Source organism: Vulpes lagopus, chromosome 12 (assembly GCF_018345385.1).
Source record: "Vulpes lagopus strain Blue_001 chromosome 12, ASM1834538v1, whole genome shotgun sequence".
NCBI classification, from domain to species: Eukaryota; Metazoa; Chordata; class Mammalia; order Carnivora; family Canidae; genus Vulpes; species Vulpes lagopus.
The window spans coordinates 25,562,313-26,488,169 of record NC_054835.1 but is presented as its reverse complement, the minus strand read 5'-3'; the positions used below and the strand labels follow the sequence as shown (position 1 = coordinate 26,488,169).

Genomic DNA, 925,857 nt, shown 5'->3' with positions numbered 1-925,857 from the left:
TTTGTGATTTGTCAATTTTGGATATGTTTTATTTTTTCAACTCAAAATTCCCAGCAATCCAGTATTTTATATAGTCATTTAGATAAATGAATTATATTGTATATATTTGCTTTTATTTTGAAAGTGTTTAGATTGACTACAGCTTTTTTCTATAGCATTGGATATTAGAACTGTGACAATAGTTCAAAGAAATTTAAATTGATAACTTACCAGTTAGAGTTATCTATAGATTAGGATATATTAGATCCCTAGTATTATATATTTTTCTTAGTTGATCAGTGAGTAATAAGTTACAAACACTAGAATAGAAGATAAATTAAGCACAGTATTTTTTAGTCATTCCTTGGTGTATCACCCAACTTAATCTCAAGTTTATTCTCTCTAAAATCTAATTCTCTCTGAAGCTAAAAATTTCCATTAACTAAGAATGCATGTAGAAATGCAACACTAGCATTTAGTGATTCCAAAAGGTATTTCAGAAATTTTGTGCAATGATCTCACTATTGAAACAGGTATAGGGTCCCCTCAGATAACAACTTTGACCACGATAATATTGCAAGAATTAAAATACCAGCCTTTATGGGGCACCTGGATGGCTCAGTCAGTTAAACATCCAACTCTTGATTTCAGGGTCATGGTATCAAGCCCCATGTTGGGCTCAGCATGAAGTCTGCTTGCCTCTCTGCTTCTCTCTCTGCCCGTGTACTCTCTCTCTCCCTAAAATAAATAAAATCTTTAAAACTAAAGAAAATATTAAAGTACCAACCTTGGGGCACCTGGATGAGTCAGTCAGATAAGTTTCTGACTGATTTTGGCTCAGGTCATGATCTCAGCATGGAGAGATCCAGCCCGATGTGGGCCTCTGTGCTCAGCAGGAAGTCTTCTTGGGATTCTCTCCCTTTACCCTCCCACCTCTAAAATAAATATTAAAAAAAAAAAAAAAAAAGCACCAGCTTTTAAAACGGAGTAGGAGGTAGAACATTTTAATTAGTAATAATGTACTTTTAAAAGATGTCTAGGAGACTAAGTTAAAACATGTGGAAACATTTAAAGATTTTTATTTATTTGAGAGAAAGTGTGAGCGGGGGGCAGGGCATAGGGCGAGAGCAAGAGATCCTCAAGCAGACTCTGCACTGTGCATGGAGCCCAATCCAGAGCTCCTTTCCATGACCCAAGCTGAAATCAAGAGTTGGCCACCCAATCAACTCAGGCACCCCTAAAACACGTGAAATTGAGTATTTGGCACATGGCAGACCCTCAAATATTAGCTAGTAAATCAGTCATATCTGAAGTAAACCCTTGTTTTATGTGAAGAGTTCTCTGATGATGGAAATGATAGATGATAGATAGATAGATAGATAGATAGATAGATAGATAATAGATAGATAGATAGATAGATAAACTGACAAGAATTCTTATATAATAGGAAGGAAAAATTATTTGGCTAGTTTATTTGTTAAGGCTTTGGAGATATATAAGCTAGAAATTGTTTATCAGGTTATTTGCCTTACCAATTCAATGGATATGAAATAATTATACTGAATTTATTTAGGAGCTGAAAGTATATAAAACATACTAACCAGAAACCAGGAAAACTTCAGTTGGAGAAGGGGCTTTATTAATGGAAGAAAAGTACAACGTAAAGAGTAGATGTTTCATGTTTTGACTTTTGAAATTTAGATAAATCATTTAAAACTTTTTATAATTGTATTGGAAACTAATGACAGTTCTTACTATGCTGCTACTATGCACTTAATTATTACATGGCTTTTTTTTTTTATTACATGGCTTTTAATTTGCTACTGTAAGTTCACATAAGGCTTTGTTTTGATTCTTATGATCTTTGTATTCATTAATTTTTAAAGTCTTTTCCATATTTTTTGCAGTGACTGTCATATTTTTCCAAAGTAAAATATATTCAAAATATTTAATTCTTTAGGATTGCTTATAAGATTTCATGAAATCAAAGTGCCAGTTGTAAAATCATTTGAAAGACTAGTTACTGTGTTATTTAATGGCATTTTTTTGTGTTTGATTACTGCACAATTATTCTTGCTCATACATCAGATTTATCAATGAGCTACACATTTTATTTTATTTTATTTTATTTATTTATGACAGTCAGAGAGAGAGAGAGGGGCAGAGACACAGGCAGAGGGAGAAGCAGGCTCCATGCACCGGGAGCCCGACGTGGGATTCGATCCCGGGTCTCCAGGATCGCGACCTGGGCCAAAGGCAGGCGCCAAACCGCTGCGCCACCCAGGGATCCCTACACATTTTATTTTAAACTTTATGAATTCTTGGTAGTTTCCTATCTATTCCAGAGACAATTGCAGTCAATCTTTTATAAATAGAAAAGCAGTATTAATACTGGACTTTTTCATAATAAAAAATAAATTTAAGACTGCATCAGACAATGAATATCTTAAGCTAAAACCATAACATGAAGTATATGTGCAGCTATTAAATGTACAATAAAGAACATCACTTCAGGAAATGGAAATTTATACAGATGACCTAGGCTTATGATTCTCTAGGCTTAAACGATTTTCATGTCTACCCCCAAAAAAGAATTTTGTTTCTTAAGGTTTCATTTGATAGAACATTAGCTGCCCAGCTTCCTGTACTCTACAATGGAGCCTTGTTATAATATCCATGGGATCTGAGCCAGTGGATCACCTTATTGGTGAAACCACCTTATAATGAAGTGCTTTCAGTAACTAAACTCTTGGACAAGGTCCAAAACAACCCATCTTATACCAAATTCCACTCTGTAATAAACAAGCTTCAATGTATTGAAAGAAAAATAAAAGCTGTGTGAAATTTAACTATTCCTAGAAATTAACCTTTGAAAACCTAATGGTAAATACTGATTTAAAAGAACATTTTTTAACAAGGCATACTCAGATAGTTACTCTAGTGCTTTTTTAATAATAAATTTGTATTTTTTTATCTTGGTTTTCCTTTTTCAAGCAATTTATATGATTTTGGTGCTCTTACGGTTTTCTTCCAAATTTTGTCATTTTACATAAAATTATTTTACATCAATATTTATTAAATTCAATATTAAAATGTTTCATTTGAGGGCACTGGGATGACTCGGTTAAGTGTCTGCCTTCACCTCAAGTCATGATCCAAGGGTCCTGCGATCGAATCCCTCATTGGGCTCTCCACTCAATGGGGAGCCTGTTTCTTCCTCTACTCTTCCACCCTGCTTGTGATCTCTCTCTGTCTCTCTCTCTAAGGAAAACCTTAAATAAATACATAAATAAGTAAAATATTTCATTTGGTTCTTCGCTGTTACAAAGTACTAAATTGTACAATTGGCATGTCATTTATCTAAATCTGTTAGATGCTGTCATCTTTTAAATACAGTTCATATATAGTTAAAAGATTTAAAGATTAAACACTGATTGTTATTTTGAATCAAATACAGCCTTGATATATTTTCTTTTTTACAAACTAGTCTTATGAAATTTATATTTAAATACTAACATTCTTCCAAACATTGATATCTTTTATCTCTTGTAAAAGGACCCAAGTAACCTGCCTTGCCAGTTAGGCCTTTACTGTATTGTGTGTGGAGCTGAATTATACCAAAAGCAAGAGGTAGAAAATATAAAAAATTCTTTGTGCCATCCTTACTATAGGCCTACCTAAAATTATAAAGTAGATTGATGTAGTAATATTTCCATACTTCAGCATTTAAAGTTGATTGCAAAATACATAAAGTTTTTTACCATTAGACTTGGAAACATGTTCCAGTTCTACCTGCTGACTTACTTTGGGCAAGTTAAGTACTCTGAATTTCTGTATTTTTCATCTTAAAATTGAGATAAATAATAATTTCATAAGAAACATAACATGAATAGCAAGTGCAGTAGAGTGCATAAAAGTTTTTTGTTTTTTTTTTTAAATCAGACAAGGAGAAAGAACAATTTGGAAGTCAAAGGAATAAGTTTGAGTTTTGGCCCTGTTATTTACAGAGTGGCCTTTGTTGAGCTTAAACTATATCTTCTGAGGGAAAACAGTGAGCAATATCTACCCAAGAAAATTATGAGGATTATGTAATATGTGAAAGTGCTTTATAAATTCTGAAGCAAATATCAGTTGGTAGGAAATTCAAATAATACAGTTTAATAGTCATCTCAGTATTAGTCAAAGGACTAATAAACTTGTTAGAATTTGGTCCATATACTCAAAAGCACTTTGAGCTAATTTCAGAAAAAAAAAAAATCAATGTAGTTATTCTTTTACTAGCAAGACATCATGAAATTTTCCCATTTTTTACATTTCATTTTTATATCTTAAAATGTGTGTACATTGCACATTGCAAACAAAAATGTTATCAAAGGAACACCAAAATCTGTAAATCCCACTGAGAACATTCTACATAAGATCCCATAGAGAAGGGAATTTTTTTCTTTTTTAAGCCTGTTACTCACTGCTGTACTCCCAGCATTAAATTTCTAATTAAATGTATAGAGCATTCTATTAATAATGTATTTATTTCTCTCAGGATTTTGTCATATGCTACTTAACTCATAAATGCCTGTTTCTTTTGACCAATTTCTAGACTGTAGTGACCTTTCTCTTTCTAAATATTTTATTCGGAGATCCCTGGGTGGCTCAGCAGTTTAGCACCACCTTGGGCCCAGGGTGTAATCCTGGAGACGTGGGATCGAGTCCCATATCAGGCTCCCTGCATGGAGCCTGCTTCTTCCTCTGCCTGTATCTCTGCCTCTCTCTCTGTGTGTGTCTCTCATGAATAAATAAGTAAAATCTTTTTTAAAAAAATAAATAAATATTTTATTATTTTTTAAGACTATTTATTCATGAAAAACAGAGAGAGGGAGAGATATAAGCAGAGGGAAAAGCTGGCTCCCCACAGGGAGCCTTATGCGGGACTTGATCCCAGGACCCTGGGATGATGCCCAGAGCCACCCAGGTACCCCTATTCTTACTTCTTTTTTTTTTTTTTAAGGTTTTTATTTATTTATTTATTCATGAGAGACACACAGAGAGAGGCAGACACAGGCAGAGGGAGAAGCAGGCTCCGTGCAGGGAGCCTGACATGGGACTTGATCCTCTGTCTCCAGGATCACGCCCCCGGGGCGGAAAGCAGCGCTAAACCGCTGGGCCACGGGGGCTGCCCGTGAAATACATTCTTGAGAGTATTTAGGATACACTATTTTTCTTGACAATCCCATCTTTAGATATCTTAGCCTCTCTACTCAGGATTATTGAGTGTGGACTTACCTAAAGGAAACAAAGCAAGAACATAGCAAGTAAATCTTCTGTAGTACTTTTGGTGTATAACATGTAGTCTATCATGGAGCTTTCACAACAATTAGCTCATCTGGTTCTCAACATAGCATGCCGAAGTCAGCAACACATTTAAAAAATGAGGAAAATGAAACAGTGAGTCCACAAAGTCATGATATTCTTTTTACTGCTTTGTTGCAATTCTGTACTTTCATGTTGATTTTGGTACTCCTTTATTTCCAAAAAACTATGAAAAGCAGAACCTTAGAATTCTGAAAGCGGTCTTCATTATCTTTTTTTCCCAAAGGAGTACTTTCCAGAATCTTCTCAACATTTCTATAATATTAAACAAAGATACATTAATATTCATTAAAGAGTATAAGCTCTTTGAGGGCAGAAACAGTCCTAGACCATAGTATACTACTTGACACATAGTAGATGATTAGTAAATATTTTTTGATGAGAAGAAGGAATCTTTTCAAAACCACCCCAAAATCTTAACATCGCCTTAAGTAACATAGCTAACTAGTGACACTAGAGTCAGAACTTGTATACAGGTGTCATAAATTCTAATTCTAGATTCATAACATCTTACCAACTTACCTTATACCAAAGCCTCGGTTTCTTGACTTCTATTCTTATGATTTCACTTCCATTTCATCCACCCATTTTCATTGACTATACACTAAAATTTACTTGTGTAACCTTGAATAAATATCCTTCTCTCTGATTACCTCTCTGATCTTCTGTCCTCCAGCTTTTACTCCACTTCTCCTTGTATACCTACTCCCTTAGTTCTCTCCCAGTTTATCAACCTCCTCCAGGCCTAGCTTCCTTCCTTCCAAGTGTGGACTTGATAGTCAATCACTGGAACTAGTCTCTTGCTGGTGTCCTGAACTCCCATCCACCTTTGTCATTCTACTATCTCAGTCTTGCAAAATCACAATCCTAGTTTAATGTCACAGTCTGTTTTTGCTATGCATACATCTGGGAAGTTGAGTACTACTGAAAAATTTTGTAAAATAACGTGGATTGGTGCCACTACAGTATTATGACTTCAGTCTTTTTTTTTTTTTTTAAGATTTTATTTATTTATTCTCGAGAGACACAGAGAGAGGCAGAAACATAGGCAGAGGGAGAAGCAGGCTCCCCACAGGGAGCTGGATGTGGGACTCGATCCTGGGATTCCAGGATCACACCCTGGGCGGAAGGCAGGTGTTCAACCACTGGCGCCCCTGGCTTCAGTCTTAATTGTATTCTCAATACTGCTTTCCAGCTTATATATTTTTCCCTGACTTGTTTTCCATCTCTCCATTCACCCAGCAGCAACTGGACTAAACTTACATGTTACTTCTCAGCCCAACACCCTTCCCAGTTGATATGCTTCCTCTGGATAATCTTATCTTCTCTTGAACCATATGCTAATGATTCCTGCTCAATATCTTGGGTGCCCCATAGTATCTCAAATTCAATTTGTACAATTCTCTCCTGAAACCTGAAACCTGCTCTTCCTGTTTCAGCTGATGGCACCATCATTCATCTAGTTCTCCAAATCTTAAAGTATCAAGTCCTCTAAGTTTTAGAGTTGAGCAATATTGTTCAACTTTCTATCTTTACTGTGATTGCATTAAGACCTTTTTTCTAACCTACTGTAATAGTTCTTAAAAAAAAAAAAGATTTTATTTATTTATTCACGACAGACAGAGAGAGAGATAGAGGCAGAGACACAGGCAGAGGGAGAAGCAGGCTCCACACCGGGAGCCCGACATGGGACTCAATCCCGGGACTCCAGGACCAGCGCCCCAGGCCAAAGGCAGGCGCCAAACCGCTGAGCCACCCAGGGATCCCCCTACTGTAATAGTTCTTAACTAGTCACTTTGCCACCAGTCTTACTCTAATTCCACTTTCCATTTTGTTGCCATTTAACCAATCAAAAAATGAATCTGACCATTTACTCACTTATTTAAAACCCTTCTATGTACAAGACCAAGTCAAAACTCCACATGAAAACATAACCTGGCCTTTGTAATCTGATCTTTGCCAATGTTTCCAGCCTCAACTCTTGTCACCCTTTGCTGACATTATATATTTAAGAATAGTCTTAAAAATTATTTAAAAACTGCTGTTCAGATCCATTGCCTTTGCTAATGCTCTTTCACTTGGGCAGAGTTCTCTCCCTCTTCTTTACCTGGCAAACTCCTACTCATCCTGAGAAATTCAACTAAAGCATATTCCTCTGAAAACATTGAGTCCTCCCAACTGCATTAAGTAAACTTCATCCCACTGCCCCTGCTCAGTGTCTTACTTCAACATAGTATTTTCAACACTGCGTTGTTTATTTTTGCTTCTGTCTCCGTATCAGACTATATATGCTTATACAACGTAAGATCTTGTCTTCATAATTCTTGCATCTGGCACGTGCTTTAAAACCACCCTATTGGGGCACTGTTCAGTTCCACAAGCTGAATTGAATCATGCTATTTTAAGACAGGCTACTTTTATTTAGGTGCTGCTTTGATTTGTTTATTATATTGTTTATTACTGTTTTAATATTTTAGAGTGGACCAGAACTTTAGAAATCATTTACTTCCCTTCCATTAAATGTGAGGTAACTGAAGCCAGAGAGATTTAGTACCTAGACCAAGGTTGTTGATAACAACATACCACACTGTTTGTTTTTAATATAGTGTAGTACAAATTAACTAAATGATTTGGCCTCTTAAGGCATTCTTAGAGAAAGTTACATTAGATAAACAAAAAACTAACAAATTAAGATACTAATTAAGAAGCCACTCAATCACATTTTTTGTGACTGCCTATAAATATGGAGTTTATTATGAGAAATATGTTGATAATAGATTTTAATTGTTAGTGTGATAAGCCTTTTCTAAATTTTTTTCACCTTATTTTATTCCTAGGAATGTTTAAAAAAGCTTTTTCCAAGAATACTGTGCTGATAAAAATCCAAAGGATCTTCCTGAATATTAAATTGCACATACAGTGCCTGGGTGTCTTAATCTGTTGAGTGTCTGACACTTGGTTTCAACTCTGGTGGTGATCTCCGGGTCATGGAATCAATCCCACATCAGGCTCTGCACTTGGTGAGGAGTCTACTTGGGAGGTTCTCTCCCTCTGCCCCCCCCCCCACTCTCTCTCTCTTTCTCTCCCTAAAATAAAATAAATCTTTAGAAAAATTGCACAAAATCCCTTTGCCATTGCTTAACTGATAATATAGATCAGAAGAAAATCTGTCTCTGGTGATAGTGCTGCCCTTAATTATTTAAAAGCCACAGTAATGATTTATTAGACTTCAAGGAAGAATGAAGGTAAACTTACTTATTTGCTACATTGCTTCCTTGCCACTTTCTAAAGCCTTCAAATGTAAATAAGATGCCTTTTTCATTTTCATGTAAATTCTGAAATGAAAAGCAATTTTTAAACTGCTTTTTAAAATATAGTCCACTGTCTTAAGAATTGCAAAAAAGAAAAAATAAAACAATCTTAAACTCTGTTCAAAACATAGGAAGTAAGAAATGTCACATTGGGGCAGTTAGGTATTTCTCTATTTGTGTCGGATAATGAATTTTAAAAACCACACAAATATTCCCAATGTATACATAATCCAGATCTCATGCTTTGGCAGGTTTAACCTGGGGAAAGGATGGGCAGTAATTTATGGAAGCAACCTACAAGGATAAAAGGGACTGGTTTTCACCAGTTGTTTCTAAAAAACAACGGGATGGGTGCTCATATACAAACAAGTGACCCATAAGCTTTATTGCATAAGTATGTCTCAGGTTGCCTGCTAGCCTTTTTCAATTTCCTAACCATTTTCAATGCTGCTCATCATGTTCATTTTTATTCTAATATGCGTTTCTAATGTTGTATAGAAGGGACTAGGTCAAACTTTATGATTTACTTCAGGCCCTGCACTCACCCAGAAATAATCCTAACCTCCACTTTTCCTAGAAACAGGCCAAGGAGAAGCAGATAAATTGTATTCCAAAATCCTTAGTTAAATAATCAAGCATCCATTATTTACCCATTTTTAACATTTAAACTCTTTTCTACCCATTTAAAATCTGAAGATAACAAGTTCTATGATAATATTCATTCATTCAATCCTTAAGTATAAAAGACACAACTATACTTTGGGATTTTCCCTGCTGCTACCCCCTCAAAGGTGGACCATTTATGACAAGTCTGAATGTTTACTTTGGTTACAAATGTCTGCAGAAACATATGGTCAGATCATATGGTTCTAATAATGTTCCCTTTAGTACTTTGCAGCTTTGACCAATTTCAATATTTTTTCTGGAATTGGAAATTCTTTCTTGTGGGAATGTACTCATTTATCAAAAAATGAATATGTGGTTGTTAAGAACTTTTTGGCTTAGTGAAATATAAAAGACTGTAAGAAGTTTTTTTGAGAACTACAACTTTGCATAGATTCATAGTCTTATTACATAAATTCTTCCAATTTCAACTGTGTACCCTTGAGCTTGAAGTAAAATGCTATGTTGTTTTTTGTTTGTTTGTTTTGTATTTTGAACTACATCATCCAATGTTTTCTCATTCTGAGTTTCCACTACTCTTTGCAGTGACTTCCAGGCACAAATGTAATTCAATCTCAAAAGAGACTGGGGGAATAGAGTAAAGGAGATTCTCTCTTGGTCTATTTTCTCCTCTCTAATGTAACTGAAAACTATTATTGCATAGTATCATTAATTCCTACAGAAGGTTGTGAGTGTTCATTCAACACCCGGAGGAGCTCTTCCTTCCTCTATGAAAACTTGGAGTTTTACCCACTTTATACAAAAGGCAGCCTAACATAAAAAAGATTGCTGATTTGAGATTTGCTTGGTGGATTGTTCAACTAAAGAATATGGAGAAACTTTTTGTTCTGAAACCAGATGTGTAGCAGTCACCTATTACTATTATTATGAATATACCGTAAAGGAATATTACTCCCATAGATGTATTACAATGTGAAGGAAGCTTGAGCAAAATTATTTTGCTATTTCTAATTACTGAAGAAATATTTGCATTTTTAAAATTTTTCTCTTAAAATAGCCTTCTCTTAGACTATAAATCTTACATGTAATTTCTCGTATAGTCTCTGTTATGGGAAAAATTAAATTCTTATATATTGATATGGTAATCAAATTTCTGTTTTAAAACTAACTGGTTTGAAAATTTTGAAAGGTACTGTCTCACATTTAATGTAGACAGATTTTTTTATTGTAGGATATGGAAATTTGTTAATATTCTCAATTATACATGATGAGAAAACAAAGAAATATATTTTTCTCTTGAGAACAGTTTTGGTTCTTAGAAAGGCACTAAGCCTAATGGACTGGAGCATGAGTTTGGGGTTAGGATATTTTATTTATTTATGTTTTAGAGAAAAAGTGGGGGTGGGCTGAGAGAGAATCTCAAGCAGGATCCATGCCCAGCATGGAGCCCAATGCAGGGCTCCATCTCACAACCCTGAGATCATGACCCAAGCTGAAATCAAGAGTCAGCCCAACCCACTAAGCCATCCAGGCATGCCAGGGTTACCACATTTTAAATTAATCCCAGCCTATTGCTTTCTAACTTTTACTCATATTCTCTGAAACTCAATTTTCTCATCCATATGTGAGAACAATATTACTGCATAGAGATGCTACGATGCTATGAGAGTAAACTGAATGAATTTACATAATAGGCAATAGTAAATGTAAGCTAATACTCTTTTTAAACTTATTTTTGTAATCTGTGTTAAACTAAAGATTGTGAAAGTTAAGATTTTTCTTTTTCCTTTAAATACGTTAAACTAATAGTTTTCAAAATCTTTATCCAGTCTTAACATCCACTCTACCTTCTATTAGACCTTTATAAGTGAGTGAAATTGAGATGTTGAATCTGGTCATACAGGGTTTTTGAAAGGCCTTTTTAAATTTTTTGTGGGCATGGAGACAGGTTTATCTTTAAATGCCATCTGGAATATGAAAGAATGTTCTTTAGCCAACTACTTACAGTTTAGGAATTGTGTAACCAGTCTCTATTCCTATGTCCTTTAATTGGTGCTAAAAAAAGTGATCCTGAAAACATTGCTGAATCAAGGCTAAGTTTTTATAGATTTGTTCTTGAAATTTAATACGGAGCTGCTTGCTCATAACGATATTTCATATATCTTCATCATAAGTATTGCTATGTGCAGATAAATATAATTAATAAGGCCCATTCACCGTTTTAATAAAAAACAAATATAAAATATGATATACTACCAAAGATGAACTATTCCTAGATTATGCTTTAGTAAATTTGTCATTGAACCTTAAATATCAAAGCCAAAACTAAAAAGCCATTTAGTATGGCAGCATAGAAAAATTAGACACATTATGCTTCCACGTTGCAGTGAAATTACACTTTAAAAACTTGCATTGTTAAAGTAATTCTATCTTATCTCTTTGTGTGTTTTTTAATCTGCTCACTTAAGCCTAATCAGGATTAAATATACATTAGAGACAAAGACATGACCCAAAGATTAGCCTTGTAAAATAAGGATTGGATTTCTGACTCAATGTAAACTGCTAGTGTACATCCCTAAATCAAGCAGATTCAAAGTCATAATAGTAATGTAAACAATTTGGTTATAAATACAGTTTTATCAAAGGATAGAAGTACTTTCAGCAGATATGTTCTATGAATAAGACTAGGTATGTTCTCAAAGAACTATGAATTATATTACTTTAAAAAACATCAAATCCCAGGTAACTAAATGTAGTAAGATTTTTTTTATTGTTTTCTTAGCGTCTGCAATGAGACCAGTTAGATATCAAATTCTTCTCTCCCTCTTTATTAGCTCCATGACCTAGAGCAAATTATTTAACTTTTCTTTTACTTTTGTGCAAAACTGGGGAAATAATAATAATACTTAAGCAATAGAGTTGTTATAAGGATTAAATGAGTTAATTCCTATAAACCACTTAGAATAGTGCCTAGCATGATGCAAGAGCTCATACAACAATAATGATATTGATGCTATATTATTATTATTTATATTACTTTAAAAGTCTTTAGTCATCAAAAAGTACAAAATCACTTAATATCCCAACATTGAATAACATAATTAGAGGTTAGAATATTTATCCATTTTTGTGTTTAAATTGTCTGATGATGGTTACGCATATGAACAATTTAAACTATAATATTCTGTTTTAGCATTATGAAATAGTATCATAGTCCCTTAGCAACAAGAAATGCTCTACTGCTGTGGATTTTATAAGGTGAGTTTCAATACACATTCAGAGGAAATGCCATTTATAAGCATACAGTTAATTGAATGCTCACAGGAAGAGCATAGTTAAGTACTATTCCTTTGTGGGCTGGTGAATTATGCCTTACAATTAATACTTCTCTGTGGGAAAAAAAATAGAGCTTGTCTTTCTTCCAAGGAAGGTAAAATTGGCAGTATGGGAACATTGAAAAGTTCTGGCAGGGTTATGTATTTTATTTTTGAAAATTTACTCTTCCCAATTGGAAATGTAATAAAGATTTTGCAACAAGATTCTGTTCCATTGTCTTGCTTGATAAGAAATTTAGACAGGACAGTAAGCATAACCTTCTTTTGGTTAGGGCCACTGAGAATTAACTTGCAATATGACTTTCTCTTTTTTGGTTATGTCCATATCATATCCATTCACATTACACTCTTGTTAGGAGTTAGGAAATTTTATCACTTGTTATATATGTTAACTGAACATCACCATTACCTGTGTTACTGAGAGAAAATTTGCTTTTTATTCTCTTGTTTGATTTTACCTAATAAGAGCACCCTAGATATTTTTTTACTTGTTTAATATACTATTTTTTAAAATAATTCTTTTAAAATAAATATTGAAGGTATTTGGGGATCTAAAATCTGAAATGACTGTACATGCAAATGTGCTATGTGCAGATGAAGGATTAGTTCTCCTGTTTCTGGCTTTACTGAAGGTGATTGTTGTAACTGTTGACGATCTTATTGATGGAAATGAGATTTGCTCTAGAGATGTTAGTATTTTTAACCCAGATACATCATATGTAACTTGATAGCTCGTAGAAGATATATTTTTTATATTTTTATTTACCACTCAGAGTAAACAAACTTCATGTTCTTTGATTTATTGTACTTAACATCTCCCTTTTCCCTTTTATCTTCAAAACATTCACTGAATAATGCTAGTTTTTACATTTTTCTATACATTTTTATTTTCTCTCATTTATGTCTATTTGTAACCCTTCTTTCTTTTCGTTTTTGCTACTATTTATACTAAGAGTTTGCATACTAGTGTTCCTTAAATGATGGTATCAGTAAAAATCACATTACCCCATAAAAATATTTGTTTTAGATGATATAACACTCTTATTTCAGGAGACAAAGTAGTAGAAATGTTTTCACATTTTATGAATGTGGCTTGATGATGAACCTACATGTATATGGCTTGGAACCTTTATTATTATTTTTTAAGATTTTATTTATTTATTTGAAAGAGAGAGAGCGCACAGTGGGGAGGAGCAGAGAGAGAAGCAGGCTCACCTCTGAGCAGGGAAGCTGATGCGGGACTCTATCCAAGGACCCTGAGATTATGGACCTGACCCAAAGGCAGACGCTTAACTGATTGAGCCATCCAGGGACCTTGGCATGAATCCTCTATTTTAGTGGGAAACAGTAATACAAGAGCAAAAGTATATCAATGACAAGGAAGAGAATATGGGAAAATAAAAAAGAGGAATGGGGAAAGGAAATAAGAATATTATAGCAAGCACATGCATCCTATTTGGCAACTATTAAAAGAGAACATTGTCAATCCAAAACATTCAATTTCTCCTTAGTTAAGACAATACTTCTTCCTAAGAACTAGATATACTGTGAGATTATGTCATTGCCATAGAAATATCTCTAAAATAGGATGAAGGATGAAAAATGAACTAAAAACACTCAAGTTGCATCCAAAGATCAATAAGAGTAATATAGTTTAATAGGGAATTGGTAAAACAAGCAAACAAAAAACTGCTTTCTCTCGCATCTCCCGAATTCGTTAGAATGTGTATATAAATTAAAGAAAAAAGTTCTAAATAAATTATTTTAAGGTGTTCTTTTTATTAATTCATTCTCTATTCATAGTTCATTAAAGCTTCAGAAATTTTGATCTTGTTAACCTTATAATTTATTTTTGTAAACTTCTAGATTCTTTAGAAGATACCTTAATACAGCCAAGAAACTATTCACATGCTCATAGTGATCATTAGTGAAAGGCCTAAGCAGCTATACTTTATTATAATTGATCATCTAAGTTTTCAGTAATTTTTTGAAATAATTGCCTAATTCAAATTTATTGGGCATTTTCATCAATGCCCAATAATTGGGTTAATTTATGAGTTAATTTTCTACCTGTTTGTTATTATGCAAATCTTTTAGTACATTTTTATTTTCATCTTAAACTTGCATAGTAACCCTGTAATTTCAAAATACTCATTTTAATTTTTTTTTTTTTTTTTTGAGAGAATGAGTGCATGCGGGGTGAGGAGGTAGGCAGGGGTGGGGGGGGATTCTTAAGCAGGCTACACACCCAGTGCAGAGCTCGTTGGCAGAGCTTGATCTCACAATTTTGAGATTATGACCTGAGCTGAAATCAACAGTTGAACACTTAACCAACTGAGCACCTAGATGCTCTGATCATTTTCAATCTTAGTGAATGTATAACTCTTTGTTTAAGAATGTAACTCCTTGGGATCCCTGGGTGGCGCAGCGGTTTGGCGCCTGCCTTTGGCCCAGGGCGCGATCCTGGAGACTCGGGATCGAATCCCACGTCAGGCTCCCGGTGCATGGAGCCTGCTTCTCCCTCTGCCTGTGTCTCTGCCTCTCTCTCTCTCTGTCTCTGTCTGACTATCATGAATAAATAAATAAAATCTTTAAAAAAAAAAAAAGAATGTAACTCCTTAAAAACAAACAAACAAAAAGAATGTAACTCCTGATATTTTGTAAAACAATATATGCTTTTGATAAGAGCCGTAATTAAAATAACTTCTATCCAGGGTGAAAAAACTGAAATAACTAATATTCAAGATAATTTTTACTTCTACCTTTAGGTATTTAAGAATGTTTTAGATATTTAGAGGATACTGGGAATATCAATTTCTCTTACAAGATGAAAAAAATCCACTGAAATCTAGGAAATGTTTACAACTTATAGGACAAAAGATGTAAAACTTATCTGGAAGATGTTGAGCAGAGATTTTCAAATGGAGGGGAGTGTATCAACTTCTACTCCAAAGAATTCCTACATGATTAGAGTTACTATTGTTGGTAGTGTGTATGCATGTAAATGACATGAAGGCTAAAAGTTTGAGAGTAAAAGCTTTTAAGTAGATATGTCATAGAATTAGTAAAATAAATATTGTATAGATACCAGCTCTTTACAAAATAAGGTATAGAATTAATGGATTTGAATATAATGATTAATGAAGGGATCTCACCTTAGCAGATGTTAAAAAAAATACAGGAAACATAAATAATTAAAATAATATAGGAGATCAACTTCTGAAATGGTGGTGAACTCATGAAGATCTTGGTGAACTCATTTTCCCACAGAAACTATGAAAACTGGGGATCCCTGGATGGCACAGCGGTTTGGCACCTGCTTTTGGCCCAGGGCGCGATCTGGAGACCCGGAATCGAATCCACGTCGGGATCCCAGTGCATGGAGCCTGCTTCTCCCTCTGCCTGTGTCTCTGCCTCTCTCTCTCTCTCTCTGTGACTATCATAAATTTAAAAAAAAAAAAAAAAGAAAGAAACTATGAAAACTGGCAAAACAACAGCTATTTTAGAACTCTGTCAATGAACCAAAGCCACAGAACGAATTGAAAAAAAATCATCTATCCAAGAGAAACTCAGTAAGACAACGATTTCAGTGACATTTTACCTGGGGCTATTCCCATCCATCTCCCCACAACCACCACCCAATTCCTAGCTCTGTGGTACCATAGTCATTCAAAGCTATCAATTTCTCAGCCAGTGGAAAGATGCTCAGTTAAAAGGTAACACCACTACTCAAAAAGTTTAAAATACTATTGCTATATGATATAGCAATTCCAGTTCTGGGTATTGAATTGAAAGCAGGGTGTCAAAGAGATAGTTGTATACGCATTAATCATAGGAGCATTATTTACAATATGCAAGAGGTGGTATCAGCCTAAATGTCCATCAGTGGATGAATGGATAAAGAAAATGTGGCAGACACATACAAAGGGATTTTATTTAGCCTTGAAAAAGGAAGGAAATTCTGACACACAATCTTGACCTTGAGGACATTATGCTAAGCGAACAAAGCCAGTCACAAAAAGAAAAATTCCTTATAATTCTATTTATAACCTAGAACAGTGAAGCCCATGAAACAGAAAGGAGAATGGTAGTTTCCAGGGGCTAGGGAGAGGGGGAAATGGTTATTATGTATTACTCACAGAGTTTCAGTTTTGGAAGATAAAAAATTCTGGAGATTGGTTGCACAACAGTGTAAATATATTTATTACTATTAAACTGTACACTTAAAAATGATTAAGATGATAAATGTTATGTGTATTTTTCACAATTAAAAAAACTAAAGCAACATCACCACAACACAATGGATATTTTGTATGAACTTCAGCTCCCTAAAAAATATCTCAATTCCCAGAGTGTTATAGCTATTTGATTTAAATGAGAGTAGGGCAAATTGAATTTAAATTAAAAAATTAAAATTTAAATAAATAAATAAATCAGAATAGTGGGTAGGAGAGGAAGTTCTACCTGCAGGACATTACTGAAACAATAGCAATCTCAGAATTACCTAAGGCTTGGATTTCAGTTGCTACAAGCCAGAGTCTGGCCAGGAATTTAATGGGAAATCCTAGAGAAATAGAAAACCATTGGGAACTTTGAATATTTCTGATATATTCCTGGGGATTAAAAAGCTGTACGCATGAACAAGACTATGTGCCTGTTCATGAAAGACATGGGAAAGAAGGCCCACTCAATCACCTCTAGCTGACTTTCAGGTCCTGTGCAAGAAGTAAGTGAAGGGTTAGGTCTGTCTTATAAACTGCCTGAAGTTTGAAGGCATGCCTTCTCACACAGATTCTCTCAGCAAAGGATGGAAAAGAAAGTCCAGGCATTTCAGGAAATCTTTTGACTGGTTATTAGCTGACTACTAAATTATAGTGACCCAGAAGTGACTCCTAGAAACCCAGCTTCAAAAAATGTTTTGAAGAAAAAAAAAAAAGCTAGAAGAGAACTCAGCAATGAGGAGTACAGAAGCTACACAATTAGTCCAGGAAAATTGCTAAACAAATGAACAACAACAAAACAACAAACCAAATGCCAGAGGAAGAAAAGACCAAATGCCAGAGTTGTTATAATTTATTATTTAAAATATCCAGTTTTCAACAAAAAATAACTAGACATGAGACAGAGAAGTCAAAAGCAAGCTGCTCCAAGTTTTGGATTCAGTAGCCAAAGACTTTAAATCAGATAATACATGTATTCATATTCAGAGAACTAAAGGAAATCGTATCTAAAGAATCAAGTGAAAATACAACAACATTATTGAGAAAATATCAATAAAAAAATAGAAATAGTTTTTAAAGAAAGAGCCAAGTTGGGACACCTGGGTGGATCAGCGTTTAAGTGTTTGCCTTCGGCTCAGGGCGAGATCCTGGAGTTCCAGGATGGAGTCCCACATCGGGCTCCCTGTATGAAGCCTGCTTCTCCCTCTGCGTATGTCTCTGCCCCCCCCCCACCCGCCCCGTGTCTCTCATGAACAAATAAAATCTTTTTAAAAAATTAAAAAAAAAAGAAAGAAAGAGCCAAGTCAAATCCTGGAGTTAAAAAGAAAAATAAATGTAAAAGATTCACCAGAGGCACTTATAACATACTTAAGCTGGCAGAAGAAAACATCAACAAATTTGAAGTTGGGTCAATATAAAAGGACAGAAAAAATATTTAAAATAATAATGGCTGCAAATTCTGCAAATTCCAAAATTTGAGAAAAGATTACAGATCCAAGAAGTTCAACCAACTCCAAATAGGATAAACTTGAAGAGATTCACATTTGGACACATCATAAACTGACAAAAGTTGAAAACAAAGAAAATATTGAAGGCAGCGAGAAAAATATGACATTATATGTAAAGTATGCTCAATAAATTAGCAGTTGATTTTTCATCAGAAACCATGAAAACTAGAAGCCAGTATCTTAAAGTCTTCAAAATGTTGAAAGAAAAATCCTATCAACCAAAAATTCTACATGCAACTAAACTTTCTGTCAGAAATGGAGTATTTAAAAATCAAACTATTTTGAATGTAAAAGTTCTAAAGAGTTTACCAAAAAAAGTACTAAAACTAACAAGTGAGTTCAGCAAGGGTCTAAGATACAATGAAAACATATAACATTTTTTAAAAAATTTCCTATATCCTACAAATAAGCACGTGGACACCAAAGTTAAAAATACAGTGCTGTTGAGATCCCTGGGTATCTCAGCGATTTAGCACCTGCCTTCGGTCCAGGGCGTGATCCTGGGCCTCCAGGATCAAGTCCCACATCAGGTTCCCTGCATGGAGCCTGCTTCTCCCTCTGCCTGTGTCTCTGCCTCTCTCTCTCTTTCTGTGTCTCCCATGAATAAATAAATAAAATCTTAAAAAAAAATACAGTGCTATTTATAATAGCTCAAAATTGAAATATTTAAGTGTAGCTCTAACAAAATATGTATTAGGTTTGTATGCTGGAACTATGCAGCACTGATGAAAGAAATCAAAGATCTAAAATAAACATAGGATACCTAGGTGACTCAGTCAGTTAACTGTCCAACTCTTGGTTTTGGCTCAGATCATGATCTCAAGGTCTTGGGATCAATCCCTGCTTCAGTCTCTGCAGAGTCTGCTGCAGATTGTCTCTCTCTCTCTCTCTCTCTCTCTCTCTCTCTGCCCCTCCCCCCACTAACGCTCTCTATTTCTCTCTAAAATAAATAAGATCTTAAAAAATAAAATAAGCAGAGAGGGGGATCTGGGTGGCTCAATTGGTTGAGTGTCTGATTCTTGATTTCAGCTCAAGTCATGATCTCAGGATTGTGATCCAGCCGTGTCAGTCTCTACACTCAGGGAGGAGTCTGCTTAAGATTCTCTCCCTCTTCCCCTCTCCCTGGTCTCTCTCTAAAATAAATAGATCTTTTTAAAAAATAAAATAAAAAAAAAAATAAAAATAAAAAAATAAATAAATAAAATAAAAAAAATAAAATAAAATAAAATAAAATAAACAGAAAGATATAATGTGTTCATTCAAAGACTTAAGATGTCAATTGTCTTCCCCAAATTGATATACAGGTTTATTGCAGTAACTGTCGAAATCCCAACAAAGATTTTGTAGATATAGACATTATTCGAAAATTTACATGGAAATGCCAAGGTACTAAGATAGCTAAAACAATTTTGAAAAAGAATAAACTGGAAGAAATCAGTCCCCTTGATTGAAAGACTTTTAATGTAATTACTGTAATCAAGACTGTGTGTGTGTGTGTGTGTGTGTTTTTAATGAGGGATGGAAATATAGGTTAATGGAACAGAATAGTGAACTCATAAATAGATCCTCACAAATATCCCCAGCTAAATTTTGACAAAGATGCAAAAGAAATTCAATGTAGGACAGATTGACTTTTCAATAAGCAATTGGACATCCACAAGCCAAAAAAAAAAAAAAAAAAAGAAAAAAAGAAAAAAAACCTCAATGTAAACTTCACAGCTTACACAAAATTTTTTTAAAGATTTTATTTATTTATTCATGAGAGAGACACACACACACAGAGCAAGAGAGAGAGAGAAGCAGAGACACAGGCAGAGGGCAGAGGGAGAAGCAGGCTCCATGCAGGGAACCTGATGTGGGACTCAATCCCGGGACTCCAGGATCACACCCTGGGCCGAAGGCAGATGCTAAACCACTGAGCCCCTCAGGGATCCCCCATCTTACACAAAATTTAACTCAGAATTGATCATCCATTTAAATATAAAACTATTAAAAAATAAATAAATAAATAAATAAATAAATAAATAAATAATAAATATAAAACTATTAAACTTTTAGAAAAAAATAATAGGAAAAAAATCTTTAGAATCAGGTCTGGAAAAAAAGTTTTTAGATTTGACCTCAAAAGCATGACTTATAAAAAGGAAACAGTGATAAATTAGACTTCAACCAAATTAAAAACTTTTGCTCTGTAAAAGACCCCTATTAGGGATCTCTGGGTGGCTCAGCGGTTTAGCACCTGCCTTCATTCAGCCTGGGGCGTGATCCTGGAGACCTGGGGTCAAGTCCCACATCTGGCTTCCTGCATGGAGCCTGCTTCTCCCTCTGTCTGTGTCTCTGCCTCTCTCTCTTTCTCTGTGTCTATCATGAATAAATAAATAAAATCTTTTAAAAAAAGACCCCTATTACAGGATGAAAATTCAAACTATAGAGTGTGAGAAAATATCTGAAACCACATTTCTTTCTGACAAAGGACTTCTTTATTTTTTTTTTAAAGATTTTATTTATTTATTCATGAGAGACACAGAGAAAGAGAGAGACAGAGAGAGAGGTAGAGACACAGGCAGAGGGAGAAGTAGGTTCCATGCAGGTAGCCTGTTGTGGAACTCGATCCCAGGACTCCATGATCATGCCCTGAGCAGAAGGCAGACGTTTAACTGCTGCCAGGGATCCCTGACAAAGGACTTTATCTCAAAAGTATAAAGAACTCTCAAAATTAAACAGTAAAAAACAAGCAATTCAATTAGAATATGGGCAGAAGATATGAAGAGACCTTTTGCCAAGGAAGATATGTAGATGACAAAAAAGTATATGGAAAAATGTTTGACATTATTAACCATTAAGGAAATGCAACTTGGCCATACTGAAATCACTATATACATATCAGAATGACTAAAATTTAAAAATTGTGTCAACACCAAATGATGATGAGAATGCAGAAAGCCTACATCACTTATACTCTGCTGGGTGTCTAGTAAAATAATATAGCCACAGTCGCAAACAATTTGAAAGTATCTTTAAAAACTAAGAATGCATATTCACCAAGAGAACCACCAAAATACACTTAAACCAATTTAAAAGAATAGAAATCATACAATATCTGCTCTCAGAACACAGTGGTAACAGATTAGTAACAGAAAGATAACTGGAAAATCCTAAAGTACATGATTAAACAACACACTTCTTTAAAAAAAAAAAAAAAAGATTTTATATTATTTGAGAGAGAGAGAACAAGAGAGAGCATGAGTGGGATGAGGAGCACAGGGAGGAGCAGACTCTTTGCTGAGCAAGGAGCCCAACTCGGGATCATGACCTGAGCCAAAGGCAGATGCTTGACTGAGCCACCCAAGTGCCCCTAAACAACACACTTCTGAATAACACGTGGGTTTAAGGAAAAAATATCAGTGGAAATTTGAAAATATTTTGAACTATTTTGAAACTAAATGAATATGAAAGCACAACTTATCAAAATGTGTGGGATGCAGCAACATCAATGCTTAGAAGAAATTTATAGCATTGAATGCATAGATAAAAAAGAATAAAGGTATAAAATTAAAAATCTAAGTTTCCATCTTAGGAAACTAGGAAAGAACAGCAAATTAAATCCAAAGCAAGCAGAAGAAAAATAATAATTGAGAGCAGAAATCAATGAAATTGAAAACAAGATGTAATAGAAGAAAATCAGTGAAATTAAAAGCTGCTTCTTTGAGACATAGACATGGCCAACAAGCACATGAGAAAATGAGCTGCATCACTTGCCATCAGAGAAGATCAAAAGTCAATAAGCCTCTAGCCATTGTAACTAAGTGAAGAAAAGGACAAAAATTACCAATATCAGAAATAAAAGAGAGGATATTACTACAGATCCTGTGGATAATAAAGAAATACTAAAAACAACAAGTATTGATGATCTAGATGAAATAGACCAATTTCTTGAAAAATATAATTTGGCAAAACTCACACAAAGAGATAATCTGTAAAGGCCTATATCTATTAAAGAAATTTAATCCATAATTAATAACCTTCCAAACAGAAAGAACCCAGCCCAAGTGTGTTTACTGATGATTTATACCAAACATTTAAGGAAGAAATTATACTAATTATAAATTATACTAATTTTCTTTTTTAAAAAAGATGTTATTTATTTATTCATGAGAGACACAAAGAGAGAGGCAGAGACATAGGCATAGGAGAAGCAGGCTCCCCAGGGAGAGTCTGATGGGGGACTTGATCCCAGGACCCCAGGATCATGACCTGAGCTGAAAGCAGACGCTCAACCACTGAGCCACCCAGGTGCCTCTAAACTAATTTTCTACAATCTCTTTTAGAGGATAAAAGCAGAAAGAATACTGCCTAACTCAATGTATGAGGCCAGAATTACCCGAACACCAAAACCACACAAAGATATTACAAGAAAAGAAAACTACAGAATATCTCTCATGAACATGGATATAAAAATTCTCAATAAATATTAAGAAATCAAATCCAGGGTATCCCTGGGTGGCTCAGCAGTTTAGTGCCTGCCTTTGGCCCAGGGCATCGTCCTGGAGCCCCTGGATCAAGTCCTACATCAGGCTCCCGGCATGGAGCCTGCTTCTCCCTCCTTCTGTGTCTCTGCCTCTCTCTCTCTCTCTCTCTCTCCATCATGAATAAATAAATAAATATATCTTAAAAAAAAGAAATCAAATCCAACAATGTATAAAAGAAGTAAAAAAAAAAAAAAAAAAAAAGAAGTATACACCACAACCAAGTGAGGTTTATCCCAACCAGGCAAAAGTTGACTCAACATTCAAAAATCAATTAATGTAATCCATCACATCAATAAACTAAAAGAAAAAAATCACATGATCATATCAATAGATGCAGAAAAGCATTTCACAAATTCAACACCCATCATGATAAAAATTTTCAGTAAAGTACAAATAGAGGGAGACTTTCTCAACTTTATTAAAGAATATCTACAAAAAAACCCTGCAGCTAACATTATATTTAATGGTAAGAAACTCAGAGATTTTCTGCTAAGATCAGGTACAAACCAAGAATGTCCCTTCTCATCACTTCTCTTCAACACTGTACAGGAAGTTCTAGCTAATGCAATAAGACAAGAAAAGGAAATAAAAGACAAAATGGGAAGGAATAAATAAATCTATCTTTGTTCAGCAGTGACATTATAATGTATGTAGAAAAAAAAATCAACCAAACACCCCCCTGGAATGAAGTGATTATAGCAAGATTGCAGGGTATGAGTTAATACACAAAAGTCAGTTGCTTTCCTATATACCAGCAACGAACAAGTGGAATTTGAAATTAAAAACACAAAACCATTTACATTAGTACTCCTTTCTTCCCCTCCCCCCACCAAAAGAAATACTTAGGTATAAAGCTAACAAAATAGGTACAAGATCTAGATGAGGAAAACTACAAAACTCTGATGAATGAAATCAGAGAACTATAAATAAAAGGAGAGAGATTCCATGTTTATGGTTAGGAAGACTCAATATTATCAAGATATCAGTACTTCCTAACTTGATTGATAAATTCAGTACAGCCCCAATCAAAATCCCAGCAAGTTATTTTGTGGATAGATACTATACTTTAGGAAACTGAGTGAAAGGTTATGGGATCTCTATATTATATCTTACAAGTGATCAGTCTACAACTATCTCAAAATATGTTTGATTTTAAAAATGAAGGAGACGGGGTGCCTGGATGGCCCAATTGGTTAAGCATCCAACCCTTGATTTCATCTTAAGGTCATGATATCAGGGTTGTGGGATCAAGCCCTTTGTCAGTCTCCACCTGATGTAGCCTGCTGGAGATTCTCCTCTCCCTCTGCTCCTCCCTCTGCTCTTGCTCTCACTCTCTCTCAAATTATTAAATAATTTTTAAAAAATTTTTCTCTTTGTGTGTGTCTCTCATGAATAGATAAAAATTTAAAAAAAAAAAAAAGAAGGAGAAATTCTGACACTCTAGATAAACAAAAACAGAGCATTAGCAAACTTGCCATATAAGAAATGCTAACTGGAGTCCTTCAGGCTAAATGAAAAAAATACCAGATGGTAACTTGAATTCTCATGAAAAAAAAAAAAAAAGAGCACTGGTAAAAATACTACAGAAATATATATATACACACACACACACATATATATACATGTATATATATGTGTGTGTGTGTATATATATATATTTATATGACACCACAAATGGGGCACCTGGGTAGCCCAGTGGTTGAGTGTCCACCTTTGGCTCAGGGTGTGATCCTGAGGTCCTGGGATCAAGTTGCACATCAGGTTCCCCGGGGAGCTTGGTTCTCCTTCTGCCTATGTCTCTGTTGCTCTCTGTGTGTCTCTCATGAATAAATAAATAAAATCTTTTAAAAAAGATTGTTTATAATCCCTTTACCTCTTTTTAGTGACAACTACATAAAACAATAATAAAAACTGTTGAGTTCATATTATTATTATTTTTATTTATTTATTTTTAATTTTTATTTATTTATGATAGTCACAGAGAGAGAGAGAGAGGCAGAGACACAGGCGGAGGAAGAAGCAGGCTCCATGCACCGGGAGCCCGATGTGGGACTCGATCCCGGGTCTCCAGGATCGCACCCTGGGCCAAAGGCAGGCGCCAAACTGCTGCACCACCCAGGGATCCCCTTATTATTATTTTTAAAGATTTTATTTATTTATTCATTCATGAGAGAGAGAGAGAGAGAGAGAGAGAGGCAGAGACACAGGCAGAGGGAGAAGTGGGCTCCATGCAGGGAGCCCGATGTGGGACTCGATCCAGGAACTCTGGGATCATGCCCTGAGCCAGAGCCAGATGCTTAACTGCTGAGCCACCCAGGAGTCCCTGATGAGTTCATATTAAAGATGTAAATTGTGTGGCAATAATCATACAAAGGAGAGGATGGAGATGTAAGAGAAAAATTGGTGTGTAACATTGAAATTAAGATGATATTAATCCGAGCTAGATTGTTTTAAGATGCTAATTATAATCCCCAGAGCACTCATTAAGGAAATAATTTTTTAAATGTGAGAAGAGACACAAAGTAGTTAAAATATTAGTACACTAGAAGATATTTAGCACAAAAGAAGTCAATCTCCTCTTATAAGGACACCAGCTATATTTGAGTAGGGCCTACATTATTGATCTCATTTTACTTTTTTTTTTTTTTGGTGACTCTATCTTCAAATGTAGTTATAATCTGAGTTAGTGGGGGTTTGGGCTCCAATATATGAATTTTTGGGGAAGACAATTCAGTCCATTAACAAAGACATATAATTTTCATTTTTTTCTGAGGCATTTTTTCTAACATTTCTTGCAAAACATGAAAATTGCCTACTTGCAACAAATTCCTTCAAATTCTCTCATTTTTGCTTGCCTGAGAATGTATTTCTCCTTCATTTTTGAAATTTAATTTAGTTGGAGATGGAATTTTAGGTTGGTTATTTTTTTTTCTTTCAACACTTTAAGTACTTCACTCTTTTTTTTTTTTTTTTTTTGGCTTGGCTGTTTCCTGAAGAGAAGTCACTGTAATTATTATTTTTGCTTCTCTGTAGGTAATGTGGTTTTTTTCCCTCTGCTTCTTTCAAAATTTTCCCTTTACATTTGATTTTCTGAGGTTTGAATATGATATGCGGTGTATATCTTGTGGTATTTATTCTTAGTGGTTTATGAGCTTCATGGATTTGTTTTGATGTTTCTCAATTGTTTTGGGAAATATTATTGTTTCAGGTATTCCTTTTTTTTTCCTTTCTCTTTTCTACTGCTGGTATAATCATTATACATGTTACATTCTTTAAAATTGTAATTTGTATTGTATATTTTTTAGATATTCTGCTCTACCTCTTTCATTGTATTTTCTCTTTGCATTTCAATTTGGAAGTTTTTGCTGACATTTCTTCAAGCCCACTGACCTTTCATGAGAGTATGTCAATCTACTGAAGAGCCCAGCAAGGTGTTCATTATTTCTGTTACAGTGTTCTTGATTTCTAGCATTTCCTTTTGATTCTTTCTTAGAATTTCCATTTCTCTACTTACATTATCTATACATTCTTGTATGCTGTCCACTTTTCCATTAGAGCCCTTAGCCTATTTATCATATGTTTTAAGTTTCTAGTATGATAATTTTAACATCTCTGACATATCTGAGTCTGCTTCTGATGCTCTGTCTCTTCAAATTGTTTCTTTGTTTTAGTCTTTTAGTATAACTAGTAATTTTTTAAAATCTACTTCATAGGTGTTATTGTATTCTTCCATTAAGAAGGATATGTGTAGGGCAGCCCCGGTGGCGCAGCGGTTTAGCGCCGCCTGCAGCCCAGGGCATGATCCTGGAGACCCTGGATCGAGTCCCATGTCAGGCTCCCTGCATGGAGTTTGCTTCTCCCTCTGCCTGTGTCTCTGCCTCTCTCTCTGTCTCTATGGGTAAATAAATAAAATCTTTAAAAAAAAAAAAAAAAAAAGAAGGATATGTGTAATTGTCTATTGATGATGTTATTAGAAATTGATGTTCAACATCTAGGGCCATTAATTCATTAAGTGTTACAAAATAGTGATGTTCCAATTCTCTCATTCTTTATTCACTTATTATATAGAGTACTTTTAGGAGGAGGAACTTCTCCTTATCTGCTATATGATTACTCAGAGGTAGAGTTTATTTATTTTTTATTTTTTTTAAAGATTTATTTATTTACTCATGAGAGATACAGACTGAGAGAGAGGCAGAGACACAGGCAGAGGTAGAAGCAGGCTCCACGCGGGAAGCCCGACATGGGACTCCATCCTTAGTCTCCAGGATCACACCCTGGGCTGAAGGCGGCACTAAACCGCTGAGCTACCCAGGCTGCCCCAGAGGTAGAGTTTAAATACGAAAGTCAGGATAAGTACTTGATATCTTTTTTTTTTTTTTTTTACTATAATTATTATGATGAGTTAGTTCATTAGCATCCAATAGCAATGTTTTTGGTTGTTTTCTTTTTTGTTTTATTATAAGCTCAGAAGCCAAAAAATACTGATATATTTCAATTCCTTTCATATTTTAAAAATAGAATAATAAAAAAATTTAAAAAATAGAATAATAGCTCAAATTTCACTAACATACTGGTTAATATAACCACTTATAAGAGATACTACAGTTTGGCTTGGAAGATAAAACATAGACCAAAGACTTGAATAGGCACTTCACGAAGAGGGTATTCAAATGACTAATAAATATATAAACAGATATTCAACCTTATTAATTATCAGAGGAATGCAAATTTAAACCATAATGCCTTACCACTATTTACCTAACAGAATGGCTAAGATAAAGATAGAAAATGCTAAGATTGGTGAGAATGGAGAACACTGTTTATGAGAATGTGAATTGGTATAACCATCTGGAAAACTGATTTATGTATCTAATAAAATTGAATATATTTACTTTCTAACCTCCAGCAATACTCCTGGATATATGCTCAACAGAAATGCATATGTATGTTCACCAAAAGACAGGTATAAGACTGTTTGTAGCAGCATAATTCACTATAGCTATAAAGTGGACAATAGTAGAATGAATAAATAATCTAAAATCTACAATATATAGTGTGTGTGTATATATATATAGCTATAAAGTGGACAATAGTAGAATGAATAAATAATCTAAAATCTACAATATATAGTGTGTGTGTATATATATATATATATAATATATATATATATATATATATATAAAATGGTTTACTTGCACAGAAAGAAGGAGCTATGATTGCTCAAAAACATTGAAGAATCTCACAAACATTATATTGAGAGAAAAAGCCAGATACAGGTTCAAAAACTGGCCAAACTAATGCATGGTGTTTAAAAGTGGGTTAGTGTGCTGGCAGAGAGGGATCTTGTGATCTTGGCTTCTAGGATGCCAGTTCTTGATGTTTAGTTTTAAAAATCTGGTTGTTGGTTAATGTGTATGCTCACTTTGTGAAAATCCAGTGACCTCTTTATTATTTGTGTACTTTTCTGCAGGTACACTATTATTCAGTAAAACATTTTAAAAATACAATTTGTGATATCCTCATCTAACCTCTTCCATACTTTATTAATTAGTGCTTATTTAGACAAGAAACAATTATTAAACCCCATTGAATCGAAGGCATTTTAGGAATATAAGTATGATTAAAACAGAATCCCTTGAAGTTGCTCATAGAATGTCATTAGTAGAAAAACTTAAGCTAAACTTAAGAAACTTAAGCTAAATCTCCTATAGCATGATTTTATCATGTTTTTAGTGTTTGGAGATCAAACCAAATTGATTTAAAGCTTCTCTAAAAAATTAAATATGTATAATTCATAACAGTGTTTGGTCTATTATTTTTCTAACTGATAGAGAAGTCAACTGTTAAAAAGGTGATCTTTGTGTAGCAAGGATTTTGTGTGGATTTTTTAGGGGGCAAGGGGTCCATGTTAACACATTTGGTAAACTTTTATTTTAAAGCACCTTTCTGGAATACCAGTCTGACCTCAATCTGAACAAAGCCTTAGTTGATGTTTGCTGGAGGTGGCTTGGTCATTTTCTCAGCCTGTATGTTTAGTATTGAATGTTAATCAGATTCATTATTAAAGATTTCATCTGCCACACAATAAGTAATTGGCTATGTCTGAGTGGCCACCTTTTGTCTTGAGCAGATTGCTTAAAACTGCATTAAGCATAATCAAACCCAAATGACCGTTTGTCTTTTACTTGTTTTCTAACAGATTGGGTCTTATTATTATGCAAACATATTACAAAGAACAGTCTTAGAAAAAGCGCATATGAATTCCTCTTAGTTCATAACAGGCTTTTATAGTGAAGGATGCATGAAATAATTGCTAATTATGTTAAACTGTTTCCTTTTGTATATATTATAGAGCACCATTTAGAATCCATGGGTTAAAAGTAGTACAAAAGTGAGAAGTTTGTAAGCATTGCTCTCTACCTTGATATATTGTGTCATCCTCATTTATTAATGACATGATACAGAGGAGAAAGGATTAAATATATTATTTAAATTTACTGTTAGTTTTCTTTTAAAATGAATCAGTGAGGTAGAATAAGCAAAAAAATCATGAAAGTATAATTATTAAACAATATAATTATAAATCCACATTTTCTCTACAATGTATTCCATAAAATCATATTTGCTGACTAATAGAGTTTTATGTGTAAATCATTCATCTATGGTTTTGATCCCTCAAAAGAATTATATGTAATGCCATCTTTCTTTTTTTTTTAATGCCATCTTTCTTATTCAATTTCATTATTGTTCTGATTAAATAAATTCAGTGGCTATGAAAGGCATGAAATTGGCTGCCATCTGAGATCTGACAATGTCATCATAATTGGTTTAAGCAGAATGTACTTCATACTTATCTTAGGACATCCTTCGTAATCTGTCTGCTCTTGAAGCTGACTTGGCCACAAATGAAATTATTGCAGCCTTAGAAATGAAATCCTCACCCATTAAGGGTTCAGGTGGACTTAGCTTCATAATCTGGTTTACAAGTTTTGAGTAGATGGAATTATATGGTTGTCCTTCATATTTCCTGACCAGTGAGTTTTAGGGAAGAGTATTATTTTCTGTTCTATTACGGAACTGAGTCTTCTCAAATTTGTATATTGCAAATTATATTAGGAATGGTCAAGCATTTTGTAAATAAAGCAATTACTATTAATAAAAATATTTTCATATATATGAGTGAAAATATTCACTTTTTAAAAAATTCTCTAGTGCTTTTACTGTTTTCTATCCTCATTTAGATTTACAATGCATCTGAATTTTCCCCCAGTTTTATTGAGATAAATTGTATAGATTTATTTATTTATTTTTAAAGATTTTATTTATTTATTCAGGAGAGACACAGAGAGAGAGGCAGAGATACAGGCAGAGGAAGAAGCAGGCTCTATGCAGGGAGCCTGATGTGGGACTAGATCCAGGGACTCCAGGATCACACTCTGAGCAGAAGGCAGATCTGGAACCGCTGAGCCACCCAAGCATCCCTAAAATATATAGATTTAAATTGTACATGGTGTTTTTATATTTGATACATTATGAAATGATTACCATAATAACCTAATTAATATATCTATCATCACATAATGACCTTTTTTTTTTAATGTGGTGAGACAACAAAATCTAACTCTCTTAGAAAAGTTTATGCAATACATTATTATTAACTCTAGTCATTATTGCACACTAAGTCTCTAGAACATGTTCATTTTATAATTGAAAGCTTGTACCCTTTGACCACCATGTCTCCATTTCTCCTACCCCTTGTGAGTACCATTCTATCCTCTGGTTCAATGAGTTAGATTTTTTTAGATTCCACACACAGGTGAGATCATGTCTTTTGTGTCTGGCTTATTTCATTTAGTTTAATATCCTCCAGATTCACCCATGTTGTTGCAAATGGCAAGATTTCTTTCTTTTTTAAGGCTGAATATTATTCCATTATGTATTTTTCTCTATTTATCATCTATTCATCCATTGACAACACTTAAATTGTTTTCATATCTTGGCTATTACAAATAATGCTGCAATGAACATGAGGGTACATTTATCTTTTCGAGTTAGTGTTCATTTTCTTCAGAGAAATACCCAGAAATAGAATTGCTAGATCATATTGTAGTTCTATTTTTTATCTTTTGAGGAAACTCTATATTGTTTTCCATAATAGCCATACCTATTTACATTCATACTATAGGGTATAAAGATTTCATTTTCCCCACATTCTCACCAACACTAGTTATTTCTTGTTTTTATGTTTGTTTTTATAATAGCCATACACGAGACACGAGATGATATTTCAATGTTGTTTTGCATTTTCTTGATGATTAGTTATGTTGAGCATTTTTTCATATGCCCACTGGCCATTTGTACATCTTTTGAAAAATGGCTATTCAGGTTCTCTGCTCATTTTTGAATCAGGTTATTTGGCGTTTTGGTTATTAGTTGTATGAGTTCCTTATATGTTTTGGATATTAACCCCTTTCAGATAAATGGTTTCCAAATATTGTCTCCCAATCCTTTTGAGGATTTCTGCAACTATGTTCTTCAGATATATTAGAGTATAATTTTTTTATAGTGTTCTTTTCTGGTTTTGTTATCAGGATAATACTGGCCTCCTAAAATGAGTTGGAAGCATTTTCTCCTCTTCAACTTTTTGAAAGAGTTTGAGAAGAATTGGTATTAATTCTTTTTTAAAATTGTATGTAGATTCCACTCATGAAATTATCTAGACCTAGGCACTTCTTTTTTGTTTGGAGGTTTTTAATTATTACTTTCCTTTCCTTACTTATTATTGACCTGTTCATATTTTCTCTTTCTTTATGATTCAATCTTGGTAGGTTGTATGTTTCTAGAATTTAACCATTTTTTTCTAAGTTACCCATTTTGGGGGGTATATATTTGTTTATGGTACTCTTTTATTGCCCTTCATATTTCTTTGGTATCAGTAGTAATGTCCCCACTTTCATTCCTGATTTTACTTACTTGCATCTGTTCTTTTTTTTTTCTTAGTCTAGCTAAAGATTTGTTGATTTCATTTATCTTTTCAAAAAATTAACTGTCAATGTTTCATTGGTATTTTATTTTTCTAGTCTCTATCTCATTTATTTCTGCTCTGATTTTTGTTATTTTCTTCCTTCTGCTAACTTTGAGTTTAGTTTGTTCTTTTTTTCTAATTTCTTGAGCTGTGAAATTAGATTGTTTAGTTAAGATTATTTTTGGGTTTTAATATAGGTGTTTATTACTATACATTTTCCTCTAATAAATGCTTTGACTGTATCCCCAGTGTTTTGTTGTATTGTATTTCCATTTTTATTAGTCTCAAGATAGTTTTTTATTTCCATTTTGATCTCTTCTTTGTTCATTAATTGTTCAGCAGTGTGGTCAATTTTCACATATTGTGAATTTTCCAGTTTTTCTCCTATTATTTATTTCTGGTTTCCTATTGTTGTGTCAGAAAAGATACTTGATATGATTTCAATCTTCCTAAATTTCTTAAGACTTGTTTTGTGACCTTACATATGATTTATCCTGAAGAATATCCTATGCACTTACGAAAAATGTGTATATTGTTGCTGTTGAATAGATTATTCTTTTTTTAAACAATCATATACTTTAAAAAAAATTTTTTTAAGATTTTATTTATTTATTCATAGAGATGCAGAGAGAGAGAGAGAGAGGCAGAGACACAGGCAGAGGGAGAAGCAGGCTCCACGCAGAGAGCCCAACGTGGGACTCGATCCTGGGACTCTAGGATTACACCCTGGGCTGCAGGCGGCGCTAAACTGCTGCACCACCGGGGCTGTCCTGAATAGATTATTCTGTTAGGTCCATTTGAAGTATAGTTTAAATCCAATGTTTCTTTATCAATTTTCTGTTTGGATAATCTATACCTTATTGAAAGTAGGGTACTACTTTTTGTGTATGTTCCATGAGGTTTTGTGTTGTTGTATTCACATTTGAAGAAGAGGTGACCTCCTTTAGTCTTTACTAGCTGGCTCTGGGAGAGAAATACCTTCACTAGTCAGCTTGGTTAGGGATTTTTGAGGCTCTCTTCAACATTAACTATGGGTGTGCCCATTTGACACCTCTTGGGATGATTGGGAATTCTTAAGATAATATGCTTTTTCTTGATTTCTTCAAAGCCAGCCAAATGCTGAGATTCTCCCATTTGTTTTTCCTAGGGTGGTACCCTGAAATGTTTAAGTTTGCATGCCTTCTCCCAAACTCATAAAGTCAAGTTGGATGTTTGTGTGTGCTTGCAAGTTGTCTGCAGAGGCTTGCATATGTCCACAGGAGCATCCATGATGATACAGCCATGAAAGGGGAGATGCATAGTGTTGAGGGAATCCATGGGGCAGTTTTGGGGGTTCTTGAGGTGATGTGCCAAGTGGCTCATTGCTGGCTTTCTGATGGAGGGTATAAGCATTTCGATAGGATCCACTGCCCTTTGTTGAATTCCACATACTGGTTAGTGTGAGTCCTGTCTCTCTTCCCTGCCCTCAATGACTCTTCTAGGCACTCAGCTGTGCCTATCACCTCAGTATTCTGAGTGGGATAAGAAAGAAGCAACCACTGAGCAGCATTCTGTATGGTTAGGGAAGCCAGGCAATCACTCATCATGCTCTCACTTTCTCCCATGGAAGAAATTGCAGGCAGAGGGGGGATCTCTCTTGGCCCATGTCACCTTGAGGGAAGTGTGATATGGTTAAAGTGAAGCTATTCTTACCCTCTTCGATGCATCTATCTTCAGATTTTTTTTCTCCGGTGGTGTGCTTTAACTTCTTCATTGGACTTCTAGCCTCCCACAAAGGTACTCTCATCCATGAATGTTTGTTAAAATTCATGCTTCTGTGGGGAGATGATAGTATCTTACTGAAGTCATTCCTCCAAAATTCACTTTTTAATGAAATATTTGGATAGTATCTGAACTCAAACTTTTTTACAACACTGTGGAACAGAGCTGGCTTAGAGAATAGTGTTAATCTAAATGGGTTTCTTTACTGAGGTGCCAAAAGAACTCATTATAAGATGACAAATGGTATAATACTAAATTCAATGACATGCCATCTGTTTATAAAAGATAACAAATATTAGTTGATATAGTCTAAATAAGACACTGCTCCAACAAAGATAATCAATTGACAAATTGGCTTTCAATGTTAGAATTTTTTTTTTAAGATTTTATTTATTTATTCATGAGACACAGAGAGAGAGGCAGTGACATAAGGCAGAGGGAAAAGCAGGCTCCTTTCAGGGAGCCCGACCTGGGACTCGATTCCTAGAATGGGATCATGCCTTGAGCTGAAGGCAGACGCTCAACCACTGAGCCACCCAGGCATCCCTCAATGCTAGAATTTTTACGTAAGTTATTCCTTGACTCTAAAATATTCTTTTTCATCCATTTTGACTATCTTGCTTTTCCAATTTTGGATTCATCTGCTCTGTGGAGCCTTCCCTTACCCTTGTAGCCACATTTATCCCTCACTTTTCTGACAATGCTTCCTATCTTACACATTTAACCACTTAATTGTTTTGTGACCTTTGATTTTCTGTTCAATTTGTGTAGATTTTCTATCCCCCTTGAGACATATTCTTCAGAGATAGCAACTCTAGTGTATGTGGATGGATGGTTGGCCATGCCTCTGTTCCCTCCTATTGTTCCCAGTGCTACTATTTTTTTCTCCCTTTTAAGATAATTTTTAAGTATAAATATCCTATTAAGTATAGATGGAAATGTATATGTATTGTGTAGACAATGATTATTTGAATTGCTCTTAATACTCAATATTGTAATTTTGTCAAAAGGTAAGACTCATATTATAACACTTAGCAGATAACCAGTTATTGTTGACAAAAGACTGGTTTTTTACTGTGGTCTTTTTTTTTAAGATTTTATTTATTTATTTATTTATTTGAGAAAGAGAGAGTGCACATGGAGCAGGGAAGAGGAGCAGAGGGAAAGGGACAAGCAAACTCCACGCTGAGCATGAAGCCCAACAGGAGGCTTAATCCCACAACCTTGAGATCATGACCTGAGCTGAAATCAAGAGTTGGATGCTTAAATAACTGAGCCACCCAGATGCCCACAAGGACTGATTTTTTTAAATCTAATTTTCAGGGATCCCTGGGTGGTGCAGTGGTTTGGTGCCTGCCTTTGGCCCGGGGCGTGATCCTGGAGACCCCGGATCGAATCCCATGTCGGGCTCCCGGGGCATGGAGCCTGCTTCTCCCTCTGCCTGTGTCTCTGCCTCTCTCTCTCTCTCTCTCTCTGTGTGTGACTATTATAAATTTAAAAAAATTTTTTTAATCTAATTTTCAGTGGGCTGGGCCCTTTATTTCTCTTATTTCAAAATGGAGTTAATTCTGCTTTAACTTACCTTATAGAGATGTATGTATTTGTATATGTATTTATTTCATATATATGTATAATCTATGTATGTATTTCATAATGAAGTAATATTAGTGTGCTTTGAATCCTGAGCTTTATGTTTTCAGGCAAGTATAGTAATGTGTTCACGTAATAGATAACTCAGAAGTAGTTCATTTACCTATAGGAGAGAATTTCTTTTTTAAAAATCTTTTTAAATTGATGTATAATTAATATTTATTAATTATATTAGTTTATAATGGAGTTATATTAGTTTCAGGTGTACAATAGAATGATTAAGCAATTCTATACATTACTCAATATTCAACATAATAATCTCCTTTATTTATTTCACCCATTTCTCTACCTACCTCCCCTCTGGCAACAACCAGTTTGTTCTCTGTACTCAAGAGTCTGCTTTTTCCCTTGTCTCTTTTCTTTGTTCATTTGTTTTATTTCTTAAATTCCACATAGGAGTGAAATCATATGGTATTTTTCTTTTTCTGTCTGACTTATTTCACTTAGAAGTGTACTTTCTAGTTCCATTCATGTTTTTGCAAATGGCAAGATCTCTCTTTTTTTTTTTTTTTGGCTGAATATTATTCCATTGTATGTATACTACATCTTCTTTATCTATTTATCTATGGATGAGCACTTGGTTGCTTTTGTATCTTGGCTATTGTAAATAATTCTCCAAGGCAAACTGTTAAGTGGAGGAAGATATTTGAAAATGATATATTCAATATGAGGTTAGTATCCAAAATATATAAAGAACTTCTAGAATCAACACCAAAAAGACCAAAACAAAACAAATAAATAATTTAACTTAAAAATAGGCAGAGAGGGGGATCCCTGGGTGGCGCAGCGGTTTGGCGCCTGCCTTTGGCCCAGGGGCGATCCTGGAGACCCGGGATCGAATCCCACGTCGGGCTCCCGGTGCATGGAGCCTGCTTCTCCCTCTGCCTGTGTCTCTGCCTCTCTCTCTCTGACTATCATAAATAAATTAAAAAAAAAAAATAGGCAGAGAATCTAAACGGACATTTTTCCAAAGTAGACATACAAATGGCCTACGAACACATGAAAAGATGCTCAACATCACTAATCATCAGGGAAATGCAAATCAAAATCTAAATCTAAAAGACAAGAGGGACGTCTGAGTGGCTCAGTGGTTGAGCGTCCACCTTTGGCTCAGGGTGTGATCCTGGGGCGGGAGATTGAATCCCATGTCGAGCTCCTTGTGTGGAGTTTGCTTCTCCCTCTGCCTATGTCTCTGCCTCTCTCTCACCCTGTCTGTCATGAATAAATAAATAACTAAACCGTTTTTTAAAAAAATCTAAAAGACAAGAAATAACAAGCACTGGCAAGGATGTGGAGGAAAAGGAATCCTAGTGCACTGTTCATAGACACGCAAATTGGTATAGCCACTGTGGAAAACAGTATGGAGGTTCCTCAAAATATTTAAAATAGGGTTATCATATGATCCAGTAATTCCATAACTTGGAATTTACCCAAAGAAAACAAAAACACAACTCAAAAACACTAACACTAACCCCTATGTTCATTGTAGCATTATTTACAACAGCCAAGATATGGAAGAAGGAGAGAATTTCTTTGTGAAGCACTGTTTTCTGTAATTTGCTAAAGACACTCTGATGGGAGCCATATTAATATCTCTTCCAGGCACTAAAATTCATGAGAAGCAAAGATCTAGTTAGGGTATAAGAAAAAGGAAAAAAAAAAAAAAAAAAAAGGAAAGAACTTAATTATAAGTGACATCTAACAATCTAAGAAAACATCATCCATTTGAATATGAATTATACTAGGCATAAACAAATTAATCAGAAATTTAGCAGAATGTAGAAAGAAGGCAGTAAGCTAAATGATGTGGTTTTTGCTCAGTATTAAATTTAACTAAATATGATTGCCAATATTTGGCCTTTTTTATCTACAAAAACATCTATTTCATACAGTTCAGCCTAATAATGTTAAGGTATTGAATTATATGGCAAGATTCATATCAAAACTTGTTTTATTGATAATATACTGAAGCAGGGGGGCAGGTTAAATGACTTGCCTAAAAAAAACAGTCAAGACTATATATACTATATAAAAAAATTAATTTTTGTTTTTTTCTAGCTTTAATTCTACATATCAACCCATTACATTATTTTCATCATATTAAGTCATCAGAATTCAGTAGGCTTAACTCTTGCTTTATATTTGCATCATTTAGCTAATACTTTTGGGGATGAGGCTTTAGAGAGAAGAGTGGATAAGGAATAAAAAAAAATCTGAGTACTAGTCTTAGCTTTTCCACTGTAATTCCCTTAAAATCTTTTTTTTTTTTTAATTTTTTATTTATTTATGATAGTCACAGAGAGAGAGAGAGAGGCAGAGACACAGGCGGAGGGAGAAGCAGGCTCCATGCACCGGGAGCCTGATGTGGGATTCGATCCCGGGTCTCCAGGATCGCGCCCTGGGCCAAAGGCAGGCGCCAAACCGCTGCGCCACCCAGGGATCCCCCCCTTAAAATCTTTAAAAAAAATTTTTTTTCCCTTAAAATCTTGATAAGAACAGCATGTGAAAGATTAATTCCTTTACCTAAGATTTCTATTAATCTGAGGAGGAGGAATTGGTATTGTTTTCTTCTTTATCATATGTCTAAGCTTATGCTTTGGTTGAATTTATTCATTTATAGACTATTTGCTCTTTCTCCACATGCTGTCCTTATCTCACATCATACTGACTTAGATATAGAATTGGACTCTGTTCATAAATATTGTTTTTTAAAAAGGAAAGAAGAGAAAGAAGGAGAAAAAAAAGAAGGAAGAAGAATAAAAAAGAACAAAGAAAAAGAATCCCCTTATTTAAGGAATTTATGTATATAATAGGCTTAATGAAGGCTTGGAGAGAGGGGGAGATTGATTAATTGATTGATGATTGATTTTTTAAAAAGATTTTATTTATTTATTCATGAGAGACACACACAGAGAGAGAGAGAGAGAGAAGCAGAGACACAGGCAGAAGGAGAAGTAGGCTCCATGCAGGGAACCCAATGTGGGACTCGATCCTGGGACTCCAGGATCACGCCCTGAGCCAAAGGCAGATGCTCAACTGCTGAGCCACCCAGGTGTCCCCAAAGTTTTTTTCTAATAAAAAAGAGTTGGAAAAAAAAAGAGTTGACTCCTCAATAGAAAAGAAATTTTTGTGTTTACAATAAAGATGTTTTTTGTCACCCTATTACAATGGGATGAATTTGGTTAAAAAGCTTATACTCTCTAAAATCTATATTTTTCACTAGTAAGTTCGAGGTGTTCTATTTGATTTGCCTGTGTCTCAAAGTAATAAGCATCAAATGGGTTATACTTATGTGAAAGTGTCATACAAACTTTTATATACATTTAAGAACTTTCATGTGGAGAGAGCCTGGTAAAAATAACGCTAGATATCAGTTGGAATGGATATGTTCTTACTTTGTGCATTATTTAATTTATTCCTCATAATACTATTGATAGTCATTATTGTCAATTTTAATATGAAGAAACTGATACTCAGAAATGCTAAATTATTTGCAATGTCAGACAGTTTTAAGGTAGGAGAATCAGGATTTAAATCCAAGTTTAACTGCCTACAAAACTCATGGATCTGTTTATTTATTTGCTGTTTTTCATTATATCTCACTTCTAGATCTGAGTTACTAGTGTGTGTACATATAATTTCTTAGAATTTCAGTGCTTTTTATGTCAGAAATACCTGTGCCACCTACCTCATAAGGATTTTCAAGAATCAGCTGAAGCATTTTGAAATTTTGAAGAACCATGTAAATTTAATTAGTATTACTTGAGAAGTGGATGCAAATAAAAGTAGACATACATTCTTAAGTAAAGAATATTTAAATTCAAATGAAGATAATTTAAATAAGTTTTTGACCTTTTAAGAACATTTGACCTTTTCCAAATTTTGGGATATATCTCTCTCATTAGATATGTACTGACAACTGCAATTAAAGGATTAAAATCATATATCAAAATGATATAACAAATATTTGCATATCTTAATATTTAAAAATACACATTGCATACTCCAAACAAAAATAGTATAATTTCAGCCAAAATTTAAAGGTCAAAAAGGCCAAAAATTTAAATGATTTCAAAAAGAAATTAAGTGTAGCAAAATCTTACTTAATTGATGTATTCCCTCAAAAATAGAATTTTTGAGTAGTTAAATGCTGGTATGTAAGGCCTTCTAAAATTTATGCTTTAAACATTTAAAATATATATTTGTTTAAATATATTTTATATTTAAATATATTTAAATTTGTTTAAATATATTTTATATTTAAATATATTTAAAATATATGTTTAAATATGTTTAAACATAAAAAAATATATTTGTAATATGTTATACTTCCCTTAATCCTGATTAAGACTTAATCCTGATTAAGACTCAGGATTATTAACATAGATTATCTAGGACACTGAGTTGAATCTGTGCTAACTATAGAACATTGGCTAAAACTGACATTCTTGACTAAATCTTATGATAATTTTTAATTATGATTTCTTTTGTTTCTAATAAAAAAGCTTGCAGAATGTCCATGTAGTGGCATAATCCCAGGGTCAGAGAAATCTGACTGTCATTCTGCAAAGTCATTCTATTGAATCAAAGGTTGAAGTACTTAGCTCATATCTCAACAAAATGATCTCAATTATCTTCATTTAAATTTTAAAATATTTATGATTATATATCATTTGCTTGAGATGTCTAAATAAATATTAAACAAATGTTGTAAACACGATGTATATGTAATTTGTCTTTGCTCATTATATTATTACTGAAAAGCTTTATAAGAGTGTGCATATATTTTTTATTAGCTAATGTATACAGTGTTGTATTTTGGGTTACAATTTAGTTTTGGCCATTATAAATTTATTCATAAATAGATTTTCTGGGAAGTTGATGAATTTTGCCATATAACATTACCTTTTCAGTTATGGTATAATACAATCATTAAGTTAGTAATCTCATTTAGTTTTAGAAATTTGTCATTGGGATGCCTGGGTGACTCAGCGGTTGAGCGTCTGCCTTTGGCTCAGGGCATGATCCCGGGGTCCTGTGATTGAGTCCTGCATTGGGTTCCCTGCGCATGGAGCCTGCTTCTGCCTCTGCCTGTGTCTCTGCCTCTCTCTCTGTCTCTCTCATGAATAAATAAATAAAATCTTAAAAAAAAGAAATTTGTCATGTGGGACTTAAAAGATCACATGCAGCTTGCAAGAGTGCTTTAAACAATTGGTTGAATGTTAGACTTGATTTTGGCTCAGGCCATGATCTGCTAGTTGTGGGACTGAGCCCCATGTGAGGCTCTGTGCTCAGCATGGAGTTTGCTTGTCCTTCTCTGCCTCCTCCCCCTGCTCAAGTACCTTTCTCTCTCTCTCAAACAAACAAACAAACAAACAAATAAATATCTTTCTAAAAAAAAAAAAGAACTGCTTCATACAAATTTTTTTGTGGGATGCCTGGGTGGTTCAGCAGTTGAGGCCCTGCCTTCAGCTTAGGGTGTGATCCTGGAGTCCAGGGATCTAGTCCCACATCAGGCTCCCCAAGGGAAGCCTGCTTCTCCCTCTGCCTATGTCCCTGCCTCTCTCTCTCTCTCTGTCTCTCATGAATAAATAAATAAAATCTTAAAAGAAAAAACCAAATATTTTTTTTCATACTCTTGTTTGCAAGTTAATATGTTTCTCCAAGACTATGAAGTCCTACGCAAGGAATCGGGATATATTTAAAGCTTATAAGAGTAGCTGCTAAAATTAGGAATTAAAGATTAGATTGTTGCATATTCTAATAAAGTTTCATTAAAGTGGGATTGTTTTATGCTGATTATTCTGCTGTTGCCACTTCTCAGGAGTATCAAAATATAAATCACTTCTTTGTTATTGGTATATTATTTGGCTGAAGAACATGAATACAAAACATCAACCAACAGAAAAGAAAAAATCGAAGCATTGTTTTCAACATTGTACATTGATATAAATTATATAATTGTGTGATTTCTCTGTAGTGAGTTGTTTATTTTTCAGAGAGGGTAGTGACGGGCAGAAGGAGGAGAGAGAGAATCTTAAGCAGGCTTCATGCCCAGCAGGGAGCCTGACTTGGGCTCAATCTCAGTACCTTGAGATCCTGATCTGAGCTGAAATCAAGAGTCTAATGCTTAATTGAGCCAGACAGGCACCCCTGTAGTCAGTGTTCTAAATATTAAGGGCATTAAATAAGGTTTTAGAATTTTTAAAGTTGCAAATAGATTTATCCCAAGAATGTTAATTACATAGTTTATCACAAAAATGAATAGTTTTTAACAATAGTTTCGATGATTTACTATGTAAAGCTTAATTTGTTAACATATACTAATATATAAAAAAAACTTACAGCATTGTAAAGGAAACCATCATTGAAATAAAAAGGCAACCTACCAGTGGAAGAAAATATTTCCTAGTCATATATCTGATAATGGGTTAATATCCAAAATATGTAAAGAACTCATACAGCTCAATAGTAAAAAAACAACCAATTAAAAAAATGGGCAGAGGATCTGAATAAACATTTGTCCAAAGATGACATAGTCCAACAGGTACATGAAAGGTACTCAACATCAGTAATAATCAGAGAAATGCAAATTAAAACCACAATGAGATATCACCTCACACCTGTCAGAAAGCTATTGCCAAAAACAAGAAATAACAAGTGTTGGTAAGAATGTAGAGAAAGGGGAATCTTTGTGAACTATTGGCAGGAATGTAATTTGGTGTAGCCACTATGGAAAAGAGTATAAAAGTTACTTAAAATATTAAAAATATGACCTAGCAATACTCTGGATATTTATTTAAACAAAATGAAAACACTAACTTGAAGAGATTTATGAACCCCCATGTTCATTGCAGCATTATTCACAATAATAAGACATGGATCAACCTAAATGTCCAGTAGTGGATGAATGGATAAAGAAAATGCAAAGGAGATGTTTATATGGATGTATATACACATACACACACACATATATTTCAGCCATAAAAAAAGGAAGTCTTGCTATTTGTGCTGGACCTTGAGAGCATTATGCTAAGTGAAATAAGAAAAAGACAGGTACTGTATGATCTCATTTATACGTGGAATCTGAAAAAAAAATTAAAAAACACGAACTTATAGACACAGGGAACATATTGTTAGTTGCCAGAGGTGGGGCATGGGGTGTGTGTGTGTGTGTGTGTGAAATGGGTGAAGGTGGTCAAAGGTACAAACCTCCATTTATAAAATAAGTACAAAAGTACTCTTATAAAATAAGGGATGTAATGTACAGCATGGTAACTATAGTTAACAATACAGTATTGTATATTAGTAAGTGGCTAAGACAGGAGATCTTAAAAGGTCTTACCATAGGAAAATAAGTGTGACTGTGTGGTGATGGTTGTTAACTAGACTTATTGTGGTGATCCTTTCACAATGTATACAAATGTTGAATCATTATGCTGTACACCTGGAATACCTAATATGAATGTTATATGTCAGTCATGTTTCAATAAAAAGAGAAAAGTCTCAAATCAATAATCTAAGCTCCCACCTCAAGAAAACCTAGAAAATGGGGGGGGGGGGGTAAAATAAACCCAAAGCAAGCATAAGGAAATGAATAATAAACATAAGAGCAAAAATTCATGAAATTAGAAACAGAAAAGCAATAGAAAAAAATCATGAAGCAAAAGGTTCTTTGAAAAGATCAATAAAATTGGCAAACCTCTAAAAAGACTGGCAAAGAAAAAGAGAGAAAACATAATTTATCAATGCCAGTAAAGAAACAGGGATATCACTACAGAGCCTGCAAAGGAAAATAAAAGAATACTACAAACAACTCTACACATAATTTTGATAAATTAAATGACAAATTCTTTGAAAAGCAAAAGTTCTTGTAACTCATCCAATAAGGAATAAAAATTTGAATAGCACTGTAACTATTAAGGAAATTATAGCTTTAAAACTCAAAAAAAGAAATCTACAGATACAGATGATTTTGGAGAATTTTACCAAAAATTTAAAGAATTAATATCAAATTTATAGTCTTTTCAAGAAAATGGAAGAGAAGGGAACACTTTTTATTTCATTTTATGGAGTTAATATTATCCTGATAGCCAAACCAGACAAAGTCAATACAAAAAAAAAAAAAAAAGAAGAAGAAGAAGAAAAGTACACACCAGTATCTCTCATGCACATAAATGCAAAAATCCTTAGCAAAATATTAACAAGACAATCCAAAAAATGTATAAAAGAACTACACACTATGCCCAAGTATCAAAGTTGGGTCAACATCTGAAAATCAGTGTAATCCACCACATTAACTGTCTAAAGAGAAAAACAATCATATGATCATATCAGTTGTTGCATAAAGAGCATTTGACAAAATTCAATATCCATTCATGATAAAAAGTTCTCAGTAAACTTCCTCACCTTGACAAAGAACATCTGCAAAAACCCTACAGTTAGTATTATTTGTAATACTGAGAAACTGAATGTTTTCCCTGCTAAGATCAGGAGAAAGATAAAGATGTCCTCTCTTGCCACCCCCATTCAAGTTCATACTGGACATCTGGCTATAACAACAAGATAAGAAAAGGGAATGTATGCAGATTGGAAAGGAAGAAATAAAATTGTCTTTATTATCTAACTAGATGGTAGTCTATGTAGAAAATCCCAAGAATTGAAAAACATTCCCTGGAGTGAACTGAGTATGGCAAAGTTGAAGGATTCCAAGTTAATATACAATGATCAATTACTTTCCTATATCAGCAATGTATAATTGGAATTTGCAATTTAAAAATACCATTTTTAGTATTACCAAAAAATGATTTAGTAAGATTTAAATCTATCAAAATATGTACAGAATCTATATGCAGAAAGCTATAAAATTCTGATGAAAGAAATAAAAAAATATGTAAATTAATGGAAAGATATTTCATGTTCATGGTTGGAAGGACTCAATACTGTGAAGGTGTCAATTCCAAACATAATCTGTAGATTCAATGCAATTCCAATCAATATCCCAACAAGCTTTGTAGATATTAACAAATTGATTCTATAGTTTATATGGAAAATACAATATTTAAAATCACTTTATAAATGAAATACCTAGAGACTAGCCTAACAAAATATCAATAGGTCTTGTATGTCGAAAAGCAAAAAATAAAAATAAAAAAAGTACAAAATAAAGATGAAAGAAATCAAAGAAGTTCTAAATAAATGGTTAGACATAACATTAGAAGACTCATCATAGTAAATATATCAATTCTTCCAAATTGATACATAGATTTAATGTGATTTTTATCAAAATTCCAGCAAAAAGTGTTTGTAGATATAGATAAGATTATTCTACATTCTCAAAACTCAACAGTAAAGGAGTGCCTGGGTGGCTCAGTTGGTTAAAGTATCTGACTCTTGATTTCGGCTCAGGTCATAATCTCAGTTGTTAGATTGAGCTCTGTGTTAAGCTCTGTGCTGAGCATGGAGTCTGCTTAAGATTCCCTTTCTATCTGTCCTTCTGCCCCTTCTTCTCATCTTTCTCTCTCTCTCTCCCTCTCTAAAACAAACAAAAACCCTCAACAGAAAAAAAAATCTAATCGAAAATAAGAAAAAGACATTGAAGAGACATATCACCAAAGAGGATAAACAGATAAGAAATAACCACATGAAAAAATGTTTATCATTAGCCACTAAGGAAATGAATTTAAGACCAGGATGATAAATCACATGTCTATCAAAATGACTAAAATAAAAAATAGTGACAATACCAAATACTGGAAAGAATGCAGAGAAATGAATCCTATCACACATTGCTGGGGAGAATATAAAATGTTACAGCTACTCTGGCAAATATTTTGGCAAGGACTTAATAAACAAAAATATACAGAAGCATTCGTGGGTATTTATCTCAAAGAAATAATAAAGTATGTCCACATAAAAACTTATACATGATAGGTTCATTATACCTTTATTTGTAATTGCTAAATGCTGGAAACCAAAATATTCTGCAATATGTGAATGGTTAAACCATAGTACTACTCAGCAATAAAAAGGAAGGCACTATTGATACATGCACAATTAGAATACACAATTCAATGACATATGCTGAGTGAGAAAAATCAAATTTCAAAGATCACATACCATGTGATTCTATTTATATAACATTCTTGAAATGACAAAATTGTAGAAATGGAAAACAATTAGTGATCTCCAGAAGTAGGAGGAGATGGCAGAGGGAATTGGATGTGTCTTTAAAGAGGTATCATTAGAGAGATCTTGGCAGTGGTGGAATAGTTCTTTTAATTGTGGTGGTAGTTTTATGACTCTGCACATGCAATAAAATGACATAGAACTATATATACATTTTATACCAATGTCATTTTTCTGGTTTTGATATTGTACTATAAATACGTATAATGTAACTGATAGGGGAAATTGGGATACATAGGATCACTTTGTATTACCTTTACAACTTCCTGGGAATCCATAATAATTTCTAAAGGAAAAAATATTTTAAAAACTCAATATATGTAATCATCCTATTAATAGACTAAAAAATTCTTGATATTTCTATAGGTGCAGAAAAAGTATTTGGAAAAATCCACCGTCCATTTGTTCTCAACAAAAGGGCATCTATAGAAGCCTACAAAATGAACTAATTCCTTAAAAGATTTAATCTGCCAAAACTCACACAAGAGGAAATCTGAATTGGTCTATATCTATTAAAGAAATGAAATCAATAATTAATAACATTCTAAAGCAAAAAACACCAGGCACAGATGGGATCACTGATGAATTCAACCAAACATTCAATAAAGAAATTTACTATTTCTCTACAATCTCTTTCAGAAATTAGAAGCAGAGGGAATACTGCTTAACTCATTCTATTCTTAACTCATTAATCTAATATCAAAACCAGATAAAGACATTACAGAAAAGGAAACTACAGACCACTTTCTTTCTCAAACATGGATGCAAAACTCCTGAACAAAATACTACCAGATTGGGGTGTCTGGCTGTCTCAGTCAGTAAGGCATATGACTTGATTTCAGGATCATGATTTCAAGCCCTATGTTAAGTGTAGAGATTGTTTTTTTTTAAATTACCAGATCAAATCCAACATTCTATACAAGTAATTATACACCATATCCAAGTGAGATGTATTCCAGCTGTACAAGCCTTGTTCAACATTTGAAAATCAATTATACCATATTTCAGAGATATTACAGGGCTGCTGCAGATCACTGCAATAAACCAAATAGCACAATGAAGTGAATCAAATATTTTTTTTACTTCCTAATGCATATAAAATTATGTTTACACTACACTATAGTCTATTAAGTTTGCAGTAGCATTATTTCTAAAAAGGCAATGTACATACCTTAATTTAAGAATACTTTATTGCTAAGTGTGGCTCAACAATTGAGTGTCTGCCTTTGGCTCAGGTCATGATTCTAGGGTCCTGGGGTTGGGTCCTGCAGGGAGTCTGCTTTTCACTCTGTCTATGTCTCTGCCTCTCTATATGTCTCTCATGAATAAAGAAATAAAATCTTAAAAGAAAAAAAATAAAATATTGCTAAAAAATGTTAACCATCATCTGAGCTTTCAGCAAGTCATAATCATTGATCACAGGTCACCATAACAAATATAATAGTAATGAAAAGGTTGGAAATATTGCAAGAATTACCAAAATGTGGCACAGAGACATGAATTGAGCAAGTGCTATTGGGAAAATAGTGCTGATAGACTTACTCAATGCAGGATTCCCACAAACCTTCACTTTGTAAAAAAACATAGCATATCTGAAAAGCAATAAAACAAAGCACAATAAAGTGAGATATGCATGTAATGCAGCCAAATGATCATATCAATAGATGCAGAAAAAGCATTTCACAAAAGCCAATACCCATTTATAATAAAAACTCTCTAGACTAGGAAGAAAGGAAAACTTCTTCAACCTGATTAAGAATATTTTTTAAAACCTTCAGTTTATTTTCTACTTTATGGTGAGAAACTCAGAGATTTCCCACTAAGATCAGGTACAAACCAAGGATGTGCCTTCTCATCACTTCTCTTCAACACTGTACAGGAAGTTCTAGCTAATGCAATAAAACAAGAAAAGGAAATAAAAGAATGGGAAGGAATAAATAAATCTGTCTTTGTTCAGCAGTGACATTATCATGTATGTAGAAAAAAAAATCAACCAAACACACCTCTGGAATGAAGTGATTATAGCAAGATTGCAGGGTATGACTTAATACACAAAAGTCAGTTGTTTTCCTATATACCAGCAATGAACAAATGGAATTTGAAATTAAAAACACAAAACCATTTACATTAGTACTCCTCTCTTCCCCTCCCACCCCCCCCCCAAAATATTTAGGTATAAAGCTAACAAAATGGATACAAGATCTAGATGAGGAAAACTACAAAACTCTGATGAATGAAATCAGAGAACCATAAATAAAAGGAGAGAGATTCCATATTTATGGTTAGGAAGACTCAATATTATCAAGATATCAGTTCTTCCCAACTTGATCAATAAATTCAGTGCAGTCCCAATCAAAATCCCAGCAGGTTATTTTGTGGATGTCAACAAACTGGTTTGAAAGTTTATACAAAGAGGCAAAAGACCCAGAATAGCCAACAGAATATTGAAAGAGAGGAACAATATTGGAGGACTGATACTACCCAACGTGAAGACTCATTATAAAACTGCAGTAATCCAGACAGTGCAGTATTGGCAAAGTCATAACTAAATAGATTGATGGAACAGAACAAAGAGCCCAGAAAGAGATCCCTCTAAATATAGTCAACTGATATTTGGCAAAGGAGCAAAAACAGTACGATGAAGCAAAGCCATTCTCTTCAACAAAGGGTGCTGGAACATCTGGACATCCACATACAAAAAGATGAATCTAGACACAGATCTTACACCCTTCACAAAAATTAACTCAAAAGGGCCAAAGACCTAATGTAACACACAATATTATAAAACTCATGTAAGATGACATATGAGAAACCTAGATGATCTTGGCTAAGGTGATAACTTTTTAGATACAACACCAAAGGCATAATCCATGAAGAAAATAATTGATAAGCTAGACTTCATAAAAGTGAAAAACTACTCTGTGTGGGGCACCTGGATGGCTCAGTTGGTTAAGTGTTCAACCCTTGATTTCAGCTCAGGTCATGATCTCAGGGTCTTGAGATCAAGCCCCACATTGGGCTCCATGCTCGGGGCGGGGGGAGTCAGCTTGAGATTCTCTCTGTCTCTCTCAAATAATAAATAAATCTGTAAAAAAAAAAAACTGCTCTGAGGAAGACAATGTCAAGAGAATGAGAAAACAGGGATACCTGGGTGGCTCAGTTGTTGAGTGTCTGCCTTTGGCTCAGGGCTTGACCCCAGAGTCTGAGGATTGAGTCCTACATTAGGCTCCCTGCAGGGAGCCTGCTTCTCTCTCTGTCTGTATCTCTGCCTCTTTCTGTGTGTCTCTCATGAATAATTAAATAAAATCTTTAAAAGAGAGAGAGAGAATAAGAAAACAGACCACAGCCTGGGAGAAAATATTTTTGCAGAATACGTATTTGATAAAGAACTGTTACCCAAAATATTCAAAGAACTCTTAAAACTCAACAAGAAAAAAAATTAAAACCCCAATTAAAAAATGGACCACAGCCCTTAACAGAATCATCACCACAGAAAAGATATACAGCAAATAAGCATATAAAAAGATGTTCCGCTTTCTATGTCATTAGGGAAATGCATATTAAAATAATAATGAAGGATGCCTGAGTGGTTCAGCTGGTTAAGTGTCTGCCTTTGGTTCAGGTTGTGATCTCAGGGTCCTGGGATTGAGCCCTGCATCAGGCTCCCTGCTCAGCAGCAAGTCTGTCTCTCCTTCTGTAATCTTCTGGTTCTCACTCTCTTTCAAATAAATAAATAAATACAATCTCAAAACAACAACAACAACAAAGAGATACCACCATACACCTATAAGAATGAACAAAATAAAAATAAAATAAAATTAAAAAAGAATGAACAAAATCTGTAACACTGACTACAGTTAATTCTGGCAAAGATGCAGAGCAAAAAAACCTCAATTTTTGCTGGTAGAAAGCAAATGATACTGCCACTTTGGAAGAGAGTTTGGCAGTTTTTTATAAAGCTAAATACACTCTTAATAACATACTTATACAATCATACTTAGTAGCATACTCATACAATCCAGGAATTTCAGTGCTTGGTATCTACTCAAAGGAGTGAACACTTTTATTCACACAAAAACTTACACATAGATGTTTATAGCAGCTTTATTTATAATGGCCAAAACTTGGTGGCAACATAGATGTCCTTCAGGAGGTGAATTAATAAACAAACTTTGGTACATCCAGTCATGGAATATTCAACACTAAAAAGAAATGAGCTATCAGGCTGTGAAAAAATATTGAGAAGTTTTTTTTTAGTAAGATTTTATTTATTTATTCTTGAGAGACACTCAGAGAGAGGCAGAGGCATAGACAGAGGGAGAAGCAGGCTCCCCATGGGGAGCCTGATGCAGGATTCAATCCCAGGACTCTGCGATCATGACCTGAGCCAAAGGCAGATGTTCAACTGCTGAGCTACCCAGGTGCCTCAAGATATTGAGAAATCTTAAGTACATATTACTAAGTGAAAATAGCCAGTCTGAAAAAACTACATACTGTATGATTCCAGCTATATGACATTCTATTAAAACTATGGTGACAATAACAAGATTGGTAGTTGCCAAAAGCTGGGGACAAGGGAGAAGATGAATGGGCAGCACACAGGATTTTTAGGGCAATGAATATACTCGGTATGACATATAATGATGTATACGTTACTACACATTTGTGCAATACCAAGAGTGAACCATAATGTCAACTATGGACTTTGGGTGATCTTGATGTGACATTGTAGGTTCATCAAATATAACAAATATACGCTCTATTGGGGAATGTTGATAATGAGGGAGGTCATGTGTGACATGTGTGAGGTCAAGGGATATATAGGAAATCTCTGTACCTTCCTTGAAGTTTTGCCATGAATCTAAAACTGCTCTTAAAAAAAACTCTTTAACAACAACAACTACAGCAAGCAATATACTTAATTTTTGTGAAAGATTAAATATTTTTTCCTAAGATCAAGAACAAAAGGATATATGCTTTCATCACTTCTATTCAACATTGTGCTAAAGGCCTTAGCCAGTGCAATGAAGGGAGGAGGGAAAAAGTAGAGCATATAGATTGCAAAGAAAAACTAAAACTGGGGATCCCTGGGTGGCTCAGCAGTTTAGTGCCTGCCTTCAGCCCAGGGCATGATCCTGGAGTTCTGGGATCGAGTCCCACATCAGCCTCCCTGAATGGAGCCTGCTTCTCCCTCTGCCTATGTCTCTGCCTGTGTGTGTGTGTGTGAGTGTGTGTGTGTGTGTGTGTGTGTGTGTGTGTTGTGAATAAATAAATAAAATCTTAAAAAAAAAGTAAAACTATTTTTAGTCACAGACAACATGCAACCTATGCAGAAAATCATAGAGAATCCATAAAAAGCTACTAGAACTAAGAAGTATATTTAAGAAATTCTCATGATTCAAGATGAAAGTACAGAAATAAATTACATTTTTATGTAGCAATGTTTCTTTTCGTGTTCGTCTGCTGGTCATGAAGTCTTTTAATATTTAGTTGCTGTAAATGCTCTCCTTTCACATTCATTTTTGAAGGATATTTTCACTGGGTATAGAATTCTAGGTTGGAGTTATTTTCTTTAACCTAGAAAATGATCTATTGGGTCTGACTTCCATTATTTTTATTGAAATGTTAGATGTCCTTTTTTTCTCTACTTCTAAGATTTTCTTTTTGTCTTTGGTTTTAGCACTTGTATTATGATGCTCCTATCACACTTTACCTTTTATTTATTGCTCCTGGGATATTAGTACTTCTTGAATGTGTGGCTGATATATTTTGTGAGTTTTAGAAAATTCTCAGGTATTATCTCTTCAAATAATTTCTTCTGTCTCACTCTCTTTCATTCCTCTTGGGCTCCAGAAAAAGTCTCAGAACTTTTGTACCCAACTTATTATATGTTCACTGAAAGAAGTTGGCTTAGAGTGCCATCATCTCTCTGTGTTAATACTTTAGACCATCATGCTATAATTTTACTCCATGCCAATAAAAATAATTTTTTTACTTAAGATAAGACTAAAGTTTCTGCATAGCTTTCAGAAAAATAAGCATAATCTTTCTTTCTTTGATTTATGCCTTCTTGTGAATTAAATGGATGTTTTGGCTTTCAAAAAGGAGCATCAGTCTCAAATACTGTTTTGATACTTACACTGTATTTTATAGCATTAACTTCTATTCACCCACACTTATGGAAAAAGTCTGTATCCTTCATTTATTACTACCAGCCAGGGATATATGATTGTGGATGCATATTTCTGTTTCAGCTTTTGTTTGAGCAGCTTCCAAAACATCATCCTATAGGTTTTTAGAATCTGTGCCAAGTTCAGCTCAGATTAAGTTTCTTTGTTAGAATTGCTTTTTAAAGCATCTGGATCAGAAATCATATACTTCTGCTGCATAGCAAAAGAACATTTGGAAATCATCAGGGGCATCATAATAGAGGATGATAGTATTGTATGTTTTTTTCTCAGATTAGGTAAAGACTACAACAAAAAATAATTTTATTAAGAGTTTAGAAAATGCTGTTTTGATATTGTTCAAACATCTTGAGCAGCTGATGGCTGGCTTCAGAAAGAATATCATTCTACATTTATTGTTCCTAAAGCCATCATAGAATATTTCTGAGGAAAAGTAGAGATTTCTGCTTTTTACCTATTTTCAATGGTATACACACAGACACACACACACACACAGACACAGGTGTTAAGAAGGCATGCACTCTTAAAAAATTTTAGTTTAATATAACTTTATTTTTGTTTCTTCCCTAATTTGAAAGAGACCTAAGTTATTCTTCATATCATTTTAACAAACAGCAACCATTGTGTTGTTTGATTTAGATTTCATTAGAAGACAATTATCAATTTGTTCTCCTTAACAGAGAGATCCATCTTTTTATTAAAAAAAGAAAAGTAGCACAAAACTCCAAGGGAAGCCTTCAGTTTCTAATATAATACAATCTGTCATTTTCATAAATGGGCAAGAATTTTAAAAATCATCTCAGAACTTTTGTACCTATGAAATAAACTTAAATCTATGGTTTTTAGGCTCTCTTATAGTTTCCAAAATGATTGATGGATTTTGGAGAGATCATTTGGTTATTCCATATATAGCCATGAGAGGGTACATTTAGGTTGTGGTTTGGAAATCCAAATGATTTAGTGGATAAGCTCCAGACTGTAGAACCAGAAGAAAAGAGTTCTTTTTCTCATTGGAGTGTGACCTTTGTCATGCTTCCCTCTGCTATTCTTAAATTTAGAAATAACTTTCTCTTTTATATTCATTTCCAAAGGTAGTATGAAATCATCAAGGTATATCACAATCTAATTGTACTTTCTCATAACTATATATGGAATTATCAAATGATTTCTCCAAATCTCATTAATCATGAAATTATGATTAGTGTGACCATTTTGGTACTAATTAAAATATTGTAGTTCTTACTTTTGTGAATCATATAGTCATCATATTGATAGCATCATTTTTCAATCTAGTCTAATATATGTTTTTTTTTTCTTCCTCTCATTAGCTAAGGAAGATAGTAGAGGAAAGGAGGACACACCCTTTAGAGAATAAGGAAACACACTTTAGCTTCTTTGTAGCCTACCTTATCTGCACCTTAAAGACATAGCTAAAATGTGATGTCTGAAATATATGTAGCAATGAAGTTTTTATTGATTGATATAAATATGGATGGCTTTGTTCAGCTGAATACTGCTGGTAGGAGTTACTGGCGTATGTAATACATTATCTTATTACACTCATTTTATGGAAGCTGATCCTGATGGGACAGTGGAAGGAGAGCTTTCTTCAGCTTTCTGGAAAAGCAATTAATCCCTCTGCTTATGTAGCAACCATGTCTTGGATCGCATTGGCGTACTGGCACCCTTTCTCCTTTTATTAAAACAAAAATGCAGCTGCTGACCAGAAGTGCAGCTCTACAAGTGGGGCTTTCATCGTATTGGTAAGAGATTCATATCCAGGGTTGACATCATTTCAGTTATGGGTTTTTCATTATTAAATTTTGGAATTTCAAGTTTGTTTATTAAAGATTTAAAGCTATAGGTTAAATCACCAAATTGAAATCCACTTATTTTTCTATACTATGATAAGTGGATAAGGTGTGCTGGAAAATGTATTTTTCAGATTTTACCAGAAGATGAATTATTTTAATTGTGAAATGCATGGTGTCATAAGGAAATTGACAATTTTTTTCCTGAATCTTTAGCATGTCTATTTTATATGTAACTGTCCACATTCCTCAGTTTCTAGTAAGTAAATTTAACAAATGGTTTGGAACTATATTGACTATTAACTGTTGGTAAAAATAGTGACTAAGACTTTTACTTAGCACTTGTGGCAATTTTATTGTGTACTTCATCTGTTTCTCATCAGTATTCAAAATTGATAATTCTTTAAAACACATTGCATTCACTAATACTAACAAAGATTTTTAACTCTTGGTATAGTCTTATATATAAGGGCTCTCTTAATTTGTAACCCAGTCTTTTTCAAGGCTGTTCATCTTTTACTGCAAAATCAGAAATTAGCAGAGTACTTTTATCTAGGGTTTAACGTAAATTTTATTTTAAATGGCAGAAGTAGCATTGTGTAATAGATACTTTTACAAAGACATTTATGAAACAGAAAGTTCCAACTGCAGTATATTTTATATTTGTAAATTTCTAATGCTTTGGGCTTCTGATATTTTAAGTCTTGCTTTCCCATTAAATCACAGTCTATTGGGTTTCAATTTTGACCTCTATGAAATCCATTTTATTTTTATTTTTTTTAATTTTATTTATTTATGATAGTCACAGAGAGAGAGAGAGAGAGAGAGAGAGAGAGGCAGAGACATAGGCAGAGGGAGAAGCAGGCTCCATGCACCGGGAGCCTGATGTGGGATTCGATCCTGGGTCTCCAGGATCGCACCCTGGGCCAAAGGCAGGCACCAAACCGCTGCGCCACCCAGGGATCCCTATGAAATCCATTTTAATAAAGACTATTAAATATATGTATGATGGCTCTCACACTCATATTATGTGCATTTTGCATTTATATTAGTAGGTCATTGTTTTTTTAATTGTTATTTATTTGTTTTGTTATTTAAAATGAAAATAACATTTAGAACAAGATACTGGAAAATGGCTGACACATCACTCTGACATATTTTTTAAAAAGACTATTTAAATTGCTTACATATTGCAGGGGACAGGGTGGGAAATCCAAACGTTTACAATTCTTTTTTTTTTTTTTTAAGATTTTATTTATTTATTCATGAGAGACAGAGAGAGAGAGAGGCAGAGACACAGGCAGAGGGAGAAGCAGGCTTCATGCAGGGAGCCTGACGTGGGACTCGATCCCCGGTCTCCAGGATCATGCCCTGGGCCGAAGGCTGCGCTCAACCACTGAGCCACCCAGAGATCCCCCATAAGTTTTGGGTGTCACCAAAACACCTCCAATTCTGTCTGGCCTACTACAGATTCAGTCAGGGCTTCCCACAACCTCTTCAGGTTTAATAATTCTCGAATGGCTCACAGAATCCAGAAAGGTGCTAGTACTTATGATTGCCACTTTATTATGAAGGATACAAATGAACACATGAACATATAAACAGAACAAGATCTGAAAGAGCCCAGAGTACAGGAGCTTCTGTCTCTGTGCAGTCATGGAGTACCACCAGCATATCAATATGATCATCAACCAGGAAGCTCCCCTGGACTTGTGTGTCAGATGGTTTCATTACATAGGCATGATAAATCAAATCACAGGACACTGTGATTGATCTCTCTTGTTTACTTCCTTTCCCTGAAGGATGGGCTGGCTGAAAGTTCCAACATTCTAATCATGTGGTTGGTTTTCTGGTTACTAGCCCTCATTCTGAAGCTATCTGGGGCCCTGTCTTGAGCCACCTCATTAGCATAATAATGACACTCTTATCACTCAGATAATTTGAAAGGTTTTTGAAGAGCTATGCTATGAATAAGGTCAGATTAGATTTAATTATATCATGGTTGCCTATTGTAATTGTTATAATTACAAATACTTGTATGTGATAAAACATAAAGAGATGTTTAGAAAGATAGTTCTGATGTAGAGGTCATCAGTAAATTAATGGCAAGCACATTGGATAAGTCTATTGTGGGAGTTGCAGATTTTTAAATTTCTACATCTACACTGAAGATAGGTTTAAAGATTGGACCATTTTCTTACACCATACACAAAAATAAACTCAAAATGAATTATTAAAGAGCTAAATATAAGGTATGAAACCATAAAACTTCTAGAAAAAAACATGGGGAATAATTTATTTGACATTGGCTATAGCAACATTTTTCTATTTCTTCAGGTGGGGGAAACAAAAATAAACGTATCCACAGCAAAGGAAAATATTGACAAAATGAAAAGGCAAGCTACTGAATGGGAGAAGATATTCACAAATGATATATCTGATAAGGGGTTAATGTCCAAAATACATGAAGAACTCACACAACTCAACAGCAAAAAAACCAAATAAATAATCTGATTAAAATGGGCAGAGAATCTGAACAGACATTTCTCCAAAGAAGACATACAGATGGCCAACAGACACATAAAAGATACTCAACATCACTCATCATCAGGGAAATGCAAATCAAAACCACAATGAGATTCTACCTTATACCTGTCAGAGTAGCTATCAAAATGACAAGAAATAACAAGTGTTGGTGAGGATGTGGAGAAAAAGGAACACATTGTTGATGGTAATGTAAATTGGTAGAGCCACTGTGGAAAACAGTATGGATGTTCCTTTAAAAAATTAAAAATAGAAATATCATGTGATCCAGTAATTCAATTTCTGGGTATTTATCCAAAGAATACAAAAACATTAATTCAAAAAGATACATGTACCTCTATGTTTATTTCAGCATTATTTACAATACCCAAGATATGGAGGCAACCCAAGTGTCCATCCACACAGATGAATGGATAAAGATGTGGTATATATACAATGGAATATTACTCATACATAAAAAAAGAATGAGATCTTGCCCTTGTGACAAGATGGATGAACCCGGAGGGTATTATGTTAAGTGAAATAAGTCAGACAGAGAAAGACAAATACCATATGATTTCACTTGTATGTGAAATCTAAAAAAACAAAACAAATGAATCAACAAACAAAAAGCTGAAACAGACCCATAAATACAGACAATAAACTAATGGTTGCCAGGGGGTGGTGGGTAGATGAGCTAAAAAGATGAAGGGGAGTAGGAGAAACAGGCTTCCAGTTGTGGAATGAATAAGTCACGGGAATAAAAGACATAGCATAGGGGATATGGTATATCAATAATATTGTAACAGCATTGTCTGGTGAGAGATGGTAGCTACACTTGTGGTGAGCATACCATAACATATAGATTTGTCCAATCACTATGTTGTACACCTAAAACTAATGTAACATTGTATGTCAACTATACTTCAGTTAAAAAGAAAATAAATAAAAATATGATTTAAAAATATGTTTAAAGATCCATAATAACTGGTTACTTATTTGATACAGAATCATGAAAATAATGTTCTGATTCCAGTTTTACATTTTAAAAAGTCTTAAACTTCACAAAGTCAATGCCAAACACAGGGTACTTGAAATGTGCACTTTCTACCCATTGAAAACTGGTTTTATTTATCATTAGCCAAGTTGTATTTATGATATCCATGTCCTGGCAATTTGCTAACACAAAGATCACAAAGTTATTTTTTTCAGCCACACATAGTGCCAGAAACTGAAATCCTAATACTGACTTTCCATAGCCTGTGCTCAATGTGCTTATCCATAATATAATTCAAATTACTAAAACACAATTTTCTGTGAAATATTTGATAATATAATAATGCCTGTGTTGTATATATCACATTACCACATCTTATTTTTCCTTTTGTTACTATCACTTCCAATTGACACAATAGATTTCCTTTGAAAAATGAATGAATGACAGTGTTTAAATTTTATAGAAACTGAGGTCTGGGTTATGCTCTTTTCATTTTTAGAAGGGTAGGAATTGGGCAGTCTCGGTGGCCCAGCAGTTTGGCACCAAATTCGGCCCAGGGTGTGATCCTGGAGATCCAGAATCGAGTCCCATGTTGGGCTCTCTGCATGGAGCCTGCTTCTCCCTCTGCCTATGTCTCTGCCTCTCTCTCTGTGTCTCTCATGAATAAATAAATAAAATCTTAAAAAAAAAAAAAGAAGGGTAGCAATTGAATTTAGATTTTCTACTAAGTTTTACTAAGTTCTACTAAGTTCTAGGTCTCTGTATTGATTACTAAATATACCCCTTTCTTGTAAAATAATCATAAGTCACAAAAAAGATATGAAGATTTATAATCTAGAAATAGCTAGATTATAGAGTATTGAAGTTAAGATTGTTAATACAACCATGAGAAGAAATCAAGTAAGATTTTTAAAATATATTATTTTATCAGTAACAACCATCACTTTCTTCCAATGGAACTGACAAATGCAAAAACCCACACAATTTCAAGAAATTAATAAAATTAAATATTTTGAGGAATAAATGTGACATTTGAGAGAAATTATTGTTGTCTTATGGGATAATGTAGACCAACCATTAAAAGAGAGAACCATTGATTTTAGTGGGAAAAATCAATTGAAGATAACCTAAAAAAATCATCTTTAGTTTTCTAGATTTCTTTTAAGGCAATACGTAAGAACAAAATATACTCATTATTTATGTATAAAACCCTAACCCTAATCATCAATTATGTAAAATAATAATATATTTTATAGTATATAATTTTTATAAGAATATTTTATGGTTGATATTGTGTTTGTGTGTATGTGTGTGTACTTGGATGTATATATATATATATATATATATATATTCTAGTAGTGGGAGGTAAAAGAAAAATGAAAGTATTCAGGAGTAATAAATAAAATAGAAATAGAAGGAAAAATGAGACTCAGAATAAGTCATAATTAAAAAAAGGCATCCAGACTTACCTAATAGTATTGGACTTCGGGAGCAAAAAATACATCTAGATTTTTTTTAAACAGATAAACAGTGCTAGAATTTCACAATCCAGTATTTATTGAGTACATATTATATGCTTAAACTGCCAGTAAAGGGAATGATGGGGAAATTTCAGACATGGTCCTGCTTTCAAAGAATGTAAAATCCAACGGAAGTGATTAAATTAACATATAAATGACAACTAGAGAAATAAATTCTAGGTATTGATGTGGAATGAGTTGGCTTCTCAAAGGAGGTAGAATTTACAAGTTTTAAACAAAAAACATGTATATTCCCTTTCTTTTTTTCCCTTTCTAAAGTTTTATACTATCATTCCTGAAATCAGATCTTCTCTGTTTTCATTAAGAAATTATAACTTCTTTTCTAAAAAGTATGATTACAATTCCTTTTACATAACAGATTTATTTTAATGTTATAACATAACTGTTTTATGTTTTTCTAGAATGTAGCTGCTAAAGATTTAAAGCTCTGTTTTTGCAACTCTTCCTGTTCCTGCTCCAAGAGCCAGCCACATAAAGTTAAGCTGATATTTTTATTCAAACCCTGATATTGGGCTGGAAGTTTTCCTTCCTCTTCTGCCCCTTCCCTTTGTACATTAGATAAATAAAAAATATTAACAGAAAGTACCATGGAAACACAAATTATCAATGAAGATAAAATTACAAGAAACAACTTTTTCATGTTACTCCAATATTGTTAAAATTATTTCAGAAAACATTACTATTTAATATGATGACTTTAAACTAAAATTAATATCCACGTGGAAAATGTCATTATTAGAATTGTATAGATCAAGATTGTTTTACAATAAGAGAAGTCATTTGCGGTCAGTGGAGTATAATACGTGGCTTTAGATGCCAAAGTGTAATGAAATTAAATTTATGTCACTCTATTTTTGCTTTCTTTTCTATGGGCGAATCATGAATCTAACTATGTCACTTGAGTTTGCTTAACAGCTTGTGTTGATGAAAAGATACTGGTCTTAATATATAGTAAGGGTGGTTATAATACACCTAGTACAATATGCTGAAAATTTTTATGAGTCAGTTCATAATGTACATGTGAACTTGTCAAAAAAAAATCAATACCTTAAGTGAAGGATAAAGTTGGGGGGAAGTGGCAAAGATCAGAATTTTTAAGTTATTCTACCATTTGTTTTAAAATTTTTTGAAAGTAGTTATTTTAGAATTATATGTGGATGACATTTGCATATTTTTACCTAGCTATTTTGCCTCATTAAAGTAGTAAACAAATCAATGATACTTTACTAGGAAACTTTTCCCAATCTGGATGTTAAGAAAAATTGAGTATGATGATATTAATTTGCTGTTAACTAATGTTATACAACATTGTTAAATGACAGTCCATCTATCAAATTAACATCATGACATCCTACTTGTTATTTTAATATGTTATAACGATGAAATGTGTTTTTTAGATATGTTTTACATTTGCACTAAGTAATGGAAAGTACAATATATTATGTGCCTGTGCCCTGAGGAGAGATTTTAACAAAAATAATTGAAGGTAATAAATCTTAGCTCTATTCCCTCTGTGCTGCCCCATGCCCGTATACCTTTTATATTATTGTATCTCCTATACATAGTAAGCTTTCTAGATAGTGACAAAGGTTGAACACTATTGTGTGTATTACAGAATAAAACCCACAATACCTGCCAAAAACTTACTTTGCCCTGAAATGTTGCTTTAATAAACACTGTCTATGATCACTTTTATGATGATTTGATCCCCTTACCTAAGATTGAAATGCACCTTGAATGATGTTGCTATTTAACATAAGACAAGTTTTTCAAATAATTAGGAACATCTACAAGCTAATAAATCTCTTCTACAGTTTTAATTTGATTGTATACCTGGTAGGTGTTTTTGCTTAAGAGAGTGTGTGTGAGGGTGCATGATTTATAATGTGTTTGGATTTTTTGGTTCAAATTGTCATGGGCAGCAATGATAAAATTTTGTGCAGAGAAGTGAGGCAATTCATATTTGATATATAATATTATTATGTTTAATCATGCCTTGATCTTGCCAATATTCCCTAAGGTGATTTTTTTAAAAATTTGAGATGGTTAATATTGAGACACATTATTCTAATAAGTGGTGTTCCTCATAGTGCTTTGTTTTCATGTGTAAATACATAACACAGATGATTATACACTATCTTTTCAAAAATGATTGCAGGGTTTTGTAGCTTTTGTATAACATTATCCAGAGTGTTCTCAGTGTATATTTAAATGTGACAATATATTGTGAAAAGCAAATTTTAAAATCATTTAAATGGAATACTTTTCAACAAGAAATAATGATGTGAATGAAAACTAATCCAATATATATGAATGTAGCCCAGGCTTGCAATATTGGTTTATCCATTAATTTTCTTAGCCCAGGTGTTTGTTTAGTGGGAAGTCATCTCACAAAGTGATGATAGATGTATTTTACTCAGAACTAGTTACACAAGTCCAGCATCTCATACTTTTCATGCTCAAAACTGGTTAGGAACCTTTGCTTATATATATTTAAAAATCACAATTTGAGAAAATTGTTCATGATCTTTCAATAGAAGAAACTCTTTCTGAAAAGCTTTCAATGAACAAAATAGAACATTTTAAAACCTAGGTAGGAATGAATTTTATTCATAAAGTTTTTATAAAATTCTTATTGAAAAACATTAGAACAGGTTTTTTTCTAAAATGGAAAACTTAAAAAAATAAAACAGAAATCTTTTTTTATTTAAAAAAATTTTTTTATAATTTATTTATGATAGTCACACAGAGAGAGAGAGAGGCAGAGACATAGGCAGAGGGAGAAGCAGGCTCCATGCACTAGGAGCCTGATGTGGGACTCGATCCTGGGTCTCCAGGATAGCGCCCTGGGCCAAAGGCAGGCGCTAAACCGCTGCGCCACCCAGAGATCCCAAAACAGAAATCTTTTACTGATTTTTCACACTTAAAAAGCAATAAAAAACCAATATATTTTTATTGTAAAAATCAATACAAAAATCTCAAAACTGTAAATTCTACTCATTCTTACCTCTCAGAGAAAGCCATTGTTAATACCTTACTGTATATCTTTTCAGGATTAAAAAAAAGTTTTAAAATTAATTTATGCATACTATTTTGCAAACTCCATTTTTTTACTTTCTATGTTATGGAAAACTTTCCAGGTCAGTACATATAGATCTTGATAATTTTTAATGACAACATAGTATTCTGGTCATAGTTAACTCCCTATAGGTAAAAGACAGCTTAATGAATCTAGTGATGGTTATTTAGGTTGTTTCCAGTTCAAGGCTTTTATAAACGACATTACATTTGTTTTATAAACAACGTTAATTTTTAGAATTTATTCCAAGGAATTAATTGGATTTAGATATTTTTAAGTTTTATATATCTTGTCTAGTTGCTGAGTTATGTTGATCAATATGCAAATTTACAGTGCCACTAACAGTATATGACAGCATCTATACCTCACCTACTCTATATAATCCATATTTCTAATATTTATTATTAGATTTGTTGGAGTAATACATCTTATTTACTCACAATTCTAGATTTTTTCATTTGTGAAGTACTAAAAAATACATATTTTCCCTCTATTTTCCTATCTTTTCTTACTGATTGGTAAGAGAGTTTTAGTAAAGACATTAACCTTTTGTGATGGGACACCTGGGTAGCTCAGTGGGTTAAATATCTGCCTTTGGCTCAGGTCATGATCTCAGGGTCCCGAATCGAGCCCCACCTGAGGCTCTCTGCTTCCTCTCCCCTTGACCCTTCCTCCTCGGTCATGTTTTCTCTTTCTCTGATAAATAAGTAAAATCTTAAAAAATTTATATTAATCCTTTGCATATTATATGTTAAAATGTATTTTTAAATTTTGTTTTATGTGTCAATGTGTGGTCAATTATGCAGTCAATTTTATTAGTTTTTTATTGATAGTTTCTAGCTTTAGTGTATGCTAAAGATCTTCCTTACCAAGATTATGATAATATTTTTTATTTTCTTCTAGTGCTTCAATAATTTTGTTCCATTTACTTCTTTTTTATTCATTATTTGATACACAGTTAATATACAATAAATCGTAACTACTTAAAGTATACAATTGACAAGTTTTTATATATCTATAACCCATGAAACCAGCAACACAAGATGATGTGCATACCAGGCACCTCAAAAAGGTGTTTGGTGCCTCTTTGTAGTTCCTTCATCCCATTTCTTTTTCCACTACCCACCCACCAACAGTGACTGATTAGTTTTTTGTCACTGTAGATGCATTTTCTAGAATTTTCTAAGATTGGAATAGTAAGTATGCATTCTTTTTTGTCTGGCTTCTTTAACTTAGCATAATTATTTTGAAATTCACCAGTTGTTGTATGAACAATAGTTAATTTCTGGAAGAGGGAAAAAAAACCCAGTAGTTATTCCTTTTTATTGCTGAGTAGTATCTCATTATATAACCATGCCAAAATTGGTTTTTTTTTTTTTTTTTTTTTTTTTTTTTTTAGTGCACATGTTAATGGACATTTGGGTTATTTCAAGTTTGGGGCTATTACAAATAAACCTACTTAGGAGCATTCATGTACAAGTCTTTGTAGGGACATATGCTTTCATTTCTCTTGGGTAAATACCTAGGATTGGAATGGCTGAAGAATATAATCAGTGCATGTTTAAACTTTTTGAGAAACTGCCAAACTGTTTTCCAAAGTGATCATACCATTTTACTTTCCTACCAACAGTTCTACATTTTTGCCAACACTTGGTGTGGTCAGTCTTTTTATTTTAGCCATTTTAGCAGGTATGTGGCATTTTATTAAATATTAATTTGCATCTCCTTAATGCTTAGTGTCTGTTCATGTGTTTTCATGCCATTCACATACATTATTTGATGAAGTATCTGTTCAAATCGTGTGCCCATTAAAAAAATTGTATTATTTGTTTTGTTATTGAGTGTTGACAGTTCTCTATGTATTCTAGATTCAAGTGCTTTATCAGTTATAAGCTTTGCAAATATTTTCTTTCAGTCTGTGGTTTGTCTTTTTATTTTCTTAACAGTGATTTTCAAAGAACAGAAGGTTTAAATATTGATAAAGTCAGATTTATCTATTTTTCTTTTTTGGATCATGCTTTTGGTATCATATCTGAAAAATCTTTGCCTAACCTCGGGTTACAGAGATTTTTCTCAATATTTTCTAGATGTTTGTGGTCCATGATGCATTTTAAGGTAATGTTTGTATATGGTGCAAGATATGGGTCCAAGTTTATTAATTTACAACCAATTGTTCCAGCCACATTTGTTGAAATGAATGTCTCCTCCCCACTGGATCACCATCTTTGTCAAAAATAAGTTATCCGTATATGTGTGGATCTATTTCTGGATTCTCTATTCTCTTCCATCGATTTATTTGTCCATTTTTACAATACCACACTGTCTTGCAATCAGTTAATGTTAATACTCCAGCTTTGTTCTTTATCAAAGTTGAATTGACCCATTCTAGGTCCTTTACATTTTTGTATGAATTTTAGAATCAGCCTGTCAATTTAAACAAAAAAGCTCACATGAATTTTTTTTAAATTTTTATTTATTTACGATAGTCACACACACACACACACACACACACACACACACACACACAGAGGCAGAGACACAGGCAGAGGGAGAAGCAGGCTCCATGCACCAGGAGCCCAACGTGGGATTCGATCCCCGGTCTCCAGGATCGCGCCCTGGGCCAAAGGCAGGCGAGAAACCGCTAGGGCCACCCAGGGATCCCCTCACATGAATTTTTATTAAGATTGCAATTGGTGGGCAGCCCAGGTCGCTCAGCAGTTTAGCACTGCCTTGAAGGTATGATCTTGGAGACCCGGGATTGAGTCCCACATTGGGCTCCATGCATAGAGCCTGCTTCTCCCTCTTCCTGTGTCTCTGCCTCTGTGTGTGTGTGTGTGTGTGTGTCTCATGAATAAATAAATAAAATCTTAAAAAAAAAAGATTTCAATTGGTGGGAAGCACCTGGCTTGCTCAGTTGGTGGAGTATGTGACACTTGATCCTGGGATTGTGATTTCAAGCCCCATGTTGGGTGTAGAGATTACTGAAAAAAAAAAAGAAAATTGCAGTTGGAAGAATTAACATCTTAAAAATATATTTTTTAAGATTTTATTTATTTATTCATGAAGGACAGAGAGAGAGAGAGAGAGAGAGAGAGAGAGGCAGAGACACAGGCAGAGGGAGAAGCAGGCTCCATGCAGGGAGCCCGCCATGGGACTCCATCCTAGGTCTCCAGGATCAGGCCCTGGACTGAAGTGGCGCTAAACCACTGAGCCACCCGGGCTGCCCAACATCTTAAAAATATTATCATCCACATATAAATAAGGCATACTTCTCCATTATTTGGTTCTTCCTTCATCCTTCATTCTCTCAAGTGTTTTGTAGTTTCCATGTATAGGTCTTGCTCATCTTTGGTCACACTTATTTCTGAATATTTTACAGTTTTATGCTACTGTTGTTTTTTTAAAAAAAGATATTATTTATTTATTCATGAGAGATACAGAGCGAGAGGCAGAGACATAGGTAGAGGGAGAAACAGGCTCCATGCAGGGAGCCCCTTGTGGGACTCTATCCCAGGACTCTGGAATCATGACCCAAGCCAAAGACAGATGCTCAACCACTGAGCCACCCAGGCATTCTGCTACTGTCGGTTTGTATTTCAATTTCTGAATATTTGCTGTTAGTGTATAAGAATATAATTGATTTTTGTATACTTATTTTGTGTCCTTCAATCTGTCTAAATTCATTTATTAATTCTAGTAGAGTTTTGTATATTGCACAAAATATTCTACACAAATGAACATGTCATCTATGAATAAAGACTTCCTTTTCAACTGGAGGCTTTTAAATTCTTCTTGTTTATTGCACTGGATAAAACCTCCAGCCAAAGAGCACCTGTGTGGCTCAGTCACTTAAGTGTCTTACTCTTGAGTTTGGCTCAGGTCATGATCTCAGGGTCATGAAATCAAGCCCAACATTGGGCTACAAGCTCAATGTAGGGTCTGCTTGAGATTCTCTCTCTCCCTCTCCTTCTGCCCCTCTCCCCTGCACTCTCTCTTTCTCCAAAATAAATAAATAAATCTTTTAAAAATACCTCCAGTACAATATTGAATCAGCATGGTGAGAGGAAACAAACTTGTCTTGTTATTGATTCTAGGGAGAAAGCATTCAGTCATTCACCATTAAGTTTGATGTTGGATGTGGATTTTTTGTAAATGCCTTTTAATAAGTTGAAGAAATTTTCTTTTTTAAAAAGAGATTTTATTTATTTGAGAGAGAGTGGGGGAGAGTATGAGCAGAGGGAGAAGCAGACTCCCCACTGAGTCCCATGCCAGGTATCATGTGGGGTTCCATGTGGGGCTCAGTATCCTGGGATCATGATCTGAGCTGAGGCAGATGTTTAACCGACTGAGCCACAGAGGTGTCCTGAAGAAATTTTCTTGTATTCCCATTTGCTGAGAGTTTTTTTTTTTTTAATATTTTTATTTATTTATGATAGTCACAGAGAGAGAGAGAGAGAGAGAGGCAGAGACACAGGCAGAGGGAGAAGCAGGCTCCATGCACCAGGAGCCCGATGTGGGACTCGATCCCGGGTCTCCAGGATCGTGCCCTGGGCCAAAGGCAGGCGCCAAACCGCTGCGCCACCCAGGGATCCCTGCTGAGAGTTTTTATTAGGAATGTTTGCTGGGATTTTGCCCAATGCATTTTCTGTATCTGTCAGATGAATCATATGGTTCTTCTTTTTTAGTTTGTTAAACTGATTTATTTTTTAATGATAACTTACCTTGAATTCCTGGGATATACCCTCCTTTACTGTCATGTATTATTCTTTTCACATATTGATGAATTTGATTGGCTAAAATTTTATTTATAATTTTTACATATATGTCTGTGAGGAATATTAATCTATAGTTTTCCTTTCTCATAATATCTTTGATGGCTTTGGTGTCAAGGTAATGCCAAACTCAGAATGGTTGAGAGATATTCTGCACTCTTCACTTTTCTGGAAGTTTGCATAGAATTGATATTATTTATTCCTTAAGTGTTAGGTAAGATTTACAATGGAGTTTTCTTAGTAGGATTGTTTTTAACAGTTTCAATTTCAATAGATACAGAGGTACACAGATTATCTATTTCTTCTTGACTGAGTTTTAGTAGGTTGATTCAAGGGACTTTTTTTCCCAATTAATTTAAGCTTCTAAATTTATGGACATAAAATTAAAATATTTCCCTTCAGGAATATAAAGGAAGGGAAAAGAAATGTTGGGAAATATCAGGAAGGGAGACAGAACATAAAGACTCCTAACTCGGGGAAACGAACTAGGGGTGGTGGAAGGGGAGGAGGGCGGGTGTTGGAGGGGAATGGGTGACAGGCATTGAGGTGGACACTTGACGGGATGAGCACTGGGTGTTTTTCTGTATGTTGGTAAATTGAACACCAATAAAAATTAATTTAAAAAAATATTTCCTTTCAGTATATACAGAATCTATAGTAATGTGCTCTCTTTTATTCCTGATATTAGCAATTCGTGTCTTCTCTCTGTTTTTTCCTGATTAGTGTAGTTAGAAGTTTTATCAATTATATTGACATTCATATAATACCAGCTTTTGATATTATTGATTTTCTCTATTGCTTTCTTTTTTTTCCACATTGGAATAATTTTTAATATTTAAATACAAAAAGTGAGCGCTTTTTTTAGACAGGTCTCTCATAGCCAAAATGGGCAGAGGAAATGAGCTGCTGCTCTGTCCTCCACAGTCCCCATCCTGTGGTTGAAACTGCTGCCCGGCCCTCCCTCCTTTCCAGCATAGAAATTCAGTGGCTGCTTTACACTACGGCTGTAATGCATTATGTGTTTCATATTGTGTGCATGTCCCTCCCCAACATCTCCATGCTTAAAAACAAAAATGGTGAGGAGTACCTCCTTCCCAGTGGCATCAATTCCTATGCCACAATGGGATAGTGAGATCCTCCCGTCATAAGTGATTTAGTGAGAAAGGGGGTGGAAGGCCAGAGCTGGAGTAACTGTCTGCATTGGTGCACTCTTGCTATGAGTGCAAGAGTGAGAACAGAAGAAATGGGACGGCGTGGAGGGCACAGTTGCAAGTTAGGAGTCTCCGTGAGACACTGGGGAGAATTCTCCCCACCAGGTTTAGATAAATCAATGTGACAAAGTTTTAAAAAAATAAAAAGGAATCCAAATAATCAGCAGTTCAAACACTATTGAATTTTCAAACTTGTCCCAAGACAAGTCAAGTAGCAGTAGCAATCTAGATTTTTCCAGGAAGTGAAGGTAGAGCCCCTGGCATTCCTCCTGAGAGCCCTGTGTTAGGCCCTAAAAGTATCCGCCTCTGCTGCAGTTGCTGCTGCTCCATTTGCAACTTCTCAGTCTCAAAGACAACAGGAAGAACCAGGATCATGAAGGAAGTGGTCCCAATCCACAAGGCTGCCCTGGAAAACCTGTACATTTTTTGAGCCACAAAGAGGGAGAGATCAAAAGTGGCTCCAGCCGCGGACCGGACCCTCTCTGAGAACATCTCCGTCAGACCCCACAGTCTCTCCGACAGGGTCTCATCGAGCTCCTCGTCGTCTCCCTCCTCCAGCTCCTCTTTGGTCTTCTGGGCATCGCCTTTCAGAAGCAATTCATCCGGGGACAGGGGCGCCCCAGGGCAGCCAGCGGCGGAGGTGGCCATGGCTGCGGGGCTCTCTATTGCTTTCTTTGGTTTTGTTGATTTTTATTCTATTATGTATTATTTCTTGTTTTCTACTTACTTTGGGTTTAATCTACTCTTTTTTTTCTAGTATCTTAAGGTGTATGTTGAGATCAATTACTTAAGATCTTTCTTCTTTTCTAATACAAGCTATTGGTACTAAAAATTCTCTCTAGTCAAAATACTTTTCAATTTTTCTGATTTCTTCTTTCCAAATGCATTATTTAGAAGTGTATTATTTAGTTACCAAATATCTGGGGATTTAAGTATTTCTGTTATTGATTTCTAATTATTTTTTTAAATTTTATTTATTTATTCATGAGACACACACACACACAGAGGCAGAGGGAGAAGCGGGCTCCATGCAGGGAGCCGGACGTGGGACTCGATCCTGGGTCTCCAGGATCACGCCCTGGGCTGAAGGCGTTACTAAACCGCTGAGCCACCTGGGCTGCCCTTGATTTCTAATTAAATTGAATTGGGGTCATAAAACATACTTAACAGGACATACATCATTTTAACTGTATTAAGATTTGTTCTATGGTCTAGAATATGGTTTATCTTGGTAAATGTCCCATGAGTTCTTGATAAGTGTTCATCCTGCTGTTGGTCAGAATGTACAAGGTCATTGATGATTCAAGTTGTATGCCTGTACTCATTTTCTCTCCAGTTGTTCTGGTTATGATTGAGAGGGGGGTTTTGAAATCTCCTTTTTAAAAATTTATTTATTTATTTATCTCAGTTGGTTCTATGCAGGCCTAATGCAGAACCTGAACTCACAACCCCAATATCAAAACCTGAGCTGAGATCAATGTCAGACACTTAATCGATTGAGCTACCCAGGTACCTCTGGAATCTCTCACTCTCTCTTTTAAATATTTATTCATCTATTTTAGAGAGAGAGAAAGAGAGATTGCATGTGTGTGAGTGGGGGAGGGGGGGAGAGAGAATCTTCAAACAGACTCCCGCTGAGTGCAGATCCCAATGTGTGACTCAGTCCCATGACCTATGAAATCACAACCTGACCCAAAACCAAGAGTCAGAGTTACAGTGGACTGAACCACCCAGGTGCCCCCTGAAACCTTCTTTTAAATGTTGCATTTGTTTATTTCTTCTTTCAATTTTATCAAATTTTGTGTTATGTACTTTGGAGCTCTGTTAGTAGATGTGTAAACATTTAAGATTGTTATGTCTTCTTCATGTCATCCTTCATGCAAATAGATTTATTCAAATACACTTGTTTTGCCTTCTACTTCATTCAAAAAAGAATTTGAGGCAGATACATTCATTTAGCATCCACTATGTTCAAGATACTAAAGTAGTGTTTCTCGAAAACTAAATTCTTATCACAGTTTTACAGAAATAAATACATTGTACACAGGGACCCAATATAAACATTTATTTATACTTATATATGTACATCTAAAAATATTTCACACAAAAAATTAACTCTTACTACGTGATGCAATCTGATATTTTCTCTTCTATGTCATTAAAAAAATCCATACTAGTTTTAAAAAACTAAATTGATGAATGACCAAAATAATGGATTACAACTTGCAGATTGAAAAAGACTATATAAGGATGGTAGAAATATGAAAAACACAGTTTCATGCCCTGAAGAAGCTTTCATTGTATTGGCAGAGGCAGACATATACACTGGCAGTCAACATGATAAATAAACTGTGATAGAACACAGGGCACTGTGGGATATTAGAGTTGATGAAGTGAACAAAATGGTTAGTTTTTCAGGTCAAGGGAATAGCAAGAGGAAAGAATTAGAGCTTAAAGTTAGAAGTGAAGAGTAATTGGGATATGAAGCTAGAAACAGATAAGAACCCAAGTCATTTAGAGCTTTGTATGAGGAATTTGGTCTTTATCCTGCAGGTGATAGGAAGCTTCAAAGGATTGTTAAGTAGAGACTTGACATGATAAGATTGGTGTTTTAGAAAGATCACTCTGGTTGCATTGTGGAAGATAGTTAGAGAGGGGCAAAACTAGGGACAAGAGGGCTATTTAGAAAGTTATTGCAAAGGCCCAGGTTGGAAATGATGATGACCTGAACTAAATCAGTGGAAGTGATAATAGAGGCATATTTTAGAGATTGATTGAAGGATTAATGATTTAGTAACTGACTTAATGTAGAAATAATGCTGAGGGTAAGAGATGAGAACGTGATGTATTATCTCCCATCCATTCATTTAATCATTGGATCTAAAGTAACTCTTAAAGATATTCTGTACATTAGGCACTCTACTGGGTGTTGGACATCCAGTAGTTAACAAAACAAGTGTGGTTTCTACTCTCATGAAGCTTACAGGTATTTGGGGGAGCAGACATTATGCTAATAAATGCATAGATTCATAAAAATTGTGATAACTACCGTGAAAGGAAGGAACACAACATGCAGAAGACTGAAACTGGACCACTCTCTCACACCATACACAAAAATAAATTCAAAATGAATGAAAGACCTAAATGTGAGACAGAAAACCAACCATCAAAATCTTAGAGGAGGGCAGCTGGGTGGCCCAGTGGTTGAGTGTATGCCTTTGACTTAGGGTGTGATCCCGGGGACTGGGATTGAGTCCGTGCATCAGGCTCCTTAAAGGGAGCCTGCATCTCCCTCTGTCTATGTCTCTGCCTCTCTCTGTGTGTCTCTCATGAATAAATAAATAAAATCTTTTTTAAAAATCCTAGAGAAGAGCACAGGCAGCAACCTCTTTGACCTTGGCTGTAGCAATTTCTTGCTAGACACATCTCCAGAGGCAAGCGAAACAAAAGCAAAAATGAACCACTGGGACTTCATCAAGACAAAAAGCTTCTGCACAGCAGAGGAAATAATCAACAAAACTAAAAGGCAACCGACAGAATGGGAGAAGATATTTGCAAATGGCATATCGGATAAAGGGCTAGTATCCAAAATACATAAAGAACTTATCAAGATCAACACCCCAATAATAAAAAAAATCCAGTTAAGAAATGGGCAGAAGGGGCAGCCCCAGTGGCGCAGCAGTTTAGCGCCGTCTGCAACCCGGGTTGTGATCCTGGAGACCTGGGATCGAGTCCCAAGTCAGGCTCCCTGCCTGGAGCCTGCTTCTCCCTCTGCCTGTGTCTCTGCCTCTCTCTCTCTCTCTCTCTCTCTCTCTCTCTCTGAATAAATAAATAAATAAATAAATAAATAAATAAATAAATAAATCTTTAAAGAAAAAAGAAATGGGCAGAAGTATGACAGACATTTCTCCAAAGAAAACATACAGGTGACCAACAGACACACAAAAAGATGCTCAGCATCACTCATCAGCAGGGAAATACAAATCAAAATGACAGTGAGATATCACCTCACACCTGTCAGAATGGTTAAACCTAACAGCATGGGAAACAAAGGATGTTGATGAGGAGGTGGAGAAATGCTCTTACACTGTTGGTGGGAATGCAAACTGGTGCGGCCACTGGAAAACAGTATGGAGGGTTCCTCAAAAAGTTAAAAACAGAATTACCGTATGACCCAGCAATTGCACTACTAGATATTTACCCCAAAGACAAAGAAATAGTGATTTGAAGGGGCACATGCACCCCAATGTTCATAGCAGCACTGTCTGTAATAGCCAAAATGAAAATTGCCCAAATGTCCATCAACTGATGAATGAATAAAGAAGATGTGGTACACACACACACACACACACACACACACACACACACGGAATATTACTCAGCCACCAAAAAGAATGAAATCTTGCCATTTGCAATGACATGGTTGGAGTTAGAGTGTATTATGCTAAGTGAAATAAGTCAGAGAAAGATAAATACCATATGATTTCACTCCTATGGTAGAATTTAAGAAACAAAACAGGGGAAAAGAAGGAAAAATAAAAGGAAATAAAAACAGGGAGGCAAACTGTAAGAGACTCTTAACTATAGGGGACAAACTAAGGGTTGCTGGAAGGGAGGTGGATGGGGGCAAGGAGTGAACAGTTTATGGGCATGAAGGAGGCCACTTGATGTAATGAGCACTGGGTATTATATGCAAGTGATGAATGACTAAATTCTGCCCATGAAATTAATTCTACACTGTATGTTAACTAATTTGAAATTAAATAAAGCCTTGAAGAAATAAAAAAAATATGATAAATGTTATGTTGTATATATTCTACCACAATAAAAAAAAGTAGAAAAAAGTGCTTGTGAAGCAATCTGAGCGCAGAATGCTAGATACCTAGGATTTTCCCCAATCTTTTCTTTTTTGCCCTAGTCTAGTGGAATTTTCTTTTTTTAAGAGAAAGAGCGAGGGGCAGCCCAGGTGGCTCAGTGATTTAGCACCTCCTCCGGCCCAGGGCCTGATCCTGGAGACCCAGGATCGGGTCCCACCTCAGGCTCCCTGCGTGGAGTCTGCTTCTCCCTCTGCCTGTGTCTCTGCCTCTCTCTCTCTCTCTCTCTCTCTCTCTCTCTCTTTAATAAATAAATAAAATCTTAAAAAAAAAAAGAGAGCAAGCGAGCATGGAGACGAGTGGTGGGGGAGGGGAAGATAGAAAGAGAGAATCTTAAGCAGGCTTCTTGCCCAGTACAGAGCCCAACACAGGGCTTGACCCCATGATCATGACCTGAGCCAAATCAAGAGTCAGATGCTTAACTGACTGAGCCACCCAGGCATCCCCCAATGGAAAAATTTAAAGCCGTTTTCTTTTTCTGAATTTTTCCAAAGGATTCGATTTCGGTTTTGTAGAAACAACTGTTTTTTCATTTATATTTCAAATGACAATTATGTGATGGTTTATATAATAATCATTTAAATTATGTAATTACAATAGCAAGTATATCTAGCATACACAAGCTGAATAAACACAACTGATTCTTGGTATGTCTACCACTCTCTAATGAGAACAAAAATCTATGTGTATAGCAGGCAGTGGCATATTACCTAAATGCTATCAGTGTGCTATGAGCATGAGCCAGTATGTTTTATTTATAGAAGCAATGGAGAGTATTAATTTGTATTATGTTGGTTAAATAGAGGCTAGTTATAAGAGTTTCTATTTTAATTCCAGGGGATGACCAGGAAGCAGTGGGGATAGGAGTTGAAAAGAATATAGAAAATAGGAAAGATTGAATCTAAATCCCCAAGCATTTTTAGTAAGCTGTAGCCAGACAGATCTAGTGAATTTTCTATTTCTTGAATTCTAGTTGCTGAAAACTGACTGGCATCATCATCTTTTGAGGAGTTAAATTTTAGTCATGGAATTTCTATTTGAACTAAAATTACATGACTTATATTTTGATTTAAACCTAATGACAGCAAATTGGTTCATAGTGGAATATAGTAATTCTGGATAAACATAAATTTTGTGTTTCAAAATGAAACAAAGTTTTCTAATTACAATGAACAAGAGAATGTAATTAGTCCCAATTGCCAAATGAGACACTGCGCCAAGAATTTCAAGAACAGGAAAAAAATAGAATTGTATTCAATATGAATGCCAGGGAAAGAATGCTTCCAAAAGGCTCTAAGACTCTCCACAGAAAAACAGTTCCATTAGTTCCTTAAATCTCCATATCCATACCTTTCATCAACACTGAGAATTTTCTCAATTTTCAAATTCCTGGTTTGGTATTCTGTTTTCCTTTATTAAAACTCCTGTCATTGCTCTGAACTCTCCTCCTCAGTTTATAAAGTTCAAATTTATGAAGGTCTTGAGGATTTTGTTTTCCAACAGTATCAAATTTTTCCTTTTAATGTAACTAGTAAGGAAGAATATAAACAAGGGCTGGACAGGGGCCCTCTGGCATCCAAAGAAATTGTATTTTTTCCCTATCCCTTGCTTGTTGTCTTCTGGGTCTCCATCTAAGAAAATGACAAAGTTTCTGTCTTGGTAACTTGCTTGGTCTGTCAAATGACTGCAGATATGAAGCTTCTCCTTATCACAGGAATGATTACACTGAAAATAGACTCTCATCAGAAGACAATTTTTCTCAATTCATCACCCTTCCAAGGACATTATGAATGCATCATTTTCCCAGAGTGAGCAACAGTAAAGCAACATGGAAAGATGCCACATTAGGCTTCTATCTATTCCAATTTATACTACGGGTTTTCTGAATTGGCTCTTTAGCTATCCTAAGTATGCATTAATACTGTTTCTCCTTACCAAACTGCTTAAGCCTGAAGATTTAAAAGCAAGCATAAAGGGAAGTATATATACTTGTATCATTATATACTTATGTATAAGTATATATGTGTTTATGTATACTTATATTATTATATACTTATATATACTTGTATTATACTATTATTTACTTATATATACTTCACCAAAGCATCAAAGATAAATACACTTTCTTTTCATGCACTAAAAAATAGGGACAGGGGGCACCTGGGTGGCTCAGTCGATTGAGTGGCTGCCTTTGGCCCAAGTCCTGATCTGGGGGTCCTCAGATCAAGCCTGGTGTCAGAGTCCCTGCTCAAGCAGGGAATCTACTTCTCCCTCTCCGTCTCCCCTCCCCCCTACTCATACTCTTTCTCTCTCAAACAAATGGGAAAAAGTTGGGGATAAGTGTCAAAGCATCATATGATTATAGTATCTTATTAAAATTGGTGTTTTTACCTGCAAAACTTTTCTCTCATTATCCTCACTTGGCTTGAGAGTTGCTGCTTTCTACTCAACCAAAAATATGAAAGATTTAAGTACTAAGCATATAAGTACTGAGTATACTGCAGTATGTTGTGTTGGCTTCACCCACCTATTGGCTCTCATCTACCAGAATTCAAAATGGAAAATGTACCTAATGATGGTTTATACATAACTTCTGGGAAGGCTTCTTGGATTTAATTTTTTAAAATTTAACCCTATAATTTATTCATGTAGGGTCTCACACAGTTCAAACTCATGTTGTTCAAGGGTCAACTATATATGCAAAGCACTTAGAACAGTACCTAGTTCATGATACTATATAAATGCTTGCTCTTATTAATATATTTGTATTCCAACTCCTTTGTGAAATCTTCCCTAGCCTCATCTGGCCACTCCTGTACAACCATGTGTTTCTTGGGCTTGTCTTCCTATTTAAGCTTATGTTGAACTTAATTGTTTATCTTTCTCTCTCCTTCACCAGACAGTAAGCTATTTGAAGGCAAGAACCATGACATTTCTATTATCCTTCCCATTGCCTAGCATGGGGATAGAGTCCAGTGCCATGAAGGCTGAGGCTGCCAGGCCTGTCTGTGTCCCCACGAGTCCTGCTGTATCTTGAGTTCCTTATTGCTCTGTCGTGAAGAAATACACATGTCTGCAAACTTCAGTCTCTCTGCCGTTTCTTGATTCCTTTCCAAACGTCTGGGGGGGCCCCGGCCTCTGCCCCTTGATCCAGAGCCCCAAGGGCTTAAGGCTACTTCCTGTGTTTAAGGCTTGGGAAAGTAACCCAAAAGTATTAGAGATATTAGTCCCACCTTTCTTTTTTACTTATGAGTAAGGCTTTTGTGTTTTGACTTATGCTCTTCCCTCTATAGTTATATATTAAAATTCTACTTATATCTTTGAAAGTGAATTCATACACTTGACCCTTGAACAACATGGAGGTTAGGGGTGCTGACCCTCTGCACAGTTGAAAAATCTGCATATAATTTTTGACTCTCTAAAAACTTAACTACTAGTAGCTTACTGTTGACTGGAAGACTTACAATAACAGAGTCAATTAACACACATTTTATGTGATATATATATTATACTGTATCCTTTTTTATTTTTAAAGATTTTATTTATTTATTCATGAGAGACACAGAGAGGCAGAAACATAGGAAGAGGGAGGAGAAGCAGGCTCCATGCAAGGAGCCCAACATGGGACTCGATCCCAGGGCCCCAGGATCACGACCTGAGCCAAAGGCAGATGCTCAACCGCTGAGCCACCCAGTGTCTCTATTATACTGTATCCTTAAAGTAAGCTAGAGAAATGAAAATGTAATTAAGAAAATCACAAGAAAGAGAAATGCATTTACAACATTGTAATATGTTCATAGAAAAAAATCCATGTATTGGTGGTCTCACACAGTTCAAACTCATGTTGTTCAAGGGTCAACTATATATGCAAAGCACTTAGAACAGTACCTAGTTCATGATACTATATAAATGCTTGCTCTTATTAATATATTTGTATTCCAACTCCTTTGTGAAATCTTCCCTAGCCTCATCTGGCCACTCCTGTACAACCATGTGTTTCTTGGGCTTGTCTTCCTATTTAAGCTTATGTTGAACTTAATTGTTTATCTTTCTCTCTCCTTCACCAGACAGTAAGCTATTTGAAGGCAAGAACCATGACATTTCTATTATCCTTCCCATTGCCTAGCATGGGGATAGAGTCCAGTGCCATGAAGGCTGAGGCTGCCAGGCCTGTCTGTGTCCCCACGAGTCCTGCTGTATCTTGAGTTCCTTATTGCTCTGTCGTGAAGAAATACACATGTCTGCAAACTTCAGTCTCTCTGCCGTTTCTTGATTCCTTTCCAAACGTCTGGGGGGGCCCCGGCCTCTGCCCCTTGATCCAGAGGATCCTCCTCCTCGGGGCAGCTGCTGCTCTCTCCTCTGTCCTCGGCATCAGGTCCCCGCTCCTTGGACTCATCCTCACTGTCGCTGTCACTTTTCAGACATTATTCCTTTAAAAACTGTTAATTGATTTAATTGTAATGATGATTTTAAAAAACCATTTGGAAGTTATCAATTACCAGTATAATATTCTCTCTTAGATCTGCCTACTAATAGACTTATATCTTTAGAAGTGAATTAATACACTTGTCCCTTGAGCAACATGGAGGTTAAGGGTGCTGTCCTTCTGCACAGTTGAAAATCTGCATATAACTTTTGACTTTCCAAAAGCTTAACTACTAATAGCAGTTTTATGCAGACACATTGGAGTTTCAGTAAGATTAGGCAAGTGGCATAGTCAAATGGCAAGGATCAGAAAAAGGTATTTTCAAAACAATAATAAAATGCACAAACAATGGGATTCACAATGAGATTAACTTAGACTGGAACTCACTAAAGCAAAGACAAAATTTTTAAAAAGATTTATTTATTTATGATAGACAGAGAGAGACAGAGAGAGAGAGAGAGAGAGGCAGAGACACAGGAGGAGGGAGAAGCAGACTCTATGCCGGGAGCCCAAAGCGGGACTTGATACTGGGACTCCAGGATCATGCCCTGGGCCAAAGGCAGGCGCTAAACTGTTGAGCCACCCAGGGATCCCCAGAAAAGACAAATTAAGATAAGATTAGGGACAAGGATAGATTTAGGTAAATGAACAGAGCAGCTGAAGCATGGTTCAGACCCCATTTATAGATAGGAAAGAGAAGTTGTAATCTTAAGAAAGCATCTGAAATCGTTTTCAAGTGTTTCATTAACAGGTGACTGTGGGGTAGGAGATTAAAAAGAACTATAGTCTCTTAAATAAAAAGGATACATCTTTTTACATTAGTTCTGTCCACAAGATGTTTGTTAAAGGATTCCTGTTTACTAGAATGGCTTCCATTTAACCAGGATCATCTTCATGTGTAGTGCTATTTCTTCAAAGAGGACCAGTGATATCATCACCACAAAGACCTATTCCAGTTTTCTAAAGTCTAGGAATTTCCATATGGAATTTGTTCTCTAGAACTCCTAATAGCTGGACTTTTGACTAGAATACTAGGCTGTTTCCCCCTCATGCTCGTTAAATGGAATATCAGGTACATAAATCTCTAGATGTTGTTTGGTTGCAGATAGCAGGTCTCAAGTCTATGTCAATGGAGTGCCCCTAAGAAATGCTAAGTGGTTCAGACCACAAATTCCACAGCATCACTTACTTGAATCAGTGAAGGAAGGATAGGAGGGGAGTAGGGAGAACATTTTGTAGGAAGGAAAGTTTAATGTTGTGTTTGTGGTGACATAGAAGAGATCAGGAAAACACTGTCTAGATTTAAAGGTCACCAGGAATCTGAAGTCAAAGTTTTTTTTTTTTTGTTTTTGTTTTTTAAGTAGGCTCCATGCCCAGCATGGAGTGCAACATGGGGCTTGAACTCACAACCCTGAGATCAAGACCCGAGCTGAGATGAAGAGTCAGACGCTTAACCAACTGAGTCACTCAGTGCCCCTCAATAGGAGAACTAAAGAAATGTTTTTCTGTCTTCAAGAGGGCTAACGAGGACTGTGTTGTGTAGATGGTTGGAAGTACTTGGCCTCTAGCGCATTTATATGCCCTGGGAACTGCAGTTCATTTTAAAATTTGCTTTTTTTAATTTGTAGAAAGGTACTGGGTGATGGGCACAGAGGAGGGCAGTTGATGGGATGAGCACTGGGTGTTATACTATATGTTGGCAAACCAAACTTCAATTAAAAAAATTTGTAGAAAAGCACTCTCTGACAATCTAATTTTTTTTAAAGCAAGTGTCTACAAAGAGCTCAGGTTCTTGGGTAAAGAAACCTTTTGTTTCTATCCTTTAGACCCTTTTAACACTTGAGGATAGTTAACCAGAGGCTTTTAAACTCTGAGAATTCTATTGTCTGAGAAAGGAGATCATCTTTGACACCCCCTTCTCTGTAGGGGGCATGTGATGAAAAGATGAAAAAATCAGTTGGGCTTCTTTCATTCCTATGATGGTAGTCTGATGAAACTGTCAATTAGTTTCTGCTGAATTTGCTCCATCATTTCTAATCCTAATTCTTTCACCTTTTAATCAATTTGGTGAGTTGTTTGATGTCCTTATTTTTTTAATTTCCCTTTTCATTTAAGTCAACCAAAGTTGGTTCTTATATCTTCAATCTCTCTTTTCTCACACATTTTATTCAGTCCTGTTAATTACTTTCAAAATGGATAATGAATTTATTCACTTTTATGCAGCTACTCTGATATCACCCCTAACCTAGGCTACCATCTTTTCTTACCCAGACCATTACAAGACCTTTCATGGTTCTGCTTTTATCATCTTCAAATCTAAACTATTCTCCATATTGCAACCACAGTTATCTTTTAAAACTCAAATCTGAGTTTTAGATTCCTCAGTCCAATATTCTTCAATTTCTTCCCGTTGCTCTTAGAAGAAAAGAAGAAAATTTTAAATCCTCAATAGAGCCTATAAAACCTTTTATAATCTGGTTCCTGATATCTTCTCCAATCTTGTTTTACAGCATGCTCCCTAGTTGCTCACTGAGTTCCAGCAATTCTGACTTTCTTTTAGCTTCTTGAACATAATAAGCTCCTTATTAACTCAGGAACTTAAAACACGGTGCTTACTCCACCTAGAATACTTCTATCAACTATGTGCCTTGCTGGCCTTTATTTATTTCCTAATCTAAACTAATTCATACTTTTCTCTCTCAGAGCATTTTGTTCCTTTCACTTTTTATTTCAAGTTTTTATTTAAATTCTAGTTGGTTAACATATACGGTAAAATTGGTTTCAGGTGTAGAATTTAGTGATTCCATTATTTACATAAAACACCCAGTGCTCATCACAACAAGTGCCCTCATTAATACCCATCACCCATTTTGCCCATCCCTCACCTCCCTCCCTCCATCAATCTTCAGTTCTCTATAGTTAAAAGTCTCTTATGGTTTGTTACCCTCACTTTTTTTTCCCTTCCCCTATGTTCATCTGTTTTGTTTCTTAAATTCCACATATAAGTGAAATCATATGGTATTTGTCTCTCTCTGACTGACTTATTTAAACTTAGCATAATACACTCTAGCTCCATCCATGTTATTGCAAATGGCAAGATTTCATTCTTTTTGACGGTTGAGTGCTACTCCATTGTATATATATTTACACCATATGTTATTTATTCATTCATCAGTTGATGGACATCTGGGCAATTTCCATTGCTCAGATGTTGATTATAGTGCTGCTGTAAGCATTGGGGTGCATATGCTCCTTCAAATCACAATTTTGGATCTTTGGGGTAAATATCTAGTAGTGCAATTGCTGGGTCATACAGTAATTCTGTTTTTAACTTTTTGAGGAACCCTCCATACTGTTTCCCAGTGTGGCTGCACCAGTTTGCATTCCCACCAACAGTGTAAGAGTGTTTCTCCACATCCTCATCAACATCCTTTGTTTCCCATGCTGTTAGGTTTAACCATTCTGACAGGTGTGAGGTGATATCTCACTGTCATTTTGATTTGTATTTCCCTGCTGATGAGTGATGCTGAGCATCTTTTTGTGTGTCTGTTGGTCACCTGTATGTTTTCTTTGGAGAAATGTCTGTCATATCTTCTGCCCATTTCTTAACTGGATTTTTTTTATTATTTGGGTGTTGATCTTGATAAGTTCTTTATGTATTCTGGATACTAGCCCTTTATCTGATATGCCATTTGCAAATATCTTCTCCCATTCTGTCGGTTGCCTTTTAGTTTTGTTGATTATTTCCTCTGCTGTGCAGAAGCTTTTTGTCTTGATGAAGTCTCAGTGGTTCATTTTTGCTTTTGTTTCCCTTGCCTCTGGAGATGTGTCTAGCAAGAAGTTGCTACAGCCAAGGTCAAAGAGGTTGCTGTCTGTGTTCTCCTCTATGATTTTGATGGTTGGTTTCCTGTCTCATATTTAGATCTTTCATCCATTTTGAATTTATTTTTGTGGATGGTGTGAGAAAGTGGTCCAATTTTGTCTTCTGCATAACATTTACCATCTTAAACACTTTTAAGTGTATAGTTCAGCGATATTAAGTACACTGTTGTGCTATCATCACTACCATCTATCTTGAGAACTCTTTTCATATTATAAAACTGAAATTCTATACCCATTAAACAATAACTCTATTTTATCTGCCCCAATCCCTGGCAACCACCATTCTACTTTCTGCCTTTATGATTTTCACTAAGATTAATCTAAGTGGAATTATACCAAAATTGGGTTTTTTTTGTAATTTTTAATTTTTCTTGTGAATGGCTTACTTCACTTATGTTCTCAAAATATATCCATGTTGTAATGTATATTCCTTTTGAAGTGTGAATGTTATTCTATTGTATGTATATACAACTTTTCCTTATCTATCCATCTACTAATTGACATTTGGGTTAATTCCATGTTTTAGCTGTTGTGAATAATGCTGCTATGAATTTGAATATACATATATCTTTTTGATAAGCTCTTTATATATTTTTGATACTACCCTTTATCAGAATGTCATTTGCAAATATCTTCTCCCATTCTGTAGGTTCCCTGTTGCTATTTCCTTTGCTATGCAGAAGCTTTTTATTTTGATGTAGTCCCAATACTTTATTTTTGCTTTTGTTTCCCTTGCCTCAGGAACATATCTAGAAAAATTTGCTATGGCCAATGTCAGAAAAGTTACTGCCTGTGTTCTCTTCTAGAATTTTTATGGTTTTAGGTCTTATGTTAAGGTCTTTAATCCATTTTGAATTTGTGTATAAGAAAGTGGGTCTAGTTTCATGCTCTTGCATGTTGCTATCCAGTTTTCTCAACACCATTTGTTGAAGAGACTATCATTTTCTCATTGGATATTCTTTCCTGCTGAAGACTAATTGACCATATAATTGTGGGTTTATTTCTGGGTTTTCTATTTTGTTCCATTGTTCTATGTGTCTGTTTTTGTACTAGTACCATATTGTTTTGATTACTACAGCTTTGTAATATAACTCGATATCTGGAAATGTGATGCCTCCAGCTTTGTTCTTTTTCCAAATTGCTTTGGCTATTCAGGGTCTTTTGCAGTTCCATACACATTTTAGGATCATTTCTTCTATTTCTGTAAAAAATGCTGTTGGTATTTTGTTAGGGAGTGCATTAAATGTGTAGATTGCTTTGGATAGTATAGCCATTTTAACAGTATTTGTTCTTTCAATCCATGAGAATGGAATATCTTTCCATTTCTTTGTGTCATCTTCAATTTCTTTCATCAATATTTTAAAGTTTTCAAGTACAGGTTTTTCACTTTTGTTAGGTTCATTCCTAGGTATCTTATCATTTTTTTGGTGCAGTTGTAAATGGGGTTGTTTTCTTAATTTCTTTTTCTGCTGCTTCATTATTGATATATAGAAATGCAACAGGTTTCTGTACATTGATTTTGTATCCCACAGCTTACTGGATTCATTTATCAATTTTAGCAGGGTTTTTTTTTTTTTTTGGTTGAGTCTTTGGGTTTTCTGTATATAGTATCATGTCATCTGCAAATAGTGAAAGTTTTACTTCTTTCTTACCAATTTGAATATCTTTTATTTCTTTTGGTGCCTGATAGCTGTGGCTAGGATTTCCAGGACTATGTTGAATAAAAGTGATGAGAGTGAATATCCTTGTCTTGTTCCTGACTTCAGGGGAAAAGCTTTCAGTTTTTCTCCACTGAAGATGATGTTAGCTGTGGGTTTTCATATATAGTCTTTATTATGTTGAGCTATATTTCCTCTAGACCTATTTTTCAGAGAGTTTTTTTTATCATGAATGGATGTTGTAATTTGTCAAATATTTTTTCTCTGTCTATTGAACTGTTCATATGGTTCTTATCCTTTCTATTATTTTTGTGATGTGTCATGTTGATTGATTTGTGAATATTGAACTACCCTTGCAACCTAGGAATAAATCCCACTTTATCTTGGTGAATGATTTTTTAATGTTTGTCAGATTTTGTTTGCTAGTATTTTGTTGAGGATTTTTACATCTATATTCATCAGAGATATTGGCCCCTAGTTCCCTTTTTTTGTGGTGTCTTTATCTGATTTTGATGTCAGGATTATGCTGGCCTCATAGAATGAATTTGGAAGTTTCCCTTCTTTTTTATTTTTTGGAATAGTTTGAGAAGAATACACATTGAGTCTTCTTTAAACATTTAGTAGAATTTGCCTGTGAAGCTATCTGGTCCTGGACTTTTGTTTTTTGGGAGTTTTTGATTACTGATTCAATTTCTTTGCTGATTATCAGTGTGTTCAATTTTTCTTTTCTTTCTATATTTTATATCTTTCTAGGAATTTATCTATTTCTTCTAGGTTTCCCAATTTGTTGGCATATAGTTTTTCATGATATTCTCTCATAATTGTATTTCTGAGGTGGTGGTTGTTATGTATTCTCTCTCCTTTGTGAGTTTGAGTCCTTCCTTTTTTTTTTTCTTGATAGCCTGGCTAGAGGTTTATCAATTTTATTGATTTTTCTCAAGGAATAAGCTCCTGGTTTCACTGATCTGTTCTATTGTTTTTTTAGTTTCTACATCATTTATTTCTGTTCTAATCTTTATTATTTCTTTTCTTCTGCTGGTTTTAGGTTTTGTTTATTCTTTTTCTAGCTCCTTTTGGTTATAGGTATAAGGTATAAGGGTAGGTTGTTTGAGATTTTTCTTGGTTCTTGAGGTAGGCCTGTATAAACTCCCCTCTTAGAACTGCTTTTGCTGCATCACAAAGGTTTTGGACTGTTGTGTTTTCACTCTTATTTGTTTCCATGAACTTTTTTATTTCTTCTTTTATTGTTTAATTAACACTATGTTTAATTAACCTCTATGTATCTGTGGTCTTTCCAGATATTTTTCTTGTGGTTGACTTCCAGTTTCATAGTATTGTGGTCAGAAAAGATACATGGTATGACTTTGATCTTCTTGCATTTACTGAGGCTTGTTTTGTGGCCTAATATGTGATCTATTCTGGAAAATGTCCTGTGTGCACTTGAAAAGAATGTGTATTCTGATCTTTTAGGTTGGGATGTATCTTCTGATGCACAAAATTTTAAAATTTTTGTCTCATCCAATTTGTTTATTTTTTCTTTTGTTGCCTGTACTTTTGGTGTCCTATCCAAAAAAAATCAATGCCAAAAGCCAGAGTAATAAAGATTTTTGCCCTATGTTTCTTTTAAAGAATTTTATAGTTTTAACTCTTATGTTTAGGTCTTTAATTCATGGAGTTATTTTTTTATATATAGTATTACTTCATAGTCTAACTTCATTCTTTTGCATGTGGATATGCAGTTTTCCCAGCAACATTTGTTAAAAAGACCCCCTTTCCCCTATTGAATTATTGTGGCACTCTTGTCAAAAATCATTTGCCTACATTTGTGAGGATTTATTTCTGGGCTTTCTAGTCTATTCCATTACTCTATATGTCTTATGTTGTTTTGATTATTGTAGCTTTGTAGAAAGTTTTGGAATCAGAAATATGAATCCTTTAGTTTTGTTCTTTTTGAAGATTGTTTTGGCTATTTAGAGTCTCTTGAGATTTTGTATGAATTTTAGGATTTTTTTATACTTCTGCAAAAAATATTGGTGGGATTCTGTAGGGATTGCATTGAATCTGTAAGATTGTTTTGGGTAGTATTAACATGGTAACAGTATTAAGTCTTCTAGTCTGTGAGTATGGAATACGTTTCCATTTATTTATGTCTTTTAAAATTTCTTTGAGTGGGATGCCTGGTATCTCAGCATTTGAGCATCTGCCTTTGGCTCAGGGTGTGATTTTAGAGTCCTAGGATCAAGTCCCACATCCGGCTTCCTGTAAGGAACCTGCTTCTCCCTCTATGTCTCTGCCTCCCTCTCTGTGTCTCTCATGGATAAATAAAATCTTTTTAAAAAATAAAATTTCTTTGAGCAATGGCTTGTAGTTTTCATCATACAAGTCTTTTACCTCCTTGGTTAATTCCTAGGGTTTTATTTTTTGATACTACTGTAAATAGAACTGTTTTCCTAATTTCCTTTTTAGTTGTTCATTGTTAGCATACAGAAATGCAATTGATTTTTGTGTGTTGGCTTTATTTTATGCTAAATTAAATTGTTCTAATTTTTTTAATGAAATCTTTAGGGTTTTCTACTTACAAGATCATATCATTTGTAAACAGAGATCTTTTTACTTTTTCCTATCCAATTTGAATGTCTTTTATTTCTTGTTCTTGCCTAATTTCTCTGGCTAGAACTGCCAGTAGTATGTTGAATAGAAGTGGCAAAGTGGGTATTCTTGCCTTATTTCTGATCTTAGAGAAAAAGATTTCCATCTTTCAACATTGAGTATGATGTTTGCTGTGGATTTTTAATATTTGGCTTTTATTATATATTGAGGTAGTTTCCTTCCACTTCTAGTTTGTTGAGTGTTTTTTAAATCATGAAAGTGTGTTGATTTTTGTTAAATGCTACCTTCTGCATCAATTGAGATGATCTTGTATATCTTTTTCTGTTAGTATGATGTATTACATTGGTAAGTTTTCATATATTGGAACATTCTTGCACTCTGGGAATAAATCCCACTGAATTTATTCAGTGTATAATCCTTTGAATATGGTGTTAAATCCAGTTTGCTGGTGTTTTGTTGAGGACTTTTGCAAAAAGTATTCATAAAGGATTTCAGTCCATAGTTCTTTCTTATTTTGTAGTGCCTTTGTCTGGCTTTGTTTAGGGGAAAGCTGGCCTCAAAGCATAAGTTAGGGAATGTTTCTTCTTCAATTGTTTTGGAAAGTATGAGAAGTATTGGTGTTAGTTCTTTTTTTAAGATTTTATTTATTTATTTGAGAGAAAGACTAAGTGACAGAGAGAGCATGAATGGTGGAGGGGCAGAGGAGAGGGAGAGAAGCAGACTCTACTGTTGAGCAGAGAGCCTGATGTGGGTCTCCACCCCAGGACCTTAGCTGAAGGCAGATGCTTAACCAGTTGAGCCACCCAGGCATCCCAGGGGTTTATTCTTATTTAAATATTTTGTAGAATTCACCAGTGAAGCCATCAGGTCCATTGCTTTTCTTTGTTGGGATATTTTTTATTACTGACTCAATCTTCTAAGTAGGTATAGGCCTATTTAGATTTTCTATTTTTCATGATTTAGTCTTAGTAGGTTTTGTGTTTCTAGGAATTTGTCCATTTTATATAGATTCTCCAACTAGTTGGTATGCATAGTACTCCCTTATAATCCTTTTTACTTCTGTAGAATCAGTAGTAACGTCTCCACTTTCATTTCTGATTTTAGGAATTTGAATCTTCTGTTTTTCTTAGTCCATTTTAAATGTTTATCCAATTTGTTGATCTTTTCAAAGAACCAACTTTTTATTTCATTGATTTTCTCTATTTTTAAAATTTATATTTTGTTTACCTCTGCTGTTATCTTTATTATTTCCTTCCTTCTGCTAGTTTCATTTGTTTGGATTTCATTTGTTCTTCCTTTTTCTAATTCCTTGAGTTGTAGAGTTTGTTGTTGATTTGAGATTTGTTTTTTCTTTTAGCACTGTGAATTTATTAGCCCATGGTCTTCTGGCTTTCAGTTTCTGATGAAAAATATGCTGATAATCCCATGAAGATCCCTTATATATAATGAGTCACTTCACTCTTTCTGCTTTCAAGTTTCTCTCTTAATCTCTTTCAATAGTTTAATTATAATGTGCCTTTTAATGCGTCTCTTTGAGTTCACCTTACTTTGAATTCCTTGAGTTTCTTGGATGTTTATTTTTATGTCTTTCATCAAATTTGGAAACTTTTTAGCCATTAGCCAAATACTTTACCACTTTATTCCTCTCTTCTCTTTCTGGGATTCTCATGATGCATATGTTGGTCCACTCGATTATATCACACAGGCCATTTAGATTCTGTTCACTTTTCTTCTTTTTAGTTTCTGTTCCTCAGATTCAATTAATTTCCATTGTCCTATCTTCAAGTTTACTGTTTCTTTCTTTTGTTGGCTCAAATCTACCTTTACAATCCTTCTAGTGAGTTTTTCACTTCAGTTATTGTACTTTTCAGCTCCAGAATTTCTTTTTAGTTTCTAAGTTTTCTATCTCTCTATTAATATTTTCACAGAGTGCTTTCTTTTCCACATTTTCATTTAGTTCTTTGAGCATTTTTAAGGCATCTGTTTTGAAATCTTTGTCTAGTAGATCCACCATCAGGTCTTCTTTTCAGAGATAGTTTCTGTTAACTTATTTTTTTAGTAAGTTGAATTGATCATTATTTCATGTTTCTTTGTATCCTTGTGTTTGTTGTTGTTGAAAACTGGACACTCGACCCTAAAAATGTGGTAACTCTGGAGATCAGATTCTTCTTCTTCCCTAGGATTTTCTGAGTTTTGTTTTTGATTTTGGTTGTTATTTTATTGTTATAGGTGTCTCTGTGCCAAGGATCTGCCTGAGGCATAAACATAAGGTCTTTTCAGGTCTTTTCTTAGCCTGCCCCTTTTCCTAGGCATATGATGACTTTCTAATTTCCCTTGTATATGCAGTTGCTTTTGAATGTCCTAGTTTTTAATGTTTGGCTTCCAAAAGGGGAAAAATAAAAATGAAGGGAGAATAATAATAATCATCATCATCATCATTATCATCATCTTTTCAAATATCCTAGAAAGTATTTAAGCTGAAGGGGTGGAGCTTGTAATAATTGGGGAGCTGCAACAACAATGGTCACCCACTCTTTGTACCTCTGAGATTAGGACTGGTAATTAACAACCAGAACACAGATCCCTGATATTTTGTGGACAGAATTCTTTTTGCTACTTTGTCTCCTGCAAGCTGTAAATGGAAGACATGGATAGCTACCTTTCTGGAATGCATGAACTGCTACCTACCACTAGGCTGAGGAGTAGGATAGAAGCTACTACTGTGCTTCTTACTCTACCTTCTTAGAATCCTCTCCATGAGGACCTTTAAGTTCTTGACTTAGTTTAAATAAACCAAACAAGGAATCATAGGCAATGCAGTTATGGATATGGTCTATGCAAGAAAACTGAAGCTGATTCCAATAAACATATTCTCATAACAGAACATACTCAAAGAAATCCAATAAACAGATTATGCTCAAAGAAAGTTTTAGGCCCTATATCAAAAGATTGGAAAATAAATGCATGCAAATAAATACATGTTTTAGGTTAAAATAATGTTAAAGAAAGTAAACTTTGCTTATGATTCCCTAAGTTAATCTTTTTCAATGAAGTACCCATTGGCTAATTCCCAGGTTCCTCTCATAACTTATTTTTTTAAAAAGATTCCATTTATTTATTTGAGAGTGAGTGAGTGAGAGATGAAGCAGTGGGAGGGGCAGAAACAGACTCCCTGCTCAGCAGGGATCCTGACATGGGGTTCAATTCTGGGACTCTGGGATCATACCCAAGCCAAAGGTAGATGCTTAACTGACTGAGCCACCCAGGTGCCCCCATCTCACAACTTATTAAATAAGCAATTTTCCACTGTACCATGTATCATCTATAACTTATATCCTCTGAATCTAGCCTTACTTCAATTCTAAACTTGACTTCTTCACATTTGACACAGTTAACATCTATTTTTAAAAATGCTCTTTTTTTTTGGTCTCCACGCCACCACACTCTCCTGATCTTTTCCTTTCCACTCTAGTGTGCTTCTCAGTTTCTTCTGTGGGCATCTCTTCTCCTGCACTGTTCTTAAATATTGGCATATCTCAGGGTCTTTCCCAGCCTTGGGCTCTTTTCACTCTATATACTCACCTTAAATGACCTAATTAATTTCTGTTATTGATGATTCAAAAATCTCTAATTCCAAGCTCAATCTTTGTTCTGAGACACACACTTTTTTTTGGTATTTTTTTTATTGGAGTTTGATTTGCCACCATACAGTATAACACCCAGTGCTCATCCCGTCAAGTGCCCCCATCCGTGCCTGTCACCCAGTCACCCCATCCCCCCACCCACCTCCCCTTCCACTACCCCCTGTTTGTTTCCCAGAGTTAGGAGTCTCTCATGTTCTGTCACCTTCTCTGATATTTCCCACTCATTTTCTGAGACACACACTCATATGTCCAAATGTCTACTCAACATTTTTACTTGACTACCTCTCTAGGACCTCAAACATAGCATAACCAAAAGTGAACTAATCACCTTTCCTCTACCAATTGATTAGAGATCCTTCACCAGTGTCCCCTGCTCAATGAGTGGCACCATAATATATATAATTTCTAAACCAACAACCTGATAATAATTCTTAATTCTCCCCTTTCCTTACCTGTGACATCCAATAAAACTTCAGTTCCTGTTACTTTTTACCTCCTGAGAATTTCTCAAATCCATGTACTTTTCTCCATTTCTACTACTATTATTCTCTCCTAATTTTTATAATAACCAATTAAATGCTCTCCTTACCTCAAGTGTCTCTACTCACCAATCCATTCTGCCACCAGATTTGCATATTAATTTTTCAATATATGTACAATTCTGAACTCTGCCATATGATTTATTAGTCTTACATGTTCTGGACTCTGCCAGTCTTCTCTTGCTAGTTTCCCAAACACTTTTAACCACACTGAATTTTAGTTCCTGTAACATCATGCACCCTTGCCCCATCCAGGCTTTTACATGCTATTGTCTCTACCTGGAACACTCCTACTCATCTTTCAAATCTCAACTTTAAAGACATTTTCTCAAGAGAGTTAATCCTAGTCCCTAGATTAACTTAGATCTCCCTGAAATATGTTCCAATTACACCACTCTTTATGCAATTGCTTCTTTAATCTTTGTCTTCCTGACTAGTTGAAGAGTAATGGCCATGTCTGTCCTATTCACTGCTGGATCCACAGCCCAATGCCTATCACATAGTAGGTACTCAGTAAATACTTGTTGAGTGAATGAATGAAAAAACACATTGGCAATAGTTAGAACTCAATAACTAGTGAATGAAATGGTCTTAAAAAGAAAAAAAACTCACCACATCTTTCTATTCAGAGAAGGAGAGTTACTCTCAGCAAGCTCATTGTCATGGACAATGTTATTCTGACATTTGGAATTCTGGAACTCTCTTTGGGATTGCCTTCAGAACATGCAATATATTCCCCCCTAATGCCCTAGATAGTGGCAGATATTCATCATTTGAGGTTGGATTTTATTTTGGAAGCAGCAAAATCACTCAGAGCCAAGATGGGCAATCAAGCAAGGTAATATTATCAGAGGTGAAAAAATTATGCGTGACTATAAATTAATGAGTCTGACTTTTTCATAGGGCTCATAAACTGGGTCATAAGGCAGTTGTAGAAGAGCAGTTTCAAAAATGTTTTGAGCAATGGCAGGATTGTTAGAATGTTTGTATAGCTTCCCAAGGGAACTTTTTTGCAGGGAGCACTGCTCATTTAGATGTATACAGTCAGGAATGTTTTGTTTTGTTTTGTTTAATAGTTCTTGTTTCCTTTAGACACAATTTCTACATATATGTAAGCTTTACTCAAAGCTTCAGGGAGAGAATGATATAGTAGATAGAGTCCAGTCCAGAAATGTGAATTAAATGTTACTTATCATCATCATTATTGTGAACATTTAATAATGTGCAAGGCACTTACAAATTAATCATTACCATAATTTGGCCACATATCACGACAAAGTAATTTTAGCCCACCTACTTTAAATACCTCCCCTAGCAAAAATGTTATGAAATATAGAATAATCCTTTGCCAACTATGATAGCTCTCAAGAGTACCAACCACAGTGAGATTGGGTTGACTCAGTTTATTGAAGTTAATGAGTGATTCCAACTGCTACAGATGGTGCCTTCAGACTCTGCTCAGACTACTCAAAAATATGTTCTATTGATCACAAGGGAAATCATGGGCAAGAACAGATCTACAGAAATAAATATATCTTCCCTAATAATAGCAACAAATAGATCTTATTTAAATCTCCCATTATGTACCATTAAGTGCTAAGCACTTAATATGCAAGTATTATTTTTTCATTTCAGAACTCAAAGCTAAGAGAGGTTAATCAACTTGCCCATCATTAAACATATAGCAAGTGGAATATCTGGACTGAGAAATAATGGTCTACATAATTCCAAAGCCCAAGTTCTGTCCACTTTATTCAAGGTACATAATGAACTAAAACAAGGCCATCACCATATGTAAAGATTTTACATTTGAAATACCACCTCTGTTGATCTGATTTTTTGTATGTGGCTCATCTTCTCACCAGTATCTTAGTCTTCTGGCAGCTTCATTTTCTTCAAAATGAGCATCAAACATTTTCTGTTGATCTTTTTCTCAACTTTTTTTACTGTAATATTGAGTATATTCTGGCTGTGTTCTCAATTGTCCTTATGCCTCACTTCTAACTCCATTGTCCAAAAAGTTGTTACTGAAGCTCAGATCCTGCCTATGATGACCTGCCCCATGGAAACTAACGTTTCATGACCTTTGCCTCCTATAAAGAGGTAATGGGTAAATCTTTCTCTATGGGGAGTTTTTCTTGCCACTTGATGTTAAGTCTTGTATGGAGAAGGTAATTAGGGGGGTGGTTGATGGAATTTTTCCAGTTACAAAATCTGATATCCATATCTTGTCTAAGCAGAAGCTCCAGTTTAGATGTGGAGCTTGCTACTAGAGTCAGTCTTTCTCCTGGGGAATGTATGGGCTGTCATAACATTTTTGTCATATCTCCATGTTGATTGTGCCATTATGTTGATGGAACCAAATTCAGGAGCCACTTTTAACTTGAACACTCTTGATGCGGGTCTTAGAGGAAAGCATGATTTGTCTTGGGTAAGTAGGCTGATACATTATCTTTCTAGCTTAATATTAGCAAAAATGTATTTTTTGCTAATATTTTGATGCAAGAGTCTTTAGTGCCTAACGATGAAACATCCAACTAAGGGAAATTAGAAAGGAATCAGTAAAACTTTGTGTCATAAAAATCAGCATTACTTTCATATACATATCAAACTATAAATCAACATTTTTCTACCTATTTACAACCTAGCATACTTTAACTCCACCTCATTATGTTTCTTCTCTTATTTATATTCCTGATTGAGTTCATGGTGTTTATTTTAAGGTCAGTAGAATCTGTTTCCAGCTCCTCATAATATTTTAACTCTTCATCTGTCCCTCATCCTTCACTGTGATTTAATTATTTATTACAAGCATCTCTTAAGTCACATCTGTTCAGAGAGCTCTTTTCTGGGCCTTAAAATTATACCAAACTCTCTAAGTCTTGCTCTATATTCTACAAAAAGCCTTTCAGATTGTAATGGGAGGATTAAACACATGAAGTAAAACCTTTTACCTAAGAGAAATATTTTTAATGATATAAACAACAATCAGAAAGAAAATATGCAATGAAGAGGGTTAAAAAGGGTCTTAAAATTACTATTCTATCAAGTCTCTCCATCCATGTATTTATCCTACATTTTGCTCAGAGTAGCCTACAGTATTATTAGTCTGCTAATACTAATTTTCTAAGGGTTCTGGAAAGTAATTTAGCAGCAAGAATTATTCTCAAAAAATACACTAGGAAATTAAACCACAGTAGGACATTGTACAAGGTCTCCTGACAATTATAGAAATAATATTTAGATGTCCTGACTCTAATTGATTATTTACTACAAATAAGCTGATTGCTAGGGAGGTTTGGCTACATGTCCCTTAGTTATCTATTAGCACATAATATTAGTATATGTTAGAATACTAATGCATGTGTTCATATATTTTTATCTGTTAGTATACATAATCCTTCCTTCTGCAAAGCTTTCAGGGTAGAAAATAAATTCCAAGATATGATAACTAGTGATAAAACAGTCAAGGGTTATCAAGGAGGAAATCAAAGAAGAGAGACATGCACAAAACGTTGAAGAAAACTAGCAAGAATTTTCGCAATTGTTTTACTCTAAATCAGTGCCTTTCAAATTTTTAAAACCATGACTCACATGGTTTTTAAATAAATGCATTTTATCATAAAACTTAAAAGTAGTTATCCTCACTATGTGCAATACATCTTTGATGCAATTTCTATTTCATTTCTTAAAAATCTGGTTAGAATCTAATAAGTGGGTCAAAGTCTATAATTTGAAAATCACTGCTTTAACTTGTCCACAGCTATGAAGAAATAGAAAGAGGAGAAAGAGTTAGTGATGACATAAGCTAGTCCAAGCCAAATTTAGTAAGAGATATTTAACACGATCCTTTTCTTCCCTTACTTACAAATATGTACATCTTAAAGACTTCAAAAGAAGGAAGTTATATGTGCCCAACAGTGCACATTTTTAGGATGCCAAAGAGTTTTTACCTAAATTGCTTGTGCTTGTTTCAAAGTAATGGTCCAAAAGCGAAGATGTGTATGTGTTTCTTTAAATGAACTAGTGTGAATTTTAAATAGCAGATTTCTGCTTTCATAAATCATTTGTATCAAATTCATCTGTTGTTCTTCATATGGTATAGCACAAGTGTGTTGCAGCTGGCTGCTTTACAAACTGGAATTTGGATTCTATTAACAGCTCCAGTGAAAGATTCCTCTCCAGTATCTGGGCTTCTTCACTGCTACACACACTGAACATGGCTTTTGCACAATTACTTAAAGCTCTTTCAATTAGAAATTGCAAGATAGCTGTCATCAAACTCATGTAATGTGCATCAGCCAAGCATCTGGCAGAATTTGTATGTGCAACAGATTAAATATCCACAATGTTTTCTCATCTTGAAGCAAATACATTGCTTTTATAGCTAATGGAAAAATCAGAAGTGTTTCCATTATCCTGGTTTTAAAAATACACATACAACAAAGCAAATGTCAAAGTAAAATGCATGGGTTTTTTTTTAATTGCTACTAGGAAGTATATAAAATAGTTTTATTTGCACCAATGTGAAACTTTACCATTACTTTTAAGACATGAAATATAAAAATAACAAGAAATTGATAGCATTTGAATAAGTAGCATAGTTGCTGAGCATAATGAATTTTGCTGTCTGGAAAGCCCATTTAAAATTCATTCTAGGGATCCCTGGGTGGCGCAGCGGTTTGGCGCCTGCCTTTGTCCCAGGGCGCGATCCTGGAGACCCGGGATCGAATCCCATATCAGGCTCCCGGTGCATGGAGCTTGCTTCTCCCTCCGCCTGTGTCTCTGCCTCTCTCTCTCTCTGTGACTATCATAAATAAATAAAAATTTAAAAAATAAAATAAAAAAATAAAAAAATAAAATTCATTCTACTTCTAAGCAGTATTATGTCATATAGTAGAAAATGCGCTAGAGGGGCACCTGGGTGGCTCAGTCGGTTAAGTGTCTGTCTTTGGCTCAGGTCATGGTCCCATGGTCTTGGGATTGAGCCCCATGTTGGGCTCTCTGCTCAGAGGGTAGCCTGCTTCTTCCTCTCCCTCGCCTCCCTCCCCTCCACCCCCCCTTGTGCTCTCTCATGCTCTTTCTCTCAAATAAATAAATAAAATCTTAAAAAAGAAGAGAATGCACTAGCTAGTGTAAAAGGCCTGGGATTTAGGTCTTAGTGCCGTCATTAACTGATAGTGTAACTTTGGGTGATCTACTTAACCTTTCTAAAATTCATTTTCTTAATTTTAAAAATGAAGATATTAAACCACACAGCTTATAAATTCCAAAGTGTTTTGGGAATAGTGAGGCTTGAGGTAGTTATTTATTATATAAAGGTTAACAAACAGGAATTATCCACTTATTCCTTTCCACATTAATTTGTGGGTACCTCTCATCATGTACGTAGGAAGTAAATATCTTTGCTTAAATGCAAACAAGTTTAATAAAGCTTTAGAAATAATCTCTGATCCCACTTAGAAACTAACAGAATAGAGGTTGCTAGAAGTCTATTCTAGTTATCTAGGCAAGGCTTTCAATCACTATACTAAACAAACAAATCATATAGGAAAACATATTAGCAAAAATTGGATAGAGTAATAAGATAAACCAGTATGCGCATCCACCCGTATTATTGAGAAAAGGCAATGTGTTTTTATACAATTGAATTGAACAAAAATTATACTAACTTATGAATACTAGAGCTACCAGAGAGAGAAAGTGGTAAGCATCTGGAGTTAAGTTTTTTCTTCATGTAATCACAGTGATGACATCATTCACAAATGGCAGAACATAATAAAGCATTTATCTTTCATTCCACAAGGTGGTGTGTTTTATGTATAAACTACTTGGGGTAGTGTTTTTATTCTGAATCTAATGATGTGCTTTTTAAACGGTTTTCTTATTTTTGCCTTGTTAGTACATCACTTAGAATCCTGCCTCTGGGTCTAACAAATTGCCTGATGCCAATGTAGATACATGTACTTGTTCCCAAATTGATAACATATGCCAAGCTTTTCTGTACCGCCCTCAATAAACACACTTTTAGGGGCAGTCTTGACCCTGATCTCAAAGAGAACTCTCAATGTGTTCCCTCTCAGCAAGAAGATCAGCTTCCCTGTGCTTTTTACCCTGTAGTTATGGCTTTAAAAATCAAATATACTTTAGAGACATAATATGATCCTTTATTTATAAATATTTGTATGTAGTATAGAGCTGAATGAAATTTGTGAAATACTATTAGAAGATATTTTAAAACAAAAGTGGAGGAGTTGCTGGCAATAAAGTTTGCTAACTTCAACCTAAGAACCTATTCAGAGCTTTCCAAATACTTGAGATTTCACCTTTTCCTCCCTTCCATAATGATGTCTTCAACCAAACCCTCTCAAATGAATCCAAGATTAGTTTCAAGGAGTCCAGGTTAAAGGTGTTTGCTGATTCTTTATATTTGCCTCCTACAGCTTTATTTGAGATACACCTGTAAAATGAACATCAGTGGTAAGGTATAGGCTAATGCATAAACTGCACTGTATGTTTAGAGTACATTGGCCATTCATTCATTCATTCATTCATTCTCTCACTTACTTTTCAAATATCTATTAAGTGCTTTCATTGTTCCAGGCACGTGTTAAGCATTGAGGATACAAAATAAAATGAATTCTTTTAAGAGTGATATTATAGTAATGATAGCATTAAATCTAATATTCACCAAGGTAAATGAGACTTAATAACTTTTTATGTTAAATATCTTTATTTCTAAAAATTTTCTCTATTTTTTCTATTATTGATTTGAAATTATTGTTTCATTTGTCTTCTGCTTTTCTGTCTTTGATACAGTTTAAGTTAAGACTTATTTATGGTTTGAACACTACATCATATCAGAAAAAAATGATCAGTAAATTCATTTAAACATTTTAGGAGAGTTTTGAGGCGCTTGGGTGGCTCAGTTGGTTAAGCATCTGTCTTTGGCTCAGGTCAGGATCTCAGGGTGCTGGGATTGAGCCCCACATTGGGCTCTCTGCTCAGGGGAGGCCTGCTTCTCCTCTGCCCCTCCCTCCAGCTCATTCACTTGTGCTCCCTCTCTCTCTGTCTGAAGTTAGTAAATAAAAAATATATTTAAAAAAAAAACCAAACATTTTAGGAGAGTTTCATGGCTCCTAATTGTTATTCCACTCTAATTTTTACTCTAAATAATTTTAGATTCTCAGTGTATGCTTAGGTCTTAGAGTCCTAGAAAAATGGAGGGAAATGGTCTCCACCAAGCATGTCTATGGGGATCAGAACTTTAATGTTATTTATTTAGAGAGGATTATAATAAGTATGAGCTCAGAGATCAGGAGACAGTACACACTACAAAAGTAAATACAATTATTAAGAGGACACATAATAGAAGGTTTAACTGTGTATACATCACAACTGCATAGTCACTTTCCACCCTGGGAGGGACTGGTTGTATTCTTAAAGGGTGTCCTGATTCAAACGTATAGCAAAGTCAGTGATCAAATGCTCTCCTAACTAGAGATTACATCAGGTGTTTACTTTTAACAGTCTTTCTACTCAGGGCATAAAAAAATGGCATGTGAAGATGAAAAAAAAAACATTCTATGTACTGAAAGAAAATGTTGCTGGCTAAATGGTAAGGTAAATTCTTATTCAAACTAAAAATGTCTTTTTTCTTTCACTCCAGTTGAGTCATCTGAACATTCAGTAGTACGCTTAAGCCAATAAAAGAAAGAAAGAATAAAATATTCAGAAGTAAAACATGTCCATACTTACACAGTTTCAAGTTAGAAATGGTTGATTAATTATCTTATTAAGTTGCTATCCACTGCAATATTTAATGCTTTATATTACTGAAGGGCCGCACAAATATTAGCAAATTGATTCCATAACACTCTTTAAAGTTTGCTAGTGTTGTTACTGTGATTTCTAAGGCAAAGGCAGAAGAGACTATTTCAGAGTATACTTTGAGCTGAAGGAATGTGCAAATACCTGTAAATTAGTTCTGTTTTGGAAGTGAGGTATGCACTTCGGAACAAGTAGGAAATACTGAGCTTTGGTGATTATGTGCCCAAAGAGCACTGGGTATTATTCTATATGTTCGCAAATTGAATTTAAATTAAAAAAACCCAAAAGACAATAAGTGCTATAGATCTGAATAGAGAGGTAAAAAACCAGATCTATGATGAATCTTAGAGCAGGGGCTATTTTAATCCTCAGGAACAGGAATTATTCATATACCATGATTTTGTCTTTACACCCTAACTACTTCAGTAGCAACTGTGGGACCGGAGAAGGTAATTGGCCTTTCTTAGGTAATTCTGAACACATATGGAGCATACTATCATTGTACTCAAAGGCAGGTACTTCTGCATCTCAAATGGGTGCCACCTTGCTGGTCAAGTTCTCCCCAGACAAGAGGCAAGAAAAACTAGCTATTCCCCAGGAGCAGATCTTCAAAATTAGAAATGTGACTGGAAATTTGAAGGAAAAAAAAAAGAGTTGGGGCGATTTTCTACTTAAGCTCTCCCACCATCCCCTACTGCCTTTTAAAAAATAAATTAACTCATCATGAGACTTCCAAATGCATTCTTTTAACATATGGTAAGAGTGTAAACATACTGGATTTATTTCAGGGGAAGAAGTAACCTGATTGATTCAAACAGTACCTCAGAATTTATTCAGTAATGTCAAAAGTCACAACTTCTTTTTATCACTTTGGATTCACAAAATTGCATCAGAGGAAGATATATGCTTGAGTGTGATTGCTCCCAGACATGCATTTTTCCTCCATCAAGGATCTGAAATAATACCAGAAAGCCAGCTTGTATTCGTGTGGGTTTTAGTGGCACTCATCCAAAATGATTTCCCATTGAATGTTATGTCAAACTTGTGAAACAATAAGGTTATATCCTGACACCAGTAATTTTCTCTCTGGCATCTAAAATTCAGATCCTTCTGTTGGTAAAACTGTTCTCCAAATTTATCTAGCTATCTTGCATCACTTTTGCAAGGTAAGGGTAAGAGTGCTGAGCAGGCAAGTATGGGAGTGAATGTGTGAAAAATTAGAAGAATTTGAGAAACTGATTAATAATAGGAGAGTTCTAATATCAGAAGTAATGGTATTCTTACACTTTGAAATGAACAATGGAAAGTCAAAACATTGTTGAATTGAATGTAGAGGAAGTATACACTGGAATGAAGTCAGTACTGCCAGGATTAAGTCTTCATTCCTTTTCATTAGGAAGAATCTCTCCCATGCACACATGTCACCATACTAATAGGCAGCAGGAGACACTGTTGTACTGTTTTCTTCCCACCATGAGAGGCCTGAGGATGAAATCAGAGATCATCTGCTTGTGAATATGGGAGGAAAGAACCCATTTTCACTGCAAGGATTTAATGTGATGTTGATGGCAAGTGACATGATCACTGAAAACAGATGCCATATGGAGTCTCATTGATTGATGTGCAAATCTTTGACAGCAGAAACCCAGGTTGTCAGTTTGCCTTCATGGTTGTCTTATTGAGATCCAGTCAGGAAAGGTTCTTCTGTTGGGACATGAATCACTCTGACAGAGAACTAAAAGTTTCTTCTATCTGGCCTTATTATTTTCAAGTGTAAGCAACAGGGAGAATTTTTCTAAAGGTGAAACTCAGGAACTTCAAAATCCCCTTTAAAACAAATTATCTTCTTTAAATGAAGAACATTTTCACTAAAAAGTTCATTAGACCTTGTTTTCTTGTTTCAAGCAACATTTTTATTATCCTTCTAGATGGTGGCTATCGCCCTCAAGGCATTTGCTAGTCTTCTACATCTATGTGCGACAACTTTGGTTAAATGGGGATTTTGCAAAATGAAGAATCATGTCCCTCATGCTTTGGTGTGAGTTTGTATGCTGCCGTAGTACAAAGAAAACACATAACTTTACCATGTGCAGTAAAAAAGGGACTGCCTTGAATTAAGAAACCTCTCCGGAAGCAGCTGGAGGAGCCTCTCCACCTGAACTCAGTTTGGGAGGCTTGTGCACTTTGGTTTTAATTGGTGCAGTCTGATCAAGCAAATCAAAACAAGGAAGTATTCATAAGCTCTAGAGGGAATGGTGTTCTTTAGAATCTCAAAGAACTATATATTTTGTTAGATATTAATCATATGTGATGCTGTAAAGAAATGCACTTGGCAACAACATGAGAGATGATGGCATTAGTATAATGTGTGTAGTGGAAAGGTCTCTGAATCCAAAGCCTGTAAATACTTTATTCCAATGGTAGATCCTAATTATATTTTCTGAATTAGTTTTTGATTGGCTGGCTTATTTTATGTTTGTTTTAATAACATCTATTAAAGATTTTTCTACTATAAAAGCAGTACATATTTTTTGTTAAAACACTGGATAATTTAAGAAAAAACACCCAGATTTTTATTGCTTTAAGACAACCAATATATTTTCCTATGTATACGTTTTTTTTTTTTTAAGATTTTATTTGAGAGAAAAAGCAACAGAGAAAGAGAGCACAAGGAGGGGAGGGGCAGAGGGAGAGAGAAAAGCAGACTCCCCACTGAGCAGGGAGCCCAAAGCAGGGCCCAATCCTAGGACCCTGGGATCATAACCTGAGCCCAAGGCAGACGTTTAACTGATTGAGCCACCCAGGCGCCCCCTACAGGTTTTTTTAAAAAAATATACCATATGTAAGATTTTGTATTCTACTTTTTAAACTTAATATTCTATCACATAATATTTGTGTAAAAATCGCCTAAATTTTCTTTTATTAGCTACAGTGATAATCAATGGATATATTGTTGTGTTCTTAACCATTTCCTCATTGATATTTACCATTTCTTATCATGTTAACTAAGATTGCAATGAATATTTCTCTTCAAAGTTGCATCTCTGGATCTTAGTTTATATTTATATAATTGGTTCCCAGATATATAATTATTAGGTTAAAATATAAAAACTTTTTAAAGGCTTTTGATAGAAATTGTGAAACCATTTTCCACAATGGTTATTTCAATTTGCACTCTCTCAAGCAGAATGGGATAGTATTCATTTCATGGCTCATTTAGATGGCTGATTATGAGGCCCAATGGAGTTTGAAAAGATGTAATTGCTGTTTGACTCTTTCCTTAACCACCCTTAATCTCTGCATGTTCAATTTTCTTCATTAATGAGATTAATTATAAAATATCTCACAAAACCGTTGTGTGAAAAAGCAGTAAAAATAAATAGAAAGTAACTCATAATTTAAAAACATTTACTAAGTTCCTGCTGTGCATGGGATTACTCTACTTATGAATATATTTTTTCAATTGAGAACACCTAACAAATTTTTATTTTCTCTAAACAATAGTAGTCTAAGGAAGGAAAGGATGAAAAAACCTTCGGTTAGAGAATCAAGAGACCCGTTCTCTATTTTACTCTTTTACTAACTTGCTGTGTGACCTTGTATAAATTACTAGTCTTTTGGTCTCTAGTTCTTCATCAAGGAGTGCAGCGGATTTAATCAGATTATCTCTAAACTGCTTCAGGATCTAAGATTCTTTGATGCTATCCAAAGTCATTTTTCCAGAAAAGAATGACCCTTCTAACTACTCCTTTCAAAATCCAAATGGAGAGTGCCTGCAATATTTATTTCTAAAAACTCTCAGTGAGTTCAAATGTGTATGGCTGTACTGGGGTAACTTTCATGTTTCTATTCAGATTTACTTTAAAGAAATATCATGATGAGAGCATAACCTTTGCTTGATCCTTTTGTGAGTTAAACAAAAACAGATGAAAGTTATAACAAAGAATCCTTTAAAAATATAACTATACTGCAATGTGCCAAATTATGCTCTAAGCTTTGTAGTGTAATGGTCACTGTTTTCAGTGAGAATTGCATAAAAGTCTTTGAGATTACAATTTGATGCTCATAACTACAACACAGAAGATATCTTACTCTATAGGGAGCATCATCTTATCTGGGCTATAGTGAAAACTTACTTTGTTTATTTCATTTTGTATACTCTTAAATATATTGCTAACAAGGAAAAAAATCACATTTTATTTACTAGCAGGATTTTGTTATGGAAAATTTACAAAATTTACATTTTTAATAACAGCTTTATTATGATATAATTCACAATTTTAAAGTGTATAGTTCAATGGTGTTTAGTGTGTTCACAAAGTTGTAAAACCATCACCACAGGTGTGTTTTAAAGACAAAATGAAAATGTGCAGACAATACACTAATTGCTTGCTTCTATTAAATTTTGTATTATGTATGTCTATATATTTTTTTCACTCAAGACCTTGTTTAGTTGTAAGAATTTAAACTATTCAGAGTCAGTAAATAATTGGCTGTGTTATGAGCACATTTTCAGTTTTATTTGAAATCCACCATCTCTCCAATCCTACTTGGAAATCTTTTGTTTACAGAATAAAGAAAAACTAAAATAGTTGTATATATGTTGTGTCCCTCAGAAAAGACATCAACAAACTAATATTTTTATTTATTTTTATTTTTTAAAAGATTTTATTTATTTATTCATGAGAGACACAGAGAGAAGGCAGAGACATAGGCAGAGGGAGAAGCAGGCTCCATGCAGAGAGCCCGATGTGGAACTCAAGCCCGGAACCCGGGATCATGCCCTGAGCCAAAGGCAGACGCTCAATCACTGAGCCACCCAGGTGTCCCAACAAACTAATATTTTTATTTAACCTATAAATTTTCTGTGATATCCTTATCCACATTTGGAAAGCCAGTTGAACTCTAAATCTGAAATACACAAATGGGGCACCTGGATGGCTCAGTCAGTTAGGCATCTGAATCTTGATTAGGGCTTAAGTCATGATCTTAAGGTCATGAGATGGAGCCCTGTGTCAGGCTCTGTGCTCAGCAGGAAGTCTACTTGAGATCTCCCTCTCTCTCTCTCTCTACTTCTGCCCTTTCCCCCTGCTGTGCATGCAGATAAGCAAGTGCTCTCTCTCTCTCTCATGAATAAATAAACCTTTAAAAAAAATTAAAATACACAGAAACACTGTAAGGGTAGTAACTCATATATCATAATAACTCATTATGATATTTTAGAGAGATTAGGAACATTGATATTTGTCATCTTGTCTTTAAATGAGCATTGAAATATGTGAAAAACAAACTTAGCTTGAGGAAAATAATTTGACTCATAATGAGACTTAAAAATTCAGAGAAAAATGTGGGACAGTTAGCAGAGATCAAATAATTAGTTGAGAAATAATAAACTTGGAAATAGTGGGCATGATTTTCATTTTTGTAAAATTGGTTATTTCTGGGAACATTCTGTGTTCTATAAATGAGATTTATATATTAGTTGGAAGCTACTTAATAATGCAGCATTGTTTTTTAGGAAAAAAAGACTGACGCCCTCTGCTGTCATTTTAACTTCTTTCTATTTGCTGTCAAAAAAAGGAAGGAAAGGGGAAAACCCAAGCGAAGTCCTCAGGGAGCAATACTGGTAAATTCTGGCATCCACACTTCCATGGACTGAATCACCTGCCTCTATCTGACTATTTTATAACTTCACTCTGAAGTGAATTCCCATCATCATTAGAGACAAACATAATTCTTTAAAAAAATTTATTTATTTATTTATTCATGAGAGACACACAGAGAGAGGCAGAGACATAGGCAGAGGGAGAAGCAGGCTCCATGCAGGGAGCCAGATGGGGGACTCGATCCCGGGTCTCCGGGATTACGCCCTGAGTGGAAGGCAGATGCTCAACCACTGAGCCACCCAGGCGTCCCAAACATAATTCTTTTTTTTTTTAATTTTTTAAAATTTTTATTTATTTATGATAGTCACACACAGAGAGAGAGAGAGGCAGAGAGAGAAGCAGGCTCCATGCACCGGGAGCCCGACGTGGGATTCGATCCCGGGTCTCCAGGATCACGCCCTGGGCCAAAGGCAGGCGCCAAACCGCTGCGCCACCCAGGGATCCCCCAAGCATAATTCTTTTTAAAAGATTTTGTAGTGATAGAAATGTGTGCCTATGAAATTCAGAAAAAATCATATGAAATGAAAGTATCATCCATTTGAGATTTCTCCTGAAATTAAACCAAAATGGGTTTGTTTGGTAATCAGAGGAAATCTCAGCCAAAAATTCTTTTGGAACTGAGTACCTCCTTATTCAGTGAAGCAACTTAGAATATATGTTGACTGGACAGACTTAAAATTGTTATTTTTCACTATTTTATTGAAGCATTTGGAGAATTCCGGCTGTAGATGGCAGCATCACACTAATGCATCCTTTCTAAAGCCTCTGAATTTCTAAGAAAGATGCTAAAAGCTCTCTGATGTCTAAAGGACTACAGTTCATTCACTAAAAACCAGACACTTTTTTTTTTTTTGAAGGTGAAAACTTGCCTTGAGTCTGCAAGCATCCACATCTAAATTTACTACATTCAGACTTATCCCCAAAGTTTTCAGCATATTCTTTTAGTTGTGAGGTTTGGAAGACAAAATGAATGAGTATTTTATTAGAGCTTCTGAAAATACCAATTGCAGGGCCTTTGAAAACACAGATTTGTCAGCATTTCACATTAATGGGTCTTTTATTTGTTTGTTTTTCTTCCTGATTTATAGATAGCACCCCATTATAGAGGCAATATATCTTAATTTAAATAACTTTCAAGTTATTTATGACTGGCAATGACTTTGAGGCTGAGGTGTTTTACTTTGTTTTATTTTTGTTAACAGGTTCATTCTGGTGCTAGTGATAACAGTAGAGCCTAAAATAAAAGCAGTTTTACAGAGTTCTCTGGATGATTGGAGTAATCTAGTTAATTGCATGAAAGACTCCAATTTTTCTTAAAAAGTCTTTTTTCATTTCCAGCTATATTCTAACTTAAAATTTTAAAAGAAAATTATAAGTAATAAATGATGAAGACTCAGTATGTCACAGATATTATGTAAGGTTCTTTTATATCTTATTTCACTTAACTCTTATTACAAACTCACATTATTCTTAATCTGCACATGAAAAAGCAAGGGCAAAGGGATTCAATGACTTGCCCAACATTTCACAGCTAAAAGTGATGGAACCAGACTATAATGCAGAGTTTTTTTAATTCTAAGATCAGTTCATTCAAAGTGATGATAGCTGCTTCTCCAAAGAGAAACATAGTCTGGTAAGTAGGACGTGAAAGATTTAAGACAGGAAAATGGATATAATTTGTAAGCACTTGGAATGGGTGATTTTTAAAATTTTGGGGTTTTTTTCTTCCTTCAATAAATATTCATTAAATGTCTAGTACGTACTAAGCCCTGGAAAGGAACCAAGGAAACACCAACATAGTCTATAATACACAGTTCTTACCCTTTTATATAGTGTATGGGGGGAAACCAATACACGGATAGATAATTACAACACAGTAATTCTATCCTTGCATTTAGTACGTTGTAATATATGGTAATATGGGAATACAGAGAGGGCAAACCTTACCTGAGGTAGAGGGGAAGAGAGCCTTCCTGAAGTAACTGATATTTCAGTTGAGTCTTAATAGGGTAGACTAGCAAATTGGAAGAGATAGAGGAAAGACACTGCAAACAGAAAAGCAGTATAAACCAAAGACAGTAATGGTGTGCACATTAAATTATGTAGTTCTAATACTGAAGTGAAACATTTGAATTTTTTAGAGGGGGGACAGAGGCAGAGGCAGAGGCAGAGGGAGAGAGAGAATCTTAATCTTAGGCTTGATCTCACAAGCCTGAGATCATGACCTGAGCTGACATCAAGAGTCGGATGCTTAACCAATTGAACCATCCTGACACCCCTAAAGTGAATAATTTGGGAAATAGTTTTGTTGAGTGCATTAACACTCCCTTAACAATAACCTAAAAATATTATAATAATACTAAATCTTAAGGACACTTAGATGACAACCTCAACCATCAAAAATATAGTTAAGAACCTAGAAGAGGAAGGAAAATAAGAAAACTGACATTTATTGAATAGCACTCATGTCATCTCAATACTGCACATTAATTTTGTGATATAAATAGTAATGTGTCTGCTTTATGACAAGGCTTAAAAATATTAAGGAAGTTTCCCATAGCAAGCTAGGGAATGGCAAAGCCAGAGTTGGGGCTCTGATGACTCTAAAGCCTGTGCTCTTTTTTTATGCTTTTGTAGGAGAGGGAAAATTGTTTTTCCTCCTACCCTTCCAAGATCTTGACTGGAGCTCTATAACAAAAGATGGATTAACAAGAGAAAAGCATACAAATTTATTTAATATAAGTTTTATGTGACATAGGAGCCTTCATAAGGAAATGAAGACCCAAAGAAGTGATTAAACCTGAGTGATTTTATGGTAGGTGTGACAAAGAGTAGAAAGTCATGGGAAAATGTGATAGGACAAAAAGAGTGTGAGATCAGAGTAGTAAACTGGGAGAAACTTAGTAAACTGCTTGTTGACCTCTTGGTGTCCATCTGTCTTCAGAGATAAGGATGCTCTTTTTCTCCAGGTAGAGAGAGGGCACCTCTCACATGAAGGTTTTATGACCTGATTCAGGGGAAGGTCAGAAAGTTCTTCCTGCACATGCTGTTTCTCAAATTCCTTCAGCTTAAAATATAAAATATGCCAAGATTAGATGCATATTTTGGGGTAGCATGTCTTGAACCCTGTCTTTTTTCAGAGTAGCCAAAAGTTAAGCATCACAAAGTCTATACAGTATGACTTCCTTATGCACTTTACTCATAGTAAAGTTCCTCAAACTCTGACTCAGGGGATTTACTTTTATAAATCAAATCCATTCCCATTGTCCACTCCTCATCATCTCATACATCAACTAAAATTAAATTCCGGGGGTGCCTGGGTAGCTCAATGGGTTAAGCATGCAACTCATGATTTTGGCTTAGGCATGATTTTGAGATTGAGTCCTGACTCTGGCCCGGTGCTCAATAGGGAGCCTGCTGGAGATTCTCTCCCTCTGCTCCTCCCCCAACTCATATGTGTGCATGCTCTCTCTCTCTCTCTCTCTCTCTCTAAAATAAATAAATAAATCTTTTTTAAAAACTGAACTTCCTAACCCTGTCTGGTCAGAGTTACCACCAGCACCACACTCCATACCACTGAAGTTATTTTTCTGAAACAGAACTAGTCCTATTACTTATGCAAACAAAAACTTTACTGTCTTCCAATTGCCTTTAAAACGTTCAAACTCCTTAGCATAATATTCAAGGCTATTTACTTAGCCCTGTGTTTTTCCATACATATGTCTGTTTCTTTCCTTCTTTCTGCCCTTCTCCCATTCCCTTTCTCTCTCTCTTTCTCTTTCTTCCCTTTCTCTGTCTTCCCCCATGTCTTTCTTGTTCCCGCCCTCTGTCTCTTGCTTTCTCCCTCATCTTCTCCTTTTTACCATGACTATAGTAACACTGGAATATTTATTGTTCCCTGAACATAGCATGTTCTCTTTCCCTAAAATGTACTTCCTATCCTTTTCTAGCTGATAAGATCTGACAAAATCCAATTAATCTTTCAAGGTATGGTTTAAGTGTCACCAACCCTGTGAAATCTTTCCCTGTCTCCCAGGATTAAATTAATACTTCCTACTTTATACTCCCACAACACTATTCTTACCTTTATCAGTGCCCTTAGCAGTTTATTTTACAATTAGTTATATACATATATGCTTGTTGAATTATGAGCATGCTCATACCATCTTAGAATAAGAGAGTCATATTTCTTCCTCAAAAAACTAAAATAGTGAATACTCAGAATGTTTATTGAATGCATAAAGCTCAGTTATCTGAATTCACAGGGGCATTAAAAATAATGGATTAGGAAAAGAAAGACGAGATTATAAGTTATGATAGGCATCCTGATTATAGCAAAAAAAATGATAGCTCTGAGCATGGGGAAGATAGGAAATCACATAAAACACAAGTAACTAAAAATACCGATCTGAGCTTATATGTTATGGAATTGAACAGCAAGTTTATTTCAGTGTATCCTGAGGTGGCACTGTTACCACCTAGTACATTTTAATTGACGGTAAGATTAGTGATCCTGTATTATTATGAAAGCATTTACAATTTGTTCTGTATGGTGTGTTTAAGAAAGCATGATGGCATAAGGATAGACATATAGATCAATTAAACAGAATTAAGAGTTCAGAAATCAACCCATGTGTCCATGATTAACTGATTTTTGACAAGAGTGCTAAGATTATTCAATGAGGGAAAAATAATCTTTTCAACAAATAGTGCTAGGACAGCTGGATAGCCACATGCAAAATAATGAAATTGGGTTCCAATTTCATACCATATACAGAAATTAACTCAATATGGATCAAAGACCTACATCTAAGCACTAAAACTATACAGCTTTTAGAAGAAAACTCAGGTGTCAATTTTTATAACCTTGAATTTGGAATGGATTCTTAGATATGACACCAAAAGCACAGGCAACAAAAGAAAGAATAGATAAATTGGATTTCTCCAAGATTTGAAACTTTGTACATTAAAAGACACTATCAAGAAAATGAAAAGACAACCTAAAGAATGGGAGAAAATATTTGCAAATTATTTATCTGATAAGGGTCTGGTACTCAGAATATATAAAGAACTCCTATAACTCAACAAAATGACAAACAACCCAATTTCAAAATGAGCAAAGGTCTGGAATAGACAATGGCCAAAAAGCTCATGAAAAGATTTTCAAAATCATTTGCCATTATAGAAATGCAAAACAAGACCACAATGAGATAGCACTTCACACACACTAGGATGGCTATTTTTTTTTTAAAGGAAAATAACAAGTGTTGGTGAGGATATGGAGTAATTGGTAGCATGAATATAAAATGATGCAGCTCCTACGAAGAGCAGTTTGGTGGTTCTTCAGAAAGTTGTAGAATTATCATATAACGCAGCAATTCCACTTCTAGCTATATACCCAAGAATTGAAAGCATGTATTTGTAGAAAATGTTGTATACAAAATATCAGGGGGTGAACTTTGGTGTTTGATGGTTTTATAGATTCTTCAGGTATCCCTACACCTCACCCCAGTCTCATAACTTAGGTACATGACAAATGCAACCTTTCCTTTCACCCAGGAAAGATATGTGTTCTGGCATGGAGTGTGATCATAAGTCCCTGATCCTCTCCTCCCTTCTCTCACTCTGTCCCCTTTTTTGTGCTCATATTCTCAACTACAAGAACTAAAGATGGACCAGAGGTTTGGCTCCAATTAGTATCCTCTGGCCCCTGAGCCATTAGGTTGACAATTCATTTATACGTCTTTCTGCTAACTCATGATCTCACTCAATAGCAGTATTTTTCTGGGTGGTATTTTTTGTTGTCGATCTTTATGCTTAAATATGGGTTCTTATTTTTCTCTGTGAATCATTGTGTCAACAAAGGTGTAGTTGGTTAGGTAAATACAGAGGAGATAAATGAACTAAATCCGAACCTGTAGAAACATTCTATTTTCAATGCTTACAGTAATGACTTGCACATTTGTAATATTTCTTTCTGGCTCCTTTTCATGGTAGGTATTGAGTCTGGAAGTAAAAAAAAAAAAAAAAAAAGAGAAAGAGAGAGACACAGAGAAAGAGATAAACAGGGAATGCTTCCCACTAAGAGTCCAAAACATCTAAAATGAAAGTTGGCCTTTGAGTAACAAAAAATGTATATGAAACACTTAAAAGAAAACAAGTACCTAATAGTTCTCAGGTAGAATTAGTCACTCTAATTTTGTAATATCTTCCAAAGTGTGCTTCTTTGAACTTTCAGTTGAAATGAGACCTGTGTTAATTAGCATGCAGCTTCTTGTCTTGGAGATCAACACATTAAAAACCAGGTGGATAATTCCATTTCAGTGTTAATCTAGGGTGTCTGAAGCTTCTCTTAGCTTTAAAAATGCTTTAAAATATCCAACCGTCTAGCTCTATAGAAAGATAAGTAGTTTGTAAAGGAACGTTTCAGCTTGTTTTTGCTTCATTTTCATTGTTAGTTTTTATAGAGATAATAGTTCCCAGCAATGATTGTTTCCAGTAAAAAGAAGTTCAAGGCAGATTGAAAATATTTTTGAATGAGCTCAAACAATTTGCAATTTATGTAGAGTGCAGTACTCTCTTACTCATAGGTAATATTGTTTAATCATTGTTAACATGTTAGGTATAAGATCAATGATTTCTGCCTGATAATACCTTGCACTTTAAAGTATATTTAGTGTTTACTTACCATCTGGTTTTAATGTGGTGGAGTCATAATACATAAAAGAGAATATTCACCAGGCCCATCTTTTGGGTTACACCCATTAACACAAAAGTTGTAATGTTTTCCAAAATGCCTTCATTTAATTACCAGTTATGCTGAACTTTTCACAAGTTGCATCAATGGTGAGTCACATAAATTAAAATCCACCGATGTATACAATAGAACAAAAGACAGGGGCAAAAGAAGTTTCAGCCTCTAGACAAAAGTAGAATTTTCAAAAGGTATAAAGAAAAAAACCTTTTGTCAACTTCCCATCCTATAGAAGAGCTGTAAGAAAAATACTAAAGAGTCTAGTACCATGTAAACATTAATAGAAACTAATATTTCAGCAGGTGTGCATGTTCCTTTATAAATTGAACAGAGTAATCCTTTGATCATGTCTCTGAAAAGTTTTTCTTTCCCAGATATGTTGCAGCAACTTTTCTTAAAGGTATAGTTACCCTTTCTGGAAATTTCTTGATGTCATTATTATTTTATGTTTAAAAACAATACAAATCCTTAAAAAAAAGCGGGGGGGGGGGGGGATCCCTGGGTGGCTCAGCGGTTTAGTGCCTGCCTTCCTTCGGCCCAGGGCATGATCCTGGAGTCCCGGGATCAAGTCCCACGTCGGGCTTCCTGCATGGAGCCTGCTTCTCCCTCTGCCTGTGTCTCTGCCTCTGTCTCTCTCTCTCTGCACCTCTCATGAATAAATAAGATCTTTAAAAAAAAAAAAAAAAAGAATTTCTACTTACATAAATTTACAAAATTCTTTTTCTTTTTAAAGATTTATTTATTTATTTATTCATGAGAAACGACAGAGAGAGAGAGAGGCAGAGACATAGGCAGAGGCAGAAGCAGGCTCCCTACAGGAAGCCTGATGCAGCATTCTGACCCAGGATCCCAGAATCACCACCTGAGTTGAAGGCAGACGCTCAACCACTGAGCCACTCAGGGGCCCCAAATTTACTAAATTCTGTTGTTAACCATGTTATTAACTGATATTAAGTTTTATTGTAATCAGAATTTACTTTTCCTTGCAGTCTAGTTTAAGGAGTGACATTAACATATTTATATAGTGTGTATAGGATGAAAGATATACATGATACCATAATGATAGACAAGTAAACTATCAAGTTAGAAGAGTCACTTAAAAAAACTATAAAATTGGTGATATAATGGTGTGTTTTAAAGGTATCACCATTGCAAATGTTTTTAAAAGTTTCTCTTTTTCCCAAGTTCTGTCAATAACCCTTACAGATATAGCCTAAGGACAAACTTCTACTAATACTCTAATTCAAATCTGCGTCATATCCTGCCTCCTAGCTAGGCTTCCTGCCTCTCTCTAATCTTATCTTCTCCTAAATCTGTCATCTATATTGCCCCCAGAAAAATTCACCTACAACTTCCTGCTTAAAATTTCAGTATTTCTTTAATATGCATGCAAGACCTCTGGTCCCTTATTGCCCAATCTTATCTTCTGCATCTCTCTATTTAGAATTTTATGCTCTAGTAATACTGGATTTTTTTTATTATTACATACACACATATGTTATTTTATATTTTTGGTGCCTTTTTTCTCATTATGTTCCCTCTACTTGGATTGCACCTCCCATGGATCTTTGCTTGGCTAACTCTTACTCATCTTTTAAGAACCCTATTCAGGCATCATTTGATCCTGAGGTCCAAGGTTGAATTTAAAATCCTTTTCTTTGTGATCCCATAATGATCTCTGCAAATCTCTATTTAGTATATTACACTGAGATCATTTGTGTCTGTATAGAAGATCTACTTACTTTCTTTTTATGTCATTAGTGCCTAACACTAAACTTAATGCAAACACTTGCATGTTTTTTGAAGTCAACATATAACAGTGTGTAACAGTAGGTAGAGTATTTTTTTTCTTGTTTATAGCTTTACTACTTTTTAGTTAATTGCCTTTGAGTAAATCACTTGCCTCTTTAAAAGAGTTTTTTCATCTTTAAAATGAAGGTAACAATTGCTAATGTTTACCAAACACCTGCTGTTATTTTTCTAAGTACTTTGCATGTGCACACAACAGTGCTATGAGGTAGATACTATTAGAAATGTAATGAAAACTGAAGCATTAAAAAAGACATTTAACCATTTTGCATTGTTAGTAAATGGGGAAGCTAGGTTTCCATCCTAAGCAGTCTGATTCCAGAATCTATTATTTTAACAATTACACTAGGCTGCATGATAAGAATGAGATTATTAGACTGAGTGAGATGCCAGTGAGAACACTTCGTAAAGCAAATGGTATTATGCAAATAATAGTAACTACCATTTTGGAGCTCTACTATATGTCGCATACAGTACAAAGGAATTTTCATATCATATTAATTAACATCATAATTGTATTGATGATATATTAATTATAATTAATAACACTACTTGATTTATCATAGGTACTATTGTAATCTCCCCTAAAGATAAAACAATTGGGGCAAAGAAAGATTGTATAGCAATAGGTGGTAGGGCCTGAATTCAAGCACAGCCGTCTCAGTCTGTAGCCAGTGTGCTTAACTATAATGTTGTGCTGCCTCTCACGTATTATAAACATGGTCGTTGTGTTCTCCCTACACATGAATTTTGTCACATCAGTCTTCCCATTTACACTGTATGTATCTGAAACCATATGCTCTAATCAAAGAGAGTTTATTCTATTTGGAGACTAAAGGAGGTGTTACAAAGCAATGTATATTGTCATGCCAATGAGGACTTTCAGGATTGGCACCTATAAATAACCAGGTTGCTTCCTTAATATAGGTATGTGTTTAAAGATAGAATCACACATATACTAAATGTACTTACACATATGTTGTAATTGGTAAAGGAAATCATGAAAAATTCAATTGTGAGTTAAAAATCAAAGTATCAAGTTCATTATTACCTAATTCATTACTTCTTAAATAAGAAATACCAACATTATATCCTCTTCTGAAGAATTACACCTTATGAAATAGTCAGAGACATTTTTTTAAAATCCTAAATTGGAATCCACAGCTTAGTGGAAATAGGGGAGATATGAACTCCAAACACCCTGCCTTTGTGGGGTTAGGTGAGAAAATAGAGTGATTTCATTTTAGTGCTGGTTTTTAACATTTAATTTCCTTTTATAAAAGTAGTTTGACCTTTGTGGAACATAGGAAATATAAAAAGACTGAAAAAAAGCCCAGAGTTTCGTTCCCATCCTCCAGAACCATCTTCTCCAAAGGACCCCTAGACAAGACCACCTGCTTAAGCATTACTCAGCTGTAGTCAGATGGAGAAAATTCAGATGGAGAGACTTATATCTTCTAACAGCAAAAATACAAAGTGAATCTCCTGCATGAGAGACCTAGCAGCTATATACTTGGCATAATATGGCATATTTACCTAACAGCTTGCTATGTGCATAATATATGAAGTTCCTTTTCATGGCTGTTTGTTTCTGTTGGACTGTATGTGTTAAAAAATAATATAAGGTCAAATTCCATAGAAAAGCATGGTTCTGATTGAATTTCCAGTCTCAAACTCTGGATCTAAGCCAGTAGAATCTGGGAATGTGGCAAGGATAGTACGTCTTACATTGCAACACTCAAAAGTGACTACTTACGTTGATTAACTAGTAGTAAGGATAGGTTTGGAAAGATATTTCAACCAGACTAATTAGCAAGCAGTTAGATGTGACAGAAAAGTGAGTAAAATATATGCCACCTCTCTGGTAGGGAGCTATAAGAATGCACTGGGAAAAGATGAAACTAAGCAAAATATATGCTGGAGCGATACAGTGAGAAAAGTTAGCTCCATTGTATGACTCATGCTGTTTAAAAATAAAACTGATAGCTCTCAAACACGATTTGAGTTAGAATAAGAGTTTGACTCCTACATATATGTATTTAGCTATATAATTTTTGATGCAATTTATTATAGGCAATAATGCCTTTAAGCCCATTTTAGGATTCAAATTGAGATATGAATTTTTTTTAAAAAAAGCACCATATGATGGCCCCAAAACTGTATTAGTCTAAATTTAAACTCTGAAAGGATCAGTTTCTTATCTTTTTCATTTCCTTTGCAAAATGCCCAGCAAAACACATGTATTTATGTTGACACTTTTTGGAATTAACAGTGGAATGAAATGTAATGAACAATCTGCCCAAGAATATTACGTTTAAAAAATGGATAGTGATTGTAGATGATGACTTCTCTTCTATGGCTCAAACAGTTAAAACTTTAACCATTACTTGGTCACCCTCATATTCAATTTTTGTCTCTTGGATTTTGGTTCTCACTTATATTTCTACTTTGGAGCACTTTCTTTCAGTCGTTTGCCTGGAATGCCTTTCTCGCCTTTTTAACTTAATGAAATCCTATTAATCTTTCAAAGAATATTATCTCCTAAAGAAATTCTTCTCCATTTCTTACCCTTTCCTCTTTGCAAATAAAATTATTCCCCGTGCTCTATAATTCTGATACTGCTTCTATTGCCATACTTGAAACATTATATTATAGTTAGTATGTATTTGCCATTTTCTCAAATGTATTTGTAAGCTGCTGGAGGGCAGGAACTATTTTATTTATACTAGAATATCTACTCTTCATGAGCAAGAAATTAACATAAAAAAAGAAATTAACATAAAGTGTTGTACGTTGTTGACACTTAATGTTTTTGAAACCGAATGATATTCAAAGCAGGAATTTTACTGCCCAAGGTTGGGCAGATAGAGGGGGCAGTGGGAAGCCTCCTTCTAAACATTCTCCTTCTTCATTACCAAATTAGGCTTCCTATTTGCCCACACCATCCACAAGGTAGATATGAATTTCCCTTTTAAATCTTCAAATCTGCTTATCAGTTGTTCTCATTATGAAATTGAACACGTTACTTTGGATCTTTTTATTTATTCAGAAAGTATGTGTTGACCACCCAGTATGGCATTGCTGAAATTTTCATCCACATTAACTCCTCGTTTTTCTCAAATGTCGATAAATAATAACGCCCACCACACCACTGTTTGTACAGCATTTCACAGCTTACAAAAACACTTTCACTGTTGCCATCTCTTTAAGGTTTCCAAAACGTACAAGGTGGATTGTATGATCTCAACTTTTGAGGATTTTCTTAGGTTTCCAGCTGACTTCATGAAAGCTATGCTTTTGTTTAACCACGTTGAATTATAACATTCTTTGCCTCTTACAGTTGAGTAAAAAGATTACTGGACAGGTGAAGTGACTGCTCTGTTACATGTTCTTAGTAAGTGGCAGAATCTAAACTGCAACAGGATCGTCTTCTGAGTCCTAGTTCAATGTCCTAGCAACAGCCTACATTGCCTCTAGGAGAAAAAAGTTTGAGTCCTTCACCCTCACTTCTTTTTTTTAAAGATTTTATTATTTATTCATGAGAGACACAGAGAGAGAGAGAGAGAGAGAGAGAGGCAGAGACACAGGCAGAGGGAGAAGCAGGCTCCATGCAGGGAGCCCGTCGTGGGACTCCATCCTGGGTCTCCAGGATCAGGCCCTGGGCTGAAGGAGGCGCTAAACCGCTGAGCCACCCAGGCTGCCCTCACCCTCACTTTTGAGAAATTATTTTTGTTCACTTTTGCAAAGTGTCGTTTCTGACATGGTTTTGTAAATCTCGCTCTCATCACAGTCTTCTTCCTGGATTTAAACTCTCCCTCCTGCTACTATTGAAAGTGGAATTTATGCAAACCTACACCAGGTACAACAACTTTTTCTAAGCAATTTTCTCTTGAGTAGATTTTATCTGCAGATTTTAAAATCTCCCAGCTCTGTGGCCTTTAGTTATTGTTTTCAATGCTCAGATAGTTGGGTAGTTTTATAGCATTTACTCAAAGGTCCACTGAAAGACTTGGGTAATGTGATCTCTGGGCACCATTGGCTGGTATTCCTCTTTTGCTGAGAACTCAGTCTTAAACTGGAATAATTCTTAGAGATACTTGATTAATTCCATTGTTTTCCAGATGAGGAAAGTGATTCTGGTGAAAAGAAACTTGTCTAAAGGTTTATAGCCTGGATTCAAATCCAGGATTCTAACCATGGGCTTTCTACTTCTTGTAGTGCGTGTTGAATGGAAATAAGATCTCTGAATAAGGACAAGGGCATTTGATCATGCTAAACTGAGTAAAAATGGTTAAAATTGTAAACAATTCGAGGATTCTGTTACCATTCTGTAAAAATTGACCTTAATTTGCAGCTAAACCTGAAGAAGTCTTCTGAAGGGCATAGCAAACCTAATCTTCCTACTCCCATTAATCAAATTATTAGAAGTGTAATCATTTTTTTTCTTAAGAAAATAATCTTCATGGGGCAGCTGGGTGGCTCAGTCGGTTAAGTGTCTGCCTTCAGTTCAGGTCATGGTCCTGGGATGGAGCCTGAAGAAGCAGGGAGCCTGCTTCTTCCTCTCCTCCCTCTCCCTCTCCCTCTCTCTCGTCCTCTCCCTCTCCCTCTCAGTCTCTCTCTCCCTCCCCTCCTCATGCTCTCTCTCTCTCTTAAATAAATACATAAAATATTTTTTTCATAAAATCTTAAAAAGAAAAGAAAATGATCTTCATGTGACAATTTCCTAACTTTATACCATTTAACCTTTAAATCTAAGCTCCATTGTCCTTTTCATGGCACATTATAGGGGAATACTGATAATGTCACAGCTGAAACTAGCTGAGCTTAAACATAGTATATGAACCCTTTATAATTTATTAACAAGACTTGAGCATAGAGGCTGATTTTTGTAAGATTTGGTTCTGTGAGACAGAGTCTTTTGCGTTGATTTAGGATACCTAAATTCAGACTGAAATTTTCCAGACTTGAGAGTGTTCACATTTTTGTAGCTTAATTGTAAATCATCTTTCATTTAGAAGATTTAAAGACAGGCTAAAGACCTAAATCTTTTCAGTCACCTTCCTAACTAGGAAAAAGCCTCTAGATGAGCCTTATTATGTTTTTTTTTCTAATGGATTAGAACAAACAGTTTGATAATGTTCAAATAGAACAAATACCATCACAAGGAAAACAACTTTTTCCTCCAAGAGTTAAAAGTAAAATTAGGTGTCATTATAGGGCATTTGTAAGACGTTTGAAAGCAGTCTAGCCCAAGCAGGCCAAACCGCTCAACTGTAATGGGCAGCAAATCAAAACCAGAGTGGTAGGCTTGTTGTTCCCCTATTTGTTTTGCTTCATTCTGCTTGATTATTTTGGCAAAGCTAAGCTGAAACGGCAATGCTCTGAAGTTCTGTAAATTTAAGCTTTTAATTAGGTAAAAGACTCTTTTGCAGCTCTTGTTGAGTGCTCATTTTGTGCTTGGAATGCTTTATTCCATACTTTGGTATGTTTTGAAAAGAGCTGTGGTACTCTGCTGACTCCTTTCAGTAGCCATGAAAACTCTCCATGGATCTTTTCTGCATTTTATCTGCTTATGTGTTATTCTGTAAGTGCCTGGTGCATTTGAACATCTCCAGTATTTTCTGTATGTTTGTGCTGTTAAAAAAAAAAAAAAAAAAGCCAAATTCCTCTTAAAGATGTCCTACTTAAAATTATTTTTAAATTTAAAAAATGTTTAATTAGCAGTGCCTATCAAGGATAGATTTTTCTCAGCAGAGAGTATTTCCTACTTTGCTATTTCACAATATTTTCTCGAATGTTTAACTGATTTGCACATGTTTTTATATCTGTAGTTGTAACTAAAAAATGGAACACAGGAGAAGAAGCGTTGTCAAATGACGGTACAAGACCATGGCTATGTGGTTTTCTTTTAAGAAAGAAATATTATGGTGTTTAAATGATATTTTTCATTTGGATAAAAAATCTTTAGGTAATAACTCTCACATGCTTGGGTATTAGAATCTGTCTTATAAAGAACTCATTTAAACAATGTAAGGATCATAAGGGAAATCTTGATCAAAATCAAATAGGTTAAATATGTGTGTAGAAATATTAGTCACTCTTAGTGTTTTTTGGTACAGGGAAAATCTCTAAATTGGCTTCCTTCTGAAATAGGAAATATATTGAATATGAATTAGTAGCCATTGTTAGAGAATGGTCTATTTACATTTAATTAAAATCCAGTCTGCTTTTTATCTAAAATATAACATGTATCTACATTATAGAAAAAGCAGCTACCCTGATGAAAATGAATCCTAAAGTACATGTGTCAATATTCAAATGTTAAAATGGCTACAGAAAAAAATTGCTACCCACAGACAATCTTATCACACTTACTCTCGTGAAACAGGTGTCTGAACTAATTTGGGAGCTTTGGTTTTATTTTTGTCAGTGTTTAATTTCCTGCCATGCAGATGCACTTCGTGTTAAGAGATTTATGTGATTAAGTGGCAAAATGACAAACAAGGTTGTCTGGTGCTCATCTTCCCTCTTTAGTCGACTAATCACCTTTGGATTCTGGGCTCTGTCAATGAGTGTGTTCCTTACTGAAGTAAGCTGCATTTATCAATCTAAACATTTGATCTTCACATGACCACATTAGCTGGAGGTGAAGTCCAAGATAAAAGTTACAGTTTGGGTTTAGGAAGATATTTTATAATCCCGGGTTGGAAATGATTTTCTTGGTTAGCATAAGCATCTTTCCTCCTGGTTATGTTGACAGCACCATCCTGCACAAGCACTTCAGCTTAAGTGGGAATCACAACACTGTTGCCAAGATTTAAAACATCAAGGGAGGTAAACTAGTCAAGATTGCTATCTTCTCATAGCAATGAGGTTACTTAGAATTCAGAATTATTTTCTTAAAAGCAAAATGTTCACAGTGAAGGCTTGAGGCTAATGCAAAATAATTCTGACACCAGTACTATAGTGTGTGTATCTCTCACTTGCCCTTGACTTGACACACAACTTGAGGGATTTGAGGTGATTAATAGCTTACTCTTTCTCTCCAAGGTGATGATTACCTCTCCACAGGTACTATCATCCTAGTGTATTAGTGGTAATAATGACTGGGATTTATGTAACACTGTCTTAAGGAAGATTGCAAAGTATTTATGCTTATTATCTCCTCCCATTGTGTTACTAGCCAGAATTGTTATTTAAAGCATTCTGGTGGGGAAGCTGGAGCACTGTGTTCAGAGGATTTGTCCCTGGGGCTCACTGATAGTGGCATAAAAAAGGTTTAGATCCTTGATCTCCTGATTGTTACCCCACTATTCCCTCAACCAGATTGCTACTCCCTCTCCATTTTTCAAAGGTGTGGGAGCCATTAACTTTCCCATTTTACTCCAAGCATAGAAAACAACAAAAATCTCCTGCCAAGGGGCATCTGGTTGGCTGTTGGTTAAGCATCTGCCTTTGGCTCAGGTCAGGATCCCAGAGTCCTGGGATCAAGTCCGGCATCGTACTCCCTGCTCAGCGGGAAGTCTGCTTCTCCTTCTCCCTCTATGCTAGTGCTCTCTCTCAAATAAATAAATTAAATAGTTAAAAAAATCTCCTGGCATTGTGAAAATACATTTATGCACTAGCTTAAATTGTGTGACAGCACATGGTGCTCTGCATATGGTTTTTCATATCTTTTAACAAAAAAAATTTGTGACAGGATGACCTGACCCTGAGTCATCAAAGATGAGGCATGGGAGCTGTTGAATTTTCTTTGCACAGACTGCCCAAATGTACATGTTGTATGTTGTGAGTGTAATTAGATGGCGGTGGAGGTGGTATGAGCCTCCTTTATGTTAGGGGCTTCATTTCTCTTGTCTTGCACTTTCACAGGATTCTTTCCCTCATCAGCCATTACACCAAACCACATATTCACATGTGACTTAGGACTTAACTAAACTCTTTTGTAATTCTATTGAACTCCTTGTACAAAATGGATTATGTCTTTGGTATTTTATGTGTACAACCAAACCCTCCAAAACCTAATTCCCTTGGTCAGTATCAACCCAAATTTGCCTGCCTTTCTTGTGGTGAAAGCACAATCTGATGAAGGGAAAAATTTGGTTTGACTCACATTTGGCTTGAAAATACATTATTGTTAAAGGACCCCACCTGGTCACATTTTAAAACACACTTAGATAACTCTTACTTTGAAGTAATCATTTAAAGTGTTCTTTAAAAAAGGAAGGGGAAGGAAGAGAAGAGAAATAGATATAATGAGCCTTAATTTTGTGTCAATCTCTGTTATATGTGTTTTCAGAAATGCTATCTTACTGAAACCTTGTAAAACCTGCAAGATAATTATTTTCTCCCATTTTAATAGAAGAGAAAATTGAGAGTCAGAGAGGTTAAGTGACTTGAACAAGTTACTTGGTAATAAACTAATAAATGACAGAACCCAAATTTAAGCTCTAGTATGTCTGACAGTTATTTTCCAAAATATATCTGGAGAGGCCCTTGGGTTACTTTAAATGTTATCAATGAATATCATGGAAATAATGGAGCTAAGTCTTTCTGAAAGGGAAAGCTTACTACAGAGAGAGTCATATCCATGCAGATGTTAAATCTAAAAAGAAAAGAAATCTTTTCCAGCACTATAGCTTGTGGCATTTGAGAAAAGCTTCTTACAAGAACCCCAGTTTTAAAAATAATTGCACTGTTCTAAAATCTTCTGAGGGATCCCTGGGTGGCGCAGTGGTTTGGCGCTTGCCTTTGGCCCAGGGCGCGATCCTGGAGACCCGGGATCGAATCCCACATCGGGCTCCCGGTGCATGGAGCCTGCTTCTCCCTCTGCCTGTGTTTCTGCCTGCCTATCTCTCTCTCTCTCTCTCTCTCTCTCTCTCTCTCTCTCTGTGACTATAATAAAATAAAAATTAAAAAAAAATTAAAAAAAATTTTTTTAAATCTTCTGAGATAATTGTGAGGAAATCTGAGGGAAAATGTGTTTCGTAGGCTCAATGGCTTAGCAGAATCAATTATCTTTTGAATTCGGACTTTGTAGGGAAGTAAACTGTAGGAGAATCTTTAGTGCTTTTAGTCAACCTTTCAGCATCTGGGTAGATTAAAAGAAAAATTATCTGAAAAGAGCAACATTTCTATTGACCAAAAGCATTTCTAAGCACTAATCATTTTAGATGGAGCTCTTCTCTTTCAAAGCAGGGGATGGATGTAAGAAACACTCTCTCCCCTTTCTAAATTAGATAATAAATTTAATTAGATAATAGATTACTTCCAACTTTTAGCATCAATGTATTTAAATTGTGTAAACATTAAATTTGTAATTGTGCCTCAGAAAAAACTGCAGTAATCAAACCCAATACAGATTCATAGGCCAGAAGACAGTACTAGGATAGGGGTTTCCTGGAGGAGAAGTAGCTCTAGGGAGGAAAGGGAGACCTAGATTCAATGTTACATGCATTTCTGCATAAAATTCAGTGATTATCTGTGTGCCTCTGAAAATATTTCTGAACTTTGGGCAGGCTATAGATTGCACATGCCTGGTTGATGTTTTTCTGAATGTTTAATCCTAACACTGAAGCCATTCATTTTCTCAACAGTAGAGGTCCTCAGTACCATAGTTCTTCAACTAAGATGCTGAAAATTTTTCCCACTGTTGAATTATTTGGCTTTATGATTGTGGAACTTAAATCATTTTATGTGGATAATTTTATATTTTTGTATCATTAATAAACAAGAACAATTTAGTTCTAATTGTCTTATCTTGGCTTAAATTTTCACAATCTTTTGTAACAGCTGAAATAATGTGTCAAACATGAGTTACCCCGGTTGTGGGGGGGGGGAATGGCTGAAACAGGTAATGGGGATTAAAGAGCGCACTTATCATGATGAGCACTGATTAATGTAGAGAATTGTTGAATCACTATATTTTGCACGTGAAACTATTATAACCCTGTTTGCTAACTGTCCTGGGATTAAAATTTAAAAAAAAAATTTTTTTTTTTAATGAGTCAACAGTGGTGTATTTGAAAAAAATGTCAGCCATTTTCTTGAAATTTTGAAATAAAAAGATGGAGAAGCTGTTTAGAGAAGATTTTAAAGCTTTTTGAGATGAAGGGAAATAATGGTTTGTCAGGAAGACTAGACAGTCAGTTCTGGTTTTCTAAAAGCTGCCAATTTACTTATTGTCTGTTGCATTTAGAACTATGGATCTACAATCTACAAGATTTTGGCTCTGTCCCAGGGATTTGTATTTTTATTTATTCTTATTAGGATCTTCTGCTATAAACACAAATTCACTAAGAACATTCTTATTTAACCCCTCTTTTTCCCCCACATCTGACCTTGTACTTAATTCCTCCCCCATTCATTACTCTTCATAGCTAAGTAATTACTAAAACCTTATCAATTCCACCTCCTATATATGGCTAGTGCATTTCCCATCTCTGTAGCCCCCACAGCCCTCAGTTAGGCCCTAACTCAGTTATTGCAACCATCTTCTAATTCATTTATTTCCAGTCTCACCTCTTTCTAAACCATTCTCTGCATAGTTACAAAACCACCTTTCTGAAATGCCATTTTTCTTCTGAATACTTTCAGTGGTTTGCCATCACTACTCAATAAAGCCCAAATTTTCTTAGTGTAGCCTGCAAGTTCTTTTATAACTGTCTCTCACTACCTCCTCAGCTTTATTGCTTCATTCTGTTTTCACCACATCCCTCAAACCTATGTTCCAGTCATCCACGGAACTATTTAGAGTTCTTCAAATGCATCCCACTGTTTCAAACTTTCTGCCTTTACATGCTGTCATTTGCTCTAGTATGACCATTCTTCTTTCTTTCACTCCCTGTTTGCCTGACAAATACCTAACTCTTCCCTTAAGATCCAGGCCAAGTATATTCTACTTTGTAAAACCTTTCCTGAACCTCAGATAGGGTTAGCCATTACCTTCTTGCACCAATACTCTACGGCATACATTCTTCCACCAACATACTCCCCATGTTGCATTAGTTACATCTTCTGCTAGATAAGTGGTTCTGATGGGGAGCAGCAGGAAGGTGCTATGTAGCAATGTTTGGGGCCTTTTCTTAATGGCATACAGGAGAGGGGGGATGCTATCGGCATCTAGTGAGTAGAAGCCAGAGATGCTGCTAAACGCTATAGAATGCCCAAGACAGTCTCCCACAACAAAGAGTTATCCAGCCAAAAAGTCGATAACACCAAGGTTGAGAAACTCTGCCAGACTGTAAACTTGTGTCTTTTCTCAACTTTGGATCCTTAGAATGTAGAACAATGCCAGGCAAAAACAAAGCACTAAATAAATACCAGTTCAATGAGTGAAAAATTTCGTAGGATTCTCTGAAAGGATTTCATCCAAAGATAGGGAAATAAGATTCTTTGAGAAAATAGCCAGAGCCCAAATTCAATCCCATTCAATGGTAAAATTTGAAATTTACTTTAAAAGTCTCTTAGTTTTGCATAGTGAGGTTGGATTTAAACATAATCTGTTTATGTGCCCACTTCCTCTCTCCAAAAGTCACAAAATGTAAGGAAATACACATTAAAAAGAAGAAACAGTTCATCAGTTTAGATATTTTGAAGAATCTCTGAAAGAACACAAAAGATAAAAGGAAGTAAATAATCAAAGAAATAAGAGGAGAAAGTTTCCTAGTTTTCTAAAGGAGAAAGAGAAGCCTTCAGATTGAAAGGGCCTACATCAAAATACTAAGGATAGAGAGATGAAGAATAATCTACAAAGGACCAGATACCAGGTCAGCATTATGTGTTTCATTACTGAGGCTTAATGCTAAAAGACAATGAAACAGTATCTCAATATAATAAGGGAAAATTATTTTAAAGCTAAAATCTTATTCCCAGTCAAGTTAACATTTAAATGAGGAAAGGGGCAAAATTAAAACATTTTCAGGCACATTAAGACTTGGAAGTTATCATCCTCAAACCTTCTCTTTAGAGAATTGCTAAATGATGTCACTCAACCCCTCCCCCCAAAGGAATTTATAGAAATACAAATGATCAAGAAAGCAATAAAACCTACAGTGATTCTAATAGTGTCCATAAATAATGAAAAATTATTAACAACAACCTGGAATTGAAATATCAGGTAATTTCAGCATAAGCAATAGGAGGGACAAGGTGAGAGGACAGGGAAGTGAATGAAAGCTTATGAAGACTCTTGTGGCATTGGAGGCAAGAGTTGTGTTGATAAGTAGACTAATTGATAGGAAAATATGATGGAAAAAATTTAAAAATCCATAAAAAAATGTAAGAGTAACCATCAGAAAAATATATAGTTTCCAAGACAGTAAAGGGAAAAAGGAGAACTAAATCAATCCAACAAAAGGCAATACAGAAAAAAACAAAAAAGAAACAAAAAGAAATCACAATAAATAGAAAATATAAGATAAGGTAACAGGGTTGTCTAAATATACCAGTAATCACAATTAATGCCAATAGGTTAAATTCTCCAGTTAAAAGAAAATCCAATTGAGCTTTGCAAAAATCCTGCCATATGCTGTTTACAAGTAACTATATATAATATAAAATGATAAAAGTTTAAAATTAAAAAATGGGAAAATATATCCCATATAAATGCTAATAGAAAGTAGATATAGTAATATTAATTTTAGACAAAATATTAGTTTCAGTCTAAAAACTGAAAAATGGGGCATCTGGGTGGCTTAGTCAGTTAAGCATCTGACTCTTGGTTCAAGATCAGGTCATGATCTCAGGGTGGCAATACTGAGCTTCACATTGGGGTCCATGCATGGCTCAGTCTGCTTGGGATTCTTTCCCCTCTCTCTCCCTCCTTGCTGGTCCCTCCCCTCTCCCCCCACTCCTACTCCCGCTCATTCTCTCTCTCCTCTCCCTCTCTCTCTCTCTCTCACTTGCTCTCAAATAAATAAAATCTTTTTAAAAATAAAAAACACCAAATAAAAGTGAAAAACAACAAAAGGGACAGAGAAGGATTTTTTTATATTAATAATAAGTACAATCCACCAAGAAGACATAAGAATTTTGAACTTCTATGGACTAAACACATGATTTTGAAATATATAATATTAAATAAAAATAGAAATACAAGGAGAAATTGACAAATCCATAATTTAGAGTAGAAGATTCTAATAGCTCTCTCAAGTATACACACACACAAAGTAAAGAAATAGATTTTTTAAAAAGATTAAAAAAATTTTTTTATTCATGAGAGACACAGAGAGAGGCAGAGACATAGGCAGAGGGAGAAGCAGGCTCCCTGTAAGGAGCCGGATGTGGACTCAATCCAGGATCCTGGGATCACACCCTCAGCTGAAGGCAGATGCTTAACTGCCGAGCCACCCAGGCATCCCAAGAAATAGAAAATTTTAATTACACAATTAAGCAAGCCTGTTCTAAAAGATACATATAGAATATTATACCCAGCAAAGACATAGTATACTTATTTTGAAATAGTATGGGAGACTCTTAGAATTTAGCCACTACAAGGGAAATTTACAAAAACTTTACAAAAAGTTTACAAAAAGGGAATAACAAAAACTGTAAGAGCCAAGCTCTTATATTCTACAAATTTCTGGCCACAATGCAATAAAAATGTTGATTAAGAATTAATAGTTAAAGGATACCTCCCACCCAAATTTCTCTGTGTGGAGAAAATAAAACATCCTTAATACTATTGTATCAAATCACAGAGTATTTAGAAATAGAAACCAATAAACACAAAATATTACCCAAATCTAGAGGATTCTAACAAAGTGATATTTTTAGAAATTTTAGAAGGAAATTTTAGAACCTTTATTGCATTGTTTAGAAAATAATAAACATTGGGGCACTTGGGTGACTTGGTTAAGTGTCTAGGCCCTTGATTTTGGCTCAGGTCATGGTCTAGGGTCTTGAGATCAAGGCCTGCATTGGGCTCTGAACTGAACAAGGAGCCTGCTTGAGCTTCCCTCTCTCCCTCTTCCACTGCCTCCCCCCTTTTCTGCCACTCACATGTTCTCTTTCTTAAAAAAGGAAAGAATAAAGATTAAAGTTGAATTAAGTAAGCATTCAACTATGAGAACTGTGTGTGGGGGGAACCAATAAAATAAGCCCTAAATAGAAGAAATAATGAATCAAGATGAAAGCAGAAATTAATGGGAAGATAAAACTAGTAGGTCCAATTAATACAACCAAAAATTAGAAGTTTTTAAAAGACTAATAAAATATACAAAACCTCAACAAATCTGATCCCCCCAAAAAAGAAAGCAAAATGAAGATCTTGGAAAAGGTTTAAAGTTGTATTTATATACCAAAAAATTGAAAATCTAAATTCAGTGGAAGACTTTCTAGGAAAGTGTAACTTAGTAAAATCTATTTCACAAGATAAACAGTTTAATATACCAAAAATAAGAGAATTTTAAAAGTGGGAAGAAGTTGGGGCACCTGGGTGGCCCAGTTAGTTAAGTGTCTGACTTTGGCTCAGATCATTATCTCAAGGTCCTGGGATCAAGCCCCACACTGGGCTGCTCACAGGGAAGAGTCTATTTGTACCTCTGCCCTTCCCCCTCCTTGTTCATGCTTTCTCTCTCTTTCTCTCAAATAAATAAATCAAATCTTTTTTTAAAGAAAAAGTGGGAAGAAGTCTTCCTCTGAGAAAGCATCAAGACTAGTTTTTTGGTTTTTTTTACAGGTGAATTCTATCAAGCCTTAAGGAATTACTGTTTCTTTTGTTAGATAAAATGCTCCAGAACATAGAGAATGAGCTAAATAAAGCTTCCTCACTTAACCTCCAAGGCTGAAACCAAATTTAGACAAGGGTTGCATGCTTTCGATTTAGGCCAATGTCATTCATGGAAGATTCAAAAATTTAAATAATAGAGTCATAAATCAAGTTCACTGATGTATTAAAAAATAAATGCATTATGTCTAATTAGGATTTATCTCAGGAATGCAAAGATGATTAATTGTCTACAAGTTATCAGATTAACAGAGGAAAAAAATCAGTAACCTCAACAGTCCTCACCTCAAAAAAGAACATTTAGGGATGTCTGGGTGGCTCAGTGGTTGAGCGTCTGCCTTTGGTTCAGGTCATGGTCCTGGGATCCTAGAATTGTGTCCCGCATCGGGCTCCCCACAGGGAGCCTGCTTCTCCCTCTGTCTATATCTCTGCCTCTCTCTGTGTCTCTCATGAATAAATAAATAAAATCTTAAAAAAATAATATTTAATATAACTCAGCTCCATTCCTCATTAAACACACAAAACCCAACAATTTTTAGTAAATTAAGAATAGAAGTAAACTTCCTTAACTTGACAACATTTATCTGCCCCAAATCTACAGCAAACATAATAAACATTCCCTTCAAAACTGGAACAAGATAGGATGCCCACTATAACTATTTTTAACGTTATACTGAAAGCCAATGCAATATGAAAAGGAAAAGCAATGAGAATTATAAATACTGGAAACAGACAAGTGTCATTGTTTGCAGACCACATGATAGTCATCTGCTTAGAAAAAAACAATGGTTCTAAAAACCATTAAGAAAAGTTAGCAAAGTAACTAAAGATGAATATAGAAAAATCGATGGCTTTCTTATATCACAGCAATTACATGAAATAGATAAACTCCTACAAATAAATGTAACAAGAAATCTGAAGGACCTATATAAACTACTAAACTTCAATGAAAGTCATAAAAGAAGAATCAGTGGAGGTAAATACCATGTTCTTGGGTTGGCAGACCCAACATTGTAAAGATGTCAGTTCTCCTCAACTTGCCCATAAGTTTAATGCAATCCTAATCAAAATCCTAGTAAGTTTTTTTCATGGAACTTGACAAGCTGGTTCTCAATTATTTATTGAAGAGAAACTGAATGAGACTGTAAGCAAACTATTTGATACAGAACAATGAAGGGGGAATTGCCTTCCCAGATATGAAAATATGCTATACACGTATGATAATTAAAACATTGTGACACTGGTGCAAGAATAAGCAATTAGGTTACTGGAACAAATGTAGAGCTCAGAAAGATACATTCATATGAATAAACTTAGTTTTTTAAAAACAATGGTATTTCAAAAGAGTGAGAAAATACTGCGAGGGTAATTAACTGTCAATTTGAAAAAGTAAAACAAAATCATATCACAATCTCCCATCAAATACAAAGCTCAATTCTAAATAGATTAGAAAGCTAAACATAAAAAATAAATTTCAGAAAAATATAAAAGAATATTTTAAATTTGGTCTGCGAAATCCTTCCTAAGCATAATAAAAAATTTAGAATTCATAAAATAGAGTGGCAGTACATAGAAACTTTTGACAACTGAAAACAAAGTTTTTAAAAATGACATAAGTGTAAACTTTTATAAAAACTTTGGATTGGGGGCAATCCGGGTGGCTCAGCGGTTTAGCGCTGCCTTCAGCTTGGAGCCTGATCCTGGAGACCCGGAATCGAGTCCCACATCGGGCTTCCTGCATGGAGCCTGCTTCTCCCTCTGCCTGAGTCTCTGCCTCTCTCTCTCTCTCTCTCTCTCTGTGTGTGTGTCTCTCATGAATAAATAAATAAAATCTTTGAAAAGAAAAAACAAACAACTTTTGATTGTAGAAGCTCCTGGATGGCTCAGTTGGTTAAGCATCTGACTTCAGCTCAGGTCCTGGTATCAAACCCCATGTTGGGTTCTTCCACTAGGCTCTGTGCCCACTAGGGAGTCTGCTTGAGATTCTGTGCCTCCACCCTTGCCCCTCCTCCTGCTCATGCATGCTGTTTCTCTCTCTGAAATGAATAAATGAAATCTTTTTTTAAAATGTGTAAAAAAAAAACCCTTCTTAACTGTATACTTACCATACATCAATTATACCTCAATTTTTTTAATTTTTAAAAATTTTAAATTACTTTTTAGAAGATTTTGTTTACTTGTTTGACAGAGAGAGAGCACAAGCAGGGGTGAGCAGCAGAGGGAGAGAGAGAAGCAGGCTCCTCACTGATCAGGAAGCTAGATGCAGGGCTCAATGCCAGGACCCCTAGATCATGACCTGAACCAAAGGCAGACGCTTAACCGACTAGCCACCCAGACACCCTTACCTCAGTTTTTTTAAAAAGAAAAGGAAAAAATGTCGGGGAGAAAATAATCCTAACATCTATAATAAATAAAGGTAACATTCAAAATCTGAAGAGTACTACAAAGCAATTAGAGAAATTATAGACCAAGAGTAAAAAGGGCAATTGACAGAAGAAATAAAAATGACCAAGTAACATCTGACAAGATGTTCAAATGTACTAGTGATCAGGAAAAGGCCAAATGAGATGCCACTTTTCATCTGACTGATCAAAACAAAAAGATAGGTAATATCTGCGGATGATGAGTGAAAGTGATAGCCACTCACATGAATCACTGAAATTCTGGAGCTTGAGAGGTGACTCTAAGTTCTCATCAAATATTCTCATCAATGTATCACTAGTTTCTTGGTTTTTATCCTAGATAAATACTTGCACCATATATATATACAAGTTGAAATATGTATGAGGATGTTTGTTGAAGCATTGTTTATAATAGCAAAAAAGAGAAAAATTGCATAAATACTAATGGAGCTAAGTAGACTATCATTCTATAGGTTCATGGAATACAATCCTATTTAAAAACAAAATAAAAATAGAACATATGTAAGATATAAATACGTAGGAAAAAGGTCAAGAAGGATATACGAAACTAGCAGTAGTAGTTACAACCTAGAAAGGAAATAGAAGTGGGAATAGGGATGAGAATAGGGAATATTTTTCAATATTTTGAAAAATTATTTACATATTTTTTAAAGCTTCATAAGAATATATTTCATGTAGAAACAATTTAAAATTTACATAAATGTTTGAAATGACATCCTTATAATAAAAGCAATACATGTTTATTATAGAAAACAGAAATTTCAGAGAAAAGAAAATAGGAAAATAAAATTAGTCTGTAACCAAGGAATAATCACTATTAACATTTTGATTCATAACCTGTCAAATTTTTTAAATTCACATATATGCATATTTCCTCAGACTAGATTCCTATGTTGCAGGAAGTGTTCATGCTGGATCAGATGTAATATGCATTTTCTAGTCCTTTGAAACGTATTTCTACAAGCCTCTCAGAAAGCTACTGCTTAATCCGCCCCCGCCCCCCCAGCAGTGGTTGAGAGTACCAGGCTTCCAGGGCCCTAACCAACACTCGATATTGTAAGTTTTTTAAATATAAATTTGATAAGTAAAGTCTGGCATTTTGTGTTTATTCCTTGATTGTGAATGAAGTTTAGTTTATTAAGGATATTAACTTTTTGATTGTATGTTGCAAATATACATAAACGTTTTAGCCCCCAAGCCATAAACAGAGATTACATTTGATTGCCATTAGAGCTGTTAGTAATATTTGTTGTTTAAACATGCTATTATGCATGTATTATGTTGTGTGTGTATGTGTGTGCATGTGTGTGTGAAATATATTACTCTACATAGAAAAATAACATTACCATCTTGGCTTGCGATTAACTCACATATTCCCTCACAGAAAAATTAATTTATTTCAACCAATTAATCACTTTTTAAAAAAATTAAAATGTTTCCTGGAAAATTACATTCTTTGGGAAAGCTTTCTTTGTGAGAGATTAAAATCTGCCTTGGACTTTTACATGGATTAAGTTTTAAATTAGCATAGAAGAATAACAATATGAATCAATTTGATCAAAGAAAAAGTGTCACTAATTATTTAAACAAGACACTTACAACAGGGATTTAAAGGCAAAGAAGCGGATTTCCCTTGCATGTGGATCAAATCAGAAGTATCCCATAATTGACTCTTTACAAGACCCTGCTTCAGTATAATGGACTAGATATTAAAGCTCTAAGTATTTAAAGCTAGTTTCCGTCTTTCTCTAAATGGAGGCCCGCCACTAAGAGCTATTTTACAAGTCTGACACATTAGCTGCATCACGGGGAAATACATGGGCTCTGCTTCTAGGGTCCGGAATTTCAAGTGCTTTCAATAGGTAAATGGTGTGAAATGGGTAACATTGAACCTGTGAGAAGCAATGAGTGCCTAAAAAATAAAATCCAGATGGGAAAGTTGATGAAAAGGGATATAGATACTGTAATGGTTCTTTCAATGAATTAATTCCAAAAAGAGCCATACATTTTGTGTGTATGTGTGTCTGTGTGTGTGTAAGCTAACTTATTTGTGCACATTTGGGGGCAGGGGAGCCCTGTGATTTTCTCCCTTCTATTATTTGACATTGTTTGGAAACAAAGGAGCTTTTGAAAACTATTGCAGTCAGATCAAACACAGGAGTAGAATAAGAGGAGTCATATAAGGAGTATTTTATAACTTTCTTAGAGTAGTAAAGTCAAAAGGGTCAAATCAAGACCACAGCTCTTCCTTACAGTATAATTTTAGACTAACTAACTTCTTCATATGTCAGTATTCCCACTACAGAATAGAGATTTGGGTACCTACCACTACAGTACATTCAGGGAAACACAATGTGCTTTAAATTATCAAAGCTGTTTTGGTCTCACAGCATCTTTAACAGTTCACACAAAAATAACTCTGAAGAAGCATTACAGGGTAATGAAAAGAGTTTTAATATTTGACTAGATGTGGATTCAAATCCCATTTTTGCCACTTAGTAAAATGCATGACCTGGATCAGATTACTTAATCTCTCTGAACCTCAGTGCCTTTATTTATAAAACAGGGATAGTAGTCATATCATTAGGGATGTTAAGGGAATTACACATTTCAGGGTCTGAAAAGCACTAAGCAGAGTGGCTAAATGGGGAGCCCTCAAATTCATAGCTATTATTATTCATAGCAAACCTTGTGTTTGAATTAACTTTCTTGTAATTTTCTTCTCAATAATCAAAGACTAATTGGTACAAAAAAGAGGTCCTATTTTGATACTCAAATACTGGCCATTCTTTCTCTTGTACAGAATTCAGAATATTGAAAATATATATATTTGTTCTACCATCCAATGTAATAATGAATGGAACAGAGCCAAAGCAATCCCCTCAGAGTGGGTTATGAAGTTCTAGCTTCATATCTTACCAACACAACTGTAAGAAACCAACAGCTCCAAGGTACTGCAGTGTTCCATGAGAGTGAGAGTCATTCTGTCCAGTGAAGGGGAACCCTGCAGCACCCCCAGCTCCATTTGGCAGTCACTAACTTAACTACTCGTAAGTGAAAGGTGCTGGAGGAGTAAGTATAGAGATCTGGCTCTGACTCTAGTTAAAGTTCTCCATATTTTCATTACCAACTCCATTTTTATGGTTTAGATCTTGGCTATAGTAAACTCCAAATTGAATAGATGCCTCAAACACACATCTGAGCCCAGCATTTAGCCTTAAATAGCAGTCAAGTTGCCTGCAGATGCATTTTTCGAAATGGGGCATAGAAAGGATTTAAAAAAATGTCAGGCATCAAGCAGCCTCACAAATCATTTTTACGTTGCTTCCTGGACCTTTGTTTTTAGCAAATCCTTTAACGGGGGATTGACTCATTTGTGTATTTCTTCAAAGGAGGGATTTTGCAGGTAGCTCTTCATGAGGCCTGCCGCCTTCTGGGATTTGGGAGAAAGAGAGTTTTAAAAGAGTAGAGATGTTTACTCTTGAGAAGTCATTGTTTGGTACCTGCTGCCATTAGCTCACTAACTAAACTGCTGGCAATCTCTGGAGTAAAGTATGTGTCTGTGGAGTCCTATAGTCCTCAGACTACAGATTTGAGATCCTAGGACTGAGCTGGAGACAGAGCGACAATGTTGCAGAATCTCATTAGCATTATTAATAAATGGACATGGTGCCATGTTCATCTAAGAGCTTATTTTATAAATATGAATGTTATTGTAAAACATCTGTTTTGAAAACAAACCCATTTAAACATGGTGAAATTATTTTTTGTCCCTTCATGTTGGGTTTTTGAAATAAAAACATATATGTGATTTAGATGGCGTGTGCCTCTAACTAAGTTAAAACATAAGCAAATCTACTTAGCCAAAAAGCCAAATTTATTCTCATTTTATTAGGCAGGTGGTGTACATATTAGATGATTTCCCTCTCGGGTTTTACATTTATTTCATGTGTTTTTCTCCAAAGAACAGGAGTTATTCTGTCAAAAGTGGGGAGGTGAAACCTCGGTTAAGGGGATACTGCAAATTCTACCCTTTCAGCAGAAGTAATTTATAGTTTCATAATATTCCAGAGTTTCTCTTTGTCTTTTACATGACAATTTATGACCGAGGTATTTTCGTGTTTCCCTTACTCTTTGCTACAAGCCTGAACAAATAAACTGTGTGCATATAGGGTCTGTTTCCCCATGCTAGTTTCCAGGTATCATTATTTTTTCTTTCCCTGACCTCATGTGACATAAACTGGATTCTGCATTGCATTATTTTTATCCAGAAGGCACATAATGTGAAACTTAACTAGTGAGAATGAGCTTTTGTGTTACTTGTCTAAAACTCTCCTTTAAAACAATCCAATGGTTAAAATCCAATCCTGTGAATATAGAAAGAAATGTTTTGACTGCCTAGAGAATATATATATATATATATATATATATATATATATATATATATAGTCTTTGGGATACAGTTATAGATCTATATAATCCTTGGTATACCTAAAGAATGACTTTTTCAGACATTTGCCCTTGAGTTTTTAAAAAGTTTATTATGACATATATAAAACCCTGTAAAAAAATAATACAGCAAACACCTCTCTACTCGCTGCCTACCTTAAGAAATGAAATATTAGCAGTAAAACTGAAGCCCTTTGTGTGTCTCCCTCTCCAGTTGCATCCTCCTTCTAATTCCCTAGATGATGAAATCTGGTATTTATCACTTGCAGGCATTTCTGTATATTTTTACTATATAGGTATGTCTTCCTAAACAATATACAGTAGTAATGCCCACTTTTAAAAACTTTATATAAATGTCATAGTGTTTATTCTTACAAAACTTGCTTTTTTCCCTCAACATTTTGTGTGTGAGCTTTACCCCCATAGCTCTGACTCATTAATTTTCACTGATGTATGATATTATATTGCACGATCATGCTACAGTCCATTTATATGTTTCCTGTCAATAGACATTTAGCTTGTGTATTATCGTTTGCTATTATCAACATTGCTACTATGAACATTCTTGTGCATACCTTTTTGTACATATATGCAAGAGAATAACATTAAGTACCTACCATCTTTTAGGCATCATGTAGGATACTTAACATTTCATGCTTACAAAATGCACAAAATGACACAGAGAGAGGCAGAGACATAGGCAGAAGGAGAAGCAGGCTCCCTGCAGGGAACCTAATTTGGGACTCGATCCCTGGACTCAGGATCACACCCACAGCAGAAGGCAGACGTTCAACCACTGAGCCACTCAGGCATCACCTGGCAGATATTTTCTTAATGAAAAAAGGGAGCTAGTGACTTCAACAACTAATATAGTATTTGTTGCCAATGATAAGAGTTCAGCTTCTAAGCAAAAATAGAATCTTGGAAAACTTTAAGACTTTTTTTTAAGATTTTATTTATTTATTCATGAGGTACACACAGAGAGAGGCAGAGACATAGGCAGAGGGAGAAGCAGGCTTCATGCAGGGAGCCCAATGTGAGACTCGATCCCAGCATCCCGGGATCATACCCTGAGCCAAAGGCAGATGCTTAACCACTGAGCCACCCACGCATCCCATTTAAGACATTTTTTATCACATCTATAGTGATATTAACACACATGATTTTTTATTATATATTAATTTTTTAAAAGATTTTATTCACTTATTCATGAGAGACAGGGAAGGAGACAGAGACATAGACAGAGGAAGAAGCAGACTCTCCATGGGGAGTCTGATGCAGGACTCCATCCCAGGGCCCTAGGATCACAACCTGAGCCATAGGCAGACATTCAACCACTGAGCCACCCAGGTGCCCCACACATGATTTTTTATAGTGTACTATCAAATATGTCAACATATGGAAGATCCATATAATTCAGTAAACCAATATTTTCCAAATTACTAATAAATGATATTACAAAATCATCATGAATAAATGACTATTCTAAGTGCATGGGAAACCAATGATTTTAATGAAACAAAGTACAAAAAGTTCATTGATAGGGTTTCAGATTCTACCTTGCAATTAACATTTAAGAAACTACCATTTGTCAGTTTTTGGTGTAGCATCAAAGAAAAATAGCCACAATTATCTCCAAACGCTACTTAGAACACTTCTCCCTTTTTCACCTACATGTCTGTTATGAGGCTGCTTTTTCTTTATGTACTTCAGACAAAACATTTCACAACAGATCAAATGCAGAAGCTGATAATCAGAATCCACTGTCTTCTATTAAATCAGAAATTAAAGAGATTTGCAAAAATATAAAGCATTACCACTCCTCCTGCTTTTCTTTTATTTTGGAAAATGTATGTTTGTGTATGTGTGTGTGTATTTTTTTTTAGTATAAATGACACACAATGTTACATTAGTTTCAGATGTACAGCATAGTGATTCAACACCCCTATATATAATGCTATGCTTACCACAAGTGTAGCTACCACCTGTCACCACACAACACTATTATAACATTGACTGTATTTCCTGTGTTGTATCTTCTATTCCCATGACTGGAGCCTGCGTCTGCCATTCTTCTTCATGCATTTTGCCCATCTCCTCATTTCCCTTCTGTCCGGCAACCATCAATTTGTTCTCTGTATTTATAGATCTGATTCTGCTTTATGTTTGTTTGTTCATTTATTTCATTCTTTAGATCTCACATATGAGTGAAATTATATGGTATTTGTCTTTCTCAGTCTGACTTATTTCCCATGGAAAACATATATTTAAATGACTATGTTAGTTATATTAACATATAATGGACTTATTATTAAATGAATTAATAAATATGTATAATTTTCTCAGTTTTAATTCCTAGCACAGTAAATACTGATAGGCATAACTCACTTATGTAATAATCCTTTTGAGGTCCTCAATAATTTTTAAAAGTAAAGGATCCTGAAACCAAAATGTTTGGCTTACTACTAATATAAAAGGAAGAGAAACTTCCAGCTCCAAAGAAAAAAGTAGCAGAATTCAGGATAATAGAATTAGAATTAAAGGTGGGGTTGAAGATGGTAGAATTAGTATGGTTATTGGATTGCATTGAATTAGGGCAAGACTATGATATATTAAAAGGTAGCACAATATATAGATATACTTTTAATCACTGGAGTCAGAACTGATTTCTCCTAACTGTACTATTAAGCAACAATTCAAGTAACTAAAAGTCACTTCCCTTTAGGGTTGTCAGATTCAGCAAATAAAAATACAGGATGCCCTGTTAAATTTGAATTTCAGATAAGTAACAAAGAGTTAGTATAGGTATGTCCTGAATATTGCATGGGATTTAAATTTAATTAAGTGTCCTGTATTTTATCTGGCAGCCCTACTTCCTTTTCTAGGTCTTAATTTTCTCATAAGTAAAATGAAGATTCAGGCTAAATTCTTATATGCCCAATCTTGTAATGACGCTGAGCTGTGATGCAAAATGAAAAAAATCAGCAATTTATAGTGTGTTTGTGTTCATGTGTTGATACAAAGTTGCCAACCGTTCTGTGTTGAGACGGCCTACCATTTATTTTGAAGTTATTCTTCTACCACATGAATTCATAGCTTGGATGTCTACCATCTTCAACCCTACTTCTGATTCCATTATCCCAAATTCTATTACTTTCTCATTTAGAACTCAAAGTTTCTTCTCCTAATACTAGCGGTTATCAAACTTTTTGGTCTCAAGGTGTTATAATATCTCTTCTTTTCATAAAATGACAGGTGTTTTTCTAGTGTCTTTTTTGGGAAAAATTTATGATTAATCCTTAAAATTGCTTCAAAATTTTACTTGTAAAATAAATTTACTTGTATATAACATTTCTTTTTAAGATTTTATTTATCTATTCATGAGAGACACAGAGAGAGAAAGGCAGAGACAGAAGCAGATTCCATGCAAGGAGCCCAACGTGGGACCTAATCCCAGGTCTCCAGGATCACACCCCAGGCTGAAGGTGGTGCCAAACCGCTGCACCACCCGGGCTGCCCATATATAACATCTTAAATATCAGAATCACTACACTGGATGATGTCTAAGTGTCCTCCCAGCTTTAACACTCTATGGACTTTGCTATAGACACAAGAGGCACACAGACTCTTCCACCTGCCACCCTAGTGACTCTAACACAATTTCTTTTCTAAGCCACATTTTCCTTAATATGTAATAAAGAAAGAAAACTCTCACTCTCCTCTCCAGCACTGTTAGTTACTGGATAGTGAATGAAGTCATGTCTGGAAGTTCTTAAGAGAAGTACCTAGAAAGGAAGGGAGGTGCCATAACTCTGATTTGGGAGCAATAGTTGAGTTTTTAGGATGAACTGAAAAGCTGAGAATATGTTTAAAGTATTGTTTTTGATTTTCACATCTTCAGTTTGATCCTTAATGACATGTTTGCAATGATTCCAGGAACTTTGTGATCTTAGTTCAGTACTGACATTTTACATCCTTCGCAGGACTTTAAGTACTCTTTAAGGAATGCATGGTTAATGTAGTAGAGAGAATACTCTAAAATCACACTGTATCTCAGAGCCAAAAAGCCCAGCCTTTTTGGTGGCTTCCAATACTGACCTTAAACAAACGTGACTTGTTTTTCTAGAAACACCTGTTAACTTAAAACAAGCAAAAAGGAATTCTTAAGGTTCACTGAATAGCTAAGTCAGACATCATTTCTATTCTTCCAAAGGTTGTGATTATTTATTTTTCCATACAATTACTTAGACTAGCCTTTCACCAAAAATAAAAGTTAAATATGATGTATCATGGGCAGAGAATTCTTGATCCAAAGCCCCAGAGATTACCTGACTTGATCATTCCACATACCATGTATTCTCAACCAAAATAGACTTCTTTTTAAAGAGAATCCAATTTCCAATGGGTTTAACCTAGAAAAACAGCAAAAAGCTAATAAAAGCTAGGAGGCTGGTCCAAGGAAAGCATTGTGGCTGCTACACATTTGGAGCCCTGGTTCAGTGGAGAGGTTTGGAGTAACTGCCAATTCCTCTAGTGAATTTGCTGTTCTCTGAGATGTGGGATGGGGCACCTGGTAGACTGCTGGCAAATTCTTCAGGAATAAATTTTACTTGACTGTTTTCCCATATTGCCAAAACTTGGGATAATTGAGATACTGGAATTGTTAATGGAATCTTTGGAAAGAAAGATATGAGGATAAATTCTTCTCCAGGTTCTTCCTACTCAGTCCTTATCACCCAAATTAGGATCATGGCAAATTTATATTTTGTGGTGCATCAGAGAAGCAGAATTCTTTTGGAAAGCATATTTTAAGTGTCTGGAATAATGTGTACCACTCCTCTATCCATTCTTTACCATAGTATCCTGCATTAGGGATTTTTACTTATTTTACCAAAGAGATATAACCTACAATCACTATCCAAGTTGAATTGATTTTCTGTTACCAGTAGCTGGATAATCTCAGCATCAGATGGGTAAATGACCTTTCTTTCTCTCCCCATGCTTGTAAGATCTTTGAATGCAGTGCTCTAAGTTCTATTGTCATGGAGACCCATGTATCTACATTTATTATCTGTATTATATTGCAGATTTATATCTACATTTAGTGTAGTGTTTAGCTAGGAATTTCTCTCCTCCTGGGTTTTAATATCAACTTTGTGTTCCTCATTCTTAACTAGATTGCCTAGGAAAAGGAGCTCATACTAATTTGGCTGTTAAGGCTATTAAAATAAGGGTTTGGCTTTTTGTTTTTTGGGGGTTTTTTGGTTTTGTTTTTGGACTAAGGACCTTGTATGATCCAGTATTTCTCTGAGTTCCAGGCTTTTTGGCTGCTTCTCCATGTCTTAGAAAAACTGATTGCACCCTCTCTAGATGTTCCACCTCATCAGTAAGTGTAAAGCAAACAATTAAGAGCATCATGATCTCCAAGGAAGAAAGCAGACATCAAATACGAAATTGTAAATATCACTATGTAAAGACATCTATTGAGGCTTATGAGATATCTCATTTCTAGTGTATTAGACGTGTGAGATCCTAACATCAGTTAGTGGCCTAGGAGGGCAAGACCAGAGAAGTTTTTGTGTTAGATGAACTGAGCTTGTTGGGTTACAGTGAGCCTGAATGACTGAGAAAGACAAATGATTCCAAACCAGCTCCTAAGACAGTTTCATAAAACTTGCCTCTCTGGTGCCAAGATGAACCTACTAGATCTCTCCCCTGGACCATAATAAAAATAGACAACTATCATAATTAAAAACATAACAAAATTCCTTTTGGCCTACCATATACCAGTAATTATGCACATTATTCTATTCTTATGACAACTCTGCAAATTAAGATTTATTGTCCCCATTTTAGAAATATGGTAAATTGCTTCAGACAGATTAAAGGATTTATTCAAGCTAGTAAGAGAATTGGAGTTTAAAATCAATCCTCTGGTCTTAGAAGTGCGCTGGTCTAAGTTGTTCTCTCTATGCAAATAGGGACACTAAATCCAGGAGGCATAAATGGACTTCCAAGTCCATATTATTAGTAAGTAGAAAAAGCTGGAGTTGAAATCCAGTTGGATGGTGCTTTTTCTTTCTTTTTTTTTTTTTTTTTAAGATTTATTTATTCATTCATTCAGAAAGAGCAAAGAGAGAGGCAGAGACACAGGCAGAGGGAGAAGCAGACCCTATGCAGGAAGCCCGATGTGGGACTTGATCCCGGGTCTCCAGGATCACACCCCAGGCTGCAGGCGGCGCTAAACCACTGCGCCACCGGAGCTGCCCGGATGGTGCTTTTTCTATCATATTTGGATTATCCATGATCTGATGACTTCAGCTACAGCTTAAGAGGATCAGGATAGACTATATGGTAGAACATAAAACAAATACTTCAATAGATTTTAAAAAGAAAGAAACAATACAAAGTATGCTGTCCTACCATGATGAAATGAAATTAGAAATCAATCATACAAGGAAGTTTGGGCAACTCACAAATATGGGGAAATTGACACACTCCTTAATAATCAAAGGATCCAAGATGAACTCAAAAAGGAAATTAGAAAATACTTTGAGATGAATGAAAATGAAGATACTACATACCAAAGTATGTATGCATTGTATGTATGCATTATGGGATGCAGCTAAAGCAATATATACAGGGAACTTTATAGTCTTTTTTTTTAATATTTTTATTTATTTTATGATAGTCACAGAGAGAGAGAGAGGCAGAGACACAGGCAGAGGGAGAAGCAGGCTCCATGCACCAGGAGCCCGATGTGGGATTCGATTCCGGGTCTCCAGGATCGCGCCCTGGGCCAAAGGCAGGCGCCAAACCGCTGCGCCACCCAGGGATCCCTTTATAGTCTTAAATGTCTATATTTTTTTTAGAAGAAAGATCTCAAATAGATAACCTAACCTTACACCTTACAGGAAAAGTAGGAACAGACTAAACCCAAAGCAAGCAGAAGGAGGAAAATAATAAGGATTAGATAGAGCAAAATTGATGAAATAACGATAAGGAAAACAATAGAGAATATCAGTGAATCCAACACCTGGTTCTTTGAAAAGTTCAATAAAACTAACAAAACTTTAGTTAGATTGACCAAAGGAAAAGAGAAAATACTCAAATTACTAGAATCTGAAATGAAAGAGAAGACATTGTATCAACCTTACAGAAATAAAAAAGAATTATAAAGGAATACTATAAACCACGAATTAAAAAAAACCATGAATTATATGCCCCTAAATTAGATCATCTAAATGAAATGGACAAATTCCCAGAAACACACATATTATCAAAACTGACTCAGGAAAAAATATACAAACTAAACAGGTCTATAACAAGTAAAGAGATTGAATTAGTAATCCAAAAAACTACCCTCAAAGAAAAACCTAGGACCAAATGTCTTCTTAGATGAATTCTACCAGAGATATAAATTAAAACTAATACCAATTCTTCACCAACTCTTCCAAAAAAATAGAAGAGGAGGAAACACTTTCAAATCATTATATAAGGCCAATATTAGCCTGATACTACAACCAGATAAGGATATCACAAGAAAAGAAAACCAGGGAAGCCTGGGTGGCTCACCGGTTTAGCGCCGCTTTCAGCCTAGGGTGTGATCCTGGGGTCATGGGATCCAGTCCCACATTGGGCTCCCTGCAGGGAGCCTGCTTCTCCCTCTGCCTGTGTCTCTGCCTCTCTCTCTCTCTCTCTCTGTCTCTCATAAATAAATAAATAAAATCTTAAAAAAATTTAAAAAAAAAGAAAACCAAAGACCAATACATGCTATGAAAATGAACACAAAAATTCTCAGCAAAATACTAGCAAACTGAATCCAGCAACTTATAAAAAGAATTATATACCAAGACCAATGGGATTTATTCCAGGAACATAAAACTGGGTTAACATTTGAAAATCAATTAATGTAATACACCATATTAAGGGAGTAAAAAACAAAAAACTCATGACCACCTCAATAGACAAAGACAAACATTTGACAAAATTCAACACACATTCATGATAAAAAAAAAAAAGGAACACTATAGGCATCTATAAAGGCATCTATAAAAATCCAAAGCTAACATCCATACTTAATGGTGAATGACAGAAAGCTTTCCCTCTCAGATCAAGAACAAGGCAGAAATGTCTACTCTTGCCACTTCTATTGAACATTGTACTGGTAGTTCCGGCCAGAACAATTAGACAAGAAAAATAAATCAAAGATATCCAGATTAGAAAGGAAGAAGTAAATCTATTTGCTAATGGCATGATCTCTGTAGAAAATTCTGAGGACTCCACAAAAAGTATTAGAACTAATAAATTCAGAAAGTTTTCAAGATACATGTCAATATACAAAAATCGATTGTTATCTATAATTGTATATGTAATTTGCATATGATGTAAAAATCAATTGTGTTTCTACATATTTGCACTGAATAATTCAAAACTAAAATTTTTTAAAATTACATTTACAATAGCATCAAAAATAATAAAATACTTAGGAATTAATTTAACAAAAGGAGAACAAAACTTATACTCTGGAAATGGTAAAAAAAAAAAATTGCTGAAAGAAACTAAAGGAGACCTAAATAAGTGGAAAAATATCTCATGTTAATGGGCCAGAAGACATACAATTAAGATGGCAATATGCCCCAAGTTGATCTACAGATTCAATTCAATCTCTATCAGAATCTTAGCTGGCTTCTTGGTAGAAATAGACAAACTAGTTCTAAAATTCACATAAAAATTTGATGGACTCTACTTTTTCAAGGACAAAGTTGAAGGACTCACACTTCCCAGTTCTAAAACTTACCACAAAGCAACAATTATCAAGATAGTGTGATACTGGCACAAGGAGACCCATGGAATAGAACTCAGAATCCAAAAATAAACTCATATGTCTATGGACAAGCAAGTCAAGACCATTCAATAGAAAGAATTAGACAATTCAATGATTGGTTCTGGGATAACTGGATGACAGCCACATGCCAAAGAATGAGTTTGGACCCTTACCTCATATCATATACAAAAATTAGCTAAAAATGGATCAAAGACCCAAATATAGCAAAAAGCATAAAACTCTTAAGAGAAAGTATAAGAGTGAATCTTCATGACCTTGAATTTGGCAATGGGTTCTCAGATATGGCACTAAAAGCATAAGCTACCAAAGAAAAAATAGTTAAATTGGATTTTATCAAAATTAAAAAAATCTTTGTGCTTCAAAGAACACTCAAAAAAATGAAAAGCTAACCTACAGAATGGGAGAATAAACTTGCAATCATATTTCTTATAAGAGAGTTGTATTTACAATATACAAAGAACTCTTACAATTCAATAATAAAAAAATTAATAACCAATTTTTAAAATGGATCAAGGATTTGAATAGACATTTCTACAAAGAAGATAGACAAATGTCCAATAAGCACATTAAAAGATGCTTAACATCTTTAGTTATCAACAAAATGCAAATTAAAACCACAATGAATTGACAGGTCACATCAACTAGGTTGGATATAATAAAAAAATTCAGATAATCAATAACTAGTGTTGGTTTGGCTAGGTATAGAGAAATCAGAGCCCTCACAGGCTGCTGGTGGGATGTACGATGAGGCAGCAGTTTTGGCAAACTGTCTGGGAGTTCCACAAACTATAGGTTACCAGATGACCCAGCAAGGGGGGTTACCAGATGACCTAGATATATACCCAAGAGAAATGAAAACATATGTTTTAAAAGAAGCCAGTCACAAAAGACTATATATTGTATGATTGTTTTTATATGAAATGTCCAGAAGGGGCAAATCTATAGAGATAAAAACAATTAGTGGTTGCTTAGGGCTAGGACATGTGAGAAATAGGGGCCCATAGCTAAAGGATACAAAGTCTACTTTTGAGGTGATGAAAATGTCTTAAATCAATTATATTATGGTTGACAACTCTGTGAATATACTAAAAATCATTGAGTTATACACTTTATTTTTTTATTTATTTTTTTTTAGTTATACACTTTAAATAGGCGAATTATATGGTATATGAATTATATCTTAATAAAGCTTTTAAAAATGTATCGGTGGCCGAGAGTATTATAATTAAAGTATTTACTCAAATAGGGCAGCCTGGGTGGCTCAGCGGTTTAGCGCAGCCTTCAGCCCAGCGAGTGATCCTGGGAACCCAGGATCAAGTCCCACCTCGGGCTCCCTGCATGAAGCCTGCTTCTCCCTCTGCCTGTGCTTCTGCCTCTTTCTGCCTCTCTCTGTGTCTCTCATGAATAAATAAATCTTTAAAAAAAATTAAAGTATTTACTCAAATAAAAATTCTCCAAAAGTTTAAAAAAGAATAATGAAAAAATGAAAAGAGAAGCTTAAATTAAAAAAAAAAAAAAAGGTTAAATGAGGTACAAATGTGAAAGCTCACAAAATCAAGGCTGGCTAGAATCAAATCACCTAACAGGTTTTCATCTCATGTATTGAAATCTTTATATATATCACAAGGATTTCCACTTCCAGTTTCAAGTCTTGTGTATCCTCACATTTCTTTTAAATTTTTTGACCAAGAAGTAAAGGATTTAGTTGGCAATAACAATGAGAAAAGAGGGAGCTTGCCTTCTCAATTTATTGGGGGGGGGACATGAATATGGTGATTAAAATCCACAAAGATTTGAGAGCCTATTTTGTGTTTTGCTTTGTAGAGGGAACAAAGATGAATATATTCACATGGAGGTTATAGACTCTAGGAGAAATTGAAGTGACCAAGCTATTTGGGCTGGAGAGACAAGAGGGAGGAGAGAATATCTGTCCTGAAGTTTTCTGGCAGGTTTGCATGCTTCACAAGTTTAAAAAATTGAAAAATACTAACCTGAACTGGATATGGTTCACTGCAAGGTGATAGATGACCCTTTTTCATTTCTCTGGTAGTTCTAAACTTTTAGAGTTTAGCCCCTCTAGCAAATGCAAAAATCTGTGGGCATTCTGTGGTTTCTCCTTTCCTCCCCTCCTTTTAAATTCATCATCTTGTGTTGATCTCTCCACATCTAAATGGAGGGCTCAGAGCAGAGTTCTCCCTGGTCTTAATGATATCCAGCCCTATCTCCTAGGACCATCATAGTTTACCTGTTGGAGCTCCAAATTGGCCACTTGTTACACACAAGGTTTCTTTTTCTCTTATTTCTTTCTTTCTTTCTTTCTTTCTTTCTTTCTTTCTTTCTTTCTTTTTTTTTTTTTTTTTTTAATAGAGCCAGTAATGTTCTGGATGACTCTGCGGTTAACTCTGGTCTGACCCTGCACCTTAGTGGTTTTATTAGCTGTGTGTTTGGCTCTGGGATCCGCTCTCTAGCTATTGTCGTTACTGAGACTATTTGTGTCTCCAGTGAATCTCTCCTAAATCCCCGGCTGTTATCTGGCTTGGGTATGTGTGTCTAAGAAGTGAGTGCATTCTTGTCTGAAGTACGTCCTGACTGTCTCTGATAGCAGCCATTTCTGACCTAACTTTACTGGGTACTCAGATTGATATGATTAAGATTAATGAGGCTTACTTTCAGTCATGAACCTATTCAGGGATAAACTTGTAAATCCAATGAATTTTGAAGATGACTAGTAACTACTTACTTTTCAACCTTTAGGGGATTTGAAGGATGATTTATAACTACTCCTTTTCCATCCAACAATATCATTAGAAAGATGTCATGAGAGATACTGCTTTGCTGCCCGCAGATTATCACTCACAAAAAATGTGCTTTTACTAATAATAATTCATAAATTATATTTATGTGTTTGTACAAACTCTACCAATGAATGGTGGTTCGATAAAGTCATTGACACAAAGGCAGAACAACATACACCCCAACTGAGAAGTGTATAGTTCTCCTAATTACTGTGACAAAATCCTTCTTGAATTAGATTTTCTTCAAAATGTCCGCATTTTGAAATGACTGTATAAGATCATCTATAAGAAATGCAGACATTAAAATTACAATATTGCACTAAGGTAAGGTAAAGTGGGGGAAAATGTAAGGATCCAGATTATATAGTAGTTCTTCTGTTATTGTATACCTGGTCATTCTGGAGGGTTAAGTCTTCCAGGGAGTGGGGTGTTTATACACTTTTCCGTTAGTTTAACCAATATAATTCACCTGAATTTTTCAACCGTTATAAATTAATCTTCTTTTGGGGTGTCTGGGTGTTTCAGTCAGTTAAGCTTCCAACTCTTGATTTCCTCTCAAGTCATGATCTCAGGGTCATGAGATCAAACCCTGAACGGTTGGTCTTAGAGCTCAGCGTGGAGTCTCCTTGTCTCTCCCCCTCCCCCTCTGCTTTTCCCTCCATTTCCGTTTGCACTCTCTCTTTTTCTAAAATAAATAAATAAATCTTTTAAAAAATTAATCTTATTTTAATGACTCACAGGCATGCCTATGAATGTGGAGGCAACATGACAGTTGCACAGGCTCTGAAATCAGCAGATCTTCATTTGAATACTGGTCTACATGACCTTGGGCAAATTTCTTCAAGTTTTTGAGCTCCAATTTCTCATCCATAAAATGGGAATGGTAGAATCAAACAGTGATGGGGTGCTTTGGTGGCTCAATTAGTTAAACATCTGACTCTCAATCTCAACTCAGGTCTGATCTGAAGGTTGCAAGTTCAAGCCCTTTGTTGGGCTCCACAATGGTCCTAGGGCCTACTTAAACAAAACAGCAAAAACTGAAGAGTGATGATTTGGTAATTAAGTGCTACAATGCAATGGTTTTTCAGTATTTTTCACCCCAAAATTCTTTTTACAAATGAAATCTTAGGCAGAGCTGTGTCATGAACAAGTGGAAATGCTCTGAGTTTTTAAAATCATTATATCTCAGCACAGAGCCTGACACTTAGTAGATACTGTTTATTTTTATATTTTTTAAAAGATTTTATTTATTTATTCATGAGAGACAGAGAGAGAGAGACTGAGAGAGGGAGGCAGAGACACAGGCAGAGGGAGAAACAGGCTCCATGCAGGAAGACGTGGGACTTGATCCCAGGTCTCCAGGATCACGCCCTGGGCTGAAGGCAGCGCCAAACCGCTGATCTACTATCTACTGGGATGCCCAGTAGATAGTTTAAATGGTAGCAGCGTAGTATTAGCATCACTTAACATGAAGCTTTTATTCATATTTATGCTTTTACTCTCTATCTGCTTTTAATGTGGCTTTCTGTCTTGCTGTCAAGCTGTCATTTGTCTCTTCCCATTGTAATCCTTGTACTTGCTCACAAAACCCTTCTCCCATCTTTTAATTTGCTACATCTTCCTAATCAGCTCTGGACTTAGAAACCAGACAACCATAACTTAGAATTATGTGTAAAATAAGAGCAACCAAGTTCTGCATGAGGGTTTTAGACTACTTACATGAGTAAGATGCATTATCACATACTTTGGGCTTCTACTTTGTAATGCAAACCTTGGTTATTCAGAGACCTTTTCAGAAAATAGTGTGGTACAGTTGGAAGAGTATGAGTTTGGAAGTTAGACAGACCTATGTCTGAATCTCAACTCCTCTACTTGACCATGGACAAGTTACTTGATCTCTCTGAACCTCATTTATTATCTTGAAAATGCAAAAAAAAAAAAACACAAAAAAAACCCACCCCAGTGTATCATAGAATTATAATAATTAAATGATGAAAATGTATAATGGAGACCTAGATATTTAGTAGATGGTTTATAAAGTTACATTCTTTCTTTGTTTTGCCCTTCATTTTCCTTTCTTCCTGACTTTTTGCTGTGTTTGGAAATAGATGAAATTGCTGACTGGTTCAGCCATGTCAAATGGCGTATGGTCTACTGGTATAAATTTTGGAAGAGGTTAGGAAAGGCAGTGGTGGTGAGACTATAGGAGGCTGAGACCATGAGAAGCTGCCACATGGAGTATGGCTATAATTTCCCATCCATAAAAGAAAAAGGGAAGAAAAATGCCAAGATTATGAAGCAATTTTGTGAAGGCCATAGCATGAGAAATCAATAATGCAGACATTAGCACACTATACACAGTTGCAAGTGTTGTGCATCCTTATTCAGGCACCAGTCTGAGCTATCTATCTTGCCTGCTAATTTTTCACATAAAATCTTGATTGTAGTTGTGAACTAGCATCCAGTTCGTTCAAGTGTCATCAATAGTTCAAGGGTTTTGTCTGTTTGAACCCGAGACTTCCTAAAGTCTTTTAAAAGTTTCTTTTGAGAATGACTAAACACATATTAAAAAATGAACCATATTTTATCAAATAGTTAACTTAAACATAAATCTATAAATACAACCATAGCAATAAATAATTCAGTTCTGACATGAAACATTGCGGGGATGGCTCTCTCCTGGTCCTGTTAAGACCCTCTTCTCTCTTGTCTGCCTTGTCTATAGTGTACTGTTTGCCCATCTTCTGTGTCCCACGCTGTCTTACAGTCACCCCATTTCTACCTTGTCCAAATGGCTTTTAAGTAATCACAGAGAATTTTCAGCTTTTCTGTCTGCAATTGCTCAAAGTTTAGTCTTTAATTATAGTCCTTTTGAACTATATTTCCACAGCACTAGCAAAACTGTTCCACATCTGCTCCTGAACAGAACCATTTAAAGCTATAACATATGAAGGTTCATTTTCTTTTACTGTGCACCCTGCAAAATGCATACCACAACCATCCACTCTCTATCTTGTACAGCTTTGATATCTCTTGCTCTCACTTACTTGTTTGTGTTCTCTCCCTTTCTCTTTCCCTGCTTCTTTTTTAAAGAAAGAGAACAGTTTCTGGGCTGGTACAATCTGAAAAGTCTTCTCTGTTGTGCAGAAGAAATGATAGTTCTTTTATCACACCATTTCCTTTCTGGTTGTAGCAAACTAGAGTTTTGTTGTTTTAATTATTTTAGGCTCATATCTATAAGGGCATCAGAGATATAAGCACATTTTACTAAAGTATGAAAAATTTCCTTGCAGTTTCCTTTGATTTTATATTGTTTTACTCTACTGTTTCCTAACTAAATTCTGATCATGGAGTGAAAGATTTTATAGAACAATATCTGAGGAAAAGAAAGTGACTAAAACTAAAATTGGAAAATGCATGAAAGAAAGAGGATTAAGTTAGACAGTTCAATTTTTTTTTTTTTTTTTTTGTTTTGTTTTGTTTTGTTTTAGACAGTTCAATTTAATTCCATTTAAAAACATATGCTCATCTGAGCCTTAATTGTACGAATCCCAAGGTACTTTCTGGGGTTCTCAGTGATAAAGAAATGAAATGTGCTTTCTTTAGATAGTTTCTTTAGGAGTGTACTATCAACCTTTTAGATTAAGAACCTGTAAAGTGGGGTGCATGGGTGACTCAGTCTGTTAAGCAATCAACTTTTGTTTTCAGCTCAGGTCATGATCTCAGGGTCATGATCTTAGGGTCATGAGATCGAGCCCCACATCAGGTTCTGTGCTCAGCATGAAGTCTGCTTGCCCCTCTCCCTCTGCTCCTCTCCCTGGCTTATGTTCTCTCTCTCTTTCTCAAATAATGAAGAAATAAATAAAAATCTTTTTAAAAAATCCATAAAATGATGATAACTCTACCATCACTATCAGCCATTCCTTCTAGTTCCATGAAATCCATGAAATAGTGAAAAGAGCACCAAACTTAGTATCAAGACATGGTGCACGCCCTGGCTTTTCACTTACTAGCTATATGGGCTTGGCTAAGCCACTTAACCTCTCTGAGCCTCAGTCTGTAAAATGGAGATAATCTACTGTACATGAATGCTCTGATTAAATTATTGAGACCATACTGCAAAGTACCATGCAAATCAATTTTTATTTTGAAGTCATCAATTTCTATCTTCTCTCCCTTGGGTTCACTCCTGTGTCACCCTCTCAGAGAAGTCCTTTTAGTTCCTGACTCTGCTTCTTGGTTGAGAGTGAAAGAGCATAACTCTCAACCAGTCCCCTCCCTAGTGAGTATCAAGCACTTGGAGTATATTACCTCATCGCATCTTCAAAAACAATCCTGTCTGGATTTGAACCCAGGCAGTCTGACAAAGTACATACTTGAAATCATGCTGATTTGAGGTAAGTTTTAGGCAGCAATCAATACCTGTCACTCTTGGTGCCGTGAAGGAAAAAAATCTCTGATAGACATTTTCATTCAGGATGATGCAAACTCAGCAGTAGTTAAAATCCACTGGTAAATCCAGGGGGAGTCCTGGATGCCTCAGAAATGGTGGCCTTCTGCATCCTGGGAAGGATTCCCAGGAAGGTGGTGGCCTGCCCTAGGATGGTAGCTCAATGTAGTACCTCTCAGGGCCACCTGGGAGATTTTAAGCTAGGAGGCCTTGGAGACAACTCCAGGGCAACACCACAGAGCTCTGAACCCAGGAAGGCTTCCACACACTGGGCTCCACAGTGAGTCCAGGCATCACACTGAGCATCTCCAGATGGGCCTGTATCTAAGCTGCCTTTCCTAGCTGGGCTGGGGAAGGCTTGGGGAGATCTGAAAGGAGAAAAAGAGGCTCCAAAGTAAAGAAAGCTGGACAGGAAGTTCCTTAGCAGAGCAGAGGCCAGCAGCAGCAAGACGACAGCACTACCCCCACCAGCACTCAACAGTCTACGAAGTGCAAAGATTGTGTCAGCATTTCCATTTTAAATCCCTAATTTCATAGGCTTACGGCTCAAGTCATAAAAATTCACTCTGGGCTGAAGTTTGGCATCCACTCTCTTAGCTGTTCTTAAGCTGTGTGCCCAAAAATAGAGACATTTCTAGTTTCAGACATTTTGGGGGCTTCTATAAGCAAATCCCACCCCAAAACTTCATTTGGTAAAAATAGGCTTCTAAGCTGTCAGTCTATGATGCCTCAAAAGCTTCCCTCTGTAAACATGCAGGAAACATGTTTTGAAAAAGCAATATTGTTCCACCAGAAATATGGATTCCCTACACGCTGAAGTGGAGCTGTGGAAGTAATGGAATCTACAGTTATAATTGCACTCTCAGGGTAACAGGTCAAGTGACCCCGCTGCTGCTCACCACCTTGGGCTGCAGCTGTTCTTGTCCTAAAAGACATTTGAATTTCCAACTGGAGGCAGCTTTGTAGAGGTTTGGAGTTAGCAATTGCTTCCAATTTTTACAGGTTATTCGACCTTGACAAACGTGTACTTAAACCTCAATTATACTTTCCTTATAAGTTTGGTAAGAACAGAAAAGATAATATATGTCAATACAGCCTGACATGTAATAACCTCTATTGGTAGCACGCATTCTACTCTTCCCTGACTACCCCTCACCAGCCACTGAAGCTATATAGACATTCAAAATAGTAGGCAAATTGAAACACAAATTCTCAAGAGAAGACTCCCATTAGAAATCCGATAGGTGGGCAGCCCAGGTGGCTCGGAGGTTTAACGCTGCCTTCAGCCCTGGGCGTGATCCTGGGGACCTGGGATCAAGTCCCACGTCGGCCTCCCTGCATGGAGCCTGCTTCTCCTTCTGCCTGTGTCTCTGCCTCACTCTCTCTCTCTCTCTCTGTGTCTCTCATGAATAAATAAATAAAATCTTAAAAAAAAAAAAAAAAGAAAAGAAATCCGATAGGTGATAAGGAACTAATAATTCTACCAGTATGGCAGGGACTAGTATTACTGGCAGGGACCAGTATGGCAGGGATGTCTGAGAGCTGCGAGGACTTGAACTGCAAAACTTAGCTCAGGTAAGTAATACTTAGGCAACTCGGTGCATTCTACCAGCCTGATCTGAGGGAAGTTTGAAAAGTCCCATCTTGTGCAGCTAACAAAGAGTAGTAACAGTAATAATTCTGGCATTCACCCTGGCTGAAAGAAAGGCAGAGCAGGAGCAGGGCCACCACGTGGGACCTCCTCATCCATGGGGAGATTACCCGTGATTCCCAGTCTGTGAGGCCTGGGGACTCCAGGCTTATGTCAGGGGAGAGAGGGAATGTCTGGCTCTGGCACCTCGTTTGGGAGGAAAGGAGAGGAATCCGTGGCTCTGAGCCCCAATCCCAAGCTCCCAAATAACATCTATTTCTGCAAAGTTCCTATCAACAGAGGGATTTTCAGAAACTTCTTCACTGATGGAGGCACTACTGAAATGTCCATGGAGCGTTTAGGAGTTGGTCCAACCTGAAGTTTAACTTTTACTTTTTATTTTATTTTTTAATTTATTTTTAAGATTTTATTTATTTATTCATGAGAGACCTAGAGAGAGAGAGAGAGGTGGAGACACAGGCAGAGGGAGAAGCAGGCTCCAGGCAGGGAGCCCTATGTGAGACTCGATCCCAGGACTCCAGGATCATGCCCTGGGCCAAAGGCAGGCTCTAAACCGCTGAGCCACCCAGGTGTCCCCCAAACTTTTACTTTTTAAGTGTCAAAAGTAAACTGCAGATCTACCAACAGTTAGCAGTTTTACCTACAGCTGTCTAATCCTTTTATCCACTGCAAATTCCATTCCAAAGGGAGTCATTAAGGCAAGTAAAACTGATCAGGGAGGGGAAATTAGTGAGGTCCTATTAAAACTAATGCATTTCGAAGCTGTTGATGCTCTTTCTTCATATTGTTAAGTTATGAACTCAGAGGAATGAATATAATATATATAACAGGCAGAGGAAGAATAAGATAAACACAAAACACAGGCTTAGAAAAAGGACACCATTCATACCATCAAAGATTTCTCCCCCATTTCAAATTCTGCTGCCTCTTCACTGGAGGTTACCCTATCCTGAATGTCATGTTTATTACTCCTTGACTTTTGTTTAGTATGTGACTCACTTATGGGAATAACTATTCCTAAACTATTCTCAGTCTTTTGTTTTGAGCTTCATAAAAATGGTATCATATTGTATGTAGTCTCATACAACTCACTCTTTCATTCAACATGTTCACAGTATTCACTCATGTTGATATGCACAGCAAAATTCATTTTCACTGCTGTATAGTATTCCATTGTTTGACTATACTGAAATTTATTTAACCATTGTCCTCTTGAGAGATATTTGGATTGATTCTAGTGCTTTGCTACTGCAAACAATTCTGCATCAAACATTATTGTACTCGCCCCCTGGGGAACATTGCAAGAATTTATCTAGGGGGCAGCCCAGGTGGCTCAGCAGTTTAGCGCCACCTTCAGCCTAGGGTGTGATCCTGGAGACCCAGGATTGAGTCCCACATCCGGCTCCCTGCATGGAGCCTGCTTCTCCCTCTGCCTGTGTCTCTGCCTCCTCTCTCTCTGTGTGTCTCTCATGAATAAATAAATAAAATCTTAAAAAAAAAAAAAAAAGAATTTCTCTAGGTATTTATTTCTGGTGAGTCATAGAGTTTATACATCCTCAACATCCCAAATCATGCCAAACTATTTTCCAAATGGTTGTACACCACCACCAGCAGTGTGTATTTGTTTCAGTTGCTCTATATCCTTTCTAATTCTTAGTTTTATTTGACATTTCAAGTTTTGGCAATCTCATGAATATGAAATGTTATCCCTTTGTGATTTTAATTTGCATTTTCTTGATTTTCAATGAGGTTAAGCATCTTTTCCTATATTTATCAATCTTATCTATTCTTTTGTGAAGTGTTTGTTCAAATCTTTCAGCCAGTTTTCTATGGAATTGTCTTTTTCTTATTAATTTGTAGAAGTGCTTTATATACACCATATATCCCATATATCACTCACTTGTCTTTCACTTATTTATGCTGATTTTTGATAAGCAGAATTTTTAATATAGTTTGTTATTACTGTCTTTGTTCTTTTTTTATACAATTGTTTCTCACAGCATGAAAAATAAGCTGGAATTTGGTTCATCCCTAGTGAGTGGCTCCTCTAGTCCCACTTGGATAGTATCAGTTGGGATGAATCTGGAGTTGATTCAGTTTATTTTACACATATTTTTTTCCAAAGCAGAAGTCTGTCTCTAGAGGCCCTCAAAAAGTATGGGCTTTTGTTGATAACTTTCACCTGTTTCTGGGGGAATTCTGCTTAGCATCAAACAACCATCAGAGTCTCATAGAGATTTTTTGTTCCTCAGAGTCAGTAAGAAATTGCAAAAAAGTCTTTACCCTTACTTAGGGTCCCTGGTAGTGTGGTAATATAGAGGGCAATGCGAAGCTAACTAACCTGGTATCTAAACCAAGTTCCACTCTTTACTCACTGTGTAAGCTCTCAGGCCCTCATACTCCTTGTTTATTAAAAAGATAATTGCACTTGTGAGAATCAATAAAATGATACAGTTCAAGTGCCTACATGACACACAGCTCTCAACAAATGTATGTCCCCTGCACCTTATGAAGGGGAATCCTTATTTATTTATTTTAAGATTTTACCCATCCATTCATGGAAGACACACAGAGAGAGGCAGAGACATAGGCAGAAAGAGAAGCAGGCTTCTTGTGGGGAGCCTCATACAGGGCTCCATCCCAGGACTCCGGGATCACGACCTAAGCTAAGCAGACACAGGAAGGGGAGTCCTTTAGTAGTCAGCCTGTTCAATCCATTTGCAATCTTTGGCCAAAAACCTTTCTTCCACCATGTTTCCCAAACTTGTATCTGCACATTTGGCATATGTGAAGACTATAGGGGATGAATAATTGTTTGCCAGGGTTTTTGTTTTGTTTTTTTTTTCTCTTCTTTAAATACTCAGGAATATTAGCACCATGTGCTTAACCATTCCAACTCAACTCACCATGTTCCATATATTTGTCAAATGAAAACCCAATGTTATTTTTTGCAAGCACAAAATCTAGGGAGAAACACTTATGACAAAGTACAATGGGATATTCTGACTTTCATTTTGTCAATCACAATGTTTCACTCAGAAATGCCACAGACTTTCATTCGTATTCTCTCCTCCCCACACACATACCCACACAGACACACATACACACAAGTGGTTGCACACACACACCTTCCTGCTTCCTGCACTGGCATTCCTTAGTTACCACAATCAATGACGAGCAGCCAGTTGTGACCGGAATGAATCAGGAGCAGTTGCAGTGAGGCAGTGAAGTTTTGGTTAAAAGCCTCCAATTCCATCTTTATTGCTCCTTATACCAGAATTTAAGAAGCTTCTAGGGCCTTGATCAGTCTTCCTCAATTGACCGACTAGCCCCAGGGTTTGTGATCTTGGTAAGGAAGGAGATGCCCTAGCATCTATACTGATCATTCTTTCTTTAGCTAAATTTATTTTGTAGTCAATGTACCAGTTCAGGACCTCAGACGCTCTTTGTAAGCCATCCATTCCTTTATTTTACAATCTTTCCTGCTCAATCAATCTCAACCTGTTGTACTGGTTCATTTATCTCTTTCCCTTTCTGAATTACTTTAATGAATTCTTCATTTACTTAACAAATGTTGTGTTAAGTCTCACTTTTTAAAATGTGCTCTTAAATTTACTATTGCAGAAATCACTGTTACAGTTTTTAGTAACTCATAGCACATTTATCTGTGTGTTGTTGGTATGCATGCTGCTTTTATTATATATGCATTCAGACACTTCTATCTCATTCTACTTTCATTAATATCAAAGCCCTTCCTTGATGTGGTGCTTTTCAATGTTTCTGTTTTCTTATTCTGTACTCCAATAGTTCTTTGTATATGCACCACTCTTATGGCATGTATTTTACAGTGCTTTGTATCGTGATTTTACTCATGTTAATCTCCCTTCGAGATTGTAAGTGTAACCTAAGTGCCTGTCCCCTTTCAAAGACTACTTTTCTCTGATATCCTTGACGACAGGGATTTGTTTCAAGAAAATCATCTCGAATCATCCTTCCTCCACACACTGCTTACTCCTGGCCACACTGGCCTCGAGGAGAGGTGGTGTAGCGAAAGCTTCATTTCTTTTCACTGCCCTCACTCCTAGCTTCCTTCAACACTATTTAGGCAAGGCTGTTATGGATAGTATACTTTTATGGAAGTAATAGAAGGGCTAACAACATAGCACAGAAAACAACTCAGAAATGAACATCACTGTCCTAGAGTCCCCAGGCCATCCCCATTACAGAGGATCTCTCAGAAAGAAAGGAACTTATTTTCTTTCCTTTGGTTTTAGCTTATAGGCTTTCTTTTTAGGCCCTCTTGTCTCCCTAGTCCCTCTTCACCTCTTTGGACATCTCCCTCTGGTGGTCCCTCCCCATCTCTTTCACAGTGATTCTCTATGGAAAATCAAGGCTTCTTCCTTTGTTCCACAGAAATATCCAGCTCTCTCTTTGTCTAGTACATTGAAATGCAGAGGAAAGAAGTTAAAGGGACTTCCTTCTTATGGCCCATGTTATAGGTGGTAACTATATCCCACATTTTTGCTGTTGCTGCATGTGTGCTAGTTCTGAGTCCCCAGATGACTAGCTCCTAGACCATAATACCATGTCTTCCTTCTGTCTCTTATCTGAAATCTACTAGAAAGGCTAAAACTACTATATTGGATTCATGATGATTTTGTGCATTTCTCAGCCAAAAAGTTCCATCAAGGGCAGCTCTGGGGGTGGGGGTGGGGGTTGGGGGGCGCTCAGCAGTTTAGCACCACCTTCAGCCTAGGGCCTGGTCCTGGAGACCTGGGATCGAGTCCCACATCAGGCTCCCTGCATGGAGCTTGCTTCTCCCTCTGCCTGTGTCTCTGCATCTCTCTCTCAATCCGTGTCTCTCGTGAATAAATAAATAAAATCTTAAAAACAGCAACAACAACAAAAATTTCCATCAAAATGTTTTCCTTGACAATAGTGTTATGGACCCTGAAAATCAATTTTTAAACTCCCCATAAATAGAAGGGGCTGCGATGTGTGTGTTATTTTAATAGCATTTTTCCCTACCACTACAAATGTGAGGATCTTATTTCACATCATTCATAATGCCTTACACATGAGATGATCTAATTTTGCTATTCCAACCCTTTTGGCCTCATTTAATAAAAACACCTGCATTTCAATGGTATATAAGAAGGAGAGGGGGGAGGAAGAGGAAGGAGATAAAATTAAGTTTTCTTCCTTAGATGACCAGTTGATTGGTAAATCATCAACGTCTGCTTAGGACACACAGGAGGAGATTTTTTGTAGGGACAGGATTTCAATTCTGAACAATGTCAAGCTTGTAGTATCCATAGGACATCGGGTTCGGGTAACAATACCCAGAAGGCAATAGGAATACAGATGTTAGTACTCAAGACAGAAGTAATTTGTCTCTTGACTTGGAAATCATTAGAGTATAAGGCACTGGTTAAGCTATAAAAGAAATCACTCAGAATACCAAGGAAAAGAGAAAAACATGAGAGAGAGCATGGTAGATATAGACGTCAGTGGATAAATGATGCTCCTGGAAAGAATAGTACAAATGGGGATAGATGGGGTATTCAATGTATAATTTAGGAAAACTACTTAGAAATACTAGAAGGATTTCAATAGAAGTCAGGGTCAAGACAGGAAGATCCACTATCACTTTACTTATCATTGTTGTTAACATAAATTCCATCCAATAAAAAAGGTAGAAACAAAGGCATGGAGGGAAGAAACAAGAGAGAAAGAGGTTTTATTATTTGCAAATATTGATAATATTGCAAACAAGAGTAACTAGAAAATCCAAGAGAATCAAAGCTACTAGAACAAAGAGAGTGATAGTACCTATTTACAAAATAGAAACTGTTTTTCTACTACATCTCAGAAACAACCACGTAGAAAATATAATGGAAAAATATTTAAATAAATATCATGCACAATAAAAACAAAATAAGGAAAGAGCTATGTTTGGAAATGCAGAGGAAAGAAGTTAAAGGGACTTCCTTCTTATGGCCCATGTTATAGGTGGTAGGTAACTATATCCCACATTTTTGCTGTTGCTGCATGTGTGCTAGTTCTGAGTCCCCAGATGACTAGCTCCTAGACCATAATACCATGTCTTCCTTCTGTCTCTTATCTGAAATCTACTAGAAAAGCTAAAAGTACTATATTGGATTCATGATGATTTTGTGCATTTTTTTTTCCAATTTGACTTAAACTATAAATAGAGACTTACACAGGAGAAAATAACCACTTCATGAATTCACCAAAAAATATCACTGTATCAGAATTATTCTTCTAACTGCTGCCTCCTACGGAGAACTAATAGTTCCACAACACAAGATTTAGTGTCTACATTCCTGTTAAATTTCCTTGCTTCAGCTAAGCACATTTTATAAAAAAGACCTTTTAAAAATGAATCTGCTGGAATAACCCTAAGAACCAGCATTCTCAAATAGACTAGGGTCAAGGGAAAGAGAAAGCAAATCCTTTCAAACAGGTTTCTGGGATGCCTGGTTGTTGAGCATCTGCCTTTGGCTCAGGTTGTGATCCTGTGGTCCTGGGATTGAGTCCCACATCGGGCTCCTCGCAGGGAGCCTTCTTTTCCCTCTGCCTATATCTCTGCCCCTCTCTGTGTGTCTCTTGTAAATAAAAAGAAAACAACAAAAAAACAAACCAGACTTCCAGTCTCCTGTCATCTCTCCTCTTCTTGCTGGCCAGGGGATTACCTGGGGCAAACAAGGAAAATAATTAATACTTCTAAGTCAGAGAAAGAAATACTAATACATATGATCACACTTAGACATAGAATCTAAAACAAAGAAGCAAAACTCATAGAAAAAGAGATCAGATTTGTTACCAGAAGTAGAAGGTGGGGTAAAAAGGAACTGGAGGAAAGTGGTCAAAAGGCACAAACTTCCAATTATAAGGTCAATTAGTACTACGGATGTGGTGTACAACATGATGGATAGCTAACACCACTGGAGAAAGGATAGATTGTAAATCCTAAGAATTCTCATCACAAAGGAGATAATTTTTTTCTTTTTTAAAGATTTTACTTATTTATTTGAGAGGGAGAGAGCACAAGTAGGAGGAGAGGCAGGGGGACAAGCAGACCCCCCACTGAGCAGGGAGCACAATGTGGAGCTTAATCCCAGGACCCTGAGATTATGACCTGAACCAAAGGCAGACACTTAACTGACTGAGCTACCCAGGTGCCCCTCCTTTTCTCTTTTTGTATCTATATGAGAAGACTGATGTTAGCTAAACCTACTGTGGCAATCATTTCACAACATATGTAAATCAAACCATCATGTTGTATGCCTTAAACTTATACAGTGACTTATACAGTCAATTATTTCTCAATAAATCTGGGGGAAAAAATCCAGAGTAATATACAAAGAATCATTAGTTAACTTAAGCCTTTTTTTTTTTTAAGGTTTATTTATTGGAGAGAGAGAAAGTACAAGCAGGGGGAGGGGCAAAGGGAAAGAATCTCAAGCAGACTCCTCACTGAATGCAGAGCCAGACATCCGGCTCCATTTCACAGCCTTGGGAGGTCACTACCTGAGCTGAAATCAAGAGTCAGACTCCCAGGCACCCCAAGACTTTTCTAAGTTACTGGTGTCTTTTGCCTCATGGTTGACTAAGTCTAGATCTCTGCTTTAATTAGAAGAGAGTCACTCCAGAAGTAAAAATGCTTAAGGAAATTCAAACAATGGAGTTGTAATAGTGTTGTATTATGGTGATAATTTGCACTTTCCTGATGACTATTGAAGTCAAACACCTTCTCATAAAAGACTTCTGGAAAAAAAAAAAAAAAGACTTCTGGTTTTGGCAATATTGTGACCTAGAGAACCTGAAGAATGCTCCTGCTCAAAAACCTTTTGAAAGATGGATAACTATACTAACTTTCTGCTAAGAGAGTAGATCTTAAAAGTTTTTACCACAAGGAAAAAAATGTAATTATATGTGGTGATGAGTGTTAATTAAACTTATTGTGGTAATTATTTCACAAGACAGTTAACCCTTGAGCAACCTGGGTTTGAACTACATGGTCCACTTTTACACAGATATTTTTATAGTACAGTAATATATTTTCTCTTCCTTATGATTTTCTTTTTTTTTAAAGATTTATTCATTTATTTATTTATGACAGACATAGAGAGAGAGAGAGAGAGAGGCAGAGACACAGGAGGAGTGAGAAGCAGGCTCCATGCCGGGAGCCTGACGTGGGACTCGATCCTGGGACTTCAGGATCGCGCCCTGGGCCAAAGGCAGGCGCTAAACTGCTGAGCCACCCAGGGATCCCAAGCTACCCAGGGATCCCTTCCTTTTTTTTTTTCCCCCAGGTATCCCTTCCTTATGATTTTCTTAATAACATTTCCTTTTCTCTAGTTTACTTTTTTTATATTAAGTTCAGCATAGTTAACATATAGTGTTATATTAGTTTCAGGTGTACAATATAGTGATTCACCAAGTCTATACATTACTCAGTGCTCATCATAAGTATAATCTTAATTCCCTTCACCTATTCCACACCCCCCAACCCACTTCCCCTCTAGTAACCATCAGTTTGTTTATTCTTTATAGTTATAGTTTATTTTATTTGTAAGAATACAGTGTATAATATATATAACATACAAAATATGTGTCAATTACCTGTTTATGTCATCAGTAAGGCTTCCATCAACAGTAGGCTATTGGTAGTTAAGGTTTTGGGGAGCCAAAAGTTACACATGGATTTTCGACTGCATGGGGATCGGCATCCCTAACCCCTACATTGTTCCAGGGGTTCCATGTACAGGTCAACTGTACATACATATATCAAATCATTGTGTTGTACACCTAAAATGAATATAATGTTATATGACCATTATGTCTCAATTTTAAAGACACAGCAGTGGTGCTTGGGTGGCTCAGTCGGTTGAGCATCTGACTCTTGATCTCAGCCCAGGTCTTGATCTCAGGGTTGTGGGCTCAAGTCCACCTTGGGCTCCAGGCTAGATATGGAGCCTATTTAAAAATGAACAAACAAACAGAGCAACTTTCATTAAAATATATAGCTGAGTTTTAGGAAAGTAAGGAAAATCCTCAAAGATGAAAAATGTAGGCAGAGCTAAAGTCAGAGTTGTAAATCTAAGCTGGTGCTATGACTACCTGGGGATAAAGAATCTATCTTATTAAGCCAGGGTACTGAATTTTATTTTTCTCTTTACAATTGGTAACAGAGTGTCCTTTTTAAATTAACATTTTTAATAAACTTTTTGAAGTATGACATGCACAAATCATAACTGTATACTTTGATTAATTTTAACAGCATGAACACATTGGTACTACTCACACCAACAGACTTCTTTTGCCAGCTCTCCAGTAGCCTCCTCCTTGTCCATCTAGTCACTACTCATCTCCCCAAGGGAAATCTTAACTTCTAACAGCATCAAATTAGTTTTGCCTGTTCGGACTTTGTATAATGAAAACACACAGTATGTATTCATCTGAGTCTGGCTTTTTTTTTTTTGCTTAACATTATGTTTGTAAGATGTATCTGCTTTTGCATTAAGTTGTAATTTGCTCATTCTCATTGTCGTATACAAGTTCAGTGTATGAATATATTGTGATTTGTTATCCTTTCTTCAGCAGATGGACATTTGGGTTTCTTTCACTTTTGAGCTATAACAAATAGTGCTACTGTTAATATGCTATATTTACCTTTTTGTTAGCATATGCACATATTTTTTTCTGTATATACCTAAGAAGGGAGTTGCTTGGCCATAGGGTACATTCCCGCATTCCTCCTAACCATAATTGTAGGATGCTGACAATTCAGTAGATACTGCCAAATAATTTTCGAAAGTAGTTGTACCAATTTACATTTCCGCCAGCTATATGTGAAAGTTCCACCAACACTCAGTATTGTTTTTTTTCATCTTGGCCGTTCTGATGGGAGTATATTGGTATTTTATATGGTCATAATTTACATTTTCCTGATCGCTATTGAAGCTGAGCACTTTTTCATATACTTCTTAGAAATTTGGATATCCTCTTTTGCAAAGAACATGTACAAGTCTTTTGCCCATTTATCTTTTCAGGTTGTTTACCTTTTTCTTATTGACTTTTAGGAGTTTTTTAAATGTTTTGGACTGGAGTCCACATGTATCTAAAACCTATCTTCATTTTTTTTATTCTGTACTTGGCCTTTCATTGTCTTTTGATGAACATAAGTTGTTGTTGTTTTTTAAGATTTTATTTATTCATTTGACAGAAAGAGAGAGCGAGAGAGAGAACACAAACAGGGAGAGTGGGAGGGAGAAGCAGGCTCCTCGCTGAGCATCCCGATGTAGGGATGGATCCCAGGACCCCGGGATCATGACCTGAGCTGAAGGCAGACACTTAACCTACCAAGTCACCCAGGCATCCTGAACATAAGTTTTTAATTCAATATAGACCAGTCTCTCAGTCTTCCATTATGGTTAGTGCTTTTTGTATCTTCTTTAAGAAATCTTTGCTTAGCCCAAGGTCATGTAGACATTCTTCTATGTTTTCTTTTAAATATATAGTGTATTTCATATTTAGATCACAATCCATCTGGAATTTATTTTTTCCGTACAGTGGGCAGGAGTCAAACTTCATTTTGTTTCAAATGGATATCCAGTTGACATGGACCATCCTTTCTGCATTGTCATGTTTTTCATGATTCAGGTACCATAGGAGCACCTGGTTGGCTCAGTCGGTTAAATCTCTGACTCCTGGTTTCAGCTCAGGTAATGAATGATCTCATGAGTAGTGAGATTAAGCCCCCTGCGATGGGGTCTGTGCTCAGAGGAAAGTCCGCTTGAGATTCTTTTCCTCACCCCACTCTCTCTCAAATAAATAAATACATTTGAAAAAAAAATTCAGGTGCCATATATGTGTGGGTATGTTTCTGGATTTTCTGTTCTGTTTCACTGGTCTATCATCTATCTTTGCACCAGTACCATACTGGTAAGATTGGTAAGATAAAGACTGGTATAGGATGATTTCTTAGAAAATTGCAAAACAATAGAAAAGAATTCTGTTGTGAAACATCAGTAGACACAGTAAATGTCATATCAGACATCTTCCCCCAAGAACCTCAGATAATAAAATTACCATCTAGAAATTATTCTAGAACACGTTTAAGGTACATAAAAAGGAGAGATCACAAACAGGAAGAGCAATATATTTTTTTTAAAAAAGACTAAACTGACTTTAAAAAGAATCAGATAGAATTTCAAGGAATGTAACATGTACTCCTTAAAATTGATTGAGAATATTCATTGATTTGATTTGCCAGTGGCAAGTCTTAGTTAAATAAAAGGTAGATTTTAACTGTGGAAGCATAAACATGACCCCTGATTATTGTCCTTCCCAACTGCAGGCATCAAACAACCTTCCATCTTTTGTTGTGACATCCTAATGCCAGGAAACATGAAATAAGCAGGAAATGTTCTGAATAGGCTGGACACCCCAATGGATTCATCTCCAGAGTATCTGGTCTGTTTTAAATGTTAAATGTGACATTTAAAAAAACAAGATTTTATTTTACTTATTTTAATTACTTGAGAGAGAGAAAAAGAGCACACAAGTGGGGGGCAGGCAGAGGGAAAGGGACAAGGAGACTCCAGCCTAAGCAAGGAGCTGGCTGCAATGAAGGCGCTCTATCCCAGGACCCTGGAATTGTGACCTGAGCGGAAGGCAGATGCTTAACTAACTGAGCCACCCAGGCACCCCTAGGTGTGGCATTTTGGTGAAACACCACCAAGAGGGTAATGCTAAAAAATGACTCAGCAGATAGAAATTCAAAGGAAGCTTTCCGGGTGGCTAAGCAGTGAGCGTTGGAGGAGTGTTTTTAATGCTACCTAAGCGAAAATAAGCCCTGCCTGGCTGATTGAGGCTTAGGTTGTGTTACAGGCAGCTGACATAGTGATCCATTCTCCACTGGAGAGTGGAACCAGGTTTTGGAGTCACACCTGGATTTAAATTCTGGCTGCACCAGTTATTGCTATCTCTGGCCCAGAGTGGGTATCCAGGCTCTGAGGCCTCCGTTTCCTCCCATTCCAGAAGTCTTAACAAAGCCAGAGTACACACAGATTGTGCTTGTGGCCCACTGAGTCCTAAAGACCCTTAGGAAGTGGTAATGGTAGAAATTTACAATCTCTGTGTCAGTCACTGCACTAGATGTTTTATATACATCACTTCATTTCGATCCTCATGATAGCCCTGAGATAATAGGGACAAATATAGATGATTCCCCCCATTTTATTTGCCCAAGATCACATGCTGAATCACATGCTAACCTATGTCTGTTCTAGATTCTTTCCATAACACTAAGTTGCCTGACTTGTGGCTTATTTCAATGCTTTTTACATCCAGCTTCCTTCTGAGCAACATATTTCCATAAAATTTTAAACACTGGCAAGTAAACAAAAGGACGCTGCTGATTTTCTTGGAGTTGGCTTTGTGGTCTCCATGACGGTCGTGTTTCTGTGGCAGGTCCGGCTGCTCCCCTCAGCTGTGCTTGCAGCTCACTCTTAATGTCAACCCCTCAACCAGGACAGGCTTTATTGATCTTTATTGGTGCTGCCTTCAAAGCCTGAGTGGCCATCTGAGAGGATGGAAGAAACCAGTAAAAGATGGGATTCTGGGGAGCCATCCCAGGTAGAGTGGTGTTTTTACGCCCCAGCACATTTGTGGAGCAAATCTGGTGCACTCATAAGGACAGCTAATGAGTACAAGTGAAGTTCAGTCCTTTGTGTAAACAAGGGAGAGCATGTGTCTGAATGTAATTCCGACTGCATCAAGGTCATTTTAGAGCTGGCGGAGCTCTATTTGTCTTAGGAAATCTCGAAAACTTTTATAGGGAATTCGGAAAATATTTTCAGCCAGCAGGAAAGATAAAATCCCTACACACAAAGTCCAGGCACGGGCCCAGAGACTGAACAGGCAGACTGCTGTAAAACCCCCTTTTAATAAGGCATTAAAATGCCATCGACCTGGACACATTAAAAAAAAAAAAAAAAAAAAAAAAGAAGCCATGAAAACAAATACCATTCAAATAATTAGGATCTTATGCCTGAGGCCAGCCTGATGCCAAGCAGGGACTTCCCTGCAGGAATCTGTGCTGAGCCTGATCCCCGGAAAGAGGGATGGGCTGAGACAAAAGCAGCCCTGCGCCCCGGTTTTCTCCCCAGCCCCCCTCGACCGCCTGCCCCTTGGTGCTGAAGGCAGTGCATTTGAAGTGGTCTCCGTCGCCGACCTCGCCTCCCGGCGACTTTCTCGCCCGGCAGCTCCCGTGGGGACCGCGGGGCGGAGGAGCGGGGGGGGGGTGGGGGGGGGGGGGGGGGCCGTGAGGCCGCGGGGCTGGAGAGCGGGGGGCTCCCGTGGGGGCCGCGGGGCTGGAGAGCGGGGGCTCCCGTGGGGGCGCGGGCCGGGGAGCAGAGACCCCCGTGGGGGGCGCGGGGCCGGGGAGCGGGGGCTCCCGTGGGGGCGCGGGGCCGGAGAGCGGGGGGCTCCCGTGGGGGGCGCGGGGGCCGGAGAGCGGGGGCTCCCGTGGGGGCGCGGGCCGGGGGAGCAGGGGCCTCCCGTGGGGGCCGCGGGGCGGAGGAGCGGGGGGCTCCCGTGGGGGACGCGGGGCTGGAGAGCGGGGGGGCTCCCGTGGGGACGCGGGGCTGGAGAGCGGGGGGCTCCCGTGGGGGGCGCGGGCTGGAGAGCGGGGGGGCTCCCGTGGGGGCGCGGGGCCGGGGGAGCGGGGAGCTCCGGGTGGGGCGCGGGGCCGGGGCCGGGGGAGCGGGGGCTCCCGTGGGGGCGCGGGGCCGGGGAGCGGGGGCTCCCGTGGGGGCGCGGGGGCCGGGGAGCGGAGACCCCCGTGGGGGGCGCGGGGCCGGGGAGCGGGGGCTCCCGTGGGGACGCGGGGCCGGGGAGCGGGGGCTCCCGTGGGGGCGCGGGGCCGGGGAGCGGGGGCTCCCGTGGGGGCGCGGGGGCCGGGGAGCGGGGGCTCCCGTGGGGGCGCGGGGCCGGGGAGCGGGGGCTCCCGTGGGGGCGCGGGGCCGGAGAGCGGGGGCTCCCGTGGGGGCGCGGGGCCGGGGAGCGGGGGCTCCCGTGGGGGCGCGGGGCCGGGGAGCGGGGCTCCCGTGGGGGCGCGGGGCCGGGGAGCGGGGGCTCCCGTGGGGGCGCGGGGCTGGAGAGCGGGGAGGCTCCCGTGGGGGGCGCGGGGCCGGGGAGCGGGGGCTCCCGTGGGGGCGCGGGGCCGGGGAGCGGGGTCCCCCGTGGGGACGCGGGGCCGGGGAGCAGCCCTGAGCCGCCCCGGGGAACGGCCGGAGCGCGCCCCCGACGGCCGCCGCGAAGCTTGCAGCGCCCAGCTTGTGCGTTTCTGCTCCGACGGGGACAAGGAGGCATTTGAAGGCCTACTTTATTGGGTAAATATGCTCCAAATCGGGGTGAGGGCTGGAGAGTGAACTTTTGTTTACGAAGGCAGCTGTGAGGGGAAAAAGCTGTCTTTTCACCAGCTCCTGCAAATACGGAAGCTGCCTCCCAGCTATTTCCTGCCTCGGCTTCCGAACCCTGAAGGCCAGGTGCACCGCCCTGCAGCTCATTCCCGCGCTCCCCTCAGGTGGTTTCCGAGGGCTCTGCCCCAGAAATTTCAAGACATAAAGGACTTGTCTTCTTTTCTGGGTGATCCTGTGTCTGTGGCACCAGCGTGGCGCAAGGCTGCCCGCGACGACGAAGCGATGCCTCGCGGACCTAAGTGGAGGAGCTCGCAGACCCTTGCATTTTATTTATTTTTTTTTAATTTTTATTTATTTATGATAGTCACAGAGAGAGAGAGAGAGACAGAGAGAGAGAGAGAGAGGCAGAGACACAGGCGGAGGGAGAAGCAGGCTCCATGCACCGGGAGCCTGACGTGGGATTCGATCCCGCGTCTCCAGGATCGCGCCCTGGGCCAAAGGCAGGCGCCAAACCGCTGCGCCACCCAGGGATCCCGACCCTTGCATTTTAAATCGCGTTATGTCTCTGGTACAAATTGAGCGGGCCTGGTATTTTTCGCCTTTTCATTCACTTTTAAAACTGTTTAAAAACTTCTTATCTGAATTTGGGTCACTGATCCATGTGACTTTTGTTAAAGACTCCTGTAGAGAAACTTGTGACTCTGAATCAATGTTTCTAATGTTCTGTTTCTTCCTCTTCCTGTAGGTTTCCCTTTCTTCCAAGAGATGGTAATCACCAGCAAGATTTGACAATGAGAGATAGAAAGGGAGAGGAAAAGAGAGACAGGAAAAAGAATGAAAGAAATATAATTAAAGTCTAAGCATTTTCCAGGGTTAATTTGAATTGGACCAGTTGGTTTCGTTTTGCAATACAAAAGAAAATTTCAGGCCTTGGGGCCTAAAACTTTCATTAAATTCAGCTTTGGTGAGTTCTAATAATACAGAGGTTTATTAAAAGCGTGAAAAATGTCATTGCAGAGGCCTTCCCTAGGCAGCAGCCTCACCTCTTGGGTATGACTCATGCTTCCTCCATGGCCGCCTGAGCTGTAAAGTTGTGGGCAGGATATTTAAGGTCCTTGAGTCTTTCTTGCCATTTTACTGGGATCGTGGCCCAATTAGCCATCTTGCCATCCAGAGCAGTAGCTGGACAGCAAAAGTGAGAGAGGGGCTGGTTGCTTAGGGCTGTTGCAAATGATTAGTCCAAAAGGGTAGCGTAAAATTTAGAACTTAGTCCCCCGCAGGAGTCTGCTGGAGGAAATGAAGGGATCAAGAACATGAGAGGAGCACTGTGGCTGATTGTTCCCGACCACAGCCACAGGCTTTTCTGTGTGTGCCGGAAATTGACCTCGTCAAAAGCTGAGGATGCAGGCAGGGCAAGGACAACGATAAGGCAGGTGATGATGCTAAATCATCCACCTCTCGGAGCCGATGAGATTGCTCAATACCCTGCCAACCGTTTCCCCTCCCTAGTCTATAAAGAGCAGTGACTTTTTTCCCATGAAAATGCAGAAATGAGCATGGACTGGTACTGACTGGATCACAGGAAGCTTAATAATTGCAATTCCTTTCATTTCTTTCTATTTTCATGCAGAGCATCTCATGTGGCCCACAAACCAAGCCTAGAACTTCTAGGTTGGCAGCACAGATAGTACTCATCCTTCTTTGTAAAGAGGAAATCGGAGCCAAGGAAGACTGAGGGACTTGTCTAAGGCCTCCAACAAAATAGTGACAGAGTTGGGACGTTCTTTTAGTAATAGAGTAATTCTCTCTGTCACTGAGTATGGCAGTGAGCTCTGAATGAAGAAGTGGAAAGCTCAAGCTATCTCTGTTGGAGGCACTGGTGAAGATGGCTGGCTTCCCTGCTGGAGGGATACCCTTTCCTAAATGTCCTTGAATGTTATCCTGAATCCTGGATGAGCCCCAAGCCCCTGGAAGTGTGAGGTACTCAGGGCTGGAAAGACCAGGCAGGATTCTTCCCAGCATGGCCCTCTCGCTCCCCTTGGCACTCCATACCTAACTGCGCATAGGCTTTGGCATCTGTTAAAGGGGGCTTAACTGTGAGACAGGAGAAGCAATAAAGTCCCAAAAAGCAATAAAAGGAATTTAGCAGAAAAAAAAAAATGTCTGCATCTTTTCAGCATCTAAAATGAAACCCGTGCAGACAGGCATCCCATGTTAGGGGAGAGGGGCAACATTAATTGAGCACAGTTTTATCCGTATTATCTCATTTAATATTTTCTATGACCTTGGAGGAGATGTAGCACTTTATTACTCCTAATTAACATGTAGGGAGGTAGAGGCTCACAGAGATTAGGCATAGACCTGATAAGTGGTGGGGCTCCAGGCCCATTCTCTCTCCACTGCCTCGCTGCCTCTCTATCTGTGGGACGTCACCTAGAGCACAGACCCTCACAGTGACTTCTCTAGAACCCGTTAACCTCCATACTTAAAAAAAATCTCACCTCCCTTCAGCAAAAAGCTTTCAAGCACACATCCCAATATATTTATTATTTATACAGATTTACTACTGTACTAATCTAGACATTAGCTATTTGAAAAGGACAAGATAAATAGAGAAATAGAAAAAGAAGTTTCTGTATTTCCTTCTATTACCCTTCTTTGGAGAGAGTCCTGCTATAGATTCAAAGTCCTGGATATAACTAAGAAATTCATGGCTGCAGACATTATTTGGAATTATAGACCTTCAGTGCTGCAAGGGTTATGTGTAGCTGGGCAGAAGAAGGAAAAGGAGGCTCAGAAAGAGGGCAGATCACACAGCCAGTGAGTGATAGAAATGGGACTAGAACCCACATCTTTGCACACCCAGTCCCAAGCTCTTTTCACTGCTCTACACTGGTATAGGAAGCCGAAAGCTCATTTTCTTGGGCTAGAAAACTCAGGGCTTCAGTGTGACAGGCCATAGCTTAATGCCAGAACGTTCAGTGCTGTGTCTGGAGTAAATTCAGGTCCATCGATTGCTCTGAAGAGACAGCCCTTGCCTTTGAGTCTGGGCTACAGAACATGTGGGCTAGGCCGTCAGCACGTGGGGTCTAAGAGAAGGAAGACTGTGCTGTGCTGTATTTGGCATTATTAAAAGCAGCTCACATAGTTTCCATCATTCCTAATGGAACCACGTCATTTTACAGACCCAGCCCTTGCTTCAGGCACCCTCGCTAGGAATTCTTGGTGTAAAGAATGGTGTGACTCCAGAATGTGTCTCTTCCAGGTCATCCCAAGGAAGAACTCTGCAATCAGGAGTTGCAAAGGCAAGAAAAGGACACCCTGGCTCTGCCACCCAAGCCGAGGGGGACTTGAGGCCATCCCCCAAACATTTTAAACAGTTGCTTTAGAGGTACCTAGATTATCTACTAACTCTGCTAGTTTGGACCAAGCTGACCCAGCCTCATGGACAGGATGAGACCTAATGCAGTAAGAGCCTACCTCCCGCTGAGGTAGAAGGCAACAAGTTCATGGCCAACCTGTATGGTAAAGGCAATTATAAATCTAAGTGCCACGGATTCTTTACTAAATTATATTTGGTGGAGTCTCCCACTTCCTCAGACCTAAATCTTTTTTTTTAAGATTTTATTTATTTATTCATGAGACACACACACACACACACACACACACACACACAGAGAGAAGCAGAGACACAGGCAGAGGGAGAAGCCGGCTCTATGAGGGAGCCCGAGGTAGGACTCGATCCCAGGTGTCTAGGATCATGCCCTGAGCTGAACGCAGGTGCTAAACTGTTGAGCCACCCAGGGATCCCATTTATTTATTTATTTATTTATTTATTTATTTATTTATTTATTTAGGGATCCCCTTTAAACCTAAATCTAAAGAAGGTTCAGATTAGAGCATTCTAAGCAACTCACCTGGCCTAATAGCTCATGTGCAGGTAAGATGATGAGTGGCTCATCAGCTGCTGTCCCAGTTCATACAGGCACCTGCTAGAGAGAGAGTTCAAGCTGAGAAGGGATGAAGGACTAAAGGAGCACCATCATTTTCTAAGCATGCACCTTGTCTAGGTACTTTATGTAGAGAGCCATGTTTGGGGGCTTCACTTCTTGTCTTTGGTTTTGTTGGAGTTTTCTCTTCTTGAGGGAGAGACAAGGCTGGTCCTATCTTAGCATAGGCTGAGTGGTCTATAGAAGGGCTTGGGAGAAGGGACAATTTGGAATCCCTGAAAGAGAAAGAGATATAAGGACATAGAGGGCAAATGCTGAACACTGGCCCCAATCTACTACTCCTGGGCTCATTTGCCCCCTAGCAAGCAATTGGATAAGACAACAGAGAGTTGTCAGTATGAGCATCACACTTTCGACGCAAGCCTACAGGGTAGGAGGGTACTCAAGTAAGCTTGTGACCCTAGGCTGGCCTATGATCCTACAAAATGAGCCACAGGAGTGCCCTGCCCTCTCACTGCATCTGTGCTGGCAGCCAGCGCAGAGGAATCAGGCCATCCCAGGCTGAAAGCAGAGTCCCCAGCGAAGGCAGCACTCCTATCTATGCATGAGCAGCCTCTTGGGAGCCTGGGCAGTTCCCTAGCTCCCATGTCCGAAGGGCCATCACCTCCTGAGCAATGCTTTAGTGCCCTGGAGTGCTGAAGAGTGCCCTAGAGTGACCTAGAGTCCCTAGAGCTTGAAGCTCTGCAGCCTCACACAGCTAACACTAGAAAGTAGGGAGCCCAGACCCAAGCATTTGCGGCTACGGTGGACACTACCAGACCCGTTGAAAAGAGATAAAAAGTATACAGATGTAAGTGAACTTTAGAACATAGAATCAGCATAAATTAGCGTGTGTTTGGGGGTGGGCAGGTAGGGAACTAAAGCCCAGGTTTCCGACTTGAGCAATGAGAGGTATTTACCAAAACAGAGAAGACAAGAAGATGAACAGGGCTTCAGTTCTGAACTGAAGGGCTCAGGTCTGAACAGAAGGAGTTGGAGATCCCGACATTTCTTAAATGGAAACATCCAGGAGACCGTCTCAGGAGAGGGAAATGAGATTAGACTTGAGGTCTATCAGCATATATTGGTGAAAGAGCCACGGAACCAGATGGCATCATCCAGGGAGAGCACCTAGTGAGAAGACACGGCTTAAAGCCCTAGTCCTTGAACAACAGCTGCATTATGGTACTGGGCAGAAGAAAAGGTGCCTAAGAAGGAGAGCCTGAGAATCAGGAGGAAAACAAGTAGGGTGAGGGGGTCCAGAGGTCAGTCTCTGTCCACTTGACTGGCAGCAACAACCACCTCCCGGAATTACTGTCATAGCATTTGTACAGGGTTTCTTTAGTCTTTCTTTTATTCCAGACACTTCTATAATCACGATTTTTCTTTGTTCTTTAATCAAATCTTTTATTTTATTATTTTTTAAAAGATTTTATTTACTTATCCAGAGAGAGAGGCAGAGACATAGGCAGAGGGAGAAGCAGGCTCCCTTCGGGGAGCCTGATACGGGACTTGATCCCAGGACCCTGAGATCATGCCCTGAGCCAAAGGCAGACACTCAACCACTGAGCCACCCAGGTGCCCCTTTAATCAAATCTTTCAGTTACAGAAGTAATATATGTTCATCGTAACAGGGCAAATAAAACAGAGATATACGGGGGAGCTATCAGAAAAAAAGTACTCCTAAACCTCTTAGCCCCTACCACACACACACAAGCACATGTCACAGGCTCACACATCACACACACACACACACACACACACACACACACAGAGAATATACACACACCATGCACACATATATGCACACACAGACATTTGTATTTCACACAAATGGGAAACCATACCTATTACTTAGAATATTTTTTTCCTTTTTTTTTTTTTTTTTAGAATATTTTTTTCACGTAATATATCATGGTGCTGTATATTTATATATTTCATTCTTTTGTTGATTGCTATTTAATGATCTGTAGTTTGTCTGCACCAATATGTTTTTTTCATTCCCAAATATTCTTGAGACCATACTCTATGTTATGATCTTCTTTTTTCATTTAGTATTAAATCAGTTCCCTGGTCATTAAACACACTTTGTAAATACAATTTCAATGACTACATCATAGTCCAGAATATGAGTATATCATAATTTATTTAACCATAATTTACTTTCTGCCAATTTTGGGCTATTAAAATAATGTTTATAATGAACATTATAAAGCATTAAGCTGTGTCCACATTTCTGGTTATTTTCTTTAGGATGTGAACACTTTTAGAGTCTTTGTCCAAGTTACCAAATTGCTTTTTCTAGAAAGACTGTAACAATCTGTGGTTCCCACTAGCAATAATTGAGAGGCACTCCCCACATCTTTCTTAAATGTTTATTAATTTGTTAGATAAAAGTTGTGTTTTATCATTTTAATTTGCATTTCAGATTATTAGTGAGGTTAGCTTTGTTCAAGTTCATTATCCATTTGTAATTCTCTTAAGAAGGAGCTGGTGGCAGGCACCCAAGGCTCTCCATTTCCAAATCAGCCCTTCTTTCACCACCCACTCTACCTCAGAAGCTTCTTTCCCACCCTGGGCTCCAGGAAGGCCCTCTACTTCCTGTTCTGCATCCCTTGCCATCTGCTCCCAAGCCCCATGTCCCCTCCTCAGCCCCAGAGCTGGTCTCTGTCATGCTTCTGTGCCTGCCAGTGCCCTTGCTTGGCCTCCCCTCACCCCCTGCCCAAGAACCAAACACAAGCCTACAATTTTCAAGCCAGCTGCCAAGGTCCACCAGCAGACTGAGGTCAGCGCTGACCCTGGGGCAGACACAGCTAGGGCCCCTCCTGCCCCGCTCTGGGCCCTGGGGAAGTGGGGGGCTGCTGCTGGGGTCTTCTCGGCTGGGCCTGTGCACAACTATGCCTCATCTCTTCCTTCCCCACTCTCCTCCTCTCCCCATTATCCCAACTCAGGCTTTAATTTTCACAAATGATACAATTTGGTGGTTTGGGGTTTCTGTAGGAGAATTTCTGTGATCCTCAGAGCACTGGGACCTGTTTGCCCTTGTTAGCGAAGAGGGACTCTGGACGCTCTGCAGACCCCGTCAGGCTGTGGTAATGAGCAGGGGCTGTTTGAGCTGCAAAGTGTAAACCTGGTCCTTCTTAGTGAGACTTCGCAGAAATCCCACTGGAGATTTTTCTGCCCCTGCCCTGTCTACTTTCCTTCATAATGATAAATGGCTGAAAAGAAAACTATCTAATCTCCAAACTGCTTGCTTTTTTTCTACTCTTTCTTCAAGGAGAGAAAGAAGAACACAGTCACATAAAACAGAGTCCTTCATCGCCTGCTTCTCAGGAGACAGTTCTTTCCCTTTTCATCCCGGGCCTGTTTCTGATCTCTGATGGGCTCTCACTGAAAGCTCCTGCCGGCCTCTCTAATCAGCTGCGACAGACGACAGACGCTGCAGTTGCTAGGGTTGCCCATTGAAATTGAATTGATTGCCCGGCCCCTTTGCCATTTTGTTCTGCACACAATTGCTTAATAGCTGTCACCTTGGCTTTGGGTCCCAGCCGGCTGCAGGCTGACTGGTTCCCATTACTTGAGATGGCCAGTGCAAGTTCATCACCTTTACAGGATGTCCCTGATTGATTCCGTATGCCTTGGAGACCTGCAATATATTTGCATAGGAGGGAGCAGGGCGTTGCTGGGGGATGGAATAGAAATCCCTTGGCCTCGGGAACTGCCAGGTTTAGCTGCTGGGCTGGCCATATTTGAATCATTACCGGGCTTCTTGTCAGGAGTCTGGCCTCTGCTGACATAGCTGCTAATGAATTTGTAAATTTTTAAAAAATACCAAACAACCCAGCCTGTCCTAACCTTTGCTGTCGCCACCTGCTGCCTGGGTGGGGACAGCAAACAGAACCATGTTTTTCCTGCCAGAGCTCCGTGCTGGTCTTTTGAAATGACAGTCGCTCCCTCCCTATCCCTTCCCCTGCCTGCCAAGTGGGAGAACTGGGGCTCAGAGGGGGACATCTTTCAAGTGAAATCCTTTGCACTGGGAACTACTTCAATTAGACAGCAGGGGGAATGTTAACATGCCCTCCGGCCTTTTAAGTGGGTTTTAATTTTATGTTGTAAGATAAGACACTGCAAGGCTGGGGCTGCTACTTCTCCAGCAGGCTCCATTAGTGGGGCGAGCCGAGGCCTCTTGACCCCCTGAGGCCCAGCCAAGACTGGAAGTTGGTTTGGTTTTTTAACAATTTGTCAGTCTGACCCAGCTTCTCTTCTCTCTCCTTTTCCCTTTTGTTGTTCCAGGTTCTTCTGTTGTTGGAGGGCAGTTGGGTAGCCGAGCTGCCACTGAGAGCCTAGCCCCGTTTTCCCCAGTGGCAGGCCCTAGGCTGGAGAGCAGAGCCCTGGGGGAGCTGCCTGTCTATGGCCTCACAGCTGAATATTCATCAGGTTTTTTTTTTTTTTTCTTTCCCCTTCCCAGGCAGGGCACTGGAGAAGCAGACACTTTTCATGTGGCAGGTTTCTGGCCCGATGATGTATGACCTGTTGGCTCTACTGAATGGTGCCCTTTGTTCCAGGGTATCCCATGTGCCCCCTTTTTATTGACTTGTTGATTCAGAGGGGCAGGAAAGTTTCACAAATCCCACTGCAGGCCCTGCTCTCCAGCCATGCCCAGGTGGGGAAGCCCAAGGATCTCACGCTTCCCAGAAGACTAGGAGGAAGGTATGGGCTGCCTAGAGGCAAAATGTTCCTTGAGAGACAGCTTTCTTCACCTTGGACTCAGACAACTGTGTGTCTGCAGAGAGCCTGAGAACCCACATCTAGCTCCCAGTCCTCTGTCTGGGGTTCTGGAAGCGTGGAGTATCCCAGAATGCAGTCTAAAGCCAGAAGGAAAAGAGCAGAGCAGGCATGAGTTAGGAAGAGTCCACCCCTTCCCCTGCCCCCTAAGCCAGGTTCAGTTAAGTTTTTCTCTGTGACCAACCAGCCCAAGATGGGATCCAACAGCCAAGGAAAGAGGAGCTTGGCCTCCTTCCACAGGAAGAAGTTTATGCAGAGAGCCACCCTAAAGACTCAGGGTGGTGACCTGGGAGAAACAGATGACAAGGTTGACTTTTTACCCAGCAGGATACCTCATCTTCATCCTGATGAAGAAGAGGGTTTAAAGAACACCTATATCCTTGTCTCCTCTTCTTGTGACTTCTCAGACCAGCTAGCTATGGAGACGGTGGACGACAATGAGCAGCTCAGGAAGAGGAGCCATGAGGGAAGGAGCAAGAGGCAAGGGGTTATAAGGAGGACACACCTTCCAACACCAGTTTCCCTTCTAATCTAATAGGGTGAACCTGGACTGAATTTCATCTCCCTTCTTCCCACTCTATCTTGTGGCCAAGCTTTAGGGATCTGGCTGAGGAGTAGGAAGCAGAGGTCTCTGCAAGGACTTGATTCCTTTCTCTGGGATGCAGGAGGTTGATGAGCTCATACATCTGACTGCTCCAGGAAGCCCCTGCTTCTCACTCCAACCTGCTCTTCAGTTCCTTGTCAGAAGAAGCTGCACAAATCCCACCAAGAATTCCCTGTTCATAAGACCACTCCCCCCAAATTACCAGGTTGTGTGTTGACTACTAAACAGTGACAGATTCTTGTGTGCTTCCTGTCTTGGCCTCCTGGGATCTTTGTGGGTCCCAGAATCCAGACCCATCATCTGGGGAATAGTAGGCCATCAAAGGTACGATTGTTCTGTTGGCTCTAAATTCCTTCACTCTAGGCTCAGAGGCTCCATGGTATAAATGCTCAGAGGCACAGAAAAAATACCAGCAAAAGGGAGGCTGAGACCATTGCTGAGCCAAGAAATGACAAGTCAATAGTAAAGAGCATCCACACACTTCACAGTTGTAAAATGGCTTTATGTTCTGATACGTAAAATAGAATGTCCACGCTATATAACAAAACACTTGAAGTTCCATATCCCCTGTTGGCTATTGTGTCTTCTAATAAAGTTTAGTCTGTGGTGTCTGTGTGTGTGTGTTTATATATATATTTATATATATATATATTTATTTATTATTTACTTAATATGTTTTTATCTAAACATTCTTAGTTTTTAACATCAAATGTGTAATAAAAACTTAAATAGATGTCTTTCCAAATACCCCCTCCAGCATTCATTTTATTGTTTATTCATTTGTAAAAAGCAAAGCTGAATTTGACATGTGGCCTGCATTTGTGAGAGAGAGAGAGAAATATATATATATATATTTATTTATTTATATAATATATAAATAGCTATTCGGCATGCAAAGAGTTTAGTGATTTTCCAAATTTGATTACAGAGTTCACACCAGCCCCGTGGATGGTCTGGTGATATTCAATGCTAAAGAGCTGGGTTAGGGACTACATGATCCACCTCACTGGAGAGTTATCCTTGCTTCTCTGAGCTCACTGGCTGAATTTACTGGAAGAAATGAATGTTTTCTCAATTCTTGTTTTTATTTCTGTTGGGCTTTCTTGCTCCAGAGGCGAGGATTTTCTGGGAGCAGAACAGGCTCTGCCTGGCAGCAGCTCCAATGTGGTCTCTTGGGGACGTTGCCAGGTGAAGTGTGTCTCGTAATTGCCAGTCATAGGATGCAGATGGTGCCTGAGAGGCCGAGTCTTATACATGAGAGAGAGACTGGACATTGGGGACTGAGGGGAAGGACTTTGTACTGTATAAGAGAACCTGAATGATGACAGAGATGCTATTGGTTGCATTTTCCCTCCTCTGGAAGGAAAAAAAACATTTTTTAATACCCATCAGGTGGCACTTAGCACATGACCTTCTCTGAAAGTCATCCCTCAGACCTCAGAACTGAGCAGTCAGCTCTACTCTCAGGGTGCACTTTGTGGCTTAGCTGAGCGCATGTCTCGGATAGTCTCACAGAATCTCCAGAAGCCAAAAGAGTGGGCCTCCTGCTCCCCAAACAAGATTTGCAGCTTCTCTTGCTAACTAAAGGCCAGGAACTCTAAGATGTACACAGAGCCCTCCCACCCCAGCAATGAGAATCTCCCCACAACCTTCCCTATGAGAGAGACCTCTCCACCTGGCCCCTGAGAAAATCAAAGATTATATTATCAAAACCTTTAAAGAACTCACATGAACTCTCCACTCCTGTCCCATCCATGCACATATCAAGAGATGTGAGATAACAGTGGACCCAGGTCCTGCAGCAAAAATTGCTTCTTAGATAATTGTGGGTTGTTTTTTTTTCCCTTGTCGTGGCCTCAACTGTAGGTCAGAAGGTGGATGCTCTCCCAAGTGTGGGCACACACACGTGCACACACAGACGCACACACACATACACACACGCATACACCCTACCCTTTGAAATACCTTCCTGTGTTTCTGGTAGCGCAGGCCACCCACAGAGGTTAACACTGGATTAACATGGTCCTGGGGCTGTCCGGGGACATGGAAGTCATCCGTCAGTCCAGTTCTCTACAGTTCCCATTCCTGAATGATACTGTAAGGAAGCTTCCCGGGACAAGGAGAAGCTCTGAGAGTAGAGGAACTCGTTGGCGGCATTCAGGTGTGGAGAGGGGGGCTTCCTCTCACACACAGAGGGGAGGCCGCGCTCCCTCTGGAAGGAGGTGGTGGGCCCCCGCTCCCGGACCTGAGACTGGGAGAGCTGGTTGTAGACACTGAAGTGGCTGTTCCCTGGAGGCTGGGAGCTCGGAGCGGAGATCGCGGGCAGCCGAGGCATCATAGTGGTGGCGGTGAAGTGCGTTGGGAAGGACTGGTAAGGCACAGTCTCCATCGTCTGAACGCTGTAGCTTGTGTACGGTGAGACAGACGTCCACATGTTACAGCTCAGTGGGGGCGGGGGCAAGTCGTCCACTCCAGACACCCCAGTAATCTCAGGCCCTGAACCCGAATACATACAGGCTTCCCTCGGGGTCACCTCACTGCAGTAGGAGGGGCTCAACATCTGTTGGTCGTAGGGAGGGGGAGAGCGGAAATAATGATCCTCTCCCACTGCAGGGGGAGCTTCCAGATAGGATCGCTTGCAGGGTAAGTCCAGATGGCGGGCACTGTCTGCTGGAAGACAAAGACACCTTCAGGACGAGCCATTTCCACCAGCCTGGGACCCATGATACCCCTCTAGGATGCCAAAACAATCCTGCATTGTCATTCGGGGCTTGCCCTGGACCCGTATGGCCATGGCACTCCCAGAGTCATTTTAATCAGCTACAGCTTTTATAAGGTGGCAGCAGCCAAGAAGTGGTCAGAGTGTGGACCCTGCTCAAAGGCCACAGGGGACACCACATCAGTGGACACTGAGTGATGTGGTTACCCAAGCGGCATATAGCTTTCATCCTTTGCCACCCTGACTCTTGGGGCTGGGAAGAGGCCTTAATGTGCACTGGCATTCTTAGGCTGGGCCCACCCCAGCCAAGGAAAGTGGAGGCAATTGCCAGGCCAAACCAGGCCCAGAGGCCACATGTGTCTGAATTAGCCAGAAAATTAAAGCCACAATGTTTCTGCCTTAATCCTCAGCTCCCAGGAAGGCCTTAGCTAGCCAAAGCTACTCGCAGGCACGTTCCTGTTGCTTTTAGAAGAGGAAGTAAGCCCTACATGTGTTCAATGAAGTCCCAGCAGATTGTTATTATACAGATTCCAACATAACAGTGTTTACCAAATTAAGAAATGGAGCTGATAATAAGTAAAAGGTGACTTGTACTTTTAAGGCTAAGCTTATACTCTCTTTGGGGAAAGATGACATCAGCTGCCCCAAACCACATATGTGTGTCTTTCAATGTCCTCAACCATGACAACTTGACTGTCTGGAGTGGCACATCCTCCCCTGGGGCCCAGGGATGACCCAGGCCTGAGGACTTGGCAACCGCCCACTCAACAAATCTAAGAACACTTGTCCAATTGCTTCACTTGGCTTCCTTCCTTCTGTTTTCTCTAGGGATTCATCCTGAGAGCTGTGTGTGTGCACAGGGTGGAGGGACTGGGGAGATGAGTGGATGGAGTTTGAGGACCTACATTCACCTCTATCCTCTGCCCCACTGGAAGTTCTTTCCCTAAAGAGGAGGAACTTGCCTCTCTCTCTTACCAGCTCTCTCCTTATCCCTTACTCATCCCTCGTCTCTATCTTCTCTCCAAATTCCTTCTTTCTCTCAAGATCATGAAGCTCTTGGACTTGGAAAGTGGCCCAGTCACTCTAGGTCAGGAGTGAGCAAACTTCTGGAAAAGGCCAGATAGTAAATATTTTAGGCTCTGTGGGCCACAACGGAATCCGCTGCAGCCATTTGACCCTGCTGTTGTCACATGAAAGTGGACACAGATAATAGGTAAACAAATGTGTATGTCCGTGTTCCCATAAAACTCGACTTACGGATATTAAAATTTTGAAATTCATTTAATGTTACATATCATGAATCGTCATCATTTGTTTTTTTTTTCAACTATTAAAAAATTGTAAAAAGCATTTATGACTCACAGGCCAAACAAAACCAGACAACAGCCTAGATTTGGATCAAGGGCCACGGTTTAGTGTCCCCTGCTCTAGGTCATTCGTTCTGATAGGACTGGAGCAGAGGATCCTCAGAGCTCCACCAGTTTGCTCCCTAGGACCTAGGTGGAGAGAACATTCTGGATTCTAAGGAAAAGCCTCCCAAACTCATTCCCAAGAGAATTTCAGGGGCCTTGAAAATTCTTCTAGTATAACACTATTTGTCTGTATTATAGATGGAGGAACCGAGACTGGTACCAGAGCACAGATGTTCCAGTTCCCAGCTCAGGGCTCCTCTTCTTCAAAGAAAAAGAAAACAGTTCTTTGCCTGTCTTCCTGGAACCCAATCTACACCCACAATAGCTTATTTCTATTCTCAAGAAGCCTCTGCAGATCCTGGTATGATGACGTGAGAAGCCTGTTTCCATGACTGGGTCATCCCTGTTTTAGGATTGAGGTTGCTTTGATAACTGACAGCCCCAATCCGAAAACCTCTGGACTATGAAGGCTTCAGCCTCCCCCTATGCTTAGAGACAGAGCCCACCTGACTTTGGGTGATCTGCCCACACCTGGAGGCTCTGCAAGCAGTGGCTGTAAAGCAACACCTGGCACTGGAGAGGGGTGCCAACAGGGGGACTGGGAACATCAAGGACATGAGCTGTCTGTGAAGACTCTAAAGACTGCATTAAAATCAAGAATCAGGGCAGCCAGGGTGGCTCAGCGGTTTAGCATCGCCTCCAGCTCAGGGTGTGATCCTGGAGACCCAGGATTGAGTCCCGCATCGGGCTCCCTGCATGGAGCCTGCTTCTCCCTCTGCCTGTGTCTCTGCCTCTCTCTGTGTGTGTGTCTGTCATGGATAAATAAATAAAATCTTTAAAAATAAAATAAAATCAAGAATCAACATCCCTGCACTAAGCCTAGCCATGGTCCCTAACCCTCCAGGCTTGTTCTTCCACGCCACAAAATAACTAGGTGTGTGTGCGCGCACGTGTGTGTATGCATGCACAGATGTGTGTTCACACACGTGTGCACCCATGCATGTTAGCAGGGATAGTGGAGAGCGTTTATAGGAAGAGCTTTATCCCTCGTTTGACCCTCTAGGGCTTCCGGACTAGGAGAGCGCTACCTCGTCTTTTCAGGCAGTGATAGAAGAGGCTGGAGTCCCTCTGGGCTGGGAAGGTGTTGAGGGGAAGGTCCTGTGGCTCAGCCGCAGCAAACTGCATGTGAGCCCCATTCTCATACTGGTAGTGCTGGAGCGCCTGGTGGGCACCATGCAGAGGGCTGACATCAGGCTTGGCGGAGAGCTGGGTGGAGACGAGCCTCTGTCTCATGATGCTTTTGGAGATCACAGGATATTCTTTGCTGGAGAGGTGGGGAGCACAGCGACAGGAAGACAATAAAGATACTCGGAGGGTTCCCAGGTCTGTGTGTGGGAACTCAGGCTGAGCTCCTCCCCACCCCCACCCCAGGCCAGGCAGCCCCACCTCTGCAGCCGAGCCACGCGCAGGTCACTGTCATCACTGCCCCGGAATCCCTTGGCAAAAGGGTTGTTCTCAATCTTCAGCTGTGTGATCTGTCAGGAGAGGACACGCAGAGTGGCTGGGGTAGAGGACTGAGCTGGCTTCTGGCCCCCCTCCCCCATCCCAGGCCCATGTGGAGTCTGCGGCAGGGTCTCGGGAAGTTGCCCACACCAGCCCTCGGCCAGCCCAGCCGGCAGTCTTGCTGGGTCCTCCTTGTGTGCAGCATTCACGTCTGGCTCCTTGCCGGCTTTCACCCACCCTACTTGCTACAGACCTTCTGACTGTCTCTCCTGTTCTCCTACCACCGTGCTGCCTGCGTGCCTGCAACAGCTTCCCATCTGTGTCACCCCATCCAGTGCATCTGCCACATCAGCTTCTGAGTGGTCATACTGAATGCAAATCTGACTCTTTTGCCTCAAATGTGCCATATCCTATGGCCCTTCCCCAATATCCCCAGCCCATCTTGCCAGTCTCAACGTGCATGATGTGAAAAGCCCCAAGAAAGGTAGCATGGTCAAAGGCAGAGAGACAGGGGAGAGTGGCCAGTGCAGGGATTGGAGGCCATCTGGAGTGGTCAGGCTGGGGAGGGGGTGTGGACCCCTCTGACCACAGCCTGGGAGGGGCTTCCAGAAGGCTCAGTCTCCTGGCTTCCACACAGCTGACAGTGCCCTGAGGCTCCTTTCCCCATTATTTCCCCTTTCTTGGCAGGCCCAGAATCTGATCTTCAAATCCCACCAGGGCAAAGAAAGTTATAGAACAAAATAGCCTAACATTCAAGCCACACTGAGGCAAGCTCCACACTCTTGGTTTTTACAGTTCTCAACTTTGTCCATTCCCCATAATTACTTCGCACTGGAGATTTGGGAGGCTGCTCTCTCTTCCTGCTCTTGAGTTGCTTTCTCAATGCTCTGAGGGACAATACAGGTATCCAGGGTGCCTCCAACTCACTGCATGGAGGCTTCCCTTCCTGCCTCATCTGTAGTGGCACAGAAATGCCAGGCAGGGTCAGTGGTGGGGGCCACGGAGGTGGCTGTACCTTGTGATTCTGGTAGGAGGTCACAGAGATGAAGGAAGTCTCTGGGAACACATGAGTGCAGAAGGCTGTGTTTTTGGAGCCGAAAGCATTGTTCTCATCAGCCTTCACGATGTGTAGCCGTGGCTGGTACTTGTGCATGGAGTTGAGGATGATCTGGAAGAGAAGGATCTCTTTCAGAGCTCCAGGTCCCCACCCTCTTGTCCCTGGTCTCAGTCAGCTGGCCTTGGGCTGGCTTTCACTCTCCTAAAAGCCCAGGCTCCAGGGCCTGACTTCTGGGACAGGCCAGAAAAGTGCTAATGCTCCCAAGTGAAGAAGCAGGCTCTTGGGCCCCAATTCAGACCCGATGATCACCACTCAGCCTCTCTGCTCCAGACCTAATGCCTGGCCCCAAGACCTTCGTGATGGCACAAGTTGTTTCATGGCAGTAATGGAGAACTGAATAGTTTAAAAGCCCAAGTGACCTCAGCTCAGTGTAGCAGGTGGAATTCCAAACTGTATGCAAAAGTCCAGAGGAGGTCACGGACCTGCTGTATGATCTCAGACAAATCACTGGACTTCTCTGAGCCTCTGTTTTCATATTTGTAAAATGTCATCCCAATATATAACTTATCTCCCTCAGGTTTCCTGCTCCAGCTGCCTCTTTTCCCTGCTCCTCCCACTCCTCTCTCTGCACTGCCTGCCCTGTGACCTGCCTTTCCTAGAGATACCTGCCAGGGTACCCAGAATGGGGGAGGAGCTGAGGAAAGTATCCCACTTTGGCTTTTTTCATCTGCCTCAACATTTGCAGAGGCCTGCTGCAGGGGTTCTGGGGAGACCTAGATACACCAGACTGAGCTGCCCTCAGACCTGCTAGAGGCAGCTCACAGCCTGGAGCCTCCATCATGGGCTAGAGTTTCAGGTGCCAACGTAGGAGAGAGCAAAGTTCTAGGAATAATGCCAGAGAAGGCCAGAGGCCCCACACACCCATGAATCCTTGAGGATGGCTGGGGTTAGGGAGGCACCCCACCAGGCAAGAAGAGCCCAGGAGGCCTGGCCTCGGAGGAGCTCCTGGAATAACACACAGTAGTTGCTGCTGCAAACCTGCTTCATTCGGCTGTGCCCCACGGTAGCGGCTGCATCATGTGCCATTAAAATGTATTTTTTATCGTTGACATTTGCCAGACGCCCTCCCCATTGGAGGCAGGACCAGGAATTTGGGGCATTTTATCAGCACCGCTGTTTTTGTTAACCCTTTGGCTCCTATCCTGGCGGGGCAAGGCTGGCCCTCCAGCCCCACTACTCTCTGAGCTCCTGTCTCTCCTCCCTTTCCTTCTAGGAGTGCCCTTTCCTGGCTAGTCCTGCTAGCTCCCACCCTTCCCAGTTCCCAGGGCCAGGTGTGGTGCAAGATGAAACCCCTGAGCGATCAGAGAGCCAGAAGAAGGGACAGGACCAGGCCCTTCCACGGCAAGCAAAGGCAGAAGCCTTAGTCTGGGAAGGCCCCATGTCTGGCATGCCCGCAGGACAGAGACAGCCCAGAGGGCTGACTCAGCTACAGAGTAGGTGCATCAGGAGCTGGGCTGTGGCCTCTGACCTTCCCTGGGCTCCTTGGTTTGGCTGGGTGATTCTATCCAGCAGGAGCTAGCTTCTCTGCCTCCTACAACTGGCCGTGCCCCCTTCAATCCCCAGTGACAAACCTCTGGACCCTCTCAGGGCAGGTACCCCAACCCCATGCCAGGTCCTGCAGCTGGGGACCCACTGCTCAACTGGGAGCCTGCCAGGTAAAAAATACTCAGAGTGGACACACAAGTTCTGCCTTAGGAGGCCTCAATGAACATCCATTTCCAGGAGGCTAGGGAGAGGGATGGGTCTTGGGAAACGCCTCCCAGGCCCTTTAGGTTACTCTGTCCCCCCTACACTGTCCCCCAGCTGCAGGACCTAGGTTCCCAGAAGACCTGAAAACTAAACACCTGGGAGGTGGCCTAGATGTCTCCAAAAGTCCCCAGAGTCCCACCTCTGGGCCTTTTCACATGCAGTTCCTTCTGCTTGATCTTCTTTCCCATTCCCTCTCACCTCCTGGGGTTATCATCTCAAGGCCCAACTCTTCCATGAAGCCTTCCCAGATCACTAAGTCCTGTTCTGAACTCCTGATTCTGAAACTTCTTCCCCATGCATTGTCTACTAGGTGATTGGCTGCTTCCTACTGGCCTCCTGTTCTTCTTGTCCCTTCAATTAAATTATAAGCTCCTCAAGAGAAAGGGCAATATCTTTCACTCCTTCAGTACCTCTGGCCTCCTTTATCCCAAGACAGGAGCTAGTAGGTGCAAGGCAGGACTACAAGAGTGGGAAGACCTGGACCATGACCACAAACCCTCTGTCCCTGACTCTCCTACCTTCCTTCGCTCAATAAAGACAAGGTGACCTCTAAGGCATTTTTTAGGTCAAAAATAGAGTTTAAACTTGAGCACAGGGATCCCTGGGTGGCGCAGCGGTTTGGCGCCTGCCTTTGGCCCAGGGCGCAATCCTGGAGACCCGGGATCGAATCCCACATCAGGCTCCCGGTGCATGGAGCCTGCTTCTCCCTCTGCCTGTTTTTCTGCCTCTCTCTCTCTCTCTATCATAAATAAATAAAAATTTAAAAAATAAATAAATAAACTTGAGCACAGACCACCTCTCTGTGAGCGCTTGTATGTTGCAGCTCCAGAGTGGCTGGACTAGCTCCTGTTCATGCCGGCTCTCCTAGGGCGGGGGGGGGGGGGGGGGGGAGCACAGACAGTGGACTGCAGGGCCTCGGACAGATCCAGGCACCCGCACAGTGAAACTGAGCTGTCCCTTAAGGACACCTTTAGACAAGTGATGGCATCCGCTCCACTCCTCTGCCACCTGAGGAGTCCTGGGCTGTTATCAGTCTGACCAGAGCCCTGAGTATCATCAGCTGCCCTGCTCCTCACTGACACTCAACCTCCAGGTCTGGTCAGTGACCAAGTCCGTGACTTCATCCTCAAGATAAAAAAAGCCTCTCTATTCCCACTATGCAGCCCTGATTCAGCCCCCCAGTCATCTCTCTCTGGGTTTAGGACCACCTCCCTCCTGTCTCTATCTACCTCCTCTCCATCGTCACATCCTACACATCAGATCAGGTCACTCTCTTGCTTAGAACCTTCCAGTTCATCCAGGAAGACTGATCACTGCCTGAGAGCAGAGCCTTTTGTAGTTCCTCCTCTTGCCTCCCCATTCCTGCCAGCATTTAAAGCTCACTAGATGTCTTATATTCATAATGCCACCTTTGATGGTTCCCTCTTGCCCTCTGGGCTAAAGGCCAAACTCCTTAGCCTATCAGACAAGGTTCTCCATTGACTGAAGTGGTGATATTGCCAAACACACCTTCCAGGGGAGGGAACCAGACTGCCTGGCAGGAAAAACTGGAAAGAAAAAAAGTGCCAGACCTACAAGGGCAGGATGGAGCCACTGGGGGAGTGCAATCTCAGACACGGAGGAGTCAGGAAGGATCCAGAAGCAAGCTTCTATGGGTCTCTGCTCACCAGCTGCAAATCTTAAGCAAGCTCCTTCTCTCCATGCATTGGGGTCCCTATCTGTTAAGTGAAGCCTTCGATTAAGAAGTGGTCCCGGGATCCCTGGGTGGCACAGCGGTTTAGCGTCTGCCTTTGGCCCAGGGCGCGATCCTGGAGACCTGGGATCAAATCCCACATCGGGCTCCTGGTGCATGGAGCCTGTTTCTCCCTCTGCCTGTGTCTCTGCCTCTCTCTCTCTCTGTGTGACTATCATAAATAAATAAAAATTTAATAAAAAAAAAAAAAGAAGTGGTCCCAAACACCTCTCCTAACTCAGACAGTCTGGAACCTGGACAGGTGTCTGGAAGAAAGTCTCACTCATTGAACCAGTGCAAATTGAAACTGGTGCCTCAGCCCCAACAGCCCAGGAGAATGTGAAACCAACTCTGTGACTCACACCTGGCTTTACTCGGAAGTTCCTCAGGCGCCACATTAATCTCTTTTGCCAGAATCTTACATTTATATTTGTGGCAGAGGATGTTGGGCCAAATGGACCAGCCACGTCAACAAACCCCACTACATGACTGGTCCCATCATTGTTTTACAGAAATGGGATTCATTATGTTCTGGCTACAATTCAGAAGCCTGTTCTATTTTAACAACTGTGATAGCGCCAAACATCCATCTCCTCGAGAGATCACCATAGCGTGCTTGGTCAATGAGGTCCAGATTTATCTGTATTAGAATCACAGAACATTAGGACATGGAGAGGCAGACCTTAGAAATCATTCTAGTCCAACCTCTTAATTTACAGATGAAGAACAGGAGGCTTATAGTGGGAACGTGACTTGCCCAGGAACACATAGCTGGTTGGAGACAGAATCCTGAGAAGATTCCAGATGGCCTTGGAGAGAGCACACACTGCTCTCAACAACATGCTCAGAAATTAATGATAAAGTGTCAACCAAACTCTGTAAGAGTCAAGGATTCACCAGGCTCTAATGTCCATCACAGAACACAGTGTATCTGGATGCTAGCCACACAAGTGTGGCCAGTGTCCATTTTGTCATATATCAAAACCAGATTTTTCCCTTGTCTCATAATTTTACTTTCTAAGACTACCTTCATCATCCTTCTCTAGTCCTGCAAAGAGGTAAGGACAGACACAGGATCCACAGTTTACACAAAAAAGAAGAAAAAATTGAGACCCAGAAAGGTAAGCAATTGGCTGAAAGAATATCCAAACTAGAACTGAGTTGGGCTGCCCATTAGCCAACCCGCACGGCCTTGGCCAGATATGCCTAAGGCCTCACTCCCAGGGCAGCAACCAGGGCCCGGAAACCTTTCTGCCTCCTCTCACAGACACTGCATTGTTTACGGAGCATAGCCTATGTGCCAGGCCCTGTGCTGAGGAGCCTACACACATCAAATAATTACTCTTTACAGCAACCCTATAAAGTAGGCATTATTATGAGACACATCAAACACCTATGAGGGACTGTGGCTCAGGGAAGTGAAGGCATTTGCCCAACCTCAGACAGACAGTGGAAGGCGGGGCTAGAATTGGTACTAATTTCTGAGCCTGAGCTCATACATGTACCTGGCTGGGGAGCACCAGACATGATCTGGAGTTGGAGGGACATCGGCAAGGGTTCGGCATATTGTCAGGGCACAGCATATGCCCTGAGAAAAAGAGGAGAAAAGAGCGAGAGAGATCAGTAGCTCTGGATACCCCCTGACAAGTTGACAGAATAAGCTTTGGAGGGACGTCAGCCCCTGGCGGAGGACATGCCTTCTCTGTTTAAATACCACCCTCTTCAGCGGGTTCTCTCATTCACTTACTGCTTACCAGCATCCACTGTGCCAGACACAGTGCCAGGCACCAGGACCCAATGGGGATTTAAAACCTTGGGGTTTCCTATCAAGTGAGTAAGTCATGCAGGAATCCAAAACTCAAGCAAAAGTAAGTAGTGAGAAAATGTACTGGAACGAAGACTGCATTTGTCATAGTAATGAACAAGATGAAATACCTAACAGAAAATGTGTGGGTCCTTCTGAAGAACACTTGAATATACTTTGGAAAGACAAAAAGCAGACTTCAACAAAGAGAAAGGCATTCCTATCAATCCTCCCTAAGGAAATTTATAATTTCAAGCAATTGTAATAAAAATACAAATCAGTTTCTTTTTCAATACTATAAGCTGATTCTAAAGCCCATATGAAAAAATAGATAAGCCTCGCCAAGAAAACTCTGCAAAAGTAGAGTGATGGGGGACCAGCCCTGCCAGACACGAAAACCTATCGTGAAGTTTCAACAGTTAAGGCCCTGGCACATGAACAGACACAAATTCACATGGGGATTTAGAGCAGAGAAATAAGGCATCCTAAGCCAGGAGGAAAGAGAATCGGTCAATGATTGGTGTCAGGACAACTGGATAGCTCTTTAGGAAAAAAAAAAAAAAAAGTTGGATTCACACCTCATATTGAATGCCAGAATAAATTCCAAAAGGATCAATGGTTTAAATGTAAAAATAAATCCATAAAATACTAGAAGAAAACATAAGAAATTTTCCTTATAAGTAAAGAAGGGTAAGGACATTCAATTGCTCAAAATCCAGGCAAATGACAAACAGGGAAAACATACGAGCAACTCCTATCACATACAGAGGCTAAATCTTCCTAATGTATACAAGCTCCTAGAATTGATAAGTGTTCCAAAATCTGAGAGAAAAATGAGCAATTGATAAGGACAGCAGTTCACAGAAGGGGAAAAAGATGCTAACTTCACTTATTATAAAGGAAATACAAATTGAAACTACAACCGGTATCTACAGTTTGCCGATCAGCCGGGCAGAAGTCCACAAGGTCTCTTCCACCTGTTGGTGAGGCTACGGTAGCTGTGGTGGGAATACACATCAGTACACTCCAAGGGAAGGCGAAACCACAAGCCACAATGCCAAATATCCCTTTGAGCAAGCAACTCGTCACGATCATGTCAAAGATCTTTCACACAGGCGTAAAATGATATAACACACAAGTGTAGCTGAAAGAGCAAACATTGGCCTCTTAATTTCTCCAATAAGGACAAGCTACATAATTTATGGAACAATTGCATGATGAGATTCTATGTGGCCATAAGACAAGGAATTAGAGGAAGCTCTACAGGAACGGGATGATCTCCATTTTATACTGTTGACAAAGAAAGGTGCAAAAAGCATTTATAGTATGCTATCTTTTGTGTATAAGAGAAAGGATCTGAGATTCTGTACTCTGCTTGTCTATGCAAAAAGAAATGCCAAAACGAAAGTAGTAACAGTGGTTTCTGGTGGCAGGGATTAGAAGAAACTGGTGGATAGGGAACCAGAGGAGAAAAATGGTTCATTAAACACATTTTTATTTATTCCTTGATTTATTTTTAAATCATGTGACTGTATTTCTTATTCAAAACCAAATTTTATTAATAAGGATAAAATTCCAGGAGCTCTGAGTGATGCAGTCAGTTAAGCATCCGATTCTTGGTTTCAGCTCAGGTTGTGATCTTAAGATGCTGGGATCAAGCCCCAGGTCGGGCTCTGCACTCAGAGGGGAGTCTGCCTAGGATTCTCTCTCCCTCTTCCTCTGCCCCTCCCCTCTAAAATAAATTAACAAATTGTTAAAAAAATAAAATTCTAACTGTGGTATGTCCCAGGACAGAAAGGTGATCTGAGAGCATGTAAGGGGGGCCCTGAACTGTTGCCCCAAAGAAGTGACATTTGAGCTTGGACCCCAAGGCTCAGGGGTAACTAACTAGGTGAAGAGCATGTGGTCCCAGGAGGAAGTGGCACACTGAGGGGACTGTGCCACTTGGTGACCAAAGAGCTGCGGCCCACGCACCCAGCCTGGAGCTAAGTCAGCCTCTGGAACAGTTACTCACTATGTCGGAAATCATAATCTGGTCTTCCACCCCAGCAATCTGGGAGCCCTGGGACACAAGAGGTGGTAAAGGCCATCTCTCTGCTCACAAGAACACATGCACAGACACAGAGACACACCCCACTGCAGCCATCTGCTCCCTGCCTCCAGATGAGGAGAAAAGACCCAGCCATCTCCCTGTCCTGCTGGAGGCAACAGGCCCTACCTACTCAATCTCCTGAAGCAGCTTCTCTTACTATGTCACCATTCCTGGGCCCAGGACCCTGCCAGGAGTGGGAGGGGGTGCAAGTAGGAGGCAAGAGGTGGGCAGGCTCTGTGGGCAGCAGAATAGGAGTGGAGCTGAACTGAGGCCCTAGTCTGAGGGGTCCCTGTTCCCTATACGGGGGACCGACTACCAAGCCCAAGCCCTCGCCAGGACCCTGGACCCTTCTCCCCGGGGGAAGGCTGCAAATGAAAGGCAACAGCTAAAACCCCCAAGATACTATGAGACCGAAGGGGAAAGACCAAAGGTCATTTGCCTGAGAAAGTTCCTCGAGGTCTGGGAGATTTTAGGGAAAACTGAAACTGTGGAGGTGAACAGTGCAGGAGGGGCTTGTTTGGGGCAGACTCATATTAGGAGCTGGCTCTTTCCCAGGCTCCTGCCCTGAGAAGCTGGGCAGGGTGATGAGGAGCTCAGCACTTCCCTCAGTGCAGGCCAACGAGCAGAAAGCCATGGTCCACATGGCTTATCTAGGAACATCCAGTTCATGCTCCACAGCCCTTGCTTGTATGGCCAAAAGCTGCTCCCTCTCCAGTGATGTTCCAAATAGTTGAAGATGTGACAGCTCAAGCCCTGTGTACAGAAGGACAGGTGGAGAAGCCAAAAGAATTCTGTACTGGACACAGGTGTATGTCCAAGAGGGCTCTTTTCCTCCCAGCCCCTGAGACAATCACCTTGTCTCTGAGTCCTGCCACCATTCACGGTGTGCTATAACCAATAAGCTGCTCATGTTGGGTGGATGCAGCGATAGAGGAAAAGAAAGATGCTCTGCATCCCAACCCTCTAGAGAGCAAGCTGGATTAGTAGGAGGAATATCCCTATTGCCAAGGAGACATGAGCTCCAGGCAGGATGGCAAGTGGAGCCAGGGGCACCACAACATCATGAGCCCCTCAAGCAGCCCCACTGGCTCAGACTCAAGACTATATGCAGGATTACTGCCAACCCCTACAGACTCCAGTAGAGCCACCACAGAGGCAAGCCAGGCTGCAAAAATCTGTTGGGCTACCAAGCCCAGGTCTCTCACTTCTTGAAAAAGGCCAGGTTTTCAACCACCTGAGTCCCACCCCTGCCACTTACTGCCAAGGTCAGGGTTGGGGGCGGTAGGAGAGTCCTCTGAGGCATCCCTGCAGCTGGGAATCATGACAGCAAGCTATGCATCCAAACTTCTCACCAGAACTTTGATCCTTAGGTAATTTTGGCCACTCACTCAAGGATCCAACTCTGGCCAAGCTCTCTGCTCACCTCAGTGGTCTGTCCCATGGGGTCCATGTGTGTAGCTGTGGGCAGAGAGGTGCCTGCCAACTAGGTTCCTGAAATCCCACCATAAAGACCCTTGCCAACCTTCCCACGTTAATGCCATGGCCTGGGCAAGCAGAGGAGGCCAGGTAGGAGCCAACTGGGAGCAAAGTCTCCACCAGGAGAGTGCCCGGTAAGAGGCCCTTCTGTCCCTCCATGAAAAGGCTCTGAGCTCTGGGAGAAGGGCTTGGCCAACCCTTCCCATTAGATTGGTGGCTTGTCTCCACCCCCAGGGAAAGGTTAGGGCTGCACCTTTCTGCCACACACCCGATAGCACCTGCCTGTCTTGCAGGGCAAAACCTGTGCTCCTTGCAAAATGGAAAAGGAGGGAGCTAATTATGTTAATTAAGCTTTCTCCTAGTTGCTTGGTTATAGATTACTAACTCAGAATAGAACCAAATGGACTCTGAGGAAATGAGAACTAAGAGTTGCTTGTCTTATATGCCAATCAATCAGAAATGACCATTGCTAGCATTTTCCATGAGGAACTATGATTCACAGAATTCTGATCTGCACACAGCACCCCAGAAATAGATTTCAGGTATAAAAGAGGCACGTACCTGCACTCTCCCCACCCGTTTCCCCTACCACCATCTGCACCCTGAGTGTTACGTGTACAGCCTGGGCAACTGCATCCAGCAGGCTCTATGGCACCCGTGCTCCACCACACCCCACCCTATCCTTTCAGAGTAATGGTGGGTAGTGGAGACAGGCAGGGCCTGTGCCCTGGCGGATAATATCAGGTCCCCAGGCTTCAGTTTGCCACACACTTGAGCTAAAAATTTCCACATAAAATGCTTTTTGTGGGCCTGCCAGAGCCAGATGGGGAAAGAATGAGGCTCAGCAGCCTGGATGGGGCGTCAGCAGCAGCATCCCTGGGGCTTCAGAGTCTCTCCTGTAAGAGCCAGGTCCCAGGCATGGCCAGGAAGGAATTGCCACAGGAGCCAGAGCGAGGCCTTCCCTTCCAGAGGGCAGGGACTGCCAGGCCGGGCAGACGGCACAGGCCAGAGAAAGGCTTCAGAACTCATCAGTGACTCTTTCCCAAGAAAGTTAGCTTGTCTTAGGCTCCAGTAAGGCCAAATTTGGGGAAACTGAAGCTGAGAGATTTGATCCATCATCATCATCCTTGTCATAGCTGCCATTTATTTAGAGCCTCTCATGGGCATAGTACTTCACGCATATTCTCTTAGTTAATTCTTGCAACCATGAAAGTTTTCTAGATGAGGAAACTAAGGCTCATAGAGGCCAAGAAATTTTCCCAAAGTGGGGGATCCCTGGGTGGCTCAGGGGTTCCCCAGTTTAGTGCCTGCGTTTGGCCCAGGGCGTGGTCCTGGAGTCCCAGGATGGAGTCCCACGTCGGGCTCCTGGCATGGAGCCTGCTTCTCCCTCTGCCTGTGTCTCTGCCTCTCTCTCTCTCTCTCTCTGTCTATCATAAATAAATAAATAAATCTTTGAAAGAAAGAAAGAAAGAAAGAAAGAAAGAAAGAAAGAAAGAAAGAAATTTGTCCAAAGTTACCCAGCCAGCAAGTGTGAGGGGAAGGATGTACAGCTGTGGGACTCGGACCCCCTGCTCCTTCCAGTCCAGCCCGGCAAGTGCAAAAGCCTGGAGCTGGATCTCCAGAGTGGATTCTCCATATCTCCACCCCCACCCAGCACCCACCCTCAATCCCCCACCCTGTGCCCAGCGATGCACCAGGACTGGCTCTCAAGGTCAGGCAGGCTCTCTCTTACATGGCCAAAGGGGTCCAGGTGGTTGTTTGTGAGCTTCAGCTTCTGGAAGGAGACCAGCTGCCGCATCCAGTGGGCCCCAGTGGCAGGCGAATCGGGGTGGACATAGAGCCGTCCTGGCATGGCAGGCTCAGCCTTCCCTGCCACCATCCTGCCAACAGAGCAAACAGAACCATGGCGGTTGATTACTCTGGGTTCTGGAAAAGCCCCAGATTCCCTGTCCCCTCTGAGAGCAAATCCCCATAAACCTGAAGGAAAAAAATCACTGCTCATCCTATACTCTAAATTTAGGACTTTGTGAGTAGGCATGAGGGTCAGAGGAGAGAGTGCTGAGGAGCAGCAGCAATTCCGAACCTCTTTTGTCTCATCGCAGTAGAAAGAGAAAGGGAAGTTACAGACAAATGTGATTCTTTACTTCAAAGAATGAGGCTCGTCACAAATATACATATTGTGGGGAGATTCAGGCACTGCTGTGTACGTGTTATAGTTTCATTTTTAAAATGTTATGTTATATTATTCTCAGAGGACCTAGACAACTTTTAAATTGCTTGTCCCCAATACAGTGCTTGCCCCCAAAGAAATTAATTGGGAAGTGTCCCCTCAGCCAGAGCCTGCTCAGAATGATCAAGCAATCCAAAGAGAGAAGAAATAGACACATGGCCCTGGGCAGGACCTGGCCCCTGAATCCTGCCTCCTCAGACCAGTCCCTGCTGATCCTACCACTCACCCACTGCGGAGCCCACATCCTGACTAGTGGCTAATTTGTTCAGCCCCTCTCTCTCCTTGGGTGCTGTCTGGGGCTCTGGGAACAGCCAGGGTACTAAGGGGATGGCCTTAGGAAAAGTAGCCCCGTATTTATTTACCCTGCCCTAGTTTTGCCCTACAACCCATTTGTTTTCCCCAGCCCCTTGCCAAAGGGTCCCATCATCCAACCAGCACACAGCTGCCCCTCTCTCTGGATCAACAGCTGAAAAGGAGGGCTCACAGCCAGACAATGAAGATAAGGAAAAGCAGCAAAGAGACCAGGCACCTATATAATAACCATCCAGTATCATAGTCCCCCAAGGAAATGGCTCCCATCTCCGTCCCCAGTGCAGCATGACCAGAGCCTAGAACCATCCAGTGTTGGTGACTGTCACACCATGCATAGTCTCCAATCCTGCCTGTCCACAGCTGCAGGGAGAGAACAGACCCTTGAAAGCCACAACCCCTCAAACCCTGCAGCTCGTTTCCAGTCCTGGCCCCACCTGCAGCAGATGTGCAGACATTTGTCCACCCCTCAGCCCCTGCAGGCTCGGTTCCCAAGCCTGGGGTCTGTGCAATCATTTGAACTAACTGGTGGGTTCCTGGACCAAACATCAGGTGGGGAATGTGTGTGGTGATGACAGACAGTTGAGAGAAGACAGGGGGTGTGAGGGTCCCGGGTTCTTACCATTTGTTGTCACAGAACTTGTAGCGGTGGTCATCCGCAGGGACGATGTCAATCAGCAGGATGTACTTGGTCTTGGGGTTCATGCCTGTGACTTTTACCTTGTAGCTGGGGAACATCCTCCTGAGGGAAGCCAAGGTGTGAGGCAGAGGCACAAAGAACCAGGAGAGATGGCACACAGGGGTGAGGGGACAGAGGCCTTAAGAGACACTGGCCTCGGGGCACCTGGGTGGCTCAGTCAGTTAAGTGTCTGCCTCCAGCTCAGGGCATGATCCCAGGGTCCTGGGATCCAGCCCCTGCATCAGGCTCCCTGCTCAGAGGAGAGTCTGCTTCGCCCTCTGCCTCTTCTGTCCCTTCTGCTTGTGCTCTCTGGCTCTCTCTCTCTCTCTCTGTCAAATAATAAATAAAAATCTTTAGAGAGAGACTGGCCCCGATCAGAACTGTGTGAGCTGGGTAAGGCACTCCCCTCTGGTAGGGCCTCAGTCTCCCCCTACACAAGGGAAGGGCGACACCAGCTGTATAGCTGTGTACCCAGGAGCTGTGTCTAGGAAGAGGGCTTACATGACTTCTGCAATGCAATTCCCTCTCCCCTATTATCCTCTAATAAATAGGCCTACTGGCTATGAGTAGCTAAAGCAAAGAAACCCCCAGGGTCATGAGAGAGGATTTCAACACCAACCTGACTGCTGAATTTCCCTCCTGTCCTTTGCCAGTCCCTACACAACTAAAGTTCTGGGGTGCCATTACAGGAATCAGAGCAAAAGACCTCACAATCCCTATCAGCAGCTTCTGTAATCAATGGGGTGTCTCCTCTGGGCCTTGTCTTTATGGAAGACCTCAGGCCTCAAACCGACACACAGGAAAACAGGAGAGTGTGGCTGGGTCTCTGGATTCTTTTGGTGTGTTTAGCAACAGTGTTTAACTGTGCGAAGACCTCACCTGGGCCCATGCACAGTAACTGGGGTACCACAGGAAGTCAGCTCAGGAGCCTCACGGAGAAAAGCACAGATTCTAGAACTATGGTGCCATGGGCCACTGACAAGTTGTGAGGTGTTGGGCAACTTGTATGGATCTCTTTGTGTGTGCCTTGGTTTTCTTATCTCTAAAATGGGGATATTACTACCTATCTCATATAGGTTGGTGTGTAAGATTAACAGAGTCCATTTGTGACTCTTACCACTGGCCCCCACTGCACTCCTTCCTCTGTGAACCAGTGGATGACCTTCCTCTGTGAAAATTGACTTATCAAAAAGCAGGAAGTTATCCAGTTTCCACAGACCATGCTAAGACTGTCCAGGACCTGAAGCTCAGTGAATGTTCTAGAGAAGGGCTTCCCCAGCACCCACAGCTGTATAATAGCATGTACATCTCCCTGCAGGGGCACAGCCCTGCCCCCCTGGTCACCAGGTCCCTGACACTGGACTTCCCCAGAGGGCAGACAGAAGTTCCTCACAATTCTCCTCAGACACCCCAACCCATTCCTAGCTTAATCTCCTACAGAGGTGTTTCCCCAAGAAAGAGGCAGGATCCAAACCTAACTGAAGACACTAAAGCCTCAGGAGCTAAACTCCCCTCTCCCCCCCAAGCTGGAACAAAGCCCAACCAGTCCACATCCTCTGCCTCCTCACTAAACCGAGAGACTGTAAGGGGGAACCTCAAGAGAAGCTGTCCTGGACATCTCAAATAGATGACTGAAGCCCCCCATTTTGTCAACAGGGGTACTAGCTTACCCAGACAGGAAGGGCTTCCAGAAGGGAGGCCTCAATAGGCCTCCACAAGCCAGCCGACCCTGCAGCAAGCCCAGGCCAGGTCTCTGAGGTGGGGGATTCAGTTCTCTCCCTGGCCCAGCCCCAGTCTGGTCACCCTCTCTCTTGTTGGAGGAAAGGCCCAGGAGAGCACTGCAGTGGGCCAGGGATGTGGGAGGTGTGCAGCCATGTGTATGCACAAGCCCGTGTCCTTGAGTACACAGTGGAGTGCGCATGTGTGCATGTGTGCGTGCCTGGAGGGAGGAGGGAAGTTCTAGCTGCAAGTCTAGGGACTTATAAACCGTGTGGAAGAATTTGTCTCAGATGTCAATTGAAAGCATTTTCAAATGTCCACCCCACCCCCTCTTCAGGAATGGGGGAAGTGAGAGGGCTCAGGAACCCAATCCTGCCTCCTGCTCACCAGCCCCTGCCCGGCCTGGGGGCACGGCTGGAGCCTGCACCACCCTCTCTCCTGGCCCAGCCTCTCCCCTGATAGGCCTAAAGCTGGAGCCAGGGAAGGCCACAGCTGCCTCACCTCCCCTCCTCCCTGGGGGAAGGCCAAGAATCCTGTCCCCCCCACCCCAGGCCACCATTTTGTAACTGCTACAGAAACTGCCACAAAATGGGACGGCCCTGGCTGTGTTTGGCTGACCTGGCACCAGTGCCCTGTACTTAGCCTGTTTCTCCTGTAATAACTCCAGGTGGCAATAGCAGAGGGCGGGCGTGGCTGCCCCCCAGGCCAGGATCTACAAAGAGGGTCCAGGAGAAAGTGGCTCCTTGCCACTGGAATAGTCCTCATAACCTAGGCTGGAGGATGGAGGACCTTCACCTTCTCCTACTCCCTACTCCACTTCATCTCTGCAGCTCAGGGGGCCAGGCTGGTATTTAGAAGGCCCATAAGCAGCCTGTGTTCAGCTCCCCAAGGCAGGGAACCGGTGTCCTGTGGTTTGGCTTCTCCTAGAAGCTGACTATGGACCAGATTCCTGACTGAAAGCCCCCAGAGGGAGGTTTTGCCAAGAGCTGGGGAAGGGAAGGAAGGCGTCTCCTGGCCTCTGCCTCCCCTGCCTACCAAGTCCCCTCTTCCTAGAGCAGCAGCCCTTAGAAGCAGAGAGGGGGATGGGATATCTGGTCTGAAAGCGGAGTTCCGAGAAGTCCACTGCTCCAGGCTGAAGACTCATGCTGAGCAAGCTCCACTGCCTTCCCAGGAATAGGTATCTCCCTCTTCACTAGGGCCCAGTTTGGTGGCTGCTCTGAGAACAGCCAGACAACAGCCTTGGCCCTGGGCACTATTATTTCCCCATCGCCTGGGGCTCCAGCGGAAGGAAGGGCACACCCGTGTGGGCGAAAGGCTGGGTGTGCAGGGGAAGCACACGGTCCACCCAGCCGGTGCTAAACCTCCTGCTGCGGGCTGAAGGCATCTGCCCAGGGTGCCAGGGGTGGCTAGCAGTGGAGCCCAGAGACCCAGCACGGGAGCGTGCACCAGGTGGGCAGGACTCTCGCCAGACGCGAAGCTGGGTGCAGGCGCTGTGACATCCTCGGGCTCCCCTACACTGTGAAGGCCCACTCTACGGAAACAGATGAAAGGATGGGGTGCGAGGACATAAATGCCCCCTTAAGCCTCCGTCTGCGGGGGCAATGAACGCCTCCCTGGGTCGGGGAGGGAGGGCCAGGAAGACAGGGGATGACTCTGAGCCGCCGGGCGCCCCCTCTGCCCCGCCGCCAGCGCTGGCCCGGAATCCCCGACACCCGAAGGCCCCCGAGTCCCGCGCCCTCAAGCCCCCTCCCCCGCCGCGCCTGCGCCCCGCGAGCCTTGGTCTGCGCCCCGGGCGCCCCCTCGGGGCTCGGGCCCCGCGGGCACAGAGGCGCTCCCGGCACACGCGGAAACGGCCCCGCCGGGGAGTAAACAAGCCGCCCGCCCCGCCGCCCGGCAGGAGATGAAAGCCGGGGTTTCTCCTCTGATCATGAAACAGGCTCTGAAAGGGTGCGGGCTGGAGCCTTTATCTGCTTCATACTCGGAAATGGTTTTAGAATGAACTGCTAAGATAAGCTTCCTTGGACGTTTCTCGGCGGCGTGGGAGGCTTGCGGGGCGCGGGGCAAGGGATTCGGGGCCTTGGGATTTGGCAACAACCCCTTAAATGCTCGCTCGCTGCTGAGCTAGAGAGCCACAGGGGCTCCCGGCTCCCCGGCCAAGTGTGGCCGTAGCCAAATTCCTGGCCTTGACCTACAAGCCCCCAACCCATCCATAAGGGGGGGGGGGTGCGGAGAGTAAGTGGGACCTAGCGGACCAGCCAGATTCTCTCCACCTAGCCAGGCCCCCAAGCCAAGCCCCGCGGCAGCAGGACTTTCTCTGGGGGCCTAGGAAGCCCAGGAGCACCTAATGTGCCTTCCCTTAAACGAAGCCACAAAACCAAACCGAAGGGGTGAGAAGTCTGGAGAGGGGCGCTTCCAGGGAGGCGGGAGTGGTGGTGGTGGGGTGGGGGGGAGGCACACAAGACGATTCTGTTCTTTTTCCTTATCTGGTGGTGCTTTGATTGGGGGTATTCGTTTTGTAAAAGTCTGTAGAGCTGGACAGTTAAGATATGTTCATTTTTATGCAGAAATGTTCCACTTCAACAAAATGGACATTGAAAATTAGCCCTGTGTATATATCAGGCACACACATACATGATGTATACACCAGCGGTAGAGCCCAGAGCCTGAAAGGAATGGTTTGCAGGCAAAGGATGGGGGTCCGCAGAAAACTCCACCCTTCTTTCTATCCCTAGTGTCTGGGAATCTTGAGATTTCTGAGCATGTTGGGAAGAGTCTAGGGCCCATCAACCAAGGCTCAGTTTGCTGGAGGAGGGGGCGCTGTGTTGTTGGTGTTGTCTAGAGACCTGAGACCGACCAAACCTTCTAGGGCCAAATGATTTCTGAGAGCAACGGCAAAACTTCAAAATGTATTCCCACTTTACACACACACACAAAGTTTTCTAATTCACTCAAAGCATTTTTAAGAAATATTTTCCCTGAGGTGGGGGGGCAGGAGTGAGAGTGTGTGGAATGGATGCTGTTTTGGAAGATCACTTGCTTCTCAGATTTTTTTTTTTAAAGACACTTCCTTCTGATAGACTTTTGCTTTCAGAAAATACTTTAGAAAGAGATCAAAGGACTCTCTCCCCAATCCACTTTCCCAGTGTCTTCAACCCTTACTTGTCTTATCACCCACGCCACTGGGCTCTGACGCTCTGTATACAGAGCGAGGGCAATTGGCTTTGAAGCCCGGGATTAAGCTGGGCCAAATCCTTGCCTCAGAATAACAAACAATACAGGTTCAACAGGAGTTCTCATCGGTAGTTCATTTTTCAAACGCAAATTCACTGTCACTAACACAAGCAACATTGAACTCAACAGGCTATGAAGGCTGATAGTGGAGATTTATCTGGTGGCAAAGCCATGACCTAGGAGTAGAGCAGTCAAACGGTTAGGAAATTTTCATTTTTGGGAGGTTTATATTTAAATTTTTGTGGAGCTCACTTTTATCTATGTTTGGGAGCAAATGCAGTTTCTCACATGTATCAGGCTTGGCGGGGATATGAAGGAGGTAGAGAGGGGAGGGGTCCGCTCTGTGGAGTAAATGGCTGAAAACTTGTGCATGCAGGAGACTGAGAGGGGCATAAACTGGCTGGGAAAATTCTGGCCCATTTTACACCTGACATCAGGAGTTACTGAGGGTTCAGAAATTGATGTCTCCCGATGTGATTGGCCTTTTCTTCCCTAGATCAAGTGGTTTGAGAATCCAAAGCCCCTATCCGATGAAGGAGACTATTCTCCTTTGGGCTTCAGATCTCTGAGGGCTTAAGGCAAGAGGCTTATGACCCAAAGATGCACTAGTATGAGAACATTCCAGTTCCCCTTCTCCAGGGCCTGCCTCTCCCTCACCCTACGGCAATGACCATGCCCTGACCAGCCAGGGTCCCTAGGGCAGTGCAACATTGAATGGCCTTGAAAATAAGCAACGAGGGGAATTTCTCAAAGTTGGGTTTTCATTCTGGGGGTGGATCATCATCTGCTTGGCTTGTGTAGACTGGCACCTGCCCGATCTTGCTTCTATCTCTAAGAGCCAAGTGTTATGTTCTCGTGGTTCCCCTCCAGCTCAAGCAGTCTAGGAATTTGTGATTCAAGGTTCAGGAGAAGGGTCCGGGCCATCTGCTGAGACACGCAGGTGTTCCAGGAAGGGTGCCGATAGAGACACAAATAAGAGAACTGGGAATCCACAGGATGTGGAAGAGCCATGAGCCCAGCACAGCACCCCTGAGGCTGCCCATGCAAGGGAGGCAGTGAAGGGGGAGGGGTCCACAGCGGGGGGGGGGGGGGGGGGAGGGGTCAGAGCCACCAATGTGGTCTCTGAGGTCAGCAAGCAGCTAAGCAGGAGGGAAGAAGGCCTGTGAGGACCACGGGGAGGAGCGATGAGGCTAATGACTTTCTTAAGGACTAGACCTGGTGCAAGAATCACTGTCTGCCAGAGAAATGAAAGAGTGTGAGGAAACCATAATTGGTCAACTTCATCGCAGCCATTTAAAAATTATTATCCTCATTCCCTGAGGCCCATCTCTAAGCTTCCACTAGGATCAGGCACAAACATCTGCCTGAAGCTAGTCACCTCTGGAAGTGTGTGTGTGTGTGTGTGTGTGTATGTGTGTTGGGGGAAGGGAAGGAGGAGGACCCAATCAGATGCAGGAAACCCCATAGAGGAGAATCAAAAATACCTTTTGTTTTAAATGGCAGAGGCTGGGCAAGCCCCAAGAACATGCTGGCCATTTATTTTCAAAAGACAAGGTTATTTCTGCTGCCTTAAAGGGGAAATTCTGGATCTTTCTCTTTCTTCTTTCCTTCCCTCCACCTCAGCAGTCACAAGAAATCAATTCCCCCTCTTCACACCTATAATCCACTCAACAATTTACCATACATAGCTCATGTGACCCCTGGTATGAGTCTCACAGTAACCAAGAAACGAAGGATGGCAAGTAAGTCTACAGTCACCAGCTGTTTTACCCAACACTACCAAGCCACAGGAAGTTTAGAGACTTGCCCAAGTGCACTCAGGTAGGAGGAGGCAAGGCTTGTGACACCTGGCTCCCCACTGTCCTCGAGAGGACTATTCCAAGTGGCATCCTCTACCAGGTTGCCCTAGTGCATCCTCTTTCCCCATCTCCCAAATGCAGCAAATTCAGGCCCTAATATTCCCCTGCTTGTTCTCCTGATAGAGGCTCCAGGTAGCCTTGCCATCTGCCTGGGTAGGGTGGCCAAGCACCCAGACCTCTACCCCCAACAAGACAAAGAAAACCTTGCAAGGCCTGCCAGAGAGCAGACTAGAGGAGCCACACTACACACTGCAAACTACCAGCTTTTTGTTTCTTTAGAACAGCACACCGTTCTCTGAGCGGTTCAGCACGACTTCTTTAAAAAGTAGAAGAAAAATGCTGAGTGGATGCCAGGCATTTCTCTAATTTCAATTAATTTTAGCCAGCATTTATGGCAGGCTTACATGTGCCAGGAGCCTTGCTAGGTGCTTTGCATACAACTGTATGCATTATTTTGCAGAGGGGGACGAGAAGAGGGCAGAGATCCAAGCACCTTGCTGGATGGAAGCCGCTGAGTGGAGCTGGAAGCCGCTGAGGTCTGACTCCTCATCCCTGGCCCTTGATGCTTCACCACTTTACTCCTTGGAAAACCCTATTATGGGCCCACAGCCAGGCCAGGGGACAATTTCACACCTCCTTGTCCCCCAGGGACCAAAATCAAATGTGAGTAAGTGGGGCGGGTGCGGTTCCTACACCTGAACTTTCCAGCGTCTCTGCCCACAGCAGTTCCCCTCCACTGAATAATGCTGGTCTGGTCCTTCCTGCCCCACCGGAGACTCCTGGCCCCCCATCGAATCTCTCTGTTCTTGCCCCCTCTGCATCTCTCTCCTCTCACGCCCTCCTCCAGGCTCTCTCCCACAGACACCAGTGCATTTTAAAGATGTTTCCACTTTATAAATCATCATGTCTGGCAGCCACCCGAGAGCTGCTCCCTAAACAACACACACAGGGCCCAGCGGTGCCCTCTCCTTGGCTGAGGGGGGGCACTGGCAAAGAGGAGCAGCACCCATGGGATGAGAGATCTGGGGTTCATGCTGCCCCAGAAAAGTTATGGAAATAGGGAAACTTGGTCAAGTCCCCTTCCTCCATCTATTGAGGGTCATCTCCGGATCCCTAGTCAATGCAATCCTGAGAAACTAGGCAGGTTCCCAAAAGAATGAGGACAAAGCAGCCCCCCAGGGGGCTGATAGTGCTGGAACTGGGACCTCTTAGGATGTGGGGATCCTTATTTGCATTTTATTTGCATAGTGCTGCCCTCCCATCCTTCCATCCCCCTCGGCTTCCTAGAGGAGGATCCCCCTGGGGAAGTTCTGCTGCAGCCCAGTTGCCAAACCTGGTAGGGGCTAAGGCCAGAGCAGCCAAGGGGATGCCTGTGGCTCCCTTGGCTGAAGCCGGAGAGGACTGTTAAGGAAGCTCCTGAGGATCCCCATCACTCCCACCAGTCATCTTCCATCCCCCAAGTAAATGTCCCAGCGCTGACCTGCCCGCCTTGGTGATGATCATCTCGGTGCCCGCCTCGTGAAACTTCTTCCAGAGCTCCTTCTCATGCAGGCCCACCTTGATGTTCTCGATGGTCTAGGGATGAGAGGGAAAGGGGACTTACGTCCACCTGGGCCACAGCTCTACCCGGGGCCTCAGGACAAGAGCACAGACCCAAGGAGCTATAATAAGTACTTCCAGCCCCAGGACCCCATGCCTGAAGGTTTCGTTTCATAAAATTACACCATACCCCTGACGAATTTTTCAAAATTTAATCAGGAGCCGAAACCCTCTCCTTCGGAGCTGCACCTATCTATGGTGGTCCGCAGAGGACACATACTGACCTTGCCAGGGTAGATGACACACGACACAAATATCAACACTCCACGTGCGGGAGGTAGCCTTGCGGACAGACACACAGACCCAGGAAGGACACACATCCCCGCGGCCAGACCCACGCAGGCCGAGGGCCCGCACAGACGGATTCGGTTCATTGGGACCGCCAGGTTGTCCCCGTGTCCCTCTCCGCCCCGACCCCGCGGCGGCCCCCGCTCGCACTGGCTGGGATCCGTCCTTGCCCCCCGTGCCAGGCTCTCGCCCCTGCCCTCTCGGCGCAGTCGGAGCTGGACACTCGGCCGGGACTCGCCCCGCGGCCACCAGCGTCCCCACCTCCGCCGGTCCCCGAGTAGCCCCAAGGGCGCGAAGCAGAAGAGGGACGGAAGGCGGAGAGCGGGAGCCCCGTCCCCGCGGAGCAGAACGCTCAGTCCGGGACGCAGCCAGATCCCGGGGCAGCGAGCCTTGCTCTCGTCGGGGAGGCCTGGCAGACTCGGGCGGCCCTGCAGACAGACCGACGACGCCCGGCCTCTGCCCGACGGCCAGGGGTCCCTACCTGCTCTGCGGCGGCGGCGGCGGCGGCGGCGGCGTCGGCGCCCGGGCCCGGGGGGCTGCCGAGCGCGGCTCCGCTGAGGCCCGGCGCAGCCAGCGCGGGCTCGGGGGCGTTGGCGGCGTTGGAAGCGCTGGCCTCGCCGAGCGCGGAGCCCGGGGCCCGGAAGGCCTCCTCGCTCTCCGACAGGCCCTTATCCTGCAGCATCTCCTGCGGGCACAGCACACACCGCGTCACATGTCCGGGTCCACGCTCGCCAGAGGCCCCGCAGCCCGCTCCAGTGCAGCCGGGGACTTGGGGCCCGGCGGGAAGGCAGCCCTGGCGCACGTGGACACCGCCCCCTTCTGAGCTGGGGGAGGGAGAAAATACTGAGGGTAGGACCGTGACCTCCTCCTTCTGGGTTCTGGACCTGGGAGGGTCTGTGTGCGGTTCAAGGTCTGCCTGCCCCTGGGTGTGGGGCTGTGTGATGAGCAGGTCTGGGGGAAGGACCGCCCTCTCGGCATTGCCCCAGCTGCACCCCCAAGTCCCTCCCTCTTGCTGGGCTCCAGTGGAGCCTGAGGCCCCCCTTCTCTTTTTGCTGTTCCACTCTCAGGCTAGGGCAGCCAGGGTGGGCACCAGAAGACAGCCAGGCCAAGAGGGAGGTCCTGGGCTTCTGGGGTTCCACACCTGCAGAAGGGGCCCAGGGCGGGGCAGTCCCTCAGGCCCCTGCTCCCCCATCTGCTTTAGAGCAGATGCTTTAGAAAGCCTTCCTGAACCAAAGGCTTTCACTCCTGTACATTCCCACTCTCACACACAGTCACTCTGTGGGTCCCTCACACAGGCACATGCATCCTCACACCCAGACACAAGCACCCACACAGAACCATCTAGTCACCCAAACAGCCACACTCTCCTAGGGCAGCGCTGATTCAGACCCTGAACTGGGCCAGGGACCCCCAGCTTCGTCCACACATTCACACTCTTGGGCTCATCCAGTCACACTTTAGCTCCAAAGGGCTCTGCTTTGGGGCAAAGGACTGAGGGCCTCCCCAGCCAGTTCACAGGCACAACCTAGTCCTGCTTCCAGGCACAGCCATCCTTCCCCAAGAATCTAGAACCAGCCTGCCCAGTGCCTGTTGCCTTCTAGAAGTTGGTCCTGGGATATCAGGATGAGTCCAGGCTGCAGGACCTGCCTTGCCTGCCTCCATCATGGATGCAACCCTGCATTATCTCTACCCTTTTCCACCTCTTTGCTCTTCTCCCTTCTTTTGGAGCTGGTGGGCGTTTCTAAGCGCCTAGCTGCCCTTCTTGTGGAGGAATGTTCTGCCTTCTCCTGTCTTCTTCCTGTTGTCTCCTGGGTCTCCCTGAGCATCCCAAGGCTCAGGCCTCTGACCATCCTGCCCACTGGCCTCCCCATCCCAGGTCCTAGACGCTGGCTCTAAGGGCCTCGCAAAGTAAACAAGCCAAGTGCAACCGAGGGAGATAAAAAGGGGCCTGGGCCAGTTGAGGCTGGGAAAAGCCTATAAAGATAAAGCTGACAGCCCTCCCAGTCCTCCGGCCACAGGCAGCAGGAAACAAGTTTTGCCCGGCAGGGCCAGCACCAATACCCCTTGAGCCACTTGCGGGGGAAGGGGGGGTCCCAGCCAAGCCTAGGAAACCCGGAGCCCCCGGGGCAAGGGGAAACTGCTCCAAGGGGGGAGTTGCACACTCTGGCCCAACAAGCTGATTCCAATTGTATCTGGGGCCAGCGGGATAAGCGCCTGTGATCCAGTGGTCCCAGGTGCGGCAGACCACGGGGCCAGGGGGACGCGCCGCCTGGCTCAATGCTGTCTTGGCCACTGGGTCCTCTACGGGGCACTTGTCACACCAGGAGCCATGCAGGGCCGCCCTCTGGCTCACGCCCGGCGCGCTCAGTCCGGTGCACCGAGCTTGTCCCGGGCCGGCATCCACTGACGCCGGTCCCTCGGCTCCGAGCCGGGGCGAGGGCAGCGTGGTGCCCTCCCTCGCTTCTTCCTTTTCTCTCCGCCACGGAGACACATCTTGACATCGCGACAGCTGGCCCTCGCCCTCGCCCTCGCCCTCGCCGTCGCTGGAGCTCCCCGCTAATTTCCTTTTCGTCCCTCTCCGCCGGCCCAGAGTGGCTGTCCCCACGCTTCCGCTCGGACCCGGAGCCCGGCGCGAACTGCGCAGCGGGATTCCGCACCGGCCCGAGCCCGCGGCCCGCGCGGCCCGCAGCCTCCGCGCTCGCCCCTCGCGGACCCCCGGGCGGACACGGCCCGCCGGCTCGGCGCCCTTTCGCTCGGTCCGTCGCTTTCAGCCAACTCGTTTACTAAGAAGAGCATTTTACTTTTCACTCTAGATTACTGGTGATATTTTTCTTGCACTGGGGGAATTAACATTTTGTATTATTTAAAATATTTTAATTATGTCTCTTCTCAGAGCAGTATTCTGGTCAGTTCAATGACATTGAGAATATCCTAGCACATAAACGATTAGTACTTTTAATTTTTAATACTGTAAAATTAAAGCACTGGTTTGATTTGTTAATTCATCATTATTAAATATGTCGTTGCTTTCCTGTCACCGCTCCATCATTCTCGGACCTCCGGGCACCTTGGTGATATCTAAGGTGTTACTAATATCTAGGTAATTATTAGATCTAGTATTCCAATGGGTCACGTTAATCTATTGTTATTTTCACTTTTATTGGGAACCCCTAAAATGCTTCCGTTGCTGGCTCCTCGGTCAGTGTATTTTGTCACAGTTTCAATAAATTGTTATTTACCATAACTTGTCGTATTATTGTTTTCAAAATTGATGTTAATTTTCTTCACATCCTTATAATATTTGTTATTTTATCATTATTTGTTTTGTTAGAATTGTTCACATGTTCCAGGTATTCTTCATCACATCGTTACAATATCTTGTTACTTTGTCATTATTTGTAATGTTACGATTTTAATTCCCCGCTTTTTTTCATCACATCATTATTCCTTGTTACTTTGTCATAATTTGTGATATTGCTGTAGTTCGCAATAGTCTGATTATTTTTCATCACATTGGTAGGATACTTCTATTACTCTACTATTATTTATCATGTTGTTGGGACTATTAATACCTTGGTAATAAATTGTCATATTATTCCAGCAATTCTTGTTGCTGTCTTTGTTTTTATTAGTATTGCTCTAAAGATTTTGGTTAATATTCATTTTAACAATTCACTATTGTATCAATAATAAATTATATGATAGTATTCCATCAATACTACTAATATTAGTATTTCCCTTAATAGTATTTTTAACTGTTCACCTTTTTCCTATAGTTTCGTCTTTGTTACTATTTCCTATACTATTACTATTTATTTTAATACAACGGTTCTTATCAAATTATTCCTGTATTTGGAGTTACTTTGTCTATAATCCTTTTAAATTTGGGATTACAATTTTCACTTTGTTCTGAAAGGGACTACTATTCTTGTTTTATAGTGTGAGTAGTGTTAGTTTTGCCGCTTAGCCCTGTTTCTTTGGCAATTGCTCATATTCTGATAATTCTCGATCATCGATAATTATTTATATATGATGCTCCTTGCTTTAATTTTGACGAGCCTGCTGCATCCAAGGCCCTGAAGTCCAGCATTCCGACCACACACTTCTACAACGATATCGCCCGGGCCCTCTTCTTGGCCTTTCTTATTCTGCAAACACCAGTTTCAAGACCACCGTTCCGCTCGTCTCTCGGCTGAACCTTGTTCCTTTGGCGCTGGCGCTGTCGTTTCTTTGCCCTTGGGTCGCTAGACCCAATTCATCCCGTTACTCGGAGGAGAGGAGGGCTCGCGCCCCAAATCGCTGGGAGTCGGGCCGAGGCGGCAGCCTGATCTGCAGCGCATCGCGCCACCCTCCTGCAGCCTTGCCGGTCCCAGAGGTTCTTCCCCCGGTCGCGTTACTCGCCTCTTTTTAGTTCATCCTCCTCTGCCCGCAGCCTCACGCTGGGCTCAGGGTGGTCCCCGCCCCGCACGCCAGGCTCACCCCAGCCCCGCAGGAACCCACACTCACCCTAACTGCGCTGCTGCATGCGGAGGCGCCTGCGGCCCGAGGTCCACTGCAGGCTCGGGTCCGAGGGGCACGGGACGGTGGGGGCACCGGCTCGGGGCCACTGGGTCAGTGTCCCGCTACCCGCCGCGCCCTCGGGGCCGGACACATCCCGGCTCTGGAGCGGGCCCTTGATCTCCGACGCTGCACTTTGGGGCCTCAGCTCCCTCCTCCCCCTCCCTCCCTCCGGGGCCGCCACCCCCCTGCGCTGACGTCGCCGCCGTCAATCAGTCTGCGCCCGCCGCCCCCCGGGGAGGGGGGCTCCAGGGTCCCCTGGCTCCGCGGCCCCAGGACCCCGAGCCCCCGAGAGGGCCTCGCGATCCCCCACCGCGCGCCTAGGTGCCCTCCCTGCGGCCCTTGGGCCCCGCCGGCCCGGCCGGGGCCGGGAGCCCCGCATGGTTTAGATTAGAGGGGCGGGAAGGGACCGAGAGAGCGGCCGGGCAGGGCGGCACGGCTTGCCCCAGGCTCGACAACCGAGACGGCACGGCGCTCCCCGAGCTGCGGTGCGCGCGGCGGGGCCTGGTCGGGCCGGGGCCCCACTTGCAGTCCTTGCAGACAGCCGCCCTCCGCGGAGCCCGCGCACACCCCCGCCCGGGACCCGCTCCCAGCCGTGCACGCGGCGGCTCGGTAAGCCCACGGCCCCGCACCCGCCCGACCATGCCCCTCACACATTCTCACACCTCCGCGCTCCGACCTGCGCGCTCCTGCTCCCGGGCTCCGGGCTCCGGGCTCCGGGCGCGACGGCCAGGGCGCGGCGCCTCGGCCCTCCGGCCCCTGCGCGTCCCGGGCCTGGCGGGCAGCGGGCGCCGACCCGGCCTGGCGCGCCTCGCAGTCGGCCGCGGAGGTCACGGGCCAGGCGGCCGGGCCTGGAGCGGCGGCGGCGGGGAAGTCCCGGGCCGGCCTCTGAATCCGAGCCGAGGCCCCCGGCTTCAAGGTGCCAGGGCTTGGCAGAGTCTCTGGGCGAAACTGCGGCGACGGCCAAGACTCCGCCGGCAGCCTCAAGATCCCAGAGAGCTGAGGAGGAAGTCCAGTGCCTGCTCCAGTCTAGGAAGCTCAGACCACTGCGCAGGGAGCTAGCCGGCCTCTGTGCCTCAGAAAGTGAGGCCCCCGCACTGCCTAGACCTCCCTGCCCAGCCTCTGACTCTCCACTCCCTCTGTCTCCACTTACCTCTCTTTCTCTATGTCTGTACCTCGCCACAGGACCCTTCGGCTGCACAGGCAGACAGATCCATGTGGACCTTAGCCCACGTCCAAGCCTCACAGCCTGTCACATGCCCAGAATACTGAGGCAAGGCTAGGTCTGCCTGCCCATCCCACAGGCCCCAGAGCCCCCTGTCAATAGGATTCCCAGATCAGTCCCTTGGTCCTCAGCCTGGGCTGCATCCCTCCCGCCGCTGGTGTCTTCAACAGTTCCAACCAGCCCCTGTTCCTTTCCACACTTTTACCTCTAAATCAGGTTGAAGGGAACAGGACCGGGAAATTCCTTCCCTGGATGGATCTGTCCCCTTTCTAATACTGGGAATGGAAAGCCAGCATCTGTGCCTCCCCCACTACCCCTGCATTCAAAGGTAGAAGCAAAACACCAACTCTGGAAAGCCAACTGCTGCTCTCAGGAGCCTGGAACCCATCCCCACAATGGGCCCACTGCTCAAGAATCAGATTCTGTTACCCCGTCTTCCCCTCACAATTTGTCTCATGGAGTCTCAAACCAGGAAGGGGGAGTAAGGTCTAAGGGATAGAGAAGCTTAATCCTCCTCCAATCCTGCCTTCTCCTGGAGTGGAGAAAGGAAAGGCCCTGGTGTTTCAGAGACGCCTGGGGAGTCATGTTTCCCGTGTTAGGGAGAACTGGATGACACGTCTCAGCTTCTGCTCCCAAGCCCCCTCCCATGCCCTCTCCAACAGCCTGTAGGGAAATCCCTTGCAAATAAATAGTGTACAGACTAACCAACCAACTACTGTGTGGGATGGTGAACAGGGAGGGCAGTGAATCATCAGGTACCATGAGAAGACTACACTTAGGCCAGACTCTGGAAAGAATTTGTTGACAATCATTGGAGGAAGTTCATAATGAAACCACCTAGAGTTGCTCTTTAAAGAAACTAGAGTGGAGACTTTCTATAAGTGCAAGGCTTTCTGGAGACTCACGGGAGATACTCCAAATCAGTATCAACTAGGAGAAATGAGATACAGGAAGGACAGGCAAGGGTTTGGCTATGAAAAGGAAGGGGCAAACCAGCCAGCAACTAAGAGAGAAAAGGAAGTTAGATATACGCATTCTCCATTAGTAAGATGGAATTCTTTGTTTCCTTGATTCTCACACACACATTTTTTTTTCACATTTTGACATCTCTGAAATTGGGATGCATCTTAGAATCAATGGTAGTTTAATTCATTGCAATGTTGTAGTTTAATTCATGTTGTTTCTTCTTAGTGGTACTTAAAATAATAAAAAAAAAAAAGTGTAGTACTTGTTAATAAATGGCTTGTGGAGAAAAGAAAAAGACCGGTGGTGGTTTGTTGTTGGTGTTGTTGTTTTTCCCAAAATGGATTTGAGGAGTTCAAAGTACAAAAACTCTTCTCAACTAGCTAAGCAAATAGTTGACCATCTATCACACAAGCTTGGGTTGGCTTGGGGGAAGCCCTCTGGTTTGGTATCAGGCTTACCTTGGTTTTAAAATCTGGCTCTAAATCCTGGCTCGTTTAGCAGCTGTGTGATCTTGGGCAAGTCCCTTAACACTTAAATAAAATGGAGATAATCAGGGCAGGCCGGGTGGCTCAGCAGTTTAGTGTCACCTTCGGCCCAGGGCCTGATTCTGGAGACCCGGGATCCTATGTGGGGCTCCCTGCATGGAGCCTGCTCCTCCCTCTGCTTGTGTCTCTGCCTCTCTCTCTCTCTCTGTGTCTCTCATGAATAAGTAAATAAAATCTTTTTTAAAAAATGGAAATAATCACACCAACCTAGTAGCTTATTGTGAGGTTTGGCAAAGTTAATACATGTAAATTCACAGCATGTGTTAGGTAGTTAATATGTTCCACGTATTCCTAAAATTTGTTTTATTCTACCTCTGTTCTAAAAAGGCTTGAGATGATTTATAACCAAAATAAGTTAATAAAAACACAAGTAAGATTTTTTATTTATTTGTTTTTTTTTAAGATTTTATTTATTTGAGAGAGAGAGAGAGAGCACAGAGGGAGAGTCAGTGGGAGAAGCAGACTCCCCACTGAGCAGAGAGCCCTGAGGATATGGGGCTCAATCTCAAGACCCTGAGATCATGACCTGAGCCAAACATAGCCACTTAACCGATCCCCACCCAGGCACCACCACCGCCCCCCCCGCCCTAACTTTTAAAGTAGTTTCTCCTGTCAATTTTTATTTGTATGTCTGTACAGTGTCTAAGTATTTACAAAGTGGTTTCACAGCTACTATCTCATCTGATGCTGTATTATATCCATTATATCTCCATTTTATGGATTCATTCATCCAAAGTAATATTTATCAAGTGCTTACTATGTGCCAGACACATAAAAAGGAAAGGCTGACTAATTGGGTAGTTTATTAGTTCTATTAGTCAACTGATTGACTAACCAGTTACTAACCACAAATTCACTAATGAATGACCTGCAAACTTACTAATTAATCACCCAAATAATCAACCCCAAAGGAGCAGGGGCTACAGGATAAACTGGAGAATTCCAGTTGGTGCAAATGAAGTGGCTTGCTCAGAGGTGAGGGGAGGTTTTGTTGAAGATGACTACTTGAGCTGGCACCATAGTGTGGTGAAAAGCAAATTACAGATTTTTTTAAAACCTAGGTTTTTGGAGTATTTCATAAATACCAATGTCCAGACCCACCCCAGACAAACTGAGTTAGAATCTCTAACGACAGGATCAAAGTTGAAAATCACTGCTGTAGGCAAATCATGGAAATGTCTCCCTTGCTTCCCTAGTCTCCCTTGTAGGTAGGAGTGGTCATGTGACCCAATGTTGACCAACAAACCTAAGCCAAAGACTGGCAGGAAGGTCAGGAGGGAATATTTTGGTTTATTGATAAAGGAGAAGACAATCTTCTTTCCTTCTATGGATGAGATATCTGGAATTCTCACCCTCTAGAGACTCTGATGCAAGGACAAAGGCCAATATATCAGAACAAAAGGATATCAGAACAAAAAGAAAGAGCCTGATGGCATCAATGAGGAGGTAAACAAGTGCCAGACTGCTTCTTGTAATGTGAGAAAAATAAACCTATTTCTTGACATCATTGTTAGTATAGGTCTCTGTTACTTATAGCCAAATACACTCCAGAGATGTGTAAAGGTCCCAACTCCATAATGAAAGCTACATATCTGAATGTCTGTGTGTATCCTTGTGCATTTGCACGTATCTTTGGCATCAAATTCAGGACGCCAAATCCCTCCCCCCACACCCCTTTCCCAGCCATGTTACTTTGTGTGTGTTGCTACCTAAGCCCTGGGGTCCTTATTAAGTCCCCCTAAGGGAGAGGATGGGCGAGGCAGCAAGAAATTCACTTGTCTCCTGTGGCTTTATTGTCACCCAGTAGCTCCAAATCTTGGTTCTAGGTTTTCTGGCCACATCCCCTTAGGATTAACCAAACTCAGGATAACTGGGGTGGGAGCAGGGGCTTGAGCTCATTCTGGAAATTGGAGGATTGAGCAACGGGAATGGGTAGTAGGTGGCAGCTGCTGCAGGTGCTTCCCCTTGTACCCCAGGTGCAATTCTGCTCACCTGACCTCTCACCCTGGCCTCCCAGGCATTCCCCCACAAAGAGAAATAGGAAACTTCCAGTGAGAAGAAACTGAAGACTAGGCTGCTTTGAGCCCCCGCAGGCCCGGGGATGGAGGCAGTGATTTACCAGGTGAGTACTTCCTAGAACTCTCAGCTGAGACACTACAGAGATAAGGAATGAATGATCAAATCTGGGTTCTGCAGTCAGGGCTAGCAATCCAGGCCTTTTGTTCCAGAGTCCTTATCCATAGGTGGACTGTCTGCAGGTCAGACTTTCCATCACTCTACCTGCTCCTGCCCTGCTGCACTTCTTTCCATTTCCTCCAATAGGACTTCTCTGAAATACTCATTTTACTATCTGTCAGAGGAGGGTATATCAACTAGGGTTGGCTGGGTAAAAATATGCCTAAGTCAAAGAATGTATTTCACTATCCAACACCCCATCTTTTCTTTCCTTCTCTTTCTCTCCTCTATTCTTCCTAAGCACAAACTGTCCAAAACTGGGTCCTCAGAGGTTTTTTTGAATGAGGAGCTGGAACAAACCAGGACTCTCTAAGAATGAAAGAGTATGTGAGCTATCAGAAAGTCCTTGGAATTTTAAGTTAAAAAAACCTAAATTCAGGTCCTCGGTAGGCTGTTTACAGAGGGACCTAGAATGTGATCCATTTAAAGCCTGTTTCCTCATCTGTAAAATGAATTTAATAATAACAGCCATCTCAAAGGATACTAGAAAGGATGAAGTGATATCACATAGATAAAAGTACTTGGAGGGCTCATAATAGCTAACATTTTTGATTTTTAAGATTTTATATATTTATTTGTCAGAAAGAGAGCACAAGACACAGGGAGGCAGGCTCCCCACTGAGCAAGGGGCAGATGTAGGACTCGATCCCAGGACCCCAGAATCATGATCCCAGCTGAAGGCAGACATTCAACTGACTGACCCACCCAGGCATCCCAATAGCTAATGTTTATTGAGCACCTACAATGTGCCTGGCAGGATTCTAAGAGTTTTTTATGTGCTTACCCTTATTTCAACCTTGCCAAATTATCAGGTGAGTACTATAATGATCCTCATTTCATAGATGAAGAAATTGGGTAACACACCTAAAGTCATACAACCAGGAAACAAAGTCAGGATTTGAACCCAGTTAGTCTGGAACTCCAGTGTCCATGCTTTTAAATATACCGCTCTATGATCATTTAAACTAACTAAGCCCATTTCATGTGTTAAACAAGGATAATAGTACCTCCCCTACAGTATTGCTGTAAGAGTGAAAATACTGCCTGACACATAATAACACTATTATCATTATTGTAAACAGGACTTGCCCAAGGTCTCATGGTTAGAAAAGACTCATGGGACCTCTAAGATTCCAGAACCCAAGATCTTTACCATTATTGTTCATTTTCTAAAAATTAAAATACTTACCTAAAGACCAAAGACTTAGTCGTTTCTCTTCAGACTCCCAAAAGAAAGACATAGTACAGGGGAATCTGGGTGGCTTAACTGGTTAAGTGTCCAACCATTGATCTCAGCTAAGGTCTTGATCTCGGGGTCATGAGTTCAAGCCCCACAATGGGGTCTACGCTGGGAGTGGAGCCTACTTAAAAAAAAAAAAATAGGACATAGTACATCCTTCATGGTCCCAGGAACACCATGCTCTGTCTCCCCACTGACCCTCACCAAGCTGGCCACTGGAAGAGTCAGGAGAACTCATGGAAGTGGGCTGCTCATTCACCAGGACACACTGGAGGTAGAATGGAGAGCACTGTATACAGACTCTACCACAAGCTTTTCTTATGCAAAGATGGTGTTGATGGCCCCTTTTAGCTGCTAACACCACTGTTGGCCAAAAAAGACAATGTTCACTAAACCAGGCACAAGTGGGAATAAGGATAAATGTGCATTCTTCTGGAATAAAATCCTCTGTGACAGGCCTTTTTCCTTGCCTCCAAGATCCATAAGCTCCCTTCATCTATCTAATGTCTGGGAAGTGCCTCCTAACATCTAGCTTCAACCCCTCTTGCTGCATGGTCCATTCTATGTCTCTAAAGAATCAGAGGCATTCTGGGGCTCTGTTAACTGGTCAGACCTTCACAGTCTGAGTTGCCATCCCCTCATTTCAGCCACCAAAGCTGGGTGGATGGAGCTGTCCAAGGAGCTCTGAGCCTAAGAGCTATGCCACACTGGCACTGAACAGGCACAGACCCCAGTCTGAGTTCCTGGTTGACAGGGCCCAAACCTGTGGCTCCCGCAGAATTCAGCCGACCCCAGAAGGGGAGGGGAGGGAGGGTCCCTAGGGTCAACCCCCATGTCCCTGCATTTTCTAAAGTTCCTCCTTTGAACACGTCCCTTTATTTATTGGGCCTCATTTAACCTCAGCCTTGTCCTCCTGAGATCATTTATCTGGTAACTGTCATTCAGCCTGCTATGGCATTGACGTCATAAGCCTATTGATTTCCTCCAAGCTAGTTGGGGGGTTTTCTCGACATCTTCTGTAGGGGCTGATTCCCAGTTCTGATCATTACGGAGGAGGAGGAGGCCTCAGACTGCTATGCATTTGCCTAGAGGACCATCCCGGCGTTCCTCGTTCCCAACCGGGCCCTTCCCAGGCTGGGAGACACGCATCTGTGCGGCAGCCTCGGTTGCTGAAGTGTGAGGTGAAGCCGCTCACTGCCCACCGCCACCTCCGGGAGCTCCCTGAGTGGCTACTGAGGCCGTCCTTCAGTGCAAGAGGCCTGGGCTTCACCAATCGCAGCTTTGCTTGGCCCGGAACCCCGCCCCTCTCCGCCATCTTGGATCCGGAGGGGTGAGGGGGCCCCAGTCAGCTCTGGGGAAGTGGGTGAGGGTGGGGTGAGGCCGCCGCTCCAGCCCACGTGGCCGCGACCTGCGCCTTCCCGCCACCTGCGGCCGGGGCCTGGCCCCTGTCGAGCTGCAGCTGCAGCTCCCAGACACCACCCCAGCCCGTCGCCAGGGGATTAGTGTCCGTCTGTGGGTTGGGACAACCTCAGTGGGGGTTGTCCCAGGCCCAGACGATGGCTCCCCTTCACCCTTCCCCAGGACTCCTTCCCCAGAGTCCAGCTTGGGCAGAGGGGATTGTGTTGGGGGGTCTGACAGCCTGGGGTGCTGATCTCTCCCAGAGCTGAGGTGTGGGGTGACGGGAGTCCCCCTCCCCGCCAAGCCTGAGCCACATGTGCTGGGAAGTTCATTTCCCCTTGTTTTGCAGAACGGGCTCAGGGATTGACCCCGGGAGTGACCCCAGTGTCAGGAGGCATTAATGATCTCCATACGGGCAATAAACAGGCAGACCGGCTGGCTTGGTGTGGAGGTGCCCTGGAATGGGGCCGCCTTATTAGCCTCACATTCGCTCATGGGTAGAGGCTTAATTAGCAGGGGCTCCCTCATCCGTCTCCCCTCCCCCAAACATCCTTGAGCTCAATGGGAACATGGTTGGAGACACTGGAGTTCTCTGGCTGGTTCCTTTGCTCCTCATGGGCCTCCTCAAGAGGCAGACTCTTAGGCCGTCGGCTCGGCCATTTGTCTACCTCTAACAGGACTTCGAACTTAGTCCTCCTGATAAAGCCTCTCTTGTTTTTAAAAGCCCCCAGAGGTCAAGACCATGCATTCTGAGTCAGCTCACTTTTTTGTCTACAAGAACCTAGGAACAAGAAGGCCTTACTCTTCTTTAACTTAAATCTCTCCTATTTGAATTTGAGCCCAATTTTCCCAAAGGGAAATTTCTCAAGGGAATAAATAGGTGGTTACCAGCTTGTATGTGGGTGCGGGTAGGAAGGGGGGTGATCCTCAGCAACTGCCTAAACTATTAAAATCACCCTCTGATGTATCCCATCTCTTCTTCCAAATTCATTTCCATCAGATTGGTTCCCTATTATAGGTGTGTGACTTAACCTTTTTGGGCTTCACTTTTCTTATCTGTCTAGTTCATTTAAGATTCACCGAACACTACATGGTAGGCACAGTGCTAAGGGCTAGAGAAGTGAAGCAGAGGAAAACCCAGGCCCTACTTGAGGGGAGCTCCCAAACTAGTGTGGGAGACAGACAGACTTGTAAACACAAGCAGTAATAAAATGTGCTCAGGGCTGTAATCTAAGTCCATATTGGGTATGATGAGAGTATGAAAGAGGGAGGTACCAACTTATCCTGCCTCGTTGAGGAAGGTTCCATGAGCAGATACATCTGAACCCATCTTTTAAAGATGAATATGTATGTGATCCTGAGGGAGAATGTGACAAAGATATTTCAGGAAAAGGGAAGAACCTGGAGGAAGGCACAGAGGACATGTTTGAGGAGCAGTAGGGCTGCAGTGGTAGAAAATGAAGCTTTGTGGGAAGGTAGAGTTTGGGAAGGGGCTTCTAAACTGTGTTAACAACTTTATCTAGACAGCCATTGCAGTACATTGAGTTCCACAGAAATAGCACCAGGGCACTTGAGAGCCAGACAGGCACTGACTGGGTACCTCTGAGCCTTAATGAGGAAAAATAAACATGGGCAAAGGAGATCCTAAGAAGGATCCTGAGAGGCAGAACTTCATCATGTGCATTCCTTCTGCTAACTTGCTGGCTGGGGCACAAGATGAAGTGCGAAGATGCTTCAGCCAACTTCTCAAAGTTTTCTAAGTAGTGCTCGGAGAAGGGGAAGACATGTCTTCTGAAGAGAAAGGAAAATTTGAGGACATGGCAAAGACTGACAAGGCTCATTATGAAAGAGACATGAAAACCTGTATCTGTAGCTTCTAATGAAGAAATAATAGAAAAGTTCAAGGATCCCATTGTATCCAAGAGGACTCTTTGGCCTTCACCTTGTTTTATTCTGAGTAACGTCCAAAAATCAAAGGAGAACGTCTGGGTCTGTCCATTGATGATGTTGCAAAGGACCTGGAAGAGACTTGAAATAACACCGCTGCAGATGACAGGCAGCCTCGTGAGAAAAAAGCTGCTAAGTGGAAGGAAAAATAGGAGAAGGATATTGCTGTATACCAAGCTGCAGGGAAGTTGATGCAGCAGAAACAGGAGATGTCTAGGGCTGAACAAAGCAAGAAAAAAAGAAGGTGAGGAAGATGATGATCATGGTGGAAAAGTTGGTTCTTGCGAAGTTTTTTTTTTTTCTTCTCCAGAAAGCATTTAACTCCCCTGAACCCAATTCACTCCTTTTAATGTAAAAAAAAAAAAAAAAGGAATGTAAGGCTGTGTGAGATTTGTTTTTAAATTGTACAGTGTCTTTTTTTTAAATAATTGACACACTACCAAATGTGTCTTTCACTAACCCTATCACATTGTATCATTGTATTTTTAATAGCTACTAACCTTTGTAGGTGCAGTATGGACATGGAAATTTAAAGCAGGTTCTTGGTGGACAGCCCAAATCAGATGTATGGGGATGATAATTTTGTCATCTTCCATTGATTCTCACACAGCTTACATGAAATAATTGTTTTCCTGTTCACTCTGTAATTGCAAAAAAAAAAAAAAAGTTGCAGCTGTTTTGTTGACATTCTTTTTTTTTTTTTTAAGATTTTATTTATTTATTTATTTATTTATTTATTTGGGAGAGAAAGAACATAAGCCAAGGTTGGGGCAGAGGGGGAAGGAGAAGTAGATTCTCCACTAAGCCAGAAGCCCGACACGGGACTTCATCCTGGGACCCCAGGATCACGACCTGAACCTAAGGCAGATGCTTAACCAACTGAGTCACCCAGGTGCCCCTGTTTTATTGACATTCTGAATGCTTATAAGTAAATACAAAATTTTAAAACATATTGTCCTTTTCATAGGTCTGAAATTTTTCTTGAGGGGAAGCTATAGTCTTTTGCTTTTGTCTATTTTGGATCACATGAATTATTTAAGGTATTTATCTTTTCATTTAGTTAGCTGATACGTAGCTTTTGTCTATACACCTGCATATAATGAGGGCAATACAAGTTGAATTGAGACAGAAAGAAACAAACAAAAAAACACCCCTATCTAAGGGCAATTGGAAGCCAAAAGGGTTTTTAGGAGGGAAGAGGGCTGGATTGATCAGGCTAGGGTGGGAAGATTTGAGGTGAAGAGTGGCAGCAGGGAAACAGCTTTTGGAGGCAGTGAGATTAATAGAGTATTTAGGAGAAGTGGAGTAGGAAAGAGGCAGGGCAGAAGCTAAGGCTGTTTCTGGGCAGGAATATGATATACATTTGTCATTTTCACTCCCCGGGTCACTCAGCTTTTTTTACATTCAGAAAAGTTGATAGTTTTAGGGGAAAGAATCATTCCCATTGAGAATTTTGATGTGACTGTCAGTGAAGGGGCTCTGTCCATCCATGTTAGATGCTCTCTTCCCAGAATTCTAATCTTGAACGTAATGGCAGAAAGAAGGAAGAAATGTGAGTTTAATCTTTCTCTTTGGGCCTCAGCTTCCTTATCTGTATGTTTCGTTTAACATTCAAGAAACACTGCGTGGTCCATAACATTTTTTTAAAGATTTTATTTATTCATTTGACAGAGAGAGCACAAGCAGGGGAGTGGCAGAAAGAAGGAGAGGCAGAAGCGGCCTCCCCACTGAGCAGAGAGCCTGATGCAGGGCTCCATCCCGGATGCTGGGATCATGACCTGAGCCAAAGACAGATGCTCAATCAGCTGAGCCACTCAGGGACCCCAGGTAACATTCTTATACTACATTCTTCCATCTTCATGCTCTGAAGGAGTTATTCACCTGCACCCATTGCTTGGCTCCCCAGAACTGCTCAGCCTCTGTCACTTGTAAGCCTGGATCTTCAGCCTTTCCTTCAAGCTGGTGAGTGGATCTGTCCTTCCAGTAAATTCCCTCTCTGCTTAAGCCAGCCAGAGGTTTGTTCCAGTCATGACAAGACTGAAGTTGGAAATACAAGAGCTGAAGATTTGGAACACATTGAGGCATGGTGGTGGTGGTGGTGGTGGTGGTTATACTGGTAGTTGATGAGGCCACTAAGGGAGAATTCATAGAAAGAGAAAAGAAGACCAAGAAGAGAGTCTGGAGGATGTGGAAAAGAAGAAAGGAAACCGACATGCAACCTAAAAAGGGTCAGTTAGAGTTGGCCAAGACAGAGTGCAATCCTGGCAAAAAAGAGGACTTTTTCAGAGCAAGGGAGCTGTCGGCAGTGTAAAATACTGGCAAGGGTGTCAAGTAGGGGATGTAAATGATTAGGGGAGGGAGGCAATTAGAGGTCACTGAGGACCTTAGGAAGAGCAGATCAAGTGCAGGGGAAAGGAGTCTACCGGCTTCCCAGCCTGTAGGAGGATCAAATGAGTTGGCTTTAGTAAATGGGGAGGGGCCACCAAATAAGAGAGACAGACACTCTAGTTTCCCTGGGCTTCTGGAAAGAGCAGTAGTGCTAGCCTTCTCTATCATCCTTCCCTCTTTTGCATGGTTACTAAAATTTGCCAGCAAGCCCCTACATACCACTGGAGCCCTCATCCACCCAGGAGGCCTGTCCTGGGGGGTGGGGAGGGGTGGGGGGGTGTCTGTCTCAGATTCACTTAGCAGCCCAGGGGCCCAGCTGAGAGGCTGAAGACAGCCCTGCCTGTTGTCCTGGATTCTACTTCTGCTGCTTTAGAGTCAAATATCTCCTTGTAGAGAATTTGGCAATCACAGCCAGATGTGAAGGAAACAAAAGAGATAACCACTGTCAGCATTTTGCCAGATTACCTTCTTTTTTCTTTACTTAAAAAATATATATTTTTTTAAATTATGAAACAAAATAGATCTAGAAAAGTGAGTCATTGGCTTTTCAGATGAAGGTTGTTTTCATGAACCATTGAACACTGTTTTTGTATATTTAAGCACTGGTCCGCAATTTTTATAATTTTTCAGGATTTTCTTTTTTTCCCCTAATTAATATTTAGCCCATTACTTATGCTCTTGACAACCTATACAAGCAAAGAGTTGGAATAGCAGAAATGTTATTTAATTAAATTATGGCCACTTCACTTACCATATTGTGATGTATGGTATGATTGAAATTTTACAAACAATTAATTATATCTGCAGGGACCCACAGCCAGCTGTGATTGGTAGTTGTCTCAGACAAGGTAAGATTATGGATGTTCTTCATCATTTTCTGTGGCTTATTTCTTTATTTGGTTTGTATATAAATTTTTCTATAATGAGTATGTATTTCTGTTTTAATAAGAAAAATAGAAATAAGAACAATAATAATAATTAACAGCTGACTGTAAAAACTTACCATATGCCAGTAAGCTAAATGCTCGATGTAAGTTCTCTTGCTGAAAGCAACGACATAACATAAACACTATTATCCCACTTTTCTGTAATATTTATTCATTTATTTATTTATTTGAGAGAACACATATATGCTCATGAGCCAGGGGAGGGTCAGAGAGAGAGGGAGAGAGAGAATTTGAAGCAGACTCCCCGCTGAGCTGAAACCAAGAGATGGGCCCTCAACTGACCAAGCCACCCAGGTGCCCCTCTATTATCCGCTTTTAAAAATAAACTTTATAGGGATCCCTGGGTGGCGCAGTGGTTTGGCGCCTGTCTTTGGCCCAGGGCGCGATCCTGGAGACCCGGGATCGAATCCCACGTCGGGCTCCCGGTGCATGGAGCCTGCTTCTCCCTCTGCCTGTGTCTCTGCCTCTCTCTCTCTGTGACTATCATAAAAAATAAATAAATAAATAAATAAAAAATAAAAAAAATAAAAATAAACTTTATAGAGGTGCCTGGGTGATTCAGTTGTTTAAGCATCAGCCTTTGGCTCAGGTCATAATCCCAGGGTCCTTGGATCAAGCCCCACATCTGGCTTCCTGCTCAGAGTCTGCTTCTCCCTCTTCTCCCTGCTTATGCTCTTTGTTGCTATCTTTGTCTCTCTCTCAAATAAATAAATAAAATCTTTTAAAAAAATAAAATAAACTTTTTATTTTAGAATAGATTTGAAGGAAAGCTGCAAAGATAGTAATATAATTCCCATATTGCTCACACTAGTTTCCCCTATTGTTAACATCTTGCATTAATATGGTGTCATTGTCACAACAAATTGATTAATATTGGTACATTATTATTAAGTAAGGTCTATACCTACTTTATTCAGATTTCCTTAGGTTTAACCTAATATCCTTTGTCTGCTCCAGAATCTCATATAGGATATCACATTCCATGTAGTCTCCTTAGGCCATTCTTGGCTAAAACCCTTTCTCCAATTCTCCTTGTTTTTGATGACTGTGACAGTTTTAAGGAGCGCCAATCAGATATTTTGTAGGAAGCCCCTTAACTGGGGTTTTATGTATTCAGTCATGTCTATCAGTACAACCTCATGGATATTTTAATTTTATACTTTGAGTTAAAATCCAATTCTGTGTTATTTATTTTGTCACCCAAAATGTTCCTGTTCTGGCCACTTGGAGCTCTTTCTCTGTCTGGTTTCTGTTTGCCTTTGACATACCATCATTATTATCCCCCTCTTATAGATGAAAAGACTGAAGTCAAGAGAAGATGAATAAAAGCCCCAGGAATATACTGATGGTCAGTAGGAGTCTCTTTCTGACATCCAGGCAGAAAGTATGACCACTATACTTCACTGCCTTTTGAAGTGATTTTGCAACCTTGAGATATCATTGAGGATTTCTATCTTCTCAAAGTGTTTTAAATCTACTTTTATTTTTTATTTATTTACTTTATAAATAACTTTTTAAAATATTTATTTATTTGTTTGTTTGTTTGTTTATTTATTTATTTTAGAGAGAGAGTGTATGAGTGCACAGGCACAAATGGGGGAAGGGTAAGGAGAATCTCAAGCAGACTCCCCGCTGAGCACAGAGCCTGACCTGGGGCTTGATCTCATGACCCTGAGATTGTGACCTGAGGGTGACGGGCACTGAGGTGGGCACTTGACGGGATGAGCATTGGGTGTTGTTCTATATGTTGGCAAATTGAACACCAATAAAAAATAAATTTATATAAAAAAAGAAAGAAAGAAGAAAGAAAGAAAGAAAGAAAGAAAGAAAGATTGTGACCTGAGCTGAAACCAAGAATCAGATACTTAACCAACTAAGCCACTCAGGTACCAATAAATCTAGTTTTAAATTTCTAATTTTTTAAAAAAATATATTTATTTTTTTATTCATGAGAGATACAGAGAGAGAGGCAGAGACACAGGCAGAGGGAGAAGCAGACTCCGTGCAGGGAGCCTGATGTGGGACTCGATCCTGGTACTCTGGGATCACACCCTGAGCCAAAGGCAGATACTCAACTGCTGTACCACCCAGGCATCCCTGACAGATTCTCATTGGTCAGAGGTAGATAGGTAGGTGGGTTACCCTTCATATGTCCTTTTAGTTTAAAGTCCTATAATTGGCTAGGGATGGTGTTTCTCACCTATGCCTGAAATGGAGATCCAGTCAAGCACTTTCTCTAAATTTACCTGATGTGAAGATTTACCTGGGACATTTATTAAGAATAAATATTCCCAGGCCTTTTCAACAATTCTGAGAAAGTCAGGGATGGAGTCCAGACATTTTTAACACTTGTAATAAGCATCTCAGGCAAGAAAGTGGGATGCAAATTCTTATTCTTTGCTCTTGGCTCATCCTTTTCATCCTAGCTCGTCTCTCTTTGAGAACTTGGCAAGCTGTGTTTTAGTCTTGGGCCTCCTGAGGGCACAACCTGCCTTATGGACTTACCAGTGGTAACCAGGTGCCCACACTGGGCTGGTGTTCAGTCCTTATCTGCTGTCCTAATAAGTTCTCAAATAGACTTCTCCACATGCAAATGCATGTCCTATTTTTATTAGAGGATGTAGTACTTAGGGTCCATGGCTTCACAGAATTTTCTTTTTATTTTTCTAAGGTTTATTTATTTATTTGAGAGAGAGAGAGAGAGAGAGAGAGAGAGATTGACTGCAAATGAGGGGAGGGGCAGAAGGAGAGGGAGAGAATCCTCCAGCAGACTCTGTGTTGAGTGCAAAGCATGATGTGGGGCTCAATTCCAGGACTCCAAGATCATGACCCCAACTGAAATCAAGAGAAGTCTGCTTAATTGACTGAGGCACCCAGACACCCCTAGAGTTTTCTTTTTAATCAACTTTACTGAGATATAATTTGCATACAATAAACTGAACCCATTTAAACTATAAATTTGAAGAGTTCTGACAAACATAACCATGCAACCAATGTAACCATGACCATGATCAAGATGCAGAATATTTCCATTTCTGTAAGAGTTCCCTCAAAAGTTCCCTCTTATCCCTTTGGAGCCAATCTCTCCTTCAGCCCAGCCCCAGGTAACTTCTGCTCTTCCTGTCAAAATAGATTAATTTGCATTCTCTAAAATTACATGTAAATGGAATAAATTGTATATTCTTTTGTGTCTGGCTTCTTTTCATTCAGCATTATAACCTTGAGATTTGTCTATACCAGTAGGTAGATCAGTCCTTTTTACTGCTGAATGGTATTCCATTAAATGGAACAATTTGCTTATTCAGTCACCTTTTGATGGGCATTTGTATTGTTTCCAGATTTGTCTATTGTAAATAAAGCCTCTCTAGACATTTGTGTACAACTCTGTGTATGGACATGTTTTTACTTCTCATGGAATTTTCTAGGACTAGGGTAGAGGTGGCCAGGAGTGGCGACATCAGTAAAACCCCTCCCTCATGCCTTAAGTCAATAAACATTTATTTGGACAATGATGTGCCAAGCCTGCACTGCAGACCAAGCAGACAAAGAAGGCTCTCATGACCCTTTGGTGTGGTCAGCATTTTGGCAGAAGTGCTTCTGCAGAGTAAGCCAGCCCAGCCAGGGAGACCAAGAGCGCCTTGAAAATCTTCAGACCCACGTTCCGAGAAGGCTTCATTTGGAATGCAGGTGTGTAAGGGAAAGTTTTTAATGCTTATAGGGAAAGATTTTTTAGCTAAATTATCTCTTTTTTTTTTTTCTCACTTAACACCAAGGTAGATTTCCCTGAGAGGTCGGAGTTCCTTCTAGGAGGAGAGAGAAATGTGAACAGACCGTTCTAGACCCTTCCAAATGTACCCAAACGTGAGCCTGGGCAGGGCCTCTGAACAATCAGAAAGAAAGATGTATTTGTTTCCCAGGGCTGCCATGACAACTCATCATAGACTTGTGGCTTAAACTATAGTCATTTTTCTTCTCACACTTCTGCAGACCAGAGTTGGGAATCAAGTTGCCAGTAGACCCACACTCTCTCTGAAAATTCTAAAGGAGAATCTTTCCTTTCTCATTCCAGAGTGGCTCCAGTTCTTTGGCTTGTGGCAGCGTAAGTCTAATCTTCATATGGCCTTCTTGCCTGTGTTTCTCTCTGTGTCCTTTCTCTTGTAAGGACACCAGTCATTAGATTTAGGGCCTACTCTAAACCCAGGAAGATGTCACCTTGAGATCCTTAACTGAGCCTATCCAAATAAGATCAGATTCACAGGTACAAGGGGATGGGACTTAATATATCTTTGGGAGACATTATTGAACCTACCATAGAAGGCGAAATATCAGTAGTTAAAAAAAAAAAAAAAACTTTAGCCTAAAAACTAATAGTAATACAAGTCAATATTATTAAGAGTTTCCTATGTGTCAGGATCTGTCCTAAACACTAGCCATAAAATATCCCACTTAATCCTCTCAGCAATTCTGAGGCAGGTAAGATCATTAGCTTCAATCTGACAAAGGAGGAAATCATGCATGGTACCAGGAGCTTCATTAACATATCCATGGTTACAACAAATAAGCAGTCCGACCCCAGAACCATTGCATCATTTTAGCAGGTATTGAGAAGAAGCACATCCCAGAGCATGCTCTGCCCCTGTGGTTTTTGGAGATTTTGAACATCTTTTAGGGCCTGGGAGAGTTGGGGGGTGGTGGTGTAAGCCATGGGAGGGGCCTCCCAGGCCTACGCCTGTAGACTGGGGAGGAGGGAGAGATGGTATGTCAATCTACTGCCTGGCTGGCTCTGTCCACCAGTCCTTTTCAACCCTTGAGCCTGGGGACCACCATGAGGCAGAAGGACCAGGCAGGAACCAATACAGAATCTTGGGAATAGAAGCTGAGGTGACATCTTACTTTTGAAACATGCATCTCAAGCGTAAGGCAGGAAGCCCAGCATCTGATGTGTGACAGGAATGAGGATGTTCAGGGTGAGGCTGGCTTGCAGCTGGGAGCTCCTTTGGGAGTCCCATCCATCTGGTGTAGAGGTTTGCCCTGCCTGGGAGCCAGGCTAGACTGGGCAGCTGTCTTCTTGACCTGGTATCTATGAATGGACTTTGTAAAGTAAGATACTGACAGCATCACAAGTAACCAGCCAAGGAGCAGAAGAGAAACAGTGAATGGAGGGGTCCTCCCCCTTCAACTAGGGTTCCCTCTACCCACTTGAAGGATTTGTACTTTTCTCTTCATTCTTCCTTAGTGAATCAACCTACTTTCTTCAGGTAACCAATTTTGAAACCTACCCACTGTGCCTGGGTGGCTCAGTGGTTTAAGTGTCTGCCTTCAGCTCAGGTCATGATCCCAGGGTCCTGGGATCAAGCCCCACATCAGGCTCCCTGCTCAGTGGACTCTGCTTCTCCCTTTCCCTCTGCTGTTTCCCCTCTCTCTCTATCTATCTCACCTGCTTTCTCTCAATTAATAAACAAATCTTAAAAAAAAAAAAAAAGAAACCTACCCACTACCCATATGAACCCAAGAAAAGCTGAGACCAGTAACTGACCAACCCCAACTCTAGTGTGCAGATGGATGATACAGCAATGGCCTGTGAACAGTTCAGAAAAGCAGCCAGCACAAATTCAGTACTAGGGATATTAATAGGAGCCAATGTTTATTGATCACTCATGTGCTAGGCACCAAGCTGAGTTGTTTTTATGCACTCCCTCTTTAATTCATAGCTACCCCCATGAGGTGGGATTATTACCTTGATTTCAAAGAAATTGACACTCAAGTTAAAGTCTACCTGAGTCAAAAGCATTTGCTCTTGTCCCCATACATTAGTGGTTCTCAAAATGTGGTCCCTCCACCAGTAGCCTTAGTATTACTGGGAACTTCCTAGAAATGCAGGTGCTGAGGCCCCACTCAGACCTCCTGAATCTGAACTCTTTGGGCAGAGCCTAGCAGTCATCCTCCAGGTGATCCTCATGCACACACAAGTTGGAATACTATTGCCCTGCATTATCCCATTTCTTTGAAGATCCAGGCAGGCCAAAATAATCTCATTTTCTTTTGTAATAGGATGTCCAGACTGGCAGATGAAAAAGATACCCTGTCTCTAGAGTTCAGCAAACCCTTTGATCTACTTATTAAGAAATCTTAAGGAAAATGTGGAGGAGATTGATTGGGAAGGAGGCAGAACACAGCATGATGATGAGTTACCCTACAGGCAGATAGGATGAGTGACAGTTAGACAGTCATACCCTTAGAGTGTGAGTTGACAGGTCAGTACAAATGTGGTAGGAAGTCTCTACTGAGGAGCAACCCAAAGTGCTGCCCAGTTTGGGCTTCAATAAATAGTGTAGAAGATGGCATGGTATCAGTTCAGTAGATATCACATAGCTGGGGGAGATGGGAAGTACCTTGGATAACAAAATGAAGACCCAACATGATTTTGACCAACCAGAAACAGAAATTAAGTATAAAATCGAGCACATGATCACCATGTATGGTTGTGTAATCTGTTCCCTCCCTAGTGCATTTTACTTGGGTTGAGGGATTAAATGGGAGCTGAAATAAAGGCACTTTAGTCAATTTCACCTACAGGAGGAGGACCCATTTTGAAGTTGACATTAAAGGTATTTTATGAACTTGCAGCAGTGTTAACCCATTATTTTTTTTAACTGTGGTAAAATATATACAACATAAAAATTGCATTTTAATCATGTAAACAATTTTTAATTGTGGTAAAACATATGTGATGTAAAATTTATATTTTTGATAAATTTTCATTGTACAGTTCAGTGACATTAAGTACATTCACATTTTGTGCAACCATCAGCAATATCTATTTCCAAAACATTTTCATCATCCTAAACAGAAACTGCACCTAGGAAGCAACAATTCCTCATTTCCCTCTTCTCTCAGCCTCTGGTAACCTCTAGCCTACTTTCTCTCTCTCAGAATTTTCCTATTCTAGGGGATCCCTGGGTGGCTCAGTGGTTTAACGCCTGCCTTCAGCTTGGGGAGTGATCCTGGAGTCCCCGGATGGAGTTCTGTGTCGGGCTCCCTGCATGGAGCCTGCTTCTCCCTCTGCCTGTGTCTGTGTCTCTCATGAATAAATAGATAAATCTTTTTTTAAAAAGTGTGTGGGGGGGGAATCCCTGGGTGGCTCAGTGGTTTAGCACCTGCCTTCGGCCCAGGGCGTGATCCTGGAGACCCGGGATCGAGTCCCACATCAGGCTCCCTGCATGGAGCCTGCTTCTCCCTCTGCCTGTGTCTCTGCCTCTGTCTCTCTCTCTGTCTCTCATGAATAAATAAATAAAATCTTTAAAAAAATAAAAAGAATTTTCCTATTCTAGATATCCTATATGAGTGAAATAATACAGTATTTGTCTCTTGGTATTTAGCTTATTTCACTTAGCATAATGCCTTCAAGTTTTATCCACGTTGTAGCAGGCATCAGAATTTCATTTCTTTTTATGGCTGAATAATATTGTCTTGTACATACAGACCACAATTTACTTACACATTCATCTGTTGATGGACATTCAGGCTATACTTACCTTTCAACTCTTGTGAATAATGTTGTAATGAACATGGGTATACAAATGTCTGTTTGAGTCCCTCTTTTCAATTCTTAAAGGTACATACCCAAGAGTAGAATTCCTGGATCATAAGGTAATTCTTTTTTAGCTTTTTGAGGGACTGTCAAACTATTTTATACAGTGGCTGCACCATTTTAGATTCCCAACAGGATATGCAAGCATTCCAATTTCTCCTCATCCTTGCCAACACTTAGTTTTGTTTTCCTTTAATTCTAGCCATCCTAGTGGGTATGAAGTAGTATCTAATTATGAGTTTGATTGGCATTTCCCTAGTGATTAATAATGTTGAGTGCTTTTTTCCCATGGGCTTTTTATTATTTGTATATATTCTTTGGAGAACTATATATTCATGATTCTTTGCCCACTTTTTAATTGGTTGTTTATCTCTGTTGTTGAGTTATAGGAGTTCTGTATATGTTCTGAATATTAAGCCCTTCTCAGATATGTGATTTGCAAGATATTTCCCATTCTGTTGGTTCCTTTTTCACTCTCTTGATAGTGTCTTTTGATGCACAAAAGTATTTAACTTGGTGAAGTTCGATTATTTATTTTTTTCTTTTGTCACTTGTGCTTTGGTATCATATTGAACAAACCATTGCTAAATCTAAGGTCATGAAAATTTCATTTCCCCCCATGATTTCTTCTAAGAGTTTTATAGTTTTAGCTCTTTAATTTAGGTCTTTGATCTATTTTGAGTAATTTTTATATACACTATGATGTAAAAGTCTAACTTCATTATTTGCATGTTGATATCCAGTTTTTACAGCCCCATTGTCAAAAAGACTGTCCTTTTTCCCTATTGAATAGTTTCAACACTGCTGTGGAAAATCAATTGACAACAAACATGAAGGTTTATTTTATTTTTGGGCTCTCAATTCTACTCCAATTTTCTATATGTCTATCCTTTTTTTTTTTTAATTTTTTATTTATTTATGATAGTCACAGAGAGAGAGAGGCAGAGACACAGGCGGAGGGAGAAGCAGGCTCCATGCACCGGGAGCCTGATGTGGGATTCGATCCCGGGTCTCCAGGATCGCGCCCTGGGCCAAAGGCAGGCGCCAAACCGCTGCGCCACCCAGGGATCCCTATCCTTTTTTTTTTTTAAGACTTATTTATTTATTTATGTTAGACATAGAGAGAGAGAGAGAGAGAGAGAGAGAGGCAGAGACACAGGAGGAGGGAGAAGCAGGCTCCATGCCGGGAGCCCGACGTGGGACTTGATCCCAGGACTCCAGGATCGCGCCCTGGGCCAAAGGCAGGCGCTAAACCGCTGAGCCACCCAGGGATCCCCCTCTATACGTCTATCCTAATGTCAATACCACTGTTTCAATCACTGTAATTTTGTAGCATATTTTGGAATTGGGAAGCATGAGTCGTCTTCTTTTTTCAGATTGCTTTGGCTGTTTAGGGTTCCTTGAAATTCTATATAAATTTATTTTATTTCTTTATATAAATTTATTTAAAAATGGGTTTTTTCATTTCTGCAAAAAAAAAAAAAAAAAACAAACCACCATTGACCCATCACTTTTTTTTTCCTTTAGAGAGGGAGAGGAGGCAGGGGGAAGGGCCAAGGGAGCAGGGGGAGGGAGAGAATCTCAAGCAGGCTCCATGCCCAGCACAGAGTCTAATGTGGGGCTTGATCTCACAACCCTGAGATCATGACCTGAGCCAAAATCAAGAGTCACTTAACCAACTGAGCCACTCAGGGGCCCCTGACCCACCACTTCTGATTAAAAACAATATTAGTGTCACCTGTCCACAATGGGGAGGCGATGTGGCTAAACAGCAGACCCTATAGTACCCCAAATAACCAATTTAAGCCAACAGTGCTTCATGGCTACCAAAAACAGCTGATGTTGGGTTCTATTTAAACCAGTGCAGGAGGAGAGAAGCCCTGTGTTCTGTACTCTACCCACTGAGGCCCACATTTTTCTAGAGGGCTCTTGAGGCCATAGATGCTGTCCCCAGGGATAGAATAATTTGCTATTTTTTTAAAGATTATTTATTTATTTATTATTTATTTATTTATTTATTTATTTATTTGAGAGAGAGCATGAGCAGGAAGAAGGGCAGAAGGAGAGGTCACCAGACATGCACCTGATCCCAAGACCCTTAGATCATGACCTGAGCCAAAGGCAGACACTTAACCAACTGAGTCACCCAGGTATCCCTATTATTATTATTATTATTATTATTATTATTTTCTTACTAATGTTTTCATTAGCAGAGAGCACTTAAGGAAATTGGAGCGATGACTGGGTAGGTTAAAGGAAGGGGTGCATGACAACTTTCAAGTATTTGGATGGCTCTCCCTCTACCTTTCTGTCTACTCTTTCACTCATAATGCAAAAGATTTCCTACAGGCAGTCTGGGTGGCCCAGTGGTTTAGCACCGCCTTTGGCCCGGGGTATGATCCTGGAGACCCGGGATCAAATCCCACATCGAGTTCCCTGCATGGAGCCCGCTTCTCCCTCTGCCTGTGTCTCTGCCTCTCTGTCTCTCTCTGTGTCTCTCATGAATAAATAAATAAAATTTAAAAAAAAGAGATTTCCTACAGTTATATGAAGACAAATGATCAGGAGCCAGCCCAAACTGCTTGGTTTCTAACCATTGGCAATGTTTTTAACCATTACACCAGTTCAAATCTGGAATAAGCTGCCTGCCTTGGGAGGTGGTGAGTTCCCTGGCATGGGAAATGCCCAAACAGAGGCCAGGTGATGGATTATTGATTCAGTATGGCATTCAGTTAATGACCTGAGAGACTCTTTCAATCATGGAGCAGAGCTTGTAAAAAAAATTAATCTGAGTGTGGCCACTCCTTCTTTCCAAAGCATCCTCTCTAGGACAGCTGCTGCAATGGGTGCTGGGAACAACATGGCTGTCAACAAGAATCTACTTGTTCAGGTGATGTTTCAATATCACTTTAAAAGGGGCAGTGGCGCCTGGATGGGTCAGTCAGTTAAGCATGCTACGTTGGTTTCAGCTCAGGTCATGATCTCAAGGTTGTGAGATTGATCCCCGTGTCAGGCTCTATACTTAGTGTGGAGATTCTCTCTCCTTCTCCTTCTGCTCCCCGCTGCCAAATAAATAAATAAAAATAAAATCTTATTTATTTTTTTAAAAAAGATTTTATTTATTTATTCATGACAGACAGAGAGAGAGAGAGACAGAGAGAGGCAGAGACACAGGCAGAGGGAGAAGCGGGCTCCATGCAGCAAGCTTGACGTGGGACTGGATCCCGGGTCTCCAGGATGACCCCCTGGGCTGAAGGTGGCGCTAAACCGCTGAGCCACCCAGGCTGCCCGATAAAATCTTTTTTAAAAATAAAAAAGGGGCCAGGGTAAAGTTCTGGAAAGAGCAGACAAACATAGGTTTGAATCGCAGCTGAGTCTCTAGTATACACAGCCCTGGCAAGTTTCCTAATCTCCCCATGTCTCAGTTTCCTAATTTGTACAATAGGAAAATTATACCAGCGATAGCCAGCCATATACAACCTGTTTGCTCATTCCCAGTCCTGGTGGCACCACTGCCCATAGGTCTATCCTATCTTCTGGAGCATCTGACCTAGCCTGGCCAGTTAGAGTTGCCTTTCCTCTGTCCACTGAATAGATAGATATGTGACCTTCATAGGAGCCAGAGTCTCCCCACGTAGTTTGCTCTACACATGGAGAGCGGGCTGCTCTCTTCCCCTGGTACTGAGGGCTGTAAAGGCATCTGGGCTTGGGATCCCTTGGGCATCTTTCCAGCTGTGCAGGCAGAAGGTGTCTGAGCCAATACAGAAGGTAGTCAGTTTAAGAGCTGGAGCTAAGGGGCATGGCTGGCTCAGCTGGTAGAGCATATGGCTCTTGATCTCAGGGTCCTGAGTTCCAGCCTCATATTAGGCATGGAGCTTACTTAAAAAAAAAAAATTAAAAATGCTGGAGCTAATGAGGGGCTGGCTCAGTTGGAAGAGCATGTGTCTCTTGATCTTGGGGTTGTGAGTTCTAGTGCCACATTGGATGTTTTAAGATTACTTAAAAAAAATAAATAAACTGGCTCAGTTGGTTAAGCATCTGCCTTCAGCTCCGGTCAGGATCCCAGGGTCCTGGGATCGAGCCTCACATAGGGCTCCCTGCTCAGTAGGAAACCTGCTTGTTTCTCTCCCAATTCCCCTGCTTGTGCGCTTGCTCTCTCTCTCTCTCTCTCTCTCCCAAATGAATAAAAAAATCTTAAATAAATACATAAACTTAAAAAAAAAGAGCAGGAGCTAATGAGAGAAATCCTACACTAATCTGACTCCAGTCTAGATCCAGCTATGTGTGAAGTCCACTCCTGTTTTTATCAGTTCTGTGAGCAATAAATACCTTTTTTGGCTTAAGCTAATTTGAACTAGGCTTCAGTCAGTAGGAGCCAAAAACACCCTGACCAGTATATCTTTCTGCAGGGCAGTTGTGTGGATTAAAAGAAATCACATTGCAGAGTACCTGGCACCTAGCAGACATTGTGTGAGAGACTAACAAGCCTGCCTGCTTTTCTGGTGTAACCATACTGACAACAGAGGCAGATGGGCATGGATTGTTCATGCGGGTGTATGCAGGAAGTGAGCATGTGATCCCAGCTGGGCCAGTCAAACTGTTTCTCTGGGCTGTTCTGAGGGCAGCAGCAGGGTCACTAAGCTGATTTCCATGGCCAAGCTCCCTGTCCCACGAAGAAGCCCATTTGTGATAGGAGAGAATGACCTGACATGCAAAGAGTGGGAGAGCCCAGGACAGTTGAGTCTGGCCGCCAGCATTCTGAAGACCCGCTGCTCCCTCTCTGCCATGTGCTCCAGTGAACTGCTCCTTCTCTTCAGTTTGAACTGGATTTCTATCCCCTGCCACAGAAGGTTTCCTGACTAATGTGCCTGGAGGCTAGCTGAAGTGAGGCCAGAAAAGACCCACTGGGTCAGCTCTGCAGCTGGAATGCTCTGTCCCTCATTCCTGGCATGAGAAAAGCCAACATCTTTTCCTGTCAAACATCTCTCACATCCAGTGTCTGAGGCAGACTGGGTCCTTGAGGGGAACAGACAGGGCTGAGGCAGGTCACTGATGTCACGGTCTACTACCCTCTCCAGTTGCCACCATTCAAATCCTTGACTAAACTGTTGCCCCGTCTCTAAACAGTGTCCTATCTGACCGGTGGGACTATTATAATGACTGCACGGTGAACAAACTTGCCTCCCCCACCTTCTGTCTAGTTTAGGGAAGAGGTTCGGTTCCCCTTCACCCTGGTTGGTGAGGGTGAGAGCATGAGTGGTCTGGGCTGAGCCGCCACGACAGATTTGATAGGTGAGGCAGAGTCCAAGCTTGGTGACACTTGAGGCACCCTTCTGAGGCTTCACCAAACTCTATCCTGTGCACCTGGCACGGTGCCATCCACATTTTCATTTGTGTGTTAATCAACAATCATTTGTTGAGCAGGTGCCATGTGCTGGGGCCTGTGCTAGGAACAAAACAAAGCTCACATTCTAATGCGGGGAGACAATAGCTAAAGTAAAAAATGTATAGTGTGTCAGACATCAGTCATGGCAATAACAATCAGGGGACGGGAGGAAAGGACCAGGGAGGGTGAAGATGGGTTACAATTTTGTAAAGGATAGCCTTTCCAAGCAAGAAGTTGGGGAGCAAGGAGGAGCATGCCTGGTGTATTCAAAAAATGGCAAAGTATTGCTGGTGGGAATAAAAATGGTACAACAGCCCCTTTGGCAAGCAGTTTGGTGCTTTCTCAAAAAGTCAGTTACCATTTGACCCAGCAATTCCACTCCTAAACATCAACTCAAGAGAAACGAGAACACGGGTCCACATAAAGACTTACCCATGAAGGACCACAGCAGCATTATTCACAAGAGCCAAAAAGTGAAAAGAAACCAAATGTCCATCAGCAGATGGAGAAACAAATGGCAGTATATCCATACAGTGGAGTATTATTCAACCTCACAAAGAGATAAAAGCACTCACTGATCCCTGTTACAGCATGGATGAGCCTTGAAAATACTATGTATGTAAAAGAAGCCAGTCACAAAAAAACCCACAAATTGTGAGATTCCATTCATATGGGTGAAATGTCCTGCCTAGGCAAATCTGCAGAGACAAAAAGTAGATTATTGGATGCCAAGGGCCGAGGGCAGGGGCAGTGACTGCTAATGGGTCAGCGTTTGGTTTGGGGTATGATGAAAATGTTCTGGAATTAGATAGTGGTGATTATTGTACAACCTTATGAGTATACTAAAACCCACTGAATTGTTACACTTTAAGGGGTGGGTTTAGTGGTATGCAAATTTTTTAAAAGAATGAAAAAACCTGAGGAGACCAGTGCCTCTGAGAGAGCAAGGATGAAGCCAGGCACACAACAGTGTACAAGTTGCTTGATATGTATTTGTTGAAGCCGTATAAAAGCGAGAATTGTTACCCTTCGTGGCCCCTGCCTTTTTCAACAAGGGAAAGAGACCTCTGGCTCCCCCAGTGGTGAGACCCAGGCCCTCTAGTTCTGGTGTGTGAACAGGTGGAGATGCTCACGCAAATCCCTCCTCCCAGGAAAGACAGGGGCATGCTGCGGAGGAAAACCAGGTGATTTAGAATGAACAGTCTCAAGCTCCAAGTTCTGCTTCCCTGGGCTCATCCGTCACTTTTTTCCCTCATGGAACCTGCACTGGGCTCTCGAGACCTTAGTTTTCCTGCCTGTAAATGGGAGAGAAGGGAAATCCTCCCTCAGCCCTGGCCCAGGACTTAAAGGAGGCAGAGGAAGGAGTGCCTTTGTGTGATGGGGGGGGGTGGACTTCTGAGCCTGGGAAGTGAAGCCTTGGGACCCAGGCCAGAGTCAGACCCCCAGATGCTAGGAGAAGCTGCCAGTGGGCCTCTGGGGGAGGGGACACAGTGAGTTGAATGGGCCCTCACCCAGCATGCCCCTCAAGGCAGGGAGGTCCTGGAGGGGTAGGTTTTTATCCGTGAGGTGGGAGAGTGGGGAAGGTTTGGAAAACAGGCATTGCCCAGAAAAATGTTTAGGAGGTCAGCATGTAGGGCCATGGGAGGGATCCTGAGAACAAGCTACACAGATGCCACAAGCCAGCCTGAGGTTCAGGCTCAGCCAGGAGCAGGCCCAGCCTCCATGTAAGGAAAGGTGAGGTGGGGGTGGCGCAGAGCATGGCAGGGGGTACCAGGGACCACTGCGGTGGGTGTGGGGTGTTGCAGAGAGCACAGAGGAATCAAATATAGTCTCTACCTGAGCCCTTGGGGAGGATAAAGGGTATAACCATTGTGATAAGATGCATTGGCTCCTTAAATGTTAGGACAACATGGTGGGGAGAGGTGGGTGCTCTCATTACTGGTTCACAGCTGAGGAAATGCTCTGTTCAGAGAGGGAGCCACTTGCCCACAGTGACCGAGCTGAGGGGTGGCAGAGCCAGGCGAGAGTCAAGTCCATCTGACCACACAGTCCAAGCTCTTCCCACACTACCCCCGGGTAAACCAAACTGATGAAAGAATTGAAAACTGCCCCCAGCAGGGCATATAGGGAGCCACCTGGTCTTCCAGCCTTATCACAGGTTTTGGCTCTACTGATTTCCCCCTAGCTGGTGGCTGGGGAGGGGATGGGGCATGGTAGGGTGAGGAGGGCATGGGGATGGTGTCATGACCCCCAGAGAAAGGCTGTGCTAGTTCCAGGCCCTTGACCCAGCATCATGGCCAGATAAGCTAGGAGTTTTGGTTTGGGGCTCCAAGGAGGCCCCATAAGGAACCAATCCCTCTCATCCCCAGGTCTTCCAGCTGCCTCCACTCTCCTGAACCTGTCTTCCTCTCAGGGCTGCTTTGCCTGAGCAAGTTCACATCTTGTCCTGAGCTGGGGATGGTGTCCCTTTCCCTATACAACCCCTGGGCCTTTGAAATGTCCTCCCATCTTTTCAGGTCACCTCCCCATGAAATCTTCCTCATCTTCTGACAATGTTCTCATGTGCATTAAGCATCTCCTATGTGCCAAAAGCCCAAACCCGGCCCCAACTCTCTGGCCTGAAGAGTTGTTGTCAGCAGAGGGACATACCAGGACTGTGGGAGCCTAAGATTGAAGGGAGGAGCAGTCAGATAAGGCATGATGAAGTAAAGGACTTTTGGCCTGAGCCTTAGAAAACAATCAAACGTTCAGAGGACATGGGAGAAGGAGCAGAGGACATTCCAGGCCGAAGGAATGTGGGGTTGCCCTATCTTAGAGGATAAACAGCCCAAAGCCATTTATTCTCACCTCCCTGTGGATCTACCATGTTCTTTAAAAAAAATTTTTTTAGGGGATCCCTGGGTGGCTCAGCGGTTTAGCGCCTGCCTTTGGCCCAGGGCGCGATCCTGGAGTCCCGGGATCAAGTCCCGCGTCAGGCTCCTGGCATGGAGCCTGCTTCTCCCTCCTCCTGTGTCTCTGCCTCTTTCTCTCTATGTCTATAATAAATAAATAAATCTTAAAAAAAAATTTTTTTTAAACATTTTTAAGTAATCTCATGTGGAGTTCGAACTTACAACACTGAGCTCAAGAGTCACTTGTTCCACCACTGAGCCAGCCAGGCACCCCCCTGCCGTATTCTATCCTATGCCTGCCTGTGGGCAACATGAAGGAGGGGGTCAGGCCATGCTTCCTTGGGACCTCACAGAGCCCTGAGAGCAAGGGGCTCCAGGGGAATGTTAGATGAGACAAATGAGGACCACCTTCTGGTCAGTTCCTCTCCCTGGGTCAGCTTGTTTTATGTGAGCATGAGTGAGACCATTTCCCACCCTCTCTGGATGGCAATCAGGGAGTCATATTTCGTTTTGCCTTTTACAGAATAAGTATACACAAGTCTTATTTTTAGAGATGAAGATACTTGAGGCTCAAGGGGATCAAAGCCACCGAGCTAGAGGCGAAGCTGGAATTATTATTATTTTTAATATATATTTTTTTATTGGAGTTCGATTTGCCAACATATAGTATAACACCCAGTACTCATCCCATCAAGTACCCCCCTTAGTGCCCATCACCCAATCACCCCAACACCCCGCCCACCTCCCCTTCCACTACCCCTTGTTCATTTCCCGGAGTTAGGTGTCTCTCATGTTTTGTCAACCTCTCTAACTTTTCCCACTCATTTGCTTTCCTTTCCCCGATAATCCCTTTCACTATTTTTTATATTCCCCGTATGAGTGAAACCATATGATGATTGTCCTTCTCTGATTGACTTACTTCACTCAGCATAATACCCTCCAGTTCCATCCACGTAAAAGCAAATGGTATTTGTCATTTCTAATGGCTGAGTAATATTCCATTGTATACATAGACCACATCTTCTTTATCCATTCATCTTTCGATGGACACCGAGGCTCCTTCCACAGTTTGGCTATTGTGGATATTGCTGCTATAAACATTGGGGTGCAGGTGTCTCAGCTTTTCACTGCATCTGTATCTTTGGGGTAAATCCCCAACAGTGCAATTGCTGGGTCGTAGGGCAGCTCTATATTTAACTCTTTGAGGAACCTCCACACAGTTTTCCAGAGTGGCTGCACCAGTTCACATTCCCACCAACAGTGCAGGAGGGTTCCCCTTTCTCCAGATCCTCTCCAACATTTGTCGTTTCCTGTCTTGTTATTTTCCCCATTCTCCCTGGTGTGAGGTGGTATCTCATTGTGGTTTTGATTTGTATTTCCCTGATGGCAAGTGATGTGGAGCATTTTCTCATGTTCTTGTTGGCCATGTGTAGGTCTTCTTTGGTGAAATTTCTGTTCATGTCTTCTGCCCATTTCATGATTGGACTGTTTGTTTCTTGGGTGTTGAGTTTAGTAAGTTCTTTATAGATCTTGGATACTAGCCCTTTATCTGATAGGTCATTTGCAAATATCTTCTCCCATTCTTTTTTTTTTTTTTAAAGATTTTATTTATTTATTCATGAGAGACAGAGAGAGAGAGAGGCAAAGACACAGGCAGAGGGAGAAGCAGGCTCCATGCAGGGAGCCTGACATGGGACTCCATCCCGGGTCTGCAGGATCACACCCTGGGCTGAAGGCGGCGCTAAACCGCTGAGCCACCCAGGCTGCCCATCTTCTCCCATTCTGTAGGTTGTCTTTTAGTTTTGTTGACTGTTTCTTTTGCTGTGCAGAAGTTTTTTATCTTGATGAAGTCCCAATAGTTCATTTTTGCTTTTGTTTCCCTTGCCTTCATAGATGTATCTTACAAGAAGTTGCTGTAGCCGAGTTCAAAAAGGGTGTTGCCTGTGTTCTCCAGGATTCTGATGGATTCTTGTCTCACATTTAGATCTTTCATCCATTTTGAGTTTATCTTTGTGTATGGTGTAAGAGAATGGTCTAGTTTCATTCTTCTGCACGTGGCTGTCCAATTTTCCCAGCACCATTTATTGAAGAGACTGTCCTTTTTCCAGTGGATAGTCTGTCCTGCTTTGTCAAATATTAGTTGACCTTAGAGTTGAGGGCCCATTTCTGGGTTCTCTATTCTGTTCCATTGATCTATGTGTCTGTTTTTGTGTGGTGCAACTGGAATTAGAACTCAGGTCTCTGGCTGCACAAAGTCTATGGTCCGTCTCTTCCTTCAGTGTTGTTGCCTGGCAGCAGGACCTAGCCAGAAATTGGAACGGAGGCACAGGAAGTGGGCTTGGGTCTAACAAGGCAAGATGGGAACCCTTGATCTGAAGCAGGCCTGAGGCAGGAGGGGCAGTGCCTCTGGGCAGCAGGAGCCAGAGTCCTAGACTCCAGGTCTGGACAACTCCAGGTCCCCATCTAGTGGTAAGAGGTAGCCATTGCTACATGGCCCAGGCAGCTCACAGGCTACACTGATCCAGTCAGGTCACCAGGAAACCACCCTCCAGCAAGAAACACCTCTTCCGATGGGCACTTGACGGGATGAGCACTGGGTGTTATTCTGTATGTTGGCAAATTGAACACCAATAAAAAATAAATTTATTTTTTAAAAAAAAGAAAAGAAACACCTCTTCCCTGGGCCTGGGGTCCATTGGAGAGAGAGGAGGCCCCATTGAGGGGCATGTGCATTGGGGTTCATGGCCTTCAGGATTTCTCTGCAGCAGCACAGTCGCCTATGGGGGCTCTGCCCTCAGCCACAGACACCCCAACACACAGGCCCCCAAGTCTAGGCCAGATTTCCCAGGGTCAGGGACAGGCCAAACTGTCACCCCGGAAGGCAAGTTCTCATCCGCCTATGCTGGCTTCCAGGGCAGGAGGGGTCACCTAGCTCTGGTGCACTGAACCCTGGAGGCTGCCCAGGCCAGAGGGGAATTGGCTCTGTCTCTAGATGACCCCCAGGACCCCATCCTCAGAAGCCCCTAGGCTCTTCCTCAGGAGGAGCAGGGAAGCAGAATTCACTGTTCCAGACAGTATCTCAGTCAAAACAACCCATGAGCTAGGTACTATTATCTCCACGTGGAAGAAGTGAAGGGGAGGGATAATAAGCCCTAGTCAATTGTTCACTGGATACTAACTGTAAATCATTGTGTGGGGGCACCTTACCCAGAAGGGAGAGGTCAAGGGGAAGCTTCCTGGAGAAGGGACCAGTGGGCCAAGTTTTAAAGGAAGACAGGAAAAGATTCCAGGCAGAGGGAGGAAGAGCATGTGAGTGTGAGAAGGACACAAGGCAAGATCATCAAGATTAATCTAGACCTCGGTAGGTGGACAGCGTGGGTAGAGCCCTGGGGTGGGGGTGGGGAGTAGGGGGGTAGGCTGGTGTTCGTAGGCAGATCTCACTGTCAGGTTAAGGATTCTGGACTCCAAGATCATGGGAAGCCTTTCTTTCTTTCTTTATACTTAAAATTTTATTTATTTGAGAGAGTGTGAGCAAGAGAGAGCACAAGGAGGGGGAGGGGCAGAGGGAAAGGGAGAAGCAGATACCCTGCAAAGCAAGGAGCCCAACGTGGGGCTCGATTCCAGGACTATGGGATCATGATCTGAGCTGAAAGCAGATGCTTAACTGATTGAGATACCCAGGCAACCCCAAGGGAACCCTTTAAATAGGGCAGTGCAGGATACGTGGGTGGCTCAGTGGTTAAGCGCCTGCCTTTGGCCCAGGGTGTGATCCTGGAGTCTCGTGATGGAGTCTCATGATGGAGTCTCACATCGGGCTCCCTGCATGGAGCCTGTTTTTCTCTCTGCCTGGGTCTCTGCCTCTCTCTTTGTGTCTCTCATGAATAAATCAATCAAATCAAATCAATCAATCAATAAGGCAGTGACCCTGTCTCATCCATGTTTCAGGAAGGTCCTGCCTGGCAGGGAACTGTGGGCAGGCAGGCCTGCTGTAAGCCTCTCAAGGTGGAGAGGCTTGTCCTAAAGTTGGGGGTGGCAGGTAAGCAGCAAAGGCCCAGAAGCCAGGGGGCGCCAGAGCCTCTCAGAAACAATCACCCAGCGTTTTTTTTTTTTTTTTTCGGAGAGAAGGGTTGAGGGCTGGGAGGGCTTGGGCTGCTATAAAAACAACAGACTGGGTACCTTATAAACCACAAACATTTATTTCTCATAGTTTTGGAGGTTGGAAGTTGGAGATCAGAGTGCCAGCAGGGGCCTGCAAGGGACCTCTTCTGGGTGGCAGATGTGTCATTGTATCCTCACATGGTGGAAGGGGAAGAGTCTCTTCTATAGCAGCACTAATGGCATTCATGAGGACTCTGTCTTTGTGACCCCTCCCAAAGGTTCTACCTCCTAATACTACAACCTTGGGTGTGAGTTTTCAATGTGAATTTTGGGGTGATACAAACATTCAGATGATAGCAGTCTGGAATAGTTCCCTACAAAGGCAAATCCTCAGGCAAGATGTAGGTAGGCCTCAGTTCCTCAGGCCTTCAGGGGCTCTCTGTAGTCAATGCCAAGTGGAATCGGAGCAGGGGCTTCGGGCCCAGGGCCTGGACAAGCATATCCTGGAGGGACCAGGTGTGGGCCCTGCTTCCAAAGGATATATTTCATTCCTCTACTCACTTATTCATTCCTTCATTCATTCATGCAGTAAATGCTTTATGCACCCCTGCCATGCGTTAAGTTACAGTTTTAGGTCTGGGGATCTCACAATAAGCCCAGCAGATACCAGCCCCATCTTGAGAGAGCCAGTGACCTCATAGAGGAGACAGAGACCTTCAATAAATCTATCCCTTCCCCAAGGCATTGTTGAGGGGTAGGATGGGACTGGGCTTGGCTCCAGCAAACTGGGCAGACAGGGGAGCCTCAGAGAGTCTGGATTTCTCCATGGAAAGCCACCAAGTGCCTTTGTGTAAGCATACCTCTGTGTATTTGCAGGCATGTGTGTCTGTGTGAGTGTGCATGTCTGTTTGTATGTATATCTGTCTGTGTTGTTAAATGAGTGTACCTTTGGGGGGTGTCCATATATGTATCTGTGTGTCTGTGTGTGTGGGGGGCGGGTGTTAGCCTGCTATGCATGAGTCTCCATGGGTGTGCATGCACGGTTGTCTACAGGACGAATCTGTGTGGGTGTTGCTGTGTGAAAGGGAGTGTGCCTTCTGGGTGACTCCTAAGGGGTTTCTCAGAACTCACTAGATCAGTAATAAAACTAGAACTGCCATGAACACAACCAGGACAGCTGTGGGAGGCCAAGGCTGGAAGCATGGATGGCCCCTCTAAGAAGAGAATAAGACCCAAAGTTGGGGCAGGGTGAAGAAACAGCCAGCGGACCAGGGTTGAATAAGCACCAGTCCCATAAGAAGCCGGTCACAGGAGGCTGGGCCAAAAGCCCAAAAGCATTCAAGAGCCCCCAGGGCAGTAGAACAGGAAATCTGAGGCCCCCAGGAAAGAGCACAGGCATGGGGGCAGCCAGACCTCGGTGTGCCTCCTTACCTGCTTCTTAGCAGCAGCATGACCTCGCACATGTCATAGCCTTGGTTTTCTCCTCTGTAAAATGGGAGTAATCATACCCATTGCCCAGTGCCTAGAACTAATAAGAAAGTGCATGCCCAGTGTTAAGCATACAAACGGGTGTTCCACAGCTCCTTCCCTCAGCTCCTCCCCATAGGGCCTGAGGATATCCTATTCTCTTTGGAATGGAAATCAATAAGGAAAGCAAACCTGAGCCTAGCCAGAGCTAAGTACTCGCCTTGTGACCTCTCAGGTCACCCATGGAAACTCCTGCTATTGTTTTACACAGAAGCCTCTGCCCCAAACAGGGGTCCCTGGCAGGGCCTACTGGGCTGATAGGAAGGCCACTATCAGGAGGCAGGAAGGGCACTCATCCCCTGGTCTCCTGCATTTAGGCTCCGAGTTAGGCTGTGGCTCTCATGGACATGCCTCTTGCTGGGCTAAAGGGCAGTTGCCCAGCCTCTCCGTCCTTTCCCAGTGGAGGCTGACGTTGCCCGTTAAAATTTATCAGCTAACCTTTCCAAGGATCGGCCCACGGACAGGACAGGGAAAGACTTCTTCCGTTGTTTACTGGCTAGCCTGACGCGTTTCCTTTTATTTCTCTGAACCTTACTGTCTCCATCCCTGAAATGAGGATCAGTGAGGGCCCATAGGTGCATGTGCTTTAAATAAAGCCTTCCCCACAGGTAAGGAATTAGCCCATAGGGGATCCCAGCTGTATGGGGCATTCCTCAACATGGGCATTTGAAGGCCCTCCCTTGGCATCCCCCTTGTCTCTTTAGGAAGAAGTCACACTAATCAGACTGGTGCTAGGTGGTGAAGTCACCTTCCACCAGTCTGTGCCTCTCCTACAGTTCCCTCCAAGGTGGGGAATAGGGGAGGAAATAACCACATCCCACAAGGGGTGGAGGTGGAGGCAGCCGGAGCCAGCTGGTTCCCTAAGGCTTTCGGGATCTGGAATGCACTTTCCTAATTGTGAATTCCTCCCAGCCACCAGCCCTGCCCCCACACCAAGAATGTCAGCAACAGCATCCCTCAGGGTAGGTTCCTCACACATAAATAGAAGTACAGCCCCTGCCTCTTGTATGAAGAGGTTGAGGCAGGGCGATGCCTGGGAATTGGACCAAGGTCAACCCGTCACTCACAGATCGATTTGATTTTAGCCCAGACCACTTATTCTCAGGAAGAGGATTCTGAGGCCCAGAGAAGAAAGCCACATTGCCCAAGTTCACACAGCAGAGCCAGTGCTTAACCTAGGACCTAATCTCCCATGCCAGCAGATGAATATGAAGATAACTACTGCAGTATCAAAGGTTCCATCCTATCCTGTATTATATGTTGAAGAGGAAAGAGCTAGAAGCCTAGTGCAAGGAAGATACCTGGCTGGGGTCACAACAAGCTCACGGTGACTGTGTCTTGGTGGAAGTCACCCTAGCTGCTGTGGACTGGGCTGCTTTCTAGCTATGTGCCTTTAGTTAATCATAAAGGAGATAATCTCCCAGAGGGCCAGAGCTCATCCAGGGACGTTGAAGGTCAGCTGGAATCAGGCTTCCAAAGCCTTCCCCCCAGGATCAAACTAGCAATCTGGCCTCACACCTTTCCCCCCTCTCATTCAAACTTGACCCAGACCCTTGGTGGCTTTTAACCCAAGGGAGAGAGTCTCAGACTGACCGCTGTGCTTTCCGCATTCCCCACCGTCTCCCACTGGAATAAAGCAGCCCCAAAGTTTCCCCAGGGCTTCTGGCACCCAGGGGTTACAGCAGGTCACCGGAGCAGCTCCTTGGGGGCTCCCCCGGGGGCCCCATCCCGTGCCCTTCCTCCAGCCGAAGGCGACCTTGAAGACCACAGTGGAAAAGGTGGGGAGCTGGAGGACGGAGCTTACTTAGGCCGACTTCTGGGCGGGAGGAGCACTGGATCCCGTAGGGCAGCCGCAACCTCCTAACTTCCTATCCCCCACCCCACCCCTGCACCCTGCTACACCCTGCGGGGGGGGGGGGGGCAGGCGGAAGCAGTTTGTGCGGCACGCGGAGGGTCTCAGCCCATAACCCCGCTTCTGAGAGACGTGGAAGCCAGAGTCGGGACCTCAAGGAGGTCCCAGCGCAGCCGGGCACCTAGAAGGTGGCCGGGCAGTTTTGCAGCCAGGGTCTCGCAGGTCGGGAAGCTGGCACCGCAGGACAGAACCACCGGGAAGGAGAGAAGCCACTCGGTTCCGTGTGTCTGCAGCCCCACCCCAGCCCCATGAGGGCTCCGCGGAGCCTCTTGGGCCCTCCGGGGCTTGTGTCGGTCTCTAGGCCTGGATCTACGTCGGGCTGTGGCTCTGTCTCGGAGCCCATCTCCGTGGAGCTCTCTGTCCACCTCGGGCCGCGGTCTGGCCCCTGGCCTGGGGCGCCATCTCGTGGGCACTTGGGGAGTTGTCGCGGCTCGCGGACCGGACCAGCGGCAGGTTTGCTCTGGGCGGGGAGCTGCGGCAGGTACCCAGAGGAGGGGCGGGGAAGAGGGCAGATGCCGCGGGCCCTGGCAGCTAGGTGCTTCGGAGTGGGAGTGGGTGTGCGGTGGGGCGAGCAAATCTGAGCCTCCGGGAGTCAAAAGGAGCTCCAAGAGCAAATCGGAATCCCAGAATCCGACACTAGCGTCCGTCCACGTATCCACTGAGGGGTGACCCGGCTGCAGTCCCGAGGGCGCTCCCCCGGGGAGTGCCCAGAGAGGACCCAGAGCTCGGCTTCCTTCCCCATATTGCCCTCTTCTTCGCCGGGCGCGCTAGGGTCTCCCCTCTGCTGGCCAGTCCCTGGAACACGAGGCCTCCCGGCCGGCCCCTGCCAGACTTTGAGATCGAGGATGGCGAAGGAGAGGAGAGAGTGGGATTGGATTCCAGGTACCTCCCAAAGCTGGGGAGAGGGCAGGCTCAGCGTTTAAAGTCGGTTTCCACGAGACTCTGCCCCAGTATTCGGGAAGAGGGGTGAGGGGGTGTGAGCCGAGGCGTTCACCTGTGTGTGTCCCGGGGAGCAGGAACCCGAGCGTCCCCCTCCAGCTCCTAGGGGTGCCCTGCGGGGGCGTTCACGGTGCGCCAGGGAAGCCGACCCCGGTTCAGCGCCCCTGGGTGGCGGCCGGGCAGGCCATTCGCGCTGTTTCCCCCGTGAGCGCGGGGTGGGGGGGCGCCGGGGTGGGGGGTGGCTGGAGGCGCTCGGGGGACTAGGGAAGGGAGTTCCTCTAGGTCTCCAGACCCGTGCTGCCTGGCCGCTAGGGGTCTCACGGAGGCCCCACACCCACATCCTCGGTCCCCGAGTTCCCGGGAGTCGCACTCACCACCCCGCACCGACCAGCACGCGTCCCTCTGACCCCGTAGTCCCAACGCACGCGGCCCCGCAGCGACCCCTCCATCCGCATCGGCCCGCACCCGCGCCCCACACATCTGCGCTGGCCATTCCGCCGTCGAGGACCCCTGCTGCCAGGCCCAGAAGGGTTAAGGAGGCCTGGGGCACCGGAGCGGCGGGGCGCGAGCGGCCCGGGCTAATTGGCGACCCCGGGAACAATGAGGGATGTGAGGCACGGGAGGCGGGCGGCTTAATTGGGCCACGGAGCGGCCTGGCCTTTGTCTGGGACAAGGCCCTGCAGCCGGCGGTGCGGTCCCCGCAGCCGAACTCAGGTTCGCAGCTGGGACCTCAGGGGAGCGCCGCGAGGGCGACTCCGGGGGGACTTGCCGGCGGGGGGCGAGGGGCTGGGGAGACATGCCCCCGAGCTGCACTCGGGACCCGGGCCTCCCGAGGCCCCGCAGCGTCACTCCCCCCCATCTGGGAGGCTGCAGCACCCACCTGGCGCGAACGCGGCCGCCAGCAGGCCGCCCCGCCCAGCGTTTGCAGAGACCCTCCCCGCGGGCCCCCCCTCCGGCGCGCGGCCCCTGCCGCGGCGTGCGGTCGGTGCTGCCCCCTGGTGTCAGTGGCCCGCTCTGCAGACTGCTGGGCACCCGCCGCGGCTTCCCCACTTTCCTGCCTAGACGTGCGGCCAGACGCCGGAAGAAGCGAACGCGCCCCTGCTCTTCGAGTGTTAGAGGAGTTTTGAGCCCAAAGCGACCTCGAATAAGCACACTGTCCACAAGGGATTCTACTTGAGCCAAGGAAGGGGCCTCTCGGGCCCGCCCCGTTCCTGGACTGACCCTTCACTGTGCTGCCTGAGGAAGGTCAGAGACAGCCAAGCAGTAGCCCCCCCCCCCCCCCCCCCAGGCCCGGGACAGTCTTCTCGGCCCTTTCACTCTCTCCACCGGCCAAGGCCCTCGCCGCACCAGCGTGGCCGGGTCCGGCTCCCTCCCTGGGAGAGGCGGGCTCGACTCTCATTCCAGGGTGTTTGGAAGCCTGGATGCTGTCAATTCCACCTCCACCTCCGCCCTTCCTTCACGTCACCGTCACCGTTCCTGGTGTTCCTGGTGAGTTGGAGACCCTGCCTCCCAACCCCCTGAAGTGCTCTAGGTGGGTAGGCTGCGTGCTCGGCCGGGGTGCACGGACTGGGAAGGAGTGGGGGCTCGGAGCCGCACAGATGCATAGACCCGAGGTGGGTTACAGCGACCGTCCCTCTCCCACTCCCACTCCCACTCCTTCCCGCTGCCAAAGTTAGGGCTGGAGGGAGCCTGGGTGGCTCAGCGGTTGAGCGTCTGCCTTTGGCTCAAGGCGTGATCGATCCCGGGGGTGGGATCCAGTCCGGCATCCGGCTCGCTGCGAGGAGCCTGCTTCTCCCTCTGCCTGTGTCTCTGTGTCTCTCATGAATAAATAAATAAATCTTAAAAAAAAAAAAAATTGGGGCTGGAGACACCTGTTGGCTGGGTAAAGCAGAGGTGAGCTCAAAGGCTAGGGGTAGGAGGCAGCTGTCCTGGCAGGCGTGGGCCTCGGGGAAGGACATGTCTAATGGATACCGACCCAGCGGGACTCCCAGAGATACCGCGGCCGAGCCCTTTATTATGCCAGGGGAAACTGAGGCAGGGAGGGAAGTAGTCTATTGACCCACACTCTCTCCACCCCCAAGAGAGATCTAGGTGAGTTACACGGGAGAACTCTCAGGTTACATTCTGCTACTCTAGGCAACAGCCCTGACAAGGTGAAATGTTTCTTTTCTTTTTCTTTCTAAGGAATCTCTACACTCACCACGGGGCCCTAACTCCGGGGCCGAGGTCAAGAGTCGCACGCTCTACGGACTGAGCCAGCCAGGTGGCCCGAGAATGGTTTCTTTTTGAGGTTCAGGAGGCAGATGGAAAAGGATTCTAGGGCCCGCGGTATTGGGTGCACCGGGGCCAAACTCCTCGGTAGGGAGAGGGAGTAGGGTGCACCCGTCTTACCAGCCCCACCTACCCGGAGGCACTAAAAGGGGAGGCATTTTCCACTCTGGAGCCCGGGAAAGGGAGCCCCGAGTCCAGGTGCGGAGTGGCTGGGGCGACGGCCAGAGGCGAGTGGCCAGCAGAGGGAGCCCGGCCCCTGGCCTGGGAGGCTGCCGGCGCGCGGGGAGCGCGGGGGGCTCGAGCGGCTCGGCGCCTCCCGGCCCAGCCCGCGGCCCTCGCCGGCGCCGCCCGGCCTCGCAGCTCCGCCCGCTGTCCAGGCTGCTGCCGCCCCCGGGGTGCAGCTGCCGCAGGGCCGGGGGCCCAAGGTTTTGTCCCCGCCTCCAGCCCCTCCTTAGCGCTTGCTGCGCCCCTGCCCCACGCGGCCCACAGAGCGCACAGCGCCGTTCACTTCGCATTGCAGCGTTTTATTGTTTTCTCACGTTTTTGTCTTTTCGTCTCGCTTGGTAGCGAAAAGTGAAAACCTGAGGTGGGGCCCGCGGGCCGGGCGAGCAAAGCCCGGGGCGGGAGGGGCCGAGGGGCTGGCGGGGTGGAAGTTCCTCCGGGGGGGTCGGGGCTTCTCCCGTAGCCAAGGACCCCCCCAACCCCAGCCCTGTACAATATAGATGCTCATGTAAAATGAAAAGAAATTTTAAATGCTATGAATTAATCTCTAGATATTATGTACACAGCAATGTACACCTTTGAATAAATTAATACCAATTTGCATATTCTGGGAACCTTAAAGCTTATTTACACAAATTACCATTTATTTCATAAATATCTTTTTTTTTTCCCTGGGGACTCAAGGCAGAAGTGCCACTCCCTCCGCTGACCCAGGGGTGGGAGGGGCGCCTGTCTTTTGGGGGAAAGAAGTGGGAGGATTAAAAGAACAGGTCCCTCCCAGCTCAAGTCTACACTGACTTCAGTCTTCACTGAGCCCAAGTATCCCTCACTGCAGATTCTCAAGCGGTCCAGGCCCAAGGCTAGGGGGCTCTGGGGTTCTCTCTGAGGCTCCCATCCCTGACTCCTGCACCTTCTGGATCCCGAAGAGACCGCTAGGCAGGGCACCGCTAGGCAGGGCGATGAGGCCTCCCCACAGCGCTGGAGGACTCACAGGGGCCCCTGGCCAGTGCCACCTTGACACTGGGGCAGATCTGGCCCATGACCAGTGGCCCCTAAGCAACTGTGTTCCGGGCAGCCGGATTCCTCCTGAGGCCCAGGGAAATGTCCTAGGCCCCGGCTGGCTGGTTGGGGCACTATTCCAGCTGCTGCAGCCCGCTTTCGCTCCTTTATTTAAATAAATACCCATTCTGTGCTGTACACTTCCCAAGCAGCAGGGGCAGGCAGCCCGGGAGGTCTGCGCAGCAGCAGCGGAGCAGCTGGGCCGCCCCCTCACTTGGGCGACTCCCTGCCGGGGGAGAGGGCTCGCTGGTTCTCCAGCCCACTCACCAGTCTCTGGATGCTCTGCAGTTCACTGGCCACCTCTTTGGCTGAGCCGCTGGGTGACAGGGCACCTCGGGAAGGGGCCCCAACCTTGCGGAGAGCCAGCTCCGGCAGCGGGCTGGGCTCCCGGCTGTTGCTGCCCGCAGCCTTGGAGCCCTCGGCCGCCAGCCCAGTGGTGAGGAGGCTAGTGCTAGGCGGGATAGTGACTGGGATCTGGTAGGGGCTGAAACGCAGGCGGGGCCGGGCACTGCCCAGAAAGTGGCTCCGGGACAGGGAGCCTGCGGCGGCTGCAGCTGCCGCGGCAGCACTCGTGGCTGGCAAAGCAGAGGCCGCGGCCGCAGCGGCTGCCATGTACGTGTAGGGGTAGGGGAAGAGGCCTCCGAAAGTGGGCATTGGGATTCCCTGAAAGAAACAGAACAAGACAAGGGTTAGGCATCCTGCCTGAGGTGTTCCGAGGGTAAGCCGGGTGCTAGGGGTGGTGCTACCTCCAGGAATCCTTGCCCTACTGTTCTAGGAATATAAGACCTGGTTCAGTGGTTGAGCTCAGGTGGTAATCCTGGGGTCCTGGCATCAGAGTCCCTGCGAGGAGCCTGCTTCTCCCTCTATGTCTCTGCCTCTCTATCTCTCATGAATAAATAAATAAAAATCTTAAAAAAAAAAAAAAAAAAAGGACCAGAGCTCACAGAACTGTAACCCCAAGCAGCACAGGTAGGCAGGAGCCAAAATACTATGGCCAAACTCAGAAGGGAGCTTGCTTCAGGTTATGATGCAAAGGTCTGGCACCATCAAGCTCTGCACCAGGGATTACAGTAAGAGTGAGGCAAAGACATGCCAGGTGGCTGTTCTAGCGTGGGCAAAAGCCTAGAGGGAGGAAGTGGGGCAGGCACAGAGCCAGGTGGCAAGCAGGCAGCTTCGCCTGTGTTGGGAGGTTCTGTGCACTTACAACAATGTCCTCCCCAGCCTTTCTTTCTGTAGGAACCCCCAAAGGAAGGTTCAGAGAGGAAGAACAGATAGGGGAGGAGAGGAGCTCTCTAAATTCTCATTCTACCTGTCTGCCTGCTCCAGGATCTCCTGCCTAGGCCAAGAGAAGGGCATAGATGCCAATCTGTTTATAAACTGGCCTGGATATTCTACAGAGAACTCCTGGCAGCACCTCAGTGGCCTCTGAGGAAGGAATGCAAAGTCTGCCTGTGGAGAGCACAGTAGCCAGGAAACCCCCGACAAACACTGTCTGAGTCCCTGAGGCCCGACTTTTGGATTATCTGACCTTTGAGATAATGGCTCACTCCCCAGGGTATGAAGGTATGGGGAGGAGTGCAGGGAGCTGACTGTGCTGGGCTTCCAGGGGGCCTCAGGCCTGGCTCAGGCAGGGAAAAGGAAAGAAGTAGCTTAGTCAGGAATGAGAAAATATCCTTCCTGAGAAGGTCAAGCCCTCTTGGGCATTCAGTCCTGGCATCTCAGGTGGGGAGGAAGGAGGGAGGCTTCAGACCTCCCAAAAGTTAGCTCTACCTGATGGCCAGCGGCGGGGTGCCCTGGCACAGGAACTTCACCACTAGCAGAATACCAAGTGATGCCTCCTGAGTGCTGGGTACTCTCAACCTGGACTTGCACCTGTTGACCAGGTTGGTTGTATCTAGAAGCCCTGACTTCCTCACGACCTCTATGATGCCCATGCTGGGGAGGAGGCATTCATATACACACAGAATCAAGGATACAGATTAAACCTCCAGTTCCTGAACTCCATTTTCCAGCGGCTTCCTTGCCATCCCAGAGCCACAGATACGTGATGTGAGTGGTTCGCTCACTCCACATATCCCTGACACTGAGCTCTGTTAAAAACCCATTTCAGAACCCCTCCCCCACTTTAAAAATATTTGCTTCTGAACCAAAGGAGCCTTCTCAGACCTGAACTCCTATTTTCCTTCCCTTGAGATAAGATCTCAAGGGTTCAATTTGCCAGAAACCTCAGAGGGAAGAAAATGAATGTAGAGATTCCAAATCTTTCCACAGGGAATATTCCACCCAAGCAACCAAAGAGGCCGCTCTCCCCACTGGATCTCTGTATTTTGCGCCTGGCCAGTTTCATAAAGTCTCCCCTGGGAGCTGAGAATTTCAGCCTGGGCCTGGGGAACTGAGCCCCTCTTCCCTGAGATGTGTGGCTGGAGGAGTTGGGAGACCCAAAGTGGGGGAAGGAACAGCCCTGTCCTTTGTCAGGTCAGAGGACTTTCCTGCAGGGCCTGAAAGGGGCCAGAGGCATCTGAGAGGTGGGACATTATGGCGATCAATTGTCCAGAAAATGCTGCAAATTTTCCTACTCCCTTTTTCCATTCAGGGACTGACAGTGAGCCAAGAGTTTTTGTTTCCAAGAGAAGTGTCCTGAGGCCAGGAAAGTGGACTTCACAAAAGCCAGAGGCAGATCCAGTCTGTGCTGGAGGCAAAGGAAGGGAACAGGCCCAAAGAGGGACAGGGACTTGTCCAGAGTCGTACACTAGTCAGAAACAGTGCCCTGGCCAGACCCTAGACCTACAGACTTAGTCTCCCTGCATCTAAGCATCCTGGAGAGTGTCCGTCAGGTCTCCCCAGGACTGAGTCATTGCCCACTGTAAACTCTGAACACCCATGGCACCCTAAGGCCCTATGCCCACCTTGCTTTCTCCCTCCAGATCACAGGCCTTACCTGAGATGCCAGCATGTGCTGGGAGAGGTGGAAAGGGAAGGGCGCAGGGGTGCTTGCTGCGCTGGCCGCGGGACCCAGCCCGCCTGCGTCCAGCCCGGTGGCGGTCCCCGGCCCGCCGCCTCCACCACCGCCGCCGCCGCCCGCCACCGAGGCCAGCAGGTGACCCATGCCCATGGCCGAGAAAGCTCCGGGGCCCATGGCAAACTGTCCCGGGTGCAAGAAGAGCGGCTGGCCGGCCCCCAGCGGCCCGAAGAACTGCTGCCCGTGCAGATGGCCAGAGAAAGCCAGGCCCGGCAGGTGTCCCGCGCCCAGGGGGGACGCACTGTCCGTCTGCACCACCAGCGGCGCCAGGCCGGGCTCCTTGCCCTCGCCCGCCTCCTTGCGCCCGTCGTCCTTCCGCCTTGCCTCGGCGCGCTCCTTCTCTAGGCTCCGCAGGCCAAATGGGCCGTCCGCGCCGCTCTCGGCCGGCTCCTTGCCCCTCTCGGGGCTGCGCCGCTCCCGGGCGCGCTCAGGTTCGGTCAGGCGAGGGGGGCTGCCGCTGTCCAGGGCCGGGCTGCGGCCTAGCGCCGGCCCCGCGCGCTCCTCGCTCAGCCTCTCCGGCTCCGGGTCGCTGTCTGCCGCGCACTTCTCTTCGGCTGCAGGAGGAGAGGACGCGCGAGGTCACAGGGGCGCGGGCAGAGACAGGCGCGGCCTCCCCCGGGGCCAGGGGGGCTGGGGAGGGCCTGCCTGGGGCAGCCGCGTCCGAGGAGTTTCTAGGTCCTCGTCGGGCAAGCGGCAAGCTGCAGGTCGCCTAATCGACGGCCCCGTATTTACAGCAGGAGAAACTGAGCCCTGTGAGGGGACAGACTCCCTGCCGGAGTCGGACAGCGCCGGGGACCCAGCTCCGAGTCCAGCCACATCTTCTAGCTCCCGGGGACCGGCCTCCCGGAGAAGGCCTGGGTCGGATGCCCCATCCCCGGACACTCAGCTGACGCTCTCTGAGCCAGGAGCCAGCCCGGCGCCCGGAGGAGACCCTCCCCGCCCCCCTTCCTCCACCCGACCCCCACCTCGGGTCCGATGCAGGCGCAGGGGACTAGGCGCTGACCCCGGCGACGCTGGTGGTTCCCGCGCGGGGGCAGGGTCGCAGGACGAGGCGTCCGACTCGGCGCCGTCGCGCTCCGGCTTGCAGTGCTCCTCGTACAGGCGCAGAGACGGCAGCGTGAGCTGCTTCCTGGGGATGAGCCGAGGCAACGGGTCAGAGGCGAGCGCACCCCCTCCCCCACCCCGCGTCCTGCCCGCCGGGGCGCCCTCGGGAGAGCCGCCGGCTCAGCCCTCACCTCTTCTCTCGCCGGCCATTCCCGGTGTCCCGGAAGCCCTTGGCAAAGGGGTTGTTGTCGATCTTCAGCTGCGTGATCTGCGGGGACCGAGGGGGCGGCGCCAGGTCAGGAAGCGGCTCCTCCAGCCCGGCCTGGGGCCCCCCGAGGTCAGAGGCTGCTGCCCAGCAGAGAGCCCCGCGAACGTCCGCTTGGTCCCGGCCGCCTGGGATTGGACGCTCCGAGCCGAGCCGGAAGACTAGGTGAGGCCGGCGGGCGGGCCTCGCGGGAAGCCACAGGGTCTCTCCTCCTCCAAAAACTTTATTCGAGGCACTTTCTCCTATCTTGCACACACAAGCCCAAAGCTGTGCGCAGAGTCGAAATCTGCCCAAGCATGCACCAGGCCCCCTTGGTCCCTCAAGTTTAACAACCCCGGGCATCGGAGCAAGTGCGCACAGACACAGCCAACACGCAAGTCCACACCACAGAGAGAGATCAGATCACGGCCGCGCACACGCAAGTGCGCACAGACAAAACAAGCGCCCACAGAACCAAATGAATTCACACACCTCCACACGCATCCAAGGCGCCCAAAATGTTGCCCGCATACCCGCAGCACACCGTTTCACAAAGACAGAAAGAATGATCGGTAGGACACTGGGACACTCTCCGGAGAGTGGCACACACGGGCACAGGTCCAGAGGGAGTGGTTGTCTGCCCCTCCACAGAAAAAAGTGTAGAAAGGCAGCAAGCAGAAAAAGCCCTTTAATTTAAAAGAAAAGTCTCTAAACACCTCCCAAGGAGCTCAGAGCCTGGACTAACAGGGTGGAGGTGGGGTGCTTTGGGAAGCTGTGTCACCTGTCCTGCCCTCTGGCTCCCCTGGGAGAGTGAAAACCGGACCCTAGGTTCCTATTGCTGGTTTCCTAGCGTCAGGATAGCCAGGGCAGATTGCCTCGGGCTCCCTCTCTTCATTTAAATTCCCATCCGGGAGCCAAGAAATAAACGAATAAAATGTAAAAATGTCAGCTCAGCCGGGAGTCTCTGCTAATTGCTAAGTAAACATCTCCACCCCAACGAGTGCCCCGCTGTTTGGGCGCCCTGGGGAGCCTGTGTGTACGTGTCGCAGACTTGGGAGGGAGCCTGGGAGATTTCAGTGGGTGCTGCACTCACAGATGCCAGACTTGGTGTTGGGGAGTGAGCTGTGAGGGTGCAGGGTGGGTCAGGGGCTTCGGACAGGGGTGAGTGAAGGGTAGGAGCCTGAAGGTGTAAAGGGATGACGATGCAGGGGCCGGGACCACTGCCCACCCAGCGCACCTTGTCGTTCTGGTAGGCAGTGACCGCGATGAAATCGGTCTCGGGGAACACATAGGTGCGGAAGGTGCTGTACGGGAGCTTCAGGATGTCGTTGGCTCTCACGATGTGGAAGCGCGGTTGGTACTTGTGCATGGAGTTCAGGATCGTCTGTGGGGAGGGCTTGGGTCAGCCAGCAGCCCCCAGCCTTTGGCCCGAGCATAAGTACTCTCTGGGGACCCCACCTCTTTCCAAGTCTGTCTCTTTCTTCGAGGGGCTCCTCCACCCCCTCCTTCGCAAGTTTCTCCTATCTTTTCTTGCCTATATTTCTTTTTCTTCTTTTTTACCCTCAGTTTTCTTTATCACAGTTTCTCTTTTTCTCTCCACTTAAAAAAAATTACCCCAGTTGAAACAGAAATAAAAACAAAATAAAAACCCCATAAAACACCACTCTTAACCGCTCTTCCTGGCTCATTGCTAAGTTCCTAGTAATTCCATGAGAAGATTTGGACCTTCCCAGACTCAATGACTGCCCTACCTCTGAATGGGCAGCCCCTTTTGCCCCATTAACTCCCCTCTCCCATTTACCGGGGGCCTGGCTCAGGTAGAGACGGAGGGCCCCCCCCCCCAAACTCCCTCCTCCTGGTGGGACATCTGCCTGTAGGAGGGAAGGGAGTCTTAGGATGGGGAGGAAGCTGGTTTAACTTTTGAATCTCCTAGTTTGGGGGTGAAATGGGGACACAGGTCAGGGGGAAGGGCGAAGAAAAGCTGAGGTTGGGGGCAGGACTTCCAAGCCAAGCAGTTAAAAGATCAGAGGCTGCCCAGATGAGTCCTGGTCGCACCTGCCTCCCACTGGGCTTTAAGAAGAGCTTTGGAAGGCCTGACCCCAGCCGAGATTATGAGAAGCCTGGAGCTTGCCGCCCTACAATTCCTTCATTCCCCAGGCCAGCAGAGCAAAGCCCTCTGGGCCTAGGCTCAGCCAGTATAGGCCACAGGGCAGTGACCTGAGCAGGGGCGCTCGGAGGGTTCGGCCAGCGCTCCCCTCTGGGGAGTCCCGCTGCCAGCTCTCCCGACCTCCGCCTCCCTGCAGTGGGGGATGCGCAGTATCTGACCCATTTCCCTGTGCCTGCCCAGCACTCACGAAGCCATGCTTGTCGGAGATGTTGTTGGTCAGTTTCAGCTTGTGGAAAGCCACAGGCTTGGCCATCCACTGCTCTCCCGTGGCCGGGCTGTCCGGGTGGATGTACATGCGTTTGGGCATTTCTGGGTCGGCCTTGCCCGCCACCATCCAGCGCGAGTTATGGAACTTATACCGGCAATCGTCAGCGGCCACAATGTCCATCAGCAGGATGTACTTGGCCTTCTTGTCCAGGCCGCTGACTCGCACCTTGAAGGGAGGAAACATTCGCCTGCGAGAAAGGGAACGGAGGAGACTCCATGGAACCAGTTTTATGTCTGAGGGCCCCAGAGCGCAGGCACACACCGCTGCCATGAGCTTCCCCATCTGTGTATCCCTGTTGTCGCTACTCTGCCTCCATATTACTGCCTGGGAGACCCCCACCTGTGGTTGTTTTTCCTGGGAGATCCCATTTCCTCTTGTCAAACCCTCTCGTATTATATGGTTTCCCATTGGCCTTATCTTCTGGTCTGGTGACTGTCTTTCTCCCTCATCTGAGATGAAAGCCAATGTCCAGAAAAGAAATCCACCTGCTTCTTTTGAATCTCCCCAAAAATTCACTCAGGGGATGTGCCCACTGGGACAGAAGCTCTTAAAATTAAAACCAGAACATATTCGTTTGGGGAACTGGGTTACAACCGACAAAAAACCGTAAGTTTCGGGGGAAGAGGGTGAACCCGAGGCCTGGATTCTCAGCGGCTGAGTCAAGCGATGGAGGGGCTGGGGACTGTGATCTTCTTCTGGCTTTAAGGCCTGGAGCGGTGTGTGAGTAGAGAGCTCCTCACTGCTTGGGCCGGGCGGAGGCTCCCAGCCCGGGTCAGGCTGTAGCTGGGCCCGCTCAGGGCTTACTGCCGGAAGCCGACCGGCCGGCTGGAATCAGCTGGCCAGCCTGGGCCTAGCACGGTGCGAGTCTCCTTCTGGGCTCCAGGGTCTGAGCACAGTCCGGGAGACGCTGCATCTCCCCGGAGCTCCGAGCCAGACCCGGAGGCAGCAAGGCCAGGCGGCAAGGCCGAGGAGCCGCGGTGGAGATCTCGGAGACCCGCCCGGCCGAGCTGCGGGCCCTCCTCGGCTTTGGGACTCAGAAGGGTTGGGACCATTCTTGGGCAGAGCGTTTTCCTTGTATTTCATTCGGGAGATTCTGATGTTTTAGTTTTTAAAAAAATTCGCCCGGTGCCAGATGAGAAAAGTCAGCTTGGTTGTCTGTGGGAGCGAAGCGGCGCCGGGCCGGCCGGGAGCCGCTCGCGGCTGGCTCGGCGCGGGTCGGTGCTGTCGGGCCCCAGCCCGCCCGCCCGCCCGCCCGCCCGCCCGCCCGCCCGCGTGCCCGCCGGCCAGCCAGCCGCCCTACCTCCCGGACTTGGTGATGACCATCTCGGTGCCCAGCTTGTGGAACTGGTCCCACAGCTCCTTGGCCTCCAGCGTCACCTTGGGGTCGTCCTCCACCTCGTCCTCGGGCTCCAGGCTCTTCAGCGAGCGCAGATGCGCGGCGGGCGGGTGCGGGCCGAGTGCCGAGACGTGCAGCCCCGCCTCGGCCGCCGCCGCCGCCGCCGCCGCCGCGGCCGCCGCCCCCGCCAGGCCCGGGTCGGGCAGCGGCTTGGCCAGCGCGCCGGGCGGCAGCGCGAGCGCCGGGAAGAAGGAGGGCTGCGCCGCCGCCAGGAAGGCGGACATGGGGAAGTCGGCCGGCCGTGGCGCGTGGAACGGGTGGTAAGCCATGGCGCTGGCCGCCAGCGCCGGCTCTCTCATCGGGACATCCGGCCCAGGCGCCCGGGGGCCGGGGCCGGGGCCGGGGGCGCGCGGCTCGGACCCCGGCCCGGGCGGCGGCGCGCGCGGAGGAAGGGCGACCCGGCTGGCGAGCGAGCGGCAGCGGCGGCTCCTCCCGGCTCCCCGGCCGGCGCACGCCGAGGGGCGCGGGGCTCTGGGCGCGGGGGTGGCGGGGGCTCCACGCGGGGCTGGGCTGGGCTGGCCCGCTCCGGCGCCGGGGACCACGCGCGACTGGTTAGATCTTGTCGTGATCTCTGGAAAACTGTGACTATCTCACATGTCCTGCCCGGCTCGGATCCCCTGCGCTAACGAGCCAGGCCCCCCTTGATTGCTGATTTTACGCTTTTTGGACCAATTGTGGGTCTCCGGGGGCGGGGTTTTGACAGCTCCAGCCAAGCTCCGGCCGGGAGGGGGGGCCGGGGAGAAGGTGTCGGAAGCCTCAGCAGTAAGAAAACATGTCAACAGAATAAAATATTAACCAATGACGGGCCAGCGGGCCCCGAGACCCCTCCCCCTGCCCCGGCCCCCACCCCGCCGCCCGCACCCGCGGCCGCCTGCGCCCGGACGGGAAAGCGCCGCGGGCCGGCCCGACCCGCCGCAAGGGCCTGAGGCGGGGGGCGCCCGGGTCCAGGGCCCTGGGGAAGGACCCCCAGCCGCACGCCGGCTCCAAGTGCAAAGCATTGACACGGCCCTGAGCGGAGAGGGGGCGCCCTCCCTCTCCCTCTCGCCCGGCGGCCGGGCCGCTCTGGCCCGCGCCCCAGCTTGGCCTCCGACCCCGCTCTCGGCCGCGGCGCCGCCGGGGCCCCCGCACTCCGGAGGGGGCTGGAGAGAGAGGCCGGTGGGCGGGCAAGTCGGGAGGCGCGGGCGGCGAGGTCCTGGAGCGGAACCCAGGTGGCGGGAGCCGGTGAGTGGAGCGGTGGTAGAAGCCCGGTGGGGCCGGCATGGGCGGGAGTGGGACGCGGCCTTGCACTCGGGACCCGCGGGGACCCCCCTAGCCCGCGCCTGCCCCTCACAGGGAGACTCAGGAGAAACGTGGAGTTCCCGGCAAGCCCTGAGCTCAGCGCAGTATCTGTCTGCGCCCCGGATCCAGCTCCGAGCCCTCCGACGGCCGAGAGCGCGGGTCCTCGGGGCTAGGGAGGTGAGCGCACCTTCCACCGAGCTCCAGGCGGCACGGCGCGGGCTGATCCCGGTTCCCAGATTCTTGACCCGCGACTCAACGAATTTTCGCCGCATCCGGTACCGGAGACACAAGTCTCCCTCCTGAACAGCGGCATCGTCCCTCCGCTCTCCGCCACATTCTTAAGAGTTTGTTTCGGTGTCTCCCGAGCGTCCGTCTCCCAAGTTCACTAGTTGGGAGTATGGAGCGTGGGGGTCGGAGTGTCTGCGCGCACCTGTGGTTGAAGCCAGTCCCCACCCCCACAGTCTCCGTTCTTTGGCAGCCTCACCAGTTCCCCCGTTCCGTGGTGCGCGCGCGCGTGTGCGTGGCGTGGTGTGGTGTGGTGTGGTGCTCACTGCGTGCGCGCGAGCGCCCAGAGTCAAGTGGCCACACACCTGCCTTGAATCGGGCTCGGGCGCCGACCCCCAGACTGATTCCTGGTGGTCGCGTTCGGAAGGACCAGAAGGGCCACACAGTACGCACACGGGTGACACTCTTGCCCGCACGACCTATACAAGTGCGGCCGAGTTCGGCCGGCGCGGGCGGGCCCTGTGCTCCGGTGGTAGGCGCGTGCAGCCCACATCCAACAGTGACCCACGCATCACTGCCCGTACACCGTGCACGCCCAGTCACAGGGCACCTTGTCGCTGCACACTTGGACCTGGCGTGTAAAGCCGGAGAGCTTGGAGCAGTGCGGATTAGGGACCGGCTGGAGCGGTTTGGCCTCCGCGACCTTTTTTCTACTTTTTTTCCAAGCCAGTCTCCGAGCTCCCTTACCCGGCTCGCAAACGAGCGCCGCCCCCACAGGGTTTTTCCTTACGACCCTGCTCGTTGTTGTCGGGTCGCTCCTCTCTTAGTGCCTCCTCTCTGCCCAGAACGAATCTTCAACTCCGCGCTGCGCAGTCTATGCGGATGGGGCAGGATCCGTTGCAGCTTTGCACAGGCAAAGTCCTGCCGGCTCCATTTAGGCGGGTTATGGCCCCCCAGGGAGGGACGTGTGTGGGCAGGTTGGCGCAGTTGGTGAGGTGACCAGATAACAGGGCAGCGTTCCTTAGACAGGAATCGGGGACCGGGCCCGGGAATCCGTGAATACGTTTGCAGAGTCGTGCGCGTACACTTTCGTACTCCCAGGAATGTGTGTACACCTAAGTGCGTGCAGTTTGGACATTTTCCTGGGAAAAGTCCGTAGCTGGCCCTGGGGTCCAAGGCGCGGAGAGTTCGGATCGCGTTGGCCTGGGTTGTTTGCCGGAGAAACCCAGCGACGGTGCACGGCTGCGCTTGGGGGACCACGATCCCGCCTGGCCACGGCCCTCCCACAAGCCACCCACTTGCCCTCCCGCAGCCGCAGGCTCCTTCCAGCCAGGGTCCTGTCGTCAGCCCAGCGTTTCCGTCCCGCAGCCAACCCGAGGTCCTGCTACAGGCGCTCTCAAGATTCTGAACCTGCGCCCCCCGCCCCAGCCCCCAGCCAAGCCCTCCCGCGAGGAATATCCTTGGCTCCTCGAAAACCCACGCAGGGGAGCCTCAGGAGGCCTGAGAGCGGCGCCTTGAGGCTCCTGGCTCCGGCGCGGCCCCTCCCCCATCTGGGTCTACCCTGCTTCCCTTTCCCGGGAACAGGCGCCTCTAGGGGGGGTCCCCGGGGCTGAGAGCTCGTGTCTCTTTAAGAGGCCCCGGGGGGCGCCTCGCAAGCCGCCCGGGGCTGGAGGGGGGAGGGCACGGGCGGGGGCGGCTGGCGCCAGGCGGCCGAGGCTCCACAACAAAGCTCCGGCCCCTGTCACTTCGCATCGGCCGGGCCCCGCAGACGGGCGGGGGACGCGCGCTCAGCTGCCCCTCCCTCTCCCAGGCAGTCCGCGGCCCGGGCGTCGGGCGGGCGCGGGCCTCCCGGCCTCCCGCGGGTGCTGCTGCGCCCTCGGTGCCTCCGCGCTCCCGCAGCAGGGAGGCCGGGCGGGGGCGGCCTGGGCCGGGGCGGCCTGGGTCCCGAGCCGGCTGCGCTGCCCGGAACGTTCGCGGCGTCAAGGGCCCCTGTTGGGACTGCCCCGGGGCGGGCCTGGCCGGTGTCTGCTCCGTGTGCCGGGGGTGGATGGCTTAGGGATGTGCAGGCGGCGTGCGCCGGGTAACGGGGCGCTGCCGTGCCTGTGCCCGTGCCCGGGCTAAGCTCGGTGACGCGCGTGGCCTGTGCGTGTGACGGCCGTGGAGGTGCCCCCGGGCGCCCGGCCGCAGCCCGCAGCCCGCAGCCCGCAGCCCGCAGCTCGGCGCGCAGTGCGCGTGGCGGAGGCGGTGGAGGTGGCGGTGGAGGGGGCGGGGGCGGGGGCGGGGGCGGGGGCGGGGGCGGGGGGGACCCGGACCTGCCTCCCGTCCCCGCTTCCCGGCCGGACCCGCGCCTCCCGGAGTCTTGGCGCCAGCCAGCCCCGTTAGCGGCCGGCCCGGCTCCCCCGCGGGCCCGGCTCTGGCTGGGGTGGGGGCCGCGGCCTCGCTGACCCCGGCCCGCAGCGGCCCGGCCTGTCCCGTCCACTTAGACAAATTGCGGCTGACGGGCGCGCTGTCGCCCCGGAGTCGCCGCCCGCCCGACGCCTCCCTCCCGACCCAATTACCCCGCGCGGGGTCGGGCCCAGTGGCCGGGACGGGGTAGGGGCGTGGGCAGAGCGGGGGCTCGACCTCCTCCCGGCCGCGCCGTGGCCCGGCCCCGCGCCCGGAGCGGCGAAGGGGCCCCCTCTCGGGCGAGGTCCCGGGAAGTGCCTGGGCAGACGCGGCCTGTGTGGCCCCGGCCCCGGTCGGCCTTCCCGGCGAAGGCGAGGCCACTCGCGGCCGCTCAGGCTCAGGCTCAGGCTCGGGACCGACCCGGCCTCGCTTTACACCGAGGGCGGGGGCGGGGGTGGGGGCCAGGGCCGTCCGCCGGCAACCGAGGGTGCGTCCCCTCCCGCCTTGGCACCAGAGTTCTGGGGACCCTGTGACCCTGGGAGCTCGACTGCTGGCGGCTCTGGAGTCTGGGTCGCGGGTCGCCGCTGTCCGCTTGGGAGCAGGGGCCGGCCAAAGTGAGGTGCACGTCTGTGAACGAGTCTGCGAGTGCGTGGACGTGCACGGTAGTGAAATGGGTGTGGGTGCCTGGGATCACGGCGGCGCCAACAGGCCAGGCTGCTGTGGGGACGGGAAGGGGGGCAAGTCGCTTGAAGGACCCCGAAGACCAGCCCACCTGGGGGAGAGGGGCGGGGCTGGCCTGCGCGCTCGCCAGGATCTGGATTCCCGCTCGCAGAGGCTTTCGCAGGGAGCCGGGGGCCGGGGGGCCGGGGGGGCCCGGGGAATTCCTGGAGCAGCGTCGCCCACCCCCCCCCCCATCCCCACTGCGCACCATAGTCCGGGCGCCAGCGGAGTCGTACCTGCCCTCTCTCTCCCGAGGTAGAGCTACCTGGCTTGTCCGGTCAGCCCCCTGGCCTCACACCAACCCTTTGCCTTTTTAACCGGTAACTTCCTCTTTGCTTGCTTCAGCCTGGTGGCTCTTCTTGGCTGGGCGCGCACCTCTCCCCCTATTGTGCAGGTGAGGACCCTGATGCCCAGAGGTGCGGTTATTTACCCAAGGCCACACAGCTACCAGGGGCAGAGCTGGGATGGGACCTTGGTGGCATCCCCTCCTTAGAAGCTGCTGATGTCACTGCTGTCCTGATGGCTACCCCTACTTCCCCAGCAGGGTGACAGTGAGACTGCAGGGCCCCACCCTTAGGCTGGGCTCTTGCTTTGCATACAAGACAGACAAGATGCTCTCTTTCTTCTGCCCTTAGAGTTTCTGGCTCTAGGTCTGCAGGAGGGGACTGCCTTTCCAAGTCACACAGGGACAGGGAGCAGCCTCAGAGTCAGTCAGGGGCCGGGCCTGGAAGCTCTTAGGGATCAGGGATGGAGATGAGTGGGATCAGAGTCTTGGATTGCGTGGTGGTGCAGGACAGGGGTGTCAGCAGAGAGTCCGACCCTCTAAGGGGCCGGGCTGGGGTGTATGAGGCAGCAAGGAGCAGACAGAGGTCAGATAGCTGTGTGCAGACTTTGTAACCTGGGGCCAGGCCCAGGCCTTCTCTGGGGCTCGGGCTTTTCATCTGCAAAATCAGGACCAAGCAGTACTCTTTTAAGTACTTTCTAGTTTAGAAATTCTCTGATCTGTGAAAATCAGAAAAATCAGCACTTGAGAAACCATTTCCAACCCCAGCCTGGCAGCTGCCTGCTCTGGCCTCTGCTGGCTTCCAGAGCGGATACTCCTGTTGACAGAGTGCTTGTGTGCCTGGATTTGCCTTGGGACCACTGGGCCTTTTCTCGAATCAATCCCAGCCAGTGCCCTCGCTCCTTGAGCTGCCACCCCAGCTCCCATCAGTCTCCTCACAGACCATGAAGATATTTTTTTCCTCCATCAAACTGAGAGAAAGTCCGTGGTAATTTGCCCGTTGAGCGGGTAGCACTGGAGAATCAGGGAGATCACATGGCTTCCTCAAGGTCACTCGGTCAGGCCACAATTAGATGCGTGTTCTGATGGCCTCCTAGGTGATGCCATCATGGAGGTCGTCTGGGCTTCTGGGGTGGGGGGGTGCTGGTGAGGTAGAGGCTGCCCTTGGTGTTATCTCTGGAGGCTAGGAGGCTGGCTGCTCCATGGCCAGTGGGCAGTAAGGTCCCCTGCCCAGGGGCCCAGATCTCACTTCCAGCTGATTACAGGCTGTGGCAGCATCTATAACCTCCCCAATTAGCCAGGGGCCAGGCCCAAGGCCTCTCTGATAACCGGAGCTCTGTGGCAGCCGCTGTGGGGCCAGCTTATCTAGCCTTTCTTATCCTCCCCCTTCCCCCACATACTCAAGACTTGCCCTGGCTGTGAGCAGATGAATAACCAGATTGTCCTGCAAGCTCAGCCGGCAAGTCCAGCCCTACACCCACAACTTTCCCTGACTGGAGGAGGCCACAGATGTTTTGCACCCCCTGGAGGGAAAGGGCTGAGCCAGGGAGGACTCCTGACTCTAAGCTGCCAGCCAGTTCCCTGCATGGCCAGAGACAGCTCCTGGCTCTCCATCTTTGCCCCATCCATGACCCCACGTGGATTCAGAGGGGCTCACCTTTCCTAGAGCTCTGGACCCATCCCCAGGGAGCCAGGCCATCGGCAATATGCATAGGCAGCCTGGTGGTATTCCTCTCCCTGTCTCTTTTTGACTGAAACACTGCTCTGGCTGGGGGCTGGGCTGTGCCTGGTTGAGCTGAAATGGGGCAAAGCTGCTGCTAGTCTGGCAGCCCCAGGGGCCATGCCCAGACCTATGTTCCCTGCATGCTTCTCTCTGGCATGTGATTCCTCATGGCAATCGCAGGTCCCCAGACAGGAGGGACTGGCGTCAGCCACCCCATCTGTGTAAGGCCATCTACTCAGCCTACAGAGCCCAGTGTGATGCAGGTCCCGCTTCTCCCCATAAGCCCAACTGACCAGGTGGTGGGAACTGAAGACGAAATCCCTTCTCAGGTGTCATGGGGTGCATGTGAAGGGAGCCCAGGCCCCAGGGGCTGCTCCAGCTGCAGCTGGATGGTTACATGGGAATCCCTGCTTGTGAACTCAACTTGTCTGTGGCTGTTACATTAAACTTCCCCCAAACCACCCCTGGCTCAGTGGGTTTCCATCAATCCTCCCAGGCCTCTCTGGGTTCTTGGGAAAGATGGGGAACTGGGGCTAGCATTAGTCTCCTTCCTGCTCAACACCCCTTTTTGCACCTCCTGTTTCTGGCTCCTCCTCCTGCCATCCACTTCAGGTCCAGAACTGGGAAGGGGTGGGAGCACAAAATCAGGAACCTGTCATCCAAGGTTCCAGCCAGGTTTCACGAGACCTACCTGCCCCTGACCATCCTTCCTCCTTCTGAGTTGGAAAAGAAGCAATTACAAGGTGCCTGCCCCAAAGAGAAGGCTAGAGCCTTCCTGAGGCTCTCCTTCCCCCAGCAGCACTCCCAGCACAGGTCAAGGACCTGACTGGCCCTGACTACTGCAGCCAGGGGGGCTCCTGGCCTGTGTGGTGCCTCCAGAACTCACTGGCTCTGGTAATACACAAGAAGTTTGGAGAATGGATTTAAATCAGGCCCAACCCAAATTGCAGAGCAAACATTCTCCTTCTCCGTCCTCCCCCCTCACTCACTCTCCAATCAGTTGCTCATGTCGAGGCAGGGTGTGTTGGGAGCAGCGACACATGGTCAGGTCCACAGGACTCTGCTTGGTGCTTGGAGAGGACCCTGACCCCAGCAAACGCAGGGATGGACACCAATTGTAGCGTGATTTATTGGACAAGACGTGCACTTTTTGACAGGGCCTTAGTAACCACGGTTTCCTTCACTGGACAGTACAGGACCAGGGTAAAAGGGCTTACAGACAAGAAAGACAAATCCTCCCCATGAACCAAAGGGGAAAGAAAAGAGGAAGGGGGTGCTTCTCCTTCCTTCCTCCTTCCCTAATACTCTGGGCCTCAGTTTACCCCACGCCAGCAGATTGGCCAAGGGAAACTGGGCAGTGCATCTCAGCCAAGAGTGGGCTGGGGCTGTCCACTCAGGGTCAGCATGCCCAGCCGGGCCAACCACTGTCTCCCCTTCCAGGCCCCCTGTGGGGATGGTTAGAAAATACAAAAGCGGATCCAATGCAGGACATCATGTGCAAACGGAGGAGGGGACGGAGCTTCTGCAGTCTCCTTCAGCTACAGCCCCACCGAGGGGGGGAGGGCGGCAACAGAGGTCAGAGTGTGCCAAGGTGCTTGGGAGAAGGGTCTCTTCTCCATCCAGGGAGGGTGGGCGGCTGTTGTCACTAAGCTTGGGGAAGGCGGTCAGTGAAAGAGGAGCAGAGACCGAAGGGTAGGACCAAGAGGGGGGCTTCTCCCCCTCCCTCCAGCAGGTGAGTGGGCCGGCCAGTCAGAGGCAGGTTGCTGGTACTACGGGAAGCCGGTAGGGAAGAGGCTGAGGGGCTGACTCTCATTGGTGGGCAGTGGAGATCGGTAGCCATCGAAGTTTCTTGGGATGCTGCCGCTGGTAGAACCTGAGCTGTTACTCAGAGTCTCGATGCTTCCCTCTCGCTGTAGTTCTGCAAGACAGAGGAGAGGACCAGGCCTGGTCAGAGTGGGGTCTGTAGGGAGTGGGACACACCCTGGGCCGGGCTGTCTGCCTGGAGGCACCTTCCACAGGGGGGATTCCCACCTGCTCCCCAGATGGGCCAGGCAGCAGCTCCGGTCACAGGGAGTTCAGCCGAAGGAGGGAGAAGCTCCCTTGGCTGGCAGAGTCCAGTTTTAGTTTTTCACTCATTGTGGGAACCCCGTCAGGCCAGAAGCCTGGCCGCCCTGCTGATCTGTCTGGACCACATCGCCACACATGGGACACGCGCCCACACCTGCACGCACACTCCTGCTCAGCCAGCATGCTTCCCAGTTCTGTAAGTGGCTCCGTCCTGGGCTACCGGTCAGGTGGGAGGGAAGCCAGAACACGGCAAGGACTGCGGCTCCCCTGCCCCGATCGGTCCCTGCCTCCCCTCCCCAGCCCTGCCGGCTGCCCGGAGCTTCCTCCCTGGCTCGGCAACTCACTTGCTCACTCACTCACTCTGACCCACACAATCTGCCTGCTGGCCAGGCCTGGCTCATCTTTGGCACCTCCTGGAAAGCGTCCTGTTTCCCTGCAGGAGGGAATGCCTGGTTGGAGAGGGGCCTATTCCAACGGAGAGAAGGTCCCTGCTTGCCTGTAGTGCTGCCTTTCTCCCTTTCTCTTAGCCCCCAAGGTCCCGGAGGCCCCGCAGAATGCAGAGTTGCCCTGGGAAGCAGGCGAGGAGGCTGCCACCCCACCTACCGCCCCTTCCCTCGCCCTGCCGCAGCCCTGCTGCCATCTTCGGCTCAGCGACTGGCCCTACCTCATTCAGTTGTGGGCACCTTACCTGTCCCCACCCCCCAATCTCTTGATCTAAGATAGGTACTAGGGCAGGTGGGTTGGGAATAGACTTCCTTGCATGCTGAATACAAGGAAGAAGGAATTACTTCTTGGCTTTTGGCAGGTGGCTAGCTCCTAGCCCCTTCCAGTTCCTCACAGCGGGCTCTGAGACAGCACACACATCCCTGGGAGGATTCTGGAAGCCTAACCCAGGGCCAAGATGTGGTGATCTGTGATTTTTCCTCCTCCAAGGCACGCTTGCCTGGGACTGAGAGGGTCTTGGCTGTCCCCCTCAGAAGCTCAGGATCTGAAAGCAGTCACTTGAAATAGCAAAGTGTGCTTGAATGTTATACTTGTCTGGTCTGGCTTGAGGCTTTTTATCTCCCGCCTGTACCCGCTGCAGCACAGCTAGCTTTGATTAGGGAAGGCGTCATGGCCTTTACTCTTGGGCGGGCAGTCGGCAGCCAGCCAGGAACTGACCACTGACTCCCACTCCCTATCGGCCACCCCCCAAAGCGCAGAAGGTGCCCAGCAATAGCAGCCACAGAATGGGGTGGGGGAGTCTGTGCTGCCCTCCTTCAGAGCAGACGCCTGGACCCATGTGTGAGGGGCCCTCAGGCTGCACCAGCCACGTCTGGAACCTAGACACTGGAACCTCTCAGCAGATAGGGGGGCAGTGAAAGGAGGGGGCTGTGGACACAGGCTGTGGGCCTGATGATGGTCCCAATCTCCAAGAGGCACTGGCTTCTCTGTTGGGCCAGAGGCTCTGGGATACGCCGAGAGTTATCTAGATGCAGACAGAAAACAAGGCAGGTGGCTACCGCATGAGCTGTCTCCCCCTAATTTGGGAGTACAGACCACTGTGCCAAGAGAGGGAGAAGATGGAAAAGCAAAGAACAGACCCTGGGATTTCTACATGGAAGTGCCAGACTCCAAGAAAGCTTCCTCCATTCCCTTCGCTGCCCACAAGCAAGCCGAGGAGTGTGTGGGGGATCTCAGAGGCCCCACTCGCTTTCAGAGACCCTTGCCCTCATGCACAGCCATCCTGGCACTAGGGGGCGCTGACAGCAGGGCCAGGAGGGCCGGAGAGAGGAGCACTGGCAGTAGCAAGGAAAGCAGGGGCTTCCTTAGGATCTGGACACCAGGTCCAAGTAAGAAAGCCCCAGATTAAGGAGCAGGAAAGGCAATAGTATGGGGAAGGCTGGCCCCTTTCCAGAGCTGGGGACAGGCCCAGAGTTCTTGATGCAGAGTGCCGACACATCCACGCTGCCAAAGAAGCAGAGGAGACTGGAGCCCACAACCAAGCATGGCACCCCCGCTGCCCCTTGGCCCAGGCCCAGGGCAGCTCCCCCAGCAGCCTCAGGGGCCCCACCCCGAGAGTCTGGGTGGATGCACCTCATCCCATCACATGACCGCGCAGGGGCAGTTGCCAAAGGAACTTAGGAGTTTGCTGCTCTTGGGGGACCAGGGTGGCCTGACCGGCTTGGTGCCTATTCTCCTTCCCCCAGTTAGGCCTGAGGTAAGACAGGGTGGGCAGGCTTCTTACTTGCCCCCCGTATCCCAGGGGGCTACTCTCTGCAGAATCGACATCCCCCAGCCTCTTCCCTCCTCTCCACTCCCACTGCTGTAGCCTGCTTAGGACTGCGCTTCCCACCTAGATGATTTCAGGAACTCCCTACCAGTCTCCTGACCTCCAGCAGCCCCCTCTCCAGCCCACCGCGCCAAACTGGAGTGGCTTGTCTACAGCACAAACCTCATCTTGCTTTTCCTCTGCTTAAGAACCTTCATCGACTCCTCACGTCCTTGGGATAAACAGCACTACAAAATGGCCTTTCATGACTCGCCCCTTAGACCCCACCTCACTAACGGCACCTGTTACTAGATTCGAAGAACCAAAGTAATGAACTTGTGCAGTTTGGGGACCTCTCCAGGCTGCTTCAGGCCCCCCCGGGCCCACACTTATGCCATTCCCTTTGACTGAAAAGCCCTTCCCAGGTTCCCCTGGCCCCCAGAACACCTACTCATCTTCCAAAGGTTAGCACATGTGTCCATTCCTCTGTGAGCCTGTCTTGTGGCCCTGGCAGCAGAGCTGGCCAGGCCCCACTGGGCTGTAGTTACCCCCGCTCCCAGCCCCCTAACACTCTGTTCACATGTGTCCCTGTCCGGGTGGACAGCCCCCCAGGGCCTGCTCCTGTGCCTGATCTCGGTGTCCCTAGTGACAACCACAGGGACTGGAACATCTTGAATGCATGATGTGGTAAGGAGAGGCAGGAGCTGTGTCTTCAGCAGGGACTGTGAGAGAACCAGAGGCCTGGCTGGACCTGGGCACTATTCGATATGCCTTCCGTCAGACCCTGATTCTCTCCTCACTGAGACAGAGCAATGAGTGTGTGCAGAGGAGGAAGTAGAGGAGGGGTGCACACAGGTTTCCCCCCCTTCGAGTCACCCCGGCCGCCCAGCCCTAGGAGCAAGCGGCAAATGGAAATGTGTGGCCTTACCTTCCTCCATCCCGAACACCTGCTTTGTTACTGTTGGGTTGCTCACGGACGCTGGGCTGTTGGCATTGTTTTTTTTTTCCTTTTTTTTTCCCTTTTGGAAAGAAAAGCATTGAGGAATCTTTTTGGAAAAGATATGGACAACGATTGAGAAGTACACTGATCTCTGCAAGCAGGTGGAGAGGTAGTAAGGAGGTGTGGGGTATCACGCTGGGAGGAGGGCAGGCTTGCGGTGAAATTCTGCAGTCAAGGACAGTGACATGCATATGTAGGGGGGTGGGGACCAGCCAGTCTCGAGGGTCCCACAGATGGAACTGTTGTGATGGAGCCCAGAGTCCCCCTTCAGTGTGGAGGGCTGTGGGAAGGGGACAGAAGGGTGCTGGTACTCCCCCATGCGGGCAGGTTGATAGGAGAGGGAGAGGAGACAGTGGCAGGCTGCAGTTTTGGGGGGACATCTCCAGACCTTTTGATTCAGGGGCCCAGCTTCTGGGCTACCCCCCCCCACCCCATTCCTGAGCCCCCAGGTCTGGGCAGCTCTCCTACAGGTGAGGTGGGCTTGTGGGGAGAGTCCACCAGCATCTTGCCAGGGCCGCAAGAGAGAGCTGGGGGCTCAGTGCAGGGGTGGCCAGGAAAGCATCCCCAGCAGCCTCTTTACTTAGAAGCATGCAGATCCTGGCCAGTGGGAAAAAGCCAGCTCTAAAAGAGGTTGCTCTCTAGGCCTCAGAACATGGTAGGGGATGAGGAATAGTTCCCAGCAAGTGGGAAGATAACTTGTTGTGCCCTCACATCCTCCAGTGGCTCTGTGCCCTTGGGAGTTGGGTGTTTGTCTCCCCCTCTTATGGACAGCAAAACCAAGGGTGAGTAGGCAGCCACTGGCTCCAGGCGTCCAGTCCCCCTGAGAGAGAACTGGCGCTGGTACAGGCCTCAGGATAGAGACGCTGGCAACTCCAGCATCACTGACTGGCTCCCAGTGCTCACTGCTGGCTGGGTCTGCCCACTCCCTACAGATTCTCATTGGAAAACGGGCCTGCGATCCACAGATGGCCCTCGGTGCCGTGCTCAGGATGGGTGAGCCAGAGGCGGCAGGACAATGGAAAGAGCAGCAACTCCAAGGGAGGTGCCTAGGCTCTCATGAAGTCAGTGAAGGAAACAGAATGCTCAATCCTCATGTTGCCCCCACTCCACACGGAGTCTGGCAAAATTCAAGTGTGTCAGAGGGGGCAGAGAGGTGGCTGCCCTTGCTAGGGAGAGGCAACTCTGGCTACCTGGACACGTATGCAAAGGAGACACAGGGAGGAGTCACTGTTAAGTGTGGCAGCTGGAAACGCCCCTCCCGGGCTGGGCTATGCAGATTGAGGGAGCCCCTCTCTGCGGTAGCTCACTCCCTCATCCCAGGGCTGGATGTTGCAGCCCCTCTGCAGAGGCAGGAGCAGCAGGGACTGGCTCCCGGGAGCTGTGGGTGGGTGCTGACGAGCGGGGCAGGAATGCACCTGGGGGAGAGGCGGATGGGACTCCTACACAGCGCCAGAGATGCCATCCGGGGGCAGGGCACGGAGATACCCGCTCTGTCGCCTTTCCCTCTGGAGTACCGGTCCCCACAGCTGCTTCACCCTTGAGGTTTTCCTTGGGGCTCTCCTCTCCCCGGGATACAGACCCTTCCCTCCCTTGAGGTTGCTCCAAACTGGCAAGACAGAGACTTCCAGGGACAGACTGGATGGAAGCCTCTTTGCACTCATGAGTCACTTTACTAAGTGCCATGGTCTTGGTTGCCCTATTCCCTGGGAAATGCTGGGGCCACAGGTACTAGGTGAGCCTTGGAGAGACCTGGGGAAGCCCAGGTAGGCAGGGGACCCCAGTGGGAGGTCAGGAGTGAAGTCTTACTTTGGGCTTGACCGTGTCCAGGCCTCCTCCAGGCCAGATGGCAGTGGGGGCAGTGGGAGCGGCTGGCCAATCAGAGACCCTGAGGGAAGCCCCTCTGGCTTCTGGTAGGTGCGGGCCATGGTGGAGAGCTCGAGACTCAGGACTCAGAGGGAGGCCTGTTTCTGGGATCCAGCGGGGTCAGTGAGGGCAGTGCCATGAGTGTGTTTGCGAAGAGGGTGCCTGGGACCCCTGGTTCAGCCTGCAGGCAGCCCTGGCACTTCCTCCAACAAAAGCAGCAGCATCTACCGGCGGCCCCTCTGGCGTGCAGCAGCCAGCTCTGTTCTGTACACTTAGAGCCTCACGATGCTGCTCATTAAAGGGATTAGCAGAGCACTTTTATTGGGCCCTGGCTGCAGCCACACACCCCAGTCCTAAACTAACCACCCAAGCTGCTGGTGGGAGTAGGATTAGACCTCAGGACAGTCTTACCCTGCACCCACAGCCCACTTCTGGCAGTGGGAAGGGAGAAAGCTCCCCCTACCTCTGTCCCCACTGCCATCCATCAGCCTAAAGGGCCTGAGAAGAGGGGAGGGGCGGTGTCTGCCCAGAGCGGGGAGGTAGTTTAGGGAAATGCTTAAGAACACAGGCTCCACCTTCTGCCACTACTCTGGGCAAGATCCTCAACATCTCCTGTGCCTCAGTTTCCTGTGCATGAGGATAACAATGTTTGTTTCCTAGTGTGGTTGTAAGAATTAAATTAAATAATGTAATGCATGTCGAGTGCATCACAAAGTGCTTAAAGCTTCCAGCCAGCAAATGTTGAGTTACTACTATTGTTACAATTGTATTAGTGATTGTGATTATCCACAGGATCCTTTGGGTCCCTCTTCGTTTTTCCTCTCTAGCAGGTGCCTCTGCCAAACAGGCCCCTATCAGCTTGCCTTCCACTGGAGCTTGGGAAGGATTCTTTCTTTTTAATCAAGAAATGGCCTGCTGAGGAAAATGGCAGTTATGTGTTTACAGCTTTTCATTTCCCTCCTTGCCTCTTTGTAAATACCATTTTCCAAGAAAATAAATTTCCAACACTGTTGACATGCATTGATTTTTCCCTCCTGCATCTACCTTCCCCATCAGCAGGGCCTGGGTTGGGCTCAGTGGTACCCCAGGGGAATGGGTGGCCCTAGAACACAGAGCAGCCAGCCAGATGGCCCCATCCTGCCCACTGCCTGGCTCAGAGGAGGCCTGCAAACAGAAATAGTTCCAATCCCCTTCTTGACCGGGGAGTGAGGTTGGGGTGGGGTCTGACTAGGAGGTCAGAGATTTTCAGAACTTCTCTGGATGGCCTATCTGGAGAGGAGACCAGGGGATCACAGGACTGCTGCCAAGTTCAGCAGATAGATCCAAAGGGAATCTGCCCCAAACAGTCAACTTGGTCAACCAGCGACCTGCTGGGACCTGCTGACTGGGATCGACCAAGCAAACTGGGCCTTGGAGAGAGAAGGGTTCAGCAGGTAGGGGGCTTGAATGATCCTGTGGGGTGGAGCAGGACTGCACCTTCCTGATGCTGGAATCCAGAGAGATGGCCCAGATGCCAATCAGGAGGTGGCCCTGGTTGGACACAGCTTTGGGCTGCTTGTCTTACACCAGTCCTGGGCCTGGAAACTACTGCTCAATCCTCTAGGGTGAGGCAGAGACAGAAATGGAGTTGGCTAAAAATGTTTCCAGACACCCCAACAGCCCTGTCAGAGACCACACTCCGGGCTGGAGGCAGCCTCAGCACTGAAAGTTTTTAGGAGGATAAAAGGGCAGCAGGTAGAGGAGGTGGCCTTATGGGGAGGCCTTGCCTTTCTCTTCACACTCAGGGGTGCCTGTCTCCCCGACATCTTTCCTTTCCCATGCCGCTCCCAGCCACACTGGGCAGTGCCGGGCTCCTCTTACCCTCACACAACCCCACAGGCTGCAGAGCTAGCAGAGATGCCCACAGATCAGTATGGGGATCTTGGGAGGACAGGCCTAGGGCAGTCGGGAGGATCGCCCTTCCCTTCCGGCAGGAGTTTTCGTTCCCTTCCCTGGCATGCTTGTGGAAGGAGCAAGGGCAGCTTCTTGAAGCTGAGGGGTGGAGGAGGAAATGGCTCCTCCACATCCGGAAAACAGGAATCCTGGTTGGGGCTGATGGAATCTGGGAGTAGAGGAGGAACAGGGCTAACTGGCCTGGTTATCTCCAGACCTCACAGCTATGTCTGGGTGCAGGGCCCTGGCCCGCTGATGTGACAGGCCTCTGGTGACCTGATGGCACACAGTCTGTCGGCAGGCCCATACATTCCTTCCTGGCCAGGGTCCCTTTCAACCCACAGGACTCACAGATATGCTCTCTCCCCCTTGCCCAGCTCTCACTCCTGACCCCCTGCAGGTACTGAGGCCCAGAATGTTACAGAATGAGGCCAGGACCACACGGTCTGCCCTGCCCCATACCCCTCAGCTCCAAACAAAGAGGGTAAATATCTGGTGGTCTTGGCTCAGGAGACCAGGAACTGCTTCCCTTGGCCACTGGGGCCATGCACATGCCTAATAACCTTAGGATTTAGGGGGAGACCTGAGGCCTAGAGAAGACCTCAGGTCCTCTGAGGCATCCACTGGCTCCTGGAAGATGAAAGTTGCAGCCAGTTGTGGAAAGTTGTAGAAAGGATGATAGCTGAGGACACTGGGCAGAGAGCCTCCACTCAGGAAAACTGGGGAAGGCACATCACCTCTCTTCCCCATCGTCCCTTCTCTCCTGTAGCCAAAGAGGAACCCTATTCACGACAGCAGGCCAGTGTGGCATTAGTGAAGAAGAGGCACAGAGGTAGCCAGAGTCTCAAATTCCTGGTGGGCCCAGGAGGGACAGGGGTGTGGCAGGAGCTAAGCATGCTGAAATGTTGGGAAAAGGAGGCTAAAAGTAGAAAGAGATGGGGGAAGGGCCTGAGGAATGAGGAGGACTCAGAAGGAGGGTTCATGCTCAAGAGACCAGTCTCTTATCACAGCCTGCACCCCCTCTCCAGTGGAGCTGGCTCTGTGTGTATGTGTGTGTGGGGGGGGAGGGGGGGCAGGAGGAGCTCATGGTCCAGTCCCAGATTCCTTCATAGCCTTTGAACAGCTGGTGAACAATGGCGGTAGATGGGGTATTTGCTGGAGGCTGTGCTGGTTGGGTTGGGGGCTAGAGCCTTTCCCTGGGTCACCCCATATAAAAACCATAAGAAGACACCATTCCCAGGTAGGGAAGACTTGAACCAGAAATGCTGCCACCTTCTGCTCCCAGGAAATCCATGTTACCTAAGCCCTTCCCAAGTCTTGGCTTCAAAGCAAAAGATAGCAGGATCCCCACCCAGACCACCTCGACCCACATCCCATTTGCAGTGACCCTCTCAGTACCACCACTACTATAACTTTAAATCTTGCCCTGTCCCAACCTCTGACACATGGGGACAGCGAAGGTGGAGTGGACCTGGCTCCCGTTTCCCTGGTTTTGAGGTATTTGACAAATCTGACTGAAGCCACGCTTCGGGAACAGCCCTGTGGGTGGCAGGAAGGAAGAGTCCTGTGGTAGGAGGCTTAGAGATCTGCCACAGTCGTGCTGAATGACCCGCACAAGTCACTTCACTTCTCGTCTGCTTCAGCGTCTGTCAGGCAGGAGGGGAAGGGCAGCTCTGGCAACCTCACTGGGTGGGGGCTCTAAAGAGCAAAGGACAGGAGGGGGCTTTCACACACACCATCAGGTGGAGGAGCTCACTGTTACTGCAGTGGCGTCCGGCCTAGGAGATCGGTGTTGCCACCTCTGGTGTTTCAGCAGGCTGAGGCCCCTGGAGGAGGACTCCTCATGCAGGAGGGCCTGAAAAGGCCTTTCTAGCTCCAGGTCACCGCCTGACACAGAGGCCGAGTCTTGGCAGATGCCAGCTGAGGTGACGCAGGGCTGGGAGGTTCAGAGACGTGTCTTTGGTGGTAGAGAACGGCCAGCCAGGTGCCGCGACATGAACTCTTTGTGTGCGTGTCTGCTTGTGGGGCGGATGTGGGTGCTAACGAGGGCCCCGCCAACATGCCCACTTGGTGTGGCTACGAGGAAGACTCAGCGCTTGGAAACTCTCCCGTGGAACTGGTGCTTGGCAGCTAGCCGGGACCCAGCTATCTCCTACAGTCCAGCCGAGGCTCAGGAGACCCCACTGAGCTCCCAGGCGGGGTCCTCCCAAGCTGCCCTCCAGGCCTCAGAGACAGCACAGGGGTCCACGGACCACAGGAGAGATGCAGCTCCTTGAACCTTGCTGGCCTGACAGGCCAGAGCCACATCTGGTTCTCATTCAAATGTCCAAACATAATTAAATTCTCTATGATGCAGCGGAAGAGTTTGGTAAGATGTGGCTTTCCCCCTTTCCATCAAGGTTAAGAAATCAGTCTCTCATTCCACCGGCCGGCTGACTCCTTTTCCTCCCTGCCACCAGTCTGTCCCATTCCACAAAGCAGAGGCCTGGGCTCCCATGTGATTTCTAGAGCTGACAGGGCTGGAGCCAGTGTGGGCTACATGGAGCCCCTCTGTCCCACTGTACCACTTACCCACCTGAGGGGATTAACAGCTGAGGCCCAAGCAGCAGGCTGGCGACTGAGCAAGTTAGTGCACTGTGGGTTGGACGGGGGTGGGGAAGGGAGCTGCCGAGAGGAGGCAGCTGCCCTACTCCAGCTGTGCCGTGACACACCAGCGTCCTCTCACTGACTACATGCAAGCCCTCTTTGTAGGTCCTCACAACGGGAAGCCCTTGAGAGTCTCTGGCCTGACCTTTGGGTCCCCCAGTGGGAAATGGAGCTTCCCAGGCCGAGGCCGTCCCTCCTGCACCTCACCTTTCACCTTGTGCAGCCCAGGGACTGCTGCAAGGCGGCATGGCACTGTGCCCTGGCCTGCCTGCACACACAAAGGAGGAATGGAGAAGGCCAAGAGCAGCATGAAGCCCTCTTACAGAAGCGCTGGGACCACTGCGTCTCACAAGATTGCTGGCCATTTCTGGCCTGTCAAGGCTCTGACAGGCGAATGGACAGCAGGGTCCAGGCTGTGGTCCTCGGGGATGGGAGGCGGCCTACTCCACAGAGAGGGGCCCACTAACTGGAGGGTTCGATGCCTCTCCTCAGCTGCCAGTCCAGGACTTCCCCGAATTCAGGCAGAACATCCCCTAGCCGGCCTGCCTCTTCGAGAGCTTCCTTCCCGACTGAGTATCTTCTGTTTATGGCTTTTTTGTTACACTTAGGGATTTATGACTTTCACGGTAACGGGTTCCATTCCACTTCCTTTGTGCCTGTGTTTCTAATCTTTGTGCTACAGGCTTTACAAGAGTTTCTGAAGAAGTCAGGATATTTTTCCTTTTGAAACAAGCTGTCCTGTAAGTTAATGACATACAGTGGGTGTGGCTGTTATCCAGAGACAAATGGGGGCTGGGAAGAGATAACCAGGGTAAGGTAGGGGACAGTCTTCTAGATTAAACAGAGCTATGTGCAGGTCCCTTTAAGACCCTTGGCCAGCTCCTGTGCTAGAGTCCCCTGAGGCTCGCCAACATCCCTAACAGAGAACTAGCACCACATTCAGATGCACATGGTGTTTCCATGCCAAAGAATGCTCAATGCTCACCCTGGGGACAGGTGCACACACATGCACAAGTTGGTGTGAACCAAACAATCCCAACATTGCTGACCTGGCTCTAAAGAGAAAAAATTTTGCGTATCTTTTCTAAATGATAAACTTTTGTTTAGTAGTGAATTTAATTGATTTCTTGGTGGCATCAGTGTCAAGGCCCCAGGTCTGGTGCCTTCCTATCAGTGAAGAAGGTGTTAGGGAAACTGGAGCCAGTTCCTAGTCTGGATGCCCGAAGCTCAGCCTAGCAAAGAGAGCAGCAATGGGGCCAAGGTCCCCGTCACCCCTGTTAGGGTCCCAGCCCGCGCTCTGGAGCCCACACTCCATGGCTGGGAGAGGAGCACAAGGCTCAATTAATTGCTGTGGTGCCGGCTGTCCAGATGAAAAAGCGGAGCGGATGCCGGGTCTGCCTTTGTGCTCTGTTCACAGACTGGCTGCTGGTGCCGGGGCTCTATTCATTATTCAATTCAGCTAGCTCAGACGAGCCTTTCCATTTGCTCCTCCAGGAGGAATAACAAATCTAGAAATGCAATTCCACTTTGGTGTATTAAGATATTGATTCGCCTGTCGAGTGGAAGTGCATTTGTTCTGTCAGCCCTCCTGTGGGCAGGAAGGGGTTAACCAAATGTTTATCACAAGGCTGGCTTCAGAGTTGAAAGTAATGTGATCAGTAATGAATTTTGTGTTACATTAGGTTGTATAAATGGACAGACAAGCGCAGACAACAAGTGGCCAGGAGTCGGGGCTAATCTAATGATGTAAAAATAGAGACAGCACCAATTATACTAGGGGCCAGCTCCAGGCTCCTGCAGGGACTGCAAATGAATAGGTACAAATCAAATTACTCACTAATAGACGCACTACAAGAGGGGCAGTCAATGGTAAATGCATTAGAGCCTAGTGACCTCTCTGCTCTGCACAGCAGAATCCGAAAATTTGACTTCCATCTTAAAAGTGGGGGGCAGGGAACGAGGTTCTCAAAGAAACTCTTGTCGGGTGAAGAACAGCAACGACTTCCCATCCCGAACCAGTCTGTTGCCAGAAGGTACCTCCTGTCTCTGCTGACCTCTTGCCCTCACTTCAATGCCTCCTGAGAGCCTGAGCACTGGGGCGGGGGTCGGTGGGGGGGGGGTGGGGGGTAAGGGGGCAACTTCTTGAGGGACAGACAGAGCAATGGGACAAAGCCCTGCACATAGGCAAAGACAGGAGGAGGTTACATACCAACATACTTCACAGCCACGTGTCTCTCAGGGGTGCTGTTTTTTACTGCTACGTCAAGGGGTGTGTCTGTATTGAAAATAGAATACTTCTTTAAAGAGGATCACAACATGGACATTTAAGAGAGCAGCAAGAGTGGAAACCAAGAAGAGTAGGTGTCACAGTGCGGCTGGACCACCGCGAGCTCTGCAGGGGGTGTTCGTGGTCTGTTCTGAGGCACAGCACATCCGGGCCTTTACAGAACTCGCCCTGGCCTAGGCTGTTGTCGTCCTTCCCTCTCCTTTCCTCCTGCCCAGTGCCGCCTACTGAGTGCCTAGGTTCAGGGATCATGGGGACGTGCTCCAAGGCGTGAATGTATGCTCAGATTCGGCTCTCCGTGGCTTGGGGAGGAACAAAGGGTGAAACTGAAGCATCTCCAAGCCTTCTGAGGACCCCGGCAGGCCCAGATGGAAACAGGACCCTGCTGGGCTTAGCCCACACTCGCCCGCCCCACTAAAAGCCAGCACTATCACACCCGTCATAGCGGAGATGGCATGCTGGTCCCGGCCAACAGGAGCCTAGAGAGGATGGGGACATGACAGCAGAATGAGTTTAGGGAGGGCACAGAGCAGAAAAAGTCACCCTGTATGAAGGAAGCAACTGGATGCTGGTTTCGCCCAGACTTAATTAAGCACACAGAGGGGTGGAACTGCAAGCTATTGAGCTCTGCTAGACAATATGTGGGGGAGCTGGTGGGGGGGCAGTCTGTGAAGCCTGGTGTTGGGGGATTCTGCAGGCAAATTAAAAAATGTATGCTTGTGCAGTGGGCCTGCAGGTGCCTGGGGGCAGAGGTGGGGTTCAATGAGAAGCAGGCAGGAAGAAATTGCCAAATGTCAGCGGTTGGGCAGCTGATTCTGGCACAGGTATTCAGAAATGCCTCCTTTTGTTAAATTTAGTCACACTGGCATAGCTTGGCCTTGGTAGAGTGAGGCTCTGGACTCCTGAAGGGTCAGAGGCTCATTTCCAACTCTCATTTTCTGTGTGTCTGTGTGTCTCTCCTCTGTTACCAGCCATCAAACCCCGGGGCTGGTCCGTATAGCACAGATCATCTTCTGAGGGGAAGGACAGAGGGAAGACGGATATTTAACCATCCATGACTGTGTTCAACTTTGTTCAGATCTCACACCTCACAGAAAGGTCAATGGTTAAAGGTGAATTCTTTGGCAGAGGAGGAAGAACAGAGAGAAATACTCCCTTTTGTTAACCATTTACCTATGTTAATGTCTCCAGAGGAGGGCACTTGTCTGGGGGTCCACCTGCCCTTCCCCACCCTCTTGTCCAAGGCTGTACATTTGCCCCAGGAACTCCTGCCTCCATGTCAGGGCAACACTTGGAAAGGGGACTTTGAAGGTTTACCAATGAAGTCACACTGGCATTTTGTCCTTGTTGATAGGAATCCATGTGCTTTGTTTAAAGAATTCAAAGTAAACTGGGCAACTGCAGAGGAGGTTCTCGGCCCTAAGCTGCCATTATAGCTCTGCCTCTGCCTGGGACTTCTAGCAGCCTTGGGAGAGGGAGAGAGGGTGGGGGGAGAGAGAAGGGGAGATAGGGAGAGGAGGGGAAAGGAAGAAAGGGAAGTGAGAGAGAGAGGGAGAGGGAGACAGAAGGAGAGAGGGAACAGGGGAGACAAAGAGAGAGAGAGATCGAGAGAGAGAGAGAGAGAGAAATGGTTTACTTAGGATCAGATTTGACAACTGGCCAGAAACTAACAAGTGTGTCCTAAACACAGTAATTTTTCCCATTGCTCTGGCTGGCTTTCATTTACCTCTCAGGAGCCACAAAAACCCATGCAGTCATTCAACAAACGTTAACTGGGCTCAGCTTGGTTCTTGTCCCAGTGCTGGATGCTGGGCAATGAGAAGGCTGGTGGTTGGTAACAAAGAAGAATCGGATTCAGTCCAAGGAAACAGAATTAGGTTAAGACATGCAGTATGGGCAGAATGGCTGAGGGAGGGGCTGGAGGGACCACCAGGGCTGAGCCTCCCCCACCCCCATGGCATGTAGAAAGGAATCTGACACTGATAGGGAAAGAAAAGGCACCATACACTACTTGTCTGGGGTCAAGTGTCTAGTGAGCCAGTGGTTCAGAAGTTCAGAGGAGAGAGAAGGGCCATTTGGCTGCATGGTCAGGGAGGCTTCACAGAGTGGGGTGAGGTCAGAGCTTGGTCTAAAAAGTGGGCAGAGAGGGAGGGCAGAGGGTACTCTAACAGAGCCAGGTGAGCAGGGCATGTGCTGAGGATGATAGGATAGTTTTGACAGGTGGGCATGTTTGCATGAACGTGGTGGTGGTGGTGAGGAAATATGAATAAGGGGAGTGGCCAAGTGAGTGGGAGATCAGGTTGGAAAGGATGTAGCCAAGTGAGTGGGAGATCAGGTTGGAAAGGATGGTGAGGAGGGCATGGAAGAGCCTTGAAATCTCACAGTAAGGAGCCGAGGTTGAAACAGTTGGGCCCTGGACACGCTGTGAGTAGGGAAAAAGGAAGACAGAGCAGGCCCTGAACGTGAGAACTCCCCTCCTCTTCTGGGGATCCTCTCTTATTCTGAAATACCCTTTGACCAGTGAGACTGATGAGATCTTGAGAATCTCCTCCTAGATATCTCTCTCTGACTCCTGCTCTCAGCATTCTTGGGCTATGTGAGCAGAGTCTCATTATTTAATGTTCTCAGACCACAGTGCACTTCTTGTGAGGCTGTAGCTTGTGCTTAACCTCAGCGGCCCGCTTTTTGGATGATGTGAATACATGGCACACAATGTAAACTCTTTTAGAGATATATTGCGCCTCTTAGCCTTGTTTCTCTACATTTCCTGGGTCAAGTTTATAAAAAGTTACTTTGCTTCTGTTGTGTGTAGATCCCAATTTCACAAATCTTTCTCACGAATGACTTTTATCATTTATTTTCACTTTTCTGACAATGACTAAAATAACTAGTATTGTAGGCCCTTGCACAATATTGCTTCTCCATGGAGAATATAAGCTTTGTGAGCACTCAGTTGGCTGATGGGTCACTGAAGGGCCCCCATTATCTTGACCTGGGGTAGAAATAAATTTCTGCAGCTAGGGGCAGGCTTGGTTCAGAACCACTACATGTATGTTACATCCCAGACACAGGTTCACAGCTAGGACCTACAGGTGTGGAAGATCCAACCCAACCTTCACGCACAGGCATGGGTGTGGGCACAACTGGTCAGGATTGAAGGACCACCACATGGGTTCAGAGGCCCCCCACCCCCAGCCCCAGAACAAAAGCCTCTGTCCAGTAAACCCCTGCAAAGAGGTTTGGTCTAAACACCAAGGACAGTATAAGTAGGGTTGCCTCTGAGGATGCTATTGTAATTGTCTGTGGGAAAGACTAGTAAGGAAAGAACTATTCTGATACCAGAGTGAAGAAAACTCAGCTAATTCCACTGTTTCACAGAGGCTGGGCTTCCAGCACTTCCTCATTTTGATCCTATATTTTGTAGTTATGATCTGATTTCAAATCTTTCATCTTTCTCCCATTGTGAATCAGAGAGAGGAACATCTCGCTGGCCGTGTTGTGATGATGAAAGGACATTTACGTGGCTAGCCTAGAGTCTGAAACCTCGAAGCCACTTGGGAGGCGTGTCTATTATTGTTGAGAGAAGTAAATGAGAGGACGTTTACAAAGTGCTCAGTACAGCAGTACAGTGGCCAGCACTTAACGCACGCGGGGAGCAAATGTGACCACATTGCCTGGTATGAGTGAAGAAACACAACCAAGAATGGGAACCTTCTTGGAACCTTCCCAAGGTCATAGGCTTCCCCCATTCCTTGATGAGGACATCCAAATGCTGCTGAGAAAATCCCCCCAATGTCAGCAGTTGGGTGCTAGGAACTGAAGGGCTCTCAGTTTTGGTCTCTCCTACCAGTGGAAACCAGTGAGGAACAGGCCATCTGACACCGAACTGAGACACTGATGGCAATGCCAACAAGGCTACCCCTGGTTTGCAGGCAGCATCTGCTTCCCCACCACCTTCTGCACGAGTGCTGTGGCCACACATGGCGCTGGGCTCTATGTCTGGATGCTCCTATGTCTTTGGGGACTTACTCTTTCTCTCCACCCTTGGCAACCATGGCATCTGTAGCTGGGGAGTTTGTAGTTTTGTCTTCACATCCTGGCAAGACCACAGCCTGTGGGCAGGGGACCCCCCCAGGCTTCTGCTTGGTCTAGCTCTGCTAGGTGGGCCCCGATGGGTAGCTGGATAGAGGAGCCAGAGAGGAACACATTCACAGTTCAGCACTGTTGCCTCCTTTGGAGCTTTCTATCTCTTTAAGGATAGGAACCATGCTTTACTTCTTCACCACAATGCCCAGCTCAGGGTGAAGAAACCAGCAGGTGTCTGCAGAGAACCTGCCTGCCGCGACCATGGAAGAAGGTGCAGGCCCATTGAGGAGTTTGTTGAGAGAAGACATGAAAACCATTTTGTAAACATACTGTAGAAGGAGCAAAATTCCAGGACCCAGTTGAGTAAAGCAAAGGGAAGCACCTAAGGACAGGCTACGTTACTTGGATGAAAGCGTTTGCCTGAGAGGAGGGGTGTCTAAAAGATAAGAGAATTAATTCACTGCCCCATGCCCACCATTGTTGTCATCTGAGTGTGTTCCTGGGACTGGAGGAAGCCACAGTCAGGGCTTGAAATGGGACAGGGCTAGTGTGGTCCCTACCGGAAAGGCAGCCTTAGCAAGAAAATGTTCCCAGCCCTCACTAATGGGGTGAGCAGGAGTTCCAAGGCCGCCTGGAAGAGCTAATCCTGCAGGTAGGACAGAGGGGTCAACACACCAGGTTATTTGCTTTGGGGTACACATCTGGTCAACTCCAGTAACGAGAGCTAACATTTGTTATTGACATTAATTTCCACAGTCCTGAAATGAAAGATGGTATTAGCATGAAGTCACAACATACATGTGTGCACACACGCGTGAGCATGCATGCGCATGCACGCACACACACAGTGCTTAGTTCCTCTTTTGCAGCACACAGGTGATCATCAGGTATTTGTTAATTAACTTATTGAAAACTTCCTGTGACCATTTAAAAACTGTGTGCAGTGTTCAAAATGTGCTTTTTATGTTAAGAAGGAAAAAAGGCACAGCCCTTTCAAGAAGTAAAAGCAATATCTGACAGATCTTCGGAAGACCTTGAATTGAAAATAATCCTAGTAATTAATATACACACAGGAAAACTGAGGGGATTTGGCCGAATAAATGAGAGCAATGGTTTCCAAACTGTAGACTGAAATCCTCTGATGTCTTGTGAAATCAATTCGGTGGGTCATGACCACACTCTTGAGAAAACGAAAGAAAACAGAAAGTACTAGAATGCATCGCTTATAATACTGTTACTGTGAAAGTTTGGTATGTTTGGATAAGGAAGTAAATGTATGTCTGGCAGAAGACAAGAGGCAAAGATTGGGCCCTAAGTGTGATCCCCTAAAGTAACTGCTTCTGGACTAGAAGAGAGTCCACTGAGGAGTTGGTAGACAGAAAAATCTAAAGCCTCTTTCCTACCTTGATGCTGTGATTACAAAGGAGAGGCGGTGTTCCTGGGACTGTAGGAAGCCACAGTCAGGGGGAAGAGACAGTCCCTCTTGACCTTGAGAGCTGACTTAGCTTTTCAGAGTCAACAGCAGCAAAAGGAGGCTGCAGCAGGCTGATCAGGACTCTGGAATGAGGCCTGAAGCTTTTTGCCCTTGGATGTAGGAGAGGGCGAAGAAGAAAGACGAGGTTTAGCTAAAGACAGAAAGAGTTAAAGTCTAAAGAGAAAGTGCACTTAATGTGTATCCAGGTGTTTATTAAGATTTTTTTTTTTTGGTATTGGGTTATATCTACCTAGACACAAAACAAGTAGAGTAAGTACATGTTTTGCTTATTTAAAAAATTCTATTTTTCTAGAAAAGGCAATATTGAAAGGAATGTCTGCTAAGCAGGAATTAGGTTATTTTGAGGGGGGCCGCAGAGAGAGGAGGAGCTGCTGCAGGAGACAGCATTCCGGGCAAGAGAAGTATGTAGGGGGGCCTGGCAGGCAGAGAGAGCACGTGTGCTTAGGGACCCTCTGGGGAGTTCAGCTTGGCTGGAGCTTGCATGGGGCAGCAGGAGACGCTTCTGGAGACAGGGCAGCGGCTGGTCATGAAGGGGAAGGGCACTGAATGCAGCGAGATGGGGCAGACCCTGAGAAGGACAGGGTTGTGGGGGAGGAGTTTAGCTTTTGGACGTGTGGAAATGTCAGCAGGTGACTAGATAAACGGTTCTGGAGTTCAGGACAGAAAGCCAACTTGGAGATTGTTTGGAGTCAGTTTATAGGTAGTGACTGAGCCCCCGGAAGCAGAGGAGATCACTCTGTACTGACGGAAGGAGAGGGAGGAGGGAGAGGGCCAGGATAGGGTTTTGAGAGATACGTACGCTTAAGGCCACCAGAGAAGGAAGACCCAGAAAAGGGATGGAGGAGAAGGAGTGAGAGGCAGAAGTAAGGCCAGGAGAGCATGGTAGACCAAGAGCTCGGCCCAAGGAGAGCCCTTGAGATGGGAGGACAGCAGTGACTATGTGGGGTGGGGACAGCTGCTGTGGCTGGGCAGACTCTGGATGCAGAGGGACAGGGGGGAGGTCAGTCAAGAGATTCCTTGAACAATGGCCTCTATTTTCTCTCTGACAGTAAAACACAAGATGGTGGGGTAAGAGATTTGAAGAGAATGGGAGAGTCTGAAATACTACCCATGCAGAAGGAAAGAGACTGATTCAAAATGATGGACTGAGCACACGTGCCATATTAAAAAAAATAGCAAAAGCAGAGAGAAAAATATAAAACATAAACCATAAACTCTTAGGGGACCAGAGATCCGTGGAATCTTTAAGAGAAGGAAACCAGGCTGGAAGCCACAGCAGCGAGCAGGGGCTACGGCAGAACTGTTAACGTCTAGGCTGAACGCAGAATTCATTTGTTCAGTAAATAGTAACCACAGGCCTACTATGTGCCAGACGCAGTTCTAGGCGCTGGTTTCTGCTGCAAGGGATGAGCAGAAACTACAAAGAGGAGGAGAAGGTACTAGAAAAGCAGAGAAGGCCTTCCCTGGCTCACTGGAGAGGAGACGCCAGAAATTCGTAGAGGCACCAATTGGAACGATTTGTGATTCTCCTTCAGCGGCCCAGGTGTGAGAGCAGAACCGGACTGGCCTTGATTTGGAGTTCTGCTGAACAGGGACAACGGAAGGGTCACAGGGACAAGGGGAGCGATGATACTGCAAGATGGCAGCATGCCAATTATCTTAGAGCAGATTTACAAATCACATGTGTCATCTAATTAGACTGATTGGTCAGCAGCTCTCGTGGAGGAGAGAACTAACACCTGCCTCAGCAGCGAACGGAGTTTCAAAACAGACCTGGTCGAGCGGGCAGAGGGATCTATCTTGCTGGGACGCAGGTGTTGACTCAGTAGGGCTGGGTAGGGCCTGAGACCAGGCATTTCTAACCAGCTCTCAGGTAGAGATGGTGCTGCTGGCTTGCAGATCACTCTGAATAGCAAGGCTTTAGAAGGTTTTGCTTTACTTTGGGGAGACAGTTAATTTGCCCACGGTACAGCTTACCTGTGAGGTACTGGCGCCAGTTGACTGTTACATTTTCAGGAATTCATCTAGCCGACTGACACCATGTTGACAGCTTGCAATTGGCCATAATGCCAGTTTTTATACTACAGAAATGTCCAAATGCTACAAAGCAGGGCTTCCCTACTTCCCTCTGGAGAGCTGGTTGGTAAACAATTTCCAGCACATCACCAGTGAAGCCTGTGTAATAGTGAGGCATGCTCTAGAATGGGCTTCAGTGTTGGGGGTCACGAGAGCTGCTCCATTCATAACTTGATAAAGAGGCCATCAGTCGTGGCTGTGATACTACACAAAGTGCCTGCTAGAAAGCACTACAGGACCGATCATCTCGGGTGCCTGAGAGTACCTAACACAGGCAAACACTTAATGTCCCCTTATCTGTATGTCCTATAAGCCACTGAGAGAAGTAGAGCTGTGGGAAAACAGAGAGGGAAAGGCTGCTCTGGCAAAGGGTGCCTTGCTGGAAATTCGCATCCAAGTCACACCATCTTTCCCAGGCTGTTTCTGGGTGTGCTGGTTTGCCCTTCCAAGGCCCCGGGTTGCACCACTAGCCTGGCACTTCGTCTGGAATTGCACCCGGTGACAAGGGATTCTCAGCAAAGGCAGAGGGAAACAAGTTAATTTCCATAATATCTGCTTTCCTTATTGACCTTTAAAAGAGAGGCAGATTTTTAAAAATTGATACATTTAATATGGTCAGAAAACCCCAAATGAATCCCTTTTGGTGACAGTTTGGGGATGAAAATGAAATCCTTCTGCTCAAAAAGGGCATCTCCTATTTTCTGACCTGTGGGTCATGCAGTTTTAATTTCCTCTCTCGTTTTTTCTTTCTTTCTTTTTTTTTTTTTAATTTCACAAACTTGCTTAAGGCCACAAAGACACTCCTGAATCCCTCAGCTGTCTGGCAGATGAACTGCTGCCAGTTTTGTTGAGATTACTGTTTGTGCCAGGTTGAGGTTCTCCAACTCTGACCCAGTGCACCTTTAAATCTGTTTGCTGGATGACACTGGGGGTTCCAAGTGGTGTCTGCAGAGAGCTGCCCCAGAGCTGCTCGAGCTCCTCCAAGGGCAGCTCCTGGGGACTGAATCTGGTGAGAACAGGCCCTGGTTTATGTAGCAGGGGCTGGGCAGGGGCCCCAGAGGTGCAGGGGGAAGGTGGTGCTATGGGGGAAGTTTGGAAAAGGAAAAGCTTTGCCTCCTCCTGCCAGCTTCCAAGGAAAATGGGGTCAGAGCCCCTGTAAGTGGCAGAGCCGCACCTCATCTCTGGGTGCGGGTAGAACAATGGCATGATGGGCTACCATCCATGAGCCGGATGGCTGGATGATGGGGTAGAGGAGTGGTGTGCACATGTCTGCACCTGTGTGCACGTGAGGCAACAGGACATGGCTTGCTGCCACTTCCAAGATCCACACTTCCTCTCTTTCCAGGGAAGGAGGGGGTGTGGAAAGGGGCTGGCCCTCAGAGCCGCTGTCTCCTGTGGCCTGGTAAGGCACTTCTTTCTCTATCTCCAGGCAAACTCCTCCTCTCCCCTTCTTGAATCCATTCTGTCCATTTGCCCATGACTGCACCAGTACTGTGGACGGGCATGAAGCGGGTGCTGTGGAGGTGGACACGAGAGTGTTATGTCTCTCTCCTCTACTGCAGGAACGAGAGAACTGGGATGAGAGGGAAAGGCTTAACTGCCAACTATCTAAGGGATGGGCAGGATCCACACGGCAGTGAGACCGAAGTGTCATGACGTCAGGCCCTTCAATCCCTGCCAAACATGCTTGCCTCTCCTAAATCTTGCTTTCTGCCCTAAGTTGTGAGTTTCTCCTCCCTGGGATCCTCTTCCCAGGTAGGCCTGTGGAGGAGGGGGTGGGAACATTCACGGTAGGTAGTAATAGTCTTGAGAGGCCTTGGGCAAGCAGGAGTGGGAGGGCCCACCACCATGATCCGCTTGACCCAGGAGGAAGTTCCCATTGACCTCAGGAAGTGGGAAAGAGGCCTGCTGGGCAAGCTTTCTCGGTCCTAAAAGCTGGGCTAGGACACGCAGTAGCTGCATAGATATCTAGAATAAGGAGGTGCTTTGGCAAAAAGGAGACACATGCTGTATGGAAGAACTGTGGTCTTTCCTAACCGCATGCTGTATATGTGTGTGTGTGCGCGCGCATGTGTGCATATATGCATGTACACACCAGTGTACGTGTGTGTGCGCACGCGTGCACACATGCACATGTACGTCTGCTTGCTGGGACAGGGCTTGCCCATCTTCTAAGGCCGTCTTCTGATTCGAGAAGCTGCCCCAGGCTCCAGCTGCTGGCCCCTCTCACAGGCAAGAGTTCAAGGGCAAAGGTAGCCTAAGAAAAAGCAGTCTGGGGCCCCAAACCAGCCCTGCCTGCTTCATGCTTGCTACGTCCAGGTCAGCAGGCCCCACTGATACTGGCTAATCTATAAAGCCTCAAGCATGACAGAAGGTGTGCCGCCTCACAGTCAGAGCCTCAGGGCTGTTGAGAACCCAGGGACTCCAAGGTTGTTCCTTCCCTTGGAGAAGGAGTCCTTCCGGGAGCCACATATACAATACAGGTGTGTTTACCCAGCATCTCTGCATGCATTATCTCCTGTAGGAGGGGTCACTGGGATCCAGTGCGCTCCTTTACACAGGGCTCTCCCAATACCAGAGACTTCCAAAACAATGGCAAGCAGAATGTTAACTAAAGAAACAAATGGTTACAACACACACCCTCTCCTGCCAGAGAGGGTGCCAGTCACGACCACGTCAGGCTGGAAGGGTGATGCCACCTTTACCTGTTCCGGATCCCACAACGTCCCGGCTCGGCGACTCGGCCATGGCATCGGCAAGCCGCTCCCGCAGGCCTTCCTCCGTGTGCTCCATGGAGGACATGTGCCGTAGCCCAAAGCCCTCGGGCCAGCTCCCGCACACCTCCAGCAGGGTCACGCTCCGGTCAAAGGTACCTGGGGCACACACGGGATACCTGACGCTGAGTCTGTGCTTTCCGAGAGCGGGCTGTTGTTCTGCCTCCCCGGCGCCAGCTCCCCTCCCCACCCAGGGTCCCTGCGAGCTCTCCTACAGGCCAGCGGGGGAGAGAACACCAGGAAACACACGTGGAGGGCACGATGACGCAGCTCGTGCTGCTACCTGGCTCAGACAGAGTAGATTTTCAGAAAAAGAACTCCACGTCATTGGGCTAGTGGTTTCTATTTTTTTTTTTTAATTAATTATTTATTTATTTATTTATGATAGGCACACAGTGAGAGAGAGAGGCAGAGACACAGGCAGAGGGAGAAGCAGGCTCCATGCACCGGGAGCCCGACGTGGGATTTGATCCCGGGTCTCCAGGATCGCGCCCTGGGCCAAAGGCAGGCGCCAAACCGCTGCGCCACCCAGGGATCCCCGGGCTAGTGGTTTCTAAAACGTTTCCTCAGGGTTACAGGGTTCCTCCAAGTCTTCAAGGGACTGCTTCAGAGGCAGGCCAAAGGCAGAGAACCTCCCTGCCAATTTCAACCAAAACACCTCTACTTTTCTTTTCTTGATACAACAGGGCTTCCCCTAATGGTTCATTTTGAAAAGGGGCTACATGGCTTAAAATTTTTTTTAATTTTTATTTATTTATTATAGTCACACACACACACAGAGAGAGAGAGAGGCAGAGACATAGGCAGAGGGAGAAGCAGGCTCCATGCACCGGGAGCCCGACGTGGGATTCGATCCCGGGTCTCCAGGATCGCGCCCTGGGCCAAAGGTAGGCGCCAAACCGCTGTGCCACCCAGGGATCCCCATGGCTTAAAATTTTTAAAAAGTTTTCTTTCTTTCTTTTTTTAAAAAAAGATTATTTACTTATTCACGAGAGACACACACACACACACAGAGGCAGAGACACAGGCAGAGGGAGAAGCAGGCTCCCCATGGAGAGCCTGATGTGGGACTTGATCCCAAGACCCCAGGATCATGAGCTGAGCTGAAGGCAGATGCTCGACTGCTGAGCCACCCAGATGTTCCTTAAAAAAGTTTTCAACCTACTATAACCCATAACCTGTACCAAACCTCCTACATTTTACATACATTCTGAGCCTCAGGCTCAGAAAAGTAATGGTCCAAGATCCAACAGCAAGTTTGTGACAGACCAGGTTTAGGAACTCATATCACCTGATGATGCTTCAATCTGGAGCTCATTGTACTCTACGGCATGCGGTCTCGTAGCTGCCCAAGGACAGATGGGCAAGGCGGGGCGGGGGGGCGGGCGGGTAGGGGATGCTAGCAACAGAGTTGTGTGATAGAATCTTCAGCAAAAATTCTTCCTTAACCCAAAGCTGCGCTCCAATTCCAGAAAGTACATGGTGCTCTGCCCAGTGCCAAGATGAGATTTTACATGCAAGATCACTTCAAAGTCTAAATTTAAATTATTCTACTCTATTATACAGCAAGTCTTCTGTGAAAGCTTATTTCGTCTACTCTCTTGGAAGGAGATTATCATCATGCTCTGTTGCTTTAAGCACATACCATTTTCCCAGTGATTAGGTAACTGAATCCTCTGCATTTATTGGGCTTGGTTCCTGCCAGCACCAAGAAGATGGGGAAAAATGCAAATGCCAATGTTTCCTAAAGTTAAAAGTACGCACAACACACACTTTTTATCAGGCCTTGCTTCTCTTCTTTGATCAGCCGTCAGAAACTATCTTTCCTAGGCGGTCAGGACTGGGCAGCGTCAGCACACACTCTCTGCCAATGACAGGTGGTAATAGAGAGGGTGCGAGCCCCAGCCCCGGCAGGCGGCCCTGCCTCTGATAATGGCCAAAGCATCGAGGTGATAACCGTTAGTAAACACTCCGACAGCCGGTGACTCCATACATCAGCAAAGAGGGCCAGATAATCCTGAGCTCTTCTGACCAGACAAAGGCCCTTGGCTGGCCCGCTGGGATTTATATGTGTGGCAAGGGTCACCACTGGCTCCTGAATGTCATCAGCCAAGTTTGGCTTTGATTTATCTCTCGCCTAATTGCAGGGTAGATTCCTGGTGCTGGGAGGATGGGCAACATCTATAAATGTATCTACCCAGGAAGAGGCCCCCTTGAGACTGGGGTGCTGGGAATCAGGTCATCAGGTAGGACCCAGGAATGGGGAGCTACCTGATACCACCTCCCCTCTTCATCAAGTAGGGTCAGGATGGATCTGGGGAGCCAGGCACTGGTGGTGGAGGTGGGGTGCTCTGGGTGTTGGACCGCCGAGGGCCTGAACTGGGCAGCCATGCCTTGGCAGTGCCAAGCCCAGAGCCACCACTAGACCAGCATTAGCAACAACTCAAAGGTGCCCAGTCCCTAAGGACAGACACACAGGGATGAATGACATAGCTAACTAAGCTTTTGATTCCACTACCCACTCAGTAGGTGATATTAGGCAAGTCCCTCTATGTCCTTTTTCTGTCTCTGAAGTAGAACTAATCACCCTGCCTTGAAGGAAGGAAAGATTAAGCAAGGTTCCTGCCAGGAGCCTGCATTGTCCTCTAGTGCTGCCTCCTTGTAACTGACAAGATTGAGAGCTATAGCATCACTGTGTCTCTGAAGGGTCTGCCTGGGACATGCATGTCTAGTGACTTCCAGATGAGGGAATCAGGAATGAGACACAGACACTCCTCCTCCCTGTACCCTCAGGGCTGTGGTGGCAGCTTTCTTACAGACAGACACGGCTCAGAGCTTGTCTTGAGAACGGGGATGCCCTTACCTTTTGTCATTCCACAAGAGCAGTATGCCTGCCTCTACAAGGTGCTCAACTGGTATTAGTACACGCCGTTCTTAGAGGTCAGGGCAGGTGAGCAGATAGCAGGGTCAAGAGGAAAAATAAAATTGGCCTGCAAGATGTTCTGACAAGAAGGGTTCAGGTAAAAGGGTGGGCCTGGTCTATGACAGATGGTAAAGGCCAGAGGAGCATGTATATGTTAGGGACAAAACAATAGTATACAGGAGAGAAGAGTCAGGAGGTGGTGGAGAATGGAAATAGATCTGGACTGAAATGTAGGCTCTAAATACATATTAGCTGTGCGTGTCCTGGCAGTTTCTTTACCTTTCTGAGCCTCTGGTTCCGCATCCATAAAAATGGAAAAACAACACAATCCTACAGGATTGTTGTGAAATTGCATTCGATAAATGCACAATCCCCTGGCACTAAGTGCTCTGCATGTCAGAGCTGTGCTCATGTATGTGTTAATACAAAGATGGACAACTTTATTCGACTGGAGGCATCATCATACGTCTTGACAATCACCACATCCTGGGAGGTAGTGCAGGTACTACTCAATTATTATGGGAGAGGATCTGGAAGCTCAGAGAGATTGTCTCAGTGGCAGACCCGGAATACAGGCCCTCATTCTTAGCCTGGAGTTCATTCTATCAGTTTACATACTGCTTCTCTCAGTTGCATCTGCAGTGGAGAGCTGTGTTTTGTTTTGTTTTGTTTTTTTTTTAAGATTTTATTTAATTATTTATGTGAGAGAGAAAGAAAGCAGGGAGAATGGATGACAGAGGGAGAGGGAGAAGCAGGCTCCCCACTGAGCAGGGATCCTGACCTGGGGCTCGATCCCAGGACCCTGGGATCATGACCTGAGCCATAGGCAGACGCTTAACTGGCTGAGCCACCCAGGTGCCCCTAGAGCTGTTATTTTTTAAAATTTTAAATTCAATTAACATACAGTGTATTATTAGTTTCAGGGGTAGAGTTCAGTGATTCATCAGTTGCATCTAATGCTCAGTGGCTTACCACATCATGTGCCCTCCTCAATGCCCATCACCCGGTTACCCCATCCCCCAACCCTCACCTCTCCTCCTGCATCCTTCAGTCTGATCCCTAGAGTTAAGAGTCTCTTATGATTTGTCTCCTTCTCGGATTTCATCTTATTTTATTTTTCCCTCCCTTCCAATGGAGAACTGTTATGTGGAGAAATCACCTCTATCTTTCCTAACTTGTTCCTGAAGGTAACTCTTGTTACCTTCAACCGATACTTTTAAAAAACTTTTCCCACTCCCAACCAGCCCAGCTTTCTTGGAGTATATGGTAATGCTGATGAGTCATCCTGTCTGTTCGAAGGTGCATAGGAGGGAAAATGCATGGATGGAAGATCTAATCTGTTCTCTGTCTTTTTCTTTCTTTTTTTTTTTTTAAAGATTATTTATTTATTTATCATGAGAGACACAGAGAGAGGCAGAGACATAGGCAGAGGAGAAGCAGGTTCCCTGTGGGAAGCCTGATGTAGACTCAATCATGGGACCTCAGGATCACGATCTGAGCCAAAGGCAGATGCTCAACCACTGAGCCACCCAAGTGCCCTGGTCTATTTTCTCTTAACATGGGCATTGCTACAATGTTGTGGGTAGGAGGCTGGGGCTATAAGAAGTGTCCAGCAGAGGGGCACTGCATCGTCTCTACTGTCCTGAGAAGTCACAGAGAGGCTAGAATTAGTGATCCTGCTTATTGTGCTAGAAGGAATCCCTGCAGTGCCCCCTTCTTTATATTTCCCTTCTATCCCTGCCACTGTAGACGAAGATAGCCAAGGAGCTCATGGACTACCCTAGTCCTGGAGTGAGAGAGAGCTGCAGGTACATATATGTGTCACCAAGGGCAGGGGTTAACAGGCCAAGCCCTTTGAGAGTGAGGTCACCTCTGTGCTCTTAGGCAACTGTGCATCTTGTCAGCATTGTCGGCCCGGCTATCATTCATTAGGTCAGCCCAGAGACACTCCATCAGATGAGCTGGCCCTCTGAGTCCCATTATGGGAGAAAGGGTCAGTTTTAAGGGGGAGAAGACAGTGCAGGCTGTTTGCAAAGCACAAAATACACATACTTAGCAACAAAGATCTTTTGCTGAAGCAATGCTCTGCTGTTTGCAAAGTCCCCCCATGTTTAATATTTCAGTTAACTCACACATTCATCAAATATTGATTAGTGTCCACTATGATATGAATCAAGCATGGCACTGAGGTATAAGGGCTACCTAGTGAGAAAAAAATAAAAAAGGTTCATGGTCCTTCACAAATCTCTTGGAAGCAGCAATTATCACCATGTTACAGACCTGTATTTTGCTGAGGCTGAGGGAGAAAGGTGAGGTAATTTAAGGACATGGGTTTAGGTGTGATAGTCCTGCTCTGATGCCTCCTGGGAAGCCCTTCCTTCCCAGGGTGATAGGGCTGCCTATCACCCTGCTATTCTCTGCACAGCATTTTCTAAGATTCGGTTTAAGTCTCACCTGCTCAGTGAAACCTTGAGTGACTACCTGAGTTATAATGAGAGCTGTTCCATAAATTCTGTTTGCATGGCAGGTTCTTAACCTTCCGGGTGAAGCTGATGAAAGCTATGACTATGAACTTGCTTGAAAAATGTATGTTTGAATACATAAAATTATGTAAGGAATTTCATAAAACATAAAGTGATTATGATTCTGTATGCCTCTGAAGCCCATCTTTGGATCCTAGGTTAATTAGATCAGTTCCATGGTGTCATTCCCATTATGCCTTACGTGATTCTCATGATCTGCTCTCCAACCTTCTTTAGAAGCTCCTTGAGGGCATGGATTTCTCCATAATTCATTAAGTCTATAATAAGTACAAAACTTTTTGCATCATGCTTACTCAAATTATGCTTGCTTATCAGCTGATTAGGACCATCTAAAAAAATGTGACAGTCACTTTGGAGTCAATACCTTTTAGGTAGGATCCCAGAGCCTAAACATCTAGGTCCAGGATTGGGACGAATGAGATGGAGGTAGGCAGAAAAGGGAGCTAAAATTAAGTAAGAGGAAGGAGGGACGTTACAAATGAGCAGGAAACAATTTCACGATATCATTCTCCTGCTTTCTGTGCATTTATTTTAGGTTTGAGACCTTGGGAATTGAAAGAACCAAACAATTTGCCTGGGATGGCACAGAAAGCCAGGCTTATACAGGTGAGCTTCCCAAATCCTGCTTCCCAGCTCGCATCCTGTGTTACACCCTTTCCCCAGAGGAGAAATGGGTCAGGTTCTTGGGTTTCACAAACCCATTAAAGACATGCTGTGACAGCTGGTAAGCCCACAGATCCTGGGGAGCCTAGGGGAACACGTGCTCTGTCTTTTGTATACCATTGTTGAGGAGCAACGAAGCCTGAGGGGAGAAGGGGGCCCCAAGGGAGGTGGGGTGTTCCTCTAAGCTGATAGTGTCTAATCACACCCCAGCTATTTAGGACACCCTGGCACAGCCTTCCCTGTCATCAGTTAGGTTTAGCCCAGGATTTGGACTTTGATGAGAGCCTGTTGATCAGATTTCCAGCCACCAGCAAGGCCAGGGAGCAGGAGCAAAACTCGCCATTCAACATGAGCCCTTCTGGGTGAGAGCTCATGACAGTAATGATGTCCACAGTAACCAAGAGATGATTCCAGGCAGGATGAAAACAATCACTGGAGAGACTCTTTGCCTGTTCCCCAAACTAGCTCACTGAACAGAGCCTGAGACTGGTACTGTGAGGGAGAGCTCCTCTCTGCATTACAGGTTGGTTCAGATAAGCACAGGCTGAGGACAACCGGGTGCAGCTTAGCTTTACCTGGCAACCGGGTGTGGCTGCAGGCATATTTCACTGTCAATATGCACTATGTGATGACTAACAGAGATTGGTTCACTGTGGGAAGGTGAGAGAATAGGAGGACCCTGTCTGTCCCCCTCAATCCTTTAGAGTGGTTTGCAAGGTAACCATGCTCCCACAGCCACAGACATGGTATACAGCAAAAGGGCCTAGACCTCGGCAATCTTTTATGATTCAGATTATCTAATTGTCACCAAACCACATTTATCCTATATTGATCCATTTGGCTGTAGGGTTTGGGTTTGGGGTTAGGTCATTTTAATTTTTTAAATTATATTACATTAAATTAAATAATTAATTTTTTAAAGTAGGTTCCATGCCCAGCATGGAGCCCAATGCAAAGCCTGAACTCATGACCCTGAGATCAAGATCTGAGCTGAAATCAAGAGTAGGATGCTCAACTGACTGAGTCACCCAGGTGCCCTGGGGTTAGGGCATTTTAAGAGAATTTGCTACACCAATCAGGCACCTGGCTGGCTTAGTTGGAAGAGCATGTAACTCTTGATCTCAGGGTTGTGAGTTTGAGCCCCTTGTTGGCTTTACAGATTACTTAAATATATAAAACATTAAAAAAAAAAAAAAGGATTTGCTACTCCAGTTCAGAAGTAAATTCAGCAAGAAAAAGGAAAGGTAGCAGCCGTAGAGAAATGCCTTTGCTAATGTTGGCAAGCCAGGAGATCTTGATGTGCCAGATGTGATGATGTTGTGCACATCTGTTCTCACAGGCCCTTGTGGCCACTGCTGGGAAGGGATTATTCATCATTCATCGTAGGTCTGTGAGCAGACCTTCCTGTGTGGCCAATATATCAAGGAGTCCTAAGCTAAGAAGCAGAGTTCAATAGTAAATGGGACACTGAGATTTCTTTACAATTTAACAGAGTAGTTGTTTTGGCCACTGCTTTCACAAGTGCAATGTATGATCACAACTCACACTTTAAAGAAGAGGATACAGATCACAACTCAAGATACCTAGGTTGTAATTGGACTTCTCCCATTAACTTTCCTGGCCACTCTAGGTCTGAATTTCCTCCACTTACTACATGGACAGTAAATGAGTGGCTCCCATAGAAGGTATTCATCATACTGGCCAAACTAACAGAGTAATGGTAAAATGATGTTTGATGTATCCAAGGGTAAAAGGTACCACATTTCATTTTCCATGAACCAGAAAACATAATTAAGCATTCATACTAGTGTCTTTTGTTGTTGTTGTTTTTCTTACTTAAAGGTATATGGTAAGCAGAAGACCTGGGTTCAAATGCCATCTCCTGCTATTTTCTCACTATATGACCTTGGGAAAGTCATTTAACCTCTTTTGACCTTGGTTTGTTTGCTTACCTGTTGTAGTGGTTTGAATCACAATTCTCCTCAAATATGCCCACCTCAGAATGTGACCTTATCTGCAAATAGGGTCTTTGCAGAGAGTAAGGATCTAAGATGAGACTATCCTAGAGCTAGGGTGAGTGCTAAATCCAGTGACTGGTACCCTTACGACAGAAAGGAGGAGATCATAGAGCAGAAAGATGGCCATGTGAAGACAGAGGCGGAGACTGGACTTGTGCTGTGACAAGATGAAGAATGCCAGGAGCCACCAGAAGCTGGAAGAGGTAAGGAAGGAGTCTCCCCTAGAACCTTTGAAGGAGGGAGTGTGACCTTGCTGACACCTTAACTTTGAACTTCTGGCCTCCAGAAGTCTGAGAAAATACAAGTCTGTTGTTTTAAGTCACCAGGGCTGTGGTAATTTGGTACAGCAGCCCTAGGAAAGGAATATGCTTATAAAACAGGGAAATGTGTACCTGCCTTCCAGGTTGTTGTGAGCATCTGATCAGATGGCGCATGAAAGAGTGCCATGTGGAACTACACAGGGCCACCTTAATACAGAGGACCACCATGGGACTACGTGAGCAACTCTTCAGAGGGGCACTGGGATTCTGTGGAAGGCTTAAAAAGTGAAGAAAGTAGCCTGGGGATACCTCAAGGCCAGAAGACAAGTGCTAGATGAGAAACACTGGTGAGGGAACTCCATTATTAAAGCTGAGTGGTTCCACAGCTAGAGCCCTCGACGGGGATTCATGGGATAGAAGTGGGTGTGTATCCCTCACTTCTCTGAGAATGCCTGCAGGGGGCACAGGAGGCAGGGCAGGTGGCTCTTAGCTCATTTCCATCCTCATGATCTCTCTCCATCTCACTCCATCTGAAGGGGATGCTTCAGCTCCTAAATTCTTTAATAAATAAACAGAATCATGCTCAACATGGGTAAGGATAAAATGAGATGGACTGTTGCTGGAGGGAATATTATTGTTATAAACTACCTGAAGGGCAATATGTATTAAGAGCCTTTTAAAAACATGCCCACACCAGGGTGGCTCAGTGGCTGAGCGTCTGCCTTTAGCTCAGGTCATGATCCTGGGGTCCTGGGAACAAGTACTGCATCAGGCTCCCCACAGGAAGCCTGCTTCTCCCTCTGCCTATGTCTCTGCCTCTCCCTTATTTAAATAAATAAAAGCTTTAAAACAATGCCCAACTATGGATCTAGGAGTCCACCTCCAGAAATCGAGCCCAAGTAAATAAGATGCCAAACAAGCCTTCACGCATTAATATGCTCCTTGCCATGTTAACAATGTCTTAAAATAGGGCATTTGTTAGATAAATGATACTTCCTTCTTGCGGTACACTATTAGGGAGTCATGAAAGATAATGTTTATAATAGGGGAAATTCTTTAAGATATAATGCTAAACAAGAGAAGCAAAACAAGATTGTATAGTTAGTATTACCGAGCAATGTAAAGGAAGCATAGAACACCAAAGATTTTTAAAAATTCACGACAAAGTGTTCATCATGGTTGCTTCTGGGTAGTTGGGTTATTGGGGACTCTTCTGTTACTTTACCTTTCTATGTTTCCTGTAACTTTGGCAATCAGTATAAAACACATAAAGAAACATGAAGAAAAGGCTAAGAGAGAAAAAAATGCCCCGTGCCAGAAACATGTGCGCTGGGATGCAGACAGTAGCCCCCTGAGGAGCATTTGTGGGAGGGCCTGCTGCTGTGGTGCCTCCCCTGTGCTTGGTTTTGACACAGCTGGGGGCAGGTGAGCCTGCAGCTCCATGGCCCGCATCTGACTCCTCTCCCAGTGTCCACGGCTGGCTGCACGCGATGTTGACTCATCCCTGTGTACATCTGACATATTTCCTTTTAATTTGTATCAGGAATGTGCACCAACCTGTGTGTGAAAACGGCAGAAACAATTCTACCTCTGTACAGGTTTCATACATCAGATCAGAAAGGACCAGAAGAGCAACTCTGGAAGGAGTCTACTTTTAAATCAAGTCCCTTTACCTGTCATCTCTGTCCTGCCCTGCCACCCCAGCCCTCACCCTTTCGATAAACAGGACACAGCTTGCTAGGAGACACCCTTTCATGATTCTCAAGGAATGTCAGAGCCCCTCACACATCATTAGGAGGTCGTTGAGCCAGGCCCCTGCCTTTTGCCTGGGAGGCCAGGGGATCAGTCATCACGGCAGGGCCTAGTAAGGAGAATTTCAACTGGCTCCATGCTCAGAGCAGACAGGGAGGTGCCTCAAACAGAAGAGCTTTCCAAGTCAGGCTGACACTGGCATTTCCCAGACAGGTTCTCAGAGACCTTTTCCTCCTCTCCTTTAAAACAGACACCATCAAGATTTCTATCCCTCCAAGTGGGAAGAGGAGAATCATTTTACAGCTAGATTGTAATGAAAATGTTCTCCCTGCTTCTGAGGGTGGAGAGAAAATTTACACATGGCACTCTGTTGTAGGATTCCGATGGTAGGGCTCAGAATATACACAAGACAAACTATATCTTCGGAAACCTAACATCTCCTTTTTATTCTAACATCTCCTTGAATGGAAAAACTTCGGGAAATGTATCTCTAAACACAAGTAAGCACACAATTTGGATTTTCTAGGACAGTCCTGCTCTCAAATAATTAACCCTGTGATCAGATCAGGTATCCGGGAAGGCAAGAGAACTAACAACATTTATTGTTTATTTTGTGCCAGGCATCATCACTTTACATCTATTACCTCACTGAAATTACCCCAACAAGTCTATGAGGTTGGTGCTAACATTCCCATTTTACAGATCAAGACAGTAAGGCTGGGAAAAGGAAAATTTTGTTCAAGATGTCGATGCCAAGAGTACGGTCAAGATTCTGATTCTCAGTCCAAAGCCTACACTTTACCCACTAAAATCCATGCTGATTTTTCATCTTGAAACTATGGCTACAGTACCAGTAAAGGGGTTTGCAGTTTAGCCTTCCTATTTCAGAATTTTTAAGTGGTTCTTGCAGTTTGGCAATTGGGGATAGGAGGCAGGACAGAGGCAGGACAAACAACCCATTCCAAATCCCGTGTTTGTCTTAAAAGAGATTTCAGTACTCCACAAATAAGCCAAATTTGAGGCTCTCAACTGAGGAGAACTTTGATGTCTGAAACCTGGGGCTAAGAAATCTTCTGTTTTTATTAATTAAAGAAGATGTTTCAAAATCATCAGATTTATCAAGACTGGACCTCAGATGCGAAACTCAATATACACACAGACATGCATGGTTTGTCCTTTTGGGTTATTTTTGATCTTCCCTGAGGATCTGTATTTCCTCAGATGAGACTTTTCTGCTTCCTGGGCTGGCTGACATGTCTGGAGGCCCAACTTTGCAGGCCTGGGCCCCTGCTGGCCTCAGGAATTTCAAAGGCCAGGGAGACAAGAGTGGGCAAAATGGTTCCTACTGCCATTTGCTCCTCTCAGCCCCCAAGGCAATAGCTGTGGGAAAGGTGGGAGGAACCCACTCTGGGCTGAAGGAGAGCCCTGGATGTGCCTGCAGGTCATGGAGTTGACTGGTTTGATACCCTGCCAAGTTTTGGTTTTGTTATTTTGGTAGTCACCTAACCATGTGGGCTTTCAAACGGTGCTCCCAGCTTGGGCAAGAGGCATTTCTATTTGTAGTGTGTGGTCAGCCTTCCACTTCTCTCTGCCATCAAAACCCATAAGCTCTCACTCCACAGGGCAAACCTGAACCAGATTTTCAGCCGCAGGGGTCTTGGGATAAAGATTTGTGCCTGGCCTGCCATTCTGACACAGGGTATATTATATAACAGGATCCCTACTTTCCAGGCCCTTACAACAAAGTTGTTCAGGAAGGACTTGGCCTCAGGGCCTGAGAAGGGCAAGATGAGAAACAGCATTGTTTGGACAATGGGGGACACCAACTGAAGCTGGGGTAGTTGGGGACAGTTTCCATCAGTCATGGCAGTTTGAAGTGGGTGGAGGACATTCCACAATAGGGGAGGTGTCTGACTACAGACACGAAGGCAAGGATGTTCCTCACTAGAGGCAGTCGGTAGTGTCTACTGAGGTGGAGGGTCCCTCATGAAGACTAATAATACCTCACAGAATCGGTGCCTATTCTCATATAATTATTTCCTTTTGACTGAGACCACAGCAATTTATACCATGGGTAAGACAGATACTGCTGATTCCATTCTATAGATGAGGATCCCCGAGGTTCTCGATGGGTAAATGACTTGCCTTGGTCACTCTAGTTTCTTTTCCTCCTTTTATTGAAGTATAGTTGACTGTCACCTCAATTTCTTGCCTCCCAAGGTGGTTGTGGAACCATCTGTGAAAGTCCTTAGGGAACAATTGACATTACAAAGATATCATGGCAGCCTGAGGTGGGCGCCGAAATGGGATCACAGGGTAGACTGGTGACTTACCTTGCTGAAAACCTAATTAGTGCTTGCTTAGGCCTCTGGTCCTATGGGGACTTCCTTGACTTTTGGCCTTATTTCCTGGTTTTGCAGCCGAAGGGGGTTGGGGTGAGGGGTGGGGTTCAACCCGGTATCACTGGACTTTATCGCTCAAGGTGTGTCCATGGTTTGTTCTACACCTGAAACAGTGGGGGTGCCTGGGAATTGTCATTTCCTGCCTCAACATGTCCAAGTGTTTGTTCAGCCCTGGCTGGTCACACTGACTCATCATCAGCCCAGGCATGGACACCAGGGAGGATGTAGGGAAAAGTGGAGAAGCTGCAGGAATGTACTAGGGGGAGCAGTGAGGTGTCGAAATCTTAACAATGACAATAATCCCTCACACTGCATGCTGCTTTACCCGTTAGAAGATGCTTTCACTCCCTTCACCCTCAGAGCACCCCCTGGGGAAGATGGCAAGGCAACCCTTCCCTGTACTGGTCCCCATTTCACGGCCAAGGAAGTTAAGTGCAGGGAGTTATGTGAGATGAGTTTGGAGAACCCAATCCTGCGTGCTACTCCTTTGCTACTCCAAGCCAGGGCCAGTGGCCAGCACAGCAGCGTCACTGGAAGCCTGGGACAAGTGTAGCCTCCTACAGGCCCCACCTCAGGCTTCCTGAAGCAGAATATGCATTTCAATCACACCCCCAGGGGCTAGGGGGGGGGGGCTCATGTGCATAATAGGGTCACACCGCACTCCCCTTGCCCTGTCCCGGGTCCCCTGGAGTATATTTGGCTCTATCTACCCATTTAAAGACCAGGAAACTGAGGCCAGAAAGAGGATGGGGCTCAGCCTGTGACAGAAGCTGGAATGGATGGTCTTGGGCTTGCAAAGCAGTCCTGGACTCGCTTAATCCAGCTGACATTCAACTGCTGTGGGCCTTGCCTTTCTCCCACCCTCCCTACCTCCCCACAAGTTCAAACTCTCAAACTGCTCTCAGCTGCCAGGCCCTTAGCCTCTCCCCTCAGTTCCAGCCTTGTGTTAAGTGTTAACACAAGTTCTAGGGCCTGGGGTTAACACTCTATTAAAGCAAACAGAGAAGTTGAGACCTCCTGCTACTGTGGAGGAGCCAAGTGGGGGTGCGGAGCATCTGGGGGTTCCCTGGCACAGCTGCCCAGGGGCAGGCTGGGGCTCAGCTATCTCTGCCCTGCCCCCCACCCGGAGGCCCCACCACCTGTAGGAGGGGCTAGGACATCCCTGCTTACCTGTGGAGAGGACCTGCACATGCCTTGTGAAATGCCCACTTCATTAGGAAGTGCAGAGATGCCCAAATAACCGGGGTAAGCTGGTTATGATTTTCCCTCCACTCACTGGACTCCCTGGGTGCCAAGTCTGGCGCCTCTGGATAAAAGTGATTCCTAAGCCATGGCAGGAGCTTGCGGCCAGGACTCCCCCACCCTTTCCCCCACTTCTACTCCACTGAGGCCAGTCAGGATGCTATTCATTTCCCTAGCTGAGACTCAAGTTCCAAAGGGCCAGGAGAGCTCCTCTGCCCCTCCCTGTGTAAGAACGGCCAATCTCTCCCATGAGGAGGAAGCAACATCTTTTGTTTCTGCTACACTCATGCAAAGCGCAGCCCAGAGTGAAAGTTTGTATGCGTGTGTGTGTGCGCGTGTGTGTGCGTGTGTGTGTGTGTGTGTGTGTGTGTGTGTGTGTGTAGAAACCCAGCTCTTTATCTTTGGATCTATAGTACATAATGGATTCGGAGAAAGATCAGAGTCATCCATAAGGAGAGAGGTGAGAAAAGCCAAGGCGCCAAGGTGCCCCTAGGAGGGGGCCTGGAAACCTCATGTTACTTTCTCAGACAGACATGAACCTGTCATCCAACCTTGAGTTAGGGTTAACAGCTGAAGAGAAGAATTTTTCATTGTGCTTCATTTGAGTTTTAGAAATGCCTTTCAGATTGAAAAGCTACTAGAAGAGCTTTATCACATCCTTCAGACTGTTAAAAAAAAAAAAGTAAATAAAAACCAAGTGTATTTGTTGTAGAAACACCTACTGAATAGTTCAAAATGAACTTGCAAATTCACCAAAACTCTCCTGGGCAAGTCATTAACCCTTCCTGGACTGGACTTTCATTTAAAGTAAAGAGGCCCAGACAAGAGCTCTATGATCTTCAAATGTAGGAAGTGACTTTCCTGCTGTCAAGATCCAAAGTGGGTGGTGGCATGGCACCCTATTTACTGGGTGAACCATCCCTCCTCCTTCTCGCCCTACAGCAGCTAGCTGCCTGGACTCCGCATCTATCTGCAAAATCTCTCCTTCATTTAGGACCTTCTTATATCTTATTTTAAAGACCATTGTGAGATGAGGGTGGGGGGCAGATCTCTTGGACAGATAGGGTGGTTATAAGGTCATTGAGTTTTCTGTTCAGAGTAAGAGCATTTGATTAAGAATGGGAAACTGAGTGCTAGTTCTGGTGCTGGTATGTTCTAGTGAGTCACTTCCTGGCACCTCAGTTTTCTGCACTGTAAACGAATAATAATAACACTATTTAAGTGTCCAACTCTAGGTTTCGGCTCAGGTGGTGAGCTCAGGGTTGTGGGATTGAGCCCCACGTCAGGCTCTGACCTCAGTAGGGAGCCTGCTTGAGATTCTCTCTCCCTCTCCCTCTGCCCCTCCCACCCATGCTTCTTTCTCTGTAAAAATAAATAAATAAATATTTAAAACAATAAGAATGCTAGTTATTATTGCTAGCTATTCATAATCCTCAAAATTATGCTAAGATTCAAATATAGTATACATGATAGAGCCTTGAAAACTATGATGTGTAACAGGTATGTAAAGTATTGATTTTACCCTTGGAAGCCAGATGGCTTTGTATGGGTGCTCTCACTGCTTCCCTCTAGACCCTTTGACACTGAAGGATAGGATAATGTCTAAGCCATCTGGCTTTTGGAGGTATGAGAATGTCCAAACAGCTCAGTACACCACTCAATCCTAAAATGAGAAGGTGAAGTTACCAATCATGTCTTCTCTGGAGCTTTAATACTGCACAAGACTCTTAACTGCTGCCCTCCAGGGTCCAACAGAGCTCACCCTGAAGTTATTGTGATGTTCCATAGATATCTAAGCACCAAGAGCCTAAGGCAGTACAGATCTTGCCACATAATAAGTGCCTAATATGGACGCCTGGGTAGCACAGTTGGTTGAACGTCTGACTCTTGATTTCGGCTTGGGTCATAGTCTCGGGGTCGTGGGATGGAGCCCTGTGTTAGGTCCCATGCTCTGTGCAGAATGCTTGTCCCTGTCCCTCCTCCTCTGCCCCTCCCCATGCTTGTACTCTCTCTCTTTTTTAAAAAAATATTTATTTATTTATTTATTTATTTATTTATTTATTTATTTATTTATGAGAGACACACAGAGAGAGGCAGAGACACAGCAGAGGGAGAAGCAGGCTCCTTGCAGGAAGCCTGATGTGGGACTTGATCCTGGGACTCCAGGATCACGCCCTGGGCCGAAGGCAGGCGCCAAACCGCTGAGCCACCCAGGGATCCCCGTACTCGTTCTCTTAAGGAAAAAAATAAAACATTTAAAAAAAGGTGCCTAATAAATGTTTGTTGAATGAATGAAGAACAAAACTTTGCTATATTTTGATCTGAAGTGAGTATCAAGGGTCTGAAAAGGAGGGCATAAAGGCATTTCCTAGACACCTTATCTCTAGACAGCACTACCCTTAAATCTCTCATTCTAAAATAACTCCAAAAAGAAGGAGTCCCTAGGCTCCTCGGAGCCACACTCTTTAGTGTTCTACTCAGTAGGTAACTTCTCCCTACTAAAGTAAGTATAATTAATATCTCTATTTACCCTGGAAAGATAATGTCCCAAGATCAATTGCTTAGGAAAGATTATTTATTCTGACTATTCATTAATGACAATGTTTGAATTTCATAGATTTGCAATTTCATACAAGGGGCACAGATGCTCTGAACCACTTCTATGCCTAATAAAATACCTTCATTTATTAAAAATCTTAAAAAAAAGATTTTAGTTATTTACTCATGAGAGAGAGAGAGAGAGAGAGAGAGAGAGAGAGGCAGAGACACAGGCAGAGGGAGAAGCAGGCTCCCTGTGGGGAACCTGATGCAAGACTTGATCCCAGGACCCCGGGATCATGACCTGAGCCAAAGGCAGACGCTCAACCACTGAGCCACCCAGGCACCCCTAAAATACCTTTAGTAGAGACAAAGCCTTTACAAAACTGATTCTGAGAATAGCTGTATTAAACATACTTCAAGAACTTCATTGTGAAGGACAATGAGCAGTGTTAGGTTTCAAACATATAAACAAGTAGAGCTAGCTCTGGCCTTGTCAATGACCTAAAAATGTCTTTTTTGTCCACAGATGGTGCCTCTTTCCAAACTTCTTTAATAGCTTTTTAACATATGGCAGTATTTTTTTTTTTTTTAATGCTGGATCACATTCGGGCCCATTATTCCACAAAATGGAGTGGGCAATCAGATTGTCTACACCAGAGGGCAGTGAGGATGCTCTAGTCCAATAGCTTTCAGAGAAGCAGCACTAGACCAATGATCTGTCTAAATGCAGGATTTTCATTGGATTCCTGACTACTCAGACAGTTGCTCAGAAACTTTCCTTTAGATTAATGGGTTAGCACTTCCACTTCTAAGTGGAGACACATCTGAGGAATGCCACAGAAACAAGGGCTCAAAGGATGGGGATTCTCTTGAACCTTAGATGGAATCCATCCATGTGTACGGTGGGAGGGTGGGGTGCAGTCTGTGTAGTTGGAAAGAGCTCCCAGGTTATTACTGAACAACCTCTGGTCTGTAGCCTCATTCTCAGATTTTCCTAATGGGAAGAATCACCCAGGGTGCCTACTGAATAAACAGATTCTCAAGCCCTTTTCCATAATAATCCAATGTGGTGTTTCTGATTCTTAACGTGGGAATTTGGGGAATCACTGCTCTAGAGCAGCAGGTCCTCAAATCCAGCCTAATGGAAAAAGCATGTGACTGTCCTCCCGCGATCCTGATAGCTCAGCCATAACCATGTGGTCCCCTCAGGCAACTCAGATGCTACAAAGGAAAGCTGATCTTACTGGCAAGTTGCTGACTACTCCCCATCCTTCCTTAGCTTCCTTTGGTTTTCCTCCTCCCTCCCTGGCCACCCCTGAGACTCTCCCAAGGACTAGCTTTGTTCCTTCTGTTCCTCAAATTGTTGTGCTTCTAAGGGTTCCACTCTTAACCCTCTTCTGTCTCTGCATACTTTGCCTGGGTCAGCTCAGCCACAGCCACTCTCTCTCTCTTTTTTTTTTTAAGATTTTATTTATTTATTCATGAGAGACACAGAGAGAGAGAGAGGCACAGGCACAGGCAGAGGGAGAAGCAGGCTCCGTGCAGGGAGCCCGACATGAGACTTGATCCCAGGTCTCTAGGATCACACCCTGGGCTGAAGGTGGCGCTTAAACTGCTGAGCCACCTGGGCTGCCCCATCTCAGCCACTCTCATAGTTAAAACTACTGACATGCTACTGACTTCTGTAGCTGCACTTCTGGCCCCATTGTCTCCTGGCCTCTGAATCCATTTGTGTTAGACCAAACATATTCCATAGGCACCTCCAATGCCTTATGTCTGAAACAAATTCGTTGCCTCACTTCTCTGAAACTCCTTCCTTCTCTATTCCCTACCTAAGTGAACGGGAACACTCCCTTTTTCAGTGGTCCATCCAGACTCTCCCCTTTCCTCACCCTATGGAGCAGGAAGTCCTATTGATTTTACTTCCTAAGCCCTGTCAAATCTATTCCCTACTTCACAGCTACTGAGCTTAGGCCTTCATCAGTTACCACTGGGATTACTCCAACTATCTTTTTTTCTTTTTTTAAGACTATTTATTTATTCATGAGAAACACACAGAGAGAGGAAGAAGCAGGCTCCCTGTGAGGAAGGCCCTGCTCCCAGCGCCCTAGGATCATGACCTGAGCCAAAAGCAGATGCTCAACCACTGAGCCACCCAGGCACCCCTCCAACGATCTTTATAATGGTCTTTCTGTCCCTTAATATAGCTTCCCTTATAGCTTCCCTTCACTTAGTTATTCTGAGTCCCACCAGATTGACTTTTTATACAATGCAAATCTGAAAATTTTCCTCATCTATCCTCAGGATAAAGCCCAATCTTCTTAGCACCACTGTGTATCATCTGGCCCTGGCCAGCTCTCCAGACTCTGCACACCATGCCCCTACCTTGTACTTTACCCCTGTGCCTCTGAATCTGCTGCTCCCTCTATCTAGAATGTTCTTCTTCCCTGGCTAAGTCCTATTTATCCGTGAAGACTTAGATCAGCTGGAGGAGTCTACCACTCTCCTTCTCAGTCTGACTTAGGTCTTCTAACAGGCTCCCCACAATACTCTGGCTAAACCTTCCACACAGCATCCTCGTGTAGTCAACTCAACAACAAACACACTGGGTGTCTATTATGGTTCAGCTACTGTGCTGTGCTGTGCTAGGTTCTGGGAATTTTGGTAAAGGGAACCAACTGCAAAAAGTATTTTCTAGTCTACCTTTCTCACTACACTGTAAATTCTGAAGGCAGCCAGCATCTGGTGCTGCCTTTTTTTTTTTTTTTTTTAAATCTCTGTATTCCAAGCTCACAGCATATTGCTTCAGCTCTTGGCACTTAGCAGGAAGGAAAGAAGAGAAGGAAAAAACTGAAGTTGCCACACCTGGGGAAGAGATTAAGAGAGCTGAGATTCTAGTACTCAAATCTTTGAAGTGCAATTTTATGGAAAAAGGAATAGACTTATGTATTTATTTTTGTGGCCCAAGGGGCAAAACAAGACACATAGAAAGAAAAAAAAACCAGTGTGTTGATGTATTTCAGACCAACAGAGAGAAGTGTCAACTCCCATGACAAGCTGCCTTATACTGCTGACTCAAGACTCAACCCATGCTCAAGCTCCTGGGCGGGGAACGGTTCCACAAAGCCTTCCTGGAGTCTCCTGGGCAGGGAACGGTTCCTCTGCTAGATCCCCTCAGCTTGGTGCTATGAGTGTTTTGCCATATTTTTTTTTATTCACAGAGCCTTAATGCACAGTACAGGAGATGGTTAAAGGTTCAGGCTTTAGGGTTCTTATTCTGTCACTTAATAGTTGCATAATGTTAGGCAAGTTAGTTACCTCTCCTGGTTCAATGAATACCTCTTTAAAATGGGACTAATACACTGAGGGGGGCACTTGACGGGATGAGCACTGGGTGATATGTTATATGTTGGCAAATTGAACTCCAACAAAAAAATAAATAAATATCTGTGGGACAGAGAGAGCCCTTGAAAGACAAAAAAATAATAAATAAATAAAATAAAATGGGACTAATAAAGAATATTAAAGCTTAAACGAATGTACTCAACAGTATCTGACACAGTAAATGCTTATATCCACTACTATCCTGTTGGCCATCATCATGACTCGGTGAAGTTCTTCTGTTTCACAAAGAAGCTGAGGTATAAAGAGACTTCGTGTCAGGCCACAGAGCTGGACCCTTGGGCCAGGATTTTAGATATCTCAGATAGTATTTTTCTTCCAGGCTTAAAATTAAAAAAAAAAAAAGTTTTCTCTCTGATTTTTCAATCATGCTGAAATAAGCTGACAATAAAAGGAAGTACTTTCTTCCACAAGAGAATATAAATGTTCTTTATGAGTTCCATCACTTCTTCCAAAGGAATTACCTTATCAATCAGGAGAGAAGCTCAGAACTCATAGAAGCTGTCAGAACATTGCTCCTCATCCTTTTCACTGATTTCAAAGAAGATTATGGCATGACACCAATGTCACATTCTAAGCAACAATAACTCCAGCTAAATGTTGAGAAAGTGTGATGCTCAGGTGCATGACCAAACCAACACTCCTGGTCTCACAACTCACTGACCTCCACACACCAATGACTTCACTTTCATTCCTGAAACTCACTCACCTGGGTCTTACAATTGCTTCTTCTAGTATTTGAAGCAAGAAATTCCACATCTTGATTATGAAACTTCCTATGTGTCTATCTCCCTCACTTCCTTCTTCTTCCTAATGATGCTTTTCCACCTCATTGAACCTGCTAGTCCCTGGAGCCCTTCCCTATCATCCTGATCTACTGGGTCCCTCCTGGTGACACATTTTCACTGTCCATCCCAGTGTTCAGGCCCATGGGTCCGGTCCAATAACACCCTCAACCAACCACCCTGCCCCTCACCCCACCATTACTGTTCCCCAATCAACCTGCCTTCTCTGCTTTTCCAGACACATCCAGGATGATCCATCCACCATCCAGCCACCTGATTCCTCTGCTCTGGTTCCTGGGTGGCTGGGCTGTGTTGGAGAAAATCTCACACTTGCCTCCACTGGCACCATGACAAATTTACCAGCCAGGCCCTCCCTGCTCTTTAGCCTTTTCCCCCCATTCATTCCTGGTCAGTTCCCTCCTGCATTTCCTCATCTTCTCAAACTCCCGAAACCTGTCACAACCCTCTCTCTCATTCGTAGCAGATGACCTGCCAACTAACTGCCTTCGGGATTTCCTTTTTAGTTCTTTCTTTTAAAGATTCAGAAGTCCATGCATCTTAAAAGCGACCAGTGTAGGAGTGACAAGCAGAGAACACAGCCCCTGAAGAATCACCCAGCCAGCCAGTCAGGCATACGAATAGTGGAGTCTCCCCTGATAAGAGAAAGCAGGCAAGGGGTGTTGGCTGGGAACAAGAGAACTGCTCTTCCTGCCTTTACTTTCCCACTGAATACATTCTGGAGGGCTTTTCATTTTGCCCTTGTCACTTCTATTCTTTGTCAGATAGCTGGTGCTGTGTGAGGCTGAATGGCATCCTAAGGTGGAAGAAAAAGATGATTACAGCAGGTGATTGAGCCCATGCCCAAGCAGATGACTTTTAATCCAGATGACTTTGTACTGCCTCCAAATGAGAAGGGATAGGGCAGTCGGTTTTCCTGTGAGATTGGCTTGTGCGCATGCATGTGTATATGTATCTATTTCAGAGTCATACCAGGAGCCAACAAATACCTGTCCAAAGTGGCAGAAAGGTGCGAGAGTGACGCCTCCACTCTGTGTCATGGTTGCCAGGCCTCTTGATGATCTGGCCTCTGCTCGCTCCTCCAGGTTCATTTCTCCCCCTCCCTCCCTGAGCCTTGCATTAAACTTAAGGAACTTCCTTCTGTTTCTCCCAGTGGACCATGCTCCCTTTCACCTCTGGACCTTTACTTCTTCGTCTTGCTCATCCCTTGATGGCAGCTTAAACAGAACTTCTGGGGTGCCCTCCCTAGATAAGGTCAGGTGCCCCTGTTATGTGCTCTCATAGCAGAGCCCCCTGAACCTACCTCAGCAAGGTACATGAATATTGCTAGTGTGTCTGTTTCCTCTTCTAGAACAGAAGCCCCAGGAAGGCAGAGATATCATCTGTCTTGCTCTCTATAGTATCCTCAAAGCTCAGGACCTACCTTCTCTAATATCTCTATACTGATCCCAGAAAAATCAAGGGTTTTAGATGTGGACAGAACACCACACAGAAGAAAAAAAGTCCCAGTGAAGATGAAGCCAGGTTTGAGACGGAACCAGTCCTGACAAAAAGACCCAGAGTCAACTGCTACAGGTTTCACGATGCAGTGGCCCCAACTCTCAGCACAAGGTCCTAGATGAAGAGGCCAATGTCTCTGATAAAGTAGAAGCAACTGGTAAGAGTTGGCTCTTAAAGACCAAGGGGACTTGATGTCACAGGATGATGCAGGCAGGTGAACTCAGGTTCCTCTAAGTAACGAGGGCTTGTGTGTTCCAGCTCCTTATAGCTTCCAATGAGACTCTCAGACTCAGTTGCACCCACACAGAGGGTGCTGCTCTGGCCTGTACCCTTGGCCTGCTGTTCAGACTCCTGGCTCTAGTCTTCTGCTCTCTGATCTTATTATGGACATTCACCTGTCTTAACTCAGCTCACCCAGGACTTTCTTGCCAATCAGATTTCATCTGGCTAACTAGACCCAAGCCTGCATCCAGCCATGCCCCCAGTCCTGCTGGAATGGGCTGACTTCCCCAGCAGGCACCAAACAAAGCATGGACTTTGTGGCAGGAAGAGAAAGTTGGATGGGAGAAGGAGGGAGGAGATGGGGGGGGGGCAAACAGAGAGGGTGCCTCTTGGAGGCTATAGAGCTCAACCGAGCAAAGAACATTGCCACAGATTTGCTTTGCTCATTCTAGGCAAAATGCCCAACTGGCATGGTTTTCAGGAGAATTAAGCTGCCTTTTTGACTTAGAGGATAATCACAAGTTCCTGGAGGATAATATTGAGACGGGAACTGTCGGGAGAGACATTTGATCACACTCAGATCTGGTAGAGGAGTGGCAGTGGGATGTTGGTTATCTTGACATCCAGTTGTTTGGCACAAACTTCTGTGTACACTTCCTCAACCAGTACTTCTCAACTGGGGGTAGGGAAGTTTCCAAATATATGGAGATATAGGTCTCATACCGGATCATAATTGGAATTTCTGGGGCATAGGATTGGGGCCCAGGCATCTGTATCCCCAGGTAACTCTGAGGCACTCCTTGTTGCTATAAGCCATGACAAGATCTCTGCTCCTGTCAAGGTCAGTGTGTCTGCCCTGGCCAATGTGCTCACAAAGGAACATGGCAGACAGGGCTGATAGAGGCATTTGGTGCCCGCCCTCCATGAATTGACCCACCTCAATGGCCTGGCAAGCTGGTCAACTAGGATGAAGTGGCTAAGAAGAGGCTAATTTCTTGGAGCATGTAGGAATATTCCCAACTTCCTTTAAAAGGAAATCTCTTTATATAGTGCCTGTCTAGAAACCCCTAACCATTCACTGCACTTATTTCTCTGGGTAGCGCTCTTCTCTGTATGCTCTGTAGTATAATAGGTGATCAACATGCGATTGCTAAGTGAATGAACAAGTGAGACCCCCTGCTTTTGGGTGTGGGCTCTCTGCCTATGGGAGTGGCTGGCCCACTGAGGATGGAGGGATGGGGAAACTCAGCAGTTGGGAGATTCCTAGACTGCCATACTGCCCACTCACTGTGCCTGAGAGTCAAGAAGGAAACATTTTTCAGAACCAAGCCCTGAACCTCCATGGCGTAAGTATGTCCTTAGACACCTAAATTCCTTAAAACTAAAATACCATTATTATTTCCATTTAGGAATTGTTATCCAAATTAGCACTAAAAGGAAATGTTCACTTGTGTCCCATTACTGGTTGCTAAGTTTAATATATTTTGGATACCACACAGAATGGTCACAAATATCTGGGTGGATCTGAGAGGGTGGAGAAGAGGCCAGATTGTCTTTGGATGCTGAATCTCATGCTGTGGAGGCCATGTGACAACAACAGTTCCGGCTTCAGATCAAGTATGTTTTTTTTTGTTTTGTTTTTTTAAAGATTTTATTTATTTATTCATGAGAGACAGGGGGGAGGGGGGGAGAGAGGGAGAGAGAGAGAGAGAGAGAGAGAGAGAGAGAGGCAGAGACACAGGCAGAGGGAGAAGCAGGCTCCATGTAGGGAGCTCAATGTGGGACTTGATCCCAGGTCTCCAGGATCATGCCCTGGGCTGAAGGAGGCGCTAAACCTCTGAGCCACCTGGGCTGCCCTCAAGTATGCTTTTATGAGTTCTGTGGAAGGAAGGCCTGGCCTTCTGAAGGAAGGCAGTATGATACAGTGCAAAGAGCACTGAACTGGGAGTCTGAAGGCCAGGATCCATTGCCAACTAGCTGAGTATCTCTACACAAACACCTCACCTCTGTAAGCTTCAGTGTTCTCATGCATCAAATGAGGGTAAGATACCTGCCCTCCCTACTTCAAGGGTTGTTGAAAGAATCAAACAGGAAGTGTATATATATATAATTCCTCTCTGTAAATTCTAATGTGATGTATTTTGAGAAATAACCAGGATTTCCCTTGGGGACACTGTTTGCCTAGTGGTCCTTCCTTGCAGCTGATTTCTCTTACGTCCCTTCTTATTCCCCACTGATGCAGACTTCTCTTCTTTGCTTCATAAAACCTGCAGCTTTGATTCCGGTGGCCTAAGACTATACTGCCCCCTGCTCCTCTTTGTTCAGCCCTCACCCCATATCACACCTCTCTTTCCTCCAAGACTTTAGCTCCTGATTTCTGTCATAAGTCACAGTGACGATCCTTCCAACAACCTGGCCCCTTAGTTCCTGCACCTTCTGACTTCTAGCATTCACCTCCTTTGCCTCTGCCACTCACGGCAATGGCCATTCCTTTGACATAATTGACAACTGCAAACACCATCACAATCTCAGTTACCAAATTATCTCACCACTGCCTATCTTTCTTTCTAGTACTACAACTCCAACAATCCTTTGACCCAACCAAGGTCTCTAATCCACTGATCCTGCCTACCTTGGGTCCTTCTCCTCCTACCATATGCAACTGTTTTATTTTATTTCATTTTTAAAGATAGGTTTATTTATTTGAGAAGGGCGAGGGAGGGGGAGGGGGGGAGAAGAAGGAGAGACAGAAACAAGCAGACTCTGCGCTTAGGACAGGGCCTGTCACAGGGCTCAATCTCATGACCTCGAGATCGTGACCTCAGCCAAAACCAAGAGTTGGATGCCTAACCAACCGAGCCACCCAGGTGCCCCTGGAATTGTTATACTCAATCTCTCACACACGTTAACTTCTGTACCCCACTCTCCCTTTGCTATACTCACCTGGTGAAATCAAAACCTTGTTAATCTGCCCACTCCCTGTCCCCATGTAGTTACTCGTAGTTGGGAAAAAAAGCACACCGTGCTATCCAGTCTTACTTTAAATTTATGATCACTAACTGCAAATGGGCTTTTAATGTTGCCCTCTGATCACATTTCCTCAGACCATTTGCTTTCCCTCTCTCCTGGCCAGTAGCTTCTCATACCTTCTCCACCACTCCTGTGTTCAGCTGAGGGCTTGGACTGCTACTTCATCAAGAAAATTGAATTGATCAGAAGGGGATTTAAATTCCTAGTACTGTGCGGTGCCTGGGTGGCTCGGCAGGTTATGCGTCTGCCTTCGGCTTAGGTCATGATCCTGGGGTCCTCAGATCCAGCCCCACTTTGGGCTCCCTGCTCAGTGGGGAGCCTGCTTCTCCTTCTCCCTCTGCCACTTCCTCCACTTGTACTCTCTCTCAAATAAATAAATAAATAAAATATTTTTAAAAGAAATAAAGTCCTAGCGCTGTACCAACCCATCCACCTGCATCAGGGTACATATGCTCTCTCCCCCCCACCAAGGCCAATCCGTCCACCCATGTGCTAGACCCCATCTCCTCTTGTCATCATTATGCCCGTATTTCCTCTATTAAAAGAAAGAATGTCTTGACCCCACTTCCTTCTCTCGCTACCGTCCCATTTCTCTCTTTCCCTTAAAATTCCTTGAAAGAGATGTCTGGGTTTGCTGTCTACAGTTTCCTTCCTCTTTGAACCCAATCGTGGTGTTGCCCCACCTCTCTGCTGAAACTGCCCATCCAAAGTTAATGCCTTCCCTATCACTAAATCCCTTGGCCGTTTCTCAGTCATCTGACCTGACCTCTCAGCAAACTGAGTCACCTGGCTTCCAGGGTGCCACAGGCACCCAGTTTCCTCCCCTCTTTCTAGCTCCTAGTCTCTCTTGCTGACTCTTACACATGTCAAAAGCCTGTAACTGTTGAGACTCCAAGTTTACAAGCAAAGGCTTGGTCAGGCCAAGGATGAGAGTGGCTGGGGGAGTCCTAGTTTGTGCTCCTTCGGGTCCCTCCTTCCCTGTCTCCCTGCCTATCCTTGTTGCCCGGGTCTCAAGTGGGCTGGTGCCCAGGGCATCTACTCCCTGAACCAAAAGCTTTTCTTCCCTGGCTTTTGAAGTGTAATCCAGGGATGCAGGAGAAGTGGGTACTGGCGTTGGGGACCTAAAACAACTGCCAGCTATAAAACACGACTGCCAATTATCAGCTTCTGCAGGCTCCACAGAACAAGCTTCCTAGGAGGTCACATGTTGCCTCTCGAATATATCGACTAACAGTCCAAAAGAACATGAGAAAATAGGAGAACCCGATGGCTTTTTGTGATTTCTTTTTTTTAAACCAAGATGTTAAACTCTGGCTCACTGAGAAAGAATATGAAGCGGGACGTGACTGCCACGAAGGAGAGAAGTGAGGGTTCATTTAATTTGTTATTTTTCCTTTCTTTTTTGGTAAGGGCACCAGACAGCCTTCCCATTTGAGGACTGATAAGGATTTGCCTTGGGACGCTGAAAAAAATAAATAACTTTTCTCAATGTCACAAGGGAAAATGTGTTCTTCCTGGGAAATGGGAAAGGCATTAGTCAGGGCGAGGGCAGAAGGATCTACTCCCACAGGGGCTGGTTTGCCAGATTCAGTGGTGCGGCTGCCTCCCAGCGCCCAACGGGCCTTCTCCTTTCAGGCGGGGGTTTAGCCTGACTCAACAGCTCCAAAAGCCCCTACCTCCACTCAGCAAACAATGCCAGAAAAACATCTGCTACCCCTAACCCTCCACTTCCCAAAAGAAATGATTAAAAAGTTAAAGAAATACTTCCATATGGAAGAACCCTATCCCAACAGGTCACCACAAAGATACTTCAAACACAATAAAACAGGAAGAGCTAAAAAAAGCAGAGAAGTTCACAGAACCCACACAATCTTTTATAAGGGGGTGGGGGAGCCACCCTGGGTGACTTTACACAGTTCAGGACACCATTTGGCAGTTAAGTATGTCCCTAATCTGCTCAATTTGCTTATTATAGTAAAGGTTTAGGAAAATTTGAGACTGGTGGCCAAAAATACTGCAGTAATCTCTATTCCTAAAGCAAACTCACGACGTGAATTAAACTTCTTCAACTGAAATATTTCAAAGTGGAAATCCCTCCCCCCTCTATGTAGAGACTGGCCACAGGGAAGCCACGGTTGCTTAAAAGCAGAACCACTTCAGTGGACTTATGGTTATTCAGCCCACAAGTATTTATTGGGCGCCTAAGACAAGCCAGGTCCGGTACTAGTCACCAGGAAACAAAATTAAGCGTGACATTTAACCTACCTTTGAGGTGCTTACAACATAGAAAGGATGCTGTTAGTTCTAAGTTAGAACTTGGACCTTCCATAGGAGGGACAGAAGAGAAACAGCAGGGGGAGGCCACCCAGCAGAGAGTGCATGCTTTGGAGTCACACAAATCTGGCTGCTTCATTTTTAATTTGCTACAGAGGTGCTACATGGAACAAGGCACTCGCTAAGCCTATGGTTTCCTCAATTATAAAATGGGGATGGAGGGATCTCCCTTGCAGGGTTGCATAAGAATGAACAGAAATACACATGTATTCCAGCAATTGTTGATACTAGGAAGACTTCTTTCATCTCTAAAGCCCTGTGAAATGCTGAAAGACTTCAGCTAAGAACCCTGTAGATATTTAAAGCCTGAGGAGAGGGAATGGATAGAAAATGACCTTGAGGGAAGGAGAGAAAATGAGAAAAAGGAACCCCCCCCCAAAAAAAAGTTCCTCTGGTATTCAGTTTAGGTGGACTAGAAATAGTGATTTTCTTTGGAGAGTAACAAAACCAGAGGCAGTTCACACGGAGTTTCGCAAATCAGAGGCCAAGGGAAGCCTGTCAGGAACTTGGCAGGATGGTGATGGGAGCTTTTTCTTGCTCCAGGGGGAAGACCTGGGGCTGAGGGGACTGGGTAAGGCTGAGCCTCCCATCCAGGAGGCCGCAAGCTGACTTCTTTGGCTACCTCCCTTGGGCCTTAAATTGCTTCCTGAGGCTAGGACCTGGCTAATGGTTTATTTACAACAGGAAGAAGCAATTACCTTGGAGAACACGGAGTCATATACCCCACCATTAGCCAGGAACACCGCACTCTCTACCAATAACCTCCAAAGATATATGAACCAGTGACTGCCCCTACTTAAAGACACGGCCACCCCTCTCCTCCCTACTCCATCCTGGTGAGGTGGTTTTAAACACAGTGTGAGAAAGGGAGCCTGAGTTGAGCTTTGAATTAGGAAAGTATAGTTATTTTTGGTTCTGCTGCTGCCTTTTCTCTGTGACCCTGGGCCTTTTTCATGAGACCCCTGTCCACTGTGGGCAAAATGATGTGACGTATTCATGCCCCAAAACTACCTTCCCCAAAAGAATGCTATGAGCAACATTAAAACAAACAAAGAGGAAAACTTCTTGTGGGTGAGTGAAACAGAGTTTTAGTACAAAGTACTCAGGCCTGGGAGTGTGGGGAAGCCAGACTTGGAACACACACGGTGTACTTCCAAACTCAAAAGCCAGATTATCCGTTAGGGAAAAATTGGCAAGGCTGCTGCCAGGGAAGCTGTGTGTGTGTGTGGGGGGGGGGCATAGGTGGGTAAAATTTCTAGAAAGACCTACAGAGAATGGGAGCTGGAAGCTCTCTATGGGAGGAGGCTGACAAAGACAATGGGAAAGAAGCCTGAGGAAATGCAGGCTGTCTGTTCTGATATTTAATATCCAAGAACCAAAGGCAGAAGAGGTGCAAAAAGCTTAATAGTATTTGTAGTTCAAATTAAAGTGTTCAAAGCCCCGTTATAGAGCAGGGTAATGTATGCAATGACATCTGGGACTGTAATCAGCAAAGCACTTTCAAGAGCTGCCAAAGCAAACAGCCAAATAACAAATCCACTTTACAGATCATCAATCTGGTCCTGGACTTGCCAAGGTAAATAGTACAAGGCTGAAGTTTGCTTTGCAAACCAGGGAGCTGGGAGTTTAGAAAGGCCTTGATCCAGAGCAGCACCGTTGGGGCAGGGCCTCTGGAGCTTCACTTGAATCAGGAACGTTGACAAGCCCTGCCTCTGAGCAGAGCAAGGGGAGGAGGCCCCCTGGAGTGGGGTCTGAGGACCGTTGTCAATCTGGCGGGCTGCCACAGCTGCCAGGCCTGGTGGTGACCTCTCAAGTGCCCCCTCTCTAGCCGGAGTCTCCGGAGTCTCCCCACTCTGGCCAGACTGGAGTTAGTGGGCTTCTGAGAAAAAACAAACAAACAAACAAACAAACAAAAAAACAGCCCAAAAGTTGATTTTTTTCCTCTCCTTTTCCCAGTCACTATGAAGGGCCATGAATTCTCAATGCAATTATTTGTTTAATGTCTGTTTTCCCTCACAGACTGGGCCAAGAGCTTCCTGTCTGCTGGGGCTTCTTATTGTGGCATCCCAGGGCCCACTTCAGGGTCTCATCCACAGGAGGCCCCAGTAACTATGTGGTAGCTGAGGGGGCAAATGAGTGAGGACTACCAAGTACTGAGAACCTAGACTGGGCAAGGATGCTTGTCTAGGTACATGGTTTAACCTTAACAAGAGCTTTATCAGGTATTATTCTATCCCCCCATTTTCTAGGCAAGGACACAGACCTAGAAGGCAAAGAGTCATTTAATTCGACTTCCTTCACTGTGTCAGTATTAATTAGCAAAAGTTACGCGGCTATTCAGATGGTCCCTACACCTTGCATCTTTGCATTTCTCATTGTGTGGGATTCAGAGAAGCCACTAAAGAAAACACCTGTCAAACGCCTGGCAAAGGCTACCAAAGCCTACTCGGTTTATTTCTTACTATGGATGTAGGGCAAGAATAGCTGTTTTGGGTAACAGCAAGAGAAGAGGTATTTCCAAAAAATCAGGTGCCTTGACGGAGGGCATACTGTCAATCAGCCGTGGACAGCAGGACTCAGCATGCTAGGCCAAAAGGGAATGTGCCCCTCTCCACCTCTGGGAGGAATTTGCTGCTCTGAATTTACAGAGCATACACAGGAAAAGGGGACCTCCCAAAGGGAGGTTTGCCTATACTGACTTGGTGAGAAAAAGGAACCAGCTGAAAATAATATACACATACAAGACAGCAGCGATGAGTCTGAGGAGGAACTCCGTGGCCTGTTCTTTTTTTTTTTTTTTTTAAAGATTTTATTTATTTACGAGAGAGAGAGAGAGAGAGAGAGAGAGAGAGAGAGAGAGAGAGGAAGAGACAGGCAGAGGGAGAAGCAGGCTCCATGCAGGGAGCCTGACGTGGGACTCGACCCGGCGGGGTCTCCAGGGTCAGGCCCTGGGCTGAAGGCGGCTCTAAACCGCTGAGCCACCCCCTGGACTTGCCTGGTAAATAGCCACCCCACCAAGGGCTATCTTTGGCCAATTCTATGACAGTGCTGGGGTCATTCAAGTTTCATTCTTTTACTGTCTTTTTTTTTTTAAATTTTTTTTTTTTTTATTTATTTATGATAGTCACACACACAGAGAGAGAGAGGCAGAGACACAGGCAGAGGGAGAAGCAGGCTCCATGCACTGGGAGCCTGACATGGGATTCGATCCCGGGTCTCCAGGATCACGCCCTGGGCCAAAGGCAGGCGCCAAACCGCTGCGCCACCCAGGGATCCCCTGTCTTTTTTTTTTAATTAATTATTTTTTAGTAATCTCTACATCCAATATGGGGCTCGAACTCATGACCCTGAGATCAAGAGCTGCGTGCTCTACCAACTAAACTGTGAGGCACCCCTCTAGCTTTAGTCTTTTTTTTTTTTTTTAAAGATTTTATTTATTTACTCATGAGAGACAGAAAGAGGCAGAGACACAGGCAAAGGGAGAAACAGGTTCCCTGCAGTGAGCCTGATGCAGAACTTGATCCCAGGACCCCAGGATCATGACCTGAGCCAAAGGCAGATGCTTAACCACTGAGACACCCAAGTGCCCCTAGAGCTTTATTCTTCAGTGAGCTCTTGCACTGGATGCAGGCTCTGGTTCTTTCTACCAGACACCAACTTCCACTCAGGAAGCCAAGAGTGCAGTAGAGGTTTCAGCCTCGGGAATTGGTGCTAAGTCCCATACATGGGTCAGGCATTTACTGGGCACTTACTACTTGCTGTTATGAGTTGTCCCTATGACACTTAGTTTTCAAAAATTACAATTCTATATTCTTTGTGGCACCTTTGCTCTCTATAACCTGTTATGTATAAGGCATTGGCTCGATGCTTGAATACATTCTACATTATCCTTACAATAAAACTCTGTAAGATAGGCTTTATCATCCCATTTTATAGATAAGGAAACTGAGGCTCAGGGATATCACATTACTTGCCCTAAGTCATCTAGCTCACCTGTGTCTCCCACATGCTTTTCTGTGACTTCTAAGGAATGATCCCCATGATCCCCATATTCTCTTTGCCTCAACAGTCTTCAATGCAGATAGCTTTCACAGAAGCTGAGAAGCACTTTGTTAATGCTCCTATTTATTGTACCATGATCATCTGTTTATACATCTGTCTGCCCTGCTAGATTCTGAACATCTGGGGGGCAGAGAGATTGTATCTGATTATCTTTCTGAATCTCTAGTGCCTGGGGTCCTATAATCTGCATCTTGGGGGCTCATCAAATCATATATTGGGTTACTATAAATGAATGAATGAATGAATGAATGCACGTATACATGCATTCTGTCCTCATCTCTCAATCAGGGAGATAAAGGACCAGAAAGGTTTAGGAACTGAACAAAGCTGTATAGTTCGTCTCATGGACAAAAGCTCAGGAGGAAGGAAGGGCTGGCATACCTGCACAGTATGCGCGGGACTGGCCAGGGCTGGGGGTGACAGGGAGTGGGCCGAGAGGAAGGTAGGCTGCTGGTGACAAGGAGGCAGATGCCCATCTGTCTCACAAAATGCCTCCATTTTTATCCTGGGCCTGGCTTGAGGTCAGGGTCAACTATTACCTGATGGGAACTGGTACCTTCTGAAGATAACAGGTAGAGATTAGTGGTCGGACATAAACCCCTCTGAAGATAGAGCTTTGCCAAGAGCAGCAGCCACAGCAGCAGTGACCAACAGAGTCTGAGGGGCTGGTGCCCCCCCCCCCAAGCCCCATGCCCTGGCTGCCCCTGTACCCCTCACAGAGATTTTATTCCTAGGCTTCCACAGGCTGTCCCCAACCCGTGCCCCAAGGTCCAGAGACAGGTGTGAGGTGGCACCGGGGAACCAGGAAGAGCCTGAGAAAGCTCCCTGATGGGGTTTTCTCTAGACAAGATGTGGGGCTGCAGGGATAGGAGTTTGGGGAGTGCAGTGTTTTAGAAAGGGCACGGAGTATGGAATCAGGAAGCCAGGATGCAGCCCTGGTGCTCTCTCTGCCTCTAAGTTGCAACACGCCTTCTCTGAGCCTTGGGGAGAATAATTCCTACTTCATGGGGTGGTTGTGAGGATGAATGAATTTGAAAAAACTTTGTAAAATTATAACATACTCTTTGCATGAGGTTTCTTTTTCTGCTGTGGGGTTATTCTCCCTCCTTTCAATCTATAGCCATAAACTCCATCGATCAATTTATTTGCTCTCGCAAACACGGTGAGCAAGGGCTCCATCCTGCTGGGGAAGAAAGCTCATCTCTAGCATGGTGAAAGGAGGGGAGGAGGGGGCCCCTGGGTGGCTCAGTGATTTAGCGCCTGCCTCTGGCCCAGGGCTTGATCCTGGAGTCCTGGGATCGAGTCCCACATCAGGCTCCCTGCATGGAGCCTGCTTCTTTCTCTGCATATGTCTTTGCCTCTCTCTCTCTCTCTCTCTCTCTCTCATTCTCTCTCTCTCTCTCTCTCTGTGTCTCTCATGAATAAATAAATAAAATCTTTAAAATAAAGAAAAGAAAGGAGGGGAGGAGAGGATGCTGGAAGTCAGAGCAAGAAGTTCAAGGCCTAGAGCACTCTCTAACTAAGAATCACGTGCCTCTTGGCTAAGGCTGGACATGTCTTAGGTCCATTGTCCCAGTAAGACTCTGTTCCAGGTGGGTCACCAGGCAGTAGTTGTTCAAAGAATGCCATCTTCTCATGCCCCACTGAACTCCAAAAAGCAGCCCACGTGGGTGTCTCAAAGGCCTAAAGGGGGCTACGCTCTTCAGAGAGCCATCCAACGGCCTAGCTCCAGAGCCTGGCGGGCTGGGAAGAACTCTCTGAACTTGTTTGAGGCAGCCTCACCCTACTCACAGGAGGTCGGGATGTACATGCCAAACCAGGGACACATATGGAGAAGATTAGTCCGACGTGCAAAAGAGACAGGTCAGCATAGGATGATACATGGAAAAAGCCAGTTTGGTATAAACCAAAAAAGTACACCACCCAAAGCCATCACAGGTTCAATTACAGGCAGATAGAGGTCTTGTCAGGACCGACGGTGAGCTGAGGGTTTGCAAGGGGACTCACTTTAGGCCAGCAAGTACAAGCTGTGCACCTGTTCTGCATTGAGCACACCGATTAGCCATAGCAGATGGAAATGACAGACATGTGTCCTTTGTTCATGGTCTTCTTGACAAGCATTCCCCTTTCACCTTCCCTAACTCCTAGGGGTGGGCTGTAAGGAGGGTTACATCATTTGGACTTTTCCTTTCTGCCAAGGTGGGCAGGACGCGTACTCTAGAAGAAAGGAAGGGGGCATCTGGCTGCTTTCCAACCCTCCCTCCCTCCTAAGGACGCTTCCGAAGCTCTAGTGTTCAGACCCTGTCGGAAACTCAAGCATGGAACAGGATGTCCTAGAGCGAAAACAAGCCAATGGGGCTTGCCACGTTCCCGGCGCCAGTGTCTGAACAAGCGCTGCAAACTTCAAATAAAGTCAGTGCCCACAGCTAACCTGCTGTGAACTGTCACTTCTGCAGGAGCTCCTCAGGCAGTTCTGCCTCGCTTTGTGCCTGCCCCCTCCACACACCGCCCCCCCCCCCCCTGGTGGTCACCCAACTCCGAACACATGCTCGTCGTGCTTCCCCAACATTTACTATACTCATTTGTAAGTATCTCCTTGACTCTGCAGTCCCATTGCCTCTCCAAATACATTTTGGGGTGCCTAGAGGGAGAGAAGATATCTATCCATCAGTTTACCATCATCCGCTCTGTCCTTCTCCAGGGACATGCCCACCCCAAACATGAAGACCTACAGATCCAACTCAATGGCTATGGAGTCAACATCTTGGCATCTTCGTGGAAACTCAACAGGCCTGAGTCACCTCCTCCACATGACTGGCAACCTTCACTGAATGAAGCAAAAAGGGCAAAGTAAGTCAGAAACCTGGGGGGCACCCCTACCATCCCCTCCTCTCCCACCCTCCCATACTGATGCCATCGCAAAGTCCTGATGGCTGTACTTCCTAAATATCATCTGCATCTGTCCGCTGCTATTATCGATCCCAGCCTAATCCATACCATCACTTCCTATTGGACAGCAGCCTGCTTCCAGAATGATCTTTCCGGAACTCAAATAGGATCCTACTACTCTCTGCTGTAAACATACTTCCCATCTTTTAGGAAAAGACTGAGATCCTTCATGTGAACAGCAAGGCCCCACAGCCCAGCCCCATGCTGTTCTCCCCTCTGGACACCACGCTCCTCACCTTCCTCACTCCTGCATCCTTTGCTGACTTAGCTCCTCCCTTAGGGCTTAGTTGAAATGTGACTTCCGCAGTGAAACTTGCTTTTATCTGCTCTCAGACCACGTGGAACCTCTCCTCTATGACACTTCACACAATTTATAATTACGTTTACTAGTGATTTGTAATTACTTTTACTTGTAATTTATAATTACAATTACTTATTTGATTTGTGTCTTTTTTCTTCCCTGGACCACAGACTTCACAAACTCCACTGTGTCCATGCTTAGTGCATTTGATAGTACACATAGTAGCATTTCAGAGATATTTGATGGATGTCGAACTAATGAATGGAGGGTTCTTGGTAATATATGACAACATGATTTTTCAGTTTTTTTCTGTCAGAGTTTCCTTGCTCTATATTTTACCAGATTTAATCAGATGCTATGAGTTTTTTGGTGGGAGAGGCATGACTGGTTCCCACATGACAGTCCCTAGGGACCACCCTCTACTGTTTATCCTGCCAAAGATATCAGGAGAAATGGAGACACTCTTTTCAAAAGCACTTCCTAAAAGAGCCCCTGCTTTGTAGAGTTGACCCATCTCTTTCTTGCTGGTCAAGCCTGTTACTCCTGGAATCCAGCCAGTCATTTTTTGAAAAAGAACCCCTGTCACTTTAAGATTTTAGTCCCTTGCCTGGGCCATATATCAATGTTCCTTGCTGCAGTGGCTATGCTGCCTGCTGTTCAAATTTGTCCAATTAGACACAGCCCCACAGGGTGGAATTTAGTGTGAAATGTGCCTGCCACTGACCAAGAATGAACTGGTGTGTAGCCCTGCTGCTCTACAAAGTCCTTGGGGAGAGCCAGCATGGGTCTTCCCAGGAATGGCTCACCACCCTCTGGGTAGTGCCCGGTGCCCAGAGCAGAGGGTCACCCTTCCCACCCCTGTGAGGCCTGAGAACCAGGCAGAGCAGAGCAGGGTGAGGTTGCCTGAGTGCATGTGAGGCTGGGCGGAGGCTGAGAGTCAGCCCCCACAGACGTGAAAAGGTCAGGGCGCTGTCTGTATGGCCGAGAGTTCCTTACCATGGTCTCTATTTGGCCCAGAAACCAGAATTCTTTCACGCCCTGGACGTGACTGTGCTGGGCCTATGGCTTGTACTGTGGTCCATGGAGACAGAGTTGAACATTCAAGAGCCTCCAACCAATAACTCAGCTGTGATGGGTACTTCTAAGGCATAGGCAAAGTGCCTAGAGGGAGAGGGGACAAGGTGCCCTAGTGGAAAGGGGCTTTAAGATAAGACTTTTTTTTTTTAAAGGATTTGTTTATTTGAGAGAACAGAGGGGAGGGGCAGAGGGAGAGGGAGAGAGAGAGCCCTAAGCAGACACTGCTGAGCACAGAGCCTGGAGTGGGGCTCGATCCCACGACCCCAAAATCATGACCCGAGCTGAAACCAAGAGTTGGATACTCAACTGACCAAGCCACCCATGTGCCCTTAAGATAAGAATTTTTAACAAAAGACCTCTTTTGCAATAGAACTTATTTTTTAATGTGTTTTGTTTTTTCTCAACAAGCTCAAACTTCTAAAAACTTATGCCATTCTTAGAACATTAGACTTTTAACTACAGAGAGACTTTAGAGATCATCTAAACTACACCCTTATTTTAAAAACCAGGAAAATGAGATGAGGGGAAGGAAAAGACTTAGCCAAGGCCATATAATTGGTCACTAGCACGGTTGGCAGCCAGGCTGCTGACTCCAAGCCCAGCTCTGACCTGACTATCTGATACTGCTTTCATTTCCAGGCTCCTCATACTTCTACTGTATCTACAGATATACTAGAGTCAGGATATACTAGAATTGAGATTATTTAAATATATATTTTATTTTTTGTTAAAGATTTTATTTATTTATTTGAGAGAGAAAGAGGGAGATAGTGGGGCTGAGAGACAGAAGGAGACAGAGAATCCTAAGCAGGCTCCACACCATCATGGAGTCCAATACGGCACTCCATCCCACAACCCTGGGATCATGACCTAAGCTAAAACCAAGAGTCAGACACCTAACTGACTGAGCCACCCAGGTGCCCCTAAATATATATTTAAATAAAAATATTTAATCCCAGTTCTAGTTTTCTCTGTCTGATCAATACACACAGCAACTGTGGGCTTTGGTTTACATCATATGTACACAGAAGGAGGTTGGGCTGGAAGTATTCTAGATCCTTTTCATTTCTCATTCATTCATTCATTCATTCATTCATTCATTCATTTACTGAACATTTATTGAGGGCTGGCATGCGTCAGGTCCTAGGGATATGCAGATGCAGAAAGGAGAGGTCGTCAGCCCATTGCAAGAGAGGACCACAGGATGCCCTGGTGTGCTAAGTGCTCCAGCAGAGGTGTATGCAGGGTTCCCTGGGAACATAGAGGAAGGAGGCCCTCGCTGAAGAAGTGTGAGGATTCCAGTTGAAAACTAAGGTGTACATGATGAAAAGACCCCCAAACACTTTGCAGACACTCACAGTTCTAGTCTTGTCTCCCAACCAAGCTTTGATGGTGAGTTACCATTTTTCTCTGGGAGGAATGTGCAAATGAGAAGGGAAAAGGTAGGGAAAAAGCAGAAAGAAAGGGCCAACAAACCCACAGAGGGACCAAGGGGCCAAAGGATAAGTGAGGGCCGCCTGCTTCTGCTGGATAGCTTACAAGCAGTGGAGCACAGCAGATGGGCTGCCTGCTTCCTGGGGACTGGACACCTCAGTGATGAATAGCCTCTGAATCCTCGGAGGGAAGTGGAGTCTACTAAGGAAACACAGACCCACCTTTTGACCGAGATGCCATATGGAGGAAGGAACTGGGGACCTTGGTCACCAATACTCTCCCCAGATTCATCTCCTCTGCACACCCTCAAGTTTATAATTTTGAGAACATCTAAGCTATTTCTTAAAGCCCCTTTTTACATTATCAGTTATTTTTCTCTTCCAAACCAATCCTCCAAGGTAGGAAGGATTCATTTTATTGCTTCATTTTACAGAGCAGAAAACCCAAGGCAGCTTTAGGCCACTCCAGTGACTCCACAGCTTTCACAGGGATGTCATAGCAGAGCCCGGAACCCAGAGCTAGAACTCCTGTTAGCCGATCTCTTACTGCATTACTTATTTCCATGTTGTGGCTGAGTGTTCCACATATATTCATATCAGCCAGTGAGGTTTAGGAGGAAAAAAATAATCAGAATGGGTTATAAATGATTCCTTTCCCCTGGGGAAGTTTAGGCTCTAGACAAAAGTCTTCTCATCTTTAAAAGACTCCCTTTTGTGAAATGAACAATCTGGCCCGTGGTCATCAGCTGTCTAAAAGACCGCTGGCTTACAGCAAATTTCCCCATGTGATGCTAAGTCCATGTGACTATTATCCTTTTTCTTCTTTTTCTTTTTTTAAAATCAACTGCTTAGCAGCTCAATCAAATTAATTGTGGTGCTTTCAAAAGGCATCAAAATAGCCACAACTCTCCCTGAAAAGAAGGAAGGCGCCTTGTTTTCAGGAAAAGATGTAAAGTCCTCACTCTAGGGTACTCAAACAGATATTCATTCCATGACAAATCCCCCCTTTCTCCCAGAACCTTTTTTTTTTTTTTTAAGAGAGACTTAAAAATATCAACACCAATAATGAGACTATACTCTCAGCTTACTTCTGGCCAAATTTTATTTTCAGCTTGGAGTAACTGGGAGTTCTTTATGGTCAAGGACAAAAAAAAAAAAAAAAAAAAAAAGCGGGGGTGGGGTGGGGAGAGAGAGAGAAAGAGAGAAAGTGGGGGGGAACCTCTCTAGAAAAATAACCAACACAACTCACTTGTTTGAAATGAAGTGGAGGCTGGAGAGAGGGAGAAGAAAGGAAAGCAGAGTGGGAGGCATAGTGAGGCCATATTCTTGGCCAAGCCTCAGGCCTGGGGAAATGTCCCAGCCAAATTATGGCTGAATTACAACCTCATTCCTAAGAGGATGGTGGAAGGCTTGGAGGGATGGGTGTAATCCCAGTAGGCTGTGCTGATCCTCACCAAGAGTGATGAGAGGAAAGAATTCTTTGTGTTCTTAAAAACTGCTCAGTTTGGCAGCTCCCCTAAAACACAATCTTTCAGAGACTAGCACCTTCCCTCAGAGTGAGTCCCTTGCATTTGAGTGGGCTTTAGAATGAGCACAGTGCCTTTATACATGAGCTCATTCTTGCCTCATAATAAATGACCCAAGGAAATAAGTGGGAATCGGTGTTATTAGCCATATTTTGCTGATGAGGAAACTCAGCTGAAGCTCAGAGAAATCAAATAATGTGCCTAAGGTTATACAGACTGCAGCAATAAAAACCCAGCCCTCTAGGGGTTCTTGCTACTCTTCTTCTCTTCCAGCCAAGGCCTGAGCCAGAATGAAGAACACTTGGCCAGGTTGATTCTCATAGCGTAGAGTAGCCACAGGAACAATCTGCTGGTTGTCCTCTGAGAGCTTGCTCCAGTGTGAAGAAGTACAGATGACAAGGCCCAAACATCAACCTAATGACAGTCCGGGCAAGGTTTTCTGAAAGCACAGGGAGCCTACTGGTCTGCAGGGCTACCCAGATGGCCCCAGGAGGAAAGGGCTTCCTGGCCTGAGCCTGAGCCTGAGCCTGGACCCTAGACCCAATGGCCTTTTGCTGGGAGGTCCTCAGTCACTTATGACCACTGATTTTGCTCACATGCTTCCTCCTGGCTCAGAACCGCAACCAAGCTGTTTGAAAATGGGGGTCATGAGCTCCCCCAAAAGACAGAGGATGAATGGATACAGGGAGAGGAGGGTGGGGGAGAAGGGTTGTGAATATCTCTTGGTCAAATATACCAGTGTTTCCTCTTTTGTTCCTGCTCTGTCTTCCTCTGGGTGAGTGAAACGTGGCCATTTAGTTTCATACCACATCTATCCAGAGTACTGGATGCGAGAAGGACACTGCAGCCTTCTTAAACAAGTGAACAGAGAAATGGAAACTGCAGATGCCACATTTTTAGTTGTGTTTTGGGAAAAATGATAGGAGGCCAAAAGACACAAGATTAAGGGTTCAGAAGACATGAGTTCTAATCTCAATTGATATGGGAAAGTATTAAATTCTCTGGGCCTCTTTTAAAAAAGAAATCCGTAAAATGATCTAATAGTAATAATTCCTGCCTATATCACAGCATGCCTTAAGGATCATCAGAGATCATGTATGTGACAGCCTTCCATAAATGTTAAAGTATTATACATATGTGATCTATTATCATTATGACTGAAGAGTTTATTACACATGTTTCAGGCAGATTAAAGAAATCCTCTCTGCCTATTAAGAAAACATAGGAAACACCCAAAGCAAATATTAGAAGAAGTCTAATTATACTCTGGGTCCTGCCACTAAATCAGGTAAAGGTTTTGTGACTTACGAAAAGGAAGGGAGAACTGGGACAAAAAAAGAACTTACAGTCCAATGTTTTCCTTCACAGTGTCCCCTGGCTCTGAGTCCCAAGGACAAACGAGCAACCCAAGACTTTTTGGGTGGAAGTGTGGCTGTCTAGGAAGAGATGGCCTGGTACAGAATTTTAAAAACTTGAATTTAGAGCCAAAGAGTTCCAGCTCTGCCAAGTGCTAGCTTTGTACCTGGAGCAATCTGCTTCACCACTTTGGGCTTCAGTTTCTATGTCTGAAAAATGAAGACGAAAATATCTATTTGTGCAGAATTGCCATAAGGATTTGGAATTATGCATATAAAGTGACTGGCATATAGCAGATGTTCATCATAAAGTGATCTTGCATCTTACGTACTTCATAAAATATCATAAAATCCTAGTGGCTCACTGAAGGAGATGTCAGAGAGATGATCTAAAGACAATAGAAGAGCAGCACGGGAAACTTAGGTTTTGAAGGCCTAGGATTACTAGCTGTGAGACCATGGGCAGGTAACAGCTCAAATTTCCTGCTCTGTAACACAGGAAAAATACTGTACAGTCAATGTAAAGACTATAAGAGACAAACTATGAAAAACTCTAAAATGCCAAGCACATAATCAGAGATCAATAAACATCAGTTATAGGTGTGCATTCTGCTTTCTCATTTTACCCCCGCCTTTTTTTTTCAGTTCACTATGTCTGAAATTTCCCTGTGCAGATATCATAAATATATTACACAGACTTTTTAAAAACTTAAATTCAATTAGCCAACGTATAGTACATCATTAGTTTCAGATGTAGAGTTCCAGAATTCATTATTCGCATATAACACCCAGTGCTCATCACATCACGTGCCCTCCTTAATGCCCATCACCCAGTTACCCCGTCCCCCCACCTCCCTCCCTTCCAGCAATCCTGTTTGTTTCCTAGAGTTAAGAGTCTCACATGGTTTGTCTCCCTCTCTGATCTTTTTTCCATTCAGTTTCCCCTCTTTCCCTTATGTTCCTCTGCACTATTTTTTAAAAAAAGATTTTATTTATATATTCACGAGAGACAGAGAGAGAGAGGCAGAAACATAGGCAGAGGGAGAAACAGGCTCCATGCAGGGAGCCCGATGTGGGACTCAATCCTGGAACCCCAGGATCACACCCTGGGTGGAAGACAGGCACTAAACTACTGAGCCACCCAGAGATCCCCGCTCTGCACTATTTCTTATAGACTTTTAAATTTTATTTGCTAATTGTTTCTTGAGGCCTGTGAAACCAAGTAGAGATGTACAAAAATGGCCAAGTGTTTTCCTTGGCCCACCAAAATAGACAATGTCTTGGGTTTTATTTTTTTTTTCCTTCTCTTAGCTAATATCTAGGGCCTCAGATTTAAAAGTAAGGAACAACTTTAGTATAATAAGAGTATAATAAGCATTACAGGATGATTCTAGATAGGTAAATATCAGAGATGTAGGTGTGTCTTATGGATTACAGAGGTTTCCCCATCTGTCTCTCATTTCCTATTCATACTGTTACCATCCATGGCCTCCCGTACCCTGGGACAGTTCTGGACACACCTACACTGCCACACCTGTTCTCAGAATCTAATCCAGAAACACCTCTCGTCTCAATTCCTATCTTGCCTACTTATCATCCTATTAGATCTCATCTAATAAGTTGGACCAAGTCTCTTTTTTTTTTTAAAGATTTTATTTATTTATTCGTGAAAGACATAGAGAGGCAGAGACATAGGTAGAGGGAGAAGCAGGCTCCATGCAGGGAGCCCGATGTGGGACTCATCTCAGGACCCCGGGATCATGACCTGAGCCAAAGGTGGATGCTCAACCATGGAGAAGCTACTCAGGTGTCCCCTGAGTCTCATTTCTAGTATTCTCAGAAACACAGTAGTTGGCTAACAAGTCTATGCTTCTTTGCCACTTCTGTCCTCAACTGAAGAATGGAATTGAAAGCTAGACAAATCATAAAGATACATTTTTTTCCTTTGGAAAATAACTCATAATAAATGTGTATAAAAATAGGCTGTTCTCTGAAAACTCGGGAGTTCATGCAAAAAAAGACATTTGAGGCCCACCTTAAAAAATGCATACTACTTTTCACTTTAATGGAATTACAACTATTTAGTCTGACAAAAAGCTAAAAGAGAGACAGTACTGCACTAGAGGGGAAGAAGAAATTACTTTAATCAATGTCAAAATGACAGGCCATCAAAAATTTGTGGTTTATTAAGAAAAGAAAAGATCTCTTAAACAGACCTAGATGGACTGGCTAACTTTTGAATTTAATCCTGTAATATACTGTAACAACGAAAGGCTTCTGCAGCATATCAAGCAAATTCATAAGAAAATGATCAATACATTTGACATATTATTTAATTATAATCTTCAATGACAGAGGCAATATGAAAATCTAGCATCAACGTCCTGACAGTGGAATAAATAAATAGATATAATTATTCCTCATATTAATCCCAGCAGAATTTCAGATTATAAGGCCAGACTGTAGGTCTGAGTTCTAAGGTTTCCTTAATAAGATTGAATTTGATGTAAGGGGTGTCATATCGCTAATATTATGCCTTTTTATTAAAACGAAAAGCTCTCTGAGGATTTCAGATTCAAATGATCAAAAGGACCCGAGGTTCCCTATATACTACTAGTATTCACAGGTCACGGGTAACTCCCAAGATATGCACATGGAGAACCGTGTGGGGAGGCAAGGCCAAAGCAGAAGCATGAGTTAGGATAACTGCATTCTCCGATTCTTGGAATCTCAGACTTAGAGGTGGAAGGGCTTCAGGGACTTGCTAGCCTGTAACCATCATCACACAGAGCAGGAAAATGAGGATCAGAGAAGAGAATGGACCTACTCAAGGTCACATGGACCGAACCCGGCAGAACCAGGTCCTAACCCAAGTTCCAGGATGTACAGTACAAAGCTCTTTCTGTGTCACTCTAGGAGAGAAAGCAATTGCTGAGGTGGTCAGCTAGAACACTGTCAATATAACTGTGCCTATCATCGTACGGACAGAAGGAATGCACTCTCCTGCAAGGGCCAAGAAAATTATAGTTAACATTTAACATTATGGGACCAACTTCAAAGGCACTCCAGCTGGACTCATAATGGGAGATGAAACTGCTAACAGCAGCAGAAACTTGCAGGTGGACACTGCTGGAAACAGCACCCGTTCTCAGAGTGGGAGGGCTCTCCCGAAACCCCACACGGGGCTGCTGCCTCACCGCAGGGTGGGGAGAAATACGGGCAATACCCTTCTGTCTGCCTGTGGTTCACCATGGTATTCAGCTGTCCATCTCTCGTTAGTGCTACAGGACACTGAGAAATGGCCACGTCTGCCATTTGGGGGAGGGGACTTAGGGCGTGGCTGCTGCTGCCACTAGGAAGGGGCCGAGGTTGCCCTGGTGGGCTTCCAGAAAGACCACATTTTGCTATATGCCAGGAGGGGAAGAGAGGAGATAGCGGCTGCTCAGATGTCACCGAGGAGCAGAGACTGGACACTGCCTGTCCGGGAGCCTGACAAGGGAGGCTCCAATTTAGAAGAGTCAGTTAATTCTGGAATCTCCACTCCTGCTTAAAAAAGGGGTGAACATCCAAAAAAAAGGGGTGAACACCACATGCAAAAGTCTCACTAACCTCAGGCCACAGTCAACTTCTGAAGGAAGGACTGATTCCACCTTGCAGGGAAGCTGTTGTGGACAACCTTCTGGAGTGGTTCAAGTCCCTTCTAGCCAGGGGCCCGATCCCTGGTGTGGTGGTGGAGGGGAAGAAGGCAGGCGCGGGACAGAGCTCCGGCCACAGATGAGGTCTGGGCCCCTGCTTCCTGCACATCCTGGGACACAGGCACCACCCTTGCTGCCCCTTTACTCCGTTGGGGCATCTGGCATGCTCTACCTGGCCCCTCCCCATCCTCAGACCTGGGTCCTCCTGCATGGTCTGCCCCAGGTAGGCAGAGGGAGATGAAGAGATTCAATATCAGCACCGCCCCACCCCCACTCCTGGGGCAGACCACTTGGCTGCCTCTGATGCTGCAGCTCTGCTCTAATAATGAGGCTTCTGTACTGTCCCCAGAGATAAGCCCCCCAGTTTGTGCTTTGGAGCCCTGCCTTGATTGGCTTCAGTTACCTGGGAACAAGGCTATGCCCTACCCTGTCCACTCCAAATCTCCCACCCCACTCAAGAGTCCTGCTGGATTCTCAATGTATTACTGAGGCCCCACTGCCAGCTTCCCCTAATGCTGTCTCTGCCCTGTCAGCCCAGATGTCCATATGGGGCAGTTGCTAGGGTTCCCGTCTCTCCACCCTACCAGCAACTGTGCCTCCCTGGGCCACGGCCCCAACACCAGTAACTGTCTAGTTCATCAGGCCTAACACTCAGCACAGGCCCATTGACAGACAGGTGTTTAAGAAAGGCTTTTTTGCTGCTAGTGAAAATGGCACCATCAGTAGAAAAACGAATGAAAGAGTAAAAGCATATGATCTATTTATTTAGGCAATGTTGCCTTTATTTTGTTTTATTACATCCTGCTCTATATGTTACAACGTCTGGCTGGGCTCTGGTGAAAAGTCCCTTCTCCCACTGGTCCATTGGCTTCATCCTGGGCTACTGAGGGTGGCAGGAAGATGTGGAGCAGAAGCTTCTTAAAAGCTTGGCAATAAACACACACATTGATCAGATACCTGGGGGAAAACAGCTAAATCTAATATAATGTATTTCATATATAAATATATTAAATTTAGAGAGAAAATGCTACTCTTTGGAAACCTGAATTTTTAAAGAAAATAAACCAGGGGGAAGCAGTTTAAATACATGCTACACTAGGATTTTGATGGAATCTTGTCTCACATTTAGATCTTTCATCCATTTTGAGTTTATCTTTGTGTATGGTGAAAGAGAGTGGTCCAGTTTCATTCTTCTGCATGTGGATGTCCAACTTTCCCAGCACCATTTATTGAAGATTCCATCAAAATCCTGGAGGAGAACACAGGCAACACCCTTTTTGAACTCAGCCACAGTAACTTCTTGCAAGATACATCCAGGAAGGCAAAAGAAACAAAAGCAAAAATGAACTATTGGGACTTCATCAAGATAAGAAGCTTTTGCACAGCAAAGGATACAGTCAACAAAACTAAAAGACAACCTACAGAATGGGAGAAGATATTTGCAAATGACATATCAGATAAAGGGCTAGTTTCCAAGATCTATAAAGAACTTATTAAACTCAACACCAAAGAAACAAACAATCCAATCATGAAATGGGCAAAAGACATGAACAGAAATCTCACAGAGGAAGACATAGACATGGCCAACAAGCACATGAGAAAATGCTCTGCATCACTTGCCATCAGGGAAATACAAATCAAAACCACAATGAGATACCACCTCACACCAGGGAGAATGGGGAAAATTAAAAAGGCAGGAAACCACAAATGTTGGAGAGGATGCGGAGAAGGGGGAACCCTCTTACACTGTTGGTGGGAATGTGAACTGGTGCAGCCACTCTGGAAAACTGTGTGGAGGTTCCTCAAAGAGTTAAAAATAGACCTGCCCTATGACCCAGCAATTGCACTGTTGGGGATTTACCCTAAAGATACAGATGCAATGAAACGCCAGGACACCTGCACCCCGATGTTTATAGCAGCAATGTCCACAATAGCCAAACTGTGGAAGGAGCCTCGGTGTCCATCGAAAGATGAACGGATAAAGAAGATGTGGTCTATGTATACAATGGAATATTACTCAGCCATTAGAAATGACAAATACCCACCATTTGCTTCAACGTGGATGGAACTGGAGGGTATTATGCTGAGTGAAGTAAGTCAATCAGAGAAGGACAAACAGTGTATGTTCTCATTCATTTGGGGAATATAAATAATAGTGAAAGGGAATATAAGGGAAGGGAGAAGAAATGTTGGGAAATATCAGAAAGGGAGACAGAACATGAAGACTCCTAACTCTGGGAAACGAACTAGGGGTGGTGGAAGGGGAGAAGGGCAGGGGGTGGGGGTGAATGGGTGACGGGCACTGAGGGGGGCACTTGACGGGATGAGCACTGGGTGTTATTCTGTATGTTGGTAAATTGAACACCAATAAAAAATAAATTTATTATAAAAAAATACATGCTACATCCATCTCAGAACTGTACACGAGTCTCCCAAACTCTAGCGAGTTATCATGAGTTTCTGTGTGAAAAAGGAGTTTGGGATCACACATTAGCAGTTTCACAAAAGGACCGGCAATGGCTAGAATTGGCTTCTTGCACAGATCAATCACACACGTGAGGAATTCCATAGGGGAAAACAGCTAAACATAATTTAAGCTGAAACTGTTAATTTAATAAGCCTAAATAGTAGGAATTGCTGTATCTTACCCTGAGGAATCTAGCCCAGCACACACAGGCTGGCACATAAGCCTGAGCAGGTGTTTGACTACAAAGAGAAGAGGGCCACACCATTCAGAGGGCCTGGATTTCTTTCCTGAAGAAGTTACCTCTTTATTATTTTCTCCTCCTCCTTCCCTCCCTCTCTCCCTCCCTTCCTTTTTTCTTTTATTAGACACTAAGTATATACAGCTCTATGACTTTATCTTTGCTGCTCTAGAATGACATCTTGGGCCTTCCCCTGAAATGCATCTCTCATTCAGCACACATTCACTAAGCACCAGCTCTGTATGAGATGCCATTCTAAGCACCAGAGGATGACAGATGATAAGATGAAAAGTCCTACTCCTGAAGAAGTTCAGTGGACAGAGAAATAGGTGGACAAGCAAGCTGGAGTCACGATATTGGCCATGGGAACCCCTGAGCCTCCCGAGGCATGAAGGAGGAGGCTGGGCAGAGGCAGTGAGGGGAAGGGGTAAGTAGGGTGACATCACAAGGAACAGTATGAGTGAGGCAAGGGGGCATGAGTGAGGCAAGGGGGCATGGGAACTATAGGCCATTTGCCCTGGTCAGAATCCAGGACCCACCAGGGGGAACATAGAGTGGGGAGGCTCAAGAGTTCTCGGGGTTAGGTGGAACCGTTGGTTTACTGGCCCGTCATCTTGACTCTGTTATTAACCATTGACACTGTGCGCCTCTTCCATGGGCTTATTTGCTCTCAGAGGTGAGAGCACAGGCACCAGGGCCAAGAGTCGGACTTGAGGCTGTTCTGTGCCTCAGAACAGGGAGTGCAGGCTGAGATGTGCAGGAGTGCAGAAGGGCATGCCACTGGAATGTTTGGGAGAGGATTAAAGGCATTTTCTAAGCAAACTGTTCCTCAGATGGGTGAAGAGGAGTTCCAACATCAGACAAATGCGGTTATTGCTAATAGCATTCAAATTTGGAATTCTCTCTGGTGGCTGAAATCAACATTTCCCACAAAGGGAACCTGGACAACTATGATCTGTAAAGAGCATTATCCACTCCCTGGGTACAATTTCTTGGCCCTGAATATCAGGTTAGCGAGCTGAAATAATTAAACATCAGGCCAGCTGTTTGAGGCAATTAGGTAACATTTTTCATCTAGGAGACCACACAACAGAGAGGAGAGAATATGGAGATAAGACCTGTGTTTTGATTTACTGAGTCTCTGCTGCAGATAAAGCCCAGCTTTTTGGAATCCTTCAGGCAATTACTATTTCAGGCTTGGCAAGAACTTGAGTCTGAAAGTAACTATTGGGCTTGTCTTGGCAAGACTCAAAGTCACTGAAGTTGTAAGGTTGTCCCAGGCAGCAGTAGAGGGGGAAGTCAGTGGCAAGAGGAAGCCAGGAACCGTAGAGCCATTAGGAGGGCTGTTGCAGGCTTGGAGCTCAGAGGAGGCCAAATTTGGTCCTCCCACAACATGTTCTTAGAGAGGGAATGTGGTCAGATGGTGAAGGCCCAAGCCTCCTGGTTGGGATTCTGTGGTTCCCTTTCTGGCATCTGTTCTTGTCAGTTCTGTGGGCATTGCTTACACTCCCTATCTTAGTATCCTTTCCTGTAAAAGAGGAAGAAGGCCAAACACTCCTATGTTTGGGGCGGGGGGAGGAAAAAGTCACGTGTCTGGCATGTTGTCAGATGGTGGCTTAGTGCACACTGAGGGAGGGGCATGTGGCTAAGAGCATCAGAAGAGTTGACTTTAATCTCCTCTCTGCTGGTGACCTAGCTAACAGAATGACTTTGGTCAAGTCACTTCCCCCATCTGGGCCTTAGTTTCCACAGCATTAAACGAGGGAGCTGGATTAGACTAGAGGGTCTCTAAAGACCCTGCTAGTTCTGACACTCTACTCTTCTGAGATGCTAAATAAGATAAATCGCTGGGCTGAAGGCAAGCAAGTTTTTCTTTGAATGGAAAAGAGAAAAAGCCTATGTACTGCCAGCTGACATCCCCCACAAGATTCCGGAGCCAACACTAAGTATGGGGCGGGGAGAGTGGGGCCGTCTGAGGAGACAGCAGGCCCGCGTGTGGTCACTGGCGACACTGTATTGAAACATCTCTTGCTTGAGCTCTTCCACTTAATTGGGAGCTTGCCTTTCCAGTTGTATATTTTTATCCTGCGCCCTGGAACCCAAACCATTAGGTTTGTAGCCAAAGGCTGCTTCTTGTTTAATCGTTAACTGCCTCAGCACTGTAGAGCTCGGAGCCCAGCCGGAAAGTCCTCATCCAGATGCCGCACCTCTCCAGCAAGCAGGACTCAAGGGAGGATGCAGAGCTGGACCAGAATTCAAGTCCTGTCCTCCAACTCGGGAAATAAATCCCCTCCACTGTCTGGCCCACACAAATCCCAGTTCAGCCTGGCCTCTCCTGTGGGGTTATTCTGGTAACAAAATTCTTAAGCTCAGCAATTCTTTTCTACTCTTACCCACTCTCAGTGAGGAGCCAACTGGGCTATTCCTTAGGCTCCACTTTCTGTGTCTGAAATGTGGTTGAAAACTAATATTCCAGATGTTTCCTCATATTTTAAGTGGAACCACAGATTAAGCTTCCTGTAGGAAGGCAGTATGGCATCGTGGAAGGAGGACAGTCTCTGGACTCAGACAGGCGTCTGCAGCGTGGCGCTCCCCTCTACAGCTGTAAGGCCTTGAGAAAATAGTGGTTTTTTGAACCTCAGTTTCCTCTTTTATGGATATAACAGCCTGTATTCCTACCTGGTGGTAACCTCCATGAGTCCAGAGGCTATCTGATTTGTTCCTCATTAGGTAGTCTAAGCCTAACACAGAAATTTCTCAATTAATATGCACTGAGCCAGTGATTAAAAACCTCATGGTTTTGAGGGGAAAAAAAAAAAAAAACCTCACAGGTTTCACGGTTTGAAAAAAAAAAACCTCACAGGATTTTGAGGAGATGAAGGAGATTAAAGATGTGCCTGACCTCGTCCTTGGCACCTGGAAAGTGCTTATTTCCTCGTCTGTCTTGCTTGGAGACACACAGCTACCTGAATAAAGTGAATGCTCCCAGATGCATACCAGCCCTTGGTTATGCCCATTTAAGTAATCAAGAGGCCACCCCCCGGGAGAAAAGACAGGCTCTTTGATTTACGGATATTTTCCAATCTGACCAGTCCTGACCCTGAAGCCACTGCTGCAGCTCACTTTCTGGCAATGGGCAAAGCAGCCCATCAGACACAGAGCCACGCATGTCACGGATGGTGATAGGAGGTCCTTCAGTAATATCAATGGCTTCCTGGCCTTAGGGGTCTTCCAAGGAGATTCACAAAACTAGACCCGGGTGTGGAAACTAGATGTTCAAGGGCCCCTGGTACACTAGACTATTGTTCCAAGACAGAAACAACTCAGAATGAAACGATGAGTGGGATTTTCCTTGCATTGGCCACAATACATATGTTTGTTCAAGAAAAAAAAGTTGGAGCGAGAAGACATGGATGTCTGCTGCTAAAGAAAAGCCTGTTTGTGCAGCCACAGTGGTGAGATTGTTCATGGAGTTCATCTTGAAAAGTCCAATTACCCCAACAGCATGGCCAAGATCAGTGTCACTTTGGGGTGGGCCAGTACTCCAGCCTCTCAGTACCAGATGTGAGTCACATGGGGATATCTGCTTTGTGGGAGAATAGGCACCTACCACACTTGCTAGCTCATCTGGGCTGACATCACCTTTCTCCCTGCTCCCTCCTGTCCATCTCCTTGGACACACCTGCCTAATGGATACCACCATATATACCAAGTAACTGTAAGATGTAGAATCCTGGACTTGGATCCAGGTCTGGGGTGAATTGGGGAGGACACTTGCAAGGGCCAGCATCTCTTCATGATGATCCAGGGTCCACATCCCAGGAGCAAGAGATCGAAAGATTCTCTTGCTTTGTTTCTCATGGAATTCTCAGACACTACACCAATCTGGAGAAGTACAAGTCTCATGAGGCTGAGCTGGGAAGTGACCTATTTATCCTATTTATCCTAACACTTGACTTAAAATGTGTCTCTCAACACAGGGTGTCAAGTTTCCCTTCCACCCTACATTTCAGGGGGATTTAAGAGCAACAATTTACCTACAAATTCTTCAAGCAGCCTAGAAATACACTGATTTCTCCAAACCGTAAATAACGCATCCTCATATGGATTTAAAAAACAAAATTCTAAAATTCTCATAAACTAAATAGCCTGAATAGAAATCCTAAATTTAGACTTTGAAGGATGTAAGTCCATCAACAACAGCAAGATCTAATCTTGAAGAGGTGCCACCACACAGAATCTTCAATCTCTGATGGGGTTAGTCAGAAAGTTTCTCAAAAGAAAGTTGATTTTAAATTAATGTCTTAAGATAAATCTATATGTGCTGATATGAAAAGTAAGTTTGGTTCTCCGTATAGCATGAGCTCAAGTAAGAAAAAAAAGGATAGATACACATAGATGATATTAATATACAGTCACATAAAATGTGAAAATAATAACAGCCAATATTTATATAGCATTTACTGTCAGGTAGTATTTTTTTGTGTGGTGGGCAGGCAGTAATTTTTTTTTAAAGATTTTATTTATTCATGAGAGACACAGAGAGAGAGAGACAGACAGACAGACATAGGCAGAGGGAGAAGCAGGCTCCATGCAGGGAGCCCGATGTGGGACTCAATCCTGGGACTCCAGGATCAGGCCCTGGGCTGAAGGCAGGTGCTAACCTGCTGAGCATCCAGGCGTCCCAGGCAGGCAGTATTTTAAGTGTTCTGCACATATTAACACACTGAATCCTCACAACAACACTAGGATATAGGTTATACTATTTTATGGATGAAGAAATGAGGCCCAGAGAAGTTAAGTAATTTATCCATGGTGACACAGTCAGTGAGAGGCAGAGCTGGGAACTGAAGTCAGTGTGGACTGTTCTAGAGTTCATGTTCTAATCTGCGGGGCTAAACTGCTACTGGTGTCCTGGAAGATCCTCAGAAGCCATTTAGAACACAGCCTCCCCTCTACCTTGCTTCTTCCTTCTACCTCACTCCCAGCTGCTCAACAGAGCTGGGTGGGTGGGGGGGCTTTTCCTGTCACAGCACTTGCCACTTGAACCATCTGTTTATACAGAACGAGCCTAGGTGCTCTCAGAGGACAGGGCATGGAGGCCTCCCTCTTGTCATGCCTCTCACATCTTTAATATGTGGTTCATAGCTTGGCTTAATTAACAGGGTTCAGGGGAAACTGGTTTCTGAGAGATGGTTAGCATGTGGGTGACAGAGAGATCTGAGAGTTCTTTAGATGGCTTCATTCCTGATTACTCACAGAACCCTTCGAAAGAGGGATCCCTGAGTCACAGACAGGAAAGCTCATATGTATACATGCATAATAGGGAGGAAGGCCTGGAAATCTGGGAGCTGGGAGAAGGAGGAGATGTGATCTCTTTGGATCCGCACACCTGGCAAACCTATGGCATCTCTCCCTGATAATCAAGAACCAGAACCAGGTTCATTAACCTCTGAATTCTTATATTTATTATTATTAACCACCTGGACAGCAATGACTAATTCTGGACACATGGCTAGAATATGGCTTCCTTATTAAGGAAACACAGGGAGGTAGCCTAAACGCTGTAGCTTTGAGGAAGAAAACTGCTTTGAGCATAAAGCTTTTCCTTTAACTTTAAACCTTCATCTTTAACCACCGATGTGCTCATTTGCCAGTGTTCATGGCTTTCTTTTACAAATTTCCGTTTGACTTCACATTTGACATACAAAGATGTAGTGGTTCATGGGAGGCTCCCTCCTTCACCTATAAACCAGCCCCCCACTTTCCAAGAGTGGCTGCCTCACAATTCCAAAGCACCTAGGGTCACTTCTGTAGCTCTAGACTTTTCTCAGAGGGCCTTAAACATATGTTTTCCTCGGGAGGTAGGACACACTTTGGGAAGAGGAAGTGGCATCTATTTGACATGAGAACTGTTCTTTCTCAGGGAGAACAATGAAATAAAAATAGACCTTCATGCTATGATGCAGCTGGGAAGCAGAGGGTAAGTGAGTCAGGGTCGAGTCCACACTGGTCACACCACAGTCTATTTGACACCCCACTCCAGGTCTGGGGATGCTGGTCTACATGGCTCCCTGCTGCCTTTCCTACAAAAAAGAACAACTTGAGAGATGCCTGGGTGGCTCGGCAGTTGAGCACCTGCCTTCGGCCCAGGGCATGATCCTGGAGTCCCGGGATTGAGTCCCACTTTGAGCTCCCTGCATGGAGCCTGCTTCTCCCTCTCTCTCTCTCTCTCTTTCTCTCTCTGTCTCTCATGAATAAATAAATACAATTAAAAAAAAAAAAGAGCAATTTGGGGAGTGATGCTCTAGGGGTTAGCACTCAAACAGCCTCATCTTCACACACCAGGTCCTTCCACAATTTTACATTACCTTGCCATCATTCTTTATTATGAAGGGAGAGAAAAGGAGACTCTCTCTGGTATCTTTTCTATCTTGAAAATTTTGAGAGATGTTCGCAAATCAGTAGAAAACTATTTAATTCCCCTATAAACATTCTCACACAGGCTAAGGTCCTTTTTTCTTCTGTCACTAAACCTGGGGCTGAAAGGAGCATTACTCTCCTTTGGGGTGTGTGGGGGGCGTTGTGTGTGGGGAGGAAAGGGAATTAACCCTTGTTTGGGTCAAGAACCGTGGACTCCAAAAGGAAACAGGACTCCATGTTGAAAACACTCAGAGGATGGGACTGAATAGTCCTCAGCATCTCTGCAGGAGGAGTCCCCTGAGCCGGATAGAGAGGACATGACACATATAATACTCTCCTGGCCTACTTATACTTTGGTGCATAAACTTTATTATAAGTACAATGTTGCCAGATTCCGGTGCATAAAAAACTGGCTGAAAAATCCAAACCATAAATAATGCCAAGTAATAAAGGAGGTGAATGTTTTTGTTATTAGATTCTTTCATTGTATAAATCTGTTTAATAAGCTGGCTAGGAATCACTGATAGAAAACAGACTTAGTATGGTGTTACAGACCAACCCGTTCTAAAAGGCCAGTATGGGAACTCTTGCCAAGTTATCGTTTTCTGTTCTTAACCAATGCAACTTAAAATGCAATTGTTGTTTCCTTGCTCAAAAGTGGAAAATGTCTTATGAGGCTGTGTTTAGAGGGAGTAGAAGGCATGCTTGGTGTCACAGATTACTCCCTCCCTTCTTCCTCCTCCCCACACCACCAAGGCTCTTCATTTGAAGGCACTTCACCATATTTATAGATCACACTGCCTTTTGTCTTACTCACTGAGAGAGGCTGGGGTCTGTGTATGACTCCTACTTTTTAGAGTCCTATTTCTCAACATTTATATGCGTGTGTTTAGAAAAATCCCTCCAAATATCCTCCTTTTGACCCAAGAACCATAGCAACCACTTTGGCTAAAGAAATTCACTGAACATTAAAAAGGGTAGTGGGGGGTGGGGGGTGGGGGTGGGGGGGTGAGGAGATGATAGAGCGGCTGGAATGGAGGTCTCTGGGGTCACATTCATCTTCCAACACTATGGTTTCTAACGGCTTGTTGATGTTTTTCTGGGGTTGGTTACTATCATCGTGATGGGCTGTAAAATGAAATGCTATAAACTAGCTGAGGGCTTAAGGAGAAATATTTGCCAAATGGCATAAACAACAACACCAGGAGTCCCCACATACTCAGCCTCACTCACAAGGCTTGGCCATTGTACACAGGCTGCTGTTTACAGCACTGTGATGCATAAACTCCACCGCCTGGCCAGTCTACTTTCTGACCCCAGTTCCCAGGCCCCTTTTTGGGAGGCCCACACACAGCTAAATAGATAAAACAGAGGTAATTGGATGAAATAGGTATTTATCTGGCCAATTTAATTAGTGTTTGGAAAATTTAAGTCTCAGTGGTATAAAGGTACATTGGAGTTGTTTGTGTAACTGTGTTACATTTATAACTATATATCAGATGTTCTGCTATGCATTTTATATAGGTCACATGGAAGAGCCTACAGAAGGTGTTCCAAAAAATTAGTTAAAAGTTGGAATTAAAAAAAAAGTTGGAATTAAATACTTTCGACTTGGTTACTTCTCTACAAGTTAGCCATTAATTCCTTAGTCAGGAACATGACTCCTTCTAGAACATTGTTTACATGGGGAAATAGTAATTCAATGTAGAGTACTTGGGACATGAGATTAGAGACTTTTCTGTAGTTTCTGGGATTCATATCATTCCTTTTTTTTCTGAATGCTAAATTTGGGGGGACCAGATCCCATTGAGGAAGATTGGGATTATTCCTATTTTACACAGGTAAATGCCAAACACAGAAGATGGAGATTAAAAGGGCTGCTTAGTAATGTGCAACATGATAACTATAGTTAACAACACTCTATTGTATATTTGAAAGTTGCTAAGAGAGTAGATGTCAAAAGTTCTTATCACAAGGGAATAAAGTAACTATGTGAGGTGATGGACGTTAACTAATCTTATTGTGGTGATCATTCACAATATAGACATAGAACGTGTTGTACACTTTAAACTTATACAGTGCTATACATCAATTATGTCTTAATAAAATTGAAAAAAAATAAAAGGGGCCGTTTTCATGTTGGCTAGAGGCTAAGAAAGTTAATTCCACATGTGTCACACTTACTGCTGTGGGAAATGCAATGGGAGAAAGAAAGAATGAGTTAGATTTGCCTGAGATTATTCTCAAGGAACTTAAATAAAACTGTAGTAGATGCTAGTGAAAGTGGGGGGTAGGGGTGGGAAAAATTATAGGTAGTATTCTTTGTTCCCCAAAGAACAACTAAAAAGCTGACAGCAAATTTTCCTATGTTTGGGGGGGACTGTTCCCAGCGGAATGATGTGGATGAGGTAGACTGCAGTGTACTCTTCATGATCATGGGGATGGCAACCAATATTCAGCAAGTGCCACCCCAAGCCCACACTTTGTGAGGCCCTCAGCTTCATCCTTCCTCTTCTAATCCTGTGGCTCATGGGGAAAGAAGTAAAAGAAAACCCCAAGGACCCAGCAGGAATGACTCTCTGACAAACCCTGTCAGACCTGGGAAAGAATCACAGAATCAGGGTAAATGGGCACAGAGGTTCTGACCCCAAACTGGCCAAAAGATTCAGAGCTATTCCTAGAAAGATCTGGAGCCAGGAAATAACAGACTTAGAAATAACCATCCTACTTAAGCCTGGGGAAAAATATCCAAAGCTCCATTACGAAATGACTAATAAAGGCGAACACCTGTGGCCCTAAATTCAAAGAAGTGTTTGAAAAGAAAGTGGGCAGCCCGGGTGGCTCGGCGGTTTAGCGCCGCCTTCAGCCCAGGGCGTGATCCTGGAGACCCAGGATTGAGTCCCAAGTCAGACACCCTGCATGGAGCCTGCTTCTCCCTCTGCCTGTGTCTCTGCCCCCCCCCCCCCCCCCGCTTTCTCTCTCTCATTCTGTGTCTCTCATGAATAAATAAATAAAATGAAAAGAAAAAAGCTTGACTTACCTTTGAAAATTAGTATCTGGTGATATCAATTATGTGGTGGCTTTTTTTTTTTTAAGATTTTAAATTTATTTATGAGAGACACAGAGAGAGAGGCAGAGACACAGGCAGAGGGAGAAGCAGGCTCCCTGCAGGGAGCCCGATGCGAGACTTGATTCCAGGACCCCAGGACCACACCCTGAGCCAAAGGCAGACGCTCAACCACTGAGCCACCCAGGTACCCCTATGTGGTGGTTCTTTTTTTTGTTTTTTTAAGATTTTATTTATTCATTCATGAGAGAGGGAGAGGGGGAGGATGGGAGGGAGGCAGAGACGCAGGCAGAGGGAGAAGCAGGCTCCATGCAGGGAGCCCGACGCGGGACTCCAGGATCAGGCCCTGGGCTGAAGGTGGCGCTAAACCGCTGAGCCACCTGGGCTGCCCTACAGGGTGGTTCTTAAGGTGAGTTTTGTTTTCATTTAAAAATGAAACAAAACCTACTAATCCCTAATAGCTATATTTAAGGCTGAAGTCTGAAAGCTAAATAGGTATAACCAAATCAATATTACAGCACCAGAGTACTCTCATTGTAAGCAAAGTGTCTACCAGGAAATAAAAAGCATCCAATGATAGAAAAGTTTCACCTACACGTTAATCTCATGGCATCTTTACAAGTCAGGTGCAGAGAGTGGAGGGGATGTGTCTGATGTCATGCAGCTGCTGAAAAGAGAAACCAGGCCCAGGCCTCAGGTATACTACCTTTTTCATACTATGTTGCTTTTCCATATACACAGTTGGGGGCTTTCTCCTGTCCCCATTAACTATTTGAAAACTGGAAATACATACTAGGATGCTGGAGGCCTCCTAAGTCAGAAGTTGCCCAGTGCTCTGGATTAGGGCACTGAGGTGGATTTGGGGGATGAGCCTCAGGGCCAAATTCAGTGAAACAAGGACACACCACAGACCTTAGGGATGACCTCATTTTCATTGCTCACCAATGTCTTTCTGGTGGAATCAAGACAGGGAAAATAACAAATTACCTACTATGTGCCAGTGACTCTTCTAAGCAGAGAACACATTACCTCACTTAATCCGATGTGGAAGGAAGGTGTTATGTGCATGTCTACCAGAGGAGGAAGGGGTTTAAGGAACTTGCTCAAGTTTATACAGTCAATAAGAGCCCAAATAATGGATTTGAATCCAGGTCTGTCCATCTCTCAAAGCCCAGGCACTTTCTAGAAAGGCAAGCTTTTCTCCTGGCTGGACTCAGCACTGCTTTCAGCTCACTGCCCCACTGTGTAGAATGTGTCAGTGCATTGCTTCCTCCATTCCTTGCACAACACCAAGTAGAAACTGTTCACCCAACTGAGCAGCTGAGTCAGGGTTCACTTGATTCTTCATTATCCACTGGGTCATCTGGCAACCTGGAGATGCTCCCTCATTCACTGAATAAGGCCATTATTCCATCATTAGAGGAGTAAGGCCCCATAAAATGGCAATCCTCTTAAGAAAGGTCACACATCCCTGTTGCTTCCATCCTAATATGTATAAAAACTTTAGAAAAGGCTTGAGAGATGGGATGCCTGGGTGGCTTAGTGGTTGAGTGTCTGCCTTTGGCCCAGGGCATGATCCCAGGGTCTGGGATCAGGTCCCACATTGGGCTCCTTGCATGGGGCCTGCTTCTCCCTCAGCCTCTGTCTCTGTCTCTCTCTGTGTGTCTCTCATGAATAAATAAAATTAAAATAAAAAAAGGCTTGAGAGGGAAAATGGAGAGAGTTTGAGGGTATTAGGCAACTGAAAGAGACATGCTGGAGGTTCAGTACGTTATGGAAGTAAGTGTCTACCAGGTACACAGAGGTGCACACAGGGTTCTGTGAAAGCCCAGAGGAGATATTACTTATCCTCCCTCCCTTCCCTCTTTCCCCCCATCCTTTCCTTCCTTCCTTCCTTCCTTCCTTCCTTCCTTCCTTCCTTCCTTCCTTCCTTCCTAGGAGTTTCCCTAGAGGAGGTGACATACATGCTGCGTCTCACAGTAGGACCAAGAATGGAAAAAGCAGAAGTGAGAGGGGCATTCTGGGCATCGAATAGTGTAACTAATACGGAGAACTACAAAAAGTCTGGTGATGTGGAAACAGAATTCAAGGCAGGAAGTGGTCAAAGCTGTGGATACAGAGCCAGCAGAAGCCAGACCAAGGAAACACTTTGTAGACTAGGCTAAAAAGCTTGGGCTTTTTGTTGTGGGCAAACAGGGAGCCTCTGAAAGGCTGCAGACAGAGTAGTGACACGGTCAGGGCGGCCATGTCACAGGACAGATAAGTGGATGCCAATGTGAAGACAGGAAGTCTGGATAATTCCAATAATCACGCAATGAATTAGGGAGTGGTACTATGAATGAAAAGGAAAAAGGAAAATCTGAGAATTATTTAGAGAAGAAATCAGGAGGAGCTGGAGGTTTCTTTATGTGAAGCGAAGGAGAAGGAGACAGTGGTGAGGATAACACGAGAATCATTTCCAGTTTCATTGATGGGGTGGATGGAAGTGCTTATAAGTTCAGATCAAGAAATACTAACAAATGGCACTGTGCGAAGTGGAGCACGGTTATGGTGGATCAGCCTAGGAAAATGAAATCTACTCTTTAGCCATCCATTCAACAAATATTCAGAGCACCCACTAAGTGCCAGGCACAGAACTTGGTGCTGGGGTCACAGAGATGACTTTTCTGCCTCTCCTGTCTGGTTGCTTACAGTCTAGCAGGGAATCAGGAAAGTTAATCAGAGGCCCCTCTCTGGCTCAGTTGGTTGAGCATCTGACTCTTGATTTCCAGGGTGGTGAGTTCAAGCCCCACATTAGGTGTGGAGATTGCTTAAGTTAAAAAAAAAAAAAAAAGGACACCTGGGTGGCTCAGTTGGTTGAGCATTCAACTCTTGGTGCCAGCTCGGGTCATGATCTAAGGGTTGTGGGATCGAGACCCATATCGGGCTCTGTGCTCAGTGGGGAATCTGCTTGAGAATATCCCTTTCTGCCCCCTGGCCCCATCCCATTCACATACACTCTTCTCTTAAATAAATAAAGACATCTTAAAAAAAAAAAAAAAAAAGAGAAATGTTCATCAGAAAACTAAAGCATGAGGACACCTGAGTGGCTCAGTGGTTGAGTGTCTGCCTTTGGCTCAGGGCATGATCCCTGCACCCAGGGATCAAATCTTACATCGGGCCCCTTATGAGGAGCCTGCTTCTCCCTCCACCTATGTCTCTGGCTCTCTCTGTGTGTCTCTCATGAAAAAATAAATAAAATCTTAAAAAAAAAAAAAAAAGGAGAAAACCAAAGCATGGTGTGCCAAGGGTTCAATACAGAGAGCCAAAGAGAGTGGAGGGACACTGTGCCTCAAGCCCAAGATAGGCAGTGGAAGAGGGGGTGAGCACCCCCACACACCTGGGCCCCCTGCTGAGAGCTGGTCACTCCCCACTGTACCTACTCCCCTAAAAAGAGGTCAAGGACAGAAATGAGAAATGACAGCAGGAGGAGAGAGCACCAAAGTCCAATTAACAACAGGTGGTAAGGCTGTCAGCTCAAATCGCTGTCCTGGAAGTCAAGCAGATTTCAGGCTGAATCTAGATCAGTATTCAAACTCTATTGTACCTACAGCACTAATTGCTCAGTGAAGCCCATGTGTTCCTTCTCACCCACTGGATATTTCTCTGGCGGTTCAGAAGTTCCAGGCTGCTGCTGTGTCCCCACACATAGGCGCCTGTTTACATTCTTTCCTTAGTCTCATAGATGACAGACTGGTTTTTTTCTTTTCTTTACTTTTTTTTTTTTTTAAGGCAGCTCAGAAGTTGCCCACAGATGGGGTCTCCTGCTGCTGTGTGCAGCTCTAGTTCCCCATAAATCCTCTTCATTTTGCCTCCATCAGATGACATTCAAATATTATTTGAAAAATCAATAATTTCCCTGGCTTTGCTGTATCAGCATTGCTATTCAGCACACAGGCCGATGGCTGCAGCCCTTGCAGCCCCATCTCGGAGGGCCTGCTGCTGGGCAGGTCCTTGCCTTTAATGGCCAGCCTAAAAGGCAGGTTGGGAGCTCATCACAGGTTGGGCTTTTTCAGCCATCCTTTGCTTTGAATATCCTAGAACTTCTGATGGTTACACAGCACTAGAGGGGGTATTACAGAGGATCTTCTCTCCCCAAGCCGTTATTGCATAGATGACAAACTTGGGAAATGATCCATATACTAGATCCCTCGAGTTTATAGTCAGAACTACTCCATTTCACTGTCTTTTTTTTCTCTTAGATAAAAACATGCCCAGAGGCCATAGCTAATCCTGTAAATGAAGAGTCATATAAAGTAAGGTTGTCTTTTCTTTCAAAGCTGGGTAAAAAGAATATGTGAATTCTGGAATCCCCTCACTTATCGATGTGACCTAAATTCTATCTTAGTTTTATGTCTTATCTTAGATATCTTATATCTTAGTTTTCTTCTTCTTCTTCTTCTTCTTCTTCTTCTTCTTCTTCTTCTTCCTCTTCCTCCTCCTCCTCCTCCTCCTCCTCCTCCTCCTCCTTCTTCTTCTTCTTCAAGATTTTTAATTTATTTATTTATGAGAGACACAGGGAGAGAGGCAGAGACATAGGCCGAGGGAGAAGCAGGCTCCTTGTGGGGAGCCCAATGCGGGACTCCATCCCAGGACCCTGGGATCACATCCTGAGTCGAAGGCAGATGCTCAACCACTGAGCCACCCAGGCATCCCCATATCTCAGTTTTCTTAGCAGTAAAATGAGAATAGTGACATGGATCTTCTGAGTTGGTTGTGAGGATTAAATATATCAGCCTAAGGCTCCTGGTAAATGGACTATTTAAAATTAGTGTAAGAAAATACTGCATTTTGGGGATTCCCAGGTGGCTCAGCGGTTTAGGACCTGCCTTTGGCCCAGGGCATGATCTTGGGAGTCCTGGGATCAAGTCCCCGTATCAGGCTCCCTGCATGGAGCCTGCTTCTCCCTCTGCCTCTCTATCTCTCCTGAATAAATAAATAAAATCTTAAAAAAAAGAAAAAAGAAAACACTGCATTTTTATGTATAACATGTTCTGAATTCATGATAGAGAGGATATTTCATTCCTTAAGGGTCAAAAAATGACCATACTTTAAAAAAAAAAGGCTGAAAAATTTGCATTTCATTATTGGAATGGTGTGGTTAGCATGTTGAAGATTCTATTAGATGGTACCAATTTTCACATTAAGTGGACATGAGTTATTGCTGAACACTTAAAGCTATCTCTGGAGAATAAGACATCATAACCACATAAATGATAAAGTCAGATCCCACGGTATGTCTTGATGTGATGTTAAGAGACAAGATAAGAATAGTCCACAGAAGACAGGAGAGGCCTTGGAGGAGGAGCAAAAATCCTGGCTCTTTCTCCTGGTGGGGCAAGAGTGGGAGGCATCAGTGGTAATGAGTGACTGTATGTGTAGAGAATCTCTGATTTTCCTTAGCATTAGCAAACAGAACTAACCTTTCCCCAGAAAGACATCCCTAATTTTAGGGATGACCTGACTTCTTTTCCATTTACTACTTAAAAATCCCTTACATGAAAATGTTAAGTTGCAATATAAACATTTATAAGAGGAGTGGAAAGGGGCAGGTTTTCTACACTGCAAAGAATTCTTTATTTCTGCTGAAAGTTCCTTTAAACTGGGATCTCATTCAGAGGTTTCTAACCTGGGGGTTGCTGGTCCCCAAGAGATCCATGGACAGAAATTATGTGGTCCATGGATTTGGCTGGAAAAAAAAATCCACCTACATTTTTGCTAACCTCTAACTGAACTTTAGCACTTCTATCAGTTATGAAAGTCAGCAATGTTAAACAGTGTTTCGCAGTACCTGTGACTGTCACCGATAGAAATCAGCATTTTTATTGCACATTATTATTGTTACAATTTACACCAAGGATTGAGAAACTTTTTCTGTAAAGGGCCAGATGGCAAATATTTTAGGCTTTGAAAGCCATGTGATCTCAGTCCAACTATTCAACTCTGCTGTTGTCCCATGAAAGTAGAGATGATATGTAAATGAATGAGCATTCATTCCAGTGGCTGCATTCCAATAAAACTTTATTTACAAAAATGGTCTGTGGGCTAGCATTTGCTCACCCTGGTACACACATCATGACTTTAAAATTATAGTAGCAATTAGTTCTAGTTATTTGTTAAAAAACAAGGTATGTATTACTATATCATAAATGTGTGGGCATATAAAACATTTTAATTCTGATGTTCTGATGTGTTTTATTTTATGCATGGAAAAATATTCTGAGAAGGGCTCCATAAACTTCATCGGATGACCAAAAAGTCCATGGCACAAGGATTAAGATGCCCTGTCACAGATACAGTGCTTGTTTACAAGTTATTCTGGGTAGATTAGAAGTGATGGGGAAGAAGAAAGCTGGAGAAAATCAGAGTGAGAGACAGCACTATCAATTGAAGGTAATCAAGTAGGAAATAAAAACCTCCGGGCAGCCCAGGTGGCTCAGTGGTTTAGCGCCGCCTTCAGCCCAGGGCGTGATCCTGGAGACCTGGGATCGAGTCTCACGTCAGGCTCCCTGCGTGGAGCCTGCTTCTTCCTTTGCCTGTGTCTCTGCCTCTCTCTCTCTCTCTCTCTCTCTGTGTCTCTCATGAATAAATAAAATCTTAAAAAAAAAAAAAAACCTCCCTGGACTTCTTAGGGCCATTGATGGAAAAAATGGAATTCTTTTCTCTATTTTCAGCTACTGCATAGAGTTTCACTTTTTGTACATTTCTTCTGTTTACAGAGGCACTCAAGATTCCATCCTGCCTCCTTTGACTTTACTTCTTGCCACCACACATTTCTCTGAAGTGTTTTCAGTGCAAATCTGTTATTTAAGCACAATGTGTTTATATATCCCAAACTGTAACCTGCCTCCCTGATGATCCCCTTCCCCAAATGTCACCTGAATAATGCCTCCTCGGATTATTAGGGAGCAAGTTTTCTCTTTAGAATTTTCTACTTAGAAACCTGAAGTTGAAGGATGGAGGAGTTGAAGGAGAGGAGGGGATATGAGGACCAGGCTTCCCTGTGCCTCATCAAGGTCAAAGCTCTATGAAAGTAACCTTAGGGTCTCAGAACAGTGAAACTAACTGGGAATATATGTGACAAGTCACATCTTTCTCATGGAGGACAGGCTGTGTTGTCTCTTAAGTATAAGCCATATTTACTTCTAATAATACAACAGCAAAATATAATGTGAGGAGAAAGCACCTTCTGCTTAGTCCTGTACTAAACAGCTCTGGGTTACATTTACAATTTTAATAAACTGATTTGTCAAAACTGTCAGAATCAAGGGAGATCATCTGGATACCAGATGAACAAAAATATCTGTAATTATAAGTTGTCCATTTTTCTCTTTCATCTTCTATATATGTATCTGTGAGTGGCTACATATTTTCATGCACATACGTACACATAAATTTTAGGTCATTTAAAAAAACCTGTCATAATAGAATTCAGGAGAGTAGAAAATACGGTTCTCCTGGGATAGCAATGGGGCCTGAAGGCTGGGCCACACTCCCCACCCTAGGAACAATATCCTTTTGCTGAACCATTCTGTCAGAGCCAAAACATTTCAGTTTCATTACCACCTGGATTGTTACTAATGCTTGCTGATCACTCACCTGCTGTGTGACCACAGGCAAGTAACTAAATTTCTCTGGCTTTTTGAGATCTGTGTGTGAGATAAACATTCTAATACATGTTAACTGTCCCCGCAGAAGTGGCACAAATATTAATGAGATTCTTTTGGTGAAGAAGCCCAAGCCCTCTGAAGAAGGCCATGAAATATTGCCATGAATCTGTCATGAACGAATGAATTCAAATACTTACCCCGAGTTTAACTGGAATCCCTGTCTTTTACAATGCAAGTGTTAGATTATGACACATGACTACTCTCAACCGGAAGGTAGCCTGCATTCGAGGGCACTAGAATCTATTCCCCTAAAAGGGGTGAGAGGGGTGGATGGAAAGATGACAGGATGCAGCCTAAAAAACAGCCTGAAGGAGTGTGAGTGTCACCTCTGAGGTTGTGAGGACATCCTGTCTGGGGACCAGGATCTGACTCCCTTTGGGAAGTAGTTTGGAGAGGCAGTGGCAAGAGTCATCGATGCTCTTTTCCATCAGTATTCTAGAGAGCTACAGAATCAACTCCTATGGAGAATGAAGATGCTAAGAGAGCCAGGGTTAGCACTGGGGAGAAATATTAGGACATTTGGGAAGAGTTTCCACATATTAGAGCTCCCCATCCTTTTCATTTTATTTTGATTTTATTTGAAGATCAGTAAGGAGTGAAGCCTCTAGATGAGGGCAGCTAGGAAGCTGACTTTGGTGGTAGTGGTGGGGCAGCATAGATAGCTGATTTTTAAACCTGACATTTTAAATGACCCCTGATGGGTTAAGGGCTGCAGTGAGTGTCTCTATGGCAATGTTCCAGGCCGGCTACACACCAGGCATAAAGTGTGCTGGGAAGCACAATTTCCTGAAGTATTTTGCTGACATCCAGGCCTGTGACTTTGGTGAGTGAGAAGAATCTGCCACTCTAAACAAGTCTTGGGCTTGTTTTGTCCAGAAATGGATGCAAATACAGAAAGATAGTGACCCCAGGAACCTGCTAGGATGTGTTATTCAACTTTCTGGAAGTGAAAGCTAAGGTCCAGAGAGGGAAAGTGACTTGCCCAGGACTCCACAGTGACTGCTAATGAAGCCAGAGGGGGTACTCACGGCAGTGTCCACATTGCCTGTCCAGCATGCATGCAGGGCAAAATGCTCATCAATGGTCCTTCTTTGATACTGTTCTGTCTGGACTACTTAGAAAGCCTGAAGGGATGAAACTCTTGACTACAGAGCAAAGGGGAATGTGTTACTAATAATGGATAGAATAAAACATTCTTGGAAGCCTGGCCATTGTGCAGAAGTTACTCTCAGAATGAACACAAACAGCTGTAGTGGTTCTAGACTCCTTATCTCACCCCCTCCAACACACCCGTCTTGCCGTGTTTTATCTCTGTCCATCAACCACTGGGGACCCTCACAGTGACCTTTCTAGCAAGAACACCTGGACGTGGCTTTCTCTGTAGGCTTGCTCCTTTGCCTATCCCTACAGCGGTCCAGGTCTTTGCCGACTGCTGCTTTAATCATTTGCTAATTTGCTTAAACATCTGGTCAAATTTTGGAAATAATCTCAATGCAGAGTTTAAGTGAACTTCTCCTGGATGCTGAGAGTTTCCACATGCCTCCTCTCTCCCCTTCCCCCACATTCACACACACAAACACATCACCAAGGACAGGGAGACCGTCTAAGGCAAGAAAGAGAAAGTCAGGGAATATGACTTTGGCCATGATCTCTCTTGGTTGTTCTTTGGGTTCCTTAAATTCAATAGGTTACCAAGTAAAGATATCTTCTCTCCTCCATCCTCACCCTCTTTCTGTATGAATGATACTGTCTTCTGCTCAGTTTGCCAGACCCTGAGTATCATCCCAGACTCCTCCCTCTTTATTACATTCTGGGCACAATATGCCATTAGCCCTCACAGACCCCTGAACTTTCTCTCACAATTTGCATACTAACTCACAGTTAGTACCTGATGGTTTTCCTGGATCCAGTCTCACCCCACTTCAATCCATTTTCCACACTGTAGCCAAAGTAGTTTTTCTGAGGCACGTATCCGATCATAATGTCTTGTAAAATTCCACAAGAGCTCCTCAAAGTCTTCAGGCTCTTACCATGATATCTAAACTCCTCATGACCAACCTTCTAACTCTCCTTCCTCATCTCCTATTTGTGCCCTATATCCTGGCCTTCCCAAACTAAATGACATTCTACTGGTGCCCTGACCTCTCTTATCAGGGACTTTGTCCATGCTGTTCTCTCTTCACTGCTGCCCGGCTAACTCCACCTATTCTTTAAGGCTCGGTTCAAGCTATCATTTCTCCAGAAGGCTTCCCCTGGTGCATGGTTGGTGCTTATTACATTTTTTGAATAGATGAGTAAACCAAACAAAATGGTAGAAATATGTTTTATAAACACATCTCTTTCCTACAAAAGCATGGTAATAACTGCAAAGGGAAAGGAAAGAAGGTATGTGAATGAGGCTTTGGGCTGAAGGTGGTATGAACATCATAGCACGGGCAGAAGCACTCTTTTCCACCTTTATCAGAAATGCCTTTTCAAAAGTGAGATCGAATCCTAAAAGCCAGTCTTTCTATAGAAGACCTGAAGCCTGGACCCCCAGGGGGAACAAAGGAGTAGTGGAGGCCAATATATTCTGCTTCATATAGTGATGATACACATTTACATTCTGTGACCCTGGGGAAAAAAAAACTGGGGGACTATTTTACTAACTATCATTAGCAAAACAAAACTCACTTTCAGAAGAAAGAGACAGTTTTCATGACCCTCTTGGGCCAGGGCAGGAGCTCTCTCGGCAACTGTTATGTTTAAAATTGTGACAATCCTTGGAGATTTCAGATGGCTACCACAGACATCTCAATAAGATTAGTTTTCAACTGAATGGTATCAGAAACAAGCTTTACCATAAGTACATTGAGAACTCGACAAAAGAACCTTCACCTTGAAGCCACTGCCTTGGCTCTTGGTGGCAGCAATGTCACAGAAAAGGCACTCCCTCTACCACCTCAGAGACACAGAGACAGCTACACTTCTGAAAAGACTCTCCCAGTCTGTCCTTTGCCTTGGGAATAATGCTGGGCATTGTTAGTCTCAGAGATAGAGGTTCTCTACCCCATTCTCCCTGCCAGGAGCCAGACTATTCTCACAGAAGTCCCCATCACCAACACCTCCTTGCCGCCATCACCTGCTCCTTATAAACCTCTTCACTTGAGAATTGAGTTTTAGGAAGGAAGAAAGGGGTTGCTAGCAAGGCTGCTTAGTAATCCAGCACGATCATTCCAGATATTGTGACTCACTTAAAGGGAGTTCCTTGTCTGGATTGCCCATCTCAGGCACACTATTAGGGAGTGTGCCCTCCAAAGGCTTAGAGATAAGTCTGGTTGGGGGGTGGGGAGCACATTCCCCAATCAAGACTTCATCACCTGGCAGGGGCTATTTAGAAGCTGGGCTTCTCAGCTTGTCTCCTCCGTAGAGTGACACCAAGACTTTCCTGTCAGCCACAATCTTGAGTGGTGATGTCATCAAAGGTTTGGGTCATGTGGGTGGGGATTGTCAACGTTTTTCTGAATGACTGAAGTGGCTAAATGCTTCACTGACCTGCCATACTAAAGCACCACAGGAGCAGAGAGAAGCATCTTAGGGGCAAAGATCTCAACAGTAGGAAGTAGACACAGAAGTCTCAAGAGAAATTCTGTCAGGATGTTTGGAAAAGATGGATTTTATCCCCAAGCCCAGTGGCATTAAATGCAGGCTATCTCCCAGTAAATGGGACAGGACAGAGCCTGGCAGGAAGCAATGGCACTGCCCATTTGTGACTAAGTGACGACACTGTCCTGAGAATTTTTTTTTAATTTTTTTTTTTTTAAATTTATGATAGTCACACAGAGAGAGACAGAGAAGCAGAGACACAGGCAGAGGGAGAAGCAGGCTCCATGCACCGGGAGCCCGACGTGGGATTCGATCCGGGGTCTCCAGGATCGCGCCCCGGGCCAAAGGCAGGCGCCAAACCGCTGCGCCACCCAGGGATCCCTGTCCTGAGAATTCTGAGCAACACAAGGACATGAGAGGTGGAACAGAAGAGTACCCAATGGGATCAGACACCTAGGTCTGAAATTCAACAGTGTTATATGCCACAGGCAAGGCCTTTTGAAGCCAAGTCTGCCCACGGACACCTGAAGCAGAGCGTTAAAATAGCACTGGACCAAAGCTCTCTATTTCTCATCCTTCACAGGCTTTCTGAACTCATACTACCAGCATGGAATTTTTTAATAACAAAAGGAATTCCAAATACCATGCTGTGGGTAGCATAACTCTGTGTGCCCCTTGGATGGCTTAATCAAACGTTTAAAGATACTTAGATGGGTGATTCTTCCGAGGCTGGTGAGAAGTTCCACGTGTCTTGAATAGAGAGATAAAGGGCTTGTAAGTGTGGGGCTGTAATAGAACTTCTAACTACCTGCGGGCCCAGGAAAAAAGTTAATATTACATTTCAGGTCTCTCTCTCTTTTTTAAAAGATTTTATTTATTTATTCATGAGAGACAGAGAGAGAAGCAGGCCCCATGCAGGGAGCCTGACGTGGGACTTGATTCCGGGTCACCGAAGGTGGCGCCAAACCGCCGAACCACCTGGGCTGCCCCCTCAGGTCTCTTTAAAGCAGAATGAGTAACTCCACGGTAGCTGGGCATTTCTAGTACACTTTTCCTTTATTTTATTTTATTACTTATTATTTTTAATAGATTTTATCCATTTATTCATGAGAGACACAGAGAGAGAGGCAGAGACATAGGCAAAGGGAGAAGCAGGCTCCCTGCAGGGAGCCCAATGTGGGACTTGATCCTAGGACCCTGGGATCACACGTTGAGCTGAAGGCAGATGCACAACCACTGAGCTCCACCCAGGGGTCCCCACTTCTCCCTTTTTAAATAACAACTTCTTTTAGTGACTGGAAGATACAAGAATGAAATGGCTCTAATCTATTACTTAACTATGTTGACCACAGACATAGCATCCTACTTTGCGGCAAAAGGAGTTGCAACTTCCGGTAGATCTTCTGAATCCTGCTGCACATAATGGAATTCAAGCTCATGACTGTAGGTAGGTCTTCATATCATCTCACCAGTGACATGGTCTTTTCTCTTTCCTGCTTGACCACTGTTGACCCTGGTCACCTGGCAACTGGGGGATGGCTTAGAAATGCCTGGTTCAGATTGTGACGGAACAAGAAAACTTCATTCTATTTTCTTCTCTAGGGGTTCTCTGGGCCCGACTTTTCTCATCTTAAAAATGAGGGTTTTTTTTTTTTTCCCTCTTCCATCTCAACAAATCTGAGACTGGTATCTCCCCTAGTAAGAGTTTTTTCTTTTAAAGATTTATTTATTTATTTGAGAGAGAGAAAGAGCGAGCATGAGCAAGCATGAGCAGGGGAAGGGACAGAGGCAGAGACAGAGACAGAGAGAATCCACAAGCAGACTCTCCGCTGAACACAGAGCCCAATGCAGGGCTCAATCCCAGGACCCTGAGGTCTTGACCTGAGCAGAAACCAAGAGGCAGCCTCTTTACTTACTGAGCCACCCAAGTTCCCCTCCCCCAGTAAACGTTTTAAATTGGGGTGAGGAAGGTGAGAAATAAGGAGAAAATGATGGGAATCCCTAGGATAGGAGGGACAGGGGAATTTTCTCAAACTCTAAGTGAGATTTCCAGCCAAAGAGTTTTCTAATATCCCTTCTAAATATGAACCTATGACTACCTCCACACCCCACCACCCTTTAATTTTCTCTCCATTTGTTCCCCAGTGAGGTTGGGGCCACATCTCTTTTAAGATTACATCAGTAATATTTTTTGTTAGTGGTCTCTGAGCTTGCTCACAGAACATGAGTTCATAGAAAGCCCTACTGGTTGCCAAGTTTTAGCAGTAATTGGCATTTATACTTTGAGAAATCTTTATCAAAAATCTTATACATATATCAAATAATCCATTTGTCAAAACTAACTCCCCATAAATGGTTTTTTTTTCCTGGCGTATATGATCACAGGTTATTGCTTAAGTTTATATGATTTAATTGGAGATGTTTAATCACCAAGGGTTCAACTTTGCAAATATTCTGTATGTACTGATGAAAAACAGACATCTCCAGGCAGACTTGAAAAAAAATGAAATCCACATACTTTGTTACTTACATGACATCATGTAAGTGATAGTTTGCAAGGCTATGGTAACTCATTCGTCAAGTACAAATACTAGGGACAGAATTAGGGGGTCCTCTGTATTCTCGCAGCCTGGCCTCACCCACCCAATTCCCAAGCACACAGGACTGCCCACTCCCCGACCCCACTTTGTTTTCGATCAAACTAGGGTACTATCTTTTTCTCTTAATTCTCTGAAAACCCACCTGAAAAAATGAGAAACGTAAGAAATGCTGTGAGAAGGTCCAGTGACAAAGAAGAAAAGTGAGGGGTGGGAGTGAGGGGGTTGGAACTCATGTAAAGAAAACACTGGGGTGATCCTAGAATCCTATCCCCTAGAGGTGAGTGGGTGCCAAGTTCTGCATTTCTCCTAAATGATCCCAGCAGCTGCAGCACGTTATATGTGGCAACTTTTTTAGGATCTGAAAGGGTTTTCAAAGTCATGCTGGCAGCTGCCTCCTGTCGCCCCACTCTGTAATGATTGAGCCTCTTGTTCCTTTTATAGAGTTGTTCTCTCCTAATAAAACACTAAATGCTGGTCTGAGCAACTGTTCCAGGATCACTAGATGCAATCCTCCCTCCCTCTCCCATCTCACCCTACATGCCTTTTCTTTTCTGGTCACAATGGACCCCTGTGTAAATTGTTACAGCACCGGCTTACAGCAGCACAGGCACGCACACAGCCTTGAAAATGTGCGCACACAAACATACACACGAGCCCCAGCCATCCCATATCCACCAAACCTGAACTCCACATCCATTTCCAGCTATTTTAAGAGCTGCTACTTTAAAACTGGGCAGCCTTCCTAAACACACGAAAGCATACATGAAGCACAAACTGCCAAGGATGAAGAACCGCAATTCATTGTGTCAGGAGCCTGCAGACATGACACCTTCAAGCTGTTTGTCAGAATCAAAAGCTGTGACTTGTCAGCTTTGGGATGGGAAGCCCGGCAACACAAGCTATTTTTTTCCCTGGCAAATCTGAACCATATTTTAAAGGTGTGAACCTCTTCCAAACTTCAACATGCAGATGGAAACAGCACCACACCAATCTAGGAATTGGCTCGAAGAGGCTTCCTTGCTCATCCCAGCTCTCAGTCCTTCTGCTAGCCATGACCCAAGGAGCTACAGAGAGAAAAGCATGATTCCCTTTCCCACATCAAGTGTGGCAGCATTTAAAAGTGGCCTCTGTCTCTAAGGTTACATGCCCAGTTTATATTTAATTTGCGTTTTTATATTTTCATTTAAGATTATAAAGCTTCTCAAGAGCCAGAGTCCAGGTTACTCGGCTTTTTATCACTGGCAGCTAGCAACATGCCTGAGAGGTAGTAGTTGTTCAGGAAATGTCTGCTGAATAAATAAGTGAAATCCTGAAAACAAAATGAACTTGGCTCGTGGGTGCTTGGCAAAAAAAGGCAAACTGTAAAAGTCCCTTGATCACATTCGTTCCCAAGATTTGGAAAGTTTTTTGCTGGGCTTTTAATGAGGGAATTCTATCTTTTTGAAATAATCCTATGTAAGCAATGGCCATTTGACTATAAATGGAAAAAAAAAAACCACACACACACAGAAAGAAGCTTCAATCCCTAATGGTTAGGTAGTACACAAATTTGGGTGCCCAAATTTTCTGTGCAGCTTTTATCTTAAAGATCTCTCTGAAAGTACAAATAAAAATGTTGTAATTGGTGATTGAACATTTTTGGCTTACGTTGGTCGGTGTGTGTGTGTGTGTGTGTGTGTGTGTGTGTACATATGTGTTTTTCTATAGAGTGCTAAGCATTTTATTTAAACTGATGTATTTATTTTCTGTTGCAAAAATATTTTGAAATATATAAGCAGAGAAGATGGTATAATGAACCCCATCTACCCGTTGCCGGCGGGTAATGATTATCGATTCATGGCCCCTCTTACTTCATCTATATAAATTAGTTTTTAACTCAGGTTTTGTGACAATCCAACTTTTGCCTTGAGCTCCCCAATTAGTTTATAATTACTACCAACTTTTGAGTTTTGAGAAACCTCCCACTCAGAAGGTGGAAGTTTTGAGCCAAAATATGACATTTGACATGGGTGCAGCTGCTTAAAATATGTCTTCATTAAAGTCAGATGAAGGAGATAAGCCTGGTCTTGGCCTCCAATGGAACACAGTCAACGTTTGCATTTTTTAAGTATAAAAGTAGAACTCTTTCCACCACCACACTCCCTCCCTCACACACACACACACACACACACTCTCTCTCTCTCTCTCTCACTCACTCACTCTCTCACTCATACACAGTAAATACCCTAGTTCTGAACAATTTCCTTAACAGTGCGTTCCTAGACTTTTTGGTCATTAGCACCCACGCCTCCTGTTCCCAGTTTCTGCACCACACTTTGAAGGACCTGAAGGCAAGGACACGGGGCAAAACAAATGCTCAAATTGATTTTAAGAAACAGACCTTTAGACATCTTTTCATTTTTATGGCTTAAGATGGTGCAAAAATGTAACTTACTCCCTAAACAGTTATTAGTCTCTGTAATGTAACATAGCAGATACTTTCTAAATCCTTTTAGCCTTCTCCCCCTTACTGGAAAGATCATCATTTTTTTTTTTTATTTCAAAGTGGATTTAATAAAGAAAAGGAGTGCTGTTAAAGTAATACGTGAGGCTTTGACATTAAGCAGCGCAACCCTGTGGAGTCGGCAAGAACAGGATCTCTAATCTCCAGTGATTTATAGAGGCTCTTCCTTCATCTCTGTACTTGGGGAGGGCCAAAAAGTTTAGAGACAGCCTGGCGTCCCTCTTACTCCACACCACTAACTCCTGCTGGCCAGTCTGCCTGCTAAAACTTTTAACTCTTTAGCTGCTAGCTGAGAGCACATCCATTAAAGCCCGTTTATTTGCTTTCAGAGGACAAAGTGGTTTCGTATTGCAGTAATGCACAGGGAGGTAAACATCTACATCTGATACTGGGAAATTATAAGCAAAGAGGGGGAAAAAGCTAAAAACCAAATTGGGCTCATTTAGAGATGTTTGGAAATGGTCACAAAAGAAGCCCCCTTTCATGAGTGAATGAGAACTTACTGGGTCGGCACCCTTACCCTACCCCCACAACTCTGACTCTGAGTGAGCCAGCTGAGTCATGGTGGCTGCATTCTCTTCTAAGTAATGCTTAGTACTTGGAAATAGAACTCAAGGTCAAAGCCAAAGTTCCAGAATATGATTAGAAGGATCAGACGACATTAAGAGTCTGAAACGAGTTGTTCTCACAAGTAGACTTCAGGGCAAGAGGAAGGTATACTTCCACCGGGCCCTGCCCAAGAAGAAATGTGCATAGACAGGGCAGTGGGGCCTGTGTGGTTCTTCTGCAATGGGAGGGACTGAAGGACTGATGCCATGAAGCTGACACTAGTAATTGTAAACATTTTATTAGTTGATAGAGAAATACTGTGAGCATACTTCCTTGCCTCTATCCCTATCCCCTAGAACCAAAATCTCTGGGTCCAAGGCTCTCTTTAACACAAGGTACCTGCAAAACGCCAGCCACCTCCTGGGTCTAAGGAGGATTTTATGGTTCTCAGTATAGCACTTTCAACCAGGGTTGGGTGCGATGCCTCTTGAAAGGACTGACAGGTAAGGGAGTAGCTCATTTCTAAGCATCTCTGCATTAAAACCCATCAGGGAAATGTCCTGGCCCTCTGGAAGGCCATAGCTCATGGTTGCCTCAGGCTTGGTTCCTTGTCCCTACCACTCAGACAAGGAAGCACTCCTCCTAACCAATCAAGAGTGACAGAGAACTTACCTGCATCAAGGTCTTGGGCTGAACCTCATCTATTAGAAGATCAGAGCACTGCATTTGCCTTGTTAGCCTGACAGGGCATCTTAAGTAGAAAGTACATGCTGATCTAAAGCTAGGACAATTTATATCATAGATGGCCTAGGACAAATCCCTGGTACTTGATACCCGGGAACCCCTGCTATCTAGGCCACTTAGGACAAAGAAAGGTAGAGAGCCCTACTTTAAGAAGCCTTCTGGAATCAAGTGCACAGGTCAAGAAGACTGACAAAGATCAATATTACTTACTTTAGGGCTGGCAGATGGCAAGTCAAGGTCACAAAATTCTACAACTGAGTGTAGCAATGGCAAATAGAAAAGACTCTACTCTTTCCCTAGCCATACTCCAAGTGTTCTCTGTGATTCAGGAAGGTGGCTGAGTGCCTCATCTGATGCTGGGGCTAGGGAGAGAACTGAGGCAGGTACAGGAAGCAACTTGCTTGAGAGCTCACCGCCCGCTGGTGGGAAAATCAGCACCAGACCCAGAGCTTTGGAGATTTGAGTTCTGGTTCCTATCTTCTGAAAGTTACTTAGTGTCCAAGCTTCAGTTTACTCCTCTTAAAACCAGAATAATAAAAGTGTACCTATATGGTGCTGTAAAGATTTGATTGAGAAAATGAACAAAAGCCCTTAGAATGGTAGCTGGTACACAGGGCATACTGAACAAATGGTCTTAATTATTGTACCGTTGTTTGTTGTTGTTGGTTGTTACTGTTCTTTATTTTCAGAAATTCCCAGTCGAGTGAAAGGGGGTAACAAGTGTACTTTTTTGGAACAGTAAATGGCCCTCAAGCCAACTCCAAGCTGCTCTGAACCAATGTAGTATGGCAGACAATTTTCCCCATGACAGCCTGCCACCATCTGCTTCCTTATTTCTGACACAGCACATACCACATTTGGTTGTGATTTAGCTCTATACAGAGTTGTTCCCCAACTAGATAGCGTTCTTTTGGGGTAGAGTCCATGGCTTATTCCTAGTCACATCTCCAATGTCTGGCAAGTAGGTGGCTCACAAACATTTACTAGATGAGTAAGTGAATGAATGTAGTTTACGGGGCCTAGAAAGCCTTCTCTGTCTTACTCTGCCAGGATTTCTAGAGTGTAACTTGTCTAAATATGTTGCCTTCTCACTTTAGTAGGGCCCAGGGCAGAGTTTAGACACCAAACATATTTACAGTCTAACCTTCTCTGAAGGTGACACACTCAAGGAGTCCCTCTGTGATGCTCTGGGCAACTCTTTCACCAGGCTGCGAAGAGAGTATTTAACACATCACACCTCTTAACAGCATTCCCACAGATCCTGGCACACTGTTAGAGTTCTCTGTTAGTGTGAAAATCCCTATTTTGTCATGTTATTTTTTGGTGGTGCACCAAGCCACAGCACGCTAATGCGAGAAAATCTGGAGACATTCCTTCTAGGTCAAGTTGCCAATGGCCTACAGGGTCATAAACACCATGTCACAGTCCTCCTCTGGTGGCCCATTTTGCAGGCTCGCACTAACCAGAAGCTTTGCCACATGCCAGATTTCACCAGCTGAGGAGTGGGAACTGACATCCGTACAAAACCAACTGCTGCTGCTTCCGTCTCATCCTGGTGACCTTCAAATGCAGATGAAAGAATTTGTGAGAAAGGAATGTGTCACATTTCCCATCCAGGCTCACCAAGGGCCACCTGCATAGACTTTCCCTTTGAATACTATAAGGCAATCCTGGAGGAAGATGTGTACAGAGTTGAGTTGCTTTGTAGCAGTCTGTTGATTCACACTCACACACTGGAGACTCTTTGGAGAAGAGTCTTTCCTTTAATGAAACATTTCTGGTCCACAAGTAACAAAGGTGTCACAATATTCGGACAGTCAAAGCCTGGTGTTGTTTTTAGGTCTGAGTTTCCATAAGGCAAACACCACTATTCACTTTTTTTTTTTTTTTAAGACAATCTTCTCAAGTCTTGAAAATCAAAAATGGTGGAACTCTAGAATTTAACAGATTAAGCCGATATGCCCAAAGTAGGGACCAGAAATGGAAAGGAAGATGTCAGAATCAGAACTGGAGATCTTAGCTGCAGGCTCCTTACCTCCGGAAAACTGCAGACCCCCAGCTCCTAGCTCTCTCAGCACCCTGGATAAACAAGCCTTATCGGCCACCCACACTACTTCAGTTAGTAAAACGGCTTAGGAATGTAAATCACACTGGAGTGAAGTGTGATCCTAATTTGCACTTAATCAAAGCCAATTAGAGGTACATTATTTACACAAAGCCCATGCATCTCAATTATGCCTAGCACAGCCCAAGCCAGTTTTGAGTCCAGACCTTAATTCTGCTTAATTAGAGAAGTAAACATTTTCACTGAGTCAATCCTCCTGGCTAGTCTAGAGCCTATGGCTAAACTGAAGCCAACACAGAGCTCCCCACTGGAGGGCTGAGAAAGTGTAAGTGACACCTGTTGAAAATCAACAGAAAACAAAGATCAGTATTCAGACCCAGGGGCTACTCTGCACGGAGCAAGTAGCACTGGGTTCTCTGACACATTGCTTAGTACCGATTCTGCCAGGCACTAAATGGCATATTTGTCCCCCGGCCCCCCTTCCTGTATTTTAGCAAGATACACTGCAGTCTAGGATGATGAGAAAGCAAAGGACCCAAGTTCGACTCTAGGGTGATACTTTTCCTGTCTCTGGTTCATGCGGCCCCTGGTCTACTTAGGTGGAGGCTGTCTCAAAGTAGCTGGTTTGAACCCGGAGGGGGCAGAAGAGGCCCTGAGGTCCAGGCAGGGAGCCAGAGGGAGCAGCTTAGGCTGAGATTGAGAACAGGAATTCAGGACAAGGCTTCCAGAGCCTACAGACCAGAAAGCCAGGAGAGGGCCTTGGTAACAACTGCTTGAGATCGTCACTCAACGACTAGGTGCTCCGTACTGGGCTAGGTGCTGAGGTCAACATGCTGTGACCTGTGTCCCCGGACTTCGCAGGTGAGCAGAAGGGTGAGGGGTTCTCTCAGCCCGGATCCGGATGGCTCAGCTGAGGGTACCTCACAGGGACATGACCCCACAGGCACAGATGAACGCCTGGGCAGGCGGAAGAGCCAGCTGAGTGAAGCCTACACAGCCACCTCCACAGCTCAGCCAGAGAAAGAAAAAAGGAGCAGAGAAAGGACACGCAGCTGTGGTTGCACTGCTAATTCCAAGGAACACCAAGGCAGCAGAGGGCAACAGGCTTGAGATCCAAGTCCCAAGGCTAGGATTGAAGCTGCCCAGGTGAGTGAGGTCAAGTTCTAACTTAAACAGTGGTTCTCAAGTTCTAATGGCTCAAAAATAAATTTATTTAACATTTCACTTTGGTATAGTTCCTCTCTAAAAGCACTTGCCCATCCCTCTGTCACTTGTGTCCCCCTAGGTAGGGGTAGAGAGGGAGAAGGAAACAAGCACAGTACGCAATGCCTGGTGTGGAGTGGGTGCTTTAGCACAGGCCTGTGGACAGGCTGTATGAAACCAAGACGAATTTGATTCGTTGGTATTTTTCCAGCACAAACAGTCCCATCTGTATTAAAAAATAAACTAGGTGGTGAAATTGCTGAAAGGACGAAGCAGCCCATTGAATGTCCTGGTTGCCCAACTGTTTTCAACACTTAAAGGAGCAAAATGGAGGGAAGTAAACATCACAACATCATAGTATTTATTTAGATATAAAATGCCATGGGCTACATCATTTTTAATATTGAAGGGGGGAAATCACAAACATATACATCTATCTATCTATCTATCTCCAAATGTTAGAGTTCATTTAATTACATATTTAAGACCTGTACATTTCACTATATGAAAAATTTACCTCAATAAAAGATGCTTAGGTTGGGGCACCTAGGTGGCTCAGTCAGTTGGGCATCCAACTCTTGATTTCAGCTCAGGTCATGATCTCAGGGTCATGGGATCAAGCCCCTTGGCAGGCTCAGGGCTCAGCAAGGAGTCTGCTCTCCCTCTCCTTCTGCCCCTCTCCCCACCATGTGCATGCACACGTGTGCACATGCACACTCTCAAGTAAATAAATCTTTGAAGAAAAAAATGCTTAGGTAGATAAAAGGATGATGTAATTTGACTAACCCATTAAAGCAAGATGGAAACAAAAATAATAGCATTCAAAAAAAAAAACAGTGTTTAATTCTTCTCAAATTGAGGCACAGAAACTTCTAGAATGATTTGGTATGCAGTACTCTGTGTCAACAGGCTTCCTTCTTTTTCATTCAATGTACCTTTTCCATTTTATTAACAAGGAGCAATCCAAACATAATTTTCTATAACTTGGGCATTTAACATGTCCTGGAGCTTCTGCAGGTCAAGCTAGGGATCCTCGGCTGACATAGGAAGTCACATCTGTTCACAAGTAAACCAACTTTAGTTCCCAAAATAATCTGCCTTTGAACTCTTTCAACACAACTGGAATGAACTGAGTTCTCTGTCCTTGCATATTAACCAAATGCCCTGCCTGCATTCCCAACCATTCAACTCCTAGAAATTACTAGTCTGGACACTTGGGGAGAACCTCTCACTAACGGCCCATTATCCCCCTCCTTTCTCAGCTGCCAACTCAGAGGCTCAGTAAAGACTTCACATTGGTAAGATATTCCCAAAGAAGCAATAAAGGAAATTTCACATTTATGAGGTTTTCTTTTTCCTAGAGACAAATTTTATTTCAAACCTGAGACCAATTAAGGGAGGAAAAGTAACAAAAGCATGTATGCAGTCAAATGGTCTACCCCTGAGCTATGCCCCCAACAAAAGCACGTATGAATGTGTTCACTGAGACACCATCCCGGACAATTTTTTTACAGTTGAAAAAGTTCTTTCTCATATATATTTCATTTGATCTTATTGGATATTCACAAAAATCCAAAAGGCAGATACACAGTAAATGACTTGTATATATATATATATATGGTACAGTTAGTCAATGAGGTCTTCTGAATCCAAATTGTTTCTTCCTCTACATGAAACAGTCTAGATTGAAAAAGTTGATCAGGAAAAAAGTTCTCTAGCATCTTTTATGTGTGCAACCTCTGAAGGAAGTAACCAGAAAAGCAAGTAAAGATATCCTACACATAAACCGATATTACATTGTGTGTTAACAAAACTGGAATTTAAAAACTTGGAAGAAAAAATATTTACCATGAAAATATAGGAAAACATTTTAATCAGTAGAGAAGGGGAAAATTATTCTAAGTATGATGCAAGCCCCAGAAACCACTAAAAGTTGCCCATAAATTTAAACACATAAAAATTTAAACTATTTTATGGTGAAAAAAGTATTGCAAACATGTTTAAAGATATTGACAAACTGGGGAAGATATTTATAATACATATGAAAAATAAAATGGTACTTAGTATGGAGTAAGCTTCTCTAAATCAATATCAAAAAGACTAATAACCCAATAACCATAGAAACATGAGCAGAGGCTATGAACAGAGAATAAAAAGGAATTTAAATATGACAAAAGATGTTCACGACCAGTCTAAGAGAAATGCAAACTAAAGTCACAGTGAAATATCACACTGAATCTGATAGACAAGATTTTAGAAATCTGATAACATGCCGTATTGGAAAAGTGTAGAGACATAAGCACGTTCATATGTTGTCGGTGGGAGTATAAGTTAGTAGAGCAACCAGGATGGAAAATTTGGCATTTGCTAATACAATTACAAATGAATATACTCTTTAACTTGGGAATTTTACTTCTAGGAACTAATTGTATAGTTTCTAATTGAACATTGCCCAAATATTCAAAGATATAAAAGGATGTTTGTTTCAGCATTATTTATAATAACAAAAGATTAAAAACCATCTATACTTCCAAAAATAGGGATTCTAAGTAAATTATGGTAAATCATTGCAATGAAACACTCTGTTGTCTCTGAAAATAACAAGGATATTCCATAAATATCAAAAAAGGGAAAATATCCAAGATATATGATTAAAATACAAAAGAGAATGTATAGTAGGGTGTCCTTTTTTTTTTTTTAAGATTTATTTATTTATTCATGAGAAACACAGACTGAGAGAGAGGCAGGGAACACAGGCAGAAAGAGAAGCAGGCTCTTCACAGGAGCCCAATGTGGGACTCCATCCCGGATCCCGGGATCATGCCCTGAGCCTAAAGCAGGCACCCAACTTCTGAGTCACCAAGGTGTCCCAGGCTGTCCTCTTAAAGGAAAGAAAAAAGGATGTTTGTGTGTGCACAGAATATCCTTGGAATGACACATAGGAAACTGATATAGTGATTACCTCCAGGGATAGACCAGGAGATAGGTGTGGGGGACTTTTCATGATACACCATTTTGTGCCTGATTTTCTCTTTTAATTGCGTGGCATGTATTACCTTTTCAAGAAGCTGAGATATCATAGGAATAACGTAGACCAATGAGTTGAGACTTGCTGGAAAAAGCCTTTGATCTGTTAAAGTCTAGATATTTCCATATGGCTCCATGTCTGCTGCCCAAATAAGCAGGCATGTGTGAGGAAGGCTGGCTGAACCCCTGGCTCTGGTGCTGCCCATGTAAATACTAACCTGTCCAAAGAATGGACTTGGAGGGGCCACTTCCTGCTAGGCACATGCATAAACACACATATACAAACAGTACCAATCTTTTCATGCCAGTACAACTTTTGTTCCTAGTCACAAGAAGCTTTAATATCCATCATTGCAACAATTCTTTACATCTTCCAATGGAGGTACTATTATTCCTTCCTGTTACGTAAATCTGTACACTGAAGTTCAGACAACTTAGGTGCTCATCCCATATCTAGGATCAGTAGGTGGCAGGGCCGTGATTCAAACCTACATCCCCTAATTCCAAATTGGATATTCTTTCCGCCATACCAACTACCTCTCATTCTCTTCCAAGAATAAGTTGTGATTCCTCAGTGCCCAAGCTGGGCTGATTATAAGATATGAAGTGTTCATTCTGCCTGTGCAACTCCCTGGATTCGGGGCCATCCAGTGGCCGGCCTCCCAGACTTGAACAAACCACAACTGCCTTTCTCTCGGCATCCAGGGTGCTCACGTGTAAAGTAGCGAGCTTCGACTGTAAGAATTCTGAGATCCCTTACAATTCTTCGGTGAAATAGAAGATTCTTTTAGTTCTGCTGACAGTGGGGAGAAAATTACCCCAGGGATGAACATTTAACTGAAAAGAGTACTCCGAGCTCTGAAGCCAAGCTAAAGTTAATGCAGAGAGAGGAGAGAGGGAGAAAGAGTGAGCCAAAGGAGGCTTAGCAAAACTTACACCATCAAAGTCATCCGGCCAGCCTGGAACAGCCAAGCCCAATGTGGCTTGTGGTTATCTGCCTGGTTTTTTTCACTCAAGCACAGGGATCGGTGTCACCTCACCATAAAGGTTCAACGGCTTGGCCTACTATTTTAAATCTGGTTTCTGGTCTATACTAGGATAGATTGAACAACTCTGTGTCCTCCAAGGGATTAAGAGCTTATCTTAATATCTTAGGCTTATCCCAATAACAGTGACAGGGACAAGTGAACAGACAATGGACCACAATATTGGACCCAAAAATACCCTCTGCAAGGCCCCAGGGGAAAGTTTGCAAAATATAAGCAATGCCTAGTGAATATCTTCACTGCAACAAGCTAGGCAGAAGCTTCCATTTAAGAAGAACCCAAATGATAAAGGATGGGATATAGCTCCCTGCCTGCTCACATACCTGCCCACAAAGGGAATTATTGACTAAGGAAAAAAAGGAGAAACAAGCAAGAGCTTCTATTAAGTGTATCAGTCCTAGGTTGCCCCCCATCCCTTGAAACAACAGCTTTACTGAGATATGATTCATCTACTATACATTTCACCCATTTAAATGATACAATTCAATGACTTTTAGCATATTTATCACCACAACTTATTTTGGAACATTTTAATTACTCTTAAAAGAAAAAACCTGTACCTCTCAGCCACCACCTCTCAAACTTCCCATCCCCACCGCCCCTCCCACCCACCCAGCACTAGGCAACCACTAATCTACTTTCTCTCTAGATTTGCCTATTCTGGACATTTCATATAAATGGAACCGCACAGTCTATGGTCCTTTGTTACTGGTTTCTTTTAGTCACAAATGTTTTCTTTCTTTCTTTCTTTCTTTCTTTCTTTCTTTCTTTCTTTCTTTCTTTCTTTCTTTTTTAAGATTTCATTTATGTATTCATGAGAGACACAGGGAGAGAAAGAGAGGCAGAGACACAGGCACAGGGGGAAGCAGGCTCCCTTCAGGGAGCCCAATGTGAGACTCGATCCCAGGACCCCAGGATCATGCCATGGGCCAAAGGCAGGCGCTAAACCGCTGAGCCGCCCAGGGATCCCAGTCACAAATGTTTTCAAGTTCATCTGTTATAGCATGTATCAGAACTTCATTCCTTTTTATGGCTGAATAATATCCCATTGTATGGACATATTATATTTTGTCCATCAATTTGTTGATGAACACTTGGGTTGTTTCCATCTTTAGGCTACTGTGAATAATGCTGCAATGAACATTGATGTACAAGTTTTTGTGTGGACATTTTTTCATTTCTCTTGGGTATATACCCAGGTGTAGCATTGCTGGATCATGTGGTAACTCTATGTTTAACCATTTGAAAAAGTGCCAGACATTTTGCCAAAGGAGCTGTACCATTTTACATTTCCAAAAGTAGTATATAAAGGTTCTGATTTCTCTACATCCTTATCAACACTTAATATCTTTTTTATTATAGTCATCCTTGTGGGCACAAAATGGTATCTCATTGTTTTTTGAGTTATATCTTCCTGATTCCTTTTCACCTGATTATTGGTCATTTGCATATTTTCTTTGGAGAACTGTCTATTTGGATCCTTTGCCCATTTTTAATTTGGGTTATCTGCCATTTTATTATTGAGTTGTGATAGTCATTTATATAGTCTAGCTACAAATCCTTTATCGAATATATGATTTGCAAGATTTTCTCCCATTCTGTGGGTTATCTTTTCACATTTGTGATATTGTTCTTTGAAGCACAACAGTTTTTAATTTTGATGATGCTCAGTTTATCCTTTTTTTATTGTGTTTGTACTGTTGGTGTCATATCTAAGAAACCCTTGCCTAATCCAGGGTCACAAAGATTTATACCTATGTTTTCTTCTAAGAGTTTTACAGCTTTAGCTCCTATATAAGTCTTTGATTAAATATGGTGTGAAGTACAGGCCCAACTTCATTCTTTTACACGTGGCTGTATACTGCCCCATCACCACTTCTTGAAAAGATTATTCTTTCCCCAAGAATTGCTTTGGCATCTCTGTTGACATCAGTTGACCATAAATGTGAGGGTTTACTTCTGGAGTCTCAATTCTATTCCATTATCTATATGTCTATCCTTATGTTTGTAAAACACCATCTTGATGTAAATTTTGTAAATTTTGAAATTGAAAACTTGAAGCCTATGTTTGTTCTTCTTTTTCAAGACTGTTTTGGCTATTCTTATATCCATTCTTATATCCATTGCATTTATATGTGAATTTTAGGACCTGCTTGTCAATTTCTGCAAAGAAGTTAGCTGGGATTTTTACAGGGATTTCATTGACTATGTAAATCAATTTGGGGAATACTGTCATCTTAACAATATTGTCTTTCAATTCATAACATGTCTTCACATTTACTTAATTAAGTCTTCTGTAATTTCTTTTAACAGTTTGCATTTTCCTGTTTTAAAAAGAAGCTTCTTTTTCAAATTTTTATTCCTAAATGTTTTAATCTTTTTATTTATTTATTTTAGAAAGAGAGTGCATGTGGGTGAACATTGAGGGGAGGAGCAGAGAGAGAGAGAATCTCTAGCAGACTGGGCTGAGCACAGAGCCTGATATGGGACTTGATCTCACATCTCTGATATCATGACCTGAGCTGAAATCAAGAGTCAAATGCTTAACTGAGCCAGCCACCCAGGTGCCCCATATATTGTTCTTATATCCTGCATCCTTGCTGAATAAGGATTTGTTCCTAAGGCTCTTAAAAAATAATTTGGGTTGGGCAGCCCGGGTGGCTCAGTGGTTCAGCGCCGCCTTTGGCCCAGGGCCTGACCCTGGAGACCCGGGACTGAGTCCCACGTCGGGCTCCTTGCATGGAGCCTGCTTCTCCCTCTGCCTGTGTGTGTGTGTGTGTGTGTGTGTGTGCGTGTGTCGTGAATAAATAAATAAAAATCTTCTAAAAAATAAATAATTAAGGATTGTGGTAGCTTCATGCTGAATCAACTCATATAAGTAGGAATGACATTCCCCAGAATTTCTTATCCTCTATGACTAGGGGTTAGGATTGTCTATATGATAGATTTATGTGAGATTCAAAAGATGGGCATGTGGCAGCCGTCATTACACTCTGAAGGTTAAATGTTGGGCACGTGGCACTGTGGCATCTTGTGTATACCGCTGCTCATGTGCCAGCCAACCTACCAGGCCTGCATATCGCCCCAGCTCTCACCAGATCGCCTCCTTCAGATTCTTTGTGTCCTGGGCCAAGTGCATGTGCAGCTCTGTAATGAAGAATGTCAGCGCCTGCTGTGGATCACCTATTTCATTGTGGCTAATAGCCCTGAGAAACAGATCTGGGATCCAGTTTGCCTCACAGGTTCGAATTTATCCTTTTCTTTCCTTCTGTCACTTCACCTTGATCTTTCTTCCCAACATCAGCCCTGATCTCCATTCAGTCCCACCATGACTCTCAAAGGCAACAGACTCCTTGAATGGCTACCACACTCATACAAGGTTAGATATAGGTCTAGTCCCTATAACGGATCCCTTATTCTATACCAGTGGTTCTGCTTCTATGATGAAAATTTCTAGAGATTGGTTGTGCAACAATATGCATAAGGTCAATACAACTGTACTGGACACTTAATGATTAAGATGGCAAATTTTATGTTATGTGTTTTTTTTACTACAAAAACAATAATATGACTCTGGTAAAGGGAAAGCAAAAGAAGACTAAAAAATGTAGTGGTGAGGAGGGCAGTTGTTGGTGGAGATACAAAAGGAGAAGGAGGGAGAGATAGGCTATATAATTCTGTCTTCCCAACTGGAATAAGAATATATTTTGAAGATAGAGCCTATGTCTTATTCATTTTCATGAGTCAAGAGAATCCTTAGTTAAAAAAAGTACTGAATGAATGAATGAATGCAAAACAGATAGGTGTGGAATAAGTAAAGGTACAAACAGTCCCCCAAATCAAATATGACTAGGGATGCCAAATCTTCAGTGAATGAGTGAATGACAGAAGATCTGTAGCTTGAGTGACATCTACAAGTGAGTAATGGTTTCTCTCCAGGCACAAAATGTAGGACATGATATTAAATATTCAAGAGATACATGACCTAGTTTTTTGGAGGTGGGTGGGGGTGTTGGGTTTTCAGTGTACTCTGAGCATACACAGATCTATATAGGACAGGTCTGTGGACACAGAGTAGAAAAAAAAAGGAGAGCAGAATCTTTTACCCTATGGTCATGTTTCAGGTCAAACAGTCCTTTCTTATATAGCCCTTCCTGACTATGCTCTGGAAAATTCCATGTTTCACCTCCTTGCCATCTCTCTCCTAAAGTTCAGAATCAGACTGTAAGCCTGTGGGCATCCCATGCTGCTGCTGCTGCTGCTTCTTCTTCTTCTTCTTCTTCTTCTTCTTCTTCTTCTTCTTTCTTCTTCTTTATCCTATGCTTCTTGCCATTGGGCAATGCAGCATTCATTCATTTATTCACTCACTCGCCCACCATCCACAGAAAAGCATTGGAAATTTACAGTTCAGATATGGTCCCTACCATTGTAGCTTCGGGTAAGGGCCCTGAGTACTACTGAGAAATCGGTCAATCTTCTGTGAAATTTCCGAAGAAATAAAAGCTTTGCCATCACTACTAATTACCTTCTAAGTTACCTACCACTGGGGCAATTTAAAAACTAACTTTCTTATCTTAGAGAGAGGACAAGAAAAAAGGAACCTTGCTTTCGGAATTCTGGCTTTATAAAGAAAATAATGACTGTCTCCATTTAATATCTCTGGCCAGAGATAGTTAATCTCTGGCAACAAACGATGTGCGTGTATGAGGACACTGTTTATCCTAGCCTTTCTGCAATTTACAAATCGAAACAAATAATGATGGAGACATTTGCAACTATGGAAAAAGGGTGTTTACAAAGTGGGAGAAAACAGACTAAATAGGCTTAGACTACTAGAAAATTTCTAACACGACATGGATGGACTCCACAACAACGGAAGGTGCAAAAGGCTATGAGTCACACTTATTGTAGCAGTTAGATCTTTTCAGAGATTTCCTAAATATGTCAGTTTCAGAAAACAGTATCTCCATGCAAGGTCATCTTGGTAAACCCTGGGGACGCTAGACAGGAGAATTTTCCTAGGCCTCCTGTATCAGCTCTCCATCCTTAGATACAGCTTCTCAGATACCCAGTCTTTAGTTTAGTGTTAAATCATTTAAGCTTAAGGTGCTTCTCACACTTTCCTTTGGAAACTAATTCTTTTTTCCCAAATCTTTCCTTAAATGGCATTGCTCACAGAGAGTTTCCCTGTGAGAAGCATGTGAGAAAGAAGATTTCCTTTAAAAATCCACACCAGGTCATTTTCTTTGTCCATGCTCATTCTCTCTCTTTCTAAAGCCATCTGTCTCCTTTACCATGGCAAAGCTTTTCTCCTTAACACTGAATGTCATCTCTAACTCCCCAAATGTGAGAATAAAAAAGAGGTCATTCCTCAGCTATAATCCTGAATTTGCTATCTTCATTGTTACAGAAATGTTCATATGAGAAACATCAAATTGCTTGTTAATGATCAAAGGGGTTGGCCTAGAATAGATAAAATTTTAATGACAGTGAGGACAAGTTTCCCCCATGTAGAAACTGACCTGGACAACATGGGCTTTCATATGGATTTCATATCTTTACAAAAAACAATAATCAAACAGCAACTCATTAGAAATGAAGAAGGGAAATAGTTCAGTATCCACGAAAAGCAACACTGGGTTTTCACAAGATAAAGACATTTATCTTTTATGGGGCAGAGGAGAACCAAACTACTCCCCAGCTCGGCTAGCAAGAAAAGGTGTAAGTTCACAAGTGCTTATTACAAAAACAGTATGGTCAAAGATTTTTTTTTTAGGATAAAGGCAAGGGCTGTGGTCATTAGCTGTTCCTTACAAAGTCCAAGACAGCACTGCACACCCAGACACTGGGAAATATCGCATTTGACGAAGAGAAAAAAGAATGATGATTTTACGCAGTGAGATCCTGAAGTTCATTTCTTTATCAAATAAGTTTGTTTCACTAAGTTTGGGCACGGATTGGCAATGCTTACTTAAGGTGAACATGAATTGAAGTCAAGGCTAGATTGTGGAAACCAGGCCCACAGAAGCAGAAATTTAGTCTAGAATATTTTCCAAGGAAAATCTTGTTAGACTTTTTCTACCTTGTACAAGAGGGAAAAGAATGGAACCATTATTGAGGGCCTCTTCTGTATGAGGAACTGTTATGCTATGTATAATATGCTATGCTATATTCAATGTAAAATATATAGTATACTATGCTATATACAATCTATATGCTACATGTAGGTCTCATTTAAGCCTCAAAATATCCCAGTGAGGTAGCTGACGTTAAGTAACTTATATAAAGTTACAAATCAAATTTTTAAAAAAATGGAATTTAGAAGCTGTCTGCCCAGGAATATTATATACTCCTCCCTCTCCAAGGTAGTTTCTTTCCATCATACGTCTCTTTCATATTGTTAAAACCTGCCCATAACTTACTGCTTAGCTCTCTCTCCTTTTGGTTCAGATTTTTTAAAAGGTTGTATTACAGATACAGCTGAAATCTCTGTGTACCACACTCCATTCCCCGCCCCCAATCTCCCTCCCAGTATTGCCTTATTCTCATTCTTCTGCAATCTCTTTTTTTCCTTCAATGTTTTAAGGATTTATCTATGTTGCTACAGGTAGCTTTAGTTTATACTCACTTCTACTCTATGTAATAAACATATCATGATTTAAAAAAAAAATCCATGCTTTTGCTTATCTGCAATGAACATTATTACATGAGTCTTCTTTTATACAAGCCAGAACTTTCTCTGTACTATCTAACCTAGCAGTAGAACTGCAAGATCTTAGAAATAATAATACCGATAATAAGTGACACTTAAATAGTGCTTGTGTCATTGCTCTAAGTGCTTTTTATATTAACTCATTTAATTTCACAATAACTTTATGAGGATTCTGTTTTTATTTCTATTTTACAGATGGGAAGCAGTCTGGCTCTAGGATCTTTCTAACTACACTAGACATTGCAGATTATCTTCCTAAATGAGTCCATCAATTTATATTCCACCATCAGTGTCTGAGATTCCACATCCTTGCCAGCACTTGTGGTCAAAGTTTTTAATTTTTGCTATCCTAATATGAATTTTTCCTAATTTTCTCCTGTACACATAACCATTTGTCCTAGCACAATTTATTGACTAGTCCACTCAACAGCACTGATTTGTGATGCAATCTATCATATTTCAAGTTTTCACATAGTGTTTTCATTCTACTGTTTGTCTACCTCTAACAATACCATTCCATCTCAGTTATCACAGTTTTAAATACGTTTTGATTGATAGGAGATTCCAATGAAAATCATAATTGGTCTGTTCTCCAAAACTGTTCTTTCCTATTTTTGACTTCTGGTCTTCCATGTGAAGTTCAGTCACCTTGAAAATGTTTATGAAAAATCCCATGCTGGCTACTCTCTGATTGCTCCTTCAGATGCACCTTCCACTCTTCTCCATCTCGCTCTGTCCCCATAAGGCTGTCCTCCAGATGAACAGTGTCAACTGGGTCCCTTCATCCTAGATGCAGCCAATGAGAGTCAATGGCAGGAGAAAGAAGAGCAAGAAGAAAAACAGGTCCTGCCCCACTTGGCTTTCCTGTTGCAAGGCCCAGGTCAGCAGTGGCGATTTCTCTATGGAAGGCCTGTTAGGTGGGCTTCTCCAAAAGCCTCAGCTACAGCACTCTCTGGGTGCTGACAACTGCTCTACCCCTTACTGCTTCAGACCCAGGGGTGCTTGAGGCTTTTATCTTCTGATAGCTTGGGGTACTGCGCCTTCTCCCCTGTTGGTTTCTTGGTTTCCCTAAGCTGTGTCTAAATATTTGCAAATTAGCCCTTCATGAACTCTTCAGTAAAAGCTTCTGTGTGCGCCACTGGTTTCCTGCCACGCCTGTGATTGATTCCAAACCTACAATGATGTTGATTAGGATTTCATTTCTCAATTCATTTGAGGATAATTGACAACTTTACTATGCTGAGTCTTCTCATCCATGAGTATGTTATATCCATTTATGTTTTCTTTCATCCCTTCAATTTACTTTTTAAAATTTTCTGTAAATGTTTTGCATGTTTTTTCTAAGGATAATTCCTGGCCTCTTTGTGCTTTTGATTGCTATTGCAAATAGGACTTTTCTTCAATTGGTTATTGCTGGTATGTAAGAATGCCATCAATTTCTCTATTCAGTAACCTTGCTGGATTCTTTTATTAATTCATTCATTGACTCTCCTGGATTTATTCTTTCTGTCTTTCTTTTCTCTTTTCTTTTTTCTTCTTTCTTTCTTTCTTTCTTTCTTTCTTTTTCGTTCTTTACTTTTCTTTCTTTTTCTTTCTTTCTCTTTGCTTCCTTCCTTCCTTCCTTCCTTCCTTCCTTCCTTCCTTCCTTCCTTCCTTCTAGATCTGATTTATTTACAAGAGAGATAGTGCAGGGGGAGGAGCAGAGGGAGAGGGACAAGCAGACTTTGCACGGAGCCCAACGTGGGGCTTGATCTCACAACCCCGAGATCATGACCTGAGCCCAAACAAAGAGCTGAATGCTTAACTGACTGAGCCACCCAGGTGCCCTTCTCCTGGATTTTCTATACAGCACATCATATCATCTGCAAATAAGGTCAACTATGTCTCTTTCTTTCCAATTTTTGTGTCTCCTATCTCTTGCTCTTACTTCATTCCATTGGCTAATACTTCCACACAATGTTGAACAGAAGTAGTGTTAATGGGCATCCTTGTTTCATTTTTCTTAGCTTTTAAGTAAAACCACTCTAAATCCTAAAGCTATGGCTCCCAGCTTCCATTTGCCCTTAAATAATTCTATTCAAACTGAAGCATTCAGGAGTCACACTAGCCAAAAAAGTCACATCACTACTATGTGCCCTAGAGAGTATGCTATTACATTCTAACATAGAAATGGCAAGTCTTGACAATTGTGGTCTACACTGAAAGAGCATTATGTGAGTTACGAGCTCTGGCTTAGGTGGAGCTAATTTAAACAAGAAGGTTCAACCAATTCTTAGATAAGCAATCATCCATTCACACAACTAGAATTTGTGGAGATGGTCATATCAAACATCACATGATTTACCACTTTAGCTTTTGAAAATGGGAAAAAAACATGCTGAAAAGAAATAAACAGCTCTTTCTCCCTCTCTCTCTCTCTCTCTTTTTTTTAATGAATGTAATAACAGAAGAGTAATGAGGTTGGAAAACAGATGTGGACAAAAGGAAAGCGCATGCTACAGTGTGGCCCACACAATCTGGAAAGGAATGATAAAAAAAAAAAACAACAAACTTTACAAGCTGTTCTGAGTCTTGAATTAAAAGAAGTAATCAAGCAGGGCTGACTTATAAAGGGTCAGGGGGTAGCATCCTGCAGCAGAGAATAAGCAGAACTCCTTTTCCTTAACTGTCCCCTGCCCTGTTAAGTACGGGAAGGAGGATTTTTCCTGGGTAGCAGCCTCTCTGAACATATTCTTAATTCAGTGTTTAATAACTGCCATGTAACCTCCTTTCCCTGCCCACCCGCTCCCCAGGGAGGTACTTCCCTAATGGGTTGGCTCTTTTTAGTCTGGTTTTAGTCTCTGGCTCTTTATATTCTGACGGGAGCACCACAGTCTCTTTCTATGACTTCCAGGCAAAATGTGTCAAATTAGATAAATGTGTTCGATGCTGGTTTGGGAGAGCTCTCATTCTCTAAGTGATGTCTTCCCACACCCTTTTCACCACGTTTGCCTCCTAGAGTCAGTTGGAATGTGTATAACAAAAGAACCCTAACGTGAGAGTGTCTAAATCCTCAAAGAGAGGTTTGTTGTTGCTGTTTAACTTAACAGTACACAATGCAGCAGAACAACATCCAGAGGCAAATGCAGCATCTTGATAAAAGGAAGATAAAGCCTTGTCCTGTTTCCAAGGAGATTAACCACCCAGAGATCATTTTCTCGCGTTCCTACGGGCACTGTTATTAATGGTGTTATATGGCAGAATTGTCAGACCCTGGTCAGTTTACCAAACTACGCTAGTCTGCACAAAGTGTCTCTCGAAGTGGCACTGTGAGAAAGCAGTCTGCTGCAGTTGTCTGCCTTGGCCTCTGAAAGCTTTCAAACTCAACTACTGAAGTCCAGCCAGCATCTAATTTTACCCGTGAGTTCCAGGAGAGAGTAAAGCTGGTGGGAAGATTACAGAGTTCCTTGAAGCTCTGACCTACAACAGGAAGAGAGTTGTCAGCCTTCATGTCTCTCACCCTAAATCCCAAGGCAAACAACAGTGGCAGGGCATTTTATAACACGTTCCCATTGTAAAATTGCATATTTCAGAAACATGACGCTGGCTCCCTCATTTTCCATAGACTTCGTGTCAGTATAAACAGATGACCTTAAAATGAATATTTTTTTTACTTTAGCTTTTCAATTCCAATTTGTCTAACGTACTTGGGCTTCTTTGGGTTTTCCTGTAAAACTGTGGAAATCTACTGTTTTCAAATAGGCTAATGCCTCTACACATTCAACTCTGATCACTTCATTAATGTCCTGGGAATTTCTGGTACTGTTAGTGTGAAATACCACAGGGATTTGAGAGTTTGGGGGGCGTTCTGAGCTTACTATAAACAGAGTGGAAAGATAGAGCTTTGAAGTTAAGTCTTGGCTTTGATGTACAGTAGTAACTTGGGCAAGTTGCTTAATATCTCCCATATTTATCTGTAAAATGGGTATAATAATACTTACCTTAAAGGGTTATTGAGAGGATTAGTGACAACCTATGTCAAGCGACTTGCACAGTGCTAACACAGCAGTTCAACTGATAGTAGTGATTGCCAGTCCAAAGTGAAAGAAAGCAAACCCACAGTTGAATTCAGTAAAGACGCCGCAGAGGACACCCTCTAGGGAAAAAGATGACCTCAGGTGCCCTTAAAAGCACTAGGAGGATCAGCCAACAGGAGAAGTGATAGCAAGTGTCTGGTGTCTAGGGAGATCTCCAATATGATTGTTCTAGGCCAGTCATGATGGACAACTGCCCATTTTAAGGCTAGTTCCCTCAGAAAGAATTTGAGCCTCTTCTTGGAGGTAGGCTGATGAAAGGGAGAAAAAACAAAAACAAGAAAACCAGCTCCCATGAGTGGAAAATTTAAATGGCTTCATTAAAACTCTTATACTGACCAGCCTGCTTTCTGGAGTAGCAGTTCACAGAATAGCCAGTAACCTAAGAATGGACCAGACTTAGGCACCCTCAGCTTCTCCAGTGTTAAACAGGTGATCTGTTGTCCTTGACCCCTATGGATAGGAGCTGACAATTACTGTGCTATTAAAGTCAGAGCCGGGCTCTAATAAGAACAAAGCACCCATACTAGAACATTGACTGTAACTCTAGGTCATAAACTGGCTGAATTTCAGTGTTCTCAAATTCTATGTGCCCTTGGAAAGAGAGATCAACACAGATTAGTTATGCTCACTACTCTCAGTCTCTTCCAAAATAAAAAGGTAAATAAAAAGTAAAGATTATACTACTATTTACTAAGCAACTACACAGTAGCAGGTACTACCACTAATGCCACTCTTTTGTCTACTAGAAGGAAATATTTTAGAAGGGGATCAGATAATAGAAAGCTCCTTTAGTATCCAATAGAAAATAACAAATTTAGTCCTGATATTTAAATAAGCTGTTTAGGAGAGAAACGCAGTGTGTATTTAGACCCTTGGGTTTAAGAAGGAAACTCCTCTTTTAATCAGAAATGAAATAAGAATCCCCAAGAGCTCAAGGCTCACCAGAACATCTGTCAGTTTAGAATGGATTAATAAAATTAAGAGGTATGGTAAAATCTTAGCTAGGGGGAATTACAAATACAAATCCATATGCTGAAATGGGATGGAAGAGTCAGTTGTCAATATTTAGCTCATGTTCTGTGATTCTTTTATCGAGCAACACCTGGCTTCCCAAATAAGCCATAGAGTGTATATAGTCTCTGTTATATTAGATGAATCTATTACAATTATTACCAATAAATTCCTTGTTTAGAAAATCATGGCATGAGTGAGCATCATCCTACTTACTTAATCCATTTTTTTTATTGTGATCAAGGGGAAGAAGCTAACATTTATTAAGTGTCTATTTGGTGCAGGCACTCTAAATATTACTTCATTTAATTCATCCAATGGTACCATGAACAAAGCATGATTACCTGCATTCTACAGAGGTTCAGTTGGTGAAGTAATTTGTCTAAGGTCAGCAGCCAGTAAGGAAATAGCAGATCCAGCATTCAAACCCAGATAAGCCTTCCGCTAAAATTTGTGGGTTGTTTTTTTTTAAAGATTTATTTATTTATTTGAGATAGAGGTAGGGGGAGGGACACTGGGAGAGGGAGCGAGAATCCAAGCAGATTCCATGCTGAGTGTGGAGCCCAACACGGGGCTGATCTTATGAACCTGAGGTCACGACCTTGACCAAGGCCAAGAATCAGACATCTATCCAACTGCACCACCCAGGCACCCCTAAAATTTGTGTTCTTTTGACCATACCACACGACTTCTCGGGAATCATGCTATGTATTATATTGTCTATCTGGAGGCAAGAAGTTATAACTCCTTTCCACAATGAGTTTGAAGTCTGAGCAAAAGATACTCAAGGTTTATAAAGGCAGCATGAGGCAAAACATGATGAGTGCCACATGAGAGCAGTGATTATTAAAGGCATGGACGGACATTCAGAACTCTCTGAATCTCTGACTAGATTCTGACTAGAATGATCAAGAAAGGCTAGAAGGAGGAGTCGTATTTGATCTAAACCAGGAAGGATGAGCCAGAATTCTAGGTGGCTAAAGAGAAGTATATGAAGGGACAGTGATGACAGAAGGATTGCTCAGAGGAAGGGGATGGTGTATACAAAAATATGAAAGTGGGAAGACAGAAGGCATGCTCCAGAGATGATAAATAATTAAATCTGACACAAGCAAAGGGTTTGCCTAAGGAAGGAGTGGTAGGTAACAAAAAAGGTCGGTTTGAACCAAAATGAAAATGGGAATAAACTGCCTTCAGTTTATTATTATGTATGCCAGGCACTGTGCTGGGTCAGTTCATGGAGACTGATTAGAAGAAGAAAGCATTTATTTATTTATTACATTTATTATTTATTACAGAACAGAATCATGTTTTAAATTATTTGATTGCTCCTATGTTCCGTGTCATGTTTCTCCCACAGCATTAAACAAGAAATTAATGAATTTGCATTTCTCTTATTTGAAGGTGGCAACACTTTGTTAAAGTCTTTGGGGAGGAAAATATTTTGACATGGCCAAAATATTTGTTATCTTGGGATAAAGACTCTCCTGGGGCCACTGAAGTATTTCATTCAAAGGAAGGTGACTTGGTAAAAAGTATTCTTGAAGGAATGACTGAGGACATGGGTTGAATGCCAGAGTTCTGCCCTTTGTCAGCAATGTGATCTTAGAGGAATTTCTTTTGCTGACCGTCATTGGTAAGATGGCGATGACAACACCTACCCACAGGTTTGTTTTCAAAAAGATATAATGTGGGTGGAAATGCTCTACAAGTATAAATCATACTTTAAATTTTTAAAAAATCCCCAATTTTTCATTTGGTAGAGAAAATATCTTAAACTTGAGTTTACCCCCAGGAAGGCTCAGAGACATACTTATGTGCAATAATAAGGTCCATTCAGGTTTCTCAAAGTCCATCCCATTGAGGTTGAGGCTGAGTAACTTATTTTGTTTTTTTGTGCCGTGAGATACAAACAATCTTAAAATCCTTATGTCCCTTCTGAAATGGTTATTTTTGGGTAGCTCTGTCTCTCATTCACTGGTATATCCTACTTATCCCCTTTGGCCCCAAGACTCAATGGTTTAAAAGGCAAGAAGTGGACATCAACTTTGGTTACACAGCACTTCATAGGCAAAGTCATTACATTTTTAAAAATCAACAAAAAAGAAACTACCTCTTGATTTGAAGATATAAGACTGATGACGCCATGTAGTCTGGTCCAACTCAGGGTCACTTTGAAGGCACTTTGAAATATGGTACTTTCATGTTAAAAAGGAAGCCTCAACTATACAATGATCCATTGGCTCCCGTATCCTATGACTACCAATAGAGGCTGGCAGGAGATAGAAATCATTTACTAACTGCAAAAAGTAAAGATCAAAGTTGGAAAATAAATATGATATACTTGTGACTTGGAGTTTCAGAAAATAATCTCTCAGTTTGATGACTCACTTTTTAGGGGAAAAAGGATGGCGTGGCATCTCCTATCCCCAGAGTCTAGAAGCAAAATTGCATAGAGTTGGCAAGAAAACCTTTAATGCTTCAAACTCCCTTAGAGTCAAACCCCATCCACTTAGTAATTTATTAGGTGTTACTTACTGAACATCTAAACAATTGCCAGGAGCTTACTACAAAAACATAGTCCAGGGAAAACAAATCTGTGGTAAGGTTCTCCACATAAGGAGCTCTATCAGGAAACCATTATTCCCTAAACCCTACACACAGCATAATTGAGCAAAAAAATGTTTATAAAAGTATTTCAGAGAATGAGTACTCTGATGAAAAAAACTTCACTCAAAACATACACCATACTTAAGCCAACTACTGAGATAGACATACACAGCCAAATCTCTTCTAATTTCAGGACTCACACCAAGACCACAGGGTGCAAGGATGTGTCCATTGTAGTTCCAGAGAAGGGTATGAAGACTTATGGGTACTGATGACATTCACCAGTGTCTGCCCATTGGTTGTCACCACTGGTTTCCCATGATGCTTTCTAGACATTGTCAAACTAACAAGAAATTTAGCAAAGCAAAATGTGGAAAACGAAAGAAAGTATATCGTGGAGGTGTTCTGGCAGTTATGAGGGAAAGAAACTTGTGTGCAATCATCTAAGCTCTCTTCTTACCTTATCAGATGACCCTGAGATGAATAGTTACCTCTTGGGCTTTATTTTTATTCTTTGGAAAATCAGAAATGTGATTAGCTGGGAAGGGTATTTCTGACAAGCACCAGGGAAAGGAAAACTTTGGTATTTTCATCCAACTCTGGGGTAGAGATGAGGATGGAGAATCTGTTCCAATCTCCGGTGGCTTCAAACAGAACAAAATCTGAAACTTCAATAAGTCATTGTGCACTTTCTGTGACAATTACAGCTCTTTGAAAATCTCCTCTAGTGCCTTCAGAACAAATTTAGATTAATGAAGCCAAACAAAGGCCCAAAGAGGAAGGTACTGAAAAGAGAAAGGGGGATAACACACAGGGCTGTTTCAGTGTAAGCAGGCAATACCAGAAATCTTAAATCTTAAAAAGGAAAAGCTAAAATATCCCAATTGAAGACTGGGATGAATTTATGGTTGATTTTTCTAGGTAGAAAATCACCAGTGGTGTTACAGCACTGTTGTTGGTAAGTATGCAAGACCTTTCCAGCAACCTAATACCAGACTTATTTTCTAATCTTACCAAATACTTGATGAAACATTTTAGAAAAACAGGAAAACCAATTTGACACTAGGGCAACGGAGAGATAAAAGCTCAAGGAAAAGACAATTGAGGAATAAACTAAGAAAGTAATTTTACTTTCTAAACCAGCAAGCCTTATATTAAGTGAAGAAATACACTTGTCATAGTTTTTAAAGCAATCTGAAAGTAAGTCTTTTGAATAGTACTATGTGAGGTCTCTGCTGCTCACAGAGGACACTATGAGTGTCCTTACTATGAGTAAGGCAGTAATGGACCAACAGGGTTAAATCTCTTCAAGGTTTGGAATGGAAAACAAACATCCACTTAACATGTATAGGGAACTGTTTTCTAATAATACCTAAGGAAGGGGCTGGATTTTGGGGTTGTCTCCATGCTGATTGAGGAATATACGGTCACAACTGGGGTTTTAAATAAGGTGGCAGTGGGCCTGATATAGAAGAAAGGCCAAAGGATTTAGGTCCTGTGGGTATTATCCTAAGGCTCTTCTCCAGTTTTCCTTTTATATATAAATAGGATGAGAGTTCTGGTCAATTGTGAAGTTAGGGTAAAAAAGAAATCACTGTATCTTTCCGAGCTTCAGTTTTCCCACATGTAAACAGAGGAGACTGCACTAGAATATATAATTACTCATATCTAAAGTCCCTTCTGACTAAAATTACATGACAAAGTTAGAAGAGCCAGCCGCCCCCCCCCCCCGCCCCAACAAAAACAAACAACAACAAAAACACTTCTAAACATCTGCCCTGCAGGTGAGTAGAACATGAGGATGGGCCTATATGAAGCACTGGCCCAGAGGTATCCATCACTCATCATCCCCTTTACTTTGCCCTTCCATCCTGGGTGTGACAGGCTACAAGTGATGGAGCTGATGTCCCCTCCTCCAAACTCCAATTCCAGAGTGTGATGAGGACACTGCAACTGTTGAAACCACAGCAGTCATAATAATGAAAATGTACATGATAGTGATAATGCCAATGTACGCCATTATGAAAGATGATACTAGCTAACATCACTGAGCCCTTCCTTCTCCAGGCCCAGGCAACATGTTACACATATTTACTCAGTCAGGCCTTCCAACAACCCTACAGGAACTTAACATTGATATTATCTCCATTTTGCAGATAAACTGAGGCTGAGACACAGAGCAGTTGGGCAGGCCTTAAGAGCTAATGGTAGAGCAATGAATCACTGGACAGCCAAAGTCCATGGAGGAGGGTGTCCACAGGGCTCCCAAATAGTACAGCGGCTGACTGTGAGCCAAGAGACACAGACTCGGCCATGGGCTCTGCACCACTGCCGAGGCGGGTCCATTTCTTCATCTATCAGATGATGCCAGAGAAGGAGATAACCTTTGAGGTCCTTTTCAGCTTTGACATTCTCCATGAGAGACCATGTTCCATAAGGACTCAGCAACTGTTTGATTCCCAGGCTTTTTTTTTTTTTTTTCCAGTTCTTCATTTCTATTTTAAAAAATTGCATGTTCCCGTGGCCCTGGAATGCCTGCCTCCGGCCCCTCTGGAGCCCTGGGTTATGTGAAAGCAGCCGTGCCAAGCTGGCCCATGGGCGGGGCTGAGCCTTCCTGGCCGGCCTGTGACATGTTCCTGACGTACTGTGTGGTCAAGGAGCTGGAACTGGGGGGGTCGGGGGGGCGGCTGAATGAGGGCCAAGCCTTGCACTTCAGCTTCCTGACCTGGCAGCCATTCAGAGAGACCCCGCTAAGTGCTATTTCCTAAATACACTCTCTTTTCATAACAATCTTACCACATTGCTTTCCTTTACAAGCGCTCTTAAAAAAGGGAACTGGACTCCTTCTGGTTAATCTACACAGACTACATTTGGAAACCATCAGAAACTGAACTCTAAACAAAACGTTATTAATGCGTTGTAATCTGCCCTCTATGTTGCAGATGAAAAGAAAATGTTTTATAGTTTCAGAGCATACGTTTTAATTGCCTTTTAAGAGTGCATATACTTTTAGTACTTAGTGTTATAAAACTGTAGTATCTGTTTCTTGATAACTGTTGAGTGATCTCAGCTATTTTTATTAGTTTTTTTCCTTATCCTTTCCTCCTAAACTGCCACCCATGCAAAGTTCCTTTAGATCCAGCTTGATATAGGACTCACATATTTGAGATCTTCATTATAAATAGCTTCTTAACAACCTCCATCTCACTATAAAACACTTGTTCCTGAAAATGAGTTCTATAAACAAAGATGGAGTGGGTGGCTTTGTCTAATAATCCAGTATAGCTGGGAAACTAGCAGTCTAGCCTTTTCCCACTTGCTATGGCTTTTTTATAGGGGCCAGATGACCTACAGAGATCTGATGCTCTGCTACTTTTCTCAACTGTACAGCTTTGTCCCAAGGGACTAACATATCAGTCATCAACCCAGAGGTTTCAAGGGCAGACTCTTGGACACACTAGGATCCAGTCTTCTTTTCAGCAAGGAATCAAAAATCTATTAGCATCAGGCCAAAGTTACCAGAGGGACTGGACTCTCCTGGAGCCTGTCACTAGGCCAACAACCCCCTGAACAGCCAGGTCCCTGATAGTCTGTAGGGGCTGAGGCCTCCTCGGCTCACCTTCCAGCTGGGCAAGTAGTACCCAGCTTCAATGATATAAGGCTGAATCACAGCTTACAGGAAATGAAGTGACCTTTCGAGTTAAGAGTCTTTAGAGGCAGGGGCAAAGGATGAGGGTGTCTGGTGATCTGAATTCCTCGCTGGGAGGAAATAGGAGCATTGGGCACTGGCATCCTTGAGTAGTCAAACACTAAGCGCTCCCAATGATAGGAAGCAGCCAAAAATGAAAAACCTTCTCAGGTAAATCATTCAATGTAGGAGAATGTTCAAAAAAACCCAAAATATCATAGATTCCCCAGGCCAGAAGGGCCCACAGAGATGACGTGGTCCATCACTCATTTTCAGGTGAGGAAACAGAAGTTGAAAGGGGGCAGTAACTTGCCCAAGGTTTCACAGCTTAGGTGAGCTTAGGAGCCTGGTCTCTCGCTCTCTGACCTGGTGCTCCATCATCTACAGGACACCCATCAGTAGGTAAAGGAAGCATCACTATGAGTGATTCCCTTTAGTTGTCAGAAAAGGAGAGCTTGTGCCCTTTAATTCCAGTTTCTTTTCAGAGATAGTTATCTTCCTTATCTCAAACATTAACTCAGTGTTTCGTATGGTGTCTCCAGTGCTTCATTAATGCCTTCATGACTCACTGGCTATTATGGCCTGATATAGCACACAGTGGCGCTTGGTTACAACCTTGGTTTCTGAAGCAATTTTTATAAAAAACAAGCCTTCTTCTCAGCCCCCTTCCCATCAAAACTTACACGATATATTGAGAATTCTCCCAATGGCTTAGTGGGCCCTATTTTCAAAATGCATCAGAATTTACACTATGGGAAGGAGCAGCTGTCGGCACATCTCCTCAACTTTAAAGTTATCAAAACTTGTATTTTAAGTTGGGTTTTCTTCACTCCTCTGCCTTTGGTAATTTTTTTTTTTTTTTTTTTGGTAATTTTTTTACTTCATATATGTGCCGAGAAGGAGAAATGAATTAGGGACACTGAAGTCATCTTACTACATTCAGACGACCATGAGGCAAAGCTCTCTACTGGGCCCAGGGTATGAACTTTCTAAAACACCCCAAACCCACAGAAAAGACCTTTCATATAGAAAAATAAGGCCTTCCATAACCTCTAGTTCTACAATGGTTGCTATTATTTAGTACTTTGTTTTCGGATCCTCTTCAAATCACTGATTCAACTTGATTTCTGATCCTTAATATTTGGGGCAGGTGACATTTGAGCACCCTAAGAAATCAGCTGAAAAGAAAGCTTTAAAAAGTTGGGTCATGACATTGTTGTCTTCTGTGGGACTATCGGCTAGATATAGCAAGTCTGTCTCACTTTCAACAGATCACAGATTAAGGAGTGGTAATTACAAAAATATCAGGCAGAGAATAGCGAAATACCCCCAAAAATAACTCCTTTTACCACTATTTTAAAGCCACCTCTTAAAGAATTGTCTTCTGAGACAACTGAAGCAACATGAGAGAGTTTTCTCTTATGTTAAGGGAAAGGCTTGTCATTCGGTAGCTTTTGTATTAATCAGTGCTCCTACAACAAACGGTTTCTTTGGCCAGGGACACAATTCTATGTTGGGATATGAGAGTCCCTCTCTGCTGCTCAGATGTCCTTGAGATTTCAGCAATACACTTCTTGGGTGTTTCATGACCTTTTGTGCTAGAAAATAAGCCTTTGGAGGATTAAAATTAGCTTTTCTCATCCTAGTTTAAGGAGTGCTCTGCCCTGGGAACATTTAAAAAAAAAAAAAAAAAAAAAAGAAAGACAAAAAATTAAAGCCCCGGTCCTGAGCCAAATACCCAGTCTAGTGGTACTGATAATGCTCTCAAGGTTCTTATTTTATTTTATTTTATTTTATTTTTTTAAGGTTCTTATTTTAAATACAAATTTTTTGAGAGAGGGGGGGAAACAAACCATAGGAGATTCTTAACGATAGAGAAAAACTGAGGGTTGATGGAAGGGAGGTGGGCAGGGGGTGGGACAGATAGGTGATGGGTATTAAGGAGGCCACTTATTGTAATGAGCACTGGGTATTCTATGTAAGTGATGAATCACTAAATTCTACTCTTAAAATCAATGCACTGTATGTTCACTAACTAGAATTTAAATAAAAATCTGAAAAGAAAATAAAAATAAAAATGAATTTTGGGCAGCCTGGGTGGCTCAGTGGTTTAGTGCTGCCTTCAGCCCAGGGTGGAGACCCAGGATCGAGTCCCACGTCAGGCTCCCTGCATGGAGCCTGCTTCTCCCTCTGCCTGTATCTCTGCACCACCGCCCCGCACCCCCCCGCACCCCGTGTCTCTCATGAATAAATAAATAAAAATCTTTTTAAAAAAATGAATTTTTGCAGGAGTAGCCTAAAAAATAGGAAAAGAACATGCATGAATTTAAACAAGTTCTCCTCTTTAAGATCAGAGAAGAATGAAATTTTATGCCACAGGTATTTGAGAGTATACTACTACTTCAAACTATTCCAAGTGGTTTGAAATATTAAAAGTGAATATACTGCCTCAAACTTCTTGACCTATAGATCGAAAGTCATCACTCACCTTGTCCTATGTATCCTAATATGGACTAAATACAATACTCAATGAAGTCCTGGTATCATATGCCTTAAAGGCCTTAAAATCAGGCTATCAGAATTGATCATCTGCCACAAAATTGGTTAGATACATTTCCATGTGTTGCTCCTGGTATGACAGCTGAGGGACTCAGATCACTGCTACTTCTTCCCCGCTGAGGACACACAAAGTGGGCGAATTCTCACCATATGGCCTTTGCCCTCTGATTTTCTATGTTACCTGTTCTCCCTAGGCCCAAGGCTCTGTGGGAATTCATGCCATTATCTTTGTTGATTTCTTTGGAAGGTCCTGGGGGGATAGGCTGCAATCATTGAATGGAGTGGTTCTTTAAATTTCCATTAAAAAACAACAACAAACAAACAAAACAGAACAGTAGTATCAGCCATAACTTGAAAATCTATTCCTGGGATGCCTGGATGTCTCAGCGGTTGAGCATCTGCCTTCGGCTCATGTCCTGATCCCAGGATCTGGGATCACGCTCCGCATCGGGCTCTTTGCAAGGAGCCTGCTTTTCCTTCTGCCTGTGTCTCTGCCTCTCTATCTTTCTGTGTCTCTCGTGACTAAATGGATAAAATCTTTGAAAAAAAAAAAAAAAAAGAAAGAAAATCTATTCCTTTACTTCTGTACAACATAGAGAAAAATTGTATTAAATCATCCAATCCAACTCAAAAGCAAAACCAGGCCTTTGAAGTGCTTCAATTTTTGGGCTCAAATAGGCACCATCCATGATAGGTATGAAGAGATGGGATCAGAAGAAGTTCCCTTGGCTGTATTCATGGGGAAGGATTCAAGAAGCTCTTTTGGAGAGCTTTTTGCCTCAGAAAGGCAAAAAGCTCTCCAAAAGAAGCTAATTCAAAAGAGATTTCCAAGTCAACATCCAAACCAAAGAGATGTGGAAAATTTCAGAAAAGCATCCTAACAAAATATCCCAACAAAGTACCCTAACTCCTTTTTGCAAACCCGCAACTGGTAGGAGCAAAGTTCCAATGTGACAGCCTTTTAAAGCAGCAAGTTGCAACCACAAGTGTGGTTGCTCTTCCAACATTATTATTATTTTTTTTTTTTTTGAAAAATTATGGGTGGGTAGGGAAGCAAACTTAAGGGGACTGCCAGAGTTTACAAGTCCTAAGGCCTGGGAGGTAAGATACATGAAACCCAGAAGTGGGGGCCTTGTGGTAGAGAGAAGAAATCTAACCTTATTGCCCAAGGTGGCTAAGATCTCTGGCCGCTCGTCAGGCAGAGTATACGGCTCTATATTTGCGAAAACTGTTCAATAAAATTTTACTGGCAAGGCAAAAGAAGAAACATCTGCTCTAGTCAAGAGCATCTGTGGTCAGCAATAAGGCAGCTGGCACAGGGTCAATGCTGCTCTTGCTAGTAGGTGGTATTGTGGTCACCAGTAATTACTTTGGAGAATTTCATGGAGTCAAGGATAACTAAATGGACAAAGAACATTTTATTTTACTTTCTATCTTTAGCCCAGGAGCAAAAATTGTGACATGTTGTACAGAATTCAGAAGCCCAATGCAATTGATATTTTTTCATGGCAGAACTTTTTACCTCAAAGACTGGAAACCCTTAAATGTAAGTATTTCAAACAATATGTTCTTGACAAGTGACCTCTCCACTCATTATTTCTGATTGAACAGTTCCTGTAGATTGCATTAGTCTTTAAGTGTTTCCTTCTGAAAGATATATTATAGACTACCATAAAGAAAATGTGAAAATTATATTTAGCAAATCAATAAACGGTGCAAGTTTTTAAAAACCTCATCTTTATCAAATCTGTGTGATATCTTCAAAGTTAAATACCTCTACATTGAATGAGAATCTGGAATGTAAATAAAAATCTGTTCAATGCATGCAGTTGTGATAATTTCTCATGGAATGACGAATGTCAGAAAGTAGCAGTTAAATTAATATACACTGTACTTAAAAAATTAAACACTTGGGAAATAACCTTTTGAGCCACTGGAAAATGACAAAGTCTAAGATATTTCAATCAAGTTAATTTCAGTACCCAAGTAATGCATTTTTCCCACCAGGAACTCAATGAAAAAACAAATTAACCAAAATGGGTCTCCAAATGATGGGATAACATCAGGCTCACAGAGAACTTCATGACTGCTTGTCATTTAGGTTATTCTACACACATAACACTCAAAAGCAAAACTGGCCGCATTCATTTTAAATCATGTCAAGGCTGAATGGTTGATATTATATTAAAATGAAAGCATGACTTGCATTTCAAAGAGGAAAAGGAAATTCTCTTACGAACTAAGAGAGCTGACCTGAAACAATTGGTATAATTCAGGTACACAGGCTCCAATGAATGAGGCCATGCCAGGTAAGCCAGGCCCATGTGTTACTGGATATGTTATCTCTAGCCTATCCTTTGACCACTGGGGGCTCCTAGAATATCTTTTGAATAGTTTTGGAAGTGGAGGGAGAGACTCAGGGACTAATTTCAATCTCTTTTAACCTATTCTGACTCAACCATCTCCAGAAGGCCACCTTAGACTCAAGTCTGGGGTCATGTTAGGTAGAGGGCTCTCCCACAACAGGGTAAGAATCCCTGGTCAGGTGAACTATGGGTGTGAGAAGGCCGGTAATCTAAATATCAGCTCTCTCTGGCACTGTGCAACCTTGGGTAGCTCATCTGAACCCTCAGAACTTCACGTTTTTTTTCACAGGTTGGAGGAGAAGGCCTTCCAGGTTTAACATTATATCGAGTCTCTAGGCCCTAACGACCTGCCCCATCAGCTCCATAACACTCATGACTTTGTACTAGGCAGTAAGTGGTACCTAATAATCTCTTGTTGCTTCTTCTTTCAATGAGACCTCACTACCATTAAAAAGAAGTACTAAATTTAGGAACTGCTTTTTTATGACAGTCCAACATCTCATATTGTTATGTTAAAGCCTACCATCTGAAACCACTAAACAGAAGGCCAAGAAGTACTTTCTATAACTTTGATTTGTACATACAAATTTTCTACCAGAGAGAAAAACTGATTGACAGTAGATTGACAACTCTTCCACCTTTAAAAGAAACACTTGTATACAGATCAATAATTTGCTTAAATATTGCCTAAAGAGTAAGAATACCCTCTGAATTTTACCTATTGTTATTCTTTTTTAAAAATATTTTATTTATTTATTTATTTATTTATTTATTTAACAGAGAAAGAGCACAAGCAGGCAGTGTGACAGGCAGAGGGAGAGGGAGAAGCAGACTCTCTGCTGAGCAGGGAGCCTGATGTGGAGCTCGATCCCAGGACCTTGGGGTTATGAACTGAGCTGAAGACAGAGGCTCGACAGCCTGAGCCACGCAGGCGCCCGTTATTCTTTTATGACATATATTTTTGCCAACTTCTAGTTACCCTGTTTCCAACTCATGTCTTTGCTTGTAATATTTCCATAGACTGAATGGACTTTCCTTATTGGTTGTTGCTGTTTTTTTTAACCTATTGAAAACTTACTTCTGTGTCTTTTAAAGACACGACCTTCCAAAGAACTGACAAAACAAATCTTGACATATCAAATGACGGAACAGTATGCACCCATTATATGAGATTATAAGTGAATTTCTCATGAGTCTGTTGGAAGAAATTGGGATTAGTTTGTGAATGCAGTGAGAGACACAATAATCTTAGAGGACTACGATCAACACTATTCCTTGTACTCAACTTCGGCTCAGAGAAAGTGGGATAGACCTCTTTGCAAAAAGCAGGCTTATTTACTTTCTCTTCTCTTCCATTATTAGCATAAAGAGATGGCTGAGTTGTTGTGTGTGTTCTAAATTGTGGCACGAGATGACAAGTAGGAAACAACAGAGCCAAAGGGGGGATTTGGGTGCTGGCTCTTCACACACACACACACACACACACACACACACACACACACACAGGCTGATTCGCTGGCTTTGCCACTTGCTCCTATAAATCAGTAGTGATAACAGATTCTTCACTGGCTTTTGGAATAACTTTTTCAAACAGACCAACCTCGAATGTCAAATCTACTGCTTCAGCGTGTCTACTGTATGGAGGGTCCCTCAAAGCAAGACTCATTGTATTGTAATTTGGGGGTGGATTCTTTTAAAGGGTGAGAGATGGGGAGTGAGAGGGGAGGGGGGAGAGCAGACGGTTTCTCATAGCAAGAATTCTCTCATGCCCGAAGGAAAATACCCAAGTAAGAGTGGCATTTTGAAAACTAATCAAATGTCTAACCTATTTTTGCCCTTGAATTCATCAAAATCAAAAACAACATTCTACCTCTTTAGATTGCTTCTTTTGGGGGAAGGTTTTAGTTAAGATATACTTCAGTGTGTTTAAGGCTAGTTGAAAAGAAATGAGCCCTTTAGTCTTAGGGCTCCCTGCTGCGGGTAAATAAATTTGGTCTGCTCAATAAGATAAGGTTGGTTCAGACTTCTTAGGGTATGTGTGCTAAGTTTTAATGAGCATCAGCTACAACTCATTACTTTTTAATATCATGGTAGAGTAGGAAAAATAAGGACTTTGGAGTTAGAGAAACCCAGGTCCAAAGCCTGTCCTTATCAGCTATCTTCTCTTAGGTCAGTTCTCTTACTTGTGAAATAAAAATATTATTTTTGAGGATAGGAAATTATGTATATAAAGTGACAATCATGGAGTCCATATTCAATAAATGGTAGCTCCTGCTATGACTATTATTTTAAAATTATTATTATTATTATTATTATTATTATTATTATTACTATTGTTTTTGATATGGCATGGTTACAGTTCCCAGGCACTCAAAGGTGTTGGCATGCTTCCTACTCTAAAGTACTGGTCAGAAGGACAATGTAACAACCTCCCATCAACATAGTATTATCTTAGACATATTTAATACTCAAATGTAAGACTTTTAGTCCTGTAAACTTCCAACACAACAGCTATGGTTTCACATACCTGAGTGTTCTTTTAAAAAAATATATTCACATTTAAAAGGTCAAGTTGTAAAGCCATTTGATTAAAATAGTAATGAAAGAGTAAACATTAACTCACAATTTCTCCTTTGGTCTTTATTATGCCAAGTGGTACCACCTCCAGAATAAGTTGCACCTTAAGACATTTTAAGATTATCTTGATTAAAATCTTTAAGTCCTTAATTTTAAGTAGGGAAAACCTAATCTCCAAAAGCCAAGTTTAATACTTTTAGTATGATCTAGATCTTAACAGTAGCAAGTTATCCTCTGTTACTCCTAAAAGATTAACACGTAGAACATGATCACCCAAAGTAAATGAAGTTCCCTTTTTATATTAATTTCAGAGCCATGAAAAAAAAAAAAAAAAATTTCAGAGCCATGGATAAAATGCAAATAATTAACATTAGAAAGGAAGAATTGCTCATCATTAGGCTACTGTCATGTCCAAAAGCATCCTAAGTCATAGAAAGCTTGTCTCTGGAATTTCAACAGTTTTCTCCAAGGTGTCAGAGCTATCTGCTAGGAGCCTGGCACGGTGAATTAAAAAACAAAACAAAGCAAACAAATGACCCCCTTCCCTGCCCTAATTTGTATGGCTTTCTTCTTGAGCACATAACTGTCCTTCATGGTGATGCTGTTCAAGCTGGTATGTCTGATGAGGGAATTTGTTGTAAGCCAAGCTCAAGAAGGATTGTTGGTGTCAGTTAATTCCTCCCTATAATATGGTAACCTGCTATTTTATTCACTCTTGCTTTTGCTTTTCAAAAAGAAGCTCAAGAAAGCAGTACCTGATCTTCCCATAAGAACTGCAAACCCAACCTATCTGCCATACATAGGAAAAAATGCCACAGAAATATGCTATATTGCTTTTATTGTTAAAAATATCCACTAATAAATTAAAAAATCTGAAGCATCCAAGCATTTGGATTTCTTATTTGTTTGCCTGGACGATCTGCAATATCCATTTCGATTTTTGCTATTTCTAGCCATGCAGCCATCACCGGAGCTGGCCTCAGGGCCCTGAGAGGAAATCTGGCTTCCACCTCTGGGACACACGTTCCAGTGCTTATGTCTGACTGACCCTGCCAATCACCCCTCCCAGAAGCCACAAGCCTGGCTTACAATAACAGAGTATATCAAAGAGGACAGGAAAGAAAACAAGACAGTGGCAGGGTCAGCGGAGGATAAGAAGATGGTGAAGATGCCCTATGGAAACCAGGAAGTGTGGAACCATATTCTAATAGTGTCAAATGCGTTTCTCAGAAAAGGCAACGTCATAAATGCACAAGACCTTAACTGCCCAAGTCTGTTCTGCACTACTGTAAAATCACCATCAGAAGTAACTAGGAGAGCAGATTATCTTGTTTGATAGAACTTGTCAAGAAGAAAGACTCTTGTTCATATGAACTTATTACAGCTCATATGCTTCAACCAACTCAAAGTGTTCATTTTAAGTGTATAACTGATCTCTGATATAAAAATCATCCATGTACAGTAATTGGCTTCACTCTAGCCATCCAAGTCAAGGGCAGTGATAATTCATTAGAATTAAGCTTCTTGATTCCATATATAAATATGCCAATCCATTTGGCATTCTGATCATAGATTTGGCAAATTAAAATGGCATAGAGAGTAGAACAGAAAAGTGGGTAAGTGCTGGGCAGTGGGGATGAGAGGCAGTTGTCTATACTCAGCCTAGGTTTGAATCTTGACTCTGCCATTTATGGACTGTATGATCTTGGGAAATTTCTGGGGTTTCTCTGAATCTCAGGCTTGAGGAGAATTATTATGAGGACTCACTGTCCCGACAGATGGTAGACTTTCACTATACGTTAACTTATCAGTAGAGACAGCTGTGTAAAAATGAAACATAACTTTTATTGGCTTTTTGAGGTGCCAAATAAAGGCCACCCTCTTAGCCCTGGCATCATCAGTCTACTGTTAGTCCCAATCTACCCCTTCAGACTTCTCACATCTACTCTCCAACTCTCCTGCCTTGACTCCTTTGTTTGTGCCGTTGCTCTGCATAAAATCACCTTGAGGATCACCTTTAAAGATTCAAGCCTACCTTCCCTCAAAGTTACTTCAAATGATACCTTCTTCAAAAAGCTTCATTTTCCACCCCTCACCCCCAGCTAAATTACTCATAATACTTTCTGACCTTCTGACAACTGACTGTTTCATGCTATCTATGATAGCCTTCTATACACAAACACACCGTGGAGATATCACAGGTTTGGTTCCAGACCACAACGAAGTGAGTCAAATGACTTTTTTTTGGTTTCTCAGTGCATTTAAAAGAGGTGTTTACACTACACTGTAGCCGATTAAGTATGCATTAGCATTTTATCTTTAAAAAAAAAAAAAAAGAAAGAAAAAGAAACCAGGCAACGGCTTCAGTGGCTCAGAGGTTTAAGCTGCCTTCAGCCCAGGGTGTGGTCCTGGGGACCAGGGTTCCAGTCCCACATCAGGCTCCCTGCATGGAGCCTGCTTCTTCCTCTGCCTGTGTCTCTGCCTCTGCCTCTCTCTCTCTCTCTCTCTGTGTCTCATGAATAAATAAATCTTAAAAAAAGAAAAAGAAAAAGAAACCACTGTACATATCTTAATTTAAAAATACTTTATTGCTAAAAAATGCTAACCATCATCGGAACTTTCAGCAAGTCATGGTCACCAATCACAGATCACCATAACTAATGTAATAATAATGAAAACTTGAAATGCTGTGATAATTACCAAAATATGACACAGACACAAAGTGAGCAAATGATGTTGGAAAATGGCACCAACCGACTTGTTCGATGCAGGGTTGCCACAAACTTTCAATTTGTAAATAAAACAAAAAACAAAAAACGTAAATAAAACAAAAAACAAAAAACGCAGTATCTGCAAAGTGCAATAAAACAAAGTGAAACGGAATGAGAAGTGCCTGTATAAACAGAGTATCTAGCAGAAGTCTTTGTCCACAGTAGCACTTAATAGATGTTGGTTAAAGGAATAAACAGATCACAATTATTGTCTCTTCAATATAAAATCTAAGAAAATGAGCAATGTGCCTTCGTCACTTCACCACTTCCCTACAGAACACCACAAAAGTGCCACTGCCTATTAACTCTGGCGGGATGGGAGACATAAATGGCCACGAGTCCAAGCCATGAGAGTTGGCACTTTTCTCTTTGTGTGTAAGGAGTTAAACTGAGTCCTGGGGAGATACAAATCTCTGGTTTTATTGTTCGTGAGGCTGCCCGACAAACGAAGATCCAGCTGCAATTGTAACATTCCAAGCTCATAAGGCGCCAAGTTTTACTAACTATAATTTAACTGGTCCGACTGCTGCAGTCCAAATTCTTGTTTGGATAATCAGCCTTTGTTTGAATATGTTCAAAAACAGCACAGGCTAGCATTAGCCTCTGGGTATGTCATGTGAGCTGATTACCCCGTGGCTCCCAGTAGCAGAAACTCATACACAAGAGGAGGGTTATTTTCCTAGTATTGCTGTTAGGCTAACATATAATCAGTCCCTCCCTCTCCCCCAGACTCCACAGCTCTTCCGCAGCCTCCCCCGACCGTTTTTCTCCTGTCTTTCCTCCTCCTCTTTTTTTTCTTTTCTTCTTCTTCTTCTTCTTCTTTTTTTTTTTTTTATAATTCAGAAGTCTTCTTTCCAAGTTCAAACAAAGTTTAAAGGTGAAAAGGTCAAGAAAGTTTCATGGCCGTGGCTGTTTAGAAAGGGTAGCACTAACTAGGGTCTCTAGCTCAGCCTCTACTAAAGGCTCAAGAATCTCATATTTCACTGTATTTCTGCAGCGCCCAGTCGCCTTGACACAATCTGTTTGGAATGAAATTAAGCCCTTGTTAATAATTTTTAACATAACAGAATAATAACTTCACCTGCCAAGCAATCATTTCATACATAAGCAACTCAAGTGGCTCATTTGTTTAAAAAAAAAAAAAAATCCAGGTTCTCAAAATTGTACATTTTCACCGAAGGGCACTCATTTGGGATCTGCCCAGCCTGCCTGTCTACAAGTCATTTGGCTGTAACTGACCAAGGATTCTGAAAACTCTGCACCTATCCTGCTGCTTGGGCCTCAGTCTGACCATTCTCAAAGAGCCCCCATGAGTTAACACACTTAAAGTGCTTAGGACAGTGCTTGGCTGATAGAAAATGCTAAACAGTATTTGCTATTATTATTTTGGGGGAGAAATCCTGACTCAGAGCTACAGATCTAACAGTTGGTGGAAAAACTGCTCCCTGGGAAGGCCAAGCTCAGAAGAGGCCAGCATGATTGGCTATTGGTACACGGGCTGGCAAAATGCTACAGAAAGGGAAGGGAAGGTGGGAGCTCTGAACTGGTCTGGAATTGTCCGTGTAAATCTGGTTGCAGCAGCTTCTGCATTGCTAGGGGGAAGCCCACCAAAGGAGAAGGAAACTCTGCTCCCTGGGAGGGAGATCTGTTTATTTTGCAATTAACAACAGCAGAGGAACACTTTCCGAAGTTTTTCCTGGAAGGCTCAGAGTTTAATCCTATACAACAGTTTGGTATTGAATCTGTAAGGTCTTGGTGGAGATGACAGGTAGAAATCAGAGTGTTTCAGATGTGGCTCTGGTTAGAGAGACATAGGGAACCAGGGAAAGCCCTTCTGGGGCCCAAATTCTGAACCATGCAGGCATCTGGGACTTGGAAAGGAGAGGAAGAAAAAAAGGGAGCTGTACACTAGCACTCCATGGGAAATACATACAAATGAGGTCTACTGGTTGAAGGTTTATCACACTTGCTGCTCCTCTGCATTCTTGCTCCAAGCATTCCAGGACAAAGGAAGAGGCCTTCTATTGTGAATTTCCATAACTTGTAAGAGTCATATGTTTAGACTTGTATTCATATTTAATATCAATGAATTATATCTTCTACTAACTTAAATCATGCTGAAATTTAAGACCATTTTTTCCCCTGCTTTGGGTACTGAGGGGGGGAAAAAACCCCAGACCCACTAATATTAATAATGTTCAATTCACATTAATTAGAATTATAGACTGCCACAGCTGGAAGAGCTCTTAAAGAAAGATCAAATAAAGTAGAAATGCCTCGGGGGTCAGAGCTGAGGCCAGAGAAGGATTTTCCCTGAACCCTCCACTAACAAAACATTGCCACTTGTATCTGTTTTACATACTGGGGTCCTGCATAGAATTTCACTAGAAAAAAGGCTCTGCTGTTGGGGAGGAAGGTTTAAGACGGAGGTCTGAAAATAAAAAAGCTGATCCAATCCTTTGATTTTAAAGTTAAAGAAACATGAGACAGGAAGGTTATGACTTGCCCAAGGTCTCTCAGTGAGTCCAGGACAGGGTAAGACAAGAATCCCTTTCTAGTCTTGGTTTCTGTAATCCACTCTCAGCCACGTCTGGAAAGCACTCAATCCACCTTCTGACCCCAGCCTAACTCTATGCCACATGCCTACATTATTCATCTCACCTCATCTCATCACACGGCATTTTATCATCTCACATCATCATGAGAAAAAGAAGAGTGAATACAACACAGTAAGATGTTTTGTGTGTGAGAGAGACCACATTCATGTAACTTTGATTACAGTGTATTGTTATAATCATTCTTATTGTTAGTTCTTATTAATCTCTTACTGTACCTCATTTATAAATAACACTTTATCATTGGTATGCGTAGGTATAGAACAAATCACGGTTGTTGGCTGAACCCCTTATAGGGTTCAGTATGATCCATGGTTTTAGGCATTCACTGGAGATCTTGGAACATATCCCTCCAGATAAGGGGGAACTACCATATGCTTCATCTTCAAATCATGTCTGTCTACTTCACCTTGTAGGGAAGCCCTCCATTTACTTTTTTGATTACAAGACTGCAACCTAAAAAGAAACAATTCTTAGAAATATTTTACTGGTGCAATAAGTCACATTAACAATCATTTTTTAGATATGGACAATGAACTAAAACAAGCCTGGTTGATGGCCATCTTTAGTTGTAAAATCACTTCTGCTAAAGCCATTAGCAACAAAGTGTTCTAGGCGGCTCACATTTTACAACAAAATCTGTAAAAGCCTGGGCTCAGAACTCTTCCCTGGGGCTCTAAGGTGTGAAGCTTCCGAAATGAAGCTTGGGCATTCAGAACTTTCCCAACCAGTTCTAATCTTCACCACCTCCTTTCAGTTATCCCTCAAAGAGTGTTGTTAGATAATATGGAGGGGGAAAAAAACACACCCAGAAGAAGTATTTTTAGCCTCTTCTTAAGTGGTGACAAAGTTTATCGCACTCCGACTCAAATTAGTCACACAGGTTAGTCCCAGGGGACAGCAGTCTGGCTACAGATCATTGCAAAGGAATGACTTCTTGGAGGCCTAAAACAAACACTTAGGCACATGGTTCCATCTGGAAATATAGTCAAATAGAAGCAAATTCCATGAAATTCCCAACTGATGCAGGCAACATAATTTTGTATCTTACCATAGTAGTTTGAGCTAGCTGTTGTTGTCTGCTAAATGGATACAACTATGAGATAATAATAAGGAAAATAATTATTTTAATAATAATAACTATTATTTCCAATATGCATAATCACAAGGGCTGAAGGTGCCAATAAAGCAGCCATGGAGGGGATCCCTGGGAGGGTCAGCGGTTTAGCACCTGCCTTTGGCCCAGGGCATGATCCTGGGGTCCTGGGGTTGAGTCCCATGTTGGGCTCCCTGCATGTTCCCTCTGCCTGTGTCTCTGCTTCTCTCTCTCTGGGTCTCTCATGAATAAAAAAATGGAATCTTTAGAAAAAGAAAAAAAGAAAAAAAAAAAAAAAAAAGGAAGCAGCCATGGAGAAGAGAGAGGACATCTGAGAATAAAATAGGACTTGCAAAGAATTTCCCACCATTTTAGTTCTTTTTCCTTCTAAGAAAGAGAGAATTGGTTCTGGATCCTTGGGATGAAGCTCAGGCACTTAAGGCTTTTAAAGATCTTCTTCACAAGCAATATGGTTTTCAGGGCAGAACTAATACACAGGCCATGGATTGGTTATACTAAAGGCCTGCCAAACTGCCATAAATACACGGAAGATTTCAACTTGAGACTCTGTTTCTTTGTCCATAAAAGACAAACACTTCCTTCATTCAGCTCAGTATCCAGGATCTGCTGGATACTGATTTTGAGAGAAATGAGCCCCCCACTCTTGTTTGCCAAAATGTATCTGGTGATGAAACATTACCACCAGTATCTATAGTTACATAAAACATACATGCTTATCCCAAATTAATTGTTTCCCAGCTATCCGGGAAACTAAGTGCACTGCACATTAATAAGTCATAATTACTAACTTGGTGGAATATTTTTAAACCTACCTTCTTATTTCTTATGAATATAGGAATCTTTTTTTTTTTTTTTTTTTTTTTTTATTGATGAGAGACACACAGAGGGAGGCAGAGACATAGGCAGAGGGAGAAGCAGGCTCCCTGCAGGGAACCTGATGTGGGACTCGATCCCAGGACCCAGGGATCACAACCTGAGCCAAAGACAGACGCCCAACCACTGAGCGACCCAGATGTCCCTTGAAGATAGGATTCCTCAATGCCCAGCTTGATTCTGTATTATAGATTTGAAGCTCAACAACACATGGCTTAAAAATACCTTTGCCACTTCATAGTTTATGAACTTGAGCAGGGCAGCCTGGTTGGCTCAGCAGTTAAGCACTGCCTTCAGCCCAGGGCGTGATTCTGGAGCCCTGGGATCGAGTCCCATGTCGGGCGCCCTGCATGGAGCCTGCTTCTCCCTCTGCCTGTGTCTCTGCCTCTCTCCCTTTCTCTCTCAGTCTCTCATGAATAAATAAATAAAATAAAAATAAAAAATAAAAAATAAAAAATAAAAAATAAATAAACTTGAGCAAGTGCCCACACTTAAAAAACCTGTTTCTTATCTGTAAAACAGGAACAAAAGAAAGCAATAATAATGATATAAAAACAAACAAACAAACAAACAACCCTACCAATGCTTGTCTTATTGCCCTATTTCTGGTGGCATGTAGTGGTGGGCTGGGGAAGGCTGATTTACTTGGAAATTTTAACGAAAAAAGTTCAGTAATTTGGCAAATAATTTATATATTAAAACATATGCATTGTGGAAGAGAATATAATATCAACACTAATTTGAAGATAGAATCCTAGCTCCAAAAAAACCTTTTTGGTAACAGACAAGGCTGTGGCTCCAGAACTAGGGTCTAGGTAAACCAAACCCTATGCATCCCTCCTCTGGTATGTGACGTACTATAATGGAGAAGCTTTAGAAGCACAAGAGTGTGGTCAGCCCACTACGGTTGGGCTGCCTAAAAGAAAAGTTACTGTATTTAGACACAGAAAATAGATCTGTGACTTCAAAGGTGACACCTCTCATTCTTTAGGATAAGATCCAATGATTTTGGAGAATTCTGTCCTTATTGGACCTACTACATTAGTACTTTCCAATCCTTTAAAAATACGCTATAAATTATGGTTTCCTGTTAAGGCAGCTCTTTGGTTAAAGACTTCAATGTGTCTATAGTCTCTTTCATGATTTCTCAACACTAAAGGGGCTTAAAAATCTCAAAGCCAAATAAGAAAGGCCTCCAGAAATTGTTCAAGGCTTCAGTTAAGAGCCGGGGGACTGGACCTACACACAGGAGTCGCACTTGCCCAAACAAGGAAGGTCCTACTGCCAGTATCTACTGGACCTGGGGTGTAAAGCAAGAACATGCAGGAATGAGGGGCGTCTGGGTGGTTCAGTAGGTTAAGTATCTGCCTTTGACCTCAGGTCATGATCCCGAGGTCCTGGGATCAAGCCCCACATCGGGCTCCTTGCTCAGCAGGGAGTTTTGCTTCTCCTTCTCCCTCTGCCTGCTGCTCCCCCTGCTTGTGCTCTCTCTCTCTCTCTCTCTCATTGTCAAACAGATAAATAAAATCTTTAAAAAAGAAAGAAAGAAAAAAGAACATGCAGGAATGAGTGTAAAGGAAGAAGCATTCTTAGGAAAACAAGGTGCAAAACTTTTCAGGATTGAAAATCTGAAAAGAGAGTCTCCAGGTGAGAAGGAAAGGTATGGCTACCCCCGTGGCGAAGCCTTTGCACTTTATGTCCGGGGTTAGGGGTGTTGTTCAGTCCCAAGTAAGAGGAAAAGTGCTGCTAACATCGCTGTATAAGCCGGTCTTCTCTTTATAAAGGCTCAAGGACTGGTTGGCAAAACTCTTTCTATGTCGACCTTAGTGCAGATTTTACATAAAACTGAGGAGACAGCAAAAGCAAACACTTTAGAAAATATGAATAGCAAAGCAACTCCTGCTTCCCAAGTATAGGTTTCTTATTCTGGAAATCTCTCCTCAGAGTAGCAAGAATGGTCCTGAGTTGAGGCCAGTGTACTCTAACCTGACACACGGGCAGAACTCTCCAGGACCTTTGTCTGATCTCTTCTTGCTCAGCTTTGGCCCTTCTCTCAGGCATGTGACCTCCAGCACATGAGGTTCTCCCCAGCAGATGGGACTACCTCTGTGGTCTCCTTGTTCATCTCACCTTATTCAAGGGCAAATATGAATCCTTCACCCACCCCCCACCTCCAAGCTAAAGCCTTTTCTGTTTCCAATCTCCCACACTCCCTACAGTTGCTCTGTCCTCAGTGATCATTTCAGTTACAACAGCAGTAGTGACTAGCACCTACCCAAAGAGGCCAAATGAATGACCTTAATCTGGGGTCTAGGGATGCATTTCAGGGGGTCCTGATATCCCTGACAGCAGGTGTGACATTAGTGTGAGTGTCTGTACATATTTTCCTGGAGGGGACTCCTCAATTTCACTAGCTTCTCAGAGCGGTCTATGACACCAAGACACTAATAACTGATGGCCTAACCTTTCCAAGTTTAGGTTATGGAACATGTACCCTTGTAGAATAGCCTGTGAGGGCTCATTCAGGTAATTCCTCTATCCCTAAGGAGAAAAACTTACCCAGCCTGGCTAACAGTATAACATTAGCTTAACTGTAGAGTAACTGTAACTTACATAAAGAGCAGGAGCCTACCCAGGTAAAACGCCTCAGGAATGCCCGACCTGGAACCCTTCTCCTCATTCTCATCATTCTGTACCCAGAGGCTCACATCAGAAGGATTGCCAGAGCATATTTTATCATAGGCATGATCTAGTTATCCAGACTTCTGGCTGTGAGAACTGGAAGCAACAAATTAAAAAGGAAAGGAATGATCGAGGCAGGTAGTACACTGATAGAAGAAAACAACTTTGTCTCTCTGAGCCTCAATCCCCTCCTATGTAAGGTGGATATAGGACAGCTATCTCACGGGGTCGCTGTCGGGGCTGAAGGTCCAACATAAAGCTATGTGCATCTGGCACATATTACATAGTCAATAAAAGATTTCTGTCTGGTTCTCTTTCTCTAAGAGAGAAGGTTATCAGTCTTGATGGCAGAAAGACAAAGAAAAGTTACAGGAAATACACATGAGCACTGAAGCTATTTTGCATCTGGGGAAGGATACAACATTAAAAGAAACCCTCAACATTTAAGATCTACGTGCCAGTACAATAGTGTATGCTTATCACAATGAGTCATTCAACATGATTCAACTGAGAACTGCATGCATGTCTGTTATAGAGAGGCCCTGTCCTAGATCAAAGTGTGTTTAAGAAGTAAGCAAGCATAAAATTCCACTTGAGAAAGGTATACATGCAAAAGGTTAAGACTTTATTTATTTATTTATTTATTTATTTATTTTTAGATTTTGTTTGTTCATGGGAGGCAGAGAGAGAGAGAGAGAGAGAGAGAGAGGCAGAGACACAGGCAGAGGCTCCATGCAGGGACCCCAACGCGGGACTCGATCCCGGGTCTCCAGGATCAGGCCCGGGCCAAAGGTGGCACTAAACTGCTGGGCCACCGGGGCTGCCCAAGGTTAAGACATTTTTATAAAATATCTGAGCATGTTCTCCAACTATGCACAAAAAGATGATGTGTTAATATAACTTAAATGCTTTAAATATTGTCAGTCTTTTTTTCTGACAAGCTGGAATTATCTGGAAACAGGATAGATATTTCCTGGATTGTCTACAGGGAGGATTTGAACCCAACAGCAAGAATGTCAAAATCTAAAAAAAATATAAATAAATAAATAAATAAGAATGTCAAAATCTATACAATAGACACTATTTGTGATCAGCAGGCATTTTAGAAACCATGCTGTATTTTTGAATGTGTAACAAGTATCAAATCAGAATTAGCATGTGATAGAGAAAAAAGTGAACCTTAATCAACAAAGGTGGAATGATATATTCTGTAGCTGAATATAGGTGGCTAGTAGCCTCCATAATACCACATGTAAAGGATATAAATTCTTCTAACAATGACTAATAATTAAGCTCCCACCTTCCCTTCCTTGGTTATACCCATTTCAAATGGGAATAAATATCCTCCTTCATCACCATTTTAGGTCCTGCTAAAGTCTTAGGTAGAAAAAGAAGCTGGGAGAGTCAACTGATTACACATGCATCAAGTACAAGCACATAGACATGTTTCTGGATTGTAGGGATAAGATGCTCTGGGCTTATTACTGCTCCTTGATCCACAGAGATTTAAGGATCTGGTTTCAATTAGATTCTTTAAGCTAGTAAAACTACATCCATAAAGACATACGTATAGAAGAACTTAAAACTAAGATAATTAAGATGCTGAGGAAACTGATGAATTCCATTCTTTCTCCTTCTCCTTCTTTATCACCCTTTGCCATCCAATTGAAAGAAGAAAGAAGGGCCTTATGATTTTGTGAATTAACCAATGGTGGCAAAATTAAATAAAACTAAAAGGATCCTAACAAACTGAGCACTGATATAGTGAATCTATGGGGAGGAAGTGTACAAGTTCATGACCTTTGACACAGTGGTCACTGGCTAAAACCAACACAGGCATAAAAGGTAAACTTCAGAAGCAACTGGAATTAGATCAGTACGGGGGATTCAGATGGCCATGTATTAAATGAAAGAGAGTAACTGTTATATTGAGCATATAATCTGTGTTTCTCTAAAGCTGTTAGGCCTATACAAAGGCAGGCTTGGTCAAGAAGGAATAAAAGGAGAGATATTCTTCATGCCAGAGCAAAACTTCTATGTACCCCAGGATGGACTTGTACTGGCGATTGCTTTCATTGTAGATAACTGCTGACAAATCTCTTGTGACTGGCCAACTAAGAACAAAATTTATTTGGATTAACTTCTTCTGTCATGTCAAAATGTAAGTGGCAGCTATGGATATTAGCATGGGATGACTTCTGAGTCCAATCTGTATTCTTCTCTTTATGTTCATAAAACCAAGGGCAGTAGAGAGTAGAAGAACAGGTTCTGAAGGCTGTGGATCTGTGCTGCCAATGGGTGGCTGTTGAACATTTGAAATATGGCTAGTTCAAACTGAGATGCACTGGTCAGTATAAAATATACAGCAGACTTCAAAGACTCAGCGTGGGAAAAAAGAATGTAAAATATTCCATTAATAACTTTTATATTGAATAAATCTTGAAATGGTATTTTGAGTAAACTAAGTTAAATAAATTATAGTATTACAATTCATTTTGCCTGATAACTGAAACTGAACTTCAGACCAGGAAACTGAAGTGCAGAGATGCTAAGGAATATACCCAAGGTCATGGTGGTAAAGAAGTGATGGAAGCAAGATTCAAATCCTGACTGACCAATGGACTCTGGAGATGTATGAAACATGGCAAAGGTTTTAAAGTCCTACACTGTCTAGTCTTACTTTTCAAATGTTCTCTCCTTCTCCTTTTCTTGGTCACACCCTCTCCTTTAGGCACACCAAATCATCTGCTGCCCCCATATGTACACCATGTTTTCTGAGCACTCTTCTCCCTGCTTGGACCAACTTCCCTTTCCTATTTCCATATAACAAAACTCTGCTCAAATGATACCTTCAACGAAGCCTTTCCTAAACTTCAAGTAGAAACAGATTTGCCTTTCCTCTGAATGTTCCCACTCCATCACCTGGACTTCTGGTGCTATTTATGGTCATTGGTGTACTCAGCCTATCTTCCTGCTAATGAGAACTTTGGTTTGTGCATGTTTAGATCACCTATGGCTCCTAATGGAGAGAGGCATGTAATAAGTGCTCAAAAATCTCCTTTTATGAATGAATGAGTAAATAATAAAGATAGAGGATTAAAAATAAAAACTGCTTTCTATCTTTAGTGGATGTCAAGGACAGGAGGCAAGGTGGACCATCTGACTGATATAAAGCAAAAACTTCTTTGCCCTCAACTAGAGGTGGCTGAAGGGAACTGAAGGATGGCACCTTTGCTCTCACACCACCTCCCTCTGTTCGAATCCCAGCATATGATGGACATTTAGCAGACACCCTCTAGGCCTGATCAAGTTATAAGTGAGTTCCAGCTATACTGCTTGGTTGACATCTGTAGCAACAACTTTACACACTGCAAGAAACAAAGGTTTAGGAAATCAGCTGATTTGAAAATACTTAACCCAAGTCTTTCATTCCACAGCCACCTCACTATGGTGCTCAGAGATGCACATAGCAATTGCTCCATGCTGTGTTCTGAGGAACCAAGATATTCCTCCTTTTAACTGTATCCTAATTGTTAGCTTTAAATTTTTTTTAAAACCTTACATCATGAAAAAGTACTTCTTATGCAGCTCTTTTTAATAACCCATGGTCAAAGAGATCTTGTAGCTAGATTCTGGCAGCTGGTACATATAATAAGGAAACACACATGTGTGAAGAAAGACAAAACCCAGGGCAGGTAGGAGAATGACTGGGGCAGGCAGCTTGCTAGCCCTCCAGAACCTGGTTACAGGTGTGTCTACTAACTTTTAAATTGTTCTGAATATTTATAACTATAAACTACATATATTCCCCATCTCTGAGAGTGCTAGCAAATGTGAAAGTGGAGGAAATCACAAGCACAGGGGTGTAGCAAGTGATTTTACTCAAGGCAGTTGAACGAAGCAAAAGGGAACTTCAAAGCAAAACCCCAAAGCCAACAAGCCCAGGAATTAACCTGGAGGTGCAGTGTAGCCATGGCCCACCTTGACCAAGGCCACTGTCACTGAGAAAAGATAAAAGAAAATTTAAAAACTGCAAAATTATGTTTTACATAAAAAAAAAACATCCTCCCGGGGCACCTGGCTGGCTCAGTAGGTAGAACATGTGACTCATGATCTCAGGGTCATGAGTTCAAGCCCCACATTGGGCCTAGAGCTTTATCTAAAAAAAAAGAAAAAAAAATCCCACTCATCACATGATGTAACTCATCCAATCAACCACAAAACAGAATAAACTACCCACAGAACCTTACTAATAAGATAGAGAGACACAAGGCAAGGAGTCTGAAATTTCACAGAAAGATATATGAGAGCAGAGCTATGAAACATCTTCACCTCAGGGAAAATAGAGCTGAGCAACTGTGAAAAGAAGGTGACTCCCTCTTTTTCCTTTCTGATAGACTTATATAATTTTAGACTGGAAGATACCCTGGAGGCTATCTATTCCCATCTTACAGAGAAGATAGAGGCCTAGAGAAAGGAAGGACCATCCCAAGACCAAAGCAGGTGATATGCCTAGGTTTCTTGGTTCTAGACTATAAAAGAAAGCACAATTCTCAAAATTGAAATGTGTGATCTGACAAGCCCAGGGATGCTCCTTCTTTCAAAGGTTTATGCTAGGTCTTTATTTCCATCATTTATAGCTTCCCATTGTTCATGTCTTTACTGATTTTATTCTCCCACTGTATGTCCTCTATACCTGTACCTGTGTCAGTGTGACTGCTAACAATTCCCTAAAACTGGGCACTTTGAACACATGGAGGAGGGGATTATATATTCCTTTATTGAATACCAGGTATGAGTATCCTTACAAGAAATAGCTAATAGTGGTCCCTGTTAACCAACCTCTTAACCATGTGCCAGGCACTGTGCTATAATGCCATATCTTATTTAATTTGCGACAATCTTAGGAGTAGTTTATAACTCTCACAATAATTTCCACTTTAGCAATGAAGAAGCTGAGGAGGAGGGATGTAAGTCTACTTGCTAGTTAGTGATGTGGTTAGCCTTCTCTCTAACATTAGAGTTTATATTCCACTGTTACTCTCCCACATGCCATATTCTTATGGTTTTTACTTTACTTTTTAAGTTTTCAAAAAATATTTATTTACTTATTTATTAGTGAGAGAGAGAGAGAGAGAGCACTAGCTGGGGTGGGGGGCGCAGAAGCAGGCTCCCTGATCAGCAGGCACATGGGACTCCATACCAGGACCCAGGGATCATGACCTAAGCCAAAGGCAGATACTTAACCAACTGAGCCACCCACGCGCCTCTGGTATTTTCTTTATAACGATGTAGCCTCCTGCAGTTTCCCTTACTCGGTGCGTTACAGAAGATCTCAAACACAGGCGTGTCTAAGAAGGCTTTTTGATGATGCTGGTTCAGGTAATAGTCTGGACAGCAGGAGTGCCAGCAGCTTTAGGAAACGTGCCCAGGAGTGAGAAAGCAAAGGGTAACAGTCTTGGGCCTTGCCAAGTATCCATTTCTGAATGTGTCCCAGAGGTGTACTGGCTTCTTCTCCCTCCTGACTTTGATAATCAGATTTATGCCTTAATAGCTAAAGTCATGCCTCTGCTGGTGACAAGAAGTTAAGAATCTTAAATCTCTGAAGGACAGATGATAACCCAGTACTATCAGTTTGTTTTGGGAAGAGAAGGCTGTGAAATGGCTTTAAGTGTCTGATAGGAGATTCTTCTCAGGCAGCCTGAAAAGGTTGTGGAGGGTGACAATGACACAAGCCAATTCTAAGCAGGTAGAGCTTGAGGTGAAAGCAGCTTTTCTTCCATTATAAGGAAGTATTCTTAGATCTCCTTCAAATGGGGCCAGGCAAACTACGGTTTCTCTGTCCCTGAATAGGGAAGATGATGGAGAGAAACAGCTATAGTGGCTGATGTCCACACTGATACTTCCTTCGGGGAGCTGTGGGGGCTCAGTCAGTTGGGCATCTGACTCTTGGTTTCAGCTCAGGTCATGATGTCAGAGTCATGGGATTGAGTCCTGAGTGGGGCTCCAGGCTCAGCAGAGAGTCTACATGTCCCTCCTCCTCCCCTTCTTCTCCTCCCCACGCCCATGCTTTTTTCTCTCTCTCAAATACATAAACCCATTTTAAAAATCTTAAAACAAACAAAAAAAGAACTAAACTTTCTAAACAGAACAGAGATATATTCTCTCTGGTGGGGGGTGTCCCCTGGTTAGACTGAGTTGCTATATCACACTAAAAACTTTATTATTATTTTGGTCCCCATTTTTTTTCTTCCGTTCTCATCATTAGTTTCCTTTTGGGTACCCCCGTTGACCCTGGGCACAGAGATCAAGAACTGTCTTTGGCATCACAGCTGGGAGATCAGAGTAATGTCATATATTTTTTCTTTTTGGTCTCATTTTACTATCTTAAGTAAAGAGAACTCCACGAAGAGTGGCTATCCGTCCCCTTTCATCCTAGGATTTGAGGTTTTAAGTAACTAGCTGGGAATTCACTTTATTGCATCTGAAGATCAAGTAATGGAACCAAAGCAAATGAGGCAGCATTAATTCACTGTGCTTTAACCCTTGAGACGTATTTCATAATAATACAGAAAATCCCAGGGTATCATGAAATAGTAACTGTCTTCATGTGTGGAAAGGTGCCTACCTTGCTTGTGTGCCTGTCAGCCATGAAATAAAACTCTAAAATGTGGGAAAGCTAGAAAACAGGGGCTCTGGGCATGGCATTCTCCAAATAGATTCTTGTGACTCCATCAGATGAGAAAACTTTAGTTTTAACAACACATCAGGACTTTTCTCTAAAAGGTTCTGGGAATGGCAGACTTATTCCTAGTTAGACCCTCTCTCTTGCCCTCCCCTCCCCCCTCCCGCCTTATTTTTCCTGCCCCCAACAGGATGGGAAGAAAATGTCCTTAGGAGACCTTTCCTTTTTTATATTACACAATCTCATCTCTGGAATTCAAGTCTAGTTCTGCTCAGCCCAAATAAGAAGTGCTTGTCACCAGGAAGGCGGCCATCTAAACAAGCAGCAGCTGGATGAGAAAAGAGGGCATGTCAGCCCAGAGCAGCAGAGAGGGTTTCTCACGGCAGCTATTTGCAACCCTCCAAGGAGCTACAGCGGCTGCCCATTAAAACCCTGTTAAAACACTTCTGATGTTGTCAGCAGCAGAGAGCTGAAATAGCACAGTGATCACTGAGATGCTATCTGCCTCAAGCAATTCAGTGGTACTGTCGATACTATGAGCAAGAAGGTACAAGATAAGCAACAACCTAATTTCTACATCAACATTTCATAAACTCCCTAAGCTGGCAGCACCAGTGATGTGGCCATACAGAGACCAAAGCGATGGACCACCTTGGGGACAGAAAGACCTTTATGTTGAGATCTGGCCCCATAGTCCTGAACCTGCACACTGCTCAACTCTCAATATTCCCAAGGAAATTTGCTCTGAAAAGAATTACTGGAATGTTCCTCTCCAGGGCACCACTGGGCACCACATGAGGCATGGGAATTCTGGATAAGGTTCCCTTCTGTTGAAAAGATGACTGGCCCCACCATCATCTCTCCACCTTTGTCCCCCAAGAGTCCAATTTTATTGAAAAGGCTACCTAACCTGCCTGATTTTGTATTTCACTGTATTAGTTGGAAACCAGAATCCTAATTTTAGATTCCTTCCTTTGTCAGTGAACATAAAGAGAAGACACTTTGCAACTTTTTTGGATTTGAAGAGAAAACAACAGATTATACAGGCTAATCCTAATGTTTTAGAAGCATATATCCTGGTATCATTCAGTTGGTGGTTCTTTCTTTTGGCTCCTCAGTCTAATGCTAGGTGATAACCAGGGTGACTGTATCCAAACTGGAAATTCATAATGATGAAATGAGTGCCATGGATAATTACACTGGCTCAAATGAAAACAGGACCCAGGCAGATCAAGGCCTATGGTTACCCTTGCTACATCCCTGTCCTCTCAGCAAACTGAGGCCTGAAAGTTCTGTGATGAAACAGGAAATGAGTAAGTGGCTATTTCCTCAGAGAACTAACAGGCAGGATGGAATGGAGATGCTCAACCCACCAGCTGGATGTCTTGCTTGCTTAACAATAAACATCAGGCTATTGGATCCATGGCACTCTCGCAGACAACTGTGTGGACAGGGCCCTGATTCCTTAGTGAGAGGAAGGAGGCATGACTGAAGTGATTACAATGCACTTGTAATTACCCACTGCAACTTTACGTGCAGGATCCTAAGACAGTGAGCAACACACTTCTGTGAAATTTACCTGAAGCCAAGAAGAGCATGCTGGTCTTAGGGTCCTTTTCTCCAGCTCGAAGGACAGACTCTAGAGGGTAGACAGAATGCGGGCTGGGCATTTGCCACTTTGATAGAAGAGAAGAGAAGAATTTAAGATAATCCTAACAATCAATCCTCCAAATTCAGGCTATAGTCTTCAGTGAGGGAAAGAGTATAATCTAACCTTCCACGTCATCTAATTACGTGATAACAGGCTCATAGTAGCCTAGGGATGAGGTGGTAGGGAGGGGACTTCAGGCTGAGAAAGTCAACATAGTCAAACTCCAGGAGAAACAAGAAATGAAGCACTCCATTTAATTTCTCATGATCCAACATTAAGCATTTCTTCCATTGAACATCTCGGTTCTAGATTGCAAGTGTAACAAGAGCCACCTAGAGAAGATGGGATAATCTCAAGGATTCTGGCTCTAGAGGCTACCCATTAAAACCCTGCTAAAACTTTTTTTTTAACATTATTTTTTATTATTTACACTGCACCCTGTTCCCAAACGGGATGTAGGGGAGCGGGATGGCTAGAGTGCCATGGCACAGGGAGTGCAAAGGAGTTCACGTCCACCTGGAGACGTGGGTTTAGCAGCCTCTATCAGAAGACTGCAGGATGGGGGTAAGCAGGGTGCTAGGCAAAGCAGTGGCTTCTTATCCTATACCTCATCTTCTATCTCCTTGCCGGGAAGCCCTACCTCAGGAGTAAGCCAAGAACTGGTAGGAGGGTTGCAGCAGGAAAGGTTAGCAGGAAAGCAGGAGGGTTAATTCCCAGAGAGGTACGCCATCCCACCTTCCCTGTGTCCCTGCGTCCCCCTGGTGCCTCCTGCAAGGAAAGAGTTTGATCTTCTCCGAAGGGCTCTGGCTGGGCCTAGGGTCTCCTGTGAAGAAGAGCCAGCTGGGTTGCTCTGTAGATGGAAGCCCACTGCTGGCTCCAAGCTCCGGGCTCTGCCCCTCCTTCAGCCTTATCCTCTTACTCATCAGACAGTGCCAAGGGTGCATGCTCTGCCATCACTGGGATTTGGGCTGTGCAGGTTGGTGGAGTCATCAGAAGATGAGGAGGAGGTGCGGCATGTGGTCCTGTCTGGCGTGGGCACTGGCAGGCTCAGCTCCTCTGGATAGTCGTCCACCCCAGACATCTGGGAAGCTGGCGGAAGCTCTTCACAAGGCGAGAACACATCCGTTCCCTCCTTGTCTCCACGATCAGTAAGCTCTATCCACTCCAGAGCACCTGGAGCACTTAGCCCACCGAAATGATCCTGGGGCAGTTACAACAGTGTTCATTCAGGAGCATGAAGGCCTCTCAAAGGAGCAGGAGACTCAATCACCAAGACCATTTTGGAGGAAGTGTGACACTTTACTCATATCGTTTATTCTGTGTGTTGTTAGGAATGTTTTTAAAGTCATTTTGAAAAAGGTAAGAAAAAAGGCTTAAAGGAGTAGAAGTAAAGCAATATGGGATGCTACTTGATCAAAAACACATATTTCTCAAGCAAATTAACAAGTCATTAATAATCTGCCTAGTGGTATCAGGTCTATAAAACCTAACTCGGGTTATGTAACCTAACTTTGGAGTGAGCCTAAGTCTTGGGAACATGCCCTTCCTTTATTTGTCCATTCACTAGCTCCAAATAACCATGACAGGGTAAAACGTGTTTCTGCCCTTAGTTCCTGTTTATCTTTTTCAAGAAAGGTTTCCTATAATTAACAGTACTAGAGCAAACCAAACTGAACCACAATGTTTTCTGGGCCACAACATGCTTACCAAAGGCTTCCAAACCATTGTAAGGACTGGAAATCATCCAGGGGGGAAAAGAATTTATTCTTTTCAGGAATCCAGACTTTTCGCTATCACAAAAAGCAGGACACTTTAAAATTAGTGTCAACTTTGGGCAGCCCGGGTGGCTCAGAGGTTTAGCGCCGCCTTCAGCCCAGGGTGTAATCCTGGAGACCTGGGGATGAAGTCCCACGTCAGGCTCCCTGCGTGAAGCCTGCTTCTCCTTCTGCCTGTGTCTCTACTCCTCTCTCTCTCTCTCTCTCTCTCATGAATAAATAAATAAATAATTTGAAAAATCTTAAAAAAAAATAAAATTAGTGTCAACTTTAGGCTACACGTGATAGGCAAACAGCTTTGCAGATTAAAGACCTGAAATTTGGATAAAGGAGAACCTGTATGAGAGTGCCCAGATTCATCATTAACAAATGCACATTTAAATTCTGTATCTTGGTGGAGCAGTGTATTTGAAAATTATCTTGCTTCACATAAAATCAACAAATATTTAGTGAATTGCTGAGTCCACAGGTACATGCTATAGGATATAGACATATGCTATAATCCTACATGAGTTTTAGTTTGGTATCTCCTTTCTGAACTCTTTTTTTTTTGTTTTTGTTTTTTTTTTCATTTTACTTAAAAAAAACTTTAAGGGCAGCCTGGGTGGCTCAGTGGTTTAGTGCCTGCCTTCAGCCCAGGGTGTGATCCTAGAGACCTGGGATCAAGTCCCATGTCAAGCTCCCTGCATGGAGACTGCTTCTCCCTCTGCCTGTATCTCTGCCTCTCTCTCTCTCTCTCTCTCTGTGTCTCTCATGAATAAATTAAAAAAACATTAAAAAAAACTTTAAAAAATATTTTATTTTTTAAAGTAATCTCTATGCCCAACATGGGGCTTGAACTCACAACCCAGAGATTGAGAGCTGCATGCCCCACCAACTGAGCCTGCCAGGTGTCCCTTTTTTTTCACTTTAAACTTCATTTTGGGTAAAGGCAATTCTGGAAGAAAAAAGCTTCAAAACCTTGAATACAAGAGTTAAGATAAATCTGATAAAACAGTAACATAAGTCCCAATAGTGGCATCTGTTGTAAATAAACACATATCGATACCACCTTAATCCACTCATGTGTCTCAGGCCACTCAATTTTTGGACATCATGAAATATTATGAAATCTTCCTCCTAGCTTAATCATAGGAAATGGGAATAGAAAATTCATGTCATTTTGCCTCATCTGAAACCAGGCTATCCCTTCAAAGGAAAGGAAATAGCTATCAAGAGAGATTAGTAGGGAATTAAATATTTAGCAACACGTTCTGAAATATGAGGTCAACTACTGGGAGAAACCAACCTAAATATATATTTTAATAAATGAGAAGAATGAACTTACATATGATAGTCTGAAAAATAAAGAGATCCAACTATGACAGGAGGTTTTCTTTTTCTTTTTTTTTTTTTTTTTGACAGGAGGTTTTCAAATTTGGTTACATGTTAGAATCATCATCAGAGAAATCTGAAAAATACTGATGCCTATACTCCAATCTCAACTACTCTGAGTATGGCCTGGGTGTAGGGATTTTTTAAAGGTCCTCAAGGAATTTCTAATGTGCAGCCAAGGCTGAGGCCCATAGCACCAGTAGTTGGTGTTCATTTCTAATGGAGCCTGGATACCATGAAGTGAGGAGTTGGCAAATTAAGGAGTGAATGTGAAAGAGATGGAAATTGGGAGAAGTTAATGTTAAGCTAACACATTTCTTTTAATTTTAACATTTTTAATTCGAGCTCAAGTAACTTTTTTTTTTTTTTCAAGTAACTTTTAAAATATGTCAAAATATATCCCTTTGTATTTGAGAGTCAGCACCAAAATAGTCATTGCTTCCCACTCTATGCAGGGGGAGCATTTCATGCAAGTATTTGGAGACTGAAATATTAATATTGTCTACATTTCTCAACTGATGTATCAATAAAATTACTACAGATCTACAGGAAAGGTCAGAAATCATCTAGTTCAGATGCTTCACAAAATATACTTCACAAACTAAAGACACTTGTCCCCTTATCCCCTACTCTCAAGAAGCTCTGAACTGAAAAAAAAAAAAAATTAGATCAAGTCAAGGAACAGATTAAGAAAAACTCCAATAATAGAAAATATATGACATGAATCCTGGTAAGTTAAATGTCTTGCTTATCTTCTCCAGCTATCAAAAGAGATCTAAATCAGTTCCTTAAATTTTATCTACTGAGTGAAAGAGACATGCAGGTTTTTTTTTTTCTTAGAGGGCAAGCCTGTGCATTAAATACACACAAGTGGTAAATTTTCTGAGATGAAACCAACAAAAATTTGTTAATGCTAGATACTGCTTAGCATCCATAGAATGCATTTACAGCCAGAGCATATCCTTTTTGAATAGTTAGCTTTCAGTATTTTCCAGAAAAGCCAACGAATACCTCCATCAAAAGAGTCCTATATCTGGAATGAGCTTTAAAACCAGCCATCCTGTGTGGTTTAGTTAGGGTCTCTTGCCCACAGTGACATCAAGCAATCTCTCATAGTCCTCATTCTTTTGCCTTTCCCTCTAGGAGGCATTTGGCTGCCAGAATTCCTTACTCATCCCTTTGTACTACATTACTATAACCTTCCTATGTTGTTCTGTGACAGTAATAAAAAGGCAAAAGGTAGAGTTTAATATCTCATTCAATTCTTTCCTGCCTGCTTCCTTTATAATCACATGCTACGAGCTGCCATAGTTTGGTATTCCTTCTCCCCCAAAATGACATTCAAAAAATTCAAAATTTGTGAGTTCTAATCCAGTTGTTGCTCCAAATGTCTGTCTGTTCATTCATCCTCCATTTTTCTTCTACCACTTTCAAAAGCAATTGGGATTTAAAAAAGAAAAGAAAAGAAAAGAAAAGAAAACATTCAAATATAAGACAGCTAAAGGTCTGGAAGAGAGATGAGTCATAATGTAGAGGGATGGCAACAAGATCATTTTTTTTTTTTTTGACATGAGGTGGTTACTGTACTACTGTTGCTTCAAATTTCCTGTCAACTAAACAAATAATAAAGTTTTCTTCCTGCCTTACTTTTCTCATATGGGAAATTTATGGATAACAATTAAACACGTAAAGGAAATTAACACCTATTTATGCAATGAACAGTATGTTTTAAGGAATCCAGAAAAAGCATGACGTGGGTTCTGCATCAAAGAAGTTAACTATCTGGTTGGGATTCAATTCTAAAACACAAACACATTTGCACACAATATAATAAAACAGGTATTAACTAAATATGGGATGAACTCTCAGGAAAGGGTTTTGGAAGGAAGGACCAGAAGTATTTAGATATACAGGCAAAATTTCCCAAGGAAGCTCATGAAAACAATGCTAACCAAATGCTATTGGCTAAAAATGGGACATCCACAAAGTCCACTTCATTTTCTAGTATAATTTCAAAGAATTGCTGAGGAATGGAAGTTGGAAACTAGGACTAATGAGTTTCATAATTGTCTAGGTTACAGTTAAGGCTGGTGTAATCTCACTGCCTAAAACCAGGTAAAAGTGAAGGCATCTTTGCTCACTCCACTGAGCCGAATATACATACACACTTATATTTTATATATTTGTATCAATTATGTTTATTCATACATACATTATTTTAGTGTATTATTATATATAATTTTTATATATTCAAGTGCCTATATAAAAATAAAGTATATGGACTGGAAAAATTAATATTGTTGAAATGTCCATACTACTCAAAGCCATCTACAGACTCAATGCAATCCCAACCAAAATACCAATGGCATTTTTTTTTCTTTTTTTTTTTTTTAAATAATGAAAAGATAATTTTATTCTCATTGACAAAAGTTTTCTCCTGCAGAAATATACTCCATAATTCACTGTTAACTATCACAAACATATCATACATGTTTTTCATTTTTTATAAGAATTATATTAAATAGAATCTGTCAAAATTTTAGAAACAAAACTCGGTACCAGTACTAAAAGATTTCATACTTTGTACATCTCAACCATAATTTTACTTAACCAGTCAAGAAAGGTTAAATTATCTTTCCATTATGGGCAGAAAGTTCTTTTTTTTTTTTAATTAATTTTTATTGGTGTTCAATTTACCAACATACAGAAAAACACCCAGTGCTCATCCCGTCAAGTGTCCGCCTCAGTGCCCGTCACCCATTCCCCTCCAACACCCGCCCTCCTCCCCTTCTACCACCCCTAGTTCGTTTCCCAGAGTTAGGAGTCTTTATGTTCTGTCTCCCTTCCTGATATTTCCCAACATTTCTTTTCCCTTCCTTTATATTCCCTTTCACTATTATTTATATTCCCCAAATGAATGAGAACATACACTGTTTGTCCTTCTCTGATTGACTTATTTCACTCAGCACAATACCCTCCAGTTCCATCCACGTTGAAGCAAATGGTGGGTATTTGTCGTTTCTAATTGCTGAGTAATATTACCAATGGCATTTTTCACAGAACTAGAACAAATAGTCCTAAAATTTGTATGGAACCATGAAAGACCCTGAAGAGCCAAAGCAATCTTGGAAAAGAAGAGCAAACCTGGAGGTATCACACTCCTTGATTTCAAGCTATACTATAAAGTTACAGTAATCAAAACAGTATGATACCAGCACAACAAGACTCATATGAATCAATGGAACAGAACAGAGAAGAAATAAACCTACACATATATGATAAAGTAATCTACAACAAAGGAGGCAAGAATATACAATGGAGAAAAGACAGTCTCTTTAGTTAATGGTACTGGGAAAACTGGACAGCTATATGCAAAAGAATGACACTGAACTACTATTTTGCACCATATAAAAGAATTAACTCAAAATTGATTACATGCACTGAATTATATGCACCCCTATGTTCACTGCAGCACTATTTACAATAGCCAAGATATGGAAGCAATCTAAGCGTCTACCAATGGATGAATGGATAAGAAAGATATGGTATACATATACAATGGAATATTACTCAGCCATAAAAAGAATGTCTTGCCATTTGCAGCAACATGAAGGAACCTTGGGGGTATTATGCCAAGTGAAATAAATGTGACAAGAGAAAGACAATACCGTGTGATTTTACTTGTATGTGGAATCTAAAAAACAACATAAAACCAGTCTCACAGATATAGAGGATAGATTGATGGTTGCCAGAGGAGAGGGGGGTTGGCAAAATGGGTGAAGAGGACCAAGAGGTACAATCTCCCAGTTATAAAATAAATCAATCATTGGGATGTAATGCATAGCATGGAAAATGCATACAATAATGTATAGCAATACATGGTAACTAGACTTACAGTGACCACCTTGTAATGTATATAAGCATTGAATCACTATGTTGTACATCTAAAACTAATATAATATTGTATGTCGATTACACTTCAATAAAAAAGTAAAAATAAAAATAAATTAAAAGTATATGTACGTGTATATATACTTTATTCTATGCCTGTCTTTGCTAATATAGCAGGCTTTAGATAGCTCTTTAAAGGTATGGACACATTCTTTGCTGTAGACAAAGAATTTAGGGATTTATTACATTTATCATCTTATTTTTAAAATATTTGTGCTTCAAAAGATGACATTCTTACAACAGAACAGATCTTTTCACAGGTATGCTTTTTTGTAGGCAGGATATGGATAGTCTTGAAGGAACAACAAGCTGAGGATATAAATCTGTCAAGTCTAGAATATTCCTATTGAGTCTTACAAATGACAGAAAACAATAGTGTACCAGTTCTTTCTAACATTAGCTGCTTTGTTCCTCCTCATAGCCTTATAGAAAAGGTTATTTGCAACTCTTCACATCCTTACAAAATATTCAGATTCTTCAATGAAATGAGGTTCCCACATTGTGGATACACCCACACAGCGAACTGCAACAGTGAATGAAACAGATTATAGTCAGATCTTTGACAATATTAACTTTATGCTAAGGCTCTGCTCTGGTGGGCAGCTTTCCCTCCAAATCTATGCCTGAAAAATTTTACCCAGTAAACATGTCCTAGGCCTTTAGAGGAGCTGCTGAGCGGTGATTTGAGTCCCAACGTTTCATGTGTGGGAACAGCCTGGTGTGTAAGGACAAGGATGGTTCCCCAGCTGAAATGTCAGAGGCATTCTTGATGGAGAAATGACCTGGATGCGAAGAAAAGATCCTGAGTCTAATGATGCATAATTCCTACTACACCAATGCACATCTGCAAAACCAGCCTCAGGAGAGCCTGCCTACCTTCTGCGGCCACCTCCACTGCTCTGGATAGTGCTCTTTTCAGGCAATAGCTCTTCTGTGGAGCAACACTCACTTCAAATCAGCTTTCAAACAGCTATTCATCCAAGGGAGGCCAACTCAAAAGGGCTCAATTGGGCAGCTAAGAAATTTGCAGCTAGAGACGTGATGAAAGAGGTCAGGAGGGACCCAGTGCAGGCGGGGTGAGGGGTGGGGGTGGCTCTCAAAGAGGCAGGGAAGTGTCTGGATGTTTAAATCCTTGCCTGAGAAGTCTTCTAGGGCACAAGTACAGTCAGTATGGAGGCACAACTACTTGGTGGCCACTGGACTGTCACATAAACTGACCAGGCAATGATTACTGATTATGGAGGAGGGAAGTGAAGAGGAGCCAGCTCCAGCATTTTTTTGGTAAAGAACTTTAATGTCATTCTGTTTCTTCTGAAGAAATGAGAACACTTCAGTCACCCCACCCCCACCCAAAGGCCTTCTCTCTCTTTTCCTCCACCCAGGGCCCGACCCTGGCTCCCAGAAGGCTGCAGGGCAGCAGAGACTCTCTCTCACTTCCATCACCTCTGTGGCCCTGGGTCAGGCTTGGCTGAGATGAACTGGAAAGGAAAACCCTTTCCGTTCTGCTGAATGCATTTTACACATTCCTTCATTTCCCCGCTGATAACCTACACCTACCTGCAAAGAAGAAAATGCCTAGGAAAAGTGGATTCCCGGTTTCTTTTGTGGCACGCCGGCTGCAGAATGGAGTGGTGTGTGAATGACTGAAAAAGTCCCTTCTCTTTAACTTCTCATTCAGGTGTGTTACAGCTCAGAATTAGCGGAACACTTTATGATCTGATTTAATACCTGCCTCTGAAATGGCTTCTGCCAAACAGCTCACAATTACTACCACCATGAGGAGGATTCCCTGCTTAACACCTGGTTACAGAGTGATTTCAGCAACAGATCCTAGATTAGAATTTAGTGAATTGAGGCTTTTGTTGATATTATTATATTATTCCTGGGTTACAAGGTATGAATTGGAAGAAATTCACAACCACAACTTCTTAATGCTGGACCTGTCTTTTAAGACTCTACTTCAATATTCACTCCTGTAGGAGTTCTGGATATTGTTTAATGAGCTGTAAAGGTCAATTTCTAACTGGTTCCAAATGGAGCCTTCAGAGTTAAAAAGCCACTCTTTCACAAAAAATACAAATTTTCTTATTATACAATGAGATCAAATCCACTGGGTTACTGCATCTTCCAGGGTATAAATCACCGCCCTGCCTGACGGGATGACATTAACTTCCACAGCAATGATGTTATAATCACGTATCAGGTCAGTAGGTGCCAATATTCCCCCACCATCAACTTGATCAATCTGAACCTTCCTCATACTCTATACTTTTGCGAAATATAACACTTCCTCTCCATCTGATGGAATCAATTCCCAAACTTGGTGAATTTCAAGTCTAATTAAAGCACTCTCCAGACCTTCCTGCATGGGCTGAAGACTGGACCACATTCAACTGGGTTTCTGTTCAGCCTCTTTAAGCAGTGGCAGCAGCTCTCCTACAAAATGGTCTAGGGAAGCCACCTAAAAGGGTGGGTGATGTTCATAAATGGACAGGAAACAGAAAAGACGAATATTGGGCGGATGACAGATCCCTTAACTGGCCTTCAAGATACGAGCTGTTCTATTAAACATAGGGCCATTATGCTGGCCGGCCATCCACTTTAAACCCCAGAGTGATTAAAATGCTGGCAGGAAATGAAAGCTCTCTATTGAAGGTCCTTCCCTGAGGTCCTAATTTCAAACCAAATTTTACAGCACCGCACAGGAACAAAGGAAGCCCAGTCTTCCAAGTCTTCTTTTTGTCACTTTGGACAAAGACACCCCCTCATACTCTTCAAAGAACAATGGCCTCTGTAGAGCCACAGCCACGCCAAGAATGGGCACAAACCATACAGAAACACATTTTAAAAATACATTTTACACTGCCCTTGACATTTCAGATAAATAGAAACCACTGCACTGAAATTCCAAGTATTTCATCCTTTCCCTCCTCCCTTTGCCTCTATAATGAGAATTTTCCTATTCTCCTAATCTACTTGATCTTTGACATTTTGGCCTCTGTGAATGGAGGACACAGAAGAGTAGCCAAATAAATTAATTATTCAGATAATTGCATTTTATTAAAGTAATCACTGTAACAGAGACAATCACATGAATTTCACCAACAGAAGACAGTAAGGATGCCTACAAATCTTTTTTAATTGAAACATCTCCGGAGTCATTCCTGTTCCATGGTCCACTATGAGCAAGCCAGGGAAAATACATTATCAGAACAGGATTTCTTTTTTACTTTACTAGCTGTTGTTTCGGGGTGGCCTTTTTTTTTTTTTTTCCTCTCTCTCTCTCTCTCTCTCTTCTTCAGCAAAAACAGCTTTTATGTTTTTACTGAACCACTTCAGATTCACTCTTCCACACAGTGGATGTTTACTTGGATTTGGCAGGCTGAGAACAGCTGGTTGTTCCCTAAACGAATGGAACATAAGACCATATGTTTCAACATTTAAGCAATTTTGAACCAGAGGTATAATTCTGAGTGTCCTTTGTTGAAATTGTACATTAAATACCCAAAGGATCTGAGCTATATAAAAGATACATCTTCTCCTACCACCTCCCACCCCCCCCCTAAGCACTTCTCCCTTAGCAAAAAAACCCACTCCATAACACTCATGTCGTAGATTTGTCCCAAGTTTGCAGAGAGCAGTGGTGAGCTGACAACGGCTCTGCTTCAGGGGCAGCTGTATTTTAAACAGGAAAAGACAGCTAAGCAGACTTTTTCCTTCTAATTCTGCTTGGGAACAAAATGTGTCTGAGGCCCTCTCTGGGGAGTGTCAACAGCATGGATACCTGTTTTCCCCATAGAAGCTCGAACCTAACAGATTTATAAAAGAAGAGCCTCTGATGTTACCAGTTAGGATGACGGTGTGCCTTGTTTCTCTCTGTTTTTAGAACACCCTCAAGTGAAGCTGGGCTAATGAGATTCAAGCTGAACTCAAGCTGAAGATAAGAAATGTCTCAAACAAAAACTTCTCATGAAACTTACTATCTCAGCTCTGTAATGAAACTATCGCCATTTCCTCTCTTTGGCGCTTCCATATTAATGATTAATCGTGTTAAAAAACAAAACTATGGATTTAAAGTCAGGCTGAGTCACAGCATTAACAGGGCATTAGCAGAGCATCAAGAAGAAAATTATCTTGTTCCTGGAAAAAGAAGAGAGCTCACCTTTTGGAAAAAAAATAAGAAATACAGTGAGAAGTCAAATATGCGTAAGTAGACAATCCAGTCACTGAAATGCCAAGCACAAAGAAGTGGGAAAGGAAGCCACCAGCCTCTGGAAAGTCTGGGAGTCCATGAAACCTCCCAGTTTTGAATTTAGACTTGAGGTGGTAAGCTGAAGTCAATAAATGCTTTTATAGATCCTTTTCTACAATGTTAAATAAGAGTTATTTATTCACATCTAAGATGTAAGAGGTAAAACTATAGGTGCAAACAGGTTATTTCTACCCTAGGCTCACATAGGCATTTCTCTGAATTTGTTTTTGAGTTTCTAAGTCTAGTCTACAAGTTCTTGACCTGTGGCTGGATATTCTTTTTGAGGAGGATATTAAAAATAGCCCTATTAATCATCATGACTACATATATTTTAAAGCTAACTTAAAGAGGTTTTGTATTGAGGTTCCTATGTAAATAAGATTAATAATACTAGTAATACTTTTCTTTTTCTGAGTCTACTTAAGTGCAAGGATCTTACAGAGAATTTTACAAAGTCAATGTTTTCAACCATGTTACTAATAAAATTTCAGCAAAACCAGAAACATTACTCTGCCCTGCCACTAAACAAGATGAGAATACATTAGTTGGTATTAATTTAAAATCTGGGATCCCTGGGTGGCGCAGCAGTTTGGCGCCTGCCTTTGGCCCAGGGCGTGATCCTGGAAACCCGGGATCGAATCCCACGTCGGGCTCCCGGTGCATGGAGCCTGCTTCCCCTCTGCCTCTCTTTCTCTCTCTGTGTGTGTGACTATCATAAATAAAAATAAAAGGTATTAATTTAAAATCTTATAGCTCCAAGAAAGCTTTGGAAAAATAGATACTCAGCTACCTGAATTTTCTCGAGCTGCGGGAGAGACAGATTTTCTCCATTTCTGGGCTCTGCAGCAATACAGGAACTACTTGGGGTAGGAGTTGGTGGAGAGTGCAGTTGTATCCATACTTTTAAGATTCTATTCAATGTACAAGAAAATATGTACAAAGCTGCAGATTTGCTTGTAAAAGCAAACTTTTTGAGACAACTGTGATAGCGAAGCAGTCCAATAAATTGTGATACCTCCATAAAACAGAATTCAATTGAAAAGGGCTCGTGATCAGAAGCACAGGCTAAGGAACCAGATTACCTTGGTTTGAATTTAGCCTTGGTTTTTCCCTGTCTTTGTCACTTTGGATGTAGTTGTAACCTTTCTTTAACTCAATTTCTTCATCTATTGATGTCTATATCCTAAAGTTATAGTGAAGACTAAATGAAATAATACACACCTGAAATACTATACATTATTTTTTTAAATTCTTATTTATTTATGATAGTCACAGAGAGAGAGAGAGAGAGAGAGAGAGGCAGAGACACAGGCAGAGGGAGAAGCAGTCTCCATGCACCAGGAGCCCGACGTGGGATTCGATCCCGGGTCTCCAGGATCGCACCCTGGGCCAAAGGCAGGTGCTAAACCGCTGTGCCACCCAGGGATCCCAATACTATCCATTATTATTACTATGTAGCCAGGAAAAAGAATAGGTAGATATGTATGTATAACACACACTAACAAGGAGACAATGTCTATCGTGCAAATTGGTGAGAGAAAAACAAGGCTGGAGAGCAGGAGATGCAGTATGAGAGCAGGGAAGGAAAAGCTGAACTCCTGTTCTTATATGCATGTGACAGAAGATTAAAGAACACCTCTGCCACTTTTGGCACCCTGCAAAAGTTTATGTGCAGAAAACTTGGAAAAGGTGGTAAAAACAAATATTAATAACATATCTTAAAATGAAGAGACCCTTGAAAAACATACTCCTTTGGAAGCTTACATGTCAATTGTTCCCCTAATACGTCTGTCCTTTCAAAACAAAGTTTTTTTGAATCTATATAGAGTTCTTCAAGTTAAAAAAAGAACTAGATTAAAAAAAAAACAACCCAAGAACTAGATAGAATCAAAGTAAAAAGTAGTACATCCATCAGGGAGAAACCTCCTCACAATTTTCTAATATAAAAAAAGTAGTTTCAGGTAATATAGTCATTCACAGTGCCACAAAAGAAGTAGAATAACTTACAGACACGTGGGTGTGTAAAAGTCTTGATGAAATACAGCCTTACTTATTGTCACACATCAATTTATTCTCAGCACTTAAGAATCATCTGCACAGCTCTGACTCAGAATATGGGGGACACTGGGGACACGATGAATGATGAATGCCCCAGAGTGCCCTGAGCATGTCAGCTATTCTGACATGTAGTCTCACTCCAGTGTATGTCAAGGTGTGCAACATCACAAAAGTGAATATATCAATTTTATGCTAAAAATCAAAGGCACAACAGATTTAAGGTCCTATTTCAAAGGTGATGATTGGATTGTGTGAAGTTGGGCTTTTGTCAAGATTATCACTTACCGTATACATCTATAGTTGTGCAGCATTCATTCATTCATTCATTCAACACTTACTAAATATCTATAACTATAGTGCTTCAAACAGAAGAGCCTAGACAAACTTTTACTGGCTAAAACCTATGCTCCCCAGATAAATGAAAAACTTACAGAAATAAAAGAGAAGTATAATTCAGGAATATGCTCATTTCAGTTGACTCTTTAGATGGGAAAGAGACTGTTTTTCCTTTAAAAGCACAGATTCTACTGGTCTGATGGGTACAGAAAGTGTAAAGTGCTTTGGGGCAAAAGTTATCTTTCTAACTGAGCATCAAAGCTGTCTTTCTGATTGTGTCAGCCTTAAACTCCGCTCCTAAAACAGTTCAAACCCTTAAAATACAAAGACTGTTCATCTACAAAGTACTTAGGTAAAACCAGGTACGTGCCAAAGGTCCAACAAAGCTTAGGGAACTTTAAATTACCATTTTAGGACTAACCAGACTGGGAAAAGCATGCTGGACAAGGGTCTACAGAACATACAAGAAGCATATTCTCTGATGAGTAGCCCTTTCTCCTGCCCCCTTCACTCTAGACCAACGGCAGGGTTAGAAGGCATTACAGCATGTGGTAGCAATCACAAAGACCAATTTGTTCTGAGCATGTCAAGGTCAATGACATTATGGCTGAGGAGACGGTCTTGGGCACTGGAAGTCTGCAGTAGTTCCTGAATGTCACACAGGATCACCTATGGTGTTTGTTTGCCATTTCCTTCATATGACTTTTCTTAACAGCTATCTTTCCTGGAGACTTAGAAATATGCAGAAATGCATAGACCTTATTCTGGTGGTCTTCTGTTGGTCAACAAATAAATGTTATTGAAGTTGACAACGTGGGAGGCCCACAAGTAAGTCCAGATGGATTTGTTGAAATAAAACAATTTTTCCTTCCTAAAATACATTTTATCAAAAAAAAAAAAAAAACATTTTATCAGGAAACTGGTCTCTGGCTGTATCCAGCTTACGATATATTTTTTTTTCCTTTCAGTTTCAACCTTTTTTTGATAGGTAGAAAAGAAGAAAAATAATATTTCTTGCACTTCCCAGACAGGTAAGTTCCAAAGAGAGTCACTTTTTAATAAAAGAATCTTATAACCCTGCCTCTACTTCAATAGGGGGCTAGGAAAATGAACGGGTAGGGGAAATCCATTGTGTATTTGTCAAACTTGCTACTTAATTTCCTCCTGGTGTGAACCAGAAGTTTGCTTTTGATTTCTCATAGAATTTGACTTCCTAATCTTTATCCTATCATTCTTTAATGTTTCTTCACATTATTCATGATATTTATTAAGTTCTAAGGCATTTTCCCCCCTACGTATCCAATGTAAAGACTGAACAATACAATGGGAGTTAGATTTAAAAAAAAAAATTCTGGTACTATGTTTTCAAAGGTAATTATATTCCAGATATATTTAATATAAGGACTATAAACTCTGTTTTAAAGAAAGTTACAATGATGAAGCAACAAGAAATTTTGTTATTTTTAACATGGGTATTTTAGTTTAGAAAGATTCCACTCAATGTTTCCCAAATTCAATGTTTCACATAATGGTCAGTCTTAATATGAATGTGGGAAAAAAAGGCAAATCCAAACATGGAATATTATTTTCAAAAAATAGTGAACTAAATGTAAAGGTCCAGTAAAATGTGATATCTAGATTTTTCTGAACTCGTTCACATGACCTTCATTCTATTTATAGAAATGCAGCAATTCCCATTTGAATATAGAGCAATACCTTGTAGGAGAATTTGGTTGAGCACAAATAAACTTGGGGAAAGTGTTGACTTAAAAATAAAACACTGGAAGAGGAGGGAAGGTTTTTTCCCCCCCTCTGTGAAAATTTCCGGAAAAGTTGTAAACAAAGGCAGGTTTGGCTCAGACACTGAGTGACTCTGGTGAGCTGAGGAGGATGAAGAGTATATCAAACCTCCCAGAGTGAGGAAATGTTTGTAAAACAGTTAGTAAATCACAGGCAGCCAGGGTCACCAGGCTGAACAACCCGAAGGACATGCTGCCAAAACCCCAGCTGTGAAAGAAGGGGGCCGGGCACTGCTCACAGCTTGAACCCCGTTTTGAATGATCTCTTGGTTCCATTCTCTGCCCTTTCCCCTCGATCACTTTAGAGCTCTGATGGCTACGCGTTTAATTAGCTCTGGGCCACAGGGCAGTGCTGACTATCCCTCCACTGATTGACAAGGTGAGGACGCCAGGATACCGAAAATGGGCTCTGCGGAGTGATACTGATTGAGCCCTTGGTCCTAGGGACAAAGCTGGAAGTTCCAGCTGGGAAGAAAGAATCACACTCAACCTGGGGAAAAAAAAAGTTGACAAAGATAAACAGCAGGCAAAATATGTAGCTGGAAGTTTCCATGAATTTTGAACTATCTTTTCAAGCCCTTTTGATCACTGTTCTCCCTAACTATTCTATGATACATCTGTTAATTATTCTTTTCCTGATTTTACACAGATGACAATGTGGAAACTGTTAAGTTCTTCAGAAACTGTCTCTTCTGTGCCCCTGTTGTCTCCAGGAGCCAGGAAGACAAAAATAAAATAAAAATGGGAATGAAGAACTGCTAAGGGAGAGAGAAGCGACGATGCACTCTGGAACCTGCACAGAAGGTTCTTCCTGACTGGATTTACATTTAGTTTTTTTCATTAATCTTCACTCCCTAAAAAGAATTTTTTAAAAACCTCAGATTCTTTCTCTGCACCAAATTCAATCTCAAACACAGAGAATGTTATTATGCACTTAAGCTATGGTATGAATGAAGGATAATTATTAATGACTTAAATTTTTTCTTAAAAATGAGAAGTATGGTGAGAAAAAGTTTATTTTTCAAATACGGAATGGAAAAAAGGTGGAACAGACAAAAGCATATGCCTGCTGATTATAACCAACAGAGGCAAAAGGTTGGCATGGTTAAGGTGCTTACACTGGAAAGAAATAAAGAGGGGTGCCTGGGTGGCTCAGCCAGTTAAGCATTGACCTTTGGCTCAAGTCATAATTCCAGGGTCATGGGATTGAGCCCTGCATTGGGCTCCCTGCTCAGCAGACAGCCTGCTTCTCCTTCTCCCTCTGCTATTCCCCCTGCTTGTGTTCTCTCTGTCAAATAAATACATAAAATCTTTAAAAAAAAAAAAAAGAAAAAAAGGAACGTAGGTAGGTTTCGAAATTATACAAAAAACTCTTCCCTTTTAGACTGAGGAGGTATAAAAAAATTTGTTTTGAGAGGTGGCATTAGCCAACTTCTCCAGATAATCTAATATGAGCCCTGATCCACCAAAGAGGATGAAGACCACTTTAGTCTCAATGCTGATAGTAGAACTATAAACCTGTTTAGAGAAAATTCAGTACCCTGATTACCTACATTGAAACAGGACAGATACATAAGAGTCAGCTTCACTGCTGAAGAGCTACTGACATAATATAAGTTATTCACACTGTTTATTTCTACTTTTATCCCTTTTGGATACTTGGACCATGTAAGAGCAACAGGGCATGTGCTGTTGAGTTGTTTTTCTGGGTTGGCACTGAGTCAGACACACTCTTAGCTCATCTCTCACACTTTTGTCATAATGGCAGGCCGATCGTGGTGCCATATAACTAACTCTCAGTTTTGCTTTATAAAAAATTCACTTGGCTCGTCCAAACATCAAACAAAATTTTGGGCCCAATGCATTCTGACTCTAACTAATGGAATAATTAGCCCAGACAGCCTAGAGCAGAAAAATCAAGAAGGAAAGTAAACTCTGTTGAGAGCTCTAGTTAATGCTTTGAGTAATACTTCAAGCATCTGAGAAAAGCATGGGCTTTAGAGCCAGATCTGGGATCAAATCCTGACTTCGATCTCATAAACTGTGTTACACTGGGTAAACTATCCATCATCAGTTTCCTCATCTGTAAAATGGAATAAAAAATCACTACCTACTAGGACTGCTGGTAGAATGAAATGTGATACTTCTGAAAATACCTAGAATGGTGTCTGATACATTAAAAACACTCAAAAACATTAGCTTCCTTTTCCCAACTCTCCCCTCATTTCATGGGAGAATAAGCTTTCTTTAAAAGTCCACGTCTTCTTCAGACAGAACATGGAATGTACTCCATGAAGGGAGCCACACTGTTCTCTCATCATTAACCACAACCTGGCCAAAGTCTCCGGGACCTCGAGTTTTGCACCACATCTGTTATAGTCTAAGTCAAAGGACTCCGTTAAGCCTCACAGAAGAGAGTGTCCCCCCAATAATAAATGGGCTTGACTCAAACTTTGGATATTTAGCTATTTAAACATGTTGCTCACAGCTCATGTTCTCAGCTTGAGGAATTCCTCTTGGATCCTTTCTCCAGTGGCAATGGAAGGTTTCCACATTACATTCTCTGCCCTCTTATTTAGCTGGCAAGTCAGATAAAACAAAAATAAGTTCAGAACGAATACACACACATATGCATACTTCAGTGCTATTGTGAGTCAGACAAGTATGTGATTAATACAGGATGGAAGTATGGTTGGTTATTGGCTCCTCCCTCTGATTTTGGTACTAGTAGGTATTTGCAAATGTCAGTCTGGATCTGAGAAGAAATATAGCTGTCACGTTTGATTTTAGGTTTAGGTTAAACTTTATCCTAATTTTTTAAAAGCAAGATATCATAACTTTAATGGGACTAAAAGACAACTGAATAATGACTTATAATTTTTTACCATCTGTCCCTCTTTGCTCCGTCTGGTGGATGAGGAAACAGCACTTCCTGAGTAAGGGTCAAGGATAAATACCTGTCCTACTAAAATTGACTCAGAGCATCTACCTTGGCTTTAAAATCCTATGTGATGGGTTTCTGTGGTTTTGTTTTGTTCCCTAATAAGGATAGTCATGGACCATGGCAGGGGTGGATAGAAGTATCCCATAAAAACAGAGCCTGTTTCAATTCTATTTGAAATTTCAGCACTTGAGTATTAGCTCAGAGAAGTTTCTTCACAGGGAGAACAATAAATTCAGTCTACCTACACCTGGCCCTATGGTGGCAAAGAAACAAAACCCAAATATGGCTGGAACAGAAGCAAGATAAAACTAAAAATATACTAACATAATGAGGGCCAGTCAGCCAAACTGAAGCTATCATACCACCACCCTAGTTGAGAATCAAAAGAAATTTGCTCTGCTTCTAAAGCCCCTCCAAGAGGAATGGTTGGTTGCAAAGATCAGGATGCAAAAGGCAAACCTTCAACACTAGCTGTGCCACTTATCTTCTATCTGGCCTCGGACAAATTGAGGAGCTTTTCGGAACCTCAGGTTCCTTTACTGTAAAATGAAGAAAATCTCTCACTATGTTGATATGGATATAAAATGATCAAGATGACAATGCTCTGTTAACAGTAGGTGCCCATAGGGGTGTAGAATGCTGGCCAGGAGGGCAAGAATGATAAGCAAACCAATTAAGTTTATTTTTTTTTAAAGATTTTATTTATTTATTCATGAGAATACACAAAGAGGAGAGAGAGAGAGGGGCAGAGACACAGGCAGAGGGAGAAGCAGGCTCCATGGAGGAAGCCTGACGTGGGACTCGATCCCAGGTCTCCCTGGGCCAAAGGCAGCGCTAAACCACTGAGCCACCTGGGGGTGCCCACCAATTAAGTTTATTAATTGAATTCTCACTCATTCAAACCATCCTGACTCCCTCTGGTACCTCAAGCAAGCTGTGGTGGTCTAAAACATTTTATCTCTAAGTCAACAGTAAATTCTAAGGTTTTTTGTTTTTCATTTTTGAAAGGGAGTCTACAAAACATAGGGCCTCTATTTCAAACTGGCTTAGATGGGATGCTGCAGCGAGTTTTGTTAAACTTTCCCCAAGCATGTTTCTATTTAAAATCATCCTTCTGCATTATTCTGGAAGAGAGGGTAACTCTTATCTCATCCAAAATTGGTGTTTCCAATTTCCTTATATAACAAGGCTTGAATGTTGTGGAGGAAGTAGGCAAGAACTAAGGAACCAAGAGAGATCAAAAAGCAAGAGACCTATAACCTGTAAGGTTAAGAGGTTATGACCCTAGGGCCCTGAAGTAAGGTGGAAGTCTAGAAAGACGTTTTCAGGTACTTTTAAGCAACTAGCTTTACAGGGCTTTTTGAAAACGGATAGAGATAGGATCTAATGCTTTACGACAACATTACTGGCATGAATACACTTAGAAAGATCATAGAGATCCCACTGAAATTAACCTGTCCATATTGTCTGAGGAAGGATGTATAGTATCTGTAATTCCTTACCCTTTGTGTTCACTGTTTAAAAATCAACATCTGTCCCTCTGACAGTTTTTCTTTTGACTTACTCATCATAGTTTTTATCCTAGACCCAAGCCTTTGGCAGAGTCAGGCCACAAATTAGAATAGATATGATTAGATAACCACATTGCATCACATGCATACCTAAACAATAGTGTCAACCACATCCTAAATTTGGTTATGATAGGTACTATTTGCCTTTAAATGAAGAAAGGAAAGTTGCAGCCAGAAGAATGTCAAGATGTCATTAATATAACACCACATACTGGGCTCCCCCCTCTGTTTTTCTAATAGTTGATAGGGAAGGCAGAATGGAGAGGGAAGAGTAAGGCTAGCTGGTGTCATAGACATTCTATACAAAAGAACAGATATAAACATGTCTTATATGGTTGTACACAGTATACAAGTAGCTCAAAGAGGAGGAGGAAATGGAAAGAAAAAATACCTTTCTGTATATCCCAGCAAGAACTATAACATATTAGGGACTGGGAAAGTTTTAAGAAAATAAAAATAAGATACAGAGCTGCTTTAACTAAATTCAGGAAGCCTCAACCAAATACTTCTTTAGTCACTAAGAATTATAAAATAGAGGGCAGCCCCGGTGGCCCAGCGGTTTGGCACCGCCTTCAGCCTGGGGTGTGATCCTGGAGACCTGAGATAGGCTCCCTGCGTGAAGCCTGCTTCTCTTCCTCTCCCTCTGCCTGTGTCTCTGCCTCTCTCTCTGTCTGTCTGTCATGAATAAATAAAGCCTTAAAAAATTAAAAAAAAAAAAGAATTATAAAATAGATAAAATGTTTCAGTTATGTATTACTAGTAATCAAAGTATGGTATGATAAAATATATTCAAAGTCTTTGGAGCTTGTAAACATATATTAAAGACATCAGTCATCAGGGAAAAATCAGTGATTTCTAAGTATCATTATCTTAAAAGCTTTAGAAACATGCACCTTTCCAACTTCCAATTATGTTAAACTAATCTGCATCAATCTAAGGAAACATTTAGATTCTCAGAGTCAGGAAATTAAACCACTAGTTCTTAAATTCTAAGCACACACCTCTGAACTTCTGTCTTGTTTTTATATTTCATGTTTGTAGATAAGAAAATGAGCTGAATTGAACAACGTATTCAAATTAAGTAGATTAATCAGAAGTAAGTGCACAGAAACTTCTGAAAAAGGGCCATGTACCAGCACAGCAAATAGTAGGACTAGCAGTGACAACTTGCCAGAAACACCCTCACCATACCCTTAGTCTCCTACAAAACATAAACCAACTGATATGTAGATTAAAGTAATGAAAAGCAGCCCCCTCCCCAATTTAGCATAAAGCGGCCAGTAGGTATCATTTAAATGAGAATGATTTCAAAATCAGCATTTCTTGTACCTTATTTAAATTTCACATCAACAAACATTGATTAGACACTCATGTGCAAGGCTTAGTGGATACACACATGAATAAGACCTAGTTTTCTTGCCCTCCAAATGCTTAAAATCTAATATTATGTACATAGCAAGGACAGACCTCTATCACATTCCTAACACACTGACCTTATTACTTATCCATGGAAATATCTGACTTAAAACATAATCTAGAAGCCATCAGACTATTTATTCAAATGTTGATGCTTTGGAAACATTTGCTTTGATATTTTAGGCAGAGACCACAGTGGGAAGCAAGTGGGGTTGCACAGTAAATCTGGGTATATCTGGGATCAGCAGATAGCACTAGGTCTTTAACCAGTGTGGCCTAGTACTATTCTTCCTCAGTGCAGGGTCTGTATGTTTGCATACCTGACCAGTGGTCCACAGCATCCTCCAGCTGCACACTCTACCTTTGTGATCTCCACTCCTCTGGTGGTAAGAGAAGAGGAAGTATCTCAGATAATTACTAAAATTCCTTCTAGTTGTGATATACCATGAGTAAAGCTAAAATGTTTGTTTCAGGCAGATCATCACGAGAAGGAAAATGCATTATTTAACTTCTGTGTCAGATAAGCATTCTCTAAGACAACATCTCCATTTTGGCAAAAGACCCTAATTTATGTCTCTTTATGGATTCCAATAGCATGAGCTCATCCTACACCTAAAAAATGTATTCATTATGTAAGCTTTCCCTTAAGCAAATAGAAGCCTGGAGAGGAGGAAAGTGCTGCTTGCCATTCAATTTGGCTTCAGCAGAACTTTCCATTATTAGGGAGGAGGCTGCCCATTTCTAGATAATGAGAACAAATTTTTCATCATCATCGTGGTGTCTTTTATTCCACCATGTCACTCTGGAAGAGTTTGAAAGTCATATACTCTCCACCTTTGCCTCTTGTAGCAACAACAGGTTATAAAAATAATACTTTGTCTCATGGTATGCAACCTTAAGATGAACTCGGGAAAATGGTATTCGTTATCCTGTTGGATATATTAGATGTGCAATAACGATGTATTATAAAGTAAATCAAATTACAAAAATGAACCCTATCCCTTGGATAAAGTTCTGGGAGTGAGCCAACACCACAATTATTATCTTCTCTAGAATTGAATGTTCTACATAAGTGTTTGGAAGATGTAAACAGGATATAAATCTGAGATCGGTTCTTCAATCTGTCTACAAATAACCATGACATTATATATAAACTCGACTTTAGAGCATATATGCTTTCTGTTTAAGCAGTTAAGAAGTATATTAGACACTATGATAAACAGAAAAAATGAATACCGATAAATGCAAGCCTTCCGTCTCGGAAAGTCTTCCCTTATTTGATTAAGTTAGGTGAAAAACAGAGCAGTCATGCTTGTAGCCTTTCTTCCTTTTCCCTTTCCTCTCCTCTTTTCATTTCTAATGCGAATCGGAAGTCTATGTGGAGCAGTCTGGCTAGCCCCAGTCTAACCTCCCCATCTGGAAGGGGGCTAACCAGCCTTGGGGCTACTTCCAACCCTTCCCAGCTGTTGGGTTGGGGTTTTTTGTTTTTGTGGGCTTGAGAAAGCATATTTATATAAATGATTGCCATATCCTTTGCCAGCTGTTGACCCTGCTCTTGTCCCGGTTGGGGCATGGTTTTCATTTTTAGCGGCCACAGACTGGAACTGACCCTGATAGAGTTAGCACGCTATGCAAACAGCTTTACGCGCTATTGCTGTGACAGTTCAGACAATGGATGCACAGTGTAATCCAAGGGACCGGTGTTTCCCTTTGGGCAAATGTCACAGAATCCAGAGTTGGAAGTATCAGTTGAAAAAATAAATTCTGAGATTCACTGTGTTACGGAATAGCTTCTCTTCAGTAATGCAGACTGCAGTGATTTCAGCTCGGGTCAGAGCAAGAATTTATCAGCAGCGACAAATGAGTTTTCCCTTGTACACGTACGAACCCCAAAAGTTCTCTAGATAGATCTGCAGGGGCAATGGGCAACCGCCTATATAGTTATAGGCGGTTATGAGTGGTAAAAAGAAGTAGTATTTTTAATTTTAAAACTTCGTATATATGTTTCTGATGTAAAGGTCCATAAATTTTTAAAAATTAAATTTTCATATCTTAATAGGACAAAAAGAAAAATCAGTCTGGGCTTTTTGATCATTATTATAGCCTACCAATAATCATTCCTGAAGATCCAATCAGATCACTTCTTACACTCATTACCAACCAGGATAAATCCATGTTTAATCGGTGGATAACTGCAGTCACAGTGAACTAGAAAGTTTAGAAATATTCCTAGGGAGAGAACAACTGGAAGAGGGGAAGCCACAGGGATGGGAGGGGAGAGTATTCCATTAAGGACAATTTATCCGAAACAACGAATATTTTGTCTGCAGTTAAATGAGAATAAGAGAATAAGCAGAACATTTTTACAATTTTTATAAATTGTATTAAGTCTTTCTGGCCATAAGGACCAATGGCATATGTGGAGAATGAAGAAATGTAATTAAAAAGAACTTGATTGTTGATACTTAATGTGATACACCTACAGACACTGAAGATTTCTAATATTTGATAATTTACCAGGTCATTTAGTCATCACAACAGATTATTTAGAGAGTCTAACTGTAAAAGGAAAGTAGCAAGACAGCATATCAAAAAGAAGTCCTATATTAGGTTTTCTCCTCTCCCATCAAGCCTGCAGGCTGGCTGGCTATGGCAGATGGAGACTACCATACGAAACTGTAATTAAAATGTGAACCCCATCTTAGAGGTCAGAATAGAACAATTGACAAACAGGGAAGCTGGGAGATGGAAAGAGAAAATATTTCCTGACATAGGCATTTTTAGTCTTTGAAAAACAATCCAAAAGGAAATTTAGCCTGTGAATTTAAGCGTCACATACTTAGTGTATCTTTTTAAAATCCTCAGAAGCTTGAGGTCTGGAATTGCTTTAAAGGCAGCTCAGAATTTCAATCAGCTTTAGCACAATGAAAATTTCAAGTGCTAGAGGAATTAACTGATGGGATCTTTGAAGCTTCTATGAACTCTGATTAACTAATGACAAAATCTGTGAAATTACAAGGCAATATTTTCTTTCTCCGATGTAAACGTATTTGGAATAATGAAGAAAAGAAAATGAAGCCATTTGTTGCTTAGGGCAGATCCTGACTGGAAATTTCACACCATTGGTACAAGCTAACGGCACAATCTCCAGATATACTGTTTTATAAGCAAAATATAATTAGATTTTTTAAATGCAATATATCTTTTATATCAATTATTGATATTTTGAGGTTTATTTCTACCACCTTATTTTGTATGTTCTGTGCCTTCTACTGCACTTTTATTTATTTAATTTATTCACATATTCATTTCTATTGCAGTTTTCTATAATCATTTTGTCTCTAGTCATGTTTGAAGGCTATAGACTGTATTTTTGTTAATGGTTTACCCTTAATTTTTATCATACTGTACACAACAATTAATTTCCTCAAGTCACTCAATAATACAGTATTTGTCCTAAATATGCTTTAATTGCCACTGAACAACGCCACAACTTCCTTGTCATTATTGTCTGGGATTTTAGTTTCATACCAATATATGATCACATGAAAAGTACTATTATTATAGTACTATTATAACATTCAAAGTTAATTACCAACCTGATTCTCTATAGTGCAATGTCCCTCCTTCCCTCTGCATTCACATTGTTTATGGTGAAGTACATCTTTAAAGTATTTTCTTTTCAGCAAGAGTGAGACAGTATGAAAGTAATGGATGATAGCTTTAGCTGGGTATAGAACTGTAATTCAAGAATTACTTTTGCTTAGCACTTTGGTATATTACTCCATTATTTCCTGGCATCTATGCCATCCAACAGAAGTCTATAATCTATGTAGTTTTCATATGTAAGCAGGTAATATGTCTTTTCTCTCTGTTAGCTTTTTAAAAATCAATGGTCTTTAATTTTACTGTAAAGTATACAGATACGAATTTATTTACATATATGCTGCTCCACACTCAAATTATAGTTTCTTTTTTTCCTTTTTAAAAAAGGTTTTTATTTATTTATTTGAGAGACAGAGAGTAAGCCACGAGCAGAAGGGAGGGAGAAGTAGACCCCCCCCCCCCCAACCAACAGGGAACATAACCCTGGGACAATGACCTGAGCTGAATGCAGATAATCAGTGACTGAACCACCCAGGCACACTCAAGTTATACTTTGAATCTGAGGACTAAATCTCTCCAATCTATAAATTCTTAGTTATCATGTGAACATCACTTCTTGGTCATTCTTATTATTTTGGAACTCTTATTAAATATATATTGATATTTCTAAACTCCTTGTTTTTTAACTACTCTTTCATATTTTTAAATCTCTGTGCTGCTTTCTGAGAACTATCTAAAAATACAGTCTGAAATTATTACTGAGTTTAAAATGTCAATGTCTTTATTATTTTATTGTTAATATTTTGAGGTGATTTTTTCCATATTCACTTGTTCTTATTTCTGCTGGCTTTGTTTTATAATTTCATGTTTTATAAAGCTATTCCTTTATCTTTTTTGAGAACCTGAAATATAGAGGCTTTTTTCAGATTGTTCTATTATTTTCCTTTCATCTGAATGAATTCATCTCCTATCTGCTGACTTTATTGTCTGTCTTTATTGGTATTAATGCATTATTTTATTTTATGAATTCTGACATTTGATCTGTAGACTCAGGTCTGAGTTACAGTGAATTTTTTTCACTTTCTCTATGAGTATACCATACTACTCCCTATCTTCTAGTTTAATAGTTGCCTCTATGGAATCTGTAAAACTCCAGTTCAGAATTTGATCTTATTTTAAGCAACTAGGGATTGGATCCCTCAGTAATAAAAAAAAAATTGAAATCAGAAAAGGAGTCAGTTCCTAAGGCTGTCTTTGTTTTCTCTTCCTGGACATTCAGTTTCAAATAAGCCACAGCTCTTGGCAGCAGTCCTCAGTAGCTTTCATTAGACACTATTTGGTCCCAAATGGAACACTCTGCAGAATCCCACACACCTGAACCATCTTTCAGACACTAACACCAATACTCTCCACCTCTTGGCCCCTAACATTTCTGTTTCAACTTTGGTCCACTGAGATGTTTGTCTTATTTTTGAGCTTTGTCATGTCTTCTAAATTTTCTTTTCTGTTTTTTTCTTTCTTTTATTTTTCTAATAGTTTATCATTAAGGCATAGACTTATAACGCCATCTTTACTGAAAGAGTCCCCCCAACTTTTTGGTAGACTTGAAGTCATTAACCTTTTAATTTTCTTCTAAGCTAAAAGAACCTTATTATTGCTATTTCACTGATATTTCCATACACAAGCCATGCTGAAAATTTCTTATAATTTATAATTATAATTAGTTTCTTATACTCTTTTAATTATTCAAGTAATGAATAAAAAACACTCAAATTCGTGGTGCCTGGGTAGTTAAGTCAGTTAAGCATCCAATTCTTGTTTTTGGCTCAGGTCATGCTCTCAGGGTCCTGAGATTGAGCCCCATGTCAGGCTCCAAGCCTAGCATGAAGCCTGCTTAAGATTCTCTCTCTCCCTCATCCTCTGCCCTACCATCCCTCTCTAAAAAGAAAGAAAGAAACTCAAAACATATCCTCTTAAATTATAAAAACAAAGTATTCAACATCAAAGAGCTTCAAAGAACTGCAAATTTAGAGCAAAAACTGCCACTTTTGCATATTGGATTAGCAAACAGAGTTAAGAGAGAGAGTAAAGAAAAATCATCCTTTTACATTTATATGGCAGTGCAAACCTGACAATCCATTTGAAAAGTGATCTGGCTAACATACATCAAAAGCTCTAATAGAACACACACTCAACGGATCAGCCATTCTACTGCTGGAAAATTTATCCTGAGAAAATAATAACATAAATGTACTGAAATGTACAAGGAATTCATTGTTTATAAAAGCAAAAAACAAAGCTAACAATAGCAAAACAAACAAAAGCAAAGGAACAAATAAAGTATTTATTAACAAGAGACTGGTTAAATAAATTACAGAAGACTACATGGTCACTTTAAAAATACACTCATATATACAGAAGAGAGGTTATGCCAAAGGTTATGCCAAAGGTTATGCCAAAATGTTAACTCTGGGAATATATAAATGGGTAATCTATATTTTCTTTTTCTATGGCTATGATATTAAAATTTTTATTGTTACTGGACCATGTATGTATACCTCTATAAAAAGTAAAAATTAAGCAGAGATGAGAAGAATTACTCTTAAATTCACAGAAGGCAGGTGAATGGAGGTAATATGAGCTGGAGGCCAATCAAATGAATCCCTCAACTGTCTTTATACGTAAATATATCCTGACCCACCTAGAACTAGTTCTTCCTATTACATAAATCTGAGCTCTCCTTTCTTCTTTTCAAGATCTCCAACCCAACCTCCTCCTAGTTGCTCAGGATCTTGCTCTGTCAGATATCTGATCTCTCTTCCATTTCTAATTCATCCCTAAATTCTTCATCCTTCTTTCAGACCATAAATAAACTCAAGTTTTTGAAAATTAAAAACAAACAAACAAACAAACAAACAAACAAACAAACAAAAATCTCTCTTAGGGCAGCCCAGGTGGCTCAGTGGTTTAGAGCCTGCCTTTGGCCAGGGGCGTGATCCTGGAGACCTGGGATCGAGTCCCACATCGGGCTCCCAGCATGAAGCCTGCTTCTCTGTCTGCCTGTGTCTCTGTCTCTGACTCTGACTCTCTCTCTCTCTCAAGAATAAATAAATAAAATCTTAAAAAAAAAAAAACCCTCTCTTGAAAGTGACATCCCATGTCCTATTTTCTCACTCCCTACTCCTCCCAATTCATTCCATAATTTGTGGTAGTATGGCTCTCATTCTTGACTGCTATACTCAAACTATCCTTGCTAATGCCCCTAATGACTAGTTAATTGCTAAATCCAATGTATATTGTTATCCTTATCATCGAGGACCACTGTACTATCCCAGATAATGACACTGCTGGTTGAAATCCATCCCTGCCACCCCCCATGACTTCTGGTGGTAATGCATTTTTGGGTTCTAGTCTTGATTCTCTGACAGCTCCTTTTGAACAAATCATTCTTTACAGACCTCTAATATCTTGCTGATTTTCAGGGTCTGCTCCTGATCCACTATTTTTCTCATTCCATACATTTTTCTCTTTCATCTATACTGACAACTACTAAATTTTTACTCAGAGCCAGGTAGTTTACCTTGGTTCTTACAAGTACATCACTTTCAATATTCCTAAAAGTGAGTGAGTTCCCCATTAATTTGCTTTTCTTATATCTTCCCTTCCATTCAATTAGTGTAGACAAAAACCTGAGATTCATATTAACCTCTTCCCCCTTCCTCATGCCTGATATCCAATCACCATGTATGACAATTTTTACTCCTAAAAACTTCTCAACTTTCTACTCCTTTCCACTCTCCTTTCCTTTTGTTTACTGCTGCCCTAGGTCAGGTCAATATTATAGGCGGTCTCCCTGACTCCAGTCTTAATCTTTTTTCAAATCTTCTTTCTCTATAGCTATCAATTGGAGGGTTTGGTAACAAATATAAGTGCTAAATCACTATGTTGTACACCTGAAGCACATATATTATATGTCAAATATACTTCAATTAGGACAGCCTGGCTGGGTCAGTGGTTTGGCGCCTGCCTTCAGCCCAGGGCATGATCCTGGAGACCCAGGATTGAGTCCCATGTCAGGCTCCCCGCATAGAGTCTGCTTCTCCCTCTGCCGTTGTCCCTGCCTCTTTCTCTCTCTGTGTCTCTCATGAATAAATGAATAAAATCTTTAAAAAAAATTTTTTAAAAATATACTTCAATTAAAAATTTTAAAATCATAATAAACAATAAAATCTTAAAAGTTAAGTAAAGATAAAAAGTAAAATAAAATGTAAGCCTGATTATACCACTCTTCTTCTACTTGAAACCCTTCTCCATTCTTTTTACAAGATAGAATTCAAACTTATTAACTAACACACACACTGCTCTGGATTCATCTCCTATAACTCTCTGCCTAGCAGTTTATATTATGGCAATGTCAACTTTTATGAGCCCTTTGAATATATATATGATGGCTTTTCTTGTCTCTATACCATATAAGTATATGCTATATTCTCTACCTGGATTGCTCCTCAGCCTGGGTATTGTTTTCTAGAGAGAAAGCTTTTCCTTAAACATTCTCTACCTTCCTCAACACCAAGTATGTAAAGGAAATTAACAGCAAAGAGCATACTCTATGAAGTCTGCTGTTCCTTATTGTAGAATATTATTAGAAATCCAGTTGATTTTAACCTCTTACCATGAGTTTGATATATTTGAAACTGTTACGGAAATACGTTACTTCCTCCCTTTTTACCTTCTAAGCTCAACACTGCACTCTGAAAAATCTGCATTAATGAATTTCCCCTGCTTGTTGTGCCTTCCACCCACAGAGTGCTCAGTATATGTTTATTCAAAGGCTAAGACCTATGATTAAGGTTATAGAGAGAAAGAAAGCAAATCACTAGTAGCAATAAAGTTTTTTAAAGGCCAAGTAAAATCACCTTCTAGTAATCAAATGAGCCAACATCAGAGAGACAACTGGTATAAGAGACCTAACAGTGACTGAGCAACCAGAGCAGGCTTGTGGTTTATACCAGAATATAAACCAGGAATTGTGTGGAAATTCTCATGAGGAAACTCCAAGAGAACACTTGTTACATGACAATTGATGAAACTACATTATAACAGGTAATTCTTTTTGCTGAAGTCAGCATAAAGAACAAGAAGGTTTCAATTAAATAGATCCCTAAAATGGAAAACAACAACAAAACTGACTAGTTTAATAGTTGGACATTGTTTAAAGGAGGAAGAGAAAGGAAAAAGTCCGTCTCGGGAGAACGTATCCCTGAAATCCTAAAATTCTGCTGTGGTTGATTAGTTTGGTATGTAAATATGTGGGGGAAAAAACCTTAAAAGTTGAAAACTGTAAAAAATAGCGGCATCTGTATGTTGGCAAATGGATGTTAAAGAATATGCAATTTTTTAAATCTTAGAAAAAGTTCACATTGCTTTATGAACTAGGAAAAGGGGCTAGAAAGAGATCTGGATAGTAAAAACACCTTTATGAAAAATTTAATAAATAGAATTTGATCAGAAAGGAGAGATTCTTTTAAAATTGGGAGAGATTAATTTGGCATGTTACACAAATAGGAGGAAATCTACTAAAAGGAAAAAAAGAAAAAAAAAACTTAGCTGCTAATCTTAGGTTAATAGCAAATGACCCCATCCACTCTTAACCTCAAAGACTGACCTCTTGACCCACAGCCAGTGGCCCTGTTCAGAAACATGTTGCCACCAGAGTAAATAAAAAGAGAACATAATGTGCTGAAACTGTTTCTGCTAATGACAAGTGACACACACTTTATACTGCCAATGAGCAAAACCATCAATAAATAACCATCAATAAATGAATGTGTTTGCCAATATTCTTTTGGATTTTAGTTTCCTCTCATGTGTTTCTAAGTTTTTATTTATTATTATGGAAGGGAGGAAAATTAGTATTCTTAGCCCTGGGTATTTCAGAAGGAAGTTTTTTTTAAGTACAGACTATAAATGTAAGGGAAAATCCCCATGACTAGATGTGCTGCTGATCAGGCTACTTGATAATTCATTCCCATGCTGTCTTTCACTGGCATGGTCTATACTAAAAGATAAATGATAAGAGAGGAGTTTCATAGACATACCAGCATTCTAGCCTAGAACACACATCATAGACATAAAGTCCAGAGGCAGGAAACTCTAAAAGCCTGATATTCTGAGTATTTTAAGTTCTTAATAATCTCCCATTCAAGAGTCTATCTTGATGTCACTGATAATTCTTAAAAGCTTAGATTTGGTTGATGTTGCCAAGATGATTTTATAAAAATCAACATGTAGAAACTGACAATAAAGTTTGCTTCAGTGTTTTCTTCTCTTTCACCCAAATATATATCACATACAACATTTCTGGAAGGATAAAAAAACTGACAGTATTCTTGGTCTCCAAAGGGAGGAATTGGGCAGCTCAGCATAGGGATAGAAGAAAGGTTTTTCACTATGTATTCTTTTTTATGTTTTGAATTTTGACCCATTAAAAGTAAAAACATGAAAAATTAAAAAAATTCAAATGAATAAATAACAAATTATGAGCCTATCTATAATCAAATTCAGAGAGCAGGAAAAAACATATTTACGTATGAAAAGATATGAATCCCAAACAGAACACAGGCTCTCAGTTAAGCAATATAGATTTGCACGGGTAGACTAGTCAAAAATAGAGGTAAAATACAGGGACAGATAACTAATTTCAATAAAATTAATCCAAATACACAGGTTAAAAAATTATAGAATGTATATGAATCCACACATAAGATGTAGTACAAATAAATAATAACTTAATGGAATAGAAAGAGTAGGGACACTATGCTTTTAAAGTAGCTGCCTCTGGGGATCCCTGGGTGGCTCAGCAGTTTGGCGCCTGCCTTCGGCCCAGGGTATGATCCTGGAGTCCCCGGATCAAGTCCCACGTCAGGCTCCCTGCATGGAGCCTGCTTCTCCCTCTGCCTGTGTCTCTGCCTCTCTCTCTGTGTGTCTCTCATGAATAAATAAATAAAATCTTTTAAAAAATAAAAAAATAAAAAAAATAAAGTAGCTGCCTCTTAGGTGGAAAATAAAAATTACACTTCACCCTGCATCTTACTCCCACACCTCTCTGCTGGGAAAACTATGTAGTAAATGTACAGATGGAACCCAACTGTGTATATACAGTTGTGAATCGACCATCTCCTTTTTTTTTTCACTATTTTCTTCTTATGAAGTATTTCCAACTTGAAGATAAAATGAAAAATTAAGGCTTTTGAGCACAGTTATAATTGTAACCAAATACGAGCATATAAAGTAATATAATCCACAGTTCTCAGAGATAAAACTACGTTTAACTCTAAAAAGCAACCCGTTTCTCTCCATTTCTTAACTCAAATTTTTATTTTTGTAAAATGTTTTCTGTTTTAAAGTTGTTCAAGAGTGAAAGATGCTTTGACATGCTTTTAATTGATTCGTTTTACACTCAAAGGGAGGATAACAGTGATTTGTGAAAGGATTTTTTTTTCTGTCTTGCACACATCTCTCATTTGTCCATTTTAATTCAATTAAAGGAAATAAGGACAGTTTGACCGATGAATGAACCATATTTTAACCGAGGACACTTCTATTTAAACTGGAGTGTATCAACCACTGTAATTGTCAGTTAGTTACTTCCGATCTCTAACTTTTGTTTTCAGAGGTCACAGCATGGTCATGGAAGAGTAGAATATACTAGAATATGAGTAAGTATTTAAACCATTAGCCCATAGGCTATTCAAAGAAAGAAAAATTTTAATTATTACTGGTTTATATGGAGATAACTCCACCAGACTAGTAGCGTTTGTTGTGCTACAAACCTATAAATTCAAGTACAATAAAATTTTTGTTTTAATTGAAAAAAGTAGGCACAGTTTTATTATGCTGGGCCTTACAATTTCTGATAAGTTTTGTTGTTGTTGTTGTTTTAATTAGCTTGAGAGGGGCATTAATTTACTTTCAATTAAACTTACCCATTTTAAGTGTTGAGTACGATGAGGGTTCTTTTTTAAGGGTATATAATATGTAATCTATCACCACAGTCAAGATATGGAGTATTTCCAACACTCCCAAAAGTCTGTACATGCTCCTTTGGAATCAACCTCTGTCCCGCAACTCCTGGCTGGCAATCACTGATCTGCATTCTATCTCTACAGTTTAACCTTTTCTAGAATTTCACATAAATGGAATCATGCATCATGTGTTTTATGTCTTTTTTAACCTAACCTAATGCTTTTGCAATTCTTCTATGTTGTTGCATGTATCAATCAGTAGTCCCTTTTATTGCCAAGAAGGGATAGAGCACAGTATTTTTTGTCTCTTCACAAACTGATGAACATTTGGTTTATTTCAGGGTTTTGGTTATGATGAATGAAGCTGCAATGGCCATTTGAGTACATGTCTTTGAATAAACATGTTTTCATTTCTCTTGGGTAAATACTTATGGGTGGAATAGTGGAATCATATGGTAGATGTGTTTTTAAGAATCTACCAAATAGGGGCAGCCCGGGTGGCTCAGCGGTGTAGTGCCGCCTTCAGTCCAGGGTGTGATCCTGGAGATCCAGGATCGAGTTCAGCGTTAGGTTCCCTGCATGGAGCCTGCTTCTCCCTCTGCCTCTGTCTCTGCCTCTGTCTCTCTGTGTCTCTCATGAATAAAAAAAAAAAAGAAAAAAGAAAAAGAAAAAAGAATCTACTAAATATAAAGCAGCTATATAATTTTACATTTCCAACAATAATGTATAAGGGTTCTGCAGTTTCTCTATATCCTCATCAACACTTAGGATCATGGATTAGTCTTTTAATTGTAGCCATTCTTGTGGTGCACAGTATCAGTTCCCTAATGTCTAATGTCAGAGTATCTTTTCATATATTTGTTACTTTTTTATCTTCTTTGGTAAAGTCTGTTTGCACATTCTTTGAATTGTGTTTCTTGTTATTGAGTTAAAAGAGTTCTTGACATATTTTGTACATGATTCCTTTATTAAATAGAGTAAATTCTTATTGCTTGTAGGACTCATGTTCTAAAAAGTCATCTGAACACTGAATAAGTGAATATGGAATTTCCTATGAGAAAAACACAGCAAGGATCCTGTGAACTTCTTATCACAATATTTTCATTAAATAAAATGCCATTCACATTATATTGTTCATTTGCCATTTTTTCATCAGCATTGAAAATTAGTCTCAAAAGCACAGAATGGCCAAGAGGCAAATAAAGAAGGTGCTCAACATCACTAATTATCAGGGAAATGCAAATCAAAACCACATGATATCACCTGTCAGATAAGCAATTATTAAAAAGACAAAAAATAACAAGTGTTGGTAAGGATATAGAAAAAAGGGAACCCTTGTGCACTACTGGTGGGAATGCAGTGGGAAACAGTATGGAGGTTCCTGAAGAAGTTAAAATATAATTACTATATAATCTACCAATACCACTTCTGGGTATTTATCCAAAGAAAGGGAAAACACCAATTTGAAGAGATATATGCATCCCTATGATATGAAAGCAATCTAAGTGTCCATAAATAAATGGATAAAGTATATATATATATAAATACTTTTTTATATTAATACTTATAATATCTAGTCATATATATGTATATTGTATAGTCATATATATGTGTCATATATATAGTCATATATATGTATTATATGTATATATATACACACACACACACAAAAGAATGCCATTTGTGATAATATGGATGGACCTTGAAGGTACTATGCTATCTGAAATAATTCAGACAGAGAAAGACAAACACCATAGGGTTTCACTTATATGTGGAATCTAAAAAACAAAACAAACAAAAGAGAAATAGACTTATAGATACAGTAAACAAACTGTTGGTTACCAGAGGGGTTGAAGGGGGCAGGTAAAATAGGTGAAAGGGATTAAGAGGTACAAACTTCCAGTTATAAAATCAATAAGGGGATGCAAAATACAGGCAATAATACTGTAATAACTTTGTATGCTGACAGGTGGTAACTAGACTTATTGTGGGGATCATTTCATACTATATTAAAATACTGAACGATTATGATGTATGCCTGACATTAATAGGCTATTAAATGTCAATTACATTTTAATAAAAAGAAAGCATCAAAAACCTGCTCCTCTAACCTTTCTCCTAATAATACTTAGCAGCTATTTTTAAAATTCTTCTGCAACCTTCCAATCTGCAGGACCTGCCTTAATTATAAATTTAGCATTTTTATGTTGTACTAACTTCTAAAATATGCAAGCCAGCCAGTACTAGTCAAAATGGATATAAGATCTTCCTGCCACTGGGTAACATGACTATAAAGTTCTTTTTAGTTTTAGCTCTTCCTTTAGATTTATTATACCAGTTAGAATTAATTTTTATACAATTTTACCTGTAATACCCCAGGGGTAAATGACTTTTTAACAATACTGTCCACCACAAAGTCTGGCTTCTTTTCTATCTTCCCCTAGCTTTACCATGCACTATAGATGGGACTCTAGCATTTCCCAGAGCAGTCTCATGTACTGGTCAATGAATTCCTCTTCTTTTCTCAATATGTACCATATTGTTATTTCATTAACATTGTACTCATGGCAAACAGAACTATAACTCATACCTGAACTAAGTTTAGGTAACATGCCTATTTTTTCCATCAGGCACACTGCAGCTTTCTTGCTCAGAGGAACACTAGACAGCACTTCAGCACTATGCTTGGGTGTTGTTTTAAACAGCAAAATCACCAGCAAAAGCATAAAAATGCAAAAAATGTGCCACTAAATAGATAATAAAAAAAGGACATCTATCCATAGAATGAGAATTCAAACAAGAAGGCAGAGCAGCATTGTACTGTTTGAAGTTAGCTGGAAAGCCATGTCAGAGAACTGAAAATTTTACTTTACCCCTCCCTGCCTGCCAAGAAAGCACAGGAAACGAGTATTGATTTGGGGTTACAAATAAACTTTAGTAAGTAGGTGAACTATGGAATCTGAATAAGAAGACCAAATGTGTATATTCTACAAAGACTGTCTTCCAGTCTGTGGCTTGCCTTTTCATTTTTAAAAAAAGATTTATGTACTTATTATTTGAGAGAGTGTGTGTGTGTGTGGTGGGGGGTTTGGTGAGAGGGAGAGAGAGAATCCCCAAGCAGACCCTCACTGAGCTTGGAGGCTGACAAAGGGCTGGATCTCACAACCCTGAGATCATGATCTGTGAAATCAAGGGTTGGATGCTTCATCAAAGCATTCATGATTTAATAAAAATCAACCCTTTTAATTTTCTTAATCATCTTCCAAGGGCAAGTACTTACAATTGTACTTAGTCCAATGTATCAATTAGTTTTTCTGGTTCAAGATTTTGAATCCCATCTAAAAGTCTCTGATAATTAAGAATAAAAAGATATGCTATTTTTTTTCTCTTAAGGTTTATAGTTTTAGCTGTTACTTTAGATTTATGATCCCATTTAGAATTAATTTTTACATATAACCTTACCTGTGACTTCTCAGGAGTGAATTACTTTGCAATTATTATTAATCTTAGCAAACCTCATGTTGAAAAATAACAAACAGGGCAGCCCCAGTGGCGCACCGGTTTAGCGCCGCCTACAGCCTGGGGTGTGATCCTGGAGACCCAGGATCGAGTCCCACATCAGGTTTCCTGTATGGAGCCTGCTTCCCCCTCTGCCTATGTCTCTGCCTCTCTCTCTCTCTCTGTCTCTCATGAATAAATAAGTAAAATCTTAAAAAGAAATTAAAAAAGAAAAATAACAAACATGTTTATGATATATTTTTTTAAATTTTTATTTATTTATGATAGTCACACAGAGAGAGCGAGAGAGGCAGAGACACAGGCAGAGGGAGAAGCAGGCTCCATGCACCGGGAGCCCGACGTGGGATTCGATCCCGGGTCTCCAGGATCACGCCCTGGGCCAACGGCAGGCACTAAACCGCTGTGCCACCCAGGGATCCCTGTTTATGATATTTTTATAAGTCTGATGTACAATATTTAGCTTGAAGCATCATATAAATTAAAATAATATATTTAAATGAAAGATTTAAATTAAAATAACACTTATTTTGAACTACAGAGATAAGGAGAAATTTCTTACTAATATGGAACAACATATTTAAAACATATTTGTCTAGGAACACCTGGCTGGCTCAGTTGGTAGAACTTGATCTTGTGACTATGTGACTCTTGATCTCGGAGTCGTGGGTTCAAGCCTCATGTTGGGTGTAGAGATTACTAAAAAAGTAAATAAATAAACTTTTTAAAAAAGTTTGGTCTGGTTAAGACCAGGTTTAAACCTTTGTTTTTATGAGGCTCTTGCCAATAAATTTTCCTAACATGGACAGCTTGGCCATTGATACATAAAATGTGTAAATGTGCAAACAAGTAAAATACACTTAAATTAAGTATACTTAAAGTATACTATAAATTAAAAAAAATTAAAGTGAAGGAAATTTCTTAACGGAAAACTATAATAGCAAAATTTTTAAAGAACATTCAACACTTGGAGAGTAGGAGGACCTCAAAAGAAGGCTCTTCTATTTTTTTTTAAGATTTTTATTTATTTATTCATGAGAGACACAGAGAGAGAGGCAGAGACACAGGCAGAAGGAGAAGCAGGCTCCTCGCAGGGAGCCTGATGTGGGACTCAATCCCAGGACCAGGATCACATCCTGAGCTGAAGGTAAATGTGCAACTGCTGAGCTACCCAGGAGTCCCAGAAGGCTCTTCTATTAAGGAAACATTTCCTTCAACAAGTCACAGTTAGATGAACACACGGGAAAGGTGAGTTCATTAAAACAAAAACAATCTCCTTTCCCTCTAGAATAACACCAGTATATGTTGGTGTTCAGTACACAGCCCACAGGTTCAAGCCCCAATAAAGGCCAATAAGGCTGAAATGGATGGCATCCAAGCCACAAGAATATCTTAAAAAGTTAAGGGATCATGATAGAACACTGAGTACAGAATTGTTTAATCACTGTATTATACACCTGAAACTAATATAACTATATTAGTATGTTAACTATATTGGAATTAAAATTTAAAACTTCATAACAGTTAAATTTTTTAAAAGTTAAGGGAACAAAGTACTGACTACTATATTGAACAACATGGATGAACCTCGCAGACATGAGAATAAGCTAGACTCATAAGCCTGCGTATTGTATGACTCCGTTTATATGAAATATCCAGAAAAGACAAAGACATAAAGAAAGAAATCAGATCAATAACTGCCTACAATTGGGGGTGTGAGCAAGGGTTCATTCTTAAGGGTTATAAGGGAAGCAAATTAACTGAGCACCTGTCCTTTCCTTCTTAATAATCTTCTACTTCATATTTCACTCTTCACATCTGTTTTTTTTTTATTTTTATTTTTCAAGATTTATTTATTTATTCATTCAGAGAGAGCGAGAGAGAGGCAGAGACACAGGCAGAGGGAGAAGCAGGCCCCATGCAGGAAGCCCGATGCAGGACTCGATCCGGGGTCTCCAGGATCACGCCCCAGGCTGCAGGTGGCACTAAACTGCTGCGCCACCGGGACTGCCCACATCTCTGTTTTCTTTATCTTCATCCTCTCAATTATATCCCAAAACTTTTATCAAATTTTATGTTTCATTCATCTCTCAAGATATCCTCACAAGCCAATGGATTTGTAGTCTACTCCCACAATGGGTCCCATCTCTCTGAGCAAACAACATGACGCGAGGAACTAGTATCTCAGACCAGCTGTAACTCCCAGCTTTGTCATCATAAGACTACTCAAAAAGAAACACTGATTTGCAGATTTTTTTCCAAAGAGAAAAAAATTACTTCAGATCATAAAGAAATGATCTGAAGCATTAACCTTTTGGGTCGTATTAGTACACAAGAGATTGTTTCTGGGTGTATTGATCCATAAATTGTGGAGCAGAGGTTCAAAGAGAACATAACTTGTAACAATGAGTAGCTTCTCAGCTCTGAGGTGAGGTCTGCATTACCTCCTGGCAATTCCATACTTCATGCTGAGCTGCTTAGAATCCTTCCTTTGACCACCACCAGTAGGCCTGCAGGGTTCTGGGCCTTACCATAGAAGCATGGATTCAGGCCCAGATCTAATCATCTCTTGTCCCTCACCAGTCATGCCAATTAATTAATTGAAATTTTATAACAAATTGCCATTTTCTGCAATGGGACTGTTCCAATTGCTAGGAATTCAATGACTGCAGATAAGGCACCATGCAGCTTATATTCTATCCTTGGCCTCTACATAGTCATCTTCCATCCCCCTCAATTCAAGTGCTGCCTGACTAGGATAATTTTATTCTATGCCTAAACAACAAAACCTATGACAAGAAAGCTATCTGTGAGGTTGGACTGCTGCTCTTTGATCCACTGCACAGACACACAGCATGGGACCCATGCTTCTGATAAAGGTAGCAGGCATCAGCCAAGACTTGCCATCAAGGGCCATCACTTTCTATAAGAGTCCCTCAGAGTTGTCTCCCCATATTTGTAAGGCACACTTGTTCTCTGGTTATCTGGGGGAAAGTGACAATGTTCACTGTTTCTCTCACATCCTCTGGCAACATAGGGCCCAAATTCAAACCACATCATTTCTAGCCAGTAGCTCTCAGTGTAACAGTATATTGGCTCAGTATTTATTTACTACAGCTTGTTGGCTGAATAGTTTGATCTCTTATCTGTGGCCATAATCATCTTCTGTCTTCGTTTATCTTTCAAGATTTTTTAAATGAAATAACATATCTTCTTAGACTACTCATTAGAAAATAAGAGAGAATATTGTAAAGCTCTTGGGATTAATATAAAAATGTACAAAGGCCTCTCTGAGCTTTTAATCAGTGCTTCACAAGTCCCCTACACTAATGACTTAATGATGTTTGGCAAACCAGGGGAGCACCGCATCTGGTCTCAGACACTAGGATACTTTCCATACTGAGAATTAATTCCATAGCAACTCTGTGCCAAGTAAGTGTCTCTAAAAATATATATACATATTTTATTATATTTTTATTATTTATATAAATATCATAATTTATAATATATTTATTTATATATTTATATATTATTTATAATACAATAAAAATTTTATATTTATTATGTTTTTAAAAAATATATATTCTATATTTTATATATATATCTTAGATAGCTATAACTTGGAAACATATTTTCATGAAATATCACAGCAAATACAAAGGGTTCTCCATGATATATTGCTGAATATCCTGCTTAAAGTATCTGGAGTGAGCTCTTCCAGATGACGTAGGCCACCAGGCCTGGCACAAGTTGGGTTTTAAGAAAAGGATAGTGACATTACACCTGCAAATTTCTAGTAAGGACATCCCTCCTATCCTCTGGAGCTCATAAGGTTATTCTTGTGTTAATGAACTCACATAACACACAGGTCCAGTCTTTTTGGCTTTTCTTTCTTGTAGAATGATTTCCCTAAAGCCCATGTTGGGCAAAATGCCACTAATACACCATAAAGCCCCACAGTGCTTGAAGGGGGAGGCAAGAGACAGAGGGTTAGGAGGTAATCAAGCTTACAGATTAAAGCTTACTAAAGCTACAAGATGAGCACAGCTCCTGGTGTTTATTGATTCTTCTAGTATTGACCACTCCTCCCCCACCTTCATGGCACAAAATACAAAGGTCTTTTCATCAATGGACCTCAAGGACTGGAATACTTTAACATTAAACTTCCAAGAACAGCATCTCTACTGGGGTTTTCTTTGGTATCCACCACAATCAGGCAACAGTTCCTGCCTTTCCACACGTTAAAACTCTTCACGCCTGCAGACAATGAAATTTTGCTATCCATGCACTGACATCTGTGAGGGCTGAGTATGCACAGTACTCTACACACACACACACACACACACACACACACACACACAGAGTCTTTTTCTGTGTCTATTCCTGAGACAGGAATAGAAAAAAATTAAAATAACAGAAATCAAAATAAAATAAAAAACTATTTTAAGAGCAAAAAAAAAAAGAGACTGTACTTGCTTATAATTCAATAGCTTATATAGCAGGATCTTTTCTATTAATCTACCCTGGTAGAGGTGCTCTAAGGATTGAAATTTTTTTTTTTTTTTTCATAAAATGAGCTAGTGTTAGGCTGATGGACTCAATTTACCAGTAACCGTCTCAGTCACTTAGCACATTAAGCCACAATTCTTTCCTACCTCTTGAATTCCTCAACCCAAGCCCAGGAAATGCAGACACTTAATTTTTAGAATTTAACAACTACAGGACATCTATAATAAGCCAATGCTCATTACTTTACATACCCTCCTTTGTGTAGGGTATGTAAACTTCATTCATTATTTCTACTTTTTGACATCTTGGGACTATACCCAGGTTGCTAAATTTGGGAGTACTAATTCTTGAGGCATATTTATTTGATTTTAAGCCATGAAAAATTTCCCACTGCTATTTGATAAATTATATTCCTTCACTCTTGCAACCAACTTAAAAGTTATGTAAATTATCCAGATGAACAAAAACAATTTACGATTATAACATTGTTAAATCAATTAGATAGCAATGACTACAGCTTCCCAATCGCAGTTTGAGACAGATAAATTTATACTTTATTGATAGCAGGAGCAGAAAGCCCTAATCACTAAACGCCAGCACAGTCTGGTTTCTGTAGGGTAATGACCCATCTCTCTATTCATAACAACAATCTCATTCATCATAATTCAGATTAAAAAAAAAAAAGAACTCTAGTCAAGCTAATGGAGGAAACGTGTGAAAAGTGATTGGCTGGGTAAAACTCTGTATGCAGCTGGAGGGTCCTAATTGATTATATTGTGCTGCAACTAAGCCTTCTGCCTAGTACAACAGATCTTTATCTAACTGCATTTCAATTGATTTTCACTGATAGTCTTCTTTCTTATGTCTAAGGCTTAAAGTACTAAACTAATAAAAGGATAAAAGACTCTGTAATACAGATTTCAAAATACAATGTCCAAGCAGGATTTCCAAGGAATAAGATGGCAGACTGGGTGTGTATAGCTCACCAAATATACTAAGAGCCAGAACCTGTGAATTTGGGAGGTAATTTTTAAAAAAAGGTTTAGGATTTGAATCTGTATTTGAGAGTCCAAAAGCAAAATAGTGACCTAATCATACAAAGATACAGCATCTAATGTTCTTTTCATTATAGGATATAGAAATGTTAAGACAAAAGACTACCTATTATGTATGTTCTTAAGTAATATATCCATTTTATTGGTTTAGTACAGAATCAAAATGACCCTGGATTTGGTTTTCTCATTAAAAACAGTTATGGGTTGGGGTGCCTGGGTGGCTCAGGTCATGATTCTGAGGCCCGGGATCAGGCCCCATGTTGAGCTCCCTGCTTGGTAGTTGTCGTCTTCTCCCTTTGTCCCTCCCCCCTGCTCACACTTGTGCTCTCTCTCGAATAAATAAATCTTAAAAAAAAATTAAAATAGTGATGGGTTTGGAAACAAGGCAAGTACAATGGCTAGATAATGTTTAACTTCCAGGTGAAAGTCCTACTAGATTAATTGGAACACTAAACCAAAAATCTCAAAATAGAAAACAACAAGGGTGGCTTAGTCAGTTGAGCATCTGCCTTCGGCTCAGGTCATGATCTCAGGGTCCTGGGATGGAACCCCACATGGGGCTCCCCGCTCAGCTGGGAGTCTGTTTCTCCTTTGCCTCTGCCCCTTCCACCTACCTCGTGTGCTCTCGCATTCTCTGTCTCAAATAAATAAATAAATACAATCTTTAATAAAAAAAACCTCAAAATAGAATTGTGAACGGAATTTAGAATAAGATATACATTGCCATCCTTGAAAATTTAACAGTTTAACTGACATACAATAAACTGTGCATACTTAAAGTACATAAATTGATGTTTTGACATATGTATAACCTATGAAACCATCACTCCAATCAAGATCCTGAACATATCCATCATTGCCAAAGATTTCCTTATGCTTCTTTGTGATCCATCTCTCCTGTTACCCCATCTACATATCCAGGAAACCATTCATTGGCTTTATATTACCGTAAATTTGTTAGTGTTTTCCAGAATTTTATATAAATGAAACCATATAGTATGCATGTTTGGTCTGGTTCGTTTTATTTATTTTGAGATCCAACCATGTTACTGCATTTATCAAAAATCCATTCCTTTTTATTGCTGAGTAGTATTCCATTGTACGGATGAACAGCAATTTGTTTACCCACTGACTTGATGGACATTTGAGTTGTCTACAGTTCTTGGCTACTACTAATACAGCCATTGTTAAATTTTGATATGTGAGTCTTTGGATGGACACATGCTTTCATTTCTGTTGGTTAAATACTTAGGAGTGGACTAGCTAGGACACATGGTAGATATAAGTTTAATCTTTTAAGAAATTGTCAAATTGTTTTCCATAGTGTATCTATGATTCTAGCTTTCTAATAATAGTGTATGTATGTGAGCTCCAGTTGCTCTATGTTCTTGCCAAAACTTGGTATGATTAGTAGTTTTTAGTATTAGACAATCTACTAAGTATGTAGTGCTATTCTCACAGTTTTAATTTGCAGTTCCCTAATGACTACTGATGTTGATCATCTTTGCATGTGCCATCTGTATTTCCTCTTCAGTGAAATCTGTTCAAATCACTTGCCCAATTTTTCTTTGGTTGTTTTCTTATTATTGAGTTTTGAGTTTTTATATATTTACACATTCTTTTATCAGATATGTGATTTGAACATATTTTCTCCCAATGCATGACTTCCATTATTATTCTCTTCTAGTGTTTTAGCATTCCATTAAGAGTATCATTATATGAACAGATGTTCTTAATTTTGATGAAGTTCAATTTATCAATTTTTTTCTTCTATGGACCATATTTTTAGTGTCAAAACTAAGAAACTATACTTATACTGATTTTCTTTATTGTTTTATTCTAGTTTATCAAGATGGGAGCTACGATCACTGATTAAGATCTTTCTTGTTGGGCAGCCCCGGTGGCGCAGGGGTTTAGTGCCGCCTGCAGCCCAGGACGTGATCCTGGACACCCTGGATCGAGTCCCGCGTGGGGCTCTCTGCGTGGAGCCTGCTTCTCCCTCTACCTGTGTCTCTGCCTCTCTCTCTCTCTCTCTCTCTCTCTCTCTCTCTCTGTGTCTCTATGAATAAATAAATAAAATCTTTAAAAAAAAAAAAGATCTTTCTTGTTTTCTAACATAGGTATTTTGGTGCTATAAATTTTCCTGTAAGTACTGCTTTATGCTTTAGTACATCCCACAAATTCTAATATGTTGTGTCTTAATTTTCATTCGGTTCAAAATAGTTTCTAATTTTTTAATTTCTTCTTAGATTCAATAGTTACATAAAAGTGTTAGTTTCCAAATATTTGAGGATTATTCCAAATTATTGTGTGGTTATTGATTTCTAATTTAAATGTATTGTGGTCAGAAAACATACTTTGTATGATTAACCAACTTAGTGTAATTGATATCTATCTATCTATCTATAGGTATATGTCTCTTTTCTGGGCCATAAAGCAAGAACATGATTATCATAGTAAATACTTTGTAAGCCTTGAAAAGAAGATGGTTCAGCTGGTGGTGGTAAGAGACATATACCTATAGATAGATAGATAGATAGATAGATAGATAGATAGATAGATAGATATCAATTAGACTAAGTTGGTTATTAGAGTTATTCAAGTCTTCCATGTCCTTGCTGATTCTCTATCTTCCATCAATTATTAGAAGAAGGATGTTGAAATCTCCAACTCTAATTCTATGTTTGCCTAATTTTCTTGCAGTACATTTTTGTTTCAAATGAAACTTCACTTCATTTGTTTCATAGGTTTTGAAGCTCTGTAATCAGGCACGTAAACATTTACAATTGATGTCCTCTTCATGAATTAACACCCTTACACTATGGATGTTCCCTTATTCTGTGATAATATTCTTTCTTCTGAAGCCTATTTTGTCTATTAACACAAGCTTTTGGGATGTCTGGGTGGCACAGTGGTTGGGCATCTGCCTTCAGCTCAGGGTGTGATCCTGGGGTCATGGGATCAAGTCCCACATCAGGCTCCCTGCAGGGACTCTGTTTCTCCCTCTGCCTATGTCTCTGCCTTTCTCTATGTGTCTCTCATGAATAAATAAAATCTTAAAAAAAAAACCACACTTTTGATTAGTATTAACATAGTATATTGTTACTTCCACACCTTTACTTTTATTCTGTTTGTGTCTTTATGCTTAAGTAGGTTTCTTATAGGTAGCATATAGTGGGATCTCCCTTTTTTATTCAAGCTGATAATTTATGTCTTCTAATTGGGTATTAGGCCACTTACATTTATTATGATTTTTGATATGGTTTGTTTTAAATCAACCACATTGCTATTTTTCTACTTGTCCATATGTTTTTTGTTCCCTTTTTTTCTTCCTCTCTGACTTCTCTTGGATTGACTATTTTTATGATTCCTTTTATCTCATTTGTTGGCTTATCAGCTATATAAATCTTTGGTATTTTAGTGGTTACTTTAGGGTTTATATCATATATTTATACTTATGAAAATTTGCCCTTAAGGAATATTATAACACATCATATATAGTGTAAAAAGCTTACAATGTTTTTCTCTTTATCACTGGCTCTAAGCAATTTGATTATGATGTGCTTTTAAGCTTTCTTAGGCAGGCCTGGAACAGTCTAGGAAAATAGTCTAGGAAAAATTCTGCCCCATTGTGAAGACAAAACCCTTCTGAGTATTCTATTTGCCTGTAAATGATAAGATTTTCCACTGTGGGAATAGAAACTTCTTTGTGAAGCTCTGTGTGAATTCCAGCAAATTATTCCCTTTTTAGGTGGTTCTTTCCTGGGCCTTGGGTAGCTTCTCATGTGCCAAGCAGTCCTCAGCTACAGGCTAGAGATCTCTAGAGTTCTCCAACTGTGCAGCTCTCTCCTCTCTGGTACCTTGCCCTGTGCATACTATATACCTTGGCCTCCCCAAACTCCCAGCTTCATCTCTTCCATTCAGAGAGACTGCTGTGCTCCACCTGGATATCCCCCTCCCAAGAATATGTATTAGCAATGACCCAGTACAATTGCAAGACTCACTTCATTTGTTTCTTACCTCTTGGGGATCACTGTCCTTAACTACCTGATATTCAATACCTTGAAAACCACTGTATCATGTAATTGTCCAGATTGTTTCAGGGGGAAGGTCTTGTAAAATTTGACGTATGGAGTATCCAATTAATACTTAGAAAATGAATGTTAATTATTTCATCTTTATTAAAATCAACTTACAGAAATTAAAAGAAACATAGCTATTTTAAATGAGATTAGTAAAAAATTGTCCAATATCCACAAATATCTTTAGCTTTAAAAAACACCAATTCATAATCTTATCACCAATACCACTCTGCCTCTCAAATAGTCTTTAGCATCCGTATAACAAATGAGAAAGTATATTGATTTTTATGATTTTGTGTTTATTTTTGAAGGCTGGTATTGAGAGAATTTCTCAAGTGCACTAAGAAATCTTTAAACAAAACAATCCTGTCTCCTAGTACAGTTAAATTAGCCATATGCAGAACCCCAAACCAAATTACTATACAAAGAACTAGACACACAAAATGTTATCTTCATTCTAGATTTCATAAAAACTGTTAAGTTTAAAGTGATTTACCATTTTGCTTCATGTGAAATAGTTAAAAAGTTAGCTAAAAGAAGGCTTACTAGCAATTTATGGTCAAAAAAACTCATGGTACTATCTAAACAGAGGAATGAAATGGTTATTAAAATTATTGAAAAAATACATTTCTTGATTGTGAGGTCTTAAAAATTAGCATGAAATACATTCCAATTTTAATAACGTATTAGCTGAGGGCACAATGAGAATCCCTGTATTGTGCTCCTTCAAACAGATGACCATTTTAGGTAATTAGGTTGAGAGCAGGCCCCTGCCTGATGTGCCCATGGATGAGGACACATTTATTAACACACATCTTGAGGGGTGAGATTTTCTATTTGCTGGCATTAGAAAACTAGGCAAAATGACCAGAAATTAGCTTACACTACTGTAGATCTTTCAACATCCTATATCACTCTAGGGCATTACTGAAGTGAACATAAGTCATTTCAAAACTGTACTGTACTGTAATTAGAATATAAAGTATGAGAAGTCATATTTACAATGCCTATAAGCCCTCAGAGGAAGTTAATGAACTGAGGCTGACCTTGATCACTGACTCAGATCCTGCAGCACAGGGCACTACCTGCTCCCTCTCCCACATTTGCCAACCTTTGCTACAACAGTAATCAATTTGCTGTCTTGATCTCTCAAGCATATCATACATTTTTTGATCCATCATTAAGCCTCAAACTTGTGGCCTAATTAAATTACTGAAGAAAGACGCTTTGGAATTCTAGACTTTGGCAGGAGAAAAATTAGAGATAAATAGTTGAATAAGGTGAGAAAAGTATGACCTAATCTCCATGCAGTCATTAATGATTCAAAATTGCTGTTCGAAATAAATTAACTTTTACTTGATTTTTTTTAACACAAAATGATGTCAAACCACTTTGCAGCATGGTTAATTACATCCTAATACAATATATAAGAAGAGAGAAATAGAAAAGGCTCCAGGGACAAGACAGCTCCACGTAACAGGTGTAAATAGATAAGAAGGTGGTGTCTAAGAATCATCAAAAAGATCTTCCGGACTGTAGAAGTTACATGGGAAAACTGTGGAGGGACAGAAAAAAAAAAAGCCTGGAGTTAGAGAAATGAGACAGAAAAAGGAAGACAGACCAGAGAAAAGAAAAGTCAAGCTTGATGCAGCCAATGAAATAAGTTAATGCTGAGTTTTGTCAACGGACATAAATTTCAGTTGTTTCCTATGAATGATAAAAGCCAATAGTGAAATCAAATTATTTCTACAATCAGGAGACAGGCAGTGCCATATTATACCAGAGGAGAGAGAGTAAACCTCTAGTTACAGCAAATATAAAAAAGTAGGTTTTACAAATAGACTCTTAAATACAGAGGACAAACTGGTGGTTGCCAGAGGGGAGGTAAGTGGGGGGATGGGTGAAATAGGTGAAGGGGATTAAGAGGTACAAACTTCTAGTTATAAAATAAACAACCCATGGCAAGTACAGCATAGGGAACATAGTCAACAATACTATAATAATGTTACATGGTGACAGATGGTAACTGCACTTATCATGGGGAGCACTGCACTTATACAGAATTGTCAAACCACCATGTTGTACACCTGAAACTAATGCAACATTGTATGTCAACTATACTTCGATTTTTTTAAAAGTAGGTTTTAGTTAGACAAAACCCCATTAAAGGAGGCTAAGATGCTGAAAGATAGGCATGGGGAACAGATGAGATTAGAAAGAGTAAAGGAAAATAGGAATTAATTGTGAAAGCACAAAAAGACAAAGTAAATCACAGCATTTCTCTTTGCACAGAATGCCCTTCCAAAAATTACCACCCATTCAAACAAATCCCCTATAAGAAGCTGCCATCCCCATAAACAGAATTTCTCCCCTTACCCCTGGGCTCCCATAGTACTACATATATATAAATGTAAGGTTCTTTTGTGACATTCGTGTAAGTTTATTTTATAGCCCAGTTAACTGCAAAGATTTCTATCCCCATCTGATTGTAAACTACTAGTATCAGGGGACTTTTTTTTTTTTTTTTTTTTTTAGTACACTACCTAGTACTTCATGCCCAGGACACACCAGGGTGGCTCGATTCATCAATTGATCAGTTGAACATCTGCCTTCAGCTCAGGTCATGATCTAGGAGTTCCAGGATCAAGTCCTACATCAGGCTACCTGCTCAGCAGGAGTCTGCTGCACCCTCTGCCCCTCACCCAGCTTGTGCTCTCTCTCTCTCTCTCTCTCTCTCTCTGTGTCTCTCAAATAAATAAATTTAAAAAAATAAAATAACAGAAAAAAAGCTACCTGTCAGAAGCTTAAAAATAGTGATGCGGGATCCCTGGGTGGCGCAGCGGTTTGGCGCCTGCCTTTGGCCCAGGGCGCGATCCTGGAGACCCAGGATCGAGTCCCACGTCAGGCTCCCGGTGCATGGAGCCTGCTTCTCCCTCTGCCTGTGTCTCTGCCCCTCTCTGTGTGTGTGTGTGTGTGTTACTATCATAAATAAATAAAAAAAAAGGAAAGGATTCTTCTAAAAAAAAAAAATAGTGATGCTGAGATTTCATTTCTCTCTCAAAAATCTAAGTGATTACAGGTCAGGGAGACATGGCACTATCTTGCTATAGAAATTTAAGCCTGTATTGTATATCAATCTTGCTGAATTTTACCTTCTCTTAAAGTGGTAAGACTTGATAAGGATCCTAGCAGTGCTATAATTCTAAGATGATGATTCTCCCTTCCCTGAATGCAAAGCATTTATTAACTGTACCAGTAATTTTGAAACTGATCATATAATGCCTTGTGGTATTTCTTCATCTTTTAAGTAATTCAAATTCATTTATGCCTCATCTTTCTCAACTAAAGCGCCTTGAACAAAATTTTCTCATCTCCCACACTGCTAAGAACACAGTCAAGATTCAATAAATATCTACCTGGTTCACAAAACAAGAAAATGCTCATTGGGCTGGAACTTCCCCTTCTGAGGCCCCACTGCAAATTGCCTTTTAACTAGAAGTACATAGTTGGAAGGGAAGCCTCATGAAGCTATCAGTTATATAAGCGAGTTTATGGAACAAAAATATGCCGCAGAGGAATTCAAGGCTCCTGCTTGTTGATAACCTGCCAAAAGGAGCTCCCAGGAAGGGTGTTTTGTTTTGCAAGGATGAAAAGGAACTGAACAGGGGCATCTCCTAAACCAGTAATAATAGGGGAAAACTTATCAGAGACTTAGTTTCCTTTGTTCATTGAGAAGCTCAAGGAGCAATTACCTGCTTTCGCCATGATCATTAGCATCACAAAGAATCAGGCAGTGTCACATGGTAGAAAGACAGTATTTGGATTTACAAAAACTCCATCTGACTCCCAGCTTGGTCACCAGGCTGAAATTACTTAACACTGCCAAACCTCAGCTTAAAATCATCAATACATTATAAAGTAATAGTTCCTGCCTGGGTTCTTTCAAGGATTAATTGAGGCAATGTAAATGAAGAGTTTTCTATAAATTAGAATAATTTTTTTAAAAAGATTTTATTTATTTACTTATTCATGAGAGATACAGAGAGAGAAGCAGAGGCATAGGCAGAGGGAGAAGCAGGCTCCCTGAGGGGAGCCCAATATGGAACTTGATCCCAGGACCCAGGGATCACGACCTGAGCCAAAAGCAGATGCTCAACTGCTGAGCTATCAAGGTGCCCAGAATGTAGCATTTCAGAAAATGTTTAAAATCTGCCATGGCATAGGGGTACCTGGGTGGCTTAGTCACCCAGGTGTCCCAAATTAGAATAATTTTTTAAAAAATCACATATTGCACTCAGAGTGCACGACACTATTGAGGTAGGTGTGGCTAAGCTAAGTAATGGTGGGAGTAAAGGTAAGTTATTTTCTGCAGGGCATCTGAGTTCTTACCTGCGACTGTACCAATTCCTTTGGATCTCAGGGCTTCCTTTGGGAAAAAGTGTCTAAGTACTCTGTGCCCTAATAGGGCTCCTTTTGAAACATATCAAGTAACTGAAGAAACTATAGGGAGAGAAAAGGCCAGCACAAGGAGTAAGAATCTAATGAGTAGAAGCCATCGTGGCATGCATTCTCCCAGGCAGGCCTGGTGTGCTCTCTGGTTCTTGTAGAGATATCACTACGGAGAATCAACTAGGGATTGTCACCTTTTGATGCGAATGCCCATGATAGGGTTTATTTGGCTCAGCATTCTCAAAACAGATCATAGAAGTAGTCCAAACAAGAGAAAACATTCTTACTAATGAAGAAGTATCATGTCTATTATATGTGGGTACAAAGTTATAAGGAACTGGAAAATTATGAGGTGTGCTTAATACAAAAACTATACTGAACATACTATATATTTTTTTATTATTTAGAAGACAGTTGAGTATCTTGTCACTGTTTCAGCATCACTATACACATGATTTCATGGTACTTTTATTGCCTTCATGGGTTTTATAAATTTCCCATTATCAAGGTCTCCTGCCACAAGAAAAAAAAAAAAAAATCAAGTCCTTATCACTGATTTCAGTCCCTAATGGTATGGTCACCTTATTTATTTATTTATTTTTTGGTATGGTCACTTTAATTAAAACTTTGTTTTGTTTCTTTGACTTCTAGATAAATGGTACATTCCCAATTCTTAAACTATATTCCAGAAGGGACTCTGGAATAAAACCTTTAAACTAAAAGAATCTGGGCAGCTTTGTGTTGGAATAATATATCATAGCTATTCTTTCAAAACCAAAATATCTTGGTCAAGTATCAAGAAAAAATAAACTGTTCTATCTCCTGACACTTAAGAAGAGTTGACTCCATAACTTTCAGTGGAGAAGCAATGTGTTAATAATACCTGCCATGTGTGCTATAGTGCTTCACTCATAATAGTGGAAACAACATCTACTCTGGCAAATTCCTTTCTGGTATTCACTATTATATCACACAAATAGGGGTTCATTTATTAAATGAATGTGAATAGAACCTTGCCCTGGTCTTTCACAAAATAAGACTAAACTTATAGAACCATGTATAAAACTTGAACAGGATATGTATGTAATTTTTTTTTTTAAGGAAAGAATTCTAACACTGTGATGGTCCCCTTGAATGTCTCATATAATAAGAAGAGGCAGGAACATTAAGAATGTAAACAATACCCTGTTCTTTCTCATATTCCACCAGGAGTGGTTCCTCAGATTCCAGCCTTGGCCAGAGATACAGCTCCTCTCCAAGGAGGGCACTACGACATGGAATCAGCCTCAGAAAGAGAAATATATCCCCGAGCCGGTTTACTTATTATTTTTGTTTTCAACAACAAAAAGCTGAAAACTGCAAAAAGCTATCAGAGAAGTCTGCTAAAATAAATGCAGAGTCCAAAAAAATCAGTGAACCATACCAATAAGGTTTAGTACTGGGATCATCTTGGTCTTAGCTACTGTACAACAGATTGTAGTACAGAAAAAGGTAGGGAGGAATTCCATCAGGACATCTCCAAGTAAAATACGGGGTATGTTTCTGTCCTTCCTGTAGCCATATAAGATGAGAAAACTCCCTTTCTGTGGAAGCAAGTGCACACGAAACCTCTGTTTGTTGGAAATAAAAAGAAACCCAGCTGTCAATAGCACTTCTGCAATTCCACCGGGAGTCCTCTCTCATGGAACAATTATCTACCTAAACCTACCCCATCCCACTAAGAGTTACAGTCTTCATGGGGCTTCCCCTGCTTACATGAACCATATACACACCTGTAAGAAAGGCAGCTCCACACGCATAGCAGACACTGTCTACTTACCCAGGAGATTTTCCAATAGCAGATCTTTAGTTACTACTTTCAAAAAAGGGTACAGGACCAGCATACATACATATATATCCTTTGGGGTAGTAAAACCAACCATATACACACTAAATTATATATTCTAGCAACCAAATCTATATTCAGCAGGTAAATATAAATCAGCTCTACATTCATCTATTATACACAGATTTAGGATTTCTTAGAAGGAATCCAATTTAGTTATGGCATCAAATATGTGCTTTTTCCCCCCTCCCGAGAGAGTCATATAATTGAATTCTGTCCATCATAGCAGGTCAGTGCTGTTCATCTTTGTCTAGAAATCATGTTTATCAAGGCCACGGAAGGCAGTACTGATACTTTTCCAGCACAAGCTACTAGTTAAATATCAGCTGAGAAGAACAAGTTCAACCAACCAGACAGCAACTCAGGCACCATGACACTGGATTTGCAGAGGCTAGTGTGTGTGTTGGGGAGAAGGGGGTGGTGACTACCCTCAACCAGCAACCACCCTTGCCCTCAGCTGACATCACCTTTCCAGACGGCTTGCTCAACCGTTGCTTAGGTTGTTCAAAATAAAGGCATTGTCTGTCTTTTCACTCAGAAATGTGTACACTGGGGTACAAAGTGTAAAAAAAAGAAAGAAAAGAAAAAGAGACACTAATAAAATCACATAATCAATCAAATATTGCCTAAACCGATAGGCCTATTCTGTGCCACCGTCTCTGCCGTTTAATGAATAAATTGAAAAACAGTGTGCTCTGTGATAATGAAATCAGGACAACTGCTTTAAATTAAGTACAAGTAGACCTAGTAACATGACTGAAATCCATCCCGGGCTTTTTCTAAATTCCAATTGCACCAAATTCCTCCTTAACAACATTTGATAAGAGATGTTTAACACCTTTCATATATTTCCTGTAATTACATATTTATAACAAAATGTGGATTTACTTGGCAGCCAAACCAAAATGTTTCATATTGCTCTTCGATTGCAACCCTTGCTGCTGAAATACAGTATACTAAAAATGAAATAACTTTTCCATTTTAATGTGGTTATAAGCTTCCTGCTAGGCAGCAACCTAATTGAGACTTTTGATGTTAGCTTTTTTAAGACATGCTATCCTTCATCATCTGTAGAGTATTTTAACTATAGATCTCTTGCAGTCTTCCTAAAGTTGACAGAGGGAAGGGGGATGGGGTGGGAGGAGGAAGGCCACTTTATCAAAGTCAATGGAAATACAAGGTATTAATTATGTTAAATGAAGAAATATGGGCATTTGGTTACTTTTGTGGGTCAGAAAATATTTTAATATGTCGCTGCCAGCCGGCTGCCTCTCCCTGAACACCCCTGCATTTATATCAGTTGCAGGAACACATCAAAGTTCCAAAAAGTGAGGAAAGCAGCCACCACGTAGGGCCTTTCTCCAGCCCCCTACCAAGGTCACAGTTTTAACTAGCACAACCACAGTGTTATCCACTACAATCGGTAATAAGGCCATGACCTCTTTTATATTTTCCAAGTATAGATGTTAGAAAAATTGGTAAACCTTTGGCCCAAGGCAATTAAAAAAAAAAAAAGCTCTAGTGAATAGGAAATAAAACTTTGGGGATATTTAGAAAAGAAAACAAATGGAGTACTCAATTGCTCTCGGTCAAAGCAGTTGGCTCACACAGATGCAGCTGACTTCTAAGCTTTGCTAAGTCGGCCAAGCACACCGTCCAGAAGCAGAGTTACAGGGAGGGAAACATAAATGTCGGCCTTCATGCCCAAACGCGTTTTATTAAAGCAACATTTGGAAACTCTGGCTATGAACAGCCAAGAAAGCCAATAGCTATCACGTAAGTGTAACATATTCTCTGTAAGACCAGGGTAGGGACTTCTACAAGGTTATCCAGCAACATTTTAAAAATCCACTCAGACTATTTTATAAAGTTTTTCTGATCAAGGAATCAGATACGTTAAGAAGACAGGTCACTCTAATGTGCAACAATTGTGCAAATAAACAATACCAAAAAATACCAACCCAACCACCCTGCTTTTAACCAAAAAAGCAATGTTTTACTGAGCTTACTTACTTCCCTGCCCTTACTTTTTATTTTTTAATCTGGTCACATATAATGATTTCGGACAAATATTATCTATAGATGATTCTGTTTTCAATACATACTTTTTATTCAAAGATAACTACCAATTTTATCTTGTCCTACAATTTCAGCCAATTCTCAAAGGAATTAATTTAACTATGGTACTGATTTAAAGAAATGAAATCTTTCCATGTAATAGGCAAACAGAATTTACCTGTTCTGGGATTGGGTTTTGAGAGTTCTCATGGCAGAATTTTTTTAAAACAGGAATTAATCAGAATAAGGCACAAAAAGCCTGCGATCATCTTTAATTTTATGTTACATTACAGGTAAAGAAGGGGACATCTTTTAGGTGAAAATCCCTCTCCCCACCAAAAATACCCCTAAACACAATAACTAAGCCCACAGCACTCAAGTGAAAAGACAAAGGCCCTCCTTCTCCCTGCCTTTGAAAAGAAAGGTGAAGCTAAGGGCCTTTTCACTATTGATGAGTTACTGCAACCTTACTGAAATGTGTGTGCCTCACTATGCTCTCCCACATCCTCAAGGATGTTAAAATTACACAAGATTTCTATGCAAAGATATTCATTACAGAGCTGCATTTCTTTTGCTAATCTTAATTCAATAAAAATCCACATACTGTAAGTCAGGCTTACCAACTGATTTTAAGTCAGGAATAAAAGGATTTAGAAATACATTCACCTGCAATCACCTCACAATTTTCTTCCTCCTCTCACATCCTACTTTTGGAATAAAAACAGTGTGATAGGAAATTTTACTTTTGTTGATAATTAATTGTTGCTAGAGGTAAAAACTACCGCCACAAGGAATTTAAACCAAACGAAACCTCTTTAAGCAGACCCTGGGTATACCTTCTCTGATATTAAACCCTAGCAACATTTAATTTTGAAAATAAGCAGAAGTAAACATATTGATTTTCTGTTCCTATGTGTAATTCTTATTGAGCAATCAAAGGCAAAAAAAAAAAAAATCCTAGTTGAGACAGTGAGGACTATAACTCCCTTCTCAGGCTTTAAAGGAGAAAATTTATTAATATATATGGATTTCTAAGTTTGTACTTTAAATGAGAAAAACTATGGTTACACATATTTTGATCTGTTGATGTTAAACTGTGTCAAGAAAATATGCAAGCTGATATATAATTTCTCCCTATATATACATAAGGAAATGAATACATTTCTGACAGCACAACACATGAACTTCATATCAAATCTCTGAGCTTTGAGCATCGTGCTATTTGCTAACTTTTGTATTTGTATCTTTAAAATATATAAGACCCGTATTTCAAGCAAATGTAGTCAGACTAGCCTGGCTTTTCCACTGATGTCCAAATAGAATTCCTTTCCTGGAGCTTCCTTGCTGCCTCACATACTATCCCTGCCTCCCTTTTAAGCAAAGTTACCAGTTATCAGTCAACCGGCTATTTGTACAACTTGAATTTCATTGTTAGGAGAGGAGTGTGGAAATTATTTAAAAGTCTAGATGAAAACAGCCTGATATTTGATGCAATATTAATGCAATCTAACCTCAGTTAAAAATTCACTACTAAACATGACCAATGATAATAGCTACAGGAATTCAGTAAAATTCTTTTGAAAAAGGTACCAGCCTTGTATGTCTGACTTGATTTTTAAAATGACTCAGAGATTTAGCTTAACTACATGAAAGCAGCCGGTGTTAGACTAAAATAAATACCAACCACAATAAGTCATGCACATACCCTAGGACTCTTTCTTAAAAATGCCCGAAACACTTGAAAAACTTGGCATCGGGTACAATACTAACATTACAAGAGATTAGATGGGTCATGTCAAAAGTAAGAAATCATCTCCTAGATTCAAAGAATAGAAAATAAATCTTTCCATAAGTGTAGAGAAAAATATCCAAATATCAACAAAATTCCCACGATTAAATAAAACTTTAGGTGATTAAAACTGGCTAGCATTTTACAATATTAATGCTAATGGTTCATCACAGCCTTGCCTGTAGTTTAACAGCTCCCGTCAAAAAAAAAAAAAAAACTTGCAGGAAGAAGCAAAGAGAAAACTAAAGTCATACACGGTAAGGATGGAGATAGAAGAAATATCAAATCAGCCAGAAACACAATAGCAGTCCCCAATGCTGGGTCAGGAAATAAGGTAGTTAGAGAAAAGTTGCAATCTAAAGAGAACACGCTTTTAGGAAATGGCAAAATTAAAACAGAAGTAGATATGTAAAATAGATGAATGAAGACAAGGTCTTCCTGCACCAAGGGAGTTGTTTAGAAGAAACAGTGTCCGTTTGTGGCCAGCGATAATACTTTCCATTCAATAGAGTTTGCAGCTTGCTGATTCATATGATTGCAGGCTGGCGCCCTGCTGGCGAGCCTCTCCACTGAAATTAAATCCACTCTCTTCAGTTATAAATTATAATGCTCTATAAACAACACTCCCATTGGGAATGGGGAGAGCGAGAGAAAGAGAGGAAGAGGAGAGGGAAGAGTGGAAAAAAGAGGGAGGGAGTGAGGGAGGGGGAAAAAAAAGAGCTGGAGAGGGAGAGCATTTCTGCATAGTCCACTCACTGTTTAACGTTCTGCTCTTCTGTAACAAACAAGGAGAGCAAGTCTTCCACAGATAGTGCTCCTGCTGTAATTCCTACACTGTTTGATGTAGAGCCCAGAAAGGAAAGGGGGATAGTAATGTGAGTCTATGAGGAAAAGCACTTAGAAATCGATGAGTATGCAAGAAGGAAAAAAAATAGATTTTAGACATGGATTTTTCAAATATATTATTGAATGTATCTCTGGAGTCCCAAGGGAGAACCAAAATAAAATTCCCGATTCTACTTAGATAAATTAGATCTACATGGCGTGCATCTTTTGATACCCAAATCAATCAGAGATAGCCCCCTTAAAATGCACAGGGAAGCAAAGGAAACAGAGGAAAGCAAAGATAAAAATAAGCATGCTTTCACGGCCACAGAAAAGCAGTCCAGGGCATAAAGAAAGTTCGATGATTTGATCACCCACAGTGCCCGGAGATTAACCATACTTTTTAAAAAAATGAAAAACTATTTCAGAATTCAATGCTAACTTCACAGGAAAGTGAACCTCAGTTGTTTAATGTTGAAGAGGGTTTTTTGTTTTATGTTTTTTTTTAAAGGTGGTTTCAAAAGGGGAAAAAAGTGGCAACTATTCAGTTTTGTCAATTAGCTAAATAACTCATGGAAGAGCCCATCGCTGTTCTGTATGCAACAGTTTCCGGGCATTAACTTCTATCCCTATTCCAGGTTTCTCTGGTGTGTGTGTGTGAGTCTTGTTTAGGGGTGACTTATGCTGTGAAGCGGGGAAGAAACGATGGTTGTCATATGCCAATCAGCATTCTGAAGAATCGTGTTCACAGGTTACTCATCAACTATAAAAGGACACGGTTCCATGTGAAGAAAAAACACCCTGGACATTTACAGAATGATGAGCCTGGCCATCAAAATGGAAGGGGGGCAGGAGTTGGAGGGGTCAGAGGGGGAGGAGGGAGGAGGGGGGAGGGGGGGAGAAACCCATTCAGACCAAGGGCTGAATGTGATTTAGGAAAAGCAGCAAACCTTCAAAACCCAACCCCAAGGTGTGTCTCAGGTGAAGAAACTCCATGAGAACCAGATTCTCCACAGACACAGCCTTCCTTCCATTTCTCTGTCTCATTTAGGCTGACCCAATATTGCTCTGCTTCTCCTTCCAAAGCAATTCGGTAAAAGCAAAGCTGCAGCTTTCTCCTGAGATCACAGAATGAAGGAGGAGAGGAAAGGTGACAGAACCCCATTTTAGACCTAAAGTGACTGTACCAGGCTAACTTTCAAACCCTGAAAAAAAGAACACTGAAACACTGACCCAGACCTTAACTAGACAATTAGGTTTGGGAAAGACTCAGATTTTTACTCTCTCTCTCTCTCTCTCTCTCTCCCTTGCTCTTTTTAATGTGTCTGGCTGCCTGTCTCTCTTTGTCTCTCTGCTTCTGGTTGTGGTGCATACCAAGTGAATTATTTGCTGATAGGTGAATCTCAGCAAATGCATTTCTTCCTTTGAATGCCCGGTGAGCTTGTTGGGAAAAGTCATTTAAGTCACTTAAAACAATCCCATGAAAAGTAAAACTCAATTCTGAAACAAGAGTATAACTTAGAGCTTAAAAATAAATTAAATAAAGGAAACATTAAAAGATAAATGGAGCAGGATGCTCTGTGGCTGAGGTAATCTGAGTGGAAAGGGAAGAAGGGAGGTTACGTTAATAAATGATTAAAAGGCCTTAACAAGAGCCTATCAGGTTGACCAGGAAAGCATTCTTCTCCTGGCTCCTCCTCGAGACCACCTTTTTTACATTTGTTCTCAATGCTGATCAATATGGTTTTCATTTGCTGATTTCCATAATGCCATATGCGATCTGCCAGCCTGACATAATGAAGCTGGAAAGAGCTGAAGTCATTTGAACATTCTCGCTTGCATGACTGTCGCCAGTTCACCAAATGCCTAGTATCTGAAAACCAATATTTTTCTTTTGCTTATTGACAAATACCAGAGGAGTCTGCCCCTAGACACACGTAAAAACTCAGCACCAGGTGGCAAATTTAAAATAAGATTCAACTTGGGTATTACACTTTTTCTGTAGCTTTTTTTTCTTTTTTTTTTGCCACCACTCTTAACCTATAATTTAAGCTTGATTAATCAGAGAAAGACAAGATTTAAGTGTGAATTATCCATTTTTGAGAACAAATGCTCCTTTCTGCTGATAAATCAATATATCACAAAGAATAAAGCACACAAATATTTTCTGATGCCACCAAAGGCTCATGACATATTTATTTTTTCTTATAAACAAATCAGTTTGGTTGGCCCACTACTATTTGTCTCTGATAACTTTCACCAAAATTCATATCAAACTATGTTTTTAGTATTTTTTTTAACTCTGGCAAAGTTACTTAAATCCATGCTCTAGGATGGAGAAATATTTTTTTTTTATCATGTATAAGTCTCCTACACCTTTTTTGTTGTTGTATAGTAAAATGAGTTTGTTGAGGTCATCTCACACAAGTGAACCACACACAAACCTTCCATGAAGCCTGAAATGTCTCATTAAAAATTGTTTTGTTTGTTGGTCACTTTTCCATACTTAAAAGACTGTTTCACATAAAAGTGCAGACAGGAACACATTTCTGAAATGACTTCTTTGTCTTTTGCAAGACAACCCCCCCCCCAAAAAAAAGTTGCATTCAATCAAAGGAATATTTCAAATTTACTTTTAAAAATGAGATTATATTTAGTGCCAATACCTTCATTCACAATAAATTTTATTCCTTTTTACTACACTGAACACATTAAGTAATAAATATTCCAGTGATTAACAAAGTCATATTTTAGTTCTCAAGAATGTGAAAGCCTGGTGGGCAGTTCTGTCCTGGAACTATGAAAACAAAAATCACAGATTTTTGCCAAAAAATTTCCCTGAGTTTTCCCAAAAAGGTGAATGGGTCATGACTGAGTCAGAGCCCAAAGTTTTAAAAATAGTTATATCTCCAAATATTGTATTTGTTCCAACTCTTATTTCACAATCTCTGCTTGCTGTATTACATGCGTTTTCCTTCCTTCCTTCCTTCCTTCCTTCCTTCCTTCCTTCCTTCCTTCCTTCCTTCCTTCTCCCTTTTCTTCCCTTCCCTTTTTACACATGCTCATCCAGGGAAGAGCATGGCTGGCTTAAATCAAAACAAAACAAAATTGAAGGAAGGCAGGGTGACAACTATCTAAAGGATAAGTTCTTAAAGAGAATCAAGTAGTCTTAGGGAATAAACAAACACCATGCTTCCTTCTCAGTCCTTGCTTCCCATTTCTAAAAGAACGAGTTGTCTGTTTATTCTCCTTTCTTGTAATTCCATTACCATCAAGAAAAGAACACCAAAATCATGAGTCCTTTAAAATGGCTAGTTTCAGAACATGGACTGTTCAAATTTGTTGATGGTGGTGGTGGTTGTTTGTTAATTCCTTTAGAAAACAGTAGCAGATTCTACCATCAAACGGGAAGACAGAAATTTGAGCATCGCTGTGTTACTAAAGAATCTTATAAATGCTGTTGGGTTCTGGTATAAAAGTTGATAATGAGATAAACAGTGAAGTTTAGTGAAAAGCAAGAAAACAAGAAACGAATATGAGGATTCTAAAGGCATACACACAGTGGGAGAGAAAATGCATCTCAGGGACCTTTCTCTTGGGCTCTGAAATTTTTGGATTAAGGTAAAAGCAAAGGATAAAAACCACGCAGTTTGTCTAAAAGTACCAAGATGTTTTCCCTTATGAATTCCAAATTAAGTAAATAGGAGAGGTCACATTATTTTAAGGGTTTGATGAAGTCAGATCTTTTAAGCACTATCAGAGGGAAAGAGATGACTATAGTCCCAGTAAGAAAAATAACATGGCAAGCAGAGAGAAAAGGTAATCTTGCCTACATATGAATGAAGAAAGGCAGAAGTGATATTCTCAAAGTCTAGTGACCAATGGCAGACTACCCTACAAGAGCTTTAGCTACTAACATTTTGCTTTACTTGAACCATAATCACCACACTGAGAGGTCAGATTAACACTCCTACATCATAACATTATAGTAACAATAGGTTAGTCAGAATACTTGAATAGACTCTCATAAAAGATGTAATCACAATCAGAACAGACTTCTAAAGTGGGGTAATGAGCAGAGGGTTGGGGGGAAGGGAGGGCAAAGGCCACTCATATTTGCAGAAGCAACAGGAAAAGAAAGGCTCCATGTACAACTGACAGGAGAGAAAACCATCCAGGTTCTTTTGAGCTCTAGTGAGCTCGGGAGGATGAGAAGAGCTAGGAGTTAGAACAGGATGATAGAAGAACACTTTTTTTAAAAAGAAGGAAAGGAAATCTCTCCTGCAGTATCCATACAGAATAAATAACAACAGTTCATTAATTAATGGTTCCCTTGCAGAAAAAAAAAAATCTCTGGGAGGCTGTCTATAGATCCATTGCCTCCTCTGGGGCAGAGCAACCATACTTTCCTGCTTTGTAGAGGGAGGAGTACTCACTAAACTAGAGGGCACCTTTCTTTCCTAAAAGGAAAATGATCAGGAAACTGAAGTATTGGGATAGTTGTGGTCTTTAAGGATTTTAAACATACCTTCAAGATTTTACACTCTTCCTAACAAAATGAAACATGAAACTTAGAATGGGATGTCTGGGGGCCCCTTGGGGGGGCTCAGTCAATTAAACATTCGATTCGAAGGTTTTGGCTCAGGCCGTGATCTCAGGGTCCTGGGATCAAGCAAGCCCCATGTCAGGCTCCATGCTCAGCGTAGAGTCTGCTTGGGGCCCTCTCCCCTCACCCTGCTCATGCTCACTCTCTCTCTAAAATAAATAAATAAATAAAAATAAATCTTAAAAAAAAAAAAAAAGAACTGGATGTCTGGCCCTTCCTCTTATCTCCTCTCAGTTCAAAATGCTTGTATCTCTTACGAGCCAATATTTTCTGAGATCTGCTGTTAGGCTCAATACATTAAAAACTCAGCACCATCTTGGCTGAGTTAGCCTTTTCTTGGGAATATCGACTTGTTCTACCCACCATTGCCACTCCACTCACTTCCTGTCATGACATCATTTTCAGCAGGCATAGGATCCTTGCCCTTTCTGTACTGTGTCACTTGGTAGGGTTGGTGCTTGCCACACTTCTTATGGACAGTTGGGCAGATTTAGGAATGTTAGAGGGGGCACGATCAGTGTGCTCATCTGTGGGCTGTTGTCACCACCACTGCATCCACAGCACTTGCAGGGGTGTCTGGAATAGAGCAGTCATTCAAAACGTGGATGCTGAGTGATGGAGAACTTTTGAAGCAATGAGAGGATCTGCAGAAGTCCTTAGTGTTTTGTTTTTTATTTTTAAGTAGCAGCAGTGAAATTAAAGAAGCACAAGAAACAGGAGGAAGTAGTAGCAGTGGTAGCTGTGGTCACCACAGCCTTCAGTGACAGGCTGGAAGTGGAGGTGAAATCCAGGGGTCTGGATGTGGCTACACAGAATTCTGTGGCTCAAGGGCCTTATCATCAGTAGAGATTTACTCCCCTTCACCTGAGCTCCCAGGGAACTCTGAACTACAAACAAAAGCTTGAGCAATGGTGGAAACTAAGATCTTGAGTAAAGGAAGGATTTATAGTCAAGTTTAGCGAGTGAGAAATGAAATGATGAAGTAAGTACCTTATTAGTAAAGCTCGGGTCAGGACCAGGTCACAGTGGGTTAAGACAGAAGAGCCCCGTCGCAAGCTCCAGAAGGCATCCGAATGGTTTAAGACATTTTAAAGAAGGCCTTGGTCTCCTTAGCTCTAAAATACCAGTGACCCAATTTCATTATTAGAAGCCATACAAGCACATCCAAGTGTAATCAACAGTGTAAATTACAAGGAGATGAGAAACAAATCTGTTGAAGGCAGATCAGGAAAAGACTACCGATTTCTGCAACTACTGTAAATGCTATGCCGGTAGCAGAATGTGCATTTCTAGGGCAGGTAGGACTCTATCACACATTGTGTATGATGGTTCCCACTTTCCAGTCCATGTGGGTGGTGGTTATTATTTTTAATGTATTCCTACTTTAGTAAGTCATAAATAAGCTTTCCTATTCAAATGACCACAATAAATGATGAGAACTAGCACACTGACCCATAAGCAGCAAAGACCCAGAAGGCAACACTTAGAACATAAACTGCCAACAGCAACCTGATCAGGTTTCATAAATCAGAGCAGCAATGGCCCTAAAGAGTGGGAATGAGAGCTCCAGTAATTGCAGCCTTCTGTCTGGGAGCATACTGTAAAAATAGCCACAGTAAGCACTCCTCCTGACCAATCAATAGACTCCTATTAACCTCCTGGCCAATTACAGGATGATTGGCTAAGCAAACAAAGAATTATTGGCTGTTTAGCTGGGACTTTATTCAGGCCTCTCTCTTCCCCTGTTTCTCATTCTTTTCCTCCTCTGCTCCCCACCCCCTTTCCTGTTACGAAAAAACATCTGCAAACACCTGATATTCATCTACGTCTCTGCAGTTGTACAGTCTTGTTAAATTGTTACCACCTTTTCCACAAGCAGTTTTGGCAATTAACCTCATGGCCAGGGACTTCAAAGAAAACAACTGTTGAGTTTAACCTCTCTGAGCTACCATAGATTCTTTTATGATTTTTCCTGAAACACTTTCATCCAGAAAGGAAAAAATGCAGACTGATAAAATTAATGTTTATTTTAATATTTGGTTAATTTATTAAGAAGATAAACGCCTCAGACATTTGCCATAATATGGTGCACTCACTTCTCAAAAGACTCTACCAAGTGAGGTTTTATTTTAATTTACATTTCCAACACATGTGTGCTTCCATGCTCTTCCACAAATCCTACATTTGCTGGAATCCAAGGATTTGATACATTTGACCCTCTCTTGCCCCTGTTCACAAATCTCTCATATGTTTCTCAAAACTGTTTAAAAGTTCAGAATGAAAAATGCATGTAAAATTAATGCTAAGAACCAAAGTTGCCATTAAAAATCTATTTTCATTTTATATTTTTACCCTCATAGATACACTTTTTACATTAAAAGCAAGGCTAATCCCCAACCCTCATGAGAATAAACTACTAGCAATAAAGATCAAAATATATGACTGAACAAGCAATACAATTCTTCTTGAGTAATCTTGTGGCCTAAGTGTTTCAATGCAATTTATGCTATATAACCAGCTTTTTACAGCTGTATATAATAATAATAATGGGCCTGATCTTACCAGCTGAACGCAGGTTTGTGGAGGTGTGTTAACTCCTTCAGGCCACGAAGTTCATTTAGAATTTTAACAAAAGTGCTTAAATATTTAGGAGATCTTGAGAAGTAATGATTTCTTCTCTCTCTCTGGCAAAGTCAGGCCTTGTAAAATTGCCACTAATACTTTTGCCACTTTTTGTGAAACTTGAAGAACTCTACAAACTATTTAGAGTATTTGTGTAGCTTCTCTAGAAGTACCATGAGGTTGAAATAATAAATCCATAGCAAAGGCAAGAGAGCTTTCATTTGATATTTACAGTCACCAACACCTTTGTGTTATAATTAATTCCCCCCAAATCCATAAATAACTGTTCTCTGGAAGATAACACTGTGGTACAGTACCACTGGAAGATGACACTGTGGTCCAGTACCATGTGATTTGATCATTTTGATAAGGGCCTGGCTTAAACCAAAGAGCATGTTTCTGCCAAAAAACTATCAGCAGTGCCACTCCCATGAATCCATGGAAGACAGGAAGGAGGAGAATAACACTGTAGTTTTTGGAGACAGACCCCTGGGTGGATTTCACTTTTGCTACTTAACTAGCTGTGTTGAAGGTGGGTGAATACAAATAATTATGCCTATTCTGCAGGGGCGTTGGGGGGATAAAACGGAGTTGAGTATATCATGTAAAAGTCACAAACTTTTACTTGGCCTATACTGTTTTTAAAATCAGGAAATACCCATAAAAATGTAAATTTCCTGTCTCTCGTGACTAAATGGAAGGTCTGGCAATGCCAAGCCCACATTTCTGCTGTGGCAACATGTAATGTAGCAGCAGGAGCAACCCTAAACACAGGTAATTTGCCATAGCCCCTGCCACTTAAACTTGGCCGTTGGAGAATCTGAGTTTTTGAAACCTCCATGTTTAAGCCCTCTGGTTAAAACAGAGTTTGGAACAGTGTCTGACACCAAATGTCTGGTATATAATAAATACTCAATAAAAGGTATTACAGGCAGAACCATCACACCAAAATTGCAGGAGGTTTCGCAGATAACAAGTAAACATTTTATGCAGCAAACAATATATCAAGCTCTAGACATAAAAACTAAAAAAAACTCCCATGTGTTTACATGTATGTATATGTGTTGTTTTAAAAACCTTCCAAATATCTCTACTGGTCTAAAATTCCTATAGCACTTATTTTTTTCTAATGCTTCTTCTGGAATTCTGTAGCAGAGTCCTACCTTGTGTTGGTATGTGCATTCCCAACCAAGTTGGAATCTCCTGAAGTTTATATTCCCACAACATTGTAGAGAACATAAAAATACCTCTAATTCACACAATTAGAGAATTGGCCAGGCTCAAACAAGAAAACAGGTCAGTTATACTTAAGAAGAATATTGAGTAGTAGAAGTCTGTTAGAGCTACTTTGATAGAAGAAACACCTGCAGGTAGGAATGTTGTATACAATTAACTGCATACATAGAAGTGTTTGAAATGCTTCCATTTTCTTCAGTAAGTGAATATTCTCCTCTGAAATATGATTTAAAATACCATTTGCATGACAAACTTTACTCACAGGTAGTTCAAAAATCAGCTACAATTCAGCATAATCACACATTCAGAATCAGTGGGAACCAGATTAGGGACTTGATTTTGTTATCTGCCATAATCCCACCTGTTGCTGTGATTGTGAGGGTCACAAGGAAAGAAACCTTAAAGAACAAAATCAGTAGAAGAGCAAGGCCTAGAATTCAAATCCACCTCTCTAACTCAGGATTCTTTTTTGGGGGGGTGGGGGAGTTGGGGCAGAGGGAGAGAGAGTGAAAGGATCCTAAGAAGGCTCCATGCCCAGTGCAGAGCCCTAGGTGGGGCTCGGTCTCATGACCCTGAGTTCATGACCTGAGCCGCAATCAGGAGTTGGACACCCAACCGACTGAGCCACCCAGGTGCCCCAGGATTCCATCATTTTTTACCTTAATTGTAGTTTTATTTTCAAAGCCATAAAAACAACCTACAATTTGATTAGGTTGTTTTAGACATCTGGGGAGGAGTGGGTAGAAATATACCTAAGAAGTCAGTTGTTTTAAAGAATCTGTGTTGGAAAGCAATTTTCAGACTGACCCAAACTGGTACACAAGTACACAAAGTGACCTTGTGCGATGGAACAGTAATGTGCCAGCTGCATGTCTGGGGGTAGACTGGATACAGAGGGATGAGTCCTCTGTAGAGAGGCAAGGCACTGCAAAGAATAGGACAAAAATTTGTCTCTAGCAAGAGGAAGATAAAAGGCGAGCTCAAATTCCAGGAGTATCTTAGGAGCAGCCAGGGAAGATTGATGGTTTTTGCAAACAAGTGGCCAGGGCTGAAATTTGTGAGAGAAAGGAAAAATGAAATATGTCATGTACATGAAGTTCAAATCAAACCTAAAACTTCCTCTGTCCACTCTTGTTAAGAAGACTTTCATATTAAACAGAACTCTCCAGAGAGGAAAGCGATTTCTGGTCATTCTCATTGCAATATTTGGCTTTTTTATTTCTTTTGTTTTGTTTTTTATATTCTTTGTCAACTGAAGTAAAAGGGGGAGGGATATTTGTGCTGAACATTTAAGAACAATTTTAAAAAGTAACATTAAATGACACGAGGGTCTGGTGCTATGCTGTACAGTTCAATGAACCCCTGCACAGATCAGCAAGATGGTTGGAAATGCCTCTCCCCGTCTGTTTTTCATCTCCAAAGTCTGTGTACTCAGTAGAGTGTGAAGAGAGCCTCTCTTCTCTTCGGAACATTCTCCCCATGGTCCTGCCCCATCCCCCACTCTCTCTCCAGAGCCCCTGCAGCAGAGAACAGGAACTAGAGCAAATGCTTTTGTGAATTAAGAGATCTTGTGAGCGTAAATTTGGTCGGGCTGCTCCTTTCTGCAGGCCAAACCCTGCTGCTGCCCCAGGATGTGAACTGTCAGTTTGCATAGCTGGTGATGAGTTGCAGAACCATCAGCAAAGGTGAAGACGGCAGAAACAAGAAAGATTCAAGACTGGTGGAAATCATTTCACAAGGAAAATTTCAGCCATCAGTGGGAGGAAGCTTTGAAAAATGCTGCCATTTCCGAGTCAGAATGAAGGAAAAATTAAATTACTGCCGGTGAGGCGAGCCAAAGTTGCATCTCCCTCCAGGGAGAGTTTTGATAATGGTAAACATTTGACAGCTGGCCTGGGGTTGTTATCTTGTTCTAACAGTTGTTATGGTCTAAATGAATATTTCTGATAAGGAAACAGAAAGAAAAATTTAAACACTTTTATATTTTTACATTTTAAGCCTTATGGTGGGCGAGCCAAACAGGTTTAGAGCAATTTGTCACTGAGGGCCTACTCAAAATCCTGTAATGATCCTGGTCTGGAAATCTTACCGGTATCATCATTTCAGTTAATCTGCATGAAGTAATTCTTTGATGTAAATCAATTTACTAAGAAATTATCTTTAACCTTTAGCTTCCTCAGCAACTCAAAAACAATTCCAAGAGTTGATGTGGAGAAGTCAAGAAAATAAAGGGTTAATTAAGGCAAACTTAAATGCTCAAGAACAGAGAGCTCCAGAACATGTAAAGAAATGCTGTGTTGTTGTCAGTTTTTTAGCTATTGAGGATCAAAGCTATAAAATTCTATTCTTTCCCAGATCCTATTATTCTCATGAAAAATACTGGGCCAAACATTTCAGAAAAGTAACAGAGCAGCTAACATTTTTAACTTAAAAAGGACTGCCTATTGGATGCCTCCTGAGGGTTTTGCCTATGATGTAGAGTACACAGAGAGATATTCCATTATAAAACTAAAACACTTGCTCAATTCCTAAATATAGCACAAGAAAACAAGTCTGAGTTATTGTCTGAAATGTTCCAGGTCTTCACAGGCATTGGATCTATTATGGTATCTAGACATACACATAGAAGGCTCAGAAGAGAAGGGAGGGAGTCCAGTTGCCTTATATGGAGTTGCTGATGGATGTGTCTTCAGAGAAAGAAATGAAGTCCTGAGAATATTAGAACCCCCTCAATCTACTTAAAAAAACAAACAAACAAACAAAAAAACAACAACTGCACTCCTACTTTACTCTGCCTCTAATGTTCTACTACATGGGAGCTTACCCTAGCAGTGGCCAAAAAATAGGGACAATGACGAAAAAGCAGAGAAGAAAGGAATCAGCCAACAGTACCCGCTCTGGAATGAACAAAAACTTGGAACTTATTTTTAGAAAAATTTTATAAAATTTGAGCTTTACTTGCCTAAAATATACTTGATATGATGTTAGGGGCATTTGGTATTTACCAGTCAGAAACAAATTCAACCAGTCTTTATCCTGAAGCAGAAGGAAGGCATGCAGGCCATGGGAATCAGCCCCCTATTTGGCAGGCATCTTATCTTTCTGGGACTTGCATACTTCAGAATCCGTTTGCAATCATTATACCTGACCAAAGGAAAACTTAACCCAACTCTTTCCCCACTTTTCTTTAAAAACCAAAATCAGAAAATCTACCTTTATCCCTATAGTTGTGGGAAGTAAGAGTTTCATTATTTTTTTCCCCAGGGACCCTGCCGTGCTTTAATATGAAAGTATATAAATCGATATTAAAGTATGGTATTTTGAGAATGTTTCAAAGTAAGGTCAAACTGGTGTTAAAAACCCTACTAGTGAAGGCTAAAATAACAGTCTGGCGGAACAGTCTTAAGTGCAGCTGACTCCAATTACTAAGTACATCCTAGCTATTTTTTTACTAACAAGAACAATGCAAGCAAGTCTTTGAGTTCAAAAATAATGTCAAAGAGAAGTTACTCGTAAGAGAAATTAGATAAATTATCCCAATACTGCAGCAGCCATGTAGGCAGCTGACAGTTAACTTCACCATCAGTACTGGCAACATTGAGTTCTTTCTTTAACAAATAATCAGAAAAAGAGATGAAGGACATTCTAAGAGGGAACAAATGCTAGGGGGAAAATGCTTCTTTTAACTAAAACATCCAAGAGAATTCTGGATAAGAAAACATATACATAACCTAACCACTACAAACTCATGAAAACAGTGCTTTCAAATAAAAATTTTAAAACATTTTATTATGGAGAATTTTGAACATACACCAAAATAGACCAAAAATTATAATAAAACCCAAGCATCCATTGCACAAGCCAACAACCATCTAACCATGGCCAATCCTGTCCCATCCACATCCACTTTCCTCCTGTATTATTTTGAAGCAAATCACAGATGTCATCAAATAAGACACAGTACATGAAAAAGCAGAGATCCTCCAAGTACGTGATTCCACTGACTGCCTCTTTTGGCCTTCATCTCCACACACAAATCAATTTTTTCTGAAGATGACTACCTCCCCCCACAACACACACACACACACACACACACACACACACACACACACACACACACACAGGATGTTGTTACCAGTACTAACTATTACTACTCAGGGCACTGTATGAATCTAATTAAATAAAGACCACTTCTCAGATAGACAGGACTTTTGCTTTACAGGAGGGCTGATGACCTCCATATACCCTTCCATTCCTAAAATTCCATGACTCCTCTATGGAAACATCTCTTTGGACCAGTGTTCTTCTATTATCCAAAATGGGGTCAAATTATCTGGCACCAAGGAAGGCACAGTGGTTAAGGAAGTATAATGGTTAAGACAGTGGCTTTAGTCCTTCAGATCTGGTTTTAAATCTGGCTGTGCCAGTTACTAACCTTGTGTCCTGGGGCAAGTTACCTAACCTCTCTGAGTCTGTCTTCTAATGACTAAAACTGGAATAATTACTACCCCACAGAACTGTTAAGAAGAGTAAATGAAATAATATGGTACAGAGTGCTTATTAGCCATGAACCTTATTAATAAATGAGAACTCAGTTTTAAAAATTAAGCAACAGAATCTTACATGTGATACATAAATTATTGAGATGGGGTATGTATACAGTGAAAAAGAAGAAGGAAAAGAGGAAATGAGAGTAAAAATACTCCATTTTTAGAAATGTACTCTTAGCTAACTTCTTTTAAGAACTTGAGTATCTCAGCATAATTGTTTAATAGGATTAAAGATTATAATTATTTAATAGGATTAGAATAAGCTCATAATAAAAAACATAGGTGATTCAGCCTGTCCATAAATATCAATCCTTAAAAAATCAAATATCCCATACACAAACATAAAGGGCTTTGGTTAAAGACTGTCAACCTTATATACTGATATAAAGACTCAGGGTAAAGGAGGATGAATACTCACTACCTTACCTAAATGAACCAGCCCAGTCCATTTGTACAGGTGAGCCACAGTAAAGCAAAGAGAAGTGACAGTGTTGATAAGGAAAAGTAGCAGTGGCAACCATGGGGCTCTCACTTGGCTTCACGCCTGTACCATTTCAGTATTATCCTTTTGAAAAAAATCACTCAAATGAACAAAGTGCACAGGGAGGCATGCTTTTTGCTTACTTGACATTTGTCAGGGCACTTGCAGATTAGGACAAAATGTATCTTAAATCACGCACTATCAAACTACCACATTACCATCTGTAATGTGCCCAGTGTCATACGACCATTTCATAAGGAAAAGAACTAACACAAAAATTGTGACTATTTATTAATTAAAAATCACAAACTAGGGATGCCTGGATGGCTCAGTTGGTTAAGTGTCTGCCTTGGGCTCAGGTCATGATCCCAGGGTCCTGGGATGGAGCCCTGAGTCAGGCTCCCTGCTCAGCCAGGAGTCTGCTCCACCCTCCTCATGAACAATCCCTCTCCCTCTCTCTCTCTCTCTCTCTCTCTCTCTCTCTCTCTCTCCCCCCCCCCTCGCGCCCCCCCCCCCGCCCGTACTCCCCTCAAAAAAATAAAATCTTAAAAAAATATATCACAAACTAGCTTTTCATGGACTTTATAATGAAAGTGTTCTTTTTTTTCTATTTTGCATTCTAAATGCCAGAGTGTTACTTTGGGGGTGGGGGGGTAGGGGTGAGTATTGGCAACTTTTATGTGGGTTTTACAAATTAAGCCTCAGTTGGTATGATTACCAATTACCTGATAAATGTTTGATTGTGATAACCACTTAATGGTTTCCTTAGTCCTTTGCACATCTATTCAATCCTGCTGCTAGAAAAAGCTTTCTAAACTCATCACTTACCCATCTCAGAATCCTTTTTTTCCTTGTCCCCTATCCCAACTCTTCAGCACTTTCCTTCCACAGTCTGGTCCTCATCTCCCTAGACAGCTGGGGCTTCCACAGCTTCTCCTCACATATCCTTTCCTGTATATTCAAAGCAGCTTCCAGTTTGTCTTCATATTAATCCAGTGCCGTGTATGCCCTGCTGCCTTCTCAATCTTCACTTATCAAAATTTTACTGATTCCTCAATTCCTAGCTCAAATGACATTTTTCCCACTAAACTTTCTCTGACTTACACAGTTAGAACTAGTCTTTCCCTCCTATGCACTCAAAGAGGACTTGATCTGCCTTCTACTATAGTCAATAGAATTTTATCTTTATCACCCAAATTCCGAGTTCCTGGGAATCAGGAAGCATGCTTTTTTTTTTCATTTTTTTGTACCCCCTAGAATATGAGGCATGGCAACTTTTAATCACACTGAATTCTGCTGCATATTTGAGATCAGGAAACCATCAATAATAGCATTTACATCTTTTCTGATAAGCAGTCCGCACAAGGCATCCTTTGAGGAAATTTCTTAATTAGCTCACCAATTCCTGGACATTATGGTTTCTGCTATAGACAAAGCCCCACTGAGCCCATCTGTTATATGCACAGAATCCAAACAGAGCAGCCAATTCTCTCTTGACAGAGTAAGAAACTGAAGAAGGAAGACACATGTGTAAGAGGAAACACCAAAACCACAAATATGGAAACAGTATTTGTGAAAGTCTTTTGGCCAGATCACAGACATCTTTAACCTTATCACACTTCCTTAAAAGGAGCAAGTCAGGAAAAGGGAAAGGGAAAAAAATCTTAAAGCTAATTTTTACATCTTTCAAATTTTTAGATTAGATCACCTGTAATTCTAAGGAGGATAATTAATAATCTTTAAGAATGCACCTATTGCTTCTCTGCCTTTTGGCTAAGATCAAGTGAAAAATGCATCTATAATTCAAAACTTCAATAACTAGCAATTCACATAAGCCAAGTGCTGGGATAAAATGAATATAAATAAAAAATTAACAATAACTCTTAAAAATGCAAGAATAATAAACTCATCTCTGTCACCATTATAATCAAGTTGCTTTTCTCTAAGATCCAATAGATTTAATAAACCAACACAGGCAAAGGCATAAAATGGGTTTAAATATAACTTACCAAAAATTATTTCAAAGTCCATCTTAAATTAATTAAGCTGTAATTTTAATTTTTTTTAATTTTTTTTATTATTTATTTATGATAGTCATACAGAGAGAGAGAGAGAGGCAGAGACATAGGCAGAGGGAGAAGCAGGCTCCATGCACCGGGAGCCCGACGTGGGATTCGATCCCGGGTCTCCAGGATCGCGCCCTGGGCCAAAGGCAGGCACCAAACCGCTGCGCCACCCAGGGATCCCCTGTAATTTTAATTTTATTTGTATTTTTCTCCTTTTTAAGAATGTATTGCTCATGAAAATATATCAATGTAACATCAATTTTATTCTCATCACCATAAGTAAAATATTATGGACACAAAAAGAATATTCTAAAACACCACATCTTTTGAAAATACTCAGCAATATAGACAAAGAAGAACAATTTTGTTAGTTTCCTCCCGAATTTCTAAATGTAGCTGTTACTTGGGTTAAGAGCCAGAAAACAAATATTCTAGTAAAAAATTCTAGAATTTCAGCAAAACAAAAGCCTCTCACTGCAACAGTAATTCTTAAGCACCTAAAACAAACACGTTGCGTTATCCATTTTATTCCTCAATGTCTCAAAATTGCTCCTTAATGGATAATTTATCACTGTAGCCATCAAATCAACAGAAAGAAATACAAAATTGCTTACTAGAAGATGTTCATAAATGTTGAATTAGCACTGCAACGTGAGTTTACCCTCTACAGAGTAATTCTGTCCTCTACGAGTCACATAACCGAAGTATAACGGTAACCTTTTAAATTGTACTGTGAAAATACATCTCTTACGCTTTTCCTATGTATTTGACACTGGTAATTTATTTGGTCTGAAACTGGAGTCTCTGACCCCTAAGATATTTGGTAGGGTTAAGCTGAGGCTTGTGCTTTTATCAAAGCTAAGACTTTTCAGAGCTATGCTGTCCATATGATAGCCACTAGACACAGCCATTTAAATTTCAATTGATTAACAATAACTTAAAAATCCAGCTCTTCAGTTATATCAGTCACATTTCTAGTGCTCAACAGCTACATGTATATATCCCATTAGAGAGCACAGGGATCTAAGTAGCACAAATCTATCACCGTGGAAAGTTCTACTGTACAGAACCCTTCTAAAGATTACCAGTCCTCCAGATTATATTCACTTCAAGCCACTACTCCAAGGCAAAGTGAAAGACGGAACCCATAGGGCCACCTATTAATTTTCCTTTTTTTGGATGAATATTAGGTCTTTGTGATGCTTTAGAATAGCCCCCCCCCCCCAGATCTAAAAGACATGGAAGAAAAACTGGTGTCCCCTTGGTATACTCTAAGAAAACAAAACCAACGCAACTACAACAGAATAAAAAAACCCACCATAGAGCATGTATGCTGTTCTACTGAAAAGAAACTTGCCATTTCATATTTTGAAAAATAATGCTCCTATTATTTAGAAACTGCTTGTATCTCCTATCTATGTGCATTGCCTTTGGCAGGTATGTGCACTTTCCCCTGCACCAAGAAATTAGGCTTCTGTGGCTGATATCTGGCTTGTGGAAGCAGCATGGTCAACTGATATGAACACAGGTTTTAAAACCAGACCAGAGCTGAGTCCTATACTCCTTCATATACACTTACTAGTTATGTGACTTTTCAGTAAGTTACTAAATCTTTTTGTGTCTGCATTTCCCAAAAAAGTAACAGGCAAAACTCAGGTCGACTTCCCAGGCCCCAAGTCAGTACTAAATAAGATAAAGTAGATTTGGCACCAGCGAGTTCTGTATATGACATTATCAGTTGTGCTGGCAACTATTCTAGTATACAAATAAAAACCACCATAATAGCGATGTTAATGACAACTAATAGTAAATCAAATCTTTTTATTAAAAAACAGCTTTATTGAGAGATAATTAACACACCATACAAATCATCCATTTGAAGTGTACAATACATAATTCAACATTTACTCAGTAGTCACTATGGGCTAGTGACTGTGCAAAGTTCTAGGGCTATGGTTCTTAGATGTGGACAATTATGACCCCCAGGAGCTTTCTGGCAATGTCTGGAGACATTTTTGATTGTCACAATGGGGCGGGAGGCTACTAGTATTTAGCGTGTAGAGGCTGGCAATACTGCTAAGCATCCTACAACTTCACAGAACAACCCCACAACAAAGGATTATTCAGTCCAAAAGGCCAATAGTGTTTAGGTTGAGAAACACTACTAGGGCTACAAAGATGAACAGGAGACAATATGTCTTATAAAAGCTTGCTGTCTGGTGAAGAAGCACAGTTGGAAACAAGCACAGAATGCTAGGATTGCAGAGAAGAGGTGCTTAAACCAAAAGAATGGAAGATCAATAGGAATGTGCAACAGGTACTCAGGATAGAAAGGAATGATGTCACACAGAGAGACTAGCATGGGGAAATACTTAGATATGCAGAAAGCAGGTCAGAGTCTAAGAAGTTGGAGTAATTTAGAATGGTTAGTACAGAACGGTTAGACCTTAGGCTGCTTATCAGAGAGAAAAAGTACAGAAGATGAAACAGGAACGGTATGCAGAAGCCAGTTCATAAAGGTTTTGTACACCATGCTAGGAAAGAGTTTGGATTTGATCTTATAATCAGTGGTTGGCAAACATTTCTGTGATAAGCCAGACAGGAAGTATCTTTTGACCATATGGTCTCTGTTACAACTACTCAACTCTGCTACCACAGTGAAAAAGCAGCCCTAGACAATACATAAATGAATGAATATGGCTATGTTCCATTAGAACAGTATTTATAGCCACTGACATTTGAATTTCATATAATTTTCAGGTTTAATAAAACATTCTTCTTTTTACTTTTTCTACCATTTAGCAGTGTGAAAACAATTTTCAACCCATGGGCTGTACATAAACAGGTGGTAGAGTAGTTTGCCAAATCCTGCCATAGTGGATACATAGGACCTCAGGGTGACAAGTTAGCTGATCAGATAAAAACAAAGCAGGGCATTTCCCTTCAGATCTCTAGAAGTACTTGACCATCCTCTAGCTATTTCCTGCTCAAGAACAAATGGACTTGGGGCTAAATTTTGTCAATAGCTTGTTTATAATACAACTAGATAGTATGCTAACTAAAGAAATAAATAGCTCATTTCAGGCTTCTGTGGTGAAATGACATTTACCTAATGCAGATATAAATTTCTTCATAATTAGTGGGCACTTGACACTGATGTAATCTGATTACTGCAGAAAAGTCATCCTTAGACTAGCTCCCCAGCACTAACAGAGTACGTCCTTGAATTAAGACAATTAGGGCTAAGTGACAAAAAGTACTAACTACTAAGAAACAACTCTGTATTTATAATCATTTGTTACAATGAAGATAATATCAAATACCTGATAGTGTCACTATGAAAAACATAAAACAGGGTGTATGACACAGAGCTTAGGTGTTCTCACTATCTTAGAGGGTCCTGATGTTATCCCAAGTCAGACTCTGGAAATTTCAACCTACCAGAAACTTCATACGTTTAATTTGGAGCTATTCTGAAGAGAGAAGTCTAATAATAACATGAGTTCAAATTGTGAAGAAAATGTATCACTTTTAATAATATTTTTAAATATTTTACTAAAAGAATTACCATATAGTCCAGTAACTGCACTACTGGGTATTTACCCTCCCAAACCAAAAACATTAATTTGAAAAGATATACGCACTCCTATGTTCACTGCAACATTATTTACAATAGCCAAGATATAGTAGCAACTCAAGCATCCATCAATAGTTGAATGGATAAAGAAGTTGTGATGAATATAGATACCAACAAATATTACTCAGTCATAAAAAAGAATGAAAGCTTGCCATTTTCAAAACATGGATGGATCTAAATGGTATAAAGCTAAGTGAAGTAAGTCAGAGAAAGATAAATGCCATATGATTTCACTCATATGTGGAATTTAAGAAACAAGACAAAGAAAAAAAGAGAGAAAACAAGAAACAGATTCCTCAATATAGAGCACTGGTGGTTGCCAGAGGGGAGGTAGGGGGTGGGGGATGGGTGAAATAGATGAAGGGGATTCAGAGTACTCTTACTGTGATGAGCATGGAGTAACATATAGAATTGATGAATCCCCATATAGTAGACCTGAAACTAATACAACATTGTATGGTAACCATACTAGAATTTATAGATTAATTAATTAACTGAAAAATATTTTATTTAAAAGCTGTGTAAGAGAAAGATACAGACTACTATTCTGGAGAAGCATTTCCTTTAAAAACTTGTTGCTTCACAATTTAAATTTTTTATGATAGCTAAAGCCATTTGAAATCTAGGCAATTATCTTTTATATCTTGGATATGGCTGACTCTTTATGAATGTTTACGATTTTTCTTAGGGACAACAAACCTATGTCAAAAGATTGTTTTGAGGATTAACTCAATGTCATAAATTTAATGACATAATGCCTGTTATACAGTATATGCTGAATCCGTGCTAGGTGGCATTAACTTGACATGGTATTACAATCTCTAAAGTTCCTCTCAAATGTTTTACCATGATAGGGTTCTCCCAATTTTATACTACTTTCCTAGAATGTAGAACCAAAAGAATCTAGAAATTGTACAGTTCAACTCTCATGTTTTCTAAATGGATCAATTGACCATAGTTACACAGGGAGGCAGGGTAACTTGGTATAAAAGGTGAGGGCTCTGAAGTCCTGGCTCAACCAGCCCCTCAGCTGAGTTAATTCTGGTAAAACCTCAATTTCCTTATTTATAAAATGGAGATTAAATATGATAATGCTCACAAATATGGAGCACAGTGCCTAACACATATTTTTAAAAATCAATAAATGATCACTATTATTATTGATCTTCCTATTGTGTAATTATATTTCCTTCGTTCATCTTTTGAAGTAGGTCAACTGCTGCTATGCTGAACTTGACTCCTATCTAACTCTACTGGCTGACCATCCTGCACTGAAGCAAATTACTTAAAATATGTATTTTTGGGATGCCTGGGTGGCTCAGTGGTTGAGTGCCTGCCTTTGGCCCAGGGCATGATCCTGGAGTCCTGGGATCGAGTCCCACGTCGGGCACCCTGCATGGAGCCTGCTTCTCCCTCTGCCTATGCCTCTGCCTCTCTCTCTCTCTGTGTCTCTCATGAATAAATAAATAAAGTCTTTAAAAAATATATGTATTTTCCAAATCAGGCAAACTCTACCTCTTCTCCCTTTTCTGTGTGATTCCTTCCTTGGTACATCTCTCAATTTCCAATTACTTTCTAATGTTCTAAATGCTTCAATCTCTTCCAACTCTGCTCCATGGATCCTGGGAATACATATGTGAAAATCATGCACTAAATATGTCTGTGAAATACTTGGTTAAAGATTATACAATAAGGAACAAAGATGGTGTTTTGGAGATTCCGGGCAGTTGTGGGCCAACGAACGTCACAGAAAGCATCCTTCCAATTCACTTGCTTCAAAAGGCTAAGGAAATAACCTATTTCCTTTTCCCTCTTTTCTATCTGATTTCTCTGATGTGTTCCCAGATACTCAAAGAAAGATTCAGATATCCATGAAATAAATCTTAATATGCCTGTTTGAAGCCAGGAAAAATAAAGAACAGTATGCCAGTATTTAAGACCAGGAAGAGTCCATCAGTACTTGGGGGGAATTTGGTGCAGTCTTGGAAATTACTAAAAGGATCTTTCTTTCCCAGTTAACAGGGAAGTAATGTCAAATGGCTCTAATTTGCATGGAATTCTATTACTCTGGAGCATGCTCCTGAAGTAATCCTTCGATTTTGGCCATTAGTCCAGTAGCCTCAATCTTCATCTGTTGCCAGATGAGTTGTGGCACTTTTTGGCCTTTCCTACAGCCCTTGTACTTGACATCATTTAGCCTAGACTCAGACCTTGACCTTGCCTTTAGAGTTGGGGAATAGTTCAGAGAGACCAAACCTCAAAAGAAGCAACCTAAGTGTGAAAGGTTTTACCCAAGTCTTCTCTCAGTGAGGGCTCTTTCATCTTGAATGTTGATCTCTAATCTCCTATGCTCATCAGAATGGAACAACCTCTAAAACTCCCTTATAGCTGAGAAATGTTAAGCTCATGATTATTTGCCATTGCTGTTTGTTTCCTTGTTTTTGTTTTGCCTTAGGACAGAAGTAAAAATGCCAGAAGGGCCACAAGGGTAACTTTATTTTATTTTTTTACAAGGGTAACTTTAAAGGCTCTTCTTACACTAAGGATTGTTTTAATCAGCTTTGTTCATCTGATAGGATTAGATTTAAATTTTCCTTTAGCCTAGGATATTTGACAAGGTTCTCTAAGGATACCTAGACTCTCTCCTGCCTTAAAACAGGGAGATCTGCTAAGGAGCTTCTTAATGACAGGGGCGGGAAGCAGACTGTCTTCTATTTCTCACCCTTCTTTCTCCCCACCTTGAACACTTAGCACTGAACAGAGTATACAGCCCACTAACCAGACACATGCATTGTGGTTTGCTTCTGCTCACCGGAATACTGCATAGCTTCCAACGTACTTTATCTTTCTCTCTCTGTGTTCCAAATATGACCAATGGTTCTGACCATTCAATATAGTTCAGAGGCTCACTGTGTAAGCCTGTCACAATCTAGAGCCTTAGCATTAATTCCAACATTAGAGATTCTTCTGAAAGAAAACAGGATTTTGGTTACGTTTGACCAGGGCAGTGAATTATAGTTCAGAGCCACTGATGGTGGGACAGTACTGATTTGGTGATGCCCAAAGACCCAGATCAAGTAATGACACTTATCTGCAAAGTTCCCACCTAGACTCAAGTAATTCTGGAACAGTGTGTCTTCAGTTATGGACATAACACTAGATTTGAAACTTTTGGCTTAGTTTTGATAAAAATTACCAAGTGAATGAGAATTTGTTTCTTCTACTGGCATTCTGTCTTGTAAAAACAAGAAGGGAAGGTGATTATAGGCACCCACCTAACATCAAATTTAGTAAAAATCATTGGGAAAAAAACAGAAGTGTGATTTAATGATCTGAGAAATTAGGCAAAAGTGTCAAGTCTGAAGAATTTAAAAATGGTTATAGGTCAAAGCATTAAAAACTTCTTTGGGGATGGAGTGGCTATAAGGGAAACCTGGTGAGGCATCTGCCAGGGGTTAATTGCAACCCTGCATGAAAAGCAGTTAACAAGTGAGAATTAGAACACCCAGGAGGAAAAGAAAAATGTTTCCAGTGCCATGAGAAATAAACAACAAAGGAGAAATATTTCCTTTGGCTACCACTACCTCCTTTTCAAAAGCTCAGAGGAGCTACAGGGAATGCCAAGGACTGGTTTTCTCTCAACTCCCTCTGAAACATTTGTCTTCATTACCACTCTTTTTAATCAGGGCTCCTTCATGAGTGTTTCTGCTCAGCCCCTAAGGGGCAGCTCTGGTCTGCGATAAATCAGAATCCACACCGCAAGTCACTAATCAGCACTCCCAGGGAAAGAAAAACAGAGACGTGCAGACCACTACGCTTTGAAAATCTAGGGGCTCATGGGCATCAAGGAAGAAAGGCCGTTGTGGAGAAATAATAAGTTAGTAAAGGTAAAACAGCACTTCTATGTTTAGGCTTTATTTTTAAATCTCAAAAATAAACTGTTTACACTTAATGGTTAGAGTGTGGAATGTAATTTTGTTTTAACAATGTAAAATAGATGATGAGTTTGCTTAATGAATTATGATTTGTACCCTGGCTTAATGATTTTAATACCTAATTCAAAACTGAGAAAGACCAAGGCAGAGGGACAGAAGATAAATTGTAAAAATTCAAACAAAGTCAGAAACTCTTCCCGCTTCTGGTTTCAGGGATGTCATTAAGAAATGAAACAAAAAATTCCAGGTGAGAACTCTCAAATGTCTATGATATGACTGTTAACTTTGTTTAAATGGAATTAGGATCATAAAATTATAAACACTTTGTAGTTTTTCACTGGAAAGAATTTTAGAAATACTCTGAGAAAGATTAAACGGACTTGTAAAAAGTCAGCACAGCTGGTTGGTAGCAGAGTTTCCTCTAGAATCAAATAGGATTCCAAATATCTTATACAGCTACAAATCTCATGCATGGGCAAATACTGACATATCATCACTCACGGAGTGAGAGAGCAAAGTGGAGAGAAGAGTAGAATGCAAGTCAGGAAATGTGGGCTCTAGTCCTAGGTCCACCACTTCTGGTTTACCTTGGCAAAAATAACCTAATAGTTTGAGTCTCAATTTCTTCATCTGTAAAATGGGGTTTACATCTTTCCTGAAGATATTACAGGGTTGCTGCAATTCCCCATAAACTCAAAGTATTATCAGATTATTACAATTTTTCTGAGAGCATTAATGGGCTAAAGAGCTAATAGAATTTATGTAAAACAGAGAAAATGCACTTATCATAGGAAGATAGATCCAGATGATGGTAAATACTTCTGGACCTCCTGGACAGAAGTAGAAATATGCAACCACCCCTTAAATACAAAATGAGACCATAGCCTGGCATGTAAATCAGCAAGCAAAAGTTGAATCCATGGTCCAAAATTGATGCTAACTTTTCTACTGGCAAATCTAAAACCTACTCTTTATCTATCTGCCTATGACAAAGTGTGTATGGCATGGACTCCAGAAAGAAATCATGGGTGACACTTAGCCAAATACATGAGGCCATCTGGCAACACACCAACCTAGGAGCCAAGGGCTACTATTCCAACTCTGTTGACATTTTACTGCTTGTTGTCAGTGAAAGTTGATGGCATAATAATATCATCCCACCATGGCCCAATGGATAGAGACCTTGCCCTTACACAGAAGGGCCCTCAGAGGCAGAGTCACATCTATCCCCCAATGCTAGCTTTCCAACACCCCAAAATTATGAAAACACAACTAAGGAACTAGCATCCATCAAAGCGATGAACACTTCCTGAATCTAACCATGTAAAACAGCCTCCTGCTTTTCTAGTTTCAACCAGAACCCTTGTCTGTCACTGATTTTATGAAGAAAAACTCTCATAAGACTTCAGGAGACACATTTCTTGCTACTGGCTTCAGGAGCTAGGATCTGAACCATTTTGAGACTGAACTGAAAAGGTCAATTTGACTTGAGTGCAGGTGCTTCCAGAAGGGATATACAAGAAGCATGGCCAGAAGTTTGAATCTTCATTCACAGTATTTCGACTTGATGTTGTAAAATGGGATATCACCAAAGGTTCTTGAAAGCAGAGTGACATTAAAGCAGTATTGGAGGGAAAAGATTCTATCAGCATTATGCAGGATAAACCGCAGGAAGTGGCAAGGTCAGAGAACAGCATGTGAGAGACCAAGTCAGACCATGCTGCAGTGTTCCGGGCAGGAGGTAATTGAGAATCAGTTTTGTGCTATTCTGATGAATGGGCTTCCTCAGGCTGTACTGCTCATTCTTTTGGATATTAGAGAACTAATGATGGCAAGTAAATTGTACAGATTAATTTCTCACAATCGGAAGCATATTTTATTTGTTGGTTTTAAAGGAGCTCTGGAAACTAGAATTGAGAGAAATACTTATGCAATTATTATTAAGTATTAATAAGCATTTGGAAGAGTTTTAGATAAAAAAGTGCTTATGGTAAATTTAGAACTAGTCACATAAACTCCGTAAAGTTGAATGTGGGCTTTTCAGCTGTCTACCAAATATGTGATTAGAACAACTGGACAGATGCTATTAGGGCATCATCCATATGCTCTCTCTGGGACCTGCCAGCTGTCTGAGTCATAGAAGCAAAGTGTGTGGGTGAAGATGCTGTGGAATACAACACAGCTTTGCAAAGAAAACAAGAATCACAATCGGTCTAGAGAAAAGTATTGGTGGCATTTGTTAAGCACAATATGGATTTTGTTTTTCTTTTAAATGTTGCAATTAAGCAAGATATAATTTAATGATCTTCTGGGATGCACAAAAATGGCTTCTATGGTCCTTGCAGAGCGGCTCACCAAAGAAAGAAATCCATTTGCACTTTCTACCATGTGGGCCCAGAAGAACACCAAGATGTTCACGGAAGGACAAGAGGTGTCTTTAAAACGGAGGCTCTACACCTCCCCCTAAACTGGACGCTCAGGTCCATATCACATATGAGAGCAGCGGACGGGTGGAGCTCCTCCTCTCTGTTTCCAGAGTGCTTTAAGGAGGCTCAAAGTCCTGGAAGTTGAAAATCAAGTCGGGCTGCTATAAAGCAGCCCCTCTCAGACATATTCTCATTCCTGACAAATACCCACCCACCGGCAGGCCTGCGAGACACATGGCAACCAGAGCGAGTTGTCAAAACTTATCATTATAAAACGTCCGTCTTCCAAAAGTACAACCTTTGCTCAATACAGTATTTTCCTTGGAAGACAGCTCTTCTGAGAGCTATAAAAAGGTGGTTAGAATTGATGAGGTTAGCTCCTGAAGTCTACGCTAACAATCACGTTAAAAACGCAAAGGTGAATAACGATGGTGGAATGTTTTGCCAAAAACAAAAGCAAGAGCAACAACAAAATCATTAATTTTGTTGCCCTACTTCAAAGAATTTCATGATTTTGAGCATTTCTCTTAAGAAAAGAAAACTGCCCATAAATTATATGGCCCTCCCCCTTTCATTTCCTTTCTTATCCCCTACCCTCAGGTGGCTAGCCTTGTGCTACATGGCCTGGGCTACACAGAAAGTTCACAGCCCTCTGCCTGATCTCATGATCCTCTATCAAAACAGCACTTTCAAAACTGTTTCCTGTCTAGTGCTGCCATTGCGTGAGTGTTTCCTTGGCTGGATTAGCTGCCAAATTAAGTTCCTTTGGTAGAGGACTTCGGGGAACTCACTCTGGTACTGTCCCCGCCCCCCCCCCCCCACCTTAGGCTTGAAGTCCGGAAGTGACTTAGGAAGTACTCTAATGGTTACCAAATTTGGGGGAAACTGATTTAAGTTTTCTGAGCTAAACATATGTTTAGGGGAGGCTGCATCACTAATCATCACTTGACCTTGTGACAGACCAAAAGTTGCTGAATTTCTTTTCCTTAAAAAAAAAAAAGAAAGAAAGAAAGAAAAGTAGAAACAACTTTTACCAGCTAGCACAATGATGTAAATGCAAAGTCATGTTGTGAGGTGACTGCAAACACGCTGACTTCCAGATGTTTGACAAGACCATGCAGGAACACTAAAAAGGCTGGTTCACAGTTTGTCACAAACTCTGCTGGGTTACTTGCGTTCTGGGGATTTTACACAGCTGTCAAGCCATTTGGTATAGAGAAGCACTGAAGGTCTACTACTTATCAAATTTTAATCCGTTGATTATTGGTTAAAGAGAACTTTGTCTTTGAAAATAGAGAAAAGATTCCAAATCTATTATTATTACTGTGTTCACAAATAACTGTAATGTGCTTTGGTTGAACGTATATTTATTGTTGCCCCAACATTCATTTAAGTAAGCTTGTACACCAATCAAATAAGATATGAATCTTGAACAAAGCCCCCCACATTCCACTAAATATCCTCTCTGTATATCAGCCATAGATAAAATCTGATTTAAGTCAAAACATAATATTGCTCAGATTGTCCTCAATGTATATATAGGCTTCTTTTTTTATGTACTCATCCTTGGTTCTCACTATTCCTGGTGGAAGTCTTCCAAAAAAAACCAGATTTAGTTGTCAGATTTATAGTATCAAGGAATCTCTAAAATGAATGGGTTCTTTAAAAGAAAAGCCAAATTTTGGGTAATTACATTCAAATTCCTTAATCACATTTTCTGAGCTCAGTGGGAATTATGGTCTTTCTTTCCAGAGCCACATGAATACAGTACAGATCTTCCTTCAAAAGGATATCTAATATAAGGACTCCTTGGCAAAATGTTAGTTTCAAGTGCATGTTTCTTATGTTTTCTTTTTCATGCAATTAGAAGCAGTGTGTGTGTATGTATACATCTCTATCAATCTTATCCTCTTCACTTTGTATACGTACATACTAAGGGGGTAAAAAGGATTTAAAGTATCTCAGCTGCAAGCACATAGTTTGCCAACAGTAGTAGACATTATTGCAGTTTGGTAATATCTGCTTCTTCCCCACCACTGGGCACACAAGAAGACTGGATTTCCCCCATCTCCTTAACATCAGTCCAGTGGTCTCCAACAGAACTTGTTGTGGTAATAGAAATGCTCTATATTTCTGTTGTCCAATATGGTAGATTTGTAATGTGTCTAGTGCAACTGAGGAACTCGATTATCGATTTTATTTCATTTTCCCTCATTTGAGTTTAGATAACCAAAGGGAGCTGTGGCTATCACACCAGACAGCACAATTCTAACCCATGAATTATGAGAAGTGACCAGCGTGAGATCTCCAATGTCTTCTCCCCCCCCCCCTCCCCGCCCGCCACTGTCACCTGCAATAATTCACTGCTGAAGCTTCAGTTACCTAGGTTCCTGAGTGGAGAATGGGCATGAAGTCAAGACCCCTGCAATCTCTGACAGACAATCACTTAGCCAGAAAAGCTACAAAAATAAACAAGAAAGAAAATATCAAATAATCTGATCTTTGTGAAGAACTCACGGGGCAAAGGTGATCCATGAAAATGTCAAGAAGCTCCTACTTCACAAGTGGTGGTGGAATAAAAGGGGGAGATGTAGCTGTTTCAGTAGATTAAAACTATTGCATCACAATATAAATGATGCATCTTTATCTTTACCAGCCCAGGTGGCTCTGTGGTTTAGCGCCTGCCTTCAGCTCAGGGCCTTATCCTGGAGTCCCCGGAATCGAGGCCCACGTCAGGCTCCCTGCATGGGGCCTGCTTCTCCCTCTCTCTCTCTCTCTGTCTCTCATGAATAAATAAAATCTTAAAAAAAAAAAACAACTTAAGCACCTGTGATAAAGGGTGGTTAACTGTAGGGCATTATACTACCACCTGGAAAATTAACTCAAGAAGAAATTTTACCCCTTTTTCCATTGTTGTTACCCTATAAACCATTATTGTATCCAAAGTCATAAAGTTTTGTTTGTTAGCAATATTTTTTCCCACAGAGAAAAGTTCCCCAGGCATGAAAGAGTTAAAAGAGACCAAAATTAGACACAGTTCATGTTAAAGGTTAGAAGAATAATCAGTCATTTGAAAAACACTACATAAACATTTTCCCGGATGCAATTTTCAGTCCAAGGATACATTTCCCAGTAGAAATCAGCAGCTAAAAAGGAAATCATTTCGTCTCCATAAGTGCCAAATTGTATCCTGATTTTTCCTGGTCTGGCTCAACTTTCAAAACTAGTGGTTCAACTTCTGCAATCTTTCACCCAATGACTATGTAAACACATCTTTATAAGACAGACATAATCCTTGGGTGGGCCAATTTATGTTGGATTATGAAAATACTTAAAATACAAAATCGTATAATGACTGTTGTCCTTTGGTTTTTCACTAAAAGGAAAGAAAAATCCAGTTAACAGAGGCAGTGGTTCAGCTGAAGATAATAGAACACATACACATTGCTTTCTCTTTTTCCAATATCTTTGAAATACTCCTGACAATTCAGCAAAGGATTGTCTCATATTTTGGCAAGGTGATATATAAATTAAGAATCTGTAAATATATCTCTGATGTACTCACATCACATGCTATCCTGCACCACACAATCAGAATGAATTAAACTACTCACACAGAGGCCAGGAAAAATTCTCACCCTTGGAAGTACTTTGGATCTTCTGTATTCCGGTCAGAGGTTATAGAAACATTGGTTTTAAGGATAAAGTAATCTAAAGTAAAAACCCAAAGATTCATTCAGAATTTATTACTACCTCTGATTCATATATATCTTACATTATTCAGGACTCTCCATAACACAATTCAAGCAGAATCTCAACCCTATAGCGAGGAGAAATCATAAATTTTAAATCTTCACAGAGAAGTTAACTCTGTTTTTTCACTTCTCCCTTGAAATCCTAGAGCTTTTATAGTCAAGTACAAAATGCATCATGAAAAGCCTATCTCCATCATTTAGCATGTGGAAGAGGAGAATTTTAACTTTTCCTCCAATGGATAAAGTTATGTAAAAGAAGACATTTTGGGAGTCTTTGGAGAGTGCGGAATAAATTATAGCTTTAAGATCTGGAAAAGTTTGGTTGAACGTTAAGAGATTTTTACATCTGTGTCTATACACTCATGTCTTGGGAATAATGTATCTCCAAAAGCATTTGCAGAAAAATGTTGTAAAGTACTCCTTCCTTCAGTAAGCAAAACTTCAGAGTTGCAGTCAGGAACATTTCATCATATGCTGTTGACAATTATGTCGAATATCCATAATTATATTCATATAAATAATTCTTTGCCAATGTTATTGCAAAGAATTTAAAATAGCTTAGCCCTAAAAATTCCTTACAATTTATAGTATGACTGAATAATGGCTGAATAATTTTCTAATGGCTATATTAGCCCTTCATCTTTGCTCCTCAGAAAAACAGATAAATATGTCACTGAAGTGGTATGAAAAGACTATAGAGATGAACACAGCATAGCATATTTTCTTTCGTATGCTAGGAGAGATTGAGGAATGATACACTTTCTTAATTCATAAAATTTTAACTCAGTGCAAGGCCATCTTAGTATTGCATTTTCCTCTTCAAATGACTGCTTGTGCCCAAACCAGCATGAAGTGCTTAATTAAGTATTTTCATGTAAGTCTAATTTGAAAGACACAAACACGTTTAACTTATTTGCCAAAATTAGAAAATCATTAGTTCTTCTGAATATCCAATATAAAGACATTCAAAACTAAAAGAGGAAGGTGGATTATTTAAATCTAGCTTTTAAATTAAAATATTTTGCATTCCTTTCTGACTTAAAACACTCTCCAATGAAAGCCACCATTATTTCTAAGTGAAGAAAGAAAAGGGAATTTGTCTTATTTCTCCCTACTCCTCATTTTGCCATTGTCACCTGTATCTATTTCCAGGAAGCCAATATTCATTAGGGTTAATCTGCCTACTAAATGAATAAACAAAGGATTTCTCTGTCACTAAGAGACCAGGTGAGCCGATAGCATCTTCCAACACAGAAAATCATCTGTACCATACAGCTCAGGAAATTACCTGCTGCAATCCCACACCTGGGATCATTTGGCAGGCAGATCGCTAATGGTGAGTAATATATGGAAAATGGGCTATAACCATTTTTTCAAAGGACCAGAAAATCTCACATATTTTAAAACAGAAGAACATTTTTACATAACTAACTATATAACTCACCAAGGAAAATGAGTGGGGGAAAGAAAACCCAACTTGAGACTTTGTCCGTGTTTTTCCCCCTAAAAAACAACAGTGGAAATAAGAACTAATGTCAAAGTACCAACAGGCAATTAAATAAGAACTGGTACAATACCAGTATTTCTGTGGATCACAAGATCTTAAAAATAATGTAACAGTTCCAGAATAGAATGCAGTCAACAAACTATACAAGATACACTGTTATGATACCTACCCCTCTGGATTGAAAAATTCAGACTAAGTAAAGCTCAGTGGTTCAAGACTCTAGGAAAAGAACCCAAGACCAATTTTTTTGTTAATACATCAAATTGATAATAATTCCCTCTGCATGTTTTCTTTATAGAGCAAAATCCTAGCTCTTGCTTCTCTGTGGAAATCATCTTTTTCCAGTGAAATAGCTCAATATTAAGTCACTGGGAGTAAATAAGCATAAAATAAAAGAGGTCAAAGATTTATGACCTTCCTCCTTATGTGTGGGTGTGTGTGGGAGAGAGAGAGAGAGAGAGAGAGAGAGAAATCCACAATACTAGTTTTAAATAACATTTGATAGCCTGAAAAGTATGTGGTATAAGCAGATAAAAGAACTAACTGGAGGACTGATCTGATTAGGCACGTGACATTGTAGCAAGAAAACTCATTTACGAAACATGAAAACAAATAGTGATGGGGGATTATTACCTTCTCAAAATGAGGTTTAGTCCTACAAAAGGGCTGAGTTGTGACACAGAATGAGGTAAGACTAAATCTATCAGCTTGTATGCCAATGAGAACCAACCAATGTGCTCTCCTTGGCACACAGACCATTAAGTAGCTGAACACGAGTGCTATCTTTATTCAACTTTTAATAATCTACTTGACCAGAAAAGGAGGCAAGCTACTTGGGCAGATGATATATCATTCTCCAGTAGGACTAGAGAATGAAAAGCCTTAGAAAAAAGGTTAGTCAACATTAAATGAGTACCTACTGCTTGTCAAAACCCATATGAAACAGGACTGGGTTTGCTCAAGGGTGATACACAGGCAGTCTCTGTACGTAGTATGTGTTGTTGTTGAATTTCTTAGAGAGAGAGAGGCAGAGACACAGATCCAGTCTCTGTACATAGTATGTGTTGTTGTTGAATTTCTTAGCCTCACAAGGGTTCCCTGGTTGTTTTAAACTGAATGTGTCACATACATATCAGATACTACAAAACTGTGGGAGGAGGTGTCCATGTGGGGGAACAGTGTTATCCATGGAAAAATAGTGAAAATGAGGAAATCTAGCCCCATGTACGTTGCACCTAAGGAAATGCAGAATAGAAACAAATAAAAAGGCCTTATTGAAAATAAGGGATCTTTCACAGTTTTTATCTGTGGGCCAGGTTTTCTGAGAGAAGCCATTTAAACATAAATCAAAGTAAATGCAAACTGTATGTGACTCCCAATTGCCATCAGGTTATACAGTCGTATTGACAACAGATGCTAAATATATGAATGTCATATATACGTATTGCTGAATTTATTTTTGCTGAGAGGGATTTTTGGTATATGTGGGAGAATTCAGCATGTCAGTCTAAGGAAATGTATATGATTTCCCTTTCAAGATCCTACAAAAACATATGGGAGCAAGATAATGTTTGTCCTGACCTGCCAAAATCCTGGGGAGATCATCTCAAATCCACATCACATTCCTGAGTACTAATGCTCACACTGGGGCTTTTGCATTAGCAGATGTGTGAAAATGCATGTACTCAGAGAACTCCCTCATGGCTTCACATCTAAAGAAGCTCCTCTACAACAGCTATTCCAGCCAAAAGCTGAAATGATATTTCCAAGTTAAGTATACCTTCATTTAAGCCAGTGTCTGGACAGAAAAATTCAACTGAAGGGTCTGTTATTTGGCTCTGAATCAAAAAGAGCCTGAGTGAATGCTGGACAGATTTTCGGGAGGCCTCCCATGTTCTACTCCCAGACCTCAAATCATATCAAAGACTCTGGTAAATTTTTCCTCACTCATGTAACAATTTCTACCAATCAAATTTTCCCATTTCAACCTATCACTGGAAGAGTCATGTCATGTGTATGATGCTAGTTGTGATTCAAATATGGAGGTGGTGATGTGCGGCACTGTCCCTGGCTCATTATTTAGGCTGTGGCAAGAAAATATGCTGAAAACATTAAGGAAACCAGGCTACACTGCATACTTTCTTTACAATTTTCTTCTGTAAAAATAATAGGTTTTTGAGCCTCATAAAAGTAACACAAGCTCACTGCAAAAAACGTTGGAAAGACTTTAAAGAAGAAAATTTAAATTGCCCATAATCCCATCACTCAGAGGTTTAAAACTATTTACATTTTGGTCTGTTTCCTTCTAGTTTCTCAAATACCTGTATCTGTATCTATAACATTGTATATAAACATACTGTTTTTTTTAACATAATACTATACACAGTTTGGTATCTATCCTTCTATGTTTATAATGACAAAATGAAAAGCAGTGGTCACAATCTTAAACAAAAAGCACTAAACAAAAAAAAAGAACACTTAGAAATGTTAAAAAGGATATGTAGGTATATTATATTTAGTCTATAATGAATTCCTAAAGTTATGCATATCTACATATCATATAACATTAACATTGTATAGCAAAGCTACAGAATATAAGGAGAAATAAAGAGAAAATTAGTAGCATGACATTTTTTAAAATTTATTTATTTATGATAGTCACAGAGAGAGAGAGAGAGAGAGAGAGAGAGAGAGGCAGAGACACAGGCAGAGGGAGAAGCAGGCTCCATGCACCGGGAGCCCGATGTGGGATTCGATCCCGGGACTCCAGGATCACGCCCTGGGCCAAAGGCAGGCACCAAACCGCTGAGCCACCCAGGGAACCCCAGTAGCATGACATTTTAATTCACTTTTCAAAGTCCATGATAAGAGAGCTGTGTGTGAAAAAAAAAAAAAAAGAGAGAGCTGTGTGTGTATGTGTGTAAACTTAATAATATATACACATGGCATTAGAAGATACACAATTAAGGAGGTAAATCTAACTAACATAAATGTAACTTTATATCCTGAAGACAGAGAATATTCTTTTCAGGTGCCCATGACATAAATTTTTAAAAAATAAATATTTTTTTTGCCAAAAAATAAAATCTGATCTAACCAAACTTCTAGGTGTAATTAACAATTTACAGAAAATTTCAGAAACCAAAGAACACCATCAGGATGCAATCAACGAACCCCAGTGTGCAGGGAAAGGAAACACTGTAGGATAAATGGTCCTGTTTCTTCCGAAAATAGAAGGAGGTAACAAAAGGAGATGGAAGAGAAACCGATACATAAAGAGAGTCTTATGAGATACATCAATGAATTGCAATGTAAATAGGTCTTACTTGGAACATGATTTTTTATTTTTTTATTTTATTTTTATTTATTTTATTATTTTTTTATTTAATTATGATAGTCACAGAGAGAGAGAGAGAGAGGCAGAGACACAGGCAGAGGGAGAAGCAGGCTCCATGCACCGGGAGCCCGACGTGGGATTCGATCCCGGGTCTCCAGGATCGCGCCCTGGGCCAAAGGCAGGCGCCAAACCGCTGCGCCACCCCGGGATCCCGGAACATGATTTTTTAAAATGAGATAATCAGGGAACTTACATGGATTGGAAATTTTATATTAGAGAATTTTTGCTAATTTTTTCAGGCCTGATAATACTATGCTTTAAAAAAGAAGGGATGCCTGGGGGATTCAATGGGTTAAGTAGCTGTCTTAGGCTCAGGTCATGATTCTGGGGGCCTGGGATGGAAACCCACCTAGCATCAGCTCCCTGCTCAGTAGGGAGTCGTCTTCTCCCTTTCTCTCTCCCTCTGCCTCTCCCCCTGCTTGTGCTCTTTCTCTCTCTCTCTCAAATATAATCTTTAAAAATAAAAAAGGCCTTATATTGTGGAAATATATACTGAAATATGTATAAATGAAATAACATGATGTCTGAAATTTGCTTCAAAATAATCTGATGAGGGGGATCCCTGGGTGGCGCAGCAGTTTGGCGCCTGCCTTTGGCCCAGGGCGCGATCCTGGAGACCCGGGATCGAATCCCACGTCGGGCTCTCGGTGCATGGAGCCTGCTTCTCCCTCTGCCTGTGTCTCTGCCTCTCTCTCTCTCTCTGTATGACTATCATAAAAAAAAAAAGTTCAAAATAATCTGATGAAGTTGTGGGGTAAGATATAAAACTACTTTGGCCAAGAGTTGAAGCTACCTGATGGTTGGTTATGTGTTCGTTATTCTATTCTTTCTATGTTTGCATATATTTGAAATTTTTTATAATAAGGAGTTAAAGAGAAGAGAGAACATGTATGTGTGTACCTACATACACACAAACTGATAATATTAAGGACAGAGGGACAATTCTTCTGAGGAGTAATGTTTTAAGGAAAAGGAAAGAAATAGGTCTGTAGCTGATATCACTTTTAAAAAAGACCTCACAGTTCATTCATTTTTACTTAAACTTTATTCTGGGTAGAGCGATATTATAAAATGTTGGCAACTGTTTAATCTAGTGAGAATGTTTATATATTTGTTGTATTATATGTTTAAATGTTGTCTGTAGGTTAGAAATCTTCCATGATAAAATGTTGTGTAGTAAAGTACCCACTCAATGCCAAGTTGAAAAATTATCTCAGTAAGTCTTGCCTGTTTATACTTTCAAATGCACTAACGGATAATTTTATTGAGACGCAAATAAAAATCTACTGGCATTCTGACAGATTGCATGAAAGTTCAGAATTAATTTTGGAATACCTGCAGTTTTTCAATAGTCAGTTTCTTTATTCAGAAACATGATATATTGTTAATGTATGTAAGTAATCTATATTTCTCTGAAGAGTTACAGTTTTATTGTAGACCTTCCATATTTCTTCTTAGGGTTTTTCCAAATACTTCATTTTCTGGTACTATCATGAGAGAAATTTTTTAAAGAATTAGCACATTTAATTAGTTTTTCTTGGTTCATAGAAATGTTTTGCGTACTCACCAAGTATCTGATCAGTACAATCAGTTCTTTAAAAGTTGATGCTCTTGAATTTTCTAGATCAAAAATTATATTATATCTAAATTAATTATATCTGTAAATCATGACTTTGCAATTATACCTCTTCTTTATAGTTTAATATTACTGCACTATCTAGAATTTTCAGAGTAATTGTATAATAATGGGCATAGCATGATGGCCTGATTCCCAATTTCCTCTAAAAGAAGAAAGGTGGTTGGTTTAAGATAGCTATTCTTTATTATTTAAAAGATTTATCTTTCTATTCCTAGTTACTGCAGAATAAATCTCAAATAATCTGAATTTTATTAAAACTTTTCAGCACCTAGTGAGATTATCATGTTTTCTTATTGGACCAATTAATATTATGTATTATAACAACAGATTTTCTAAAATGGAATAAATCATATTGGGTCATGGTAAGTGATTTTATTGTAATGTTCAATTTGGTTTTTTGGTATTTTATTCGAGATTTATGACTCAAGATTCAAATGTAAGATTGATGCATAGTTCTCTTTTTTGTATGTTATGTTTATTAGGTTTTAGTCATTCATTTTAAAAATCCTCTGTTATAGAGGATTATAAAAATCCTGTCCTCAATAGGTGTTAAAAAGTTCCAGAATGCTAATGCTATTTATTATGAAATAGGAAAAGGCAAGAGGCCCCAGCCTGCAAGCGCAAAGGTGAGATAATGGCTTCCACATCACTTAACTGTCAGCCTTACTTAGTGTGAAGTGTTGTGTCCAGAGACTGCCAACCAAGCAACCATTTAAAAATATATAGAATATTAAAGTAATTGACAAACATAAGAACTGTCAAGGTTTGGGATGATAATCTAAAAAGCATAACACATTTTTTTAGTGTCAATATGAATAAAAACAATAAAGCTGGGTTAGAAAACAAACAAATAATATATATTTCAAATAGTGGCAATAGAATCCCTAAGAAGTTAGTCCCTACTTAGGAACTAAAGAGAGTTTAGTTTAGGGAAGCCAGAGTTTGAGATCTTGCAGGTTTACTAGTATGGTGTCTAGTGGAGAAGAGATTGGTCTACAAACTCTATTTGTAAAAGAATAAAGCCAGATAAAAGAGATGGAAAGAGAGCAAAGCTTCATACAGACTTAGCAAGTCTCAAGATTCCAAATACAAACCCAATCTCACAGTCAAGGCACATTCTATGGCCATTATGGTTTCAATGCTTTTCCTTCTCAGTTTTTTTGCAACATATTTCAAAAAGGAGAAATGGTGTTAGCAAACTTCAGCTTACTTTATTATAGATGAAACTGCTAGCTTGGTTTTTAGCTTGTGTAAGACTGAACAATGATACTCATGATACTGGTAAAGTAGAAGGAACCAAGGAAGAAATGAAAAATTCATAGTATGGCCTTCAAAGTCTAAAATATTTGTATGACTCTTTAGAAATAAAACTTGTTGTCTCTTGATACTGGCCAAATCAAGGACGAATGGCTCACTTAAAAGATAAATGATTTTTTCCATATACATACAGACTGACATATACATATGCATTTTTCCTGAAAGATTTTAGCAAATTGCAAAAGCTGATTCTAGTTAAGGGAAGACAGTAGATGCACATATTTCCTGCTAGGTACAACCAAAAATTCTGGACATTACATACAAAACAAACATCAGTTAATTCTGAAAAGGCAGTCAAACTAGGCTCTTCGGGACACAAGTAATGATACAAGGAACATGAAGTCCTTGGGTTTTCTTCCTGCCTCAAATATCCCAGCCTTGGAGCTGGAAAAGCCAGAAACCTGAAAGTGCCAATGGATAAGGACAAAAAAATGTCTGAACCAAAACCAGATCTTACTAGCCAAAGTAATATGAAAGGGGCAGCCTCACAAGATGGAAACCTCCAGAAAATAACTGCATTACTGTAGCAAACACCACAGAAAAAACTGGCTCTACCACCACCCATACCAGCAAAGGCCAAGTGGGGGAATCTAGACTTTAACTCTCGTGAAGCTGTAACAAGATGCCCAACACCTCCACTGGGATGGTGGAGCAAGCTAAATAGGAGTGAAGACTTTAGTTCCTGCCAGCTGTTAGTAAATATCACCCACTAACATACACGGAGGGTCAGAGCAGAATAAATAGGGAGTTTGGACTTCCATTCTCATCTGGCAGTAAAGAAGCACCCCTGCTCCCCCACACTTGGGTGCTGTCAGAGGAGGCCTAGGAGAAAGTCAGGATTTATGTCATCATCCAGCAGTAATGAGGCAATCCCACAGCACTGTGAGTGGAGACCAGATGGGAAACTGGAACTGCCCTCTCTGCCCACGGTATCCTGACCTTGGATGGCAATGCTGGCCAAGCACAACTTCTACCTCTCCCTGCCAGAGAGATGTCCGAGAAAGCCAGTTAAAACAAAAGGTTTAAATATGATCCAAATCTTAGGAAATTTTTTTTTAAGATTTTATTTATTTATTCATGAGAAACACAAAGAGGAGAGAGAGAGAGAGGCAGAGGCACAGGCAGAGGGAGAAGCAGGCTCCATGCAGGGAGCCTGATGTGGGACTTGATCCCCAGTCTCCAGGATCATCCCCTGGGCTGAAGGTGGTGCTAAACCGCTGAGCCACCTGGCTGCCCAAATCTTAGGAAATTTCAACTCAAAATCACTCAACATGCCAAGAACCAGGAAGATCTCAAACTGAATGAAAAAAGACAATGAATAGATGTCAACATCAAAATGAGAAAGATGTTAAAATTGAGTTTTTTTTAAATGCTATTATAAAAATGTTTCAAAGAACAAAAAAAAAAAAAAAAGAAAAAAAAGAAAAAGAAAAAAAACAGAAGGCCCCAGCAAGGAAACGAAAATTCTTAGCAAAGAAGATGTAAACAAAAATCAAATGGAAATCTTAGAACTTAAAAACACAATAAGCAAAATTAAAGTTCAGTGGGTAGGTTCAATAGCAGAATGGAAGGGCAGTAGAAAGAATCAGTAAAAATTACCCAATTTGGACAATATTGAGAAAATAGACTGAAAAATTAGTAGAACTTTAGGGAATCTGTGGGTCTACTTAAAAAAAAAAAAGGTTTCACTTTTGGATAATAGGCTTGGAAGGAGAAGAGATGAGGTGGGGCTAAAAAGGCATTTGTAAAAATAATGAATGAAAACTATACAAATTTTGTAAGAACATAAATTTACATGTTAAAGAATCTAAATGAACCCTAGACAGGGTACTCCCAAATAAACCTATTGAAAAACACATTATAATTAAACTTCTAAAAACTAAAGATAAATAAACCAAAGGCAGCCAGAGAAAAGTTCACTTCACTTGTTGGGGAAAACACTTCAAATAACAATAGATTCCTTAGAAAAAAACATGGAGGCTAGTAAAAGGGACACAATATTATTTTGAACACTTAAAAAAAATCATTAATCCTGAATCCTATACCTGGAGAAAATATCTTTCAGGAATGAAGAGAAAATTAAGACATTCTCAGATGAACAAAAATGAAAAGAACTGGCTCCCAGAAGACTTACTCTAAAAGAATGGCTGAAGGAAGGAAGTTCTCCCAACCAAAAGAAAGCAATAAAAGAGGGAATTTTGTGGCATTAGAAGGAAGAAAGAACATAGTAAACAAAAATATGAGTAAATATAATAGGCTTTCCTTTTCCTATTGAATTTTCTCAATTATATTTAAGAGCTGAAGCAAAAATTCTAACATTCCTGTGGTTTTAAATGTATATCGAGGAAATATTTAAGATAATGGTATTATAAATAGGGAAGGTAAGGAACATAATGGGAGGAAAAGCTTCACACAAACTGGTAAAATAACAATATTTTAGAGCATGAAGTTATGTATAGTTAATGCAGTATACCTATAGCAACCACTAAATACATATATATATGCATATGTATATGTATATGTATAAAGCTACACAAAGAGGTATAACAAAAAAAAATAGGTAAATCAAAATGGAATTTTACAAAATGTTCAAGCAACCACAGGAAATCAGGGAAAAGAAAACAAAAAACAAACAAAAAAACCCCAGAGAACAAATAGAAAACAACAAATAAAATGGTACACTTAAGCCCTAACATATAGTTACATTCAACCTAAATGGTCTAATAACATTAAATAAAAGACAGAGATAATTTAAAACAGGACTCAAGAGGGCAGCCTGGGGCTCAGCGGCTTAGCACCGCCTTCAGCCCAGGGCGTGATCCTTAAGTCCAGGCACTGAGTCCCATGTCCGGCTTCCTGCATGGAGCTGCTTCTCCCTCTGCCTGCTTCTCCCTCTGCCTGTGTCTCTGCCTCTCTCTCTGTTTCTCAAATAAATAAATAAAATCTTAAAAAAAAAAAAAAAACATGATTCAACAATGTCCTGTCTATAAGAAACTCATGTCTTTTTTTTTTTTTAAGGTTTTATTTATTCATTCATGATAGAGAGAGAGGCAGAGACACAGGCAGAGGGGAAAAAGCAGGCTCCATGCAGGAAGCCTGATGCAGGACTTGATCCCGGGACTCCAGGATCATACCCTGGGCTAAAGGCAGGCGCAAAACCCCTGAGCCACCCAGGGATCCCCAAGAAACTCATTTCAAACATAATGATATGGATAGGTTAAAAGTTAAAAGTTGGAAATATAATTAACAAATTTTCAATGTTTGACTTCAATAATAAACATAAATTAAAATTACCTTTTTTCCAAAAATGAAACTTGTTTTTGTTCTTTTTTCTGTGGTAATATATATATGTATACATATATATATATGTAAAAAAATTGACATTTTAACCATTTTTTTACATTTAAAAAATTAAAATACAATTGACAGGTAACATCATATTATTTTCAGGCATACAACATGATCATATATATTGCAAAATGATCATCACAGTAAGTCTAATATTTAACATCCATCAACATGCACAGCTACAGATTTTTTCCCTTATGATGAGAATTTTTAAGATCTACTCCCTAGGCAACTTCCAAATATACAATACAGTATTATGAGCTATTGTTACCATGCTGTATATTACATCCCCAGGATGTATTACTTTATTATTTTTTTTCAAATATTTTATTTATTTATTCATGAGAGACACACACAGAGAGAGAGAGGCAGAGACACAGGCAGAGGGAGAAGCAGGCTCCATGCAGGGAGCCGGATGCGGGACTCGATCCGGGGACTCCAGGATCATGCCCTGGGCTGAAGGCAGGCGCTAAACCGCTGAGCCACCCAGGGATCCCCAACTTATTTACTTTATAACTGGAAGTTCATATCTTTTGACCACATCACCATTGAGACCACCTCCCACTTCCCTCCACCTCTGGCAAAAACCAGTCTGTATCTATCAGATGAGTTTGTTTTGATTCTCATATAAGCAAGATTATACAGTATTTGTCTTTCTCCATCTGACTTATTTCATTTAGTGTAATGCTCTCAAATTCTATCCATGTTGTCACAATGGCAGGGTTTCCTTCCTTTTTCATGGTTGAAAAATATTCCATTGTATATATACTACACTTTCTTTATCTACTAATCTATTGATGGATACTTAGGTTGTTCTCACGTCTTAGTTATTATAAATAATCCTGCAACAAACATAGGGATGCAGGTATCTTTTGATTAGTGTTTTTGTTTCCTTCAAATAAAAACTGAATCATATGTTAGTTCTATTTTTAACTTTCTAAGGAACCTCCATACTATTTTTCACAGTGGCTACACCAATGTACTGTCCAAAATTGCAATTTATGGTGCACAAGTGTTCCCTTTTATCCACATCCTTGCCAACACTTGTTATTTCTTGTCTTTTTGATGATAGCTATTCTGATAAGGATGAAGGGCTATTTCATTGTGGCTTTGATTTGCATTTCCCCGCTGATTAATGAGGCTGAGTACCTTTTCGTGTACTTGTTGGTCATATATATATATATCTTCTGCGGAAAAATGTCTATTCAGATCCCCTTCCTTTTTCATGGCTGAAAAATATTCCATTGTATATATACTACACTTTCTTTATCTACTCATCTATTGATGGATACTTAGGTTGTTCTCACGTCTTTTTTAGTTGAATTTTTTCCTATGGAGTTGTATGAATTCTTCATATCCTTTATATATATTTTGGATTTAACCCCTTATCAGATACATGATTTGTTTATATTTTATCCCATTCTGTAGGTTAATTTTTCATTCTGTTGGTGATTTCTTTTGCTGTATAGAAGCTTTCTAGTTTGGTGCAGTCCTAATTGTTTATTTTTGCTTTCATTGTCTTTGCTTTTACGTCAAATCCAAAATATTATCACCATGACTAATGTCAAGGAGTTTACTGCTTATGTTTTTTTCTGGAACTTTTATGGTTTCAAATAGTTTTATATTCAAGTCTTTAATCCATTTTCAGTTGAAATTTGTGTGTAATATAAGATGCTGGTCCAGTTTTTCCCAACACCATTTATTAAAGAGACTATCCTTCCTCCATTGTATATTCTTGGCTCCTTTGTCATAAATTAATTGATTGTATACCTGTGCATTTATTTCTGGGCTCTTTATTCTGTTCTATTTATCTATGTGTCAATTTTTTTTTAAAGATTTTATTTACTTATTCATGAGACACACACACACACACACACACACACACACACACACACACAGAGAGAGAGAGGCAGAGACACAGGCAGAGGGAGAAGCAGGCTCCATGCAGGGAGCCCGATGTGGGACTCGATCCCGGTACTCCAGGATCATGCCCTGGGCTGAAGAAGGCAGGCGCCAAACTGCTGAGCTACCCAGGGATCCCCTCTACGTGTCTATTTTTATGGCAATACTATGTTGTTGATTACTATAGCTTTGTAATATAGTTTGCAATTAGGAAACATGATGCCTCCATCTTGTTCTTCTTTCTCAAGTTTGCTTTGGCTTTCAGGGTCTTTTGTGGTTCCATACAAATTTTAAGACTGCTTGTTCCATTTCTGTAAAAAGTACCATTGGAATTTTGATAGGTATTGTATTTGAATCTGTAGACTGTTTTGGGTAGTATGGACATTTTAACAATATTAAATCTTCCAGTCCATGAGCATGTAACATCTTTCCATTTATTTGTGTCTTCAATTTCTTTCATCAATGTCATATGGTTTCTGTTTACAGGTTTTTTTACCTCACTAGTTAAATTCATTCCTAAGTATTTCATTCTTTCTGAAGCAACTGTGAGATTGTTTTATTTCTCTGTTTATTATCAGCATATAGAAACAACTTATTTGTAATATTGATTTTGTATCCTGCAAAATTTACTGAATTCATTTATTAGTTCTAACAGCATTTTGGTGAAGTCTTTAGGGTTTTTATATATCTGTCATATGCAAATTATGACAGTTTTTTTTCTTCCTTTCCAATTTGGATACCTTTTATTTCTTTTTCTTGCCTAATTTCTCTGGCTAAGTCTTCTATATTATGTTGAATCAAAGTGGAGAGGATGGCCATCCCTGTCTTGTTCCTGATCTTGGAGGAAAATATTTCTGCTTTTCACCATGGGGTATAATGTTAGCTGTGGGTTTGTCACATATGGCCTTTATTATGTTGGGGTACATTCCCTATTGGCCTACCTGGTTGAGAGTTTTTATAAAAAATGGAAGTTGTATTTTGTTGAGTGCTTTTTCTGAATCTTAGGTAATATAATTTTTATCCTTTATTTAGTTAATGTACTTTACCACATTGATTGATTTGTGGATGTAAAACCATCCAGGCATCCCTGGAATAAATCCCACTTGACCATGGTATATGATCCTTTTAATATACAGTTGAATTTGGTTTGCTAATAACTTATTAAGGATTTCTGTATCTATGTTCATCAGGGATAATGGCCTGTAATTTTCCTTTCTCATAGTGTCCGTATTTGGTTTTGCTGACCTTGTAAAATGAGTTTGGAAGTGTTCCTTCCTCTTCTATTTTTGGAAGCATTTGAGATTGATATGAATTCTTCTTTAAGTGCTTGGAAACATATAAACCAAAGATTTACATATAAGAATTTTATCTATTCTTAATTAGTATGGTACAAAAAATTAGAAACAAAAAAGTTTAATGGTAGATGACCAAACAAATGATTCAAAGAACATAACTATTAAACTATGTTTTGAAAAATATTTAACTGCTTAAGGAAATCTGACAACAAATGAGGTAAGTTAGAAAATATTTTTGCCAATAAGAAAGGCACTAAGAAGTTATATGCCAAAATGTTAAGAATTATACCTGAGTTTTAAATTTTATTATTTATAATTTTCTGTACTTTCCAAATTTTCTATTAAAGAACATATACATACAAGTAGAAGAAACTTTTAAGTAAAGCACCCATAAGAGACAAAGGAACTCAACCAAACTTTCCTTGCTGCCTTGCTTTTCCAAAGTGTACCAGCGCTAAAGCTCTTCCACCTTTCTTGTTTTTTCTTTTCTCCTGAACACTGGAAGCAAGTAGTATCAGAATTCTTTGGTTTTTCCTCTAGTGTCAGCAGAGTCATGGCTTTTCACGGGTCTGGTTTTCTAGCCACACTCCACTTCACTTTTATTGAAAAACCTCACCAATGAAACTAGGTTCCCCCTAAGTTTTTCTGTGATCATTTGGTTTAAAGAAATGAAAAGTGTAAGTAAAGCGAACTTCAGGTTTTGGGGTAAACTGGCTGGCTGGAAAACTGGGCTGGCGCAAAGCAGTCTTTCAAAGTGCTATGCCCTGCGGCAGGGTAGTTTTCAATAAACATTAAGTTGCAAATATTTAAATAGCACCCAATTTACTTTTTATTCTCATAAAAAGGGAGGGATGAAAGAGTGGCAATGCAGGAATGGCTCCATAAAAATCCACAGTTGAGCCAACAGCAGACAGGCAACCCATGGAGGTCACCTGAAGTACGAATTATACAGTTTGTGATGATAAAAAATTCACAACTTTTCTTCTTCTCAGCTATGTCTAGGTTTATGTTATAATCTGAAACCTTATTGAAGGACACTACTTGCTTTGGCCAGGAAATCCTTAAATTTCTTCAGTGGTTTCTTGTGGATCCATCAGAAGTTTATATCTACTGGGTTCACATTAAGAATGCTCTGCTCCAAGGCTGGACAGAGTAACTCTGAGAAGCAAAATATAAGATAAAAGTTTTTTAAATATTATTTTTTGGGAGAGGGCAACTAATTTTTATTTCATTGAAGCCCTCAGATACCTTGGAAAAATAAAGATGCTTATGTAAAGTCCTTTAATGAAACAGAAATAGATAGGGGCAACGCAGAGAATCTCTCACAAGGTGACATATCATACCTGATTTGGAGCTCATGGCACTGACCTGGATGCTAAGCAAGTGAGACTGTTATTTGATCCAATAAACGATGAAGTATGAGATTAAGTACATATTTGAAAAGCACAGATCTCAAATCCCAAAGGTTGCTTGAAACAGGAATTATTAATGTTCCAAAGCATTTGTCCTGCATTCTATAAGTGAAACAAATAGTCAAAAACAAGCCTGTGATATTCTGTCCTTACTTCCATTTTTACTTGAAAACATTTCTTAAAAATAACAGCAGAAAAGTGCGTCTTGGTTACTCCTTGGTCAGTGATTTGTCTTCTAGAAGTCTGGAGTTATGCTTAAAGCTCTCTGCATTCTGCCAACGTGAGAGTGTGGGTAGGAAAAGAGAGTGGGAGAGAAGATATCAAGCCCACCCAACTCCCGGAAATTTTAAAGAAAAGACGAAACTTTCCAAAAGAAATAATCATTTTGGTAAGTGAAACCATTTGTAACTTTAGAGGACTTTTTTCCTTTCCCTCCAACATATCATAAGAAAAATCCACACTGTGCACTAATAAGCTATAAAGCTTTGGTTTAAAAAGAAGGGTCAACAAGAGCTAAAACCACTAATGTCATACTTCAAGAAGGAAAAGTGGAGGGCAGTGATGCCCCAACACTTTCATGATACCAATAAAAAGTCTCACCCAGGCTAAAAACTATCTGCCAAATTTATGCCAAGAACAAGCTTACAGCCAAGCCAGAATCTTCTGTGCATATAAGGAGTGCTATAAAAATAATGACATATTCAGCATCCTGGGAGAGTCTTTCACTTACAGAAATAAAGCAGAATTATCTGAATAGGAAGATGGAAGTTAGGAGGGAGAAAGAGAAACAGAAGACAAACTGAAACAGACAGTCAAAAGCAAATGTAAATAGCCAGTCTAACATACTCAGAAGAGTGATCTGCTCCCCTGGCAAACAAAAGAGCTCATTTTTGAGGTTCCTGTTTTTTCTCTCTCAAAGGTTTATTTATGTTGGAGAGAGAGTACAGAGTAAGGGGCAGGGCAGACAGAGGGAATCCTCAAGCAGGCTCCCCTCTGAGCTTGGGGAGCTGGACGCAGGGCTCGTTCTCATGATCCATGAGATCATGACCTGAGCCGAAACCAAGAGTTGGATGCTTAACTGACTGAGCCACCCAGGTACCCCTAAGGTTCTTCTTTTTAAGGTGTCAAGAAGCTTAAGGAGTTCATTCCTGTTCTGTAGTCCCCACCAAAACCCCCTAGGAAATGGCTAATTTCAGTTCAGTAGAGAAGTCAACATATTCCTTTTTAAGTCACAGTGATGAATCCCTTTCCTTTGGAGGACTATCAGAGTTGCTTCAGAATTCCGCAAATATAACCAAACAATATAGGATCCCAGATTTTAGAATCAGAAGGTTCTCTGAATATCTAATCTAACTTATCTATCTAACTTACTATAGGAATCGAATGAGGATCAGGTAAGAAATTGTCGTATTGCCACAATATAAAACTGAAAGAACTAGATGAAGTAGGAGGTAATTATATCTGAGATTTAAACTGTTGCCTGAAATATCAGAATCTAATCTATTGTTATTGGAAGACACCCTCAAAGAAAATCACATATTAGTTAAGAATACAAGCTCTGGAATTAGACTGCCTGGCCTCCAACATGGGATCTACCACTTCTCTGAGTCTGTGTCCTCAATTATAAAATGAGGACAATACTATATAACCAGTCCCCATAGGTACATAAAGATAATAAAGAGCAAAACAAAAACCTTGGGATATAGTAAAAGCTACTGCCATTTATTATTACCATTACTATTGAAATAAAATAACAAGGAGATAACATTTAATGAGTCCTTGTTACATACTTGAACTATGGCCAGAAGCTTTACAAATGTCATATCTATTAATTTTCACAATATAGGAGACAAGTGTCCTTATATTCTTCCGAGCACAATATTCTATTGTCCTATTCTAAAAATGCATCTATCAAAAAACATATTTTATTTCAATAATATTTTAATGAACAGCTGTATAAAACATGTTAATGACAAAGAAATTCAGATGGCACTGCCAAAGTGGAAGGTGTATACTGCAGTGTATGTAATTTTTCTGAGCCATAGTTCCTTACTCTGATAAAAAGGAATTACAGTTGACCCTTGAACAACATGGGTTTGAACTGCATGAGTCTACTTAAATCTGGATTTTTAAAAATAAATATAGTTTTAGAAATATATAGAATAAATATATTCTCTTCCTTATGATATTCTTAATAATATTTTCTTTTCTTTAGCTTACTATTGTAAGAATACAGGATATAAATACAGCATATAATATATATATAACATGAAAAATATGGGTTAATTGACTGTTTATGTTCTCAGGAAGGCTTCTAGCCAACAATAAGCTATTAGTAATTACCTTTTAGGAGAGTCAAAAGTTATACATGGATTTTCAACTCACAGACGGGGGTCAGCACCCTTAACCCCCACATTGTTCAAGGGTCCACTATATAACAATACCTTTACCTCATGAGAATTTTATGAAGAATAAAGAAGCTAATGTATGTGAATTACTTAGCACAATATATTGAGCAATCAAATATAAAAAAGTATTATTCATGATACATAAAATTTAATATGCAGCACAAGAACTGCATGGGATGCATGTAACTCAAGATTTAAATAAAGATGTTAAATATCCTATTTATTGTCTTGTAATGTTTCAATTTTTCCAGAATACATAGCCCAGTTAGGTTTCCTTCGGAAGTAAGGATGCATATAAATAAAAATTATGATATTTTCATGATGGCAACCTCAAAATACTTTTGTCTCAGTCAAGGACATCTACCAATTTGCATATAGCTGTTTTTGTGAATGTTAATGGTTCTGTATTCACTAATGTTCCTTTGTAATTTTTTTATTCTTAAGACAATAAAAACCATAATAAAACAAAAACAAACCATAATATTTATTTTTGAAATCACAGTGAACAACTACAGTGAAAATTCCACCATCAATAGAAGGAACTGACAGGGGTATCAATCCAGAGCCTTTCAGTTTATTAGTATTTTGTTCGTATCAACCAAAGAGAAGGCAGTATTTAGTTACCATTTTGCAGATGAGAAAAACAGAGATATAAAATGGGCTGGTTAAAGACTCTTTATTTCCTAAGCATTAACGGACAAGAAAAGCAAGCAAATACATTTATCTCTCAAGTATACTTTCCTATCTGATCTGTATTCTCCTTTACTGGAGGATCAGGTCTTATTTTTCAGAATTTGAAGTGGGAAGTTATTTTTGAATAAACTATACAAAACCAACCAGAATAATTTAAACATGTGAAAACACAAGTCCAGTGTATGGGATCTGAACACACTTACAAGTTTCAAAGTGGCTAAGAACTTTAGATCTTTATAGTAATAAATATTGTAATGTACAAAGGTCCTTTGGGAATCCCCACTCATAGGTTATGCCATGATAGAAGATCAAGGTGTCAGGTCCATTTAGGATCAGGGCATTTTTGACTTCTTTATGCTTTAATTCATATTTGGAAAAGCAGTTAAAATATTTCTAAGAGAAATATAATCATTTTGCCTCCCTCTCCTCTACTCCCAAATATAGAATAAATTATTAATTTCAAACACTAATATTCTTTTAGTTTGCACTTGCCTACAAGTATATGGAAAAGAAATGTGACCTTGGGCAATCACTATCCTTTAGTGAAAGCCTTTTTCAGCTTGAGAAAACATTACCTGATTGATAGTGGCTTTCCTAGCTGGAAAATAAATGTTTACTGCTGAAAGGCTAAGAGTCTCTCTGTAAGCAGCAAGGATACCTCGTTGAGCCATGGGTAAAACAGTCTTCAGTCACAGGAAGACTTCACCCATACCCGGTTACCAAAACCTTACCAAAGAGGTCTAGCCAATGGCCCCTTAAAATAGAGGGGCTACTCAAGAATGCTGTATTTGATGACTTCTATGATACAGTGCATGATATAAAGAATAAACAAGGAAGTTTCTAGGTCAGATATAACACTGCTACTTGATGATCGTACAAATGAAATCAAGGTAAGCTGCAGTGGCCAAGATACTGTTTAATATCCTGGAAAAAGTGAAGGTTTCACAGATTCCTACCCTTGCTCTGCTGCCTATAAGCTATGTAACAATAAACAAGTTATTTAACATTCCTTAACCTCAGTTTCTTCATTTGTATAAACAAAGACCTTGCAATGGTAACCTGTCAAATGTTGAAAAGTACGTTTGGTGTTAAAGAGTTTCATTTCTTCTAAAAGACTACAGTGGGGAAAAAAAAAAAAAAGTCTCCTTCTCATTTCTGTTCCCTAGCAGTTCCTCTCCTAGAAGGCAACTACTGTGCCTAGTCAAATGCGAAAATTTGGTTTCAATATTCCACGCTGAAATGTTGAATTCATTAACATTTATTGAGTGCCTATTATGTATCAGAGCTGTTCAGGGTGCTGTGGGGAGTACAAAGATGAGCTCACAGTCTAGAATGGGAAATGGTTCCCAACTAACTTTAATACGAGGCGATAAACACAACAGTAAAAGTTTAAGAACAGCGGAGAAAGTAATTAATTTAATCAATGGGGTGAATTGGAATAAAGAGTAAAATTAAGAACAGGTTTCAAGGCAAATAAAAAGTTTCAGGCATCATACCAAAATTTTACTAAAGTCTCTAGCTTGGACCCTCTGATTCAGGAATTGGGATCCTATCACGTCTATAAAAAACCCTATTTAAAGGTATTCACTCATGGCTAGAAATTTCTGACACACGGCAAGTCAGCCCAATAGGACAATGTCAAAGAGATTGGTATGGATGCTCTAAGTGTCCTCTTTAGGTGGAGAGAAACAGAAGGGTGAAATGAAAGTATTATCTTTCCCAATCATGCAAACATTCTCATTTGAAAAGTATTTAAACTCATCTAAAAAAGGGATAACTAACTGGTGAATTCATTAAAGTTTCAAGTATAACTTTGGTATTCTCTCCAATATTAACACATAGCATTTATAGAATAATTGTGGTCCTTCCAATATTCTTAGCACACCAAGGGTAGAACAGGTTTAAGACTCAAGATACCGCATCTCACAAGGCTGCCAGGAGCATGAATACAAGTCACTGAACTGTAATGACATTACCAAAATGGTGGCAATTCTTCAACAAAATATTTTGGTTTAATGGAATTTAGGTCAGATCCCTATATGCTAATATCCTGGGTTCATGTATAAAATGGGCTAGCTTAAAAGACAGCCCCAAATAACCATATGCCTGAAAGCCTTGTATACCCAGAAAACAAAAGCAAGTCTATTCCCTTTAGTGGATGTTTGCCAGGCTTAACAATAGATTCCAGAAAGTGGGAATTTGCTATAGTGAACGCTTTATAAAGATAACCTTAAAACACAAATTCACATGCAAGCCTTATAATACCAAAACACAACTGATTTGAGGGACATAATTCCTTTATTTTTATTATCTGGTGATGTAAAAGCTATCAGAGATGAGAAACGTACTACTTAAACATAATACTGCTTTTTAAAAATGACACAAAAGATGATCTGAAATACTCTGCAAAATATTCCAACTGATCACACAGTTTACCAAAGGCCCAAACAAAGATAGTGACCATAAACATAAGGGAAAGTCTCATAAAGGACTAAAGGCCAAGATCACATTTTCTAAAGATGTGACATTATTAAATTTTAATCAGTTTATGGTATATTTAAAGCCCTATGCTCTATTTTTAAAATTCTAGTTAGTTGACATATAGTTCAATATTGGTTTCAGGAGTTCAATGGTTCATCATTTACATATAAAACCCAGTGCTCATCACAAGTGCAGTCCTTTTTTTTTTTTTTTTCCACAAGTGCAGTCCTTAATACTCATCACCCATCTATCCCATCCCCCACCCACACCCCTCCATCAACCCTGTTTGTTCTCTACAGTTAAGAGTCTCTCATGATTTGTTTCCTCTTCTCTTTTTTCTGTTTATCTATTCTGTCAACAATGCAATAAATATTGATTATCTGCCCTGTGGCAAGCACCCATACCTGGCATGAGAAATACAAAGACAGCCCTTGCTCTTAAAGAGCCCTCTATTACAAGGCATTACTTTTCCCTTCTTTTTCAAGGCATCCTATCCATGGGGTAATCCAGTAATAATGCCAACGAGAGTTATCTTAAACTCTTGTTGTGACAGAGTGACAGAGTGATCTACATTTCCTGTTAAGTCATTTTATGTCTCTTTTTCACTATTTTCATGGGCAAATTAATCTCAATCACAACATTTTTAAGAGCATCAGTACAAACAGTGAGTTAAGAACTGCTACCAGGGTCATTTCCGACTCACTCCTACCCATGGACCATGGATGCTGTAGTATCTGCTTACCCAGCTTCCTTTTTTCACCATACACTTAGCTTCAGGAAAATAATCAAGCTCAAATGTGTTATTATTTAAAGCTGCCCTTCAAATCCAAGTATTTGGATCAATGAAAAAAGTTCTATCTTGGTATTCAAAAAATCACAGTCACAAAGCTGCAAAACATTAAAGTCACAACTTCTGCAGGGTATTAGGATCACATCAGAGGTAAGATTTAAACTTAGCACCCAAAATCCTGATGATACAATGTTCTAATCCTATAAGAATACCCTATTCTGTGATTACTATGATAGCCTCTTAAGTACTGTGAAGTATAGGAAGAGGGACAAAGCTCTTATTTTTCTTCTCTCCTTTCACAACTTGCCCCCCAAGTTCTGAATATAAGCACTTTCTGTAACAACAAGCTACCTTTATGACATCCACATAATTATAGGTTCAGGTCAAGAACTCTAGACCATATTGATTACATCTCTATGCAATAAGGACCCTCCAGCACTGTTTGTATCCACGATAACAGGGACAGCTTTTAAGTATCTGTGACACTAAGAATTTTCAGTCCTATCAATGCCAGAAATGGAAAGCCAATGACCAGTCAGGCCTGTCAGTTGTTGCCCGAAGCAATGAAGACAAGCTGGGAATTCATCATACTGGAACTTCATCTGCCAGCTGCATTCACACATTTTCACCACCTGAATAGTTGATTCTCTTCAACTCCCACGTGGCTCATTTCAGCACACAGTGTTTTGAAATGAATATTTGATCAGGCATGGTAAAAAGAGGTTTGGACTTATCTGAGGTGTCACCATAATGCACTTTAAGTAATTCTAAGTATCAGGAGCTAGGTGTCTTTAGTTCCACGCTTTGCATGTTTCTGAAATGGACCTGTGATCCTAATTAAATATGATTAAATGAGATAAGCCATGGAAAAACACCTAGCACAGTGTTGGGCACAAAGCTGTTTATCAATAAACATTGGTTTTTCATATCTTTTACTTCTACCTAACGGTGAATATCTTGAAGATTCCTCAAAGATCACCAGGAGATGGGGATAACCTAATGCCAAAGAAATTTAAGAATCACCTTAATTTTGTCAAAACTCTAAATCCTTACCCCAAAATAAACCTAAGAGATAAAGAAATATAGTAGGGCTATTAAAATTGCTTCATGATTTGGGGATTTCAACAGTTTGACTCTGATATGCCTAGGTATGATTTTCTTTGTTTTTATTCACTTGTGGTACACTGAGCGTCTTGAAACTTTAAGAGTTGATGTCTTCAACTAATTTTGGAAAATTCTCAGCTCTTCATTTATTTGCCTTTTCCCTCCTTCTTATCATCCATGTATAACAATCACACACACATTAGACAATTTAATATTACCCCACACACTTCTCACACTGAGTTCTATTTCATTATTTTCTTCTTCCTCCACTTTAGTTTTTTTTTTTTTTAAGATTTTATTTATTCATGAGAGACAGAGAGAGAGAGAGAAGCAGATACACAGGCAGAGAGAGAAGCAGGCTCCATGCAGAGAGCCCAGTGTGGGACTCGATCCTGAAACTCCAGGATCATGTCCTGGGCTGAAGGCAGACGCTCAACCACTGAGCCACCCAAGTGTCCTCAGTTAAATACTTTCTGACTTGGTTTTGAGTCTCTGATCCTTTCTTCTTCTGCATCCAGTCAGCTATTAAGCTCATTCAACAGATTATTTAAGGCATACTTTTCAGTTTTAGAATGTCAGTTTGGTTCTTATATGGATTTTATCCATGTCTTCCTCATTCCAATTAAGGAATGATATAATATTAGAATGTAGGTTTTCATTTAAAAAGTACATCTAACATTATATTTAATAGAGAAATATTAAACACTTGTTTCTAAGATTAAGAAAAAAGACAAGAATGTTCAGTATCTTCACTTCTATTTAACATTTACTGGAGTGTCTGGTTTCTAAATTTCCAATTTTTGATTGAAAATGAGTTTTATCATTGGTAACAAATATTGTCAGTTGTTTTCTTTGAAGTGATAGGCTTATTTTGTTTATTTTTGAGAAAATTTCTGCTAAATACCCAAGTTCTAAATAATATTCTAATAATATTCTAATAATATTCCATGGCAGTTGCTAGTTCAGAGTAATCACACAAGTGCATTTTGTCAAGACAACTATCATGCATTAATTCCAATTGTGACATATAAAATACTAAAAAGAAGTACACAAACAGCAAAATTTAATAAAATTGTCATACATCAATGATTTGACTGTTTTACACTCTTTTTTTTACAGTAAGTTCCACACTCAATATAGGGTTTGAACTCAAGACTTTGAGATCAACACTTGCAGCTATATGGCCTGAGCGAGCCAGCCGCCCTAAATCATAGACATTGTTTTTTTTCCCTAAAGACTCATTTATTTACTTTAGAGAGAGAGCATAGGGAGGGACAGAAGGAGAGGGAGAGAAAGTCTCAAGCAGACTCTGCTGAGTGCAGAGCCCTAGGGGGGGTTGATCTCATCACCTTGAGATCATGACTTGAGCTGAAACCAGCAGTTGGACACTTAACTAACTGCATCACCCAGGCACCCCAACATTCTTAAGCAATTGTAGTTTTTTTTTTTTTTAACAATGAGTGAGTACCCTTAGCTACGAGCATAGTTTGGTGCCATTGTGTTTATTATGCTAAAATGCCATCAGCTTTATCTACCATTGTTTCTGCACTATCCATACTTAATGTCAACACAAAATAAAAAAAGAAAGGCAAATAATGACTTCATGTTACTATAAAAATAGTGTTCACTCACAGACCCCTTGAAAGTGTCTTGGGGACTTCTAGAGGTCAGTGGACCACATCATGAATTACTGGTATGTATCTGTATACACATGTGTTTCGAACTGCAAAGAACCTAGAATAGCCAAGATATACATGCCAAACAAGAGTGAAGGCATTAAATTGCTAGATCTCAAAACTTACTAAAAAGCTACAGTAATTAAGACAGTATGATAGTGGTGTAAAGATACACACACACACACACACACACACACACACATCAATGGAACAGAATAGAGAATGGAAAAATATATATATATTTTTTTAAAGGCACTGTGGAACTTCACTGGAAGAAAAGCATATCTTTTTGGAGAAACAGCACTAGAAGAAATGGCACGGAAGAAACTGAACCTTGATCCTCGTCTCATGGATAATAAAAAATAATTTGAAAAGGATCATATGCCTCAATGCGAAGACCAAAACTACACAATTATTAGAGTAAGGCATCACTTCAAGATGGATGAAATGGCAAAAGATTTCGTGCAAAACACAAAACATAAAAGGAAAAGGGATAAGACCAGACTTATGCCTGTCAAAGAATACCAATAAGTGAAAAGGCAATAAACTGAAAGACTTGCAAAATACCTGACAAAAGACCTATATCCAATATAGTTAAAGAATTTAAATTCAATACGACAACTGGCCAAATAAAAGCTGATGAAAGACTTCACAAGTACATTAAAAAGAAGATACCCAACTGGCCAATAAGTATATCCAATCATTTCATTTGAGAAAAGCAAATTAAAACTACAATTTCCATTTACAAGAATGGCTCATCTATTGCTAAGAATAAAAGATGGTATCATTTTGGAATACTTTCTTGGAGGTTCCTAATAAAGCTAAATATATGTCTGCTTTGTAAGCCAGCAATTCCAGGCCTAGGTATATGCTCAAAACATATGAATTCATATGTAAAATAATAATAAAAAATTAAAAGTGCAGATGTCAAAAAAAGGACTTGTACAGGAAAGTTTATAGCAGCTTTATTCATAAAAAGCTAATAGCTATAAACAAGAGGATAATGGATACATAAACTGCATTATATTTATACTATATTGCAACATAAAAAAAATGGACAAGTGACACATGCATCATATGGATGAATTTCAAAAATATTAAGTAAAAGAAGCCAGACACAAAAGAGTAACTGTAGGATAATTTCATTTACATGAAGTTCAATATAGACAAAAGTGATTTATGATGATAAAAACCATAGTGGTAATCTCTAAGTCAAAGGTAGTATATTGACTGGAAGGGGCATGAGGGAACTTTCTAAGATGATGGAAATATTCTAATTTGTTCTGAGTAGTGATATACATAGGTATAAAAATTCATCAAGTTGTATGATTAAGATATGTACATTTCTGCTATATGCAAATTATATCCAAGTTTTTAAAAATTCTTCAAAGGTGATCCAAAGTACACGTTGATCCATTTTTCAAGCTGGAAGGGGCTTTGGAAATAATCTACCTCAATTCTCTCATTTTATGGAAGAAAGCCTTGGGTTTCGAAGCAATTTACCAAACAGGTAATTATAGGCAGAGTTGAGACTAGAACCAAAGATTTGTAAGCTACTTGTCTCTATTCTTTCTACTACACCAAATCTTCCAAAACAAGACTTTTCCCGGGAACAATTATTTTCGCTTCGATTATTTACTTTAGCTTTTCTCTGACAGTTTTCAACAATATCCAGGGAACTATCATGAGCTCTGGTTCCGAGTAGTTGCCTGGGTGAGGTCCCAAGCTGCTTTTTAATTGCTCACTGGGCTTACATATTCAATGGAGAGAGACTCTTTTGTTTCCCTCTAAGTTTATAGATGGCACCTATAAGTATAAGCCTCTCAGGCTCTTGGACACAATTTAAAATAGTGTGGCACTAACAGTTTGACACTAATGTCACTAAGACAAATGGAATTCCCGGTTCAGACTTAAACAAATTCTAATACTGCCCCCAATATTGTCCCTCTGCCACCACGGTCTCAGGCAACAGACTACATAAACAGTCCAGACTTGTATTAAAGGTGTAGTAATAAAGGAACAAAAAAGAAAAGTTGGGTCTTTGGGCTAAAAAACCCCTTGTAAATATGTGGTACCCCAGTATATCAACAGTAGGGAGAATTCCATCAATTCCTTCTCAAAATGCTTAGGAAAGACTTAAAGTCATGTCAAGGACTCGGTGCTTGCAAGAGAGAAAGCAAAGGCAAGGTTTTAGTTGACACAAAGATTTATTCAAAGAAGCAATGTGTCATCAGAAGAAAGCTTTCCCAACAGCTTCTTCTACTTCTGTTTACAGTTTCTTCATCTTTAAGTGGGGCAATCATTTTTTTTCCTTAATTGTGCTGAGCTAAAATTTTCCACATTGTTAACTTGAATTTCATCTTCTAACATCCTATAAATATTAGAAAGAATGAGAGGAACATTTAAATCAAAAGAAGAGTGATGTGGCCAAACACCTTCCTTATGTGCAAAAATCAGGTCTTTTCCCTACATGTGTCATCTTTAACACTTCTTTTTGATTCTATACAGACAAGTAGGTGTTCATTAGATTTGAAATAATACATAAACTTCCTCTTTACTATAAAAAAAGCCAATCTTAACATCTGAGTTTGAATATTTGCTAACTGTTTCAAGTGGAAATAGTGTCAAAGTAAAATTGCTGACCTCCTTTTTCCCCTCTGAGGGACTGTTCACAGGTCATGACTAAGCCTCCTTTTAATTTCGCCTTCATCCATAATCCTCTTACTGATCCCACACAGGCTTTGAATACTCAAGGTACAAGTATGCCTGGGGTTTTCGTCACCTTATAATCACAAAGAATATCTGGAAGTCTACTAAATGAAAACCACATCGGGTATCCAAAGAAATATCTCAAAATTTCTAAAGAACTTGATACCCTTTATATCTGAGAATTATTTTAAGAAATAACGAACACACCCCTGTCCAAAAAGTGAAACAATCTTTTGCACACGGAACCTTAAATTCTTTTTACAAATGCAGAAAAGACAGGATAAGTAGGAAACATCACTTGTTGGACGTTTCAGAAAATTTTCAAGACCATGATTACAATGTCATGGGTTCTTGTCATTCAGCTCTAGTTTTTAAAATCATGGCACCGAGTAGACTCACCATTGGATGACTAAGTGATGTTTCTTACAAATCTCTTTGCTTCCCACCACCTGCATCTCTTGTGTCTCTGATAGTTTTATGACACAGTGACTGTCTACCTCAGATTGGAATGACAACTGCAGATACAGTGAAATATAATCCTTAGGAATATTCTTCCCCTACATCAGAAAAATCTCTATAAAATAAAAGTATGCCTCCATATGAACATTCCTCCAGCAGAGATTTGACTTAAATAATCTCCTTGTTGCCTACCTAATCGTATCTCTCTAATAAATATTGTTTTTTTTAAATATCTGATGAACCAAATGCCAAATATATAAGGAAGACATAAATGATCATTATAAACTCAAAGCAGGCATAATCAAAAAGAATGATTATAAAATCAGTCAAATAAAATGTTTGGGTTTTTAAGTGTCTCATTTTCTTCAGTAAACAAATTATTTTGGTAACGGGAAAAACTGAGTGCTAAAGTATCTCCTGAATTATCGAGTTTCTTATAATTTAGATTACTTAAATTGTACAATAAAAATAATATTTCTCTTGAGTCAAGAACAGTAACAAATACCAGGTCTGAAACTCTGTCCCTATTTATAGAAATGTTTGATATAACACTAATACCTGATATATCAAAGTTTGCTCTAAAGGATAAAAACTCATTTTACTTAACTGTCACAATTGTCCTTCTCCTACTTTCATATTCCATAGGAATGTACATAGATGTTGTCCCCACTACTTCCAATACTGTTTTCTCTATAAAATGTTTACTTTAGTAGAGTTTGACAAAGATGTCTGCTCTTTGCATGAGCCAGGCATAAGTCTATCTTTAAATCTCAGTTGCTTTGAGTTCTTTCTTCGTAAATATCAATTTCCATAGTAAAACCACAAACCCAGGAGAAACAAAGTTAGGATGAACTATATCTTTCTAGGCTTTCTGTCTGCATGACTCAAAAGAGACTTTAGAGTTGTTATTAGTAACCAACAGGTACAGCCTACAGGTCTGGGAACAAGAGGATCAGCCACCATGGGAAACAAAGTATGAGCAGGGCATGAACAGCTATCTTTCTACTTTCTCTTCAGAGGTCCTATACCTTTATCAAAAGGACACATGTTATAAAGAACAAACAATGAGAAAAGATGCTTAGATACCTAACCAAAAAGAATGTACAGAGGAAAAAAAGTACTTTGTCTAGAAATATTAACTATAATTCAGAGGCACTGATGTTAATGAAAAATGGAATGGTTCCTTCCAATCTCATTTATCTCAGTAGCCTATGTATAAGGGTAAAATCCTATATAGTATCTTTCCAGAATGGTCATCTCCTTAGTCAAGAAGGGCACATCTCATAATTATCTAAACTCAAAATTTTAAGTAGGATAGATAGTACCCTTTTGAATTACCAAAGGTCAGATATTATGGGAATGACATCTACTTAGAAAGCAGTTATAGATCTTCCAGTTTAAATACACATATTTATACAGAGACAGTAAGAAGCTTGTTCATAGGTATCTAATGGCAGAGAATTTATACCATGCCTAAATCACTGAAGTTAGTAAGTAAGAAAATACATATTTTGGAAAATGTTCTTCTATGTGAAGGAGTGAAGAACAAGATATACTAGATGATCAAGAAATTATACAAATAAAATTTCTTAGCAAAGCTGGTACAAGGCTCTGATCTCTTTAGTTTCAATAGAATAATACTGCCAGATAAATATATAGATATCTAACATGCTGACCGAAGGTATAAATAAAATATTTTCATTTTGAATACTGTTACAACTGTCAAAAGATTTAATCATATCACTAACATTTCTAAATTCTATGCCTCTGAAAAGTAGTTATATGAAAAATAATTTACCACCACTAGTTTAGACAGAGCAAGAGCTGTCACTAGCTAGAAAGGCGGTTATAAAATGTGCCATAGGAACAATTAAAAAGACAATACATTTAGTTGTATAAGTTGCATGAAGGTAAGACAAAGCAATGAAGCCCAAGAAGAGGAGGTGCCACAGCAGTCATATCTCTCAGCAAAAGCAATCAAAACTTCAGAAAAGCATCTTTGTAATATGTAGCGATTCCAATGCATGGGTCATAATCAGAGAAGCACTTCCTGGTTCAGGAGCAGTTGTACAAATTTATTAGACTCTTTTAATAGAAGAATCTATAGCAGAATTTTCTCATCAACTTTTTTTAATAAGGAACCCAAACTATTTAGTCCCTAATCTTCCTAAATATTAATAGAAAAGCAAGTCTGTTACAGTAGTAACAGACTATTAGATAAAGTAGATTAAGTTTCCCCAACAAAACATTATTCACTCACTTAAAAAATGCGTTGAACAAAAGGGATCCAAACCATCTGAGAAGTAGAGAATTATTCATAACAGTCCAATTTCCTCATCTATGGGGTTTCTTTAGCTCAAAGTTCGAGAAAGCAGCACACACATTTCATTGCTCTGTCTCAGAAAGGAACTATGGCTTTCTGGAATGAAAATAGGCTTAGAAAAATAACAACAGAGCTTAGTCACCAAGAAGTCCTTTCTCTACTCAAAAGATTAGTACTTTCAGGCAGAGGCTCATAGCTGTAGAACAGTATCCTACAATCTCCTACAATGTGTGTCTGATGCAAATATAAGTAAATCAAGGGCAAAGATCTAGTTCCTTTTTCAAACATCATTTAAAAACTCTTCTTGCAGCAGATTTAAATCAAATGATGGTTGCCAGTAGTTCATTGGCATTCCTCTCTGTGGCATGAGATATTACTTTACGGAGAGCTAAAATTGAGATAGTGCTACATGAGAAATATGGAGTATTACATCAGAGTGGAGTGCTAAATATGGCAACTCTTAACAGCATCAGTAACTGCTTTAGTGGCATGTGTTTCACTTGACTGGTAGTCACCTGACTCTAAAACATTAATAATATGGCAGTTTAAGAACGTTAACCACCTCTCCCCAACAAAGGCTACTACTGTAATCTTAAATAAAATACTTTAGGTTACAAGACATTGCTTCCAGGATTCACGATCATTAAATGATAATTCCAGATGAGCAGGATCTGTTAGCATTCTCAGATTGAAACTATCCAAAAGATTTATTAAGTCACCCATCTGAGTATTTCATTCAATGCAGGGAAGCAAGGAGAGAGACTTCACACATTTCTGTGCTTGTTTCCAGGGGACAAACATGGTTGCCAAGTGAAAGCAGAGAGACAAGTATGAGCTCTCTAAAGTAAGAGTCTACATTAAAAATGAAGGCAGAGCCCTGGACATGGACAGCTAAATCAGACACAAGGTACAATCTACTGACAAAAAAAAAAAAAAAAAAAAAAATCAGAAAGCTAAGATAACGTACAAAACCAGTTAGCTTTCAAAACTTCAAAATACATCCAGACACAGAATCAGAAACAGAAGCTTTGGTCTTTTAAAAGTGACCTTCACAAATCAGTTTTCTGTTTGTTTCCATTTTCTTTCACAGTTTAAGCCTCAATCAAATCAGCAGTCTCTGGGGATTTTGAAATTGCTATAGATTAAAATCCTCTCTGACTCAACTGTTTGACTAATGCCGAGTATTTAATAATTCTACTCATAAGAGACTTTTTCTTGATGAAACCCTGATGTATGCTCTCTTCAGATGCTCTGCAGCTGCACCATAACAGAAAGATCACTGTCCTTATTTTCTTTATCAATGCATTTAGGGATGAAAAATGTATTATTATAAACAGGTACTTGGCAGATGTGGCAGAAAACGGTTTGACAATACTAGTGTAGCAACTATCACCTACAGAGGCAAAGATCTACTCCTGGGCATTAATATTACATATTCATGCCTTGCTTCCAAGGATAGAAGGTTAATAACTGTGATAGATAGACGAAAGTTAAGTTAATGAATTTCTAAACTTTATGCTTTCAATAATAAAAACCATTTAAGCAACAGCATTTGGACTCTCTACTTCCACAGATCAGGCACTTTGATACTCAACAGGTTTAGTAAATTGAATCCATATATTGTATTTACGTTCTCTGTCAAGGTTGCTTCTCCACATTTGAGAGATCAAAGGCAAAACAGTCATCAACCCTGTAGCCCTCAATACTGTGTTCATTACATTTAATCAAGTGCCAACCCCACCGCATCATTCACCAACCTTAACAATACTTAAATGCATGGCATTGTTTAGCAACAAATGATAAACCTTAAACACACACACACACATATATGTGCACAGCATGCACGCATATCCCAAAATAAACAAACACACACAAAAAAAGGAAGAGGAAGGCAAAAATATCATTCTCTCCATTGTGCAGGAAAAGAAATTTAAAATGCACAGAACTATCCAGCACACATTTTGGAGGCAGTTTTCTACCTGAGGCAGCATCAATCACGGTGGAAATTCCCCTTCGATCAGAGACTGGACGGGATGACCCTGGCATGCTGACTGGGTCAGAGCGGACCGGCTGGATCCTGCAATGCAATTTAATTTAATTCACATATGTTACCAGCATCAAAACTGTCGCATGCTACAACAGACCTTAAATCAGGGATGCTGGAATAGGCCAATCCATTAAAGAACCATTCATTCTAAAATGGGACAAACAGGGAAACTGCAGTCCCTAATTCTTGCACAAAGCTAATGCACTATAAACATTCCCTACACTCTGGACCCCTTCTCCTTTTTGTAAGTTATTCAATAGATTCTAAGTAAGGGGTTGAAAATTGACATTAATTGAAAGGGATAAATTTAGTAGAATGGGAAAGGAAACAAAAAAACTATACCAAAACCTTTGACATTTCCAAGGGACAGATATGAAGAGTTTTGACACTCTTCAAATTCATGAAATAGCACCATAGCTAGTAACACCTGCCATAAAAGGCAGCATATACTAGATACAAAATTTTGAACACTCCCTTACAATCCTGAATGAAAGTTACTTTATATATGACCAGAAGCATAGAAAAACAAAGCTCTGTTGGAATGTGGTGGCCACAGGTTTAGCTAGGATCACTTTTAACTAACTGACTTACTTCCATAAAATTACCAATTAGCATGTAAGAATCAATTAGAGTCTCAGCAAAACTGCAATTTACTACATATAATTTTAAGTTGCTTAGGAATGATAAACCTATAAATGCAAAGAGTCTATTTCCAGCTGTATTAGGCTAATATTATTAACATTAAAAAATCTGTATGACTACAGGATCTGAGAGCCCAGGCAACCTAGAGGAATAAAAACTTGTTACAGCAAACATTTTTGGTAATTCATTCATTCAATGAGTCTTTGCTGAATATTAAATGTGTGTCAGTATTATTCCAGGAACAGGCAGAAACAAAACATGAACTAATAAGGTCTGTGTGTGGGTATATGGTATAGCACGGACATTCATGACTGATGCAAAAGAAAATTACGAAAATGAGTGAAATAGGCAATAAAAGTTTAGAATGAGAAAACAGGTAATGAAATCAGGCTCCACAAAAGACTGAGAAGATCTTGTGGAGGTGTACCAGGAATCGGATATGTATACAGTAACAGGATACGTATATGCAGAGGAGCAAGAAGTGCTCTTTAAGCATACAACTAGAACAAGCAGCCCCATTGGATTGGTAACTAAGCATGACAAATGCAGGGCATCTTGAGGAACATGTTTGGCTGAAGCACAGAATTCACAGTGGACATTGGTGGAAGATAAATGCCATGGGACAGATTATAGAAGCCTGAAATGCCTAGTACAGACTGCAGAAAAAGAGTAGTTACCAAAAGCACAGTTTAAATGTTTGTGTATTTGTTGTATGAAGAAAAGAAAAGAAGAGGCAGGTGAAGGACAACCCATGTGATCCAGCACTGGAAGCTGGAAGTACTGATAATAAATACTTGTCACTGTTCTTGTGGACAATGTGTACCACCCAACATTTGTTCTACTCCAGCTGATTTTGCTAAACCAGTCATGGTAATCCCATCGATTCATGGCAGAGATTAATCAGCTCCAGGATGGGCAGGCCTAAGCAAATTTGGGCCAGTAAGAAAAGAGGTACAGTGTATTTGAAATGTCTAGGAAAGATGTTTTCTGGTTCTTAAGAGAAATAAGAAGCTAGACAGTTAGATATGGTCAGTTCATCCACAGTAAAGTCCCCTCCTGGTCTAAACAACTTAAGTGGGCTAATAAATTTCCTATTATTAATTTGATTTATATTGGGGTTTCTGAATAATCTAGAGTTGTTGGTAGGTGAAACAGGCTGGCCGTGAATTGATGTATTGAAGTTGGCAACAGATACACGTGGGCTTATTCTACTATTTTCCTTAACTTTAAATATGTTTATATATGTTTAAAGTTTTTCCATAATAAAAATGACAAAAATAAAAACAAATTGGTAGGGATGATGGAAATGTTCTGGAATTAGATAGTGGGGATACTGCCCAACATAGTGAATATACTAAAAATCACTGAATTACACAGTGAATTTTATGTTATGAGAATTGTGTACCACTTAAAATACTGTGAATAAAGTCTGAATATCAAATGTATAACATGATGACTATAGCTGATAACACTGTATATCCGCTGAAAGAGTAAAACGTACATGTCCTCACTAAAATAATCACAACATATATACAGATATATATATTAAATATGTGAGCTGATGAATATGTTAATTAACTAGATGAAAAATTAAAGTAATAAAGCCAAAGGAGCTAACCTTCAGTAGAAAAGCAGACTTTGTATCTCAGCTTCTTTTACATAATCTATTTCTCAGATCTATTAATAAATATTTCATTGGCCTTTTTTACAGTTTAAATCCCTACTCCAAGTAAGGAGCTTCCATGAGTTTATTTAGGTGGTTTTTTTTTTTTTTTAGCTGACTCTTTACACTTGGTACCTTGTCCTGTACTCCATAAGGTATCACTAAGAATTATATGGTGCTGTGATAGTCTGCCCCCCTATATACTAACCTAAATGTAAAGGGTCAGCTGAATCAAAAACACCTAAATAAAGTTTTTACAACTTAAAGGAGAAAGTAAGGCTAAGAGCCATAGTGCCATTGTATATAGCCCTAAAGAAATGTAGAAGAAACAGAGGTGGGGCACTCAGAGCAATAGTAAACAGGGATGAGGAGAATATAAATAGTTGGATTTCTAATTGGATGCTGGGGAGGAAATTGTACTAAACAGGCCTTTTATATTTGAAATGATGTAAGTCAAACCTAAATTTCCCATCAGAACTGTGTTCTCATGGAAGTTAAGGTTTTAACCAAGAGCCCATATGCTCAGATTTTTAAATATAAATTACAAGAGCAATTCAAAAGAAATTTATAAACCTGTGACTCAGTACAAAGGTATCTAAAGTTTATATGTATCCAATAAACAGGACAATATTTGGGGTGCTTGGGTGGCTCAGTCAGTTAAGCATCTGAATCTTGCTCTTGGCTCAGGTCTTAAATTTGAGGTGGTGAGTTGAGGCCCCACATTGGGCTCCACGGTGGGTGTGAAGCCTACTTAAAAAACAAAAACAAAAACAAAAAAAAGGACAGTATTCTAATCAAATATATACAGTCTAAAACCATTTAAATAAAAAAAAATAAAAATAAAAAAATAAAACCATTTAAATGACAAATGCTAAAGTATAAGAAAAAGGAAAGCCCATGAGGAAAATTCTAGACAGAATTTAGGACAACAGTTTATCTGAAGAAGCAAGTTAGAGAGCTCTTAGATGAAGGGCTATGTCTGAAGTAAAGAGTAATTAAGCAAGTTGGAAGTCACAAAGCAAAGGAACAGAGCTGTATACATAGGTGAGCTAGAAAGATGCTCCAAAGAAAAGGGACAAGGGTGTATTATGGTATCAGGCGACAGTCATCAGAAAAAAAAACAAACAAACAAACAAACAGATCTTGTGCATAGTTCAATAAAGAGAATAAACATAGTTTTATGTGTTGTCTATTTTAAATGTCTTATTATTGACATTTAAGTACCCAAATGACTTATAAACATGAATGAGTACACATTGAATCAGTGAGTTGAGGACCAACCACTTCCTGAAAATGGACTAACTACACCAGGTTACATTTTACTGCTGGTACCAGTGAAAACTGGTCTAGTACTCAGTATTGTCACTACTGTCTGATATCAGGGGGGAAAAGCCCCACTTCTGAAAAGCCAAAAAAGATATTCTAGGGTTTTTTGTTTTGTTTTGTTTTTTTAAAAAATAAAAATGTACGGATGAAAGAAATAAAGTAGAAAGCAAACAAAAAATTAAGACACTGAAAAAAGTATTACAGAAGACATGTTCCATTAATATGAATTATTCTTTTATTTTTTAAAGCAAGCTCTACATGAACATGGAGCTTGAACTCATGACCCCAAGATCAAGAGTTACATGCTGTACCTACTAGGCCAGCTAGGTGCCCCATGAATTACTCTTAAGAAAGAAACATCTAGGGCAGCCCCGGTGGCTCAGTGGTTTAGTGCTGCCTTGAGCCCAGGGACTGATCCTGGAGACCCAGGATCGAGTCCCATGTCGGGCTCCTGCATGAAGCCTGCTTCTCCCTCTGCCTGTGTCTCTGCCTCTCTCTCTCTGTGTGTCTCTCATAAATAAATAAATAAATAAATAAATAAATAAATAAATAAAATCTTAAAAAAGAAAGAAAGAAACATCTAGGCTTAAGCTACCTCTGCAACAGCTTTTGCACTGTTAGACAAACAGATATTGACAATTGGGGACTCATTTTTCCATAATTTTTAAAGAGATGTAAGAAAAAGGTCTATGTTAGATTCAAGTAAGATACATTACAGAACTTTTTATAAGAGGAGACAAGGAAAGGGAGATTACATTGTATTAGACTGAGCCCTTCATTGTTATACCAGAATGTGTTAAGTCTGGATGTAACAAATTAAACTGGTAAGCAAACTTGAGACTACAAAAGTTACAGGTTTTTAGTTGCATTAGAAAAAAAACTTTAATAACAAAAAGCATACTTTGTCAATCTTGTACATGATTCTTACAAGTGAGAGTCAGAGAATACAGATGATGAATATGTATATAAATATATATATATATATATAATAAACTATAAGTGAATTTATATCAATTTTTTTCTCATCTGAAAACTTTTTAAAGCCTAAAAGAAGGGATAAGCAGGATTTCAATGAAGGTTAGTTGAAAGCAAAGTGTTAGTAAGATCAGGTAAGGAGAGTACCGTCAGACTTTAAGCAGTTAGAAATAGGAGGAAGACAGTGTAAAAATGATATATTTTTTAAATGCATTGAATATTACATTTAGGGAAATACAATCCAAAACACAAATATTTATTGAATGTAGAGAGATCCCACATAAGAACCCCAGCAATAATAGTGAAACAAGCTACAGTGCATGTATTTTGTACCATAATACTGTGCCAGAAAGGAAAATGTAAATATTACCTAAGATGCTCATTACAAATGAATATACTAATCCAGTCAAATTACTCTCTAGTTCTTATTTCTTACCTGAGACTGTTGAGATCAAGATCATCTGTATCAAAATCCAAAAGGGGCTGTGGAGTATCACTTGGACCGTGAGACTGCAACACAGATGAGCTGGATGATATGACTGTGGTCTGGCCTGAGGGATGGATGGTTTTGAACTGGAACTGTGGACCCATCCACAGACGCCTGTGGGGTCCAGTGTGTGTTACAATTTCTACCTGGAACAGATTATGAATCACGATTTAAATGTATTATGACCTCCTTTTAAGACGCTTTCACTATCCCCTCATCCTGTCTCCAAACACCCTCCAAGTTCATCTTAACCAAGTGAGAGAGGTACAGGGCATCCACAATCAAAAGGCAATGGTAATCACAGCCTATATATGCATTCACTACATCCGTCTATTGATTTTTACAAAAATAAATGAAAAATTCGTTTTGTGTGTGTATGTATTTACACGTGTGAGCATACATGCACACAACACACACACACACACACCACATACACATATACAACACAGAAGTCATATAAGAGTAAAAGCACCAGTTGCCTGCCTCATATAACTAGCATCAACTCCCTAGGGACTACCTTTGTCATTCATTCTAGACAGTACTTACCACTTTGTGGGCATGTAGTGAATACTACACCTATCAATACACAGATTAAAAGTAATTCCTTCACTGAGGATCAAGCTCATGACAAACTTGAAGTTGTTCTTGAACTATCCAAGGAAAAGAAAAGGTCTGAAATAATTTTAAACACCCAAAGCCAGCTTCTTTCCACAATTATGCATTTACTTAGCTACCTCAATTATGCATTTACTTAGCATTTACTAAGCTACCTCAAAATCCCCCCAAATCAGGTTTTAAATGAAGAGTATTATATATTTTCTCTCAGACTAGATTTGTCTTCAAAATATCATTATTTAATTAGAATGTTTCCTCCACTACCATGAACATTGACACAGGTATTTTAAGTGCTGCAAAACAGTAATACTACAATGTTTATGAATTTCATGGTCTATAGAGGGGATAAAGAATGGTGCCAATATTGAAGACTTTAAAGACAGAGCAGAGAGTAGAAGAAGCAGAGTAAAACATGAAAATAAACATATCATATGATTTTATACATGAGCAACTTGATGAAGAAACTAAATATGCAAATGTTTGTTGAAAGACTACCTCTCAATGTCTTTAATTGCGGCATCCACATCTGTTACACACTTTATAGAACTGACTTCCCATGTGCCTTCATTTTGCCCTGAGTTCTTTTATATTTAATCACATTTCTCTGATTGCGGTGATTAATTCTTAACAAAACATAATTGAAAAGGTTCACAGAGTGTGGCTCTGTGTTTGTTAAGTCCTAAAGGGCAAAAGCATCATCATGGTCTTGGAACAATATTCACATTCCCACTAATCACAGGGCGAAAAATACTCTGATTTAGGACAGTGATTTCTGATTCAAGTAGTTGTATTCTGCAATGTAAATTAGGCCACAGATAAAGCATTCTGTGTATTTTAAGCTCAAAACCATCCGTGTCACAGAGCCGAGAGGTAAACAGATGCCTATGCAATTTCACTGAGGGAATGGCCAGATGTTCCTACTCACTCTCCTGTTGTGTGCAGTACAAACATATTGTATATACTTTCACACTGACAGCACACATTACCCCTTTTCCTAATTGAAAAGTTGAAGTGAAGGACAGTGGTTTCTTTGCCAGCATTTTTTGTTTTTTACTTTACCGTGGTATCCTCAAGAAAGGAGGCACCTCCATATGCCAAGAACTGAAGCATCGACCCTCCTTCAAGGAGCTTCCCATGAGTACTTCAGGTGTAATGAAATGTATGTCACTTAGAAATAATCTGATTCTCCGGCTTCCAGATTCCCTGTAGTTTTATAGGCTACCCTCCCTGAGAAAGCAGTGAAACTTCATGGGCCTCCACTGAGGCACCTGTCTGATGAAAAGCTGCTTGGATTGGTAATCTGAGACAGGTCATTAACTTTACCAAATGACGTCAGACTTGAGGCAGACATAACAGCATTTGTAATGAAGTCATTTGTTATCTCATCATTTTGAAATCTGCCCAAGTATCTTTTATTTCAAAGCCCTTGAAATGAAGATAGTTTCACCTGGCAAGGCGAGAAAGGGTCAGCTGGAGTGGTCACAGGACTGGTTTGGAGACCACTGGAGGTAGCAGGTCCACGAACTGAGGAAAGGAACCCAGCTGGGCACAATCAGGACATGGGCTGATGAGAATGCTGGCCTTTTCCAATCAGAGTATGGGCCCAAGCTTCAGAAAATGTTGGTTCCACAAAACATATCCCACACATTACTGAATGGTTTCATGGTTTCAACAAGACCAATTCTTCTTCTTTTTTTTTTAACAAGACCAATTCTTATTTTAATCTAAACAGTCCATCTAAAACCCAAGGTTCTAAGGGATATATAAATGGACTGTTTGAAAGCTATGCATATTTCATGCTCTCTGTATGAAAGCTAATGTACACATACACACACACATGTATATAATACATATAAAATATATGTATATGTATCCTTGTAGCAATATTTATAAGAAAGACAATGGATTCATTCTTGATGGTCCTACAAAGAGTTCCCAATTCTGCCCATTTTCCTCCAAGGAAAATAATTTTTAAGATTTTAGAATTCAAGAATAAGAAGAGACAATGGATTTCTGCTTTATTTCATTTTAACAGGCCAAACATTTTAGACTTTTACCTGAGAAAGCCATTCTTCATCTTCCTGTCCACTATGGTCAGAAGCTAAACTGTCATAGGACCCATGCCGAGTAATGGGCCCTGGACTTCCAGGGGGAACCACTGTAGGAAAAGGAAAACATATTTAAACAACTTTAACCCATGCAGTGCTAAAATTAATGAGGCTGCAACCATCTTGGATACCATGGTAGTTTTTCAGATAAAATAGGACATTTAATGCACAAGGGCAATTCAAATAATGAACAAGAAAGACTGTATTTCTTAGGAGTAAGGAAGAACTCCAAGTGCACTTTAAAAAGTATCTGTAGGAATTTCATCATGCTAGATGTCAATGTAAAAGAAATGAACAACCAGTTACATCTTTGCAGCACAAATACTTTAAGGAGCAGTGACAATTCCATAACACATTCAGGACATTTTGGTCATTTCCAATTAAGACAGAAATTAATTTGAAGCAATTCCTATAATTTGGGAAGGAATTTTTAAGACAAATGTCAAGATTCTTTAAGAGTCTACTTAAAAAAAAAAGAGTCTACTTAATAGTTTCCTATAAATTAAAAGGTATAAGTATGCATTTTTAACTTAAAAACATTTCCAGTTCCTGAAACACCTCATTTATCCTAAGAAATGTTTCATTTTCTTGGATATTTCAATAGTTTCCCCAATTCTGAAGTGGTAAGATATAGGCTTAAAGTACAAAGAGCCTATTTTCTCACACTAAGAAGAACCTTTGCTTAGTCAAAGCAATAAAATTATTCGACAAACATTTATTAATGAATTCTTACTGTAAACCAAATATTATCCTAATAAAAACTTAGCCCTTTCTTTTCAAAGTCCCATAGTATTTATTTGCTTATATTTATTAAAAAATAGACTTTATTTTTTGGAATACTTTTAATAAGGTTCACAGCAAAACTAAGAACACACATTGATTTCTCATATACTCTCTGCCTCTACAATTTTAATACTAAGAGAAATAAAACAGTGAAGAACTGGGGGAAGTAGAGGGAAAAAAGTAAAAAAGGAGGAAGAAAAGCGTAGGAGCATTTGAAAAAGAAGAAATAGAAAAGAATGAGAAACAAAAAATTATTTCATAATTTCTGTTCCCCAGAGATATGTATATATGCATCTACATGTGCTATATTCCTGTAGGCTACATTCCTAAAAATGAAATAAAAGGATATGAACATAGTTAAATATCTTAATGCTTACTAGGAGTTAGATACCTTTATGAGCAGTGACTGAGAATACCAATCTCACTGCACTCTTGCCAGGCAAGGTATTCTGAAGAGCTGAATATTAGTGAAATAGATTCAAATCAAGTAGACAGAGGAGACGAGCCTAGGGCAAGATTTTGAAGAATGCACGCACAAAAATAACCTAACTTAACTTGCTGGTGGAGAAGTGGTGTACCTAAGCCACCAATTACCACTCAGAGGGGAATAAATAGTATTAAAGTGTAAGATTCTCAGTAGTTAAAATAATTAGCCACTATTTTTTAAAATCATGGTTCTACTTCTGAAAGGCATGCTGGCATCTGGCACAAAACACCAGTAATCACCAAAACAGAACATCTGATTTCTTAACGATTCTGAACGATTATCACGAAGAGTATCATAATATTTATCTAATTAATATTTAAGAATCCTCTTGGGAATAATTTTGGTGTGTATTACAAAACTGTTAAAAGTTAAAACTGTTAAGTAAATCTATGTTTGCAAAAGGCTGAGTTGTTTCTAAACCATCTGTTATCTTTTCAGTAAATAAATTTTATATTAAATTCTTTTTTAAAAGATTTATTTATTTGAGAGAGAGAGAGCAGGGGGAAGGGACAGAGGGAGAAGGAGACTAAGAATCTCAAGCAGACACCCCACAGAGCATGGAGCCCGATGTGGGGCTCAGTCTCACAACCCTGAGATCATGATCTGAGCTGAAATCAAGAATCAGACACCTAACCACCTGAATCACCCAGGTACCCCTATATTAAGTTCTTAATACAGAACAGAACAAGTGGATCCTTCAAACCTTCTATCAACAGTAGTCAAGAAGGTGACTAAGGACAAATATCTAAAGGTTAGGACATACTTTGGAAAGGGGTTGAGGGTGGAGAAGATTTTAAATAGGTGAGGGAATAGGTCATGCAGATATCTGAGGGGAAAGAGTTACAAAGAGAATAAGTACAAAGATTTTGAAGTGAGAGCATAAAGGAAATGTTTTGGTAATTATTTGGGCACTAACATGGTTGGATGTGGTCAGGCAGGTTGAGAGTGGAAGATGAGTCAGTAAAACAAAAGGGGCAGAGAGGGAGGATGAGCAGATGGCTTAGGACTCCCCTCCACCCCAGTAAAGCCAGGGTAATGGGATGGAAAGATATGAGAAAGTTGTAAAGAAATGTAAGAAATTATATCCTTGTATACCTAACTAGTATTTAATGAGAATATTTCCAAGACTTTGTGTTGCATTCTATATATGCTGAGCCCAGGCTAGTGCCTGTCACAGAATAAGCACTCTGTAAGTATTAAGTGAATGGAATTTTGGATTCTGGACTAAGTGAGGACATTAGAATGGCTGGACATTTATTTATCCATTATCAAAATGGGATAAACTTAAAAAAAATACAGTGTCAAGGAGGGGGTAAGGAGCAGGATTATAGATGAAACAGGATTAGTCATGAATTGATCATTGTTGAAGCTGGAAGTAAGTACATGGAGAGTCATTATACTATCGTTTTCTAATTTTGTGTATGTTTGGCATTTCCCATAGTAAAAAGTTAAAAAAAAAAAAAAGAAAAAGAAGAATCCTGCTCCTCCCTACCGCCCCTCTACTTTCCTAAGAAAGTGATAAAAATACCAAATATATATCTATGAAACATTAAATCTGAATCCTGAATTCCTAAATAGAGATTTTAAGAGTTCCAACCTAATGTTCACTAAAAAATAGTTTTTCAATAGCTCTGAAGCATCTAGAAGATTCACAATATAAAATACAAGTCTGATGGGATAACATTTCCAACATCAAATAAGTATCCTTCCCATCTTTGTGTTTAAAAATTTTCCCCAATCCAGGTGGGAAGAACATTCCATGTTCACTACATTAAGGAAACAATGACATATCAAGTTACAATGAAAAAAGAACTCAAAAAAAAAAAAAAAAAAAAGAAAAGAAAAGAAAAAAGAACTCAAAACCTTGACCCTGGGATAAGAAAATAACGAAAGTATGATGATTAAGACCAAGGTTTTCCATACTCCCACCAGCCAATTACTAGGAAAGATTGAGATTATTAGAGCAAGAGTGGATCAGCAGGAAGGGAGAAAAAGAGGGTCCCTAAGGAAGGGTTAAAAGAATGACAGAACCCCAGGAGTTGTAGGGATAAAACGTCTGTGAAAAATCGTATCTTTATTCTTGGATAGAGCTCAAGGAAGTAGCAAGAGGTCTCACACAGTGCAAAGAAGAAGAAATGTGCACATAGCATGTCTACATAGTCAAGTCTACATGATCACCTCTCCAAGTTCCCCATGGATCAGCTGAGAACAGTATTTTGTTTGTGCACAAGAGTACTACAGAAGAGATCCAGAGAACTGACAGACTTTGAAAAAGCTCTGGAGTACAAATGAGGATGGATGCTACAGAGGGTGGATGCTACAGAGACCTATATGAACCAGTAACCAATGATCAGGTAGGGAACCGGGGCATCCCAGTGGTCACAGTAAGGATAAAATGTCTCCAACTCTCTCATCTCCTATCTTTGTCCTCTGTAAGCCTTGGTGGATGTAGATGCATTTTGGAGGGGGCATAACTGATTGAGATTAATTTTTGCACATCTGTTAGAAGGCACAGAAAAGAATTATATAGGAGAGTTTGTTTCTAGAAAAAAATTAAGCTCCATATCTCACAAGCCTGAGCTCAGTGGGCCAACATACACACCTTCTATATAAAGAAAAGTGTTTAATATATTTTACATTTACCAACTATTTGTAGATAATTAATAAACTTGGGACAGGAAAAGAATATGGAATTCTGAAATCAAAATCTCCACCATCTTCCTTCCCTTCCTTAGGAACAGTAATTTGAAACAAGCCTAGCCATCTAACTAGAAAGGATACACTGCCAATTTACTTTAGAGACTACAACTTCAAAAGTACTGCCTCTACACACAGGCATGTGGTAAGTATAGATCAACAAGCAAGGGCAGGATGAGCAGATCATTATGAGGTAACTGTGAGCCAGACTTTGTTTATACTGTGTTCTCAGGAAAGCAGATCATGCTTCTAGTGAGTAAATAAATGCTAAAAAAAAATCACCAAGTGTATTTTGCTGTCTTACAGTGATATATGGGTGTATCTCTGTGTACATACGTGTGTTTCTATGTATATATTTATATAATTTAATATGTGTTTATGTGCAAAGCAAACAAAAAACAAATCTGTTTCAGTGCCGATCTTTGCCAATTAGTCCTGTGAACCTAAACCCAAAAAACTTCCAAATCGGTAGAACAACATGAGTAAAATTATGAACAGAAAGATTAAATGCTCCTCTGATAATGACCCTAAGTCTGAAGCTACATAACAAAATTTTCAATATTATAAGGTGGAAAATGTCAATTGATAATATAACATCTCAGATATGTAAATAGTTTGCACAAATTCTCTGGTTTTGAATTTTTAGGCATCTTCTGCACCATAATGTAAGGATAAATCAGCATAGAATTTTTATAAATTACCCATATAAAATATACTATTTCTGAGTTAAAGAAAGTAAAAAGTATTGATTTAGATTCTGTTTTACTATAGGTACAAAGTATTAAGCTATTTAAATAATAACTGCTAAATTAAAGAGTTATAAATATATTTTTAGAAAAGATTTTATTTATTTGAGGGGGGCGGGGCTGGGAGGGACAGGGCCTGGGGGGGGAGATGGAGAAACACACTCCCTGCTTAAATCAAGCCTGACAGGAGGCTCAATCCTGGGACCCTGAGGGTCATAACCTGAGCTGAAATCAGACACTTAACTGACTGAGCCTCCCTGGTACCCTAAGAGTTATAAACATTGTATTAAAAGACATCTAAAGATGCTTTAAAGTCTTTAGTCTTTTTAATACTGGTTAATAGAATGAATATGGACTATTACTTGTAGGTTAAGATATGTAGGATTAAATTAAGGTTTCAAAAATGAGTTATTAGTCCTAGAGAAATTTAAATCTTGTTTTCCCCAAAACAATAACAGCATATCCTCAGTTCCAAGGAATCAAATTCTTTCTAAAAGATCCAAAGAGGGCAGCCCCGGTGGCGCAGCGGTTTAGTGCCGCCTGCAGGCCAGGGTGTGATCCTGGAGACCCGGGATCGAGTCCCACATCGGGCTTCCTGCATGGAGCCTGCTTCTCCCTCTGCCTGTGTCTCTGCCTCTCTCTTGCTCTCTCTGAATGAATAAATAAATAAATCTTAAAAAAAAAAAAAAAGATCCAAAGAGTAGTAACTAGATATCAGTAACCTAGGTTCACCTGCAAAATATCTAGTGTTCCGGTTAGAGAAGTTTTTACCATTAATATACTGAATACATTAGGGCAGGTAATTACTTTTTTAGTGTATTGGGCATGCTTTAGATACTCAGAAAAAAAGTCAGATCTCCTATCTGTGGAGTTTACGACAGAGTACACAGAGTCTAGGTATTCTGTTAAGACAAAAGAATAAATGGAAAAAATATTTGCTCCCAGCACCATTTGCTTTTAAAGCAATGAAAGAAAAAAAGATTTGACAATGCATATCGAAACGAACAGACCAACCACTTACAGGTTATAAGCATCTTTTTTACATAAACTAACACACAGGATAACGCTTATTTATGAAGCCAATGATGGCAAAAATCTGTTTGGTTCTGTTCTGTTCTTGTTCTACTTTTCCCGGCATTTCTTGAACTCCCAGTAATAAATTCTCTTAGATGGGGCTCTCGAAGCTTCAGAGGACATAGCTAATCAACTGCAGGTTCTGCTATCAGTGAACGCCACACTCCCAACTTTAGGCAATGTTTAAAAGCTATTCTGCTTGAAATGCATCTCAACGCTATTGGAATCAGGGAAATCTGCTTCTCAAATAATGAGAATTGCTAGTCCAAATGGTATCTAGTTTTCTATATGAGCTACAAGTCTCTGCTTTAGCTCCTGTTGAAAAACCTAAAATATGTTCATAAACTGAACATATAAATCTAAAAAGAAACTTTGGGAGTCTTTTAATAGGAAGAAATGAATGTGGATCCAAAGTGTTTTTCTGGAAAAGTGAGTGTGAGCTGGCTGGGTCATATGGCAGCTGTGTGAACAAAGTATTCCGCGTAAGATTCAAGACCAAAAGCAGCTTTCCTACTCCCTGCTTTTTCCTCCCAATCCTCCACAAACAATAAAGCCTTCACCATGCTGAAGTCTTTAGTGGAGACCTGAGGGGTGAATAATGTTGTGCCGCCTTTACTCGGTTCTTTCAGTTACTTAGGGGAACAACATGCCTTTTTCTAGCAAAAAAGAAATTTGTGACTTCAATGACATCATGTTGCCTTGAATGAAACAGCTCAGGTTCAAAGTTCACCCAAAGGCCAACAATGATAAACTCTCACCCAAGGACAAGTTTCAATATATTTTTGGTACTTATTAAAAACAGCATCTATATAGCAGTCATATGATAAGAGAGGGCTCTTTACCAAACTGTTTCTGAGCAGAAAGCACTGGGGACCTGAAAAAGAAATGCTGCTTGGGAATGTACTCTCCTGGCACAGGAGGCCAAAATTTGCCTTTTAAAAAGTAAGGCTCAAAAGACAAATAATCTAAAAGTAAAATGGTCTTCTACGTTTCTCCATGAACCACCAATTCACAAAAAAGGAATACAATCACCAACTAGCACCTGTAAATTAGAGACTTGTAAATTTAAACAAGTTAGGCTTTCAGAATGCCTGGGTGGCTCAGTGGTTGAGTGTCTGCCTTCAGCTTAGGGCATGATCCTGGGGTTCTGGGGCATCGGGCTCCTGCAGGAAGCCTGCTTCTCCCTCTGCCTATGTCCCTGCCTCTCTCTCTGTGCCTCTCATAAATAAATAAATACAAATTTTTTAAAAAATGGCTTTCATACTATCAAATCGGCAAAAATTAAGCTCTGGACTTTTAAAAAATAATTTTTTAAAAAGGGAGAAGGCTCTCAGGTCAAAAATAACATACCTAAATACATTAAGAAATGGGAAGCAATCTTACTCTTATTAAGGAAGCAACTCTTATTTCTACTGAAGTCTAGAAAGAAGTTTTTCTCTAGTTTATAAATGTACAATGATTCACTGAATTTCATACACAGAGGGGTGAAGCAATACCACTATGTATTACTGGCTATCTTATTTATTAGGAGCCACCTCTTGTACCAGAGCAACAACAGCTGAAGTGTTAACAATATATAAAAGGGAACAAGCTTTACCTACGTTATATACTAAACAGATCAATGATTTCCTTGCACCCTGACCCTGTGATACCATAGATGTTCTCTAATTAATTATTAAAGTTTTCTAACAGTCAGTCATTGTACAGCTCTGGTTTCACTTTCCTTTTATTCTACATTTCCAGAAGAACAGTCACAGGCAATATATAATTGGAAAAATGACATATCCTCATTGCCTATGAGATAACAGATTTCACTGAATAACTGACAACACTGGGTGTATGTCTTCTCCACCCTGCACTGTCTCCTTTTCCCTCCCCCTATGGTATCATATAGTATTCCCACAGAAGACATAAACCAAGGAGCTTGCATTTGTTATTCCGGCTGCCATAATGGTCGTTTGACATATAGCATCTGGACAAGTTATACCTGGAGGTAGTCTGGAAGGAGTCACAATTACGTTTTGCTTAACATAACTGTAAATATCACAAAATGAAGATAAAGAATAAAACATACTGATTTCATGCTATCGGCAAGACCAGTCATTCCACTAGAAATTTCATACTGTCCCAATACAGTTCTGGGAACTAAGGAGATTGCAACAATCCCTTCAAAACATTTACAATTAAGCTCAAGATAGAGTTTATTTACCTGGAATAATGTCCACAATGCATATTTAATGTGGATTATGGCAACTCAGTTCTCAGTACAACTACATTATATATATATTAAAACTACAGCAGGACAGTTTAAAAAGTCCACCCTTATTATTTTAAAAGATCATATTATGACTACATAATACCTTGGTTGTAGTTTATAGATAACAGTTTTGTTTTACTATGGGTTACAGAACCTAGCCAGGCATGTAGGTCTAAATAACAACAAAACTATTTTTACCAAAGCTCACCTTTACAAAAGTGTAGGACAGAAGGCATCAATTACAGCAGTTGTCTCCTAGGAGGGGATGAAGCTGGCTGGGGACAGGGATGGCTTTTTCTCAGTAAATATTCCTTGATACCTTTAAAACTGTATTTAATATGTACCTATTTAAAATTTATATTTATAAAAAGTTGTGGCATAAGCACACTCTAGTTGATTTGGTTAATGCAGTCAACCCAAGAAGTTAATAAAGGAAAACAAAGAAATCGGATGCATATCAATGAATGATGGAAACCAATGTGTGAAATAAAAGTTGAGCTTACTACATAATGAGTCATGCATTTCCCCCACTATTTTCTTAGGTTTAGTTATGTTTTCCTTAAGGGGAGGGGGCTGTGGAAGTGCTCATATACACTTATTGTCCTACTCACTACATATATAGTCATTTATCATTATCTTTATTCACACACACACACACATACACACACACTATAGGACCAGATTTTAGCAACTGCTCAAGGACATGCGGTAGTATGTGTTTCTGTTGATGGACATGATTCTTTGCTGGAAGCCAGAGGGTCTCCCAGTGCTAATTCTATGTAGAATTATGAGTTGTAATCTTTCAGTAGTGGCAAATGTATTCTTACAGATAATACTGTTATGTTAGATGCATTTCTTTCAAGAGTAATCAATTCTCCATTCTAAATTCAAGGAACACTATAAAACATAATACCCTTATAAAGAGACCAAGATGAGCAGAAGATATGCAGAAACTCTGTGCACTGATGTCTTGAGATTAAAAAAAAAATCCGTGTTTTTGGTCATTAAACTGCATTCAGTTATCAATGTACTGACTTGTACATGTAGGCAATAGGCCAGGTATTGTAAACTTACTGTGCTTGGTCCCATCTGTAATGGCAGAGTTGAAGAGTAACTCTAGTTACTCCCATTTCCAAAATAAAGTACAACAAACAAAAATAAAGTGGAGGCAGTTGTTTGTAAATGTAAAAATGTCAAAAAATCTTTTTTTGCAAATAATTAATACAGCTTCTTCCATGCTTCACTTATTATCCAGTTACATATTAGATAAGTCCAGATCATTATACAGCAGGAAGAATTAAGTACATATTTTTCTCTTGCCTAAGCAAAAGAGGTAAAGTTCTCTTAGAATGGAGAGCTAAAAGCTTTTTGACCTGGAGGACATCAATGTTTGTAGCCTATACTTAGAAATATAATAAAAATCTTTCCAAACAATCATTAAGGATCCAACGATGTGTTCCACACAATAGAGAAACTATGTTTTCAAATTTTTACCTCTAAATAAATCAGAAAGTTCTTAGAACCAAGAAGATAGGGGAAAGAATGAGACGGAGAACACTAGCTCACAACCATCACAGGGTTTTCTCTCTTTCCAAATGCAAGAGAACAGTTTCAAAGGCTTATTCTACCCTTTACTGCTCCACAGTGTAAAACTACTGGAAAGAGTTAACTCCACAAATCATTGCCAGTGTGTAAACTACAAATTATGTAATGGCCGTAGTAGTTATGTTTCGTAGCCAATGAGGTTTATCCGAGGCGTGATTATTGCTAATTGGAAAAAAAAAAAGATTTTGAGGGCACCTAGCTGGCTCAGTCAGTAGAGCATGTGACTCTTGATCTTGGGGTTGTGAGTGTGAGCCCCACAATGTGTATGGAAATTACTTAAAAAAATAAAATCTTGAGGGGCACCTCGTGGCTCAGTTGGTTAAGCATCTGCCTTTGGCTCAGGTCATGATCCCAGGACCCTAGGATCAAGCTCTGCATGGGGCTCCCTGCTCAGTGAGGAGTCTGTTTCTCCCTCTCCCTCCATCCACCTCCGCCCCCAACTCATGCTCTTGTACACTCTCTCTAATAACTAAATAAAATCTTAAAAAAAAAAAAGATTCTAAAGGAACAGAGAAAACAAGAGAGGAAGAATGTTGTTAATTGTTAAAGCTGGGTAATAGGTAGATTCATTATACTGGTCGCTGTATTTCTGTATATGCCTGAACATTTCCAAAATAAAAAAATTTTAAAGACTTATTGTGTGAAGGTCTGAAAAAAAGCTGAGCAGGTATTTCTTGACACAGAGTCATCTTGATTCTTTTCTTGGCTAGGGTGTGAGATATATGAAGTATTTGGAACCATGTTGTTTTCACACAGCACTCTATGCATGAGAATCGTTTATGTTAATTCCTTTAGCTCTAGTTTACTGGATAACACTTAATTTCTACTCCCTAAGACAAATTGAAATAGTCTGTCCCTTCTTTTTCTCTTCTTTCCCTTCCTTCTTTCTCTTCCTGCCTTCCCTTTTCCCTCCTCCCCTTCTCTTTCTTCATCTTTCTCTTACTGCTTTCCAACAAAAGTTTTTTTTGAAAATTACCTACTTAATATTATATGAATACATATTTATTATAAATTTCAAAGAACATGAAACTTTAAAAAAAATGAAAGGGGGATCCCTGGGTGGCACAGCAGTTTGGCGCCTGCCTTTGGCCCAGGGCGCGATCCTGGAGACCCGGGATCGAATCCCACATCGGGCTCCCGGTACATGGAGCCTGCTTCTCCCTCTGCCTGTGTCTCTGCCTCTCTCTCTCTCTCACTGTGTGCCTATCATAAATAAATAAAACTTAAAAATAAATTTTAAAAAATGAAAGGGTTACTGGAGTAGTGGACAGTGATTCCAATGATAATCTTTCAGAAAATCAAGCGTTCTTCTGCATTTTAGAAATCTTAAGGTTCAGTCTTACGTTTTTTAAGTAAAAGTTTCAGAGTCTTAAGGTAACTATCGCAAAGGACTTCCAGGGTAAGGCTTTTTAGAATACAATGAAACCACGAAGGCTTTTTAGAATACAATGAAACCCTCACTCCCTATAAAATTACTAAAGGAATGAAGATACTCAAAACAAATAAGCCTAAGAGAAATTTTCTATTTGCATCAATAAATTAAAATTGCTAAGTAAAAATGTCTTTCTACAGTTTTGAAAATACACACATATTAGGATAGAGCCCACTTATCCAGATGACCACTTAAGAACAGAAGAGATATGATATAGCACAATGTTTTATCTTCACTATTGTTTGTTAACAACAAAGCATCCTTATTTGTGCCATCAGTAGTATTTCAGTCATAGACCACTTGGAATTGAGAGAGACAAGAAAGACATGCAGAGAGAACAAGGATACTATTTCCATTAACATGAACTACAAGCCACAGCTATCTCTAGTGAGTTTTTATTCTATCCAAGATAATGTGCTAAACTTTTTGGATGAACAATCTTATTTAATCTAACAATGATCCTGTAAAGCAGTTATTGTCAATTTCCCATTTCAAAGACAGGTAGACTTAAAAAGCCCAGAAAGGTCAAGTTATTTGCCTGAAATCACTCAGCTAGCAGTTAGTAGAAATGGAATCTAGAACTTCAAACTACAAAGGCCATGTTCTTAATCTGAAGTAAAAACTGCCTCAATTCATGATTTTAACTAGTAAGTTCGTTATTTTAAATTAAAATTTTCATATAAACACGTGAAAAGATGCTAATCCCCAAATACCAACTATATCCCTGATTCAGAGTCTCCATGATTTGTGTTCCATGTCTCCTTAATTTAGTATCATCATTTTTATCATCCTAATAATCATCTATGTACCCTGATCTGAGATACAATATCAAGCTATCAAGCAATGGAGAAAAATGACTTTGACCTGAAGTTCACAACACAGGGAAGTTACAGACATTCAAGGAAACTTTACATGTAGTGACAGAAACAAAGAAAGTACTTTGGGCCACAACTCTACATTCTCTGTAATATCCCTGAGGAACCAGAAGACTTCATTTTAGATAATATTAGAATAGTTTTATATTTAAAAGTATATTGACATACCCATGGAAAGACCACTGGCACCTGGAGTATAGCCTTGGAAGGCAGTAAAGTGCCCAAGGGGGAAACCACCCCCCCAAACAAAAAAACAAAAAAACACCAGCTTCAAAATAGTCCTTGTAAATCTCAGCTCTGACCCAGACTTGACATCATGTAAGAGTGATTCTGATGTTCTTCATGTGGTCATAAAATACAAAGAAAGTATAGTAGAAAAGGCAAGGAACTGATGGTATAAAAGCAATGAAGGCAATTCAGTGTTTCTCATCTCTCTACTAAGTTCCACAAAATCATATGGCCAAAAGCCTCCTGTCATATGACAACAATAAGGAGAACAGATTCTAACTGTAGAGAGACAATCTATGGCATTCACCCATCTCCCTATGCCTCGGTCACTGGGTGGTTACCTTTAGTAAGACAGACTATGAGAGGATTTTTTTTCTTAAAAAGAGAAATTCAGTGATGATAAAAAGCCTATACACCATGAAAGCAAAAGAAAATCTTTGACTTAAATAAAATGAGAATGTACATGGAAGATGGACAAATAGAGATAAAATTAAGAATTGAGCAGAAGGGCTCAACCATAGAGTTTGCCTGGTATTTTTCACTTTTCTGGAATAATAACTAAAAACTATTTTGCAGTCAGTAGAGCCTGAGATCTATGACACAGCAGAAATTATTATTTTTGTATCAGTTAAAAGAGTGGGTAAGAGCATTCCTTCCATTAATGGCAAAGAAGTGTAGATACACACATAAGCAACACTACCATAAAGTAGAGATTTTTGTTTTAACAAAATCCATATTTATGTGATTATATTTCCTACGGTTGAGAGCAGCTATAATTAATGGATTTCCCTTCTTCTCTTAATGCAGCCATTTGTCAATTCAAAAACAGAATGTCCAATCAATTTTGATGTATTTAGTAAGCAATTTGTCAAATGGTGCTATAATCCAGTTAATATATTAATTCTTGTCATGGAGAGAGTTCTGACAACTACAGCTGACCCTTGAGGAAAATGAGGGTTAGGAGTGCCAAACCCCCCACAGTCAAAAATCCATGTATAACTTATGATTCCCCCAAAACTTACTACTAATTGCCTACTGGGACTGAAAGGATTCCCAATGAACAGTCAACACATATTTTAGATGTTATATGTAATATATACTGTATTCTTACAATAAAACAAGCTAGAAAAAAATATTATTATGAAAATCACAAGGAAGAAAAGATATATTTACAATACTGGGCTATTTAAAAAATTCACATATAACTACACCTATGCAGTTCAAACCCATGCTGTTCAAGGGTGAGCCATATGCGGTTTTCCATAACTGGTTTGGAGAGAAAAATCTGTACTGGTACTCAAAGATCATTCTTCAAAGATAACACTTCTATGACCCAATATCTGAGAGCATGCTATATAGCACATTACTTAATAAGGAAAACTATTTTGCTGGAATAAAGATACTTGGGTTCCACTGGACAATGTAGCTTCTGATTCCTTGTAATGAGCTGCAATTCTTTGAATCCCTGTATATCTCATATGTTTTTAATAAAGTCAGCAAACCAATACATGTGACATTAAATGCAAAATAAGAATGCTTCTAAGAGAGGAACGAGGCTTTACTAATGAAATATATTAATTTTAAACTCAAAAAGTACTTCTATAAACATTTTCCCCTATTCTAAAAACTTCTTCATATGAATTGCTAAGGAAGTAGTCTCGATCATTTATTTTTCCTATCCCAACATTCTTCAGGCAAATACTCCTACCAGTACTTAACACAGACACTGTACTGAGGGCACACTGTTAGTTACCGGTAGTCAAGCTTCTTGGAAGGCTGACTGTCACTTTATACAGTGTGGAGCCCTGGACATGACAGTTTTCTTGCTTTGAAAATAAATTTCATCCATTAATCATTATGCTATCTTCATCTTTTTCTAAGTCTATCTATGCTCCAGGAACTAGAGATAGAACAACTAGATGTGCCAGGCTTTCTGGTAGGGGGGTCCAAGTTCATATCACAGAAGAAATATGGACTATAATGACCAAGAAAGGGTCAAATCCTTTCCCAAACTTTTCTTTTTTTCTTTCTTTTCTTTCTTCCTTTTTTTTTAAGAGAGAGCAAGCAAGCATGGGGTGGTGAGGGGCAGATGGAGAAGGAGAGAGAGAATCTTAAGCAGGCTCCACATTCAGCACAGAGCCCAATGTGGGACTCGATCTCATGACCCTGAGATCATGACCTTGATCGAAATCAAGAGTCGGATGCTTAACCAACTGAGCCACTCAGATGCCCCCTCCCCAACAAACTTTTTGTGGGGAGATTTAATCACTACCAGTTTGGGCAGAGCAGAGGACTAAAGACAGGTTATTAACATGTCACAGATAACCTCCATAGCACTTGGGCATATTTGGCAAACACTTTCCAAAGATGATGGCCCTCTCAAAGCACTACCTCTAAATCCCTATATTTCTCTAACAAGAAATACAAAAGCAGAGATGAAGGCAAACCCTTTCTAGAAAACAAAACTAAAAAACACGGCAAGAAATTTTTTGGAATTACAAAAGAGAAAAGGAACATTATATTCATCTTCCAGACATTAGACTCCCTTAGCCCATTTATGAACCTGCAAGAGCAAAGGAAAAACTTGCCAAAACGATTTGGCACAAGGTTGTGTATTTTAAAACCTGCAATGTGTACCAAGCCTCCAGACTACTAGACGTCCCATTGTTTCATGTGTCTGCTGAGAAAGGTGCCCTATGTGTCAGAAAAGCACACTGAATATTTTTCAATGACCCAGGGGGCAAAGGTCACTTATTATAAATGGATAATGAGACCTAATGCAGTGCTCTGAGTATGGACAAAGAAAGGGTCTATCCATAGCCCCTGGTGGATTGGTCATTCAGGCTTTTATTTCCTCTCCACACTTAATGGAGTCAAACAATTGACAGAAATTCTATAGAGAAGGCTGAAACTGAGAGAAACAACTGTATTCTGACTCTGACAGACAGATACAAATAGCGACCCTGAAATGGCGCCAGAACTCCTGTTACCACTAACATAGCAGACAGCTGTAGCATTCCCCCTAAATTCCCATTTAGTCATTTGTTAGCAATTAACCTTACTGATGGAAGTGATGGCACATCAAACCACAAGCTCCTGCCAATATCAACCCATTACATTATCGCAGGTAAGCAGACACAGATCATTCTGTTCTAGCTCCTTATTTTTGAAGAAAAGGGCAGATACCCCTGTTCCCTCCATCCTATATTTCCACTACCCAAATGACAAAAGGCACACTCAAGGATATTAGTATCTGAATATATGAACCTTAAACTACGTGCGATAGAATAAATGACATCAGAAACAGAGGTACTCATAGACTAGAGGCTTCATGGCCTATAGATTATTTCTCTTTATCAGAATCAATGTCTTCTCCTAGTCAAATCCGCCAATCCAATGGTAATAAATAGTGACAGTTCAATGGAAAAGAATGTATAGAGACATTTAAAAATACAAAACAGTCCTTTATAAAAACTTTCCTTTTGTTTCACTTCAATTTTAAGGACAATGAAGACAGGAAAGTGGACTGACCATGTAAACTATTTTTTCCCCAAATGGTAAATGCTAAAACAAATGACAGAAATGCCAAGATTTACTTCAGAATGGAGCATATAAGTCATTAGGTGGTAACAGAAAGGACTTCCAATGTTGAAACATCTCGAGGGTAAATCAGCAATGACAGAAAAACCCAATGAACTATTCCATAGATGTGAAGCTCTATGTAAAGATTTGCATATCAATAAGAATTATGTCTCCCACAGACACAAAAAGGAAGAAGGGAAAAGGGTAATCTTTTTTTTAAAAGATTTTATTTATTTATTCATGAGAGACACACAGGGAGAAGCAGAGAGACATAGGCAGAGGGAGAAGCAGGCTCCCTGTGGGAAGCCCAATGCAGGACTCGATCCCAAGACCCCAGGATCATGACCTGAGCCAAAGGCAGACGCTCAACCACTGAGCCAGCCAGGCATCCTGGAAAAGGGTAATCTAATCCAAACTTTTCAATCCATCATTTATAAAGTTTGCAGATTGCTGATGGTGCTTTCATTGAACTATTCAGCATCTTTTCATTGAAGAAAGGGTATTTAATTTCCCCAAGTTATACAACACATATACGACTAAATTCTGGGTTAAATTATCTTAAACTTATAGTCTCTTGAAGAAAAACAGCATTCACTTCACTAAAATTATCTCTCTATGGAAGGACATGTTAGTTGATAAAATTAAGTATAAATAAGAGAAATCATCAAATATAATTCAACCTGAAGTGGTTTCTTAACTACCTCAGATATTCAGATCTGGATAGAGCAGTATGACACACCCAATGACCAACAATGGACTATAAATACTCTTTAAATAAGTCCTACATTACAAGTTTCCTCTACAAGAGAAAAATATTTCTTTCTTCTCCTTCCACCCTACCCACTCTTGGGCAAATATTTATTATGGACAATGCAAGGAAATATTGTTGAGTACCTCCATCATACTTGGTACATACCACAATAGCGATGCAATCCAGGATGTTAAGTTAAATCTAATGTGACATTCGAAAGAGAACAGCTCAGAAAAGTGCTGCATATTTAATTGCTTTTCCGGGGCACTGACAATGACCATGGTAGATAAGACCAGTAATATTTTCCCTTTTGTATCAATACTTTCAAAATATATCACCATTGTATTGTAAAACAAACAAACAAAAACCAACAGAATGGTAAAGTATTTTCAAATACTTCATTCTAAACTCAAAAGTGTGACTTTACAAGGAAAAATATTTGCTATTTCTATTCTCATGGTTATAGCTGGTAGGACAGCAGTACACAATTCAGTTGGGAATCAGGATCTCTAAAATCTAACCTTAAATATACTGTTGACTTGTGATTTTCATACTTCTATATGTAAGATAAATCTCAACACTAGCTTTAGGTACATCTACTTGATTATATACAAAGACTAAAATAAAAGCGTTAGAGAAGTCTAAGAGATTAGTAAAGCAATAACATTTTTAAAAGCAGATATACCAACAGAGAGCCCAGCTACTCAAAAGAAACTCAGAACTGACTTAGTTCTCTTCAGCATAATAAAAACTAAGATTTTTGTCAAAGCAACACTAATACTTTAAAATTAAGTTCTGGTTGGAGTTCTTAGATTAAGAAAATAATCTGATTAATACTGCCTCCTTACATGTCATGCTGTCTAGGGTACCATGATGGAACCTTATCACTTCTTTTTATGCTCTCTCTGGGATATGATTATTTCATGGAAAGTGTATTTGAATTACCAATTACATACCAAAACAACTCAGAAGAGAGCTGAAATTTGTAAAAACACATGGAAGTTTGGGGGTTATTTTTTAAAAGCCTACTGAATATTACCAGGATATATATCACATGCACCAAAACAGAAGCCACTCTGCAATCACCAATTCTCTGTCCTACTCTAGGCAACATAGTTCCCTTAATATTGCAATGAATGGCATAACCTATTGCCCAAGCCAGTCACCCTTTCCTCCTCACTTTTCTTCAGTCATCTCACGCAGTCCCAAATCCTATAGATGAAACCTCCTCAGCCATGTCTCTTCATCTCTATTAATAACTTCTTCCTTCTTTGAATTTCTATTACCAATTAATTCAAGCTACTAACATAGTATGTATCACAATGTGTTATATAGATACTCACATATATGTTTCTTATTTGTATTTATGATAGAGATAGAAGTAAAAAGAGCCAAAAGTAAAACTGCAGAACTGGTGTAATGTAAGATTAAGATAATACATAGGATTAAAGCATCTTAAGTTTAAAAAATAATTATGATCCTACATTTCCACTACCAGCCATATAAGAGAGACTAGATTTACATTATCTCCTAAAATAACTAAATTAGGCCTAAGCAAAAGGCTATTTTGAACCCTCCATAATAAAGCTTAAGAATAAGCATTGAAAGAATCAAATTTATTCCAAGTAATATGAATGCATCCTAGGAATAAAGAACAATTCACCACTTCACAACATGAAACTGAAAATGCCCAGTATCCTACCAAAAATCATTAGGGACATAAAGAAGCAGGAAAACACAACCCAGACCTAGGAGAAAAATCAATCAATAGAAAAACCTCCAAGAAACATTATAGTAGTAAAAGTAATTAGAACATAGGGATTCTAAAACAGCTATTATAAAATAAATGTTCCATATGTTCAAACACATACATGGTAAGGAAAGAAATGAAAGATATAAAAAAAGATCCAAATATGACTTCTAGAGATGAAAAACATGATATCTAAAATGAAAAAAACACGTTGAATAAAACCAACAGATGATTAGGCAGAGTAGAGTAGAAGACTTGACTTATTTAAGTATGTAGAAATATAAATTATACAAAATCAGAGAGAGAAAATAATTTTTAAAACTGAACAGAAATTCAGTAAGCTAGGAAAATATCAGATGGTCAACATACATACAATTGGAGTCACAAAAAGAGAGGGGAAGATTTGAACAAATAACTGCATAAAAATGTTCAAATTTCATGAAAACTATAAATTCACAAATCCAAGAATCCTACAAACTGCAAGCAGAAGAAAACCACCCCATGACATTATGGTTTAATTGATTTTTTGTTTTTCTATATTATTTCTATTTTTTCTATTGTTTATATGTTTTCTATTTCACTGATTTCTACTCCGATCTCTATCCTCTCCTTTCTTTTGGTTTAATATTCTCTTATTTTTCTAGTGTCTGAATGTGGAAGCTGAGGTCATTGCTTTCAGAACATTAGGCACTATTTAGTCCTATAAAATTGCTCTTGAATACTGAGACAGTACTATCCCACATGTTTTTCTATTTTTCTTTAAAGTTTGTATTTTGAAATGATTATAGATTCATGAAACATTGCAAAATAGTATAATGCAGTCTCGTATAGCCTTAACCTAGTTTCAGAACCAGGAAATCATCACTGGTACAATCCACAGACTTTATTCATCAGTTTTATATATACAATTTTACATATATTCATTTTGTAGGAGGGTATGTGCATTGTTTGTATGTTTGTATAGAGTTCTATCCAATTTCGTCACATGTTTATTTGTGGAACCTCTAATACAATCAAGATACAGAGCTATGTCATCACCACAAAGATCTACCTAACCCTTCATAGTCACATCCAACCCTTCCCTTCTAATTCTGTCTCTAAGCCCTGGTCAACACTAATCTGTTATTCATCTCTATAATTTTGTCATTTTGAGAACATTAAATAAATGGAACCCTTTCTTCTCATGGTACTTTTAAGACTTATCATAAGCAAACTTTTTGAGATTGGCTTTTTCACTTGGCATAATATTTTCGAGACTCATCCAATTTGTTCCACATATTTATACTTCAATCCACTTTTTTTTTTCCTGAATAGTATTCTAAGATATGGATCTGTTCTGTTGTCATTTTCATTCAGTTCAAAATAATTTCTAATTTCCCTTTTGATTTCCTCTGTGAACCATGTATTATTTAAAAGTATGTTATTTAGTTTCCAAATATTTGTGGATTTTCCAGGGATCTGTTATTCATTTCTTATTTAATTCCACTGTGGTCAGAGAATATATACTTTGAATGACTTGAAAGCTTTTCAATTATTGAGAATTGTTTGATGGCCCACAAGATGGCCTATCCTGATCACTGTTTGCTGTGCACTTGAAAAGAATGTGCATCCTCCTTTGTTGGGTAGGATATTCCATAAAGTCTGATATTAATGTAACTCAGGGTTTAAGTATGTTTCACCTAAGAAGCAATATAGTTGGGGCTTATTTTTTATCCAATTTGACAATCTTTGATTTTTTTTATTAGGATGTTTAGACCATTTATAACTAATGTGAGTACTGATATGCTCAGGGTTACATCTTGCTTGTTTCCCTTTTATTTTCTTTCTTGGTCTAGGTTTCATTATATACATCACATACATTTCATTATACATATCACAGTTTACCTTCAAGTGATATGATACCACTCACATATATATTTTTTTTTTAAATTTTTATTTATTTATGATAGTCACGCAAAGAGAGAGAGGCAGAGACATAGGCAGAGGGAGAAGCAGGCTCCATGCACCGGGAGCCCGACGTGGGATTCGATCCCAGGTCTCCAGGATCGCGCCCTGGGCCAAAGGCAGGCGCTAAACCGCTGCGCCACCCAGAGTTCCCCACTCACATATATTTTAAAAACCTTTTAATAGTTCTATTTCCCATACTCCTGGACTTAACACTACTGTTGTCATACATTATATACACACACACAAAATATATACATACATACACACATATGTGTGTATATACATCCATGTGTATTTTAAAGACTTCAATACATAGATACTGTTTTTGCATTAACAGTAAGTTTTATTTAATTTATTTATTTATTTATTTATTTATTTATTTATTTTGGGGAGAGAGAGAGGCAAAGTGGGAGGGAGTGGGAGGGAGTGGGAGGGGGAGAGAGAGAGAGAGAGAGAGACAATGAATGTTGGAGAGAGCAGAGAGAGAGGGAGAAAATCTTAAGCAGACTCCACAGCCAGCTGGGAGCCCTATGTGGGGCTCGATCCCATGACCCTGAGATCGTGACCTGAACCAAAACCAAAAGTCAGCTGCTTAACCCACTAGGCCACCCAGGTGCCCCAACAGTAAATTTTATTTTATAGAGACATAAACCATTACCCAACCCCCCCACATACTGTATATTTTAACCATTTTCAGTCTTCTTTATTCCTTTCCATCTAGTATTCTTTTTCTTCTGCTTCAAGGACTTAACATGCCATATAAAGCACATCTATTGCTAATCATTTAAAAAAAATTTTGTATATCTGAAAAAAGTTCTCTCAATTTTGGCGGGGGGGGACATAGAATTCTAGATTAATAGTTGCTTCCTTTCAGTACTTAAATCTGTCATTCTTACCATTTTGCCTTGGTGTGTGTGTGTGTGTGTGTGTGTGTGTGTATGTGTGTATATATATATATATATATACATATATATATATATTTTTTTTACTTCTAGCTGCTTTTAAGATTTTTCTCTTTTTAAATAATTTTGAGCAATTTGATTGTAATGTACTTTGGTACAGTTTTCTTCAAGTTTCTTGTGCTCAAGACTTATTCACCTTAATGGATCTGTGAGTTAATAGTTTGCATCAGATTTGGACGTTTTCTGGCTATTTCTCTTGTCATACCACCCCTCCCTCTATCAGGGACTCTGATTTCAAGTATAGGTTATCCCACAGCTCAGTGAAGCTATTTCAAATATTATACTGGTTTCTTCTGTGTTTCACTTTGGATAATTTCTCTTAGTTTATGTTCAAGTGCACTAACATTTTCTTCATCAATTTCTCGTTTATCCTCAATCTTATCCAGTGCAGCTTTCATATTTAGGCTTTCTTATTTAGAACTTTGATTTGAATCTTTCAAATTTCCCATGTCTCCACTTAACTTTTCAAATACATGAAATACAGTTACAATAACTGTTTTAGAGTCACTATTTCTGACCCTGTGTGAGCTCTAGGCTCTGTGCCCTCTGAAGAACCACAGATGGTTCTTTCCTTGGCTTCCAGCAGTTTCCTACAAGCACCAGTACTGGGTTGAATACCTGAGGAGGACCCTCTGTACATCTTCAGAGTTCACATTCTATGCAGATCCATTCTCTCTGATGGCCTATCCAGCAAATTCTAGGTTAGGAGTTAACAAATAGTAAAATAGAGCTTGTGGATCATGATTACTCAAATCTGTGATTATAATTTTAAAGCGGCCATAGACAATATATAAATGAAATTGTGGTTGTTGGAGTAAAACTTCATTTACAATAATAGTTCATAACAGTTTGCTGATAGATGCTCTTCCATGGTCTTACTGGACTGCTCCATTCCCCTTGTATTCATTCCACTTGGAAACCCACCCCCCTCCATTGCAGCACAGCCCACAAACTCTTTCAGGGCAATAAATGGAGACAGTGGTAAGGTTTGCCTCATTTGTTTCTGATGTCCCGGGAATCAATGTCCTTCATTCTCTGGTGTTAGTAAAACAGTTGTTTTATATATTCTCTTTTTTGTTGTTATTTCAGGTGGAATGGTAAATCTCAAATGAAGCCTCAAGAAATACCCAATAAAGAACATTATTTTCACACACAAAAGATTCTAAATCCAACTGAAATATATAGATCTGAAACATATAGGTTTTAACCATCTTTTGTGTTTTTCATTCCTTTTCATATGGTGTCAAAGCTTCTCCCCACCTTTCCTATAATGCTTTTAAAGGTAGAAGAAAACAATTATATCCCCAGTAAAACAGAGAGGTTCTATGGATTCTGATCACCTTTCTATTGTGTATCAAAGCTATGTTTCTGCTGAATGATCTCTTGTTATCATTTAACAAAAAAAAACTCAAGAAGCTTAGAAAGGAACTTCTCACATACCCAGGGATCACCTCAGAAAGAAGTTCAAAGTCTGACCTTCCCCCAACAAAGCTAGTTAATGTTAGCAACATAAAAATAATGCTGATGCCAAATTACCTGAAAGAAAAGGAGGAAATGTGATTTTCCCCTTAAATAAAACTTTCACCAAATGCCTGGGTGGCTCAGCAATTGAGCATCTGCCTTCGGCTCAGAGCATGATCCCGGATTCCCGAGATCGAGTCCCACATTGGGCTCCTTGCATGGAGCCTGCTTCTCCTCCCTCTACCTGTGTCTCTTCCTCTCTTCCTGTGTCTCTCCTGAATAAATAAATAAAATCGTTAAAAAAGAAAAAAACACAAAGCTTTCCCAAGTCAACTCAGTAAGCTCTATCTTTAATTTACAATTTGGGAAACTCTGAAGCAGACTAAAGAAAAAGTTATTGTCTATTTTGAGATGATATTCAAAGCCAGATGATATTTGTTAGTCTCTTCTAATGTTTATCTTTGTTTCTGGCACAGAAAATACTGAAATAAAGGGCCTATATTAGAAAATGTAATTACAGTATGTAATTTTTTTCAAAGGAAAAAATAGTGTTAACACAAAAATTACTAATCTCCTCTGCTATAATCTTTTTATACACTATTCCTGAGAGTTCTTATGACCAAAGCAAATTTTTTTTTTGATACTAGATTCTTGACTTTTACCTTTACTGAGCTATACAGATTAGATTACCATCTATGCATTCACTTTATACATTTAAATCAATCTACTCAAACTGCATGAATTTGCTGATACTGGACTCCTGTTTTACTTACTCAAAATGGCAATTTCCTATAGTTCAAACCAATAACGAGGAAGACATCTCTGCCTCCACAGAATGCTCCAAGGAGCATTCTGTTACAATTCGATATCTGATAGATCAAAATTCCTTAATTTTCTATCATTCCCATTCAATTAATATAGGTGAGAAAGGGGACTACAGTTAAGAACACAAAATCTGGGGTACCTAGGTGGCTCAGTTGGTTAAGAATCCTACTCTTGATTCTAGTTCAGGTCATGATTTCAGGGTCATGAGACCATAGCCTCATGTGAGGCTCCCTGCTAGGTATGGAGCTTGCTTTAAATTTTCTGTCTCCTTCTCCCGCTGCCCCTTCTTCCTCTGCCCCTCATGCTCTCTAAAAAAGAAAAGAAAAATTAAAAATGTAAATTTAAAAAACCCCACAAAATTTGGAGTTTCTACTTCCTTCACTTTAAAGTTAGGTGAGAAGTCTTTAGTGGTTCAGACAGGTTTCTCTTCCCTTCCCCCATCAGTCACCCTTTTGCCACATTTGCAGAGCTCTGTTTATCAACTAGCAGTGTATTTATTATGATTACAGGCTGGAAGGGGAGTGGGGATTCCTTGCTAAACATCCTGCTCTCCTACTCTCTTCTCCCTGAGACAAAGTCTCTTTCCCATTTCCATTTACATCATGCTTTGTCTACTATTATTAAAATTTCCGGAGTTTGTACAAGTCTACTTCATTTGATCCACAAATCCAAATACAACCAAAAAAAAAAAAAAAAACATGCTTGCGACCTCTGACAAGTTTGCATTAGAGTTTTACTCCAAATGGTTATACCTGAAAATACTTTCAGTAATATATTTATCAATTCTTTAAGCAGAGAAATAAGAGGTGATTTTCAATATGATTAAATCGAAAAGTTTCCCGGCATCAAGTATGGTATACTTTTGTTTTAAGAGGTCACATCTTTTCAAATGGTTTCAGTAAGAAGAACTGGAGAGAAAGCAAGAAGGTAATAAGATTGTCTTAATGAGGGTCTAACTTGCATAAAGGACTCAACAGATGGGCAGGTAAAAACATTCTCTCTAAACTGGCTCCAGCATTGCTTTTACCAATTGTATTTCAAGCTTTTATTGCTCTGACGCAGATGTCCATCTTTTGCATATTTAATTGCTTCAGTCCCGTAATATATGGCATGTCCAAGACTCCCAATCAAATAGTCTTTCTTTATGTAAGAAAACAGGGACTTCAAAATCAGGCTAATTTTGTGTCTCTACCATCAATGTAAAGAAGTAATGTAATAATTATTACAAAATTACCTACTTCTTAGGTGTTTTTTTTTAAAAAACTATTAAATTATCTCAGTGACATTTCACAAAATGAAAGAAAACAAATATACTACATCCATCGCTTACATAGTAGATACTACAACATGACGAGATCACATAGTCAGAATAGGTATTCCATTATTAAGTCTCTGAAGTCTATTATTTGAAGATCAATACTTTTGAGATAAGAAAAAAGATGTAGAATAATACTTAAACTGTTTTACAGGGAGTTTTGTTTTGTTTTGTTTTTTTAGTTTAAATGTAAGTTATGTAACAATATACTATATTATTAGTTTGGGTTTTTGTTTTTAAAGTTACATAACTTTAGCATCCCTTCATTGACCATAACAATACCTTTATAAAGAGCAAGTATTGCTATTAATATTTTATATTTATCAAATTATTGAGAGGTGATTTGGAAAGGGAACTCAGACCTTTTTATCCTTGTCCTAATGCTAGCTAGTCCACTTGGAATGGTCTAACATGAAACATATTTATATGACATATTTTAATTAGAAACCATAGAATCATCAGTGACTCCTTTCTTTCAAATTATCTCTAATTCCTTTCTATTCCACCTCTGCAACATCTCACAGATTTGCCCTGTCTCCTCTGTAATACAGACTTCATTAAAGCCCTCTCATTTTTCCCTAGGATCATCGAGTGTCCACACCCCTCCCCTGATACCACTCCCCTCCTTTGAACCTACCATTACAACAACACTACTAGAATGATCTTTCTAAAATGAAGTTCTGATGTTGTCACTCCAATGCCTGAAAACATTTGGTGGCTTGCTACTGCCTAGAGGGGTGATTCTTTTTTTTTTTTTTTTAGAGGGGTGATTCTTAAACTGTGCACCTGGGGACCTCTGTAATTCTAATAGAGAAAGGTGTTTAGAGTTACTAAAATCAAGTAATGCCAATCAGCTTAATTTGCTGGAACACAAATATTAAGGGACAGAGCTGTGTTTCATTTTTGCCTCTTTGTCTTATATATCTGGGACTTGCTATTGTTTGCCTACTGAACACAATAAATCACAAGATACCAAAATAACAAAACAAAGCAAACCAAAATTAATTCTGATTCAACTCTACTTAACAACTAGTTATTTTCATCCGCGTTGAGAAGTACGGGGAAAGCATTCTTATGATTTTAATTTGAGGGATCCCTGGGTGGTGCAGCGGTTTAGCGCCTGCCTTTGGCCCAGGGCATGATCCTGGAGACCCGGGATCAAATCCCACGTCGGGCTCCCGGTGCATGGAGCCTGCTTCTCCCTCTGCCTATGTCTCTGCCTCACCCCTCTCTCTCTGTGTGTGTGACTATCATAAATAAAAATTAAAATAAAAAAAATGATTTTAATTTGATATTATATAAATGTCATTTTTTTCTAATTCAAATGATAAGAATTAAATATATGCTTTAATAACCTAGAACCAGGGGGCAGCTGGGTAGCTTGATGGTTGGGCATCTGCCTTCAGCTCAGGTCGTGATCCTGGGGTCCTGGGATTGAGTCCTATATCTGGCTCCCTGGTGGGAGCCTGCTTCTCCCTTTGCCTATGTCTCTGCCTCTCTCTGTGTGTCTCTCATAAAAAAAACAAAAAACAAAAAACAAAAAACAAAACCTAAAACCTAACTTTTACTGCTTCTTGAACCCAAAACGACTTACATATACCCCCACTATAAGGGCTTTAGCAACTAAAGTTTTGCACTCATAGTTCATTTTACTTTTTTTTTAAATGCTCAAATTAGTGAACTGAGAACAGAAGCAACATGCTATTCATGTTTAAATCACAAGTGCCTGACACATAGAAGTCACTCAGTAAATACATGCTGGAGAATCAATTTTATAAGAAAACAAGACTGCCAACTATGAGTTACAATTATGAAGTTTCAGAAATTTCAAGCAAAGTCAGTAAATTTTTTTCAAGTATAATATGTAACATATTATAAACATAAAATAAAATAGTTTTAGAACTATTTTACTTCATGCTGCATAAAACAGCTAGGCAAGATAGTAAGTTCAATACAACAAAACTCCATTAAAAGCATGTCAATGTTGATTTTTAAGAAGTTTCTTAAAAACATACAGCACTCACAGCCTTCAAGTTAAATTAAGGATCCAGCCAATCCTACAAAATTAAATTATAATTGTAAAGAATTTTTAATTCTATGATCATAAACTGGGTAATAAATATTAAATTGTCTTTCCATGCCTCCCCTACAAAATAAGCTGTTTCTAGCTCAGTGTCATGTTCTCCTCAGGGTTTAGATATGAAAGTAAACACCCAATGGAGTTGCAATCATTACTTCATTGTTCCAAATAAAATTTACAAAAAGAAAAACTTGCTGATACTTTTCACAGTGAAATGTGCTTATTCTTTTTCAAGATACCAAGTTTTATGAAGTTTATTATATCCTAGTATCCTCATTTAAAAAAAAAAAAACTGTTGAGACCACCAGATATACCCTCATGAACTTATATAATTGCAGGAGTATATCTCATGGCCACGGAATATGAACAGCCAGACGCATACTTAATGTGCACTAAGGCTTCTGGTTTACATTCATATTAAATACCTTACTTGCCTCAATCTGATTATTTATGGCCTATGGCCTCTGGATCCATGGTGATATGCACGGCTGCGTTAAAAGTCAGCATTTTAAGAGGAAATCTCAAAACACTGTATAGAAGGTAAAAACACTGAGAACTACTTACAGCCAGCAAGCAGGAACTGATAATACTGGACTGCATCTGCAGCGAGGAGCAGAGGGTGGTTTGCATTAAATGGTGGTTGCAATTCATTCCATTGAGGAGTTCTAAGGAAACGGCAGAAGAATATTAATATTTAAGCTTAATAGATGGGATGTAAATCACTATTACTGTCACCACTTATAGACACTGATACTAAACTCACACTATCTTTGTAATCATTAAAGTGAACTTGTTGGGAGTGTTGAAACCTGAAATATGAGGCCATTTGCTTAAAAAGAATAAAAAGGTGGCAGTGAGTCATACAATTACATAGAGCTGATATTAAACAGCAGAAGACCTTCCAAGAGGATAGACAACACATTCAAAGCACTACATGGAGAGGAAGTGTGGAATTCACATGTCATGACTAAGTAGCTCTAATTTTACCTACTTTTGGACAACTTTTGGAGCTCACTATTCTCAGAATGTGCTTATTTTAAAATAAAATAAAGCAGGCAAAAGTGGTTTAAAAAAACCCCACACAGTTAAATGAATGGCTAACTTATAATAGACCTAATTAGTATCTGAGTTCCAAAATATGCCATTTATTTCAACAATGATGGTGCAGCAATTTTAATTAGATCTGCCTGCTCCTAAATAGCTTGATAAATAAGATATTGATCAGATCAATCTAGACTAGTAAAGTAGTAGTAAAGAATGCTGGAGCCTCCAAAAATCAATATAAGAATATTTTAAAATGTCAAAAGGAGAGGGGTCATTTTAATATCCATTTTTGTCTCTTTCCTTCCATACTTGTCAGGATGAATTTTTTCCTGCCTCTTCTGTACCACTGTACACTGTGTCAAAAAGGTTTTATTCCAGAATTTAATTTCTCCTTCTTTCTACTTGCTTATAAAGATTCTAATGATCATGTACTTTTGAGAAGGTCTCTGATTCTTAAAAACATTTCTACAATGTTTAGCCATCATATATTGGGGAATCATCTTAAAGGAAATCTTTTAACCTATTTATATTAGTTTCCAGTCCCCTTAATGGCCATTCCAATGTACTTTTTATTTTTAGTAAACATGAGACTGGAAATAGAGGAAGCACTAAAGCTCTATATGTGGGATAGAAAAAAAAACCCAAGTTCTAGAAAATGTAATACAAAGATGCAAGGACAAGGTAATTCAAAAGAAGGCATATGGCAACTGAAAACATATGATCACACAAAAATACAAAGATGCAAGGACAAAGTAATTCAAAAGGAGGCATATGGCAACTGAAAACATATGATCACACAAAAATTTGTACATGAATGTTCTTAGGATAATCATGACAGCTAAAAAGTGGAAATGTCATCAGCTGATGGATAAATGAAATGGATAAACAAATGGACACAAAATGTCCATATTCATGCAATGGACTATCATTTAGCCAAAAAAAAGAATGAAGTTCGGATACATGTTATAACATGGATGGGCCTTGAAAACATTACGCTAAATGAAGAAAGTCAGATGCAAAAGGTCACATTTTGCATGATTCCACTTATACAGAATGTTCTTAGTAGCAAATCCAAAAAGAAAGTAAATTGTGGTTGCCTAAGGCTGAAAGGTTTGGTGAAAAAGGAGAGAGTTGCTAACAGGTATAGAGTTTCTTTTGGGGGTGATGAAAATTGCCTGTGGCAATGGGTACAGAACTTACTGAAAATTCACTTAAATGGGTGAACTATATTACATATAAATTATATCTCAAAAAAGGAATTACTGATATATGCAACAACAGGGATGGATCACAAGAACTTTGCTGGGTGGAAAGAAGCAAGACAAAAAAAAAGAGTATATACACTATGATTCCATTTATATACAATTCTAGAAACTATAAACTAATCTTTAATGACAGAGAGCACTGGTTGCCATGAGCTCAGCGGGTGAGGTAGGGATAAGGAGGGACAGGAGGGAGAGACCACAAAGAGGCACAAGAAAACATTTGGGTGTGACAGATATATTCATAATGTTAATTATAGTGATGATTTCCCAACTGCATACATGTCAATCTTTATCAAATTGTACATTTTTAATATTTTACACCTCAATAGAGCTACTAAAAACAATGGAAGGAGTTACTACCTAACCAGAGTCCAGCTGGCTCGAGGTGATGTCATCACTTCCAGTGGGGTGTCATCACTAATCTTGGGGGCAGTGCTGAGGGGTCGCGGCTCCATCATGTGCTCCACTAAGGTCCCATAGCAGCTAATAATGTAGAGAGATTCAACTACAACTTGTTTGGACTGATCTACAAACAGAAAAACAGACCCTGGTTGTGTGATGATGGCAAAAAAAGGACACAGAATAATTTTTACAAGTTACTGACCTTTCAGTCTGTTTCTGAGGCTGTTGAGAGAAAATACGGCAGGAGATTTTTCACGAGGTGCCTCTCCTGCCTAAAGACTGCTTCTTAGAAGTAGATGCTCATGAATATGAGAATCTCTGTGCTATCAAAATATTTTTAAATCTTAAGCTATTTATTTCAAGAATGATGAAAATAAACTCAAAATTCTAATACAGTAAAACAGTATTTCACAGCCTTTTGTATTTTTCTGCAATGTAATTTGTTCCACATTAAACAAAATGATATCAGGTGGGATAGGGAAAGACTGCCTGGAGAGGAACACTGTATGAACTAAGATTTAGTTACACAGGATGTACCAACTCAACTGCATGAGAGGCTCTCTGTATGCCTAAATCAGCCTAACTGCTCTACTTTCTCTTGGAAAACTTTCTCTCTCTCTCTTTTTTTTTAAAGATTTATTTATTTATTTGAGGGGGGAGAGGGACAGAGGGAGAGGAAGGGAGAGAATATCCAGCAGACTCCTGGCTGAACAAGGATTCCCAATGCGGGTCTTGATCTAATAACCCTGAGATTATGACCTAAGCCAAAATCAGGAGTCAGACACTTAATTGACTGAGCTACCCAGGCTCCCCAAACTTTGTCTTTAAAATCTAGATTAAAACAAATAAATAAAAAAGCACGTCCTCCTCCCCAAAATCCTCTGTCTTCCTCTTCATGGGATTACTGGCCTCTATGGTAAATGAAGACCACTCATACTTTAAGGTCAGGTGCTGAATATGGATCTAATCAAATGACTTTATAAGGAGTACACATGTCTTCACTACGAAAACAGGTTTAGTCCTCTATCTTGGGTTTTACAGTAAACCTAGAAGCATATAAAATCGCTCATGAATGCTGGGTGGGTCACCTTATCTCCATGCCAGTGGAATCAATTACAGCTGATTTGAGAAAATGGCTAACGACCAGTCAGTGGGACATAAAGGAGTAGTAAGTTAAAAGGGTAATTAGAAGAGAATGGAGAAGCATTTGAAATCGAGCTTCACAGAGGGTTTTAACTAGTAACAAAAAGTCATTTTGATAGCATCATTAAAACTAAGGAGGTAACAAAAAAATAAAGATGGGATAAGAAAATGGAAGGCCTGCATACTTTACTGTATCCTCTCCCACTTAGGCAAAGAACCTGCTGTGCCTGAGATCTTATTTCCAAGGAAAGGGTCACAGAAAGGCGATAACGAGAGAGAGGGCTGATGTTTGACTGCCAATACTAAGCGTAAAGCAGGGCCATTTTGCCAAGAACAATACAGCCTGTGGAGCTGGGCAGAGAAGTGCTTCGCTAGCAACTCAGTTTGTGACCTACTTTAATAGTGCTTGAAATAATAAGGGCACAATTCTAACATTCAAAATTAAATACCTGGTCCACGAATGTAGGTACTCTTCTACACACAATAAGGAGTAACATACTAAAGCAGTAATTATGTAAAAAAATTTAGGTATTGATCTTTAAAAACCACAACTGGCACCTGTGTGGCTCAGTGGTTGAGTGTCTGCCTTCGGCTCCAGGCATGATCCTGGGGTCCTTGGATCGAGTCCCACAGGGGGCTCCCTGCTTCTCCCTCTGCCTATGTCTCTGCCTTTCTTTCGGTCTCTCATGAATAAAAAAAAAAAAAAAATCTTAAAAAAAAAAAACCACACACAACTCTATATAAATTCAAAGAACAGTGGTTACCATAAAATATGACTCTTAGGGGCGCCTGGGTAGCTTAGTCAGTTGAGCATCCAATCCTTGATTTTGACTTAGGTCATGATCTCAGAGTCATAGGATCAATCCCCAAGTCAGGCTCTGCACTCAGCATGGAGTCTGCTTGAAATTCTCTCTCCCCCCTGTCCCTCTGCCTCTCCCTTGCTGTGTGTGTGTGCACACTCTCATGTGCTATCTCTCTTAAATAAATAAATCTTAAAAAAAAAAAAAAGACAACTCATTTCTGAGCAGGAGCCTGTTTTTATCTCTTAATTTATAACATGGCAAAGTTGTCAGTTGTTTGTTTTGTAAAGTCAAGATGGAGCTTTAGAAAATCTGGGTTCAAACTCTGATACCATCACCTCCTAACTAGTGCTTTTAGCTCAGATATTCAAATTCACTGATCTCAAGCTTCTTGTCTCTAAAAATAGGGATAACAAAGTTTTTTCTCTCCACATCTCAGAGGCAATGCCATGGAATCAGCTTATAAAAATGTAAATATAAAATAATGTAAAAATGTGTGGTGGTATGGAATTAACAATGTTGAGGACGCTGGTAGACTGTCACCAACAGAACAAAATACAGACATTCAGATGGGAAATTTACTTCATATTTATAGTGAGAGGATGATAGCTTTTCTCCTTAGTGATGCTTGAGGAACTGAGGAAAGACATGCTACCTGAAAGGGAAAATGGGCTCAGAGAATACTGGGTTTGAGATTATTCATGGAAACTACTATGAATTTCCCTCAAGAAACAAAAATTACAAGTGTCAAGGTAAGCTTCAATAATCTACATACCTTTTTCTCTTTTCAGACCTGCATTATTTGCAAACCATGATCTGGATGTCCCAAACATTGCAGCCACACAAAATTCTCCGCCCATCGATTTGCTGGGTGAAATTTGTGGAGGTGGTTTAACTTTGCTTAAAAAATAAAATAATAGTAAGAAAAATTACCATGATGGAATCACGGACCTCAAGATAGTGACCTATTTTCCTTAAAATTCCACCCCTAAGTATTCAAACCCTTCAATGTGGACATGCATTTTGACTTAAGTAATAACTGCGGGTATGAGACTGTGTTCTGCCATAAAAGTAAAATTACTGCAGAATTCTAGAATATTATCAAAATGGTTAACATATAAAAACCATAAAAATCAACCCCTTTTTGAAGTATGTGTTGGTGAAATCCAAATCACTTCTTTTCAGATGGATAACATTTCTCTGGAGATTTTAAAGTACACAAGAACCAGCATAAATATCTCACAATAATAAAATAGTTTATTATTTCATTTTGATATATAAGATGTGAGATTGACAGTACAGTTGATTGGAGACAGCATGTATGAAAATAATGAAATGATACAGAATGGAGCCCTGCAAATGGTTCAGCCACAATGCCACATACAAGTTAGACAATGTAGGAGGAGAAGATTGAATGCTCCAATGCAATTATATTCACCGATCTTCCTATTTGTTGTTTATTTTTTTCCATGGGTGAAAATGATGTGTCTATTTCTGTTCTGTTCTTCACATGTTTGAGGAGACATTAGTAACTGACATAACTACTGTAAGAAAGTACTTGCTTTCCTCTGTTTTCCCCAAATTAGCTTTTATGCTATCAACTTCTAATATCAACCTTTCATCTTCTGTGAAATCCTCTTATTTCTCTTCTCTTTGAATTTGGCAAAGGCTTCCCCAAAGCTCACTGGCAATTCTTCTGACCACCTCGGATAAATGGTGGTAAGGTTTCTCTCATTCATACACCAGAAAATAGCCTCACTGCATATTGGTTGAGATCACAGCCCAGTTGGGAATGAAAGTTCTGATGTTCCTACTCTGCTCATCAGTCTCCATCGTCAAATAACATTATTTTACCTTCTTTTGTTCACAATCCTTTATCTCTTTTATCTCTGAATAAAGGGTGGAGAAAGATTGGGTTTTGCAGTCTAGAAGAAACCTGAATGCTGCCATTTATTAGCTGTGTGACTCTGGTTGAGTTATTTAACTTCTCAGAGCTCAGACTGCTAATACATAAAATAAAAACAGTCATGCCTACTTTGTAGGGTTATCTTAAGCATTGTTATTTGTTATTTTATATTTGTTATTTTTTCTCTAAGTGTGCTCCCTGGCTAGTAGTACCACCTGAGAACTTCTCAAATATATAAAGATTTATCAAGCCAAACCCCAAACTCTGGAGGTGGGGCCTAATAATCTGGGCTTTTTTTTTTTAAGTAATTTTTATTTTATTTTACTTTAAACAAACCCTCCAGGAGATTCTGGTGCATGCTCAGATTTAAGAACCACTGTATTAGGGAATGTGCGTAGAGCAATCAGGGCAGTGCCTTCCCATATCATGGTATTCAACAGTGCTTGTTAACTGTCTTCTATATGGCACACAGCCTTCAACTAATTTTCAAAAACATCAGACTGTGCTTTGGTAATCTCAGTTTCCAGGTCCTTATGACACTCGATATAGTCTTCCACATAGTTTGTTTCCCCAGCCTTCTGCTCTGATACCTTCCTGCTAGGGAAAGCAAAGAGTTTGGATCAGAGGCCACTGTGATTGATTGGTCTTTTTGACTCTCCCTTTGTACCACATCTATGGTAATACACTTTGCCATATATAAAGAAGCCTCTTCTTTCCATCATTAACATTTCCTAATCACTTCACATCATTACTTCTAAAAACCACACCCAAATACCAACCCGTCACACTCAGACTTCCACTGACAGGGAATAAAGACACAATTTTGTTTTTGTTTTTTTTTAAAGTTTCTGTGAGGAAATTAATCTGGTTCTACAAATAGTTTCATGTCTTCCTGGTTGCATCTGCCACAACTACCATAACCTACCAACAGAAAAGAAGACACCCCCCGCCACCTACCCCAGAACAAACACATATCTTTCCTCAGTATCAGGGTAACCGCCATCAGATTATCTTTCCTGGTTATGATGCACTCTGTTGTAATACCTTAGAGAGTAAATTCTCCTTCAAAGTCTGTATTTCCATCACTGAACTACTATCACTGAGCTAGTGAGTTCCTATAGCTAGCACCTTTTACTTCTTTTGGTAATTTTTAACCCTTAGAAGTTTGGGGGGAGGTGGTTGGAGAGAGAAGGAGAGAAAAAACCATTCCAGAACTTGCTGAAAGGTGTTTCCAATTATCCACTATGTGTTTTTACAAGAATCACCATCAGGGAACAATAATACTATAATGTACAAATAAGCTTCACAGGGACAAATTCAAAGCTCTTTGCAAATTACTGAAGACTATTTTTGTTTTTGTTTTTTTAAGGCATGTGGTAAGCAACAAAATAGAAAACAAGTGGTATGACACTTCTTTGGAGAGATTATGCTTCCCAAACAGACTTGAAAAACAATTGCTATTAGGCAAGATAGCTACCTCAATAACAAAGAGTAGAAATATGGTAAGATATCAAATTAGTCATTGGCCATGCAAAAATATATTGTGTATGTGTTTATTAGTTAATAGTCTAATCAAAGTCAAAAGCTAAAACTTCTTACACTTCCATAATGCTACACATAACTGCTCTGAACACGTAACTAAAAAGCATCAACACTGTATTATTTCAAACAAACTTACTATTTCCCAAAGAGAATAAGTATATTATGATAAAAGTGTGCTTAAAATTATATAAAAATGTAAAAAAATGATCATTTTCATTTTTATACATTATTTCTTCTTTTTCCTCTGATGGGCCCTTAATAAATCACATTAGTAAAAGTTTGTGTTTAATAAGTGATTTTAGTTTTCATTCCTGGAGTGGCTGGGTGGCTCACTTGGTTAAGTATCTGGTTCTTGATTTCAGCTCAGGTCATGATCTCAGGGTTATGAGACTGAGCCCTGAGGCGGATCTGTGCCAGGCATGGAGCCTGCTTGAGATTCTCTCTCTCCCTCTCTCTCTCTGCCCCTCCCCCCCTAAAAAAAGTTTTCATCCCTGAGAATAACTTGCTACCTCTTACATGGAGTAGTGCTGTGTGCTATGTACTGTGTACTGTGGAGGGAGCATATTTGGTGAACATATCATAGCAAGTCATTTCTATCATCAATCTACATTTGGAATGACTGTGGTATTTAACAAAACAGAACATAAAAATATGTGCATGTGTCCAGAAGACTTTCAGAAAAATTAAAAGGAGAAATAATCTAAAGAAAAGATTACTACTAATAAAGTATTTCTACCCGAAGGGCGAAAATTTCACTTTGACTTACTTTGCCCTTTATCCTAAGTTTTAAAAAGACGAACAAGGAATTTTGAATGGAAGCAGATTGAACTTTTCCAAAGTGACCCAGAATATTTCTATTGCAAAATAACCTTTTGTTGGCAGAAAAATAAAACACTGACAAATGATGTATATGTGGAAGAAACAAAAGATAAAAGTATTAGCCTTGTAAATCATGATCACTTATGTATTGGTGACCCAATCATTTTAAGAAAGCATTCCAATACTATCCTTTTTTCTTTCTTCCTCTCAACATCTCCCTTTATTCCCCAAAGGGGTTTAATAAATCCCATTACAAAACAACTGCAATTTTAAAAAGAATACTTTTGGGTGTTTGGAGGCCTTCCCTCATTTATTTATTAAATAGTCTGATATAAAAAATAAAATTTCAATGCATATGGTGTCCAGAAATTCAGTTGTGTTGATCATGATTTTAAATAAGAATAAAACATAGTTATGGAGCTGATGGACTCCTTTTACTGAGAACTTCTGCTCTTTACTCCCCTGAGCCCATCATAGATGGCCTCATGTTCAAAAATGAAAAGTAAAATCTGGCTTAACTTGTGAGCAGCGTGTAAAAGAAAAATGGAATTAATTCACTTTCACCCTATCAGGCAAAATAATAATTCTAACATATATTTACTAAACTGGGTACAAGAAAACAATGTAATAAAAAGTAAAACAAATATACAAAGAAGTAACAACAAAAACAAAACCGAACAAATAAGGTACTAAAATTAAAAGTCAGGAGTTTCACTTTTTGTCACTCCTTTTGGGAGACTTAACCATCTAACTATAGCATGAGAATCATTTTCACTGCCATCGGGAGTTCTGGGGACATTAACATTATGACATCTTTCAAAATACTTACAAAGACTATTGAAGTTACCCATTGGCTTTTACTGTATTATGTAATCCAGTCAGATTAACATATTGAATTTCTCTTGCCTTTTTTTCTCTCCACACCCTACTGCAAAGAGAAAAAAAAAGCAAAACTCTAATAATATCTGCTTTTAAAATTACGTCCATCTGGGTAAATCTACTACGTCCCATAGAGTAGGACATGAGTGGGGTATCTGCGGATGGCATGAAAAGCAGCAGTGAGGTCCATTGCCTTGTTCAGAAGGACACAAGCGTGGAAAGAACTAAGCTGAGATAGAAGCACCGTTTTTTTTTTCCTTTCCTAGAACATAAGGGTACACTCAATAATCCACTTTAAATGTTAGACATAATATTGCTGTAAGAATTACAAGTGGTATAATGTCTTTGTGTATAAGAAGAAAAATCTTTCTTTATATTCCTCAGTGTGACTGAGCTTTCAAAAGGAATTTATAAGTGTTCTCTCACTCTCGACTTTATTTTTCTAAAAGAAGAACTAAGCGGGAAACTGAAAGTATTATATTTTAAAGATATTAATATACCTAAAATTATTCTATTACAAATTATTCTTAAAGACCTAACAGATTTATGTAAATTTTACAAATAAGATTCTCTTCTCTATATAAATCTTTTCTTTCAAAAATGAATTTATATTTTAAATATTCTCAAAAGAACAAGATTAGTTTAAATGAACTATTTACATATAAATGGAATATTCTCAGTGCTAATTAAAACTTTAAATATAATTGGATTTGCAAATTTTAATTCTTCTCTAAGGTTTATATATAACACAAACACAGGTTATGAGTATAGGATGTGCTCAAATGGGCTACTTTTGTCTAAACTATCAGGCATATGTTTTTTCTTTTGATAAGTGATTAAAAAATAACAGCAGTTTAAGCATAATACTACATGCACATTAGGAGCTCAATAAATACTTATTACTTATTTATAATATTGAAAGCAAAATCCATTTTAAAAAATTCACAATGGCTATTTCCTTAAAATTTCTATATTAAAAAATATTATACGTGTGACTCTTTTACAATATTTTACACAGTCATTCAGACTCAAATATCCTGGAGGGTGCATAATCCCCAGAGTGTATAAAATGCCTAAAATGTCGAAGATGATCTGTATAACTTTTCAACAAGCTTGTTTTATTATCAAAAGGAAAAACATTATTTTAAACTGACCCACTGCAATTGCATGAATTTAAACAAACAAGTTTATCAAAGAATTAAGAATTAGTAGAAATTGTAATCTATCAAAAGTAAAATCTTAGCTAAATACAAGGTTGCAACTTGAAAATAATTTTAAAATGTACGAAATGTCCATTACATTTTAAGAGGAACTATAAAAATTTCATATTCTTCCAAAATACAAATACTACCCTGCAACTGGAAGTACTAAAAACATATTTATTTGGCAGGATGCTTTATTTTGTAACAGTAAATAAAAACATTCTCAGGTTGAATGCTAAATATCATGGAAAAATAGCAAAAATTGTTAAAACAAAGAAGCTCTTATAAACAAGCTAGGAGAAGTTGTCAAATTTATATTCATTTTGCTGCCTTAATTTGAGGTTTCATTAAGATCTTAATGGGAAAAACATGCACCACTAGTAAAGGAACGTATTTTAAAGGAGGATCTTTTAGGCTAGTATAAGTGACTAAAAACGAGTTTCTTGTGAGCTAACGATGGCATCAAACAAACCACAAAGCAGTCTTCTAAAAGACAGGCAATGATTTAAAAGTCTACTATATTTCATATATCCCTTTCTTTAATCTGGCTCTTTTAATCTTGTTTCAACCTCAAATCATTTCTGGTTGACAAGTGCTTTTGCTTAAATTTGAGGAGCACATAAGCTGTTGAAGGAATGGACTTTTCTTATTTAACATACATTTGTTACTCCATCTCTACTTCTCTGCTAAAACTTCAATCTCTATTAACATACTAAAACTCTTCTTTGTACTTAGAAAATGAGAAATTTATCCTAAGACAGAATCTAATTCTAAGTTTAGTTTACAAAGAAATTTTGTCATATGTTGAATCTGGTATTTAAAAACTGACTGCTCATCTAAGCTCCTAAGTAAGATCCATGTATCTTGTTTGTTTGGGGAAAAAATCTGGTTAATAAAAAGAATAAAGATTGACTTGCATGGAATTTTGACTCATTTATGCCCTGAATTTCTTAGAATAGTTTCACAATCTGTGTCCTAATTTTGACGCTGCATTTCAAGGGGTAAGTTTTTATGATTTGTCACCCTATTCTTATACGGTAATGAAATTTTCAGATGTTCCTGTGGCAGATTACCACTGAAATTAGTTTGCATCAAATTATGGTGTACCTTCAAGAATGATTTCAGTTTCTTTTTGTCCATGGGAAAAACAGTTGGGAGGTTTTTTCCCTAGGATAATGGTACAGTATGAACAATTCCCAGTAGCGGTTATGAGAACTACACACACGTGCAGAATTCTTTAAAGTATTCTGACTACATTTATAAAATTGATATACTTTACACATTGCCCCAAATTTCCTTTTGGCTCACTTAACTCCTAAAAGTGTGAAAAAAAAAATCTAATTTAAAGAAGCTTCTTTTCAAAAATGGTATTTTCCCCTTAAACAAGTAACATTTGCTGAGCTCTTACTATATATGCCAGGTACTGTTTGTTCTAAGCACTTCATATTGTCAGTTCATTTCATCCTTGCAATGAACCTATGATGTAGGCACTACTGGTAATCCATTTAACAGGTAAGGAAACCAAGAAACATAAAGGGTTTAGAAAATGACACAAGATCATATAGGTAAGTAGTATGTGAATTGGGACTTAGGACTTCGACTGACAGGTCTGAGTCTGGAGCCCTAACTCTTAGTCATAATGTTAAAGACAGCAGCTCCTAAATACATTCTACTTCACATCTTTACATAAAAGTATTAAATATACTGTTTCTTTTCTATGACCATCATGTCTAAGACTGACAAAATTGTATTTTATGCATTGTTTTATAAGAACTTACTAAATGAATAAGTTACAGTGAATTGGTGCTAATAATTCAAAATTATAAATTATTTAGGAGTTTTAATGAAATGAAACACAAATTTCCTCATCAAGGAGATCCTTAAATACCTAAACTCCTCAAAATAGAACTAACTCTATTGCTTTGGTACCAAATAAAATGCAGTTAAAATTTATAGGGTATTTTTAGTATATCTTAAATATATTTATATTTCAAAATTAATCATCTCTTTGAGTGTTCAACACAATGTGTAGGGAGCTTCTATCACTATCATACTCAAAGCATTAAACGTGGGTGTTAGCCTTGTCTTCTAACATACACTAGCATTGAGAGAATCCTTCTAATTTCTCATTTTTAAATATTAATCTGATTTTTATTTGACTCTTTAAGAAATGAAGTAAAATTTAAAAATCTGCTCTTTTAAAGCTTAAATATCAACATTCATGTCCATTCTACAAATTATTCAGTAATTTGGTGCATCTATCTGTGATCAGGCCATGCAACTGAAAACAAAAGTACAAAACAGAATTACTTTCTGAGAGTACAGCAAATGAATTAGGCATGCGGGACTGAACTGGGACTCACCATGGAGCTTTTATGGAAAAACACCCCGCTCCAAACAGATAAGGCCTTCATGGAAAAGGGGGGAAAATGCACAGAAAATTAGAGGAAAACTCATTTCACATTAACAAATACATGTATATCATACTGTTAATAGAGTTTGGATAAAATCACTGAAAAAATTAATAATCATTTGCAATTCTGCCGTAGATACTAACAAGTCTGATATAACCAATCACCAGAATGCCGTGAAATAATAAGTCCCTTAATTTTCAAAGGATGAGCGATTTCAAAATGGTCTATTTCTCCCCCTTTTCTGGAATACCCGTGGAGGGTTCCTAAAGTAAAATAAAATAAATTTCACTTCTGAGGCCCTAAAAACAAAGTACAAGTTAAATGGAATCATCAGATGGCGAAAAAAGTGGAATCAGTAGCAACAGATGTGTGGTTGTAGGACACGAAATGTTTAAAATCAGCAAAAGAGAATGCAATAAAAAATTTGATAAGCATTATTTGCTCTTCATCGGTTGTAGCCTCAGAGCCACAGAAAGAAAGCGTATATTTTCCAAGAGACTTATTTAAAGTAAAGTTGAACTGTGTACTGAAGGCCAAAGGAACAAACACCAAATATAAGTAGTATGATTTATTTCCGTGTAGGGTCATATTCCAGAAAATGAGTATTTCTCTTAAGAGTGCTACAGGTTGGCTTCTCCCACCTGGCCTGCATTGGGCTAAGTCAGAATACTGTAAACTAAGGCTACAGTTGCTTATTTTAAATGCAAATGAGGATACAAATTCAGGCCTCACGGTGACACATATTTCTTTTAATATTCTGTTCACAGCCATTTCAGACATACTATGCATATCTGCACACAAAGAGGATTGGCTGATTTAACTATATCCCAAACAAAATGCTGCTTTGGCATCCGGTATGTGGAAGTGAAACACAGATTGAGAAGGAAAGCACACTGGCAAAACCTGGATGGTTTCTTCTTCAACTCTGACGCTAAAAACATCATAAAAAAAAAAAAAAAAAGTTCCTGCTAACTGATTACCAGTTAGCTGCCTGGGAGTTGAGTTTTGCAAACGGAAACTTGGATAGAATCCTTTCACAGCGCAGAGCACAATTCTGAGGACAGATGCACAGAAGAAACAAGAGAACAGGAGGGTTAAGAGAAACTAATAACAGAAAGAACGAGTTGGAAGAAGTGAGATACTGAAGAAAAAGAAAAATAACCGCAGAAATGGTGCCAATGCAAAGCAAGGACATCTCTCTCATGGTTAATATGAACACAACCAAAGATATGATGTTGTTATCCTTGTTAAATAGTGGATATTCAAACTTTTTTAATCGTGACCTGCAGAAATACATTTTAAGGCACAAGCTGGTATATATATACATGAATACACCTAATGAAACAATAATTTAATGAATGTGGTTTTTGTCTGTAATCAACTTTACTATTTTCTATTTCAATGTATCATAAACATTAATGTTGGGATTTAGGTACATTAAGACTGCATATTGTGACAGGGTAGGTCTGAGGAGGGACCTGAGATTCTAACAAGCTGCTAGCTCAGGCCAAAGCTGTTTATTTACAGAACCAGTAGCAAAACTGCATTTTATTTTATTCTATTTCATTAAAGAAAAAAAGTTAGTCACAATCCCCTTATCTGATTTCATGATTCACAAATTATATTGGGAAAAAAAAATGTTACTGGAGCTCACCCTGAACTCTGACAAACAATGATTTAAATAACCGAGACCACTCGAAGACTCCAATCTCAGTAAAACAGTAATGCCATACAGAAATGATCAGAAAATGGAAGCTTCAATATGTTTTTATATGTCCACAAATACTTCTGAAATGAAGAGGTCATTGTTGGCATACTGTGCCCAACTTCCTTGAAGTTTCTTCATTAGGCAGGGCATATGAAATAATCAAACAGTTCAAATGATTCTGACACAAGCGCTGACCATCTGGAACATCTAGACATGAGTCGCTCTTCAGCGTATATTATATCAACACCAAACAGTCTCCAATCTCATTCTAAGTATCAGACTACAGCTAATTTGTTGTAAAACATTTGAATGTTTTATCTTAGTCCTTTATGACTTAAAAGGCTCTCTACTGGCCCCCAAAACCAACCAAACAAAAATGAAACAAAACCTTCAAGTTTCTACATTTCAAAAGACCAGCTGATGTTCCCCACCTATAGCGCCAGTAAATACCCTTTCCTAGGTTTGGGTTTCCTTATGTATAAAAAGGAAACACGTATTTGCCAAACAAATTAAACACAGGCTTAAAAAAAAATCTCCTAGATTTTCCTTTCTAGGCAATAGTAATGTGTTATCAACAAAAGATTTCAACAGCCATTTCCTTCCCCACGATCCTAAAACGCATGGTTAACTCTCCAAACACTGTAGTAAACAGGCCTGTACTAAGCAGCAGCATTGTCAAATTTAAAGACAATACTGTTCTCACTGTTCACAGCATAACCCAATTGTGTGAGCTAAAAGTAACCCTTCTTCAGTCAAAAAAGGATCAACTGGCTAACACAGCTCAAGGGGAAAACAGAGGGCCGAAGAAACTGAATGAGGACCTGCTTTAGTATACACTTGGCATGTTCCCAATCTATACTTACCCACTTCTTACCCACTCCTCCAAACTGGACCTCTGCCACATACATGTAAAAGAAGACCCATAAACTCCAAAGAATTAGAGTGACTGACATAATTACTGACTTCGTACGGGTAGTGTCAGCTGTTCTTTTGAAATGTGCCTGCTTCATCTTTCTCAGTAGCAAAAGAATGAAAATATAAAGTCACAAAGGACAAGTCCATGATCCAGCTGTCTTCACCTATGATTTCCCCTCCCCCTTCAAAATACCACAGTTGTAATCATATAGGGTATATAAGAGTAGTTCGAGAGAGGAAGAGAGTATGTGGGTGGGAGTATATGTTGAATGAAAATGGTCTGTATTAACATATGCAACTCAAATTATGATGTCCAGATATTAAGAATTTCTGTGTTTTCTAAACAGTATTAAGTTTCAGCAGGTTTAACAATCTTGCCATACAAAACCTTTCACTTTGTCACAATTATATCCTTTTTAAGCTGAGTTCTGATCGAAAAACATCAGGACTGGCCAAGAGATTAAAAATCCAGAAATATTTTTTATAGATTTATTTATAGTGCAACGTGAAACAACTTGATCATTAACAGTTTCTTCTGGAGATTCTCAGAAGACAAGAAGAAATTGTGTTTTATATCATAAGAGTGATACCATGTAAGTTTTTAAACATTGATTCATTTTGTTAAATGCCACATAAAACCACAAAAGCTTTGGTCTTACAAGCTGAAAGTAAGGCAAACGTGAAGATTTTTTAAATGCAATCAAAAAGTAAAACTAGATCTGATTTTGAATCCTCTAAAGTCTTCTATAACCCGACTCCACCTTCTATAAAAGGTATAAAAGATTAGGTTCAATCACCTCTAGAGTTAAAGAATTAGAGCCTAAGAGAAAAATTCTATGAACATACTCTGAAAATCCTATTTTTCAATTGATCATGTCTTATGATAATTCAGACACTCACATAACAGACATCAGAATGAGCCCATATTTACTATGAACAACTATATGTCAACAAACTGGACAATCTAGAAGTAAAGGAAAAATTCTCAGAAACATACAACTTACCAAGACTGAATAACAAAGAAATAGAAAATCTAATAGCTTTAATTGGCAAATTTTATCAAACCTTTAAAGAATTAACACCAATCGTTACACTCTTCCAAAAAATCCGAGGATGGAACACTCCCAAACTCATTTTGTGGGGCCAGCATAATCCTAATACCAAAATCAGAAAAAGCCACCACTAAAAAATAAAACTACAGGCCAATATCCCTAGTGAATATAAGACAGAAAAATTCTCAAGAAAACAAATCAAATTCAGCAGCACATTAGAAAGGACCATTCACCTTGATCAAGTAAGATGCATCCTGGGGATGCAAGAAGGGCTCAACAAAACACAAAACAATCAATGTGATACATCATATTAGTAGAATGAAAAAAAGTCATAAGATCATTTAACTGACACAAAAAAAGAATTTCACAAAATTCAATATCTAATCATGATTAAAAACTCTTAATAAATTAGGCACAGAAGGAACGTATCTCAACAAAATAAAGGCCAACTGTTAGATCTAATCAATGAATTCAGTAAAGTTATGGGATACAAAATTGATGTTTCTATATACTAACAACAAATATTTTGAAAAAAGAAACAAGGGAATCAATCTCATTTACAATAGCATCAAAAACAATAAAACACTTGGGAACAAATATAAGTACAAGATGAAAGGTCTCTACTCTGAAAACTACAAGACAGTAATGAGTAAAATCAAAGAAGACACAAATAAGTGGAAAGGTAGCTTATGGTCGTGGATTGTAAGAATTAATGTTAAAATGTCAGTACTACCAAAGCAGCCTATAGATTTGATGCCACTCCTATCCGGATTCCATTGGCATTTTTTACAAAAGTAGAAAAAAAAACTTCCATAAAATTTATATGGAACCACAAAAGACCCTAAGTAGCCAAAGAAATTCTAAGAAAGAACAAAAAGCAAGAGGCATTGTATTTCCTGATTTCAAGTTATACTATAAAGCTATAGTCATCAAAACAGTATGGAATTGGCATAAAAACAAATAGACCAATGGAACAGAATCGTGAGTTTACATGGTCCACACTAATATTTGACAAAGGAACCAAGAATACTCAATGGAAAAAAAGACAGTCTTTTCAATAAATGGTACTGGGATAACTGGATATTCACATGTAACAAATGAAACTGGACCTATATCTTACACTACTGACAAAAATTAACTCCAAATGGATCAAAGACTTAAATGTAAGACCTGAAATCATAAACTCCTAGAAGAAAACACAAGAACAAAAGCTCCTTGACATGGGTCTTAGTAATAATTTTTTAAATATGACACCTAAAGTACAAGTAACAAAATTAAAAATAAATTTAAAAGCTTCTGCAGAACAAAAGAAACCATCAACAAAGTGAAAAGACAACCTACAGAATGGGAAAAATATTTGCAAACCATTTCTCTGATAAGGGGTTAATAGCAAAATATGTAAAGAACACATGGGCTCAATGGCAAAACACAACCCAATTTAAAATGGCCAAGTGATTTGAATAAAGATTTTCGCAAATAAGATACACAAAAGGCCAACAGGTTCATTACAAGGTGTTCAACATCAATAGTGATTAGGGAAATGCAAATTAAAATATAATAAAATAAAAAACAAATACAATGAAATACCACCTCATACCTGTTAGCATGGCCATCATCAAAAAAATAAGAGCTAACAATGCTGCCAGGATGTGGAGAAAAGGGAATCCTTGTGCGTTGTTGGTGGGACTATAAATTGGTGCAGCCACTATGGAAAACAGTAGGGAGGATCCTCAAAAACTTAAAAATAGAACTACCCTATGATCCAGCAATTTCACTTCTGAGAATGTATCTAAAGGGAAAAAAAAACACAAATGCAAAAAGATATGCACCCCCATGTTCATAGCATGATTTACCATAACCAAGATACAGAAACAATCTGAGTGTCCAACAGATAAAAATGTTGTGAGATACATACATATATGCATGCAGTGGAATATTATCCAACCATTAAAAAATGAAGAAATCTGACCACTTGAAACAACATGGAAAGATCTCGAAGGCAATATATTAAGTGAAATACGTCAAAGAAAGACAGATACTGTATGATCTTATTTATATGTGGAATCTTAAAAAAAAAAAAAATCTCATAGAAAAAGAGATCACACTTGTGGTTACCAGATGCAAAGAGTGGGAGAAGGAGGAAGAATTAGAGGAAGGCAGTCAAAAGGTACAAACTTCCAGTTATAGGATTAATAAGTACTAGAGATGTGATATACAACATGACTACAGCTTAACTCTGCTGTATGACATATAGGGAAGCTGTAAAGAGACTAAGAGTTCTCATCACAAGGAAAAAGTGCTTTTCCTTTTTTCTTTTCCTCTTTCTTTTCTTTTTATTGTATCAGTAGAAGATAGATGTTAGATGAACCTATTGTGGTTATCATTCCACAACATATACAAGCCAAACAATCAAGCTACACACCTTAAACTTATATAGTAAAATATGTCAATTATTTTTCAATAAAACTGAAAAAGGAATAAGCCCATATAAATAAATGTACTAAACAACAAAAAAAGTAGAGAAAATGCCATACCACACTATCTGTAAAATTGTAAAGTAAAACCATATTCTCTACCAACATATTCTAGGAACTGGAATGACTCTGCTACATTCTGTGGATCCCTTAAGCAGCTACTGAAATGGGCACAAAATTCACACATGCATATGAGCAAATGAGTCCTCGTGTCATTTTTTCAAGTGTTACTTTTAGTGTTTCATTAATTTAATTTTAACCACTCCCTACTAAAGAGACCTATAGCACTACTGTCAAATTAGTGATCTGTAAAGCAAATTAAAGCTGAAACAACAGTTATATTACCTAATTTGAGATATACTCAACATGCAATTTTAAATTACAAAGTCAAGGGGATCCCTGAGTGGCGCAGCGGTTTGGCGCCTGACTTTGGCCCAGGGCGTGATCCTGGAGACCCGGGATCGAGTCCCACATCGGACTCCCGGTGCATGGAGCCTGCTTCTCCCTCTGCCTGTGTCTCTGCCTCTCTCTCTCTCTCTCTCTGTGACAATCATAAATAAATAAAAATTTAAAAAAATAAATTACAAAGTCAAGATTTGCATTAGAAAAACATTAGATAATATTCAAATTCTGCCAGATGCTGCAGAAAAGAGACTAGAACATAGACTGTCAAATTTCTGTAGAAAGTTATACCTGCTGATTTTTAATAGTAGACTTCATTAAAAAAAAAACACAAAATCCACAGATTTATGATAAAGTGGAACAAACATATGCAAGTAAACATATGCAAACCAAAGGTGGACTTTAAGTACTCTACTGATGGAGCACAAAAATTGTAAACTCAACTATGGCAAGTATATTATACATGCAGATATATCCATATTCATTCTAATGAAAATACACTGTCCATTACTTTATATCTGGGACCAAAGATTTATAGCTTCACTATCAAAAACTAACATCCATACAAGACAGGGCCGGGACATAGAGAATTATGATCTGCTACTGTACCTGTGTGTCTTTCTCCAAATATTTCCCATTTAATTCTCAGAGTTTCTCTTATAAGGTTTGGGGCTCAGGCCAAACTGTGTATATAAGCCAAGGTAGATCTAACTGAATCAGAAGAAAAAGCCATTTTCTTCAGTAGAAGAAATTTCTTCAAGGCCTACATTATGCCAATGTCATTTACTCACTTAGCAAGCTCTATGGCAGATTTGGTGTACAAATTTCAAGTTGAGATAATAAAATAAATGCTATTAAATGTTTCCATTTCTAAATAGGAACAATCATCTAAAAAAAAAAAAAGGAACAATCATCTATGTTTTCCTAATGAAGCTCTTATTCAGCACTGGTCTAGAACTCAACTGTGGGTAAAGCTTAGAAATCGGGTGATAGGACCAAAGCCCTGGTGGGAATTCATACAATGTAAAGCTGAAAAATCAAAATTCATACATATAAACTTATATTCTTCACATGAAGAAGCTTACCTAGGTCACACTGGTAATAGGTAGCAGAACCAAATGAGAAGTCAGTGCATCAGATTCCTAAGTCAATATCCTTCCACTACATGACTTAACCTATTTCTACAGAGAAGGGCCCAAGGTTCCTAACACCCACGTCAAATTGCTCCCAAAGAATAAATATAAAGATGGGGACAGGGAAAAGGAACAGAAGTGGCTCCTTTTAAGAAAAAGGAAACTTATGAAAGACAAAAAATCATCTCATGCTTACTTCACTAAAAAGGTCAGTTAGCTAAGAGCAAGGAAGTGACTTCATTACCAATGTCTACATTTTTCATTCCCTGAAATTACTCTGATCTCTTTTTAAAATTTACTGCTCTCTGTTTGTGCCTAAAAAACGATGTGTATTTATTAGTAAACTTTAGATTTAATGCACATAAATTTAAGCATACCGATGAAAAATTATCTACTTAATTTTATATAGGGAGGCATTCAAAAAAAACTTTATCACTGACTTGATTTATTAACTCGACCAAACATCTATGAAATGCTGCTTAATTAATCACTACTATAAATACTTAACACTCCAAAATAATAAGCAACTCCTTAGCACCCAGGTTCATTTTACTTGATGAGAATCATTTTTATCTATGTATCATAAAAATATGATGGAGGTCTTTCCAATCCTTTAGTCTTAGACTGGAAGAAAATGGACTGCGTTTGGATGAGTGTTGAACCAAATGATTTCTAGCACTTCTTTTGCCTTCATCAGTGTATACTGTAGTCAGGTTAAGCAACAGCTGTTGCCAAAATAGGCCTTATTTCCTCTAAGTGCTGCTTCAAGGTACAGAACATGGAGGTGTAAATACATCTGTCTTTTGCCATTTGTAGTTCTACTGGCCTTGTGCATGTCTTGGAGTAAGACAGATGGTCCTTGACACTGTACAGGCTTCCAGGGATATATATTTCCAAAAATAAGAAGGCAGATGTGAAATATGGTAAGCACACATTCTATCCCCTGAAGGTTTGAACTGAGGCTTCTATCTTAATTTGAATATTTAAATATAGGATCCTAGGTAATCCTTAGAAATCTCTGTGCTGGAAATACAACATTTTATGCTTATTTTGCCTTTATGCCAAATATGTAGAACATTGGATTTATTTATTCCATATTCCATTTATTTATTTATTTATGTTGATCTAACCGAGGTAGGCATATAATTTTATTAGATACATTATCAAGTATACTGGAAGTAGTCACAGAACTTACATGTCTATAAATGAGTCAGCTCTGTGTTCTATTTCTACATAATCCATGTTAAATACTTCCTGTTAACTTTTTTATTCTTTTAAGATTTCATTTATTTATTCATGAGAGACAGAGAGAGAGAGAGAGAAAGAGAGGCAGAGACACAGGCAGAGGGAGAAGCAGGCTCCATGCAGAGAGCCCGATGTGGGACTTGATCTGGGGACTCCAGGATCATGCCCTGAGCTGAAGGCAAACACCGAACCACTGAGCCACCTAGGCGTCCCATGATAACTTTATTTTAAAATGCTAGCAAAGACATGTCATAGAAGCAATGTTAGAGTAATTGTAATTTCCAGAATGAAGAGACCTAGAAAATGAAAAACTCATTTGCTCATCACTCTGGTGACCTTAAAATGGCAATCAAAATTCTCAGCAAATATAATGAAGTTTAATAGAACTAATGCAAATTAACTAACTGCAGATTGAGATTTGTTCATAGTAAGAAAAAAATTTAATAAAAATGAAATAAATAAAGCCTTTAAAATCTAATGGGATGAAATCTAATGACATGAAATGTATGGGATGTAGTTCAAATCTCAGCGTGTATCAAAACCAGAAACTAAGGGAATGTATTTTGTTCTCATAAAGCAAATATTTAAAAAATAATAATAAAACAAATATTACTTTTGCTAAGGCAAAATACATGTATTTCCATGAAAATGTTTGATTTTAAGATAATAAAACCACAAACTATTCTGAAAATTCTATGACCAAATGTTGGGGTGATAAGAGAAGTCCACTAGAGCAATTGCTGGATATAATGAACAAACCCTTCAGAAAGCGGCTTAGGGGTATTAAGTCTTATAATCTAGCAATAGCCAACTATAAGTTACAAATACTATTATCAAAATGTTTATAGGCCACTGTTGATATGTGTAAACAGAAAGCAAGAGAAAGAATAGAGGAAGGGATGGGGAAAAAAGGATTGTAGGTGGGGTAATTTGTAGTGAACTAAAGGCTCTGCCACAAGTAGAGAACTCATTACAAACAACAACTATGTGAAAAAAAACTAATAGTGAGTCTTAAAATCTCTTCTTTTGATAAGTATACTATTGTTATAAAAAGAATATCCTAATCTTTAGAATTTATATATTGAAATTTGTAGGAGTAAGGTGTTACTAATCTACAAATTACTTTAAGACAATTTAAGAAAAATATACTGTTGTGTGTGTGTGTGTGTGTGTGTGTGTGTGTGGTGTGCCTGCACACGTGTGGGCAGAGTGAGAAAATGTGAATGATAAGGTAAATAAGTTAGATGGTTAACATTCAGGAGATCTTGATATAGAGGAATTTCTTTCACTGGTCTTCTAACTTTTTTTTTGTAAATCTATGTTTTGTGTAAATCTATGTGAATCTATGTGAAAAGTTTTAAAATTACAAACCAAGTATTCATTGTGACATAAGTATTATTCTCTTTAAACACTTCAATATGGGATATGCTAAAAAGAATGCAAAAATTCAGCAAAAATAAAATGGTCTGAGAATTGAGATAAAAAGCCAAGTCAGCAATGCAATATGTGTTTATTATTTTCAAGGTACATAACTCAAATGCATATAATTTATTTCATAAATAAATAAATAATTACTAAATTGTCTATAAGGGGATATAATATACACACTAAAAATCTAGGAATTGTGACTTTTTAAAAAGAAAAGGAAATGCAGAATATATCTAAGTTCATAAAGTAGGGCAGCAGAAGGAAACATCAGATGATTAATAGCCTCTGCCCATCTAAGAGCAGAGAGAAAGAACAGCAAAGAAAGAGTATGAAAAAGTAAAAAGTGAGAGACTTTATCTTATTATTGTGTAAAATTTCAAATATATGTAAAAGTAGACTTAGTTTCCACTCCTTCCCACAAATATATTGAATTAAATTCTGACAACATAGGATTTCGTGCATAGAACCTCAGTCACTATCTTAGAGATAAATATGGAAAAGATTATTTGAAAAAGAGAACTAATGCTTTGCATTATAAAAACAGAGTAGCTCTTAAGTTTTAAAAAAAAACAAACATCAGCAACAAAGCTAGAATTAAATTCAAGAAGAACAATTTTGAGTACTCTTTCACTTAGATTCAGGAAACACACATAAAAACTCAGAAGTACTTTGCAGAATTATATAATGCTCAGCTGAATCAAGAAGGTAGTACTGACTTCTATGAGTAAAAAAAAATTATGATTCAAGATTTAGTTCAATTTTTACTTGATTCTACATTCTAATAAGTAATATACAAATAAAAAATGAGCTAACTTAAATATAAGTTCATAACTTCTTTCCTATTCATAGCTACTCTAACTTATTTTAAAATAAAGAAACTAATAGAAAAGAGAAGTCAAAATTCCATTTAAATTACTGAACATAAGGAGGTAAAAAGCTGACATCAGTTTTAAAAAAAAGGATTACAGGCTACATGATATCATAACATGTCTGATTGGGACCTAGGTTTGCTCTATTTTTCCTTCTCCCCCACCCTTAACATGCCATAAGCTCAATTTTATTTCTGCATTCTGCAGTAAGATAATTTTGTATACAAATACCGCTGTATTAGGTAAAGCGTCCATTTCTGTGCCATGGTGAAATGAGTATTTCTTCTCACAAAAGTGACTTCTACACTTTACCACTCAGCACAAAAATATTAAGACCTATTGATATAGCAGCCAAATAATTTAATATATTCTTTTTGTTGGAAAGACCTTAAAGAGTGTTTGAAGCCAGGATTGGGTTTTCTCTAGATTACCTGAATATAGAATTTAAAACAGTTGTTGCATTTCAGATTAAGTTAAATTTCAGGATTGTTTATTGATGAAATAGGTAATTTGCCTACAGATATATATCTTCTGGTACAAAACAGAATTTCAGAGTCACTACACAATTGATCATCTAATGACATCTTAGATATAGCACTTTATTTTCAGGAACCCAAAGAAGTGATAATTTTATATTCCTAACCAGTAGTAATTAAAAAATTTTTTTAAATAGCTAAAATAAGCACAGACACGTAAGTGAGTCACCAAATGTCTTTGAGGATGTTAATGACCAATCTTGAGTAAAGCCCAAATCTTAGGACTCTGGCTTTTGAAAACTACTCATAATATCACAATGTTTTGACACTAATAACAGATTATTATATATAAATTATACTATAACATAGGTGGTTTTTATTAAGTATTAGAAATACAGTTATCATCTAAAATTCTTTCCTTAGTATTTGGGCCAGTTAAAATTTGGGAGTCATTATAAATCCAGATCATGTCCACAAAAGCAAGAAACTGAAACTGTACTTTCAGACAAAGCCACAAGGCAACAAGTGTAAGACTGAGAAGATGGGTCTCGTTTTTATTAGTCAATACTAGTTTTCACAACTTGTCACTGCTTTGTTTTTGCTATGGATGTATGTGTACATGGTTATATTCAAGTATGTTTGTGCATGTTCTATATTTTCTACTTAATCTGCTGTCATTAAGTTTTATGTGGACTGGAAATTAAGCGCATAATCAAACCACCCAAAGAAAATATATGCTTTATTTCTATGTATCCAATCCTCTGACACAGTTATTTTAAAAAGTATCAAGCTTAAAGCGTTACCCTGTTCGTTTGGTGATGGTCCCCAATGTCATTGGCTGCTTGATTTGTGCAAGAGGCATCAGTACCATCAAGCTGGGGAGAGGAGAGAGCCGAGGGTTGCCAGGGTTGTTGTTGGCAAAATTATTGTAGGAGTCTTGGCTGTTTAGTTTCCCTACAAAGAGAAAAACAAAGAAAACCATCATCAAGGGACATTTCCTTCTCTGATGGGTTGTGCACTCACTCCACTCATCATTTAAGAAAGTTATCCAAGGCCAGAATTGATTCTAAAAGAATCATGGTTATATGGATGGGGGGAAAAATACAAAGGATACTAGTAATAGCAAGTGTGACTTGACTATAAACAGAGATTTTAGTCTTTGGAGGTAGAGGAATGGAGGATACAGAATTGGATAGATGTTAAATGGTTATACAAATAATTAGCATAAAATTTAATTATAATGCTATGGTATAGCAAAAGAAAATAAAACCGGAAGATGTAAAGTAGTCTACAGGAGGCATGGTGCATTTCTCTGAACAAGCTTGAGAGTAAGTGGGTAGAATATAATCAGCCACAGCAGCCTGTGAAAACTGGGAGGGTGGAAGAAACATGAGTTGTAAGTATTTACAGACAGTAGCACGAGAGACACAGGATGAGATTAACAAAAGTCGTAGGCGAAAACATCACCTTCTTCCCAATATATACCACTCCCCACCATAAAACTTAAAAATATCAAATCAACATTTCCCTTTATTTTATGCTGGGCATTCTCTAATATAAAAAATTAAGAGGGTCATTACGGCTCACTAATAACCAGTAAAAACAAACTCTTCTGCGAAATAAAATCTGATCCACAGAGGGAATAATTACTCTCAGCACATCAGTAAGCCAAACTCCTCCTATGTACTTATATTTTCTCCCTCTCCATGGTTATATATTTTCCAGAATGTCCCATAAATGACATCACAGAGTAGGGAGCTTAGTGAGTCCAGTTTCCTTCTCTAGCCAATAAGCATCTGAGATTCATCCACTCTATATTTTCCTGAGAGTATCAATAGAGCTTTCCTTTTTATTCTTGAGTATGATCCTATTCTATGGAACTACATCGGTTTGTTTATCTAGTCATTGGTAAAAAGACATTTGTTTCCAGGTTTTGGCTATTATGAATAAAGGTGCTATAAACATTTATGTACAGGTTTTGTATGAATATAAATTTCCCTTTTGGATAAATAATCCAGGAATAGAATTTCTGGTCATAGTAAACCAATGTTTGCAGGGACACAATAATTTTATGTTTTAAGGTTATAAGAAAATGCCAGTCTGACAAAGTAGCTGAACCATTTCACATTCTCATCAGTAAAGTATGATAGTTCCAGATCTTCCATATCCTTCCCAGCATTTGATATTGTTACTCTTTATATTAGCTATTCTGGCTTTTATTTGGATTTCTCTAATGCCCAATAATGTTTAGCACTTTTTTTTTTTTAAGATTTTATGTATTCCTGAGAGACACAGAGAGAAGCAGAGACAGAGGGAGAAGCAGGCTCCTCACAGGGAGCCTGGTGTGGGACTCAATCCCTGGACCAGGATCACACCCTGAGCCAAAGACAGACGCTCAACTGCTAAGCCACCCAGGCATCCCAGCACTTTTTTTGTTCACGCACTTATTTGTCATCCATATGTCTTTTTGATAAAGTGCTCAAATCTTTTGGTCATTTTAAAAACCAGATCAGTATTTTTGCTGAGATAGAATTCATATACTGTGAAAGCCATTCTTCTAAAGTGTACAGTTTTGTGTCTAATATATTTTACACAGTAGCACAACCATGACCACTATCTAGTATCAGAACATTTCATCACCCAAAAAGAAAGCCCATACCCATTAGCAATCACTCCTCCTTTGGCCCATCCCTCAGCCTTTGACAACCAGAAGCTCCTTTCTGTTTCTATGAATTTACCTATTCGGGATACTTCACAAATGGAATCATACAATGTGGCCTTTTGTGACTGCTTCTTTCACTTAGTATCTTTTCAAGGTTCATCATCTATGTTGTATAATATATCAGTAGTTCATTCTTTTTTTATACCCAAAAAGCATTCCATTGCATGGATATCACATTTTATTTATCCATTTATCATTTGAAGAATATTTGAGTTTTTCCACTTTTAGTCTATTATGACTAATGTGTCTATGAACACAAGGTGTACAAGTTTTTATGGAGACAGGTGTTTTCAGTTTTCTTGGGTATACATACCTAGGAGTGGAACTGTTAGGTCTATATTTAGCATTTTGAGGAACTGCCAACCTGCAGGTGGGGGCACCAATGTATGAGGGTTCCAATGTCTCCACATCTTCAACAATACTTGCTATTGTTTATCTCTTTTATTTTAGCCATCCTAATGGGTATGAACTGGTGTCTCATCATGGTTTTGATCTGCATTTCCCTAATGACTAAGGATGTTAAGCATCTTTCTCATGTGCACTTCAGTAATTCGTATATTTTCCTTCGAGAAATATCTAATCCAAAACAAAAATTGGATCATCTTTTTATTGTTCAGTCATAAGCATTAATCGTATATTTTGGATACAAGTTCCTTCTCAAATATATGATTTACAAATATTTTTCTCCCATTCTATGTGTTGTCTTTTCATTTTCTTCATGGTATGCTTTGAGGCATAAAAGTTTTTAATTTTGATAGAGTCTACTGTATCTATTTTTTCTTTAGTTGCTTTTGCTTTTGTTCTCAGATCTAAGAAATCATTGCCAGATGCAGGGACACAAAGATTTATGCCTATGTTTTCTTCTAAGAGTTTTATATTTTCAGCTCTGACATTTAGGTCTCCAATCCATTTTGAACTAATCGTTATAAACAATGTGAGATAAATGTTCAACATTTATGTTCTTTATTTTGAATGTTGGACATCTACTTGTTTCAGGGCCATTTTTTGAAAAGACTATCCTTTCCCACCTCAATGGATTGTCCTGGCACCCTTGTTGAAAATCAAATGGCTACAAATGTAAGAAATTATTTATAGTTCTTACTCTCGTAATTTGAAAGTTCTTTATATATTCTGGACATATGCCTTTTAGAAGACATACAATTTTCAAATATTTTCTATCACCCTGCAACTCGTCTTCTCATTCTCTTACAGATCTTTCAACAAGCAAAATATTTTTTTCCAATAAAGTCGACTTCATGAATTTGTTTTGTATATGTGGTGTTGAATTAATGAACTATATGCCTAGCCCAAGGTAAAAAAAACTCAATCTCAAAATGTTTAGGTTTATATTTTACATTTATATATATGATTTATATAATTTATATTATATAGTTAACTTTCTGTAAGGTATGGGGGGTGATTTTTTTATATAATAATGAAATGAAATGAAACAAATGAAAGCAAAAAAAAAAAAAAAACCACTCCAAATCTCCAAAGTTCAAGTGAAGTTTATCACAACTTTACAAGTAGGGGTTTAGGATTTTTTTTCTCTTTATTTTTTAATCAGTGCCCTCAAGATACTACTGGTAATGTCTACTATTCCAATACTATGATACCCAAAGCCTCAGGCAAGGCAGGATCCATGATCTCTGTAATTTTTTTTATTTAACTGATATGTTGGCCAAATGATAAATTTTTAGCTAAATTTTGTGAGCTGAAGTGCTATACCAATTTGTAGTGCTTTCTTAACACAAACAGAAATCACAGAGTCGCTAAAAAAAAAAAAAAGACAAGCATATCATAAGGGAGTATACTATATTTTGGAGCAGAAGCACCCTCTTGGACATTTATTATTTCTGTATTATTTGGTGTCACCACCTTGTGGCCTACAGCTACAAAATTCAAGTAAGTTACAAATCTCACAGAGAGAAGGGTTTAAAATATAAAGGCAGAAATTGTTATTACATTATCAAAGTCCTCTTCAGATATAAGCCACACAGAATTAGAAATTTTGGGTCACTTTGCTTGTTTTTCTGAATTTCCATGATTTGAAATGCTGTTATATTGGGAATTAGGTTCCTAAACAACTTATAACTTCTCAAGTAGATATCACACAAACATCTGCCCAAATACACACAGAACTCACTACAGATGATATTTCAATTTTCAAAACTCTGAGAAACCTGTTCAGTCACCTTTTTCCAAAGAAGAAAAATGATTGTAAAGCATCTTTGTAACCGTAAATAATGGTTTTTCAGAGAAACTAAAGCTAGAAAAAGAATAGAGAAAAATCATATTAAATTTCTTTTCTTTTTAAAGATAGCCAGTGATTTGATGCTCTTCTCCAATGGGTCATTATATCCAACGAAACTTCCTGCTTCTACCTATACCTTGTCATTATCTGCAAAAATGCCAGCTAGAATTTTTTTTTAAGATTTATTTATTTATTCAGAGAAAGAGAGAGAGGTAGAGACACAGGCAGAGGGAGAAGCAGGCTCCATGCAGGGAGCCCGACGTGGGACTTGATCCGGGGTCTCCAGGATCACACCCCGAGCTGCAGGCGGGGCTAAACCATTGCGCCACCGGGGCTGCCCACCAGCTAGGATTTTGATTGGGATTGCAATGAATCTGCAGATCAGCTGAGAAACTGTTGCAATCTTAACAATATTAAGTCTTTCAAGCCACGAGCGTGAGATGTCTTTTCATTTATGTAGGAATTCTTTAACTTCTTTTTTTTTTTTTTCTTTCTTTCTTTAACTTCTTTGCACATTATTTTGCAGATTTCAGGGTACAAGTTTTATTCATCTTTGGTTAATGTATTCCTATTTATTGATGCAACTTCTAAAAAGAAATGTTTTCTTAATTTCACTTTTCAGATTGTTCATTGCCAACATAGAGAAATACAGTTAATTTTTGTATATTAATCTTGTATCCTATAACCTTGCTGAACTTGCTTATCTCCGTATTTCGTGGATTCCTTAGGATTTTCTATATGCATGATCATGTCATCCCAAATGCCTAATAGCCCTGGTTACAACTGCCAGTATAATACTGAGTAGAAGTGGCAAGAGTAGACTATAATTCATTTAAGTTAATTTTTGTATATGGATTGAGGTATGAATTGAGGTTCATTGTGTTCACTGCTTTGAAATTGGATGGCCACTTGTTTTATGACCATTAAAAAGATGATCCTTTCTCCATTGAATTGCCTTTTCATCTTTGTCAAAAGTCAACTGACCATGTCTGTGTGGATCTATTTCTAGATTTTGCTTAACTGATCCATGTGTCTATCCTTTCACCAGTACCACATTTTTTTGATTACTGTAGTTTTATAGTGATTCTTAGTAAATCATGCACTTACACAGAAACTTTCCATGTTATAAAAGTGACTCCAGTGTTAATAATTCATCAACTTTTTCATACAGAAAATACCTGATTGACCCAATACTATTTTCAAATCATTGTTCCTGATTTCTTATAAAAGTTATCTGCCCTGGTTCTATGGTTAACAGTAAATATGGTATTTTATAAATAGCAGCAATAGTAAATACTTACTTTTTTTAAAACTAATTTGAATTAAGGAGACAAATTTATATAAAAATGCCTCCCAAAAGATCCTAATGAGTATCTTATTTCTAAATGACATCCTGAAACACATTTTTTTCTTTTTTAAGTTTTTATTTAAATTCTAGTTAGTTAATATATAGTGTAATATTAGTTTCAGGTATACAATATAGTGATTCAGTACTTCTACACTTCACCCAGTGCTTATCACAAGTGCCTTCCTTAATACCCATCACCTATTTAGTCCATTCCCCCAACCACCCTCCCTCTGGTAACCATCAGTTTATTCTCTATGGTTAAAAGTCTGTTTCTTAGTTTGCCTCTCCCTCTCTTTTCTTTTCCCTTTGCTCATTTGTTTTGTTTATTAAATTCCACATATGTATGAAATCATATTGTATTTGTCTTTCTCTGACTTATTTTGCTTAGCATAATACTCTCTAATTCCATGCATGTGGTTGCAAAGGCAAGATTTCATTCTTTTCTTATGGCTGAGTAATATTCCATTGTCTATATATACCATATCTTCTTTATGCATTCATCAATTGATGGATGCTTGGGCTGTCTCCATAATTTGGCTATTGTTGATGATGATGCATTGGGGTGCATGTATCCCTCTGAATTAGTATTTTGTATTCTTTAGGTAAATACCTAGTGCAATTACTAGATGGTAGGGTGGTTCTATTTTTAACTTTTTGAAGACCCCCCGAACTGTTTTCCAGAGTGGCTGCACCAGTTTTTATTCCTACCAACAGCGCAAGAGGGTTCCTCTTTCTCCACAGCCATACCAATACCTATTGTTTCTTTTGGTATTGACTTTTGCCATTCTAACAGGTGTGAAGTGATATTTCATTGTAGTCCTGATTTGTATTTCCCTGATGATAAGTGACATTGAGCATCTTTCACACGTCTCTTGGCCACCTGTGTTTCTTATTTGGAAAAATGTCTGTTCATATCTTCTGGCCATTTTTAATTGGATTATGAGGTTTTTGGATGTTGGGTTTCATAATTTCTTTATAGATTTTAGATATTATCCCTCTATCAGATATGTCATTTGCAAATATCTCATTCTGTAGGCTGTCTTTTAGTTTTGCTGATCATTTCCTTTGCTGTGCAGAAGCTTTTTATTTTGATGTAGTTCCAATAGTTTATTTTTGCTTTTGTTTCTGTCACCTCAGGAGATATACCTAGAAAGAAGTTGCTGCTGTGGCTAATGTCAAAGAAGTTACTGCCTGTGTTCTCTGAAAGACATTCACTCTTAAAACAGCATCAATCAGTACAGAGGGAGAACTACCACACTGTAGCTAATGGTAGCTTCAGAGGTAGTAAGAAAAGGTAAGAAGCTCTTTTTAAAAAGTCATTATAAGATGAAGGCATCTTCAGAATTAGCATAATGGCTTAAACAAATGAGTTGTTTTGTGGGACATAAATCTATGGAACAATCAGTGTAAACATGCGATGTCTCTCCAGCAAAATTAGATAAGAAATGCACAAAAATATTTAGCTATCTACCCAATTTCCAAATCTAAATTCACATTAAAGTTAATTGAAGTGAAGTTAATTGAAGGTGAAGGTGAACCCACACCTACTAGAAGGATAATAAAAGACAATATTCAGAATATACATAAGATGCTCTAAGCCCTCGAATAAATTACACAATAATATCTACACTCACACAACACAGAACCTTATAGGTAATATGAAAAGTGAAATGCCAGGAGGACTGGGTAGCTCAGTGGTTAAGTGGCATGCCTCAGGGCATGGTCCCAGAATCCCATGATTGAGTCCTACATAGGGCTCCCCACAGGGAGCCTGGTTCTCCCTCTGTCTATGTCTCTGCATCTCTGTGTGTGTCTCTCATGAATAAATAAAATCTTAAAAAAAAATGTGGAATCCCATTACAAGATTTGATATTTGTAGAGGAATAACAGAAAACTTTCTTATAGTTAAATCACTCAAAATAATTTATCATGACACTATTTAAACCAATGTAGATATAAATAATGCAAGATTCACCATTAGATAATTATAATAACACTAATTTGAATCTGCAATCAGACCACAGCGCTAAAATGTCACAAGTTAATGAAATTCAAGGACTGTTTGTAACACACACATTTTACAACTAGTAATCAAATATTAGTTGAGTAACTTAGCTCAAGATTACATACTGTGAAGACAGCATTCTTTGGTTATCATGAAGCTTACAGTCTAATATGCATGAAACAGGAATAATTTACATTCTAATTGCTTGGTACTAAGAGATAAGTACAAATAGGATCACCTATTTGGAGATGAGATCATGCAGCAGATGGGACATAACCTCGGCTTTGCAAGATGCACAAAATATGGATATGAGTAGGAGAGAAGAAATCTGAGCATGAAGGATAACATAAATAGCAGAGTGTGTAAAGGGATGCCCCATTTGTGAGCAATAGTAAGGAATCTCTAGCAAGCAGTAGGAAGATAAAACAATTTCAGTTTTAAAAGAACTTTTTAATTGAGCCAGTGGAGCAGGAACTTAGGTAAATTATTTAGCAAGGGAACAACAGTACAGATTTTGAGATTGCTACACTTTATGGATAGGATGAGTGGTCTAGAAAAATGAAGTGATTCACTGAGAAGCTCCAAGTCTTGTGATTTAGTTAGCTGTAACTTAAAACCCTTCATTGGCTCACCAGGATGAAAGGCAACCTCCAAGGAACATAAAAGGTGCTTCAGATCTATCCCTCTCAGCCCACAATTCTATTGTCAAGCAACACCCAAGTCTGTGGGCATTTATTTACCCTGGGTGTCTGTGTTTATGATGTAGCGTGCAACACCCAGCCCGTTTGAAAGAGTAAAGTAAGTTGGGTAGATTTATGTTCACATAGGGGTATTGTCTGTCTTCTATTTTATTGGACATGGCAAGTAATTATAAAAATAGCTTTAATGAAAGAATAAATGGATTAACAAAACACTCAAGGGTGACAAGGTTCACAAAGGTGAACTTGGAGATAGCTACTAACTCTGGTAATCTTCAGTAGGGTCATTTCAGACAAGAGGTGGGAAAGTCAGGTGGAAAGGGAGAAGTAAAAGAAATGTTGAGAGGAAATGATCAAGGTAATGGACAGAGAATACAGATTTAAGAACTCTGGAGACTGATGTCTGTAGACATCAAGATGAGATACTATACCAAACAAAGGTTTCATCAACATGCATTCTTTCGCTTGACATTTTTTGAGCCTTATCAGTATAAGCTCTTGTCCTAGTCCTGGATGACTAAGCCCAAGGGCCTCCTAAAGAGTTCATAACATAATGAAACAGAAACTATATAAAAAGTTTACAATGGGAGAAAACATGCTAACAAAGATATTTGTGAAATGTCTCAGGAACAAAAAAAAAAAAGAGAGACATTTTTATTGTTGTTTTAAAGGGACAACTTAAAAGGGAAAATAGGTATACAAATTTTAAGCACAGAGGAAGAAGTCTGTATTTTTATACTGTTACTTTTCAAATAGAAAATAAAGGATATGATGAGAAATGTGCAAACAATTACATCAGCAGTAAGTAAAATGAGGGAACTGCTTAGACAAGAAATGTCACTGGCTGACACATAATGATCTACATGTAAAAGATACACATTAATAGATACCAAATTTAAAAATGAAAGTTCATATTCAATAAATTAAACACACAAAAATTATAATGGTCCTTCTCTTTTCAAGTGTTCAAAATCTTTGTTTAAAAATGATTTTTCACTATCCCTTGTGTCATGGATTTTCTTTGAAAATGTAGCTAGAATCTAACAAACCTCCAGATTTATCATCCAGGAAAACTGGAGACTTTTCCAGAGGAGGGGCAGTGTCTTACTAATTGTTGACAGCTCAACAAATGTTTACCAAATGAAGTGAATTTTTTTTCTTATGTCCAGGAAGTACAGGAAATACAGCCCCATGATCTATAGAAAAAATTCATTTTGGAGGGGACACAAAGTACTTCAGGAGACAGCCAGATGCTGGAATCCATGGGTTTAGCTATTCTGCTTAGTCTCATGTTGACTAAGCAGGAGCTTAGATTTGATAACTTTTTGAACAGATCTTCAGACACTTCCTTATGGTTATATCAAGCCTAAATTCCCAAGCCAGGATTTTTCATTAGGCCTGAAGCCTCTTAATATAATGAGGTTCAGCAGGAAGAAACTTGTAGTATCTCAAGTCTTGGATGAGGATTAAATCTGTCCCTCTATTTTATCCTTCAATTTCCCTTTGGACAGAGAGAGATAGTAGCACTTGTTCTCTGCTCTACCTCTCAGGCATATATAGAATAGTAACAGCAAAATTAAAAATTTCCAGGATCAATGAAGAGTCACTACTTAAATCCTAAATGTCATCTTCAGTAACTATTCCTTACTATACTTTTCTCTTAATTATATAAGTACAATGAAAATAGCAGAGGTTATTTAATTGGAGTTTTAGTAGTGAGCTTTATAAAACTTTAAAATGCATATTATATTTCCACACACCATTACACTTTTGAATTCCAGCTGGGACAAGACCTGTAAGTGACAAATGCCATGAGAATGGATATTCTCACAGTATTTCTGGCACATCTAAACAGAGGAAGTCCCAAAAATCTCATGAGAAAATAACCCCTTCTAAGACTCTCATCCCAGTTTTTTGGGCTTACTCTATATAAACTTCTATAAGCCTTAGGCTTTTGGGTCTTTATCCAAATCCACAAGAGCTTTGATCCTTTAGAGGTTTACCAGTCCCCAAGATAGAGTTCTCTTGGGAGACAAAAATCCCAAGTTCCAATAAAATGGTTTCTCAATAAATTAAAGCTGAAATTCTATTTGGGAGTAGAAAATCATTTAAAAATCAGAATTTATAAAACATCCCTTGATGCTTAAAGCTATGATATTTTGTTTTTGTTTTCAGTTGTTTATTTGTTTTGTTATTATTGCATTTATTGTTAGAATACAAAGCACTAAACCAGAACAGTTCACATTGGGGTCTAACCACCTACTTTCTGTGTTTACTTGAACAAATTTCCATTTTTGAAAAAAGAATTATGAAAACAACCTCATGTGCTCTTCCCACCACCCCCCTTCTACCTTTCAGAAGAATACCTGCAGGTACCTTCTACTGAGGCACTCAATTCCCATCCGAACACATGGTACCTGTCTGTGCTTCAGGCTGACATGTTATAACCTGTTTACTAGAAGTTTTGCTAACTTCAAAATGCCATCTTATTATTTAGGCATTGTCCCCAAATATGTTTTCCCAGACATTCTATACTATAGAAACACAGAGGAAAAATGGATTAAGTTGTGGATAAAAGTAAAGAGACAAAACGACAATGGGCTTTGTTGCTGCACTAGAGGAACAGTTTGTCAGGTCAGCTTTGCAGAGAGGCATATTCCCAAACCAGTCATCATTAATGGACTCACTTCCACAGGAAAAAAAAAAAAAAAGACAGAGTCTGAAAACTCCGGACAAAAGAAATCCCTGCAGACAAAGTAAAAACAAATTAAAAGACCCATTATAAAACACAGATGCTACAAGGAAAATAAACTTTGCAAGATTTACTGGTTTTTGACAAACGTGAACATTTGTGGAAAAGACATCAGCAACAACTCCCAGGTAATGTGGCTGCAAAGCTAGACTCCTTTCTGTTTTATCTTTACCCTCTCTGCAGAAGCTGCCAGGTTGGTATTCTTAGCTTCTGAACGCAGTGATGTGAGAACATGAAGCTGGCAAACTGCCAGCTTCAAGAAGTTTCTGAAGCAAGATCCTGAAACTGTTGACCATTTCAGATTATGCTAAATATTAAAGTTATTGATATCAGTATATCCGTATGCATTTCTTCTTAAATGTAATCAAGAAAAAATATGACATAAAATGTGATTATATACCGCCTCCCCCCACTTTAAAAAAAATTCCCTATCCTGTCATATACTGTGAAACAAGGCAAATAAAAGCAGTTAAAATGACACTAAGCAATCAAAGGATCAGAGCTGTAGATCAGAAAGTATCTTAAAACAGTATTACATCAGTGAGAAAGAGAAAACTTTTTACTATAGGTTTCTAGAAGCACAAACTACAGTCTGTTGCCAGAGGTGGTAGAAGGAATATTCTAGAAATAAGAGGTATAAGAGACTAAGAACTATAATGTAATAAAGTGGACCAAGTGGAGCATCTGGAAGATAAAGGAGCACTGTCTTTTGTTGTCATTAGGGATGCAGGGATAAATATAAAGTAGCAAAGACGGAGTTGTAGAAAAAAAAAAAAAGGAGCCAAGGCAGTGTTGACGGTCCCCCATGGGAGAGCCGTGTTATCAAGAGGTCTGCATTTTCTTCTCACTTGTTGATCGTTATCAGGGATACAGACCTTATTCACGTTAGGTACTCCATTTTTCTGAAAATTTACCACAGAAACTTCCCTATATGTTAGACTCCTACAATAGTGTCAGATTCTCTTCTCATTACCTCTCTACACATTTATCTACAAAATCCATTCTTGTTCTAGGATACAAGTCTCTCTATCAGTGTCCTCGATCTGCTGATATTTTAAACTATTCCATTTTATAATTGGATGAATGTGGCCCACTGAAAGCCAGTGTCCATGTAACAACCTGCCCCCCACCCTCATCAAGAAGGCAATTCTATAGGAAGACCGTCATTCCCAAACATCCCATCATTATAGTTCTCGTTCCAACGATTTCGCTGTTCTCAGACCTCATGTAGATGTTCTATCCCTTACATATCTTTCCCAAATGAAAACCAGGTAATGAGTTCGTAGGGGGCGATTGTGTGTGTCTATGTGTGTGTGTGTGTGTGTGTGTGTGTGTGCGCGCGCGCACATGTGTGCTTTTTTGCTTTCCACAGACGACCAAAACTTTTGGTCTGCTTTTAATATCCTGCTGTGGAATTGACAGGGATAAAAATCCAAAATATACCCGTGAGTTTAACTAAGTTAACTCTGTAGTTGAAAAGCTCCCAACTTCTTGACTCTGTCAAAAAGAGTACAATGGTAGCTTGTTTTGAAACAATCACTGGAAATCTGGGCTTTGAAAAGTTAAAATCACTGCTTACTCTCGCTTGCCATCTAATTTAACATTAAAGCTTTCTCAGCCAAACACTCGATAATTATTTAATCAAAACCAAATAAAATCCTTTCAGAGTATATAAAAAGTATCCTGTGCAAATGGGAATTTCCTGAATGTGGGTTGTTTTGGCTGGGGTGGGAGTCTCTATTTCTCTATTTTGTTCTTTTTCTTGTTCTTTTTTTCCCCCCTTTCCTAGATGAGAATGACAAGCTTCCCAGCTGCAGTTCTAGAACTTTCACCCTCCTTTTTGACCTTTTCTCAGGCGTATTCCAGTATAATCTGTAATCTACTCAAGTAGGAAAAGGAAGCAAAGCGCCCTGGTGAGAAACAGTGCCTTCTGACCCACATACCAAACTGGGCGGAAGCAATGCTTGTTCACAGGAGCCAAGGAGAGTAGAATACACAATTAAAAGAAAATGAATAATATACACATATTTTTTAAAAGACTGTTAACGCCACCCAGTTTACAGTGACAAAGTTCAAGACAGAAAAGAGCTCAAGGACAATTCTCACTGGGTACTGACTTGTTTCTCCCTGTAATTTTTTTAGGGGGGACCAACAGATGATGGACTAAAAACACAGCAAACCATTATGCATTTCATGCAAAAACACTTGTCGCTCTTCAACTAAACAGTTCAGCGACACAGACAGGTACTTTGGGGAAGGGTGGAAAGATAAGATAAATCTTCCACAAACTGACTTGAAAAAAAGAGTGTAATCTTTTTTTTTGCAAGATGGAGATTAAGGTTTTTAATGACATCATCATCACTTCTTCCCACCATATACAAGGTAGCTTGCATGGAGATTTGCACTAGTGCTTATTACACGTCAGGAGGATTAAAACTTTATGTTCTGGAGAACTGAAATGCTACTAATCACTGAGTAACTATTTAGAAATTTATGTATTGCATATTTACACAAATATATGTTTATAAATAATTAAATTAAAATATGCGAGGTTGTTCTCCTTTTGTAATCTGAATACATTCTCACCAGTTAATTATTTTAGTGTGCTCACAACTGTCATATATAAATTTGATTATTTTTCTTTCCTTAAATCTAAAATAAACCCAATAAATTTAAAAAGTTGAAACATAAAAATTGAAAATCAAAAGGAGCTAATTGTTGCTAAACTGCACATATAGCAAGGACAATCTACATTTCTCCAAAAAGATATTAAAGCATGCTTAGAACCAGGAATTGTGGAATGTAAAAATAAGCCTGGAAAGGGAGATGAGATCATTGCTTATAAGATGCAAGAATACTAACAGGGGGAAATTAAGAAATACGTCTGAAAAGTTTCAGAGATAAAATAAGGTGTATGGGACAGGTCATGTAATATATTATAGAAAATTCTTTGCCTGCATTTCCTCTCTGCTTTATCTGTGGTATGACTTAGTCTCAACTACATAGCCAGCCCAAATTTATAAAACAAATGAAAAAATCTCCCCCACAAGTGGGAAATTCATTTGTTTATTGTTCTTAGAACACTCCAAGATTTCAGATGGAGAAAATTTATAAGAGCTGGTACTTTTAATATTTAAGAAGTTTTAGCAAGTCTTAATTCATTTTAGGCATTAAGAATGTAGTTTGCTACTCTTACAACACGAAAAACCAAACAAAACAGTAAATAGACTATATTTAGCACTAGAGATGACAAAGTAAACTCATAAATAAGAAGAATAAAAGAATAGTATCCTGGGTCTTTCACTTTAAGCTTAAAATTATTTCTAAATCTAATATATTTAAGCAGTCTCAAAATTTCCCACTCTTCTGAATCGAGCTCAAATAGTGTTTGGAGACTAAATGCTCAGGAGTGAAGGCTTTTAACCCTGGTGAAAAATCTCCAGAATTAAAAACCCCATAGTCTAACATCACTTAGACCAAATTTGGGGTTCGATGAACTCCCCAAAGTGTAAATAAATCCTACTCAAAATTCTTTTGAAAATATACCATACCCAAATCCTTCATGCTTATCTCATAATGAATGGATTTCGTATCACTGCAGCAGAGCAAATAGGATGAACTTCACTGTCCAAAGGAAAAAAAAATACATAAACTTATCTGCATCATTCAACAAATATAACTTTATTACTTAAACTGTTGAACATATAGGATGTGAAAGAACTGAGAGTTGGCTCTGAAATAAAAACAAACACTGTAACAAGACAAAATAGTAAATAAGCTGCAAGATTTAAGGTGCATTTGTTTCAGACATGGAGGATTCAACATTTGTAAAACTTGTCTTTTTCAAATAAACGTTGTATATACTTCAGGAAAAATTAGATACAAAATCAAAGTATTTTCTGTTGACACCAGAGTAGTAAAATGTAAGCAATTTTCCTAATAGTCAAAAAGATATAAACTGGAATATCAAAAGTAAAGCTCCCCTCTCCCTACAACCTCCTTCCCGCTCCCTCACCCCCACCACACAGAAGCTTTCCTTCTTTTTACCCATGACTGTTAAGGATATTTTCTGGCTCTATTTCAGCACCATGACTCAGGTCATGAGAAGTGTCAAAGATGCATTTCCTTCAGATGGGAAAAAGCAACAGATTTTAACAACCATACAAAGTTGGGAGTAGAGTGCAAAAGGGCCCAGTCAGCATTTTTGACAGCAGGGAAGATAAAACCTTTTATATTCACATATATTTATTTCCAGCTTAAAAACATTTAAATATCTTTCTATAAAATATGCTTACATGTTCTGCTCAAGAAGAAAACAGGAAACCCATACCCAGTTTAGCTGTCTAAATTATCAACAATTTGTGAAAGAGAATTGTTCACTGAAAAAAAATAAGTACACATGTGTTAATAAACTGTTCAAGTCTTTGTCTTCAAAACTTATTTAAAACAAAACAAAACAAAACAAAACAAAACTTATTTTTCCAAAAGCAAAATCACGAATTTACCGGTGTACATAAAAATTCCCTTGATAGAAAGTCCTTGGGAGTGAGAACCACCAGGAGGAGTGGTACTATAACCCTATCTGGGCACCATATCCTTCCCTGCAATTCTTCTGCCTTAGCAGAAACACTTTTTCTTAATCAGCTGGATCATTGCCAAAAGCCATATTCATTTATCAGTACTGTCATTTTATATTTTCTGTTATCCATGATTTTATCAAATGTGGACACATTTCAATCCATTCCAAAATTAGACAAGAGTGAAATACTAGTGAACATTTTTTACGCATTCCCTACTAAGGATGAAAATGGAATAGCCTGTCTCTTCTGAAGCTGCCAACAACAACAATGCCCACATTAATTCCAGTCTATCCATTCTGAAATAGTTTCACTCCTGTGCCTCATTTCTAGCTTCAATATTCTCACCTGCAAAAACACATCATCCAATGTTAATAACTCTTTCAATGAACCTTAAATCCCTTTCCTTTTCTCATCCTCCTCCAAATTCTAAGCATTATTTTATGCTAAGAACCTAGTATGCTAAGAATCATAATGGTTTCTATTTCTCAGTATGTGTAACCCTGGCACAGCCCTGACCCCACTATCCCTACCCTTTTGTAGCTTATAAACTATGAGCCAGCAGTCAGATTTTTACTTCCTGCTCAGATTTTAGGTTCAAGTGTACTCATGGCTGCTATTCCCAAATTTGATAATTTCTAAATTTGTTTATGTGGGTCAGTCATTCAGACACTGGTCATTATGTATCCTAAGAAACCTTATTTCTACTCTCTTCTCCCTCTCCATTTTTTTCTAAAACCAAATTTTGAAAAAAATGTTTCAAGGGACTCTGACCCAGAATTTTCTTAACTGTCTTCCTCCTCCCTGGAAAAGTAAGGCAATGGTAACATGCAAATAGGTATTTCAAGTCCTCTTGCTGTTATTCTAATCACTAGAAAAAGCAATAGAACTCCTTCAACTTCCTGAAAACTGACTTCTAAGTTGATTGTCATAAAGTCTCCACCACCCCAAGCCCACCCCAAACAGAGGATTCCTTTTTGGGAAAACTGACCAGTCTAAGTGAAAAGATCTGCAGACAGTATTGACTGTGGGTTCCCTAAAACAACTGCCAGTCCCACCTAAGGGAGAGATCAGTGGGAACTAGAAGCTAGTATGATCTACTCATGCTCAAAAGAACTTCTAATCAGTTCTTAGTAGAACTGATTCTTTAGTATGGCTGTGACGATTAGCTGAATAAAAATAATGAAATAAATTAGTAAATAATAATATTTCAATAATAAAAATAAGAATGATCACCAATGATTCCTAGACGGTCATGTCAATATTTTGGTCTAATCAGTCTAAGACTAGGCTGAAGCATTAGTACTTTTTCAATCTACCTAGAGTAAGTTATAATGTACAATCAGAGTTGAGGACCACTGTCCTAATATGAAAGATAACAATCGCAACAAAAAAACTGAAAAAGGAACTCATATGAAATAGAAATAATGCAAGAAGCAAAATATGCCTCCAAAATTGTCTCTATATCTCAAAGAGATTAAGAATTAAAAGACAAGGGATCCCTGGGTGGCGCAGCGGTTTGGCGCCTGCCTTTGGCCCAGGGCGCGATCCTGGAGACCCGGGATCGAATCCCACATCGGGCTCCCGGTGCATGGAGCCTGCTTCTCCCTCTGCCTATGTCTCTGCCTCTCTGTCTCTCTCTCTGTGACTATCGTAAAATAAAAAATAAAAAATAAAAATTAAAAAAAAAAAAACAAAAAAAAAAGAATTAAAAGACAATAATGTGATAAGAAAAAGATTGTTGGGAGAAAAGGATATCTTAAAACATGTTGCAGAAATAAAAATACAACAAGGTTAGAAGACAAAGTTGGGGATACTCTCATAAAGTAAAACAAAAAGACAAACAAAAATAGAAAATGAAGTTACAGGTTCAACGTAGGAGATCCATTATCCAACTAACATGATTTCTATTAAGGGACAAAAAAAGAAAACAGCAAGGAAAAAACTGCGAAGAACTGAAAGAGAAGCTTCTGCGGAGTGGAGGGGGTGGGGAAAGAGAATGCCATTTTTCATTATAAAATTGTGGTCTTATTTGACTTTTATCATAAATGCATTACTTTGATGAAAAGATACATTAAATAGGTAAAGAAAAACAACAAAATTCCAATCAACGTTAGCAGAAAAGAGAAGCAAAGATTAACTATAAGCTCTAATTATGCCTCAATTGTAGAGTTTAATCAATCTGGTCCCATCAGGTATGGATATAACAGATCCTTGAAGAGAAATACATAGAAAATCGAAGAAAGGAATTTTTAGAACATTACAGACAACACTTATTCAAATGATTAAAAAATTAGCCTCCATTCAACCACTTTAATTCATTCAAAGAAGCTAGGTATCTGGATGGAGTACTAAAAATGGATTTTAATTAATAGTAATAGATTTCAAAAGTCAGATTCTCTAAGAAGACTTTGAGGCATATGTCATAGAAAACATAATAAAAAGGAAGCTGGGTTATTATAAAATGTTTTAAGACACCAACATCCATGCTGGGGTTGCCTGGATTACAATCACAGGAAAGTTTAGAAAAGATCGCCCTCTAGAGGTATGTCTCATTATCCATTGAAAAGCAAAACCATAAAAACCTAGTGTCTTGATTTGCCAAGGTAAAAAATAGAGAATATATTTCATGAGCAATAAAAACCAAAAGAACGAATTCCAGATTAGTTTCAATGACTGACTACTTTATGTGAAATTTAAGAGAAAACTTTCAGAGGGAAAAAATGTGGCATATTCCAAATGAAATAGACAAAAAGATAAAATATTCTAGCAGAGTTCAGTTTTTATAGCACTATATTTTAAAGTTTATTTTAAAGGCAATATAAGAGTTTTTAAAGGTACTCCACAGGTTATTTTATTTTCCTCAAAAACTATGCTATCTGAACCTCCCTCTCAATTTTGTTATGAACCTAAAACGCTCTATAAAATAGTCAATTAAAAAACTTTGCTATCTTTAATAGATGGTTTTTCAGTTAGTGCTTCTAAATGAAAGCATCTTGTTTTCAGTAAGGTATTATGAGGTCTCTCTCTTCCACCCACTTTCCCTAAAGAATTCATCTGGTCTCTCTGAGAAATGATAGGAAGTGACATGAGAATATTTAAAATATGTATGGTTTTGTTGTATAGTAAAGGTAAAGATTAGCATAATATTGTAATTTTGCAACATCATAAAAAGGACAATAAAAGAACTTATAAGAAAACAAATTCACTAGGAAAACTATTAGATCTAACAAGAACAAATTAGAAACAAAACTTCATTCTGAACTAAAACAATAAACTACACATAACCAATAGAAACCCAGGTAGTAAACTAAGATAGCCTAAAAGAAGATTTTATCCAGTTAACATGTATATACTACATATATACTCCATGTGATATGAGGCATAAAATTTAAAGCAGAACTACAGTGCACATGATTGATTTTTCTTGGCAAAAATTAAAACATACAAATGGAAACTTCAATCCACAAGTAAACAGCGATGTGGAAAGGGAAGGCAAGAAACATACCATTATTATTGATTGTCTTAAGTAGGTGAAACTATATAAGGCTTAAATGTGTGGTTGTTTTGTATTTACAATTGTGATGTGGTGTGTATCAAGAAAACTACTGATCAACAAAAGCAAGTAATTACAAAACCATTAAATAAACAATTTCTGAGTGGTAAAAAGAATGCATCATACAGATGCTAACAAGAAAAGTGATGCTACCAGTTATTTAAAAATACTTCACTAAAACCTGGAGACTTCAAGTCCAAGAATTCGGAGGCCCCTCTAGAGGTCTCAGTCTCCTCAACCAGCTCCATTTGGAAGAAGCAGAATCTGGAATTCAGATGCCAAAAGCTGTGACTCAAAGAGGACTCCTCCCCTGAGGAACAATGAGTTGATGGGAAAGGAGACACTTCCAGGAACTCTGGAGAACTGCAGAAGCGAATCCAAAACCCCTCTGTTAACTTGATGGAAACAGGATAAAAAAAAAAATTTTTTTAAAGCCCTATCATGTAATGAATGTCATATTCCTGAACCTATGTTGGAAAACTAATTTGTAAAGTAAAGAAATGCAAAGACTCAAGAGTAGGTGAATAAATCAATCAAATTGTGTTTCCTGATGTAGGGTATTAAAATGAGCAAAAACAGATGAAACAGAAGGAATGTTGCTACTTGTACCTTCAGGTTTGTGTTGGTATCTCCCTTCACCTCAGAAACAGTATCAGAAGTCAAAGGCAACTTATCAATATTAAGTCCAACAATGCTATAAAGCCTATACATAATAAAGTCACAATTATATTTCATTTACTCCTTAGTCACTGAATTACTCATTTATTCTGTTTTCTGGGTAAGAGGCCTACACAAAAATACAAAAAAATAAATCAGTCCTTATACCCCCTTAATAATAAACAGTATCCATGACAATAATCATAGTAGCTAATCATTCACTGAGGATTTGATATGTACCAAACACTACTTAAAGTGTGGTGATCCTGACCGTAACTCTGTAAAGGTAGGTAATATTATTACACTCATTTTATAGATAGAAAATTAAGGCATGGGTATATTAAGGAATTTGTTGAAGATTACAGACTTAGGGAATCATGGGGGATAGAGTCTACCACAGGCAATCTGACTCCAGGTCCTCTAACTGCCTTCCCAACTTAGTGATGGATATCATGAAGAAAAGGGGGGGGGCAGTTAAAAGGAGTGAGCAACAAGTACAGATAAAGAGCATACAGGAGGAGTAAACACATAAAATTACACACTTTATATGAAGAGGGAGAAAGTGCATCATCAGCTGAGCTGAGCTTGACAGATGCATTCATCATTTACCTGAAGAAATAAGCAGAAAGCAGTTCAGAGGGAGGAACACGATGTTGGAGCTGGAAAGCAAAGGCAAGTCATTAAATTTGCGTGGGGCATAAAAAATAGTGGAAGAAATGGTTTCTTAATTCATCAAAAATTTACTAATTGGTAGAAGAAATGCTGTTCTCCTAGAGGACAATTTTCTGATCTTTGCCCCTTTCTTTGAAATTCCCAAAACCTACCACCAGCCTCATGTCCTGATTCCATAAAGAAACTAAAGCAGTCTTCTCTTTCCCCATTTTCTTGTTCCCTTTTATATCAGTGCTTCTTGACAGACTTAGCAATACTGGTTTCCCCATTTCTCTCTTCCCATCTTGCCAAAATCCACTCCTGTCAGGCCCCTACCAACTCTACCAAACTGCTCTTATTGCAGTCACATAGCCTCTATGTTACTAAATTTGATGGTATTCTTTTTCTCAGTCTTTATCTTAATTGACCTACCAGCAGAATTTGACATACTGTTCCCTCCCGTCTCACAGAAAAAAAAAAAATTTTTTTTTTCATTTGGCTTCCAGGATTTTCATGTATGGTTTTCCTTCAACGTCACTAGCTACTTAATGGCGTAAGACCCAGGGCTCAGTCCTGAGACATCTTCATCTTCTTTTTTTCATATTCACTCAACTCACTTATGATCTCATCCAGCCTTTGGCTTTACTTAGTCCTTCCAAACATTCATCCTCAGACTAGCCCTTTCCACCAAACTCCAAGCTTGTAGGCTGAGCTATCCACTTAATATCACTAGGAGGTCAAAGACACATCTTAAAGTAAACATCCAGAACTTCTGATCCTGGCCCTATCCCCAAACCTGCTTTAACATTTCACTTGAAGATAACCCCATCCTTCCAGCTGCTCAGGCCAGAAACCTTACTAATCACTCTGACTCCTCTCCTCTCATACTTGATATAACATATACCAGAAACTCTGTTGACCCTACCATCAAAACGTATCAAGAATAAAATCACTACTCACAATCTCCATTACAAAACAATTTAGTCTAAGCCTTGTCTTCTCTCACCTGGATTTTTGCAATACTCTCCTAACTAGTCTCACTAGGCTTCTACCTTTGTCAACCTTAGACTGAATTTTCAATACAGATCTCTGTTTCAATCCTGCTAGAACACTGTCTTACCACATCACTTTTATTCTCAAAGCTCTCCACAGCTTTTCCATCTCATTCTAAGAGTCAGAGGCTGAAAGGATCTAACCACATTTCCTCCCCGACCTCATCTGCTAATATGCTCCGTGCATACTGTGCTTCAGCCACACTGTCTTCTTTGCCTTTCCTTGAACACTCTAGGCACATTCCCGGTACAGGGATTTTACAATGGCCGTTCCTTCCACCTCAAACTTGTTCCCCAAATATCTGCATGACTTTCTCCCATACTTCCATCAGATCTCTGTTCAAATATCATCATCTCAGTAAGCCCTGGTAGGAAGCTTTCTAATTTCAAATTGTGAAATTCTCTCCAGGCTTTCTCTATTCCCCCTTCCATTCTTTATTTTTCTCCATAGCACATAAAACTACCTACCTATCCATCTATCCATCCATCCATCCTGTTCATGGTTCATTTCACTCCACTAGAAAGTCAGCTTCATGGGAACAGGGATGTTCTCCTCTTTTGTTCACTACTATATTCCTAGGGCTCAGGAACAATGCCTAGACATAGTAAACATTAATTGTTGTTGAATAAATGAATGTATCTCACAGATGTTAAAATGAAAAGCAATGTTACCATGAATGAAAATTCTTCATTCTGAGCAGTAATGATTTAAATCTCAATTGTTTTTATTAGGACTTTAAAGATGTTTGAAAACTCTGGCTCGAAGCCTTAGAATCCACATTTTACCAATACTTCATGAAACATCAAGATACAAAATACAAACAAGAAAAAGACCCGATTTTCATAGAAGTCAATCTAATGGAAGTCAATATGTTACTTGTTAATGAACAAGTAAACATATTATAATATGTTACAAGTATATTCAAAGTGCCAATATCAAGGCTGATACAGATGACACAACATTGAGATTTTTTAAGAGAGGCTTAAGAAATGAAGCATTATTTTTAGCTAGATCAAAATGAAATAGGGTTTTAGTAGGCACTCAAGGAGGTAATAATTATTTCAAATAAAGAAAAGAATATAATAAGAAAGGTGCCAAGAAATGAACATGTGACATATTCAGGGAAGGGTACAAAAAACTAGGTGCAATGGGGCAAGGAGTTAGAAATAAGATGGGACCTTCTCTAATGTTCTAAAAGAATGATGAGACACTGAAAGATTTTATGCAGGAAAGTGGAGGATAAATATTTATGGATATCACGACTGTGATAGTCGTGAAAGGCTGGAGGACATTGAAACAGATGAGGTAAGAAATGATGATCAGGTATGCTTAATCATTTTTGTGTCAAGGACTACTTGGACAGTCTGGGAAAGCCTGTGGACTCTTTTTCAGAATAAAACTTATAAATGCAAGGAATAAAGTAGAACTACAAAAAAAAATAGAAACATAGTTATCAATATAGTGTAAAAATTAAGTTCTGTTGTGTATAATAAATATTTAAATCAGTAATCTTATTACATAATTCCAAAGCAATGAGGAACATAATATTTCAAAATATGTTCAGTAACTTAAAACATTTCAAGATATATATATTTTTAAATATAATGCAATACAGATGTATCTGTGTTTTTATTGGTGACAATGTCACAAGTACTACTAATATTACTGTCATGTGTTGTCTATATTCAAAATAAAAGGAAATGCTTAATTTTCATTAGAGGATAGTAAACACAAAGACATAATTTCTCCCTATGCATGCATGTTCATGGATTTTAAGTTAAGAACCCTCAGGGAAACTAAAATCCAGGCAGCAAGATAGGAAATGAAGGAGATATTTAGAGAGAATATATTTCAAATAAATAAACATCCTCTGTTAAGTAAAAAAAATAATAAATAAATAAATACATACATACATAAAAGGCAAAAAGATAAAATAATCCTAACCTAAACTGGATTAACTCCAGAGAGTAAAAAGGAAATATCCCTATATCAACTTCTATTTAACAGTTTCCTTTACTTTGCTAAAAAGAGCACAAACAACGGTAATACCGCCAAAGCATGATTCATTTTCAAGATGAATCCCTCCCTGTTCAAAGGTTTACATTGTTTTGACCAGCATCAGACTGTTTATCCACACAAACTGTAAATACATTATTTTTAGAACTAACCAACAACAATGCCCATTTTGTTTTGACATGTAGGACACAAAAAGAACATGGAGAAAAATGACCATCACTCGAATGTCTTCACTTCAAAAATGAGAAATACTATATACAGAGGAATGGGATGAAATTCCAAATAATAAAATTTTAAAACATTATCAGGAGGAAAATGCCTCCTGAAATTCCTTGCTTTCAAAGAGAATGTTAAGTACAGCAGTACTGTCAAACAGTATAATCTCTTCTCTGAGACACCTTCTGTTGACTTCACACAAAAAAAGGGAAGAAAGCTGTTAAAGCAATAAAGCCAAGAGAAAATCCTTTATTTTTACTCAGAAATTAAGTATTGTTCTTCAATTATTTCTTCTTTCACAAATGACAAATCCTTAATTGATTGGCACCTTGCACCCTTCTACAAAAATACACTGCAAGTTATTTGTTCGTGGTTATTTAATTTCTGCCTTTTCCCTTGGACTAGAAGATACATGAGAGCTGAGATTACCTCAATTTTTTTGTACGTTATAATCAAAGCCTAGCACAAAACCTTGTATATGGTAAGCTTAATAGGGAAGGAAGAACAGGAAGGGAAAAGAAGCTCAAAAGAAGACTTTCTGAATATATGTAAATGTAAGGACTATGAATCCTTCCTAATTTTTTACTATTATATTATATCTGTTCTCTGGTGAACCTAGCTGCACCACATGCATTCTGAATCTTTTTCCATAAAGTGTTTAATGGAATTTAACTGAAAGAAAATACTCAACACAAAGAGAAAGGTCCTCAAAGAACCTGTACAATGAACTAATTATATGACAAAATATTTACACCTAAAAGTTTAAGTTAATTATTCCTGAAGTAAGATTTCTTGCAAATGGCTGAAAACAAATATCCCATAGCTTACTAAGCTTTTTTTCCTTTTAAATTCCAAGTGCTTTTTAAAATGACTTAACCTAGGACTGATTCTAAAAGATTTTCAACCTTTTGAAGATCATAGATCACTAGTTAAATTAAGTAAACATAAATAAAACAAGTGTTCTTATAAGAATAATGGTGCCAAAGCATAAAGCATCATCTAAGGAGAAAACAGAAGTCCTGAATTTTTTTGAGTTACAGATCTCCCCAGGATCCATTTACCAACATATGTTTACAGCCTACCTTAAAACGTCCTACAAAAAAATACCTATCTAGAATTGATTAGGTATTACCAAGGAATATATGTTTAAGCAAAAGCTAAAACAAATAAGGATGGGCATGTATCCAAAAGAACTGCAGAGGGATTCAAACAAATACTTGCACATCCATGTTCATGAGAGCACTATTCAAAACAGCAAAAAGGTGGAAACAACCCAAATATCCATCTGTGGAAGAATAGGTAAAAGTACAGTATATACATACAGTGGAATATTACTTGAGCATAAAAAGTAATGAAGTACCGATATATACTACAATGTGGCTGTACCTCCAAAACACACTACATCATATAAGCCAGAAACAAAAGATCACCTATTGTATGATGGCAGTTATATGAAATATCTAGAACAGGTAAATTCACAGAGATGGAAAGTAGATTGGTGGTTGCTAGGGGCTTAGGTAGAGAAGAATAGGTAGTAATTGCTTAAAGAATATGTGGTTTTGGGGTGCCTGGGTGGCACAGTCAATTAAGGGCCCAACTCTTGGGTTCGGCTCAGGTCGTGAACTCAGAGTCAAGAGGTCAAGCCCAACTTCAGGCTTTTCACTCAACTCAGAGACTGCTTAAGATTTTCTTTCTCTTCCTCTATCCCTTCCCACCAGGTGCATGTACTTTCTCTCTTGAATAATTAAATAAATAAATATTTTTTAAAAAGAATATGTGGTTTTCTTGGATGAGGAAAATGTTTTGGAACTAGTTAAAAGTGGTGGTTCATTGTGAATGTACTAAATGCCATTGAATTGCTAACATTTTTATGGACATTTCAGATCAACTGAATAAATAAAAATTGGTTTCTGTAGTAACCATTATGTCTCTATATAATTTCCTATTCTTAAAAACCTAAATTGGTCATCTATCAAGGAGAACCTGCAATGCTCTTTAAAAAAAAAAATGGCATCTAATATAAACAAGTATTTTTTTTTTTTGTCATTCTAGTGGAAGTAAAGTGGTACAACACTCTGGTATCTACCAAGGTCAAGATTCATATACACATCCAGCATTTCCATTAAAAGATGAGTACACATTAGCACCAAGAAACAAGTATAAAATAAACTTTCATTGCATCACTACATATATTAACCCAACACCAGAAACCTACCAAATACAGATCAACAGCAGTGGTAAAAAAAAAAAAAAAATGTGTACAATGAACTATGTAACAGCAATGGAAATGAAGTAAACCTACACAGAAGTGAATTAATCTCACAAACACAATCCCTAGAGACATATTTTAAAATAAAATGCAAATACTGCTCTAAAATACATGACTCACAATGATCCCTATCCCATGAGTATTTCTTAATGAACGATATAGTATTGACTCTGATAAGAGAAAGAATTTTCTGGAAAAAATCTATAGGTATGTGATTTAATCTATAAATTTATAAAAATACTCTTGAACTTTATATTCCATGCATATGACACAAAGTATGCCTTATACGTTAAAAAAAATTAGCATGGCAAAGATCACTGTTCTTATATTGATTTCAATTTATTGACTTAATAAATTAAGAATGTTCCAAAATGAGCCTAAGACTTTTTCTTTGCATAAAAAGATCAGGGGAAAAAATATTTTAGTTATTTTATCCCATATCTCAGAAAGTAAGGCTAATAAGAGAAGGATGGTAGGGTTCAGTGAAGAGAGAGAAAATCAGGTTTACCGTGCAGTGGTGACCCGGAAGGACTGCTTGATAGACCAGGAACAGGGCTACAGCGCCCTCCTTGCTTAGATGTCAGTTCTTGCTCAATTTCTTCCAGCCCCGCACTTTTCTGGAAGCGGCTCATACGATTCACAACTCGTGGTGACATGTGTGTTCGAACACAAGGCTGGCCACCGTATGGGTTGATGGGGAAAACATGGGAAGTCCCCCGGAGTGTACTGACCACAACCCAGCGACAGTCGTGGCTGAAGCAGATGTCCTGTACCTGGGAATGGACAGGGAAAAAACACAAAAATGATTGCAACTACTTGGATTGATATGTTAATTAGCTGAATTTAATTTTTTTTTAAGGGGGGAGAAAAACTATTTGGATTTATCTCGTATCACACACATATCACCAGGTATAAATAGGAATACTTGACTTGTTACCAAATTTATCTAATATCAAGTTATAAATTAAAAATTTGATTCTACAGATGAGTTTCATGGTGAATTTTTTTTTTTAGATTTTATTTATTCATTCATGAGAGACACAGAGAGAAAGAGAGGGGCAGAGACATAGGCGGAGGGAAAAGCTCCCCTGTGGGGAGTCTGATGCAGGACTTGATCACAGGACCCCAGGATCATGCCCAGAGCCAAAGGCAGATGCTCAACCACTGAGCCACCCAGGTGCCTCTCATGGTAAATATTGATCAAAACTCCCTATCAGGGATTTGATATGTTTTCGAGTAGAGAATTTTGTCCCTTGCAGCACACAGTGTCAGGTCAAAAATCAGGACCTAGGCAGTTTCATCCTACAGAGCTACAAAAAATATATGAGTCAGGTATATTTCTCTAAATTAATTTGCCTTCTAGCAAGCATAAAGTAGTAAAAATAAAAACAAACATTATACAATATAAGTGAAGGTATTAATTCAATCCTTCATGAGCAAATATTAAGTTTCATGCTAAATATTAGAAATGGGCACTGGGGGGCACTTGATGGGATGGGCAGTATGTGTTATGTTATATGTTGGCAAATCGAACTCCAATAAAAAATATACAAAAAAAAAAAGAGGTAAATAAAAAATAACCTTTGGGAAAAGTTAAGAGGAAGGAGCCAGACATAGCCTCATGGTCTGAGGAACAACTATACACATCTGCTTGTTCTTTCATGTGCATAAGATTTTTATTTAAAAAAAAAAAAATCTTTGGGCTCACAACCTCAGGAGAAAAGACATGTAAGAAACTCATGAGAATGTAAAATATAAAAAGTGAAGTAACTGAGCCGCAGCCCCAGGAGTGCGATTCCAGCAGCACAGGCCCCAGATCCCAGGGCTCTGAGCGGAGACAACCCAGGATCCTGCGCTACCCCCGGGAAAGGCAGAGGTGCGGAGGGCACAAGACAGCGAGGACTCTCTTGCCGCTGGGCACCCCGAACTGTGCAGATCAGCACTCCTGCCACTGGAGCATCCAGGCCAGTACAGACTGGGAGACTGTGGTAGTTACTGCGGGAGCTGACTCCAGAGCTGGAGAGCTGGCTGCCACCAGTGTTGTTGCTCCTCCTGGTGTCACCCTGTGCCTGAGACGGAGTGGGGCTATCAGGGAACAGGGGCCTCACAGGATAAGCAGCTCTCACTGAGCCATGCACACAGGTGAGAGTCAGCACAGCAGGCCCCTCCCCAAGAAGACCAGCTGGAAGGACAGTGGAAGAGCAAGTTCTTAGTTGGGCAGCACTGGAAAGCTTCTGGGGAAGTTAAGGGATTTAGAGTATATAGAACCAGAGGATACCCCTCTTTCTTCTGTTTTTGTATTTTCTTTTTTTTTATCTTCCTTTTTCCAATACAACTCGTTTTTAGCCACTCTGCACTGAGCAAAATGACTAGAAAGAACTCACCATAAAAGAAAGAATCAAAATCAGTACTCTCTGCCACAGAGTTATAGAATTTGGATTACAATTCGATATCAGAGAGCCAATTCAGCACAATTATAAAGCTACTGGTGGCTCTGGAAAAAAGCATAAAGGATTCAAGAGACTTCATGACTGCAGAATTTAGATCTAATCAGGCCGAAATTAAAAATCAATTAAATGGGATGAAATCCAAACTGGAGGTCCTAACGACAAGAGTTAATGAGGTAGAAGGAAGAGTGACATAGAAGACAAGTTGATGGCAAGGAAGGAGGCTGAGGTAAAAAGAGAAAAATGATTAAAAGACCATGAGGAAAGGTTAAAGGAAGTAAATGACAGCCTCAGAAGGAAAAATATACGTTTAATTGGGGTTCCAGAGTGCGCTGAAAGGGACAGAGGACCAGAAAGCATATTTAAATAAATCATAGCTGAGAACTTCCCTAATGTGGAGAGGGAAACAGGCATTCAGATCCAGGAGGTAGAGAGATCCCCACCTAAAATTAATAAAAACTGTTCAACACCTCGACATTTAATAGTAAAACTTGCAAATTCCAAAGATAAAGAGAAAATCCATAAAGCCACAGAGACAAGAGATCCCTAACTTATATGGGAACAAATATTAGATTAACAGCAGACCTCTCCACAGAGACCTGGCAGGCCAGAAAGGGCTGGTAGGATATATTCAGGATCCTAAATGAGAAGAACTTGTAGCCAAAGATACTCTACCCAGAAAGGCTCTCATTCAGAATAGAAGGAGAGATAAAGAGCTTCCAAGATAGGCAGAAACTGAAAGAATATGTGACCACCAAACCAGCTCTGCAAGAAATGTTAAGGGGGACTCTGTAAAAGAAAGAGGATGCCCAAAGAAATAATTCACAAAAACAGGGACTGAATAGGTATTATGATGACACTAAATTCATATCTTTCAATAGTAACTCTGAAGGTGAATGGGCTTAATGATCCCATCAAAAGACTCTGGGTTCCAGACTGGATAAAAAAGCAAGAAAGCAAGACCCATCTATTTGCTGTCTACAAGAGACTCATTTTAGACCTAAGGACACCTCCAGCCTGAAAATGAAAGGTTGGAGAACCATTTACCATTCAAATGGTCCTCAAAAGAAAGCAGGGGTAGCAATCCTCATATCAGATAAATTAAAGTTTATCCCAAAGACTGTAGGAAGAGATAAAAAGGGATACTACATCATACTTACAGAATCTATCCAACAAAAGGACCTAACAATCATGAATATTTATGTCCCTACTATGGGAGCTGCCAAGTATATCAATCAATTAATAACTAAATGAAAGACATAATTAGATAATAATACACTAATACTGGGAGATTTCAACATGGCGCTTTCTGCAAATGACAGATCTTCTAAGCACACCATCTCCAAAGAAACAAGAACTTTAAATGATACACTGGACCAGATGGATTTCACAAATATTTACAGAACTTTACATCCAAATGCAACTGAATACATTCTTCTCAAGTGCACATGGAACTTTCTCCAGAATAGACCACATACTGGGTCACAAATCAGGTCTTAACCGATACCAAAAGATTGGGATTGTCCCCTGTATATTTTCAGACCATAATGCTTTGAAACTTGAACTCAATCACAAGAAGAAATTTGGAAGACATTGAAACACATGGAGTTAAAGAGCAGCATGCTAAAAGATGAAAGGGTCAACCAGGAAATTACAGAAGAATTTAAAAGATTCATGGAAACCAATGAGAATGAAGACACAACTGTTCAAAATCTTTGGGATACAGCAAAAGCAGTCCTGAGTGGAAAAAACATTGCAATACAAGCATCCCTCAAAAACTGGAAAAAACTCAAATACACAAGCTAACTTTGCACCTAAAGGAACTGGAGAAAGAACAGCAAATAAAACCTACACCAAGCAGAAGAAGAGAGTTAATAAAGATTCAAGCAGAACTCAATGAAATAGAGATCAGAAGAACTGTAGAACAGATCAACAAAACCAGGAGTTGGTTCTTTGAAAGAATTAATAAGATAGGTAAAACATTAGCTAGCCTTCTTAAAAACAAAAGAGAAAAGACTAATTAATAAAATCATGAATGAAAAAGGAAAGATTACAAGAAAATACAAACGATTATAAAAACATATTATGCGCAGCTATACATCAATAAATTAGGCAGTCTAGAAGAAATGGACGCATTTCTGGAAAACCACAAACTACCAAAACTGGAACAGGAAGAAACAGAAAACCTCAACAGGCCAATAACCAGAGAGGAAATTGAAGCAGTCATCAAAAACCTCCCAAGACACAAAAGTCCAGGGCCAGATGGCTTCCCAGGGGAATTCGATCAAACATTTAAAGAAGAAACAATACCTATTCTACTAAAGCTGTTCCGAAAGATAGAAAGGGATGGAATACTTCCAAACTTGTTCTATGAGGCCAGCATCACCTTAATTCCAAAACCAGACAAAGACCCCACCAAAAAGGAGAATTATAGACCAATATCCCTGATAAACACAGATGCAAAAATTCTCAACAACATACTAGCCAATAGGATCCAACAGTACATTAAGAAGAAGATTATTCACCATGACCAAGTGGGATTTATCCCCGGGATGCAAAGCTGGCTCAACACTTGTAAAGCAATCAACGTGATAGATCATATCAACAAGAGAAAAAACAAGAACCATATGATCCTCTCAATAGATGCAGAGAAAGCATTTGACAAAATACAGCATCCATTCCTGATCAAAACTCTTCAGAGTGTAGGGATAGAGGGAACATTCCTCAGCATCTTAAAAGCCATCTATGAAAAGCCCACAGCAAATATTATTCTCAATGGGGAAACACTGGGAGCCTTTGCTCTAAGATCAGGAATACAACAGGGATGTCCACTCTCACCCCTGTTATTCAATATAGTACTAGAACTCCTAGCCTCACCAATCAAGCAACAAAAAGAAATAAAAGGCATTCAAATTGGCGAAGAAGTCAAACTCTCCCTCTTCGCAGATGACATGATACGGTACATAGAAAACCCAAAAGAGGGCAGCCAAGGTGGCTCAGCAGTTTAGTGCCGCCATCAACCCATGTCGTGATCCTGGAGATCCAGGATTGAGTCCCATGTTGGGCTCCCTGCATGGAGCCTGCTTCTCCCTCTGCCTATGTCTCTGCCTCTCTCTTTCTCTCTCTTTCTCTCTTTCTCTGTCTATCTCTCATGAATAAATAAATAAAATCTTAAAGAAAAAAGAGAACCCAAAAGACTCCACCCCAAGATTGCTAGAACTCATACAGCAATTCGGCAGTGTGGCAGCATACAAAATCAATGCCCAGAAATCAGTGGCATTTCTATACACTGAGACTGAAGAAAGAGAAATTAAGGAATCAATCCCATTTACAACTGCACCCAAAAGCATAACATACCTAAGAATAAACCTGACCAAAGAGGTAAGGGATCTATACCCTAAAAACTACAGAACACTTCTGAAAGAAATTGAGGAAGACACAAAGAGATGGAAAAATATTCCATGCTCATGTATTGGAAGAATTAATACTGTGAAAATGTCTATGCTACCCAGGGCAATTTACACATTTAATGCAATCCCTATCAAAATACAGGTTTTTCTTCAGATAGTTGGAACAAATCATCTTAAGATTTGTGTGGAATCAGAAAAGACCCCAAACAGCCAGAGGAATATTAAAAAAGAAAACCAGAGCTGGGGGCATCACAATGCTGGATTTCAGGTTGTACTACAAAGCTGTGATCATCAAGACAGTGTGGTACTGGCACAAAAACAGACACACAGCTCAATGGAACAGAATGGAGAACCCAGAAATGGGCCCTCAACTCTATGGTCAACTAATACTCAACAAAGCAGGAAAGACTATCCACTGGAAAAAGGACTATCTCTTCAATAAATGGTGCTGGGAAAATTGGACAGCCACATGCAGAAGAATGAAACTAGACCATTCTCTTACACTACACACAAAGATAAACTCAAAATGGATGAAAGATCTAAATGTGAGAAAAGAATCCATCAAAATCTTAGAGGAGAACACAGGCAACACCCTTTTTGAACTTGGTCATAGCAACTTCTTGCAAGATACATCTATGAAGGCAAGGGAAACAAAAGCAAAAATGAATTATTGGGACTTAAGATAAAAAGCTTCTGCACAGCAAAAGAAACAGTCAACAAAACTAAAAGACAGTCTACAGAATGGAAGAAGATATTTGCAAATGACATATCAGATAAAAGGCTAGTATCCAAGATCTATAAAGAACTTACTAAACTCAACAGCAAAGAAACAAACAATCCAATCATGAAATGGCAAAAGACATGAACAGAAATTTCACAAAGGAAGATATAGACATGGCCAACAAGCACATGAGAAAATGCTCCACATCACTTGCCATCAGGGAAATACAAATCAAAACCACAATGAGATACCACCTCACACCAGCGAGAATGGTAAAAATTAACAAGACAGGAAATAACAAATGTTGGAAAGGATGTGGAGAAAGGGGAACCCTTTTGCACTGTTGGTGGGAATGTGAACTGGTACAGCCACTCTGGAAAACTGTGTGGAGGTTCCTCAAAGAGTTAAAAATAGACCTGCCCTACGACCCAGCAAATGCACTGCTGGGGATTTACCCGAAAGATACAGATGCAGTGAAATGCCGGGACACCTGCAGCCCAATGTTTATAGCAGCAATGTCCACAATAGCCAAACTGTGGAAGGAGCCTTGGTGTTCATCGAAAGATGAAAGATGTGGTCTATATATACAATGGAATATTACTCAGCCATTAGAAACGACAAATACCCACCATTTGCTTCGACGTGGATAGAACTGGAGGGTATTATGCTGACCGAAGTAAGTCAATTGGAGAAGGACAAACATCATATGGTCTCATTCATTTGGGGAATATAAAAAATAGTCAAAGGGAATAAAGAGGAAAGGAAAGAAAATGAGTGGGAAATATCAGAGAGGGTGACAGAAAATGAGAGACTCCTAACTCTGGGAAACAAACAAGGGGTTTGAAGGGGAGGTGGGTGGGGGGTTGGGGTGACTGGGTGACAGGCACTGAGGGGGGCACTTGACGGGATGAGCACTGGGTGATATGCGATATGTTGGCAAATTGAACTCCAATAAAAAAAATTATATATAAAAAAAGACTGCTTCCTAGTCTGTCAGTGAAAAGAAGTTTCCTTCTTTCATTTTAAAAATACTTCTGATATAAAGTGGTGCTAACAATCAGTACCAAGGCAGGAAGACAGAATTCCACTTCAATGCTTACTTAGAAAACTGTTCTAAAAGAAGCGCTTCTGCTCTATGACCTTAAGGACACATCAGGATACTTAAATGAACAGAGAAGATACTAGCTGTCAAGAGACAGAGAGGGTTTAATCCTTTAAATAACATAGAGGATAACAAGTCATCTTCTCACAAAATGCAAAATGATATAACTGTTGGTGTTATCAAACAAGTTGGGTGGTTGTTCCTACATTATTAAAGACAAGAAAGACTATATATGATGGCAAAATAGTAATAAAATAATGACATCATCTGCATGATTTTTGTACCTCAATTTTGTAATGATATATTTTTTTAAAGACTTTATTCATTTATTCATGAGAGACACAGAGAGAGAGAGGCAGAGACACAGGCAGAGGGAGAAGCAGGCTCCATGCAGGGAGCCCGACGTGGGACTCGATCCCGGGTCTCCAGGATCACGCCCTGGGTGTCAAACCGCTGAGCCACCCAGGGATCCCCCTGTAATGATATTTCTAGTAAAGATTTTCTCATCACAAAAACAGGAAAGCTAGATGGGAGGTGTATCTCTGTTTTATTGCTACAGTACCAAATATGATGGCAAATAATATTTACCAAGTACAGATCAGGCAATTGTTAGAAACAGAAGTTTAAACAAGTACAGTAACAAAAAAAAAAAAAAAAAAAAGACTATCAAAACACCTACCCTCAAATTTAGGAAGCAAGCATACTTTGATAATTGTGATTTTTTTAAGAACTATTTACTATCCTGTAGTCAGGAATTGACCCAATCCAAGCAGATCTGGGCAGCAAAAGATACACTCTATGACTCCAACTTAGCATTTCAAACTGGTATGAAGCTGGAGCAAAGAATGAAGGTGAACATGGGACAAGTACAGGTTTCTTCCTGAAAAGAGTCAGCAAACTTTTTTAGTAAGGGGCCAAAATTTTAGGCCTTGTAGGCAAGAAAACAAAACCAAGGATACTATGTAGGTACTTAAAATAACAAGAAAGAAAACAAATTTTCACAAAATTTTTTTACCAAATAGAATTTTTTGTAATGTATGTCTACTAAAGAAGAATGGAGTCTGTTTTTTACAGTAGATAATATTTTGTTTATTTGGGGCTCAAAGCTAGTATTATTATCATCAAATAGATCCCAAGGCTTATGTTTATAAAAACCATTCTTAGCTTATGAGATGTACAAAAACATAGGGCCACATATGGCCAATGGACCAGAGTTTGCTGACCCGTCTTATACCACCATCATGGTAGTAAATGTAAACTTGTCAAATCATCATAAACTTCAAAGCAGAAAGGACCTCAGAAATCTAAAGTCAAGGTCAGAAACACAGTAAGACCCTCAGGTCAATATTATTCCTATGGTTTATAAGATACTTCACAGTAAAGAGAGGGGAATCTACACAAAAAGCCTTCCCCATATGAAGAATCTGTGCAAGATATTAGTTAGAAACAAGGGACCAATGAGACTATAGTTCTTTTCTAAATTCCACAGCAAGCAGGCATTCTGCTTTGTTTTCAAGGTGAATATAGCAGTACTCAATTCAACATTAACATGTAACTATTGGAGAAAGTAATCTTAGTTGAAAGAAAATCACCTATACATACACACATAAACCCCACAATCTCAAGACAACTATTTTAAAGTATCTTGCACATCTTAATGCATAGACAAGAATGTATAGATATGTATATGTATATGTGTGTGTGCATATAAACATACATATCACATAAACACAAATATAGATACATGAAGACATGTGCATGCACATACACGTACACAATTTTTTACTGGATAACAGCAACCAACTTGAAATATAAAATCATTAAACTTCAATATTATAAAAGATAGTGAAAACACATGGAAATAGCACTATATATATATATAAAGCCTTTATATATGATCACAGGCTTTCCTTACTGGGAGCATATAAGGGTAAATGTATCTATCACTTACTAGCTACACAGCCATGGAAAAGTTAGTTAACAACTCTCTGCCTTATGGTTCTTCATTTGCAAAATGGGAACAATAATGCAAGTCTCATAGGGTTTTAGATTTAATGAATTAACATGTAAAGCACTTAGAAGAGTGCTTACCACTTAATAAGCAGTAAACAAAGATGTTCGCTGTAATTATCATAATTACCATAAAAATACATCCCTACTCTTCAAACATCTCAGTTTTCACTGCTAACAACATAGACTAAACCACTATCATCACTTGAACAGGTTACTATTAAGACTCCTAACTGGACTCTTACTTGAGACCATCTACAAGCAACAGAAGACAAAGTAGATGAATTGTACTTATCAAAATTAAAGACTTTCCTGCATCAAAGAATATTATCAGGGATGCCTGAGTAGCTCAGCAGGCCTGCCTTCTGCCCAGGGCATGATCCTGGAGTCCCACATGGGGCTCCCTGCATGGAGCCTGCTTATCTCTCTCTGCCTATGTCTTTGCCTCTCTCTTTGTGTCTCTCATGAGTAAACAAATAAAATAAAATCTTTTAAAAAAAATTTTTTGAACTACAGAATATGAGAAAATATTTCCAAATAATACATCTGATAAGGGTCCAGCATGTAAAATACATAAATAAGTCTTTTGACTCAATAACATAAAGAGAAATAATTCAATCAAAAATAAGCAAAAAATTGGATATTTTTCAAAAAAAGATACAGAAATGGCCAAAAAGCAGGGGCACCTGGGTGGCTCAGCGGTTGAGAATCTGCTTTCAGCTCAGGTCATGATCCTGAGGTCCTGGGATCAAGTTCCCATCGGGCTCCCTGCAGGGAGCCTGCTTCTCCCTCTATGTCTCTGCCTCTCTCTGTGTCTCATGAATAAATAAATGAAATCTTAAAAAAAGAAAGAGCACCTGAAGATGTTTGTGCTAAACATTATTAGTCATTAGAGAAATATAAATAAAAAATACAATGAGATACTACTTCATACTGAAAAGAATGAACATTAAAAAAAGAAAAAGATAAAATAAGTGTTGATGAGTATGTGGAAAAACTTGAACTCTCATACATTGCTGGGAAAAAAGAAAATGGTGCAGCCACGTGAAAGTCCTCTAAAAGTTAAACACAGACTTTCATCCTTAGATACCCAAGAAAACTGGAAATGTATGTTCAAAACAGAAACCTGCATACTAATGTTCACAGCAGTGGAGTTCAAAAGTGAAAACAACTTCTATGTTTATCAACTAATAAATGCAAAAAATGTGGTCTATAGATACAGGGAATATTATTCAGCTACAGAAAGTAATAAAGTTCTGATATGTGCTACAACATAAATGAACTTTGAAAACAATATGTAAAATGAAAGCAGACAGAAAAGGCTACCTATTATATGATTCCACTTATATGAAATGGACAGAATAAGCCAATCCAGAGAAAGAAACAGAAAAGAGGTTAACAACTGCCATGGACCAGGGAGAAGGGAAGGGAGAGTGGCTGCTCATGGGTACCAGGTTTCTTTCTAGGGTGATGAAAATGTTCTGGCATTAAATAGTAGTGATTGATATACAAGTCTGTATACCAAAAACCACTAAACTGTACACTTTAAAAGGGTGAACTTTATGCATGTGAATTATGTCTCAATAAAGCTGTTATTTTAAAAAAAAAAGGAAAAACTAAGTAGTTAGTTCACTTACAGGGAAGTTCTATAGCCTCTTTTTATAGTTTGTGGTTTCACTGAAGGGTCAGTTAGTTCTTTGATATGTCTCTATTGTTCTATGCTCAGAAGAAGTTAGCAGCTGCTAAGAAGCCTAAGCTAGCATTTTATCTGTGCCCATGCTGACTCACTTCACATCTGGGGTTGGGGTAAATGAGTGATTACAATATAAAATGGGTAAACATATAACCAACGTTCTTATTAAGTTTCCCTCCATTTAACAAAGAAGTGTGGCATAAAATGATAGAAAAAAATCAAGCAGAGTACCTAGTCTGGGAATCCTCATTAGACACTCACTGTTATCAAGTTAGAGCTTTTAAGAATACAAATGTCAGGATTCTTAACTAATGAGATATGAATTTTTAAAATACAGAATGTTTAATTAAATAGTTTACAAATTTATATTAGGTTATATAATTTATTGTTCATTAAATAGTTCCTGTATTATTTGAAATATTGATAACATCTCACACTTGTTTTTTATTGTAATGATGTAAAATCTGGGTATCAGAAACCATTAGGCCTCTAGAAAGCTAATATATTTGTTCCTTAAAATATATTGTAGCTATATTCCAGTAATTCTAATTTATACAAATACTTTGTTGACAAACTGAATTATCCTTTTTAAAAGTATTTTGTAGATTTAATATTCCAAAACAATATTTGGAACAACCAAATCTAATATAGCAGACATACGCTCACACAGAACAATTATATCCATTTTATCAAAAGCTAAAAAACCCCACCCCAAACATATATTTAATTCACAAAACAGGTTAACTAAATTACATATGACACAAGAGTATTTGAGCACCAGACTTAAGTAGTACCCCATTTAAGCATCTAGGATAGAAATCAGCATTTTAAAGGGCTCCAGTTTATACCTCAAATTTTTCATCAAAACCCAATTAACTAATAACAACGATCAAAGTATAGAGTTATTATTATTTTGTTGAGAGGGAAAGAGAGAGAGAGGGTGGGGAAAGGGCAGAGGGAGAGGTAAAATCCCAAGCAGGCTCCACACCCAGAGCAGAGCCTGATGCAGGGCTCGATCTCACAACCCTGAGATCATGACCTGAGCCAAAATTAAGAGTCAGATGCTTAACTAACTGAGCCACCCAGGCACCTGAAAGAATAGGGTTATTTTAACATCCTAAAAACTAAAGCAAAGTTCCTCAAACTTAAGTGTGAAAAGAAGCACCAAAGGTACTTGTAAGAAGTGCAAATAAGTTGGTCCCACCTTCAGGATTATGATTGGTAGGTACTGGGAGGAGAGAGAAACATCACCAAGAAATTTGCAGTTTCAGAACACTCAGATAATGACTCTGATACTGACCTCAAGTCTGTAATACAGACCCAGAAAATAAAGTGACCAAAAATGACAGTCCCCCTAATTCCATATCAAATGTTTGAAAGCATAAAAAGACATCTTTAAAAAAATAATGTAATAGCAATGATTGCCTTGGGCAAGACAGATGGAGAAGACTGAAAAAAACCTGTAAGGAAATTTTCTGGGATGATGAAAATGTCCTGTGGCCTGACCCAAAGGAAGACAGTATTTGGATAAAAAGTCTACAATCCAAGAGTATTATAGTTTCAGAAGCCTGTGAGAATGGCAACCAAAGCCATAAAGACAAGTCCCAAGGAGCAAAAACTAACTAGCCAAGGTCTAAGCCCTCAGATGATGTTGTATTTAATGAAAACTCATAGGAAAATATATAAAAGAAGTTATTTAAGAATATAGAAGATCGGGATCCCTGGGTGGCGCAGCGGTTTGGCGCCTGCCTTTGGCCCAGGGCGCGATCCTGGAGACCCGGGATCGAATCCCACATCGGGCTCCCGGTGCATGGAGCCTGCTTCTTCCTCTGCCTGTGTCTCTGCCTCTCTCTCTCTCTCTCTCTGTGACTATCATAAGTAAATTAAAAAAAAAAAAAAAAAGAATATACAAGCTCAAGAGGCATTCATTTAAAATGCTGTAATCTATCACAACAAGGTTAATGGCAATAAAAGTTTGCTTGGGAATGAGTTGCTTAGAATAGAAATGTGTTAAGATGGATAATCCACACATACCCTCTGTCCTATCTGCCCATCCCTCCCCCTCTCAATTCTTCAAAATCATTCACTTATTCAGTAAGGATTTATGGAAAGATTCTTACATGTTGTGCACTCTTGTACATGCCAAAAATTTTTAAATGACCTAATGCCAATAAGCAGCATGAAATTATCATCTGAACCAATAACTACACCCTTGGGCATCTACGCCAAAGAAATGAAAACTATGTTCACATAACATACTCATAATAGCCCACGACTGTAAATGGTCTGAGTAATGTGTAAACAGAATGTGTGAGTTAGGTCTACTTATGAAAGGGCAGTGTGAGGAACCTGTTCAGTATCCTACACAAACCTACACATGTGATTAAATTGCATGGACCTAAACACACACATATACACTTATTTCCACACAAATGCACATATGAATACAAGTAAATCAGTGAAATGTGAAAAAGATCAGGGACTGTAACAATGTTAATATCCTGGTTGTGATACACTCTATTTTTGTAAAATGTTACCCATTGAGATAAACTGGGTCAAGCACACGTGGGATCTCTTAGTACTATTTCTTACAAATCCATATGAATCTACAATTATTTCAATAAAAATCTGAACTAAAAAAAGGGAGTATGATGAGTTACAAATACCACAGAGCCAAGCAATGCTAAACTGGCTCTTGCTGTAATCTGAACTCTAGTGGTAACAAGGATGAGGGCTACCCAAAATGCCAAGGTGAATCTTGGTCATGTTGAGAGAGTGGGCAGAAAAAAAGGGGTGCTTATGGCTGGACACTCACTGGATGCTGGCATGTATGGGGAAAGAAGTGGCATCAACACTGGGAAATAATCACTTGCCCAAGTGAGAAAAAGGCCACCAGTCCTGGCTGTCCCCATAGTATCTGCAGGCTAGCGTCCTCTGCCAACAAGATAGAGGATATAATGTGATGGCCTGGCAGTTGTCAATGGAGCAACTGACATGTGCACATTAAGTACATTAGTCCGTGTTCTCCTGTAGGGAAAAGTAGTCCATATCCTTGTAAGGCGGCGGGGGGAGACACCTTGGAATGAAGCAAAGTGTGCAGTAGGGAGGAAAAGTTTAAGTCACTTGGTAGGAGTACTACTGTTGTGCTTCCATTGATGAATGTGTACCTGTTATTAATGGCTTAATTGATTTTACTGACATGCTTGTAAGTGTCAGAGGTATATCCTCTGCCACGTAACCAAAATGATCATGGGAAGAGCGCAGAGCAGGCCACCTACTAGGCTTCCAGTTCTTTCCCACGTTACACAATATAAATAACAGAATCCTGGTAGGAAAGTTAGGTAATGACTTAATGGCCGCTTAAGTCCTCAGAGGTGTTATACCAGTACAACATCGCCATCTGCCTGATCCCACAACCAAATACACTCCCTTTTTCAGATGGTAGCTACTAACTGGCTATTAAGTTCTTAGTACATGAACTGATCCATGAGGCCTTGTGATTTTCCAGACCAACACTGGGTTGGGTCAACTCAAATCTGATGATGAACACAGTGTTAAGGGCCCAACAGAGCTTGCTAATAATCAAATGGAAATGGTATGTTCCAGAGTATGTTCCAGCCTGGCCCTAGAAACATCTTGTTTTTACAGCTACTTTATTAGCTACTCTACTGCCTAAAGCAATTCCACTGGTTCAATAGCCCTTGATTCACAGAACTTCCTTTAAGCACCTTTACCTGATTCCCTGATGGCTTGGCTAAGATGAAAGCTGCTGGTGTCCAGCTGTACAACCACAGGAAAAACTTTGCTGGGACAAATGAAGTAAAGACCAAGCAGCACAGTAAGATAATGGAAAGCTGTCACTTCTTTTCATGGGGCGGGGGGGTGAGGGTCACTATAGTTATGGGACAGTCAATCCACTTGTTTTTGTATTATCTAAGATGTTTTTGTACTACGATGGCAAAGGTGAATAGAGAGAATATATACAATGCAGAGTTTAAATATTTACTCCTAGCCCTTTACAGAGAAGTTTGCTGACCCTGCTTTAAACAATACTGTTGGCACTTGGGCAGCTGCCAATGGCCTGGCCAAACCTACTGTGGTTTGCCATGAAGAAGACTACATACTGGCAGATTGCAGATGTCCCCCTTTTTAGGGCTAAGAGCTGTACAAACAAATCATGACTAGTAACTAACAACCTGGGTCACTCCTACCCAAGGTAAGATTCCATCCTCTGATGGGAAGGACTAGAATCAAGCTGTTCATAAAGCCTGTACTGCCCTGTTCTGCACAGTGATTCTCAACTAATCCATCAATAATAAATGTCTGTCTGGGGTTTACATCCCATCCATTCATTATCTGCTGTTTTATAACCACTCAAAGTATATGTGATTGTCATAGTTGAAAAGCATAAATATACTGCAGGTGTATTATAGTGTAGTATATTATAATATATACACAAATATACTATTATAAATAATATGCTATATATATGTAATATACAGTATATACATAACCATACTGTAGTTTGTTTACCTATTAAAACAATATGGTTGATATGAGTTCTCAGATATTTGACCTTTTTCACCCTATTTGTCCTATTAAATATTAAGAAAGTGTTGTCAAACTCAGTTTTAGATGCATACATATTTAAATCTTCCTGATAATTTGGCTCTTGAACATATTATCTCTAGAAATAGGCCTTGTCCTAACCTCTTTTACTTGATATAAATATGGCCAAATTTTCAACATTAGTGTTTATTATTTGCATGACATATCTTTTAACATGTTTTACTATCATTATATTAATGTCTCTAAATGCAAAATAAATCTCTAATAGACAATTCCTTTAGATTAGAATACATTAATATTTAATATATTATATTATGGTGGGATTTTGATGTTACCATTTAATAACTGGTTTTTGTTTATCCTATTTCTTGAACCTCTGTTCCTCCTTTTCTGCCTACTTCTGAACTAAGCATTTTATGTTAAGGGATGCCTGGATGGCTCAGTGGCTGAACGTCTGCCTTTGGCTCAGGAGGTCCTGGGATCAAGTCCCAATTTGGGCTCCCTACGTGGAGCTTGCTTCTCCCTCTGCCTATGTCTCTGCCCTCTCTCTGTGTGTCTCTCGTGAATGAATAAATAAAATCTTTAAAAAAATAGAATTCCATGTTAACTGAATTGTTGTCTTTTTAGGTACAGCATGTTCAACTCTCAAACAGTAGAGTATCTACCCCCACTTCAGCACTACAGGTCCATTATGCTATACTTATATGTATTACATGTAGACACAATATAATTGCCAGAAAATAACTAACATTTCTTATGCATAAATGTTACAATTTTAACATTCCTATATATTTTTAAATAAATTTAAAATGGAGGGGGTAATTGGATGATGGTCATTAAGGAGGGCATGTGATAAGCACTGTGTGTTATATACAACTGATGAATTACTGAACTCTGTATCTGAAACTAATCATGTACTATATGTTGGCTAATTGTAAATTTTTTAAAAAAGAAAATTGATAGAAAAAATCATCCTTTCTAATTAGAAACTGACCATTTCTCAGATATTTCATTAATTCTACAATATCTAAGTTTGCTCTGGCATCATTTCCCTTTAGCAGAATTTTTATTGTGAATGCACTGATCTTGTTTCTCGCTCCTTCATCCTTGAATGATACTATTGCTGGATGGAGAATCTTTGATAATCTGTATTTTTTTTCTTTCAGTCCTTGAAACTACTTCCATGGTTTCTGATGAGAAGCCATTTCCCTGTATACAATGTGTTCTTTTCCTCTGGCTACATTCAAGATTTGCTCTTTCCTTTGGTTTTCAGAAAGTTATCTGTGATGTTCTAAAACTGGGGTTTTGTCATATTCAGTCCTATTTGGTCTTTGCTAGTCTCTTTTGAAGATTTAAATTACATCTTTCAACAAATTTGGGAGGCTTTCCATATTTCTTTCTATAATTTTTTCTGCCTCATTTTCTTTATTTCCTCCCTTTCCACACAGATCAAGAGGAATTTTGCCCCAGGATAGATCATTTGCAGTTTCAGTCATACCTGACTTGGATGATTTAGATGATGAGACTGGAGCTTCTGGGTTGATGATATTTTCAAGATATTTTAGACTTAGAGCAGATGCTGCCAAGCACCAAGACTTTTAGGGATGTTGGTATGGGGTAAATGTATTTTGCACATGGGATGATCCTGAATTTGAGGAATTTGAGGGATCAGAGGGCTGACTGTACTGAGGTAAACAGTGGCTCAAAAAAAAAAAACACAGATATATTCTGATCCTAATCCCTCGAACCTGCATATAATACATTATAGATCCAAAGAACAAAAAAAAAAAAAAAAAAAAACACAAAGAGCAACCATACCAAAACGTGATTGATTTATAGATCTTGAGAGTTCATCTTGAATTATCAGTGTAAGTACTAAATGTATTCACATTATTTCCTATACGATACACAGGAAAAGAAGAGGAGGAAATGTGACCACAGAGGCAAAGGACAGAGTGATATATATGGCTGTAAGGCAAGGAATGTTGACAGTCACTGGAAGCTGGAGAAGGGAAAGAACAGATTCTGCTTAGAGGTTCTAAGTTTGGCCTTGCCAACACTTTGATTTTGAACGTCTGGCCCCCAGGACTATGGGAAAATAAATTTCTCTTATTTTAAGCCCCCCTGCTTTCATGGTAATTTGTCATGAAATAGGAAAGAAATATACAGTAAATGTGGATATCCAGAAGAACGTGAATTCCATATTGTGGACTGCTCAGGACTGGGATTGCTGAGTGGTAGTGGTATAAAGTATATGTTAAGATTTTTTTTTTTTTTAAATTCATGAGAGAGGGCAGCCCAGTGGCTCAGCGGTTTAGCGCCGCCTTCAGCCCAGGGGGTGATCCTGGAGACCCGGGATCCAGTCCTACATCAGGCTCCCTGCATAGAGCCTGCTTTGTCCTCTGCCTGTGTCTCCTCTGCCTCTCTCTGTCTCTCATGAATGAATAAATAAAATCTTTAAAAAAAAAAAGAGAGAGAGAGAGAAGTAAATCTTAAGAAAAAAAAGTAAATAAATTCATGAGAGACAGAGAGGGAGGGAGAGAGAGAGAGAGAGGCAAAAACACAGGCAGAGGGTAAAGCAGGCTCCATGCAGGGAGCCCGACACGGGACTGGATCCCGGGTCTCCAGGATCACACCCCGGGTTGAAGGCGGCGCTAAACCACTGAACTACCGGGCTGCCCATTAAGAAACTTCTAAACTATTTTCTCGAGTGGCTGTACCATTTCATGTTCCCAATACCAATGTGGGAGAAATCCAGTTCCTCCAATTCACTGACTTTTGAGAGTTCCTTAAAAGATGTGGTAGATACAAGACAATTTGTGCCTTTTCATTCTATTACCAGTGTGTCTCAAAGAGCAGATATGTTTTGTTTTAATGGACTCTAATTTATCAATTTCAAGGATTTTGCTACTAAAGCACCTATGAGAAATCTGTGTCTAACCTAAGTCACGAAAGGTTTCTTCTCTGTTTTCTTCTAAAAGCTTTATAATAGTAGGTTCACATTAAATCTGATCCCATTTGAGTTCATTTTTGTATAAGGATTGACACTCATTTTTTTTGCACATAAATACCCAAGTGGTCCATTACCATTGTCAAAAAGACTAGCCTTTCTCATTTTGCTCCTTTGCCAAAAATCAATTGTCCCTATGTATGGTAAAGTTCCTGGATTCCCTATTGATCACTGTAGTTTCAGTAGATCTTGACACTAGGTAGCAATATCTCTCCAAATTTGTTTTTCTTTTGGCATTATAAGCCCTATGTATTTACATATGAATTTTAGAAGTAGCTTGTCAATTTCTACTCTCCCCAATTTTACTATCTTTGTTTGTTTTTTATCCTGCTGGGCTTTGATGGAGATTGCAGTGAATATACAGATCAATTTGGAGAGAACTGAAATCCTAACAATATTAAGCATTCCAACCCCAAAACATGGTTTAACACTCCATTTATTTACATCCGTACTCTCAGCCATGTTTTATGAGTACATGTCTTACACTCGGTAAGTACACATTACACACTATTTTTTTACCTCTCTTTTTTAAATGATCAATAATCTATTGTTTGTTCCTAGCATATAGAGGTACAACTGACTTCCATGTATTGATCTAATACCCTGAAACTTAATTAAATTCACTTTTCTATTTTTATAGAATCCATTAGATTTTCTACACAATCATATCATCTTTAAATAAATACAGTTTTACTTTCTTCCTTTCTGGTATGATGATGGTTCTTTCCGTTGTCTCAGATTTCTTCTGCAGATCTGAGTAGGTTCTCTCTGCAGCTTTTATCTCTCTGGCACTCTGTCTTGAGAACTCTATGATCTTCACCTCCTCATTCTTAGCAATACCTCATCAACAGAGGGAGTCTATAGGGCTCCACTTGGACTCCTCCTTCCTGCACCACGGGCTGAAAACTGTATCAAGGCAGTAAGCTGGGGCAATCAGGGTTTTTCTCATTTGTTTCCCATTTCTCAAGGATCTTTTTTTTTTTTAATTAACTTTTATTGGTGTTCAATTTACCAACATACAGAAAAACACCCAGTGCTCATCCCGTCAAGTGTCCACCTCAGTGCCCGTCACCCATTCCCTTCATGGCTTTATGTACTATGTCTAAAAAAACTGTTTGTTCTTTCTTTGTTTCAGGTAGGAAGGTAAATCCAGTCCCTCTACACTCTAGGTTATTTATGCTGATTTGAGTGTTATCTAGTTGTACCCTTAAGACAAGGAGAGCTTAGCATCCTCGTACTCCACCCTCTTCCCATCAATCTCTCCCTCTTACTGTGGAGGTCCTCATATTAACTCTGTCATTTACTGTGCCAGATGTTTTACTAAGCACAGTAAGACACATTTTACATAAATTATTTCTGGCATTTCCTGAAGTAAATGCTATGAAATAGTTTTTGTCTCCATTTTATAGATGAGTAAATAGAAGCCTAAGAAAATAGAGAATTTGTCCTTGGTAATAGAATTACTAAGGAGCATCCAAGTACAAATAGAAGTCAGGGCTGGGGAATGAGGAGTGACTGCTAATAGACAAAAAGTTTGTTATAAAAATGTTCTAAAAGTAGATACTGGTGATGGTTGCATAACTCTGTAAATATATATACTAAATATACTAACTACTAAAAAAAACCCCACTGAAATGTACATTTTAAATATGAATTTTATAGGAATTATGTTTCAGTAAAACTAATGTTTTGGGGGAAGAAGAGTTGACAAAAATTAAGACTATAAGGTTATACCTAGGACTGCAAGGTTTGATTAAAAAAAAATACAGATAATCTCGCAAAATTTGAATTTCAATATAAATCTAAGTAGGCATATCTGGACATAGTCATACTAAAATTACCTGATTCTATTTGAACAGACCATTAACTACTACCCATTAATATTAAATAGCTAGATTATTTTTGCCATTGAGAATTAAACCTATAATCTTACCATTTTATAGGACTATTCCAAAAAAAATTGCACGTTATTTTTTGCACATGTGCAAATGTTCTGAAGCAAGTTGACCATTTACCAAAATTAGCATGTTAAGTACTAAAATGACTTTTATCTGCTTGAGTATGGCATTACAGAAGTATATTAACAAATATTGTAAGGTCTCACTATATATATATATATATATATATATATATATATATATTCCTGTTGAAAACTAGGAATATTTTTCTAACTGCATATGTGCCTTATGAGGAAAATTACTGTCAGATGCAGAGGATATCCCAAGTTATAGATCACAAAACAACTTAATTCAACATAATTAGATCCACATACTTGAGTTTTTTCCCTTGCCTGATTAAAGTACCCTCAGGGTTTTTGGAAGAATCCAGAATGACATGATTTTGAAGTACTCAAAGACAGTTAGATAGATCATATGCCATATATATTTCATAATCAGTGCTAAATTTTATATATTTTTCAAAATAATTTTCAGTAGAAGATTACAGAAATTAATTTTATGGTCATTAATTGAGTTTCCTTGGATCTTAATATTTGACGTTTAGAAATTCCCAATCTCCTAAATTACAAGGTGTGACACAGAACAAAATAATTTTAATAATTTCTATTTGGTTTCCCTACATGTTAAATAGGCATAGCACTGGCAGCAGCAAATATTTATACCTATAACATTTGCCCATCTACAGGGCACTGTTCTAAGGATGACAGATACCAAGAAGGTTAAGCATGATCTCTATTTCCAGGCTGGATGAATAGGTAATTAAATAATAAACAATGCTAATACAAATGAGTTACCAAAAAAAAAAAGGTGTAACCAAAAAAAGTATAAATATTTAAAATATTAAAATTCTAGGAGGTTATAGCTGAAGTAGGGCATACCAGTGATGGGTGGGGACAGAACAGGTATTATAAAATCAGAATTAAGAAATAAAATGTGGGGACACCTGGGTGACACAGAGGATTTAGTGTCTGACTGTTGGTTTTGGTTCAGGTGGTGATCTCAGGGTCCTGAAATCCAGCCTTGGGTCAGGCTCTATGCTCAGTGTGGAGTCCGCTTGAGTTTCTCACTCCCTCTCCCTCTGGTCCTCCCCAACCCTTCTCTATTTCTCAAATAAATAAATAAATATTTTTAAAAAAGGAAGTAAAATGTGCCAGCAGCACTGTGAAATATTGAATCTTCACCTAAAATGCTCATCTGATTAGAAACTTACCTACAAAAGAAAAGAATGAACAGTAACCAAAATAAGAATAAGCAAGTTTAGTTGTGCTAGAAGGTAAGGATATTGTCAGAGAAAAATGGAGATATGTCAAAGGACACAAATGTCAAGTTGACAGGTGCCAATTGGCCAAATCTGGGATACTCTGAGCATTAAAATAAATAGATATTGAATGAATATAACCCAATGATTCAAATACGAATCTATTAACCAAATGATATATATAAATAAAAGAAATGTTACAAATTTGGGGGGAAAAATGGGATATTTACATAGATTAAAAGGATTTCTACCCAGGGCATAGAACAGAAGCAGTAAACTAAATGCCCCTCTCCTAGACTATCCTTAAAAGAGATACATTTTCATATTTTAAAAGCTACTGCCTGAGAGACCAGCTTCCAATCAGCCTCCATCTAGATGCTGACCGAGACCCACACCACATTAACAAAATGAAGGGTAAAAATCATATGATCATCTCAATAGATATGGAAAAAGCATTTGAAAATATTCACCATCTATTCATGATAGAAACTCTCAACAAAATGAGTATAAAGGAAATGTACCTCAACATAATAAAGTACATCTATGACAAGCCCACACCTACCATCACACTCAACAGTAACCAGCTAAAAGCTTTTCCTCTAAAATCAAGAACAAAACAAAGATGTTCATTCTCACCACTTTTTTTCAATATGCTACTGGGAGTCCTAGTCAGAGAAATTAGGCAAGGAAAAGAAATTTAAAAATCAGTCATTGTGATATAACACATCAACAAGAGGAATGCTAAAAAACCATATGATCATTTCCATAGATGCAGAAAAAGCATTTGACAAAGTACAGCTTTCATTCATGATTAAAACCCTCTGCAAAGTAGGTATACCCATATCTCAATATAATAAAGGTCACACATGAAAAACTCACAGCCAACATCAACACAATGGTGAAAAACTGAAAGCTTTTCCTTAAGGTAAGAAAGAAGACAAGGACATCCACTCTCACCACTTTTATCCAACATAGTGACTGGAGGTTGTAGCCACAGCAATCAGACAACAAAAAGGAATAAAAGGCATCCGTGTTGGTAAGGAAGAAATAAAACTTTCAATATTTGCAGATGACAGGATAATATATATAGAAACCCGAAGACACTATCAAAAAGCTACTAGAACTGACAAATCCAGTGAGGTTGCAGGATACAAAAAGCTATGTATAGAAATCTGTTGCATTTCTATACACTAAAAATGAAGCAAGAGAAAGAAAAATTAAGAAAGCAATCCCATTTACAAGTGCACCAAAGATAATAAAATACCTAGGAGAAAACTTAACCAAGGAAGAGAAAGATTTGTACTCTGAAAACCATAAAACATCAATTAAAGAAACTGAAGATGACATAGACAATGGAAAGACATTCTATGCTCATAGATTGAAAGAACAAATATTGTTAAAATGTCCATATTACCCAAAGCCATTTACACATTTAATGCAACCCCTATTAAAACACCAGCAGCATCTTGCATAGACCTAGAACAAATAATCCTAAAATTTGTATGGAACCACAAAGACCTCAAACAGTCAAACAATCTTAAAAAGGAAAACTAAAGCTGATGGTATCACAATTCTCGATTTCAAGTTATGCTACAAAGCTATAGTAATTAAAACAGTGTGATACTGGCACAAAAATAGACACATAGACCAATGAAACAGAGTAGAAAACCCAGAAATGAACCCACAACAATAAGGTCAATTAATCTTTGACAGAGCAGGAAAGAATATCCAATGGGAAAAAGACAGTCTCTTCATCAAATGGTGTTGGGAAAACCAACATGCAAAGAATGAAACTAGACCATGCACAAAAATAAACTCAAAATTGAATAAAGCCCTAAATGTGAAACCTGAAACCATAAAGATTCTAGAAGAGAGCACAGACATTTACTTCTCTAGATATGTCTCCTGAAGCAAGGGAAATAAAAGCAAAAATAAACTACTGGAACTATAGCAAAATAAAAGACTATGCACAGTGAAGGAAATAATCAACAAAACTAAAAGACTGAATAGGAGAATATATTTGCAACTGAATAGGAGAAGATATTTGCAAATGATACGTCTGAAAAAAAGTTAGTATCCAGAATATATAAAGAATTTATACTACTCAACATCCAAAAAAACTCCCACATAATGTAATTAAAAATTGGGCAGAAAACATGAAAGACATTTCCCCAAAGAAGTCAGACAGATGGCCAACAGACACATGTAAAGTTACTCAACATCACTCAACATTAGGGAAATACAAATAAAACTACAATGAGATATCACCTCACACCTGTTAAAATGGCTAAAATAAAAAAATGCAAAAAACAACAGATGTTGGCAAGGATGCGGACAAAAGGAACCCTCTTATACTGTTGGTAGGGATGCAAACTGGTGCAGTCACTCTGGAGAATAGTACAGAGGTTCCTCAAAAATTTAAAAACAGAACCACCTTACCATCCAACAATTGCACTACTGGTTATTTACCCAAAGAATACAAAAACATTAATTCAAAGGACTACTACATGCACCCCTATGTTTATTGCACTATTTACAATAGACAAGATATGGAAGCAGCCCAAATGTCCATCAACTGATGAACAAATGAAGAAGATGTGAAACACACACAAACATACAGAGTTGAATATCATTCAGTCATAAAAAAGAATGAAACTTTGTCATTTGCAACATTGTGGATGAAGCTAGATAATATAATGCTAGGTGAAATAAGTCGGTCTGAAAAAGACAAATACCATATGATTTCACTCATCTGTGAAACTTAAGAAACAAAGCAAATGATCATAGGGAAAAAAATAGAGAGAGGCAAACCAAGAAACAGGCTCTTGACTATAAAGAACAAACTGATGGCTACCAGAGGGGAGGTGGCAGGATAGGTGAAATACATGATGGGGACTAAGGAGTCCATTTGTCATGATGAGCACTGGGTTATTAAAATAAAAACTTAAAAACAAATAAAGAGAAAAATCAGAAGAAAGATAAAATATGTTTATAGCACTTATCAAAATAAATCCACATGAATGAACCTGCGCAGTTCAAACCTATGTAGTTGAAGGGTTAGCTCTTTTTGTTTTAAGAATCAGGTCACTAGAAAACCCAGAAATTAACCCACAACTATACAGTCAATTAATCTTCGGCAAAGCAGGAAAGAGTATCCAGTGGAAAAAAAGACAGTCTCCTCAACAAGTGGTGTTAGAAAAATTATACATGCAAAAGAATGAAACTGGACCACTTTCTTACACTATATACAAAAATAAATTCAAAATATATGAAAGACTTAAATATGAGACAGGAAACCATCAAAATCCTAGAGGAGAGCAGAGGCAGTAACCACTATGACATTGGCCACAGCAACTTCTTACTAGATATGTCTCCTCAGGCAAGGGAAGCAAAAATGAGGCATTGAGACTTCGTCAAGATAAAAATCTTCTGGGTAAGGAGTATTAAAGGGGGCACTTGTGTTGAGCACTGGGTGTTGTGTGTAAGTGATGAATCACTAAATTCTACTGCTGAAACCAATATTACCCTATATGTTAACTAACTAGAATTTAAGCAAAAATTTGAAAAAAAATTTGGTAAAGGAAAAAGATAAAAAAAACCTTCTGCACAACAAAGGAAACAGTTGACAAAACTAAAAGGCAACCTTTGGAAGGGGAGAAGATATTTGCAAATGACATATCTGATAAAGGATTATTATCCAAAATCTATAAAGAACTTGTAAAACTCAATACCCCAAAAAACAAATAATCCAGTTAAAAAATGGGCAGAAGGCATGAATAGGTATTTCTCCAAGGAAGGCATACACATGAAAAGATGCTCAACATCACTCAACATTAGGGAAATACAAATCAAAACTACAATGAGATACCACCTCGCACGTGTCAGAATGGCTAAAATTAACAACACAGGAAACAACAGGTGTGGATGAGGATGCAGAGAAAGGGGAATTCTCCTGCACTGTTGGTGGAAATGCAAAGTGGTTCAGTCACAATGGAAAACAATAAGGAGGGTCCTCAAAAAGTTAAAAATAGAACCACCTACCATCCAGCAATTACACTACTGGGTATTTACCCAAAAGATGCTGATTCCAAGGGACACATGCATCTCAATGTTTGTAGCACCAATATCAACAATAGCCCCAATTATGGAAAGAGCTCAAATGTCCATTGACTGATGAATGAAGAAGATATAGTATATTTACACAATGGGATACTACTCAGTCATAAAAAAAGAATGAAATCTTGCAATTTGCAATAAGGTAGATGAAGCTAGAGAGTGTTATGCTAGAGAGTGAAATAAGTCAGAGAAAGACAAATACCATATGATTTCACTCATATGTGGAATTTAAGAAATAAAACAAATGAACATGGATTGGGGGGACAGGCAAACCAAGAAACAGATTCTTAACTATAGGGGAAAAAATGACATTTACCAGAGGGGAGACATGTGAGGGGATGGGTTAAATGGGTGATGGGGATTTTAAGGGGGGGGCACTTATGATGAACACCAGGTGTTACATATAAGTTCTGAATTCTATACCTGAAACTAATATTACGCTGTATGCTAACTAAATGGAATTTAAGTAAAAACTTTTTAAAAATCAGGTCACATTTTTTTTTAAAGATTTTCTTTATTCATGAGAGACACAGAGAGAGAGAGACAGAGAGAGAGGCAGAGACACAGGCAGAGGGAAAGCAGGCTCCATGCAGGGAACCTGATGCAGGACTTGATCCCAGGACTCCAGGATCACCCCCTGAGCCCAAGGTAGGTGCTAAACCACTGAGCCACCCAGGATCCTCAGGTCGCATTTTTAATGAAGAATTTCCCACATTTTAGATTTGGCTAGTGGCATTCTCATGATATTGTTTAACTTTCCTATCTCAGTCTTTTATGTAAAGTACTAATTATATCTAGGGGCTGAATTAGATTCAGGTTTAACCTAGAGTACTGGTCAGAAATATTTCATAGATGATATCATATACATCCTATTACATCAAATCAGGAAGTACATGAGATCTCACTATTCAGTTTGGTGATGTTAAGACTCATCAGCGAAAACCAAATACAGATTACCGTCTATATCCACTGTTTCATTAGGGGTAGCAACAATGGTGATTCTTAAAATTTTGACCTATTTTAATTGAGGTATAAGTGACATATAACATTATATTAGTTTCAGGTGTACAAAATAATTCCTGAGATTCAATAGGTGTATATATTATAAAATGATCACCACACTAAATCTAAATTCTAACATTTTTAATACTGGAACCCTTCCATAAAGAAAAACTTTCCCTCATCAACTATCAGTTATCTTATTAAATTGATACAAGAAAGACAAGGTAAATGCTTTAATAATCAATTTTCAAGGTAATGAGTTGGTAAACAAGCAACATACAGTTATGTCCAATATTTCCTTTGTAAGTCTCATTATAAATTAATGGATTTCTATATATTTAAGGTGCCTCATTCTTTATAGAAAATTTTAATGGAAACTTATGATAAACAGCATTTTAGCCTGTTGGAAAAGGATGGACTAGACAATAAATGATGATGGGTCAATGAACTATCTCTCAGGATAAAGTATCTATAGTAGTATACTGGTAAATTCAGAACCACAGGCTCTGGGAAACAAAAGAATGAATAGCTGGGATATTAGTCTATTAAGCTATCTCAGTATATACCAAGTGATATTAAGAGTATATGTAAAAGCAGTTATCATGGTACCCCATACAAATTCTTAATAAGTTGTGTGTGTGTGTGTATGTATGTTGCATGATATGTGTATACATGCATGCACAGTGATGTGTTGCTAAATGTTAAAAACTGGCTCCATAAGAAAAAAAATAGTGCCCATACATGCATGCACAGTGATGTGTTGCTAAATATTAAAAACTGGTTCCATAAGAAAAAAAGTTCTGATTTGTGTTTGCCAATTTCCATTATATAAACACTCCTACCACAGATGATTTCATGCCAATGTAATGTCACTACATCCTGAAGTGGGTACAAATGTACACAACTCATTCTCACTAGCCACTGTGAACTCACTCCTGTACACCACTGAATATTATCCACAGTCATATAGTCAATTATATCCATATATATCCATATAGTCAATTATTTCTGTGTATGCACGAATATGTGTTTACATGAATGTGTGTGTGCATGTGCATGTATGCATGTACACAGAACCAAAACACACATAAAAAGACCTAGAAAGATAGCCAATGGATGATGACAGGGTGCGTGCCAGGGGAGCAAATGGGATAGGGTAGAAGGAGAAAAATAAATAGAACTTTTGTTTTATTAAGTTCATTGACTTCTTCACCTACTGCTTATGTATTTATTAGGTCAAAATAGAATAAATATTATGTTCTCACTAACACTAACATTAAGTTCCAATAGGACATAAGTAATCAGCTAAATTAGATGTCATATTACACACACACACACCTTCTAAAAAATATACAACTTACTTTGGCTTCAGTTTCTCCCCTGTGAAGAGTATATAGATGATGGACAGCACTTTGTGATGAAGACCAAGGATGAGTCAGAATTTGGAAAACGTGAAAGTCATGGCCAAGGGTGTCTGTTGTGACTAGAAGCATTCCTGAAGGATACACCAAAAAGAGAGTAAAAATGAAAACAATTATGTACGTGGATGAAATAGTTTCACAAAGAATTCTTTATGTTTTAAAGTATTACCAAAGGAAAAAAATTACCAAAGATGTAAAAAAAAAAAACTTCCCCCAATTAAAAAAAAATCAAAACATAGCATCTTTTTCCTGTATGAACACAAAACTTTCACTCCACATCAGGATACAAACACAGTGGGGGCACCAGATGTGAAAGTTTTCGGATGTTCCTGTATGACTGTAAGAGAAAGTTTTACAGAGAGTTCACAAGCATTTTAAAACAACAAATCTGATAATAAAAAATGTGAAAATGACTTCTCTCCATGGAACTAAAACCTGCTCTCACTTTTAACCATTTCTCAAAAGCTGAATTTTAAGTTTCAATCTAGTAATACCCTATTTAATTCACCAGTTCAAAATGTGCCTCTACCCTGGCATGACATTTACCCAAAATGCCTACAGCATGTCACAGAACAAGTTTTTAATTTTGACGCAATGCTACAGCTAGGAATTCTTTGCCTAATCCACGGTCACAAATATTTTGTTTTCTTGTCAAAACGTCATAGCTTTATATTTTACATAGGTCTATCATTCATTTTGAGTTAATTTTTGTAAGAAGTACAAGGTATCACACAAATTAACTTTTGCAGATGATGTCCAACTGTTCCAGCAAGATTTTTTGAAGAGGCTATTCTTTATCCACTAAATTCTTTATCCTTTATTTTTTATCCATTGTCAACTTCCAACAATCAACTGGCTGCATCTGCATAGGTTTTTTTCTAGAAGTATTATTCTAGTCCATCAATTTCTGCATCTATACTTTCATTAATACCATACTTTCTTGACTACTGTAACTTTATAGTAAATTGTGAATCAGGTAAGAACCTTTTCAACATTATTTTGGCTATTCCAATTCCTTTCCAAACACAGAATCAGATTTTTTATATAAAAAAATTCCTAGAAAAAAAAAATTCCTAGAAAAAAAAAAATTCCTAGGATTTTTTGGGGGGAGGATTATATTAAGTCTATAAATCAATTTGAGGATGATGGACTTCTTAATATTGAGTCTTCAGACCTATGAACACTTCATATTTCTTGGTATGTCTTTGACTTTTTTCTTGTTCAGCATACAAATTGTAAATGTATTTTATTAGATCCATTATAAATAGTACTCTCTCTATTTTACATCAATTATCAAGTTTTCTCTGCTGGTATTAGAGATATAACTGACATCTGTTGTATTCTGCCAGTCCTAGAAAGTGTGGGTTTTGTTTTTGTTTTGTTTCGGCTCTTTGTAGATAACATGGAATTTTCTTTACAGAGTATCATGGAGTACATGAGTAGATATATTTCTTCCTTTCCAAACTACATCCCTTTTTTTTTTTTTTCTTTTTCTTCACTTACTACATTTGCAAAGGAAAACAGGACTGGTGAGAAGCAATATTCATGGGATCCCTGGGTGGCTCAGCGGTTTAGCGCCACCTTCAGCCCAGGGCTTGATCCTGGAGCCAGGGATTGAGTCCCACGTCGGGCACCCTGCATGGAGCCTGCTTCTCTCTCTGCCTCTGTGTCTCTCATGAATAAATAAATAAAATCTTAATTTTATGCCTCCCAAATTTTAGGAGAAAGCATTCAATCTTTAAGTATGGTGTTAGCTATAGGATTTTTTAAATAAATGCCCTCTATCAAGTTAAAGATGTTCCTTTCTACTCCTTTTTGTTCAGTTTTTATAATGAATGAATGTTGAATTTCGTCTACCTGTGAGATGATTATGTGGTTTTTCTTCTTTACTCAGTTAATATGGTGAATTTTACTAATGAATCATTATCAAATGTTGAACAAGCCTTGCATTCCTAGAATAAACTCCACTTGGTCAAAATCCTTTATTATATGCCGCCAGATTCAATTAGCTAATGTCTTAAATTTTTCATGATATATTCCTGAGGAATATCTGTTTGTAGGTTTATTTTTTTGTTTGTTTGTTTGTAGGTTTCTAATCAGGTGTTTGTTTTCAGAATCAGGATAAAGCTGGTCCTGTTGTGAAATTTTCCTTATACTCTTATTTTCCTGAATAGATTGAGGGAAACTGCTATTATTTCTTACTTAGATGTTCAGTGGAATTTGCCAGTGAAACCACGTGGGCCTTTTTTGTCGTTGTTGAACACTTTTAAATCTTTTAAATTTCTTTGTAATTTAAATTTTATTACTTTAAAATGGAAAATTTGGGGATTTAATTTTAATGTTCTTCTTGGGTGAATTACTTTCTGCAACTCAAGGAAATGGCTTTTATCCTTATCTGTAAGGTCTTTGGTGATATCCACGTTTTCAATGAGATTATCAACAATTTGTCTTCTCTCTTTTTTCTCTTGGTCATTCTACCTAGATGTTTACAAGGAAATCTATCTTGGATGTTACTGGTTTTCCTTTTTTTCTTTTTAAGATTTTATTTATTTATTTGAAAGAGGAGAGAGAGAGCATGAGCAAGGAGGGGGATGCAGAGGAAGAGGGAGAGAGGCAGACTTACCACTGAGCAGCGAGCCCAACATGGGGTTCCATCCCAGGACCTCAGGATCATGACCTGAGCCAAAGGCAGATGCTTAACCTAACCAACTGAGCCATGAAGGTGCCCCTTTTTTCAACTTTCTTAAGGTGGAAGCTTAGGTTACTATTGCAGGAACTTTCTTCTTTTTCAAAGTAAGCATATATTGGTATAAATTTCCCTATAAATCTGCTTTCAAATGGAATGAATTCCAAAATTTTGATACTGTCTTTTGCATTCAGTTCTAAATGTTTTCTAGATATTTCCTCTTCACTCTAGTGCTATTTAATATGTTGTTCAGTTTTTCCAAGTATTTGGGTATTTTTCAGGTATCTCCCACATATTGATTTTTAGTTTAATTTCATGATGACAAGGAATATGTTAAACCTTGTTTATATCTGAGACTAGATTGCAGTGCCTGTTCCACATACGTTTGAATACCTGGAGTGTTATAAAGGTCAGTTAAGGGATGCCTGGGTGGCTCAGCAGTTGGGCATCTATCTTTGGCTCAGGGCATGATCCCATGGTCTCGGGATCGAGTCCCACATCATCAGCTCCCTGCATGGAGCCTGCTTCTCCCTCTGCCTCTGTCTCTGCCTCTCTGTGTTTCTCATGAACAAAAAAAACCTTTAAATTAATTAATTAATTAATTAATTAATGTCAGTTTTTCAAGTTTATTGATAGTTGTTAGGATCTTCAATATCCTTACTAACTGGTTGCCTGCTTTCTTGTTCTACCACTGAATAGAACTGATCATCCCCCAGTGTAATTGTGGATACATTTACTTTTTTCACAAAATTTTAGACCCTTTTTTAAAGTCCATACACATTTAGGATTATGAGGACTTACTGGTAAACTCCTTTATCATGATGTACCATTTTAACCCTAGTATTTTCCTTGTTCTGAAGTCTCCTTTTTCCAATACTAATATCATCACTCAGCTTTCTTCTGATTGGTGCATGCAAGGTACATACTTTTGCATTCTTTCACTTTTACAATCAATATAATTGTATTTAAAATGACTGTTTTAGACAATAACTGAGGTCTAATTTGTTGTTTTTTTTTAAATCCAATTATGGACTTTTAATTGGTATTTGTAGTAGTTTATCCACATTTAGCCTAACTTACTGGTAGGGTTGAGTTTACAGCTACTGTTACATTATTTTTCATTATTTTTCTGATGGTTTCCTTGTTTTTATTGTCTTAATATCCATTTTCAATTTTTCTATTAGCTTTTTTAAATCTCTCTCTTTATGTTAAGTTTCTGTCAGTTGTTTCAGGAACTATAATACACATATGTAAATTTGCGCATGTTTGTTTATATTTTGTCCAGAATTTATATTTGTTTTCTGTGGGAAGAATGGTCTATTAGCTTACTCTGCTATGCCAAAAGCAGAATCACATTTTTTAACTCTTAAGCCTTTCTCAGTCGAAAAAAGAGATGTGAAAGAATATTAAGCATTAGTGGGAAGATAAGGTAGGAATCTGAAATGGAAAGAAAAGTGTATGGAAAAAAAAAAAAGAAAAGTGTATGTGAGTTTGCTATTTACTTGGCTAATATAAGGAACAGCTCTAGTCACTATGTTAAGCTAAAAAATACACTTGATGCCAGTGTCCTATTTCTAAGAGACAACATTTTACATAATGAAAAGTGTCATTTACTGAGATCTACTTCAAATGTGTATGGTTTATATAGCCTTGCCTCTCTGTACCTAGCGATGGTGATGAGGTCATTGACATACTTTATATTCTTTCCATATTATTGTTGTTATCCAAACAATAAATTTGTAAGGTTGGGCATGAATGCTTAGTTGTCCTTTTGTGGACAATATTTCTTCACTCCTACTTTTTGCTGAGTTATACTATGTCTGAATTATTACAATTCTGCTACTCTGTTCTGATTTCACTTTCCCACAACAAAATTATTTTCTGCACAGGAGAAACAATTCAATGGAAATTCTGGCAGGAAAATCATGAACTTATAATATAAATTTATGACTCACCTACTGAAGATAAACTTCATTTCTTTTAGAATTATATCAATATTTCACTCATAATAAGCACTCCAATACATGACCCTAATAGTCAAATCAAGATAATTACTGTTTCACATGTGAATGATAATTATAAATGAACATTTTTCAACATGCTCCTAGCTTTTTTTTTTTAAGATTTTATTTATTTATTCATGAGAGAGACACACAGGGAGAGAGAGAGAGGCAGAGACACAGGCAGAGGGAGAAGCAGGATCCATGCAGGGAGCCTTATGTGGGACTTGATCCCGGGACTCCAAAATCACTCTCTGGGCCAAAGGCAGGCGCTAAACCACTGAGCCACCAGGGATCCCTCCATCTAGCTTTTCAAACTGACGTTAACATCTGTCTAGTTCCTAATATGTAAAACAAATTAAGATTTTTTGAGAAATAGTCCACTGAAATTTTATCTTTATTATTTTCTGTGTGTCCTATCTCAAAAGTTTTCTTTTGAGGCACCTGGGTGGCTCAGTCAGTTAAGCAGCTGCCTTCGGCTCAGCTCATGATCTCAGGGTCCTGGGATTGAGTCCCACACGTGGGTTCTCTGCTCAGTGAGGAGTCTGCTTCTCTCTGCCTTTGCCCTGACCTGCACTTGCACTCTCAATCCCTCTCTCTCAAATAAATACAAGCTTTTTTTAAGAAAAGTTTTCTTTTTCTACCTCCCCATGTAAATGTAGCTTCTATAATCCACCAATGAGCTTACTTTTTTTTTTTACAGATTTTAAAATAGTAAAAAGGAAAAGAAAAGAAAAGAAAAGAAAAGAAAAGAAAAGAAAGGAAAAGAAAGAGTAGAGAGGGAAGGAAGAAATAAATAACTAGGATAGTACTAAACAATCGTGCGCTTTCTTTTAATTTATAATTTCCTCTTTTGCACACATTCTGTTGGGAGAAATGAAAGCTTTTTTTTTTTTTCTTTCTAGAAAACAAGTTAAAAAGCTGATACACATAAAAGGAAAAACTCGTACAGAGTAGACTGTGGCTTGAGAACTATTTATGCAGCATCAGAAGACTAAACCAGACTCTAGCCTGGCCATAAACTAAACCCACGCCCCAAATGAGGTGCCAAGCCACAAAAAGCATTTGCGTCATCTGGGAATACAAGGAAAAGAAGGACTTCTAATTATAGGGCCTGGAAGCGGAAGCTTAGAGTGATTAGCTGTTTAGGCGCTGCTGTGTGTTTATCTGGAAGCTTCCTCTCCCTCACTCTCAGCCTCAAGTTTGATAGATGAGCGTTAGCATTAGAGGGTGGGGTCTGAAGCTGCTGATGGTACATGGCGTTCTCCAAAACCTGAGGTAGCTAGAGACTGAACATTAAGGCTTTTGCGGCCTCATAAGAACATAAATCTTTTCAACTGGGCGTCAGCTGGTTAGCCCAAAAGGCAAAATTAAAGAGTAACAAACCTCCACCGGGCATATGCTATAAAATCTTGGAAACATGAGTAGGTATGTCTTTTTACCAGATCCTATTTATAACACCTCTCTAACTGTATGGTTCTTGATCACGTGCACACATACGAACTGGAAAACAAATTACCAGCTATTCACACTCTCTTCCAAAAAAGAGATGTAAACACTGATATGCTGGGCCAAACAAATCATCACAGGAATTCAAAATACACCACTCAGAAAACTATTTTACATTTTGATTTAAATTCTTGTGAATTTAACACTCCCTCATCAATACCTGTACAGATTAAACTTTTAAAATTATTTAATTATCTTTTAAAGTTACTAGTTAAATTTGTAAACATAAAAGCAAAGAAACAGAACCCTAGTACTGATTGAAATCTTTAGGTCTTCAAATCACATAAAACCACAATAATAGCCTATGAAAGTCTGATTAATAAAATCTTTAAACTGGATGTGAATACTTGAAAACAATGGTCTCAAAATTTCCCTGTGGGAAGCATCAATGTTAGTATATTTCTTAAGCTGCTCAAAGATGTTGAAATTAAACACATTGCTGTATTTTTCTACATTTGTGGCCCAGGATATATTAAGTCTTTCTTAAATTTAAGCTCAAAATTATGGTTAAGAGCACTGAAGTACACACTGTCAAACACACAAATGGCATGATTCATTTTATCCCTTCCTAAAGCTGCATATATCCATAACAGATAACCCATTTGTTCCATGGGGGAAAATCTAAAATCAAGAATTGATTTTCTAGCTCACTTATTTAATAACTTATTATTTCTATCTTCCTGTTTTTGTAGGAGTTTCAAGTTAAATGTTCTAACATCTTCATTTGAATAATTAATTTTTCTTTCACTTTGCATCATTTAATATTGAGGATTCTGAAGTTATCTTTGACCATATTCAGTGGGTTTTCATCTTAAATATTCTAATAACCATTATTTTCAAGTCTTTTCATCCATGACACATATAGGAAAGTGGTGTGTGTCTATGCATATTTTTATTTTTCCAAGTGGTTGAATATATTTTTTGTCAGATGCCAAAATAGTTTTTAAACTTTATTAACTGGGGATCCCTGGGTGGCGCAGTGGTTTAGTGCCTGCCTTTGACCCAGGGCGCGATCCTGGAGACCCGGGATCGAATCCCACGTGGGGCCCCCGGTGCATGGAGCCTGCTTCTCCCTCTGCCTGTGTCTCTGCCTCTCTCTCTCTCTCTCTCTCTCTCATTCTCTGTGACTATCATAAATAAATAAAAATTAAAAAAAATAAACTTTATTAACCTTTATTGCTATATAATTTACAATAAATGTACTCATTTTAATACAGCTTGATGAGTCTGACAAATTTATACACCTATGCTACTGGCATCATCAAAATAGAGCACATGTGAAAAAATTCCCTTTGTATCCATCCCCTCCCTATTGCGGGGCCCCACACAACCACTGATTGGCTTTCTATCATTATGAATTGATATTGCCTACTTCAGAATTTCATATAAATGGATTTGCACAGTATCTTGTTAAACCTACTACTGTGACTAACAGTACTATATTCATTTATTTGTATTACTGGGCAGTATTCCATTATATAGATATATGATAATATTTATATAATCATTCAGTTATTTCTAGTTTTTGACTATTGTGAAACAAACTCCTAGTAATATTTAAGAACAAGTTTCTGTGTGAACGTATGTTTTTATTTTTCCTATGTGAATATTTAGGAGTAGAACTGCTGGCTCATATGTATATTTTAACTTGATTCAAAAAAAAACTGAAAATGTTTGTCCAAAATGGTGTATTATTTTAACTTTCCCATGAGCTCCATAACTCACTAGCATTTGTTACTATCAGTGCTCTAAAATTTTAATCACTTCAGTGAGTATTTGGTGATTTCTTATAGTTTTAGTATGCCATATTCCTTGGTGATCAGTGATGTTGATCAGCTTTTTATGTATTAAATAGCTATTTGCATATTTTCTTTTGTGACATGATTGTTCATATCTTTTGCCCATTTTTTTTCTTTTGCCCATTTTTAATTGTTTTCTCTTTTCATTAATATATATTTATGCATATGATATATGACTATATACATATGTGATATTTTCTCCCAGTTTATGGTACCCCACTTCATTTTCTTAACCATATCTTTCCCCAGATCCTTAATTTAATAAAGGCCAATTTTATGGTTTGTTTTTGAGCTTTTAAATTAAGTCTATGATCAGACTCAATTTTTGTGTATGGTGTTTAGTAAAAGTTTATTTTTTCCCAAGTAGGTATCCTAGTTTTTCTAGCACCATTTGCTGACACAATACTATGCACGTTGAACTACTTACTATTTTGATCAAATATCAAGTGACCATGTGCATGTGATCAAATTCTGGATTGTATTCCATCCATCTATAACTATATTTGCCCCAAGACATCCGTTCTAGGTTACTATACATTTAGAGTAGATCACTGACCTTTTTCCAGATTGATTTGATTATTGTAGATCCTTCGAATTTCTATATAATTTTAGAATAGGCTTGTGTTGATTACTTTTGGTTTAACCATTCACTTTTAATAAAGTTAACCATTAGTGGACAATATATTTTTTTATTTATTCATGAGAGACACACAGGGAGAGGCAGAGACACACAGGCAGAGGGAGAAGCCGGCTCCCCACAGGGACCCCAATGTGGGACTCAATCTTGGAACACCGGGATCACGCCTTGAGCCAAAGGCAGACACTCAACCACCAAGCCACCCAGGCTTCCCCATAAATGGACACCATTAACACAAAACACCAATAGGATATCAAGGCATATAGTGATTAAATACTTTTATAAAAATATAATTTTCTTTCATAACTGAATGATTTTTCTTACCTGATCATATTGTACTATCACAACAAAGAGGGTCACTACAATGGCAAAAACACAAAATTCTTAGATGAAGTAGAAGAACTGGGAAGATAAGGAAGTATGGTTTGGGAAGATTGATTTGACTCCCAACTTTATTCAAGAAAATAGCATATCAAAAATTTCAAAGTTTTATAACTCAGAGGGCCTTAGAAATAGTATGCCTGACTTTAATTAACAGATATAATTACTGAAACCCACAGTGAAAACAACAAATTTAAGAGTCTAAAAAGTGTTAGCTAAAAAAAAAAAAAAGTGTTAGCTTATGTTGTCTCTTAGTAGTAGCTTATGTTGTCTATTACTGTCCTCAAAGAAAAATATATAAACACAGATACACACATATAACTATCACAATCACTGCTAAAAGTTCATAATAAAATACATTTCAAATGGAGGTTAACAGGAATTTGGTAGACAGAAGAGAAGAAAGTGAAACATGAAAAACAGAAGACAGAAGAAGTAAAGAGAATATGATGCAGATCAGTCTGCCTGGAACAGATATTTTATGTATTAGGTACTATAAAATATAATTTGAAAGGTAAACTTGGAAATTGGGTATTTCTAAAGGAATGCCATTCAAGGTACTTCAGAGATGTATAAAACAGAACTTTTTTAATTTGGGGGATAGAGCTAATACAGGTGCATGTGTGTCTGTGCACCAAGCTATACATTTAACACTTATGCAATCCACATTATATACGCTACAGTCCAATAAAAATGAAGACAAACCAAAACAAAAATAAGGGTAAGAGAACAAGATAATATAGGTGGTTTTATAGAGAGTGGATGAATGGAGAGAGAGAAAAGACAAATGCTAAACAGAGCAGTTAAAAAGTTAAAATCTTACCCCTATGCAAATGGGGGCGGGTACAATAAAACCTAAAAACATAGCAGCCAGAGAGGGATCCAAAAGAAATACAGATACATGGTGAGGGGTCAAGAAAGAGGTCAATGAGTCTCAGATGTGCAGCTTGACCAAATGGGTGGTCAAAGCACCATGAATCATGTATTCCAGAGCATACGTAAGACACTCTTAACAGATTTCAGTCAAGGTTCTAGCAGGGGAGATCAGAAACTATGTAACAAATAATTATTAGATAAAAATTTAAAATGTTCATCGTTTAGCATTTTTATTTTGAGTATATTTGCAAATATATGAAATACTGGCAAATTACCAAGTATCTCTGGAAATTAGATTTCATTACCTATCTGCACTATTTCAAACCATGACTCCTTAATTACATTTCAGAAAGTATTTCTAAGAACAACCACTGACATACAACAAAGATTACTGGGCAAGCAGGCATTCTTTGCACAGCCTCCTCTATATATCTTTATCTATATAGATAGGTGTAATGGCTTCTTAGCCCATCAGAAAAATATGATTTGTAGGGCACTTGGGTGGCTCAGTTGGTTAAGGGTCAAACTTTTGATTTGCAGCTCAGTTCATGATCTCGGGGTGGTGAGACCTAGTCCCGTGTCAGGCTCTGCTTGAGATTCTTTCCCTCTCCCTCTGCTCCTCCCTCTGTTCTTTCTTTCTCTCAAATAAATAAGTAAATATCTTTAAAAAAAAGAAAAAAGGATCTGACTTGAAAAAAAGAAACCGGGCAGCCCAGGTGGCTCAGTGGTTTAACATCGCCTTCAGCCCAGGGTGTGATCCTGGGGACCCGGGATTAAGTCCCACGTTGGGCTCCCTGCATGGAGCCTGCTTCTCCCTCTGCCTGTGTCTCTGCCTCTGTGTGTGTCTCTCATGAATAAATGAATACAATCTTTATAAAAAAAAAAAAAAAAGAAACCAAAAGTAGTAACAACCATCAAAAACTTCCCACAAGACAACCAAAACATGAAAAACCAAAAGATTAGTTCATTTTAAATTAAATAATAATTTTATTTTCTTCTATACTGTTGATACTTTAAAGACTTTGTAACACTCATTATATTAATTCTGAATACTGATACAGACTATCATTTTTACATGTTCCTTTTCATCCTCCATTCCTGTACCCCAGTCCCTATTCCCATCCCTTCCTACCATAAGACCTACTCTAGTGGCTGCAATGTATATGTCCTTGGAAATATGTGTCCTTGAGAAATATTTGCACTGTTGTCAGAGCAATGTTCAAAATAATTAACATATGGCAAGAGTATAGACAAATCTGAATGAGAACACTGAAATAAGTCTGAATCCAGGGGAGGGCCAGAGTATTGTAGAGGAAATGGAAAGGAACCACAAATATTCATGTACTTCAATACTTAACAACCAAATTGTCCTGATAAGCAAAAGTTTAATTCACCCTTGGTTACTTTGCATGTATGTACTTGGCTATAGATAATCTTCTTTACCTTCTTCAAAATTTAATACTGGGTTTCTACTGTTATAGTTACATCTGTTACAGGTATCTATAGTGTTACAGGTAGGTGTGTGTGTGTGTGTGTGTGTGTGTGTATTTACTTCGCATTTTATGTAACATGCCAATGTATGTATTCACATCTTTTATTAGTTCATTTAGTGCTAGTTGAGTACTTTTGCTTAATTAACTAGAAATACTATGGCAACCACAGTGGGGAGGGAGAAAGGATCCTCCTTAAATGGATATCCAGGACCTGGGGCTACATTAGGACTTTCATGGGCTTTGGTCATTTTTGCCTTTATGGGTGCCCCGGTTCAATAAAAAAAATATTTTAAATTATATTTTATGATTACAGTTGCTGGTTTTAAACATATATTTAAGTATTCCAATATCTTAAAAGCTTACATTTTTTTTGCTTTTAAAAGGAACTAAACATTTTGGTGGGACCACAATACTAGCATGGGCTCACCTACTTGTACTTTACAGTAAATCAAACCTGCAAAGTTACCTCTGACTCTCACACAAGTCCTGTGCCATAATGAACATAGAGCAAAGAGAACAAATTCTTCAGGGAGTAATCCATTACATGAGTAAAACACATCATTTTACGAGATGACAATAGGGGAGAGTAACTACAAACCTAGAAAGGAACCATCCCCTTCTTTAAGGGGAAAAACAAGCAATAAACTCTTTAAGTTGCCTTTGCATTGTTAGTGATATAGTGTAAGTGACTGGTAGTAATAAACCAGAAGCTGTCAGATGAGAGGAAAAATCTGAAGCCACATAATTCTGTAAGTCTGTGAGGCATTATAGATGTTAACAAAAATCAAGACAATGCATTTTTCTGACTACTCACTGTGATCAATGGGAAAAATTCTAAAAAAAAAAAAAATCCAACCTAAACTTTTGTAATGATTAACCCAAGACCACCATCACCTTTCAATATACAGCATTTAATTAACCAGAAAAATCTCAAGTCTGTTAAAGATGCAGTCAAGCATCCAAAGAGGTACATGTTTAATCTACTTTACTACAGAACCAACATTCATTTTCCTCTTATTAATGGATGGAAAAGCAATTTCCCTGCCAAGGAAGGGCAATTATTTAAAATGTAGATGTGCTGTACTTCACAGCTCTCAGCTACTCAGCTGGCAGAAATAACGCCTCTGGAAAACAGATCAATTATTTACCAAATTAAAGACAACAGGTCTGCTTTAGAAATTCAGGCTTAGTGCAGAGAGTTGAGTATTCCTTTTTCCTGTTTCTAATTTCCAATTTAAATAATAAAAAATACTTGTCTTCTTTTATGTCAAAGACAATATGCTTAATAATAGGCCAATCTTACTTAGTTACAAAAATATGATACAGTTTCCACAAGATATTTTTAATATATGTTATATATTTCAATCTTAAGTATATGTGATGTTTCTTCATTTAATACAATTTGCCATTAGAGATCACTCCCAGAATTTAGGAAAAAAGTAAATTCTTGTTAAAAACTTAAATGAGAAATAACTTGGGTTTATTTAACAAATGAGTAATTACATTGAATTAATGCCTATCTCTGCCCTGCCATAGTTTTTCCATGATTATAATGATAGAAAAAATAATTATTTAGTGTATACTTACTTACCATCAACTATGTGAAAATTACCAGACTAATAATAATTAATACCCAGGGACAAAGTAAAAGCTTACCTCTAGCAGAAAACACGTTGAAAGGATACCCTTGATAGGTATAAATAAATTTAAACTGGATGAGGGAGGTTAATAATAATTATAATAGCAATGATAAAAACAAATTTTGTGGGCAGCCCAGGTGGCTCAGCGGTTTAGCGCCGCCTTCAGCCCAGGGCCTGATCCTGGAGACCCAGGATTTAGTTCCATGTTGGGCTCCCTGCGTAGAGCCTGCTTCTCCCTCTGCCTGTGTCTCTGACTCATTCTCTCTGTGTCTCTCATGAATGAATGAATGAATAAATAAATAAATAAATAAATAAAATCTTTTAAAAAATTTTTTGTGAGGCCTCACTATGTTTTTGGTATTGTTTTAGGCACCATTATCACCCCATCATTTCATTGATGAGAAAACTCAAGTACTGGGGGTGATCTAAGCAGATTAAGTAACTTGCCCAATTAAGTGGCAAGGTGAAGGGTAGGCTGACATTTTATTCAGAGTCAGGCAGGTCTTTACAAAGAGATAAATAGGAGTTATCCAGGTAAAAGAGGATTTCAGGCAGAGGAAAAATGACATAACCTGTTTAGGAGCTGAAAAATAGTGTGGCTAAATGTTGGAGGGAGAAGATAGGACAGTAAAATTGTGCCAGGCTATACTTTTGGACAGCACAGTACAAGATGATGTATCAGTAACAAATATACATCAAATGTATCATTATCTTTTAACATTTCTTGCAAAATATCTGAGTATCTTAAAATAGAAGTAAACACATGGAAAAAGTATGATACAACAATCATAAACAGAATAAGCTAGAATTGGGCTGTGACCAAATAAGATTTTGTAAAAACTAAGAGTAACTGAATGATTTTTAAATGTACTGTTATGAACTGAATATTTGTGCAGCCCCCAAATTCCTATATTGAAACTCTAAAAAGCAGGGCTATATTTGGAGATGGGGCCTTTAAGGAAGTAATTAAGTTTTAAATCAGGTCATAGATTAAGAAGCTGATCTGATATAATTAGTGTACTTTTAAGAAGAGACATCACAAACCCTCGTACACTATTGGTGGGATTGTAAATTGATGCAACCACTGAGGAAAATAATATGGAAGTTCCTCAAAAAATTAATATAGAATAACCATATCATATATGCATCCCTATGTTTAGTGCAGTATTATTTATAGTAGTCAAGATATGGAAGCAACTGAAGTGTCCATTGATAGATACGTGAATGGATAAAGATGTTATATATATTTATACATAAAATAAGGGATATTACTCAGCTATAAAAAAGAATGAGATTTTGCCATTTACAACATGGATGGAGCTAGAGGGTTATGATGCCAAGTGAAGTAAGTCAGAAAGAGAATAACCATATGATCCCACTTAAATGTGGAATCTAAAGAAATGAATGCACAAATAAACAAAAAACAGACTCTTAAATACAGAGAACAAACTGATGGTTGCCAGAAGGTAGGGGAGGGGGATGAGTAGAAGAGATAAAGGTTAAGAGGTACAAACTTTTAGTTATAAAATAAATAAGTCAGGGACATGAAAGTACAGCATAGGGAATATAGCCAATAATATTGTAATAACGTTGAACAGTGACAGATGGCGACTACATTTATCATGGTGAGCACTAAGTAAGCTATAGAACTGTCAAATCAAGATGTTACACACCTGCAACTAAGTTAACAATGTATGTCGATTACACTTCAATTTTTAAAGAGAACAAAATTATAATAAAAAATTAAAAAAGAGAGAGAGACACCACAGAACTAGCTCTCCTGCTCTCTCTCCCTGCTCCCTTGCACCAAAGAAAGGCCATGTGAAGACACACTGAGAAGGTGACTATTTGTTAGCCAGGAAAAAAGACTTCACTTAGAAACCAAATCAGCTGGAACCTTGTTCTGGGACTTTTTGCCTCCAGAGCTATAAGAAAAAAAGTTTCTGTTGTTTAAGCCACCAAGTCTACGGTATTTTGTTATGGCAGCTCAAGCTAATGCATGTACACAGGTTACTGTCTACATCTAGTGTCCTCAAGAACACTTTACCTGCTCAAATGACCAGCAAAGAGGATCTGGGGTTGAATTTGTAAAATCAAAAAAGACTGTTGTTTTTACCCTATAGCAAAAACAAAACCAATGAAAAATCAAAACCAAAGTTTGTTTAAAAATCTATATGAAAGTCCAATACAAAAAACACAAAACTAGCTTCTCTTACATGGGACAGAACAGGAGGAGGAAGATGAACCCACAATATGTGAGGGTAAGGAGAACTTAGCAACCTTTTCAAAAGCATTCAATGGCTCCATTTGAGCAGACACCACAAATTAGAATGCTGCCCCCAAAAAGTGCAACTCTGTATCCAGCTAATCGAGAAGATCAAGATTAATAATACTAAAGGCTGTGAATAAAGAGAGCTGATAGTTGCTGGAAAATAAACAACTGTCAAACTAACCTATCCTATCTAGTTGAAACATTCCTGAAAATTATGGGAAAAATATAGATATTCCCATACAAAGAAAAGCTAAAAAGTCATCTTCATCAGAGAATCCAGAAATAGCTCACAGGTATGTTACTTTAATGAGAAAAGTGTAAAAGAAATCCAATGGAGAAAGAATGGTATTTTGAAAAAATGATTAGGTATCAACTGGATATCCATAAGCAAAAAAGAAAAAAATCATGACCTAATCCAATACTTTATAAAATAGGGAACCTGGATGGTTCAGTCAGTTAAGTGTCCGACTCTTGATTTTGGCTCAGGTCATGATCTAGGGGTCCTGAGATCAAGCACTACATTGGGCTCTGTGCTGGGCATGGAGCCGGCTTTATGATTCTCTCTCCCTATGCCCTTCTCCCACCCACCCCCCAAAAAAAACAAACAAAAAAGAAACAAAACAAAACAAAAAAAACCTAACACAAAATGGATAAATTTAAATGTAAAACTAGAAAACTACTAGAAAATCAAATAGGAGAAAAATCTTCAGGCCCCAGATTAGTACACATTTCCTAGGCATAAACAAAACACAACTATTTTTTTTTTTTACTGGACCTGACAAAAAGTAAATAATTTTGCTCTGCAAAAGACCCTACTAAAAAGATAAATACAAACTCCTCACTGGGAAAAAAAAGATTTCCAAATCACCTCTCTTACACATATCTAGTATTTATAAAATACAAAGGGACAAGAATAGCAAATGCCAGCAAGGATAGAGAGAAAGCATGTCCAGAGGATTAAAGGAAAGTATTAAGACAATGTCACACCAAGTAGAGGATATCAATAAAGATATAATACTATAAAGAAGAAATAAATAGAAATTCTGAAGTTCAAAAGTACAATAACTCAGTCGAGGGGCTCTACTTGAACCTGACAGAAGAAATCAACTGAGATTATCTAGTTTGAGACAAAAGGAATGAAGAAAAATGAACAGAGTCCCTGAAACCTATAAGACACTACCAAGAAGATTAATCTGTGAGTAGCAGGAGTCCCAGAAGGAGAGAAGGAAAAAGAGGCAGGAAGATTGTTTAAAAAAATAATAACTGAAAAAAAATAAAAATAAAAAATAAAAAAATAATAACTGAGTAGTTAAATAACTGAGAAGCCCCAAATATGATGAAAAACATTTAGACAATGAAATTATTCAGTAGGATATTACAAAGGTAGATATATGTCAATATGAATTTGTCAAAACACAATGAATGTGTGAACACCAAGAGTGAACCCTAAGGTAAACTACAGATTTGGGTTGATAATGATGTGTCAAAATAAGTTCATCAAACTACTAAAACAAAACTACCACTGTGGTTTGGAATGTCAATATTATAGGCAGTTTGGCGTGAGGGCAGGATTGTATGAGAGTTCTCTATACTTTGCAATTTTGCTGTGAACCTGAAATTGCCTGAAAAAATAAAGTCCATTAATTAAAAAAAAAAAAAACTCCCTAGAAAATTCATGGTGTATCTAAATCATTGAAAGCAACAAATTTACACCACCCATACTGATATCTGCCCAGATCTAAGCACTGGAAACCGCTCTGGCACCTCCAACTAAATCATAAATGTTGCCATTAAAATATATGTTTTAATTCAGGACTCAGAGTCACAGCTAATAAACAAGAATGGGAAGAAGAAATTGAAAAACAAACTGCAAGCAGCTGCTGAACTACAAGTTTCACAATGCTATTTAATTGCATCCCTTAACTTCTTTGCTGAATAGGTCCCATACAAGACCAAATTGCATACCACCCAGTCAAGCCACCACATTTTCTCCTTAATTCACTTTGGAGTGTCATTTTGCCATGTACATTTTACATTGTTTTTAAAATTTCTCAGAATGTGGACAAGAAATCTAGTTTCTTCTTGAATGTCCAGGACATTTTAATAATTCTGTCATCAAGCATAAGAAAAAAGCATTAAAAAAGACTAAGAAATGTATTTCTGTTCTTAAGTATAACAGGAATAGATTCAGGTAAAGAGGTTAGAGAAAGATCAGGTTGAAAAACAAAATCACACAATCAACTGTTTGCTATACTTTGCTTTTTTATTTTTATTTTTTTTAAATTTTTTTTTTATTTATTTATTTATGATAGTCATAGAGAGAGAGAGAGAGAGGCAGAGACACAGGCAGAGGGAGAAGCAGGCTCCATGCACCGGGAGCCTGATGTGGGATTCGATCCCGGGTCTCCAGGATCGCACCCTGGGCCAAAGGCAGGCGCCAAACCGCTGCGCCACCCAGGGATCCCTACTTTGCTTTTTTAAATGAACTTCCCTAAACTTGTAAAAAGCATTCTAACAAGCACTATTGTTACTATTGGCCACATTATGTACCCCATGAAAAAGCCTTTCACCAAATAAAGGAATTATTAGAGGAGCAAAACTGTTAAAACTTACTGATACAAATAAATCTAGAAACATATATGGATACACGTAAAGAAAAACTGGAAGGTGTTACTAGAGGATCTACAACTTATATTTTGAAAAGGCCAATTTAAGTAAAAAATCATAATACTATGTTAAGGACCACTCAAATTATATACCTTTCTACAAAATATCAATTGATAAAAGTTCAGAAGCTAATAATAATTCAACGAGAGAACAGAAAACTCTCATTGAATAAGTAAATTTATAGGAGGATCTAACGATCAATAGAAAATACATCATTTGATCTCCCAAAAATACTTTTTAAAACTATAACATAAATAACTAAAGGAGAAAAATAACAACCACTAAGGTATTCATGCATTTACAAATGCAATGCAGCCTCTTGCTTCAAACATTTCATATGTATGTAGGCATATATGTCTCAATTGAAGAGAGTTAAAACAAGAAATATAATACAGGAACTAGACAAGCAAAATAAAATGTCACATAATCGTGGAAGCTGGATAATAGTTAGCAGCCACAGCTGAGTCCAATATCATTGTATAAGAAACAATTCAGATAGTGACCAGCTTAAAAAAGAAAGTTGAAGCTTTCAAATCACTGAGAATCAAATCTTTTATAGATACGCTTGCTTATATTCAAGCAGTAACAGTCACATTCTGAATAGCTAAAATACTCAGAGCTGAACAGTAAATAACTAAGATGAATTGCAAGCAGCTGCATGAAATCTCCACCATCTTCTATGAAAGAATGCAAACCAATTTTGTGAGTGGTTGCTGAGTTATGTACCCCCCATTTAATTCAAATATTTAAACAGGTACAAAGCATTTATAAAATATTGCAGAAATGATGACACATTGAAAAATATATCTGCCACATAATAAATGGATGTGTCCACTGTATAGACTCTGCTTCACAATCTATGTCAAATGTGCCATATTTTTCTTGCCTCATTCATTCAACTAATATTTATTTATATACCAGACACAGAATCATTATTTCCTAGCTAATCATCTTTTAGGTTACAGTTTAGAACGGACTTCCTTTGAAGAACTCTCCCTAGTAGTCAAAACCAAGTTAATATTCATCTCCTGGCATTCTGTCCTTACTCCACAGAGGATTTTCCTTCCTTGTTTTAAGTCTCTATCACATCAGCAGATTCCATGAATAGGGGCTGTCACTTGTTAACTCAATCACCAAGCCTGAGCCAGGCAGTGTGAATGGAGTCTCCAGTGAAAGAGCTAGTTTCCAATGTGTTTAGACAGGTGAAATCACACCAACCATAAACCTTTTCATAACAGGTTCTTAAATATTCTAAGTGTCATGAACCTTTTTAGCAATATGATGAAGCCTAGGAACATCTTTCTCAAAACAATATATTTTTAAGACAAAGTAAAATACTTGTGATTTTTAAAATTGATATACAGAATATATATTAAAGTATAGGGTCTACCACAATTTTGAATCATAAGCAATATTGAGAGAATTACTTAAATAAGATAGAAATGATGTGAAAACATGTTATTTTTATTGCTCATAAATTCATTGGTACAGCTAAAATTTCATCAGTTTATTTTACATATTCATCATAAATGAAGGAAATTTTCATTAGAGATTAGAAAAAAATAAAGATACAGTTTTTTCCTAAGTTCACATACTCTCTGAATTCTATCCATGGACTTCCCAGATCTTAGATTGAAGTTAAGAAGCCTCGTTTGTAATTCAAGAAAAAAATAAAAGAAATCCTAAAACTCATAAAATAGTTCTCATAAGATGGTCTTCTCTCCAAGAAATACAACAATGAGAGACTGACTTAAGAATACAACAGCAGAAGAATGCCAATTTATATGTTTTAAAAAGGTCACATACACACCAAAGGAATGATCTATAAAAGAAATAATTGATGACCAGGTGGACTTCATGAAAATTAAATAATTCTGATCTTCAAAAACACTTTTCAAGAGAATAAAAAGACAAACCACAGACCAGGAGAAAATACTTACAAAGCACATTTCTAATATAAGACTGTTATGCAAAATATCCAAAGAACTCTTAAAAGTCAACAATTAAAAAATGAACAACTCAAAAATGGACAAAGATTTGAACAGACATCTCATCAAAGAAGATATTCAAATGGCAAATAACTGTGGTATGTCCACACAGTGGAATGTTATTCAGCACTAAAATAAATGAGCAATCAAGGCATGAAAAGACATGAAGATCTAAATGCATATTAGTAAATGAAGGAAGCCAATCTGAAATGACTATATACAGTAAAATTCCAACTATATGATATTCTGGAAAAACTCAAACTATGGAAACTAGTTGTGAAGGGTTGAGGGAGGGAGGGATGAACAAAAGTAAAGGGGATTTTTAGGGCCGTAAAATTATTCTGTATAGTACTATAATGGTGGATACGTGTCGTCATATATTTCTCAAAATTGACAGAATGTACAACATCAAGAGTGAACCCTAATGTAAAGTGGAATTCAGTTAAAGAAATGATCACTGCAAGATAAATTATATCATAATTATACAATTAGTGCTTTAGGAACATAAAAAGTAGGTATAAACATAAAAATTCTTAATCTTATAAAAACACAAATTTGGAAGTTCAAATAGAAATCAAATAAAAACTGTACATCAAAATTATGAAATCATAGAAAACTGTGGTTTTCTAGAAGTCACTGCTAGACAATAATAGAGATAACTAAAACATTTTAGGTTATATAGAATGTTCTTATTTTAATGGAAGGCTGCAGGCAGGAAAAAATACAGCTTCCAATGTCTGAAGCACTCTGACTACAGTAATATGAAATATACATTAATACAAAGGAGATTTGACATAACAGATGGACTATCAAAATGAGTCATACTGGTTACTCCAAGTGGAGTACTGTAAGTGACATAACTTCCAGATTGTTTCTTCAAATTTAACTTAATTCCCATAACATTCAGAGCATTTCCATAAATCTTTGTCTTCATTAATTAAATCAATCCTACTGATCAACAATCACTGCAAAATCTTCCTATCGAAAATGACTAATTAAGGTATTAGAAGGGAGATTATTCAAAATACTCAATATTATCCTCTTACCATCATTCTTTATTTGAAAAGATGAAAAGGGAAAAAATATGGGTCTTTCCATCAGTTTTAACTAATAGGATCATTTCTGCAGGATAAGATAAAAATGACAATCTCTTCAGATCTATCAACCAAAGGATAAGATCTGAAATGATTGTGAGTTTATGAAGATGATTTGAGCTCTGAAAGCAAAAGGGCAATTTTATCTTTTATATAAAAATAATTTTATCTTTTATATAAAAATAGCTCCACTAGAGTAGAATTATACCATTGTTAAGTATTAAACCAATTCCTAACTTTGAAAATTGGTAAATAAAGAGAAAGAATTCAGCATGTATCCTGCCCTTTGCATACAAGAGAACTATGGTTTGTTCCTGGTTGATGAGAGAGAACTCTTTTTTAATAGAACAGCAGTTAATCATGCAGAAAACATGACAGAATTAGAGAAACCACCATCCTATGGCCTTCCGTGTAACAACACCATTAAGTAAAAAGTTGTTTCAGGTATGAAGCCAAAAAGCTCTACAGATTACTTGTTAATCTCCACAAGAAAAACCTATCTCCAACATGTAGATATTTTGAAGGCCTACTAACATATCCATGTGATCAAACATAGTATCATAATATATTTTGCAGGACACATTTTTGAGACAATTGGGAAATTTTAAATTATGGCTTGGATATTAGATAATATAATGCATTAACTTTCTGAACTACAATATAATATCTGGTTACATGGGGGAACAGTCCTTATTCTTAGGAAATGCATGATTAATTTGTAGTCTGGTGAAATGTCATCAAATATGTAACTTAAATTCAAATGATTCAACAAAATATAACATGCCTGTGTATATATATTATACATACATGGGTATACAAATATATATATACATACATATATACACACACACACACACACCTATACAAGTATGTTTATTATACATATTAAATGTGAACACCTACTTAATAAAGGTGGGGATACATGGGTCATTATTAAAATTTTTATGTTTGAAACTTTACCTAACAAAGTTTGGAGGAAAAAATGAAAAGTAGTAGGGCATTCCACATTACTATAACAACTCTCCTTATCAAATGCCTTAAGAACAAGCAGAAAAACAGAAACAATAACCAAAAGACAGGGAAAAGTACAAGTAGTTTATAATATGCTACAAAAATGAAAAAGAAACTTAAAGTTACAAAGACAGTGTCACTTACATACATTAGTATGTTGTCTGTTCTTGGATTAATTATAATACAGAAATTAAGGCAACTCAACAGCGCTGTTTACCACTTTACTGAGAGCAAAACTAATGCTTAGAGTATTTCTCAATTTTCATTTTAAATTAACTCAGTCAAGAACCACTTATTGAACACAGACACAGACCCATATAATAAAAGTCAGATTCCATATTTCATATTTACCAATTCCAAAAAAAAAAAAAACTGGTTGAAAAGTCCATGATATTAATGGCAAAAAAAAAAAAAAAAAAAAAAAGGACATACCACTTGTATTAAACGCCATACAGCACACTGGTTTTTCATGAGCAGGAAAGTGGGCCACAATACCATCACTGTCAGAATCCTCGCTCACAAGCACCTTTACAGAAAGAAAGGAGGCAAATGAAAGTTAGGTTTGACTCACGAATATCCCTGACCAAATAACATGCTTCCACATGCTTCCACTATATTAGATTATTCTTGTCACTATAAGGCAAGAATGTCACTTTAGGAAAGAGGAAAAGATAGATTATACCGCAATAGATCAATCATATAATCTCTAGAAGCAGTTGATTGGCTTTACTGTAAATGACAGAGACAATAATTTCTTGAAGTGGATGTTTAGAAAAAAACAAAAAGTATAAAATCAGCAATATAGAGTTTCATCCAAAGACATAGCAGCAGGCATTGTGGCCTGCTTGGAAAATGCTTGCTCATGATTAGATCATTATTGGGTCATGATATTCAGACATAAATAATTTAATCTAAAGTAAACCAAGAACTAACTCTACACCTGCAAGGTTAATTTTTCTTTTAGTGTGAAAAGTTTTACAAAGGTATAATTCACATACCATAAAAGTTGCCTATTTTATGTTTATAATTCAATGATTTTATACAGTATTGTAAACATTACAATAACCCACTATATAGAAATGTCTGATTTCTCATCATTTCCTATTTTAATGCTTTAATTTTTTTTGTCTTATTGCTCTGACTCGACACCTGTAATTCAGTGAAGTCACAGATATATCAATTTTTTCTTGTGCATGGATCTTTATTACCATTTTAACAAGATTTAAGTGTTCAGTTCAGTATATTAAGTATATTCACACTGTTAACAGATTTCTAGAACTTTTTCACTAAACATTAATTCTTTCTCCTCCCTCCCCCATCCCTTGGTAACCACCTTTCAATTGTCTGTTTCTATGATTTTTGAGTACTTCAGAGAGTCAAAATAAGGCAAAGAATAGAGTATTTGCGCTTTTGTGGCTTATTTCCCTTAGCAAAATGCCTCAGGGTTTGTCCGTGTTTTAACATGTCCCAAGATTTCCTTCTATTTTAAGGCTGTATAATATTATTATATAGTATGTATATATATCACCTTTTTCTTTATCTATCCACCTACCAAAAGATACATGGATTGCTTCCACATCCTGGCTACTGTGAATATGCTGCAATGAACATGGGTATGTAAATTTCTCTTTGAGATCCTGCTCTGAATTCTTTTGCATGTAAACCCAGAAGCCAGATTGCTGGATCATATGATAATTCTACTTTTAACTTTTTGAGGATCAATTTTGTTGATCTTTTCAAAGAACCAATTTTGGATTTTCCCCAATACTGCACTGTTTTGCTATTTTGTTGACTTGTGTTCATATCTTCAGTATTTACTTCATTTGTTTTGCTTGGTTAGAATTTGCTCTTCTTTATCAGATTAGAATAAGGGAAAAGTGAAGACTTAGTTTCAGACCATTTTTCTTTCCTACTATAAGCATTTAAAGCTAAAAATTTCCCTCTATGCAAGGGAATAGCTGCACTTCATAAATTCTGATATATTCACTTTTAATTTTCATTCCATTCAAAATATTTTCTAATTTCCTTGAGATTCCTTTTCCTGATCCAGGAGTTATTTATAGGTAGGTGTGTTGTTTTATTTCCAAATATTGGGAGATTTCCATAACTTCATTCTGTTACTGGTTTCCATAATTCACAGAGATATTCTGCATAATTTTAATCCTTTTAAAGCTATTTAGATTTGTTTTATGGCAAACTATAAGGTCTATCTTGGAAAACATTGCAGATGTTCTTGGAAAGAATGCAAATTCTACACATTTGGGGGAGGGAGTATTACATTGTGCTGGTTGATAGTGTTAATCAAGTCTTATAAATCTTCACAAACTTTGTCCAGTTTCTCCTATCAATTATGAAGAGTACAGTATTGAAATCTCAAGCTGTAAATGTCACGTATAATTTCTCCTTTCAATCTGTTGGATTTCACTCAATATTTGCTGGACTATGCCATAGGTGTTTATACACCTACCTAATATTTATCTACCTATTACATTGATCCTCTTATTATTATGAAGTATCTTTCTCTCCGGCAATATTTCATGTGAAAGTATTTTTCTAAATACTTTTTAAATGTATTTTGCCTGATATTAATATAGCCACTCCAGTCCTATTATGGTTATTGTTTGCATGGTACATTTCTTCAATCCTTTTACCTTAACATTATAATTCAAATCTGAATGATTCTGGTCTGATGATCATTGTTGAACCTATTTATAGTTAATATAATTATGCATATAATTGGATTTAGGTCTGTGATTTTGCTATTTATTTTCTCTCAGGTGTTTGTTGTACCTCTGATCCCCTTCTTTTGTGTTAATTATTTTTGATGTTACTATTTTAATTCCTCTGTTAATTTTTTGGAGTAATTTTCTAGTGGTTGCTGTATAGGTTACCAGGTGTTACATAGATTACAAGATGGTCCATTAATTACAAACTTAATTGCAATAAATTATAGCTCCTTGCTGCATTTCCTCCCCACTCCTTTGTGCTACTGTTGTCATATGTATTATCAACTGAGAAACATATAATTATTCCCTAAAACAATTACCTACTTTTTAAAGAAATTAGGGAAGAGAAAGAAAAAATTTATATATTTCATTTCTTCAAATGTTTTTCTGCACCTCTATCACCTCCCTTTCTGAGATCCCAATTATATGTTGGTACACTTGATGTTGTCCCAAAGGTCTCTGAGGCTCTACTTACACATTTCACCAACATTTTTCCTCTTTTCTTCAAATTAGCCCCAAACTGAACTGCAATCTCAGGAAAGCAGAGCTACACATTATCCTTTATTCATCAGCTACCAAGTTTACTACTTTTAATGAAAACATTGTTGGGCTTAGGTTTTAATGTACTACTCCAAATCAAGTAAATCCCCTGCCTAGAAGGGAAATGGCTTGTTTACAAGGCCCACTTTACTCTGTAAAACTATCCTACTCACCAAGCTCCAGGCAGATGTGAGTAAGAGCAGCCTCAGGCAAAAAGGCCATTTTCTCCCAATACTACTATCCAAACTCTAGAATCTTTACGTACTTATCATTTCATTCTTAGTTTTTGGTCAATGTCCAGAGCCCCCAAATGGTCATTTTTGAAAATTCTTTCAAGTAATATACTTATTTTCTGAGGAGAGGATTTGCTTACCTCTTCACCATAATAGATAGCTATTGCCCAATCATCAGTAAATTTATACATTCAAATCATCCATTTTAATACAGAAATGGATGGATAATGCTTAGTAAATTTATACAATTGCATAACCATTACCACATTCTAGATTTAGAATTCTTTCTTCACCCCAAAAATGTCCACATATTAACTTTACAGTGGATCTCTAACTCTAAGCCCCAGGCAATCCCCATGTGTATTTTATCTCTTTTGCCTTTTTTTAAAAATTTGAAATTTTTTCATATAATTAGAATTATGCAATTTGCCTTCTATTTTTTTAACTGATATAATTTTTATAGTTCAACCATGTTGTTTCAGGTGTTATTCATTACTTTATATTGCTGGGTTGCATTCTATTGTATGGAGGACTCACAACATCGGTTCAGCCACCAGTTCTTGGCATTTTGAACTATTTCTAGTGATTACTATATGCATACTCCATTATGAATATCTATGTATACATATTTTTGTGAACATGTTTTTATTTCTCTTGGGGAGATACCTAAAATAATGAATTTCCTCAGTCATATGATAAACACATGCTGAACTTTTAAAGAAACTAACAAACTATTTTCAAAAATCACTACATCATTTTATATTCCCACCAGTAAAGTAGGAGTTTTCCAATTTCTCCACATCTTTTCCAAAACTTTGTATTGCACATCTTTTAAATTATGGGCACTCTACTGGAGGCAGAAATCGGAAGGATGGTCACCAGGAATGGTGGGAACAGGAGGTTGGGAAGTTACAGTATAATAAATCCAGATGATGAAAAAGTTCTAGAAATGGAAAATAGAGATGGTTGTATAACATTGTGAGTATGCTTATACCACTGAATTGTAAATTTAAAAATGGCTAAATCGTCAAATTTTATGTTATGCCTATTTTACCACAATTGGTGGGAAAACACACATTTTAAGTTATTTTTCTAATCTTTCTTTTTAGTTGTTCCATTGACTTTCAAAGTATTAAGTGAGTAAAATAAGAAAAAGAAAAGAAGTCTTATAGGAGTAATCTCAGGGAAAGTGTATTACACCAAGTTTGTTAAACACACTAAGTGTTTGCTCTGCTATATATGTAGAACCATCATCACAACCAAATTTAGAACATTTTCATCACCAAAAGAACCCCACAATCATTAACAATTACCCCACATTTCTCCATTCCTCCCAGACTCCCAGCCCTGGGCAACAACAAGCTATTTTCTCTTTCTATTGATTTGTTTATTCTGGATATTTCAAAAAACTGGAATTGTACAACATGTACTCTTTTGTGACTGGCTTCTTTCACAAAGCATATTATTTTTAAAACCATCTATATTGTAATGTGAATTAGTACTTCATTTCTTTTTATTACTGAAGAATGTCACATTGTATATACCACATTTATCCATCTACCAATCAGTTGATGTACACTATGGTTGCTCCTACTTTTTAGCTATAATAATGCTGCTATGAACATTCATGTATAAGAACATGCATTTTCATTTCTTTTGGGTATATCTGGAAGATAAATTGCTAAGTCATGTGGTAACTCTTTTCCAAAGCATCTACACAAATTTACATTCCCACTAGCAGTGTATGAGGGCTCTCATTTCTGTTTATTGGTCCTTGGTATATCTTTTTCAGAAAAAAGTTTATTCAAATCTTTGTTCATTTTAAAATTAGGTTATCTACCTTTTTATTATTTAGTTGTAGGAGCTCTTTCTATATTCTAGATACCAGCCCCTTATAAAAAATATGATTTCCAAATATTTTCTTCCCTTCAGTTGGTTGTCTTTAAACTTTTCTGATGATGTGATATGTAGCACAAAATTTTAAAATTTTTATGAAGTTCAATTTACTTCCCCGTTTTTAAAAATATAAGTATTAAGTACTTAATTATTTCTTATACCTATGTTGATAAGGTCATGAGATGATATTATAATTTTTGCTTCAACCAAATTTAACTTATGAAACTCAATATATTACATATGCTTCTATTTTTACCCCTTCCATTGTTCTTCTCCATTTCTGAAGTTACAAAGCCTTCTTTTGTAATAATTTATTCAGAAAACTTCCTTTCGCTATTCCTTAAGAGTAGATCTGCTACTGACAAATTTTCCTTAGTTTTTCATTTTATAAAAATGTCTTTATATTCTCTTCATTCCTGAAGGATATTTTCATAAGATATGGGAATTCAGGTTTAACAGTTCATTTATTTTACTATTTGAAAGATGTTCTACCACTTTGTTCATCTTCCATAGATTCTGATAAGAAAATTGCTGTCTATCATACATTACTGAAGGGAACATAAACCAGTTCTGCCAACAGTTGAGTAGTTTCTGACAAAACTGAACATGAACTTATAAAATTTATCAGTCACACTCTTGGGCATTTAATATACAGAAATGAAAACTCTACATAAATCACACAGAAACCTTTACATAAATGTTCATAGCAGCTTTACTCATAATAGCAAAATGCTAGAAACAAATATCTTTCAATGAATGAATGCTTGAACAGCCATTCACAGGAATACAACAGAGGGATTACATGTAACAAACTAATGAACTTCAAGGATATCATATTTAGTATAAAAGTCAACTTTAAAATGTTACATACATATGATTTCACTTATATTCATTTTAGAAATCACAAAATTATAGAGATGGAGAACATATTAGCAGTTGTCTGGAGAAAAGGATGGGGGTAGGTTGAGGGATGAGTATGAATACAAAGGATATGTGTTTAACAGTCCTCTCTCTTGATGGTGGTGTTATGTTAATGTACACATGGAATAAAAGTTAGAGAACTATGTACACCCATAAACACACACACACAAATGCAGGTAAAGCAAATATTGAGAGTTGACTAAGGTCTGTAGCATTTTTTTTTAAGATTATTAAGTTTTTTTGAGAGAGAAAGAGAGCAGGAGGTGGGGAGGGAGAAAATCTTCAGCAGGCTGTGCACCCAGCATGGAGCCTGACACAGGGCTCGATCTCATGACCGGAGATAGTAACTTGAGCTAAAATCAAGAGCCAGACACTTAACCAACTGAACCATCCGAGCTCCCTAAGATTTTATTTTTAAGTAATCTCTACACCCAATGTGGGGCTTAAGCCCACAACCCCAAGATCAAGAGCCATATGCTCCACTGACAGAGCCAGCCAGGTAACCCAGGCCTACAGTATATTAGCAGTAATGTGTCACTGTTAATTGCCTGGTTTAATATTATAGTACAGCCGTATAAAATGTCATCATTCAGGGGAAGTTGGAGGAAGCTGGGTAAAGAGCACATGGATAGATTTCTGCAACTTACTGTGACTCTACAATTATTTCAAAATTAGCAGTTAAAATGTAGAGTACACTGCTTTTGAATTTCCCTCATTCTCTTAGGTGACAAATGGTATCTCAGTGTAGTTTCAGTCTGTCTTTCTCTTATAACAAGTGAAGTCATGGGTATAGATTACATAGCAGTTATATACAGATCTTCCTCAACTTAGAAAGGGATTACATCCCAAAAAATCCATCCTAAACTGAAAATATCTCAAGTCAAAATGCATTTAATACACCTAACCATCATACATAGCTTAGCCCACCTTAAACATGCTCAGAACACTTACATTAGCCAACAGTTGGGCAAAATATTGTAACACAAAACCTATTTTATAATAAAGTGCAGGGTATCTCATGTAATTTAATGTCTACTGTACTGAAAGTGAGAAACAGAATGGTTGTAAGGGTACAAAACAATTGTTAACTGTATCCACTGTATACCCTTGACTGATCACATGACTGACTAAAAGCTGTGGCTGGCTGTCACTGCCCAGCTTCACAAGAGAGTATTATATCACACATCACTGAACCAAGGAAAATTCAAAATTCAAAGTAGGGTCTCTAATGAATTTATATCACTTTCATATCATCATAAAGTTGAAAAATAAGATATTTTAAGTCAAGGAAAATCTGTATGTTTTATTTTTTTCTGTGAAATATTTGCCTTTTGCCCATTTTACTATTTTAACTCAATTTTACAAGATTTCCTTTCCTTTCATATATTACAACCCTATTATCTCCCTCTCCAACACAATTAGTAGTAAGTACTCTAATTAATGGTATCAATACAGAAGCTACTTAGTAAAAAGGCACATTAATCTTACCACTATGTGAGATTCTTTGTTATCTTCGCTTTATGAGCTTTATAAATATAACAACCAGATACTTTTGGAAGGATTCTCTCCATTCCATTATCACCTTGCCTAAAACATCAAATTAATAATATAAAAGATATCCCAATTCAACAGCCCTAAAACATGCACCTTTTTACTCACCAGTTAACTAAGCAGGCTGAACTTAAGTATATGTAATAACAACTTGATTATATCAAAATTAATCAAAGTACTTTAATTGATATGAGGTGGATAAGCATTTATCATATGAATAAAAAGACTAAGCTTCAGGAGCCATTAAATAATTATGAATAACACTTGTACTCAGGAAAAGAAATAGCTCAAGCTTATGTCACCATTCTGGAGCATTTTCCTTTGATTAGAGACTTTGCCACGCTGCTAACTTCAATTACATAAATGTGTAAAGGCATATTATACCACTTAGCTTATCTTAGTCATAAAATGCTTTTAAATAAAACAAGTAACACAGATTAAAAAATGGACAGAGTCAATCAAATCCACTCCCCCTTAATACAGTCACCACACAATGATCCCATCAACATAAAATCAAACTAATCAATTTAGCATTAGAAAGATGGTGAATCAAATTTTATACACTGCCACTGTAAACATGAAAATATCTTTACTAAAGGCTTGATGGATTTAAACAGTAAAAGTGAGCATAATGTCAGCTTTAGCTCCTGAGATATATATACAAAAGGAGAAACGTTACAGCTAAGGTCAAACATCAATTGGAAAAGACTAGGAGTGATAAATCTATGACAATACCCCCCTGAAGTCTTTTTAATACAATCCAGCATAACCTAAAAAAAGCCCTGTACCCCCAACTGAACTATGTATAAGACAAAAATACCTTCTTGACAAAAAACAGATTCACATTATTAAAAGAAAGGAGGACAGTATTATACTCAGGAAATCTTGTTGCTTTAAATAGTATTTATAATTCTTTCAAAATGCATATAGTAACTTACCATTTATTGAACATCAATTTGTTTCCTGCCTTATAATAAAATTTTAAAATGAATTAAAATTTCAGAATAAGTAGGAATAAAAGAGATTATGATCTCAACAAATAATAGAAAATACAACATTTTTTCAGGTTGAGCAACACTTTTTAACTTCTTTTTAACTTTTAAAAGCTAACAATTCTGTAGTTCTTATTTCCTAACAAGAACTTTACTTATTTCAAGTGTAACAATTCATTTACAAAGGAAAAATGAACTTTTGCAACTCCACAACCTCCAGTTCATTTCCATATTCCAAATCTGAGAATTCCATTTTAAAGTTATAAAAAGTTAATAAGGAATGGGGGGGGGGGGGGTGAGGAGAATGACCATTTGATAATATAAGGCATAATGCTATGCCTTTTAACATAATTATTTAAAGATTTTCTTTTTACATGGTCCTATACTGAAATATAATAAAACAAATTGAGTTATACCTCTATTTCATGAAAAAAAAAATGCGATAACATTTTCTACTTTTAAATGACGACAAATCTGTCAACGAATGCTAGATGCTTAACAGACTTACTTATACTCACCAAACCAGACAATGTTGAGAAGGATTGTTTACTACTCAGTAAATGTGGGTGGCCTTGGAGGTAAATTAATTAAGAATCAAAGGACAAAAGAAAATATTTTTTACTTTAAAACTCATAAAACACCAAGGGTTTAAATATTTAATTCCAACTAAGAAAGAAAATTAACAACTGTCTGTGTCTATAGACTTGAGGTAATTAACAAACTTAAAAAAAATTCATTACAGTCAACTGCAAAGTTTGCTAGCACTTCATTAAAAAGAATTAGACAAGAATAGAAGCCTGCACTGTAACATATTTGGTGAACCATGAAGTTAGTATGGGAGAGGTAGAGAATGATTATTATTCAGATTTGAAATAAAATACAATAGCTAAATTCAGTAACCTTGAATTTCAAAGATTTTTTTGTCTCTTAATTGCAGTAGAGTCCTCGTGTTTTTGAAATGCCACTTGATCTTACTATAGGAACTAATATATGAGTAGTGGTCTAAGGTAATCTTTTATCAAATATAGAACCATATATACTGGAAGCAGGTTTTCTAAAAGGAACATGCAATACTTAGGGTTAATTCTTCAAATATTCACATAACTTCTAGACATTATGTTCTGAAAACAGAAATAAATATACATTGAATATAAAATTAAAGTAATTTCTATTTCACAAATGTTGCTCTACTTCTATCCTATTTTAGTAATCAATTTTAGATTGGATTTTTTACAGCAACAATCACAAACTATTAGAATTTTAAAACTATCTTCCTTTTAGAAATATATTTTAAAATTTAAGACTATTGATGCAAAAATAATAATTTTTATGGGTGCACAGGCAGGAGAAAACAAAATTCATCTGGTTTCTCATCAGCAAGATTTAAATTATGTGACATATTTTTCCATGTTTACAATTGTTCCTTCTAAATGTTTCTGCATTATCTGAAGATATAGGATTTGATAATATGCATTACCATGTATGTATTCTAATATACACTTTGAAACCTTCTGTATTTTTTCATATTTTAAATGTCCGTGTAATAAAATGTTATTATTTATATTACTGTCACTTGTAACCATCATAATTAGTCAATAATTTTTTAAATTCCCTCCAAAATGTAGAATGTCTTATTGATCGCTTCTATGAGCAAGCCTCTACCTTAAAAGTCAGTTATTAAGGGATCCCTGGGTGGCGCAGGGGTTTGGCGCCTGCCTTTGGCCCAGGGCACGATCCTGGAGAACCGGGATCGAATCCCACGTCAGGCTCCCGGTGCATGGAGCCTGCTTCTCTCCCTCTGCCTATGTCTCTGCCTCTCTCTCTCTGTAACTATAATAAATAAATTAATTAATTAAAAAAAAAAAGTCAGTTATTAAGAAGCACCTGGGTGGCTCAGTCAGTTAGGTGTCTGCCTTCAGCTTTGGTTGTGACTTCAGGATCCTAAGAATTGAGCCCTGTGTCAGGCTCCCAGCTCAGGGGGAAGTCTGCTTCTCCCTCTCACTCAGCCCCTTCCCCCCTTCATGGTATCTTTTCAAATAAATAAAATCCTTTGAAAAAATCAATTAGTCTTCTGATTTAGATTATAACAAATGTTATTTTTTAAAAAACAGTATTATAACAGAACAGTATAAAGAGATACGTAATTATTTGTGAAACAAATATCCTAATAAAGAAATAACAAGGACTGCTTAGAACCTCAATTGTACCCTCAGATTTGAAACATTAATAATGTTTGAAATAACTGGTTTTAACATGTTACTCATCATTTCTTGAAAAAAAAGTTCTAACCTAAAATAACCTCAATTTCTAGAATTCCAAATTAATAAACTCTAAGGCCAAAGGCACTTGGCTGTTCTTGATCACAAATGATATTCTATCCCCCCATCCTTTGCAGAAAAAGAACATTACCTGCATCAGAAGTTCTTACCTGGCCCTCTCCAACTGTTTCAGTGTCAATTACTGTGATGATGCCTGGAACCAAAGGACTCCGTCTTGAGTTACTATGGAGGGCAACATCATCTTCTGTTACACCTGAAGGCAGTGTGCCTGTCAGCTGAGTCACCACTTTCCCGACCATTGTCAGACCAGTTTTCAATGTCTATACAATGAAATGTAAAATAAATGACTTCATATCAGCATTTGGATTCTAAACAGAAATATGCATTTTGTTAATTCTTCTACTTTTTAAATTCCCTATTTTCTTACAAGCCTGTATGTAGCAGTGCACTGTCACAGAAATTCAGTCTGACTTTTCATATGATCTTAAATTTTAGTTAGAAAATCAGTATTAGTTTGAGTGAATGGTATCAGTGGAATCTCCAGTCAGCATAGTGAGAATAAAGCCCTAAGTAAATAAAATGCTTTGTTTCATATGAGGCAACAATTATATTTTTATAAAAAAATATTTATTTTTCCTCTCCTTAATGCATATAAAAATGACAGGATTTCATTATTTCTGATGGCTGAGTAATATTCCATTGTGTATACATACCACATATTCTTTATCCATTCACCAGTCAATGGACACTTGGGCTCTTTCCATAATTTGGCTATTGTTGATAGTGCTATTATAAACATTAGGGTGAATCTGCCCCTTCAAATCAGCATTTTTTGCATCCTTTGGGGGAAAACCTAGTACTGCAATCACTGGCTCATAGGGTAGTTCTATTTTTAACTTTTTGAGCAAACACCATACTGTTTTCTACAGTGGTTGTACCAGTTCATATTCCCACCAACAATCTAGAGGGTTCCCCTTTCTCCACATCTTTACCAACATCTGTTGTTATTTTTTGAAATAATATAAATCTAATTTTAAATCTACTTTTTAGCATGAAAAAGACTGAATGCTGATAGAATGCCTGTGTGAAAAAGACTACATTTCCAAAGTAAATCTATAATATGCTGTTATATAATATTGCGCATCAAGATTAGAAATGTTGACACTCATTCCTATGCCACAGCCACACATCACGGGTGGGCCAGACAAGAGCCTCACATAGTCCCATACCACAGCCACAGCCTCACCACCATAGGTGGGCAGATGCAAGCAACTCACAGAGGAAACATCCCTTGAGTCCCTGGCATAGGTGGCCAGGAGGAATAAGTGCTTCTGAGCCCCACAAGATATTTCTTACAAAGATTGCTCCTTCAAGACTAGTAGAAGTAGCTGATTTGTCTAATACATAGAAACAAACACAGAAAGGCAAAATAAGAAGACAGAGGAGTATGTTCCAAACAAAAAACAAGACAAAATCTCAGAAAAATACCTTAATAAAATGAGATAAACAAGATAATTCAAAGTAATGGTCATAAAGACACTCACCAAACTCAGAAGAATTAATGAATACAGTGCAAACTTCAACAAAATGAGAGAAAATATTAAAAAGTATCAAATAGATGTTACAGAGCTGAAAATTATAAAAACTGAACTGAAAAATACTCTAGAGGAGTTCAACAGCAGATTAGATGAAGGTAAAACAAGGAACCTATTCAAACAAGGAGCAAAAGAAAAAAAAAGAATTTTAAAAATAAAAAGCTGGGGAGAACTTCAGGCAGAACAACAATGACATTATAGGGTTCCCAGAGGAGAAGAGAGAAAAGGACAGAATAATTATTTAAAAAAAATAATTGCTGAAAATATCCCTAATCTGGGGAAGGAAACAGACGTGGGAACCCCTGAGAGTTCCAAGTAAGACAAACCCAATCAAATCTACACTAAGACATGTTGCAATTAAAATGGTAAAAGTTAAAAAAAAAAAATAAAAATAAAAAAATAAAAAATAAAAAATAAAAAATAAAATAAAATGGTAAAAGTTAAAGAGAGAATCTTAAAAGCATCAAGAGAAATACATTAAAAAAAAAAACCCACATAAGACTATTAAGATTTCACAGCAGAAACTTTACAAGCCAGAAGAGAGTGGCATGACATATTCAAAGTGCTAAAAGGAAAAAAACTTCCAATCAAGAATTCTCTACCCATCAAAGTTATCACTCGGAATTGAAGAGGAAATAAGAGTTTTCTAGATAAGCAAAAACTAAAGGAATGTATCACTGCTAAAATGGCCTTACAAAAACATGTTAGAAGGACTTCTTTAAGCTGAAAAGAAATATTTAATATTTAATAACAAGGAAACATACAAAAGTAAAACTCTCCTTGGAAAAGATAAATAGATAGTAAAGATAGTGGATCAATCACTTACAAAGCAAGAATGAAGGCTAAAAGAGAACAGTAGTAAAATTAATGGAAATCACAATTAGTTAAGGGATACATAAAATAAAAAGATATAAAATGTGACATCAACATTACCCTGATACCAAAACCAGATAAGGACACTATGAGAAAGAAATATTACAGGACAATATCCTTGATGAACATAGATGCAAAAATCCTTAACAAAATATTAGCAAACCAAATTCATAAACACATTAAAAGGATCATACACCATGATCAAGTAGGATTTATTCCAGAGATGCTAGGATGGTTCAACAGCCACAAATTGATATGGTATATCATGTTAACAAAATCAAGGATAAAAATCATGTGATCTCAATAGATGCAGAAAAAGCATCTGACGAAGTTCAGCCTCCATTTATGATAAAAATTGTCAACAAAGTGGATATAAAGGGTACATACCTCAACAAAGTAAAGGCCTTATATGATAAACCCATAGCTAGTATCATACTTAAGAGTGAAAAACTGAAAGTTTGTCCTTTAAAATGGGAACAAGACAAAAATGTCTACTTTCTCCACTTTTATTCAACATAGCATTGGAAGTCCTAACCACTACAATCATGCAAGAAAAAGAGATAAAATGCATCCAAATAAGAAAAAGAAGTAGTAAAATTACTATTAGCAGATACACAGAAAACCTCCATCAAAAAACTGTTAGGATAAACAAATTCAGTAAAGTTGCAGAATGCAAAATAAAATATGGAAATCTGTGGTGTTTCTCTACACTAATAACAGACTACCAGAAAAAGAAATTAAGAAAGCGGTGACATTTACAATAGCAACAAAAAATAAAAACGCTAGGAATGAATTTAACCAGGGAGGTGAAAGCCCCATACACTAAAAACTGTAAGAAACTGATGAAAGAAACTGAAGAAGAAACAAATAAATGGAAAGATAGATAGTCCATGCTCATGGACTGGAAGAATTAACACTGTTAAAATGTCCACATTACCCAAAGCAATATACAGATTCAGGACAATACCTACCAAAATTCCAGTGGCATTTTTCACAGAACCAAAACAAATAATTCTAAAATTTGTATGGAACCATAAAATACCCAGAATGGCCAAAGCAATCTTGAGAAAGAACAAAACAAAAAGTATCATGGTCTCTGATTTCAAACTATACTACAAACCTATAGTAATCAAAAGAGAATGGCATGGGCATAAGAGAGACACATGTATCCATGGAACAAAATCAATAGCTGATAAATAATTCCCTAAGTATACAATTAATTTACAACAAAGAAGCTAAGAACATACAGTGGAGAAGGGCAGTCTCTTCAATAAATGGTTTCCAGTTTCTGGGAAAACTGGAGTTACACAACAGAATGAAACTAGACCACTTTCTTATATCGTACATAAAAATTAACTCAAAATGAACTGAATATAAAACCTGAGACCACAAAATTCCTGGAAGAAAACAAGCAGTCAGCTCATTAACATCAGTCTCAGAGATGTGTTTATATATCTGACTCCAACGGCAAGGGAAACAAAAGCAAAAATAAACAAATGGGACTATTTAAACTAAAAAGCTTCTGCACAGCACAGGAAACCACCATTAAAATGAAAAGGCTTAATGGAAGAAGATATCTGCAAATCATATATCTAATATAGGGTTAATATCCAAAATATATAAAGTATCCATATGACTCAACAATAACAGAAAAAACAATTAAAAAATGAGCAGAGGATCTGAATAAACATTTTTCCAAAGAAGACATACAGATGGCCAAAAGACATGAAAGGATTTTCGACATCACTAATCAGCAAGGAAATGTAAATCAAAACCACAATGAGATATCACTTCACACCTGTTAGAATGACTATTATTTAAAAAGACAAGAAATAACAAGTGCTGGAGAAGATGCATAGAAAAGGGAATCCTTGTAGTTGTCGGCTGGAATGTAAACTGGTGCAGCAACCATGGAAAACAATACGGAGATTCCTCAAAAAATTAAGAATAGGTCTACCATATGATTCAGCTATTCTACCTCTGGTATTTATTCAAAGAATATAATTCAAAAATATATATACACCCTTTGTTTATTGCAGCATTATTTACAATAGCCAAGATACGGAAACAACCCAAGCGTCCACTGATAGATGAATGGATAAGGAGGATATGTTTATATACAAATATATATATATCACATATATATAAACAGAATACTGCTTAGCTACATAGAAGAATGAAATATTGCTATTTGTGACAACATGGATAGACCTTGAGGGTATTAGGCTAAGTGAAATAAGTCACACAGAGAAAGACAAATACCATTTGATTTCATTCATATGTGGGATCTAAAAAAACAAACAAACAAACTCACAGATACAGAGAATGGATTCATGGTTACCAGAGGGGAAAGGGACTGGGAGGTGGGCAAAATGGGTGAAGGCAGTCAATTTGACAGTGATGAATGCTGACTAGACTTTTGGTGGTAATCACTTTGTAGAACACGCAGATGTCAAATCATAATGTACATGTAAAACTTATATGTTATAGACCAATTTTACCTCAATTAAAAAAAAAAAGATTTGGCATGTGGAAATACAGTCTCCATCCAAGATACCAATTACTAGATGAATAAAACATCACAAAAGATTAGCTAAGAAGGTTCTTTTTTCCTCTGGTAAGAGAAACAATTCAATGTAATGCTTCTAATATATGATTTCAATTAAAGACAATTTAAGATGTATATAATTACATTTTAGTTCCATTTCATTCAAAGCAAAGCAAATAGATAAAACTAACTCATGTGAGTTTTTTTCTTTTATGTGAATCTTATTATCTGATTACTGCTATTTACATTAATAATAATGTTAAAGTAATGGGCTTTTGTGGGATTTTTTTTGTCCCCCCAAACAGAAAACAACTAAGAGAAAAGCATGTGATTCGTAAATATCAAAAAAAAAAAAAAGAGAGAGAGAGAGAGAGAGAGTGAGACTTAACCAGCAGAGCAAAAAATAAGTAGTCTAGATTACATGGACATTCAAAAGGTATTCAATAAGTAGAATACCCCCAGAAATAAATTTTTTCTGATTCTCAATTGTGAGAAAATGTTTTTATTAAAATATTGCAAATTAGTCTTTAATGAAATGACTTTTCAGAATAATCATGGAGAATATGCTCATCTATATTATGGCATATGCTATAGCTAAATTTATTTTTTTTTAATATTTTATTTATTCATGAAAGACAGAGAAAAGAGGCAGAGACATAGAAAGAAGGAGAAGCAGGCTCCTCAAAGGAAGCCGATGTGGGACTTGATCCCCAGACGAGGATCATACCCTGAGCCAAAGACAGACACTCAACCACTGAGCCACCTAGGGATCCTTATAGCTAAATTTTAAAATGAAAATTATTATATAGATAGTATTTCAAATTTTGTCTCATAAAAAGCAGGCAAAGAAGGTAATTTATAAAGGTCTAAATGTTAAGTAAGCAACAATTAGATTGGAATTAAAATAAGGAAATGTATTTTCCAAGGAAATTTTCCATTAAAACACCATATAACTAACACTACGTGTATTACTTAGCAATACGTGTATTACTAGTACACTATAGTTAGCTGTAATTACTTTTACTGTAGCTATGCTCCCTGAAATCTTTACTGTGAACTTGTCAAGGCTCTTAAGATAAATGATCTCTACAGATTTCCTTGAACACCTCTGGTTTATGGAAGAGAAAACTGAGGCTACAGAAGTTAAGTAAAACAGCAGCTCAAAGAGGTAACCAATGACAAAGCCAGAATTCAATACTAGAACTATTTCCAAAGCCTGATTTCAACCACCATCCAGTTATTGCCCTGTATTCTATTCCTGCTACTACTTATGATCTGACAGTTCATGAATTCAGAACACAAACTTATACTGGGCAGTGAGAGAGAGGGGGGATGAAGACTATAATATTGTTGTCCTAATAAATACTTAAATAAAATGACCATCAAAGCCATTTGCTGAACTCAAGCAAAAAGATATAACTTACTGCTGACTGAAACCATGGAAAAGCCACAAATCAATTTTAACTCTTTTGTTTAGCACTAAAAACTCAAACTGCAGTGATTATAAAACACATTAGTGTTCCTCAATTAGCAGCCAAACATTTGTTTCAATAATTCACAAGCAATGACTTACACAAAGTCTGTTACAGTGTTGTCAAGAAAGCCTCTGAAGGACCAACAAAATCAGGCGCCACTGTGTATCGATGTCAAAGCTGGCTAGCAAGCCTGATTAACCTCTAAGATGCCTCAGCTGCCACGACTCATTCCATCAATGCTAATGGAGATACTCCCGCTTAAACAGAGCTATCCTTCTATCAAAGGAATTTGCCTTTCACGGTTAAAGTCTGGTTGTACATCCTCCCCATTTGCCCTTGAGCCTATTATTTCATGCTTTTATACCAATGAATGAGAATAAAACTAGGAAAACTGGGGCACACAGAAAGTGGGAAGAAGTGTACCAAAGAAACTACAAGATAAAAGGACAAGTCAATATAAGAGAACTAGGAAAAAAAGTCCAGAAAGGGGTAAAACAGAGTAGTGTATTTCACAAAGGCTCATATCACATGAAGAATTATTGATAATGCTCACACACATCAAAAAAAACTTACAACTACCATTTTATTAGTGGACAAAAATCTAAACCCAAAACTTAACAGTCATCAGATCTGCACTTTGTATAGTCAAGGACAAGACAGCACTAGCCAACATAGCTTATTCACTTTCAAAACAAGGTACAATGCAGGGAGTGAAAGGGGTACTGGAAATTTTCTGCATCAGTAAAGATCTTTGCTTCTAGAAGAAATTTGGTTCCGTGTTAGAATCAAACACATTGATAAGAACTAGTGTCCAGAAGAAATATATAATGTTATTTAATAGTGTTCACATACCATATTTAGATACCAAAATCACCTCAGAGTAATCAGTCTTTTGATTAGATTTTTGTCAAGAGAGCCTGTACACACATGATGATAGGTCCTCAACATACCAAAAAGGAAGAAGACTCAGTAAAAATTGAAATTAAAAAATCTAATTTGACCAAATGGAGAATATTAAATTATAGTAAGTGTCTTCACAGTCTCAGCTAAAAAGTTTTATTCCTGACTAATCTTAACAAGAGTATCCACAGAACTAAATTTTATTTTGTAGGACAGCTGAATGTAAGACTGTGACAAGTACATCAGATAATCCACTCTGACCAAAAATTCAAATGAGCATGGTACTTATTCTGGTAAGTGCAGGCGGATTTGCCGAAGGGTCACTAGTCATCTTTCACCTTTCTCATGCCGTATCAGTTGTCCTCCCTATCCATTAGTGCTAATGGAGCTGCTCTCACAAAAACTGTTAGTAGTCATTAAGAAGTTATCAGATAACCAGGGGAAGAAGGAGGCATTTTTATTAAATCAATTTACCACACTGGGGTTAAAATACATTAAAAGGAAAAATCAAATAGGAAAGATATATGGTAACTAGGAAATATGGACCAAGATTTTATAAATATATCAAAGTAATCCAATTTGAACTATTTCAGTATTAAACTTTTCCCCTTAGCACTTAGCCACAGAGAATTTATCACGATTATACTCTAAGGAAAGTCAAATAAATTACTGGGAAAAGCAAAGGGAAAAATCTGTAAGTATAAAGATTAATTTTAAGTGCTATTTAAAAATCCAGAAAATGTAAAAAAGGTTATTTCCTCTAAGGAGATCCAAGTACATATATATTTGTATTTACAACTGTATAGTGAGACAAAAAGAAGAAGAAAAATTTAATATAAAGGGGTACCGGTGGCTCAGTCAGTTAAGTGTCTGCTTTCAGCTCAGATCATGATCTTGAGGTCCTGGGATCAAACTCCACATCAACTCCCTACTCAGCAGAGTCTGCTTCTCTTTCTCCCTCTGCCCCTCCCATTAACCCCTCCACTTGTGCCCTCTGCTCTCTCTCTCTCTCTCTCTCTCAAATAAGTAAAATCTTTAAAAGAAAATTGAACAGTCCACAATACCCAAACTGTGAAAGGAGCCAGGACATCATGGCTCCTTCCACAGTTGAATGGATAAAGAAGATGTGATATATATACACAATGAAATATTACTCAGGCATCAGAAAGGATGAATACCTACCATTTACATTGACATGGATGGAACTGGAGGTTATTATGCTGAGTGAAATAAGTCAATCGGAGAAAGACAATATAATAGTGAAAGGAACCATAAGGGAAGGGGGAAACTAAGTGAGGAAAAATTAAAAAGGAAGACAAACCATGAGAGATTCCTAACTTTGGGAAACAAAGGGTTGTGGAAGGCAAGATAGGGGAATGGAGTAACTGGGTGACGGGCATTAAGGAGGGCACATGATGAGACGAGCCCTGGGTGTTATATGTTGGCAAATTGAATTTAAATAAATTTTTTTTTAAAAAAGAAAATTTAATAATCAATCATTCTACATAACAAATGGTTAACCTCTATGAAGTCATATAAGTAGCTACCATCAGGGAGAGAAAGATATGTATGATTATTCCTCCAGAAAAAGTGATTTTTAACGAGCAATGTGAATATTTTAAGATTAGTATTTTCTAAAGGAGCACATACTATATGGCTTTTTTTAAAGGTTTTATTTATTTATTCATGAGGGACACAGAGAGAGAGAGACAGAGACATAGACAGAGGGAGAAGCAGACTCCCTGAGGGGAGTCCGATGTGAGACTCCATCCCAGGACCCCGGGAACACAACCTGAGTCGAAGGCAGATTTTCAACCACAGAGCCACCCAGATGCCCTGGGACTGGGCTCTTCTTAAAGAAGGAAATCCACACAAAAAGAAAGAAGGGAAAAGGGTAATCTTTTTTTAAGATTTTATTTATTTATTCATGAGAGACACACAGAGAGAGGCAGAAACATAGGCAGAGAGAGTAGCAGGCTCAAGACTCAATCCCAGGACCCCAGGATCATGACCCGAGCCGAAGGGAGATGCTCAACCACTGAGCCACCCAGGTGACCCACTACATGGCTTTTTAAATATTTTCCATGTTATATCTCAAAAAGTATGTTTCCTAGAAATTATAAAAATGGTTACAAATTTTATTTTCTATTTTCTTTTTTTAAGACTTTTATTATTGGGATCCCTGGGTGGCGCAGCGGTTTGGCGCCTGCCTTTGGCCCAGGGCGCGATCCTGGAGACCCGGGATCGAATCCCACATCAGGCTCCCGGTGCATGGAGCCTGCTTCTCCTTCCGCCTGTGTCTCTGCCTCTCTCTCTCTCTCTGTGACTATCATAAATAAATAAAAAATTAAAAAAAAAAAGACTTTTATTATTATTATTATTATTATTATTATTATTCATGAGAGACACGGGGGGGGGGCGGGTGGAGAGAGAGAAAGAGAGAGAGAGGCAGAGACACAGGCAGAGGGAGAAGCAGGCTCCATGCAGGTAGCCAGACGTGGGACTCGATCCCAGGTCTCCAGGATCACACCCTGGGCCGAAGGCAGCACTAAACCACTGAGCCACCCAGGCTACCCTATTTTCTATTTTCAATAATGGCAGGCTAGGTAAATCAGATCAGTCCTACCAATGAAAACAAATAGGGTAACTGGGGAAATTTTTTTCTCAACTCTGCTTACAGGTACTAAATATTTAACAAGATAGTAAAAAGTTACTAGATCCAAACCCAAGAGAACAAGAAAATCCAGACATGTGAGCAGGGTAGTTAGGCCTAGATGCATCTGATGATTCTAGAGGAGGCTTCTAAAAGATGGAGTGGTGCTTCTGATGAACTTGTGGTACTAGGTGGTCATGTCCAAGGGGCTCTACCTGGTGACTTTCCCTCCATGTTTTTCCTTGAGACACAAAGGAATATATTGAAATAAGAGTAAATCTGTAGTAATCAGAATCTCATAGCTATTTCAGGTGAGCTTTATTTAAATAGTTTTTAAATCAATCCCTGAAATTGGAATTAGAGGATCCAAGACTGATAGTGCTGCAGAACTCTGGTATCTCAAATTCAAAATTGTTTCTAAAGATTTTGTAAACAAATTCTGGCAAACAAGGAGTCAAGGCATCATTAGTGAGAACCAACAAAAATAACAATAAAAATATCCCTCAAAGAATCCAGACACCGAAGTTAACAGAAACAGACTTCAAAATAACCATGTTTACTACATTTAAACAGTTTGGTAATTTGAGAAAAAATGAATTCTAGAGAACCAGAAACTATCACTATTTACTAAAATATTTTATCAATCCATATATTTTATTTTCTCAAACCCTTTTTGTATATGTATTAAGATAATCATATAATTGTTCTCCTTTATTCTATTCATGCATCAAATTACATTCATTGATTTTGAGTAATAAGCCAGTCTTGTATTATGGAATTATCCCAAATGGATTGTGACATTATCCTTATAATATTGTTTAATTTTTTTCTGCTAGTGTTTTGTTTAGCATTTTTCAAGATTTTTCATATTTATAAGACAGGACTATAGTTTTTCTTTTTCATAATGTTCTTATCAAGTTTCAATATCAAGGTGATCCTGCATCATAAAACAAGATTAGGCACTAATTGACTTTTTTTTTTAAGATTTATTTATTTATTTTTATTTATGATAGACACAGAGAAAGAGAGAGAGAGAGAGGCAGAGACACAGGAGAAGGGAGAAGCAGGCTCCATGCCGGGAGCCTGATGTGGGACTCGATCCCGGGGCTCCAGGATCACGTCCTGGGCCAAAGGCAGGCATCGAACCGCTGAGCCACCCAGGGATCACCTGACTCTTTTATTCTATGTAAGAGTCTTTGTAATTGTTCACTCTTACGTGTTAGCATTCTCTGGAGAAGGTTGCTAGGTCTGAAGATATATAGGTGAGATTGTTCTTTTCTTAGTAAACTTTTATATTCCCTTATACAGAAAAGTACAGGAATTATAAGTGTACATTATGATGAATTTTCCCAAGTGAATATGCTAACATAATAAAAATATAATACATAATATAGCAATATCAAAGCCAAAAATATATTTATGTTTATACTACTTACTTAGGGAAGTCATTCTGATGTATTTACTATGGAAAACTGGAACTCAAAAGGCTAATTTATCCACAAAGTTTCTTATATCTAATAACTTATTAGGAGAAATTATCTTTTGGGAGGTAAAAATCATCTCATCTTTTCAATCTTTCTTATATAAAACATCCAAATATTGAAATTGAAATGAAAGATCATTCTATTTCTGGTAATTTCAGAAAAATAACCAAATACTAAATACTAATACTAAATACCAAATTAATTTAATATTTTAAATAATCTCAAAATATTTGTGCTAACACAGGAGTATGTAAGTACATAACATTATATAAGAAAAATGTTTCAAAAATATTTCATGGCATAGGGGCACCTGGATGGCTCAGTCAGTTAAGCATCTATCTTCAGCTCAGTTCATGATTTCAGGGTCCTGGGATCAAGCCCTGCATCAGGCTTCTTGCCTTAGTGGGGAGACTGCTTCTCCTCTCCATCTGCCCCTCCTCTGTTCCTGCTTTCTCTCTCTCTCTCTCTCTCTCTCTCTCAAATAACAAAATATTTAAAAATATATTTTATATAAGTTACATGTAAAGCAGTATATAGGAGTGCCTGAGTGGTGCAGTAGGTTCAGCATTCCACTCTTGGGGAACCCTCTTATACTGTTGGTGGGAATGCAAACTGGTGTAGCCTCTGGAAAAAAGTATGGAGGTCCTCAAAAAGTTAAAAATAGAACTACCCTATACCTGAAATTGTACTACTAGGTACTTACCCAAGGGGCACAAAAATACTGATTTTAAAGGGCATGTTCACCCCAATGTTTATTCCAGCATTATCAACAATAGCCAAATTATGGGAAGAGCCCAAATGTCCATCACTGATGAATGGAATAAAGAAGATATGGTATGTATACACAATGGAATATTACTGAGCCATCAAAAAGAATGAAATCTTGCCTTTTGCAGTGAGGTAATGAGCACCAGGTGTCGTGTATGGGTGATGAATCACTAAATTCTACACCTGAAATTCAGTTGCACTGTACATTAACTGGAATTTAAAGAAAAACATGGCAAAATCACATGGTGATTTTTATGTTCGTGATCTTTCCTTCATTTTGTAAATTTTAAATAGGAGCAGGAATAAACATTAAATTCTACACCTGAAATTCAGTTGCACTGTACGTTAACTGGAATTTAAAGAAAAACATGGCAAAATCACATGGTGATTTTTATGTTCGTGATCTTTCCTTCATTTTGTAAATTTTAAATAGGAGCAGGAATAAACATTAAAATCAGGCAAAAGCAAGTACACAAAAATTAAATATTAACTACTTTATTCAAGAGTTAATGGCAGGGATGCCTTGGTGGCTCAGTTGGTTAGGCATGCTTCAGCTCAGTCATGATCCTAGGGTCCTGGGATCCCACCCTGTGTCCAGCTCCTGGCTTAGCGAGAAGTCTGCTTCTCTATCTCCCTCTGCCCCCTCCCCCTGGCTTGTGCTGTCTCTCTCTCTCAAATAAGTAAATAAAATCTTAAGAAAAAAAAAGAAGAAATAGAGGAATCAAAAAAATTGCAATGTTCTGCCATCAAATGTACAAATGTAATGTTAAAAAGATATTTAAACAAAAGAGTTAATGGCAGAATTTTATCAACTGTTAGAAAAAAAAAAACTGTTAGAGCTAACAATGAATTTCAATCAATAGCAATTTCAGGGATGCCTGGGGGTTCAGTGGTTGAGCATCTGCCTTTGGCTCAGGTTGTGGTTCCAAGGTCTTGGGATTGAGTCCCGCATCAGGCTCCCCGTGGGGAGCCTGCTTCTCCTCTGCCTATGTCTCTGCCTCTCTCTTCTCTCTCTGTGTGTCTCTCATGAATAAATAAATAAAATCTTAAAAAACAAAAACCACCAATTTCATTAGTGATCAATTGCCTATTAGAAATTGATGGAAAAAAATTGATGGGATTAAAGTGTGATCATTGTTGTCATTTCTGAAAGTCTAAATATGGAAGACATGAGCTTATCCCTCTCAGTTCTCAATATGTAGTGTAGAAAACTGGAGAGTTCACATTTGTTCTTTTCAAAGCATATCCACATTCAGTTAACAGTTAAACAGCAAAACAGTAACTATCTGAAGCAGGTCACTTTCCTTTATGTAGGCACATAAACACATGATAGTAAGGCAGAGCTGAAAAGTTGTTCTCCACATAACTGAAAATTATTCAAATGATAAAACAGTGAGTTATCCTGATGAAAGTACATGGCACAAATAAATCTAAACGGAATCTAATACTTGAGAACTAAATCTCATTGGTATATTTTGTGGATTAGAAACTAACTGAATAATACTGATGCTGGCTACTTACTGTCTCAGATTTCTCTTCATTGAAGTAACCATCATAATCCCTGCTTACACAATGGAGAAAAGTAAACCATTTTTATGAAGCTTCTAAAAATCTAAAATATACAGTGCTGTGAGCATAAAGACATTGAGCATTTCCTTTCTGAGTAAAAAATATGTAATGCTTCTCTCATCAAACCTAGGAACATATTCTAAAGGCCATCATGTAAGCACTTGAGATCAATCTTGAAGTATTTTTGTATTTGTTTTACATAAAACAGTGTGACCTTTCATTCCCTCCCTGTGGTTTGCTTTAAACTGTTGTTCTTTTCTGAACAGTTGTGCTTTTTATTACATGCTGTCATTTAGATTCACTATGTCATCCCTATTATTAGAATTGTTTTGTTGTATACTTCACAATTCAAAAGGATAGTGATTATAAGAATACCTTATAATCAGCATAAAGTTTACGAGCCATCATCAAAATTAACCCTCGCACACACACACACAAAAAGAACTCACTTGACAAACATGCAGGGGGGAAGGCCTGTGACATGAAAGAGTCTTTGAATGTGCCAGGGGTTTGACTCAAGTTTTCTTAAGGAATAAAATTCTTTTTATATAAGAAGATTCATCAATGCTCAAAGATACAAAAGAAGGTTGGTATAGGAAGAATGATGCAAATCAAAAAATAATAATAATAACCCAGAAGTCACTAGTTAAAACTTACAAACCTGCTTTCTAAAGTGTTATTAATTAGATAATAGATTTTAATCTAGCTCATGGACTTAAATACTTAGAATTGGATAAATACAAACTCTGTAACTACTGCAACAGAAAACAATATATTATTTATGAACCTTAAGAGACTAAATACCTAATCATTTAGTCATCAATTCTCATGAGTGGCAAAATAATTCTGGCTTACTTAAGTTTATTCCACATTTGTGAATGAAAAGGGAAGGGATCATTTCAATACAATCCAGGAGAGAAACCTGATAGTTACTTCACAAAATCACAACTCCCAGGGATTACTCGATACTCACTTTAGCAGCACTAATGACCGTGGCAGTGTAAGACTGAATGTTGTCTCCACAGGCTCCACCACGGGATTGATGGCATCGAATCAACTGGAAAGAGAGAGAGAAGCCAGAAAAGCATTTCTATTAAACTGTTTAACTCTACAGGCTATTAGGACAGAGCTTATTTACCACGCAGAATGATGGTGGTGGGTGGGAATGTTTGTACAAGTGTTTCAGACAAACAGCTAAAAGCCCTGCTGAAACATTTCCCCCCTTTATATAATCTACTGGTGCCATTCAGGCAGTTTAATGCTCAAATACAATTTTTAATTACAAGATGAACAGTCTTTAAGAATTCATAAACTCTGAAATGGTAGTATTTGGGATCTGGCAGCCTTTCCACAAATAAATTTTAAAAACATAATCAAAGGATTAGACTTGACTTCCTAACATTAAATATTTAACATGCTAGCAAATTGGAGGTTCTATCCTCCTAATTCCTACATAAAGACTGTAAAAGAAAACTTAAAAAGAGACAAAAGAATTTGTCATATTTCCATTTTCAATTAAGTCAGTGAAAAAGTGGCACAAATTATGCATAAATTAACTACAACACATATAGTAGCTATCCACTTCAGAGGGCTTCGTGGTATTACCATCAGAATGAAAAAGACATGCCCTTACTCATGACTGATGTAAATAAATCAACCTGTCCATTTTCAGAGTAAATCACTAGTTTGACACACACAATTGGCTCATGCTACGCAATACATCAGGATTAAATTCTCCATTGCTCCTATACTTCCTAAATTTAGGTTTAAAGGGGAAAAAAATCATTAGCCAGATTTTTACATTAAACTTTTTTTCATTTAAATTTTTTTAAAAATAAAGAGGCAATAGTAGAATCTTAGAACAGCTCCACATTGTGTTACGAATTATTTTAAAGGCTTACAGAATTCAGATAGAATCTACCTCTTTCAAAACATAAAAACAAAAAATGCTTAAATAATATAGAACATGATCATTTGATAAATATTAATAAGCTTTTAATTCTTTTGTTTTAAGATTTTATTTATCCATTCATGAGAGACACAGAGAGAGAGAGAGAGAGAGACAGAGAGAGAGAGAGGCAGAGACACAGGCAGAGGGAGAAGCAGGCTCCATGCCAGGAGCCCAATGTGGGACTTGATCCCAGGTCTCCAGTTTCTCACCCTGGGCTGAAGGTGGCGCTAAACAGCTAAGCCACCCAGGCTGCCCAACTTTGAGTTCTTTTATTCTAAAATCAAAATTTTCTTCATCAGTGACACTGTATTAAAAAACAATCCTTCAAACCCATAATAATGTTAAAAACGGATTATCTTTAAAAGTCTTCCATGAGATGTCAACCTGACACATTAAATTATTGCTTAAGCAGATTTCAAGGTCAGTTGTGAGGAATTTTCCAAAAGACAGGTGATCTACAAATGTGGTTTCACATAGGAGGAAACAGGGAGTTTGAAAGTAATCATTTTAATGAATAAAAATGTATCCCTCTTGGGACGCATGGGGCTCAGCAGGTTGAGCATCTACCTTTGGCTCAGGGTGTGATCCCGGAGTCCCAGGATGAAGTCTCACATTAGGCTCCCTGCATGGAACCTGCTTCTCCCTCTGCCTGTGTTTCTGCCTCTCTCTCTGTCTCTCATGAATAAATAAATAAATAATTTGTTTAAAGTATCCCTCTCATTCATTCATTCATTCATTCATTCATTCATTCATAAATATGTATCCAAAGAATTATAAAGCTATCCCTCTGCTGACTCTTGCCCCATGTGCAAGGAAAGACATTATTTTGGAAATACCAGCTTTTGGGCAGCCCGGATGGCTCAGCAGTATAGTGCCACCTTCGGCCCAGGGCGTGATCCTGGTGACCCGGGATTGAAACACGGGGCAGGCTCCCTTCATGGAGCCTGCTTCTCCCTCTACCTGTGTCTCTGCCTCTCTCTCTCTCTCTCTCTCTCTCTCTCTCTCTCTCTCTGTGTCTCTCATGAATAAATTAATAAAATCTTAAAAAAAAAAAAAGGAAATACCACATTTTTTCCTCTGCTTCAGATAATTAAAATAATCAAGGTTAAATATGTAAAAAAGCAATACTATCACTTTTTCAATTCAACTAAAACGGAGTCAGATTCCTAAACAAACATAACTAAATCCAAAATTTTTGTTTAAAACTTATGACCCGAGATCCCTGGGTGGCTCAGCGGTTTAGCGCCTGCCTTTCATCTGGGGCGTGATCTTGGAGTCCCGGGATCAAGTCCCACATCGGGGTTCCTGCATGAAGCCTGCTTCTCCCTCTGCCTGTGTCTCTGCCTCTGTGTGTGTGTGTGTGTCTCTCATGAATAAATAAATAAAATCATAAATAAACAAATAAATAAACAAATAAACAAACAAATAAACAAATAAATAAATAAAACAAAACTTATGGCACATTAGGAATTACATTTGCATCTCAAGTCATCAAAATTAAAAGATAAATCATAAATTTCTATTGTGCAAGCCTCTATAAAATGGACTAATTTTCAGAAACTATAAGTTAAAAAGGTAATGTAAAAAAAGCACATGTATTATGTTATCTTTTGGAGGGAAAGAAAAATATAAATGTATGTAACATAATGAAATATACAAGCATGTAAATAAAACAAATATAAAACCATTATTAAATAATTATTTAAGGGGCATGAGGGTGGCTCAGTCGGTTAAGTGTCAGACTCTGTTTCAGCTCAGGTCATGATCTCAGGGTCCTGGGATCGAGCCCCACATCAGGCTCGGTTCTCAGTGTGGAGTCTACTTGTCCCTCTCCCTCTGCTCCTCCCAGTCCCCTCTCTCATAAAAAAATAAAATCTTTAAAAATTATGTACTAAATGAAAACTGTAACAACAATGAAGGAAGGCAGAAAGGGAGAGATAAAGGACAAACTAATCAAAATAATATATGAACACAGTATTTGCACATCTCTAGTTTGGGGCAGCAATAGGAGTGGACAGAACTGCAAGAAAATCTTGAACTCTTTTTATTTGGTTTGCTATTTGCAGTGGTATGAGCAAGCAATTCTGCAATTACTTTTTCCATAATAGGATTCAACAAATGAGGTAAATGTGCTGCTATCAGAGTCTCCCATGCAAAACAAGGGACAAATAAATAGGAGATACGGGATGCAAGGAAAGAATCCTATGGAAATACCAATATGTACTCTTCATTTCCAAAATATGTGTGTGTGTATAGGTGCACAAGTATATGTGTATATGTATATTTATGTATATTTACCCATTTACGTACATATAGAATGTGTATGTAAATAACATGCATGTATTTCAAAACTTTGTCCATTGAAAGTGTCTAGAAGCAAAAACACCCCCATAACAATGAGCACATCTACTGGACAAAGCTTAGTATCTAAAGCCATGGCCCATTAAAAGGAACAGGAGAATCAGAAGTAGCAGATTCCTGGGCTGAGCCAGGGCAGATACTAGATGAACCTGAACTTATGAAAGCAAGTAAGGAAATAGGAAAAAAAATTTTAAACAAAAAATTGATAAAAGCATGTCACCATGTCATAAGAACCAGCCTAAGGGGCTCTCCCTGGTCAATTGTGGGACCATTTAAAAATCACAATAATTAAGGACAAAAACTTAAAAAACATTAAGAAATAGGAATCCATAAGTCCATAATAAATACAGATACAGAAAGACCGAGAAAGGAAAGTTCTTGATTACAATAGAAAGTCAAGTGCCAGGATGCCTGTGTGGCTCAGTAATTGAGCACCTTCCTTTGGCTCAGGTCCTGATCCCAGGGTCCTGGTATCAAGTCTTGTATCAGGCTCCTGCTAGAGAGCCTGCTTCTCCCTTTGCCTATGTCTCTGCCTCTCTCTCTGTGTATCTCTCATGAATAAAGAAATAAATAAAATCTTTAAAAAAAAAAGTCAAAAAAAAAAAAAAAAAGTCAAGTGTCTGCTGGCTATGTAGAGAATGAAGGTGGAAAACCATTATTTTTCAGTGCTCATAGTAAAGATTGGCTCAGGCAAAAATCATCAATGGATGCTAAAATTAGGCTAAAATTTGTATAAAAAGCAGGATATATTCATGGTCTGTCCAAATTACCTATTAGTTACAAGGGAAAAAAAATAAGGATTATTCACTTTAGAAACTAGACAAAATCTTGTCTAGCTTGTACAAAATTAGTATTACCAGTAAAAGACAGATCTATATCACATGCCTCCATCTGTGATACTATGAAAAATACAGAACAATATTCAGGTAGTATTCTAGCCAGAAATGTATACCTGAATCTAATCAAGAGAAAACATAAAAAAAAAAATCAAACTAAAAATCATTCTATAAAGAAAAGGGGGGATGGTAAGGGATAGTGGTAGGGGGCTGTCTCCTTCAAAATCATGAATACTGTAAAAGAAAAGAAAAACTGTAAAATCTTCCATATTAAAAGAATCTCAGGGGACATCCCAACAAAATATAATACCTGATTCTAGATTGGATCCTGCACTACAAAAAAAATTTCTATAAATGATATGATAGGGTTAATTGATAAAATTGGAATATGGATGGTAAATTAGGTAAGTATTTTCTCAAGATTAAAATGGCTGATGAGTAATTAGGGGTAATGTGATATATGCAACTTACTCTGAAATAATAAGAGGTTTATTTGAGTAAAAGGAACATGAATGTAGTGTGCTTTGTGTTATTTGTACTGTATTCTTACAACTTTTCTGTAAGCTTTCCTAGTTAAAAGTACATTTAAAGAGAGGCACTGAAAAACAAACCCAATCAGTATATATGGCTGCTTGCTTGAAAATTTAGTTGAAGAGCATTTTCATTGAAAGAGATTGTTACTCCAAAATTCAATTAAATTTTGCAATTCCACACTCAGCCCAAAAACCAAAACCATCAGGGACTGTTACCAAAGCAATCATGTTAATAAATACTAGCAATTATGTAAATACTTAAAAGTATTTTAAAAACATTGATCTGAAAATACTTCTTGCAAAGGATGGTCCAGCTATCTGATCAGCAAACTCCTTGTGAATGCCACTACACTTTCTGATCTCTGTATGTAATGCTAGATAATATTGATACTAATCTCTACAAAAGCAAGACAAGCAAAACAACTGGCACACACCCAGGTATGCATCTATGAAGGGAGTTCCTTCTGCTAGAAAACAGTATGTAACTATTCACATAACACCTACAATTCTAAATGGGTAGTTGCCCACACATGAGAATACATCTACAAGAGCCAAAGGACAATTTATGCATCTTCCTGGAGGTCTCCAGCATTCAAGGAAATGTATTACAGATATAAACATTAGAAGATGCTATTATATTACCACACTGAATTGTATGCCTCTTGTCTTATTTGAAAAGAATAATTTGAAAAGAGCTGTTTTATGAAATACACTAAAAAATCAAGAGAAAGAACATAATGGAGCATAAATATGGCATTCAGTACAATGCAAAATATCTGTCACAAACAGAATTTCGGGAAAAGCATCAAGGAATTCATCTACAAAAATTACTTTCTTCAGTAGTTTCTTTGATTTTGTGAATTCCAAAAGGTAGAGATTCACATGTTCTATGGTTTCTCCAGATAATTATTGTACTTGCTATATTCAGACTTATGTCAAGAACTCTTCAATAAATATTATTCCTATTATTCTTAATATATAACTATATAAGTAAGCTAAAATGAAACAAAAAATAATCTTCCCTGAAGTCTATAATAGTTTTTAGAATTTTTTTAAGATTTTTTTTTTTTTTTAGAGAAAGAGATTGAGGAGGAGAGCACAAAGGGACAGGGAGAAGCAGACTCCCCACTGAGCAGAGAGCCCAATGCAGGGCTTGTTCCGAGGACCCTATGATCATGATCCAAGCTGAAGGCAGATAGACGCTTGACTGACCGAGCCACCCAGGCACCCCTTTAGATTTCATTCTATACTCACATACAGAGCACAACATGACATAAAAAAGATTTCACTTTTTCTTTCTAAAAATTTAAATTTGTCTTTGGCTTTGAATTGGACATTTAAAAAAAACCTTCAGGGATCCCTGGGTGGCGCCAGCGGTTTAGCGTCTGCCTTTGGCCCAGGGCCCGATCCCGGAGACCTGGGATCGAATCCCATGTCGGGCTCCTGGTGCATGGAGCCTGCTTCCCCCTCTGCCTGTGTCTCTGCCTCTCTCTCTCTCTCTCTCTGTGACTATCATAAATAAATAAAAAATTTAAAAAAAAAAAAAAAAAAAAAAAAAAACCTTCAGTGTATAAATACAATATCTTCATTTACTATTATGACCTTAATAGATAAATGAAATTGATAAATAACTGGAGAATTCAACAAAATGTGATCACCTGTGATTTAATTATTAAGACAAATGGCTGAACCCTTGTTTAGATTTAGCTGTAGACACATAAAGTCAATTAAATTATTGTATGGCTCAGTTCCCAATCTACCAACAAAAACAAAAGTCATTTCTGCTTCCTGATTTCTAGCTCCACAGAAACTACTAAGGGAGTATCAATGTTGTGCCTAGATTTAATGGAGTAAAGCTCTCTCTATAAAACTAAGCTTAGAAAATTAAGGTTGAGCCCAAATATTGATCCTAAGCAAAAAACGGAGATAGGATAACTACTGAGTGCCCAATTAAAATCAAAGTTAAAAAAAAAATTAAAATTAAAATTAAAAAAATTAAAATATCAAAGTCAAACCAAAGAAAACAAACTAGTATGTTAAATACTCATTATTGATTGGTAATCACCTTTGGAAAAATCTTCAACACTTGCTCCATTACAAATAATCCAAACATGAGCCATGCCTTACCTTGTTTTCTGCATAAGCAAGCCAGCGGCTCCCAAGAGCAATAGGATTCATGTTGGGCCCTGGACACGGATAGCAGCCTGAAATTTTTGAAATGGCAATATTGAGATATTTCTTAATAAATTTTCTGTTGGCGGATCACATTTTGATGCCATAAAAACGGAACAGCCAAATGGTTTTATATTTTCAAGTTTCACATAAAATTCTCATAAAACTAGTCATTATTTTAATAGCTAAGTGAAGTTTATTTTTTTCTCCTCTACAGTTTCCTTTTGTTTGATGTTGTTCCAGTAAGAAACAAATCTGGGAAGAACTGCTAATAATTTTTAGCAAAAACTGGATATTTTATACAATAAAATATAGATAGGACAAGAAAGAGAAGCTAAAAGGAAACAAAGTGTATAAGTCAAGCAACAGTGTTTAGAGAGGAAAGAGAGAGGATACAATTGGTTCAGGAATTTAAAGGCAAAAGATAACAAAGACATACACCTAAAAGGAAATGATGATACACTGGTGGGAAGAAAAAAACAGAACAAATAATGAAGTAAGGCACCAATGAAGCAAAGTAATTCACAAAGAATGCCTCAATAGAAAGATGATAGAAAACTAATTTACACAATCCTAAGTATTTACATTAAGCACTCAATTTCATTCTTCTTGATTTTAGTCTAGCCAATATCAAACTAGTAAGGATTGTTTTGTGGTTCTCTCCTCTCAAGTAGAGTAAATCACATAGTTGTGACAGTGAATACCATCGATGCATGTAAACTTCAACACCATCTTCCTGAACTCCACTAATCAAGGCAAAACAAAATTCAGTTAAGTAAGTGATATCTGTCATCCTAGATGTCTCTCCTCTCCCCACCTGGCAATGCCAATGAGGTCTTTGAGTCTAACGCCCTCATCTGTCAACTACACAAAAATAATATTCACTGTCTCACAAGACTTTAGAAGGACTACTCAAAGACAACTGCAGAATCAGACAACACAAAAAGCCTAACCTAAAGAACTTCTGGTTTATCATTCCACAAGTATTTGGTTAATATTTTTACAAATGTTTTCCTCTAAAAGGTACACTAGAGGATCAAACAGAAGTATTCTATTTCACAGTTTAGGTCTCAATTTAGAATCTAAATTTTATATACAATCATGAGAAAGACAAGATTCCATAACAATAATCTTTTCTTAAAAAAAAAAATAAAAAATAAAAAAACAAAAAAATTAATCTTTTCTTCCTGTAGCCAAATAACAAATTACATAAATCGTATGAGAATAGCAAAAAATAGCATGATCTGAATTGTAAACTGTACACCTGACGATTCCCTACCTAGCAGGAAGTCCCAGTCTGTGTTACCAATCCTAAGGGGAATAGAGTTATCAATGTATAGAGTTATCATGTTTTATTCAAACGCACACTTAAAAATGAGAAAAAGAACAATAATAAATTAAGATTTACTTTCAATAATGAAAATAATTTATGTCTGTGATACATTATTATTTTAAAATTTATTTTATCTTCCTCCCACTTGATTAGAGGAGTAAGAACTTGTTGTGTTCATTGCTGAATCTCCACTGCCTAGAATAATACTTGAACATAACTTAATAAATATGTTTGAACAAATTAAGAAATGCACCTAAATTAATCAAAGCATGTTTATATGACACTGGCAAAAGAGTTATCTACATAAAAAAGACTTTTCAAATACTCAAATAGTGCACTCACTTAAAAGCCATATCTTTCATTTTAAATATTTTATTTATTTATTCATGAGAGACACAGAGAGAGAGGCAGACACAGGCAGAGGGAAAAGCAGGCTCTCCGTGGGAAGCCCAATGCAGGATTCGATCCTGGTACCCCAGGATCATGCCTTGAGCTGAAGGCACTCAACCACTGAGCCACCCAGGTATCCTTAGACCTTTCATTTTAAACTATGTTTTAAAAAAGAGTAATCTTTAAAAAAAAAATAGATATCTTTCTTAAACAGGCATTACATGCTTCCTGATTCACAAAGTCTTATGTGTAGCAATGGTTGTCATTCTAAAATGCTAGTGTCACGGTGTTCAAGAGCACTAAAGAAGCACACACTGCTGCTGCTTCCCTCACACAGTAGTTTTCATTTGTGCTTCTTCCATCACCATCTGTTTTGGGTTTTCCTTTATAAAGAAGATAAAAATAAAGAACTTGTAAAGAAGACAACGGCCCTAGGAGAAAGTCTATACGTATGAAACACAAGATATGAGCTTTCTAATTTTTCAGTCATCTTTAAAAAAAAAAAACAACTTTTTATTTCAGGGTTTAAAGGGCTGTGTTTGGGATGTCTGCAGCTTTGGGAAAACTGACCTGTAGGTAACTGTGATACTATATCCACTGAATGCACATTATGGACACATATTCCGGATACATACGAAGAACAAAGGCACACTAAAATAGTGCAAAGACGTTACACTCTAATGTATGTTGTACAGTATTTACACAGATTTCATTATAACACTCCCACTGAGTAACTTGATTCATACACATATTCCATTGATATTTTCAGAACTAAAGAACTGAGTATAAATATGGCCTATAAGAAAACTCCCTCCCTTTAAATTTTTTTTTTGAAAATTTCTCCCTCTTAAAATGTCATGAAAAAAAGAGCCAAATGAAAAGCAAACACTTGTGAACTACAACATTACATTAGAGGCAGCTAATCTCCTGAACTTTAAAGTCAATATAATCTCTCAATCAATTCTGATATTCATCTCATCTCAATAGATCCTAATAAGTATATTCTCCTTTCTAAATACTAGAAGACACTAAGGAAAAATGTAGTTCACAATTCTGGAGTTAGTGTTTTTAGAAACTCAGTAGATCTCAAGAATTATAGTGTAATCAATGAAAGCAAATTGTTTTTCTGCTCTCCAAAAAACATTTTACACCTGGAATTAGCAGACCATCAGCCACTCAACACTATCCCAACTTTATGAGCATGACTCCTTTAAAAATTAACCATTGCCTCTAGCTAAACTTTGAAAACAAGGGGGGGGAAATCCCAAATCTCTGTAATACTAGGACTAATTCCAACATATTCACAATGTTTGTGAGCAATATAAGAGAACTGGACATTTAAAAAACTGAGATTTCCAAATTTAAATAAAGGTAAGATCTAAGAAAAGCACACTAAATGAAGATTCCTCCATTACTAAAGAAATATTTTGAAAGGCACAGGAGACATGCAATTTTAAATGGCAACCCCCTACTGAGGAGGTGACCTGAATCCATTTTGAAAAACAAAAGATTTAACTACTATCTGTGACACTGCCTAATTTTTCTTGGTAAAGACGACTCAAAAGATTTCAGACCTTTTTTTTTTAAAAAAAAAAAAGCAGATAACTGCATTTATGGTCGTCTGACTTCCAACAAGGGTAGCAAGACAAGTCAATGGGGAAACAAGAGTCTTGTCAACAAATGATGATGAGTCAACTGCACATCCACATGCCAAAGAAAGTAACCCTGACCTCACACTGCATACAAAAATTAACTTGAAATGAATCAAAGACGTAAATGAAAAAGTGAAAAAGTTAAAAGTACTTTCTCCTCCTTGGCACTGCCTACAGAGATGACAGCCATCCCCTACTTGGCATCATGGCTGCCCTCAGACCTCTGGGGAAGCCCAAGATTGTTAAAAGGAAGATCAAGAAGTTCATCTGGCACCAGTTGGACCAATATGTCAAAATTAAGCACAATTGGTGGAAACCCAGAGGCACTGACAGTAGGGTGCACAGAAGATTCAGGGCAGATCTTGATGCCCAGCAATGCTTATAGGAGCAACAAGAAAACAAGGCACATGCTGCCCAGTGGCTTCTGAAGTTCCCAGTCCACAATGTCAAGAAGCTTGAAAAGCTAGTGATATGCACCAAATCTTACTATGCAGAGATTACACACAAAGTCTCCTCCAAGAACCTCAAAGCCACTATGGAAAGAGCAGCTCAGCTGGCCATCAGAGTCACCAATCCCAATGCTAGGTTACATGCGAAAAAAATGAATAGACAGCTTATGTTTACATTGTATTTGTATTTTTAAAAATCCCATAAAACTATCAAAAAATCTTAAATTATTAATGTCTTAGAACAAAACACAGTGGTAAAATCTTCATATCCTTAGATTAAGCAATGCTTTCCTAGATATGACACCAAAAATAAAAGTGATAAAAGAAAAAATAGATAGGAGTGCCTGGGTGGCTCAGTTGGTTAAGTGTCTGCCTTAGGCCTCGGGTCATGATTCCAGGGTCCTGGGATTAAGCTCTCTGTTCAGCGAGGAGTCAGCTTCTCTCTCTCCCTCTGCCCCTATTCCCTGCTCCTGCTCTCTCTCACAAAGAAAATCTTTAAAAATAGAAAATAGATAAACTGGACTCCATTAAAACTAAAACACTTGTGCTTCAAAGGGCACTAAGAGAAAAAACTCAGAAGGGAGTTTTATAAAACATGTCTGATAACTGACTTATATCTAAAATATAAACAGAACTATTACAACTCTAAAAAAACCCACAAATAACTCATACATTTTAACAAAGAAGATATATGCTAGTGAATGAACACATGAGAAGATGCTCAATATCATTAGCCATCAAGGAAACACAAGTCAAAAGTATAATCAGATACCATTTTATGAGACATCAATAGGATGGCTATAATCAAAGAAAAATAGTAACAATCATTAGTGAGAATGTGGAGAAACAAACTTTCATACACTGCAGGTAGGAATATAAATTGCAGCCACTGCCTGGCAGGTCTTCAAATAGTTAAGGATAGAATTACCATATGACTCAGCAATTCAACTCCTAGGTGCATACTCAAGAGAAATGAAAACATATGTCCACACAAATACTTGTACCCAAGAGAACTGAAAATACAGTTGACCCTTGAACAACATGAGTTTGAACTACACAGGTCCACTTATATAAGGATTTTTTATAGAACAGTACTGTAGATATATTTTCTCTTCCTTATGATTTTCATAGTAACATTTTATCTTCTCTAACTTAATTGTAAGAACATAAAATACATATGACATACAGAATATGTATTAACTGATTATGTTATTGATAAGGCTTCTGGTTAACAGGAAGCTAAGTTTTTGGAGAGTCAAAAGTTAATATGCAAATTTTCAACCATGCATGCATTCAGCACTCCTAACCACCAAGGTGTTCAAGGATCAACTGTGAATGTGCCCACAAAAAACTCTCATTCATGAAAGCATTATTCATAATAGCCCAAAAGTGGAAACAAACTAAATATCCATCACTTGATGAACAGATAAATGAATAGATAAATACAATCAAATATTATTCAGCAATAAAAAGAAATGAAGAGTAACATTCCATTGTCTGGATATACCATAGTTTGTTTATTCATCCACCCACTAATAGGCATCTTAATTGCAATGTGAATAAAGTTGCAATAAACAACTGTGTACAAATTTTTTAAGTGGACAATTTAAAACTCCTTTGGATAAATACCAAGGAATATGATTGCTAAGTTGCAGGTAAGAGTATGTCTAGTTTTTTAAGAAACTGCTGAACTATCCTCCAAAATGGCTATATCAGGGACACCTACCTGGGTGACTCAGTGGTTGAGCGACTGCTTTCGGCCCAGGGAGTGATCCAAGAATCCTGGGATTGAGTCCCACATCGGGCTCCCTGCCCTGCATCTGTCTCTGCCTATGTTTCTGCCTCTCTCTCTCTCTCTGTTTCTCATTAATAAATAAAATATTTAAAAAAAATGGCTATAGGGCAGCCTGGGTAGCTCAGTGGTTTCCTTTAGCCCAGGGTGTGATCCTGGGGACCCGGGATCAAGTCCTGCATTGGGCTCCCTGCATGGAGCCTGCTTCTCCCTCTGCCTGTGTCTCTGCCTCTCTCTTTCTTTCTGTGTCTCTCATGAATAAATAAATAAAATCTTTTTAAAAAATGACTATATAATTTTGCATTCCCACCAGCAATATTATGGGAGTTCCTGCTGCTCCACATCTTTATCAGCATTTGTTGTTAGTGTTCTATATTTTAGCCAGTCTAACAGACATGTGGTAGTATCTCATTGTTGCTTTAATTTTAATTTCTCTGATAATATATGATGTGGACATTTTTTCATATGCTTATTTGCCAACTATGTATCTTTTCTGGTAAGCTGTTAAGGTTTTTGGTGCATTTTTTAACTTGGTGGTTTCTTTTCTTCTTGTTGAGTTTTAAGCATTCTTTGTGTATTTTGAATAAAAGTCCTTTATTTGATGTGACTTTTATAAAGACTTTCTCCTAGTCCCTGGCTTATCTTCTCATTCTTTCAACAGTGTCTTTTGCAGAACATAAGTTTTTAATTTTAATGAATCCCACCTTATCAATTATTTCTTTCATGAATTGCGCCTTTGGTGCTATATCTAAAAAGTCATCACTATGTACAAAGTCATCTAGATTTTCCCTACATTATCTTCTACAAATTTTATACTTTTGTATGACATTTAGGTCTGTGATCCACTTTGAGTTAATTTTTGCAAAGTATGTATGGTCTGTGTCTAGCTTCAGTTTGCCAGTACCATTTGTTGAAGAGATTCTCTTTGCTCCCTTGTACTACACCTTTGCTCCTTTGTCAAAGATCTATTTCTGGGCTCTCTATTCTGTTCCATTGATCTAACTGTATATTCTTTTGCCAGTACCACATTGTCTTGATTACTGTAGCTTGATAGTAGCAAATTTTGAAGTTGAGTAGCAACATGGCAGAAACTTAAATCATATTACTAAGCAGAAATCAATCTGAGAAGGCTACATACTATACGATTCCAACTGCATGACATTCTAGAAAATGCAAAACCATGAAGATAACAAAAAAATCATTGGTTGCTGGGGGAATGGGGAGGGCAGAGATGAACAGGCAGAGCAGAGGATGTTTAGGGCAGTGAAAAATACAGTAATGGATATACGTCAATTATACATTTATCCAAATCCACAGAATGTATAAGACCAAGACTAAACCCTAAAGTAAACTATGAACTCTGGTTGATAATGATGCATCAATATAGCAAATGTACCACTCTGGTGAGTAACACTAATAATGGGGGAGGCTATGCATGTGTGGGGATGGTGAAATCTCTGTATCTTCTGTTATATTTTGCTGTGCACTTAAAACCACTCTAAAAAAAATAGTCTCTAAAAAAATTGTTTTAAAGATTTGTTCATTTTGGTGAGGGGGAAGAGAGAGGAGAGAGGTATACTGTCCACTAAGCATAGAGCCCGATGCAGGGCTCAATCTCCCCATCCTGAGATCATAACCTGAATCAAAACCAAAAGTGCTCAACCAACTGAGCCACTCAGGAGTCCCTAAAAAAAAATTTTTAAAGAACTGATAGGTTAGTGGAGGGGAGGGTGGGGAGGGAGATGAGGTAACTGGGTGATGGACATTAAGGATGGCACGTGATGTAATGAGCACTGATTATTATATAAGACTGATGAACCACTGACCCCTACCTCTGAAACTAATAATACACTAAATGCTAATTAATTTAATTTAAATTTTTTAAAAAATTTTAAAGTGTAAACAACTTGGATTCTATAACCCATTTAATGTAACTTCGGGATCTATTTAGGGAAGTTTGGAATATTTAGGAATATTGTATTTCATTTATTGAAGTATTTTAGATGGAGGGGATTAGAAAGCTAATGGCAACTGCTGTTTGACGGTACAAAATAAAAAATGTTTAACTATAAAACAATAAAAATAAAAAAAGAACTGATAGATTCTACAACATAAACTATGATTATCTATGTTCAGTAAAAGATACCAGTCACAAAAGACCATGTATTCTATGAAGTCCAGAAAAAAAACTATGAACACTCTCTCCAGAAAGACATATAAGCATATAAAATATTTAAACACCACTTCAGGATTTATTTGACTATCTTACATTCCACATTCCATGAGCTTTCTGATTTATTTTTGCTTTATTTTTCACGTACATAAACATATCATGAATTTTCTTAAAGATTTATTTATTTTAGGGATAGAGAGAGAGCATGGGGTGAAGGCCAAAGGTAGAAGGAGGGAGAGAATCTCAAGCAGATTCCCCACTGAGTGCAGAGCCCAAAGCGGGGCTCAATTTCATGAACCTGAGATCATGACCTGAGCCGAAATCAAGAGGTGAATGCTTAACCAAGCCACCCAGGCACCCCAAACATATCATGAACTTGAAAGTACAGCCAGTGTAGCCAGTGTAAGGTTAAATGGGTGGGAATTATGCAGAGAGGATAGGAAAATCACAAGTTATTTCACTGCACACATACTAAGTGCCCACTATGTACCAAGCACCTGAACTGAGCTTAGATCTCACCTTAACCTGCGAATCTCTCCTAATAAATGTTACAAATTTGCTTCTAAACTTTTTTTTAAATTTTATTTATTTGTTCATGAGAGACACACACAAGAGAGAGGCAGAGACATAGACAGAGGGAGAAGCAGGCTCCATGCAGGGAGCCTGACGCAGGACTCGATCCCAGGATTCCAGTATCACACCCAGGGCCAAAGGCAGTCACTAAACCACTGAGCCACCCAGGGATCCCCTGATTCTAAACATTTTTAAAGGGAAACCCCTTCTTTCCAAAATTAAAAATAATTTTGCATTTTTAGGATCCTTTAAATTAACTCCTTATATTTGTTATCAATCATTAACATAAATGAGGAACGTACATAATAACACTAAGAAATAACATTAGGATTATAAGGAATAAATTTTCCTCCTCAAGGTAAAAACAAAGGCCACTGGAGTTACCTACTGTACAATCCTTTGGTCTCTCCAGAGACAGCATATCTAACTTTCAATTTAAGCACACTGGAAATGACTGCTAATGACATCTATCAGTTCTTGTCTTTTGTTTTCTTCATCATACATGGGTTTTGAATTTCCACATCAGACAGCTGCTCAAGGCCACGGTTCTATACAGGCAAATACAAAGGTGTCTCCTTTCTCATCATATTGGCTGCATTCCCTCTCCACTTTTCTATCAGCTCTCTTTACCTGATCCTTCCACCCTTTGGCATAAATTCCCATGATGCTTTCTCTGATGGACACAGCTGTCTCTACTTATTTTACAGTCCCATCATTGTATTCATACATAACTGAGGCACTCACAATTGTATTATACAAGAGCTTTTCAAACTACTTTGGAAATCAAATGCTTGTGCGATCAAAACAATATCCTCATTAGGGAGAGAATTTGCCATTCTATGTAGGCTTCAGTCGGTTCTAATTCTTCAAGAACTAGAAACCAATCACTGGAGAAAAAATATGGCACAAGCAAATGGGTTGCAATAAATACTATTCTCAGTGTGCCTACCGGCTCAGCTACATCTTTTTAGTGCTCAGGCAAACTGGCTTATATACATGGGCTAGCCCAAATTGAGAGAAACATGACTCTTCCACCTGCTAAAAGTTTCAGTCTGGGTAGAGGAAGGGGGTGGGGAGAATATGCAGTAATTAAAGAAAAAGAAGCTTCTTTCAAGTTAGAAAATAGCTCATTTGTTCCTTGATCTTAAATATCAGGCTATGCTAAATTTTGTTCAATGTGTTGATATAAATCACTTTAGGTGAAGCTGCTCTCAGAGACAGGAAGCTAAATTCCTTCATACAAATATTTGCCAAATATCATCAACTTTACCAACCCTATGTCACTCACATAAATCCAATCTCTAGGGTTTTCCAGTCAAGTAAAATAATATGTAACTAACAATGAGCTACTTCTTAACACAAATACAAATGAGGTATGTTACCATTATAGGTCCAGGATTCAGAGATGAAGAGTTTGAGAAGAGCTGTTGTGGAATGCTACAACAGATAGTACTCAGAGGATAAGGAGAAAAATCACAAACTTGTGTGTTGTCACTGCTATCAATGCTTCCTCAACTCTGTTTTTATGTAAACTATATGTTCAAATATAATATACATACAGAAGCACCCAAATCAACAAAGTGAACATATACATACATAAGCAGTACCCAAAACAAAACAAAACAAAATCCCAGGACATTATAGAAATCCAAAAGCCCTCTCATATACCTTTCCAGCCCTCTTCTCCCAAGCTGTGTACTATCCTGCCTTCTAACAACTATATTAAACATCTGTCCACAAAAGATATCACTGCATTCTAATACACAGTTTATTACACTTATTTCTATCTTTTATCCACAGAAGTGATAGTTGTACTTTTATACTAGCCTGTTATTCAATGTTTTAAGTAACATACATTTCAGATTTAATGAAATACACACTAAATAGGTGTTACGGCATCCTCAAATCATGAGAGCCATTTTATAAATACTACACTGAAAGAAGAGGTGATAATCCTAATGGATCAGGAATAACTAAAAATTCACTTCTGGGGGCCTCAAGCCACTTGACCAGGACTTACTAATGAAACAATATGTCACTTATAAAGCACCTGACTGCAATACTATAAACACTGCTGATCCAATTAGATCTCTTCTTATAATGAACAATTCACAGAATAGAAGAGAGCCTAATACTTTAATAATACTTATTTCAACTATTCAGTGGTTCAGCAATGCAGAGGGAAGCATTTAGGACTACATGACAAACATGTCCCAAAGGGGGCACCTGGGTGGCTCAGTTGGTTAAGCGGCTGCCTTCAGCTCAGGTCACCATCCCAGGGTCCTGGGATTGAGCCTCATGAAGTTGAACTCCCTGCTCAGTGGGGAGTCTGCCTCTCCCTCTGTCCCTTCCCCTGCTTGTGCTTTCTCTTTCAAATAAATAAATGTCCCAAAGGATATCAACTAAAAAACAAAGAACAAAGGCATTAAGAAAGGGTAATAAAAAAAAAAGAAAGAGTAATAATGATTCACTCTCCCATTCATTTTTATCAGACTTCACTAATAGTTTGTACTTCCTAAAGGCTCATAAAACAGAAGCTCCTATTCCTAAAAGGGGAAATACTCCACAGATACTGGACAGATACTCAAGAGCAGTGACTATAAACACATAATTTTCAAATTTCAGATTTTCTGGATTTAGTCCAACACAATATGTAGGAGAAACTTCACTCATATATACATATATATATTCACTTTTTAAAATATCCACCAAACACTATTAATTTCCAGCTCAGACCTATATATAATTTTTTTTCTTTTTTTTTTTTGCCCCGCCCCCGCCTGCCTCCCTATATCTAATTTTTCCTGGAGATCAATACTAATCCTAAATTAACAATTTTCTTCCTCATGTGATGACTTGTAACAGAGTTGCACTACATTCTAAACTATTCTGGCTAACTAAACATCTTGGAAAAGGACCCCCTGATACTGTGAAACCAGAAAACAGTTGTGATAAATGTTTTTCATCTTCAGCAAATTGAGTTTTATTCTTACAAGAAGCAAAAATAAACATCAGTTACATTTAAAGTTAGCTAGAATATAATGGATATGCTACATTTTCCATTTAGACTTTCAACCAAATCAAGCTAAGTAACTTTGCTCTCAAGGAGATCACTGTCTAGTGGCAAAGATAGAACAAATAAACAGAAAATGCATACAATAACGTAGAAAGTTAAGTGTCTTAACAGAGGCAAAGATTACATGTAATAAAACATTCCCAAAGGGTGTTGAGTAATAGAAGAGGTCTGTAATCAAATAAACATAAGAAATACAGAAAAGCAGTAAATAAATTTAAGCAGATTAAAATACCAGTCACCATTGCCATTCTCCAATAGGCAAGCATTTCCTGAGTATATTTGATGAGAGCATCCTGATTCCCACAGTATGTTGAAGGTCTAGTGTTCTGCCAACAGACTTTGGGCATTGCTACCTTTGGAAACTTAAAAGAAGGCGAGGTTGCTTTAAGCTAAAGGTGTCAGGAAATAATTCACATTAGAACTAATACAGACACTGAGCCTAGAAATGCAGGATCAAGACATTTTAGGAAGGAAAGGTGCTAGTGTAAAGACCAATTCAGACAGGAAAATAAAGCAACAGTGCACCTGCAAAGAAAGAGAATAATGGAGTTCGAAGTAAATGTGGCATATGCATATGCATGAAAAGGAATTGTAGAAATAAGGAGTTAGCAAGGATATTGGATATTGATAAAGGTTTTTGTGTGTGAAAAACCCTGGGAGTTTAGATGATAGGAAATGTACAAGATACATGTTCCTATTAGTCCAGGACATTTCTAATATACATGTTTACCAGACTTGGTAGATGGCATTCCTACTGTATTTGTGGCAGTGGCAGGCAGAAGCAATGGTTTGGGTCCAGTGATGTCTGGCAACACTGCATACCCAGTTATCAGCTGCCCTCCACTCACTCCAGACTGGGGAGCTCAGGATGTGTGGTCTTCTCTTCGACTACCCAGCGGTCTTGGCTGTTCGACCATACTTTCCCCAGAAGGATCAGCTCAGTTTGCTGCTCAGATATTTGGATTAAACAACCATTTGGTATGGGCTAAACTTCGAGCAAGTATATTGAACACATGGATTTCCTTGAAACAGGCTGACAAGAAAATCCGAAAGGGCAATTTATAAAACATCATTGCTTTTTTTTTTTTTTTTTTTGTAGAAAAACTATACATTTCTTGTTTAGTTTCAGAAAAAAATCAAGATGAAAAGTTTTTAAATCATTCAAAATAATAAAATTTACTAGTGAATAAAAAAAAAAAGAATTAAATTAATATGGCATTTGTTCAAATCAAAAGACCTCAGTTTTGATGATAAATTATATCATTTGGTAATGACTTTTGGAAAGGTATAAATGAAAAAGACTGTCCATGAATTGATAATTGTTGAAACTGGGTAAGTGCATGGCAGTTCATTATACTACTACTTTCTTTAAATAACAGTATGTACTTCCCAAAATTAAAAAAAAAAAATTAAGTGACATTCACAGGAGATAAAATAGTATTTCTATGGCACTAGTAACTTAATAAAACAATATTTTCACCTTATCACTAAATGTTTATCAAATAAGAAAAATTATTAAAAATCAAAACACATGTAAAAAGTAACTAAAAAATTATCTTCTTTCTGCAAGAACTTCATAATTTCAAGTAAGAATGAAAACTAAGAAGAATAGTTGCTCTCCTTTTGCTTAAGGATATTTTCATTCTTTTTTCCACTATAAATGGTTTGGGAAGCTATAGTAAAAATTACAGTAAAATCCCAAGAATATATGAAATTTCTTTAACTGCATTCTTTGACAATGTGCCGGTTTCTATACTCATTCTGCCAAATGATTCAAGAGTTTAAAGTATTTGCTTTTTTCTGTCAGACAGAAAATCTGTAAGTGGACCCAAATCAGAACATTCCACAAATTCTTCTATTGCAAAATCTCAAACTGCAAAATATTCCTCCAGAAAACTGGCAAATATTGTCAATATAAAAAACAAAGCTTTTTAAAAGATAAATTGTATTTATAGCCTATGGTATTATAGGTTTTTAAAAAAATTCTTATATGTAGGTCCTTATCAAAGGGATACTGCAATTCAATGTTTATAGCATTACCAACAACACCCAAGTTATGGAAAGAGCCCAAATGTCCATTGACTAATAAATGGGTAAAGAAGATGTGGTATATATGTGTGTGTGTATATATATATGTGTATATATATATATATACACATACACACACACACACAATGGAATATTATTTAGCCATCAGAAAGAATGAAATCTTGCCATTTGCAATGACAGGGATAGAGCTAGAGAGTATTATGCTAAGCAAAATAAGTCAGAGAAAGACAAATATCATATGATTTTATTCAGATGGAATTTAAGAAACAAAACAGATGAACATGGGGATGGGAGAGCAAATCAGAAAACAGACTCTTAACTATAGCAAACAAACTGATGGTTACTGGAGGGGAGATGAGCAGGGGTATGGATTAAATGGGTGATAGGTATAAAGGACAGCACTTGTGATGAGCACTGGCTATTGTAAGTGATGAATCACTAAATTCTACAGCTGCAACTAATGCTACACTGTATGTTAACTGAAATTTAAATAAGAACTTGAAGAAAAAAATGAAACAAATACATTTCCATCATCTGTTACATAACATTCATGTTAGTAGAAACAAGTGTCATTCATATGTAAGAGATATACAATTAAAGACATAAGGTATATCTACATCATTTTATGCAAAATTTTATTAGACCATCTAAGCTTAAAAGTTACTGTTATCGTATAATTTTGTCCATTTTCTCCAATAAAACAGAGTACTCTAAAAGGTCTATTCTCATTTCAATGCATCAAAAATATTACAAAGCCTGCATACTTCAAATCTAATTATAAATTCAATACATAAATCAGGTGATTTTATGCTACGTGAAACAAGTCAGAGAAAGACAAATATATGATTTCACTCATATGTGAAATTTAAGAAACAAAACAAATGATCAAAGAAGAGACAAACAAACAAAAAAAAACTTAAATACAAAAACAAACTAGGGGGCGGGGAGGATGGGTGAAAGAGGTAAAAGGATTAAGAGTGAACTTGTTGGGCAGTCCCGGTGGCTCAGCCCTTTAGGGCCACCTTCAGTGTGATGCTGGAGACCCAGGATTGAGTCCCACGTGGGGCTCCATATATATGGAGCCTGTTTCTCCCTCAGCCTGTGTCTCTGCCTCTCTCTCTCTCTCTCTCTCATGAATAAATAAACAAAATCTTAAAAAAAAAATTAAAACAATAAAAATAATAAAAAAAAGTTAACTTGTTATGATAAGCACTGAGTAATGTATAGGATTGCTGTATTACTATATTGTACACCCGAAACTAATAGAACACTGTATGTTCTTGAATTATACTTGAATTTAAAAAATTTTTAAATCTAATGCTTTTAAATTGTTCCCATATAATTAGCTTAATTTTTCTTTTAAAATTCTATACTGGGTATTTAATTACTGAAAATCTATATTTTGTACCTACTTCCAAAAAAACTACATTTTAAATGTGCTCTATAAGATAAAGATTTCTAGTAACTTATTTGTATTTATTAACTTCTCTTCAGACACTGATACCCAACACTTATTACAAAGAAAGAAACAGATCTATTGGCAAGTACAGTATCACTTTCAACATACACAGTCCAGTAGAGCCTAATGTTTAAATAAGGTTTAAATTTCAAGACATACGTTGTCATTTAAATAAACTATCTTAACATATAATGATTTGGAATTTTTTCCTTCAATTTTACACTCAGCCGAGGCAGCAAAAGCTGTTAGTATGTTTTAAAAAGAAAAAAGAAAGTAGCTCTATGCTCCTGACTTTATTTTAAAAGGTAAAAGCATACAGTGGAGGGCTGGGCCTTCTGTCCGCAAACCCAATAAAGAGACTAGTACCACTGGGGAAAAAAAAAAAAAAAGGTAAAAGCAGCTACCAAGGAATATAGACTCTAGTGTAAAATTACTATGGAGTCACAACTGAGATATTTGACTTGCAGAAGCCAAGACACACATATCTTTGATTAATGATGAAGGACAGAAGACCACTGATAAAATGTGAGATAAATGCTCAGGAAAACCTGGTATCTGAATCTGGCTGAGGTGTTCATACTCTATCCTGAATCACTGCTCTGTAGTCCACATATATGGAGGTAATGGATAGATTCCCATATGATTCCTTAGACACATTCTATTTCTCTAATTGTTTTAATTATAATAATGAGTAATATAAATATATTAATGCATAAGACCTGTCTGAGAAGAATATGCTAAAATAGGCCATGTAATATCCAAAGTTTCCCATATTGTGTATAAAATACATTTGTGAATGAAGATGTTATTAACAAATATATACTCAAAAACTTATTTTCTTACATATAGAATGTGACAATATAAGATCATGCCTAATGATCTGCATTTAATAATTATTAACCATAAATAAATATCTGATCACCATAAAATCAATGACAGCTGGATTAATGTACTCATTCATTCAAGAAATATTTAATGAGAGCCTATACTGTGTTAGTTTAATGTCCCAGGGGCTAGAGATATGAATGGTATACCTTAGGCCTTGTGAGAAAACAAAAAATATTTCAGTAAACATGAACTCCATTATTATCTTTGTCGACCTCTGAGACACTATCACAAGTTCAAGGAGACAAGTTGTCATAATTCTTCCTCCTAGTCTACCAAATTATAAACTATGTTATAATAAATTATGAATTATGTGTTATAGATTATATATGTTTATAATTACATATAAATGATACTGTATTAGTTATCTCAAGAACATGATCTCTTATCAGATAAGATAATATCTACTACCCAGGAGTTAATACATAGTAGATATTAACTAAACAATTAATGAATAAGTATGTAAATAGTTGATATTTCAAGAACGACAGCAATATAGCCGGATTCTCTACTTGTAACAAAACAGATCTGTTCTAACAAAACCAACTCTGCAGTACATGCATAATCAGACTCTTTGGAAAAAACAGCTAGAGCTTTGGTGGGAGAGTTATAGAAGTTAACATATAAAAGATAAGAATGAAAACTACTGTTTTGCTAGAGGGTAGTGAAAAAAAAATTCTAACTCCAGACTTACTTTGGACTCATTTCTCCTTGGAATCTCCACCCTGTTGACCTGCCCTACAAATCTTAGACTTGCCTGCCCCTATAAGTGCATGAACCAAATCCTTTCATAAAAAGAATCAGCTGGCCAATTAGTGAGTATGTGTGTGGCTCCAGATTCTGTACTTATTCCTGCACTTTCAAACACTACTACAAGTTGTGGGAGATGGAAGAAGAAGGAAGGAGAGAAAGAAAGACTGGCCCATTTCTCTAAGTTTTAAATCCCTCAGGTATGATAATCTTTTTAAGTAGGTTATGTTAATGAAGTAACTTAACAATGGCTTTGAGAGTAGGAAATAACTACATGAACCTAACTTAATCAAATTACTCACAAGGAGAAACTGAGGCAACACAGTACCAGGCTTGCTCAATATCAGGAAAAAAATGTGTTGTGGGTTGTAAATACATACTATAAAACTAGATAGTAAGTCAGAGATCCAGGAAAACACAGGAATATCACACTAATTGAATAACCACAAAATACTGATGTTACTATTACAATCACTAAGTTTGATGATTCTATCAAAAGTATAAACTTAAATGCATACTATAGAAATAAACCAAGTTGATACATACTTGTGACAAAAAATTTTTTTGTGAAAGTACAGCTATCAAAGGCAGCAATTTTCTCCTGCAAGACTACAACGAGGATCCTAAAATTAGAGGGGAAAAAAACAAAACAAAAAAAAAGAATGTGAAATTCTGTAAGTTAAATCATAAATAAGCTAAATCACTAGATTTAAAGAAGTATCTACCAATGCAATTTAGGCAAGAAACATCACCCTCTTAAAATATAAAAACAGAACCATAAAATCCTTACCATAATCAAGAGGGACATGATTAGAAGAAGAAAAGTCACAGAACTACAGCTCAAAACATTATTTTCCTCTAAATAAAATTTTATTTGCATTCAGTATAAATCAAATAAATCTATCTTCATCAGGAATGTATGAAATCAATAAACTACTGGCTATTTACTAAAAGTGTTTCTCCAGTGCTGGCTCAAAGTCATGGAATTAAACATAAAATGGATTTATGTACCCTGTCACTTAAAATGATTGCTGAATTTCCTAACACCAGAGAAAAAGAAAGAAAGAAAACTCAGATAACTGTTATTCAATATAAATGAGTCATTTCTGATTGACTCACTATATTAAAAATTAATCAGAATCCGTATGAACTATTATTTCTCCAGGAACCAAGATTCGTAAAAAAAATTAGGAAAATAATTTAGTTATAAAATATTTTATAATCAAAATTTCTAAAATACATTCAAAATGTATTTTATTAATTCTGTTTTAGAGTATTTCTCCTGTATAACATTAATATAGAGATCCAAATTTCAAAGGTATTTTAATAATCAAATAAAAGATTATAATTGTTAAATACTTAACATACTCAGAGTGTTTTTTCCAAATTTGGGGGAGGTAAATCTGAGTAACAGATGTTAATGATGAGTGGGGAAAAAAGAAAATGTTGTCTTTAACATCCATGCTTTATTAATCTTGTTCATTTGCTAATGCAGAACAAAATCCTTAACACAGCTGACAACACATAATAAATGATTCTGTCATGGCACTTAACGTAAGAAACCAACCAATCATCAGACCCAGGTTAAAAGGCTTAGGGAATCCATAATAAGAAGGTGACAAACTCAAATGAGAGAAATGCAGAAAGAGAGATGAAAAGGTATTCTTATAATCAAGCAGCCCGTCCCCATAATATAGTAACATACAAAATCATTTCCACCAGGATGGTTTAATTTATTATGAATATTGCAAAGTCCAAAAGACTGTGCCATACAGCTGATCTGCCAAACCAACTACAGAATTAACCAGGGAAAGACCTCGTGAATCAGGTTTGACATTTTATAAAGCAAAAGCTAAGCAGTATCCTGAAACCCACAGTATGGCTTTTCTTCTAACTCTTACCACATCTGAATTCGTGCAACTTCTAAGTGAAAAGTCAATTTCTAAAAATTACATAAATAAACAGATTGTTTTTGTTTTTGAACATATCTTCGTTTTTCTTAAAAAAAGGAGAGAATATGAACCTTTGCTACATCAACCAAATATCCAGAGAATTTCATAATCGCTTTTCATTAATGACATCTCATATTCATAAATCACTTTTGTCTGCTTTTACTCCTACTCACAAGTTTCACAATCATTACTTATGACTATGAAAAGATTAACTGTATTAATTTTCAAGTTAATTTATATCTGTTAAAATAGTAAATGTGCTCATTACTTCACGGCTAAAATTAAAAGTAATAAACACAAAAATATTTGTTATAAGAAAAGTTGGCCTAACTGTATCATCCAGAATCACAGTACTTGGAACAAATGCAGATTTACTATAAGAGTTTAAAAAAATAATGCAAGAAATGCTTTTTTAAACTGCACTGTGTTTTTTCTATTTTCTAGTATATTTGTGTATTTGTAATACAAGTAAATTGGGATGTAAAAATCTTATTTGTACTTAACCTCCCTTTTCAAGTGTATTCATGTCTCCATTTGGCTAAAAATGCAAGTAATCTATTTTCTGAGAGCACAAAAGACACTTGAAGAAGAGCTTACATTATATTTTCCCAGGTTAAATATATTACCCACTGGATCCAACCATTCAATAATGTTGATTCTGAATAATTTGATGTGTCATTAGATAATTACATTATCCCAGCAATAATATTTCTGTTTCCTATAATTTTTAGTTCAATATTACTTGAAGTATAAATATGCATAATAATTAGATCTTCACTATGAACTGCACACTATCACTGAACAGCTTTTCTTTGTCCTATTTCATGTTTTTGTACTTGAATTCGAATACTTTTATCATTAGTATCAAAGCCCACATGTTCTTTTAGTTTATATTTGTCAGGTATGTCTTTACCTTTCTGAGTCACTCTTTGAATCCCTTTAAAATCTAACCAGAGAGTCTTTTATTACAAAATTTATTTTATATTGACACACCATAAATTATTGTGTTTTCCATGATCCATGTGTTTGCTTTTTGATAAGATGTAAGATTTACAGTTTCCATCCATGACCTCGATCAAGACATTTACCACTGTAGGGCTGTAGTTTTTTCTCAAATATAAAAGGAAATGTTGGGGGGTTTTTTTGGAACAGAAGATTCTTAAAGTCCCCCTTCCTCCCCTAACGTTCAGTGGCTATAAATTAATTCTTCATTATCATTAGGTCAGGTTCAACCCAGATACAAGTATTTTCCTAGAGATTTCAACAAAACACATTTTAAGAAAGAAAAATCTATCTAGTCCAGGTTTTATCTTTACTATGAAATATAAAGAAATAACAATATTTAAAAGCCATTTTTATTGTTCAGAATATGCTTTGTTTTGATGAATGCTAACAGGAAAGTTATAGTTCGTATCATACCACAGAAGCACATACATTCTATATATTAAAAAGTTACGTTATACATGCAAAAAAGTTCCACAAAGCAATACTTAACCTTTGTACATTTGCTCAGATACCTTTTATTCTTTTCCATTTCTGTTTTTATTTATTTTATTTTTTTTCCATTTCTGTTTTTAAATGGTAGTTATGACTCACTAAACTTAATGGGTCAAGACTAGAAGTTTGAAAACATTAATTCAGAAATTTAACAGCTACTACATCTGGCAGAATTGAGAGGTATTTTGTGACTTCTTTAAAAAATAAGTCAAAGACGGTGAATAATACTAGTAGAGCTCTATATGCCCAGGAGGTACCTTACCTTAAACAAGAAACACATTAAGAAATGCTTACCGCTTGTTGCAGTGGAGATCATAGATAGGTGTTTTAAACTGAATAGACTTGACCATCTCCCCAGTACGAAGTGAATATAGATCTACACAACAGTAAGGTGGACTAGTGCTAAAAAAAAAAAAAAAAAAAAAAAAGACAAAAACCATTATTTTTTAAAACATGGGAGGGCCAGTAAACTCTGCATTTTCTTCTTCTTTTTAAAGATTTTATTTATTTATTTGACAGAGAGAGAGAGAGAGAGCACAAGCAGGGGGAGCAGCAGAGGCAGAGGGCAGTAAGCTCCCTGCTGAGCAAGGAGCCCAAAGCAGGGCTCGATCCCATGGGATCATGACCTGAGCCGAAGGCAGGCACTTAATTGACTGAGCCACCCAGGCGCCCCTACATTTTCTTATTAATATGATTGTAAAACCCCTAATTAACATAATATAAGGAAATTGATTTGAACTATTAAAAAATCATACTATATCCCAATCAACTCATTTCAGAAATGTAAAATTAGGGAAAAAGAAAATGAAACTCACCAAAATATTACTATAGAAAAGAAAAATCATAAGATTATCTTAATAAATGCAAAAGTATTTGATAAAATTAAAAACTTATTCATGACAAACATTAATCTAATACTGTAATAAATAAAATAAAAACTATCAATCATATATAATGGCAAAACACTGAAAATCTTCAAAATCAGGAACTAGACAAGAATATTCATTATTGAACCATATCTACTCAACATAATATGGAAGGTCCTGTACATAAGGCAAGAAAAGAATTACTACAAGGAAGAAATAAAGCTGTCATTATACTGGCTAAGAACTTGACTGTATAAGTATAAAACTCAATAATACAAATCTGTATGTCAAAATATACATAAAGACAACCCCACAAAAAAAAAAAAAAAAAAAAAGACAACCCCACAATAGGGGGCACCTGGCTGGTTTGGTTGGTTAAGCATCTGCCTTAGGCTCAGGTCATCAATCCCAGAGTCCTGAGATTGAGCCACATGTAATCCCTATAGTCAGGCTCCCTGTCTGCTTCTCCCTCTGCCCCTCCCCCTGCTCATGCTTGCACATTCTCACTCCTTCTCTGAAATAGACAACCCTACAATAAAGATGAACCATTAATATATGCATTCTTAACATGGACTGTTAATTAATATAGTAATTTATCTAGGTCACTAATACAATAGCACCTGTATTTTTATAAATTAAGCACAAACTATTATAAAGTAAAATTTTAAAATATATGTTGAATAAATGAATATACTGAATACCTCAGATTCAGTAAGATTTTGACATATTTACACAAAAAGAAAAGCAAGGCAAATACATTGAAGTATATACCATAGGCTGACAGACTTTCTAAACTTATACTGTTCTACCCTAATAAAAAATCCACCAGAATGAGACCTCATTCTACAATGTATATAAATATACATCCACATGATCAAACTTATATTGGAAAGGATAGTAATTAAGACACTGGTTCTCGACACTAGAACAGAGAGCGATTGATGTTTCCACCTTAACAAAGTAGGAAAAGAAAAGCAAGTTAAATCTAATAAAGTACAATGGGGGAATTAATAATATGATATGAAGCCAATGAAATGAAACTAGAGTAAGCAAAAGAAAAAAAAATCTATGGAACTAAAAGATAGTTTTCTGAAATCAATCTATAAAGAAATAATCTGAATATCCCAGTGTCTATATAAAAGAAATTGACCTCATAATTTAAAACTTCTTACAGTAAAATCCTCAAAAATGGCTTCATTTTGAAAATTCTATCAATTATTTAAACAAAAATGTTTAGATATCATACTAAATAAAAACTTAAAAAAAAACAGTAAAAATAGAACTATCATATGATCCAGCAATTCCACCTCTGGGTACTTAACAACAACAATAAAAAAGACTCACTCAAAAATACACACTGTGCACTGCCATGTTCATTGCAGCACTATTTATAACAGCCAAGACATGGAAACAACCTGTGTCCATCAATGGATAAATGGATAGAGAAAATGTGATAGATACAGCTATAGATACACAATGGAATATTATCTAGGCATTTTTTTTAAAAAAGGAAATCTTGCCATTTGTGACATGAATAGACCTTTAGGGTATTATACTGAGGGAAGTAAGTCAGACAAAGACAAATAGTGTTATGATCTCACTTATATGTGGAATTTTAAAAAGCAAAAAAACCCTAAACTTATCAATACAGAGAGCAGACTAGGAGCTGCCAAGGTAGGGGTGTGTAAAATGGAAGAAGATGGCCAAAAGGAACAAACATCCAATTATAAGATTAACAAATCCTGCAGATGTAATTTACAGCATGGCGACTATAGTTAACAATACCATATTATATATTTAAAAGTTGCTCAGAGAGTAGATCTTAAAAGTTCCCATCAAAAAAAAAAAAAAAGTTCCCATCAAAAGAAAAAAATGGTAACTGTATGGTAACGAATGTTAACTAGACTTCCTGTGGTGATCATTTTGCCATATATATACAAATATCAAATCATTATATCATTTATCCGAAACTAATACAATGTCATATGGCAATTATAACCTGATTTAAGGGAATAAAAGGTATTATGACACTAGTCTGAGCATAATATAGGTCAAGGAAACAGAACAGAGTCCATAAATAAACTCACACATATAACCAAATGATTTTCATCAAAGGTACCATATAAGTAAGTGATGAAAAAACAGTTTTTGAACAAATGTTGCTTTTAAAAACTAGATATTTGCAAGGAAGGAATTAAATTTTCCCCTAAGTAATATAGAAAAATTAACTCAAAATGGATCACAGCTTAAGAACATAAGAACTAAACATAAGAACCAAATAGCTTCTAGAGAAAATTTAGATAAAATCTATTTCTTAAACAAGAAAAAGAAAGCATGAACAGACATAACTAACATAAAATTATCAAAATTATAAACAAGCAAGTCCCATACTGTGAGAAAATATTTTCAAAAGATGTATCTGACAACAGATTTGTATTCAGAAAAAGAACTCTTATTTTTCAATAACAATATGTACAACACATTTTTTTAATGGCCATAATATTTTTAAAGACACTTTACCAAAGAAGATATAGAGATAGCAACTGAGCACTTGAAAAGATGCTGAACACTGAAATGCAAGTTAAAACCACTATGGCAGTAAGGGATATCACTACACTCACTAGAATGGCTAAAATTTAAAGACTGGTAACATAAGAATGCAAACTAATTAAAACTGTTGCTGTTGGGAATGCAAAATAGTACAGTCACTTTGAAAAACAGTTTAGCAGCTTTTTTTTTTTTCTTAAAGATTCATTTATTTATTTATTCATGAGAGACACAGAGAGAGAGGGGCAGAGACACAGGCAGAGGGAGAAGCAGGCTCCATGCAGGGAGCCCGACATGGGTCCCGAGTCTCCAGGATCACACCCCGGGCTGAAGGCAGAGCTAAATCGCTGAGCCACCCCGCTGCCCCGTTTAGCAGCTTTTTATACATTAAACGTAGTCTACCATATATCATGTCTAGGTAATCTGTTATTCATAATAACAAAACACCTAAATGTAGACCAATAAATGAGTACATATATGGTGATTATTGAGGCAATGGAATATTATTCAGCAATATTATAGAATGAGTTATCCATACAACAACATAAATGAATCTCAACATCATTATGAAGTGAAAAAAAGCCAGATACAAAGTCTACATACTTTATAGGTCCCTTTCAAGGAAAAGGTAGAAGAGCAAAACTATAATTATAGGAAGCAGAGCAGTGGTTGCCACAGGGCAGGGAAAGAGTTAAGTAAAGTGCTATGAAAAGATTTGGGGGGTGATGGAAACAGTGCTGTGTCTTGATTATGGAGGGTGCTTACGCAACTGTGTACAACTGGCAAAACTGGAGGTGGGGAAAAACCTAATAAAACCTGAACTTCAATCTCTCAAACTGACACAAGGCAAAAATTCTTTTCTTAATGTTCCCAACTAATTAATCCAGTCCTCTGCTGAGAAGCAATGAGTTAATAATGAATGAAATCTAACATTTTGCCAGACCAACTGGGAAGGAAAAACAGCTTGTCACCTTCAATTAGCAGCTCATTATAGCTACAGTACACTAGAAACATGAATTCTGATCATTTCACTGGCATCCATACAATGTCACAACTGAGATTCTTCTGCAGAAAACCTTTAATAGAAGTGGACAAAACAAATGCTATGAAGGCTCAATTTAGAGTTGACCAAACAAGATTTGATAGAATTGAAAAATCTATTTATACACAGGAAAAAACGTATTCAATGTCTAACAGAAAAAGATAATTCTTTCAAAACAAGAGTTTCCAGAAAGTCATACATTCATAAAGGAGTCATGCTATTTGCCAATAACACAGTTGTGTACACGCCTGACATAGCCTTTTGTTCTCTATTTTCTCTCCTTTTAAAAGCCTTGACTATTTCCCTGCGACACAGCAAGACAATCTTAATTTTCCTCATGGATAGGCTGATGAGAAAGCTTTCCATAACATCAGCAGTATGCATGCCCCATAACGAAAGGACACGTGTTAAACTAAAACTAAAGTATATAGACACGAAATAAGCTTTTACTTTGCACTCTAGTATACACCAGACAGTGCCACAAGAAAGTTGTATATAGAATGAGTCTTCATTAGATTTCTAGAACTCAAATGGTTCAACATTTTTACAGGTTTGCATCTGATATTTAAATATAAAGCTATGACTTAACTTTACAATAAACCTAATTAATGCTTTAAGAGAAAAAGTTCCACATAGAAATGTTGAGAGCCAAATTTAAAATGTAACAACATAGTGCAAACAGAAGCTGGAAAAAAAAAAAGTAGGAATGATGCAATTTTTATTAATAAATGGTTGGTTCAGAAACTCTAATTGTGGTCCCAGCATCTTTCTAATACATAGATATCAACATGCATAGTGTAAAGTTACTTTTCAAGATACATATAAAATAGAAATGAACACAACTGTCCTTAACTAACCTTCTCTTTATCTAAGTAGTTTGTTTTATAGTGAGTAACCAAGAACAAAAGCTGAAAAATTTTGTATCAGAATAATCTGTTACCTAGTGTACCCATGACCTATATCCAGGAGGGAATTTTTTTTTAAAGATTTTATTTATTTATTCATGATAGACAGAGAGAGAGAGAGAGAGAGAGAGAGAGAGGCAAAGACACAGGCAAAGGAAGAAGCAGGCTCCATGTAAGGAGTCCGACATGGGACTCAATCCCAAGACTCCCAGGATCATGCCCTGGGCCAAAGGCAGGCGCTAAACCGCTGAGCCACCCAGGGATCCCCCCAGGAAGTAAATTAGTAAGCTTTTATTAGGGAAGGAAAAGTCCTCCCACAGTCAATGCGATGATGGTATTTACATAGTTCATTCATTTCAGTGAAGTGTGTTGATGAGAACTATTTGAGGAGCAAATTTTTTTAAAAAGCTTCCATTATTGAAAATTCAATGCTTAGGGGTATCTAGGTGGCTCAGCTGGTTAATCATCTTCCTCTGGCTCAGGTTGTGATTCCAGGGTCCTGGGATGGAGCTCTGAGTTGGGCTCCCTGCTCAGCAGGAAGCCTGCTTCTCTTTCTGTCCCTCCCTCCTACTCTGCTGTCTCTCACTCTCTCTCTCTCTTAAATAAATAAATAAAATCTTAAAAAAAAAGAAAGAAAGAAGAAAATGGAATGGTTAAATTAATCAGTAAGGAACTATAAACAGATTTCTTAAAAGAAAAAATACTGAAAATATTATAAATATTTCCATCTAAATATCTTGTCTACTCCAGTATTTCTTAGTTTCTCTGTAATACTATTCAACACATTAAAAAATATTGCCAATATAAATATACTTATTTTTAGAGCAGTTTGTTTCAAGCAAAATTGAGTAGAAGATACAAAGATTTTCCATATAATCTTCCCATCATTCATGCACAGACTACCCTTTACCAACATCCCCCATCAGAATAAGATGTTTACTATAAATGATGAACCTACAATGACATATAATCACCCAAAGTCCACAGCTTACTCTTGGTATTGTACATTCTATGGTTTTAGACAAATTTATAATGACATATATCTAATATTATACTACCATGAAAAACAGACTCACTACCCTAAAATTCCTGTATGCTTTGCCTATTCATCTCTCCTTCAACCCCCCTGGAAAACACTAATCTTTTTACTATCTCCATAGTTTTGCCTTTCCTAGAAAGTAGAGTTAAAATTACAGACTGACTTCTTTCACTTAGTAATGTGCATTTGTAACTGTTCTCCATTTCTTTTTCTGGCTTGATAGCTCATTTCAGTCCTGATTAACATTCCATTACCTGGATGTACCACAGTTTCTTTATCCATTCATCTGCGAAGGATATCTTGATTGTTCCATGTTCTAACAATTATAAATAAAACTAATAGAAACATCTGTGTGCGCTATTTTGTGCAAATATAAATCTCCAACTCCTTTGGGTAAATACCAAGCAAAGTAATTTCACGGATCATATCATATGGCAAGAGTTTAACTTTGTATGAAATTGCCAAACTATCAACGTGGTTTTGTTATTTTGCATTCCTACTAGAAATGAATGAGAGTTCCTGTTGCTCACAATCTTACCAGCATTTGTTGTTGTCAGTTTTCTGGATTTTGGCTATTCTAATAAGTGTGAAGCAGCATCTCATTGTTGTTTTAATTTGAATTTCCCTGATGATATAAGATATGGAGCATTTTTAAAAAAGATTTTATTTATTTATTCATGAGACACACAGAGAGAGAGAGGCAGAGACACAGGCAGAGGGAGAAGTAGGCTCCATGCAGGGAGCCTGACGTGGGACTCGATCCTGGGTCTCCAGAATCAGGCCCTGGGCTGAAGGCGGCACTAAACCGCGGAGCCACCCTGGCTGCCCCTAGAGCATATTTTCATATGTTCATTTGACAACTATACATTATGTTTGAGGTAAGATCTTTTGCCCAATTTTTAACCAGGTTTTTCATTTTCTTATTGTTGGGTTTTAAGAGGTCTCTATATATTTTGGAAACTGTCCTTTATCAGGTATGTATTTTTCTATAGAGCTACCCTACGACAGAGCAATTGCACTCCTGGGTATTTACCCCAAAGACAGAGATGCAGTGAAACACTGGGACACCTGCCCCCCCCAAGGTTTATAGCAGCAATGTCCACAATACCCAAACCGTGGAAGAAGCCTCGATGTCCATGGACAGATGAATGGATAAAGAAGACATGAAGACATGGTATATATACACACACACACACACACACACACAAAATGGAATATTATTCAGCCATTAAAAGGACAAATACCTACCAATTGCTTCGATATATATATATATATATATATATATATATATATATATAGAAGAGGATAAGGGATATATATATATATATATAGAAGAGGATAAGGGATAAAATGGAAAACAGCAGATAAAAAGAACTGAACTAGATTCAATTTATAAAAATATATAGTATTGAGGAAATTCTGCCTCAAGACTAGCATCGGGGGATCCCTGGGTGGCTCAGCGGTTTCGCGCCTGCCTTTGGCCCAGGGTGCGATCCTGGAGTCCCGGGATCGGGTCCCGTGTCGGGGTCCGGGCATGGCGCCTGCTTCTCTCTCTGCCTGTGTCTCTGCCTCTCTCTCTCTCTATGTCTATTCTAAATAAATAAAAATAAATATTAAAAAAAAAAGATTGTAGCATCAATCTCTGCCTGATAGTTTCCAGCCTGCCAGCCTACCTTATTTCTTACCTGTGAGCGCTCACAATCAGGTAAGCCAATTCTTTTACATGAAAAATCAGGCTGAATTATTATATTGTACAAAAACTAATATAACACTGTACACTAGAATTAAAATAATTTTTTAAAAAAAGAAAACTCCAGAAACAAAATTTAAATTAAAAAGCAATAAAATAAAGAAAAAATAAAAATAAAATGAAAAAGAAAGAAAAAACATGTATGTGGGTCTGGGTGTGTACACTGAATGATATATGGGGTAATCAAGAATATAATACACATGCCCAGAGCCAGATGCTTGCTCAAAAAAAATTGCAAGGACACAATTTGCATCTCTGGCTAAGTCTTTGACTCTGCAACAAGCTGGAGATGAAGGCTAAGGAAGTATTACAGATGCTATCACTACACACTCAAGGACCATTCCAGCTCAGTACAAATATGCAAATCTTATTTATATTTTTCTTGTTTGTGTCTGCCATTTAAGCAAATCTCTGTCAGATCACAGTCCAATTGCCAGATAACAGAGGTTTCAGTAATCATGTAAGACAGACATAGTCTTTACAAAAAGAGTTTAGAAAAAGCCACTAAACAATGGTTGGATGTAGGTCAAAACAGCATACTCCAGAGAGGAGAACAATCTGATGTTTGGAGTTGCAGATTACATTATTCAAATGCCCACTGTTCAACAAAAAATTACAAGGCACACAAAGAACCAGGAAAGTAAAGTATAGCCTATTCATAGAAACAAACTGACAGAAACTAACACTGAGGAAACCCAGACATTGTACTCAGTATGCAAAGAATATATATCATTTGACTTAAATATCATGCTCAAAGAGCTAAAACAAAATACAGAGGAAGATAAACTAACAAACTGAGAACATCAATAAAGATCTAGGAATTACGAAACAGAAACCACATAGAAATAATGAAACTGAAAAGTACAATAATGAAAATGGAAAACACACTAAAGGTTTCAGAAGTGTATCTGAATATCAGAATAGGGAGAAGATAGAATGTGCAAACTTGAAAATAAGACAACTGAAATTACACATCAGAGGAAAATTTAAAAAGAATGAAGAAAAATAAACACAGCTTATGAGCAACATTACAAATCAACTAAACAGGGATCCCTGGGTGGCGCAGCAGTTTGGCGCCTGCCTTTGGCCCAGGGCGCGATCCTGGAGACCCAGGATCGAATCCCACGTTGGGCTCCCGGTGCATGGAGCCTGCTTCTGCCTCTGCCTATGTCTCTGCCTCTGTGTGTGTGTGTGTGTGTGTGTGTGTGTGTGTAACTATCATAAATAAATAAAAAAAAATTTTTAAAAATTAAAAACAAAACAAATCAACTAAACATAACCAACTTATAGAAGACTCCACCCAACAGGATACTCATTCTTCTGAAGTGTACATGGAACGTTCCACAGGATATACCATATGTTAGCCACATAACAAGTCTCAATAAATTTAAAAACAATGAAAACAAGCTTTCTAACCAAGTGGAATGAAATTGTTAATCAAAACCAGAAGGGGAAAAAAAAAAAAACCAGAAGGAAAATTGGAAATTCACAAATATGTTGAATTAAACAATAACCTCTTAAATAATCACTGGGCCACAAATATGTGGAATTAAATAATAAACTCCTTAACAATCAGCACCATATTAATGGAATGTGGGGTAGGGGGGATACATGATTATCTCAACTGATACAGAAAAAGCATTTCCCAAAATTCAACATCCTTTCATGATAAAAACATGCAAGAAACTAGCAATAAAAGGAAATTTCCAAATATGATAAAGGGAATTTATGAAACTCCCAAGCTAACATTATACTCAATGGCAAAAGACTGAATGTCTTCCCCCTAAGATCAGGAAAAAGAAAAGGATGTCCACTTTTAACACTGCTATTCAACATTGTATTGAAAGACCTAGCAAAAGCAATTAGGCAAGAAAAAGAAATAGAAAGCTTCTAACTTGGAAAAGAAGTTTTACTAACTAACTCTATTCACAGGTAACAACATGATCAAATATATTTTTAAAAGTCCCAAAGAATCCACAAAATAATACTAGAACTAGAATAAATTGAGGAAAGTTGCAGGGTACAAGATCAACACATAAAACAGTAATTATCAATCACAAAAAGAGAAATTAAGGAAGCAATTTCATTAACAAGAACAATGCAATCTCTATCAAAATTCCAATTTCTGCCCCTTTTTTACAGAAATGAAAAGCAAACCTAATTCCTAAATGGAATTGCAAAAGGCTCCAAATAGCCTAACAGTACTGAAAAAGAACAAACTTGGCAGATTCACATTTCCCAACTGCAAACTTATAACAAAGCAATTTTAATCAAAACACTGTGATATTGACATAACATCAAATATATAAATGAATGGAATTCAGATTCCAGAAATAAACACATACCTCTATGAACAATTTGTTTTCAAAAAAGTTGCCAAATCTATTCAATGGGGGGGAAAAAGAGTATCTTCAAGAAGTGGTGCTGGGTAAACTGAAAGCTCACATGCAAAAGAATGAAGTAGGACTCCTATCTTATATCATATGTTTAAATCAACTCAAAATGGATTAAAGGCTTAAATATAAGATCTAAAACTGTAAAATTCTTAGAAGGAAATATAGAGAAATCTTCAGGACCCTGAATTTGGCAGTATTCTTAGATATGACACCAAAAGCACAAGCAACAAAAGAAAAATACATAAATTGGATTATATCAATATTGGAAACTTCTGTGCATCAAAGGACATTATCAAGAAAGTGAAAAGACTGAGGATCCCTGGGTGGCGCAGCGGTTTGGCGCCTGCCTTTGGCCCAGGGCGCGATCCTGGAGACCCGGGATCGAATCCCACGTCGGGCTCCCGGTGCATGGAGCCTGCTTCTCCCTCTGCCTATGTCTCTGCCTCTCTCTCTGCTCTCTGTGTGTGTGTGACTATCATAAATAAATAAATAAAAAATTAAAAAAAAAAAAAAGAAAGTGAAAAGATTGGGAGAAGATATTTGCAAATGACATATCAGATAAAGGGCTAATTTCTAAAATCTATAAAGAACTTACTAAATTCAACACCCAAAAACCATAAAATCCAGTCAAGAAGTGGGCAAAAGACATGAAGACACATTTCTCCAAAGAAGACATACAAACGGCCAACAGACACATGAAAAAATGCTCAACATCACTCATCAACAGGGAAATACAAATCAAAACCACAATGAGATACCACCCCACACCGTCAGAAGGGCTAAAATTAGCAACTCAGGAAACAACAGTTGTTGACATGTATGCATAGAAATGGCAACCCTCTTATACTGTTGGTGGGAATGCGAACTGGTACAGCCACTCTGGAAAACAGTATGGAGGTTCCTCAAAAAGTTAAAAATAGAATTACCCTACAACCCAGAAACTGCAATACTATTTATCCAAAAGACACAAAAATAGTCATTTGAAGGGGCACAGGCCCCCCCTCAATGTTTACAGCAGCAATGTCCACAATTGCCAAAATATGGAAAGAACCCAGATGTCTATCGGCAGATGAATGAAGATGTACCATATATATGTATACACATAACAAGTACATATGTACACACACACACACACACACACAATAGACTATTACTCAGCCTTAAAAAAAGAATGGAATCTTGCCATTTGCAATGATGTGGCTAGAACTAGAGTGTATTATGTTTAGTGAAACAAGACAGAGAGAGACAAATACCATATGATTTCACTCATATGTGGAATTTAAGAAACAAAACAGAGAACATAAGGGAAGGGAAAGAAAAATAAGATAAAAACAGAAAGATAAGCAAACCATAAGAGACTCTTAACACTAAGGAACAAACTGAGGGTTGCTGGAGGTGAGGTGAGTAGGCAGTTGGGATAACTGGGTGATGGGTATTAAGGCGGGTACAAGATGTAATGAACACTTGGTGCTATATGCAACTGATGAATCACTAAACTCTACCCTGAAACTAATAATACACTATATGTTAACTAAGCTGAATTTAAATTTTTTTTAAAAAAATGAAAAGACTACCTGAAAAAAGAGACAATATTTGCAAATCAGGGATAAGATAAAGGTCTAGTATCCAGAATATATTCAACTCTTACTATTCAATAAGATGACAAACAACCTGTATTTACAAAAGGGCAAAAGATACGATTAGACATTTCTCCAAGAAAAACAGAGATACGGCCAATAAACATATGAAAAGATGCATAACATCATTAATTACTAGGGAAATGCAAATCAAAGCCACAATGAGATACCACTTCCCACCCACTAGGTTGGTCATAGTAAAACAACTGAAAAAAAGCAAGCATTAGCAAGGATGTAGAGAAAGTGAAACCCTGCTCCATTGCTGGAGGGAATGTAAAATAGTACAGTTTCTGTGGAAAACAGTTTGATGGCTCTTTAAAAAGCTAGACACAGAATTGCCATAGGACCCAGTAATTTTGCTCCAAGGTGTATATCCATAAGAAATGAAAGCATATGTCCACAGAAAAACATATACATGAACACTCATATCAACATTATTCATAACCACCAGAAAGTACCAAAAAAGCCATACATCCCTTACTGTTGAAAGCATAAACAAATTGCGGTATACACATATGATCTAATATTATATAGCCTTAAAATGGAATGAAGTTCCAATTATATGACATTCTGGAAAAGGCAAATTTATGAAGACAGTAAAAAGATCAGTGCTTGCCAGAAGCTGACGGAAGAAAGGATAAATAGGCAGAGCATAGAGGATTTTTAGGGCAGTGAAAATACTCTGCTTGATACAATAATGATAGGTACATGCCATTTTCCAGTCTGAGAAACACAGATTGGAAATAATATTATTAAACAAGACAGTCAGTGGGGGCATCTTTGTGTATATATTCAACCATATTGACACAAAAAGTTGATAAATAAGTAGAAAGGAAAAACTTAACCTAGAGGATGGAACCTTGGGACAAAACAACATTTCAAAAACATTACAATATTTTTGTGCTCATTAAAATTATTTATTTTCAAGTCTCCAATATATTGTGATCTTGTTCAAGGCACTAATGACATTACCATTCATTTTTCATGCCCTCACTATGTGCCTAGAATATAATATACTGTCAGTAAATATTTTTGAAGGAGTAATCAGAATTGATGAAGGAAAAACAAGATGTTCAAAAACAGAGTGTAATGAGCAGTGCCCATAATTAGGGACTATAAGCATGGGGATTTGCAATCTATTTCATTGCACCACACTCAAAGGTTACAGACTTAAAAATCTATCTATTTTGCCAGAGTAATCTTCCTAAACAATACCTCTAATCATTTATTCCTGTTTTAGAAACTATTAAAGACATCTCTTTGTCATAAAGCTCAGCCCTTCATCTAAGCAAATAAAGCCCTCTATGACACAGACTCAATTCTTTTAAAATATTTAGTTGACACTCTCTTCTTTCAACTTGTACTCCAGCCCATGCACCATTAGTATCTTCTTTACTAATGGTCCTTATCTACCTGGCTCTCTTCCATTCCCATCTTTACACACCTAAGTCTCAAAAATTCTTCGACTGACTACAATGGCATCCTCCTAGCTTGAAGTACTTGCTTCTTTCTTTGAAATCTCATGATACTTTTACCCACAGGTCAATTTAAAGATCTCCCAGACATAATCAACTTATAAGAAATGACCAATTAACCATTCCATGAGTGATTGGCAGTCTTAAAAGGCCATGCTCTTTACTATAAAGGCCCTCCCCTTATATGACCAGAGAAGTATCTGACATAAGGACAAGCAACGCATGGGTACATGTAAATTATAAAACTGTATCAATATATAGATATAACACAACACCTTAAAAAGGAAAAAAAGAAAAAAATATTCAGAGAACAGAGGATTATAGGTGATATAATCAGTGTATCCTAATACCTCACCTATCATATATTTAAAATAGTTAAACAAAGAGCAATAAAATAACAGAGCAATATAGAAGTACACAATGAACAAAAAAATGAAGTGTCAAAATTAGGCATTATTCTCAAAATTTTGGAAGAGAATCATTGCTTTTTATTTTTTATTAATTTATTCATTTGATAAATTTAGTTATCTCTGTGCTAGGTAATCTGAACAAAACAGGCCAAAGCTCTTTCCCTCACTGAGCATATTCCAGGAGATGAAGACAAATATAAACACATAAATAAGTAAAATAGGGGCGCCTAGATGTCTCAGTCAGTTAGGCATCTGCCTTCAGCTCAGGTCATGATTCCAGAGTCCTGGAATGGAGTCCCAAGTTGGACTCTGCTCAGCAGGGAGCCTGCTTCTCCCTCTCCCTATCCCTCTCCCGCTCTCCCTGCTTGTGCACTCTCTCTGTCAAATAAATAAATAAAAATATTTTTTAAAATTTTAAAAAATAAGTGAAATAAGCCAAATGATAAGTGTTGATGAATAGTATGAATAAAGCAGGTTAAAAGAATAAGTGCAGGGGAGGAAAGAATATGCATCACTGTCCAAACAGTCTTACGAGGATTAGACAGGAAGAATTAGAAATGACCCAAGGGGGATCCCTGGGTGGCGCAGCGGTTTGGCGCCTGCCTTTGGCCCAGGACGCGATCCTGGAGACCCGGGATCGAATCCCACATCAGGCTCCCGGTGCATGGAGCCTGCTTCTCCCTCCGCCTGTGTCTCTGCCTCTCTTTCTCTCTCTGTGACTATCATAAATAATTAAAAAAAAAAAAAAAGAAATGACCCAAGGGTACTGGTTTCTTCTGATGACTATTATGAACCTGTAAAACGGGCACAATCTGTCATGATGGTCACAAGGTATATCACAACCGTGTGGCTAAGACTGTAGAGAGAAGAGCAAGAAAGCACATCTCGTCTGGAGTATGGAGATGGGATCTCCTCTTAACTTCACTGAACAATGATACAGACACTAGGGAAATAGGAATTACATATCTTAAGCCAATTTTTTAAAAAATGAATACTATATAAAACAAAGCAATCAAAAAAGGCACATAAAAATTAACAAAACTAAGAGAATATAAAAATCAAAGTAGGGGAGTATTACTAGGAAATTTTGTCTTTTAAAAGAAAGCCAGGCTGTAGGGCAGCCCTGGTGGCACAGCAGTTTGGCGCCGCCTGCAGCCTGGGGTGTGATCCTGGAGACCTGGGATCGAGTCCCATGTCGGGCTCTCTGTATGATGCCTGCTCCTCCCTCTGCCTGTGTCTCTGCCTCTCTCTCTCTCTCTGTCTATGAATAAATAAATAAAATCTTTTAAAAAAAAAAAAAGGAAAGAAAGAAAGCCAGGCTGTAGATATAGAGGAATTTATTTTCAATATAATGGTGGAATGCAAGGAGATAAAAGAGCAAGCCCAGAAACTGGACACCAAAGTAGGAATAAAAAAGATGGAGGAGAAGAGGACACTATATATCAATATAAATACAGAAAAGTGGAGGAAGAAACTATATCCTACCATGAGAAGTCACAGAGAAGCCCTAATCCATAGGGTATGTGGAATATTGGGAAGTAGAGAAAAAAGGTCTTTAAGAAGCAGCTATGGTCAGGATTCTAAATAGAAACCTGAAAAAACTGCTTTAGCACACTATTTTCTATATCATATAGGCAGGTGGCATCTTGGCTCCAGAAGTTAGCACCAGAGTAATAGGGGCCAATATCACTACATATGATATATTATGAAGTAGCATTCTTACATTATTAATGATTACAAGATTCCTAATAAATTACCAAACTAAAAACTAAAAAATACAGTGAAAAATCTAGAAGTCACTGGAATTTGTTTTATGTTTTATAATTATTTTAAAATAAAGATAACTGAAGCAAACAAACATAAAGAAGAGTATAGGGATGCTTGAGTGGCTCAGGGGTTGGGCATCTGCCTTTGGCTCAGGGCGTGATCCCAGAGTCCTGGGATCAAGTCCTGCATTGGGCTCCCTGCATGGAGCCTGCTTCTCAACCTCTGCCTGTGTCTCTGCTTCTCTCTCTGTGTCTCTCATAAATAAAAAATAAATAATAAAATAAAATAAAATAAATGAAAAAGAAAAGTGTAAGGTTTGGTGAATTCTAAGGTGAACATCTTAGAATTTTCACAAGGTAGATACACATATATAACCCTACATAGATAGAAAAATACACTTCCAGTATCTCAGGAATGTTCCTTATGCCTCCAACCATTACTAGTCCCATCCTCTCAAAGCTCATCACTATAATCTTTCCTTGGTGGCCTGATTAAGTACTTAAGATGCCATGTGGGAGAAGCCCAGGAACTGCAGCTAGCCTCCAGCACATGGTCAGCAGTACATCAGAGCCCTCAATCGTAAGTCCACAAAGAAATGAACCTGAGTAAATTGAACAGTGGGTTCTCTCCCAGTCAAGATGGCAGATAAAAATCTAATTCTCCTGACACCTTAACAACAGCCTTTTAAGACTCTAAGTTAGGACCCATTTAATTGTGCCTGGACTGCCAACCCATAGAAACTATGTCATAATAAATGTGTGTTGTCCTAAGACATTAAGTCTGTTATTATTTCTTACACAGCAATAGATAACCATTGTAGACTTTCTCCCTCTTTTTTTTTTTTTTTAATTTTTATTTATTTATGATAGTCACAGAGAGAGAGAGAGAGAGAGAGAGGCAGAGACACAGGCAGAGGGAGAAGCAGGCTCCATGCAGGACTCGATCCCGGAATTCTGGGATCATGCCCTGAGCCAAAGGCAGCTGCTCAACCACTGAGCCACCCGGGCGTCCCAAGATTTTTATTTATTTGAGAGAGAGAAAGGGAGAGAGAGAAACAGGCTCCCCATTGAATAGGGAGCCCCAACTCTGGGCTCAATCCCAGGACCCTGAGATCATGACCTGAGCCAAAGGCAGGAGCTTAACCAAATAAGCCACCCAGGTGCTCCAAAAACAGTAGGATTTTTAATGGAAATATAAAAGTTTAAATCCTTTTGCCATTGTACTACTTCAAAATAACATCAAGTTGTCTTTTCACATACTGTATTTGAAAACTAAATTTCAGCAATGTAACTAGAGATTTCTATCAAAAATAGTTTTATTTTTTATTTTATTTATTTTTTAGTTTATTTATTTGTATTTAGTTTTAAATTTATTTAAATTCTATTTAGTTAACATATAGTATAGTACTCTATTAGTTTCATGGGTAGAATTTAATGATTCATCAGGTGCATGTAATATAAGCCCCATCCCCTCACCCATCTCCTCTCCAACAACCCTCAGTTTGTTTCCCAGAGTTACGAGCCTCTTAAATTTTGAGTCTCAGAATCTACTCTCAATTTTAAAACAATACGTTTTTTGTTTATTTTCATGTATTTTATTAGAATCAGTCATTTCTTAACCATGAACAACATTTTCAAAATAGTTTTTTTGTAATGCACTACAATGAGCATAATGTTAAAGCAATGTGAAGTATGGCTTTTATGATTTGAAAATTCTAAACATTAATACCATTTTCCTTTACAAAGACTTTTATTATTTTTATTCATGATATTTAACAGATTGAACCAAAATTAGGAAAAGCGGAACAAAGTATTTGAGAAAGTGACATTTTCCAAGAATGTGCATGTATAAAGTGAAACACAAAATAGCAAAGACATTTTAAATCTACCACAAATTGCAAGAAGCATGGAAACACTTATTTTTAAATGGGAAAAAGCTGCACAGCCTTCAACATGTGTTACTGAATCTAATCCTTTAAATATAAGAGGAAAATTTTTGATAGTATTACATTATTTGTATTCTTATTCAGCTCCTAAAGAACAAAAGCCAGTTGGTCACATTTTTTATTAAGTAATTAAAAAGAAAAGCAAAGAAATGGAAACTTAACCATATTAAAAGCTAAATTTGTGATTAGCCTAGTTAATAATAACATTTTTCTTCTGTAAAGTGCTGAATAAACACTGGGTAATTAAACCTTCCAACACTCGCATAAGTTGAGAAAGTGGTATTAATAATGCTTTTACATGGGGAGGTAATCATACAGGAAGAATACTATCTCCACATAAAAATAGGAGGTAAAGTTAGATTAGGGTTAGAATCAGATTTTCTTCAATAGGAATCCTGATTTCACATACATTAGGAAGCAGCCAAAGACATAATAAATTTAAAATAAGTTTCTATTATTTGCACTTAAATACAAAGACAAGTTAGAAATATTCTACCTTCAAGGAGATTTTTAAATAATCAGCTGTCTTTAAAAAGGACAGAGAAAAAAGTTAGAATACAGGAAATACATGAAAAATAAATATAAGAGCAATTCAAATTATGGAAGAGATATTACAGGGAACAAGTGAAGTCTGCAGTTTATTTCATATATACATATATATTTTTATATAATTTATATACATATAACTTGTTATGATAATTTATTGTCCACTAAAAACTATTCACAAATATAGCACTTAACATTTTACTAAGAAAAAAATTTTTTTTTAATTTTAGTGTGTAGGGGAGGTCAACAAACTATGTCCCAAATCCAATTCCTACTGCTAGTTTCACTGGAACACAGCTACACCCATTTATTTATTTACTTATTTATTTATTTTAATTTTCTAAGGCTGAGTTCAGTAGTTGTCAGAGACCATATAATCCTAATCCACTAAGCTAAAAACATTTTGTATATGGTAAAAAAAAAAAAAAAAAAAAAAAAAAAACAACTTTACTGACACCTGATCTATTAGTTTTATATTCTAATGTAATTAAGCTGCTTTACACAGTATTTTGCAAGGGTCTTATATTATTTGCTTCAATCATTCTGGGGGAACTTGAGGTGAGCCTGAGTTCCCGAAATATAGGAACTGTACAATGATATATTCACCATTCTGATATTTGACATTTCCTCACTGTATTACTTTGCTTCTCTTATTTGGGAACTATGTAAATGTTCTCATTTTCTATTTTGCAAAGTTCCCATTTTATTTAGTTTTCTATCTATTCTCCCTTCTGTACCTTCGAATTTCTCCATCAATCCTGTGATGAATTTGTAGGGTTTTTTCCCCTCTATTTCTTCCCCTTCTATTATTTCACCCTGTCTTCCCTGAGTTCTTGTATTCCTGGTTTGAGTCTGGGTGGCTCATCGGTTTAGCGCCACCTTCAGCCCAGGACCTGATCCTGGAGACCCGGGATTGAGTCCCAAGTCAGGCTCCCCGTATGGAACCTGCTTCTCCCTATGCCGGTGTCTCTCTGCCTCTCTCTCTCTCTCTCTCTCTCTCTCTCTCTCTCTGTCTCTCATGAATAAATAAAATCTTTAAAAATATATAAAAAATAACTGTAGGGATCCCTGGGTGGCGCAGCAGTTTAGCGCCTGCCTTTGGCCCAGGGCGCGATCCTGGAGACCCGGGATCGAATCCCACGTCCGGCTCCCGGTGCATGGAGCCTGCTTCTCCCTCTGCCTGTGTCTCTGCCTCTCTCTCTCTCTCTCTCTCTCTCTCTCTCTCTGTGTGTGTGTGTGTGTGTGTGTGACTATCATAAATAAATAAATTTTTTTTAAAAATAATTGTAAAATATTTACACTTATCAACTGCACCATAGCAACATTATTCTACTGATTGTTTTTCACTTATCAATGACTTTTAACTGACTTAAGTTCTCCATTCATCCAATTCACATAAGTTTTTAAAGATAAAGTTGTTCACAGTATTGATCATTATCCTGTAATGACCATAAGATCTGTAGTAATGCCCCTTCATACATTCTTGATATTGGCAATTTGTGTGTTCTGTTTGTCCTATCCGTCTCACTAAAGTGTTATCAATTAATGTTTTCAAAGAACTAGATTTTGGCTTAATTGATTTTCTATGTTGTTTGTCCACTTTTTTTCCCTGGTTTCCATTTATTATTTTTATTATTTTCCTCCTTTTAACTTACTTCAGATAAATTTGCTCTTCTTTTTTAGATTCTTAAGGTGAAAGGTTTTAGACCTTTCTTCTTTCCAAATGTGAGCATTTAGTGCTATAAATATCCACCTAACCATGCTTTAGTTACATCCTAAATTTTTGACATCCTATGTTCCTTTAATCACTCAGTTCAAAATTGGTTTTACTTTTTCATGATTATGCTTGATCTGCAGTTCAAATTTCTAAACATTGCACAAATTTTCCAAAGAAATGTTTTTTGTTGATTTCTAATTTAATTGCCGCTCTTAGCCCTTTTTGATCATTGAAGCACTTTTTTATTAATACTTTTCTTTGTATGTAAAGGAGGAACCATTAACTCTCCATAGCTGTACATATAATAACCCTTTTCTCCTAAAGAGGAGTCAGTGAGTGCTTCTATGTTTTTCATTTTTTGTCAAAGCAAGAAGTAAATACTTTAGAACTGTTAAATATATAAATAAAGTGAATAAAGTTTAGAGTTCTGCATGGTAAAAAAAAAAAAGACAACTGTGTTCTAAAACACAGTCTTGCTTTATAATCCAGCATATAATCAGTCTTGGTAAATGTTCTATGTGCACTTAAAGGTGTGGATATAGTATTCTATAATATCAGTTCAGTCATACTGATACTACAGTTTATGTCTTCCACATCCTTACTGATTTCCTATTTGTTACATCAGTTACCAATGGAGGAGTGTTAATCTCTAATTTTAATAGTTGATTTCTCTATTTCCCTTTGAGCTGTATTATTGCTTCATATATTTTGAAAATTTTTGTACGTTGAAACACATATTTGAATAGTAACTTTCTAAAATATTAACATATTCAAGAAAGAACATAGGTTTGCCAGTCATCTCCCCTGAATAAATAAATTATAGTGATCAGATACATTACAGAGATGTAATAAGATATTCCTTTGTAATATAGGCATAGGTAAGTTTAGAGGTAGAGGCGAGAGAATCTAACACAATTCCAAACAGATTGGATTAAAGTTCTAGTGAAGTAAATAGGTGATGGAAATTAAAGAGTGCACTTGTGATGAGCACCAGGTGCTGTATGGAAATGTTAAATTATTATATTGCACACCAAAACGAGTATTACACTGTATGTTAACTAACCTAAATTTAAATAAAATAGGTGTGGTAACCCACTAAATATGAAAGGACTTAAAGTTATTAATGTTTAGAATAGCTAGTTAGCCATCTTCTGTTACATCCATTTATTACATACATCTACTAATAAAGAGTTTTACCATCTAAATCTAAACACTTCAGTTTTCCTCACATCTGCTAAAAAAAGGTAAGATTTTGACTAGATAAAAGGAAAACAAGGTTAAACTGCAATCATTTGAAAATAGAACAAAATCCTCCAAGACTCCAAAAAATTATCAAGTCTCATTCCCAAAAACACAAAGTATAAGTTTGTAAACCTGTAAAAAATCTTTCCTAAATTTAAAATCTAGGGATCTGCCCCTCAACACATAACTCAACAATATCAGTAAGAATTAGAACATTTTAAAACTTCTCAACTTTTAATTAGGTACAAGTGAAACATTTTTTTCAAGTGAAACATATTTTAATTACTTTCCTATATAACCTAACCTAACATGAAATAGTATTTAACTATGTAGAGATTATAACTAAAACCCTAACACATAGGAAACGTTTTTTGTTGTTGTTGTTGTTTTTTAAGATTTTATTTATTTGAGAGACAGCAAGTGAAAGGGAGAGAAAGAGAGAATCTGAAGCCAACTCTGTACTGAGCACAGAGCCCAACGTGGGGCTTGACCCCACAACTGCAAGATCATGACCGGAAGAGTCATGACACTTAACTGACTGAGCTACCCAGGTGCCCTGGAAACATTTTATTTCAAAGCTATTACCATTATAGAAACTCTAAAAATGATATATAATTATTTACAATATACATGTGAGATCTTTATAAATAACATTAATGCCACATTTCCAAGGACAACAGGAACAGAATTTAAAACATACAATTAGTTATTCTAACAAACAAGGAAAGTAACTGTCTACTAATTCTCCCAGAATATTTTCCATGGTTTTTTTAATCATTTGGAGATATTTAAAAATTCTTTTTTTTTTCAAAGATTGTATTTATTTATTCATGATAGACATAGAGAGAGAGAGAGAGAGAGAGAGAGAGAGAGAGAGAGGCAGAGACATAGGCAGAGGGAGAAGCAGGCTCCATGCAGGGAGCCCCATGTGGGACTTGATCCTAGGACTCCAGGATCGCACCCTGGGCCAAAGGCAGGTGCCAAACCACTGAGCCACCTAGGGATCCCCAATATTTAAAAATTCTTAATGAAGGAATGCAAACAAAGGCACTAAACAAAGTTAATGTTATCTGTATATTTCACAGACATATCAGCCCTTTCATGCAAAAGAACTGTAAGTTTCACAGAGACTATATCTTGCTTATTGTTGTATTTTGAACACAGTACTATTTATTAAAAGAATCAATTAGGAATTAAGAAAACTAATCAATGTTAACTACTTATTATTAACTATTCTATATGATACTATAATGGCATATTTCATTATACATTTGTCCAAGCTCACAGAATGTATAACACCAGAAGTAAAACCTAAATGTAAAAACTATGGACTTTAGGGTTGAGAATGCGGAGCAGACAGAGTCGATTCAACAGGGTTCCGGGCTGGACTATGGAGCAAGTAAATGAGCTGAAAGAGAAGGGCAATAGGGCCCTGAGTGCGGGCAACATCGATGACACACTGCAGTGCTACTCTGAGGCCATTAAGTTAGATCCCCAGAACCATGTGCTCTATAGCAATTGCTCCGCAGCGTACGCCAAGAAAGAGGACTACCAGAAGGCTTATGAGGATAGCTGCAAAACTGTGAACTTAAAGCTCAACTGGGGCAAGGGCTATTCGAGGAAGGCTGCAGCCCTTGAGTTCTTAAACCGATTTGAAGAAGCCAAGCGAACCTACGAAGAGGGTTTAAAACATGAAGCAAATAATCCTCAGCTCAAAGAGGGCTTACAGAATATGGAGGCTCAGTTGGCAGAACGGAAATTCATGAACCCTTTCAACATGCCCAATCTGTGCCAGAATTGGAGAGTAATCCCAGGACAGGGACACTGCTCACTGATCCTACCTACCAGGAGCTGATAGAGCAACTACGAAACAAGCCATCTGACTTGGGCACGAAACTGCAAGATCCCTGGATCCTGACTACTCTGAGCGTCCTGCCGGGTGTGGATCTGGACAGTATGGGTGAGGAGGAGGAAGTTGGAACACCTCCCCCAACTCCTCCTCCCAAGAAGGACACCGAGCCAGAGCCAATGGAAGAATATCTTCCAGAGAATAAGAAGCAGGTGCTGAAAGAGAAAGAGCTGGGGAACGAAGCCTACAAGAAGAAAGACTTTGACACAGCCTTGAAGCACTATGACAGAGCCAAGGACTTGGACCCCACCAACATGACTTACATGACCAATCAAGCAGCCGTGTACTTCGAGAAGGGCGACTACAGTAAATGCGGGGAGCTTTGTGAGAAGGCCATCAAAGTGGGGTGAGAAAACCGAGAAGACTATCGACAGATTGCCAAAGCTTATGCTCAAATTGGCAACTCCTACATCAAGGAAGAAAAGTACAAGGATGCCATCCATTTCTATAACAAGTCTTTGGCAGAGCACCGGACCCCAGATGTGCTCAAGAAATGCCAACAGGCAGAGAAAATTCTGAAGGAGCAAGAGCGGCTGGCTTACATAAACCCAGATCTGGCCTTGGAGGAGAAGAACAAAGGCAATGAATGTTTTCAGAAAGGGGACTATCCCCAGGCCATGAAGCATTATACAGAAGCCATCAAACGGAATCCAAAAGATGCCAAATTGTACAGTAATCGAGCTGCCTGCTACACCAAACTCCTGGAGTTTCAGCTGCCGCTCAAGGACTATGAGGAATGTATCCAGCTACAGCCGGCCTTCTTCAAGGGGTACACCCAGAAAGCAGCTGCCCTGGAGGCAATGAAGGACTACACAAAAGCCATGGATGTCTACCAGAAGGCGTCAGATCTGGACTCCAACTGTAAGGAAGCGGCAGACGGTTACCAGCACTGTACAATGGCCCAGTACAACCACCAAGATAGCCCCTAAGACATGAAGCGACAGGCCATGGCTGACCCTGAGGTGCAGCAGATAATGAGTACCCGGCAACGCAGCTTATCCTGGAGCAGATGCAGAAGGACCCTCAGGCACTCAGCGAACACTTAAAGAATCCTGTAATAACACAGAAGATCCAGAAGCTGATGGATGTGGGTCTGATTGCAATTCGGTGATGACTTGCTCATCATCTCCTTCCCTTCGCCCTCATGTGGAAAGAGGAGCTGGGACCGTGGCAAGCTGCACAGAGCAGAGGGGAGAGCAGGGGAAAGTGAACAACTTCTCTCTATATATTTATATAGACCTATGTGGAAGACACAGAGATTTGTACTCACGTTACTCGCACCACCACTGCCTCTGGGCCTTCCCAGCACATGCATGGTCTCTTCTGCCGCCCCCAGGTTACCTGTTCCCTTCCCCAACTTCAGTCACTGTCTCAGCTGCTCTCCCATAGTTGGTTATTTTTTATTTGGGGCAGTAGGCATGTATGGGGAGGGGGTGCTGTTCTTCCCCGACCCCAGGTCCCAATTGTCCTCATGTTAACTCCACATGCCCTTCTCCAATAAAACAAGCCAGTTGGGTGTGGTTATAAAAAATAAAAAAAAATAAAAATAAAAATAAAATAATAAAAATAATAAAAACTATGGACTTTAGGTAATTATGATGTGTCAATGTTGGTTCATCAAGTGAAACAAATGTACCACTCCAGTGGAGTGTTGATAATGGGGAAGTTATGCATATACGGGAAGGGTGTATATGAGAAATCTCTATACCTACCCTCAACTAAAATTTGCTGTGAACCTAAAACTGTTCTAAAAATAAAGTCTATTTTTTTAAAAAATTAAAGACTAAATAAATCAAGAGAGATACCTGGCAAAATTCCATTTCTAAAATAAAGATATGAAAATGTTTGACATTCTACCTTTTGTAAATCTTACTTTTCTAACAGTGAGTACTATGTCTGTGGCAGCTTTAGAATTCTGATTACTGTGCATTTGATAAATACCAGCTATTGTTATAAAGACATTACATGTATTATTTAACTTTAACCATTATGATGATCCTGTGATGTAGGTAAAATTTTATAGAGGAAAGTTTTCTTTAAGCATTTATTTCATTCTTCAAAAACAATTTTTAGTATATTGAGCAATAAAAATAACATGGGAAATGTTGCTATCAACAGCAAAGATTTCAAATATAAAGTATTTAACATTATGGGGTGCTGATATTCATTTACTGGTTGATTAGAAAAGTGACTTAGAGACAAAGAAGAGAACAAAGATAACAAAGATTGAAAGCTGCAATCTTGCTTTCATCAGTATGCTTCCAAAAAACCAAAAAGAAAACAAATTTAACCTCCGGTATTCACATAGTAAATATTATAATTTATCATAATTATAGGGTAACTTATACACTATTCTTGAAATTAATAGTTCAAGATATTAAAATCTCGCTTTGTAATTACTTATGTAAAAATGATTTTTATTGATAATAGCAGAAATATTAACAAATTGTTTACTATTTTATAAATTTGGAAGGTATATTAATTTATGAGTCTATTAGAAACTTTTTTTTTTTTTTTATGATAGTCACAGAGAGAGAGAGAGAGAGAGGCAGAGACACAGGCAGAGGAAGAAGCAGGCTCCATGCACCGGGAGCCCGATGTGGGATTCGATCCCGGGTCTCCAGGATCGCGCCCTAGGCCAAAGGCAGGCGCCAAACCGCTGCGCCACCCAGGGATCCCCTCTATTAGAAACTTTAATTGTAACTTCCTATTTTTTTCCTTCCCATGGACATTTTCCTCTAAATTAAAGGAAACCATTGATGAAAGGACACAGAAGCAAAAAAAAAAAAAAAAGTTAAAAATTAAATTTTTATTTAACAATTAAGAAATACCTCATAAATGAGTTCCCTGAAAAACATATACAGTTAATTCTGAGTCATAATATTATAATGAAACTTTGAGTAGTAACTAAAGACTGTATCAAGGAAAATGTATTGTTTAGGATAGAGGCAATAATGCTCCAACAAAACAAAGCAAAATCTTGCTTGAATTTATCTCCCTAATAAGCAAGTTAAATTACAACTGCTTATCTGTTATGATAAACAAAGTATATACAGAATCATGTGGCATATCAACAGATATGTATAACCACAGCTTAACTGAGAAACATGGGATACTTGAAATAAGAGCGGTAAAGTCTGGCTCAATTCACAAAAAGATGTTAATTACACTAGCTTCTGCCAACCCAGCACAGAGGCCAAATACACTACACTGTGTAAAAGCATATCTGCTTTTATTATGCTTTGGTTACCCTAAGACTTTATCAATGTGCATGGAATCAATACAAACCAACACATATTAAACATGTCCAGGAAGCCAACAAATCACATAATTTGAGACATCTTGAGAAATGTAGGAAAATTAAAGTTAATAGATTATATGAAATCTACTTCTCAAAAATCAAAGAATATGAAAATGTACTGACATATTTTAGAAAAGAATATGTGTAAAATCTATTACTTCTGTGTTTTCCCTTCTCAATACTTAAAATGATAACAAAAATCTGAGCATTTTTATTTTTTAGAGGAAAACTAAATATGTTCTAAATCTAATCTAATTTGACTTACCAAAGTTCAAGAAAATCATTATTTGTACACCACAGAATGTGTTTTTTTTTTTCCACAGAATGTGTTTGAAAGTTGGACGGAATATTTACACTCAGTTTTACTAAATGTTTTTATATTCCATAGTATGTAATAAAGCCACATCATTGTCATTTCCTTTTCCTGAGGTATCAGATTTAGGTAAAAAGTAGATGAGACTTTAAATATGTCTCATAATAATATGCAGAGTTACTTTATAATTAAGTATAAATTAAATTGCAACAACACTAAATGCCTAAAGATACAGACATAGTTAAAACATAAATGGTCTTCCAGTTTTCATAGTTTTATTATAGTAAAAGATTACTTTTATAGTATAGTTAGAAGAAAAATGTTTTTCTTACTTGACTGTCTTTACAAAGATAGGTGGAATGGGGAGAATCAAGAGGAACCAAACAACAAAGCAAAAGTTGTGAAATATAACATTATATCCAATGTGGTTAATCATACTTTCAAAATATATTAAAGTGAAAATGTATAATTGCCTTCCACTAATTAAAAAGTCTTTACAAACATGTACTGAACAAAATAAAAATAAATTATTTGCAACGTACTTTTGAAACTCATAATCCAAAAAACTAACCCTCATTCACAATTCACAAATAAAACTATGTGAATGGTAACAGATGCAGTGCAAAGCTATACAATATGCAAAATACTAAGGCTATACTGGAGCAACTGTAACCACAGCTTAACCACAGCAAGAGGTGAATCTGTGACACAGCCTTATAAGAAATTTTAGATTATGAGGAATAAAAATTACCTTTATTGCCCAGGATCAAGAAAAGTAGTAACATACCACCTTTATAAATTAAAGCTATTTCTGTACAATATCTAACTAAAAGGTGGCCAAAATAAATTTCTACTCAAGTAAAACCCTGAATTTATTTGCATTATAAAATAACAGTGCAATTAGTGTTTTTCAAGAATTATCTACAAGGTATTTTAGATTAGTAAAGGGCTGGAGCTGGAGATACAAGTTAGCACAGATGTTCATAATTGAAATCTGGATTGTCTCAGAACATATAAAATGCAAGGTCAGTGTATTTATCCTATATATAGTATAGAAACACTGATTTTAAAAGCAAAGGATGAAAAGCAGGTGGTTTTCACAAAACTTACTCTTTTCACTTCAAAAGTATGTACAAGAAGCCAGAAATTGTATGACAGATAAATGGAATGATGTAAAGGTTCAGAAAAAAATAAAAAGAAGTGTCTCCAAGGTTCTAGTCCCAGTCAGATGGAAAGTTAAAAAGGGAAACTGGAAATTCCCATTTTGACTTCCAGGATTAAGCAATTTAATAGTTATCAGTTCGATGGTACAAAAGTGGTTAGAATTCATTTTGAAAAGCATAGTTCAAGATCCAAATTCTCCTAAGAAACGGGAAGAATGTTTTTTCTCACTTATCAAAAGTAACTTCTAAAAAAATAATAACTTCTTTACATTTGAACCTAGATTTTAAAATAAAGGAGAAACTTAAAAAAAAAAAAGCCTACCTCGGGCAAGCCTCAGTTCACTGGATCTATGTCACATTGATTTATAACAGTTATTTCTTAGAGGGAAAAAAAGCACACACAGATGCAAACAATTACTCTATTTTTGTAGGCAACAAGTGAGGTGGGTGGTAACTGAGAAATTTTTTTAAAATCCTGTCACAATATTCTGCTTTTTCTTAAGAAACCCTCCTCACACAACAAACGTTTGCCACATCAGAGAATTTCCAGGGCCTGAAGCACCACTTTGATTCCAGACCGCTGCAGGCATTAGCAGGAGGTAATTAGGGTAAAAAGTTCAGCCACAGTTCCATGTCTAGAGTCCTGCCAGAAATAAATTTCCTCTCTATTCACTGGTTTCTACTGTACCCTCCCTAAGAATCATATTGAAAACATATTTATCTTTGTAGAGTTTGTTCCTCTTCTAATTAACATTACAGCGTTTAGTGTTTAATAATTTAAAGCGGCCCCAAATGCAGCAGTCCAGTCTGTAAGAGTGGAGGGGCACATTACCATCTTTCCTATAGCACTGCTTCGTTTGACAAGTGACTAGCAGAAGTATGCACTACAGCTTTTTTGATCAAGCTCTCCGGTCTTCAGAAACTTCACTTCTATTTCCTTGTTTGAGAAAGGTGCATGGACAAACTGACAAGCAGATGCATTCAGAATGTGCTCTTGAAATTTTTCATTTTTCAACGAAATGAAAAGATTCTAAAGATTCTAAGAAAACAAGGTTTAAGACGAAATAGGAAATGTGATTTTACAACACACAAATTCATTATATTTCATTGTTTCCACAGGGACAAACAGTAACTGTTAACCTTTGAGTAAGTGATAGAATTTAAATACACCAATACTTATACCACTTACAGCACTTCCAGGTTTCAGAAGTATTAATAATAACTCCAAAGGGGCACTCAAAAGTCCTGGCTCTCGTGGGGCATCTCTATCTGCACCCCTCTCCACAAGCACAAGCACCCACACCCAAGCAGGAGGCACTAATGAGTAAGCCAGTTATCTCACACTAACTGCTTGGGCCTTTTTTAGTGTGTCTGGGAAACAAAATGTTAATAAAGTCACTTGAATGCCAAGAAAAGCCACTTGTTATAACAATTGTGTCTAACAAAGGATAAAATCAGTTAACATTAAAATATAATACACTGAAAAGACTTTAAAACAACAAAAACAACTAAATCTTGCCTCTGGGATGTTATACCGATTGTGACAACCACTTTAATGAGGCCAGAAAGTTTATTTTTAAATAAGAATAATCTATTTATAAAACAATACTTCAGGTCGTTTGTAATTTTTTTCAAGTTTTTCAGCAAAGTATTAATCCAAAAGGAGTTTTTTTCCCCACGTTTTTAAATCCCCTTCAAAGTATCCTGAGTTATGACTAACAGCTTTACACTTAGAAATAAATAAGAGAACTGTGGCATTCTGTACACTCTTGCACAGAATATGAAACCCAGGATTTTAAAGCCTAACTTTTGATTTAGCAATCCGACTCCTAGGTACATATGCCAAACAGAAATGTACAGCAAATAATGTATATACGGTAGACACAAATGTTCACCTCTATTCACTATAGGCCAAGCATCAAATTACCTAAATGTCCATCAAGAACACATAACACTGCCCTGTCCAACATTATCTAACCACATGATCCAGTATTTTTTACATATCTCTTATCACTATACTCTACACTTTACTTATTTTCTTTCTATGCTACAATGCCAGCTCAATTGGTGTGTAGATTTTTGTCTCCTTAGAAGCAAGTTTCTCAACCTTGGCCCTATTTATTGACATAGGCTGAATAATTCCTTATTGTCAGGGGCTGATCTCTACATAATAGGATGTTTAGCAGCATCCTTGACTCTACCCCCTAGATACAACTAGCTCCTCCCCACCTCAAGGTGTAATAATCAAAAATGTCCCCAGGCACTGCCATGTGTCCAGGAATCAAAATCACCACCTCTTTCTCCCCTCAGTTCAAAACTATTGCCCGGGATTACTACTGATTTCCCAGATATTGCAAGAGTAACTGAAACAATATTAAGAGAATATAGAGGTACCTGGATGGCTCAGTCAGTTAAACATCTGACTCTTGGTTTTGGCTCAGGTCATGATCTCATGGGTTGTAAGATGGAGACCGTCGTTGGGCTCCATGCACAACAGGAAGTCTGCTGAAGGATTCTCTCCCTCTCCCTCTGTCCCTTACCACCCTCATGCTCTCTCTCTAAAATAAATAAATCTTTAAAAAAAAGAATATAATGTTCCCTTTTAGAAGAAACGGGGAAAAAACATTAAGATGAAGCATTTCTTTGAAATAGCAGCATAAGTAATCTATAGCAAACATTTTTATGGTAAGCATTTTTAAATCATACACACACAAGATATGATTTACCCAGAAGCAAATAAAGATGCCTTACATCTCACTGAAGTGTATAGTGATTTATTGTCGATCACATCAACATAGCTCTTGATTAAAACACATTTAAGTCTTAGTTAATACAAATTATCTTTCTCAAATCCCAACACTTGGATTCAAGAAAATCATCAAGAAACACAACTAGTGACATTTAAAGGGATTTTATTTTAGCTAAATACCATATAGCTACATCAACAAAATTTTTTTCCCAAAATTATGGAATAATACTTGATTTGGAAACTGTCGTGGTTCTTCATAATGAATTACTCAATTTTCATCATCAATTTAGTCTTTAGGACAAGCACAACAGAACAGTGATCTCTTGATAGGGCTTATTCACTGTGCACATGCCCTATTCCACCAGAAAGAGACTAAGCATGCCCTAATGGAATTCCACAAAGTCAGAATCTATGCAGATGTTCTTTCTCTTTTGGTTTTCCTTTAATTTGCAAATCTTGTAATCTAAGCCTGAAGCTGACCGAACCAACATTTAAACCAGTATAGCAATATCAGCCAAAAACTCAATCTGTTTTCTATTTATATGTCAAGACTGCATCCTTTTGGTGGCTGAAAAAATTTTGTTTTGAAATGATTACACAGAGAAACTGCAAGGTCTTTAGTAGTTTTATGAACTTGTCCTAGATGGAAAGCTTTTCTTTTAAAAGGCCTTTGGTTTCAAATGTAGAGCAGAAGAAAAAACAACTTTGAATTAAAAACTCCTAGCTTTATGTTTTTAGCTATATACTAAAGTCATCCGAAACTACATGACAGCAAAGTATCTCCCCCAAAAAGACCCCAATGATACTCAGAGACTTATTACATCAAAATGTACTTCTTCAACTCCCTTTCTACTGGGAGGGGCAGCAAAGATGCATTATAAAAGGGCATAAGAAAATTACTGTGGGTGATGGATATGCTCATTACTTTGGAGTACTGGTTTCATGGGTGCATACATATGTCAAAATTTATCATACAATACACTTTAAATATGTGATTTGTTGTATTTCAGTTTTACCTTATAAAGACATAAAGATATAAACATAGCATGAGTTTCTTTGGGGAATATAAACAAATAACCATTTTCCAATGAAAGTAAGTGGCTCCTGTTCATCAGAGATATACAGTACTGGGCTGACATGAGACTGACAAACCTGTAGCACAAGAACTGGATAAACTGGGCAGAGTCTCATTTCTCCAGTAGTCATACAAGCAAAGCTTCCCCAAAACACTACATATATACATCCATGCATTCATACATACATACATCTGTTCTTCGTATATATGAAAAGAAATTCCTGGTAGAGTATTCCCTGGCTATCCTTCATATCTTTCTGAACCAAAGGTACACCTAATATGAACCTGCCACTATACTAAATTCTTGAAAACATGATCTCATTTAATCCTCGCAAGAACCAAGCAAGAACTTGTGTGAACCAAGTTCACAAGAACTCTCTGCAGGGAGCCTAATGTGGGCCTTGATCCCAGGACCCCAGGATCATGACCTGAGCCAAACACAAATATTCAACCACTGAGCCACCCAGGAGTCCCTAAAATATGTATATTAGTGGAATATGTACACAATGAGATAATGTGCATGAGGTAGCACTAATAATCATTGTTAAATGAAAACATAGCATAAAATATTAACAAAAGGCAAAACGACCAAGGTACAGATAAGAACAATACAACTCAAATATTTTTACAAATGTATTTGCATGTGTATATATGGCCATCTAACTCTCAAATCTCCAAATACCTTTAAAAAATAATATATAAAAATAATAATAATATATATCAGGGATGCCTGCCTGGGTGGCTCAGTGGTTGAGCAAAATCTGCCTTCAGCTCAGGGCATGATCCTGGGGTTCCAGGATGGAGTCCCGCCATCAGGCTCCCCACAGGGAGCCTGTTTCTCCCTCTGCCTGTGTCTCTGCCTCTCTGTGTCTCTCATGAATAAATAAATCTTTAAAACATATATAGATACACATATCTACATATATCTCAACAAGCAAAGCAAGTGAAATTGCCCCTAAATTGCACTATAGCATAATTAAGAAGAGAAAAACCAACAAATTTAAATAACATTTACATAGGGGAATCAGAAATATTCTAAATTGGCAGAGCCTTCTGAACTGGCTAGAACTGAGCACGGATTACTTGAAAAACAAGTAGAGAGAGCAATGGTCCTATAAGTGGCAGAGTATAGATAAAATCACCTAGGATTTAACTCCCAGATACAATGAGTCTCATCTAAGTGGGGAATTGCTAAAAACAGGTCTCAGATCAGTGGGATCAAAGTGTTGACAACTAATAAATCAAAAAAAGAGGGCTGAGAACAAGTGCGGGACCAGAGATGCCAGCCAGAAGGAAAGCATCAGAGGGGAATCACAACAGATATGGTATGTGTCCTCAGGAACTTAATGGGAAAGGAAAGATGGAAGAAAGCAGCTGAAGGTAAAGGTCTTGTCAGAAAACCAGGAGGACTGAAGCCAAAGCCTCAAGGTACCATTTATTAAAGAATCCCTATAGTACACCTTATCTACAGAAAAAGACACACTCCCACTAGGAAATCAGATAAAGCACCTGACCCCTCCAATCACAACCCTTAATCTCTATAAAACTGATTGTTAGGGGTGCCTGGGTGGTTCAGTGGTTGAGCATCTGCCTTCGGCTAGGTGTGGTCCCCAAGTATCAGGATCAAATCCCACAAAGGGCTCCCCTCAAGGAGCCTGCTTCTCCCTCTGCCTATGTCTCTGCCTGTCTTTCTGTGTCTCTCATAAATAAATAAATATTTTAAAAAATTTTTAAACACTGATTGTTTAAAGCTGCCCCAGAAAAAACACATTGAGTTTATCATGAATAAAAAAAGGAATAATAACATTCACACTAAACTACTAAAAGAAAAAAACAGGATTATATAATAATGAAAATATCCCCCCCAAATCCCACAAAATAGAAAACTATGAGTACAAGACAACTACCCAAGCCTGCATGCCTCACTTAGTGACTTTAATTTGTTCCTGAAAACTCTACAACTAAATGAAAAGGGATTAAATGGAAAATAAATTCCATTACTTTTAATGGGAAAAGCTATAATGAGTTTTCTTCCAATCCATATTTTCACAGAGACAGGAAAAGATATTAATCAAATACTAAAAATGGGTTTACCTGATAAACATTACTCTGAAAGTAAATAGAGATTATACTTTAATTATGAAATAATGAAAGGTTATCATACTAGTCATAATAGAAAGACTTATACATAAGTAGGTTGTCGACAAAGAAGAGTATCAGAAAATCATTTCTTTGAAACTGAATAATCTCCTTTAAGGTGGACATTCAATATCAAAATCAGGTATGTTTGGTGAGAATTATCTTTTCCCTCATATAATGATACTAAAAAATTTTTTAAAGCTTAACATAGCCATAATAGAGGAATCTGTGTTAAGAAAAAAAAAAAAAAAAACACAACCCAAAGTGGAAGTTTGACTGACTGACTTCCCACAGTTTGTCTCCATTTAATATATCACATACATTTTGTTTCTCAAGTATCAGGACTACTTCTCATGGCATGATGTAATATCTTAGAATATATAGCCAAGTCAATCATTAGCTAACTCTCAAGAAAATACCCCTTTTAGGGGGCACCTGGATGGCTCAGTGGTTGAGCATCTGCCTTTGGCTCAGGAAGTGATCCCAGGGTCCTGGGATCAAGTCCCACATCAGGGGACTCTCCAGGGAGAGCCTGCTTCTTCCTCTGCCTATGTCTCTGCCTCTCTCTGTGTCTCTCATGAATGAATAAATAAATAAATAAATAAATAAATAAATAAATAAAATCTTTTTTAAAATACCCTTTTAAGGGATCCCTGGGTGGCGCAGCGGTTTAGCGCCTGCCTTTGGCCCAGGGCGCGATCCTGGAGACCCGGGATCGAATCCCACATCAGGCTCCCGGTGCATGGAGCCTGCTTCTCCCTCTGCCTGTGTCTCTGCCTCTCTCTCTCTCTGTGACTATCATAAAAAATTAAAAAAATAAATAAATAAATAAAAAATAAAATACCCTTTTAAAAATTCTATTTCCATTTTTAATCCTTTTTGCAAGAAAAGCCATCTTTTGCTTAATGATTTAAGTTTTTCCTGTGCTTCTCTTTTATCTACACCATTCTCCTCACCAATTTTTCAACCTTTTTAGATTCACAAATCTCTTGCTCTCAAATCACACTTTAAAATAAAATTACAGCACAGAAAAACTGATGAGGACAAAATAAAAGCTAAAATCAAGAGTGTTTCCACACCAGCATGGCTGGCAGGAACCAAGTCCCTCAGAGTCACCTGCTGAGAGCACATGTCTAAACAGTGAGTATAACTGGGGTGGCCTAGAACCTAGTGACAACAGTGCTGCCACCACAGGAGACTGGTGCCCAGCTGATACTGAAACCTATGGGGCAATGACAACTGGGAGGATCTGGAGTCTGAGAGCCGGCAAGCAAAGGCTGAGCTGACCTGGAAGCAGCGTAAGAAACATCGGTGGAAAATGGAGACCAAACTGAAAAGAATGCAGCCAAGGGCACCATGAAACTGGGAACCCGGAATCTTCACTGAACCGCCAGTGTTAGCACTTCCAGCCGCAGAGAATAGGCCCCAGGGATGTGTTTATTAAGCCAACTATGCGAGCCCAGCTGGCCCAACCAGGTAGATCTCACACATACATAGTTGTCGCCACCATAAATTCTATTTAAGGAAAGAAAAAAAAAGAGAGAAGAGAGAGAGGAAGGAAGGAAGGAAGGAAGGAAGGAAGGAAGGAAGGAAGGAAGGAAGGAAGGAGAAAATATTATACTCAAACATATGGAAGCAGTGGCTGTAAACAGACAAAAGTTAAGAAGGTGCTATCACATCATCCTTCTCACTAGGGATATACATAGATGATTAATATGGTTCATGTACCTATGGCTGTCTGACAAACCACCAGAAATCATAATGCTTTTGACCAATAACTGCTTTATTTCCCATGATTCTGTGGATTGGGTAGGTGGTGGCTTTGCCATTGTTTCCTGGGCTCATATTCCACCTTCTGAATTGGCTGCATGTTGGACTCAGTTGGGAAAGTGAGGATGTTTAAGCATCTCTTTCTATGTGGACTTTCGCCCTCATATAATGTTGCTGATGGTGACTTAACATAGGGGACCCAGAAGATGAATATCTATCAGGCATGTGATTGTGGTATGTTTCCTGATAGAGTAATTAACGCAAGTCCCACAAACAAGCTTATATTCAAGTGAAAAGAATCTTGCCATTTGCAATGAGGTGGATGGAATGAGAGCATATTATGCTAAATGAAGTAAGTCCCTCAGAGAAAGGCAAATGCCATATGATTTCACTCATATGTGGATTTTAAGAAACAAAACAGATGAACATAGGGGAAGGGAAGGAAAAATCAAATAAGATAAAGGCAGAGAGGAAGGAAAACCATAGAGACTCTTAAATACAGGGAACAAACTGAGGGTTGCTGGAGAGGATGTGGGGGGGTGAGGTAACTGGATGATGGGCATTGATGTAATAAGCACTGGGTGATGTAATGAGCAACTGATGAATCACTAAGCTCCACCCTTGAAGCTAATACTATATGTGAGCTAACTGGAATTTAAATTTTCCATTCAAAAGCTTGAATGGAAAGAAAAAAAAAGATTCAAGTAGGAAGGCCCTACACAAGAACATTGGGAGATGTGACTGGGAAGTTCCATTCAATGAAAGACATTACTGTAATAATTGGAAGTAGTGTATGTTTCAAAGTTATTTGATACAATATTCTGACTAGAAACTATTGTTTTGATTAAGCTTCAGTGGTAGCTTCACTTGAAACCACATGTACAAATATTACACTTGGAGCACCTGGCTGGCTCAGTCGTTGAGCCTCTGCTTTTAGCTCAGGTCACAGTCCCAGGGTCCTGGGATCGAGTCCCACATCAGGCTCCCTGCGGGAGCCTGCTTCTCCCTTTGCCTAAGTCTCTGCCCCTCTATGTCTCTCATGAATAAATAAATAAATAAATCTCTAAAAAAATATTACTCTTAATTTATATTTAATTACTATGTGTTGTGTGAAAGTTCCACTATACCAAGAAGAAAAAGAAAGGTGTAACGTATGGCTTTTCAAGAACCATTATATATAGTAAGTCAATACTGCTTATTGCTTACAATACAATAATGTTTATTTCGCAATTACAGATTTGCAATACAAATTTTTGTATTTGTACAACAGGATAAGCAATTACAGATTTGAAACAACACTATAAATCAGTAAGTCACAAATTGAGAATGGTCAAATAATAAGATATGAAAGAAGAGTTAACTAAATTGAAAATTGAGAAGTTTTTTAAAATTGTTAATGTGCTGAGGCACCTGAGTGGCTCAGTGTGTAAGCATCCAACTCTTGATTTCAGCTTGGGTCATGATCTCAGGGTCCTGAGATCAAGCCCCACATTAAACTCCATGCTCATTGTGTAGTCTGCTTGAGATTCTATGTCTCTCTCTCCCTCTGCCCCTTTCCCTACTTAGTCTTAGAAGTAACTTAGAATAGCCAAAATTTCCTGGAGTGTCTAAAAATAAAAAGACAATAAAACCAAATGTTGATAAGGAAACAGAACGCAAAATCTCATACACTGCTGGTAGGATTGTAAAAATAGGGCAACCACTTTGAAAAACATACTCCTACCATATGATTCAGCCACTCTACTCATAGGTATTGAGTATTGGTCCAAAAGAAAAGAAAGTATATGTTTATACAAATACTTTAAAATTATGTTCATAGCAGCACTATTTGTAAAAGCCAAAACCTACGAACAACTGAAATATCCAACAGGTGAGTGGATAATCAATATTCATGATATGATACTAGTCAGCAATAAAAATGAATGAACAAAATGAATGAACTATTCATAAATGCAACGACATGGATAAATCTCAAAAGAAATATGCAATATAACAGAAGCCTGACCAAAGATGCTGTATGATTCCATCTATATAAAACTCTAGAAAATGCAAACTAACCTATTGTGATAGAAAGTAGATCAGTAGTCATCTGAGGAAAAGGAGCTGGTAGGGAAGGGACTCAAGGGATCTTTTGGAAGTGATAAATATGTTCCTTATTTTGTTTGTGGTGATAGTTTCATAGGTGTATACATATGTCAAATATAAAATCGTACACTTTAAATATAGTTTATTTTATGTCATTATACTTCAATAAAGTCATTAAAAGTGTGTACACAGGTTTTTTGCTACAATTTGTGATTCTAAATGTGGAGTAATGTCAGTATATCAAGGAAGCTGTGTCAATAAAATTGACAGCATTTTAATTTTTTGTGCTAAAACATAACAGCAATTGAATACAAAGTACACTAGCTCAACTGAATGCAGAAAACCAGGAGGAATCAAGTTCTTTGTGGCTTAGTTTGACGATGTGCTCAGGCTACAATGTACTAAGAACTTGTCCATTTTGCTCTTTTCTCCCTAACAACTTTCTCAACTCTTCCTTACATCCCCATTCCAACAAAGTACCTTCACCTTCCTTTTTAGGTAAAATCCTTTATTTACTAGCAATTTTTTTTTTTTTTTTTAGTATTAACAATTCTTTTTAAAAGACCTAATTTCTGGGGCACCTGGTGGCTCAGTCAGTTAAGTGTCTGTCTTCAACTCAGGTCATGATCCCAGGGTCTGGGATCAAGCCCTGTATTAGGCTCCCTCTCAAAGTGGAATCTTTTTCTCTCTCTGCCTCCCCAACCCCAGCTCATGTTTGTGCTATCTCTCTGTCTCTGAAATAAATAAAAATCTTTTTTTTCAAGTCCTAACTTTTAATCAGGATTATTGCTCTGATTAACAACACATCATAAATTTCTTCCATATTTGTTTTCCCCATAAACTCTGTTTTATGTGAAATTCTACTGAACAGAAGTATGCTGCTCCTCCAAATACACTCTGTATTGTCTGCTCCTTGCTCCCTGCCTTTTAGGAGACTGGCCCAAACCATATGGATTGCTTCAACAGGCTCTCTGAACCTTCAGAACTTAGTCTTTGGCTTCTGGCTGGGTTCAGCCTGAGAAGGAGCCATCTAGAGAAATAGAGTATGGTTGGAATACTCCTGACTGCTCTGCTATCAGATTATTACAGGTAAGCCAAATCCTTCCACCAAAGTTTCTGTATGTGACCCTCTTGATCAGGCTCCCTTTGCAGGTTCTGCTAATGGCTCTCTCCCCTTGCCTAGAAATCGTAAAGGTCTCAGTTCCCCCACATTTCACTTTAACTTTCCTCAAATTAATTTGAATATTTACCTGTTTCTAGCCAGGATCCTAACAAATATGTTTTCAGGGATACATACAGCATCTAATAGCAAGTAAGGAAGTTCTTATTTAAGCAAACATTCCTTTGGTTTGGTCACATACATACAACCATTTTGGTGGGCTATTTGAAATTTGTACCAATTCCAGGATCACAAGGAAATATAAAGCTATGCCTATAAATATGACCTTACAACACACCACATAGGAGTGTACATAGTTCAGATATTTTTTTACATAAACACATTTTAAAAACTTCCCATGGTTAAAATATTACATAATATATGTCTCAGTTTACAGATCTATCCAGCATGTGTTTTGAAACTTTGTAAGTGTGACTCAAGTGTGTAATATTCTGGCTCTCTGCCTTCCCCCATAGACAAATTAAAAATTTGTTTTAAGTGAGTAAATCAATCTGGTAAATGTTGCATAATTAACATTCCTGTTAGTGACTTTTGTTACTAAAGGCAGTGTAACACTTCAAGGTATAAAAAGTATATCTCTAAGCCACATAAGAAAAAGTACTTAAGTAGTAATAGTAATGTCATCTTATTTTTTTAAGATTTCATTATACCCAAAATCAGATGAACAGGGTGTACTCTAGATAATATGAAAGTCCAGAGGCCCATGGATAATCCATGATTTTGAATACCCTATTATGCTGATCCATTGCATTAAAAACCTCTATGCCAATGTGGCAGCTCTGATAAATGGTATGTATGTCAAAGATGTAAAAGCCCACTCTTTGAAGGCAATAAAGAGAGCCACAGAGCCATGCAGAGCGCCAGAAGAAAATGCAGAACACCCACAAGAGTGAAAAAATACCAGAGATGGGCAAGTGAAAGACTTGGTCCTTGAAAGAAGGCCAAGGAACTGTTTGGAAAGCCCATGTATTAAAGCACCAAAGACTGGAAGAATAACATAAATCTCGTTTGTGTCTGGAGAAGTAATACCAGCCCAAAACGTGATTTCATCAGACCTCATGAACACAACAGGATGAAAATTAGTCAAAGCTCAAAATACATGCTATCATATACAACATCATCCATGACACTGCATGACAAAAAGAAACATGGCATACCTATTGTCCCAAGCAATCTCACTTCTAGTTTTAATTAACGAAACTTTTATCTACTTTATACACAACTTGAAATAAAGTCTCATCAGTAACACCTCAGGACACTGAAACTGTGCTTGACCTCCACCTAAATATCAGTCCCATGGAATTCAGCCAATCCAAGATGGCTCTTTGGCAGTCTGCAACAAAGCTGCTAAAAATTAATAGTGTGAACTATTATATTTGATGACTAGTCCTTAATTTTTATTTTTTTTTAAGATTTTATTTATTTATTTATGGGAGACACACAGAGAGAGGCAGAGACACAGGCAGAGGGAGAAGCAGGCTCCATGCAGGGAGCCCAATGTGGGACTCAATCCTGAGTCTCCAGGATCACACCATGGGCCGAAGGCAGGTGCTCAACCACTGAGCCACCCAGGTGTCCCTAGTCCTTCATTTTTAAATCAAGACTTTATTATTATTTAGCTGTTAAACTTACGTTCTCTTTTTCAAGGTGAATTTAAGTTGATAACAGATATTTATTTGAATATTAGTAGGGAACCTGTCCTATCTTGAAATTACTTTGTTCTCAGCAAAAGTTGGCATTGCACTTCATTAAGTAAGAGGGTTTCTTAACCTTGGCAACCACAGCACAGTATGGTTCAAGATTCTGCCCAAGATGGGTGTCACGACTGTGTGCTTGTTCATTCCCAGCACAGTCACTGCACATATCTATAGGTTCACTGACAGAGACAAGAAGAAATGGGTTGCCCATTATTCCTACTCGTAGAGTTTGACAGAAAGAGATAGGGCCTCTCTGGAGTTAATCATTACTATGTGTCAAAGGGCTTAGAGAACATTGACTAAAGAAGCATTTTCTTGACTGATAAGAAATAACTCATTTATGCTCCTCTACCCTTTCTAGAAGGTTATGCAATAATGTAGTGCATAATAAAAACAACAAAAACAATTTAAGTTTTTTTTTTAAGATTTATTTATTTATTTATGATAGACATAGAGAGAGAGAGACAGAGACACAGGAGGAGGGAGAAGCAGGCTCTATGCCGGGAGCCTGATGTGGGACTTGATCCTGGGACTCCAGGATCACGCCCTGGGCCAAAGGCAGGCGCTAAACCACTGAGCCACCCAGGGATCCCCAATTTAAGTGTTTCTTAAATTAGCTACTTCTATTTCCAATGTCCATGTCCTTTGTATATCACTGCTATCATGCAAAGGAGATTCCCTTTGCATTTACTATAAACAAATGTGTTAAAACGAAGAAAAAAACAAATCAGGGAGGTCCCTTTACATTCTGAAAAATCCCACCTGAGTAGTTGAGTAACAGTATGCATCACACTGTTTAAAACCATAAAAGTAAAATCAACAACAAAAGTATATTCCACTTCTACAGAAATGCTGAGACCAAAATATGCACATAACAAAAAGTCTCCTAAGAAGTTACTGTTTAAATAAGCGTGTAAGGGGATGCCTGGGTGGCTCAGCAGTTGAGCGACTGCCTTCCGCCCTGGAGTCTGGGGATCGGGTCCCACGTTGGGCTCCTTGTATGGAACCTGCTTCTCCCTCAGCCTCGGCCTCTGCCTGTCTGTCTGTCTGTCTCTCTCTCTTTCTCTCCTCTCTCTCTCTCTCTCTTTCTGTGTCTCCCATGAATAAATAAATAAAATCTTTTTAAAAATAAATAAATAAGTGTGTAAGTACAACTTATTTGCTCAATTTTAAAATAGTTCTCTATTAACACTAAAAACAATGGTCATAAAACAGAAAAGTAAGTTTAATATGTCAACAAGATATTAGAGCACCCTGAATGCAAAGGCTGTTCCATGTACAGACCTGGCAAATGGGCAAAGGCCTGTGTCCACAACTAACTGTGATTGAACCTCATTCAGTTTCGGTTTCTTCAGATATAATGAGGATAATACAATCTCACTCAGGGGCTTGTTTTTAAAATTAAATGGTGTTACATAAAGGAAAATATTTCACAGACATGATACATAGTAGGCATTCAACATTTGCTTTCCATTCCCCAGTGCTATATTAGCACAGTCAACAAGCATATGCCTCATAAAAAAATCCGGGTTATAACTTTTTTTTTAACTTTTTTTTAAAAATCCCAGAATCTGGGAAACAGATTCTAAAAGAACTAACCTATAACTAGATTTCTCTGTTATTATATTCAACTTTGGAATTATTAAAAAAGTGTCTAGTCTATTCAACATCACCAACTGGTAACCTACTGCCCACTTAGTATAACTCTTAAAATACATACATTCATATTCACAAAGCACTAGCTCAGATTAGAGAAAATTCTTTTCACCAACAATCGTGAACTTGCAAGAAATGTAACACAGGGACGCCCGGGTGGCTCAGTGGTTGAGCGCCAGTCTTCGGCCCAGGGTGTAATCCTGGAGTCCCAGGATTGAGTCGCACATCAGGCTCCCTGCATGGAGCCTGCTTCTCTCTCTGCTTATGTCTCTGCCTCTCTCTCTGTCTCTCTCATGAATAAATAAATAAAATTTTTTTAAAAATTTAAAAAAAGAAATGTAACACAATCCTACATGAAAATGTCCTTCTTCAAACTACAAACATTCTGACAAAAATGCTACACACAACAATTGTTTATGGTAATCAGATTAGCCAATAAATAGGTGAAAACAAAATGAGTATTTCCTGCCATCGTCTTCCATTAGAAAGAAAGATATAAAACAAAAGAGAAAAAAGAGCATGCAGCAAGAGAGAGCTTATATCCAATAATAACAGGATACATCATGCTAGAAGTTACAGTCCACGAAATGACTTATGAACTTATTAATTCAAAAGTATCTTTGCATTTATTCATCAATAACCAGTCTTAAAACAATCCAGTAAATGATACCAACATATAGAAGTCTCTTACTAGAATGATTTCTCTACTATGAAATAATTTAAGAAGCAGAAATGAGGAGAAAATAAATATCTACAATAGACCTTTATTTTAAATAGGCAAATACTATTTTAATTAGGACTAAATTCATTGCCCCTGTGGTGACTAATTTTATATGTCAATAGGGCTAGGCCACAATAACTAGATTTGGTCAAATGTTATTCTAGATGTTTCCAAGAAAGTAGCTTCTACAAAAGATTAATATTTAAATCAGTAAAGTTTGAGTTAAGCAGATTATGCTTCATAATGTGAGTGTACTTCATTCGAATCAGTTGAAAGCCTTAACAGGAAGAAAAAAACTGACCTCCTCGGAGGAAGAGAGAATTCCGTCTTTGGGTTATAATTGCAACTCTTCCCTCAGTGTCTAGATTTTGGACTTGCCAGTATTCAGTCATGTGAGCCAATTTCTTAAAACTCAATCTCAACACCCCTCTCTCTCTCTCTCTCTCTCTCTCTCTCCATACACCTATACACATAAATATCCCACATCATACTGATTTTCTCTGGAGAATCTTGATGAATACGACCCCAAACCTTAAATTCATCCCTCAATAAATGATCTCATCATGAACTACATATAATCACCCTACCCTTCCTTTTTACCTTTTTATAAGGAAATACCTCAATAAATGAATCTTGTAAAAACAAAAACAATCCCCTTACTTATACAGTTAGCAAGGTTGATAAGGAATGGAAAACCTTTCAAACACTGCAAACCCAACTCAGCAAGTAGGTGAATGCCTTCCACTCACATATCTTTTCATGGGGTTTCCACAGGTCTACACACACTTGAATTACAGAAGGTTGAACATCAGGAAAACTGAAGTCAACAAAATTTCCCTTTACCATAGCAGGTTATCCTCCTTGTGGCTCCCTTCTTGTTCAGCACCTCTGTCAACACATCAGATCCCTAACTCTCATGCTGGCTTGGCCATGGTATTGAGCCCCTCAAGTGATATTATCACTTTACTTTTATCATTTCACATTTTGCATCTTTTCAACTCTAGAATTTCCATTAGGTTTTCTATTATTTCCAACTCCTTACTGAGGTCCTCCATTTGTTAAGCCATTGTTATCACACTTTAATTTTAGAAACCCGACTCATCTACTTCTTAGGACATATTTTAAAATCCTTGTCTGAAAAAAAAAAAATAAAATAAAATAAAATAAAATAAATAAAATAAAATAAATAAATAATAAAATAAAATAATAAAATAAAATAAAATAAATAAAATAAAATAAAATAAAATAAAATAAAATAAAATAAAATAAAATAAAATCCTTGTCTGTAAAATTTAACATCCAGAGACTATCAAAACAGTTTCTACTGCCTCCTCTTTCTTCTCTATGTGCCACATTTTCTTGTTTTTTGGAATGTGTCATAATTTTATGTTGAAAACTTGACATTAAAATTATATAAATATAATATGGCATAAGAACTCTGAAATCTGTCTTCCTCTACAACGTGCAGTTACTAATGGCTCTGCTCAGTTTTACTTTTCTTTAACTTGTTATTTTAAAGCCTGGTTTCCTGGGGGTTGCCCTATGTCTATGTAGCTTAATGGTTAGTCAATGATTCAACAGAGAATTTACTCAAATAATAAATTCTGTCATCCTTTCCAAAAGGATCTGTGTGGTGGTAGGGTAGCACATTCAACACTCAAAACAGATTCAAGGGCTCCCCAGATTTTAATCTAGTCTCTATTGTAGAAAGCCATCATAAAAGTTACTATAATAACATGTAAACTAAAAAATACTTTTCTTAATAATGCTAATCTTTCATTTCAAGACTGAGTTCTGATCTACTACTTGTTTTCTTTTGTCTCTGCTACTACCCTGCATATGAGAAAACAGTAAACAGAAATAACAAGGCCACAGCCACAGGAAACCCTAAATATGTTTTTAAATCCTTTATCTTCTCTCTTGTAAGAGCATTGTCTTATGGTAACAAAGATTTTAAGATACCAAAATTCACCCTCTGAAATAACAATACAAATGTTTAATAGTGGTTCAAAGACATATTTAATTTCCTTACCCAGAAGATCCAGTGCTCTTACAAACACCAAGGAGGGGCCTTTTTTCAGCAAAGTTGTCACACTTTTGAGTACCTGATAAGGGACATAAAATAAAATGTAAAATAAAACTTTGAGAAGCAATTCTTGTATATTTTCCATTATTTTCATGCTCTCAAAATATTTGCAGGTGAAGAGACAGTAAAACATTCATTACAAATTGACATAATTAATACACTTTGACTGAACAAAAATAGAACAGCTATAAATAAGCCTATAACTATTTTTAAAATTGAACCAGCATTTAAAAATACCTTAAAAAAAAAAAACTGGCACCAACTTCAATCATATACACATTCTCCACAAGATCAGAAACCTCCCCCACCTCCACCAACTAATTAACTAAGACTAGTGTAATTTCCAAATCAAAAGTAAATAAAGGGGGCAGCCCGGGTGGCTCAGCGGTTTAGCACTGCCTTTAGCTCAGGGCGTGATCCTGGAGACCCAGGATTGAGTCCCATGTGGGGCTCCCTGCATGGGGCCTGCTTCTCCCTCTGCCTGTGTCTCTGCCCCTCTCTCTCTCTCTCTCTCTCTGTGTCTTGTGAATAAATAAATAATACCTTTAAAATAAAAAGTAAATAAAGGGAGGTAAGGACAGAAAAATTATAAAATTACAGGCCATTATCAATATACATAAATGCAAAAATCCTTTTAAAAATATTAAGCTGAATAGCAATATATTACAAAAAATAAAATCTCATAGCAAAGTTGGATTCACCCAATAATTTCACATTACAAAATTTAATGTAATTCATTAAAATAGCATTTCAACAAATACAAAGAAGTATTTAATTCTATACCTAGTCATGATAAGAACAAAAGAAAACAAAAATAAGTTTTCTGGTCATTTCCGGGCGGCACAGGATGGAGCGGCCAATGGCCAACAGAGCAACATGCCTAAGTTTTATTATGACTACTACGACACATACCTCACCCATGACTCTCCATCTGTGAGAAAGACACACTGCAGTGGTAGGAAACACAAAGAGAATGTGAAAGACTACGATCAGAAATGGATGGAAGAGCAGGCTCAGAGAGCCTGATTGACAAAACAAACGTTGCATTTCAACAAGGAAAGATACCTCCTACTCCATTCTCTGCTCCTCCTCCTGCAGGGGCAATGATCCCACCTCCCCCCAGTCTCACAGGTCCTCCTCGCCCTGGTATGATGCCAGTCCCCCATATAGGGGGCCCTCTGATGATGCCAATGATGGGCCCTCCTCCTGGGATGATGCCAGTGGAACCTGCTCCTGGAATGAGGCCACCTACGGGAAGCCACATGCCAATGATGCCTGGGCCCACCGCCCCCCCATGATGAGACCTCCTGCCTGTCCCATGATGGTGCCCACTTGGCCAGGAATGACTCAACCAGACAGATAAGGAGAGACAGGAACCTATTTGTATTCATTTTATTTTATTTTATTTTTGTATTCATTTTATATTACGTGTTCTACTTCACCAGGAGATCATGTGCTGTGACTCTGGGTGTTTTCTAACAGCATGACAAGGAAGACTTGCTTTCCTTCCTATCAAAGAGAGAATAGTTTTTGCAGGGGAGTAGTGGGACCAAAAAAAAAAAAAAAGGCAATTTTCATTTGTATTGTGAAATGTGAAAATAAAATTGTCAACTGTTTTAATTAAAAAAATAGTCTTTTCCCAATAATGATTATTATAAAATATTCTATAACAAAATCACAGATAATGCTTTAAAGCATTCCCATGAGGGATCCCTGGGTGGTGCAACGGTTTGGCGCCTGCCTTTGGCCGAATCCCACATTGGGCTCCTAGTGCATGGAGCCTGCTTCTCCCTCTGCCTGTGTCTCTGGCTCTCTCTCTCTCTCTGTGACTATCATAAATAAAAATAAAATAAAATTAAATTTAAAATTAAAAAAATAAAGCATTCCCATGAAAATTAGTAATAACACAAGGACACCCAATTAACTATTCCTATTCAACCTTCTACTGGAAGTCCTAGGCAGGATAATAACAATAAATGAACTCAACAATATTACTGAATATAAAACCAATGTAAAATAGCAACAACAAGCAGAAGAATAAAGTCAGGAAATACAAAAGTCTCAGAATCACATAAAAAGATATTCAACCTCATACATAAGAGAAATTCTACTTAAAACTATACTGAAAAACTGTTATAATTTGCTAATTTTTTAGAAATGATAATGGTATTATGGTTATAATTGTAAGATTCTTTGGGAAATAAATAATAAAATATTAACCAATAAACTGGTATGATATCTGGGAGGGGATAGCTATAATATTCTGGATGAAGACGAATAGATGCTAATAAAATAAGATTAGCCATATAATTATGGGTAATAAGTTCTTAGAGATTGTTACACTATTTTTACTACTTCTGAATAAGTCAGAAAATTTTCCATGAAAAAACTTTTAATTATACTGATAGACACTGATCTTTACTTAAGACCTTCTCAAAAAAATCCAAAAGTTCTATAAAATTCTCTGGCCATATCAATCAAAATTATAAATGCAAATAGCCTTTAACAGAGAAATATCACTGCTAATATTTCACCCTGTACATATACTCATCCATGAAGAAAATAACCTGAATACAAAATTATTCACTATAGCATTGTTTGTAACAGAAGGCTAGTAACTTCCAAATAGATAATGATGCATTTCCTACAGCTATAAAAGATAAGTGTATACTCTATGGAAATATGAAATGAAATACAAAATGAAAAAAATATATATATACACACAAAAATAGAAAAATACAGGATACTGTCCCATCTTTTGTATAATGTAGAAAATGAAAGACTTATTTGTATATATGCATACCCACACATACTAAGAATACATAAAAAATCCTAACTAATGGTCACCTATGGAATAGAGAATGGAAAAAGCAAAAGATAGGGAACAAAATGGGAAAAAAGGTTTTTGTTTATATGCTTTATACTTTTTAGTTTTCAAACCACATGAATATATTAACTCCCTCTCCAAAATTTTGCTTTGTTTTTAAATAAGGAGACAAATGCCAGAAGAGACAAGTAAGTAGTGGGTTCATCTTCTGAGACAAGCTGGTAGACTAGACAGAGGACATGCATTTCATTTTATCCCTTCTGAAAATTCCTGAAAATTTTTCATATAAAAGTACATTAAATCAAGCAGCATTAAAAACAATATTAAATGCCCATAAATTTTGGAAACAGACGAGTGATGACTAATTTAGCAGCCCCAAGTAAAAGTTCAAGCTAATCCTGTGGAAAAAAAATCAAATCTGAGACTCAAAGACTTGACACCTGATTCTATCAGGTACACCTGAGATTTAACCTCAGGAGACTGGTAAAGGATCTTGTGAGCCTTCTCTGGAGGATTTAAAAAGCCAGGCCATGAAGAAAGACCAAAAGACACTTTCAATCAGAAGGCACAACCAAAGCACAATAACCAAACAATAAATTAAAAAATGAGGCTGGCCCAGCGGTTTGGCACCACCCCTGGCCTGGGGTGTGATCCTGGGGACCCAGGATCAAGTCCCACATCCGGCTCCCTGCGTGGAGCCTGCTTCTCCCTCTGCCTGTGTCTCTGCCTCTCTCCCTGTGTCTGTCATGAATGAATAGATAGATAGATAGATAGATAGATAGATAGATAGATAGATAGATAGATAATAAATTGAGGCTAGCCCGCCTTCAGCCCAGGGCATGATCCTGGAAACCTGGGATCGAGTCCCATGTCGGGCTCCCTGCGTGGGGCCTGCTTCTCTTTCTGCCTGTGTCTCTGCCTCTGGGCCAAATGCAGGCGCTAAACCGCTGAAGCACCCGGGCTACCCAGCACAGAACTTTTGATCAGGTTTTTAGTATGCCACTTACAAACATGTAAAGACAAAGAAAACAATTATCTGCAAGTGGCTAACTCTACACAGGGAGAAAAACATCAAAAATAAAATATATATAGATATCACTAATAATTTGTAAGATGGGAGAGGATATATTTTAGGAACAGAATACAATAATGCAACAAAAAATGGACTCTTGAAGAATAAAACAGAGTTCCTGGAAATTAAAAAAACAAGGTAGATTATTTTTTTAAAGATTTTATTTTATTCATGAGAGACCCAGAGAGAGAGGCAGAGACATAGGCAGAAGGAAAAGCAGGCTCCCCATGGGGAGCCCAATGCGAGATTCAATCCCAGGACCCAAAGGTCACGACCTGAGCCAAAGGCTCAACCACTGAGCCACTCAGGTGCCTCCGGTAGATTATTTAATAAACTCAACACAAGGGTGAAAGGTAAAATTGAAAAAATTTCTCAGAGATCAAAAACAAAAAACTAGAGGAAAACAGCATTAAACTACACACACACACACACACACACACACACACACACGAAGTGTTAAAGGAACAGTCTCAAAAGTCCAACACATAGATACGAGAAAAGAAAAAAAAGAGAAAAAAGAGAAAATAGGAAGAAATCACCTACAAAAAATTCCAAAAAAATTTCCCAGAAAAAAGAATATGACTTTCTGAGCCCTTTAAGGGTATAGAACAATAGATTCAACAGACCAACCCCAATGTGCATTACGTCAGGACAGTGGTAACAAGAAGTTTTGACAAGCCTCCATGGAGAAAAAGCAAGCTGTTACAAAATGAAGAATTCCAATGGCTGCTCTCCGTATGCGATAACATCGAAAAAACCTGCAGCTAACATCATAATCTGAACGCTCTCCCCCTGGGTTCAGGAACAACTCAAGAATATCCACTCCCCCCACTACTATTTAACATACTACTGGAAGTTCTAGCCAAGGCAACAAGACAAGAGAAAAAGAGAAAAGGTATACAGAAAAGAAAGGAAGAAAAATCTTTATGTGCTGATAATATGACTGATACATAGATGCAAAAAAAAAAAAAAAAACCCTAAAGCTAATAAGTGAGTTCGTTCAGGAAGATCACAAGAGACAAGATCAACATCAAAAATCAACTGTGGGGCAGCCCTGGTGGCTCAGCGGTTTAGTGCCACCTTCGGTCCAGGGTGTGATCCTGGAGACCCGGGATCAAGTCCCACACTGGGCTTCCTGGAGACCCAGGATTGAGTCCCACATTGGGCTCCCTGCATGGAGCCTGCTTCTCCCTCTGCCTGTGTCTCTGCCTCTCTCTCTCTCTGTCTCTGTCTCTCTCTCATGAATAAATAAATAAAATCTTTAAAAAACCAAACAAAAATCAACTGTGGATTGTATTTTTCTTTTTAAGATTTTATTTATTTATTTGAGAGAGAGAGCACAAGATGGGGTTAGGAAGAGGCAGAGGGAGAAGCAAACTTCCCACTGAGCAGGGAGCCCTAATGGGGGCCTGAACCCAGGGGCCTGAGATTGTAACCTAAACCAGAGGCAGATGTTTAACCAACTAAGCCAGCCAGGCACCCCAAAAATCAAATGTATTTCTATATACTAGCAATGAATGTATGAAATATAAGATTAAAAGTACAATAACAATTTATATACTGGAAATTAATATTATACTTACTGGAATTTAAAACATTTTTTAAAAAGTAAAACATTTATAATTGATCAAAATTAAATAAATAAATCTAAAACAAAACATGCAGCACTTACACACTGAAAACTGCAAAATAATAAAAGGAATAAAAAACAACCCAAATAAATGGAGGTACATAATTGATATAAGATACACAGATTAGGGCAGCCAGGGTTGCTCAGTGGGTTAGCACCACCTTCAGCCCAGGGTATGATCCTGGAGACCTGGGATTGAGTCCCACATCAGGCTCCCTGCCTGGAGCCTGTTTCTCCTCTGCCTGTGTCTCTGCCTCTCTCTGTGTGTCTCTCATTAATAAATAAATAAATTTAAAAAAAAATACACAGATTAAGGGAACAGAAGAGCAGCCACAAATAGACCCACACAAATATGACCAACTAATTTTTATAAAGATGTAACAGCAATTAAGTGGAGGAAGAGTAGTCTTTTCAACAAATAGTCCTGGAGCAACTGGACATACATAGAAAAAAAATAAAACTGGATCTAAGCCCTACAACCTTATCCAAAATTAATTTAAATTAATCATAGATTCATATGTAAAACTACATAACTTTTAGAAGAAAACCTGCAGGACCTAGGGTTTGGTGAAGAGGTCTCAGGTACACACAACATCAAAAAGTATGATGCATAGAGCAAATAAATAAATAAATAAATCTGGATTTAATTAAAATCTTAAAAAACAAGCAAAAAAATTAATAGTAAAGTAAAAAATAAGGTACACATTGGGAAAAAAATACTTCCAAAACACATGTCTGGCAAAAAACTCATATCCACAAAATATAAACTCCAACTCAACACTGAAAAAACATAATATCCAATTAGAAAATGGGCAAAAGACATAAAGAAATATTCCACTAAACAGAAGATATGGATGGCAAATAATAAAGATGAAAAGATTGTCAATGGTACCAGCCATCAAAAAAAATGGAAATTAAGACCAAAATGAGATATAATTACATATCCATTAGAATAACTAAAAGAGAAAAGCATGACAATAACAAATGTTGGCAAAGATGCAAAGAAACTAGATCTTTCATACATTCCTGGAAATGTAAAATAGTACAACCCCTCTAGAAAACCACCAACTAAACATATACTTACCATACATCCCAGCAATCACAGTACTGGGCATCTATCCCAGAGAAATAAAAACTTCCACCCACACAAACCTGTATACAAATGTTATAGTAGTTTTACTTGAAAAAGCCAAAAACGGAAATGACCCCAGATGTTATTCAGCAGATGACTATCTCTATACCATGTAATACTAATCGATACAAAAATTGTTGATACACTAAACAACTTGAATATAACTCAATAACATTGTGCTAAATGAAAGAGCCAATATCAAAATTTCATGTACTACATAATTCTAGTTATATAACAATCTTGAAATGACAAAATTATTATAGAGATGGAGAGCAGATTGATGGTTCTAAAAAGTTAGGGAGGGTGGAAGAAGAAGCATGAAGGAGATCATTATAGTGATGGTCTAGATTTGAATCTTGATTGTGGTAGTGGTTAAAATGACCTACACATGTGGTAAAATGTCATGGAACTATGTGCACACATGCCACCAATGTCAATTTCTTGGTTTACATATTATTCTATATTTACATATGAATGAGGAAATCACTGGGAAAAACTAGGTAAAGGGTACAAAGTACTTCTCTCTGGTATTTTTGCAATTTCCTAAAAATATGCAGTATTTCAGAAAACTCCTTACTACAATTGGTTTATAAATGTTTTTCTAGGGGATCCCTGGGTGTCTCAGCGGTTTAGCGCCTGCCTTCAGCCCAGGGCGTGGTCCTGGAGTCCTGGGATTGAGTCCCACATCAGGCTCTCTGCATGAAGCCTGCTTCTCCCTCTGCCTACATCTCTGCCTCTCTCTGTGTCTCTCATGAGTAAATAAATAAAATCGTTTAAAATAAATAAAAAATAAATGTTTTTCTATAAATAATAATTTGGGTTTTACTCTTTTTAAAAAGGGATGTATGTCAAAAGAATGAGAAGATAAGCCACGGGACGCCTGGGTGGCTCAGCGGTTGAGCATCTGTCTGCCTTCAGCCCAGGGCGTGATCCCGGAGTCCTGGGATCAAGTCCCACATCAGGCTCTCTGCATGGAGCCTGCTTCTCCCTCTGCCTATGTCTCTCTCCTCTCTCTCCCTCTCTCTCTCATTCCCCCTGTGTGTATGTCTCTCATGAATAAATAAATAAAACCTTAAAAAAAAAAAAACCAAGAAGACAAGCTACAGTCTCAGAGAAGTGTTTGCAAAAGACATATCTGATAAAGGACAGTTATCTAAAACATACAAAGAATTCAGACTGGACAATAAGAAAGCAAAGAACCCAAATTAAAAAATGGAAAAAAGATCTGAGCAGACACCTAAGCAAAAATGATACACAGATGGCAAAATAGGCATACGAAAAGATTTTCCATAGTCATATGTCATCAGGGAAATTTAAATTAAAACAATGAGATATCGGGATGCCTCCATGGCTCAGTGGATGAGCATCCTCCTTTGGCTCAGGGCGTGATCCCGGGGTTCTGGGATAGAGTCCTGCATCGGGCTCCCCACAGGGAGCCTGTTTCTCCCTCTGCCTATGTCTCTGCCTCTCTGTTTCTCTCATGAATAAATAAATAAAATCTTTTTTTAAAAATGAGATATCAATGCATACCTACTGGAATGACCAAGATCCACAAAAATGACAATAACAAATGTTGGAATTTGGAAAAGAGGATTTAGAGAACAGGAACTCTTATTCATTGCTAGCAGGAATTCAAAATGGTACAGCCATACTGGAAGACAGTTTGGCAGTGTCCTACAAAACTAAAGATACTCTTACCATACAATCCAGCAATCACACTTCTTGATATTTACCCACAGGAGTTGAAAGCTTTTGTACACACAAAAACTTGCACACAGATGTTTATAGCAGCTTTGTTCATAGTTGCCAAAACTCAGAAGTAATTAGGACATCCTTCAGTAGATGAACAGATAAGTAAACTGACATATTCAGACAACTGAATATTATTCAGGACTAAAATGAAATGAGCTATCAATCCCTGAAAAAACATGGGGGTAACTTAAATGCATTGCTCAGTGAAAGAAGTCAATTTGAAAAAGCTACCTTCTGTGTGACCATCATATGACATTCTGGAAAAGGCAAAACTATAGCAACTTTAAATAAAAAGATCAGTTGTTGCTAGGGGCTTAGAGGAAGGAGAGATTAATTCATAAGGCACAAATGGTGTTTAAGGCAGTGACACTATTCTGTAAGTAAGATACTACAATGATGGATATACAGTATTATTCATTTGTCAAACCCATAGAATATACAACATCAATAGGAAACTGTAATCTATAGACCTCGAGTAGTAATGATGTATCAATTTAGGTGTCAACATGAAGTATGTGAATAGTTGGAGAAGTAGGGGGTGGGCAAGGGGTATACAGGAACCCTCTGTGCTTTCTGTTCAGTTTTGCTATACAACTAAAACTGCTCTAAAAATATGAATTTTCAAAAAAAAAAAGATGTACTAAGCTCTTAAATACTCATGTTCATTGCAGCTTTATTCACAATAACTAAAAGATAAAAGCAACCCAAAGATCCATCAATAGATTGAATGGATAATGAAAATGTGCTATATATACACAATGGAATATTATCGAGCTTTTAAAAAGAAGGAAATCCTGTTACATGCTACATATAGATAAATCTTGAGGACATTATGCTAAGTGAAATATGCCGGTCATAAAAAGACAACTCCATTACTCTATTTACACAAGGCATCTAAAGTAGTTAAACTCCTAGAAACAATGTCAAATGCAGTTACCAGGGACTGGGAGCAGAGGGAGAGGTGGAGAGCTGTTACATGATGGATCAGAGATTCAGTTTCACAAGTTGAAAAAGTTCTAAAGATCTGTGTACATACTTAACACTACTTAACTGTGATCTAGAGATGGCAAATTTTACGTGATTTTTACAATTAAAAATTTTGAAAAAGGGATCCCTGGGTGGCGCAGCGGTTTGGCGCCTGTCTTTGGCCCAGGGCGCGATCCTGGAGACTCAGGATCGAATCCCACATCGGGCTCCCGGTGCATGGAGCCTGCTTCTCCCTCTGCCTGTGTCTCTGCCTCTCTGTGACTATCATAAATAAAAAAAAAAAAATTAAAAAAAAATTTTTTTGAAAAAGGTAGAAATAAATTGTGCACATGTGTGTGCAGACCAGCACAAGCACGCACATGGATGTGTAGTTAAATATATACACACACAAATATTTAGTTACATTACATACTAGCCACATAAACACCAATTTCAAAATATGGATATACCTCTTAGGGGATTAGGATGAAGATAATATTTGGAAGAGGTATCCAGGGGATCTCAGCACTCTTTCAACAATGTCTCATTTTTTCACTGGACAGTAAAAAGTAGCTGTAATGTCAATAATCCATCTTAAGAGAACACTCCAAAAATAATGAGGACTGATTCAGAAGAGACAGGTTAATGGTTATACATTTAGATTGTGACATGATGGGGTTGCCTAGGTGGCTCAATTAAGTGACTGCCTTTGACTCAGGTCATGATCCCAGGATGCTGGGATGGAGCCCCCCATCAGCTCCCTGCTCAGAGGGGAATCTGTTTCTTGCTGTCCCTCCCCCTATCCATGCTCAGCTGGCTCACTCTCTCTCTCTCAAATAAATAAATCTTTAGAAAAAAAAAAGATTGTAACATGATGTACATAATATGACACTTTTAAATTGTGAATATACTTATACAAAACAGGTTAAGATCTTTGACAAACTATATTATTAACATGTGTATATGATAAAGATCAAAACTAAAAACAATGTTTATGAATAAAATTCTCACTATTTTTAAGAGCTTATAATAATGTGTAAGTCTTTACAAATTATTAATTTACTATAGATTGTGCTATTATCCCTGCTAAACAAATAAATCAAATTTCACAATTAACAATACAACTTGAATGAAGCATAAGTTAACAATTAACTGGTCCAAAGCCCACAATATTTGTTTCAAATTAATTATAGCTGAACTTCATCTATGCAAGCCCAATTCTTCACTCCTACACATTTCACCTTCACCTTCAACAATAACTATTTTACTTCTGCTTCCTAGTTTCTAGTGTTTTTACAGCTTGCACCTGTATTATATATAACAATATGATATTTTGATGAATGAAATATCATGTCTTCAAAATGCAAGTAATACTGGCAAGAATGGCTTGATTCTTTTGCGTTTCTCAAACCTGAACGGAAGAACTACTATTGGTTTCAGCTGACCTAAGAGGTTACATCAGGACTCCTGACTGCACTAGAAGGTCACCTACCTGACACTGAAGACTTATATTCCTCATAGATATTCAGAGAAGAGAGTCAGGCAAAAATTTTAAACACAAAATAAAACCTTAACTTGCGAACAGCATAACCTACAACACAACTACTACCAAAACCACGCAAGCAGAAAAGACCAGTCACAATAAGCAAACAAATGATAACAGAACTTCCAAATTTATTTGAGGCATGCTTTTTAGTTTAAAAAAAAATCAAATTTCTGAGTTGGAAAACTAGGTAACACAACCTTACCTCTGCTTTAAATAATGTCATTGTGCATGGTTTGAATAAACACAATTTTTAAAGTGTTAGTATAAAAATTCTACAATCTCATGAACACCATAGCTATTAACCTGATTTTTCATGCAGTATAAATAGGAGCAAGTACTCTCCATGATGCCTAATGGAGTCATCACCCTCCCATAATGTAATCCTCCAAATTGTAGAGGATTAACTTTTTATATATAAAATTGTGTTTATTTGCATGTACAATAGAGAGAATGACGTTACACACACCTGTTCTACAGCATTTAACAGAATGTAGCTTGATGATTGAAATGAAAAGCGGCTAGCCAAATCCATCAAATATAAAAACTATTGCAATCCTGTTGCAAAGTCCTTTTGTTAAACTCCTTTTATTCTAAATCCTTTTAATTCTGTCCTATAACACTAAAACATTTATAAAAAGCTTAAAATCCTAATAAATCGCACAATTAAAGTAATGAAAATGGGCTTGTCCACCAAGTCACAACTCCTCTCTCCCTCAACAAAATTCAAGACAGTTTGAATGTCAGAAAATGTTAAGTAATATCTGCACCACACATACCATTATAAACACATTGAAACCAAAGAGTTTAAGCTCATAAATCAGCCTTAAAGATTTCAAGATATCAAATAGAAACCACTCCTGTGAGGATCCAAAAGCAGATCCAGAGGCAAATCCAACTGATAATGAAATATCCCAACTCTACTCTTTTGATGTGGAGGATGATGTCTTAAATATAAAGATTTTACACAAAAGTATGCTAATACTAATAAAATTTAACTGGGAAAGCATTTTGCAGAAATAGCCCTTTAAACAATTTAATTCATCTTATCATTTAATTAAGCCACTTATAAGCCTTCCACTCCATTCTTTATTTTGCTGAAATAATTTTTTCACAAAAAATCTACTTAAAAATCTACTTCAACCAGTTTGTCCATGTCCAGTTTTCCTTATAAATTCTCTCAACGTGAGCTTCAAGTTGTAGTCACATTTTGCAGATCTAAATTTTGGCTAGAAAGTATGATTCCATTGTCATATGTAGTCAAATTTTATTGTATGCAATTTTAGATTGTCAGGATCTCTTCCCACAAAAAAGTTCTATTTTCTTACAAAATTCTCTACTTTATGCTACAAAATAATCTCCTATTTATCTCTTACCTAAACAGAGAAAAACACAAGGAATCTCTTAAGACAGGGAAGAAAGGAGATGAAGAGGGAAACATACAGGAAACTAGATGCAGAGGTTGCCACAGGAGAAACAGAGCAGAAATCTTACTACCTTGAACAGTTTTATCTAGATATGACCACTAAAGCCATTTGCCATTTTGCCATTTGCCTCAAATATCCAAAATATGTGTATACATTTTAACCTCCATAGTTTCAAAAAGTTTAATATATTAAAGACATTTTTTCATTGTTGATAGCCTTATTACCTTCTACCATAAAACGTTTGATATGTGAAGTACCCTCGAACATTTAGTGGCATGGTATTATTTTGCTTTGATGATCTGGCTCTGCAGCTCCTTCACAGTTGAGACTCATCAGATCTTAAGCACAAAGCACAAGCCATTCAGTTAACAGCAGAGTAAACTGATATTAAGAGAGGTTAAATTATTTGTCCAAGTTGTTGTCATACTAAATGCCACATGTGAACCTGAAACACAGTTCAAATTTTTTCCTTTGCTATCTTTGGTTGCTGAAAAAAGCTACTGTCAGAAAATTAGGATCAATTTCTCTGCTGAAAAATAAAATTATTGACAGAGGCTAATGTATTTAATCCCTTTGTGCTTTAATTCTCTCATCTGTAAGTGAGGATAAATACCAATACCTCACATAGGATTGTTGTGAGGATTTAAAAGGTAATAAATGCAAAGGGCTAAGCAAGGTGCTGCAACATGTAACAACTCAGTAAACTTGATACAATTATTACTGTTGCTGGCAACTCTAGCAAGGCCAACCCATTCATCTACTTTGCTGGGAAAAAAAAAAAAATACAAAACAAAAAACACCTGTGACACCCTTGACATCCCTTTCACTGTTCTACCATGGGGCCAATATCTCTTTGACCTAACTCTCTCTGTCTTGTTCACCCATGTTGGAATATGTCAAGCACACTTCTGCCTCAGGAATGCTGCATTTTCTGCTCTCTACTTGGAAATTTCCATTTATGCCCTAGTTATATACATAGTTTACTCGCACACTTTTTTTTTTAGGTCACACTAAAACATTTTCCAATCGGAAAGATCATCGCCAATCAGATTCTAGTTCCTTATCTTGATTTCCTTTTCTTCCAAACACTTGACAGAGCCTCATATTTATACATGTCCTATTGATTTCTTTGTCTCAGCACACTCAAATGGGAACTCAAACTTGATGACACAAAAAGAATTGCATAATAATGTTCACAACAGCTTTCTTCATAACAGATCAAAACTATATTCAACCCAAATTTCATCAACAGAAAGATGGATAATTTAGTGGATTCATACAACAGAATACTACAACAATAAAAAAGAAAGATACAGGGATCCCTGGGTGGCGCAGCGGTTTGGCGCCTGCCTTTGGCCCAGGGCGCGATCCTGGAGACCCGGGATTGAATCCCACATCAGGCTCCCGGTGCATGGAGCCTGCTTCTCCCTCCGCCTGTGTCTCTGCCTCTCTCTCTCTCTCTGTGACTATCATAAATAAATAAAAAAAAAAAAATTAAAAAAAAATATTAAAAAAAAAAAAAAGAAAGATACACTGATAGGTGTAACATCATCAAGAACAGGGAAAGTTACCCCCTCTAAAGTGGAAGAAATCATAATAGATGCCTCTGGAGGAGATGAGGATGAGCTGGAAGAGGGTGTGAGAACTGTCTGGGTGATGGATGTGATCTCCAACTTTATAGGATAGGTTACAGGAATGCATGCCTCTGTCAAAACAAACTGTAAAAGGGCAGCCCAAGTGGCTCAGCAGTTTAGTGCCAACTTCAGCCCAGGGTGTGATCCTGGAGACCCGGGATCGAGTCCCACGTCGGGCTCCCTGCATGGAGCCTGCTTCTCCCTCTGCCTGTGTCTCTGCCTCTCTCTGTGTGTCTCTCATGAATTAATAAATAAAATCTTAAATAAAAAAAAAAAAAAACAGTAACACAAAAATCTCTGCATTTCTCTAATGTAAATTATACCTGCACTAAAAAATTGAAGCAAGAGGATCCCTGGGTGGCTCAGCAGTTCGGTGCCTGCCTTTGGCCCAGGGCATGGTCCTGGAGACCAGGGATCAAGTTCCACATCCGGCTCCCTGCATGAAGCCTGCTTCTCCCTCTGCCTGTGTCTCTGCTTCTCTCTCTGTCTCTCATGAATAAATAAATAAAATCTTTTTAAAAAATTGAAGCAAATGAGAAATTTGTTTAGTGGGAAAGGAAATGAGTTGTATGCATAACATTGATAGTGGTTGATTAGAGTGGTATGACTAGAAGTGTGCTTTTTTCCTCTTTTTTTATCTAAAATGTGACCAAAATATTAATAATGAGCCAGGAGTTTATCATTCTACTCTTTCTATTTTTCTGGGGGCTTGATGTTTTTCAAAAGAAAAAGCTGGAATATATATGCATTAGAAAAAAAAGTATGATTAACTTCATTCAAAATGTTAATTACTTCCACTTTAGAAGTGACTGTCAAAACTACAAATAAGGGTTTGACAAATTTTACCTTAATCTTTTTTAGAGAAAGGTTGCCTAAAAAGCAAAATAACCTCAGAATAAGCACAAGGGATAATTAATCTTTTATTTGAATTGCTGAACTACAAATAAGAATATGATCATGCACAGTCCCACATCCAAGTCAAATAATGTTTACAATTTTAAGATTATTTAAGTTAAACTCAACAGAATGGAGGATAAATTTAACAAATCCTTCCCAAAAAAATAGAACAAATGGATTAAAAAAAAAATTAAATGAGAAAGTTACACATGCTCAACATCTAACTTGTAAGAGTTCCAAAAAGAGAGAGAATAGGGAAAACAGAAGAAAATTATAAATAATAAGAATTTTCCAAAACTGAAGAATATAAAGCCCTATACCCCACCCTCTATTCTCCACACAGCAGATAGCATGATGCTATAAAAATGCAAGTCTGATTGATCTAATTCTCAAAATCCTCTAGTGGCCTTCCTATTTCACTGAGAGATGGAAAGTAAAATCCAAGAATACTTATGGTTTATAAGCCCTACATCCTTTGGTTCCTCATTTATTTCACTCTCGTCTGTCACTTAATACCCCTCACCCATTCTGCCTCAGCCTTACTAGCAGTCTTCTTTAAGTTACCCAGATATGCAAACTCTCCTTTCCAATTTGGGGTCTTCACACTCTGTATGACATACACTTGGGGTCTTCACATCCTGTATGAAGTACGGGATGACTAATTTTTGTCAAGCCCTGGTTATTTGACATTTAAAACAAGGTACGTGGGTGATTTGTTAAAAAAAAAAAAAAAAAAAAAACACCAACTTAAATTCCAGTAAAAAGGAACCTCTGTTGTTAAATGAATAGCCATTTAGGATTTTCCTGACCTCCAAAGAACTGATGTTTTTTCATTATGAAATGTCCCTCTTCATGCCTGGGAATACTTGCTCTAAAGCCTTTACCCAATATTAAAACAGAATTTAAACTTTCTTATGATTAGCTTCTACATGTATAAATTTACCATCTGATTACTTTAAATATATTTGTATCTTTATATCTTTATATTTAACATTTATTTGTTATAGACTGCATATAATTAGGTCTTGTCTTCTTTTGGATTAAGTAAGTCTTGTTTAATATTCTATTTTATCTCTTCTATTGTCTGATGAACTCCACTTTTTTGGTTTTTGTTGTTTGTTCCTCTTTTTTTTCATTAATTGCTCTAGAGTTTGCAGTATATATGTCTAAGTTATTTCACTCATCATCAGGGAAATGCAAATATATCTTCAAATAATATACCATTCCACATATAAAGACTCTCCTAGCAGTCTATTTGCTTTTTAAACACTGTTGTCTGCATATGTTGCTCATCCTTAATCTTCAGTTCTTATTTAAGGCAAAAACAAAAACAAAAAGTACTGATATGGGTTTCTTTCCTTTTGTGAAAGTTAGCCTGTTTTCTAGCTAGGTTATTCCTCTGGTGTTGCATTCTTGACAGAAATTTCTATATGGAACATGGTAAAGGTAATGACAGAAGAACAATGGAAAGAATTAAATATATTGATATTCAAAGGGATAAGCAGATAATTTTCCAGAATTGTATAAAGGCAACAATCCTGTGATCCAATAACTTAAGTAATCTGTAATAAAGTAAAAAAAAAAAAAAATCACACCTAAAAAAACCCTGGAAACATGTATACCAATTGTTAACATAGTCCCTAATGAAGAAAAGAGATGGAATTAAGGAATACACATGCAAAGAAATATACATGTATAACTATATATAATTCGTTTTTATAATTTTTTTTAATTTTTAAAGACTACAAAAAAAAGAGAGGTGAGAATAAGAAGAGAGAATATGAGGAAATATGTTCCAAGTAAGATAGAACAAATTCAAGAGCAGAAACAAGAAGACGGAATCTCTTTGGGAGAGAAGACTTAAAATCCCAAAAATTAAAAAAAAAGATTTAAACACGGTGGTAAATTTAAAAGGCAAACATTTAGACTATTTCTACGTATGTCTAACAAAACATATACAGATACCATATAATTAGCTTAGGAGTGTATCTCAAAAAATACACATTGAGTCACAATTCTGAGAAAGATACAAAGGACCCTAACCTAGAAATTAGAAGCAACAAAAGCTGTTAATATGCTCTGATCACTACATTATATCATCCTTTGGCGCTTGGAATGGCTACAACTTATAACAGGAAACTCTAGGCCATAGAGTTTAAGAGAAACTATCTTATAAATAAATTATCAGGGCAGCCCTGGTGGCACAGTGGTTTAGTGCCGCCTACAGCCCGGGGCGTGATTCTGGAGACCCTGGATCGAGTCCCAATCAGGCTCTCTGCATGGGCCTGCTTCTCCCTCTGCCTGTGTCTCTGCCTCTCATTCTCTCTCTGTGTCTCTATGAATGAATAAATAAAATCTTTAAAATTAATTAATTAATTATCAAAAATTAATATTAAAAGGCCTACTTTCAGCCCCAATAAATTTATGTGTGTGAAAAGCTACCTAAAGTGCCAAAATAACAAATGTCAACTTTTTAAAATATATGATTCTTGGGCCACCTGGGTGGCTTAGGCAGTTAAATGTCCAACTCTTGATTTCAGCTCAGGTCATGATCTCAGGGTTGTGATATCAAGCCCTGTGACTGGCTCTGTGCTGGGCATGGAGCCTGCTTAAGATTCTCTCTTTCTCTCTGCTCCTTCCCCCTCAAAAATTAATTAATTACCTAATTAATTAATTATTCTTTTCCCCAAAATACTGTAATATGCCATGTTCTAATAATCATGTCAGAGCCTATACATTAAATATCCAACAGGAATGCTTTTTTATTGAATTAGGAAAAGCTCTATTCCCATATGCTTCTACACATGTTTACAAAAATTAGGAAGGTACATTCTTTCTCCTTTTCCTTTATGTACCCAGTTTTATTTGGTAGAAACAAGAGCTGTCTCTAAACTAAGGCTTTAGTTTCCTGTGGGGAACCCACATGTTTGATTCACCCAGAACTTTCCAAACGGACAGCTTCTCTGGTCTGGCCAGCACCCAGCTGAAGCCCGAGTTTGCTAGAAGGGATGCCCGGTGCCCACTAGGCAGGCTGGGAAGCCTGGTTCTGGGCCCCGTTTTGCACACACTGCACAGGCCTGCCTGGCTCTCCCTGAGCTGTCTCATCTGGTGGACCCAGGAGGCTCGGGCTTCGTGCTGTGCCTGTCCTTGTCTACCCATCTCCCAAGGGACACTCCCCACTGCTGCTGCTACTGGTTCTCCACCTACAGCTCTGAGGTCTCGCTAGGGGCACACTGCATTGTACTTGTGGCACTTAACCTTTCACTCACCTGATACTACTCATGGGGCAGGGCAGAGGGAGGGCTTTTGCTCTTTTTTTTTTTTTTTTTTTTTTTGTAATTTCCTACTAGTATTTGGGCAACTTTGGGGTGGGGTGGGGTGGGAGACACGGGGGCAGGGGAAATGTCACTGTGGTGACTTTTTTGATATTCATTAGAAACAATACGTCCTTTCTGAGATATTTACAGAATTATTTAAAAATGAAAAAGGTGGTACTGTTTTACATAATGAATGTTTTTATTGGGTATTCAAAGGGCACACGATTTCCTGCTTACTCATTTTTAAATATTAAAGGAATGAACTAAAAAAAAAAGGAAAAAGTTATTAGTTCAAGGATACATTACACACAGGATAGTTTCATGAATTCACTCTCACCACCTTTATTCCACATACTACTGGAAATCCTAGCCACAGCAATCAGACAACAAAAAGAAACAAAAGGCATCTTTACTGATTAGCAAGGAAGAAGTCAAACTTTCACTTTTTGCAGATGACATGATACTGTATGTAGAAAACCTTAGACTCCATCAAAAAATTGCTAGAACTAATACACAAATTCAGCAAAGCTGATACAACCAACATACAGAAATCAGTTGCATTTCTATACACCAATAATGAAGCAGCAGAAAGAGAAGTTAAGGAATCAATCCCATTTAGAATTACACCAAAAACCATAAGATACCTAGGAATAAACTAACCAAAGAGGTGAAAGACCTCTACTCTGAAAACTATAAAACACTGGTGAAAGAAATTGAAGAGAACATAAAGAAAAAGACTTGCCATGCTCATGGATGGAAGAACAAATATTGTTAAAATGTCTATACTACCCAAAGCAATCTACGGATTTAATGCAACCCCTATCAAAATACCAACAGCACTTTTCACAGAACTAGAACAAACAGTCCTAAAATTTGCAAGGAACCACTTAAGACCCCAAACAGCCAATGCAATTTTGAAATCAAGAAAACAGGGGCATTCCAGATGGCTCAGCGGTTTAGCGCCGCCTTTGGCCCAGGGCGTGATCCAAGTCCCACAGCAGGCTCCCTGCATGTAGCCTGCTTCTCCCTCTGCCTCTGTCTGTTGTGCCTCTTTCACTCTGTGTGTTTCATAAATAAATAAAAATCTTAAAAAAAAAAAAAGAAATCAAGAAAACAAAACAAATAAAGAAAGGATGGAGGCATCACAATTAATTCCAGGCTTCAAGTTATATTACCAAGAATACTTTTTAAAGACCATTGCACCATCTTTGCATGATTTAGAAAAGCTCTATTAGAAGTGATAGAATAATATGGTTAGAGTCAAGGCACCATTAAGACAAATTAAAAACCCTAATACTATATTAACCAAAAAGTATACTGTAAAAAAAAAAATACATTTAGGTGTTTATTCAATATCTGCCTAGAAAAAAACTACTTCAGACACAAATTTTATAATAATTGTGTGTTAACATGAACATAGCCCAGAGTTTATCTGCCCATCAACCATACACTACTTACAGCAAACACCCAACACACATACATGAATCATTCAATTCTAGCCAAAGAATGATACTGCCTAGTCAAATGCTAGGGTTGGTCTTTTTACATGAGGTAATTATATACTCCTAAAGAGATGTAAAACCTCTTATAACACCCAGGGATCAACTATATCAGCTAGGAAACTTTGGGATTTATCCAGTTCCTTTAACGATTTGCAGACTGCAGAGAAATAAATCTTGCTGAACAACAGAGAGTTCTTGCTGAGTAAGACCAATTTCCCCATGTATAACAATATCTGAGAAACAAGAACCAAATACAGAGTATCAAAGTTAATAATACGTAGAGGGATCTCTACTACTTTATGCCAAAATATTCCTGAGGAAATAATCCTTTCATTTGAAAACAAATGATTAACTAGACTTTATTTAAACTGAGATGATGAAAAGATAAGCCATAGATAGAAAAAAAGTATTTGTAAATCATATATCCAAGAACAGATGTGAATCCAAAATATGTAAAGAACTCCCCCAATTCAACAGTAATTGGCAAAAGACATAACTAGACATATTGCCAAAGAGATACAGGTATTTCAAGGATGCATATGAAAGATGTTCAACATTATCAGCTATTAGAAATGTGACGAGTGGTAATACATAAAACCACAAAATAAAAATTTAATCTTCAAAAATCTAAAGGTAATAAGTAAGAAAGACTGCAACATGGAGAAAGGAAAAGAACACTGTAAAAGAGGTTATTTAAGGATATAGGATATTTTGCAAATGACAGTGACTTCTAGAGGACCTAGTGAAAAAGTTTCAGGAGTTGAGGTGAGTAGTAGAAGTAAAAGGGGAATTAATAGAGAGATCTGAAAAGTCTGACAAGTGAATGCTATATGCAGAGAGTGTAAGGATGAGAGAGGACTTTTAGGCTTTTCATGGTGATTGAGTTACACAAGGATAAAGGACATAAGAAATTTAGTTCCCATGATCTCAAGATAATGATGGCAACACTGAGTATAAGAGGGGAAGGGGGAAATGGTGATGGTGGAGACACTAAGAATTCTGGAGCTACTTCTTTTCTCCTATCAGTAGTGAAGTAGAAATCACTGGGGCTCCCTCTTGATACCTGGTTCATTTTAGCCACTTTATCAGTGAAAAAAAAATTTTTTAATTATACTTTACTTCTGGAGCATCTGGCTGGCTCAGGGGAACATGCAACTCTTGACCTCAGGGTTGTGAATTCAAGCCCCACATTGGGTATAGAGATTACTTTTTAAAAAATCATTTAAGAACAATTATACTTTCCTTCATTTCTCCTCATGAGAGTTCTGTGAGGTAGGTTCGAAAAAAGGATATTAATTACATTTAAAACTTTGATATGCAGGTTAGAAGATCAATTTGAGATATTTCAGTGGCTTTCAATAATATGAAGAAAAATACCAAGAGCAGATGTTAGCTCAATATAATACATTATCACTATTCTGGTTAGGAAAAAAAAGTACACACACACACACATATATATATACACATGTATATACATACATAAATACACACACTTTTAAAACAAAGAACTGATTTAATACTACTAAATTTAAAACATTAACAAATTAAGGAATATATTATTCTGCAAAAAATAAAATAAATCTCTCAAGGCAAAATACATACAGAGAGAAATACCCTTCCCTTTTATTTAAGTTTATAATTCTCATTTCTGATTTCCATTTCAGCCCCAGAAAAGACTGCTATATTCAGTTTCTATTGCTTGCATCTTTCTCCACTCTACCCAAGGGACTGAGTACAAAGAACTAGACCATTAATAATTCCTGGTTTACTTTTTTCAATGGTGAATGCTTGAACCTCTCCTTTATGTTTTAATAACATACTAAACATCTATGAACCCACCACCCAAGATGAGAAGTAAAACATTACCAATAATTTCCATTGACTTATATAGATTCATACATTCTAAACCCTGTCACTCACCCACTACCAGTTAGCCATTCTCCTAAATTTTGTGGTCCTCACCCAGGCAAACATACACACCTAGAGTTCTATTTTTGTTTTTCACATTTTAAAACTAGAGTTTTAATTAGTTCATTCACAGGTTGTTGTTGTTAAATATAAACCTATATAAATTCACTTGACCTCAAATTAGATTCTTTCCATGTTACACAAGTGAAAAAAAATGGAAATTCAAAAACATTCCCAAAGTAAACCTATATACACATAAAAACTATAAGGCACAGTTAACAGTAACAAGAGGGAAATTTTCAAGGAAACCTAAGTTAAACAGTAGGTGCCAACAAGATACTTCAAATGATAACAGCTGAGGCTCAATCCTCTCATTTTTAAGACTAAAAGCATCACAAGGAAAAAAAAAAAGATGCCATTCTCTGAAAGCCAAGAATCACAGTAGTCCCTTGGTGATAGTAAAAGGGGAAGGAAAGTGTAAGCCTCCTCTACCTATTCATGAGACCAAAAGAAATAAAGGACTCCCTTGGTGTTTTTATCATTTTCTTTTGCTCCTGCATCTAGCACCAGAGAAAAGGAAGCACAATGAAGGCTACAATACCTCTAAAATATCCTATATAATACTTGCAACTTTTAAAGGATCTGAGATTCAACCTCTCTAAAGATACATTACGTTTTTAACTATCATACAAATAAAATCCAAATCCAATTTATTTCTTTGCTTCATTCACAAAAATTCACCTGGAGCTTTTACTATGTACTAGGTGCTGTTCTAAACAATCTTAAGAAAAATTATCCAAAACTTAGAATTTCTGATTCTCCTTCTCCCTCTCCCTCCCCTCCTAAAAAAATTGAAAATTAAAATAAATAAATACATTTTTAATTTTTTTAAGAGAGGCACCTGGATAGCTCAGTTAGGTATGCATGAGACTCTTGATTTTGGCTCAAGTCATGATCTCAAGGTCCTGAGACTGAGCTGACACAGGGCTCCAAGCTAGATGTGAAGCCTGCTTAAGATTCTTTCTCTCTCTCTCCCTTTCTTTCTGCCCTTCCCCTCTCCCTCTCTAAAAAAATTTAAAAATAGGAAGGAAGGAAGGAAGGAAGGAAGGAAGGAAGCAAAATGCTGAACTTCCATATGCAGACATAATGAAGTAATATGGAGTAAATTTACCCACCTGCTGGAAATTAAGAAACAGATAAAATGTATGAAAAGGCATTTTCCATACATTGGACATTAGGCAACACAGGACAGTAATCCTCCATGAATGCCCCAACATACTACTTATTTATTTAGGTACTGCCAATGGCTGCTTTTGCACTATGATGGCAGAGATGAATAGTGATGGCAGATGTTATATGGCCAAAAAGTCTAAAATATTTCTGATCTGGCCCTTTAAGAAAATGTTTACACAAGCCTGCCTTAGAATTAAGGCTGTTCCAAACATACCAAACAAAAAGTCAAGTAATTTAAGTCAAGTATCCCAGAACAAAGCCCCAAAATACTTAAAGGAATACAAAAATACCAGCCCTGAGCAACATAAAATTTACAATATGTGGCATCCAAACAAGTATTTCATGACATACAAATAAGCAAAAAAATATGATCCATAAGGAGATAAAACAATCAACAGAATAAACTGACATTTAAACTGCTGTGAAAAACGTACTCCATATATTCAAGAAAGTAGAGTATGAGCATGTTAAAAGCACATGGAAGATCTCTCCATACAGATAAACACACACTTCTAAGAATGAAAAATACACTAGATAAGTTCTAACAACATATTAGATACTTTAGGGCAAAAGGTGAGGAAACATGAAGAGACAGCAGTAGAAACTAATGGAAACACAAAAGAGAGAAAAGACTGAAAAAATGAACAGAGCTTCAATGAGTTGTGAAACAGCATGAAGTGAGCTAAAATAGAGAAAAGAAAGAAAACATATTTGAATATGCTCTGGAAAAGACAGTGTTGAGAGAATAAGACAAGTCATTGGCTGGGAAAAAATATCTGAAAAAATATATATGATATATATATATCCTATATAATGTGTATATATATATATATATCACATTTGATTTATATGCAATAAAGGGCTGTTATTTAAAATATACAAAGAGGGGGGATCCCTGGGTGGCGCAGCGGTTTGGCGCCTGCCTTTGGCCCAGGGCGCGATCCTGGAGACCCGGGATCGAATCCCACGTCGGGCTCCCGGTGCATGGAGCCTGCTTCTCCCTCTGCCTGTGCTCTGCCTCTCTCTCTCTCTCTCTGTGTGACTATCATAAATAAATAAAAAATTAAAAAAAAAAAAAAAAGTTTTGGGATCCCTGGGTGGCGCAGCGGTTTGGCGCCTGCCTTTGGCCCAGGGCGCGATCCTGGAGACCCGGGATCGAATCCCACGTCAGGCTCCCGGTGCATGGAGCCTGCTTCTCCCTCTGCCTGTGTCTCTGCCTCTCTCTCTATCTCTCTGTGACTATCATAAATAAATAAAAATTAAAAAAAAAAATTTAAAAAAATAAAAAATAAAAAATAAATAAATAAATAAAATATACAAAGAGGGGATCCCTGGGTGGCTCAGCAGTTTCACGCCTGCCTTTGGCCCAGGGCACGATCCTGGAGTCCAGGGATCAAGTCCCACATCAGGCTCCCGGCATGGAGCCTGCTTCTCCCTCTGCCTGTGTCTCTGCCTCTCTCTCTCTCTCTCTCTCTCTCTCTCTCTATGTCTATCATAAATAAATAAAATAAAAATTTAAAAAAATTTTGAACACCCTCTTTTTAAAAAAAATAAAATAAAATAAAATAAAATAAAATAAAATAAAATAAAATATACAAAGAACTCTTAGAACTCCACAGTAAGAAAATAAACAACCTGGGATAAAGACCTGACAGACACCTTACCAAGGAAGATATACAGATGGCAAATAAGCCTATGAAAAGAGCTTATGTGGCTGCTCCACATCATATGTTATTAGGGAAAAACAAATTAAAGTGAGATACCATTACACAGATAGTAGAAAGGCCAAAAAATCCAAAGCACTGACATCAAATGCTGACAAGGTTGTGGTGCAATCCACGTATATTCAGGAAATATATGGGAACTCACTGTACTTTCCAATCTTTCCGTAAATCTAAAACTGCTCTTAAAAAAGCAAAGTCCAGGGGAGTGCCTGGGTGGCTCAGTCAGTTAAGTATCTGCCTTCGGTTCATGTCCTGATCCTGAGATCAAGTCCCAAGATAGGCTCCCTCCTCTGCAGGGAGTCTTCTTCATCCTCTGCCCTTCCCCCAACTCATTCTTTCAATTTCTCTTACTCTCTCAAAAACATAATAAAAATAAAAAATAAAGTCTAGGGGAGGGATCCCTGGGTGGCGCAGCGGTTTAGCGCCTGCCTTTGGCCCAGGGCGCGATCCTGGAGACCCGGGATCGAATCCCACGTCGGGCTCCCGGTGCATGGAGCCTGCTTCTCCCTCTGCCTGTGTCTCTGCCTCTCTCTATCTCTCTGTGTGACTATCATAAATAAATAAAAATTAAAAAAAAAAAAATAAAGTCTAGGGGAAAAATAAATAAATAAACACATAAAGTCTAGGAGCACCTAGCTGGCTCAGTCAGTTGAGCATCCAACTCTTGGTTTTGGCTTAGATCGTGATCTCATGAGTTGTAGAACTGAGCTCTGTGTCACGCATCATGCTCAGCTGGGAGTCTGCTTAAAGATTCTCTCCCTCTGTCCCTCCCCTCACACACATATGCTCTCTCTCTCTAAAGAAAGTAAATAAATCTTAAATATATATATATTTATATATATATTCTATTTTTATATTTAAATAAATAACAATTTTTCATAAATCCACTGTTTTTGAGAAACTACCATACCACTTTCCATAGTGGCTACACTATTAAGTGGTTACACTAAACACACGGGTTCCAATTTTTCCATACCCTCACCAACACTTGCTATGTTTTGTTTTGTTCTCAATAATAGCCATCCTAATGGGTATGAAGTGGTATCTTATCATGGTTTTGATTTGCATTTTCCTAACGATGATGTTAAGCATCTTTTCATGTGCTTATGAGCCATTTTTATACCTCTTTGGAGAAATATCTATTTAAGTCATGTGACCATTTTTAAACAAAGTTTTTTGTTGTTGTTTTAAGATTTTAATCCAGTATGTGAAATGGTATATTACTTGAAGGTATGCAATAATGCGCTAAAGATACATATAAATCCTAAAGAATGAATAAAAACAAAACAAAGAAACATAATTAGTAGATACAATAAAGGAAAGAGATAGAGTTATAAAAATACTCAGTCCAAAAGACAGAGAGATAAGAAAAAGTAACAATGGGCACATAGGAAAAAGAAAACAGTGAAATGACAGAATTAAATCAATTCCCATTAATACACACATTAAATATAAATGATCTAAAAGACAAACTTAAAAAACAATGAAATATTGTATTTAAAAAAGTAACAACAATTATATGCTGCCCATATAAATGCATTTTATATATAAAGAAAACCAAAGATTAGAAGTAAAAAGATCACAAAAAATATATCATACCAAAAATATATATATATATATATCATGCCAATACCAGTCTAAAGAAAGCAAAAATGTCTAAAATAATAACAGAAAAAAGTAGGTTTCTGGGGCAGCCCTGGTGGCTCAGTGGTTTAGCGCCGCCTTCAGCCCAGGGTGTGATCCTGGAGACCAGAGTTCAAGTCCCACATCAGGCTCCTGAATGGAGCCTGCTTCTCCCTCTGCCTGTGTCTCTGCCTCTCTCTCTCTCTCTCTCTCTCTCTCTCTCTCTCTCTCTCTCATGAATAAATAAATTTAAAAAAAGAAAAAGAGAAAAGTAGGTTTCAGGACAAGGAACATCACCAGGGATTTCAGTAACAACAAACTGATCAATGCACAAAGAAAACTTCACCATCCTAAATGTTTTTGCTCTCAATAACAGAGCAGCAAAATACATAAAGCAAAAATTGGTAAAATCAGAATACCCAATTATTATGGAAGATTTCAGCAACCCTTTCTCCACAACTGATAGAATCAGCAGAAAGACAACTCCTAAGGATAGAGATGAATGACAAGATAGGCCATAGTCTGTCATAACACAACTCTTAAACACTTAACAGATCAGAATCATATAAACTATGTCTTCTCATGATAATGGGATTAAATTAGAAATCAGTAACAGACATCAGGAAAATCTCTCAAATTTAAAAACAAAACAACATCCTTTTAAACAGTCCATAATAGGTCAAGGACAAAATCACAGGGTAAGCTAGAAAATGTGTTGAACTGAAAAAAAGGAAACACAACAATGGCAGCCTATTTTTAAAAACTCAGTAAATCGTAAATTTAAAATGCATTTAGGGGTGCCTGGGTGGCTCAGCGGTTTAGCGCCTACCTTCAGCTGAGGGCATGATCCTGGAGACCTGGGATTGAATCCCACATCGGGCTCCCTGTATGGAGACTGCTTCTCCCTCTGCCTATGTTTCTGTCTCTGTCTCTCTCTATATCTCTCATGAATAAATAAAATCTTTAAAAAAATAAAAATAAAAATGAATTTAAAAATTTTAATGTAAAAACTTTTGAATATTAAAAATGTTTGCTCTTGAGAAACCTGAATGTACCCTCTGTGACGGTGTTGATGTTGATAATGGGGGAGGATATGCATGTGTAAGGGTATAAGGGAAATCTCTGTACCTTCCTCTCAATTTTGCTATGAACCTAAATATGCTCTAAAAAGTAGTCTATTTTTAAAAATATCATTAAGGTAAATCACATAAAGGGACAAAATTTTTGTACATATTTTACACATATCTAAAAAAGGCCATGTATCCAGACTATATACAGTTCTCTTACAACTAAATAATAAAATACTATTAAAACATGGCAATAAATTCCAATAGTTTTATAAAAAACAATAAAATAGCAAATTTACACAAGAAAGATCAATATCGGGATCCCTGGGTGGCGCAGCGGTTTAGCGCCTGCCTTTGGCCCAGGCAAATTAATATATTATATTAATATATAATATCTGTTATATATTATTTGCTGTTTTGTAATATATAATATCTGTTATATATTATTTGCTGTTTTGTACTTTGAAAATGTCCTGGAGACCCGGGATCGAATCCCACGTCGGGCTCCTGGCGCATGGAGCCTGCTTCTCCCTCTGCCTGTGTCTCTGCCTCCCTCTCTCTCTGTGACTATCATAAATAAATAAAAATTTAAAAAAAAAGAAATTATAAAACAAAACACTTCTAAACAAAAGAATAATTTAAAAAAAAGATCAATATCATTAGTTATTAGGGTAAGTGGAACATTGCTAGTGGGAATGTAAAAAATATAGCCACTTTGGAAAAGAGCTGGGCAATTTCTTTTTTTTTTTAAGATTTTATTTATTTATTCATGAGAGACACAGAGACAGCCAGAGACATAGGCAGAGGGAAAAGCAGGCTCCATGCAGGGACCTCGATGTAGGGATCACGCCCTGAGCCAAGGCAGATGCTGAGCTACCCACATGTCCCCAGCTGGGCAATTTCTTACAAAGATAAACCTACACTTACTACATGATTTAGTAATCGCATTCCTAACTACTCACTCAAGAGAAGTTAAAATTTGTATCTCCAAGCAACTACTTTATGCTGAGGCAAAACTGAAAACAATGCAAATGTCCATTCACTGGTGAAAGGAAAAACAAATTACAGTACATCTGGGCAATGGAATAATACTCGGATTTTTTTTTTTTTAAAAGGGAATGAACAACTGAAGCACACAACATAGATACTTCTCAGAAGCACTATGTGAAGTGAAAGAAGCCAAGCACTTATAAATGTTACATATTTCATTTTTTTAAATTCTAGAAAGGCAGAAACAATAGTGACATAAATTATATTAGTCATTGCTGGTGCTCCAGGTGTGGGGAGGTAAGGGGCACAAGGAACAAGGCAACTTTCATTTTAAGGAACTTAATTAAAATGTAATTCACACAAATACATTTCACCAATTTAATATGTACAATTCAATGGTTTCTAGTGTATTTAGAGTTATGCAACCATCACAATTCACTGCAGACTGTTTTCATTACTCCAAAAAAGAAATCCAGTGTACATTAGCAATCATTCCTCAAACTCTCATAGTCTCTCAACCACTAACATGCATTCTGTATGGATTTGCTTATTCTAGATATTTCATATAAATGAAGTCAACAAATTATGGCCCTTTGCGGCTGCTTTCTTTTACTTATTAGCATGATGTTTTCAAGGTCCCTGTTGTAGCATTTATCACAACTTCATTTATTTGTGGCCAAATAATATTCCATTGCATGGTTATACCACATTTTCTTTATCAGTAGATAGACATTTGGGTTGTTTCCACTTTTCAGCTACTGTGAATTGAGCAGCTATAAATATTCACATACAAATTTCTGTGTAGAGGTATGTTTTCACTTTTATTGGTTGCATGCTTAGAAGTAGAATTGCTGGCTCTTTGATAATTCCATATTTAATATTTTTAAGGAATTGTCATGCTGTTTTCCAGCGGTTGTACTACCTTAACATTCTCATAGTAACATATGACAATTCCAAGGAGTCCACATCCTCACCAACATGTGTTATCTCTCTTGTACACAGCCATTTTAGTAGGTTTAAATTGGAAAAGGGACTTTTTACAGGGATAGAAAGGCTCTGTATTCTGATTGTGCTGGTAGCTATATAACTGCATCCATCTGACAAAACTCATTATATACCTAAAGTCCATGAGTTTTGTTGTATGTAAGTTATTTCTCAAAAGAGATGAATTCTCTGAGGTGCCTAGGTGGCTCAGTTGGTTAAGTGTCTGACTCTTGGTTTCTGCCCAGGTCACATTCTCAGGGTTGTGAGATCCGGCCCCACAGTCTCTGCACTCAGCACAGAGTCTGCTAGAGATTTTCTTTTCTTTTCTTTTCTTTTCTTTTCTTTTCTTTTCTTTTCTTTTCTTTTCTTTCTTCTCTTTTCTTTTCTTTTTTCTTTTCTTTTCTTCTCTCTCTCTCTCTCTCTCTCTCTCTCTCTCTCTCTCTCTCTCTCCCCCTCCCACCCCCCTGCCCTTCCTCTGGCTTGCACTCATAAATAAATAAATATAAATAAATGAATGAATGAATGAATGTACCTAGGTGGCTCAGTCGGTTAAGCATGTTCCTTCAGCTCAGGTCATGATCCCTGGGTCCTGGGATGAGCTCCACATCTGGCTCCCTGTTCAGCAGGGAGTCTGCTTTTCTCTCTCCCTCTGCCCAGCTCAAGTACACACACAGGTCCTCTCTCCCTCTCAAATAAAGAAATAAAATCTTTTAAAAAATAAATAAATAAAACCTTTAAAAGATGAATTTTTAAAGGCTTACTTTATAATAACTATGCTTAGAAAATTATGAGTTTTCACTTTCACACCTAGGAATGTGTTACGATAAATGAACACAGATTTCCAAGACCACAACTTGTCCAATTCACTAAGACACCCACTTCTTCTTTACAGTTCTACAGTAAAAAGCATTTAAGCTGGACTGATAATCATCAGCATCTCCATTACAAGTCTGTTTATTTGGGTCAGAATCATTAAGCTCACATGTAATTTAGTTGCTTCGTGTTACACCTTTGTTTTTATCTGATTGGAGATATCCGTCACTAACCCTTTTGATGCACTTTTAATAGTTTATACGGAATCCTGTAAAAGGGAATCAACATTTCTTTTCAACAGCTGATTTAATTTAAGGTAAATGTAACTTGAATAGACTACAGCTGCTTTTGTGACATACGCTAGTCTGACAGTTTAAAATTTTAAATGTTGTTATGCAGGATAATGGCTTTTCTATATATCCGTGCCCCTTATTGACTATTTTAATTGTTCTTCGCCTTTAGACTGAACAACCAATGACTCCAAATACAATGAAGACATTAAGAAACTGAAGAAATTTTAGACTTTCAAAATGGAAGAAAATACAGAGAAACAGAGCTACTTTTTACATATTTCAGTGAATACACAACAGTTTGATTTCTTCAGAGACATAGCCTAGAAACAACTGGATTTGGTAGAAGTATTTCTCTGTAATCATGGACACAGTGAGGCTAATGATGAAGAGGCCAAGCTTTAAAGTTCAAATTCCAGTTCTACCACCCATCAGCTGTATGTCTTTATGCCAGCCAATTACCCTCTTTGAGCTTTAAGTCTCCTTACCTATCAAACCGGGTAATGGTACTCACCTTTGCAGACTAGCAGTAAAGTGATGATAATGTATATAATCAACCTAGAATTTCATCTGAAAAATATCAAGCATTATTATTCACTTCATTTATAAATTAACTTCCTCTCTGTTCGGTACACTTCCCTTTCACTACAGCCCACATATGAAAAGCTCTTAATCACAGGGTTCAAATGGGTATAAACTAAGAATACTTTTAGATCAATGTCTCAGATTCAACACCCATGACATCACAAAAACTAAAAAACTAAAAAAATAGCACTTCTAACACAGGTATTCTCTCCTGGAAACACTGTTTATCCAACCAAAAACATTAAAGAAATTTAAAAGGAACAGAACCTATGTTTCCAGTCATAATTTACCTAAATCACAGGAGCAAAATTTTGTAAAAACCTAAATGATTCCAAGTAGTAAAACCCCCAATGATAAAGACTAGGTGTTATTTAAAACACACACACACACACACACACACACACACACACACACACACACACACACACCAAACTGAGAAGTAATTAGAGCAGAAAACATTAGGGAGGCCCTAAATCTCATAGTTTGGCCATTTAAAATGTCAATAAGCCTGTTTCCTCTTTGCAAAATACTGGTAATGACTGTAAGCAAATGTCAGTTGGCCTACTTTTGGAAGGTTGCTGGTGTCTTGGTTGAACAGACTGTGTGTGTGTGTGTGTGCACGCACGCACGCTCATGTTATATGTTTACAGGATTTACTTGCTTAACATTAGAATTTTATAGCAAAAAAAAAAATATATATATATATATAGCAAACCCTTCTGGAGAAGTTAATCAAAATTCCTAAATTCACACAGATGAAAAAACAAACAGCTCTACTTTGTGATAAAAACCACATTTACATCTGTTTGAAAAGGATGAGGCTGGTAGTTGTACTTTATGAAAAATAATGAAAACATGACACCTAGAAGTGTTTGAAAATTTACAAAAATAAGCAAATGGAAGAAAGTTTAACAATTCTAGAATTATTCTGCTGGTTTATTTCTAGGAAAATAACTTCAGCCATTTATATCGTTTAAAAAAAAAGCAACACCTGGTTTTTTTGACTGCATGGGTAGGCTATAATGTTTTAAGTTTAAGAAAATACTTGGCATTTACACTCCAGTAATAAAAAATGAGTTGGATCTTAGGGATTTTTTTAGAAACCTTTTAATATTTTGAGATATGAAACTGCAAATTCCTTACTTAGCAAGACGATAAATAACAGTACCTTTCCAGCAGGAAGTAATAATGAAATAATCTAGAAGAAATAAGCCACGTTGGCTACCTGGTATTGTGGATGAGTACCAGAAATTAGGCTCAGAGACATCTGAGGAAACTATCTCCAAAGTCCTATTCTCAGAAAAATATACTAGCTTATAAGAATTAGTTCTAAGACATTCTCATATGAAGAGAGTTCAGGTACTCAGTACACTGGACTCCTAAGAATAATGAGTAAGATTGAATCTGCATTTCTAAGAAATCTGATTCAAGTCTGAGACCAAAATGATCATCTTTCTCCATAACCAATAAGGAAGCAGCATGAGTACAAGGCTAATATAACTCCTAATTGAGTTACAGGCTCTATTAGAGTTAAAAACAGCATTATTCATTTGATCACTGATAAATGATAAATATACTTTATAGAAAAGTAGAGTTCTGGTTTCTCTTCTGTCAAATACAGAATAAATTCATTTTGGGTCACTATTTATATTCCACATAATCAAGCAAAGCACTGCAAAGGATGAGGTGATTAGTAAATTACTGTTCCCATTATTCCAAAGAAACACATTATAGTATGGGAAAGACCATAATAAAGGAGAGATTTCACCCCCCAAAAAACTATGAAAACCAGAGGCTGGCAAGGAACAATCAAGAAAATATTAAAATAAAACAAATAACAAAAAAAATGTAATTCAACTTTCAAGGATAGTCATGATTTAAAGCTAGAAATGGTTATAAAATATGCGAATATTTTCTTTGATTCTAGAGATTTGCATGAAACTAAAGACATAAAACAAAAACTGATAGATTTCACCAAATAACCTGACAAATGGCAAACTATATATGAAATATGTAGTATACATATCCATAATAATATATCACTAATAATAACAATGAAGAGCTCAATCAATAAAAGCAAAGAGTACAAACAAGCATGATATTAATTAGAATAAAGAGCAAAAATATGAAGATTGTCCACTTTCCCTAGCACTCAAAGACCAAAAAATTACAAATGAAGAGGATTTTCCTCCACCAGATATGAAAAGACTAAAAAGAATCATTAAAGTCCGTAGAGGACAGGCTTGAAGAAAAAAGGAATTTTCATGTATAGATGACAGTATACTCTCTAAGAAGCAACTTTACAGTATGTATCAAAATTTTACATGTATATATTATTTGACCCAGTTATTAATTCCCTTCTAAGAGTTATCCTGAGAAAATAATTCCTCATATTTTTAAATATACACATATATAGAAGTGTGTAACAACTTGTTAAAGGGAAAAGTTAAAATTAATGTAAATGTTTATACAAAAAAAAAAAAAAGACACACACACACACACCCAAGAGCCAAAATGTGAAACATATGTAAAAAACTTGAATCATGGGGATCCCTGGGTGGCTCAGTGGTTTAGCACCTGCCTTTGGCCCAGGGCATGATCCTGGAGTCCTGGGATCAAGTCCCATGTCAGGCTTCTGCATGGGGCCTGCTTCTCCCTCTGCCTGTGTCTCTGCCTCAAAGCATAAACTATGTTGATACAAGTAAATAACCATTTTTACTATATTTAATACTATATTTAATATTCCCTTCTGTGGGATAAAATACTGTCCAAATCCTTCAGTTTTTCACTTTTAATTAAAGGACAAGGGATCCCTGGGTGGCGCAGGGGTTTGGCACCTGCCTTTGGCCCAGGGCGCGATCCTGGAGACCCGGGATTGAATCCCACGTCAGGCATGGACGTGGAGCAGGCATGGAGCCTGCTCCTCCATCTGCCTGTGTCTCTGCCTCTGCCTCTGTCTCTCTCTCTCTCTCTCTCTCTCTGTGTGTGACTATCATAAATAAATAAAAATTAAAAAATAATAATAATTAAAGGACAAGACTTGGGGATCCCTGGGTGGTGCATCGGTTTAGCGCCTGCCTTTGGCCCAGGGCGCGATCCTGGAGACCAGGGATTGAATCCCACGTCGGGCTCCCGGTGCATGGAGCCTGCTTCTCCCTCTGCCTGTGTCTCTGCCTCTCTCTCTCTCTCTCTCTCTCTCTGTGTGTGTGACTATCATAAATAAATTTTTAAAAATTATTTTAAAAAAATAAAAAAAAATAAAGGACAAGACTTTCCACAGAAATACCGATAGAAAGGAAATTTTTCTTCAGGTCAGAATTTTCAAAAGATTATGCCATATAGCAACTTTCAACAAATATTAACACCTTTTATCAAGTATTTGGTGAGGCACTTAAGATATGAAGACAGACTACAAATCTAGCAAGAGATATGGGGCACTCAGCTGGCTCAGTCAATGGAGCATGCAACTCCTGATCTCAGGGTTATGAGTTCAAGCTCTACACTGGGTATAGCGATAATTAAAAGAGAAAAAAAAAACAAAACAAAAACAAAAAAACCTTTAAAAAAAAGTCTAGGAAGAGACAAATGAACAACTGAAAAAACAAAACAACACAAAATAAACCAAAAAACCAGTAAGTCCCAGGGTGCCTGGGTGATACAACTGGCTGAGCATCTGACTCTTGGTTTCACCCCCTACAGGTCATAATCACAGGGTCGTGAGATTGAGCCCTGAACTGAGCCCCCAGTTGGCTCCATGCTCTATACAGAGTTTACTTGGGATTCTCTCTCCCTCTTCCTTTGCCCCTCCTCCTTGCACACACTCACTCTTGCTCCCTCTAAAATAAATAAATAAATATTTTTTAAAAAGTATGTCCTATGAGAACACATACTATTAACATTTACTATAGGGCAAAAAAGGTTAGAAGGACATGAGAATTCTAGAAAATGAAACAGCAATGAAATGACCTTATGAAGGATGGATCATTTGAGGAAATGAAAGAAGTTCAGTACAACTATCACAAAGGAGTACTATTACAGCAAGGAAGGGGAAGATGGGGGACAATGGTTAAGGATGAATGAAAAATGATGCTGGAAAAATACACAGCGAGGGGATCAGTTCACAAAAGATCAAATGAACCTGAAATATGACAGCTGTGCTAAAGTTACTTATTAATTTTAAGTTTATAGATTCTTTTGTATTTTACATATACACCATCAAATTATCAATGAATAAAGACAATTTCATATCTTTCATTCTAATATTTATATTAGAATATAATATTGCCTTATGGTAATGGCTGGGACCTGCATTCAAAGATAAAATACAAGTCATGACAGAAGACATCCCAAACTCAGAAGGAAAGTATTTAATATATCACTACTGAGTATGATGTTAGCTGAAGATTTTTATAATTTTTATTATACTGAGAATGTTTCTTTCTATCCTAATTTGCTGAAAGTTGTTTTTTTTTTTTTAAGATTTTATTTAGAGAGAGCATGCAAATATGGGGAGAGGCAGAGGGAGAGAGAGAGAATCCTCAAGCTGACTCTGTGCTGAGCACAGAGCCCAACGAGGGGCTTGATCTCCTGACCCTGAGATCACGATCTGAGTTGAAATCAAGAGTCAAATACTTAACCGAATGAGCCACTCAGACTCCCTGCTGAAAGTTTTTTTCAATCATAAATGACTATTAAATTTTATCAAAGTTTTTTTCCACTTCTAATAAGATGATTATATGGATTTTCTCCTTCATTTCATTAATACGAATTATACTGATTGATTTTCAAATGTTAACCAACCTTCTATTTCTGAAATATCCCTTACTTGATCATGATATATAATTCTTTTTATACATCATTGGATTCTATTTAGTAACATTGCTATGTAAATTACACCAAGAAAGAAAGAAGAGATAGGGAGAGGGAAGGAAGAGTGGAAGAGGAGAGCAGCTGAGAGGGAGAGAGCAAGGTGTTAGGTATGAGAAGGTTAAGAATAAGGAAAACATGATAGTAGAAAGAATTACTCAACAGAAGAATTAATAACCCACACTGAGACAATCTCCCAAAAGAACATGAAAAATAACTTTTTTTAGAAAGGTTTTATTTATTTATTCATGAGAGACACGGAGAAAGAAGCAGAGACACAGGCAGAAGGAGAAGCAGGCTCCACGCAGGGAGCCTGACATGGGACTTGATACCGAGACTCCAGGATCATGTCCTGGGCCGAAGGCAGGAGTTAAACTGCTGAGCCACCCAGATGTCCCAAAAAATAGCTTTTCTAAATTAATCATTCTAGGAGGCCTAACAGCCAAGAAAACTTAGAAGAAATAAAAAAAGTAATTTAAGAAATTTTCTCTACACTATACTACTTGCATTCCCACACTGAAAGGGCCCAGGACAATGTATGAATTAATAAACAACATTATAAAGTTTCAGAACTCTAGGAACAAAGAACATTCTACTATATCCCTTAGAGAAAAACACACCATTGACAAAGACAAAGGTATCAAAATGGCTTCGGACTCTTCAACCATAACGCTAGATTGATGCCTTCAAAATTCTCAACTAACATCATTTACAAACAAGTATTTGTTGGGATCCCTGGGTGGCGCAGCGGTTTGGCGCCTGCCTTTGGCCCGGGGCGCGATCCTGGAGACCCAGGATCGAATCCCACATCAGGCTCCCACTGCATGGAGCCTGCTTCTCCCTCTGCCTATGTCTCTGCCTCTCTCTCTCTCTCTGTATGACTATCATAAATAAATTTAAAAAAAAAATTACAAGTATTTGTTAACCAGCCAAATTACCAAACAAGAATTTAAAAAGAATAGAGACATCTTCAAACAAAATTTACCACACATCCTTTTTCACAAAGCTACTAAAGGACTTACTCCATCAAAATGATCACACAAAGCAAAATAGGCTAAAGAGAGGGATGAAGTGTTCTATTTTCCATTACAAATTTTATGTGATCAGTCACATGTAGGACTTCAGTAAAAACAAATCTAGAAAATTAATCAAATACAGTGACAAGTAACTTTTGTATAAGAACATTTAGCTATGGGCAGCCCAGGTAGGTCAGCGGTTTAGCGATGCCTTTGGCCCGGGGCATGATCCTAGAGACCCGGGATCAAGTCCTGAGTCAGGCTCCCTGCATGGAGTCTGCTTCTCCCTCTGTCTGTGTCTCTGCCTCTCTCTCTCTCTTTCTCTTTCTCTCTGTGTCTCTCATAAATAAAATCTTAAAAAAAAAAAAACATTTAGCTATGTGAAATTACATTTCAAATCTAATATTCTATTTTTAAAAGTAAGTATATTATAGGAGAGAGAGAAACTGGTTAACTAGACAAAATAAATTAAATATACTCAAATTCTACTAGCAATGTTAACTTTTATAGTTTTATACTCTCTCATGAAGTATTTCTGCCCAAAGTTGAGAAAAGCTGAACATTAATAACTGGCATAAACAAAAAACCTTCATAAATGAACTGAAGGAAGAAAAATCGGCCTCTGTGAATTACATACAAAAGAAACAAAGACCTAGCAAAGTTTTTTAATAATAAAGTTGTTCTTGAGTCCAACCATCAGAGAGAAAGCTGGTTATTCCCAAACCTTCTGGAAAAAGATGTTCCACAATCCTCCTCATCAAAGGATTTCATCAAAACTCAAATGCAACAAAAGACAGAACAAGAGAGAGAGAGCAAAGGAGAGACAGCTGAACTCTGGATATACCATAGAGTCCAATAACAAGGAGAAAAATCTCTACGTGACTGCAGGATGTTGTTGCCTTGTTACTTCACCCTTCCATTTCAATTAAAGACTTAATCACTAAATTAATCCCTGATATTACTTATGCATATGGTCAATGCATAATGCACATGGTAGTAAGTTTTGGTTAAATAGCATTCTTCCAGTTTAGAGAATAACTACTCAATGAAGTATTACAAGGAAGATTACCCAACTTCTGGAAAAACTTTAAAAATATAACAGAATTAAAATATTTTCATATCCTCTTTCTTAAAAGATTTTAAAGTATGCAAATAAGATGAAAATGTGTTTTTATTGTTGGTGCAAAAACATTCCTGAGTGAACACAGGCAAGTAAATGAGAAAACACAACAGAAAGCTTGGATCATTAAAGAGCCGGGAGTTGTTTGGGCACCCAAATAGCAGGTTTAATTTAAACATGTATTTGATTTTTTAAATAAAAACAAAACATATGCAATATTTAAATACAACATTAGGTATTAAGAAGTATTCATTGTTAAAGCAGAGATCAGAGGTCACAAGCCTGAAACTGTACTTCTGACACAGCTGGAAAGGCAGACAGCAGACTCATCAACTAGTGAGATGATGGTGAAAACCAAGCTCTCCAAGCAAGTTAGGAATAACCAAGAAGAGCAAAGACGTGAGAACAAAGACTCGGGGAATACCCACAGAAGGAAGCTAAGCCAGAAACATTAACAAAAGCAGCCCCATAAGCAAGGAAGGGATCTGGTAAGAGCAATGCCATGGAAACCAAGAGAGAAGAGGGCTTCAGGAGCGAGCCAGCAAAGTCAGAGGCTAAATCGAGATCAAAGAGGATGAAGACAAATCAAAAGCACAGTAGAATGTGACTGGCCATATTGAACTGGTTAAGATTACCTATTTCCATCTCAACAGACAGAACAAGAGTTTATCTTGTGGGGAGGGTGGGAAAGAGATGGACACTTAGAGAACAGACTTCAGTTATCATTCTCGCTGTCTGTAATCCAAGAGCAATAAAAGAGAAACTCTGGGGTGATTTGTTTCTTCTAAGGGCTACACTCACCGAACTGTGGAGCAGGCAGGATTCTGGCGGCTCGAATGGGGCCATGGCGGACAGAAAAGAGTTCCTGTGCTTCCCCACTGATCTGCACAAGAACACAGACAATTTCAGTGAATGAGAACGGAGGTCAGAACATGATTATAAGAAAATGAGATCTCCTAAATTTCATCAAATTTTTTTTTGTCTGAGATGTAACATATGTACACATGCACACAGACGCACACATTTATGGCTGTTCATACATTTAAGTATATTCATGTTTAAATTATCACAAATATTTTCAGAAAATGGTAAGAGCACACGCACTTGATAAATATAGGAAAATGAACGATCTGTTCTTAAAGTCTCTCATTCTTGTCTTTAAGAAACTCCTGTTAAGTCTGCTCAGTTCCTGCATGATGGCCTTACATTTTAGAGCAAAGCAACTATGATTTTTTTTTAATTAGTACAGTTTTCCATGTCAGATAAAGGTAAATATTCTTAGTATTCTGAAAAGCAGAACTTAAATGTTGTAGTGACTTTCACAAATACATTATAAATGAGAAAAGGCAAAACATATTGCAAAGAACACTGTGGGGAATGTGAATGACCTGTGTACCCAGTTATGGTCCTACAACTAACCTAACTGTTAACCACCATGAGTAAATCATTTAACATATATAAACCCATACTTTTTTCTTTTTAAAATAAATTTTGAATGAAAATTATATATATTAAGGTGTATGACATGATTTAATATGCATATATGATAAAATGATCACTGCAGTCATCTCTTCAGTTACCTGGTTTGTATGATGACAGCACCAGTTTTCCAGTATTCAATAGTGTTATTAACTATATTCATCACACACAAACATTAGATCCATAGACTTATTCATCCTACATAACTGCAACTCTGTACCCTTTGACCAACATCTCTCCATTCCCCCCACCTCCCTTAGGCCTGAATTCTCTTTTGCATTTATAAACTGAAAATGTAAAGGGGCTAAAGGACCTCAAATATACTTGTAATTTCCATATTCTACGAATTATAAAAGTAATATGTAATAAATGTCATCATTTTTATTAAACACCTCGATCAACACCACAGGAATGTCTAATCGTTTTGAATCTTATCAGATTTATATCTCAGATATAAAGCATACAGTAGCCTGTTAATCCAAAGGTAAAAGAGATATGGCAATATATATGTTGAGTATGAAAACAATCACTTTCCAAAATTAGTGGCTCAAGGAAACACTCTGCTGTTAATTGAAGTATTGAGCAGATTAAATTAGAATTAAGAAAAGGCTTTCCAGGGCAGCTCCGGTGGCACAGCGGTTTAGTGCCGCCTGCAGCCCAGGGTGTGATCCTGGAGACCGGGGATCGAGTCCCACATTGGGCTCCTTGCGTGGAGCCTGCTTCTCCCTCTGCCTGCCTCTCTCTCTCTCTCTCTCTCTCTCTGTCTCTCACGAATAAATTTTAAAAATCTTTAAAAAAAAAAAAAAAAGGCTTTCCAGACTGTTTTAAGTGGTAATGTAGCTCCCAACACATTTTCATAATTCTCAAGTGTTTGATGGAATACGTGATATAAGACAGGGAAAATGGCAAAAAATATATATATAAAATTAGTTCTAAATACCCAAGAACTAACGACAGGTGTAGTAATGATAAACATTCAATGGAGGAAACATGCTGATGGTAGTTTTATAATAGGCCTGCCAAACAAGCAGTTTACAATATCAACAATATATATATAAGATAAAAGGCTTATAAAGCTTTCAATATTACACTGTAAATCTGCAGAGATGTCTTTAACTACTTTTTCAGATCTCCAGCTTTTCTTCTATCTGAATTTAAAAGCTGCAAAACTATCAATATTTTGTTTCTTTGAATGTTAAATTATGATGATGTTTAAAGAGCTATCATATTCATTTTGCTTATAAAAATTATTACAACTCATTGACCAACCACAATGGCAAATCCCTCTGCAACACTTGGGATACAGAAGATTTAAGGAATGCTAGGCTCTTCACACTAACTGTGCAACAGCACCACCTATCACCAATTACATATACCAAAGCCATAAACTCAATATAGCAAAAGATAAGAATTGAGCCTTCTACAAATTCCTTTTTGAACTTTAATTTTCTACATGAAAAACATGGCCATTACATACCGTAGCTCTTAAGTTTACAGTTCACTATTAGAGAACAGAATTTAAAATCTAGAGAAAGTTTCAAAAGGTCACTTTGTTCAACCTCCCACCCAATGCAAGAGTCATACATTCTCTGAAATCTAAATATCATAAAATCTAAGTATCTGATCTTAAGCACATTTGCACTGAAAGGTATATCGCTAATATAATCCAATTATATTATAGAGTTATTATTGCTACCTCCATGAAAATAGAGATATAAGAATGGATAAGTAATATTCTTCTTCAATATACATACTACTCTACTAACAAGAAAATAAAAAATTATAAAACAATACTGTAGAATTTGCACTGAAATTATAATTCAGAGCAACAAGAAACACTTCTCACTATAACAAATGTAAGTTCATATCTACAACAAATCATAGTATTCTGACACAAAATCTGCTCTGTACTATTATTGTCATATGCCACAGGTCTAGCATTTGGCTTTTGGTTCTCTGAAATAAATCTTCAAGTTAAAAAAAAAAAAGTCTAATCATATTTAACTGAGGTATGTACTAAATTATACTAAATAATAAAGAATAAGACAAACTTGCCTTGGCACTCTCACAGTATGATAAACTTTGGTTAACACTGGATTCAATGCACAAGAGCTTACTCTGACATTGAAAAACATTTTGAAATCTGAACACACCATGCTCCTCAGCATAACAGCTTTCAAAACAGACCTAAATGCTCTATTCTATTCCAAGCTTCTACTCTAAATCCCTCTTTAAATGTACAGGAACAGGTAAGAAAAAAACACTAGGAATGATTACAAAACACATCCTGCATTTATTATCCATCCTTTTCTACCTCTAAGCTAAATCCTAGAATCTTTAATTATAACATAAGGGAAGGGGAATGAAGAAACATTCTGTTGCTATTTATATATATTTGTGAATATGTTAAAATCAAGATTGTCAGAAGCATAATTCTAAAGTATCCTAAGTGAGTAGCAAACATCAAATTTTGGAGAGAAGGGAACTCTCCAAATTGTGGGTACAACTGCTACATTGGAATACTATTTCAGAACAGAAGTGCCAACAAAGTATATGCAGATAAGACGTGCACATTTTAGAAAGAACACAAGATGGTTAAATCCTTACAGGCTCGGCTTTAGCTGCCCCTTTCAATTGCCTCTAATAATTTTATACACTATGTTCACTGGTAATTCTGCTCTCAAATAAATGAGTGTCAAAACTGATTAACTTTTTTAAAGGCTTTTACAGTGATTTTTACATATCATGAAAATAGCTCATTGAAAATGGCAAAAAATCTCAAAGATGAGGATTTTATGTGTCCTGACAAGAAACTACCAGGAGCTAGAAGTTCATTTTTAAACCAACAATAATAATAAATACAAGGGCAGAACTACAAGGAAGGGGTGTACCAAGCAATGTTCCAACTTCCTGGCAACGGTGATAACTTGGGGAGAGGAGCAAACAGGGAGGAAACCTCTCCAAGAGTTCCTCATGGGTCTCTGCCTTTGTTCTTACTGGCATTTTAATTTCTGATGACAGACTTTTGTTGTTTGGAGCATAAACCGGACGTACCAGTTTGGAGGCACAATAAGGAGAACAAAGAATGATTTGTTCACACTGTAGGAAAAAAATCTTTTCCAACCATAGAAAATAGCTTTCGCATGGTGAAAATATGCAAATTACATACCAAACCAAAAAAGTGGAGGGGGGGAATACAAGTTTAGAATCTCACAACTCAATCTACAGCAAAAGGAAATTATAACAGCCGAAACAATAATACACACAGAGAAAGGGCTATAACAGTTGTGGGAGAGCTTTATAACTACTGTTAAGAGGATTCTAAAACCAAATGAAGGTCATCAAGCCCTCAGAACCCAACTTGTTTCTGCAATCGCGATGACTTTTCAAAGGGATCTGACTACAAAACAGAAGTCAATTGAATACCAAGGACAATAATAATAATGCTCTATAATGACACAGAATCAGGACAAGAGTACACATATTTATACCTCCAAACCCCCTTTTAGATACTGGCCAAATGGAGAATTGTGTCTGCAGTTGATTGTTTTTAGCAAACTTTGTTGAAAGATAACAGGCACAGAAATAACACATAAATCATATATATACATATATGTATAGCTTAATGAATTTTCCATGTTAATATACCTCTGTTGCCAGCACAATCATTAAGAAACAGGACATGACAGATACTCAGAGGGTCCCTCCCACACCCCTTCCCAGTCACAAACCCAACTCAAGAATAACCAATAACCACTATCTTGACTTCCAATACATTACACGTAAGTTTTACTCATTCAATTTTATGCACAAAATCACAAGGTATGCACTCTTTCATGAATGGATTCTTATGCACACTACATGTGCATGAAATTCATTTGTATTATAGTATATGAGTATTTTTTATTGTACTTTTCTATTCTTGTTGCTATACAGATTTCCATTGCATGAAAAATACTATAATTTATTCATTTTACTGTTGGTGGACTTCGGGTTGTTTTGAGGTTTTTGCTCTTATGATGTTAGGAAAAGTTGTGAAAATTTTCAGGTGAGAAAAAAATACTATATGTCCTTTGATTGGATTACCAAGAGTGTCTAGTGGACCCTTCGGGGTTATTGGATTCTATAGACATCTCCACCTTTGTTTTGACTGGGTTATTTTGCAATACCATAAGTTATAGAAAACCAGTAGTAATGCTACTGACTTGTCCACAGAAATGCAAATTAATTTTGTCTGAAAGAGATAAAACTGAATTGCACTCTATAAAAAGGATGATTCCAGGCAGTATACTTTAGTTTCAATAGTATATTAACCAAGTTTCTAAGTTCATTTCAAGTATTCCCCTAATTGCCTGAATCTACTCTTCAGGTTCTCCCTTGAACCAGCTGTAATGACTTGCCAAATACCTCACTTATTAATCAGTTTTATTTATTAAAAAGATCTATGATATGTGTCCATTTTATACTCATATGAGAGCCATGATTTTACCATTTTTAAAATGAATATTCTGGCACATTTTGTTTAGAAAACATATATATGTATTTCTTCTGGATATAGATCTACCAGTAGAATTGCTCCTATATTAGGCATATGTGTGTATTTTATAGATTTCAATAAAATAGTTTTCTACAGTGATTGTACAAATTTACACTTCCACCAGCAACGTAAAAGAATTATACTTGCTCCACATCCTCACCAACAGTTTGTATCATTCTGGTAGGTGTTCAATGGAACTGTCATTGTGGTTTTAATTGGCATTTTCCTCATGACTGAGGAGGTTGATAGAATGCCTTTTCATTTGCTTACCGGAATTCAGTAGTTATACTATTCCACGAATGACTGTCAAAGTCTCCTGCCCACTACAGTTGCCTGATTCCAAGAGATTATGGATTTAAATCTATTATGCACAGAGAATGAAATGCAGATAAGTCTCCTCTGAAAAGCAATGCTGCCTCAAACCAACTGTATAAGCAGTCTTTATAACAGTGTCCCTCCATCAGGCCAAATGATGTAAGACTTTTGTCCTGGAGGACTCTAAATTTCCAGATGTATCTGTGATAAACAGTTCAAAATACAAATGAGATTCAAAAACTCATTTCAAGAAAAAGGTCGAACTTTTTGTACCTAATCGACTTCATATCTTAATTCCAAATCCAGTAATGAGCAACCTTTCCCCCAAACTAAGACACAATGGTTTAGTTACAGCAACATGATATCCATCTCTTGGAGTGGAAAATACTGATTTGTAAAAATTCATACAAACATTCCAAGCAAATTCAGTCCCTGTTTAAGATAGGAAACACAAAAATCACTGTATATTTCCCTAGAACTCAAGCAGTTCAAGCAAAAGATAATTAGTAGTGCTTTTTCTTGATAAATACTTTAACAAGTTTTCACCTTTAAAATAAAAAAATTAGGGACGCCTAGGTGGCTCAGCAATTGAGCGTACTTTCAGCTCAGGGCATGATCCCGTGGTCCCAGGATTGAGTCCCACATCAGGCTCCTTGAGTGGAGCCTGCTTCTCCCTCTGCCTGTGTCTCTGCCTCTCTCTCTCTCTCTCTCTGTCTCTCATGAATAAATAAATTTAAAATTCTTAAAAAGAAAAAAGAAGAAAGAAAAAGAAAACCAAGACACCAGACATGAAAGACAACAGAAGAAAAAGTATTCCCCATGTTCGTCTCATGCATATTCTGACTTTCAATAAAAAATATCTTTCATGTCAGAGTGCTCCAGGTTAGTAATGCTCTGGTTCCACCTAAGAAGTCTGAGGGAGTAAAAGCAGCCAACAGCGGGGACACTAGAAGTTTTATATTTTTCCCAAAACCATGGCCTATGGCAACAATGCCAAGTACATACAATATGCCAAGATCATCAGTTATAAATATCACCCATCAACAACATCAAATATTCCAGAAGTTTATTTTAGTTTTAAATTTAGTAGAAAATAACTTATTAGAACTATACAAATTTGCTAAATCTGAGTTTGGCTGTAAAGTAAGGGCAAGGGCAGCCCGGGTGGCTCGGCAGTTTAGCGCCGCTTTCAGCACAGGGCGTGATCCTGGAGACCCAGGATCGAGTCCCACGTCGGGCTCCTGGGATGCAGCCTGCTTCTCCTTCTGCCTGTGTCTCTGCCTCTCTCTGTGTGTGTCGCTCATGAATAAATAAATAAAATCTTTTAAAAAATAAAAATAAAATAAGGGCGAAGATACATCTACCTAAAAAGGCAACTGTGATTATTTAAATGGTGTATTTAAAATATGCAACATAAAACAGTTAAATTCAAGAAGATGCCTGTTGAATGAATGGATGAATAAATAACTGCATCTGTATCAGCCTCATTATTCAATCTTAAGGATATTAAGCATAAATTTGACTTGCCCCCACTGTTCTCAAAGCATATTATTAACACTTCATGTCTGGAAATTTGTTATAATATTCTATCATAAAACACATTTGGTACAACTCATTCTTGAGCCCACCATATATTATTTCTTACGTTTTACAGCTCTCAATAAAAGGACTCTCACCAAAGTGGAAAGGAGCATATCATCTGTGCAGCAGTTTTTAGCACACTAAGTTTTCACACTTTCACTCAAGATCCAGGCAGTCCCCAAGCCTCTCTGGCAAATATCTCACACTCATTCCAACCTTCATGTGTTTATATAATGTTTTTACAAGGAACAAGTTTTCTTACCAACTGTGACGTAAAAACAGCTCATTTGAATATGCAAATGTAGAGCTAGCAATCTTTCTAATTGTTCCACATCCACTAACCGTAGACAAAACTGAAATGAAGTTCCTTTTAAAAAGAACATCATTTCACTAGTTTTAAACATAAAAGATAAGGCGCCTGGGTGGCTCAGTTGGTTAAGCATCTGCCTTTGGCTCAGGTCATGATCCCAGGGTCCCAAGATTGAGACACACCTTGGGCTCCCTGCTCAGGAAAGAGCCTGCTTCTCCCTCTGCCTCTCTCCCTGTTCCTTCTCTCTCTTTCTCTCTCTCTCTCTCTCTCTCTCTCTTTTGCTCCCTCTCAAACAAATAAAATCTTAAAAAGAAAATAAAAATAAACTTAAAAGGTAACACCAAGGGACACCTGGGTGGCTCAATGGTTGAGCATCTGCCTTTAGCTCAGGTCATGATCCTGGAGTCCTGGGATGGAGTCCCACATCAGGCTCCCCAAAGGAAGTCTGCTTTTCCCTCTGCCTATGTCTCTGCCTCTCTCTGTGTCTCTCATGAATAAATAAATAAAATCTTAAAAAAAAAAAAAAAAGGTAACACCAAATAAAAAGTGTTAATTAAGGAGAAAATGTAAACTAGAAACTTATTAATAATTTAGTAATATGGGTTCATTAGTTTTAACAAATGTACCACACTAAAGCAAGATGTTAACAGGGACAAATGGGGTAGTAAGGGGAATGCAGGAATTTCTTTATACTTTCTACTAAATTCTTATGTAAACTTATAAAAAAATAAAGTCCACTAATTTTTATTTATATATAGATATAGATATGGAAAAATGTGGAAATTCCACAAATAAAGTTTAACCTTCTCTGATAACCCCCTCAAAAAAATAAGGATAAAAGGTAAAAATAAAGAGTGAGAATGAAGAAGTGATGAGGTCTTATACTAAGGAATTTACTTTTTAAAACAACAAAAGGAACTCAGCCTATTTAAATGTACAAATGTATAGTTATCACTTTGTTAATTGTTACATATGTGCTAATAATACAGACCACACAACTGAATTGATGATGAAATTCTTTAAAAAGAAGATTGCTTCATGATTTTTTTAACTTAAAAGGTCACAACAATAATTTTTTTAATTACAAAGGAAAAGTAAAATTTAAAGGGAGATAGGGAAAGGAGTGACAAACATCATTTTATACTGAAGTATCCAACTAAAAAGCAACAAAACGTCTACACCAGCTACATGAGTGACTATTATAACTTCAAAGCAATCTCTAATAAGAGCTGATAGTCTCTCTCTAGAATCACCTGGTGAGCCAATTTGATGATATATTTTCACTTTAGATCTAAGGTCACAAAGAACAATATTCCCCCAAAATGACCAGCCCAACAAGGCATCAGAATCTCCTATTAATATACTGTATTCAAAACCATTTTTAAACTCAGGCCTTTTTTTCACTAACAAGTCATTGCCAGGGCGTTATTTTATGTGTCACAGCTCTGTTCCAGCAATTTCAAAAAATTTAGATAGCACAGTTCGAAGAAAGTATTCCTAATATTAAAACATAATTCTTTTGATAGCTCCTAACATTAGGAGGAAGACAGGAACAACGTTTTTGTTTTATTTTTGCCTAACTAACCACAAATGACTCAGTTAATGTCAGTGTCAGTATCTCTGTAACCTACTCTGTATGCCATCAAGAAAAAAATGCAAACCACAAAAACCACCTAAAACACATATTTTTGAGGACTAACAACTTATAGAGCAGATACTTGCTAACCACATAAAGCAGACAGCAACCGAGTCTATATTTTGGTCTTGACACTAAATTCAAAATACAAAACTTGAGGCAAGAAGGAAGTGAGTTTCAAGAACAATATGAAAACCACAGAACACAAATAATGAATGGAACTTGTAATCATATTTTCATACTCCCAAATTTTCGCACACAGAGGAGTATTTTAAGGCAACTTCCACCTTTCCCCTTCAGCCTGATTTTTGAACGGAAGATCAAAGAAAAGCAGTTTAAACTCACATGTTCCTTTGGTTATGCAACACAGATTTAGACATTACACTTCAAAACCCCAGCCACTACTTCAGCACCACCAATCCAAATACCATTCCAAGCTTTGAAGCAGCCCTAATGGTATCTTCCATTTGCAAGTAACACTTCTGTAGTCAAAAGATCTTACTCAGGGTGGATGTTAATGTAAAACCACTCAGACTACATAGACACACACGCCTGGAGGCAGACTGGAAGGTGTTCAGAAGTCAATGTAACACCATTACAGAGAGTGTCAGCCTAGCAGCTGTCATAAACACTTCATCATCACTCACACACACAAACTGGATTCCCTTTAACTTGTTATTTTATTTTGTGCAGAATACATGTCCAGTTGGAAAGAGAGAAAACAGGGCTACAGATAAGCCAATTTTGGCTTACAGCCTTTTTCCACTTCTAAAAGACTGAGTTTGTCATATTTTGTTGGTATTGTAAACCTATCCTGATATAATCTGTTGACTGAAGATAGTTTTGCAATGGATAGCTAAGAGAAACATCATATTAAGTAGAAGCCTAAGATTTTTTCTCCTGTAAGACAGATATCATACAAACTTGTAAGACTGACAAGATGATAAAAAATGACTGACAACACCAATGGGAGCAGGAAATGGAGCAACCAGAACTCTGATATTGCAGATGGAAGTGTATAATGATACAACCTCTTTGAAAAACTGTAAGCAATTTCTAATCAAGTTAAATATATGCCTAACCTGTGACCCAGCATTTCTGCTCCTAGGTACATACTCAAATATATAGTACATATGGGGCACCTGGATGGCTCAGTCAGTTAACCATCTAACTTGATTTCGGCTCAGGTCATGATTTCGGGGTTGTGAGATTGAGCCCTGCCTCAGGCTCCAAGCTGGGCATGGAACCTGCTTAAGATTCTTTCTCTGCCCTTCTTTCTCTACCTCTCCATACCCCCTCAAAAAAAGAAAAACAGAGCACATATATCTTCAATTACGTTCACAGGAGTTACATTCATTATAGAAACACAAATGCCCACCAAAATGAGAATAGATAAACAAACTGGTATAATCAATGGAATATAACACAGTAATAAAATAAAAAATACAAACTACTGCAACGTGCAACAACATGGATGGTTCTAAACAATTTGAGCCCCACAGAGAGTGTAGAGATTACTTTAAAGTAAAATAATCTCTAAAAAAATAGTTAAATTGACAAGGTAATAGAAAATTATAGGTATGTGTCTAAAATAATGTGTGTGAAAAAAATAAAATAATGTGTGTGGTATATTCTGATTATTCAAATTACAGATGCTATTATGTATACTAACATTATGAAACTTCACAAGTATCACTTCACAAGTATCAAGACTCCCCCAGGCATCTCATCACTACTCAGTGCTCTATAGCACTCTATTCATCCCTCCATTGTAACACTGATTTCACAGGCCAGTTTCTCACCCTCGGCCTTACTGACATTTTGGAAGGACAATTCTTTGTTATGGGAAGTTGTCCTGGACATTGTAGGATGCTTAGCAGCATCTCTGGCTTTCACCCACTAGATGCCAGTAGCATCTCCCAATCGTGATAATAAAAAATGTCTGCAAATAGGGCCAAATGTCTCCTAGGGAGCAAAAGCACTCCCATTTGAAAAGCACTGACACAGACTGCAATTAAGTAGTGACATCTCACACAAGTAGAATATGAGCTCCTCAAGGCTCAGGTCTTAGTTATATTTGTATCCTCTAATACTTGGCATAGACCCTAAATGTGGCTGAATGGAAAAATTATGGTGCTATTAATTAATAAAAATAGAGATTTTAGGAAGCAAGGATAAATTAGAAACGGAATGGGATATAGCAAACAGCAAACAATTATGAAATTTAGCTTGGGTCTTTCTGAAATTGACTCTCTAGCACTCTTAGATGAAAATATTCAGCAAAAGACTGAAATCTTGAAACACATTTACTAAACATATATATGTATATATGTGTGCATGTACACATACATTTACAAATGATCATATGCATATAACCAAACAACGGCCAGACAATGTATTTGGTACCAGATATTAAGACCATTAAGATATGACCACAATTCAGGGCACCTGGGTGGCTCAGTTGGTTAAGCAACTGACTCTTGGCTTCAGCTCAGGTCATGATCTCAGGTGATGAGATCAAGCGCCATGTTGGGGCTTGGTGCAGAATCTCCTTGAGATTCTCTCTCTCTCTCTCTCTCCCCCTCTGCCCCTCCCCCAGCCTGCACACTCAAATTCTCTAATAAATAAATTTTTGAAAGGAAAACATGGGAGAATATCTTCATAGCCTTAGAGTAAACAAGGATACAAAAAGCATTAACAGAGTAAATCACTTAAAATTTGATCCAGATTTCTGTCATCAAAAGACAACATTAAGAAAGTGTAAAGTGGGCAGCCCAGGTGGCTCAGTGGTTTAGCATCGCCTTCAGCCCAGGGCATAATCCTGGAGACCTGGGATCTAGTCCCACGTCGGGCTCCCTGCATGGAGCCTGCTTCTCCCTCTGCCTGTGTCTCTGCCTCTCTCTCTCTCTCTCTCTTTCTCTCATGAATAAATAAATAAAATCTTTTTTTAAAAAGTGAAAGTGTTGGGATCCCTGGGTGGCGCAGTGGTTTAGCGCCTGCCTTTTGCCTAGGGCGCAATCCTGGAGACCTGGGATCGAATCCCACGTAGGGCTCCTGGTGCATGGAGCCTGCTTTTCCCTCTGCCTATGTCTCTGCCTCTCTCTCTCTGTCTGTGTGACTATCATAAATTTTTTTTTTTTAAAAAGTGAAATTGTAAGAATACCTACAAAGGAGACTATTAAGACGAACAATGAAATTGGAAAATGGATTGTAGATTGCATAATAGTATTTTATCAAATATAAGTGTCCTGATTTTGACAGTGGAATGGTTGTATAAGATAATATGCTTATTCTTAGGAAATATAAAATGAATTATTTATGGAAAAGGGGTACATGATTTCTCCTACTGATAAATGGTTCAGAAAAAAATCCGCACGAATAAGAACACTGAGAGAATAATACAGCAAATGGAGCAAAATGTCCCTAACTGGTAAATCAAGAAGTACCTTGTAAATTTCTCTGGAAGTTTAAAATTACCGCAAAATAAAAAGCATCTTCAATACTCCACAATGAGATACTGGTACATAGCTACCAGAATGGTTAAAATTTTAAAAGCTGTAAATACCAAGAGCCAATGAGAAATAGAGAGCAAATAAACTTTCATACATTACATATTGGTAAAACTGCTTTGGAAAACTGGCTATATGTACTAAAGTTAAACATACACCTATACTATGACACAGCAAATCTACTCTAGGCCTATATATACAAGAGAAGTGGGTGCAATAGGGGTGCCTGGGTGGCTCAATCAGTTAAGCATTTGCCTTTGGCTCAGGTCACAATCTCAGGGTCCTGGGATCAAGGCCCATGTGGGGCTCCTTGCTCACCAAGGAGTCTCCCTGCTCTCCCTCTCTTTTGCCTTCCCCAGCCCCCACTCCTGCTCTCTCACTCACTCACTCTCTCAAGTAAATAAATAAAAATCCTTTGAAAATGTGTGCAAGGGGATCCCTGGACGGCTCAGCAGTTTGACGCCTGCCTTTGGCCCAGGGCGCAATCAATCCTGGAGTCCCGGGATCGAGTCCCGCGTCGGGCTCCCGGCATGGAGCCTCCTTCTCCCCTCCTCCTGTGTCTCTGCCTCTCTCTTTCTCTCTATGTCTATCATAAATAAGTAAATAAATAAATCTTTAAAAAAAAAAAGAAAAATGTGTGCAGTATAAGTTCACAAAGAAACATATATAAGAACATTCAGAACAGCTTTATTCATAATACTCAAAAACCAGAAACAACAAAAATGACTATTGGCTATATAACGGACTTTTTAAAATGTGTTGTATTCATGATATTTCACAGAAAATAATTAGAACAAATTACTGCTACACACAAGACATGAAAGAATCTCATAGCTTTTCTACTAAGAGAAAGAAGCCAGAAATAAAAAAATACAGATTGTATTATCTATAACCATATTTTTTTAATGAAGTTCGAGAACAGAAAAACTAATCTCTGGTGACAGAAGTCAGAATACTGGTTATTGGAGCTATAAGAAGGACAATATTAACAGGGAAGAGGAAGACTTCAGAGTTGCTGGAAATGCTCTATATCTTAATCTGAGTGATGTATAGAGGTTATATACATATATAAAAATGCAATCTGTACACTTAAGATCTGTACACTTAAAATATTCAATAAAAATTTTAACAAGAGAATTTATAACAAAAAAAAAAACTGCCTTCCACGAACTCATAAGTCTGCTTGTGTCCAAAGAATATCTTTTGCTTTAGAGTAGAAAACATCAAAAATATTTCAAACAAGAAAGATTCTAATTTACAATAATAAATTTCAAACTAAGAGTGTGTATATTAAATCAATAAGTCACATAAAGCCATTATTAAAACAGAAGGAAAGATTAAATTTCAGATGCAAGATTTCTTTAAAGTGACACAGTAAGAAACACACTCTAAACAAAAGTACTTTTCTCCATTAATACAGGTGGATTCAGGAAGTTATTTCAATATTATTTTTCATTTTTGTTTTTATTCTCTTTATGACACCCTAAGCTCTTCCCCCACAGATGACTAAAGAGCCATCCTTTATTTTCTCCCCAGTAATAAGAGATTGGACCAAACAAAATAAGGCCCTATTCTCAATGAACACAATTTTTTGATTCAGGTCCCCAAACTTCCTCTGCTTGCCAGTTAACCCAAATCACAGACTTTATATTGCTCCCAAATGAAACTCATAAAAATTGTTTCCTGGCTAGCAATCTTGACATGGCAAGATCTATTGGCACCCAACTTCTAATAAATAATAGACTAATTGGTATTTACCTCAAATATGCCCTTGCACGTTTCTCTAAAGCTATAGTGTAAAAGCTACATACACGAAAAGCTTTAGGGCAAATACTTCCCAGGGGAACAGCTGCAGTTTTTCTTAATGCAATGTGTTAGTGACACCTAGTGTCATATCTTTGAAGTACAGTCAGAGCTTCAAGAAAGTGCTCCAAAAGTTAACTTTTTGTCCCCCAAAATGTTAACTTATTGAACCTAAAATATAATGAGTTAACATTTGGAGTGCTTTCCTGGAGCTGGAGGGGAAATGGGCAGGGAGACGGATTAACTGAGTGAGGGGTATTAAGGAGGGCTCTTGTGATGAGCACCAGGTGTTATGTGTAAGCAATGAATCACTAAGTTCTACTCTTGAAACTAATATTACACCATATACTAACAAACTAGAATTTAAATAAAAACTTGACACATGGGGTGCCTGAGTCGCTCAGTCAGTTAGGTGTCCACCTACAGCTCAGCTCATGATTCCAGAGTCCTGGAAGGGAGCCCCACATCAAGTGCTGAGCAGGAAGCCTGCTTCTCCCTCAGCCCTCTTGTACTCCCCCTGCTTGTGCTCTCTCACTTGCTCTCTCTCAAATAATAAAATCGTAAAAAAAAAAAAAAAAAATCAAAGATACAGATGCAGTGAAACGCCAAGACACCTGCACCCTGATGTTTATAGCAGCAATGTCCACAATAGGCAAACTGTGGAAGGAGCCTCGGTGTCCATCAAAAGATGAATGGATAAAGATATGGTCTATGTATACAATGGAATATTACTCAGCCATTAGAAATGACAAATACCCACCATTTGCTTCAACGTGGATGGAACTGGAGGGTATTATGCTGAGTGAAGTAAATCAATCGGAGAAGGACAAACATTATATGGTCTCATTCATTCAGGAAATATAAAAAAATAGGGGCAGCCTGGGTGGCTCAGCAGTTTAGCGCTGCCTTCAGCCCAAGGGTGTGATCCTGGAGACCTGGGACTGAGTCCCACGTCAGACTCCCTGCATGGAGCCTGCTTCTCCCTCTGCCTGTGTCTCTGCCTCTCTCTGTGTGTCTCTCGTGAATAAATAAATAAAATTTAAAAAAAAAAACATAAAAAAATAGTGAAAGGGAATAAAGGGGAAAGGAGAGAAATGGAAAATATCAGAGAGGGTGACAGAACATGAGAGACTCCTAATTCTGGGAAATGAACAAAGGGTGGTGGAAAGGGAGGTGTGCGGGGGGTTGGGGTGACTGAGGTGATGGGCACTGAGGGGGGCACCTGACGGCATGAGCACTGGGTGTTATGCTATATGTTGGCAAATTGAACTCCAATAAAAAACAATTTTTTTAATTGCACAAATCAGAAAGCTGGAAAAATAGCGATCTCTAATTTTGGCAAATGTTACTGGTAATACAATGTATGTCCTAGATGGAATACAGATCAGTCAAATCCTATTGGGATGAATAGTGATGGACAGTCACATTGCCCTAGATTTCTTGTTGGCTGGGTGTGGGGGCATCAGTGTCATTGTTAACAACTTCTGAGCTTGGACCAATAAAGTTGCATGGGCAGAACAAAAAAAAAAAAAAAACTTGAAATATGAAAAAAAATTTTGAAATTAAATCAATATGCTCTTTCATGCTATGTAACTATCATCTTCTAGGTGTTGTAATGAATACATTTTCAAGATTTTTTTAAGATATTAAAAACTTCAAAAGAGGATCATAAAACTAAGTAGCCATTTAAACACATAGCAAAAAAAAGTAGGGAAAACTATCAGGACTCTTATAAAGGTCTATCTTGGATTTCATACCTGCTGAAAATTTTAAATGAGAATTCTTTATTATGTATACTGTGCAATGTAATTTTTGCCTTATATAATTTTTAACATAAGTCTAAGTCTAATAATAAAATTATATTTTTTCTAAAACTATGCCATATTACATACCAGGTAGCACCAGCCCCAGGTCTAAACCGTGGGAACATCTTTGACTCTTTCTCTGCTCCTTTTAATGTCTTATCAGATACCACCACAACAAACTTAGTATAGTTTCACAACATCCTACAACTGGACAATGTTGAAACTGACTCCTAACTAGCCTTATAACCTTCGCTTTTCTCCTTATTCTCTATCCATCTCACTGTCATGGCAAGATAAATCTTTAATAAATATGGATTTTGAGGGACTCAGTGTTGAGTGTCTTAATCTGAGTGATGTATAGAGGTTATATACATATATAAAAATGTAATCTGTACACTTAAGATCTGTGCACTTAAAATATTCAATGAAATTTTTAACAATAGAATTTATAACAAAAAAAGAAACTGCCTTCCACGAACTCAGTGGCTCAGCAGTTGAGTGTCTGCCTTCGACTCAGGGTGTGATCCTGGGATCCAGGATCGGGACCCACATCGGGCTCCCTGCAGGGAGCCTGTTTCTCCCTCTGCCTGTGTGTCTGCTTCTGTCCCTGTCTCTCTCTCATGAATAAATAAATAAAATCTTTTAAATAAATAAATAAATAAATAAATAAATAAATAAATAAATAAATAAATAAATAAATAAAATATATATGGATTTTAGAATCGATCTCTGTTACTCAAAGATATTTAGTGAGTTCATACAGGCTGAAGATTAATAAATTCAAGTCCTCATCCTGCATTTCAAATTTCCTCCCTGAAACTTCTGTATCTCATTCTCCATCCTGAGAGCATATAGGTACTAAAATGAATGTTAATAATCATAAAAATTACTATTGTCTGTGTTAAATGAAATACCACATGACTACAGGACGCCTAAAACATACCCATTGTCATAAACTCCTCCTCTACCTAGATGTTATATTGATGGTATTTGTCAAATCATGTTATGAATGCCTGATTATTTATTTTTTAATTTCCATTCTGGCACAAACAGATACTTCTGTTTGTGCAACAAATCATATTTGGATGATGTGCAACTCGCAAATAGCTACCAATGTCTAAAAGCTTACTCTCGTTTTCTGTACTTATTTTGTTGCATACAACAACACTCACTCTGATCAGTTTGTGGACCAGCACCAGCCATCCAATGGCCACAAACTTAAAACCAAACTCACTATCCTTCTACTCATATTTGCTCCTTATCATACCTTTACTACTTTTGTTAGACACATCACCATCTAATCTGTTCAAAGTCCTCAAATGGCTTCTACAACTCAATGTTTCTCGTGGACAAAAAAAGTGTACACATCATTCCTAAAAGATATTCTAATTAGCCAACAAAACATGAAAAAGTTTTCCAACATTAATAGTCATCACCAGGTATCACTTATCAGAATGGCTAAAATTAAAAAGATGGACAACACCAAATGTTGATGAGGTTAGAGAACAACTCATTCGCTGCAGGGGGAAATATAAGATGGCACAGCTACTTTGGAAAAAGGTTTGGACGTCTGCTATAAAACTAACCACATTTTTACCCCACAAAGCTGCAACTCCATGTGTAGGTACTTACCATTTTACAAAAAGACTGACAGAAGATCTTCACAGCATCTTCAATCAGAAAAGGCAAGGGCTGTAGACAGCCCAGCTATCATCATTAGGAGAAGGGATAAACTATGGTATATTCACACAATTGAATATAATTCAGCAATAAAAAGGAACAAACAACATGGGTGAATCTCACAAACATGCTGAGTGAAGGAAGCCTTACACATAAAAAATGCATCTAGTATAATAGCACAGGAAGTCCTAAAACAGGCAACACTAATCTGGAGTAGTGGGAAAACACGAGAACAGTGGTTGCCTCTGCACAAGACAGAAGAAAAATTCACTGGGAATAGGAATGAGAGAAATTTCCTCAGTGATAAGCATGTTCTATCTTGACAGAGATCTGGGTTACCTAGGTGTATGCATTTGTCGCCTAGGAAACTGACATATTAAGATTTGGGTATCTAATTGTATGTATATTTTAACAAAAACTAATCAAATGTGGAATGCTAGTTAATGATATGTGTCCAAAAGTAGTTGGAGGAAAGTCTACTGATGTTTGCAACTGACTTTGAAATGCATTGAATAAGACAGATATGAAATAAAGTATAGTAAAATTGTAATGGTTCGATCTAGGTAGTGGATATACATGTTTTTCACTGTAAAATTGTTTCAAATTTGCTCTGTGTTTACAAGTTTTGAAGTCTGTGGTTGACCAAGTTTTAGCCCACTACCCACCTCTCAGGCATCATCCCCTAGCATTCTTCACCTTGCCCACCCACCTCCAGCTGAACTGCCTCCTTGCTGTTCTTGAATACAGGAAACATAATCCTAGCACAGAATAATGGATTTGAATGCTCTTCCCTCAAATACCCAGAAGGATCACTCCTCAGCATTTCTGCTCAAAGGATCTTTAGGCTTTCCCAGACCACCCTGTATAATATAGCAACCCACCACAATATCAACCACCCTACCCTACCACTTACCACCAGCTAGCTTGCTGGTGTTATTTACCATCTTCTCCACCTACCCAGAATGGAAATTCCCCAAGAAAAATGATTTTGTTTTGCTCCTTGTTGTTTTCCCAGCACCTTATATAGGACCTGGCTTGTAAAAGGCAATCAATAAATCTTCACTGAGTGAATGAATTAATAAATAAATGGGGTAAGTATAAGTGGCATGGCTTTACAAGAATGCAATTTGGCCAATCTATCAAGAGCCTTGGTGTATCTACTTTTATTGATCTTTCCAAATCACATGATCATAAAGATATTTATCTCAATATTCTTTAAGAAGAAAAAAAAAACTTAAGAAATCTAAATCAATGTCCAACCATAGAGGACAGAACATTTCCACCTCAGAGCCACTGACTTTCCACCTCAGAGTTTGCTATTCTAAGCCTACCCTAGCTAAATCTTAACTTCTATGCCACTTACTTATTATTACAATCTCTTATTCTTTTTACATTTCACAATTATTCTTATCACAATTTAAGTTGTGTATTAGTTTATTTTTATTTAAATCCATCTTTCCTACTAGCTTCATTACAGCAAACACGGTATCTGTTTTGCTCAAAATATATACCTTATCCCAGATATGTACTGAAAAAATGAACACCTTTTTTTTTCTTTTTTTTTCTTAAATAGGCTCTATGCCCAGCAGGGAGCCCAACACAGGACTTGAACTCATGACCCTGAAATCAAGACCTGAGCTAAGATCAAGAGTCGGACACTTAACCAACTGGCCACCCAAAAGACCCAAAATGAACACCTTTTAAGTCCTCATAGTTCATGGCACCAAGTCACTCAATGTATAAGACTGAGAGAAAAGAAAAATCAATAATGTAAGTATGACATATTAAAATGAATGAAATAAATACTGAGATAACAGCTAATAGAATTAAAGAATTGTGAAAGGAAGAGTACAGAACTGCTTATTTTTTCATATGAATCACACAAAACTATTTGATTTTTAATCCATGTACAATTTTGATTTTTTTTTTTAAGTTAAGGATTTTAAGCAAGAGAATCTATATTTATATCACCAAAAAGAGGCAATGAGATTGTTAGGCATGAGTGGGAAAAGAGCCTGTTTATCCAGAACATCAACAAATAATCATGCTTTCTTATGTTACATCAGATGTGTTGAAAGAAGGGGCTTGACAGCTTGGGAAAGCTAGGAAAGCTGGTGTTTTCTTCCTATAGCCACCTCGTCTATATACAAAGTGGTGGGAACTGGGTAGTTGAGCAACTACATCTGGGCAATTCTGCTTCTGAGCTAACTCCACTTAACTATAACATTAAGACACCACCTAGGCCTTGTTCAAATTTGTGCAACTCATAGACAACTTTTTAAATGTGTAACCAGGATGTGTTTACTTTCTTAACCGGAGACTCAAAAGTTATATAAAATCAACAGGAGGAAACTCTGTTCACAAACTTGAAGCAAAAAAGTAAGCTATGGCTTGGACAGGGATTGACTCTCTGCCCACTCACACTTACTCAAAAGCAAATATGATTTATGGTCTGCAAAGATCCCTAAGAGCCAGGATTATTTCTAGGTTGACCAACATAAGCTCCCTACTGTCTAGCACATGGTAACACTTAAATGATTACTGAATAACTGACTAGTGATAAACAAGTTTTGGAAGGGTTTAGTTAGTAATGGGTAACAGTCACAGTACTCTATAAAAGATGAATAGCTGAAGGCACATCATAACCTTTTAAAATGAAAACTTAAACTGAACTGCCAAAGTCTTTGCATGGCATTTCTTATGCCATCACATTTGAAGAGAAATGAAGTACAGCTCTGATATCATAGGCTTTCAATTTGAAGTTAGATAGAACTGGGTTCGAATTCCAATTTCACCTCCTACCACTTATAAAATAGAATAACTTCTACCTCACAGCATACAACAGATGAGATGATGTGCATATAAAACGCTTTGAACACAGTAAGAGAACAACAAAAGGTGCTTATTTTCCCAAACTGCCTCCTAAAATTCTTGAAACAGTCCTCACAGAGCTATAATACTACAACAGTAAACAACTAGCTAATGAACATTGCATGAAGAAAAGATTATTTGAGTCTCTCAGAATACAATCTGTGCATAAGAATTACTTTAAAGAAGTAATTTAAATTACTCAGAAGACCTTTAAGTTACTGAGAGCTAAACACAAGTTAACTCTAAGACTATTAAGAGTGATACCTCTAATTATAACCAGAACAAGTGGATAGCCTGAGCACCACCCAAGGAATGTGCTCGATTCAAGTGAACACCCTTAATTACATAGGCTCAACCTTCTTGTTAAAATGTTAAAACTCTAGCTTCCCCTCTGCCTTCAAGTCTGTCAACAGTGTAATGGATCAAGATACTGTATCTATTAATAAGAAAAAGTTATATTTACAAAATCTTTTCCCCTGATCACAACCTAGAAATATTTCTCTTGATGGGGGAAAAAAAAGAACACTGCCTAATTTTAAGTCCTTTGTCCATGCCTTCAACATGATACTTAAATTACAAACAGTGCTGAAGGGCCATGAAAAATGTCAACTACACATTCCAAAAGGCAAAAGAAAGAGGACACTCATTTCATGACATATTAGAATTCTTCTACTTCTACAAAATAAAGCTAATCATTAAAAAAAAGAAATATAAAACCCCTAACCCTAAATAACTAATATCATACAGAATTATATGATTAGATGAAAGACCAAAGTTCATCATTAGTGATTTACCAAAGAATATCTTTGTACTTAAAATATTAAATTATGAAGTCCAAGGTGGTCATTACTTAATCACCTTTACGCCACTGTAGCCAAATTCTGTACTCAAGAACATCCTGAAGTCCTTTAAATTTGACATAATATACTATTTTTTCCTATAAATCTTTTAAGAATATTACAAAAACAGAGGGGAAATTCTAGCTGAAACACATACACAAAGGGCTTCAAACTATTTCGTGAATGAATTTAATAAAGGTTCAAATTAAAACTCTGTGTATTGGCCTTGAGCCTCCAACAGCAAAAGAACCACACAACAGAAGTTCCCCTTCCCCCCACCATCTACTGGAGAGAGAGATGATATTTAGGCCGGAATGTAAGCACAAGCCAAAGTATGCAATCTGTACTACAGTTCACTCAGCTGTGATCCTACCAAGCCTCTTCCTCTTTTAGGACATTTTATTTTTGGTCATCCCAAAGAAGAACATGTAGAATTTAAGAGGCAAACTGGGACCAGTATTAGGCAATTTTAAACATTTATCAAAATTGAAATTTATTTTATAAAATACACAGATATAAAATAATCTTTGCTCAAACTCATGTATTGCATCATTATGTCTAACAGTGGGGGGAGGGGGAAAGACACATTCAAGTTTTTTCAATCTAGGGAACAAACTACATAAATTAAGGAAAAGCCAAATAATGGAATTATACACAGCTATAAAATTCAATGAAGAAGCTCTCTGAATACTGACATCATGAGTAAAACTCAACAAGGTACAGACTAAGCTGTACATGCTCCCACCTGTTAAGGAGGGAAAGGTGGCAGAAACAAATTTATTTATGTTTCTTTTTGCAGAAAACACAGCTATAAGGATCTAAAAGAAACTAGAAATCCTGGTTGCCTCAAGGGGAAATGGGGAACAAGGGTGGGAGGGAGTTTTCTAAACTGTCACAATCGAGAATTTTGTACCACATGAATGATTCAAATCACTGATTTTTTTTAAATGACTGCTAATCTTAAAAAAAAAGAAAAGAAAAAACCTTCTGTGACCTTGTTTACTCTTCTGGAAAATGAAAGGATAATAATAATATCTACTCAAGAGAGTTATTATGATGAAAGAATGACATCTGGCACATAAAGTGATTCCCACAATTCCCAGCCCGATGTCACAAATCATCTTCAGGCCCTCTGCCCCTCACTTGCCCCTTATTCTTTGTGCCTTGTTTGGTGTTACACAGAAACCTCTTAGCAACTGCTTGTGAAATAAATGGATGAGACCTTACAGAAAGTATGACCAGGTTTCATATCAGCTAGCAAGCTGGCAAGTATTCTATCCTAGGGATTCAACCTTCTCCAGACTTACCGGAATGCTCCAGACCTGCATTCCGTCACTGTAGCCGATCATAATCAGCAGAGGCGGCTCATTCCCAGTGCTGTGTATTTCATGAAATTCCAGATTTCTTGATGTATCTGTGTTACAATTAAGACACAAAGAAGCAAATTGAAAACAACTACACTTCTTTAATGCTCTTAGTGTAACAATTGTTATAAGTTATTTTTCAGTAAAAAGTATTTAGAAGACATCATCTATAAGAAAGTGAACAGGAAGCTGAAACTATAAAACTAGTAGTATTTTTTTTTTAACAATACCAATAATGATCTGCACAAGTAAGACTTTTTTTTAAAAACTCTCACTAGATGGGATCCCTGGGTGGCGCAGTGGTTTGGCGCTTGCCTTTGGCCCAGGGCGCGATCCTGGAGACCCGGGATCGAATCCCACATCGGGCTCCCGGTGCATGGAGCCTGCTTCTCCCTCTGCCTGTGTCTCTGCCTCTCTCTCTCTCTCTCTAGGACTATAATAAATAAAAATTTTTAAAAAATTAAAAAAAAACTCTCACTAGAGAACTTGGGAATATTAATACCAGGAACAAACCATCTGTAAATGACACATAAAGAAATATTTTACGAAGATTAATTAAATATAAAAATAAAATATAATCTAGAATTCTAATATGTATAAATTCTATTTTTATAAAGATATATTCTATCTATAAATTTATAAATTATTTAAAAAGTTATGTTCCTTCACATTTAGGAATTGAATTCTGATAACCTGTGAACAGCGGGCATATGGTTCACTACAAGAGAATTATATGTACTTGTCTAAGCAACTTCCAATTCACATCAGTGAATACTAAGCATCTGTTATATAATCAGTATTATGAAAGATATCTTTCCTGAACAAAACTATTGCATCTCACAAAATACTAATTCAAGCATTCTATTCTCAAATCATGATCTTATCCTCAATCAAGTCTGCTCAATACTTCCATTATGAACCATTATCTGACTTCATTAGGCCCTCTGGTCCAATGATCCCCTGCCTTCTCCCTATAAGATGATATATTGACACTCCTTCCATCTTATGGTCTTTGATCAATCATCTCAGTAACTTCTGCCAGAAATCTACAGTCTCTGATCTTCTTTGGGATCTCTGCATGGCACCCATCTCGCAAAATCTCAATCCTAGATGAAACCAACTACCCACTATCTTGGTATATTCTATGGCAATCAAGTACTGTTATAGGAATATCACACAATTATACAGAATTGGTACCTCTACAAATTATCTCTAAAAACCTCAACTGGACACTCAAAACTACACAGCAAATTCACTCTATTTTCTGGAACTTCATCCATAATTTCTTCAATGACTTTCTTTAGCTTTCTCCAAGCCTTGGCTCCATCCAATCTCTCCTTACTCAGCAGATAATCTGTCTCAGACTGCCTAGGGAAACTAGGAATTTCCTGTTGCCAAAGACCTGCGTGCATCTGTCCCACGCTGTTCTCCTTCCATCCTATTACAAACATTTTTCTTTCCTTCTGTCCAGAGTAAGTTTCTCCATCTGTGCTCTGGATCCCATTCTCCTCCACCAACTCAAAAGCCTTTTTCTAATCATTTATTTTCTGTATCTTCAATACCTTCCATGCTACTGGATATTTTCAATGAGCATTTAAACATGCTGAAGTGTCTCCTACTTTTAAATTTTTTCAAATAAATCAGTGCCAGGGAATTTTAGATGTAAATGACAAAGGTAAAATTAGGAAAACACAAGTGGATAATGTAGAAGCACATTTTCATCATCATGGTACAGGGAAAGACTGAATAGAACACCAAAACTCTCTACATAAAAGGCTGACAAATCCTAGTACATTATCTATTATATTAAAATGAAGAACTGCTAAGCATGAGCTACCCTTGCCAGAAAAGTCAAAAGGTAAGCCAAAGCAGGGGAAAAGAGATTTCTAATAATTATAATCCCACAAGGACTCATTTTATTCATGTAACAATTAAAAATCACTATGAAAAACATAAGTCATTAGAAAAACAGGCTGGAGACATGAAAAACTCTTCAAAAAAAAAGACATCCAAATAAATCTGTCATCAATAAATATGAAAAGTGGCTCGATCTCATTTGTAACTAAGGAAGAATTGATTAAAATTACAATGACAAAACCAAATATTGGCAGGATGTAAACTATTACTTATTTACTGCTAGTGAATGTAAATCAGTACAACCACTTTGGAAAACAGTTTGACAATATATATCCAAGTTGAAGATACAATGCCCTTTGACCAAGTAGCTCTACCCTAGGTATACACCCATTAAAATAAAGAGAATATATATGCCAAGAGACAAATACAAGAATATTCACAGCAGCACTGTGTTTTCTTTAAGTAATCTCTACACCCAACATGGAGCTCAAACTCACAACCCAAAGCTCAACAATAGCATGCTTTTTCAACTGAGCCAGCCAGCCATCTTCATAGCAGCATTATTTGTAAAGATCCAAAAGCTGGAATCAATCTAAACGTCCATCAAAAGGAAAGTGGACAAGTGGTATACTGAAACAATGGAATACTATTCACCACAGAAAAATAACGAAACACTGCCATACATCATAAAATGGATGAACCTCACAGACATAAAGAGCAAAAGAAGCCAGACACAAAAAAGACTATATAGCAAAAATTCTATTCATATGAAATTCAAAATCACTAAGCAATTAAGTAACAACATTCTATTTCTTACCCTGGATGATGGTTACACAGGTGCTGGATCTGTAAAACTTCATTCTTTGATCCATATTTTGTATTATTTACCATGATATATTTGCACAACAAATAAAGTTGTAAAAAATAATAGGTTGAAACAACAACATCCCTCTCTCTTTATTTGACTTCATTACTCTCCTCTCCTTTTAGAAGCTAATAACTTCATTAAGTTGTTCATAACTGCCATCTATTCTTCATCTCTCATTTACCCCAAATCCATTTCAAAATGCTTTCTACCCCAACACTCCTCTCAAGTGACTTCTGTTGTGCTCACCAATAATCTCCAAGTTGTTTGTATGCAATGTATGTTTTTTGTGTCCATCTTATTAGACAATTTACCAGCAATAAACAACACTCACCATTTTCTCCTTAAAATATTTTCCTTTGGTTCTTCAGGTTAACCTTCTCCTAGTTTTCTTTCTATCACTCTAATCATTCCATGACCATTTCCCCCCCTGGCTCATTCTGTTCCACCCACTCTTTAAATACTGGAGTTGTTCAAAGCTAATTCCTAAACACTGTTCTCACAGTATACCTTTCCAAGTGGTCTCATTCCATCCACTACTTCTGTTAGTATATGCCAGTGACTTTCTCAACATAGGTTTTTGGATGTCTCAGTGGAAGACCAATTTTTCACTCAAAGATCATGACTGCCTCCACAAACTTGATCTTCTGAACAGCATGATTATCTAGCCAGTTGGCAAAATCAGAAATCACCTCTTCCTTTCCTCTTACAACAAATCTATCAACAATCTATCACCTGTGTCTTCCTAAGCAGCTCTCTTCTTAAACCACCGCTACCCTGTCCATTATAACATCAATTCCAAAAAGCATGAATTTTTTAATGCTAATTTTCTTTTGGCAGGAATTCATTGGCATAAAGTTAACAGCACATGATTCTATATCCAGGAAAATTCAGAATTATAAACTTATTTTCCAAGGGCATAATTCTCTTTATACCTAATATGTACATGGTCTTTTATATTTTTCAATGAACTTTGATAAACAGATCAGTTTATCTCACATACAAAATCCAGTTTTATGTGCAAAGTAGGAGCCAATTTCATTTTACATTGACAAGAATAAGTTAGGTATTATGTACTCAAAGCTGAAAAGAAATCTCAGGATTCTTGACACTCAATCCAGTCATCTTTCTACTACAACTACCATCTTAATCACAGGTTGTTACTTTTAGAAGGGCTCAAATGCCACATATAAAATCTTAAGGTCATTATATGAACAAAAATCTCCTTTCTCTTATTTTAGATTCTGCTTAGTCACTTATACTATTTTTCTTTCTCTGGATGGTGGCACAGCAGACCTCATCACTCTGGAATATACTCCTAATTTTGTAAAAATTATAGGCTATTCTTCAAAACTGTTACAGCCTTAAGTAATCTTTATTCTTTAAATTTTCTTTATATCCTCTATTATACCATCACTGTTTATTCTGTCCATAACCATTCTTTATCTTCTTTACTGTTTTTTTTCTTATTTCACCCCTAAATATGGATTTTACAGTCTATCCCATAGAGACATGCAGCATTCCTTTGTAGTTTTACTCAACTACAACATTCTCCTTTCATTCACCCATCCTCCAAAACCCTATCCACTCAGTGTACTCTCCCTCCTCAGAAAAAATGTTTGCAATTGGAGAGTGGAGGCCCACTGGGTTTTCTGGTTACCTAAAAATCCAAGTTATATTGGGCAGCCCAGGTGGCTCAGCGGTTTAGGGCCACCTTCGGCCCAGGGCGCGATCCTGGAGACCCAGGATCGAGTCCCGTGTCAGGCTCCCCGCATGGAGGTGAATGAGGTGAATGAGGATTAAGGCAAAAAGAACAATTCAAGCAGAAGGACTCCTGTACAAAGATCTTGAGTTTGGAAAAGTTCTGTGTCATTAATGACCTGAAAGCCAAGCAGGGCTGAAGCATAGCTTTTGAGGGGACATAGTTAGATAGGAAAAGGATTAAGAGTTTCAAGCACGGGCAGCCTGGGTGGCTCAACAGTTTAGCACTGCCTTCGGCCCAGGACGTCATCCTGGAGACTTGGGTTCAAGTCCCACATCGGGCTCCCTGCATAGAGCCTGCTTCTCCCTCTGCCCGTGTCTCTGCCTCTCTCTCTGTATCTCTCATGAATAAATAAATAAAATCTTTAAAAAAAAAAAAGAGTTTCAAGCACTTATGAGACATCTAAGTGAAATGTCTAGGAGTTAGGTGACATGTAGACCCAAGCACAGTAGAGCAACAGAGGCTTGCAGCAGCTATTATCTTTGGATGCCTCATATACTTCTTACTCTATGCCTCCTCTTTCCTGGTAACTGATCTTACTCCCCATCAAGCACAGGAACAGGCACATAACCAGCTGAGCCAATTCTAGTACTACATCCTTGGCCCCTGCAACCATTCCAGTAACTGGAAGATAATCTTTCTGGATCACCCAATGAATACTCTTTCCTCCTTGATCACAGAGCATAATTATAAAGGTATGAACAGAAAACTTTGAGCAATCACTGCTCCAACCTCATTAGAAAAGTCAAAGAAGAGAAGCAAACATTCAGAAAGAAGTAGTGACACAAAGTTAATGACTAGAAGTTTCAAGCCAGGGCAGCCCCGGTGGCGCAGCAGTTTAGCGCCACCTGCAGCCTGGGGTGTGATCCTGGAAACCGGGATCGAGTCCCACGTCGGGCTCCCTGCATGGAGCCTGCTTCTCCCTCTGCCTGTGTCTCTGCCTCTCTCTCTGTCTCTCATGAATAAATAAATAAAATCTTAAAAAAAAATAAAAATAAAACAGAAATAAACATTTGATAAATATAGCTAGATTAAAAAAAATGATTCTCTCTCCCTCTCCCCTTCACACTCAATCTCTCTTTCTCTCTCTCTCATGAAAGAAAGAAAGGAAGGAAGGAAGGAAGGAAGGAAGGAAGGAAGGAAGGAAGGAAGGAAACGAACACAAATAGACAAATTCAAGAAATGCTGTAAGAGACTGAGGAAGTAAGGGGAATCAAATATCTTGGTAATCTTTACTACTGCCTTAAACCGAACAAGTATACACACACACTCCTAGAGCCAGAGACAAAAAGTACATCCTTTAAAAACCTGGGCCAAGGGATCCCTGGGTGGCGCAGCGGTTTGGCGCCTGCCTTTGGCCCAGGGCGTTATCCTGGAGACCGGGGATCGAATCCCACATCGGGCTCCTGGTGCATGGAGCCTGCTTCTCCCTCTGCCTATGTCTCTGCCTCTCTCTCTCTCTCTGTGTGACTATCATAAATAAATAAAAATTTAAAAAAAAAAAAAAAAAACCTGGGCCAAAATTTCATACAATATCAATATGATACAGAAAGGAAAGACCAAAGGACATGTGAGTGTGCTAAAATATTTAAGAGAAAATGTATACATTTAAAAGTTTAATAAATCACCTGGGATATGGGATACTATGTTTAAAACAATCACTATAAGCTGAACAGCACATATACACTAAAATAATTTTCAAGCAGGATCCATCTACATTTCCAGAGGCATTTTACTTCAATAAAATAAAGGTTTTATGAAATAGTCACCAGCAATTCTTACTTGCTATTAAACACACACACACACACACACACACAGAAAACCATGCTAAGATTATTTTGATAACATTTTCTAAATATTTTTGGTTACTGACATGAACCTATGCCTTTAAAAATTATTTTTGGCACTTTGCATATGTTGCACAACAAGCTTTTGTTACTACCTGGAACTAATATTTCCAAGACCATGGCCACACTTACTTTGTTATTAAATCAAGGAAGTTCTCTAATGGGCACCTGGGGGGCTGTCAGTGGAACATACAACTCTTGATTTCAGGGTTGTGGGTTCAAGCCCCTCGTTGGGTATAGAGATTACTTAAAAATAAAATCTTAAAAAGAAAAAAAGAAGTTCTCTAATATCTTCTGACATGCAGAAAACAAAAATATACTTCTAGAAGAGAAGGAAGAGTCTGAATTCAAGAGGAAAAGATGACAGAAAACAAAAGATGAATAGTTATCTAATTAATAAAGAGGGAAAGGAGAGTAGGAGGACCCTATGCTTGTTTTGTCTCTTGAACATAACTAAACAAATATCAAGGGGCAGTCCCGGTGGCTCAGCGGTTTAGCACCACCTTCAGCCCAGGGCCTGATCCTGGAGACCCGGGATCGAGTCCTACGTCAGGCTCCCTGCATGGAGCCTGCTTCTCCGTCTGCCTGTATCTCTGCCTCTCTCTATCTGTGTGTGTGTGTGTGTGTGTGTGTGTGTGTGTGTGTGTCTCATGAATAAATAAATAAAATCTTTAAAAATATATATATATCAAATCATTCTGAACACCCAGGAAATCAATCCAAGTACTGAGAGAACAAACTGCACAATTAGAGGCAAAAAAGAGGCCATACCGTGGGAGGCAGGAGGTACAGAGATGTGATTTGGGGGAGCAAAGAATCACCAGTGCTGCAGAGAGGAGGGAGCCCTGATCAGGAAGAAAGGTGAAAGAGCAAGAGAGAAGGAGGGAGGGAGGGGAAGGGAAAGAGAGAAAGAGAACAGAGCTCAGGGCATTGTGCAAGAAAAACACTTTCCCAAAACCACTGACAGGGAAACAACAGGGACTGATTATTTCCAGTTTTTTAAGCAGTGGAGTCCAAATTTAAGTTTTAGAAGTCTGCGCCACCATCAGGTGGAGCCTGGAGGATACAATGGTGCTCTTGTGAAGGAAGGCAGAGGCCCAGAAGCGGACAGCATGATCTGAGGATTCCCTGGGTCACACTACAGAAACAGTACTTCTTTAGAGTGCATTTGGGAGAGGTGGCACTGCTTTGTGGGGACAAAAGAGCCAGGGGGGAAAAAAGAGCCAGGGGGCGCCACTGAGCTGCCCCATTCACTAACATTGGAAGAGTAGAAGGCAGCTAAACTGGACACCAGCTTTTGGTCATGCTTTACCATAAACTCCAAGCTTCTGCACATTCATGCAACTGCCCCTCTGGGACAAACCAACACTAGCCACAGCTCAGTGAGACCCTCATCCTCATGAGAGGATCGGCATGAGTCTGAGCCACACCAGGTCCCTAGAATTGAGTTTTGAAACCCAGTCAACAGGCCTGAGATAAAAAACAAGAGCACTGCACCACCAGGTGGGCAGATGGCTCATACACAGACAGGATGAAAACAGGGATAAAACAGAGCTGGGGACACAAGAGGGGAGATTGTTCAGACTTCTATGAGGGCTGCCTGAACAGCAGGAGGGGTAAATGCCTCTCTCCAAGGCCTGGAGAGTCAGTTGATGCCATTTTTACCCCTGTCCATGAGTAGAGATGGATTTCAGTGCCCACAGTGGAGGCCTGAGCCACTTACACCAAGCTCCAACCCTTGCGCTCTACAGGTGCTTCTTTACTAGGACAAGTGTACCTGAGAGTCAGAGCAACAGTAGGCATGCCTCTCCCAGAAGACCAGCACAAATCCCCAAATGCACCAAGTCTATTGACCACAGATACTGCAAAGCTTCAGCTCTCCAGGAAACAGAATCTAGCCTCTTCTAACAGGCAGGCCAAAACATAGTTAAAACTCACCATACAGTGGACAAGGTCCAAACACTCCCAACTGCAGGCAAGAAGAAACTCTACAGAGGACTGACCTGAGGGGAAAAGCAGCAAACACAACAGCAGAGTACACCAGAAACACTTCCTGAAGTGCCAGGCCCTCGAGAGTACTGGGTATCTTAAGATAGCCATTACTCAGGAACCGGAAACATAAAAGGCTTCCTAATACAAAGAAGAAACCTAGGGATACCTGGGTGGAGCAGCGGTTTAGTGCCTGCCTTTGGCCCAGGGTGTGATCCTGGAGACCCAGGATCAAATACCACATCGGGCTCCCAGTGCATGGGGCCTGCTTCTCCCTCTGCCTGTGTCTCTGCCTCTCTCTCTCTCTCTCTCTCTCTCTCCTATCATAAATAAATTTTAAAAAATTAAAATTAAATTAAATAAAAAAAAAAGAAGAAGAAACCTAGACAAAATGCCAAGATGTAAGAATTCATTCCAAAAGAAAGAACAAGAAGAGATCACAGCCAAGAATCTATTCAAAACAGATATAAGTCATATGCCTGAACCAGAATTTAAAACAACAGTCATGGGATCCCTGGGTGGCTCAGTGGTTTGGCGCCTGCCTTTGGCCCAGGGCACAATCCTGAAGACCCAGGATCAAATCCCACGTTAGGCTCCCGGTGCATGGAGCCTGCTTCTCCCTCTGCCTGTGTCTCTGCCCCTCTCTCTCTCTCTGTGACTATCATAAATAAATAAAAATTTAAAAAAAAAATAAAAAATAAAACAACAGTCATAAGGATTCTAGCTGGGCTTGAGAAAAGCACAGAAGACACCAGGGAGTTCCTTTTTCCAGAGATAAAAGACCTAAAAATTAGTGAGGCCAAAATAAAAAATGCAAACCAGGATGCAAAACCAACTGGATGTCATGATCACAAGGATAGAAGAAGCAAAGGAATGAATAAGAGACACAGATGATATAATTAAGAAAAACAATTAAGCTGAAAAGAAGAGGGAAAGAAAAATATTGGATTACAAATGCAGACTTAGGGAACTCAGCAACTCCCTAAAGCATAGTAGCATTCATATCAGAGGAGTCCCAGAAGAAGAAAAGAGGGTAAAGGGGGTAGAAGTTTTATTTGAGCAAAGTATAGCTGAAAATTTCCCTGATCTAGAGAAGGAAACAGACATCCAAACCCAGGAGGCACAGAAAACTCCCATCAAAATCAACAAAAGCAGGCTAACACCAAGACGTATCCTAGTAAAACTTGCAAAATACAGAGATAAGGAAAGAATCCTGAAAGCAGCAAGGGAAAAAAAAAAAAAAATCCCCAACCTACAAGGGAAGTAAAGGTTAGCAGCAGATCTTTCCACAGAAACTTGGCAGGCCAGAAGAAAGTGGCATGATATATTCAATGTGCTGAATGGGAAAAATATGCCGCCAAGAATACTTGATCCAGCAAGGCTGTCATTCACAATAGTTGCATTCAGCATGCAACTCTTGATCTGGGGGTCATGAGTTCAAGCCCCATGTTGAGTGAGGAGCTTACTTTTTTTATATATATTTTTTTATTTATTTATGAGAGACAGAGAGAGAGGCAGAGACATAGGCAAAGGGAGAAGTCGGCTCGTAGGAGCCCAATCTGGCACTCGACCCCAGACCCCGGGATCATACCCTGAGTCAAAGGCAGATGCTCAACTGCTGAGCCACCCAGGCATCCTGAGGAGCCTACTTTAAAAAAAAAAAAAAAAAAAAAAAAGAGGGGATGGAGAACCATTCACCATGCTAACGGATATCAAAAGAAAGCCAGATTAGCCATATTTATATCAAACTAGATTTTAAACCAAAGACTATACCAAGAGATGAAGAAGGGCACTATATCATAATAAAGGGGTCTACCCAACAAGAAGATCTAACAATTGTAAATATTTATGCCCCTCAACTTGGGAGCACCCAAATATATAAACAATTAATAACAAACATGAAGAGGGGCACCTGGGTGGCTCAGTGGTCCTGAGATTGAGTCCTACATCAGGGTCCCCGCAGGGAGCCTGCTTCTCCCTCTGCCTATGTATTTGCCTTTGTGTCTCTCATGAATAAATAAAAGCTTCAAAAAAAAATAACAAACATGAAGAAACCCATTGATGATAATACAATAATAATAAAGGAATTTAACACTTATAGCAGTAGACATATCATTTACATAGAAAATCAGCAATCAATTTGAATGACACATTGGACCAGATGGACTTAACAATTCATTCAGAACATTTCATCCTAAAACAGCAGAATACACATTCTTTTTGAATGCACGTGGCACATTCTCCAGAATAGAGTACATACTGGGTCACAAATCAGGCCTCAATAAGTACAAAAAGACTGAAATCATTCCATGCACATTTTCAGACCACATGCTATGAAACTTGAGGTCAACTATAAGTAAAAATGTGGAAAGACTGCAAATACACGGAGGTCATAGAACATCCTATTAAAGAATAAACAGGGACGCCTGGGTGGCTCAGCAGTTGAGCACCTGCCTTTGGCTCAGGGCGTGATCCTGTGGTCCTGGGATCGAGTCCCACATTGGGCTCCCTGCATGGAGCCTGCTTCTCCCTCTGTCTCTGCCTCTCTCTGTGTGTCTTTCATGAATAAATAAACAAAATATTTTAAAAAATAAAGAATGAACAGGCTAACCAGGAAATTAAAGAAGAAAGTAAAAAAAAATACATGGGAGCAAATGAAAATGAAAACACGACAGTCCAAAACCTTTAGGATGAAGCAAAAGCAGTCATAAGAGAGAAGTACATAGTAATACAGGCCTAATTCAAGAAGCAAGCAAAGTCTCCAAACACAACCTAATTTTACATCTCAAGGAGCTAGAAAAAGAACAGCCAATAAAAGCCTAAAGCCAGCAGAGGAGGAGAAATAATAAAGATTAGAGCAGAAATAAATGATAAGAAACAAACAAAAAAACTACAACAGATCAATGAAACTAGTAGCTGGTTCTCTGAAAGAATTAATAAAACTGAGAAACCCCTAGCCATACTTATCAAAAAGAAAAGAGAGAGGGATGCCTGGGTGGTTCAGCAGTTGAGTGTCTGCCTTTGGCTCAGGGCATGATCCCAGGGTCTGGAGATTGAGCTCCACATCAGGGTCCCTACAAGGAGCCTGCTTCTCCCTCTGCCTATGTCTCTGCCTCTCTCTCTCTCATGAATAAATAAATAAAATCTTAAAAAAAGAGAGAGAAAGGACCCATATAAATAAAATCATGAATGAAAGAGGAGATATCACAACCAACACACACAAAAAATACAATTATAAGAGAATATTATGAAAAAATATATGCCAACAAATTGGCAATCTGAAAGAAATGGATAAATTCCTATAAACTACCAAAACTAAAACAGGAAGAAATAGAAAATCTGAATAGACCCATAACCAGCAAAGAAACTGAAACAATAATCAAAAACCTCCCAACAAACAAAAGTCCAGAGCCAGATGGCTTCCCAAGGAGTTCTAACAAAAATTTAGAGAAGTGTTAATACGTATTCTTTTCAATCTGTTTCAAAAAATAGAAATGGAAGGAAAACTTCCAAACTCCTTCTATGAAGCCAGGATTACCTTAATTCCTACTCTACTAAAAAGTAGAATTATAGGTCAGTATCTCTGATGAACATGCATGCAAAAATTCTCAACAAGTTACTATCTAATCAAATCTAAGATTACATTAAAAGAATTATTCACCACAATCAAGTAGAATTTATTCCTAGGCTGCAAGGCTGGTTCAATATTTGCAAATCAGTCAATGTGATACACCACATTAACAAACGGATAAGAACAATATGATCCTCTCAATAGATGCAGAAAAAACATTTGATAAAATATAGCATCCATTCTTGATAAAAACCCTCAACAAAGTAGGGATAGACAGAACATATCTTAACATCATAAAGGCCATATATGAAAGACTCAAGAGTTAATATCATCCTCAACAGGGAAAAATGGAGAGCTTTTCCTTTATGGTAAGGAACAAGACAGGGATGCCAACCCTCACCACTGTTATTTAACATAATACTCAGCAATCAGACAACAAAAAGAAATAAAAGATATCCAAATCAGCAAAGAAGTAGTCAGACTTTCACGATTTACAGATGACATGATACTCTATGTAGAAAACCCAAAAGACTCCACCAAAAAATTGCCAGAACTGATATACAAATTCAGCAAAGTTGCAGAATACAAAATCGAAGTACAGAAATCGGTTGCATTCTACACATCAATAACATAGCAGCAGAAAAATTCAAAGAATCAGTCCTATTTATAATTGCAGCAAAAACCATAAGATACCTAGAAATAAGCCTAACCAAAGAGGTAAAAGATCTGTACTCTGAAAACTATAAAACACTTATAAAAGAAAATGAAGATGACACAAAGAAATGGAAAGACATTCCAAGCTTATGGATTGGAAGAACAAATATTGTTTAAAAAGTCTATACTACCCAAAGCAATCTACACATTTAAAGCAATCTCTATCAAAATACCAACAGCATTTTTGACAGAGCTAGAACAAATAATTCTAAAATTTGTATGGAACCAGAAAAGACCACAAATAGCCAAAGCAATCTTGAAAAAGAAAAGCTGGAGGAGGGATCCCTGGGTGGCGCAGTGGTTTAGCGCCTGCCTTTGGCCCAGGGCGCGATCCTGGAGACCCGGGATCGAATCCCACATCAGGCTCCCGGTGCATGGAGCCTGCTTCTCCCTCTGCCTGTGTCTCTGCCTCTCTCTCTCTCTCACTGTGTGCCTATCATAAATAAATAAAAAATTAAAAAAAAAAAAAAAAAAAAGCTGGAGGCATCACAACTCTGGACTTCAAGGTATATTACAAAGCTATAGTCATCAAGGCAACAACATGCTACTGGCACAAAAACAGACATACATAGATCAATGAAACAGAAAACCCAGAAACGGACCCATACTATATGGTTAACTAATCTTCAACAGAGTAAGAAAGACTATCCAATGGAAAAAAGAAAGTCTCTTCAACAAATGGTTTTAGGAAAATTGGACAGCAACATGCAGAAGAATGAAACTAGACCATTTTCTCACACCATACACAAAAATAAACTCAAAATGGATGAAAGACCTAAATGTGAGACAGGAAACCATCAAAATCCTAGAGGAGAAACCAAGCAGCAATCTCTTCGACCTTGGCCATAGCAACTTCTTACTAGACATGTCTCCAGAGGCAAGGGAAATAAAAGCAAAAATGAACTGAACTACTGGGACTCCACAACAAAAAGCTCTGCACAGTGAAAGAAACAATCAACAAAACTAAAAGGCAACCTATGGAATGGGATTTGCAAATGACATACCTGATAATGGGTTAGTATCTAAAATCTATAAAGAACTTATCAAACTCCACACCCAAAAAACAAATAATCCAGTTAAGAAATGAGAAGAAGACATGAATGGACATTTTTCCAAATACAACATACAGATGGCCAACAGACACATGAAAATATGCTCAACATTACTTATCATCAGGGAAATAAAATCAAAACCACAGGGAGATACCACCTCACAGCAGTCAGAATGGCTAAAATTACCAACACAGGAAACAACAGATGTTGGTGAAGAGGTGGAGAAAGGGGAACCAACCCCCTTACACTGTTGATGGGAATGCAAACTGGTGTAGCCACTGCGGAAAACACTTTGAAGGTTCCTCAGAGTTAAAAACAGAACTACCCTACAACCCAGTAATTGCACTACTAGCTATTTACCTAAAAGATACAAAAATGCTGATTTGAAGGGACACATGCACCGCAATGTTTACAGTAGCATTATCAACAACAGCCAAATTATGGAAAGAGCCCAAATGTCCTTTGACTGATGAATGGATAAAGAAGATGTGGTGTGTACACACACATACACACACACACACACACAGGAATATTAGTCATCAAAAAGAATGCAATCTTGCCACTTGCAACAATGTGAATGGAGCTAGAGTGTATTATACTAAGTGAAATAAGTCGGTCAAAGACAAATATCATGATTTTACTCATATGTGGAATCTAAGAAATCAGATGAACAAAAGGGAGGGGAAAAAAGAGTTGGGCAAACATAAGACTCTTAACTACAGAGAACAAACTGAGGGTTGATGGAGGGGAGGTGGGGAGGATGGGCTAAATGGTTGGTGGGTATTAAGGGAGGCTCTTGTGATGAGCACTGGGTGTTATAAGTAAACTAGAATTTAAACAAAAACTTTAATAAAAGAAGGAAAAGGAAAGAGGAGGGAAAATATGCCAGTAAACAAGACAATATAACAGTCATAAGAAGAAAAGACTAGAAAAGAAAGTTAAAAATATAAGCTTTCAAAGAGAAACACAGTAGGAAAAGTTTATGTGTCATAAATAATCACCCAAACTAATGAATATTTTATTCCACAAAGAGGGTCCAACAAGTTGCCATTATTTGAATGAACCACTAATAAAGAATCCAAAATTCAAAAGAAGCCAAACTGCAGAAGTGCAACTTAGCTTCTCTCTCCTGGAAAATAGCTTTAAATATATAAATAAATAAATATATATATCCCCCACACCCCTTATTGCTGCCAAAACCACATGGGCTGGGGCTGGATGGACAGACACCTCCCCCTACCCAAACCCCTCCTGTGTGTGGTTGGAAAACTTTTTTGTTTTTTGGGTTTTATTTTTTTTTCTGAATAAAAAAGATTCTACTAACAAAACAAAACAAAACAAAACAAAAATATATATATAGAGAGAGAGAGACACCTAGGTGGCTCAGTGGATGAGATCTGCCTTCAGCTCGGGGAGTGATCCCCAGGTCCTGAGACCAAGTCCCACATTGGGCTCCCTGCAGGAGCCTGCTTCTCCCTCTGCCTATGTCTGTCTCTCTCTGTTTCTCATGAATAAATAAATAAAATCTTTTTAAAAAATTAAAATTAAAAAAAATTTTAATAAATATACATAGTATCACATTTTTTAAATTCCTAGAGGAGCTGAAGATTCAAGAGTATGATATTAGTCAAAGTCCCACTAGGAGATGGAAACAACTCAATGTGTTCATAATTGGGAATTTAGTGAAGACAACTGTTCACACAGACGATAGAATAGCTGAGCGACCAGAAAAGGAACTGTAAGGCTGCTTATTGCATTAGCAACAGCAGGAAGCCACGACCAGCCCTAGGCTAGAGAGACACAGGAGTGCAGGGTGCTGGGTCAGCTGGCAGAAACTAGAATACCAGCAGAGCTGCCTAGAAGAAGCCAGAAACACAGAGGAAATGCAGCCACTAACAGAGGAGAGGGAAGAGTACTCCTTCCTGTCTTCCTCTCGTTCAATTTCTCACCAGCGCCTCCCAAACTCAGAAAACAACAGACATGGTATCGTGGGCAACAGACACAGGACAGCCACCTTACAAGAAGCAACAATGAAATGGAATATAGAGGGTGCCTGGGTGGCTCAGTCAGTTAAGCATCTGCCTTCAGCCTGGGTCACGATCCTGGAGTGAAGAGACTGAGCCCCACATCAGGCTCCCTGCTCAGAGGGGCTCCCTGCTTCTTCCTCTCCCACTATCCCTCCCCCTGCTCTTTCTCTCTCTCTCAAATAAATAAAATCTTATAAAAAAAAGAAAAAGAAAGAAATGGAATGTAGGAACGTATATGAGAACAAAAGGCCCAATTCAGACATAACTCTGTTCAGGACTATTAATTAACAGTCCAAGTATTTGGACTATTAATTAATTAATAGTCCAAAAAGTTCAATAGTAATGATCACTATGCAGTTATAGGGGATCCCTGGGTGGCTCAGTGGTTTGGCGCCTGCCTTTGGCCCAGGGTGTGATCCTGGAGTCCCAGGATCGAGTCCCACATCGGGCTCCCTGCGTGGAGCCTGCTTCTCCCTCTGCCTGTGTCTCTGCCTCTCTCTCTGTGTCTCTCATGAATAAATAAATAAAAACTTAAAAAAAAAAAACTATGCAGTAAAAAGAAAAAAAAACTATGCAGTAATAAATCCTACACATCTGATCAAACCTGAATAATTTATTTTCTAAGAAATCTACGTCCTAGGCACTATATGTTATAGCTAATTTCAGATTTGTACAATAGAATATCAGTTCCAATGAAGTTTCTGTAGCGTGATTATGTTACTTTTTAAATTAAAAATGAATTCATTGGGGCAGCCCAGATGGCTCAGCAGTTTAGCACCACCTTTGGCCCAAGGTGTGATCCTGGAGACCCAGGATTGAGTCCTACGTCGGGCTCCCTGCATAGAGCCTGCTCTGTCTCTGCCTCTCTCCCTCTTTCTCTCTCTGTCTCTCATGAATAAATAAAATCTTTAAATAAATAAATAAAAATGAATCTATTTTGAAAACTAAACAGTTGCTGTAAGAGAAAGTAACCCAACTGAAGTTAAAAGTTCTCTTTTGGAATCAAGTCAACCCCAAACAAGCATAATTCGTAAGTCCCAAAAAAGTTAAAACCATACCATTTAAATCTGCATTTTCAAATCTGACCCAGACTATTTTCTCCTTTTCTTCTGTTAGAGGTGTTCCACTGTAAGCCTGCATAGTAAACAGAAATGTTTGAATAAAAATGTTTTACAGCTCTAATATTACTGATGTTCAAGACAATAACTTAGATAAAACCAACCCTATCCCTCTCCAATTTCACCCATCCTACATCTTGGGAACCAGCACATTTTGTGATATTTTTACTCCTAAAGAAAGTTATCTAGGAGACTGACAATCTTTATTAAAGGAATTTAAACTATTAAAAAATTGCAGAAACCTAAAATATGATGATCATGGTCTATTAAGAAGCATCAGTATATGGGCAGCCCCAGTGGCTCAGCGGTTTAGCGCCACCTGAAGCCCGGGGTGTGATCCTGGAGATCCGGGATTGAGTCCCACGTCAGGCTTCCTGCATGGAGCCTGCTTCTCCCTCTGCCTGTGTCTCTGCCTCTCTCTCACTCTCTCTGAATAAATAAACAAATAAACCTTTAAAAAAAAAAAAAAGAAGAAGCATCAGTATAATGCAAAGGCACTCAAAAAACTAAATCAACCCCTTTGTTGGCCAACAAATAAGAAGGCTTAAGAAATAAACAAAACTACCACGTGTATCTATTTATTTAGTCTCAGGTGTTTATGATCAGGTAGTTACACTCTACCTAGAATTTTCAAAGTATTACTTCCAGCTTGCCTTCAGTTCCAGTTGGAAGGCAAGGGCCAGAATTGGGGATGAAAAAAAGTTCAGTATTACTTTTTGTGTCTTTGGTCTGGCTTCTAGACCCATCCTATTAGCTGGTTTCTACAGGCCTGCAAGGTTCACAAAGATAAGCATAAACTGCCATGAAATCATAGGAAAAGTGTCAACGGTATCTATCAGTATTCAAAGGGAGTCATCTCTCCACAAAGCAAATGTTTCTAAAGTTTTTAAACACTATATATATTTAGAATGTCAACAAAAGACCTTTTCAATTATAAAGTGGTACTCAGTTCACAAAACAATGATTTAACATAAGCTATACCAGAAGCATACAAAAACTACCATCCTGCATATAATCTGTGTTATATGTGACCTGCTTTAAATTTCCATACCAATTTACAGCCCCTGTACTGTATCATACAAAGTATTAATTTGTATAACTGAAAATCACCTACATTGAAAATACTACTAAAAGAATTACTTTAATAGATTTACAACAGAAATTATCTTACAAATCCTTACAACTTCATTGTCTTAAAAAAAAAAGTGAGATGTGTATCAGGTAATCAATTCCTTTGGAGAAGAGGAAAGCCTACATTACAGCCAGCTAATTCATAACTTTATCTTCGACCACTACGTCCTCACCTACTTCCTCATCTTTGGTCTTGCTCTTCTCATCTTTGAAAACTTTTTAAAAAATGTACTTTAGGGGTGCATAGGTGGTTCATCGGTTAAGCGTCTGCCTTCATCTCAAGGCGTGATCTAGGGTCCTGGGAGTGAGGCCTGGGCCAGGCTCCCTGCCCAGGGGGAGGTGTGCTTCTCCCTCTCCTTCTGCCTCTCCCCTTTCACCCCTGGCCTCTCCCTGCCCACACTTGTGTGCTCTCTCTCACTCACTCTCTCAAAATAAAATAAACTATATTTTTAAAAATAAACTATATTTCAGAGTAATTTTAATTATTAAATATAGGGCAGAGTTCCCAGCCCTATACTCCCTCAGCCAGTTTCCCCTAATGTTAACTATCTAACAAATCCAGCCTTACCATGCATGGCCCATTTGTGAAAACTATGACACTGACATTGATGCAGTATTATTAATTAAGTCCCAGACTTTATTTGGATTTTATCAGTTTTTCCACTAATGTCCTATCCCTGTCCCAGCATCCAATCTAGAATAGCACAGTGCATTAAAGACAACTTCTTTTTTTCCCCCACATCGCACTCTCCTTTAATCTGGTAAAGCAGTAACATTTTTCAAAACTGTCTTTAGGATAGTATATTTATTATAAGGCTGCTTATCACCTGCAGCATTATTCAACATTCCCCAAATTCTTTTGCAACATTTACAGGATGCTCTCCTTTGATTTCTGAGCAATATGCAAAACAAAACAAAGCTGAATGAGGTCTTTCAGTATTCTGAAACTTCTTGTTTCTTGAACTTCTTTTCTTTCCCCTTGGGGGGGGTGGGGGGGTGGAATAAGACTTTCAAAACAAGCCTTGTATATTTTTGCTTTGTCTTCAAGTTTCCCTCTCTCCTTAGCAGACACAGTATTCTTTACTAAGCATTCTTGACACAATTCTGTGAGGCTAAGGCATTTGATTGCTGCTTCTTGTGTGCCTTCCTGAAGGTCTGCATGAAGGTGGCATGTGTAAGGTATTTTACTCTCAGTGAAGCACATACTTACCCACCACCTATCCACCTTTCACTTGCTATCTTAATGTAGGTCAGAGCACCAATTATTAGCCTTCTTTATTCAACCAAGATCCAGCTACTTTAGCCTATTTATTTATTTATTTATTCAAGAGAGATACACAGAGAGAGGCAGAGACACAGGCAGAGAGAGAAGCAGGCTCCATGCAGGGAGCCCGATGCGGGACTCGATCCTCGGTCTCCAGAATCACGCCCTGGGCTGAAGGCGGCGCTAAACCACTGAGCAACCCGGGCTGCCCTAGCCCTCTTATTTAGAATCAAAACTTTCACCCCCTGGGATCCCTGGGTGGCGCAGCGGTTTGGCGCCCGCCTTTGGCCCAGGGCGCGATCCTGGAGACCCGGGATCGAATCCCACATCAGGCTCCCAGTGCATGGAGCCTGCTTCTCCCTCTGCCTGTGTCTCTGCCTCTCTCTCTCTCTCTCTCTGTATGACTATCATAAATAAATAAATAAAAATTAAAAAAAAAAAAACTTTCACCCCCTTATTTACAGGATTTATTCATTTCTCCTTTTATTCCTTACCAGGTTTCTAACATATCCACACATTCATAAGCATAAAGTTATTGCTGCCCTTTATTTTTTTAATTGTTGAACTTTAAAAGGCACGGTTACAATCACTATAGATAAGCTCTATTTATATGCTGTATGAATATATTTTACTTTTTTTACTGTAGAGAAAATAACCTTCATTGTGCCAAAAAGTATAATTTCTAATTACAGCAAATCACTCTATAGGGATCACATACCATAATTTGTTTAACTGCTACTGATAATTGGGCTGGCTACAATGTTTTACACTGAAAATGCAGAACTTTCACACACACTGAAAAGCTCTGAGCCTTGGGGCACCTGGGTGGCTCAGAAGCTGAGCATCTGCCTTTGGCTCAGGTCGCGATCCCCAGGTCCTGAAATCAAGTCCCTCATCAGGCTCCCCGCAGGGAACATGCTTCTCCCTCTGCCTATGTCTCTGCCTCTCTCTGTGTCTCTCATGAATAAATAAATAAAATCTTAAAAAAAAAAAAGTTCTGAGCCTTAACTTTCTTCTTTACTGAATTATTTTTTAGCAGATGTTCATAGGTAAAATTATTAGAATAAAGAGCATAGCGAAGGGCATCTACTAGCCATAATAACATCTGTTGAACACAATGGGAATTCACTCTCTGTAATAGCTGAAGAAGCTGACACCAGTCTAATAACACATTTTCTCCCTTTTGTGGGTATTTGGAAACTCAGAGAATAATCTCTAAGCTCTAGGAATTTGATGATTTCCAGAATAGGAGTTGGAACACATCAGCAAAAAATATAATTTTCCAAACGGCTGACTGCAAAGTACCACTGGGGGATTCTGGATTAAATGTGAAAAAAGAGGGATCCCTGGGTGGCGCAGCGGTTTGGCGCCTGCCTTTGGCCCAGGGCGCGATCTTGGAGACCCGGGATCGAATCCCACATCAGGCTCCCAGTGCATGGAGCCTGCTTCTCCCTCTGCCTGTGTCTCTGCCTCTCTCTCTCTCTCTCTCTGTGACTATCATAAATAAATAAAAATTAAAAAAAAAAATGTGAAAAAAGAGGCCACAGGTCACCAAATCTGGCCCGCCACCTATGTTTATAAGTAAAGTTTTATTTTAATACAGCCATGCCTTTTCCTTTACATAAAAAGCAGTGTCAAGTAGTTGCAACAGATATTATATGAACTGCAAAACTTATCTAGCCCTTTACAGAAAGTTTGCTAACTGCTGCACAAGATCATGAAGCCTTAAGGAAAGGCACCAAATATCCCTTCAACTTAACACAGTGCCTGGCCCATAGTGGGTGCTCAAGTCAATGTCTGCTGCCTGTATTTTTACTTTCTTTCCAGGGTAAACAGAAAAATGACTTGTATAAAATAAATTTCTTGAATAAATATTCTAATTCTTATTCTAATTCTTAAATCCGTAACTACAACTTTACTTACATAGCTGCTACTCTGATCCAAATCAATTGTATAGATTATCCCCTTCCTCGCGTATAATGCTCAAAAAACTAAATCTTCTACCTCCAGCATTTTTACCCTATCAGTTTTAACAGCCCCCTATTTTTAATCTATTAGTCAATCTGGTATTCTTATTTCTCTCTATTCCCTTAAAGCTCTCACCACAGCCTCTCTCCTCCAGCCAATAAAAACTGCTTGCTATGCAGGGTTTCCACCAACACAAAAGGTGCCTTTGTAAAAACGTGATAAAGAGGCACTCTAGGGGTAGGCAAATGACAAAACTTTTTAAATGCCCCTTCTTTGGAACTACCCTCATGCCAGGGCTCAGGGTTTAAGAGAAAGAGCAGTTTGTAGAAACCAGGTTGGATTTCAGCCCCAGATGCTCTCTAGAACTGGCATTCCATGCAGAGTCCAAGATGCTCTGCCACCACAGCAGCTCTGTTGCCCTACCATACCCAGCTAGCCCGTTTCCTCCAACATTAAATACCCTACCTTTCCATTCATTTCAACTGCTACTTCCAGTGTCCTTTAGAATTTGACTTTTTCACTCTTTCTTTGCTATGCATTCTCTTAGCAATTACATATTCAGTCTGCACTATCATGTATAACACTTACTGATATGCTTCTGTAATCTCTGCTTGTTTCAGCAACTTGACTTCCCTTAGTAACCAAGTTCCTCAGAAAAGGAAAGCATTTATCATTCCTTACATGCCCCAGAGACCTTGTCATTGTGACCTATTTCCATTAAAGTTATCTGAATGTGATAAGGGAGTACCCACATTCCCTGATACCTTCCCTTATTTGATAAATACAACTTATGTAATATAACTGAAGTCTGGGTTTTAGACTTTCCTAGGATGCTGTCAGAAAGCTGGGACATTGGATCTATGAATTCCTGTTTTGAACAGCACAGTTAATATACCCTGGCAGTCAGGAAACACTGACACCACCACAAGGAGAAAATACCTTTCCCTTCAGGAGTTCTACTCAACAGAGCTTCCCACAGCCACTGTTTCACAAGAATCACTGGAGGTTCTCACTACAGACACAAGTTACTGGATGCCACCTTGATTCCACTGAGTCAAACTCTCTGGGACGGGGCCTGGAAATTATTATTTTTAACACACATGCCAAGTGATACTTATGTTAAATCTGGACAACAGTGCACTAGATATGATCCCAAGAGGGCTGCTCTCATTCTTTATTCTTACACTTATATAGAGAGAACTCTAAGCTAAAGTAACAAGGCATACTCCACTTGGCATAAATATACTGCTCAATAATGAAGGACATGTAGATTTGTGTTCAGTGTGGTATTTAGTAATATACTACCTAGTTAATGATATGCAAAATATATACTTTGCTTTCATCACTTCAGACAGGCAACATTTAACTAGGACAAGAGAAAGGTTCTGGAAATAGAACCCAACTACAGAGTCCCAAGTCCTATCTCTCAACTAACATCTCACCTTGATTCCTCTTAAGAGAGCAAGTCCTGAGGAATAATAATTGTGCCACTATCAATACAAAACTAAGGCACATGTAATACTAACAAGTACAGTTCTACCCTGCCAATGCTCAGGATGCTAAAACATCAAAAGTCTTTCTGAAGTTGTTGATACTAGTGTCAAGTTTAGGAAAGAGAACATTTCAGAACTTTCCTGGCCAATGGTAAAATCGACTATTTCTGAAACTATGCAGACACTTACCTGTGGCACAACATCCTGTAGAAAAGTCACGACACTTTCCATGTAGGACTGCTCCCTGCAAAAGGGTGAAATGGATAAAAATTTATCCTCACAGCTTAAAACAAAACATGGAAAAGCACTTTCTACAAGCCCTCATAAAGTTACTCATAATATAAAAAAAAAAAGAAAAAAAGACTAACTCTCATCAACTGGTAATTCTGCTATCCCACTCTCTAGTTCCTTTGTAGACGTTACTAAATGAAATGCAAGTGATATATTAATATTTTTTACATTATCTATTCTGAAAAGTCATGCTCTCTTAATTTGACATAGATATTCTAACCTGTATTTGAAGGAGTGATGACTCAAGGCTAAAGTAGGACCTTCCTCCTCCTGAGTCAAAGCAAAAGAATTCCCCAGTCAGGGCAAGAAAAAACTGTGGCTGATGACTCATATGTAGTGACCTTCTCTTTAGGTTGGTTATGTACCTAGTCCCTTACCTGTTTACAGGAAAACCAATCCGTATTTTTCTGCAGGCATAGGCATTAAGAGATACTAGGAAGTCCTCACAGAACTTTTGCCGTAGATAAGACATGGGAAAATATTAAAATGCATAAGTGAAGAAAAATGATACTGTTAAGGTCACTAAGATATTTTAAATGGGAAGTATATGGATACCAGGAAGTGGGGAAAAAAATCCTTCAAGATACCAAATCAAATTCATTTCATTTCATGTTAAAAATTACATTTGAAGAAACTCCTCTGAGTTATCCTAAATCCTATAAAAAAGCAATATGCCTTAGATAGCTACAAAAACTGATTAGGCAGAAAAAAACAAAAACACACACACAATTTGATTAGGCCTGCCTCTCCAACCTCATTTTTCTGCCACTGTCCTCACTCTGCTTGGGTCATACACAACTTCCATTCCTAGAATACACCAGGCTCTTGGAGTCAAGACCTTTACGCCAGCTTTCTTTCTGCCTGGACTCCTTCCCATACTCTTCCATCCCTTTCATTCCTCCAGCTTAAGTGGCACCTCCTCAGAGAGGCCCTTCCTGACAGCCTGAAGTCAGACTCCCCACTGTCATTCTCTATCCTAACACACTGTGTACTGTCAAAGCATGTAATCTCTTTACTTATTTACTGTTTCCTCCATTAGACTGTAAACTCTACTGCAGAGAGGACTCCAACTCTTATACTTACTTTCTATCTCCAGAATCTGCCAGTACTGCAGGCATGGAGTAGATGCTTGAGCATTATTTGTTAAAAGAGTACAACTTAATAAAAGATTTTTTTGAAAACACTAAAATTATGTGTTGAATAACAAAAAGCCACATAAGCTGAATACTATATAGTGAGGCAACATACAATACTGCCAAAGCACACAGACTCTGGAGACAAATCTGGTTTGATCCAGGCTCCCTTTCTTGGCTGTTCCCAAGGACAATTTACTTAATTTCTCCCTACTTTGGCTTTCTCACCTGTAAAATGAAGACTGAAAGAGTACTTAATTCATAGCTAATAATATGCCATGGTCCACAGTTAGCAAAAAAATATGGCCCAGGGAAATACAGGAGGGGAAAAAAGAAGTATTATAGAAAAATACTGGGACACCTGGGTGGCTCAGCAGTTGAACGTCTGCCTCTGGCTCAGGGCAAGATCCTGGGGTCAGGATCAAGTCCCGCATCAGGCTCCTTGCTGGGAGCCGGCTTCTCCCTCTCTCCCTCTCTCTCTCTCTCTCTCTCTCTCTGTGTGTGTGTGTGTATCTCTCATGAATAAATAAATAAAATATTTAAAAAATAAAAATAAAAAAAATAAAATGTACCTTTGATTCTAATCGCCCAAACTCTATTCAGCCTTTAAAGTACACTATGTTAACTTGTTCTTTTTTTTTTTTTTTTAATTTATTTATGATAGTCACAGAGAGAGGCAGAGACATAGGCAGAGGGAGAAGCAGGCTCCATGCACTGGGAGCCCGATGTGGGATTCGATCCCTGGTCTCCAGGATCGCGCCCTGGGCCAAAGGCAGGCTCCAAACCATTGCGCCACCCAGGGATCCCCTATGTTAACTTCTTAATAAAACCCTTTAGGATCTAAAATACTAAAATATTTCCACTGAATACTCCCACTAAAAAACTCCTTTGCAATTCTCTTATTTTGCTAGCACCTTTTTTACTGATTATAGTGACTCCAGGTATACATATCTTAAAACCACATTAGATCATATGCTCCTAGATATGATCTAGATAAATAGGCTTTGGCAAATAACACTTAAAATACAGAATTTACTCTTTATGACACTGACTTTGAAACTTTCTGACTGAGACCTAGATAAGAGACACATTATATATCAGGATCTGGTCAACATATACATACAAATGAATAGCGTGTGTCACAAAAGAATACTCCCAATATTATGTACTATTTTTATGTTTAATTTTTTAAGTAATGGTCCTGATCCACTCAATTGATTTAATGAGCCACCAATTTTTGAACGTGGAGTTTAAAAAAACATTACTCTTTAGGATTTAGCACAGTACTTTTGATGTACCCTATAAATGTGAATACATTAACTTGATCCTCCATTATTCGTTTTCTTTGGCCTTGGCAATATTTATCATCCTGTAAAGCTAAAATTAAGTAGATTCTACAAAAGTAATCAACGTTCAGGAAGGAAACCTGAATGTTAGTTACTATTCTGAGCAAATTTTCTTTAGCTTTTAGGCTTATCTGAAATTTGCTTACGTGACAGCCTGGGGGCGAACCACAACTCCACCAGTACAACGACTGGGTCTTCTCGGAGAATCTGTAGCCATAGCTTCATTCACTAAACCTGTTGCCAGCACAAAGAGATAGTTTAAAAAATGGATCATTATTGTTGGGGATAGATGTTTATGATTGCTCACTAGAGATCCCTTACCGAAAATGCCTAAAATGCAGGAAACCCTCCCAGTAATTCCCATTACATCAAAAAGGGGAGCAATTAGGAGAGGAAGTAGATAAAGTAGTTTTCTAATTATCATGACATTTTATTTGGACTAAGCCTCAGAACCAAAAAACTAGTTAAGACTCTTTCTGGTCCCTCTGCTCCACTGTTAACATAAGCTAGAAAGGTAAGAGATGGAAAGTCTAGCACAAGATCTCTATAAAAATAAATGTGCTAAAAAAATAATAAAAATAAAAAATAAAAATAAATGTGCTATCTCTAATTAAAGCCAAAATTAAAGAATGTACGAAAATCCTGAGATAGTGAAAATACACACGGCACAATATTTGAAGACCTAATGGAAGAGTAAGGTAATTAATATCTTCCAACTAAGACAAATGGGGATCTATGAGCAAGACTGCAGATTATAACTATGTATGGTGATAGACATTACCTAGACTTATTGTGGTGATCATTTCACAATATGTACAAATATCAAAAGATTATGTTGTACACCTAAAACTAATATAATGTTATATGTCAATTATAGCTACCAAAAAAAAAAAAAAAGGCTGCATGGTCTATAATTTAAGAAGAGTTTTAAAATCATATTTGTCAATCCTCTGCTATTGTAACCTAAACACCAGAATCTAAACAAATAATAAAATCTTATATGACATTAGAAGCCCCTTATCCTTTCCTGTCACATCACTGAATCCTGATCCTTGAATGTCCAATCAGCATCTGAATCACTAGGAAGGTTTTAAGAGCATGTAGTGTACTTGGTTAAGGTTCAAAGAGGATTGACAGCAATATTAACGATCTCTTACAGGGCTCAGGAAAGTCCACAGCCTGGAACTAATCTTGAAAGCCCCTAAAACCATCACTTCTAAGTAGGGAGTATTTCAACACCTTATTTGAAAATTCCCAAACTGATGGGTCCCATCTGCTACAACAAAAACACCCTCTGCCCCACGCAGCCCAGGTACGTATCTTCGCCACTAGCCCCTGAGTCCACTCATTTCCATTCCACCCCTTATTTCCCGAAACCAGCCTCTCAAGAAATGTCCTTTAAGGGCCCTGTCTCCTGAGGACGACCCTCGCCAGCCCCCCAGGCCCGACTTCCCTGAAAGACACTAACACAGCTCTACCCACTTAACCTCCAACGCGGAGCCACCGCTGCCCCCCGCCGCCCTCTGGCCCCTTGCCCTTCCTCCCCTCCCCCTCCAATCTCGACAGCTCTCGGTCGTCGAATCCCTGCCAGCCGAGCCCGCTCCCCTCACGCTGCTGGCCCCTCATCCCCTCCAAGCCTCCCCAAAGCCACAGCCCCGCCAGCCTCTCACCGGCCGCCCCGCCGGTAAACGCTGTTCTCCAGCTCAAGGCTCACTGTTTGGAGTCTCCCCTTGTGATTGACGGCCACCACTTCCTACCACGCCTCGGCGGAACTACTTTTCTAGCCAATCCCAGAAGGAAGCTGGCTGCGGCCGGGCACCGCCCTTGGAGGTCAGCTTCGCCAACCAGCAAGTAGAAAAGAGGCGGACCCGCCTCCTGAGTTTAGCCAATCCGCTGGGGCTCCAGGGAAAACAAAACAGTATGTAAGTTCGGGTGAAGCCGAGGTGTCAGGTTCGGTTGCGAACGCAGGCGAGCAGAGGGAGGTAGGAACCCGTCTGTTTTTCCTTGCAGACAGCACACCTCCGTGGCTTTGTCAAAAAGAATCATACCCCAGACTCCTGTGCGCTTCAGCTGAGCGTCCCGGGATGCGAGCCGGAGGTCGGGGAACTGGTCTGTTTACATCGAATTCTCGCGACAGCTAGTTCGAAGCCCAAAGCACGTGGACATGGCAGCTGCCAATCACTCTCTGCTGGCCACTCACCCATCCCGAACCCGCCTTCTGCCCCGCCCTTTTCGATGTGTTTACCTTCCGGGAGCCTAGGCTGGCTGGCGCGGTGGGCAGCCCTAGAGCCGAGGAGGTAGAGATGTAAGAGGGGCGCGGCCGGGCCGCACGTCCCTCTGACCGAGGTTTGTGGAGCCCGCCTGACTCCTTCCTCACCTGTTTCCGTCTCCCCTCTAGAAAGGATTGCGATTTCGCTAGTGTTATTTGTCATCACGTACATTTCTTTTATACTAATGATAAGTTATTGATTTATTGAACGAACGCCCAGCGCAGTCTTAAGCACTTCATAAGTATCATCCAAAGTAATACGGCGGTCCCACGAGGATATAGCTTATTAGTAGGCACGAGACTTGTAACAAATTGGCTGACAAAGCTATAAAAACAGTGGAGGATGGAAAAGATTAGTGGAGAAACTACCTCCGCGGAGGTATGCAGTTAATCAGGTGCTGTAGAGATAGATCATAGATGCAGGTACAGCTGTAGATATAGCCAAGAAACCAACCATTTGCTCTTGACGCTCTATCCGTGCCAATAAATAGCACAGCCAAAGTGCTATTTATCAGGCTAATGTTTGAGCATTGGCTAACAAAATATTCTGAACATTTATTTTCCACTACACACACAAATTCCGAGCACCGTCGGCCTTTGAAGATTTGCTTCCTACATGAAACCCACTAAAGGAGGAATCTTTCCAACATTCTAAATTCCTTTTGCTCTTATCGCTTTCTATCCCTGGCTTACTTCTTTGTTGTATTCGAAATGTTCTGGAGTTTCTCTTGTGCATATCTCATTTTCCCCAACTAGAAAGTAAAATTCTTCCTAGGCATTAGAAGACTAAAGTTTTCACATTGTTGAAACCCTCTTAACACTTACCAGCCCTGAACACAACAGGTATTTGAAAATTCAGATTTATTTGAAATAATTACTGTTTTCATGTTGTCCAAATCCAAAGCAAGAATAAAGAGGAAATTCAGGGCTGCCTGGATGGCTCAGTTGGTTAAGCCTCTCCCTTCTGTTCAGGTCATGATCCCTGGCTCCTGGGATCCAGCTCTGCCTAGGGCTCCCTGCTCAGAGGGAAGTCTACTTCTTCCTCTCTCAGTCCCCCTGCTTGTGCTTTCTTTCCCTGTCAAATAAAATCTTAAGGAGGAATCCAGAGGAAACCAATAGGTAATATTCACAAATGGAATAACCAGCATTTGTATAGGCTATTAAGTTTAAATAGCTGTTTCATATGTCTTGCTAAACTCCATAAAACTTTGACTATTCCCCTACAAAGTTATGGAAAAAACAAAGAAACAAAAAATCATAAAGAATACCCTTGTACACAAGTTCACTCATTTATTTATTCAACAAATATTTGAATACCTGTTAAGTGTCAGGCATGTTCTAAGCTCCAGAAAGAGAGCAATAAACAAATCAGTGTGCTTTCCTCAGTCAGAGAATATACATTCTGATGGGAAGACAGAAATATACAGAAAAATTCAAGTTGTGAAAATGCTATGGAAAAAATAGAATAAGCCAGATAAATAGATGACTTAATTTAGAGAGTGTCATTGGGGAAGGCCTCTCAGGAAACAACGTTGGAACAAAGACTTTACTAAAGTATGTGAGAAAGCTACTCTGAAAGAAAACTGGTCCAGACAAAAGGAACAAGTACAAAGACCCTAAGAAGGGAATAAATTTTGACAAGGAATGAGAAAGACCATATAGTTTAAGCAAAGTGAAACAAGTAGAAAGTGACAGCAAACTACTTTGAAGAGGTAGCAGTGGCCAGATGGAGTCTGGTCCTGTACAGAATTATAAGGAGTTTCAGTTGTGTTCTAGGATGGGGATCTTGGAGGACTTGCAACCAGAAAGTATCATGATCATATTTACATTTCGAAAAGATGGTTTTAGTTACTGTACAGAGGATAAACTGCTGTCAAGGAGGAAACAAACGTGGAAGAAGTGGGGCAAGTAGGAAATCTACTTCAGTAGACCAAGTGGGTGATGCAGTTTAGAACTGGTCATAGAAGTGAAGCACTAGAGGTGAAAAGTAGCCAACTTCAAAATATTTTGGAAGAGAGAATAGAAAGATCTTGATATTAGGTTGGTTGTGGGGTAGGGAAAAAAAGAGAATCAAGGATGATACCTATGTTTTGGGCTTGAACAACTAAGTGATGACATTTATGGGTAGGATGAACACTGGTGAAGTTACACATTTTTAGGGGGAGTGAATTTCTGTGCCTTGGTTTCATTCTTTATAAATTGTAAAAAGACTATTGTGAACCTCCTATAACTTTTCTGAGGAGTAAATAAATTCTAAATTCTTAGAACCAGTTAGAGGGGCACCTGGGTGGCTCAGTGGTGAGCATCTGCCTTTAGTTCAAGTCATGATCCCAGGGTCCTGGAATCCGGTCTGCATCAGGCTCCCCTCAGGGAACCTGCTTCACCCTCTGCCTATGTCTCTGCCTTCCTCTGTGTGTCTCTCATGAATAAATAAATAAAATCTTAAAAAAAAAAAAAAGAACCAGTTAGAAATTTCTCCAAATTAACTAGTTCTAATTATAAATTAACCAACTATTTCTAATTACTCCATTTTTTTTCTCCACAAAGATAATGTGAGTTTCTCTCATGAGACTTCAAACAAAGAAAATAAAATTTGTGAAGATCATTTTTTGAGTAGAAGTAACATGAGGGTACTCAGTACATATTGCTAGTGTATGAGTCATTTCAAAGCATTGGGATGTGGGGAAACTTTTCAACAATCTGTTCTTGTGGCTGAGCAATACCAGCTAGGAAACTAATTTTCAGCATGAAAGAGTGACTTCGAGCCAGAATTCCAGTTACTAAATGGTCCATTATAAAAAATCACTAATGACTAAAATTGCCCTGCAATATTGCCCTGCAATATGGCCCTGCAATACAAAAACAAAAATCTTCAGAAAATCATCAAGGAATTATCCATATGAAAACCAATTTTAAGATCACTTTACACTTTATTGTGAGTTTTCATTTCAGTAGGATTAGGATTCCTTTTTAGCCTCAAGCAAGCCATTGCCTCACTTAACCTAGCCACCAAAAACACTTGAACAATAATCACATGATTTAAGCAGTGGCGAAATAATCTGATTTCACAAAGCACTATGATAAACATTAATATTTAAGTTTTTAATCAAGTGAAAAGAAAAAAAACCAGAGGTTAAAAAAAAAAAACATCATCAAGGTTTATCAGTTGTATCACTCTGGGGATTTTGATTAAAAGGGAGGCAATAAACATGTTATATAAGTAGAAAGTAATAGGAAACTAGTTGGGAAAGGGCATATGTGGAATATCTGTACCTTCTGCTCAATTTTGCCATGAACCTAAAACTGCTCTAAAAAAATAGTCTATTTTTAAAAATCACATTTCTCTAAAATCCTTCAACTGTGAGGAAAACTATACTAATTGCTCACTATATAGATTTTCTTTGGTGCGTTTATTAGGTTGAAACTTTTGAACACGACCTTTTGTAGTAAGCTCCTAAAGAGTAGAATTGCAAACAGTGTAGAAAAGCAAAACCAATAAAGATCATATCACCTCATATCTATATAATTACAATAGAACCTGCCATTCGTCTGTCCTGCATGTTATGAGCATAACTGTGGCTTCTAAAACAGCATTTTCCCACATTTCTATTCAAAATTCTAAGTGTTTGTTTATTATGTTGAGTACCTTCGATCTCCACCCAGCAAATTCTCAGGCACAGCAAACTCTCTGAAGATATTGTCATTGTTTTCCTTTCATTCTCTTGAAACTAACTAGTATTTATAAAATAGCCATGTAATTTATCATCCTAACAGAGGCTCTATTAACAATTATACACATGGGGATCCCTGGGTGGCGCAGCGGTTTGGCGCCTGCCTTTGGCCCAGGGCACGATCCTGGGGACCCGGGATCGAGTCCCACGTCGGGCTCCCGGTGCATGGAGCCTGCTTCTCCCTCTGCCTGTGTCTCTGCCTCTCTCTCTCTCTCTGTGACTATCATAAATAAATAAAAATTAAAAACAAAAAACCAATTATACACATGCCCACCCACCTCCAAAGGACTGTCCCAGGCAAATCATGAAGTATGGCTTCCCTTTATCTCTGACACATTAGTGTAACGTTTCTAGTTGACTAGATGTATGATTTTATTGTCTATTTAGATAACAGGTAAGCTCTTTAGCAGAAGGGATTATTTGTTTCATTTCTATTCTCCATAAAAGCTCTATTCATTAACAGGAAAAATTACATGTCAGAACCCCAACAATTTATCCTACAATCTGGAGTTTGTATTTATAATTGAAGGTATCCAAAAGTAGAACTGTTGACAGAGACCAAAAATTAATTTCATCAGCTGTCTTAATGATGACAATGGCATAGTTTACCTTCCCCATATATGAATAATTCTAGATAAAAACTGCTTTAAAATCTGAGAAAACTAAATCTGTATTAACAGTTATGAGAAACTAAAAAATTAATAAAAATAATATTAGGTAACATTTATTTAGAGACGCCTGGGTGGCTCAGCAGTTGAGCCTGGGCCTTTGGCCCAGGGCGTGATCCTGGAGTCCGAGGATAGAGTCCCACACTGGGCTCCCTGCATGGAGCCTGCTTTTCCCTCTGCCTGTGTCTCTGCCTCTCTCTCTCTCTCTCTCTCTCTCTCTCTCTGTCTCTCATGAATAAATAAATAATCTTAAAAAAAACACATTTATTTAGCTTTGTATGCTCGTCGTTGTAGTATTATTATCTACATTTTATAGACGAAGACCAAGACACAAAGATATCAAGTTTTTTAGCTCCAAATGTAGGCACAGTGGTTGAAGTGCATGGTTCTCAAAACCCCAGCTTTCTCCTCAGAGAATTGGAAAGGGGAGCCCCAGAGAAGGGGAAAGTACCATGGAGACTGCAGGGAGGGAGGAGCTCAGGAGAGTGACCTCACAGAGTACATTAAACAAGGATCAGACCCTAATTAGCATGTCAAAGACTTTGAGAACTTTGAAAGAACCAGGAAAATCTTAACTCACATAGAAAAAAACAATCATTGGTGGGAATGTGAACTGGTGCAGCCACTCTGGAAAACTGTGTGGAGGTTCCTCAAAGAGTTAAAAATAGACCTGCCCTACGACCCAGCAATTGCACTGTTGGGGATTTACCCCAAAGATTCAGATGCAATGAAACGTCTGGACACCTGCACCCCGATGTTTCTATCAGCAATGGCCACAATAGCCAAACTGTGGAAGGAGCCTCGGTGTCCATCGAAACATGAATGGATAAAGAAGATGTGGTCTATGTATACAATGGAATATTACTCAGCAATTAGAAACGACAAATACCCACCATTTGCTTCAACGTGGATGGAACTGGAGGGTATTATGCTGAGTGAAGTAAGTCAATCGGAGAAGGACAAACAGTGTATGTTCTCATTCATTTGGGGAATATAAATAATAGTGAAAGGGAATATAAAGGAAGGGAAAAGAAATGTTGGGAAATATCAGGAAGGGAGACAGAACATAAAGACTCCTAACTCGGGGAAACGAACTAGGGGTGGTGGAAGGGGAGGAGGGCGGGTGTTGGAGGGGAATGGGTGACGGGCACTGAGGTGGACACTTGACGGGATGAGCACTGGGTGTTTTTCTGTATGTTGGTAAATTGAACACCAATAAAAATTAATTAAAAAAAAAAAGAAAAAAACAATCAACAGATGCTCACAAACATCACATGATTTAAGCAATGGTGAAATAATCTGATTTCACATAGACCTATAATAAACATTAATATTTTAGTTTTCAGTCAAGTGAAAAGAATACCTAAATGACACATTATCGGGATCCCTGGGTGGCGCAGCGGTTTAGCGCCTGCCTTTGGCCCAGGGCGCGATCCTGGAGACCCGGGATCGAATCCCACGTCGGGCTCCCGGTGCATGGAGCCTGCTTCTCCTCTGTCTGTGTCTCTACCTCTCTCTCTCTCTGTGACTATCATAAATAAATAAAATTTAAAAAAAAAATAAAATAAAATAAAATAAATGACACATTATCTAACACACACTTTAAAGCAGTACTGTAAAAATGTTTCTGCAAGCAAATGTGAACACTCTTGACATGCATGGAAAAACAGAACATCTCAACAAAAAGAGAAGAACCAAATGGGAAAAAAAATTTTTTTTATTTTTATTTTTATTTTTTATTTTTTGAAAAAATATTAAAAATAAAGAACCAAATGGAAATTTTAGAATTCGGAAATATAACACCAAATGTTCTAACAAAAAATTACAAAGAAAGAAGAAAAGGAATGTGATGCTGAAAAAAAATGGTGGGGAAACAGCTGAAAACCTACGTTTGGTGAAAGATACAAACCTATAGATTCAAGATGTTCAGCAAACCCCAAACAGAAAACCTCAAAGGAATCCATGTGCAGGGACTTCATAATCATCCTGCTAAAAACTGAAGACAAAGAAAACAAATCTTGAAAGCACCCAGAGAAAAACAATGCATTATCTGCAGGGGAACCATTTGAATGACTACAGGTTTTTTATCAGAAACCAGAAAACAATACTAGAAGGAAACCTAGAATATCAAGAATGAAAAAAGAGCAATAGCAATGGTAAATATCTGGATGAAGATTGCAGACTATTTTCCTCTTGAGTTCTTTAAAATGTTTGATTTTTTGTAGAAAAAATTATCACATTGCCTGATGGAGTTTTCAATATATACAAACATGACAACTGTAACATAAAGAGGAAAGGATAATACAGTGGCTAAGTTTTCTACATTTACTCTAAGTGGTAAAATAGATTTAAATAGACTACCAGGGCAGCCCCGGTGCCGCAGCGGTTTAGCGCCGCCTGCAGCCTAGGGCGTGATCCTGAAGACCCTAGATCGAGTCCCATGTCAGGCTCTCTGCATGGTGCCTGCTTGTCTCTCTGCCTCTCTCTTTCTCTCTGTTTCTATGAATGAATAAATAAATAATTTAAAAAATAAATAAATAAATAGACTACCAAATTTGTATATTGTCATCCCTAATGCAACCATTCATACAGCCAAAATATTTTGCCTCAAATATTAAAATTTGGGGCACCTGGGTGTCTCTCAATTAATTATCTGCCTTTGGCCTAGATCATGATCTCAGGGTCCTGGAACCCAGCCTAGAGTCAGGCTCCCAAGCTTAGTGGGTGGTCTGCTTCTCCCTCTCCCTCTGCTTCTCCCTGTTTGTGCTTATACTCTCTCTCTCAAATAAATAAAAAGAAATTGTTTTTAAGATTTTATTTATTTATTTATAAGAGACACACAGAGAGAGAGAGGCAGAGACATAGGCAGAGGGAGAAGCAGACTCCCTGCAAGGAGCCCAATATGGGACTCCATCCTGGATGCCGGGATCACGCTCTGAGTCAATGGCAGATGCTCAACCATTGAGCCACTCAGGTGTCCCTAAAAAAAATTTTTTTTTAAGATTAAAATTTAAGTTTTCAACTTTTCTATGACATAGTATATTTGGGAGAAAAAAAATACACTAAAACACTCCTTTCATTAGAGCACTATCTTCCAGATACCTGGAAGATGAAAATAACTTCAGTCAATAATGTTACCAAAACATATCTAGTGCATAGCTTTAAAAAGCAATGCTAGGGATCCCTGGGTGGCGCAGCGGTTTGGCGCCTGCCTTTGGCCTAGGGCGCGATCCTGGAGACCCAGGATCGAATCCCACATCAGGCTCCCGGTGCATGGAGCCTGCTTCTCCCTCCGCCTGTGTCTCTGCCTCTCTCTCTCTCTGTGACTATCATAAATAAATTAAAAAAAAAAATAAAATAAAAAGCAATGCTAAAAAGCCTGTATTTTACATGATAAATGCTTTTAACTTTGCGATCCTGATAAGCTACCTCCAAGATGGCCCTTAATGATGCCCATCACCTAATATTAGCACCCTGGGTAGTTGCCTCCTCACTGTATCAATTTGGTCTATGCAACTAACAAAACACAGAACTGATGTGTATTTTTGAGGTTAGGTTTTGAAAGACATTGAGCCCTCTGTCTTGTTCTGTCATTTTTCTATTGGGGAAAGTTATCTGTTATGTTGTGAGAAGTCCTACAGGGCACACAGACAAGTAGGTGAGGCTTCCTAAGGCGAGCAAATGTAAAGCCTTTCCTCCAGGCCTACTGAAGCCTTTAGATGTAACCCTGATGGGTATCTTGACTGCAAGCACATGATTCTGCAACCTAGCTTAGTCATTCCCAGATTCCTGACACTCAGAAACTGTGAAGATGTTTGTTGTTTAAGACTACTAAATTTTAAGGTATTAGTGTGCAGCAGTATATAACTAACATATTTAAATCTTTGAAGCATAAGATAAATAGGTTGAGAACTGTTTATTGCAAAATATTGAAAAGAACCAGTGTGTGGGTGGGATATTGTGATATAGTAAGAAACACATATTGGCCTTTGTCCCAGACTCCTGGCTAGAGAACACCTAAAACCTTTTTCTTAGGTGATAGAGGGACTAGGAACAACTTTTGTGTTTGGTCACTGACTCATTCCTGAATCAGAGCTCCTAAATCACTTGGAATTTCCCAATAGGAGCATCTTTTGTTCTAATGAGACTACCCCTTTTTGGTGGGATCACTACACACCCTTTTTCTCCTGGGAGGGAAGAGGCTTGAGATTATTAATTGATCACACCGAAATGATGAAGCCTCCATAATAATCCTTCAAGTATGAGATTCAGAGCTTCCAGGTTAGTAAACTCACATGCTGTGAGGGTGGTACACCCCAAACCAATAGAGTCAGAGGCTCCTCTGCCTAGGGCTGTTCTGGACCTCACCTGACATATCTCTTTATCTAGCTATTATCTGTATCATTTTTATTTTATTTTTAAAAAGATTTTATTTATTCATGATAGAGAGAGAGAGAGAGAGAGAGGCAGAGACACAGGCAGAGGGAGAAGCAGGCTCCATGCAGGGAGCCTGATGTGGGACCCAATCCCGGCCCCAAGATCATGCCCCAGGCCGAAGGCAGGCACTAAACCGCTGAGCCACCCAGGGATCCCTATCTGTATCATTTTTAATGTAATAAACCAGTAATCATGTTTCCCTGAATCATGTGAGATGTTCTAGCAAATTAGCCAAACTTGAGGGGCGTGCAGCAGTGAGGGGAGTCTTCTGAGACAGAGTTCTTAACTTGTGGCATCTGATGATAACCCTAGAAGGGACAGAACTGAATTGAATTGTAGGACACCCAATTGGATTGGAGAATTGCTTGGTGTAGGAAAACTTACACATCTGACATCATTAAGTATATGAGTAAAGGAAGACCTGTTTTCCTTTCAGTGGTAGTTAAATAACTTCTATCCATGGACTGGAATACTAAAGATTGAGTAGGCTGTGAAATACTGATAGAGAAAAATCGTCACAATTAAGAGGTAAACACCTCTTGCATGTCTATGCATATATTATCACTAAAATACAAAAAGAGGGAAATGTTGGCTGCCTTGGGAACTGAGGTGAGAGTTTTTCATTATGTATCATCTTATACATCACAAATTCCCCATAATGTATTATTACTGATCTGTGTTACATAGGCAAATAAAATCAGAACATTAAAACATTATTTGTGATTACATAACATCTTCAATTCCATAAGGAATAGGCCTAAACACAGTCCTAGGAACAGATTTAGAAAAGGGCTAATCTTAGCATTTGCAAGTGTGTTTTTTTTTTTTTTAAGATTTTATTTATTTGTTCATGAGAGACACAGAGAGAGAGAGAGAGGCAGAGACACAGGCAGAGGGAGAAGCAGGCTCCATGCAGGGAGCCTGATGTGGGACTCGATCCCGAGTCTCCAGGATCACACCCTGGGCTAAAGGCAGGTGCTAAACCACTGAGCCACCCAGGCTGCCCTGCAGGTGTGTCGTAAACCAAAAATGTTTCTCGTATTAATAGCTACTACTATATGGAGTTGGGACTCCATTGCACTAATGCCAGGATTTACAATCACTGGCAGAAAAAGTAAAATAGCTAAATGAATTTTATTTTTATTTTATTTTTTAAGATTTTATTTATTTTTTCATGATAGACATAAAGAGAGAGGCAGAGACACAGGCAGAGGGAGAAGCAGGCTCCATGCCAGGAGCCGGACGGGGGACTCGATCCTGAGATTCCAGGATCATGCCCTGGGCCAAAGGCTGGCGCTGAACCGCTGAGCCACCCAGGGACCCCTGCTAAATGAATTTTAAAGTACATTCAGATTTGTTGAATTTCTAGTGGGTACAGCTAACATGGTATACAGGTCTAAAAGATAGAAAAACAACAAAAAAGTTGGAAAAAACCCTTCACAATAAACGGACTTTAAAGAGTGTCTACTAGTTGCTACATCTCTGTCTTGGAAAGATCTGAACAACAAACTCTTCAGGGCACCTGGGTGGCTCAGTCAGTTAAATGACTGCCTTGGGCTCGGGTCATGATCTCAGGGTCCTAGAATCAAGCCCCACATCAGGCTCCTTGCTCAGCGGGGAGTCTGCTTCTCCCTCTCCCCCCACTCATGCTCTAAAATCCGTAAAACAAACAAACTTCAGTAATTAAAAATCCTTTTTAAGAGCTAGCCACAGTTGGGGCAGCCCTGGTGGCTTAGCTGTTTAGCGCTGCCTTCAGCCCAGGGCCGGATCCTGGAGACCCAGGATCGAGTTCCATGTCAGGTTCCCTGCATGGAGCCTGCTTCTCCCTCTGCCTATGTCTCTGCCTCTGTCTCTCATGAATAAATAAAATCTTAAAAAAAAAAAAAAAAAAGAACTAGCCACAGTTAACGTTTTACCAGGACCCTGATTCTCAAGCCTGTTACTGAAAACTGGCATTCCAATTTTGCAGTTCCTAGCATATTTTGGATGTTGAATGAGTGAAGTAACTCTTCAATATCTTAATATGTCTTGTTCTAATACATTTAAATTTTTTCTCATTGTAGAATTCACACCAAAATGACATACTCTTAGTGTCTTAGTCCTTTCCTGTATTATCAAAGCTTTAATTCATATGCAACATATCTCATCAAAAATTTTTTTAAGATTTATTTATTCATGACAGACACAGAGAGAGAGGCAGAGACACAGGCAGAGGGAGAAGCAGGCTCCATGCAACAAGCCCGATGTGGGACTCGATCTCAGGATTCCAGGATCATGCCCTGAGCCGAAGGCAGATGCTTAACCGCTGAGACACACAGGCATCCCAACTTTACCATATTCTTAATCGTATTCTATTATTGGATATTTAGCCTGTTTCAATGCATTCTAAATTAAAATAAAAAAATGAAGAGTGCAAAAATAAACATTACATGTATCTTTGTTACTCTAAAGCATGATCAAGGCAAAACAAATCACATCATTAAAATCAATGACAAAGGGGATCCTGGGTGGCTCAGTGGTTTGGCGCCTGCCTTTGGCCTGGGGTGCGATCCCGGAGGCCCGGGATCGAGTCCCACACCCGGGATCCAGTCCCATGTCGGGATCCCGGCATGGAGCCTGCTTCTCCCTCCTCCTGTGTCTCTGCCTCTCTCTCTCTATGTCTATCACGAATAAATAAATAAATAAATCATAAATGAATGAATTAATGAATGAATAAATAAATAAAATTAAACCAATGACAAAAATCCAGCAATATCAGGAACAGTTCACTGATTTATTAGATGAACAAACATATATCCATATAATCAATGAAAACTGTACGATATATAAAATAATTTAAGAAATGTTGGGAATTAGCAGCACCATCCGTTATTGAAATAGCAAGAAAAACTTCACATATTTTATTCAAACACGAGAAGAGGGTAACTCCTTTAAGACCTAATAATGCCAGTGGGTGTCTGGGATGATGGAGAAGGGCACCTTTGTAGGCAAACACACTCCCCTAGACATTTGGGGAGTACATCTGATGATTAATGTTTCAGAAAAATGCTACCAAGTTAAAAGATACTGCATAGTATTTTAATTAGGACAGGGAGACTAACACCAAGCTACTCTCAGCATGGCTCAACACTTCTGCTATGAAAAATCTCATTCTGAATTAAGAAATTAGAAATAAAAAATAATTTTTAAAAGACACTAGCTGTCCCTAAGGAACATCCAGGGGAACACAGGTCACTACGAAAATACATCACTTTTCCAGTCTGCTTAATAATTTACCTAAAAAGTTGTGTAGTTTTCATCACAAGTGACTTATACAAAGTTCTTAATAAGCATTTTTAAAAGTTTACATGTATTTCTAAAACCTAATAGATTCTTTTGATTTTTTTTTGCCCCTTTGTTATTTACTGTGTATCAGAGTAAGAGACTGAGTCTGTGTGAAGTGTACAAATTTACACACATTTTACAGCAACTTACACCCTAACATCTACAAAATTCACATTTATAATACAAGCAAGTACAAGGCCAGGATAAAACTGTTGAATTCCAAAAAGTCAAACTGTATACTATTTTATTTTGTCCCCTTAAAAAAAGTTCAAGTTCGGCACCAACTTCAAAAAGCCCTCTTAAATCCTAAGTTTGGGGGAAAAAAACCATTTTTCAGATACATTTCAGCAGACACAAACAGTTTTTCTGTGCTGATGAAGTAAAGGATTTCCAATTTTCTTCTGGCCCCTAAGTCTGCGTCGCATAGTAAGTTTAACAGAGTTCTTTCGCTGTGAGGTTGTGGGGAGGCTTGCAGGCTGAGCACCACTACTTCGAGTTAAACCATTTCGTCTATGCTTCTTCATAAGAGGGCCGGAGTTGGATTCTTCTAATGTCCTTTTAAAGTTTGCTGGAGGGGTTCTTTCAACTTCTTGGGCTTTCATTTGACCTGGAGTTGACATTTTTAAATTTTTTTGGTCCGTGATGGTATTTGTTGAATTGGTAGGCACAAGGCCAACTGACAGGCTATTATTCAAAGAATCATGTATCCTTAAAGTCAGGGCTTTAGTGCAATTTTCTTCAAGTGGCTCTGAATCTTTTGAGGGTATGGCTGTCGCATGGACACTTCCTCGAGCTATCTCAGCTGGGACTTCTAAATAATTCTCTGAGAAGGCATTACTACGAACAAGGGCAGGTACATGGTCCTTAGAGTTCAGCCTTGGCCATGGGTCCTCCTCCAGTGACTAAAAAACAAGAAAATAAGCCAAATAAATAATATATCCTAGAATTCAGCTCAACCATTAGATGAAGAAGTTTCATTAGTATAAGTGACAAATTTGTTTCTTGGTTGGTTGGTTGATTTCCTACTTTCCTATTTTTTTTCTACATTCTCATTTCTGAATATTCAGTAGTAGAGAAAATATAAAGTGCAACATTAAAGCAATAATGTCATACCGCAAACTCATATTGCTGCTTCATACCCATCTCCCCAACACTAGAAGCCTCTATGTTCTATGGCTTGAGAAAAGCAGGACATCTGGGCATCTAGAAGGCACAGAACACGACCGGGGCAACTCTCAAAAAAATAAATGAAAAATCATACAGAAACTTACAGGTATTTTTTTTTTAAGATTTTATTTATTTATTCATGAGAGAGAGAGAGAGACAGAGAGGCAGAGACACAGGCAGAGGGAGAAGCAGGCTTCCTTTGGGGAGCCCGATGTGGGATTCAATCCTAGGATTCTGGGATCATGACCCGGGCCAAAGGCAGATGCTCAACCAGTGAGCCACCCAGGTGTCCCTCAGGTATTGTTTTATAGACGTGATTCAGATATGCACTACTCCTTTAGATATAGTGCTCTAGATCTACATATAATCCGAATACTTTTCCCACTGCCAGACAGATAAGAATATTTTTCTTATCAAACCCAAATCTCCCATAGTATTAATATTTTATGAAATCATTGTCTTAATAGTTTCTCAAGAACAAAGTTTAAACATAAATACTATGTCTCCCTTCTTAAGTATGTAACATTTCCCTCACACCTTTTCCTTTTAATCAAATCATGTTTATTAAAATAGTATATTCTCAAGTAAACTCTTTTGTAGAGGGTGAATGAAAATATATATCTTACTCTGATATAAAAATTCCTTAGAAATAAACGCCTTAAAAAAAAAGAAAAGAAAAGAAAAGAAATAAACGCCTTTCAAAAGAGTGCTACATGGGCAGCCCAGGTGGCTCAGCAGTTTAGCGCCGCCTTCGGCCCAGGGCGTGACCCTGGAGACCCGGGATCAAGTTCCACACTGGGTTCCCTCCATGGAGCCTGCTTCTCCCTCTGCCTGTGTCTCTGCCTCTCTCTCTCTTATAAATAAATAAAATCTTTTTTAAAAAAGTGCTACATAAAAATATACTTATAAAAAGAATTTAATGTTTTTAGGATTAAGAAAAAAAGGGACATTTAAGCCATCCAAAAGCATTTCAATCTCACCATAAACATCAACATGCTTTAATGGAAAAAAAAATATTGACTTTAGGTCAAATTGAGACTGGAGATGAGAAGCTCTAGTTCCTAATTTGGTACTGCCTTAACCAGATTGCTGCTGCTACTGTTTTTGTTTTTGTTTTTAAACTAAGAACATACTCTATCTTTCTGCAGTTATTGATTCATTTATTTATTTTACATTGCATAGTTTATTGAAAGCCCAATTCTTCTAATTTGTTTCAACACTGACTAGATGTTGGGCAGCAACTTTATTTCAAAGTTACCAGTGTTGAGAAAGGATAACAGAATAGTCTTCATTACAGGCTATTTATATATGGCTTTCAATAATATCAGCAAGAGATGCATGTGAGTTTATCCTTCTGCACTGCATCAGGTTGATTCCAACACGTACCCTGGTCACAAGCATGTTCTGAATAATCACAGAAAACTGTATCTACTCATAGGAAATTGTTGAGCTAGAATTTGTCCTGCTTTAATGCAGAAAAAAGACTTAAAACAAGACCAGGCAGACAGAGAAGGCTTCCTACTACCAATCACATCATTAATTTTTTAAAAAAGATTTTTATTTATTTTTTTCATGAGAGACACAGAGAGAGAGGCAGAGACACAGGCAGAGGGAGAAGCAGGTTCCACGCAGGGAACCCAACATGGGACTCGATCCCAGCACTCCAGGATCATACCCTGGGCCCAAAGCAGGCGCTAAACCACCAAGCCACCATCCCAAATGTGGGATTCCCCCACATCATTAATTTGGGCATAAGAAAGAAGGTAATAACCAAGTCACTGATAGGAATAAAACATACTGCTCTAGTTTGTAAAACAAGGTTAGACATTAGATGGAATCCCTTTATAAAAAACAAAACAAAACAATGGAACAACTTTAGAGTTAACACAATTTATTGTAATTTCTATTGTTCTGTGTCTTTTTAAAATTCATATATTATTATTCTAACACTACACATGTGCTGGCTTTTCTTCCCCTACTTTCTCCTTGAACTTTTCTTTTCCCTTCTCTTTTGACTGGCATTCTGTGGGAATACATTGCATCTGTTAGCACAGATAACTGTCAGAATTCTCAGATTCATCCCAGATTAATTACATGTATTACTAAATCTTCTTACATGTTCATAAAACATGTGATATTGGGGCGCCTGGGTGGCTCAGGTTAAGCGTATGCCCCTGGCTCACGTTATGATCCCCGGGTCCTGGGATGGAGCCCCACATTGGTCTCCCTGTTCATCAGGGAGTCTGCTTTTCCCTCTTTTTCTGCCTCTCTCCTCTCGTCATGCTCTCTTTCTCAAATAATTTTTTTAATCATTAAAAAAAAACATGATTGAGAGATCACCTGTTACAAACACATAAAACTAAGTTTTACTACTTTATTTATTTTTAAAGATTTTATTTATTTATTCATGAGACACACAGAGAGAGAGGGGCAGAGACACAGGCAGAGGGAGAAGCAGGCCCCACGCAGGGAGCCCAATGTGGGACTCGATCCTGGGGCTCCAGGATCACGCCCTGGACCAAAGGCAGGTGCCAAACTGCTGAGCCACCCAGGGATCCCAAGTTTTACTACTTTAAAAGATCAACTGCCTTGCTCCACCAATCTTACAGTCCAACATTAAACTAAATGAAAATTGTGCCTAGAACACAAATGAAACTACGTATTCATTTTCTTAACTCCCTTCCAAATTCCTCCTTCCTATAGCTCTTGGCTTTATTAAAAAACAGCTAAATTTAGTTTTGTCCCAGAGAAAGAATGGAGAAAGAAATGTGTGCCAGCGTAATACATCCCTTAAAGAGAGGTATTTCTACCATATCCATCCCAAAACAAAGATCTGATTACTGGTACATCTTAGGATCCACACAGAAGTTGACAGGTCTATAGATAGATAAACCTAGTCTCAAATGCCTAGTTTAAATGTCTTAAAAACCAAACTGACCAGAATGTCATTATATTTATCTAGATGTTACTAAATATGGGATTACTTTAACAATAATCAGAGATTATGTGTATTCTCGTGGTTATCAAATAAGATAAAACACAATTTCTTGGGCAGAAAGAGCTTTGACTTTATTTATTTGTTAGGTCAGAGCCAACAACACTAATTATTCTGAACAGCTCCAAATATTTTCCTATTATTTGGGTGAGGTCAATTGGTTAGCAAGCAACTAACACTGAAATATAAGATAGTGCATACATAAATCTCCTTATCTTTATTATTATTAGATCATTATGTCTGAGATTTTTTATTTTTTTAATGATTTTATTTGTTTGTTTGTTTATTTATTTAATCATGAGAGACAGAGAGAGAGAGGCAGAGACACAGGCGGAGGGAGAAGCAGGCCCCACACAGGGAGACCGACGTGGGATTTGATTCCAGTCTCCAGGATCACACCCTGGGCTGAAGGCGGCACTAAACCACTCGGCTGTGTTTGGGCTGCCTGGTCTTAGATTTTTTAGAAATAATTTCAAAAACGTCTTTTGTGGGATGCCTAAGTGGCTTGGTCAGTGAGGTGGCCAACTCTTGGTTTCAGCTCAGGTCATGATCTCAGGGTCATGAAATTGAGTCTGGGGGTGGGATCCACGCTGGGTGTGAAGCCTGCTTAAGATTCTCTTGCTTCCTCTCCCCTCCTCTCTCTCTCTCTCAAAAATAAAAAGAATAAATAAAAGCCCATTCTCAGAAGGCCCAAGTATAACAAAGCAGTTATCAACAGAACTAATTTTTAGTAGAAAAATACTGGGATGAAATCAGAAAAAAGGAAATATGGTACCATTTAAATTATTTCACAGCATATCTTAAGAACTCATTCAAAATTAACTGAGTAAGAAGAGGAAGAATGTTTCTTGCCCATGTTATTAGACAGTCAGTTCTAAGGTCTGATATCCTAAGGTCCACTTCAATCTTGAGTCTGCATGATCTTATCCAAATTGCTTAATCTCTTAGTCTTATTATCTATAAGACAGAATAACATCTACAATATTTACCTATTCGGTTTATGAGGTTCAAATGAAATATATATGAAAGTACTTCACAAACTTAAATGCTTAAAAATGTTCATTGTATTAGAAGGGGATCATTAGAATATTGTTAGAATATTGTTAATGTACATCTCCTTTCTACTAGGTAGACACAGCTGACATTCAAAATAGTACTGATGTGAAGATTAATCAATGACAATAAGTTACATGATGAAGATCCATCATTTTCTTGAACCAAGTTCAAATCCAAAATCCTGTAATATGAAGAATCTGAAAACTTTTCAAGCAACATTAACCAAAGAAATTCAATTAAAAAATTCAAATAATATAGAGAACTATATACCTTGACTGGTGGTGTAGAACATGGGGAAGGAGTCATCAAGCAGGTTTCCTGACTATTATAGGAAGGACTATCAGTCAAGTTCAGAAAGAGCTCGTCTTCATTGGTGAAATTTCCCTGACTGTCCACACCTGGAGAAATGCAGATCACTATAGCACTAGTATTATCTGCTCGAAGCATACGCTGCCTCCAGCGGCCTAGTGCTCGATTCACAAGCATTTTGGCACAAGACTGTCCATGCTCACCCTGTATTTAAAAGAACAAGAAGAAAGAAGATTAACAACTCAGATGTAGTTCCCACTACATCTGTAGCAAATTAAAAATGAAGTATTCAATATAGCTTAAATAAATTAAATTTCCAAAATTTCAAGCATTGTCTATAGTCCCATAACTATGTTAAAATAGTACTTCTCCAAATTTTTAAAATAAAACAAGGCTTTATCCTATGGTTAAATTTCATCTGTATTTTTATTTTTTTGGTAATAAGAAACTTAGTCTTCACCCTAATCTTAATTAGGAAAAGTTATACAGAAGTTAATCTAAAATAGTAAGGGAATATCATGTTATTACAGATAAACAATTCACAAATGAGATAATCAGGCTTGGCAAAAGGCCAAACCAAACCAAACCAAAACAACCTCATTGCAAAGGCCAATTTCCTCCTAAAATAAGAGCTTCAGCAAATCAAAGACAATGACTCAACATAAAAATTGTCAAAGAATATGAACAAAACTCAGAGACAAGAAAATATAAACAACTGTTAAATATATACAGCTGACCAATGAACAATGTGGGGTATCAGAGACATCAACTCTCCCACACAACTAAAAATCCATGTATAATTTTTGACTCCCCTCAAACTTAACTACTAATAGCTGACTGTTGACCAGAAACCTTAGCAATAAAATTAAGTTGATTAGCACATATTTTTTTGTTATCTGTATTATATACTGTATTCTTACAATAAAGCTAGGGGGAAAAAAGAAAATTATATGGAAGAGAAAATACATGTACAATGCTCTACTGTAAAAATCCCTGTTAAGTGGACCCACAGAGTTCAAATTCATGTTGTTGGGGCAGCCCAGTTGGCTCAATGGTTTAGCGCCACCTTCAGCCCAGGCCCTGATCCTGGAGACCCAGGATCGAGTCCCACGTCGGGCTCCTTGCATGGGGCCTGCTTCTCCCTCTGCCTGTGTCTCTGCCTCTCTCTCTCTCTGTGTGTCTCATGAATAAATAAATAAAATCTTAAAAAAAAAATTCCAACAAAGAAAGAGTTAAAAACAAATAAAGCCTTAAATAATCTCATGTTATGCAAATAAATGTAGCTTGGAATAAAACTCTGAGCATCATACAGAGGTTCAATCCGTGGATTCAATAATTCCTAACTTTTAAAGAATGAAAATGATGTGCTTCAGAAAATAGGGCTACATATCTTAAAAAGTATCTTTAGAAATAATTGAATGATGAAAATAAGCGGAAATCATGAACTTTTTGTAAGCAGAAAAAAATTTGTGATTATTTTACATAATGTGATAAAACAATGTACTGTAAATACAAAAATATTAATATATTATAATATACTCTAATGCATACTATAAATATATAATGTATTAAGGGCGCCTGGGTCGCTCAGTCAGTTAAGCGTCTGCCTTCAGCCAGATACTGATCCCTAGGGTCCTGGGATTGAGCCCCACATTGGGTTCCCCACCAACCAGAGTCTGCTTCTCCCTCTCCCTCTGCCTGCCACTCCCCTTGCTTGTGCTTTCTGTGTCAAACAAATTTTTTAAAATCTTAAAAAAATTATATGTATATATAATTATATATATAATACATAATATATAGTAATATATACATAATGTACTAAAAGCACTAAATTAAAAATGTATAAAGTACTTTAGGTCATTAAGTTGTCATCTCTATCACTGAAATTTATATATTCAAAATGGATAAAAAACTAGGGTTTTTTCATCCTTTCCTTGGGGAAAGGAAATGAAATGGGGAATCAACTTTATCTGGAGTTGTTCCATCTTGGGCATATTACAGTATTCTGACACATTACTGATAGCAAGCTGTAAATAACTCCTCTCAGCTGCTTTGTTAAAACCTTAATATAATAAACCATCCTTGCATTCCCAAGATAAGTACCACAATGTAAATGATTATTTCTTTCTACATTGCTTTTTCTTTCTTGTGAGACAAAATATGCACTTCACAATTGATGAAAGGCAGCAATGATCTCTAATTCATTAATCTATCACATTATCCAGCACCAGTTTTATCACTTTCCAAATGCTAGCTCACTGAGAACTGAGGACTCCCTTCATGATCACTTTTTTTAGTGTGCCTGTTTCCCTTCCCCAGAAAGCTCTATGAAAAAGAAATCTATATGGTAGTGCTCCTTATCTACAATCTTGCTTACTCATGGTCAGTCGTGGTCTAGAAATAGACGATCCTTCTCTGACATAGCATCAGGTCAGTGATAGCCTAATGCTATGTCAGAATGCCTGTCAGGGCAGCCCTGGTGGCACAGCGGTTTAGCGCTGCCTGCAGCCCAGGGCGTGATCCTGGAGACTCTGGATGGAGTCCCACGTCAGGCTCTCTGCATGGGGCCTGTTTCTCCGTCTGCCTGTGTGTCTCTGCCTCTCTCTCTCTCTGTGTCTCTATGAATAAATAAATAAAAATCTTTAGAGTTTCTAAAAAAAAAAAAAAAAAGAAAGAAAGAAAGAAAAAAAAAGAATGCCTAAGTCATTCACTTCATGTCATCACATAGGCATTTTATCATCTCATAAGAAGGATGAGTACAGTATAGTTAGATATTTTAAGAAAGAGGCCACATTCACATTACTTATTACAGTAGTCATAATTGTCTACTTTATTATTGTTATTATCTCTTACTGTATATAATTAATAAATTGAGTTTTATCATTTTATGTATGTATAGAAAAAAAGAGTATATATAGGGTTCAGTACTATTTGTGCTTTCAGGCATCCACCAGGATCTTGGAACATATCTGCCATGGATTGGGGGGGGGGGGGGGAGACGGACTGCTGTATAAGCCATTTCCACTACCTTACTTGCATTTTTTACTCAGCTCACTGGTTTCTGCTGATTTGGATCCTTAATATCATGTCCTTTTCTTCCACCATACAGTCTCACTAGGTGATCTCATAAATTGTAGCAGCTTTACCTAACTCCTCTCTTACCAATCAAATTTATATTTCTAGGTTTCTCTCAATATTTCTGCCTACTGAAAATATCTATCTAGATTAACCAAGGCACCTCCAATTCAACATGCCTACATCTGAACTAATTACCTCCCCTCTTCCCCAGAGTAATGTGTTTCTTCTAGATTAACAGCTATCACCAGTCAGAAGTCTGAGCATCATCATATCCTTCCTTAAAAACCCAAGTTCTATCAATTCTATCACTCATGGATTTCTTCTGTTATTGCATATATATGTATTTGTTGTTGTTGCTGCTGTTGTTTTACCACTGCTGCCTTAGATCAAGCTTGCAAAAATTCTCATTTGGAATTTAACAGTAGCCTCCAAAGAGGAAGCCTAATAAATCCATTAATAGAAATCAAATCAGTTACATTGGTAATAAGAATCAACATGTGAAAAAAGGTGGATGACAGACCTTATAACCAAAACTCTACTCATCAAAATTCACCTTCTCTCAGGGATTCTTCAGTAATCTTTGCTGCCACCCATTCTCTGTCATTGACAACTTTGCATTGGTAATTCTGTTAAATGCCTAGGTTTTCCTACACCTACTAATAAATATAATCCTTATATTCAATACCAATTATCTTCTATTTTATATTCCATCTTGCAATTAATGAGTCAACTTTTTAAAGATTTTATTTATTTATTCAGGAGAGACACACAGAGAGGCAGAGACATAGGCAGAGGGAGAACCAGGCTCCATGCAAGGCGCTCGATGTGGGACTCGATCCCAGGACTCCGAGATCATGCCATGAGCCAAAGGCAGACACTCAACCAGTGAGCCACCCAGGCATCCCAACGAGTAAACTTTCTAAAATGCATCATGAAAATATAGCTTTTCAATAACTCTCTACTACCTGAATATAAAGACCTAACTTCCTAACAGCATTTAAAACCATTTTATCTCCTCTCCCCCAGTCACATCAAGCTATCTGTGAAACCTAAATATGTTAAATCTGTCTCTCTTCTTTGACTTTACACTTTTTATTCCTTTACCTGGAAAGCTTCTCTCTCCTCACTTATTTACCTGGTAAATTCAATCCCACCTTTAAGACTTGCGCCAATATCACTCTTGTCCGTGAAACTTTCTTATCCAATCTTTCCAGGTTTCCAATCTTCTCCTTCTCAGTTCTCATAACACTTGTTCTAAATATTGTTATTATATGGATACTTCCTTCAATAGTCATTCTGAAACCACTTTGGTGTTTTATGAATAGGTTCTCTCAATAAAGCTTATGACCTCATCATGCCACTGAAATGTTTCTCTTTCTCATCATTAAAGAATTATAAATTAAATAGATAAAAGAATCTTTATTTTATTCACTCTTTCTCTTATATCTGATGCCATTAACCAAATGCAACATGTTAGCTCCAAGGTTGTAAAAATGAATCAAGGGACGCCTGGGTGGCTCAGCAGTTAAGCGTCTGCCTTTGGCTCAGGGTGTAATCCTGGGATTCAGAATTTGGGATCAAGTCCCACATTGGGTTCCCTGTGGCGAGCCTGCTTCTCCCTCTGCCTATGTCTCTGCCTCTCTCTCTCTCTGTCTCTCATGAATAAATAAATAAAAATCTTAAAAAAAAAAAAAAAAGAATCAAGACACAACTCTTACCTTTATTTTTATTTACAACTCTTACCTTTAAACAACTCACAATCAAGTAGAGGTCCTGATAGCTATAAACATATCCTATTTGTAACAACATGGTATATGCTGATCAAGGAGCATAATCTATTTACAGTTACCTCCCCTGCACAGTATCTAATGTTATTAGCTGGGTGAATGGCAGCAATACAATTCTTTAATTTAACTCTTTCATGCCTGGCTTTCCATTCCTCCCCACCTAAAAGTTCATCTTTTCAAGTTAGCCATCCCTTGATTCTTGTTACTTTCTCCTTGAGATCACTATAAAAGTCCTAAATCTCCCATATACTCTCTCAACCTATACTTCTTTGCAGAATTTGACATTGCTCTGCTACCACAAACCTCTTTACTTTTAACACCTCATTCTCCTTCCTGCCTTTGGCCCAGGGCGCGATCCTGGAGACCCAGGATCGAATCCCACATCGGCTCCTGGTGCATGGAGCCTGCTTCTCCCTCTGCCTATGTCTCTGCCTCTCTCTCTCTCTGTGACTATCATAAAAAAAAAAAAAAGTAGAACAATGTGTAGACGATAATATTAAATCATTGAGCCACTTCTCACCATCAAGTACTTTTTCTCCTCTTGGTCCTGGCACATTGAGATGGCATCTTGCGGTGGAATCATATTCCAAAGTCCATCACTCCCCAAAATAATATACTTGTGCTTCTGGGGGTCAAGAGTGTGGACACTCGTGTCTGGTTCAGGTGACACCACAAACTCACCACTGAAGAAATCATAACTCCACAAATCACCTGGGGGACGAGATAAGAAGCAAGAAATGTTATTTCCGGAACTAGTAATGTCTTGTCAACAGATTAAAAGGGGGAAAATCTACATGTTCATCTCAATAAATGTAGAAAATCAATTGATAACATTAAAAATCCATACATGATTTAAAAAAAAAAAAAAGACCTAAATTAAAAAAAAAAAAAAGCAAAAGGTTTGGGACGCCTGGGTGGCTCAGCGGTTTGGTGCCTGCCTTTGGCCCAGGGAGTGATGTTGGAGACTTGGGATCGAGCCCCCCACATAGGGCTCTCTGCATGGAGCCTGCTTCTCTCTCTGCCTGTGTCTCTGCCTCTTTCATGAATAAATAAATAAATCTTTAAAAATAATTTTTTTTAAATCTTAAAAAAAAAAAAAAAAAAGACCTAAATTAAAAAAAAAAAAAAAAAAAGCAAAAGGTTTGGGACGCCTGGGTGGCTCAGCGGTTTGGTGCCTGCCTTTGGCCCAGGGCGCGATCCTGGAGACCCAGGATCGAATCCCACATCGGCTCCTGGTGCATGGAGCCTGCTTCTCTCTCTGCCTGTGTCTCTGCCTCTTTCATGAATAAATAAATAAATCTTTAAAAAAAAAAAAAAGCAAAAGGTTTGGGACGCCTGGGTGGCTCAGCGGTTTGGTGCCTGCCTTTGGCCCAGGGCGCGATCCTGGAGACCCAGGATCGAATCCCACATCGGCTCCTGGTGCATGGAGCCTGCTTCTCCCTCTGCCTATGTCTCTGCCTCTCTCTCTCTCTCTCTCTCTCTCTCTCTCTCTCTGTCTCTCATGAATAAATAAATCTTTAAAAAAAAAAAAAAGACCTAAATTAAAAAAAAAAAAAAGCAAAAGGTTTGGGACGCCTGGGTGGCTCAGCGGTTTGGTGCCTGCCTTTGGCCCAGGGCGCGATCCTGGAGACCCAGGATCGAATCCCACATCGGGCTCCCTGCATGGAGCCTGCTTCTCTCTCTGCCTGTGTCTCTGCCTCCTCTCTCTGTCTCTCATGAATAAATAAATAAAAATCTTAAAAAAAAAAAAAAAAAAAAGCAAAAGGTTTGGGACGCCTGGGTGGCTCAGCGGTTTGGTGCCTGCCTTTGGCCCAGGGCGCGATCCTGGAGATAGAACAATGTGTAGACGATAATATTAAATCATTGAGCACTTCTCACCATCAAGTACTTTTTCTCCTCTTGGTCCTGGCACATTGAGATGGCATCTTGCGGTGGAATCATATTCCAAAGTCCATCACTCCCCAAAATAATATACTTGTGCTTCTGGGGGTCAAGAGTGTGGACACTCGTGTCTGGTTCAGGTGACACCACAAACTCACCACTGAAGAAATCATAACTCCACAAATCACCTGGGGGACAGAGATAAGAAGCAAGAAATGTTATTTCCGAACTAGTAATGTCTTGTCAACAGATTAAAAGGGGGAAAATCTACATGTTCATCTCAATAAATGTAGAAAATCAATTGATAACATTAAAAATCCATACATGATTTAAAAAAAAAAAAACATCTCGGGGCACCTGGGTGGCACAGTCAGTTGAGCATCTGCCTCTTGGTTTCAGCTCAGGATGTGATCTCTGGGTCATGGGATTTAGCCCTGCAACAGGCTCTCCACTCAGTGGGGAGACTGGTTCTCTCTCCCTCTCCATCTCCCTCTAACCCTCCCACACTCGTGTTCTCTCAAATAAATAAATCTTAAAAACAAACAAAAATAACAAACCATTTACTCTTCTGTGATACATAAGACAAAGTAAGTAGAACAATATAACTTTTCTTTTACTTCTAAGAACTGGGGAAGCAGTCAGAAAGAATACATTAATCTCTGTCTGTTTTGTTTGTTGTGAAATATTCTAGGTAAAGACCTAAATTAAAAGCAAAAGGGGGATCCCTGGGTGGCGCAGCGGTTTGGCGCCTGCCTTTGGCCCAGGGCGCGATCCTGGAGACCCAGGATCGAATCCCACATCGGGCTCCTGGTGCATGGAGCCTGCTTCTCCCTCTGCCTGTGTCTCTGCCTCTCTCTCTCTCTCTCTGTGACTATCATAAAAAAAAAAAAAAAAAAAAAAAAAAAAAAAAAGCAAAAGGTTTGGGACGCCTGGGTGGCTCAGCGGTTTGGTGCCTGCCTTTGGCCCAGGGAGTGATGTTGGAGACTTGGGATCGAGCCCCCCACATAGGGCTCTCTGCATGGAGCCTGCTTCTCTCTCTGCCTGTGTCTCTGCCTCTTTCATGAATAAATAAAATCTTTAAAAAAAAAAAAAAAGCAAAAGGTTTTCAGACAAGAGAGTAGTTTTTGCCCTCTTTCAGCAGGTTTGACTTTTTGCTAAACAAGAGAAAGCTTTGTCCTTTCTCTGCCTTACTTAAACCCTTATTAGCTCCCATCAAAAGTAGTATTGGCCAATTCAAACATGCTCAAAGTCTAAGGGAAGAATAATTCACATCAATTACCCTACTCTAAAATAGCACAATTTATTGCCAAACCAGCCCCATGAAAGGGGCAATTCAACCTTCAGAATAGCAGAAGAGAACACATATGGGGGACCTGGCTGGCTCAGTCAGTGGAGTATGTGACTCTTGATCTCCGCGCATTGTAGGTTCAAGCCCCCATGCTGCGTGTAGAGATTACTTAAATATAAAATCCTGGGCAGCCCCGGTGGCGCAGCGGTTTAGTGCCGCCTGCAGCCCGATGTGTGATCCTGGAGACCAGGGGTCGAGTCCCACATCGGGCTCCCTGCATGGAGCCTGCTTCTCCCTCTGCCCCTTCCTCTGAATAAATAAATAAATCTTTAAAAATAATTTTTTTAAATCTTAAAAAAAAAAAAAAGAACACATGCAACCACTAAAAGCTAATTATAATCCAGGTTGGCTCACAAAGACACATTTACTACTTTTTTTTTTTTAAAGATTTGAGAGAGAGAGACACAGCATGAATGGGAGGGGCTAAGGGAGAGGGAGAGGGGAAATCTCAGGCAGACTCCAGCCTGAGAGAGGAACCAAACTCAGGGCTCAATCCCAGAACCCTGAGATCATTACCTGAGCTGAAAACAAGAGTCAGAGGCTTTAACCAACTGCGCCATCTAGACACCCCACATTTACTTCTTTATGCTAGCAAAACAAAGTTCTCTGGCTGGTGAAATTTTTAAAATGGGCACGGGAACAGTTAAGATAAAATATTAAGGTAGCAGTTACAGAGTTCATAAGTGTTAAAGCTTTCAAAAGCAGTTTTTCCCCATATCTGGGATTAATATTGCTACTCCAAGAACATAAATTTCTATAAAGCAAAATCCCTAATATGGCTAAATTTCCAATCTAGATTAAAAAAAGAAATTCTCATTTACAATCTAATGCAGATTACATAACCTTGAAAAAGGGTCACAATTTCTCATGTATAAACTAATATTAGTATCTTTTTTTTAAAGATTTTATTTATTTATTCATGAGAGACAGAGAGAGAGAGAGAGAGAGAGAGAGAGAGAGAGAGAGGCAGAGACATAGGCAGAAAGAGAAGCAGGCTCCATGCAGGGAGCCTGATGTGGGACTCAATCCCAAGACTCTAGGACCACGCCTTGGGCCGAGGCCAGGCACTAAACCACTGAGCCATCCAGGGATCCCTAATATTAGTATCTTTATTTTTAAATATTTTATTTATTTATACATGAGAGACAGAAAGAGAGAGAGACACACACACACACACAAAGCAGAGGGAAAAGCAGGCTCCATGCAGGGAGCCTGATGTGGGACTCGATCCTGGGACTCTAGGATCGTGCCCTGGGCTGAAGGCAGGCGCTAAACTGCTGAGCCACCCAGGGATCCCCTATCTTTATAAATTTAAAAATATTTTTAGGAGTACCTGGCTGGCTCAGTCAGTGGAGCATGGGACTCATGATCTTGGGGTTGTAAGTCTGAGTCCGATGGTAGGTGTAGAGACTACTTAAAAATAAAATCTCTGGGGTGCCTGGGTGGCTCAGTTGGTTAAGCATCCAGCTCTTGGGTTCTGCTCCTGGGTTTTGATCTCATGGGTCATGAGACTGAGCCCTGTGATAGGCTCCATGCTCAGAGAAGAGTCTGCTTGAGATTCATTCCCTCCACCCCTCCCCTATACTCACTTTCTCTCAAATAAATCTTAAAAAAAATAAATAAAATCTTTAACGATTCTTGCACCAGTTGGTACTATGATGGTTGTAAACTGATGACAGAATTAGAACACTCTTAACTACATTTATTAGCTGTCTTTTCTAAAGAAGTTTTCCATTCTCCTCTACTTCTTTATAATCTTTTTAGTATCATTATAAACATTGATTCTTTTTTCTTCAATATGTTATAAATTATTCCTGTTATTGTTTTGCTTTTTGAGAGAGAGAGAGAGAGAGAGAGAGAGAGAGAATACACGTGTGAGGCGGGGGCAGGGAGCAAAAGGAGAAGGAAAGAGAGAATCTTAAGCAGGTTCCACAGTGTAGAGAGGGGGTGTAGGACTTGATTTTGCAATCCTGATCATGACCTGAGCTGATATTAAGAGTTGGACACTTAACTGACTGAGCTACCCAGGTGAGTGCCCCCTGTTATGGTTTTGATGCTCAAGTTGCTTTAAATTTGCCAGTAAAAGTTCCTGAAATAGGAATTTTTAACAAACTCACTAGATGACTTGTATTCACAGCCAGATTTAAGAATATATGATATAGGGATCCCTGGGTGGCGCAGCGGTTTGGCGCCTGCCTTTGGCCCAGAGCGTGATCCTGGAGACCCGGGATCGAATCCCGCATCAGGCTCCCGGTGCATGGAGCCTGCTTCTCCCTCTGCCTGCCTCTGCCTCTCTCTCTCTCTCTGTGACTATCATAAATAAATAAAAATTTAAAAAAAAAGAATATATGATATAGACACAGTGCCCTTATTTAATCAGATCAGAGAATCTATGTGACTTTACCTGAGATCAAATGAGCAAGGATCAGAAGTGGGCTTTGAACTGTTTCTACAGTAGGCCAATGTACAAACAGTAGGCCAATGATAAACAAAAATAGGATCACAGGATATCATTCCTGTACATACTGAAGGGAGAGCTCTCAGACATTGCGGCAAATATTGTTAGTTTCCTCCTTGATGGTCATGTCCTTTTTATCCTCAGTGGAGGCACTGGAGGGACACCACAAGAGAAAAAGGCCTTTCTTCTGATTTCAGAACGTTCTCTGCTTGCCTCTGTGGCTCATGGCAGTCCACAGTACACAGGATACTCAGTGGTCTTTACCCCTCGTGAATTTCAACACTCCCCCCCCCCCACTCTGTGGATGGCTTCCCATGGAGCACTTCCATCAAACACCCTCACCTAGGGGATCCCTGGGTGGCTCAGCTGTTTGGCGCCTGCCTTTGGCCCAGGGCGTGATGCTAGAGTCCCGGGATCGAGTCCCACATTGGGCTTCTTGCATGGAGCCTGCTTCTCCCTCTGCCTGTGTCCCTGCCCCTCTCTGTCTCTCATGAATAAATTAATAAAATCTTAAAAAAAAAAAAAAAAAACCTCCCTAAACCATTCTTAAAACTACAACCAGGGGACCCCTGAGTGGCTCAGCAGTTTAGCGCCTGCCTTTGGTGCAGAGCGTGATCCTGGAGTCCCAGGATCAAGTCCCACGTCAGGCTCCCTGTGTGGAGCCTGCTTCTCCCTCTGCCTGTGTCTCTACCTCTCTCTCTCTCTCTCTCTCTCTCTCTCTCACTTTCATGAATAAATCTTAAAAAAAAAAAAACTACAACCAAAATCATCCCTTTGAAACACAAATTTAAGATAGATGGTGATTGTTGTACAACATCATAAATGTACTTAATACCACCACTAACTGTACGCTTAAAATGGTTAAGACAAAAAATTATATACCTATTTGCCATAATTGAAAACATACATACACACAATTCCACTCCTACTCTGCAGTAGTTTGGTCTTTTTTTTTTTAAGATTTTATTTATTTATTCATGAGAATACACAGAGAGGAGAGAGAGAGGCAGAGACGCAGGCAGAGGGAGAAGCAGACCCCATGCAGGGAGCCTGACATGGGACTCGATTCCAGGTCTCCAGGATCAGGCCCTGGGCTGAAGGCGGCGGTAAACCGCTGAGCCACCTGGGCTGCCCAGTTTGGAATTACTCTTAAGACAGAACTCTTAACCACAACATAAAAAAAAATGCAGCCCGGGTGGCTCAGTGGTTCTAATTTTTTTTTTTTTTTTTAAGATTTTATTTATTGGGACGCATGGGTGGCTCAGTGGTTGAGCATCTGCCTTCGGCTCAGGGCATAATCCCAAAGTTCCGGGACCTAGTCTCGCATTAAAACCTTAAAAAAAAAAAAAAAAAAAAGACTTTAATTATTCATGAAAGACACACAGAGAGAGCCACAGAGTCATAGGCAGAGGGAGAAGCAGGCTCTCCACAGGGAGCCTGATGCGGGACTTGATCCCAGGACCTCAGGATCACAACCTGAGCCAAAGGCAGATCCTCAAACACTGAGCCACCCAGGTGCCCCTTATCTATGCTTCTTATTCCTCTATCACTGTTCCAGCTACACAGGCCTTCAATTATTATATTCACCATCCTTCCTCATATCACAGAGCCGCTTGCAAATGCAGCTCCTAGGCCTAGAACACACACTCATCCTGTCTTGACAACTAGTAATTCTTCAAACTTTAGCTCAATATCAAATATCTCTTGTTTCTCCAGCTAGGTATAATACCCTTATTTTAAGTTCCCATTAGCACATTAGTATTTAGAGATGTAATTTTTCAGCTCTTTTTATGATCTGCTGAATACCTCTCCCCTTCTAAACTGTAAGCTTCCATGAAGACAAAGACTACATGCTTAGCACATACCGCACTCAAATGATTTACAAGATTCATCTGCAATTCCATCAGGCAGCCACTAGAAGGCACCTTTGCTACATCTGTACTCCAGTAGTAATTCTAATCTTCAGGAGTGCCTAAAAATGGTACCAAGTTCTGCTAAGCAAACTTCTCCTTCCCAAAAAGCTAGAAGAAAAATGGCTATACACCATAAGAATGGTACTAAATATTTTTTTAAATATTTTTCTTTATTAAAGATTTTTATTGGCACACCTGGGTGGCTCAGGGGTTGAGTGTCGTCTCCCTTTGGCTCAGGGTGTGATCCTGGGGTTCTGGGATCGAGTCCCACATCGGGCCCCTTCCAATGGAGGCTGCTTCTCCCTCTGCCTGTATCTCTGTCTCTTTCTGTGTCTCTCATGAATAAATGAAAATCTTTTTTAAAATAAATTTTATTTTATTTATTCATGAGAGACACAGAGAGAGAAGCAGAGACACAGCAGAGGGAGAAGCAGGCTCCATGCAGGGAACCTGATGTGGGACTTGATCCCAGGACTCCAGGATTACACCCTAAGCCGAAGGCAGACATTCAACTGCTGAGCCACCCAGGTGTCCCAGAATGGTGCTAAATATTATAATTTAATTTACTGAACCAAAAATTATTACCATAAAACAAGTTAAAATTTAAAAAAACTAAAACCACAGTTAATAAATTTTTTTCCAAATGCCAAAATAAAGACTTGAAACGTAATGTGACAAAGCATGTTTTTAGCTTAAGTGTTCAAATCTAAAAGCTATTAATATTTCTGAGGAAAAAATATGTGATAGAGAAGTAAAATCAAAAATCAATTTTTTTCATTACTACAACAATTTTATCTCTCCCACATAGGTCTTTTTATATCAAAAGATTCATTTCCTTTTCATTCATTCACTTTCTCTCCTACGTGCAGTTTTTACTGTTCTAATGGATCTTTCCCATCAACTATTATTTCCTCCCTTTTTAAAATAACAGCAGCAAACTCTCTCTTGACCTTTTACTTTTCACTCTAACTAAAGTCCCATTTCTCTCCTTCCCTTTATAATGAAACTCCTAGGAAGAGTGTCTAAACTTGCTATATCAAATTGTCCTCCTCTTGCTCTATCTTAATTTTTTTTTTTTTTATGATAGTCGCACAGAGAGAGAGAGAGGCAGAGACACAGGCAGAGGGAGAAGCAGGCTCCATGCACCGGGAGCCCGATGTGGGACTCGATCCCGGGTCTCCAGGATCGCGCCCTGGGCCAAAGGCAGACTCTCAAACGCTGTGCCACCCAGGGATCCCCCCTCTTGCTCTATCTTGAACCAACCCCAATTATGACTGTGGTCTCACTATCCCACCAAAGTTATTTTGTCAAGATCATCGATGACCTCCATGTTGCTAAATCCAATGGTCACATCTCAGTCTTCCCCTTACCAAATGTTTCAACAGTATTTTGAATACTCCTACCTAAGCTTCTGCTTCCAAGTTGCTATCTCCAAACTAAACCTCACCTACTGTCAATTTTCATAACCAGAAATCAATGGAACATCACCACTTTTATATCTGATAAGCACCTTGAAGGTAACTTGCTAAAAACTGACCTCCTGACCTCCTTTTATAACTGATGTTCCAGTGTTTGCTATATAGTTAACAGAAAACTTCCATGCTGCTCAGTTAAAAAAAAAATATATATAAGCAGTAATGACATCTGCATTTGTTGTTGTTCCTTCACCCTTAAATTCTCTTGCCCCAAACACCCATAGGTTTCAATGCCCTTCATTTAATTCAAATGTCATCTTTTATATCCCCTCTGACCATCCATTTAAAAATTACACTCCGTGACATTCCTTGCTTTATTTTTCATGATAGTACTTTTCATTACATCACAAAATACAGTCTACTTTTTTTTTTTTTTTTAATCATCTGTGTGTCTCTCCTAGAATGTTAAGTTCCATGAGTCCAGGAATTTTTTACTGTTTTGTTCAATGTGGAATCCCCAGAACCTAGAACAGTACCTGGAACATAGCAGACATTTAATAGATAATTTGGTAAATGAATCAACAATCATGAAGAAGTGGGAACTCTGTGTGGTTTTAAAATATGAACACAAAATTATACTCTTTAAGAGGTGGAGCTTAATTCCCCTCAGCAGAAGAAAGATGGGTTAGACTTTGTGACTCAGTGCTAACAAACTAAATATGGAGGAAGTGATAGTGTGTCGCTTGTGACACTAAATCATAAAAAATACACTGTGGCTAGTGCACCTTGCTCTCTTAGATCACCTGCCCTGGGGAAACCAGCTGCCATGCCATGAAGACATGGCAGCAGCCCTACATAGAAGCCCACAAGACAAGGAACTGAGGCCTATTGCCAAAAGCCAAGTGCACAAGGCATCCTAGAAGTAAATACCCCAACCCCATTCTAGCTTTCAGATCATAGCCATAAAGGATATCCTGATTACAACCACCTGAGAGACGCTCAGCCAGAATCACTTAGCTAATCCACTTCCAGGATCTGAGCCACTGAAACCATATGAAATAATAAATGTTTTAAACTGCTAAGTTTGGGAATATTCTATTAGACAGCAATAGATAACTAACACAGTAGGATTTTAAGAACTTGACATAATCACTTTGGGGAGAAATTTAGTAAGATCTAACAATATTAAAAATGTACTTACCTATGAACTGAGATTTCCAACTGGTATGCCTTGGGTGAGCTGGGTATGACCTTGGGTCAGCAGGATGGGACCTGGGTGAGGCTTTAGGCCAGTTACCTCCAGCCTCAAGTAGCCTCCTCTGTTTACTACAGAAATATCATACTGTGTATGTGTACATGTATGTCATAGTGTTTTAAAAGTTGGTAAGTAATGTAGTACAACCCAGCAATTCCACTTCTAGATTATGTACCTTAAAGAAATTTCATATACGTTTACAAGGGCATACTCACTGCAGCATTTTTTGAAATAGTAAATGCATTAATATGATGTAAATGTCCAATCAGGGCATGGAAGAAAACAGTCTCATACTGAAGCTGAATATCTATCTAGTAGTTGACTGAACTAAAACTACATTTAAAAACATGAATAAATCTCAAAAGCAATGAAAAGTGAAAATAGCAAGTTGAAAAGGGAGATGTTTTGACTATGAAAGAAAGCTAATCCAAAGATCAACAGTTTAGGTGGCTCAGTCAATTAAGTGTCTACCTTCAGCTCAGGTCATGATCCTGGGGTCCTTGGATCTAGCCCCACATGGGGCTCCCTGCTCAGCAAGGAGCTTGCTTCTCCCTCTCCCTCTGCTGCTCTCCCTGCTTGTCCTCGCTCTCAAATAAATAAATAAATCTTTAAAAAATAAATCAACACTTTATTTCATTTTATACTAAAGAAAGGCAAATTGCCACATGCAGCACCTCATTTGGATGTGTCTGGAGTCTTGGAATTTTGACTACCCTAGGTTCTCCTAAAAATGGACCTTGAAACTTTGTTTGGAGGTTCTAGCAGGGGAATGCAGCTACTCATATAACCCTGACAGAAGAAGGGTCCTCCTCTATTGGGAAAGGTCCTCCTCTTCAACAGAGCACATCAGGAGGGATGCATGTGGAGCAGTGAGGGAGGAAAGGGACACCAGTCTAGCCAGCCAGATTAGCTGAATCAACCCTGGCAATCAGTAGGGGATGACAGGAGTCATAGCCAGATTGCCCTACATCCTAAAGATCAACAATTTAAAATGGCCTCTCAAAACTATAAGAGATTTTCAAAGTCTTATATTCTCTAGCTTCCTAGCCACTGCAGAAATGCAAGCTAACTGCAATGGGTAGCTATTTAGCTACATAAACACATCTAGTGAAGGAAAGGCTCATTACAACTCACAAAATAATGTTATATCAGCTGTAATAATTTTGTTTTACTGAGCTAAAATATTTTTTTTTAATAACTCTCCACAGCTATTTTTTTAAATCAGGCTAATTCCTCTTTTAGATGACACAAGTTCACAACTTTTAAGTCACCTGGAAGTGTCGTTAGTGTTTCTATTCCAGGCTACACCTTGCCAAATTATCCTGTGTAAGTTTAGAAGGGTGGCAGCATCCTATAAAAGAGCCTATGCTTTTTTAGCCCTAGTACTATAAGAAGTAATAGTACTACTATGTAGGTATGATATTTAATATAGAATATAATGCTAAGGTTATATTTTGAAGAATCTGTGCAAGATAGTGTTAATCAGGAATAACTGTTGAAATAAAAATAATGAAGTTGGTGATTATTTTGACTACAGAAAAACAAAAACAAAAACAAAAACACTGATTGTGTGTGCTGATGCAAAAAAGAGAGAGAACTTATACTTTTAAATTGAACAGGGCAGCCCGGGGGGCTCAGCGGTTTAGCGCCGCCTTCAGCCCAGGGCCTGATCCTGGAGACCCGGGATTGAGTCCCACGTCGGGCTCCCTGCATGGAGCCTGCTTCTCCCTCTGCCTGTGTCTTTGACTCTCTCTCTCTCTCTGTGTCTCTCATGAATACATAAATAAAATCTTTAAAAAATAAAATAAAAGAGAAAACTGAATAAAGCTATACCCAAAATGCCAGCTATATGGACTTGGTCAATTGACCAGACACACAAAGGTAGTTTCTTAACTGATGAAAAGGAAAGAACGCCTACCTTCTGACATTTTATAAAGTCTAAAATGAAATAAGATAGTACCCAGCACAAAGCACAAAACACCAAACACTATTCGGTAGTTTTGTTCCTGTAACAATATGATCTTAGAATCATCTCCAACTTGGTAACTCTCCTTTGGATATACTTTTTAACTTTAGAGTATAGTAGCATAACCATTCCCTTCTGAATATTCTATTGTACTATTGCATTATTTTGAATGACTAAGTTACACTTACACTGCTGGGTCATCTTATTTTCATGAGTAATTAACAACAACAACAAAAAAAATCTCTAATTCTTTTTCAAATGAAATGCTACTATGAAAGCAGATGTCTCCCAAATAATGTTCTGAACTTAAGCCTGATACTTTATATTTATTCCTATTAAGTTTCATATTATTACTGCCAGCCTTTTTTTTTTTTTTTTTTTAATTTTTTTTTTAAATTTATTTATGATAGTCACAGAGAGAGAGAGAGAGAGGCAGAGACACAGGCAGAGGGAGAAGCAGGCTCCACGCACCGGGAGCCCGACGTGGGATTCGATCCTGGGTCTCCAGGATCGCGCCCTGGGCCAAAGGCAGGCGCTAAACCGCTGCGCCACCCAGGGATCCCTGCCAGCCTATTTTTAAAAACATTTTATTTGGAGATCATTTCAAATATACAAAGTTACAAAAATAAAAATAGGACAAAGAACACCAATATACTCTTTCACTCTACTCAGATTCATTTATTGTTTATCCCACTTGCTTTATGGTTTTGTGTGTGTGTGTGTGTGTATAAACACTGTGTGAGTCTGTAAAAAAAAATTTTTTTTTAGATTTTGTAAATTTAAGGAGAGAGAAAACAGGGGGAGGGACAAAGGGAGAAGAAAGAGAATCCCAAGCAGATTTCACCCTGAGTGTGGAGCCCAATGGGAGGGCTCAATCCCAAGACCCTGAGGATCATGATCCGAGCCAAAATCAAGAGCCAGACAGACTAGGCCACCCTGTCACTGCTGTGAAAAATTCTTTAAACCATAGCCCTTTACCCCTAAATACTTCAATTTATATTTTCTAAAAATAAGGATATTCTATTAACAGATGGTTTAATAGTGTCTTTTTGTTTTGTTTTGTTTTTACATTTTGTTTCTTTTTTCATGAGAGACACAGAGAGAAGGCAGAGACATAGGCAGAGAGAGAAGCAGGCTCCTTGCAGGGAGCCTGATATGGGACTCAATCCCAGAACTCTGGGATCACACCCTGGGCCAAAGGGAGACGCTCAACCACTGAGCCTCCCAGGCGTCCCTTAATAGTGTTCTTTTATAGGCTTCTAGCCTAGGATCAGGAATAGCACTTACTTGTAACATTTCTTCAGGTTATACATTCTTGGCCAGAATGGGAATTGGCCATAGGGAATGTTGTATTAGTTTCAGCAAATCACACATATGGAAGCATACAATGTCCAAGTATTCCACATTAGTGATGGTAATTTCAATCATTTAGTCAAGATGCTGCCTGATTTCTCTAATTACTATTTTTTCTTTTTTTTAAAGTTTATTTATTTTTAGTAATCTCTACACCCAATGTGGAGCTGGAACTCACCACCCTGAGATCAAGAGTTACATGTCTTCCAACTGAGCCAGCCAGGTGAGCCCCTAATTACTAGTTTTTCTCTCTTGCAACTAACAGTCTGTGGGGAGGTTTTTTTTTTTTTTTTTTTTTTTTTTTTGTGGGGAGGTATTTTTAAATAATGCTGATATACCACTGCCTAAGTACTTCTGAATATCTGTATAATATAAAATATCAGTACTATATACTCTATTTCTTCTCCAGGTAGTTAACAAATGCTAAATCAAGCTAAAGAAGGAAACATAGATGGGGTGCCTGGGTGGCTCAGTCTGTTAAGCGTCTGACTCTTGGTTTTAGCTTGGGTCATGATCTAAGGGTTGTGACATCAAGCCCCACATGGGGCACTGTGCTCAGGGCACAGTCTGTTTGGGATTCTTTCCCTGTCCCTTATCCTCTGCCCCTCTTCCTGCTTGTGCTCTAAAATAAATAAATAAAATCTTAAAAAAAAAAACAAACAGAATTACATTAATTTAGATCTCTCTCCAAATACACTAATCAATACCTTTTGTACTGACTATATATTCTGTGAGAAACTCATTGAAAGCTACTGTTACTTAGTTTCTGTCTCCCCACCCTCATACTCTCCCAAGAAAAACCAAAGTATATATGAGAAATTTGGCCTAGTAGCAGTTCATAAGAAAAATATCTAAGGACTGGAGCTATTTTAATAAACCAAAAAATGGGGGATCCCTGGGTGGCGCAGCAGTTTGGCGCCTGCCTTTGGCCCAGGGTGCGATCCTGGAGACCCGGGATCGAATCCCACATCGGGCTCCTGGCATGGAGCCTGCTTCTCCCTCTGCCTGTGTCTCTGCCTCTCTCTCTCTCTCTGCGTGACTATCGTAAAAAAATAAAATAAAATAAAATAAAATAAAATAAAATAAAATAAAATAAAATAAAATAAAATAAAATAAAATAAATAAAATAAAATAAAATAAATAAAATAAAATAAAATAAAATAAAATAAAATAAAATAAAATAAAATAAAATAAAATAAAATAAACCAAAAATGGGATATGATTACTAAAAGCTAATGAAATGATTCCAGGACTGCATCAGCAGAAGTGTAATGCTCAGGTAGCAGGAATAAGTATTTCCATTATACTTCAAACTGGTCAGACCATATCTTGCAGAGTTTCCTCAATTCTGGAACATTTATTAAAGGAAACATCTAGAGGAATATGAGTGGACAAGAAAAATGAAAGGTCTGGGGAACCCTGGGTGGTGCAGCAGTTTAGCGCCTGCTTTTGGCCCAGGGCGCGATCCTGGAGACCCGGGATCGAATCCCACATTGGGCTCCCTGCATGGCGCCTGCTTCTCCCTCTGCCTGTGTCTCTGCCTCTCTCTCTCTGTGTGTGTGACTATCATGAATAAATAAATAAAATCTTTATAAAAAAAAAAAAAAAAGAAAGGTCTGAAATCAGCCTAGAGGAAAGAGAGAGAAACATGCTAGCCAATTCTGAATAGGTAAATGATGGTCATTATGCAAAACGCAAAATAAGTACACTGTTCTGTTTTTGTTTCGGCATACAAAACTTGAGCCAACATCTGAAAGATTCATGGAGGCAGATTTTAGCTGACAATTATACAAGAGTTGTACTCTGAAATACTAAGATTTACTGAAGATATTCAACCAGGAGTTGAATTACTTCTTGTCTGAATTACTCTAGAGGTATCTCAGAACAGAGTTGGAACGTCTAAAAAAGAAAAACCAGTTGGCTTTCCATCTTTCTGCCAGTCCTCCACCTGTTCCTTCTTTTCCACTACACAATCACTTACAGGTTTCAAGGCTTAAAATGCTGGGCATGCACACTTCATGTATATAAAATAACTTGGCATCTACTTTTCTAAATTGAAGGTTCACCTTACTTTTTGAACCTGAAGACCTTGCCCTCAGTCCAATGAGTTCCCCATAATAGAAGTCTGTTCTTGGGGTGCCTGGGTGGTGCAATCAGTCTAAGAGTCTGACTCTTAATTTCAGCCCAGGTCATGATCTCAAGGCCCTAGGATGGAGTCCAGTTGGACACTACGCTAAGTGCAGAGTCTGCTTGAGATTTTTTCTCCCTCTCCCTCTGACTCTTCTGCTTGTGCTTGCTGCTCTCTAAGATAAACAGCGGATCCCTGGGTGGCTCAGTGGTTTGGCGCTGCCTTCGGCCCAGGGTGTGATCCTGGAGTCCCGGGATCGAGTCCCGCATCAGGCTCCCTGAATGGAGCCTGCTTCTCCCTCTGCCTGTGTCTCTGCTTCTCTCTCTCTCTGTCTCTCATGAATAAATAAATAAAGTCTCTAAAAAAATAAACAAATTGGGATCCCTGGGTAGCTGAGTGGTTTAGCGCCTGCCATTGGCCTAGGGCATGATCTTAGAGTCCTGGAATTGGGCTCCCTGCATGGAGCCTGTTTCTCCCTCTGCCTGTGTCTCTGCGTCTCTCATGAATAAATAAATAAAATCTTTAAAAAAAAAAATCTTTAAAAAAAACACTTTTTTTAAAATATTAATTCCTTGCCAATTATCACAATCCTCCCTCTTTCTCCTAACAAATTGAAAAAGCTACTATAGTATATGCTTATACTATGAACAAATAAGATGGGATAACTTAGCCTTTAAGTTCTGCAAAAACCTACGAAACATGTAAAGTACCAAGAATACTGATATAGGCCCTTAAATAGTACCCTTGCCTCCAATTTTATTACCCTATAACTTTAACCATTACAGCAGTCAAATGATCCTTTCAAAAAAATGGATGTTACTGCCCTACTTCAATAAACACCAACAATAACAACTAACATTTATTTATAGAGCACTTATTATATGTTAGGCACTATTTTAAGTACTTTACATATATTAATGCATCTAACAGAATGAGTGCCTCAGAATGAGGCAGGTACCATTATTAGCCCCATTTACAGCTGAAAAAACTGTATCACATATATTAGGTAATTTATATACAATAAGTGATTTGCCCAAGTTTGTACAGTAACAGCATTAGCATTGGACCCTAGGAAATTTGGCTCTAAAAAGTCTATGCTGGGATCCCTGGGTGGCGCAGCGGTTTAGTGCCTGCCTTTGGCCCAGGGCGCGATTCTGGAGACCCAGGATCGAATCCCACATCGGGCTCCCGGTGCATGGAGTCTGCTTCTCCCTCTGCCTGTGTCTCTGCCTCTCTCTCTCTCTCTCTCTCTCTCTCTCTCTCTGTGACTATAATACATATATAAATAAAAATTTAAAAAAAAATTTAAAAAAAAAGTCTGCTACAGTTCTACTTTAACTGTTATTTTCCTTGGCCCCTTCTCTTCCTTCAGGTCTTTTTTTTAATGTATTTATTCATGAGAGACACAGACAGAGAGAGAGAGAGAGGCAGAGACACAGGCAGAGGGAGAAGCAGGCTCCATGCAGGGAGCCCGATGTGGGACTCGATCCCGGGTCTCTGGGATCACGCCCTGGACCAAAGCTGGACCAGCGCTAAACCGCTGAGCCACCCAGGGATCCCCTCTTCCTTCAGGTCTTAAACATTACCTTTTTAAAGAATGTTCCTTGATCATCCTCTTTAATGTAGCCTTCCCCTGCTACCAATTACAGGTACATCATCTTGTTTAATTCCTTTATGACACATTTTAGAAGAATTTTCTCATTTGTTCATTATCTATTTCCTCCACTAGATTACAAGTTCCATGAATAATGGGTATATCTGCATTTGATCACCAAAGATGAATAGGAAACAGTAATATGGTAGGCAGAATAATCTTTTGAAAATGCAAATCAGATGGTGTTAATCTTTACCTTAATATCCTCCAATGTTTCCCAGTATACTTATCACTAGAGTACAAATATCTGCCATGATGTGACCCATGTCTGCCTCATTGACTCCAACCTTTTGATAATTCCTAAAACATGCCCAGCTTGTTCCCAATTCAGGATCCATGCCTGTAATATTCTTTAACAGCCTGGGTGGCTCAGCAGTTTAGTGCCACCTTCAGCCCAGGGCGTGACCCTGGAGACCCAGAATCGAGTCCTATGTCAGGTTCCCTGCATGGAGCCGGCTTCTCCCTCTGCCTGTGTCTCTGCCTCTCTCTCTCTCTCTCTCTCTATCTCATGAATAAATAAAATCTTAAAAAAAAAAAAAGAATAGCTCCCTTTCAGCCATCAAATCTCAACTAAAATAACACTTACTAAAAAGGAGCATTTCGATTACACTATATAAAATAGTTTTTCCCTTCTAAGTTACTCTTTATCACAGAACTTCATTTCTTTCCTTCATGGTATTTCCTAATTCATAATTACTTCACCTACAAGCTTACTTCTTTATTGCCTGTCTCCACAACTACATAGTGTTGCTCCAAGAAAGCAGACAGAAAAAAAAAAATATATATATACACACACACACATACACACACACACACACACACACACACACACACACCCATGTATATAAAAAAAGAAAAAATATAGTAAGTATCATCTCTCCAAAGCCTAACTCCGTGCCTGGCACTAGTCAGTACTCAAGTGTCTGTTAGAAGAAAGAAGGAAAAAACTTTTTTTCTCTTATAGAAAAGAGAGAAAATTTTATAAGAGAAAATTTCTGTAAAAGGTAATTTAACCAGCACATCCAGATAAGATATTTCTATAGCTATAATCCTCTAGCCTTCCATCCAAAACCAAGTAAACTAGGAAATAAGTATTTTTATTTTGTCATGAACAATTTATTTTGCTAGCCAAAGAAAAAAAGAACTTTGAAAAAAAAAAAAAAAAAAAAGAACTTTGAAGGCTCTTAAGAGAAATATGAAAGGCTGACATAGTGAAGCACATTTAAAAATAATTTTAAGGGTAACACCAAGCCTAGACTTACATATATTCCCCTAAGTACAGGTGGGAATCAGCAAAATGTTGAACATGACTCATGATTAAAGAGCAACTGGCACTGAAATCCGTATTTTCACCTTCCCCTCAATTAAGTTTTAAAGCACTTACTCTGGGGCACCTGGTGGCTCAGTCAGTTAAGCATCTGCCTTCGGCTCAGGTCACGATCCCAGGGTCCTGGGATCAAGCCCCACATTAGGCTCCGAGTCAGGTTCACCCACTCCCTTTGCTTCTCCCCACCCCACTCTTGTGCTCGCTCCCTCTCTCTCCACCCCCCTCAAATAAAATCTTTTAAAAAATAAATAAAGCATTCATTATAACAACAGCATAAGCCTACCCCCATTATCTGTCAAATGGGGATTTACTTTTTAGTCTCTTCTTTTATGTTACCACCATAAGTTGTAGAAAATCCAGTACGATTTCACCAAATATAAATCCTACTTACCAAGTGCTCTTGCTACTGCCAGAAAAGGAATCTGGTCAATAACTGTGCTCCTTCTAACAGGTCCATTGTGAGAGAGCCGAGGTCGTTTCCAAACTACACGATTCACCCCAGACTTGTTCATCACACTGAAAAAAGTGCACAAAAATACCTTAAGTGAATTAAATACAAGTAAAGTAGCTAACTCAATGTGTTAACCAATAACTAATACAATCAGATTATATGATCACAAAATAACGACTTATCTGATTCAGACACTAAGAAACATAAGCCAAAATTCCTGTTCAGAGAGGAAAGCCAAAACAGGGTAGATTAACATGAGGAGAATCTGGAGATTACTGAGGTAGGTTATACAGAATAGAGTAGAAGTAATGAGAAGAAAAATGAGTGGACATCATGTCAGGAAAAAAAAAAAAAAGATAATGTGATAACTAAGGAAACTAAGGGGAGGAAGAAGAGGTTATAAATAAATAGAAAAAAAATGAAAAGGGGGGCAGCCGGGGTGGCTCAAAGGTTTAGCATCACCTTCAGCCCAGGGCCTAATCCTGGAGACTTGGGATCAAGTCCCATGTCAAGCTCCCTGCATGGAGCCTGCTTCTCCCTCTGCCTGTGTCTCTGTCTGTCTCTCTGTGTCTCTCATGAATAAATAAATAAAATCTTAAAAAAAAAATTGAAAAGGAGAGGTTATATAGTTTTTGATGGATTTGAGGGTGCTGAATACAGTATAACTTAAGTTTTAATATTTTTAATTTGAGGATATACCTCAATAGAAATATCAATATAGTTAGACATTTCTGTATTTAGAAGTATGAAAGTAGACTTTGGAAACAAATTAGCTTGAGAGATATAGATATGGGAGTTAGAGAATAAGAAAACTCTTAGGAATTTGGCAGAGGATCAACAGAAATCTGTAATTAGTACACAAAGAAGTTAATACATGCTAGGGTGCCTAAAACGGGAAAATGCTCAAATCTTTAAGCAAAAGAAGTAATAAAACACAAAAGAGATGGTCTCTCAGAAGGTACCTGGCATGACTGAAATGATAAACTGGCTCTTAATTTAATCATGATCTGCCTGGGGGTGCGTAGGTGGCTCAGTTGGTTAAGTGTCTACCTTTGGCTCAGGTCATGATCTCAGGGTCCTGGGACAGAGCCTCAAGTTGGGCTCCCTGCTCAGCAGGGAGTCTGCTTCTCCCTCTTCCTCTAACACTCCCCACCATTCACATTCTCTCTCAAATAAAATCTTGCAAAAAAATCATAATTTGCCTGAATTAAAAAAAAAAAAAATCAAGAGAAGAAAAATGCTCCTCTGAACGACTAGAAAAGTTAGCATGAAGAGTAGCAAAGAGAATTTTCAATAAACAATACTAGCCTAACTGATATTAAGTCCATCTGACAAGGGCAGCCCCAGTGGCACAGTGGTTTAGCGCCGCCTGCAGCCCACGGCGTGATCCTGGAGACCCGGGATTGAGTCCCACATCGGTGCCTGCTTCTCCCTCTGCCTGGGTCTCTGCCTCTCTCTCTAGCTGTGTCTCTATGAATAAATAAAAAATCTTAAAAAAAAAAAAGTCCATCTGACAAGATACATGCATAAGACCGAGGTTTATTCCCAAGGCTCTCAAAGATATATGACACTAAAATAATCTAAGTCTTCTCACTTAGAGCCCCTATGCATCCAGAAATGTTTTGATTATAATCTGAAATTTCATTCCTCTACAGGAGGCCAGCTGACAATAATATGTGGTTTCCTTGTTGGTTATTTTTCTCATGATTAATGAGTACTAAGACATCCTGATGCAGACATGACTGAGTCCTTTATGAGTTTATTATGTTGACCTTCAGTAGCATGACTCTATCCTCCTAAACCTGATGAACACTGAAATGAAACTGACTTCATGTGTAAAGACTTCATATGTAAAGACGTGTAAAGCTGAAGACAGGACAAATAGTGACCACCCTCAAAAGAATGTCACTATAAAATTCCATACATCTCAGCAGCTGCCAGCCAGTTAACCCCCAACTACGGCTTTTCTATCTCTAACTTCAAAGGAATGAACATACTAGAGAAAAAAGAGACAACAAATGGAAAAAAAATCCTAAGAGAAGCAAAATAAAGGCATAAGCCTTATAAATGAGAAAAGGCCACTCTTCCGCTGAGCCAAGAAAAACATGAATGTGGTAGAACAGCCTTGACCTTCTTTCTGAAGTGGAAAACAAACTTATCTGATAAGGGCAGGCCAGGAGATCTGAGTAGCTCTGTCTCATGAAATTCTGCAATGATGGAAATGTTCACTCTGTCCTATGTGGCTAGTGAGCACTGTAACTATGGCCAGCGCCAATGAAGAACTGAATTTTTCATTTTAATTGTAATTAAATTATATTGCAGTTTAAACAACCATATGTGGCTAACGGCAATTATATTAGATAGCAGAGAGGAGGAATGAAGCAAGTACAGAATGATCACCAAACTTTGTCAATGATAACACAGAAGAGAAATTCCAGAGTTGGTTATTTACTATCCCTTTTGAGAACTCATTTAGTTTAATTCACAGTCCTCAAAGCAACACTGTTAGGTCACAGCAAGTTAGAATACTAAAGGTGGTCATTTTGTTATTTTATGCTTTCTTCAATGCTGATCCTCAAAAAACAAGAGAGTAAAGATTAAATCTACCATACACAAGAGATGTGTCATTCTGCCTTCATACTACCTTAAATCCTATTGTTTCCTAAACCTGCTCCCTAAAATGTAAGGCTTAATACTTAAATACAGTAGCTACTCAAATTGTTTCCATTATAACTCTAGATAGGAGCTCTCTTGATACTTAATAATCAAAGATATTATTGCCTCTGTGCTTCAGAAGAACAAAAAACAAAATAATGGTACTGGTTAAAACAGAGTTTTAAATCCAGTATCAAAAACCCAAAGCAATGTTATAAAAGATACTGCTTTTTATTGCACTCCCTGCTGTTGTCCCGTATAATTAAAAGGCATATACAAAGGAACAGCCTGATATGCAGAGAGCTGACTGAGCAGCAACAGAAGGCTGGAAAAACAGAGCACTGGCCAGTTGCCTAGGGTGAGAAAGAGGGAAAGGAGGAAATAACTTATAATAAAACAGCTCAATTTGTGCAAAAAGACACCTGCTCCCAAATGGCAAAGAGCATCTGTCCAACTATCCAGATGGTATTTTAAGTGATAAGACAAAAACATAAACTCTAAAAAATGTTATTAAAAAATCAAATAATTTAACTATTCACATGGAAAAATAAAGAAAGAATAGTCAAAGAATATTTTTCAAAAATTAATGAAAAGGGACCAGGATTACCAATATTAAAAATTATAGGGACTCCTGGGTGGCTTAGCAGTTGGGCGTCTGCCTTTGGCTCAGGGTGTGATCCCGGAGTACCGGGATCGAATCCCACATCGGGCTTCCTGAATGGAGCCTGCTTCTCCCTTTGCCTATGTCTCTGCCTCTCTCTCTCTCTCTCTGTCTCTCACAAATAAACATATAAAAGCTTTAAAAAATTATAATAAAGCCACAATGTTTTTTAAAGTACTCTACTGGGGGCAGCCCCGGTGGCACAGCAGTTTAGCGCCACCTGCAGCCCAGGGCATGATCCTGGAGTCCCTAGGATAGAGTCGCACATCAGGCTCTCTGCATGGTGCCTGCTTCTCCCTCTGCCTGTGTCTCTGCCTCTCTCTCTGTGTGTGTGTGTCTCTATGAATAAATAAATAAAATCTTTAAAAAAAAAAAAAAAAGCTCCTTAAAAAAAAATAATAAAGTACTCTACTGGTACATGAACATACAGTATAAAAAATTGCCCAGAAAAAGACCCAAATATATACAAGAATTCAGTTTATAATTGCAAAGCCCACTTTGCATGTGTATGAGCAATGGTCTCAGATACAGACTGACCTTCATACTCATAGGATCAAATAGATGAGAGCATGAAACCAGGCTCATTTAACTTCGTAGGATACAGAGGAGGAAACAGTATGCCAGTGTAGCAGCTTCAATCATGTTGTCTTCAGCAATTGTCCTTAACAGAAATCCAAGAGCTATTTTCTAGCCCCCATAAATGAACTTCATATGCCACAGGTAAATTTCATATGCCACAGGAATCAGTGTCTTATAAGAGCCTGTGACTTACTGTACCTACATAAGTCAAACTGCATGCATACAGGGCAGCTAATAAGGTCTGTGCTTCCCAATAGAAATTTATAGTCCACTCAAAATCTTCTCTCCAGATCAGTTCCAATTCAAGACTCATTCTACCATAAGCAATATTACCTTATAACAGAACTGACATTCTATCTTAACCAGAGAAACAGTGATAGAAGAGGTAAACTCAAGGTCATCTTACCACTAAAGAGGGGTTTTATGCCTCGTTAGCCTTCTATTTAGTAAGAAAAAGATATATAATTATTCCATAGCTACTAATGACCACTGATTAAAAAAAAATATATTAACTTGGGTCTCTACTACACATCTCAGATTTTAAAATTCCAGTGAGACTGAAGGTTAAAATGTTCAAGATGAAACCATACGAGTACTAGAAAAGTGGTTCAGAGGCCCCTGAGAGTCCCCCAGACGTTTTCAGGGGGTCTGTTAGGTCAAAATTATTTTCATAAGACCATGTACATACAGTGGAGTTTTTGAGAGACTACATGACTTGATACAATATTAAATAACAAAATGTGTCAATATTTGGATCTGTGTAACTCAGGAAACCAGTATTTTACAAATGACCAATGCCTATGTTACAAAATCACACCTGCAGGCTATATACTACATGTTTCCAACTACATATGATCTTCTGGAAAAAAACACAACTATGGGGACTTAAAGATATCAGTGGTTCCCATGAGTAAGTTAGAAGGAAAGGATAAACAGGCAGAGCACACAAGTCTTTTAGGACAGTGAAACTATTTTTATGATACTATAATGGTAGATATATGGCATTATATATTTGTCAAAACCCTACAATATCCCTAATGTAAACTATGAGCTTTGAGTGACCATATGTCAATGTAGGGTCATCAATTGTAACAAATACACCATTCTGTTATAGGATGTAGGTAGTGGGAGAAACTGTGCACAAAAGAGGCAGGGAGGAGCACTTGGGAAGCTCAGGTCCTGATCCTGGGGTCCTGGGATCAAGTCCCATGTCAGGCTCCCCACAGGGAAGCCTGTCTATGCCTATGTCTCTGCCTCTTTGTGTGTCTCTCATGAATAAACAAATAAAATCTTAAAAAAAAAAAAAAAAGAGAAAGAGAGAGAGAGAGAGAGAGAGAGAGAGAGAGAGAGAGAGAGGAGGCAGGGAGTATACAAGAACTCTCTGTACTTTCCATTTAATTTTGCAGTGAACCTAAAACTATTCTAAAAAATAAAGTCTGGGCAGCCCGGGTGGCTCAGCGGTTTAGCACCGCCTTCAGCACAGGGCCTGATCCTGGAGATCCGGGATCAAGTCCCATGTCGGGCTCCCTGCATGGATGGAACCTACTTCTCCCTCTGTCTCTGTCTCTCTTTCTCTCTCTCTCTCTGTGTGTGTGTGTGTGTGTGTGTGTCTCTCATGAGTGAATAAATAAAATCTTTAAAAAAATAAAATAAAATAAATAAAAAATAGCCTATTAATAAAAAAAAATGCATGGATTAAAAAAATCATTTAACCAATGGCTCTTAATTGATACACCTACAGATCTTAATGTAAGCATATAAGAAGGCCACTGATATAATTTCAGACACCACACTATTTCTTTTTTCAAGATTTTATTTATTCATGACAGACACAGAGAGAAAGAGAGAGAGAGAGAGGCAGAGACACAGGCAGAGGGAGAAGCAGGCTCCATGCAGGGAGCCCGATGTGGGACTCAATCCTGGGTCCCCAAGATCACACCCCAGCTGAAGGCGGTGCTAAACTGCTGAGCCACCGGGGCTGCCCAAGACACCACACTATTATTAACCTTTAAGAAACTATCTCTTTGAGTTATGGAATAATACCAAAGAATATCCCCATACATGAAAAAGCTATTAAAATACTCCTCCCTGGGCAGCCCAGGCGGCTCAGCGGTTTGGTGCCTGCCTTCGGCCCAGGGCATGATCTTGGAGTCCCGGGATTGAGTCCCATGTCGGGCTCCCTGCATGGAGCCTGCTTCTCCCTCTGCCTGTGTCTCTGCCTCTCTCTCTCTCTCTCTCTCTCTGTCTCTCATGAATAAATAAATAAAAGCTTTAAAAAAAATACTGCTCCCTATTCCAATTCTATACCTATAAAAGACCAGTTTTACTTCTGATACTATATAACCAAAAAGCAGACGATAATAGACTGATAGCAGAAGCAGATATGAGAATCTAGGTGGTCTTCAGATATTAAGGAGACATATATGCAAAATAATGCCAAGCCTCTCACTAAATATGTTTTGGGAAATAGCTAATTTTTCATTAAAAAGTGTTCATGTTAACACAATGGGTTTAATACTGTTATTTTTCAGGGCACGTGGGTGGCTCAGTCAGTTGAGACTTTTGATTTCGGCTCAGGTCATAATCTCAGGGTCCTGAGATGGAGCCCAGTGTGGGCAGGCTCCCCACTCACTGCGGAGTCTACTTGTCTTCCCTCTCCCTCTGTCTCTCCCCCTACTCACATGCGCACTAGAGCTCTGTCTCTCAAATCTTTAAACATATATATTTATTTTTCAATGAACTAACAAATAAGTAAAAATGCCTCTATTTTTAGTTTCTAAAATCATTATATATAGCCAATATAAACAAAAAGCTCTTCAAGGTAGGCCCTCAATTTTTAAGGGTATAAAGGGTTCCTAAACCCAAAAATATCCCTAAGAGTTTTTAATAACCTCAGAATACGAGAACTATATGTACAGCATAAAAAAAATCAAGACATCAGAAGAGACTGCTAACTATATTAAAACAAACTTCCATGTAGAAAAAAAAAATTCGGGGATCCCTGGGTGGCGCAGCGGTTTGGCGCCTGCCTTTGGCCCAGGGCGCAATCCTGGAGACCCGGGATCGAATCCCACATCAGGCTCCCGGTGCATGGAGCCTGCTTCTCCCTCCGCCTGTGTCTCTGCCTTTCTCTCTCTCTGTGACTATCATAAATAAATAAAAATTAAAAAATTAAAAAAAAAAAAGAAAAAAAAATTCCAGGACCATAATTCAAAGCTAAATTATGAAAACAACACCTGAAACACATTATATCACATAAGACTAATTTCTCTAATTGTGAAGCAGCTCTTACATATTAATACAAAAAAAGGCTAATAACCATCTTCCCCCTAAAATGAACAGAGTATAAACAGAAATACACAGAAAAGGAAATGTAAATAGTTGTTAAACAAATAAAAGATATTCAACCTTTCTCATTAGACAAATTAAAATCAAAACATCACCAAGTTTCTCCCCTTTAACCTAAAAGTCAATATGATCAAAAAGTTCCAGAAGGATATTGTCAAGGGCATCTACATAGACTGCTGACAGAAGTGTAAACTGGTACAACCTCATAGAGACTAATAGTTGTCAATATTCAAAACATACTCCTCTTTGGCCCAGGAAGTCCTTCTAGGAAATGATCTTACAAATATACTTGTATGTACAAAAAGATGCTTGTACGCGATTTTTCATTTTACAATAATGTCTGTAATAGTAAATAAAAAATAAACTTAAAAAGCAGAAATATTCTTCAATAGGAGACTAGTTAAATAAATGATGGTACATCTATATATGGTACAGCTTCATATCTGATTGTGTATGAGTCTCTCTCTATGAAAGGTTACACAACAATACTGGGTTTTGTGGGAGAGGGGAACTGTGAAGCCTGTGGAACAGCAGCAGCTGAGAGACCTTCTGAAGTATATCATTTTAGGCTACCTAAATTTTAATCAAATGAATGCTACCATTAAAAAAAAAACTACAGGGACGCCTGGGTGGCTCAGCAGTTGAGCGCCTGCCTTCGGCTCAGAGCATTATCCAGGGTCCAGGATTGAGTCCCGCATCAGGCTCCTTGTATATGCATCAGGCTCCTTGTATATTATCATATACTTAAGCATTCTTGAGTTGTTGGGCCTTCAAGTATTTCCAGCCTTTAACAGTCATTAAACATTGCTATAATCACTCTGTTCCGATATTCTGGTCCACATTTCATATTTCTTTAGAGTACATTCCTGAAATTACTGAGTCTGTAAACATTTGAAGCTAGTGGGTATAAATTATATTCTATATTGTTCACACTAATTTATAATCCTACCAACAGGATTCCCATTTCAACAAATATATTGAGAAGTATTTCTCTTTCTTAAAAATCTTGCTAACCCAACAGCAGGAAACAGTTTCATTTTAATAATTTTTTTTTTTGCGGGGCACTGGGTGGCTTACTGGTTGAGCGTCTGCTTGTGAGGCTCAGGTCATGATCCTGGGGTCCTGGGATGGAGTCCCGCAATGGGCTCCCTTTAGGAAGCATGCCTTTCCCTCTGCCTATGTCTCTGCCTCAATCTCTCATGAATAAACAAAATCTTTAAAAAAAAATCAATAATTTTTTTTCAAATGTTTGCTATTCTTTTGCCTTTTTTTTTTTTTTTTTTTTTTACTCTTTTGCATTTTTATTATTGTTCAAAGTCCTCTCTTTATTCACTATCTGGGGGTGGCAGTGTTAAGGATGTAAATTCTTTACCCCAGTTAGTTTACTAATACTCTGAAAAAGTCTATTTTGATTTAATAGAAGAAAAAGGAAGCAAGTAATAATATCATGGTAAGGCTTTAGTTAGAATAATTATTTAGAAAATACTGGATTCTATTTAACTTGCCTCATTCCTTCAACTTCTAAAACTTAGTATTGGGATAATTTTTGAATTTTCTCATAATAAATAAATAAATAAATAAATAAATAAATAAAATTTTCTCATGTTACTCATTCCTCTGATTTTTACAATAATCTTACATTTTAGTTTGCATCATAAAATATACTGAAGCCACTTTTAGTTTATAGCTTACAAATTACACATTAAGACAATAACTTGAAACAGACAAAAGAAAACAGTAAGAAGAGGGATGCCTGGGTGGTTCAGTGGTTGAGCATCAGCCTGTGGCTCAGGGCATACTCCCAGAGTCCCGGGATAAAGCCCTAGGGCAGGCTCCCCCTAAGGAGTCTGCTTCTCCCTCTGCTTATGTCTCTGCCTCTCTCTCTGTGTCTTTCATTTCAAAAAAAAAAAGAAAATAGTAAGAAAGGTTTGTAGCATATCTAACTTAGAAATCAAAGAAAAAAACCTTAAGATTAATCTTTTTATTATTAAAGATTTTTATTTATTTATTCATGAGAGACAGAGAGAGAGATAGAGAGAGAAAGAGGCAGAGACATAGGCAGAGGGAGAAGCAGGCTCCCTGCAAGGAGCCCGATGTGGGACTCGATCTCGGTTCCTGGGATCAGGACCTGACCAAAGGCAGACGCTCAACCGCTGAGCCATCCAGGCGTCGTGCTTAAGATTAATTGTAACAAAATTCTATTCCCAAAGCCAGATTCAAATTGTTCTACTCTGGAACACTAACAGCTACTCTGTCCAGATTCCGAATGTCATGATGATCAGTATTTATGTAAAAGGTGATCAATAAATCTTTGTGTGTTTTATTTGACTCCCATGAAAATATTATTTCCCTCTGGATCTATTATCAGAAAACAGTCAACTCAAACTAATAAGATAAATATGAATGCAGATGGGTACTTTATCAGGCAAATTAAAAATTTTAATACTGAGAAAGTAATCAAAAAGGAGTAACTGGTCAATCTGGTTAGTAAAGCAGAAAAGAACTAAATAGAACCAAGATAGGAAAGACAAAACAGCACAATGATTACCTCCCACCAAGTCCTTCGATTCGTTCTCTTTCCTTGGGAAGTTCTGGTTTATGGTCCTGTGTCACCTCCACAGCTCTGACAAAATCATCCTTCGGGTCATCCTGAATTCCAAGAACCACCCCTGAGTCACCCACGTGAGCTACATACATCTTCATGCCCCGTATGATGACCACACTGGCAGTTGTCCCTGACGTGCTGGGAAGACCTGTCATTGTCTTTGGCCATTCTGCTGTAATAAGAAATAAAATATTTTACTCTTCCAGACATAAACATTAATATTGTATCAGAATAAAAATGGCAACATGTCCACAATTAGCATGTTAAAACTTGAATTAGCATAGGATAAAATTTAAAAACATTTTGAAAGCTATTTAAAAAGAACTTGTGTTAATTCCTTCATCAACATATTAATAAATTAACTTTGTAAATAATGTAATTATATTACAACCATCAAACAAATCCTAGGAGAAAAATATTACAGGACAGATTTACTAGTTCCACATGTCTTAGTCCTAACCTGCATTTAGTGGGCAACGATGTGTTCAGAGTTTTGATACCTGTATAGCCAGTAGCTTAGCATCCACTTATTAATCTCTCTTTGAAAGGATTCTCAGAAAAAGCTACTTATTGTCGAAATAGTTACTTTGGATATTCAAAATCTAATAAATAACATTTTTATGAGCACTTACTGTGTACCAGGTTCTGTGCTAAGAGCTTTACATATATTATCTCAAATAATATTTACAACAAACCACTTAGATAGGTAAATTATTCCCATTATTTTCATTTCACAGATGAGGAATCAATCGTTTTAATAGTTAAGAAAGTTGTTTAAGATAACTCAAATATTAAATGGCAGAGACCCAATATATTTAATCCTAAAACCTTATATTGACTAATTACATTCATTTGTCATTTAAAAAATCTGAAATATTCTGGAATATTAAACTACAATTTATAGTTCAAGACAGCCAACTGAATCCAAACACTGACATAGTCTCCTCACCAAATCCCACTGAAAGGACAGAATATAAATACTAGAAAAGTTCACAGCAGTCATGAAACACAGAGGAGGGTCAAAGCAAATCTGAGGAATCCCTTGAATCTTAAAGAAATGTAATTATATTAAGGGAAAAATCAGAATGTAAAATCTATAATCCAATAAGTGAAAGCACAGTCATAAAGAAGGCAATACATCAGTTTTCCCTGGTAACAGAGTCCTGAAAAGCTCAAACTCAGAGACTGGGCAAAGGCTGAGGTAGCAATCAATGATATGAGCTTGGCAGATTTATTTTAAAACTGCAAAAGCTAGGTCAGCGCCTAAACTCTCCACACAGTAAAAGGTGAAACACTTTAGTTCCTATGCTACCAGTACCTATAATACCTCTCTTTTAAGGAAAGTGATGCATCTGTTGATAGAAACCACAGGGTCTCAACAGCGATGAGGTGGAAGAAATAGGACCTAAAAAACTTGATGTGGTGCCACACAACTTTCATAGCCACAAGACTTCTCTAGTATATTCATTCTAATTAGAGTTCTTTTCTTTACATTATTACATATGCTGAAAAGATATTTATTGAATCCTACAAAGCATCTCCTCATCTCATCCTACAGATGGAATCTACACTACAGAATCCCGTTACTCACAGCAGAGGGCTAGTTGCAGTATATGAAATAATGACCCTCACAATTGCTGAGGGAAACCAGAATGGCTACCAATATTGATGAAGCCAGAAATTCATACACATACACATGTAAAACCATCTGCAACAGTACCAGACATCCAGTAAGTGCTCGATAATTGTTATTTTTTGTTGTTATAACCATTATTTAAGAAAAGCAAACAGCCTAAGAGGCATCAAGAGCAGTACACAAAGAGAAAACCGCCCCCAAGAAAATATCTGTGGAAGAATCAAAAGAATCTATAGACCACTGGCATTGATAAGGTCCAGTAAAGTTACTGAATATAAACATTGTTATATATAAAAACAAAAAAATCCATGCTATTTCTGTAAACCACCAACAACAACAACAAAAAAAAATTACAAAATGTATCTTAAAAAAAGATACCATGCACAACAGCAACAAAAGGTATATATATGGTATCTAGGAACAATGCTAACAAATTTATAACAAGACCTTTATGGAAAAGTTATAAACTAGTGGACCAAAAGAACACAATAGTCGGCACAGAAACAGACCCATGCATCCTCAAACACCTGATATATGAACAGTGGAGAAAAGACGGACTTTCAGGGGCACCTGGGTGGCTCAGTTAAGCATCTGCCTTCAGTTCAGGTCATGATCCCAGGGTCTTGGGATGGAACCTGGCATTGGACCCCTGTTCAGTGGGACATCTGCTTCTCTCTCTCCCTTTGCCCCTCCTCCTTACTTATTCCCCCTCCAAAGAAATAAACAAAATCTTAAAAGAAAAAAAAAAAAGCTGACTTTCATTACATGGAATTGGGACAAGATTTTTAAAAAAGCAAAAACAAAAAAACACTTTGGGTCCCGGATGCCAAGCACAAAAAAAAAAAAAAATCAATTAAATGACCTAATATGAAAATCAAAGCTAAAATGCTTAGAAAATATATAGGAAGGTACATTCATGACCTCAGAATAGGAAAGGTATTCCTAAAGACAAAGAATGGCCTAGCCATATAAAGAAAATGATTGAGAAGCTGTAATAACATCAAAATTAAGAATTTCTGTTCATCAGAAAATACCATTACTAGAGTTAAAAAGATGACTCACAGAATGGAGTTTGTAATAACACACCACAGAAATGGTATCCAGAATATATTAAAATGCTCCTACAAAACAAATCAAGACAAACTATGCAACAGAAAAATGGACAAAAGGCTTGAACAGGGGGATGCCTGGGTGGCTCAGTGGTTGAGCGTCTGCCTTGGCTCAGGATGTGATCCCCACCTCGGGGGATCAAGTCCCACATCGGGCTCCCTGTGGAGGAGTCTGCTTATCCCTCTGCCTATGCCTCTGCCTTTCTCTTTGTGTCTCTCATGAATGAATGAATAAATAAATAAATCCTTAAAAAAAAAAAAAGGAAGGTTGAACGGGCCTTTTGCAAGAGAGGAAATCCAAACATGCAAAGGTGTTCAGCATTTCTAATCAATAGGGAAATACAAATTAAAAACCACAATGAGCTACCACTACATAATTATCAGATAGCATAAATTAAAATCTGACAACAGAAACTGTGATTAAGGGCAGTCCCAGTGGCTTAGAGGTTCAATGCCTCCTTCGGCCCAGGGTGTGCTCCTGGAGACCCAAGATCGAGTCCCACATCGGGCTCCCTGCATGTAGCCTACTTCTTCCTCTGCCTGTGTCTCGCCTCTCTCTCTGTGTCTCTCATGAATAAATAAATAAAATCGAAAGAAAAGAAAAGAAAAGAAAAGAAAAGAAAAGAAAAGAAAAGAAAAGAAAAGAAAAGAAAAGAAAAGAGAAAAGAGAAAAGAAAAGAAAAGAAAAGAAAAGAAAAGAAAAGAAAAGAAAAGAAAAGAAAGAAAAACAAAGAAAGAAAGAAACTGTGATTAAGAATGTAGAACAACTGGCAGCTCTGGTGGCTCAGCGGTTTAGCACCGCCTGCAGCCCAGGGTGTGATTCTGGAGACCCTGGATAGAGTCCCACGTCGGGCTCCCTGCATGAAGCCTGCTTCTCCCTCTGCCTTCCCTTCTGCCTGTGTCTCTGCCTCTCTCTCTCTCCTCTCTGTGCATTCTCAGGAATAAATAAAGTCTTAAAAAAAAAAAAAAGAGAGAGAATGTAGAACAACATGTCCTATCAACTACTGGTGGGAGTATAAACTGATATAACCACTTTGGAAAATATCCAGACATTATCAAAAATTAAGATGTATACACTTTGACTACTTACTATCCCTAGATATATGCCATAAATTAATGTACATGTACACACAGTACATATGAATGTTCAGAGCTACATTGCTCATACAGGCTGAGGAGCAATCCAAATGTTCAACGTGACAACAAACTACACTACATGTAACATTTAAGAATCTCACAAGAAGCATCAGAGGAAAGCAAACAGCATGATTTTCTTCAAAAGAAAACTATAATATTTACAAATAAGTAGTAAAACTATTAAGCAAATCAGGGCACCTTGCTGGCTCAGTCACCGGAGCATTCAATTCTTGATTGGGGTTTTGGGATTGAGCCTGATGCCCAGTATACAGATTACCTAAAAATAAAATCTTGGTGCACCTGTATGGCTCAGTTGGTTATGCATCCAACTCACGATTTCAATGAAGGTCATAAACTCAGGGTCCTGAGATTGAGCCCCACATCAGGCTCCACACTGAGTTCTGTGGAGCTTGCTTAAGATTCTCTCCCCACCCCCCTGCCCCTGCTCCACCCGTCAGGCTATCTTTAAAAAATAATAAATAAATAAAATCTTTTAAAAAAGAAAAGAAGGGACACCTGGGTGGCTCAGTGGTTAAAAACGTCTGTCTCGGCTCAGGGCATGATCCTGGAGTCCTGGGATTGAATCCCACATCAGGCTCCCTGCATGGAGCCTGCTTCTCCCTCTGCCTATGTCTGCTTCTCTCTCTGTGTCTCTCATGAATAAATAAATAAAATCTTAAAAAATAGAAAAGAAAAGAAAAGGAGAGAAAAAAAGAAAAGAAAAGAAAAGAAAAGAAAAGAAAAGAAAAGAAAAGAAAAGAAAAGAAAAGAAAAGAAAAGAAGAAAAGAAGTTGGGCACCTGAGTAGCTCAGTTGATTAAGTGTGTCTACCTTTGACTCAAGTCATGAGCTCAGGGTCCTGGGATGGAGCCCCTCATTGGGCTCCCTGCTCAGTGGAGAGCCTGCTTCTCCCTCTCCCTCTGCCCCTCCTCCCTGCTTGTGCTTACTCTCTCTTAAATAAATTAGTAAAAAAAAAAATTTTTTTAAGGGAAAAACAGTGATGCCTGGGTGGCTCGGTGGCTGGGCATCTGCCTTTGGCTTAGGGCATGATACCGGGATCTGGGATCCAGTCCCACATCATGCTCCCTGCAGGGAGCCTGCTTCTCCCTCTGCCTATGTCTCTGCCTCTCTCTCTCTCTGTGTGTCTCTCATGAATAAAAAAAAAAAAACCAAGTAAGTCCCTTGAACTATAGCCACAGAAATCAGGATGATGGTTATCCTTTGAGAGATGATAATAATATGAGATGAGAAAAGACATATGGGAGCTTCTGTAGTATAGGCAATGTTCTCTTTCTTAACCATATGGTGTTCATTTTACAAGTCTTCACTGAAGTATACATTTATGTTTTATGGCCTTTTCTATATGTATACTATGTTATATTTCACAACTTGTTTAAAGTTAAAAAAAAAAAAAAGCAGCAGCAGGAAGAAGGCATCAATTTTGCAGGCATAGATCACAGCATACAGCTCCCCCAGCCCACCTAGTTTCCCAGTTTGGTTACAGATATTATTCCTAGAACCTCAGCCTAGAGTGTATTGAATGTTTCTTTAGCCCTTTCAGCTATTTTGTGGATTAACTATAGCTCTTGCTAAAACCTTTTCTTTTCAAATTATAATAGATTCTGTGTTTTGTAGTTAAGAAGCTAAAAAATTAAAAATCTATTATCACGATAAGTATTAATGAGGTGAACTCCTGGAAAATAAACATTCAGAAAATAAAATTTACCAGCTGTTTGCAAAAGGCACCTAAAACAAGACAGAAAAGAAGAAAAAGAGCTTTAAAAAAAAAAAAAAAAGGAGGGGATCAGCAGTTTAGCACCTGCCTTTGGCCCAGGGCACGATCCGGAGTCCCAGGATCGAGTCCCATGTCGGGCTCCCAGCCATGGAGCCTGCTTCTCCCTCCTTCTGTGTCTCTGCCTCTCTCTCTCTCTTTCTCTCTCTATGTCTGTCATGAATAAATAAATAAATCTTTTTTTAAAGGATATTCAAATATACAATATTAACATTTAAATCATGTTTTTGGTCAAAAACCTTAATATCTACAAAGAACTATTCTGCAAAGATCTAAAAATATTGAACAATCCATGCTTTCTTCATTTGAAAAGTCAATCTTTTATCATGTTACATTTTGCCTCACCTTTTTCTAGACTTCTACACTAATTAATCTATTTATGGTTATTAGTATATGTGCTGCTGAAGCAAGCACTCTATTTATGGTTATTTTCATTAATTGGGAGTTTAAGGATCCTAAAATTATTATTCTTTTTCAATATTCAAAAAATTTTCCAAATAAACTTTAGAAGTAATGTGGAAATTTTAAAAAAAGAACCCTGGGGCACCTGGGCAGGATAGTCATTTAGGCGCCAGACTCTTGGTTTAGGCTCAGGTCATGATCTCAGAGTTGTGAGATGAAGTCCTGCATCTGGCTCCAAGCTCAGAGCGGAATCTGCTTGAGATTCTCTCTCTCTCTCTCTCTTTCTCCCCCTCTGCCCCTCCCACTCGTTCTCTCTCTATCAAATAAATAATTTTTTTAAAAAGCAAACTCTGTTGAGGTTCTGATTAAAACTGCAATAAATTTATGTATTAAGTAATCAACATCTTTCTAATTTGTCTTCCTTGTTTTCTACTTTACATGTTAATCTTTAAATTTCTAAAAAATGACTTAAAACTAGGAGCATATTAAAAAGATAGTACATGAATTCTAACCTAAGTATCTTTAAACAAGAAAATATGTATGAGCCATTAAAACAAAGACTAATAAATTTTACAATAAAACTATGAAATTTCTGAATGAAATAAAACTATTATAAATAAGTACAGAATGTATAAGTTCTCTGTGATAAGTTTAAAACTTGGAGTAGTCGTGTATTTACCATGTACCAAATAATATATACCAAGTTATCTAACTCTCAGGAGATAAGTAAGCACTACCATCATCTTTATTTTAGAGATGAGGATGCTCCAGATAAGAGAAGTTTCACCCAAGGTCATAAAGGTAATAAGTGGAAAATCTGAGATTCAACCCCAGGCAATACAACATACTCCTAAATCACTGTGCTAAGGGTTGTTATAGAATTCTAATGCCAAAGTAGTAAGATGTAAAAGCCTTCAGAAAAGCAATTTGAAAACAAGTACCTACAACCATCAGATGTACATTCTTTCAACAAATAATTCAGCTTTGAGAATTTTTTTTCCTGAGGGAATAATCCAGATGAAGCATAAAGCTATGTGGCTTTCACTTGAGCCCTTATTTACAGTACTAAATATAGTGTGCACCTGTCTAGCACCCCCCCATTCCTCCCTCTAGTTCTAGCATCCCAATTTTTGTTCTGGAGTACATAGCTTCCACTGTATGCAGTCTTCCTCTAATGCAACCGAAAAACTTGCCTGCTCCTAGCCTAGAGGTAGGCAAATGACCTAACCTAAATCAGACTCAGATATTTGTGTCTTTTTTAAAGGCATAATGCCAGAAAACTGTGGCGTTGATCCACCTCAGAGATTCAAATCTTTCTCTTTTTTTTTTAATTTTAAAAGATTTTATGTATTTATTCATGAGAGACACACAGAGAGAGGTAGAGACACAGGCAGAGGGAGAAGCAGGCTCCCTGCGGGGAGCCCAAAGCGAGACTCAATCCCAGGATCCTGGGATCACGACCTGAGCCAAAGGCAGATGCTCAACCACTGAGCCATGCAGGCAGCCCAGATTCAAACCTTTCAATGCGTATTCACTACTCTGGTTATGTCCACTCCCAAGACCTGGTATAGTCTTCAGTTAATTATGTGATCTACCCAATGTCCTTCCAATAAACTCCCATGTTCTCTTCCTTCCTTAATGTAGACCAAGTTAGGGATCCCTGGGTGGCGCAGTGGTTTGGCGCCTGCCTTTGGCCCAGGGCGCGATCCTGGAGACCCGGGATCGAATCCCACATCGGGCTCCCGGTGCATGGAGCCTGCTTCTCCCTCTGCCTGTGTCTCTGCCTCTCTCTCTCTCTCTCTCTCTCTCTCATTCTCTGTGACTATCATAAATAAATAAAATTAAAAAAAAAAATGTAGACCAAGTTAGTGTTGCTTTCAAAGAACTGTAATATTAAATTTGTATCACAAATAGGCTATAGGCGACTAACCCACAGAAAAATGTCAATTAGTTACTGAACCAGTAAGGGATAGAAGGCATCAGAACTCTCATTCATATTCCATATGGTAACAAACTAGCCCACGGTAGGTATACAGTGGTAAGATAAGGGCTGGCCTTATCAATAAATAGTAAACAGATAAGTAGATAATCTGTAGTTAGCATACTAGCTTAGAACTGTGGTAATAAAACTTTTCTGGTTCAGCTAATGCAAACATTGAAACCTGGCCTCAGGCATATGACTCTGTCAAACAAATTTGTCATAACAAATTTGTTATGACTGACTGATATGATTTGGTATAATGGATTATGAATTAAATTGTATCTCTCCAAAAAAGATATCTGAAGTCCCAACACCCAGTACCTCAGGATGTGACCTTATTTGGAAATACGGTCTTTAGGGAGGTAATCAAGTTAAAATAAAGTTATTAGGGTGGGTCCTGACCCAATATGACTGGTGTTCCCGTAAAAAGGGAATATTCTAACACAAAGACAAACACAAAGAAGGAAGATAATGTAAATATACATAGGGAGAGGATGACCATGGGACTAGAGTACTAGAATGATGACACACCTACAAGTCAGGGAATGCCAGGGATTGCCAGTAAACACCAGAAGCCAGAAGTCTCCCTTAGAGCTTTCAGAGTTGAGTAGAGAGAGAGCATAGCCCTGCCAACACCTAGATTTTGAACTTTAGGCCTCCAAAACTGAGATAATAAATCTTTTTTAAGTCAACCGGGTTTCAGTACTTTGTTACAGCAGCTCTAGAAAATGAACACAGTGAGGGATCCCTGGGTGGCGCAGCGGTTTGGCGCCTGCCTTTGGCCCAGGGCACGATCCTCCAGGATCGAATCCCACGTCAGGCTCCCGGTGCATGGAGCCTGCTTCTCCCTCTGCCTATGTCTCTTCCTCTCTCTCTCTCTCTGTGACTATCATAATTAAATTAAAAAAAAAAAAATGAACACAGTGAAACAGAGGAAATAATTACTCTATTACATGCATATGAATCCCACATATCCACTCCCATAAAAGGTTCAGATGATTGTCTTCAATTCTCTTTTTTCAAGGTTTTATTTATTTATTCAAGAGAGACACAGAGAGAGGCAGAAACACAGGCAGAGGGAGAAGCAGGCTCCAACACAGGGAGCCCAATGTGAGACTCGATCCTGGGTCTCCGGGATCACACCCTGGGCAGAAGGCGGCACTAAACCGCTGAGCCACCTGGGCTGCCCCACTTTCTTCAATATAAATGCTTATGGAAACAATTAGGTAATATCAAAATCTTTTAAACACATTTTATTGACTCTTCTCTCTAGGCAAGGAATGAAAGAGGGTGAAAATAAAATTGGATCCTTGATCTGTGTGGGGATGGGAGAACCCCGAGGTGACAGATCAGATAGTAGTACTTAATAACCCAAAGCAAAGCTGGTAGGGTTACCTTACCTAATTGACATCAGGACAGTAGAAAAAAATGGATCTTAAGAATGGTCACTCACAAGGCCTTATTTGATTGAAAGAACCAAAAGCAAAACAAAACAAAGAAAAACCAAAAAACTTTCCAAGTTTAGTTAAAGGAGTACTGTTACTGTTAATCTTCTTCAAAATGGTATATGGCCATTTTTACATGTAGTTGTACACTGAGAAAAGAGAAATACCCAGATCATTGAGTAACACCTGAGGCTCTAAGATAATTCTGGAGCTATAAAACAAAACCACAGTCCACTGGTCAAGAGCTAGGCTGATGGAGGTCAAGTACTAAGTAAGACTTTGAATCCAGTCTACATCAGACTCAGTGGAATCCCAAACCTATCTTACAGGTAGTTTAGTCCCCAAATAACTGCAGCAACAAATAGCTTCCCCTCATACCTCGTAATTGACGGGTCAGTAAAAAAGGGTAAGTGTAAGATTTTAGAGCACCTCACCAAAGATACTCTCCTCCAAAATAGTAAATTAAAACATTACCCCGACCTCTTGAAGAATCACAAAGATTGGCTGTCACCATTAAAACAAAAAGCAGAGATGGAGATCCTACATATTTAATTCTGTAGTTTGACCACTGCAAAAGTCGGATTGCTCTTGGAAAATGACAATGGATTATATTCAAACGGTGATCCTAAATGCAGCTGCTGTTTCTGATTTATCCTCTTTAGTGAAAAAAATAAACATAGCCTTAGCTATCTGGTATGTGTGCAGCAGCAAGGCCTTGATGAAACTACTATCTAAATTCCTGGAGATATCCAGGCTTTGATCTTTCCAAGACCTGTTACTTTAGGTTTGCTTTTTCTTTTTTGCATGAATAATTCAAAGAATTTCTTTTTCTTGAACTGATAGAAAGTAAATGGCCAATGAGATATGCTACTATCACTCCCAAATACAGTTACATTATCTAATTCCTACAAACAAGGGCATTCTCTCTCCTACATACCCACAATCAACAATCAAAATCAGGAATCTACATCTAATCTATATATCTCATTCAAACTTTTATCAATTATCCTAGTAATATGCTTTATAATGAAAGCATAAAATTCAGGACCTCTTTATTACATTTACTCATCATGTTTTTTTAGTTTTTCAATCTGGAACAATTCTCTGTTTCCTTGATGCTTTTTAAGAGTACTAGACCAATCATTTCAAGAATGTCTCTCCATTTGGGTTTGTTTCATGTTTCTTCATGTTTGTATTTGGACTATGCATTTTTGGCAGGAATATCACAGAAGTGTTAAATATGATCTTCTCATTGCAGGCAGTATATAATTTCAATTTACCCTTAAAAATGATGCTACCATTGGTCACTTGATAAGGTGGTATCTTTTTTTTTTTTTTTAAGATTTTATTCACTTATTCATGAGAGACACACACAGAGAGAGAGAGAGAGAGGCAGAGACACAAGCAGAGAGAAGCAGGCTCCATGCAGAGAGCCTGATGGGACTCAATCCCAGGTCTCCAGGATCACGCCCTGGTCCAAAGACAGGTGCTAAACCACTGAGCCACCCAGGGATCCCCAGATAAGGTGATATCTACCAGGTTTCTCCACTAATCTTTCCCCCCTTGTAATGAATAAGTATTTTGCAGGAAGATAATCTGAGATAATATAAAAATCCTTGTCTTGTAGTGGGTTGAATGGTCCCTTCTCCCCCATGAAAGACAGGTCCACGTAGAACCTATGAATGTGACCTTATTTGGGAAAAGGGTCTTTGCAGATCTAATTAGGTTAAAGATCTTAGGAGATCATCCTGGATTATAGTGGGCCATAAACCCAAAAACAAGTGTCCTTAAAAGAGAAGGGGAAAAGACACAGAGGAGGTGATATAAAGACAGTGGAGAAAAGGAAAATACATCTACAAGCCAAGAAATGACAAGGATTGCTGGCAGCCACCAGAAGCTAGGAGAGAGCATGGAACAGATTCTCCCTCAGAGCCTCTAAAACGGAGGCTATTACCTTGATGTCAGACTTCTGGCCTCCAGAACCATGAGAGAATAAATTTCTGTTGTTTTAAGCTACCCCAAAACAATTTAGGTTAAGACCAGCTCCTTCATAATTCCTTTGGTCATATTCTTTAAAGTACGTGCTCTGATCCTCAGTCAAACTAAGTTAACAAAATTTCCACTTTATTTTAGCTAAACTGTAATTAAAATTAAAAATGTAATCAAAAAAAGGGGAAAATTTTTAAGATTTTATTTATTTATTCATGAGAGACACAGAGAGAGCGAGAGAGGCAGAGACACAGGCAGAGGGAAAAGCAGGCTCCATGCAGGGAGCCCGATATGGGACTGGATCCTGGGACTCCAGGATCATGCCCCAGGCCGAAGGCAGGCGCTAAACCTGCTGAGCCACGCAGGGATCCCAAAAAAGGAAAATTTTAAAAATCTTTTTTTAATATATTAATCACCTGCATTTTATTATTTTGGAATCATTTTATACCAGCAAAAGTAATACATGCATGCCACACACATACCCTCTCTCTAGCAATTTCTGAAATATTGACACTGCTTAATATTGAAAATCAAAACTAAGGCGAAGTAAGGAACACTTAGTACCGCAAAAAAAATTCTGTATATCATATTCCTCTATAAAAACTGTGGTAAATTTCCCACAATCACATCAAAGATCACATTTACTGCAACAGCATACTGTTATCTTTCCAGTGGCTCTCTTGATAATATTGAGTAAATCATAGTTCAATACAGAAGAATTAAAACTGCAATTTGTTCACTACTTTCTTTGAACTATCAAAAGAAAGAGGCATAAAGAACATTACTTCAAATAAATAAACCTTAAAAAAGCACAAACTTTAAAACATGATATCTTAGAAGGCAAGCATAGCACAAGAACATACAGGTAATTTATACATAAATTAGATGCATGTTACAACTTGAGATAGATAAGAAGTAATGAAAATAAGAAAATAACATTTACAAACCGGACTTTAGGGCAGCATTGGGTGGCTTAGCAGTTTAGCGCCGCCTTCAGCCCAGGGCATGATCCTGGAGACCCGGGATGGAGGCTCCCTGAATGGAGCCTGCTGCTTTCTCTGCCTGTATCTCTGCCTCTCCCTCTCTCTGTGTTTCTCATGAATAAATAAATAAATTCTTAAAAAATAAAAAATAAAAAATAAATAAAAAATAATAAAAAATAATAAAAAATAATAAATCCCTTTTAAAAATGGACTTTAATTCCACTTCTAGGGTTTCTACCCAAAAGAACTGAAAACAGAGTCAATTACATACCTCTGTTCACAGAAGCATTATTCACAATAGCCAAAAGGTGGAAACAACCCAAAATGTCCATCAACAGATGAATGGATAAACAAAATGTCATATACACACAGGATAGAATACTATTCACCATTAAAAAGGAAAAAATTCGGGAGACCTGGGTAACTCAGTGGTTGAGCATCTGCCTTTGGCTCAGGTCATGATCCTGGGATATGGGATCGAGTCCTGAATCCAGCTCCCTACAGGGAGCTTGCTTCTCCCTCTGCCTTTGTCTCTGCCTCTCTGCACTACCCCCGCCCCCCCCCCCCCCCCGCCATGTATGTGTATGTGTATCTCTCATGAATAAATAAATAAATCTTTAAAAAAAAAAAAAAAGGAAAAAATTCTGATACATGCTGTAATTTGGATGAAACTTAAAGACATTATGCCAAGTAAAATAAGACACAAATGGACAAACATTGTATGCATTCCACTTATAGGAGGTACCTATAATAGGCAAATTCATAGTGACACAATGTAAAACAGAGGTTACCAAGAGCTTGGAAAGAGAGTAATGGGGAATTATTGTTAATGGTCACAGAGTTTCTATAGGGGATGAACAAATTCTGAAAATGGACAGTGGTGATGGGTGCACACCACTGTGAATATACTTAATACCACTGAATTGTACACATAAAATTGGCTAAAATGAAAAAAAATTGGCTAAAATGGTAAATCTTGTATGTATTTTAACAGTTTTTCATTTCAACCACAGAACTTCCACTAAACTAGCAGCTACCTTGAGCAAGGAATCTACTCTAATAGGTTAATTACAAAGTATATAAGACACTTCCACCCAACCAAAGACCTCAAGATTTACCTGAAAGGCAGATAAAACATAATGTTTATCTCACAGTGGTCTGTGTGATCTTTACAGGGATTTCACAAAGCCAAAATTATTTTCATAATAATTCTAAGAGCTTATTTCCCCTTTTCACCGTGTTGACATTTGCAACGATGGTTCAAAAACAGTGGTAAAACTGCTGGTGTCTTAGCAAGAATCGAGGCAGTGACACCAAACCGAGACAGTTGTCACTGTATTCTCCATAACCACCCACTTATAGTTAAAAAAAAAAAAGGCAAACCAGTTTTACTTAAGAATGTCCTTGATGTTGCAATAAAAATTAGTTTCATTAAGCCTCCACCCATGAATACACATCTTTTCACGATCTGAATGACAAAAAGGGAAGTATGTACAAAAGGCTTCAGTTATATATTATGGCTATCTAAAGGAATAGTACATCTGACTCTGCAAGTTATGAAATGAACTAACCCCAATTTTCATGGACCATCATTTTTACTTGGAAGACTGATGAACTATGTTAATAAGATCTGGGCACTTGGCATACATTTTTCTTCAAAATAAACAAAGTGAGCCCTTCCCTTCAAGAAAAACAACTGTTAGTATTGGTTGCCAGTAATAAATTTCTAATTGCTGCTTAAAAAGTTACATTTTGGAAAATCTATATCCAGTAAACTTGATAGCTTCCCAATCTTACCTGGGAAATGTTAATAAATGTAATGTTTTCATATTGCATAATAAAATACGTCAATATTTGAAAGATCTGCATAATTTAGTGAAATGCTATTTTCAAAACGACTAATGTACCATGTCATAAATTACACGAGTAAAAGATTCAAAGTGCAAGACAGGGGCACCTGGGCGGTTCAGTCAGTTAAGCATCTGCCTTTCACTCAGGTCATGATCCTAGGGTCCTGGGACCCACCTCTGCATCAGGCTCAAGAGGGGTGTCTGCTTCTCCCTCTGCCCCCTCTCCCCCACCCATGCTTATACTCCCTTTCCCTCTCAAATAAATAATCTTTTTAAAAGTACGAGACAGACCAATGCATTTTAATGTAAAACTACAAAAAGGCCTTTGATAAGGTTTCAGGTTTCATTTTTTAATAACCTTAAGAAATGATTACTCTGGCATACGATATCCAGAATTATCTGAAAACACTACAAACTATTCCTCCCTTTTCCTACTATATATGAGGCTGCCTTCTTTATATACTTCAACCAGACAACACAGCACAACAGAGTGCAGAAGCAGATATGAGAATATTTATTTAGGTATTTCAGAAGAATGACTTTTCATTTAAATCACATAATAATGAATGCTTATTGAATAGTTATAATGACTAGTATATTCACTTAAATATATTAACATATATTTAATTTATTTTTAATAGTAATAAATATTTTTACATTTCCTCAGTTTTAATTTCTCTTTAAGTTTTAACGTGACAGATGTAGCCCACACAAACAAAAGCTCTTCAGGGTCCTCAATCATTTAAGAGTAAAAAAGGTTCGGGATCCCTGGGTGGCGCAGCGGTTTGGCGCCTGCCTTTGGCCCAGGGCGTGATCCTGGAGACCCGGGATCAAATCCCACATCGGGCTCCCGGTGCATGGAGCCTGCTTCTCCCTCTGCCTGTGTCTCTGCCTCTCTCTCTCTGTGTGACTATCATAAATTAAAAAAAAAAAAAAAAGAGTAAAAAAGGTTCTAAGAGCAAAAAGTTTGAGAAGCACTGCTATAATCTAACGAGCACTACAAAAGTAGACACAAAGGATGCTTAATTCCGAAAGAAAAAATATATATATTCCAAAAGAAACCCAAGTCTTCACAGAAGAAAACGCATTGACTTAGAAATTGAGTTTTTCAGTATTCTTTTTTGGGGGAGAATTCAAGAAAATGGAATGTTTCAATGTGCCCTGGGAAAAAAGTGAGTGGACTAATGTGTTAGAAATGTTAACAGATAAAATTAACAAGGAGTCTAAAATTGTAATGGGAAGGGCTTGGATTATAAATTGCAGAGTTTGTTTATATTATAGAAAATGAGGAGCCACTCATGAATTTGGGACTGAAGCACAATTTTTCTTAAAAACCTCCATCTCTTATGTCAAGACTTTTACGTACTCAGCACTGTTTTGTTTTTTTTTTTTAATTCGAGTTTTGAGGATGGTGTACAACCCTTAGCTGTGGAACAAAGCAAACTTAAATTTTTGTTTGATATACAAAGCTCTAAATCATGCCTCATAGGAGTTCAAGTTTGACTCAAAAAGCATGTGTATGTCAAAAAAATATACACATTCACATCTGACAGCACGGTCCCTGCCTTATTAAAATGCTCAAGTAACAGGGTTTACACTTTATCCTTTTAACTCAAGTATATGGTAAATTCATGCTGCTCCAAAAGTACTGCAAAATAAGCAGGCCTGTAAATAGTTCTTTGTGTCTAATCTTCCTCTATCTTGTTATCTTGGTGTCCACTGCCGGTTGCCCTGCAGGCAAAGGAATGACATATTTCTGGAATATACTGCAGTGCTTTCAGCTCTGCTCTGCCTACACAAAAACAAAACAAATAATAGGGGCCTCTGGGATTGGATGGGAAACGCCTCTGACAGGAAGACTGGTTGTTCTATGAGTCAATCAAACAATTTTTGGCAGGAAGCCAGGCAAATAGAAAACAGACTTTGAAAGGAACTGGTCTACAATTCTATGACAATACGAAAGAAAGGAAAGAAGAAAGAAAAAGATAGAAAGAAAAGAAAGAAAAAGAAAGAAAGAAAAAAAGTTAGTTCTCCATTATTTGACCAATCTTTACCCTCTTCTCTGTTCCTCTGCAGAATATAAAGCAACATTATGCTACGATAAACAGGAGGATTTTTTTAAAACGAGTTATTATCTTGTCTCTAAAAGAGGACTCCTGTCATTTATACAGAGCAATGGATAAGCAGCTGTAAGTCTGTACGATATTTACTGGCTACAGAAACACTGGATGCTTTGGAAAACATCCGAAGTTTAGATGAAACTACAACTCCAACGAATTTTTTAGAAAGTACACTATTTCCTTTTGGCGTAGTTTCTTTTCTCTTGTTACCGTGACGAGCAGTTAACAACTTTTAACCAGTAACTGGTGAGACCTATCTGACAGCAAGTAGCTAAGACAACCACAAAAGAAAGTGTGCTTTTACAAAGCCCCAGAAGTTAACACACACTCCTAACGTGGGGCCAGCTTAAGAGGTAGCAACGCGCATTCCTCGCTTTTGTTGTTCATAAGCAGTACAAACATAAATACCCTAAACACTTTTTTTTTTTTTTTTATGATCGACACAACCGCATTCCTCCCAAGACTAAGTTGCTGGATGACTACATTTAATCTTCTTAAATTAGTTTCTAGTACACTTCAGCTACCAGCCGCCTGGGGTCAATATGGAGAGCTGACACCAGCCGCAGGAGGCAACCCGACGGGGGCAAGTCCTTCAAGAGCAAAATCATGACAGATTCTAAGGAAGCACTCTCATTTCTGCCGTCCCCCGGCTTCCTTTGCGTGTGGCCCAGGTAGCTACGCATTTTCAATTCGTCTTTTGGCCAAAATCTGGCGCCAGGTTTCAAACACATGTATCCGCAGCCTTACCACCAAAAGTGAAGCCGGGAGAGGACCGCGACCCTGGATCCCGGGAGGGTGGAAGGACGGCGCGGGGCGGCTGCGGGATGCGGGATGCGGGATGCGGGATGCGGGATGCGGCCATCCGCATCTCTCCCAAGGTTACTCCGCCCAGCTCTCCGCCCCGGAAAGCGCCAGCGGGCCGAGGGGAGACTTCGCTTCTACCACTGGGCACTTCGTAGCGCTCCCGCAGCCGGGGGCCCACGCGGGGGCTGGCGCTCCGAGAAGAGCCCTCCACTGCCCCGAAAAAGAGGCGGGCGGCAAACCAGCAGCGAACTTACCCAGTTTCTTCCACATGGCGAGGTGACAAGCGAGGAAGCCTTTGCGGATGGCAGCGCAAACCTTCGCCGGCTCGGACGAGGTGAATCCCTTCTGCTTCTTGATGAAACCCCACAAATGCTCCCGGGCAAACTGTGCCGCCTCCCGCCCGCCGTGCCCGTCGCACACGGCGAAAAATGCCACTGAGGAGCGGCGGCGGCAGCAGCGCCCGGGAGCTGGCGAGGCCGCGGCGTCCGGGGGAGGGTCGCGAGCCTCTCGGGCTGCGGCCGCTGGGCCTTTCCCCGGGACTTCGCTGCCAGCGGGAGCCGGCGGGGACGGCCGCGGAGGCGACGGCTGCGAGAGCGACCGCCGCGGCCAGGGCTTTTCTTCAGCCGTCGGCTCGGGCTCCACCACGATCTGAGTAACGTCCTCCATGTACTTCCTCCCGCCCTGGTCGGAGAAGACGCTCACTCCCAGCGAGTACAGCCCCGCCATGGCCGGCTGGCTGGGATCCCGCCGGTCCCACGCAGCCCGCCGAATCCGGCGGCGGGAGACGCACTCAGCGCCCGCCGGCCAACTATTGTTTATCTTCGACGACGCCGAGAGGGGGGAGGGGGCGGTCCCGGAGGGGGGGCGCGCGATGTCGGGACTTGTCCGCGAGAGCTGGGCCGGAGCTCTAGGGCGAGAGGAGCCGAGCCGCTGCGCCTGCGCGGTGCGCTTCCCCGCCTGCCCGCGCCCACCACACAAATCAGACGTTCTCCCGGGCTGTCGTCACTCGGCTCTCTGGGCCCGGCCAATCCGGAGTCGAGTTACGGCAAGCCCGCCCTCCGCCCCAAACCCTCGCTCCTCGCGGCAACGGCCGGCCTCCGGCCTCCGGCCTCCTGCGCGGGCGCGGGGCCAGCGCGCGGCTGGCTGGGCTTTTCTCCTCCGCTTTGGGGGTTTCCGTCGCCTGCCGAGCACCTACCGAGCAACTTGAGCTGTCACCTTTTTGGCTCAGTCGCCGGGATCGTAATGCAGCCCTCCGCCCTCGGCACCGCGCTGCTCGCCTACGGGGATAGCCGCGTAGGCTCGGGCCTCCCCCGAGCGTAGAGGAGCGGGGCGGGCGGGCCGGGGGGGGGGGGGGGGCACCTTCCATTCCTTGGAGTGAAATGGCGGGAAACCTCCCTTTCGGAAGGTCGTTTGTGAGCAGGCTGGAAGAAGCGTTGATCTC

At 39.3% G+C, this 925,857-nt stretch overlaps 7 protein-coding genes and 4 pseudogenes across 29 annotated transcripts; 6 read left to right on the top strand and 5 right to left on the bottom strand.

Moving 5' to 3' along the window:
* Positions 1-67,723: 67,723 nt before the first annotated feature.
* LOC121473795 (mitochondrial import receptor subunit TOM22 homolog) lies at positions 67,724-68,270 on the bottom strand. Its single transcript, XM_041726512.1, has one exon. The coding sequence runs from the start codon at positions 68,268-68,270 to the stop codon at positions 67,848-67,850; it is 423 nt and encodes a 140-aa protein (XP_041582446.1). The 3' UTR covers positions 67,724-67,847.
* A 106,914-nt stretch (positions 68,271-175,184) lies between these two features.
* TBX4 (T-box transcription factor 4) lies at positions 175,185-207,355 on the bottom strand. 3 transcript variants are annotated; one of them, XM_041726097.1, is made up of 9 exons: positions 207,244-207,355; positions 202,489-202,692; positions 201,601-201,695; positions 193,255-193,374; positions 191,826-191,973; positions 181,139-181,291; positions 180,067-180,155; positions 179,709-179,944; positions 175,185-177,159 (listed from the first exon to the last, which is right to left on the bottom strand). In XM_041726097.1, the coding sequence occupies exons 2-9, from the start codon at positions 202,687-202,689 to the stop codon at positions 176,540-176,542; spliced, it is 1,662 nt and encodes a 553-aa protein (XP_041582031.1). In that variant the 5' UTR covers positions 202,690-202,692; positions 207,244-207,355; the 3' UTR covers positions 175,185-176,539. The 3 variants fall into 3 exon arrangements, with proteins under 3 accessions (XP_041582031.1, XP_041582030.1, XP_041582032.1); XM_041726096.1 differs by lacking the exon at positions 207,244-207,355 and adding an exon at positions 206,514-206,601; XM_041726098.1 differs by lacking the exon at positions 207,244-207,355 and adding an exon at positions 206,514-206,601 and having other exon boundaries at positions 175,185-177,156.
* Positions 207,356-215,801: 8,446 nt separating this feature from the next.
* Positions 215,802-216,368, top strand: LOC121473972 (annotated as a pseudogene).
* A 27,337-nt stretch (positions 216,369-243,705) lies between these two features.
* On the top strand, positions 243,706-246,490 carry LOC121473971 (transcription initiation factor TFIID subunit 4-like). Its single transcript, XM_041726804.1, has 3 exons — positions 243,706-243,742; positions 243,842-245,287; positions 245,984-246,490. Exons 1-2 carry the CDS (start codon positions 243,706-243,708, stop codon positions 244,924-244,926), a joined length of 1,122 nt encoding a protein of 373 aa, XP_041582738.1. The 3' UTR covers positions 244,927-245,287; positions 245,984-246,490.
* Positions 246,491-246,578: 88 nt separating this feature from the next.
* TBX2 (T-box transcription factor 2) lies at positions 246,579-255,804 on the bottom strand. Its single transcript, XM_041723956.1, has 7 exons — positions 255,394-255,804; positions 254,013-254,280; positions 252,896-253,042; positions 251,606-251,682; positions 251,336-251,499; positions 250,290-250,924; positions 246,579-248,014 (listed from the first exon to the last, which is right to left on the bottom strand). Exons 1-7 carry the CDS (start codon positions 255,786-255,788, stop codon positions 247,562-247,564), a joined length of 2,139 nt encoding a protein of 712 aa, XP_041579890.1. The 5' UTR covers positions 255,789-255,804; the 3' UTR covers positions 246,579-247,561.
* Positions 255,623-364,047, top strand: LOC121472671 (proline-rich protein 2-like). 14 transcript variants are annotated; one of them, XM_041723965.1, is made up of 7 exons: positions 255,623-255,749; positions 292,579-292,649; positions 294,818-294,927; positions 310,348-310,465; positions 320,731-320,858; positions 320,976-321,124; positions 355,452-359,416. In XM_041723965.1, the coding sequence occupies exons 3-7, from the start codon at positions 294,892-294,894 to the stop codon at positions 355,495-355,497; spliced, it is 477 nt and encodes a 158-aa protein (XP_041579899.1). In that variant the 5' UTR covers positions 255,623-255,749; positions 292,579-292,649; positions 294,818-294,891; the 3' UTR covers positions 355,498-359,416. The 14 variants fall into 14 exon arrangements, 9 of the variants coding, with proteins under 9 accessions (XP_041579899.1, XP_041579892.1, XP_041579891.1 ...); XM_041723966.1 differs by lacking the exon at positions 255,623-255,749 and adding an exon at positions 256,304-256,710 and having other exon boundaries at positions 294,822-294,927; XM_041723963.1 differs by lacking the exon at positions 255,623-255,749 and adding an exon at positions 256,304-256,710.
* BCAS3 (BCAS3 microtubule associated cell migration factor) lies at positions 263,215-855,449 on the bottom strand. Of its 7 annotated transcripts, XM_041723949.1 has the most exons (27): positions 855,022-855,449; positions 853,498-853,585; positions 850,771-850,825; positions 844,666-844,741; positions 827,867-827,973; positions 804,996-805,077; positions 766,223-766,295; positions 721,443-721,550; positions 718,246-718,322; positions 701,074-701,150; positions 694,239-694,322; positions 679,550-679,720; positions 668,695-668,788; positions 646,150-646,283; positions 618,001-618,265; positions 591,522-591,672; positions 578,966-579,010; positions 571,030-571,154; positions 568,270-568,435; positions 566,165-566,265; positions 538,693-538,793; positions 535,970-536,166; positions 530,860-530,957; positions 286,509-286,676; positions 276,072-276,137; positions 267,350-267,440; positions 263,215-264,021 (listed from the first exon to the last, which is right to left on the bottom strand). In XM_041723949.1, the coding sequence occupies exons 2-27, from the start codon at positions 853,566-853,568 to the stop codon at positions 263,985-263,987; spliced, it is 2,820 nt and encodes a 939-aa protein (XP_041579883.1). In that variant the 5' UTR covers positions 853,569-853,585; positions 855,022-855,449; the 3' UTR covers positions 263,215-263,984. The 7 variants fall into 7 exon arrangements, with proteins under 7 accessions (XP_041579883.1, XP_041579886.1, XP_041579885.1 ...); XM_041723952.1 differs by lacking the exon at positions 276,072-276,137; XM_041723951.1 differs by lacking the exon at positions 578,966-579,010.
* Positions 743,467-745,640, top strand: LOC121472670 (annotated as a pseudogene).
* On the top strand, positions 754,265-762,116 carry LOC121473145 (annotated as a pseudogene).
* On the top strand, positions 767,125-767,639 carry LOC121472673 (annotated as a pseudogene).
* An 11,761-nt stretch (positions 855,450-867,210) lies between the features above and the next one.
* On the bottom strand, positions 867,211-925,328 carry PPM1D (protein phosphatase, Mg2+/Mn2+ dependent 1D). Of its 2 annotated transcripts, none has more exons than XM_041726690.1 (6): positions 924,671-925,328; positions 907,113-907,338; positions 897,262-897,386; positions 880,051-880,241; positions 873,269-873,511; positions 867,211-868,682 (listed from the first exon to the last, which is right to left on the bottom strand). In XM_041726690.1, the coding sequence occupies exons 1-6, from the start codon at positions 925,140-925,142 to the stop codon at positions 868,125-868,127; spliced, it is 1,815 nt and encodes a 604-aa protein (XP_041582624.1). In that variant the 5' UTR covers positions 925,143-925,328; the 3' UTR covers positions 867,211-868,124. The 2 variants fall into 2 exon arrangements, with proteins under 2 accessions (XP_041582624.1, XP_041582623.1); XM_041726689.1 differs by having other exon boundaries at positions 907,113-907,341; positions 924,671-925,326.
* Positions 925,329-925,857: the final 529 nt, after the last annotated feature.

Excerpts from the sequence above, each read along its gene's own strand:
- LOC121473795 (XM_041726512.1), bottom strand. The coding sequence starts at position 68,270 with ATGGCCACCTCCGCCGCTGGCTGCCCTGGGGCGCCCCTGTCCCCGGAT.
- PPM1D (XM_041726689.1), bottom strand. The coding sequence starts at position 925,142 with ATGGCGGGGCTGTACTCGCTGGGAGTGAGCGTCTTCTCCGACCAGGGC. Across the intron at positions 907,342-924,670 it reads CGCCATGTGGAAGAAACTGG|CAGAATGGCCAAAGACAATG; the intron begins GTAAGTTCGCTG and ends TTCTTATTACAG. Across the intron at positions 897,387-907,112 it reads ATCGAAGGACTTGGTGGGAG|TGTGATGAACAAGTCTGGGG; the intron begins GTAATCATTGTG and ends CACTTTTTTCAG.
- TBX4 (XM_041726097.1), bottom strand. The coding sequence starts at position 202,689 with ATGCTGCAGGATAAGGGCCTGTCGGAGAGCGAGGAGGCCTTCCGGGCC. Across the intron at positions 193,375-201,600 it reads ATCATCACCAAGGCGGGCAG|GAGGATGTTCCCCAGCTACA; the intron begins GTCAGCGCTGGG and ends GGCTTCCCTCAG. Across the intron at positions 177,160-179,708 it reads TCACTGCCTGAAAAGACGAG|CAGACAGTGCCCGCCATCTG; the intron begins GTAGCGCTCTCC and ends TTTGTCTTCCAG.
- BCAS3 (XM_041723949.1), bottom strand. The coding sequence starts at position 853,568 with ATGGCTACAGATTCTCCGAGAAGACCCAGTCGTTGTACTGGTGGAGTT. Across the intron at positions 721,551-766,222 it reads AAGAGCACTGGATCTTCTGG|CACTAGTCCACCTTACTGTT; the intron begins GTAAGGAAATTA and ends TTTTTTTTTTAG. Across the intron at positions 571,155-578,965 it reads TTTTCCATAAAAGCTCCATG|CAAAGTTAAACCACCTCCAC; the intron begins GTGAGTCCCAGT and ends TTATTTTTTAAG.
- LOC121473971 (XM_041726804.1), top strand. The coding sequence starts at position 243,706 with ATGGCGAAGGAGAGGAGAGAGTGGGATTGGATTCCAG. Across the intron at positions 243,743-243,841 it reads AGAGTGGGATTGGATTCCAG|CCGAGGCGTTCACCTGTGTG; the intron begins GTACCTCCCAAA and ends AGGGGGTGTGAG.
- LOC121472671 (XM_041723958.1), top strand. The coding sequence starts at position 256,288 with ATGACGGGCCAGCGGGCCCCGAGACCCCTCCCCCTGCCCCGGCCCCCA. Across the intron at positions 320,859-320,975 it reads AACATTTACTATACTCATTT|GGACATGCCCACCCCAAACA; the intron begins GTAAGTATCTCC and ends GTCCTTCTCCAG. Across the intron at positions 321,125-355,451 it reads AATGAAGCAAAAAGGGCAAA|ACATAGCATCCTACTTTGCG; the intron begins GTAAGTCAGAAA and ends TGTTGACCACAG.
- TBX2 (XM_041723956.1), bottom strand. The coding sequence starts at position 255,788 with ATGAGAGAGCCGGCGCTGGCGGCCAGCGCCATGGCTTACCACCCGTTC. Across the intron at positions 253,043-254,012 it reads TCTCCGACAAGCATGGCTTC|ACGATCCTGAACTCCATGCA; the intron begins GTGAGTGCTGGG and ends CCCTCCCCACAG. Across the intron at positions 251,683-252,895 it reads CTGCCTACCAGAACGACAAG|ATCACGCAGCTGAAGATCGA; the intron begins GTGCGCTGGGTG and ends CGGTCCCCGCAG.